The sequence below is a fragment of the Periplaneta americana genome, chromosome 10, assembly GCF_040183065.1.
Source record: "Periplaneta americana isolate PAMFEO1 chromosome 10, P.americana_PAMFEO1_priV1, whole genome shotgun sequence".
NCBI lineage: Eukaryota > Metazoa > Arthropoda > Insecta > Blattodea > Blattidae > Periplaneta > Periplaneta americana.
The window spans coordinates 52,874,029-53,912,526 of record NC_091126.1 but is presented as its reverse complement, the minus strand read 5'-3'; the positions used below and the strand labels follow the sequence as shown (position 1 = coordinate 53,912,526).

The window sequence follows — 1,038,498 nt, the reverse complement described above, 5'->3', positions numbered from 1 at the left end:
TGCATTAGAAATGGTGAAACATTTTGTAACACACCATGATTGAAATGAACAAATCATGGAACAATTATCACAATTTGATGGCATGGTTTATTCATTAGGAACAAGCAGTCTAAAATAACTCGCATTTGTAAATGATCACTCATTCATTCATTCATTCATTCATTGTTTTGCTTAAGGGCAGATCTTTCACTGCAAATTACTATATGTTCAAATTCAATTATTCTTACAGATTGACTCAAACTTAAATTACTGGCATTCTTATCAAGCCATGAGGTTGCATTCTGATGGGTGGGTGGCACTTTGGCTCATCCTGGCTTCTTGTTTCCTTTAAGATTAGATTAGATCTAAGCATATTAAAAGACTTAATGCTTGGGATTTCCTTATTAGTTGTTACACTAAATATCAGAGACATAATTCTGCTGGCACTTTACGTTGTCAATCTCAATTAGTCGGGTGTCTGAATTGTGAGAAATAGGTACATTTTACAAGTGGTGTATTTTTAAACAAAAAAAGTGCCCTGGCTCTAAGATCTCAGAAGTACTGGTAGTAGTAGTTTCGTCATCATCATCATCACCATCACCATCACCATATCCACAGGAGTACTTATGGAATGTCAGATGAAAATACACTGGTTCGAATCTAGATATAGGTCTGTGGCATAGACATCACTGTGAAACTGTTTAAATATGAATAAAATATGACTTTTTATAAATGAAAAATTTGACGATTATATGAAAATCATAGAAGTGCCCTGGTGCCTCGAAAAATACTACCCTGGTGCCACCAGGGCCTGCCAGGCCTGAAATACACCCCTGCTTCTTACTGTGGTTATGTAAAAAGTATAATGCATTTTCCTCGTTGAAACGTATCTACTAATGTCTTACGAGTTGTATGTATGAAAGTTTTTGTGGTGATTCAATTTATGAATGTCCGACACCTTATAGAGATTAAACTTGAATTTCAAACCCCATACCACTGAATGTTCAATTCTTGTGTTAGACGATAGGTACATTTTCTTGAGCTCGACTTTATTTTTACACATATCTTCAAGTGTTTGTTTTGCTAGAGCATGCTTCTTAGTGAGGATAAAACCTTTTCCTCGTCACTTATTAAATAATTTAACAGCACACTGTTTTGATAGTTGTGCAACCTCTGAGAAACACTTTTGATACTTGCATAAACACAACTCGCACTACTATTTAGTAGATAATGAATAATAATATTTAATTAGTTCTAGAAGAGATCTGGATCAGACCTCCATTGCTGGTGAAAATGATATATACAAATCTCCATAACATTTCGAATGTTGGATCCACTCTGTGTTCAGGTATAAACAGGGCGAGAGGAAGACATCTGACTTGTGATTTTCATTGGATTTACTCACTTGTAACGACTCTAACGAGTAATATACTCTTCATCTTACGATGTTTGGTGACGTATATACGTCCGTTGATGTGACATATTAATGAATTTAAATACTATTACAGTCACAATCATGCCATGGTATGAAAGAAAAATTACACAACCTCGAGCGGGAATCGAACCTGCGACATCCTGTTCTCCAGTCAGGCGCTCTACCACTGAGCTATCGAGTTCATCTCACGCCAAAGGCTTGGAATTATCCTTTCATACTGGCGACTCTGTTATAGAGTACTGTCCATAGCGTCTGATCTAGCCAGCACTGCTTATAAACATCGTAAGATGAAGATTACATTTGTAAAAAGTTTCTTCACACCCATAAGCAGTGCTGACTAGATCAGACGCTATGGACAGTACTCTATGAAAGGATAATTCCAAGCCTTTGGCGTGAGATGAACTCGATAGCAAAGTGGTAGAGTGCCTGACCGGAGAACAGGAAGTCGCAGGTTCGATTCCCGCTCGAGGTTGTGTAATTTTTCTTTCATACCATGGCATGATTGTGACTATAATAGTATTTAAATTCATAAATAATATACCTTTTTCTCTCATCCTGAGAATGAAGGCAGGTCCAACCTTCTGAGTATTATGAACATTTTTATGTATATTTCTTCATAAATAAAAAAATCCAATCCTATTATTCTTTTTTAAATAATTCACCATTATTTTCTCCTTAATTTACAACCAGCCTATTTATATTCTATTTTGATTTCATATTGAAAATTGCCCAGTCATTTTTCTTTTTACAGTTTTGGTTATATAGTTATGCAGTATTTTAACGATTCACATTTCGATGTGTAGTGTAGTTGATGCTATTTTAAAATTTCGGATTATACAGTATATTTACATTTAATTTTAGTGTACCTAATTTTTATTTAACCAAACTTTTTTCATTGTTACTGACGAGCCCCAATGAGTATTCTGGTACCAGACCTTCCATATTCTCGTGAATGCAAAAATGTTTATAACGTCTCATAATTGACTGCAGTAACATCACGATATTCCCCCATATTTCGTAAATGATTTTGAAGTTATATTATCAGTGAACATAACTGTTAAACATGTGAAATTATCGAAATGTGTATTTTGCAGCTTTACTTCATTTCTGAATGCTTCAAATAATGAGTATATACGTAATTGATTTAGATGAAGGAAATTATATTTTTTACTCTTTTCTTAATTTCAGTACACCTTTTTATTTACACAAACTATTTTCGGATCGGCAACACATGAACTCAGTAGACTTTGCGATATAATGATAACATGAAACCAGTAATATCAAGACTGCATGTATATCGGTACTTGCTGTTTGCAGTAAAGATCTCCAAACACTAGCATTATTATGTATTTCTTTTAGCCTCTCCAAAATTATAAACATCTGAATGTGTTTCAAATATTGTGACATAAATTTCATTCCGAAATTGATATATTATTTTAGATATATCTCATTTCAGTAAGCATTATTTCAAGCATCTTCACTTATTACATATTAAAAGCTGAAAATAAAGGTTACCTATGAAAATATGCAATGATGACTTCTATAAAAGAATGCTGATAACTTCTTTACAACATCAAAGACTAATATTTGTGGCTCATTGCTAGTTAATATTCTTGAATAAAACCAAATAAATTATAGTTAACAAAAATTAAACTAAATTGGTCTCCACAATGGTCTTATTGTGTAACTTAGTAGGCTACTCCAGTTGGAAGAATACAAGTTTCGATCAATATGAAATAAATTTAAGATATTTTCAATTTTTTAATGAGAACTACCCCATAAAAAATGCATACATTTAATAGAAAATATTAGTTTTAAGTATTTATATTATTTGAGCAAGAAAAGATAAATTCTTACACATTTTTTTTTTATCTAATACCAATGCTTTCATATACATGGGTGAATATTCTGAAATGGGTAAATGTATGTCCCGGCTGATTTAAGGAGTTTCTTGAAAATGTTAACTGATTACTTTTGCGTTTAATTAACTAACTCTCACATGTTTTAGTTGGAAACAAAGCATAAAAGGATTAATTTTAAAATTTATAATTAAAAAATAACGTCCAAATGTCAAAATGTAACTACGGTCCCTATGTCCCCAACTACATTTTACTCTATTTTACTAAGGTTTTCTCGGAATGTTTCGATTTGATTTGATTTCCTCGGCCAAGATTATAAAAATAAACAATTAAAATACTTATGAAAGACAGGAATTGTTGTTTGTTTAATTCTGGACACAACTTTAACGTAAAGTTTGTCCCCAAAAATTTCGTAACGCCAGTCCCTCGAAATAAAAGAGCTACACAAAAGACAATTTTGCTTCATGTGGTAAATTTTAACGGTTTATAGTGATGAGAGGTCAACATGGCGCCAGTTAAAAAACTTTTCGTCCATTGTCGTAATTTATTTTATTGAAAAATACAAAAATCATCACTGATGACTGAATGTTATGTTTTCTATTGGTAACACCAGTCCCAGGTGGCATTAAATATAGTTTGTATATATTAAACTTTCGTAGTATATGCAAAACATTACAATGTTTGTCGACTAAAAAATCTAACCTCCATGATATTTTTAACGATTTATTTTGTCAGAACTATTGCGGAAATTATACTAATTTGTAACAAGGGTCCCTGTAATGTCGGTCTCTTTATTGTGGGACCGAGGTTTCATTTAACATGCAATTATTAAATACTGGTGGATAAAGTACCAGTAACTTCGAATATTATTTCATGTGATTGTTTATAGGAAAGAAAAAAAAGTCTGATGATGAAAGCAGGAAATATGAAAGGGAGAAGATACGTAGGCAGAGGGCAAATATGACTGAAGAGGAGTTGCAGAAAAAAAGGGACTATGGCAAAGAATAAAAAAAAAAAAGAAAGAAAATAGCAGATATGACTGATCGTGAAAAAAGAAATGTTCGAAGACAAGTGAAATCTGAAGTACAGAAGTGTAGAAGATACCTTAAACAATGGGCTGTAAGGGAAAGATAACAACAATCCCTTGTTTTTTTTTTTAAATTAGAAAATCTCACATAAAAATTTTTTTAAGCTCAACTGATACCAGAATCTTCAATAATAGGAGCAAATGTAACCAATGTGAGAAAAAAGTACACAAGTTAAAATAATATATTTTTTCCAGTTTTGTTATTCATATTTGCCCATTTCAGAATATTCACCCACATATACATTAATTTTATAAAAATAGGAAATGTGCCTGAGACCTTTTATTTGAGGCGTTTAGTTGCAAAATCAGATACATCACTAAAACATATTTTTTCAGTATAAAGGGAAAACGTTTGCAAAGAACCAAGGATTTGCAATCAATACTTTTCTTTCATCATACAAATCCATGTGATATATCTGGCTTTAGAGCATAACAGTGCTATAGCAGTTGTAGAATCATATGAAGATATGAAATATAACATTAACTCATTTTCGAAAAAAAAATGATGTATCTGATTTTGCAACTACATGCCTCATTTACTGTGCAATTCCAGCTCTTCCTTCCTCAATTGGGAACAGGGAATGGCGAATCAAGTATTTTGACTTTATTCATAAGTAATTTGTAGAACTAGTTCACGAGAGATATTGCTGTACCCTATATTACATTGAATTATATGCAAAAGGAAGTATGAAATATATTCAACACAGCACGAAAATACTATACGTAATAATATTGTCTTGAAATACAACAAAAGTGTTTCACAAATTTAACATTTCGTGAACGTAGAATAAGTACACAAAGATCGTGAAATGCTGATTTTCTTTTCGTCAATAGCCACTGAATTGTTTCTAGCTGCACTTCTATTCATATTCATATTTCAAGGCAGAGGTGTAAATGTGTTCCCTCTCAACTTTTTTCGAAGCACTCTGATGCGTGAGTAGGCGAGATCCCAGTCCAAGTAACTTCCAATAAGGTGTCTGGTGTTGTTTGGCGTGTCATCATATGCCTTGCGCCCATGTAGGAGCCTGATGTTGTCAAATGTAAGAATCTGACCTAGTGCCATAAAGGAAATATAGGATTAGTATACGTATATTAATCTTTTACTGGATTTGAGGAAACATTCATTAATGAAGCATAGGCTGCTTGCTTCTAACATTCAGTATATTATGTTTGAAATATTAAACAGTCCCCATATCTTGATGCAACATAAATATTTCAATTTTAAGTACCTAAAATTCTTATATTTTAAAATATATTCTTACAGACACATTCTGAGGGAGCTAATTCTTTAATTTTGATATTTTATTTAACGATGTATTAACTTCACATTTGCCTAACATCACTGGAATTGGTAATAACTACATTTCTGATTTTGGACACCTAGAGTCTCCAAGCAAACTGCAACAGCGTAGGTATGTATGGAGTATAGCTCGACGGCATTCAACCCTACTTAACACAGTTCAGATTTCAGATCTGCTGTTCAGTGAACATGCGAAAACGAAACGAAGGAGGCACTTGGAGATCAGAAGAAGAGAGCACCCCTGAGAGCATGTTTTTTTATTGCATTGAATAGATATTTAGTATTGCTTAATAGTATATTTTGCCTCTAATTGAGGTTCTGGCTGATATGTATATCTATTATCAAGCAGTACATCTCACTTGATGGTATGTGTCAGAGGAAGAACAATTGTTTGTATACATCTGAAGTCTAATTAGTGTAATATGTAGTTAATCGGCGCTATATGCAATGGAGGGGGAAAAAAACTGGCCATCCTACCCTATTATTTCCTGGCATAGTTGTCTCATAAGTGGTGCCTTGTTGATATCACTTGTGAGATTCAGACCTGTCTTTGGTCAGTTGACTAAACAACAACATATTTTGGTAAATGTATCTTCATCTTAGATTGAATGGTTCTTTCATTGTATATGTGAATAAAATGTGTTGGCTCTTGAAAAAAGGAGCTGGCTCCTGAGAATTTTTAATTTTTTCTAACCCTGGTAAAATAATGTTTCATTACATTATAAGCTACCTTCAAATAAATACTTTATCATTATTGTTATTAAATCCAAGGGGAGTATTTTGTACATGAGTACTATTTTTGTTGTTCCCCGACTTCTACAACAGAATTACGAATAAACAGATGTACACAGTAGAGCCTACCAGAGCTTGCAGGGAGATTGCTTCCCTGTAAACTGAACTGCTTTGACTCGCAGTGCTCTCCATACCAAGCGAAGCTAGTTATGATCGCCGTGTACCTAACTTCTATTCAAAGTGACCAAATGCATGCTATAATAACAAGAATGAGTCTGAGGATTGGCCGCGAGAATACCTGAAATTTGCCTTATAGTTGGGGAAATTTTGTAAAAAATCCCAACCAAATTATCAGCCAAATAATCAAACCCACATGCCTAACAGCATAGATCATGCTTGCTATTCCAAGGAAGTCTCCAATTCCAACAACAGTTCCCTTATTTCGTAATTGAGATACAAGTTACGCATCTAACATACATACTAGTGTTACAAACCTTCCTTCAGTTTAAAATACACAGTGTTCTCAGGGTCGTAAAGCTCCTCAGTGAATGCTGCATGTGCTTCGTACCACGGAGTGACCTTTTCGAGAGGTACTGAAAAGTGCGTATCTCGTTGTTGCTGACTGTAGTCTGCACGCAGGAAATTTCCATCACTATCAGTTCTGAAAATAGTATATGAATGTAAATAAAATGGAAGTTAGAGAAGAGTGCTTGAGTCGAATTGATGGTGATGATGATGATGATGATGATGATGATGATGATGATGATGATGATGATGATGGCAGTGGGAATGAAAATGAGCATCTAGTGTCTTACGGTTATATTAGTGTGACAATTATATCTTTCACAAAATATTTGTTAATAAAAACATGACTGTCAATGTATGAAATAATATATACTGAAATGAGACCACTTTTCGAACTGGATTATTCCATAGATTTTATCTTTCACGCTCGTGGAAGTAGAGTGGAAATGGCAGTGCACAGTGCAGCTGCCCTTGTGCAGCCCACACTGAGCACTCAGTTATTAGTCGAGATAAACCATAGAACGGACAGTTTTTTTACAATTTTAAATTGTGAAAGTGCTAAAAAATGCTTAGCTTTTCAAAGTGTGGAAAGATAAAATGTGTTCACTGTATAAAATGTGCTATTTTTCTTTATTAAGTTATCTAATTGTATAAAACATGACGAGAAAGTACTGTGAAGCTATAAAAACTGATTTGGAGTTTTTCGCGAAAATAAATGTTTAAGCATTCCTGATGCAAAAAAATTGGGTTTTGGAATGCAGTCAGTTTTTCTGTCTGTGTACAGCAATTTCCTCTAAACTACTGTTCATACTCAGCATCTATTACTCATTTCAGCACAGAATAATACCACAGTCTAGTATATACAGTCACGAAGCTTGACTTTATGAGGGTACAGGAACAATAGACTGTGCCGGTACTATTTCGCATTGTCTGTGATGAGGCGATAATAGCGATCCTATTCTAGTAGTTAGCAACTATCTATGGATGCATATTTACTACGTATTGAGCTTCGTGACTGTATAAACTGTATAATACCGTACATATGAAAAGTAATGATATTTATTAAATTATTAACAGTTCCATATTTGGAAAAATAACATAGAATGTTAGGCCTAATTGTTCAAAATTGCTTCTAAAAACGTTTTTTTTATATTATCATCTCAGACAAAGTTGTTTAACGTAGTTGTGGCTCCATTATAAAAATTATTGAGACAAAAAATTAAAGTATAATTATATCTACATAAATTAGTAAACAGTCCACTGCTGTGGGGTAACAGCATGTCTGACTGTTAAATGAATGGGCCCAGATTCAAATCCTAGTTGGGACAAGTTACCTGGTTGAGGTTTTTTCTGGGGTTTTCCCTCAACCCATTAAGAGGAAATGCTGGGTAACTTTCTGTGGTGGACCCTGGACCCATCCTGCCAGCATTATCACCATCTCAGTCAGATGCTAGATAACCATAGCAGTTGATAAAGCGTCGTAAAATAACCATTTAAAAAAATTAGTAAACCTGGCCATTATAGATAAAACGGTACAGCAAAAAGAGGACTTTATTTTTCTAAAAAATTGATATTATCTGCAATATTGTTTCCATATCCATGTGTGCGGACATTATAAGAATATTGCTGGGGTAACTTACGATTGTATTTCCAAAATGAAACACTTACAGTATCTATTTACAGTATACATTTAGTTAACTTATTTTAATTCTCTGCTATTCATTGCATTTATATTACCATGTTATTGTACTTACAAAATGACAGGTGACCTGTAGAGGCTGTAGAATGAGTGACCACCTTCTTGACCTATATCACACCAGTCAACTGGCGTCTCTGTTAGCACTTTGTACTTCTCTGGTTTCTCCCTCTTGAGTTTCTCAGAAATGTAAAATGCGTCTGTCACTTGACTTTCCCCTCCTGTCGTCTCTGTTTGCACCAGACAGTGTAGCAGGTTGAGCTGTTGGTAAAATATAATGTAGAATAATTTTAATCATCTGTTAAAATAAACTGTGGAAACAGTGATTCTATGATATGATATTATATATACACAGGGTGTTTCTGGGCTAGTGTTACAAACTTTCAGGGATGATGGGGAAGGGCACATGTATCAATTTGAGATAAGGAACCCTGGTCCGGAAATTTATTTTTTATTTATTTTATTGAGTTATTTTACGACGCTGTATCAACGTCTAGGTTATTTAGCGTCTGAATGAGATGAAGGTGATAATGCCGGTGAAATGAGTCCTGGGTCCAGCACCGAAAGTTACCCAGCATTGGTCCGGAAATGACTGAGTCGAAAGTTACAAGCAAAAATAGTTGTGTGGAAATGAAATAATTTTATTCCTCTGTACACCTTATTTATGTGTATTTATCTGTACATATTACACATACTGTATTCATCTGACGTTGTTTACGTTGTCTACTTATATTATTCCGTTCAGTGCACTGTCTGAGGGGTGGGGACAGGAAACTACACTGAAGCAATGCAGATAGCGTAATGTGTAACGGACATGGTCGGTCCTGATATGCACGTCTGTAGACAGCAGTGTATGTGTACAAGTTGCAGTGTCCAATTGATCAGTCCTAGTGAAATGGAGGAGTACACGAGAGCGGAATATGCAGACCTGATTTTCGAGTATGGATGAGCCAATGGGAACAGTAGACAAGCTCACAGATTGTATCGGGGCAAGTACCCATGTAGGAGACATCTGGTCCATACCATCTTTCCACGACTGTTCCAGAGGTTAAGGAAAGGAGGGCACGTGATGCGAAATTACAATTCCATTTCCACAGAACTATTTTTGCTTGTAACTTTCGACTCAGTCATTTCTGGACCATGGTTCCTGATCTCAGATTGATACATGTGCCCTTCCCCATCATCCCTGAAAGTTTTTAACACCAGTCTAGAAACAACCTGTATATATAAACAGATTATAATGGTCTAGTAATTCAGAAGAAGATTTAAACTCCCATCCATTGCTGTTTTTAGAATAAAATTTACTAGTACTCTTTCGCCCCATATCATCATGCAGGTAAAGGTATTTACTTTATTCGCCATGAAGGGTTATAGGTGTAGAGTGCCATTAATTTATGACCTGAGCACTAGAATGTGGTGATGTGGTAGGCACAATAATCTGACATCCTATAGTGCTCAAAAAAGTTTTGCATATAGTGATTAACTGTAGTTTCTGTAATCAGTACTGACTGTCATTACATTTCAAGTTAGAAAGGATGTCCAACAATATGAAAAAATCTTTTATCTTACCAATTTAGGCGAACAGATAACAAACACAGCATAAAACTGAAAATGTGAGTTTTATACAGAAGAAAAAAAAAACAGCTCGAACGCGACTGGGAATGCAGTGCACCAAATGATCCAAATCATTCTGGAGCAAATTGTCCCACTCCTCAGTGGCAGCTTCAGTCATTTGCTGACGGTTAACAGGAGGGTTTTCAGTATCAAATATAGCCTTCTTCAATAAAATTGTGCCCAGGCATGTTCAATACAGTTCACAGTGGAGAATATGCTGGCTACTCCATTCTGTGAATGCCATGTCTTTCCAGACACTCGTTGACCAGTTCTGCTCTATGGAGTCGAGCATTATCGTCCACTAGCATAAAGTCTTCACCCACAGTATCAGCAAAACCTGTACCTACAGGTTCGAGAATCCTATCTCTGTATATCTGAGCAGTCATTTTGTTCTGGATGGGAATGAGGGGTGTATGTCGTACAAACATGATCCCACTCCAAAACATGACGGAGCCTCTATTGTGATGATGGCTTTCCAGGATCACAGAATCGCTAACTCTCTCATGGGGTTTCCTCTAAACCCGAATACTTTTGTTGTATGGATGCAAGCTTATGGAGACTTCATCAGAAAACAGCACACGATTCCAATCTTCCTGGCACTATTCCCTATGATTTGTTGTCCACCTTATGCATGCTGTCCTGTGTTGTGGCTTGAGTGGAGCTTTCCACAAGGGTCTCCTTGATTGAAGGTCTAGTCGGCCTGGGTAGCGCAGTCGGTTTAGCGCTGGCCTTATGTGCTCGAGGTTGCGGGTTCAATCCCGGCCCAGGTTGATGGCATTTAAGTGTGCTCATGTCAGTAGATTTACTGGCGTATAAAATAACTACTGCGGGACAAAATTCCAGCACACCAAAGACGCTGATACAACCTGGGAAGTTGCAAGCGTCGTTAAATAAACCATATATATTTTTTTTGAAGGTCTATGTCATGCAGTCGATTTCGAACCCTCTGGGTTAACACATTCACTCCAGCAGCCCTGAAGAAATCATGACACAAAGTGGTCGCCATGGAGGATGGCTTACTACAGGCCAAAAACCATACATACCAGTCCTTCCTGTTGATTATTTTACGTGGACGTCCCTGCCGTTGTTTGAATATCTCTGCACTTTTTCCACAGTCTGGAAACGTCACTTTGATGCACTCGTACATGAGCAGTGACATCTGCTTGTTGCATACCTTCTTGCAGTAAAGTTACAATTATAATCCGGTCCACAGCTGGAATAGGTACTCTTGCAATGTTTACTATGCACTGAATGCTGTATTCACCCTTACTAAGTGTACAGGTGAATTTGATAAAAACGCCAGGCTGAACAAACCCTCCCTTTTGGCAAGGCTTTGAATCTTTGCTCAGTTCAGAGCAACATACCTTCCTTATGTAAATTGCACTAAGAGCAATCATATCTAAACACGATTGACGGAGCATAACATAAAATATGTCCATAAAATATGTTGCGACAGTTTCTACATTGGACAGACAGGCAGATCATTCCAAACTCGATACAAAGAACACATTAAAGCAATAACCAGAGGACACAATACATCTACATATGGCGAACACATAACTAATGCTAACCACACATACAATAACGTAAATACAGACATGGAAATCCTACACATACAACCCAAAAACCAAAAACTCAACACACTAGAACAATATGAAATATACAGACACACCAAAACACACCCTAATCAAATTCTCAACACACAGATAAATTTCAGAACACACACTATTTGACACAACTCTTCATCACACGAACGCACCCACACAACAGGCAGCGAAGTTGAGATAGCGCCAAGATCTAGTAGGCTCTGAGGATGGTGTCAAGCAACACCGAAACAGCTGTAAGCCACACATGCTTACATAATTAACACGAGTAAGATCGCCATTTAATCAATTATTTATAAAATATGTGTACTTGCAATATGCAAAACTCTTTTGAGCACTGTATTATGCAGGTAAAGCCAAGATTACAATAGTTTCCAACATACATACATACATACATACATACATACCTACTTATAAGTTAGAACACTTTTAATATCTCTGAATATAAATATATTGAATATAAAACTTGCATAGGGGGAGGAAATTCATTCAAGAAGAAATGGAGTTTAAGGTGATTCTTTGTTTCAATTATTTCATTTTGATTACTTTGGAAACGTTTATTTCAAAATAAAATGAAATCCATTCTTGTGTGTTTTTTTTTTTGTAAATTTGTTCTTCAAATAATAAAATTGTGCTTGTTTCTGAAGATGTGAATCAGTCACATTCAACGTTATTAAATTAAGAAAGGATTTTGAAGATTTGGATCCCCAGTTCGCAGGATTTTCTCATCAGACTCAGTGCTTCACAGAATCTAGAAGAGAGGCTGTTAATTGAGAAACGAGATGAGTTGTAATATTTCAAAATTAATAATCACCTACAGTATACATGAGTAAATAACATTCTTTTGAGACTGAAATTGTGCCTTTATTTATATATAAATTACATTTTTTAAAGTTCTATTAGTGTCCAAAGTGTCCTTATTTTTCAGTAACCTAACGTGTGATGATGTAGACTTCGAAGTGTACGATTTTATAGTTATATTGTATTCTCCCATTTAACCTGGGAAGAATAGAACTTGCATCTTTGGCGAGATTAACAATTATTCTCCTCTTCCTGTGTGGTATTTAACCTCAAGGACTTCAAGTCAATCATTTTCATTTTGTTTCATCTCTATCCCAGTAGCACACAAATTTAAATAGGTACATACCCCTGGCTTGTAGTGGTAGTATGGCAAGTCTGTATGGATTTGCAGGTTTCCTGATGTGTATGCGATGTTGCTGGTACCCGGCTGATGTTTCACCATGTACTCCTCCCTGTGAGTTTTCGAAAACAAATAAGTATCCAAATGCCGTTAATATCATTTCAGTATGTGAATAACAGTGCTCAAATAAAGCAGAATACCCCCTCATCCCAAAGAAAATTGTTTATAAATAATTGATTAAATGGCGATCTTACTCGTGTTAATTGTGTAAGCATGTGCGGCTTACAGCTGTTTCGGTGCTTCTTCACACCATCCTCAGAGCCTACTAGATCTCGGCGTCATCTCGAACTTCGCTGCCTGTTGTGTGGGTGCTTTCGATTATTGAAAAGTGTTGAAATGTGGTGTCAAATTGTGTGTGTGTTCTGAAATTAATCTGTGTGTTGAGAATTTGATCAGGGTGTGTTTTAGTGTGTATGTATATTTCATATTGTTCTAGTGTGTTGAGTTTTTGGTTTTTGGGTTGTGTGTGTAGGATTTCCATGTCTGTATTTATGTTATTGTATGTGTGGTTAGCATTAGTTATGTGTTCAGCATATGTAGATGTATTGTGTCCTCTGGTTATTGCTTTAATGTGTTCTTTGTATCGAGTTTGGAATGATCTGCCTGTCTGTCCAATGTAGAAACTGTCGCAACTATTGCATGTGAGTTTGTATACGCCTGTGTGGTTGTATTTATTTGTTTGTGTTGTTTGTGTGTTGAGATGTCTTTGTAGCGTGTTTTCTGTTCTGTATGCTATGTTGTATTTCTGTTTTCTGAATGAGGATGCGATCTTGTGTGTGTTTTTGTTTTTGTGCGTTAGTGTGATGTATTTCTTGTGTTCTTGTGTTTTGTGTGTTTTGTGTTTGTTGAGTTTTTGACACCACACTTCAACACTTTTCAACAATCGAACGCATCCACACAACAGGCAGCGAACTTTGAGATGATGCCGAGATCTAGTTAGGCTCTGAGAATGGTGTGAAGAAGCACCGAAACAGCTGTAAGCCGCACATGCTTACACAATTAACACGAGTAAGATCACCATTTAATCAATTATTTATATTCAAGTGTTAAAAGTAGTGTACGAAAGATTCAACATGGAAAATTGTTTAAAGAAGTGAAACTCTTGTTTTAAAATACTTATACTTTTCACATAAGAATTTCAATCCTATTTAAAATTAATCATTTTTACCTATTCTATTTCAACTTATTTGGTGAAATTATTTGATTTGGGTATTAGAGAAATGCTTCAAATTTCCAGTGGCAGTCAGCTCTGACTTAAGGGAGTTAAATTATGTTTCAGTAAACCTTTAGAGTGTAGAGATAATTTAAATGACATTTCATGAAAATGCATACCGGTATACAGTGCGATTATTCCCTTGATACCCTGACGCAAACAAGTTCTGCCTTGCAGGCAGGAAGTATTATACTCTCGAAAATATTGCCTGTGTAAGCGCGGCCATTATGTGAGCCATTCAGAGCAGAAGTGGTGTAAGTCAAAATTGGGTAATGAGGTTTAAAGTAAAAATTCTATAAAATACAGCGCAAAGTAGCAATTAATATGTCCTTCGTGCTATCCACTGACTACTAATAGTTGAAATAAATGGAATATTAATTGCTACTTTGCGCTGTATTTTACAAAATGTTTACTTTAACCCTCATTACCCATTTTTGACTTACACCACTTCTGCTCCCAACGGTTCATGTATAAATAGAGGCTTATTGATGTAGTTGCTGAAATGATTTATTTTATCAGTCATCTACATATTGATTCACGTTACTTTAAGTACAATGATGATTATTCCTGAATTGGAAAATATATTTTCTATATGTGAGGCAGCACTGTATTCCCATTAATGCAATGTTTTTAAATGTGATACAAACCCATAGTGCGTCCGTTTAATGAAGGCAACTCTGGAAACAAGTTTTCTGAGCTGATCTTGCTGTGGTGGTGTATTTTCAACAATAGCAATCCCGTAAGTAGAAATATTCTCTAGCCAGTCCAAGAGTTTTTCATCACTGGAACATATTTTTCAGACTTATTAAATTTAGAACAGTTTATCAAATATTCGTTTAGGAAAAATAAATCACAATATGTACTCACCTCTCCAAAATATCACGGAATTCATACTTCTTGAGGATGGTATTGAAATCGGCAGTGTTCCAAGGAATCCTTGGCATTGGATAGTGTTGGTTCAACCACTGCTTGCGCACATTGTCTGCAAAACTTCTCTCCAGTAGCCAGTTGACGTCATAGCTACTTTCATGGCCATCACTCCACACCAGCTTCAGTTGATTATCTTCTGCCTGTACATAAATAAGTATAGAGATTACATTAAGGCAAAAGCTGTATCTCTCCAGTATTTAAGAAAATCTTACAGGGTAGATTTCAGTTTAAACTTTTAAATCAATTTTATTCCTCAAGGATTGAACAAATGCAATTTCTGTAGGACATGCATGTTGATACGAGTGTATTCAGGAGTTGTGAAAAGGGATGTATTCCACCTAGTAATAAGAAATTCAAAATTAAAAAATAAATATTGAAAGCAGTGTTTCCTACTTTATTCTTCCTTATTTCCTTCTATCTTTGTACATTACATGTTTTTTCTTTGTAGTTTTAAATTATTTTTATATACAGTATAAGAAATTTTATATTGTTTATTCATTGTATAGTCTGTTACATATTACTGTACAGAATTTTGTTTAATTTGAATATAATATTTTTCTATTCTTCAATTTTTGTACGATAAGCAATTTTGTAGAGTTTATGAGTACAGTACGTCTGTTATGCTTTAATTTTAAACTTTCCTTCAGTGGCGAAGCTCTTAAGAGGCTTTTGAGGTTTAGCCTACTCAAAAAATTAGGGTTATTATATCTAGTAACAGTAGAAGTTCATAATAACCATGTATCGTAACACTTGGTTTCACTTTGATCCTTTAATATATTAAATTCATTGTTGGCAGTCATTTCACTGTGAGAGGCTTGTGGCAGAAGCCTTGTAGCGAGGGGCGATGGCCTTGCTCACAGACAGCTGCATTCGCATGCTTGAGGGGAGGCCGGGGAGGAAAGGGTTTCAATTCATTACGACTCAGTATCAGGATGTGGGGCTAGCCTCAACCGCAATATAATATGCCACGCTATATTAGTTTTCTGTGAATGCACTGCATTATTGAGTATTAGTTTAATCAAAAGTGCATGCTTGTGTATGTTACATACTAATTTTGTGTAAAGTGGCTCATACTGAGAGAACCATTTGTAAGTAAGTACAGTAGTGTGCAAATTAATCCGAACACGACATATTTTTACATTTTCTGTCATTGTTGGCCTCACAGCTGCTCATACCGCTTTAATTGACATCTGTAGTACGTGTAATTCCATTGTTGAAGGTCTGTCGTTATTATTTTTTTTATAATATGTGACATTTTGCCTGTCGTTTTGTACTTATAAGCATTTCAGTTGTGTTGAAGACTTAATACTGCAATCCTGTGTACATTCTGTCGTCTTCACAAATGGATACAACTCCACGAAAATGGTCTAAAATTATAACATTAGCAGAGAATTCTTCTATGACACAGAGGCAAATTGCTGCAGAATGTCACATCGGTTTGGCTACTGTTAATTCGATCATAAAACGGTACAGGGAGACTGGATCCATCACACCCCAGAAAAAAGGAAACTGGGCCGGAAAAGGAAGACTTCACCTGCAGATGATCGTTTAATTGTCAGGAAAAGTAAATTAAATCCTGGACTAACTGCTGTCGACTTAACCCGCGAGTTAATGGCTACCACTGCACTGGGGCGAATATTCACGTCACAACAGTGCGGCGTAGGCTTTTGGAAGCTGGACGAAGGGCTCGTAAGCCTATTAAGAAGCAACTGCTAACCCCTGTTATGTGCAAAAAACGCTTAATGTGGGCAAAATTACATCAACACTGGACAGTGAATGACTGGAAGAATGTACTTTTTTCCGATGAGTCTCATTTCGAGGTCCACGGCCACCGTGTTTCTTACGTACGGAAAGGATCCGAAAAAGTAACAGCAGCTCATCTCCAACAAACACCCAAATACCCCCATAAAGTAATGTTTTGGAGTTGTTTTACACATGAAGGGCCTGGAGCATTAATACCTATCAAGGGAATGATGAATTCTGACAAATACAGTATATTCACTTATTGGAAACCAGAATCGTACCCCAGCTGCAAAAATCATTTCCGGATGGCAGAGGTGTGTTCCAACAAGACCTGGCACCATGCCATACATCTCGAAAAACTACAGAATTCTTCAACAAGAAGAATATTCAGGTACTCCCCTGGCCAGGCAACTCACTCGACATCAACCCCATTGAGAACTTGTGGTCAATTTGCAAAAGAAGAATGCAAAAAATGGATTGTTCTACAAAGGAGAAGATGATTTCTGCCCTCATTGGTGTATGGTTTCGCGATGAAGAAATGAAGAATATTTGTGGGAAATTAGTGGAATCCATGCCAAATCGTCTCAGAGCTGTTATTAGGAACAAGGGAGGCCACATAGATTACTGAGGTATGTCTTAGATCCTTTTTTTATCCCGTTTGAGTGTTTTTGCATAAGTAATTACGTTGTTCGGATTAATTTGCACGCTACTGTAGGTTATACAGTGAGGTTAATTGGGGACGCTCTGGTTTTGATCTGCAGCCGGCCCGACTATCAATGTATTGGATACCATGCGGAACCTTATACTCACTCCAAAGCTACTTGAAACCACGCCCCTATTCGCCAGATTCCGAACTGATAACGTCTAAAGTACAAGCTTAATAAAAACATTAATGATTCAGCAGGAATTTTAAATTGTTACATTTGTCTGGACCAAACAGTCGAACAGTCTCTGTCTTCCTTTCTTGAACATAAATTTCATGGGATCTTATAGGAATTGAAAGCCACCCCCATTAATAAGTAACTGCCAGTTAAATATTTGAGCACTGGTTGCTTCTTTCGTGATCAAGTTGATGCAAAGAACAAAATTAGTCTCATTTCTGAACTTAGTATAGTTATGACACGAGTTTAACATCACTGCATGAATATAATTAAAAATTATATAGTTCATATAAAAAGAAACATGATCAGATTAAATGTTTACTGACTCACCGTTACATGGGTTGGCTTGTTGTTGATGTCAAAGTATTTCCAGTCCAGTGTTCGTGACTGCATTGACATGTTGAAGCATTTGGGACACTGACAGTTGTCTCGGAGCCACAGACTAGGGTACTGGTGCTGTTCTCCATTGGAGATTCCAATAGTTATCATAGTTCCATTAATGTCCCTTACTGCACTCACCAGTCCTGCCTGTTACACAAATTATCCACTGTCATAATTATTCATAATAATTCTAAAACGTTTTATCTTTTATTTGTTGCTCTAGAAGTGACATAGGGACACATTTGTAAAGCTGAGATACTAAATAACAATGAGACTGAGTTATTGGTAACACCCTTTAGAATAGAACTATCAGTACATTGAACTACCGGTACTTGTTAGATTTACGTTGCATGTAAAATAATTTTGTACCTTGTTATCTAGATATTTACACTGTTTATACCGTGAATTTCACTGCCTTACACTGCTATTGGAAAAAATCTCTTCCCAAGTAATTTTTTTTTTGGCGTGCAGGTATGTTTAAAATTAATGTAGGGAATATAATGGTAAAACCGCAAATATATAGAAATTTCAGAAAGAGTTAATTTGTGGCTTTCGACCACCCCCTTCTCAGAAAATCTGCGGCATAATCATAGAATAGTGTAATTCTTTTAATGTCAGAAATCTGACCGCAATTTTTTTTCTTAATTCTTGTATATACTCTTTTAACACTTATAGTATAATCACTGATTAACTGTTAAGGTTTTTAAATTAATAAATTACGACTTCACTGTGTTAACATTTTAAATGATGATGTTATTACTGCTATACCTGATTGACTAGTTTCAACAGATGATGAAAATAACATCGAAACTAGCCAATCAGGTACAGTAGCATCATTATTTAAAATGTTAACACAGTCAAGTCGTTATTTATTAACTTAAGTAACTTAAGAGTTAATCAGTAATGAAAATGTGTTTTATTTTCAAAGCAACTCACTCTTTGGCATGTTACTTCCTATAACTGATGAGAAAAATATGTCATAAACTTGTTAGTAGCTCTGTTAAATGCAACAAATTAATTGAGATAAATTTTAAAGGAGAGTAAGACCATATTGGACTATAGAACTCAGTGGCGGTTCCTCAGAGGAAGGAAGGGAGGAACATCCTCCTCACATTTTTCTTCTTGTGAAAGTAAATACCAAATAAAATATGTACCTTAAAATTCGAGGAAGATTCGATAATTTTTAAGTTCATAGCTATAAGTAAACCTTGGTTGATCGAGTTTTAAACGACCCGTGCTGATGTGCTGTAGAAAACTGTGAGAAGGATGCGAGATTGTTTGTGTTGAGGAAAGGCAATCCTTTCCTCCTTCACTGCAGTTAACACACATAGACAACAGCGCACTAGCGGCCAGAGAAAGAAGCAGAGTTTTAAAGCAAGTATATGGAATGGAGAGGGAGGAGATCCTCCTCTGAATCAGCGCATGGGCAGGAAATAGAAACCGACTGGTCATGCAGCAAGCTCGCTACTGCTGCCACCTAATGATCTTGCATTCAACCAGACTATAACACGTCATCTAGGAGGAGACACAATAAAAACAGTTTTAACGCAAAATTATAAGACACCATATAAACGTTTTTTAAATTATAAATGAAAATATATAATTCATTGCACTTTATATGTATAGGGTACTATTCATGAGGGTATTTGAAAGCTAAAGTCGGGTTTGTATAAAACAAAGAGGAAGTAGTTCTACGTTAGTATCGTAGATCTTTCGGCCACTGAAATTGACTTCCATTCATTGTCTACTAGACAGGACAACATCCAAGATGTCAGTTTTGTACAAATATATTTGAAATTGAAAGTACTCCAAACTACATTATTTTTAACATAAAAAAATTAATCGGCCAAGGGTAGCTTTGAAAATAATGGTAGTATGACTTTACAAGAACTGACATTCTTCAAAAGCATGTGATACTGAACTTGTAAAATGTACATGTGGCAACACAGACCATGTGGGTGGGTGCAATGTTCTCGCTTTCCTAACAGATTATTTTCCATTCCCACTTCCGTAAAACGGTTCTGGTTACGTGTTAGTAGCCGGTCTCTTCCAACACGTGTGATGCTGTAGTGTACGCGAAAATGTTGCGAGGTTGTGAATTTCCTTGTAACATTTAATTTGTGCAATTATTCAACAATGAATGGAAGTGAAAACATATTATATTTTGGACTTTTATTTAGGAAACTCAGCTTACAAGAACAGATTATTGCTATACAAAAGGGAAGCCAACCCGAACACTATCTGGTCTTATATGTATGCATGTAGGCTAATTTGTAGCATGTTTCATTCAAGAAGGTGTCATTTTGTGCAGTTAACTTCTTTCCTCCTCTTAAGAAATATGCGGGAGCCGCCACTGATAGAACTGACATGGTAGGTTAGACAAATGAATGAATGGATATACAGACGGACGGACTGACTGACTGACAGACAGAGAGTTGGGTACGCAGAATTCTTAACATTATATTGAATTTTGTTTTAATATGAATTTATTTCACATACAGTATATATTTTCTCATTCATAATAATTACTGCTAAAATTTTAGTTTTGTTACGATTACCTGGTTTTGAAATGAGAAATGTTCACGCTGTCGTTAAATCACATGGTTATCAATTGAGAAAATTTTATGATGTGATTAAGTCACGTGGTTGCATTAAACTTTCAGTTTATGTGTAAGCTACCTTTTCTTCTGCGTTTGGTTGAGAAACTGGTCCTTGTTGCTTGACTTCAGAGCTGTGAACAAATCTAATCCCTGAGGTCGAAGAAGCAGTGAAAGAGAATCGTAACTGTCTGCTGGTCTTGAGGGACTGAACTTTCTGCCCAAACTTGACAGAGGAAAGGACGAGAGTGCGCAGGTTCTGCATCGTTGTTCTGGAAACAAATATATGGTACCTAATTATAATACAATTTGTTATTAAAATCGATTGACTTCAATTCAGTATGATAATTTATATCCATCATGAGCTGAACACTGTCATGGGAATATACTTCACTTTCGAAACTATTTCAGTTATTCTTTATTGTTTTTTATTAATTCTCAGTCTTTTCAAGAACTTCTTTGTTCTGTAGTTAAAGTAAGACGAGACCAGGGGCGTATTTTGCAGACTACCGGGGCTACCAGCGGTAGCCCAAGGAAATTACAAAAGAAAAAGTTTATAATATAACATAATGTAATAATTTTGTATTATTAGTTTTACCATAGTAATTAAAATTAAAGTAATTGTTAGATTTATATGCGCTCTCTGCTCTCGAAAAGAAACAAGTTGTCAAGGCGGCATCGCTGGAGAAACCGCTTGCACGTGAGGTAGCCTGTGACCGTTCCGCGCACGCTGTCCTTCGCACAACTGCCCGTCCCCCCCGCTCCCTACTGTTTCTATCGTGCAGTGTAGGCCGTGAGTTGCCGCTCTCGTGATCGGTTTCTTCACAGGCGTGAAGCAACAATACGCTTAGTACGCTAGCTCTGAATGTGATTGTGTTCTTGCAGTGCATTATTTTAAATCTGTGATTTGTTCGAATGTCTAAGACTTATATTAATTGTGAATTATTAAGTTTTTAATTTCCCAATTAAGTGATATTGTGAAAAATATGGCAGAACAAGTTTCTGGAGAGGTTTGTGTTGAAAATGACTGTGTAATAAAAGGTTTATTAAAAGTGCCTTTTAACCGTCGTACATAACAACGAGAAAGTTGAAATTGTGGAAATGGAAAGACCAACTCCAGAGTTAAATTTGTCCATGGACGTAAAAGAAAAACAGCGAGAGTACACACGCCATTTCACTTCAATATCATATGGTAAGTGGAATTGGTTGTGTGGTACTTCTAAACTGTCTAAACTATTTTGCTGGCCATGTTTGTTATTTAGCCGCGAAACTAATGTGTGGTCAAAAGAGGGGTTTTCTAATATGAACTCCCTTCGAACGGCAGTCCTAGAATACGACAAATCAAAAGCTCATATTTGTAGTAGCATGAACTTTGCAAACTTTGGAAAGACTAGAATTGATTTACAGCTAGATAAGCAAAAAGCTCTCACATCAACCAACACAATGCTCTTGTGAAAAAAAAATCGGGAGATTTTACTGCATCTTATTAACGCAGTCTGCTTTCTAGGAAAACAAGAATTGGCTTTTCGGGGTCATAACGAGAGTGTGAAATCAGACAATATAGGAAATTATATTGAATATTTAAGTTCCTTAAGTGAATTTGACCATTTACTGGCCAATCATCTTGAGAGTTCAACAGTATTTCGTGGTACTTCTCCCGCAAATCAGAATGACTTAATATTTGCTATAAGTGGGGTTATGATAAAGAAAATAAAACCTTTTATGGCCATTGTTGTTGATGAAACAAGTTACTGCTCTAATCAGAGTCAATTGTCCACTGTTTTAAGATACGTCGACAGTATTGCCAATGTTCAAGAACGGTTTATAGGATTCACAAATGTCAGTTCGGACAAAACTGCTGCTGCTTGGTTTCAGCATGTAGAAGGTGTTACAGCAGAATACAATGTCGGCAATAAGTTAATTGCACAGACATACGATGGTGCTTCAGTTATGGCGGGAAATATTAATGGCTTGAAAACAAAAGTTCAAGAAAAATATCCTCAAGCACTATTTGTCCATTGTTACAGCCATGTTCTCAATTTAGTTTTGCAACAAACTACTTCATCCATTCCAGAATGCCGCATTTTTTCAAAACACTGTCGGGTTTAGCTGCATTTTTCTCATCATCTCCTAAAAGATCAGAAAACTCAAGGAATTTATGAACAAGAAACTCCCAAAAGTAGCACCAACTAGATTGAATTTTGCATCTCGGCTTGTAAATACAATAAAGGAATACAGAGAAAAACGGACTGCTTTCTTTAAAAATATCATTTGTAATGACTCTGAAGAAAACTGGGATGATGCTGTAATTGTGCAGGCTCAAGGATATTAGAATTTTTTCACACAGTTTCAGAATATATTTCTTCTTGAAGTCTATGCTAGAGTGTTCGCACATACAGATGTGCTCTACAATATTCTTCAGACAAAAAGTCTAGACATAGCATACTACTTTCAATAGTTGCAAGAGATATTAAAGTTAAAAAAATACTATATCCGAGTTCATACGTAGTGGGTTTCCGTCCATATGGAGTAATATGGAAAATGAAAATTCTTCAGCCAATACAATGGAACCACCATTAAAGCGAAGACAAGGAGATGATGAATTGAAATACAGGCAGGTGTACTACAGCATACTAGATCGTATGCACATGAAAATTACTGACAGATTTTCTGATTATGGAAAGCTTCAGTTCACACATCTTCTAGATTCTCAAAAATTTTCTGCTTATAGAGAAAACTTCCCGAATGAGGCACTAAACAAATTATTTCAGTCCTATAACAGTCACTTTGATCAAATACGTTTGAAAAATGAATTAAGTGTAATATATTCAGCAGAAGTCTTTGATTTTTCGAACAAACCTATCCATGAAATATTATCTGCCATATATGAAAACCAGCTGAACCAAGTTATTCCTGAAGTTCTTAAATTGGCAACATTAATTGTGACAATACCAGCTACGTCAGCATCAGTAGAAAGAACATTTTCTGCGTTGAAAAGAATAAAATCCTACTGTAGATCAACTCATACACAAGAACGTTTATCCGGCTTGGCACTGATGTCCATTGAAAAGTCATTTCTACAGAAACTTTGCAAGTGGCCCAACTGTAATTTCAATGACGAAGTCATCAACGTATTTTCGTCCCAATCAAGACGTCTGGAATTCACATAAATATGTAAGGAATTTTATTATAGGGATTTTAAAATATATTTTGTGTAATAATAGGGTCAGTGGTAGCCCAAACCCTTTAACCAGTATACGCCACTGGACGAGACTGCCCTTGCCTTTCCATCAGTCCAGGCATAATTTCATATCATAGGCGGAGAGAGAACCATTTCCTTGGGGGAGGGGGGGCAAAGCAAAACCGTAGAATCCCCATATAACGGGGTTATGGGGGACGTCATTTACCTCCTCCCTTCGTTATAGCATAACTGTGGTACAGTATATCGGAATATAATTATTTAATAAAGGTATTTTCGGGGGTATATTTCTTACAGTGTTACATCCATATCCGCGATGTTTTGGACCGAGTTATATAGGGCTTGAACTGTAAGTCTACTAAAAATTATAGTCTGATCCGTGTGGGCATGGATAATATGAATTTATTATTTTAAAGCTATTGTGATAGTAGGAAAAATTTCTTGCTGGTTATATTATAATTAAAAGGTGGGAGTTTCCATATATGACAATCAACAATGCATAATCTGAAAGGACAAATGAAAATCGTAGATGATTAAAATGGCTACTACAAATCAACAGTGGGCACAATGTGTTCTTTGATATGCTAAATTTGAGAGTGTTGAAAGAGTTCAAAGGGAATTTCGGCGTGAGTATGGTGTGAATAATGTACATAAATACGATTCCATAATGTTGTGATATCGAACATTTGTAGAAACAGGTTCTGTGTTAAAAAAATAAACATGCAGGAGGTCACAGGCGAAACCCAGTACGAGAAGCAGCTATCTCTTGACTTGGCCCTCAAACTCCCCAGATGTAACCCCTCCTGACTTCTTCGTGTGGGGTTTTGTTAAAGACATTGTCTATTTACAGAAATCTAGGAACATTGATGATCTGAGAGTAAGAATTACTCAAGCTTTTCAACAAATCACCCCTCTTATGCTTTTGAATTTCTCCTCTACAAGCAAATGAATGAATGGTTCGTCCAACATCAACTTATCTCACCTAGGCAGTTCGGTTTCCAAAAGAATAAATCTACAGTATTAGCCCTGGAATACCTCGTCAAAGAAGTCATTACAGCATTTGAAAACAAAAAATATCTCTCTTTAACACTGTGTGATCTTACTAAAGCATTTGATTGCATATCCCACGATCTTTTAATAGCTAAGTTACAACACTATGGTATTAGAGGAGAGAGTTTAAACCTTATCAGATCTTATTTAAAAAATAGAAGACAAATTGTTAATATATCAAATAAGCTCTCTGATGTGAGACTTGTCACTAATGGAGTTCCTCAAGGCAGCATATTAGGCCCTTTTCTCTTTCTTGTATTAATAAATGATTTACCATTCAGTCTGCCTCAAGATCTAATCATGTATGCAGATGATACCACCTTAATAACATCTCACTCAGATCTTAACCAGTTAAAGTTGTCACAGATGAATAATCTTAACATAGCTAAGCAATGGTTTCACTCAAACAAGTTAATGCTTAATGAAGAAAAAACCCAGAAACTAATCTTAGGCCTCCCCAACACACTAGATAATTAAATATCTTATGTTAAACTGTTAGGTTTTTATTTGGATCCAAAATTAGGATGGCACAAACACATAGAAAGTATATGTACTACATTGTCGAGAGTAATTTTTGTTTTTAGGAAGTTAAGGCCATTGGTTTCAACAGAAACTCTCAGACAGGTATATTTTGCACTGTTTGAATCTCACATTAACTATGGAATTCATATATGGGGAAGTGCAACAGGAGTCAATAGCATCTTATTACTACAAAAACGAGCACTGAGGGTAATATTCAATAAAAATACCAAGGAATCATGTAGACCACTATTTCCAGAGTTAAAGGTAATGACAGTTTACAATCTATTCATTTACAGAACCTTGATATCCCTTAGATCCAACATAGATCTTTATCAGACTAGATCAGATATACATTCCTTCAACACAAGAAATAAAGATAAATTAGATTACACAAGGTGCAGATTGAGTGTGAGCTCAAATACCTGCTTTTTTAATGGCATAAATATATTTCATAAGTTACCATTGGAGGCGAGAAAGTTACCAATAAATAGGTTTAAGTCCTGCATACATAGATGGTTGCTGAACAGACCTTTTTATTCAGTGAATGAATTCATGGAGTGTGATGTAAATATTGTATTTTAGAAATGTAACCCTTTCTTTATATTTTAATTTGTCTCTTTGTATTTTAATTATACTTTTGTCCTTATATAAATGTGTTAACCTACAGCATACTCTGTTTATCTCTCAGTGTTTGTTTTGTTTATTTCTCAGTGTTTGTTTATTTGACTATGTTTGTTTATTTGCTTATAATTATTTGTTTACTTGTCTATATTTATTTGTGCTAAGTTTGTTTGTGCATGTGTGAGTGTATGTGTGCGTGTGTGTGTATTATCGAACCTGACGATGTCATATCCAGGCCTTGTACACTGGTTTCTGACAAATAAATATTATTATTAATATTATTATTATTATTATTATTATAATGGACATGGGCTGAATTGCATCACCATTATGAGTTGTGGGGTCATGTTGAGCTCTGAGGAATCTCCCATCTTTCAGTGTTGTATGCACAAAGTTTCGACAAATGAAGTTCAGTAGTAAATGTCTTACGGTGTTTTATTTTATCCATATCCAAACAGATCACCTTGTCTAATAGGGTATAACTTAAAACAATCTCCCTCTTCTTTTTCTTTCATACAGAAAAACATCCATACATCAATAAAACTACCTAACAGTGCTAACAGAAACTTTTTTTATATGAAGTTTATCTTCCTGATGATATCATATGAAATGTAAAAACTAATTATTTCATTTAATCTCGTCTTTAACTTTACACATTATACCAGGATCACTTTTCTGTTTTCTGCATTGTTGTGTAACTCATATTTCTCCAAGTGGCGGCCTGAACACCTGCAGACTTCTAACACATGAGTACAAGCTGTTACAAAAGAAACATTACAGTGCTTCCATTCCTTAAATGAGACATAGCAATTCTTATACATTCAGAAATTTAAAATAAATGTTATAGTCCAGACATATGATCTGAAGACATTAATTCAACATTTTAAGCATAGCAATTTAATCATACACAAAAGGAAAAAAGATCTTTTGAATTCAATATTTTCTCATGTTAATAGAACAAAAAAAGAGTTGAGACAGGTTTGGGGGGCCGTGCCCCCCCCCCCAATAACTCCGCCTATGTTTCATATAGACATCAAATAAACTCTGAAGGTGAAAAAGTTAAACGAAAACTCTTAGGTGCCTAGTCAAGTTCAGGTATTGGCATCAATTCCAGGAATTTTCGTTGATAGAGACAGTTCTTTTAGAATGGTATCTGGTTTTCGATTTAGCTTAGCTTAGCTTGGCTTGGCTTGGCTTCAGAGAGCTGAACCCGGGATGGGTATGTAGGCCTACTTGTAAAGCATGCTTTAGCTCATTGTACGCCATATACAGTACATAAATGCGATGATTGTCCAAATTCAGTACTTGACCTGAGTGGCATTTGTGAATCTGATGCTGACAGGTGGGCCATTCTGCCTCGACCTCTGATACAGCCAGGTTCCATTTCACGGATGAGTAGCCTGATAAGCCCTAGGGGCCCGTAACCCCAAGTCCTTCCTGATCAGCCAATGCTGAAAGGTGGGCCATCTTGTCTCAGCCCCTGAGAGCCAGGTCCCATCCGCACATGAGTAGCCTGATAGTGATAAACTCCAGAGGCCTGAAGCCTCAAGAACTTCATATATGAGTATTGGAAAGCCATACTGCCCCCCAAGACTCCACCACAGCCTATTCTTATTATTGCAGATGATAGATGAAATGAGATGGAGATGGAAAGTGTTGGTAGAATGATAGAGGGAAAAAGGAGTACCCCGAGAAAACCCTCTGCAATGTATGCTTTGTCCACTATAAATTAATCATCACAAACTGAGATTGAACTCAGGCCGCTTGGATGGAAGACCAGCACGTTTAGCACTTGAGCCACAGATGTGGTGTAGTAGGTGCCTGGTTTGTGCTAGTATACCAAAAAGTGTTAAAGTTTTATTTTCTGCAGTGATTTAGTGATTTCTGTTTAATGTGTGTTAGCAGAGAAACTCCCGTCTACAGGGTTGTTTCTGATCTCTGATAACAAATTTGAATGACGTCATGTGCATCAGGAATCACACCGACAGCTGAACTGCGGCAAGAGTAGTGAGTGATTTCATAATCAGAGTGCACGGTGTATCACAGTAGCAATGCCCAAGTAAATCGAGCCTTTTTTGGGAGGGGTACATAGCAACACTTTCTGATTGCCAAGTACAGTTACGTGAAAATCATAGGAGCCTGCAAAAAACGTGGTTTCGTTATTTCCAAGAAAGACGTCTTGTGTGTACCTAATAAGACTAGCAAAACTCGGCTGGGATTAATTCCAGAGTGGAAAAAGCAAGCAAATCCACCCCCCCGACACAAGTCGCCGCACCTCACGAGATGATACAAAATAATTCCATTAGAGCTTTACCAATCTTATTAAGTACAGAGAAGGTGCCTTTCTTGTAAATAACGAAACCTCGTTTATTGCAGGCTTCTTTTATTTTCACTTAAATGTACTTGGCATCGGAAAGGGTCGTTATGTACCCCTCCCAAAAAGGCTCGATTTTCTTGGGAATTTCTGCTGTAAGTCGCCGTGCACTCTTGACTATGAAATCACTCACTACTGGCCTGTCACTTCGCGCCACAGTTCAGCTGTCGTGTGACGCCTGACGCACATGAAGTCATTCAAATTCGTTATCAGACATCGGAAACAATCCTGTAGTATCCATATACCCTATGTGCTTCTTCTGTAGTTGGGCTTTATTGGCAAAGCTAATGTTAACTGCCTTTGGTAGTTTTTTCTTTTAGATTCTTCGACCTTGAGACGTGAGGGAAAGACGAGAGTCATGTTTTATATAAAGTTTATAAAGTCTTATCATCATCTACAGCATGATATGAACTGCCATCTTTGTAGTCATTAATTAAGTATTAACTACGGCATTATTACCACAGTCTAGTAGGCCTATATACAGTCACGAAGCTTGAGATGATGAGAGTACTAGCACAGTCTACTATATACAGTCGCGAAGCTTGAGGTGATTTTTTGCAAATCTCGTGATAAAGCGCTCCATGCGGTTAGCAACTAGAAACAATAGACTGTCCACGGTCGACTTTGGACTGTGTCGTATTTCCATCGAGTGCTAGCTCGTTGCGAATTTCACATTGATGCTTGTGAAATGTTCGTTATTGGTTGTAATGAAAATGTTAATGACTAAAATACAATAATTGGAATAATAATATTTTACTAGAGACGTAGAAAAATTAAGTTTGTTTTAATGAAATTTATTGATCACGTTTTATTTTCAATTCTGGTGGGATTATTATTGCTTAGGCCTACTTTTTTTTTCAAAGGATATCTTTTTAATTATAGCTGTTAATTTTGTTGTTATTTTTATTTGTTACTTTACTAGAGACGTAGAAAAAGTCTGTTACAATAAAATTTATTGATCACGTTTTATTTCCAATTCTGGTGTGATTATTATTGCTTAACCTCATCCCACATTGTTAACCACGTAAGCCTACACTACAAGTGCCGGTACACGTAAGTTACTCCATTAATTCATATTTCCATTATTATTGTTGTAAAGGAAAATGCAAATTAATATTTATTAGTTTCATAGTTCATTATCGCTATAATCTTGAATGAGTGAAGCGATTATAATAAATTTCAGTTCGTTTTGCACAAACAAAAATAATATTAACCTATTTCTTGCAGGTATCTTCGAGTTTATGGTGGAATTTAATATACTTCATTAAAATAATAAATTAACTTTATGCATTTAATATTTCAATAATGGAAGGAAGGTGTTAATTTTTCCAAAAGAACACAACGAAAGTGTAAGATATTTTGTCGTCTACTAAGAGAGAGATCTGCGATGATGAGGTGACAGTAGCGATCCTAGTGGTGGGCAACTACCCATGTTTGCAATTTTAATACATATTGAGCTTCGCGACTGTCTATAGTAGACTGTGGTACTAGAAACAATAGCTGTGCCGGTACTATTTCGCTTTGTCTGTGATGAGGCGATAGCAGCGAATCTAGTGGTTAGCAACTGTTTATGGATGCATATTACCTACGTATTGAGCTTCGTGACTGTATATACTAGACTGGGTTATTACCGTAAATCGCTACTCGATTATTATAGTGAAGGAAAAAGTGGTTCTAATAATTACAATTCTAGGTAGAGTTGTAGGTACTTTGTTTCAAAATAATTGTTGCATACTTATTTAAGGTAGTATTACCACAGTCTAGTATATACAGTTACGAAGCTTGAGTTTATGAGAGTACTAGGAACAATAGACTGTGCAGGTACCATTTCGCATTGTCTGTGATGAGGCAGTAGTAGCGATCCTAGTGGTTAGCAACTATCCATGGATGCATATTTACTACTTATTGAACTTCGTAACTGTATATACTAGACTGTGGTATTATATCTGAATATCACATTATCTATAACGTTAAACATTGCATTTTGAATCAATTTCAATTACGGTAGATAGATTTTATATTATACAACAATAGTCTGTCCCCGTCTTTACAATTCTGCTCATTTCTTCTATGACACATATATTCGACAAGTTTTCTTCTTATTTTGTAGTGTTGACGACATTGTGTTTTCAAGTCCGTGGAAAGTTATAGTAATGAATAGGCCTAAGGGTTTTTTCTTTACGAAAAGGAACATAAAAGATTTCGGAGACCAACCCAAGTTTTCATTTGAGTCAAGCTGTTGTTTAAAAAGAACAGGAAGTCAAGAGGAGTAGAATAGGAAGTGGACTAGTGTTTTTCAACAAGCTTATTAGTTATGTAGTATCTTACTATGTGTATTATTTCGGTGGATATTCAAGCTTGTATGACCGCATTACAGGCATGAAACTTTTATCTACTCATATAGCAAATGCACTGACTCTAGTGGGTAACCTCAGTGAACAGTGTCCACAGGAGAAATACTGTATAGGCTATTGAGCTTCACAATCAGATGTTGGCTAATAACAAGTAAGCATATACTTTAATATCATATTTGGGTATGATTTGGCTAAACTAGCGCAGGCAGAATTAGTTTCCTTCGTACTCCGCTTATACACTTTCAAGTGTTTAAAGCTCTTTCTTCAGTCATACCAACATAACTTAGGTAACATTACGAAAGTTCCACGCTAGTGTACATTCAAGCTATACCTTACATATACGAATCTGTGACAGGTTAGGTTAGGCTAGTTTAGGCTTTTGTTATGCCTTGCATAACCTGTGACACGTTAGTTTAAGATTTTATTATGCCTTGCATATACCGGTACGAATCTGGGCAGGATTTTCAATTGCTGGGAAAAGGCTGGTGATTTTTTGTTTTGTGATGTCAGTACTGGTCACTTCTGAAATCACCAAAACTATCTATGCGCTAGTTTAACCAATGATTCTTTCGTTTCTTGAGTTGAGTTGTCATTTAGAGGACACTATGAATCTGAAACTTCTTCTAATTCTGGCATATTTCGATTTGAGATTGAAATCAGTGCTGATCTGGAAGCCCTTCCAGAAAAATTCACAGATTTTAAGAAAATTTAAGAATTATTGAGAATGCGCATTTTGAAGTGCAAGCTTGATGTGATTATGTTTTGAGGAGATGAAAGAAGAAAATACTTACTTTTTAAGTGTTATACAGTAGCGTGCAAATTAATCCGAACAACGTACTTACTTATGCAAAAACACTCAAACGGGATAAAAAAAGGATCTAAGACATACCTCAGTAATCTACTGTATGTGGCCTCCCTTGTTCCTAATAACAGCTCTGAGACGATTTGGCATGGATTCCACTAATTTCCCACAAATATTCTTCATTTCTTCATCGCGAAACCATACACCAATGAGGGCAGAAATCATCTTCTCCTTTGTAGAACAATCCATTTTTTGCATTCTTCTTTTGAAAATTGACCACAAGTTCTCAATGGGGTTGATGTCGGGTGAGTTGCCTGGCCAGGGGAGTACCTGAATATTCTTCTTGTTGAAGAATTCTGTAGTTTTTCGAGATGTATGGCATGGTGCCAGGTCTTGTTGGAACACACCTCTGCCATCCGGAAATGATTTTTGCAGCTGGGGTACGATTCTGGTTTCCAATAAGTGAATATATTTGTTAGAATTCATCATTCCCTTGATAGGTATTAATGCTCCAGGCCCTTCATGTGTAAAACAACCACAAAACATTACTTTAGGGGGGTATTTGGGTGCTTGTTGGAGATGAGCTGCTGTTACTTTTTCGAATCCTTTCCGTACGTAAGAAACACGGTGGCCGTGGACCTCGAAATGAGACTCATAGGAAAAAAGTACATTCTTCCAGTTATTCACTGTCCAGTTTTGATGTAATTTTGCCCACATTAAGCGTTTTTTGCACATAACAGGGGTTAGCAGTTGCTTCTTAATAGGCTTACGAGCCCTTCGTCCAGCTTCCAAAAGCCTACGCCGCACTTGTTGTGACGTGAATATTCGCCCCAGTGGTAGCCATTAACTCGAGGGTTAAGTCGACAGCAGTTAGTCCAGGATTTAATTTACTTTTCCTGACAATTAAACGATCATCTGCATGTGAAGTCTTCCTTTTCCGGCCACAGTTTCCTTTTTTCTGGGGTTTGATGGATCCAGTCTCCCTGTATCGTTTTATGATCGAATTAACAGTAGCCAAACCGATGTGACATTCTGCAGAAATTTGCCTCTGTGTCATAGAAGAATTCTCTGCTAATATTATAATTTTAGACCATTTTCGTGGAGTTTTATCCATTTGTGAAGACGACAGAATGTACACAGGATTGCAGTATTAAGTCTTCAACACAACTGAAATGCTTATAAGTACAAAACGACAGGCAAAATGTCACATATTATAAAAAAAATAATAACGACAGACCTTCAACAATGGAATTACACGTACTGCAGATGTCAATTAAAGCGGTATGAGCAGCTGTGAGGCCAACAATGACAGAAAATGTAAAAATATGTCGTGTTCGGATTAATTTGCACTCTACTGTAGATAATGAAAGAACTTACGAATCCTCAACATGTCAGATATGAATGTCAAATTATACAATAACAGCCATATTCATTATACGTTAAGCTCCACATGGACCTGCAGGGAGCATTTAAGCCTTGAAGCCTTGAAAATTGAGCTTTGATCTTCGAATCTCATTTCTACCAAGTAATTGATCAGTGACTAATCAAAAAGTACCAGTACATTGGGATCGATGTTATCCAGGCTAAAGGGCTGTGGTCTGTTGGAGCTGTTGCTATCATGTGTTTCGCCTGCTACTCCGGCAGACGAAACGTATGGTAGCAAGAGCTCCAAAAGACCATGGCCCTTTAGCCCGGATAACATCGATGCCTATGACGCCGGCCGTGAAAGCCTACATTCCAAGATTACCGGTACATTGTCCATCAGAGTGGAAAAATTATTCTGTACTGTTTTAGACCTTCTACATGTTTCTGCATTCAAATTGTTTCAAAATATAGGCGATATTGTCACATTGAGAAAGTATTTCAATAATTAGGAGTTGCAACAAATCGTATTTTGTGCATAAAATTTAATTTTACACTTTGTGTCACAAATTTCTTTCAAGGAACTTTAGGCCTCTTCGATTTCATTCATTGCCCCTCAATTAATCTCCAATTTTATACTGCTTATGAATATTGATCTGATGAGGAGAGCTTTGCTTTTGAAGGAAGAACTCTTCCTAGACAGCCGATGGAGTAAAGGGATGTTTGTCTGAAACGTGCAAAGATTAATCAACAGACATAAGATTATTTTTGATTTAATATTATTTTGAAATATTTAATCATATTTATGTTGTCTAATCATTGTCACTAACGATTGACCAATCTGTATATAGGTGGCAGTATGTCATGTTCCTTTGACCTTAAATGATGGGCAAAGTCCTACCTTGAAGTATTGGACCTTTTCCAGCAAACATTTATATTGTCACAATCAAGATGTCAACATATTGAACTGTTGTCGATGTTTACAAGTGAATACATTTCTCATATGAAAGAAGAAAAATAAATGTGAACGAAGTTAAAAAAAAGTTACATTATTTATTTCCAACCAATGTTAAAAGTTTTGACGTTTATTATGATTTGTTGTTATAGCATGTCAGGTGTATGAAAATTAAGTCTGTTGAGAATTTGATACTTCAATAAAAATTTCAATTTCATGCATGCTTTCTTATTATTCCTAATTTATTTACTGTACTTACTTCGGAAAACGATTATGAATTAAATAACAGTCTAGATCTTCCAGAATAACTTGAGATAAACTTTCCCTTTGAAATATTTTTAAGACAGAATGAGTACCACCAAGTAAAAAACCAATTCAAAGGAAGGATAAAGAAAGTATTTCAGACAACATCCGAAATTATTGTGGCTATTTACAAAATATTTTTGAAAATAAAGGGATTTTCTAGTGGTTTTTCATTAATTATGTTTCTACTGAAATAGCTCTACCAATATTTACCAATCGACCTGGGTGGCGCAGTTGGTAGAGTGATGGCCTTCTGTGCCCGAGGTTGCGGGTTCGATCTTGGCTCAGGTCGATGGCATTTAAGTGTGTTTAAATGCAACAGGGTCATGTCAGTAGATTCTGACATGTAAAAGAACTCTTGCGGAACAAAATTCCGGCACACTGATAATGCTGATATAACCTCGGCAGTTGCGAGCGTCGTTAAATAAAACATAATTTAATTTAATAATATTTAGCACGAGGTACTTGGATTGTGGATTAATCAGCAAAATTTTCAATTTCTTAATTGTGAGAAAATGTAATAAGAAATGTAGAAAATCTTTTAAATGTTAGATTCTTGTTCGTTTGTAGCTTTTTAAACTTCAAAATATAAATAATCTGAATGAAAGATAAGCTTTAGTCCTAGGCGTAAATATGGTCAAATCAAGCATCCATGCTAAAATAGCGCCTGTTTTTTTAACGTCAAACCAGACCAAAAGATCAAATATCAGGTACCTTCTAGATTACAGAGCTAATAAAATTATTAATACCAGTTTATAGTTAATGTGTACATTCATATAATTTAATCTAAAGCGTACTGGATTTCAAAATAATTTAATACAGTTAACTACTGTAGATATTTGTACAACTCCTGGATGGAGATTATGTGAAAAGTTGAACGTATATTCAGAATCTGAATTTGAATATAATATCTGCCTAATGTACTCACATTTGAAGTTAAAGCTCACTTGAAGTGCTCACTCTGATGTAATGTGTATGACAGACGATGCTCAACTGACGCAACTTTATAACTGTTTGGTATTCAAGAAGACATTGGCCACTGCGTGGCATATTTTGAATTGCTCCCACGTTGTGTGTTGATGGATCAAAGGTTTTTATAGTATGTCTATGCAGAAGGTCAATGAAATTGTCATTTGAATATTAAGAAGTGGCACAAGTACACGTTAACCTTTTATTGATTGGCTTATTAAATCTCTGATAGTCAGGACGTTACACTTTAGATGCAATATTTATTTAAATTGTGACATAGAGAAGTGTAAGAATTTTTCAAGGAAGAATACATCATGAGATTTGTGAAGTCCTGAGGAGTGTCATGGAAACAAATGGAAGAAGAAATATTACTGAAGAAGCTGTTGCGAACTGGGACGAAAAGAAAAAGAAGGGATTGAGAACCAAGGAAGAGATAGCTGGAGAAGCCTCAAAGGAAAATTTGAGAGTGATTAGTGTTGTAAATTCTTGGAAAAATACAAAGTAATAGAGAAGGAAAGACAAACTGTTAGGAAACTAGAAGTCAACTGTGTCTGTAGAGCCAAGAGAGAATATAAATTCATAAGACATTAAAGAAAAACATTTAAATATAAATTGCATTTATTATCATTAAAAGAAGAGATGTAATTATCTGTAACGATGCAATAAAGAATAATTTAGATTAATTGTTTAAGAATTAGGATACAAATCATATGGAAGCAAATTCCATGTGAAGGAAAGCAATTTTCTCTTCGCCATAACTCGCAGCAAGGCTTTGCTACCTTCTATACTCCACTGTCTTCACCTTGTAGATCTTAGTGACGCAAAAGAAAAATGTACAAGTATATAAATTTAATTCCAGTTTATAGTAATATAAAGCTAATAGTCTTATGGTGCCACATTTTCGACACTTCATAGTGATATTAATGAATTAAAAACCCTCATTAATTCAGCTCTTACAGAAGCAAAATATGGTTTCGCTCAAATAAATTTCTTCTTAATTAAACTAAACTACATCTCTTTTATTCAGAAGTACATCCATGGATAATGATAGCTGTTTCAATCTCCTTGGTATTACTGTCGACAGCACACTTACCTGGGAAAACCATTTTTAAAAAATGCTCAAGAATAATATTTCCCTTGCAAAATTTAAAAATGTATGTTCGAAAGAAATACATTAGATTTGTCTGTTTTTATTATTTTTATAGTAGGCTATACTTTCCTATGACCTAGTGTTTTGGAGTAATAGCACTGGTAGGCCTACTTTCTTAAGGCCTTTATGTTACAAAAATTATCATAATTGTAACAAATTCATCAATGAAAGCACACAGCAAACCGTCATTTGTAAATGAAAAAATGTGATTGTAACATCACAATATTTATCAAGTCCTAAATTTTGTTATAAATAATTTACATATCATTCATGGACTGTTATAGTGGCACAACTAAAAAAATAATAATTTTGAATTATTGCAGATCCCAAAATTGTAAAGTACAGTAGTCTTCTTTCCGGTTGCAACAGTGACACATCTTTTAGTTCAAATTTGGAACAGCTGGTGACAGAAGTGTTGCTGTTGCATTCTTTGGTTTGTCATTTATACTGGCTAGAATACTGACATCTTTTAAGTTATGTCAGTGTTGCAGAAGTACCAGCATTTAATATATTTTTTGCAGTCCATCTAAAATTGTGTCGTTATTGCAGCATTCTATAAAGAGCAATTACTCCCAACTTCTCCGTACAAGCTGTTCTGCATAGTACTCTACACTGAGAAATTTTATCATTTTATTATAAGTGAAAATTGTCCACCTACAGCTTTACAATTTGTAACTTGGAAAAAATGGACTAAATGATGTTTACTGCTACATGTGGCATGAAGGGGATGAAAAGATAGGTGCAAATGAAATTAGGACATGCTTGTTAAAATTTTAGAAGTAAAATTGACTACATGCAATGCAAATGAATTAGAAAAAGCAGTGTACCTATTCAGACAATTGCTCTGAATAGCAAATATTAAATTCATTGTTGTCTAGTTTGTATGGTGTGAAAAACTTAGCCTACACATTAAAATATATCATATAAATTTTTGGCTATCAGACACTCAAAATGAGGGGAATTGTGTTCATCTTCTAATGGAAAAACATAATTAAAATCAGGGTCCCATCTACGTTCCATCGCAATATGTCACTTTAATTAGATTGGAAAAGAAAAAAGGCTAATCTTACAAACTATTATAAAATAAACACGACGACTTTATTGATGTAAAGAATCACACAGATCGGATATATCAAACACCAATAATGACAAAGTCCACTTTAACGACATTTCTGTAGGTATTAAAGGTAGAAAAACAATCTTTGGATTACTTTTTCTTCAAAATTCCTTTCAAAGAAACAGATTTTAAAACTGTCAGTGTTTTAAAGCGTCAATATCCAAAAAAAATTGCAGTCCTTTCAGCAAGCAACATTTAAAAAACTTACAGCAAATCTACTGTCTGACCAAGTGGTTATGTCGCATCTCGATTTCCTCGACCAGTTTCTGCTGACCTTTCTGTAAAGATTAGTGGCTGGGTTGCTAGGCTCTTACCTGAAAATATTTGCTGTTCGGAATTGGAAGTCTACGTAATATATAACTTTTTAAAATAATTTAAAGAAAAGGACCCAGTAAAGTAACTGTCACGTGACTTCCCCTGTTTCGCCAACCCTGCGACATAACCACTCGGTCAGACAGTATTCCAATATCTAAAGAGAAATGTGACAATCTACGAAATTTAATTCCTAGCAATGCTATACTAAGATGTTACTCAATTTTTTACTACAATCTGTTACTCAATTTTTACTACAAGCTAAAGTTTCAATCTTCATAGTAGGGTTTATTTGAAACTTATGTAAAGTTATGGATATTATTATTGGTATATTTCTCTCTTTCTATTGTGTAGTGATTAATGATCTAGCATTGACAAATTAAGATTAGGTACCTTATTTGTTTACTTCACATTCATTAAAGTCCTATCACATAACTTGTTTAATAAACTATGCAAAGATTAATTTTTTGGTTCTACAGAATTTATCTATTATGGTAACAATGGTTATTAGAGGAGAAAAATTCGATCCAGTGCTGTGGATTGAACTTCGGCGTAGTTCATTGGTTAGAACACTTGGTACGTAGAACCAAGGACCAAGGACCACTGTTACTATAACAGAAAAATTCTGTTGGACCAAAAAATTAATCTTTACGTAGATTCTTCGCCCAACAGTGCATATACTGTGGAATCCCGACCACCAAGTCACTCAATTGAGTGCGCTCCTTGTATAATAGCAGTTGACTTAATATATGAGGTGTGTTTAGCAAAATCGTCAGTTGTCCAAAATCTAGTAATTTTAGTTAGAGTGGCCGTCTGAGGCTCCTCTGGGACATGCATGAATACATGTATTCAGTTCTTAGAAAACATCAATAGTACAGTGTCGAATGGCTTCTAAAAAATTCCGTTTCTGTTAAAATGTCAGTAGTCCACAATATTTCTTGTAAGAATGTCAGTTGTCCAGGTTTCATTGAGTAGCACCAGAGCAGCAGCTGCAGGCGCTAGTGTGTTTTGTTTCATTTTGCATTCTGTATTGTGAATGTGGAATTTTTCAAGTAAAAATGTAATTTGTCCAAAGGATGTTTTGCTCTAATTATCCAATATTATGCGTTATGTGTAAACAACTGCAGGTAATCCAATAACTAAGAAGTGTGTTGGCCACCGGCGTAGCTCAGTCAGCTAAGGCGCTTGCCTGCTGATCCGGAGTTGCGTTCGGGCGCGGGTTCAATTCCCGCTTGGGCTGATTACCTGGTTGGGTTTTTTTCGAGGTTTTCCCCAACCATAAGGCAAACGTCAGGTAATCTATGGCGAATCCTCGGCCTCATCTCGCCAAATATCATCTCGCTATCATCAATCCCATCGACACTAAATAACCTCGTATTTGTTATATAGCGTCGTTAAATAACCAAGTAACATAAACAAGATGAAATGTGTTCATACAAATTACCAACGTGAAAATGCCAATAATTGTTGATGTTGTAAAGTTTTTTCAAGATTCCTACAAAAATACGATTTTGGACAACTGACGATTTTGCTAAACACCTCTCATATGTCAACATATATGTCGAACATGGAGTCAGACCACAAAGGGTAAAACACTATAGAGGAGGGGGATTCGACCCGGTGCTGTGGATTGAACTTCGGCATAGTTCAGTGATTAGAGCGCTTGGTACGTAGAAGCAAGGACTCGGGTTCGATCTCCGGTACCGGAACGAATCTTTCTTCTCTAATAACCATTGTTTAATAAAGCATAGTTAATTGTCTGCAAATTTGTTTTCTTATGAGCCATAATGGAGTGGAATGGAATGGAATTGAATTGAATTTACGGAGGGGGCCACTATGGCCCAGCATTGCGGCCTGTTAAGGTCTATTGCGCTAACCCTCTAGTGGCGCATTACCAAACCCACATCAGCTGACCACACTTTTCGATTGTTGGTAAAATTCATGTTCTGGGAATAATAAGTTAATTAAGTAGTAAAATATCGCTGCAATCGAAAAGTATTGGGAATAAATCTGAATAAGGAACAAAAAAAAAGTTTCCTTCCCAGGCATGATTCGAACCACGAAAGTATTTGTTACCAGTCTATAGTGCTCTGGAGTGAACAAGGCTCTGAAATAAGCTACAAGGGTCGATCCGGTTTTTTTTGCAACTACTGTACATATCAGCCAGAACCTCAATCAGAGGGTTTCGCTTTCATTAGTACCATAATATTTTAACTTTCTAATAATGACATTGTGCGATACACAATTGAAAGCCATACTTCGATCGCAAAATGTAGAAGATACAAATTTATAGTCCGCAAACGCTTCAAGTAGGCTATATCTATTATACACACGTAATGTAGTAGTGAGAAAAAGGTAAGTTATGACACGATATTCCAAAAAAATGAAGAAAATTAATCCGAAATATTATATTTACAAATGCTTGCCACTAGCGCAGCTCAGAGGAAAAGAGTTTTACTCGTGTGATCTGAGATGCGTTTGAGCCGACTTTGGGTTTGAGTTCGAATTCCACTTGGGCTGAATACCTGGTTGAGCTTTATTTCTAGGTTTAACCCAAGTGTAACGTGAATGTCAGGTAATTACGTAGTGAATCCTAGGTCTTACCTCGCGATCACCAATTCCATAGACACTAAATAACATTAAATAACCTCGCAGTTGACATAGCGTCGTTAAATAGGTGATTTTAAAGATAAATCTGCTTCTTCGTTTCTTTGTTTTTCAAGATTGATATTTGCGACAAGCAACTCTGCAGCACACATCTACCGTTATAGCCTATCCACAATCTGATTTGATGTACTATTCAATGCGGAGTAAAAGTGCAGTATTTCCTACAGATAATTACCCGATCTAAAAGTCGTATGCACTATTGTAGTCAGTGGTGTATTTATAAAAAGAAAATTACCTGACTCTGGAATTTTGAAGCATAGGGGAGAGTCGGGTAGTATCGGACATCGGGTAATATCGGACAGTGAGTGTCTTTCATCTACCACACGATGATAGTACCTGATTGACATGGTTACGTTTCTGTGATATCGCATAGAGAAACGTAACCATGTCATTCAGGTACTACCACATGGTGGTAGATGAAAGAAACGCACTGTCTGATACTACCCGATGTCCGATGCTACCCGACTCTCCCCTAAGTTATTGGGCCAAGCATAAGCTACTGGGCCGTTCTGTTTGATCAGAACCTGTTGGTTACATATACTTACTTATTTACAAATGGCTTTCAGAGAACCCGGAATTTCATTGCCACCCTCACATAAGCTCTACATCGGTCCCTATCCTGAGCAAGATTAATCTAGTCTCTATTATCATCCCATCTCCCTCAAAACGATTTTAATATCCTTCCACCTACGTCTCGGCCTCCCCGAAGGTATTTTTCCCTCAGGTCTCTCAAGTAACACTCTATATGCATTTCTGGATTCACCCATACGTGCTACATGCCCTGTCCATCTCAAAGGTCTGGATTTAATGTTCCTAATTGTGTCAGGCGAAGAATACAATGCGTGCAGTTCTGCGTTGTGTAACTTTCTCCATTCTTCTGTAACTTTATCCCTCTTAGCCCCAAATATTTTCCTAAGCACCTTATTCTGGAACACCCTTAACATCAGTCTATTTTTCTCTCAAAGTGAGAGTCCAAGTTTCACAACCAGGTTGGTTACATATAGAAAACAAAATTGGAGCAACTTCATGGTAGCAAAACAAAGAGGTTGTTAGATTTGTAGAGTAGGCTTCATTATAAAATCGTTTAAACATGAATAAAATATGACCTTTCATAAATGCAAAATTAAAAAAAAATATATATGTATTAAAATTTAAAAAAAATTGTCCTGGCGCCGCCCAGCCTTGAAAAATAGTATCTTGGCAACGCTAGGACCCTCCAGGCCTCCAATACACCCTGAATGTAGTCTAGTACATTTCGCTTCACTCCGTATATGTGAGTCATACAATTTTTGTCGTAGTTAGTTTTCAGATGACATGATTTTTAGAAGGTATAATTTTTACAGATAAATAAGTTCTTTTTCCTTTAACTTCGTAAGGAATAAAGATATGTGACTATTGCTAAGCAGGATCTAGAGATTTTTAAAGCCCCATTTTTAAGAAGTTTTCTATTGTAGGTATAACAAACATTTTCTTGGGAATTACCTGTATTTGGGGACACATTGCCTACATTTTATTCACCACTTCACCTTGTGTAAGGAAAAGAAGGAATGGTTAGGAACGATCTTCAATAAGTCGCCATTTTGTGCTTTTTTCATTTAATAGGATACGTCAATAGCGTTTAGTAAACATAATTAGGCCTGTATATCATGTGCAATATTTCCTATTCAATTGACTCGTAAGTAGTGTATATCGATAATATTCGCACATTATTTCAGAAAAAATCGCTGTTTACATGCAGATTTACAAACGACATGCCAAAAATCGCTTTTCAGTTCCACAGATACTGAAAAGTTTAAATTGTGTGAAAATCTCATAATTTTTTTGGATTGTCACAATACTTCTCTTTATACCTTGCATTATGATAATGAATAATTAATTAAGGTACAAAATAGCACACGAGGTGCTATCAGATGAATACATTTTTTTTCTATAAAGTTCACTTATGACACAGTGTCTAAGACACATAGTTCGAAACCGATTTCTCCGTCCGGGTTTGTGTGAAATCTGGTGACCGTAATGTATTTATATCACTTCTCTACAAGTCCTTTCACTTAGTACTCTCAATTTATTCTTTCATTTCAGGAGTTTATATGCACATTAGGCTAATCGTTCAGTTCTGGAGGACTATGGTCAGTTCTCGCCGTTAATAAAAAATTTAAAATAAGTAAAATATTTAAAATTTGTCCTTTACGTTATAAACAATTATGTGTTGCAACACATATAAAAATATTGCACGTCAGATTAAGGACGAAGTGTTCCCTCTTTCGATGCAATTCAATAAAACTTCATCAACTGTAAAGGAGCGATATGTTGGTAAAATAGCTGTGATGGAGCAATGGTAGAATAAAATGCCAAGGGAAAGTGTAGGCCTACTTGGATAAAATCTGTCCCATAGCCAATTGGCCTCAACAAACTTCAAAAAGTCTGCCGAGTATGATAACCCGGTCCTTTCGTGAGAAGCCGTCTTTCTGTTGACTGAGCTACGCCTGGGTCTGTCCTGTCGACTATTAATTTGATAATTTCATAAATTGCTTTTGGTATCAGGTTAAGTGAAATACCACTCACTGTCATGAGGCGTTTTAGCATGGCGGGAGAGTGACTCATATGTTACTGATATAATGAATTAAATGTCGAACTTTGGACCAACGTATTTAAAGACACGTATGTGTAGCATATATGAAAGAGTGATAAATTGAAAAAAGAGGTAAACATTCCAATCATTAGATGTGTACGAGGATTTAACCCTTGACCACTAAAAAAATGAGAACTAAGTAATGTCTGCATTCAATATCACACCAAACCACGCGTCGTCACCAGAGGCTGCCAGCCAATGATTTAATTTGTACAACTCAGACCACAGTCCTTCGAATAATGTCTTTATCATACCAATTTTGTACGTAAAGGATATAAGTACACATGCCACAACCTGAATTGATACTGAGCATGCTTAATAACTACAAATTTGAAACCCTGACATGATGAAAATGTGTCAATTTGTCTGAAAATATATTCACATGAAACATATTTCGGAAGCTTAACTAAAAGCCAGTTAATTCCAAGTACTTTATAACTTACGTAATAAGACATTAGCTTTCAAGAATTGATAAAGCAACAAAAACTAATCTTCAATCTACAAGCCAGTTTCCGACATTTGAAGCCGATCAGGTATGAAGACCCTTCTCTGGATCACTGAAGATGATCAGTGGAAGGTGGTCTGACTGTCGCATATCCCTAGGGGTGGTGACAAATGATTGATGACGCAGAAATGGTGGAATTAATTGGAAGGAATAAACACATTACTCGGACGAAACATGCCCCTCAGTCGTTTTGCCCACCACAAATTTAATTGGCATTGCCGGGATCGAAACCAGTCGCCTCAGTGTAAATCTGTAGTCTAATCAAGTAAGCCACACAAAATCTTAAAGTTTATTTAAATTAATTTCCGCAACGAAATATAGTAGAAATTAATGTCTGTCTTTCTTATTCTGAGTAGCAAGCGATTTAAGCAACCACACATTGCTGTGAATTAAGATGTAAACATTTAGGTTCAAAAGATGTAATGACATAAGGCATGTAAACATATCTCTACAGTATTTAACACAAATTTACGAAAGAAATCGTCTCACCATTTGGTGAAATCTGTAGAGCCCAGTCTAGCAGAAAGAACAAGGTCTTCTTACGGAAATAGTTTCGAGGTTCCAAACAATTACAAAAAACAAACTACATCACCGATAGTCCCCAAACTACTTAGACACAAAGGGATTGCTCAATATAAATTCACAAAAAACATACACGCACACAAACACATACGTACATACATGGTGTACTGTCTAAGGGCAGGTCTTTCACTGCAAACCCAGCATTCTTCAGTCTTTCATATTTTCTGTCTTCCTCTTAGTCTCTGCGTATGATCCATGTATCTTAATGTCGTCTACCATCTGACAGCTTCTGCCCCGAACTCTTCTCCCGTTCACCATTCCTTCCATTGCATCCTTCAGTAGGCAATTTCTTCTCAGCCAGCGACCCAACAAATTCCTTTCTCCCTTCCTGATCAGTTTCAGCATCATTCTTTCTTCACCCACTCTTTCCAAAACAGACTCATTTCTTATTTTGTGTATCTACTTCATATGCTCCATTCTTCTCCATATCGATATTTCAAATGCTTCTATTCGCTTCTCTTCACTTCGTCGTAATGTCCATGTTTCTGCCCTATACAGTGCCCCATTCCATACAAAGCACTTCACTAGTCTCTTCCGTAGTTCTTTTTCCAGGAGTTTGCAGGAGATGCTCGTTTTTTCTATTAAAACCTTCCTTGCCATTGCTATCCTACTTTTGACTTCCTAGCAACAGCTCATTTTACTTCTTAGATTCGCTACATACAACACAAATAGGTCTATGTGCAGTAATTTTTAAAACACTGTAATACTGACTAACTTTATTCTAAGTAATAATTGTAAAGCTTCGCTCGAGCGTCAGTGCCGTCAGTTAAAATCCTGCTTGAACTTTTTCATATGTTTTCTCGAGCTTCCAAATATCAAACACTATTTCCTGCTACGGTAGATAGCCTCGCAGTTGATAGAGTGTTGTTACATAATAAATTGCAATAATTGCACCGCAAGGTTCACACCTGTGGAGTAACGGTGAGCGCGTCTGGCCACGAAACCAGGTGGCCCGGGTTCGAATCCCGGTCGGGGCAAGTTACCTGGTTGAGGTTTTTTCCGGGGTTTTCCCTCAACCCAATACAAGCAAATGTTGGGTAACTTTCGGTGCTGGACCCCAGACTCATTTCACCTGCATTATCACCTTCATTTCATTCAGACGCTAAATAACCTAGATGTTGATACAGTGTCGTAAAATAACCCAATAAAATAAAAAAATGCACCGCAAGAGTGGCTGTGTTTCCTTGATTTATTGTTTAGTCAAATATTTAACGGTGGGTTTAAAACTATTAAATGTTTTTCTGGTACCTTCACTTTTTGAAATGATTTCACCTTTGATGGTAACCGTAATTCAGGTAGGTCTACATAAGGAGCAGGCAGTTAATTGTTTCCATGCTTTATTAGATGATGTGATTTGTACCGACTTGCCACTGAGAAACAGCCGATAATTACAATTTTTTTTTTTTTTTTTTTTTTTTTTTTTTTTTTTTTTTTTTTTAAGGAGGCTAAGTAGATCGCGAATGAGTTTTGGGGATTATGGCGAGGGAAAAATTCCGGCCCCAGACAGAGTACACTTTAAGAAATTAAGATATAGAGTCTATATCGTCTATATTATAGACGATCAGACAGCTTCGTGAGAAGCAAGTATTTTATAGAAGACGTCTTTAGTAAATTAAAATTCCACCCTAAAATATTTTTCTAGTATTGAACAGCACGACTGTAGGTATTTCATAGGAAATTAAAAAAAAAAAAAAAGATAATAAATGCAATAAACTAGAATTTTATTAAATGCTAAAGTGAAGAAGATTTAATTTTGCTCTGTCAGTGGTGGCATAGTCACGTGATGGTCTGATACGTCTTACGAGCAACTCGTGTCAGGGACTTTTCTTTTTTATTTGGCATCCAACGTGGAAGCAGATCTCAAGTTTTCGACACGTCAAACCAGACACGTTGTACTGTTCGCACAGATTTTGCTTCCGTAAGAGCATAGCCACACCCCTAGTACGGTAGACTCCTCCGATAGTTCAGAGTTATTAAGCGGGGTTATCAACCTACGGAATATACTGTAGATCGCTCCCCAGAGTTTGAGGGAATGATACTTGTAGTAGACAAGATCTGATTTTACCCCACCTACACTTCCCATTTCACTTTAAATGTTCCTTTCAATTCAATAATTCATTTCACGAATGCACATAGATTGTCCGGTGAATGTATAGAAATGATAGGGAATTATAGCATTCAAAAGGAATAAATTTTGCTAATGTACCCATACTCTGTAATATTTCAATACACTGAATGGTGTTGCATCAGAATCAACGTTATCCTGAGAAATGGATCTGATGGGGTCTTATTGCTTGGCCACCACGCTCCCCATCCACGACATTTTCGTATAGGACCTTGTGAAAAGTTTAACGAAGTACCAGTGAAAATCGTGCATGAATTTGAGCGAGAGATTTCGCCGCTTCTAAGAGCATCGGAACGAAACCAAACACCTACGAACGAGATTGAGTTAACCTGCTGACTTTGCAACATGTGAAATGAGAGAATGAACTCCATTCTAAAAATACATTTAAGACGTAAAATTAACAATTTTATAAGAACTACATAGAAACATGTAATACACCATTTAAAAAATTTGAGACTGTTGACTGAATCAAAATTACAGTCTAGGCCTATATCGTATCCTGCGCTTGATCAATTGAGAAAACTGTTCAGACATCGTAAAGACACCGTCCCCATCTGGGAAAATAGAATAAGAGGTACTGGCCAATAGAAACTCCCCACACTCGTGACGTCATCTGCAGTCAAGGCTGGGACTTGTAACATGCCTCGTACTACGGAAACAATGCAACGAAGATATTTATGACACTCATAAAAAAAGATCATTGTGATCCCAAACAATGTTTCAGTTATTGTGGGTTCTTTAGACATTGTTAAAACACTTATTTCTTTACAATTAGGATATGAAAATAATACAGAATGACTATCTAAGAAGAATATTATGTTAGTAATTGATTAACTAGCGGACTTACTCGTGTTAATTATGTAAGTTTGTGCGGCTTACAGCTGTTTCGGTTCTTCATCACCATCCTCAGAGCCTACTAGCCTACTGCTAGTAGGCTCTGAGGATGGTGGTGAAGCACCGAAACAGCTGTAAGCCGCACAAACTTACATAATTAACACGAGTAAGTCCGCTAGTTAATCAATTACTTATATTCAAGTGTTAAAAGTAGTGTACGCAAGATTCAAAATGGAATATTATGTTATTGTGCTCACATTACATAGTTGGCGATTTTCTTAATTTTCTTCGCTGTTTTACGGCTACTTGTAGACGATTTAGTTTTCTGCCCTTGTCGCCGTTTGTCGAGAGCTTTCATGATGATCTAGTTGTGGAGTATCATTCAATAACGAATGGATGTATGTATATGGCTACTAGAGATCTTTTCTTTCATCCCTCTTAGCCCCAATATTTTTCTAAGAACATTATTCTTGAATAACCTTAACATCTGTTCCTCTCTCAAAGTGAGAGTCCATGTTTCACGCCCATATAGAACAATTATAATGTATAATGCATTATTAGCAATAAATGTGTACCATATAGCTAAAACAACAAATATCGGCAAAAAAAAATCTCTCAAAGTATTTGCAGTTCATTGGTGGAATCCAGAATATTCTATTCCTTTGAGATATGGGGGCATTTTATTCGTAAATTATTTGGGAGAAAATTAATGTAATACAGGATAAATATTATGCTTGTAAACGATTATTACAGCTCCCTAATTCGGCGTCCAGGAGAACAGCAATGTTGAAATGTGGTATGTACAGAGGAGCAATTATAGTAAGAACAGCAGGATCTTTGTTTAGAATTTAAAAAATGGAAGATAACAAGATTGTTAAGGTTTGTGATCTTTGATGAACTAAATAAAAAGTGGGCTGAGGCATCTATGGGGAGAAAATCACGAAAAAGAAAACGATGTCTTAAAAATTGTTAGACAAAAGTCTAACAATATAGAAAAAATAAATGTTTAGTTACTGGTACATGAATAACAAAATTTCACTACAAAATTACAGAGAAATTAAAACTGTATGGAGTCAAAAACCATACATAATGATATGCGAGTGAAATTCTAGAATTGATTTTGTATGGATTAGACTGGGAGTGTGTAAAGTAAAAAGTTTTTGGGGTAATGACAGAAAATGACAGATGTATGTTAAACTTATGTGACAAAATAGGAGATATAAAGCATATATTTTTGTTGTAGAACTGTTTTTGAACCAAATAGAGATGAGTCATGTTTTGATAATATGTTTACTAGCCTATAATCTCATTCTTACAATGTCAAGGTCATTGACCCTGGATTCTCCGATCATAAAGCAATATTGTGTGCGCAGTAATTGCTTGCAAACAGGAATTTAAAAACATGAACTTGGACCAGAATATGACGACTTTACCTGTTAGGAAAATAGCTAATGTTAATTTGAATGCTTTTATATGAATTATCTATTAACATTTGGTATTTTATTATTATTATTATTATTATTATTATTATTATTATTATTATTATTATTATTATTATTATTGATAACCATAACCAACCATAAGTTCATTCGTTTGACTTTTTTACGTGGTTTATAGACTTTCCTAATAAATTCTTTCCACCGAAATTGATCAGTGCTACAAGTAACCATGAATATAAAATTCACTAGTACAATAATTTAATTACAGAAATTAAAAAAAATATATATATGTCACCAGGCACTAGCTAATACCACTAAAGATCCCTTAATAATTACGTTTATTAGTTTGTGCATGTGTCAGTGTATGTGTGCATGTGTACGGTATATTATCTAACCTGACAATGTCATATACAGGCCTCGTATAGGCCTACCAGTCTCTAAAAATTATTATTATTATTATTATTAATATTATTATTATTATTATTATTATTATTATTATTATTATTATTATAATCATCATCATCATCATCATCAGTCTTTAAAAAAATGTAATAAATAAAGGTAGGAATTTATACCACAACATGTTTACATTCTCTGCCCGTGCAAAGGTCCATCAGTGGCGGCATGTAATTTTTAAAAAGGATTGTAATGAATTCATTGTATTTATAATGCTTTATCTCATTTCAGGGTTTACAATTATGCTAGATTTCCTGTCGGTAGTTTTTTTGAGATTTCTTTGCACCTAACCTGTTTTAGATTTTCGAAAACTTTCCTCCTGTCATCACCTACCGAAACATAAATTTATAGCATTTAAGTAATGAACATTGAAAGTCACTATTAATTTCAATTCAAAATGAACACAACGAGTGACGTCCTTAATTTAACAGTATATAAATAAATAATTAACATACAGTTCGTAATAATGAACTTACCCGAAAGTTTGTGCATTCCTTAATTCTTAAAATGGACTTCGTTGAAATGTGGTTTAATATTGAAATGACGAGTAGAAATAAATTGGATGGGACACAGTAAACAAGCAATTCTTTTGTCTTTAACAACAAAATAATCATATTCTCATTTCCTTTGGAAGTAGTATTTCTTCACGGGTTTAGATTTTGCCATGTTCCAGTTCTCTTTAAACTGCAATACGCGTATTGTGTATTTATTTATTTGTTTGTTTATATTTATTTATTTATTTGGCTGGAGTGCGTTACAATGTTGAATGACAGCATTGACATCCGGTCATATAGCTATCACTCACTTATCAACATACAATTTATTTATTGTCCTATTACTAGTAAAACCAGTTGAGATCAGTAATGCAAGTTTGTAAAAACAGGAATTAAGACTTTATTAATGCACGAAAAATCATACTAAATTCTTCAAGTAAAGTAATTGGTTTGTTGCCTGCATGCAACATTTCGGACATTTCATTTTAGTAGAATACAGAGCACGAAAGACAAGTCGGGGACTGTACTTAAATTATTTTACACATAAAGTAGTCTTAATCGGCTTTACTAGTACTGTAATACGACGATATATACATGGTAGACCTTCTTACATTATATGCACACATACCTTTTAACATTTATTTTACATGTCTTTTAACTTATGTATTTCCTTCATTAATTTTTCTCTTATTTTCTAAATGTATGTTCCTAAGGATTTTATTATCTGTTAATTTGTAATTCTTGATAGAGTATTGTATACCTGCCGCCGCGAGAATGAATGTTGATGCAGCCGAGCGTAACTAGAACGCCATGACCGCACTGGTAGAAAAGGTGGCTGGGGTAAGAATGAATAGTAAGGCAGTCGCTCTGAGGAGCTACAGTTCTGCAGGTCTGTTTTATGTCAATAACCTAAAAATATAGGTATCTTCTGAAATTATTGAGGGGTCCAGTAAAAGAAGTGGACAAGCCACAAATCCTTATATGTAGAATATCTCATTATTTCACAGGGATTTTTACCTTTCATCTGACCCCAAGATTAAATGATATGAATGATCAGAACCGGAGATAGATAGATCCGAGGAACTGGTACAAATGGTTTTTCGAAAATGTCATAAATTAATGTCTGCCGAAATTGGACTACTAGAAAAAAGTATACAGGGATCAAATTTATTTTAGAGTTAAAAGTGCCCGAAAAATTAGAAAAAAAAATGGAGATACCAATATGAAATCTTGGTAGGTTTGAAGTGGAATGACTCGTGCTAGGGCAGGAAAATGAAACAACGCAGCTTCAGTCCACATAATAATAATAATAATAATAATAATAATAATAATAATAATAATATTAATAGTGACAGTAATACCAAAATAAATATAAAGACTACTATGATATTCTTTTCATTTTTCTGAATTTCATACTATGTCATACTTGTGTTTAAGCAGCGAAAATGTTAGGCCTACTTATGTAATGGAATTATTTTTATTAAATTTCAAAACTCATGATTAACTCGAAAACTTTAAGCAATTAAACATTTTGAAAATAAATTTGAAACCACCGCGATGATTTGTATAAGAATCCGCAGTTCTAACAGACAAAAGTTTAGTCGCTCTGCATACGTTAAGTATCTACATATACAGTACAAACACCTTCAGAGTGGTAGTGACTCAGTTGACAGATTTAGCGAAAAAAAGGAGTATAATTTGCGACAAAAATTAAAATAAGTAGAATTAAATAAATTTATGTTCTACGATATTGTGACAAGTGTAAATTTAAACTGTAATGTACAGTACGATACTATAGAAACTCTGTAAAAAATATGTGTACTCTGTATGCAGTTTTGCATTTATTGTCAGGGATATGTTGGAGGTGGCTCGCAAAGGCTCGCACGAGCGCTTTGTAAAATATTATTTTATTGTGTCAAGCCCTTTGCTAAAATGGCTCGCGAGGAAAAAATCGCATTTTTCTAATTTAACCATCTCTTATTCTACATTCTGCTAAAGTGGTCGATTGAAAATATAGGAATTTAGAGATTTTTCACTGCTTGTTGGAGATTTTCTATGATTATGATTTCCGAGATTTTGTGGAGGATAACTTAACAGTGTCGAAGCTCTTAAGAGGCTTTTGAGGCTTAGCCTACCCAAAAAATTTGAGTTGTTATACCTAATAACCAGGCTTCGAGACTTCGGACCCAATAGGAGTTCAGTGGGAAATCCACATAACGGCGTACTGAGTATAGTGGTAAAGCGTACAGTGGGTTGGGGGTACTGTAGAATGAATGTCAACAAATACGCAAAGGAAAACGCTCTGGATTTGAAGGTTCTGACGAATAATTTGGTTTTCATACAAACTGTGTCTGAAACTATTACACTGTTAGAAAAGTCAGAGCAAGAGATGCCGGAAGCCCTCAAATTAATTTAGAAAATGAATCAGAGAATTAATGAGACATCAAGTACACCGGTTACTGAACATGTAAAACAGAAGTGGAAATAAATTTTAAGTAAAAATAACGGATATGGAACATTGTGTAACATAAACAGCAAATTAGTGAACATATAGTCACCCGAGAATAAAGGACTGTCTCTTAGAGACTGCAATGATGTTAGGTTTTTCGTTTTGCTCCTGTCACGTCATGCGAAGTAGAGCGCAGCTTTCTACAGTACAAACTTTGGCAGATAACCGAAAAAGATTTACGTTTGAGACACTGAGAATGTATCTTGTAGTAGGTACATTGCAATTCGGTACTGTAACTGCACTTCCTAAACACGACCAATAGGATAAATGAAAAAATTAAAATTGCTACATGCTTATTTCCACCATTAACACTGTGTATAATTAAACAAAAATGCTTATAAAAGACAGGAGAATAAATGATTTTCACATTATTTTGAAATTGTCATTGTGTAATGTATATTTACTTTCAGAATGTACATATGTGTGTGTTTCCCCATACTACCGTACTCTACTCCTCTAAATAGGAACGTTGTTACCTCAACACATCTCTATCTACTTGCAGCGAGTCAACAACCTATAGTGCATGCACAGTAAACTTATTGTATCGGGTCCAAAGTCTCGAAGCCTGCTAATAACATTAGGCTATAAGTTCGTAATAACGATGTATCATAACAATTGGTTTACCACTGATCCTTCCACATATGAAGTTTACTCTTGGCAGTCATTCCAGGATCGAGAGTTCAGTGCGAGGCGAGGCTTGTGGCGACAAGCCTCTAAAGCAGAGCTAGGCATCGGGAGCGAAACCAGACTCTAAACGGGGATGCTTAATATCAGGGGCGGCTTTTGGGGCAGTGCCAGTGTGCCATGGCACCACCAATGAAATAAACAAAAAATAATATCCTAAAAAGGAGTTGTAATCGTTTATTTCTACACATTTTATTCGTATTTCATGTGAACGAGCGCGCGCACAGATCGGGACGCAGTCTTGCAGCGTTTCTCCGAACGTTGGAGCCAGTTCGGTGTGGCACTATCTGCCTCCATATAACACTGTAGAAAAGGCTACTGATTCTAGTTTATATGCGTTTCTTATGGCAGACTTTGAGCCGAATTCAATTTGACTCAGTAGTTAACATTCCGCCCGCTAGAGCACAATAATGCAGAAATTTCGCTAGATGGCAGGGTTGTTGGAGACGTTTTCAGGGAACCGTCAAGCGCAGACTTGCACGAAAACACAAGATAAAGTTCAGCGCCAAATCTTAATGTAATGTTGCCAATTCAAAACTAATGCGTACAACTTGGATTTGAATGTGTAAATTATTATCCATTTAATTATACTGAATGCAGAGATAGTCAGTCATGGTTCTTTTTAGAAAGTTTCTTTTTTTTTTTTTTTTTTTCATATTGTGTAACGCTATTTGTTAATTTTGTATAATATTTGTTTTATTTCGCGGAAACTAAATATCGCTACACTGTTGCTAGTATTGATGCTTTTGTTAACAATACATGAGATCTGTGCAGGACATGAACATGTGTTATTCAGGCTGATGCCTTGGATTCATCGGCCTGTTTAAATAAAGTGCAAACGTGTTTATTTATTATCTATATCATTGTTCATCTCGTGTCTTTTTGCCAGTAATTTTACTAGTTATAAAAGTTACTTGTATTTGACTTAACAATACTGAGAAAGTTAAAATAGCTGGTTTAATTAATGTGTTTTATGTAACATAATGTAAACGTGATCTGTGATTATCATCTTTTACTTGGGTGATTTGCTTGCAATCATATATATATATATTTTAATTTTTGGCACCACTACCAGAATGCCTCACCGGCCGCCACTGCTTAATATTCATTAGTCACTGAATCAACGCTCCACGGTGTTTTGCGGAGAAGAAAGGGGATGAAGAGAAATCATATGACCTCCCGTGAGAGAGTAGAATCCGCTCTTGCTGCCCAGCCCTGCTCTAAAGGCACGGCTACGAGCATTCCTTTATTCAAAATTGTATGCGTGTGTGTGTTACATATTAATTTTGTGTTAAATAGCTCATTCTGAGAGAACATTGAGGCCATTATTATACTTACTTACTTACTTACTTACTGGCTTTTAAGGAACCCGGAGGTTCATTGCTGCCCTCACGTAAGCCCGCCATTGGTCCCTATCCTGAGAAAGATTAATCCATTCTCTATCATCATATCCCAACCTCCTCAAATCCATTTTAATATTATCTTCCCATCTACGTCTCGGCCTTCCTAGAGGTCTTATTCCCTCCGGCCTCCCAACTAACACTCTATATGCATTTCTGGATTCGCCCATACGTGCCACATGCCCTGCCCATCTCAAACGTCTGGATTTAATGTTCCTAATTATGTCAGGTGAAGAATACAATGCGTGCAGTTCTGTGTTATGTAACTTTCCCCATTCTCCTGTAACTTCATCCCTCTTAGCCCCAAATATTTTCTTAAGCATCTTATTCTCAAACACCCTTAACCTATGTTCCTCTCTCAAAGTGAGAGTCTAAGTTTCACAACCATAAAGAACAACCGGTAATATAACTGTTTTATAAATTCTAACTTTCAGATTTTTTGACAGCAGACTGGATGATAAAAGCTTCTCAGCCGAATAATAACACGCATTTCCCATATTTATTCTGTGTTTAATTTCCTCCCGAGTATCATTTATATTTGTTACTGTTGCTCCCAGGTATTTGGATTTTTCCACCTCTTCAAAGGATAAATTTCCAATTTTTATATTTCCATTTCGTACAATATTCTCGTCACTAGACATAATCATATACTTTGACTTTTGGGATTTACTTCCAAACCTATCTCTTTACTTGCTTCCAGTAAAATTCCCGTGTTTTCCCTAATCGTTTGTGGATTTTCTCCTAACATATTCACGTCATCCGCATAGACAAGCAGCTGATATAACCCGTTCAATTCCAAACCCTCTCTGTTATTCTGGACTTTCCTAGTGGCATACTCTAGAGCAAAGTTAAAAAGTAAAGGTGATAGTGCATCTCCTTGCTTTAGCCCACAGTGAATTGGAAATGCATCTGACAGAAACTGACCTTTTCGAACTCTGCTGTACGTTTCACTGAGACACATTTTAATTAATCGAACTAGTTTCTTGGGAATACCAAATTCAATAAGAGTATCATATTATTATATATTTGTATAATTGAAAGAGAAACCGTTTTAGTTGGACGTATAAAACAAAATAAGCTTACAAAGGTAGGAAATCGACACTACATTTACATATTAAAATAGCGGATCGAGGAAGACAGAATAGTAATTTTCAAATTTCGTGATATAAGAAATATTCTAGGCTAACAGAGTGCTCTGACACAAATTAAGTTATATTGTTTTTTTTTAGTACGGTAGGTTATTTTACGACGCTTTATCAACATCTTAGGTTATTTAGCGTCTGAATGAGATGAAGGTGATAATGCCGGGGTCCAGCACCGATAGTTACCCAGCATTTGCTCATATTGGGTTGAGGGAAAACCCCGAAAAAACCTCAACCAAGTAACTTGCCCCGACCGGGAATCGAACCTGGGCCACCTGGTTTCGCGGCCAGACGCGCTAACCGTAACTCCACAGGTGTGAACAGTTATATTGTTACATAACATCTGTATTCTCTTTGGGGTGAAAATGGGTGGTTATCACCTTCTTGTGAGGTCTGTGTGACAAAAAATACTTTGATACAAAAACCGAGAAACATATACTGTATAAAAATATATAAGGTAAGCAGATTTTTTCAGCCTACCCAGTATTTACACCTTAGCTTCATCGCTGTAAACGTAATAGGAAATATCAATGCCCCTTTGCCATTAACTACAGCCAAAGCCAAAAAAGTTGTGAATTCTATCACCATTAGTACCGCGGACTCGAGTGTGTCCCTCAGCTGAGTTGAACTCATTGTTGAACGAAATAGCAGTTTAAAAGTTGTTGTTGTTATTATTATTATTATTATTATTATTATTATTATTATTATTATTATTATTATTAAAAAGTAACAATTGCTTCCCCTTCTCCTACTCCATATCTCTCCGCTGACCACCCCATATTTACGAGCCATGTATTAAATTATTGTCAGGACATCCCTGGTTACAGTGATGCAATATGCAGATAATAAGTAGAAGAACGGTATTTTGAGAACAGTAGGTATTTCAACACAGATTTAATTAAATTTTTGTAGGCGTATATTCATGTGTATTCTCCATACAAAGCGATGCACAGCTTTTAACAGCTGTATGGAAGTATTTTATTCTATAGACTATACGAGTTAGACTCTATACTATAATACACTCTGGAATATGTGGTGGTGACCCTTTGCCTAAGGTGGTGATCTGATCATATGTCGCTAATTTTTTACGTCACAACATTTTGCTGCAGATAGTTCAGATTTTATCGGTCTTCAGCTGTTGTGGCGCTTGTGACTAGGGAACTTGAAACTTCGCTCTTTTCCTGTGGTAATTCATAATAGCATCTGGTAGATGGCAGTTGATGCTCAGTTTTCAGCTCATGAGTACTATAGGCAAATTTTTACCGCGCTGCACATAGTATCTACTTGACGGAAGATATCTCGATGTAATGACTTATTAAGAAAATAGTCGTGACTTAGCAGTAGCAGCAGGAGTAGTATTGGTATTTTTTAACGACTTTTCAACTACTAATGTTGTTCAGCGTCGAAATTCGCCATGGACAAGAAATCGCTGACAAATTTTGCCTGGCGCCCTCAATACGGTTTTGAACCCATGAACTTCAATGGAACGACTAGGCTACACTCACCACCGAGGATGACCGGCTTTGGCGTTCTCCCTTTTAAATATCGTCCCCACTCCCCAGATTTTTTCATTCGACATTAATTCCGTGTTGTAGAACTTCGTTTCAATCTCTACAGTAGTCTATATATTGAAGTTGCTGGTTGCTGGCTTGATTACTGTTGTTGGCACTGAGGCTTTCTATCTAGCGTCTAGCGTGTGAACTGTAAACTGAAGCAGGTATCCCTAGACTCATTTCGCTGTATTTAAATGATCTTTGCACAAACTTACAATGGGAACTAGATCTTTTCTGAGGTAAGAACCTCATCAGTACCGGTATACATATATAAAGTGTGTTAAAAAAATGTATCCAATATTTTAGGAGGTGAGAGTATGCATAAAAATAAGAAAATAATGTCTGATAAACATAGGTCCTACAACACATATTTTGAGATCTGAACACTTGGTCATAGGAGGTGCTCAATGTGACGTCCATTCATAGCAATACATTTCTCTGTCCTACAATACACCAGACTATCAGAAAATCATACCGTAGTTGACACCCTTGGCATGGAAAAATGATACGTTGCAAGGAATACCGGAAACAAAAGTCTGGTTGTGGTTATGAGCGGAGTAGGCAGAGATGGTGTTGTGAATTTTCATAATCAGCGTGTGTGGGCTGATGAAAATTCCCATGCAGTTGAAGAAACAAGGCATCAGCACCGATATCAATCAACGTATGGGCAGGCGTTCTTGGTGATAGATTAATAGGGCCATACGTGCTACCACAGAGACTTTCAGGACTTTCTTATTAACGTATTGCCTGCCTTGCTGGAAAATGTGCCATGTCAGCAGGACTACAGATGTGGTTCATGCACGATGACGCATCAGCACATTTTCTCCCCAATGTGCGTGAACACCTGACGTTGACATTTCAGGACCACTGCATTGGTCGGGGAAGCCCCATATCTTGGCCCGCTCGTTCCCCAAACCTAAATCCCCTAGACTTTTGGTATAGGGACACATGAAGGAACCAGGTCAATTTCAAAGAGTACGTGATTCCTTACGCCAAAGGGCAGAGGAATGCATTGCCATGAATGGACGTCAGATTGAGCACCTCCTATGAAGAAGTGTTCAGATCTCAGAAAGTAATTGTTGTAGGACCCATATTTATAAGACATTAATTTCTTGTTTTGATGCATACTGCTAAAATATTGGCTACTTTTTTTAACACTCTGTATATATATTTTTTCGTTTGAAGTCCATTGGCCTATATTCAGATTGTTAGACTCTTGAAGGTGTTTTTCAAATGTACCACAATATCCTCTGCTAAGACATACTTTTCAAGACAACTGGTGTTTCATTCTTATCGACAGTTGCAAAATAATAGGGGAACTAGAAACTGAACTCGGCAGAAAACAATTAACTAATGTACAGTATATCGTCAGCAGAATCCTCAGACATAACGATATAGTAGTTAGTTTATTATGATTTCAGGACTTCAAAATTAATTCCAACGGGCCAACAGTGTGAAGCAAAAGGGATCAATTAGCTCTGCAGTATTCAACCTAATGACTGCAGACACAGTACAAGTCATTTACATTAAGGACATTTATGGAAAAATATAATCTATGCATTGTTCATGTTCTCCAATAGGTGGGTCCCTGGACGTAGTGTGGATTGGTCTTTTCGGAATCTCAGCTGTTCTTCTGAGATAAAATGGTCTGTTAGAAATGTACGTCTGTTTGCGAGGCTCTTTATGAACAGTTTGAATGTACAGTTCTACAGTGTAATGCCTCCACAGGTATCTGTGTAAGGGGTCCTTTACCTTCACAAACGACTTTAGTAGTCGTGAACTATACAAACTAAAACATTCATCTCATAAAATTGGAAACCTTATTTTTATTCTAAAAATATCGAATATTCAATCTCCAATACTCACACAACATAATAGAATAACGATCATTAACTTACTGTCAAAAGTACAAAAATAAGGTCGCTAAATGTTATATTGTAGTCGCACTAGAGGCATTTGACACTACACGGTGCTTTCAAAATATTCTGTGCAATTTCATTGGTTACACTAGGTCTACTCTAGTTCAAAAGACGCCGAATTTTTTCATGCACGTACTCAGTTCAATCTCAATGAGATACAAGATACGGCATACACGGAATCTGGATTTAGGAACTGGAAGAATGCATTGGATATTGAAAAGGAGAAAAGCATGGAAAATCTGAAACTCATGTGCAGACAATGATGATATGGGAAGAAAGAAAATTGCGTATTTCCAAGTCCATGTCTGTTTCAACTTTCAAGTATGGTACATGAAATTCTCATAAAAAACATCACTAATACATGAAACCAATAATTGAGGGTATTCAATTTTTGGTAGTCAATGAGCTTGCTGTACAGGACAATTGCATAATTGAGGAAGCAATTGAGTGAGATTTTTCGCCAAAATATGTAATATACTATGAAAAAAAAAGATAAAACTCTTGCTTAGTGTGCTTTTCATATTCCAAAGAATGTTACACTAGTCGCCTGGAATCTGAGACCATAGCGGCCGTTAGCTTCGTCTGTAAAACAGAGAGTGCGCATGCGCGAGCATATACTATAGTACTGCTTCTACCCACCGCATGACGTCACTCATGCTTGCAGATTCCAGGCGGGAAGTGTACATACAAGTCTCCTGAATTTCAAAATCAAATCGTACAAGCAACGGCAACAATTCTGCAGTGCCTGGGAAAAGTGACATAAGTCAGTTTCCACAAACCTTTTTTGATAATTTATTGACAACTTACACTGGTTTATGTCGATTTGATTTTTTTCTGTACGAATTATTGTAATGGGAGAAATACTTTTGTCTCTTTTTCCAAGCGAGCAGACGTTCCGTAAGTTGTAAATAAATTATAAAAAAATGTTTGTGGAAACTGACTTATGTCACTTTACCCAGGCGCTGCAGAATTATTTGTTAGTGTACAGAGCGTGACATAAGAAGCCAATGTTACCTGATTTATGCTTATGGAAGATGAAACGAGAGATAAAAATGATAAACCGTGCGTTTTTTTTTAAGCGAAACGTGAAATGCTGCAGCAAGGCCGTCCTTTTATTACTTTTGCTTCACCTTCGCTGCAACGCTGCTGCAGCAACCATGAAGCAAATCCAAACACCGTTTTACGAGTTTTCTGCACGATCCATCGTGGCGGAATGCGTGTTTTGGTCTTTCGCAACGTTTATTATTATTAAAATTGTCTAGTAATAATAATAATAATAATAATAATAATAATAATAATAATAATAATAATAATAATAATAATAATTTCAAATCATTATCATGGAAGTCCAAACTATTTAACATGTTCGTTTCTTTTAAGATTAAATTTATTACTGCAGCAATAGAAGTCAATATTAATTGTCCAGAATTTCGCAATCAGCAAACCGAATTGTGTTTTTTCGACCCTCTTTTTGCGGCAACAAGGCATGAAGCGCTTTACTGAAGCGTTAAAAAATACACATGGAAAACACAGCAATTTATTTACGATATATAACGACAACAACAACATCAACAACAACAACAAACTAGGTCCAAAGTCTAGTATCCACAGTCTAGTATATACAGTCACGAAGCTTGAGTTGTTGAGGGTACTAGGAACAATAGACTGTGCCGGTACTGTTTCGCATTGTCTGTGATGAGGCGATAGTAGCGGTCCTAGTGGTTAGCAACTATCTATGGTTGCATATTCCTTACGTATTGAGCTTCGTGACACTGTATATACTAGACTGTGCTAGATCCGAAGACTTTAACTAGAATCTCTGGAAGATAATGGACTGCATATAGGGTAAACATTGGTAATTTCGTGGCAGTGGTTATTTCGTGATACTTTTTCTTTGCTCTTTCTTGAACTAACCAATGGTGTTACGAGATTCAAATTTCCGCCAAGGAATTGCATATGTTGTCCAGTTTCCAGAAACATATAGCTACGCTTTGTGTGACTATTGTAGCTGCTTCAGTGAGCTTTTATGTTTGGAGAGAGCAAGTTAGCGTCGACTTCTCAGGCGTAAAAATTTTGTGGATGTTTGTAATTACATTACAGGCTTATTACTAAAGATAAGCATATGATATTTGGTACAATGATTTATTATATCTTAATGAAATTTTAGGAAATGTTTTTGGAATTTTAGATACAACTGTAGTCGCCATATAAGCTTAGCTTTACTGATAGAAATCTTAGCTGTTTGAGGCGAAATTTTGTTGAGCATTAAGCGTTACATTTTATACTATTTTAAAAATTGTATTACAATACGAATTTTAGAAATCTGAAGATAAGCTGTGATAACAAAAAAGAAAAGGGAGACGCAATGGCTTCAATGTAGCTTCTGTTTGATTTGTTATCATGCTAATTGCCAATGATAAGTGCTATGTGACTTAGTTGCAAGAATTGTGACAGAAGATGAAACATGGCTCCACCATTTTGGACCGGAGACAGAGGCAGACAATGGAGTGGCATCATGCAAATTCACCAAAGAAATAGAAATTCAAAAGTACACCTTCGGCAGGAAAAGTTATCGCTACTGTGCTTTTCGATTCAGAAGGACTCTTGCTTGTGGACATCATGCCACACGGAACCACCATTAGTTCTGACGCGTATGTTGCAACTCTCAAGAAACTTCAAGCTCGACTGAGTCGTGTTCGACTACATCGGGAGAAGCAGGATGTTCTGCTATTGCACGACAACGCACATCCATATGTCAGTCACAAGACCACAGACCAGATCAGAAAATTCGGATAGACAACACTGAAACATCCGCATTACAGTCCTGAACTGGCACCGTGCGATTACCATCTCTTTGGTGAACGGTAAAGGATCCCTTCGCGGAACGAGTTTAGAAGATGACTCCCTTGTGCACGCTGCTAAAGAGTGGCTCAGACGTGTTCGTCCAGACTTTTGCCGTGCTGGTCTACAGGCCCTCGTTCCTAGGTTACGTAAGGCAGTTGAAAGGGACGGGGATTATGTGGAAAAGTGACATTTTGTTTCTAAAGGATGTATCTACATTATGTGAACATAGCAAAGCTGTAGGATAAAAATATAATTTTTAAACAAATGTTATGCATTACTTTTGGAGTTACCCTAGTAATATAGGCTATAGTAAAGTCCGTAATAAGTGTTCACTCTTTCAGGGTCAAGAAGATCCCTTTTCAATTTCAATTTTTACTTTGATATGATTCTTATTATGTGTTGATATGCATTTCTATGTTTTATTGCTATGAATATTAGACGGAATTACTATGTTTGAAGTCTTGTAACAATAAATGAGAATTTCATTTGACTATAATGAATTTTTCCACAAATTCTTCTACCTCTCACGAAATTATCAATGTAATATCACGAAATTACCAAGGTTATCACGAAATAACCAACCTTTTAGCTTAAGTTGTAAAAGTGGTTTTTGGCACGTGTTCAAGAACGTATCTAATCTTTTATGTCTCCAGATTTGTACAGCAAGTTATCGTCTTTTAGATGAAAAAATCGGAATAAGGATATATTTACACATTTGCATTTTTAATTAATTTTCATGAAATTATCACGAAATTACCAATGTTTACCCTATATCTCATTTTCTCAGTCATTTTTAAGGTAGCTACAGGGCCATGAGCGGGAACTGAGTAGGCGTGTCTACTCGCATACAGAGTTTGTGTTTCTTTCACTTGTCATCATTGCGGATCTACCTTCGAATTTTGTAAACTATATTTGGTTGGTCAAGTATGGAGCGGGCAACCATATCCTATCTCCACCCCTTTAGGCTACTTGAGAGATTGGTTAGGCACCCTTTGCCATCTGGTATTGCATTGGCCGGTTACACTTTCCCCCTGCCGAATTGTAGACCTAATTGTTTTGCTTCAACACGTGGAAGGGCGCTCAAGCTTCCTCCCACTTCGCTGCCCGACGTGACGTCACTAGTCATGTAGAGGGCACAGACGTATAAACATAGGTACTGACGGCTTCAGAGCCAGTGGTCAACAGGCTTGGAGCTCATATATTCAGTTTACACAGCTCCCTTGCAAGGACGTATACCTTTAAAGTTTCTCCTCCCATTTCCCTCTCTTCATTCATTCTTTAGAGCCTGTTACATGAGTGAGGTCACTCGACTATACTCGTACTGCTAAAGGACAGTGAACCTTTCAATGTGCAGACTTGCAACTCCCGGCGGTTCTCCCGGCGGCCTTTCCTTAGTCTTCGAATATCACACCTGTTACACGAGCAAGTTTACTCTACTCCACTTGCACTGCGAAAGGATAAAGTCCCTTTCGATGTTCAGACTTACACCTTCCGTCATTTCTTTCTCCATCCCGCAGTCAGCTTCTCTAACGCATCCCCCTCCCCCCGTATATGGTACCAAAGAGTTTACGTCAATTTTCTACAATTTCCTCTTCAAAATCTTCCAGAACTCCTTCAACGCGGAGTGAGAGAAGTAGCCAACAGGGTTGGAGCTCATATATTTAGTTTCTCTCAGCACAGAACTTCCTTTCCAAGGACGCGTTTCCGCGTATCTTTTAAATTTCTTCTCCCATTTTCCCTCTCTTTCAATTCAATTCGGCCGACCGCAGCTTGAGAGATAGTGTGTTCCAGTCTGGAAACACAGCTTCTTCCCGATGCTAACCTCTACTCCCTACCTTTCACTCTTGTAACAATCCTGACTTCTATTCTTCGATTCCCCCCTATGTTCATCCCGGCTTGCTCGTCTCCAGTACCTTCTTCGAACTTCCTCTGCTGTCGAAAAGTCGCGAAGCAAGGCTCATTCGATCCCCCGACAGTAGAGTGCACCCGTTTGCCCCCTCCTGGCGTCGAAAAGTCACGAAGCTAGGCTAGCTCGATCCCTCATTGCGAGAACTAACCTCAACCCCGCCTGCCTTTCCTTCCTTCCTTCCTTCCGACATTGCACAAATTACCTGTTTAGAAACTCTCGCAGAAACTAGAAAACACACACTAGCCACAAACTCCACCAATGACAACGAAGATAATACGTGTAATATAATAATTATCGATACACTAAAACAATAATACAACTAAATAATATTTTTAATTCACACAAAGTACGCGCTAACCAGCCAACTCAAAGTCATTCCGGGCACTGTATTCACCTCTATGCCGTGGTATTCCGAGCCCCTACCACGCCGTAGCGGAGAAGTGAGAAATATGTTCCCTAATTGAAGCAGCAGAAAGCCGCCATTTGTTTGGTAGAAGACGTGCAGGATTTCGAAACCGCTATTTGAATACGTGTTGTATTGCGTATCCGAAAGCTAAATGTTTTTGTTTAAAGGAACAATACTTCCTTTGCGATACCTTTAATACCGTGTCTCTACTGTTAGCAGAGTTGCTAGGTTTTCTGCGAGGGAAGTCGGGATATCAGAAGCTAACCTAAGACATTAGACTTGTCAACAGTTTGGCCTATCATAAGATTTATAGCAGTTTTATGCACAGTGTTCGCGTGCTTTTTAATGTAATAGGCCTATTGGCCTCCGTGACAAACACTAAAATACGAAGGACACACAGTACAGTGAACACCACAATAATTTTTTCTTTTACTAATCGCGAATAGCCTATGTTTTAACAGTTTGCTAATAAATTAATTTTGGAACCGGTACTGCAACAGTTTCACTATCTGACGATGAAGCCATGTTTAAACATAGTTCACTAAACTATAAAACGCAGCAATTGTATGTCTCTGTTATTAGTGTAAAGTACGATATCAAAACGCTATCTTTCTTGCCAGTGAACGCACTTGAAATACACAATGTTTACTAATTGCGAGAACAGCAACTAGGGACCTGAACGGAATAATCAACAATGCGGTAGAACTAGAAAAGTATTATTTTGCGAGTTTAGTTGCCTTACGGCAATCAGCTGGGCTACCTCATAGAATTACTGAGTATCCGCAGGTTATTTCTGTCTTTACAATGTTACCATTTGAGTCAATATAGAAATAAAAATATCGGATAATGGGAAATACAGACTAATTTGTTTAAATATGTTCAAGACTAATATCTGTAAAATCGGGATTTTTGTCAATCCCGATTCCCTTTAATCGGGACTCAACCATGAAATTGGGAGAATCCCGCCTAAATTGGGATACCCGACAACCCTGGCTGTCAGACATAGGTACTGTGTTCAGACTTGCATCATTTTCATAGGAACTCTGAATGTGAACATTCATAGACTAACCACGGTTAATAAAAGAATTAATATGTCAACTTTTTAATAATCCCATCTGTAGGTTAAACTGCTGTATGAAGTCAAAAAAGTAGTAGTAGTAGTAGTAGTAGTAGTAGTAGTAGTAGTGGTAGTGGTAGTGGTAGTGGTAGTGGTAGTGGTATAAGAAAATGTTTCATTAATCCGCAACTAAGACAAGAATTACTTTCAATCAGTTAAATTAAAAAATTATATATTTTTATAATTTATGCAGTTTCTGTATGTTTCAGTTCGGTGAATAATTTTATTATTCATGTACGCACTGAAACAACAGCTGTTTGAAGAAAATGAATGATATAGAGTGAGTAAAGGACAATAACAGTGTATAATAACGTAATTTGAAAGGTAACAACTATCTTCGAAATGAGTTGAATACACAGAATGATTCATTGTAGGGTAGAAATTCTCTCTGCGGATTGCACCTATCCACTTTCGGTTAAGGGAATCTTTACTCAGAGGAAACTTGAAGGATAAAGAGTCACGTGACAAGTACAATAGTTAGTCGTCTGTAACATAATATGGAGAAAAAATCGTCGTAGAAATTAAGGATTAACTAACCAGTGAAATATAACATTCCTTCCTTCTTTATCGTTACATCCGTGTGCATTGCTGCAATTAAAAGCAGCACACGAAAGAACCATACTAATTCAGCTCTACCAAACAAATGGCCGCTCGTCGACTGTTCAATTTGGGAGCATAACACTAGCGCCAGTGAGCGGTCTAGCGGTTATTTAGTAACTCTATGTGGTATTCACGTGCAACTTGTAAACATAGACACGGCAACACCGTCTCGTTACCATTGTTACGCGTCTCTTGTGATTGGTTGATTTGAATGGTTGCCATGATAACATGCTAAAGGCGCCATTTGTCAGGTCGGAAGTTGTTTTGGACAGAACATAATAGTTTTTTATTTATTTTAATAGGTTATTTTACGACGCTTTTTCAACAGCTTAGGTTATTTAGCGTCTGAATGAGATGAAGGTGATAATGCCGGTGAAATGAGTCCGGGGTCATATTGGGTTGAGGGAAAACACCGGAAAAACCTCAACCAGGTAACTTGTCCCGACCGGGAATCGAACCCGGGCCACCTGGTTTCGCGGCTAGACGCGCTAACCGTTACTCCGCAGGTGTGGACACTATAATAATCTGCCATAGTATGGGCTAGGTTGTGAATTTGCTCGCAATCTGCATTGTTAAGGTAGGCTAATTATTTCTAGCATGGAGGCGTCTAACAGCCCTAAGTACGAGAAAATTGCGTACCTTAAGGGAGGTATTATTGAACACTCTTTCAGTATATGTCATGAAGCTTAGCAATCGGGAGACAGTATTGCCCTATAATATTTTCACCCAGAAGTAATGCTTCGTTAGTTTATAGGCACTAAGTTATATCTAAAGTTTTACTGTAGCTACTTTAGCTTCGAATGGGTGGAATTTGTACTCTCATCGCAGTCTTTCCTCACGAATACATAGTACACTCAAAATGTTTTCTTACACACGTGAATTGATAACGTCTGCTCGTACTTCGCTGTTGGTATGTAGTAACGATTCCAGTTTCCTGTGGATCTTTACCCTTTTATCTCTCCCTTTTACGTTTAGCTGACAGTTTACATTGAGTATACTGTAAACTTAAGCATAAAATTATCTTGGATTTGGCCGACATGAGAAACCTCCGCATATCTTGCACTGAAAGGTCAGAGTATTTAGATTTATTGCACATGGAAATTTGTGGTAGAGCTTTTGAAACATACATTCTTCTCTGTTTAATTATCTTTGACCATCCTTCGACGTTTTTTGATCTTATCTTTCAGCATTTCTATTAGCATGTGTTCTTCATTAGTCTAATTGTCCTCCATGATAAATTCACTGATACATTGAATGTATGCCCATGGTAGGAATCACCACTACTGGTTTCATTGTAAAATATGATAATAACTATAAGAATGAAGGGAATAAATAGTAAACTAATGGGTTAAAATCATTCACTAATTACCACTCCAGAGGCAGAAACGAGCTTAATATTTAATTGTGTGTTTCCAATGCAAAAGGTGATATGCCAGTTTTTGGCGAAAATGAGATTTTGCGATATGTTGTGCATCTTGATGGTATCTTTATCGTGGAAAAGATGGCATGCATATTTCTATTATTTCTCTCTCTAACCCGTTGTTATGGAACATAATTACTGTTGTTTTATATTGTCACTCAAATTTAAAATGCTCGGTCCTGAAAACGGCAAGAAATAACATCACATTTTGCGACTTGGAGCCACAGAATTTTATATATAGATTTCTGTCATGTCACTAGTAAAACTTCTTCATAGATATGAATAAAACAGGCTTTGTACTAACAATTTTCTTCAGATTTTCTGTGGTTACACAGTTGACTAAGGACAAAAGAGATTTTTTAAAGCATTGTGGTTTTATGCTACAGTTGGGTAAAGGTTGGTAATATTGTGGTAGCCTACGAGTAATATTGTGGTAGTTCTTTTTGAGAATTTATCACAATTTTACTGAGCGAGAGAAGGACCAGTTTTGTGCAGAAACTTGTCCATGAACATTCCCTTAATACAGGCCTGCACAAGGTTTGCGCTCTCCGAGCCGGCTCACAGCTCATGAGCGGAATGCAGATATTAGCTGCGCTCTGTATAAGGGTGGACTGGAAGAAGGGGTGATCTCGCAAAAAATATACACAAAAGGAAGTACTATTACGAGTGTTTATGAAATGAATTCCCGTTCAGTGTTTGCAAAACTATCTTGGACTATTATTAATTATTAATAAAGAAATATTTATTTTACAGAAATAATAGAAATTCTACAGCTACTTAAATGTACAATATGATTTTGTTATAGTTTTATTTATCAGTACATCAAAACGGGGTTTTATGCTGTTGGCAGCTGAAAGGAACAGTAATCGTAATGAAACATCAGTTACAGATGTTCGATGTCTGCCTTTATTAATGTTGATTATAGAAAACAGTTACTCACAGATATAATGTTGAGCCAAACATAGCAATAATTTTCACAGCCAGCCTGTGTAGTCGTGGATATTATTGCTAAGGTTTAGTCTTGTAAAACTCAACCAGGCTAGTAGTATTATTCAAACGATCTTTAGCTCTTAGGTCACATTGAAGATCAATAAGTTCGAGCTGTAAATCGTTAAATGTTAAATGTTATGTTCCGTCTTTTAGATTCCTCCATACTATACTGTAGCAGTAGGTAAGCAACATGAAACAGTTATTGAGAATAGGCCTACACACTGCACTCCACTAGATAGCTGAGTGGTCGTTTCCCTCTCCTCTACCTATAGCAAGTCTATGTCATTCTGACGTAGCTTCCTCTCCGTTTCGGCGAGCGGTAAACACAGCTGTCCCGCTCCGAAGGAGCGCGCGCGCTCGTTGAGCGCTGTTTGGTATGCTTTAATACATTGACGCAAAAAACCGACCATCCTCTCGCTCAGTAAAATTGTAATAAATTCTCATAAAGAACTACCACAATATTACTCATATCATAATATTACCAACCTTTACGCTATATGTGAATATTTGTGACATGGGTATTTCGTTTCCGAAATCACGCCATTCCTAATTTCATCATTTTGGATTTCTTCATTAAGAACTACACCTCTTTCGGTAATAAGGTCTCTTTTAAATTACTTTGAAGTCATTTGGAAATAAAATGAATATCTTTATACATATAAAGGAAATCGAAAGACAATACTTAATTGAAAACACAGGTTCCTTGGTCTGTGAACAAGACTCCCCTTGGAAAATATCTTTTATGTACGAGTATATCGCATATCGTCGGCTTAGAGTGTAAACCTGCTAAATCCACTTTTGTCTAAAATTAGATTTTATTACCAATCGAAAGGGAACGAGACGATGAATTGTGTAGGAAAAGTAGCTATGCACAATTCAATTCGTAAGCGTACGTAAACGCGTGATGAGTAAAACAGCCAAATCCATTTCGTTCAAAACTCGCTGCTAACTCCATTGCGACTGTCTGTGTGGATACGTAGTGTGTGCGATCTTTGTTCGTATTCTCGTGTAGTCAAACAAATTTTTGGTGTTTATTGTTGTTATTCTAGCTTTTAATGACTGGAATATTGCGAACGGGTGTATAATTACGATTGTTCAATTACTCTTTAGTGTAGAAGTAATTAGAAATTCAGTTAGTTTTCGATTTAAATTTTTTAACCTTCTATATACTGAGGTTAGTAGTTTTCTCGATGCATTTCGGTACTTATGAAGTATTTTTCATGATGTTTTCCGCTACATATTTCATTATTAATTTTTTTAGTTTATTTGATTTACGTTTTCTTCGACTCGAAATTAGGGTTCTGTTGTAGATGTCTTCAAACGTTGTAACTATCTTTGGCTAGGCAACATCGTTATAGAACAAAAGTTCTTTTAGGTTGAACATACTCAAATGGAAGCAGACTGTATTCATTCCACAGTTGAACGGGCTCTTAAAAAACAAAAACAATAGAGTACCAGTATATTACATAGAAATCAGCACTTACATTACTGGTTCACAAAATTAATATTAGATGGAAACAGCATGCAAAAATGGCAATAACTAAAAAAATGTCCATCTTGTGCTTTAGGCCCATATAGAACGAGGTGACACACACACACACACACACACACACACACACACACACACACACACACACACACACACACATATACAGAGGTTTATTCTTTGAGATATTTCAAACAAAAATGTTTAATACAATTTGCTCGTTTTTGTTTCCTATTCGAGATAGAACTTCTTTTACGTGAAACATTTTATAGCGTGTTTTGGGAAAGTCATTGACTTAATTCCCAATATGCTCAGTCAATTTAAGAGAACAGTGTATTATCACAGTCTAGTATATAGTCACGAAGCTCAATATGTAGGGAATATGCATCCATAGATAGTTGCTAACCACTAGGATCGCTACTATCGCCTCATCACAAACAATGCGAAATAGCACCGTCACAGTCTATTGTTCGTAGTACCCTCAACAACTCAAGCTTCTTGACTGTATATACTAGACTGTGGTATTATGATAATGAATGGTTGAAGTAATTTTAGTTTTGGGTCCTTTAAATGTGCAGAAATTTGACCCGAACAAATGTAACTTTTCTTTCTGCCAAGAAATTTTACAGTGCTACATGCGTTCGGATCAAATTTCTGGGCATTTAAAGGACAAAACTAAAATTCTTTAAATGATGTATTATCATAATATACTGCTCTCTGAAATTGACTGTGCATATTGGAAATTAAATCAATGACTTTCCCAAAACTCGCTATGAAATGTTTAATATGAAACAATTTTATCTCGAAAAGGGAGCAAACCGAGCAAAGTTGTATTAAATTTTCTGGTTTGAAATATCTCAAAGAATAAACCCCCTGACAATAAAGACATGCATGAATGCACGCACGCACATACATACATACATACATACATACATACATACATACATACATACATACATACATACATACAGTCCACACATGTGGAGTAACGGTTAGCGCGTCTGGCCGCGAAACCAGGTGGCCCGGGTTCGATTCCCGGTTGGGGCAAGTTTCCTGGTTGAGGTTTTTCAGGGGTTTTTCCTCAGCTCATTATGAGCAAATGTTAGGTAACTTTCGGTGCTGGACCCCGGACTCATTTCACCTGCATTATCACGTTCATCCCATTCAGACTCTAAATAACCTAAGATGTTGATGAGGCATCGTAAATAACCTAGTAAAACGCACGCACGCACACCCCCCCTCCCCGTTGCCTAGCAGACGAAAGAATGTAACTCCATAAACTCGATTTTAGTGATACACCCGTCCTGAATACATGCGTATGTAAAGTACATAGAATTGTATTTAAAACCAGCAAATCTCTAAAATCTTTTTTTGGAGTTACGTCTCTTCGTCTGCTAGACGACGATACATGTATACATACAATATGTGCACACACTATATCAAACTTCGCTCCATGGTCAAATGTACCAATTTCTTGAACATATCTGAATATTATATAATTTATCGTTTTGTCCAGGTTTTCACGTCTCTTTTCGTATCCGAAGTAATTTAATCGATTCACGGCATTGAATTTAACTATTTTGCAAGTTGACACCGTAACCTACTTAATCCTTCCCTGAAGCTTTCTATCTAAGGGTTGAAAGTCGATGAGATCACAGTGGGGTCACTCGTGAAATACAGCTGCGGTAGTCTAATCCTTCACTTATCTGTTGCTATGCCATTTCCAAGTGGAGAACTTTATTTTAGGGTCAATGTTCTAACCAAGTGCAAGAAAACTACAATTATATGTATATATTTTTTTCCTTTGACCTTGTTTTCGTTCTCACTTCATTACCGAGCTAAATCTGTTAGACCCAGAACGAAAACAATTTTTTTTTTTCAATTTATCACTATGAATAAGCCCAGACTTTTACGTACCTTCACCTGAACATTACTTCTAATGTTATCTCTGCATTGTTAACAGTTAAACATTATCTTGTTCTACTACATTCAACTTTTTTTACTAACGTGGTTTTATTTGCAGATTTTGTAAGTAATCTTGTAAGGTAACCGAAAAGTGGGAGCTCTGATAAATATTTTAAATAGATCTTGATAAGATAGTATTGAATAGTCATTTGCTACAAAGATCAGAAAATTAAAGTGCGAAGTCAGAAATCGAAAAAGAACAACAGATTCAGTTAGATGTCCCTCAAATTCTTAGAGAAATGTAAGTGCTGTTTGTGTCCAGATAATAAATAACAGCATTTGTGTTCAAATTTTTAAGAATGTGTGCGTAAAAGAGTTCAAATGTAATGTGCATTAAGTATATTTGAATATTTGTATCATAATTTAAAGTTTTCATAAATGAGTAGATTATAATATACGAAGTTAGCAAAAGTCGTAAAAAATTTAAGGCCTTGGTGGAAAGGGGCCTATCCAACGTTTTTAAAGCTCCGAGGAAAAAAGACTTCTTCCACCAAGAAGGCAGGCAATGAGGTATGCTCCTTTTCTTCAGCAGCAACAAGAATGCGATTAGGCATAACCCACTATAGAAAATTTGTGAAAGTACAAACTGGATGGTGCCTGCTGTCATATTAAAATGATGGGAGATAGTCCTTTTTCCACCAAACCCTTCAATTGATGACGAAAAACATAGTAATAATTTTATATGCAAGGAGTTTACAGGTAGGCCTACTTAGTCAAGCCCGGATTTTTAAGCAAAATGCATATTCTTTTCCACATTTTTAAAGGTAAGCAGAAAGGTTATACTTCGTAAGACACACGTAGATAAGCAGTTTTAACTGTGTGTGTTAGTGCTTATAAATGCTTATTTCACAGGAAAACGTTTTTGCTTACTTATTTTACGATTTTTAACTAAAACAGCATATTTTACTCAACACTGTAATTTTAAAAGTGCATATTTCTCTCCTAGCCGTCATTTATCGCTGATTCCTCTTTTTTAATTGGCTAATAAAAAATTAACTTCAGTCGAATGCGCAAGAAACCAAAGCTAGGGTATGACCCAGGATGTTGTGAAATAATACTGCGTAATTCTAATTAGGAGAGAACCATGGGATTCCCGCCAAGCTTCTGCGACTAGGCAGGTCAATCGATTATCGCACTTATCGGAATGATGTCATGTGCATGGATAGTGAATCACCGAGTTCCAAGCTGCAGTGTGCAAGTTGTGCAACACGCGTTGGTTCAGTTAGGCGTGTGTGATTGCTCGCTGTTGTAGCTAAGTAATGCCACCCACAAAAACCTCTCAATAAACCTTCTACGAAACAAATAATTTATCATCATATTTCCGTGCATTCCTTTTTGCTTATTTTAACCATTTTCATGCTTATTTTAACCGTTTTCGTGCTTATTTTACTGTTTCCGTGTATTCGTTTTTGCTTATTTTGGTGCATATTCTCACCATTTTTGTGCTTATTTGCTTGCTTATTTTACTGTTTGATTGTGCTTAGAAATCCGGGATTTAGTAATTAGGATCCTTTTACATCATCTGATCCCGAGTCATGCAACAAGTAACCTCGTACGGTTCTCTTATCTGAACCTCAGCGAGTGTCCGAGGTACAGCAGGTCGGGTTTTGTTTTGGTGTCTGTTTATTACTTTAAGCAAGACATTCCTGTTCTGCAATTGCATTATTACTGCCTCATCCGTCACATCGTCAACTCCATGCGTTTTGTTATGGATGTCGTATGTCTTAGACCATATGGTTTGTCACAGTTTGATTCCAACTTTCTTCGTGGTCTACCTAGGTTTTGACGTTTTCAACGTAGTGTCACTAAGCGTGACATAATAAAAATATATTGAAATTAATTAATAAATTGTGTTAAAATTCTGCTGAAGAATTGGATATAACTTGCGTACTAAGTAAACGATGTAATATAAACTATAAGAAAGACAATAAAATATTATCCAAGACTGGAATAAATGTTGGAGAGGAGAAAGAAAATAAATAATTAACATAACAAATTGGCAGCACGTGTTTAACATAAATGTATCATGTGAAGACTAAAATTTGTAACATTTACGTGATGAAAGCAGTGAACCCCTGATTCCGTCTACGAAACCATTCAATATCTCCCACATATCTCGACTGTTATTTGGGCTGCCGAAGCAAAAATGAACAGCTTAAGCCAGACCCCTGTACAATCCGTCACTCAGCAATACTTGCCTTTCAGGTCTACTCGTATCAGCCCGATACATAACTGTCTCAGCCTGGGAAGGTGAAGTGGGGAGTTAAGGGGTAGGCTGCAGTACCTGAATTGAGGTATTAACGCCCAGGCCTCTTCTAGTGCATCCTTCATTAGGCAGTTTTTTCTGAGCTAGTGACGCAGCCAATTTCTCTTTCTCTTCCTGATCAGTCTCAGCGTTATTCTTTCATCACCTACTCCTTTTAGTGCAGCTTCATTTCTTATTATGTCTGTCCATTTCACACGCTTCATTGCTCTCCATAACCATATTTCAAATGTTTATAGCCGTTTCTTTTGATTTCGCTGTAATGTCCATGTTTCTGCGCCATACAGTGCCACACTCCACACGAAGCACTCCACTAGTTTCTGTCTTAGTTCTTTTCCAGAAGACCGCAGAAGATGTTCTTTTTTATTAATTCGTTAGTGCTATTATTAATTCTTTACGCAGTCTCAGGAGAACGGGGCTGGTAATCTGCGCATGGGATTAAGTTATGTTTGCTGACCTGGGAAAAGAATGAGAAAATAGAATAAACGCCAGTCTTGAGAATACATTTCAATCTATACCCAAAAAGTTCGAAACAGAATGTTGTATTCATTTATTAGCACTATCATTAATTATACTTTTATCTGATGCGGTCCCAGGGTTAAGTTTTGACTGCGTGACAGAGAAAAAATGTGAGAAAATTAAGTACATGCCAGTCTCGAGACTACATTTTAATTTCTACACGAAAAAAATAATTAAAACAAAATCAGTAACCCATCGTTTCATCTTGTCGCTCTATGACACTTGAAAAATATCGGACATAAAAGCGACAAAGTTCTTCAAATAATAATACACTATCTACCAAAAAGTAATTGGGCACTGTTTTTGCCCCTTTTAGAATCTTGTGGTACCACCTCTTGTTGCTATAACAGCAGCCACCCTGTCAGGCATGCTCTCCACTAGTTTGTGTAGGATATCCACTGGAAAGGCCGCATCTCCCGAGATCTCAATCACAGGTCCAATTCAACCCAAAGGTGCTCAATGGGATTGAGATCAGGACTCTGTGCAGGCCAGTACAACCGGTGAACATTATTGTCTGCATACCACTGCATAGTAGCCGCCGAAACATGGGGCCAACTTGCATTGTCCAACTGAATGCCATATTGTAAGAGGAATGCCGACATATTCCAGTGGATATCTTACACAAACTAGTGGCGAGCAAGACTGACAGGGTGGCTGCTGTTATAGCAACAAGAGGTGGTACCACAAGGTTCCAAACGGGCAAAAACAGTGCCCAATTACTTTTTGGTAGATAGTATATTTGAGGGTGAGATTTTTTCCAAATTTTCGGAGCCCCCTCCTCTCTCTCTCTCTCTCGCTTTCTTTTTTTATTGGCAGGTCGACGTTTTCGCAGTCTTCTTCATTAGGCCTCAGGCATTTTAATTGAGTTTCAGGTAAGACAAATTCGAGGGTCAAGATATCTTTTCGAATTTTTGCTCCCATGTGAACCATTCCTGAACCACCGATGAAGTACTGGCCAGATGGTTATCCTGCTTCAAGTTGTTGAGGGGGAAAACCTCTGAAAAAACCCAACCAGGGTTTGAACCCCGGGTCCGCTGTTTTCACAGTCAGACATCCTAACCGTTTCTTCACAGCGATAGATACTGCTACTACTATGTGTCGTTGATTTTGTTACAGTTTTGGTTTACAAAGCTAAGTAATATCTCGTGGGGTGATGGTGAAGGTTTAGAATGAACAATTAAAGGGGAAAGAGAGTAAATCAAGAAAACAAACTCTAACATATTTTGCCACCATACATTTCACTCTGCTCCCTGAGGTTTTAACCCGACTTCTCTAGCGTGGAACACCATCATATTTAATCACTGAATACTAATAGAATTTTAACAATAAAATTTGTTCAGTTGTGGTATAAGCCTTTAGAAATATCAAACTAAATCCAGTAGAATGTAGTTGTTTGTAATGTTAAGTATTTAGTGTGGTCATCATTTTTGACAGGGATAAGGCTCTTTGTAACGATCTCTATTATCACGTGGACACTAGTGTCCTCAATGTTCGAACATGAGAGAGGCAACCAAGATATTAAAATCTTCAATTTATTTTATATGAAAAACTAATCGCAAGATCTGTACTAAAATCCTTCAGCGGTCAAAAAATGGGTGGAGGACAGCGAATATTTTTATAACAAGATGAAACAAACACAACAGACCTACTTCTGTAGAGAGAACATCGGCGAATATCAAACTTCGCCACACTCGACAAACTTGAACCAAACATAGCGCCTGTAATGCACGACACTAGTGGACACGTTTCTCCTTCAAGGGACATAGCGGCAAGTGAGGAAGTATGTCGTAAAGCTGTTATCATAGTTGGGAATTTTTGGATTATGTCTCTGTTGATACAGTAATCAATAATCATATAAGAAATTTCCGTACTTTCCATAGATGCAGCTGGTCTGAATAAGATTGCGATGGAACATTAATGTTGACATTCTGAGCTCAGATAACCTTTCTTTCGAAATAGTGTTGTGTTGTAAAGATCAGCATAATTAGAGTAGTCAAAACCGAGACAGTTCATTATTATTTTCTTATCGGACTTTTTTCATAATTTTTTTGTCGGACTTGATCTTTTGAATTTTCTGACATAAATCTTAATTTATTTTACTTCTAATAACAACCCAGACAGCATGGTGACCTCGTATATTCCATTTTATATACTTTTAAGGGAATGCATCTAACAAATAAGGAATCACGATTAATTTGTGTGTAGAAATTTATTGTTTGTAGCAGGAGGGACTTTGCTTCACATGTTTATTTGTAGATATTTTGGCATAAAGGCTTCCTGGAAATGAGACGAATCTCAAGAAGGAAATTATAATAATTTTTGATACTCTTTTATTATCATTGAAATTTATATAATTGAAGCTTTAATTTTACTCTAAAATTAAAACATGTATGTTACTTATTATTACTCTGTTACTTAGTCGTGGTTTTGGTTCCCACTTGGGCTGATTATCGGTTTGCTTTTTCGAAGTATTTCCCAACAGTAAGAAGACAATCGTAATTACATGTCGAATCCTCTATTTCATCTCGCCAAATACTATTTCGTCGTCACCAATTCCATCGACGCTAAATAACGTAATGGAACTAGATGATGCAGCATTACAAAATAACCGATTAAGTTAAAAAATACTTGTCCTCAGATTCGCTAGACCAAGTGTAGTGGATGAATGTTTAGATTATATCATTATTAGCTTCGTGGATACACCTCAGTGACAATGGTCTCTCTCTTACGGGCAATAGTAAATGGGAAAATGCTGAAAAGACAGCAAAGAAAATTGGAGTAGTCCTACACCAAGATTTGTCTTAGCAGTCCACTGTTCTTGGCAACCTCAAATTTCACTTAAATTTGCCGGAACTTGACTCTTGCATTCTGCGTGAAAATCTACGCTCTTAGGGCTATACTACACGAACGTTAAAAATGCTGCGTTGACAGGCGTTGGTAACGCATGAAAAATGTATAAACTACACGTTGCGTAGTTGCGTTGACAGGCGTTGGTAACGCTTGAAAAATGTGTAAACTATACGTTGCGTTAGGGACGCTGTGCTTGGTTTCAGAACTGCAATGAATGTTATACAAGTTGCATATGTAGCTCTGCTATGTGTTAAGTCTGTCTCCAAAAAAAAAAAAAAAAAAAAAGAGGAAAAGGAGATGGCGAATTCATCCCGCAAACATTAAGTTACTTTCGACAGGAAAGTTTTATACTGTACTGCATTTGAAAATCACCGACAGTATCCCGACAAGTTTTTTCTCTATTACAAAAGTCAATAAAAAGTTTTGATGATCTTTTGAATTTAATTTCTCATAAAATTAGGAAAACTGATACTGTAATGAGGAAATCAGTTCATCCTGTCGAAAAGCTGCTTGTAACATTAAGGTAAGTAATAAAATTTGCCTTAATTTGTAATGATTATATTTTTATTTTATGCATAACATGTTGAAAATTAAGAACATTACAAGCTGCAGAAATCAGTACGGACTGAAATTAATAATGAACTCAGATTCATTTGAACCATCGGCACGGCGACATATCTGACGATTGGGACATTCTTGAAGTTGCCCGTTGCTCGACAAGCAGGTTTCAGAAACTTTGAAACGGGCTTCAATTGCAAGCTCTGGATTTTGACAAATGATAATAGGAAAGCTTTGTTTCCATCCTTGTCATTCTCTCTGTCTTATCTTTGTATGGTCACGCTTTCTGATAATATATTTGTAATATCCCTTGCAGTTACTAGAATATTTTCAGATTTTTCTTTTCTTCCTGTCCCTGTCGAGCGAAGAGATGGTCCCGATTTCGTTTGGGTATTGTTTACATTACTCTCATGACCCGAAGTTACCTGAGAAATAATACCATCCGGTATGTCTTCTTGTTTAGGTGGAGGTATATTCGAAATGGTTTCATTTTCACCAAGAGTAGATAGTAAAAACTGCATTTGCTTGACAATATCCAGTCTGTTGTTGACGTTGCGTTGGTGACGCACATGTAGTATGAATACGTTTGCAAAAGATGGCGTTGCCAACGCAGACCTCTGCGTTGAAACTTCTCAACGTCGGAGCAACGCAACCAAACGCAGCACTTTTAACGCTTGTGTAGTATAGTCATGCAATTATACAAGCGATCATATTACCAAAAACTAAGTTCCTATAAAAGAACGTTGTCAACGCAACGGTTTTAACGTTCGTGTAATATAGCCCTAACTGTTCGAAAGCAGTGCGCCCGTAAGATAATACAGGACATCATTTTATTTTTACTTCAATTTTTATTGTACCTGAGTTTTTTAATATACTTGCCTCCCACCCCTTCTACTAATGAAGTTCCAACTGTCCTCCACACAGAACCAAGGCCGCATATAGTAAATAGTACTGAATTAGTAAGTAGGCCCTATAGTACGTTCCAGAAATATGTTCGCGTTTTCCAGTGAAGAAAAAGCTTTCAATATTGAATCATATTTTCGCACAGGTACTGTCGTCCGTTTCCCTACGTCGCATTCCGATTTCCCCCACCTGCTTCTGCTCGCCCCTCTGTAAAGTCTAGTGGCTGGGCTGTCTTAGCTCTTTTCTGAAAACATTAATTTCTGTTAGGAATTGGACGTCTATATAATATTATACAACTGTTTAAAATAACTTAAATAAAAGGGCCTCGTTAAGTAATTAACTGTCACGTGATTTCTCCCCTTTCTACGGTCCTGCGACATAACTACTTGGACGGACAGTAGATAGCATGTCTGAGTAATTTTATCTGTGCGGGTTGGGCAGAAGTGAAGATCGAATTTACAGTACGCAAGGTACTCTTTTATAGATTAGGTACAGAATTATTTCAACATGAGTTACTAGTAAGAAGGACGAAACTGGTAATTGGAATTATATGCAATAGTCTATAGCGCGATAATATGCACAAAAGAACTGAAGGTTGTATCGAAATGAACGGCCACCATTTTCAGAAATGTGTTTAATATCTATATTATAATTATTTTTCAATTTAACTTCATTCTCTATATTGTACGCTAAAGTGCTGTAGACAGTATAATATACACTGCATAATGAATACGTTCAAATGGATTGCTTAGTTCGTAGTAAAAACACTTCTTGTTAATACTGTACTATATTTTGATTAAACAAAAACCTAATGAAAATTATCAAACTCAAAATTGCGATATTTCCTAGTTTACGTAAATGGATGAACTACTTTTCTTCCCTCCTATACCTGGTAAAGTGATTTGTTTGTATTTTACGCCAGTATCATCGAACTCCAGTCGTGGAAGGGGATAGCAAACGGTGTTTCTGGCTCTCAACCGTTAATCCAAAGGTATAACCAGGTTAATATAAAAAAATGTTACTAAAATAAAATGATGTCCCTGTACAATTATTGAGGAGACATCGACCTGTAACGAAGTGCCATTTTTAAGTTCACATTTTATCTCATCTGAAGAACATAAGAGGAAGATAGGTGACGAAGAACTTGAACATGGAAAGACTGAAGAACAAAGAGAAACGAAGAAAATTTGAAGAAAAATTAATAGAAACTCAGTAAAGTCTTGAAAATTGCTGATGCAGGTTGGCTCAACTTAGAACTGAACCACTCAAATTGTTCGAAGTCATTATGCAAAGTCCAGTTATGTGAAGTCGACCACGGAATCAACAGGGTGGGTGAATGACCTCGGGACTCGATCCACGGTCTTCGGAAGTGTGACGCAGATATGCACCGAGGCAGTCCGTCCGTCCATGATTGATTACAATTGTTGTTACACCGCCCCTAGAGGAATACGCTACTTTTTGTCCTTCCCCGCGATGACTCGCACAAATGAGCTGCTTCCTGAATTCACTTTCTCTCTCTGACTCGCTCGTTCTCTCATTCTGTCAGAGCTGCGTGACAGGCGCCCGAATCCCCATCCAAATTGATATCTGTAACAAAGGTTTCAGTTACACAAAGTAGATTTCAGCATCTGATAATTGCGCTTTCAGGTTTCGGGCGGAATCTGTATCAGATCAGCCCATTTTTCTTTATATTCCGTCCATAAATCAAGGAAATGATTCCTGGATGTAATAAATATTTTACTCAGTGAATATCCATTGCGAAATTATGAGACTTTCAGTTAATTTTATTTAAAACAAGAATGTTAAATTAAAGCCTGCTATGTTTATGTAAACACAGCAATTGTTCACTTTAAATTAAACAGCTGAAGGGGAAAACGATGAAAGTAACATTTTATCGAAATTCCACTGATAGCGTAATCAGATGTCTGAAATGCAGTGTTGTTTATTGTACATTCATTGCACAAATTATAGTGAATATCAACAGTGATTAGGAGACATTTAATAAAGAAACGGAAAATTGATCACTATTAGCTCGTGTGTTCTCTCTTTAACTTACTTTAATACATCAGTCACCCACAAATTTTAATTTAATACTTCTGCAAAATAAAATTTTATATGAAAAGGTGATGTACTGTGTTTTATTCGTTTAAAATATCCCGGTTATTGCCACTACTATTAATATTAACTCTGGAATGGTAACTTGACATTTGCTAATATAAATGGTAACGTGGGATGTCATTAGACTCTCTTATTATGTTCAAGTTTGAAGACTGAAATATGGAAGAAATGTAATATATTATTTAATATTACATAGAACTAATATGCTTACACTAATCGAATTGAAAAAAGAAAACATGTTGGTCTAAAAAAACAATAAAACTGTCCATTCCTCTGAGCTATTGGAGGGTTAATGATGATCTCGATTCTATAACTTTGAGTTACTTTACCATGAAGTGCAGAATTATTCATTACTACGAATCCCGATACTGAGACAAGACAAAAATTAAATCTTCATTGTAATCAACAATGGTTTCATTAAAGGTGAATTGGGAAATGAATTCCCATCGGTTTCAATTGTATATTTGATCACTTTACAAACATTGTTTTCTCTCGCTGTTATTGTTGCATGGTGAAAACTTAAACATAGGTGCATTAATTCATCTATAACATTCTCCTTCCAAGAATATTTTGTAATGCTTTCAGACTTTTTAAAATCGATTTTCTCAATTTTGGCAAAACATGATAGTAATTGTTCTCACACTAAAGCACTGGTACTCACTAGAAATTAGAGGAGAGCCAAAAGCGAGAAACAGTAATTTGCTGAGAGCCGCAATGTATTTCACAGTACTGAAGTTTAAAAAAATGACCTGATTTTTAATGATTAAAAATTTTCCGCTATTATTATTATTATTATTATTATTATTATTATTATTATTATTATTATTATTATTATTTCAGTATAAAGTAACATAATTAACACATACATATTACTGGTATTTTGAAGTTGAAGGGCTACTCTTCTGCAAAATTATATCAATACGAGTAGGTTGATTCGTTGTTTTATTTTACCTGTAATCTGTTTTGAATTTGAAAATTTCGAAAATAAAGTTTTACATACATCTAGAAGGCACTCCTTAACGATCTCCGCATCTGTAAAAGGCTTAATTTCTGCTACGTTGTACGATGCTTTGTTGTCAATTCGTTTTTATGTACACTGGAATGCATTACTTTCTGTTCACATAATACAGACAATTTTAAAGTTTTCAGTTTTTCTATCTTTGATTGAGAATGTTTTGGATACTCTTTACTAGAATTTGAGTGCAGGCTATTGTAATGTCTATGAAGATAAAAACATGTATATCGCATTATTAGATCAATACATAATAAGCACATGAGACGTGACACTTCCTTTTTTTTTTTTTTTTTTTTAAGAAAACAAATATGTGTGTTGAACACCTTCACTGGCAGTAATGATGCAGGGTAACCAACATTTTCTCCAGTTGCACATTATTACAGATATTGAAAAACAATTGCCAGAAAAGAGTGGTAATAAGGTATGTGATGCAAATATGACCAATGCAGATAATATGGCCACATTACTGTTCTATAGCTAATTGATATGATAACCGAATTAGTGCCAGTATGTCGACCCACGTGTTAGGGAGTGTAGGGGAGAGTCGGGTAGTATCGGACATCGGGTAATATCGGACAGTGAGTTTCTTTCATCTACCACACGATGACAGTACCTGATTGACATGGTTACGTTTCTGTGATGTCGCATAGAGAAACGTAACCATGTCATTCAGGTACTACCATATGGTGGTAGATGAAAGAAACGCACTGTCCGATATTACCCGATGTCCGATACTACCCGACTGTCTCCTACATAATCAGCGACATTAGTGGATAATAGTAAAACTGCTTCCACAGGCCTTCTTTGTTTGTTTTGTGGCAACGGATTAAGACGGTGTTATAATATTACTGTTGCTAAATTTGTTTTGTTTTTCTTTCCAAGCAATTGGTAATAATAGTTTCTATATAACATTTTATAGCTTGTTCAATGCTCGTTACAGGCATCCAATGCTTATTTAAAATGCATTCTTATTGAACTCGAAAATAGCTGATTTTTCGAGAGGTGCTGGATGCAGGCAATATGGCCACATGGATATGCTACTGTGTGCAATTTGTGGTGTGAACATGCATGAGGAATGTCTTGGACTCACAAAAGACTTATTTATTTGTCTTACATATACCCTTTGATATGTAGGCATGTACAGTATATATTTTCATTTTATGTTTGTTAACTTTGTAATTTTTCTTTCAAATTGCAATTTTTATAGACCTAGTCACAAATTATTTGTGGAAATATTTCTTCGAAGCCAAGAACCATTATTTTCAATCCAAACTTAATTAATTACCAATAAATGTTTTTCTTTCCAAAATAATTAATTTTTTTCTTCTGACAATATTACCATCATATGGACATATTAACTGCACAATGTCAGGTTTTTCAAAATGTAAAAAACGAAGCACTCTGGTTTAAAGAAAAGTCTTGAATTATTTTTCTATGTATGCAGAAAAATCGAAGTTTATGCAAACATACGAACTTTCTATTTAGGGAATACCACAGCCATGAAAAAATTATGAAAAAAGAGCCGAAATCCAGGTTGATGGCATTTAAGTGTGCTTAAATGCGACAGGCTCATGTCAATAGATTTACTGGCATGTAAAAGAACTCATGCGGGACAAAATTCCGGCACACCGGCGACGCTGATATAACCTCTGCAGTTGCAAGCGTCGTGAAATAAACCGTAATTAATTTAAATATCTTTGAGAGTCGCATGCGGCACTACTGCACTAAAATATTTAATAATAAAATACTCTTAAAATGATAGAAATCTCACCTGTATTTCGCAATATAACGTAAATAAAAATTGGTCTAAAATCAATGTTATGCAAAAATAATAGCCTCTTTAGTAGCTCAGTTGGCAGAGAGTTGGTTTACGACGACCGCGCACCCAAGTTCAAATCTTGACGATGGCGGAGTTATAATTGTGGTGAACAAAGCCAATGTTATGAGGGTTTTTGTCGGGATTCCCCCGTTTCTCCTATTCGTTCTACCAACATTCTCCGCAATTCAACATTCATTATCATCTCCGTTTCGAAAAAGGTGCCATGTCCTGTGTTGCTTGACGTCGAATTCGCCGTCCTCCACAATAGGTGTTCCTCGTGGTTTGTCCAAAGATTGGTAGACTGAAGTGGTGTTGAGTTACAGACAGACTCATGGACTTGTATGAAGAGCTACGTTTTTTTATATTTTATTGGGTTATTTTACAACGCTGTATCAACATCTAGGTTATTTAGCGTCTGAATGAAATGAAGGTGATAGTGTCGGTGAAATGAGTCCGGGTCCAGCACCGAAAGTTACCCAGCATTTGCTCTTATTGGGTTGAGGGAAAACCCCGGAAAAATCTCAACCAGGTAACTTGCCCCGACCGGGATTCGAACCCGGGCCACCTGGTTTCACGGCCAGACACGCTGACCCGTTACTCCACAGGTGTGGACGGTACATTGTTCCCCGGCTAGAATTTTGTCTCAGAAAATTGGATTTGCACATACGCGGGGGAATCTCAGTGAGTTCACAAGCGAATATGTTTTAAAGGGTTATGTCTTAATATTTTCTGTCTAGATTTGCACTCATGAGCGGTAAATCGTTCTTTTTTCAACATCATGTATTTTAAGAAAGCTGCAGTCGGCCTGGGTGGCGCAGAGTGCTGGCCTTCTGTGCCCGAGGTTGCAGGTTCGATCCCGGCCCAGGTCGATGGCAATTAAGTTTGCTTAAATGCGACAGGCTCATGTCAGTAGATTGAATGGCATGTAAAAGAACTCTTGCGGGACAAAATTTCGATATACCGGCGACGTTGATATAATCTCGGAAGTTGCGAGCTTCGTTTAAAAAAAAACATAATTTACAATTATTTTCAAGAAAGCTGAGTAGTGGTTTAAAATACCAAAAAAACTGTCCGTATAGTGGGTTCGAATTGCCCACTACGATAGATATATTTACTTAGGCGAGTTTCTCCAAGACTACAGAGTGGCTCAGAGCCATGAGTTCAAATCCCCAACGTGACAGAATTATTTAATTACATTTTTTAGCATATCTGCGTTGTATAATCGTATTAATTTAATGACAATATTTAGCTTTCATTTTAACTCTAAACATTACATTTTTAATTAATATTTGAGGAGAAAAATTCGCTCCGGCGCCGGGGATCGAACCCGGGTCCTTGGTTCTACGTACCAAGCGCTCTGGCCACTGAGCTACGCCGAATTCAATCCACATCACCGCATCGAACTCTCCTCCTTCAATGTTTCCGTTTTGGCCTGACTCCAAGTTAGGCATATATGTTGACGTTTTATGTCCAAGTCAACTGCCATTATACAAGGGGCGCACTCAGCTGAGTGACTTATTTGGGCGGGATTCCGCAGTTAAGTGGATTGAATTCGGCGTAGCTCAGTGGTCAGAGCGCTTGGTACGTATAACCAAGGACCCGGGTACGATCCCCGGCGCCGGAGCGAATTTCTCTCCTCAAATATTAATTGTCAATATTACAGATATTATTCTGTAGGCCAAATTGATAAAATCTTTAATATTCCATGTTTATGTCAGTTTTAAGGCAGTAAATAGATTTTGATTTTCACGACTAACTTCTGTAGATGAATTACTGTCTGTTGAATTTCCTACATCTTAATACAGTTTAATATACTTTATTAAGCAGTGAAATAACATGTGTTTCAAATTAAGCTACCATGAGCACTTATTGAAATATATGTTTTTTAACTTTTATGGCATAGTAGCAGAGTTCATATCATAATAATAAAAAATGCGTTAACGCATTGTCCCAGCTCACGCACAAGAGTTCCCAGGTTCCTTAATCAAAATTTTTCTTGAACGGATAGGCAAAAGATCCTAGACTATGTTGTTGATGTAGGCCTTTAAAACATTCCAGTAAAAGAATCATGCAGTTATTTAATTAATAATTGTATATTTTATTACATAAATGCTTTACGGTTGTAAAACATATGCAAATTTGATATTTTTACAGGTAATTATTAGCTATTTTAATATTCTGAAGTGTTTTACAAAGTGTAATGTATGTGTATTAAGTATGAAATGTTTTGTTCATTTAGTTTTTATAGTAGCTGAGATAATATAAAAATTTGAATTTCATTAAATTTTTGCAGACCAATGGTGTACCTCTTCCCTTAAAGGCCTAGTGTCCCAGTTGGTGACTGCCTCACCTCCCGTTATGTTTGTTACTGTTTTGTTCGTACGTGCACCATACACCACAATCGAAGGATGAGTAAAACGTTTGAACAGTACTCTGTCCCTCGTGTATATTTTGGCCCGTAGCACACATTGGTTTGCGAAATAGTACATTGTGTGACTAGTCAAGGTTGTGATTGAAATTACAGATCGCTTTCAGATTCTCCCTCACGGATGTGTAACCCAATAATTATTTATGCGTTAATGCACATTAAATTCTACTATTATTTTTGAACACACGTGCAGCCATACATTGGAGTAAGTTTTTCTACCATAATAATATTTTACTTGAATTTGAGACTGTTATCAAAATTTCACTTTATTTCAGGCAAGATTCAATATTTAACCACAATATATTGGATTCGTTTCAAGAACGCAGCATTTCGCCGAACTCCATATTTTTAACGCACCTAAACGGCACTCAAATTAATATTGCACCAACAGTTTATGTAACCTGCCTTCCTATTAGCTGCAGATATTTACATTTTGAATTTCTGTGTTTCTCTCCTCAAATAGAACTGACGTTAATGTTTATGTAGTCACCAGTCTTCAACCTCATATGTGTCACCAAAAAGGCATTACTTATCAGGCAAATAAGCCAGGAGATATTAGGGTAGGTTGGCCAGTTCCTTTCCCCCTTCATTGTATGCATCACTCACTAGTAACATAATTCATTAATCTGATGTTATGCTTGGTCTGAAATGTATGCCAATTATTGAATAGACTACACTACTTCGTCCTGAAATAAAATAAGCCAGGAGGTATTCGAGTAGAGTGGCCAGTTCCTTTCCCCCTTCATTGTATGCATCACTCACTAGTAACATAATTCATTAATCTGATGTTATGCTTGGTCTGAAATGTATGCCAATTATTGAATAGACTACACTACTTCGTCCTGAAATAAAATAAGCCAGGAGGTATTCGAGTAGAGTGGCCAGTTTCTTTTCCCCTTCATTGTATGCATCACTCACTAGTAACATAATTCATTAATCTGATGTTATGCTTGGTCTGAAATGTATGCCAATTATTGAATACACTACACTACTTCGTCCTGAAATAAAATAAGCCAGAAGATATTCGATTAGAGTGGCCAGTTCCTTTTCCCCTTCATTGTATGCATCAATCACTAGTAACATAATTCATTAATCTGATGTTATGCTTGGTCTGAAATGTATGCCAATTACTGAATAAACTACACTACTTCGTCCTGAAATAAAATAAGCCAGGAGATATTCGAGTAGAGTGGCCAGTTCCTTGTCCCCTTCATTGTATGCATCACTCACTAGTAACATAATTCATTAATCTGATGTTATGCTTGGTCTGAAATGTATGCCAAATATTGAATACACTACACTACTTCGTCCTGAAATAAAACAAGCCAGGAGATATTCGGGTAGAGTGGCCAGTTCCTTTCCCCCTTCATTGTATGCATCTCTGACTAGTAACATAGTTCACCAATCTGATGTTATGCTTGGTCTGTAATGTATGTCAATTATTGAATACACTTCTTCGTCCTGAATAAAATAACTCACCGAGTTTAATAAATTACACGCTATTCGTCTTTACATAACGCAGTGTGTTTATTTGTGAAAAGATAACTTCAACATATACATATTACATTTTCACATCAAAGTATAGTACAAGAGGGCAGGCCTTTAAGTTTATTCATACCTATTAAAGTCAGGTATTTTTTCTTTACTTATTAGACGCCGTACTACTACGGCAACTTCTCCGACACAAGAGTTTTGCGTTTAGACTACTCTATATTCTACAGGCGGCACTTTTTATAGAGGACTGTACCAAACGTTCTTTCTTCGAACTTACATTTATATAGAGATCTTTAGACTATTTCAGAGGACGGTAATATGCTATTTAAAATTTGTCCGCTCTTTTATTTCATTTTAGGTTCCCCTCAGTTGATAGTGTTCTCGCGCACAAATTTAATGCATCAGGTTGATTCTCAGCAGAAAGGCTCTATGTTACCTAAAGCGGTGGCAATACATTATGCTTACCACATAATCAAACATCCACTACTCGTACATTTCTATTGTTGTTTAAAATCTTCACAAGTGTGAGAAAGACACGGACCTAAAGGGCGGATATTTGAGAAATGCTGATGATGAATTACATTACAATCTCAGTTTCACTGGTACTGATTAGTTTGGACAGGGAGAATTTGTGCTAATCTCCCAGTTGGGCGCATTTCCAACACATATCGGTTGACTACGCTAAGGTTCAGTACGTATCTAGGTTTCGAGGCAGGCAAACCCATTAGTGAATAATTTCGAAGGAAAAATTGTTCCGGGGACAGGTATCGAACCCGGGACCTTTGGTTTAACGTACTAACGCTCTACCAACTGAGCTACCCGGGAACTCTACCAGACACAGATCCAATTTTTCCCTCTATATCCACAGACCTCAAAGTGGGCTGACAACTGTCAAGCAACCAACGTTGATTGCACACTAACTCTGTGTGACTTAAATTGTGGTTGCTTGACAGTTGTCAGCCCATTTTGAGGTCTGTGGATATAGAGGGAAAAATTGGATCGGTGTCTGGTAGAGTTCCCGGGTAGCTCAGTTTGTAGAGCGTTGGTACGTTAAACCAAAGGTCCCGGGTTCGATACCTGGTCCCGGAACAATTTTTCCTTCGAAATTATTCAAATCAACTTTAAAGGGAGTTATACCTGAAAGCTTGATTTGCAAACCCATTAGTCCTTACACTGGCCAACTCCACACGTCACTAACCGGTGATCGGGGAATACTATGGAATGGAGATTGGACGGAATGATGTTGATGCATAACGTGAGGAAACGGGGAACACAAAGAAAAATTTCAATTGTAACCTTGCCTACCACAAGTGTCATTATGGATTTATCAACAGTAATCTCACTAGAGATTTATCTAGAGAAAATAAAAGCTCGACTGGAATTTAATTGACTTACACGATTAGAAGAAAGTATATAAGGATTAGAAGAAATAAAGTACTCTCATTCCATTTAGTGTTCTGCCCAAGGTCAGTCTTTCACTGCAAACCCAGCTTTCTCCAGTCTTTCCTATTTTCTGCTTTTCTCTTTGTTTCCAAAGTACTCTAATACAATAAAATATTAATTGACTTACTAAAATTATATTTCACTGATGTTCCCTTCACCAAAACGTTTGAACGGAGCCGCCATTTTCAGTCAACTATCTATGCGAGAAACAAATTACGATCGCAAAGCATGTTTTATAGTACCATAAAGGCTTTGCAGTTTGAAATGTTGGAAAACAAAGAAACAAATAATGAATGATCGGTGGAGCGGAGAAAAATTCTCAACGGCACCGGGATTGGAATCCGGGTTTTCAGCTCTACGTACTGACGCTCTATCCACTAAGTGACACCGGATTCCAATTCTGATGCCAGATTAAATACTCTCAGTTTAAGATCCACCTCTTACTTTCCCTTTAGTGGCCAACCCTCATGCACTGTCACACATGCACTGTCACAGATGTGTGATCATGACACAATGTCCAACATACTAATGTACAGAGGTGCACTCATTAGGAGTGACTAAGTGGTCGGGGTCCGACGGAATGAGCGCCGTCTTAAATCACTAAGTGATCATATGATAACGCAGAATTCCTCCACGGAAATATATGTACTTCGGTACATCGCAGTAATATGGTATGCGTATATAATCACTTAGTGATTTAAGACGGCTTACATTTCATCAGATCCCGTCCCCTTAGTCACTCGTAATGAGTGCACCTCTGCACATTATTATGCTGGACATTGTGACAGGGTCACACATCTGTGACACACACAGTGCATGAGTGTTGGCCACTAAATGGAAACTAAGAGGTGGAGCTTAAACTGAGAGAATTCAATACGGCATCGGAATTGGAATCCGGTGTGGCTTAGTGGATAGAGCGTCAGCACGTAGAGCTGAAAACCTGGGTTCGAATCCCGGTACCGGAGAGAATTTTTCTCCGCTCCACCGATCTTTCATCATATGATAACCCAGAATTCCTGCACGGGAATATAATATGCACTTCGGTACATCACAATAATACAATAATAATAAACAAATACTAGGGAAGTGATAAAAACAAACATGCTAGGGAAGTGATAAAATTTTGCGATAAGCAGCCATGATTGGTTGAAAGACATCATTTCGTACCGTTTTATTGGTCAAAAGTAGTATGACGTAGTAAAAGTGTAATAGTCAATAAAAAATATCAGGGCTGAACTGGACTGGAACCCTGACCGCCGCCTGCATAACAGGCTGATGATATGGACCACCCAGCCACCTCAGAGACTAATCTCGTTGTTACTCAAAAATATCTTCAGCATATATGTTTTACGTAATTCTTTTGAGTTGATATTAAATTTTCAGATCGTTAATACTTCCGAAGAGCGAGACAAATATCTGGTACGCATTACAAATATCGCCGATAGATTAGTGACAATAATCATACGTGCTTCGTTTACTTTTTACCAATCTGGGACCTCAGTTTCCAGAAATACAGTATACGAGTTGATGCAGAATTTTTCTCTATGCCTGAATTAAATTTGTGTGCGCCTCTATATGGAGTTTTCCCATGAAGCGGTGGAATAATATTGAATCAATTCATGAGAATTCATTTATTTATTATTGTTTAAAAGTTTGAGGAAACATTTAGTTCAAATTGTTTTTCTTTGTTATTTAAATCATTGCTGTCGACGTTTACGGTATTAAATTATTTCAACCCTTTAAGCGAATTCCGCGACGACTCTGCCACAATTTTCAGTCTATGTGATGCAAGTAATCGTACTTAACGTAAGATGAAATATTTATTTCATCCGTTTGAAATAAGGCTCAATAGAAATATCAAAGAATAAATAGAAAGAGTATTTAAATATCGTATTCAATTATGAATTTTATTAATTCCATATTATAAGACTTAAAAATTCTCTTAATACAGTTTTTATATTTTAAATCAAAGAGAAGCATTATTCTGGATGCAACAATAAAATTGAGACATTAGCATCAGCATATTATTTTTATATATTTGCAGCGTACCTTTTAATACTTACCGTACTCGAAGAACGTCATTCTTATTCGAACCCCAGTAGATTCCTTAATTGTTTTAGTTACTGACCACGGAGAAGTCAATGTATAGTATTGACCTAAATTCAGAAAACTCTCATGTATAACTTTTTCTATAGAAGTGATGGACACACTGTGTTAATTGTAAGTTTACTCCATTATCATTCACAAACATGTCCAAACTGTTTATGGGAATGAAGTTTCTGTGATCTAATCTTGCAACTATTAGCAGCATGTGAACAGATTATAAGGTGGTTCTGAAATTTAAGAAATAACGGCAGGAATCGAACCCGCGCCCGAGCACAACCCCGGATCGGCAGGCAAGCGCCTCAGATGACCGAGCTACGCCGGTGGCTATTTATATGTTCATAAATTAATTTTTGTATAACATATGAAGGGTTCAGAGCCGTATTGCGCCAAGAGCCATTTATTAAAAACGGAGAAATCAAGACTTAAAATTAAGTGAATATCATCGTTTAATGAAGATGACATATAATAGTACATTATGCAACGAGCCTATAATGATAGTAATTAAGAAGGGAGTATGGATGTTTATGAAACGAGCGCAAGCTCGTTTCATAATTTTCATACGAGCTTCTTAATTACCATTATAGGCGAGTTTCATACGACTTTTTATGCTCGACCATATTTCTAACTTGAAATTATTCAGATGTATACATTTTACTTGTATCTGACAAGATCGGAAGTGACCTTGTTCTAGGTCGTGAATTGTGAGATGTGCGCAGACGCGAAAGTATTGATTTTTTCCGAGGAACAATAATGTCATTGACCTTGATGTAACCCCGTTAAACTTGGTATAACCTTGATTATTGAATTCGACATTGAAAAACGAGATGACAAATTGAATTTATTTGAATATTATTTACAATTAACGTTAATTATTATAGTAACAGAACATAACCTTCTGCGACAGTATTGGATTTCCAGCCTCCGTGACTTTTCGCTAATTCTCTTTCGATTGCATATCCGAGAATAATCGATACTTGCGGTTTTATAACGGTACAAAGCTGACTTGTCATTGGCTGAACACCTGTAAGCTGAGTTTTCATTGGCTGAAAACACCTGTACTTTAATGAGTAGGTGTACTTTAATGACATGCATTAAAGGAATGCTACCAGGTGTATAATTACTACATTTCGGCATGGTCGAGCATAAATTATTTTTATTGTGTACTTCATATTACTTGCTAGATGTTTAATTAAATTATGCTAATCAACTTTAACCCTCGTTTCCTCCGTTTTTAATATACAGGGTGTAACAGAACCTTACCGACAAACTTTGAGGAATGATAGGTCACACAGAAAGTATAATTTTTTGTGCTAGATGACACGCCTTTCATGACTTATGCGTCCTCTTTAGGAAATACCTTATAGCCAGGGATACAGAACTGGCGAGAGAGGGGTGGAAAGCATGGGGATAGCGTTGGTTCCCCGTCCACAATCCACCGGCTTTGAATGACGTATCTTTGGCCCGTACGCAATCACATAAGACAGACACTGAATACAAATCCCCTCCCGTACCAAGTCAACGACGCGGGGGTGGAAGGAAGGGATAAGTGACGTATCCGATGAGTGACGTAACGCCACAATTGTCGCCCGGTTCTTCAAGCCTGTTATAGCCTATTCTGTATCGTATATGTTGCATAAGTGTGCGCATTAAGCCCTTATCATCTCTGTTATACTACTGTATTTGTTATTGATCTGTGTGGTGTAACTTCAGTTCGACACTATCATCCAACAAATCCAACACAACCTTGTCATGCTTGACAAAGTTGGATGATGAATGCTGTGAAGGTATAAAAAAATGTAACGAAGTACAGTAGAGAGCATGCAATTTTAACAGCGTTATAAATTGTCAGAATGTGCATGGGAAATTACATTTCATTTCTGTAACAAAATTACCGGATATCAATTTTTCGGATGCATAGCTCCTTAGCTCCTTAAGGACGTATTATCGAGCATATGTTCCTTAACAAAAGTGATCCTCTCCGCGTGACCTATTATTCCTCAAAGTTTATCGGTTAGGTCTGGTTACACCCTGTATGGTGCTGGGCCCACTATGGCTCAGAACTCTTCAATTATGTTGAAACTAACTTCAAGTTATTTATTAATGTTCAGTTAAAATAACCTATAGTTAGTGACTTTTATGCAACTGGGCCTAACGAATCGAATTCTAACATGAAAGTATTTTATATTTGAATTCACTAATCATTACGTCTCAAATTCCGCGCTAGATCTATTCTTGAAATTTAATTTAGGTCTCTTAAAAACGTATTTATAATATAACGAAATTCTTGAACCATTCCGGAATTTTAATTTATAAACCAGACTAAAATTAGCTTGTATGAACATGCTAGAAGCATGCCTGCTTGAGTTTGTTCCCATGATGAGGGCACCTAAAAAGAATAGACGACTTCTTCTGTCCCTCTTCTGATTACCTGCCAAGTGTCCTCGACAATTGATTCAAGTAGGTAATTGCTTTCGAAGTGGAAGGGGGATAGCGGGGTATTGTTCAATTGGATAATTGGGGCACGTACTTGTGACTGCTATGTTGACTATCGTGTATTTTTTGTTCAGCCTTTAGGAATGAACGATTTGTTCCCGTAATAGGCTCCGGCTCAGCTGGCGTCCTGCATCATTTGCAAAGCTTTGACTTTAGCAATAAACAGTCCTAACGATTAGCGTTTAATTGCATGGAATTGGCGCTCTTTGATAATGGTAAAATGACCGCAATATCTCTTAATAGTTGTATCTTGAATTGCCTCCAAAGAATTGAATTAATTTATTCATTCTTTCAATGTAATGAACTATGTTCCAGAGTTTTAAAACGAAATAACTTGTAATTGCAAGATGACATTCTCTGTAGCTCTACTATCGTACTTGTTAAGTAAGCGACGTTGTTGATAAATTGGATTTGGGGGTTAAGATGACTTTTACATCTTTATTGCTCCTCTTTGTGTTAAATTGCGCGTTGTAAAATAATATTACTGTCCATGTTCTTCCAAGAAAGATTTATGTTCATTTGACGCTGGAATGTGCTGAATAGATGATTTATAGGCCCTTATTTGCGACATACGTTGTAATCACTGTAGTAAATTCCACTCTGTTTTCACCCGTCTCTGAAAAATATAATTTAAAATTCTAGTGCTGGTCTTTTCTACATTCTGAAATTGAAATAAATTAGACAAAGAAAGATTCTAGAAGAATAATTTTGATTTTTCCACCATGTATTGATTCTAATATCTCAAACATTTCGAAAATATACGTTCCATCATCACGGTAATATAATCTATTTTAATACTGCACTTGAAGTGCCAACTACTTCATTATGTTTTGGTAATCATATAAAACAACAAATGGCTTTTAAGGAACCAGCAGGTTCATTGCCGCCCTCACATAAGCCCGCCATCGGTCCCTATCCTGAGCAAGATTAATCCAGTCTCTATCGTCATATCCCACCTTTCTCAAATAGATTTTAATATTATCCTCCCATCTACGTCTCGCCCTCCCCAAAGGTCTTTTTCCGTCCGGTCTCCAACTAACACTCTACATGCATTTCTGGATTCGCCCATACTTGCGCCGTGGCGTCGCGGTTTAAGGCATCCCGCCTAGGACTCGCATTACGGAATGCGCGCTGGTTCGAGTCCACATGGAGGAAAGAAATTTCTCATGAAATTTCACCCAGTGTATGGGACCGGTGCCCACCCAGCATCGTGATGCACTTGGGGAGCTACGATAGGTAGCAAAATCCTGTTGCGAATGCCAGCTATAATGGCTGGGGGGATCATTGTGCTAACCACACGATACCTCCATTCTGGTTGGATGATCGTCCACCTCTGCTTCGGCACGTGAGCGTGAAGCCAGCAGCCGGCAGGTCGGTCTAGGCCCTTTACAGGCTGTAGCGCCACGTATTATTATTATTACTATTATTATTATTATTACTATTATTATTATTATTATTATTATTATTATTATTATTATTATTATGTCAGGTGAAGAATACAATGCGTGCACTTCTGCGTTATGTAACTTTTTCCATTTTCCTGTAACTTCATCCCTCTTAGCCCCAAATATTTACCTAAGAACCTTAATCTCAAACACTCTTAATCTCTGTTCCTCTCTCAAAGTGAGAGTCCAAGTTTCACAACCATACATAACAACCGGTAATATAACTGTTTTATAAATTCTAATTTTAAGATTTTTTGACAGCAGACTAGATGACAAAAGCTTTTGAACCGAATAATAACAGGCATTTCCCATATTTATTCTGTGTTTAATTTCCTCGCGAGTGTCATTTATATTTGTTACTGTTGCTCCAAGATATTTGAATTTTTCCACCTCTTCGAAGAATAAATCTACAATTTTTATGTTTCCATTTCGTACAATATTCTGGTCACGAGACATAATCATATAGCTGGAATAAATATATTACTAACCCAGATGATATTTTGGCAAACCCTGATGTTGGGACCTGTGTTTCCGAAACGTTTGAAATATTAAGTCCCAACACACGGTGGAATATCCAAAACAGTTTCCTGAAAACATTTACTGGGAAATCGTAAATTACTCTGCTCGCTACATCGTGAGAATATTTAAATGCAATTTCCTAGAAGGAAGTGAAGACCCTCTCATAAGAAATGTATATGTGTTCCTTATTTTGCATTTCCCAATGTTTTCTCGCATGGTTAAACCATGACCCATTAAAGCCATTACATTTGAATATCTAGGGCCGTATTCATAAACATTCTTAGCCCGGGCTTCCGGTGGATGATCAGCGAACTAACGTTTTTCGTATTCATAAACCAGTGTTAGCGATATGTTATGATATGAATCCTGTACAAGTAATCAGTCGATAGCCGGGGCTAGTTTAGCACGCTCGTAGCGCGGGTTAGCGAAATGTTTATGAATAGCACCCATAATGTTTGCTCGCTACGATCACAAGAACGAGAAAGGAATGGATAACATGACACACATTTTGAGGGTAAATGGTGGTGTAATATGAGTTTAATTCATAGAAAATATTTCATAGATATTCTTACTAAATTTTAGTTTAAATCCCTTCACAGGTTTTCTTGTTTTACAAATTTTGCTTTGACTTTATTGTATCTGAACTAGGTTTTCAGATCATGACTGTTTTCCTTGCTTAAGTTTAGAATTTCGAAGTAATATATCAGTTACATTATCAGGGAAGACAAGGAAAGGGAATATATCTGGTGGGTCCATTGCCGAGAAAAAAGTATTAAATTCAATGTGAGATATATTATATTCTGTATATAACAATTTATAGCGTTTATGTAGAAATATCTTGACATCTCGTGAATTTAATTAAATTTCTCTGGTGAAGCCACCTAATGTACCGGTTTCCAATATATTTTACATAAATTTAGGCGAATCAGAATTTAAATTCTAAGGGTGTTATTCATAGACATTTCGCAGCACGCGCTACGAGCGTACTAAGCTAGCCCCGGCTATCCACTGGTTACTAGTACAGAATTCAAATCATATCCTATCACTAACACCGGTTTATGAATACGAAAAACGCTGATCATCCACCGGAAGCCCGCGCTAAAAATGTCTATGAATACGGCCCTATTTTATTATCGATTACACATTTTACTGCACTGTATAGTTATTTAGGCCTATGCCCTTTAAATACACCATAATAAACGTGTTTTAATGCGCTTCTTACTGTTCTTTTAGGTTTTCTGTTAATCCGGACTTTCGTTAAACCGGTCAACTTATCCCCAATTAGTCCGGATTAACGAGGTTTTGCATAATTGAATAAGGCTAAATGAAGTATTCAGAAAATACGTGCCTCACAGCCACTTTGTTAATGTAGTTCTTTTATTTTCAACGAACCTATTGAAGCAAAGAAGCAATTCAGAGTCGATGATATAATATGAAACTAATGGGATAATAGTGAAATGAGAATGGCAGGGAAAGTGAAGTACTCTGAGATCTGCCGCCTGTTTCATCACAATACTTACAGGGTGTGCCAGGGATCGAACTCCTCGTACGTTTAATAATAAATTGTCAACCAACTAAACGTTTGTGTCAGACCTCGATGAACGAAACTGTTGGGCATAGGTGAGTGCAGTTCCAAACACTGTGTAACAGCGTTTGCTCGATGACCCCACCAGTACGGGCTATACTACACGAACGTTAAAAACGTTGCGTTGACAACGTTCTTTTATAGGAACTTGGTTTTTGGTAATATGATCTCTTGTATAATAGCATGACTATACTACACAAGCGTTAAAAATGCTGCGTTTGGTTGCGTTGCTTCGACGTTGTGAAGTTTCAACGCAGAGGTCTGCGTTGGCAACGCCATCTTTTCCAAACGTATTCATACTACATGTACGTCACCAACGCAACGTCAACAACAGACTGGATCTTGTCAAGCAAATGCAGTTTTTACTACCCACTCTTGGTGAGAATGAAACCATTTCGAATAAACCTCCACCTAAACAAGAATACATACTGGATGGTATTATTTCTCAGGCTGCTTCGAGTCATGAGAGTAATGTAAACGATACCCAAACAAAATCGGGACCATCTCTTCGCTCGACAGGGACAGGAAGAAAAGAAAAATCTGAAAATATTCTAGTAACTGCAACAAGGGATATTACAAATATATTATCAGAGAGCGTGGCCATACAAAGATAAGACAGAGAGAATGACAAGGATGGAAACAAAGCTTTCCTTTTATCATTTGTCAAAATCATGGACAATTTACCTCCAGAGCTTGTAATTGAAGCCCGTTTCAAAGTTTCTGAAGTGTTCACAAACCTGCTTGTCGAGCAGCGGGCAACATCAAGAATGTCCCAATTGTCAGATATGTCGCCGTTGAGTGTTATTGCTGATGGTTCAAATGATTCTGAATTCATTGCTAATTTCAGTCAGTACTGATTTCTGCAGCTTGGAATATTCTTAATTTTCAACATAGTATGCATAAAATAAAAATATAATCATTTTCTGCGGCTTGTAATGTTCTTAATATTCAACATACAGTATTATGCATAAAATAAAAATATAATCATTACAAATTAAGGCAAAATTTATTACTTACCTTAATGTTACAACCAGCTTTTCGACAGGATGAACTGATTTCCTCATTACAGTATCAGTTTTCCTAATTTTATGAGAAATTAAATTCAAAAGATGATCAAAACTTTTTATTGACATCCTGTAATAGAGAAAAAACTTGTCGGGATACTGTCGGTGATTTTCAAATGCAGTACAGTATAAAACTTTCCTGTCGAAAGTCTATTAATGTTTGCGGGATGAATTCATCATCTCCTTTTCCTCTTTTTTCAGGACAGACTTATAAATCGAACACAGCAGAGCTACATATGCAACTTTTATAACATCCATTGCAGTTCTGAAACCAAACACAGCGTCCCTAACGCAACGTGTAGTTTACTCATTTTTCATGCGTTGCCAACGCCTGTCAACGCAACTACGCAACGTGTAGTTTATACACTTTTCACACGTTACCAACGCCTGTCAACGCAACATTTTTAACGTTCGTGTAGTATAGCCCTACTTGTATAGGCCTATATGCCGCAGTGGATGCGAGACGAAGAAATGTGCTATTATTTCATAGAGTAGTTCTGCGGATCGTTTTGCTTCATTCAACAGATGGTTGGATTATTCAGTCCTGGGAGAAATAATTGGATAATAAGAACGATTTTCCAAATGCAGTGGCAATTATAGGAATATCTAGATCTAGAACAATGGCACTGACGCGAATGCGCGCGGTGCGTTTAGCCGCTTGCAGAGGGCTACCCAGCAATTAGCATGCCCGTCTGACCTTGCGAATAGCTTAGCAGTTTTCCCGTCCGTCGTAATCTGTTTCGCAGTGGACAGAGGTAGCAAACTGCTGGTCCATAGGGTAGGGTATCGTAATAAATTGTTTTGTTTTCTAAGAGTTTGAATTGGCGCGCCTCTAGTAGAGCTCTTGAAGCGTCCATTCTTTAAGGGGGAGGTTGGCAAAAATGCAGTCAAATACAAAATATTTTGCAATTAATGCAGTTTTCACTGTTGAAAGTTGTAACTTTGTATGCACATTATAAAGTGGTGTGGCCTTCATACTGATTTTTTCAGGTCACTTTTTCAACATAGAGGGTACTCTTGGATTTATTGTATTTTGTAAATTTAATAACTCTGGTATATTTTTATCAAAACTATTTAAGTAGAGATTTGAGAGTTTTGAACAAATTCCTCTTAGATAATTATCTAAATGGTTGGATTTTTTTGTATGAACATATCTTGAAAAAAATATAAAAGTCCAGAACAGTGATGCAATTAATAAAATAATAAAGTGAACAACAAAGATACAAATTAACTGTATAAAATTAATAGTTTAATAATAATAATAATAATAATAATAATAATAATAATAATAATAATAGTAACAAATTTTATGCCTGTGTATTCAGCATGACAATATTGTTGCAATGCCTTTTGATGATGCTTCTATATACTCCTAATTGAACCGCTGAGAAAAGTAAACATATTACATTTTTTTCTGACAGAACGACAAAAATATTTCCTCTTCTCATTCTGTAAGAAAACTTCTATTCCCGCTTGTAGAAACAGAGGGTTTGGAGAGCGACATGATGCCGCCACTGCTTGTCTTCAGTACTTAAATAAGACAGAGCAATGCACAGTAATCATCCTGCCTAAGTATTTCCGTGATTTTCCTAAGGCGCTAAGACAAATGTCGGGATGAACCCTAAAATAAATGGATCACGGACCTACATTTCCTTCCCCCTAAATTTTCCGGACTTTTTTCCAAATTTAAATTTTCGACATAGACGCCCTGTCTCAGCGTTCATACGTTACTCAGTTACAAGAGCGAGGTTACTCGATTCTACTTGCACTGCAAAAGGACAGTGTATTATCGGACCATCGGATCTGTGCCCCTTCAGCCCTGTCGTCGTTCTTGGAAAAGTTAACGTCTCTACTCACTCCATTCCACCAGCTTTCCTCCCACCATGTCGAACTGCAGGCCACGAACCTTGCCGAATAGGGGTGTTGCCAAACTTCCGCCAAAGAGTGTCATGTCTCTTGAATATTGCTTATTAATAATGTGATTTTAATTATTACTTATTCATAATTTAATTTTAGCAGATCTAATGACGCTGATTGACTTCTACGATTAATTGGAAATAATTATATAATTACAGTGGATATTTGTTGATTAAATGGAATTTACGCGAAGGGAATCTATTTCGTTTCTAAAAAGAAATGTTTTCGTCATAAATACTTTTTCTTCACCTTATTATCTTATTTTGTTAGGTTTGGAACGTGATCTTGAAGGCCTAATAAAATTATAAAATTGTAGGAATGAATGAACACATAGTCATGTACCGTCTTTCTTTCTCATCCGGGCTAAGGACCGGTTATGGCGAAGTTAATACATACTACGATCTTATTTACATACTATAAAATATAACATACTGATAATGTGCAGGAGTTCTAATTTATTCTTATGAAAATAATTTACATATTTACATTTTATTTGTATTATGCATGAAATTACAGAGGGCATATCCCGGACATATCTGAATCTGAGTCACTACTATTGCTGCTGCTGTCTTCAGCCAAGTTGATAACAAATCTAGCTACTTCTATTAATCCGTAAAGTTTCTTTCCCACCTTAGAAATTTATTGCTTTCCTCGCAACCTTCAATAATTTCTTCAAAGACGGAACTTCTTTCTGCATGGTATAAAATTCTTATATCTTTCTTCTCAAAATACATCGCTCCATATCATTTACAAGAATTAAAGGTTCCCTTGGTCTGTTCTTCCCTGGTGATTCTAGCTTTTCATCTCCTGCACAGACTCCTGTCGCCTGATTTTCTTTATTAGGCGCTCTGACTTGCCTATATAAATTACATAAAAATGTTGTATTATATCAGTATTAGTTAAGTAAGTAATTTTAATACGTAATCAATTGAAATAAAATAAGCCTCATCTGTGATCGCAGCTGCTCTTTTCGTTGCCTGATTTATAGGAAACAGATATTGACCTGTATGTTTCTCTTCATCGAAAAATGCTATTACTTGCTTAATAATATTTTTTTCACCACTCCGTACTACAGTATTGATGTTGAGTTGACAACACTGGACTGCAAGTGCAAATAAACTGAAGAAGGTTCAAAATTGTGAGTAGTGGGGAGAGAAAGGGAGAGAGACAGAAAAGAGAGAGATAGGAATGCAAGGAGGGAAATGAATTACCGAGGCTGAAAAGGAATTAGGGTTCAGTTCGCATATCTTACGGGGGCACAGATCCGATGGTCTCACTGTACCTTTCAGTGTACAGACTTACAACTCCCTCCGCGGCGTCTCTTCCGGCGGTCTTGATTTAGCCTTGGAACATCACACCTGTTACACGAGCGAGGTTACTCGACTCCACTCGCACTGCCAGAGGACAAAGTACCTTTCGATGTGCAGATGTGCAGACCTACACCTTTAGTCAGCTCCTCTAACGCTTCCCCTCCTGCTCCCGTATGTGGTAGCTAATAGGATACGTCCATTTTCGACTTTTCTCCTTCAAAATTTTCTAGAGCTCCTTAACTGGAATAGCGAAACCCAAAGTGAGACAAGTGGCCAAAGGGCTTGGAGCTCACATATTCAATTTTTCTCACCCCGAACGTCCTTTGCAAGGACGCGTTTTCGCATACCATTTAAAGTTTCTCCTCCCATTTCCCTCTCTTTCAATTCAATTCAATGCACAGTAAACTCCTCTTACCCGTCTGAATGTCTGTGATTACATGCTGTAATGACGATACCCGCTTTGGTCACCCCTTCTTTAGAAGCAATGTTGGTGACGGATGAAAATACTTTAAAGTAAGCTATTAAAATATCCTTGCATAATGTATACATATTGGTTATATTAACTTGTATGCAAAATTTCATGACTGTTGCCAGTAGTTTATGAGAAAAATGTACCCGAGCATGGCACATTTAATGTTTCTATAAAATTACTTTAAAGTCTACTATGTATGTACAAAAAATTATTTGTATCCCTTGGTATTTAAATTAAGGATCGTTTCTAGATGGATTTAGAATGTAAAATTTTGAGAGTTTCTTAAATTGGCGTAAAGCTATCTAATAATATCAAACTTTAAAAAATCTAGTTTTAAATAATTTTGTATACATCCTCCATTAAGCTGGAAATTCGACTTTAAATCTTTGTGACTTCAATTTGAGCATATATGGATAAATACGGTGTTCCTTTCTCTTTATGTGAAACATAGAATTTATTGTGACACTGCGAAACACCGATTTCGAAATTTCCACGGATATAGATACACGTTTCCATCATTCCTAATTCTGAACAAGTGAACTTGGTCATGCTTTCTGACCCTCTGAGTGTAGCGACTTCCCCAAACCTGTAGGTGGCATTTTAATAATATTCAGTATTTACGAATCAGTTTTCCGAAAATGATGCATTTGAAATACCGGTACCCGTGCAGTAATTAGGAGCGAGGTTCAATAACAGCGTTAATGTAAAAAAATCGTTTTTGAGGAACATTAGAGAGGAATTTTAAAATTCTTTGGAACAAACAATTTTTTTAAAATTACAGTTAAAGAAAATAAAAACAGCAGCTTGTTAATATAAATGACAGTCGGGAGGAAATTAAACACAGAATAAATATGGGAAATGTCTGTTATTATTCCGTCGAGAAGCTTTTATCATCCAATCTGCTGTCAAAAAATCTGAATGTTAGAATTTATAAAAGAGTTATATTACCGGTTATTCTTTACGGTTGTGAAACTTAGACTCTCACTTTGAGAGAGGAACAAAGGTTAAGGGTGTTTGAGAATAAGGTGCTTAGGAAAATATTTCGGGCTAAGAGGGATGAAGTTACAGGAGAATGGAGAAAATTACACAACACAGAACTGCACACATTGTATTCTTCACCTGACATAATTAGGAACATGAAATCCAGCCGTTTGAGATGGGCAGGGCATGTAGCACGTATGGGCGAATCCAGAAATGCATAGTGTGTTAGTTGGGAGGCCGGAGGGAAAAAGACCTTTGGGTAGGCCGAGACGTAGATGGGAAGATAATATTAAAATGGATTTAAGGGAGGTGGGATATGATGATATAGACTGAATTAATCTTATATATTATTTGAATGTACCGAAGAGAGAATTTTTCTCCGTTCCATTACTCTTTCGACGTATGAATTAATCTTGCTCAGAATAGGGACCAATGGCGGGCTTATGTGAGGGCGGCAATGAACCTCCGGGTTCCTTAAAAGCCCGTAAGTAAGTAAGTAAGTAAGTAAGTAAGTAAGTAAGTAATAAGTAAGTAAGTAAGATTGTGTATGTAATCTTCCCCAGGCTGATTTATTTAAGTGAATTCAATCATGTGAAATACAGTTTTGTTTAAAACTTGTATTTTTAGTAATCTGATGATTTATTACCTGATAAAACATATTTTCATCACATTACAATATTTTTTTGCATTCAATTACATTAAATTACCGGTACATGAATTATATAAGATCATAAACACTTCCGTAAAGTGCAATTAGAGCAAGAATTAAACATGTTTTGGCTGCTCTTCATAGCTTAACGATGATTAAATTTGCCATCGCTCATTCCTTTGGTGTTTCAAAATTGATCTCCATTGCATGGTAGACTAAAAATATAGTAACTAATAAGTGATGAATTCTTAATATTCAGCACTTCTTGAGATTACAGCTAACTTAGGCATTTATTTCTTGCAGAATGTGCTCTTTTCATGCTCTGTAAGGTTCATGGTCATTTATGGTTGCTAAAACTGAAAATGGATTATAAATTCATTACGAGTCACAAAACATAAAATCATTCTTAATATATCATTGCTGATAACATAAACATTTAAATTTATTAGCTTTTAAGTGATTCCGTTAGTTAATAAACGGCTGAATATTTTTATTGCATTATTTACTTACAAATGGCTGTTAGAGAACAGAGATGTTCATTGCCACTCTCACACAAGCCCTCCATCGTTCTCTATTCTAAGAAAGATTAATCCAGTCTCTACCATCATATCTCACCTCCCTCAAATTCATTTTAACATTATTCTCCCATCTACGCCTCGGCCTCCTCAAAGGTATTTTTCCCTCCGGCCTCCCAACTAACACTATATATGCATTTCTGGATTTTCCCGTACGTACTGCATGCCCTGCCCATTTCAAACGTCTGGATTTAATGTATCTAATGATGTCATGTGAAGAATACAATACGTGCAGTTCTGCGTTGTGTAACTTTCTCCATCCTCCTGTAACTTCATCCCTATTAGCCCCAAATATTTTTCGAAGGACCTTATTCTCAAACACCCTTAGCCTCTGTTCCTCTCTCAAAGTGAGAGTCCAAGTTTCACAACCATACAGAAAAACCGGTAATATAACTGTTTTATAAATTCCAGTTTCAGTTTTTTTGATTGCAGACTGGATGACAAAAGATTCTCAAACGAATAATAACAGGCATTTCCCAAATTTATTCTTCGTTTAATTTCCTCCCGAATGTTATTTATATTTGTTACTGTTGCTCCAATATATTTGAATTTTTCTACCTTTCAACGATAACTTTTCTTTCTTTATATATATTTCCATTTCGTATTGTGTTCTGGTCACGAGACATAATCATATACTATGCCTTTTTGGAATTTACTTCCAAACATATCTCTTTACTTCCTTCAAGTAAAATTCCCGTGTTTTCTCTAATAGTTTGTGGATTTTCTCCTAACATATTGACGTCATCCGCATAAACAAGCAGCTGGTATGACCCGTTCAATTCCAAAACCTCTCTGCTATTCTGGACTTTCCTAATGGCATATTTTAGAGCAAAGTTAAAATGTAAAGGTGATAGTGCATCTCCTTGCTTTAGCTCGCAGTGATTTGAAAAACGATCAGACAGAAACTGGCCTATGTGAACTCTGCTGTACGTTTCGCTGAGACACATTTTAATTAATTGAACTAGTTTCTTGGAGATATTTATTGCATTAAATCATTTTTTTCTCTTAATGGACTTTGCCGTGATAACGATTTCCACCATAACGGTCATGATCACCATCATCATTGGCAAAATCTAGGTCAATTTACTCCAATGCCTTAAAACTTCTATGTACACGTTCTCTTTATCTCCTTTACGTGTTCCAGTCAGCCACCGGTGTGGATCAGTCGGTTAAGGCGCTTGCCTGCTGGTCTGAAGTTTCGCTCGGGCGCGGGTTCGATTCCCGCTTGGGCTGAATACCTGGTTGGGTTCTTTTTTGAGGTTTTCCCCAACCGTAATGTGAATGCCAGGTAATCTATGGCGAATCCTCGGCCTCATCTCGCCAAATACCATCTCGCTATCACCAATCTCATCGACGCTAAATAACCTCGTAGTTGATACAGCGTCGTTCAATAACCAACTAAAAAACCTATTCCAGTCTCATCTTCCCTTAGTTACGGTATGTCATGAAGAATGATTCTGAAAAGTCAATTACAGTTTATCCCGTCAGTGTTGGGAGTCACTAATACCTCTACCTATATGGAGTTCGAGAAAATGCTATTTTAAAGTTAAAAAAATCCTATAATTTAGGATTGTGTGTGAATGTACATGAAACTTTGCTGAACTATTGTGTGGAGTATTCAGTTTTGTTAGGGAGAGAGTTTCTATGTAAATTTCCTTTATATATATATATATATATATATATATATATATATATATATATATATATATATATTGCAAAGTTCTAAAGTCTACGAACACAATCAGGGAAGGGAGACCCGGAGAACCAATTATTTGTAGGTATTAAGTCGGTTGTAAACCCATTTGTTACGCGTGGTTAAACGTCTGAAATATGATTTTTAAGGTTTTAAATAAAAAGGAAGTTATTTGCTTTGAATCCATCATAAATCACTATTATAGTTTTAACGATTATATTAATTTCAAAAGACGATCCCATAAATAGATATATAACATTAAATTTATTACAATATACCAGTGACGGCTGATTCACTGAGGCAAGTGAGGTCGGGCCTCACTGAATTCAAATTTTGTGGTTTTATATAATGTATTAGTTATTTGAATGAAGCATATAGCGTTATAGAAGTATTTGAAAGCTTTGTGATGTAGATAGACCTGTCGTGCAGTAAAATTTGTTCCTGAGACCTGACGAGCTCGTGCCGGGTCTGGCTTGTACATTTCTTATGTTTTCGCTGGTTTTGAGGTTGCACTTGAAAACTGAACTGAGGCACAGTTCTTACGACCTCAAAGTCTGGTCAGCTTTCACATCTCGCTAGCGCTATCACTTACATCTCAGTCAGACGCTAGGTCAACATAGGAGTTGATAAAGCGTCGTAAAATAACCAATTGAAAACATTGTTCTACCGTCAAAGTAGAGATAATACGTTAGTGCATGTGTGTATCTAATGCCTACCCACATCACTTGCGTGATTCGTGTTCCGCATATTGCGGATAGATGGCAGGACTGTGACTCATTTTCAATTTGTACACTACTTCGGCGGACCACGCTGTACATGATGTGTATCTGTGTAGAGTTACGTCGTGTACTAGTGTGAGTGTATGTGTAAGTGTAATGTAAGGAATGGGTGAGGATAATGAAGATGAGGAAGGGCGAAGGGAAAACCCGGTGCCGACACGTAGCCTAATCCTGTCGACAGGCTTAACATCCCCATCCGACGGACAAATCACTATCAACAGTAACATATGCCTTCTCTTTATATGCGCTGCGGAGAAATTTGGTATTTAAGGTATTTAACCCAGGCATATTGGTGCACAATTTAGTGATTAGAAGTTGTACACCGCTACCTCTCTTAGTCCCGCGGTTGAAATTTTACGTGAAAATTTCTGACCCCGCCGGGAATCGAACCCAAGAGCTAGTCTGGAGACAGACGTGCTACCACAGAGCTAACTCGGCGGACTGTTAGTGTTAAACATCACCGGTATGCAATTGAGGCCAAAATGCTCTCCTCATTTATAATAATGAATTTTGAAATAAGATGGTTTTATTTTACTTTTCCTTAATCTAACAACATTTAAATTTCTATTTGTTTTGTGCATTACATGGTCCTCACAGCGTGGTTTATTACACTGGCACATGTTCTCCAAAGCGAGATATATAGCGATATTTGTGGCATAGATATGCAAGTAAGGTGTACCAGTACGAATATAGTAGCAAAGATGCTGCCAATATTTCTCACTATACTTCTGTCATTGAATGGAGTAAATGTTAATTGGGTAATCTTGATGAAACTTGCCCCCACATGAGGAGCCTCTTCTTCAACATGTGAATCCGGGATATTAATATGTACGTACATCTGCTACAAAGTCTAAAAGTTGTTAGAGATCAGAACAGATATCCTTTATGTGACCTACCCTGGAGGTGAAATAAACAAGCAAGCCTTTCCCTCATTTTATCTGTTGCTATTCTTTTCTCATACTTGACTGAGGGATGTCTATCACTTGAAGTTCATGGACATCTTTTTAATTTCCCTTGATAACGGTAGAATTTAACTTCAAAATAAATCTTGTTCTAGATGGGAACTTGAATAGAACTGTTTTAATGCTCCTGCGTAAGAAATAAAAGATTCTCTCTATATCAAAAAGATGGGCCCACTATAAATTAAATACTCATTCACAGACTGAATCTGAAACTAGCAAAAATTTGTAGATCGTACATTATGTGAGTGAAAGCAAAGAAAAATTACTTTACATAAACAGGTGTCCTAAAATTCCTTATTTATTTAGTTTTTTTATTCAATTTTTCTAGTTCACTGACGTACAAAATATTAACTTTTTTCTCTATTTCAATACAATATTACGTTGTATATGATTTCATTGTAGCTCTTACATTATTTTAGTTTTTAGTTTATTTTTGTATTCATCCTGTAAAAAAATATTTCTGGACTCCGTCCGAAAATGAGCACTGCGTATTCGGTCCTAAAATGTATTGAATATTATAATATACTCAGTTTCTTTCATTTATATTTAGTAATAAGATTTGCCCTGAATTCGTTACTGGCGATTCGCAGGGTTACACATGTTGTTGGGGCTCAAATATATTGAATATTATTATATCCTCAGTTTCTTTCATATGTATATATATATATATAGAGTAATATGATTTTCCCTGAATTCGTTACTGGCGATTCGCAGGGTTGCACATGTTGATGGGGCTCAAATATATTGAATATTATTATATTCTCAGATTGTTTCATGTATATTAAGTAATAAGATTTGCCCTGAATTCGTTACTGGCGATTCGCAGGGTTGCACATGTTGATGGGGCTCAAATATATTGAATATTATTATATCCTCAGATTGTTTCATGTATATTAAGTAATAAGATTTGCCCTGAATTCGTTACTGGCGATTCGCAGGGTTGCACATGTTGATGGGGCTCAAATATATTGAATATTATTATATCCTCAGATTGTTTCATGTATATTAAGTATAAGATTTGCCCTGAATTCCTTACTGGCGATTCGCAGGGTTGCACATGTTGATGGGGCTCAAATATATTGAATATTATTATATCCTCAATTTGTTTCATGTATATTTAGTAATAAGATTTGTCCTGAATTCGTTACTGGCGATTCGCAGGGTTACAAATATTGATGGGGCTTAAATATATTGAATATGATTATATCCTCAGTTCCATTCATATATATTTAGTAATACGATTTGCCCTGAATTCGTTACTGGCGATTCGCAGGGTTACAAACATTGATGGGGCTCAAATATATTGAATATTATTATATCCTCAGATTGTTTCATGTATATTAAGTAATAAGATTTGCCCTGAATTCGTTACTGGCGATTCGCAGGGTTGCACATGTTGATGGGGCTCAAATATATTGAATATTATTATATCCTCAGATTGTTTCATGTATATTAAGTATAAGATTTGCCCTGAATTCCTTACTGGCGATTCGCAGGGTTGCGCATGTTGATGGGGCTCAAATGTATTGAATATTATTATATCCTCAATTTGTTTCATGTATATTTAGTAATAAGATTTGTCCTGAATTCGTTACTGGCGATTCGCAGGGTTACAAATATTGATGGGGCTCAAATATATTGAATATGATTATATCCTCAGTTCCATTCATATATATTTAGTAATACGATTTGCCCTGAATTCGTTACTGGCGATTCGCAGGGTTACAAACATTGATGGGGCTCAAATATATTGAATATTATTATATCCTCAGTTCCATTCATATATATTTAGTAATAAGATTTGCCCTGAATTAGTTACTAGCGATTCGCAGTGTTACACATGTTGGTGGGGCTCGAATATATTGAATAATATTATATCCTCAGTTCCATTCATATATATTTAGTAATAAGATTTGCCCTGAATTCGTTACTGGCGATTCGCAGTGTTACACATATTGGTGGGGCTGGAATATTTTGAATATTATTATATCCTCAGTTCTATTCATATATATTTAGTAATAAGATTTGCTCTGAATTCGTTACTGGCGATACGCAGTGTTACACATGTTTATGGGGCTCATATATATTGAATATTATTATATCCTCGGTTTCTTTCATGTATATGTAGTAATAAGATTTGCCCTGAATTCGTTACTGGTGATTCGCAGGATTGCACATGTTGATGGGGCTCAAATATACTGAATATTATTATATCCTCAGATTGTTTCATGTATATTAAGTAATAAGATTTGCTCTGAATTCATTACTGGCGATTCGCAGGGTTGCACATGTTGATGGGGCTCAAATATATTGAATATTTTTATATCCTCAGATTGTTTCATGCATATTAAGTAATAAGATTTGCCCTGAATTCGTTACTGGCGATTCGCAGTGTTGCACATGTTGATGGGGCTCAAATATATTGAATATTATTATATCATCAGTTTCTTTCATGTATATTTAGTAATATGATTTGCCCTGAATTCCTTACTGGCGGTTCGCAGGGTTACACATGTTGATGGGGCTCAAATATATTGAATATTATTATATCCTCAATTTCTTTAATGTATATTTAGTAATAAGATATGCCCTGAATTCGTTACTGGCGATTCGCAGGGTTACACATGTTGATGGGGCTCAAATATATTGAATATTATTATATCCTCAGTTTCTTTCATGTACATTTAGTAATAAGATTTGCCCAGAATTCGTTACTGTTAATGTGTAATAATTAACAATTAACCAGAAAAAGTTAAAACAATAAAATTACATGTGAAAATATTAACATAAAATATGAACCACAACTGTGATCCACGCGACCACTGACGTCGCATCTTAGTGCGTGACCACTAGAAGGTTAAATTCCTATTCCCGCAAATCAGAAAATATTGCAGATGATTACAAAATAATCATAGCTTTTTACATGAAATTATGAAAAATTAATTATACATGAGCTTAAGCCGCATAATTTAAAAATGATATGTATTGTGTCTTATGGCTATGGATCTCTGAAATTTCTAACTTTTTTATACCAATTAGTCTGAAACTTTTATCACATATTTCTTACAATTTGGACATGCAATACACAAATGTTGACTTAGATATTATAAATACTTTACTTATAATTAATTTTTGTTTTTTTATACTGAATTATAATTGTCCCAATTTTCAAAGTTTACATAATTTTTCTTTAAATTTGTATTCAATTTGTTCCTGTTAGATGTGTGTAAAATATAACACATGTTTTTAATATTTTTCCAATTACTTTTTGAGAAAAAATATTTACTATTCAGTTGTTAATTTTTATTTATTTTTTAACTTATTACACCCTCAACACATGATTTGAATACTTTCAATAGCAGAAAAAAAAACACATATGTCAGTTTACTTCACACGCTTTTGTGAACTTCTGTGCAAAATTTCACTGAGATTGAAGAAAAACTGCATTCATTAGAGCAATTTGAATGTTACAAAATTTTCAGAATTGGAAAATCGAGAAAACGTGTATCAAATTACAGCATGTGTAATGAATCCTATAGATTCAAAATCCTCTATATCCACTGTCACAAATTGAAGGATTTTAACAGCAACTGGTGGCAAGTAGAGGGAATTTTCAACCTAACAGTGGTCATTTACAACCTTTTGCTTCAAATTTAGTGGTTTTTTATGTTCAAACTGTATAAATCATTCGAATTCCTTCTTAGCAAGCAATATGTGGGCGTAACTCAATTACGAACAAAATGGTCTTTAGAGGGTTTTGAATCCAGAGGATTCAATATGATGTATACTATTGATATCCTTCCTTCCTATACAGGTCTACCACACACTTTTCTCTTACATAACAGCGCGAAATATGTACTGAATGAAAATTGAAATTAGTTAGAATGAAGAATAATGTCTGTCAGAATGACAGCTGAGTGTCGGTTTAAAGGGTTACAACTCCACGCAAGCGCTGGTCCCTTTAAATTCGTCCTGAGGAGCTTTAAATTGTCACAGCGTAAAAATAAGCAGAGATTTAGACACTTGAAACATTATTTCATTTTCTAGAGTTAAAAACAAAATTTCACCGTTTTAATGGTTTTTCGTTATTTTCACCGATCCATAGCCTAAATTTTAGGATTCTAAAGAACACCTTTTAATTTCAGTTCAGAAAATTAAACCTCAGATTATATTTATGGATAATAAATTATTTCATATAATATTTATGTATTTTAAATAATAGATAAGGAAATTAAACCATAAATGCTAATGACATTCAGACTATTATGTAAGATTGCTTGAAACTCGTCAGACAAAGATGATAATGAAAGAGCAATTATGGAGAGTGTTTGCGGAATGACAAGGGAAAAATGGGAGCAGCCTTAGAAAAACTCTCACAACTTCGGTTTTGCCCACCACAAGTAGATCTCACAAGCAAGCATGCTGATGAGGGCAGATAAAAAATTTATTTCTTTTTTCTTTCACCATGTTAATAATATCGAAAGAAGTGCTTATAAAAATTTGGCCACTCGACCGCAATTACGAGGGCCGTAAAAAAATAAGTTCGCCAGGGCACGTTAACAGAAAGAAAACAAAATTTCACTGGAAAAAATTATTGGAAGTGACACAGAAATTGTTGAGCTATTTTTCAACATATTTCCCACCGGAATTGCGACATTTGTCATATTATTGGACTGACAGAGAAGTTCAGATGACTGTCAAACACTGGTTGCGTTCCCAGGTGGCTGACTTCTACTACACAATGATACAAAAATTGATCCCATGGTATGACAAATGTTTCAATTCCAGTGGGAGATATGTTGACAAATAGCGCAACAATTGATGTCTCTGTTTCAATAAACCTTTCCATGGAATTGTGCTTCTTTCTGTAAACGGCCCCATGGAAAATCACTTTCTGGACGGCCTCGTAATTGCGGTTGAGTGGCCAAAATTTGTATAAGCACTTCTTTTTACATTATTAACATGGTGGAAGAAAAAAGAAATAATTTTTTATCTGTTCCCATCAGAATGTTTGCTTGTTAGTGTAGTGAGAAGTTGTTTGCGTGAGAAAGCGCCTAACTGTAGGGTAAACGGATTAGTGTCCGGTTTCTCGTGCACCTCAGTTGACTCTCAGTTACTTAACTGCTTTTATAAATTTAACTGCACTGATAACTTTTATGAGTTTGCGGAAAGTTAAATGTAGATTTGTCAACGCTTGTAACTAACTTTGAGGTAACTTCAAGTTCAGTATCTATTGTCGTCCATAAATGTCTCAACTACTATTTTGTTAGTGATTTTTTAGTTATTTATATTTACTTTTGTTAGCAGAAGTTTTCAGCAGTAATATGGCTGATAGGATCACAGTGAACTCTGTACTGGTAGGTGCAAGGCTTTTTAATTAAGGAACCGTGTGATAAACGACATTGTACATGTACACTTCCATCTCGATCGTAATAGGATTAAAAGACAATAATTGTTGGTGTTTGGCTTTATCATCGATGTAAATAATGCTAGTGGAGAGAGAGCTAGATGTAACTTTTACTATAAAACTGCAACTACAGTCAGCTTTGGTAGCTATGGCAGTCATATTGATAAACATGTAAAAATATTTTACATTCGCCCATATGAATGCTTTCATGTATTCAAATGGTCTTTTCGGAGCCCGAAATACCATTGGCATTGGTAGAACACACAAGAATAAAATATTCCTTGACTCACGACGTAGAATCTGAAGTTTATGACGAAAATTAAGCTTGAGATGTTCGAAATTGTCTTTACAAACACATATTATTATCCTAATATGTTACAGAAAGTAGAACATTTACCGTAAGTTACGTAAATAGAACACCAAATTTTTAAAACTATACAGATAATATAGTAAATTGATTTATTGTGGTCTATATTATTATTTAATATCAGTTATTATTAGTAATGCAGTAGTACTTGTTCGAATCAGTACTAACAGCCAGGTAACTACAAGCCGATGTATAGTTACCAGTTCAAGCAGAGATAACTGTAAAGAATACGATAGGAAACTCATTTTAAACATATCAGCACGTTACATCGTAGATAACTTTGTCTTTCCAGAAACCGGGCATAAATCTATTAGCTCCTAGCGCTGGATCGTAGTGACCTCCCTCTTATGCATGCATGCATAAGTACACGACATACATACATACATACATACATACATACATACATACATACATACATACATACATACATACATACATACACATATACACACATTGGCGAGTTGGTATAGCGCTGGCCTTCTATGCCCAAGGTTGCGGGTTCGATCCCGGGCCAGGTCGATGGCACTTAAGTGTGCTTAAATGCGACAGGCTCATGTCAGTAGATTTACTGTCATGTAAAAGAACTCCTGCGGGACAAAATTCCGGCACATCCGGCGACGCTGATATAACCTCTGCACTTGCGAGCGTCGTTAAATAAAACATAACATTAACACACACATACATACATACATACATGCATACATACATACAAACAGACAGACATGCATACATATATACGTACATAAGGTGTTGCCCGTGTTGTTGGTCCCATTTCTCTTCCATAGGTCAGAGTTCCCGTTATATAACAAGCATAACTGGAATAGAGAGTGGAGACACTGTCATAACAAAGTCAAATGTCAGCGACCTTACCTGATAAGAGGCCAAATTAAGAATGAAATGTTGCCAATTGCATGCCGTCCATGTTATTCCACTTAATTTTTTATTTTAATGTTAGTCTTTCCAAGTCTGTGATTTACGTAATGAATGGGAAATTACTTTCTGTTAAAATAAACATGAATCAACAAATTCGAGCGTATAATATTTTTACAGACCTTTTTTTTTTCAGTTCGTTACTTGGTCATTCATAAGTCATCAATTTTATATGCTGATAAGAGATCTGGAAATTGGCAGTACCCCCAATAGTTGTACTCATTAGTGAGCATATTTTTAACTTGCCTTCAGCAGTTAGCAACAATTATCTCCTGGAGTTGTACAAACAACGAGCGGGAGATATTTTCCACTGGTGTAAGTGAACTTAAAACTTGATATCTGTTGTTAATTCCCTTTAAAGTGGAATACTACATCATGCATAATTAGTCTGTTATTTGTAGACAAGTCTAGTGCAGCTGCATGGAACGTCTGTTAATATCATGAGATTAGGAAATTTATTTCAGGTCATATTGAAATGGTTCTTCGTTGTTCACAGACTACACAACTTTGTAATTGCTTATTGTTAGATCATTTTAATTTACTGCTTGAGACGAGTAAATGAGACATTAAAAATTTACATCATTACGATGATCAAATAACGTACCTGTCTTTTTTATTGGGTTATTTTACGACGCTGTATCAACATCTAGGTTATTTACCGTCTGAATGAAATGAAGGTGATAATACCGGTGAAATGAGTCCGGGGTCCAGCACCGAAAGTTACCCAGCATCCTGTCTTGAATTCGTACTAAAGTGCTTGTAGGTTCATTTATCAGATAGAGCAGAGGTCTCCAAAAAGCGTATCGTCATTCGTGTTCTTGATACTGCCCGCCGAACACAGTGTGCTGTAAGACTAGAGAAGGGAAAGAGACTCGTACCTCAACAGATGGGAGCGATCAGTGGGGGATCGCGGCAACGGTCTGTTATGTTTACAAATAATATCATCAAAAGAATAAGAAATATCATACGTTTGTATATTATTTTGACATATATGAAGCTGGAGCCCCGTCTGTTGCTATTGACACAAGCCATTGCAAATTGAACCTCTTCTGTTCTATGGTGCCTTTCAGTGCCTGGAAAAGATCTTCTCCAGTTGTATTTTGTAATTACATCTAGAAGACATTCAGACACAGTAAAATGTTCATTAACTCCTCGGATGAAAATGGCTAGTTGAGCTTTGTCATTTCTATCTGTGCTTTCGTCCAATGCAAATGAGTAAGCTACAAACTGGTTAGTTGTGGTTTCGACTTCAGATTCAATTACATTTACAATCTTGAAATTCCTTCTCTGAACTGTAATTGGAAACAATTTGATTTTCTTAAACTTTGACTTTGTTCTGGACACAGTATTTTAGTAGCGTTCTGTAGGTCTATGCACGATTTTACAAATGATTCTTTTGTAAATACCTTAATTTATTTTCCAATATTCTCAGCTAGAACACAGCTAGCAAGAAGACTTTTTTGTTTAAGACTAAGGACACGTATGTGATTTGTGTTTGTATTTTCTTGTTTTATATTTATCAAAATATTTGTGGGCCTACGCATTAAACAAAAAGCTATGTTTGTCATGCGGAACTGAGTAATATACTGATTATTATGTATAACCAACAGTTATACAGATAGCCTCAAAATAAATTATTTCCACATGTCCAACATGCCTGTAATAATTGTATGATATTCTTTGTGAAGAGTCGAGTAGTGTCGTCGCATGTTGACTTTTAACACACGCTTAAGAATTTTCGAACAAATTAAGCATTTCACTCTCTCCCCACAAACACAAAAAATGTATCTTCCTATTTATCCTTGATTGTATTACGTCCATGATTAGAAGACATTGTGAAACGGTGGAACACTCCGACCAACACAATGATAACGGCAGTCCGCCACTGCTCTTCGTTTGCGCATAAATATTGAGTACAGTACAGGTGGGGATGGGTGAGGCGGATCGCGCTCATTACGTACTGGCTTGGGTTCCGTTCAGGGGCTTACTCGCGAGTACGCTTTTGGAGACGTCTGAGATAGAGCCTCTTAACTCAGTTATGTTTTGTAGTTCCTGTAATGCTCTAAAGCAGCATTTTTTCAACCTTTTTCAACGTGTGGTACCCTAAAGGTGTAAATTAAAATCCCGCGGCACATTCATATAGTCTTAACCAGTGGTTCCCAACCAGGGGGAACTTTGAGGGTTTTTAGGAGGAATGTGTTTACTGAATGTTAACGTGTGCCGTGTTCGCAGAATGTTGATTCTTGTAGACTCACTTTTTTACTACTCTTTTCGCTTTAATTCTTCCAGTTTTCGCTACAATAAGCTTTACTATTTTCATTTTCTCGCGGCATACCAGCGGATCATTCGCGGTACACCAGTTGAAAATGGCTGTTCTAAACAAGTGCGGTGACAGCATATTAAAATAGGCAGCACATTGAAGATTCAACAGTTTTACATTTTCCAGTTCTTCTTCTTCTTCTTATTCTTCTTCTTCTTCTTCTTCTTCTTCACCACCATTAGGGTAAAGGTTGGTAATACTGTGATACGAGTAATACTGTGATAGTTCTTTTTGAGAATTTATTACAATTTTACTGAGCCAGAGAAGGGCCGGTTTTGTGCAGCAATTTGTCCACGAATATTTCCTTAATACGTTGACGCAAAAGATCGATCTTCCTCTCGCTCAGTGAAATTGTAATAAATTCTCAAAAAGAACTATCACAATATTACTCGTATCACAGTATTACCAACCTTTACCCTATATCCTTACTAGTCACTCATATTATATTAACTCTAATGCAATTTGAAATTTCAATAAATAGGGTCGCCCTCGATAGCGCAGTTGATATAGCGCTGACCTTCTTTATGCTCGAGGTTGCGGGTTCGATCCCGTCCGAGGTCGATGGCATTTAAGTGTGTTTAAATACGACAGACTCATGTCAGTAGATTTACTGGCATGTAAAAGAATTCCTGCGGGACAAAATTCCGACACACCGGCGACGCTGATATAACCTCTGCAGTTGCGAGCGTCGTTAAATAAACCATAATTTTCTTTCATTAAATAGGTGAACAATTATGTACAAATTTTAGTCAAACAGTCAAATATTGACACCGAGAAAGTGATCTTCTTCAAGACAGCTCTCTGTAAATGGCGTGCAACGTTTTTACTACATACATTTTTGAACGAAATTTGTTCACATTAACCCTAGAATACTAACGATATTCTACACCCGTGCATACTAATCATGAGTAAAATTTACTCATACATTTTTCAATCACCACTAAAATCTTAAGAGATTATTTTATAATTACCTTTATGTTTCTTTTATGTGGATAAGAAATTTGAGCATAATATAATGTGTGAATTAAAATTCAAACATCAATTTATGCAGTATTTACTGTATTGCTGAAGCACATTATCTCTGTAAATTTGAACATGAAATTCAGAAAGAAGAATATTACGACATTCAAAGTAATCCGGCTCTCGAGTAAAGTGAAATCGTGTGAAGTGAGTAAAATTGAGTAAAATTTACTCATGACTAGTGTTCTAGGGTTAAGTGTCCATGACTCACTGCGATCAGGAATAATTGTACATGAATTATAACTTTTACAAAAAAGTATGAATGTAAATAAATCTAAATGCCCATTTACTCCACAGAATTTGAAGCGATTTTAAGTATTTATTTCTTATATAATATAATATCATTACAAACCGTAGAGTTCATTGGAGAAGGCATGTGATCTCGTGTAAAGTGTGATGTAAGGAAAAGAGACTCTTAGTAAAGCTTAGACAGTTTTTTGATGCTAGTGTGAGTTTGGTAGAGATGAATTGGATTGATGGAATTACATAATATCAAATTACGGCCATACCAAAAATTTTAATTGAGAAACATCTTGTTCATGCCAAGATATTCTGATAACTTAAAATACTGTGTAGGCCTATTGTTTTGAAATGGGACGAGGTGTAGCTTCATATCATTCATTATGTATAGGACACAACGAAATAATATGAAAGGGAATCTCTGGAACTTTCAAATCAAAGCTCCAAATTTGACTCCATGCAGGATGAAGGACGTAAAAAAGTGAAACATTAAAAATAATATGTAAACAGTCAAACAGTCGGTGTTATGAAGTTTACATTCTTTGCATTAAGCGTGTCACTAAATTCTTAATAATTATTTGTGTTAATGTAGAGCGAATTTACTTTGAAGTATGAGGGTAGATTTGTACAATGGACGAAACAACATTTTCATTGCCATTCTGTAATGATTGGGGCCAGGAACTTCATGCATTTGCATATATTTTTCCATTGGCTGTAATTAATTGAAGAGTTCACAGCCATAGTGGGCCAAGCGCCATTTATTAAAAACGGAGAAAGCAAGGGTTGAAGTTAAGTGAATACCATAGTTTAATGAAGATTGACATATCATTTAGTTTGAATGTGTATACTTTATATCACTTGCTATATTTTCCCACTCAATTATGGTGATAACTTCATTTTAACCCTTGTTTTCTACGGTTTTAGTAAATGGCGCTTGACCTACTATGGTTCTGAACCCTTCAATTGCTGATTAATTGTCTTCACCAATCATCAACATTTAAGCTAAACAAACCATATTTTATGTTGAATATATCGTAATATTTTGGCATTTCTTCATAAATGCATAATATTTTATCATATTTATATTATTTTAGCATATTTTCGCGTTTAAGCACATTAAAACTGAGTTTATGTTGTATAAAATGCATAGTTTAGATTTTTAAATTAAAATCAGCATATTCTATTTTTGAAAACTGGTATTGAGTGAAATTATTATAATTATTTTTACCAGAAACGTATTGAAAGTTTTGCGGCGTACCTAGCGAATCTTACGGCACCGTAGTGTGCCGCTCTCATCAATAAATCGTCGGTTTAGAAGCAAAACACATTGTCTCAAAAATATTACTTCTGAAAAAAAAATGCGTTTGAACGTTTTTGACAAACCTGAATCCTCAAAATATTATTATTATTATTATTATTATTATTATTATTATTATTATTATTATTATTATTATTATAGTAGTAGTAGTAAGTTGTTTCTCTTTATGTGTATTTCATTTTCCAATTCTAAATTTATATATACATTATCGGTCTTACTAATAAAAACCCTATATACAGACGTTTATTTGAATAATTTCGAGGGAAAAATTGTTCCGGAGCCGGGTATCGAACCCGGGACCTTTGGTTTAACGTACCAACGCTCTACCACTGAGCTACCCGGGAACTCTAACCGACACCGATCCAATTTTTCCCTCTTAATTTGCATAATACACGTCACTGTTCGTTAACAGAAAACCACAATTTAAGTCACACGGAGTTAGTGTGCACTCGAAGTTGGTTGCTTGACGGTTGTCAGCCCACTTTGAGGTCTGTGGATATAGAGGGAAAAATTGGATCGGTGTCGGTTAGAGTTCCCGGGTAGCTCAGTGGTAGAGCGTTGGTACGTTAAACCAAAGGTCCCGGGTTCGATACCCGGCTCCGGAACAATTTTTCCCTCGAAATTATTCAAATCAGCTTTACAGGGAGTTATACCTGAAATCTTGATTTGCAGAGGCTTATTTGTCTTATACTTATACAATGAGTAGCTCGGTTATAAGTCATGTGTAAATTCCTTACTAATAATCACTACATACGTTGTGTATAACAGTATAACTGTTACACATCTACGTCATAGTTTCGTCATTACTTCGTTACGAAAGGTAATAGAATATCTGAGGTTCTCTAGTGCATCCGGTAGAGCTCTCTAGTGTGGCATGTTAAATATCGATAGTACAACTGGCTCTAATCGATTACCACACTACATTTTGGTCAAGGAGTACAAGCTACAGCAATATTATTCTAATAATTCTATGCTCATAGGTTTGTTCTCCTGTGGTTACAAGGTAACCATCATCATAAAATGACAGTCGATACGAACAGCTGTTAGAGGGGCGGCCATTTTTTCGCTATATACAACGCTTAAACAAGAGGTTTCGTGTATATAACTACTGCAAAGCAATTCCCATTGTATAGTTACAGCCTGTTTATACGTCCATAACTTATTCACGGTTTATTAGTAACGTTTTCTGTCTCAACTCTGCATAAGTCTCGTATAAAAACTATACACGGTTTATTAGTAAGACTGTATGTATATTATATACGCCTTTTTATCAGAAGTAATATTTCTGACTTAACGTGTTTTGCTTGTAAACCGGCGAAATGTAAGTTTAATCTCATCTATCTTGACCTATAGTGTTATTACATTTATTGCTTATTATTATTATTATTATTATTATTATTATTATTATTATTATTATTAATTAATTACTTATTTATTAGTGATATAAAGAAATATAGGATTTTATTAGCGCATTTTATTGGCTATTTTAAGGTTTTTAAAGACATACTTGCATTCATATTTAGTAGGCTTTTAGGGCATGAACTTCGTGGCCCTAGTAATGATCATGGGAATGTTTCTGTTTAGTTCTTGAAAGTACATCTAGGTTAGGTATTTGGAAGTAAATGTGTAGACAAGCGCTGAAATATAGTTCGTTATAATTATGTGTCTTCTAAAAGTAATGTATAGAGGACTATTTTGTTGTGAGAATTTGTCAATTGTTTATAATATTTGCGTCATTCCATGGAATGCTCGAGCATTTGACACTGATGCAAAACTGTTATTTCCTAAGGGGAAAAAAATCATACTTTACATGAAATATAAACCCTGGATAGCATCTTTTGCTTAATATTTCCAACTAATAATTAAAATACCGTTCCTTAGGTTCAATTAAACAATCGTTTATTCCATTATTTAACATTATGTTCTAGTTTAGTAGCAAAATTTCAGCCGTAATTTTATGAAATAACCCCGCTTTTACGTTTCCAGCTGTGAGGGGTTTATTTTTGAGTTAATACTGAAAATATATAAATAGAATCATTAATTTTGAACTCATGAAAGAAGGTATACATTCGCTTCCCCCAATTTTTATAATTAGATGGCTAGGAGCATAGGGGTACAAGTGACATTTATAAAAAAAAACATTTCAATGCATCCTGGGTGAGCTAAATCATAAAAAGTGACAAATGAATATATATTTTAAAGACATCACACATTAAAATTTAAAATTAAAATTTCAAGGAATTTACGAAAGCTTAAACATTTTCAAATCATATTTTCCCAAAAGTAATTGAAGTGGACTTTAACCCCTTTGCTTCTGACCCCCTCAATTGCAAGGCGTAAGATGTGAAATAAAGAAATAAAGGGGTAGGGACAGAATGTCCAAGGACATTGAATTTATCTTAGTTGCTGAGCTTACTGGGGTAATGGACGGGCAAAGCGTCTTTGAACTTTCCAAATGCTAGTTACAAATAAATCAATTTTGTCACACAGAACAAAGTCTCAAAAATGCATTGTCTCTAGTGTTCACTAAACAAACTTATCTCTGATTCAATATTGAGAAAGTAACAACATTTTAGTGGCACCAGACAGCTGTCACGCTCAGAGATGTCGCCTAATGTGTCTTTGAATTCCGACTACTCCGATTCGCCTGTGCTGTGTGTAGGAAATAATGAATGGTACTGTATGTCCTGTCGACCATTTAATATAACACCGTTTTACTTTTATAATACTTTTCGTGATCTATTTGAATATCTGATGATTACACTTCGAAGGTATTCTTATACTGACAGACAAAGCAACAGATTTGTATTTCCTCATTATGCGAAGTAAAGAGAGAAGTTATTCTGATGTTACAAGATATCGATTACAGAATTTTCATGGATGCATTTTATTACCATTACCAAAAATCTGCTTCTTGTTATTCCGTTTTTCTTTGTGCAGCAATAATTAGTAGATTTTTATTCGTATTCATCATATCCAAGTCAATTTATTTGGGCATGATGTACTTGAATTAAAATAATTTCATTGGGACTTCATTTAAAATTAAAAAAAAAAAAAAAACGCACCTTGGTGTTCGACTTCAAGCAACACCAAGTACTTCTTTCATTATTTTACAGAGAATAAAGAGAAAATGGAATGGTGCATTTCGTACCAATAGAAGAAAAAAATGTTATGTTTTATTTAACGACGCTCGCAACTGCAGAGGTTATATCAGCGTCGCCGGATGTGCCGGAATTTTGTCCCGTAGGAGTTCTTTTACATGCCAGTAAATCTACTGACATGAGCCTGTCGCATTTAAGCACACTTAAATGCCATCGACCTGGCCCGGGATCGAACCCGCAACCTTGGGCATAGAAGGCCAGCGCTATACCAACTCGCCAAGCAGGTCGACCCAATAGAAGATATTATATGTATATTAGGCCTATATATAATTTGTCTGAGATTTTACCTCGTTCGACTAGATGACTGAAAATTAGTGAAGGAGTACATTATTTTCCAAAGGGTGGGCCCGTTGTACTACCAGGGATGGAATGGTGTACACTAGTGGCAAAAAAAACAGACCGACCCTTGTAGCTGATTTCAGAGCCTTGTTCACTCCAGAGCACGATGGGCTAGCAACTAAGATTTTCGTGTTTCGAATCCTGCCTGGGAAGGAAACTTTTTTTTTGTTCCTTATTGAAATTTATTCCCAATACTTTTCGATTGCTTGTTAAATTCATGTTCTGGGAATAATAAGTTAATTAAGTAGTAAAATATCGTTGCAATCGAAAAGTATTGGGAATAAATTTGAATAATGATAATCCGTGGCGCTACAGCCCATGAAGGGCCTAGACCGACCAGCCGGCTGCTGGCCTCACGCCCACATGCCGAAGCAGAGGTGGACGATCATCCAACCAGAATGGAGGTATCGTGTGGTTAGCACGATGTTCCCCCCAGCCATTATAACTGGTATTCGCAACCGGATTTCGCTACCTATCGTAGCTCCCCAAGTGCATCACGATGCTGGTTCGGCACCGGTCCCATACACTGGCCGAAATTTCATAAGAAAATTTCTTCCCCCATGAGGACTCGAACCAGCGCGCATTCCGTAACGCGAGTCCCAGGCAGGACGCCTTAGACCACGACGCCACGGCGCGGGACAAATTTGAATAAGAACAAAAAAAATTCCTTCCCAGGCAGGATTCGAACCACGAAAGTCTTAGTTACCAGTCTATCGTGCTCTGGAGTGAACAAGGCTCTGAAATCAGCTACAAGGGTCGGTCCGGTTTTTTTGCCACTACTGTACATGCACTAAGCCCCGCGCTACAGATCCCAATACGCGCCCCCTCCGAATACAGGCTACACGATCCTTTGCTTTTCCGCGGTCCCTCAATCCTGGTGCCACAGAACGTAGCGGTACCACCAACAGCGAATCCATATATCCACGGGGTCCAATTCGGCGGCGTCCCGCAGCCAAGTCTGCATGGAGCATCTAGGAAAAAAAATCGAGATTATGAAAGAGAACATAGAAAAATTGAAAAATTTATTTTCAGAAAGAGTAGTTACACTTGTCCGGATCAAATTTCTGCACATTTAAAGGACAAAACTAAAATTATTTCAATCTTTTATTATCAAAATACACTGCTCTCTTAAATTCGCTAACAAGTAAACAATCTGATGGGGCAGATAAAAAATTTATTTTTTTTTCTTTCACCATGTTACTAATGTCACACGAAGTGCTTATACAAATTTGGCCACTCGATCGCGATTACGAGGGCCGTAAAAAATAAGTTCGCCAGGGGCCGTTAACAGAAAGAAAACACAATTTCATTGGACAAATTTATTGGAATAGACACAGCAATGGTTGAGCTATTTTTTAACATATTTCCCACCGGAATTATGACATTTATCATATCGTGGGATCGACAGAGAGGTGCAGACGGCTGTCAAAGGCTGGTTTCGATCCCAGGTGGCTGACTTCTACGACACAAGGATACAAAAATTGATCTCATAGTATGACAAATGTCTCAGTTCCAGTGGGGGGTATGTTGAAAAATAACGCACCAATTGTGGCTTCTGTTTCAATAAATCTTTCCATGAAATTGTGCTTTTTTCTGTAAACGCCCCCAGGAAAAATCACTTTCTGGACGGTCTCGTAATTGCAGTCAAGTGGCCAAAATTTGTATAAGCACTTCTTTTGACATTATTAACATGGTTGAAGAAAAAAAATGACATTTTTATCTGCCCACATTAGAATGTTTGCTGGTGAGCATATTGTAAAATTAAATCAGTGGCTTTCCCAAGACACTCTATGAAATGTCTCATATATAACAGCTTTTATCTCGAAAAAGAAGCAAAAACGTGTAAAATTGTAAGAAACCCTTTTGTTTCAAATATCTCAAATAATAACCTCCTGAAGTTAATGATATTACGAGAGATACAAAGTTAGGGAATGGCCACTGCAGGAAATTTTAGCACAGGCAATGTCAGACAACTTAATCTTGACAGTAGAGGGTTTTAAAATAAGTGATATAAGGGAGTTCATCTGCAGAAACCTTGCTTTAAAATGCAAATAAAATTTACCACCATGTGAAACTGCTAACCATTAGCTGCAACGGAAACTGACATCCGTTTGAAAATAGTACAGTTCTACTTCGTCTTTATCAAAGAGTAACAATAATACCTTTACAATATGCTAAATATGAGTGATGTTATTTAATTACATTGTTTTGTCATATATTATACGATAACTAATAGATTTCACTTAAAGTCCTATCCACACGCAAGGTTTTGTACAACTTTTTACATGCGCAGTTCAAGACGTTGCAGATAAGACGTTGTGTTTGAACAGGAAAACTTTGCAGTTTTATGAACTTAACGAAGACGGTGCAAAGAGACAAAAGACTGAAGCAGTCAGCATAGATTTTCACGACTTGCACAGTCTTATTGATGCGTGTGGATACTTCCCGCCGTCTTTGCTACAGATGTTGACTCAGTTTTCTTTGTACAGTATATTAGTGCAGGATGGTGTTCGCTTAGTCGAAAACAGTACTTTCCTTTTTTCCTTTGTCATTTATTTGTTATACGAGTTCTACTTATACAATTATTGAATAAGATTATTGATCTTCTTCAATGTGCACATGAATTCCTCGAAGAGGTCATTCAACTATGCAAGAGCTTCCCGTGTTTGAGTTTAATGAAGTCCAAGGAATACAGTGACCAGAACAAGAAGAATCAGGGCTACGAGTCTTTGGTAGGTTAGGTTAGGTAACAGTGGCTAGGGTAGGGTTTGGGATGACACTTTGCACGTCGGCCATACTGAGATCTATTGTGCACCCCGAATTTATGGGATGAATGAGATGAGGTGTACCAGCTCACCGACCGCATGTGACCCCTCACCCGCTTACCCAATGGGGGTCCCCGTACCCCTCCACCCCAAGTTCATAACTCCTAGGTGAGGTGACCAAGCAGCACAGGATCCCTTCCAACGGCCCTTCCAAGGTGTTGTAGCGCCCTTGGAAGTGCGCCTAAGGAATTAATCCTGGCAGAGATACTGCGGAATACTGGGAACGGTTGCGGAGAGGATCCCCCCCCCGTAAGCGGACGAAGACATGCGTCTTGATCTGTATATGTCTATTGAATGAGATGAAGAAGATGAATGATATGATATGAAATATAAATTCTTTTTCAACACAGGAAGGGAAGGAAAATGGACCAAGGAAATGAAAATTCCATTTGCCTAGTAACTGTGGAAAACCACGGAAAAACCACAGTCAGGGTGGTAGGTGCGGGAATCGAACCACGGACCTCCCGAATTCGAGGACCATGCGGAACACTTGAGCCACCTCGCTCAGTTAAGCTTTGGTTAAAAAAGAAATACTAAGGCCCGATTGTATAAACCATTTAATCTTAGATCAGAGGTTAAATTGATCCTTGTTTCAGCTGAACTTGGAATTTTGTGTTGTATAAAGTATAATCTGAGATTAATTTGTCTCAAACTAAAGTCAACTTTGACTGAAGAAATTTCTCCGATTAAGTTAGATGATCCAAGTTCAGTTATTTCTTTTCTGTTTGAAATATACGAGTGACAGATTGTGCAAATAAAATATATTATTATTAATATTAATAGATATGTTAGGTACATTTACATATATTTCTTTCAATTTCTTGCCTTAATACACAAACATTCTTATATTTTATAAGGCTCTATCTGTTCAGCAGTATCAAATAACATAACCTATAATTATATTATGTTTATAACAACCATTAATTATTAATGGATATGATAGGTACATTCATAAATGTTCAATTAACTGTATTACTAAATGAAAATTGTCGTTTTATACAGCTTTATTATGTTTAGCAGTATCAAACACCATAACATGATAACAACTTGGAGAACAGTCAACCTTCTTCTTATTGTCCGCCATTATTTACATCGCACAAAAAAAAACCAATGTCTCCAACAGAGTGTAATACGGAAAGTCGCGAAAAAGTAGTTGTAAAGTCGCTAGATTTCTCATTATCAACAAAGAAAGATTAAATTTTGTCACTATGGGGTGCTAAAAAGGTCACTAAATCCCTATTTAAGCAATATAAAAGTTAAAAGAAATTGTTGTTGAAAAAGAGTTAAAATCGCTAGATTGGCAACACTGAACAAACCTGTAGAACATGGTCCGCGCATCACGTATTTCACCTGTTTATGCGATGTTGCCATATCCTTTTCACGTGAACTTAGATTGCATTTGAACCAAGGTAATTTGATCGCAGAAAAGTTTTATACAATAGAAAAAGTGTCTGAACTCGGTTTACTTTTCGATCTTCGATCAAAGTTGATCTTTAGTCAGGGAGTTTTATACAATTGGGCCTTAGAGGCTGACACCGCGGCGAACAGAGAAAGTATCACAAAAAATAATTCTGTCATTAATAATTAATTTATCCGGATAAATTATTATCCAAAGAGATTATTATTCTCTGCGATGAAAACAATAGTGTTTCGTTTTTAAGCTTATCCTACGTATTAAGTACACAAAAAAAAATAATGCTTCGAGTTAGAGCAAATCATTATTGTGTGTTTATCATTTCGAATGAGGACTCATTAATGTTTTACTAATATAGAGGTTTTCAAAATTAACCCATAATTGCAATTAACACTGATGAGGTGATTTTAGACAGAAAGATCACCGTCAGAACTATTGAGATTACCTCCATTTTCGTGAAGGTCTTGTAATTGGTTTTTGCAAGGTCACTATATCATATTTTTACATCGTGTGATAAAGTGTGAAGCATAGACTTACTGCATTTAAGGAAACTGCTAAATGGTAGAAATGGAAGACAGTAACCGTTATGATGTAAATAAATTTATCGATTTTAGAACGGATTCATATTAACCCTCAACTGGTATTGCTTTTTAAATGTACGTAAGAATATCTAGCCATATGGGTCTATATTGACCCATAGGTACCAGTTGAGGGTTAAGAATATGAAAGGAAAGTCTTAAAAATCTTATAGAAAATAGGTCACGATTATTCAGGCCTTTCTCGAAGTTAGGCAAGTCACAGATAATGAGATCTGGTACAGCATATGATTATTTATGTCAAGATAGAATAGTATAGACTAAACATAGATCTAGATTTATTACTGCAATTTCAAACGTTCCTTGCTCTGCCGAGAACCTTGACCTCACGATTCTGCACTGCACGAGAAAGAAGCGGAGAGGTCAAGAAAACTAAAAAGAAATGGCATTGTCGTTTATCATAACTCTATACCCTATGCTTGCTTACTGTAATTTTACAGGAATTCTCTTACAACCCATAACTCTTCTGCAATAGATGATGCTAAACTTTATTTTGCAGTATAAGACAGAATTTACATCTTCTATGCAATGACACTATAATACTATAAGATTAAAGACACAAACTGAATCCCGACAGACAATATGGTGTTCAGTTCGGATTTATAGTTGCAATCCAATTTCTAATGGTTTATTTAACTTGTTACAACATTAATAAAAAAAAGTAATAACAAATTTTTATATTGTTTAGAACTAGATTAAAACTGAGTTTTTTTTATAACATACGTACACTATGGGGAAAATGTAGGTGCCCACGATCCCAACTATAAATTTTATCTCTAACATTAGTCATAGAGCTATGTGTTTAATTAAAATCACAATTGATCAATTAGTCCTATGTTCACAACTGCGAATGACATTTTTACGGGTTGATTTTCATCTCTGAAGACACCCCAGAGAGGTAGTATACGTATAATGGTCTTATGATTACAGTACGGATATTTAGGTCGTTAAAATGTAATTTTAGGTGCCTAAAATAGGCTTAAAAGTGTAGGAAATATTCTCTAAAGAATTGGAAATAGGCGCTAACAAAAAATGTTTTCTTTAAAAACAAGTTTCAAATCATTAGAATTCACTTTTAGAATTTAATAATTTTAAATGTTTATATACCGTTACCACCACTACTACTAGAACTACAAGAACAACAAATATCTAACTAGTTATACATAAACTAAACAATGAAGTGTGAAAAATATGTTTTAGGCATACATTTAGTATACAAACAAGTCAAATACAATGTATTTTTACCAAGCCTTGTCCATTAAAGTCCATAATTATTTTCACAATAAATTACCAATTTTTTTTTTAAATTATCAATTAAAAAACAATGCCATCTGCCATGCTTCACATCCACTGAAGTAACAGGAGCGTATTTGAATTTTGACACTAGATGGACAGGAATGTTGCATTGTAAATCCGTGTTCTTCCCTGCTAGGATATCTGAATCAGTCCTTCAGTCCTACATTTCTATGCAGAACTTGCTTCAGTTTATCCCGTATTTTATTTCCAGCAGAACCACGAACACTTTTGATCCTTTCTTTCATATCATGAAATATTTCCATTTGTTCATTCAGTGGTTTTCCTGCTGCTTCCAATGATGCAGTAACGTGCACTAGGAAAGTGAAATATGACTTTAAAAATGCTAGGTCCCTCTGAATACCAGAATCTTCCATCACTTCCTTTGCAGAAACAATGCTTGCAGACTCGTCTTCTAGAATTGAAACAACATCCTTCACTTCACTAATGTGATCATTGTAGTATTCTGCAGCTTTAAACCATGTTCCCCAGCAGGTAAGTACAGATTCTGGTGACAGAGAGACATTGGGCAATTTCTCGAGGAAGATCTGAACCCTTGTTGGCGCATTGACGAAAACTTTCTTTACAGTAGAAATCAATTTATTTACAATTGGATATTGTAACCTGATATGCTCTGTGACACGATTAATGCAAACTGAAAAATACATTTTGGAATTTGAAATATACATTTTTGAAATAAGAATGGGTGCTTTGACCTATTAGAGATAAAACATACTTAATCGGTCAAAATAGGCTTTGTCGTCTAAATAGGCATTTTAGGTGCTATTAAAATATCAATTTTAGGCTTTGTTTCATATGAAACATGTACTTGCAAGTTTTTATGAACCTATTTTTTAAGGATTAAAATAGGTTTTTTCCTAAAATCCGAAGTCTGCTTATGATAATCACAAAATACTGCAGAATATCCCCGAATTCCAGAGTCTAGACATCAAGGAATTTTCTGACTGGCACAGTGGTTATCCCTCATAAATGCTATCGAGTTTTATCACAGGGTGTCCATCGTCTAGAACGGGAGCAATTCTGTATGCAAGCGGGTCTTGCCTACTCAGCGTCTTTGACTGACACCAGTGCAAGTTCATGGTCGTTTCACAGAGAAGCAGCGATTCTGCTGATCATCTCCATGAGACATTAGCTATGTTCTAACTTCACCCCGTAATCACATTTTTAATGATATGAAATGATACGAAGCGGGGAAAATAGTAATGTGAAATCGAGAGTATTGGTGGAATTTATAACATTGAGAGAAACGAGAGTATCCGGGAGTGAACCTTATCTTCCTGTATTTGTTAACCACAAATATTAACCCAGTCAACGCTTGAGGCCGAAACTAAGTTGGTGGGATGCTAAGCTTGCGCGATTTTAGTTAAATGTAATATTATATTGCACAGAATTTTCTTTGTTTTAAACATTGATACAAGAAATCATCAATGAGCGTCATTTTAAAACAGTAGGAATAGAATTTTCCATATATGACTCCCCGAGCATGGCAAGCTCAGCGACAGATTTTTGTTATACGCCTCGCAGTTATCGCGAAATCGGTCCCCGTTTTTACGATAGGTCCTAAATTTAGTTTCTGAAAACTGTGTAGCGGGGTAAATGTATAAACAACTTTATAACGAATACAAGTACCTTTTACCTTGAGTCTTTGTAGTCGGAGCTGGGTTGATAACGGTGGAATTTATTTTTATTTTGGTTTCTGCCTGTATTTAATGTAAACAATGTAATGGAAAGAAATGCGTTTTATGGGAGGACGTCGGTTTGTTTAAATGTAGCAGATCCTTTTTGGTGAGGAGGTAATCGATATATTTACAATTATTGTTTCGGAGGGAAACTGGAATAAAAACTAACCGCGGGAGGGAATCGAGAGTCACCCAAGTAAAAGCAACTTCAAATATTTTGCAGGAGTTGTTTTGGAGTGAGGTTAGAATCTCGTGCACACGTGACAGAAGTAATCTCAATGTGCAAGGGGTTATATTCCTCGAGGCAAGGTCATAGGACCTATTAAACTCTCATTTAATTTCGCAAATAAATAAGAGTTTTAAATGCACATAGCATTAACATTTAAAACTTGATCCTCTCAGACTCCAAAACAACATAAGTATATAAAATAATGGGCGGATTAAAGCTCCCATATCTTTTGTTGCCAGAGTATTGATAAACTTAAACCAGACGTTGCTTTACCGAATGATATTTGTTACATCTCCTTTACTGATTTAGTCTTTTCGACTGTCACCATTATAAATATTATAGAACCTGCTGCTAAATAGTCGACTCCACTCCAAATTTCATCATAATATCATATCCTCACTCCATCATATCATATCCCCACGAGACTAGGTCATAAGACCTATTAAATTCTCATTTACTTTCGCAAATAAATGTAAACTTTAAAAACACATAGCATTGACATTTAAAACTTGAAAAGGTCCTCTCAGACCCAAAAACAACATAGGTGTATAAACTTATCTCCTTTTACCACACTGTCGATGAACTTATGTCAGAAGTTGCTTTTTACCGAACGAAATTTGTTACATCTTCGACTCTATATTGCAGAGGCTATTGCCACAAAAGTTTGACACCACCCGAAACCCCAAGGACCAGTCCCTAGGACTGATATCCCTCTGTGTCGGAAATTCCAATTTCTCCCCTGGATACTGATCTCCTTTCATCTCACATGTGGGCCACTGATAGAATGTGGCATTTCGCCCATCTTAAAGCGATTGGTGAATTAATGTTATCACGTAAGTTTGACTTCACAAGACATCTGAAATATCCGGATATTGCTAGACACTAAGGATATTTTAAGGTTTGTAGCAACTCTATTGATATCTATTTAAATACAGTGCACGAAAAAGAGAGATAAATTGAAGATAATTCTTGACAATTTCGAGGAAAACGAAGCTATTATCGCAACGGGAACTGCGTAATAATCTGTCGTAGACAAAATATTTTGTATCTCGTCTCAGAGATCAGCTTCCTGTCTCGTGGTTTTAATGTTGCAATATATTTTGTAAAATTATATCTGTAGAAAAATAGCGTTGTATGCCTTCTCTTGCGAAATTATATACGTTTTAAACTTTGTCACTATTATTACTATGATTATTATTATTGTTATTATTATTATTATTATTACTACTATTATTATTCATGTTACTGCTACTATGTTTATTATTTCCTTTTTGGCGCTCGGTATCTAGTTACGGCACTATACTACAAATCAACATGTCGCAAGTTCGATTCCCAATTACTGGCCGCTCTATGATATTATGCTCGAGCCATTCTCAAACATAATTAATGTGCACCCGAAAACTATTTTTTATGGAAATGGAGTTGGCAAACGCAAAGGATTGACAGCCCTACTGCTGCTAATGTCGATTATCCCAAAGTTGGAAACCTAAATCTGTAGCCAATTTGTGGGCCTCCGCTGTTTTAATAAGAATAATTTCACGTATTACATTCTTATTATATGAAATATAGAAGGAAAACATAGTAATACTCAATAATTTGCGCTCTTTCTACGGAAATACAGTCATGTTTCCAATATCCAGGATAATGCAAAAGTGGTTTTAGGCATGGTCTCTGCTGTATATAGCACTATTGACGAATTTTCTTCATATTCAGTTCTACGGATCAAGTTATTTGGGAATAGTATTCAATAAGTAGCCTATAACAATCTTCAATGCTTAATTAGTTGTTCTTTAATTGAAATCAACAAAAAAATACTATATTTTCTCGAATATCACGCGCCCTCGAATAAACCGCGCACCCCACTTTTCAAAGGAAAAATTAATAAATAAATGTATGAATGAATGAGTGAATGAATGAATTAAAGAATGAATTAATGAATGAACGAACAAACCAACGAATGAACGAAGAAATGAAATGCATATTACAAAACTTAAATTTTCAACAAATGTATTCATCACAAATTAAAAGCAGTTAAACACAAATACATTTCAGTTAACAATAAATAAATACATTTTATCCTGAAACAGTCGTATTTAAAATCCATCCTATGTGTACACACTGCACCCATGTCAGTTGTCGTGCTTAATCAGCCGTTACATGATATCCTGCAACATTAAGTTAATAGCATGCGGCAAGATTTCCATTTCCTCTGCATTTTTTTATTATTTTAAGTTTTTTGCTGCAAGTAAAGGTTGCAACCTCATACCTTAAGTGATATTATTGTTCAGAATTGAAAATATAAGACGCACAAATTACACACTTATCATATTTGAACTTGATTCTGACACATGTACTGCTAATCCAAAGTCCATTTAACAATGTTAACAATTGAAATACCCGTATGGGAAGATAATGGCACGCGCTACCACCTTAGAGTTGCCAGGAGGAAAATCGGGTAATGTTGCCAACTTCATTTCGAATAAGCCACGCACACGTGTTTTTTATTTGTATATTTTGGGAAAAAAAGTGCGCGGGGTATTTGAGAAAGTACGGTATTGGCGAGGTACTTAGAATCAAACCGGAATAATTTTGTTCGTATCAAAATAAAAAGTACTTTTTCTGAGAAATTATTATATTCTTATTTATTGATAATTTTTTCATCTGGATTGAATTTTTTTAAAGAACCGTAAGTCATGATTTTTGGAATTTTTATTTTTGTCGTAGTTTCGAAAGAACATTGATAAACCCATCGTTTTTGCTTGAAAGGACGCCAATAACATTGTTCGTTGGATTGTTAGAAGCAAGTTAAAATCACAATTTGTTTTAATTGTTCAGTAGTCAATGACATGCATCGTTTTAAAACTATTCAATTGGCTGTGGTGACTGAGTGCGAACAGCTGAAAACAGGAGAAATATTAAAAAAGACTGCTGTTTCTGAAGAAAAGAGGAACAAACAAAGAAATGAGATAGGCCTAATCAATTTTTCAATGTGTACCCCAGTCATGTCAATTGATGCCCATAGACGCAAGCGCGCTCTTTAGAGCTCAGGAGAGCCTGAGCACTTTACAGCGGAAAGGAAAGAGACAGACGGGTGAGGTAGTATATGCCGCTTGGTCGAGGTATATACAGGGATGGCCAGCACTGATTAAATGAACAAAAAGAAGAGAACTTATTAAAACTGTATCCATGTTAATTTTTAGATGTGTCTGAGAAGTATAACTGCATTATAAGAATGTAAGTTAGTGCTCAATTTTCACAAGTTTGTTTTTTTTTATTCAAAAGGAATATTTTTTAAACTTTTTTTTATAGAAAAGTGCAATTTTCAGATAGAGGCCTATTTATTTAGTAATCTTACAGGTTCTGAAACAATGTTTTCGTAAATCTAATATACCGCAAATACGTATTACTGAAGATAGTGTATTTACAATTTTTGAAAATATTCGCATGGAAAATTAATGTTTGTAAGGAAATGAATTAACAAAGCAATTACTATCACATCATAAGCAAAGGATATGTGTCCATATGTTGTAAAAACGTCAGCTCTATAGCTTCAGTAAATTTCGAGAAAATAATTTAATATTTGATGATAGGAAGTTGCGTACCAATATCACCTTAACAGCATAATGCGATAAGAGTTTTGTTATGGAATATTAGTTACATTTAATACATATACAGTATCTAGGTAACTTTGCTTTGCACTAATATATTGTTTTTAATAGTTCATTGATTACATTTATAAGGCTAAAAATACCATCAAGATCAATTCAAAATTATCATGTCATACTCAATCTCTTTTTTTTAGATACCGCTTTCTTTATGAATGATGTGTTTCATTCACTTAGTACAGTATAGTTGTAGGTACTATGAAATTTATGTGAATATTCCTTCACAACTCTTTATTATGTTATTAACGTTTAAAACACAACTGCAATATTAAGAAATTGGTGTAAATACTTTTGTTTTACAGACAATATAGATAATATCAAATAGAAAGAAGCCATATAAAAATAATGATATAAAATTTCACGTTCCGTTTGAAGTTTGTGTAACATTGTTTCCTTAATCCAGCAGGCTGCTTATTTCTCCTTCCATTCCTAGCGCTTGATGCCCGAGCACGACGTCAAGGTCAGAAAAATGCGCTTGCTTTGACATCACTGGTGTACCCTATTCCATTTTGAGTATACACATGACAGAGTTGGATACATCAAAGTATCTAGTAGTATCAGTGAATTAGTAAGCACGCATTCTTCATGGCACTTCTGTGAAAATTTGTTCCTCCACCAACAAGCCCAGTCTACCCAGCAGAAAAAGTGCCAATAAAACTGAAAAAAAGTGGAAGAACTGAAAAATGAAGGATTAGGCCCTACAATTCAAGTGAGAATACGACATTTTATGAAGAACTTTTCAGCTGTCCTACAGATAGAATGATTGGAAACAATAATTACATTCCAAGTGAAAAGACTGATTTCTCTTCATCATTCAGGTGTTTTTTCCTATTTTTTAAATTTATAATTATTATACATTCTGTTTGTTGATTGTGTACGGTTTTCAGTAAAGTAATTTAAGAATAACACGAAAATATTTGTATCGTATTTGATTTTACTTGTTATAAAATTGATTTTTTTTAAAGGGAGGGCTTTTTCATATTTTAAATCTCAATAAAACCCTAAGTATCGGCATAATGCGTATAATTAGGCCTACTTTAAAAACCAACACTGTAGCCTAGACTATCAGCCCACATGTCCAGAATTATATATTTCCACATAGTTTTCCTCGAACATAATATTTTTTTTTTAATTTCCCACAAATTTACTTCTTCTGGCTTACGCCCATTAAAAAACCGATTCATATATGATCTCTCCAACAACGAAGATTAATACAAAAGCACAACCTGTGTACAGAATTAAGCCGCGTCTGTGGTTCAGGCTATAGCGCGCTGGCTCTTCCACCCAGGGACCCGGTTTCGGTCTCCGGTCGGTTATGATGGAACTTCCGGTTGACAATACAGATGGCTTCCTATCATTCCACTATCACTCCAGCTTTCACGCATTTCATCTATCATCTGCAGTAGTAAAATAGGCTGGGGTGAATTCTTCATTCTACCACGAGTTTCCGATTCTAATAGAGGAGGACCTGGGCTTCTCTGGTAGGCCTATCCTTTGGGAATGGGATCTGGCTCTGTCAGGACTGAGGCAAGCTGGCTCATCTGTCAGTATCGGATTCACGCACGCTATTCAGACCACATGCGGACTGGGACAATCATCGCATTAACGGATTTCTACATCAACATTCACAAACATGTTTCAGTATATGTAAGGACAGCTAAAATTAGTAGAATAATGATTGTTTATAGCTGAGTTTTCTTCCGTACTTATTATTATAACAATATCTATCTAGGATCATAAACATGTGTAATTACCGCTATGGGCAGCTACAACTGATACCATAAACATTGAACTTTCCATCGTATTTTATTTTATACCATTATTAGTCAGGCACTTCGCGAATGTACCTTGATAGGGAAGAAAAGAGATTTGTAAAATATTTTATTTATGTATCTACTACAGAACAGTAATTTCTAAATTTATGCACATCGACTTGTTTTTTTTTCTATTTTCAAACATTTCTCCTCTCAATATCAGTTTGTAAGTCTTCATATCTAAAGATTTAATATCTGAAATCCGTACTACAAAGTAATTACAATACAAGTCTAGCATATCGTCCCTGCGTCTCCAAAATCCACTATATGTTTTAAAAACATTTTGCAGGACAAACATTTTAATTCCCTTGATTTTCAAAGGTACTTTCGGTACAATTTCAATCATTACAAGAAAAATGACGAAATTATACTGCAAGTAGTTTTGAAAATCAAGAGCAGCGGTGGCGAAAATGTAATCGTGCGCCGAGCCACTGTGTAACCTGCAACGTGCATAGCACCTATGGAGGGAGGCGGACACCCGAAGGGGAAGTGAAGTAACTGACTTGTTAACGGATTTTCATTTTCCTTACGTTAAGCACTTAAATATAATTTTATACAGTACAAGACTACAAACTAATGTTTAGTACGTGTAACGAAGAAAGAAATGAACAATAAATGAACAATATCACAACCTAAAATTAACTGTCTTCAGAATGTCTCTGCGACAAAGTTTCAAAATCAGGAATTATGTGACTTACTGCCAGTTGTAGTTGATCACGAAAGTATTTGTCTGTCAGTCGTGATCTAAATTTGGTTTTTACTATGTTAATTGTTGAAAATAATTTTTCACAAACGTAAGTTGTAGCGAACATGGCTTCAACAGAGCAAGCGACGGAACGAAGCTTCGGATATTTATTTTTTGGTAAAGATTTGAAAGTTCAACATTTGTCAAGTCCTTACATCTAGCTTTCATTTGACATCACATAGTAAATCAGTGAGTTCAAATTGAAGAGCTAATCGCATTATTCTTACATCTGCTGAAAAAGGGTCGACGTACAGAGATGATGATGATGATGATGATGATGATGATAACAACAAACTTAACATTTTAATGTTTCATCAGTAACATGTAGTATAATGCCGTTTTATGTTATAGGCTACAACTGTTTTCCTTGTAATACTTGTGAACAAATCATACATTTAATATTCTCATCATATTGACAGCAAAAAAAAAAAAAAAAAAAAAAAAAAAAAACGCGTCCTCCCATCCTACTTGGAACTTTCGTACATGGTTTCGAGAGAGACATATGCCACTCGCAGGTCATAGACAAATACGAATGGAACGGAGTTTGACTCCAGTGAGTGAGAGGGTAGGGGTTGGTAGAGGTTAGAAGCAAGCGAAATGCACAGCTATCACTGCGAGCCACAATGTCTCACGAGTCACGTTCTCTCCACGGCTGATCAAGAGAATTAAAAGTGGCAGTGCTTCTTTCTTTGTCCTGCAAAATCTTTTTAAAACACATTGCGGATTTTGTAGGTGCAGCGAGGATATTCCTTAATTTATTACATTCAAAATACTTGTGATAATACTGCTTTAAAATGAAGAGTCCACTACAAGAATGATGGATGTCACTTTCTTGTCGAAAATGAACCAAGACTGTCAATGCATAGCTTAAGACATACAGAATGTACATAGAGAGTTATGTGGCATTAACACTGATAGTCATTGTCCAGTAATGATCGGAAAATCACAGTTAAGCTTTGAGCGCTAAGCATTTCAAACATTCAATTGCTTCTCCTGCAAAATGTATTCCAAATGACATCCATCATTCTTGCAGTGGACTCTTCAAATATGATGACATTTATAATTAGGTGGAGTTTATTTTATGGAAAAAAAATCTTGTTTCGAGGTTGTCATTTTCAAGTGATACTGTTTTTTTTTATATTCACAAAATCCAATCAACTGGACTTGCGTGGTTATGAAAGCCATAGCTTCAATATTGATTTCGTAATTTATTTTCTTGTTTAAGATTGTGACAAATTTCTAGATAGAATGTCTCCAAATGTGTTTGTACTGGAGAAATTAACTATTTACATATCTATATGTCTCTGATTGAGGGTCTGGCTGATATGTACATCTATTATCAGGCAGTACATCTCACTTGACGATATGTGTCAGAGGAAGGGCAAATTGTTTGTATAGGCTACATCTGAAGTCTGATTAGTGCATTATGTTACTAGTCAGCGATGTATGTAATGAATGGGGAAAGAAACTGGCCACCTTACCCCATTACCTTCTGGCTTAGTTACCTCATGAGTGACGCCTTTCTTATTGGTGTCGCTTAAGAGGTTCAAACCTGTCTTAGGACAGTTTACTAAACAAAAAAAAAAACATAACTATTCCTACACGGGAGAAATTCAGACAAAAAGTTCAGGGTCCAGAAATAATAATTATTGTAAACGAATTTCTTTGCAAAACTAACGTTTAAAGAAATTACGAAAATGAACTAAAAACAGACTTAAGGAGTGTTAATAGACTACTGTTAGCTTTAACAGTTTGGGTACTTTAGTACGAGTATTATACATTCTTACTTTGTAAATTAAAATTTATTAGGGCAATTAGTATTTGTACATTTTACATAAGTACCTGTTTTGGTTTTATGTCTGTACTTGTTTGTTTTTGTATTTGCATCTGTATTGTTTATTCATTTTTCTTATCTCTCTTCTCTGCATTTTTTGTATTTCTGTTTTTGGTTTTGTGTTAAAGAAGGCCTGATAGTCTTAACATCACAGAATTAAATAAATAAATACATACATGGATGGATGGACGGACAGACAGACGGACGGACGGACGGATAGATAGATAGATAGATAGATAGATAGATAGATAGATAGATAGATAGATAGATAGATAGATAGATAGATAGATAGATGGATGGATGGATGGATGGATGGATGGATGGATGGATGGATGGATGGATGGATGGATGGATGGATGGATGGATGGATGGATGGATGGATGGATGGATGGATGGATGGATGGATGGACGGATGGACGGATGGACGGATGGACGGACGGACGGACGGACGAACGGACGGACGGAAAGTATGAAATGTCGTAGCAACAGACCAATTAAAATAAATTAAGTTGAATTAAATAATGATATTAAATTAAAATAAAACAACTTAAATCAAGTTTAATTAAAATAAAATAAATTAGTAAATTAAATTGAAGTAAAATGAATTGAAATGCAATAAATGAAATAAAATAAAATAAAAATTAAATATAGGCCTATCTCCGTAAATCTTACAATTCATAATTGAAATGGGATACCTATCGTTCTTTTTTATATTAAATATAACTTATTTGCGCAATGCAAAAAATCATTATTTTCTTGTTAGAGCAATAAACCATTTTAGATGGTCCTCATGAATGCAACAGTCTAGGACTAGGTAAGTTACCTTTCTCCGCGAATGCCTATGCTTTCACATAGCATGAGGGATGCTTCTGTGAACGTAACGCTAATTGAGCAGTATTTACTAACGGCCGCGGGGTAGGTACTCAGTTTTTCGATAATATGTTATTCAAGCTTTAATTTCTCAACCTTATAAGTAATATGGGCTGCTACCTGCTGTGGAGTTATAACATTGTGCGCAGTTTGAGGGGAGATCTCGACGACATAAGCTTATTAATAGTTCTCTTGTTAGCCATTTTATCACTGAAGGTTAGGCTCTGAAAGTCAACAATCTAGGCTTAGTTGACAAATCCATCGCCTTAGGTCTATTTAAAAGTTACAGAACAACTTTAAAATTTCTGTCGGAATAGATCTGAGAGGATCGAATTATTTCACTATTTTACTATGCAGGGTCAAGATTCATGTCCAGACCGATCTGTTTGTGACTTCTATATCTAGGATGATCAATACTATCCTCGTAGAACTTTGAGCTTCCAGAATACTCTATCATTACGTCACGATGTCTGATAGCATAATTACGTCATTGGAATTATATTTGTTTCAGCGGAGACTTCTTAGTCCCTTTTGTCTGTCTGCTCGTCTTGGCGTCTATGAATCTTTGCATATTTACTGTGTAAATTTGTTCCAGAAGCTTATTAGTACTCTTATAGTTGAAAAGTTCATGTTTGGACTAATTTTGTTACCACGAAAGAAATAATTGCATTCTGTTAATGAACGTTTGTCGAGCCTCAATGACGATCTTTTGTCAATTAATAATTGGGCAAGGAAATTTGGGCTAAATATCAATCCAGATAAAACCCAAGCCATTCTCTTGGGGCAGCAAAAGCTTTTATCCTCCATTAATATGAACACCCTTCAGCCTGTCTCTCTCAAAAACAAAATAATTCCTTTCAGTGCAACTGTAAAAAACCTCGGCATCTATTTGGACTCTAATATGAACTGGAATACGAAAATCAGATATATCTGTAGAAAAGTTTTCTCTATCATGCATTCTTTGAAACGCCTGAAAAATTTCCTTCCTACTAAACTCAAACAAATTCTAATACAGACTCTTGTAATGCCTCACTTTGACTATTGTGATGTTTTATATAGCGGCCTAAGTGCTGAACTTTCTCAAAAACTTCAACGTGTACATAATGTCTGCGTCCGATTTATTTTCAATATCCGCCGACATGATCATATATCGGAATATTTTCTACGACTCTCCTGGCTCCGCTTGCAAGATAGACCTTTAGTACATTCTCTTTGCCTGCTATATCGAATTATACATGATTCCACAACCAACTACCTTGCCTCTCGGTTTACTCTCCTAGCTTCACATTATAATCTAAATACACGTTCACAGCACAATCTGTTGCTATCAATACCACGTCATCAGACATCTCTGTACTCAAGTTCTTTCTCAATAGCCATGGCCCGCTCATGGAATTCGCTACCGCTCGAAATTAGGGGTAGTCTTAGTACTCAGTTGTTTAAAATTAGGTTGTTTAGATATATTTTAAATGCAATGAATTAGTTTTTAGGTCTAATTTTTATTTATTATTATTATTATTATTATTATTATTATTATTATTATTATTATTATTATTATTATTTTACACAGTCATTACTTTATTTTTCCATTAACACTTATATCTAGGTAATTGTCATTGTCTCAATATAACACGTGCTGTGCTGATCATACTAATTCTACTTTTCCTTTAGTTGTGAGATTATATTCATATGTATTAATTCTTTTTTTTTAAGTTAATACTGTATACTAGATGTATTTTCCTCTTTGTGATTATGTATTCAGTCTCTTTTTTTATTATATATATTTTTTATTATTGTTATTTTAAAGTTAATACTGATTGTGTATATGTAATCAATCTCTCTTTTTTACTTAATTATGTTTATTATTATTTTTAAGCTAATATTTGTATACCGGTATGTATTTTTTTGTATGTGATTTGATCCTGGTTGAGTGGAAGAGAAGGCCTGATGGCCTTAACTCTGCCAGGGAAAATAAAGCTATTATTATTGTTATTGTTATTATTGTTGTTATTATTATTGTTGTTTTTGGATATTCTAATATTTTGAGGTTATTACTAGAACCCGGATGTTTAATCATTTACACTATTTAAAATAGGCAGGCAAGAAAGGCAATTAAAACATGACAAGGCACTGTATATTAAAAATGCAGAATAGATAGACAAAAAAGCAACTATAACATTGAAAATGGACTGTGAATTTTAAAAGGCACAATGGGCAGGCAACGGGCAAATACAATTATGAAATTGCAATGTAAATAAGGAAAAGGGCATATGTATCTGATAGATAAACTAATTTATATATTATATTAATGCAACGCAACTTATAATTAGTTGCACATTACCATAAGGTACATATTATTTACTTTCTCTTATGATAAACTGTGAATTCTGTCGGATAGAACAATTTTCATCACAGGAAAATATCTTTCTACATAAATTGAACTGAAGCAAGTAAGAAGCAAGTTAGTGCAGACGCACTTCTGTCTACCACAACTGTAGTAGTATCACTTTCATTATATGGCGGGATTTTTTATTTCCTGTAAGACAGTATATATTTAGAGCCAATACAAATTTGCACTTTTCGCTAATGACATTTGGGGAACGAGAGGAGATTTTAAGGATATTGGTAATTCCATATATTAGTCCCCTTCAGGGGAGGCCATAGATTGGGACTGTCCTCGCATGCAGGCCGCTCGGTTGGGCCCATTGTAGCCTACTATCCGGGATGGAATGGTGTGCATGCCCTAAGACCCCCCGCGCTACTGATGCCCCTGCGCGCCGTCTCCGAACTCTCCTACTGGTGTAGTGTCCTGCAATGTTTGCACATGAGCGAGACAACCAAGGAATTACAAACTTCTCATTTTATATGAAAAACTAATCACAAAATTTGTGCTAAAACCCTTAAAATATGAAGAGATGAGAGTGGAGGACAGCGAATATCTTTATAACAAGGTGGAACAATAACGACAGGCCGCCTTCTGGAGAGCGAACTTCAGCGAATATCGAACTTCGCCATACTCGACAAATATGAACCGAGCATAGGGCCTGTAATGCACACTATCCCCTACGGCATACAGGATTCCTTTACCTTTCCACGTCAACCCCGGTCCACCGAGTTCCTGTGAGCCCAGTGGAGAGCCCACGGTGCATAGCGTTGCCACCAACAACGAATAACGACATATCCACGGGGTCCAAGTTCTAGTCTACAGGAAAGAAACGGAGATGATGATGAAGGGGGGGGGGATTGTAATTATGATGGCAAAATGAATACGAGGTCCAAAATTTTAACACTTTAAAATCCCTTTTCATTATGAAAAGTTACATCTGTTCGTATCAAATTTCTACACATTTGAAGGAAAAACTATTTTTTTTTCAATAATTCGTTATCATAATACACTGCTCTCTTAAATTGACTGAGAATATTGGAAATTAATCAGGAGCTTTCCAAAAATACGCTATGAATTGTTTCATATAAAACAAATTTTATCTCAAAAAGGAAACAAAAACGCGCAGAGTTGTATTAAACTTTTTTTGTTTGAAATATCTTAAAGAATAACGAATAACCGATTGAAATTAATGACATTACTTATGGTTCAACCTGTATACATACAACATAAAAAAAAACACACACACGTTCTGTGGCATATCTGCTTCGAGAAAACTTCAAAATTTGGAGATGAATAATATATATTTGTAAGCTTGTGTGATCGGCACCCAGGGGCTGTTTGTCTTGAAATGCTAACAATTGGTATGCAAATACGTGATTTTCCAGTGGAAGACGTTTACTATCAGAAGAGATATATACTCAGCTTTGTTGACTTACAGATTTGTTACGATATTGCATTCGCTACAAGAAATAAATGCCAAAACTCCATATTTAACGATGTTTTAATGCCAAGACAGTTATTTAATTGTAGAAAATTTCTAGAGAAATACTTACATAGAAAATTAGCGGGTTTTCAGTGATGAGCGACATGCAATATCCTAATGAAACACGAAAAAATATCACACAGTAGTAATATTTTACACTACATCATGCACCAGTAACGTCATGTGCTATTGAAAGAATTTCTTACAATATAAAATCATTTCAAATGACTTCCACATATGTGCAAGTTACGTAACTTACGAATGCACGTTATTATTCACGACAAAGATCACGACGAAAATGAACATCACGGCTGAAGCATGTGTTTACTAGTATAGCTTCAGAATGTCGGGAGTCGACTGCACTCCACGAACACATAGCGACGACCTGTTTGTTTAGAACCTTAACCGTTGCATTACCTGTGTTCGGCGTACTATATACTCAATGTGTCTTTAACTTCAGTCTTAGGTAGCTGGAATACGAAGTCTAGTGATAAGGATATGGTATTTGGCCAAATGAGGCCGAGGATTCTGTAGGGAAATATTGTGGCCACATGTTCTTAAGTATTCAAAAATATGTTGTTCATTCTTATATTGTTACTATCTTTCGACTACATGTTTTCGTTTTCTGTTGATCCTCGCGTATCGCGTATCCTTCCAGCGTAGAACCACAGTCTACTATATACAGTCACGAAGTTTGGGGTGATTTTTTGCATTTATCGCGATAGTTGCTAGCCGCTTGGAGCGCTGTGAATACTAGGAACAATAAACTGTGTCACTGCCATCGTGATCTAATACAGGCCGTAAGGCAGACCATGTGACTCGCTTTACCCGATCACGAAGGGCGGCGTTTCAACCATATAAATTAATTGGAATGCATAAAGAGTAACATATATTTCTCTAAAATGTAGTGTAATTGCATTAATAAAATTTAAAACAATGATTAGGAGACACTTCAGATATAATTCCTTGCGAGTTAAGGTGTAATATTATTTTTGGTGTGAAAATTACGTTGTTCGTATGTATAATACCTGCCTTTATTTCGATTAAATATTGCGAAATTCTTGTACATTATTTTATTTATGCACGATTCAATAATTTTCAGTTACACCGCACGAATGTTTAGATATGTTGAAATTATAGGTTATGTATACTGTACCAGGTGCCCATTTCCGTCTAATTTTAGTGGTCTCCAATGCCCTGCCACTACATATGTATGTTGTGTCATATGGAAATTACAGGTTATGTTTACTATATTTAACTTATATTCCTATATTCGCAATTATACATTATAATTAAACATAATGTCATGTATGACACCCGTCACATTCTATTTGTCTGTATTTTAATACTTCAATTGAGTACTGAATTATTGTATTTATCTGCTACCTAAGAGACGAAGTAACACAATCGTACGTATTACACTAATTTCATAGGAGTGGTATGGTAAATTTTCTGTCTACATTTAAGGAAGGTAGATGTGCTAAATTAAAATCACAATATAAATTCGTTTTTATTGAACCTCAAAATAGTTTCCAATCTAAAATATGTTGATGCGAACAGATTATGTTAACACGTAAAATTCTCTTCACATTAAAATAAAACAGTTTCGTAATTATTTCTGCAACATATTACGCAACAAGAAGTAAACGGAACTTATGGATACATTACACTAAATAAAACTTAGCAATGATACACAATAAAGTTATAATATAATATTTCACTGAGCTCCATACACTGAAATAGAAAAACCGAACATACATTACGGCCTGGTCTAGATCGAAAAGGCATTGACTGTGCCGTATTTCGCTTTGTTGTGAAAAGTTGTGTAAACTGTGAAATGTTCGTTATCGGTTGTAATAACTGTAAATGGCTAAAATACAATAATTTGAATAATAATATGGGACAAGAAGACGTTTGTGGTACTATAAATATTGTAAGAAAAAGAGGTCAGAGTTATCCTTCTTCCGAAAGATCCAGGAAGGTGAGTTTATAAAATATAATATATACTTTATGAAAATAATATATAAACCTTATGTATTTCATATTTCGATAGTGGAAGGAAAATGTTAATTTTTTCAAAATAATACAATATCGAAAGTACAATACATTTTATCGTCTGCTGGGGAAAGGGTCTGTGATGAGGCGATAGTAGCGATCCTGGTGGTTAGCAACTATCTATGGATGCGTATTTCAACTGTCTATGTTTGCATATTTAGTAAGTATTGAGCTTCGTGACTGTATATACTAGACTGTGGTAGAACTCAGTACGTAAATCTCTTCCAGTGTGCATCGTTGCTAGCAGATATCTTACAGAATCTCTCGGAAACCAAACATTAGTCTCCTTGTTGAAAAATCATAGTTTGAGCTGCTGTGGGACTGGGGCACATAAAATACTCTAGATCTTCTGAAATGACGTTTGACCAAGGTCAACGTTTTCCTAAGTGAAAAATTAACTTGTAGGATTTCCACAGTACAAAACTGACATCATCCTTTTGTTTAGCTTGGAAGTTAAATTATGGCTGCGGTCTTAAATACAATAGTATTGAAGGGAATGTGGGTGGCCTATTTACTTCGCAGATGTCGCATAGGGAGGAGACGCGAGATAAACTTGTGAACTGTTGTATGTGGAAAGCTAACATCTTCGTTTCCTGATAACTCGGCCATTCTGTTTCGTGTGCTCATTTCTGCTGAGAGTGGGAGTTCGAGTGGGATTGATGAGGCATAATCAGGCGTCATCAACCATGTGCTTCACTGCACAGGGGGACTGTCAAGCTGGTGCCTGGCCTGTCCGGAATCCCCTGCCTTTCTTACCGTAGCGAAAGCATTGCTTATATTTAAGTAGGTTATTTTACGACGCTTTATCAACATCTAGGTTATTTAGCGTCGAATGAGATTGAGGTGATAATGCCGGTGAAATGAGTCCGGGTCCAACACCGAAAGTTACCCAGCATTTGTTCATATTGGGTTGAGGGAAAACCCCGGAAAAACCTCAACCAGTAACTTGCCCCAACCGGGAATCGAACCCGGGCCACCTGGTTTTGCGGCTAGACGCGCTAGCCGTTACTTCACGCATTGCGTGTTAGGTAGGGTTACCATCCGTCCGGCAAAAGGAGGACATGTCCTCTTTTTTAATAATATTATCCTGTCCGGCAGGCATTAAAAAAAATCAAATGTCCGGCATTCCGCATTTCAATTAGAATTAATATGAATATTGAACAATGTGCGATATTATGCATAGAATATCTAAACAAATGATGAAAATCTATGAAAGAATTTAACTGCTTTCAATGGCTGAAGCTGGAGCACATAAAAAGACATAAAATATTATGACCTATTGACATGCATTGAATTCTTACACTCTAAACATGTCACTATTCATGATTCTAAGCTATTTTATCAATTTATTCTGCAATGTACAAATATATGCCAATCAAGTTAATTTTGACAAAGATTTAACTTTGCATAAACAATGGTGCAAATTCTTCAATTCCAATAGTTCTGCGAGCACTGAAACTTTCTCAGAAATTTTAAAAAATATATTAATTCTATTTATTTGTCGCAAATCACAATGGAAGAGTTAAGAGAGTATTTTCCCTAATATCTCTTCAATGGACAAAAGAACGAAATCGCATGCTAACGGAGACAGTCAGAAGTATCATCATAGTGAAATATAATTTCAAGGACATGTCCTGTGAACAATTCCATAGTTATTTGTTACAAGATATAAGTTTGTCTCTTCAGGCTCTTGTGCACAAAGTGGGCTCCACCGATAAGTAGAGTACAGATGTAATACTGATCCAGCAACTAGTGAGAAAACTAACTAAAGTGAGCCATTGTTCTTACCTTTAATTTTGTTCATGCCAATTTTTAAAAAGTCCTCCTTTTTTCAGCAATGTCCTCTTATTTTAGATTCCATGTCCTCCTATAGAATTTCTTCTCATGGTAACCCTAGTATTAGGCATGCCAAGAGGGCTGTTAACTATATTTAAAACTTGATATGAGCTAATGTGTATTAGCAGTAATACTTCTTTTAACGACGCTTTCAACTGCAAAGCGTCGAAATTCAAAGTAGGCGAGAAATGGACGACATATTTTACCTGAAGGTCTCAGCAGAGACTGGGTTATTTTACGTGCAGCAAATTTAAGACACGGGCCACATAGCTCTACTTCAGTGGTTCCCAAACTTTTTTGACTCTCGAACCCCATTCACAAGATCGGGATTGAGTGAAATCCTTATTAATATAAATAATATTTAACAACATTAAATTAACTTAAATTTACTGTAGTTACGGTAAATAGGACTAAATAGGATTCCCTCCAGAAACATCGCAACAGCGCTTAAAAGATTGAAACGACATAAGTTCAAATAATTATACATTTATTTTACATTTGATACATTAAAACCGAAATTAAATAGATAAGTTAATAAATAAGTGTGCTCTTTATGGCAGACTGTGGATATATCCCGTCACTATTCAATCGCATAAAGCCATAATATAGCGGCGTGTGTCTTTGTACCTGTACCTCCCTTCTGTCGCCTGCAAGCATCTTCGTATCCACAATCAAAATCTTCTTCTTAAGCCTTGGTTTTTCTGAACCGACGCATGCGACGTGCGAGCTGCGAGGCCCGCCTCGCACAAATCCGGACTACACGAGAGATGGTGAGTGGTCTCTATAACTGCGAGATGCGAGGTCTGCGCACCTTGCAACTATAGAAACCACTCACTATCTCTCGTGTAGTCCAGATTTGTGCGAGGCGGGCCTCGCACTTCGAACGTCTCATGTGTCGGTTCAGAAAAACCAAGGCTTTAGATATAGTAGACTGAGGAAGCTACATCCTGTCATTAAATATCTAAACACACGCTTCACTTCAAAGAACTGAAAAAATACGTGTATTGCACATTGAGTCATAGTTGCAACAGTTCGATATTCCACATGTAACTTGTAATAATAATAATAATAATAATAATAATAATAATAATAATAATAATAATAATAAAAATAAAAAAAAAAAAATAATAATAATAATAATAATAATAATACCTAAATAAGAAATCAAACTCCGCCATTAGCCAAAATTTTGGCGAATCCTTTACAAAATTTCACGAACCACTAGGGGAAAGAGTGTTCTACTTCCTTCACGAAGGACGCTATGGTAAGGGCTTTACCGAGCTTTAAAATCCATCTTTCTCGTCTGGGTTTGAGCATGTAAATCTCGGATGAGTGACTAGTGTTGCAATCTCTAGACCACCGAGTCGACAATTGTATAGTAAATGCGGCAGTAGGGTAGAGTTCCGATCTAGGCACTAGAATGAGATGATGTGTTCGGCACGAGTCTCCGACTGCAATTAACCCATGGAAAGTTCCGGTACTCAACTTCATATGAGGCTGAGTGGATCCCGGCACCAATCTGGAAATTTTGGTGACCGAAAAAATCCCGTGACCTCCGTGTTTGAACCTGGGACCTTTCAGTTCTTAGCTAGTTGTTTTATTAATTGCGCTATCCGGAGGCTACAATTGCATATTAGTTCTCTATAATTTCTCTTCTGTAATCTAGTAAAGATTTATGCGTAATTCACGTATGAATTCAAATCCCGCAACGATTTTCCGTATTTATCCAATGTGAAAGTGGTATCCCAATGTTCTCACCACCCCACTTCGCATAAGTCGCAATATATGTCCTGATGTGACACTGAAATTGGAGTGTAACACTCTAAAGCAGGCGTGTCCATTTAGTGAGTTGTGATGCAAACGTGAGTTGCGAGTTTTTAGCACTGTTAGACGTAATGTGGAAAGGGCTTCAACTAACCCCTACATGACAGAGGAACGATGGTACCAGTGGCGCTTGTACTCGTACCTTCGCAATGTCTGTATCGAAATGTTGAGTATGTCTTGTTCAACATACATAATATATAAACGACTGTTTTAGCTCGTGAAAATGAATATACCTTTACGAAAAAGTGTATCGCACTACAATCTGAAATTTGCTCAAAATCACGCACTGCTCAAGGATTACACCTAATGTCGAGAAACGGGAGATCAAAAGTCTCAAAGAAACAATATCGTCACGTAATACACGAATAGCCTATGCCAGCGTTTCTCAAACTTTTCTGAAGTGGGGACCACTTTTTTAAGTCAGAACAGTTCCGCGGATCACCTTATTCTTGTTCCCTTCGAAAGCAAATTTATCATTTATGTGGCATATTTTAATACCAGTATAATTACATTTTAATGTAGAAGTAATTAATTAAAATTAATTTAATTCAATTAATTTTATATTAGTATTAACTAATTAAGTTAATGTTAATAGAAGAAAATTTCTTATCGTAATTTGCAAAAACAGAAATAAAAAAAAATTAATGCAGAAACATGTCTGATTTTCACCAAGTAAAGATGCAATTTTGCATGTTCTATTATTGGTGTACGACGTACAGTACCGTGACTATTTGAATGTGCAGACTGGGTGTCGGCAAAACTATTAAGAAAGTCATAAATACATGAAAAGTTTCGGTACTTTGGTCCTGTTATGAATTCGGGTGGTCCGTAGCTGGGTAACAGGCACAGCGCCAGATGTACACGAAAAAGATGGCGAGAAACACCACATTCATAGTGCTTTAAATCCCTCTTTTGTTGCTGAGATTAGAGTGGGTAGGCGATAGACGGGTAGGGTAAATAAATTTTATAAAATGTCAGTACTGGGAGAAAAAGTGAAAGGCGATTGCCATGTGTTATTTACAAACTCTGAGATTTTCAGCTATAGAGTGATATGCAATTCGTTTGAATTATATTTTTCTTCTGTCTTTTTTGAAGGACCATAAGGGCATACCTCGAGGACTACAGGTAGTTCGCGGACCATAGTTTGAGAAACACTGGCCTATGCTGTAGATATGTGATACATATTTTTGTGTTGCATTTTCATTTTAGTTTTGTATTTAGCTTTTTGTTCCAAATCGCTTAAGTTTATTTGAATGTATATATAATTTTAATGCACTGCTTCCAGGAATTTGGCAGACGTATTTCTGCATTTCTTCGTATTTCACTATAATTTATAAGTGTACTCATATATTATATTATGATATTTAATAGATCGTTTCAAATTACTTCCTTTATTTAATTGCCTTTGACATAAACGAATGAAAGAAACTCAGTATGTAGTGACAGTACTCCATTCCAAGACACTGTACAACAGACATGTCAAGGACAAGGGCAAGGTTAAGGACTGTTGTATAACAAAGTGCACTTTGCGAGCGCTGTGGTTTGTGGCAGCGCCCAGTGTGCAATTTTCCCAAACTAATCAAATTTCGACTTGTTTAGTTAGGCATAGATAAATATAAATTCGTGTTGTTTAACATTTGGAGAAGGTGTTGTGAGGAATAGCTTTTACTGCTTTATCAGCAACAAGCTCGTTTCATAGCCAGACGTGCTGACCATTAAGAGACCGGCAAATGAGACAAGACTCACGCCCGTAACTGCCTGCCGTAAGGCTTGGGTTCCGGCGCAGCTGCACAGCAGGTTAAAAGTTGAGACTGGCCCATTCAGCCCGGGTTTTATAAGTCCAGTCCAGGTGGGACCCGAGAAAGCCTCCCTGTATGGTCGTATTATATAGTGACTTGCATTCACGAAAGCCAGTACGCTGGTTAAGATGAAACAGTACTAGTTTGAAATATAAGTTCGTTGGCTAATTAGTCACTTCAAAAAATCTTTATTTTCTGGTCCAACACGGCAGAAAATTCTTGATTAAAGTAACATAGTTTTACAATTTATGCACTGCAGAATTTCGTACAATAAGATAAAATATATTTTACATTTCATTTTTCTGCAAAGTGTATCTGACTCAAAAAATAACGGCAGATAATTCTTGATTAAAGAAATACAGTTTTACAATTTATTGCGCTACAGAATTTCATAAAATAATAATATAAATATTATACATTTCATCTTTCTACAAAGTGTACCTGACTCAAGATTCTTGATTAAAGAAACACAATTTTATAATTTATTGCGCTACAGAATTTTATAAATTAATGACATTATTATACATTTCATATACCTGCAGAGTGTATCTGACTCAACAAAATAGTAACATTTCGTAACTTGTGACTAGTTGAAGAGGAGAGGAGACGAGACGAGAGATGTATAACAATATTATTATGAATACCAATAACTATTGTAGGAAAATATTCCATTTTAACTTTTTTTCTTATCAACAAATAAAACTCTCATGAAGACCTTTAAAATGTAAAATAGTTTTGCGTTCTTCAGAATATTGATTTACTATTTAACTTCTGAGGGACAGATTTTATTTTATTTATGAAGCTGAACGTTTGAAGGGTTTGCATTACATTTATATTACTATAATGAAAAGGAAAGTGTAAGATATTTATAACTGTTGGCATTTAATGGATATTATGTTGACGAGACATAGTTTTCTTTGTTTTTATTAACGGTACATTTCAGAAGACGACAAATTAAGTTTTCAGTAGTTTGTCTATATCTGTATGCTTTCCGTCAAGTTTGAATGACTTGGTTGATATTTATCATGCATCTGAAAGCAGCAGTCTGGCGCAGGTCGGCGAAACACAACAGTCCTTTCGGGTCACTATTAGAATTGTTTGACGTCACGTGCACTCATACTGCCTGTCTGCTTGTGAGGGAAGGTTGAAGGCAGGCGCGCGATACCTTGCCTAGCCCACTCACGAAGCAAAACAGTCATGGGCAGGTTTGAATGAGGATTCGCCGGTCTCTACTGACCAATACTCCATAGCGGTGGACAAAATAACAAAATATTGTCATTACTTCTGCCGCAAGCTTACGTGCGAGATGGAATTTAAACATATAAATAATAATCACAGTAAAATTTTTACAATTGTTATAACTTTTCTGATTTTAAATATTTTAGTAAAATTTTGGACTACTTATCATTTCAAATATTTTTTTTAAATCGTCAATCATTTTCAGCATATCTTCAGCAACATTCTTACTGTATATTCATGGGAATTATGAAATCATATACATCGAAATGTCGCTGTAAATTACATTTCTTACATATAATGTGTTTTTTTTACTCATTATACAATGTGCCTCTCCATCGTGATTGCGGCTTGAAAGCTTGGATAACCAACCTTCATGCTAAGATTGAATAACAACTACTGCTAATTCTAGAACCAATAGTGCGATTTTAGTGTCAATTAATAGTCTTCATAATTGATATCCCTAACGTAATTTAATAGTATAATGAACAAAAATGGATCATCTTCCCATAAATAAACTTATAAATATAGAAAAGAGTTAATAAATTCTTTTCATTGCCCCAATAAAATACATTATACATTTTAAAATGAAATAATCAAACAAACATAATACATAAATATACAGAGTGGAAGTGAAATAACCCTGCAACTTTTCAGAGCGAACAGCCATAGTTCATAGTTTTATCAGAAAAAAAATGTTTTATTCCAAATGTTTAACACTCTTATTCGGTAACTATTGCGAATAGGATCTAATTTTTGTCCATATCGATAGAAAATTTAGTAAAGAATCGTTTATTCCTCTGGCGTATTTCCCTACCGTGGACGGTTTTCGTGTAAATTTAATTTAAAAACCACTAATTTTAAGCCACTGAACAATGTGGACAGGTTGCATCACTGCCAGTGAGGGAGATGTTCATCAAGGGCAGTCTTGTCAAGGTCACTCGCTACTACGAGAGGGTTGTGGCTCGCGTGACAATATTGTAGCAGCTGTCTCCTATAAAAATAATCTACTACGAAATACAACCTTGGAATACTTATAAAATAATGTTACCGGTACAACGTTCTTATGTTAAATGTTAAATTTATAATACTCGTACTATACGTAAAATCTAGAACTCTGTGTACAGTATGTTCGTATTGAAATGGATTCAAAAAGCGGTTTACTCCGAAACTGTAATATTAAACATCCTTATTGAAAAATATGTAATTAGTTAATTACATAACATATTATTTTCTCCCTCAAATAATGAATAATACATTCTAAACTGTTGCTATTTTTATTATTTTGAAGTTTGGAAAACAGGTTTATAAACATTCGACTTTTTAAACCGCTGAAATTGAATTATTTTACACTTCAAATATTGCACAAAAAATGCCTACTTCACAAGTATTGTACAACACGTAATTTTACTTAAAATCTTTCGGTATTCACAAATTATCAAGGTTGTACTTTTTGCTTCCCCGACAAATCTTTATTCTAACATTACAATAATTATACGTTAAAAAGTAAAGTCAATCAATAGTAAAACAAAAACAACTAAAAATAAAACCTTGCTTTTAGTATGTTTACTATGACAAGAGACTAACAACTAATTTTCAAGCAATGAAACTCCCAGCTGACCTGTTAATAATTTGGCCTCTGTAGAAAAGACGAACCACGGCTATGTCTATGGCTATGGCTCACTTTAACATGCCTGATCTAGGGAAACAAACCTGAGTTCGTTGAACTCTTACATCTGTATTACGGAAAGAAGAGCGGTGCGTTAGCGGCAATGTTGCCTGACTGCTGACACTTCCAACTTTATTTTGTAATTATCCGTGCATTTAATCACAAAACGTAATATAGGTTTTCTATTCATATAAGTGTACCCTATCGTCTCTTTCAATCTGCAGCGTTATTTCACTTCCACTCTGTATAGAATTCAATAGGATCTCACTAACACGTGCCATCGTGTTGTTTTGAGTAGGTACTGTAAAGGAAGAAATTGTATGATTCGTACCAGCCATGTACTTATACCTGGTAAGGTTTATCTTGTCTCAGTAGCAATAAAACCAAGTCCCTTCAAATGAGGGTGGAGATTATAGGAGGGTTGTAAATTTTCAGGATTCCTTTCAAAATCTTGTTATTGTACAGGCTGCCGGAACTCAGTTTCTTGAAAGACAAGCTCAGTGACGGAACTACACAGTACGAAGAGAGATATTTCGTTATTTTATTTTGCGCTACAGAATGTATCAACTAGTCCCTTCCGCCACTGGATGGATGGACGGCATCGCTCCACTCCCCCACCGCCATACATACAGACGAAGTAAAACATATCTCCAGTCGACCTGGTTGGCAAGTTGGTATAGCGCTGGCCTTCTATGCCCAAGATTGCGGATTCGATCCCGGGCCAGGTCGATGGCATTTAAGTGTGCTTAAATGTGACAGGCTCATGTCAGTAGAATTACTGACATGTAAAAGAACTCCTGCGGGACAAAATTCCGTTTCATCCGGCGACGCTGATATAACCTCTGCAGTTGCGAGCGTCGTTAAATAAAACATAACATTTCAAGACATATCTCCTTTCTCTCTCTTTTCACAGTGAGACAAGATACATCTCACAGCCTTTAGTCACCCCTGCCAATCCTCTTGTGGCATAAGAGGGAAAGAGCATCATTGCACGCAGGCCAGACCGTTTGCATATATTGACATGACTGCCTACAATAAACTATTAAGAATAAAATATTGCTATTAAGTAAATAATGCACTAATAATTACACTTAATTAATAATTATATAACACAAGAAACAAGACTATGACTACAGCTCCCACAAACAAATTAATCTTCTTCTCGTCTTATCTTCCGACTCGATACTTGTTCTCTAGCAACTGCACGTGATGCTTAAGCTGAAAGACAGCGGGAACAGAGGTTCGCTGACCTGGCTCTATACCTACTAAAGCTTCAATAGCTAATTTGTTTTGTGGGACTTTTTTAAGCGATTCGTTTAAGAACTGATGTCTGGTGTAGAACAAAGTAGCGAAGCCCTATAGAGCATTGAGCTACACATGAGCGCTATAAAAATAGATACAGAGTAGAAATTATAAATGGGCTAAGTGCCAGAATAGTAATTTTAAGACAATGAAGAAAAAATTCGTACCTTTCATAATTGAGCAGATCGAGCGAACATAATGGTAAGCGCCACCATAGTGTATTTTGGGATCTTCGACTACAATTGAGGGGTTTGCCGGAAAAAGGGCGTATACGTCAATATGGCGAATTGAGATATATGCAGTCTAAGATTTTAAAACGCACCTGAATAAAATGTTATACACGCACGCAGCCCTGTCCTGCAGGTGTGTACAGTACAATCAAAACAAAATTTCGCTACTATAATTATTCACTACAATTTAAACCGTTTTCCCGAAGAAGGGCGTATAGGTCTATCCGCCTTTCTTCCGGCAAAGCCCTCAATTGCTGCTTTTGACAGTTCCTATTATAGACGTTGGTAGAAATTTCGAATCTCCTCAATGGATGGTAGGGAGAGACCATATTTTTTAGTTGGTTATTTAACGACGCTGTATCAACTACTAGATTATTTAGCGTCGATGATATTGGTGATAGCGAAATGGTATTTGGCAAGATGAGGCCGAGGATTCGTCAAAAATTACGTGGCTTTCATCTTACGATTGCGGAAAACTTCGGAAAAACCCCAACCAGGTAATCAGACCAAGTGGTGAAGGGGGGCCATATTGTAAACGCCGGTTTCCGTATGTAGTAGGAACACAATGGTAAGTTACAAGTAAAGCCAGAAGAACACTTGTGCGTCTCCTGTTATTGTAACCAAATTACACGATTTTGAAGAAGACGAGAGTACTTTGATTAATTTCACAACTGCGCTAAGGATCCCAAATACAATGCTTATAGTTCTGATGACTCAAGAGATACGTAACTTTGCATATACTGTAAATTGTACTACCTGCATTTCACTAATATAATGGTAAGTGCATGTACTTATCATTATGTTTCTGAAATACGTGCATTGGCATGTTACTGCCGTATTTCTTCTGATTTAGGATTCGGAATTTATTTTTTATTTTATTGGGTTATTTTAAGACGCTGTATCAACATCTAGGTTATTTAGCGTCTGAATGAAGTGAAGGTGATAATGCGGGTGAAATGAGTCCGGGGTCCAGCACCGAAAGTTACCCAGCATTTGCTCGTATTGGGTTGAGGGAAACCCCGGAAAAAACCTCGAGGTAACTTGCCCCGACCGGGAATCGAACCCGGACCACCTGGTTTCGCGGCCAGACGTGCTAACCGTTACTCCACAGGCGTGGACCGGAATCTATTAATTGTAAACATATGATGATTAAGATAATAAATAATATTATTAATAATAGTTAAATTAATAATACTAGTAATAACAATATCAATAATAATAACTGTTATATATAAAAATAATTATATAAGTAATCATAATAGTAATGCTTGTCATATGTAGATGACTAGCGACAAGGATAAAATAAATGAACAACATGCCACTGCAAATGGTATCAATAATGAAGAGGCAGAAGAAGAGACAAAGATACCTTCTCGGAAAAGATTCAGACGTTCTTCACAACATAAAACGAAGAAAAAGAAGCGTAATATGGGTGAAGTTTATATCTCTCGTACAGGCAATGTTGTACGTAAGAAATATGTAGGACCAGACTGTATGATATGATAAGATAGCACTTCTTCCATATATATATATATATATATATATATATATATATATATATATATATATATATATAGGCCTATGTCATGTAAAGAAAGGCGTTTGTCTACAGAAAAAAGACTGTTGATGAACTAGATGTCAACCTAAGAGATGTATGTCGGTTCGAGGTCACATCAGAATATCCGTCATCAGTATTTATCAGTTACACAGTTCGTAATGATGTCTGGCATGAACTTAATTTCCGAAAACGTGCAAGACACAGCCCAGTTCCTGCACTTCAGCTGAAATATTAGTTTGAGAGTGCTGAATCCATAAATCATATCCATTTTTACCATCACGTCAGGTTGTTTGATATATTAAAGATCAGCTGTTCCTTTGCAGTGAGCAAATTTGACGTGGACCAGTGTAATCGTTAGTTCCCTTGATTCATGAAAATACGTTATTGAATTCGTAAAAACTTTCCTTCCATTTTTATACTCCTTAAAGGTTTTAGAGGCCTAGAGCTGATGATGTAACAGTCATCAGCATATCGTCGTCGTCATCATCATCATCATCATCATCATCATCATCATCATCGACTTGACATTTTCAGACATTTCACCTTTTTCAAAAAGGGCTTCTTATCCTAAGCTGAGAAACGATGTCCAACAACCAGAAACTTTGATCAATACTCTTAAATTCTCTTAAGCAACTAAAAACGTGTAAAGGTGTTTTTATTTGGCTGCTACAGTTGTCATTCCATACACACAGTTTACTTTTGTAGGTGATGAAATTATTGATGCCTTTAACAGCCTAAAGGACACATGATGCCATCTGATTCCAACCTCTTGAAGATTCGCCTTGATGCCAAATACACATGACTCCAAATCCAGTGTCATATACATGAATTCCAAAATTGTAACATCCAATATATCGAGAGTAAAACATGTTCGAATGAGTCAATTGAAGTAGCCGAATAACATTTTTAAGTCAATGGTGATGGTACAAGTATCAATTTTCAGATTGAGTAGAGGCAATGCTGTCATTTTTGATAGTCTGGAAGGCACGCTGAGCCAATATGATGTAGCTCCAGTTGATTTTTTTGCCGAAGTCGTTTCATGTTTATGCTTACTTTTCATGAGAACATTGAAATGGTAGTAGAGACCTGCACAACGTCCCAGCCCATGGGTTGCTTCCGCACTGCACCGCACTGGGCTTCACAGTCTCGCAAGGAACAAGCTCGTGAAGTCACCGCACTGGCCGGGCCGGGGTGCTTGCGTAGCGGCTTTGTGCGGTGGGGTGGTATCAAGGCATCGAGCCCAAGTCTCCTCTTCTTTAAATTACATATTCATTGAGTTTGTGCGGGCTTGTGCTTGCGTTTGCGGTTCGATTAACGATCAGCTACTGTTTAAGACGTTTTTCTTTTAGTTTTTTATTTCTGTTTTTCAAGATGAGTCCAAATAATGGTGCATATAAAAATACAGTTTCTGTGATGAACGTTTTCCGGGCTGAGATGTCGTGGTCTACCATTCTACCAGTAAACCACGGTATCTCAGCGCGGAAAACCTTCATCACAGACATCGGCCGTGGAAGCACACATTCTAAAATACAGTCTTTCTAGTCACCGGCGTGGCTCAGTCGGTTAAGATGCTTGCCTGCCAGTCTGAATTTGCGTTCGGGCGCGGGTTCGATCCCCGCTTGGGCTGATTACCTAGTTTGTTTTTTCCGAGGTTTTCCCCAACTGTAATGTGAATTCCAGGTAATCTATGGCGAATCCTCGGCCTCATCTCGCCAAATACCATCTCGCTATCACTAATGTCATCGAAGCTAAATAACCTAGTATTTGATACAGCGTCGTTAAATTACCAACTAAAAATACAGTCTTTCTAGAGGATAGTAGTGAAGGAGAAAATCGCCGGAGAGTTTAAAACAACAGAGTCGGATGGAAATTAAAAAAGTACCATTGGGGCAGTTTTTAAATCTGTGTTCGACAGCAGTGGAAAATAATTTAATTTTGTATGTTCGGTATGCGGGGAACTGTATGCTCATGCCACACGCCAAGCGAAAGCATAACCAATGCGCGCAAGGGGAAAAGCAGTAGAATACAACCAACTGGTGGGTTGGTCAGTGCAGTGCTGAGCAGTGGAGTGGGCTACGGTGGACTTCGAAGTCCAGTGCATCAGGCTAGGAAACGCCACGTCAGGCATTGTTGGTCTTGGGTGGGCTAGGCTGCTGACGCGTGCGGACTGACAGTGCTGAGCTGTGGGCTACCATGCATTACTCTGAATGGTAGCAAGTTTTGCACGTGTCTACACTAGGATTTCTAAATGATAGCTCAGTGAAATCACTATAGAAATCCTGTCAGAAATAATTATTTAGCCTATTTGTAGGCCTATGTTTTCCAAGGAATGCTCTCCAGCGTCTGCGAAGATTTAAATCGGAACATTTTTATTTCCTGCTTTTGTGAACAGAGAGTTCTCAAATCTATCATCCATATTGATTATACAAAAAATTCAGTCATAAGTGCACAAGACAAACTAAAAATAAAGCAGCAACAGCTATATTAGCCCAGCCCTGCAATTCACAAAACATGCTGTAGGTACACAAAATTCCGTAGTTGAGTAGCCATAAGAATTACTCCGAATTGCCGTGGAGCAAAGAGCTTTTAGAGGAACATAGATCATATTCATGGCCATAACATATTTTTCTCCATTAAGTTACTTAACCCATTTAGAATTTCCACTTACGTTATCCTACTGGAATTTTATATTTGTTGCTTACTCTACATCTCGTGGTGTTTGCGTTTGATTCCTGTGTTTTGGAATCGCCAGAGAACAAGCGCAGACTTAACAGTAATATCACTGACTAAGAGTAGAATTACACTACACAATTAATAATTCCTCATAAGAAATAGTTTATTCTTCAGTTCGACAAGCAGTTTCAGGTTTCAGTAAATTCTATGTGATAGCAAAATCAGAAAACAAATAATTTTCCCCGATTGAAGTAAATCGCATGTCTTTTTTAATTAATACTAATTTATGTTCAATAAACGTTGTTACATTTCACGTGCATTATTCTAGAGTAGCAAATGCTGAATATGAGTGAAATTCATCCAATAGTAGAGGCTAAGTCGCTATTTAGCCTACATGTAGACAGACATTATCCCCATACTGCCTTGTTGTCAGCAATGCACAACACGTGTATTTCTGAGAAAATATCTAAATCGGTTATTTTACGACATCACAATCAGTAAAAATGATGAGTATATTTTATTAATTAGAATTTTAGTTCTTGTTTGATTCAACCATCTTATTTAACTGAATCTTCCTAAGAAAAACAAGGTCTTATACATGGAATTTCCGTACTGTCAGACTTTACCATTATCGTTAAAGAAAACAAAAATCTTGGACATTTCGAAGAATAGTTTCTCAAAGCCTTGCGAACGCAAGATACCTCGGAGTGTGCGAGCGTCAATACCGTAATCAGCTCCAGGGTCCACGCCCGACTGAATGGGTCAGCGGTGACGATATCAGATCTTGCCCCCGACATGTACGATATGGACTCTGCTTGAAAACCAGTTTCAAAGATTGCGATTACGTTCGAACACTTAGCAGAATGCAAAAGTTGTTACATATTTTTTGTCAGTTCAGTCTTCAAGTACTGCATGTGTGTTCGTTTCAGACTTATTCGAAAAATATTTGCAAAAGTGCGCTGTTTAATTTCGAGCAAAACTTTTAAGCACTCGCACAATTTTGTAAAACGTAATTTAATAGCCGCGAGAAATAAATAATCTGTACAAACAATTTATTTTTGTAGAAGGAACTTTAATGAAATGTGACATTTCAAATCCACGAAAAAAAAAACACACAACTAAAAATCTTGGATTAGTAAACTTATTATTACTTACTTACTTGCTTTTAAGGAACCCGGAGGTTCATTGCCGCCCTCACATAAGCCCGCCTTTGGTCCCTATCCTGAGCAAGATTACTCCAGTCTCTATCATCATATCCCACCTCCTTCAAATCCATTTCAATATTATCTTCCCATCTACGTCTCGGCCTCCCTAAAGGTCTTTTTCCCTCCGGCCTCCCAACTAACACTCTATATGCATTTCTGGATTCGCCCATACGTGCTACATGCCCTGCCCATCTCAAACGTCTGGATTTAATGTTCCTAATTATGTCAGGTGAACAATACAATGCGTGCAGTTCTGTGTTGTGTAACTTTCTCCATTCACCTGTAACTTCATCCCGCTTAGCCCCAAATATTTTCCTAAGCACCTTATTCTCAAACACCCTTAACCTATGTTCCTCTCTCAGAGTGAGAGTCCAAGTTTCACAGCCATACAGAATAACCTGTAATATAACTGTTTTATAAATTCTAACTTTCAGATTTTTTGACAGCAGACTGGATGATAAAAACTTCTCAACCGAATAATAACAGGCATTTCCTATATTTATTCTATGTTTAATTTCCTCCCGAGTATCATTTATATTCGTTACTGTTGCTCCCAGGTATTTGAATTTTTCCACCTCTTCAAAGGATAAATTTCCAATTTTTATATTTTCATTTCGTACAATATTCTCGTCACGAGACATATTCATATACGGTACTTTATCTTTTCGGGATTTACTTCCAAACCTGCCTCTTTACTTGCTTCAAGTAAAATTCCCGTGTTTTCCCTAGTCGTTTGTGGATTTTCTCCTAACATATTCACGTCATCCGCATAGACAAGCAGCTGATATAACCCGTTCAATTCCAAACCCTCTCTGTTATCCTGGACTTTCCTAATGGCATACTCTAGAGCAAAATTAAAAATTAAAGGTGATAGTGCATCTCCTTGCTTTAGTGCACAGTGAATTGGAAACGCATCTGACAGAAACTGACATATACGGACTCTGCTGTACGTTTTACCGAGACACATTTTAATTAATTGGATTAGTTTCTTGGGAATAGCAAATTCAATAAGAATATCATATAAGACTTCTCTCTTAACCGAGTCATATGCCTTTTGGAAATCTATGAATAACTGATTCACTGTACTCTTATACTCCCATTTTTTCTCCATTATCTGTCGAATACAAAGTATATGATCAATAGTTGATCTATTAAGCCTAAAACCACACTGATGATTCCCAATAATTTCATCTACATATGGAGTTAATCTTCTCAAAAGAATATTGGACAACATTTTGTAGGACGTCAACAAAAGTGATATTCCTCGAAAATTACTACAGTTAGAAATTCGATCCGTAGTAAACCCCATGAGAGCCGATACACTTTGTCTTGAGTACTTAACTTTTGCTATGTCCCCTGCAGTTGCTGAGTGGTTAGACCTTCAGCCTGTTACGCAGGCGGTCCGGGTTCTAGTTCCGGTCAGGTTTGGGATTTGTCATTGATAAATCCATAGTGACACTTGTGACGGGCACGGTCTCAGTTGGGATTTTTCTCGGGATTTTCCCGTTTCCCCATATTAGGCATGTACATCATTCCGTCAATATTTCTCTATTTCGTCATCATTCCACAGCATTCCCCAAACGCCGGCTTGCGACGAACGGAGGAAGCTGACCTAGGGGAGAGGTGGGCTGCCTGCTCGAAACCTGGATACGCAGCGAACCTTAGTACAGTCAGTCGGTGTGGGTTTGAGAATGCGTCTACCTTGAGGGTTAGCGCAATAGATCGTGAAAGGTCGCAGTTCTGGGTCGTAGTGACCCCTTTAGAAATCCCATTCCATTCCAGAACTTCTGCTAGCATTCTTGCTCAATTTCGAACCTGGTTAAATGGCGTATTTCAATAGTGTGGACGGTTTTTTTCGTATAAATTTAATAAAAATCACACTAATTCCAAGCCACTGAACGATGCGAACAGATAACAACGTTGTAGTCAGAGACGGAAGTTCACGTAGCGAGACAGACCTGAGTTCGTTGACTCTTACATCTATGTTACGAGAAGAAAGAACAGTGTGTTAACGGCGATGTTGCCAGACTGCTAAAACTTCCAACTTAATTTTCTAATTGAAGCTTGCATTTCGAGAAAGTTTTAAGTGTCAATTTGTAAAGTGTACAGCAGGAGCAAAAAAAAATTTATACAGTACATACAACGTAGTAATTTGCACAACCTGAAAGTGCACTACTTTATTACTTGGAGCAGCACTTTCTTCATAACCTTTCGTAATGTTATCAAACAGGGCACCTACAACTGATATATGTGAAAAAATAGATCTCCCGGTTTCGGCACTTACAACGTTATGGAAATGCACGCTTCAATTAATCATGCATTTAATCACGAAACGTAATATAGGTTTTCTATTCATTTAAGTGTATCCTATCGTTCCTTTTAATCTCCAGGGTTATTTCACTTACACCCCGTATATATATATAATGATGCAGATAACTTAGAATAGAGCGAAAATTTGATTTCAGGTTTAACCAACACATTAATTTTATCAACGTAACTTAATTATTGCACGTTATAATAGGGAGGCAACGCTTGTAACCATGTAAATGTAATGAAAATTTTAATTTTTAGTGAGATTTAGTTGACTAACAATACAAAAATGAATTGACAACACTGAACATTATTTCTGTATAATATATATTGAGTATGATTTTAAACTCTACTGTATTTGACGACTCTGCGAGGTCAGTGGAAATGGGGTGAACGAGATGGTTTTCTGGTGAGATGAGACCGAGGAATATCGATGAAATAACTTGACATTTTGTTTTAGTTGGGAAATACCCAATCAGGTAATACAGTATATTGAAGAGATATTTGAACAAACACACCACCACAGCTTCGGGTCACGAGATCAGCTTGTTAATTCTGAGATACGTCGTTGACTTTGACTATGTTAAACTTAAGGCTTTCTATTAATTTTCTTAGACCCAGTTGTATAAACGTCACAAATTATAGGTTACTGTTAATTGAATATTAGTAAACAATTCGAGCTAAGTTTCTACATAATATATTATATAAAATTAACATATGAACATGTAAACTAAGTTTAGTACTAACTGACATTTCTATGGTAAAGGTGGTTAAGTTATTATTGTGCAAATGGAGTTTTGTTCCCCAGTTGAATACACAAGTTAAATTCTACAAGTGGATATGCAAAAAAAAAAAAAAACAAAAAAAACAAAAAAAAAAAAAACAAAAACAAACAAACAAAATAATACCACAGTCTAGTATATACAGTCACGAAGCTTGAGTTGTGAGGGTGCTAGGAACAATAGACTGTGCCGGTACTATTTCGCATTATCTGTAATGAGGCGATATTAGCGATCCTAGTGGTCAGCAACTATCTATGGATGCATATTTGCTACGTATTGAGCTTCGTGATTGTACATACTAGACTGTGATAATACTAGCATTTAATGTGTTTCATTTGTGTATAAAATTATTTGCAATAAGGGTCCGAAGTTTAATTTTCATTTATCTGAAAACTCATTTTTATGACTTATCTCCGTTTACCAAAACACAATCGATTTACAGTAAAACGTGCGGCAACGTCGCGAAACATGAATTAAATTTGTCTGTAATGCCAGTTGATTTTGAACTATTTCGCCAATGAGAGAGAAAACATAATCATCACCGCCTCCTGAATATGCGTCTCAATATGTGTGAGGAGGACATGAACATTGGATTCAGAGGATGATTTCATTTTGTTTGTGGTCGTAACTGAAGACGTAACCTTTGTTCAAGTTTTTCCACTGCAAATTTTTGGTGACAGAGATCTCGTTTTAAATTGTCTGTCATCTAGTTCAATGACTTATATCCCTTTACCCAAACATAATCGTTTTACAGTAAAACGTGTGACAACGTCGCGAAACATGAATTAAATTTGTGTGTAATGTCAGTTGATTTTCAACTGTTTGTCCAATGAGAGAGGAACATAATCGTCACCGCCTTCTGGATATGCGTCTTAATACGTGTGAGAAGCATAATGAACATTGGATTCAGGGAATGTTATTTTGTTTGTGGTCGTAACTGAAGACGTCACCTTTGTTCAAGTACTTCCACTGCAAATTTTGGTGACAGATATCTCGTTTTGAATTGTTTGTCATCGAGTTCAATGAACGGATTTCCTCTCTCTGGAAAACAGTAGGAGCACTGTGAAATTCAATATTATCAGATGATATATCAGAATATTCAGAAACTGGAAATAAATATCTGAATTTGTAATTTTAACTTTATGTATAAAAATATTTTTAAATTGTGTATAACATCATTTAAGCACAATCGGAACTTAAAAATTAACAAAAGTCTGTCTGGTACAATTAAAAAACTTCACTCACCATTTTATTTATTTTACTTATAAGGAGAACATTTTCTATTCTTTTCTTCCGAAACTGCTTTCTGTAAACTTCAGTTAACGTGATTAACTTGAGAAGATTCGTCAGTTATATTTAACTTAAAGTTAAGACGATATAAACTGAAGTTAATATTTAAAGACGAAATACTGTATACTAAACTTAGTATTTGTACAAACAAAATTTTGCAGTTAAGTATAACTGAAAATTAATTTGGTGTCTTAATCTGAAGTTAATTGTATATACAACTGGCACTTCAAATTACTAATATTGAAACACATGAATGTGTTGGCAAGGTTCAGTTGTATCATACTTACATGTGGTTTACTGTACTTGGAGAGAGATGCACTTGTTTTGTGATTTGCTCACATCCAATTTGCAAAGCCTCCTGACATGATTATTCCATTAATGTAGATTTATTTGTTTTGTTAGATGTCCCATTATTGCAACTCAACAATTGACTTAAAGAACCAATGAATCATCCGTCAGACCAAATAGCCACATCACAGCCATGAATGTGAATCATCACTCATGAACAAGAGAGAAGTCTCAGAAATTAATTATCTCAACTTAATTCAGTTCCTGATATCCTTTGTTCTCAGTCAAACTGCACCTACATCTGACAGTTGAATACTGCCTCCATGTTCAGGATATGTGAAGTACAATCGCAGAAATAAGTTACAGTACTTATGTCTATGTTAGAACTCAAGTCTAGTATACTGAAATATATTAAAATGTCTATCCTTTACCGTCAGACGTAAATAGTGATTTCAATTTGTACTAACAGACTTATTATTATTTTAAATAATGCAAGACAAAAGTAAACTATGCTTAATTCTGTCAAACTAATGCATTTTTAAATTACGCCATTCATAACTTTCTGTAGGCTTTCAGCAATAGCCTACGACGTTATTCCAACTACGCGTTTATCTAGCGTCTATGGAATTGGTGCTAGCGAGATGCTATTTTGCGAGATAATGCTAAGTATTCCTCATGAAATTACTTGATATTCGCGTTGTAATTGGAGAAAACCTCGAAACAGCGAGCCAGATAATCAGCCCACTCGAGATTCGAAGGCACTCCTGAGTTCAGCCCCAAAGCACAAGTCTTGCTCGCTTCATCAAAACGCTGCTCCCGTGGCCTTTAGTTTTTGTAACTCTCTGTAATGATCGTACTTATGTCTCTTAGAACAATATTTTAATTATAATGTCTGCATCTAAGTCAAGAATAAAATAGATTTATAAAACGGTGATGTCCACACCTGTGCAGTAAAGCCTTGGTTTTTCTGAACCGACGCATGCGACGTGCGAGATGCGAGGCCCGTCTCGCACAAATCCGGACTATACGAGAGATAGTGAGAGGCGGGCCTCGCATCTCGCACGTCGCATGCTTCGGTTCAGAAAAACCAAGGCTTTGCGGTTAGCGCGTCTGGCCGCGAAACCAGGTAGCCCGGGTTCGATTCCCGGTTGGGACAAGTTACCTGGTTGAGGTTTTTCCGGGGTTTTTCCTCGATCCAATATGAGCAAATGCTGAATAACTTTCGGTGCTGGACCCCAGACTCATTTCACCAACATTATCACCATCTCATTCAGACGCTAAATAACCTAAGATGTTGATAAAGGGTCGTAAAATAACCTACTAAAATAAAAAAATAAAAAACGGCGATGAAATATATTTAGTTTTCAGTAAATATCATTTGAGAATCGAAAAAAAATACTAATATCTCCGAGACAAGTTTTAATTTTGTCATTTGTTATATTCCAGTGCTAGTGTCGGCACATTAGAAGACTTCTGGACAGGCTATAGTGAGTTGGAAATAATTTTGCACATTACAGAAATTGGTTTCTGCATCTCAGAGTATAACCAGTTTCACTATATTCCATGGACTTGTAATACAACACACTACAGTCAGTCTTATGTGAAGAAGTAGTAATTCTACATCTTCATATATTTATTCATCTGCCAGTCTGTCCGTCCACCCATTCGCTAACTCATTCACACAATAACTCACTCAATCTACCGGCGTAGTTCAATCGGCTAAGGCGCTGGCCTGCCGATCTGGAATAGCGCTCGGGCGCGGGTTCGATTCTCGCTTGGGCCGATTACCTGGTTGGGTTTTCTCCGAGGTTTTCCCAAACCGTAAGGCAAAATATGTCATTTAATCTATGGCGAATCCTCGGCCTCATCTCGCCAAATATCATCTCGCTATCACCAATCTCATCGACGCTAAATAACCTCGTAGTGAAAAAGCGTCGTTAAATAACCAAGTAAAACAATAACTCACTCACCTACTTACTCAATCACCCACCCACATACGTAAGTCATAAACCTAGGCCAATGTAACCAGATATCTACCTAGCTGCTCAGTCGGACACACACTGTCCTATTCACTCAAGACACATACAGTACACACCACAGATAACAACTCACACAGAAACTCACTGATATGTAAAGGGCATGTATGTAGTATTACATTTATTGTAATGGGGCATGGTGTAAATAAACTAAAAAAATCATCTACTCATACAGTCAACTTTCACCCACACATTTAGTCAACCATCCATTCTCCTCCTCATTGAGTCAACCATTAATCTACTCACTCACTCACTCACTCACTCACTCACTCACTCACTCACTAATTCACTCACTCAGTAACTAACCACTCTGTCGCCCACCTACTCATTCGTCACCCGTTCATTCATCCACCCATTCACTCACTTCATTCGTCCTTTTGTCCAACCGCTTTTCAGTCCATCCATAAATTCCTCCCTTCGTCTGTTCATCATTCATTGGTCCGTTTGTCCTTTCGTTTGTTAATTTCTTCGGTTTTTCATTCATTCGTCCTTTGGTTTCACCGATCAACACACCTATCCATCCAGGCATACATCTATCCCAGCCATCGATCAATTCATTGAAGTTTGAGCAGTTAAGATTATTTTTAACCATTTAGTTAATTCATTAACATATTCTTATTCATTCGTTTGGTCACTCCCATTTATTACAGTTATTTATTTCATAATTCGTTTGTCCATTTATAAACCTATTTGGTCTTCGCTCGTTCATTCATTCATTCATTCATTCATAACCATTAATTAATTATTATTTTCCCACTCATTTATTCGTTATTCCAGCTAGTAATTTAGTTTCCATCCATTGTCGCATCGTAATGATTGTAAACTTAGTTACCGAAGTAGCTCAGGCGGTAGAGCGCTTGCCTGCCGACTGGAAGCTGCGCTCGGGCATGGTTTTTCCCGCTTGGGGTTGATTGCCCAGTTAAATTTTTCCGAGATTTTGCTCAACTGTAAAGCAATGTCAGATAAACCCATCGCGCGAATTCTCGGCCTCATCTCGCCAAATACTATCTCTCTGTCATCAATTCTGTCGATGCTAAGTAAGTAAGTAGTTGATACAGCGTCATTATATTATCGACTAAAAATGTAACAAATTTCCAAGACTGAACACTTTAGTCCGTTCCATGCCTACGAAAGTAGAGATTATGTGCCAAGATTAGATAGTCAAATTAGCTGGGACATACAGGAACTGAAGGAAAGACATGAAGGGTCGTATTCATAGACATTTTTAGCGCGGGCTTCCGGTGGATGGTCAGCGAACTAACGTTTTTCGTATTCATAAACCAGTGTTAGCGATGTGATATGATATGAATCCTGTACAAGTAACCAGTCGATAGCCGGGGCTAGTTTAGCACGCTCGTAGCGCGGGCTAGCAAAATGTCTATGAATAGCACCCTAAGTCTCTGGGAGAGGATTTAAATATTCTCTTCCTACACAGGATATGGACCGGCAGATAGCTCAGTTAGTATAGCAATTTCTTACGAACTGGGTTGTGGCAGGATTTTTCTCGTTTCCAAAACATCCAGAACGGCCCCGAGTTTCATTCAGCCTCCTATCGGATTGAGTACCTCATTCTAGTGCCGAGGAGTATGAAGCTCTACCTCCATGCCCCCCAAGCGCCTTCGTGGCGTGTATAGGGGATATCTTTACCTATCTACCCATCCAGAATCTATACTTGTTTTTTTGAAAGATGGGACATGACAGTTAAGCGGCCGAGCTTGGAACTACAGTGCCATGTTGCCAATATGGACTACCACGCTGCCAGCTGATGGAAGGTAGCAATTGTCGTTAAAGATGGCTGACGTTAAAACATTCATTGACAATTGACGCGAAGGCAAGCAAACAATACAAAAATCGACAGAGAATCAAAGACGAAACGTACCGATGCTAACATTGTGTGCACAATAAATGTAGCCAAGAGAGCTATTAAGCACTCGCCACGTGGGAACGGTAAGTTTGGCAACTCAACCGTTGTTACTATAGCAACAGGCCTACCATGCTATGTGACATTCAGTTGTTTTTCCGATCGCAACACTCCTGTTATGTCCCATCTAAAAAAAAACAGGTATAGCTCCCTTAGAGACCACACTGTCCTATTCTTAACTGGCGGACTGCGCTAAGTTTCACTGAGTATCCATGTCGCGAGCAAGCGACCGCTTGTCCCTAGATCTGCCTCAACCGTGCTTTGCCAAGCGGCGGTCGTGGAATGCTACAAAATAATGGCATGAATATTACTGAAATGACGTTAATGACTAACATGCGGAAACGGAAGAATAACAACTACGCCCTTGTCCACCACGAGTTTCACTATGAACGTTTCAATGACAAATTCCAGGCCTTACTGAGACTCGAACGTGAACTGATTGTTTGACAATTTAATGGTCTAGACCACGCAACCAACAAAGAGCTTACATTAAGAAGACACATTCCTCCTTTAATATAATCGAGTGAGTTGGTAACTAAATGATTCAGTGAGTTGATATCTGTGTCTCAGTGAGTTGATAACTCAATGTCACGTTAGACAAGTCAATGTTGAAGTGAGTTGATAACTCAATGACTCAGTGAGTTGGCAACTCAGTGACTCGATGAGTGGGCAACTCAGTGACTCAGTGTTTTGATGGCTCAGTCGATCATCCAGAGGTGAGTTAATTGTAGAGTCGGTAAGAGAACGGGTAATTTAGTGAGTCAATCAATTCATACATGAGATGTCTACAATATAGCGAGTAACTCTATTGGTTACAAAGGCTGCATGCCCTGTTTGAAGAATGTGATAGTGGCATTGGCGTCCCCCACTTACGTAAGCATGATTTGTCCTCCCTCCAGTTAAGCTATATAAAGGCTGACAGGGCATAACAGGCGGTCTTGTGGGTTTGTGCTGCTGGCATGGCAAAGCAAGTCAAGTCCACAGGAGTAACACTCCTGGTGTCTCTTCTGTTGCTGCTGGCATCTGCCTCAGGTATGCCTGAAAATGTCAACGGGACATCTTCAGATCTGTGCTTCTGTTTTCCCTTTACACGCTTTCTTATTTACATTAATCGTATGGGATTTAGTATTTATTTTCCGTTAATTATGAATACTAAAATAGTGTTTGATATATCCAGTTATTCATTAACAATTTTCAAAATATGAAATGCGTGACGTGTGTTTATTGCTTTATTTTTTTCACAGTTACAGGAAACTTAAATATTGTTTAAATATTCTGTCACAGAATAAATTTATTTTAAATTTTCTGAGCGCACTTTTGAAAATTTGAAAATATTATCTGCTAAAATTTCAGCATAGTGTCACAGCTTTGTGTAAATTCACTTTGGCAAATATTTGCCACAGTTATTTACCTCATTCTGTAAAGACTGCAATTAAGCATTTAGTTTCTTTGGATTAATTAGATTCCAAAAAACGCATTCACTAAACTGTTTCACAGCTCATTATTAAAGATTTGAAAATGTTTATTAATCTTTTTTGTGTTAGTGTAAATTATTGTTTATTTTATAGTCTTAGTAGGGAGTGCTACCACTTTTCTGCGGATTAAATTAATACAAACCTATGTATTTAACTGGAAATGTAATACAAGTATATACTTCCTAAAATCCTTTTAATATCAGGATGATATATTTTGTGAGATGTTCGGAGTTTATATGTTGTCTCTATTCGTTACTCCATTTATGTTATATTTGTATAGGCTGTTTTTACATTTCACATTGCTTACTTACTCATTTTGCAATATTTAACGACTAACAAATTTCTATTATTAGGCTATACTTCGTTTTTCGGCTTCCATTGTAATCGTAGTTCATTACAATCGTAAAAAAAAAATTGTTTCGGTTAATGTACACAGTGACAATTGAAAATTTCCAAACATCTGTTCGTGCTTTAGAAAACATTTCAGTTGTTTAATTTAAAAAATAGAAAAGTGTAAATTGTAAAAAGTGGTTTTATGAAATGAAACTGATTTTGTGCACGTTACAACATTATATTGTGTCGCAGAGGGATAATACTTTCGCGAATTAAATATGTACGAATGTTTTCCAGATTTCTTTGATGTAGAAGAAAATAACACATAAGTTATTTGAAGAGTAACTTTAAAATACGCAATCGTATTTTTATTGCATGATTTATTTCTGTCTACACAATATTATAAGTTAAAAAGGAATTGTAACTCGGTGAACGCATAGAATCTTGAATCAGCTACATTTGAGACATACATGGTCATAAAATGTGTTTAATAATGTATAGTACTCATGCCTTGTCTTTCTAAATTGAAGAATTTATTCAGTAATTCGGTTTATATTTTTAATGGGTTTCATAATTATTTTCAAACAATTTACAACATAGTTCTGCACAACACATTTTAGTAAATTCCTACTTTCTTACCACTTCGATATTCATGCATCTGTTTATCATAAATTAAAAATGAATTATACTTTTAATTAAGTGTATTAATTTAATGAAAAATATTTGTATCTTAAAATAGCTTTCATAAATTACGTACACTACTACTCGAGGAGCTAGCTGGTCACTGGCTCATCTCGGGTGATAGTGTGTTGAATTCGAGATTTAAGGCTGAACTCGGGCGTGAGTTCGAATCCCGCTTGGGTTGATTACTTGATTGCGTTTTTCCCGATGTTTTCGCCAACTGTAGGACGATATCAGGTAATCACATAGGGAATTCTCAAACTCATCTCACCAAATACCATCTTGCTATTACGAATTTCAATGAGCAAAAAGGGAACTAACTCGTTTGCAAATTTAGAAAGTTTCTTTCGATGTTCAATAGCAGTCGTGTAATTTTCTCGTTAACATTCTTATTCAAATAATTCTAAATAATATTCAAAATGTTCTGGCAATAATTACCGGTATGTTGCCGATGTAATTAATATTTACACAGTCTTCAACGTTTTGAAGAGGCTTTTTGCTTTGTGATATGATAAATGTGCTTATTTCGATTATACATATTTTTGTTTTGCTTTTGATCTTGTTACTAACCATTTAATTCTGCTTATTACGTTAAATATAGGGTCTAGATCAATGGTTCATATTTCAAGGCTCATGTAATAGTAAATTTTCGGACATTATGTTATATTCTAACACTTTAAATACCGGTAGAATATTGGAAAAGAAAATAAATCTTAATAATACCACTTTTTTATCTATAAATAATGCAGATGAGTATTACATAGTATGGTAAACAGTTATAACATTTGCACTGTTGTCTAAATCCTGTAACAAGTTCGAAAGTGAGCATAATATTGCTAATTTGTTTATCGTCGTATTTAACCATTCTTCCAATTGATGTGATTGTGAATTCGGAAATATGCAAACGTGATCGAAATGACCTATTTGAAGAAAAATACCGAAATTACGCTTGAAACAAAAAGGAAAATTGCGAGAAATTTCATTTGGAATAAACGACCTCGGAAAAGAAAAATCAAACATTTCAAATTTAGTAAGAAATCAGATTCAAAATTTAAATAATTTAATTGCCACAGTGTACTTTAAATTTTGACGTAATTTATTTCCATTAAATATTTCGCATATTTTGCGACACAAAGAACCTGTGCTGAAACAAATTATAGCGAGTTGGCAATATTTGCAATGTCTACTATCTTAATGTATCACTAGAATTAAAGTAGTAATCGGTTTCGTATCATGGAGTCATCTTTTTGCAACAATTAAAGGATTCAGAGCCATAGTGGGCCAAGCGCCATTTATTAAAAACGGAGAAAGCAAGGGTTAAAGTTAAGTGAATGCCATAGTTTAATGAAGATTGACATCATTTAGTTTTAATGTTTATACTTTACATTACTTGCTATATGTTTCCATTGAATTGTGGTAGTAACTTCATTTTAACCCTTGTTTTCTACGGTTTTAGTAAATGGCGCTTGGCTCACTATGGTTCTAAATTCTTCAATTGTAATTTCACCTTTTAAAAATATAATTTAAAATCTCTTCATTAATTCCATCCGAAATAATCACTCAAATTTCATCATTGTGCGTTAATTTATTATAATTTTCGAAATAGTGTATTGTATTTACTGTCGGAATCCTACCGTTTAATCGCTTTGTAAACAGTGATGTATACTGGAATCATTTGGACATATTTTCGTGGCTAATACTTCATTTCACGTTATGAAATTGTTGATTTGCATGTGGAATCGCTATCATTGGAGATAGTATCTTATGTCACCTCATTTGGAATGAAGTTTTCTTGAACTTTCTTTTCAATAGTTGCAAAGAATTCTCAAGCTTGGGTTTCACCTTAATGATTTGTTGAAATCGTTGTAGAAGATTAAGGGGTTAGGTACAGCTTAAAGGAGTAAAATTTTGGAAATATTCAACATTTTTTTCCTCCGTTACTGTATCTTGTACAACAATGAAAATTAGTACGTGTAAAACACCGTCCTTCTGGTATACGATAAAAAATGATATATATATATTTTTTTCAAAATTCAAAATCCACTATGCAATGATGAAGCGTTTCCTTCATAACTGAAAAAGTATACAACATTCTGTGATGAAATATTTTGTGTGTATTTATGCATGCCATATCTACAATATGATGCAAAATCACTTCTCTATCTTTGATAGATTGTCTGATAGAAAATAAAATCATTTTTAAAAATGATCAAATATCAGTATTTTCTTCTAACAAAAAATAAAAAGAAATATTTTTTATTAAGGAATGTAATTGAAAGAGCATGATATTATAAACGTGAGTTTCAGCAATAAAATAAGAGGGAGAGAACATGAAAAAGTTAACAAGTTTATGAATTATGAGGGAAACGCTTCATCACTGCACAGTGAACTGCCACCATTTTGAAGTTTGAAAAAAAAATCGTAAAAATATTTTTTTCATATAGTGGGACAGTGTTTTACACATACCAATTTTCATTATTGTACAAGATACAGTAATGGAGGAAAAAAATGTTGAATATTTCCAAAAATTTTGCTGCTGTAAGCTGTACCTAACACCTTAATGAAGACCAGGTGTTATACATTAACATCATTATGCTGCGTGCCCCTCACATATAATAATTATTATTCAGAATTTTTCTTCTTTAATTAATGAATTTAGACTCACAAAGACTACCAGTCTTTTCCAAGAACTGATACTTCCATCTCTTTATGAGCACATTTCAGTTGCTATTCCGTTCATAATTTATTTCTTACTCTCTAAGAACACGTAATTTCTACAACCACATCCAATTCCTTTTCTTTATGTACTCAGTTTAGTGTTCACAAGAATATTTAATATCTGTTGTTTACAACCTAATTCGAGATGCTTTCATGCATTAAACGAAGAACAATATCCAACCAATCAACCACTACATCTCAATGAATTTATCCGAAAAGAATGTAAGAATGTATTTTTAAACAGGTAATTGTGACATTAATCTTGTATTCTTTTCTTCACATTATTCTAAATATCCCCGTAATTAAATAGACTTGAGTTATTATGATTCACTCAAAACAAAGCGTGAGGTTATTCCACTAACGTAAATGTTCATTTCAGTATAATTGTAGTATCATATGCACAGGCCTACAATGTGTTAATGTTGTCGCAATGATCATGGTTGAGTTACGTTGTGCTCATTATTTATATATTATAGCTTTGAGTTTGGGGTTACACACGGCAGCCGTTGTAGAACTAGTTTCCTCTGAAAAGGATTGTATGTTTATTGTCATATTTCCGTACACGCAGTTTTTAGCAGCCTGTTTTTATAATACTTTCAGTGGCGGATTTAACACTTAGGTTTGTGGCGACAGTCATGGCCAAGGTTAGCTGGAAAGCGTTGTACAGGAGGAGATGTTATGTTCAAAATATTTATCTACTAATTTATTCAACCGAGAATGACACGTGTTTTAATTTTAATAATAACAAAAGGTAACAGTTTACTCAAAATCAGCAGTGATGATTTTTTCTTCCATATTTTTGAAGATCAAACGATAAATTAAGTGATACATTGTCTCTGGAAATATTTTTATTAGAGAAATGAACGATTATATACAGAACTGTAGCTCATTTCTAAAACTCTACAAATAAATATTTAGGCATTAAATATATTTATGCGAATGACTTTTCGAAATGAAACCGTTAAGAAAAATGTGAAAAGTACTTTAATGTTTAAATTAACAGTTATTTACAAAATGGAAGTTTTATCAGACAGTTATTCTAAAATAAGAAAATATCTAACTTATACAATTTATTAAAAAAATAACGTAACATTAACCAATGCAGAAATTTTGCAAGAAGAGACAATTTTTCTATAAAATAAATACATTTTTGTAAAAGTACAAAATGCACTCTCATAAATCGCTTCTCATCACAAATGACTTAGAAGCTAAGTAGAACTGCAGAATTCTTCGAGGATCGGTCTTTCTATTAGCTTTAGCCACCTGAATGTCTACAAACGCTTTGTTACTCGCGAGCAAATACCCATTGCAGAATGTAATTATATTATCCCTCTCTTATGGTTTAATTACATATACAATTTATTTTTACATGTTCACTTAAAATAGTTATTCATAAGCAAGTTCTTTTCACATTTCTTGTGTTTAAATAAATTCCTATTTAAAAGTAATAAGAATTTTAAAATGCAGGTGTTACTGTAGTTGTTTTAGTGAGGTTCTAAGCATATTATTTACTTGTCAAAAAACAACCAATACTTTGAAAACAGATAGTTGAAAGTCAGCTTTATTACACCTACTCAAATCTTTAATATCTTTATTTACCTTGCATTTTATTTGCATTCCCACGTCTTAGCCGCACGGTGTAAAGCGATCTAAAGCGTCATGCCTTAGACTTGCGATACGAAATGAATGCTGGTTCGAGTTCTCATTAAATTTTGTCCATTGTATGGGACCGGTACACACCCAGCACCGTGATGAATTTAGGGAATTACAGTGAGTAGAGAAATCTGATTACGAAAGTCCGCCTATAACTGCTGGGGGATCATGCTAACCACACGTTACTCCGTACTGGTTGGATGACCGTTCACCTCTTCTAAGACATGTGAACGTGAGGTCAGAAAGCCAAAAGTCTGCTAATAGGCCTTGATCTCCATTGGCTATCCTGCTATCGTATTTGTTTTCTTTATTTTTTTTATCAACAATAATGTTTTTATTTTTGTGTAGAGTTTAATGCTTTCTCGGGTTTGTTGCGTTTATAGACAGTGAAAATTATTTAACGACACTCATAAACTTTAGAATATATTCAGATACATACACGGAGAACTGATGAGGTAAGAAAGACGGTGGGGGGGAAGTGAATTACTTTTATAAAACTTCTCTCATACTTGTTTTCGCAAGTATCTCGAGGATATTTTCTTGAGATCGAACTCCTGCTTCCTTGTTCATTAACCAGTAGTCGACAAAGCTGCAGTTGCTGTTTCAGAGATATAAGAAATAATCTGAAACTATTTTAGATATATTTTAAAGTTTTATTTTCGTAACGAATTATAATTTTATGGACTGTTTCGCTCCAGTATCAATTCAATGGAGTCTGAGAATCCACTGAATTTCAACCGATCACAGCCATCAATAACTACAGTATTGTCCATTTCATATTGTCACTTTTATCTTGTCGCTGATTTATTCGTAATAAAATTGTTTCCACAAATCAATGAAGAACACTATGACCTAATTATCAATAAACTCGGTAATAATCAATCAGTATCAATTTCTTTAATTTCAAGTAGGCCTACAACTAATAAATTGTTATCTATTTTATGGAATATGACTTTCATATTATATATTTAATTAAATTTCAAAATTTTTAAATGTAATTGCAGTATTTCTAAATAAATATGTTCATTCTTTATTTTCGAGGCTGAATTAAATATGATTCGAAATAAGTAAATAGTATGCATTATTAATTAATAATTATTTATTATTATTTTTGCGAAATAATCATATTGAGTATCACGCGAAGTATTTATTCCTTTCGGATAAGTAAAATTGAAGACTCTTGCGAAATTGTCTATCGTTGTAAATTAAGACCTACAGAATTAGCTTAATGTTACTCATATAATGTAATTCGATAACTGTAATAAATTTTGGCTTAAGGATCATTTCTTTTCGTGCCATGATTTACTATTCATTCATAGCCCTATGCGATTAATCATTCTGATTTTAGGCGATTAACGCAGTTGCAATTAATTAAGGAATAACACCAAGATAAAGGACCAGAACAGAACTGAGACAGTTTTGTAAGATTTCAAAATATACCGGTAACGAATCTTTAAAATATTGAAAAATGAAAATATAATTGGTTTGAGCATGGTTTGAGAACTGGACGGATAAAACTATATATAATACAAATAGATTACAGACAGTTCAAACCTTTTGTGATACTATTGAACGATGCAGGTATATGTCCAAATTTCGTAGGAACGAAAAAACAAGAGATTGCCACGACGGAATAATTGATTAATATCAACTTTGTGTTTCATTGTTTCATTAATCGGTATTGAAACAGTTTTATATTTCGTGGGACCTATGCTGGAATACTTACGGTTTTTAGAGAACCCGGAGGTTCATTACAGCCCTCACATGAGCCCATCACCAGTTCTTATCCTGAGCAAGATTAATCTAGTCTCTACCATCATATCCCACCTCCCTAAAATCCATTTTAACATTACCCTTCCATCTACGTCTCGGCCTTTCCAAAGGTCTTCTTCCCTCCGGCCTCCTAACTAACACTTTATATGCATTTCTGGATTCGTCCATATGTGCTACATGCCCTGCCCATCTCTAAAAGTATTAATATAGTGACATTAAGAAATAATTTTCCGCATATTATACTAGACATTAAATACCGCGTAACTTCCTGGTTTGTCTTTGGATACAAATAGCATTCTGCTACATTTACAAATTTCGAGTGATATACTCGTACATAATTCAAAATTAATTATTGCACTGTCTCCAATATTTAAGCACATTTTATCATCAGTTATTTGACAATTGATTCAGCTTTTGTTTATAGCTCAGAATATAGAATTCAACAAAATACGCTGCTCAATGTCGATTCTTATCTTTCGAAATATTTCGTTATCTATCACTGGTGTTGATCTCTTCAACATGTTTCCGGAATGAAATTATGTCAGAATCAGTCTCTAAGATTTGGTAAATACAATTAACACAGCCATTAGCAAGGAAAAGTTTGAGTAACTTTGCCATGTATATTTTTATATCTGTGATGATATTTTAAGAAAAGTGTATGTGACTTTTGCAGTACTGATTATACAAATGTCCATAGGGTAAATTAGGGTCTGTTGGACAGTCGGGCATGTTGGACACTTTGTACTTTAACGTGTTACCTCTCCACTTGTGGGCACCACATTCTGCTAGAAATCAATGACGGAAGTAGACCCACTCGTGGCTACTTCCGTCATTGACTTCTAGCAGAATGTGGTGCCCACAAGTGGCGAGGTAACACGTTAAAGTACAAAGTGTCCAACATGCCCGACTGTCCAACAGACCCTAATTTACCCTAAATTAATAATGCAATTTCTGTTTCCGCGCTGGCTGTTTCTGCTATTCTAAAATAATACGATTTTAATTGCATAAAGAGTAATAGTTATTTTATGATACGAGTGTTAAAAGTCTCCTGCTATTTTGTAAGTAGGAATGTTTACGAAACGAGACCGTTAATTCGAGTGTAGCAAACCAACGAACAAAATAAAATCATTTTCAACATGCATATCCTACACCATTCTTTTAGAGAGCTATTTTTAGAAGTAGATGTATCGTTTATCACCTCTTTGAATAACCAAAAGTTGTTTGCTGGTGACAAAAGTGAAGAAAATTGTAATATATAAAAACAGATAATGTTTAAGTAAAGGAAGAAAGTGAGTCTCAAGAAACTAAAAAAGTTAAAAGTAATGCAACTTTAGGATGATTACCTGCAAAGTCACGGCAGGAATAAGACATAATATTCAATACATTCATTGACTGATGAAATAGAATGTGGTGTGTATCGTTTGCTAACTCTTTGAATAATTAAGAATTTGTTTACTTTCAACACATGTGTCGGTAGCCACTTTTAATATATTACCTCATAATAAGCCATTTTAACACAATAATGTACTGTCAAAAGACGTACTTTTGAAGTACCTGTCTAAAAAGTATATTATTTAATGTACATTATTTTATTACGAGATAGAGTATATTAGGAACTTTGAAACAAATTATGTGTTACGGATACCTGCTCAGAGTTTGAAACTCATTTCCCTTAAACTTGATTACTTATTTTGATTTTACCTTTAGAAATACTAGCATTGTGTCCGCAAATTTTGACTTATCTAATTCTTGTAAGATCTTGTTGAGAGATTTCTTATTCTGGAAAGACAATTAATGTCCAGACGTAGATACAATGAACTCGGGAACACTCATGCCATCAGTACTCTTGACATGCGCCATAAAAATGAGAAATGTGTTTTTCTGATTGATAAAAGTTTCTTAAACATGGCTTCAGTCCAAGGGAACTTTCACCATTTATGTCAGTGGCACAGACTGGATATTTTGTCTGCAAGTTCACGGCGCTTGTGTGGGAAGTGTGATAACTATCATCGCATGTAAGATTGAATAATTTCTTCATCAACTCAATGCCAAGGTTAAGCTGAAGGCCTCTGTCAAAGGTTGACCCATAGTAGGTGACCCATAAGTGTAAGTTTTTTTTGCTTATTATTGCCAACATGGTCGTCCCAAGAGATAAGACTGTAGAGATGAACATGTAGACATATTAAAGCCTACCAGTGATAATTATATCATCATTATTCTGTTTTCACTTTATCATGCATAAGAAAATATTATTATTTTAAAGCATTTAAATCTATTAATCTTAATTAAAAATATACGAAAACGCCCACATTAAAATAGTTTCCATGAATTGTGTACAATAGAGAAACAAGCTCGTTTGAAAATCTCGAACGTTGCTTTCGATGTTCGTTAAACATCGTGTAACTTTCATGTTTACTTTCGTATTCAAATGATTGTATACGATATAAAAAATGTCTGGTGATGATAATATTTCCAGAGTTGTTGATAATTCCACTGCATTCAACATTTCGGAGAAGCTTTCTCTTTCAGCTTTTCGAAGTAAACAGTTCATCAATTTTTGGGAAATAGATTAGAATTGAATATTATAATCGACAGTCTGGTGTCGATTAACTTTTAATATCACAGCAAGAGTCTCCAAAAATAATATTTTTCTTCAATGTTACTATTTATATTCGTTTGCTATTAAATCTTTGACAGAGGCATATTTGAAACCGTTAAATTATGCCTGATTTGAAAAAAAAATTCATAAATAAATTACAACTGAATTCATATCCGAATTGGAACTTCGGAATCAATTAAACTAAATCTTCGGTCCTTTCCATTATAATTATTGTAAATACCGTTGTTATGATTCTTGTTTTAATCCTTATTAACCATTATGAAAGGTGTCGCTGAGATGTAGTGTACTTTGTAGCTAGATACAGTAGTTAAGTGAAAAAATCCGAGTTTTAAGCTTAGTGAAGCATGTCAATGTGAATTTTAACTTAATCGTTTCATCAGATATCTAATCTAACACATAATTAAACGTTAAACTGGACGCCGGGAATAGATGCGCATGCAGAAAAGAGATTGCACTGAATTCTTATATCCCTTCTTACGGTTGTATCTCAGACGTAAGGGGAAAACTGTTGGAGCTTAGGGCTATAAAATCATAAGTTGTTTCGTGATTTCAATGTATGAGCGCAAATTCCTCAGTATTATTTATTCCGCAGAAACAAACCAATTCGAGCTAAAACGAGGAAAAAAGAAACACTTCTGAGTTCTCACTTTACGAAATATTTTCAACTTCTGGATTTTTACGATAATACATGTTTTCAGAATAGCTTATACAAAAGAAAATTCACGCCATTTTTATGCTCATACATAGGTTTCTCCCAAAACTTCAGAACGAATTTCGTGAATATCTGTTATCTATGATTCGCGTCGTTCTGAAGTATACTCATCGCGCTCCCAGTAAAATACTGTTGTATGTCGAAAATCAAATATTACTTTCGTACATTTTTTCAAACACTGTTTTACTGGTTGGAGGTATGAAATTCTAATAATGAAATAGTAAATTAGCAATGATTTTGGTATCTATTTATTAAAATATTTTTACAGCAGTATTTTACTAGGAAATAGCATATCTTTACAAATTACAATTTTCGAATTACGACATTATTTTACTGGGAGTACGACATGATCGATGATAATTTTTACTTCAGTAATAGCATGCGACTATTTTGTGTTCTTATTCCCAAGTTATAAGTTTATTTACTCAAAGTAGACTCCAACGATTTTCTACTTGAAATTGTTATTATATAGTGGTTCCAAATTAAAGTGTATACACCGTATGTCCCCAAATGTATGTAGGTTTATTCCCTCCCAGTTAGTATAGAAATTGTCTGAAATCAGATATCTGTAAAGCCTTGGTTTTTCTGAATCAACGCATGCGAGGTGCGAGGCCCACCTTGCACAAATCCGGACTACACGAGAGATGGTGAGTGGTTTCTGTCTGAGCAGACTTCGCACCTCACAGCTACAGAAACCACTCACTCTCTCTCGTGTAGCCCGGACTTGTGCGAGGTGGGCCTCGCATCTCGCAGTTATAGAAACCACTCACTATCTCTCGTGTAGTCCGGATTTGTGCGAGGAGGGCCTCGCACTTCGCATGCGTCGATTCAGAAAAACCAAGGCTTTACTGCTATCTGAGCCCCTTCATCTTAGCCAGCATACATAGCGTGAGGCGCATAGGGAAATGTAACACATGTGTGGAAGTAAGTACCGGTTGACTGTAAGAAAATAAAACTAGCACACTATATTTCGATGTATAGTTTCGAAGTAATAAGAGTACAATTTGTGGTGATTACGTGGTGTAGACCATCAGCCTGTCACGCAGACGGTTAGAGTCCCGGCTGGAATTTTTTTATTAAGAAATTCATAGTGACACTTGTGGCGGACAAGGTCGCAGTTGGATTCTTCTCGAGGTTCTCCCATTTCCCCAACATAGGCACGGAAATAATTGCTCCAACATCTTTCCATTGCATAATCATATTTATCAGTGAATGGAGTGATCATTCATTCCTTTAACCTTCCCTTACTTTCCTCGAATCAAAACTATTATGTAAGTCAAGGGAACTAAAAACGAATTAATTTATTTCTGTATTTCTTATTTTCTTAAAAAGCAGATTTAAAAAATGCATTACTAAATATCAATAAATTGTAAGATCATCGTTAAAATAAAAATTGATGCAATTTTATATTATTTTGCAGCATCGCAGACATGCAGAACTGGATGTCAAGGACGTAAGTACATTTAATTTTCTTGCATTTAACATTCACGCTGACATCAACTCATAAACATGTCGAGAACTTCTCAATTATTTTTAAATTAATATCTTAGTGGCATTATTATTATTATTATTATTATTATTATTATTATTATTATTATTATTATTATTATCATTATCATCATTAATAAATATCCAAGATAGTGTGATTATTTATCAACGACTTAGAAAGAAAATAAGGATATTTTGAGGAAGTAAGGTTGTTTAAGACACTATACAATGAACGTTGTTTTTTTTTCTAAGGACCATCTGTCTTCACTGTGAACTATGAAACTGGACACACATACGTATACAACTTTGAGGGCCACACACTAGCTACATTACCGGGACAACAAGGTGATGGAACGAAACTTCATCTGAAGGCAACGGCAGAAATCAGCATCTTAGACAATTGTCAAGGTGTCCTGAAACTGAAAGGGGTTCAAGTAACAGGACCTGATTCACATGTAAGAAATTTCATTTCATATACAATTGGTTTTAAATTCTGTAGATCCAAATAAAATTCAAACTGGATGAAATATACAATGCGTTCATAAAATGCCTTTATAACAGTACTGCATAATATAGGTCATAATTCCGAATAATTAAAGTATAGAAACCAACATTCTACGTTCACTCTGAAATATTTTGGTTAATATCTCTCAGTTAAATGGGGAAGATTGTCGAAAAACGTGAAAAAATAATATATCGTCGGCTTACTTGTAAAACCCCGTGAGTCCAATTTTTCCGAATGCCGAAATCTGTATTTATTTTCAAACTGCGTCTGCTGATAACATTTCTTGAGTCTGCAAATGTCCTGAAACTGAAAGGGGTTCAAGTAACAGGACCTGATTCACATGTAAGAAATTTCATTTCATATACAATTGGTTTTAAATTCTGTAGATCCAAATAAAATTCAAACTGGATGAAATATACAATGCGTTCATAAAAAGCCTTTATAACAGTACTGCATAATATAGGTCATAATTCCGAATAATTAAAGTATAGAAACCAACATTCTACGTTCACTCTGAAATATTTTGGTTAATATCTCTCAGTTAAATGGGGAAGATTGTCGAAAAACGTGAAAAAATAATATATCGTCGGCTTACTTGTAAAACCCCGTGAGTCCAATTTTTCCGAATGCCGAAATCTGTATTTATTTTCAAACTGCGTCTGCTGATAACGTTTCTTGAGTCTGCAAATGTTTCTATAAAATAGCAAATGCCTAACTGAAGTTATTTTGCTCGCTTATACGATTTCCTTAAATGCGGTTACGAGATTTTAATAGTAAGCCAACGATATGCTGCTTATTGTCCAATGAACGAAGACAGAACCAAGAACTAAGCAAATAGAGGGACAAGTAGGGACGACCTGATGGAAAATCAACGAAGGAAATATTAGGTATGAAACAAAAAGTTGAGGCATCGCCCAGTTTATTTAGGCTTATACTTTGAAGTTTGATTCAAAATACGCTAATATATAAAATAAGACTGTCCACATTTAACTTTTAGATAAAAGTTTGAATTTCGAGTTAGAGGGCAAGTCTTTTTCCTAATTGAAGAGGTAGATTCTAAACTGGCCTAAGTCCAAATGAGAAGATATGAGAATAATGACAAAAAGTGATAAAATAAATTTGACGGCCTTAGTTTCTACACGTGTTTTTTCAAACGGATCTAAGATAAGACTTAAGAGGGTCTGTTAAATAAACTTACACAGCTATACAGTATATAGGCTTGAAAAGGATAAATTAAAACGTGAATAAAGCAAGTTAAAATCTAAAAAAAAAGGACTTAGGACACTTTGGAATCCATCTCTTCAATTTTACATGTCTTGAGCCCCTCTATTGCGCTTTGTGCTATTTCAGTGGCATTTTCCGGACACATTCTGTAGTGTGATGCTATCTAATACTGGAATATGTATGTGTGATGAAAAATAAACGGGACATTAGTGGAAAATAGTAATTAAATTGCATTACACTATAAATTTTTTTTTCTTTACTCGAACTAGGAACATTTGTCTAAAAAATTAAATACTGTATGTTTATTTTCACTATGATGAAATATTATAAAATGGGGCGCCAAACAGTGTGGGATTAACAATTAAAGTGTTTTGTTTCTCCATTGTTTGGCGCTTAGAAATACACACATCTTAATGACCTGGAAGCACACCCAGTCTCCTTCGGATTTGAGAATGGTGTCGTGGACAGAGAATTGTGCACAAATGAAGCAGACAGTGAGGCTTCTGTTAACATCAAGAGGGCAGTGCTCTCTCTATTCCAAGTGTCTCCATCTGAAGCCATCAAATCAGGAAAAAGTAATGTGGTGAGTGTCAGAATATTCAGTGTTTCTATTGACAATATTATTAAATCAGAAATACATGTTTTCAAATTAAATATGTGCATGTTACCATTTTCAGGTTAAATATTTGTGTTATTAATATATATTCTAATATTAAACTGTCACGTTTCTCAATTTCTTTTTTATTGAATTTTGTATATAGTTGTACATATAACAATTGCATTCACGTAAAATTTAATTTAAATCGCCACCTTATTTTCATAATTATATAAATTATATAAGGAATTCCGTAATCTATTTCACTTAAACAGACTTCAAAATAAAATCTATGTGTGTGATGATGTATTCTACTTCTTATTGCTGAATTTAATTCGCAGCTCGACGTATTCGGTCTCTGCCCAACTGCCATCAGCTCAAGTGAGAGAGGAGATACAACAACCATCACAAAATCTAGGAATCTGAACAAATGCCATCTTCGTGAACATCTCCGCCAAGACTTTATTTCTGTGTCATATCATGTGGATTCGGTAAGTTGTAATGTGAGGTTGAATAGCAGTGTCTGTAAAATTAAAAATATACTGTATTTTCTCTCCCCTTAATAATTCGAACTGTATTGCATTCCGAAATCTTTAATTTGATTAGTCCAAAATATAAAATTTGTATCTTCACTGGTGACTAAACCATACTTAAAATTATACAGTACTTGAAGTTTCCAGATTCAATCACACCCGTTTGACAGCAACGGATATTTAAGCGTGATGACATTTTAATTTGATTTTCTTTGAAGGATTAATAAGCTGAGAGAGTTGACGTAAATTGAGGATAACTTATGGCCCGAATAGGGACGTGTAACGAAAAGTGATGTTTTCAGATAAACGTGATTTACGTGTTAAGGAGCTTGCAACGCCGATCGAATTAAAATTAAACAAATGTTCAGGAACACATCCTTATTTAAATTCATTTTGAAATAAATGTAATAAAGGAAACTATTGAGAAACACCATCACATTTCTATAATAAAAAGTTTTGTGAAACTTTTTATACACCCTTTTTCCGACAACAACGTTATTTGTAATTAATATGCTTAACAAACTTGTAAACCTCTACAAAACTGGTTTATTGAAGAACATAACATTTTTACATCAGTTATATCACAGTTTCTTAAATCATATCTCTACTGCATTTATTGTACTTCAATAAATAATAATTTGTTTACTTTTTACTTTCCTTTCTTCTTTTCTTTGTCATCATGCGTCATCAGACGTGTCTTCTGCTGCTGTTGATGCTGTTATTATTTGTTCAAACACTGTATCATACCATACTTTTCATTCTTCATCCAAGAATGGATAGAGACTTCTTACGTCCTTTTTCTTGGAGGGGTTAATAGGTACTGGTTTCATTTCTGGTGGGATTCAAACTCTTTATCTCTAACAATTCCACTGGAGTCTTTCAGACGTTAAAGTGAATGAAAGATGATCAGTACGAGGTTGACGCTGAAACTACGCCAGATGGACAATACAGAAGCTGTTGATATTTATGCATCAGGAAGGTCACTCCTTTGCAGACAAGAAGCAAGAAAGGAATTTTGTTGAATTTTAGCACCCATATCGCAAAATAATCGAAAAATGTATTGTTGATCATCTTCATACGTGTTGTGATGACAAGTTTTAATGCCTGCTATTTGAGTTCCGTTCCTTTAGAAGTCGTGTATGATTTACCACTGTTTTTTGTCCACAACCTTCTTTTCTTCTTTATTTTCAGACATGGTTTACGTGTTGCACAAGAAACGCACTCGTGAACAACTTGCTTGGACTGACTCACTAAACAAACTAAGGTTCCCAGTTACACTGACGCACGCACAGCACTATGACAAAACACGTCTCCTGTCGCGTGTAATGAACCTAGAGATGCAAAACTTTACTACAGGGACATCATTTTATTTTTACTTCAATTTTTATTGTACCTGAGTTTTTGAATGTACTTCACTCCCACCCCTTCTACTAGTAAACTTCCAGCTGTTCACGACACAGAGCCGAGGGCGCGTAAGCAGTACTGAGTTAGGAGTATAGTACGTTCCAGAAATATGTTCGCGTTCTCCAGTGACGAAAGAGCTTTCAATATTGAATCATATTTTCGCACAGGTACTGTCGTCCGTTTGCCTACGTCGCATCCCGGTTTTCCCCACCTGCTTCTGTTCCCCCAATGTAAAGTATAATAGCTGGGCTGTTTTAGCTCTTTTCTGAATACATTAATTTCTGTTAGGAATTGGACGTCTACGTAATATTATAAAAGTGTTTAAAATAACTTAAATAAAAGGGCCTCGTTAAGTAATTAACTGTCATGTGATTCACACCCCTTTCTACGACCCTGCGACAAAACAACTTGAACGGACAGTAGATAGCATTTCTGAGTAATTTTATCTTTTCGGATCGGGCAGAAGTCAAGATTGAATTTACAGTACGTAAGGTACGTAATCTGTTATAGAGTAGGTACAGAATTATTTCAACATGAGTTAGGCCTACTCGTACGAAGGACGAAACTGGTAATTGGAATTAGGTACAATAGTCTATAGTGTGATAATATGCACAAAAGAACTGAAGCCTGTATCGAAATGAACGGCCACCATTTTAAAAAATGTGTTTAAATATCCATATTATGATTACTTTTCAATTTAACTTCATTCTCTATATTGTACGCTAATGTGCTGTAAAGTACAATATACATTGCATAATTAATACGTCCGAATGGATAGCTCAGTTGGTGAGTAAAAACACTAAGTGGTAATACAGTACTGTATTTTGATTAAACAAAAGCCTAATGAAAATTATCAAACTCAAAAATTGTGATATTTCCTAGTTTACATAATTGGATGAACTACTTTTCTTCCCTCCTATACCTAGTAAAGTGATTTGTATTTTACGCCAGTAGCATCGAACTCCAGTCGTGGAAGGGGTAGCAAATGGTGTTTCCTGTTTCAATCGTTAATAGAAAGGTATAGCCAGATTAATATTAAAAATGTTAGTAAAAATAAAATGATGTCCCTGTACAATGTACTGCAGACACCCTGTTTACAAATTCAGCAATAATCGGAAAAGGGGTTTATAGTGGTAACTAAACGCCCTTATTCGGGCCATATCCTGAATTTGCAAATTGTAATAGAACCCTAAATTCTCTCTTTGATAGCTGTACAGCCTTTTAAATTTAACCTTGACTTCGTTTTGTTGATTGATGTCGACTGCTCGCGATTAATGACCTTATTCCTCCATATTATCCTGGTTGGTACAAGTTATCTGATTGGAGTTTTATCCGGGGTTTTCCCTCAATTGAAGCATAATTGCCGAGTAACTTTCGGCGTTGGACCTCAGATTAATTTCGCCATCATCTATACCATAGCCTGGGTTAAGTTCACGGTGTGGCTGCTGTACTTGTACAAGAGCGCGGCCGTTCGCTACCCAATCATTCACAGAATAGGAGTGGTAAGCACAATAAGCCTCAGGCTGCAGCGTAAGCCTTCGGGTCCCTCCTCCGCACAGGAGAAAAGAAACTATCCACAAATTATAAATGAGAGCGCTCTAGACAAATTTGCAGGCCATTTCTTTCCCACGTTAAATTTCAACTATGATAATCATCATCCTCGATTTTCTTTCTACCATTGTGGGCACCGAATTCTGTCTTACAACGCCCTGATCTCAGATAAGGATTCAATATAGGCCCTACTGTCAGATTAACAGAAATAATAACCATATTTGGAGGTGTTAGCAACCAACCAGTGCTATTTTCAAATAGACGTAGGGACTTAATTGTAAGAAATAGTGCGCGTTAACTAACCGTTAAATTGTTACTTCATTTATTTCGAAGGACTTGCAGACAACGCCCCTTCTGGAATCTACGCAGGACCTGCGTCAGCAGCTGAAAGGTGGTATCCTGAACAGTGCCGACAGTCACGAGAAATACCTGTTCAGACCGTTCTCCAATCAGGAAGTGGGAGCCAAGACTGCAGTCGAAAGCAAGTTGACTCTGGTCAGCCACAGCGCACAGGCTGCCCCAGAAGGTAAGTTATGATAGAAACTTCGGTTTTTCTCCATTCCACAATGTCTTAAAAGTTCATTTTTACATCCGTAGGTGGGTACATAATTCCTGTACTTGTCAGTAGTCCTGAATGCTTCATTCAGTGTGACTGCCTTTTTTTTATTAATGATGATTATAACGAAGAAGACAGAAACGTGAATCTTTGGCAAGCTAAAAGGGTATAATTAAAAGATTCTATTCCAGAATCTTTTCTGTCCTATAAAATTCCTCTTTTACTTATTGGAACTGAGTGCGATTTGAACCTAAATCTCGAGGTTTGTGTCTAAAATTAATATTAATCTAGCTCCATAGGACCATAGGATTGTCGAAAATATATCGTCGTATATTAAGAATGAAAATATAAAAAAATACATATATTCAAATTGTATAATGCTTAATGAAAATCTGTTGGTATCTTTAATTACGATAAAGAGGTATTTCTTATTATTTTTCTTCTTTATTTACTTCTATTACTTTACATATTATACATTAGAAAATAAGTAAATAACTATTTTAGTTATACTACAAATAGGAGGGATGTCAATTAAGAAGATGTCTATGTACCCAATAGTATTTCCTTAACTTTGAACGAACTATATTAAATCTCATTTTGCTATCATGAAGCTAGTTGCTGTTTCGTCACTTCGGCTAACATTCTTAAAAGCTATGTTTTATTCATAAGATCGCAATATCATGAACTTCGAAAAATCCTTCATTGGTGTATTTTAGAATATCAGACCCAGAAAATCCGTTTTTCTCGATTCCGTGGTTTTCCTCAAAGATGAGGAAGTCAAAGCGACAATTTTATTTTATTTTAATAGTTTCGAATTAATATTTAATGTCACTGTATGCAGCATAATTTATACCTGAACGGTTTCTCTTTTAGTGGCATGTGAAGTACATGTTAACTTATTCTTATTTCATTTGCAATGCCTTTCAATTCTTATTTTAGTTTTTTTTTCAAACCATTATTAATTTATGTTGAAAATAGGTAAATGTATAGGCCATTCGGTATCTCGTGAAACCTACCTGCATAACAGGGGAAGAAGAAACTGGACTGAGAAGTTTCCCTCCCTTGCTATGCTTCTACTCATAGCAAGTGAGTTCACATACCCCGACCCTAAGGTTCTTACTATATGCTACAATGCACACAAGCATTTGGTTTCACGAGATAACAAATGATTTATAGTAATGTATAATTCTTAACTGCTACAATTGAATGTGTGCCTGTTTACTAATGAAGACATTACCTTGGTTTTCTTCTATTAATTCCATTGTTCTTGAAACTATTAAAATGCCTGGCATGTAAGAAACTAACAAAGAGGAAAGTAATTTCAGAATTTCACGATCTAAAATTTTATTTCTAATATAAATTTAATGGGATATTTATAATTTAGGATTATTGATGACAAAGTTTTTCTTCTTCAAAGCAAAGACGGTATGAGATTTCTTTCTCTTCGTTCTAGTATCTGGAAACTCTCCTCGTTCAATTATATTTGAACCTCCACATGTTGGTAACACCGGATCTAGCAATGCTCAAACTATTCTCGAAGTCCTACAGAAAGCACAAAAAGCCATGCCAGAATATGTTGGACCCACCGCAGCAAGGGAATTCTCCAATGTTGTTAGTATCCTTCGACAGAGCAACAAGGATGATCTTCTTTCAGTATATAATCAAGTCAAGGCAGGAGCTGCATTGAAATCAGGAACGTAAGTAAATTATGAACATTTTTGTGTTTCTTCATTATCCCCTTATCAAATTTTGCAGTATTAATCACTGATATAGAAAAATCTCTTATGTGGGAAAATCATTTCTTCTCATGCACTCATTGCTGACATGAAATTGAAAAACTCATTTTTCTATATACACTTTTAATACTTATATATCACTGATTAAATTTCCAACTGTTTTACTGTGTTAATAAACTTAGGATTTACTTCGAAACTAGTCGCCAGGTAAATCCTAAATATTAACACACTAAAGAAGTTGGAAATTTAATCAGTGAAAAATATATGCTTAAGTTTGTTGAAATTTTGATACAATAAACTCGTCAATTTTCGTTTAGTGATCTTCATGATTAAAATTTTGTAGTTTTAACTGTAACCAGTTTGCATTCTAGAGTAATTTTATTTTTTGTTTTTATGCTATTCGTTTGTCAGTAGTACAGTTATTACTTTTTCACAGCATAATATGACACTACATTAATACATAGAAGTAAATTCTGCAGGCCCATGAAGTCACTGATATGTTCCTAAATATTTCCTGTATTTGCACACTTGTTTATCTGGTAGGCACTGGTGAAACAAACATCTTACTATGTATTAAGTTCGAAAAGGGAGAAAATGTCCTTCTGCCATAAGATCTAATCGACAATAAATGGATTATAATAGCTTTTTTAAGATTCTGCTTATACTTGAGTAACATTTTGATACTCAATAATTAAGACATTTTCTCTGATAGTCACCAAGAAAAGTTTATGAATTTCTTACTTCGTACAGTGCTCTCATTTTACGAGGAAACTAGATTACATTGGAACCCTGGATTACACTTTCCTGCGTGTCATGCTTGCACTGGCGGGGAGCATGTTCCGTTACTACTGTCAAATCAAGACATTTGACAACTATAAGTCCACGCTAGATGATTAAGTGATTTTCTGAAACTTACTTCTAACCGCTCCCGAATATCCCCAAGTTTATCTTTAGTTGAAACGTGTCTTTTCCACTTACTCTGTATATCACAAGCTGAACCTGATTTACGCCTCTTTTCCATCAGCTTTGAAACAAAAGATTTTGTAGGAATGCTAGAGACAGGATATTTACTAGCAAATCTCCGAATAGTTATCTTTCTTCACGTAACATTCCACCAAATAAATTCGCTGTTCAACCTACACTTCATTTTCTAATCGATTACTTAATACACAAGCAACAGTCACACACATGTTCTAGTACAATTCCCAGAAGCAACTAACTGCTGGGATGCTTTGTAGAACTGGCTCCCCACGCTGCGGTCAGGAGAGCAGGAAGTCAGCGGTGGCGGAATGAGAGTAGATGTAATGTTTATTTGTATTGCTGATTGAAATAGTTATCAGTATACCTTTGTACATATTACTCAAATACGTAACAATTTGTGTACTTGGTTATTTCCAATGAGCTACATAAGAATCATTTATAAAGAGTTATTCTGAAGAAAAGTTTCTCAGAAATTTATATCTGTATTTTATTAGATATTAAATATGCAATTTCAATTACGGTGCATATAATCATATGTGTGCTGACAATATATTGAGTGAAACCGGGAAAAAGAGAAATGAGTTCTCATATAAATATATATTTTGAAATTACAGAAAAATGTTCCTTGATGGTCTGTTTCGAGCTGGCACGGGGGATGCTGTGGAAGTCGCTGTGGAACTCCTGAAAAGCAAGAAGATTACTGGAACAGAGGCTGACTTGTACTATCTTCAATTTGCTTACACCAAATATGTAACTCTTAAAGCCCTGACTGCTGCTGCGGTAAGTGAAAGCTATATGTGTACAAAGCTTTAGAAATAACATAATAGTTTCTTACATAATCACTTACTCGTAAACACCTAAGGAATTCAAACATAGCTATATTAAATTTAATTTTAAATAAATTATATTAAATGCTGTCTATCAAACATCTATCAACAAAACTAAACACAGAAGTAATTTAGTAGCCATTAAATTTTAAAAACCCTAAATTTTAAGAAAACAATGCTGTACTTACAGGTATCATGATACAACGCTTTAAGCAAGATCCTTGTAAGTAATTCGTACTCTTGTCGGTCATCATTAGACCTGTGATCACTTTAGATAGACAGTATACTCGCCCATCTGTTATTTTCATAAACATTAACATCAAAAATCTTTATGGCTTCACCAGTAGGATGGATAAACATGAGTATAATACTCGGAATAAAGAAAAACTGGACATACCATTTTGCAGACTATCCAAAGTTAAAAGTAGTCCTAACATGTTGGGCTGTAGAATGTTCAACATGTTACCACAGGAAGCACAGGAAGTGTCACTTGACATATTCAAAGTCAAAGTGAAAACGTGGCTTCTTAGAAACCCATTCTATTCTGTACAAGAATATTTTGAATCAGAAAATCAAGCTGTAGATATTTTTTAGGTTTCTTTCTCTGAATTGTATTATTATTGTGTAATATATTAGGAAATTCTCATAAATTGTTAAGTTAATTCTTGTTTTATTGCATATAAACGGAGCAAATCAAATAATATTTGTGATCAGTGTGTTACAATTTTCATCTAGATATTAGCCTATTTTTGATAATCTTGACTCTCAATTGTAAACTCTAAGGAGTATTTGTGATCATTTTGTTTTATGTTTAGTGTTGTAATAGAATAATTTTCATTTTTGCACGGTAATTTCACACGTGTAATTTGAAAATGTCATTAGCTTTTGCTATAACGACAGCTAATAAATACTATACTATACTATACTATACTATACTATACTATACTATACTATACTATACTAAAGGATATGGTGTAACAATTAAAGGGATTTCGCAATAAATATCCCGAGAATATTCGTATCATATATCATCTTTGTTCACCTCAAGTCGTATATTCAACTCGTAAAGATAGGAATATGGATCATTGGCACGGAAATCAAATTCGTTAGCCATTCGGGTATCACTATGCCACATAATTAATCTACACGCACTTAAGAACTGTTAAATTGTGGTAAATATCTAGAGTACCTACTCTACTTATTATACAGAGATTTTGTGAATGGCTCAAATTTGATATGAAATATGTGTTGCTACACATCCTCTTTTGGTAGGAGATAGGGACCAGTGATGAAGGAAGAAGGGGAAACAAGGGAAAAAATCAGTATGACTTAGGAAATGGTGTGGAGGGGAAATAAATCGAGAGAAAATAAAATTAAAACCTAAAATAAAGTGGAAATGTGAAAAAGTGAGATCTAAAAGTGCAAACTGATATAGATGTGAACTGAGGGAAAATGTGCCATAGAGGAGGGGGTACAGAGTTATAAGTATAATATTTTGGTGTAGTTGGGAGAGGAGTAAGGTTAGTGGAAGAAATGATGACAGACAAGAAAAGACAGAGTGGAAAAAAATGTAATAATAAATTAAAATAAATATTGACCTAATGACTTGTACGAGAGACTTTGTAAAATGGGAAGATGGCACTGTATACTAATTGTGAAGTGCTACCTCACCAAAATGACATTGGTTAATGACAAATATATTCATTCATTCATTCATTCATTCATTCATTCATTCATTCATTCATTCATTCATTCATTCATCCTCTTTTGTTAGTACTTCACAAAATATTGTTGTTATGTAATCAAATTTATTTTGCGACAGACTCTACTGGACCAACCAGAATTTTCCAAATTGGCATACCTGGGCATTGGCGCCCTGGGAGGCAGATATTGCAGTGAACACAACTGTGAAGGAGTAGCTGAATTTGATGCCTTTTTGGAGAAGTTATCTCATCCTCTCGATGGTGGTTGCAAATCTTCAAACTGGGATGAAGAATTAAAGGTAGTTTACAACTACAACATTGGTTTGCAGTACTAAAACTTCAAGAAATATTTGCAATTGTTTGTTAACGTAATAGATTAAAAATAAAATTAAGAAATTATTTTAACAAGACTGATCGACCTGAAATGTTTCTAGGTGATCGCTTCATTGAAAGCCCTTCACAATGTCCATCATTTGAATGAAGCCACAGCCAACAAGCTCCGTGCTTGTGTCCTTGATAACGACCTACCAACAAGAGTTAGGGTAGCAGTTTTAGATGTCTTCCACAGTGATGCCTGCCGAGTAAGTATAGCTCTATGTCATCATTTTACAGATGATAGTAAATACAAATGTACATTTCGATATTTTGACTGAGGAGACTTTGCATGTTTACTGAACCCAGAGATTCGAAGCAGCCTCACACAATTTTACACTGTAGTCAATATATTTCACACTCTGATAACTCAGACAACATAACATTAGTTAATTTCCTTCTGTGTTTTGGCTTTTTTCTTGGTAGTTTTCCACGCAGTACTTCGTAAGCATTTCTGATCTTTTTCGTTCATTTAACAGGTTTCACTGATTGCAGTCATTTGCTTTTTAAGATTCTTATTTTATAGCCTACTTAGAAACATTCACCTAGAGACGAACTGTCCTTTATATAGTACCAGTACTGGGTGTAAAGTTTAAAATTAAAATTACTGTGACAGCAAAATATTAAGTTCTGCACTCATTTGTGAAAAAGTGAGGGAATTTATATAGTTATATTAAGTTATGTAGTATAACCAGCTAGTTGGTAGTCAATGGGATTGAGATTTGAGTAAGAAATAGTTACCTTGATTAAGGGGAGAGGATGGTATTTTTGATGAAAAATGACTAAATTAAAAAAAAAAAATCTTTAAAATACTCTGTGATATGTGTGGATCGCCATTTTTAAACTTCCTGCATTATGGATTTTTAAATCACTCGCCCACTTTTATTGTTGTTTCCGGTAAATTAAATTGTCAAAAAAATTTTTTTTCTTTAAAATACCCTTTGATATGTGTGGAATGCATTGCATAACATTTTGTGAATATTTGTGCCCTTATCGGATGTTGAGACGTCATTTTTAAACTTCCAGCGCTATGGATTTTTAAATCACACGCCCACTTTTATTGGTTTCCAGTAACTCAATTTTTTTTGCTACATTGCCAGACAAAATGAATATAATTTCTGAACTATTAAAGATACCTGCATGAAATTTAGAACACACATTCTTTAGACTATTAGGAAACTTTTCTCTGTAACAGAATTTTGTTAATTGATTCCATTTAAAAAATACCTCCGTTTGTTTGCAAGAAAGGAAATCAGAAAATTGTTACTAAATTTTAATTGTTTATTTTACAAACGTAGGGACTAATATCAAAATTCTGTTACAGACAGTTTGTAGAACATACTTTTGCAAATACATTGCAAAAACTGTTTGAATCTATCTTTAAAAATGGTTTAGATATATCGGTTTTAGTGCAATCCTGCATTGGGTATATTTTTTTCAAATTTGGGCCCCCAAATAATTTTTTTTTCAAAATATTTTTATTTGGTTGAGTTGCCACAGCTATGAGCTCTCTACATACAAAAAAATAATAATTTGCACCAAATAGGAAAAAAGTTTTAAAAGATACCATCCTCTCCCCTTAAAGATTTTCATGCACGTTTTTCACTCTTTCCAGAGAATTTCCAGGTTATTTCACTTAAAAATGAGTCAGTTCACTATCTAACTTTTAAATGTTAAACCGGGTAATGGATGCATGGTGAACAATGTAGACTAATATTTAGAGAAAGTATCAGCGACACTGTCTCACACAAATACTAAAATAAGAAAATTGCTTCTTTAATGTAACTTGTTCTTTTAACGTAATATGTTCATGAAACGCTTTTTCTCTGAATTGGGCTCCTTTTACAAGGTAAAATCGAATCGTCATTTTCAACTTCATTACCTTTCACTCTAAACCTAAACTTGCCTACTCTTCATAATGCATTCACCACATTGCATTACAGATGACATAAGGCATGAAATTATCATTATTACCTAAAATATTTCAGTATTACAAAACTATTTTCAAACATTTTTACACGAAAATCTTGCTTCGATTCTTTTTCTAAAGCCTCATTACACGTAAAATACGTAGTAGGTAGTAATTAATAGGTTCTCAGGAGCTTAGCTTGACAATTTATATGCTTTACTCAATTTTATTATATAATTAGATAAACGGCATCTTAGTTAACTCTTAAATGAAAAAGACGTTCAATCTTAAACGAATGAAATTATATTTATTTATATACATTACCATCACCTTCTGATGTTGCTATTTTCCCTTCAGTCAGAAATGTAATTTATTTATATTGTTTGAAAACATCATAGCTACAGCATTTTTACATAATTAAATGATAAAAATGTAAACATTGAAATTTCAGGTGAAACAGACTTCCCTGGAAGTGTTGAAGAACCGCCAGCTTGACAGTGAACTGAGAATCAAAGCATTCCTAGCTCTTGTAGAATGTCCTTGCAACAAAATGGCCAATGCACTCAAAGAAGTTCTAGACTCAGAGCCAACATATCAAGGTAATATACAGAAAATTATATACCTATTCTACTTACATGATGATCTGTTGAGATAGGATATCGATTTTTTTTAAAATTCTGCAACAGAAGAATGTAGTGCCCAACACAAATGACACTACTAAAACTCCGTAGCTTCTTCTGATCGGTAAACCAAGAATATTGGCCTATACCGTTACATAATTATTTCACCAAAAGCAGACTATTTGTCACCTGTTAATCAATCTTTAAATGAATCCTATATTAGATAACTCAATTTTATTAAATATTCTCATACATTTATTTCACAATATCCGTAACTTTTATTTTAATGTAAAAGGGTGTGGTGTGAAATTGTAGAAAAATTTCCAGCAACGAATATATTTTCTTTCCAAATGATGAACTTATTTTATGTATCGGTACATCTTATTTTGGCTCCTGACATCACTTCATTTGTTAAATATCTCTGTTAAGTAGCTATTACAATATGTAAAGTTCTTTTTAGAAATACAAAGTTTTACGATTTCTAAATGAATACCTCATAAGAAAGAACATTTGTGCAAACAGTAATATATTAGAACAAGTTAGTAATTTTAGATGAGGGAAAAATATTAGTAAAAGCAATGGCTAATGTTGTTATAATTACAGAAGTTATTAATACCTTTTCAAACTTCAGTGTCTTACATAATTAAAAATACCGTTAATACTTTAATATAGTCAAAATTGATTTATATTGATTTGATGCCAGGGTCTTAAAAGAATGAAAATGTACAGAAAATAACAGCTAAGAAAATGGGGTTTATAAGAAAAACAGAAAATTACACAATTTTTGTCATTAAATGTAATGAAATGATTCTTAAAACATTGGATGTTCATTCTATAACTGATTTTGAATATACATATTGAATTAAGAGAGAGTAAAGAGATTGCTAATGATAAGTGGCCAAAATAAGTTCTGTGTTTTCAACCAAAAGATTTTTGGAAATATCTTTGAAACTATGGCAGTAATCCATTGGGACTGCAATGTATGGTTAGGTCCAGTACTTACATTGTTTGGTGGTGATGTTGGTTTTCATAGGCGCTGACTTCAGGGGGGCAAGGCACTTTCTGCTCTCTCAACTTATAGAACCAGGGGCGTCACCTCCCAATAAAATTAATAGAGGGACTAGCCTTCCCTCATATATTCGAAGAGATATTCCTCATGTTAAAAATAATAATTAATTTGTTTGAAAGATGAACTAGGACATAAGCCAAAAATGGTTATTTTAAATCCATAGAGATGGCCAGCTGCTACAGTGAACCTGTTAATGACGCAACTCACAATGCTCCCTCCCTGCATCCTGCATTTAAGATAGGTGAAACATATGATGCAACGGTGACCCCACTTCTTTCTCTATGATCCACATTTTTTCAGTTCAGTTCAGATTGTTCAACTATTGTGGTCGAACAGTAATGGTCATAAGTATTACCAAGCGGGAATAATAATATAGAATTAACAGTCCAATTACAGTTACAGTGTATTCGACTATATTTTTGCGTAATATCAGTAAACAAATTATTATTAATATTCAATATTTTTCATAAACAATTAGATTTGTTACGAAATTTAAAAGTAACCGTTATCTACATTCAGTTTCAGTGATCATTTTTGTGATGATTATCGTCGAGGGTGTGTGCTTGTTAAGTGAGCAGTGATTGCGATGTAACAATTGATTATGGATAAATTCTTGTTTAAGGAAACTGTCCAAAATAAGACTGCAATAAATGGAACCAGCATGATAAATTGGGTTGTAGTAGTGGCAGTAAAACTAATAGCTTAAGTTTTTCATCATTGCAACGATCAATGAAGGGTAGCAAACCAATGAAAGGGAAAATGTAGTAGAAAGGTTCGTAGTTTTCAACCATCTTGGGTTAAGCAATTTCCATGGGTACTGGATGAAAAATCAGAAGATGATGTTATTTTCTGGAAAATATGTAACAACATTTTTATAAAACGGCAATTAAAGTTTTTCAGACTTTTGTGTAGAGTCCTGTCCCCCAATATTTCAAAGAATTCGGCCCTATGATGGTGTTAACTCTGTAAAATAATTATAATCAAGTTTATTTCAAATATTTTTCTTTTACCTTTCATGTGATCCTTCATGCTAAGAGGAATGCCATTCATCGCAAAATTGACTGTCAAGGAGAGTCGTCTAGATTTATTTCTATCATATAGAGGTTCTTTTCGTCTTATATTATTGTTTATTGTCACAAGTTGTAACATTACTTTTTCAGAGGTACGAATGAAACAAACTGAAGGACTCAGTTTTCGAATATGTTCACCACATTTGATTATATTTCTCGACGATGTAAAAAAAATGACATGAATTTGCAACTTAATTGAGGCGTTTAGAAGCAAAGGGGTGTAAGTGACAGTTTCAGTGGTAACCACATCACACGTTAATATTTAAAATTAAAACGTCACAGAATTTACGAAAGCTTAGTAACTTTTAATCACATTTTCTCGAAAATAACTTAAGTGCACTTACATCACTTTGCTTCTGACCGCCTCAATTAGAAGCCTTCTATGCTGATAGAAATATATTGTTATATGATTAAGTATCAACTTCACATGGCGACCACGTTTTTCAGAAATATTGCATATAAATTACTTAGTATTAATAAGACAAATTTTTGCATGCAGACTTTTCTTGCATGACTTCAGTTCAGTTTTACTCTCATGATGACATCCAGCTTTATATTCTTATTTTTCTCGTTTCAGTTGTTTCTTCATTGTGTAATACCTTCGCAATCTCAGAGCGTTATCTTCTTATTTTTCTCGTTTCAGTTGGTTCCTTCATTGTGTCATACCTTCGCAATCTCAGGGCGTCAACAAATCCTAGCAAGGAACACGCGAAGGCCGTCTTTGGTCAGATCCGTACAACGAAGAGATTTCCTCTGGACTTCAGAAAGTTCTCCAATAATTTCGAATTTTCTTACCTTCTTGGTGGACTCAACCTTGGATCTACAATTGAATCGAATGTTATCTACTCTCAAAGATCATTCCTTCCACGCGCATCAACTCTAAATCTCACCACTGAACTGTTTGGACACTCTGTTAACTTCTTGGAGGTATGTGACAATTTAAAAGAAGCTTAATTTGTTAAATACCGGTATGTGTTTTCAGACAGAAATTATTTTTAAACGATGGTACTTTATTTCTCACAGCAATTTTTCAAATGCAGAATAATATTTAGTAATTTAAGGAGTTGATTTAAATAAAACAGCAATGCATTAATGAATTATTCTACATTTGATATTCATTAAGTTGTGTTAAAGCTATAAACTTTTTTTATGTATAATATTAACTGCAAATCGTCATTGTTCCTGCAATAACTCCTATGTGTAAAATGTAACATTTTTCTGTAGGAAGAAAAAAACACATTTATTCATCCTATAGCTCAGTTGGTAGAGCAGCTGACTATGGACTGGAAGATCCGGGGTTCGATCCCAGGTGGTGACAGGATTTTTTCTCGTTGCCAAACTTTCAGAATGGCCCTGAGGTTCACTCAGCCTCCTATAAAATTGAGTACCGGGTCTTTCCCAGGGGTAAAAGGCGGTCGGAGCGTGGTGCCGACCACACCACCTCATTCTAGTGCGGAGGTCATGGAAAGCATGGGGCTCTACCTCCATGCCCCCCCAAGTGCCTTCATGGCATGTTACGGAGATACCTTCATCCTATGGCAGCCGTACATAGGAGACTGTGAATTCTTACATTTTCGAAACAAAGAAATATAATTACATATAGGAGATTTTATTATTTGTTGTATCACTGTTTAAGTTATTTAATAGAGCAAAAATCTGAAAATCGATAAATATGTCACATAGAAGTTATTGCAGGAACAACGACGAAATGTTACTCAACTATAGTTGTCAAGATGATTTATCATAAATAGTGTCATTTGTTTCCTTCTTCAGACAAATTTGTGCAATAGATGACTTCATTAATTATGAAACTGCTCTCCTGCATATAACACCTTTATCTTTAAACATTAATGTTTACGTTATATATCAGTACCATACACCTCGAGAATATTCCAAGACAAAATGTGAACATCAGTACGGTGTTCTTGCACTCATTTACTAAGGACGATCTTCTAATTAGTTTTCTTCTGCATCAATATGTTGATCCAGCAATTCTGGAGGGTTTTAATGCAGTCGTGAAACTCACTTTCTGCAATGTTGCGAAGCTGTTTTATTGCAGCTGTCTGAGTAGCCTGTATATCAGAATAGAGTAGTCTTTCAAAGCTCGAAACAGAAATAAGTCACTAGGTGAAGAATATGAAGCACGCAACAATATAGTGAACTTTTTTTCTCTCACAAGAATGCTGTTGTGCACAGTTGTGTTGAACTCGGTTTACTATTGCCTATATCAGTGGTATTCAATCTATGGTGTGCGTACCCCCAGGGGTACGTGGGGTTGTCTCAAACGGTACACATCCCATTGACTAGGTGTGTAAAATTGCTAACATTTATTTTACTACTCTTATTGATAATTATTGCAGTTTACATATTTTCTTTTACAATATCAACTCTTGTTTTTCCTAGCTTCAATAATAGTTTACATAACTCATTACTATTATTATTGCACCAATAACTTCTGTATGCATGTATAATAATAATAATAATAATAATAATAATAATAATAATAATAATAATAATAATAATAATAATTTATTTTGCATACAACATCAATCGTAGTCTTTTATTATTTCATATGTAATTGCAATGCAGTTTGGAGGTATGAAGGTAAAAAAAATGTATTTTGGGGGTACACTAGCAAAAAAGATTGAATATCACTGACCTATATCATCACGCAAAACTTCGTCTTGCTGATGTTTAGATTCCATGACAATACTAGGGCTGCATTATTGCGGCATCTTGTGCAAAAGATCTCGACGACATTCAGTGATATCGGAAGTGCTGTTGGTGGATAGATGGCCAGATCTTGGATCCTCTCACGTTATCGTCTGTTCTCCGCGAGAACACTTGTCATTCAAACACTTGTACAGGTGATAACGTTTCTTCTTCTAACATTTGTATCTCGAGTTATGTTCCTGTGTTATTTTTCACACAAAACGCGTACTCTGTACCCTATTCTTCTTTTGGCGTGACTAAGCTTCTTGCTGAAGTGTCTCACACAGAAGCTTGGAAACCACTGCAACTAGTACAGGTCAGCTCTAAACATAAAAAATATACGTACCGAAATAGGACCTTAATCATATTTTAGTATCTTGGAAATAGAAGTGGCCAGTTACTCTTGGTTCGACCCCAATATATTCAGTCCGGAAATTTTCGAATATAAACAAGCAAAAATAGAAAATTAACATCACTTGGAACAGCAAATGGGTGTTACAACATTTTGTCACGATAAAGACACTGTCATTCAACAAACAGTTACATAATATGAAACTGTCTAACAGCTAAAAAATAATTTGTTTTATCAGCATTTTAAATTTCCACTTCTAATATTGTAGGTTGAATTGCGTCAAGAAAACTTGGATCTCGTTGCCGAAAAGCTGTTTGGACCAAAGGGATATTTCAATGTACACGATTCACAGGAAATAATAAAAACTGGCAAAGAGAAATGGACAGAACTTGAAAGCAGTGTGAAACAAAAACTGAATCACGCAATACGAGGCAAACGATCTGTTACAAAGGAGGCACTTGAAGAGGTTCGGCACAAGGTAAGTTCTAAAGACGTTTGTATTGTTATTTACAAATGAGACTCATTTGATTTTCTTATTACTTTAATTAATGCATATATTTTTATTCCAAACAAATGCTAATATCTTGTTTCCCGTGTCTTCTAAACTAAGATTGAAAACAATATAACACATATAATTTGCATGAAATAATTCTTGTCAGAGGTTTTTATTTCCATGTTAATGTAAAAATTTTATGTGCAGTCTGTGGCACCACATCACTCGGAGCCCGATAGGGAGTTGTTGTTGGAACTGTCTACGAGACTGTTTGGTGCAGAGGTCGGTTGGTTTAGTTTCCACGACAGTGTCAAAGATGCAACTCACAATGCTTTCGACTCCACCTTCAACATACTGGAGAAAATTGTGAAGAAAGCAAAAAATTTCGATGTGAGTGCATAATTTGATTTTAAACAAATCTATGTTTACTTTAACTCAATTAATACTGTGTCCTGTCTTAATTCAGTTGAGACTGTGACTATAAAAGTTCGTAAATTCTGACTAATACAAAGAAGCAAGGATCCTTTTTCTTTTTACAACTTCCAAAACTATTGTAAAGATATTCATACTGATACATCATTTTACCAGGTGATACATGATTGAGAAATAAAAACGGAAAATAGTGTTGTAGTCATTATAATAACTATTATATATAGCCTACTGTATGTGTGTGTGTTTGTGTGTGTGTCTATATATATATATATATATATATATATATATATATATATATGTATATATATATATGTATATATAGACACACACGCACACATATCAGCACTCAGGATACATTATAAGCAATAATATATTAATGAATATTTAAATACTTATATAGTCACAATCATGCCATGGTATAAAAGAAAAATTTCACAACCTCGAGCGGGATTCGAACCTGCGACTTCCTGTACTCCGGTCAGGCTCTCTACCAACTGAGCTATCGACTTCGTTTCACGCCAAAGGCTTGAAATTCTCCTCTCATACTGGCGACTCTGTTATAGAGTACTGTCCATAGCGTCTGATCTAGTCAGCACTGCTTATGGGTGGAAAGAAACATTGTAAATGTAAACTTCATCTTACGATGTTGGATGACGTATATACGTCCGTTGATGTGACATATTAATGAATTTTATTTATAGTGTATTTGATAGGTGAAATAGATGATGATTTTTTTTTTCTTTTCAGCACAAAGTGAGGCAACATAACACATTCCTCGATACAGAACTTATATACCCCACATCTCTCGGCTTGCCCCTGAAACTGGTTGCTAGTGGCAGCAGTGCAATTCATGTCGATTTGGAAGGAAAGATCGACATTAATCAGATCGTCAACAATTTCCAGAACTCCCACATTCATTTAAAATTCGTTCCAAGGTAGGATTTTAGTTACAAAACTTTTATGTACTGGTAGCTTTAATATTCACTGTAAAATCTTTAAACTGGAAAATTAAGAAATTTCATACTTTCTGTACATTGATGTGTTCATCACTATTTGCTATAGAATAATATTTACCAATTACATATTTCACTGATTTCCTTATGAATCAAAACTTTTCACCAAGTCAATGTTACAAGTGGAATTATTGGTAATATTAAAAAATGCAAGAAGTGAATCCCAGATATTTGTTTCAATATTACTATGTTTAATGATACTTTGGAGGTTTCTCGTTAAGATAATAATTATGTTAAAGAGAATTGAGTAATGGTGGATTGGAGTTGGCAGGGGAAAACGAAGAATTATTCAGAGAAAAATTATCGTAGAATTCTTTTGTACATCTGATTCTCACATTATATGCTGGGGACAGAACTTCTGCCCTATTGTTGAGATTGCGTCAGTGCACTGAACTCAGATATTTCTTAAGGGGACACTTATATCAGTTTCAAAACTTCTACAATTTTCATCCAAAATTTATGAATTTTATATTACAGGAACATGTCTACAATACTATAATCTGTACAAAATTTGGTGCCATTAGGGCTAATAATTTTGAAATTATATTTTTTAAATATATTTTCTATTGATGTCACAAAAAATTTCCTCGAGACAAAATTTTCAAAATTGTTAGTTCGTATTGGCTCAAAAGCTTGAAAATAGTCATGGGAATATAAATGAATTAGCTTTTTGAGCTCAGTCTAAATAGAGTCACAATAAATTTGTAAGTTGATTTTCTTAATTTTTTACTATTATTTCACCATCCCCTTGAAAATCTTTGTTACAGTTCAAGTATTCTCTGCTTATTTTATCTTGACATTTGTATATGTTAGGCACTTATTTAAACGAAGTACTACCTGTTGATTTGTTGATTCATTTCAGCGCTGCCGTTGAAATTACAAGCTCATTTGTTGTGGATGCTTACGCTGTGGAAGCAGGCCTGAAAGTAGCCACTACTTTGCATACTGCAACTGGTACTGATATAACTGTGAAGGCTACAGAAGGAGTTGGCATTGATGTTACTTTGGGCTTGCCAGTGAAGAAACAGGATGTAATTACGCTCAAATCAGAAGTGTTGTCTACTGTCCAGGAACGTGGAAAATCCGAAGTGGATACTGCTGTCACTTTCGCCAGCACACCAAGGTACGGTAATTGCTTTTCCTGCATGTTAATTTAGATCTTACTTTTGCATGTCTCACTGCATGCTAGTAATATGCTTCAGGATATCCATCAATCCATCATTCGATCTCCGAAAAACATTTCCATTATGGATTTTTATAACTCACTTTATCTTTATCTTATTTCTTGCTCATTTCTTCCATTTCACCAATCACGCTTATTGTACCTCTCTCATGTAATTTATGTAATATCATCCGGTGACCCAGAGAATTGCACCAATGCTGCATGCTATCTAGCTTTTCACATTACTTCATTCCTTAGTTTGTCAAAGACTTGCGTACATCCGATTATATTCCAATAATGCCTTATTCTAAATTTTACATTTTGCTTTGTTGACATTCTGTATGTATATTTCTTGAGCATAGAATGTCTACAAAATTTATCCCATTGAAATTATTTGGTGATCTGCAGATTCCTTGCGTTTCAATTAAATGTAATGTAGGAGAAGAGGTTACATCATTTCAAAAATTGTTACAAAATATTGTCTTAGATATTCTGTATAATGTTACTTGGCACAGAGTCTGTAAGAATCTTCAATTTAGTAACCAACTCACCAACACAAAAGTATTTAGGCGTCATAAAATAAGTTTTAATGCTGGAAAATTTTTATTGCGAATGGAAATACGTATGATACAGAAAAGACATGAAATTTGTTCTTCTTGAAACATACCGGTACATACAGGACAAAACAATTAATCTCTCAGACACATTGACCTATGTCAACTATTGAAGTTCAAAGGTTCTTTTAGAATGACAGATTAAATATTTTGTCTGTACATATGTTTGTTCGAAGATCTAATTTTGTTGTTCTTCGTCTGTAAATATTTCTAAACCATGCGTTCAGTGGCTTTACTGTATTTGAATAGGAAATTCTTTATGAGTAGAATCCGTTATTAATTTTACGGAAATTAACTTAAATAGCATGTTCAACCACATAAAGTAGTAAGTTAATTCCTTGATCAGAATTGTTAAATTTGTGTGTGGTGAACTTCTCTTTGACATTCTGTACATCAACATCCATTAGCACAGTGTGTCTTGAAAGTTCATATTTAGCTTGAAATGCACCTTGCTTGGGTTGATATAGCTTTTTATGTATGTTTACAGTAGAACCGCTTTTTAAGTCCAAGGAACGAAATTTAGTTTTAAATATTATATCCTACACCTGCTTTCATATACAGATTAAAGTACATTTCACAAGACGTACCCAGGATTATTGCCATATGCATAAGTCACAAATGTTCACGCATACGAGAAATAAGACAAACCTCTAATTTTGTTTATTTATAGAACCTGAAAATGAGTTCAGTTAGTTGTCATCAAAATTATTGCGTCCTCTGCCTTATCTCTGTGGATAGTGTATGTACTTCCCATCCAAATGGTACGTGATTCGATTCACGTCGTGGGTAAAGGAAGAGATTTATCTTCCGTCCACGGAAATAGATGTTTGTCCCTTGCTATGTGTTGTTCCGTGTTGTCTCGTTCTCTGCCGTGCTGACTACATGATCAGGGAGGCCTGCAGTGTGTGTTTGTCTGGTATGTCGGTCCACAGGTATACCCTCCCCTACACTGCATTGGCTTGTAAGTCGGTTTCAAAGGAGATAATCAGGACAAAGGAAGAAAGATGAAATTTATAGACCACTGCTAAAAGCGGAGCTACTGTGTTTGCATGCATGTATGTAAAATGTAATATAGACTATGTCGAAAGAAAGGGCAAATGTTGAACGACCGAGTTGGTTCATGCGTATCGCATGGGACTCACATTCGGGAGGTCCGTGGTTCGATTGCCGGACCGACCAACCTGACTGTGGTTCTTCCGTGGTTTTTCACAGTTACTTAGGCAAATGCCGGGTTGGAATTTTCATTGCCTCGGTCCATTTTCCCTTGTCCTCCCATGTAGAAACATAATTTAGATTTCATATCATATTCATCTTTCTCATTTCATTCAATAGACATATTCAGGTCAAGACGCATGTCTTCATCTGCATCCGTTCCTGGGTTCTCAATATCTCTGCCAGGATTCATTCCTTAAGAGCACTTCCAAGGGCGCTTCGATACCTTGGAAGGGCCATTGGAATGGATCCTGTGCTGCTTGGTCACCTCGGTGGTATGAACTTAGAACAGGGGAGGATAGGAGACCCCCATTGGGTGAGCGGGTGAGGGATCACATGCAGCCAGTGGGCTGGTACATCCTCATCCTCAGTCATCCCACAACATTCGAAGTGCACAATAGGTCTCAGTATGGCCGACTGTGAAAGGTCGTCCTAACCCACCCGTACCCACCGTGACCTAACCTAACCTAACCTAACCTAAGGGAAAATGTTGGAACATTTAAAATGATTAGAGTTGAATTATTATATTAAATGTATGTGTGTGATTATTGTGTAAGTTACGAATTGAAGAACGAGTAACATTCAAAATGAATTCATATACGAAATAATTGCATGATGCATAATGAGAGGGAAATCAAAAGAATCTTCTTCACAAGCAAATATGTTGGGTATAACTTTATATGCTCACTTCCATTTTAGCTATGCATGATTCTTGGGAAGACCTTTAAATTACATGTTATCTTTGATGCAATTTCTAAAAGACACACTACATAATAATAACTATTCAAAACTAATATAATATTAAATGTTACTTGGATCAGAAGTAATTCCTTTAAGACCTCATTTTTTTTTTGTAAAATTGTTATTTAAAAATACTTAGCCTACGTAAGAGCTTAAAGAGCTTATTCACTATTTCCAAATTCTTTGTGCCTGTTCACTTAGTGAATGCATTGTAAGTACAAAGAAATTCCGTGTTTCATATTATATTTCTACTAGAATAAAAAGAAACTGATCTCTCTAGGAATTTTCTGTAAAAAAAAAGTACAGGCTCACTGTAATGGAAAGAAAAAAATTCGGAGTGAATTAAAAAATTAATATTCGATAGCTTTTAGTTAAATCATACAGTGTATCATTATCATTGCATTTGAATGTAGTACAAACTTTCTATTGTCAAAGCTGTCGGTAACAATTACAAGAGACGTTGCAGTGTTTTTAAATATATTACACTTTTCTGCACAAAAACAAACTTTTGTAACAGTGATTTTAGATTGTAATCATCAATATACAGAACTGCAATAGAATTAATTTACTGTGTGATAGGAGGGAATACCATGGATGTTTCGACCAATTGTCTCCCCTGACCGGTCTCACATTCTGTGGTGAAATGAACTTCCCATGGGACCCCGTAGCATCAAAGGCTGCATTCTACCCTCTGAATGGCCCCAGCAAAGTTTCTCTGACAATTGAAAATGAAGATGTAACTAGCTACCACTTCCGTGCCTCTCTCAATAACAAGGGTAAGTGAAATTTAGTTTATATAATAGAGTTGGGCCGTCAATGTAAGATTAATAAATATATACGACAGAATTATTCTTTACCAAAGCTTCAGTTTCGAGATCTATTTGTGTGCTCTTTTAAAATTTGTAAATGTGAGAAGAACTTGTATAGTTATGACATGTAATGACAAATTATAACCTTTGTATTTTCTATGCCATAGATCCAAACAAGAAGTCACTTGAGCTCCTCCTTGAAACACCGAACTCTAAAACAAATCGTAAACTGGGACTCATCCTAGAACGAACATTTTCACCATATTATGGTCTGAAGGCAGAACTCAGTTCACCTTGGAAACATGTGTCTGCTGAAGGTAGGTCGCATAAATATAATTGTACATCTGCTGTGCTGTATGGATATAGAATTAGTGTGAAAGAAAACTAGGTGCCGAAAGGAATATTAAAAATGTTGGTTTTCTTTACTTCACATATTAGAAGTCGGTAACACAAGTGTACATTCTTCACTCCAATAATATCATCATCATTATTATTTTCTAGTAATGTTATATTTTATAGTTTTAACATTAACATAATATGTGATTGCTAATAACATTGAGTTATTTAATATTTGTAACTCTACACAGTATTGCGTTGTGAACAGTACCACACGCTATGTGCTGATGCTCGTTGTCGATTCATCGAAGAAACATCAGAAATAGGCTGGAAGCCAATCGCAAGTTGCATACTATGAGAGGTTTAAAGGGAAGGAAAGCATTATGCTTCTGTACTCTTTGTCTTCCTTTTTCTTCCTAGTAACCTATTATCGTCACAAGTAGGTTGTCGAAAACTAACATCTTACATCATCCACACGTTCAAATTCATCCCCTGAGTCAAAACATTGTATAAACACAAAAAAAAAAGGAAACAAAATATAAGGGGAAAGGAATAATAATTAATTTATCCGTATACACATAAATATTTTTCCTTTAGGAATGAAAAGGGAAGCAATGCTTCCAGTAGATCCATGAATGCTACGGCCCTGCCATACTTATTTTAATTAAAGAAGCGAGCAAAAACAAAAGAAACCTTTCAAATTGTATTGATAAATATGGCTGTACCCCAGATCCCCATTTCCATTTGCGGCCACTGTATATCATCCTATGTCACGCAGGTCTCTTGACTTAACCCATTGTGCTTTCCAGCTGCATAATGCATTACATTTTCTTTATTATTAGTGAAGATATTTCTAGTTTAACAGTTGTAGGAAAGTTTATTTGTAATATTACTCAATAAAGTAAATTAAGGCAATCTTGATATGAAGAGAAAATAATGAACAAATGATAGTAGCTGTAAGTACATAGTGATTCAATTATTTATTCAAATACAAAAGTTTCTGTAATGAGACATATTTGAAGAATAAAGTCCATGTCATAGTAAATGTACTTAGGTTTACTGATAGCATTGAGTGAGAAAAATTCGTTTCATTTCCTTTCTATCACATGCGTGAACTCTAGACTCGCCCACAGTCTTAAACAGTAAAGGCTTTTAAAATCTTTTGTGTATTTAAATTATTGGACATGTTCGATAAATTGTGCCGTCATTTTATTTATTTTAATATTAGAATTTAATGAATTGCTAACCTGTATGTTTGTATAGGTTTTACTGAAATCTCGTTTATTTAGTTACTGATAATATATATTTTTAATTTGATGTTTATTATATCCGTACATTACCACATTTGTGGCTGTCATTTCAGAATTTTATATGCGAGGAATGCGAATATTTGACTGCAAGTGAAGCAACGAATGTGACATTTTGTGCCAATTACAAATATAATGTCAAATTATGTTACATATCAAGGGTTAAGTTGGCCTCGGTAGCGTACTTGGTATAGTGCTGACCTTCTATGCTCGCGGTTGCGGGTTCGATCCTGGCCCAGGTCGATGGCATTTAAATGTGTTTAAATGCGACAGGCTCATGTCAGTAGATTTGCTGTCATGTAAAAGAACTCCTGCGGGACAAAATTCCGGCACACTGGTGATGCTGATATAACCTCTGCAGTTACGAGCATCGTTAAATAAACTGTAATTTTTTTAAAATTTCTCAAGGGTTAAGAACAGAGACCACGTATTTGGTGAAGTGCAAATTTTACAGAACAGGCAAAAAGAAAAAAAAAAGCATAGTTTCTGATTTAAGCATTCAGGAGTTTTTATTTTTGGTGAATTTTTAAAATAAATTTTTATATTCTTTATCTTTATTCACGAGTTACATGAGGAAGGATATATTTTTTTTTAATTCGTCAGATACGAGGTCTCCATTCTCAACCTTCGATATAGCGAATGCTGAATGCTAATCTGTACGAATTCCTGAATATTCAAGTTAATTTGACCTTTGTCAATTTGTTCCATGCAGGATATTTATGTCACAATTTACGTTAGCATAAGGACAAGAAAAATCATTCCATATTTAATGGCTGTACTCTAAACTTGTAGTTTTATTGATATGCCTTTCTGGCATAGTGCCTTAGATATTACATGCTGGAGCACCATTTTTTCCGTAGGGTGCAGATGTATTGTAACGATAATTCAACCAAAAAAAAAAAGCATAATCCTAATAGTTAGGTTACCTTAAAATGCCAAAGTTTTGATACCTGCGCCTCCCAAAAATTTTTCCCAGGAGTCTCCACTGATTAAAAAATTAATTTAATGATTTCTTTTCAGTGGCATTCACTGACAATGATCATGAACTCTCTCTCCGTGGCACTCTGTTGAATGATGCTCAAGAATACACTGTGAAGCTAGGAGCTTCTGTAACAGGTGACACAAGTCATGCCACCTACCACCCTCTGTTGGAATACAAAACACCTCAACAAACGGGAAGTCTTGTTGCGCAAAAGGGTGCAAAAGGACAAAAACTTTCATCACATCCCTACAGCGTTGATGGTAAGAAATTATTTATTAATTAAAATTTGTCCTCTCATTTGTTTATTCATATTATGTGAAATATTGCTCAATGTTTTCCATAACGTGTGAAATTAAAAAAAAAAAAAAAGAATGGATAGCTTTCATTGTTTCTCGTTATTGTACACACGTTATAAACAAAGTTTTAACTTATTAATTAGAAAGAAATTTTGGAGAAAGCAGCCGTCATGCTTGAAGGTAATATCAGAAAATTTCATGTGACAATATTGTAAAAAACTTCGACCAGAATATTCATTATACTTAAACTTGAGGTTCTCTATTTATTACCATTACCTTTTAAAAAGGCTTAACATTTAATAACTTTTTCAAGGAAAAAACTTAGTAACATTATCTTATCATTTGCAAGAAAGTGAGTAACCAAATTAAATTCCTTCCTGCAATATTAAATGACATTGACTGGGGAAAATTAGAAACAATTGCTGAACTAGCCGATGTAGTGGGTAGGTGAAAATTACTTGTAATTTTGTGTTTAATACCGTAAGTAACTTGTTTCTTTCTAGGTTCTATTACTGTGGATAAATCCCCGAACTCAAGGAAATTCACTTTCAATGATGTTCTTTTCAAAACACCACATGGTGAGTAAATTGTGCATAAAAATCTTTTTATTGCAATATTATGTTACAAGTACAGAAATGCTGCAACTATATTAGTCTTTTTCTTATTTTCTATTAATACTTTGGAAAGTTCTACAGTTTCTTAGGTGTTTTATATTTCAGTACAAGAGTAAAAGGAATGCTGCATATTTTTCTCTGTTCTTTAAATGTTATGAGGTCATCTGTTGTATGGTGTAGCTAAATATAAAACTACAAAGAATTTTGAAAAGGAAATCTTGAAAATCACTAAATGGTGTATTTGCGACGAATTGAAATTCGCAACAAATAGCTTTGTTCTGATTGATATATATATATATATATATATATATATATATATATATATATATATACACAAACACCTATCATTGAGTACATATACATATACATCTTTTAATTTGAGGATTCTTTTTAAATTCATATAAGTTACCTTACATTTCCTACTTAAAAAATTCTAAGCTAGTCTAGTCTCTTAAACTTCACTGCTGTCTCAGGAAGAACATTTCTCTTCTAAACATTAGTTTCCTTTTTCAGGTGAGTACAAAATTGATGGTAGTGTGAGCGGAGAAACATCTAAATCTGTCAGTACTGATCTCAAGGTAACATATGGAGAGAATAATGTGATTCTGAAGTCTGATCTAAAAGTACTTGCTCCCTCAACTCTTCATCTCAGCCTTGTACTCCAATCATCGCAGTACCCTGACTTTGGTGTTAACTTTATTTGGGACTACAAGAGAGACAAGCATAATGTGAGTATCCATTCATTTTGTAGTACAGGTACCGATAGTTGAAATTACTATTACCTTCCATGAATTTTATTAACTGGAGACACACACGTTTATAATAAAAATATGCACAAACCGTGTTAAGTGTTCTGTGGGATTGTTGACTTTTCCACCCTTTTATGAAAGCTGTAGCTTTCAATGTTTCTGAGATTCATATGAGTTTCGTCATCAGAGAACGCTAGGAAAAGATAACCTATCTGTTAGATTCATTACCAAGAGCTATTCTGGAAACGGTAACTCATCCAATACAGGTTACTCTTTCCTCGTCTTGGAATCAATACATGATAAGCTTCATGTCTCTGCATCTGTGATATGATGTAAAATATGAAAAATGATTCATTCCACTTTGGATATGATGAAAGTCATAAATCATGCTCATGCTTTGTGTTTTCGTTCATGTCTTAATGTATAATTATTGTTAAAGCACGAACTAAGGTAGTATTTTTATTGGCAAAATTGTAATTATGTGTGTGTATATATAATACCTACCAACTTCACTTGCGTGATTCGAGTTAAATTGTAATAAAATGATTACTGTTAATAACATTTTTATATCTAAAGTACTGATATGGAAGATAAGAATAATAATGAGCATACCGGTATACAAAATTGTATTCCTTTTCCTCAGCTGGAAAATACCTTGGTTATAGTCCATGGAAGAGATCCTAACAGCAATGATGCCAGATTCACATTGCACCAGCAAGCTCATTATCAGTTTGAAGGTCAGAACGTTGAATTCTCCACCAAGAATGAAGGTCAGTATACAGTGTAAAGGATTATCTGAAATCATCACTACTTTGATATTTTGAGAGTACTACTACTACTACTACTACTACTACTACTACTACTACTACTACTACTACTACTACTACTACTACTACTACCAGTCGACCTGGTTGGCGAGTTGGTATAGCGCTGGCCTTCTATACTCAAGGTTGCGGGTTCGATCCCGGACCAGGTTGATGGCATTTAAGTGTGCTTAAATGCGACAGGCTCATGTCATTAGATTTTCTGGCATGTAAAAGAACTCCTGTGGGACAAAATTCCAGCACATCCGGTGACGCTGATTTAACCTCTGCAGTTGCGAGCATCGTTAAATAAAATATAACAATAACAACACTACCAGTACTACTACTACCATTATTATTATTATTATTATTATTATTATTATTATTAGACTGACTACTACTACACTACTACTACTACTACTACTACTACTACTACTACTACTACTACTACTACTACTACTACTACTATAATTACTTACTTACTTACAAATGGCTTTTAAGGAACCCGAAGGTTCATTGCCGCCCTCACATAAGCCCGCCAGTGGTCCCTATCCTGTGCACGATTAATCCAGTCTCTATCATCATACCCCACCTCCCTCAAATCCATTTTAATATTATCCTCCCATCTACGTCTCGGCCTCCCTAAAGGTCTTTCTCCCTCCGGTCTCCCAACTAACACTCTATATGCATTTCTGGATTCGCCCATACGTGCTACATGCCCTGCCCATCTCAAACGTCTGGATTTAATGTTCCTAATTATGTCAGGTGAACAATACAATGCGTGCAGTTCTGTGTTGTGTAACTTTCTCCATTCTCCTGTAACTTCATCCCGCTTAGCCCCAAATATTTTCCTAAGCACCTTATTCTCAAACACCCTTAACCTATGTTCCTCTCTCAGAGTGAGAGTCCAAGTTTCACAGCCATACAGAAGAACCTGTAATATAACTGTTTTATAAATTCTAACGTTCAGATTTTTGGACAGCAGACTGGATGATAAGAGCTCAACCGAATAATAACACGCATTTCCCATATTTATTCTGCATTTAATTTCCTCCCGAGTGTCATTTATATTTGTTACTGTTGCTCCAAGATATTCGAATTTTTCCACCTCTTCGAAGGATAAATCTCCAATTTTTATATTTCCATTTTGTACAATATTCTGGTCACGAGACATAATCATATACTTTGTCTTTTCGGGATTTACTTCCAAACTGATCGCTTTACTTGCTTCAAGTAAAATTTCCGTGTTTTCCCTAATCGTTTGTGTATTTTCTCCTAACATATTCACGTCATCCGCATAGACAAGAAGCTGATGTAACCCGTTCAATTCCAAACCCTGCCTGTTATCCTGAACTTTCCTAATGGCATATTCTAGAGCGAAGTTAAAAAGTAAAGGTGACAGCGCATCTACAATTATTATTATTATTATTATTATTATTATTATTATTATTATTATTATTATTATTATTATTATTATTATTATTATTTTATTACTGAGATAATTTGATTTGGTTTATCAGTACCTATAATAGGTATCTTTTATGAAATGTTTAGTAATTTTGTTTCATTAGTAATACCTCATGTCTCGTCTGTGCTTTAATTTTTTGTCTTTTGCTTTCCAGTCTCCTATCCTCTGCTCAGTGTTCTTGGTAAATTTGAAGGCAAGGTGACACGGACTAGTCTTCATCTTGACCTTGAAGCAAGCTATGAAAAACATAAATTTGAGTCTGAACTAACTGCAAAAACTGGCGTTAACAAACCTGGAGATTATGAAATTGATTTTGAGGTATGTAATGTAATTAGTTGGTTTATTTATTTGCCTACATATTTTTTGCTGTGCAAGTTACTTTTCCATGAGAGAGCTGCTACTAAAAATAAAAATTACTTGAGGTTTCGAATCTGAAAGTGTTTTGTAACTCGAAGGTGCCTTGGCTGAGAGTGATGTTAAAGAGGCGAGCATTTATGAATTGACATTCCCTTATGATATTGTGGCCATGTTTCAGTTGGAATTCGACAGGCTATTTTAAAAGTGTTCCCCAAAAGAGAATACGATAAAGAAAAGAAATGTTTTCAGGCAGTTTGTACAAATCATATGCTTGGCTAGAATATAGTGTAGTGCAATGACATGAACAGTAATGATGACTTTAGTAATGGGACTAATCTGTTTGATTATTTTATTCGCAGGCCAAGGTTCTTGACAATAGCATAGAATTCGAAACGAAACGTGAAATTATAGCAGCAGATCAATCCAGATTTACAACTGAAATAGAGGTGCATCCCGGTGGAAAATATGAGCTTGTTGCAGATGTAACACACCACTGTGAAAGGAACAACATCAATTTCCAAATCGATGCCGTTGCTAAGGTCCATGGACAGTCAGATGATTACAAGTAAGAAAATTTATAATGGCAATGCTCATAAAATAAAACCGGCATGGTGGCTCACTGGATTTATAAGCCAGGGGGCCCAAATTAAAATTCAAAATCCACCCTGAATGTATGACTTGTGTTAGGCAAGCCCATGATCCAGGCAATACAGGGTTTTCTCCGGGTATTCAAGTTCACCTGTGACATCCCAACAATTCTTCTTTTACTTTTTCATATTATTATTCTTCTTCACCATTATTCATTATGAGTGTAATGCAGACCCATATTCTATGCACTTTGGATAGTCTCTGACGAACTAAGTAATGTACATTTCTCAGCAACAGCGATATCTATGAGCCATGTTTGTAGAGTCGCAGCAATTAAGAGTAAGTTAAAGATGCTACCATTGCATAAAAAAAAACCCGTAAAATTATGAGCTGGAGAAATTTGTGTAAAAGTAAGACATTTAGGGCCCGTATTCCAGCTACTTATAAGCTGGAATGAAGTTGCCTGATTCGAAATATATATATGACGTCACAGCGCAGGTACAGGTACATTTGTATACAAAATAGTTACGCATCCTCTGCCCTCTTCCTCTAGAAAGTCAAATTCTGGACGCAGTCAGAGTGAATAGTCTTATCGATCACTGCTCTTACAAGTCGTATTATTGAAATAACTACATCTTTGTGGCTGATTGAAGGTTCATTGCAGAGGTAAAATGTCTTACGTAAAATGTTCAAGCGGGTAATATTGCAGTGCATAGTTGAGGATATTTGAAATAATATGTTCACTGTCAATATAGACAACATTACATATACATTGTGTAAACTAAACGTAAAAGTGACAAAAACAGTGCACTGAAAGATACTGCAATACCAAAAAGCACAGAAACTATATTGAACATAATCCAAAAGAATCGGTATCGTAAAAATCTGAAAATTATGAAGATATTAACTTCACGTTTAGCATGGATTTGTGTAGCCTACCATGATGTTCAGTGCCAACATCCCAATTAATAAATTAAATAATCTACATTTTAGGGAATTTCTAGAAAAGTGCATAGAAAATTAGTGGGTTTTCAGTGATTAGCGACATATGCAATATTCTAATGAAACACAAAAAATCAGATAATAAAACTGTCTTGTACTACATTATGCACCAATAACGTCATGTGGTATTGGAAGAATTTCTTGCAATATAAAATCATTTTTAATGACATCCGCATTTGTTCAAGTTCTTCATTATTTTTTTTACCACAAATCAGATTTTTACTGAACACATAAGTTCATATCGGGATTTTCATTAATGACTGTTCAGTTTGTCTTTAGCTGACGTATTTGTCTCCACATAGGCAGATCCTAAAGACTTTTGAATGTTTTCAATAATTCCAAGGGAATCGACGAGTGTTAGGCCCAAAGTCTGCAACTTAGTTATTGTGGTGGGCAGTTTTGCAAAGTTTGTCTGTTGTGCGACAAGATCACTTCTTAAATATTTAATCGGAGTCACTGCAAGACTTTACACTTCATAATTCACCATAGAACACAAATGTAGCAATTCACAAAGTAACTGTACCTACAGATATTGCAAACCTACTACCTACCCGAATTAAATGCATGTAATGGGAAGCACGTTAGTGCTATTGTCGACAAACTAGCAAGTATGGGAGAGATGCATGAGAGACATTTTTCAAATAATAATTTTTGCCTCAGAGTAGGACTTGTACAGTATAGGACAAGAGTTGGTGATTTGGAATTCCAGTGTGACTTTAATGAGGGGATTAGCTGGTAAGGTCCAGGAGTTCTCAGGTAGAAGCTCCACAAACCATTACTGCTTTGACTTATGTTTTTCATTAGAGACACTCAAATATTGTAAGCTTATAGATACCTAACTGTAAGAGGCAACATTTGTAAAATGCAGGTTATTATGCGATTTAACATAAAATATGCACTAAAGCTATAAAAAATGGACGTAATATGCAAGATAAACCTTTAAATATGCTTTATTAAACCTGAAATCTTAAAAACATGCATTATGCACGAATTTATCCCAAAAAGGATAAAACATAGAAATATACACTGAAAAGATAATATACTTATTTCGAATCACTAAGATATAAATGGATATTTGCAAAGTTTGAGAAGCATAGCAAGCTTATATAAAAACATGCATTCGCATGAAAATCATATCTTTACTCATTAGTCTGATATTTTAAGTTACCGTATATACAGTAGTTGCTACATTATTTTGAAAACCAGAAATGTACTGATATGAACTCTTAAGATTGCCCGTGTTCAGAATTTAATTTTGGTTGTCTCTAATTCAATGGTTTCAGTAATTACTGTGAGGTTCATGTGTTCATGTAATGTCTGCACCATTTAGAAATTATTTCTTTTATTTGTTTTATGTTCATCTTTCTAAAAGGTGATAACATATGCTAGTTTATATGCTTTGAATGAGTTAAATATGTAAAGTAATAGTATATGAAATTCAACAGTAATGCATTTATACTGAAAATAAGTTGGTTGTTTTCTTATAGTAGATAAAGGATTAAAATTACCTTCCCTTAAAGTTTATCTAACAAGTTTCATGTTACTTAACACTGAAATAAGCGCAATTTAATTTATTGGAACAAGTTAGAACTCTTTAATTACCATATGAAATCAAACTTGTATTTTTTTTACAGACTTGACGCTGGACTGGTAGTGAATCAACAGCTGTTTGATGCACATTACAAAGCTTTAATTGGGAGTACTGAATATGTTGATATCAGCGCCAAGTACAATAAGGCTAGTGGAAGTCCATCTGGAAATGCCAAGGTATAACTTACATTATCTCTAATGTATTAATTACTAAGATTGGATCATTTCATTGTTACGGGTGTGACAAATATTTAGTTACATTGACTAAAAGACTTAAGATTATGTCAATTTCTTATCTTGTAGGCAGTTGATAAAGCTATGGTATATAGATAGATAGATAGATAGATATTTATTAGCCTTAGGAAATACAATGATTTCATGGCATCGTCAGAGTGAATACATAATAAATATGCGGTTACATACATGTTATTCCGACATACAAGATGTCTACAATAATATACAAATAATATACAATCAACACATTCAGTAATGAAGTCAATTCTCCACAGTTTTCTTCAGACCATTACTTGTACAAGGTTCTTGGTTTCCTTATCTTCTTGGGCAGTCTCACCCCAGACATGAATCAGATAGAAAAGAAGAGCAGTAAACACAAAAGGAAATACTAACTACTGTAAGCTAAATTTGGAGTGCTAAACTAAGATACTCATTGACAGTAAAAGGCATGTGGAAAAGTAAAATATGTTTCACTGACTTTTTAAATCTAGCATAGTTAAGGGCTTTAGTTTCAACAGGGAGTTTGTTGTAAAGTCTTATCCCTGTATGTGATAAGCTATTGAGACTCTTGGATAACCTATGATGATTAAAATGTAAATTAGTGCATGTTCTTGTGCTGTAGCTGTGATAATCAGAGTTTATTTTAAAACTATCATAATTTTGGTGGATGAAACAGACTGTTTCAAGAATGTAAATACAAGGTAGGGGCAAAATATCAAACTCTTTGAATATTTTTTTACTATCCGAGCGAATAGGTACTTTCTTTATAATTTTCAATATTCTCTTTTGCAGTCTAAACACTTGTGCAAGTTTTGATGACGACCCCCAGATAATTATCCCATATGATAATACAGAGTGAACATAGCCAAAGTAAACCGCTCTAAGTAGTTCCTTGGGAGTTATATTGGTTAGGACACGGAAAGCATATACCTCTAGTTACCTAGTTGTTGATCCATAATTATGAAATCCATATCTTTTGTCTAAGAAAAGGGGAGAGGGGAAACTATATGTTACAACTGTGACAAAATTTTCCATTGGCATTGCGCATTCATGTAGTTCATTGGTAAGTTCTGAAAAAGCAGGATATTTTTTTCCTGTATCTGTGAGATTTTTAAAACAAGATTACCTTTTTTAAACTTGAATTTGCTTTTGACCTAGGATATACAGGATATTTATAACATGTTACGAGTATGACAGAATAGTAAAGTATGAAATTTCAATTATTTTATTATTATTTTCTCCAAATTTCTGAAAATACAACTAATCAAAGATATAAAAGGAAACAATAATGCAAGCACAAAGTTTTACTGTTTGATTTTACTGTGAAAATCATTTTCAAACAAGAACAAACTGTCCTCGGTTATTTATAACTGTTGGATGTTTCACTTTAAACTATGACAGAAGGTTTCTCCATAGATAACTTAGTCTACATCTTCCTTCTTTTGCACAGATTCATGAACTCCCACTATAGCCAAAATAGAAAACAAAACCACGATTGATTCAAAGTTTAACTGTGACATTTATGGGAACATGTAGATTTTTTATTTTAAAATTATATATATATATATATATATATATATATATATATATATATATCCATGTCTCCTGGAATATGTTGCGTATTTTAACATACAGAAATACACTATTTATGGAAACTTTTTTTTAGATACAGGATCAGTTGACATGGAATGACCACTTTGCATTATGTTTTAAATTTTTATATACTATATCATAGAAGAAAAGAAAATTAAAAGCACATGAAATTAGAGACAAATGAATAATATCGATAATTGTTTTATATTTTTACTTGTTTTACCGGGGAAAAGTACTGGTAATATAATATTAAATTTAATGACAGAAATTGATGCAAAAAATTCAGCTTTATATGGAGAAATCCTTTGAAAAATAGCTTTGAAACTAATAATATAATAGTGACAATACTTACTTACTCCAACAAGAATGGTCTACGAACTGGTTAAGGAGACTTTCTACATTGAGGATCTCAGAACCTAATGCTACTGCAGTCTACCGAACCCTACATTGAACACCTGAAGAGAAGAGAGAGAGATATAGACCCAGACTTCTACGTCACCAACGCAATATTAGAGAGAAACTGGACCAAGAAAAATCAGGAACAAAAACATGTCCTAACATGGCTCGCCATCCATGATTTCCATCACAAAGTATGCAGTGACAAGACATACCATAACCCAGTGATAGTTGCATATGTGAATTGTGTGGCCAAAGATGTGACAAATGTCACATAACAGCGTGTCACAACAAACTAAGAACATTAAGTGATTATAGTAAAAACTAAAACCTCAATGCCCATTCAGGCAATCATTTCCTTATTATTTTTAATACTTAAGTACTTACTTGCAAATGGGTTTTAAATAACCGGGATGTTCATTGCCACCCACACATAAGCCTACCATCGGTCCCTATCCTGAGAAAAGATTAATCCAGTCCCTATCATCGTATTCCACCTCCTTCAAATCCATTTTAATGTTATCCTCCCATCTACGTCTCGGCCTCCTCAAAGATGTTTCCCTCAGGTCTTCCAATTAATATTCTATATGCATTTCTGAATTCTCCATACTTGCTACATGCCCTGCCCATCTCGAAAGTCTGGATTTAATGTTTCTATTTATGTTAGGTGAAGAATATAACATGTGCAGTCCTGCGTTGTATAACTTTCTCTATTCTCATAGTAATGACAATACAATTAATATATTCCTAATGTTAATTTGGACTAATTTTATTTAATTTTTATTTCCTACTAACTTTCAAATTTTGTTCCAACAGGTGTTCCTGAAGAACTATATATCTGGCAATGCACAATTCAAATTCTCTGGTGGTAAAGGAACTGCTACACTTAATGTGGATATTCCAAAAATTAACCGTAAAATCAAGGGTACTGGCGAACTTCAAATTTCAGATAGTCACCATGTTGCAACTGTTGATATATATTTCAACGCGGATAAGAACCCTAACCACAAGATCCATTTCCACACCGACTCGGACTTAAAGAAGGATGCCATAAATTCAAAGTAAGTAAAATTTTACCAATTCGGAATTTTTAAAAACAAAAGGAAATTTTTGTAGCCTTATATTGAATGCAGTGTATGAAAATCATTTAGACTTTATATCATTTACAAGAGAGAAATGATGCGATGATGGAATGCAAATTTGAAGTTCAACTGATTTCTGTTTCATTCTAGAGACTCAATGTCTCATTGTTCTATTTTAAATTTTGCTGTCTCCGTATTTTAATCCAATTTAATACTTACTTTCTAACTTAACACAACTTCCTACTAACACATAAGAAAATAAATTATATACAAGTAAGTTAGTGGATAATACAGTAATATATATATATATATATATATATATATATATATATATATATGTATATGTGTGTATATATATATATATATATATATATATATATATAAATGAAAAATTAATGAGATTATTTTTATAGTTAAAGTAATTAGTATTTCCTGTTGTAAAATTACACCTTAACAAATATGTTGCAGGAACACACTTGTTATAGTGGATTATAAGACTGAGTTCAATATTAATGGACAATTGATTGACAAACTTGAAGATGGACAGCTCAAAGGAGAATTTGACCTAACTTTACCTCATGGACTTCATCTTACTGGCAAGGTTCGTGTTACCATCATAACGTTCAGTGCTGAAATGTGTACAATAAAATATTATATATCACTTCAGGATTTGTCTTAAAATTAATATAAATTTTATCAGCTTATGTCTCTTTCCAGATACCTAAATATTGTTTTTATAGTTTTGAGTAATGGTACCGGTAATAAGAAACTTCTGTTATTTAAATTCTAAATCGATTTTTATTCGTTCACTGCATTTTTTTTGCAGTGAGATGAATTTGAACCACTGATAAGTACGGTATAATTAAGAATTAATTCATTTTTCGGTTATGTAACATTCTTAGAATGAAAACTGTAATATATTAATGAAATAAAAGTAGCAAAAACACTTTTAAATACTCGTAAAATGAGATATTAGTAATATTTATCAAACTGTTCCGTATCTTTCAGAAGCTAATATATCCACTAGACATTTCAAGTGAGTCAGGAAATGATAAATTGAATATATTTGTTAGTAATAGTGTGTTATAATAATTTTTCTTCAGTCGTTTTAAGAGAGAAACTGTAATTATTTCAGTTGGACCGAACTCTTCACGTAAGACAAACCAACAGTGAAGGAGATCTAAAACTGGAACTGACAGCACAGAAGTCTGCAACCAGTGAACCAGCTAAAGTTACTTTTGAATTTGCTGCCAAAAATGTTGATACCAAGCAATACTCATTTGACGGACAATCCAAACTGGCTTACCATGCACCTGGTGGCAAAGATGTTGCTGTTCTCATAGCTGCCAAGAATATTCCACAACGCGAACAGAGAGTAGTAGAAGGACAGGTTGGTTTTAAAAATTAATCTGTGAAGGAAATGCTTTATAAGTTTAAGCAGGTTAACTTCCATGGAGGACACCAGTGTCTCCATAAGCATTCAGGACTAGTGTACATAAAACATGATGGCAGTCAAGGTGTTAAAAAATAATTATTTCGAGACACAAATACAAACGTTAGTGGTAGGCTAAATGACAAATTATTCATATGCTACATGTTTCAAAAATTACATTTACCACAAGGAATGAAGATATAGCTACCATTAACTCATAATTTTCCATTCGTGAACCCAGTTGTATTAAAATGTTATTTTCAAGATGATTCGTTATTAACAGCGTTGTTTTTATGTGCACAGAGAGGATATTTAAACTGTAGCAAAAGTTCTTCTTTTTCCTATAGCTTTACAGTCCCTTGTGAACCCTTGCCTTTTTCAAAACTATTCTCCAGTTATCATGATCCTATAAATTACTGGTATCTTTCTTTTCCAATTCCTGACGTCCATTAATCTCAGATCTCATTTAACTGGTTCGAGCAACCTTAATTTTGATCTTCTATTTCGTCGCGCACCTTCTGATTTATGAATTGTTAGCGTTTTCAAGGGTTATTCACTTTACCTAACCAGGGGCGTATTTTGCGGGCTACCGGTGGTAGCCCAAGGAAATTACAAAAGAAAAAGTTTATAATATAACATAATGTAATAATTTTGTATTATTAGTTTTACCATAGTAATTAAAATTAAAGTAATTGTTAGATATATTTTGTGTAATAATAGGGTCAGCGGTAGCCCAAACCCTTTAACCAGTATACGCCCCTGTACCTAACATAAAAAACCATATAACGGAACAAGAAGCAATTTACTTCCAGAATTTGTACTGTGTCAGTTTGCTGTTAACTTAATATTTATTTTGTCATGTGTTAATGAACAATATATCTATTTTATTATTCGTTTAATACAACAAAATCCTCAAGAGAAGTAAGGAGACTGTTTTTTCAAAGTAATCACATATTCTGCTTCAAATAATAGAGGCTATAAAACAAATTGTAAAGACTCTTAGAAAAACTGGGCCTCTTACTCGAGAAAAAAACAAACAGGGAAAGACTTACGCTCACTAAGCAGAACTTTTGTAACATTATCATATTAATTAAAAGATTCGTCTGAAATTTTCTTGCATAATTCTTACACAACATAGGGATTGAAACATGATATGAGGTTGAAAATTGCAAAAGTTTCTGTATAAGAATTTAGGGGGTCAATGATAACTTCTTAAAACTATGTCAGCCTGTGAACAGACAGTATTTTGAATACTTTCTATGATGTCTATATTAAAGTTATTTAAGCTCCGTGCTTTTAATAACGCGAATTCATTGCAGCATATGTCAGTAACTAAGAGGAAGTCGACTCAAGAACAAACGTAGGTTATGTCTGTTAAGTTTCATTCTACAGTCTATATTTTGTACCTGGGTGTCACGATATTTTAAATACAATAATATAGTTTTCACCTAGATTTCACCCAGAACATAGCACATGCTAATAAATTATGGGGATATAGTATTATTGTACACTCAGTAGGCTAGAGCAAAGAGGCTGCTTTTCATATCAGTATAAGACAAATGTCAAATTTTGTGGCTATTTTTCTTGGTGTGTTTGTGAAAGATAATGTGCTTAGTGTTTATGTCAGGGCCTACATATTATAAGAGGTGGAAAATGTTAGTCACTAGAAATCATGATCTTTCTCTTTGAACTGAATGGATAGAACTAGTTGGCCTGGTGTGTCAGAACCACACAATGGCCTTCCCATAAGAAATTAATTGTTTACCACTCAAGCTAGCCTATGTTGACTAAGCCTGAAAAATATTTTTCAAATAATATTATGTTGTTAATTGAAATAAGTTGAATTTAACTTCAGTTTTTCTTAATAAAGTTTGAAAGTTTTTTTTTTTTTTCAGCTTTCCTTATTTTTAAAGTTATTTTTGAGAGATATATAACATATGAAGCATTATAAATTTAGTAATATTAGGCCTAATGTATATTGAAATAAATGTTTCAGATAGTACTGCAAGGATCACTAATTGGAGAACCACTTCGTTTGGAATTTAATACAGAGGTTCATGAACCATATGTGACATTTAAGGGTCATGGCAGCCATGGAACTGGAACTGTTGTTGATTTCTCTGGTAAATCAAGCAGGACACTGAAAGAGCATGACGACATCTACACAGGACCATTCTCTGCAGAGACTAAGATTGAAATAAAACTGCCAATTGAGCAACTGAAGCACATAAAGCTCGAGTCTGACCTTAATGGAGAAATTCAAGAAAAGAAACTGCAGGTGCGTTAAATTCGGAAGCCAGCAATATTTGCAAATACTGTCACCAGTTTTTAAAAGATTAAATACGCATAGCCGAACATGATTTTATAGGTGTAGTTTTTTCAGCTTAATACAAGATAAATACCGTATTATTAATACTAACAGTTAAATTAAAAGCTAATGTTAAAAAATGACCCATATTGCACTTTATTACTATGAGTTAATTTCAGTAGAAGAACGCGAAGTTGTGATTGAAAGCTAGATAATTTTAATAATGGTACTCTGTTTTTCTGAATACCGGTACTAGGTACCGGCACTTACGTTGTGAACCTGTGTATCACTTATATAATTGATAATGATTCATGTTGAATCTTTCGTACACTACTTTTAACACTTGAATATAAATAATTGATTAAATGGCGATCTTACTCGTGTTAATTGTGTAAGCATGGTAAGGATGGTGTGAAGAAGCACCGAAACAACTGTAAGCCGCACATGCTTACACAATTAACACGAGTAAGATCGCAATTTAATCAATTATTGATAATGATTGTTTTATCTGCTGTGTAATATTTTGTGTTTTCTATTTCTAAACTTTTAATACAAGTTTATAATTATAAAAGAGCGTTGCTAATCCAGCTATTACAAAGCTTGAAATGCGAACGTAATAAATAGAAGTTTACATAATATACAGTACGTAATACTGGTATATATTTGAATATTTCACTCCATTTTTCAGTTCGTTTACAATGAAGTACTCGATTTGGACGACAAGACATACAAAGTACATCTGGAAACAAACAACGAACTCGAAAAAGGAAATAACAAGTTGGTTGTTACTCTACCAAACACTGAACCAAAAACATACACTAGCAATTGGTACTTCCGTGCCAACGATTACAAGACCAAAGGTAATTAATAAAGAATATAAGAACACTATTTATTTAGATATTATTTATTTTTTATGTAAGTTATATAATTTCATTCCATTTTTAATTCATCGTTGTGCACTCACTGTCTTATTGAAGTGTTGTGTCTTTGCATATTTTCCAGAAAATTGCTGAAAGACTACTGCGTAAATAATATTCTTCTGTTCTATAAAATAATGACTAGTGTTTTGAAATTAAATACCAAAATGCGAGTGGAAATGCCCCTCAAAGGAGGTAACACTTTGGTAAAGAAATACTGTATTCTATCAGGTTTTCTATGGATATTCAAATTTTCCGTGCCTTTGTTCCAACATTATCAATGATCGTAATTATCAAAATCATTCAATTTAATTGAATTTATTAGGCCATTAGACATACAGGAATAGGATTCGTCACAGATACATTGAAAAACATATAATAAATTTGAAAAAGACAAATATAATTGAAACAGTAAAATTTAATTAATACAATTAAAACACGAAGCATTTTGAAACTGTGAAACTTAATGAAAATACTTCACACTTAATGCAGGAATTGTAACTAAATGTAATGAAATGTATTTATAAAAACATTTTCATGCAAATTTGTGTTAAAGATTCACCAACAGAGCAAAAAGGATTATTTAATAACCAATTATAAAATATAGATTTAAAGCTATTGATTGGTAACTTATAATATTGACTGGAAAGCTTATCATATTGATATAATTTCATCCCCTTAACAGAAAAGTTGTGTTCGTCTTATGTAATCTACTTACTTACATACTTACAAATGGCTTTTAAGGAACCCAGTATGGAATATTAATTTGTTAATTATTTCTAATTTCATGACCATGTATATTAGCCACTAATGAGTAATTGTCGATAGTGTGTCGAGTGTAAGGTAATAGATCATATACATATATACAAATTTATGACTGTTAATATCTGTGATTGTATGAAAAGTGATCGAAAATGTTTGATTTACATAACATTCTAATGGCTTTCTTTTGCAAAATCCAGACACAATTCCCAGATTCAGTATGGCATACCATTATGGGGGGGCAACAAGCAAAATTGCTCAAATTTTTAAGCTACAGAAGAAAACTGTAAACATTATGAAACAAGTACCTATAAGGTTGCAAAGTAAAGCAATTTTTAAAGAACTCAAAATTCTGCCCGTGCCTTGTATATACATTCTATAAACAGTGTCTTTCATTCATAAAAACAAATCAAGATTCAAATTGAATTCAGACTACCATATGTATCAAACAAGAACATCAAGTCATACTCATTTGTCCACTCATAGAATTACTACAAGTCTTAAAAGTATTTTACATAGAGGCATAAACAAAATAAATTTAAAGGCATACTGGTAGTCAATAGGTTGCTGCTGCATCGTATGCCATATAACTGTAGAGGAATTTATGTCTTTAGACCTTGCATGAAAGTACTAACATGTAATTGTGAAGGCATATAAGTCGTTATTATTGTTAATATTATTATTCCATTTTGAATCTTGCATACCGTACACTACTTTTAACACTTATATATAAATCATTGATTAAATGTCAAACTTACTAGTGTTAAATTACGGTATATAACCACGTGTGGCTCTAGTAAGTTTGACATTTAATCAGTGATTTATATTATTATTATTAATATTATTATTATTATTATTATTATTATTATTATTATTATTATTATTATTATTATTATTACTATTGTTGTTGTTGTTGGTATTCTTATAGTTATTATTTTTATGCTATCTTAGTTGTAATCCTTCTTAAATCGTGTCAACAGATATCCTGCAATAACACTGTTACAGATTTATAAATATGCCTATAGTATAATCAGAAACTAGATTAAGACCTAGAATAAGATTGACAAAGCCATGATTTGTAAAAATCTTTATGGTGAATAAATTATGACTACTACTACTATTACTACTACATGTTAAACTGGAGTCACATCATAAGTGCAGAAGCCAAGAGGTAAATTCTACATTATGTACTATATCATATTTAAACACCAACACCCTGAACCTGCTAGTTCTATGGGAGAGTTAACCATTGGATATGTGTGAAGTTTATTAACCTAAGCCATGAGATACCTAAGAAATGAACAGAAGATAATGATGTAACTTTATTTACAGAGATTCTGAAAGGTGGATTTTCGTGGTCTGGAAATCAGGATTCTAAACTTACAGTGGATGTGAACGGCAAGAAAGATTTGAGTGACTTCAGTGTCCAAGCTACTTTGCAAACTCCATTCGAGAAACTGAAACATGCAGAGTTGAGTTTGAAGAACAAGGTGAGAGAAGTGGGATCTCATAAATTTATATAAATATTCTACTTAAGTACTGTAAGAATTAATAACAATAATAATAATAATAATAATAATAATAATAATAATAATAATAATAATAATAATAATAATAATAATAATAATAATAAACATTAGTTATACACCTCAGTATTATTTACAGATACATATATTCAAAGACACTGGTGTAGCTTGGGCGCTGATCCAGGCTGCACTTGGGTGAGGGTTCGATTCCTGCTTGGGCTGATTACTTGATTGTGTTATTTCTGAGGTCTTTCCCAAATGTAAGGCGAATGTTAAGTAATCATATGGCGAAACCTCGGCTTCATCACACTGTCACCAATTCCATCGACACTAAATAACCTAGTAGATATGGTGTCGTTATATAATAACCTGCTAATAAAAGTTACATTCAAAATGGGTACTTTTTATCATTTTGAGATGTCATATTCTCATTGTGGTACCATTGCCCTTCATTTGAACATATATAAGCATATGAATTTTATATACCAGCATATTGTTAAATTATATGAAAATATGTAGCCAACTTAGTTCTTCGCATTACTGTGTATAACAGTCATAATTTTAAAGTTTTAAAACACATATGATTCTCTGTTGCTTCTAAAAATTAATTTGCACTAACAAGCAAACGGATAAAAAAGTTTAAATTTTTTTCTTCCATCATATTAATAATGTCAAAAGAAGTGCTTATACAAATTTTCGCCACTCGACCGCAATTATGAGGACGTCCAGAATGATTTTCCCTGGGGCCATTTACAGAAAAAATAGCACGATTGCATGGAAAGATTTATTGAAACAGATACAGCAATTGTTGCGCTATTTGTCAACATATCCCCCACTGGAATTGAAACATCTGTCATACCATGCGATCAATTTTTGTAGCCTTGTGTTGTAGAAGTCAGCCACCTGGGATCGGAACCAGCATTTGACAGCTGTCTGCACCTCTTTGTCAATCCCATGATATGATAAATGTCTCAGTTACGGTGGGGAATATGTTGAAAAATAGCTCAACAATTGCTCTGTCTGTTCCAATAAATTTTTCCAATGAAAATTTGTTTTCTTTCCGTTAACGGCTCCTGACAAACTTATTTTTTTTTTACGGCTCTTGTAATTGCGGTCGAGTGGCCAAAATTTGTATAAGCACTTCGTTTCACTTTATTAACATGGTGAATGAAAAAAAAAACTTCTTTATCTGCCCCCATCAGAATGTTTGCTTGCAAGAAAAGCAACATTCAGCTACAACAGATGTTATTAGCGCATATTTAAAGTGTGCGATTTCTACCAGTAACAATATTTCTTTAAAGTCCGACAATACAAGCTCAAATAATTTCGAACTGATTGCTGCTGGTACTATTATAAAGCACCTCTTAACTTAAACATAGTAATAACAAAATTGTTTTTAATTATTACTATTATTTATTACTTTTATTATTACTTAATAATAAATTAATAAGTAACAATTAAAAAAAAATAATAATATTTTTAAAACATTTTTCTGTGAAACTCGCAATGTGTGTAACTTAATACCACAATTTTTTCCCCTTTTGTTGCCTATCTAATAATACCTCTTTACTTAAACATAATACTGAAAATTTTTATTATTATTATTATTATTATTATTATTATTATTATTATTATTATTATTATTATTATTATTATTATTATTATTATTATTACCCTATTAATTTAATAAATAATATTTTTTAAACATTTTTCTGTGAAAATCTCAAAATATGTATCATTATAATGATGCCAACTAAATATGCCATTATTAAAAATTTCAATAATTTATAAAAACATGCACTATAAAAATTACATTTTCTGAATGGAGAAACATTGTTGGGTGCATAAATTACAATTTGCATATGTTTTAAATAAACAGAAAAAAGTTGTTATTACATAACTATCCTAGCCCTATTTATAATTTATACTGAAAATTTTCTGTAATTAAACATTATATAATCCTGTGCATCTTATAAAAAGTAGTGGTTAATGCCAAATTACAAACTTGTATGTATTATCCTGAGTAGAGCAGTAACTCGTTAAGAGCCATTTATGAAATAAAAATAGTACTAGCTCTTGAAATGACAGTATTACAATAATCCTTTGTTGTTACAGTATGTACCATCACCTAAGTTCGAGATGGCAACAGATCTAGCTCTGACTGTGGACGATAAGAAGTTGACAATTGTCAACAAGCTCACACCTGGTATCGTCCCTGGTCTTCCTAACATTGATTTTACTGCAACTTCTCCACAGGGCAAGAACCGAGTCTTCTTATTCTTACAGGTACTATTGTGTTAATTTATTAAGACTGAAAATATGCAGCAAAATAAGAGTAGAAGCAAATACTGGTGGTGAATGAAAAGGTAATTGTTGTACTGCAATTTCGAAATGTTAAAATCTAGCTACAAAAAGTGTTCTAAAGCACTGAAGCATAATTTAGATAAATTTCATTTAAAATATCAGTACTGTATCTATCTGTCAAAAATTAATGTATGCCAGATAATAATAATTCTGAAAAGAAAAGCAGCATTAGAAAACTTACGATTTTTTTTCCCATCTTTATGTAGTCAAAGGGCAAGCATGATGTATCAGGAAAGGCCGAATTGGAGTGGTCTGCAAATGAGGGTGGTAAACTGACAGCTAGCGGCAAAGCTAATTACGAATCTGCACAGAACTTCAAAGTGGAATTGGATGTTGACTCACCGGCACTGAAACTGAACAAATGGCACATTATGGTGGCCAACAAGCCTGCCAAGACTGCCAAGACTTTGCAGATTGTTGCAACAGAAGCTGGTGCACCCATTTTGAATGGCAGGTGAGATTACAGTTGTGATATGTATCATAAGAATGTAAATATTACAGTAGGTTGTAGAGACTTGGATATGGTAAGGCACACCAGTTAGAACTGTTCTTCATGCAATATCATTATTTAAATACTTACCAGTACATTTAATAACCTTCGAAGTAATGAAATGTATTCTGTAATGCAACTCTATAATATTCCATTATAATTTACTCATTATATGAATCATAAAGAAAATATATGAAGAGTTCGCGGGAAAAACGATGAATGTCACATTTCTGTTAAGGATTAGATAATGATCTAATTGAGTCTATAACTGCAAGATGTAGTGCTGTTTCTATAGAAAAAAATGAAAGGATTACTGTATTCGTGGTGATAATTCTCCTTTTTACCATTTTTCATAAGAACAACATTAAATTTCGCAATGATCCATTGAATTAGATAATGACATCAACCTTAAGAAAACTGTGACATTCATCGTTTTTCCCGCGAACTCTATATATCGTAATGACAATGAGGGGAATAGGAAGTGAAAACAATTGAGGGGCTTAGAACAAAAAGCAGGTAAGTGACATTATTAAAAAAAATGAGGTAAGTGCGTGTTGTGATAGCCCAAAAGGATGTTTCTTTGGGATAAAATCAGGGAAGTGATCACACTGTGCAGTGCTGCTATATGGGCATCATTTCACCAAGCTAGTGTGTAATATTCCATTGCATGTAGAACTTTAACTGCAATTTCCTCAAAACTAGGTTTCTGTCACTTACCTGCTTTTTGTTCTAAGCCCCTCAATTGAAAGTTACGCAAGTGTGGGTCTTTGCAAGGGTAATTGGTAGTTTACTTGTAAGAAACTATGAGAGCTGCAAGCTGATAGGCCACTTGTCTCACTCTGTGTGTCTTCATTTTATTGCAGGAACCTAGAACAATTTTTGAAGGTAAAAAGCCGAATATGGCTGTAACCTATTAGGTAACACATTAAAGGGGGAAGAAAAATATCCTAGAGCACTACATTAAACGAGATTTCACAGCAGTAGGACAGGGTCATCTATACTTAGCTGAAATGTAGCGAGAGATGATCATTGCAATCCTCACTAATCCAGAGAAGTGAGCCCTCATACTGAATTATTGAAATCCACACGAAAGCCAAGGCATGTGAAAGCATGATCTTGGAAAATGTCAAAATATATGATGGGGGAAATTATGTAAGCTTCTGGCTCATGCCCTTTAGGCTTATCTCAACTTTTGTATTAGTGCTTTAGAAAAACCAGGAAAAATCACGGGAAAAATGAAATATTGGGATCGTACAAAATAATAATGCTGAGGTTTTCATGACAATACACTTTTACGGCATCCATAATACCAGGTGTGCAATATCCTGTTCGTCTCTTTATCTGTTTGTCTGTGTACAGCAATTTCTCCATATTCAGTAACTACGAGTCAATTCATCCGGGAAATTAGATGAAAATTAATATAATAATTTATACAATAGAAATGTGGGTCTTTCAAATGAATAATGTAAATTGGCAGTTAACCCAAAATCAGCTGCAATATTTTCTTCTCGAATTTATCCTTCCTTAAGATTAAATGAGAAATGGAAATGTATAATCAATATCATCCTATAGATGATCATTTCAGGAAAATTCAATATCTTTCACATAGGAAACAGGAACAATAGTAGCTACCCTAAGTACAAGGCCAAAATATAGGTCAAGTTGTAGTCTTTCTTTCAACACAGCAACTAATAACTGTTAAATCTAGTGAAGTGGAAGGGACTGTAATTTATACCCATTTTGGTCAACTTTAAGGACCAGAATCTTAAAATTATTATTTATAGCAATTATATAAAGTCTTTATCCATAATACATTATTGTTACAAAACTTTCTCTTCATAGGTGTGCTGTTCATTATTTGCCACATATATAATCATTATAAACCACTAATATCATTTCATTTTTCTTTAAATTTTAAATAGGCTGTAGAATTTATTTTAATGAAAAAGTAATATTTATTACATTCGATTATAATCTACGAACATTATTTTATGTAAATTTAAGTAACATTAAGCAGATTTATCTATTTCAATTGCACCATTTATAATCGAAGTCAGATATCTCACTATTTGGGATTATAGAAAAATACTGTAACTTCTGTGTGCTATACGAGGAATGAAAAGGCATCATCATTTGGATGCACAATTTTATGTGGTCACAGAAGCCTCTGGAATACAAAACAAAAAATATATCTTATAAAAAATGTGACGAATTTGATCTTGAAAACCCACAATGTTTAAGAGCCAAAAAGGAAAACACCATTCAGACGTGGATACACATGGAAGCCAAAGGGATAATTCCCTTCTCAATTTTGCGGATACATTTTTTTTATCCAAATTGGTTTTGCAGTCGGACAAAATATTATTTTTGCTTTATTTCTGCTGTTGTGAGAAAATTCGAAATATTATTACTCCATTTTTTAACTCACTTCTTGTACTCTTGCTTTCATATGCCTGCTATACGAGAAAAATGTTTAGTTCCAGATAGCAATATGATTTCATTTCATTTATTATATTCCATAGATCTTACATGAGCAATGAAGCTTTAAGATGTGGAACAAGTCAAAATTTTACAATATTACAATTACAATTTTTACAAATTTTTACAATTTTTACAACATTTTACAATTTTTACAGTTTTACAATTTTGTAATTTTCTACAATTTTCTACAATTTTTTTACAATATTTTGGCGAGATGTAGTGAGATGATGTGAGGCCTGAGGATTCACCAAAAGATTACCCAGCATTTGTCTTATGATTGGGGAAAACCTCAGTAAAAACCCAACCTGGAAAGAATCACTTCATTTCACCCCCATTAGTACATTAGTACGGTTCTAGATTGTATTGTATATGACTTACCCACTGTTTTCAGTGGATTTAATTTCCTCAGCAACTAGTGCAGACAGCATTAGTTTTATTAAGATCTAAATAACAATAAATCTAACATAAGGCAATTGACTTCGACTTACATTTTCTGTTCCAGGACATCCTTTTTTTAAGAAGTGGTACTAATATAAGAATATCCATCATTGATTCAAATAGATTGAATTTAAAGAAACTGTCTGACAGTAGAATTTTTTTCGAACAGGCTATTGTACTTTGATTTATTCTCCAAAAATATAATTCTACTATTGTTTCAAGGCTGATTATTTTATCATCTCATGATACTGAATAGCCTCAGCAGCCCAAAAATATAATTTAATAAAACAATAAATCAATAATATTCTATAATAATTAATAAACATAACCAAATTTGCTTACGAAAATAACATGAATAGAGTGTGGCATAGTTTTATTTTGTTCTTAGATTTGGTGTGTGCAAACTATTAATTCAGTTTTATGTGGCTCTTAATTGCAGGCTTGAATATCATGTTGAGGACCATGAAAATTCATATAAGGCTGGGGTTAGTGGTACTGTGAAGGTAAAGGACTCGCCTCAACCACTGAAGGCTGAAATTTCATTCAACAAATTCACAGCTGCTGATAATGGAGAAGTTGGTGCTTCAGTAAGTATCAGTTAACTCTCTTCATTCATTCACCCGAATATTGCAAAACAAAATTAACGTATATTTACTTTCATAATATCATGTGTAGCGCATTATTCTCCATACATTCGTCACAAGGTAGTTTTATTTGTTTTCTTGAAAATTTCTGTTTACTGTAATAATTGGGTTGATTTAAAATTACTGATTCCTCTTCTTTATGAAATGAAAAATTTTTTTCTCAACTGTCAAGAATATCATAGTACGTACTTTAAACTCCAGGTAAGAAAAAAAATAAATAAATAAATGACCTCGAAAAATCTATTTTCAGTTCTTCAAAATTCCGATGAAAATAGGAAGAGTATTTAAGCTTAAAATAAAAATGAAGTTACTGGAACAATTGCATGCAAATCCAGACAAGTTTATGGGTTTGCTGTTGATATTGTGATAGTAGGACGTAGCATCTCCCATTTAAAAGAGATGTTTAGGATTTTAGATAATGAAGGCAGACGTATTGGCTTAAAAGTAAACGAAGAAAAAACAAAAATATGAGATTGGATAAACAGAGAAATGAAAGACTAATAAATTTTGAAGTGGAGAGTTATAATTTGGAAAGTGTTAAAAAATTCACATACTTTGTGTCATCTATCAATAATGAAAATAAAATGGAGAATGAAATTCATAAAAGAATAATGCATGAAAATAGAACTTATTTCTCATTCTCACACATGTTCACATCAAGAATTCTATCTAAAGGAACAAAACTTAAACTATATATAACACTCATTCGCCCAGTAGTTGCTTATGGAGCGGAAACATGGACAATGAAACTGGAAGATGAGAATAGCCTTCTCATCTTTGAAAGAAAAATTGTACGAAGGATTTATAGTCCAGTATACAATAAAGGAGGCTGGAGAAAAAAAAAAAAAACAAATAAAGAGATTGATCAGCTATTGGAAGGCGAGAATATAGTGTTTTTTTTTTTTTTTGCATTTATCCGGTTATTATTAACTCATTTAATATACAATATTTGACATTAAAATTATGAAATTTAATAATAATAATAATAATAATAATAATAATAATAATAATAATAATAATAACAATAATAATATTTATTTATTCTGGCGAAGTTAAGGCTATCAGGCCTTCTCTTCCACTTAGCCAGAAACGAAAGAAGCTAATAAAACTTTACAGACTAATATTTAAAGAACACTAATAAAAATTTATATAGTCATACAAGCACAAGTCGAGTAAAATAATGCGAACATACTAAATAATAATTACAAAATAATATAAGGCTAGAAGTTACAAGCGGTAAGTGAACCAATATTACAAATTACAAGAATAACAAATTCAAATGTAAATTATAACTATACAACACTGAGAAAAATTACATATATACACATATACACATAAAGGAGAATTAAACCTGAATACTGGTCACGTGTTTAATCAATTCACTTTTAAATTGCAATATCGTTCGACAGTTCCTGAGGAGGCTGGGTAGGGAGTTCCAGAAACGAATTGCTGATACTGTGAAAGAGGAAGAATAGTGAGCTGTTTTATGGCAAGGCATAGATAATAAAGGGTCATAGTGAGCTTTATTAAATCTATTAGGCTGAGATGGTTAGGACATGTAGAGAAAATAGATAAAGGAAAGCTTCTTAAGATGATAATGAACGCAATAATGTAGGGAGGAAGGAGAGGAGGACCAAAGAAGAGGTGGATGGACAACGTATTGCGAGATGTTACAAGCCTGGGAGTGAGGAATTGGAGGACTGTGGCTGGGGATAGAGTGAAATGGAGGGCTGTTGTGAGAGAAGTCAAGGTCCCCTTTGGACTGTAGTGCTATGATGATGATGATGATGATGATGATGATGATGATGATGATGATGATGATGATGATTTAAGCTTAAAATTCCAACAAGAATTATGTGTTTTTATTATTATTATTTTGATACCTTTGTGTTCAATTATGTTTAAATTCTTGTTACATCAGCCACACTTTCTCTCTTGATGTAGAGTAAAAGTAAAACCGAAGTCATATTATAATTATTCTTTTCAATTTTGCTGTTATATTATTTCCTTACGAGGTACTTCAATTTCTTTTTTTACTAGGCAGGAGTTGCCTTCAGTTTAGGACCAAAATCTTTTGATGCATCAAGCAAATATACCAACAAGGAGTCTCGAGCCAGTTTATCAATCTGTCCCAAGGCTGGCGAGTGTTCTGTTGCTGAAGCTCATTCAGTCGTCAAGAATATTGGTAAGTGTGATTAGTTATTAAACACTTCCTCTGTAATTTTTTAAAAATTATTGTTTGTTTAATTTTCGCTCCTTAGTATAATTTCGGTCACCTGCACAATTTGCAGAATCAACATTATCAACATACATGCATTCATAACTTACACTTGTTGGAGCTTATCTCTCAGTGCTCGAAAATACTACAGTTTTTATAACATTTTACATTCTTGAACGTTTATAAAACAATTATAGGTCCTATCCAGTTGTATGGGTTTAAGTTAACAATTACAATTATGAAATAGAGACGTAAATTAAAATTGTACTAATTTTGAAATATTATAAAATATGTATGATAATACATCTTATTCGTAGGTAATCAAATGAAACTAATATTGATAAATCACTTTTTTTTTTTTTTTTTTTTTTTTTTTTTTTTTTTTTTTTTTTTTTTTTACAGATCTAACACATTTGGAACATGAATTCGGTGCAAAGGTTGACTTCAAAGCCTCCGGGCTTAGTGATGGTTTTGTATTGCAAGGAAAGACTGTAAGACAGCCATTGTCATTTGATCATAAAGTTGAATTGAAATTGCTGAATGCTAAACACACAACATACAAATTGCACTCCTACCTCAACGAAAAGTCAGTAGGTAAGTGAACTTTAAACAGTGATTGCACTTTTAAGGAGAAAGTGGCATACATAAATTAGATACTGCACTTAAAATGTGAGATTTTATCATATGAGTTCTTTCTTATCCTGAAACACTTATGTTTCCTTTTTGCTATAGGTGTTGTTGCCACTCTTCCACAGAGAGTGATTGCAGCGGAAGGTAAATTGAATTATGACAAAGAGAAGGGTGAAAGTTCACTTGACCTCAACTTTTGGTTGGATAAAGAAAGACATCCTGAAAACAAGGCTGGTTTGCACCTTCTTGGTGTAATCAACCCATCTACAGATGGTACCACCTTCCAGGGAGAAGCCAAATTTTCTCATCAAGCTTTACAAAAGGTATTTAAATTTAAATTATTTATCAGTATTACTTTTTATCAAATAAAATGACTTGCTTGACTACACTTGATCTTAAACTATCAAGCAGTAGAAAGTTTATGTCGATAAAATACTGTCATACTGCAAGAAAACAACTTCGAGACTTTTACGGAAAATGGATTCTGGCATTTCTTCTGTTTGTCTGTCTGTCTGCCTGGCATTCATCCGTGCATCTATATCTCTGTACATAGATTTTTTAATAGGGCATCCTGAAAAGACTGGTTTTTTATAAAACATTTGTATAGCTTCAGACATATATTTATCATGGTGTACTAACTTACGTTTTCTGATTCTAGGACTTCGCAGTTTCTGGAAAAGCCGTTCTGTTTCATCACAACACCATTCTGGATGCCACAATTGATTTTGATGTATTTGCCAAGAAGAATCAGAAGGTTACTTTTGTTGCAAAGATTGTGGAAAACGATGTGAAGAACGGATTTAATGTTACAGGTCTTTTCAGCGTTAAAGGCAAGGTGAGTGTGACAGAAAAAAACAATTCCCCTAAGTCAACATGGATTGTATATTCGAAAAAGAGAACGAGTTGCCACAACGAACTCATTTATACTTACACCTTCATGTGGCAATAGCTCGTTAAAACTTTTTTAGTTGGTTATTTAACGATGTTGTATCAACTATTTGGTTATTTAGCATCAATGGGGTTGAAGATAACGAGATGGTATATTTGGCGAGATGAGGTCGAGGATTCGCCATAGATTACTTGAAATTTGCCTTACAGTTGGGGAAAACTTCGGACAAAACCCAACCAAGTAATCAGCCCAAGCGGGAATCGAACCCGCGCCTGAGTGCAACTCCAGAATGGCAGCAAGCGCCTCAGCCGACCGAGCTACAATGGTGGCCTCGTTAAAATTTAATGTACATGATAATGTAATGAATAGTAATAGTAGTGTAAGCCTATAGGGCATTGAGTTTCTATGTAGACTGATGGCATTTGGAACAAGAAACAGGGTAATATACTCGTTGCCAATTTCACATTTAATTTCAAGAACAAAAATTAAAATATTTTCATATTTTGTTTATATTATCCAGTTTTGGAAAAACTTCATTACATAAATTAGTATACATGTCATACTGGTTTCTGCAGATCAACGTGTGCTGATGAATCAAATAGAATAACTCACAGAAATCAGCTGATCTTTAAGCCAATTTTTCAATAGGATGTACATTCACCAGAGTGTGGGGTTGTCTGGCTTACATATGACTGCAGCTAGACGTTCTAGAGAAAATAAACAATTGTTATTAACATATACAATTGTACAAATACGGAATTAAAATATGGGCCGAGTCTTCGTAGCAGTCCTCGTCTATGTAGGCAAGAAGCTTTGCAAGACTGTCCACAAGTAGCATACATTTAGGCACTCTTGTTTACTGCACATGCGCAATGTGTTATATCTGGAACTCGATAAAATTAGATGTCCCAAACGTTGTTTCTAGGTCTGTACTACCAGAAATGAAAATGTAGGTTTAAAAAATCGTCAATTTTTAACAAAATGACTCAAAATTATAAAAATTTTAGATCTCTTTGGTCCGGATAGAATTTTACAACACTCTTTACTATAAAGACACGCATTGTTTTAACACCTGTTTGTGTGTAGGCCAGGCACCATTCCGAGTAAAAATTCATGTAAATAAATGTTCAGTTTTTAGTAGGTGTGGATATACAGCTGTTTAAATGTTATGTTTTTCAAGTGACAAGAAAGAAAGACAAATTACTTATATTTAACATCGTATCAATATATTTCAATAGGTAAATGCACTTTTCCGCTCTGTTTACAGCAAATTACCAATATTTAACATCGTATCAATATATTTCAATAGGTAAATGCACTTTTCCGCTCTGTTTACAGCAAATTACCGATATTTAACATCATATCAATATATTTCAATGGGTAAATGCACTTTTCCGCTCTGTTTACAGCAGTAAGTCGTGATCACTGTTCATAACATGAGCAATCAAGTTGTCCCTTGTGTTTACTTTGTTTCTGATCACTTCACTTTTCATCCACCCCCACAGACAAAAATCGACAGAAGTAAAGTCTGGGGCCAATGCACGTGACCACCAAGGCCAATCCATCATTCAGGGAATGTGAGATTTAATATGTTGCCTGATGACTAAAATGTACAGGGGCCCCGTTATGCTGGAAGAACATGCCCATCCTTGTTACCAAGGGAACTACAAACAGCTGTTTCTCTACACCCATATGAATAGTGTAGACCTCAGATGATCGCAGAGGAAAGACACATGTTATTCCCTTGTACATACTGGTACTCATTTGTCATTCCTTTATTTATGCTGTTTGTAAGGCTTATTACATTTAACATTCAAACAGCTGTATCTGCACATAAATTAGAAATTGGACACATGTTTATATGAACTTTTTACTCAGAATAGCCACTCCCTAAAATATTTACTATCCTCCTGAATCATCCTGTATGTATAAGCCCATTACAGGGAACGCTCATTATTCATTACAATGAAGAGACTAGGGTGAATGGATAAATAGTATAATTGGTACTGGTACCATAACTGATTATCCTATACCAAGTGCATAATGGAGTACTTAGAATTTTCACCATAATGCAACCACTGTTGCTTACATGCTACAAAGAACTATGGGTGATAACACTTAATTTGAATTATCATTACACTAGATTACTGGTAAGGTACCATGAAAATAATACGCAATACAAAAATATGGCAAAATGGAAACATTGTATATTTATAGACGTTAAGGGACCTTTTGCTATGTTTCATAATGACTCTGGGACTCAGACTTTTCAAATTTATACAGAGCATGATGTTACACATTCACTTCCTCATGTCACATTTAAGAAAATTAACTTCTCTGACCCTCTTCCTTAGCTGCTTTCATTATATATATATATATATATATATATATATATATGCAGATAAATAAATATCGGTACATAAATAGATAAACAGATAAAGAGATAAATATATTAAGAGAGAAAGAGATGACTGGATAGATTGATAGAGAAATGGAGGGGTGAATGAATGAACGAATAAATGAATAAATACATTTATGGATAAATAAATAAATACATATATAAAATTAAATATATACAGTAGATTCCAAAATATTTAATGCTAGACAAAGTAAATGACGAGATACATTTACCTTGTTCCTAATACGTTTACTGAAAAATGTTTTCTTGTAGAGAGTTTTTTATTAACAGGCCTATGTCTGAAATAATATATGTATGAGTAACTGCAAGGGAAAAGCCTCTGGACTCAGGTGTAGGTTCAAATTTTGCTTGGGCTAATTATGTAATTGAGTTTTTAGAAGTTTTTTCTAACTCTAAGGCAAATGTGAGGTAGTCCCATGGCGAATCTTCATATTCATCTCACCAAATGTCATTTTCTATTAGTACCAATTTCACTGCAAAGCCTAATAAACCTTCTGACAGGCGTCATTCACATCAATAAAGAGAAGACTCTCAGGTAAAGAATGATTCTTTGATAATTTTTGCACTACTAAGTTACTTAAACATTGTTTTTATAACATGGAGAAGTATTATGATAAGCAATTGTAGGCTCTACTTAATGTGGTACCGTACAGTACTAATTTATTTTTTTTTTATGATAATTTATGTCAATTTTGATTTTAACTTCATCTTATATATCTTATATGTGTTAATTATAATAAGTTGCATTGGTAGTTAACACCGTGTTTCTTAAACATGTTATTTTATATTATTTATACTGACTGTATTTGTTTTGTATCTTGTATTGTTTATGAACGTGTCCAATATCATTGTAATGGCAATATTTTATTAGATGATTTAGTTGATAATTATTTTCATTTCACAATCGGTATTCTAAATGAAATACTAAAACTGGAACCTAGAGCTGAGTCTGTATTTCTGTTGCAACCAGATTGTAGACATTACCCTGGAAGGAGGAGCGGAAGCTACAACTAGCGGACTTGGCTACAATTCAATCCTGAGTTACAAAGATGTACAGCAGAAACCGAAGGATGTCCAGATTGTCTTCCAACTCACTCTCACTGAGCTCCTTATTTATGTGAGTATACTTCTTCACTTTCGCAAAAAATTCACAGAACTAAATAATTATCTATTTTATTGAGAATATTGGAAGAAGCAAGTATTTCCGAGAGTGCTTCAAAATGTAAGGTAACAAGAGCTCTCATGGACAAACTTTATTTCACAGGCAGATATACTGAAACAAAGTAGTAGGGAAATTGGTACGAATTACTTTTTAACATAGTCACCATGCTTGTCCAAACACTTGTTTCAACTGTAGATCCCGGCATAGAAGAAATTTGTGTCAAGTGCCTGAAGCCACATCATGATGATTTCCTGAATGACCATATTGGCATTGAATCACTTACTACCCAGTTCTTCTTTAACGATCCGAAGAGATGGAAATCTCTGGGTAACAAGTCGGGGCTGTAGGAAGGATGGTCCATTACCTCCCACCGGAAGTGCCATTTCCATGATATGATATTCACACCTTACACCTCAACATGTTGACGATAAATTTCTGCTGATGAGATACCCTTCAGACAAAAATCGGATCACACCATGCACTTCCTCGTTTGACCATGTTTCCATGCATACAGCAATCTTACAACTGATATTGCGAGAGTCTGATTCAGTGTAATATGCTCCATCTAATGACCACGTAATAAAGCTGTGGTCTGCTGCTGTGACCCTGGCAGAAAATTCGAACAAGAGAGGGAATGTTTCACCCGTGAGAGCTCTTGTTACCTTACTTTTTTAATCACCCTCGTAATACCACAGCAATGATAATATTAGTGTAATAAAATAAATCCTATAATAACAATCAAAAATTGAAATACAAAGTAAGCTTACTGTATCATATATATCAGCTCAAAAATCTCAGCTATTCCATAAAAAAATAGCCATGTTGGTTACATGAAAAGTATATATTCACATGGATTTTATTAATTTTCTCAGAGTACTGGCAAGTTTTAACTAAATATGAACTTTGGGTTTGGATTAAGTCAGTTGATAAGAAGAGTGGTCGCAAAATGTGAGTGCAGAGTTTATGCATAACATGAGAGAAAGAGACTTTTCTTCATCATAACTACCAAAGAGGCTCTGTAACACAATTAGCCTGCTGTAAAATGGGTGTCTTTCATGTACTGGTAACTAACTCGTTATTATCTTCGCCTGTTTAAAACTTTTTTGGATTATTGGTATATATATATATATATATATATATATATATATATATATATATATAATACAGGTATCCCTGTTACATGCCATGAAGGCACATGGGGTGCACAGAGGTAGACCCCCATGCTTTCTTGACCGTGGCACTAGAAGAAGGTAGTGTGGTCAGCACCACGCTCCAACTGCCTTTTACCCCTGGGAAAGACCTGGTACTCAATTTGACAGGAGGCTGAGTGTGGACCTCGGAAAACATATATATATTTTTTAAACGTTAATGTTCACTATAAGCTTTTATCTATGTTTTCGAAGTCAGATATAGCAAGAATTAGATAAGGTTACACATAAAGTTCAACAAATATCGTAGGTAACTGCAACTATGTATATATTACAAAATTGATTTATGTACATGAATTCTGTAGGTGAAATCTCCCACTGCTGATCTCATCAAGATTGAAAGACAAATCTCAACATTGTCTGATAATAAGAAATCTATCACAGGAGAGGTGTACGTTCTTGGATTGCAACCTGTTGTGGTTGATCAAACTATCACTTTCCAAGAAAATGGAATTAATTTACCAGAAAGCAGCCAACTCATCGCATATAAGAAGAGTAAGTAGTTTCGTTTCAAGTTTATATCTTTCTTCATATAATATTACTGTACCTGTATGATGGCATGAATTAGTTCTATGAATTAGCTTGCTTGGTTTGTTGTGTTTGTTGTTTTCCTTTTCAGTGCAGTGAATGGGTCTTTTAGAGCTTCTTCGATTTGCAGCCTTGTCTGTTCTTCAATGTATATGGATTTTTTCTGTTTGAGTAATTGCTTGTATTGCTTCCTTTGCTTCGCGTATCTCTTTAGGTCTGACTCTGACTTCCGTTGTCTGGCTTCATGTAAATGGTCGAGTATTTTTTCTCGCTCTCTGTAGCATTCAGCGTCGAATCAGGCTTTGGATGTACGAGGTTTCTTGGAGATCAGAGCCTTTCTTATACAGTCAGTCACGATTCTCAGAGCTGGTTCTGTTTGTCCAGATTCGATAAATTGATAGGCTATCTCCAGGTTCGTTGTGTTGTCTTGGAGTATTAAATATGGAGTTCCTTGGAAATCAATTTTAGGTCTGTTATTGTTTTTAGGTTCATTTTTATTTTATGATTTAACCTCAACCTAAATAATTTATTCCAGGTAATCTTATTTGCATATGATACACGTGTGATTATCTGAAGTGAAAAATATGATCACTTTATAAACACATCAGTATTAAATCTAATTAGTACAAATAAACTAGCACTTAATGTTCATAAAACCAGTGTAATTATATTCAGTACACATAATAGTGCTCAATTTTCCTACAGTACCGGTATTTGATTAAATGGAACTGATTTCAAAGAATCTAAAAGCATCAAGTTTCTTGGTTTGGAGTTGGATAATCATCTGAACTGAAAAATACATACAAAATATATTACAGTAGAGCATCGATTATACGAAACAATTGGGGATGGGAGGTGTTCGGATAACTGATGTTTCAGATAACCGATCGTTTACGAAAGCAATTGTACTGGTGTCATAGGAGCAATATGAAACAAAGAAACACTGATATTAAACATAAAACTGTACATATATATTTTTTATCACACGTCTTACAAATAACACAAGAATTGACTAGCCTAGTTTGGCAAGTTCAAGTAGGCCTACAGTTTAGGAAAAGAAGTCCATTTTTTTTTTTTGCTTCAGAGCTGAGACTGGTTTTTTTTGCCACTAAGTCTGGCAAACAGCGCTAGCAGAACTTCTACATGGCACACGCCCAAATTTGAATTTGCCAACTGGAACACTTTCAGTTAACGGATGTTTCTGTTGATCGGTATTCAGATAATCCATGCTTTACTGTACTCCTAAATTGAGCTTTGCCTGTTATGTATTAAAATCCGTATCTCCTACTGGCGATATAAACACCCTTAAAATGTCATACCATACTTTGCATAATTTCATTCTACAATGAAATATAGATTACTATTTTGGGGCATCATCTGAAGTTAAACGTATTTTTATCTCACAAAGGAAAGCTATAAGGATAATTACAGGTGTACATAGAAGGATATCGTGTGCAAAGACTTTCCGAAATTTAAAAACATTGCCTTACTTTGTGAGTACATTCTTTCCCTGGTGTTGTTTTGTATTAAAATCGAGAGGTACATTTAGTACTACTCAAACCATTCATAATTTTAATACAAGACACAAATCAGATCTCCATCAACCCTCTCTTAGTTTCAGTTGTTTTAAGAGTGGAGTTCACTATTCATGTATTACGGTCTTCAATGCACTGTCTAATTGGCTTAACGTTTGAAGGACTAAGAGGAAGGTTCAGAATGGAATTAACCAAATTTATGCATATTCATACTGTACATTTTTCTCAACTGATCAATTGTTTTTGCTTGTAAATTGAATTCATCTGCTTGTTACGTAGCCTATTGTATGTATATTTGTTATAACGTTTGATTTGTTTCACATCTTAAAGCTACAGTGCTGATGTAAGATCTAAGGAATACAATATATACAATATATATGTAATGAGAGAATGAAATATCGTATTGAAGATGATTTCTTCTAACAGTGTAGTACCACTTTTCACGATCAGTCCACTGGTCATCTAATAAGTTTAATATCTCCTTCACAGACTCTAAAGTACCTGTATTCCATGTTGTTCGTGGGCGAAATTTCCTTCTTTTTTCTTGGAGTCCAATTTTTTTTTGTGAGTTTTGGTAATGTGTCCTTAGGTTTTCTCATAACATTTCCATACCATATTAACTGTTAAATCCTTCAAAATATTAAGTCTAATCTACATTTAGTGCCTGATGATATTTCTGACTCTGTGCTTTCGTGATACACTAGCAGACTGCCTCCATTAATCCATTTTAAGTAATAGTAATTTTTCTTTAAAGGTACCGGTATTTAAATTTCGGATCCATACAAAACAGCACTTCAGACTATTACATTATGAATTTTAGTTCTTGTTTTGTTCCTAACTTTTTATTCACAAAAATACTGTTAAAAGTTGAGACAGCTGTTTTTCTATTTTTAATTCTTTCTTTGATTTCTGTATTACTTTTACCATTGCTCGTAATTTTATATCTAAAATTTTTATATTTCTCAGAGAATTTTATAATGCCGAGAAATTTATAATTAACTTTAATTTAATAAATAACTTTATGCTCGACCATGCCAAAATGTAGTAATTATATGCCTGGTAGCAGACCTTTAATGCATGTCATTAAAGTACACCTACTCATTAAAGGTCAGGTCTTTCAGCCAATGACGACTCAGGTTACAACTGTTCAGCCAATGACAGGTCAGCTTTCTACCGTTATAAAACCGCAAGTATCGATTATTCTCGGATATGCAATCGAAAGAGAATTAGCGAAAAGTCACGAAGGCTGGAAATCCAATAATGTCGCAGAAGATTATGTTCTGTTACTATAATAATTAGCGTTAATTGTAAATAATATTCAAATAAATTCAATTTGTCATCTCGTTTTTCAATGTCTAATTTAATTTCAATGTTATCTCTGTAGGTTCTTATGGCCTAGCAAGGTCAATGTGGACATCTGTTCCTCCGAAAAAATCATACTTTCGCGTCTGCGCACATCTCACAACATACGGAACATTGCTCAAATAAAATTAATAATATCAAGTTAGAAATATGGTCGAGCATAAAAAGTCTTATGAAACTCGCCTATAATGGTAATTAAGAAGCTCGTATGAAAATTATGAAACTTGCTTGCGCTCGTTTCATAAATATCTATACTCACTTCTTAATTACCTTCATTATAGGCTCGTTGCATAATGTACTATTATTATCTCTACTAAAATAAATAAAGTTTTGTCTGTGATGATTGATATATTGTGGAATGTCCTTACTCTGCTTCTTTCTTACAGACGCACCCAACAAGAAGCTCCATGTAGAACTACAGCATGATGTCTTAACTGGATTTGGAGTTCATATATACGTGTTGGATGGTGGCAACAAGAAGGATGTTCTTTACATTGGTGTAGATCTCGGTGATAACAATTTCCTTAAGACACACTTCACTTGGTCAACAGATGAGATCAAACGTCTTCTGGTGAGTGTCGAATTTAGTCCACTTTATATTGGCATTGTTATTACACATAACTGTTAGAGAGTTCTATCGTTTCCCTTTAAAACAATTTACATCCTAGTTGTAGATTCCAAAGGCTTAATACAGGGCTTAGACATGGCTTTGTGTACATAATGACAATATTTCTACTGTATCATAATATTCAATAATGCTCAAAAATCATATTTTGACGCATTGAACGTGATTTCTTTTTATTTTAGGTACTGGCTAACCATGATGCTGATGCTTTCGTGAAGCAGATCAAGGTTGTGTCCCATGACTTGGGAGAAGAAGTAGGCCATGAACTTCATGATATTCTGGAGTCACTGAAGAAATCTGAACCCGATGTAAAGGCATTACTCTCTTCCTACCAGAGTCAACTGAAAGAACTCAAGGAAGAACTTGAACATGATGAAGGATTCACGGAAGCATCTGAAAACCTGTTAGTAAAAATATTTATTTAATTGGTATTCGTTTAGAACCAGTGGTGGTTCACGTGCCTGCAACCCTTTTATTAATTTTGGGGAATGTTGATCTAAGAACTTAAGACAGAAATTTTCATTAAGAACTAGGTGTATTCTTTGAATTTATACTTCGTGTAAACCACCATTATTAAACAGCAATACAAAGGGTGGTAACATGAATCTATTGTTATAAAAAGGATAGTGGACTAGATGATAGACAAAGGCTGCAGGTTTTGAAGCACAATGAGAGCCAAAGCATTTAGCAATTAGAAATATTTATACAGTTCTATTTTCTAGCATTAAGAATGTTCGGATTTTGATACATAGCCATTTTGAAGACATATAGCTCTAAATTAAGTGCTTCATTAATTGACAATTAAAATTCTTCATTAAATAGCGTGCGAAATTAAATTTAATCATAAAAATAATATCTATGACATCAAGAAACTTATAACGGTGGAATACAGTGTCAATACACCTATACAGTTTGACTTTTATCTAGTTTTGGAGAGAGACAATGTAGACTGCTTGATGTTTTCTTAGGAAAAATTGTACAGTGATATTGTGATATAGCATACCATAGTAAGTGTAATGCTAATTTTCTTTTTAATAACTAGTTATTGGAGGTCTGTTTTAAAATAAGCTATTGTTTGTATAGTAAAATAAAAGTATAGGCCCTAAGTTCACTTTTTACTAACATTAGTTACAACTGATTTTAGAACTATTTTGAGGTTATAATTGAAGTGTCAGGAATTTTCGTTGTTCTCGTTAGGTGAGATGTCATGTGAAATTTTGGGAATTTTCTAAAAACCAATTTTCTTTTAGGATATGAAATCCTATAGCTTATTTATCATACTGTTGTGGCCATATTTTATTTTTGTGCCTATAAACATGTACTCAAGCATTATATAGAGTCTACTGGTAATTATGTGAGTATATATTAGCCTACATCATAGTGGTTACTTTTACATTATACAGAATGAACCGTAACTAATGTCATTAATTTCAGGGGGTTATTCTTTGAGATTTTTCAAACAAAAACGTTTAATACAATTTTGCTCGTTTTTGCTTTCTTTTCGAGAAAAAAATATTTTATATGAAATATTTAATAGCGTGTTTTGGGAAAGCTACTACTACTGCTACTACTACTACCAGTACTACTACTACTACTACTACTACTACTACTACTACTACTACTACTCCTTCTGCTGCTGCTGCTGATGATGATGATGATGATGATGATGATGATGATCATGATGATGATGATGATCATGATACTGCTACCTGGTACTACTGCAAAATCTATCTAGTTAGGCAAAAACAAGAAAGCATTACATACCGTACATCACCAATTAGCTATATATTTCACTAATCAGACTTCAGATGCATACAAACAATTGTTCTTCCTCTGACACACATCGTCAAGTGAGATGTACTGCAAGAATAGTTTCAAATACATACAAAACATCAATTTTTCGGAACCAGGCATTATTTACAAGAATTAGATCAAGAAAGTTTTTATAGATATTTAATTAAAACTTAGAATAGACTTTTCTGATATTCTATTCTACAAAGATATTTTGGAAGTACCGTATTTAATTTTAATTAGAACACTTAAATACTCGTTATATTTCTCTGTAATGGTATCTAAATTCATATTCCTTCTTAAATATATAACTATAAATGTTATGCTTTAATTGCGGTGTAAAAGCCACCACTACAGTCCATTGGCTAGAGTGCTAGACTTGTACGCATGTGGATCTGAGTTCGACCCTCGATTTATGATTTGTGTTGGGCAAACCTATGGTCCAGGTAACACAGGAGTTTTCTCCGGGAACTCTGGTTTCCCTGTGACATTCCAACAAATTTCCATCATCTCATCTCATCAGAGGTGTAGTATAGACCAACTGGCTTCATATGGGTGAATTACGAACAATAAATTACCCTCAATTAGTAAAAAAAAAAAAAAAAAAAAGTGTTGTAGAATTAAAATAGTCAAGTAGTTGGATTTTCATTGAAGATAGATAGATTATTATTTTGATTTCACTGAAATACTGTATGTGTGATAATTGCCCATGTGCTCCTTAATACTTTCTTATCATCAATTATTCTCACAGATTTAATTTCCGTTTGCAGGAAGAAGTTTGTTAACGCTGTTACAAAGGTGATAGTAGAAGCATCTAAGAAGATTACTGAATTGGCTGACAATGCTCTACAGGTTGTTGTCAAAGTGAGGACTGCTGTTCAGGAAATGGTTAACAAGGTAAGAGTTTTTGCCAAGGCATTTAGAGAACATAAATTCATAAAAGAACAGAACCTATAAGTAGTATCTTTGAAGCACATGAGGCACATGTTCCAATAATTAAAAGTAACTTATGATATCATGATAAAGCACAGAAATGTATTTACATATATATTTACTAAATTTATTTATTTATTTATGCATTTATTTAATGTTGTGGTCACACATTTTGAATCGTTGTAATCAGTCCTCTAGCTTTCCAGTACCATTGTACTTTTGTTCTGCCTCGATAATTCTGAAGGGCCTTACACCCCATAAGTTGGTCCCATTACTTAGAATATCCATTTTGCATAGCATGAAGTTTGGAGTTGCAAAGATGGTGAACCAATGTACAGCAGAAGTTCTGCCAAAGAGTCATGACGGGTTGTTATGCTAAACACCACCACAGTTTTGCTTTTTGGAGATTCTGCTATCATATCTCTATCGTTTAGATGGCCAGGCCATGATTTGCCTTTGCTTATCTCAGAGGCGGCTTTTCAGGTGAACCAAGTGAAGCACAACTTTACGATAGAATCTTAAAATATTGAAAAATTCATTTTACTTTTACTATACATCACATTGCGACTGATTTTATGATATTTATGTTTAATGTACGTTCAAAAATCGCGCTGCGCTAAAGAATAGCGCCGGTGAATCCACTTCTTGCATTGCGACTTTCTATTTCGCTTGCTATGGTTACCGCAGCAACAAAACTCCGATACGTTTAAGTTCTGCGCCGGTCATGGTGGAAACCATGTGCGCCGGTGAAGTGAGCTCGATTTTCCTGCTGTTAGTGTTTCACTCAGCTATAGTTACCATGGCAACAAGGCTACACCCCTCACCCCGCAACAACAGTTAGTATCATGGCTTTGGTCGGACGTGAAATAGTAGAAGAGACGAATTCACAACATTACGCCAATCAACGACAAAGGGACTATTCAGGGTAGCCAACTCTAACAATGAAAATTACAGAAATTTAAAAGCGTAAAATTAATTTCGCCCATAGAAAAGTTATACTAAATGAATATATTCGTAATTTTTTTGAACTGTTTTGCTGAAGAAGCAAGCACGAGTCTTGAGAAAAGTGGAAATATAATGTAAGAGGAATTGAAAAAAAACATGGTTATGATGTTAGCGTTGTAGGTACCGGCACTACTGTAGCCTATATACAAAGTTAAATTTTTCCGCGGTTTCGTGAGCGAGTGTGCATGAAGCTCGCGTTGTGTGCATTGTAATTATTTTCTCTACTGTTCATATTACATTAGTTATTAGGCACATTTTAAATAATAATGAGTAATATTTGTTTATACAATCAGCGTGCTTCAGGGATTTCGGCTGTTTATTAACAAATTTGTCCGCGGAAAGAAGTTTTTCTTACATGAATCGCATTAAAAACTATTTGCATGCCTGCATGTCACAACAAAGACGCTCGTCAATCGCAAATATTTTTATGCAGAACCAAATTGTGCACAAAATTACGAAAAAATCAGCCTTTCCACAACGATGTTACTGATAAATTCACTGCCATGAACAGAAGGATTCAATTTCTCTTAAAAAATTGGTGTGATTATTTATTACCGTTAATTTATCATCATCATCATCATCATCATCATCATCATCATCATCATCATCAATGTCACGTATTTTAAATATACCGTTATTTAATATACATAAGCCTATACATGATTTTTGTTATAAAATTAGAAGTCGACCTAACACTGCTTCACGCACTTTTTACGTCACGAGCCGCCACTGGCTTATCTGAATTTACGCCGAATGGAAAGATAGATTGCAATCTTCGAATTTATCATCTTTTTACTCTTCTTAGCTAAGAAGTCAGCTTCCTCCTGAAGTGCTGAAAGGAATAGGAAATGCCATTTAGATCCTACACCTCGATGAAAGGAAAGTTTCAACTGCAACTCCTCGTGGTGAGAGATGGTAAAACTATGTGGCTAACGCGGCTCTTGAGACCGAAAGATTGCTGGTATAAATGATCCCCTTGTTTATATCAACAGCCTCTTTGAGGGCACACGATCAGAAACACGTTTCCCCTGCTTGAAACAAAGAAATTTCTACATAAAGAGGGGATTTAGCTGACTCAGCTGCTGGGCTACCACAGTGTAGAGAAACGTCTCCCTGATGATAGGGGGAAAGGTTGGTGGACATGAATAATGTCCTCCTGGCTAGATCTGATGACCTGCTGTTCATAGGCAGATGAGGCCGTCCACTAATGAAGATTGTGAGTGGTGGAGGTAACCCCAAAACATAAACATTGGTACCTGCTTAAAATTAGTTATGAACTTGCTCACATAATGACAAAGCTCCTCGTAGCATATAAATTTATATCTCAAGTTTTCTCTATTATTTCAGAAAAAGAAAATGTTACTGTGTCAAGGGTACATTATCTTTCAAGGGTAGTGACAGTCTGAGGTCATAATACTTTCCATACATATCACAAGGTGAAATAATTGACAAATGTGTGAAATTAAATGGAAATTTGACTTCAGTCTTAAGACTGAAGAATAAAATTGAGCAACTGACTAGCACATCGACATTTCATGCACGAGACTGGACTGAATTCCTGGTCAGTATGGTGTACCTGTCAAGTTTCCTCGGGGTACTGTAATACCTTCTAGCATAAATTCAACGGATTTTCTATTATAATCTCACTATCACTGTCTCACAAAGAAATGTCACTACAGTAATTAATGTTATGATATATCCAATGGGTATTATATTTAACCAACTACTTGAGAAGAAGGCAAATAGTAAAGGAATTGTAATAAAGCTTTTCAAATGAAGATAAATAATTGTTTTTTTTTTAATAATATTTGAATCAGAAGAGATGTAACTTAAACTCTTCCCATTAATAGTAAAGTATCGGTATTTAGAAACCCAAAATGTTTTCAACGTTGATCTCCCTTCATCTTCAAGTGAACATAAGGTTGAGAAGGGCATCCTACTCGATAAAGTCGTTAAAAATTGTTAATTCACATGATAGGACTGTAGCCATTTGTGACAACACTAACAAATACGATACCAATACTCTTTTCATTCTTTTCTATTCTTTGAAACGTTGTGAATTTCTGTATACAGTATTTCACTAGTAATAGAAAAGTCGAAGAGATACCTCTTCTAAATAATTCACCATTGATTTCTCCCTCATTTAGAATGATAGTTTGAATCACTTATCTCTTCTTTCGTTTGTTGCAGTATGACACTCATTTGTTCACACATAATTCATGTTTGTTAGGTACATAGCCTATAATAAATGCGTTAGTTAATATTCAGCTCAGATATAGCCTAACCCTAATCCAATGCAGATCCATTTGCTCGAACACTAAATTCAGGCAAAAATATTAAAATTTAAATTAAGATATAAGCAAAAATGTGATAATTAAAGTGTTCATAAGCACTTGTTAAATGATTTTAACTTTTGATTTTTTGACAGCTACTACCAAAGGCAAAGGAAATTTATACTAAGACTGTGGATACAGCAACTGCAGTTACCAGTGCCGTTCTGGAGATAAGTTCCAAATATCTGTTAGTTGTAGCAGATTTTGTCAAGGAGCACGAAGATGAACTCAAGAAATTGGTCCAGATTGTTCGAGATTTCATTGAAGGTAAGTTGACTTTTTCACACTTAATGCTGAATTTCAACATAGGCCTACATAAAAAAAAAATTGTCATGTATTTACATCTTCACTAAAATTATGTAGATGAGTACAGATTAAAAGTTGACAATTTCATGCTTAGTGGAATAAAACTCACAAATTAAATTTTAGACAACCCACAAAATTAGAATTTTAATTTGAAATAATTTGAAATTTTCAAAGTAATTTAGTGTGTTTTCGTTACATCTTTAAACATATAACATACGGTACTGATTATTTTTTGTAAAATGATAACTTTCATTGAAATTATGATATTTGAATTCTTATAATCAACACATTCTTATGTTTTTCTCAATCAAATTCACTGTTCATTATGTAAAACGTGTAAGCTTACATTTCTTTCCAATACTACTTATGCAGATGAGTAATTATAGTAAAAATCAATACATTGTTACATACTGATATACTATGTATTTTAGCCATCTTTTGTAAATCTTCAAAGAATGAAAAACGATTTTGAAAGATGTGAATGAGTCTTGAGCCATTACAAAATGTTGTTAGCTTAGTTTCTTCCTCCAGCAGGTCCTAAGATAATTATTGTCCATATGAACACTTTATCTAGTGAATATTATTTTCAGATTCTGGTAAGATTGTTGGCAAGACTATCGTCCAGATCCGAACAGAGGTGGTGAGCTTCGTACGTGTCCTAGTAGATCAATTGAAGGCACTGCCTGTTTACACCAGTTTCAAAGAACAATACAATCATGTATGTATATATGTCTTATGTTTTGCGTTTTATTTATTAATCTTCGTATGGTATCCCGAAGACTATTAACTATCACATGTGTTATATTTGTTTTAGTTTGTGAGCCAAGTGTCACAAAATCTGGTACCAGAACAGGGTTGGGCAGTAATCAAAGAAGTTATTGATGGTTTTAAAGATTCTATACCAAATGAGGAACTCAGAGAGCTGCTTAATGCTATTGAGACCTATGTCCAAAAGGTGAGATTCTGATGATGCTTCTCTGGAATATCTAAGAAGTTGAATTATTCCTTCGTCTTCTCAAAATTTGTTTGAGAAATGATCCAATTATTTTATTGGCCCATCTAAACTATAAATCTCGAAGCAGTGGTCACATCTTTAAATTAATCTTTCAGTTGCAATAATTTATTCATGCGGTTACTTCAATAGTTACTGGTACATTAGGAAACATAGCCTAAAGTATTTGAGGGCTGGGATACGGACATATTGAACTCACAGTGGTTTGTACTGTTTAATTACAGCATATCAACAAGGAAACAGTGAATGATGTCGAAGAATGGCAACAGATATCGAACAAAGCTCTGAAGGCCCTGAAGTCACTGCTCACATTCATCAGAAGCCATTTTCCAGCTGCAGAAACAAGTGAAGGTTTCAGTTTCCTTGGTCTTCGGGTAAGGCATTATGTATTTAAACATGTGTTCATTATTTTAGAATAATGATATTAAAATCAACAGGATATATCCACTTAACTGAGTTCGTAGAAATTTATTTTAATTTACCTGTGTTATATTTGTTAGAATTTTACTACATTGCTGTAGTTGCAATGAAGCTGATTTGTAGATTTTAAAAAGAAAAATATTACATTTTATAATGCATAAAATGGACGTCGGTTCTTAAAATCCTGAAATAAATATATAAAAAATACAATTGTATGTAGAAGCACCTGTCACATTGACCACCATTTTGTAATAATTTTTGTGAAAACTAGTCTAAAGATTGTCACTTCCCAAGGTTCATTTTTCAAGGAAAATGGGAAAAGTGATCTGTGAGAATTCTAGGGTACATAAAAATCATTATACTTTTTTTTTTCTAGCTGCCATTTGCAGGAAATGCCCTGGTCGAATTCCCAAAATTCATTGCATTGAAGTTAAGTCCAGTACTATTCTTCACATCTGGCGATGTCAAAGATCTTCCAACACTGCAAGAACTCATCCACACGTACAGACCCACACTGAATCCACTTGACTGGATTCCACCATACAAGGGTATGTGACATTACTTAAAAAGTTGCTAATATAATTTTTCCCAAGTTATGATTGTATTTTCTCACATATTAAGAACTCGATATAACATAATGGTAAGCCACATATTTGTCTTAATCGAGATTTCAGTGCAATGTGTAAAAATATTGTAGTATATAAAGTTCTTTGAAGATACAGTAAAGTTCTTTATATGTTTCAAACTTAAACGTTTTTCACACTTATTGTTTGTTTCTTTGTTTTTTTAGGTCAAGACGTAATGTAATCTGTATACTTTCCATAAAAAATTTATTTCGGTTATACATTTTTCTTTTATTCGTTCTTTACGTTCATACAATCCTATTTTAAACCTCAAGGAGATATGGAACGTCATTTGTGTGTTCTAAGTAAATAATGATTGAAATTAATTTGTCGTGAAAATATAAGAACGTGAAAATTCAGTATGTGTTCATTGTTAAGATGCGGCCCAGTTTGAATTTCGTGTAAATTCGAAGCTGCCCATGCTTGCCTCTAACAATCTTGTGTCCTATAATGACTCTGTTACTACTTAGAAACAGTGAAATATTTTGTAACACCATGTTGTAATTCATTTTTCAACAGTGTGTGTTATAAATTTCAGTGCTGTATTACAGACTCAAAGATGGTATAACTATGAAGTTCTAAATTTCGCTTACGAAAATTTTACTAAATTGACTTAACTTGTCATTCTCATATAGCAGCGTTGTCAGACACAGCCTAAACGGAGCGGAGCACTCCACTATAACTTGTTGCGTGCTCCGGTGCTTCCACAGACATAAGCAAGTTCATGCTCCGACTGGACATCTCTAGCACCACAACCGGTTTCGGAGCTTACAACTCTGACACTACTGTCATATAGTATATAAATGCTATTTTAGCTATTATTAAATATCATTTCAGTTAGATATATGTTTTTCTCACTTATGCGTTTTTTTCTTCAAACCCAATAAAAATGTACCCCTATAAATGATGTTTCGCTCTATTTCTATTTATAGGAATACAAACTGTTGACTCCATTGCATCATTGGTTTTTATATCGTCAATATATCTATAATATTTTCAATTCCAAAATAAATAGATGTTAAATTTCACATTCTAATTTTTCTATAAAACGCATCTGATATGAAGGACAATAGAAGAATTTTAAAGATTAAGATTGCAAATTGCGAAAAAAAAATGTATAAAATAAATTTTGTTATGGAATTGTTTGAAATCTTTAAGAAGTTCTGTAGATTTATTGGTATATACCTTAAGTTGTTCAGGTCTCTTCAAAAAATAATATACTGAAATGTGGCTTGTTAATTAAGCTGGCTATTATTTTTGTTAGTGGAAAAAGAAGATAAAATTCAAATCTTTTGTTTAGACCATAACAGTTCTGATAAGGACTAATATTTGTGGTAATCATGTAGGAAGATGTGGTAATCGTGTAGGTTATTTAGCATTAGCATAAAACATTTTATGTTCTCTGAATGATGTGACTTTTAAATTGTAAACATCATCATCACCTACTTATCAAGTAATTGGCCTAATGGCCTATTACAGTTTCCCTCCATCTTCTATCCCACATATATTTTCCCTTTGGGAATATAGCGCACCATTAATTTTGGTACCGGTATCCTGGAACGTAAAATAAATTGCACAATTTTAAAGATTTTGCGTTTAATAGGAGTGTTCTTGAATGAACCATATATTCTCACGAATATGGCACTAACACTACATATCTCTTGAGAACAATATGCTATGAACATGGAGCATGCCAAATGTTCAAGACTTCATTTTGCTTTGCTATGTAGCACTGTATGTAATATTACTTTTATACTATCATATCGTAATATGACAATTGCCTACCTGATTTTAGAATTGAAGGACATACTTTTGCTGCACTGAAATAAACTAAATTGAGGATGAGTGAGGCAAAGTAGCCACTTTTCCGCACTAGGATACTTCACCACACCGCTTTTCAAATGAAAAAAGAAACAGGAATTTTACATAATTTTAATGCAATCAGATTACAGGATTTGGATATATCAACATTATGACTCAAATTTAGCGAACATTTGAACATTGAATAAATAGACCATAAAGTTGAAGACTACATTAATTTATATTTTTCTAGGAAATGCGCCAACATAACATTTTCTGTAATCGTAGTTACCTTTTTATTCCTGTACCAAACTGTGAACAATTGATATTTTTTCTCATATCGTTGTCTAGATTTTTCAGGAAGCAACTGGTTTCTCACACTTTCCTCGGTTTTAGTGATATATCGGGTGGAGTTCCCATCATTCTTCTTCACTTTCATAAATATCCACAATAACTTACGATATTTTTCGCAATCTTCAAACAAACTTGAAAGAAAAAAAGCAACAATTATTAAATAAGACAGTAACAGACTAACAAATGCTGGTCGATTCATGTCTTCTAACAATGTTAGATTTTAAACAAGATATTGTAACATTATCTGCTATGTATATTTATGTTTTAAAATTGTGATAGTATATAAAATAACGAGTAGAAAGGCTCATTGTAATCCTCGTATTTTATGCAACCCTCGGTAAACTTTGAGTTGCAACCAGTGACATTCAGATGTGCAATGAGTGCCTTTCTACACTAGTATTACAATATACTATAGTAGAAGTGGAGAACAACAATTTTTGTGAATTTATTTCAGAGAATAATTTAGAAGTTTCACTTTGTGATTGTGTTACTGATTTTTCACATTAACGAAGATTTTTTCTGTTTCAATTATAGCTCATGGTGTACTCATCCACATGCACCATTTCATCACTCTGGATGGTCGTCACTTTACTTTCAAGGGAACATGTGGATATGTCCTTCTGCAAGATGTTGTTGATGGAAATTTCTCTGTTGCTCTTGACCTCGCTTCAAAATCCATTATTATTGCTGATCATCATACTTCAATCGAATTTGCCAAAGACTCATCCGTAAGTACTCATTATTTGTTCATTTCACAGTGTATTATGAGTGTAGTTGATAGAAGACTTTGCGCAGAACTGGAATTTAAGCACATATTATTGAAAGATTCCATCGATAAAAAAAATTGTCATAACGTCAGATACTGCAGTGTAATTGACGACTAAAATTTTTAATTACACCATTTTTCTTCGTAAATCAGTACCGGTAGCACATTATTTACCAGTTACGGTTTTTGCACTGGTAAGCCTACTATTACATAGCAATAAGAAAAGGAAATTCAGTTTTACACAACATATCACTGTCACTAATATGGAACTACTTTTCTTTAAATAATTGAAAATATTTGTGCTATAAGAAAGTTTCGTATAGCTAATTTTGATTATGAGTACCCATAAGGCCTTAGTAGATCAATTGGCAGACGATGACTGCAAATCCAATTTCGAATCTTAGTGATGATGGAGTTGTATTTGTGGTGGAAAAATCCAGGGTTCCTGAGGGTTTTCTTCAAGGCCTTCCCATTTCTCTCCATCATTTCATTTTAATATTCTTTATCATAATTACAGTAGCATTATCAAAAAAAAAAGTGTTTGCATGATGTGGTATAGTACAGATGGCATCAGTGTGAGGAGACGCAATAATTGATAAACTCTGTTAGGACTCCATCGGAACTGTAAAAACCTGTAAGCTGAATCGACAGATGGCACCATATAGCTGAGTTATGATACTGGTATCTCTAAGGATGCGACCATTAGATCTTAAACAACATTCCTAAGGAAGGATAGTTAAGGCACAGTAATTCCACTACAGGCTGCAGTGTTAACCTACGAACCCTTCTTCCATATCAAAGAAAGGAAAAAGTGAGCACTGGTTCAGCGATATTGATGTTTAATTTATAATTAGGCCAAATTGTGCTGTTAAAAACAAAAGACAGATTACAGTAACTCAGTTTCGGATGATTGTGTGTAGTTGGAGTAGCATTCAGTTAGAACCCAGCCAATATCAAAGATGACGCTTTCCTTTAAAGAGATAAGATAAGAATTTGTTCATTGATGAGGCCTTCTCAGATGTCACTTCAATCACAAGGAGCGGTAACATAAGTCTACCAATGATGTGTTGGCATTTGTAATTGACTTTCTCATATCTACTCCACGTGGAGTATAAAACAATGTTGTCGTATCTCGAGTTGATTTATAATGACAAATATGTTAGCAATTTTAATTGAAAGTCATCTTATAGCTTACAATTTATTTACCGTAGTTAGTGGTGGTAGAAATCAATACTTTGGTATCGGTATAAAAGTAATTGTAGCTGGTTTCATCTTGTATTGATTGTTCCGATAAGCTGACTAATAAGTAATGAAAATTCAATTAGACCGTCTCTGCGTATCTGTATTACAATTATAATTTATTGATGTCTTACATTAACGTTTTTGGTACCTCAGTGTACCATCTTCAGATGTATTTATGATACTAAATTTAAATTTAAACCTGGCCAATAGGTACATATGTTGTGGTCTTGGATAGTGTGTGTGTGTGTGTGTGTGTGTGTGTGTGTGTGTGTGTGTGTGTGTGAATATACGTACTATACCCATATATGTTTACTGTGGTTACATGGACCATAAAACACTTATATACTATCGATTGTTACAACAATCAATTAACAACATGTGGTCATTGTTCTATGACGAACAAACAATGCAAAGAATCTTCATGATTTATTTATACTCAACAATACAGTGCAATTAATCCACATCAAATAGGTAACGACTAGTTGCCCCAACGAACAGTCACAATAAACATTCATAAAATTCACAGTGTTAAGTATTTAGATAACGTCATAGAACAATGACCACATGTTGTTAACTGATTGTTTTAACAATCGATAACATATAAGTGTTTTATGGTCCATGTAACCACTGCAAAGATATATAGGTATAGTATGTATATTCACACACACACTATCCAAGACCACAACATATGTACCTATCGGCCAGGTTTAAATTTAAATTTAGTATCATAAATACATCTGAAGATGGTACATTGAGGTACCGAAAACGTTAATGTAAGACATCAATAAATTATAATTGTAATACAGATAAGCAGAGACGGTCTAATTGAATTTTCATTACTTAATTGTAGCTGGGATAATCTTTACAACCAAAACGTGGCAACACCACTTGACATTACAAGTATTGATGCGTACAAAAAAGATACGTATATTCAACACAAAGCCTACTGCCAGGATATTAAATGAATGATTTTACTACACAAATATTGACACTAATTAATCAAATTCCTTGATGTAATATTGTTAATGTATTCCTAAATTATGTTAAAAATTAATTTGTTCCCCTTTATAATTTAACAGTTCAAGGCCAATGGCCAAGCAGCTGAATATCCATATGTGGATGGTGACTTCGTTGTATGGAAGGATTACTTTACAATAAATGTGAAACACAAAGCTGGCCTCTTCGTCAGATGTGACAAACTCCATCAATTCTGCACCTTCCATGTTTCTGGCTATTACTTTGGAAAGACTCGTGGTCTACTGGGAGCTCTGGATTATGAGCCATGGGACGACTTCAAGCAGCCCAATGGACAGGTGAGCTCTACACGTCATCATATCTGCTTATATGATGAGTCACATTTTATTCAGAATTACACTCTTGTTAGAAAAACATGATAGTTTTTGTTCCCTGCTCATTGAGAGTATTTATCAGATGATATGAATCTTCTTTTGCACAGGTTGTAACAAACGTAAATGACTTCGGTAATAGCTGGAAGGTTGATCCATCATGCGCAGACGTCAGTGGACCAACACATCACGATCATGAAATGCCAGAACCACAGGAGTGTGCCAATATCTTCGGCGGTTCTACATCTCTTAGGTACATAATAGTAAATATTAATATGTTACCAGACTTGCAACTCTAGTCCATGGTTGAGTTTGCTAGTTGAGATTGATAGAAAAGTACCGTACTCAACAAACACATTGTAGAATACATTTCTGAGTTCAGGTAGAGTCACTATTCCTAATAATTTGGTGTCAGAACTAGTGAACGACGTTTCTGAACTGTTTCTTTTAGAAATTTCTATCAACATATCATCCTCATTCCGCTTCTCCACTCCGTCTCCCTGAAGTGTAAGAATTCACAAAGATGACGAAATGTTTGCCACTTTCTGAGAGTAGATACAAAATAGTGATATGAATACTGAAATCAAAATGTGTTCAGTAAACATCTTACTTACACTAAACCCAAAAACTACTCCAAATAACAATTACATGCAAAATTCCGTTGTAAACTTCGAATTGACTCAGGAGAATGGCTATGGAAAGTAAGGGAAAGGGTTTGATCCTGTACAAACTCAACGGGAGTTTTCTTTTTACAATTATATCCAAAATTGCTCTGTAGTCCATTCAGCATCTTATGAAATCAGTATTAAGGGCTTTTATTCCCTCATTTTACTATGTAAAGAAATAATTGTGATGCTGCAATAATTGTTCACATCTAATTCAGAAAATGAATGTTGTCTGCTACCAAATTAGAAGTTTGAGATCTTGTCTTTGTCATAGAACCATTTAGTCCTTCTATTATGCCGAAGTAGAATCGAGATTATCATGACATATGCGTCTGGGGTCAAATCAGAAGATGAGTGATGTTTTTATTGCTCAGAAGCTTGTTGTGAGATGCGGGCAGGTGTTGATAATCGTACATCATGTAGGGAATATTTTAACAGTTTATGCTTTTTATATTTTTAAGCTTATAGAATTAATACATACTAATAAGAACCTTTTTTTTTTTTATCGAAAGAGTGATTTTCATTATTACAACACTCGTTTTAAGGATAATTTTAATATTCCAGCACATTGTTTAACAAATTTCAACAAAACGTATATGGTCTACAGATTAAAAATATATAATGGTTTGCCTGATAAAATTAAAAATATGAATGGTTTAAGGTGTTTTAAAAGATATATCAAAAGAATTTTAATAAACCTTTATCCCTATAATTTAGATTAAATACGTGTGGGTTTACATTGGTGCTAATTTATTGCCATTTTATCTGTTTTAATTATTGTTTTTCCTTTCTTTGACAAGTCGTATGGTTTTTAACTTTATAAGCAAATGAAAATAATAAAAAAATTTTAAAAGATAGCATCACGTAGTTTTTGTCATGCTATCTATTTGTTTGTTTATTGAAATTTCTCCTGGATTATTGGACTAATTTTGTTCATATTCAGCATTCACGAGTTAATTCATCTGGAAATGATGGACATGAAAAAAAAATATTTTATTAAAAATTAATTCATCTCTATTAAAAAGCACAAAATGGACACTTATTTCATGTCGGTGCTCACAACTATTTTTATTTTTATTTCTAACTTTAAATGAAGTGTGTCCACACCTGTGGAGTAACGGTCAGCGCGTCTGGCCGCGAAACCAGGTGGCCCGGGTTCGAATCCCGGTTAGGGCAAGTTACCTGGTTGAGGTTTTTTCCGGGGTTTTCCCTCAACCCAATACGAGCAAATGCTGGGTAACTTTCGGTGCTGGACCCCGGACTCATTTCACCGGCATTATCACCTTCATATCATTCAGACGCTAAATAACCTAGATGTTGATACAGCGTCGTAAAATAACCCAGTTAAATGAAGTGATGATAAACTGAATACAGAAATTATGCCTAAAAAAATTTATGTTTCAAGAATTAATTTTTATTTACACAATTATGTGTCCCGTGGAAACTTCTTCAGACAAAAATTGTAGGGCTTAACAATATCTGTATGAAATGTTTTCCAAGATTGACGTAACCGTGGTCATTAAAGGAAATACAGAAAATGGATAAGGACCATTTTCTGTAAAAAAAAAAAAAAAAAAAAAAAAAAAAAAATACCATATACTTTTCTGTGCAAGTTGCAAAATGTAACTTATAATCAGAATATTCTTACTTACTTACTTACTTACAAATGGCTTTTAAGGAACCCGAAGGTTCATTGCCGCCCTCACATAAGCCCGCCATCGGTCCCTATCCTGTGCAAGATTAATCCAGTCTCTATCATCATATCCCACCTCCCTCAATCGTGGGAGTACAAGAGGCTAGATTAGATGGGAATGCCATATCACAAATAGGAGATTACTTGTTGTATTATGGGGAAGGAAACAATAATCACCAATTAGGAACAGGATTCTTTGTTCATAAAAGAATAAAATCAGCAGTAAAAAAGGTCGAATTTATCAGTGACAGGTTATCATATTTAGTACTTAAGAGTAGATTGTGCGACATCATAGTTATAAATGCTCACGCCCCTACAGAAGAGAAAGACGACCATATAAAGGATAGCTTCTATGAGGAATTGGAACATACTTTTGATCAGTTACCTAGATATCACATAATCAGAATATTCACTTGCCAAAAGTAGGCCTAACATAAAAGACAAAAAATCACTGCACTTGTGACTGGTACAGGTTGCTCTCAGTAATACAGATTACCGGTACCAGCTTTTCACTGTCAGCTGTGAATGTTTTAAAATTTTTATTTCTGAACTCGGATATCTGCATTGAAAACTGTTTTACACGAACAGTGAACTTCGTTTTTATTTAGCTGAGATTAACAGGGTACAGAGAGATTTGTGCCTTGTATTAGAATTCTGAATTTTCTGATTAGTATCAACACCAACATTATCTTGATTTTTAACATGAAATTTTACCATTAAAAGAAAGTACTCACAAGTTAACGTCAAGATTTCTAAAGTTTTAAACGATATTCCTTATATGATATCCTTTTGTGCAAACCTATGATTATTCTTAGGACATTCTTTTGTGAAAGGAAATGCGTTAATTTCAGATGAGTTAACCCAGTGTGTTATCAGTAATCCATATTTCATTATAGAATGAAAGTATGCAATGCAATTTTAAGGGTGTTTATATCGCCAATAAAAGATAAAGATCTTAGTGCACAATAGGCAGATCTCAATATAGGGGTGATATATTCTATGTGTATTTCTCTTTTGTGATTATCCAATTTCTAACCAAGAAATTTTGTGTCTATAGATTCTTTGAGATCAGTTCCATTTTGTCTAATATTGAAGGAAAGCTGAACACTGTTATTTGTACTAAATTCGATTACACTGGTTTTATCAATATTAAGTGTAGTTTATTTGCAGTAAACTTGTCATTCATTAGTTTTAATATTGTAGCTATTAGAAGTGTTAATAAAGTGATTATATTTTTTGCTTGGGATAATCACACTTGTATCATCTCCAAATAATAATATAAGGGATACATTATTTATTATTTATGATAATTATTGAAACATCTATTTTTAATATAAACTATAAACAATAATGGACCTAAAATTGATCCTTAGGGAACGCCATGTTTAATATTATTAAATTCTGAGTGAGTACCGGTAACTTTGTAACTGATATATTTATTGCATTTTTTAGGGATTCACTCTGTGCACCTTCGTCACATCCACATAGCCATATCTAACTTTAAAATTTCCCTGTATTTTGATGGATTAGGGTTTAATTTCTTATATCAATTATTAGATTGCATTTCTTATGACTTCATCGATCTTTCAGAGAAATATCTGATAAGTTAAAATAGGTTGAACCTTCCCTATCAAAATTCGTTTCTAGTTCAAAATTTTTGCATGAATTGCAAGACAATCTGCAATTTTCTTGTATGATATAAAACCCTAATATTTTAATTGAATGCTTGTGAATATAGATATTCCATATATTTGACTTGAACTGTTCAGGTTGGGATACTTCTTCGTTCCATCTGCTCCCTTCCGGGAAGCTTGCTCTCACATCGTTGCTGATGAAAGCACTCCAGAAGCAAAGAAAAAAGCTGCATGTTCAGTTGCCGCTGCATATACAATTGCTGCTCACAAATACATCCATATCTCCGTACCAGAAGAATGTGGTAAGTGATTGACATAATTACTATTATTATTATTACCATCATCATCATCATCATCATCATCATCATCATCATCATCATCATCATCATCATCATTATTATTATTATTATTATTATTATTATTATTATTATTATTTGACATACATCTTTACAGTTGCATAAAAGAATATTGAGAAGAATTAAATCAAATTGTTTAACATTCATTCACACTAGAAACTCAAATGTAAACGTAATGTTGACAGGAAATTCAGAAACTATTGGTAGCTCCAAGTTCTTAATTTTTAAGTTTATGCCAAAGTGAAAAAAAGCAAATAGTTCGGCTAATCACAAGGCAAGTGTATCATTCTACTAGCTAGAATATCGAAAACTGATTTTCCGAAGTGCTCTTTGCTCTCAGCGTACAAGAAACCGATCAGTACTGGAAAATCTGTTTGCAGTATCACAGCACCCAAACACCATGACAAAATGCAAATAATGTAAACAAATATTTTTTTCTCGACAACTCCACACAATAGACTCCTCTCTTCATCGATTCTATAATAGTTAATAGCTCTCAAGAACCAGTAGTATTGGTTATTTTTTCTATATATGTTTCTAGTTCTGAATGATCTGGTTGTCTTCTTTATGTTTCTGTCTACACAAGTATATTAATTTTACGTTTTAATTGCATTGTGAATATAACTTCAGTGTTTATCCCAGAAATTTATTATATTTATTATATTAGAAGTCTCCAATAGGCAAATGTGAGGTCATCTTGTGCCTGTTATAACCTGCATAGGCGTACCTCATTGTTAGTTTGGTCACAGTTAACTAGGCTGACTGGACTTAAGTCAGACTCGTTGATTTTCTGATATGAGAGTAGTAAAAAATACGGAACAGTTTGTGCACGAAACCCATTTGTTCAATCGCTCAGATAGGTACACAGTCCTAAATTCAACCTCTTCAAAGGAAAAGCTATATTCAGAGTCGACGGGATGGTAATTTAAAAATAACTGAGAAACAATGGAATATGAACGACAACAAATCTCTTACAATAAATGAGCCTTGGTCACTTTGGCGAGAAGCCACCAATTAACTTTCTCATAAAACACAAAACTAAAATACAGTACCGGTATTCCAATATCTTTATGATTAGTTATAAATACTGTTTCAAAATTATTATTTTAAAATTATTGTTATGGTACTACTACTAGAAGATCTTTATGATAGTAATGACAAAATTTTAAGTAGATTTGTTAATCCTTAGAAGCTAGAAGACTTAAGCCACTATTGAATGCAAAGGTCTAACTCTTAACCAGGGGTTTGTATATCTGCATAATCAGGTAAATTCATGTTGTGTTCATTAGCCGAGCGGTTTAAGGTGCACAAGATATGTCCGGCCAACATATCGTGCCTAAGATCACAGGTTTGTGTCGCGGCCACTGCAGTCAATTGAGCCTGTGGTAAAGGATGGGGAGGGCCCATGTAAAACAGTCGGTGTAATGGTACGCATTGAAGCTGACGGGGTTTCAGTTGACTGCAGTTGAAATGATTTTGCTCCTTTTTAAGAAAAAAAAAATTACAAAAAAATTTATTGTTTTAATCAAATGCAATGGCCCTAATGTTATATAAAATTAAGAATATCAACGTATTTTATATATAAAATATAATTTATAGCATATTATATCACGTCATGACCATAATACTAGCTGGCCACTAAAGGTTAAAGATAGAGATAAAGCTAAAGTCCACAGAATCTAATTAGGGTAAGGGCATCCTACATTCACAAGACTAATTTTCTTTGTTACTTGCCAGGGAAGTTACTCATGGCATAGTTTTGTCATAGTTTATAAATTCTGATTAATGGGTGTAGAATGACAATTTTATGATGCCTCCAAGTATGAGTCCTCCAACACTGCGTGAATAAAAGAAGAATTATCTCATTCCTGCAACTATTCCTCTGAAGTTCATGAAGTTAGATATCCATGGTAATTTAACATATACTTGCCAGAGCATGCTGAACCAGTGACACTGCGAGTAATGTGCATGGCAATTGTGACGAACTGAAGTTTAATTCCTTAAAACAAATTAGAAAAATAATTATGATGATGACGATGATGACGACGATAATGATGATGATTGCAATAAAAACTTGCAGGTGTTTATTTTAATCATCATCAATTATCATCATCAATCATCATCATCATCATCATTATCATCACCATCATCATCACCACTTTAAAACATAACTGACTTGTATAGAATAGTTACATACATGGCAGTCCTGCATCAATTAAGACAGTAGTTGAACTTTTGAAATTATGATCTGTTTCATTTTGTGAGCTTAGCTAAAATTTATTATGACCAAACCTTCTGAACAGAACTCCACTGATCACTATGATTAGTGTCGCTAACATGCTTCTTAAATGGTTAATAAAACGAATAAAATTGTTTCATTTTGACATGTCGTAATGTTCCATGTTTTTTGTTTCAGTGCACTGTTCAGTTGTAGATGGCAGTCCCATCGAGGTTGGTGACTCTGTAAGTGTGAAGGTACCCAAGAATTCAGCTGATGTGATTATTGTTGTAGAACAAGATACACACAACACTGAATTGTTCAAGGAACTTGTCTCACCACTTGTTACAACTCTTACCAATGATCTCAAGGCAAAGGATATCACGTAAGTGTACATCAGTTTAAACGAATCATGTAAATGTCACAGCTATATAGTCCGGGTCATTTAGGAAAACATCTTGAGAGGGGAAACATGCGAGCACTGAGATGTGGGATTGAGAGCACTTACTTCTCCTCCTCGAGAAGGCTTTGGACACGTACAAGTCACCTCAAATATTATTTTCATGGCACTCGATGCAAAAGAGTCTGAGTAACTCTGTGATCTGCTTTTAAGACCTTGTGATGAAGACTGGATTTATTATTGTGTGACACAAAAGTCACTTGTCAAATGGGGAAAACAATATTATTTTGAAATGACAAATATAGAACAGTGACAAAGAGAGTAAGGACTCGATAAGGATCATGACAAAGACAATGATATGGATCACAACATGGACCATGACAAGTATCACAACAAGGATCATGCTATGGACCAAGATAAGGATCAAGACCACATTAAGAATCCCAACCACGATAAAGACCATGACAAAGGCATTAAGAACCACGACAAAGACAAGGACCATGAAAAGTAACATACCGGTAACAAAAACAAGGACCATGGCAATAATAAGAACCATGACAAAGACAACAAGGAACAAGAAAAAGACAACAAGGATTATGATAAGAACCACGACAAAACATGGATCACGATAAGAACCACAATAAGGATCACAACATGGACCATGATAAGCACCACAACAAGGACCACAATAAAAATCATGAAAAGGACCAAGATAGGGATCAGAACAAGCACCACAAAAAGCACCACAATAAAATGTAATGATAAGGACCACAACAAGGAATATGACATGGATCATGGTGCTCGTCATGGTTCATGTTGTAGTCTTTGTCATGCCCCTTCTCGTGATCCTTATCATCGTGGTCCTTGTCATTGACCTTGTCATTGCCCTTGTCCTTGTGATGATCTTTTTCGTGAATCTTGTTGTTTTTGTTATGGTCCTATCGTGGTCCTTGTTGTCTTTGTCATGATTCTTATCACACTTGTGATCCTTACCATGGTCCATATCGTGCTTCTTATTATCCTTGTTGTGGTACTTGTGATCGATGTTTTGATCTTTGTTGTCTTGTTACGGTTCTTATTGTTATCCTTGTAGTCTTTGTAGTGGTACTTGTCGTAGTCCTAGTTGTCTTTGTCGTGGTCTTTATTGTTGTCGTGGTTCTAGTTGTGTTCCTTATTGTGATCCAAGTCATGGTCCTTTGGTCCTTTGTCATGCTGCTTGTCTTGATCCATGTCGTGACCCTTCTCTTGGTCCTTGTCTTTGTTCTTATCGTTGTTCTTGTTGTCTTTGTCACGTTCCTACTTTTGTTATTTCAAAATAATATTGCTTTGCCCATTTGGCAGGTGACTTTTATGTGAGACTGTAGTTTCCATACTTTCATAAAATATAAAAGACAAAAGAGCATGTAAGTAAAAGCGAGACCTATATTAGTAATGACAGCTGATAACATTTTGCACTGGTGTGTAACCTACTTTTGGGTAGGGTTGTTACAAGTTTGGGGATTGGATGAAAATACACATGCGTGGCCAGATGTCTTCCCTCATAGTTACATCTATAGTGGTACCATTAGATGAGTGAACGTTTCGTCAGTTTATCTTACTAAAGACCCAGGTTAAATTCCTGTTACATGATGTTGTCTCGAGCAATATATCCTGCTAAGATTTTACTGTTTTCTACTATATGTCCTCAGCATTCCATGAGAAAGAAACAATCATTTCAACAACATAAGATACATTGTAAAGGCTTGGTATCTGACAGCTGAATTAAAATAGAAATAGAAGTACAAAATAAATACAGTATATAAAAAAAAGTTGAGGTTTCTTGGACAAGCATGCGATTATAATGTAGAACCATGGATTTACTTCCAGAAAATTGGTGGAAAATTATTTAAAATGAGAGGAATGATATGTACGTGCAAATGCAATTGTGGAAACTATTTAATTGCCAAAGATTCTTGTAATAATTCTTAATGCTTTAAGAGTTAAAAGTATACATCTTGATTAAACAACTTTTAATACTATATCTCTTCGGAATATGTTGTTGTTATTTTCTAATGCCAGGCATTTGACAATAAAGTCATTTGACCTCTTGCACTCCAATATTTTTCAAAGATATTGTCATGGTTAGCCACTGACGCACAGATTTTGAGATGTTCTGAATCCATTTCTTGATTTGAGTTGCACAATGGACAGTTAGGAGACTGATATATTCCAATTCTATGCAGATGCTTGGCCAAACAGTCATGGCCTGTTGCCAATCTAAATGCAGCTACAGACGATTTGCGTGGTAAATCGGGAATCAACTGTGGATTATGATGCAGAGAGTTCCATTTTTTCCCTTACGATTGTGTTATCAAATTTTGTTTGTTGAAGTCTAAGTATGTAGATTTAATAAATATTTTCACAGAGGAATACGTAGATTTAGTAACAGGTCTGTAAGTAGCAATGCTGACCTTCTTTGCTAAAGCATCTGCATTCTCGTTTCCCAGGATTCCACAATGGGATGGTATCCATTGGAATACAATTCTTTTATTGAGTGTTATTAGTTGAGAGAGCATTTTATTTATTTCTGCTATTTGAGATGAAGGTGTGTGTCTAGAGACTATTAATAGAATAGCTGCTTTGGAGTCTGACAATATGACTGCATTTCGGAATATACAGTATAGTTTAATAGTAATAACACAGTAATTAACACGTGAAAGCAATATAAACTTTATATTCCGAAGTTAAAAGTAATTAAACAAAGAAAACAATCTAGCTAAATAAGTTTGAAAAATCACAGTAGCCTTCAGTTGAAAATATGTAAAATACACCAGATACGAATTTAGTGCACAAATAATCATGGCACAATTAGCTTGAAAACGATAGTAGCCTTCAGTTCAAAATATATAAAATAATATATTAGATACGAATTTAATGCACAAATAATCATTGGACAAAATTTTGCACAATTTCTGAACTGAAAATTATATTCATTTAACGCAATGAAAGATAAATACCTGTATAAAAAAAGGAAAACAATATAGTTTTCTGTATACAGTAAATTATAGTACACTATATATAGTAAATGCATACACATTTACACTTAGTTCCATAAAAAAATACGCTATTTTCGTTTACTTAACATTTTTTGATTCCTTAATTGTTTTTCTTGTTTATACAGCTTGCACATCATTGTGTCTTCAATATTGACACACATGTGTTCAATAGCTGTCCGATTAGTCACGGTAGTGTTAATGGTTTAAATAAGTAGAAAATTGCACAGGTACTACACATGTCCCTATTAAAATTTTTTTTGTGTTATTTCATTTCAAATAGAAAGGGCCGAGATAGATATGGTGTAATGGTGGAAGAACGTAAATTTCAGTAATGTAAAGCAGAGTTTTTGTGTAATACAACTAATTGTTTTGAAGTTTTAAAATATAATTTTTATAGTATATATGTATTTTTTCAGTAATGTGCATTTCACATTGATTGGTTATGGAGAAGCCACACACAACTACCCTGCTCTGTACACAACTGGTGGGAAGATCAGCTTCGAAGGTAAGAGTAAATCCTTTGGGAACATGCAAGTTTGGTGCATTCATTGCTTTCTTTTATGGTCCCTGCAATCATTCCGGCCCCGGTTTTCTAGACAAGGGAAGAATTTTATTTTTGTAGTGAAGATACGGATTTATTAGAGTTCAGTTTGTAGTGCCACTTAATATTGTATTTCTTATGAATAACATAATTTCTGACTTCATAGAAAAGTGGTCTCCCGGTCTTAGCATAATTGTTTTTGATCCAGTATCAATAATTTTTCTAATATTCTTAATGAAAAATCACTTCATTATGTGTAATTAAAAAGAACTGTCTGAATGTCTCTTCACCACTATTTCTCACTACTTTTGCCTTTGAACCTTTTCTCTAGGAGTCAAAGTAAACGGAAGATATTATCGAGAAAGAGATAGTAATTAAAACTCATTAATGTGTAGTTTATAGGGTCTGTGTTAGCAATCATTTCATGTGTGACATAATTAAGGACATATTTTGATAGTAAAAAATTCTTATTTCTCTTTGTTAAGATACAGATGAATTTTAACAGGAGTTTGCAAGCATTTCCAAACACCAGGATTGTAAGGAACTCTTATATTACTGTATTTGAACAAATCTGCTATATCAGAATTGAAAATATAAATAAAAGTACTTCATTAATTCGAGTATTTTTGCCAGATGGAATGCAACATACACTATCGCTACACACACATACACACGCACGCATGCACACATACACAAACACTACTAGTTAAAAACAGTTATGTCTAAAGTTTACCTGAAGTGTCAGAGAAAATTAGTGAGCCGATAAATCTACACTTAATTTCAACATCAATAGGATCAGATATAGTAGCAATAGAAGTACCTCCACTACATAAAAGTATGAAATAATCAAATATATATAACTGGAAAAATTGCTTGTAGCATATTTATTAGATTTTCGTCTGTTTCTTTTACATAATTCACCAATATTAATAATGTTGTTAATTTTCCCGAACACTAAAATTTTCAGGTAAAACAAAGAACATGAAATTCATTGACCATATTGACGCCTTCAGTTTGAAACTGGACTCCTGTGAGAACAGGTGGAAATACTTGACTGCCCTGATTGAGTCAGAGCTTGGATTATCAGCACCTAGTCGGGCATACCAGCTGGGATCAAAGTACCCATTCAAGATAGGAACTTCTAAAGTTCTTGTGGGTCTCGTGGCAAACACCAAGACCAGCGCATTTGGCATCTCGGTGAGTGTGTGACGATATTAAGATAGAGAACATTATAAGATTCCTTTGCTGAAAAAAGTTACATTTTGTTCGGATCAAATTTCTGCACATTTAAAGAACAAAACAAAATTAAATTCTTTCAATCATTTGTTATTATAATACACTGCTCTCTTAAATTGACTGGGCATATTGGGAATTAAATCAATGGCTTTCCCAAAACATTCAATGAAATGCTTCACATAAAACAATATTTATCTCAAAAAGGATGCAAAAACGAGCAAAATTATATTTAACTTTTCTGTTTGAAATATCTCAAAGAGTAACCCCTGAAATTAATGACATTACATACGGTTCATCTCACTCTGCCTGTGAAACAACTATAAATAATTTTGTATGAAATCAATTTTTCTTAATTTTATCTCCAGCTCCAGCAATTGTTAGCCCTGTACTCCACGAAAGTCCTACGTGATCGCGGTGTAGCATTCCACCTTATAGCACCTGTACAAGATCTGCACATAACAAGCAAGGATGCCAAGGTCACGAAAACTGTTGTTGGTAAGCACTGTTCATTCGCAAGGGAATGTAAGAAACTGTAAAACAATAGAACAAGAAACTTAAGTTGATTTCTCTGTTAAATAGCATACAGTGAAAGACTTGTGTGAGGTTGTGTGTAATCGTTATTTTGAGTAAAGTTCTGGTGTGAAATTACTATTTTCACGATTACTCAATATTCTGCCTAAAAGAACTGACTACAGAAGAAGTTGTGTTTATTTTCGGTACAATTTTATAACAGTATAACAATTTTTTTTTATTGTTATCAGGTTTTGATTCAGACCATGTGTATGTCTTGAGCGATGCAAAGAAGAAGGTTTTGGAAGGAAGTACAGAACTGCGTAATAATCTCGTTTACCAGAACAACATTTGGATTCCCATTGCACTTGATGTAAGTATACCGTACACCTTTTAGTTTCGTTTATTATCGGACAGGATATATGTGGTATTACATTTTTCGGATATAGAGGAAAATCATGAATAAAGATATTACACTATTATTTGTCAATTTCGTTTGATAGTGTGTAAGTAAAGAAGTATCGATTGCGAAATTTTCCAATCTTTCATTGAATGTTGTAAATAGTTCTTTCTACAATATACGTATTTATATACGCACAAACACTTAAAACTCTAAGTTAGTGTTAGTTGTGTCAAGTTGGTGGTGTAATCTAAGGTAGGGGGCGAGCAGAGGAGCGTGTTCACTCCTTAACCAAATATTTTAAATAAAAAATGCAGTGAAAAAAATACAAGAGACATTTCACTTTTCTTCACTAGAGATTCCAATTCGAAGAACTAAATAAGATACAGAATTTGAAAGGGAGAAAGCCAATGTTTTCTAAGAAAGAATAGGTCTTTACGGAAACATAACAGAGAGAAAGATAGAATGAGAGAGAAAGAGAAGGAGAGAGAAGAAAGAAATCTTCAAAATCCTGGTCACTATGTCTCAACTTCCTTATGACGATATCTGGATTTACGACTGATCAAGTTAAAACATTGTCATGTTTCTTACAGAGTTATGGAGTAACATACGTTGCTCAGAACTTCTTGGAAGCAAAATCATCTGCTAGAAAGCAGTTCTTGCAAGTGGTTTCACATCGTATTGCTGAATCACTAGGAACTGAACTTCACGAGGACTGCACATGCAGACTGGTGTCTGGACTGTATCCCTTCTCTGAATGCAAGGTCACTAATCGCAAGGAGAGGGAACCTTTGGCAGTAAGTATCTTCCTTTTACTTCGAGATTTAATTCTTGTAGTAATCTACTTAGATCATAATCAGTGATCTGAATAGATTAGATATTAGGTCATAGTATTTTTATAGTGATGTTTTTTGCATTTTGGTAGTAAAATTTGTTTTAAGGTATGCATTTTCCATTAATTATCGGATTTATTAGAGTTCAGTGTGTTAGTGCGACTTAATATTTCTTGCATGTTAAGCCCACAAGATATAATGATAATTTGCATCTAACTTGTCCTCTCGAAGTTCTACAGAATTTTCATGTTTCTTTTTATGTCTTAATGGAATGATCTCATGCCATTATCAAAAATTTATGAAATTAAACTCTTGGACATCAAAATCGATTACTTTAACAAAACAACATCAGTACTGTGTGAAACTGTCAGCATAGAATTTTCGTTACTAACATAAAGGTTAATTTTTAGATCCTCCATTAATAACCAATTTCATTACTGGTACTTAGTTTAAAAGAAATTAAAGGAAACAATTTATATTGGATGTGCTTATATTTTAAATATTCATGAAAGAGTGAAAAAAACTTTATTGATATTGAAATAGCTTGGAATTTTTACGTCGAAATATATGTAAGTTTTAATAAAGTGTGTCAAATTTAGTTTCAAGTTTATGGTTTCTGACATGTCAGTAATGAATATGAAAGATGTTACCAAACTTGATTTCCAAATCACAAAATTGTTTAATTAGTGAACGATTTTCATATTGTCGTTTATTATTAATACATTGAAATTAAGAAGGGAAAATCGTTTTACGGCATTGAAAATTGGACTTGGCGATCAGTATAGAATATCACTCTAAAATAAAAATTCACAGCAAGTTCTGGTGTAAATTCGTTATATGAATATTATTTTGGCAACAAAAGAATAGTAAATGGAATATGCATGAGATATTTACTCTACAATAGATAAAAAGTCAAACTTAATTTTTTGTTTACCAACAATGGGATATAACAAAATTATTTCTCTTTTGTTACAGCAAATCAGAGGAACAAAGGGCGTAAAGGGCTGAAATTAAAGCTATTGTAGATGTTAGTAAAAAAACACAAAATGGGAGAAAACTGGAAAAAAATATGATGAATTATTTGTACGATAATTTTTACATTTTAAGTTATAAGTACGAATGCAGTAAAAGTCATGAGAAATCATGATTTATTATTATGTTTAAGTATTACTTCTAAGTTGCATGTCATCATGTATAAAATGCTGGAGAAATTACTGCTATTAAATCATTTTACCAAATAGTGTAGAAAGGATAACTTTCTGTGTATTCTGTTTATAAATGTTCATAGTAGGCCTAATGGGAGAATTATTACCATTTATTGGTAATACTGACAATGCTAGTCAGAAACAGTGAAACATTTAGGAAGGAAAATTGTATAGAAAGTTATATATATCATTTTGGTACAATGTCGTCAATTTGTATTATTTAAATTGCACATACACCAATCAATGCAAATTATATATATTTTTTTCCATATGTGACATAACATCAACAATTGTTTTTGTAGTAATATTTTTTACTGATATAAATCATGAAAATTGAATTGGCATGTAAATAAAGGAAAAGGCATACTTCCATCACCAAAATAGAAAAATGTTTGTTATTTACATATCAATTTCCAAGTTTAACATATTCCTGCATCCACATTCCTGTCCTGACAGAGTAACCAAAGATTTTGGAAAATGAAACATCCATTCTCAAACAAAATTTGTACAGGTCATATCTTTTAATGGAGGGTTTGAAGTGTTAGAATGTTTAATTTTCTAGGAAGATCTCAGAAAATGTGAATCATGTATGAATTGACTACCTAGGCGGGATGTAACATTTCAAACAAGAAGTTACTCCAATAAACAGGTTCCGGTTTATAATCAAGATATTTTGTGCAACTCATTGGGCATTGGCACTATATACGTAGTTTGGCTTGAGGAAGGGAAAAGGTACGAGAGATGCAATTGGACTGCTACAAACAATCGGCAAAAGATACCTAGAGAAGAATAAAGAAGTGATGTAGTATTTGTGGACCTAAATTTGTGACTTTTGACAGAGTAGATTGGAATAAACTGATGGGGATCCTAAAGAAAATAGGTGTGGATTGGAAAGAGAAATCTGTATATGAAACGAGTCAAAGTCAGGATAGGAGAAGAAATGTCAAAAGGAAGTGAAACTGGAAGAGGAGTACGTCAAGGATGCCCTTTATCACTTACCCTGTTCAACATCTACATGGAGGATTTAGTAAAGAACTGTTTTCAGAACATAGAGGTGTGATAGTAGGAGGAAGAAGAATAAAGTGTATAGGATTTGATGATGTGGCATTATTAGCAGAAGAGGAGATGATACTAAGGGATATGCTACTGAAGCAAAATGACAGCTGTGAGCAGTATGGGATGAAGATAAATGCAAATAAGACGAAGACTATGGCCATAGGAAGAAAAGTAAAGAATATAAACTTGTGAATTCTAAATGAGGCAGTAGAGCAAGTGGACAGCTTCAAATACTTGGGGTGTACTATAAGCAGTAACATGAGCTGCTGCCAGGAAGTCAAAAGGAGAATAGCAATGGCCAAGGAAGCTTTTAATAGAAAAAGGAGCATTGTCTGCGGATCTCTGAAAAAAAAAAAAAAAAAAACTAAGGAAGAGACTAGTGAAGTGTTTTGTGTGGAGTGTGGCATTATATGGGGTGGTGACAGACATTACGACGAAGTGAAGCAAAAAGTATAGAAGCATTTGAAATGTTGATATGAAGAAGACTGAAATGTGTGAAGTGGACAGAGAGAATAAGAAATGAAGCTGTGTTGGAAAGAGTGGGTGAAGAAAGAATGATGCTGAAACTGATCAGAAAGAGGAAAAGGAATTGATTGGGTCATTGGCTGAGAAAAAACTGCCTACTGAAGGATATACTGGAAGGAATGGTGAACGGGAGAAGAGTTCTAGGTGGAAGAAGATATCAGGTGACAGACAGCATTAAGATATATGGATCATATGAGGAGACCAAAGAGGAAGGCAGAAAATAGGAAAGATTGGAGAAAGCTGGATTTGCAGTGAAAGACCTCCCCTTGGGCAGAACACTGAATGAATGAATGAATGAATGAATGAAATATATATAATACGCTACACAACTCATTTTTGAACAAAATGTCAGTTACCATGTTTTACGTCCGAGCCCCTCACGTATTTAATTCACATTTAATTAATGAATATATTAAAATATCATGTCTAATTGAAACTAACTGGAATGTACCATATCCATTTCTCACAAGTCGGAATGGAAAGGTTCTTGAAATTCATGAACCGGAATGCTGTTCCAGTCTGCTCTGGCCCATTTCAAGCCTGGGAATAATGAAGTTTTTTTCAAAAGTTATTGTTCTAATGGTATGCACGAATAACATAACACTGAAAAACTTATCACAATATAGAGCTTTCTGCTGTTCTCTAAATATTAGTAATTGGAATATCACAGTCATATGTGTGGAAGATGTAATCTGGGTAATGTATGATGTCGTAGCAATGTTACAGAACATTTTTGTGATGAAGTCAACAGGAAAAAAAAAATTACATACGTTACTTAAATTATCCAGATTTACCTCATTTAAAAACAAAGTATTCTTTTTTGCATTTGAAAGTGAGAGATTTGATTTAAGGGGACACTTATGTGAATTTTAAAACTTCTGCAATTTTCATCCAAAATTTATGAATTTTGAAGTACATAGGCTAAACATATCTACAATATTTGAAGCCATTAGAGCTAATAGTTTTGAAATTATATTTTTTAAATATATTATTTTTATATTGACGTCACTAAAAAGGCTCCTTGCGACAAAGTTTTCAAAATTGTTAGTTCATTTTGGCTCAAAAGTTGAAAATAGTCATGGGAATATAAATTAATTAGCTTTTTGAACTCAGTCTAAATAGAGAGTCACAATAAATTGTTAAGTGAATTTTCTTACTTTTTCACCATTGTTTCACCATTGTGTCCTCTTAAACTTTTCTATGGAAGAAGTATATTTTGTGATTACAAGTGTTCATCAAGAAAGAACTTTTCTCTGACTCCAAACAGATTGAAAAATGTGAGGTTATGGTAGTAAAGAAATGGTGCCCATGTTAGTTGTGATGGTGGAAATGGTGGCATTAGTGCCTGAGTAGTTATAATGTTAGTGGTGTTGGCAGCAGTAACTGTGGCTGTGGCAGTGGTAGTGTCAGTGGAGTTGATAGTGACAGTGTTGTTGGTGGTGAAAAGAATTTTATTTGTCACTCTATGAGAATTTTAATTCTAAGATCTAGAAACGTAAATAAATTGACAAATAGAGCTGATTTTAGAATTTCGTTCAGTACTTATGTCTTACACTTACATCTTATACTTTGTAAATTGCCTCAGGGATATAAGTTATGAGGATATCTTCTGGCAACAGTGTTTATACTGTATTTCATTCGTCTTTAATTTCGTTTGATTCTGTCAGATCAAATAGATTTTCTGACAGAACAGAAGAGTCTTCTTTTGTGTGACTTGTGTGCAATAACACTACTTATTGCTAATATTGTTTTGTTAAATTTATTCTTACTCTTACACATTGTTTTCGTTGTGTCATATACAGACTTAAGGACTTAGACTGTGATAAATTATCATTATTCAGGATTCTTTTTCACAATGAGGGTAATATAAAGACATACCAAAGATTCATGGTACCGTAGATCTTTATATTACCCGCATTGTGAAAAAAAATTCCTGAATAATGATAATCTATCATTAGATTCAGTTTTGAAGTGGTGGAATTAGGAATAATGCCTCTGATTGAAATTGTTGCATCAAGGACACATTATTATTTAATATTTATTATTTATTTTGGCTGAAGCCTCAAAACTTGATAAGGTTTCCTATTAATTATGTAACTCATGACTCTGTGAATATAATTGTCACTTTCTTCTTTCATTCATTGCAAAAATTTTTTAAATTACTGACATATCTCCATATCCAGATATGGAGGAATAGTATACCTAAGGATGCGGTGTTTTGTACTTCTGGACAGCTAAATGTACTGGTACTTATGATGGCTTTAGTAAATTAAGTACATATGTCAACAAGAAATGGATTTAGTTTTGAAATAGAAAAGAAAATTTCGCATCTGATGTCATATTTTTGACTGTTCAGTGTAATTAATAATTAATTATGGTTTATTTAACGATGCTCGAGGTTATATCAGCGTCGCCAGTGTGCCAGAATTTTGTCCCGCAGGAGTTCTTTTACATGCCAGTAAATCTGCTGACATGAGCCTGTCGCATTTAAGCACACTTAAATGCCATCGACCTGGGCCGGGATCGAATCCGCAACCTTGAGCACTGAAGGCCAGCACTATAATGACTACGCTACCCAGGCTGACTGTTCAGTGTAGGTCAAAATGTAGTGCTATAATCTACGTTTCGTAACAACTCTGATACAAATGTCTTTCAACCGGTACTCATTGTGACTATACTTGAGAGTATTTTTACGGAAATGTGCTGAGTGCATACAATACCAGTACTGGAATACAGTATTAAAAATAGTAAATAAGAGACAATATATGCCATTCACAAATATATTACCTCACTAGAATCTCTTTCTTTAGTTACTATCAAGAAAATATTTTTGTTGCATAGTAAGCAATGTTCGGAATATATTTAAAAATGATCTTATCTTGCCAAACAATGCTTGTCACTATTATAATTGAAGACTGGACGTAAAAAAGACTAAGTGCCAAAGTGAAAAACCCTAGAAAATAGAGCTTTCTTGTGTAACTATTAATGTAATGTCATACATTTCGCACATCTATGGGAGAGCAGCTAGGTTCTAAATAATAAAATTACAATGGAACTTATCTTATTTTCTTCCTGGATTGAGCCAGGGACTTACTTACAACTTACAAATGGCCTTTAGGGAACCCGGAGGTTCATTGCCCGCCATCAGTCCCTATCCTGAGCAATGTTAATCCAGTCCCTACCATATCCCACCTTCCTCAAATCCATTTTAATATTATCCTCCCATCTACGTCTCGGTCTCCCTAAAGGTCTTTTTCCCTCCGGCCTCCCAGCTAACACTCTATATGAATCTCTGGATTTGCTGATAAGTGTTACATGCCTTGCCCATCTCAAACGTCTGGATTTAATGTTCCTAATTATGTCAGGTGAAGAACACAATGTGTGCAGTTCTGAATTTGTGTAACTTTCTCCATTCTCCTGTAACTTCATCCCTCTTAGCCCCAAATATTTTTCTAAGCACCTTATTCTCGAACATCCTTAGCCTCTGTTCCTCTCTCAAAGTGAGAGTCCAAGTTTCACAACCATACAGAACAACTGATATATAACTGTTTTATAAATTCTAACTCAATTTTTTTTAGAGCAAACTGGATGACAAAAGCTTCTCAACCGAATAATAACAGGCATTTATCATATCTATTCTGCGTTTAATTTCTTCCCGAATGTCCTTTATATTTATTACTGCTGAGCTGGGGACATACACTCTGTTTTGGGAAAAATAATTTCGAAAGATATTGGGCACTTACAGCATTTCCTATGTCCAATCTTCAATTATGAAAAACAATTTATTTCTATCAGTGTAGGAATTTCACTAGGTACGTAATCTCAAAAGTCTTCTGATGATATCCAAGTAATAGAATGCACTGTAAAAATATTTGAATTGTCTTTAATCTTAAATTACCTGAAATAAAAAAAACCAAGTAGATTTCCTATGTATCCTGAATAGTATCAGCATAATAAGTTCAGACAAGTATGAGTAAAACCAGCATCATAAATAAAACAAGTGATACTAATTAGATTAATTATGATGAATGAAATTAGTTAAAGGAAGTAATATACTTGGGATTGCTTAACCCAAGATGGTTGAAAACTAGGACCATTATACACTAATATTCCCTTTCACTGCTTTGTATATGAGCTATTCATTTCATGCCACTACTACAACACAATTTACCGGTATCATCCATTTCACTTGTCAGCCTGGTAGACAGAGTTGGTATAGCGCTGGCCTTCTATGCCCGAGATAGTGGGTTCGATCCCGGGCCAGTTCAATGGCATTTAAGTGTGCTTAAAATGCGACAGGCTTATGTCAGTAGATTTACTGGCATGTAAAAGAACTCCTGCAGGACAAAATTCCAGCACATCGGCAGACGCTGATATAACCTCGGCAGTTGCGAGCGTCGTTAAATAAAACATAACATCATTTTTTCCATTTCAATTTTATTTTGGACAGTTTTCTTTAATAAGAATTTATCCGTTATCAATAATTACATGACAATCTCTGATCACTTAACAAGCCCACAACCGCGACGACAATCATCAGAAGAAATGATCACTAAAACTGCATGTTGATAATGGTTATTTTAAATTTCGTAACAAATTTAATATTGTTTATGAATGATGTTGAACATTAATAATAACTTGTTAAATGATATTAGGCGTTAATTCCGTATCATCATTTCCGTTTAGTTATAATTACGACCATTACTGCTCGATCGCAGTAGTTAATAGATTTGAACTAAACTGAAAAAAGTGAATCATAAGCATAGAAGTGGAGTCACCGTCGCATTTTCTGTCGAGCAGTGGCGGGTGATTGATCGAGGCAAGTGAGGCCAGGTCTCAGTCACTTGGCTTAACTGAAATCAAATTTTGCGTTTTTATATACTATATTAGTTATTTGAATGAAGCATATATCACTGTAGTAGTATTTGAAAACTTTGTGATGTAATAGACCTGTTTTGCAGTAAAATTTGTTCCTGAGGCAAGGATCGCCCTGTGCCGGGTCTGGCTTGTGATGTATATAGACCTGTTTTGCAGTAAAATTTGCTCCTGAGGCCAGGATAGCTCGTGCCGGGTCTGGTTTCCGCATTTCGTATGTTTTCGCGGGCTTTAAGGTTGTGCTTGAAACATTGTAGCTGAGGCACAATTCGTCTGGCCTCGTGGCCTGGTCAGCTTTCACTCCTCCCATCCATGAGTCGGCCTCAAGGGTGGGTATAGCAGTGGTGACTTGTCTTCCTAAATAGGCCATAAATAACGTAAAAATTCCCGCTCTTTGGCAGGCAGAGACCCACACTGTTCTCTCCCCTTATGTCTCAGCTTATGACTTAAGGGAGGGTGTTGTACAGTAGTGAGTCTGGTCCAATGTTGTTATATGTTTCGGGAAAATATAAACAGAAATAGATGCGAGAAATAATGATGATGTAGTTAATTCATTGCTAGAGTGTCCTTTTTCGAGAAGAAATGATATTGAAAGAAAGGAAGTTTTAAATAAAGAGATAGTCTACCGAAATACCTATGCCAACGCTGACAATTTTTTCTGACAGATAATCTTAAAACGCAAGTTTCTGTTGCATCTAGATATGGGCAACATAAATGGTTAAATGGTAATGTGGTGCAAAATAAACTAAAAAAAAAAAATAAACCTTGTTTGTTGCTGTCAAAGGAAAAAAAAAAATAGAGGAAAGAAAGAAAGAAAGAAAGAAAGAACAATGTGTCTACTGAAAGTTTCAGCTATCTGAAAAATATTTCCAGGGGAATTTCAAGAAATACTTCTTCAGCTGAGCATAATATGGATTGCTTCATCACACTCGAACAATCACTGAAACAAACTCATAGCATAACAACTTATTTGGTGAGTGACATTATTTTTCATTAATAATAATAATAATAATAATAATAATAATAATAATAATAATAATGATGATAATAATAATAATAATGACATTAATAATATAATAACAGTACTAATTAATATCATGAATAAACATTACCTACCGGAGGCACTTAAACTATAGTCGCGACGCTGTTATTCCCGGCGTGACTCCTCCTCTTTGCTTACGTCTTAGAGAGTGAAGGCTCTATAAAGTCTAGGTAGGTAGTATTGTACGCCATTTTTGTTCTTACGTTGCCGAGCTACCATACGAGGAATCTATTTTCCACACAGTTAAACATTATCATGTCGTAGCTCCTATGATAATAAATCAAACGCACTGTAATTCAGCAAATAATTGAGCGGCAAATAATGTCTTCGTGTGCTTTCTGCGAACGTCAACGAAAGAGATAAAATGGCGGGCGATTATATCAAGTATTTTATTTTATTGAGTTATTTTACGACACTGTATTAACATCTAGGTTATTTAGCGTCTGAATGAAATGAAGGTGATAATGCCAGTGAAATGAGTCCGAGGTCCAGCACCGAAAGTTACCCAGCATTTGCTCGTATTGGGTTGAGGGAAAACCCCGGAAAAAACCTCAACCAGGTAACTTGCCCCGGGATTCGAACCCGGGCCACCTGGTTTCGCGGCCAGACGCGCTGACCGTTACTCCACAGGTGTGGACTTATATTAAGTATTATCGAGCCTTAAGAAATGAATAACGTCTTCATAAGCGAATCACAAGACGCACACGTTTAAATGTAGCCGACCTGCAACGCGATTGGCTGCCGGAAATTAGAGCGACGGGACTATAGTTGCATCTGGCCTCACCGAGGATTTCGGTCACCTGCCACTACTGCTGTCGTAATTCACAGATCACAAATACAGGAGGAAAGAAAGGGAAGGGCATTGTAAGTTGCGTCACTAACATGTAGCTTAGTCCACCACTGTGCAGTAACGGTTAACACGTCTGACTATGAAACGAGCAGGCCCAGGTTCAATAATTTTGATGCAGTTTCACGAAAGCTATCTTTCATTGGAAGAAGTCTGAATTGAAAGAATTGCTGAAAGTCTCAATGAATATTGTTTGCAGGGTATGCGTGCAGGAAGCAGGAATTATTCAGAGCGATAGACACAAAAAGCAAAGTTAAATCAATACGATCCTGAAGGGAGAATCCACGAGACATGAACAAGGTGCTCCGTATCGCTGCTTTCTACATCTTACTCCACTTGATACAGGTAACATGCCTATCCCCTTCTAGTCAATATTTCTTGGAATGTCAGATTACATAGGCTACATGTAATATGAAATAGAAAGAAACCTAGCAACAGATTAGTCAACTGACGCTTCTGAGCAGAGAGGTCTGAACTCAGTTCTTGACAGGAGTTAAGAGATTTTTGGTGGAGAAAAATACTGCGAAGCAGGTTTTCGTGGAGTATTTAGGTTTCTCCTGCCATTATAATTAAACAATTGCTCCGTTATTTTCGCATAATTTCATTTATGAAAAATTTCTTGAAATAAAAAACGCAAAAATATATTTATGGCCCAGAACCAGACTGTTCCAAGTCCAATGTACTATTTTTCTTTTCAGGAGAGCTATTTTAAGCTCCTGACATTCAAATCTTCATGAAATAATTTGGAATAGCTTCATAGCAACCTTATGGAGAGGAATATTTACAATTTTGTTCTGTTCATATATACAGACAAGAATTGGAACACAATGAAACACAGATTTCTTTCTTATAAAATGTTGGACTTAGAACAGTCTGGTTCTCAGCCTTCGTTATTCGATATAATGTGATTAGAGTTGAACAACGATCGAGAAAGCAAGAGTAACAGCGCCCGCAAAGCCGAAAACCCGCACGACAGTATTGCCTGCATCATTGACTACTTAAGCGAACTTTCAAGACATCGGGAGTGGTCAACTCTCGAACGTCAAGCAGCTTTGAATCGTCAAAGTTGTTTATGCTAGACTGAACTTTTATCTATTTTTGCCACTATTATGTATGTATAAACAATCAAGTAGCCTATTTGAAACATTATCTCTGCCTTTCAGTGTACAACAATTCGTTCCCCAATCCTTATTTAATTACAAGGCCCTTATTAAAAGGCTAGAATTTGTTCTCTGTATGTTTTAGATCAAGTAAAAAATAATTAATGCTTTATTTAACGTTATGTTTTATGTTTCTTAGAAATTCAAATTTATTTGAGAATTTTTTCTATTTATGAAACCATAGGTAATACAGTATCTGATAATAGAACCAGAACATTTTTATAACTATGTTACTGTTTTGTTTTGTCTTTTTCATACCAATTAAACATCTCTAATGTTAATTATTTCAATGATGTATGCTATTTAAAGTTACGAAATCTTCCCACGCCGACCAAATGCTATTTCGAGAATGATGAGCGAGACTCGAATCGCACAAAAGTTACTAGACAAAACTCGAAAAACAAGTGCAACGAACACAGCGAGCGAGAGCGACAGTAAGATTTGTTCATTTCTAAATAGCACATATCAAATCAGAATAAACAATATCACACCAAAATATGTGACATTACATTATACAATTGCACATCACTTTACACAGGATCACATTAATAACATCACATTTCTTCACATATGTAAAATTATAAAGTGTGTAATGTAAGGTTTTAAATGATTATACGTATGTACTTTTTGTCTGTGAACTATAATATAATAAATATCATTTCTTCACATTACATTGCATTACATACCTTTCATCCACACCGGTTAGCGCGTCTGACTGCGAAGCCAGGTGGCCCGGGTTCGAATCCCGGTCGGGGCAAGTTACCTAGTTGAGGTTTTTTCCGGGGTTTTCCCTCAACCCAATACGAGCATATGCTGGGTAACTATCGGTGCTGGACCCCGGACTCATTTCACCAGCATTATCACCTTCATTTCATTCAGACGCTAAATAACCTCAGATGTTGATAGAGCGTCGTAAAATATAATAATAATAATAATAATAATAATAATAATAATAATAATAATAATAATAATAATAATAATAATATACCTTTCGCGTCCTGTAGTAGAAGAGCCAAGACCTGTCTTGTGGTCTTATATGCCGTGGCTATATCACTAATGGGTATGGAAGGGGAAGATAGGTTTTAGTCTGAGATGAACTTCTGTGTCCGTAGATTCATATATTAACTATCATGAAACAAACTCTCTTTCTGATAGCTCATTCTTTTCCCTCTCGCACAGTTCAAATACCAGGTCTCGCCTCCTCCTCTATACCATAACACAACACTTTGCATTGCAACACATATAAAATCACATCATATTACAATGTAACATATCAAATTTCCTCGCATCACATATTGCAGCACATCACAAAAAATCACACTTTATTAAAGTATTAAATTACATCACTTTCCATCACATCAAATTGAAGCAATTTCACACCGTACCACGTTTATATATCACACGTAATCATATTAAATCATATCGCATCGTATCATATTGAATTACAAATAATACGTCACGACACACCATATTATTTCGAATCGTAAAAAATAAAACTGCGTAATATTATTTCTATTAAACCGCAACGCTATATCAACTGCGAGGTTATTTAATGTAGATGTAATGGCTAGTGAGTTCTAGTGAAATGGTATTTAGTTGGATGAGTCCGAGGATACGCAATCTACTATCTGACTCACCTTAATTCAGAGAAAACTCACCCAAGCAATCAGTCCAATTAGAATTAGAACTTCTCGGTCGCAGCATCGGAACACGAATCCTGGTTGTTAGGTCTACTACTAGACCACATCAGTGCAGTGGTTTCGAAAATTGTTGAACGTAGGTTCCTTTGAATGCTAAGTTGAACCAAACTTTGTAACTAATCTGTATACATACATACATACATACATACATACATACATACATACATACATACATACATACATACATACATACATATTGTGCATGCATACATACATACATACATACATACATACATACATACATACATACATACATACATACATACATACATACAAACATACATGCACGCACGCACACACACAAAGTCCACATCTATGAATTAACGGTTAGCGCGTCTGGCCGCGAAACCAGGTGGCCCGGGTTCGATTCCCGGTCGGGGCAAGTTACCTGGTTGAGGTTTTTTCCGGGGTTTTCCCTCAGCCTAATATGAGCAAATGCTGGGTAACATTCTATGCTGGATCCCGGACTCAATTCTTCGGCAGTATCACCTTATCTCATTCAGACGCTAAATAACTAAGATGTCGATAAAGCGTCCTAAAATAACCTACTAAAATAAACATACATACATACATACATACATACATACACACGCAGTTGGCTTTCGAGGGCGGGCCGAGATGGATCCATGCACTTAAGCTCACTTCTGTCGATTATCATATGAAGAGTCCACTGCAAGAATGGTGGATGTCACTTTCTTTTTGGGGAAAATGAACCAAGACTGTCAATGCATAGCTTAAGACTTATAGAATGTACATACAGAGTTATATGGCATTAACACTGATAGTCATTGTCCAGTAATGATCGGAAAATCACAGTTAAGCTTTGAGCGCTAAGCATTTCAAACTTTCAATTGCTTCTCCTGTAAAATGTATTCCAAATGATATCCATCATTCTTGCAGTGGACTCTTCATATGTGATTATCGGTCCAGGCCGATAGCTGGTCTGAGTAATATTCGTGAATCCGATGCTGACGGAAGAGTCCCATCCCCAGATGAGAACCTAATAAGCTTCAGGTCACAAATATTTTCATCAGCAGTCCTTAAATTTCATATCAGTATCGAAAACTCATACTACACCGAAGATCCCTCCCCCTCCCGCCCCACTTATTTTTCGCTAATGCAGATGATGATATACGAATTAGGCGGGTTGGACAGTGTTGATGGGATGGAGAGAATTCGGAGCACCCCGAGAAAAACTGTGTGGAAAGTCTGCTTTATCCAGCACAAATTCTATCACGGTCAGGCCTGGGTCGCCTGGGCCTAGACGGAAAACCCAGTGCGCTAGCTCTGAACCACAGACGTGGACCCACAGTTCTGCCATGACACATATGACTTTGTATCAGAAATGCTAAAGAAGTGCGTTTCCGTCAACATCTTTCAAACGATTTCTACAGCATCCGATTACTTCTTCAAATTTCACGAAGTGGTGGGTAACGTAAAGGAATAGTTATTGAGCGATGATTTTTGTTCCTACTTTTTCATTTGGTAGGCCTACTCGAGAGCATCACGAAAATAGTAATATGCGTTACAAGAGCGATATGTTGAAGTTTTCATGTTCGAGGAAAAGTTTGAAAAAGCGAAACGTAGTTGAGCTTTTTTAATTTCCGAGAATTGAAAGAAAACATACCGCTCGTGTATCGTACATTATTTTGTGCGAAGATCGTTTGTTACATACCTGAAAGATGAATTTCTAATTAGTTGCAATGAAATCTCCATCTTGGTTTCTGCTCAATGACGGCAAATTTGCAAAACAAAAATATCTATCTTCAACATTGTTGCTTTAAAATATTTTCTGTGTTCACTATACTCCAGCAGGCCGTGATATACGTCTGTCTTTTTTCCCCCCCCAGTCTATGATGAGTCTGGAATCTTGTTGATTTTTTCACGGCTTCCTTAATGTTACTTGCATCACGAATGCAGTAACTTTAGTGGAGTTGTAGAGTTTACTTAATTTTTGTAAATATTTAAAAACAATAATTAACAGTGCAATTTAGGTGAAATTGCAGTGGTAAGTTTCCAATTTATAATTATTACTATATTGAACGTCTCTAAAAATAATATGTTAAAAGCCTAAAGCAGTAAAATCAATATGTCACTTAAGCGGTAAGAAGAGGGAAATTGTTGTGTGTTAGGTTGGGAATACTGAATGTGGAATTTTAGACTTTCCGCGGATTGGTTTTGTGCGGAAACCATGCAAATATGCACGATCTCGCACAAAAATAGTAGTCTATACTCTCCATACTTTCACTGGAAGCTAGAACAGTTTCTATGCGAAGTATTATGTACCTACAATATCACGGAAAACGGTTAAAGAGACATAACTAAAGAAAGTTCATTATTACATTTAGTCGAAGATACTGATAGTGTGGAAAGATGTGTCCGCTGGATTTTCCAGTTGTGTGCAAATACGCTCGCGCGCGCTTATTAATTTCAATGCAAACACACAATTCATTTAATGCAGTACTGGTATTTAAAAGAAAAGTCTTCGTTCATGTGAATTTATTAAAATTCTGACAGAATGATCTAAGAAGCGGTAACGGACACCGTTTTGTAATAACTCAATGTGACTTTCATATGCTTGAAAGCACTAGAAAGAAAATTGAAAAATTAATAATTTACAATGCCTTCCAAGTGTTTCTCTTTGATGTAAAAAATTCTGCTGTACGCAGAAGCAGTTTAGTGAAAGGGGAAAGTATACGATTATAGACACAGTATATTCTCTCATTCTTCTAGTTAGATATATATTGATAGGCCTACACATCGAGCGTTGATGTACAAATATATACACTTCTTAAATTTATAGTTTTATACCAAATGTTGACGCGGAATCAAAGAAAAATAAAAAAAATGAAACAACGATACAAAAGTAGACAAAAAAAATGTCAATTATGAAAGATAGAGAAGAATGAAACGGAAATGAGAAAAATGAGAACGAAGATAAGGAAAGAGGACAGACATGGACATGGACATAAAAAAGTCGCGAGAATCGGTTTGTAGCGAAGGATGTATGTGAAAACATGAAACAATGAAACAGTAGTTTCGCCTTTTTTCGTTTTAAATTAGTCGGTTTGAATTTGTTATATTGTTACAAACAATATTTTGGAAATGGCTACGTTACAGCCTGAACTTCCAAAATGTTTTTTTTTTTCTTTCATTTTTTGTTAATGTCCTCATGCCTTTAGGAATTATAAGTATCTCATGAATTAATGACGTCAATGAATTACATGAATGAATGAATGAGTAAATAAATAAATAAGTAAGTAAATAAATAAGTGAATAAATAAATAAATGAATAAATAAATAAATAAATAAATAAATAAATAAATAAATAAATAAATAAATAAATAAATAAATAAATAAATAAATAAATAAATAAATAAATAAATAAATAAAGAAGCTTCCGTTACATATGAGCTGCTGAGAGCAGAAGTGGTGTAAGTCAAAATTGGGTAATGAGGTTTAAAGTAAAAGTTTTGTAAAATGTAGCGCAAAGTAGCAATTAATATGTCCTTCGTGCTATCCACTGACTACTAATAGTTTAAATAAATGGAATATTAATTGCTACTTTGCGCTGTATTTTACAGAATGTTTACTTTAACCCTCATTACCCATTTTTGACTTACACCACTTCTGCTCTCAGTGGTTCATATAGAAGTATGATGGTAACACTGCCATGGCCTGAAGAACCAATTATTGAGTTGCCATCTTAGCTATTTTGTAGCTAGATCTAGCCGTTTTAGATTAGTTACTATATTTGCTAAATTTCATATCAGAGGCAGTGCTTAATTAACTATGTTTTCCGATTAATTTAGCTACTAAAATTAAATCGTTTAACATTGTCCAGTTATATTCAAAATTATAGTAGGCTATTTTTCTATTAAGAGTGTTGGCAACATTGACAACCGTATGAAATACATGTTCTCCGTTCCCGCGTTCGTATTCATAGCGGCAGGTAGCGGCAACAATAAAATTCTGAGTGTTATTAATATTTTCTTCCTTTTTATTTTAAGTGTGAATTTAGTTACATTAGAATTCGTTGTGTGCTTGTGTACTTGTTCATTTCAATATGAATAAAGTTAGTGAACTAATGGGAAGGCAATTAGATTTCGACATCAGAGTTCGCGCCAGGAATTTAGGCACACCCCGGCCTGATATGGTCATTATACAGCAGACGGAAGGCAAAACCAGAAATTTCAACAGAAAATTTAATAGCTCTATGTATGATAAAGCGAAATGGTTGTGTGGATTTGAAGAGAAGAATGCATTTTTCTGTTTTCCTTGCATTCTTTTTGATGGTGACGACGCGTGGAGTACAACAGGTTAAAGACTTAAAACATTTCAGTGAAAAAGTTAAGAAGCATAATGTGTCCAAGAAACATTTAAATAATGAAATGGATGTCGCGCTTCTTGGTCAAGTAGATATAAGGTTGCAACTTGACAGTGGGTATAGACTTTCTCTTCGTAAACAGCGTGAATAGGTAGACAAAAATAGATATATTTTAGCCCGTCTGATAGAATATGTGAAATTTTGTCGTGCGTTTGAACTTGCGCTGAGTGGACATAATGAAACCATTGATACAGACAATCCTGGTATATTTCGCGGTTTAGTTGATCGAAGAATGGACTTTATCTATAAATAGAAAGGTTAGTGTATAATACAGACGTCTCCAAAAGCCTACTCGCGAGTACGCCCCTGAACGGACCCGGAGTCAGTACGTAATGAGCGCGTTCCGCCTCACCCATCTCCACCTGTACTGTACTCAATGTTTATGCGCAAACGAAGAGCAGTGGCGGACTGCCATTGTTATTGTGTTGGTCGGAGTGTTCCACCGCTTCACAATGTCTTCTAATCATGGACGTAATACATTCAAGGATGAATAGGAAGAGACATTTTTTTTGTGTTAGTGGGGAGAATGTGAAATGCTTAATTTGTTCGAAAATTCTTAAGGATGTGTTAAAATTCAACATGCGACGACAATACTCGACTCTTTACAAAGAATATCATACAATTACAGGCATGTTGGACATGTGAAAGTATTTTATTTTGGGGCTGTCTGTATAATTGTTGGTTATTAAAAATAATCAGCATATTACAATACGTTTACACTCAGTTCCACTTGACAAATGGGCTATATATGTAGTTTTTCGTTTAATTTTAGGTGAAATGCGTAGGCCTACAAATATTTTGATAAATATAAAACAAGAAAATAGAAACACAAATCACACACGTGTCCTCAGTCTTAAACAAAAAAAGCTTCTTGCTAGCTATGTTCTAACTTGGAATATTGGAAAATCAATGAAGCCCTTTACACAAGCATCATTTGTAAAATCGTGCATACAGGACGTTACTAAAATACTGTGTCCAGAACAAAGTCAAAGTTTAAGAAAATTAATTTGTTTCCAATTACAGTTCAGTGAAGGAATTTCAAGATTGTAAATGTAATTTAATCTGAAGTCGAAACCACAATTAACCAGTTTGTAGCTTACTCACTTGCATTGGACGAAAGCACAGATAGAAATGACAAAGCTCACCTAGCCACTTTCATCCGAGGAGTTAATGAACATTTTTACTATATCTGAATGTCTTCTAGATGTAATTACAAAATACAACTGGAGAAGATCTTATCCAGGCACTAAAGGCACCATAGAATAGAAGAGGTTGAATTTACAATGGCTTGTTTCAATAGGAGGGCTCCAGCTTCATAGTATGTCAAAATAATATACAAACTTATGATATTTCTTATTCTTTTGATGTTATTATTTGTAAACATGAGACAGTTGCCGCGAGCCCCCACTGATCGCTCCCATCTATTGAAGTACGAGTCTCTGGCCTTACAGCACACTGTGTTCGGCGGGTAGCATCGAGAACACGAATGACGATACGCTTTTTGGAGACCTCTGGTATAATACATTCTTTATATTTACATTTTAGTAATGTGAAGGGCCAGCACGACCGAATATGTTGAGAAAAAAAATATATATATATTATATACACACAGGGTGTTTCCGGGCTAGTGTTAGAAACTTTCAGGGATGATGGGGAAGGGCACATGTATCAATTTGATATAAGGAACCCTGGTCCGGAAATGACTGAGTCGAAAGTTACAAGCAAAAATATTTGTGTGGAAATGAAATAATTTTTTTCCTCTGTACATATTATTTATGTGTATTTATCTGTACATCTTACTCATGCTGTATTCATCTGACGTTGTTTACGTTGTCTACTTACAGTATTCCATTCAGTGCGCTGTCTGAGGGGTGGGGACAGGAAACTACACTAAAGCAATGCAGATAGCATAATGTGTAACAGACTTGGTCGGTCCTAATATGAACGTCTGTAGACAGCAGTGTACGTGTACAAGTTGCAGTGTCCAGTCGATCAGTCCTAGTGAACTGGAGTACACGACAGCGGAATATGCAGATCTGATTTTCGAATACGGATGAGCCAATGCGAACAGTATAAAAGCTCAGAGATTGTATCGTGTCCAAGTACCCACGTAGGAGACATCCGGCCCATACCATCTTTCCACGACTGTTCCAAAGGTTAAGGCAAGGAGGGCACGTGGTGCGAAATTACAATTCCATTTCCACACAACTATTTTTGCTTATAACTTTCGACTCAGTCATTTCCGGACCAGGGTTCCTTATCTCAAATTGATACATGTGCCCTTCCCCACCATCCCTGAAAGTTTGTAACACCAGCCCGGAAACATCCTGTATATATATATATATATATATATTTTTAGTGGGTTATTTTACGACGCTTTATCAACATCTTTGGTTATTTAGCGTCTGAATGAGATGAACGTGATAATGCCTATGAAATGATTCCGGGGTCCAACACCGAAAGTTACCCAACATTTGCTCATATTGGGTTTAGGGAAAACCCCGGAAAAAAACCTCAACCAGATAACTTGTCCCGACCGGGAATCGAACCCGAGCCACCTGGTTTCGTGGCCAGACGCGCTGATCGTTACTCCACAGGTGTGGACTATATATATATATATATATAATCATATTTACATATTGCTATTGAACGGTGTAACGATACAGACGACAGCAAAATCCTTCAGAATCCACACTCAAGAACGAGCAACGGCCGCAGTAATAGCTATCCACGACATAACAGACATTACCCAACTAGCACTCTCAACAGCCATGCAGCTTTTCTATGCCAAGATACCACCTATACTGTCATATGGACTGGACATCACATGGACCCGGCTAAACTACAATGACCTCAAGACCATGGAGAACGTCAAAGCAAGATTCTTAAAAGCAGCACTGGGAATCTCAAAATATGCACCCTCCAGAATGGCGTACGAACTCGCGCGAGAACCCTTCCTGATAAGGTGCGTACACACTTAGCGAACGAACGACAAACGATTGCATTCGTTGATTGATATCGGTATGTGTGTACGTCGCAGCAAAGGCAAACCGATCGTTTGGTTTGCCTTCGGAAGTGATCCGTCGCTTGTCGGTACGTCAAAGGAAGTTGGTATTCGTTGTGGACGGGATTTGCCACTAGCTTGTAGTTCGTAGCAGAACGCAGCACTTAGTTCAATTTCACTAACAGGATGTCGAAACTGGAGTGGACGGAAGACGCTGTTATAGTAAATCTTATTAATGCATATAGGGAGCAGGAAACTTCATGGAATCCCAAGTATCCTACTTGCCACAATAAAGTAAGAAAACATGATGTTTGGGAACCTATTGGAAAGATGTTCAGCTGCAAGATAGGCGAGTCAAACACGTGCAAAATTTGAAAATTATTTTTGTTTATTTATTTCCAGTGGATACATGTTTTTTGTTTATTGTAGGGAGCAGAAGTCAAAAAGAAAATTGAAAATTGAATCCCTACTGACATCATTCCACAGGGAAAGACAGAAGTCCACAAAAAGATCTGGAATGGGAAGTGATGAAGTGTACGAGTCAACTTGATTCGCGTATAAACATATGTTTTGGACAAATTCACGCCCAGAAAAAACAAAGTTCCAACCTTGTGCACACAAAATAAATTATTGGCACTGAAAAGTGTCTTTTCGTAAGCATGATGCGCATACGACAAACACAGACAAATCTCTCTTTTTAGTATTTTAAGATAATTATTGTCAGTGAGGTATCCGTGTACTGAAACTTTCCTCTGGGACCTATTTCATAAAAGTAATAATTTAATACCATTACTAAAAAGGTAATAACATTAAGTAATATTATTACTGTTCTGTTTCATAAAAGTAATAGTTAATAATATTATTTATTATTGTAAACGCTCATATTATTACTAAAATAAATAATAATATTACTAAAGTATTTCATAAAGCAGCAAAGATAATTAAATTTATTAATAATATTAACGTTAGTTCCATGACTGTATTTTAAGTACCGGTAATTGTTTAATAATTTGTAAAAAGTAAATGCCAATGTAGGGTTAGATTTTGAAGATAAAACTACGAAAATATTTGAAATGGATAATTCTGACTCAAATAGTGATGAAGAGGGAGTGTTTGTCCGACGTCCAAGAAATTTTAGACAACGAATATCCTACAACCATATGCAAGAAAGTTACGAATATAATGAAATAGTTGACCTTTCAATTCGAGAACTTTTCGCAAAAAAACTCTGTTTCTTCAAGTTATTGTCACGTCTTTTCCCCATTTTAAAAAGCATCAGAGACAAAATGAATTACTAACAAAATCCCTCTCCATACTTACAAATACTTACAAATTGTCATAGGCGCCAATGTAGGTGGACCAATCTGAAAATGAAAACTATCTTATCTAATTGTAAAAGAGGAACAATTGGAAAGGGTGAAACCTAAATTAAATTCAATTACAGTATAGAACTGTTAGAAAGTAATTACTGTATATTTTACATTATTTTATGTTATTTGAATGATTGAACTTAACGTTTTTTCCCTCCTTTCTCGTCATTTTTCAAATTATAATAATTGTTCAGAAATATATGCCTATGGGACATTTACATCACAAAATACAATAGTATTAATATTTTCTGTACCTATTGAAATGTTCTTTTCAATATATACTTGTGACAACCTGAATCTATATATACTCTTCACTAATTAACATTGTGAAGATCTTGGTGAGCCAAAATCTTTTGCAGACATATATCAACAAGTAGATCTATTACAAAATATATGGACTACTTTAAACCACCCCTATTGAGGGCATAAACTAAAATTAACTTACGAGATTTATAGGTACCGTATTTACAATTCCACATCACAATATCTTATTAGAACATATTTGCATTTTGTATAGTCAGGTAACTTCTTGAAAATACTACTTCAACATAATCAGCAATAAAAACCCATTAAGACAATTTCAGTATTTTTATTAATTTCGTCATAACATTAATCTTCTACAACATCCACACCTTCAAACTCAAACACGATATTTTCTAGGAACGACTTCACCGCGTAAGTACTTATGTCGTTATTGCATTACTTATTTATTTTTGGTAAAAGAGTAATTTTTATGTGTATTTATTTACGCTTGCACCAATAATTTTTAAGCCTTTTTATATAAGTACTTGCGCAGTATTCCGAATTATAACGGAACTTGAAATATCTTGCATAAGACGCTTTGCAGGGTCCACTAACCCTGTCGTTAACACTGTCCTTAAGGCTGCTACAATATTGTCATCAAAAGTTTTCACTGCTTAACATTTTCATATGGTACTTCTTTAGATAACGAAGTGCAAGTTTTACAGACACGCGCGCGCGCGCACACACACACACTTCTGTCACTGATACACTGTTTTTGGAATTGCAAACTTTACAACAGCAGAGACGTGAACAATTAGGAATGATAAATATCTATTCACAATATTTTAGATTTATCATATTGTCTCTTTTACTCGTAAATCAACTGAATCAAATAACAGAAACAATAACTTCGAGTTGCAGTGATTTACAATCTTATCTTAAATAGATTGTCTCCCAAACCTTCACACATATTACGATTTACTCTGTTGTTGCTATTAAAGATAGTACTTCAAAACTTATTTCATTCAACAACTGTTAACAGAGAGAATAATATAAATAGCTGTAGAGTGCAGACCAACTTGGTTATGTTTGTCAGCCTTAACCTCAAATCATCTGGCTACTGTACATACGTATTTTATGACTCGTGCAAAACGTTTATGAAACAGAATTTAGTCGGTTAATAAAATTGTTTTCATGACTGTAATACTATTACTTAATATTATTACTGTGTTTATGAAACAGGCCTGCACTTGCTATAATTATATTTTCGTCTGCCTTTATAGTGGACAATCAGCGAATGTGAACGTTTTCTGACAATTTGCTGATGATTTGTACGTCGCTTCAAACAGCGAACGAACAACGAAGTTTTGCTTCATCATTCGTTCGTTGTTCGTTCGCTAAGTGTGTACGCACCTATAGAGGAACTACGAAGCAGACTCATGCTGTCATCTACCGCAGCAGAACTTCGACTACGCATGGTCATGCAAGAGAAGAAGGCGGAAATAGAAAGTGAATTCTATGGAACGGACGCGATGATCAACCGCAACTGGACAGGGCCGAACAACAAGTTACGAAGCGCCATAACAAGGCTAGCAGTTCACGGTTTTCACCACAAACTGTGCAGAAGATCAGAGTACCACGAACCTTCCCCCGAATGCGTGTGCAAACTGTGCAACGAAGTGTGTCCAAAATATCATTTTAGTAAATGTGTGAATAGAACGAAGTCACTGGTGGAATATAGTAAAGAGAAGTAACTCATACCAAACTAAATTGCACGTTTGTGCGCACTTCTTTCTTAATTAATATATTATTGAAACTTTCAGCTATTATTCAGTATGGCAAGCCTATGTTTGTGTTGTGAGGAACCTATGGGTTCAAATAATGCAATATTAGTGTTTTAAGTTGTGCCTCGCCAATTAATTTGGTCACGAGCCGCCACTGTTAATAATAGGTATATTTTAATAAATTACTTAAATGTATAATTACATTGATATTTAACTTTTTTTCTGGGTATTATGTTTCAAATCACATGTTTCCGAGTTGGGTTCCCTCCGAGAAAAGAGGAGTAGGTGTATCTCGCGCTTGTGTTGAATGAAGCAAGGTCTAGTCATTGTTTACTATTGTGAAATATCTTCACAGCATTGAGGAAAGAAGCCAAATAGTTCAGTCAATGAAAGCAAGTAAATAAATGGCGAAAAAGTGGGAGGAGAAATGAGCGTAGTGGAGGGGATGAAGACATAAAGTATCACATAGGCCTAATGATTATGATGACTATTTCGCTCATGTACCAGTTCACCAATAGTGTAAGATTCCATTGAATTTCAACCAATCAGAACCATGCATCACTGTAATATTGCCAATTTTATATTATCGCTTTTGTCTTTGTAGCTGTTATTCACAAATGTTTCTTGTTTTTTTAGACTACGTATAGTACATATTTAGTAGGCGATGGGAGTTGTAATGTGTCTGTACCAATCAGTTAAGAACACCATAACTTAATTATTAATAGAATAAAAATAATTAATCACCCCAGCGCAATTACGTACTGGTATCTAAAGTCAGAGGCGCATGAAGCGCCATATAACGGTATACAATTCTTAGCCCTAGTGATTAGCAATAGTGATCCAAGCGTCAAAAACCTGTTTCGAGGTATTGGCCATTGAAATAAATCTTTTTTTTATGAAACATTTTATGTAAGAAGTATTGTAACATTCATACTATTACAAAAAATAGCATTAATACCATAAAAGGCTAACCGATTTTTAATAAGAGACCAGCAGTTGAATTAATATTTCAAAGCAAAATAAATAAATGGATTTTATGTAATAAACGAATTTTTGCTTATAAATAGCAGCAAAATTCAGATATCGCATTCTTGATATTTTCCGAGTTAAATTAGCCCGCCATCAACAGATTTCTTAAAATATCTCATTTTTTTTTTCAAATTATCGGTTGGTCCATTATTGCGTAACTCCAATTAAAGGGACTAACTGCTGGGAAAACCATATTGGCGAGCATTGGCAATGACTGGAGGAACCTGACAGGAATTTTAAAGGAAGATTGTGGGCAAAGAGAGCTGTTGTGCCACTGATGATGATGATGATGATGATGATGATGGTGATGATGATGGTGATGATGATGATGATGATGATGATGATGACACGAGATGGACAAACTGTGAAATACGGTATTTCTGATGGACCTTCTCGAACGAGAACAGAGTACGTCACATACGCGTAACAACGGGAAAACATCTATTCCATATTTCCCTTGTTGCATTGCAGAGTGTCCTTGTCACGTGTAGTGTATTTCCTATTGCGTAGCGGCCTCGTTTCCATAACAAGGTAACCGTTGCCGGATAAACTGTCAACCATATTACCGGAGTCGTGCTCTTACGTTAACTGAAAATACAAACGTCATGTGACGACTACTTATTTGGATGTAGGCCACTCATCGCATTTTGTGAATATACAGGGACATCATTTTATTTATACTAAGAGTTCTAATATTAACCTGGCTATACCTTTGTATTAACGGTTAAGAGCCGGAAACACCGTTTGCTACCCCCCTTCCACGACTGGAGTTCGATGATACTGGCATAAAATACAAACAAATCACTTTACTTGGTATAGGAGGGAAGAAAAGTAGTTCATCCATTTACGTAAACCAGGAAATATCGCGATTTTCAGTTTGATAATTTTCATTATAAGTTTTTGTTTAATCAAAATACAGTACTGTATTAACAATAAGTGTTTTTACTCACGAATTGAGCTATCCATTCGGACGTATTCATTATGCAGTTTATATTATACTGTCTACAGCACATTAGCGAACAATATAGAGAATGAAGTCAAATTGAAAAATAATCATAATATGGATATTTAAACACATTTTTTTTAAATGGTGGCCGTTCATTTCGATACAGGCTTCAGTTCTTTTCTGCACATTATCGCACTATAGGGTATAGACTATTGTACCTAATTCCAATTACCAGTTTCGTCCTTCGTACTAGTAACTCATGCTGAAATAATTCTGTACCTACTCTATAAAAGAGTACCTTAAGTACTGTAAATTCAATCTTCACTTCTGCCCGATCCGAAAAGATAAAATTACTCAGATATTCTATCTACTGTCCGTCCAAGTGGTTATGTAGCAGGGTCGTAGAAAGGGGAGAAATCACTTGACAGTTAATTACTTAACGAGGCCCTTTTATTTAAGTTATTTTAAACAGTTGTATAATATTACGTAGACGTCCAATTCCTAACAGAAACTAATGTTTTCAGAAAAGAGCTAAAACAGCCAAGCCACTAGCCTTTACAGAGGGGCGAGCAGAAGCGAGTTGGGGAAACCGGGATGCGACGTAGGCAAACGGACAACAGTACCTATGCGAAAATATGATTCAATATTGAAAGCTCTTTCTTGACTGGAAAACGCGAACATATTTCTGGAACGTACTATTTCATCACTATAGAATTTTGTTATTGTAGGTTTAATTTGTAATTTAGTAAATACAAAAATATTCTTTGTTCTTAACTTCTATGATAAAATGTCTAGCTTTCATTAATCAGGTATTCTTGTCGTACTTTAATTTTTATTGTAATTGTAATTGTAAATTTAATATTAATTGTAATCTTATTGTTCATGTTATAGTTGTAATCCCCTGGTAGAGGGGCAGAGAAGGCCTGACGGCCTTATCTCTACCAGGTTAAATAAATAAATCTAAATCTAAATCTACACTCACTAACTCAATACTGCTTACTATGACCGCATACACGGTCTTGGTTCTGTGTGGAGGACGGTTGGAAGTTTACTAGTAGAGGGGGTGGGAGTGAAGTACATAAAAAAATTCAGGTACAATAAAAATTGAAGTAAAAATAAAATTATATCCCTGTACTTCCAGGTGTATCAGGTGTATGGTGAAGTTATTTTCTCACCAGAATATACTTTACGTGCAATTCACTTTCTAGTTTCTTTCAAATAAAGTGTCCCGTCAACAACTGCAGGCTCTATCAGTAATAATCGAATAGTTGGCAAATGAGTGGTAAGCTCTCGGTAAGAAAGTGAGTTACTGGATAGTTCCTAACGCCAGAGAATACATTTAGTTACAATATAGCTACAGGGTAGAAATGATATAACTGTGCAAATTGACGAGGACAATTGAGTAAATTAAAATAATAAAAAAACTTATTGTGCGCCGTTGTGGCTATGTGGATAGCGCGTTTGCTTTTCGACGAAGCTGTCCGAGGTTCGATTCTTGGCGTAGGCAAGGGAAGAAATTTATCTTCCGTCCACAGAACTGGGTGTTTGTCCGTTGTCCTGTAGTTTCCCTGTCATGCCTCTGTGGTGGTTCTGTAGCATGCTATCATATGATCAGGGAGGCCCACAGTTGCGAGATTGTGTGATTTAGTGATTCTCCCTCCCTTACTCCCAGTGGCGTGTAAGATATAAAAGGGGAGGATAAACCGACAAAGAAGAAAGAAAAACTTACGCGTTCTGTTATTAAGTGCGTGGTTAATTAGAACATTAGGCTGAAACGCTGCGTTGTTTGGCAACAGCACAGCGCCTTATCGCCTACGAATACACAGGTCTGAATGACTGCGTATCGTCCCTTTGCCACTGAAGTAGGTTTGCCTGACGACCTAATGATAAGAAATAGCGATACGTGTACATTTTTATTTAACTTGTAAGAATACCGTCGATTTTATTTAAAAACTACGAAAGGACGAAATAATTTATCGGTTTCTGTAATTTAAGAGTAAAAATTAGAATCATACGGATAGTAGGCCTACTTATTGAATAAAGGTGTTAACATTTGGAGGAATATTATTATTTTTTTGCGAGAAAAGTATAAATTTTGGACTAATATGGTATTAGAATTTTTGTTGTACTCTATCGAAGGAATAAGCTATTTTTTTCCAGTTTGTTATTTAACGACGCTGTATCAACTACGAGGTTATTTAGCGTCGATGAGATTGGTGATAGCGAGATGATATTTGGCGAGATGAGGCCGATGATTCGCCATAGATTACCTGGCGTTCACCTTATGGTTGGGGAAAACATCGGAAAAAACCCGACCAGGATCGAACCCGATCGAACCCGCGCCCGAGCGCTACTTCAGACCAGCAGACAAGCGCCTTAACCGACTAAGCTACGGCGGTGGCTGGAATAAGCTATTAAAAATCTATACAGTTATATTATTTCCACACTATATTTACAATTACACCAATGCAGGAAATGTCTGACTCTTTGTAGATTGCATGCCTCATATTTGAATAAATTGTGAAATGCACGCTTCAGCTTATCGCCGTTGATTTTATGAAACTTCCTATGCGACTGCACAGAGCATAATTTTTCAGGAGGAAGAAAAAAAATAAACATCAATAGGCCGGGCAGGGCATAGTTGCGCCCCACGGTGAGATCAAATGCAGCAGATAAAAAAGGGTCCATGTTTTGTGGGCATAGTTGCGCCCCGTTCCCATCAGGTAGAGAAAAGGGGCATGGCATAGTTGCGCCCCGATGAAATAGGTAGAGAAAAAGACATTACGGAAACTCGAGCCTCGTAATCAACCAACCTTATTGATTTCTTATTCGATTTAATATTTATTAAAATGAACACCATGAAGTTGACAGTACTTTATTAACTGTTTTTCTACCGTTTATGCAGTGATTATCGATAGCCTACCGTTAAAATGAACACCATGAATTTGGCAGTACTTTATTAACTGTTTTTCTACAGTTTATGCAGTGATTATCAATAGCCTACCGTTAAAATTAACACCATAAAGTTGGCAGTATTTTATTAACTGACATATTCAAATGATTGATCCGTTGGCATTTTATTAGTGATTTTCACACCGTGTGTGGCGTATAGTGAGAATAATTTAAAATGAATGTTAAGTTTAGTGAAAAGGGTAAATAGTTAATAATTCACAATGGTTCTAAGTTTCAATATTCGAAACACTGTACCGCAAGTTAAGATATCGATGTACAAACAAAAAATGCAGTTCATTTATTGTGTGATCGATAAAAAAAAGTGTTATTTTAAATAGCAAAATTGATCATATGCCAGACCTACCTGATTTCAATGCAGTTATCACTGTAATATTTTTAAGTAATTTGTTTATATTATGACAATCACTTTCGTGTGTACTATGCCCATCGGGGCGCAACTATGCCATGTCCCTTCTGCTACCTGATTTCTTCGGGGCGCAATTATGCCATGCCTAGGCCTCTCAATTGACCGCGGGGCGCAACTATGCCATACCGAATAGGCCTGCACTGATCCTCGATGACGTCATCATGTTTACCAACGTTGTCTACCGAATTATCTAATATTCTTCTGCAGGCCTATTGATATTTAATTACTTCTTTCCTTCCTTTCTTTTTAGTAGGTTATTGTACGACGCTTTATCAACATCTTAGGTTATTTAGCGTCTGAATGAGATGAAGATGATAATGCCGGTGAAATGAGTCCGGGGTCCAGCACCTATAGTTACCCAGCATTTGCTCATATTTTTTTCCTCCTGAAAAAAAATACTGTGTACTGTCACGTAGGTGGTTTCATAAAATCAACAACGTTATAACATGTAATGTGAAATTCTTTTAGTCTATATGATATCATTTCCTGCAGAATGCAAGAGCTTGTTTAATATACTTTGTTTTTAAGCTTTATCCATACACAAAAAATCATACACTCATACACGTTAGGACTCAGCGGGAGGGGACCAGCGTTGTGGATGAGTACTCATGCTCGGAGGCTGTCAGACGTGACTTCGAATTTAGCTTGCGCTGGTTTTCTCGTTGGGTTCTTTTACCGAACTTTTCCTCAGCTGTAACGAGATCTTGAGCTAAATTTCGTCAAAGTATCACTTCACTGTCATCAATCCTACCGTCGATAGAAAATCGCGCAGTTCACATAGCGTCGTTAATTAATCTATGAAATAAATCGGGGATATCGGTGCTACAATTTAAAGGTTATTATTAGAGCTAGGATTTATATATAGTAAGAGTTAAGAATGACTCCCAGTATAGTTGAGTCGATGTGATGCCGGATAAGAAGGTTTTAAGACTGGTTGACAAGACTCGAAATGCAAGAAAAGTCACAAGGACTAGACAATGCAACTTCTAAACCCCCCGCTGTTTTGTAAGTGGTGGTTAAGAGGATTAAAGACCATTAGCGCTAACTACTGGAAATACTGAATGACAAGAATGACAAGTATAAGGAGTGGGGGGCATGGCTTGCATGTTTATAAACTATACTGACTAAAAATATTAGCTTTTACTACATATGAATCCTAGCTTTAATTATCACAGTCTAGTATATACAGTCACGAAGCTTGAGTTTATGAGGGTACTAGGAACAATAGACTGTGCAGGTACTATTTCGTATTGTCTGTAATGTATGTATGTATTTATTTACACTGCAAGTGGGCAAGCACCCGGTGGCAGTGGCATATACAATATAAACAATACACAATAAAATGATACACAATGCAATTTTACAACACATATACAATTTTATACACGATACCATAAGAATACACAATACAATTTAACACAATAATAATAAAACATAAATAAAATACCTAATTTTACAATACAACCTACATAATTATGTATAGGTCCTACATAAGTTTCAATAGTCTTTCACTTTACTCTCATCTCATTCCCTGTAGTGGGACTATGACGCATTTCACTGACACTTTAGCACACATTTCACTGACACTCTGTAACACATTTCACTGACACTATAGAACACATTTCATTGACGCTATAAATTATCACGGATCGGAACTGTTCACTGCACTGTAAAACCATAACTTCACTGACTCACCTCGCTTCACTGATACAACAGTTCAAATAAGTCAAATAATTACATCCTTATGCATACTTATAAACAGAATTACATTTAAACTAAACATTTCTAGTCTAAGGCCCTCTTAGACGCTATTTTTAAATAATTTACAATTCAAACCAAGGAAGTAACTCGTCAGGCTAGATAAATACATGTCACCTTAAAAAAATAAATGTTGAATGTCACCTTAATTTTAATTTGCACTTTATACACAACTTTTTAAGTTATTCTTGAATCTCCTTAAGGAAGGACAGCCCTCAAAGACCGCTGCAGGTAGGTCATTCCAATCATTTATAGTTCTATTTAAAAATGAGAATTTACCTACATCCGTTTTCTATTTCCTACATTTGATTTTAAAATCATGATCGTGCCTACCATAGTACGTTGGCTTTTCTAACCGAGCCGTTATGTCTGCTCATGCTTTCTGACCTAGATGTACTCTATACAATGATGTTATTCTAGTTTTCCTACGTCTGTTTTCCAAAGTTTCCCATTTAAGTTCTTTTATCGTATCGTTTCCATCTTCTCTTTTACCTTTAACAAATTTAGCTGCCCTACACTGGATTCTTACTAAGGAATTTATCTGATACATTCTATAGGGATCCCAACATGTAGTTCCGTATTCCATTAACGGTCGCACTAACGTTAGATATGCTATTTCCCTCGATTTGGGGCTAGCCTTTCTCAAGATTCTCATAATAAAGTGAAGTGCCCTCCATGGTTTACCCGTAACATTATCAACATGCTCTCCCCAAGAAAGTTTGGAGTTTAAATACACTCCTAATTTAAATACACTCATGAGGCGATAGTAGCGATCCTAGTGGTTAGCAACTATCTATGGATGCATATTTACTACGTATTGAGCTTCGTGACTGTATATACTAGACTGTGGTATTATAGTGAATGTCCGAGAGAGTAGAGCGTTAATTTCCCGCTCTACTACACTGGTGAGCAAAATTAAAGCAACAAACATATAAGGTACAGGAAAACAGATATAATTCATTCGAAGTAAATCAATATAGGCAATATAATATTCCACACTAGCGAACTCTTATTTATTACATACAATCAGAAGTTTACTGTGATTTGTTGAATTGGTATTTGAATTTCTCCTTGCGCAAACATAAATAATTCAATAAAGTAGGAAAATAAATCGTCTTGATCTGAACCTTTGACTATAAGTTCAAAATGTAGAGTAATGTCGTTAACAGCTATACGCAGCCGTGCCGAAAGATCATCATCTAAAAGAGCAGATCTTGCTTTCGATTTAGCAGCGTTCATATGATACAAGATATGTATCATAATGCCGTTTAATGTTGGCTAGAAGAAAGCCACTGAACACCTTATTACAAATTAGGCATTTTACACTCTCATCATCTTTTTTAAAACAGAAGAATTCTTTCTCCCATTTCACCAGAAATCTCCGTTTTTAGGAAATGGAAGGTTTAAGCCAAGAGGACTTATATATATATATATATATATATATATATATATATATATATATTCCTCGGCCACCGGCGTGGCTCAGTCGGTTAAGGCGCTTGTCTGCCGATCTGAAGTTGCGCTCGGGCGAGGGTTCGATCCCCGCTTGGGCTGGTTACCTGGTTGGGTGTTTCTCGAGGTTTTCCTCAACCGTAAATGCCAGGTAATTTATGACGAATCCTTCGCCAAATACCATCTCGCTATCACCAATCTCATCGACGCTAAAGTCGACCTGGTTAGCGAGTTGGTATAGCGCTGGCCTTCTATGCCCAAGGTTGTGGGTTCGATCCCGGGCCACGTCGATGGCATTTAAGTGTGCATAAATGCGACAGGCTTATGTCAGTAGATCTACTGGCATGTAAAAGAACTCCTGCGGGACAAAATTCCGGTACATCCGGCGACGCTGATATAACGTCTGGTCCACACCTGTGGAGTAACGGTCAGCGCGTCTGGCCGTGAAACCAGGTGGCCCGGGTTCGAATCCCGGTCGGGGCAAGTTACCTGGTTGAGGTTTTTTCCGGGGTTTTCCCTCAATACGAGCAAATGCTGGGTAACTTTCGGTGATGGACCCCGGACTCATTTCACCGGCATTATCACCTTCATTTCATTCAGACGCTAAACGACCTAGATGTTGATACAGCGTCGTAAAATAACCCAATAAAATAAAAATATAACCTCTGCAGTTGCGAGCGTCGTTAAATAAAACATAGCATTTAACATTTCGACGCTAAATAACCGCGTATTTGATACAGCGTCGTTAAATAACCAACTAAAAAATATGTATATAGTCCTCTTGGTTTAGGCCGGCCGCATATTGAAGGCAGCCCAGCGCATTGCACCACAAACCAGTCTAGCCAAGAAATCTGTGAGTAATAGGGTAGAATGAGGCACCGCAGGTTGGACCTAGCGCAGGTAGACTAGAGGGAGGCAGACAGGGGTCTGAGTCTGGTTGTGGGATGAACACAGTTTCCTCTGTGGAGTTGGTGTGGAAACATTCAAATATAGAAATCGTGAGAGAATACCCAACGTTATATGACACCGCCCATGGAGATCACATAAGAAAGTAGCTAAAAGATGAGATATGGAACAAATCAGCCAGTGAACTTCATTTTCCTAAAGGCAAGTTTTAAAGAAATTTATTAAAAAGAAAGGTATATTTGCCATCAGACTTTCCATTTGACACAACATTGCAACTCAAACAAACAATGTGTATTATTTATTTTCTCCTATTATCAAATACTTTAGAATGCTGATTAATTATCACCATTTTGAACAAGCAAACAAATTAGTTTTTCTCCATCTTACTCACTAGTCAGCATTTCTCAAAATGTGTTTCGCGGAACCCCAGGAATGGGTGTTTTACATTTTATTATGTAGGAATACTTAAAATTTACTATAAATATATACAAAATAAAATATATATACAAAATAAAATATATGAAGCATCACCAATGATTATAATGATGGTATGAAAACAATTATTATTGTATTATTATTATTATTATTATTATTATTATTATTATTATTATTATTATTATTATTATTATTATTATTATTATTATCATCATTGGACATATAAAACGTAATTAATATGTCCTGTATCACTTTTATCGCCGGATTTTCTACATATGTGTCCACTAAAAAGAAAACACGAAAACAGACTAAATTCAGAAGCAGAAATTGAGCCACACTCTTCCGCCATAAAACCAGACAAAAATAATTTGCAGGCTTGAGAAACAAGCATATTCATCCCACTGAACGAACTATTGAGTTACTAGCTTTCATATTTGTTAATTATTAAATAGTAATAAAATTACGGTAAATTTTGTATTATAAAGATTTATTTTTAATTCGTATACAATTTTGCAGTACCGGTACTACTCTTACCAAATATGTAATTTCAATGAAAATGCAAGATTTTGACAGTGAATATGTATTATTAACCCAGTTCCAGTTTCGTTGTTACACCCACTTCAATAAATAAATAAAAATAAATTATTATTATTATTATTATTATTATTATTATTATTATTATTATTATTATTATTATTATTATTATTATCTTGCACAGTTTAGCGACAGATGACGAGCTTATGTGCCTTATTTCTTCAACTGCATAGGAATTTTCATCAGCCCACACATGCTGATTACGAAAATTCACAACACCATCTCTGCTGAACCCCGCTCGTATCTGCAACCAAACTTTTCTTTTCACTATTCCTTGCGACGTATCAATATTCCATGCCAGGGGTGTCAACTGCGGTATGATTATCTGGTAGCCTGCTGTATTGTAGGGCAGAAAAATGCATTGCCATAAATGGACGTCACATTGAGCACCTCCTATGAACAAGTGTTCAGATCTCAGGAAGTATGTGTTGTAGAGCCCATGTTTATTATACATTTTTTTCTTGTTTTGATGCATACTATCACCTCCTAAAATATTGGATACTTTTTTTTAACACTCTGTATAGCGGAGACAACATTACCCTCCCTCATGTGCTCTACCAGCTCTGCTCCGAGAGGGGAAACGCGCTCCAACGTCACAGTTTAGCCAGTTGTAAATGACTGCGCTAGGTATTAACATAAAACCTCTTGGACAGTTATTTGTCACCATTATTATGTATTATTAATTTTTTAACGTGGGAGTTTTAAGTAGGCACTTATTCCTGAAAAATGTCCGTTACTATTTCTGCAATACTCTACACGCATTTTGCTACTTAGCGGGAGCAGAACGATGCAACGAGCAACATATCATTACTCTTTGCCGACAATGGCTCGATGCAACCCGTACCATAACATTAATTAAAAATATTTGAATACCTTATCGTTGTATGTTAGGTCATACTTTTGTGGAGTAGGGGCAAGGTAACAAAAATAATTATTACACGGAACCATCACAATAAATAAATTGTAATAGTAATAGTAGTAATACGTCCAACGCTGTGGAGTCACGGTTAGCCTTCCTGATCGTGAAACGAGCGAGCCCGAGTTCAAATCCTGATTGGGGCAAGTTACCTGGTTGGGATTTATCTGAGGTTTTCCCTCAACCACTTGAAGCAGTATTGCTGGGTAACTTTCGGCGTTGGCCCTCGGACTCATTTAGACTTCATTAGCATAATTTCGTTAATCATCTTCAATAGTTAAAAGTCGACCAGGAGGACGTAGCGGACGTGGTTCCAGGATCCACCTACAGGTGGCATCTGTCTGCGAGAGCTGTACATACCCAGAGAAGCCGCAGGGGCTTCAATAAGCGGACTGCGGTTAGATCGGGAGAGTGTAGCTCCCTCGGATAGATGGCGCTTTGGTGAGTCTTGGAATCGACGGCGGCGTGTCTCTTTGGTTAAGGTTGCAGCAAATTCATCCACGTGAATTGCGAACTGATGCCATCGATCTGAAGAGGCCGCAAAGGAACTTCACAGAAAGGCGGAGGGGCGTTCCTGTTCATGCGGACTCCGTCAGACCTGGATGCTGTGGGTGAATCGATAAAATGGCACCACACAGTGAATCACGTGCATGATGAGTGTTCCTAAGGACCTCAGAATCATTCCAATAAAAAAGTAGGTTCGACAATAAGCCTAAGACTGCGGTGCTTGCTTACGAGCCCTCCTCCGAAGTAAAATATATATATATATATATATATATATATATATATATATATATATATATATATACGTATATTAGTTGTAGTACATTTAAGGACGACCCAACTTCAGTTAGTATTCTGTGTTAAAGTGTGACTTTAAAATAAATAGTCGAAACATTTTGTCAGGTGCCCTATATCAGTGTAGAGATTTTTTTTATGTTCCGTAAATATACGATAGGGTCTCCCAGCATCACTTGCCCTCCGAAAGGAGACATCCTAAGGATTTTATCGTCCTTCAGAATCTATCGCTCTTAGTAGGGTTTAGTCATCTTTGGAAAATAGGAGTATTAATCATGCAAGTCATTACTTGTCGAAAAAGTTGATGAAGGAAATTCTTCAGGATGGAACAGTAGCAGTGTTTAATAAATTTCTGTAGACCTACAATATGAAAACTTCCTAATGCTGTATATCCAATTTGAATAAGCTAAGTTACTGTATAATGGCTATGGATTGATTTGTCGTACAATGTAAAACTTCAGCTATATAGAGACTCTGGGATGTTGAATATGATCTTATAGTAATAATAATAATAATAATAATAATAATAATAATAATAATAATAATAATAATAATAAAGTGAAATAATTTGAAGAAAAATATACATAGGGTGTTTTCGAGGTGGTATTACAAACTTTCAGGAATGATGGCGAAGGCCACATGTATCAATTTGAGGTCAGGAACCATGGTCCGGAAATGACTGAGTCGAAAGTTATAAGCAAAAATAGTCGTGTGAAAATGGAATTGTAATTTGGCACCACGTACGTGCCCTCCTTCCCTTAACCTTTGAAACAGTCGTGGAAAGATGGTATGGGCCGGATGTCTCCTACGTGGGTACTTGCCCCGATACAATCTGTGAGCTTGTCTACTGTTCCCATTGGCTCATCCGTATTAGAAAATCAGGTCTGCTTATTCCGCTCTCGTGTACTCCTCCATTTCACTAGGACTGATCGACTGGACACTGCAACTTGTACACATGCACTGCTGTCTACAGACGTGCATATCAGTACCGATCATGTTACGCTATCTGCATTGCTTTAGTGTAGTTTCCTGTCCCCATCCCTCAGACAGCGCACTGAATGGAATACTGTAAGTAGACAACGTAAACGTCAGATGAATACAGTATGTGTAAGACGTACAGATAAATACACATAAATAAGGTATACAGAGGAATAAACTTATTTCATTTCCACACAACCATTTTTGTTTGTAACTTTCGACTCGGTCTTTTCCGGACCAGGGTTCCTTATTTCAAATTGATACATGAGCCCTTCGCTATCATCCCTGAAAGTTTGTAACACCACCTCGGAAACACTTTGTGTGTGTGTGTGTGTGTGTGTGTGTATATATATATATATATATATATATATATATATATATATATGAAGCGTGCATTTCCATAACGTTGTAAGTGCCGAAACCAGGGGAGTTTATTTTTTCACATGTATCAGTTGTAGGTGCCCTGTTTGGCAATATTACGAAAGGTTATGAAGAAAGTGCTGCTCCAAGTAATAAAGTAGTGCACTTTCAGGTTGTGCAAGTTACTACGTTGTATGTACTGTATAAAACTATTTTTGTTCCTACTGTAAACTTTACAAATTGGCACTTACAACGTTATGGAAATGCGCGCTTCATATATTTCTCACTAGTTTTTCACCAAACTGTTTTTTGTGAATCTTAACATTCTGAGCTTATTACCTTAAATACATCTACCAGGAATAGAATTTTGCCTGTTTAGCGAGTGGGAGTCGGATGAGAGACGTAGCTACAGAAGGCCTTCATCCTAGTAAATGCACTTTTGTCAGATATCCTCTATTTGTCTAGTCTGTGAATTATATTTAATTCATATTGTATTAACTTTGTTGCATTGAATCATTTTCCGCGCGGTATGAGTGCAACCTGACATGAATAACGCATAAAGTAATATTTCTTTCGTATTGCTGATGGAAACTTTGAATTATGCATAACGGCTTCTGTCGTATGGGGAATTTCAAAGGAGTCGACAATTGGATGGGTTTTCGTTGCAGATTTAAAATATTTAAATCTGTAAAATATCTAGCATTTGATTTACATATTTGTTATATTGTTTCCTCAGTATGTTTTCCAGTCTGCCTGATTTCTCAACATGTTGCATCTGTAATTTCACTCCTTGCCTAACAGCATACATAATCTCACAAATGTTTCGTAAAGACAAATTGTTTATGGAATGTTACTAAATGCAATATAGTATAGCTATAACTTGGTAGTCTTCCTGTCACTTAATTTAATGTTAACGAGGCCAAGCGGAGTACCATTGCAAACTATGTATTTATTTTTGAAGAAAAAATGTGTATAGACACTTCGTAAAGCACAAGGTTTCGGTTCAAGTGTAGTCTCTATTACTAGAGTCCTGAGTTTGTTACCTAAAGCCTCCAAGCAACCCGCAACATTGTAGGTATATACAGAGTGATTCAAAACCTCTGCGACAAACTCTGAAAGGTGGTAGATCTAACAATAAGGAACCCTTTTTGTTAAACAACCTATGTTTTTTGACGTGTCGTTTCGAAGTTACCGTTGAAAATGTTTTTGCTCGGGCGTACGTCAATGTATGCGAATGTGTGCACCCCTGTTTCTTTGTTGAGATGTTTGTAAGAGACACGAAGGGTTGTTGTTGTTTGTTTATGATTAATGTTCAATACCTTTTCCTTTCAGTTCAGTCTAATCATCAATTTAGAATGTTTAGATGTGTATGTTTTACTGTTATATATGTCAAATAGCTTTTTTCGAGCAAAAGTGAACATTTCTTTTATATTTCCAAACAAAATCGGACATTTACATAATATTTTTGTCTATAAAATTCACAGAAAATGAATAAAATCGTGATTATTGACACCATTAACGGACGTAACATCCACGGAACATAAAATTGTCGTTCACTTTGGGGTAAAGTGAAAGCTCGATACTGTTTTTTTATACTTCCTGGAAAAAAATGGGAAATGACCGGTTTTGTTAGAATGGACGGGCGTACTGGAATTGGTTCCCTATTCTGTGAATCGGTTCCCAGTTCGACCCAGAGCTATACCTAAGTTGGTTCCAGATTGACTTCATCTGTTACTACAATTGGTTCCCGCGCTAGACCAAGCTAGAAAAATTTCCCTTTCCATTTTATACAGACTTAAGACTGCCAACTAGACGGTAGTAGGCAGGTTAAAAATGTTTTGTGCGTGGCGGACACCCTATGTCGAATAACGTAATAATTTTATTTAAAGTTGCAATATCACAAGTGTCGTGGTTATGTTCGACGTTGCATTTCATTATAATATCTGAATCAGAAAGTGTCACGAAACATTTACGTCTTACATACTCTTTTAACACAAGTATATCTTTTCACACCACCAGATAATGTTTTCTGAAAATCGAACTTGTGTTTATTGACCACTAAGAGTTTTTTCCTCTTTTCACTGAGCATGATAGTGAAATCCATCATTATGTGCAATACGGTTGTCTTGTACTTTCACTCCCACTACTCTGCTAATCACTGAAATTTATGATCGGTATTTATATTTTAACGTAGATGTCACCACTCTGCTACATGATCGATTAATATTCTCCTTCCACACAGCTTTGGAACCTACTCGCGTTGTTGATATTTGAACATGGGGAACCTCCTCGCGTTGTTGATATTTGAACATGGGGAACCTACTCGCGTTGTTGATATTTGAACATGGGGAACCTACTCGCGTTGTTGATATTTGAACATGGGGAACCTACTCGCGTTGTTGATATTTGAACATGGGGAACCTACTCGCGTTGTTGATATTTGAACATGGGGAACCTCCTCGCGTTGTTGATATTTGAACATGGGGAACCTCCTCGCGTTGTTGATATTTGAACATGGGGAACCTCCTCGCGTTGTTGATATTTGAACATGGGGAACCTCCTCGCGTTGTTGATATTTGAACATGGGGAACCTACTCGCGTTGTTGATATTTGAACATGGGGAACCTCCTCGCGTTGTTGATATTTGAACATGGGGAACCTCCTCGCGTTGTTGATATTTGAACATGGGGAATCTCCTCGCGTTGTTGATATTTGAACATGGGGAACCTCCTCGCGTTGTTGATATTTGAACATGGGGAACCTCCTCGCGTTGTTGATATTTGAACATGGGGAACCTACTCGCGTTGTTGATATTTGAACATGGGGAACCTCCTCGCGTTGTTGATATTTGAACATGGGGAACCTCCTCGCGTTGTTGATATTTGAACATGGGGAACCTACTCGCGTTGTTGATATTTGAACATGGGGAACCTCCTCGCGTTGTTGATATTTGAACATGGGGAACCTCCTCGCGTTGTTGATATTTGAACATGGGGAACCTCCTCGCGTTGTTGATATTTGAACATGGGGAACCTACTCGCGTTGTTGATATTTGAACATGGGGAACCTCCTCGCGTTGTTGATATTTGAACATGGGGAACCTCCTCGCGTTGTTGATATCTGAACATGGGGAACCTCCTCGCGTTGTTGATATTTGAACAAGGGGAACCTCCTCGCGTTGTTGATATTTGAACATGGGGAACCTCCTCGCGTTGTTGATATTTGAACATGGGGAACCTCCTCGCGTTGTTGATATTTGAACATGGAGAACCTCCTCGCGTTGTTGATATTTGAACATGGGGAACCTCCTCGCGTTGTTGATATTTGAACATGGGGAACCTCCTCGCGTTGTTGATATTTGAACATGGGGAACCTCCTCGCGTTGTTGATATTTGAACATGGGGAACCTCCTCGCGTTGTTGATATTTGAACATGGGGAACCTACTCGCGTTGTTGATATTTGAACATGGGGAACCTCCTCGCGTTGTTGATATTTGAACATGGGGAACCTCCTCGCGTTGTTGATATTTGAACATGGGGAACCTACTCGCGTTGTTGATATTTGAACACGGGGAACCTCCTCGCGTTGTTGATATTTAGCTTGGGAACCAACTGAAGAACAGCGGAATGGACTGGAAGTCCCTTAGAAAATATTACTCAGAATTCTGTGAAACCTCAACTGAAATAAACCTTTTTATCAATGTTAGACAGACGCTAAATAACCTAAGATGTTGATAAAGCGTCGTAAAATAATCTACTAAAATAAAAAAGAATCAATGTTAGCTGTAATGCTTATCCAGATTAGGCATAATGAATGGGTGGTCAAGAAATGTCACAGAAAAGATGACTTCTGAGAATAGTTTTGTGGCACATTTCGAATTTTCCTGAAGAAGCTAAAAATTCTACGATAGGCCTAAGGTTAGCTGACAACAAGCCTCCTGAATACAAAGCTAGGGCGCTACAATACCAGTGCACCTTAAGTTCTATGCCAGCTTTACATGTGTTGGAATTGTAGGATACTATACTGTAACGAAATTGTAAAGTATCCGGATGGGGATCTCGACCCATGGCGTGTCTGCCTCGAATTCGGAGAGTCCTGATCGATATCTGCAGTCCCGAGCTCTCCGTGGCTCCAGGAAGGTAGCGGTCCCTTCCCTTCTGATTCACTACCCGGAAGTAAAATGTTCGTGAGCAAGAAAACAGTAGCGCATCATTGATATAACATAGTATATCAGTGGTTGACCACGAACAAGTTACAGTATTATGTAGGTCTGCAACTTGCAAAATAACGTACATAAGAGAAAAGGACAACATGGGTAAACATTCTAAGTAGGCCTACTTGAAAACTTACTACACAAACACGAAATTAAAATATACTATTGGTTAATGAACGCTTACCTTATTCACCGTAAACAAAACACTAGCATAGGGACAGGGATGCACGGTTTCGCCTACTCTTTTCAATAGCTATGCTGAAGACATTATCAGGACGATGTAGGCCTAGTAATCATTCAAAATAATGAAGATGATCTACAGAGATCTTTATCTAACCTTAACAACATATGTGCATTGCATACAGAGTGTTCAGAATTCAACCGAAGAAATTTCTCTGGTTATAGCGTGGTTGTAGGTGATATAAGGAACCCAGATTCTCCGACGAAAACTATATGACTTATCAGTTATTATATTTGCTTACATTTTTTATCAAATTTCTAATATATAGGGTGTTTCCGAGGTGGTGTTACAGACTTTCAGGGATGATGGCGAAGGGCACATGTATCAATTTGAGATAAGGAACCCTAGTCCGGAAATGACTGAGTCGAAAGTTATAAGCAAAAATAGTTGTGTGGAAATGAATTTTTTTTCTCTGTACACCTTATTTATGTGTATTTATCTGTACATCTTACATATACTGTATTCATCTGACGTTGTTTACGTTGTCTACTTACAGTATTCCAGTCCGTGCGCTGTCTGAGGGATGGGGACAGAAAACTACACTGAAGCAATGCAGATAGCGTAATGTGTAACGGACATGGTCGGTCCTGATATGAACGTCTGTAGACAGCAGTGTATGTGTACAAGTTAAAGTGTCCAGTCGATCAGTCCTAGTGAAATGGAGGAGTACACGAGAGCGGAATAAGCAGACCTGATTTTCGAATACGGATGAGTCAATGGGAACAGTAGACAAGCTCACAGATTGTATCGGGGCAAGTACCCACGTAGGAGACATCCGGCTCATACCATTTTTCCACGACTGTTCCAAAAGTTAAGGGAAGGAGGGCACGTGGTGGCAAATTACAATTCCATTTCCACACAACTATTTTTGCTTATAACTTTTGACTTAGTCATTTCCGGACCATGGTTCCTTATCTCAGATTGATACATGTGGTCGACCTGGTTGGCGAGTTGGTATAGCGCTGGCCTTCTATGCCCAAGGTTGCGGGTTCGATCCCGGGCCAGGTCGATGGCATTTAAGCGTGCTTAAATGCGACAGGCTCATGTCAGTAGATTTACTGGCATGTAAAAGAACTCCTGCGGGACAAAATTCCGGCACATCCGGCGACGCTGATATAACCTCTGCAGTTGCGAGCGTCGTTAAATAAAACATAACATTTAACATTTTAGATACATGTGCCCTTCCCCATCATCCCTGAAAGTTTGTAACACCACCTCGGAAACACCCTGTATATTTTTAAATCAAATTTAAATACACATTTATTACAATTATTATAAGCAGGAAACTACGAAAATACATATAAAATACACACTGGCAAATAGTGGCTTACTGACAACTATGCGTATCTTAGAGCAGAAACACTATGTTTAAGCATTTGAGGGGTCTATGCACCAAACTCGATTTTCAAAGCAATGAAATGGGAATGTAGTGAACATTCACGTAATGCATTTCTACACTAAACGATGCGTATATCTACGAGTATAAACAGTATGAATTTAAATTTAACTCCATTCTGCCTATTTTGGTCGATAGGGGGTTTCTGAAATAAACAATTCTAATAATCTTTCTATATTTTGTGGGAAAAGTTTTACCTTCTGTCAGTTTTGTACCTTGAAAAACCCATAAAGTAGTAAAAAGAGAATATGAACCTGGAGGCCGTCGATGTCTCTTTTGCAGATTATTAGTTTTCTAGAATCCATCACCCCTGCCATTTATCAATCTTTGGACAAACCGCAAAGAACACCCTCCAAGTTGGAGATCCATTCGACTTTGTGCAAAATGAGTCGTGCTCTATTTTTGGAAACGTAGGTAAGGAAAAGTGATTTGTGAAGATTTTTGGTAGAATGACGAGGAAACCAGCGAATAGGGATTATAAAGAATGGACACTGAGCGAATTTTCCTGTGTTTTGTTTCTCTGTGTGCCGGCGTTTAGTTCCACTTTCAAGCGCTAGAGGTTAGTGTAATCGAGTATACGCTAAAATAATAGAGTATAGAGTTGAGACACAGGATCCAAACATCGCCTACCTTATCGCATAATCCAGTAACGCTTTGCTTCAAATAAATTCAAGTTAACAGCTTTTCCCTATTTCTAAGTGGCAAACTAGTTGTAATAATATTTTTTTTTATATTTCAGATATAATAAATTATATTATAAAATAATATAATACATTATAAAATTAAGTATCGAATTCGTTTAATATTTGTTTATAATATAATATAGGTGTATGGTTTTACTTCTCATTTTGTTTCTCCATTTTCAGTGCTATCAAATCATTACATATTTTAAATGTTGTTGGGTCAACGTCTCAACTCTCATTATAAAGGAACTCTAGAGTCTAGACATTACAGTTAATGATGGATTTATTATTTTATGGATCCAATTTATTTTATTTGAGTACATAATGTACCTAGATGTATTAATTATGTGTTATACTTCCGCAGTGTCGACTGCTGGCTGGTGTGATGTCAGCGCCAACTCTAGGGAGAAAGCAGAATCTCACGCTCTAGCTGGCTTGAAGGTCATTGAAATCAGTCCGGCTACATCAAAGGCACAGACGCGAAGTGTCCATACTTAATTACCTATACGCTGAGGAAACAGCTAGAGAAGTTCGAGAGAAACCCTGGCAACTTTGGATTTTTCACCAAAAATAAAACTCAGTCATTCGCGGGATTTGAATTGAGTAACAGTAGTAGCTTTATGGACAAGAAAAGATTTAGGTACAGTTTTGACACACACACACACAGAATGAAATAATGTACAGGGATTCGTTGTGTAAACTTTCATCTGGTAGCTGCAAATTGATAACATATTTTCGAAGACAAAAACTTACCTTGTCAAGCCACATGAGTTGTAAGTCGCTCTGCGTACGCGCGGTCAGTTAGTGTATCTTTAAAACGTTAACTTCATCTTTCGTAACAACCCATACTTTAAATATACTGGTGACAACTTTAAGGCCTTGAACAATCTGTGAACTTCGCTCCAGTATGTAGCAAGAGAGACACGACTGAGAGTGACAGTACGCAACTTCCAGTTTATTCGATTTAAAGATAGGAAATAAGTATAAAGTCCCACTATACGTCCTCAAATAGCGAGATCACAAACATGTACTACGTCTTCAAGGAGTATTCAAATCGATTTGAATACTCTTACCGTATTGAAACACCCGTGAATATAGGGATTCAAACAATCTGAGAATCAAGGTCGATACGCCTAAAAAGTGGGATCGGATCGTATTCAATACGGATTGAGTTGCATGAAAACGGATATCACATTCAAAATAATTTAAATACGATAAGCGCGTGAACGATAGTTAATTGTTTGATGTGTCATTTGCTTTACCATGAGTGAGTACATGTTAACCAACACATCTACTTTCGAAACTTCAGTTTCTGTATTCAAATAGTTTTCATTACGTATCGAAAATTGCATGAAAACAGGGATGGGGATTCCCATTCAGTGAGGTAAACGTATTAAAATTAATTTGAACACTTCATGAAAACATAGTAAATGTACAAGACATTTTACAACGACAGAGGACAAACACGGGAACAGAGACACTCATCCCTTATAATAGAAGAGATATCATCAATTACCTGCAGAGAAGTGAATTCGTTTTCACTTGTTTCGCTGATACGAGCAAAACACATTAAGTCAAAACTATTACTCCTGAAAAAAAATAGGCGTTAGAAAGTTCTTGACAAAACTGAACACTGAAAATATTATTTTTAGTAAGTTATTTCTCCTTATGTGAACTTCATTTTATAATTCTAAGTTTATACACATACATTATGTACATTATAATTATACGCCTTTTTCTAAAAAGTAAAAGTTTAGAGGTAAATTTTCACCACTACAAAATATATTGGCCTAATTAAATCAGAAAAATTATAGAATTTAGAAAAATCAGTACGCTAATAATATGTACTTAACAAGAGAAAAATATTGAGGAGAATTTTCTGATATTACATTTTCATCACGACATAATTTATAGGCCTAAATTATATCAGAACAATTACAAAACAGTAGGCTAAATAATACTTAATAAAAGGAAAATATTGAGGAGAACCTTATGATATTTTCATCACGATATCATGTATAGGCCTAATTATATCACAAGAATTACAAAACTCAGAGAAACAGTAGGCTAAAAAAAGCTTAGTGACAGCAAAATTTTGAGGAGAGCCTTCCGATATTAAAGTTTTATCACGACATAATGTGTAGGCCCAATTATATTAGTACAATTACAAAACTCAGAGGAAACAGTAGGCTAAAAAATGCTTAATAAAAGGAAAATATTGAGGAGAACCCTCCGATATTAAATTTTCATCACGATATAATGTATAGGCCTAATTATATCAGAACAATTACAAAACTCAGACAAAACAGTACCTACGCTAAAAAATGCGTAATGAGAGGTAAATGTTGAGAAAAACCTTCCGATATTAAATTTTTGTCACATCTAGCGTAATAACGGATTGCAGTTAGAAATTGCGTCTCAATTGAAATTGGTAACTGTGATCGTTTTCATATAGGTTAGGAAGCAGCAACACTATCAATCTCGCATTTTCCGTAGTGAATCAGGTAAGTTTCTAAAATTAACATCGTGAGACGTTCTAAATACATTAATTTTGTAAGGTATATTTTCCTCATTCTCATTTCACGAATTCGACGAAGAAAAGCCACGTTATAAACTTCATAGCGAGCCATGTTGCAGTGTTAGCCCACCTTTAAACTACCCTACTGGAGGAGGTTAAAATTTAGCCGGCCAAACCCTGCTTAGCACGCGTACTATCGCTAACACTGGATTATGAATACGAAACACGTTAGTTCGCTGATCATCCACCGGAAGTAGCAATTTAGCCCGCTCTAAGAGTGTCTATGAATAGGGCTCAATGTGTTTTGCTTGTAAACCGACGATATATAGATACGCTGTCATTTAGCCTCAGTAATATGCAAATAAATAATGAATAAATGAATGACTGAATGAATAAAATCAGTGAATTTATTACCGAACTAAAGAATGGACACAATAATGTTAAGGTGATGTGTATATGAGGTTTTGTAATTTCTACAATAACATTTTCTTTGTACCTTATTGAGAATTTTACATCCTTTAGATATTGATAGAATCAATTTCCATTTTTGCAGTGTTTTATATCGAAACACGTGTCCAGAAATATTTCATAAGTTTTATTTAAAAATAATTGCTATTTTAATTATCATTTATCTGGGCCTTACATAAATAATAATCAATGTCCCAAAAGCTTAAAATTAAGCTCAGATACCTTGTAATGAAATGGAGAATTGGTTACTTTTTGATCAATTGGCCTATACTTCATTATTGGAAAAAAATAACTTTGAACATTTTAATTATATTTTGGTTTTTAACTTCACTTCCCGACATAAAAATCACAGCTTTCTGAACAATAATCATATCTGTACATGCATGCAGTATTTCATGCAGATATTTGTTTTGAATATGTGTGCAAAGTTTCATTAATCAAGGTGTAACCATTCAGGAGATATCTTATTTCTAGTAAGTAAAAACATATAAAATCTGATTTGCGGTAAAATCAATTCATAGGTTAAAATATGCTTTCTGAATATAGTAATGGTTTATATGGGATAAACTGAATTTGTAATTTAGAATAAAGATATCGTTGCAGTATTTCTCAAGAAACCGTACCTCGATTTTTGGCATCGTTTTTAAAATAGAATGTAAAGAATTACCAAAATTGGTCGAAAATCAATAGCGCATTCTCTTAAATAATTTTGAAAATTGAGAGGAACTCAATCAAAATCAATGTATTTCGTAAGTTTTATTTACGTTATGTTTCAAAAGTTTTTGTTCGTATGTCAATCCACTGACAGATTATCTCCAGTATTTTTGGTGTTTCATGACATTACTTATTAGGACTATTTCGTGAATAAAATTAAAATGTAAATAATATATCCCTAAAATTCGCTCAGAAAATTTTAATAATTGTATATTTATGAATACTTACCTATTCAGACATTATGAAGTTGATATAGATGAATATCGATTACTGCAATAAATAAATTAAATGTTATTCAGTAATGCCAATTGAGAAAAGCGAAATACAGGTTTAACAATGTTAATTACAAGTACTGCACTTTTGTCTTATTATAAAAGAAATACATTTCCATTATCTGCTGAAATCATAATTGAATTTAAACATTTTATAATACAATAACAAATGACCTGATTAATACATTAATTAAATGAACAATTGTTGGAAACACAGTTATCAAATCTGAATGAAGGAGTGTCATTTTCTTTAGATACAATGAACATGAAATTAGAAGATGATGTTGATGTGGAAGTAGGATTTCGCACTTTATTTAGTACTTCATCGTTACATTAATGGATTCATGCTCATCTATTTACGGGGAAACAGTTGGCGACACTGACTAAACAAAAGAACGACCATGCGATAAATTGATTGCGATAAATCGAGTTGCAAAAATTATCGCGATGTATGACTGTGATTGCTTGGAATTCAAAATTTCATTACACCTCATTGGTCGAAAATGGAATGACGTCATATAAACGAAATAGGCCTTCTAGATTTTCTTCACTACTGCCGTTAGATCACTTCAGTGTCTGCGTAACTTGAATGTACGAAAGTAAAATGAAACAAAAATGTATTAATTTTAGACAACATAAAGTGACGTTCTTTCTACTACCTGCTGCATGGACATATTATTACATTTTATCTGCCCAGCAAGAAAAGTGTGAAAGCAATGGAATATACACATTTCATCCATCATCTGGTACAGACTCACTGCGGGTGAATGCATAGCAAAGTTGTGTTTCCAACCCAGTCTTGAAACTGACCTTGACCGCTTTCCTCCAAATCATTATGAGATGCATGTGACCAATTATAGAGTTTCAACATCAGGTTGACTCTTCATTCGCTCTCGACACAACACAATAAGTCGGCAGCATGTTTTGTTTGTCCTCGTAGCCTATATGGTTGTGTAAAAATACACATTACCATTCAAAAAGTTTGCTCAGGACTTCGGGTGAGTAAACAAGAATACGTATAGACTCTGCAGCTCTGTGGATAGTTAGTCATTGTCTTGTGTGTAGACTACATACTCTAGCGAATTTGGTAGTGATTGGATAACTATTGATTGAATATATCATCCGTCTTCATCACCATTGTTACCCCAAGGTATTAACGCCATGACATTGGAGCAAGCCAGAAACATAAGAAAGAAACGGAGATGATGATGAAAAAGGGGAAGTGTAATTATGATGGCAGGAATTCTGCTTTGATCGGTTGAGGGGAAACCTCTTTAAAACCTGAATCAGATAACTTGCCCCAACCAGGATTTGAAGTTGGGCCTGCTCTTTTCACGGTCAGACGTGCTGTTATTCCACAGCGGTGGACATCTGAATAGGACTTACTTACTTACTGGCTTTTAAGGAACCCGGAGATTCATTGCCGCCCTCACATAAGCCCGCCATAGGTCCCTGTCCTAAGCAAGACCAATCCAGTCTCTATCATCATATCCCACCTCCCTCAAATCCATTTTAATATTATCCTCCCATCTACGTCTCGGCCTCCCCAAAGGTCTTTTTCCATCCTGCCTCCCAACTAACACTCTATATGCATTTCTGGATTCGCCCATATGTGCTACATGCCCTGCCCATCTCAAACGTCTGGATTTAATGTTCCTAATTATGTCAAGTGAAGAATACAATGCGTGCAGTTCTGTGTTGTGTAACTTTCTCCATTCTCCTGTAACTTCATCCCTCTTAGCCCCAAATATTTTCCTAAGCACCTTATTCTCAAACACCCTTAACCTATGTTCCAGTCCACACCTATGGAGTAACGGTCAGCGCGTCTGGCTGCGGAACCAGGTGGCCCGGGTTCGAATCCCGGTCGGGGCAAGTTACCTGGTTGAGGTTTTTCCGGGGTTTTCCCTCAACCCAATACGAGCAAATGCTGGGTAACTTTCGGTGCTGGACCCCGGACTCATTTCGCCGGCATTATCACCTTCATATCATTCAGACGCTAAATAACCTAGATGTTGACACAGCGTCGTAAAATAACCAAATAAAAAAAACCTATGTTCCTCTCTCAAAGTGAGAGACCAAGTTTCACAACCATAAAAAACAACCGGTAATATAACTGTTTTATAAATTCTAACTTTCAGATTTTTTGACAGCAGACTGGATGATAAAAGCTTCTCAACCGAATAATAACAGGCATTTCCCATATTTATTCTGCGTTTAATTTCCTCCCGAGTGTCATTTATATTTGTTACTGTTGCTCCCAGGTATTTGAATTTTTCTACCTCCTCAAAGGATAAATTTCCAATTTTTATATTTCCATTTCGTACAATATTCGTCATGAGACATAATCATATATTCTTTGTCTTTTCGGGATTTACTTCCAAACCTATCTCTTTACTTGCTTCCAGTAAAATTTCCGTGTTTTCCCTAATCGTTTGTGGATTTTCTCCTAACATATTCACGTCATCGGCATAGACAAGCAGCTGATGTAACCCGTTCAATTCCAGACCCTCCCTGTTATCCTGGACTATCCTAATGGCATACTCTAGAGCGAAGTTAAAAAGTAAAGGCGATAGTGCATTCTGAATAGGACTTTTACTATTAAATAAAACCCACTTTCGACAGAAGTATCCATGCATGTTTCCCGTCGTTTTAAATAAAAACCTCAATTTAACAGACATTTGTCAATACGGACACGGATAATAAATCTTACTTCTCGCTTTTCCTGAGTGCAATGCATATTTTTGTAACAAACATTCACGGAAATGATATTCTGTAAATTAAATTAATTGATTGTTACTTTTCGTCTCAAAATATACACAGAAAATTTGGTCTGTTGCAAATCTACCATTCCTCCAACTCTCAAAGAGTAGACGGATAATCCCAACTTGGTCTTTCCCCGCCCCCAAGTTTCATTGGTGGTTCCTCTCTACAGGGTCACACTATGAAATGTACATTAATGTTTGTGTTCTTAGTCCTCTCATTAAAGTTCGTGTTCTTAATATTCAAAGCCTGGATCTCACTAGAATTTCTCTCTAAAAGAATATATCTTTGTACCCTTCTGTTTGTACCAGAAATTCTCTTGTACTTTAGACATTATAATTAGACCTAATTGACAGATATTTAAACAAATTTCTACCCGTGGAATCCTTACTACAGTTTCTACTGTTTTGACTAAATTTAAGCAGTTCATTTCAATTTGTGAAATTTTAGGTATAGTTTGTGTTCTGTTAATTATGCGAGTACATACAGTGCCTTTCACTATCCCAGCGTTTCTCAAACTATGGTCCGCGGATCACCTGTGGTCCTCGAGGTCTGCCCTTGTGGTCCTTCAAAAAAATGCAGAAGAAAAAATAAAATTCAAACGAAATGCGTATCACTCTATAGCTGAAAATCTCAAGAGTTTGGAAATGACACATGGCAATCGCCTTTCACTTTTTCTCCCAGTACTGACATTTTATGAAATTTATTAGACCTAGCCTATACGTCTACCGACTTCCCACCCTACTTGCAACAACAAAAGAGGGATTTAAAGCACTATGAATGTGGTATTTCCCTGCATATCTGGCACCGCGCCTGTAACTCAGCCAGGAACCACCCAAATTCATAATAGAGGACCTAACCTTTGATGTATTGATGACTTTCTTAATAATTTTGCCGACACCCAGTCGGCACATAGAAATGGTCACGTACTGTAGGCTACGTCGTATTCCAATAATACAACTCTGAGGTCACACTTTGAAGCTTATTTTCCAAGTAAATATGACGAATTTTCATGGGTTCGTGATCACTTTCATTGCGATATTGAAATTAACAAACTTTCATTGAGTGAAAGAGAACAGTTAATTGAACTCTCGAATGAGACCGGACTTAAAATGAAATTCCAAGCGGAAGGTATGTTTAACTTCTGGACCTCATCACAAGTGAAAAGAGAATATAGTGAACTGTACAATGGTGCTTTACAGATTATAATTAAGTTTGCTTCTACGTATCTGTGTGAGAAACGGTTTTCATCACTAACTCTAATAAAAACAAAGTAGACAACCGAAATTGACTCGATGTATGTGACGATCTCTGACTTAAGCTTACCAGCATACGTCCAAATATAGAATAACTGTGCAAGACTCGGCAGGCTCATCCATCTCATTAATGTGAGTACCAACATTTATTTATTTTTTTTAGTTAATAAGTTAAAGATTATCCAAACTCTAATAGCCTTGAATTATTAAAGAAACAGAATTAATTTTCTTCTATTAACATTAGCTTAATTAGTTAATACTAATATAAAATTAATTTAATTAATTTTAATTAATCAATTCTATTTTAAAATGTAAGTATACTGGTATTAAAATATGCTACAAAAATTATAAATTTGCTTTCGTAGGTAACAAGATTGAGGTGGTCCGCGGAACTGTTCCGACTTAAAAAAGTGGTCCCCATTTCAAAAAAGTTTGAGAAACGCTGTACTATCCCATTTCTCGTGTACGACTCTGACACCATAGGACATTTAAGTTAGTGTTATTTACGATGTTCTGAGGTATATGTGTAAATTTAGTTAAAGAATGAAATGGGTACGTCAGTATTACGGGTAATAAATTATTCCACGCACGTGTCCGGTTAAAGATATAGTGTTAGTATACATAGGTAGAGCGCGCCTGGTCTACTGCGCAGGGTATCAATATTTAAAACGTAAGTCACGTGACTTTGGTATGCTGCAGACGATTCTGTAGTGTTTTTATACGTGGAGTCTTGCTTGTGATTCATTAATGAAATGTATTCAAAGTAAGATAATAAGTTATTATATACCGATTGTAGCCACAGTGATGGCGAACTAGGCCTACTGCTGTTGCTATGGATGCAAGGAAAAATAAGCCTACCTGAAAGGAGGAAACATATTGTTCCATTCTTAAGTATCGCACACATGTAACCTCACTTGCAAATGTCATATTGAAGACTTAGTTTCTAATTCTCACATGAACTAAATGATTTATCATCATCATCAATCATCATCATCATCATCATCATCATCATTTATTCTTCATTTTTATAGTTTTTTAGAAATTTATTCCAGGATTTCTTTTTCTCTTCCGTGATAATATTCTAAAATATTGCCGATTTTTTATTCCAGTTCTGAAGGTTTTAATGAATTTTCTGCAGTTAATCTTCCTTGATCCCTATTTTTCTTTAGTTATTGTAATTTTTAAGTTCAAAATGAACATTACTGAGCATAGACCCCTTCCATTTGTAAATCAAAGACAAAAATATAACATTTATGCCCGGTTTCTGGTACTCCTCAGTTAACTCTCAGTTACTTAACTGCTCTTATAAATTTAACTGCACTTATAATTTTCATGAGTTTCCAGAAAGTTGAATGTAGATTTATCAGCGCTTGTAACTAAGAGTTGGGGTAACTTAAAGTTCAGTATCTATTGTCGTCCATAGATGTCTCCACTAGTATTCTGTTAGTGTTCTTGTACACTTCCATCTCAATTATAATATGATTAAAAAGCAATAATTGTTGGTATTTGGCGTGATCATCGAGGTAAATAATACTAGTGAAGAGAGGGCTAGACGTAACTTCTGCTTCAAAACTGCAACCATATTCAGCTGTGTGGCTATGGCTGCCATAATGATAAACATGTAAAAATATTTTACAGTCGTCCATATAAATGCTTTCATGTATTTAAATCGACTTTTCAGAGTCCGAAATACCATTGGCATTGGTAGAACATCCAAGAATAAAATATTCCTCGACTGACGACATAAAGCCTTTAGTTGATGAAAATTAAACTTGAGATGTTCAAAATTTCGTTTACAAACACACATTATTATCCTAATATGTCATAGAAAGTAAAACATTTACCGTAAGGTACGTAAATAAAACGCCAAATTTTTAAAACTATACAGATAATATAATAAATCAATTTATTGTGATCTATATTATTATTTATATCGGTTATTATAGTTTACAAAACAGTAATGCAGTAGCATGCATGTCGGTATTTGTTCGAATCAGTACTAACAGCCAGGTAACTACAGGCCAAATCACAGTTACCAGTTGAAGCACAGATAACAAATTGTAAAGATGACGATAACTGTTGTTTCGGAAACTCATTTTAAACATATAAGCACGTTAAATCATACATGTACAGGTAACTGCCTTTTCAGAAACTGAACATTAAACTAACAAAACTGTACTTTCATTTCTTAGACTGAGTGATGTATTCTACGTGCCTATGTATCCCTGATACAGCGCATTTTTTTATTGTACGAATGTATTTCCTTAGTGAATTTTCCCCTTTTCACGTAATCCCAAATGTTTTTTTTTGTCCTAAAATCATATTGATGTTACAAGTTACTCAGGAGTGTTCGACATTAGCCATTATTATTTTTTCTTATATTAGCCCAGTGATGTCAAAGCAATCGCATTTTTCTGACCTTGACGTCGTGCGCGGGCATTAAATGCTAGGTATGCTAGGAGGAATAAGCAGCCTGTTGGATTAAGAAAACAGTGGTGCACAAACTTCAAACGGAACGTGAAAATTTATGGCGTTATTTTTATATGGCTTCTTTCTGTTTGTTATTTTCTATATTGTCTGTAAAACAAAAGCACTAACACCTATTTCCTAGCCTAATATTGCAGTTGTGTTTTAAACGTTAACAACATAATAAAGAGTAAAGAAGGAATATTCACACAAATTCCATAATAACTACAACTATACTGTACTAAGTGAATTAAACATAAAGAAAGTGTTATCCCAAGGAAAGACACTGAATATGACATGATAAGTTGAAATTGATATTGATGGTATTTTTAGCCTTATAAAAGTAATCAAAACAATATTATAGTACAAAGCAAAGTTGTCTAGATATATGTTTTAACTGTAACTAATATTACTTAATAAAACTCTTATCGCATTATGCTTTTAGGTGATATTGGTGCGCAACTTTCTATTATCAGAATATTAAATTATCTCGAAATCTGCTGAAGCTATAGAGCTGACGTTTTACCAACACATAGGCACATATCTTTTGTTTGTGATGTAACAGTATTTGCTTTGGTAATTTATTTCCTTACAAACATTTTCCATGCGAATATTTTCAAACATTTTAATACACTATCTTCAATAATACGTATTTACGATATATTAGATTTACGAAAGCATTGTTTTAGTATCTGTAAGGCTACTAAACAAACATATATGAAAATTTCACTTTTCTGTAAAAAAAAAGTTGAGAAAATATTCCTTTTGAATAAAAAAGCAAACTTGTGAAAAATGAGCATTAAAATTAAAACTTACATTCTTATAATGCACTTATACTTCTCAGGCAAATCTAAAAATTGATATGGATACAGTTTTAATAAGTTCTCTTCCCTTTATCCATTGAATCAGTGCTGGCCATCCCTGTATATAGCTCGACCAAGCAGCATATACTACCTCTTTCGTCTGTCTCTTTCCTTTCCGCTGTAAAGCGCTCAGGCTCTCCTGGGCTCTAAAGCGGGCGCTTGCTCCTATGGGGATCAGTTGACATCACTGTATTAGCCTAATGATATGGTTAAGGCTGCTTTACAGTTGAGACAAAAATTGAGTAGTAAATCCAATATTGTGTTCATGATTTTCCAAGATATCGATAAATCCTCTTCTTTGATTATGCTCATGATAGAATTATCAGTACAGACTTAATAACGTGACATACACTCCCAAATTTTACAGTTTGTAAAAGTCCATACCAATATAAAAATAAATGTGAAGGACACTCAAAATTTCAGAAAATATTTTATTGTTTATAAAGAAGAAAATTCTGAAACTAAACAACAGAATGGCACATAAGAAGGTTACAACTAAAATATTACATAATTGTGTAGAAGTCTCGTCGCGCTACAATGACTAAGTAGGATAATGAAAAATGTTTTTCATTTAACAAAGTATTAAGAGTACCTAGGTCTATGAAGTAGTTATAAGACCACCATCAACTAGTTTCATTATAGTGTATATGATTCGCCTAGAATCAAACTTCACTTCCTCCAAATTATGAAATATGGGTTTAAGACATGTTTCAGTGCGGAATTTTCCAGGGAATATGAAAAACTGCTCGTTTGGAGTCAAACTGCAATTTATCTGTCTTAATTTTAGTACAGTGGACTCTCGTAAGTTCGACAGAACAGAATCGAAAGTTCTGTCCAATAAGGGTAGTGAGTGTGGCAGGTGAAATGAATACAAATTCTTATTGGTTATCCATCAACGAATACAAAACTGTACTTGCATTTCCTGCCCGCCCAGAGACTTGTGTATGCGCTTCTAGTACCACAGTGGGTTTCGATAGTTCCGTCTCACAAGCGGCACAATTATCAAATAGAAAAAGAAGAGTTCATTAATTTAAAATCAGTGATCAATATGGATGTCCTAATCAATAAAATATTCTGTTTTCCTTTAACAAAAAAGTGTCACTACAAGACACAGAACCAATTTCCATTCAAATAGCAAACCCATTTCTTAGTGCCAGTATAGGGGGGTGTCTAATTCTCCTACGTAAGCAGTCGAACTATAGGATGTCGAAATTGACTTCTGTTGAACTTAAGAGCTTCCACTGTAGTAAAATCGCCGTTTGGAGTGTCTAACTGTAATAGTTTTTTGTCTTTCCTGAAAAATCACATCTTGTGATAAAGTGCAGTTTGATTTGATTCTAGGCGACTGATATATTCGATTACTTACTTACTGGCTTTTAAGGAACCCAGAGGGTCATTGCCGCCCTCACATAAGCCCGCCATTGGTCCCTATCCTGAGCAAAATTAATCCATTCTCTATCATCATATCCCACCTCCCTCAAATCCATTTTAATATTATCTTCCCATCTACGTCTCGGCCTCCGTAAAGGTCTTTTTCCCTCCGGCCTCCCAACTAACGCTCTATATGATATATTCGATAGTATTATTATTATTATTATTATTATTATTATTATTATTATTATTACTATTATTATTATTATTATTACTGTTATGGTCTAGATCAGAGATGGGAACAATGTTTCCGCGCGGGCACTGTATAGATACACCACCCCTTCATTTCTTCCTCCACAAATATTCTACATGTATGCGTGTACGTACAGCCAGCAGAGGTTGAACTCTGTACCATAGCGTTCTAGTCAGGGGTGGTGGAATATGGCGAATAAATTGTAGGTTTCGTTTTAATTGCCAAGAAACATGGGAAAGATTTTAGTTTGTTATTAAGAATAAAGGTAAAATTCTATGCCTCAACTGTTGATTTCAGATTTATATAAAACATTATAATATCAGACGGAACTTCGATGGTTAAAGATGGTTTATATTAATAATAGAGTTGTTACACGCGATAAAGCAATGTGTTATTTTAATGTAATTTGTTGTGAAGACTGAAATAGTGAGATAGTTTCCAAGAATGTACAAGAATAATTTGTTAATGAAAAAGTCAACCCACAGTCACTACTAGTTGAAAATGCAGTTCGATGGGGCAGGGCATGGTTGCGCCCCGCGGTCAAGCAAGATGCAGCAGAAAAAAAAGGGTCGCTGCTTTGTGAGCATAGTTGTGCCCTGTTCCCATCAGGTAGAGAAAAGGGCATGGCATAGTTGCGCCCCGATGAAATAGGTAGAGAAAAAGACATCAGGGGAACTCGAGCCTCGTAATCAACTATACTTATTGATTTCTTATTCGATTTAATATTCATTATCGATACCGTTAAAATGAACGCCATGAAGTTGGCAGTACTTTATTAACTGTTTTTCTTCTGTTTATGCAGTGATTGTCTATCAATGTGTAAGTCCGCAGCGTGGTTATGGTCAATTTTGCTATTTAAAATAACACTTTTTTGTCTATCACACACAATAAGTGAACTGCATCTTTTGTTTGTACACCGATAACACTATAATATTTTTAAATAACTTATTTATTTAATGACAATCACTTTTGGTGTACTACATCCATTGGGGCAGTCGACCTGGTTGGTGAGTTGGTATAGCGCTGGCCTTCTATGCCCAAGGTTGCGGGTTCGATCCCGGGCCAGGTCGATGGCATTTAAGTGTGCTTAAATGCGACAGGCTCATGTCAGTAGATTTACTGGCATGTAAAAGAACTCCTGCGGGACAAAATTCCGGCACATCCGGCGACGTTGATATAACCTCTGCAGTTGCGAGTGTCGTTAAATAAAACATAACATTTTTCCATTGGGGCGCAATTATGCCATATCCATTCTGCTACCTGAGTTCTTCGGGGCGTAACTATGCCATGTCCATTCTACTACCTAATTTCTTCGGAGCGCAACTATGCCATGCCTAGGCCTCCCAATTGACCGCGGGGCGCAACTATGCCATACCGGTCCGATCATTTTGTCTCATTTCAAACACATAGGTGAGTCACAGAGAAAAATCCCATTTTAAAATGCCAGGTAAAACCAGCAAGGAATTGTGTGAGTCATTATCTAATGACAAGTATTCTCAATTACTTAATTTCGCAGCTAAGGTGCTTGCAATCTTTGAATCCACTTATGTCTGCGAACATATTTTTATCTAAAATGAACCTGATGAAATGTATTGCGCGTACACCTCTTACAGCCTGTCATCTCGTAACCGCTTTACGTTTATGTAGTAATAGCATAGTCTAGTATATACAGTCACGAAGCTTGAGTTTATGAGGGTACTAGGAACAATAGACTGTGCAGGTACTATTTCGCATTGTCTGTAATGAGGCAATAGCAGCGATCCTAGTGGTTAGCAACTATCTATGGATGCATATTTACTACGTATTGAGCTTCGTGACTGTATATACTAGACTGTGGTAATAGTAGTAGTCATCCTAATATAGACAGACTCGTCCTGACCAAACAGTATAGGCGATCTAGAGCTTATAAGTAATTATTTATAATGAGTGCTAAGCCATAGTGACCACTATATGTAATATTTAAGCATTCATATGACTTGAAATTTTTAATATAATGGTATGCCGCATTAGTTTTGTACAGCCCTAAGCGTAAGAGACGCCAAGTTCATGTGATGTAAACACATCCTAAATATTGTGGCAGGGGTGAACTGGATTACATTTACCTCCCCTCCGTTATGCCCATCCCTAGTGTAGATGAACGTTTCTTCTAGTTTCTAGTAGTTAGCGCCACTACATGGCAAGGGACGGGAATCCAGACTTTATTGGAGGGAAAAAGTCTCCCTTCACCAGAACTCAGTACAAGTTTGCTTCTTACCTAGTTATTCTGCTCGGTACCTAAATTTAATTTCCAAATTCCGTTGACATATTTAAGATGCATCCTGTTTATCACTAATTGATTCGTTAGCTTGAGAAATGTCACTGAATTTCATAGCGACGTGACATAATTAATAAGATTTAGACAACCTCCGTAATTAACTGCTGCATGACAGAATAACGTCAACAAGAATTATGCATGTGACTCTAAATACGAAGGGAAGAACATAAGACATGAAATACGTTCTACCAAGTGAGTTTCTGGAATAGAGAGGGAATGTTACACAACTACATGGTGTAACAAAAGTTTCTGTTAAAGGTAAATTTTCAATTGTTTATGTATTTTCTTTACATACGCGTACAGGTATTTGAAACAACACTAGCCTATATCTAAATTATACTTGTTCCTAATAATCAGTGTGTTTTCCATTTCGTTCAAGACATTGTTCCACACGTCTCCCAAAACTCTCGATGAGTTTGTATGTGTCTTCCTGATTTACGGAGTTCCACTCTCCCTGCACACGGGTCACCAACTTAACACGGTTTCTCTGTCTGGGGGCTCGAAACACGCTGTCCTGTAACCTGCTCCACATGTGCTCCACTGGATTCAAGTCAGGTGAATTTCGAAGGAATTTTAAGACTCAATATCTCGGAACTATTCCAGATAGACTTGGTCCACTCTGGTTGTGAACCCCTCATATGTTGCTCTATGTTAGAAGAAAATAAGGGTCCAAGTTCAAATTCCGCCTCAAATATGAAATAAAACTTTTGCCAGGATTTGTGTCGAATGATAAGTTGCAATATTCCATTCAAAACGTTGGAGAATCCTCACTTTAAAGGATTTATAGAAAGGTACACAAAATATCAGGCACTTTCTGAATCATCGATTCGAAAACATTTCTTACCTGCACACGCCTCTAGTATGCCTACTGTCCTTACGTAAACAACAACCTTCTGACGAGACACCTCTGCACTTTTTCTTGATTTCGTTTAGTGCAGACCTGCAGAACTGTAGCTCCTCAGAGCGACTGCCTTCGTACCCCCTCTACCCCACCCACCTTTACTACCAGTGTGGTCATGCGTTCTAGTTGCGCTCGGCTGTATCAACATTCATTCTCACGGTGGCAGGTACACAATACGCTATCAAGAATTCCAAATGAACAGATAATAAAGTCCTTAGGAACATATCTTTGGAAAGTAAGAGAAAAACGAATGTTTTGTATGTTTGTATGTAAATTAATTTAGGTTGAGATTTACGAACTTTATAATTATAAATTATTGTTTTTTAATATTATTTTCTTGTTCTAAGGCTGTGGACGATTGGAGCACATTTTTGGTTACCACCTGGCTGTATATCGATGGCCCAGAACCAGACTATTCCAAGTTCATTTTACAATTTTTTTTTTCAGAAGAGCTATTTTAAGCTCCTGGCATTCAAAGCTTCATGAAACAATTTGGAATAGCTTCATAGTAATTTTATGGAGAGGAATATTTATAATTTTGTTCGATTCATATATGCAGAGAAGAACTGGAACACAATGAAACGCAGATTTCTTTCTTATAAAAAGTTGGACTTAGAACAGTCTGGTTCTCAGCCATCGATATGTTAGTCGTTCTGCTTCACTGACACCGAGAGACGCTATATTACTTTTCACTCGGTAGAGAGATAGTCTTTAGTGTTTAGCATTATAAATAATATTCAAGTTATCATTTTACTTTTTTATCGGTCTTTAGCGATGCAAATAATATTCAAGTTATCATTTATATTCTGTTATCGTTTCTAGTGATATAAATCATATTCAAATTATCGTTCATATTCTGTTATCAATCTTTAACATTATAAATAATATTCAAGTTATCATTTTACTTTGTTATCGGTCTTTAGCGATATGAATAATATTCAAGCTATCATTTATATTGTTATCACTAGACAGCGGAAAAAAGTCAAATAAAAGTCATGTTTACGGTTTACAAGTATTGTACGCATAGACTATGGCATGAGGTGTGCACGCTTCCCAAGTAGGTAGCTACAACACGGTACCGTCTGCAGAGAGCACCACGCGAACACCGAAAACAACTGCCACACTGCGTTCTCAGTCACTTCTCGTCCGTACGTGAACAGAGAACATTGAGATACGTAAATATATTATTCATTTGTGTTCGGTGAAGTGATCATAATGCCGAAGACACATGTTAAAAAACATAGGGTGTATTCTTTAATATAAGAATATGGTGTCGACATTTTTGGTAGAGATACTGGTGAAACAATTAAATGTGGGGTATGTATGTGTGCATTAAAAACATAAAACAATCGATAGACCATCAATGTAATACATAGAAACACATGAAAAATGTTGCTCTATGTTAGAAGAAAATAAGGGTTCAATTTCAAATTCCGCCTCAAATATGAAATATGACTTTTGCCAGGATTTGTGTCGAATGATGATAAGTTGCAATATTCCATTCAAAACGTTGGACAATCCTCACTTTAAAGGGTTTATACAAAAGTACACAAAATGTCAGGCACCTTCTGAATCATCGATTCGAAGACAGTTCTTACCTGCACGCGCCTCTATTATGCCTACTGTGCTTACGTAAACAACAACCCTCTGATGAGACAAACTACTCGCATTATAGTTACCTTCACATCCGAATGATTTTTTTCCGCTGTTTAGTTATCACTCTTTAGAGTTACAAATAATATTCAAGTTATAATTTTATTTTTTGGAAAACGTATTATATGCCTTTCACGTGTTAAATTTTATGTTACCTTGTTAATATGTTTCGGCCTGCTATTGGCCATCATCAGAACTGGTTGTTGCTGGTCTTGGCGCCTTTTGTTTTGTTTCCTGTGGGGGTGTGTTTGTGTAGTGTAATGTGGAGTCAAAGAGTGTGTGTGTTCTGAAATTGAGTTGTGTGTTAAGAATTTCATTTGAATGTGTTTTTGTGTGTTTGTATATTTCGTATTGTTCTAGTGTGTTTAGTTTCTGGCTTTTTGGTTGGATGTGTAGAATTTCCATGTCTGTGTTGATGTCTCTGTATGTGTGGTTAGCATTTGTGATGTGTTCTGCATATGTGGAAGTGTTTTGTAATTTTGTTATGGCTGTTAAGTGTTCTTTGTAACGTGTTTGAAATGATCTGCCTGTCTGTTTTAGAATGCCGAAAACGTATATGGCGTACAATTTTGCTTTCCCCATATTTAATTGTTACATAAATTTATTTATCACATCTATTTCGTACCTTACTTTTATTGCATGTTGTTGCCTGGTTTCGGTTCCTGCTGCAATAAACAACAACATTCATTTTCAAAGTTTCAAATGAAAATTGCCGCCGAATGTCGGAGAGTATAACCTTGTATGCGGAAAATCTGCGTTCAACATCGGCTGAAATCAAGGGTGCATATGTAAAATATTTCTCATCATCCATTTCTACATCAAGTTGATAACAATCGCTGTTGTCATCTGACAAAACTCTAGCAATTTTGCATAATGAATTGAAACCACCGTTTTTTTGTATTACTGTGTTCATTTTCGCACACACCTTTTTGCTTATATCATCTTGCAGATCATTCACTTTTGAGATGAGATTACTTACCACCGAAATTTGCTCCATCAATTTCACACCAGTCTTTTCGAGACATTCGATTGAAGAGGGTATAAATTCAAAATTAGATGAAATATATTCACACTGTTTTTTAATATTTGGGTCACCAAAAAGAGTTTGGGCATTACTTATGGAAGCTGCATCGTTTCCGTCAAACATCTGTATGACTCCTTTTACCCTTATACATAATAATGGTATTGTCTTGATTTTATAATTCGCAATAATCGTATACAAAACACGAAAAATGCTTGCTTAGGCGTGTGTCAAATTCGCTTCCCCTGCCTGTATTTGAAACACGTCCGGCGTCTTGTGTTCACCTTCAATCGACCTGCAACTAATACAAATATACCGATGTCACAGTCATACTCATGGGTGATACTTTATTGATGTCACTAATGAGTAGAGCATTCATTTTTAGCCCCATAACACGACAGACAGCGAATGTTAAGTTAGCTGTACGGAGCATGGATGACGTCACTTGACCTTGTGTACGTACGATCACATACAAAATAGTTGCAGAGTTGTAAGACAGACCGTCCACGTAGACCACACAGCGAACGTACCGTGTCAGTTATCTTTAGTTGTACAAGATCAGTGCATTTACAATGCCGAAAGCAAAACGTTCTTTACAGGATCGTTTGAATAAGATTGTAGTGGACTTTGGAAATGAACATATAAAGTCACATGCCGACTCTATAATATGTGTTCTGTGTAAGACGTCAATAAGGAGAAGTAAAAGTAAGTATACCTTATTTTATTTCAAGGAGTGCAGTTCGGTGTTCAAAGGAGCCACCGAACTGCACTCATTGAAATAAAATAAGGTATACTTGAAACAACATTGTAATTCGAAGAAACAGATTTACCACGTAAATTTGTTCACCAGGGTAGGCAATGAACAATCGTCCATCTCTACTGACAATCAGGTTAAGGACTCGGAATTTTACAGAGATTTTTGTGAAATGATGGTTAAATGTAACATAGCATTTCACAAGCTCGAAAAATAGTTATTTTAAGGGCTTTCTGGAAGAAACATACACAAACGAATCGTTCGCTAAGTGTTGCAGGTCTTGGTAGTTTCAGGGTTCTCGAAAACAATTACACGTTTAGAAGCTGGCGATCTGAAAATGTCAGACGCCTTTTAATTTAATAGAAGAACTTGAAAGAAACGTGAAAGTTCTAGATGTACAAGGTAATACTGTTGGCGAAAACGTTAAGAATAAACTTAAAGACGTCCTACACAAGATCCCTGGTTATTCGGCATTGTGGCAAAAACTGACACAAGGGGGAGTAAAAGACAGTAACGTTCCTTATTTCCTGTTTGCTCCAGTAACGTCTTGTGATGTTGAGAGAAGTTTCTCTAAATACAAACTGTTGTTGAGTGATCGCAGGAGAAGCTTGAATTTCGATACTTTACGCATGCACTTAGTTATAAATTGCAACAGTTGAAGTTCATTTGTTTCGCTCAAGAATGATGAACACAAGTGACTCACCTTTATATTAATGCGAGTGTATGTGTCCAGTGTGTCCCAGCGGGCACTCCACCCCTTAGATCTGATGTCAACAAACAACGACGTGAACTCCATGTGCACACAACTAAAAGGTAAGGGGCTAAAAATGAATGCTCTACTACCTGTCTTCGGACAGTTGACTAAATATTATACGCAACAGCAGCAGGTCACTCCAACAAATAGGGACGTTGTTTTGGTACGTCTTTTCTTTGTCCTTCCAGTGGATAAATAAATAAATATGTTTTCAGTTTAAAAAAATTGTATATTGCAATCCTACATCAAAACAATCCTGTACAAAATATACACGTTGTGAAATTCTAATACACTAATGTTTAGGTGAGGGGTTTGGACTTTTTCCATTGCTGGTTGTCACATTCAAAAATTAAGACACAACGTTTCGAAGGGTGGTTCTCCCTTCGTCTTCAGGTGGAAGGAAGGAGAGAAGAGAAAAAACCTACTGTTGGGATCGTTACGTACAGCTCTTCTGTATGACTGATCTAATACACTAACCAATGTTCTGGGGCTGCTTCTGATTCTCTTTTTTACTTCAGCATAGGGACGATTAGAAGTTAAATCGCGTACATTGTTTTTCACAGTGTTGTACGAAATGTGAAAACTCTATGAAAGAGAAGATATCGAACTTCCTGGTTTGATAACCTTGACACTAGAAGGAGGTGAACGGTCAACACTACCCTGCCGCTTTATACTCTGATAAGAGCCCCAGAGTCTTTGGCATAGCCTAAGTGGTTTGCGGAAACATTCTGGGTGTTACTGTGTGTTGCAGTGAAAACATTTCTCTTGGGCTGAGATCGAACCTAGTTCATTGTTTCCAGTCGATGTCCTGAATGAGCCATCCAGACACCGGTTTGCATGCGCCTCGCATCTATCATAATTCGTTACAGTCATCCATTTTAAACTATGTCTCAATTGTCAGTACTGAAACCCTTTATTTGCTGCTTACATACAGCAGTACCGCTTTGAATAATAGAAAAGTTGCGTTAGCTTACAGACAGGTAGAAACATTAATTTTGTGGGTATTGTCCAATAAAACAACAGAATGTTTTGTCCGTGAAACTGCTTTCTGCATAGCGTCGTTTTGAGAAAAGGGTGAAATACAGTATATGTAGAAATTGGCGTGAGGAAATGGAAGTGCATTTTTTGCGTCGTTTTGAGAAAAGGGTGATATATATTTAGAAACTGGCGTGAGGAAAACGACAGGCATTTTTCATTACATGATTTATGTGTTTCTCAACAAATTAATTTTTAATATATTTTTTAAATTATATTTCTGTTTGTTGTTCATTTTCTTGAACTATCATAAAGGACCATACAAATAAAGTTGCTTATTGTGCACCCAAATAAGGTAATATTTCCTCATTGTACACTAATGATATTTTCATTATTCCAAAATTCAGATTTCTGACATAATTTAAATCGATGAGTGGAGAATTAGAAATAATAAAGAGTTAAATATTTTAATACAAAACCAACACATAGTAAACTATATCAAAGCGCAAAGGATGGCATGGTTTGGCCATATCAATCGTATGGACGAAGGTAAAACAGTTAAGAAAATATATAAATGGAACCCCATCAGTAAAAGAGCAAAAGGAAGACCAAAAAGTAGATGGAAGGAAAACATAACCAACGATTTGAAAACACTGAATGTAAAGAATTGGCCAAATCTTGTTCATAACAGACAAGAATGGCGTAAATTAATTGAGAAGGTCAAAACTTCGACGAAGTTGTAGCACCTACTGAAGAAGAAGAAAAAGAAGAAGAAAAAGAAGAAGAAGACATAATTTAAATAAGCGTACGTAATTAATTCTGTATAAGTTCACATAGCACTTTGGAGTCTCGTAATCTATTGTTTCCATTAAAAGGAATTCCGCATTAAAATTGATGCATCTCTTAATGGTTTATAGGGATGGCCTATAGAAGTCGCGATAGGCTGCACATAGAGTATTCCTAGCACTTCAGCTCAAATTGCCTTTAGGTGTACCCGTGATGGAATGAGTTGCGCGTTCATTATGCTTCGGTCACATGTAGGCCTATAGCTTCTGCCAAAAGTTTGAGGACACTCCTTCAAAAGAGATGTTTCACTCCTGAATGAATACTTATGAGAAATCCCTGATCTTTGCACAGGGAACAAACGCCTATGAAAAATGAAAATTTTAATTTAAACCCAATCTCTCTATTTTTGAAACTGTTCAGCTTGCACTACTTACACACTTAAATGATTCCTTACATTATTCATTATACTGAATGCACGCTGCATAAAAGAATTGCTTGCAGGAATAACAGACACGTGTTGAACTACCATTCTTATTTGTGCAGATTTCTCTGAGGCATCCTTATCCTGAAAAAATTTAGGCCTACACTATTTTATAAAACTTGTCAGAAATGTTCATCTTTTACAAAGAAAGAAGCCACAGCATTTAACGAGTAGGCCCTACAGTTCACCATAGAGTACATCTTCATCTAGTTGCGGCCTTAGTTTTTGTCTAATACTTAATATTCCTTCCACTTTTGGTGTACAACCATCAAGTATTTAGGCTGAAGGATATTTGAAAATTCCCATATTATCTTTAGCTGCTATGAATTAAAGTTATAATGTCCCACGAAATAGAGAAAAATCCCTTTTAGCATATTTGATAAAAGTTGTTATCAAAAGTTCTAAAATTCCTTTAATGAAATTACCGGGCACAAGTAGGGTCTGTAAGGGGTTGATACCAGTCACCGGTCTTAAATTGAGATCTACCAAAATTTCCGGGCGTGCCGGTGAAATACCGGTTAGTTGGCAATGCTACCTAAGATCCATCCATAACATCTCTTCGCTCAGCCAGTGACGTAGAGAAAGAGATACTCGAGTGTTCCCTCTTAAAATACAAAAAATATCAGTTGCATAGAATCGTAATATAAGCATCAGATCCATAGGCCTATAAGAAATACGACTGTTTCTGTGTTATTTAAAGTGATCCGAATGTTGCAGCAGAAATGACACAGTAGATTCTGATAAACGAAATCTCTCCTGAAATTTTCTATCACTTAATTCCTAGTAAGAATTATATCTTTCCACCAATGAAACTTGACGCTAACCATCATTTTTAAGTAGGTTATTTTACGACAATTTATCGACATCTTAGGCTATTTAACGTCTGACTGAGATGAAGGTGATAATGCCGATGAAATGAGTCCGGGGTCCAGCACCGATAGTTGTCCAGCATTTGTTGATAATGGGTTGAGAGAATACCCCGGAAATCGAACCCGGGCCACCTGGTTTCGCGGCCAGACGCGCTAACCGTTATTTCACAGGTGTGGGCCTCATCATCATTTGTATCCAAGTAATTCAAGTACTGTACAATAATAATCGTCTTCGAAATATTCAGCTGTGGATCTGGCCGTCATTTTGTTTTACTTGGCCTACTAATCACTGGCTATTTTCTTTAACCGCTCGAATATGGCCGGTTAGACTTTACCCTGGTTAACCTCCTGTTTAAGTCCTAAACGAGGTCGATGCACCGTGGTTTGAGTTTACCCTGGTTAACCTCCTGTTTAAGTCCTAACCGAGGTCGATGTACCGTAAAAGTGTTTAACCAGGGTTCAGGTGCAATTTTAACCGGTGATTACACTAACCGATGTTGATGCACGTGGGTGTTAGTCGTTATGAAAGACATATTTAATTCTACGTCGGGAATTAAGAGACACTCCGCTAGATCTATAGCCAGGTACAAGTTGAAGCGTCCGATTTAAAGAGATAGGCCTTGTACTAGAGCATCGAATTCATGGTGTCCACACACATACACCTGTTTGAACTCTAGGCGCCGGAAGTTGCAGCATGGTGCTGCGGTCTGACGGGGCTGCCTGACAACTAGAATGCAAGAAAGCACGCACATTTATTTTTATCTCACTTGTCCGTCATTACGACGCGATGATTCTGATGCTGCTATTTAGCGTCTATTGAATTGTTGATAGCGAGACATTTTGTCGTATATAGCCCAAGGATTCAGGAGAAAACTAACCAGGTAAATGCTGGTTCACAATAAACCGGGAACGGAAACGAGAACGAAAACGAGAACGGAAATATTGTTTAAATAAATGTATTTAAATGTGAGCATTCACAACTAACTATTGTGAATGCTCGTATTTAAATGCATTTATTTTAACATATCTCCGTTCCCCTTCTCGTTATCGTTTCCATTCTCGGTTTATTGTGAACCAGCCTTAATCAAGCGAAACAGAATTAGAACTTAGGCCAGAACGGAGACATGGCGTACTAGTCCCGCTCGCTCGATGTCCCTAGATCGTGCCAGTGACTTCACGTTCATTTTAATCAGAATCTCCAGACAGTGTAGGCCTACTTGCGCCACTCTTATTTTCTCTGTATGAAATATTTCAGAATTTAATGTTTTGTAATTTGTTAAAAGATTATATATTTTCCGTTCTCAATAATTAATATTATGCAAGAAGTTAAAGGCATCAGTGTCATAATATAAATCGTTTTTATTAAACATAATGTTTACAACTTTCAACCACTTTTGGTTCCTGCGGTGGCTGAGTGGTCAGACCTTCAGGCTGTCACGTAGGCGGTCCGGGTTCGAGTCCAGATCGCGGATAATGTGTTGGTATTTTCTCGGGGTTCTCCCGGTTCCTCATATTAGGCATACACATCTTTCCGTCAAAATTTTTCTATTCCGTCATCATTCCACAGCATTCCCCTACACCGGCTGGCGACACGCGCGGAGGGGGCTGGTCTAGGGACGAGTGGGGTTGCCTGCTCGAAACCTGGATACGCAGCGAACCTTAGTGTAATCAGCCGGTGTGGGTTTGGGAATGCAAAGGAAGCAGTGCTGATTCGTAGTGCCCCTCCAGACATTCCATTCCATTCAATCACTTTTTATTTGTTCTGAAGGCCTGAGGGTGATTGTGAAGTAGCATACTGCTCGAATGATAATGATAATGGTAAGGGGAAGCGGGAGAATCCCGAGAAGAACCCCTCGAGAGCTTTGTCCATCAAAAATTCCTTCGAGGCACAGTGGCGGTTCGAGCCCGGGTTACCACGCTCGAAGGCAGAGATTCTATGGTCCGTCCCAGGAATCTGTGGAGTAGAAAGACGAAACAAGACCTCTGCGCAAGTGGTATGTGGGAGAGATAGGACCAATGTCTGCTCTGGTGGAGGTATTGCTTGAACGAAGCGAGCAATCGCTTGCAGGAGGGGATAATTTCTATCTGAATAGGGATATCTTATGCCAAGTTTTACCGTCAGATGGCAGGAGTGTTCCATGCGGTGCAACATGTTGTAGGGCTATGTTTTGTCATAATATGCTACAGTTGATTACGTTTTCCCGCTTGTTGGTTTTCTGTGCGTGTCAAAATTGTATTTACAGTTATTTTGTATAACCTAATATAATTTAATATTTTAATATTTTTTAATTTTTCTTTTTCCTCTTCCAAAATGAAACTATAGTCAACAATTTCTTACTTGAAGTAGTTACTTTTATTTGATAGCTAGCTCTTTCGAGGCCTAATTATATTACTTATATTTTTTAAGGTTTAAAGCATATATTCAGAATATTTCGGAACCTGATTGAAGACAAAAAGCTTTCCCTGGTTTTTACATATAGGAATATAACAAAAATTTGCCATTTTTAGTTGTTTTTAAGAGTATTTAATATACTAATACATTACGTATATTCTCAATGTTTATGTACCGAAAAACAAATGCACACGCAAAGCGCATCCCTCATAGTATACGTGCGCTATCTGTTGGTGCTAGTTCAGGATATCCCTATTTTACTCTACCTTCTACCACGAGCATCTTACCCCTTAGCGGACTCGAGCTGATGCTGCCCGCAATACACTCCGGCACAGAAAGACTCCGCCCCCATATGCGCGAAGTTACTCCACAGATCCCTGGGACGGACCATAGTCCAATCCTGACCAGACGGTGCTCATTGAAGGCGAGCACTCAGCTGAAGAAGGAGAGTCTAAGAAATAACTCGCGAGCGCAGAGTAGGTGTGGTATCGTTGCGGTGGAGGAGTAGGGTGCTCTAGTTAACTGTTCAGAATTCTTCAATAGTCTCTTGTCTCTTGAGTGCATAATGGACATAGGGAAACGAAAGAAACGTGGTCACCAACCATGTTCTTTTCATGGGTTATGGGAAAGTTGTTATTTTTTTCGTAGCAGCTGGAGAACATTCTAAGTGTCTTTTATGTCAGAAAACTATAAAAGGAAGACGAAAACGTAATATAATGCACCACTACGACACCATGCATAAAGCTGTGTATGATGATTTTGTTGGCGAAGATAGCAAGAGAAAAGTTGACGAACTAAAACTATCTCTATAACTGTTGAGACTACTTGCTATGTATTGCATATTTTTGTAGATTCACCAGCGTAGCTCAGTCGGCAGACTCCCTTGCCTACTGACCTGAAAATGTGTTTGGGCTTGCGTTTGATCCCCACTTGGGCTGATTGCCTCGTCTTTATTTGTTTTACATCTTAAGGGGAGGTTGTAAGCTGATTTGGATCAAAATTAACATTTTTTGGTTTTTAGCTGAACTAATAAATTAAGAAAAAGTCGGTAGGTTAAGGAAGATCACAACTACAGGTGTGCAAATTTTCATAGATGTAGATTGAATAGTTTCTGGGATAAGTGTACCTGAATTTGCGGCGAGGATAGGGCTTACAACCTCCCCTTAAAGCTTCAATGCTAATGTAAAACGATTGAATACAATAAGTAAAATGAAAGTAATCTAAAATATATCATGTCCATAATCATTATTCAAGGACCGAGATCATCGACTCATTGCTCTTGTTTGCGGATTCAATGGTCCTATGACCAACCACCTAATGCAGGCCTGCAGAACTCGTAAGTAGGGGAAATATGACGTCAGTCTCACTCCACTTCTATTGGGGATGATCGACTTCCGCGTAGAGTTGTTTACATTCTCTGCCCGTGCAAAGGTCCATCATGTAATTTTTAAAAAGGATTGTAATAAATTCATTGTTTTTATAATGCGTTATCTCGTTTCAAGGTTTACAATTATGCTAGATTTCCTGTCGGTAGTTTCTTTGAGATTTCTTTGCACCTAACCTGCTTTAGATTTTCGAAAACTTTCCTCCTATCATCATCTACGGAAACATACATTTATAGCATATAAGTAATGAATCTTGAAAGTCGCTATTAATTTAAATTCAAAATGAACAGAACGAGTGACGTTCTTAATTTAACAGTATATAAATAAATAATCAATATACAGTTCGTAATAATAAACTTACCCGAAAGTTTGTGCATTCCATAATTCTTAATATGGGCTTTGTTGAAATGTGGTTTAATAATGAAATGAGGAGTAGAAATAAATTGGATGGGACACAGTAAACAAGCAAATTTTTCGTCTTCAACAACAAAATAATCATATTGCCATTTCCTTTGGAAATAGTATTTCTTCACGGGTTTAGATTTTGCCATGTTCCAGTTCTCTTTAAACTGCAGCACGCGTATTGTGTATTTATTTATTTATTTATTTATTTATTTATTTATTTATTTATTTATTTACTTACTTATTTATTTATCTGGAGTGCGTTACAATGTTGAATGCCAGCATTGACATCCGGTCATATAGCTATCACTCACTTATCAACGTACAATTTATTTATCGTCCTATTACTAGTAAGACCAGTAATACAAGTTTTGTAAAAACAGGAACTAAACCTTTATTCATGCACGAAAAATCATAATAAATTCTTCAAATAAAGTAATTGGTTTGTTGCCTGTATGCAACATTTCGGACTTATTTCATTTTAGAATACAGAGCACGGAAAGACAAGTCGGGGACTGTACTCAACTTATTTTACACAGAACGTGGATTTAATCGGTTTTACTAGTAATAGGACGATATATACATAGGTAGACCTTCTTATATTATATGCACACATACATTTTAAAATTTATTTTACAAGTCTTTTAATTAATTTATTTCCCTCGTTCATTTTCTCTTACTTTCTAATGGTATGTTCCTAAGGATTTTATCTGATCATTTGTAATTCTTGATAGCGTATTGTATACCTGCCTTTGCGAGAATGAATGTTGATTCAACCGATCGTAACTAGAACGCCATGACCGCACTGGTAGAAAAGGTGGGTGGGGTAAGAAAGGTGAGTAAAGCAGTCGCTCTGGAGAGCTACAGTTCTGCAGGTCTGGCCTAATGCTATTCGGGTTTTCCACATGGGATAATACGAAACATCATAAGACGAGAACGTACAGTTCCTATGAGATAAATATGTGTTTTTGCTTCCTTCGCCTAGAATCGAAGTCTAGTGCTCTGCGTTTCAAGGCACATTACCACTGAACCACACCGAAGAAGTGCTTCGCGTGTAAGAAAATGAGCACCAATATCGCACCTATACAGATGAAACGTTTCAGTGAAGTGGCCTAGATCACTTGCCGGTCTTTGATGTCTACTCGGGTTTATGATACCCTTTATGTGTTATTCAGTTTACTGTTACTGCACTTTCATTTTCAGGCGTGTCTCGAATTACCGCTCTAGATTATACTCATGTGTATCATAATAACAATGGAAGCGGCATTGCTAGGAAATGTTGAATATCTCTATTGTGTATAATTCCCACCCTCTTTCTTCACGTTATTTCAGAAACAGGACATTTAAACTGAAGCTCTGCAGAGCATAATATATTCTTTTATTTTATTATTAGATTCTTGTCTTGATTGATCTATTGATTTCAGGAGGGCTGAATTCGGGATGGCCGTTTATCCCCATTGTACGCTCTATATACTATGATTTTCTAAGTCCGACGGATGGCCCGAGTGACATCCAGGCGAGTCATTTTTCCTGGGCCCTGCAGGTAAGGTTCCATCATCTACTGATGAGCTCGAAGCCCCAACCCCTTAGGACCTAAATCTGCTTCGGAAACCTGTACTACCCCCGACATCAGTGAAGTATATTTTTGCTATTACAGATGAGAAATGAAATGAGGACATTAAATGACTACTAGCCTATTTCTTATTTCCTTTTTCTCTTTGCATGTGTTTCTTGTATATGTCTATTTGGTTTCTGGTGGTGTGGTAGAGAAGGCCTGATGGGCTTAAATTCGCCAGATTAAATAAATAAATAAACAAACAAACACATAAACAAATAAATATATATATATATATATATAAAATTAAATTAATTTTTTAATTTTTTAAAATTAAATTAGATTAATTTTTTGTTAAAATAAATAAATAAATAAATAAATAAATAAATCGAGACGTTTGAGATGGGCAGGGCATGTAGCACGTTTGGGTGAATCCAGAAATGCGTACAGAGTGTTTGTTGGGAGACTTGAGGGGAAAACGCCTTTGGGGAGGCCGAGGCGCAGATGGGAGGATAACATTAAAATGGATTTGAGAGAGTTGGGATATGCTAGGAACTGGATTAATCTTACGATGAAAGAGTAGTGGAACGGAGAAAAATTCTCTCCGACACCGGGATTTGTACCCGGATTTTCAGCTCTACGTGCTGATGCTTTATCCACTAAGCCACACCGGATTCCTATCCCGATGTCGTATCGAATCCTCTCAGTTTAAGTTCCACCTCTTGGGTTCCCTCTAGTGGCCTGCCCTCTGCACTACGTTATAGATGTCTATGAACGTATGACAATGTCCACATATGTGCGGAGGTGCCGGAGAGAATTTTTCTCCGTTCCACTACTCTTTCATCGTACGATGACGCAGAATATCTGCATGGAAATATCATATGTACTTCGGGTTTTGTAACAGCCATTTGTAAGTAAGTAAGACGAAATGAGAGGGAAATGGAGAGTGCTGGTGGAATGAAAGATGAAAATGGGAGTACCCCGAGAAAAAACCCTCTGGACCGTCTGTTTTGACCACCACAAATTCCACCCAGACCTTACCGGGAATCAAATCCGGGGCGCCTGGATGGAAGGCCAGCGCTCTAGCACTGTTAGTCACTGTTGCGACTGATTCTCGCCTTTCAAGTGTCTGTCATTTTCCTCGGTGTTCTAGTCGTTTCCATGCCAGCCATTAGACCGAATTCGCTAGTTGAAACCTGACAGAGGATGGTGGATTTTAAATGAATATAAAAACCGTTAACAGGACATCCTCCGGAGAAGAAGTAAAGCGGTGAACCCCTTATCGTAGATTTACGGAATGTACGAGAAATCTAAATCCCGCGCCGTAGCGTCGTGGTTTAAGGTATCATGCCCGGACTCATGTTAGGGAATGCGCGCAAGATCAAATCCTCATGTGGAAAAAAATTTTCTCATACAATTTTTGCCTGTGTATAGGACCGGTGTCCAATTAGCATTCTGATGAATGTGGGCAGCTACGTCAAGTAGCGAAATCCGGTTTTTGAATACAGTCTATACGTTCTGAGGATATCATCTGCTAACCACACGTCACCCTCGTACTTGTTGGATGATGGTTCACCTCCGCTGAGGCATGTGGACGTGAGGCCAGCAGCCGGCCGGTCGGCCTTGGCCCTTCATGTTCCGTCGCGCCGCGGATTTTATTAAAGGCACACCGAAGTGAAATTTGAAAATTGTAAACAATTAGACCTACAGTTTTCACTTTTTGCACACATTATTCAGCACATAAGTAGCATACAATCAAATTGTCAACTCAATTGGTAAATATTTGTATATTTTAACGTGTTTCATAATTTTTTTCATCTCCAGCTATAAACAATTTTTTGAACAGAAATGTTACTCTTATGTTCAGCTTCCTGTCATTAACAATAGACTAGTAATTAATTACCATTGTAATAAATTACGTAAAATAATATATTATTTTGTTTTATTGAGGAATTATTTGTCAATAAGTTTATTATGCACAATATATTTAACTTTATTTCAATCGGTAATTATGTATGGAATTATAGGATGGGGTAGCTCATTTAAATCCAATTTTAATGCACTTCATTTAGTACAGAAGAAAATAATTAAAATATGTCTTCATAAACCTATTGGTTTCCCATCTCAAAAATTGTTTTTAGGCTTTAATGTACTTAACATAAGACACATTTATTACATTGTATTAATAAAATTCATACATGAAAATCGAAATAATTTTGAATTGTATTTCCATAGTTAAGAAACAAAAGGTATGAATTCCTTAAGATTGTTTGAACCAAAATGCAACACTGTTACAGTATTTAATCATAGTAGTAATTTAGGCCCAAGAATATATAACAAATTTATATTTAAATATCCTAATCTTGTCAATTCTAATAGTTCTAGTATTAAATTTAAAAAGTTATGTATGGATTTTATAAAAATTGAAAAATTGTAAATTTAAATTTATATATTCTAATTGCATAGTAGACATAAGACAAATTGCATTGTACACCTATTAATTTCAATTCAGGAATCCGCCCCTGAGCACGAGTTCTACTCTTTAAGGGGCGAGCTAATGTTTTTCTGTATATATTATATTTTATGTTACAATTATTAGCAAAATAAATAAATAAATAAACAAATAAATAAATAAATAAATAAATAAATAAATGAATGAATGAATGAATGAATGAATGAATGAATGAATGAATAACTAAATAAATAAATTAGCACAGAAATTTTATTAGTTTCTTCTAAGAAAATATTTATATTACTGTAGCTCAAATGCGAAAAAATTGCCACGATTGTACAAATTATTAGTTTTAATTCTTTTGACGTCCTGCTGAGATATCGTCCACCGCTGTGGAATAACAGTTAACTTGCCTGACCGAAAAATGAGCGGCCCCGGGTTCAAATCCTGGTTGGGACAAGATACCTGGTTGAGGTTTTTCAGGGGTTTTCCTTCAGTCCATTAAGAGATAATGCTGGGTAACTTTCGGCGCTGAACCCTGGACTCATTTCGCTGACTTTATCACCTTCATGTCACTCAGACGCTAGATAACCAAAGCTCTCACTATCACCAATCCCATCGACGCTAAAAATGTAAGTAAGTAAGTATGTATGTATGTATGTATGTATGTATGTATGTATGTATGTATGTATGTATGTATGTATGTATGTATGTATGTATGTATGTATGTATGTATGTATGTATGTATGTAAGTAAATAAATAAATAAATCCAGACGTTTGAGATGGGCCTGGCATGTAGCACGTATGGGTGAATCCAGAAATGCGTACAGAAAAATTAACCTACTGAGATATCCATAACACTTTTCATACTGTACAGATTGTGGGAGTTGTGGAAATATTTCTATGGAGCTTGCTCACAATTTAAGGAAGGAGATAGGTTGTGAATTTTTAATTGTATTGTGCATTTTAATTGTATTTTTATTGTGTGTAATTAAGTTACCACTGCCACCGGATGTTTGTCCACTTGCAGTGTAAATAAATACATACAAACTTGGGGAAAAATGTAAAAATTAAAAATTTGGAATAATGGAGTTAAACTCCAGAGACTGCTGGGTATTTAAAGTGCGAACACCCTTAAAATTGATGCCAAATTTCTTGAAGGGTGCAAGTACCTGACATTTTGCGAGGAGATTCTTTAGGTATCGGGATTCTTTTAGGAGTAAAAACAAAAAATTGATATTTTTCATGAAAAAAATGTCATTACTTCACTTCAGTGTACTCATAAGAGACTGTTCGATCCCCTGGTTCCGGCTAATCCTGATTTTGGTTTTTCGTGGTTTCCGAAGTGCTTGTAGGCGAACGCTGGGATAGTGCTAATTTATAGGGACACGACCCAATCCTTCCTAGTCCTGATTGACACTTCACCATAGCTTCTTTCATCTTATCTGCCGCGACAGATGTCATCTATCCGTGGAAGTATTGCACCCAGCAGACGTGCCCTATGCGGAAGCGAGGGTGAAACTGTGGAGAAAGCCGGGAAAAAAAACAGAACCCTCTCTGATGTAGGGCTTCAGGCAAAATGTGTCCGCCATTTCTTGCCCCCGTTGAATTTCAACACTGAATCACTTTTGCAACTAAAAGGATCTTTAAAGAAAATAGTACACCCACTTCAAGCGCCTGTCATTTTCTTCTACCTTCATTATTATTATTATTATTATTATTATTATTATTATTATTATCATCTTACACCGTCAAGGACTACACCATGTTCGTTTCATACCTAGTCTCGTGGGATTTTTCAACCAATATTTTTTTAGTTGGTTATTTAGGGACTCTGTATCAACTACTAGGTTAGTTAGAGTCGAAGGGATTGGTGATAGTGAGATGGTATTTGACGAGATGAGGCCGAATATTCGCCATATATTACCTGATATTCGCGTTACGGTTGGGGAAAACCTCGGATAAAACCCAACCTTGTAATCAGCCCAAGCGGGAATCGAACTCACGTCCGACTCAACTCTGGATCAGCAGGCAAGCGTCTCAGCCGACTGAGCTACGCCGGTGGCTTGAACTAATGTTAAACATTTACGGGAAGGTGGTAGCGACGCGGTTAAGTAATTGCGCGTAAAATACAGAAAGTCGCTGGTTCTATTCCAACAGGAATGAGTATCAGGAGTATTTCTCCTAACACCGCTACTGCTACTAATGTCAATTGTCTAGAAAAGTTGGGAGCTTCAATCTCTTAATAACCCAAGCCTTCATAGCTTATAATAGGTATACTTTACCTTTATGTAAAGATAATTTTTTGGTCCTACAGAATTTTCTATTATGGTTATGGTTTTCTCCATTAATAACCAATTACACTTTACCTTTGTTTTTTATATATTTGGAAACAGCGAAAGTTTTCTGATAATGTGGTCAGAGTAACACCTTACCATCGCTTTGTACAAAACGGAAAAAATGCAAGACGAATGAAACACTCACATATATTGCGAGGAAGATATTATTTTATTTTGCCACCGAGAATCGAACACGAATCCGTTGAATTTCTATGTTAGAACGCCACCGTTTGAGTCACAGCGGAAAGCCATTTGACATTTCGTGTAAGCTACTGCAGTGGTCTTCAATCATCTCAAACTTCTTTTCCGTCCTTACCTTCCTTCAACTCTACTTGAATTTTAACAAAGAGACGTCTTTTTTTTTATTTGCGTAAATGTATTTTTAAATTGGAATTCCGTGCACCAGTAGCCTATGAATGTAAGAAAATGATCGTTTTTATATTTAGGGTTCCCAACCCTCCCGTATTTCCCGGGATCGCCCGTAATTTCCCCTCATCTTTAACAGTCTCCCGGCTCCCGTATTATTCTTCTCTTCCAGAATTTTTCTCCCTTATTTTTGCATAATGTAAACATTTTTTTCTAAACATTTGATTTTGCATTGAATGATAATTGTTTATATGATGAGTTTTGTTCTATAAGAGATGCATTGAAATATGCGGTCTTTATAGAAAGTAATGCTTACCAAGAACGAGTTTCAGTGCTCATCCGTTTAAAATCAAACAGTGTTAATGTTACTCGTATAAATTTGGAAAAACTGCCTAGTTTCGTTCTAAGTATACCAAGTAGTAATGCTCATACAAAGAGGGTGTTCATCTCGTGAACAATAAGTGGACAAGTGTTACAAACACGAGCACGATACATTTAATCAAATGAGACCCGAAAACTGCAGTCGACTTAAACCATTACGCGAGACAAAATATTTATCAAAATAAGCTCTTAATATAAGCCTAGCTGCCAAAGCGTAGAATAAAGTTGTTTTTAGTAACTGAACCGATTAATTTGTCTGTTTTCTATGTGAAATTTTCTCGATTCCTTAGTCTCCCATATTTTCTTTTAAAAAGTTGGCAACCCTATTTATATTTAAACTTGTAAATACGCGCAATCTGGAGGGAAATAAACTGAAATTATAATGATAGGAGTCGGCAGCGCGCCGCTCGGTACCAAGGCAAGAAACTGAAATTACGCAAAAGGAAAAAAGAAAATCTACGATTGCTCAATCAGTCCTTCGTACACGACATTCGAGAAACACGCGCCACACAGTTTGAAAACACTGATGTAAGCAAAGTCCGTGCGATTGTTTTTTTTTGTATATAGGCCTATTTCTCGTAATTTTCATGTTTCTTACAATTTTCGAGTATATCATACACTTCCAAAAGTTTAAATCTCGTTTTGTGATTGCAAAATTGGTATACGATTCCTTTTTTAAAGTACGATTCTAACACTGTCAATAATAATTAGAATTTATAATCTCGTTGGAACCTCGGAGTCCTTTACCAAACGAGGCAGCTTCTTGGATTGAAAGTACGTTGAAGAGTTTGAGAATTAATAATCTAACATTACTATGTCAACTGTAACATGTGACTAAGAAAACAACCTAAAATTAAATAATCACGCTGTATCACGAGTTCGGAAAGCGGTTGTGGTGGGTAGGCATTACCAATGCGCATGAACGTAAGAATTGAGCGGGAACACGTTAGTAGAGAAAATTGCGCATGCGCAGAAATACTGCCGGCACAGATACTCGGCCATGTGATGGCGGTTAGGTAACAGCTGTGATCAGTTGGTCCTTGCATGGCCCGTGGTGAACATCTGGATGAAGGAGGGGAGGCGGAAGAAGGAAAGTTTGTGTTATGTGTGAGTGATGGTGACCGGAATTATTATAATTAATTTCTTTAATGATTAGGGTTGTGTCGTGTTTTTCATCGGGACAGAAGACGAGTAATATTCTTCGTGCTCAGCTTTATGCAGACTAGATACAAAATAATTGTTGCATTATTAAAATAATTAACTAAAACAATTTTACAAAAAATTTAAATGTTGAAGTTACAGTATCACATGTACAGACATTTTAAAACACATAATGATTTAACTGTTCTCGACTGATGAAATATCTATTTAGGTATTAATGTAAATAGTTTATGTTCTAATTACTTTAAGAATTCAGAATGAGACTTACGAAAAAGAATTAGACGATTGTTAGTTGAATATTAAACTAAAATTGGAAGTATTTTGTGTATACGATCAGTTTGTGTTGTGTGTGTTAATTTGGAATTAAAAATAATTATTTCATGAAAGACTGTCTTAAGCAAATAGTAGCCTAAATTACATATGAATTTAATTGCCCCTTCAGCCCAATGTCAGTAGGGTTGCAAAATAAAAGACGCGAAGTAAGAATAAATATTTCAGTGATCAAGTATCAATTTGGGGTAGATTTAAATTATTAAAAATTGACAGAGGTCCAGATATTAGTTTAAGAATAGGCTTCAGAGATAAGCGATGGTAAAATATTTGCTTTAACTAAGTATTTCATTTAGTTAGGAAAGTTTCTTTACTGAATTAATATAAGTATTGATTACATTTCTAAAATAAATGCTTTATTAGTTCTAAAACTGTATCGACATTGAGACAGTTCGTTCACGAACGTAATAATAGGTGTCTGTTACAAAATTTGTAGTTTGAAATTCGATCACGGAAATATCGCGGCTGTATACTCCTGTGTAACATACATACATACACACATACATACATACACACACACACACTAGCCAGATTATCTTTGAAATGTCTGTTGCTAGTTGTGCGAGGAGAAATTTAAGAATATCGCACTGTGGCATTGAAGTTCATTGCATATCACAACTATTCTTGATGGGCAGTTTCGAACGCATGTTAGCATTACGTAAGACTGTGAGAGTCCAAGCCCCCATCAAATAGTGTATCGTGGCGTAAATTTAAAGGGCGTTGGAAGGCCGTACATCTGGGATGGAGCACAAGGACCGGAGGTCATGATTCAGCATTGAAAATTTATATTTCCGGACGTTATTAAATTTCATAGCCATTTAAATTTTATTTAAATATTTATGTAATAAAATGTTTTTCCATGTTGAATGTTTCGTACACTACTTTTAACACTTGAATACAAATAATTTATTAAATGGCATGTTTTTACTTAATACTGAACAATGTATTAAATATTACTTAAACAAGTAATTATTTATATTGAAACTTGGATAAACTGATGGAGTTGGTGTTAATATTAAATAATTAATTGGTGGTATTTGCTATGTAAATTGCCTTTTAATGCCAAAATAATTGGCGTGCACTATCGAAACAGTAGTAAATCCGATTCAAGAATCCTCTTCTGGAAGTATTCTGTAGTTAATTACGAATATGACTCAACTTTCAGTTGTCATTTGTAGGTTTATTTATTAAGGTACTTCCTTTGATGTTGATTTGCACTTTTATTTTACGTACAATTAAGTTATCTTACATTTGATATGAAGCAGGCGTATACATTAGTACCGAAGTTCTAAAAGCGGAAAAAGTTACTGCTGAATTTGTGTAAAAATATTATAAAGGTTCAAACCTAATACATTCAATGCATTTGTCAGTGAACCGTTGCAGAATTTATTTTGGTTTGAATTTGAGAAGATAGTAATGTTTACTTTTTATCATAAGGATGTTGATGATGATGGCAATAATAATAATAATAATAATAATAATAATAATAACAACAACTTCGATTTCGCTACACACTACACACAGGACTGAACGTCTGTTTTGTTTTGCATTAATGACGAAATGAAACACAGAGACGGTTTAACTTTATGTATATATATATATATATATATATATATATATATATATATATATATATGTGGAAATATAAATAAGCCAGTTTCCGTAAGGTCGAGGATCAGTAAAATAAAAAGTTTGATATGCCTTGCTTGCGCGCTTTTTGGTAGGTAGGTACACAAATAGACTTAACCTCGACCGAAGTCAGGAGTGCTTTCCCGCCTCGTGCAGCATTGTTACGTAATGATTTCGTGTGAAAATGAGAAAATCATAGATCGGGTATACAAGAAACGAAGGTATTTGGGGCGGGTTGGGCTATAACTGTGATCAAATCTTGTCTTTAAAGTGGTGTGCTTCAATTTTGTGGTAATTTTCAATTATAAGTACGATTTTTTGTCCCCGTGTTGTGTGTAGGGGGGATCGAAGATTAAAATAATAATAATAATAATAATAATAATAATAATAATAATAATAATAATAATAATAATGGCTAAAACATTGAATGGAAGTAAAATCCTCCCCCCAAAAACTTAAAATTTTTATATTTTTCTTTCAGACAATACAGTAATAATCGTGTTAACAGAATGGGTGATCATCGGATGTCGAAATAATTACTGAGATACATATGTATAGGTAAAATAACTGTAGGTAGAGGTGTAGACGAGAAAGCTGTGGCTGCAGCAGTTCAATCCTTAATGAGACCGGACTAAACCTTTACAAACTTCACCCATAAGAGATAATAATAATAATAATAATAATAATAATAATAATAATAAATGTTCGGCTTCAATTCTCCGCTATGAATGTGAAGATTCATCTCCATACCAAGGGTATTGATTTTAATCCCTAGGCTTGCTTTTATTCTATATTTTTTCCAGAATCTGTTCACATTACAAGTAAATTACTTAATTTTGTGGATATATAGTGGACTTAAATGAGGATTGACTTCGTTGGCGAGCTTATATAAACCTTAAAACTTTGTATAAAAAGTGTTTGCTTGAAATAAAATAATTCTGTGCTTAATAAAGACAACAAAATATAAACTAAAGACGCTTCCTGGAAGAAAATGGCGATTGTGATTAAATTTCTCATATTCATACCCTCCATTCGGTTTCGTGCCTCTTAATTTTCTCACATTCGAAAAATTAACGTAAATAATTGAATTGGAAGAATTGTCAATTGTGATTTGAACAACGTTAAGAGTAATATTGTGCAAGACAGAAAATTTGTGAGTTAATTTAAGTGTACCATATCATGAAGCTTCCCTTGTAAATCCCGGCACGGGACGGCTAACTCGGACTGTGACCACTTGGAACTGAGCGGGATGGTGCGTTTACAATTAGTTCACTAATCGATCTAAATTGAATTTTTAATAGTTACTCGGGGACCTCCCTGTAAACGTCATTCCTCCCCACATTTACTCTATTCCTCCTCTTAATCTTCGAACAAATTTGAAAATAAAATTTGTATCACTGCCTTTGACTGTCTGGTAATGTCTAACCACTAATATGAGATTCGATCTTGAATGCTGACATTGTTGGCAAGTTGTCAGCACTCTTTTTCGGCAACTGCGTGTTTCTACTGCGAGGAGAAAGGGTTGCGTGATTTTCCTTGCATTTGAAAGCCATAGGAAAATGCAAAATAATGCCGCACAACTTGTTAAAGTAGCACTGTTTATCAGAGTTTGTTACTTTGTACCGTGTTGAATTTGTATTTAGAAAGTTCATAGTTCGATCCCAGTGTTAAAATATTTTGGCCGGATAGTTTTTTTCCATCTTGTTTGAAATTTCCAAAGTAAATAGAAGGTTATTAAACGAAAAAAACAGGTTATGACCTTCCATCCAAATTATAAATCACAATTGCCCAATAATAATCACTATTCTTATGCGCGTTGTTCTCGTTGGTCTCTGTTATCGTGCTGGCCATTGGAAACTACGTTTACGGATTCAAAAGTAGTAGAGGCCAATGGATTTTGAAGGACTATGAAATCCGTAGCCCGGTTTTCTTCAGGTCTTGTGAGTCCCGTGTCATAGAATGTAAAATTACCACGTCTCTATTACAGGGATCTAGGCAAATTTTGTCCGCAATTTCTCGTCCACGTGTAATTTTCGATGCTCTGTAACTTCTGCGTTTGAAAGCGTCGTTAAATAAACTGCTGCTAAAATTACTTCTTTCGCAGCCTTTCAGCCTTGGTTGGGTTTTGATTTAAGTTTACATTTTGAATCTTTCACTACCGAATTCTATAATAAATTACAGTGTGTGATATCTGTGGTTTAAAATCAGCATTGATGATTTGTTCTCGCATAAGATTACTTAGAATATCAAGATGGCAACGAAAAAACATCCACGATCTAGGCTGGATTGGAATGCATTGGCATGGTTCTCGCGCAGCGCTAAAGCTATGCCTTAGCAGCCGTGTACAGTACGATTATTTAGTCCTGACAGTCGCCGGAGATGTGCGCGTGGGATAGGCGAGTTCATTTAGTTACGCCAAGGGGTGTTTGGGTTATTCACTGCTTGCCTTTACCGACCGCTCGCCCTATCTCTACTCCGGAACTCTCCCCACTCCTCCTATTACTTCCCCTCTTTCGCGTCGCTCAGCTGTCAGGACTAAATAATCTGTCTGTAGACAATAGTCTGTAGTAAGGCACATTTTCAGTTGAACGGTTAGAGTATCGGCATTTTATAACTGTGATTAGGGTTACTAACTTCCTTTTAAGAAAATGCGGGAGACTAAGGAATCGACAAAATTTCACATAGAAAATAGACAAATTATTCGGTTCAGTTACTAAAAACAACTTTATTCTACACTTCCGCAGCTAGGCTTAAATTAAGAGTATTTTGAGACAAATTTTGTCTACAGCAGTTTGCAGCTCTGATCTGATTAAATGTGTCGTGTTCATGTTTCGAACATCTGTCCAATTATTGTTCACAGATGAAACACCCTCTTGTATGAGCATTACTACTTGGTATGCTTAGAACGAAACTAGCCAGTTTTTCCAAATTTATAACATCAACACTGTCTGATTTTAAACGGGTGAACACGAAAACCCATTCTTAGCAAGCATTACGTTCTATAAAAACTGCACATTTTAATACATCTCTTGAACAACAAAGGGCGGACCGGGTAGCTCAATTGGTAGAGCAGCTGGCTACGGACTGCTGGCTACTGGAATGTCCGGGGTTCGATCCCAGGTGGTGACAGGATTTTTTCTCGTTGCCAAACTTTCAGAACGGCCCCGAGGTTCACTCAGCCTCCTATAAAATTGAGTACCGGGCCTTTCCCGGGGGTAAAAGGCCGTCAGAGCGTGGTGCCGACCACACCACCTCATTCTAGTGCCGAGGTAATGGAAAGCATGGGGCTCTACCTCCATGCCCCCAAGTGCCTTCATGGCATGTTACGGGGATACCTTTACCTTTACCTTGAACAACAAAACTTGTATAAATAATCGTCATTCACGACAAAATCAGAATAAAAATTGTTACATTATGCTCGAAGAGAAGAATAATACGGCAGCCGGGAGACTTAAAATTTAGGGACAAATATGTAAAGGTTGGCACCCCTAACTGTGATTCAGATGATTGAAAGTATTAAAAGTCTGTTAAAATTAAGGATGTTGATGGTGGTAGGATTTTGAGGCATGTTTCCTCGAGGCATTCAAGTTTATTTCGTCATTAATAATTATTATTCAGTTTCTTAAGCACTACCGTTCATTGAGCAAAGTATGCAGGCATCGAGTCATCCTGCGACTGTGACCACGTGCCCATGGATCGTATGATCGACGGCAGACGCGGAACAATTTGACCGTAGATAGAGGCTGGCCTAGTCGTGGACTTGGCCCAAAGAACATACGGACACAGTCTAGTATATACAGTCACGAAGCTTGAGTTGTGAGGGTGCTAGGAACAATAGACTGTGCCAGTACTATTTCGCATTGTCTGTAATGAGGCGATATTAGCGATCCTAGTGGTTAGCAACTGCCTATGGATGCATGTTTACTACGTATTGAGCTTCGTGACTATGTATTAGACTGTAATACTGATAAGTCGCTCTCTTTCTCTTTCTTTTACACTCGCATACAGATCAGGCCCGTAGCTAGCAACTTATTTTTAAGGGGGAGGGCAGAACTTACGTCACAGTTTTTAATGGAATCGTGTAACTATTAATCAGAAAATATATTTCAATACCATCTACTCATCATATTAATTAAGTACAATGAGGCTACACTAATTACTTTAATTCTTTTTTTTCTTTAAACTTAAAAACACTTTTTCAAAATAACTGTAGTCTTCTTGCACGCCTTGTATGAAACTGATACAGAAATTGATCCACATTTAATTCTGAAGTCCGTTTGTGTTCAAATGCTAGATATGTCATATTTTCTTGCCATATTTCGCCTTTTAGATGTGTCAGTATTTGTAAGAACAGAGAATGTGGACTCATAAACAACAATGCTACAAGATAATACTTAAACCTAATTAAGTCCACCGCTATGGAGTAATGGCCAGCACGTCTGGCTATGAAACTAGTGGGCCCGTGTTCGAATTTTTTCTGGGGTTTTCCGGGGTTTTCCTTCAACCAATTGAAGCAGAATTGCTGGGTAATTTTCGGCGTTGGACCTCGGACTCATTTCGCAATCATTAATTCACACATCGTTATCACCCATACGATATTCCGGGTTAAGTTCACGGTACGACGTGCTGTGCTTGTACAAGAGCGCCGCCGTTAGGCTACCCAATCATTCACAAGAATAGGAGTGGTAAGCACAATAAGCCTCAGGCTGCAGTGTAAGCCTTCGGGTCCGTTCTCCGTACAAGACGAAAGAAATCTAATTACAGCTAGTCAGCTGGGGGGGGGGCGCAAGGTGCTTTGGGGTGCAAAGTCCCCCCTTCCCCATCTAGCTATGGGACTGTCACACACACACACACTCAGAGAATTGGTATTTTATAGTTGTATCAGATCGGAATGAAACTTTCATTACATGTAATTATAAAGTAATAAATAAAAATGCACGAGAGGAAACTCTACAGTCTAACCGGGTTCACCGTGGACTATTTTCTGTACATAGGCCTAGATACCGAGACTGTCATTTGTCATATAATTGTCCTGTGTTTCTTGTGTTGTGGTCTTGTCATGCTGATCATGTGACAAAGAGGTTTAGCTGATTCTGGGCCTCTGGTCTTGTTAAAACTCCTGGTATAAATGAGGAAAAATGCATCAAGGTACCCCTTTTTTTAGAATTGACGATGACTATAAAATAACTATTTCTCACTGTTCTCTTGTCCACCGCCGCCGAGTACCGGTTAGCAAGTCTGACCGCGAAACTAGTGGACCCGGGTTCAATTCCTGGTTGGAACAAGTTAACTGATTGAGGTTTTTACCGGGGGCTTTCCTTAATCCATTAAGAGCAAATGAAGCCACCGGCGTGGCTCAGTCTGTTAAGGCGCTTGCCTGTCGATCTAATGTTGCGTTCGGGCGCGGGTTCGATCCCCGCTTGGGCTGATTACCTGGTTGGGTTTTTTCAGAGGTTTTCCCCAACCGTAATGTGGATGCAAGGTAATCTATGGCGAATCCTCGGCCTCATCTCGCCAAAATATCATCTCGCTATCACCAATCTCATCGTCTCTAAATAACCTAGTAGTTGATACAGCGTCGTTAAATAACCAAATAAAAAAAAGAAAAAAAGAGCAAATGTTAGGTAACCTTCGGCGCTGGATCCTGGACTCATTTCGCTGACATCACCTTCATCTCATTCAGAAGCTCGATAACCATAACTGTTGATAAAGTATCGTAAAATAACCAATTACTGTGCTCTTTGATCCTTTCTACTCTCAGAACTGAGAATTGTAGGCGTCCTAATGTAGAGAGATTCACTGATGATGTGGTCAGCATGACGCAAGGTTATCTTTTAAAACACAAGTTACATACTCTAATTTGTTTTGAAATGTGGGTAAATAAATCTCTACTTCTTGTCGGGAATCGAATATAGATCCACCAGTTTTTCGGCATTATTCTTACGCTATCGCATGAAAATAGAATATTGTAAAGGTTAGATTAATTGTAATTCGTTAAGAAATATTTCATCATATACGTATGCTATGAGGACACGAGTAACTTTAATTTATACGACGCATTTAATTTGTTTAACAAAGTTCAAGAAGCGAAGAACCTTCGTAATCAACTCGTCTAGGAGTCCATAAGTAATCAAAGTCCGGAATCGTATGAATTTTTACTGCAGGCCGAAGCAGAATAAATTTTGAAATAATTCTCCGCGATTGCAAAATTCGCGACTTGTGTTACATTAGTTAAGGCGATGCACTACTGAAATTTCTAAAATCCACAGTTTTGTTTAGTTGGAGAGTTGAAATTTTCACTGAATGTGCATATCAGTATCATGATTATAGGCCTACATTGTAAATATCAATATTTTCTCACAAAAACAAAAAAAACTTATTTTGCTTTTTGTTTTTTAAAAAATGCTTAGTGAAAATCCTACTTCTAAAAATGTTATTTTTTTTTATATTTTTTTCTCAAAGGTAACCCTACATATTGTGCAATGGAGCATCAGTAATGTCCTAGTCTAATTTATCACTTGTAAAAAAAATTCCAGGTTCAAACATTAATAAAAAATAATACTGCTTTACATATAATTCTCTAGCAATAAATCTATTCTGAATATAGCAAATCAAATGCTCCATTTCACAACAGAGATATTAATGAATAAGTACCGGTATGCCAAGTTTTATCACTCTAGCTTTAACCACTGAAAAATAAAATTAATACTTCTCGTTGAAAACTTAGAAAATGTATTTTTCTAAAAATTCATATTACTTCGAAATTTTATCACTAAGGAGGCATTGAGAATAATATTTTTAGCTTTAGTACAAATCATTAATACAATATGGTATAATAAATTGATTGGGATGGAGTAGCATCGTCTGAACTTAATCCATTAATTTTATTACACAGAAGATTAATAAAAATTTGTCTAACCAAAAACCTGGATTACCCAAAAAATTTAATTTACACAGATTTTAAAGTATTAACTATTGAAGAAATTTATAAATATAGTTTACTAACTTACTACTACAGAAATCAAATAAAACATAAATCTAATCGACATGAATATCGTACTCGAAGACAAAAGCCTACTTTCCCATTAATTGAGCCTAAATGTCATACAAGTGTAGCTCTTAAACATGGTGCTAGTTTCGGCCCAAGACTTTATAATAAAATTACAAACCATTTTCCAAATTTGAAATATTTTAAAATTGAAGCTTTTAAAAAAGAAATTTATAAAATTATTCATGATAGGTATATATTATTAACAAATGTGTGTATTTTTTACCTTTTATTTCTGTCGATTATATTCATGTTTTTATTGAATAACACTGGCTACTGTCTGATTGTCAATTTATATTAAATGTGTTTTTCCCTCTTCTTCTTCTTATTCTTCTTCTTCTTCTTTTTGGTCTGTGTGTTATTTATTGGTTTGAATTAAGTTACTTACTGTATTTAGTAAACTGTCTTTGCGATCGTCATTTATTTACCACATAGTCCACTGAAAATGGCGGCTCCGTTCAAACGTTTTGGTGAAGCTAACATTAGTGAAATAGAATTGAAGACCTCCCTCGAAAAAGGGTGTAACATCAAATTAATGAAATTAATGCGTTCGGTGGAAAAAGTGATTTTGAAGTATTAATTTGTAACAATAAATGAATGTATCCAATAGCTAAATATACCTGTATCGTTGATTAATCAAATGGTTCTGGTAGTAAATATAGGCCTAACGAAATATAGCACTGAAATTATTTTCTTTTCTCCTGAAATGTGTATTATAGATTTGTTGGTTACACCCTTATTCGAGGGAGTCTTCAATTTTAGCAAGTCAATATTTTATTGTATTAGAGTACTTTATTTCTTCTAATCTTTATATACTTTCTTCTAATCGTGTAATAGTCAATTAAATCCCATTCGAGGTTTGATTTTCTCTAGATAAAAGTTTTATTTTGACCTTTAAATGTGTAGAAATTTTATTCAAACAAATGTAACATTTTAAATAGATTTGCAGAACGAAAAGTTCAATTTGTTCGGATCAAATTTCTGCACATTTGAAGGACAAAACTAAAATTCTTTCAGTCATTTATTATCGTAATAGACAGCTCTCTTAAACTGAATGTGCATATTTGAAATTAAATCAATAGCTTATCCCAAAACAGGCAATGAAATGTTTAATATAAAACAATTTTTATCTCGAAAAAATAAAAACAAACAAAATTGTATTAAGGTTTTTGTTTGAAATATCTCAAAGAATAACTCTCTCAAACTAATGACATTATTTAAGGTTCACTCTGTATATTTTTATTGGGTTATTTTACGACGCTGTATCAACATCTAGGTTATTTAGCGTCTGAATGAAATGAAGGTGAAAATGCCGGTGAAATGAGTCCGGGGTCCAGCACCGAAAGTTATCCAGCATTTGCTCGTATTGGGTTGAGGGAAAATCCCGGAAAAAACCTCAACCAGGTAACTTGCCCCAACCGGGATTCGAACCCGGGCCACCTGGTTTCGCGGTCAGACGCGCTGACCGTTACTCCACAGGTGTGGACCACTCTGTATATGATGCAATCAAATCTGTTAAGTAAATGCCCATGATTTTTCCTTGTAATCACTCTTTGAACGGGTTTTCCTGGAAGTGAAGACGTCGGGAAATTATTTATACATTTTGAGAAATGTAGAGTCTTTATTAAATGGGAGTTTCATAAGGGTACAAATTAGCGAATAAATTAGGAGATAATGATTCTCCCTTCCTGAATAGGGCTAATTTGAGTTATTAAACCCACGTGCACATAAAATAACCACCTATATAAGTGTAAGTAATTTGAATCCATGAGAAAGAAGAGGGTCAGCGCTTTGAATTACGTGTGAAATCTTACACATAGTTGTGGAATAACATAAGAAACATTGCATAATATTGGAGTATATGCGAAATACTTCTGTTGAGCAAGAAAGCAGGGCTATAAATTGAGAGAAGTATAGTTTCAACAAGATTTTCTTTTATGACTGGGCTTTAACATGATAGTTATTTTAATTGTGTACTATGAGGTCTGCATTTGACACAATTTCGCCGCAGGCAGGATGCCAACTTTTTTTAAAGTCCAGTGTGCACTCGCTAAGAAATTTGTAATTTGACTGAAATTTATCCTGAATTTTTTTTAGAATTAACTTTTTGAAAATCGGAATTTTGTTACTCATACAAATATTCTTAAGTCTTCATTCGAATCCAGGCTATTTGCGATGGAGTTTTCTCTGTTTAATGTAAATGTAATCATTTGCTTAATGTTTTCTGTAAGCTTGCCTCAGGTCTTTTAAGCGGTTCGCGAGAAACAAACTTGTTAACACAGTGCCCTTGAAGTACATTTTCCATGCTGAATACTAGTTACTTTAAATTAACAGTATGTTTAAAATTTTATTTAATTATGGTGTATATGAGTGCTATTAATTTACGAAATATTTAATTGTATTTTAAAATGTTCTTAACTTTATAAGTTTTTAATTGAACTGAGAATATGCAGATGCATGTAATTCACCTTTTGCGCAGATACATATTGGCAAAGATTCAATAACCCTATAGGTCTAGATGATTGCATTTGATATTTTGCCACAAATTTGAGTGCCCAGACTTAGACTGCTTTTTACTGGAAATATTACAGTGCGATCGAGAAGTCTCTCCGCAGTACTTGTGTAGTCACGGTGTAGCCGAGAATCCACTGGGCAAAGAATTCAAGTGGCAGCACTGGCCGCTAAGCATATGATGGACTGGGGATGTGAGGTCAAACCGGAATTAATGAAGTGCCAACTTTCTACAGGATTACTAGAAATAATGGAGCTGCGGAAGGACTTTTCGATCGCACTGTATTGTGTTAAAAAGACGTACTTTAAACACTAATGATAGTACTGCTTCATTTTATCGATACCTTCAAATACAGACGATATTCAACTCAGAAATTGAACGTGGGTGAGAAATTTGTTGACCGATTTTGTCTCTGAGTCCTCTGTCATGGCTAATTTATTTTGTGAAATGTGTCTATGACAATGTTCCTCTCGGAGGAAGCGATGCTGAAGATTTTAACGCTCCTCAACATTCATAGTCTTCGGTCCGGTTTTAATTCATTAAGTGCATTTAACCGCTCTTATCGACATGTTAGTCTTTCAAAATTTGACACTTGTGTATTAAGATAGCGTTCATTCAAAGTTTTTCACATTCCAGTTTTGCTTTTATCTGAATTTCCGTTCCGTGATTTCTTAAGCTGCTTCAAGATGAAAGTTGATGAATTTCAGTGAATGATATTAGTAAGAAGTAGGCCATCATAATTTTACGAAGACAAATACATCTGCATGAACTAGACTAAATTCCAAATCACCATATATCTCGTATGGATTAAGCTATGAGATAAACATTTAAGACATGACTTTGGTAGCTTAGTTGGCAGAATGCTGGTTTAGAGTAACTGTGGACTCTGGTTCGAATTTCTCAGGTTGGCACGTGTGATCCGGAACTCTGATTTCTTTAGAGATGGGCTGTCGTGAAGATATTAGGTTAGTTGTGCTTAGACTATCGTTACGTCAAGAATGTCATGAATGCTGAGGTATGGCCAGGTTAGTGTTTTGTATCGCAGCAGTTGAATGGGGATACGTTTCTCGTGCGTACAACTAACTCTCTATGCACACCTAACCTTGTAGTCTCTGTGGGTAAATTTCTATCTCTAATTATTATTAATCACCGAAATTAAACGTTCGTAAGCAATGCTGCCACCATGACGTATTGAATCGAGGAAGAAATCTGTATATCAAATCAGTGCCTGTGGCAGCTATGTAAATATTAATTCCACTCCCTGATAATAGATGAATTCGAATGTACTCTACAATGAAAGAAAAATTGATATATTTGCAAGATTTATGGTGATGATAATAATAATAATAATAATAATCGGTGCAAGATCGTAAATTAAGACAACCCAAGGATAGGGAACTCTCACAGTACCTATGAGAGAAACAAAAGTTTCATCAACACTTGTGCCAAAAATCGAACCCGGTCCTTTGAATTTGTAGCCACAGCCGACACTTACCTTACCACTATAATGCTTATTTCCGCAAGATATCTCCGTTTTCCGAAATAGAAAAGTTATTTCTGAAGGAACCGGTATCTTCTGGACAGTGAAAGGCAAGCTGGGTTGTGTTATTAGCAGAGATGTTAGGATTATTCTCTTTGACACTTCTTGCACGTCTATAGCAAGTCTCCTGTAATTGCAACATACCGCCTCTACATTAGATTGTCACATAATTTATCTAAGTGGATAGCCAGTTCACACGTACTCTAACACTGGAATACGTTGTATATTTCACGTAACGCAATGAAAATAACTTCATACATCTTGTTGTAATGTTTAGAGTTCTAAATCTTTCATAATATAGGAAATACGGCCATGTGTATTAACTTTACATGTATACGTTAATTGGGGGACGTAATATACAAGTGGTTTTAAGAAACTGAATCAATCAAGCATGGAATTCACGTTCAAAGGTTCATATCTATTCCAGCTGTTTAGATGTTGTACTGTGTTATCTTTGTTCGATACATGGATTCGTGCTGACCAAAATAACAAATTTTCATGTCTATGATTATAATTTTCACGGAATTGAAAGTGGTGGGACACTTGGATTTTGCACCACCTTTCAGGTAGATCTACAGAAACATTTAATGCTTGGAAACTACATGTTCATCTATCATACAGAAAAATAAGGAAAGTAGAATTCCTTTACTGGTTACGTTCCAAAACACTATTGTCCAGATTCATATCATGATCGTAAACGCCATGACTCATCATCACCGCAATCACCCTCCATTCACCATAATCACAAACACGATTATCATCACTATCACTATCACCATCACGATGACGATCATGATTACTGCCACGATCACCGCGATTATGATCACCACCACTATCAGTTGCCGTTACAACCATGATCACAATTGTCATAACCACCACGATCACGATTAACACTACAATCGCAATCACAATCGTCATCACCGCTTCAATCACCACCATCAACGCTAACTGTTGCTGTTATTATTATCACAGTCTATATATAAGTCACGAAGCTTGAGTTTATAAGGGTATTAGGAACAATAGACTGTGCGGGTAGTGTCTGTAATGAGACGATGGTAGCGATCCTAGTGGTTAGCAACTATGTATGGATGTATATTTACTACGCATTGAGCTTCGTGACTGTATATACTTACTTACTTACAAATGGCTTTTAAGGAACCCGAAGGTTCATTGCCGCCCTCACACAAGCCCGCCATCGGTCCCTATCCTGTGCAAGATTAATCCAGTCTCTATCATCATATCCCACCTCCCTCAAATCCATTTTAATATTATCCTCCCATCTACCTCTCGGCCTCCCCAAAGGTATTTTTCCCTCCGGTCTCCCAAATAACACTCTATATGCATTTCTGGATTCGCCCATACGTGCTACATGCCCTGCCCATCTCAAACGTCTGGATTTAATGTTCCTAATTATGTCAGGTGAAGAATACAATGCGTGCAGTTCTGCGTTGTGTAACTTTCTCCATTCTCCTGTAACTTCATCCCTCTTAGCCCCAAATATTTTCCTAAGCACCTTATTCTCAAACACCCTTAACCTATGTTCCTCTCTCAGAGTGAGAGTCCAAGTTTCACAACCATAGACTGTATATACTAGACTTTGCTATTATCGTAGTCACTTTTAATTCTCATTTTCATCTTCAATTCCGGCTCCGGTGTTGAAATGTCGTTAAACGAATATCACGTGCTTTAATTTTCCTTTGGACCGAACTCTGGACATCCCTGATTTATTGCTCTAAACAGTTTATTACTCGTGTTGGATGTATTCATGAAAGTGTTCTGTACACGTCACTTTATTCAATCAAAGCAGGAATGAAGTGAATTAGTTTGCGGCTGGAAGAAAGGGATCATCGAGCCAAGCTCCAGTACGCCTACGCACAATATACGCAACTGCATTTGCAGCAGGCCGTGAGTTACGGAACTACTCGTCAATATCGAGAGTAATATCGTCCGTCGTGCTGAAAATCACATCAGTCTGATCTCTTAACAAGTAATTATTTCTGAAATGACCATTAAAATATCTTGAAGTAGCATTGTGTACAGTTTTGCTATGAAAAAACCAGTTTATATTTCTGTATGATACTACTTAGGCTTACTTACTTATGGCTTTTAAGGAACCTGCAGGTTCATTGCCGCCCTCACATAAGCCCGCCATCGGTCCCTATTCTGTGCAAGATTAATCCAGTCTCTACCATCATATCCCACCTCCCTCAAATCCATTTTAATATTATCTGCCTCTGCCTCCCCAAAGGTATTTTTCCCTCCGGCCTCCCAACTAACACTCTATATGCATTTCTGGATTCGCCCATACCTGCTACATGCCCTGCCCATCTCGAACGTCTGGATTTAATGTTTCTAACTGTACGATAATAATAATAATAATAATAATAAGAATAATAAGAATAAGAATAAGAATAATAATAAAATAAACTTGTAATTTCATACAAATAAAGATTTAATGCATCTTTTCTTATACCTAAAGTCAAAATCTGTAAATGCAGTGAATACGAGCTCGGTATTGAAGTAAAAATAAAGAACTGGGTAGTGTTTTTAAACTAGTATTTATTTATTTATTTATTTATTTATTTATTTATTTATTCTGGTGTAGTTAAGGCCATCAGGCCTTCTCTTCCACACCACCAGAAATACCAATACAATAACAGAAATAAAAAGGAAAAGAAAAACACTATAAACGAAGTAAAGTCACACAAAATTATACACAGGTTGCAGTCACACAAACTTTAAATGAGTGATTATGTATAATTAATTGTATTCTAATTAACTAACATAAACAAGAACTTGCGACTTTAATCCAGAGGGGGAAAAAAAACACAAATCAACACTTCTAGCAATACCTAAAAAGCATTAAATAAGACAAAATTTTCCAAATTTAATTTTGAATTGTGATAAAGTCCGGCAGTCCCTGACATCACTAGGTAACGTATTCCAGAGACGAGGTATTTCTACAGTGTAGGAGGATGAGTATAGAGACGTCCTATGATGAGGGATAGAAAGAAGTGCTTGATGCTGGTTTCGAAGAGTTGTAAGAAATTGAAAGCGCGATAAGAGATAATTCGGAGTAGAAGTATGCATAATTCTAAATAGAAGAGACAGTGAATGTATTGTTCTTCGTTCCTTCAGACGCACCCATGAAAGTAGCTGGAGGGAAGGTGTTATATGGTCAAATTTACGAGTATTGCAGATGAATCGTTATTGCTGACTTAAGAGATGATCATGTCCCACGATTGGCACAGAACCTGAGAGTCTCGCTAGTTTGTGTTTAGTGCTCTGAAATACACTGATCCCATCTGTTCACAGTAGCTAATCTAAAACTGAGCGTATTTCTTTACTAAAATATATTTGGTTTTTTTAATCAGTTCGCTGTTGACAAAGCGTCGTAAAATAACCTACCAAAAAAAAAAATAATCAGTTCTTTGTTGTTACTTAGTCAACTGTTCGAAGACAGGTCTGGACTCCACAAGTGATGCCAACAAGGCATCACTCATGAGGCAACTAGGCCAGGGTGTAAGGTGGCTAGTTCCTTTCCCCCTCCATTGCATACATCGCTGACTAGTTACATATTACACTAGTCAGACTTCAGATGTATACAAACAATTATTCTTTCTCTGACACATATCGTCAAGTAAGATGTACTGCCTGATAATAGATGCACGTACACTGTACATATCAGCCAGAACCTCAATCAGAGGTATTTATATCAGTGACACTGTTAATTACACAGATCTCCTTGCATTATTTTAATCTTATAAAATTTACCTAGCCACCGGCGTAGCTCAGTCGGCTAAGGCGCTTGCCTGCCAATCCGGAGTTGCGCTTGGGCGCGGGTTCGATTCCCGCTTGGGCTGATTACCTCGTTGGGTTTTTCCGAGGTTTTCTCAAACCGTAAGGCGAATATTGGGTAACTTGTGGCGAATCCTCGGTTTTATCTCGTCAAATATCTTGCTATCACCAATCTCATCGATGTTAATAACCTCGTAGTTCATACAGCGTCGTTATATAATCAGGTAAAAAAAGAACTGTCTGAAATTCTGTAATCTTTTTCGGCAGCAGGACTGTAAATTTTTGTGAACGTGGTTGGGCTTTAATAATTCGAAGAGAAACGTTTTTAAATAATTTTTAAACATTACACTTGCGGACATTTTAAACCATAGGGCCATATTCTCTTCTTCTTCTTCTTCTTCTTCTTCTTCTTCTTCTTCTTCTTCTTCTTCAGTAGGTGCTACAACTTCGTCGAAGTTTCGACCTTCTCAATTAATTTACGCCATTCCTTTCTGTTATGAACAAGATTTGGCCAATTCTTTACATTCAGTATTTTCAAATCGTTGGTTATGTTTTCCTTCCATCTACTTTTTGGTCTTCCTTTTGCTCTTTTACTGATGGGGTTCCATTTATATATTTTCTTAACTGTTTTACCTTCGTCCATACGATTGATATGGCCAAACCATGCCATCCCTTGCACTTTGATATAGTTTACTATGTGTTGCTTTTGTATTAAAATATTTAACTCTTTATTATTTCTAATTCTCCACTCATCGTTTGCATCTTTTATTGGGCCAAATATCCTTCTTAGTATTTTCCTTTCTAAAAAAACAGGAGCTTTTGCTTAGACAATTCAGTTAGGGTCCAGGTTTCACTTGCATATGTTGCAATTGGTCTTATTACTGTTAAATATAGTCTTAATTTTGCTTGTTTGGATGCATATTTGCTTCCATAGGGCCATATTCATAGAAATTCTTAGCGCGGGCTTCTGATGGATGATCAGTGAACTAACGTTTTTCGTATTCATAAACCAGTGTTAGCGATATATGAATCCTGTACAAGTAGTCGGTCTATAGCCGGGGCTAGTTTAGCACGCTCGGAGCGCGGGCTAGCGAAATGTCTATGCATAGCACCTTTAACGAATTATTATTATTATTATTATTATTATTATTATTATTATTATTATTATTATTATTAATATTAATAGAAATTTTCCGCTGAAGATTAATTTTATATTAAACTGTTATTACTTAACTCTCTCCATAGGACGAAATCTTTGTACAGTATCATATATTTTCCAACATTTATACAAACTGTATTATTTCATGTATTACTTCCTGTGTAGGCTATTCTTCAATGACTGCTTTGCCATTTTTGTGGTGCTTTATTACAAGTCCAAACCATGTAAGTCCTCGTGTTGTAATGTTTCATACCATACCCAGTTGTTCATGCAATTTATTAATTTCAAGACATCTACAATTATTCCTCATTTTTTTAAAGTAAAGAATATTTCTGTATTTACTTATGTAATATTTGTCACTATTTTGAATTTTATTTTTTTCTTTCTTTAAGTGTGCTTAAATGCGACAGGCTTATGTCAGTAGATTTACTGGCATGTAAAAGAACTCCTGCGGGACAAAATTGCGGCACATCCGGCGACGCTGATATAACCTCTGCAGTTGCGAGCGTCGTTAAATAAAACATTTTTTTTTCTTTATATATTTATTTGTTCTTGGACTCTCACTTTGAGAGAGGAATAGAGATTGAGGGCTTTTGAGAATAAGGTTCTTAGGAAAATATTTGGGGCTAAGAGGGATGAAGTTACAGGAGAATGGAGAAAGTTACACAACGCAGAGCTGCACGCATTGCATCCTTCACCTGACATAATTAGGAACATTAAATCCAGACGTTTGAGATGGGCAGGGCATGTAGCACGTATGGGCGAATCCAGAAAAGCATATAGAGTGTTAGTTGGGAGGCCAGAGGGGAAAAGACCTTTGGGGAGGCCGAGACGTAAATGGGAGGATAATATTAAAATGGATTTGAGGGAGGTGGGATATGATGGTAGAGACTGGATTAATCTTGCTCAGGATAGGGACCAATGGCGGGCTTATGTGAGGGCGGCAATGAACCTCCGGGTTCCTTAAAAGCCAGTAAGTAAGTAGGCCTATATATTTATTTGTTAATGCGCTAGATCATTGACTCGTGAAAAAAAGAGCAGCTATAAAGTTTATTTACAGATGTTGTCTTGTGTCTATGCGCATTTGTACTCTTCAGCATGATTAGAACGTATATTAAATAAACTGACGTGTAAGGGATACTCCATAATTGATGAGACTTACAAGACAGTAGCATTAGAAACCTGTCGAAAATTCAGTGTAATTGGGATATCGCAAACCACGAGAGAAACATAAAACTACATTTTACACATAATAAATGCGGATACATAGAACAGTTCTTTCAAGCATTTCTTTTGTTACACTGGTCTCGACTTGTTTCGTTTTGTAGGAAAACCGACGTCCAGATCAGAGAATTGATTATGTAAGAACTGAATTGCATAACTAAAGTTTATGACTGGGGTTTGGTTTTCCCACTCATGTCAAGTTACTGATATGGTATTACGAGAAGCTCTCCTCAGCTGAAAGTACAATGAATTTATTCTTCCCACGAAGGTCGCAGCAGGTACCGCATCAATGTGAAGTCGCCGCGACCTTCGCTAAAACTTTCGAGGCTAGTACGTCAGTTCATATCCAGTACCGTTTACTTCCTAGCTCTAATGTTCTTCATACTGTTTATAAAAGTCATTCATTTCTATATCCAACACCCGTTCGTTTTTCCTTCATGAGTCCGTTCTTAGGTCTTGTAATTACAGTATTACCGGACTAGCAACACTAAAATCCACATAATTCCACACATGACTTTAGAACACATTTTCGTGTTACTATGATGTACTGAAGTACACTTAACGGCAAAAAGAATGTGCCGACTCTTGGTCGATAGAAATGCTAAGTTCTATCGCTCGGTTCACTCGTGTAAACGTAGCGCACTGCAAGGCACTGCTGTGGTGTCTCTTCGTTTTGGACTCTTAAACAAAATACAGCGAATTTAAATGGTTTAATTATGTGTTACCTGGCGAACTACGGCTTTGACGAGACTAGCATGCGCAATGTTACGTCTCTGGAACTTGGAAATTGTCGGCGGCCTATTCTTTTTGCCGTTAAGTGTACATACGGAATTTCAGTGCAGTAATTCTGCGTTTCCATATGGTGGAGAATCTGTAGAACTGAGCGTAGTAATCGCTTTGTGATTCAAGACGGCGCAATGTTCCGTCAGACCCCGGCCACTATTTACTCGCAATGAGTGCACCTCTATACTCGTGGTTGGACATTGTGTCTGTCACACATACTGTGACACGGTATACGAGGGTAGGCCAACAAAGGAGAACACAGTAGGTAGAACTTAAAATGAGAGTGATTCGATCCGGCATCGGAGCTTGAATCCGATGTGGCTAGTGGATACAGCGCCAGCACGTGAAGCTGGAAACCCGGGTTCGAGTCCCGGTGCCGGAGGGGTTTTTTCTCCGTTCTACAGATTCTCTACCACATTTTTATGTGCTATAATCATGCAGAATACATAGATATGTTAATTAATCTACTGTACTTACATTTTTTTCTGCATTCAACGCTGGTTTAGTGTCAAGTATTCACACTTTCATAATTACTGCAGTATTTTTTTTAGAAATAGGCCTGTGTTCCATTGCATAAAAGTTATTTATATAGTGTTTGAACTTATTTATGTATTATGCATGTATATTATTTATATATTTATATTCAGTATTATTTGTTTAAATACGGTGTACATTAAGACATTTACTCGTAGGTAATCGAAAATATATATTTGTTGCGGTTCGTACATGACGCAGATTAGAGGGACAAGGAAAACCCGATAGGAAATTGAGCTTATTTTTACTTCCTCACCCAACCCTCTCAACATGACCCATAGCAGTAAAAATTTGTTCTCCAAGACGACACTTCTTCTTCTTCTTCTTCTTCTTCTTCTTCCCCTTTTGCCTCACGGCGTCGGACCTACCTCGATCCATCTCCTCCATTCCTCTCTATCCCTCGCCATTCTCCTCAGTTCCCCAATTCCTTTCCCTCTTTTCCTTGCCATATCTCAATATTATCCATATACATCGTCCTTGGTCTTCCCTTCCGTCATTGCCTCCATTATTTGCTTTGGTTTTCTTTCTTCCCCCATTCGCACTGTGTGTCCATACCACTTTAGTTGTTTTCTTCTTAATTTCTCTTCCACTGACTTCTGTCTTAATTCCTCTCTAATTCTCTCATTTCGTACTCTATCCCTCTTTGTTTTTCCAACTATTCTTCCTCTCATTTGTCACTGGCCAACTTTCCCCTACATACAGCAGGGTTGGGTCTATAACGGATTTGTATATATGTAATTTTATTTTAGGCAGTATTTTTCCCCCAAATATTAAGTTACTTAATTGATAGCAAATATTACAGGCTTTCTTGGTTTGGTTAATATTTCTTCTTTTATTTTTCCATTTTGGTGTATAATAGTTCCAATATATTCATAAGTTTTCACCTGTTCTAGTTCTTCCCTGTTACAATTCATATGGATTGTACCTATTGTTTATTCTGTTTTACCCATTTGAATTACTTTACTCTTTTTGGTATTTACTACCATTCTCTTATTTCTTAATATTTCTGTCCAACCACTGATTCTTGTAATTTTTGCTCTGTTTCTGGTACTAATAATATGTCGTCTGCATACACAAACACCTAGCTACTGTATGTACTGCCTCATACTTCAATAACTAACTCTCAACCAAGACGACACCATCCCCCTAAATTTCATTGTCAGGTAGCTGTCCGAGTCCTTGAGCTCGTGTCCAGTATTTTCTTGTCTGCCCGGAAGAAAGTCTATAAAGAAAGGGTCAAAAACCTTCAAACATAATGACAAAATCCAAATTAAAGATTAAACGCGGTTTAGATAATCCATCCACTGCTACTTTAGAGTCTACTGCACCAGTATTTCCATACGGACATTTTTATTTTAATTAACTCAAATTTAGTGGGCACACACAATCCACACAGTCAATCATTCCACACAACTTTAAACATCAATAAAAGTTGTACACATTTTTTGAAATTTCACACAGTTTGAAGATACTGTTTAGAATCTACTACTTGCTCACCGATTAACAATATGCCCTAGCACAAATCCAGCGACTTCTCTATATTACGATCCGTGGGTGATGGGCCAATGCTTAAGTTCTATTTAAACGTCTTTTTCGTAAACATTAAATTTTAGTTCTATAGAATTTATCTGTTATGGTAACAATGGTTATTATAGGAGAAAAATTAGCTCCTGCGCCGGGGATCGAAACCGGGTCCTTAGTTCTACGTACCAAGCGTTCTAACCCCTGCGCTACGCCGAAGTTCAATCCACAGCACCAGATCGAATTCCCCTCCTCTAGTGTTTTTCCCTTTGTGGCCTTACTCCATGTTCGACATATATGTTGACATATATTAAGTCAACTGCCATTAGGCTATACAAAGGGAATATTATAACAGAAGGTTCGATACGAATTTACATCAAAATAATTTTTCTTTCTTTCAAAGTTCGCTATTTTTTGGTCTTGCAACGGTGAATATAGATGTTCTCTGAACTACTACTACTTGCTGTGAAATTTATTAAGAACTCAAAAAATTTAATTACACACATGAATTTGGTATCTTCACCAGCTCATATTCATTTGTACACACAAAATACCGATACTTCTAGCTCAAGTCACTTATTTCAGTTTACTTTCAACTGGTTCTCTTTAATTGGGTAAAGTGACATTGTTCAAGTAAAATTTTGAATAATGGACATTTTTCCCCCTTCTAAGAAAAACATTCAACAGCGACATTTCTGTATGGACATTCCCCGTTCTTTTAAGCATTATATTTATATATAAATAATACTGTATTTAATTGTTAGAAGCCAACCAAATCATGACGTTTAATATAACTTTAAGAGAAGAGGAAAAAACTCTATTGAAAACTTAACACAGACGCACATTGAACTTATTCTTGGCCTTAATAAATTCGCTTATGCACGTAGAACCAAAGCCATTAAGTTATTGGTCAGCGCTCCGTTATGTAAGTTTCAAAGAACTACGTAAAATTGTTCTCATGAGGAAAAAATCCAGTCAGAACTACTTAAATGTAAGTTCTACAAAATATCTTGATATTCCTTGCACGAGTTTCCTTTGGATTTGATTTGCTCTTGCAACGGAATCAGAAACGGGTTACTTTTGAAACGAATAATAAAACGAAACATCCAGGCTTACTCACTGTAGTTATGGGACGAATATTTTAAATCTTTGTGATTCTGAATGTGCAGAAAATAAGTCCGTGTGTATGCTGACCACATGTCCTTGGAGTCTGCGGTTTTGAATGTTTTGTATTGGTTGTAATTCCCTAAAAAAATTAAGACGAAATGCGCCGGAATATTCAGTCTCTAAAAATAGTTGGTAATAGTAATGTCTTGGAAATGGTAGATCGGCTAATATCAAGACTTTTAATATAGGAGTTTTACCTTTCACGCTGAATGTGTTCAGAGGTAGGATTTTGAGTAACGTATTCCATCGTGTCCTGGAACTTAATATTTGAACCGTTTTTCAACTACATACAGGTTCCATTATCAGGAGAAATAGGAACGTCATTTACGTTGTTGAGTAATTTCTTACTACTACAAATGTGTCAATACATAGATCTGCCGGTGTGGAGTAACGGTTAGTATGCCTGACCGAGGAATGAGCAGGCTTGGTTTCAAATCCTGATAGGGATAAGTTACCTGGTTGAGGTTTTATCCGTGGTTTTCTCTCAATCCATTAAGAGCAAATGTTGGGTAAATTTCGGCACTGGACAGTGGAGTCATTTCGCTGGCATATTTAATTCACTCATACTCTAGATAACCATCGCAGTGGTAAGATTAGTTCCTACAAACATGGATCTCATTTCAATAGTTGCAGAGTTGATCTAAGTTATTTTTTTATATCTGAGAATTACGCTTCTGTGAACAGCGCTTCAAAAGTCGAATAATAAACAAATAATAGCCAATACCTATAGGCCTACTTTTTGTTACCCGAATGAGGAGGAAGAACCATAATGCTGGAAGAATTCCACGTTGATCCCCCAATTAGGCGCATTCCCAGACAACGCCATTTGACCACACTGCAATTCGCCGATTATCCGTTTCGAGCAGACAACCCTACTCGTCACTATAAAAGCTCCCTCGTGCGTCGCCATCCGGCGATAGGGGAATGCTATGGAATAATAATGGAATGGAAATCGGATGGAATGGTGTTGTCTAACATTGGGAAATGGATGAACCCCGAGGAAAGCTACAACTTCGACCTTGTCCGTCGCAAGTGTTATCTGACCGTAACTCGAACTCAGATGGCCTCCGTAACAGGCTGAATGTGTCACAGCAGGAACTAACTGACTCTTACTAGTTTCGTTTAATTAAGGGTTCGCTAGATACACAACATCTTGGCTTGAGTTTCTGAAGTTTCGTGTTCCATACGTTATTTTCTAATGGTTTTAGTATTTAGGTAATTCCTTATTACTTACAAATGGCTTTTACAGAACCCTGAGGTTCATTGCCGCCCTCACATAAGCCCGCCAACTGTCCCTATCCGGAGCAAGATTAATCCAGTCCCTACCATCATATCCCACCGCCCTGAAATCCATTTTAATATTATCCTTCCATCTACTTCTCGGCCTTCCCAAAAATGTTTATTCATCAGGTCTCCCAACTAACACTATATAAACATTTCTGGATTCACCAGTACGTGCCACATTCCATGCCTATTTCAAATGTCTGGATTTAATGTTCGTAATTATGTTAGGTGAAGAATACAACGCATGCAGTTCTGAGTTGTGTAACTTTCTTCATTCTCCTCTCACTTCATTCCTCTTAGCCCCAAATATGTTCCTAAGCACCTTATTACCGAACACACTTAACCTCTGTTCCTCTCTCAAAGTGAGTGTAAAGTTTCACAACCACACAGAACAACCGGTAATATAACTGTTTTTATAAATTCTAACTTTCAGTTTTTCTTAAAGCAGACTAGATGACAAAAAAGTTCTCAACCGAATAATAGGAAATCATTTCCCATATTTATTCTGCGTTTAAAATCCTCTCATTTATATTTGTTACTGTTGCTTCAAGACATTTGAATTTTTACACATCTTCAAAGAATAAATTTCCAATTTTTGTATTTCCATTACGTACTAAGTTCTGGTCACGAGACATAATCATATACTCCGTCTTTTCGTGATGTATTTTCAAACCTATCTCTTCACTAGCTTCAAGTAAAATTCCCGTGTTTTCCCTAATAGTCTGTGGATTTCCTCCCAACATATTCACGTCATCCGCATAAACAAGCAGCTGCTGTAACCCGTTCAATTTCAAACCCTCTCTGTTTTCCTGGACTTTCCTAATGGCATATTCTAGCGCGAAGTTGAAAAGTAAAGGTGAGAGTGCATCTCCTTGCTTTAGCCCGCAGTGAATTGGAAAAGCGTTATGTTTATAATATTGAGAAATGAAATGGAATGAGATGTCCTATTTAACTCTTAAAATTAAACTAAGAAATATTAATAATCATGTGTATTAACATTCGTGAAAAAAGTAGTAGCGTAGTTTCCTATTCTGCATAATGCTGAAGCACGAACATCTCTTTTTATTTCAAGTGTGATGTGATACAGATGACTGAAAGGAAATAACGTAGGCTATTACGAACTAGAACTAAAGACGTTCGAAAGGAAGACACTCTTCGATAAAAATACAGTTCAATACACCGAACGGAAAGGAAATTGTTGAAAGTAGTGACAACCCTTGTCTAAACACATGAGGACAAGGGCGACATCTACATGGGGAAGAAGGGAACGAAACGAAAAACAAGATGGCGGGTTCTACCAATCGGTGGTAAGTAAAATACTTGTTTAAATATATTACATTTATTTCATTTACATAATTATGCATGCATGAAATGAAAAAAAATAAAAAATAATAAAATGTATGTCTTAGACATTGTGTGCAGTGTTGATTAGTACTCATACAGAGTGTATCGTAAGTACTGTTAGTAATTTCAAGGGGTTATTCTTTGAAATATTTCAAACAAAATATTTCAATATAATTTTTCCCGTTTTTCTTCCTTTTCGAGAAAAAAAATTATTTTATGTGAAAATTTCACAGCATGTTGTGGGAAAGCCACTGATTTAATTTCCAATATGCTCATTCAGTTTAATAGAGCAGTGTATTATGATAATAAATGATGGAAAGAATTTTAGTTTTGTCCCTTATGGTGCATAAATTTGACCAGAACAAATGTAACATTTTAAAATTCCTTTGCAGAAGAAAAAGTCCGGGTAAAACTTGTAGTCATTTTTCGCTCACAATAAATTTCTGGGTTTAATAAACTCTACAGTTAAAATAGAAGTTAAATACACTACTCCTAATAACCCTGCTGCTGCCAGAATAAAATTCATATTGTCCAAACTGCCAGCAGCTCAGAAAAGTACAACCGTAAACATTTTCACCACAAGGAAGGAGAGTGTAATGGTTGAAATCTAGCTTCGAAAGTGATGAGTAGAAAAGGAGACGCGCATATATATATATATATATATATATATATATATATATATATATATATATATATATATATATATATATATGCGTAGGCCTACACATAGAAGAGTCCACTAAATTTAGAAAATTATTGAATTTATAAAAAGTTCTGATCACGAGTGGTTCGGATTTCTGGCACCGGATTTTTGGAATTTACTACCACCAAAACTACCAAAAGCCAATCACTACCATTAATATCATACAACTAATCGCGCCCTTTGAAAGACTTCAAACGTTATTTCTCTTTCCATAAAACTAAGTGAAGCGTCAGAAGTATAGGCCTACTCCCATTTATATGTAGATTATACCGTTTTAGGACTTCGATCATTGCACGGCGGTAGTTGAACGCACAGTGGTGGGGACCGCAAGGAGTTTAAACTTTTCTCATGCAATTATATTAAATTTGTAACTTTTCAACTTTGTCTATAGGTATGTTGGGCTAAATCGATGACAAATTAGCTGAGGAAACTTCAAACCTGAAAGACGAAGCTTACTAAATGCTACATTCTACCTTTTACCTATATTCTGTCTTTCTTTTAGTCCTAATTTCAAATAGTTTGGAACTATCGGCGTAGCTCAGATGGTAGCGCGTTTTGCCTTCTGATCCGGTGTTAACTTCTGGCGTGGGTTCGATTCCCGCTTGGACTGACTACCTGGTTGAGACTTTTTAAGGTTTTATTCAAGCGTAAGACGAATATCTGGTAATCTGTGGCGAATCCTCGGCCTTATCTCTCCAAATACCATCTCGCCATCACCAATTCCATAGACGCTAAATTACCCAGTATTTGATACAGCGTTATTAATAACAAAGCAGAAAATATAGTTTGGAAATACATTCAGTTATGCTCAGAGTAACATAAATTATTTATGTGGGAAGATGATTAGACGGCTATAGTTTATTAGCAGATCATGGCAGGGAACTTGGGATTACCGTGAGAAATGTTCCAAGGTTTCCATTTAAGCAATATGCATTATTAACAGTAGGGGTGCGAGTCCTAAATATTTCCCACCTTTACCGCCAAGAAAGTAACCCTGGTTCTCATTTCTGTTAAACTCGGTGACCCTAAGGCTATAGCGTGGCCGTAACGATTAGCTAAATGAAGAAAATCCATGATCTCACAGAGAATCGAACCCGCGACTTTCCGGTTTGCAGCGCAACGCCTTAATCGCGTTGCTACCTCGCGTTCCTATGAGACAGAAGTACAGCTTCATTTAGAAAGTAACTTTCTTCTACTCTTATTACCTGGGTGTGTTCCATCAAAATATCGCGTAGGTATTCCATTCGCTACATCCTTTCGTGAAATGACTATTGTATACTATAATTTACTTTGCGATATCCAACTCTGCAATTATTATGCTTGGCTCTCGTGCTTTGAAATATGATAAATTATTTGCACGTTGTAGTGGGCTATGTTCTAGTTTAGACTTTTCCTTCAGATTTTTGTCTTATTTGAATGGTTTTCGGAATCTGAAAAGCGGCCAGCGGGCTTCGAACTTGTACTGATGTTTCTCGCAGTCCAGGTGACGTGCATACCATTCAATATATTTTTTTCATTTTTCGTCTTAGAATCCATCTTGTCGTAAAAACCTTTCGTTTTGAAACTGGAAACTATTTTGACAAATACACTGGATAATTCCACGCGAAGAATTCTCAGCCAATGAACGAGCGCATTGACGCTAGATTGACCAATGAAAATCGAATTACACTGATAGTTAAAAGCTTGCAGCTCAAAATAAATAAGCGGTAGCTTTCCCTCCTACGTTAATTTATTTGTGTGTGTGTGTTTGTTTCGATGTATCAGCAAACAAACGATTACGTTAGTCTGAACTTGCAGCAGTAAATAATTACAATAATTGAAGGGCTTTCTGAAAAATGAGGTAGTTAAATTTTTACAAATTGTGGAAAACAACAAAAAAGTTCATTCATTCATTCATTCATTCATTCATTCATTCATTCATTCATTCATTCATTCATTCATTCATTCATTCATTGTTCTGCCCAAAGGCAGGTGTTTCATTGCAAACTCAAAATTCACCAATCTTTCCTATTTTCTGCCTTCCTCTTTGTCTCCTCATATGATCCATAATCCTAATGTCGTCTGTCATCTCATTTCTTCTGCCTCGAACTCTTCTCCCGTTCATTATTTCCTCCAGTGCATCCCTCAATAGGCAGTTTCTTCTCAGCCAGTGACCCAACCACTTTCTTTCCCTCTTCCAGATAAAAAACATTATACAAATTCAAATTTTAACTGAGATTCTTTCCTGTCTCAGAGTATATCCTAGGTGCTAGTGAGTTTCATTTCATCACTCGCTCATTTATTACAATAAAAAATTTAGGGGGTAAAAATAATAGAGCTACCTCCTTTTTGCAATAAAATTGGGTATAATTAACCACATTCTACTCTGAACACTCATTTACTGTGCGAATGTCATAAACCATAACACGAGACACAGCAGATATTATATATTATATATTATATGTGTGTGTGTTTAATGAAAAAATGGTTTCAAATGAAACATTTCACAGTATGATGAATGATAAGTGGAACAGAGAAAAAAAATTCTCTCCGGCACCGGGATTTGAACCCGGGTTCTCAGCTCTACGTGCTGACGCTCTATCCACTAAGCTACACCTGATTCCCATCCCGATGTCTGATCGAATCCTCTAAGTTTAAGTTCCACCTCTTGGGTTCCCTCTAGTGGCCTACCCTCATGCACTGCGTCGTAGATGTATGACAGTGGCACAATGTCCATACATGTGCGGAGGTGCACTCGTTATGAGCGACTAAGTGGCCGGGCATCCGACGGAGTAAGCGCCGTCTTAAATCACTAAGTCATTATATTTCGCATACCATATATTATTACGATGTACCGAAGTACATATGATACTTCCGTGCAGAAATTCTGCGTCATCATTTATGATGAAAGATGTACTTCAGTACATCGTAATAATATATAAGCGAAAAATAATCACTTAGTGATTTAAGACGGCGCTTACTCCGTCGGATCCCGGTCAGTTAGTCACTCATAACGCTTGCACCTCTGCACATGTATGGACATTGTGCCACTGTCATACATCTGTGACGCAGTGCATGAGGGTAGGCCACTAGAGGGAACCCAAGAGGTAGAACTTGTACTAAGAGGATTCGATCCGACATCGGGATGGGAATCCGGTGTACTTAGTGGATAGAGCGTCAGCACGTAGAGCTGAACACCCGGGTTCAAATCCCGGTGCGGGAGAGAATTTTTTTCTCTGTTCCACTCATCCTTCATCGTATGATGACGCAGAATTTCTGCACGGAAATGTCATATGTACTTCGGTACATCGTAATAATATATTTCACAGTATGTTTTGGGAAAGCCATTGATTTAATTCCCAATATGCTCAGTCAATTTAAGAGAGCAGTGTATTATGGTAATAAATTATGAAAACAATTTTGGTTTTGTCCCTTAGGTGTGCAGAAATTTGATTCGAACGAATGTAACGTTTCAAAATTTCTTAGCAGAAAGAAAAGTTGCATTTGCTCGGATGAAATTTCTCACATTTGAAGTACAAAACTAAAATTATTTCAATGACGTAATATAATAATACACTGCTCTCTTAAATTGAATGAGCATATTGGGAATTCAATCAATGGCTTTCCCAAAACATGCTATGAAATCTTTCATATAAAACAATTTTTATCTCTAAAAGGAAGCACAAGCGAGCAAAATTGTATTTAATTTTGTGTTTGAAATATCTCGAGGAATAACTCCGTGAAATTACTGACACTACTTAAGATTCTGTATATTCTGAATATTACTCCAGGAGCTGCCTCCTTTTTGCAAGGAAACGATTGGGAGCTCAGCTCCAATTCCACTGTAACTTACTACCAAATGCTCGGAATCGCATTGTTTTTGCACTAAAAGCTCGGGCATATTTTTAACGTATGAAATAAGCAAAACATTAATTTGACCAAAAAGTGGAGCCATCCCCTTTTTGCAGGGAGCCCTTCAATTGTACTATTACATATAAAAATGGTTTACAATAAAATGAAACATGTTCAGAATTATAGATAAACAATGATAGAGAGTTCAAAATGTAGTCTTGTTATAACCCCAAATGTTCAGTTTTTATTTCAAGAAGCCTTTTATTCCTATCATCTCTGCTTCGATTCGAATGTTTTTCTGGATCGTATTATAACCTCGAATGTTTAGTTGTTCAGAATTGCAGTTCTCACAGGAATTATCTTGCCGAATACAATTCGTGATAATAGTTATCTTCGGGTAACTTAATTTCGCCTTTTAAACTCGTGTTTCGTTGTCATTAGATAATTATTCGTTAAGCGCAATTAAATTGCCGGAAAACTATCAGCACTCGTTCGTTGTATTGTAGAAGAGAGAGACATCAGACGTTGGATCTATATCTTTGAACTCAAGCTGGAAATGCGGAAGTGTCTTTGAAGGCGGTTTCCGTCTCACGTGACAAAGAACTCCGTAGTGCTGTGATCTTTGCTTCCGGTAACATCCTGGACAAGGCGACCTTGCAGTTGACGCTCCCGTTTTCTCAGACTAGCGACGGGCACGATCTCATCGCGACGTTCTGGTGATGTAATAGTCCGCAATCTGGAGCTACGTAATTTGTTTGCATCACTCCGAAACTGAATAGCATGATGCAACACTTCACTACCTGTCGTGGCGATACATCCGTATTGCTTCCATTCATAGGAAAATTTCAGATGGTACTAGCGAAAATGAAACATAGATACGTGAACTATATTGGAATAACTTTATTCTGTTTGGTTGTGAAACTTGGACTCTTACTTTGAGGACCAGAGATTAAGGGTGTTTGAGAATAAGGTTCTTAGGAAAACATTTGGGGCTAAGAGGGATGAAGTTACAGGAGAATGGAGAAAGTTACACAACGCAGAACTTCACGCATTGTATTCTTCACCTGACATAATTAAGAACATTAAATCCAGACGTTTGAGATGGGCAGGGCATGTAGCACGTATGGGCGAATTCAGAAATGCATAGTGTGTTAGGCTGGAGGGAAAAAGACCTTTGGGGAGGCCGAGACGTAGATGGGAGGATAATATTAAAATTTATTTGAGGGAGATGGAATATGATGATAGAGAGTGGATTAATCTTGCACAGGATAGGAACCGATGGCGGGCTTATGTGAGGGCGGCAATGAACCTTCGGGTTCCTTAAAAGCCATTTGTAAATAAGTTGTAAGTATATCGAACTAAAAGTTATACTATTGGAGCCTATTCCACAAAGGTACGGTGTTTTACAGCTATCAAAAAAAGTGGCCCCACTTGTGAACAGCGAATATTTTCTAAGTCCACTTCGGATCACGGTGATGTTACACGATGCTCGCGTTTGTAGAAGCAGTTTCGTAACTATGGAGTCATTCGATATCTACGTCTCGTAGAGAAGCGGCAGTGTGTTCGCTTAATGATTCGAAGGTTGTGAGGGCTAATATTTCTCATGAACGTTTACGTAGACTAAGTTTACTGATTAATAAAGGTTTAATGGGATTTATATCTAGAATAACTATACGATGATTTTTATTAAGATCTTGTAATATAGCTGCTTCCCCTTCATTAAATTTATTGTTAAAGTTATCATTTTATTTTGTAATCTTTCTGTAACGATATAAATAATATTAAAGTTATTTTTATTTTGCTATCGTTCTGTAGCGATATAAATAATAATCAATTTATCATTTATATTGTTATCTTCCTTTAATGATGTAAATAATATTAAAGTTATCATTTATATTCTGTTACAGTTCTTTAGCGTTATAAATAATATTCAATTTATCATTTGTATTGTTATCGTTGTTTAGATATGTAAGTAATATTAACGTTATCATTTGTATTCTACTATAGTTCTTTAGCGTTATAAATAATATTCAAGTTACCATTTACATTCTGTCATGTTCTTTAGCGATATAAATAATATTCATGTCACACAAACACCATCGATATGGAAAGAAAAAACTAGCTTTTGGACTTTAGTGGATATTCATGAAGCAAAAGAAAAATACAGCGGGTGAAAAAATGACAATTTCAAAGACGCGTTTGACAACATTCGAAAATGGGCTCTACTTTAATAGAGTATGGGGAGACTTGTGACATTAATGAAGTGTATCTGAACAACGGGTAAAAAAGAGGAACATATTTGCTAGCCCTGACCAAGTTTATTCCGAAACAAAGATGAGAAGTGATATCCAATGTGAAGATGATGGATCTGAGGAAGATGTTAAAATACATACCACAAGTACACAACATTTTTTTTTTCAACAATCTACCATTTGTGTAGAGAAGAGCAGCTGAAGAAAGCAACTATGCAATAACTGTGAGAGGAGATAATAGCCTAATGATGAAAGTGACTGAAATGAAGCTAATTCATTTTCTTCCGTTCTGTTCATCTTATGGGACAATGTTAGGTAGTAGGAAAAACAGAATTTAAGAAAAGTTTTGATGCTGTTCTTTTTGTATGAAACAAAATGTTTGCAAAAGTGTAATTATTAATTTATTTTTATCTATTTCCCATTAAAAAAACCTCATATGCCTACTATATTCGTAATGGAACACGAGCTTGTGAAAGTAAGTCTTGAAGAATGAATGCCTAAAAGTGTTTTCTTTCATTAATGAAATCGGGTCTGGGTGGGGAAGAAAATAACTTACGGAAAGTAGGGGGGGGGGAATAACAGATGTATTGTGATCAGTGAACTGTTCTTGGCTCTTTCATTGATTGTGATTTTAAAGGAGTCTATAAATTTATAATTTAATTTGTTTCATCAGTATACGTTTTCAAATAAGATTATATATTTTCAAAGAAAAACATTGTTATTGTTTTCCCTCCACATATTGAGAAACAAAGAAAGTGTGTTTTAAGTCTTGCTGACAAGAGTGAAACATTATTTCTGTCTAAATTTATGACCCATGAAACTATTATTGTCACAGATAAACAGGAAAAGCATATGTTTTCTTTCCCCACATTTATTGTTTTCCCTACATACTGAGAAAGGGAGAAAGTGTGTTTTATTTTCTTATACTGTATACGCCCATAGACCGTTTCTAAGCATTAAACAGAGTGATTCACGAGGATTCACCGTCATATACGGAGCAATTTCGGAAGGCATTCTGAGCAAAAATTGATATATAAACATTTGTCCTAATTACAAATTTTCAAAGTTGCATTACTTTTTTTAAGTTGTTAGTAAAACGCTTTTCTTCTTTAGTTTTACGGGTAAAAATATTACAAATAGAGAATGAACTATTCAGAAGTGTCACTTCTTTAATTGGCTAGTATTCTGGAGCTAAAAATGTGTTGTTAATTACTTTGTACAAATTTTATTTTTAAATTTTTAACTAAAAAGACATCATTCTTACGTACTTCCCACAAAAATTGTTACAAATCATACGGGTTTAGGAACTTGACTCTACAACTTAATTATGCATCGCAATGTAGAGTCTTAAAAAATGTACAAGATTGGCGTGATTTGTAACAATTGTGATAAGTGCGTAAGAAAATGTAATTTTGTAGTTAAAATCGAAAATAAATTCTGTACGAAACAACTATGGAATTCTCAACACATTTTCAGAATGCCAGTGAATTAAAGAAAATTCATTCTTTATCTGTAATATTCTTTTACTCTTAAAACTCAGAATAATGGCATTTTTACAAACAACTTCAAATTAGTGTAATTCTGAAAATATTGAGATTAGGACAAAAGTTTATATGACGTGTTTTGCTCAGAATGTCTTCGGAAATAAGCTCCGTAAGTGGCAGTAAATCCTCGTGAATCACCCTGTGTATTAAAGGAAATTGAAATATTTAAGCTCATGTTTGTTCATATTTTCCAAACACAACAGTATTTCAACTTTATATCAAAATATGGATTTTGTTGTTTTCTTCTCCATCTAGACCCTCAAACTTCATTACACTTCTTTAAATTATTATCTTAGTTTACTGTGAAATAATTAGTTGATATAGTCAGTGCAGTAGTGATCAAAATACCAAATTCTTTTGGAAAACAATTATTTTCTTAAAACAAGAAGCAGAAAAGTTGTAATCCACACACAGACAATTAATTTAGAATATGCATCATAAATTGCTCTAGAATATGCCATTAGGAAAGTCCAGGGTAACAGAGAGGGTTTGGAATTGAACTGGTTAAATCAGCTGCTTGTCTATGCGGATGCCGTGAACATATTAGGAGAAAATCCACAAACGATTAGGGAAAACACGGGAATTTTACTTGAAGCAAGTAAAGAGATAGATTTGGAAGTAAATCCCGAAAAGACAAAGTAATGACTATGTCTCGTGACGAGAATATTGTACGAAATGGAAATATAAAAATTGGAAATTTATCTTTTGAAGAGGTGGAAAAATTGAAATACCTGGGAGCAGCAGTAACAAATATAAATGATACTCGGGAGGAAATTAAACACAGAATAAATATGGGAAATGCCTGTTATTATTCGGTTGAGAAGCTTTTATCATCCAGTCTGCTTTCAAAAAACTGAAAGTTAGAATTTATAAAACAGTCATATTACCGGTTGTTCTTTATGGTTGTGAAACTTGGACTCTCACTTTGATAGAGGAATATAGGTTAAGGGTGTTTGAGAATAAGGTGGTTAGGAAAATATTTGGGTCTAAGATGGATGGAGTTACAGGAGAATGAAGAAAGTTACACAACACAGAACTGCACGCATTGTAGTCTTCACCTGACATAATTAAGGACATTAAATCCAGACGTTCGAGATGGGCAGGGCATGTAGCACGTATTGGCGAATTCGGAAATGCATATAGCGTGTTATTGTCGCACCATCGGATCTGTGCCCCTTCAGCGCTGCCGTCGTTCTTGGAAAAGTTAACGCCTCTACTCACCCCATTCCACCCGTTTCTCTCCCACTACGTCAAACAGCAGGCCACGAACCTTCCCGAATAGGGATGTTGCCAATCTTCCGGCAAACAGTGTCATGTCTCTTGAATATTGCTTATAATAATGTAAGGTTAATTATTACTTATTCATAATTTAATTTAAGTAGGTCTTTCAATCAAAATACATCTTGTATTTCTACATTTTTTAAATCCAAATCCCATGTCTCGAATTACTTTCCGTACCGTTTCTCTCCCTCCTTGGAAATTTATTGCTTCTCTCGCAACCTTCAATAATTTCTCCAATGTCGGAACTTCTTTCTGCATCGTATAAAATTCTTGTATCTTTCTTCTTAAAATACATCTGTCCATATCATCTACAAGAATTAAAGGTTCCCTTGGTCTGTTCTTCCCTGGTGACTCCAGATTTTCATCTCCTGCACAGACTCCCTCTCTCCTGATTTTCCTTATTAGGCGCTCTGACCTACCTTTATAAATTACATAAAAAAAGTTGTATTATATTAGTATTAGTTAAGTAAGTAATTTTAAAACGTAATCAATTGAAATACAATAAGCCTCCCCCGTGATCGCAGCTGCTCTTTTCGTTGCCTAATTTATAGGAAACAGATATTGACCTGTTTGTTTCTCTTCATCGCAAAATGCTATTACTTGCTTAATAATATTTATTTCACCACTCCGTGCTATAGTATTCATGTTGAGTTGACAACACTGGACTGCAAGTGCAAATAAACTGTCCCGCAAGAAGGCTCAAAATTGTGAGTAGTGGGGGAGAGAAAGAGAGAGGCATAGAAAAGAGAGAAATAGGAATACAGGGAGAGAAATGAATTGCCGAGGCTGAAAAGGAATTAGGGTTCAGTTCGCATATCTTACGGGGGCACAGATCCGATGGTGGGACTATAGTTAGGAGGCCGGGGTGAAAAAGACCTTTGGGGACGCCGAGACGTAGATGGAAAGATACTATTAAAATGGATTTGAGGGAGGTGGGATATGATGATAGAGACTTGATTAATCTTGCTCAGGATAGGGACCAATGGTGGGCTTATGTGAGGGCGGCAATGAACTTCCGGGTTCCTTAAAAGGCAGTAAGTAAGTATCATAAATAAGAAATACTAAAACTAAATTGATTATAGGAGCTGAAAATGTATTTCTTTCTTTTTCTCAAAAGTAGTAAGTTCTTACTTGGATCACTAAGGCCCAATTGTATAAAACTCTCTGACTAAAGATCAACTTTGATCGAAGATGGAAAAGTGAACAGAGTTCAGACACTTCTTCTATTGTATAAAACTTTTCTGCGATCAAATTACCTTGGTTCAAATGCAATCTAAGTTCACGTGAAAAGGATTTGGCAACATCGCATAAACAGGTGAAATACGTGATGCGCGGACAGGTTTGTTTTTCAACAACAATTTCTTTTAACTTTTATATTGCTTAAATAGGGATTTAGTGACCTTTTTAGCACCCCATAGTGACAAAATTTAATCTTTCTTTGTTGATAATGACAAATCTAGCGACTTTACAACTACTTTTTGGCGACTTTCCGTACACTCTGTTGGAGACACTGGTTTTTTGTGCAATGTAAATAATGGCGGACAATAAGAAGAGTTGTTATCATGTTATGCTGTTTGATACTGCTAAACATAATAAAGCTTTATAAAACGACAATTTTCGTTTAGTAATACAGTTAATTGAAAATTTATGAATGTACCTATCATATCCATTAATAATTAATGGTTGTTATAAACGTAATATAATTATAGGTTATGTTATTTGATACGGCTGAACACGATAGAGCCTTATAAAATATAAGATTGTTTGTGTATTAAGGCAAGAAATTGAAAGAAATATATATAAATGTACCCATCATATCTATTAACATTAATAATAATGGATATTTTATTTGCACAATCCGTCACTCGTATATTTCAAACAGAAAAGAAATAACTGAACTTGGATCATCTAACTTAATCGGATAAATTTCTTCAGTCAAAGTTGACTTTAGTTTGAGACAAATTAATCTCAGATTAGACTTTATACAACACAAAATTCCAAGTTCAGCTGAAACGAGAATCAATTTAACCTCTGATCTAAGATTAAATGGTTTATACAATCGGGCCTAAGTTTTTTAGGTATCCAAATAGAAAGAAACATCGGAAACGAGAAGGCTTGCAGGTTGGGCACGTGGATGCCAAGAAGTTCCGGGATATTGGACGGAGGAGAAAATATATTGCTCTTGCCGAGGTCATCACTCACGATAAAAGCCTTTCCGAGGCAAATGGACTAGGCAGCAGGTGCTGTGGCCGAGGCGCAATTCTCCGTGCGAGCCGATACCTGCGGATATTGTAGACAATTGCAATTCGCGTGATAAAATATTTCATGGACGGAGACGGACTCGGTCGATACACCTGTCATGCACTCCCCTGCGTGTGGCGTGGCGATACTCTGTTACATTCGCACTAAGCATAGAGATAGTGTGTAAGGAAACAGCTGAGTTGAGAGGAACACATGAGTCACGCCGGGACCACTGCCTACACGAATTACTTATTTAATGGACTTGTTCTTTCGATGAGCGTGGCCTGTGTCCGCCTCTCGATTTCTTCAACCTAACACAACACGAACACAGATGACGAGAGTGCCAGCACAACACAAAAACTTCATTGACGAACAAAATGTACAACCACTGGCTTAGTCTAGGGCATTAATGTCAAAGCAAGCGCATTTTTCTGACCTTGAGGTCGTGCGCGGGCATTAAACGCTAAGTATGGAAAGAGGAAGGGATGTATATATGAATAAGCAGCCTGTTGGATTAAGAAAACAGTGGTGCACAAACTTCAAACGGAACGTGAAATTTTATGTCGTTATTTTTATTTGGCTTCTTTCTGTTTGATATTATCTATATTGTCTGTAAAACAAAAGTTCTAATACGAATTTCTTAATATTGCAGTTGTGTTTTAAATGTTAATAACATAATAAAGAATTAAGAAGAAATATTCACATAAATTCCATAGTAGTACAACTATACTGTACTAAATGGATGAAACAAATCATTCATAAAGAAAGTGATATCCCAAAGAAAGAGATTGAGTATGACATGATAAGTTGGAATTTGTATTGATGATAATTTTGGCCTTATAAAGGTAATCAATAAACTAATCAAAACAATATTACAGTACAGTTACCTAGGTGCTGTATATGTTTTAAGTGTAACTAATATTCCATAACAAAACTCTCATCGCATTATGCTTTTAAGGTGATATTTGTGAGCAACTTCCTATTATCAGAATATTAAATTATTTTCTCGAAATGTGCTGAAGCTATACAACACATAGGCATGTAACTTTTGCTTATGATGTAACAGTAGTTGCTTTGTTAATTCAGTTCCTTACAAACAATTTCCATGCGAATATTTTCAAAATTTTCAATACACTGTCTTCAGTAATATGTATTTACGGTATATTAGATTTACGAAAACATTCTGTAAGGCTACTAAATAAATAGGCCTATATCCGAAAATTTCACTTTTCTATAAAAAAAAAGTTGAGAAAATATTTCTTTTGAACAAAAAAATCAAACTTGTGAAAAATTAACATTAAAAGTAAAACTTACATTCTTATAATGCACTCATACTTCTCAGACAAATCTAAAAATTAACATGGATATAGTTTTAATAAGTTCTCTTCCCTTTATCCATTGAATCAGTGTCGGTCATCCCTGTATATAGCTCGACCAAGCGGCATATACTACCTTTTTCGTCTGTCTCTTTCCTTTCCGCTGTAAAGCGCTCAGGCTCTCCTGAGCTCTAAAGCGCGCGCTTGCTCCTATGGGCACCAATTGACATGACTGATCTGGGGGTTAGCGATCGACTATTTCACTGTATTTCCCCAACTATTGTAAGCCGAACGTCAGACAGTAGCGGCTCGCCGTAAAAAGAATAGATGAAGTGCTATTCACATACACAAATGCGTGAACAGTTTTACCAATATAATGAGTAGGCCTACTATTCGTAAACTACATACAATTTTTCTAGTTCTAGAACACATGCAAACAGAAAATTAATTTATTTCAGGACTCTCCCAATTTCTTGCATACCAAGTCAATCCTCCTATCTTATAAAGCAGCAAACCTGTCGATGATGTCATAAAATGTCTTGAGTTTAACTGAGGGTGTACAGTAGATCTCTATGCAGAGCTATGGAACTAATGATGTTAAGTCCCTCCTGTGATATAGCATTCTGAATGAAATTTTCTATATTTTCAAACAGAAAAGCTTCCTTGGTCGGAAGAATTTTTTTCAAGTTATTTTATACAACTTCTCTATTTTCTTAGCACTTTTTAAAACAAAGAATAAATGTAACTGTAGGTCGTCCAGAATTTAAAACATCTTTTTTATCCTATTTTGGAAAATATATTCATAACTATTTATAAACGTATTTTAATTTATTTTAGTGATAAAAACTGTGTTATAATTTTCTCAATATATTTCCTTACACAAAAAACTACTTGAAAATGCAGCAATTTTCTATCATTGGCTGTAAGGTGTTAAAGTTTCAGTAAAATGTGTACATTTTAATGGGAAAAAGACATCATTACAGAATTTGCTAAAATCTTACTCACTTTTATTGTGATTTCAACCAAACTTTTACAGGTGATACATTAAGCACCTGTGTGTATCACAATAGCCTTACTTCATTGCTCTATATCATACCTGCACAAACAGCGCTCAGCGAGCGCGCGCGCGCGCACCTTCGGAGCGGGAGAGCCGTGTTTACCGCTCGCCGAAACGGGGAGGAAGATACGAAGGAATGACATAGACTTGCTATAGGTAGAGGAGAGGGAAACGACCACTCAGTTATCTAGTGGAGTGCAGTGTGTAGGCCTATTCTCAGTAACTGTTTCACGTTGCTTACCTACTGCTACAGCACAGTAGCCTATGAAGGTCTAAAAGACGGAACATAACATTTAACATTTAACGATTTACAGCTCGAACTTATTGATCTTCAATGCGACCTAAGGGCTAAAGATCGTTTCAATAATACTACTAGCCTGGTTGAGTTTTAAAAGATTAAACATTAGCAATGATATCCACGACTACACAGGCTGGCTGTGAAAATGATTGCTATGTTTGGCTCAACATTTATATTTGTGAGCAACTGTTTTCTATAATCAACTTTAATAAAGGCAGACATGGAACATCTATAACTGATGTTTCATTACGATCAGTAGGCTACTGTTCCTTTCAGCTGCCAACAGCATAAAGCCTCGTTTAGATGTAGTAATAAATAAAAATATAACAAAATTATATTGTACATTTAAGTAGCTATAGAATTTCTATTGTTTCTGTAAAATAAATATTTCTTTATTAATTAATAATAGTCCAAGATAGTTTTGCAAACACTGAACGGGAATTCATTTCATAAACACTCGTAATAATACTTCCTTTTTGTGTATACTTTGTACGATATCACCCCTTCTTCCAGTCCATCCTTATACAGAGCGCAGCTAATATCTGCATTCCGCTCATGAGCTGTGAGCCGGCTCAGAGAGCGCAAACCTTGTGCAGGCCTGCTCTATAAAATATGGCCAGATTTATAGCACTGTATCAAAATACCCCTATACGTGTGTCACAATAGCCCACACAGAAGGCTATAATTATACACTGGTTCTGTTTTAATTTTATCCATTATTACAAATAAAAAATTAATTCAACTCCAAATACTTCATACATGTCTAATATAGCACGTTACTCTTTTTTCTTTTTTTTCCTCAAATTTGTATATTCTTTGATAGAAATATTATAGCAAAAAATTGATGTTTTGTATCATACTAACTCTACTTGACCCTAAGTCCCGTGTACTGTACATGTTACCGGTGGACAAACACTGAGCTAAGACTTCATGTTGGCATACGTGTTCAACGAAGCGCCTGCTATTTATTACACTGTGTAAAAATAGAGTAATACCGACTGGAAAAGCCAGAGAGACCCGATGTGGTGACAAGGTGAGTGCTCAGAGAGCGTGATGCTACATTCGGAAGCTCATAGAGGTGAAGGCATTGTCTTAATGCCTCCAGGACGTCAAGGGTCGAACCCTGGTACATCCTACAAAACCGTTATTCATTAAGAAAGCTCTGCAGTAAGTCTTTCTCATTGCTCTATTTTGTGAACAAGTACATTTTTATGAACAATTTCGTCGATAAGAAATAGTATCGTAGTTTTGAGTTCATTGTAAGTTAAGAATATAAATTTAACTTTAAACTTGAAATGAAATATATCACCCGTACTTTAAAATTAAGTGCTTGTATTTTAGTTATTTTGACAGGGCTAGACTCTCGTATAAATTATCACAAAAAGTTTTCTTTGTAGATAAATCATAATGTTGTATATGAATAATAAATTAGCGACTCACTACTAGAGAAATGTGACGTTTACGGAGCTGCTTTTTCATTTGTTTAAGATTTTATGAACGTTGCCCTACAGTTGTCAATTCCTTGTCTGAATTAAATAGCAGGTAGCAAATCGAAAAAATTCATGATCCATGTTGGTGTTGTAATCATTTAGTACAGCAACTGCATGTTAGTTTCATATAGTACTGTAGAAGTGTATGCTACTAGTCAGAGGTTTCATTCTTTACAGCACACAGATTATAGAATACTATTTAAGCAGACGGTAACTTCCGACACTAATTAATCACCAGGGAAAGGATTTATATGTAAATACATATTTACTTATAAAGCTAATATAATTTATATTTTGCATTATCTTTATGTTTCACAATGTGTAGGGTTGAAAAATCCTACTTTTATTTTCCATATTTTTCCATATTTTAGAGTTTAGTACATATTTTCGTTAATTTCCATATATTTTCCATATTTCATATAAAACAGTCCATATTATATTAGGTTTAACAATAAAACAAAACAAAATTCCATTAACTTTTAAAAATACATTTCAACAATAGAGATTTAAACACATGTTCAGTAATCCCTTTAACATCAGAGTTATTTGAAAATTAGCAGTCCTATCAACAATGGGAAAGTAAGTTACAAAACTGTATTAATTTAATTTAAAATTTTTAACAGACTTCAGTTGTGCAGCTCAACAGTTAAATGCCAGTCAGAGTACACATAGGTTCAGTTTTGTAAATCATACTATAAAGACGGTAAATATGCCAAAAGTACGTCATTCAGTCAATTTAAAATCAAAACTAACAAGTTACATTTCAGAATTTAAAGAAGATGGTTTATCAACTGACAATAAAATATTATTTTGTAATTTGTGTCAGTGTGCAGTATCATCTACACAAAAGTTCCTGGTGCAACAACACATTACAACTAGTAAACATCAGGCCAACAAACAACTAAATTCCAAGCAGAGACAATTGTTTTTAACACAACCAACAACATCGAATGTAAGATCTGAGTTTAACATCGACCTGTGCCGTTCTCTCATCTCTGCTGATATTCCTCTCTACAAACTAAAGAATAAGGTCTTCAGGGAATTCCTTGAAAAATATACTCAACATACAATCCCGGATGAGTCAACACTTAGGAAGACGTATGCTCCATCCATCTACGATGAGACAATACAGAAGATAAGAGATGAAATTAAAGATAGTTCAATTTGGGTTTCCATTGATGAGACTCCCGACAAAGAAGGTAGACTTGTTGGTAATGTAGTTATCGGTTTGTTAAGTGAACAATATTCTGAACGAATTCTTTTACATTATGATGTTCTAGAAAAGTGCAATAACAAAACTATAGTTAAACTGTTCAACGAAGCTATGGGTATCCTGTGGCCAAAGGGTATTATGTACGATAATGTGTTATTCTTTATTAGCGATGCTGCCCCTTATATGGTCAAAGCTGGACAAGCATTATCTGTTGTATATCCTAAATTGACTCATTTTACTTGTGTGGCGCATGCATTTCATCGTGTGGCAGAAGTGGTCAGAGACAATTTCCCTAAAGTAGATTTGTTGATTTCATCAGTGAAAAAAGTATTTCTCAAAGCTCCCAGTAGAGTTAACGTGTTGAAAGAAATGTACCCTGAAATTCCATTGCCACCAAAGCCAATTTTAACTAGATGGGGTACATGGCTAGAAGCAGTTGAATATTATGCCGAACATATAGACTCTATTAACAATGTTCTCCTTGCATTGGACTCTGAAGATGCAGTCTCAATTGATACTGCGAAAACAGTTACCTGTGACATAAGTGTGAAGAATGACTTAGCTCACATTCAGCATACATTTTCATGCATCATAAAAACGCTCAAAAGTCTCCAAAATAGGCACCTTTCACTATCTGAAAGTTTTGAAATTATAAATAGTACTGTGGAACAACTGAATCGTGGTAGAGGTAAAGTTGCAGATGCAGTAAGAGCTAAGGTGGACACTGTACTTTCAAAAAACCCTGGATATGAAGAACTACAAAAGGTTGTTGCTGTGATGAGTGGTGAATCAACAGTGAAGATTAACTTGGACTTATCCCCAGCAGACATTGTGAAATTGAATTATGTACCAGTTACTTCTTGTGACGTCGAACGCTCTTTTAGTCAGTATAAATCTATCCTCAGAGACAATAGAAGAAGATTCACTTTTCAGCACTTGAAAGAAATGTTTGTAACCTATTGTTATGGTAACAGACAATAAAAATTGTGTTTTGTTGAAACTACATTGGAAGATAAGGTACGTCCATTATATTTTTTGTTTAGTTTGATTAAAATGTACCAATATTTAACGTACATAGTCATTTTTTTATAATTTTAAGTCCATATTTAATTCCATATTTTGGTAAAAATCCATATTTAATTCCATATTTTGGTAAAAATAACTACATATATATTTACATATTTCATATATTTTTAGTCCATATAAATCCGTTCCCTGTTAATCACATTTCATATATTTTACTTCATATAACAAAATCTATTGTGGAAATTCTTAAATAATAATATTATTGTTATTATTATACTATTATTATTATTATTATTATTATTATTATTATTATTATTATTATTATTATTATTATTATTATTATTATTCATTCGGCTTCTAGTCGTCATGAAGAGCAGTCGACTTTTTGTGTAGCTCCGCTGTTTTCACAGTGTTTAGTTGTTACTACATTCGTCTGTGTCCTCATTTAAGGCGCTTAGTTAACTGCGTACAATGCCGCCTAGTAAAGATACATGTTCTAAATGTAGCGCTGCTTTCTTCGGCAGACAAAAGTTCCTAAAGTGTGTTGGGCCTTGTGGCCTAAGATTTCATCTTGATTGTTTAAATATGAGTGAAGTGGAATACGATTTTTTCATGAAGGGAGGTATTTCCTCCTTCAAGTGTGATGAGTGTACCAGTGCTGCGAAGGCGGTTCATGGTGATAACACTCCTGTGAAACCGACCAAGAAGACCGATAAGAAGATCATCTCGCCTACTAGAGAACTTGAACTATCTAATTTACAAAGTAAGGAATCTCTCTCTGTTCAAATAGAGACGGTACGATTGAATGGTGAATCCATTCTAGATACTTTAACAGTTATTCTGGAGCATGTTAAAAATCTTGAAAAAGAAATGGGCGAATTAAAGAGCGAGAATACTGCCCTCAAATTACAAATGGCCGAGATTTTGGTAAAAAAATTCCTGTCCTTGTAAGCCTGATCAGATTGTCCCAAAATTGGGTCAACAGTCCACTGTTCACCCGGTTACTAAATCCTACAGTAGTGTTTTGTCTGACACTGTTAATTCTCGCAATCATGCGAAGTCAGCACCGAGTACTTCATTTGCTCTTACTCATCATAACAGTAATGAGGTAATCTCTGCTGTCGTACGCACAGACGATAGCACTGTTGCGTTATCAAATAACGTAGACTCCGATGGTTTTCAAACTGTCACTCGCAAAACATTTAAGAAACGAGAACCTAAAGTTGGCACTCTAACTAATAGCAACTTAGAAATGGCTCCAGAGAGAATCAGAACCAAATCTCTTTTTGTTTCTAGATTTAGTCCTAATGTAAACGAGAATAATATTAAGGATTCACTCTTTCATCAACGTAAATTAAGGTCTCTCGAAATAACTAAATTGAAAACAAAATACCAGTCGTATTCCTCTTTTCATATCTCAGTTGATGAGAGGGATTTCGAGTTAATTAATAATTCTGATGTTTGGCCTGCGGGATGCCTTATTGCACCCTTTTTTGGTAAACTTAAACCTGAGCAGCATTTTGCTCCACCAGGTACTTCAGTTGATTTTAGGGTTAATGCCTCTTAATATTATTCTCTAACTCTCAATGCACAGTTCTAATAATCATCTTGAGATATTTTACCAAAATGTTCGTGGTCTTAATACAAAAATTGATGAAATTTTTCAAAATGTAATAAGTAATAATGATATCATTATCTGTCTTACTGAAACATGGTTATCTGAATCAGTATTAAATACAAACTTATTCCCTAACAATTATACTGTGTTTCGAGCAGACAGAACGTATGAGGACACCAATAAAAAAAGAGGTGGGGGTGTCCTAACAGCGATTAACAACCAGTTACCTTTTACCTGTCGGCGATATGATTTAGAAATTATTAATGAATGTGTTTGGATTGAAATTAAAATGGCTGATGGTATTAATTTATTAATTGGAAATCATTACTTCCCACCTGATTTCGGTCATAATCACTTAAAATCTTACCTCAATTTTCTTGAAAAAAACCTTGATACTCATAATTTTAGAATAGTAATTATTGGTGATTTCAATTGTCCTGGTATGGATTGGTCAACTGGTTTTAATCTTAATGATATTCATTACTACTCTAAAATCAAGTCCAGTGATTTATATTCCTCGTCTTGCCTTCTGGGATTAAACCAAATTAATTTTACTGTCTCAAATAAAAATCTACTTGATCTTGTCTTTACTAATATTATTAATAGTACAGTAAAACTAGCCAATCATTCTCTAGTTTTGGAGGATTCTTATCATCCATCTATCTCCATTAATCTTGAAGTGTATTTGTCGCTACCTGATCACTGCCAATCTAGTACCTTCATAAATTATTCTCAAGGTGATTACTTGAAACTCTATTCCACTCTATACAATCATGATTGGAATTCCATATATCAAACTACTGATGTTAACGTTGCTGCTAACGCGTTATCCCAGATTATGAACAAAGCTATTTCTCTTGCTGTTCCTGTCACTTTCGTAAAAAAATCGCACTATCCTAAATGGTTTTCAAATACCTTGCGTATACTTATTAGGAAAAAGAACAAAGCACATAGAAATTTTAAGAAATTCAAAACTGATCACCATTATCAAATTTTTTCCAATTACAGAAAACAAGTTAAAGCTATGATTAAATCTGACAAATTTAAATGGTTACAATCCATTGATGAAAATTTGAAGAATGAACCTAAGACATTTTGGAAATACGTAGAATCTTTTCGTAAATCCAATAATTATCCCACCGAATTATTAATAAATGGGATTCACATTACTGATCAGCAAGAAATTGCTAATGCATTTGCTAATCAATTCAAATCGATTCAAAAACAGCCTAATTCTAATCTCTGTTTGTTGGAGTATAATTCTACTGACTTCTTATCCTTACCTAAAATTACAGTTGAAGACGTTTCATTAGCCATAAAAAAGCTTAAACCTAATAAATCAAAGGGCACTGATGGCATTCCTAATTTTATTATTAAGGGATGTTCTAATATTCTAATACCCGTTTTAACCTTTATATTTAATTTAAGTTTATTAACCGGTACATACCCTATGCTTTGGAAAGAAGCATCCGTTATTCCTATCTTTAAGAATGGTAAAAAAAATGTTGTTTCCAATTATAGACCTATTTCAATATTAAACAATTTCTCAAAAATTTTTGAAAAAATAATCCACAAACATGTTTCATTTTATGTTAAGAATAAAATTAATTCAGCACAACACGGTTTTACTAAAGGTAAATCAACAACTACAAACTTAGTATCCTACCTTAATCTTGTTATGCCTGTTGTTGAAACCCAAGGTCAAATTGACTCAATTTATATCGACTTTAGCAAAGCGTTTGATGTTGTACCTCACAATATTCTGATAAATAAATTAAAAAAACTTTGGTCTCTCTTCTAACTACGTGAGCTGGTTTGAAAACTATTTAACTAATAGACAATGTTGTGTTCGTCTTGGTGATTCTCTCTCGGACCCATTTAATTGTTTATGTGGAGTTCCCCAAGGATCTACATTGGGCCCTCTATTATTTTTATTATTTATTGATGACATATGTAAAAGAATAAGTTCAAACTACCTGTTATTTGCTGATGATCTCAAAATCTTTCGCTCAATAAATAGTTCTGCCGATTGCCAAACTCTTCAAAATGATATTAACTCCATTGAACTTTGGTCTGACATTAATGGAATGAAAATTAATGAAACAAAAACTTTTGTCATTTCGTACTCTCGAAAAACTACTTCCATAAAATTTAATTATTCTCTTAATAACGCCTGTATTATTAGGAAAAATTCTATAAAAGATCTTGGTGTACTACTCGATTCTAAATTATACTTTCACGATCATGTTCAATATATTTATAATCATTCAATAAGAATGCTTGGTTTAATAAGGTCTATAACTTATTCTTTTTCTACTCCTGAGTCACTATTAATTCTATACTTTACTTTGGTTCGCTCTAAACTTGAATATGCATCTGTAGCCTGGAATTCCATTACTTCAACCGATTCGGTTAAATTGGAAAATATTCAAAGAAAATTTATTTCCTTATGTGCTTTTCGATATATACCCAATTCCACTGACTTTAACTATGATATTACCTGTAAATATTTTAACTGTTGTAGCCTTTATGCTAGACGTCTAAATCTTGATTATCAATTTTTTTGCAAAGTTATCAAGGGTGATATTGATTGTGAGTCTATCATAAACAATATCAGCCTTCGTATTCCTACAAAAGGTTTAAGATTTCAAAAAATTTTTTATAACCGAAATTCAAAATCACTTTCTCCAGTCTGTAGATGCATAAAATATGCCAATTTGCATGGGCACAATTTAGATCCTTTTAAGGTTTAGTTTCGTTTTGATTATTAGTTTTTACTGTTTGTACACAATTGTATTCATGTATGTTTTTGTTATTTATGATATTATTTATTTTTGTTTTGCACCTTTGTATCTTCTGTTTGTGTATTGTGCTGAACTATAATTGGCCTCTGGCTGTTGTTCAGCACACAAATATTAATAATAAATAAATAAAATTATTATTATTATTGGGACAAAATTCCGGCACATCCGGCGACGCTGATATAACCTCTGCAGTTGCGAGCGTCGTTAAATAAAACATAACATTTAACATTTATTATTATTGTTATTATTATTATTATTATTATTATTATTATTATTATTATTATTATTATTATTATTTCTTCTTTTAATCATTTCTTCTTCTGTATAATTTTTTCACTCTAATCGGTAGGGTTGCCAACAATATTATTGGCAATAATTATGTCAATAGGGAGTAGCAAAACTAAATTCAATGTTATTCTCTTTCAAGTACTAGAACTTTTGTCCATTTCTTTTCACACGTGTTAGGATTGCAAAGTATTTTTTTAAGTAACGGAAATAGAGAATCGAAACATGAATCATTATTATTTATTTTCCAAATATTACGACTTTCGTGTCATTTCCTTATCAGTAGGGTTGATATTTATTGTTAATAGAAGTGACAACAGAATCGAAGTTACACGTAGGAAATGTACATAATTTTAGCTGATGTTAATAATAAAATTTCAGTGACATTGATTTATATTTTTTTTAATATAATGTATACCTGAAGGCCAGATTTGCATAATACATACGTCACTGTAGCTACGTTAACAGAAAACCACAATTCAAGTCACATAGAACTTGTGTGCACTCAAAGTTGGGTTTCTGGCGCCTTGTCAGCCCACTTGAGTTGTGTGGATATAAAGGAAAAATTGGGACAGTGTCGGGTGTAGTTCCTGGGTAGCTCAGTCGGTAGAGCATTCGTGCGCTAAGCAAAGGGACTCGGGATCGATACCCGGCCCCGGAATAATTTTTTCCTTGAAATTACTATTGGAATTGGTAGAACACACAAAAGAATAAGATATTTCTTGTCTGATGACACTGAATCTGCAGTTGATGAGGAATACGAATGTGAAAATTATGATTCTAAATTGTCTTTACAAACACAATTATCCTAATATGTAATAGAAAGTAGAACTTTACCGGAAATTACGTAAATAAAACGCTAAAATATTAAGAAATATATACCATAATTTAGTAAATCAATTCATTGTTGCTTATAGTATTATTTAATATCAGTTTTTATAGCTTACAAAACAGTAATGCAGTAGCGTCGTATGTCGGTATTTTTTGATTCTGTATTGACAGCCGGATAACTACAGGTCGAGGCACATTTAGCAGTTGGAGCACAGGTGACTGTAAAGATGACGATAACTGCTGTTTTGGAAAATCATTTTAAACATATCGGCATGTTAATTAGTAGAGAAAACTGTACAGGTAACTGTTCTTCCAGAAACCGGGCATTAGACGACCGACTAATATGGACTTCGAAGTTTCATAAATATATTTTTGATAAAGAAATATCTGTAATGATGAATAATTACCCGCTATGGTAGGATGATAGACGACTATCATAAAGATCATTGAAATTAATTATGCGTGTTAAAGCGTAGAACATTCGCTTTCGGGACACGTAACTATACGTTCAATTCTTTGGATCGTGCCACCATAATAAAACAATTCGTCCTGAACTGCTTTAATATCTAGATTCTGATTTAAAGGAAGCACGGTGTCTGTTCTGCATTTTACGATGCTCCGCGGGTTTGAAAATCCAGAGAAATCAATAAAGTTTATAACACCGCGTGGCTGGTATCTGGACCCACAAAACTCCCTGCGCCCCCGGTCTGCAGATGTAGCAAACGGAGGTAAAGGGTAATCAGAATACAACCCCGCAATACATTGCACTTCTTGTCCTCAGGCTTTTGCTGTGGCGATATCCTTGGTATTTTGTCATCAGAGTATTGCTTTAGGGTACTACTTCGAGAGTTTTTCATGTACTTAGCGTGATTTATTTCTATCTCTTATCTGGGAAGCTTGCTACCTGACACTGGGCAGTGAGACATCCGTGAAGTTTGTTAATAACAACTCCGTGCTTCCACCTAATACTACAGAATACTCGGACATGCATGTCCTGAGATAGTTCAAATGAGCAACTCTGGCTTGTTAAGCCTTGAATTTTTGTCTTAAGCTGATACGGTACGTAAACCACGGTATGCTATACTCTTAAATAAAATATTAAATCGGTAATACATAACTTTTCATGTCCATGTGTTTCACGTGTTGCTAAATAATGCAGTTCTATTAGCATGTTGCGAAAACACATTCACGTGCACAGTTTATTTTGTTGAATTATCACTCACGACATGAGTGAAGTGCAATGTGTCATAGTCGTAAGACAGCCAATATATTCTAGATGTACCTACATCTAACGTCCATGAATTGAGACAAGTGACCAACCAGCTTGGAGCTGATATAAATTCACTCCACACGGCCCCAAGTTACCTTGCAAGGAAGCACGATCTTGTTCCTTTTAATTGTTTTTGTTCCATTTCCTCCTCTCCATTCACTCATTCATTCACTGACGCATTCATGCATTCATTCATTGGCGCATTCACGCATTCATTCACTGGCGCATTCACGCATTCATTCACTGGCGCATTCACGCATTCATTCACTGGCGCATTCACGCATTCATTCACTGGCGCATTCACGCATTCATTCACTGGCGCATTCACGCATTCATTCACTGGCGCATTCACGCATTCATTCACTGACGCATTCACTCATTCATTCACTGACTCATTCACTCATTCATTAACTGATTCATTCACTCATTCATTAACTGGTCCATTCACTCATTCATTAACTGGTCCATTCACTCATTCATTAACTGGTCCATTCACTCATTCATTAACTGGTCCATTCACTCATTCATTAACTGATTCATTCACTCATTCATTAACTGATTCATTCACTCATTCATTAACTGATTCATTCACTCATTCATTAACTGATTCATTCACTCATTCATTAACTGATTCATTCACTCATTCATTAACCGACTCATTCACTCATTCATTAACCGACTCATTCACTCATCCATTAACTGACTCATTCACTCACTGACGCATTCATTCATTCACTGACTGGCTGGGTAACTTTCGGTGCTGGACCCCGGACTCATTTCACTGGCATTATCACCTTCATTTCATTCAGACGCTAAATAACCTAGATGTTGATACAGCGTCGTAAAATAACCCAATAAAATAAAAAATAAAAATTCACTGACTCATTCACTGACTCACTGACTCATTCACTCACTGACTCATTCACTCATTGACTCATTCACTCATTCATTCACTGACTCATTCACTCATTCATTAACTGACGCATTCATTCACTCATTCATTAACTGACGCATTCACTCATTCGCTCAATCGTTCGCTCACTTATTTACTCACTTATTCAATCATTAACACATTCGCTCACTCATTCACTAATTAAGGCATTCGCTCACTCACTCATTCATTAATCCATTCACTCGCTCATACTCATTAACTCGCCCATTAACTCACTCCAATGAAGCTCTCAGCACGTTGATCATCGTGAAATTCTGAAATCATATCGGATTTATTAGCAATTCACGTCACAATGTTTCAAGGATTGACACCTCTCCGTCCTCTTATATTAAAGAGATTTTAATCTCACCAGACGTCCAGTGATGGATCTTCTAGCCAAGAGCACAACATTTGAAGCTAAGCATAACAACCAAAGGCAAAAAAACCTGTCCCTGTGGGGAGGACATAGTTTGATTTGTAATTTTGAAATACACATACTTTTTAATACCTTTTCCTACTCTTACAGTCAGGAAAAGCAGGACAATTTGGAGACTCGCCGAATTCCTGTTCAATGCGGGATTCAAAGAATTGAAGGTGGCTTGGCTCGGCTTTTCAAGGCCTGAACCCTGAACGGGTCCTTGCACTCGGGCCTGCTTCGCCCTCTTTGTGCGAAGAATGCCCAAGTACAACAAATGACCCGGATAGCATTCGTGAATTCCATGCTCGCTGAAGGGCATTCCTGCAGGTCCCATCCGCAGACGCGTAGTCTGATAAGCCCCAGCCCTAGGCCATTCGTATATCAGAAATGGAAAGCCTTGCTACCCACAAGACTTCAACCCTACCTATTTTAAAATATTGCATATAAAGGGAAGGTGGATAGTGCTGGCGGAATCACTACTCCATTTAGCAAAAACGAAGCGGACAGCGACACTCATTCCATTTTATTTCCCACACAGCGAAGGTACTACGGTTCCAATTTATTGCAATGTCTTCATTGGTGTTGCAATTATTAAGGGAATTAGATGCCGGGTTCGGTAGAGTGTGGGCCATCCATTAGTTTGTTATTGAGAAATAAGCTCATTTAACTAGGGAGTAGAATAATTGTTAATATTTGTGTCATTCAGAGTAAAACTTGTAGAAAAAAGTTTTCATATTAAGATTTTATGTGAAGACGATGAGAGTTATTTTGGGGGGTGGGATTCTGAGTAGTGAAACACATTTAAAACTAATCTGACAAATAATAAAATAATGTATTTTTATTAACAATGTTATTACTAATCTCATTCAGATGAAGCTTACAGAAAAAAAAGTATAAAATTAGGGCATTTCTGTCAATAAAATCATTACCATAACGAGTATTTCAATGATTTAGATCAATAATCATTCATTTTTTGCAAATTTGAAATTAATTTTTGGATATTTCCACAAGAGTTACGACTTTGAAAATTGGTATACTACTTTGTCGTGATCTCTAATTCAACCAGAAAAAATTACGTGAAAAAATAATTGGGTAAGAAATAAAGTTTTTGCATTTCTCTCGAAACTTGTGTAAATGGATTTGAATGGTTATTGATCTCACCTTTTCAGTTCATTATTGGTTGTGGAATAATATGTGTGAATATTTCACGGATAATAGAACAGTTAGGCTAGCATGGATGAGTCATGAAAATATGTGGTTGTGGAATTGTTAACTGGACTATCGGCGTAGCTCAGCCGGCAGGCGTGTTTGCCTGCTGATCTGGAGCTGCGCTCGGGCATGGGTATGTGTCCCGCTTGGGCTGATTGTATGGTTATCCGAACATTTCCCCAAATATAAAGCGAATTTTAGATGATCTATGACGAACCCTAGCCCTCATCTCGCCAAATATTTTGGTGCTATCATCAATTCCATCGACGTTAAATAACATAGTAGTTGATACAGCGTCGTTAAATAACGGAGGAAAATGTTAATTAAGTTATAAAATCTGTGGCTCCAAACAAAATGTGATGCCATGCCTTGCAGTTTTTCAGGAGCGAGTATTTAAATTTGAACGACTATATAAAATCGTAATAATTATATTCCTTAACATTGGGTTAGAGAGAAAAATAATAGAGATACGCATGCTATCTTTGCCATAATGAAGATACCATCAAGATGCACAACATATCGCAAAATAATTTTCACCAAAAATTGAGATCACCTTCTTCCTTGAAACCACTGAAATCATATTGAAAGGGGAAAAAAGAAATATGTGTATACATGTTATTACGTGCGTAGGTGCAATTGAAGACCTGAATTGGCAAAAATCCCAAGTTCAAATTTAACTGAATTTGAGTTTTATCTGACATACGCTGTTTTTTGCATAGGCTACTGTCCTGTAATAGTATTGCGGTACAAGTTTGAGAAATGATTTTTACAAAATTGTGGAAAAGTTTGAAAAATGAGCAGAGCGAGTTTTTCAATTTCCGAGATTTTGTATTCAGTACGTACAGCTGTCAAAAGAAAAAGTGGCCGCTCTCCTGAAACAAAGTTCCCTTCGGGTGTCTTCGCTATAATTCGGAAACAGGCGATGTTACATGTTGTTGGACTACGTTGCCTGATATCTACAGTTATAATTGAAGTATTCTCTCTGTGATTCGATAGCGTAATGATAGTGTTCAGGCCTCTTATTCATGAGGTCCTGCGTTCGACTACAACCTCGTGCTTTTTATGTTCTTTTTTGTTATGTTTTTGAGAGAGACAAACTATACATAATGGCTCCTTTCTCTTTTACGATTATTTTAGTAATTAACATCAGGTTCATTAATATATTATGCCATGACTTTATCATTATGATATTGTGGCTGCAAATGGAAAGAAAAAAGATTTTATTCTCAATAAAAATATCTTTCGTGGCATAAACAAAACAAATTTACTGGCGTCGGCCTTAAAACATTCAAACAATTAAGCGTTCAAAAAACAAAACAAAAAGCCACAATTCAATATTTAGTCTATCTTTCTCTTATCTCGATCATCTTGCAGTCGAGTGGGCATGGAATCGACTAGTCTTTGCAAATAGCGACTGTTCTTAGACACGATATTCCAGGCATTCTGAACATACCCACATACATAAGTGTTCTGTCCATGGGCAGGTCTTTCATTGCAAACCCAGCAATCTCCAATCTTTCATATTTTCTGCCTTCCTCTTAGTCTCCGCACATGATCCACATATCCTAATGTCGTCTATTATTCTTTTCAACCAGAGATCCAAAAAATTCATTTTTCTCTTTCTAATCAGTTTCAGCATCATTCTTTCTTCACTCACTTTTTCAAACACAATTTTATTTCTTATTCTGTCTGTCCACTTCACACGCACCGTTCTTCACCACATTTAAAATGCTTCAATTCGTTTCTCTTCATTTCGTCGTAATGTCCATGTTCCTTCCCCATACAATGCCACACTCCACACAAAGCACTTCACTAGTCTCTTCCTTAGTTCTTTTTCCAGAGGTCCGCAGAATATCCTTCTTCTTCTATTAAAAGCTTCCTTTGTTCATGTTCGCAGTTTTTCTTGGGAAGGATAGGCCTAAATGCGGTAACATCCCGTTGCTTTCCGCACACCACTATCTCTTTCGCATCTTATTAAATTCCAGGGGACCCAAGCGTGGAGATGAGGAGAGGGATTTGACTAATTGGGCCCTCCGGACTTCACCGAAAGTCACGGCAAGGGTTAAATATTAATTCTATCAGGATGTTTGACCCGATCAGAGACCGAGAAATCTCAATTAGCCTTTGCCCCCCGCATCCTGGACTAGCTTCTACGAATCATCAGAAAATCTTAGAGTGTGATTGGGCCAATTTTTCCGAAAATGTTTCCACACTTTTGCCCTCGTAGCTCAGCGGACGAACGTCGAAATTTAGATGCCAACGTCTCAGGTTCAATTCCTCGTTACTCCTTTTCATTTTATTGTGTTTCAAGATAGTACAATGTAATAATACAAAAAGAAAAACTAATACCAGTATTATGCAACTGGATTTTTCCAAACCTAATATTAAATTTATGTTATTTATATCGCTAAAGAACGATTACAATATAAATAACTTGAATATTATTTATACAGTATCACTAAAGAACGATAACAGAATATAAATGATAAATATCGGTTTGTTTAATTAATATAAGATATTATATAATACTTATTTAATTATCTAAATAAAATAACCTGTTTTACAAAGAAAGATGGTTATTTGTGTTATAATAATTACTTACATAAAATACAGATTATTTATATTGCGAAAGAACAATAACAATATAAATAACTTGAATATTATTTTATAATGCTAATGAAGGAAAACAGAATATAAATGATAACTGGAATATTATCTATATCGCTAAAGAACGATAACAATATAAAAAACGTGAATATTATTCATATCGGAATTTCACAGATTTATTACAGATGTATTTAAGAAATTGTAGAAGAATAGTAATTAGTAACAGTGTCCTATTTATTTTTCTTGGAGCCAAATTTGTAACTTTTAAAAGTGTGGTTACTATGTTGAAGTGTATGTGTTGTAACGGATGCTTGATTTGTTATGCATGTGAGTCAGTTATGTGATGCTTGATATCGTCGCAATGTCGTAATTATAGTTTGATTGTGTTTGTGTGACTATTGTGTATTAATTTATTATGTATGGTTCGGAAAGCTGCGTATTTGTGTTATAGAAGTGTTACGTATGTGTGTTGTTAATGTTTTTGTATGTTTCAAATTGATACCTGATATTTATTTTGCAATCGCAATGCCTAATTTACGGTTTGTTTATGTTTTGTTTACATCGCGTAAGCTAATTTAATTTTCTTTTCTATTTCTCTTTATGCTTATTTTTTTGTATATGAAACTATAGCCCTAACATACATATGTAAAATAGGGCTAACCACCATTGGAGATACAATAATAATAATTGTTATTCATATCGTTATAAAACGATAACAGAATACAAATGATGACTTGAATTTTATTCATATCTCTAAAGAACGATAACAAAATATAAATAACGTGATATCCATAAAGAACGATAACTGAATATAAATGATAATTTGAATAGCATTTACATCGCTAAAGAACGATTAAAAAATAAAATGAAAACTTGAAGAAGGCCGAACCCACAACCTTTGAATCATTAAACAAGCACTCTACCGCTGGCCTACGAGGCGCAGACATGGAACACTTTCATAGTTCGGGAACTGCTTGTACAAGCACATGCATCGTGTAACATCGCCGTGACCCGAAGTGGACTTTGAAAATATTCGCTGTTCACGAGTGCGGCCGCTTTTTTTTTTTTGACAGCTGTACATTACACTATGAACAGCTGACTGAAAGTTAGCAGTCTGGCCATCGTACACACTTCACCATCAGCTTCAATGTGAAGGAGTAAAAATGATTCAGGTACTTGTAATATTTCATGTTTCATTGGAATAATTTTTATTTCTGTTAAGTGAAGTTTGAATTGTTTAAATAAAGTTCAGTACATTTCAAATGCAATGATTTGTTTCGTATAATGTATATTAATTAACGCTACCTTTTACGTATGCATTTTACGTGCTTTGTAGGATTGTAGCATACATAAAAGGCAGTGGTTTTCATTACAACTCTAGAACAGTTATTTGTAATATTTCAACATATCTAGGTTGACAACTCTGAATTCAGTAAAATCAACTTTCAATTGTGGCGGCCGTTTGCTGTAACAACGAGAAAACACACTATCGTGCAAAAAAATATCCCAAATCTGACTCTAAACCAGTTCTTTAATCATACACATATTTCAGTATTTATATTCCAAACCTCTCATTGAGGTTCTGGCTGACATGTACAGTTTCCCTAGAAAAGGATGAGACGATTGAATATTCCTAAGTCTCAGATGTAAGACACTGCGCATGATCAGAGACCAGAGCACTGATACACAAGATAACGAATATTGAGTTACTTAAATTCAGGCTATTTGGTTTGTTACTAGCATCGTTCCGAAATTCACTTCAAAAACTGCAAAAAATATGATAATATTACGTAAATGAAAGGTAAATATATACATAAATCGTGTAGTTAAATCGACAATGGACCTTCATGACTAGATTGACACTCCGCACAGAAAGGAAAGCTTTCGTGTCGTTTCAATAGCTCAAACGCTAAGACTTCGGCGTATTTTGTAGAAGAATGCGAGTTCGATTCCTCGTCTACACAACTATTTTTTTTTGTCTAAATAACTTTGAAATAGCTAAATAACGTTGAAATAGAGTTTTAAAAAGTCCTCAGATTAAGTGTTAATGATCGCAGACAATACAAAATTACAAGTTATAATATTATAAACGTTACTATAATGAATGCATTTATACATACACACATACAATGTAAATGCATATATATTAAAAACTAACAATTAAAATGAAATTAAAAAATATTCCTAAGCCACACAGACACACTTTTATAAAGGTTTAGAGTCCTTAGGCTATGTCATTTGTTGAGTAATTATTACAATATTTTATTAGTAGCTTTCCCATATGTGTAAGAAATGCACTCGCACAAAAACAATTTTTGTTAAAAGTGTGGCTTTGGATTATTTCATTCTCACCCCTTCAGTTGATTTGAACTATCTTATCTACGTGTTTGCAATAGTGTTTAATTTAATGTGAATTCAATTTTATTCATGTTATGATTGAACGAAAAAGCACTTTTGCAGTTATTGACTAATTACATATATTAATACTAATTATTAAATGCATCTGTTCAGTTACCAATTGCAGTATCTTTTGCAAAATCTTGAATGTTTAATTTGTCAATAATATTTCTTTACTATATACTATAAGACGTTAAAAGAATTTGCAATAGATTTGGGATCCTCTACTTTATAATCACTGGTTTTAATGAAAAAATATTTTCTTTCTTAGGATATCTACAAGTTTAACTTTAATAATATTCCGAATAGCTTTAATTGCATTATCTGAATTTTGTACTTTTCTATTCAAATGTATTCTATTTCCGTCTTTCATAATTTTTGATAAATTACACTGTACTTCTTGTAGTATTTAAGAACATGAGGATCATTACATTGCAACTCATTACATATAGATTATTCTTTTTAATACATGAGATTTTTAAGTCCCTGCGTTATCTACATGTTTTTACTTTTGAATTTTTTTACAACATTGAGTGGAGAACATCCACTAAAGTGATTCTGAAATTAAGTGAAAAATGCTATACATTTACTCTTAATATCAGTAGTATCAGTATCATATACGTTTTCCCAAGATCCATTTCGTAGACATAAATGTAAATAATCACTAGATAGGCTACAGCATTTACCACCCTTTTTTAGTTTTTAAATTAATATTTTGAAATTGTTCAGTGACATTGAAAACACATAGGATTTGTTTATCATGTTCAGACAAGTCATTGATTATAGGTTCTGTCGAATAGGTTCTGTCGAATAGGTTCTGTCAGTCTAATTCTGTGTACAAAACTTTTATCAATGGCTGTGCTACTTCAGCTTGTATGCAGGTGGGAAAATTACTCTACGACTAAGGTTTCCAGTTTCAAGGAGTGAATTTAATTTACTTTTACGGAAAAGTTCCGAGAGATAATCTATGTTTATATCACTACAGATCACAAATTCCATATGAGATTTCTAAAGTCTTTTCTTTGCAAATTCAATGTTGGCTATAAATATTAATAAATATAAGAAATATAAATGTAGTTAGAAGTCTGTTTTACATTATAAAAAGCAAGAAGTTATATTCCTCGGCAAGATTCGAACTTTCGATGTTTGGTTTTGTCGTCCAACGCATAAGCACGGACCTATTCAATGCTTATGTTAATAACCTACAATTTAGCTGTAGCAATGTGGTGTCATAACTTGGGATTTGTTTACTTAATGTAATTAGATTTAATTTCATTAGTTTCGCAACAATTGAACTTCCTGTTATTTAACTATTTAATTTAGGGTTGATTTATGAACTCTTACTGTGCAAGATGCCCCTTATTTCAATAATTCTATATCACGTTAAATAGTCATGTCTACACTAAAGTATTATCGTCATCCCTCATTTCTCATCTTAATGGCGAACCGACGTGACATGAGACAGCGATTTATAGCTCTAGTTGAGGCTGGATATGGGGCTAGATCTGCTGGCCGTTTGGTCGGTGTTCCTGGAAGTACAGCCGTGAGGGGGTTCATCGTTACCAAAATTCAGGGGAGGTAAAAAATCGCCCTATTCCTGGGCGTCCGCGGATTTCTTCATTGGAAGAAGATGCTCTCTTATTCGAGACAGTTCGACTGGACCCCTTTCGGACTGCTAACGAAATAAAAGCAGCATCTAACTTTCCCGGTTCTTCACAGACTGTGATCAGCAGGTTGAGGAACCGCGGTATTAGGAGCCGGAGGGCTGCGCAAATGGAAATATTGGGGGAAGCACAAGCTGTCAACCGTCTTGCCTTCGCTACCAATCGAGTGGATTTCGGTTGGAGAAATGTAATTTTCTCCGAAGAAACAATCGTCTCGAGTGACTACGAAGGTCCTGTCCGTGTCTATCGTGAGGATGGTCTCCGACATGATCAGCGCTATGTGCACCGACGTGAAAGATCGGGGCACTTTAGCATATCGTGTTGGGGGTGGACCTGGCGTTATAGAACGCATCGATGGCCGGTTTAATGCGGGAACTTACGAGCACATTCTGGAAAATATTTTCCTTCCTTCCGTCCGAGAACGTTTTTCCGAAGGAACATTGCTGTTCCAGCAGGGTATCCATCCCGTGCACTATGCCGCAAGTATTCAACGGTGGTTTCAAAGGAGACCCGAGATCGAAATCATTAATTGGCCTCCGAAGTCACCTGATTTGAATGTCATCGAAAATTTATGGGCGGAATTGAAAAAGAGAAGGATAGTCACCTATGCCCACCGACGCCCTCGAAATCGAGACGAATTGTGGGATCTAGTTGTTGACACCTGGGAAGATTTCGCCGGGGATCAGAACTTATTCCACAATCTCGTGACATTCATGCCGGATCGTCTTAGAGCTGTAATAGAAGCTGATGTTATGTGGACAAGATTTTAAGTTACCAGGTCTCTTTTAGTTTTTTATGATTTTTGTTTGAGGAAGAATACTTTTAACTTCCAAGTAAGATTTATTTTTTTTGACGAGGTTCAGCCCACTTGTAAGACCCAAACATTGGACATAAATTACTCCATATTTTTCAATAAATTAGATAGTAGAGGAACTCTGAACAAATTAATTAGAACTCAATAAAAAAAAAGTTTCACCTGGGATCGAACACGAGATGTGTCGGTTATACGGAGGAACCGACACGCTACTATATGAGCTACCGAGACAAGACAGTGACAGCAGCAGTCCAGAATGTAGATCCGATAGCAGGCATTTGCCATTCGGTACAGAGAAGCAATGATATTTTGTTACCCGAGCTAAGTTGTGAAATCGTGGCCTTAAATGGCTGTCTTCTTCGTGATCCTTATTCTGGTCCTTGTCCTTGTAACAATTCTTGTTCTATTTTTCATGGTACTTATCGTTACGTCGATATCGAGTGAACCGCGCTGTAGAACTTTAACTTCCGACGACCAAGAATCGTCTCATTCTTTTTAAGGGTAACTGTACATCTGTTATCAGGCAGTACATCTCACTTCATATGTTTCGTAGGAAGAACAATTGTTTGTATACATATGAAGTCTGATTAGTGTAATATGTAGCTAGTCAGCAATGCATACCATGGAGGGGGAAAGGAACTGGCCACTCTACCTCAATATCTTCTGGTCTAGTTGCCTCATGAATGATGTTCTTTTGGTGTCATTTGTGGGGTCTAGGCCTGTCCTCGGACAGTTGACTAAACAACAAATATTCCAAACCTATATAGTTTATTGCTGAAAAATTTTACTTAAATGGACTGCGGATGTTTGTCAGTTTAGGTCTTCAATGGGAGCAGTGTATGTACAGGGATATAATTTTATTTTTACTAACATCTTTAATATTAACCTGGCTATAACTTCGGATTGAAGGTCTAGAACCGGAAACACCGCTTGCTCCCCCTTCCAAGACTGGAGTTCGATGATACTGGCGTAAAATACAAATCACTTTACTACGTATAGGAAGGGGAAACAAGTAGTTCCTCTATTTATGTAAACTAGGAAATATCGCAATTTTGAGTTTGATAATTTTCATTAGGTATTTTGTTTAATCAAAATACAGTACTGTATTAACAATAAGTGTTTTTACTCACGAACTGAACTATCCATTCGGACGTATTCATTATGCAGTGTATATTGTACTGTTACAGCACATTAGAGTACAATATAGATAATTAAGTTAAATTGAAAAATAATCATAATATGGATATTTAAACACGTTTTTGAAAATGGTAACCGTTCATTTCGATACAGGCTTCAGTTATTTTGTGCATATTATCGCACTGTAGACTATTGTACCTAATTCCAATTACCAGTTTAGGCCTTCGTACTAGTAACTCATGTTGAAATAATTCTGTACCTACTCTATAAAAGAGTACCTTACGTACTGTAAATTCAATCTTAACTTCTGCCCGATCCGAAAGATAAAATTACTCAGACATGCTATCTACTGTCCGCTCAAGGGGTTTTATCGCAGGGTCGTAGAAAGGGGGGGAGAATCACGTGACAGTTAATTACTTAACGAGGCCCTTTTATTTAAGTTATTTTAAACAGTTGTATAATATTACGTAGATGCCCAATTCCTAACAGAAATGAATGTTTTCAGAAAGGAGCTAAGACAGCCCAACCACTAGCCTTTACAGAGGGGCGAACAGAAGCAGGTACGGGAAACCGGGATGCGACGTAGGCAAACGGACGACAGTACCTGTGCGAAAATATGATTCAATATTGAAAGATCTTTAATCACTGGAAAATGCGAATATATTTCTGGAACGTACTATACTCACTAACTCAGTACTGCATACGCGGCCTTGGTTCTGTGTGGAGAACGGTTGGAAGTTTACTAGTAGACGGGGTGGGAGTGAAGTACATTAAAAAACTCAGGTACAATAAAAATGTAAATAAAAATGAAACGATGTCCCTGTAGAACATAGGTTTAAGGAGTGAGTATTATGTAAACGGAAAGCTATAACAGAATATACAGTTTAAAAATTGTGAATAGGCATACAAATGTTTGTTGAAGATTATGCCCGAATAACTCCAATAGAAAAATGAATCCTAATAAGAGCATAGTTGATTAAAATTCGGATGGTCGGAGTGTATAAAATAATTCACTGATCTAACATTAATGGCCATGACAATTTATTTTTTAAATATGTTCGATAGAGAAACGGCGCTGAACTGATTTATTTCTACGTCCACAATTTGGACAGCCCTTGTTGACCTGGTGCGAATGTGCAGAATGTCGGGCATTGGTAACAATTGCAGATGCGAAAAGGACGTGGACCGGGAGCGCCACCTGAACTCGAGGTTAACCCCCCTCTCCACAAGACAATTATATTTTTAGATTACAGCCAAGCAAATCATTCTAATATATCTCACAGTGCACACCTTCAGGTAGAAACGTCTCTTTCGAAGTGGTAAAATATAACATGCTTGACACCTTCAGTAGGCTTTAATGTCTGCGATATAGTATGATTCAGCCCTGTGTTAGGCTACAGCAAGTTATATTTTTCTGTTTAAATTAATTTAGAAAATATTTTAAACACTAGTCATAGGCCTATGTGAATTTCTTTCGTACTGTCTCGCCTGCTGCTGTGTGTATCTGGTGAGAGGTCACAAACAAATAATCGTACTTCGTATATTCACTTTTGGTTATCGTAGCCGTCATGTATTCTAATCATTACTATCCTAGCCTCGTTGGATCCGAGGGTCGCAGGTTGAAACCCGGCCAATGCCATATACTAGAAAAGGCGATCAAATTCGGGCGAGCTAGATTTCCTTGCAGTTGATGGTAGGTAGAAAAAGGCACAACCAAAAATCACATAAGGATAAAATTATAGATCCAATAGGTGTCTTCCCTTGTCAATTAAATTCACAATCAAATTTCTTGCCGTTGTGAAACCCTGTACTTGGACGGAATATTAGAATCACCCTAAGCTCTCTTATCAAATAATACCATTCACGTTATGTGAAATAGAGTGAGTAGGGAATTGTATTTTCTTGTTGCTCAGTAAAACTAAATGAATCGCACTTTTTGTTTAAAAAGAAATCAAGTCAAAATTTGTCATTTTTATTTTTACTCATATATGATTAAGATTTCAAAGACGCATTGATTGGCGAAGAAAGGAACTTAGTCAAACATTTTCTGTATTTATCTCTAACATAAAGTTGATGTTTATAGTACGGCACTAGTATTACTCGATCAAGGCCAGTGGAGTTCTGCAGCTCGGAGCGTCACTTGTACTGCTCCTGCTTTCGTAATACGTCATCGCGACAGTTCACATTACGTCCGCGACTCCACTCGCCTCGGTCGAGTAATACACTAGTATTTATTGATGAAAATAAGTTCTTTTCTTTCCTGAAAAGTAGTAAATTTTGATTTGTTACTTCCTAATAAGTGCGATTCAAATATGCTCATCGGCACAAAGCAAAATATATGTATATTTTTTTTAATTTACGGTAATCGTATAAATAGCTGTAGGTTTGCGAGTATAAAACAATTGAATTGTTAATTATTAATTAAACGAAATGTCTGTAAAATGTCGATATATTATTGTGGTAACCGAAATATTTTCTATGGTTACCAAGAGCATTAACTTAGATCTTATGATAAAAAGTAAGAAAATCGAAGTGTTTATCTTTGTGTCGGCCAGTATAAATATTAGTGTCCTGCAATATTGAAACATGAGCGCCTTAACCGACCGAGCTACACCGGTGGCTATTAAGGCTTTCAGACCTGTGTTGTAAATTTGCGGCAAGTAAAATAAACTGTCCTTGATAGAGGACTATAGACGAAATATCTTCGAACATTTTTCGCCCACGTCGAAATTTGGAAGTGTCGAAATGGATCCATTCTATTTACGAAATTGCGTTTGGGCTTTTTCCTCTCACCACTCCTAATCTGTATCAGTGGCGACTCGTGATATTTTTTGTTTGTAGGATATGAGATTGACGGCTGATGACCAAGACAGAAACTAATAATAATAATAATAATAATAATAATAATAATAATAATAATAATAATAATAATAATAATAATAATAATATAACATTAATAATAATAATAATAATAATAATAGAGCATGCAAAATCAATACAAGTAGGCCTATGTTAGTCTTTGACTCACAATTCTGGAACTGACAGTTTATTAGTAGTGAAGTTCGATTCTCCTCCCCTTTTTAGTTGCGAATATACTGTAGCTCCTAAGCCGTTGTGCTGTCCGATATTTACCGATGCTCCGTCGTACGTTTGCGCAATTAATTTCTTGCTACAGTTAAATTCTTCTAAACGATCAAATAAAACTTCAGATATTCTTTCGGCTGCCGTGTCATCTGCCACCTTAAACCATTTGTTGTTATTCGGAATTTTTGCGGTAAAGCATGAAGATCTGATAGTGACTTTGGGTTTGAGGGAAATTTCCTCTGTCGTCTTTTATTCGTATTACTTTTCAGGGACTCACGCAAAGGAAGGAACGGGAGCACTCCTGATGGTACACATTCCAGCTGACGTTGGTTAATTTGCGCTGGACCCGCAACAGGCTCATTCTCTGCAGCTCTCTTTAGCCTGATACGAGGCCTTAGGGCTTCCACTTCTTCTAGCAATGGTGGATGATCGTGATCAATAGCCTTCAAAACCTGTACAACGTTAGCATCCGGCACTGTAGTAATAGCCCGTTTCGTGCAATTTTGTTTTCTTCAACAAACCCCATACAATTTAGTTCTGTTAGAACTTTTTGAGTTCAAGTTGTATAGATATCCTCTGTTGACCAAAGTTATTCCATTTCTTTCACTTTGTATAATTGTGGAGCAGACATGGAAAACGGTGCAAGTGCCTCCGATGTCAAATTTTGTTTTTGTCATGGAATGTGATATATTATGTAACAGCGCCAATGTCATAGTAATGGATATGTGCCAAACATCCTTCCATATAGTCAAACGTGTGCAGTCTAGATGACCTCGATATAAGTTCCGTAGTATAGTTCTGATGAATGATGTGCCACCTAGTGTATGTTCTGTGGAGAGTTACTCTGCAGTGAATGTAGCGGTTTTGTAGCATTTATAATGGATAATAACAGGCCACTAACTATAAAAGTATCTAAGGCAAAGAAGTGTGTAGAAAATAGGAAACTATGGCAGAAAGGGAAGCCATGCAGAACTGCTAAGGGAGAGGGTTTGTAAAGCCATAGTTCCTGAGGAGATGGATGACATTGTAAGGTCGGCCAGAATTTAAAAAACCATTCAAAATGATTTCAATGAAATCTGAAACCTTCCTGGATGTGGCTTTAGAAGCTGTTAGGGCTCTAAATACGTTAATATTGCGCATTACTCAAGAATCATAGATACGAGTTGCTTGTGATCATCCAACATTGGTCCTTACCAGGAATAACTTGAGTGATTCTAAACAGTGGAAGACATGCCAGGTTCTAAGAAGAGGACGAACACTGCAGTCTATTACAAATCTGGAGAAGTTTGCAATGCTGACTCCTAAGAATTCTTTAAAGGCAGAGAAGAAGAAAGACCTGGCAATGCTAGATTTCATGGACACTAAGTACCATGGTTTTTATAAGGACTTGTGCCAGTAAGAAAAACAAACAGTTTCTCATGCTTACAAATTAAATTGTTAGTGTTCTACCTTTTAATATTCACAAATTACTCGACTGTTTGTACCGTTTTCTAGCAAATTATACGTGGCACTTATATCATTGTCAGACTTCGATAATGTGGGAGTCAGTTACACTACATAATATTGTCAGTAATGGGTTGTTTCACAGCTCAATATGTTTGCAGGGAATTTAATTGGATGTTGAGACACTTTATGTTGAAAAATTTAAATAGTAATTGCAAGTATTGTACAGTTTTTTGTGTTTTCACACACATTGCCATTTTGGCACATATACCTCTTTCCTTGTCCAGTCCACAATTTCTCTCTGGTCGCCCATTAGACCTGATTTATGAGCAACTGCAAATTTAAAACTGTAAACAAAATAGATATATTACCATGGATATGGATATGGGAATATTTTTGGGTGAATGTTCCTATGGTGAGGGTAAGGACGGAATGCGTTGGGCGAATTATCTTTGGATTAAGATACTTGGATGAATATTCTTGGGTGAAATATTTTGGGTGAATTGTCCCTTATGTGAAATACTCGTGGGTTAAATGGCCGGACCCCATTGTATTTGCATTAGACACCAGATGCGTCTCTCTATTCGTGAAATTGTAAGCCGCCCGACTCTACAAGCTTCTTGGTATATTGATTTAGCCTGTTTATCTAACGAAGATAGAAGCTAATAGTGTGTTTACTAAATGCTTACTTCACTCGTATCTTGATAGCTCGTGTATATACACACACGAGATATGTGTGAAATATGAGACTGGACCTGTTAATAAAATTTTAAATAGAGAATGTTTCGAAATTTACACTTCAGTGACATATTTATTGCCCTTTTCTAAACGTATCGTACATCTGGCCTGCTAGTATTAAATAGGCCTAATATAAATTAACTTGTGGTTAACTGTAATTTTCATGTAAAATGTCAGACAATTGGCACTATAATGCAATCTACCCAGAAATGCAGTAATGAAACATTACATAAACAAAAGTTTTATTGAATTTATAACCACGAAATTATTGTCTGCAACCAGTAGAATGAGCTATAGATGTTATATCTTTCAAGTCTCGTGTGTATATGTAGGGTGAACCGTAATTAATGTCATTCATTTCAGGGAATTATTTTTTTATATATATTTCAAACAAAAAAGTTTAATACAATTTTGCTTGCTTTTGCTTCCTTTTCGAGATAAAAATTATTTTATATGAAACATTTCATAGCATGTTTCAGAAAAGCCATTGATTTAATTTTCAATAAGGTCAGTTAATTTAAGAGAGCAGTGTATTATCATAATAAAATGATTGAAATAATTTTAGTTTTGATCAAGCAGTAAGAAATGCTAAATTACGCCATGCACATTCCCTTATTATACCTTCGGTCAGTGCGAAAGAATTGTGGCGTAACCTTAATAACCTGGGTCTAACAAAAGCAAAGCCTCGGGTAGATAACATCAACTTGTCACTCAATAGCCTAAATGAACATTTCGTCACTGCTCCACCTGAACCATTACATAAAAAAGAGACTCTTGAATTTCTCAGATCTTGCCCCCAACCTGTATGGGATAAATTCTTCTTTAAATACATTAACCCGACTGACGTAATGAAGACGCTGCGATGTATGAAATCTAAAGCCCAAGGTGTAGACAATATAAATATCACTCTCCTGTATAAAATAATAGATGTGATTCTGCCGACCGTCACCCATATATTCAATGCATCTATTATGACTGGGTCCTACCCCTCACTCTGGAAAATGGCATTAGTGAAACCTTTACCTAAATCTAACACACCTTCTACAGTAAACCAATACAGACCGATATCAATTCTTCCCACTCTTTCAAAAGCATTAGAACATATTGTACACGGACAACTTACGAACTATCTCGACGAACACAAACTCCTCGATGACTATCAATCGGGTTTTAGGCATGGACACAGCACTACTACAGCCCTACTTAAAGTGACCGAGGACATCCGTGAAGCTATGGATAGGGGTGAAGTAACGGCACTAACTCTTCTCGATTTCAGCAATGCCTTTGGTTCTGTTGATATCGACTTGCTTCTTGCAAAGATGAAAACTTTGCACCTATCAGACAATACCTTGAGCTGGATGGTGAAGCAGTAATTAGGAGAGGGAGAGACCGATTTATTAGCGAAGTGATATTTCCATGTTTTTATTACATGTATTCGCGGGGATGTTCTGGCGACTTCGTTAGAATTAGCTTCCTCACACAGGTGTTTCGTCACTTGTCAGCATCGGACAGATTTAGGGCCACCTTGAGCGGGGTTTCATAGAGACTCGATGATGCATAAAACCCTAAAGTTAGACTGGACCCGTGGGAAAGCAACTGCCAAGCTTGGGTTTTCCAAAGAACGGGTATTCTTGTGAGATATACAAACTAATTAGATGTTATGGGAAATCCATAGTTTAAATTTAGAGATGACATATTTCGCGCCCAATAAGAAGAGATCTTGGTCCAGCTTATGAGGTCACTTTGGACCAATAGGGAATAGATTTTAGGCCAGTTAGTGACGTAGTTTTTAACCAATAGGATAGTTAGTTTTAGCGTAGGATAGGTTTTTATAAATAAGGGTGACGGGGAGTGGAGATAACGACTACTATTCCGCTTCGGAGCGGAGATCATCAAAAACTACTTTACATCGTGTCGGCAGCCCTACATACAGGGCAGAATAACTACTTCGTTTGGTGTCGACAGGACTTCTATTTCGCTTCGTGTCATAGTGTACTGGACAGAGTATTGAATTTGTAGTATCGGATAGAGCTTATTCAGAGCCGCCATAGAGTCGATACAAAAGGCGACCAACGATTGAATTATATGTCAGCCGGAAATACATATTCTAGGGTTTACCTAGTGGATACTACAATAAACTTATAGTTTTGAAGTTTACGCTGCCTTTTATTTAAGTAGCCGGCTTGGTATTATTCCCGACATCAACCTACACCACAACCGTACCTCGGCTACCCTGAGTGAATCTCACGCAACATCGAGACGCACCCACCCTCAAATGGCGCCCAACGTGTGGTCACAATAACCATTCCTCCCACAAATGGCGCCCAACGTGGGGCATCAATAACGACAACCACCCACAAATGGCGCCCAACGTGGGGCCCGATAACAACAACGATTCCACCCACAAATGGCGCTTCCCAACGTGGGGCTCGAAGGAAGACAGCTGTTCCAGTGACCGGCCCCGGGTGCGAACACAGCACCAAACAACGCGGAGGACCGGACGGAGCATTTCAGCCCTGCATAGCCGAGGAACGACGCTGGAAGGCGGGAACCGAACCAAGCCATCGCGACATCACGACAACACTAGAGAAGACAACACGGGGACCACCAGAGAAGGCGACTCGGAGAGGCGATGGCAAGTATGAATAGAAGACGTATAGATATGTATATATGTATATGATATTTTGGGGGAATAACTATAAAGTGTATATGTTTCAATTTCTGGTGTGATATTTCGGGTGTATATATATATGTATTTTTTTGTGTGTGATATTTTGGGGGAAAGAGTGAAATAAGTGTATTGCGTAATTTGTTGGAAGTGAGTCGAGTGCAAATACAGGCCTAGTTAGATTATTATTGGGAAAGCAAGCGTCGGATAGATGACAGAGTAGCATATAGATGATACTACGTAGCCATAGGAGTAAGGTAGTTAGGAAAATACGAGAAAGACGAGGAAATAGAAACAAGGGAACCATGGAGCAAAGGAAGGACGAGGAAATTATGGAAATTAGGGAGGAGGTCGAGAATAACGCAGGACAAGAAATAGAGGGAGAGCGAACGGTGGAAAAGCAACAGAGTAGAGACAGTGGCAAAGGGGAAATGACGCTAGAACAGTTATGGGAGCAGATGAGACAATTCATGGAAAATAAATTAGACAACAATTCAAGGGAAAGTAGAGAACAAATAAAACAAATGGAAACTAAATTAGAGAATAACTCAAGGGAAAGTAGAGAGCAGATTCTGAGGGAAGGTAGAGAACAAATAAAACAAATGGAAACTAAATTAGAAAATAACTCGAGGGAAAGTAGAGAACAAATAAAGCAAATGGAAAATAAGTTAGACAACAATTCAAGGGAAAGTAGAGAACAAATAAAACAAATGGAAAATAGATTGGGGGAAAGTTCGAGAGAGATTAGAGATCATATTGCAAAATTAGCGGAGAGAGGAAACAAGATGGAGGACAAAATAGAGAAGCTAGAGGGGAAATTAGCCGAGAATGGGATCGGAATGGAGAACCAATTGAAGATAGCTATGGATAGGATGTCAGAAAGTATGAAGGATTTAGAAGTTAGAGTTAGAGATAGCGCTACTAGAGAGAATAGCGACCTAAAATCAGCTGTTGAGGAAACGATAGTGGAGAAGGTTCGAGAAATTCAGAATTCGGTGGAAGAGAAAATAGGTGAGATGGATCAGGAAGTGGACGGTCTCAAGCGAGCCATAAAGAATAAGGAAAGGGCGGATAACGAATGTTTGGAAGAATTAAGAAGTAAACTAAACTCAATAAACGACGTACTAAATGGGGGTAGTCCCGCAAATTTAAGCGGACATAGCAGCTCGGACCGTGCAGTTTCTAGACAAGAGGGCACAAGTGAGAGCCCGGCATCAGGTAGCAACATAAATGTAAGACATGTTAACAATAGTGTTGGTGAGGAATGTCAGACCTCACGGGATGATGTGCGTAGTGAGTTGATAAATGTAAACGACAAGGCATATTTAGGCCGTCCCCAGTACCCCACTCACATTTTGAATGAGATTGGTTACCCTATTTTTGATGAGGTCGAATTTTCAAACCCACATAACTACATAAGTGAGCTAGAAACGTACTTTAGAGTAAGAGGGGTGCCGGATGACTTAAAAATGACTGTCGTACGAAAGAGCCTAAAGAGCCGACCACTCAACTGGGCGCTAGTGGCCCTAGGGGATAATGTCACTTATGAGGAATTCAGAGAAAAATTTTCGGAGAGATACTGGGGACAAAGACAACAACAAAGAATTAGGAAGGAAATTAATCAGAGCAGGTTTGACGCGGGAAGAGGCGTCTCTATGATAGACTATTTTCTTGAAATTGCTAAGAAAGGGAAAAGCCTCAATCCGCCAATACCGGATTCAGAGCTGATCCAAACTGTGATTTCGCAGTATCCCGAGAACATAAGATATAATCTGATCGTAGCAGGGCCCCGAGACTTCGGGGAAACAATAGATTTATTGACTGCGCTGGATGGTTCGGACGCCACGCACTACGAATGTAGTGGACAGGCAGATTATGAACATGGCAAAGGAAAGGGTTCAAGCCCCACCGACCAGAAAGCGGGGAAGGGGGCAAGTACGGCCTTTTCATCCCCAAGGACAGGAGCCCAAAATCAGAGTAACTGGGGTGGTGACAGGAGCCCCAACAATGCACATAGTCGGTACCATAATGGCCATAACGGAGGGAAAAGTCCCAACAGGGAGAGAAGGAGTGACCCGCCCTTTGGGGGTCCTTACAATAATAGTAGGAATAACCAGAGTAGTCATAACAGGATGAGAAACGATAGAGGAGGTGTTGGTCCCGTGCGTAGGGTTAACCACATAAGATGGTACACGGGGAGACAAGAAAATGGAAATAATAGGCTTAGAACCCAACCACACTGGCTTAGGAACAGAAATTACAGACAGGGATTCTGGCAGCCTAATTTTAGCAGGGGACCGCAAAATCGAGGTGATTGGAGGAGACAGGAGCAGGAGAGAGATAGGCGAGACTTCCTACAAGAAATGGCCTCACAAGGGTGCCATAGGCCACCTACACAGTGTAACGTGGGACAAAGTAGGAATAGAGACATGAACGGACTTCAGCAAAGTCCGGTGAGAATGAGTATGGGTCGGGAGCCTATAAATAGTAGAAATAGAGACGAGATAGCAGTGGAACCGACTGCATCGCACTCGGGAAACTGCTAGACAGAAGTCTCAAGGGTTCGGAGATTTCTGTAGCTAAGTGCAATAAGTCACTATCAAAAGAATCCACCAACGCGGTAAGCGTAAAGAGACAGAGCGAGATTACTAACCCAGAGTTAGAAAATAATGGGACTTATGTATTGCCTTATATAGATGCTAAAATATTTGGGATTAAGTGTTGTGTGTTGTTGGACTCGGGCTCCACAAATAATGTATGCAGCTTGGAATTTTTTCAAAAGGTTAGGGATTCAGGAATAAAACTGCAAACGTTACCCATATGTTCACTGTACTGTGCGGGCGCCCTAAGCAAGAAGAAGGAAAAGGTAAAATATCAAGTGTGGTTCGAGTTAGAGTGCGGTGAAGTGAAATTAAATGCTATTTTTCTTGTGATACAAAGGTTGACTACCGACATCATTATTGGAGTAGAAAGCTTCTATGAATGGCACGCGCTATTAGATTTCAGGGAAAACAGACTAGGGGTTACGGCAGGTAACGGCAGTGTCGGCCATGTCCCATTCAGTAGCAATAACGCTCGAGCTGAGTTAGATGAGAGAACCGCGGGAGAGATTGAATTACAGGAAGAGTTATTTTTTGTAGAGCACCTCAAAATTTGTAAGAATGTAATTATAGAGGTTAATCCGTGGGAAGGTAACGAGGTAACTAGGGAAGTGTGTCAAGTAGACTGCGGAGAATGCGAGTTGTGTATCGGCGAATTAGTCCAGGCGAGACAAATAGGACGTAATCTCATTAGCGGTAGGGCCAGCTATTGCAATGAGAGTTCGCCGGGCGATCTTAGGCAGGTAGTCGCGTCTAACAATAGGAAGACAGATACTTTCGAAATAGTAAGAGATAAAGTTAACCAGGCACACGGCCTGAGTGAGAGTGAAAGAAAACGCTTAATGGATGTTGTAGGTAGCCATTTAAATGTCTTTTCAGACGCGCCGGGTCTGTGTAGAGTGTATACACACAAAATTAAGGTGGTAGGAATGGAGGAATTTCGGCATAAATGTAGACCCATCCCCCTATCTTTAAGGGATCAGGCCGACGAAGTCATAAATGATATGTTAAAAGACGGAGTTATAGAAGTATCGGACTCGCCTTACGTAAATGCATTGTGCTGGGTTAGGAAGCCCAATGGAAGCTTAAGAGTAACGATCGATGCCCGACACGTTAACTCGTTTTCAGTGAAAGATAATTTCAGGACGGAGTCAGTGGACACTTTGTTAGGCCGTATCAGTGACTGTTCTATATTCACTAGTTTGGACTTGACCAGTTCGTATTGGCAGATTCCGCTTGACGAGGACTCGAGAAAATTCACAGCGTTCCTACATAACGGGAAAGTTTATCAGTATACCCGATGCCCATTCGGCATCGCGAGTTCTGGATCTGCGCTACTAAGAGCACTTGACATAATTTTTGGTGATTCAACGAAAGGTTTTCTGGCACAGTACATTGACGATTTTCTTATATATGGCAATAATGTGGATAGGCATATTAGGGATATTGATTTTGTACTTACTAAATTGAGAGAGGCTGGTATGACAGTCAAGCTGGGGAAAACAGCATTTTTTAAAGTTGAAACAGTTTTCCTGGGATACGTAATTTCGTCTGACGGAATTAGACCGGACCAAGAGAGAATTCAGAGCATTGCGAGGATCCCGCCGCCGCGGAACCGGAAACAGGTTCGTAGATATCTAGGTATCCTACAATACCAGAATCGGTTTCTCGTCAATTATGCTAAGCATGTAGCCCCACTCAGAGCATTGTTGAAGAAGGATACACCCTTCAGGTGGGGGTCGGCAGAGCAGGAAGCATTCGATCGAACGAAACTGCTTTTTGCCGACTCAATTCTGTTGGAAAGGCCTAACGACAGCCTACCTTTTCAGATTTATACGGATGCGTCTTCATATGGATATGGAGCAATTCTATGTCAGACAGATGAAGATAATAAGCGACATGTGATTGCCACAGCTTCTAGGGGACTGTCGCGTACCGAAAGCAACGCATCAATCACGGAACTAGAGATTTCTGCTGTGTACTTCGCACTACAGAAGTTCCGTCAGTATATCTTTAATAGGCAGATAATCATATTTACTGACCATGTAAGCCTAGCTTTTCTGAGTAGATGCAAATTGACGAACTCTAGAATATCTAGATATGTGCACGAGATTTTGGCTCATGATGTGACGATTAGACATATTCCGGGGGCAGACAATATTTTTGGTGATTGTCTCTCTCGTTTGAATTCCAAATCGGGGCTACCGGAAACTATCACCGCCCCCGCGTATGAAATTGCCGTGATGAAAATTGATTCCACGAGGAATGGAGCTCTGACGGGAAAATTTCGGGAAATTGCAGATTTGCAGCAGGAGGATTCCACGATAAGGGCCTTAATGGACAAAGCTAGAGAAATCTCACAGGTGAAAGACGAAGTGTATGGATTGCGCTCTGGTATCTTGTATAAATTGCATGGTAGGGATATCCAGAAGTGGAAGATATACATACCTGCGAGTATGGAGAATGAACTTATAAATAACTTTCACCTATCTATGTGTCACTCTGGGAGTGATAGGATCATTTTAACTATGTCAGAATCATTTTATATTAAGCAACTGTCAAAGAAGGTTAGAAGGGTAATATCTTGTTGCGAGGTCTGCCAGAGGGCGAAACCTCTAAATGTAAGGTATGACAATGTACCACAGATCATTATTAGGGGTAAAAAGAATGAACTTGTAGCAGTGGACGAACACGGTCTAATGCCCACATCGTCCTTCGGACACAGGTACATATTTGTTACGTACGGTGTATTCACAAAATTTGTAAAGATTTACCCTTTAAGAAATATCTCTAGCAAGTTGTGTGCTGATAAGCTGGTTAGAGACTACACACCGACTTACGGTCCGGTAACAGCGGTGCTCAGTGACAATGTGTCGGTACATAAATCGAAAGTGTTTTGCAAAAGGCTGGAAGATGCGGGCGTGAAACTATACCATTGCTCCGCATACTTTCCCAGCGGTAATCCCTGCGAAAGAGCGCTTAGGGATATATCATTGTACCTCCGTATTCTGTGTCACCGAAACCATAAGGACTGGTTTAGGCAATGTGAGGTGATTGAGAGAGTCATGAACCACTCTATCAATCCAACGACCGGAATAGCTCCGATCAAACTTATGTTAGGGATCGATCCCGATCCCATGATAAAGAGTTTGCCGCAGGCAATACAGGAGGGTGAGCCTCCTAGTGATGAACTACTGTGTAAACTAGCTTTCGACCGAATCAGGAAAAAGGCTGAGTATAGACTCGGTAAAGTTAAAAGATATCGCCACAAATGGGAGCCCACACCCGGCGATCTGGTATTGCTAAGGGACGTGAAGTTATCTTCCGCCCTTAGAGGACGTTACTCACGTATGGAGCTACTGTACAAAGGGCCCTACGAAATTAAAAGTAGATATGGAGACCATACTTTCGAATTGGTAGAAAGGGGAAAAAGTAAACCTGTTGGAAGGTACCACAAGCAACTCTTGCGGCCTTTCAAACAGGAGAGGCTAGGAGGCAGGAATGAGAAAGAGTAGGATGGTTAGTCTCACGCGTACAGCTAGGTGAACCTGTACAGGGCGGCTGGTACAACCAAGCACGCAGAGTGTGTAACTGATCAATTAATAAATAAATGTAAATATGTGAATGAATGGTATTGTACATATGTAAATGTGGATATAAATTGTACATTGTTGTGCGTATTGTGTGAGAGTTGTGTACATAGAAAGGCTTGTGAAGATATATGTAATATTTATTGTAATTGTTTGTAGTGACATTGTAATCTCACTGTATTGTAAATAATGTGTTACCGGCTGATATCGCGTGGGGGAACTATGAGGCTAGTTATAGGCAGAAAGCGGGGACATCTCATAACATTGGAAACTCTTTCGGGAATTTCCAATGGTTATGTAGATGGGCATTTGAAGCAGTAATTAGGAGAGGGAGAGACCGATTTATTAGCGAAGTGATATTTCCATGTTTTTATTACATGTATTCGCGGGGATGTTCTGGCGACTTCGTTAGAATTAGCTTCCTCACACAGGTGTTTCGTCACTTGTCAGCATCGGACAGATTTAGGGCCACCTTGAGCGGGGTTTCATAGAGACTCGATGATGCATAAAACCCTAAAGTTAGACTGGACCCGTGGGAAAGCAACTGCCAAGCTTGGGTTTTCCAAAGAACGGGTATTCTTGTGAGATATACAAACTAATTAGATGTTATGGGAAATCCATAGTTTAAATTTAGAGATGACATATTTCGCGCCCAATAAGAAGAGATCTTGGTCCAGCTTATGAGGTCACTTTGGACCAATAGGGAATAGATTTTAGGCCAGTTAGTGACGTAGTTTTTAACCAATAGGATAGTTAGTTTTAGCGTAGGATAGGTTTTTATAAATAAGGGTGACGGGGAGTGGAGATAACGACTACTATTCCGCTTCGGAGCGGAGATCATCAAAAACTACTTTACATCGTGTCGGCAGCCCTACATACAGGGCAGAATAACTACTTCGTTTGGTGTCGACAGGACTTCTATTTCGCTTCGTGTCATAGTGTACTGGACAGAGTATTGAATTTGTAGTATCGGATAGAGCTTATTCAGAGCCGCCATAGAGTCGATACAAAAGGCGACCAACGATTGAATTATATGTCAGCCGGAAATACATATTCTAGGGTTTACCTAGTGGATACTACAATAAACTTATAGTTTTGAAGTTTACGCTGCCTTTTATTTAAGTAGCCGGCTTGGTATTATTCCCGACATCAACCTACACCACAACCGTACCTCGGCTACCCTGAGTGAATCTCACGCAACATCGAGACGCACCCACCCTCAAATGGCGCCCAACGTGTGGTCACAATAACCACTCACCCTCAAATGGCGTCCAACGTGGGAACTCAATAACGACATCCACCCACAATGGACTCCTACCTACGGGACCGCCAACAGTGTGTTTCACTTGATAATCAATTCTCCCAATGGCGATACACAAAGGCGGGAGTGCCGCAGGGCTCCGTATTAGGACCACTACTTTTCTATATCTACATTAATGACGTATCAAAGAACTTACAGTATTGCCGATATCACCTCTATGCCGACGACCTACAACTTTACATACATTCCAGACCCAATACGATCAATGAATCGATTGACAAGTTAAATTGTGACCTAGCCACTGTCTCCACTTGGGCGGCCAATTTCGGACTCGCACTTAACCCAAGTAAGACTCAAGCCATAATTATTGGACATAAGCGTGTAGTTAACTCCCTTAATAACAGTAATCTTTCAGTTGTTACCCTTAACAACACGCTAATCCCTTATTCATCTGTCGTAAAAAATCTTTGCTTCTTTTTTGATAATAATCTAAGTTGGAATTTTCAAGTTAAAGAAACGATAAAGAAAATCTGTTCCTCCTTTCACTCTTTGAGTCGCTTGAGAAACTTCTTGCCCCAGCAACTAAAACTTACCCTAGTACAAACCCTAGTAATGCCCCACTTCGATTATTGTGACGTTTTGTTAAGTGATCTAAGTTCTGAACTGTCAGTCAAGTTACAGCGAGCTCAGAATATGTGCATCAGATACGTGTGCAACATCCGACGATATGATCACATATCACCGTCCTTCGCAAGTCTCTCGTGGCTCCGACTTAAAGAACGCAGAACTTTACACTCTTTGTCTTTACTCTTTCGAATTCTGCACACCTCAACACCAAATTACCTTTCGTCTCGTTTCTCTTATCTATACTCTAACCACGACGTAAATACCAGATCACTTATCTGTGGCACGCTAAATATACCTCTTCATAGAACATCTTGTTATTCCTCATCTTTTACAATATCCACCTCGCGTCAATGGAATTCCTTGTCACAAAGTATTAGGGGCTGCAAGACAACAAACACCTTTAAGAACAGCTTAAAAGATAACCTTATTAACATTTCACTCCAATCATACTGATTTAAAATATTACTGACTACACTGTTGCTTTTTTTTCTTTAGACATCATCCTGACTGTGCTGCATTTTCAAAATTGTCTCATAATAATCTCTTTCTATTATCTAATATAATTTGAAATATATTAACATTCTATGTATTTTAGTTTAATTCTGCTACGCAGTTTATTTCAGTGTTTAATTAATAGTCCATAGTATTTTGTTGTTTAATTCGTAAATAACTCTTGTATACATGTAACTCTCATCTAAATCAAATTGTTGAATTTTTTGTAAGTTCATGCATATGTATATACACTTTTTGCTGGTTGTGTGGAAGAGAAGGCCTTACGGCCTTAACTCTGCCAGCTAAAATAAATCATTATTATTATTATTATTATTATTATTATTATTATTATTATTATTAAATTTGCAGAAATTTGATCCGAACAAATGTAATTTTCCATTCTGAAAAGGAATTTTAAAATGTTGCATTTATATCGATCAAAATTCTGCACATTTAAAGGACAAAAATAAATTATTTCATTCATTCATTATCATAATACACTGCTCTCTTAAACTGACTGAGCATATTGGAATTAAATCAATGTCTTTCCCAAAACACGTTATAAAATTTTTCCTGTAAAACAAGTTTTATCTCGAAAAGGAAGCAAAATTGTATTAAACTCTTTTGTTTGAAGTATCTCGAAGAACAACTCCCTGAAATTACTTACGGTTCACTCTGTATAAACTAATGTGCAAAATGTCGGAAACCTTCAGTACGTTGTGCACTGTGAAAACATGATCGTGTTCAAGAAATCTAGTCTGATGTGCCTTCGATTTCACGGTTGGGTTTTTTTTCCCCGAGATTTTCCAAACCGTAAGGCGAATGTCGGGTAATATATGGCAAATTCTGGGCCTCCTCTCGCCAAGTATCTCGCCATTACCAATTCTATCGATGCTAAATAACCAAGTAGTTGATACGACGTCATTAAATTACAAAATTAAAAGAAAATAAATCTGGTAGTTCGTGAATGTATACTACTAACCGAAAGTTATCACTCTGAAGTCCGAGTGTAACTGGTTAAGTTTCTGAAATATTACCGTGAAAAACTAACCAAACTTAATACACTAGAATTATTACAGACAAGAATAATCAAAATATGTCTTAAAAACCTATTGATTGTTGTTTAGTCAACTGCCCGAAGATAGGTCTGAATCTCGCAAGTGATACTAAAAAAGCACAACTTGATGCAATTAAGCCAGGAGATAATGGGGTAGGGTGGTTAGTTCCTTTCCCCCCTCCATTACAGACATCCCCGATTAGCTACATATTACACTAATCAGACTTCAGATGTATGCAAACAAATGTTTTTCCTCTGACACATCGTCAAGTGAAATGTACTGCCTGATAATAGATACCTATTGATTATCCTACCGAAAAATTGTTTTTAGAATTCAAAGCCTTGAAAATACATAAAATTTACATCGGTGCATTATTAAATTGTATACATTAAAAATCACACATTTCCGATCACATACAACCAAAAGCATGTATACAATACGTTTGTTGGAACCCAAGTGTTTAACGAGCACTGCTTTCAACCATAGTACTAACATCGGCCCTAGAATTAATAACAAATTAATAAAGAAATACCCACAATACCTCCAACAGTTTGAAATTTAAGAATGTATGTAAGCAATTTGTTAGAAGTAATTGTTATTTTTTAGATGTTATTTCGCCGTAATTTAGTCATGTAAATTTATTATGTATCGAATCCTCCTCTTAACACGAGAACTCTCTCTTTCAGGGGAGTGCTAGAATTTTGTTGATTTACAATTTCTTTGCATTGTATTTTTTCTGTCAATAAACATTATAATATATAATATATATAACATATAATATAATATATAATATAATATAATATAATATAATATAATATAATATAATATAATATAATATAATATAATATATAATATACTGATGAGTAACTTCGCCAATCAGAAGCCGAAAATCTTACTCGAAAGAAATACAATATATACCTATAACTTGCATAATTTGTCCAAAGGAAAACGAGCAACATTTTTGTTTCATATAAGTGAAGGCGAAGAAAGTGATATCCTCTAACTGCATACCACTTTGAAGACAGCCCGAGAAAGCAAATTTGAAAATTTCAGCAATGCAGATAAAATCCCGAAAAAGAGTGATTCTTCCTTCAGGTAGATTGAGAGTAGGGAATTTCTTACTAATGCATGGAAAGCAATGTCCTTTGGCAACTTTGCCAGTTGGACTAGCTGAACGTGAAAGAAAATTGTTGCTTGAACGACTGCCGGGAAGACAATGTCAGTGCCAAGCCAGCAGTGCATTGGTACTTAATTTGGTGTCACGTGCACATATATATAGTCACTTGTTCGAAATTAGTGGTTACTTTATTTATGTACCTTGAGCTAAATTCCCACTATAAAAACTTGATATTTCGCCAAAATAACCTTGATGCAGCTTCATTTTTGTAGTATTATTCGTGTGTATAAACAGTGTCAATATATAGTGAAAGTCATTAGAATTAGACTTCAAATTTTATAATTAAAAACAATGTTATTAAAACATGCAAATCTGATAATTTTTTCCGGTAGTTGGGTAGACAATGGACTTGATAAAAGAGGAAATGAAAACGATGGCATTTGCAATCTCTATTTGTTCGCCACTGCCACCGTCACCTTCACTTCTACTGCTACTACCCGTCATAAAACTACCTTACTTTACTTACAAATAGCTTTTAAGGAACCCGGAGGTTCACTGCCGCCGACACACAATCCCGCCATCGGTCCTTATCCTGAGCAGTATTAATCCAGTCCCTACCATCATCCCACTTTTCTCAAATTCATTTTAATATTGTCCTCCTATCTACGTCTCTGTCTCCTCAAAGGCATTTTTCCCTCAGGTCTCCCAACTAACACCACAGTTTAATATAGTCACGAAGCTCAATACGTAGTAAATTTGCATCCATACATAGTTGCTAACCACTAGGATCGCTACTATCGCCTTATTATAGACAATGTGAAATAGTAACTGCACAGTCTATTGTTCCTAGTACCCTCACAACTCAAGCTGTATATACTAGACTGTGCTAACACACTATACGCATTTCTGGATTCACCCATACGTGTTACATGCCCTGCCCATCTTAAACGCCTGGATTTAATGTTCATAAATATGTTAGGTGAAGAATATAATGTGTGCTGTTCATAAAAATACCAGAACATTAATAAAATGCTATTGAATATTACTGTAATCAAAATCACCAGCAAGAGCAACTTCGGCACAAACACAATAAATATTGTCATTACTACGTCTGTTACTAAAATGATAGTCATCATCAACTCCAAAGTCCACACCTGTGGAGTAACGGTCAGCGCGTCTGGCTGCGAAACCAGATGGCCCTGGTTCGAATCCCGGTCGGGACAAGTTACCTGGTTGAGGTTTTTTCCGGGGTTTTCCCTCAACCCAATACGAGCATATGCTGGGTAACTTTCGGTGCTGGACCCCGGACTCATTTCACCGGCATTATCACCTTCATATCATTCAGACGCTAAATAACCTAGATGTTGATAAAGCGTCGTAAAATAACCTAATAAAAAAAATCAACTCCAAAGCCATGAGACCTCTATGCAAAATAGTGCTACCATACTCACAGCACCACGATAGTGATGGTCATTCATTCATTCATTCATTCATTCATTCATTCATTCATTCATTCATTCATTTTATTCCATAGATCTTACATGAGCAATGAAGCTTTAAGATGTGGAACAAGTCGAAATTTTACAAAATTACAATTACAATTTTTACAACACCACACATTACCACAATCATTACCACCACTATAACCACCAACACCAGATTGGTCGCAACCGCTGTAACCATCAATTTCATACATCTCCGATGCCACAGACATAATCAACACGACATTCATCACGAACACTATATCCATAGTCGATTTCACAACCATCATCACTAAGCCTCGGAAGATGGTGACCTAAAAATCACAGAAAAATGACCTATAAATGAACCTTACATTTATGGAAATATGACATTAAAATTAAAAAGACCATGATTTTAATAGTAAAATACCAACAAAATAATAGTATATTTCTATCTTTGGAAAATACATTGTCATCAAACTCAGTCACTAACTGCCACAAAAAAACTTTATCTTCTTTGTTTTACTTTCGGAATTTTTACGTCTTCACTTGTGTGATACAATATGCTGACTGCGGGCACTGCGGCTGCATTATTTGCTCTGTTGCGTTGTTATTGAAGCAAGCACGTAACACACATGATCAGAAGTCAAGGCTAATGCAACCATAAGGAAAATTCCTGTATGACACAATCGAATTGTGTAAGCAATCTGCAGTAGGTTCTCGAATATAGACAACTACACCGTAAAAAAGTCCGTTCGTGAGCAGAAAATGGCAAAAATGCAACGAAAAGAAGAACATTTCCGAAAAAATGACCAATAAACAATGAAAGACCGAAAAATGCAAAATAAAAGTAGGCTATATTAGTTCGTGTTGTATTGCATCCTGCATTGCCTGTGATGTCTCAGAAAAAAGATACTTCATCAACTTCCGAGCCCTAATCATCACACACACAATCATTAATCCACATAAAAATTTAAAACCATATCCGCCGCCACAACCATCACGAACATTATATCCATCACTACGACCACCATAACCATTGTTAAGACCGACATCAATCATAACCACTGCTATCGTCAAAACTAAACCCATCAACACCACCATCGTCAACACTAAATCCATCACCACCATAGCTATCATTAACACACATTTGTTAAAACCACTGTTACAGTTAACAATGCAAAAATAATAAACACCATGCCTAATGTCACAAACACCATAACAACTATCGGCCACCATAGATATCGTTAGCACCATCAAAACCACCGCCACCGTTAATGCCATACCCACCACCACCATCACCACCACAACCACTATAAATACCACAATCTTCACAACCACCGCCATTGTCAACATTACAGCCATCGTCATCACCACAAACATCGCTAGCACTATTACAATCACTGTCATCCTTAATACCACATCCATCACCTCCATGGCCATTGTTAGCACCACATCCATCACTGCTATCGTCAATACGAATAGTATCACACCTGTTACCACCAACATACTCATCGTAAACTCCCAAATTGCTCCACTACGCCCTCACCTCAAGCACCACCATAAAATTCCACCACCACCTCCGTAAATTGCACTACGTGTTTCTTACATCATGAGGCCTGTATTGCGTTCTGTCCATACAGTAAATAGATTTTATTTCGTGTAAATGATTATTTTAGTCTTATTTTTATGATCTTAAATCTGATTATTTATTTTAAAATAACATTCTTAAATAAACTTATAATTGAAGGATTAAAAATCAATAGTGGTGTAAGAAAGTAATTGCAAGAAATGTGATATTTTTAACTTCTGCGTTCTCTGCAATTTAAAAATCTGTTGATGTATAATTTAAGCGGCTATTTGTGCAAGTATAATGTTATTAGCTATTTTAAATATAACATAAAAGTTCACACATTTTTTACATTCATTAGTTTCAATGTAAAAAAATCTGTCTTACGTTATTGTAGCTTTGAATCTCTCAATTAACTAATAAATTGACTCGTGTATACTAAAAGATACGTACGTAGAAAATTAGATAGGAAATGTAGAGTGAATCGTAAGTAATGTTAATTTCAAGGAGTTATTCTTTGAGATATTTCAAAGAAAAAAAAGTTAATACAATTTCGTTCGTTTTTGTTTCCTTTTCGAGATAAAAATTCTTGTTGGGATCAAATTTCTACACATTTAAAGAACAAAACCAAAATTCCTTCGATAATTTATTATCACAGTTCACTGCTCTCTTAAATTGACTGAGCATATTGGGAATTTAATCAATGACTTTCGCAAAACGCACTATGAAATATTTCTTACAAAACCATTTTTTTTAATGGGAAGCAAAAACGATGAAAATTGTGTTAAACTTTCTTCATTAAAATAGAACCCCTTGAAATTGACACCATTTGGGGTTCACCATGTGTACACACAAATTTAGAAATGAATTTTGGACATCGGAGATTCTAAAGAAATTCAATAGGGTATACATCGAAATTAGGATAGAGCCATTCCATGTCAAATCAACACAAAAAAGTGGACTTTTCAACCCGACCACCTCAGATTTTCATTAAAATAGGTGGGATGATAAAGGACCGTAAGTTAATTAATTATGTAAAATTTTAGCCCTCAATAATGCACGATATCCATACAGCAATTCTGTCAATACGAGAAAAAATGTAAAAATGTCGCATACTATGTCAATAAAAATAATTCATAACTTCTCTTCTAATTGAGGTAGAATCTTAACCTTAGGCTTATTTTAAAGATAAGGGATCATATGTTTCAATAAAAATAGGTTTGCATCAAAGTAATGAATTCTTTATTGAATGGTCACGTGAAACACATTTTAACATTGAATATCTATAAATGCGGGACATAAATTATTTCGCGAAAAATGTATGTTATAGAGGTAATAGTATTCTCCCCTTGGTGTAAGTTTCATTTTGGAAACGTTTCAGGAATATCAGTAAAAAAATATATCAATGTATTGGTTTGTAGCACTTAAACCCGTCTTACACAAACACTGCATGCGCACTAGTTCGTACTTGTCTGATTATTATCTGCGTCATCGATCTGTCAGGCCGTCATGAGTGGCAGTTTATACAGTCTTCAATTTATACAAAACGTGCGATCTATTTAAAGTGAAGTGTCGTTAGTTTTTGTAGTATGTCGTAGTTTTGTGCGATGTAATGGAGTCGCGTTTTAAGTTATAGGCCTATGTTTGCTGCAATCCCTTCGAGAAATCAGGGCATTGTAATTAGAGGAAAAATTTAAGAAGTGTTATATCGTGGATGCTTAATGTATTTCCTGATTTAAAACAGGAACAAAAGGTGTGCGCTATGTGTCGCAAAGAAATAAAAATATAATATGATGCTGTTACGCAGAATCCTCAGAATGACTCTAGTAATGAAGAATACGTCGATTCTACAGCAAATGTAAGTTCATTAAATAAAAGTCTTTTTGACCAAGGTGTATTCCTTATTAAACAAAAAAGGCTACAACAAGAGAAATATAAGAGACAGAAATTTGAAAATATTGTAAAAGATAAAGTCTTCGATATTAAAGATGCCGAGGAACCAGGACCTTTCTGATTCTGAAATTTTGTCTCGGTTGCAGGAAAATTTTCAAAATTCAGGAAAAAGTGAGAAAATCATTTTAACACTACTACCTAAAAGCTGGAGCGTAAATAATATAAAAAAGAGTTTCTTTCAGTTTTCGAATACATAATTCGGAAAGCAAAAGTCCTGGCAAAGGGAAAGGGAATTTTGTGTTCACCAAATCCGGAACCTGGAAAACCCTTGCTCGCGGCTGTTGCCAGTAAAGTTAAAGAATTCTGTTGTTCTGACGAGATAAGCAGAATGATGCCTGGTAAGAAATATTTGTTGTGATTAAAGAATAAGGGAGTAAATCACATGAGCAGAAATGAATTATATGCATTGTTTAAAAATTCTAACCCTGAAATGAAGGTAATATTCTCCAAATTTTCAGCTCTTAGACCAAGAAATTGTATTCTAGCTGGAGTTAGTGGAACTATACTGTCTGTGTTTGTGTCCTTATCAGAATGTAAAACTTATGCCGGAAGCAATTTATTAAAGTTTCAGGTCTACGCGGATTTCTAGAAAATTTTTCTTTATACCTTCCAACTTATCAACATTTCTTCGCTACTATAGTGTGCAATCCCCCTCATATAAATTGCTCGTTCAGAAAATGTACAGAATGTCCTGAACCATTCAAAATAAGAGAGGGTTTAGAGAAATGTTTCGAATAAAACTTCAGTGAATCAGTGACTACATACAGTGGATGACGACTGACCGATCAACGCTTGAGACCATAATGAAACCCACAGACAAATTTTTCAACTGTCTCTTGGAGAAACTTGGTGATTTACTGACTCACTCATTTATATCTTCTGAACAAAGTAAGTTTCTACGTGATATGAAATCATTTCTACAGCCATGCCAGCTTGTTGTGTTGTGTGACTTCGCTGAAAACTATTATTTCGTAATCCAAGATGAAATTCAGTCATATCACAGGACTAATGTGCAGACAACCAATCGTACTTTCGTAATATTTTATAACGAATCGTCATCCGGTACAGTCACTATTAAAAATCTGGTAATAATTTCACACTGTCCGAAATGTGACACTACAGCTGTACATCTGTTTCAAAAATATATAATTGAGTCATTAAAACAAACATCTCTACTTCACCACAAAAATTATGTATTTCTCCGATGGATTCTCGCTCAGTATAAAAATAGGAAACAATTTCCTGAACCTCACATTATATGAAGAAGTTTTTGGATTTCCAACAAAATTGTATTATTTTTGCATATCGCATGGCAAAAGAGCATGCGACGTTGTAGGTGGGACACTTAAAAGGTTTGCGGCTTGTGCTAGTTTGCAGAGACCATCCGATACAAATAACTGCACCTAGGGAATTGTACGACTGCACAAGAAATCATCTCCCAAACATTAATACCGTTTATGTGACTGAAAAAAGCTATACTGAAGAGGAAAAAATGCTTGCTCTTCGATTTGCAAAATCCACCGCAGTGCCTGGAACACAAGTTTCACACAGTCCTGCTGTTTAGGATGGAATTATACTTGCTAAGCAGTTTTAAAGTGCATCTGAAACAACGCAGCATCCTGTCTGGAAAGATGATCAGGCTATTTCATCTCAGCAATGAAAGGTAACCATTTCTTACAGAAGTTCAGGTTTAACAAAATCCATGTGACAATAATTTATTTGAGGTAATAATTAAAAAAAAATTCGAATCATGTACTACATGTTAAATTACATAGCGATATTCAAGAATATGATCAAATATAATTAAATACAACGAATGTGTGGGACATAATTATCGCGACTTACACGGTTAGCTTACGCTTGCAGTGACAATAATTTTTATCTTTGTAACCTATGATGATTCCAAGTTGAAACTTATCAGTTCATTATATCACTAATTGAGGCGTACTATATATTTTTTCCTTAAAATAGAACCCCCGCATTTTTAAATATGAATATATGAAAATTGTTTCACCATGTTTTTTTAGTGTAATTGAATACATGCAGAAAACAATATAAGCAATAAAAACTATCACATACTAAGAATGTATCACCCAATTTTTGTAAATTTATCTAGAGACGTTGTTGAGATATATAATTTTAATTGAAGCGGCGTGCTTACAAAAATGATTTTTCTTCATGTTTGAAACGCCACTGACAGAAAACGAAAAGCACAGGACATATGAAACTCGGCAGTTTTAGTTAGCGCGGCAGGTAAAACAAACCCTCAAATTTTGAAAGGAATCTGAGTCGATCGGGTTGAGCGCCTTGTTGATTTGATATGGAATGACCCGATATATAAATTTGGAAAATGTTGCTTCGCTCTTTAAACTTGTATATTGAGAGAACACAGTATGAAGTAATATTTTTTTTTCTATAGAATATTTATTTGCTTTCCGAATTATAAAAAGAAGCCTAAGTTTCTGCAGCTTGAACATGGTTCCAGGCAGGTGTATTTGTAACAATATGGATTGAAGCATATAGTTCAACGTTATAATTTTGCAAACGGCAGATAACGTTTCTAGTTCTTTTCTATGTAGGCTCGAGTTTGTCGTGCCGATTTCAAGGGTTGTTTCGTGTTATCTAGCACCAGGATTTTTTTCAGTCAAATTATTAGTGTCGAAGATGCATTTTAATGAAGTATACAAGATTTATCAACATTTAAGTGCATTATGACCTCCTTGCGCTGAAGCTGAATGCAACGATCATAATTTTGAAATAAGTAGATTAGCTCGTCTCTTTAAGAGTTCAATACCCCAATTAAACTCCGCAAGAAGAAGCGGTATAAGAAGACTGTGCAAAGTATACAGATAAGTCTTCTTCCCGGGTGACGGTGCCTTCACGCAATCTGTTTTGATTTAACGTCCATGAATTAATTATCTGTAACATTAGACTATTTCAGTTAAGAGGTTAATCGACGGGGTCATGCGTCTGAACACGCGATTCCTTTGTTTTGGTTGGGATTCATCAAATCGGAACCGTGAGTTTTCTGTATACACTATTTATAAACATACAAAGAATTAATACTCTCAAGCTCACTGAGTTTCATATTAATATTTTAACAACACTTAGTTATAAAAGATTTTTGCCATTAAAGTAAAGTAATCTTTGCAAGAGTAATAATGGATTTAAATTGGCAGAAGAAATTAATTCCCCCGTTTTATTTAGGGCCGGCTGTATAAAGCGTTTGAACCGAGATTTTCTGTTGTATAAACGCTAATCTAAGTTGATGTTATTTTAATCTAAGTTTATATTTAACTGTCGAATTTTCTCTTATTAATCTCCTTGATCCTCTGATGTTCTGGCTGATATGTACATCTATTTGAGGCAGTACATTTCGCTTGACGATATGTGTCTGAGGAAGAACAATTGGACGGAGTTACACAATAATAGACCAACCTACAATTTGGAAAAAGAGAGAGAGAGAGAGAGATATTTGCACAAATCTGTTAATGGCAGGCTAAATCAAGAATGCGATATCTGAGTTTTGCTGCTATTTATAAGCAAAAATACGTTTATTGCGTAAAATTCATTTATTTATATTGCTTCGAAATATTAATTTAACTGCTGGTCTCTTATTAAAAATCGGTTAGCCTTTTATGGTATTATTTGTGGTATTTTTTTGTAATAGTATGAATGTTATAATACGTATTAATAAAATGTTTTATAAAAACAGATTTATTTCAATGGCCAATATCTCGAAACAGGTTTTTGGCGCTTGGTCTCTTATTGCATAACTCCGTCCAATTGTTTGTACGCATCTGATGTTTCACTAGTGTAATATATAGCTAGTCAGCGATGTATGCAATGGAGGGGGGAAAGGAACTGGCCACTCTACTCCACAATCTCCTGGCCTAGTTGCTTCATAATTGGTGCCTTGTTGATATCACTTGTGAGATTCAGACCTATCTTCGGACAGTTGACTAAACAACAACAATCTCCTTGAACCTGGATCAGAAGCATTCATATTTAATATTTAACAGGTTCTGGAGCATAAAGCAAGAATTTTAGTGTACCCTAGCTGTGTGAAACTTTATTGAGGTGAATTATGTCTATTTTGAATGATAACTATATAAATAGCATTGTTTGAAGTTTATGAAGTTTATTATTTAGTAAAAGTGAGGTTATGGATATCAGTAATAAGGAATGTTAGCCTACATCCAAAATACAAACGTCTAGTATTCTCTATCATTTAAACATGGTCATGCATGAAATTGTTAAAAATGTGTTTAATTTCGAGTTTATAAAAAAATGTAAGTGATAATAAATTACGTGCACCTTACGAAACAATTAATACACACTGTCCACATCTGTGGAGTAACGGTTAGCGCGTCTTACCGCGAAACGAGGTAGCCCAGACTCGAATCCCGGTTGGGGCAAGTTACTAGGTTGAAGTTTTCTCCGGGATTTTCCCTCAATCCAATATGAGCGAATGCTGGGTAACTATCGGTGCTGGACCCCGGACTTATTTCACAGGCATTATCACCTTTGTCTCATTCAGACGCTAAATAACCTAAGATGTTGATACAGCGTCGTAAAACAACATACTGAAAATAATAATACTTAATATGTGCTGCGTCGGTATTTGGAGTTATTCCATCTGTCACTGTTATTTGGTCATGAAATAACGTAAAGACAAAATTAGACATCAGTTCCGTGCGTAGTATGGGAGGATATAAAAATTTCAGTTATATTCCCAACATTGAATTCAACTAAAATTGCTTTCCACGTCTTTTCTTTAGATTTGTAAGTAACTGAATCGGTACAATTTAAGTCACACGGAGTTAGTGTGCACTCGAAGTTGGTTGCTTGACGGTTGTCAGCCCACTTTGAGGTCTGTGGATATAGAGGGAAAAATTGGACCGGTGTCGGTTAGAGTTCCCGGGTAGCTCAGTGGTAGAGCGTTGGTACGTTAAACCAAAGGTCCCGGGTTCGATACCCGGCTCCGGAACAATTTTTCCCTCGAAATTATTCAAGATAGTACATTGACAGGAACCATAGGACTCATTATTTAGAGTAAGTTTTATCAAATAAAAAAATTATAGGGCTTGCTGATAATGAGACAATTACAAGGGTTTCGAAAGCGCTGACGGCAATTGCAAGATGTCTCAACGCCGCATGAGCAGTATCGCACACCCCATGCTGTCAGCGATTTGAAGGGGGTGGGTTAAGTTCAACTATCTTTCACCGAGCATCTTGCAGCAGGTGAGGGGAGGACGGCAGCAGACAAATGTACTGAGTACTACGTATGGGCTAATAATTTTAATGTAAGCAAGAAATACGTACACCAGTAACAAGAAATAACGTGAAAATCAGGAAACTGTGTCCAAATTAGTGAAAGCACTTAGGATTGAAGCTTCAGTTACAATTAATGAAAAAATAAAACTGATGTAACTTTGTGAACAAGATGTAATTAACATTACAGTTTGTTGTTTTACGAATCACTAATTCTGGGCGTTAATAATGAAATAAAGAGTAATAAACTCTGTAAACCACATTCCACTCAAATCTTACAGGTACTGTTCAAAATGTCCACCATCAGCGTGCGTGGAGCTTTCACGTCTTCTAGTCCAATTATGACGAACTCAGGCCAGTAGTTCATCATTGTTCCGAATTTCTTCCGCGGCCTGGATCATGTCTAAGTACTCACGATTTGTGAACTCTGGCATCTCGTAGTTTTGAAATAAACTAAACTGTATCGCTGTACGTCCAACTGCACACTAATGCAATGTAAACATCACAACAGCTGATCAGTTGCGAGTACTAGGCAAACTGTTTTCCGTCCGGACAGCGATGCCAGATTTTTTGACCTTCTGTGCGTGACCCGACAATCAATCTTTCCAATGTTTCTTTAATCGATTAATTCGAAATCTGTGAATTTTCTAATTAAAATACTGCTGCAACCTGAACATAATACACGTTCTCTTCGTTGTTATACAATAAATTAAACCGTATTTTAAACAGTATTCGTAAAACTCGCGATCGAAATGTCGGCATAAAAGTATTACTTCTTCAAAAATTTCGCGAAAACGAGCAAAATGGTATGATACTTTTTTGTTCGTTATATTTCAAGGTATCACATCCTACAATTAATGTACTACCTTACCTTCCACTCTGTATATGTTAAGTCCTCCTTTTAAATTGAAGTATTCAGACAATACGTGCCTCGCAGAAATATTTCTCGCCATGAATATCCGAAAAAAAAAAATGCCCAAGCTTCAATACAGTATATAATTTATTGATTATATCTCTAATTCATTGAGCTACTACTATTCCTAAATAACAGATAATTTGTTACATACTGCACATGTACAAGGTGAAAGGGGTGTAACTGCATTAATTTTAATAACAGAGTCTTTAGGTTGTAAGTAAGCAGTCTCAAATGAGGGAGTCAAAAGCAAAGGGGTATAAGTGCACTTAAGTTATTTGTGAGAAAATATGGTTGAAAGTAATTAAGATTTTGTGAAATCCGTGAAATTTTTTACTTAATTTTTAGTGTGTGATGTTATTAAAAGATGTATCCCTTTGCCACTAAAATTGTTAATGTTCTAGCTTGCCCTGGATGCACCTAACTCATGTTCTTAGAAATGTCAATTGTACCCCTTTGCTTCTGACCTCCCTCAAAAGTCATTTTGATATTTGAATAACGGTTAACCGAAAAAAAAAAAAATTGAAGTTTGAATCCCATTTATGGTAAAACTATTGGGTATTAAGACGTGTGAGTGGTAAGATATCAACGCAAAGTACAAGCCAAAAAAAGTATTCCTTTGTTATTTCTTGGAAAAAAAATTTCATTTATGTAATAACATACAATTAACCGATTAAAAACGTATTCACAGTGTGGCTGGATCTTCAGGAAAATCTGGCATCGCTGCACTTAGGGATGCTCGGCAAGTGTACACTATTTATCTGCGTTCTTGCGTTGTACTTCAACAGTAGCAAGTCTTATGCCAGTCTGTTCGTAGAATTCTAAAAATGAAGTCAATTAAGGACAATGCCAAAATTTACTAATCGTGAGTACCTAGACAATGCTTTTAATTTGTGGGGAGTAATTCATTGGCTGTTGCAATGTATCCATTTCCTATCTCTCAATAGAAACTCGGTTTTTTGTAACCATTATAGACGGATAAACGGCTATTCGAAGTTGTTTACTTTTTTAGTAAGTTATTTTACGACGCCTTATCAACAGCTTAAGTTATTTAGCGTCTGAATGAGGTGAAGGTGATAATGCCGGTGAAATGAGTCCGGGGTCGAGCACTGAAAGTTACCCAGCATTTGCTCATATTGAATTGAGGGAAAACCCAGAAAAACCTAAACCAGGTAACTTGCCCCGACCGAAAATCGAACGTGAGCCACCTGGTTTCGCGGGCAGACGTGCTGACTGTTACTCTACAGACGTGGACGAAATTGTCTACTAGTTTCATTGATATCTGTTGCTAGTGGAAATTAATACAGTTATATCCCTTTCATCCTGTATAAGAACATGTAATTTTTGCCAAGAAATTTCAAATTTATTTCAATCACTTCAGTGTTGCCTCTCTTAACGCGCATAAACATATTAACTTGATAATTACACCAAGTCTGCATTAAGTGCAAATCTTAACGATAACAATAGCGACATTTCAGTGGTATTTGTACTATGAGTTACTGTAAATCTTTCAATTTTATTTGTGAGCATATTGTAATAAAACCTCGATGAAAATAAATCTTCGTGTTACAGTATGTATGCATATATGTACACACAAAGTCCGCCAAAAATGTATACACTCTTTGTCAGACGGTAGACTAGCGGGATAATGATATTGTCAATTGATTTGAATTACGGATATGTTGTAGTATGGACTTTCGCTCAACAGATGTCGGTACTTTCATCACGAAAGTGAGAAAACAAAATGGCTGGAGCACGCTTGACGTTCGAGTAGCGAAAATGTATTCTGAAGTGGTTCATGAGGTTTGATAATGCCGTTGAAGTGCAGCGTCAATGGAGGCGGGAGTGCGAAACAGAACCCCCAACCCGCCTAACAATTAAACATATTATTGACAAGTTTGAGGCACATGGAACGATTTGTGATATTCACAAAGGAAGATCGGGAAGATCGTCGGCTCTCGTGTTGGAAAGGTTTGTTACTTCTCCACAGAAGTCTGCTACGCAATGTACACGTGAAGTGGGGGATTAGCAGTACAAGTGTACGACGAATTCTGAAAGCTGCTAGGTGGAAAGTTTACATCCCACGATTATTGCACGCGATTAATGATGGCGATCCTGATCGTCGAATGCAATTTTGCGAATGGTATCGGCGAATGATATCTAAAGACGAACAATTTGTGACGTAGGTAGTGTGGTATGATGAGACCCAGTTTAAACTTAATGGAACTGTGAATCGGCATAACTGTGTCTACTGGACACCGGAAAAATCCGCATGTTCATGTGGATAAGGCGATCAATCTACCAGGGTTTCATGTGTGGCGTGGACTATCATCTAGAGACTTAGTAGGACCCTTTTTCTTTGATGGTAGCGTCACTGGAGAAATGTATCTCGCAATGTTACGCACATCAATTTTACCAGGTGTACGTGCGCTTTATGGAGCTGATGACGAGGTCTTCTACCAACAGGACGGGGCGCCAACACATTACTATCTAGCCGTCCGAGCTTTTCTGGATGACAATCTGCAGGGACATTGGATTGGACGAAGATTGCCCATTGAGTTCCCCCCACGTTCGCCAGATTTAACCTCTATGGAAATGTTAAAAAAATGTTATGTTTTATTTAACGACACTCGCAACTGCAGAGGTTATATCAGCGTCGCCAGATGTGCCGGAATTTTGTCCCGCAAAAGTTCTTTTACATGCCAGTAAATCTACTGACATGAGCCTGTCGCATTTAAGCACACTTAAATGCCATCGACCTGGCCCGGGATCGAACCCGCAATCTTGGGCATAGAAGGCCAGCGCTATATAAACTTGCCAACCAGGTCGACATCCCTATGGATTTTTACTTGTGGGGAACTGTGAAAGATAAAGTCTATCGACCTAAGCCGCGTACGCTGGAGGATCTTCGCAAGGAGATTACAACGACAAATGCAGCGATCTCCATTGAAACATTGACCGACGTAGCTGCGGCGACCGCTCGTCTTTGCGTTGTGTGTCTGGCCGACAACGGCGAACATTTTGAACATCTAAAGTAACCATGTGCTTAACTGAAGACGGTATACCTTATTTTATTTCAAGGAGTGCAGTTCGGTGGCTTATTTGAACACCGAACTGCACTCCTTGAAATAAAATAAGGTATACTACATGTGTGATCAGTAATTAAATGTAAAACAAACGCGTAATGAATAGTTTTCGTTCCTTAAAGAGTGTTTACATTTTTGGCGGACTATATACATACATATCTTTTTAACTGTAAGCAGAAAAAAAATAATATGGAAAATAACGAAATGAGTTGAGAAAATTTACGATAATAAAGGTGATTGAAAATTGTAGACGTTGAAATTGCATGAAAAGCAGTACTGTTGGTCCGTGCCACAATTGATTCAATGTGAAAATCTATTACTAATACAGTATCTTTTCTTAGAAATGTAAGTGCTGTTTTTCGTCAGAAATTTTAAAGCTTTGTTTACCTCGTAGCTTCTGTAAGATTGTTCCTTCTGATATACACGGAAACGAAGACGTTGGCCTGAATGGGCAAGTAAATAATGGTCCCTTTTAATATTCGACTTTAGCAATCTTGTTCTCCCAGCTGGCTGGTAATCGGTAAAGCAAACTTTTAATAAATAGACACAAACCTATTTCCAGTTGCCTATTTATTCTCTTTCGCCACTGTATTTCATTTCATTAATAGTAGTTCAACCTTACAGCCAGTGGCGTAACTAGAAATTTGGTAGCTCCTTTTGAGTTATACAAAATGATACCTTTGGATGTTCAATAATATCCGAAAAAATTGTAGACCATAAATTAGATATTAAAAATACCTAACTCTAACAAAGCAAACGTTCTGATGGGGGCAGATAAAGAAATTAATTTTTTTCCCACCATGTTAATAATGTCAAAAGAAGTGCTTATACAAATTTTGGCCACTCGACCGCAATTACGAGGCCGTTCAGAAAGTGATTTTCCCTGGGGCCGTTGACAGAAAAAACACAATTTCATGGAAATATTTCTTGAAACAGATACAGCAATTGTTGCGCTATTTGTTAACATATTCCCCACTGGAATTGAGACATTTGTCATACCATGGGATCAACTTTAATGCCGTAGAAGTCAGCCGCCTCAGATCGGAACCAGCGTTTGACTGCGTCTGCACCTCTCTGTCGATCCCATGATATAAGAAATGTCTCAATTCCAATGGAAAATATGTTGAAAATTAGCTCAACAAGCTGTGTCCGTTCCAATAAATTTGTCCAATGAAATTGTGTTTTTTTCTTTTTGTTAACGGCCCCTGGCGAATTTATTTTTTGCAGCCCTCGTAATTGCGGTCGAGTGGCCAAAATTTGTATAAGCACTTCTTTTGACATTATTAACATGGAGGAAGAAAAAAAATTAACTTTTTTATCTGGCCCCATCAGAACGTTTGCTTGTAAGCCCCAGCTCGGACTTCTCGAGATTGGAATGATGGTTTCAACGGTGGAAAAAAAAAATTCATATTCGTTCGTCTATTGAGGTTCATTGTAGAACTAGTGTCCGTGTAAACAAATAATTATTTTATACACTTTATTATAAACTGCGGAAGGGCTGTGGAAAATCTCTGGATGGATGGATGGATGGATGGATGGATGGAAAAATGTTTTAAAATGTTCTGTTTTATTTAACGACGCTCGCAACTGCAGAGGTTATATCAGCGTCGCCGGATGTGCCGGAATTTTGTCCCGCAGGAGTTCTTTTACATGCCAGTAAATCTACTGACATGAGCCTGTCGCATTTAAGCACACTTAAATGCCATCGACCTGGTCCGGGATCGAACCCGCAACCTTGGGCATAGAAGGCCAGCGCTATACCAACTCGCCAACCAGGTCGACTGGATGGATGGATGGATGAACAGATAAATACAATAGGATGATGTAATTTAATGTTTTCACCTGATGTGATGTTGTGCTATTTTTCTTTCTTATTTTTCATCAATTCATTTTATTTTTGCAGACCTTCACCTTGTATTTCGTCGCCCATTCTTAAGTTGTAATCCTACAGGGAAAACATCTCATTCATTCTCTTTGTGTTATTTTATTTCTGATTTGCTCTCGCAACTACTGTTCCCACAAACTAAGAATAAACACGAAAGCCGGAATGCTTCCGAAATAACTGGCAGCTTGTGGTGTTGTATCTCTCTTCAAGCGTAGGTTTAACCAAAAGCGACACAACCCACACGAGTTCTCACGTAATGAGCGGCAGCAATAACAATAAAAATAATTGTGTTATTAGTGTGCATCACTCGCTTCTCGTGAAACTCCGATTCTGTTTACACGACACGACCATCTTCGCGTGTGGGAGAGTGTTTACTTCATACAGTTGAATATAAGTAACAATATTCACAAATTCCTTGTTTCTGATTTTTGGACTTTCGTATTACTTTTAGGGCCATATTCATAGACATTCTTAGCGCAGGCTTCCGGTGGATGATCAGCGAACTAACGTTTTTCGTATTCATAAACTAGTGTTAGCGATATGATATGAATCCTGTACAAGTAGTCAGTCGATAGCCGGGGCTAGTTTAGCACGCACGTAGCGCGGGCTACCGAAATGTCTATGCATAGCACCCTTAGTTGATACTACTGATAGTTTCGTAGTGCACGAGTCTCTTACAGTTTCCAATAGATTGCCACACTTGTGGACACAGCACCTTAGTTGTTGATTTTTTTAGATTGTCTATTGTCATTATCATGTCACAAAATATCCACTAAGTTATCACAAATCCACGTGCTCAAAAATATCCGTATATGAAGAGAATATTAAAACAATATAGTTCTTTAGTGATTCCCATATTCAAAAGCAAATGCATGTTTGTATAGCACACCTAATCAGGGAAAGTAATTTAACGATCTTCATACAGAGCAAGTAATAGGCCTACATGACAGACATCTACATATTTTTGTTTATTAATAATTTCAGACACTTTGTAAATGTCACATCACAGCGCGATTAAGTGTTATTTATTATTATTATTATTATTATTATAATTATTATTAATCCGTGGCGCTACAGCCCGTGAAGGGCCTAGACCGATCAGCCCGCTGCTGGCCTCACGCCCACATGCCGAAGCAGAGGTGGACGATCATCCAACCAGAATGGATGTATCGTGTGGTTAGCACGATGATCACCCCAGCCGTTATAGCTGGTATTCGTAACCGGATTTCGCTACCTATCGTAGCTCCCCAAGTGCATCACGATGCTGGGTGAGCACCGGTCCCATATACTGGCCGAAATTTCATGAGAAAATTTCTTCCCCCAGGAGGACTGGAACCAGCGCGCATTCCGTAACGCGAGTCCTAGGCAGGATGCCTTAGACCGCGACGCCACGGCGCGGGACATTATTATTATTATTATTATTATTATTATTATTATTATTATTATTATTATTATTATCTGACACTATTGTGTCCATACTACGCCCTTTGCGTTTTCTAATATACTGTTTTCAAATTATTCCCATAATATTGATGAATTCATAATGTAATCTATGATCACTATTAAGTTGGAATATTAAATTGGACATTTAACTGCAATTTTGAATAAAGGTATTCTTTTTTCGTGTACAAAGTAATTATCATTATTTATATACGTGTCCTTGGCGGCTTCGCCCTTATCTTGTTTACAGGTAAAATACTTTGAACATCGATTATTTCTATAGGTACATTTGGCGGGTTCGGCCTTCTCTTACGGAACGCGTCTTTTTTTTTTTTTCATTAATTATGTAGAAATCATACGTTGTAAATAAAATTGCAGTTCAAGTAAAAATATATTCAAATGATCTCCGTTTGGAGATTTGAACTTACATTGAACAGCAGTGTTACTGATGAACTCCTGAATTCTGAATTCTTTGTGTGCTGTGAAACCCCAAAAAATAATATGGTTTTCGAAACTTCTAGTTCTCGGCGAGTAACATTAACCATGATAATTTTTGTCTGTAGATCTTTGCTTGAAAATTAAACACTCTGGTGTTAATTCTTTAAAATAAAACCTTTCTCCCATTGCCAATACCACATGCTTCAGTCTAAAAGTCGTGGTAGAATCGCTTCCAAGACGTTAAGTCCATTAAAATCATATCCGTATGAGTTATGTCCTTTAAAATTTTATGTGCGTCCATTTTTTTTTGGTTCCATGACTGTTATGTCCACTTTTATTTATGTCCACTTTTATGTCCACTTTTATTTATGTCCACTTTCATTTATGTCCACTTTTATTTAAGTCAATTCCTTTTGTACCACTCGAAGATATTCAGGCTGTTTTTGATAGCCTTGTAGATAATATTGAGTTTGATATAATGGATTTAGCATTGTACATGGAAAGAACTTACATCCGAGGAATACCTTCTCGAGGAAGAAGGGCAATGCCACCTAGATTCGCACCTCAAATATGGAACACTTATAATCAAGTTCTCGCAGGACAACATCGAACAACTAATATAGTCGAGGGCTGGCACAATCGCTTTCAGAAACACATCGTCACACATCATGCGTCGGTCTGGAAATTCATGGAATTTATCAAGAAAAACCAAAGGAATAATGATTTTATAATAATTCAATTGCTTGGCCGGCATTTGAATGTGCGACACCCTATTAAAATATCATACCTACAAAATTTAAGTCGAGTACAAGAGATTTTTCGGAATTACAACCACTACAACGGAGAAGGACACATCAGAACTTACCTCAAACCTCAAACCTATTAGTTATCATCTGAAGCTGTATGAAGATGAACAGGCAGAAGAGACTGAGTAGGGAATTGAAGTAAATTTGTAGATGGACATAATGCATTGTACAATCATGTAGTGGACGTAAAAATGTGGACATAAAATTTGTGCAATTGGACTGAAATAAAGTGGACCTATACTTCATTGGATATATATTAATGGACATATATTAATGGACTTTTATGTAATTGACATAATAAAATGGACATTAAAATTATGGACATTATAAAAAGGACCTAACGTCTGTGTTTCGGTAGAATCTTCGGAACCATCCTGTGAGAATTTTTTCAAAGTTATCCGATTGGGGAAGGTTTCTTCGAGCACTTCAGTTCCATTCAAACTTTCATTACACAGTTTCTATAGCTTTGCCGTATCCTTTCATCGCATCTGAGTAGTTTTTGTGTGGTTTAACAAAGACTCTCGAGTTGTCAATTTTCGTAGTCACGACCGCCATAATCTATTGCTATTGGAGCCCTGTTTTTATAAACAGCCTAACGAAATTTTATTATAATGTAGAGTTGTCACTTCATAATTTTAAGTAACTTAGTTTGTCCTCACAAAATTTACTGTTTAAACGCGACTCTATCGTTCCGCGAACTCTGTGTTCGATCCCCTGCGTGGATGAAATGATGCATATGTCTCATTTTGTCTGTGCAGACGAACTACATCTCCGCGTGAGGTGTTAGTGGTGGGGGAGACTCGTTATTCTTAAAATATTATATCGTTGAATTGAATCTTTGTCTACGCCACGTGTGTACCACTAACGAGGACGAAGTCTTCATCATGTCTGAGAAGTTACTTTTCAGTAATAGGCAAGCGCAGAATACGTCCTCTCTTCATAATTTCCCATTTCGTCATCACTGTAAACACCTCCGTTGACACAGTTTTATTGCACGGAGTACATCTGCGTTGATCAAGATCGGAAAATGAATTCTTTGTTTTTAGGATTTATTCAGTTTCCTCTCTCATTACAGATTTCATTATACAAACACTTATTTTTCCTTCATATTATTTAATTTAATAGAAATACGGCACTTGATGTAAGATTCTGAATGTTATAATTATTGGAAAGAGAGGAAATGCTTTCTTCCTGTTAACATACTCACAGTCATAAAATAGTGGACGAAATCGAGGACGCCTAGAGCTAGACCTAATTTTTCAACGGGAATCTGTATTTCGATCTTGCTACTGTATAAGAATTATCTCTCTTTGGTAACTATTGGGCTGTAAATTCACAGTTTAAAATTTTATCTTGTCTATCGCCCCGCCCATGGAGGGTAGTAAGTAAAATAGACAGTAAACTCACAATGCACTTTGACTTCATTGTCTCTCTTGCGAGAGAGAAATGTTAGACATCTGACCAAAATGACCGAGTACTATACTATGCAGATTTGGGTATATTTAGTGGATACAATATTGTTAAGCAGGTTTTCAGAGTATTTTTCCTATAATTTTCAATTTAATTACGTAATATTCCGTTAATAACATTATTTCCTATTTACACTGAATGACTCCTACAATTTCGTTAAATATATATTTTTTTTAAGGTGGGAATTGAAAGATGGCCACATGAGCTTTCGTTAAGTATTGCTATATATATATATATATATATATATATATATATATATATATATATATATATATATATATTTTTGGAAAGGTGTAACATGTGTAAAACTCCCAAATTTTTAAATGTAATTCCGAACATTATTCTTAAAATTCTCACAACGTTCATCAGTCTCGGAATAGAAAATTAGAAACTAACCGGCACTGACAAGAACAGCCGTTGCTCTTTCAGAATTGTAAACAGTTGGTTAGTCTTGCAAGTTGTTCTATTCTTTGATGTGAGAGTTCTTGAATTTGCAAGTGAAACCTGTGAAGTGGAAACTATGAAGGAAGTGGCTAGCCATAACATTTGAAAACGACTGTCACTTGAGTCTACGTATGACGCAATAGCTCGTAATGTATGTCATAGCGACGGTGCCAATTCAACTTCGTATGATAACGTCTTAGTATCAGCCTTCCGATGTGCACGGATTTACGTAACTTAATTTAGTAACGTAAAATGACTTTTAAATTTTCTTCTTTCCTTCTTTCTTTTTTCTTTTCTTCATTTCTTTCCTTCATTCTCTTCATTTCTTTCCATCATTCTCTTCATTTCTTTCCTTCATTCTCTTCATTTCTTTCCTTCTTTCTCTTCATTTCTTTCCTTCTTTCTCTTCATTTCTTTCCTTCTTTCTCTTCATTTCTTTCCTTCTTTCTCTTCATTTCTTTATTTCTTTCTCTTCATTTCTTTCCTTCATTCTCTTCATTTCTTTCCTTCATTCTCTTCATTTCTTTCCTTCATTCTCTTCATTTCTTTCCTTCTTTCTCTTCATTTCTTTCCTTCTTTCTCTTCATTTCTTTATTTCTTTCTCTTCATTTCTTTATTTCTTTCTCTTCATTTCTTTCTTTATTTCTTTCTCTTCATTTCTTTCTTTATTTCTTTCTCTTCATTTCTTTCTTTATTTCTTTCTCTTCATTTCTTTCTTTATTTCTTTCTCTTCATTTCTTTCTTTATTTCTTTCTCTTCATTTCTTTCTTTATTTCTTTCTCTTCATTTCTTTCTTTATTTCTTTCTCTTCATTTCTGTATTTCTTTCTCTTCATTTCTGTATTTCTTTCTATTCATTTCTGTATTTCTTTCTCTTCATTTCTGTATTTCTTTCTCTTCATTTCTGTATTTCTTTATCTTCATTTCTGTATTTCTTTCTCTTCATTTCTGTATTTCTTTCTCTTCATTTCTGTATTTCTTTCTCTTCATTTCCGTATTTCTTTCTCTTCATTTCCGTATTTCTTTCTCTTCATTTCCGTATTTCTTTCTCTTCATTTCTGTATTTCTTTCTCTTCATTTCTGTATTTCTTTCTCTTCATTTCCGTATTTCTTTCTCTTCATTTCCGTATTTCTTTCTCTTCATTTCCGTATTTCTTTCTCTTCATTTCCGTATTTCTTTCTCTGCATTTCCGCATTTCTTTCTCTTCATTTCCGCATTTCCTTCTTTATCTATATTTCCGCATTTCCTTCTTTATCTATATTTCCGCATTTCCTTCTTTATCTATATTTCCGCATTTCCTTCTTTATCTACATTTCTGCATTTCCTTCTTTTTATCTAGATTTCTGCATTTCCTTCTTTATCTAGATTTCTGCATTTCCTTCTTTATCTACATTTCTGCATTTCCTTCTTTATCTTCATTTCTGCATTTCCTTCTTTATCTTCATTTCTGCATTTCCTTCTTTATCTTCATTTCTGCATTTCCTTCTTTATCTTCATTTCTGCATTTCCTTCTTTATCTTCATTTCTGCATTTCCTTCTTTATCTTCATTTCTGCATTTCCTTCTTTATCTTCATTTCTGCATTTCCTTCTTTGTCTTCATTTCTGCATTTCCTTCTTTGTCTTCATTTCTGCATTTCCTTCTTTGTCTTCATTTCTGCATTTCCTTCTTTGTCTTCATTTCTGCATTTCCTTCTTTGTCTTCATTTCTGCATTTCCTTCTTTGTCTTCATTTCTGCATTTCCTTCTTTGTCTTCATTTCTGCATTTCCTTCTTTGTCTTCATTTCTGCATTTCCTTCTTTGTCTTCATTTCTGCATTTCCTTCTTTGTCTTCATTTCTGCATTTCCTTCTTTGCCTTCATTTCTGCATTTCCTTCTTTGCCTTCATTTCTGCATTTCCTTCTTTGCCTTCATTTCTGCATTTCCTTCTTTGCCTTCATTTCTGCATTTCCTTCTTTGCCTTCATTTCTGCATTTCCTTCTTTGCCTTCATTTCTGCATTTCCTTCTTTGCCTTCATTTCTGCATTTCCTTCTTTGCCTAAATTTCTGCATTTCCTTCTTTGCCTCCATTTCTGCATTTCCTTCTTTGCCTCCATTTCTGTATTTCCTTCTTTACCTCCATTTCTGCAATTCCTTCTATATCTCCATTTCTGCATTTCCTTTATCTCCATTTCTGCATTTCCTTCTTTATCCCCATTTCTGCATTTCCTTCTTTATCTCCATTTCTGTATTTCCTTCTTTATCCCCATTTCTGCATTTCCTTCTTTATCTCCATTTCTGTATTTCCTTTATCTCCATTTCTGTATTTCGTTCTTTATCTCCATTTCTGTATTTCCTTCTTTATCTCCATTTCCTTCTTTCCTTCTCTATCTCCATTTCCTTCTTTCCTTCTCTATCTCCATTTCCTCTTTCCTTCTCTATCTCCATTTCCTTCTTTCCTTCTCTATCTCCATTTCTTTCTTTCCTTCTCTATATCCATTTTTCTTTCCTTCTCTATCTCCATTTCTTTCTTTCCTCTTTATCTCCATTTCTTTCTTTCCTTCTTTATCTCCATTTCTTTCTTTCCTTCTTTATCTCCATTTCTTTCTTTCCTTCTTTATCTCCATTTCTTTCTTTCCTTCTTTATCTCCATTTCTTTCTTTCCTTCTTTATCGCCATTTCTTTCTTTCCTTCTTTATCGCCATTTCTTTCTTTCCTTCTTTATCGCCATTTCTTTCTTTCCTTTTTTATCGCCATTTCTTTCTTTCCTTTTTTATCGCCATTTCTTTCTTTCCTTCTTTATCGCCATTTCTTTCCTTCTTTATCGCAATTTCTTTCTTTCATAATTTATCTCCATTTCTTTCTTTCCTTATTTATCTCCATTTCTTTCTTTCCTTATTTATCTCCATTTCTTTCTTTCCTTATTTATCTCCATTTCTTTCTTTCCTTCTTTATCTCCATTTCTTTATTTCTTTCGCTTCATTTCCTTCTTTCGCTTCATTTCCTTCTCTCCTCCTTTCGCTTCATTTCCTCCTTTCGCTTCATTTCCTCCTTTCGCTTCATTTCCTCCTTTCGCTTCATTTCCTCCTTTCGATTCATTTCCTTCTTTCCTCCTTTCTCTTCATTTCCTTCTTTCTTTCTTTCTTTCCTCCTTTTTCTTTATTTCTTTTTCTTTCCTTCTTTCTCTCTATTTCTTTTTCTTTCCTTCTTTCTCTTTATTTCTCTTTCTTTCCTTCTTTCTCTTTATTTCTCTTTATTTCCTTCTCTCTCTTTATTTCTTTTTCTTTCCTTCTTTCTCTTTATTTCTTTTTCTTTCCTTCTTTCTCTTTATTTCTTTTTCTTTCCTTCTTTCTCTTTATTTCTTTTTCTTTCCTTCTTTCTCTTTATTTCTTTTTCTTTCCTTCTTTCTCTTTGTTTCTTTTTCTTTCCTTCTTTCTCTTTGTTTCTTTTTCTTTCCTTCTTTCTCTTTGTTTCTTTTTCTTTCCTTCTTTCTCTTTGTTTCTTTTTCTTTCCTTCTTTATCTTTGTTTCTTTTTCTTTCCTTCTTTATCTTTGTTTCTTTTTCTTTCCTTCTTTCTCTTTGTTTCTTTTTCTTTCCTTCTTTCTCTTTGTTTCTTTTTCTTTCCTTCTTTCTCTTTGTTTCTTTTTCTTTCCTTCTTTCTCTTTGTTTCTTTTTCTTTCCTTCTTTCTCTTTGTTTCTTTTTCTTTCCTTCTTTCTCTTTGTTTCTTTTTCTTTCCTTCTTTCTCTTTGTTTCTTTTTCTTTCCTTCTTTCTCTTTGTTTCTTTTTCTTTCCTTCTTTCTCTTTGTTTCTTTTTCTTTCCTTCTTTCTCTTTGTTTCTTTTTCTTTCCTTCTTTCTCTTTGTTTCTTTTTCTTTCCTTCTTTCTCTTTGTTTCTTTTTCTTTCCTTCTTTCTCTTTGTTTCTTTTTCTTTCTCTTTGCTTCTTTTTCTTTCTCTTTGCTTCTTTTTCTTTCTCTTTTTTTCTTTTTCTTTCTCTTTTTTTCTTTTTCTTTCTCTTTTTTTCTTTTTCTTTCTCTTTATTTCTATTTCTTTCTCTTTATTTCTATTTCTTTCTCTTTATTTCTATTTCTTTCTCTTTATTTCTATTTCTTTCTCTTTATTTCTACTTCTTTCTCTTTATTTCTACTTCTTTCTCTTTATTTCTACTTCTTTCTCTTTATTTCTATTTCTTTCTCTTTATTTCTTTTTCTTTCTCTTTATTTCTTTTTCTTTCACTTTATTTCTCTTTCTTCCTCTTTATTTCTTTTTCTTTCTTTCTCTTTATTTCTTTTTCTTTCTTTCTCTTTATTTCTTTTTCTTTCTTTCTCTTTATTTCTTTTTCTTTCTTTCTCTTTATTTCTTTTTCTTTCTTTCTCTTTATTTCTTTTTCTTTCTTTCTCTTTATTTCTTTTTCTTTCTTTCTCTTTATTTCTTTTCATTTCTTTCTCTTTATTTCTTTTTCTTTCTTTCTCTTCATTTTTTTCTTTCTTTCTCTTCATTTCTTTCTCTTCATTTCTTTTTCTTTCTTTCTCTTCATTTCTTTTTCTTTCTTTCTCTTCATTTCTTTTTCTTTCTCTTTATTTCTTTCTCTCCATTTCTTTCTCTCCATTTCTTTCTCTCCATTTCTTTCTCTCCATTTCTTTCTCTTCATTTCTTTCCCTTCTTACTTTCTCTTCATTTCTTTCTCTTCATTTCTTTCTCTTCATTTCCTTCCTTCGCTTTATTTCTTCCTCTTCATTTCTTTTTTCTCTTTCTTTTTCATTATTTCTTTTCCTTTTTATTTAATTCTTTCCTATATATTTTCCTTCTCTCCTTATTTATTTTTCTTTTTGCCCCTTTTTTTCTTTTCTTCGTTTTATCTCTCTTCTTTCCTTTACTCATTTCCTTCCTTTATTTATTTCTTTCTTTACCTACCTTTTTGTTGGAATCACCAATGCGGGTAAATGAGGGAGATTCATTTGTTTGATCATACATTATACACCTCACAAATGCGGGCCACCCTGGTCATGGAAGCTGCGTGATTCAGGCTACAGCACCGCCCAGACACCGCAGAACGATCACAAGACAACGGACAAACACTCAGTCCCGTTCATGGAAGATACGCCAAAGTTTCTTCCATTGCCAACGCCGGGAAATGAACTTCAATGGTCTTGATTGGTAAGAGCACACAATATTCCCATAGCCACAACGATGGACAACTTTTAAACGACAGAATGTTAATACTACTGACATTTTCTTCTCGGTATAATACACTCCTAAATACACTATTACGTTACAAGAAACGAACTCACATCTCGTTGGTTGATCAGAACTCGGAATATGTGTCGCTTAGGAAGAAAAAAAAAATTATGTTTTATTTAACGACGCTCGGAACTGCCGAGGTTATATCAGCCGGAATTTTGTCCCGCAGGTGTTCTTTTACATGCCAGTAAATGTACTGACTGAGCCTGTCGCATTTAAGCACACCTGGGTCGGAGTCGAACCCGCAACTTCGAGCACAGAAGGCCAGCGCTATACCGACTACACTACCGAGGCCGACCGCTTAGGAAGATGGTGACCTGAATTATCTGAACCTTTTTCAGAGCTTTTTTTTAAAGCAGGACGCGAAAGCTAATTCGGCCACCGGCGTAGCTCAGTCGACTGAGGCGCTTGCCTGCCGATCCGGAGTTGCCCTTGGGCGTGGGTTCGATTCCCGCTTGGGCCGATTTGTTGGTTGGTTTTTTCCCCGAGGGTTTACCCAACCATAAGGCGAATGTCAGGTAATCTATGACGAATCCTCGGCCTTATCTCGCCAAATATACCACCAACCTCATCAACGCTAAATGATCTAATACAGTAGTTGATACAGCGTCGTTAAATAAGAAAAAATTCTAATTCATTTTAAGTATAAATAATTTAATATATTTATTTGATTTTATTCATATACTTTATTTTCTAAGACTGGTTCCAACAATGTTTCCTCAATTTCGTGGTATCCTCGAAAAGCACCTCCCATCGACGTCTGACAATAGTCGAATAGTTTATTTTAAGGTCTCTAAAATCTGCGACCTTTGACGCCATAATAAGTCTCTTTATTTATTTCCCCTCCTCTTTTGAAAGTCAGAGGCCTCCGCAATGTCGAGGCATTTCCCGTACAAACAAGTGAGCGGTGATGATAAGAATGTTGGCCCTCAGATATCTCGAATGAAGAGAACCTGCTGCGACATGAGGGAGGGAGTTGGCCATTAATTCTGCCTGCGACATGACTCTCTTACTTTTCCTAAAATGCAGACCATGTGACCATCGACCTTACTTTCCGTACTAAGGATTTTATCGCTCCTGAAGGATTATCGGCCTTGGCTGCTTTCGAATTCAGTGATAAGCGTGTAACCACTAGACTATCCTGGACGACTAAGCCCATCAGTTACTTTCGGATTCTTTAATACATTTCCCTTTATACGAAGAGTAATATTACGGTTATGTTAAAAATCTAGACCAGTAGTGTCAAGTTGTAAGCTCCAAAACCGGTTGTGGAGCTAGAGAGTGCAGTCGGAGCGTGAACTTGCTTATGTCTGTGGAAACACCGGAGCACGCAACGAGTCATAGTGGAGCGCTCCGCTCCGTTTAATCCCTGTCTGACAACGCTGATCTAGACTTCCGCAGAAGAATTTCTCATCATTCCTAATACTAGAACAATAGTCCAGGACATGCCGAATTTCATCTGTCTGGCCGTTTGTGAACAGCAGGAACGGGAAATAGCTTCTCTGACAGCTCAGCTTCTCCCGCAACAGTTACTGTTGTACGTATGTAGGTACTCATGCTGACTGCTTTGTGTACAGTACGATTTCCCCATCCCTGGTGTACAGCTATTTATCCTAAGCTATAGGAAGGATTAATATATTCAGTATTTGGGAGTCAATTTATTCGGAAATAATACATGTAGCAAAAAAAAAATTAATGTCTTAATTCGAAATCAAAATCACAAAATGGCTATTTGAACCGGAATATTGAGGAACCCCACGTGTCTAGAAACTAAATTTTTCTAGTCCTATATTTGTGCTCAAATAATTTTTTTCTTGACATTTTAGCTAAAATGAATGTTGACAGGAATATGTAGGGTTTCTCTTCATAATATCACGAGTCTACATGTTTAGAATACGAAATCATATACAGGGACATCATTTTATTTTTACTTTTATTGTACCTGAGTTTTTGAATCTACTTCACTCCCATCCCTTCTACTAATGAAGTTCCAACTGTCCTCCACACAGAACCAAGGTCGCATATAGTAAACAGCACTGAGTTAGTGAGTATAGTACGTTCCAGTATGTTCTCGTTTTCCAGTGACGAAAGAGCTTTTAATATTGAATCATATTTTCGCACAGGAACTGTCCGTTTGCCTACGTCGCATTCCGATTTCCCCCACCTGCTTCTGCTCGCCCCTCTGTAAAAGCTCGGCTGTCTTAGTTCTCTTCTGAAAACATTAATTTCTGTTAGGAATTGGACGTTTACGTAATATTATAAAACTGTTTAAAATAACTTAAATAAAAGGGCCTCGTTAAGTAATTAACTGTCACGTGATTTCCCCCCCTTTCTACGATCCTGACGCATAACCACTTGGACGGACAGTAGATAGCATGTCTGAGTAATTTTATGGGTCGGGAAGAAGTGAAGATTGAATTTACAGTACGTAAAGTACTCTTTTATAGAGTAGGTACAGAATTATTTCAACTAGTACGAAGGACGAAACTGGTAATTGTAATTAGATGCAATAGTCTATAGTGCGATAATATGCACAAAAGAACTGAAGCCTGTATCGAAATGAACGGCCACACATTTTAAAAAATGTGTTTAAATATCCATATTATGATAATTTTCAATTTAATTTCAATTTCTATATTGTACACTAATATGCTGTAGACAGTATAATATACACTGCATAATGAATACGTTCGCATGGATAACTCAGTTCGTGAGTAAAAACACTTATTCTTAATACAGTACTGCGTTTTGATTGAACAAAAACCTAATGAAAATTATCGAACTCAAAATTGCGATATTTCCTAGTCTACGTAAATGGATGAACTACTTTTCTTCCATCCTATTTAAACACATTTTTTAAAATGGTGGCCGTTCATTTCGATACAGGCTTCAGTTCTTTTGTGCATATTATCGCACTATAGACTACTGCATATAATTATAATTACCAGTTTCGCCCTTCGTACTAGTTGAAATAATAAAGTGATTTGTTTGTATTTTACGCCAGTATCATCGAACTCCAGTCGTGGAAGGGAGTAGCAAACGGTGTTTCCGGTTCTCTAAAGGTATAGCCAGGTTAATATTAAAAATGTTAGTAAAAATAAAATGATGTCCCTGTATAACTCATTTTCGTAAAAAAAAATGGACATGTGGGGTTTTTCAATATTGTGATTCATTTACTCTATTTCATTTTTTATTCTTTATTGCAGAATTGATTGGATAAATTGAATGGACAACATTGTACCAGATCCTGCCACGTATTCTCGAAGCGAGGTTGTCTCAGATGGACACCTTGCTTCGCAATAGTAGGCCCTAAGCGGAGGCTTCAAAAGGGTGCGAAGCTGCTCACCCATGAGCAAGTTCAGTCGGTTTTTGGATGCGATCAAAGGTGTCTCGCAGTGATTAACTCGCCTCGTTTGGACTCTTCGTTGGCGAAGATTGCATCACCTAACACGATGTTACTGCCTCAATTGCCACGCACTAACTGTTGGCTCTAGTTGCTTCGTTTATTGCTTCGCCACCAAAAGAGCAAAACAGCGAGACAAACGAGCGAAGCTGCCTCGCTCCGGGAATACGCGGCTTTGTTTCTGACGAAATTATCGTGTAGAAACATTTCTATGCTGTTTCAAATTTAAGGGCAGACTCCACTAAAATCATGAACATTTTGTAAAATATTCTAATTTACTTTTTTACTTCTTTAGATTGAATATTTTCATACCCAAAATGAATTTAGTTCAATTCTGATTACAAGTATGTTTACATTTTTTTTTAATTAAGGAAGGAGAGCTGTTAAAATTATTTTTTTCATTAAACAATTCGTTTTTAAAAATTTCTGATCACAAATCTAGTAATTTTTGTTCTAAAGTTGGTTTTCTTATTACTAGAAGAAGGTAGCTGAGGAGAACTTTAATAGGTATGTGTTACATAGGCCTAAATTTCAATTTACTTTCAAATCCATTTCTCCGTGTTTATTTTTCTTGATGCAACACCAACTTTTTTATGCCAAATATTAATCAATCTGGATGAAATTTTTACTAAAAGTATTTATTTGATAGATGCATGTTTCTGTACATTTATTTTGTAAGAAATGATGCTAGTTTATTTTATTAATTATTTTCATGAATTGTAGAAGAAATAATATTTTCAAAATATTTTTAGAAAGCAAATAAATGAGATATTTCATAAAATGAATGCATAGAAGTGTTTCTATATGTCTTCTGAATATAACCACAAAAATTGAAACTTAAAACTTTAGATCTTCCACTAAAAAGTTGGTTTGAAAATATTTCTAAAAAAAATAATACAAAAAATCAAAAGTCAAAAACATTTGGAAGTTCAACATTTGGATTTTGTTAATCCTTTAATAGTAAATATGCTCTCAAAATTTGGTTGAAAAAGAATGATTAGGGGAAAAAAATTGTCATTTTTGGTGGAATGTCCCCTTAAAATCCAAAGATCCTCAGGTTTTATCAGGCCAAATATTCATTAAAAGTGAAATGTTACAATACTGTAGATGTACAGATTCATTTCAATTTACAAAATATTGCATTATTTTGTTATAACGTACGTTTTAAAAACGAAATCAAATGTCTTGATATTTTAAAGAATGTGTTTGATGTGCAAGCTAGAATACAAAAATTATTTTTCTCTGGATTAATATTAAACTATTTTTATGTCGTCCTAATGACTAACAATGAAATCATTCAAAATAAGTTAAGGAACCAAAATGTAGTGAAACACGTAAAACATACAATGCAAATTACATCTACTTCGCGATGCTCATTCGTTCTTTTAATTAATAGAATGATGGCCAGTTGGCGTATTCTTGGCATTGACGCTTCATTCAATCCTCGAGAGTTGTGACTCACGTGATCAGGCGTCTTTGGGAGCAGATTTTCTTCCAGTGGGCCTACATATTTTTTACTTTCCCAGTCATTGAACTGACAATATTTGAACCTTTACTTCGAGAAATGATCAATCTCACAGGAAGAAGAAACTTTTTTCGAAGGAAGGAGAAAAATATTAGAATTCTTAAATTTGACTCATAAGTATTTTGCTAAATTATGTTTGATTAGCGTTTCTATAATCAAATATAGATCAAATTTGGTGGAAGTGATTAGAAACTTCAATGATGAGATATGATTTCACCTACATGTGAATACAAATTCATTAAACGCAAGAGGAAACTGTTATTGGTAAATTATACGTAGTAAAGTGAAGCTATATTTCCAAGTTAGAGATCCAATTGTTCTTCAACAATAACTCGGATAATATTTGGGGCAACTATTCGATTATTTTCAACAATGACATAGGAGTTAGAAATAAATGCGTAGTATACACAAATATAAGATAACAATGTTTTAAAATATTTTATCATTGCTGACTTGTCTCGTGTTTCCTTAATATTTCCTTTTAGATTTGAAATGAAAGAAAATTAAATTTAAGAACTTGACTCGGAAATTGAGAATTGTGTGTTTAAATATTTATTTGTAAAATTATTAATAAAATTAGCGTTTAACGAATTTCACTCCCTCATGGAAATTTGTTACAGTAATTTTCGACGTAGCATTGTTCGAAATAATGTCCCCTTTATTACCCATTAACTACAACCATGTCGTTTAACAGTAAAGCAGGAAGTTATAAAAGAATAATAAAACTCAATGTTGCTGTGACATCAGAGAAAACTAAATACCTACGATATGCGCCAGAAGGACTTGAAGGCTAACGAGAAAAGACGGTCGAACTGGTTTGTTATCACTGAAACCTCCCTAGCAAGTGGCCTCATAACCACAGATAATATCCGCCATTTAACTGTCTTTTCTATCATAGACTCTCATTGAAGTAAGACCATTTTTAGTAAAGTGAACTAGAGATGGAAAAAGTTATTTTCTCGTAACAGTCCCAAATGTTTCAGTTCCTTAAAAATACTAGGTTCCAAATAACAGTTCCGAAATAACAGGGAGCTATACCTGAAAGTCAGATTTGTAAATTTTCAAATGTTCCATGCCTTAATAGCAATTATATAGAAACTCTAAATACAACGAAATTAAGTTACTGCATTTCTTTAAATGATCTTTAAATAGTTTTTAAATTAACGCAGTTGGAGTGAGATAAGTGTTTCAACAAACTGTGTGGAAACGCAGCTAAAGAGATCAGGGAAGTGCCCTTCAGCCAGAACGGTTGGTTACAATAGCGTGAGTTTGTCTAATGACTGAATGATTTGATGTTGGAAGTTTGACGGTTTGTCAGCCACAATTTGAAGTATGTGGATATAAAGGGAAAAATTGAGTCTGTCTGGTAGAGTTTCTGGGTAGCTCAGTCGGTAGAGCGTTGGTGCGCTTAGCCAAAGGTCCTGGGTTCGATACCCGACCGGCAGAGGGGAGAAGTATAAAATTGCTACTGAACCAATGGCAGAGGTCTCATTATACGTTTATCTTGAAATTTGGCGGTCTGAAGCGTTTTACTCCCGCCCAACTTCAAGACAAGCGTATAATGAGACCTCTGCCATTGGTTCAATAGCAATTATACTTCCCTCATCCTCTGGCGGCAATATTTACATCTCCTGTCAGACATGGAACGAAGTATGGGCTGCATATCAATTTTAAGCTTTTTAATCTTAAGATGAGGTTAAATATTATTAGTTGTTTACAAGTTACTCAATTAATAATAGCCTAATATTATAGAACAACTGATTCCATATTATGTGCATTATAAGAATGGAACGGGCTATTAAACTCCATTATCCCATGCTTAAAACGTTTGCTGCTAAGATATTAGCGTATTTTTCTTCTACATATGTCAACAGTTGTTTTCACAATTTATACTTATTAAACACAAAAAGAGGTCCCGCCTTACGGACGGAAACATAACGCAGTTGAAATTTCCATGTGTTACATTCAGCCCTTTTCAAAAAGTTGCACAAAAATAATTGAAGTTTAAAGTTTTGTTTCAGTTATTAAGTTAATATATTTATCTGTTTGAAAAGGGGGTTTTCTTATATTTTTATGTAATCTTACAAATGAAATCTATTTCGGTTTTTTTTCCTTATTAAATTTTTCATGAATTGATATAGAACGATTTGCTTCCTTGCAATAAAGATAGTAAGATTAATGAATATACTGCTTGATTATAAATATAGCACATTCTACCTAGAGATAGACAGAAAATGAGCTATGGAATGTTCAGTTCAGCATGTGCACGAACCACCACTGGTTGTAGTTTCCATGCCAAGTACCTCTCCCTCGTCTCCGTACTTCTCAGACTCTCTCTCGTGTGTAATCTAGCCTTTCGCGTTTTGATCACCGCTGACTACTTGCCTAAGAGTATTTATCAATCATTTTCCTGTTGCAAGTCTCTTCTTAAACCGAAGAGAGAAAATGAGCAGTACAAACTGACATTGAGTGTATGCTAATAAAAGTAAACTCGTAAAATGGATAAGATGTCTCAACTGCCGGCCTATTTGTGCGGTTCTGAGAATTCTGCTGAAACTTCCTTGTAGCTTACCTACGAATTTCCTCATATCGTTCTCCTCTACTGTCGTGACTTTGAAATTAGACATAAAACCTTGAAAAGGAATTAAAATTCCTTAGTGAGTACCTTTTTATAGGGACCAAAGGAACTGGACTAGTATTTCAAACGGCCCTTAAAGAAATACAGTCTGAAGTGTGGCACAACTATTTCCTTCAAACTTCCCCCTAACAGATTATACTTCCTTCCATAATGTCTGATAGAAGATGTAAATTTTTCCGGCGGAGGAGGAGGGAAGTATAATAATTGCTATTGGACCATTGGCAGAGGTATCTTGAAGTAGGACGGTCTGAAGCGTTCTATCCCCGCCCATCTTCAAGGCAAGCGTGGAATCAGACCTCTGCCATTGGTTGAATAGTAATTTTACTTCCCTCCTCCTTTACCGGCAGTGTTTACTTCTCCTGTTATACATTATGGAACGAAGTATAGTCAGGCATGCTACTTTTAACAAGCACTGAAAACAGTTTTTCAAAAGTGAATAATTGTTAAAGGACGTTTTTAAATAGATGTTATTCGACGTAGGTGACATTGAGATATTTCATGGGTTACACATAATTAGGGAATGTTCTTGATCAAATATACAGTAGAACCTCGATTATCCTTTTTATTGGATGCGGCATAGTGAATAATTAATCTAAAGAAACTGATATACATAATATCAATTTCAATAGGCTTAAATATATCCAGCGCAATTTAAGATGTTTTAAAATATGTGTTTTTTATGCTTTTTCCCGCAACTAATTTCCTTCTTATATCTATAAAATATTTCAGAATGTATTTTCATAACTTTAAGAAGTAATAGAAGAAGCTATTGGGGGGAATATTATTTTTTTAGGAAACTCGTGGTCGAAAATGAAAAATGCGGGTTGTGTAACCTTAGAAGTATGAGGTCGTGTAATTACTAATCACTTACGTAATGAAGTTTGCGGTCGTCATTTTGAACATTTGTTGTAAAAGTGAAAGATAATGAAGTTTCTCGTACCAGAATTTATTCTCTAATTTTAGAATTTCTAGTGATTAGCAATAACATGACCTCATACTTCTGGGGCTGCAAAGTCACCATTTTTCATTTCCGAGCATGTGTTCCCTAACAAAAAATATTCCCAATAGCATCCTCTTACTTCTTAAATGTATTAAAAACCTTTCTGAAACACCCTGTACTCTGTTTGCTAATTACTAATAAATATTAAAGCAAGGGGATGTAAGGCGAAATTTTTTATGATAATCCAAAGGATTTATTTAAACTTGACACGGAAACGAACGAAAATTATGCATTCAGCGAAATCGTGGTGGGCACGAGTCATAAAGTAAGAAATAACAGTGTGAGCTATTAGTATTTATCTCTTTAAAACACACTTATTTTTGGTGACAGATAACCCGCAGAACGGTTAATCGACTGACAGATAATAGAGGTTGTACTGTACCTCGATCACCTGTTACTATCTGGTTTTCGATCCACGACAGGTCTAGAAGGTTTTTGCTGAACGAATCGACTGTAGGGAACATTTTCCGAATTCTTCGGTTATTCAGAGAGACTATATCAAATGCGCAACTATAGAGCGTCAATGAAATTAATGATAATTGGGTGTATTCTATATTTTAGTAATGAGTTGAAGATTCACCGCGGGGTTAATCTACACTCGCCTTATAGTTGGGAAAAATTACTTTACAACAAAGCCAGATCTAAAGTACTTACGGGATTCGAAACCACGTCCAAGGACAGTGTCGAAACACGAGGCACGTTCGTTCCCGTAGACAACGATGGTCTTGGTCATATTGTTCTTTATCGATATAATACCTACACGAGATTCTGAAAGAAATTTCTACACAATTGTTACATAATTCTTTTGTTATCTGATTTGATCTGTTGAAGGTCGCCTGCTAACAGTGAGCTATGACTGGACGCCATCGAACGACTCTCATGCTGAACTTCGATAACAGCCTATAGATCAAAGTACACTTAGACAGCGAAGTCGTAATTGGTGACATTAACTTGGAAAGACTGTCTTGTTTTCGTAGTATTTGAAAATATGTGTATTTGACTCTTTAATTCTGTTAAGAAATGTTGTTTATCTAAGGTTAATTTTTACTGGAATGAAAATACACTTTCCTTGCTATGTGAAAAGCAAAACCAGAACCTGGAAGGTGAACTAAAGTTCCTCGTACTGGAAAATAACCTATTCCAGGAAAGAAAAAGTGAAACTGATTTTTACGCAACAAAGTACTATTGAATGGTTTAAGGACAATTATTACACATCATCTTACTGGTTACAGAACCCTAAACCCTGAAGCATCGTTTTAAAAAAGATGAACAAGACTGAAAATGTTATCACTCTGTCGCTTGTGTCTAATTAGAACAGACACAGTAGAAAACATTCTCTAATATTAATGGTGAGGCTATAGCCTAGCTCGCGATAGCCTGATGTACAGTACGATTATTTAGTCCTGACAGTCGCCGGAGATGTGCGCGTGGGACAGGCGAGTCCATTTAGTCACGCCAAGGGGTGTTTGGGTTATTCACTCGCTTGCCTTTACCGACCGGTCGCCCTATCTCTACTCCGGAACTCTCCCCACTCCTCCTCATTACTTCCCCTCTTTCGCGTCGCTGAGCTGTCAGGACTAAATAATCGTCTGTATGTAGGAAAATAATTCTTAATGCTTGAGGATATAAAATTTTCAGCTCGCAGTACCACATTTGAGCTTATATGAAGGGACAGAAGAATACATCAAATAATAGATGACATTAAGATATATGAATCATATGCACAGACTAAAGAGGATGGCAGTCCACCGCTGTGGAGTAACGGTCAGCGCGTCTGACTGTGAAATGAGCGGATTAGTACACGTTACCTGTTTGGACTTTTTCCGGGGTTTTCTCTCAACTAATTGAAGCAGAGTTGCTGGGCAACTTTCGGCATTGGACCTCGGACTCATTTCGCCATCATTAATTCACATATCATCATCCATATCATAGCCCGGGTTCAGTTCACGTTGCAACGTACTGTATTTGTACAAGAGCGCGGCCGTTCGGCTACCCAATCATTCACAGAATAGGAGTGGTAAGTGCAATAAGCCTCAGGCTGCAGTGCAAGCCTTCGGGTCCGTTCTCCGTAGAAAGGAGGAAAAAAAGGATGACAGAAAATAGGAAAGACTGGAGAATGCTGGGTTTGCAGTGAAATACCTGCCCTTGGGGAAAACACGATGAATGAATAAAAGTTTAAACACACATAAAAATGATTATTAGAGGAGAAAAATTCGTTCCGGCGCCGGAGATCGAACGTGGGTCTTTGGTTCTACGTACCAAGTGCTCTAACCACTGAGCTACGCCGAAGTTCAATCCATAACACCGGATCGAATCTCACTCCTCTAGTGTTTTTTTTCCTTAGAGACCTGATCCTGTGCTGTGGATTGAAATTCGGCGTAGCTCAGTGGCCAGAGCACTTGGTACGTAGAACCAAGGACCCGGGTTCGATCCCCGGCGCCGGATCGAATTTTTCTCCTCTAATAATCATTGTTGCTATAACAGATATATTCTGTAGGATAAAAAATTAATCTTCACCGAGATGTAAAAACAAAGCAGGATTTGTCACAAAATTAATTTAGGAAGGACCCAGTGATGAGAGGAAATTACAGTCAATCTAATCTCTTAGGGCCGTATTCATAGACATTTTTAGCGGGGGTTTCCGGTGGATGATCAGAGTTTTTCATATTCATAAACCAGTGTTAGCGATAGGATATGATTTGAATTCTGTACAAGTAACCAGTGGATAGCCGGGGCTAGCTTAGTACGCTCGTAGCGCGTGCTGCGAAATGTCTATGAATAGCACCCTTAACATTTCTGTTCGGTTTTATTTCTTTTACACCCCTTGATATTTGAGGAATCGATACATGTTCTTAAAAATTAATTTTTACCGATAATCTTGGGCCTGTCACGTTTGGTAAGATTTGACCTAAAGATTTGAATCTATCTGATTTGTAAAGATTTTTACAATCTAATTCGTGGTTACTCTTGCAGTAGGTTAATTAAAAGTTGGTCGTTTTAATATTAACTACATTTTTTTTATTTCCTTGCATGAAGTTTAATCCTCGATGCCAGCTGTTTAAAGCGGGTTGCGTTTGTAGTCAGAGAATCAAGATACGGAGCATTTCTTTCAACGTTCACATCAATTCAGGTTTGTAATTGTTCCTTGGCACGACATTCTGTCCTAAATTCTCCCTTAAATAGTTTGTTACGTTTTTTGAGGAAATTTGTATGCCTTGGTCATATTACCATAAAGGCGAGAAAATTTAAGTAATTAAATAAATTTTTACATAATTACATTATCTGCTTACAAATCTGTTGGCTGACTTGTAAAAGGCTACATAATATCAGTGGTTCATTCGAGAGTCATTAGACAAACTCACGCTATTGTAAAAACTGCAGGACAGCCGCCAACTGTTCTGGCTGAAGGGCACTTCCCTGATCTCTTTAGCTGCGCGTCCACACAGTTTCGTTGAAACACTTATCACCTCACTCCAACTGCATTAATTAAAAACTATTTAAAGAGCATAGAGAGAAATGCAGTAACTCAATTTCGTTGTATTTGGAGATTCTATATAATTGCTATTGAGGCATGGAACATTGAAGATTTACAAATCTAGCTCTCAGGTAAAGCTGATTAGAATAATTTCAAGGGAAAAATTGTTCCGGGGCCGGATATCACACCCGGGACCTGAAAGCTAGATTTGCATAATACACGTCAATGTTCGTTAACAGAAAACCACAATTCAAGTCACACAGAATTTTTGTGCACTCAATGTTGGAAGTTTGACGGTTTGTCAGCCCACTTTGAAGTATGTGTATATAAAGGAAAAAATTGAGTCGGTGTCTGGTAGAGTTCTTGGGTAGCTAAGTTGGTAGAGCGTTGGTGCGCTAGTTAATGCTTGTAAACAAAACGCACGGAGGAAGGATGCCTATCCTGATGCAGCTACTTTATCCGAACGATAGTAATTAGTTTTGTAAACCATTCCTTTATAGACTAAAACAGCTTCGAAATATGACGTTTGATTCAGAAAGCGCAGAGTCCACTGAGATGATAGGGACCCTGTAGAAAACTCCTAAGAAAAATCTTTCATTGATTGACTTAAGAGATTCGTTGAACATTTGAGTAAGATGTGATCTGCTTAAACGTCCCTGTTATACAATCATTTAGTGTAACGGGCTGAATTTATAGCTACACACTGTGTTTCTTAAGGTGACGCAGGTATATGATAATGAATTTGCTTCTTACACTGTTTTCCTTTGCAATTTTACATGGAGTTTACTTACGTGATGTGGCGTTGGATTTCATCACTTGTTGCAATAAGGCCATCGTCAAGAGTCTGATGCAAAACTTCGTAACTGTTTACAGTAAATTAGTATCGAATTAGACACTGCCTTAAGGACTGCATGTTATCATTGCTGTTACACAAGTCTTCTCTTGTGGGTTTTGTTGTAATTAGTGTCGCGATTTAAATCTTAATGAAGTCCCATTATTATTGTAACAATTTTATACAAGACATCTTTTCATACACGATTGGAGAAAGTACTGGTTAAAGACACTGCGCTATAATCATTGTTACTGCCTAGGTATTATTTAATTCTGAGTTTTAATGTGTCAGTACATTACAGAATTTCATGGTGGATTATGCAAAATTTGGATGCTATTAAAGGCATAAGATCGGCGCTTTCGAGGTTAACTCTCCACTTCTTCCGTCTTTCCTTCACAGAAGATTCCTTATTAGTTACATACCTGATGATGCAAATTCGATTATTCACTTCATCGACTATCAGTTTTCATTTCTTCTTTTTGCTAAGGCACTTCCGTCTGAATATTATACGTAATTGTGTCTTCAATTAATCATTTCTTAAATTATGTTCGGTTATTAACTTAATTGGAATCCCTAATGTTCATAAAACTGAAAATGTATATTTTGTTAATATGTTATAGAACGAAACTGTACCGCCAGAAAGGTTATCTAGCGTCAGTACACTTCGTGATAGATAGTATATTGACCAGATGAGACTATGAAATCACCTGACATTCAGCTTATAGTAGTGTGAAACACTAGAACAATTCTATCAGATAATCAACCCAGACGTATTCGAATCCAAACCATGCGCTCGGGTCGTGAGATCTACTCACTAACCTTGAGCAATGACATATAATGTAATATTAATAGTGCTATATAGGACTATTAAACATGGAGTTACCCAGGGATCAATTTTAGGACCATTACACTTTTTAATTTTTTATTAATGATTTAGCCTCAATCATAAATAATTTATCCCAGGTAATCTTATTTGCAGATGATACAACTTGATTATGAGGTAAACAACACTATCACTTTACAAAAACAATTCTAATGCAGTTTTAAATGTAATGAATGTATGGTTTAGTGAAAATAAACTAGCACTTACGTTGATAAAACCAGTGTAATTAAATTTAGTATACATAACAGTCCTCAGGTCTCATACAATATCAGATAAAACGGAACTGATCTCAAAACATCTGCGAGTACGAACGTTTTTTGTTTTGGAGTTGGATAATCACTTGAAGTGGGGGGGAAAAAAAAAACCTATAGATTATATTATTCCTGAATTGAGCTCTGCTTTTTACGCAGTAAGGTCCTTATCGTCTATTGGCAGTACAAACACGCTTAAAATGATATGCTTTTTTATACTTTCTTTCTATAATGAAATATAGATTAACCTTCAGACTACCAAGCGGGGTCAGAAGAGACCCCAAAGCAAATTGTTTTATTATTCTCATGTGAAAGTGGTATCTTTGCACATTGATAATTCTTGTTATTGTCAGATTTGTTTATCACGTCATGTCTGAGGTGTTGGTTACAAAAGTTTTCCATCCCAAAGTGAATAATATTTATTTTTATTCAGTGGGGTCTCTGTTAACCCCTCTTGGTACTTTGTTTTGTACAAAACTTTTGTGACCAGTTTATTTTCTTTGCCCAGTGTTGTTGTTGGTAAGCCTTTCAGGCATCTCATATTATTTGTCTATTGATGTTGGGAATTGGTCTTCACTTTTAGCTCAGTAGATTATTGATTTAGATTGAGTTGTACACGATTACTCTTCTTGATACATAAAAATGTCAGGAAGAAAAATATATAAATCCATTGCGCTACTGCCCTTTGCAGGGCTAAGACCGACCAGCCGTCTGCTGGTCTCACGACCACATGCCAAAGCAGAGGTGAACGATCATCCAACCAGAATGGAAGTATCGTGCGGTTAGCACGATGATCCCCCAATCGTTATAGCTGGTTTGCGAAACCCGATATTCGCTACCTATTGTAGCTACCCAAGTGCATCACGATACTGGGTGGGCACCGGTCCCATACACTGGCCGAAATTTCATGAGAAAATTTCTTCCCCCATGAAGACTCGAATCAGCGGGCATTCTGTAACGCGCGTCCTAGGCGGGATGCCTTAGACCGCGACGCCTCGGTGCGGAACAGGAAAATATATGACATAGGCTACATAATCAGGAACATGTTGGTGAAGTGACTCATATGATACAGAGTGAGAGTGACAGTGAAAATGAAGTAGTTGATCTGTCAGAATTAGAAGAGAATAATAGAAGAGGTTGAAGAAGTAGCAGATGAAACAGAAAATAGTGATGATAATGATGGTGTTGGTGAAGATGAAAATGATGATATGCAGATTGATGAAAATTATAGGAGTAAAAATGCAATGTCTTTGTCTAAAAGTTCACCAAAAGCCACGCGAAGCCACGCGACATACAGTTCAAAATATTGTTGGATGCCTCTTGGCTTACATGTGCATCTCAGAGAATTCAGACAATGAATAATGCTTTCAAGATATTTTTTGATCATAGTATTTGAAAAATTATAGTAGACGGTACTAATAAAAAGGCACAGGCTTTTCATGAAGAACGAAATACAAAGAATTCAGAAAAGCAGAGACAATGGCTGCCAACAGTTGTCGATGAAATGTATGCATTTTTGATAACCGTCAGTGTTTCGAAAGCTAAACGGGAGACATAGAGTTCTTATGAACTACAGATCCCATGTACAAAAGAGACGTATTTCGTGCTGCAATATCTCGAACTCTATTTCAGCATTTATCGACTTTCTTCAGATTTGATGACACTAGTACAAGAGATGAAAAGAGACGAAATGATAAACTGGCTGCTATCAGAGATATCTTCAGTTTGTTTGTCGACCACTAAGTCCACCTACTGTGAGATTTGAATTAGGATTGTAGCTGAACAACTCGTTTCTTTCCGAGGACGCTGCCCTTTCATTGCTTATAAGAAGTCAAAAGCTGCTAAGTAGAAACTAAAAATTTGGGCCCTGGTTGATGTAGAATCAAATTACGCAATAAACTTACAGGTGTACACTGGAAAAAAGGGGCTGATCCTGAAAAAATCAATGTCAAAGAGTAATGTTTGATCTAACCAGCTGCCTACAAGGAGGATACGGCATTACGACATATATTCTTTCTTACATCTATTTCACTTGCAAGTGAACTTTACAAGAAATCTGTGACACTGTATGAAACAATGAGAAAGAATAGGCAAGGAATACCCTAGGTATTGTTGCTTGGCCCTAAAAGAGGGGTGTCGATACTATGGACAAAATACATACATACATTCAATGTCCTGCGTCTCCCTATGGGGAGCATAGGGCCACAACAAAAGAGCGCCATTTTGACCTATTTGCGGTCAAGGCCTTCACTTCTCTCCAGTTCTTCCCTAGATTTTTGGCTTCTTCTTGAACAGACCGCCGCCAGGTTATCCTGGGTCTTCCTGTTCTCTTACTCCCCTGAGGATTCCATTCGAGTGCTTCTTTAGCAATGTCCAATGAGGGCGTGTCCAATGCAGCACCATTTTCTTCTTTTTATCTCCAGATCAATGGGCTTCTGTCGCATCTTCCGAAGTAATGTATTGGCAATGACATTCGGCCACCATGCTCCTAATATGTTGCGTAAACAACGATTCAGAAATGTTTGGAGTTTATGAGCGAGATGTTTTGTCACTTTCCATGTCTCACTGCCATAGAGAAGAACTGACTTTACGTTGCTCTAAAACAAGCGCACTCTGCGGACAAAATGGTAAATGAATATCCTGTGAAAACAATCACAAGACGATGACCTTATGCCTTATTTCTGAACATTGTCAACATTAGGTGTCTCAATGTTTACATAGTATGGAAGGCGAAGAATCCACATCTTCAGGCAAGTTCTACGCACTGAAGAAGGAACTTTCTGCTCCAATTTGGGAAGGAGTCGATCATTCCGAAAGTGAAACGACGACTTGAGCATCCCACAGGATCTCACAAACCAGCAATAACTGCAATGAGATATCTTGTTCCTGAGCCACAACCTATGGGAAGAGAAGATGCTGAACCACCAATCAAGCTATAAAAGGAAGCCGATGTCAGTTGTGCCCTAGAAAACTGTCAGGAATGCTAGCGAATCCTGTGAAATGTGTAAAAAAAAAATGCATGTCCGAAAGAAAATAAAGAAAATAATCAAAACAGCGTGTCTTCCATGCAGTGAAACTGTGAAGTAGAATTTAGATGTGAAATTTCTTACATAATTTTCTTCTGTTCAGTTGTACACCCTGTTTATTTTTTGTGAATATTTTTGCTCATATTGTCAAAAGTATATCTGCCCTAAATTAGTTTGAACTTTTAATTTGAACTCACGGAAGAAATTGTGAAAAATTTGAATGAATGAATTCAAAATATGAAAAACTGTACTAGAGAAGGAAATTTCAGTGGGTTTAGGGTAAAATTGGACTTGTATTGTTTCCGAACTCATTGATTAAATGTGTTGTATTTTCAAAATGCACTATATTTATAATTTTCTTTAAATATTTCATTACATATTGTTTTCATTGTTCTTTATAAAGCAATTCCTCTTCGGGGTCTTGGCTGACCCCGCTTGGTAGTTGGTGTTGGTCTTAGAGCTTGGTAGTCTGAAGGTTAATGTGCTGGGGCAACTCCTCTGAAGCTAAACATATATATTTTTTACAAAAGGAAACTAGGACTTATAAAAATGACAGGTGTACAGTTGTCAAAAAAAAAAAAAGTGGCCGCACTCGTGAACAGCGAATATTTTCAAAGTCCACTTCGGGTCACGGCGATGTTACACGATGCATGTGCTTGTACAAGCAGTTCCGGAACTATGAAAGTGTTCCATATCTGCGCCTCGTAGACCAGCGGTAGAGTGTTTGTTTAATGATTCAAAGGTTGTGGGTTCGGGCCTTCTTAAAGTTTTCATTTTATTTCTTAATCGTTCTTTAGCGATGCAAATGATATTAAAATTATCATTTATATCCAGTTATCGTTCTTTATGGATATCATGTTATTTGTATTTTGTTATCGTTCTTTAGAGATATGAATAAAATTAAAGTCATCATTTGTATTCTGTTATCGTTTTATAACGTTATGAATAATAATTATTATTATTGTATCTCCAATGGGGGTTAGCCCTATTTTACGTATGTATGTTAGGGCTATAGTTTTATACACAAAAAAGATAAGCATAAAGAGAAATGGAAAAGAAAATTAAATTAGCTTACGCGATGTAAACAAAACACAAACAATTCGTAAATTAGGCATTGCGATTGCAAAACAAATATCAGTTATCAATTTGAAACATACAAAAACATTAACAACACACATACATGACACTTCTATAATACAAATATGCAGCTTTCCGTATCATACATCATAAATTAATACACAATAGTCACACAAACACAATCAAACTATAATTACGACATTGCGACGACATCAAGCATCCCATAACTGACTCACATACATAACAAATCAAGCATCCGTTGCAACACATACACTTCAACATAATAACCACACTTTTAAAAGTTACAAATTTGGCTCCAAGAAGAATAAATAGGACACTGTTACCTATTACTATTCTTCTACAATTTCTTAAATACATCTGTAATAAATCTGTGAAATTCCGATATGAATAATATTCACGTTTTTTATATTGTTATCGTTCTTTAGCGATATAAATAATATTCAAGTTATCATTTATATTCTGTTTTCCTTCATTAGCATTATAAAATAATATTCAAGTTATTTATATTGTTATTGTTCTTTCGCAATATAAATAATCATTATAACACAAATAACCATCTTTCTTTGTAAAATATGTTATTTTATTTAGATAAATAAATACGTATTATATAATATCTTATATTAATTAAACAAACCGATATTTATCATTTATATTCTGTTATCGTTCTTTAGTGATACTGTATAAATAATATTAAAGTTATTTATATTGTAATCGTTCTTTAGCGAAATAAATAACATAAATTTAATATCAGGTTTGGAAAAATCCAGTTGCATAATACTGGTATTAGTTTTTCTTTTTGTATTATTACATTATACTATCTTGAACCACAATAAAATGAAAAGGAGTAACGAGGAATTGAACCTGAGACTTTGACATCTAAATTCCGACGTTCGTCCGCTGAGCTACGAGAGCAAAAGTGTGGAAACATTTTCGGAAAAATTGGCCCAGTCACAATCTGAGATTTTCTGATGATTCGTAGAAACTAGTCCAGGATGCGGGGGGCAAAGGCTAATTGAGATTTCCCGGTCTCTGATCGGGTCAAACATCCTGATAGAATTAATATTTAACCCTTGCCATGACTTTCGGTGAAGTGCGGAGGGCCCAGTTAATCAAATCCACTCTCTTCATCTCCACGCTTGGGCTCCCTGGAATTTAATAAGATGCGAAAGAGATAGTGGTGTGCGGAAAGCAACGGGATGTTACCGCATTTAGGCCTATCCTTCCCAAGAAAAACTGCAAACATGAACAAAGGAAGCTTTTAATAGAAAAAGAAGGATCTTCTGCGGACCTCTGGAAAAAGAACTAAGGAAGAGACTAGTGAAGTGCTTTGTGTGGAGTGTGGCATTGTATGGGGAAGGAACATGGACATTACGACGAAATGAAGAGAAACGAATTGAAGCATTTGAAATGTGGATGTGGAGAAGAACGGTGCGTGTGAAGTGGACAGACAGAATAAGAAATAAAATTGTGTTTGAAAAAGTGAGTGAAGAAAGAATGTTGCTGAAACTGATTAGAAAGAGAAAAAGGAATTGGTTGGGTCTCTGGTTGAAAAGAATAATAGACGACATTAGGATATGTGGATCATATGCGGAGACTAAGAGGAAGGCAGAAAATAGGGAAGATTGGAGATTGCTGGGTTTGCAATGAAAGACCTGCCCATGGACAGAACTCTTATGTATATATGTATGTATGTATGTATGTATGTATGTGTTCAGAATTCCTGGAATATCGTGTCTAAGAACAGTCGCTATTTGCAAAGACTAGTCGATTCCATGCCCACTCGACTGCAAGATGATAGAGATAAGAGGAAGATAGACTAAATATTGAATTGTGGCTTTTTGTTTTGTTTTTTGAACGCTTAATTGTTTGAATGTTTTTAGGCCGACGCCAGTAAATTTGTTTTGTTTATGCCACGAAAGATATTTTTATTGAAAATAAAATCTTTTTTCTTTCCATTTGCAGCCACAATATCATAATGATAAAGTCATGGCATAATATATTAATGAACCGTATGTTAATTACTAAAATAATCGTAAAAGAGAAAGGAGCCTTTATGTATAGTTTGTCTCTCTCAAAAATAGAACAAAAAGGAACATAAAAAGCACGAGGTTGTATTCGAACGCAGGACCTCATGAATAAGAGGCCTGAACGCTACCATTACGCTATCGAATAACACACAGAATACTTCAATTATAACTGTAGATATCAGGCAACGTGGTCCAACAGCATGTAACATCGCCTGTCTCCGAAATGTAGCGAAGATACCCGAAGGGAACTTTGTTTCAGGAGAGCGGCCACTTTTTCTTTTGACAGCTGTACATAACAGCACACATTGTAAAGAGATTCTCCAAAATTGTGAAATACTTAATTTATTTTGGGAACACAAATTTTTCCTGATGATGTTTTATATTAAAAACCAAGATTAGCAGTATGGTAATCAAAACATTAATCAATATAATACAAGACAAATCCGATCTCGCTCTCAACTGCTATAAGGAAGAAATTCACTATTGATGTATTACGGCCTTCAATGTACTGCCAGTCCCGCGTCGTGGCGTCGTAGTCTAAGCATCCTGTCTAGGACACGCGTTACGGAATGCACGCTGGTTCGAATCCTCATGGGGGAAGAAATTTTCTCATGAAATTTCGGGCAGTGTATGGGAACGGTGCCTACCCAGCATCGTAATGCACTTGGAAAGCTACGATAGGTAGCGAAAATCCGGTCTCGCAAACCAGCTATAACGGCTGTGGGGATCATCGTAGTAAACACACGATACCTCCATTCTGGTTGGATGATCGTCCACCTCTGCCTCGGCATGTGGACGTGAGGCCAGCAGCCGGCTGGTCGATCTTGGCCCTTCATGGGCTGTAGCACCATGGATTTACTTTACTTTTTAATGTACTGTCTAGGCTTGGCTGGCTGCCTTGATGATGGCTGGATTCGGGATGGATCCGTATTCTTAGGCACGTTTGGCCCTGCGGCCTATATGTGCGATGATTGTCTAAGTCCGACTGGTAACCTAGGTGGCATTATTGAATCCGACGCTGACAGGTGGACCATCCTGGCTCAGTTCCTGATAGTCTCGTTTCGCGGACGAGTAGCCTGAAAAGCCCCAGGATGTCTAAGCCCTTCCTGATCAGCCGACGCTGGTAGATGGGCCAGCATGCCTCAGCCCCTGATAGGCCCTAGGTGTCCGGAGTTCCAAACTCTTCTCATATCAATATCGCAAACTCGTATTACCACCAGCCTTCATCCCAGCCTATAGATGATAGAGGGAAACGGGAGTACCTCGAGAAAAATCCTCGGCAACATCTGCTTGGCATACCACAAATTCCATCACGATCTGACTGAGGATCGAATCCGGGCCGCCTGGATGAAAGACCAGCGCGCTAGCACTTTAGCTATAGACGAAGAGCCACCACCGGGGCTCAGTCGGTTAAGGCGCTTGCCTGCCGGTCTGAAGTTGCGTTCGGGCGCGGGTTCGATCCCGCTTGGGCTGATTACTTGGTTGGGTTTTTCCGAGGTTTTCCCCAACCGTAAGGTGAATGCCAGTTAATCTATGGCAAATCCTCGACCTCATCTCGCCAAATACCATCTCGCTATCACCAATCTCATCGACGCTACATAACCTCGTAGTTGATACAGCGTCGTTAATAACCAACTAAAAATCTATAAAAAAAAACTACAGACGAGGCAATGTACTGTCTACTTATATTAAAGCTTTGAAGGGCGAAGAGGAAATTTAGAACAGAATTAACGGAATTTATCTACACTCATAATATATTATATTCTAGTAAACGGTTTGTTTACAGGCCTACTTGTAAGTTGAGTTAATCTGCTTGATATGTACTTTATACTTCGTAAGAATTTTGGCTTGTTCTACATCTTAAAGCTACAGTGTTGATATAAGATAAATGAAATGAAAATTAAAAAAAAACTGTTTATTTAACGACGCTCGCAACTGCCGAGGTTATATCAGCTTCGCCGGTGTGCCGGAATTTTGTCCCGCAGGAGTTTCTTTACATTGCCAGTAAATCTACTGACATGATCCTGTCACATTTAAACAGGCTTAAATGTCATCGACCTGGGCCGGGATCGAACCCGCAACCTCGTGCATAGAAGGCCAGCGCTATATCGACTACGCTACCGAGGCCGACATGAGAATTAAATCCTTGGCTTGATTTCACCTACAAATTCTGCAAATGTAATGTTATTGGAAAGACTTAAAGAAATTGGGACAAAAAAATGACTTTCAACCGTGCATCGTTAAAACATACAGGAAAGAGTCTAGTAAAATATTTTAAGTGTGTTCAGAGTACACTATAAATACGTGAATTGAAGTGTAGTAACGACTCTAGTTCCAAGGTGAAGTTTCATGTGAACGGCGTAACGTTATGATAATCATGTTGAAATTTGTAATTAGTTAAATTTGCTGTACTCAAACAACTGTATGACATACTTCTTTTTTATTATTCAGTGAAGTCTGTGTGCACAGTACCTGCGTTACTTCACAAATACAAACAAATTTTCTAGACAGGATTCATAAAAATAGTCGTTTTAACGCTAGGTAAGCGTGTTAAAAATAGGCTATTAAACGGTAGCGTGCGAAAAATACTTTTAACACTAGGAGGAGAAAGTAATTTTATTGTAAAATTGATTTTCAACTGTTTTCCGCCGATGTCGGTTGTTTCCCACCAGATATCTCGCGGCAGCAATGGCAACCGATCAATAAATCGGATCGAGCAATGCTAGGGCTATTAAAAAAATTACTGTTCATAGTTTTGAACGTAAAAAAATCAATAAACTGGTTCATCTACTATGTTATGGAAAACTAGGCCATGTAAAATAATGAGGAATTAAATGTAATAATTTTAAAAATTAGGGAAAACACAGTTTCGAACCGAGGACCTCTCGAGCCACAGGGGAATGCTCTACCACTGAGCTATACCACCGCTTTCTTTCAATGTAATAAAGTTTTTTTAATACAGTGGGGGAATTTGTCTGTCTACTTAATTTTCTTCATTTCTGAGTTTGGTTCCAAATAATTTTCCTTTGTGAAGACGACGACGACGACGACGACGACGTCGTCGTCGTCGTCGAGGTCATCATTATCAATCATGCTTAACAAAGATTAACCTATGATTTTGATGGGAGTAATTATTAATTATTACTCCCTCCTTGATATTAGTAAGTTGTAATAAACCTTAGTAACAGGAGGGATACTCACAAAATAAAATTCAATTTTTGACACTTGTAATTATTTGGGATAAAAATTTGTAACATTATATAATCCAAGATAATGGGAAAGACTTCAATATTAGTCGGTATGTCGCAATATTTCTTGCACGAAACAGTCATTATGCTCACCATACGTAGAGTGGTGACGTAGGAGGCCTCACTGAAGTACAAGTATGGAAGTTTCCGTATTATACTTCGTTCCATAGAGTACAGCGCCTGCATTATGTTCAGACACTCCCCCACTCTTCCTACAGAGATGCGCACGAGATCGGATGAGTCTACTTACGAATTATAGGGGTATGGGTTTGTCTTTGCCTTGAACTCGGTAGACACACGCCCGACCTTCCCTTCTATTTCTACCCCTCCACAGTAACGTTGTTCCCGTACTGCACATCGCGAGAGTCTTGACAAAATGCATGAGCTGTAATGTTCGACAGGAGATGTAAACATCGCTGGCAGAGGAAGAAAGGAGTATAATTGCTATTCAACCAATGACGGAGGTCTCATTCCACGCTTGACTTGAAGTTGGGCGGTCTGGAGCGTTCTACCACCGCCCAACTTCAAGACAAGAGTGGAATGAGACCTTTGTCATTGGTTGAATAGCAATTATGCTTCTCCTCCTCTGCCGGCAATGTTTACATCTCCTGTCAGACATTATGAAACGAAGTACAGATCTACTCGTCAAAAATGTTTCCAGCGTAATAAACCGAAAAGAGGAATTCTAATATAGTGGAATCTAGCATATAGGTAGTGCCTAAATTAGTTAATTTGTTTTTAGGAAGAAGCAGACTATTTACTAATATAAGATACTTTCGAAATGTAGCATAGATATGTTTCTGAGTGCTTGAATGGTTACCAGATTAACTAAATAAAATTAGAGGTGTGATGCTGCTAATGAGTGACGTCAGCGATATTGATATACAATTGTGGCAATTTTTGTCATAATAAACAACACCAAAAAGACGCTAATACGACCTACTCTATTACATCATTTCATATTTTTGCGTGTTCTCCCCCTCTCTATGCATATAGGTGTATAGCCAAACCGTAAACTTCCTGAAATCTTGTCATATTAAGCACATTATATTTCTGCACAAGAAAATATTCTAATACTGTTTGCCATCATAGAGGTAATTTGTTCGTAATTATCAGTAAATTACGGGTCCAAAATTTTCAGTACAGTTAGCTGCTTGAAACAAATGACATTGTAATTAATTATATTTGGAGAGGCTGACTATCGAGGACTTAATTATTGGCGATTTTTTTTTCAATTGTTTATGTAAAATCTTTTTTGGCTTCTATTTCAGCAATTTCTACGGTATTGATACGTTCTACATGCTGGAACAACCTCTTCCTGTATGCTTGTATTGTTTCGTTAAGGGGTTAGGTACAGCTTACAGCAGTAAATTTTTTGGAAATATTCAACATTTGTTTTCTCCATTACTGTATCTAGTAAAATAATGAAAATTGGTATGTGCAAAACACTGCCCTTCTTTTATATGAAAAACATATTTTTAATATTAATATATATATATGTATTTTTTTTTTTTTTTCAAAATTCGAAATGTTGGCAGTTCACTGTGCAGTGATGAAGCGTTTCCTTCATAACTAAAAACTTGTTAATTTTTTATGTTCTCTTTTATTTTATTGCTGAAAATCATGTTTACAATATCATGCTCTTTCAACTTCTGTACATTCCTTAATAAATAACATTTTTTTTTATTTTGTGTAATAGAAAATATCGATATATGATAATTTTTTTAAACGAATTTATTTTTTATCAGACAATCTATCGAAGGTAGAAAAGTGATCTTGCATCATATTGTAGATATGACGTGCATAAATATAAACAAAAAATTTCATCACAGAATGTTGGATAGTTTTTGAGTTATGTCGGAAAAGCATCATCACTGCATAGTGAACTGAATTTTGAAAAAAAAAAAAAAAAAAAAATTAATCGTAAAAATATTTTTTCATATAGCAGGAGGACAGTGTTTTACACATACTAATTTTCATTTGTACACGATAGAGTAATAGAGGAAAAATGTTGAATATTTCCAAAATTTTACTGCTGTAAGCTGTACCTAAACCCTTAATATTGAAATAAATGAGCTTTTGTTTAATTTCTGCGTCCCTTTTATTCCTGAGTAAAGTTTTGCCAGAGGTGATTCTCAATAATAGGCCTACTGTTCCTTTCTCGTGCTGTAGTCGTGACATCGGATTCAGAGTCTTATAACAGAACGGCTACTGCTATTTTTTCTTTTGTAAAATTTCAATCTGGTTCTTCTGCAAATGATTTGAAGTTTTCTATGTAATGTTACACATATACGGCTGAATTTATTTATTTTTATAATTTACACCGTTTATATTAATGTATGGCAATAATTTAAAGCCAAAGTAGGTGAATGAATTTATGAATTAAGTTGACGATGTAAAACAGGGCTGACAATGGCTTCTCATATATGAGCTTTTCACCCGTACAGGCAAATGAAGTCATGTTTGTTCCCACTCGGGAAGGACTGCTACCCTTCTAGCGGAGCAGGCGGAAGTAGGCAGTTCGTTTCGCAGTGATCAAAGGTGAAATACGCATCTCCAATGGATGTCGTAAAGCGGAAACTGGAAACGAGTTTAACAACGACTGGAAATTGTTATTCTTTTGATGTTCAAGATAAATTTGCTCTTTTCACGACACCTTTTGTTTAAAACGTTAGTGTGTGCCACCTAATTTGCAATTTGAGTTAATAGATTTAATGCACGATACAAGGTTTGTGTCCACACCTGTGGAGTAACTGTTAGCGCGTCTAGCCGCGAAACCAGGTGGCCCGGGTTCGATTCCCGGTCGGGGCAAGTTACCTGGTTGAGGTTTTTTCAGGAGTTTTCCCTCAACACAATATGAGCAAATGCTGGGTAACTTTCGGTTTTGGACCCCGGACTCATTTCACCGGCATTATCACCTTCATCTCATTCAGACGCTAAATAACCTAAGATGTTGATAAAGCGTCGTAAAATAACCTACTAAAAATACAAGGTTTGACTATAAAGAATTGGCTGCAGCAGAATTTTACAGACATCTCGATTTCCTGAGATTCGTAAATTTGCAGCCTACATAGTATCTATGTTGGGCAGCACATTTTGCGTGTGAACAGTTTTTTTCGATAATGAAAATAATGAAGTCAAGATTGACAGCAAGTATGGCGGGCAGTGGGTTAATAGCGGTAGTGAAGCGTGCTGCATCAAAGTCCCTTAAACCACCCGTTAACATTAAAAGAAGGGGGGGGGGAATAACTAAGACGTTTGCAATTTTTTTGCATTAAGGTATAATTATTTTGTATTCAGGTTTTAAAAATGTTGGCTTGTATGAAATTTATGTATTCATTCATGTTACGTTATTTCTTTTACTATATAATATGCAATATTTGATTTTTGGTTTGGTAGGTACGCTTATGTCCTTTTTAAAGTTATAGATTTACAAACTGTGATGATATTGATTTTTTTGACAAGAAAATTAATGTAAAAGCTCTGATTTACTATAATTTTGTTATTATAGTTATCGTTGTTATTGTTATTATTATTTTATTGTTATTGTTATCGTTATCACTGTTTTATTATTATTATTATTATTATTATTATTATTATTATTATTATTATTATTATTATTTCCGGGGTTCGATCCCAGATGGTGACAGGATTTTTTTTCTCGTTGCCAAACTTTCAGAACGGCCCCGAGCTTCACTCAGCCTCCTATAAAATTGAGTACCGGGTCTTTCCCGGGGGTAAAAGGCGGTCAGAGCGTGGTGCCGACCACACCACCTCATTCTAGTGCCGAGGTCATGGAAAGCATGGGGCTCTACCTCCATGCCCCCCCAAGTGCCTTCATGGCATATTACGGGGATACCTTTACCTTTTTTTACTTTTATTATTATTATTATTATTATTATTATTATTATTATTATTATTATTATTATTATTATTGAAGCACAGTAAACAGTATTATAATTTAATACATTGAAAATGTTACTGTCCGTATAGGTTGTTTCTCTAGTTACTGCTTATTTTATAGTTACAATTATTTTACAATCACACAAGTAATGGTAATACCGATAAGAAGTAAGCATGACATTATTCCACTGCCGCTGATGCATTGTACAACTGTACTAAAACCCCAGTTTACGCCACAATTTCCTCACCACACAGTACTGGAGATACCTCAGCTAATCTGATCTATTCCATACGGGCACGCTCCAGAAATGTTCTGCCAAAGCGGGGAATAGTCCTTGCCAGCCCTGATGTGAAAGGAAGTAACTTATAGTAGAGATAAAGCTCGAAAGTCAAATTATACAGCGCTCAGTTATAGTTTTCGAGTTTTTGGCAACAAAAGTATCCTTCTGTCGCTTTTAAATGTACAATACTTACTGTACTTTCTTTCGGTTCCTCTGATATAGTCGCGATTTTGGTAATGGAGAAGCTTCGAATTAAGCCTTGCTTTTTCTGAACCGACGCATGCGACTTGCGAGGCCCGCTTCGCACAAATCCGGACTACACGAGCGGTAGTGAGTGGTTTCTCGTGCAGTCCGGATTTGTGCGAGCCGGGCCTCGCACCTCGCACGTCGCATGCGTCGGTTCAGAAAAACCAAGGCTTAACATTTGTCAGCAAGAAATCGCTGAAATCAAAATGGAACATCACAAGCGTCTGAATAAGAATCTTTTTAAGGCTTGGTTTTTCTGAACCGACGCATGCGACGTGTGAGATGCGAGGCCCGGCTCGCACAAATCCGGACTACACGAGAGATGGTGAGTGGTTTCTATAACTGCGAGATGCGAGGTGTGCGCACCTCGCAGCCATAGAAACCACTCACTATCTCTCGTGTAGTCCGGATTTGTGCGAGGCGGGCCTCGCATCTCGCACGTCGCATGCATCGGTTCAGAAAAATCAAAGCTTAAGGGCGAAGGTAGAAATTTCCTCGTGTGGTTCAAAGAATGCAGCAACGAGAATATTTTCTTACATATGTATGTTACCTGACTGTTCCAATTTATGTCATTGTCCATAAAGAGACAAAGATTTTTAACGGTTTGAGATTATATTGATTTACCATTTAGCTTTTTGTATGGTAGGTTATCGCGGTTAGGTGTTCCAGGAGACGTTATGTCCCATTACAACAGACTGAGATTTTCTAGGTTTACCTTCAACCAATGAAATATGGATGATGGTGGGATAGCCCACTTTAAGGAAAGAGGGTGCAAAATGTAGTAGGGCTATGAGAATTACGTAAGGAAGTATTAAAATGAAGTTAGTGTAAACGTAATTAATGTTGTAGTGACACTGTATCCAGAAATGTGATTGCCACTACTACATGAAGCATCTGTGGACAATAAATATTCAAATTAGCATTCATTTGTCTCATTACAATCGGGAAATTAATTATAAACAGGTATACAAGATGCATGGACTTTTGAAGTTGTCGCTGTTTCCGATCTCTATTCTTCGTGAGCAAACTCGGTTCCAGAAAATACCTCAGGTATCCCAAAACAGCACTTGAATAAAAGGAGAAACATATTTTGTTGTCGTGTTGAACTACTGAGGCTGTATTGACTGAAGAAATGTCGTGAACGTTTCTCCTTGCCGCAATTATTTACAAATTGGCTAGTGCTTCTGTAACGACTTCCGCTGATGCAAACATCGGCCATTTTCCTTCTGCCAGTTTTGAACTTCGTACCCAAATTATTTCTACGCTGAATTGCGTGACTCTTAGTCCATAAGATTTAGGATTCGTGTCCACAGAAATTGACATAGCCTATCTCGACCAAGGCTTCAACTCACTTCCTTCATGAGTACGAGAGTAGGAAATGGGTAACAGGTTTTTCTCTCCCTTTTCTCACACCTGTACAGGTTGTGGCTTAATTGTATGCAATAAATAGCGAGAAGACATTTTACCGTTGAATTTAAACGCAAAAAGATTTTGGGAACAAGTGATCGCAACTGCATTTTTAGGACGTAGGACAGTATACAATGATGAGAGATGACAATATTCTCCTAGGTGTACATCCATTCATTTCATTAGCAGGCGTGTATTATGCGTTACACACGTAAGAAAGCATTCAGCGAGAAGTCATTGAAGTAAGCAATAATTCTGTACCGTATTTTTTGGAATAGCGATACGCGCAACATTTTCAACAATTATTATTTTCCTTGTGACATTTACCTTCTAGCTAAATAAAATGCCACATTTAAGTAAAATTAAATCGAGAAATAACTTGAAATTTCGATCATTCTACAAAATATATCAATAAGTACAAAATATATCCCATCTGTCGCAAAAACTACGACACACGCATCAAAAAATTGTATTCAGTATTGTGACTTTTGTTTCAGCAAATTTGTCAAACCAATCGCTTCGTACTACTCGTCCGTTGTAAATAGACCGGTGTTGATTCCATGAACTAGCAGAGACCGTTATCCCCCTCCACGAAAGCTTTGATTCCCTCAACTCTTATTGATTCGTAATCGTCTAAGACAGTGGTTCCCAAACTTTTTTGATCGCATATCTCTTTCGACTCTAAAAAGGATTCACGGATCCACAAATAAAACAAAATAAAAATTAATCACTAGATTAATATGACACAAATTTGATATGCCTCTATGTTTATATTCTATACGTATTTAACATCGACAATATGTCTACAACTACATTAATTACCATCCATAGCCATGAGTTAATAAACATGCACTAGAATTTATAGAAGTGTTACATTTTATCTTTAAAAGACTGTAGATATATATTTCACCATTATCTTTGTAAAAAAATTAGTATAGATACGTAGTATACCATATAACAAAATTAAACCCTAGCATACCGCTTGGTGAATTAGGGTTCTTTACCACGGATATTTAATAATAGTATTAATTTATAAACTGCGTGTATTTTTTCAGTAGTTACATGCATACCTATAAAAAAAACCTTCAAATTGCTAATGTCAAGAACGGTATTGTTTCCTCGTCTCTCAACTCACTCGGTATGACGCCTCTGTAGGATTTTCATTGTCTGTTTTAGTACTTTTCACCAACGTGTTCTGACACTGAAATTGGAATTTACGTTGAAGAATATGTATGTTTTTGTTCTTACATTTGGTGTGGTTTGTTTCCAAATTTCTAAGCAGTTTTGCGGGCAATAAAGATATGTTAATTCACACTTTGTTACCTACCACACTAAAGCCTTGGTTTTTCTGAACCGACCCATGCGACGTGCGAGATGTGAGGCCCGCCTCGCACAAATCCGGACTGCACGAGAGATAATGAGTGGTTTCTATAACTGCGAGATGCGAGGTCTGCGCACCTCGCAGCCATAGAAACCACTCACTATCTCTTGTGTAGTCCGGATTTGTGCGAGGCGGGCCTCTCACCTCGCACGTCGCAAGCGTCGGTTCAGAAAAACCAAGGCTTTAGGGCGTTTGGAGTACTAATTTTATTGCCTGTATACGTAAACCGAAGAATCAAATATGATTCATCATATTTTCGTTTTTTGGTTGATTCATCCGTTTTTAAATTAGCAGCACTGGGTTGTAATACATGACAAGGTGATTGACTGGTTTCTGAATTTGTAGAACTGTCATTTTTATTGTATTTTATTAGTCACCGATTCGTAATATTAAATTAATATTGTGTTCGGGAGAATGTTTAATTCAATTCTCCGTTTAAAAATCTAATTGCTTACGTAGTTTCGCTTTAATATCTTGTAAACAGAGGGCAGAGTAGCTAATTGAATATACTCGTGCACTCTTGCGTAGTTGTGGAACTCTGTAAACATCAGCGAAGATGATCCTCAAAGTGAGTGTGAGTCCATCCAGGATGTGCACTAAAGTGTAAACTGCACTCTGAAGATAAAGTTTGAAGTGAGTGTGAATCCATTCTAGATTAATACTAAGTAATATGTATTCTGTGTCCAACAGATACTCTTAAGCCATCGGCGTGCCTCAGTCCGTCAAGGCGCTTGTCTGCCGGTCTGAAGTTGCGCTCGGGCGCGGGTTCGATCCCCGCTTGGGCTGATTGCCTGGTTGGGTTTTTCCGAGGTTTTCCCCAACCGTAAGATGAATGCCAGGTAATCTACGGTGAATCCTCGGCCTCATCTCGCCAAATACCATCTCGCTATCACCAATCTCATTGACGCTAAATTACCTCGTAGTTGATACAGCGTCGTTAAATAAGCAACTAAATTAAATAAACAGATATTCTTGAATTTTACGTTTTCGGTACAATTTATGACGTAACTATGATATAAGAAATATAATTTTACTAAAATAATTTTGAACTTGTAAACCTGTAATGTGCGCTGTTCAATGCTGTTGTTTCATTTCTTCTAAAATACTGTATAATCATATTGAAAGTATTTTGATACAATAAACCTGTTCTCTGAAAAAAGAGCCTATAAAAGTTCCTAATAAAAATATATATAACACTATTGAAGTCGGAATTCATTATTTAACAAAAACTTGTTGTTTAGTCAACTGTCCGAAGAGAGGTCTGAACGCCACAAGTGATGCCAAGAAGGCACCACTTATGACGCAACTAGGCCAGGAGATAATGGGGTAGGGTGGCCAGTTCCTTTCCTTCTCCATTGCATACATCACCGACTAGCTACATACTCATATTACACTAGTCATACTTCAGATGCATACAAACAATTGTTCTTGCTCTGACACGGACCGTCAAGTGAGATTTACTGCCTGATAATTAGGGCTAGGATTTTGATGACCTATAAATCATAAAAAAAAGTCCTAAAACAATGCATTTATGACCTAAAAATCTTTTAAAAATTCCCTAAAATTGATCTTACATTCTAAAATTGGCTTAGTAGGAAAAGGAGTATTGTGCTACTTAATATTTAGACTAGTAATTAAATTAAATTCTAGTACCAACATTTAAGTTAATTTAATTTTACATAATTTTTTCTAAGTGGTACACTTTGATGAAATATTTTATCTGATGTAGTTTCCATGTAGCCCAACACAAGGCCACTCTTATACGGAATTAGCAAGTATAGAGGAGTGTATATTGAAGGGATGGTTGGACTGATTCATTACATGGGGTGTATTACGTTAAAAGGGCAATATTTATGTATAAAAACGATTAAAATATTGTACAAAATAATGGGTATTAGCCACCGGCGTAGCTCGGTCGGTTAAGGCGCTTGCCTGCCGATCCGGAGTTGCGCTCAGGCGCGGGTTCAATTCCCGCTTGGGCTGATTATCTGGTTGGGTTTTTTCCGAGGTTTTTCCCAACCGTAAGACAAATGTCAGGTAATCTATGGCGAATCCTCGGCCTCATCTCGCCAAATATCATATCACTATCACCAACTCCATCGACGCTAAATAACCTCGTAGTTGGTAGAGCGTCGTTAAATAACCAAGTAAAAAATAAAGGTTATTAATGGACAAAATATGTATACAAAATATCAAATGAAATAAACATTATTTTATATCAATAATGGGGATTTGAGGCCAAAATTAAATGAAAATGCCTAAAAAATGTCCAAATAACAAAAAAGATGCTCTTATGAGTTGAAACAGGCAAAAAGTGAAAAAAATGCCCTTACAAATATGTCTTAAAACACTCAGTTTATCACATAACATATAAATACTAAAGCGGCCATATTTCTGGCTTAGTAGAAAAAAAGATGAAATTTCATCAAAATCCTAGCCCTACTGATAATAGATATACATATCAGCCATATCGTCAATCAGAGGTAACTTGTAGACAAATATTATTGTAATAGTATGCAAATTGTTATTCTGATAAAAGTGCATTCAAATCGCTTTTGCATAATACATCTTTCACTCTTTGTTTTCTCTAAACATGATTTTTGCTTATGGATCCTTTTCCCAGCTACCGTCTCATTTTGTTTCGAGCAGCCTGAAACAATTTGTTGCAGTATGAGCCTAACCTAAGTCTGGTGTTATGAAAAGTTTCCTAGTGAAATCTCATTTGAGCACTGTCCCATCAAATTCCATCATTTAATAAGTAATTAACATTATTTCCTGAAGGTCTGCGTTTACCTTACAGTCGTTTCGACGATAAAATTGTCACTGAGGTTTACCGGATCCGCGTTACTTTATTCGCAACATTTCGTCTCGGAATTGTATGTAACTGTCGATCTCAGACACAGGAGTAACTACAAAAAGGAAAGTCGTGTCGAAACTGTTTTGTAGTCTAATTTCAGAGGGAATGGGCACGTTTTCCGTGAACTGCAAGATCAGCGCTGTAGCCACTGCACTGTGCGACCGTCAGATGTTATATAATACCTGCCGTTAGGATCATTACCGCAACTGATCCAGCTGAATCCAGTTAGCATGGCCGCAGTCCGTATCATCAAGAACAATTTTATATTGCTTCCTTGTCTCCGAATTTAAAGTGGCTCCTTTCCCAGATTCGCTACGTTTTATGAGTTCCTTCTCCCCTAACTCATGACGTAATTTATTGTCAACAGGAGGATAAAAATAAGACAACAAAACATACTCTATGAAAATAAGCTTCCGTCATTCACAACGAAGTTTAGTGTCGGTTCTCTTTCCCGTACATAAGGAAAACAGTCTTCTTGCTGTAGTTATAACACTAAGAATAAGACTTTAATAGGAACTTTCCTACATGTCTATAATTTCCGTAATTCAGCTTGAGAAAATTGGGCAATTTACCGAATTTCCACAAGTCGAAAATGTTGTGAACATGAGCGAGATTACGAAAGAATATATCGTATTATTTGTTTCTAACTTCGATTTAGCGACAAGACAAATTATTCGTCGAATATTGTCTTTGCCGACGAAAGCGTGCACAATTATTAAGGTATAGGTTTAAAATCATATGAAAGCCAAGACTTTGGGTTCGAATACCGCGTAGAACATGAACGTTTAGACGTTATCAACGTGAAAACATATACAGGATGGATGGTAACCTCTGCACCAAAATTTAAGACGTGATTCTACATGTTAAATATAACAAAACTTGGATTACAGTACACTTTTCTTTCGATGAAGCACCGTTAAGCAGAAAAAATAGTCTCTGTCCAACGTTTGCAGCGCTCTATTGCGGTAATGGCCCCGAGAGTAATGGCTGATTGCTATAGAAGCAGATAGGTAAAAATAATCTGAACATTTAATGTCTTGAATCTTTTTTGCAAGTTAAACCATTTAGCCATGAATTTAAACTGAATAACAGCGAAAATTGTTGAAATAAATCTTGCAACGCAGCGCACGTCGCGTATTACCGATTGTGTACAGCAGAGGAGGAGGGGAAGGTAAGGAGTACCCGCCGCGAATGCTTAGAGTTATTGCAGTAGCCGTAATGTTGCCAAATGCTTCATAGAAATGATTTCCTCTAAAACGGTGAATGTTGGAGAAATATTTATTTAGATTCTTGAAATTTCTCCTCGTGATCTATCACTAGTTTCACTTTGTGCAGAGGTTACCATCCATTCTGTATATTGCCTATTACAGATCTCCGATGTAGTGCTGACCACGTTACGAAGAGGCCCATAATATATTCGGCTAGCATATCATGTTGAGAAAAAAGTCGGGATAAAGATTTGAATCATAGCTTCTCAAAGATTACGACATCAAGAAAATAGGAATGTATTCTATTCGAATGCTTATTTCGGCGTCTTGGTTTTCTGGACGGAATTCACTGTTCCTTACTCTGTTTCTGTAGGACTATATCATTGGTAACTTGGACGCTGGGAAGTTTTTATCGGACGTCTTCGTCAGTAACTTTGACAGTTTTCTTCAATAATAAGTCTCGATTTTCTCAGTAGTTAGGCTCTACTTTCTCATAATTAGATCCTTTCTCCATAGTTAAGCCCGACTATCTCCATAGTTAGGCCGGCTTTTCTCGACGGTTGGGGCCCGCTTTCCCCGATGGTTGGGCCCGCTTTCCTCGAGAGTTGGGCCCGCTTTCCTCGATGGTTGGGCCCGCTTTTCTGGAGAGTTGGGCCCGCTTTCCCCGATGGTTGGGCCCGCTTTCCCCGATGGTTGGGCCCGCTTTCCTCGAGAGTTGGGCCCGCTTTCCTCGAGAGTTGGGCCCGCTTTCCCCGATGGTTGGGCCCGCTTTCCTCGATTGTTGGGCCCGCTTTCCTCGATGGTTGGGCCCGCTTTCCTCGATGGTTGGGCCCGCTTTCCTCGAAGGTTGGGCCCGCTTTCCCCGGTGGCTGGGGCCGCTTTTCCCGGTTTTGTCTGCTATGCAGAGTATTAATTGTAATGTTTTTCGTGATGACCTTCCATCTGCATCTGAAAGAGTTCAAGTCGGTTGTTAAATAGGCCTATAAGCTCTTATTAGTTAATTTTAATTTACTCCAATTCATTTAACTTTACATAAAGATAGCCCACGTCAGCTGAATTGAATACCTGAATTTAACGTAATAGTAAATCACACATTCGGTGAAACATAATTCACCTAAACATTTTGTAGCTTGCCATAGTGTTGCAAGTTTTTTTTTTTTTTTGAGATTGAAATTTATATGAAAAAATTGCGTAAATAATTTGGTATTGCCATTTTAATTTCACTTCTTGAACATATTCATCCCTGGCACTGAGCTGATTCCTCGTCCGGGGAGGCCCTCCATGTCCTTGTGTGGTCAAAAAAGTATGTATGTGATCCATAGATTAATTCCTCTCCCGACAGGTCGCGGCCCTGTAAGACCCGTGTGGCGTGGGTCGTATAAATGAACCTAAAAGGGAGAGGTTAAACTAAGGGAAAGAAAGAAAGAAAGAAAGAAAGAAAGAAAGAATATATTCACACGTTAATTGTCACGCTTTGTCAATTAATGATAACCTTAAACAAGATATTTTTTTTTCAATGAAATTTAAGTAGAGAAATAGGATTCATGATATTGCTTGAAATCTTCAAACCACAATATTGTAAATTTATTAGCATGTGGTTTACCTTTTAGGTTGTTGTGCGAACCCTCAAATTCATTAATAAGTCGCATAGGCCTATTATCACACTGTTACGGGGATTAATAATCGAATCATTTATTTATCTTTTATTGACTTTATACATCGCTACAAATCCCATTTGGATTGGGTTTCGTAAGGGCCCGTTCACATGGTGCGGGAATTTCTTGAAACGGGGATGTATTCGAATCGATTTCGTTCTGACAGCAGTGTACACACAGTTCTATTTTTTCCGTGCATAATGAAATTTAAGTTATGCACGGGAAAACATCGGTACGAAATCGACACTTATAAATGTTCGTTTAAAGAAATTCCTCTACCATGTGAACGGGCCCTAAGAAGGAAATGCAGACCATGCGTCTTAGAGCGAGTGAGGGCTGTGTTTCATATGTTGTTGGTTGCTGGTATAAGGCCTAAGTGTTACAATTCAAACATTAGATCACGACCAGGAAGCATGTATCGTCCGTCACGTGGACAGAACAGCCAAGTTCCAGCCACTGAAAGACGAAAAGTAAAAAATGTAGTCTAATAAACATGAACGCAGTTTCCTTCTTCTGGTAAGTATATTTCCAACCCTACACTTTTATATCAGTTCTGAAACTACTGAATTGTTAGAAGCCAACGACCTCGCGATTTTTGGCGTATCCGAACAATGTGTCTCATTGTGGGAATCCTGTGTAAGGTTATCACTGGTTGTTTCTTCAACTGTATTCCTACAGCTATTACGCAACATCCGTACGTGAAAGCAAGGTTTTGAGCTTTGTACTGCCGGGAGTGGATAAGCAAGCGACTCGTTAGCAATAAAACATTTCCCAACCAGCGTAGTGTAAGAAAAGCAGAATGTGGAAATGTTGAGGCTTGTTCTGGGGAAGTGAATATTAAGGGATTTAATGTGAGGTTAGGTGACAGTAACATTAATGGCCGATTTCATCAAACATATTTAACTTTAATTGTTTCTTACTCTTTTTAATAGGCAGTTAAAGGACAATGCACTTCACTAACACAAATTGGACTTTAAGCTCTCATTAAATTGCATTTAAGTTAATTGGTCAATATCTGGTCTTTTAAACAATTAATCTTGCATTAACGTCTATAATTTTCATCATGGCGAGGAGAATGATTGACTTGATATTTGAAAACTGTGCATATTGATTACACAACTTTTAACACTGTATCACTTCGGAATATGTGCCAACACAATCAAATACATAGCACAAGAAAACGGATACAACCACAACATAATAGACAACATAATACGTAAGACAAAACATAATCACAAAAAACATAAGAATATAACACAAACACGAGAACACAAAAAATACATCACACTAACATACGAAAAAAAAACAAGATTGCAACCTCAGTCAAGAAATTGCATTACAACATAGCAATCAGAACAAATAATACTCTACAAAAACATCTCAATACACAAACAACACAAACAAATACAACCACACCGGCGTATACAAACTCAAATGTAGCACCTGCAACAACTTCTACATAGGACAGACAGGCAGAACATTTCGAACACGTTACAAAGAACACATCAGAGCCATAACAAAATTACAAAACACTTCCACATATGCAGAACACATCACAAATGCTAACCACACCTACAGAGACATCAAGACAGACATGGAAATTCTACACATCCAACCAAAAAGCCAGAAACTGAACACACTAGAACAATACGAAATATACAGACTCAAAAAACACACCCTAATGAAATTCTCAACACACAACACAATTTCAGAACACACACACCCTTTGACTCCACATTACACTACACAGACACACCCCACAGGAAACAAAACAAGAGGCGCAAAGACCAGCAACGACCAGTTCTGAAGAAGACCAATAACAGGTCGAAACATGCAAACCAGGTAGGATAGAATTTAACACGAGAAAGTCATATAATACATATTCCGAAGTGAAAATTATGATTTCTTACCAAGACGGACGAGGATAATTTCGGAAAGAGAAGATTAATTTAATGCAATGGACGAAAAATATTTGCAAATGTGGTTTAAGATAAGAAAAACATAAGCATTGTACTTTTCGGATAATACAGAAGGTGATTTAGAATTTCCAACTGATAGTTAAGTATTTCATAATATTATTTAAATAACACATTTATATCAGATAATAAAAAATGTACACATATTTTCATGAAATATTTTAGCCAATGATAGCGCATATTATGTCAAATTCTTTCGAACTTAAACGCTATTTTTGTATCCTATTCTCCGGTAGAAGTGTACACATTTAATAAGGTGCGTGGCTTCATAGCCATTGCGTTCGAAAATACTGTTGAGTGCCATATTCAGTCTGAAATGTGGATGTTTATTTACTGCTGATGTGATGCCTTACGTGGAGACCGGGTACCATGATGACCACACGTCACGGGAATCTAGTCATGCAGATCGAAAGGCCCAAATATTTCGCTTAACATAAAACTCGACAGTTATATGGAAACTCTAGTACAATAATACACACATTACTAACTGGAGAGAAATATTTAGTTAGATATCAAACGAACTAGCTTAAGGGACGAAAATCGTCTTGTAGTTAAAGATAGTTTGACGTAATATGCGCTATCGTTGGCGACTTGTCGGTGTTGAGCTGCTTACCTTCCTTATCGACGGCAAACACGAATTGATAAAAGGAAACACTGCTCAGTGTGCTAGACTTTGCTGAATCATAAGTCACGATAAGCTACCCTGAAGCATATTTAGTATTTCCGAGTTCTTGTTCTTTCTTCGCTTCTGTTTCCATGGTACCTGAATTATTGCACTTAAATACATTATGAACATGATACCAAAGAATCTGTGGTTTCTTCAGTACTGTAGTGAAGACTTTACTGTGATATCTTTATCCTAAGTTAGATATTCAGTTTATCCCATATAAGTGTCTAGAATTATTGAATTCATATAGGAGGTCTGCGCATAAAATACTGCATTCATATGATGTATGATATATGATATGATATATATTTCGTCACAGCACTTTGCATGTAATGGTGTACCTTACATTTCTGTATCCGGTGCCACCATTAACATATTATTACAATAACACATTTGCAGTACACGTCTACACAAATACTCCCAATTACACTATGTACCTTTTTTGTTACTTGGTCAAACTCCCCTTCAGTGTTTCTCCTACATTTGATTTGCTATTCTCTATTTGTTCATTAATCCTAATATATCTAATATTATATACTCCCTTCAAACCCCCTTTTTCCTCTAACTACTATTCACTAAAATCTCAATTTCAATTTTTCTCTATAAATTATCATATTGAATTATTTGTCCTATTTGTTCTTTGACCTTTTCTCCTATCTTTCTCTTATATTCATTTACTGTTCCAACGATTCAAATGTTAGTACTAATTTTATGCTGTCACTTGTTCACTTATCTTAACCCTTTCTCACTATTTTCACTCATTCCAATTTGCGCTCATTTTCACTTTCTCACTATTCTGCTTACACCTAATCCTTTGTCACTATTCTCACTTCCTATAAATACTTATATTTTATTCTACACATCTGCTTATACACTTTCTCTCTCCCCTATAATTCTCGATCTTTTCCAGTTTCACTTTACTTGCACTGTTTGGTCACATCCCCACATTTTTTTTAAACATATCAAATACATCTGCTATATCCTCAGCTGTCGCAGGTTACTGCATTCATACAGGTAATTATTATTGTTATTTTACTTACTTGCAAATGGCTTTTAAGAAACTCGGAGGTTCATTAGCGCCCTCACATAACCCAGTCCCTACCATCATAACCCACCTCTCTCAAATCAATCGACACTATAAAACAGTAGACTTACATTCTGTAGGTCCCGGATTAATCTGAAGTCGACCAATCTGATCGGAGCTTTTAATGGTTTCCTCCATCACAAATAACTTGGAATGTAATTATTTGAAAACAAATGCCGAATTGGTTCCCACTTTCACTACAAGAATATTACAAACGCTAATTCGCTGAATCCATAGTTGTACAAGATGCCTAGTAGATGGGAGAAAAATGATTAGAAACCCAATGTATCAGCAATGCCAAGTTCCCAACAGATAGTCAAGATATGACCTCGCAGTTAAATCGGTTATTAATCTAAATCAGACCTGCAGAACTGTAGCTCCTCAGAGCGACTGCATTACTAACCCTTCTTACTCCATCCACCTTTTCTACCAGTGCGGTCATGGCGTTCTAGTTACGCTCGGCTGCATCAACATTCATTCTCGCGGCGGCAGGTATACAATACGCTATCAAGAATTACAAATGAACAGATAATAAAATCCTTAGGAACATACCTTTAGAAAGTAAGAGAAAAATGGACGAGGGAAATAAATAAGTTAAAAAACATGTAAAATAAATTTTAAAATATATGTATGCATATAATGTAAGAAGGTCTACCTATGTATATATCGTCCTATTACTAGTAAAGCCAATTAAGTCCACTTTTTGTGTAAAATAAGTTAAGTACAGTTCCCGATTTGTCTTTCCGTGCTCTTTATTCTACTAAAATGAAATAAGTCTGAAATGTTGCATGCAGGTAACAAACCAATTACTTTATTTGAAGAATGTATGATGTTTTTCATGCATTAATAAAGTTTTAATTCCTGTTTTTTTACAAAACTTACATTACTGGTCTTAACTGGTTTTACTAGTGATAGGACGAGAAATAAATTGTACGTTGATAAGTGGGTGATAGCTATATGACCGGATGTCAATGCTGTCATTCAACATTGTAACGCACTCCTGCCAAATAAATAAACAAATGAATGACTGAATGAATATCTAAATAAGTGAATATCTAAATAAGTGAACATCTAAATAAGTGAATATCTAAATAAGGAATATCTAAATAAGTGAATAGTTAAATAAGTAAATACACAATACGCTTACTGTAGTTTAAAGAGAACTGGAACATGGCAAAATATGAACCCGTGAAGAAATACTACGTCCAAAGGAAATGGGAATATGATTATTTTGTTGTCGAAGACGAAAGAATTGCTTGTTTACTGTGTCCCATCCAATTTATTTCTACTCGTTATTTCAATATTAAACCACGTTTCAACAAAGCCCATATTAAGAATTATGGAATGCACAAACTTTCGGATAAGTTCATTATTACGAACTGTATATTGATTATTTATTTACATATTGTTAAATTAATGACGTCACTCGTTGTTTTCATGTTGAATTGAAATTAATAGTGACTTTCAAGGTTCATTACTTACATGCTATAAATTTATGTTTCCGTAGGTGATGATAGGAGGAAAGTTTTCGAAAATCTAAAGCAGGCTAGGTGCAAAGAAATCTCAAAGAACCTATCGACAGGAAATCTAGCATAATTGTAAACCTTGAAACGAAATAACGCATTATAAATACAATGAATTTATTACAACCCTTTTTGAAAATTACATGCCGCCACTGACGGACCTTTGCACGGGCAGAGAATGTAAACAACTCTACGCGGAAGTCGATCTTCCCCAATAGAAGTGGAGTGAGGCGGACGTCATATTTCCCCTACTTACGGGTTCTGCAGGCCTGATCTAAATCAAAATAAAGGAAACAATTTTTTGCGAAGTGTGTAAAATGTAGAAGAAAGTATATTTCGACTTCGTTCTACTGACTTTTTAAGTATGGGCTCAATGAATACATTTTACAAGGCAGTAACGTAATTATTATCCTGAAAATTTTCTTTCATCGTCGTGATGGTCGTCATCCCCGCATACTACAAGATTTTCCGTCTGAACTTCCTATACCAATATAATCTTTTGACTAGACGTCGCTATGCTCATGGTCGTTCTGATTATAGATCTAGTCATAGTCGTGGCAGTCATCGCCATATTGTTGTGTATCTGAAGTTACCGTCGTTGTTGGGACCTTCCTAGAGTTGAAACAACTTCAACTTGCTATATCTCTTGTTGCTTCTACTTGATGGATGTCTTTGTCTCTACCTTCTTCATCGCTCTAATCTCTTTTTACTGAGAAGCACGAATATCAAGTTTACTCAGATGTGAACATCTTTACTCAAGAAATACGATAACACCTCGAGTTACATATCTAATGTGTATGTTGGCGAAGATCAGACGGAAGGCCCGGGGCTCTTCAGCAGGGACCACAATGCCAGAAATATGTGAATCTAGGTCTGCGTGCGTATGATCGTGTGCGTTCAGCAAATTCTTCTACCTCCACTTCACCTTGCCACGTGCGTATCTTTCGGAAGGTCCAAGGTTTATTTTTTGTTTTCCGTCCACGAGTACTGCAGAAATAGGTCACGACGTTTGTTTCTTGCGGTTGTCGTAATTGCAACGAAGTTACACATCGCCGAACGCGAGTTTATCAATTGATATTGTTATAGTTTTCGCTTAGCGGCATTAGCTTCGTATGTCTTGCTGCTTTTGAAAGTAGATATGCAGATAATTCTTTCCAGTCGGTGTTTGCAAGGCTTATCTGGCAATACATTTTTCCTCAATTTACAGATTTATATTTTGTTATCGCAAACCGTAAGGAGTTAATTGAAAATACGTCCTGTTATATTATTTCAATCTTTCATTAACGACCTTCGTGGATGTTCTGATATGAGTTTTCTATTATTCAGTAAGGCGGCCGATCTTTTCTTGTCTTGCGCTTGTAAATGTTGTTAAAATGAAAGTATAGTAAATATTGGTAAAAATGAAACTCTATAATGTTTATAATAGATTTGAATGTATGTTTGGGTGTGAGCTTTAGCGATATGTTAGAACTTTTTCTTTACTGAAATATGAGAAGTTTCGTTCCCTGGAATGCCGCAAAGAGAAAGAATCCATTGGAAAACTATTTAAATGTTAAGCGTTTTATATTTTCGCATTTTCGCCACGGCTGTTGTACATAAATAAATATAGTACATTATAATATAAAATGAAACAGTAGCTTAAGAATTTATTAGAAAGAAAGATGCATTAGGCCTATATGAAGATAACGCCAGTATTGTGTTTATTAGGTTATTCAATATTAGTAAGAAGTAAATGAAAAAAAAAAATGTGGGTTAACTTGATAATAAAATAGAGCAAACAGGAAATAAAATTAATTGAAATACATTATCCACTCTAAGCCTCTTACTTCTTATTCAGAATCATCTGAGCTATGTTCACTAGCTTCATCGGCACTACCTTGAGAATGATGGAGTTTCTCGTACAGGGACATCATTTTATTTTTACTAAAATTTTTAATATTAACTTGCCTATACCTCTGGATCAACGCCGTTTGCTACCCCCTTCCACGACTGGAGTTCGATGATACTGGCGTAAAATATAAACAAATCACTTTACTAGGTATAGGAGGGAAGAAAAATAGTTTATCCATTTACGTAAACTAGGAAATATCGCGCTTTTGTGTTTGATCACTTTCATTATATTTTTGTTTAATCAAAATACAGTACAGTATTAACAATGAGTGTTTTTACTCACGAACTGAGCTGTCCATGTGGACGTATTCATTATGTAGTGAATATTATACTGTCTACAGCACATTAGCGTACAATATAGAGAATGAAGTTAAATTGAAAAATAATCATAATATGGATATTTAAACACATTTTTTTAAAATGGTGACCGTTCATTTCGATACAGGCTTCAGTTCTAATGTGCATATTATCGCACTATAGGCCTAGACTATTGTACCTAATTCCAATTACCAGTTTCGTCCTTCGTACTAGTAACTCATGTTGAAATAATTCTGTACCTACTCTATAAAAGAGTACCTTACGTACTGTAAATTCAATCTTCACTTCTACCCGATCCGAAAAGATAAAATTACTCAGACATGCTATCTACTGTTCATCCAAGTGGTTATGTCGTAGGGTCGTAGAAAGGGAGGAAATCACGTGACAGTTAATTACTTAACGAGGCCCTTTCATTTAAGTTATTTTAAACAATTGTATGGGTGTAATATTACGTAGACGTCCAATTCCTAACAGAAATTAATGTTATCAGAAAAGAGCAAAGACAGCCCAGCCACTAGCATTTACAGAGAGGCGAATAGAAGCAGGTGGGGAAACCGGGATGCGACGTAGGCAAATGGAAAATGATGCAATATTGAAAGCTCTTTCGTCACTGGAAAACGCGAACATATTTTTGGAACGTACTGTTCACTATGGCCGTAAGGCTACTATGACTGTATATGCGGTCTTGGATCTGTGTGGAGGATGGTTGAACTTCATTAGTGGAAGGGGTGGGAGTGGAGTACATTCAAAAACTGAGGTACAATAACAATTGAAGTAAAAATAAAATGATGTCCCTGTATTAGAAAGAAAGATGCATTAGGCCTATATGAAGATAACGCCAGTATTGTGTTAATTAGGTTATTCAATATTAGTAAGAAGTTAATGAAAAAATGTGGGTTAACGTGATAAAATAGAGCAAACAGGAAATGGCTAAAACTAATTGAAATACGGTATCCACTCTATATGTCTTGCTTCTTATTTAGAACCATCTGAGCCATGTTCAGTAGCTTCATTGGCACTACCTTGAGAATGATACAGTTTCTCGTAGAACCCCATGTCTGCCGAACCAAGAGCAGTTTTGCAAGACTTGGAGGATCAGTGCCGAGTTATCCCAAGTAGTTAATCGGAATCCTCAAAATTGTAAATCAATCCGTCATTGTCATTTGTAAAACCGGCGGATTTAACTTGCTTTTTTTTTTTTTTTGAAATGTTAAGACTTGAGTGACAAGTAAGCAGATATGCACATGCATCGGAGATAAGAATTGATTGTCGGGGCTCCTCAGTATGGCCATACCATGACAGAACGTGACGAACACGTAATGTTACTTATTCAAGGGAGGGGCGCCGAGCCTCCTGTAGTCCACTATTCCTTTTCTCTCTCTGACACTGGAATACTTAATGATATTGAACTTCGATATACATGGGTCCCAACGCTATTTTTCTACGGATTCTCCCAGAATTATAACCATTAAAACGCATTAGCTCTCAAAAAATTTTTTCCAACACGCATTCCATTTGACGTCTCCTTTCAATTCTGATAGAATATTACTCGTTTTGAATTTTAATTCCATCGATGTTTAATGACATTTATCCCGTTCTTGAAGGTGACGTCCACGAATATAGAAGCAAAAATTGGAGACTGAACATTTTTACTGCTGTCATTTTGTGATCTATTTCAGAGGAAAAGGGATTTATGGGACTTCCAGTCGTTAGTTTATGGTTGGACAAGCATTTCCTTCCATACGTATTCAAAATTTAATACTGCAAAAATGCAGTACTGACCATGTTGTACATTTTTAATTTCGGGCGTGCAAAGATTAGAATATTGCTGTATATCCGGTAGGTGGGAATATTCATGGATAATCCTATTACAAATTTTTAAGGTGCGATTTTGTTTCGCTGTATTACACATTAACTTCCCTAAAATAGAATTTCACAATAGCGCAGCATCAAAAAATATATTATGTCATTCACCTATAATTCTTCCTGTATGCGCCAAATGGTTTCATCTATATTAGGAGATAAATAATATGGTGTTTGAGACTGCGTGGGCGAACTCGTATGTGTGGAATCTCATCTTGTCCAATAACTCATGACCCGCAGTGACGTAAGGGGATCATGAAGTATTTTCTTTTTTTTTTCTTTACTTATTTAACGCCGTTGTATCAACTATCGGGTTATTTAGCGTCGATGGAATTGGTGATAGCGAGGTAGTATTTGGCGAGTTGAGGCAGAGAATTCACCATAGATTTGTATACCTGAAATTCGTTTTACGTTTGGGGAAAACCTCTGAAAAAAGCAACCAGGTAATCAGCCCAAGCGGGAATCTAACCCACGCCCGAGCGCAACTCCGGATCAGTAGGCAAACGCGCTACCGCTTGAGTTACGCTGGTAGATTCATGAAGAGTTATTTGGCAAAATAACGCCGAGCCTCCATGCGAGTTCGCCTACGTAGTGTCAATTACAACCTTGTATCTCTCACAGTTTAGATATTAGTACAGCTCATGTATTTTGTAATGCGAATTATAGGGGAATGGGTTACTCTTTGCCTTGAACTCTGTACACATACGCCCGACCTTCCCTTCTACTCCTACCCCCTGCACAGAAACGTTGTTACCGTACTGCACATCGCGAGTGTCTTGACAAAATGCATGAGCTGTACGTCTCTAACGTTTTCCATGCTCTGATTTTCAAATTTAATTCTTAATATTTCCCATTAATTACGTTATAATAACGGAAACATTATATGGAATATTTATTTTTCAACGATGCTGTAAATTACAAAAACGCAGTCAGTGTAGTTAGTTCTGAGCGCGAAAAAAAAAAAACGGAAGTAAAACTAAACAGGTTTGCGTTTGATATCAAGTGACCTTGAATATACGGAACATTTTATGAGCATGTTTGTCTTTTTCAAGTCAATTCGGCGAATTCGCCCCTTGTGTATTCCAGTCATGCCCAGCCGGGGCAACTCTAGCCTTCAAATGAGGTACGACACGACAATGACATAGAATATCTTTCATGCGCGTGCCTGCATGGTATTCTGAGATTCTACATCACTTGCACCTCGTTTAAAGGCTAGATCTGCCCCGGCTGGGCATGCCTGGTGTATTCAATATAATTACGCGCGCACGTACTGAAAAGAAACTCAGTCTAATCCTATTATTATGGAGTGGATTACACAGTACGTTGTGGTAAAAACTCGCACTCACTGAGGCCAGTCATGTAAGCCACTTAAACTACCGTACCTATAATTTTTACTTCAGTGAGAAATGACAGATACATTTAGCCTGAAATACATCCATTTACTTTCCGTGTATTTACAATACGGACTTTCTAACTTCATAGTGTTCTCGAAGAAAGCTATGCCACAAATCTTATCGCCATTAAAAATCCGTCTTCCTTGGCAGAATCTGAACCTGCTAACATTTGACGTAATGGAAGGTGAGGAGTCTTAATGCAGAATTTTTCTCACAACGCAAAATTTATATGGACATTTTAAGCTTTATGGCCTTAAAGTAACTATGCCCTGAAGTGAAAGATTTATGTAGAGATGTGCAGATCTCGGTACTGGTCTAAACTTTAGGGAAATACATGAAATTGAAGTGTCAAATATTGCACTTTTTCATTTGGTATAACGGACACAACTGAGTTCTCTGGCGTTCCTAAGGTTACTGAATTGGTGGGTTAAGTTATTAGATACGTTATGTCTCCACATAAAATTGATGTTCTATATTAGAATTGATGAAGATGAAGATGAAGATGAAGATGAAGATGAAGATGATGATGATGATCATCATCATCCAAGGCGCAACAGCTTTAATGGAACCAAGGCCTACAACACTTGGACAGATGGACGATCACTTTACCGGTATGGGATAACTTGTGGCGAGAGCGTTGATCCCCTAGCCCACATTGCTCATTCGCAGGATCAATTGAAGGGTTCAGAGCCATAGTGGGCCAAGCGCCATTTATTAAAGCGGAGAAAACAAGAGTTAAAATTAAGTGATTACCATAATTTAACGAAACATATAGCAAGTAAGATGAAGTATACACATTAAAATTAAATGATATGTCAATCTTCATTAAATTATGGTATTTACTTAACTTTAACCCTTGATTTCTACATTTTTAATAAATGGCGCTTGGCCCGCTATGGCTCTGAACCCTTCAATTTACTCTACTCGTTGTAACTTTCAACTTTCTTCATGATCTTGTATGTATACCAGTCCCATACACTACTAGAATTTTCACGAAAAAATGTTAACACTTGTGAATTGTTTGACTCTTCAATAATGCGATGAACACAGCATTATTTATTGTTTAATGCATCATTTTCGTAAATACACTACTAATTTACCCATTTCTTCGCTTCACCGCTTGTTTTGAGAATAGAACGCGGGTTCACGAGTTTGTGTATCTGTTTTCTTCGTGGTAATCTTCTTTAGACATTTGTCTCTTCAAGCCTGTTCCGCTTCCAGTTGTTCAAACGATGTCTTCTACTTGTATTGTCTTTATCGTAATTTTAATAAATATGACATAGTTTTTAGTCTTTCTCCTTTGTAAATTACCTAGCCATTGATTTCTGCAATAATCTGCTTTCTCACCATTTTATGCTGTAATATATTTTATTTGGTTTTGGATACATTCATTTCTTAATCGTTTTTTTCTTTAACCTCAATACACATTTTGAAAATCTCATTTAATTTGTCTTTAGTTGACATGTTTGTGAAATAGAGAAGGAACTGTCATACTCGATAGTTCAGTAGTTAGAATGATTAGAATTATACCTAAGTACGTTAGTTTAAATTCCTTCAAACAGTGGACTTTTGATGACGATAAATAGCCTATATTATGAAGACTTTCTTTCGAATGTAGATAAAGCTGGGAATTCTGTGTGGTAGATTTACGGCATTTGGGAGAGTAGAACTTTGAATTGGAGGACTTCGTGAAAACATCGTCGATCAAATCATTATCACGTTAGTGGTTTGAATCTTCTGGTTAGCTTTCCCTCTTATCGTCGAATCATCAAGGTAATTAATTCCGCCTGCAGATATCCCTATCTATGGTATGAAATCCTTCAAACTTCCAGAATAGATAGTCCTTGAAGGCTGTCACAAACTGTATTTGGAGGTTAGATTAAATACCGGATGTAACTCTTGCCCCTATTTCTTTGGAAGTTATGTAGTCCCGCACATTCACAGGCAGTGCCGTAAATACGAATCTTTGTTCCTGAAGCCGGAGTGCGCATAACTTCTAGAGTCAGTTTCATATGTACAACTGAAGGCTGGTTCACAATAAACCGGGAACGGAAACGGCAACGAGAACGAGAACGGAAATATTGTTAAAATAAATGTATTTAAATGTGAGGATTCACAATGAACTATTGTGAACGTTCACATTTAAATACATTTATTTTAACATTATTTCCGTTCTCGTTCTCGTTGCCGTTTCCGTTCCCGGTTTATTGTTAACCAGCGTTTAGTCACCAGTAGAGTAGGGATAAAGCGTCTGACTTGTGTGCAGGGAAATTTTCCTATACGATGGTCACCGGCCACCTGTGTAGCTCAGTCGGCTAAGGAGCTTACCTGCCGATCCAGAGTTGCGCTCGGGCGCGGGTTCGATTCCCGCTTGGGCTGATTACCTGGTTGGGTTTTTCCGAGGTTTTTCCCAACCGTAAGGCAAGTCTACGTCGAGTCCTCGGTTCTCATCTCGCCAAATACCATCACGCTATCATCAATTTCATCGACGCTAAATAACCTCCTTAAATAACCAAGTAAAAAAAAAACAATAAAAAACAATGGTCACCTGAATTCCAATGTTATCCCATAAAATAAAGTTTTGCCTACATTCCGAAAAATAGGAGCAAGAGATACACCAGAAAACCTTCATTCGTTGCCACTTAAGTCTTAAGGCCTGGTATGGTTTTGAGTTTACTCAAGTAGGCCTAATAGTAAAACATAATTTTTACGCTATTTTCCGAACAGTTTTTTCTTGCTCTCTTCATTAACAGACAGATTTTTGCAGGCCACTTTTCCTTTACAGTGTTTATTTCAAAGTGGGCTTTGAATCTTTCTGCGGAACGCTCTCTTACAAGAACTACTGCAGTCCTGGTCACTTCATTGTGAACTATTTCGAGGGTCTCTCATTCTCTCGACTGTGCATAAAGATTGTTAGAGCTTCGCCTGCCATGCATTGTGGCATGAACAGAGATTTGCGAGCGATAAATAAAGTGTTTTCATCGCAGCGTACCGCCTCCCGGGGCAGCGAGCGAGCACCTGTATGACTCAATACGCGGCCAAAGTCAGTTTGACACCTTGCCAACTGACATCTCTCAGGGCTGTAAATCCCTAGCATGTGATATGTCAATGAAGAGCTCCCGAAGAGACAGGTGATTCCATTAAGAACAATTGTGTGCTTCGAAACAGCAGATGACCTTCTTGGCAATACCCCTCGCCAGGAATCTCTTTCCGGTGAAGTCAGAAAATTATAAAAGTTGCATAAATATTAAAGGTCATCAATAGGGGCGGATGTTCATGAAAAGTCATCTTATTTTTCACAGTCGACCTGGTTTGCGAGTTGGTGTAGCGCTGCCCAAGGTTGCGGGTTCGATCCCGGGCCAGATCGATGGCATTTAAGTGTGCTTAAATGCGACAGGCTCATGTCAGTAGATTTACTGGCATGTAAAATAACTCCTGCGGGACAAAATTCCGGCACATCCGGCGACGCTGATATAACCTCTGCAGTTGCGAGCGTCGTTAAATAAAACATAACATTTTTTTCACATTAGGACGATGCCGTTAATATCAACGTAAAATAGTAGTTTCTTATATTGCATTTTTTGACGTTTTTGAACTAATAGGTTAAATGTTACGTTTTATTTAACGACGCTCGCAACTGCAAAGGTTATATCAGCGTCGCCGGATGTGCCGAAATTTTGTCCCGCAGGAGTTCTTTTACATGCCAGTAAATCTACTGGCATGAGCCTGTCTCATTTAAGCACACTTAAATGCCATCGATCTGGCCCGGGATCGAACCCGCAACCTTGGGCATAGAAGGCCAGCGCTATACCAATCGCCAACCAGGTCGACGAACTAATAGGTCATTTTTGTATTTTTTCTGGCATTTTTTGGTCATTTTTAATACTTTGAAGAACTTTTAGATTATTTGGAATGCATTTTACTTTCTTTTTTACCGATAGGTCTGTTAAATCTTTTTCTAAGCAAATAGGTCAGCAGTAATTACATATTGAATAAGTGAATAACAGTGAAGTTTGAGTTTTATAGTTTGGAACAGACTCTAAAGTCCATACCTCATTCCACTGAAGGCTTCACTTCACACAACGAATAATATAAAACGCTTGACAGCAGCTTAGTTTAAGTGAGGACTTTGAACGCTACTGTTCTTTTGGCGGTACGAGGGTGTCTTTAGAATTTATGTTTGGAAAGGGGGAATCTTTCACCATGTCCTGGACAGGACGTTGTGTCCTCAACATGGTTCGGAAGGGATGTCTACTGTAGTATACAGTATTTTTAACACAAAGATTGCAAGAATACGCGCTGCGCCCACAATTTGTTTTGTCATTCCCGCTAACTCATCTGGAAAGTCTGGTAACAAAAGTGAAGCGCGGAAGGAGACGGAGAATGAAGGCGCTGACATGGACCAACCCCTGATTGAAACACATTGTAAACCCTCATTAAAATCTATAGTTCTCTCTTAAAACCTTCATTTTGTTGCATGTTGTTTTCCTTTGTCTTAGGCAAATTCCAGGAAGTTGCCCCCCTCTCCGAGATTTGTAGGGCAGTCATTGAAACAAGGTGACTAATTTTTAAGAAGTTGTGGTGCGAATACGATGAATAATATTTAAATGTTGTTTTCTTTTAATTTTAAGTCATTTTTCCTTTAGTTTAAGGGCATATTAATGATCATTTTAAGTAGATTTTCAGGTCATCAACATCCGCCCCCTAGTCATCAACATTTTCGAAATAATATTCCCGTGTAAGATAACAGCGAGAGCATTAAATGGTTCCCTCGATTCACAAAGATGTGGAAAATAACTGTGTTCTGTGTCAGAACTAAGATAGCACATGGAATCGAACGTTTGTTATGAAGTTAAAATTCATTTCAAAGAATAAATTAGAAAAAGACATAAATTTAATTCCACAGACTATATTATAGCTTACATCAACAAGACATATGTCGAGCTGTTGCTCAATCTGAATGTAATGCCTTAAATTATGCCTCTCTTTTTTCCACTTAATCCCTTCCACATCCGTTGCAATATTTCTTACGTTTTTTTCTGAGATATGAATCAATATCCAGTCCATTTCTATGCTTGTTTTTCATAGAACTACGACGAAGTGAAGAGAAGTGACTAGAAGCATTTGAAATGTGGATATGGAGAAGAATGGAGCATGTGAAATAGACAGAATAAGAAACGAAGCTGTGTTGGAAAGAGTGGGTGAAGAAAGAACGTTGCTGAAACTGATGACGAAGAGAAAGAGGAATTGGCTGGGTCACTGGCTAAGAAAAAACTGCCTACTGAAGGAAGCACTGGAAGGAATGGTGAACGGGAGAAGAGCTCCGGCCAGAAGAAGATATCAAGTGATAGACGACATTAAGATATATGGATCATATGCGGAGACTAAGAGGAAGGCAGAAAATATAAAATACTGGGGAAAGCTGGTTTGCAGCGAAAGATCTGTCCTTGGACAGAACAACATGAATGAATTAAGGCTAAAAAGAAATATTCATAAAATATCGTTGGCATAAATGCAAAACCTCGTAGATCCTGAGAGCGTTGTTGAAATATTGGTGAAGCTACCAACTTACGATTGACTTATCCATAACCGTAACATTTTAATCGCTGCCTCAATCAGGTCTTTAACCTAAATATACGCGTTATTATTTTAAGACCGGTGTTGAGATCGTTGAAGTATGCGAAAACATATTCTGAATTGCCTAACATACACAGACACGCTAAATTTGTTCACCTATACTTCGTTCCATAATATCTGGCAGGAGATGTAAACATTACCGGCAGAGGTGGGGAGAAGTATTCAACCAATGGCAATGGTCTCATTTCAGCCTCATCTTGAAGTTGGTTGGCAGTAGAACGCTTCAGACCGCCCTACTTCAAAATAAACTTGGAATGAGACCTCTGTTATTGGTTCAGTAGCAATTATACTTCTCTTCTGCCGGAAATGTTTACATTTCCTTTCAGACATTACGAAAGAAGTATAATCATATAGAAATTGTGTAAACATCTGAAGAAAAACTCCTTCACATAGCTCAGAAACATCGCTTCAATGTTTTCATCCCTGAACGCCAGCGCACACTGAAGCCTTGGGTTTTTCTGAATCGATGCATGCGAGTTGCGAGGCCCGCCTCGCACAAATCCGGACTACACGAGAGATAGTGAGTGGTTTGTATAACTGCGAGGCGCGAGGTGCGAGGTCTGCGTACCTCGCAGTTATAGAAACCACTCACTATCTCTCGTGTAGTCCGGATTTGTGCGAGGTGGGCCTCGCACCTCGCAGTTCGCATGCGTCAGTTCAGAAAAACCAAGGCTTTATGGTTTCTCGTACACGTCTTACGTAAGAATACCCTTATTATGACTACCGAAGAATTTCCTATTATGAAAATTGCAAGAACACGCATATTGAAAATACAAAACATGTCACTGCACCTATAGAAAATCGATTCCATGTGAATAGTGTCACGGATTCCCTTGATTGTTTGCGTCGACCCTCGGAGGTCTGTGGACCACAAATTGGGAACCACGGTCTCAAAATAAGTTACAATATCATGAATATTACCACTCCGCATCTTTCATATAATTTGAACAGCGTCAACTCGGCATTGTAGACAACACTGCTGGTGAAAGAGACTTAAAACCATACATCGATATTGACCAGTTCAGAAACTGAGGGGCGTATTTCGACCTTAAAAGTGACGAATACATTATTTAAGGAATCGAATGGGATGACATTAAATACGTTCGGAATGATGTTAACAGGAAACAAAATGGTAATTGAAAATACAGACTTCAATAAACTAATCATTAGCAAATCTTGTAAGAAGAAACGCCGTATAGAATTCCGCTTCGATTAAGTGATGTAAAGGAATATTCTATTTGTTTTTCATTCGAAAATATGATATTTAAATTAACAATTTAACTTCTATAAGTGAGTCTCTACTTGACTAATAACCACGAGCCGCCATTACATAGAAATAACGTTTATAAGGTTGTATATATATGTGTAATGACCAGATAGCGGATTTTGGGTCCCGATACTGAACATTAGGTGTAAGTCAGTTGCAGGGAGGTCATTGAATTCATTGCTACGCTCCTTCCGTAAGCCAAGGGACATGGAGTCTTGTAGCTGTGTAGGGACCGAAAATCCGCTATCTGGCAATGGCGTACAGAAGCTGAAAGGAATGGGGGGGGGGAAACAGGGGAAAGAGCGGAATCACTTTATTTTCTTGTAAAAGCCCCAACGAGTATTTTTTTTTTTTAATTTTGGTTAGATGGAGAAAATAGATTTAAGTTTCGAATAGTTTTATTTTTATAAATCACTTCATCAATCGAACAATTCATCAGTTTTGGATCAAGACCTGTTATTTTGACGAGCTTTATTCTTTGTCCTTACCATAAACTGTGTGTGATCTACAAATATAGTTCAACGAATTTTTATACAGTACTTGGTTAATTCATAACAACACTTTAATGTAAAATATTTACCAAAAATGTGTAAATAATTGTCAGAATTAATCTATCAAAAAGACATACGCTTATCTAAATTATTTTTAGAGTAATTTAATAGTTCTTTTTCGTCAAAACACAAATAGTAAGAAATAGTGCCTAAACTATGTATAAACGTCAATTCTAATCTGATAGAATTCTCTATTTAGCTAATACTTGGAAATTTTTCACCTAATACCTGGGGGTATTAAGGCCCAGCATGTTATAAGGCCCACTACCTAGTTTTGCGATTAGTTATACACTTTTGTAAAAGAGAGCGACAGCTCTTAAGACCTATTTCTTCTTGCATTCGAATGAGGTATAAAGAAATTAGATTCCCGTTCATGTTTCTAGCTGACTGGTGGCAACAAGTTATGTGTGATTATTTCTGATTTCATTATAAAATTTTGCAAAATTTAAGTTGATATTTAATCGTTTTACTGTGTGTTGTTAATATAATATTACATGCACGTTATTGTATAAACATTAAGAAGTTTGGGACTACCGTGAAACTTTCGCTAATGAGCACTCCATAAATTAAAATTGACGCGAAGTAACAGAGCAGGAAATAAGGCCCATGAAATAAATACGTGGAAACTCCCACAAGTTCATAGAAGTCTCTGAACTATAAAGTTCAAACTCTGAAGCACAGTATTTTTTGGAAGAAATGAAACAAACGAGACTGACAAATCCTAATGCAGAAAGAGCATTGGATGAACCATCAACTTCAGGGTTTGTAAACATCCAGGAGACGCGGATGTGTTCCGTCTGCGAAGAGAATTGTTGTGGGTCTCCTGTGAATGTTCGGTGCACGATGAATATGTAGGTCTCACTGAAGAAAAAACTGAAGACTTTGTTTGCCCAAATTGTGTTCAGTACTTATACGGTATTCTTTATTGTGGGCCTTATTATCTGTCACAGCAGGATATAAGGCCCAGTGACATGATGTTAATTTTCATTGCTCACAGCATGTGTGTTTCTGTTTGAACATTTATTTGAAGTAAAATATTATAGGATAACTATAAAAGTATACTATTCCATTATTTAAGAATTGCTAAACGTTCTCCATTTCAAATAAAGAACGTTTTATTCCTTAGGTGGGCCTTTTTATCCCCGGTTACCTTACAATTTCCTTCAAAAGAATATCGCTTACTTGGCATATTACGAACTAGATAAGGATACAGTGATGCAACTTCTTTATCACTCTGAGCAATTATTCAAAACATTGAGGATATTTTAAGCCGACAAGTGACACCGAAGTGGTGGTGACAATTGAAAATGTCGTGTCACTACTTTCCCTCGTTGTTCTTTATTATGCTGTCGAGGACTGTGCAGAGTGGCGATGCCGGAAGTTGAATTTTGTTGATTCACGACTTGTGACAAACTGGTAAACATTTAAGTTGGCTGTGTTGTGAGACGAAATCCGTATATAATTAAAAGTTTAAATAAAAATGCCCCGAGCGAGAAAAATGTAACAGAATGCAACTAAGTTTAATTTGTGTTAATTGAAGCTTTCTCCTCAGTATTTGCAATACCTTGATAACCTGGTCGCAGATTTGGTCCTTCACAACGCCATTTATCAGTTTGAAAGTAATATTAGCCAAATTTCATGAAAACATGACCTCGAGTCTTCTTCGCATTTTAAAAATGGTTGTCTGTATTAACACTCATAAATCTGGAAAAGTCTATTCCCATGATTTATAGCTGTACTTTACGACTACAAGTTGTCATTCTTCTCAACGCTGAACTCAGCGCTATTTAATTTTACATCAGTTACACTCACTGGGCCACCAAACGTACATCGTAAACTTTTGAAACTGGATGACTGTTAATGTAAACTCTCTAACCCTCTTTAATTTGTTGCATATGGGTATGATGTATATAATCTATACAGGATGGAAGTGAAATAGGCCTGCAGCTTGACAGAGACGATAGGATACATGTAAATGAATAGAAAACCTCTATTACGTTTTGTGATTAAATGCACGGTTAATTATAAAATTAAGTTTTTGAATATGATAATAAATAAAAATCAATGTAACCTTTGTATGATCACCTTTAAGTTTGAATTTGAGCAGTCCGGCAATATCGTCGCTAATACATGCTACTCGTGATACAGATGTAAGGGGTCAACGAACTCGGTGAGTTTCCATACGTAAGCTGCTTTTCTGCCGAGACGTTGCCACTCGCTCGCTTCGTGCAGTGGCTTGAATTTAGAGGTTTTTTAAAACTAAATTTACACGAAAGGAGTTCACGCTATTTAAATATGTCAGACGGATAAATTATTCTTTATTATATTTCCTATCGATATGGATAACGATCACGATCCTACTCGCAATAGTTACTCAATAAGAGATTTTTAAACATTTGAAAAAAAAAAACATTTTTGTTTTCTAAAATATCTATGAACTTTCCACCAATATGATATTACAGTTTTTTTATGCATATAATGAGCTATTCGCTCTGCAAATCTGCAAGCCTATTTCACTTTCGCCCTGTATAATTTCAGTATTCTGAGTTACATAAAATTATTGCAGTCTACTGAGCACAATGGCTTGTAACCTCAGATTTTTACCACAGTCTAGTATATAGTCATGAAGCTTGAATTTATGAGGGTACTAGGAACAATAGACTGTGCAGGTACTATTTCGCATTGTCTGTAATGTGGCGATAGTAGCGATCCTACTGGTTAGCAACTATTTATGGATGTATATTTACTAGATATTGAGCTTCGTGACTGTATATACTAGACTGTGTTTTTACGCTGCTGTTATGAATAACCTTAGTTGATGGGAACGTAATGTTCCTTTATCCTCCTGAGTCATGAGACATTTGTTGTTTTATTTTGAAAGTTCAATATCATTCTTCACTTCAAAAAAGTCACTGACATGAGGAAAAATACTGAAAAAATTCTGCAGGATACAGCCAGGGCTAGGATTGCCAACCATCCACGTTTCACCTGGATAGTCTAGGAAACGGACTTCTGGTCCAGGTAACGATTTTATCCTGCCCTGAACACTGAAATTTGAAATGGTCAGGAAATGAGAATTCGTGCTGTCTGGACGAGCTGGATATCCAGCTGGATGAAGATGTGCTATACGATGAACTCCCAAACTTAAGTGTATACGAACATATTGGTTCTGATTAACAGTCTGTGGACAAAAGCGGAATATATTTTTTTTCAGAAGTTGCCAACATGTTGTGAATTACTGAAATGACTATAATTTTTAATGTTAATTCCACTATCTAATGCCTTCTGTGAACGAATTTTCACTTTCCTTTGTCACATCTTGTCAGATGATGGAAAGAAACTGTTTGAAAATCTTATCAAAACAGAAGTGCAAGTAAAAGTTAATTTTGGAAGACTTTGTTCTGGAATAATTGTCCAGTATCTTAACGACAATTCTATTATCATTTCTACAGCAAAAAGTGAAAATAAGTACAAGTTCAAGGAGGACTAATGATTTGTTACTAAAAAGTTAATATTGTCTATGCAGCGTTTCAAATTTCCATTGCAATGTGTTGTGGTTTTCGCTTTGGAGGGGCTATGAAATATTACAATTATTGATGATAATTATGTATACTTCTAGAGTCATTTTGCGTGAATATTTCCTTATAGACCTATATTTAAAATTTGAATTGTGTTCAAGAATCAACAAACAGGAATTTGGCTGCCCTAGTTAGGACACAAATGAAGGTATCTATATTATGCTATACTTCAGGTCTCTGCACATACATCTGGTATCGTAATCATGTATGAATTATGATATAGTATAATATACTATAATTTTAGGAGGTTATCGGTATCCAGAACATCAAGTATGAGAGCCTTATATGACGGTACCTACGGCTACCATTGGAGGTGGCGGGTTGGGTTGCCGTTACTCTATTCTAGTGGTCGGCATTTCTTGACTCGCTGGTCAACCTCTTAATACACAAGCAGGGTGGAGGGGTAAGAGCATGATCTCCCTCCCTTTAGCCACCACTTGTTCATTCAACGTTCAGCAAGTTGAGTATCCTCCGCTCCAACCTTCCCCTTTGCCGGGTATTACGGGCTGCATTTTATATGACGTAATCTTTGCGGACCACTGTCTATTTTGTTGAATTCGCTGATAGGATATGAATATGGCGAGAATAGGTTGTCCTTGTAAAGTTTGTTACATTATTGGATAAGACCACACCGTACACGAGCTTGGCTCTTACGGCAGTGGCTAGAAACATTTTTGTTTTATAAATTTAATTTGTACTCGCTAGCTAGTTGAATGAATGAATGAATGAATGAATGAATGAATGAATGAATGAATGAATGAATGAATGAATGAATGAAATGTTGCCGCAGAGGCGTTACTATGCAATATAGCGCAAAAATCTATAAACTGACGTATACACGTCTCTGATTCGGTTAATTTTAGATTGTATAGCGTAAGGATAAAATTATCCAGTCGATGTCATATACTATTTGAATTGAAATATAATTACTTTGAAATGCATAACTTATACTCCTAAACTGCGTTATTCTTAAAATTTTATTTTCAAAATATTAATTTTTCTGTTACTTCAGGATAAAGATCCTGCATACGAAAGTTATTAATCCGTCAATATTTAAATTCTGGATTTGATATGGCGAAACTGTATTTATACTACGGTATTTAAAATGTACACAAAACAAAATTAATAAATAAAGTTGAAAGTTATTGCACTATTCAATATAAAATTGTATAGAATATTGAGATGTAGGAAGTTGAAATTCCGTTTATCCTTTTATTTGATTTTAGTATGAATACTATTTTCTTCTAGTTTAAAGTTTATTTTTACTTTCTCATTCGACAAATCATTATGTTGCAAGAACAGATTTCAAGATTTTTGCGGAAATACATTTTTTTCAGCATCAGGCTGAAGAGTGGTTTTGGGAATGTCATATCTTTCTGTGCAGCGGTATCCTGACCTAATAGAGGGTTTTGTTTACATTCAGTATCTTATCCAGGAATGATGCAAGTGAAATACGATAACAGAAATATAAACCACACTGGCGCTTAACTTGAATAGTCATCGCAAGATTTTATTCCTGGTTTATTATTTAAAAAGAATATTCTTTCCAAATGAGACGGATCAATTTTTATCAGGGTGTAAATATATGGGGAGCGGCACTATGATAACGAGCGAAGAACTGGAAGATCTATTACCTTGACATCTAGCTAGATTAGTTCCAAATATAAACTAATGTTCGCTGAGTATCCAGTTTTCGGGCAGGCAACGCCACTGGCTTTCGGGGAATGTTTTTGAATGATGGGTATTATCATCATACCGACCAATCTTCATTTCACAATCATTCTAACATGGGGAAAAGGTAGATCACCGAGGAAAATCCCAACTGCGTCCTTGTCTGTCACAAGTGTCACTATGTGTTTTTCAAATGAAAAATTTCAGGCCCTAACGGGACTCAAACCCGAACCGCTTGCGTGACAGGCCGAAGTTCTTACCACTCAGCTAAAATAGGTGTACAGGCGGGTCACTTAATATCGGATGCAAATCATTTGGTTAAGAGAAATTAATTATTATTGTACACAGATTTCTTCTTTCCTTTTTTATACAGTGTGCCCTGTAATTCATCGTATTCCTGTTGAGTCGTGAGAGTGGAGGTAAAATGCAGTACATTTAATCACCCAACGGTATATCCACAAGTTATTTATTAGTTTTCCAGATATCACAGGTTGAAGACTGTTATATGAAAAGTGTAATACAATAATAAATGAATACATCACGTCGAGTCCACGCCTGTGGAGTAACGGCTAGCGCGTCTGGCCGCGAAACCAGGTGGCTCGGGTTCGATTCGCGGTCGGGACAAGTTACATGGTTGAGGTTTTTTCCGGGGTCTTCCCTCAACCCAATATGAGCAAATGCTGGGTAACTTTTAGTGTTGGACCCCGGACTCATTTCACCAGCATTATCACCTTCATCTCATTCAGACGCTAAATATAAGCGTTGATAAAGCGTCGTAAAATAACCTACTAAAATAAATAAAAAATGACTTCGAATGATGAGTTTGTTTCCGATTGCGCAACTCTTAGGACCCGTTCATACAGTACGGAAATTTCTCGAAACAGACATTTATTGTAGTCGATTTCTTTCGACAGCAGCGTACCTACGATTTAATTTTTTTCCCGTGCATAATAAAATTAAGTAAAGTATATACTCGAAAGAGCCGAACCGTGTGTACACTGCTTTCCGCAAGAAATCGATTCGAAAAAATGTCTTTTTTTCGAGAAATTCCTGTACCGTGTGAACGGGCCTTTACAATATGCATCACTAAAGGCTGGTTCACAATAAACCGGGAACGGAAACGAGAACGAGAACGAAAATACATTTATTTTAACATTATTTCCGTTCTCGTTCTTGTTGTCGTTTCCGTTCCCGATTCATTGTGAACCAGCCTTAATAGTAATAGTAACGTATTCTACCATGTTATTAAGAATGTGCATAAGTGTTTAAGTCACATTTCTTTTAAACATTTTGTTCAAACTGTACAACTCTGTGCCTGATGCAGGCCCTAATTCTTTTTCTCCATCATTATGCCTCAAGAGGAATACGTCCAATTACAAGTCGCTCTATTTTTCCCATTTTGCGATATCTTGAGCTCTGAATGACATTGGTTGATGCTATAATATTAAATAAAGAACGGGCGCTCGTATAGCTACGTTAACTACATTATCACGTACTTCATCTGGTACATCTGATGTGTTGTATCTGGAGTGTAGAATCACTTTAACACATGTGCAGTATCGCCCACATCCAAACTATCGCTCAAGAACGTACCGCAATATGTGTATTCACGAATGATTAATTTGTAAATTATTGCCTCTGATTGGGGTTCTGCCTGATGTGTACATTATGGTGGAGTGAATCTATACATGAAATTGTTTCCTATCTATTCTCTAAATGTAATAGTTGAAAAAATCTGTACTTTTACTTAGGAATGTGAAAAATGTGGAGTTTCTATATTTAATTTTTGAGGTGCCCCAAGGGCTTTGAAGTTTCTTAAAATTATAATTTTTTTGCCTCTTTGTATATTTGTTCCATTATTTTGTTTTTCATTACATAGCTAATGAATTGCTGTAAAATCACATATTTAAACTTTATTTGGAAGACTCCAAATTGGGGTTGCAGTATACAGTATTTTTGAGAGAATCCAAAGGGACAAAATATGTAGTATTTTACATAAAATATGACAAATTCCATTTCAGCCCATTTATTTTTTTAGTTGGAATTTATTCTTGTTTTCTTTTTCATTTCTTTCTGGGTGGTAACTAAATCAAAAGGTCCAATTATCACCCTTCTTTCTGTTCTTTGCTCTAGTAGTGAAACATTCTTTCTTGTTTTGGAGCACGGCGGCCTTTATCACAATTAGGCCTAAGTTACAATGTTATTTTTTTTTAATTTGCAACTGCATATATCAAATAGTTTGTTTGCTTCTTCTTTGAATTTTGCAATGTTGTAATTTTAGTTTTCGTCACTATCTCGTGTCTTACAAGGCTTCATTAAGTTTGTGTTTTGATCATGGTGAGCACGAATCAGTTGTAATATTTTTGTATGACTGACTTTCGGAATTTATGCCTTTACTTGAATTTCCTTAGTTTTGATAGCAACTCTTTCTGAAATCTCTTTAACATTGTATTCTTTTGATTTGAAGTCAGATTTTAATTCATTTTTGACCCATAGACAATATTTCATTACGTCATGATAGGTAATTGTGATGGGTTCAGACCCTCTGGCATTGCGAATACAGGGTAGGTCAGATTTCTTGTATTAATTAGAGATATTCTGATTTAAATATCCTGCAACATAGGAATGATTTTCCATTAATTTTATTATATTAATTATATAATGTCTAAGGGTGGTATTCATAGACATTTCGCAGCACGCGCTACGAGCGTACTAAGCTAACCCCAGCTATCCACTGGTTACTAGTACAGAATTCAAATCATATCCTATCGCTAACACTGGTTTATGAATACGAAAAACGCTGATAATCCACCGAAAGCCCGCGCTAAAAATGTCTATGAATACGGCCCTAAGAGTTTTGTGATTATTCCCAATTTTATTATAATTTGAGGGTTTTGTGATACTTCAAGATGAAACAAAAGGTGACCAAAATATGCCGAGTCTTTTAACATGTATTTTTTAACATGTTCCTGGTATCCTGTTCAGATTAAATCACCGGAGAATGTTCTCTCGCTAAAAAATCTGAACCTCAAAATTTTGTGAAAATTTCAAAATATGATGCTCTTGGGGCACCTCTAAATATAAATCTAGAGAAAATATATTTTGCATTGTTATTTATGATGTCACCCCACAGCATTTCCCTGGTATTACATTTTGATTCCATAAAATTTCATATTTTCACTCCACCCTAGTGTACATCTATTATCAGGCAGTACATCGCACTTGAAGGTATGTGTCAGAGGAAAAACAATTGTTTGCATACATCTGAAGTCTGATTAGTGTAATATATAGCTAATCGGCGATGTATGCAATGGAGGAGGAAAGGAACTGGCCACCCTACCCTATTGTCCTCTGGCCTAATTGCCTCATAAGTGGTACCATGTTGGTATTACTTTTGAGGTTCAGACCTGTCTTCCTACAGTTGACTAAACAACAATAAACAACATGAATTTATATAATAATAATAATAATAATAATAATAATAATAATAAAAATAAAAATAAAAATAAAAATAAAAATAAAAATAATAATCCGTAGCGCTACAGCCCGTGAAGGGCCTAGACCGACCAGCCGGCTGCTGGCCTCACACCCACATGTCGAAGCAGAGGTGGACGATCATCCAACCAGAATGGAGGTATCGTGTGGTTAGCACGATGATCCCCCAGCCGTTATAGCTGGTATTCGCAACCGGATTTCGCTACCTATCGTAGCTCCCCAAGTGCATCACGATGCTGGGTGGGCACCGGTCCCATATACTGGCCGAAATTTCATGAGAAAATTTCTTCCCCCATGAGGACTCGAACCAGCGCTCATTCCGTAACGCGAGTCCTATGCGGGATCCTTAGACCGTGAAGCCACGGCGCGGGACTATTTATATATTATATTATATACTATTTATCTGCACGGAAATATCATATGTACATCGGTACATCATAATAATATATGATATGCGAATAATCACTTAGTGATTTTAGACGGCGCTTATTCGGTTGGATCCCGGCCACTTAGTCACTCATAACGAGTGCACCTCTGCACATGTGTGGACATGATCCCACTGTCATACATCTATGACGCAGTGCATGAGGGTAGGCCACTAGAGGGAACCCAAGAGGTGGAACTTAAACTGAGAGGATTCGATCCGACATTGGGATGGGAATCCGGCGTGGCTTAGTGGATAGAATATCAGCACGTAGAGCTGAAAACCCGGGTTTAAATTCCGGTACCGGAGAGAATATTTCTCCGTTCCACTCATCTTTCATCATAACATGAATTTAGCTGATAAGCATTCATTATTACTGAAAAATGTATATCATTTCGACTCTGCTTTTCCAGTGAAGGTGCTGCTGCTATTAGAAACGATAGCGAAAACTAACCTACTCCATATTATTATCCAACGAACTGACATAATGTTCTTATTTACATTCGACGTAAAATTAAGTTTGTTGGCAGAAACAGAGAGGCAGCAGTTGGTGTAAGTGGTCATTGGTAAATCGGTACTAATTTTACGGAAGTTGAGAGTAGTGACAGTCCTGCAAAATGAGTAACATGTGTTGAATGTTATATTAGGAAGTGTATGTCGAGAGGGGAATAACAAGGTGTGGCAGCAGTAGACTTGTGTTAGTCATTTTTTCACTGTTGTCTCTAAGCTGAATAAAGCGAGCGACAGTTTTGTGTAGACGAACCATTGACACTTTGCCAAGCAAGTGGAGCCAAACAAGATGGCAGCGTCTCTAGTGTCCCAATACCTTGTATTCACCTCATCATCTTCCAACATTTCGGCACATGGTTCTTTCTTTGGAAGAAAACAAAACACTTCTGTTTTCCAAATGGCACATCCTGACACCAACGACTCTGGAATGTACTAGACTAAAATATAGTTGGAAATATTCAAACTGTTAATAACTGGTGAGCTAACGTCTTGAATTTCTCCAACATTTCTATTTTTGAGAGGAAATATCTCAAATTATTCGGAAGTCGCCCTTAAACCGCTTGGATGCTTTAGTTATGATTGAGGAAACCTACCAAAAGCGAATGAAAGAGATGTGCACTAAGCCGGCTCTGTAACACGTAGAAAATATCTTAGTTATTGTCCTTTTAAACTGTGTACTTGGCTTCTTTCGTTCCCACTCATTTTTCCTTTCTTACTCCGCGCTTAAAATTAAAAGTGATAGCCAGATATGACGCTTCGAATAAGACGATAATAAGCCTAATTAGGATGACAAAGAATTAATTTAAAGTTGAAAAAAGAAAGACGAAACCCCACAGAAATCTATTTAGACTTCACTTTTTTAAAACAAATATCTGTAATGTTCTTGCCGGGATTATAACACAAACCTTCAAACTGATACTGTTAAAAATTCGTATAAATATGTCTGTAATAATAATAATAATGATGATGATGATAATGATAATAATTATTATTTATTTAATCTGACACGATTAAGGCCATAAGGCCTTCTCTTCCATCCTACCAGATAGCACACATAAATAAAAAAGTACAAACACTGATGAAAATAATGCAAATTAAATTAAAGCCATATAGAGGGTAAACAGAGTAAAAAGACACTATAGAGCTCTCATCGAACTAATACAAGCCGACCTGGATGGCTCAAGCAGTAGGGGCATGGCATGTCTCTATCGCTTGGTCCGAAAGGTTGTGGGTTCGAGTCCCGCCTTAGGCATGGGTGTTGTTTACGTACTAGTTTAAGAAAGCGGGAAAACAGAAAACAGAAACAGAAAAAGAGAAACGAAAAAGGGGAAAAAGAACAAAAAGAAAAAACAACTTGTAATGTATTAAAAAATACAAGAAAACGAAGATAGCAATGATAGTGATAACTGATGATAATAATAATAATAATAATAATAATAATAATAATAATAATAATAATAATAAAGACATTAAATATTAATTGTAAATTTTACAACAGCATATTTACGGTATTTATTATATGTTATGGGTTAAGCCGAAGTTGCGCATTCTGACAGGTTGTAATGTAGTGAAATATTTAAAGTAATGCAGTGTTTAATATTGTTTGTCCTAATTGCTGCTAAAAGTACTATAGTTTCGGCGCATCGCCGTCAGATTTGGGCGCTTCGGTGAATGAACGGCGGGCACCTGAATTACGTCATTCATTCAAGCGCCCAAATTTGGCGCCGTTGCGCCGAAGTTGTCCTTCTAGCCGTCATTAGGCGTTGCCCTTCGTGCACCATGGAAGATGAACTACATAGCACACCGTGACGATGAATATTAATAGAGCAATGACAAAATGTCAGTAGGGGAAATCGTAGTATCCCGCAAAAACCTACCACCAAACATCCTCTTTGTATCAGCTTTACTAATTGGTATGCTTAGAACAAAACTCGCCCGTTTTTTTCCAAATTTAAAATCAAACCATGTTGATGTTATAAACGAGTGAGCACTAAAACCCATTTCTGGCGAGCATTACGTTCTATGAAGACTGTACATTTTAAAGCATCTCTTCAACAACGAAATTTATCGTATAAATCAGCATGCATGGCAAAATCAAATTTTTAAAATTACAATTTTTACATTATGCAGAAATAAGGGAGAAACATGCTTGAAGAAAAGAAATATACGGCAGCCGGGAGACTGTTAAAAATTAGGGACAAATACGGGAGATCTCCGGGAAATACCGGAGGGTTGGCAACCCTGTGCGCTACGTACACAGTCGAACTGTTTCGGTTACATGTTACAACAACCTGGGAGGAAGGATAAGTTGATTGAACGACGGGTGGTTTTGCATCTCCGGAATTACTGTAAAGATGAATGTGGCAGCGCTAATATTCATGTATATATATATATATACATAGACTGCATACCGGCGGGTCTCGCCAACTGGACGTTCCCGACCGAGCAGTTTCGCAAATCACGCGGTTTTGACATGTGGACGTCTTCGTCTCGTACCGAAACTTGGCCATGGACATTTCACAGAGAAAGTTGTATCTGACTGGCCAACTTCGATGTCACCGAATCTCATACACCATCGTGTTCCCTAATGTTGATGATGTAAAATGGCTTGAAATTAAGAGTGTTTGAAGTTGTTAGTGGAACTGAAATTGAAAACATCTGCTTTTATATTCTACCAATAGTATGATTGCATTCAACGCTGGAATTATATTAAAAATTGATAACTTGTAGTTGTATTTTGATACATATTCATGATTATGTGAGAATATATTTTTTCTCCTTCGTAAATGTATAAATGAATTGTTAGACTATCGACTTCGGATTACAGAAAAAAAGTGGTGGATATTAGCATAAAAGTGAAAAAAGTAATATTTTTTGTTAAAAATATAAATATACATTAAGTGCTAATCAGAATATTCATAATTTAAATAAGTCTCAAATCAGATCTTCGTCTACCCTCTGTTTGTCTCAGTTGTTAGAAAGATGAGTAGGCCTGAACTATTAATTGCATAATTATAGTCACGAATGCACTGCATAATTTTATTATCTTAAAGATTTGAAGGATCAAGAGAAAAAGTTGATAACGGAATTAAAAGAATTTCTCCATATTAATATCTTACACTCAGCTGTTGAATTGTTCATGTTTATAAACAAAATTAATCTGCCTGGTATATATAATATATTTTGTATAATTTTTACTTACAGTAACTCTCAAAGCTGTAATGCTGATACAAGATTTGTGGAATATAACTAAAAAAAAAAAAAAACTGAAATTAAAATGAAAATATTAAATATGCGTACTGTTTACATACTTACTTACAAATGGCTTTTAAGAAACCCGGAGGTTCATTACCACCCTCACATAAGCTCGTCATCGGTCCACATCCTGAGCAAGGGCAATCCAGTTCCTAGGAATATACCCCACCTCCCTCAAATCCATTTTTATACTATTCTCCCATCTACGTCTCGGTCTACCCGAAAGTCTTCTTCCCTCAGGTATTCCAACTAACTCTCTATATGCATTTTTAGATTCACCATACATGCTACACATCTTGCCCATCTCAAATGTCTGGTTTTAATGTTCATAATTATGTTACGTGAAGAATACAATGCATGCAGTTCTGTGTTGTGTAAATTTCTCCATTTTCCTGTAACTTCATCCATCTTAGTCCAAAATATTTTTCTAAACACCTTATTCACGAACATCCTTAACCTCTGTTTCTCTCTCAAAGTGAGAGTCAAAGATTCACAACCACACAGAACAACCACGGAACAAAATTAACTATAAAAATGGGATTTGTTTTTATTATGACATTCAGCCCACAAAACAAAAAAAAAAAACGAATAATATTTTCTGAAGAAGTTGCAGTATTTATTAACTTTCCTACAAACCCTTCCTAAAGAGTTGTCGACTATTGTCAATTCTTGTTTCCATTCTCGGGTCCTAAAAGAAATGTTTCTTTTGGAGCGTAAGTTTGGAGTGAAATGAGTCTTCCTACAATGGAAGCAGCCATCCAGTAATTTTGAGTGACCGAACCAATTCAACAGACTAAAAGGATCATCCAAAAGATACATTTAATCCAAGCACTACTTCAAAGAGGCTAGTAATTGACAGTTAAGTCTTATTCAACCTCGGATAATTTCAAATGAAATTTTATTATCCGAAGAATAAACACTGAAAAGCTACATTCTTCTACTGACGAGAATAAGCTAATGAAATAAACTTCTTTCACTGTTTCATGAGAAGTAGAAGTGCAGTGCAGTGCTTGGAATCAAGGCCATTCTTGCTATTGATTTATTTTATTGCCTGCAGCTGAATTCAGAATTGCACAAGATAATCACTAGTCTTTGCTCTTCTATCTCACTTAGTATGGCATTGAAAAGAACGTGCTTCTGGAACTGGTATAATCCGATAGTTGTACTTAACTCATTGTGTTTGTGGCTCAATCGCTGGAGCTTTGGTCTTCCTTCCAGGCAGCCCGGTTTCGATCTCCGGCCAGATCGTGATGGAAATTTTTGTGGACAAAGCAGATATTGCAGGCGGTTTTTCTCGGAAGTAATTCGTTTCCTTCTTTCATTCCATCAACATCTTCCACCTCCTTCTCATTTCATATTAAATTCATATTAGTCTATGTACAGTAAAACCTCCCCAAAACGAAACGCGATGTTTCCAAAAAAAATTTTTTCCATTTTCACAGGTTTTCCTTTTACAAAGGGTTGAGTTTTGGCAAAACTAAGAATAGATTAAGAATAGACGTAATTGCAGCCTCTCTCTCTCCCTCCCTCTATCTGCGCCCTAGTTTCTTGGCCCACATTTCTTTTAACCTCTTCCCTTACTATATATTTTACCAGTTTTGTGAAAAAAGTGTCATTTTTTTATTTTTGTAAAGAGGTCATTTAATATTGCAGAATCACTGTACATCACTAATTTTCTTACATACCTAAAAATCACTATGAAATAGACATACATTCATACCTGAATTATTATCCCAAGTTGTCTCGTGCACCTTGATTCCACTTCTGATAGTTGTCCCATTTTGATTTTCTCCTGAACTTTTACCAACTTGTGTTTTTTTTATGGATTAATTTATGAGGTACAATACCAGTGCTGTTATCAAGGCGTTAAATGTTGCTTGTCGTGTGATAGACTCGAAAGCAGGGTATTACGCACAGTGGCACATTGCATTCCGGACAGTAGTATCTGCTCTCCTATATGAGAGCGTTTTGGGAAGAATGGTGTAGCAGTCATTGAATATATTTTGTACCAGTACATCTGTTCTTCAGGTTGTGAATAATGTTCTGCAGTATCACTATGCCCAAAAGTACACGTATTTCAGAGTCTGTAGTAGGTCGCCACGAATTATTTTCAGCATTCTGTGAACACTTACTAGCATGCCGAATCGTCTCCTCGAATATAATGTTGATGAGGTCATTATCAAAGAATAATTAAAAAAATTGAGAATTATCGTTATCAGAAATAATGTTAAAATTTCAGGGAATGGGGACCTCGGAAGTGCAGAAGGAATGGTGCCAGATGTCTTCCATTCAAACCACTGTCGAAAGACGCGACATCAACTGATCTGAATTTGTTTGTTGGTCTATAACTTCGTCTTCTGATACCGATGTTTCATTTCCTAATCTTCTACAGGAATATATTCCTGATAAAAAAGTTTCGGAATCACTAACTTGATCCATCTTTACACAAAACAGCACAAAAAAAAACTAAACACAAACAGAAACCGCCAAAACTAACTAGCATCTACTCACTACTGTGTGTGTGAATGCTATATGAGCATAGAATTCCACTCGCAAGGAAGAAGTACAAAAAACACCACCAGATAGCCGATAGCAATATCACTAACTTCTTGTAGCCATGTAGTGAGGAAAAGGTTAATGAAAGAATGGAAACGTATAAATTCGGAATATAATCGTTAGCAGCGAAAATGGGACTCAAACGAGTTAACTTGGGTTAATAAATTTTGACACAAGTTAGCAATTCGAGTTAACTCGGGTTAATCAGGGAAGTGGTTAAAGTGCATTGCCGCGGCTTTATTTTTGAAGGAAACGTTGTAGGATTTCCTTCGCGTCCTGCATCAATTCAGAGTGTAAATTGCGCCCTGATCCATCGGTTGTGTAACTGAAGTTTAGTTTGGTGGAAAAAAATAGATTAACTTCACGTTAGACAAATCAGTCCTTGGATGGCAGGTAGCCTTGTCTAAAAACGGTATGACCTTACGAACTTGACGTTTCATTGCTCCATTAAAATTATGAAGCCACTCTTCCATGATAGAACTGGTCATCTAGGCTTTTTTTGTTAAATCGCACAGTTTTACTTTATGCGCACTGTTATTTGACACTGTATTGGCATATGAACACAAAACTCAGAATAAATAAACGGAAATGTGAAACTAAATTGACACTACACTACAATTATTCACAGTTTTATTCTACTCGCACTGTTCTTTAACACTGTATTGGCTTGTTAGCACAAAACTGAGAATAAATGAAAGAAAATGCAAGAGGGTTGGAAGAACTAACGGTACAGAAGGTCAGTAACCTGCTCGGGTCATTGACAATAAACACAGAATAGTGACATGGTTAAAGAAGCTTCACCCCCCAACGCATGACAAAGAATAGCGAAAGTCTTCCAGATCATTACATTTACATTCACACAAAAAAAATTCTTACTTTGTACAGTATTATCAGAAAATTAAAAATTATTTGAAAAAATTTAGCAACAGTTAAGCATAAAATTATTCGTTTTAGTCAGGTTTTTTTTTTTTTTACCTAAATCGTGCCCAAAATAATTCCGTTTTCGCGTTAGACAGTTTTCCGTTTTAAGTATTAGTTTACATAGGAAATCATTCCGTTTCGAAATGTGTTTTTCGTTTTGTGCAGGTTTCCTTTTTATAGAGGGTACGTTTTAGCAAGGTTTTACTGTATAATATTTTTTTTTATCATCTTCAGTTTTTAAAGGACACGTATGAAACTGAATAGTACGGGTTTCCGATGCTGACATACAGAGGACTTGGGATTGTGGACCCTAAAGTTTATCAGTAGAGACCGTATTCTGCTCCAGGGCGTGCGGAGATAAGGTTGGTTAGTTCATAGACTATATTGATGTGACGTAATGTTTCGCGCGACTGAGGTACTATAAGGGAACATTTGCGTCTGTTTTATAATCTTGAAAAGAATGTCAACTACATCAGGAACAAGACGTCATGTTCAGGTGCTGCACGATAGCTATGATGGCATTCCACACCATCTTGCGCATCATACAGTGCAAGGAGAGTTGTAGAAAAAGAGTTCCAACAAGGAAGTAAAGTGTTTCCGGACCCATGTTCATAGAATAATATATTTCCATCCTCTAAATATGGGGAATATTTTCCCGAAATTTTGGCATAAATTTTGTTGAACTCTATACAGGGTGTCCCACTATCTTCTACACCCATTATAACTCTTTGTATAGATATTGGAATTTTTGTTTTTGACAGTTATGTTAGAACGAGGGGCAAACATGAGTGTAGAGATTTGGTGCATGTAACTACATTATGGCACAAGATGCAAGTGACGTCATCGATTTTTCAAACAGCACTACATACTTTAATTATGTTACATTGATTACACACATTAAGACTAGTTCAAAAATGTATCACAATGTCACCTTCAATCAATAAAAACAACAAAATGCAGAATGAGTGACATCAGAATGTGCCGTTTGTTGCGGTACCCCATTCATCTTGTGCATTAACATACACAAAACGAAAGACGATTGACGTTCGTGCACATCGTGTTTTGTGTGTTTTCTGTCTTAACATGTAAACAAACAACTGTCGACGCCATAATCCACGTAAAGAGGCCTGCACGTTCTCCGGACCTGTCGCCACTTGACTTCTTCCTGTGGGGAACTTTAAAGGACAGTGTGTACCAGAACATTCTGACAACACCAGACGACATGCAGCAACGCATTCGACAAGCTTGTGTGTCTATTCAGCCAGCAACGTGCAGGGCAGTCTTACGATTTTTCGGGGAACGCCTTCGAATGTGAATGGTGACCATTTGGAACATCTTCTGTGACTCTCAAAGTATAATATTATCACATTGGAAGTACGTTTTTGTTTCTTTTGTTGTTATTGATTAGGAAAGTAACATTGTGATACATTTTTGAACTCGTCTTGATGTGTGTAATCAAGGCAATATGATTAAAGTATGTAGTGCTATTTGAGAAATTGATGTCGTCACGTGTATCTTGTACCATAATGTAGTTACATGCACCAAATCTCCATACTCATGTTAGCCCCTCGTTCTAACATAACGTTCAAAAACAAAAATTCCAATACCTATCCAAACAAAAAAGTTATAATAGGTGCACAATATAATGGGACAACCTGTATATTAAAGTAAATACGAAGACTTCTGAGCAGCTAAACATTTGCGGGCTAGATGTAGTAAATTCTCTGTTGCGAACACTTTCTGCGCTGTTTTGAGTCTGGGAAACATTTAGTATATTTTTCCCCTGCAGTACAAACGTTCGAGGGCATGAATTCTGAACATTACGGCAGTTGTTGAAATAATAAAAGTGAGCCAATTTTTATACCATTTTGAGCGAATCTCCATTTTGTATTAATAGTTGTGCGTAAATCTACACTTTTCAACCCCCTTACACTGTGTTAGAGCCACCGGCATGGCTCAGTCGGTTAAGGCGCTTGCCTACCGGTCTGAAGTTGTGTTCGGGCGAGGGTTCGATCCCCGCTTGGGCTGATTACCTGGTTGGGGTTTTCCGAGGTTTTCCCCAACCGTAATGTGAATGCAAGGTAATCTATGGCGAATCCTCTGCCTCATCTCGCCAAATATCATCTCGCTATCACCAATTTCATCGACGCTAAATAACGTAGTAGTTGATACAGTGTCGTTAAATAACCAACTAAACAAACACTGTGTTAGTGTATTCATTGCTACTGAAGAAAAGGATATGGACTGGAAGCGAAATTAAATGAGGTGTTAAATGTAATATCGAGGTAATGTTTAATTGTGCATCCCATGCCTTCCACGACGCTTCAGATACTGGCAGTGAATCGAAGTGAGGTGTCTCTTATGCATCCTCGCGGGTCAATGCGGGGTTATTCGTGTAACCGATGTTAAAAATAATGCTCTGCCAGTGAATCACTGAGTGGCATGTCCGCCTCTTTCGAGAGGCCGACTCGCTTTTACTGAAGAATGAGTGTTAATTGCATTCTTCTCTCCCCGTTTCTTATTCTGGGGGGTCTCTTCGAGTCCCAGACGGGCGGCTGCCATATTGACCAGGTGGTTGCTTTACATCAGCGTTTCTCAAACTTTTTTGAAGTGAGGACCCCTCTTTTAAGTGAGAACAGTTCCGCGGACCACCTTACTCTTGTTCCCTTCGAAAGCAAATTTATCATTTCTGTAACATATTTTAATATCAGTACACTTATATTTTAAAATGGAATTAATTAATTATAATACTTTTCTAATTATATTCTTTGTAGCCAATCACAAGTAACTTATAACAAATTCTGTGCATTGTTGATTCATCGCTTGCCTGTTAGCAGTTAGTTGTTTGAAATCCTTCTTATATGGTACACGCAGTAGTTGTCCATGTCTCTATTATATATGCCCATTATTAATAATGGAAAACTGGCTTCGATCCGGATCTTTGAAAAGAAAGGAACATGATATGCTTCATTTGGACAGTTCTAATAGTTCAGAAGCTGTGTATGAAGAAATATATTAATATCAGTGATTATAGTGCCATTAAAGAAATATCTAGTCTTAGTGGTAGCTGTTCAAAGAAAAAAATACTTTCGTAAATGTGACAAGAGTTATTTGGACCTTGGATTTACTGGTGTGGCAATGAGAGTGAACCAAAACCTAGGTGCGTTTTGTGTTACGAAGTGCTTTCAAACGAGTGTATAAAGCCTGTGAAATTGAAATGGCACTTAGAGACAAAACACACTAAAAAGTAAACCTCTCGGATTTTAAAATAGGCGGAGTCTAAAATTTCTTATATCGTCATCTGGAAAAAAAAAAAAAAAAAAAAAAAAAAAAAAAAAAAAAAAAAATGCAGAAATATGCCAGATTTTCAACACGTAAAGATGCAATTTGGCACGTTCAATTATTGGTATACGTCGTACTGTACGTTCCCATTTCAATATGAAGACTGGGTGTCGGCAGAACTATTAAGAAAGTCATCAGTACATCAAAAGGTTCGATACTTTGTTCCTCTGTTATGAATTCGGGTGGTCCCTGGCTGGGTTACAGGCGCGGCGCCAGATGTGCAAGGAAAAGATGGCGAGAAACGCCACGTTTATAGTGCTTTAAATCCCTCTTTTGTTACTGAGAGTAGAGTGGGAAGTGGGTGGATGGGTAGGGTAAGAAATTTCATAAAATATTAGTAGGCCTACTGGGAGAGAAAGTGAAAGGCGATTGCCATGTGTCATTTCCGAACTCTGAGATTTTCAGCTATAGTGTGATACGCAATTCGTTTGAATTTTATTTTTTCTTCTGTCTTTTTTGAAGGACCACAAGGGCAGAACTCGAGGACCACAGGTGGTCCGCGGACCATAGTTTGAGAAACGCTGCTTTACACCATTCTCAAGTAATGAAATGTTATTTTTAATTTAACACTCCCCTCTGTTATTAAACTACCGATTACTGTAATATGCTGATCACGATGAAAGTTATGTTATGAAACTTGTTAAGAGGTAAACAAGAAACTTGAAGTCCCTATTTGAACCTTAAAAATATATGAAAGCGGTGATCAGGAAATATGGAACGGTTATGGAATAGTATTGGTAAAGAAAACCGAAGCACTCTGAGAAACATGTTCCACAGGCTTTCTGGCAAACACAGTAATTGTTATCAAGGAGTATTCCAGAAATCGGACTAGTACAGCTGAAGCAGCGGTGAAATTGAAGGGGTCAGAGCCATAGCGGGCCAAGCGCCATATATTAAAAACGGAGAAAGCAAGGGTTACAATTAAGTAATTACCATAATTCAACGAAACATAAAGCACGTAATATAAAGAATGCACGTTAAAACTAAATTATATACCAATCTTCATTGAACTATGATATTCACTTAAATTTAACCCTTGTTTTCTCCGTTTTTAATAAATGGTGCTTGGCCCACTATGGCTCTGAACCCTTCAATTAAGAGAGGTGATAGTTGAATGTATTAATTTTGGTCGAAATTTGACGTCAAGCATTTCTAAAAAGCACTTTTCCGCATATATATTTTAAGACACTCCTTCATGCCATTTACAGTACCTGAAATATCATGATTATGTTGTTACCATTAAACTATTTCCTAATAAGGTATTTACCATCATATATTCTCTAATTTTCGGAGTGACATAATATAATATATAATATAATGTAATATAATATAATATAATATATAATATAATATAATATAATATAATATAATATGGTGTATACAATATAATAAAATACACAATACAATAACAATAGCCACCGGCGTGGCTCAGTCAGTTAAGGCACTTGTCTGCCGGTCTGCAGTTGCGCTCAGGCGCGGGTTCGATCCCCGCTTGGGCTGATTACCTGGTTGGGTTTTTCCGAGGTTTTCTCCAACCGTAAGGTGAATGCCAGGTAATCTATGGCGAATCCTTGGTCTCATCTCGCCAAATACCATCTCGCTATCACCAATCTCATCGACGCTAAGTAACCTAGTAGGTAATACAATGTCGTTAAATAACCAACTAAAAAAACAATAATAGATTTATTTAGCATGACACAGCTAAGGCCATAAGACCTTCGCTAACAAATACCTCCCTGGAATAAGGATATAACCAATAGACCACTGGAAAGACCACGTATGAAATATTTAGTCTATACAGAGAAAAATTTGCGAACAGTGCATATAACTTATTGTAAAAATGTTTGTTTGGTTAGAGTAATTAGGCACTATGTTTGTTCTGCAGCGAAAAGTTTTCACGGCTTATAAAGATGATGATGATGATGATGATGATGATGATGCAGCAGAACGTTTGTAATGCTCTGTTTTATAGTTTATTAAGCCTTTTAATTTTACGAATATTCAGATACAACGTATTGCGCGTGCGCAGTAAGCAAGAGCGCCTGTATATATCGTTGTTGATTTTATGAAACCTCCTCTGTGACAGTACAGAGGATAACTTTTCAGGAGGAAGAAAACATTAATTAAACATCAATAGTCCTGAACTGATCCTCGATGACGTCATCATATTCACCAAAGCTTTCTACCGAATTATCTAATATTCTTCTGTAAGCCTATTGATATTTAATTAATTTTTTCTTCCTCCTGAAAAAATTATGCTCTGTTCTGTCACATAGGAGGTTTCATAAAATCAACGACGATATGCTACTTGTGGACTGTCGTGCGAAACTTGTTGCCTACATACAGTTGGACTCCCATCAAGAGTCGGGCCATTTTTTTTCCTGGAACTAGGTACTGTAGAGGTACACAAACGTTGTGACATTTGTTTTATAAACTGTAGCTCGAATTGTAGTACATGGGGAATGCAGTAGTTGATAATGGACTGGCCAGACCCATTTACCAGTACACCGGAAGAATTCTTGAAAATGGTTAATGGAGCATGGAAATACGTCTAGGAAGATTGCCGCTATTTGGCTGCCCTAATTCGACCCTTGCCTGGACAACTGAGATTGGCAATAAAAGCGGGAGATTGCTGAGTACTATTTTAAATCGTGCTGGTTAAAATAATTAATTCTTTCAAGGATTAGATAATAATTCTCATTTCATGTAGGCTACTAAAATTTTAAATTGATCTATCGAAAATGTGTCATATATACTCAAAAGAACTATCTTCTGTACCGTCTGGATTAATAAGACTTGAGCAAAGAGAAAAACTTTCATTTTCCTTTTTTGTCTCTGTTTCAGAAACCTTATTTCGGCAGATATCTGGCAGATTATTTGTCTCTAACTATATCTATAATTATTATTGTTGTTTAATCAACTGTCCGAAGACACGTCTGAACCTCACAAGTGATATCAACAAGGCACCACTTATGGGGCAACTAGGCCAGGAGATAATGGGGTAGTGTAGCCAGTTCTTTTCCCCCCTCCAAGAACATATATTCTTAGGAGATAGAAGAGTTACCACAAGCAACTTTTCAGTGTTGTATTTCAGGGAACCGGAAACTATGAGATAATAAATTGAATTAAAGTCAAAATATTTCGAAGGCAGCAATGTACAGATCCAGAATCAAAATTTGGGCTGAGCACTGAGCATGCGCAGTATGTTGTAACTGGAACTTGGAAAATTCAGGTGCCTCAAATTTTGTTTCTGGGTCTGTACTAGGGGCAGTATATAAACATCGATTACTTTCTTTTCCGGGATTACACGGGAACAGTCGAATGCAGAGTCCAAACAACGAATTTGTTAGGAAGTCTTGATTTAGTAACTATAAAAAAATAAATTATGGTTTATTTAACAACGCTTGCAACTGCAGAGGATATATTAGTGTCGCCGGTGTGCAGGAATTTTGTCCCGTAGGAGTTCTTTTACATGCCAATAAATCTACTAACATGAGCCTGTTGCATTTAAGCACATTTAAATGCAATCTACCTGGGCCGGGATCGAACCCGCAAACTCGAGCACTATACCGACTACGCTACTGAGCCCGACTTTAGTAATTCAATTCCACGGCTGTAATCTATACAACCAAACATATTGCAAGAACTGAAAATACTACTTAAGTTACAGCTCACTACGTTACACATTCCAGAAATAATTTTCGGAGGAAATATTCAACTACTGGTCACTCTTGGAAGGCCAAATTATTTATCAGCGATATAGTAGAAATTCGGGAAGATATCTCAAGAGACGGCTAGAAACTACAACGGTTTAATGAGATGCAGTAAATTGTTGGATAAGATGGAAGCCAATGTAGTTTTTTTAGGGTTGTTTTTATTGGCTCCTTTGAACTATTGTCTTACTCTAGCAAAAAGTACCCTCAGATTCAAAGACACCTCATATAGTCGCAGAATAATCTCTAGAGGCAAAAAGTACAAGATCACTTAAAACAGCAGTGAATAGATTTTTGGAATTTTGCAGACATTCAGTTTGAGATTTCTCTACCCTACAATCCTCATTAGCTGATATATATATATATATATATATATATATATATATATTAAGTATATAATGTGAGACTGCCTGGAAAACCCCATGTTAAGTCGACAGACTTAATTTTTCAGTAGAGAAAAATAAAGCGAATAAGAACAAAAAAAATGATTCTGAGATCTGTTAGATTACTTCATGTACTACATAGTATTAAATACAGCTCCAAAGCTACCAAAGATGTTGAAACACGTTATATTAGCGTCCAATTTTGTAAGTTCAACTTTAAATGCAACTTACTCAAAATCCCTATTTTAAAAGTAAAATTTTCAGAATTCTATAAAAAATGTAAATTTTGTCATAGAAACATGACTCTTTTAATGTTCAACATTTTTTCCTCTTTCCAATACAGTAAAAACAGAAAATTGATATTTGCCGACTTAAGGTGGGGTTTCACAGACAGCCTCATATTTTATTATCGACTCAACACAGAATACAGTCGACCAGTTGGTTGGTCTAATTTTGATGTGCGTACTATTGATTGACACTCTAATCCCAGCAGCTAATGAATAGCAAATTGCACACAGCAATAATTGGTGTGTACTTTTCATCCATATCCTCAAAGTACCATTCCAGTGCTATGTCTAATATTTTCAATTGAACGTTTATGTAATCGGCAGGACAAGGACAACACTACTTATTTGAGTAGGTGTGAGCTTAAGAGGATTGTTTTCCATTTTAATTTGTTAATTCAAAACCGATCTGAAAGAAATCAGGATTTTCTGTTTCAAATATTGCGAATGGGGTGGATGTTTAAATTGCAGCCACTGGTCAATTAAATTATAAAATATAACTTTTTGTAGCCTAATTCTCATAAAATGTTTGAAGTAAATATTCAAATCCGTGTCTTAATTGTTCTACTGAAAACCTATTTAATTATATAGTAATTCATGAATTCGAAAATTATAATTATTTTTGTACATACTAGACCTGGTGATCTGTTAAGGTTCACTAACAGCAATTCGCCAAGATTTTCTGTTACTTTCTTTGTAATTCAGGAGCTGCAGCATATACACATCGAAGTAAAAGAAAAAAGATTAACACAAGAAAAATACGTATTATTACAGAGTTCGTAGAAAAGGCATTGTTTGTTCATCATGCTGAAGTGAACGTTCCTGTAAATAGAAGGCTAGGAGAGGGGAAAAGGGGCACGAACACGAGTCGAAGATTCAAAAGAAATTAAGAATGATTTTTTTTTTAACTTATGTTTATTGAGAAAATATAATTTCGTTTCCAATGATCTACGCGAGATGGGACGCTGGAGTACAAATGGACACTGAATACAGCCCCTATTGTGACTGCAGAGTAAGATACAACTACGACTTTTCTAGTAAAGCTCGTGGAATGTACAGAGTCAGAGCCTGGCGTTGCAACTAGACAGCATTCCCCATTTCTCGCCCCGATGGTAAACAACTGGAGGGCGGGTTAAGGGACAGGCAGATAAACCCTGGACGAAAGTTAGGGAGTAGTCAACTCTGCATATAGTGAACTCGGTTATAGTGAACATTCGGCTATAGTGAACCTAAATCGTTGGTCCCGACCCGCATACATTAAAAAGTACATTTATAGTGAACCCTCGCTTCGGTTATAGTGAACCTTGTATCCTGACAAATTCTTATTTGAAGTCAGAGACCTTTCTGTATAAAATTTAAAGAATGTGTTGAGAACAACATTCTGAGTTTCTTACTCCTTTAGTCAAAGGACAAAGGTAGGATTAGTGCTTCCTAGACAATGAGCTGTACTGTAAATCCAGGCAACGCGTGACGACCATGCCTCACTCCATCGTCGAAGGGTTGACATTCTGTTCTCAGGCACTCTACTGTACTGTTATTTCTAATCCTCCACCGTCAAAGGCTTGTCTTTTGTTCTCAGAAACATTTCTATTATGATAGCATCGATACAACGGAAAATGAAATTGCTTTCTTTTATTAAAAGGGTACGAACATTATGTCCACAGCATAAATGAAGGTAAGATTTCGATGGCTTTCAAACTCCATCAACCCCCTTCCAGTTTCCATTAAGTGACCTGTGAAATTCCAAGGCTGAGTACGCAGTCACACCATAACAGCGTTTGTCATTTCTACCTGATCGTCTGTTCCTAGTGTTCTAACAGTGAATGTACTGTATAAAAATGTCGAAGCGTAAAGTGTTTTCTTTGGAAAGTAACGTGAATATTATGTCACATTGAACGTGATCTTTCGCAAGCGGACGTGGGTCGACAGCATAGTTTAAGTAAATCAACTGTGAGTAACAATATAGGGTATACAGTTGAATCCATTCCACAAAAATGAAATATCTTATTTTCTTGTTCACATTTTCATTCATTTCTGCCATTTAAGGTTAGGGGAGAGACACTTCGGATATAGTGAACTTCGGCTATAGTGAACGAAATATGCAAGTCCGCAGAGGTTCACTATTTCCAGAGTTGACTGTATATCTATGTGACAATTCCTGTCCACTTCGAGTGTGGCGCCAGAAAGGCTAGTGACGCATCCAGTTTCCATTGGCTGACAGATTCTGGGAGCGGATGGAAGGGAACTAAAAAATATACGTTACGAAGCTGTTGAAAGTAGCTTCTTTCCCTGTGACAACAGTACGTAGTTTGGTTTGACTCGAGTATTGAAATAGAAGAGGACAGACTAGGAAATTTAAGGTATGAAGAAGAGATCAAGAAACATCTCATCCTTTCGGTGATTTCCGAGCGTTAGTTGTAGATAAAGATCTTTTGTGTAAATTGTAATATCTGAGCAATTTCAGACATTAACGTTATTGCAAATCCTGTCGGAACTTAGCTTTTTCGCGAATCCTAATAAAAAGGAGGTTGTGAGAAGATTGCACAAACAGGAAGAGGCAAGTGTCTAGTTAAAATTTGAAATTTCGCAGCAGGAGCTATTAAATATGTTTCCTACTTTAATAGAACATTTCTGAGAAGGAAAGATCGGAGTAGAGAATGTATTATTTTCCATTTGTCTCCCCGTGAAGTCTTGACGATACTGCGGCGACTTTCTCTTAAAATGGTACGCAGACCATGGCTGCTGTAGCTCTTCCTTGGCAGCAGCGTTGGCTCTGAACATACATGATGTCGGTTTATATTTCTTAGCGAGGAATGCAAGACGTATCATAACAGAGAACGGACTCACCACGACCGCTTGCCAGCAGGGTAACTTTGAAGAGCCGAGACTACTTGTTATTTGTGCATATGGCTGAATAGGTCTCTTATTGGAACGAGGACGAAAACGAAACCAGCGGCTATAACAAGTGCAGAAGGACGGACAACTAGAAAGAGCACTGGAATATTTAGTTATGCAATTGTTAATTCTTATTAGAATTTATTCATATGGTACAAGAGAGAAATATGGGTTAAATTTCGCTTTTCTGCATAACACGCTTGGTTTATATGGCGGTGCACCAATATGCCTGGGTTAAATTAGAAATCCCTCCGCAGTACATATGAAGAGAATGCATATGTCACTGTTGATAGTGATTCGTCCGTGAGACAGGGACGTTAAGCATGGTGGCCCCCTTGTTGCTATTCGACAGGAGTAGGCTACGTGCCGGCACCGGGTTCCCCTTCTCCCTTCATCGCTATAATCATCATTCTCATCCATTCCCTAAACTACATTTACACGAACACTTACACATACACTCACCCTAGTACACGACATAACTGTTCACAGATACCCATCATACATAACGTGGCCCGCCGAAGTGGTGTGCAACTTGAAACTGGGTCACAGTCCTGCCATCTAGCCTCAGTATGCGGAACACGAATTAATTTTAAGTGATAATTGTGGTGGGAAAGGTCGCAGTTCGAGATTTTGTCTGGGTTCCCCATGTTAGACACGAACATGACTCTGTTCTATGTCCATTGAATTATTATTTCACAGCATTTTCAGATTGCTGGCTGGCGACGTGCAGAAGGGGCTGATCTAGGGACGAGTGAGGTTGTCTGCTAGAAACCGGTGTGGGGTGGGAATCAGTCTAGCTGTGATGAGCGTAATGATTCGCTGAGAAGGACGTAGCGCTAGGGATCGCCCTCTCCCTTTAAGATAATCAATAAAACTGATTTCGCCGGAAAAAAATTCGAAATGAGACATAAGGTCCATTATTTTTAATTTGATTCTTGCTGTTCGTATTATAATTATTTGTCAGTATTTTTATATTATATTATTGTTATTATTATTGTTTATTATTATTGTTATTATTATTATTATTATTGTTATTATTATTATTATTTATTATTGTTATTATTGTTATTTATTATTGTTATTTATTATTGTTATTTATTATTGTTATTATTATTTATTATTGTTATTATTATTTATTATTGTTATTATTATTTATTATTGTTATTTATTGTTATTATTATTTATTATTGTTATTTATTATTGTTATTATTATTTATTATTGTTATTTATTATTATTGTTATTATTATTATTATTATTATTATTATTATTATTGTCATTATTATTGTCATTATTATTATTATTATTATTACTATTATTATTGTCATTATTATTATTGTCATTATTATTATTGTAAATGTTATTGTCATTATTATTATTACTATTGTTGTTATTATTATTGTTGTTATTGTCATTATTATTATTGTTGTTATTGTCATTATTATTATTATTGTTGTTGTTGTTGTTATTGTCATTATTGTTGTTGTTATTGTCATTATTATTGCTGTTGTTGTTATTATTATTATTATTATTATTATTATTATTATTATTATTATTATTATTATTTATTCAAATGTCCGTATGCAGATTGGAATCTCATAAAACACCAATAACGCACCACTCATGAGGTAACTAAGCCAAGAGATATTGGGGTAAAATGGCCAGTTCCTTTCCTTCTCTATTGCATACATCGTTGACTGGTAACATATTCCACTACTCAAGCTTAAAATTTATATACACTGTTGTTCTTCCTCTGACAAATAAAGTGAGAAGTACTGTCTCATAATATATGTACGGTAGAGATTAGCCAGAACCTCAGAGGCGATTATTACTATTATTAGTGCTATTATTATTACTGGTGGTGGTAGTACCAGTATTAGTGTTAGTAATTTTGTTCGTACTTATAGTATTTGTGTTGGTAGTAGTGGTACTATTATACATAGTACTCAGTTCTGTATAACCTTCCTTTGACATGTTCTATACTAGAATATATTTTTATAATCATAGAATATACTCTTTAATATAAAAATTTCCGTACTGTAGGATGTTAACATGAGATGATACATGAAGGGAAGTTACGGTGCATTACGCTGAAACGCCGGCAGATGTTCCGAGTTGCTGGCCGCTACTCGGGGGAGTGGAGGTAGCTCCGATCTTGCGCATGGAATGCATTCCCACTTCTACCTTAGCCATTAGCGTTGCGAAGCGCTACCCAGCAGTTGGCTGGCTCAATGTGCCCGGAGAAGGGAACTAGTGAACACACCTTGCATCGCTTCGAAGCGGTTTTATTTCGTTTTCAACAATGCACTCTTTCATTTAATCTACACTTGAATCACTCTTATATTCTATATGAATTAATGGCTGTGCCACAAGTTCGCGAGGGCTCTGTATAAATTTACAGCTGTAAATAATCAAGTATGATTCACCGTGTCACATGTCATTTCTATTTTAAATCGAAGTGACATTCTTCCTCCATGTTTCTTTAAGACAGTGTTTTCAATATGGCGGTGTGCGCAAGTTATAGTGACGATGGCTAGTGTGTTTTGGAAGTGGTAAAACCGTTGGTCTTACCTGTTTCTATTTTTAAACTGGAATGTTTTTTCTAAGTTTATTAGTGAATACAATTTCAAGTATATAAATGTGTGTTTGCTGTGTGCTTTAAACGTATCATTGTTGTAAAACTATGCATATGGTGTGTGCTATTCTGCTTGTGGAAGTTTAAATAATTTAAAATCTTCAGTGTAATTTAAACCTAAAGCGTGTGAAGATTTTATTAACGTGTTAAATTCTACTTGTTTTTTTTTTTTTTTTTTTGCTTGTGAAGTTATCATGTCTAACAGTTATATATTATAACCAAAACCTACGTCACACATTTTTCTTCATTCTTCTGTTTCTAAATTTACATAAAGTAATTCCTAGGCTCGGATTAAGGTAATATAAGCATCTGTAGACTGCATTTGGAATATGAGACTGTAGATTTTCTTATTTTCGTGGTTTTAATGTGTTACAATTTCTATTGGTTTCCGTATGATACAAAAATGGCGCCATGCATACAGACATCACGTGACTCAGCTGTTCTGGGGCAAAATTGTATGTGCATTGTCTCTGCGTGTCTGTCTGTCTGTCTACATGTGCAAGTCTCGCCGTCTGTATTACAAGAAAGCCGAGTGTCTGTCTCGATAGTGCAGTGCGACATTTTATCGATGTAACGACATAGGGACACGCGAAGTCTAGTTTAGATTGCTGAGTCTCGATTCAATTTGTCGTCCATTCGAACATCGGCCATGGAAATATGCTGCATTTCGCAAATAACCTGTCAAAATTATTTAATTCAATATACTTATTGAATGAAAAAATACGTAAAATGATTCTAATAAAAATTTGTAAAATATATTAAAGCTATAATTAACAATTTTATACGGAAACTTCAAATAATGGAGAGGAGACAACATTTTTGTTATTTAAATAAATAGGCTGGTAGATGAAATTCTCCCCAAAGCTAAGAAACGGTGTCATCGTAATTTGGTTTTGTGTATAAAATATATAATTATAAATTTAAATAACGTTTTCCTATAATAATGTCGGTGTTGAAATGATCGTGCTTTATAAAATTATCCACTATATGAAGGCGTCTAGGGGGTATAGAGGTACAGCCTCATGTTTTCTTGACCTCTGCACTAGAATGAGGTGGTGTAGTCTGCATCACGCTCCGACCGTCTTTCTTACCTTCGGGAAAGACCCGGTACTCAATTTGATAGAGAGCTGAGTGAATTTAGGGTCGTTCTGGAAGTTTTTTGCGTTATCACCCGTGATCGTATCCCAGACCTTTTAGTCCGTATACAGTGCTTTATAGGCCTACATAATATATTGCTGTTATTTGAATTTTTTTCAGAAAGAAATAAAAGCTTTCCATGCTATTCAAAATTAGTGCGAAAATTATTATGCTTTTAACGAAGTGGAAGCAATATAATAATAAAATAATAACACGATTTTACTTTTAATAATTTTTATACCTGTATCGTCTGATATAAATATAGCAATATGCCTGTCCTTGTCTCCCATTTACTCTGCATTCATGATATAGGCAAATTAAGAAATAAAAATATGTAAATATGTCCACATATTTTACGGCGGCCGGGTAGCTCAGTTGGTAGAGCAGCTGGCTACGGGCTGGAAGGTCCGGGGTTCGAACCCAGGTGGTGACAGGATTTTTTCTCGTTGCCAAACTTCCAGTACGGCCCCGAGGTTCACTCAGCCTCCTATAAAATTGAGTACCGGGTCTTTCCCGGGGGTAAAAGGCGGTCAGAGCGTGGTGCCGACCACACCACCTCATTCTAGTGCCGAGGTCATGGAAAGCATGGGGCTCTACCTCCATGCCCCCCAAGTGCCTTCATGGCATGTTACGGGGATACCTTTACCTTTTTTTACCACATATTTTAACGAAATTGATTATAAAATGAGAAATTATTTCATAGTTTAACGTCCTCGACTCGCTGGTTTCACTATTTTTTTCTCTGAAATTGTGATTTATTTGATTTGGTTTTAAGATTATTTTATATTAATATTAAAACTTTATACTGTAATTTATTACATAAATTTTCTAAATACATGGGACACTAGTTCCTTGAAACGTAATTAAGGAGGAAGTATTGGTCATTGATGATTGTGTTGGGTTTGCATTTCTCTGAAGTTTTTACTAAACAATTAGTGTCTTTCTAAATTATTCTGTAGTGCTTTTATTCTGGATCTTTATGGTCACTCTAATTGAGGGCAGATTATTTTCTTTAAATACTTATACACCCGAGTGTAGTGCTACACGGTCCATTACTGTACTTCTCTAAGCGAAAACAATATACTGTATATAATATGGTGAACCGCAAGCAATGTCATTAATTTCAAGGGATTATTCTTTGAGATATTTCAAACAAAATAGTATAGTACAATTTTGCTCTTTTTGCTGGCTTTTCGAGATAAAAATTGTTTTCTATGAATCATTTCTTGGCATGTTTTGGAAAAGCCATTCATTTAATTCCCAATATGTTAAGTCAATTTAAGAGAGCAGTTTATTATGATAATAATTAATGATTGAAAGAATATTAGTTTTGCCCTTTAAGTGTGCAGAAATTTGAGCTGAACAATATAACTTTTCGTTCTGAAAAGGAATTTTTAAACATTACATTTGTTCGGATGAAATTTCTGCACATTTAGAGGACAAAATTAAAATGTATTTTAAACCTGTATTATCACAATAGAATGCTCTCTTAAATGGACCGAGCATATTGGGAAGTCAATCAGTGGCATTTCCAAAACACGCTATGAAATGCTTCTTATGAAACAATATTTTTCTCGAAAGGGAAGCAAAAACGAGCAAAATTTTATTATACTTTTGTGTTTGACATATCTCAAAGAATAACCCCTTGAAAATGACATTATTTACGGTTCACTCTCTGTGTGTGTTTTCACAGTTCATGTAATACGAAATACATGGGATCACATATGCAACATTGCATCATGCTCTCCTTTGCTTATCTGACGACGTCTCAACAAAGGGACTGGAATTAGAAGTTCTTTATGTCCTGGGGTTCATAATTTTCATAATGTTCTTAGAATGTACCTGTTTTCTCTGTTTCTCTACAAATTTCATTGATAGTTAATTGTGGTAGTCGAACGAATTCCAAATTATTTTGAGTTAAATAAAAATGTAACAAGTTATAGGCCTACTCAAAGGATTGAGTTCTTCGTAACGTTTAGCTCTTAATGATGAAGTTGGTGTTACAAACCAAATCTACTGCGTAAAGGTAGACTATCATACGTTCCAGTAAATTGCCTCTTTTCTTTTTTGCATATTTTCCTTCCAAATTATGTATTATCAGTCCGTCGTAAATTGGCCTGTGTTGATTCCAGGAACTAGCAGAATGAGTCATCACCTTCCACGTATGCTTTGATCTCCTCACTGTCCCGCGCTGCGTAATCGCCTACGATATTTTGTGTACAACGACAGTGGCGACATCAGCGTTCATCATTCATGTAAAATTGAACGCGTAGTATATCCATTATTCAGTAAGACGGTGTCTATTTTAGTCCCTTGCAAGGGCGCGTAACGGCTCGTAGTTCTCAGAGCTGTTTACCTCCCATCATTGCTATTGTTTGAGCAACATTAGGCATTCATATGCACTCGGAATGGCACAAGGACACTGCTTTATACAACAGAGAGTAAACAAAAGACGAACGTAATAGTACTGTACTATATTTAATGATACTTTCGACTGTAGACGACATTCAGTGTCCAAATTCGTTGTGGGTAAGAAACGGCAGAGGAATTCTGCCTGTGACCCTTCATCAGAATTAGTCTTCTTTTACTTGCCGTAAACTTACGATAAGAGATCCACAGTTTTACTTCCCTTCCGGAGGTAGAAGCCGTACCGCACGAGTCACTAAAAATATTCTACACCCTGTATGAATAAAGAATGAAACAACGGAAGCTAAATTGTTCCGTTATTCACGTTGTAAAAGCTGTAAAGTAATTCGTAGGTGCTGTATTTTGGGTATAGATAATAAGAGTGTTGTATAAAAATGTCACATTGACTTACACTTTCTTATAAGTTCCTACGCGGTTTGTAGAAAGTAAATGATTCTAATGTTGTGAATGTTTCTGCTGCTCATACTTCTCTCCCTTGAACTATCACAAAAAAGAATTATATAAATGAATTAATTTATTATGCATACAAATAAGGAGAACAACTTAAGTTTTCTTGATTGCAAAAAAATTAAATTAAATTAAATTAAATTCATAACGTAGGCTATAATAGTATTTTTCTGTTTAGGAATAGGCGTTATAAATATTGGAGAATATTATTGGTTTATAATATTTCAAGACTTTTCTCCCTTGTGAAAAAATAGAGCTGTGAAATCAGAACGTTGAAATGCAGGTTGTAAAATTTATTTGCATGTGTGAACATTGGTAAATGCATAATGGGCTTATAACTTGTGAATGTTAATTCTTTAAGAAAGAGCGACTCCTTGCTTACTTGTATAGCAGGGATTTTCTGATAATACTTTTGAACTCTGGGTAGCAGACAGTCACATCCAACAGTAGAAATAATTTGTTGTATGATGGTTACTCTGGAGAATATATATTCCTCCCACGGGAACTATACCATTTACTCGTCACTTTGTCTTACATAATTGAAAAACATAATTAAGGAATTCTAATTAAAATCAGCAATACAAAACTGTGTTTTATTCCAAACTAATACGAAGATTATTTCACTTCTATTAACATTGTTTTATTTATTTTGCACAATTCCTGGATAAATTAATTCGTAGATACAGAAAATTAACGATTTGTGGAATAGTTTATAAATCGCTGTACGCATGTCCAATAAGCTTTCTCGGTACCAGAGATGCTGAAGACAATATACTTCGGTGACATTTCGTACTTCGTTCCTCGCAACAACACAATTGTAATATTTCACATAATGAGATAGTAAAGTCTTATAAAAATTGGTAGTAAGAAGCCTAAACCCATTTCGCTCTTTGTGTTTTCATTGTACCACCTCATGCTGACAAAGCGTGACTTCTATTCAGTAAAGAAGAGATTCAGAGAATTTTCTGTTTGGAGTGGTCGTTAAAAGCTAATCTTGGAATGAACTTCAGTCTTCCCTCTCAATATGTCGTAAATTTGTTACGAAATTTGCACGCTTTTTCTTTAACCTGGCATTCTGCTTGTCTTAGTTGTCGTCTCCGAGTTTAAAATTTTAGTTTAATGTATGCAGATGTCTGAAGAGACATGGAATAAACATAGCTGAAGATTGTAGTTAATCGCATCATTTAAGTTGGTAGGAGGCAAACTTTTCATTAACGCGAGCCAATTTGGCTATTTACATCTTAGGCGGGAGAGTCTAGAGGAAACTTAAAATTACAAAACACGCGCCTGCGTAAACGTGCATTCTATTTCGGTTATGTAACAGATTTTATAAGAGAACGTATTTAACTTTTCAAGATGTTCAACTTGCTACGAATCTATTTATGTTTACGCCGCTTTCCGAAGGACGAATCTGCGTGCACTATTCGAACAACGAAACGTCACATTCCTTTGTCTCTAGTCGCTGGACACACCGCCTACGCTAGCTAAATCTTTGTTCAAATCGTAACGAAGTACCAATATTCTAACTATTTAAACTACGTTTTTGTACGATCGTGTTTTTTTTGTTGTATTTGCAGCTATTGTTGTTAGGCCTTTAAAGTTAGAATTCCCACACAGAAACTTGTTGCTAGGGAAATCATTTTCCATAACATAGAACTATACTGTAATAGACCCATTACAGTGCACTTATTGTGAAGGCTTTGGAATAATATTGCTCTAAATTTTCAATGCAAAATATATTGTATTTACAATTTTAAATATACGAGGGAGAGTCATGAAGTAACATTAATAAATGTTTTATTAATTGAATATGTGCAATAAGACTACAAACACTTCATCACTTTCAACATAGTATAAGAGGAACACTTGCACTGAACGTAGTTGGGACTGTGTTCCCTGTAATGAAATGCTACATTGGTTTTCTCCAAGGTCAATATATTCATTAGTGAAGAAAATACTTCGAACATTATATTTTGCTTTTCATCTTCATTCTCGACAAAAAAAAAAAATCACACTTTTTAAAATTCAAATCATATGTATAAAGCAATGCAGAATTTCATGCACAGACCTATTGTGAATGAGTGTGCACAATTTCGTCACTCCAGCTGTAATCATTCAGGAGAAAACGTATTAATTCTAATGAGTTAAAATGTAAAAACTTTTTATTTTGCGGTACAATCACTTTAAAGTTTATAATATGCATTCTGAAAAGTAACCACTTCTACTGGATGAACTCAATTTCTGACTTATAATAAATAAAGATATCGCGATGAAAACTTCACTCCATTATTTCTCGACAAACCGAAATTTTTTGACACAATTAAACAAAATAGAGAAGTGACCGAAATTGGCCAAAAACTCAGTAACCCGTCCTCTTAAAGCTCTAATAAATAGAATTTGCTTTCCAACGACATTTAAAATTGTCAATTCCTTCTCTTATTAGGCATCCAAACGATGATTCTGGATTTAACTCCAGGTGAAAACTATATATATCCTGCTGTAACTTACAGAAAGATTCCGAGCTCTTAATTTTCTTATGCAAAGTAGCATTGGGTATTTTGCAGGTGTAAAGACGGCAGAGGTGGTGCTGGTAACATCTGCTCCTAGTGCGGAGTTTCAGAAAACATGTTATATCTACCCCGATACTTCCTGCATGTTTTCAACATTACGTTCTGTCTGCACTTACAACAAAATATTCCTAACTTCTCTCTTCGGAACTGTCGTGAGTTTTTAAATGAAAAACTGTGAAATAAACAGTAGTAATCGAAGTAATCGTGAAGAGTTTTGGATTATAATTTTTCATTGCTGGCGAGGGAAAATAAAAAATAGCAAAGTGAGCCTATTTCTTTCACAAGCTATGGTAGAATCTTCTCATTGAGAACCACTTTAAACTGCAAGAGAACAAGCGAACTGTTTGTGCATTTTTGAAGTGACCCCTGGACCGTATTGAAAGTAAATATGGCGCTCTATAAAAAAATATTAGTCATAAAAGAGAGAGATTACCTGTACACAAAACAACAAAATATTAAAACGTAGTCATTAAATATAATTTTATAGTTTAAAACGCGTCCGAGTGTAAGAACAAGCAAAGGTTCCAACTTCATAGACTACTCACAGAATCTGGTGCAAACTATAAAATAAACAGTAGTAATCGTGAAGAGTTTTGGATTATAATTTTTCAATTCTGGCGAGGGAAAATAAAAAATTAGCAAAGTAGGCCTATTTCTTTCACAAGCTATGGTAGAATCTTCTCATTGAGAACCACTTTAAACTGCAAGAGAACAAGCGAACCATATTGAAAGTAAATATGACGCTCTATAAAACAATATTAGTCATAAAAGAAAGAGATTACCTGTACGCAAAACAACAAAATATTAAAACGTCATTAAATATAATTTTATAGTTTAAAACGCGTCTGAGTGTAAGAACGAGCAAAGGTTTCAACTTCACAGACTACTCACTGAATCTGGTGCAAAGTTCTCTTCAAATTTCAGGCTTGTCACGAGCGAATTAACACTTACCCAACTTAGAGCGTTCTCCCTTTTTCTTCTGGCACAGTGGCAAATCTGGGAGGCCATACAAAAGGGTTGCGAGACAGAGAGATCGGAGGTGAAGTCCAAGGGGAATAATACCGCTTTTTAATATTTGATTATAAAATATTGTTTGAATATTAGTCCATCTGTTTAAGATGAATTTGCAATAATGTTTTCTCTGAAGAAATAAGTTTCTATCTGCATTCTCTATTCCCTAATTCATACTTCCTATATTCTTGTGATTTATTTAACATCACTTTCAAACTATGAAGCTATTGAGATATGTCAGGCTTTGAAGTAACCAGGCTGAGAAAGACAGGATAAAATAAATATATGTAATTGTAGAAAACCTGCAGCAAGAATTTTCCGCTGATATCGTTGAAGCTGGACTGCTTGCTTTTGGTATATCGCCTCTAAATTCAGTAGCAGTCTCTCTTCTCTTACGAGGAAGACGAGCCTAGCGACAGAAACAAAGAGAGAAAGAGAAAGACGGGAAGCATCACTCACTTCAAGTCATATATATATATATATATATATATATATATATATATATATATATATATATATATATATATATGAATGGAAAACGATAAAAAATCTCCAATGACATCCGTTTGACTTCGTCTCATTTCCTTACCTTAGAAACTTTTTCCAAAGAGTCACTACCATTCGATTAATAGGGCCTACAGTCATTGGATCTTACTTTACAGAATCATTCCAGGTTTCTTGAAGTCTTTTAATGGGATTTAAAAGAGACGGAATGACGTCAGCATATCACGGCTCTGTAGGTTAGACCTCTGTACCCGCGGTTTGATACTTAGAAAATTTAGTGAGGTTGTTGAGTGGCAAGATTCTTTAAAAGCCGAAATTCGCCTAGAAAAATGTATCGATGTAGTACTCGTTTTAGAATTAATTTCTTGCCTGATTACCATCACTAATGTTATTATCAGGCTTCGGTCCTGGGCACAGAAACGCATGAAGTTCAGAACGCACGGACTATAGTGTTGTGTTGGTCGAGTGGTGTGGGAGATGGAGTGCGTTGTTACTTCGTCTCTCAACATGTAAACAGTCCGTCATAGTACGGCACAAAATATATTTCATCCTATACAGATGCAGTATATACAGTACATTCTTGGTGTAGACAACAAATGTCTACCATTAAAGTATTAGCGTGAGTTGTAACCTTCAATCAGGTGTCCCTACGCCGAAGCCTGTTACACGTACCGCAGCCAAGCAGCAATACACAGAACGGTAATGCACATTACGGACCCACCTGTCACCCCTCCACACGGGTCATGATGTCATTTATGCTCCGTGTACTCTAAACCTCATACTGTTTACCCTGTGTTCCTAGGCCGAAGCCTGGTTATTATTAATGAAATCGTTTCATTACATTTATTGTATTCCATAGATCTTACATTAGAATTAAAGCTTTAAGATGTGGGACACGTCAAAATTGTAAAAGATTACAATTTTTTGGCGAGATGTAGTGAGGTGGGGTGAGGCCGAGGATTTTCCACAGATTACCAGGCATTTGCCTGGAAAAAACCTCTGAAAAACCCAACCAGGTAATCAGACCGAACGGGGATCTAACTCAAGATCGAGCGCAGCTCTGGATCAACATGCTAACGAGTCTGCCGACTGAGCTACGTTGGTGGCTCTACAAAAAATATATACAGTACATAGCAATCAGATTATTAAATTTACAAACCTAACAATTATTCATCAGTTGAGCTATAAAATATAATACATAGCAAGTAAGTTAATTTAATTTAAAAGCATAAACAATTCAACCAGTGCGTAATGCGTATCATGCAAATTACTTCATGCAAAACAATTCATCAGTTGAGCTATACAGACTACTCTTCAATTTACACCATACACAATTCATGAGTTAAGCTAAACAAAAATATACAATACATAGTAAACATATTAATTCAATTTACAAGCATATTTTAGTTGAGCTATACAAAATTATACATTTCGTATCAAGTACAATAATTCAATTTACAAGCATAAACAATTCATCAGTTATGTCGAAGGTACGAGTATGTAGAAATGTTGTTAATTATGTTCTAAACATTTTCTCATGGTCCTTCAGAGTTCTAAGATGGTTAGACAGTGCATTGAAGACTGTAAGTAATGCATGGAATAGTGAACTCCTTTTTTGTAACAGCTTAGACTAACGGAAAATGGAGGGTAGTTGTTATCATTCCAGTCCTTATTGTTTAGAAAACCTGAATTGACAACGCCATAAATTTTCGTGTGAAGGTCTCTTGTATGTTAATTTTCTCGCTATCATTGGCGGAAATATTTTAAGATACGAGGTTTCATTCCTTGAACTTATCGTAAAGTATCCTAATCTCACATACACAAATAATGTGAAATGTATTTGCATTCAGGTAGCCCTCTATCACTTTATCTCGAACCTCCCGTGGCCATCTCTAACAACGCACTCTGAAAATTACACATAGAGCGCATGGGCTCACAGAAGTCTGTGGTACAATTTTCGTTACGTGAACATCTGTAAAACCCATAAAAATTTCCCAGAGGAAAATGGATTAACGCTAATGAACACAATTCAATTTTCTCTCTAAAACAATAATGCTTGCTCACGAGTAAAACTGGATTAAAGTTTTCCATTAAACTCATTTCATCACTAAGTGATACCGATAATTTTCTGAACAGTCGCTGTAAATTCTAATGATGTGTATAAATTAACTCTCCTATTCCGAGATTTAAAGCTATTTAAGTTTCAATTAAATGATAATTTTCGAAGCTATGTATATACTTTCAATGGGAAATTGATGTACTGATTTAATATTTGTGGGATACATTGTGGGAGCTGGAATTCCTATGTTTGCCACTTAAGTCTCTTGTCACCAGGGCTGAATAAGTTCTGGATGTTAGTTTCGTTTTCAGGTAACAAAGAAAGCTGCATGTTGATTCTACACCTAACAATGATTTAATCTACTTCAGATCTGGATTGATGTGGCAGAGAAAATCTATTTACTAGGATGAAATCTCCTTCACAAATCTTGTAGAATACGGCAACCATTAATTTCCTCTTAACTTGCTGAAAATTCGTCTTATAACAGACTTTCCAAAACGTATGTAACACAGTTTAGGTACAGATTGCTAAATTACTAACTCTCACGATTATATCGTTTAAAACTATGAGTTACCAGATATTAGAAGTCCTTGTGATGACATTTTAAATTTTAAATTAGGCAGCTAAATAAATTTTCCAGGTAAAGTACGTCAGTTTAGTATTTTTTCTACTATTATATGAATTTATATTCAATTTGAGTAATACTAATCGATTTAAAATATTGCGACAAATATAAGTAAAATTACATTATAACATAACAATAAAAATCCAGCTTTTACTCGTGTATTAGTTTTATTAATCTACTACCTTACTGCAATGTATTCGGGTACATTGCCTTTTTATGTCGTGGAATGTATAAGAATTTTATGTTGAAACTTACATTAGACGCTAATATATCCTTAAGTCATAATATGGTCAGCACAGGGCAATTCCAATTGGATAACACAAGAACTTGATTAGTGTCCCTTACGAATCGATAGTCTCAAAATGTGCTATTTTGAATACAAAGTGTGTGCTTGTGTTTTGTAGCCGAATACTTAAAGAACGTTGATTTTGTAGGTCGCTTCAGCAACAATTGATTATTATTATTATTATTATTATTATTATTATTATTATTATTATTATTATTATTATTATTATTATTAAAAGATTGTTAATGAAATGATATGATAGATTTTAGATATGAAAATTCAATTGTATTCCTAATAAATATATATATATATATATATATATATATATATATATATATATATATATATTTTAAACGAACATTTATTTTGAGCTTACAAGAGAGAGAGAGAGAGAGTGTTGGGACACCTTTGTAAATAACATGAATCTCGAAAAGAGCATTTGTAACTTATTGCATATTGTATTTTTGCTTTTTTTAACATGAAATAAAGTACTGTAAAGTATGTATTATATAGTACATTATGATACAAGATTGGGAAGTGCTTTTCACAAAATCGAGGAAAAGTTTGAAAAATGAGCAGAGCGAGTTTCCGAGATTTTGTAATGAATTTCAGAAACGTGTATTGTACAGTATTCTTTTTTTGCACGATAGCAGGATTTTGAAAATACTATTTTTAAAAATATTAATATACAGTGAGTAAGTACGTACGTACGTATGTATGTTAGACTATGAACAGCTGACTGATTCTCAGCAGGAAGTTTGTTTAGATGTCGATAGATCGCAGGAGTAGTTTCAATTAAAATCCTAGAACAGTTATTTGTACTATTTATACCAGTGAGCTCGAATAGTGATGGCCGTTTCCAGTAACGACGAAAAAGCACACTATCGTACAAAGAAATATATTGTGCACACACACACACACACACACACACACTCTATGTATATTGGAAAACACTGTATAGAAACTTAGATTTAACATGTACAAGATTATCGAGAAGAAAGTTGCTTTTTCAGATTGGCATAATTTTATACTTTAAGTTAAATTATATATATAAAAAAGACAAATTGGAGAGGAAAAATTTCTATACAGTATGTAAACAATATAAACTGCCAAAATTATACAGACTGTACATCTCGGTCTACTAAACATGAAGTCTTGTTTCTTTTTCTATTTTTGTTTTTAATTCCTAAAATATTATATTTTTAGGATTGATAGTAATCTAATATTACCTGTTGGAGTAAATGTGAACGTCATTGTCAATGACCTTCCGTCCAACAAACGTTCACATCATCACAATAGAGAGACAACAGAGTACCCTGATTTGTAAACAAGGATATCACCACAGTTGCAATGTACGTGGCGGACCGAAGTAAATGACTGTCTACTATCATTTCCATAAACATTAAACTCACGTAACATTTTTTCGATGGAAACCATAAAAGTGTCCACACCTGTGGAGTAACGGTCAGCGCGTCTGGCCGCGAAATCAGGTGGGCCGGGTTCGATTTCCGGTCGGGGCAAGTTACCTGGTTGAGGTTTTTTCCGGGGTTTTCCCTCAACCCAATATGAGCAAATGCTGGGTAACTTTCGGTGCTGGACCCCGGATTCATTTCACCGGCATTATCACCTTCATCTCATTCAGACCTAAATAACCGAAGCTGTTGATAAAGCGTCGTAAAATAACCTACTCAAAAAAACCATAAAAGTTACAGAAAAAAATTATTAGACCTTTAGTTCAATAATTAATGTTCTACCACCAGTTTTTTTATTTTTTTGCAGTTTATATCGTTTTATACTCTGTATATTAATAAATCTGAGATTTACTGTCCCAAAGTTTCGGGGCCACCTTGCGGTAATATCGTTGAATTCATTATGTCTGAGTTGCCAAATAATTAATGAACTTGTTTGAGCAAACTATGCGTAATGGACCCAATCTGTCTTGAGAAATGCAGCAATAATTATGGGAAGCCCTAAATAATTCTCAAATATTGGAAACTGTAAATTTCATGACCCCCCCCCCAAATTATTCCTCACAACTAAGTTACCATGGAACCTAAAATCTCGGTGAATAATGTGTTGACGTAAAGCAATGGGGTAAATCCGGAATGTTCTTTAACAAGCAGAAAAAAACATTGTAAAGGCTAAAGAAAATTTCCAGTAAATATTGTGGAATATCTGTAGCTTATCCTCAGATTGAACCTTTCTTATTCTCGGTAGCCTTAGGATGAATTGTATTTTGTTCAAGACATCCTAAGCTATATATCGGATTGATCTCTGGTGAACGAGCTGGCCATAGGAGAAATGTATGCTCAGAATCAGATTGCTGAAATCTTGCTAGGAATTTGCTTTACAGGGATTTAAGTAAGGGGATATTGTATCTTGCATTAAGATACTTAGATTTCCGTGAATAATAGGTTAAATTCAAACCCATTTAAAAACAGAAATGCATGAATACTCGTAAATTTCAAGAAGTAATAACTAAAGGCAGGAATTAATATCACAAGATGAGGATATTAGGTTATTGTGCTTAGACTGTCGTTACGTTATGAATGTCGTGAAGCCTGAGGTATGGCCAGGTTACAACTGAAATTTGCTGTGTATCTCAGCAATTGAATGGGGTTACATTTCTCGTGCGTAGGGTTCAGTGTTGTGCTTCGACAATTGGTTTGTGTACATTGCACTTCGATTCGTTGATTGGTTAACCACATAGAGCCACAATCTCAGCCTGCTTATGCGAAAACAGAGTTCCCTAATAGGTACCCATGCACCTGCATTGCTAGCTACGCCCACTCTCTCTTTCAACAACTAACACTATGCATACCTAACCTTGTAGTCTCTGTGGGTAAATTCCTATCTTTAGTAATAACTAACATTTAAGTTCTTTAAGAAATTTATTACCAGATTAACGAAAAGTAAAGAAATAAACGACTAAATGCAGTTGCATTTGTAAAAATAAAAATTAGTTTCAATTGATAAACTTTTTAAAACATAGTAGCTTTTTCTAATTATAACTTCAAAATGCAACTTTTAATAATCATAATACTTAACTCCTTAGACTGGTTTGCCGTACGCGTGTACGCAGCTCTCTCAGGTAGTTCTGTAGCGGTTTTACGTACACGTGTATGCATCATGCACAATTGCACAAAACCGGCCAAATTTCGTAATCTATTGGATATATTTTCATGCGATTTTTTCGAGTGCATTGCAGAGAGTTGGTTTTCACTGCCATATGGTTGTTTTATGTTTAATTATTTAGGAAGTGAAAATAAAAAAGTGACGTCATGTAAATTTCATTCTACTAGGGAATTTAAATGCAGTTTCAGCGCTTAGCACAGACACATTTAAATACCGGGTTGACGGGTTAAATAGTGAAGCAAATTTGGGATACGAATGCCTAATATTAATTCTTGAAATACACTATGGGTATTTTTCTTAATTAAATACATTATGAATTTCTAAAATCAACTGGGGAGAGATTGAAGATGTTACTTTCTCTGTCTTGCAGGTGAGGGCATGATATTGGCCAGCCATTCTTCTGCAATTAAACTTACAGAGTGCAAAAACTAAATTTAATTAAAACCACTCTCAATAAATAATCAGTACGACTGCTGATCAATGTGTGTGCTTCAGTGTGTTCTAAGTGCTTTTTTATAAACTTTTGACAAACTCTGTCATCTTTATTCGAAGAAAGAAGCGCAATATCTTGTTCAACTGGAAGAACATTCAAGCTTGGTGATAGTGCTTTAAATTCACATATCGAACATAATAAAAGTAACATATTCTGACACTGCACAAAGACAATTGGCGTATCATACACGTATCAGAAGTAGTTCGACCAGAAGCAATAATTTTGAACATATCATATTTTCAACAATTCAAACAAAATGCAGTGGAGAAGAAAACGTCGTGTTTTGTATGTCATCGGATCTGCACATCACGCTCTGCTCATCAAACAATACCGTGAGTTAAATAAAGTTTAGAATTAATAGGAAAATTAAAATGGAAGTTATGAACCCTATAATTAGAGATCTACTTAGCGTTATAAACAATTGATGAGAGAGTTTTTTTCCTCCATCAGGTTCGTATTCTTAGACTTCTTCAGATGTTTTTAATCTTAATCAATATCATATAATTCTAATTGTTTTTCTTGTATTCATTTAATATTTCATATCAATATTACACAGAGTGTATAAGAAGGAATGTAAAATACTTCAGAATAATGTAGTTTGGGTTAATCTACACCAATTTAACCTGATATACCTACATCCGAAGTCTAACGCTTGGGGAGAAATTAAGAGAAAATTGAAACGTTTTGCGGTTCCGTTTACTGTACTTGACGTGTAACGCCAGAGCCTTTGCACGCGGCAGCATCTGAGCATTGAAACGCCAACGTAGCACACACAACTGAATACACGTTTACTTGACATTTAATTCGTGTATTCGCATAGTAATTATGTAGACATCCCTTTTGTTAATGGAATTTATGATGGCAATGCATTGACTGCTATTGAGGAATACAATCTTTTTCCCAATCGAAGGGTTCCATCTAGCTAGACGTTTTTCCGTGTTTACCGGATGTTATCTGAAATTGGTAAGCTACCAAGTGCCTCATTGAGGTCGGAAAGAGAACCGGTACCGATACCTGATATAAATTTACAATTAATGGAATCCTTAAGAAGAGCAAACTTACTAATTTGTCGTGTGCAATTATTTTATTTTCTCAATGAATTTGTACATACTAGTGAAATAAACTTAGTGGAACAACACAAGATGAAGCATTTTCAAAAGTGTATCATGTTACAGTGTTGTAAAAAAGAGAAATACGTCTAAAATGCCTATCTACATTTGAAAGTTCGCTCATCAATAATTTCCCAACCGTTACATTTCGGACATAGGTATATAAGGGTAAATCGATGTCAATTAACCCAAACTACATTATCCTGAAGTATTTTCCATTCCTCCTGAGATGTCCTATATACAGTAAGAGAGTGTCGCATCATTGTCTGAAACAAAATTATAAATTGTGTGAGCTTAATTAAAAGTGCCGTCACTGTCTTGAAGAACCAAGTCCTTCGATTAGTTTTAATAACGTTAATTTAAATTTATATTTTGCGTTAACTTATCTTATATAAAGTAACATATTTGCTAATTTGATTCTGATATAGTTTGAAATGCAATTGTAAGTTACATGTATTTCATTTTACAACTTACCTAGTACGACGATAATAATTCCATACAATCCTAAAACAGTAAACCATTAAGTATTCGTATAAGTAATGACATAAAATACAGAGTGATTTATATAGAACTGACACATTTATTTCTTTCTTTATTTCAAAACGAATGATGCTAGCCACAGTTTGTTATGCCTCAAATATGGAGTATCTTTGGGAGATTACTAACCTCTATAGCAAATGTTGAAAATGCTATATTTATTCGGCTGCAAATTCACTTAATGACCAGTTTTTAACGTCAAATTAAGCAGGAGTTTTGATTCCCTGTCACGAGATGCGCAGATGTTTATTCTTTATTGCTTATTGTTGGCAGCTCTTTTCGACATTTTGTTTTAGTCACTGAAAATGCAGTACACATTAAATTAAAAGCTCTACCTTGTGAAGCAATACTGGATTAGGAATTCAATTACAGCTACTCAAAGGGCATACCAGAGAGAATTTGGTGTTCGTAATCCCCCCCAAAGAAACACAATACTGGGACTGGTAAACAAATTGGAAACAACTGGATCTCTAAAAGAATATGACAAATATACAGAATAAAAAATAAACATCTGCGCATCTCATGACAGGGAATCAAAACTCCTGTTTAATTTGACGTTAAAAACTGGTCATTAAGTGAATTTCCAGCCGAATAAATAAAGAATTTTCAACATTTGCAATAGAGGTTAGTAATCTCCAAAAGATACTCTACATTTGAGGTATAACAAATTGTGGTTAGCATCATTCATTTTGAAATAAAGAAAGAAAGAAATGTGTCAGTTCTATATAAATCACTCTGTATATGTATACATACACATATTCTATGTATGTACAATTATATGACTCATTTATGGACACTGGACAAGTAAATAAGACTATTTCATCTGAAAAGAATTTTAGGGATGAATGTTGACACTTGGTGTGAAATAGTTGGTGACACAGTGAAATAGACTAAAATTTTAGTTTCAGTGTGAACGGTTTGGGATATATATTTTTTTTAATTTAAAACTGTAACCCTGAACTAGGTCTTCAAACTCCAACGGCGTTCCAAGAGATTCTCATGTCAATATGTGACTTTTCTTTAACGCCCACTGTATAATTAAGCAGGATTTTTAGAGTGTGAAAACATTGGCGAATTTCCAGTTGAAAACAACATCGTATGAAATTGAACATACGGGCTATTTGGAAAATATATTGCAATTCCAGAGATAAGACAGTATTATTTTGAGAAAAAGTTTGCTTGACAGGAAACGTGTCCTTGTTGTTTAATTCCACGTTTTTTTAACATAACACTAATCATATTATGTCACGATTTAACGAAACACTTTATCTCAATACTCTGTGATTAATTTTATTAAAGGCTTAATTTAATTTTAAATGCAGGAAAAAAAAAATACATACTTCATAAGTATTACATGCGTAAGATGTATTTTGCTGGTAGAAATAGCAGGTATTCTTCGTTGCATTAAAGAACAGGTTCGACTAAGGGCTCTGAAGTAAATGTTGCAGTATTGCTTGATGGTCTTTCTTAAAATTGATAAAGTGACGCACGTCTGCATTAAGAACACCTTTTGTCTTAAATGTCTCGTGCACAGAAACGAGCAGGGCAAATATTTGGCGATCTTGCAGTCAAGGGTGCAGGAAACGTGCTGCTTAAATTTATTTTATAGCTTTAGAAATGTGGGAAGGTGCTCCATCCTGTTCAAACGTGTCACGTAATAATGGTGTCTCATAACCAGGGAAAGGATTTATATGTAAATACATATTTACTTATAAAGCTAATATAATTTATATTTTGCATTATCTTTATGTTTCACAATGTGTAGGGTTGAAAAATCCTACTTTTATTTTCCATATTTTTCCATATTTTAGAGTTTAGTACATATTTTCGTTAATTTCCATATATTTTCCATATTTCATATAAAACAGTCCATATTATATTAGGTTTAACAATAAAACAAAACAAAATTCCATTAACTTTTAAAAATACATTTCAACAATAGAGATTTAAACACATGTTCAGTAATCCCTTTAACATCAGAGTTATTTGAAAATTAGCAGTCCTATCAACAATGGGAAAGTAAGTTACAAAACTGTATTAATTTAATTTAAAATTTTTAACAGACTTCAGTTGTGCAGCTCAACAGTTAAATGCCAGTCAGAGTACACATAGGTTCAGTTTTGTAAATCATACTATAAAGACGGTAAATATGCCAAAAGTACGTCATTCAGTCAATTTAAAATCAAAACTAACAAGTTACATTTCAGAATTTAAAGAAGATGGTTTATCAACTGACAATAAAATATTATTTTGTAATTTGTGTCAGTGTGCAGTATCATCTACACAAAAGTTCCTGGTGCAACAACACATTACAACTAGTAACCATCAGGCCAACAAACAACTAAATTCCAAGCAGAGACAATTGTTTTTAACACAACCAACAACATCGAATGTAAGATCTGAGTTTAACATCGACCTGTGCCGTTCTCTCATCTCTGCTGATATTCCTCTCTACAAACTAAAGAATAAGGTCTTCAGGGAATTCCTTGAAAAATATACTCAACATACAATCCCGGATGAGTCATCACTTAGGAAGACGTATGCTCCATCCATCTACGATGAGACAATACAGAAGATAAGAGATGAAATTAAAGATAGTTCAATTTGGGTTTCCATTGATGAGACTCCCGACAAAGAAGGTAGACTTGTTGGTAATGTAGTTATCGGTTTGTTAAGTGAACAATATTCTGAACGAATTCTTTTACATTGTGATGTTCTAGAAAAGTGCAATAACAAAACTATAGTTAAACTGTTCAACGAAGCTATGGGTATCCTGTGGCCAAAGGGTATTATGTACGATAATGTGTTATTCTTTATTAGCGATGCTGCCCCTTATATGGTCAAAGCTGGACAAGCATTATCTGTTGTATATCCTAAATTGACTCATTTTACTTGTGTGGCGCATGCATTTCATCGTGTGGCAGAAGTGGTCAGAGACAATTTCCCTAAAGTAGATTTGTTGATTTCATCAGTGAAAAAAGTATTTCTCAAAGCTCCCAGTAGAGTTAACGTGTTGAAAGAAATGTACCCTGAAATTCCATTGCCACCAAAGCCAATTTTAACTAGATGGGGTACATGGCTAGAAGCAGTTGAATATTATGCCGAACATATAGACTCTATTAACAATGTTCTCCTTGCATTGGACTCTGAAGATGCAGTCTCAATTGATACTGCGAAAACAGTTACCTGTGACATAAGTGTGAAGAATGACTTAGCTCACATTCAGCATACATTTTCATGCATCATAAAAACGCTCAAAAGTCTCCAAAATAGGCACCTTTCACTATCTGAAAGTTTTGAAATTATAAATAGTACTGTGGAACAACTGAATCGTGGTAGAGGTAAAGTTGCAGATGCAGTAAGAGCTAAGGTGGACACTGTACTTTCAAAAAACCCTGGATATGAAGAACTACAAAAGGTTGTTGCTGTGATGAGTGGTGAATCAACAGTGAAGATTAACTTGGACTAATCCCCAGCAGACATTGTGAAATTGAATTATGTACCAGTTACTTCTTGTGACGTCGAACGCTCTTTTAGTCAGTATAAATCTATCCTCAGAGACAATAGAAGAAGATTCACTTTTCAGCACTTGAAAGAAATGTTTGTAACCTATTGTTATGGTAACAGACAATAAAAATTGTGTTTTGTTGAAACTACATTGGAAGATAAGGTACGTCCATTATATTTTTTGTTTAGTTTGATTAAAATGTACCAATATTTAACGTACATAGTCATTTTTTTATAATTTTAAGTCCATATTTAATTCCATATTTTGGTAAAAATCCATATTTAATTCCATATTTTGGTAAAAATAACTACATATATATTTACATATTTCATATATTTTTAGTCCATATAAATCCGTTCCCTGCTCATAACATTGTCTGGTAAACTTAATTCCGTTTGTTAATCCGTTTTCAGTCTTAAAATAGTTAGGGAAGTTTTCGAACATTAATTTTCAAATTGTTAAGTCTGTTGTTCATGACTAAATGCAGATTTTTGTCTGACCAAATTCTGAAATTGTGATTACGATAGGTTAGATTTAAAATGAGCTTCGTCAGCCCGAACACATTACCAAGTCACTTTAAATTTATTACCATATTTTGTTTCCCAGGAAACATGTGTTGTAGGTTTATTATTGTTTTTAATTCTACCAGAATTTTACATTTTAAGAATCTTCATCCCTTGCATTGCTCATGTATAGATAGATTTCACTTTTATTGGTACTCAACAATCCACAATGGTTTCCATCTATGCATATTCTTGGTTTCGTAAAAACTGTCTTGAAGAGAGGTTTTTGATTTCTTTACATTCGTACCGGTAACCAAGATAATTTTTCAAAATGTTATATTACGTGCCTGTGGTAATAAGTAAAACTGTATGTTTCGGACCTTAAACAATTGGGATACTGATAAACTCTATTCACATTCGCTGTGGTGTTCAATAATTTCAATAAGGATCTGTAGAGATTTAACAAATTCCATTTCACAGAAAGAAATTGACAACAGACGATTGCTGTGGGATTCAAGCACTTCTTAAACTCACTAATATGACAACTGAATACTCGAATTAAAATATACCATTTCTTCTCTAAAGCGACCGTGTGTGGATTAACAAAATGGTGTGCAAATAGGTGTATAAATTATTCATTTAAATTAAATCAGTTTTTTTAGTACTCATTTTGAGTAACAAAGTCGGTAAGAACGAATATCTTTATCTTTATCATGCAGTGCTTCGTCATAAACGTCGAATGATGTAACTTGCATACCTACCAGTATGAACAACGAACTCACTAATACAGTTGTGTGTACTCATGTACATGCATACAGTATTCATTGATAAGACGACTTTATTTAAAACACAAATATATATTTTTATATTTGTTTCAAACGATGCCTATGATAATCTTACCGCAATTCTAATGTATATGCCTAAACCTGTTGTTAATTTGTTATTAGGTAGGCCTACTTGTAATTGTTTGCTAATAACATTTTTGTAGTAAATACTTAAATGACAGTCTACTAATATATTGAAATTTAATTTACACGTCACGCGCCAAGGCGTCGCGGTCTAAAGCATCCCGCCTAGGACTCGCGTTACGGAATGCGCGCTGGTTCGAATCCTCATGCGGGAAGAAATTTTCTCATGAAATTTCGGCCAGTGTATGGGACCGGTGCCCACCCAGCATCGTGATGCACTTGGGGAGCTACGATAGGTATCGAAATCCTGTTGCGAATACCAGTTATAACGGCTGGGGGGATCATCATGTTAACCACACGATACCTTCATTTCTGGTTGGATAATCGTCCACCTCTGCTTCGGCATGTGGGCGTGAGACCAGCAGCCGGCTGGTCGGTCTAGGCCCTTCACGGGCTGTAGCGCCACGGATTATTATTATTATATAATTTTGCACTCCAGGCGAAATTACATTTAGTACAGTCATTCAAACCAATTCGCACTACTACTGACTTGCAGTTGAGACTGTTGAATGTTGGCTTACCGAAAATATAAGAGTTGTGATCCGCATCATAAAAGGTCAATGTAGTAATATGAAGTTTTCACTTGAAAGTTATAGTTCGTGTCTGGAATCTGTAGACCTAGCAGGCGTATTTGGTGGAGATGAAGAGAAGCAAATGGGCGGAGCCTCGCAGTGCGTGCAGGGAGTATGTTGCGGGCAGCATCGGCGCGCGGCCGCTAAGGGGTAAGATGCGCGTGGCAAAAGGTAGCAGCATCGTTCGTTCTCTCCAGGCAATGAATTTCCAGCCAGAGCGGTGATTGGCCCAGCCACCTCCACTCAGCACTTGCGCAGAGGACTTGTTTCGTCTCCTAGGTCTACAGAATTCAGACACGGAATTTAGAACCTCAATTTTTTTTTATTTGTCGGTCTAGTGTTAGGATGATGTAAAGAATCTATAGGCGCAACCTATGGTAGGAGCTTGGGAGGTAGACAGCATATGGAATAGTGCTTCTAATTACTGTCAGCTTCCCTGTTACGCATATACAGTGAAATCTCTTCGATAAACCATTCCTATTAAAAGACCACCCCTAGAGACAGATTTTTTCCTTAGAACCGATTTACAGAACCATAAAGGAAACATATTTTTACCTCAATTTAAGGACCATTCTTCTTCCCGACCTCCGACCAGTCTCTGAATAACCTTTTTATTAATTTTACCCCTTTTATGAGACCAAATTAAAAAATTAAAGCACACAATTTTAATTGTATAGTACATTGGTTTAATGCATTAAATAAATTCTGATAACTTGAAAAGTGTACTGTGCTGTATCTTCCAAATTTAAAATTAAATTTGATAACGTTCTTAACTAATCGTGATTAATGTCCGACCCTTTAATGTTCTAAGGTATGTGGGGAATTTCTAGCGAGAAAGAGATTGATGTTAAGAGTTGCAAACACTGCAGACGGCCTTCAGGGTCTGGCTGTGGATTACATGTACGTTATTTGCTTCACTGTTTAACAGATTAATTTTTTCTGGCATCGTGTGAAGTCGTTGCGACTAAAATTAAGTTCTTTAAAATGAAAAGTGTATTATAGTTGGAGGATCGAGTCATTTTACATACATACAGTAGCTTCTTTTTTGCGTTGAAAAAGCCTCCGCCTTCTTAAGCAACCAGCCCATTAAAAGATCAATTTTACATGGAATTAGCAGTGGTCGTTTAACATAGATTCCAATGTACTGCCTTTCACGAAAACATTAATATTGATACATTACTTTGTGCATAACTCAGCGAGCCCTTTGCTACAAGCATTTCTATTGCACGCTACTGAAGTAGTCACGTGACATATACTGCTCAGAACTAAATACAGTAGTTGATACCGTAGACTACATCACGTTGACATAAGAAAAAACCATTTTGACGTGAATTCTACCGTTCTAACACTGTTGGAGGAACTGGCCAATTACATGCCGTGTCACGTCATAGTTGCCCTTTGCCCACCAGCTCTTATCTGAAAGGGTAGAGAAATCTTGAATAATGGGACATATCTAAACAAATAGGTAAATAAAATGTCTTCTTTTGCATTGCGTAATGTGGGAGAACAGTCAACAATGACTACACATGAAAGTGCACAATATTATCAGTCAACTACGGTTGTAAAGTGCAACATTTTTCACATTTCACTTGAAATTTTAATGTTGAATATAGAACATTCAGTATTAAAATTTCCAGTGAAATGTGAAAAATGCTGCAGCTTCCAATTCGTGTTCAACAGATATTATGCACGTTGTTACGAACTGGCTTGGCTCATAGTAGTCCATTATTCATCCTATACACTATATACAAAGATTGAGCATTACGGCATACAGTGACAAGGACAGTAAAAAAATATTGCGGTTAAAAACTTTTTGTTGAGTGTTAAATTATGAATACCGGTAAAATACCGGTACGTAATTTTTAATAAATTCACAGGCTTCATTGCTCTAAGGCTCCTCATACACAAGTGCTCATATTACAATTGAATTAAGTAATTTACAAATGAATTTATAATCAACACAATATTGATAATTGGCGTTGCAATACATAACGTTTTTCTCTCATTTTCTATTGCGAAACTTTGCGTTTTCTTAGACAGAATCATTTTATGAGCGAAAAAGAATTCCCAATGATACCGAAGCAATGGATGCATACTTAAGGGAACCAGGTAGTGATTGGGAGGTTAAAAATCCGATTTTTTATTTTGTTTCAAAAAGAGGTAAAAAAAACTTGTTTTTAAAACAATATAAATATTGTGGGGGTATTTCTACAGATAAGCCCTTTAAATGGCCTCCTTAAATTTGGCGGTGTATGTAATTCATACATCTTTCTTTTTTTAAATGCTGTTTTCCATAAGTTGACATTTTTCAAACTTAAGTGCATTTTTCTCTAAAACTACTCAATCCGTTTATATGAAATTTTTACAGTGTTTTCTGCAGCCTGTGTTATACATAGTAAACCTACGGGTTTAAGAACATCACACACATAACACGAGAAAAAAATATATGCACTAAAAAATTGCAAAAGATGTTAAACGAAGTTCAATATTTTTTTCTGTTTCACTAGAAGTGAAATATTTAACTAAATTTTGCTTCAACATTTACAATGTATATTACTTGGTAACTTAAAAAAATACAAGGTTTATGAGTGAAGATTGTAGCGAGTAATATGCACCTGAAGAATGAGGTACACTTAGCAAAGTGGGAAAACAGGTTATCAGACGGCCTTTCGTTTACACTTGGGTTTGAAACTAATTAGTTGTCTTATATGCCACTGAATTCAGAATGATTGTTTGTATAAGCATGGAAATTTTTATTCCACTCTGAGCACTAAAAGCCTAGAAATATTGAACTAAACTTTATTACTGAAATTGTTTAATCTCATGGGCATCACTACCCGGTCCCCTTAAATGTAATAATACTTGCCATGCTGATTTCATTAGGGAGAACTAGTACATACTCTCCATTTATCACATTCCTACTGTCTGCTCAAGTGCTCAACAAAACCAGAAACCTTCCAGAAAATTCTTCATTCCTGCAACCAAATTATAACAGGATATTTTAACCAAAATCACCCCATTACATTCAAAGCTTTCTCTTTCACTGCTATACGAAATTTTAAAAATATATACTTAACAAATAGAGATAGGAAATTTTAGGCTCTAAAACCTTAAAAAATAGTTATCAATGGGCAGAATAGGCATTTTTAGGCATCATAAAACCGCTTTCAAACGTTCCTATTTTATATAAAATATGAGGATATTTAACTAGTTTTAGTTTATCCCTACAGAAAATTGGCATTTAATCTAAAATCCGAGGTCTAGTTATGTGTAAATATTTTGTATACTTTCTCATGGACAATCTCAAATCTGACAAAAATTTTCCGAGTTTTATTTTCCTCCCAAAGCAAGTTATGCTAAAAAATATGTTACTCTTGTTGAGAATTCATCGCCTTTGGAAAAATTCGAACTCTCAAGCTAAGGATCCATTGTCATCTTACCAGTTGTGAAGCGTATTCTTCGTGGATATTTTCTTCTAAAAAGAGAATTTTAGTGAAAAAATCTAAATCGTAGTAGAGGATTGTACCTGTAATATGTTAAAGTAACGCGGAGAAGACTTTGAAACGAAATTGATTTATTTCAGGTGAAGATGGCTGCAATGGCGTGTGTTCCAACAACGAGGACGAGGCGGATGGAGACAGAGACTCCACATCGCCTCTCAACAATTCTGGTACTTCTGGCACGTCCTATGCGCGCGCATCTGCGCAGCAACGCGTGCCAAGAACAAAGCCTTCTACCACGTCATCTCGCAGTGGCAGCTACAACTACAGACATCGTTCCTATTATCAACAGCCACACGACAGTAACCAGCCGCTTGTCACGACGGAGAAGAAAACGTTCAATGAAGGTTTGTCAACCTCTTCATATAGAGGGTAGCGCATGTTGATGCCAGAGTTTCGTAAGAAATAAATCTAAATCCTCATTTTCAATGTCACAAAGTTTATGATCATCTGGACCCGTAAAATCAGGTGATTAGTAGTCATTTTTTAAAATACATGTATTCGTCCCAACACAATTTGCTTTTGGAGTTGTCTGTACTTTAAGTTTCAGAAGTTATCGAAGTTGTTTATTATCCTCGTAACTTCAACGCGTAACCTTCAAACTAGTTGACGTAGACGGATGAAATTCTAGAAGCTTTGCTGCACACTTTCAATGGTAACAAATCTTGACAGAAGATATTATTGTATATAATTATGTAAGTTATTGCAAAATCTAATTTATAATTTTCTAAGGAAAGATAGACAACTTACACAGAATTAAAATGATGAAATGCATTATTAACTTACAACATTGCAACTAAAACCACGAACACGAAAGAAATATTCTAAATAGGAATTTATTCACTTCCCGAAAATTACTCAAGAGACATGATATCAGTAGGAAAAAAATCTCTTAAGACTGAACATTATCTTTACTATTGCACTTTAGAAATGCATCATCCAGGTTTTGAGTGTTCATTGTAGGCTGTTCCGCTTGAAAAAGTTTTAAAATTTTGTACGATAATATAGAGAAATACCTACAAGAATAATTTCATTTTATTTCTTGCAGATTAATCTGCAAGTATTGGCGTATTTGTATGATGAACAAAGAATGATGATTTCGGCAGCCACATTCTAGACCAGGCTTGCAGAACTGGGCGACAATGTGGGGTTACGTCACTCATCGCAATACGTCACTCACCCTTTCCTTCCACCCCCGCGTCATTGACTTCGTAGGGGAGGGGATTTGTATTCAGTGTCTGTATTATGTGATTGCGTACCGGGCCACAGATACGTTATTCAACGCCGGTGGACTGTGGACGGGGAACCAACGCTTTCCCCATGCTTTCCACCCCTCTCTCGCTAGTTCTGTATCCCTATTCTAGACTTCTCTCTCCTAAATAGTACTTGTCGCAAATGAGTCTCCACTCGAAGATGAATATATTGTGGCAGTTAAATAATTTATTCTGTATAACGGATTTGGTATTACCAGTGCATTCTTTGACGAAATCAGTGTTAACAACAGCCTTTACTGGTCTATCTCATTAGCTCAAATTAAGTAAACTACGAAAAATTGACGCAAATGCTTTGAAACAATGAGTAAGGCTAAAAAGGAAAGTTTCCTTGATGATCGTAATTTTGAAAGTATTTCCTAATTTACATGGTGGGTTACTACACGTAATTTATTGAAGTTATTTGCCTTAGAGTACGCCATTATATGTGCAAGAATGTGTTATGACGAAAATTTCTCTTTTAGACTGATTGGACACTGGATTAATTTCAGACCGACTTAAAAAAAATCCCCTCAGATCATTGTCAAAATATCCATTTACGAGTTCTTTACAAATGTTAGATTGCCAATTTACTCAATACCGATGTCCTTCAGTTTTTAATATAATTCTCACAACACGAGGAGGTTCTGAAAGTGTATGGAGTACTTGCACAAGTATGTGGTCCTTGGCAGAAAGACTAAACAAAATTAAACATATTCTGTACAAGAAAAGATTGTACTTGCATAACATTTCATGTGAGAATTTTGATGTAATCCAGAAAACCCAATATGTTTTCTGCAAGAGAAGATAATACTTGACATTAACAAGTGAAAATTTTGAGGCTGTAATCTAGAAAATCCAAACATTATGAAGGAGGGATACGCTCGTGATGATGAAGTAATTAATTGTGTAGAGGTGTTGGCAGTTTGATTTGCACTTACTCAGCAGTTCTGGACTCTTGTTAGTAACTATTGAAGGGAAACAAAAGAAGTTTATGAATTGGTGGGAAAAGTATACCTTCATGAAGTCCGGATCCAAAAATGCAAAGCTGTTCGAGGTGATACCACTTTCATCTAAAAGTTGGGCCTTCGAATTATTGCGAAAAGCTAGATTGTTTTTTTTTTTTTTTTTTTTCAGAAGATTGATGCGAAACTGAGCATGACTGTACCAACTGAACAGCACGGCTCGAATGGAAAACAAGTGTTATCTCACTTTGTCTTCTGTCAAACAGTGCCCGTTCCCAGTTCACGGTTTTATGCGTCATCCTAGACAGCCTCTCTGTTGTTCCCTCGGTTGACAAATGGTGATCGTGGTCAAGTACTGTTCTGCAATGGCTTGTGGAAATTTGTTACACATGTCTGCCAATGTGAATTTCCAGTGGTGTCTCACCTTGTCTCAGAATATATTAGTTTAATGGGAGACTTGTCTTTCAAAATAACGCTTTGAAAAATCTTGTCAATCAACATTTATTCCATTAATAAGCCTAAGTCCATTGAACCAATTTCATGAATATCTCTGACGGCCAAGATAATTGAGTCTCGTCTACGACCAGATCCATGAATACATCACGTTCACAGTACGTTTTAATATATCCGTTTTATTTTGTGGGTGGTAGTGAATGGAGAAATGTAATGATTGTAAGGGCATGCTGGTATCTCCAGAAAACTGCCCTAATAAAGCGTTTCTTCATCACGGTTTTCGGTTGGATTTCTCGGGATTTTAACTAAGATTTCTGGCATGAAAGTCGACATTCTAGCACATTCGGAAAGAGATGTGCTGTGTAATGAAACCTAACCGCAGAAATTAATGTATTTTTAAAAATCATATCTTTGAGTAAGCTCTTGATTTTATATAATTTATACCATCAGTTTATAATCAAGAATGCATAAATGACTGTACATTCAACTAATTCAAATTTGAAAATAATCATCGTCGTCGCCATCATCATCTTCACTATTATTTTTATCATTATTTTCATATTCACCTCTGTCATCTTTCAATCTTTACGAATTGAACTCTTTACCTCTTTCCCCACTCCCCACTCATATAACAGGAACTACGAACATGAAATATACAAGTAACGAAAAAAATATTTATTTATTTATTTATTTATTTATTTATTTATTTATTTATCTACTTGCTAGTTTATGATACAAGGATAATTGACATAGACATACATACATACATACATACATACATACATACATACATACATACATACATACGTAAACAAAACGACGAACAATCAAAGAAAGGCTATTTTCATCCTTGTTTCCCAGTAGCGTTCAGCTTCTGTAGAGCAGCGAAGGGCGGGATGCTTTTGAAGATGTTAACGCTTCATTTTTTCAGAGTTGCAAAAAAACGCAAGCTGGAGATTTTAATATTCGCAAACGGTAGAGATGTTTGGCCAGTAGTCTATATCGTGAGACGAAAAGTAACCATTGCGTTTCTTCTTGATTCACATCGGGTGTCTGAACAAAAGGTTCTCCATTGCTTTTGAGATGTTCCGACATCTGAATCATGCATGGATTCCTTTTTTAAGAACTGTTTCACGTATCTTTTTTGCAGAAATATATGGCACAGGTTTCTGGAGGAATATAGATAGATTAGCTCCTTTTCTGGCTAATGAGTCTACCTGTTCATTATCGTAAATCTCAGTGTCCTGGGATCTACTTAGAGCAACACTGTTTTGCCAATTGTTTAAGAAGCTTGAGGGAGTAACGAAAATATTGTTTCCATATAATCATCAGGGGCCGTATTCATAGACATTCTTAGCGCGGGCTTCCGGTGGATGATCAGCGAACTAACGTTTTTGGTATTCATAAACCAGTGTTAGCGATATGATATGATATGATATGTATCCTGTACAAGTAACCAGTCGATAGCCGGGGCTAGTTTAGCACGCTCGTAGCGCGGGCTAGCGAAATGTCTATGAATAGCACCCCAAGTCGCTAATTTGTTGTCTAAGACATTTTACAACCCGTATGAGAAATTTAGCTTCAGTTGTTGTATAGAACCTAATGGAAGATTTCTAAATTTTGCACTATGAAAATATTCATTAATCGATTTTTGTTTCCAAATAACCACGCTACTGCGGTATACCTTGTGGGTAGACTTTTACTTGCGTTGAATTAAAGCACAGGTTTATGGATGAGTGGAATATAAAACTCTTTTACTTAGTAAGGAATTTCACCGTTCATTGTTACAGAGAGACCAGTTTTTTAATTTTTGTTTGTCGCCATCTGTTTAGTATCATTGAAGAAGCTGATGTACTGAAGATTCAAACGCAGCCTTTTGAAAAATGTTTTTGTGTTGTCTTTGTATTCTGGACAGCGTATATATAAGGTGAACCAGACCTTTTTTTGGCATACTTACCTTGTTCTATAAATGAAGTAAGACTAAAAATTGTAAAAAAAGTAGTATATTTTTTTTCGAAATGCGTTTATCTTAGCAAGTAAATCACACTCATTATTTAATAGCAACATAGTTGCTTCGAACATTACAGAGGAAGTAAAAGTATTTTTTCGAGGGTTTCATGGACATTAGAGACAGTTCATTAAAATCAGTCACGACCATACATCCACTTATGTCCATATCCCAATCCACATCTGCTTCTTTTAATCACCAGACCAGGAAATACCAAGGGCGTGTGCAATTCAAAAATTGAACCTTAGCATTTCATAAATACGTGTTGTTTACTTAAGAATACTTATTTCTAAATTTCAGAGTTAAAATGGAAATTGTTTAGCCTACAGTTCAAATTATCAAAATTTTATTATAAAAGGAAAAGAATATGGTCTGATTTATAATTGTTTTGGAACGGGGCTCTTGAAAATTTGGAGTTTCCGTATCATTGAATGGACCATATTCCCCTGTATTTCGGCAAATTTGTTCTTTGTGTTTGAGTTTGAAATTGGTCCGTTAATGAAACCCTCTTGGAACGGGGCTCCTCGACTTTCAGGAGTTTCCGTAATGAAATGGACCACATCTACATCCAACGGTGCAGTTATGTTTTATTGTTACAATTATTCGCTCGATTTCACCTCTTTTCTCAGTGTTCGAAAACGATCACGCTATTCACATTACTATCTTAGTCACTCTAAAGAACCAATTAATTATCAAAGCCAACCTCGAGAATACAAGCCAACACAAAATACTTACAAATTAATCTACTGGAAGCGAATAGAGATGCGTTCTTTTATGTAAATTGTTACTCAAATAATTTCGTCTTAATCATTTAAAATTATAACAGGAACTATAGATCATTCGTTATCTCGTGAAACCAAATGTATTCGTGCGCCGTAGCTAATAGTAAGAACTTTGTGGTGGGTGTAAGTGGGCTAGCTAGCTTGTAAGTCGAAGCATAGCGAGGGAGGGAAGCCTCTGAGTCCACATTTTCCTTCTTACGCACAGGTAGATTTCACGACATACCGAATGGCCTATATCATAATCATTATCTGAGCTGTTTTACGTTAAGAAATTAGCTCATTTCTAAAATTATTTCTGAATAATGTTCGGATGTTCATCATGTTCAGTTAGTTAATGCATCACCTGTTTTTTTTTTTTCGTTTAATAAAAAGGGAAGACATGAGAATTTCACGCATTCCTCACTACTACCCACTAATTGGAATGCTTCCTGCAGTTCTATTTTCCCCATCATCCTTTATCCCTATTCCTCATACTTTTTACTGTAATATTGTACTGTTGCCCATATTTTAATTTGATATCGCACTAAATTTTAACAATTGATCTCGGACAGAATTTGTCTGTTGGTGAACAGAGGCGGTTTTCTTTTCTACAGCGGCTTTCACCTGGCGGTATTTCATTACAGCTCCACAACTCCCACACGTGACTGAGTGAATTTACTCCGTGATATTTAAAAAACTCTTCAGAAAGTTAACTATAACGAATATGTAATCATTTAATAATGTTGAAATAAGTTATTTGGCATATAAGTTACATCAAACGAGACACATTCACGTGTACTATTACACAGTTCATTTGGCAATGATGGCGCAAGACTACCGCTTGAAACAACACAAAATTTCAAAACAAACGCACTCCTGAATTTCGAATGCAGAAGATAGAAATAAGCTTCATTAACTTGTAATCAAACGGAGGTAATTATTACTCGACCGAGGCCAGTGGAGTCCTGCAGCCCGGAGCGCCACTTGTACTTCTCCTGCGTTCGTATAGCGACATCGCTATAGTTCAATTTACGCCCGCGTCTCCACTCGCCTCGGTCGAGTTATACTGCTTCATATACAGACTAGATCTAAATATTATTTTCCATCGTTGGCAGCCATTTAAGACGCAATTTTAGAGTTGCCTGAATGATACGGTCGTGGGTTGAAATCTCGTTCAGGATGCGGATGTTTTCCCTTTGTCGATATCATGTTCCGTGTCGTCTTGTGCCAATATCACAGCATTGGAATATATTCTCGTGTTAATGTCAAGATGAAGTATCCTATAATTTGGCACGAGATGAAAAGAACGTATTTTCATTTTTAATTATTATTTTATTTTCCAGTACCTTAAAATACGAGTTAGACGTCAAAATTCGTTGCATTGTTGTAAACTTATTGCTTGATGTACATTGTATGTGAAACCATTAAAGGTATCTGGTACTCAGAAACACTGGCTTGAAATTGGTCATATAATACATTTATGACTTAAGTCAGATATTTTTTAAATAATGGCATCAAAACTGATATACATAATTATGAAGCTTTCGAGAAGATACGTATGGAACTGTTTTTTATATTCGGTGTAATTTTAGGGCATGAATAAAATGAAGTTGATTTAAATTTGTATAAAGGTAATAAATTAAAGATCTCGGAAAATATTAAACCAACGATTTTAAAGCTTCAGTAGCATGATAATGAAATAAGTTTCCATGAAAACTTAGAAGTATAAGACTCCAATTAACATACAAAACTTACTTATTTGCTTGCGCACTCAGTTTTCAAAATTGACGTTTTCTTTTTCTTTTTAGTTTTTGACACACTATGCCAGGTAGTTCAGCGCTGGCATTTCTAGCCTTTAAACGAGGTGCAACAGTGGCGTAGAATCTCAAAATCACAGGCAGGTACACGCTTAAAAGGTATTCTACGTCACTGTTGCACCTCGTTTAATGGCTAGAATTGCCCGGGGTAAATATGCCTACTCTTTGGTATTGATTATGCTCCGTATTTATACTGCAGGTCACTTTTTTATTTATAATAAACATATTTATCACTGCAGATAATTCCGTAATTGTAGCTGTAGGGCTACTTGTCAATGAAGGAATATACTTTGAGATTTGAAAAACTTAATTCTTGTGAGGGGAATTTATAAAATCAACTGTAATCTCAGTTTATCATGCATTTCTACATCAAAAAGCTAAAAGAGACTTCCGAAATACCTAAGTTTGTATAATACCTACAGAGAGGTCACAGAGTGGGCGTACACCCATGTATTGCGACACTACAATGGGTATGGTTGTTTGATGTGGACATGTACCTGATAGTCAACAGAAGATACTGGATTTAATCGTGTTGCTTTTTCATTCGAGAGAAAGTGGACAGTTTTTTTTTTCCAAAATTTTGGATTTTTCGCTTCGTATGGGAAGATTGCAAGTGCCCGCATTTGACCACCGTGAAAACAGCGAGTTTTGCTTTGGATAAATGCCCAGTAGTATTTGGAAGTAGGTCATGAACATTTGTCCCCAGTCCACGTCATAATCATCAATCATCTTGTCCGTTGGCTTCACAGTGTAATTGAGACATGAGTTCCAAAACCCGACCCGACGTCCCTCGCTCGCTTACGTCTGTTGCAACTCACGACAGACTGCGTAAGGAAGAATATGGAAACAACGGTTCTGATTGCATTTTAGACTTCCGCCAGTGTGTGTCGAGGAAAAACTCGAAAGCCATCCCTCCCAATTACGTCTATAAATAATTAACACCGTTTTGTACTGTAAATTACATTCAAATTCAAATTCAAATTCAAATTTATTCACAATTTACATTTGAAATGATACATATGAATATATACCCGAAATGAGCATATGCTCGTGCTCGGGTACAGTCCAGTAATCTACATAAATTTTAAAGAGATAAATAATAAAGTTGATGTTAGAAATAACAATAATAATAATAATAATAATAATAATAATAATAATAATAACAATAATAATAGAATATCCGTGACGGAGATGATACAAAGATAGTAGTACAAATTAATTCATTAATAATAATAATAGTAATAATAGTAATAGTAATAATAGTAATAGTAATAAAACAAAAATATTTACAATAATAAAATAAATACTAAGACGGATAAAATAAAATATAAAACCACTAGCGAGAGTTAACACAACTTAAATAAGCATATAATAACTAGAAAAAAAATGAACTCTAAAATCAACAGAAAAGTTCGACGTATCGCAGACGACAGCAACCGCCGAATTGACATTGTGCTATGCATTTTTGGTAGTAGGGGGGGGCCGAAGGTCTACGTAACTGCCGTTCTCTTCGAATCTTCTCATACAATCATGGGAAGTTAATGCTGAAAAACAAAATGTCTACGAGTCAAACTGGTCATTATTACCAAGATAAATACAAATAATACTGAAATATATTAATCAAGTTTCAGTTATAGATCTCCCCTTTTGTGCAAGAGGTATCATATCAAAACATAATTATTTATTACGCGTATGTTATTAATTCATTGAAAAGGTAAAATTTTAACTCGCGTGTTTCTTATATAATTTAAATCTAAACAACATGCTTCTGACATTGAATAAATTCTCACTTCGCTATTCAAGTAGCTGTACTGAAACATAAAATGTTACATTCGTTTTAGTGTGTTCATAGTTGCTTAGAACCAACATTTTTTAATAGTAAATCAATTTATAAGATGTCAATGTAACGCAAACACTTATGAGGAACTGAAACAAAAATTAACCCTCACTTTAGAAAGGAACCTTCCAAAGTAAATAGAGCAAACACTCTTTGAAAAGTTACATCGAAAAACGCATTTCCAAATGCAAACACTTCAGGAACAAAACAACTTCAAACGCGTGTAAAACTTGCATTTGAGTAGAATTATCATTTTCATGACATCATTTTCGACGGTCTTTCATGAAATATTGGCTTAATAATTCGCAGACAGTACAACATCGAGTTAATGGTAGACATCCCTCTAGTTAAATTGTGGCTAATATTATCAGTCCGTCTTCTGTAGAATAAGCTGTGACTCATGTGGCTCGTCTTGGTTAAAGACAAAAACGTTATCCAAGTACTAACCTTACTAACAGCACCTAACAATTTATAAATGTCAAACCTATTTCTTTTTGTGTACTTTAACTTTGTATCGACACCTATGAGTTTTCCAGATCAATATTCATCTGTGAACAACGTTTCGACCTGTACTTATGAAAGGTTCCGTTATTAAAGTTAGCCACCAGAAAGTGGTATTTATTCCAATTCAAACCACAAAGAACGCGATGCTAAAATAATAATTAAGTACTGATATCAGTTATTCAGTGCGGAAAATAATAATTATTGACAATATGAAAGAATATAATAATAATAATAATAATAATAATAATAATAATAATAATAATAATAATAATAATAATAATAATTATTATTATTATTATTATTATTATTGTTATTGTTATTATTATTATTATTATTATTGTTATTATTGTTATATCACCAAAATTTTTTTCGAAACATTTTATGCAATGACGTAAACTACTTTTATTTTGAAATCATCCAATGCAATGTTTGAGTCCTTCCAGTTTCATTGCCACTCTTGTTGTAACGAGTAGATCTATAAAGTAACTTCGTAACGCGTGTGATTAAAAAAGTAAGGTATCGTAACGAAAACTCTCGTGGACGATATATTTCCCATCTTGTTCGAATTTCCCTCAAGAACCGCAGCAGACCACCACAACTTTATCATGCTGCCATTAGATGGCGCATGTGTTGCGTCAGACCCTCGCAGTAACGGACATAAAATGGCTGCGCGGACGGAAAAATGGTGAAAGCGGAAGTGCGTAGTGTGATCCGGTTCTTGCGTCTGAAGAACACCCCACCAGCAGAAATTCATCCTCAACATTTTGAGGTGTATGGTGCGAATGTCATGTCATGGGAACGGTGGAAGGTACTGGACCATCCTCCCTACAACTCCGACCTGAAAACCAATGCTTTACATATCTTCGGACCGTTAAAAAAGCACTGGGTGATAAGCGATTTAACACCGATACGGCCGTTCAACAAAAAGTCATGACGTGGCTTCAGGGACTTGACGCAGATTTCTTCTATGCCGATATCGATGCCTTGGTGTACAGTTGGAACAAGTGTTTGGACAAGTATGTTGACTGTGTCGAAAGTAATGCGTACAAGTGTTCTACCATTGTGTATCAATTTACCTGTCTGTGAAATAGTTTGTCCATGAGAGCTCTTGTTACTTTTTTAAGCTCTTTCATACATACAAGAGTAAAATTATTCACTCTCGTTATATAGTCAGAATGGCGCAAGGTTACCCCCTGTTTCGAAACAGGATAAATACAAGACAAAGGACGTGCTGACAGCCATTATGAACACTGAAATACACGAATTCCCTCTCTCATTTTCTTCGGTTTGTGTTTCGTAAGCCTGCGACTTAGCCTTCCTGCCGCTGTATACGAACATACAGAACTCACATACAGAATTACTTCCAGTGAGCTAACATCAAAACGAAGTTATACAGTGTGCGATTTGTCGTTTTCCCAGACATTACTCAGTGCCTTCTTTCTTTTCCAGTAATCAGTGAAGAAATTGGAAATAATTGCAGCTACAACAGAAAAATAATTTAATAGATTTTCTTTACGTTTTTTCCTTACTCCTACGTGAGACAATGTCATAAAATGTGATTTTCAGTTTGGTTACATTGCTGATATTTGACATTAAATTCATTTAGTACTCTTGAATTCAAGTCACATTGGATTTCACTGATTTGAGAACAACAAAACATTTTAGATTGTTACGGAGAGATACCGAAAAATCCATTTCTTTTTTTACTATTTATTCTAGTGGATCAAAAAGTGAATGCTACCACTGATGTTGCTACAATATATTGTTTCACTTTCAAGGGGATTTTCGATTACACGAAGTTACATCCGTGTCTCCTGTGCAGAACTGTTGTCATTTCTGTTACAGGAAGGGAAATATTATAATTTTTGGCTGTTACAAGTAGTGTATGAATATGAAGGATGTTTTGCAGTAGAAGTGTCTCCCCACCCACTACAAATCGAATTCTTATAATACACTATGACGTTGTGACTTACATGTGAATGATTGTTGTCTAGTACTCTGGTATCAACATGTTCTACCTTTTAATCTTGATGTGTTATGCACTTATTATTTTGTTACTTGATTACTTGATTAAATGTGGATCCGAAATAATTGCATGAAGTAACATAATGTGTTTAACTTTTGGTTTGCAAAGAAATCGTTTCATGTGCTGGGCCATGCTACCTCTCCCAAACTTAGCTGATAAAGATTACTTCATATTAGATATTCAAGATGCAGCACTATGGCTATACTACACTACAAGTTTGATGTGGAAATAATTTGTTTAGGATAGCCACGGAATATTGAGTACACATGAATATTTTTTTAGTGGTGTGAAAAAGGAGTGATCTAGAATATGTATAATGAATGATTCAATTTTAAATTCTTGAACTTTAAGGGCATATTTCATGGGTTGTTCAACGTAGATTTCAACGGAAATACCTTCAATCAAGTTTGAGTATTTAACATCTTGCGATTCCGATCTTTATGAATCCATCTGCAGTCCACAAAGATCATAGCCCAAGAATCAGTAATAATCTACATAAAATGGCATACATTTGATGATTTGGTTTGTTCTTGTTACGGAGAGAGTAGTGTATTTGTGATTCTGAAATAGGAGCTATTTTTTGTTCTATTCTCAGGCTTATTTTGCTTGAAGTTTTGTATTTATATCAATAGGCAATACTAACTAGTAAATGACGAACAAGGTACTCTTCCGAAAGTCTAGTATGATTTTGAAAATTAGCCAGACTTAATGAAAATACATCCTCGTAATTTCTAATTTACTTTATCATCAATTCCTATCCATAAAAATTCGGATACAGACATGTTGAGTTAAATAAACTTAAAAGGATCCGAGGATATTAATCCGACATTTTTGACATGTATTGTGATATAGAATGTGAATGATTCGTATGACGATGTGCTGGAATAATAATATATTTTAATTGAAACTCAAAGAAGTACAGTTTAGAACTAAGAAGCAATAACGTTTTGTTTCTGCGTTAATAATCATACCTAGAACAGTATTCGAACCGCGGTCGCTCAGGGAAGTCTTAAAGATGGGATCTAGCTGGCTTGATGCCCAAAGTTGATTTCTCTGTCAAACTTTGTGACATGCTGTTTCCCTGAGCCTCGCAGCAATGTGTGGGTTGAGAGAATGAAGTATCACATTATCATCCTACAAACTACCTTCTTTGGTAGTTGCTAAATAGAAGCAATGAAAGCAAGGATGACTAATACACTTCATGAGGGATCTTGTTACAGTGGACAGAATCACGTGTCTCTTTAAATTCCACATGTTTGGAAACAGATTTTCAATGAAAATAATAATGTTTTGATAAAATGCCGGTATATTGTCGATTATACATGACATTTATAAACGTACAAGAAATGTAATGCTCAAAACACCACATAAGATATATTTCATAAATAAAACTCGTTTCATCCAGGAATTTTAAGATTGTTTGCTCTATTGAAATAAACATTTGTAAATCATATTGAAAAATTATATACAGTGTATGCACTAAAGTATAACTATTAGACATGCGTTTACAACTGTAATACATTTTTTTTTTCTAAATTTGAGCATTCAATAACATTTTGAAAGTTTTCAATAAACAGTTCTGTATCTTATAGACACGACGTCACATCTACAACCAAAAGGTATCGAATTATAGAAATAACGATGGTGTATTCACCTTAATTCTAGTTGTTTATGAATTATTTGAACGTCTTAAATTCTGAAGGTATTTTGATTTGGTCGCCTAATATGTGACAGAGAAATTTTAAGACTTGCTCTGTTGCAGTATAACGGGAATGAATGATTTAATGTTATTTAAGACTACTGAGTATTAACACCTCTATAATTTTTACCCGAATTCAATGAAATTATGATCACTAATTCCTTTCAGTAAGATTAGATGATATTGACATTTTAAGATTTTTAGTTTGCAAATCTGGTGTATAAAATTGAGAAGTAAAAATGGATATTTTAACATGAATTAGTTTACACATGATTGAAAGATTTTTTTCTAGTTACATGGCTTAAAATTTAGCTGAATAATTGACTAATGAAATTGTGCATTAATTTTTATCATTATTATTTGTTTCGAAATAAAAATATCATTATTGCACATTTTTATATATTTTTTCACTTAGGTCATGCTTAAAACTTACACTGACCATATTTTAAGTGGCATACAAATAATGCATATTTTTATAGAATACAGTGCTTAAAATCTGTGGTAAAAGTTTAATTGCATTAACCTACTTAGTTTTTTAGAATTCTGTTATACTAAATTGAGAAATGTAAAAAAATTCCATATCCGTGAAACTGAATTTGAAGTACCCGACGGTCAGGTTAGCTTACAGCCCTTCGAGAGAATTAAAATTTAGGTCGTTTATAATTCGAATAATAAAAGGAAAGTTGGTAAAATTATTTATCATAGACCAAACAATTTTCGGAGGGAAAATTTAAAAATGGTAAAAATTGAAAATTTTCACCTTAACTCAGCATTGCATACTTTTAACGACGCTGTGTCAACCGCGAAGATACCTAGCGTCGATGGAATTGATGACTGGGATATGTTATTTGTCGGGTTGAGTCAGATATATTTTGGACCTGGAATTAACTTGATATTCCCTAACAGTTGGAGAAACCGTTGAAAAACAAAACAGCTAATGGGCTGAAACGAGACTTGAATCCATGCCTCCACCGCTGTGAAGTAACGGTTAGTCTGCCTGACCGTGATACGATCGGGCCCGTGTTCAAATCCTGGTTGGGACCAGTTACCTGGTTGAGGTTTTTTTGGGGGTTTTCCCTTTATCATTTAAGAGTAAATGTTGGGTAAGTTTCGGCGTTGAACTCTGGACTCGCTTCGTTGGCATTATCACCTTATCTCACTCAGACACTAGATAACCATAGCAGTTGATAAAGCGTCGTAAAATAATCAATTAAAGAAATTCACGCCTCAGATCAGTAGACAATCGCGCTACCGACCGATCTACGCCTGTTGCTTACAGCTCGGAGATGTTTGTTGGCCTTTAACATTTCAGCCATTATTGAAACGAAGTTCTTTAGAGGTATTGGAGGACGTTGAACTACGGAGGTACAATAATATAGAACATTCGGACACGATGATGCAACATGCTGGAGTTGTTTGTTAACCTTTAATAATAGGTAACAGCCTAAAAATATCCCCAGGAGCGTCGACAAAGTAAAGTTTCTCTGAGCAACACTGACACTTCGCACACTCAACAAATTTATATCATGGCGAAATATTCCAACTAAAGGAGATCATCTTAGTAAAATGAAAGAGAAGACATGGCCTGCATTAAAACCTTGACAGGGAACATGCCTGGCCGCAGCGAAGCAGAAGATACTAGCTCCACATGTTTCTGATCTTTTCATCCACTATATCTCATAATAGCCGTTTTCCACTACATTTTTAAGTGCGTTATTTTACGACGCTTTATCAACATCTTAGGTTATTTAGCGTCTGAATGAAATGAAGGTGATAATGCCGGTGAAATGAGTCCGGGGTCCAGCACCGAAAGTTACCCAGCATTTGCTCATATTGGGTTGAGGGAAAACCTCGGAAAAACCTCAACCAGGTAACTTGCCCCGACCGGGAATCGTACCCGGGCCACCTGGTTTCGCGGCCAGACGCGCTAACCGTTACTCCACAGGTGTGGACTTTTTCACTACATTAGGTATAGAATGTATAATAGAACTTCAATCATTTCTATCGGCTTGACGTGACTTTTATAATGACGACTTCATTATCTTTACACTATTACAATCCAACGTCGGGCTTGTGCCTAAGAATAAGTTCATACCTTCATTTTTGTACACCTCAGGCTTTTCCCACAACCCAAAACTACATATAAATAAAGTCTGAATATAAGATAATTTTCCTATGACTATAATCAGTTTTAACAGGTCATAAAGAGCTGGGAGCATTTAAGGGTTTCTTTAACTTGTCCAAAGGTGTTTCAATCGATAGAAAGTGGCTAAGACTTTAATGTTCACTTTAAATGTACTACACATATTTAGTATAATTCTTTTCTCCAGTCGTAAACTGAGACCTTACGACATTTTAATTATTAATTTGTTACATTATACATGTTTATTAAAAACCTCTTGAAATTTCTTTTGATTTATTGGCGTTTACCTCACCTTCTCTTAAAAATCAAACTGTCTTCAAGTGAATAACTCTTCTCTTTATTGTCGCACACAAACAACAGACAGATAGTGAGTGACCTGCAACTGTTTAAGTGCTTGGAACATGTCCTGTGAGAAAGAATATAAGCTAGCATCACAGTATAGTATATACAGTCACGAAGCTTTAATTGTGAGGGTGCTAGAAACAATAGACTGTGCCGGTACTACTTCGCATTATCTGTAATGAGGCGATATTAGCGATCCTAGTGGTTAGCAACTATCTATGGATGCATATTTACTACGTATTGAGCTTCGTGACTGTATATACTAGATTGTGCTAGCGTGTAAAGACTTGAGTATGCTCTGTACTCGCCTGGACTGTGTGGGTTCGCTGTCTTCTCGGTACGAACGCCGTAACCTTGAGCTCACTGATGTAAAGAGGCACCGGTGTTCTCTCACGAGCTATACGTATAGTTTTCCGTATACCGCAGGTGACCCTAAGGTTTATAAAATGATTGAAATATATTCGAAGTCTTAAGATAACTCACGCTTAGTTAAAATTAAATTTTATTACGCATCACAGAGAACAAAAATGCGTAAAATTCAAACTCTGTTCTGGAAAATTACTACTTACAAAAGCGAAATGCGTACAAATCATTGAATACAATTCAGAATTAATTTATATGTAATTAAATGTAATTTTTACAGGACCTGCGTAATTACGTACAAACCAGAATTATATATAACTTGGTTACGTATTAGTATAGCCTAACCCAGGTTTTATTATTTCACTGCTACCAAATCTAGATAACTGCGCAATTGATACTACGTCGTTAAAAATGTAATTAAAAATCAATTGGAGATTTAGTATTTACTTTAAAATTGGATATTTTTTGTGTAAGAATAATGATTCAAAAGCGTTTCAGTGTTGCTTTATTACATTGGTCAATTACAAAATCAGCTAAGTGACTTGTTCAGTGATGTTCCTAGCCGGAGATCCGAGTTAAAATTTGTGGTGGGCTAACTGCCACTTGTATAAACAATTAACCTCAGATTAAGACATTAAATGAATATTCAGTTATATACTTAAGTGAAAACTTATGGTTGTATAAATATTAACTTTAGGTTATTTCGTCTTAACATTAAGTTAAATATAACAACGAATCTTCACAAGTTAACCATAATAAACTGAAGTTTACAGAAAATATTTCCGAAAGAAAATAATACAAAAAGTTTCTCGTTATAAGCAAAATGGTGAATGGCGTTTATTTTCATTTTATTTAGACAGATTTCTGTTAACTTCTAAGTTCCTATTGTGGCGAAATGATTCTACACACAATTTTAATATTGTTTCTACGTTATCTTAAATTAAAAATTCATATATTTATTTCCAGGTTTCTGACCATTCTCATATCTCATCCGATAATGAATTTGAATTTCGCCGTTCTCCACGTGTTTTCCACGAGCGAGGAAATTCGTTCATTTTACTCGATGACAATTTAAAATGAGATTCTTTTACCGTAACTTTTAGTGGAAGAACTTGAACAGATGCCACATCTACAAACAAAACAAAATCACGCTGTGAATTCAATGTTCATTATCCTCCTCACACTTATTGAGACCCATATTCACGAGGCCGTGATGATTATGTTTTCTCTCTTATTGGCAAAACAGTTGGAAATAACTGGCTTTAACACGAATTTCATTCATATTTCTCGACCTTATCACATATTTTACTGCAAATATCAGTTAGTACTAGACCAATTTACATGTCCATAGGTTAATTTTATACAACAAATGTGAAAATTAATCCGGAGTTATTTACTAATGTTCAGTTATAGGTTATTTTTAACTAGTGGCTTGTGTAACTGGGCCTAAGACGTGATGGGACTTATTTCATAGTAATACTGTCTTTCTTTTGCTGTGGTAGATCTGTTCTTCATCACCACATAATGCTCACGGCCTTGCCCGCCAGCACTCAGACATGGAGATCGGCGTTCTATATCTGACCAATATCTTGAGCTAAATACAGTTTAAAATATAAATAGAAACACAAACTTGAGACTGAGCTCTTATATAAGTTGAATGAAAAGGTGTATGAAAGGATATGAGGGTAAGGTCTTAGCGTTCAATTACATTCCCATCCTTCAAATACAGCGAAGTCCAAACGTCAGCAGAAAGTGAAAACGCTGAACGTAACATTTGTAATACGTTGTGCAATGACGAGTGGTCTTCACTCGGCGGAGCTCGCACGTAATTTCCAAGGCTCGCTCCTGGCCTGTCACACCCAATCAAGATATTTAAAAGCAATGACGATCTTAAGATTATTGTACAGTTTTTTTATAAATGAGAGTTTAACCACAGTCTACTGTATACAGTCGCGAAGCTCAATATGTAGTAAAAATGCAAACATGGGTAGTTGCCCACCACTAGGATCGCTACTATCGCCTCATCATCGCAGGTCTCTCTCCTAGCAGCCGACAAAATATGTTACACTTTCGTTGTCGTGTTCTTTTGGAAAAATTAACACCTTCCTTCCATTATTGAAATATTAAATGCATAAAGTTAATTTATTATTTTAATGAAGTATATTAAATTCCACCATAAACTCGAAGATACCTGCAAGAATAAGTTAATATAATTTTTGTTTGTGCAAAACGAACTGAAATTTACTATAATAGCTTCACTCATTCAAGATTATAGCGATAATTAACTATGAAACCAATAAATATTAATTTTCATTTCTCTTTACAACAATAATAATGGAAATATGAATTAATGGAGTAACTTACGTGTACCGGTACTTGTAGTGTAGGCTTACGTAGTTAACAAAGTGGGATGAGGTTAAGCAATAATAATCACACCAGAATTGGAAATAAAATGTGATCAATAAATTTTATTGTAACAGACTTTTTCTACGTCTCTAGTAAAGCAACAAATAAAAATAACAACAAAATTAACAGCTATAATTAAAAACATATCCTTTGAAGAAAAAAGTAGGCCTAAGCAATAATAATCCCACCGGAATTGAAAATAAAACGTGATCAATAAATTTCATTAAAACAAACTTATTTTTTCTAAGTCTTTAGTAAAATAACACATAAAAATAATAATAAAATTAATAGCTACAATTAAAAATATATCCTCTGAAAAAAAAAGTAGACCAAACCTTTATTTCTCTGGAAATTTAGCAGCCTAAGTGACAGAAATTTAACCGGTATCTAATGTCCTTTCGGTTAGACTGAAACATTTTATTGTGAAATTTAAGGATATAATGTATTCTAACAGTCACAAAGAACTTCAAATTAACAGTTTTGTTTCTGCACAGCATTCTTGTGGAAACCCAGGGACCTTTCTGAATCTTTCGGAAGTCGGAAAAAGGATAACTCTGGGCTATTTCTCTTATTGTTGCTACAATTTATAGCACTACAAACGTCTCCTCCTTGTCCCATATTATTATTCCAATTATTATATTTTAGCCATTAACATTTTCATTATAACCAATAACGAACATTTCACAAGCATCAATGTGAAATACACAACGAGCTAGCACTCGATAGAAATACGACACAGTCCAAAGTCGACCATGGACAGTTTCTAGTTGCTAACAGCTTGGAGCGCTTTATCACGAGATTTGCAAAAACCACCTCAAGCTTCGCGACTGTATATAGTAGACTGTGGTTTAACTGTGTTTTTACATTGCAACGTAGAACATGTGAACTATTTACTCTGGGTCTCAGAAACCCAGCGCGAGCTTTGCCGAGGTTAATCAACCAAGTCTTAGCCTTTTAACTCGATGTACCGCAACGATTATTCCCGATAAAAGTTAAAGGTATCCCCGTCACATGCCATGAAGGCACTTGGGGAGGGGGGCATGGAGGTAGAGCCCCATACTTTCCATGACCTCGGCACTACGTTCTGACCGCCTTTACCCCCGGGAAAGATCGGGGCCGTTCTGGAAGTTTGGCAACGAGAAAAAATCTTTGTACCACCTGGGATCGAACCCCGGACCTTCCAGTCCGTAGCCAGCTGCTCTACCAACTGAGCTACCCGGCCGCCCATTAGTTAAGTGAATATCAGAGAGTGCAGTTGTGAATGTTTCTAATCTTCTGTAGCGCATCAAACTATCATATTTAAATAGTTCATTATGAACAGAAATCAAATGGACACCTGCTGTGGTGTTCCTGTTGCAGAAAATATAACACCAACCCAGTCAATTTTGAATAGAACATCAGAGGCACAACAGCTGTATAAAAACGGGTTGTAATTTAATGCGGTTTTCGTGTTAATTTCCCTCTCTCAAAACAATGTTTGTTTTTTTTTTCTTTTATTAATTTGACATCACACAGAATGAAATGTACTTTATTTATTAGTTTTTCTTATGTTAATTTATCAAACAAATAACTACCTAGAACAAGCCTGCACAAACAGCGCTCAACGAGCGCGAGCGCTCCTTCGGAGCGGGAGAGCCGTGTTTACCGCTCGCCGAAACGGAGAGGAAGATACGTCAGAATGACATAGACTGACTATAGATAGAGGAGAGGGAAACGACCACTCAGTTATCTAGTGGAGTGCAGTGTGTAGGCCTATTCTCAGTAACTACTTACCTACTGCTACAGTACAGTATGGAGGAATCTAAAAGACGGAACATAACATTTAACATTTAACGATTTACAGCTCGAACTTATTGATCTTCAATGTGACCTAAGGGCTAAAGATCGCTTGAATAATACTACTAGCCTGGTTGAGTTTTACAAGACTAAACATTAGCAATAATATCCACGACTACACAGACTGGTTGTGAAAATGATTGCTATGTTTGGCTCAACATTTATATTTGTGAGCAACTGTTTTCTATAATCAACTTTAATAAAGGCAGACATCGAACATCTGTAACTGATGTTTCATTGTGATCAGTAGGCTACTGTTCCTTTGTAATCTGCGAAACAGCATAAAACCTCGTTTTGATGTACTGATAAATAAAAACATAACAAAATGATATAGTACATTTAAGTAGCTATATAATTTCTATTACTTCTGTAAAATAAATATTTCTTTATTAATTAATAATAGTCCAACATAGTTTTGAAAACACTGAACGGGAATTCATTTCATAAACACTCGTAATAGTATTTCCTTTTGTGTATATTTTGTACGAGATCCACCCCTTCTTCTAGTCCACCCTTATACAGAGCGCAGCAAATAATATCTGCATTCCGCTCAAGAGCTGTGAGCCGGCTCGGAGAGCGCAAGCCTTGTGCAGGCCTGATCTAGAAGATGTATTAAAGTTACATTATATTACTGAGAACGTTAACAAATGTGTACCATATTTGGAACGGAATAAATGACATCTTTCTATACTATATTTTGGAACAGAGGAAGTAGTATTTACATAAAAATATACAAAAAATATTTTTATGTGAAATAAAATTTAATATATATGCTCAGGTGGCCTCGCCCGAAACTTAAAACACGATTACGAGTTTCTATTACTTTGTAAGTAAAATATTTATTTACCTAAAAGTTCTAGCCTTAGTAATAGCCTACTAATAAGTGCGGTGGAGACAGGCGCCTGCCGGCGCTAAAACTGGAGTCGGTGCACGAGGTTTCCCGGGCAGTCGTGGTGATGTAAGGAAATGCCACATTTGAAATCCGCTGTCCCTCGCGCCGTTTACGTCACAACGGTCACGGGATGAAGACGGCTCGTGCTCAGATCACATGATCTCCGATGCTATTATCTTCTTGTGTTCCTCCCGTTCTTTTTCTTATTTCTGGCACCGATGACAGGGCCGGTGGGCCCGGCGCCAAGTATGCACTCGTCGTCCGCGGCACATGGCACATGATTATTACGTGCAGGGCTCTCGTGACCTGCGCCCCGGCGCCCAACAACACGGTGGGACGTATTTATAGTGAGTCCGATAGGCCTATTTGGAAAGCGATAAGCCGCCGCATGTCATTCATGACAAAGTTGTGATCGTAAATGCGATTTTTTATTAGCCTAATTTCGTAACGCGTGCGGTCTTCTCCTCTCTCCTCTGTCACTACCCGTCCAAATGTATTTTAAACTTTTCACATTCTGCCTTCGCCTCGTCTCTTTGCCTTCGGTTGCAGACACGTTTGTTCTTTGTTTCAATTCGTCTTTTTCTCTCATGTTTACACTCTAGGTTGCTTTGTGATTCATGTTTCTCTGGTAACTTACTCCCTAACGATGAGATTTACGATATCCATAATTCATACCCAATATCGATTATTCTTTCCCTTCAAATTTTATTCTATTTCCTATTCTTTTTATTATTTTTTTATTTTTCTTCCTTTCTCTCCTCGCTTTGTTTGTTTCAAACACATTATTCACAAATCAAGCTTTCAGGTATAACTCCCTGTAAAGTTGATTTGAATAATTTCGAGGGAAAAATTGTTCCGTGGCCGGGTATCGAACCCGGGACCTTTGGTTTAACGTACCAACGCTCTACCAACTGAGCTACCCGGGAACTCTACCAGACACCGATCCAATTTTTCCCTCTATATCCACAGACCTCAAAGTGGGCTGACAACCGTCAAGCAACCAACATTGAGTGCACACTAACTCCGTGCGACTTAAATTGTGGCTTTCTGTTAACGAACAGTGACGTGCATTATGCAAATCAAGCTTTCAGGTATAACCTGTAAAGTTGATTTGAATAATTTCGAGGGGAAAAATTGTTCCGGGGCCGGGTGTCGAACCCGGGACCTTTGGTTTAACGTACCGACGCTCTACCAACTGAGCTACCCGGAAGCCACAATTTAAGTCAGACGGAGTTAGTGTGCACTCAATGTTGGTTGCTTGACGGTTGTCAGCCCACTTTGAGGTCTGTGGATATAGAGGGAAAAATTGGATCGGTGTCTGGTAGAGTTCCCGGGTAGCTCAGTTGGTAGAGCGTTGGTACGTTAAACCAAAGGCCCCGGAACAATTTTTCCCTCGAAATTATTCACATTATTCACAGTTACATAAGGTTGAAAGTAGGGTTACCATATGAAGAAATGAAACACCTACAACTTCTACATAGGACAGACAGGCAGATCATTTCAAACACGTTACAAAGAACACATCACAGCCATAACAAAATTACAAAACACCTTCACATATGCAGAACACATCACAAATGCCAACCACACCTATAGAGACATCAACACAGACATGGAAATACTGCACATCCAACCAAAAAGCCAGAAACTCAACACACTAGAACAATATGAAATATACACACACACAAAACACACCCCAACGATATTCTCAACACACAACTCAATTTCAAAACACATACACGCTTTGACTCTACACTACGAACGCACCCACACAGGAAACAAGAGGCGCCAAGACCAACAACGAACAGTTCCGAAGATGACCGAAAGTAGGTCGAAACATGTTAACAAGGTACGTTAAAATTTAACACAAGGAAGTTATTATCATACATATTCCGAAGTGATACAGTGTTAAGAGTTGTGCAATCAAGATGTATAGAAGAAATTCTATAGGAGAACATGGAATCTAAAATAAGACGACATTGCTGAAAAAAGGAGGACTTCTTAAAAAATTGGTATGAACAAAATTTATGAGCAAATGCTAGGTAACTATCGATGCTGGACCCCGGATTCATTTCACTGGCATTATCACCTTCATCTCATTCAGACGTTAAATAACCTAAGATGTTGATAAAGCGTCGTAAAATAACCTACCACAAATAAAAATAAATGAACAAAATTAAAGATAAAACAATGGCTCACCTTACTCAGTTTTCTCACTAGTTTCTGGATCAGTATTGCATCTGTACTCTACTTATTGGTGGAGCCCACTTTGTGCACAAGAGCCTGAAGAGACAAACTTCTATCTTGTAACAAATAACTGTGAAACTGTTCACAGGACTTGTCCTTGAAATTATATTTGGTCATGATACCTCTGAATGTCTCCGTTAGCATGCGATTTCGTTATTTTGTCCATTGAGCAGATATTAGGGAAAATACTCTCTCAGCACTTCCATTGTGACTTAGGATAAATAAATAGAATTGACTTATTTTTAAGAATTCTGAGAAAGTTTCGGTGCTCGCAGAACTACTGGAATTGAAGAATCTGCACCATTATTTATCTGAACTTAAATCTTTGTCCAAATTAACTTTATTGGCATATCTTTGTACATGGCAGAATAAAATTGATAAAATAGGTTAGAATCATGAATAGTGACATTTTTAGAGTGTAAGAATTCAATGCATGTCAATAGGTCATAATATTTTATGTTTTTTATGTACTCCAGCTTCAACCATTGAAAACAGTTTAATTCTTTCATAGGTTTTCACCATTTTTTTTAAGATATTCTATGCATAATATCGCACATTATTCAATATTCATATTAATTCTAGTTGAAATGCGAAATGCCGGACATTTCAATTTTTTTTAAATGCCTGCCGGACAGGATAAAATTATTTAAAAAAGGACATGTCCTGCTTTTGCCGGACGGATGGTAACCCTAGTTGAAAGGCACTTAGTCATTTTTTTCAGTACTGAGATATTCGAAGAAAAATGTTCAACTCGCTTAATAATGACTACTATTCTAAAGTTATGTTTCTGTTGTGTTCTGGCATCACTCATGGAGTATAATTGAGGATCTAACATTCTAAATGTGCTAAGTGCCAAAAACAACTTTCTGAGATACTTTATTGATGAAAAACACACTGCGAAATACATTTTTGAGATATCTACAACACCGTCTTTTGGCGCACGAATGATTCACTTACAGTTGAGCTACGACAAAGACAATTTAGCATAACATTTTCATATGGATGTTTCTGCCTTAGATTGAATAAAATTAAACTTATAAAATTGGCACTTAGCACATTTAGAATGTTAGAGTTTCAATTGGTTTGTTTCGTTCTCTGTTAAACGCCGAACAAGTAAAAAAAAAAAGTCCATATCGTCAAAATTGATTTAATGCCTTTTAACAATGACCGAGTTATATGTTTCTTCCTGAGTGTATGTGTACATAGTCTTTAAATTCAATTCGAGTTACAAAAATATCGCAACATCTCCAGGGTGATATCACAGTCTACTATATACAGTCACGATGCTTGAGTTTTGAGGGTGCTAGAAACAATAGACTGTGACGGTACTATTTTGCATTGCCTGTAATGAGGCGACATTAGCGATCCTAGTGGTGAGCAACTATCTAATGTTTGCATATTTACTACGTATTGAGCTTCGCGACTGTATATACTAGACTGTGGTGATATCTAGATGATCCGTTCGTCAAATGAAGTAATTCTTTGCACACGTAAAAATTATTTGAAAGCCTTGAGGCTCACCTGTCGAAGCACGCACTTGTATTAGGTCAGTGCGTGTCATGATTTAGACAGAAAAAAGTGTTCAGCACCTGGTTGGTGCTCAGGAGTTGGACACGGTCGAACTAAATCTCTCTGTGACCGTTTTTTCTCGATATGTCACGCATGGAGATAAGATCCACATTAATTTTTTATGAAACTTTCTAAACGTCCGCTGTATGAAAAAGCAGGTGCTTGCACGCCCCTCTAAATATACACAATAGTCGCCGTCTCCTTGCTGACTTTTCTGATAGTAATGATGGTCATGCAAATTTCAACACATGTGGATAAGGACTTATCTATCTTCAGGTAATTTATAATCTGCAGCGCGGTTTCATTCATTCATTTATTTTATTCCATAGATCTTACATGAGCAATGAAGCTTTAAGATGTGGAACAAGTCAGAATTTTACAATATTACAATTACAATTTTTACAAATTTTTATAGTTTTACAATTTAGAAATTTTCTACAATTTTTACAATTTTGTGCAATTTTTACAATATTTTGGCGAGATGTAGTGAGATGAGGTGAGGTCCGAGTATTCGCCAAAATATTACCCGGCATTTGGCTTTTGGTTTGGGGAAAACCTCGGAAAAACCCAACCAGGTAATCAAATCAAAGGGGGGTAATCTAATCAAAGGGGTTGATGCCAAGGACTCGCCATATACCATCCGGCTTCAGTCCCACGGCTGTGGAAAACCTCGGAAGAAACCAAAGAGACCTCGGAAGAAACCAAAGAACCTCGGAAGAAACCAAATAAATATAAAATAAATATTTTCCAACCTGCAATAGGCGGACATGCTGTGGAACTCAATAACATATCAGATCGCGTCTGTGGCGACAGTGCTGGCGCGTTGGCCTTCCATCCAGGTGGCTCGGTTTCGATCCCTGATTATGTCTGCGTGAATTTTTAGTGGATAAAACAAATGTTGCAGAGGGGTTTTCTCGGGGCACTCCCGTTTCCCTCTTTTATTCCACCAACTCTCTCCATTTCCCCTAGGTTCTAAGGGTTTGGGGCTCAGGGTTCTGAGTTCGGGCTCGTCAGTAGATTATAAATTTATTTTAAAGTTTTCAATCATATGATTTATCATTTTTTGCAAAATTATTATTTGCTAATACATCTTACAGAAGAAATTTTTGTGAACGTTTTCGCCTATACGGCATCATCAGATATTCAAAATTTTACAACGAAATCTAAACGTAAGTCCAACAAGGTGTTCACAGTAATAAGCATAACAATGATTTGAGAAATTAATCATGGGTTATATGCAGGGAACGGATTTATATGGACTAAAAATATATGAAATATGTAAATATATATGTAGTTATTTTTACCAAAATATGGAATTAAATATGGATTTTTACCAAAATATGGAATTAAATATGGACTTAAAATTATAAAAAAATGACTATGTACGTTAAATATTGGTACATTTTAATCAAACTAAACAAAAAATATAATGGACGTACCTTATCTTCCAATGTAGTTTCAACAAAACAATTTTTATTGTCTGTTACCATAACAATAGGTTACAAACATTTCTTTCAAGTGCTGAAAAGTGAATCTTCTTCTATTGTCTCTGAGGATAGATTTATACTGACTAAAAGAGCGTTCGACGTCACAAGAAGTAACTGGTACATAATTCAATTTCACAATGTCTGCTGGGGATAAGTCCAAGTTAATCTTCACTGTTGATTCACCACTCATCACAGCAACAACCTTTTGTAGTTCTTCATATCCAGGGTTTTTTGAAAGTACAGTGTCCACCTTAGCTCTTACTGCATCTGCAACTTTACCTCTACCACGATTCAGTTGTTCCACAGTACTATTTATAATTTCAAAACTTTCAGATAGTGAAAGGTGCCTATTTTGGAGACTTTTGAGCGTTTTTATGATGCATGAAAATGTATGCTGAATGTGAGCTAAGTCATTCTTCACACTTATGTCACAGGTAACTGTTTTCGCAGTATCAATTGAGACTGCATCTTCAGAGTCCAATGCAAGGAGAACATTGTTAATAGAGTCTATATGTTCGGCATAATATTCAACTGCTTCTAGCCATGTACCCCATCTAGTTAAAATTGGCTTTGGTGGCAATGGAATTTCAGGGTACATTTCTTTCAACACGTTAACTCTACTGGGAGCTTTGAGAAATACTTTTTTCACTGATGAAATCAACAAATCTACTTTAGGGAAATTGTCTCTGACCACTTCTGCCACACGATGAAATGCATGCGCCACACAAGTAAAATGAGTCAATTTAGGATATACAACAGATAATGCTTGTCCAGCTTTGACCATATAAGGGGCAGCATCGCTAATAAAGAATAACACATTATCGTACATAATACCCTTTGGCCACAGGATACCCATAGCTTCGTTGAACAGTTTAACTATAGTTTTGTTATTGCACTTTTCTAGAACATCACAATGTAAAAGAATTCGTTCAGAATATTGTTCACTTAACAAACCGATAACTACATTACCAACAAGTCTACCTTCTTTGTCGGGAGTCTCATCAATGGAAACCCAAATTGAACTATCTTTAATTTCATCTCTTATCTTCTGTATTGTCTCATCGTAGATGGATGGAGCATACGTCTTCCTAAGTGTTGACTCATCCGGGATTGTATGTTGAGTATATTTTTCAAGGAATTCCCTGAAGACCTTATTCTTTAGTTTGTAGAGAGGAATATCAGCAGAGATGAGAGAACGGCACAGGTCGATGTTAAACTCAGATCTTACATTCGATGTTGTTGGTTGTGTTAAAAACAATTGTCTCTGCTTGGAATTTAGTTGTTTGTTGGCCTGATGTTTACTAGTTGTAATGTGTTGTTGCACCAGGAACTTTTGTGTAGATGATACTGCACACTGACACAAATTACAAAATAATATTTTATTGTCAGTTGATAAACCATCTTCTTTAAATTCTGAAATGTAACTTGTTAGTTTTGATTTTAAATTGACTGAATGACGTACTTTTGGCATATTTACCGTCTTTATAGTATGATTTACAAAACTGAACCTATGTGTACTCTGACTGGCATTTAACTGTTGAGCTGCACAACTGAAGTCTGTTAAAAATTTTAAATTAAATTAATACAGTTTTGTAACTTACTTTCCCATTGTTGATAGGACTGCTAATTTTCAAATAACTCTGATGTTAAAGGGATTACTGAACATGTGTTTAAATCTCTATTGTTGAAATGTATTTTTAAAAGTTAATGGAATTTTGTTTTGTTTTATTGTTAAACCTAATATAATATGGACTGTTTTATATGAAATATGGAAAATATATGGAAATTAACGAAAATATGTACTAAACTCTAAAATATGGAAAAATATGGAAAATAAAAGTAGGATTTTTCAACCCTACACATTGTGAAACATAAAGATAATGCAAAATATAAATTATATTAGCTTTATAAGTAAATATGTATTTACATATAAATCCTTTCCCTGGTTATATGTAATAAAATCTGATATTGGTGTGAGAAATGCTCAATTTGACTAATTTGTGTTGTTTCGCCGACTTGCCGAAAAGTAAAGTATAAAAATATAAATATGACTGTAAATTACATACAACTCATGTTACATTTTGTTTAATGTCACTATTATATTGTTAAAATTGTTAAAATATAAAACATTTGTACTTAATGTCTGTGTGAGACAGATTCTACGTGGTGTTATGCAAATATTACTGATGTTAACGATTAAATGGCATATGTCTTATATGCCACCAGGTTCTTGACTTGTATTATGTACGTGTAGAAGGAGTGCGGCATTCATTCATGTTAATTATTTTAGGGTATACCAAGTTTGATGATCGTTTTGGATTTGTTTTATTACATATAACTCATGATTAATTATTCAAATGATTGTTATGCTTATTACTATGAACATCTTATTGGACTTACGTTTAGATTTCGTTGTAACATTTTGAATATCTGATGATGCCGTATAGGCGAAAACGTTCATAAAAATTTCTTCTGTAAGATGTATTAGCAAGTAATAATTTTGCAAAAAAATGATAAATCATATGATTGAAAACTTTAAAATAAATTTATAATCTTGAACTGATTTATCTGAAAAATAAAAAATGAATTGTAAGATCGTCAGTAGATGACGAAAGCTTGTCTATAGGGCCCAGGAAGGATGACCTGGCTGTCAGCGTCGGATTCACGAATGATAACCGGGTCATTCATTATCACACTTAAGACAACTATCTCATATAAGGCATACGAAGGGTCTAAACAGCCTAAGTGCAAGCATCCATGACGTATTCAACACTCGTTAAATCAGTGAATCAACATGGCATCTGCAAAAGTATGATCTTTCACTTAAGACAGTATAGGATGTCACATTCTAAACGGACAAGAATCTATTGTGTCCTGGGCTGGACTCAAGCTCTCAACCATTGCTTCCAAGTAATTTTTAAGTTTTAACCTGTGTGCTTTACGGTTTGTAAGTGACGAGATGCAGAAATACGAAGAACATGTAAAAGGGGGAAACTTTCACATTCATTGGTAGAGAATTTATGGTTTACTTGATACATTTCAGTGTGTTTCATAATTAATTATTATTGTTATTGTTATGTTTATTGTATTATTACTATTATTATTATTATTATTATTATTATTATTATTATTATTATTCTGAAATTTAAAAATTTATTAAAAGATATTTTCCATTTTAAATCAAATTAATTATAATACATTTACCAATTGCTGCCGTCTTCCAATGCAGATTTCAGCGCACATATGCTGTTTTCATTGGAAACAGTTGTCGAAAACGTAATACACAGATGGAATATGGAGAGAAATTTTGTATTTTGGTATTGCAGATCATGAAATTTGCATTTTCATAATATATATATCGTTTGTTTTAAGATATATATCTGAAAACAAACGATTCACTCCTTTGAAATTTTAAATAAAACGAACTTTTTTCTTGCAAATTTAATTAAAATATTAACACGCATAGTTATTACGTGATATTAGGAAATTTGGCAACCCTGCCCCAGTGACCCGGCGACTCTCTGTTAACAAGCTACGCAGAATTTGTCTACTTTTCTAACTAACAATGCACTTAATCACAAAATGCGTAGTTTAATTTTATTTATAGTAATGTATTCTATTGCTCGCTTCCATCTGCACAGTTATAGTCCTATATCTTCCACTCTGTATATTTAGCGATGACCAGTTCCCATAAAACTTTTCGATAATTCTGTCCAGTCACGGCATGTTATGCGTACGTAACTTATTTTTAAGAATAGCGTACTAGCTAAATCTTCAACTAGATGGCTTCTGGACTCTTACTTTTAAGAACTTGCGTTTTCTTTAAGAATACTGAAAGTTGTTTCCGTCGTCAGTTTGCTATTGATCTTTCTTACATAAAAAGTTTATTGCAGGTCACGACCTTCCAGCTGCCATATTATTTGCTTGCCTTTATTTGTGTTCTTTTCTATGTTTACCGTGAAGTTTTAAAAAGCTATTTGGATACATCTCCTTTCTCTAATTGTCCCATCAGGACTCGAGACATAATATGAGTAATTTAATATCAAAGACGGACATCTGTCGTCTTCATAGCTTTGATCTAGAGGCACTTTTTTGTTTCACAGTGTTCTTTGCAGTATTTTAACAAAATTTATTTTTATAAATGTAGTGTTAGAGTTTGTATATAGTTTCACCATAACTGAAAAAAGCATGAAAAAATGTATAAGAATCCACATTATCTAAATTTCATCTGAAGGTCAGATGTCCGCCTTTGATATTAAGCTATCATATATTAAGACAAAACATGTGATACACTTAAGCTTTAATTTATTATATTCAAAATTCACTATGATAAAATACATACCTCTGGAGAAAGAACTAAGAAAGACACTAGTGAAGTGCTTTGTGTGGAGTGTAATATTGTATAGTGTAGAAACATTAACATTACGACGAAGTGAAGAGAAGCGAATAGAAGTATTTTAAATGTGGATATGGAGAAGGATGGAGCGTGTGAAATGGACACAGTAAGAAACGAAGCTTTCCTGTCAATGGGCCATGAGTTAATACTGAAGTTTTCGAATGCGTAGAATTGTAGAAAGAGTACATGAAGAAAGAATGATGCTGAAACTGTTCAGAAAGAGGAAAATGAATTTTCTGGGTCACTGGTTGAGAAGAAACTGCCTACTGAAAGATGCACTGGAAGGAATGGTGAACTGGAGAAGAGTTCGGGGCAGAAGAAGATATCGGATGATAGACTACTTTAAGACATATGGATCATATGCGGAGACAAAGAGGAAGACAGAAAATAGGAAAAACTGGAGAATGCTGGATTTGCAGTGAAAGTCCTGCCCTTGGGCAGAACACTATGGATTAATGAAAATACATATTATCAAAGTCATTTACTCAGTCAGTTCTGAAGTTTTCGAATGCATAGAATTGTAGAACTTCGGTTGAAACTTCACTACATAGGATAACGGAGAACGTTTCCCCTCTTGGAGTAACTTAGAGCAGTGGTAGCAGAATGTAAGTAGCCTAATAATACATAGTCCACAAGAAGAGTGTCACTGAAATGCAAAGTGGATGGAAATGGGCGTGTTTGTGCTAGGATATTTACATGTCTTTCATTTGCATTTGTAGGAAACTACTGGGGTACCTCAGTCTCGTGCTTTGATTTGTTGAGTGTAATATTATCACTGAGGGACAGAGTTCCAAACGAAGTTCTACAAAAGATGTCAGCAATTAAAGTTCCAGCACTGCAAGCCACCAACGCCAAATGGAAGTGGGGAGGCCATGTTGCACGACTTAGAGACGGAAGATGGACGCAGAAAGTCACACTATGGGATCCTCGCATTGGCAAGAGATCACGCGAAAGACCAAGAAGAAGATGGGCCGACCTCTTCAGTGAACGTGTAGGAAGCCATTGGTCAAGCAGAGCAAGACATAGGGAAGACTGGAGAAACCTAAGAAGACAAGTGAACAGCGACTAAAACCAGTGCGACAGAAACAAGCGAACAATATCAAACAGTGCAGAATGTGAATCAAGTGAACAATTCCAAGGTTGTAAACATCTCTTACGCGGAGTAGCTAACCGCGTGAGACAAATAGAGCTCTCCGTTATAGGAGGAGGCCTTTGCCCTTAACGGGACATTTTTAGGCTAATCATTTATAATATTAGACACATATTAACAGCAATTAATAGGGCCTATGCCGTTACTTCAACTAGAGTATATTTTAATAAAAGCACGAATACAGTTTAGATTTAGCCTGCAGCGTCTTAATTGGCTAGCTGGCCGACTTCTCCAGGGACGGAAAAGATGGATCCCTGCACTTACGCTTTACATTGGCTCATTGTGTGCCTTAATATGTGAGGAGTGTCTCAGTTCGACAGTTGGCCAGTATGGCATTCGTGAATCTAATGCTGACAGATAGGCCATCCAGTCTTACCCATGGCAAGGCTGGATTCGATCCCCAGGCGAATACATGATAAACTCCAGGGTTCTAAGCCCCAAGATCTTCGTATATTAGCATCGGACAACCATACTGCCCTCAAGTCTTCACCCCAGCATTTTTAACTATCGAAAATGATATATGAATGGTTCAGAGCATAGTGGGCCAAGCGCCCATAATATTAAAAACTGAGAAAACAAGGCTTAAAATTAAGTGATTACTACAATTTAATGAAACATATAGCAAGTAACATAAATTATGCACTTTAAAACTAAATTATATATCAATCTTAATTAAACTATGGTATTCACATAACTTCAACCCTTGATTTCTCAGTTTTTAATAAATGGCGCTTGGCCCACTATGGCTCTGAACTCTTAATATGTAATGAGGTGAATGTTCAGAGTGTAGATGGTATTAAAGAATGAATCGGGAGTGCCCAGAAAAAATCCTCTGCACTTTCTTCTTTGTCCAGCAGTAATTTCGACGCGGTTCGGCCGGGGCTCGAAACCAGGGCAACGTCGGTTGAATACCAGCCACAGACTCGATTAGTTCGTACCATAGTCATTTTAGTGAATTAGGTTATGCGTACAGTATAATTATGTAGCCTATTTAACTGACAACGAATCTATTGTAATTGAATCGAATGACAGTCTGAATTTCAAACTAATTTAATTAAATGAACGGAGTTAGAAATGCAAGGTCCGAATGTAGGTCTTTAATGAGGTTTATTTTTTCTTCTTTTACGTCGTATTTTGTGCTTGCTTAAGGGGAGAGGATGGTATTTTTTGGTGAAAAATGAGTAAATTTTCAACAAAAAAAAAAAATCCTTTAAAATACTCTGTGATATGTGTGGAATGCATAGCATAAGATTTTGTGGGTATTTGTGCCCTTATCGATGTTGAGTCGCCAATTTTAAACTTCATGCGTTATGGATTTTTAAATCACTCGCCCACTTTTATTGTTGTTTCCGGTAAATTAAATAAAAAAAATTCTTTAAAATACTCTTTGATATATGTGGAATGCATTGCATAACATTTTGTGGGTATTTGTGCCCTTATCGGATGTTGAGACGTCATTTTTAAACTTCCTGCGCTATGGATTTTTAAATCACACGCCCGCTTTTATCGGTTTCCAGTAACTTCATTTTTTTTTGCTACATTGCCAGACAAAAATGGATATAATTTCTTAACTATTACAGATACATGCATGAATTTTAGAACACATATTCTTTAGACTATAAGGAAACTTTTCTCTGTAACAGAATTTTGTTAATTGATTTCATTTAAAAAATACGCCCGTTTGTTTGCAAGAAAGGAAATCATACAATTATTAAATTTTAATTGTTTATTTTACAAACGTAGGGACTAATATCAAAATTCTGTTACAGACAGTTTGTAGAACATGCTTTTTCAAATACATTGCAAAAAACTGTTTGAATCTATCTGTAAAAACGGTTTAGATATATCGGTTTTAGTACAAACCTGCATTGAGTATATTTTTTTTTAATTTGGGCCCCCCCCCCAATTTTTTTTTTTCAAAATATTTTTGAGTTGCCACAGCTATGAGCTCTCTACATACAACAAATTAATATTTTACACCAAATAGGAAAAAAGTTAAAAAAAAATACCATCCTCTCCCCTTAAAAGTCAGTGCGGTATAGGTGAGGGTAAATCATTTGACTAACACGTAGACACATTCACATTATGGACCGTAGAGTCCGCATGACGAAGGCCAACGGTTAAGCACCACCCCGGACAAACGCCCATTCCCCTTGTCGGGAATTGAACTAGTAGTAATAGTAGTTTTATTTTGTCTGGCAGAGTTAAGGTCATAAGGCCTTCTCTTCCATTCAACCAGGTCTGAATACTAAAGTGAAATACATAAATAGAATGCAATACAAAACAAAAGAAGATACCTTAGAGATTACATAAACTGAAGTAGAAAATTACATATAATCAAGTTCAATTACATAATATAAGGGGAATATGTACAATTTATAAGACATAAACTGCTCCAGATAAACTCGACGATTACATACCAATGAGAGACGCATGAAATACATAATAAGAATAGAAAAAAATAGATGGTAATGAATTCACTTGGGATAGTATATACAATTATGTACCTACTATACGAGAATATATGCGGGTTACAGGACAAAAAAAGTTGAATAGCATAAACGTACTATATGGCATACAGATACAAACGATTAAGTAAAATATCAAGATAATAAAAAAAGAAAGATAAAGAGAAAGAACGTGGTCATGTAGGCTAAACCACATTATTTAGAAACTTCCGCAAGGTTCTAGTTCAGTTCAATAAAAACATTTATAAGTAGAGTGTACTTAAAGGATTTTAGACTCCGCCGACTATTCCTGATTTCCTGTGACAAGAAATTCCAGGAACGGACTGTGTGTATTGTGAATGAAGCAGAGTAGAGTCTTGTTTGGGATGATATGGTATTGATAGAATAAGATATGCTGTGAAAGTACTCGTATATCACGGTTATGATGGGATGTTAAAAGTGTGAAGCGAGGAACTAGGTAAATAGGTGTGAACTACGGACCGGTTGGTTGGGAATCTTGTAGGCTATCCAGAGAGCCACAGTTGGTGACAATAACAAAAAATCTTAATTGCCAATAAAATAAAACAAACTAAAATGTCCTTAAACATAAATGCTATTTATATAATGCATAATATGACATTGGCGTATGCGAAACTGGAAATCACATCCCATCACATCATCATGATGTAGTAGGTTAGTTTTGGAAAACCAGCATAATTATTATAAAATATATTTTAATTTTACTAGTAGTTCATTTCCGCCTGTTTGGACAAGCCTGACAAACTCGTCCTCGCTAACTCGATGTTCGTAAGTTGAACAGTGCTGTTTAGTGACAAGGAAAGGAACTATGTGTGACAACACCAAAGTGATCATGGTCCGTCCCAGGAATCTGTGCAGTAGAAAGACGAAATAAGACATCTGCGCAAGTGGTATGTGGGAGGGCTAGGACCAATGTCTGCTCTGGGGAAGGCATTGCTTGGACGAAGCGAGCAATCGCTTGCAGGAGGGGATAATTTCTATCTGAACTCTACTCTCACGAGCATCTTACCCCTTAGCGGACTCGAGCTGATGCTGCCCGCAATACACTCTGGCACAGATAGACTCCGCCTCCATATGCGCGAAGTTACTCCACAGATTTCTGGGACGAACCATAGTTGTAAATCACCAACGGCATGTAGGCCTGTGTAATATACAGTTAACCTTAGCTTGAAAATATATAGAAAAATAATCAGTATTGGATGTAATAGTATTTAGAGACGGTTTCAGATGCAGATATTATTTAGCTTCTAAGTGAAACGCGAGGTAGAAATGGGAAATAAATTTTGTCTTGAGTTCTCTGTCGGTAATAGGATTCTTTTACCTGCCGTAAATCTGCGAAAAGAGATCCACAGTTCTAATAACCTCTCCAAGGGTATGCACGCTAAAGATCTTATCGTTCTTTAATTTATTGTCATCATCCGGGTTTGAACCCGTCAACCTCGGTTCCAACAGCCATCATAATTACGACTACGACTTAATGTCTATCGTTGTAGAGTAACGGTTAGCAAGCCTGACCATTAAAATAGCAGTCCCGGGTTCAAATCCTGGTTGGGACAAGTTACCTGGTTGAGGTTTTTCCGGGGTTTTCCCTCAACCAATCAATAACAAATGTTGGGTAACTTTAGACTGTGGACCCCGGACTCATTTCGCTGGCATTATCACCTTCATCTGATTCAGACGCTAGATAACCATAACAGTTGATATAGCGACGTAAAATAATCATTTAAAAACTACGACTAAACGTAATGATTCTGTAAAACACTTGAGTTTTCGAGATTTTAAAACAAAACTGTTGCCTGCATTGCTGCAAATTCATTACAATATAAATGGGTTTATTTATTTCACATACACCATTCAGAGTTTTCGAGATGACAATTAAAGCAATATGGAAGAACTCTGGACCGATAAAGAAATATCTACCAAAACCGTTTTTTCCCCCCATCACAAATCAGTTTAAGGATGACGAAAACAGTGTTTCCGGAAGAGAAATAATGGCTGCGAATCTCTTGTAAGTTTTCGACACTAAGAATATAGTCCCGAAATGGCTCTTCACGCAACGTTCGCTGATAGCTTTTAGCTCATGTCAAAATTAATTGACGTTTGTAATTGAAAGCGCTCTTAGTTAAGTAGTCCTTCACCTATGTTACATACTGTACAAGTTATTGAATTCCTATATCGTACCGGTATGCCCAAATGCAGACCGAGATATGACAGAATTAATACAATTTTTAAATTACTAAGGATAATAGAGATCATTTCTCAAGTGTTTCTCGTCACTTACACTGTTTTTATTGTGCACAAAAATGGACGTTGCTACTTGAAATGCAAGTCAGTACTTGGACATTATCGCGACGGTGTTAATCATGAAAGTAAACTTAAAATGGCGCCTGTTGTTCAAAGGTGTGAAAGAGTGCACGACGAAGGAAATACGTTTGTGGCTCAGCGAATTAGATATAATTCAGTACAGGTGTCCTTTTGAGGTTGTCCAATACCCTAAACAATTAGACTTCTCTCTTCACAACATGTGAAAGTTTTCAGGGTCGTCCTCTGTTGTATGATAGTTACTATGCCAGTTAAAACCGACCCAGGGAGATGGATTACTAAGAGTGATTATAATCGTTAGCATGGCTTCCTTTAGAAAGGAAGTAAGGTTTGTGGTGTGCAGCAACAGTTGTCATGTCTGGTCGTGAAATGAGCTGGCTCAGTTGAAGAAAAATTGCTGTTAACTTTCAGCATTCGATCTTGGATTCGTTTCACTAACATTAATTTCAACTTCTTCTATCATCATTCAATAGTTTCTGGTCAGTTCAGGATGGAGCAGGATGTAGTACGTTGTAATCCATACAGATGGCATCGATCTGAGAAGGCTGCACAGAAGAAAGGAGAGGAAGATTCCTTTGGAACTGAGTATAGCTGAATCGATAGATGGCATCAAACATTGAAGCACGATACTCAGGAATGCGGTCCTATGATCTTAAACAATCATCCCTACGAAAAGGAATGGTAAGCACAGGAAGCCTCAGGCTGGAGTTCAAGTCTTTAGGCCCCTCCTCCGTAAAGAAGAGAGAAACTGTGGTCTTATGTCATACACTTGAAAGCACGTAAAATTCCATGCTAGATAATGAAAGCGCTGCAAGAAAAATGATTTAGACCGTCTTGTGACTTGCTTCATCAAGACCGGAACGTTGGCCCGTTGTGGTACCAAAAAGTTAGCCCGGGTGGCATTTATAAATCCGATGTGTCATTCTGCCTCAACCCTGACAGATACAGGTCCAATCCCTAGACGAGTACGTGATAGCACCAGGGCACGGAGCTCCAAATACTTCATATATCAGCATCGGAAACCCTTACTACCCCCAAGAATTCACCCCAGCTCATTTTTAAGTATTTCCGACGATAAACGAAATGAAGAGAAGTCAGAGTGTGTGGATGGAATGAAAGGAGAAAATGGAAATACCCTGAGAAAAATCGTCTCCAATGTTTGCTTTGTCTACCAAAAATTCCATCACAACCTGACCAGGATCGAAGCCAGTCCGCCTGTACAGAAGACCAGAGCGCTAGTGGTGACGCACAAACGCGACTAAACGGCTTTCAGTGTTGGAGGCTACTATATATTTCACTATAGGGACTCTAGTTTTTATATTTATCGTAAAATCCATGAAGATTCCCCTCCGTATCAATGAAGTTGCAGAAATTTGGCAGACTCCCTGTAGCAATGTTGATTGATTATATTTAGAAACCTCTCCTCCAGCTTTCATTAATCCCAGTCAATGACGTATCGTTTTCTATGCGAACAGAAGTATACATTTATTTAAAAAGCCAGAATACTATTTAACTTGGTAAAAATAAGATGTGCATAAAAATGAAAGCACGAATGTAACCGCAGAAAAACGAATTTTAAGTTCACATCATTCGTCTAAATTTACAGTATTTATTTATTTTATTTATGTATTTATTTATTTATTTATTTATTTATTTATTTCATTAAATTATCAAAGTTTGTTTGGAAATATAATAAACCAAAATTATTGAAATTGTTGTGTTATGGATTAAAATTTTGCATGACATTTTTTCGCTATGATGTCTTGTTTCTATTGATGTGAATTTGATTTATTCAGTGCCACCAAAATTACTAAAAAAAATAATTAACTTTCCACTCGAAAATTACAATTACTTTTTTTTATGCTAGTACCAATATTTCATTCAACGACGCTTTGAACAGAAGAAATTGTACAGAGTCAAAAATGTCCAACAATTTTGCCTGGATCCCTCTATCTGAGGCAGCGTTCATTTACGTATAGGAAATTCATACACGAGATCCATAGCTTTATTTGTTCTCGGTCATGCTAAATGTTCAATCTTAATAGAGGATGTAATTAGATATGAAATTCAATAAGAATCTCAATATTATTGTCAAATAGGGCTACACCTTTTTTTAAGCAGTAGAATATAACAAAGCGAAGAAAAGAAAAAAACTGCACCTGTGTGGAGATTCTAATACAAACACTGTTGTATATTGGTATGTCCCCTTAACTGCACTGTTATAATGGCAATAAGATGCATTTTTGTCCAGTCATGAAGCCTGGAGACGACACTTCCTTAGGCTGGGTTTAAATCATTTGTGACCAACTCAGCTACTCTTACAAAGCAGTGTGTGAACTCGCTAGCAAAGTATAACAACGCTGGCATAGCAAGCAAGTCGTCTGGTTTGCCGGCATTAACTATTTGAGTTGGACTATCTGCTCTTGCATACTGCACATCGAAGTGCACGAGCTGGTCACCAGTATCCTAGGTTCGAGTCTACTTTCCAAAACCTGCAAATTCGTAGAAATTTAATTAAAACTTGTTTCCACATCGCGAATTCACCTTGTTACACTATTTTCTCTGACATTGTGATTACACCCTCGCTGCATTGTCGACACATATCTCCGTTTCTGAATAATTTATTTGGTTGTAAAGGGACGAAAATATAATTAGTGTGTTTGTGTGCACAATTTATAAGATCATGCTAATTTAAAAAAAGTGTTTCTAGTGAAACAATGCAATTGACAAAGTGGTCACTGTGCTGAATGTCCGCTGCATCCAAGCTGCTGCTGGGGAGTATTACGAGTAATACATCGCCACCAATAAAGGCATTGATGTACGTTGTATGGTCTCTACCGAAATTAGCGAATGCGCTTGTTCCAGGAAAGCAAATTTCATTGTATTACAAGTAACAAGAGTTCCCACTGCTGTACTAAATATACTTTAAAGTGCTTTGCACAGACACGTGAAAGACATTTTGAGTGCTTGTTAGAAAATGACGTTAGGTATGTAATGAGTTCTCTTTCCACAAACTTTCACACGAACGCAGAACAACTCTGTTTCCTGAAATTTACTGCCATGTGGACCGTTTCGAATGGAGCTTTTACGACTTGAAAATGCGCACGTGATTTTATTAGGTGATGTAAAATGTTGAAACACTACTGCAGTCCTGAATGACCACAGAATTCCAGCTCGTCACCGGACAAAATAATGCACGAAGTGTAGAACTTCTTTGTGTAGGATTTCATTGTCTCGCGTACATAATTGATATGCAACTTTGTTCTAGGGGAAACATGATTTTCAAAACTTTCACAATTTTCATTCAATTTTTTTTTAATTTAAACTACATAAACAGGCCTACAATACTATAACCTGCACAAAATTTGGAGTCATTAGGGTTAATAATTTTGAAATTGTAATTCTTAAATATATTTTATATTGACGTCACTCAAAAGACTCCTTGCGCCAAAGTTTTCAAAATTTTTAGTTCTATTTGTTCAAAAGTTTGAAAATAGTTACGGGAATAAAAGTTAGTTAGCTTTTGAGCTCAGTCTAAATAGAGAATCAGAATACATTTTTAAAACTTCATGAATTTACCTTTACAGCATAATTAATCTAAGTGCAATATGAATATGCTCCGAAGGACTGTTGTGCGAGGAAATTTTTAATTCAATGAACTGCTTAAAATCTTAAAGTCGAGATAACAGCATTAAAAAAAACATTTCTCTGTTTCCACACGCACCGTATGTTTGGCAACATTTGATTATATGGTTAGTTCATTTAAAACTCTCTCAAATATAATTACGATCATAAAAACAAAAAAAAAAATAGTAATATACGTTACAAGAGCGGTATGTTGACGTTTTCATGTTCGAGGAAAAGATTGAAAAAGCGAAACGTAGTTGAGCTTTTTTAATTTCCGAGAACATGAAAACAAACATACCGCTCGTGTATCGTACATTATTTTGTGCGAAGATCGTTTATTACATACCTGAAAGACGAATTTCTAATTAGTTGCAATGAAATCTCCATGTTGGTTTCTGTTTAATGACGGCAACTTCGGAAAACCAAAATATCTTTCTTCAACATTATTGCTATAAAATGTTTTCTGTGTTTACTATTATACTCCAGCAGGCCGTGATATACGTCTGTCTTTTTTTTCCCAAGGTTATGTAATGATTTATTTTTTCATTTTAATATTTTAACAATATTATTTATATAACATATTGCAGTAATAACATCGGCATCTGGAATCTTGTTGATTTTTTCACGGCTTCCTTAATGTTACTTGTATCAGGAATGCAATAAGTTTCGTGGAGTAGTTGACTTTACTTAATTTTTACAAATATTTAAAAACGATAATTAACATTACAATTTAGGTGAAATTGCAGTGGTATGTTTCCAATTTATAATTATTACTATGTTAAACGTCTCTGAAAATAATATGTTAAAAGCCTAAAGCAGTAAAATGAATGCCGCGCTTAAGCGGTAAGAAGAGGGAAATTGTTACGTGTGTTACGTTGGGAATACTGAATGTGGTATTTCACACTTACTGCGTATTGGTTCTGTGCGGAAAACAAGCAAATACGCACGATCTCGCACAAAAGTTTTATTTCTTAATTTTTCTGCATTATTTCCCCATAGTGTACCGTCGACCGGGTATACTTCACACAAGGGGGGTAACTTTACACATTTATAGAAAAATGTTTAGAAGGCAGCACATTACAGACAATGTGTAGCAACTCCGTGGAACTGATTCTATGTGACAACAGCACATATGTGTAGTAGACTGAAGTGTGTGCCATTATTAAAGCTGTTTGTTATACACAATTTTTCTAGAAACGTGTAAAGTTACCCCCTTGTGTAAAGTATACCCCGTCGACGGTACCTTTAAAGTGACTACACTTTGTTATGATGCATGTTCTAAATTTGGTGACTAGGAGGGGGGCCTTAAGAAGGAGAAAATATAAAAAATTTGCGTGTGTTCTTTCAAGATTTTCAGAACTAATGGAATGGCTGGGTAAGTTCCAAGCTTGTTGGGCACGTCCCTTTCCGGGGTACAACGTTCTATTAAAAGGCTTACAACGGCAAACCGTGAATGGGGGAAGGCGATATTTTAAAAACAGCCATGATACTGTATCAAGGACAGATTCCAATACACCTTGTCAGGCGGGCAGGGTCAGGGATTCTTCTAAAAATACTTTCCAAAAATATTCTTTCGTTACAGTTTTACTCTTAATAACGAAATGGACAAGCGATTACAAATATGATATATTAATTCCTACGAGGTCCTAGGTTCTAATCTTTTCACTGCCGTTCTTTTTCTTTCATTATCTATATAATTTATTAAAATTTTTTACGTTGAAAATTGTTTCATTTTATTTATCCACCTATGTTTAAACACGCATCTGGCGCACACGAAGTAATTTTTATGACTGGAACCACGAATGCGTGAAATGTGTTTGAACATACTTAAATCAAGGAAAAGAAACAATACATGTATTACAATAACTTATCCATCAGTCCTCGTGTAAAACAAAGTGACAATTTGGAAGATGTAGTTAGTATCATCGGAGGTCTCTTTCTATATAGAAATAATTATTATATACAGGGGGAATTGATATAATTTTTCAGATTGAAGGGGGCAATAGAATACGTTAAAATAAATAAAAATATATTATGCGCTTTGTAATTAAGTGCATGGTTACTCAGAATATTAGGATGAAAGTCTATGTAGTTATGCAACAGTGCCTCGTCAGCTCGCAAATACAGGGACATCATTTTATTTTTTACTAACATTTTTAATATTAACCTGGCTATACCTTTAGAGAACCGGAAACACAGTTCGCTACCCCCTTCCACAACCGGAGTTAAATGATACTGGCGTAAAACACAAACAAATCACTTTACTAGGTATAGGAGGGAAGAAAAGTACTTCATCCATTTACGTAAACTAGGAAATATCGCGATTTTGAGTTCGATAATTTTCATTAGGTTTTTATTTAATTAAAATGCAGTACTGTATTAAGAATAAGTGTTTTTACTCACGAACTGAGTTATCCATGCGAACGTGTTCATTATGCAGTGTATATTATACTGTCTACACCACATTAGCGTACACTATAGAGAATGAAGTTCAATTGAAAAATAATCATAATATGGATATTTAAACACATTTTTGAAAATGGTAGCCGTTCATTCCGATAGCCTACAGGCTTCAGTTCCTTTGTGCATATTACCGCACTATAGACTGTTGCATCTAATTCCAATTACCAGTTTCGTCCTTCGTGCTAGTAACTCATGTTGAAATAATTCTGTACCTACTCTACAAAAGAGTACCTTATGTACTGTAAATTCAATCTTCACTTCTGCCCGACCCGAAAATATAGAATTACTCAGACATGCTATCTACTGTCCGTCCAAGTGGTTATGCCGCAGGCTCGTAGAAAGGGGGGAAATCACGTGAGAGTTAATTACTTAACGAGGCCCTTTTATTTAAGTTATTTTAAACAGTTGTATAATATTACGTAAACGTCCAATTCCTAACAGAAATTAATGTTTTCAGAAAAGAGCTTAGACAGCCCTGCTTTTACAGAGAGGCGTGCAGAAGCAGGTGGGGGAAATCGGGATGCGACGTAGGCAAACGGACAGTACCTATGCCAAAATATGATTCAATACTAAAAGTTCTTTCGTCACTGGAAAACGCGAAGATATTTCTGGAACGTACTATACTCAGTAACTCAGTGCTGTTTACTATAAGCGGCCTTGATTCTGTCTGGAGAAGAATTGAAACTTCATTAGTAGAAGGGGTGGGAGTGAAGTACATTAAAAAACTCAGGTACAATAAAAATTGAAATAAAAATAAAATGATGTCCCTGTACATACTCCAACACACATCTGAATTTCAGCTTTCCGTCCCATAGTCGCTGCAGGAGGGTTGCCTGTATAATAGCAGGAAATAACGATGTGTGTTTATGTTTTTATTTAATTTGCTTTAGTGATAAAAGTGAAGATCAGAATCGAACGGCTAATACTTAAAGATTTAAACGTTTAGGGAAATTTATTTTTTTTCTGAAAAAAAAAAAAGTATTTACATGGGATTAATATGGCATTAAAATTTTCTTGCACGATAGTTTTTTTTCGTCGTTACACAAACGGCGGCCACTATTGGAACTTTATTTTACTGAATTCAAAGTTGCCAACCTAGATAGGCCTAAGTATTTGGAAATATTACAAATAACTGCTCTAGGGTTGTAATTAAAACAACTACTGCCATCTACCGACACCTATGACAAACTTCATTCATGTGAATGTCAGCTGTTCATAGTCTAACGTACGTAGGTACTGTATAAAACATTAAATTAACTTCAATTAACCATCTCCTTGAATGAGAGGGTTCTAGTAAAAAATTTGGTATTATTTCTCACCCACTTTTATATTCAAAACTCGAGGTTGCACAATTGGCCAAGTGTATTGGCCTATAAGTGTGTGTTTCATCATAACTTCAATCTGTAATATATTTCATTCTAAAAGTTAGCGGTTTGAATTTAAAAATACTGTATTTTCTCGAATGCTCCGCGCCCTCGAATAAGCCGCGCACCCGACTTTTGAAAGGCAAGGAAAAAAAAAACAAACAAACAAAATAAAACTTTCATGAAATGGACCACGACATATTAAAAGCAATTAAACACAAATACATTTCAGTTAATAATAAATATCCTGCAACAGGACGCATTTCAAACCCATCCTATTCGCACACACTACACACATGCCAATTGTCTTGGTTATTCGTCCGTTTTCACAATATCCTGCAACATTAATAGTACGCGTTAGTAAATTAGCTACCTTTATTTTGTATGATATTACTTGATTTATTATAGTAAATACTTGCTATCACAATTAACGTCAGCATTTTTCGATGTTTTCGCTATTGAACAATGTTAACAATTAAAATACCCGCGTGGGAAGTTAATGGCATGAGCAACCATCTTAGGAGTTACGCGGGAGGAAAATCGGGCAATGTTGTCAACTTTATTTCGAATAGGCCTAAGCCTCACACTTGTGCGCGGTGTATTCGAGAAAATATTGTACCTAAAATTAATGAAGGTATTCAAGAAGTAAGCCTACTCGGATGAAAGCTTTTCAATAATTATTCTGTTCACGTCAAATATTAATTTCTGCCGGAGACCGACCATAGCTCACTTACAGAATGAATTAACAGACAATTTCTGAAACTAAACGAGGATTCCTATGATATTAGGCACTGAGAAACACGACTACATAACGTTTCCTCGAATTATTTTAGATTTCTTTGCAAATTTCATTACAATATCGGTTCATTCTCGTATTTTGCAGACGCAGACCTTTTCTGTTAAAGAATGTTGTTAAATGAAGAAATCGCTATTTCCCTAAGACATGAAAATGACAATTGTCAACATGTTTATCCACTCGGACACTACTTATTGGACGTAGGTCTACAACGGGAATGGTACATTTGTCTGCTGCTAATTACGACACGTTGGAGGGCAAGTAACACGTGATTAGAATAATTATGATCGCTGTGAGATTGTTAGCGTCGTCGTGTTCATGTCCCACTAGACGGAACATGACTGTAGCTAGCTCAGAGAGGTGAGAACCACTTGACAAATATTATGCATTTTACTTTGTCTCCTATGAACGTTTTCCTGATTCAAATATCTCTCGTCAAATAAGTGTAACGTCTCCAAAATATTCTGTGTGGATAACTGCGCGACTTGGCGATATGATAATTGATGTACCAATGCAACCATTTTTCTTTTACTTTTATTTCCTTAAATAAAGATATTATCACCGTGGTCGAGGCTGTATGGACACTATTGAACTACGGAGGCCGTTCATAATCGTAATATAAGACGGGGATGCATTACTTATGGAACAGATAACCGGAAAAGTCCTTTGTCCGAAGAGTGTCCTGAAATCTTATACCTTGAATTACTTGTTAGAGGCCATCATTTCATTCAATGCACTACTTTGGGCTGTACCGACATCCGTAATTGCTTAGAAAACTGTCATAATAAAATAATAACAAGTACTGTTATGAAATTCTGCGATATTTTGTATTACTTTACATTCCAAAGACGAAGAAAACATTATACTTTTCAGATCAACGTATTGGTTCCACCACAAAAGAATGCAAGCACTGGAAACTTTTCTGTAGGTTTCGTCACCAATAGCTCACGCTCTTGATAATGGATCAAACCTTGATTAGGACAATAGACTACGTTACCATATTTCAACAGATGAGTTCATCTGTTCTTGTCTTTCTTGAAATATTCTCCAATGCTAGGTTGGACTCGTTATTGATAAAAAAAACACTGGAGCTCTTGAAAATAGATTTTTAGGTTTACTTTTCTTCCCTTGCTTCCCCTGAGCTATACTCCAGATGCAATTGGGTTCGTTACCTGGGTTATCAATAGCTGAAGCTCTTGTAAGTGGATCCAACAGACGAGTTTACCACTCATTACTCCCTGAAATATTCTCTGGATTCAGATTGGGTCCGTCACCTATCAAGAGCTGGAATTATTAGAAATGGATCCAACAGACGAGTTTACCACTCCTTCTCTGAAATATTCTCTGCATTCAGATTGGATCCTGATACCTATCAAGAGCTGAAACCCTTGAAAATAGATCCAACGGACGAGTTTACCATTCTTTACTTCCCTGAAATATTCTCTGGATTCAGATTGGGTCCGTTACATACCAAGAGCTGAAACACTTGGAAATGGATCCAACAGACCAGTGTACCACTCCTTACTTCCCTGAAATATTCTCTGGATTCAGAATGGATCCGTTATCTGTCAAGACTTGAAACTCTTGGAAATAGATCCATCAGACGAGTTTCCCCACTCCTTACTTCTCTGAAATATTCTCTGGATTCAAAGTGGGTCCGTTATCTATCAAGATCTGAAACTCTTGGAAATATATCCAACAGACGAGTTTACCACTCCTTACTTCCCTGAAATATTCTCTGGATTCAGATTGGATCCGTTATCTATCAAGATCTGAAACTCTTGGAAATATATCCAACAGACGAGTTTACCACTCCTTACTTCCCTGAAATATTCTCTGGATTCAGATTGGATCCGTTATCTATCAAGACCTGAAAATCTTGGAAATAGATCAATCAGACGAGTTTCCCACTCCTTAATTCCCTGAAATATTCTCTGGATTCAGATTGGATCCGTTATCTATCAAGACCTGAAACTCTTGGAAATAGATCCATCAGACGAGTTTCCCACTCCTTACTTCCCTGAAATATTCTCTGGATTCAGATTGGATCCGTTATCTATCAAGACCTGAAACTCTTGGAAATAGATCCACCACACGAGTTTACCACTCCCTGCTTCCCTGAAATTTTCTTTACCTATCAACAGATGGAACTCTTGGAAATGGATCCAAAAGACGAGTTTACCACTCCTTACTTCCCTGAAATATTCTTTACCTATCAAGAGCTGAAACTCTTGGAAATAGATCCAACAGATCAGTTTACCACTCCTTACTTCCCTGAAAATTCTCTGGATTCAGATTGGGTCCGTTACCTGTCAAGAGCTGAAACTCTTGGAAACATATCCAACAGACGAGTTTACCACTCCTTACTTCCCTGAAATATTATCTGGATTCAGATTGGGTCCGTTATCTATCAAGAGCTGAAGCTCTTGGAAATAGATCCAAAAGACGAGTTTACCACTCCTTACTTCCCTGAAATATTCTCTGGATTCAGATTGGGTCCGTTACCTATCGAGAGCTGAAACTCTCGGAAATAGATCCAACAGATGAGTTTACCACTCCTTACTTACCTGACCTATTCTCTGGATTCAGATTGGATCCGTTATCAATCAAGAGCTGAAACTCTTGGGAATAGATCCAAAAGACGAGTTTACCACTCCTTACTTCCCCGAACTATTCTCTGGATTCAGATTGGATCCGTTATCTATCAAGACCTGACTCTTGGAAATAGATCCAAAAGAGAGTTTACCACTCCTTACTTCCCTGAACTATTCTCTGGATTCAGATTGGATCCGTTATCTATCAAGAGCTGAAACTCTTGGAAATGGATCCAAAAGACGAGTTTACCACTCCTTACTTCCCTGAAATATTCTGGATTCAGAATAGGTCCGTTGCCTATCAAGAGCTGAGACTCATTTTATAACACAGATTTTTTTTGCTGATACGTGGCTCCGAAACATTGGATGTTTCTGCAAACTCTCACGCGGTACAAAAACCTAAATGTCGCACAGCATGTTAACACAATGAAGACCTCAAATCGTGAACAATTAGTAATTTTTTACATAAAGAATTGCCACTGAGGTGCGCTAGGAATCGCTAATCAGCTGTTGGCTGCGAGTTACCTTGATTCCTGCCTTCACGTGCGAAGCCAGCGGCTGTGTCACTCGGTCAACCCCCACCCCGCGCACGTAACGCGCCGAGTCCAGACGGCTCCGAGTCCAGTGCCTGCCGCTTGTGTGGTATTTTGGGATGTAGCTTGTTGATGCCGCTTTAATGAAGCTCGTTCCATAAAATCGATCTCGTTGTAGCCTGGAGGTGCGGAAGGCGAGACTCGTGATGGAAATGGGCGTGAATGCAGACCGAATTAACTCAACTCGATTTCTCCTCGCATATTTACATTTCGGCTTTCTATTCTCTTGATATTATTTCAATTTCCTCATGTCTTTAAATAGAATCAAATAATCTCTCAGATAAAATTCCAAAACTGAAACTCTTCCACTCCTTCTTTCCCTATTTCTATCTACCCCATCCCAGTTCATCGCTTAATTTTACCCTCTCATTTTTACCTGTCCCAGTTCCATTGTTTAATTGCGCATGATTTTATCCCACTATTCACATCATACTGTACCACACCATGACCTATCCCTTCCTCTCTCTTTCCGCCTGTGCCAGTCTTCTTTTCCTCTTTTTTTCTCTTGTGCCATTCTTTTTCCTCGCCTTGTCTCTTCCGTCTGTACCATTCTCTCTCTACATCTATTTTCCCACCTGTGTCAGTCTCTCTCTCACAGTCTCTCTTCCCCACCTATGACAGCCTTTTTTTTCCCCGCCTGTACTAGCTTCTCTTTCCCTCTCCTCATCTGTAATAGTTAATTTCTTTCTTTTCCCACCTATGCCAGTCTCCCTCTTCCCGCCTGTACCAGACTCTCTATCCCTCTCTCTTTCCGCCACTGTCAGCCTCACCTGTGCCAGTTTTTCACGTTTCTTTTCCCGTCTGTGATTTAGAGGAAAAATATTGAATACGTAAGAAATAATGTTTTAATTTGTTTGCCTCTTTGTTTTCGCAGACAGTCGATCACATGTCTGATATTAGACTGTTACAAAGAAATAATACGTTATTAAGTTTGAGATAAAAAGTATTTAATATTTCATAAATTTCTGTTCATACATTTCCCTTCATACTCGGTTATTGTGTGTGATAATTAAAGGTAGGAATTTATACTATAACATGAGGACATTATGTTCGTTGTGCTTAGACTATCGTTACGTCATGAATGACGTGAAGCCTGAGGTACGGCCAGGTTACAACTGAAATGTGTTTTTTTTTATCGCAGCAATTGAATGGGGATATGTTTCTCGTGCGTAGGGCTCAGCGTCGTGCTCCGGCGATTGGTTTGTTTACATTGCACTGCGATTCGTTGATTGGTTAATCACATAACGCTACAATCTCACCCTGCTCAGACCACGGCAGAATTCTCTAACATGCACCTGCATTGCTAGCTACGCTCACCCTCTCTTTCAACAACGAACAAACTATGCATACCTAACCTTGTAGTCTCTGTGGGTAAATTCCTATCTTTAGTGATAATACTTCAATATGCAATTGGGTTTCAATCTAAGTAATGAGATTTTATCTTGTGACGTAATCAGTACCATGAAATCTGAAAGGGACAAAGTACTTACGGATATTTCGCTCTTTAAGTTTAACTCTCTAAATAATAATAATAATAATAATAATAATAATAATAATAATAATAATAATAATAATAATGGTAATGGTGATGATGATAATGGCTAGGTCTGTTTTTTTTCGATTTATAGAGAAAAGTAATTATTTGCTGTGAAGATAATACTGTATTTTCTCTATTTACATACCGATTGGAGTTAAATTAGGTTTACTAAGTAAATCGTATGTATGTCTTAAAACTAGACACTCAGGTCTAAAATCGTAATTTGGAAAAGGTATAATATTTTAGGTATTAATTGAAAAAAAAATGTTAGAGTGGATTTTAAATCCCATTGATTGCGTGACTATTTTATTTATCATTATATTAATTTTATATTATGATTAATAAGTTACAATTATAATCATGATCGAGTTTAATAAATTAATTATATTTAGGTATGACTGTTATTATTATTATTATTATTATTATTATTATTATTATTATTATTATTATTATTATCAGTGGCGGCTCGTGGGTATTGAATTAAGGGGGGCTGCATACAGAAATAAACCAAGCAACTTACCTTATTTAAAGATTAGTTCCATGCGCCTTGTCTTGTTGGTTGCAAACTTTTGAATCATCATCTTATTAAAATCCGATGTCGCTTAACATAGTCTTTACAATGGAAAACATAGCTAATGCTGTCAATCTCTCTCCTCTCATCGTATTTCTGAGATAGGATTTTACTCTCTTCATGCACGGAAAAAAAAAACCGTTCTGGTTCGGAAGTTGTCATTGGTATGGTGATAGCTATGCATAGTAGTTTCACAACTTCTGAAAATGAGGCCTGCAAGTTCTCAGATAGAAGAAATTGCAAGTGCTTGACTGTGCCACTGATATTTCTGATAAAATACGGTGAGTTCCGTTTTTAGTTTGTCTTTATCGAGCATTGGGAAACGCTTCACATACATTTAGGTCATTTTCAGGAAATGAGCTTTTGTAGCATTCAAATTTCTCTTGACACAGAAGAGAAGATAATATCAGATAATCTATGAACTGGAATCGGGTGTTAGCTTGTGTGATAATGAGGTCACACACTTCCTTGGCTGCCGCAACCCTTGTCTGAATCCCTTCGACCTTACGACACTTTTCAGGGTTTTCATTTTCACAGATCTCGCTGCTCAACTGTGCACTGTTCCGTATTGTCTTGATACGCAGAGTCGGCCTCGGTAGCATAGTCGGTTGCGGATTCGATCCCGGCCCAGGTCGATGGCATTTAAGTGTGTTTAAATGAAACAGGCTCATGTCAGTATATTTACTGGCATTTAAAAGAATCCTGCGGGAGAAAATTCCGGCACACCGGCGACGCTGATATAACCTCTGCAGTTGCGAGTGTCGTTAAATAAACCATAATTTAATTTTTTATATGCAGATTTGAACCTTAGAAATATCTAACTGGCGATGTTGTAGCTGGTTGTATAATATATATACATGATACATCAATAAATGAAAAAATAGCCAGAAATTGAATTCAGGATCTTCAAGAGTACGCACCAGGGCGCTTGCCTCATTTATTGTGATGTTGTTAGATGTTTCAGATTCCATTATGGTTTGAAAACATTCTAGCAATGGCTCCTTCTTCTCATTAACAATATTTACTGTTCTTATTTAAAACTCCATCTTGTTGCCCCAGCTGATGGAATTGTCTTTCAAAAACATTAATTTAATACATACTATGTGGAGATCGAGAGAAGAAAGCAGGGATACTGGATGCATTAGCAAAAAATATGCGAGCTTTGTAGGCTATTTTGTTTAGTGGCTCTTTCCATTATGAGATTTAACTGATGGGCACTTAATTTCACATTTCTCCTGAATTGTTAAGGTACTGAACTGAATAGACTGTAAATACCGTAGAGAAGTAAACATTGTCGCACTTGTTATACTCACAGCGTTAAAGAAAATGTATTTAGAACTGCGCGCTACTAACAAACTGCTGCAAATGTTGCAGCGCCTGGAGACTCTGGATTCATGGCAAGGGGCTAGCAGGGGGAGGGGTAAAACTAACGCGCATAGACAAATAACGCGCAAAGCTTCCGAGACGAGACTGGCAGCTCCAGGGAAGGAAGTGGCTTCACTCTATAGTCCTTGTCTCTGGTTTCGCTCTGGCAGCACCAGGGGAGGAAGTGACTTCACTAACGATTGCGTGCATGTCAATGAGAGCGAAATTGTTTTTAAAATTAGAGCCGCTAAATAGAGACTTTATAATAAATGTATTTCACAACATAAAACGAGACAAGAACCATAAATGTCTGGGGGTGCTGCAGCTCCGCAGCCCCCCTTCGAAAGTCGCCCCTGATTATTATTATTATTATTATTATTATTATTATTATTATTATTATTATTATTATTATTATTATTTTGTTATTATTATTTTATTATTATTATTTTATTGGTGTGTTGGGAAGATAAAAAGAATTGTCATTGCACTATATTAATTATGTATTGCATTGTATTGTATTAATTATGGTTGGTTTATAGCAAATGTAGTAATTTTGTATCATACTGGTAAAGTGGAAGGAAAGGCCGAATGACCTTAACTCTAAAAGTTAAAATAAACCATTATTATTATTATTATTATTATTATTATTATTATTATTATTATTATTATTGTTATTGTTATTGTTATTGTTATTATTATTGTTATTATTGTTATTGTTATTGTTATTATTATTATTATTATTATTATTATTATTATTATTATTATTATTATTACTTATGAAGTAAAGCAGTGTTAACATTTAAGGTAAAATTATTTTTTTCTCAGAAAAGTATTCATTTGGGAATAATTTATGATTCAAAAATATTTTTTGCATTCTATTCAAGGAATAAACTGTTAAAATCTGCACAGTTGTTATATATCCACTCAGTATAAGAGTTTAGAATATGTAAAGCCTACGATATTTCATGCACTCATTATTATAAAAAGGTATAGAAAATATTAAATTGTGATGTGTTTTTGCTCAAATGGAGATAATTAATTTACACTGATTTTGTAGTGGAGATATCTAAAATGTATCATTCCCGTATTAAGGAAATACGTTGTGATTCAGGACGAATCTCTATAAATTTTTCAGAATCAGAGATGCTGAAAATAAGTTATGAAATTAAAATTAAAAAATGCCGTTGCAGCATATTGTACCGATACTTCGAACAATGTGTACATGTAAAAACAGTCAAAGAAACTGATGAACTGCGAACTGAGTAATCGCAGGTTTGATTGACAACGGAGGCAAAGTTTTCTTTCTCCATAACTTTTCAGAGTGGACCTGACTATTACTAATATCATAAATCGAGTACCAAAGCATCAATCTTCTTACTGGTTAAGTATGCCTAGAGTGTAATGTTGTCTGAAAGCTCCCAGCGCAGACTTTTCGGGCTCGTAATGCTTTTACATGCGGTGGAGACAAGCCAGTCGGCTCTCTGTTGTCTTCACACCAAGCAAACCGATACTCGACTTCCGGCAGTTGATGACAGAGTACTTTGGTCTATATTTCCTTCGTTTCCCAAGGTTCACTTTTCAAGTATCGCGATCTGTCTGGCTCTGAATAGCTTCTGTAATTTAAAAGGCTCGTTAAATAAGTATACTTTGTCTACTTAACCACAAACTCTCGAGTCTGTGTACACTCGCAGGTGCCCAAGACTGTGGCAATGTTGAACAGTCTTACACGAGTTCTGTTTGTCTGACCCGTCTGTGACCTTTTGTGCCGTTATGTGTGACCTTACGTAACCTCCACTCGAAAGCCTCCCTCATTGGCGTGCTCAGTGGCTGTGCTACCCCAGCAGATCAATACGAGGGCGGATCTGTGCCCACGCCATACCCTCCAACCCCCTAGCTCGGAATACTTCTGGCGACGATTGTCTGAGGATCGTGGGATGCAAGTCTCATCCCATCCCCACCCCGTGGTGACTTGTCTGCCTGCCTGCCTGCCTGCCTGCCTCTGTTTGTGCAACCATTTCGTCTCCGTCTGTAATAATTTTTAATAGATTTTTACATGATTCCTAGTATCTTAGGCGATGCAGATACCTCCCAGCTTGTAAGTTGAATATTTTCCCACAATAATTGTAGGCGTCAGTGCCAGGGTTATAACTAAGGACCGGATTTCTGTGTAATTAAATATTATTTTTGTGTGTGATAAAACACAATTAACAAAGTTAAAAATTCCGAACATGAAGTTTCAAGTTTAAAACCCGAATTTTATTTCACATAAAACACAAATTTTCACAAAAAAAATATGTAAATACATATTTTCAGGAAATCTATTATAAACACATAAATCTTGGAGTTTTTTGTTACTTAAATAATTTTTTTTACAAGAACTTTTAAACATTTTAAAGCTAAATCTACTCAGAAGTACGTTATCTTTTTAAGAATTCTTGGTTGCTTCGTGTTTCTAAGCGCTGTGTGGTGTATCCGTCATCCATTTTTGTAATAGTATCGCCTCTAGTTCTGAGAACTGCTAGGCAGCATATCAATGTTATTATTAGAGAATAAATTAACATGGATAAAAAGGAGAGATTTTGCAACACATAATTAGAAATGTTTATTGTTGCTGAAGATGATTTCATTCCAAGGTTTGTTTGTGAAACACAACAGATAAGAGCTCAGGAATGAACATTATTTAATTTAAACAAATCTCTCTCCTCTCGCTCATGTCCACCAAGTAAGGCAATACGTCTTGTTGTGATTCTCTGTTATCGGGCTTCATCAATCGATATCCTTCAAGATATACTGAAAGATGGTTAACTTATTTAAAAAACGATTTGGCTTTCCTATTAGCAAATCTAAGCTTTTTGTGTGACACCATAAAAAACTCGAAACATCCAAAAACATGTTGTCTGAAACAGGGAGGTGCGTGCCGTGGAAATTAAACTAGACTCGCTACCAGGTTCAGAAGTAAAAGTACTAAGGGACAAATTCCAAAATGTGTTTGGGAAAAACAGTGGATATAAAAAAATGTGTAAAGTTGCTCAAGTACTGGAAGGTGTACCTGTAGGTGAAACTGACGGTGTTTGGGTTTGTGACATTCCTCTTTTTAAATATGCACGTCTGACGTCCTGTGATGTGGAAAGATAGTTTTCACAGTATAAGTGGTTGTTTAGAGATAATCGGCATGCATTTGTAATAGAAAATTTGGAGATGACCTTTGTTGTTCACCGCAATTATCGGCCAACTATTAGCACTTACAGTAAGTGTGGTTGGTGAGTACCTAGTAACATTTTTTTTTCCAAGCTAAGTAAGGTATTTTTGTCATATTTAAGGAAAGAAATATATATTTTTTTATTTTTAGCAAATATTTTTGTACTTTTTAGCACATAAAAATAAATATATTTAAATTTTTAGCACATAAAAATAAATATATTTAAATTTTTTAGCACATAAAAATCCGCTCCCCAGTTATAACGTAAGAAAACCACTGCCTTCTGTTGTTGAGGAACTAGCTTCGAATCCTGAACTTCGCAGATTTTTGCCATATTTTGGCCCAGTTTCTACAACCGATTTAAAAATAAACTAATATTTTTTCAAACTTGCAGCAGAATTGACCCTAATTCACGGCTGCAGAGTAGGTGCACCAAATGTCTGACACCGGGCCCTTCTAGAAGCGTTGAAAATGATTTTATGCTCGACCATGCTGAAATGTGGTAATTATACACCTGGTAGCAGCCCTTTAATGGACCTCATTAAAGTACACCTTTCATTAAAGTTCAGGTGTTCCACCAATCAGAATATACCATTGTAGCAATATGAAAGTGCAAGTATCGATTATTCTCGGATATGCAATCGAAAGACAACTAGCGAAACGTCAGGGAGGCTGGAAATCCAATACTGTCGCAGAAGGTTATGTTGAAGAATCGATCCAAAATAAAATTGAAATCTCAAATAAAATATTAAAATCAGTCGAAAAAAACAACACACAAATTAACATCAATTCAGTCATCGTCCAGCCTTTCACAAAGGACATTCCCACAAATTCATTTCACCAATTGCACAATAAATCACCTACATTTGAAATAAAGACAGTTCTGTTACTATAATAATTAACGTTAATTGTAAATAATATTCAAATAAATTCAATTTGTCATCTCGTTTTTCAATGTCTAATTTAATTTCAATGTTATATCAAGATTAATGTTTATTTTACTCTTTAGATTATATCAAGGTCAATGTGGACATTTGTTTCTCGGAAAAAATCAATACTTTCGCGTCTGCGCACATCTCACAATTTACGAGGTATTGCACAAGGTCAGTTACGCTCCTCAGTCAGATAAGAATAAAAAGACTACTTCTGAATAATTTCAAGTTAGATATATGGTCGAGCATAAAAAGTCGTATGAATACTTGACTATAATGGTAATTAAGACGCTCGTATGAAAATTATGAAATTCGCTTGCGCTCGTTTCATAAACATATTCGCGTCTTAATTACTACCATTATAGGCTCGTTGCATAATGTACTATAATATACCACAGGGCACATTATATGATGAAGATAGTATGAAGTTTTTATCTTAGAGTGCGTTGTAGGTGGGTAAGTGAGAGACCTAAGTCCTTTAACAACCAAGGGCTGCCAATACTAAGTTTATTGATCAATCGGAAAATATAAGTTGATAGTACAAAATAATGATGAAATGAAACTTAGACTAAACTAAGAGACCGACACGTCCCGTAATGTCTGAATATCTGTGTATCTCCCAGCTCACATTATGGAGTTTTACATGCCTCGGCGTGACTGACATCATTGTGATTGTTGTAATGTGTACTCGTATGAAACGTCACAAAATATTCTGGCATAGTCTAACTCATGATGTGACTTGGTCTGAACTTCGGCAATGAAGAAGTGCTCATATCAATACTGTATAGATTCATTTCAATTATAATAACATCACCCTTAATAATAATAATAATAATAATAATAATGTTTTCCTTAGAGAAAAGGAATACTTATCACAATAACTCCACAAATTTTTCAGTGTAGGCTACAGATACGGAATTAAAATTTGGAGCGAGTCTTGATGGAAGTCTATACTCTATTTTTTTCATGGAGTGCAGTTTCATAGAAAGGACTTTGTCGACAGACCGTCTACTGCCCCATACTAATTGGTTGTCATAAATGAATGTCTTCCTTACTGTGACGGAAATCTTGTCTTCGCCTGTTATTAACCAATCACAACCCTTGTTCAGAAGAATTGACAGGTTCCCCTCAAATCCACGTGGGGGCAGAGTTGCCGCATCTTTTCCGAATTCCAAGAATCCCGTCAGTCTCACTGTCTCATTTCGAAGGTCACCAGGATTATGGCAACTATGCAATGTTGAGACGAGGGGACAGGATGGAATTGTCAGAGGTGTTTGTGTAGGAAGTCATAAATCTGTAAGTGGGTGTTCAAAGGACCCACCGAACTGCATTCCTTGAAATAAAATAGAGTATACCTGTATGTAGGGTATGTAGGCAACAATTTTGCACGACTGTTCAAAAATAGCATATTTTGTGTGCAGGGGCTCTTGTTCACTACATATGCGCAGTGTGTTGTAAGTGAAACATACAATAAGGGAGCTTCAAATTTTATTTCCGTATCTGTACATTTCAAATTATAACCTACATTTACATTTAAGTATAAGCTTGTCCACCGATATGGAGAAACGGTTGACATGTCTGACGTGAAGCTATCGGGCCCAGGTTCAAATCTTGATTGGGACGAGTTACCTGGTTGGATTTTATCCGAAGTTTTCCCTCTAATAATTGAACCAGCGTTGCTGGATAACTTTCGACATTGGATCTTGGATTCATTTTGCAATGATTTATTCATATACAGGGTGGTTCACGATGATTCACGATGATTCACCTTCACTTACAGAGCTTATTTTCGAAGATATTCTGAGCAAAAAAGTCATATAAACAATTGTCCTAATCTCAATATTTTCATATATATTATTTTAATGTACCGAAGTACATATGATATTTCCATGCAGATATTCTGCGTCATCATACGATGAAAGAGTAATGGAACGGAGAAAAATTCTCTCCGGCGCCGGGATTTGAACCCGGGTTTTCAGCTCTACGTGCTGATGCTTTATCCGCTAAGCCACAGCGGATTCCACCCCGGCGTCGGACAGAATCGTCTCAGATTAAGTTCCAACTCTTGGGTTCCCTCTAGTAGCCGCCCTCTGCACTACGTCATAGATGTCTATGAACGTAGGACCGAAGTCCACACATGTCCGACGCCGGGGTGGAATCCGGTGTGGCTTAGTGGATAAAGCATCAGCACGTAGAGCTGAAAACCCGGGTTCAAATCCCTTCGCCGGAGAGAATTTTTCTCCGTTCCATTACTCTTTCATCAATATTTTCAGACTTACACTAATTTGAATTTGTTTGTAAAATACCATTATTCTTGAGTTTTAAGGGTAAAAGAATATTACAGATAAAGAATGAACTATTCAGGAGTATCATTTGTTTAAGTAGTATTCTGAAGCTAGAAATATGTTTTGAATTCCATGGTTGTTTCGTACAGAATTTTTTTTTTTTCAATTTTTAACTACAAAATTACATTTTCTTACGCATTTATCACAACAATTGTTATAAATCACGCCACTCTTGTAAATTTTTTAAGACTGCACATTAGAATGCAGAATGAAACTGTAAAGAATCAAGTTCCTAAAGTCGTATGATTTTTAACAATGTGTGTGGTAAGTGCGTAAGAATGATGTCATTTTAGTTAAAATTTGAAAAACAAAATCTGTACCAAGCAATTAACAACAACTTTTTAGCTTCAGAACTCTAGCCAATTAAAGAAATGACACTTCTGAATAGTTCATTCTCTATTTGTAATATTTTTTACCCGTAAAACTAAAGAAAAAAGGTATTTTACTAACTTCAAATTAATGTAACTTTGAAAATATTGAGATTAGGGCAAATATTTATGACATATTTTGCTCAGAATGTCTTCGGAAATAAGCTCCGTAAGTGACAATTAATATTATTATAGATATTATTCTGTTGGAGCAATTAATAATATCTTTGGTAAATCCGTAAATGACGGTAAATTCTCGTGAATCACTCTGTATATTTAATATTACCATAGCCCGGTTTAAATTCATGGTGCAGCGTTCTGTATCGTACAAGAGCGCGACCGTTCGGCGAAAGATATCATTTACAGAACAGAAGTAGTAAGCACAATAAGCCTTAGGTTGCAGTGCAAGTATTCAGCCCCCTCCTCCGCAAAAAGAAAGAAGTATAAGCGTGGTAAGTAACAACAGAAATAGATCTGCTCTTTTAAGTAGCGGAGGCATTTCTGTAGCTTGATTCCTACAACATGATTAAAGTATGTAGTGCCATTTGAAAAACTGATGACGTCACGTGTATCTTGCACCATAATGTTGTTATATGCACCAAATCTCTTCACTCGTGTTAACCCCTCGCTCTAACATAACACTAAAAAACACAAAAACCTATCCAAACAAAAAAGTTATATGTGCACAAGATAAATGGAAGACTCTGTATTTTGGAACTGAATAAATAACATCTTTTTATACCATATTTTAGAACAGAGGGAGTAATTAATATAGTTCACTTAATAAACGTGTATCATATTTTTGTACTTAGCCTACTCTTGCTTTCTTCGTTACATGCCACAAGAAGATAATTTTCCAAGTTCTTTACTGACATAGTCAGCCGGCTGTCAGAATGTTTTTCATCATTGAAAAAAAATCGTTCTACTTTCACCGAAGTGATTGAAGCATACTTAAAACGTGCTATTGTGTGGATGGACTCGTATCGCTAACAATAGCGCAAAGTAATGTGCCAATCCTGCTAATTGCTTTCAATACAATTCGACCTGTCAGAGTATTTATTCTTTTTCCCGCTCCGCAATGTTTTCTTGGAATTTGTGGACAATGAACATCTCAGTTAAGAGAAACCAACTGTCTCGTGTGTGAGATACAATAGCAGTAATTGGTCCCACCAACCCGCTCTGTCGACTGATCGATCAACTTAGGGCTAGTTTGTAGACATCCCTCCATACATAATATGCTGGGTGAGATTCTCAACAGAGATTTCCATTATGCAAAAATATCATTTAGTTTTTGTAACAGCTGCTTTATTATTTTTTTCTTTTTATATGTTTAATATATTCGGAATTCTACAATTTTTTTTCTTGTACTGATTTACTCAATATATGAAGAGTCCACTGCAAGAATGATGGATGCCATTTGGAATACATTTTGCAGGAGAAGCAATTGAAAGTTTGAAATGCTTAGCGCTCAAAGCTTAACTGTGATTTTCCGATCATTACTGGACAATGACTATCAGTGTTAATGCCATATAACTCTGTATGTACATTCTATATGTCTTAAGCTATGGATTGACAGTTTTGGTTCATTTTCGACAAGAAAGTGACATCCATCATTCTTGCAGTGGACTCTTCACATACGAGGATCATTTCACAAGTCATGGAAACTATATTATATCAGCCAATAAAGCTGCAGGAATAGAAATTCACTATATGCTATTGAAGGTCACTGAAATGTGTTTCGCAATTCTAGTACCAAATTCGGTCCGAGTACAGAAGGCAATGTTAAGAGAAATTGAAAGACGCGTAAATAGAAATCATTGTTTTATTATGCACAAAAGGAAACAAAGTACATTACTCACAGCTAACACCCTTCAAAATAATCCCCCAAATGCTTTCACACATCTTTGCCAACGATGATGCAGACGTTGAATACCACCGTATGACCGCTGTTCAACTTTACTTACTCGTACATCCATCTTGGAGCATAGCCTCTAGCATACTAACTTTTTCGTGTGCTGTCAACTAGCCACGAATGCACACAGAAGCAATCTGGCGATGGCATCCCGTACGATGTTAAACAGATTTTCAAACGTAGGCTATATATTGAACTAAGAACATTTCCGCTTATACGGAAGATATGACATAGTTGCCATGACTTATGAAATGACCCTCGTATATAATAGCAGAAAATATCCATTCAAAGGAAAAAAAAAAGGCAAAATAACACATTACACCTTAAAATATACAGCGGAAGATAAAATAGGCAAAAAAAATAATAATAAAAACTAGCTCTATCGTTCCCAAATGTGTGGAAACATGTTTGTTTCTATTACATTCTTTCGTATATATGCCAGTTAGAAAAAAGAGAAGATTTTGCCTAACTTCTGGGCTTCAGTTATTAATAGCTATAATTACATACCAAGTATTGAATGGATAGGTTGTAAAGATACCGTAGCGCGACATATCGGTGGCTAGACAAGAATTTCTCTCTACAAGCATGTTGAGCTTTTGAGGGAATACGGAATTGCCCATCTTAATTTTTGGCTTACATTGGGAACTTTTTCAAGAAAAATGTTAAATCTAGACAACTGATTTTTTCCTAATTATATAAAGCTTTTCCTTGTTTCTGCAATTTACTTTAATTTAATATTCCACATAATTTTCTACATCATATTTCTACAATGAGTCTTAGCATTTGTTCTTCAATAAATATTTTCCTTGTTCTCTCATTAAGATATTAGAATCTGAATCGCGTCTTCTTTTTGATTTCAGAACAGGTATACAGGGTGATTCACGATGATTTACCGCGACTTACTGAGCATTTTCCGAAGACATTTTGTGCAAAAAGGGTCATAAACATGGGTCCTATTTTCAGTACTTTCGGAGTTACACTAATTTGAATTTGTTTGTAAAGTATCTTTTTTAAGGTTAAAAGAATATTACAGGTAGAAATTGAAGTATCCAAAAGTATCATTTATTTAATTGACTAGTATTCTGAAGCTAAAAATTGTTGTGAATTCCGCAGTTGCTTTGTACAGAATTTTTCTTTTCCATTTTTAACTAAAAAGTAACATTTTTCTTGTGGATTTATCACAATAATTGTTGCAAATAACGCCACTCTTATAAACTCTTTAAGACTGTAGTGTACATTAGGATGCAAAATTGAACTGAGAAGAATCAAGTTGCAAGAAGTCGTGTGATTTGCAACAATTGTTGTAATGATTGAGTAAGAATAATGCAATTGTTAGTTAAAAATTGAAAAAAATCTCTACATACCAACTAAGAAATTAACAACAAAATTTTAGCTTCAGAATACGAGCCAATTACAGAAACGATACTTTTGAATAGTTTATTATCTATTTGCAATATTCGTTTACCCTTAAAACTAAATAAAAAAGACATTTTACAAACAAATTGAAATTAGTGTAACTCTGAAAATATTGAGAATAGGAGCCATATCTGTGTCATTTTTTGCTCACAGAATGTCTTCGGAAATTAACTTCGTAAGTGGTGGTAACTCGTGAATCACCCTGTATATCATTTCCTATATCTCCTCTTCTATTCTCTAACCTCCAAATTATCTATCTCCACCATGCTAAGCCCATTCCTTCTTCCCTGGTGTTAATTCTCAACGTTTTCTTCCTTTCCGCATACGATTTTAATTTCCTTGTAATTTTTTATTGACTTTAGACCAGAGATGCAAAACTGTTCTACAATTGAAGCACACGTCATAAGCCGGAACACGGAACTCATCCCTGCCCTTCCACCCTTGCGTCTTTGTACGGTAGAGAAGAGAGAACAGTGCGTGTCACAGAAACGTCATTGAAGGCTCCGGCCTTGTGGATGGAGGAACGAACTCTTTTCCCATGCTTCCACCCATTTCTTCCCCAGTTTTGCAACCCTGTTCCAAGAATTATAATTTAAGAGCTTTACTAATTATACTTTCCGGCGTAATGACTTCATTTGGAGTTCGAACTTTCTGACACTTATCCTTTTTACGCAAATAATTTTAATTCCAGAATAATTATTGTTTTCACATGCTAGAAATCTTGGACATAGTACCCAATTCACTTCACCTCTCTTGAGATTTGTGCAATAATAAAATTTGACAGCTTCCTTACAAAATGTTCAGTATCCAGTAGTAACGAGACACACAAGGACAACGATTCCGCATCTTGAATACCAGGCGTAGATAACACATTATTGCTTGGCAATAAATATGCGACTTCGCAACGCTTTCCCCGTCCTGTCACTACTACGCGTGCATGTTTATCTCTTCAAACTCGTGCAAGGCGATAAAACACTGAAACAAGCAGTCGTTAAAAACTGAAGTATGAAGGTGATGGTACAGCATTCTTCCAAAACATTGTTATCTGTATAGACGTTCCAAGAATTGGGTCGCTTCGCAATAGGTACTGAAATATCTTTACAATAGTGTTTATAAATTAGCATATGTAGTAATTTATCGTTAAAGCAGTTGATTTTTACTATAATGTCACTACTACATATGCGCAGTGTTTTCATTTCTCATCGGCGTGACTTTTACCACCTAATTTAAACAAAATTATTTTTGCGAAGCTACTGAGTCGTGTATTAAGTACGTGGCGTTGTCAAGTTACCGATTTTTCATAGTAGGGAACTTCATTCAGATGTCTTAAAGATTCATTTTCTGTTGACTATTACACTTTTACTACGTCATACTATTTTTGACCAATAAAACGCTACGAAAGGACGTGTTTCAACCAATTAGCTGTTTATCGCTACAGTTTTATCACTTCCCTAGCATTTATTTCTTTGTTTGCCAGCATTTCAAACTGCAAATTCTTTACAGTACTATAAAACATGCTTTGCGATCGTCATTTGTTTACCGCAAAGATAGTCCACTGAAAATGGCGGCCCCTTTAAACGTTTTGGTGAAACTAACATTAGTGAAATAGAATTTTATTAAGAAAATTAAAATTAATTTGTATTAGAGTACTTTATTTCTTCTAATCTTTATATACTTTCTTCTAATCTTATAATAGTAAATTAAATCCCACACGAATTTTGATTTTCTCTGGATAAAAAAAAACCTATTGTGAGATTACTGTGGATAAACGGAAGAAGTGACAGCGTTCAACTGAGCTCCAGGCCGGGAACACGCACATCAGACATGCTTGCGTTCATGAATCAATGGCGAAGACATAAGCCGCGTCATATTACACTCAAGGCGAATGCAGACTGGTTGCGTCGAAATTAGGTGACCTAGTAATTGATACAGCTTCGTTAAATAAGTTTCTTTTTTGTTTATACGTATACAGGGTGGAAGTGAAGTAATCCTGCAGATTGGAAGGACGATACGGTATACTTAAATGAATAGAAAATGAATATATTACGTTTTGTGATTAAATGCACGGTTAATTTAAAATAGAGTTGGAAGTTTAAGCAGTCTGGCTACATCGCCGCTAGCACACGCCTCTTTCTTCTCGTAATACAAATGTAAGGGGTCAACGAACTGATGTCTGTCTGCTTTAGTGAACTACTTCCCATTCCCTTTCTAGCTACAATGGTGCAAGCTGGTAGCATCGGTCATTGTTTTTCTAAATTAAATTTGCAAAAAAAAAAAAAAACCGTCTACGCTATTGAAATACGCCAGAGGGATAAATGGTTCTTTATTAGATTTTCTATCGTTATGGACAAAAATCACGATCCTACTCGAAATAGTTACCGAATAAGAGGGTGTTAAAAATTTTGAAAATAGCATTATTTTTATGAGTAAAGTATGGACTTCCTCCAATATGGTATTACACTTTTTTGTTACATACAACGAGCTATTGCACTGAAAATCTGCAGGATTAGTTCACTTCTACCTTGTATATGGTTAATATTTGGTAAATTTATTAGGTGTTATTTGTTGCTTGTTTATTTAGTTGTTATTAGATGGTTTTTTCTGTAGCAACTCCACCAGTAAACCACGGTCTCAGTCCGGAAAATTCTTGTTCCATTTCTGTACATTGTTTATTGATTACATGCAACTTTATTACTATGCAACCAACCTCAGAAATGAATCGGTGAGTTTGGGAACTACAACTCTCGTACACGTGCATTCCTGCTGTCAGCTCTCTCGCTCGCTATAGTAGCGCCACCAGTTCATCCTGTTCCGAGCTTGATTGAGTAATACTTTATTAGTGTGTTTATTTTTTATTACTTGGTGATTTTGTTGCTTATTTATTTAATATTGCTTTATTTATTTATCTCCTTTATTACTTGCCTATGAATAACTTCATTAGTTATTGTTCCATATTTTTACTTATTATTTGGTTAGTTATTTACTACTTGATCAGTTTATTTAGTATAGACGTAAGTCGTGTACCCATTGATTGATGGATAATTGAAGACTTCCCCGGAACAAAGGTATAACCAACAAATCTATAATTCACGTTTCAGGAGGAGCCAAATTAATTTAAGTGCATAATTTATTAGGCCTATATTTACTAGCAGAACCATTATAATAATAATAATAATAATAATAATAATAATAATAATAATTCTTTATTTATACTGGTAGAGTTAAGGCCATAGGGCCTTCTCTTACACTCTTCCAGGTCACAAAGTATAGAAGCAGTTAAAATTTAACAAAAAGTTAAAGAACAGAATACTAACATATTACTAATAATAATAATAATAATAATAATAATAATAATAATAAATAGCAGAATAAAATCAACACTAAACTACATGAAAATAATACCATAATAGAAAAAAGGAAAGTAAAATAGATTGGAATATAGTGAAAGCAACTCATTTAGTACAAATGGTTAATATGGAAAAACTTAAGGAAGAATATATCAAAATGGAATGTAATAAAATACTGTAATAGTAAAAAAGAAAAGAAATACGAAAATTAAAATTCACGATAAAAAGGCTATGATAATAAATTCCTCGGCTAATAAAGAGAATAAAAAGGGGAAAGGAAGGAAAAAGAAATATATAGCCTATATTTTTACAAAACTATGGCAGAGAAAAGGGCTTATAACTGAAAGGAATCTAATTTAAAAAGTGCAATTTTAATTTATTTTTGAAACTAGACAATGTCCGACAGTCCCTGACATGTTGTGGTAGAGAGTTCCAGAGATGGGCTGCAGAGACGGTGAAAGATGAAGAGTAGAAGGATGTTCTGTGTTTAGGAATGGAGAGTATGATATGGTGTTGTGAGCGATTAATCAAGGATGTAGCCTAAGTTTATTAAGGTATTGGATGCAGTAATTAATTGTTATAAATGAATGATTCATAATTATTTTTCCACCTAAGTTACAATATTTAATTAATTTGATGTTACACCCTTTTCTCGGGGAGGTCTTTAAATTTGACACTACATGGAAGCCAGTGTAGTCGGTTCCAATTCCATCTAGGGCATCAATATTATTTTGCTGTGGACCTGATATCTTGTGATGTCACACATGGATGCGCCAAGTCTTGTTGCTTCACATTACAGGCTTTCCGTAATGCAGTCGTCTTGACTATACAGCGCGTCTAGAGATAGAGTGGACCGCGGCGGCGACGGCCTTGGACTGGGCAAGAGTTGCCGCAGTTGCCGCACCTACTGCCAGATACTATTCACTCTATCTCTAGACGCACTGTAGTTCAGGATTCTGATTTTGAGCTTAAGTTGATCCTCGACAGGAAATGTAAACCATTTAAAATTATTTAGATTAATTATTCATACAGTATATTAATAAATAAATTATTATTATATGAGCCTATTCAACATCAGTGACAACGTGATTAAACATTTTAGGAAAACTAAGGGAAACTGAAATCCTGAAAAATAAATGTGCTGCTAAACCATTTAACTTACAAAAAAATCTCGATTGTTCAGGCATTGAACACCGGTCTGTGAGGTAAATGAGCCACGACTAGACATTGATCTTAATAACCTTATTGAGTAACAACTGACCACTTACTATGGATGTGTGTTCACTTCTAAAAATAGAACTCCTAAAGATAAATCGGATTTGTTTCTCTGACCGTGCAAATGAAGAGAGAAACTAGTGGTTTCATACCTGCACGTCCGCATTCGATGTGCTGTACTGCCATCCTTGTTTACCAGTCATACATCTTCGTAACACTTCTCTTGCGACATGTAACGCTGATCGTCACGAAAGGTTTTGCTGCTTGACATGCTGTGGGAATTAGTCACTTGCCGGCATTTTCAGTACTGCACATAAATCATCCGAATCTACTTCGAATAAAATTGCAATGGTTTTGGTAATAAATCCAGAAGAAACGTCCCAATTTCCTTGCGTTTCCTGATGACGGGCGATTTGTACTGCAACTTTAAATACTCAAAAGTTTCTGCATCTATGACATGTTAAAAAACGCAAACATCTTGCATAATTTCTCCTGCGTTTGTTTCATGTGTATAGATAATTGGGAAGGATAACATTAGTGAACATTGTTAACAAACATTAACAACAATGATGTTAATTATCAGTACAGTGGATGCAAAATATCTCCGAGCATGACCAACGTCATAGAGAAAGAAGGACGAGATGAGAAGAAACAAACAAATAATAAACAACTCGTCGTTGATTTTATGAAACCTCCTATGTGACAGTACAGAGCACAATTTTTTCAGAAGGAAAGAAGTAATTAAATATCAATATGCCTACATAAGAATATAAGATAATTCGGTAGAAAACATTGACCATGGTAACATAGTCTAGGATCAGGGTTGATATATATTGATATTTAAATAATTTTTTCTTCCTCCTGAAAAGTTATGCTCTGTACTGTCACATAGGTTGCATAAAATCAACGACAGAAATGATTCTGTAATGTGGATTCTTATGCGTGTAAGTTAAAACTGAAAACATTGACTACTCATCGCTATTTATGTTGCTTCTCTATTCCAGTGAAATAATTGGGTCTGACAGTGACAGTGGATGTCTCCTACAAGTCCGCTTCGAGGAATCGAAATCATAGCAACAGTCGTCAGGCTGTAAAGTAACATATTACGTTAATTCACATGTGTTATACTTAAGGTTATTCCGAGCACATTTGTCAAATGCTTTTGACATGACAATCTATTAACCCATTAAATCCCGAAATTATTTCTTTCTCTAAATGATTTGATTTTCACTTATTTGGTATATTTCTACAAGGGAAGCATGAAAGAAAAGAATTTAGAGTTTACATAAGTTTCAATACCTTTTTCATCCTGGCAGGATTTCCAGCCACTGGAATAATGCATTATCACATTTCGTACACTTTGTATTTATTGTAAAATAAATTATTACACAGGAATACAAGATATAAACAACCGTTAAATATTATTTGACGAATACTGTAATTTCTCATTTCGCACAAATATTTAACCAAACGTGATCTTTTCAATATCAAAATACTTACATCTGCTTAACATGATAACATTTATGGCACACAGGATGAAGAGCTATGTTACATATCTCACATTTATGTGGTTCCATCTTTGTACTGCATACACCGAGCATTAGCTTGTTCAGATTTATGATCCAGTGGTTGTTACATCATAGCGGATATTATCATAAGCACTGCCAAGTATTTGAAGTCTTCGCCCTGGACGTTTTCTTTCATTGCTACATTGCGTAAGAAGCTGCTGAAGAATTTTTTGTTAGAACTGAAGAAGTGAAATTTTGTTTCCACAATTGCAAAATAAACTCCATGAATTTACAATAGCTGTATTCAGCCCCATGCAAATAATGGTCACCACCATTTCTTGGACCTAATATGAACTCTAAATGTAGATACATATTGATCGTGAGCATTAATCCCCCCCCCCCCAATGTACTTTTTGTAAATATGCAATATGCATGGTCTGTGGGATTTGAATTGATTTTTTCTCTATAGAGGACAACTTTTGGCACTTATTTTGTCATTCTGTACGTTGTTTCTGGCAACCGTAACGACTCCGTTGTCAAACCATCTTACAAGCAGTACATTGCCAGCTACAATTTTCTCCCTTGCTCACCTTTTTTTTCCAATGTTCTCTTAACAGGAAGTGGTGCATGAGCAATTCTGTTCTCTTTTATTGTTTCTGTAGCAGTTATACTTTTCTTTTTTGACAAATCTATCAAGAGTTGGAGGGGGGTAAAGAAAATATCGAAGACAACATGATAACCTTTCCCTACTCCACATTTTTATATAAGAATATCATCATCATCATCATATCCTTGGCCAAAACGTGAATATGAAATATCCGTGCAACTTTCACTATATGGTTGAGCATTAAGTAAATAACCATTTGCAGCACAAATTGTCCAAAGTTTATGGCTAAATCTAACCGGCATACCTCCCATAAATTGTTTTCTGCGGTAACGATCATTGGACGGCACAATAGTCTCATCAACATTAAGAAATTCTGGAAGATCTATCACTTCGAATCCCGATTCAGCTTGCTATATATAGCACGTAAAGCTGGAACGTAAAGTATCAACCATTGTCACAGATCCGCATTGAACTGTTCAAAATGGATGCACATCAACATACAAATAAGGGGGGAACAAGACTTCCAGACCTTACTGTAGATGGGAGGATAATATGAATATGGATTTGAGGGAGGTGAGACATGATGGTAGGAACTGGATTAATCTTGCTTAGGATAGGGACAGATGGCGGGCTTATGCTAGGTCGGCAATGAACCTCCGGGTTCTCTAAAAGCAGTTTGTAAGTAAGCTGTAAGTGCTTAAACTTTGGTATGGGTGCACGTAGAAATTTCCTTAAGACATAAATGAAAATTTACTTCTTAATTTGTTTGGAGTAGAAGTGGAACTGGATACAGGAAGAGTGTACCTATGTCGGAAAAGAGTTTAAAGCCTTTGCTTTACTTATTCAAATAAGACTGAACGTACATTTGATCCTCCTGTGTTAAAGATTAATTCCAGATAATTCCTTTTATTGTGACTTATTGTTAGTATCTTCCTATAATTCGACTTTGATACCAGTTGTTACGAATTTTAAATAAATTGGGTAGCAGCAGCAGTCAATCGTGACGGGAAGTAGTTTGAGCGGCTGCTATTTAGAGAACCCCGAAAGGACGAGGCGGTACGACTCCTCACTGCTGCTATTTGTGCAGTCGCCCTCTTCTCTCCTGCTAGAAGCAGCCCGCTAAATAAACATCAATTGTATGACAATGTCCTTTGTGTGCACTACATTTCAGAGCTATACCACGCAGCGTTAACACTGCGTGACAACCACTGACATGGGTTCGAATCTCGTCTATTAAACGAATGTTTATCCGCTGTCTGTGTATTTTGTGTACTTAATTAAGCATTGGTTTCCAAGAGCCACAGATCCGACGCACCGTGTTTGAAATTCTGCTGACGCTTTCGGTAGACTATATAGCGTCGACTGGTCTTTATAACCGCGTGTCAATGCGTTTTTTTAAGTGAAGATGGCTGTCAGCATGGATCTGGCATTTATTTGTTAGCACATGAGGCAGATATAGAAGTAATTCTAATAATAATACATCTATATAGCCTAAATGCATTTCACCATTTTCAACATTGATGTCCAACCATTCCGGTCTGATTCATTGTGCGTTTGTTAAGGTTAGATAAAAATGTGTCCAATGTATATTTAACCTGATGATTGATGTTATGTGAATAATTTTGTAGGCCCAAAACACAAGTTATTAAAAACTTCCTCATTCCAGGATTCTTTTCTGCTGTTAAGCCAAACATGGAACAGTTACCGTATGCCCCACCAGTGAAAAAAAATAATTACTGACTATTACACTTTTACTACGTCATACTACTTTTGACCAATATAACTGTATGAAAGGGCGCATTTCAAACAATCATGGTTGCTTATCGCACAATTTTATCGCGTCCCTAGTATTTGTTTAATTTTATCGCGTCCCTAGCATTTGTTTCTTTTGTTTGCCAGCATTTCAAACTGCGCTGGTCTGGACATAAAAAAAAACAGAAAATTACAAACCACTCCAGTCGATGCACAGCAGTTTCAAATATGACTCGCATTGGCATTCAAAAACAAGAATTAATAAAGATCTCTGGTCATACCTATGCATCTTCACTGAAATCTTATTTACAAATAAATGAAGAGCACCATTCGGAAATCCTGAACAAGTTGAGGAATAAACCATGTATATCAACGAGTTCCACTTCTTTTAAGCACACGTCTAATATAAAACACTAACACCAACCACTAAAACATTCAAATTTGAAAATTGTACTTTCAAAAATTCTTTCATTTAAAATTATTCATGTTTATTTTTTATGTCATCATCGTTAATTAAACTTTTCTTGTTTATTTCATCATCCCTAATTAAAACTTTTCTAACACTTGTTTATATTATTTAGGTTATGTTATAGCTTCTGCTATATGATATTATGGATAGTGACGTATCAGAGATTGTTTAATACTAAGATTTATCGAAAATCATCTAAGTGACGTTGATTACTGGTATCCGGATAATTGAAGTGGAATGCAACTGTTTTAAAAAAATTAAATTGAATCAACAAAGCCTTCTTGACTAGTAACCGTCTACAGCAGGGATGAGACGATATTAGCTCCCAATCATGGTAGAAGAGCTCGACCTTGATCACGAGCGCATAGCGCATTCACTATAACGTAGACAACGGGATGTACATGCACATGCAGGGACTAAAGGCAGCAATTATTACAATAACTTGCGTTACTAAATTTCTGGCTATGTAATAGGGCTAATTACTCAGTTATTTAATATACATGTACATATATAAACAAATCGGAAAGGGAAGGGTTTTTAGGAACAAAAAGAGATATAGGAAAAGTTAATTGTATGTAAACAATTTTCTTGTTAAAAACAATTATTTATTATGTAAATACTTCACTTCATTGGTTAGGAGAAACTAATAGGGTCTACCTGCTCGAAGTGTGTGATCTCTAAGTACTTTTGAGTATTTGTTGAAAAAATAATAATGGCAATATTGATTGAAATAGAGTATATTAAATGTGTGATTGTGAAAATGTAGTCCTTACTCTCCAGTCGTGATTATGTAATGAGTTTTCTTAGAGTGATTTGTAAGATGCACGTAACACGAAAAAAACAAATTGATTAAATTAAGATATTGAGAGCCATCGTAATTTTTGGGGTCAATCATTTAAGGGGATATGTATGACTTTTAAAACTTGAACAAATTTCGGCCAAAATTTGTGAAATTTAAACTATATAAACAGATCTATAATAATATCATCTGTACAAAATTTTGTGCAATTAGGTCTAATAGTTTTGAAATTATATTTTTAAGTATATTTTATATTGACGTTACTAAAAAAGCTCCTTGTATCAAAGTTTTCAAAACGTTTAGTTCATATTTGATAAAAATCCTGAAAATAGTTATTGGAATAAAAGTGAATTAGCATTTTGAGTTTAGTAATAGTATAAGTTAAAGTGCAGTCAAAGATAAAATATTATTTCTAAATTAAAGAAACACGTAGTCTAATAAAAGTAAATACCCAGAAACAAGCAACAAATAAAACATCAATAATACATTTAAAATGAAGAAATAAAAGGAATCTAGATACTATCTGCTGACCCAAAAGTAAATTAATTTACCTTCGATGTCAATTCCGAAATGAATTTATTTCTCTCTTCTCCTGAACAATGGCTACATTTGTTCATGTTGCGTCTCATAATGCCGTTTTATGTTGCTTTTTTTTTTTTTGTAAATGATATTTTTTGTACACAACAAACACTGGACTTCATCACTATGTTCGAAGCATAAATATTGTATCTTCCACTCTTCCTTGAAAGCTTTAAGCGCTTCCGTTCCGTCATGATGCGCTGTGTTCTAAGATCTGTACATCCTTTAGCAATGTTTACAGGTAAAAGAGCTCCGCGCGCGCGCAGCGGGCGTAAAATAGCTCTCGCCCGCAAATATTAGTCACCATCGCAAGACTGGTCTACAGAGTTCAATGAAGATTCCATAGTTGGCACACCTGATAACATCACATAATCATAACACACCACTGCCATCTAGCATGCATCTAGCGTAATATTTGTAATGTTGAGATGGTACAATAATACATTTGAAGACAGTTGTATTTTCGTAAGTCAATTAATATTTTATTTTAATTTATTGTATTGGAGTACTTTGTTACTTCTAATCTTTATATACTTTCTTCTAATCGTGTAATAGTCAATTAAATCCCACTCGAGTTTTGGTTTTCTCTAGATAAATCAAAACCTCTAGTGAGATTACTGTTGATAAATGCGCAAGAACGCGCAAACTTTAAAACAGGGATTCAACGCTCTAAATGATGTATTAAATGGTAAAAGAATTGTTGTAACCGGACGTGACCGGCTATATTAAAACTCACATTACATTTGGAGAACTTTAAAATAATATATTTACTTTCAATTGTTATGTTTAAACCCTTCTGCGAGATGAAAAATACTTTACAAACTTGTAATTGAAGTTACATTAGGAAGAACGTACCTTTCTGAACAGATTACATGTTTCAAAACATAATAAATCACCAATAATTGGCTCTTTTTTATCCACAAAATAAGCCTCTGTGTCTACAGCTTAACAGGAGCGAGAAGTGTTAGAAAGAACTCATTGTTCATACCCTTCTAAATATAACTTGCAGCTGATAAAAGAGTGAAAGCTATTTCTCACAAGATTCTTCAAATGTTGAAGAACATGAATTCGTATACACCTATGCCTAAATAAACAAGTCGAAATTTGATTTTTGTCCATCTAGACTGGGAAAATTGCACACTGTGCGCTTGCGTGTCAGGCCGGCGGTTAGTCCAGATAATCACTGTGGGGGTAGAGTTAGATAACAGTACTACTGCGATGGCAAGGTTGAGGGACCACTAGCTGTCACATATCTGGAAACTAGGCAACTGAAAGTTCAGCTGTCGGCGCCTTGTATTTATTAACATATGTAGTTTATGGCTTCGTGAAGTGTTTGTTGAAATTGGTGGGGTTTAAATATATTTTTAACTCTTGAATTTCCCTGAAAAAAGCCGTAGTCTTAAATTAAGATTGGTACACCCAGGAACTGCCCAATTTTGTAATGAAGGACATCGTCCAAATGTAATACATCGTCTTCTCGCTTTCACTCCTACTATCCGAAAATTTTTCAGTTAATAGATACTCTCAGGTTAGGACATTCAACAGAATAATAGAGCTTAGGATTTCTGTTCCCAAGACCGGCTTCAAATGTCGAGGAGTCCAAATGGAATTTGTAATGTAAAAATAGGTTGTAGTGGTAGAATTCCTCTGGGAATATTTCCCTTGCTATTGTTTCACTAATTCTGCACTAAAACCATGTCACTACGCGAGTCTGAAGTTTATCTCTGACTATGACATAACTCCTGACAAATATCAGTCTCAAAGAAATCAGCAACGAGCATGCAAAAAGATATGAAGAGTGAACCGTAAGTAATGTCACTAATTTCAAGGGGTTATTCTTTGAGATATTTCAAACAAAAAAGTTTAATACAGTTTTGATTTTTTACGCTTACTTTTCGAGAAAAGAAAATATCTTTTTAGAATCGTTTCATACGGTATTTTGTGAAATCTATTGAACTAATTTTTAATATTGCCAGTCAACTTAGGAGAGCTGTGTATTATGTTGATAAATTATTGAAATAATTTTAATGTTGTCCTTCAAATGTGCAGATATTTGATCAGAGCAAATGTAAGTTTTCGTTCTGCAAAGGAATTTTAGAACGTAGTCCAGTGTGATAACGATGTAAAGGTTATTATTGCCTGCAGAGAGGCAAATATACGTTGTCGTAGGTCAAGTACTCTAAACAGCTGACGTATTCGAGACGACTCGCGACGGTTGAGAAAACGAGAAATTTAAACAGAACACACAGGATTGATTTTGAAGACGTCTCGGGAAATTTGATTTCTTGTATGTAAGTTTACCGATTACCCTTTAAAATGAAAGTGGGAGGGAACTATTTCTAATTACCTAAAGAAAATGCTTACAGTACGACAAATGGAGAGTTTTTCTTTTAATAATTAAGTTGATTTGTGTAACGTAAAAGTGAGATACTCTTATTGCCTATGTTCGCCGAAATTTTAATTAAAATTACACCGAAAGAGTTTAAAAATATTGTTTTTAATTTTTTTCCTTTAACGTAAAATAGCATATCGTATTTTTATTTTCCCATTTAGAGTTTAAAAACTTTAAAATTCAGTTTTTATAACGTGAACTACGCATCAGTATTGTTTTAGTTCTTTAGAATATTCAATTTTAATGGGGATATAGAAATATTTCTTAATATTTTAAATTTATTTTGAAATATGCGTATCTTATTGACTGTGTTCTCTGAATATTTAATTGAAATGAAGTTGTAAAATTTATTTTAAAATTTTTAAGATTTCGTTTAACGTGAAGTAAGCGATGTTCATTGTTCGTTCTCTAACACAGTATAACACAAAAATTAAACGGTAGTATAATTATCATCTGATTTTCTTAAGAGTTCAAAAGCAATGTACGTGGCAATGACCTTCAACGTCCCTGTTCATAAAAAGCCAGGTGAAGGGGTTGTTCAGAGCAACACAGACGTGCACTTCCTGCTGATTACACAGCGATGCACGATCTCGCAATTCATGTATTTTGAAATGTACATTTTTTTCTGGAAAACTATTAAGAAAACAGCAAAATGGTGTCAACTTTTTTGTCGCTCTTTGTTAAAGGAATAATCCACCAGAATTAATTACATTACTTACGGTTCATCCTCTATATAGATAAGGAATAAAAACGCGACATTCGGGAGCATAATTTTTTGGTAAGTTCATGCAGAGAAGCATTTCAATTCCCCATGCAGACTAGCATGCAACAGAAGCTCTGATCAATCGAGCTATCTTCATGACGCTTCAGACCAGACGTCTGTGCCGCGTAATACAAAGAAGTTAATTTATGTATATATTTCGAATGATAGGTGTACTCAAAAATAAGAAAGAATTTTGTTTCTTTGTAATATGGTGTTTGAATTATTGCGAAATTGGCTCGCTTGAAAATTATGATGAAAAAGCATGCGTCATTTTTATGGAATATTTTCTTAACAGTAAAACACGAGAAGTTATTTACGGGTATGGAAAGAAATATATGTACGTACAAATTGAAGTGTAAGTGATATATGGTCATAGTTTATAGCAAGTTTGAGATATTTATGAGTCTTGTCACATTTTATGTAATATCTTTTGAATAGAAGTTCGAGAAAATATACCGCAAAAAAGTAATCCCATTTGTAATTACATAACATAATAGAATTGTTGGTAAATATATGAAAATTACAATAAAAAGTATGGGACGTTTGCATAACAAACCTTTTAACAATAAACATAGGAAGTTTTTACGAATGGGGTCAAGGCATGTGTATGTTTCATATGAGTGTTAGTGATTTATGGCCATATATTAACGTTAATTTAAGTTTTCGATGTGGGTTGTTATCTTTATGTGATAAGCGTGAAAACTGGGACATTTTTTTATAATTTATTTTTCGTACATTTAGACTCAGTACGCAATAATTTTCGTCCTTATTGCCACTGCACAGTTTTCCTCATTCAGGTTTTCCCCAGTTTACATAGGTAGCAGTTTTTTGCCCAGTCACAACGCTGCCCTTGTAGACCAGAACAAGCTTCCTTACACAGTAATTATATGTACATAAGAGGAGACTATCGTAGTGTGTCAGTTGAAATGTGTTAAATTTCTAACTGCCATATGAAGTAAGTTCTTTTTCGTGGTTTACTTAAAGACACTTTTTCGTGGTTTACTTTAAGACACTTTTTCAACATCTAGGATGCTATTCATAGACATTTCGCTAGCCCGCGCTACGAGCGTGCTAAACAGGATTCATATATAATATCATATCGCTAACACTGGTTTATGAATACGAAAAACGTTAGTTCGCTGATTATCCACCGAAAGCCCGCGCTAAGAATGTCTATGAATAGGGCCCCTAGCGTCTAAATAATATTAAGGTAATAATGTCACCGAAATGAATCCACAGACCAACACCGAAATTTTCTTTACTTGGTTATTTAACGACGCTGTATCAACAACTAGTTTATTTAGCGTCAGTGGGATTGATGATAGCGAGATAGTATTTGGCGAGATGAGGCCGAAGATTCGCCATAGGTTACCTGACATTCGCCTTTCGGTTGGGAAATCCTCGGAAAAAAACCCAACTAGATAATCAGCCCAAGCGAGGATCGAACCCGCGTCCGAGTGCAACTCCGGATCGCGCAACTCCGGTTCGCGCCGAAAGTTACCCAGCATTTGCTGTTAAAGGATTGAGGGAAAACCCCGAACAATCTTCAACCAGGTAAATCGTTCCAACCAGGATTTGAACCTGAGGTCGCTCGTTCCACGGTCAGGCATGCTAACCGTTACTCCACAGAGGTAGACAAGTTTATTTTAGTATGACAAATTGCATCTATCAGTCACAAATTTTTATTTAATGAAAGTGAGAATGGAATATTATATATTAAATTTAAGTACGCGTACTATTTAGCATAAATTGAGAGATTCGAAATTTAAATTAAAAAAAGAAAAAAGAAAAAGGTACACAAGAAAGTGTGGACGAGTAGATAAATTTTATAGTATAGACAACTGATAATGTGGACTACATCATAGCTACCGATACTACTGAAACATTCGGTGAAATATAGTATATTTTAATAAGTTGAAATTAGCTTCCGCATTCCTGCAATACTAGCGGATATAGCAGGATTTCATGAACATTTGCGATGGACCTCTACTTCTTCGGCTATGTTATCGGGAAAAATTCATAATTCGTAGGAGACTTATTATTTTTATAATTTTATAGAAAACAAAATTTGTTATAGCCCTAAAACACGTCCAAATCTACAGATAGCTTGTGAAATATTTCTTAAGATGACATCTTCATCAGAGACTCCAACCCGATTATAACCGGCAGGTGTCATAGGTACATTTACGCCAATTTATTCCGTAAGGAGTGTAAGCATTCAGGACGGAATTAAGTTTCAGATTTGACTTCCCAAATACGCGAAAGATGACTCAACTCAGATGCTACATGTTTTGATGAAGCTGTCATTTGAACTAGATTTTTCATCTCGTAGTTGAAGAGTGTGGTCCCAAATTTCACTTACTAGGAGAGGACACGCTCTGTATATCACCAAATAGAATAAGATTGTGCGAGATGAAAGTACAAGACGTACTGTTTAAAGTCATACCTGGTATGGGTGGCCAATGACCCTCGTTTTGGAAATATTGGCTATTGTTTGTGACATACTTCCGTTAGGTGCTCAATAGGGAAGCATTAGCCTGTGTAACAGCGTAGCCCATATAGTTGGATGCTGAGTTGTTATCCAGGCAACCTGAGTTCGGATCTTGACTGATCCTATATTTTTTTCTTTTAATAATGATTCATATTGTGATCACAGTTATCTATTTACATACCTATATCATATTTCTCAATGTATTGGATGCTTCATCATGTTTTAAACAAATTACTAATTAACTAACATTGTATTGTGAAGGATAAACAATGAAATACTGCTCACGTAGCAAGGTAAGATGTGTCATTGGCGTCTGTTCTATTTCTGTAGCAGCTAGTCCATTTCATTTTGTACCCGATTCATTATGATGTCATAAAAACACACAAAACATACAGTTTCCCTGAAAAGGAATGAGACGATTGAATATTCCTAAGTCTCAGATGTAAAACACTGCGCATGATCAGAGACCAGAGCACTGATACAAAAGATAACGAATATTGAGTTACTTAGATTCAAGCTATTTGGTTTGTTACTAGCATCGTTCCGGAATTCACTTCAAAAACTGCAAAACATATGATAATATTACGTAAATAAGAGATAAATATATACGTAAATCCTGTAGTTAAATTGACAGTGGACCTTCATGACTAGATCGACACTCCGCACAGAAAGTAAAGCTTTCGTGTCGTTGCAATAGCTCAGATCTCTGCGTGTTGTGTAGAAGAGAGCGAGTTCGATTCTTAGTCTATATCAACGATTTTTTTTTTCTAAATAACGTTGAAATAGAGTTTTACAAAGTCCTCAGATTAAGTGTTAATGATCACAGAAATTACAAAATTACAAGTTATAATATTATAAACGTTAATCTAATGAATGTATTTATACACACACATACAATGTAAATGCATATGTATATATATATATATATATATATATATATATATATATATATATATATATGTATATATTAAAAACTAACAATTAAAATAAAATTAAAAATATATTCCTAAGCCACACAGACAAACGCTTACAAAGGTTTAGAGTCCTTAGGCCATGTCATTTGTTGAGTAATTATTACAATATTTTATTAGTAGCTTTCCCATATGTGTAATAAATGCACTCTCACAAAACAATTTTTGTTAAAAGTGTGGCTTTGGATTATTTCATTCTCGCCCCTTCAGTTGATTTTAACTATTTTATCTACGTGTTTAATTTAATGTGCATTCAATTTAATTCATGTTATTATTGAATGTATAAGCACTGTTGCAGTTATTGATTAATTACATATATTAATACTAACTATTAAATGCATGTGTTAAGTAACTAATTGCAATATCTTTTGCAAAATCTTGAATGTTTAAGTTGTCAATAATATTTCGTACTATATACTATAAGACGTTAAAAGAATTTGCAATAGATTTGGGATCCTCTACTTTATAATCACTAATTTTAATGAAAAAAGTATTTTCTTTCTTAGGATATCTACAAGTTTAACTTTAATAATATTCCGAATAGCTTTAATTGCATTATCTGGATTTTGTGCTTTTCTATTCAAATGTGTTCTATTTCCCTCTTTCATAAATTTTGATAAATTACACTGTACTTCTTGTAGTATTTAAGAATATGAGGATAGTTACATTGCAGCTCATTACATATAGATTCTTCTTTTTAATACATGAGATTTTTAAGTCCCTGCATTATCTACATTATTTTACTTTTGAATTTTTTCACAACATTGAGTGGAGAACATTCCACTGAAGTGATTCTGAAATGAAGTGAAAAATACAATACATTTACTCTTAATATCAGTAGTACCAGTAACATATACGTTTTTCCAAGATTCATTTTGTAGACATAAATGTAAATAATCACTAGATACAGCATTTACGACCCTTTTTTAGTTTCTAAATTAATATTTTGAAATTGTTCAGTAACATTGGAAACAGGATTTGTTTATCATGTTCATACAAGCCATTGATTATAGGTGCTGCCGAATAGGAATTCAGTCAAATTCAGTGTACAAAACTTTTATCAATGGCTGTGCTATTTCAGCTTGTATGCTGGTGGGGAAATGAGTCTACGACTAAGATTTCCAGTTTCAAGGAGTGAATTTAATTTACTTTTGCGGAAAAGTTCCGAGAGATAATCTATGTCTATGTCACTACAGATCACAAATTCCATATGAGATTTCTAAAGTCTTTTCTTTACAAATTCAATGTTGGCTATAAATGTTAAGAAATATGAATGATTGTAGTTAGAAGTCTGATTTACATTATAAAAAGCAAGAAGTTACATTCCTCGGCAAGATTCGAACTTTTCTATGTTTGGTTTTGTCGTCCAACACATAAGCACAGACCTATTCAATGCTTATGTTAATAACCTACAATTTAGCTGTAGCAATGTGGTGTCATAACTTGGGGTTTGTTTACTTAATGTAATTAGATTTAATTTGATTAGCTTCGCAACAATTGGACTTCCTGTTATATCCTGTTAATTAAATATTTAAGTTAGAGTTGATTTATTAACTCTTACTGTGCAAGATGACCTTTATTTTAATAATTATATATCACGTTAAATAATCATTGTCTACACTAAAGTATTATTATCATCATCCCTCATTTCTCATCTTAATGGCGAACCGACGTGACATGAGACAGCAAGTTATAGCTCTAGTTGAGGATGGATATGGGGCTAGATCTGCTGGCCGTTTGGTCGGTGTTTCTGGAAGTACAGCAGAGAGGTGGGTTCATCGTTACCAAAATTCAGGGGAGGTCGAAAATCGCCCTATTCCTGGGCGTCCCCGGATTTCTTCATTGGAAGAGGATGCTCTCTTATTCAAGGAAGTTCGACAGGACCCCTTTCGGACTGCTAACGAAATAAGAGCAGCATCTAACTTTCCCGGTTCTTCACAGACTGTGATCAGCAGGTTGAGGAACCGCGGTATTACGAGCCGGAGGGCTGCGCAAATGGAAATATTGGGGGAAGCACAAGCTGTCGACCGTCTTGCCTTCGTTACCAATCGAGTGGATTTCGATTGGAGAAATGTAATTTTCTCCGACGAAACAACCATCTCGAGTGATTACGAAAGTCCTGTCCGTGTCTATCGTGAGGATGGTCTCCCACATGATCAGCGCTATGTGCACCGACGTGAAAGATCGGGGCGCTTTAGCATATTGTCACAGTCTTGTATATACAGTCGCGAAGCTCAATACGTAGTAAATATGCAAACATTAGATTGTTGCTCACCACTAGGATCGCTAATATCGCCTCATTACAGGCAATGCAAAATAGTACCGTCACAGTCTATTGTTTCTAGCACCCTCAAAACTCAAGCTTCGTGACTGTATATAGTAGACTGTGATATCGTGTTGGGGTGGATGTCTTACGATGGACCTGGCGTTATAGAACGCATCGATGGCCGGTTTAATACGGGAACTTACGCCCCTAGAACGTTTTCCGGAAGGAGCATTGCTGTTCCAACAGGATAACCATCCCGTGCACTATGCCGCAAGCATTTAAAGATGGTTTCAAAGTAGACCCGAGATCGAAATCATTAATTGGCCTCCGAAGTCACCTGATTTGAATGTCATAAAAAATTTATAGGGGGGAATTGAAAAAGAGAAGGATAGCCACCTATGCCCACCGACGCCCTCAAAATCGAGACGAATTGTGGGACCAAGTTGTTGAAACCTGGGAAGATCTCGCCGGGGATTAGAATTTATTCCACAATCTCGTGACATCCATGCCGGACCGACTTAGAGCTGTAATAGAAGCTGATGGCATGTGGAAAAGATTTTAAGTTGACAGGTCTCTTTTAGTTTCTTGTGATTTTTGTTTGAGGAGAAATACTCTTAACTTTTAAGTAAGATTTATTTTTTTGACGAGGTTCAGCCCACTTGTAAGACCCAGAAATTGGGCATAAAGTATTCATATTTTTCGACAAATTAGATAGTCTAGGAACTCTGAAGAAATTAATTACATCCCAATAAAAAAAGTTTCACCTGGGATCGAACACGAGACATTTCGGTTAAGCAGTGGAACCGACACGCTACTATATGAGCTACCGAGACAAGACAGTGACAACAGCAGTCTAGAATGTAGATCCCTTAGCAGGCATTTGCCATTCGATACAGAGAAGCAATGATAGCTTGTGACCGTAGCTATGTTCTGAAAGTGGCCTTAAATGGCTGTCTTCTTCGTGATTCTTATTTTGGTCCTTGTCCTTGTTGTGGTCCTCGTAACAATTCTTGCTGTATTTCTCATGTTATGTATCGTTACATCGATATCGAGTGAACCGCGCTGTAGAACTTTAACTTCCGACGACCAAGAGTCGTCTCATTCCTTTTAAGGGTAACTGTACATATTTCCTGCACCATGCACAGCAAATGAAAGAAGGTTGTCCACAGTCTCACACATTTTTCCGCACTTCTGCTGCGAAACAGATATCCTTCACATTCACAAACACTTCTGATTCGTTTATCAATTTTGATGCATACAACGCATATTTCAACATGGATTTGAATATAGGAACTGACAACTGAAAGTGAATAATAATAATAATAATAATAATAATAATAATAATAATAATAATAATATCAAGCTTTAAAGAATGAGAAGGCATTAGGATTCGAACTCGAGTTGGCTGGATGACAACTCAGCATCCAACCACATGAGCTACGCCCTTACACAATGTAATGCTTCCCTATTAGGCACCTAACGGAAGTATGTCATAAACAATAGCCAATATTTCCAAAACGAGGGGTCATTGGACACCCATACCAGGTATGACTTTAAACAGTGTGTCTTGTACTTTCATGTCACAAAATCTGATTTAATTCGGTGATATACAGAGCGTGTCCTCTCCTTGTTAGTGAATTTGGCCATTTTTATGATTTATACATATATATGATTTTGTTTGAGATCTTTATCACTATATTTTAAGCTTGTTTTCTTCCAAAACAACGCAAATCCTTGTCTAAAGACTTGTGTTATTGTGCATGTCACTTGAAAACTCGCTCATTCCGTAGACCGGTGGATAAAAACTAGCCCAGTCCTTTCATAAAAATGGACTGAACGCATTTTGGCATCATACTTTTCAATTGTTTATCCTCTTTCGGCCTTCGAATTTTTTATTTATAAGAAGGAGGGGCCCGAAGGCTAGCACTGCAGCTCGAGACTTATTGCATTTTACCAATCCTTTATGTGGTCATGATTTTTGGGAGTTCAAATAGTCGCTTTCGTGTAGATATAGTGGCTCAGCTATGTGGTGCCATTTGTGTATTTAGCCATGTAAGCTCAAGGTCCGGAGAAGTCCCAGTAAAGCTCCTTTTCTATCCACGATTAGCATACAGTCTACGCCTTCTCAAGCTGATCCCGCCAGTCATAATGCTGTATGACCAGCTGCACTACTATTGGATGGATACTGTTGAAATGATGATGAATTTTTAAACGGAGAGTGATTATGGAATGATTGTTGAAAACAGGAGAATCTAGAGAAAAATACTCAGGAACCTTGGATTTGTACACCACTAATATGATTTAGCCATCGCCGGGATTTGAACACATGTCCACCATCATCTTAAGCCAGTGCTCTAGCAACTGAGCTGCCATGGCAGTTACCTTTGCTCTTTAAGACAGTTTAAAAATATTTCAGTGAAAGTGTACCGCCCAGACACCACGGCCTTTGATTCATCAATGATTCAATTTCAATATTTAATTTAATGTACATTTTCCAATTTATTTTTTTCATTACTTTTATCATTCTCTACAGAAGCGTGAAATGTATCGATAACACTGAGGAACATTTTGTTTGTTAAGAACAGACAGCGGGTTTTGGGTCCCGATACTTACTGCATGTTAAGGCTGGTTCACAATAAACCGGGAGCGAAAACGAGAACGAGAACGGAAAAAAATATGTAAAAAAATTGTACAAAATTGTAAAAATTGTAGAAAATTACTAAATTGTAAAACTATAAAAATTTGTAAAAATTGTAATTGTAATATTGTAAAATGTTGACATGTTCCACATCTTAAAGCTTCATTGCTCATGTAAGATCTATGGAATAAAATAAATAAATGAATGAATGAATGAATGAATGAATGAAATACATTTATTGTAACATTTCCGTTCTCGTTCTCGTTGTTTCCGTTCCCGGTTTATTGTGAACCAGCCTTTAGTTGTACGTCAGTTACAGGGAGGTTATTTAACTCATTGCTATGCTCCCTCCGTAAGCGAAGGTTCGTGACGCCATGTAGTTATCTAGGAGCTGAAAATCCGCTGTATGCTTATGAATGTGCGTGTTCACTAGGTGGGCTAATGTCAGGGCATTTCGAACTGGCGGATCAAGGTCACGTACAAACGTTCAAACTACGCACGAGTCGCTGAACTGAAAACTGTGAATTGAAGCACTGGTAATCCCGGCTGTCCCAGCTAACTTTAGTTTTTTTTATTATTGGGTTATTTTACGACGCTGTATCAACATCTAGGTTATTTAGCGTCTGAATGGTATGAAGGTGATAATGCCGGTGAAATGAGTCCGGGGTCCAGCACCGAAAGTTACCCAGCATTTGCTCGTATTGGGTTGAGGGAAAACCCCGGAAAAAAACTTCAACCAGGTAACTTGCCCCGACCGGGATTCGAAACCGGGCCACCTGGTTTCGCAGTCAGACGCGCTGACCGTTACTCCACAGGTGTGGACGCTAACTTTAGTTGAGGAGAATGGTCCAGGAATGGTGTAAGCACGCCTTGAAAATGCAGTCCATTGCTTGATCTTAATTCGCCAATTCGAAATGCGCTGACAATAGGACAGTTGCGCTGAACATTTCTTGATACAAAAAATATAGTCTCTTGACACTTATAATGATCATGGTCAATAAAATATCTAGGGCATCATGCCAGAGAGGTATATCAAGAAATTTTTCGATATAGAGATATTTGTCCTGGAACCCATTTATGTCTGAAAACAGTAATATAGGAATTAGAATAGACATGGGAAAGAATCAAAGAAAGTACCTTGTTGTGTAGGCAAGGAAAGGAAAAATCATTCTCTCTTTATATGGCTGTACTGCAAACTTGCAGCTATGTTTATATTCCCTTCTGTCATGATGCCCTCGACATTGTATGAGTATGTTTGAATGGTGTGCCATATCTTTGTGAAATATTTATTTTATTCCGCTTTTTCTTCCTTTAAATTTCCACTCCTCTTCAGGCTACTGATTGAGGAGAATTCCATTACTCACATAATCTGGTTAAGTTGACATTCTAATCACTTACAGACTACATAGCAACGGATAAGATGACAGCATATTTTCAGTACTCTTTGTATCAACATAATATGAAAACATCATTAATCGTTTTAAGCCTTTAATATGACAAATCCTCAAATAATTACAAGCCGTATCCGATGGTTGTGAAACGTAGTCTCGCCTTGAGATATGACGACATGATAAAGATGTTTATAATGCTATTAAATGAGAGAGAACGTGTAGAAAGGGTACTTTCCGAAGAGTAAGTCTACATTATTGTATTTTTCTCTATTGAATGTTTAATTGTTATTCTTTCTTTGTTTATTTCTCTGTTTTACATTCCCTAATATGCGGTCTTAAAAGCCACTGCAGCATAGGAGAGGGTATTTGATTTTATCAACACTGACATACCCTATTTACATTGCGGGTATCCCCAGCCAAGGGACGCAGGACTGTGTAAAAACAAAATCTGAAGAAACACAAATCACATCACTATTTTTTTAGTTCTCCATTTAACGACGCTATACCAAATACTAGGTTATGTAATGTTGATGGACTTGGTAATATCGAGATTGTTTTTGGCGAGATGAGGCCGAGAATTCGCCATAGATTATCTGACATTCGCGTTACGGTTGGAAAAACCTCTTAAAAACCCAACCACGTAGTCAGTTCACGCGGGAATCGAACACACTCCCGAGTGCAAGTCCAGATCAGAAGGCAAGCGCCTTTCCTGACTGAGCTACGCCGGTGGCTTTATATCACTATTAAATAAATACCAATTTTCATAAATGAAGAGTCCACTGCAAGAATGATGGATGTCATTTGGAATACATTTTGCAGGAGAAGCAATTGAAAGTTTGAAATGCTTAGCGCTCATAGCTTAACTGTGATTTTCCGATCGTTACTGGGCAATGACTATCGGTGTTAATTCCATATAATTCTCTATGTACATTCTATATGTCTTAAGCTATGCATTGACAGTCTTTGTTGATTTTTGACACGAAAGTGACATCCATCATTCTTGCAGTGGACTCTTGAAATAGAAAAGTATTATAAATAATAAATTACAATATACGTACAGATGTTATAATACGTATTTTTGGCAAATTAATTGTATGTATCGGCTTAACTCGTATAATTTATAATTAATGAAGTTGTTGTTTAGTCAATTGTGCGTACACGTGTCTGGCACCCACAAATGACACCAACAAGGCACCACTCATGAGGCAACTAGGCCAGAGATGATGGGGTAGAGTAGCCAGTTCCTTTCACCCTCCATTGCATACATCGCTGACTAGTTACATATTACACTAACCAGATTTCAGATATATACGTACAAGAAAATTTCTTCCTTTGCCCACACCACGGATTGCTTGAATCGAAATCACGTACTCTATTCTCAGTGTCAAGGAGCCGGAGAGATTGCTATATTAAGTTCCATAAAGAGTTTGATACAAATAAATCTAAAATAACAACTGGGGCAAGATGGAAGGAAATTGGCAGTTGAACCTTTACGATTCATTTCCAATAGCTCTAAATAGTTGGTGTTAAACAATTAGCGTGGTTGCAACTTTAATTGGACAGAGGAAAAAACCTAAAGAATCTGCTTCATTAATATGTGCCCCAGTATTTGTAAAGACGTCTTGTGTTCGGGTAAGCACTTCATTATACAGGTCAGAGCTGAGAAATGGGTAACTTAGTTATTGTGCCACCCGAATTCTTTCAACATGACCTCACTCGATAGCTAAGTCTTTAGGATACATGAGCTTACATCCCTATGTTTTTGAACCTGTGCATGCATGTGAAATAAATATGTATAAGTGCGTCCAATTTAGATGGAATAACTGTCAAGAAAGTGGCACACAATTTCTCACATGCACTTTGACGATCCTACTAGTATTTATAAATTTCGACGTGGGCGAGAAATTGCTAACAAACTTGACCCGGAGTCCTCTATCAATATCAGGGTTCTCTTACGTAATGTAAACCTTTTAGACAGTTCATTCTGTCCATGGTCTTTCCTAAAGGCTAAAAAACTCCGGGATGAACCCCAAAGAAAGGGACCATGAACCTACATACTCTCCCACAAAAATTTCGGTATTTTTCAACTTAAACGAAGCCTTGGTATTCGCGTGTCGTCTCGGCACTTCAAAACGAGCTCACTCAATCTGAATGAGACGGATCGGATCCCTTGTCTACCGAGGACAGCGACGCTCTGATCTCACCAATCGTTCTGGCTAGGTTTTTAACATCTTCGGCGACTATGCCCTGCTGTTTTTCAGTTGTGCTACTATTTGTGCATGCGATATTCCTCCCCTTTAAGCGGTAACTATTAGATTACGTCCATTTTTGGCATTCTTCTTCAAAATTCTCCAAGTTGCTTCAAACGGAAGGTGGAAAGCTGAATGCTTCTAGTGGCCAACAGGCACAAATTTCCTTTCAGTGACGAGCGATCGCCTACCACTTAATAGTTTCTCCTCCCAGTTCCCCATTTTCCGTTGTCAACGTAAACCTGCGACTGAGGACCTTCACATTTACTTCCCTTGCGAAGAAAGTCATGGTAAGAATTTTATTTTCATCAGAATTCATAGCTATCGGTCGGATTTAAACTTCCAAACCACGGCACCACTGACAAGAATAGTAAAAACTAGACGAAAGAGGACGGTATTTATGGGGTATGGGGTATGTTACGATAAGGGGGATTTGACAGGCCCAGGTGTACTCGGACAACTGATGAGGGCCCGTTTTGCTACATAAAAATTTGGACGTGGACGGTAAATATTCGAAAAATTTTGTCTAGATCCCTCTAACATGGATACATTTTACTTACAGTACTTTAAATCTGTGATGTAAAGCCTTTAGCTTCCATTCTCTTCCGAAAAAGCCATTCTAAAAATGTTAGTTCTGGGACGGGTTTAAACCCGTGAACGTAAGATATAATGAGAAACAATGGTAACAACCAGACTACAAAGTATAAAGAATGGAAGCATTGTAGAGAGAAATTAAGATGCATTTCAGAGAACATACAGAGCGATGCATTAGGTACAGTACCGCTTTAAAAAATTCGCCGGTACAGACCGATTATTTAGTCCTGACAGCTCGGCGACGCGAAAGATGGGAAGTAATAGGAGTAGTGGGGAGGGCTCTGGAGTAGAGATAAGAGCGAGCGGTCAGTAAAGAAATGCAGCTTAACTGTACTGGAAACACACCGCTCTACCACACGCGTGACATCCGATCGCTCTGAATGCGACTAACTTGAACACCCCTTGGCATAACTTAATGGACTCGCCTGACCCAGGCGCACATTGTCGGCGACTGTCAGGACTAAATATTCGTACTGTACTATATACACAGCAGGAACGATTTCTTACGAACTACATTGCAGAAGGAGTGTATGGAATGGATTTAAATATTCATTTGACAGCTATGGCTCTCTCTCTCTCTCTCTCTCTCTCTCTCTCTGGTAACGAAGTATTAGAGGTCAGACATGTATCGGGAACTTATTTTTTTTTCATTGTTTGGTACACTCTTTTAACATTTGTATAATCACTGATTAACAATTACTTGTTTACTGTGTTAATAGCATAAAAATACATCTCTAACTAGTTTCGAGGTGGTGTCCCTCATTGTCTGCAGCCTAGTTAATTTTTTAGTTGGTTATTTAACGAAGCTGTATCGACTACTAGGTTATTTAGCGTCGATGTTATTGATGATAGTGAAATGGTATTTGGCGAGATGAGGCAGATGATTCGCCATAGATTACCTGACATTCGCCTTATGGTTGGGGGAAACTTCGGATAATACCAACCAGGTAATCAGTCCAAGCGGGAATCGTACCAGTGCCCGAGCGCAACTCCGGATCGATAGGCAAGCGCCTTAGCTGACTGAGCTACGCCGGTGGCTGGAACTTAATTTTTTAATCAATATCTTAAATATTTTTTTCTTTATACTAACCGGACGAAATGGAAAATCTAAGTTTGCATCAATTACGTTCTTTTGATAGTTTTCCGCCTTCGTTGCCGATGCTTCAAGTGTCTGAATTATATAATATATGAACGTACGGTATGTGTTAAATTCGCGAACAGTCGATGAACCCAGTAGAGAAATGGATGGCCGCACTATCTCTCGTGAATGGACCACGTATACAATTTGGTACAATCTTGGTCTCAACCTGTGAACTACACGTGGAGCTGATAAGATAAGGAACTTTGGCAACTCCCTGACGATTATGCAATGTGATACCATTCTGGACTGTCTAAATTTTGAACATTCTATTCGACACGTTACGAAGGTCTTTCACTTCGTAGTCCCTCATTATTTGACGCACGTACTCAAAAACTGAAACGTTGATGATTTAGATCTATTTGCAGAGTTACTTTTGAAAATTGCAAATGCCTAGTTAAGATATTTCAGATACACCATGAAACACGTCTGCATCTTGTACGACATCCACAACAAATGAGTTGTTGACGGTAATAATATAAAACACGAAGACGTCACGATCTAATTTCTCCCACCACATTTGTATCTTATTACGTTTTGCAGATATCATTTTATTTAAACGTTTGATCACTGTTTATGCAAAGAATGACTTCCTCTTGATGACTGCAAAGTACCAAATAATGCATATTGTTCCACATTATCCGGAGTCTAAAAAAAAACATACCTTTGGGCGAGGAAATACCATGAAGACGTATCAAATCTAAAAGTAAATAAAAGGCGATAGTAAAATTATTTGGGGCAATAGAAGCAAGATGCCTGCAAAAATAATATTTAGGACACTGAAGTAAGTCTATGAAGTTATAAAGGTAATAAAGGTAACACCACCTGATACTCATTACATAACCTGAACTTATTTTTAAAATTTGGATACTCCTTTCTTGAATATAAAGGTGAAAATATGTCTAATGAGTTCATCTTAATGTATTTTCATTCATTGAAACTGAGGACAAAACTAGGTCGGAATACTTTTCTCCTTTAGTCGTATTCCGTGGTCGAAAATTTGATGAATTTCCTGTCGAGATAAATATGGTTAGCACAACTCCTCGAAAAGGAAGCTAAACTCGAGAATGCATGTCTACTTATGGCATATCTCAATTAGGCACACTTCACCTACATTGACTTCAGTCTGCCGTTTATTCTTTATCGAAGATAAGGAATTTATCTTAAATTGAGGAGTTGGATGCAATAACAGCGTTAATATGAAACCTCACTTTTTAAGAAAATGAAATAGAAAATTCAAGTGTTTGGAAGAAAATATTTACATTTGGTATTAATTAATCTTATGTTATGGTGTTATTCTGTTGTGTTATGGCAGAAGCTGATGTGTATAATTATGGCACAATGTCTTTTTTTTTTGTCTAGATCAGGCCTGCACAAACAGCGCTCAACGAGCGCGCGCGCTCTTTCAGAGCGGGAGAGCGGTGTTTACCGCTCGCCGAAACGGGGAGGAAGATACGTCAGAATGACAGACTTGCTATAGGTAGAGGAGAGGGAAACGACCAAGTAGGCCTATTCTCAGTAACTGTTTCACGTTGCTTACCTACTGCTACAGTATAGTATGGAGGAATCTAAAAGACGGAACATAGCATTTAACATTTAACGATTTACAGCTCGAACTTATTGATCTTCAATGTAGCCTAAGGGCTAAAGATCGTTTGAATAATATTACTAGCCTGGTTGAGTTTTACAAGACTAAACATTAGCAATAATATCCACGACTATACAGGCTAGCTGTGAAAATGATTGCTATGTTTGGCTCAACATTTATATTTGTGAGCAACTGTTTTCTATAATCAACTTTAATAAAGGCAGGCATCGAACATCTGTAACGATCATTACGATCAGTAGGCTATTGTTCCTTTCAGCTGTCAACAGCATAAAACCTCGTTTTCATGCACTGATAAATAAAAATATAACAAAATGATATTGTACATTTAAGTAGGTATAAAATTCTATTATTTCTGTAAAATAAATATTTCTGTATTATTTAATAAGTCCAAGATAGTTTTGCAAATACTGAACGGGAATTCATTTCATAAATACTCGTACTAGTACTTCCCTTTTGTGCATATTTTGTACGAGATCACCCCTTCTTCCAGTCCACCCTATACTGAGCGCAGCTAATATCTGCATTCCGCTCATGAGCTGTGAGCCGGCTCGAAGAGCGGAAACCTTGTGCAGGCCTGGTCTAGATCATGTTAAAAATGTTGGTTTTAATGTTATGGAAAAACATGATATGTTTACTCTCGTTAGTAGCTAACACTAATGCTAATAAAAATATTTTCCCTAATGGATCCTTTAAAACTGCTCTCCTTTAAAGTAAGGAAAATGTACATACCTGCTTATGACACAGCACCACAGATTAATAAAATGCATGATTTTATGTTTTGACATTATAATACTAAATAATATCAACAAAGAAAGTTATTACATATTTCAAAATAATCACTAACGCTCCTATTGCACAGAAATATAATCCACAAATAAGCAAACATTCTCATGAGGGAAGATAAAAAAAAGTTAACTATTTTTCTTCCACCATGTTGATAATGTCGAAACAATTTTAGTCACTAGAGCGAACTTACGAGGGCCGACCAGAAAATAAGTTTCCCTGGGACCGTTTACAGAATAAAAACACAATTTCACGGAGATTTATTGGAACAGATACAGCAATTGTTGAGCTATTTTTCAACGTGTTCTCCACCGGAATTCGGACTTTTTCATACCATGAGATCAACTTTTATATCCCTATGTCATAGAAGTCTGCCAGTGTGTGGCAGCCGTCTGCACCTCTCTGTTGATCCCATGTTGTCTCAATTCCGATGGGGAATATGTTGAAAAATATCTCAATAATTGCTGTATCTGTACCAATAAATTCTCCAATGAAATTATGTTTTCTTTCTGTAAACGGCCTCAGAGAAACTTATTTTTTCGGCCCTCGTAATTGCGCTCGATTGGCCAAAATTTGTACAAGTATTTGTTTTGAAATTATTTACGTAGTGGAAGGATAAAAAAACTTTTTATCTTCCCCCATGAAATTGTTTGCTTGTAAGCTTCTGTTTGTATTTTGTTACATTATTCCAAACAATACAATGCAGTATGACACAACATATTTTGAAGTCGTGAAGACAGTCATCTGTCACACTTAAATTTCAGATTCAGACTCATATTTTTCATCTGAAATGGTAAATGTAAGAAACCGTTATTGAGGCAAATTAAACAGAAAATTTGGAAGTTTTAGGAACAAAATGTTTACATTTGGTGACATAGACTCAAAGTTCTTAGTCTATCTCCCATACGCAGTTTTTTTTTCTTACCATATAGCAGTGGTGACATTTTTCGCTTTACGTAATACCGCGACAATGCGTGGGCGTAATGTATACGCTTGCAGATTGAAAACACATCGATTATCGCACAGCCGTAACTGTCTTCTTGGATAAGAGATGCTGACAAATGATAGCTTAATTGTTTGCTATTACATAATCGTCTTATTTGCATCAGATGTTGCAATTCTTTATGTAACAGGTACTTGAGAACATTCTTTTACGACTTGAAAAGCTCGTTATGTATGTATGATAATTTATGCGTAACAAGCAGATAATTTATTCCTTCGAATTCAGAGATGAACCGTAAGAGTTAAAGAGCACATTGTACTCTTTGTATCAAGAGCACTCTTTTATCTTGTTTCCTACATTGCAGCTCGTGCCAGCATTACACAATTACCGTGCTTAGTTTAACACAGTGTAACTTAATGCTATGGATTGCATGCTGTTCATAATTACTTCTTAAGTGTCAAGGCAGCGACAAGTATCACCCACACAGTGACACAATCAACTACGAGGAATCATGATGTTTGGGACAATAAATTCGTAATTTTAGAGAGGAGCTAGCGGCGGTGCGTCCTGTGCGTTCATTGGGTCAGAGAACGCCCAGGAAAAAAACAATTTAATTGTTTTAAAAAATCTGTTTATAATTTACAATACCATTCTTTGTTTCTTGCTCATCTTTAATAAGTTTACTTGCGTCTCCGATGTATTTTGTGGTATGGAAACCTATGAACCGTGGAGATCGAATACCTACATACTTACGAGTGCTTCCGAGGTTCAATTTCTCCTCTGAACCTCGCCGAGCTAGCTTCTGGACTTGCGTACGGGGCGAGAGGCAAGGGAAAATCTGCAGGGCAAACGTGTGGATGCGCTAGCCCTAGAACAAGCGCAGCTGTACAGTCACATAGGATTCGTGAGACATCGTGTGAAGCAAGAGAGATTTTTCTCCGCTTTTGCGCAGATCAAAATATTTCTTAGACGCACCATGGATGAAAATAGGTTGTCTGCTCTCGCCATGCTGTCTATTCAAAAAACAGTGATCCACAAGCTTCAGAATTCCAATTAGAAAGTCATCGATAGATTCAACACAAAAAAGGAAAGGAGGATAGATTTACTCTAGAAATATACATCTACATAGAAATCCATCATCATCATCATCATCATCATCATCATCATCATCATCATCATCAGGCTCATTTTAAGGCAATTATCTACTTTAAAGAACTGTGGTATTTTTTAATTTTTCACAAATTACATATTGTTCAAATTGTTGGAAAATTATGTAATATCATAAAAGTAGCGAACCCCTTGTCATTTTTGGCACGAACCACCACTGAAGAAAGCTTACAGATTTCATGCGTACGCCATGTCAAGAAGACTCTCAAATGTTTCAGAATTTTTTTCCGTTTATTTACGGAAAAAGGAATAAAATGTTCCGTCACAAGCTTTTCTTCCTTCCATAATAATCATAATATCTTTAAATCTTGACGATTACATCTTAGATATTGAATAATACTTAAGGAGGAAATAAGTAAAAAGTAACTTATTTTGTATTACAATTTCTTTAACTCCGATGTTTTTCTTATTATAATCAATAACCAAAAACTATTCCATTGCCGAAGTTTCAACATTTCATAAAGAAAAGTTCAGGTTCAGCGGCACTAATGAATACTATTTACGTGTCCTATACTACGCACCTTCATAGAAGTCTGAACATAAAAATACTAAAATTCAGTTTTTCAAACATTAGTTGAAACTTCATACATGTCAAAGGAGAGTGTATCAACAGGAACCTCCTTTATGATCAAATTGCCAAGCTAACTCCACAAGTTTTTGATAGAAATATTTGGCACAGTATCTTTACAGAATAAACATTTTCAAATGTGTTTCTTACGAAATGGAGCAAGAGGTAAGAATTCCCTGACAGCTCTATAATAAAAATATACACACTTGAAGGTTCCGCAGCTGTGAAAGTAGTGATGTCTGGGATCGAGACGAGTTAGTAGATCATCCTCGAAGACAAAATTGGTTTCCACCAATCAATTTCACTTCAGCAGTAAAATAAGTTCTAGCTATTGTCCAGACTTTTTAAAAACTTCAACTTGCTAAGTCATCATTGGAAACAAACTTTTAGCCTGTTTTCAATGTGGTCACAGTAGTTCATGAATATCTATGTCCATTTTAGTTTTCTGTCATTGTCTGTGATCTGAGAGTGTTAAGTGTTTAATTTATGTTACCCTAGCAAATGATTCCAAATATCATAATAGAATTCTTTTAGACTAATTTTTGTGGAGAAATTTAGGTATTTGAGCATTTTAAAATTTACGTTCCGAAATATTAGGAAATCCAATGTTATGACTTTTCGATCATATTGTGGATGTAAAAGATGGCTGTTAAGCATAAAAGTTGCAGAGCAGTTGAGTGTAGAAGTACTGGCTCTTGTGCTGCAGAACCAGGGCTCTTGGAATTCCATTCCCAGCCGGTCGAGTGGAGATTTTGTCTCCCTCCTGCAGGGAATTATTGTGCGTTTCTTGTACTTGTACTCTGCTGTCGCTAGCGTAGTTTCGAGCCGTAATCACGTCTTAAGAATGTGTACATAATCCCTGTGGAGTACAAAGGGATTAACGTGCGTAAACTTGAAGGAGAAAGAAGAAAGTTGCTTATTCAGCATAATCTGAGATACACGGTATGTAGAAAACTATTGATGATGATCTAAGACATAGGAAAAAAATTATTGATCACATATTGAAAGAAGGATGGAAGAAAGAAAGTAATTGACGATAGGCCTAATCTGAATTAAATAATTGATAAGGGGATGGGAATAAATAATTACAGTGGAAGCTCTTAAGTTCGACAGAAAACAAATTCGACATCCTATAGTTAGACACGCCCCTATACGGGCACTAAGAAATGGGTTTGCCATTTGAATGGGAATTGATTCTGTGTCTTGTAGCGATAATTTTGTTAAAGGAAAACATAATATTTTATTGATTAGGACATCCATATTTAATCACTGATTTTAAATTAATGAACTCCTCTTTTTCTATTTAAGAATTGTGCCGTTTGTGAGACGGAACTGTCGAAACCCACTGTGGTACTAGAAGCGCATACACTAGTTTCGGGGCGGTTAGGAAATGCAAGTACAGTACTGTATTCGTTGATAGATAACCAATAAGAATTTTTATTCATTTCACCTGCCACACCCACTATCCTTATTGGACTGAACTTTCAATTCTGTTAAGTCGAACTTAGGAGAGTCCACTGTACCTCGATAATAGAAATAGAGGAAGTGTTATAAATATGAAATAGGGATTCAAATGTGAAATACTGTGATATACGACCTGAGACGTGTTGTATCCTAGCGGAAGCCTTCCAAATTACTGCGCACTGATAATCTCTTTCGTGGGAATGTGTTAGTTTGCAGTTAGAAACTGAACTGTTGAAACGTTTATCATTATTGCATCTTCGAGGAAAGTGAATGTTTTGCGGCAAGTTGTTTTTTAGTGGGTTATTTTACGACGCTGTATCAACATCTCAGACTGTTTAGCTTCTGAATTGAATGAAGGTAATAATGCCGGTGTCCACACCTATGGAGTAACGGTTAGCGCGTCTGGCCGCGAAACCAGGTGACCCGGGTTCGAAACGCGGTCGGAGCAAGTTATCTGGTTGAGATTTTTCCGGGGTTTTCCCCTTAATCCAATATGAGCAAATGCTGGGTAACTATCGGTGCTGGACCCAAGACTCATTTCACCGGCATTATCACCTTCATCTCATTCAGACGCTAAATAATCTGAGATGTTGATACAGCGTCGTAAAATAACCTACAAAAAAGATAATGCTGGTGAAATGAGTCCGGGGTCTAGCACCGATAGTTACCCAACATTTGCTCATGTTGGGTTGAGGGAAAACTTCGGAAAAATCCTCAACCAGGTAACTTCCCCCAACATGGATTCGAACCCGGACCACCTTTCTTCGCGGTCAGACGCGCAGACGCGCTAACTGTTACTCCATAAGTGTGGGAAAGTTCTTTTCTTGAATATACAGGGTGTTTGTAAATTAGACCGACAGACTTTGGGATCGGATAGATAACCTTCTTTCGAACAGTTTTTGTTAAGGAACCCATGGGCTGCGACACTTTATTTCATAGCAAGAGGGGTTTGTCTTTACATGGTTCGATCGTACAGGAAGGGATTGAAGTAATTAGATACGTGGAAAGTGAATAAACAAATCATTACAGGCACAATTTGTTGACTCACACATACAGAAAAACATGACGAGAACAAACCGAATGAAAAGAAAAAACACTCACTTCAGTGTTAGATTAGCAGTATGGATCCATTGCTTTATTGTCTCATCACTGCAAGTGCTGGAACACACGTCCATTGACTTCCAGACAAGTATTACATCGACATGTCATACTCTGTTGTATCCTAGCAAAGACGCCAGGCATTTCCCTGATTTCAGCTACTGCGCAGGCAATGCGTGTGGCAAGATCTTCTTCAGAATGAACAAAGGTTTCATAAACCACAGGCACTAATAGAATTGGGTAAATGCATGATATCGAGCTCAGGAAATAAACAAACTGCGCTGACTGAGTAAACAAACTTGGTGGTAGCATTAAACCCCTCTTGCACTGCAACAAAGCGTCCTAGCCCATGAGTTTCTAACGAAAAGCGTTTGAAAGAAGGTTATCTATCCGATCCAAAAGTTTGTCGGTATAATTTAGAAACACTCTGTACATTGTTATTTCTCAATGATAGAAATACTAATGATATATTCTTAAAGAGAAATAATCTACGTTTATAGCATTACAAATATTATTACTAGGGCTATTCCATCTTTATACACTGGTTTTCTGTTTCGTTACTAGTGTTGCCACCTGTAGGAGGAGGAAAACCTCACCTTCCAAAGAACTTAAAAAACAGCGGAATGACAAGGCAATGTAAGAATCCATAAAAACAAGTTCGAGAAAAGAAGTGAGAGACGATTCATCTGGATCCAATATTATGGTTGGGAAAACACATTCTAATGGAGATGCTGAATGCTTGTTCTGTGCTTTTCTTAATAGAGGCTATTTTAACTTTGAAATTGTGTTAATCTTGTAACGTGTTAATAGTATTCCATATTTATACCTCCATTTTTATGAAGGAAATATGTTAGATTTTTTAGAAAGTTATTATTATTTCTTTTTTACATTTTATGGCAACTTCTAAGTCCGGTGTACCATTCACAGGGACATTCAGTAATAAACAGAACGATACTTTACGTTCAGTATTCAAAACATGCATACTCCAAAATGGAAAAAAAATGGTTTTTCATATTTATAACACTTTCTCTAATAATAACTTGGAATAAGAGCGAAAGCAGTTGATGGCCCAAAGTAATAGAAAAGGAGAAAAGTGACTATGGTGTGAAGAGAGAGAAAAGATAATAACAGTTGATGATCTGGAAGTAAGAAAAGGGGAAAGAACAGTTTGTAACAATCTGAAGCAAGAGAAGAGGACAGTTGATGACACCCTGAAAAAAAAATAGAGGAGTACAGTTGATGGCATTCTGAATTAAGAGAAGGGAGTGTAATTTGAAGATAGCCTGAACAGAAAGAGAAAATGTAGCCTTCTTAAATTTAAATGAACAGCGTTGAATGTATGAATAAATAAGGATGAAGAACAAACAAGCACTTCTTTCGATGAAATAAGATATCCTGTGGAATAATAATAATAATAATAATAATAATAATAATAATAATAATAATAATAATAATAATAATAATAATAATAATAATAAGAATAAATGTAACATGCGAAAAAAAAGAGGACATCCTATGAAAAATATTCTGATCCATTGAAGGCCACCCGCTGAGTTACAGTTGCAAGTAATTCATCTTATTTTTTATGACTAATTACGCTAATAATGACTCTTTTGGTTTGACCCATATTTCAATAGTATAGAATTCTTTTGATGTAAAAATACATTATTGCTGCAACAGCCTTCCACAAACATACCGTTCTTATCGAATTAGATATGGATATGACAGTTTTATAACGGTGGGAGCGTCTTGTGTTATTTGGATTAGTTTATCCCGGCAGTTAGTGAAAGTAACGCTAAGACACGTTCTTCAGACTACTGCCTTGAACACGTCTTCTAATTTCTCTCGCCAAGACTTTGAGTAATAAAAACAGCTACCGGCGCAGCTCAGTCGGCTGAGGCGCTTGCCTGTCGATTCAGAATTGCACTCGGGCATGGGTTCGATTCCCGCTTGGCTGATCACCTGGTTCGGTTTCTCCCCAACCGTAAGGCGAATGTCAGGTAATCTATGGGTAATCCTCGTCTTCATTTCGCCAAATACCATCTCGCTATCAGCAATATAATCGACACTAAATAACAGAGTAGTTGATAGAGCGTCGTTGAATAACCAACTAAAGAAACTGCTCTCGATTTATTAAATGACATTAACAGTTAGCCATTATTCATGTTGACATTCGAACGTTGTAGAACAGTCAGATTTTAAATTAACACTGAGCCCTCTAGATTGTTGAGTAGGTGCACACCGCAGTACAATGTGTCCGCAAACTCACTCCGCAGGGAGAAGAGACGCTCGATCTCCTAGCGGGAAGTTTTAAGTTGGCAGCAAAAATCATTCACACGTGTTCAGTGTTGACGTTCGTGTGGAGTGAATCCCACCTCTCAACATAACTGCAGCCGCTAGCGGTGAATCCCACCTACCAACATAACTGCAGCCCCTAGCGTATACATCGCCGTCTCCTCACTGCGGAGTGAGTTTGCGGACGGACTGTATAAGATAATTGTGCTTTGAGGGATGCCAGTATCTTAAATCAGGGTGTACATTTTCATATGTGTTCAGATTTCAATTAATAATAATATTAATCATTTCCTTGGTGCTTGTAGAGTTCAAGGTCATTCTTAGCTCTGCGTAAAGTCACAATAATGGCTTCATATCTCGCGCAGAGTTAGTTTCCAATGGGATGTCGTGTGTTTTCTTAGCTGGAGCTTATAATCATAGAAACTTTTTGTCACGAGATTTCATGGACGTACTTAAAAAATTATTGCATATTGCTTCAAAAGTTTGGAATAAAGTAATACGCAACAATTTTAGTACAATAAATATTCTGAAAAAAAAGTACAAATATGTGCTTCCTGCCTATATCGATTCTTGAGGATCAAGCAAGAAATTTTGCTCCCGTTGCCCCCCGTTCTTGTTGTACTGTAGATCAGACATTCTCGAACTGTTGCTCGCGAGCACCTTGGTGCTCTTTCAATGACATTTGGTGCTCTCGTCATGCGAGCACAAACGGTCCTTGGTTACAATTCTCAATTCAAACTTTGTTGTACGAGGCAGAACAAATAGAGTTTCTACCCAGTCATTATAATATTTTAGAGACGTAATAGGCCTTCCCGTATTTCACATGGTGTATAATCCCTTTTCAATTCAATGTGGACTTAATAATAAAAATCAAGATTATTCAAGAGAATAATATGGTTGCTTTGCGGAACTTCAATTGATAGATATCCAGTCCTCCTTAACGCAGAAATATTTGTTTATAAAGGAAGAATGCATAGCTTTTGAGGAGCAGAAGATGCAAACACGCTCCAAATACTGCGGAATGTTTCTCTCAAATGTCTGGCTATGTTCGGAACAACCTACCGAAGCAAAAAAAAAAAACCTCCTAGCTTATGAAATACCTCAATCACGATCACGATTAACTAATTCACATCTGCAGGACTATTTATGTGTAGCTACAAGCGACTTCTCCTTAAACATCACTAAAATTCTGAGTAACATTCAAGTACAAGGATATCATTACCCTGTATGAGTGTTTTGAAATTGTATTTGTTTATTTATTCGTTCTCGCACAATATTCAAACATTAACCATGGAACTCATTGTAATCACAAGAGAACGTATTACCATAGATATATACCCAGATTGCTCGGCCTTATAGGCTTTGACCGTAACAACTTGTCAGGTTTACTATGCTGCCACCTAGTTGTTACATAAGAAGTCACGTCATAATTCCCATTTGAATTGCATTAGCGACTGTACTGCCATCTTGTATTCGTTTACGGCAGACGTGTGGCGATCCTGGCGGTTGTTCTCTTCAAATGCTGCCGATTTTAACATAGGGATGAGCAATCTGTTACATGATCTGGGGTATTACCCTACAATATATATGAATAGTGTCATATTCCAGCAAGAGATGCAGAGTACAGATAGTTTTTGTTGATTATCTCAAAACTATGTTTTCTAAGTTACGCTCTTCTTCCAGCAAACCCCTCAATCACAGTACTGAGGTTTTCAGAGGGTGCAGCAGGTTCGCTAGTAGTCCTACATCCGCTACAGTTTTCTGCACTTGACGGAGGAAGCGGACGCAATGCTCGGCACCGGGACGTCGGAACTGCGAAAACACGAAAACATCCGAGATTATCGATCTGACGAATCGATACTTGAATGCGAAGTGAAATGTACTGATCTACCTCCGTGTCCTCACAGTCCGTGGGGCTGTATGCTGCAGCAAACAAGAATCTTTCCACCCCTTTGTTAATTAAGATATACGTCCAAATTAGCTACCATTCTGTGTATTATTGCTGAAACTATTTTATAAACTGACTCGATTTTAAGTTGGTCATAGCAGGAAAGTTTTAAATAGATAATTGAATTGCTTAAGAGATTGTTTTCTTAGTCTTCGTTAGATAAATGTTTGTAAAAGAGTTAACGTACTTTCCTAAGGGATTTTTTTTTCCATTAAAAATTCTTAAAGTTTCGTCGAATAGTAGCTGAACTAGCTGACAGTTTCTAACTAAAGGAGTAAAATTCGATTCCACCAAGATCCTTGGAGATTTTGGATGCAAGACTTCTGTGAAACAATGTTCGAAGTACGTTAGTTTTTCTGTCACTTCGATACTGCTGCAATAGGCTACGTTTTATTGTAGCCAGTATCACAATATTTATTTTCGCTATGTCAATAAATTCACAACAGTTAAATGAAAACATCACATGAAAATTAATAATGATATTTCGCGAATAGAGAATATATAAAATTAAATAACTAGTAAGATAAATATAATAACGTATATCATTTCTGGGTACAATATTTGAGTTTTCTCAAACGCTTCAGTGCTACTTGAAGGTTACGGCAAATTATGTCGATCGTTAAGACTCTGATACAACAACCTGTAACTGATTTCGATAGTGTTCGGGTAAAGGGAGTTGTCATTTTTTCTGCAAATGGGGTTTTGTTTCTCGGGTGAGTACATAAGTTAAATTCTACAAGTGGATGTGCAAAACAAAATAATACTAGCATTTGGTGCGTTTTATTTGCATGAAAAAGTATTTGCGATAAGGGTTCGAAGATTAATTTTCATTTATGTCAGTTCATTTTTATTACTTATCCTCCCTTTACCCAAATTCCATCGAAATAATGCCTCGAGTTACGGTTCCAGAACTTAGAAGTATCAATTTTTTTTTAGTCTAATCGCTTTGAAATTTTGATATCTCATATACAGAGAGCATCAGCAAAATATGAACAATTTTATTTGGTTAATATTGAGAAGCTATTAGTAATTTGTTCATGGTATTGTTAGGGAACACAAAGCAAGCTTGGGAGTTTATGTTAAAATGGTTTTAAGTTATAGAACAATCTGTGAGCTGAAGAGAAACGTGAAGAACTTCATTGAGTATACTGTATATCTAACGACGTGCCAGACAGCTATCGACAATTGTGAAGAACGTTTAAATGATTGTGTTGGCATTCGCTGTGTTCATTATGAAAATTTCATTCATCGTATATGAATCTCCCAGGTCCTGTATTCAAAAGTGAGCAGTGATATAAAATACAATGAAATAAAAAAATAAAAAAAGAACAAGTTGCTTTTTAATTTTTAAGTAGGTTGTTTTACGACGCTGTATCAACATCTCAGGTTACTTAGCGTCTGAATGAGATGTAGGTGATAATGCCAGTGAAATGAGTCCGGGGTCCAGAACCGATAGTTACCCAGCATTTGCTCATATTGGGTTGAGGGGAAAACCCCGGAAAAAACCTCAACCAGGTAACTTGCCCCGACCGGGATTCGAACCCATGAACACGTGTGCTTGTTGAGCTTCTTTAATTATTAATATCATACATGTTTCGGGGATTGCAGCCCCATCACCAGTGATGTTGAAGACAGAGAATTTTTTTTGCATTTTATGAACTTTAATGAACACTAAAATTGACCAAATTTTGTATTTTATTGCCATGTGCAGTAATAATTGGAATATATAAAATTAATTCAAGATTATTCCTTCTTTCTGTACCTTAGTTTAACCTCTCCCGTCGACCTGGTTGGCGAGTTGGCATAGCGCTGGCCTTCTATGCCCGAGGTTGCGGGTTCGATCCCGGGCCAGGTCGATGGCATTTAAGTGTGCTTAAATGCGACAGGCTTATGTCAGTAGATTTACTGGCAAGTAAAAGAACTCATGCGGGACAAAATTCCGGCACATCCGGCGACGCTGATATAACCTCTGTAGTTGCGAGCGTCGTTAAATAAAACATAACATTTAACATTTAACCTCTCCCTTTTAGGTTCATTTACACGACCCACGCCACACGGGCCTTAAGGGCCGCGACGTGTCGGAAGAGGAATTAGTCTATTGGATCACATACATACTTTTTGACCACACAAGGACATGGAGGACCTTCCCGGACGAGTAATCAACTCAATGCCGGGGCCACCTCCGATACAACACAAGCATTTAAGACATTATACACCATTCACTCACACGTATGAAAGGATCGAGGGAAGGATCGCCGTCCATGGCCGGACTTTAAAGAGGTACAATCCCGGCATTTGCCTGGAAATAACTGAGGAAACCAGGAAAAACGTCAGTTAGGATTGCCGACCCCTGGGATCGAACCCCGGAGCTCCGAATGCAAGGCTAGCCCTCTACCACTCCGCTAGCCCGCTCGGTGTTAAAAATTATTAATTATTAAATCGTTTATATTTTATTGGCGCTCTCGGCACGCTGTCCTCTCGAGAGACCAAATCTGCCATGGCAAGTCGTCCAAAAACAGTTACAGCCTTTATAGAATGGAGCAGCAAAAATGTTGACTGTCGTCCTTTTTCCGGGATGGGTGGCCGCCACGTGGGTTACAAAGGTCAGTGCAAGCACTTGCAGAAACGAGAAAAATCGTGGGCTTTCGCACGCCTCCTCTTATCTTCGAGACGGAATTCCTTCACAACACCTCTGACGTTATTTACAATTCTTATCTTAGTGGCCTATATCAGGGGTAAGAATGTCTTTGAGCCTTGTTTATAATTATTTATGGCATCTGAAATACCGACGACATTTCTTTCTGTATCGTAGAAGGAAGTTCAGGAAATATCTCGGTCCTTTAAAAGGTAGAAGTGGAATTCATTCAGTTGTCAGCGAATGTCTGCGAAAGTGGACGGTACACAAATTGATCACATAAGGAGACTAGGGAATTTCAACTTCTCCATAAATTTGTAAGATTACAATAAGCTGCAGTCCACACCTGTGGAGTAACGGCTAGCGCGTCTGGCCGCGAAACCAGGTGGCCCGGGTTCGATTCCCGGTTTGGGCAAGTTACTTGGTTGAGATTTTTTCCTGGGTTTTCCTTCAACCGAATATGAGCAAATGCTAGGTAACTCTCGGTGTTGGTCCCCGGACTCACTTCACCAGCATTATCACCTTCATCTCATTCAGACGCTAAATAACCTAGATGTTGATAAAGCGTCGTAAAATAACCTACTAAAAAACAATAAGCTGCAAACTTATTCTGAATTTAGTATGGAGACGTGTTTCTTACAGGGCGATGAAAGGTGATGAAATTTAGTCCTACATTCAATTACTTGAATGGAATTGGATTTTGGGAGAAAAATTTGATATACTTAGGGGAGAGTCGGGCAGTATCGGACATCGGGTAGTATCGGACAATGCGTTTCTTTCATTACCACCATATGGTAGTACCTGAATGACATGGTTACGTTTCTCTATGCGACATCACAGAAACGTAACCATGTCAATCAGGTATTATCATCGTGTGGTAGATGAAAGAATCTCACTGTCCGATATTACCCGATGTCCGATACTACCCGACTCTCCCCTACGTTTTCAATTTCTTATTTTCTTTCCCTCTTTAAAATGGTATACATCACATATGGCCATACTAAAAATTGTATCCATTTAAATTTTTTGATTTTCTGAGAAGAGGTACACAAGTTTGAATTTTAGCGCTCACTTTTAAAAAATTACGAATTTTGGTGGAATATTATAAATTATTCTATTTCTCCAATCTTTTATCTAATTTTTCGTCTTTGAAATGGTTTATAGCATATGATTATGCTTAAAATGATATCCATGTTAATTTTCAGTTTGTCTGAGGCATGGGCGTAGTATAATTAGGTCCATATGCCTTATTTTAAATCCAACTTTTCATCAGTTCAGTATTTTCACACAAAAGGAAACTTTTCTCAATTTTTATTTCATCTATAATGCTCAAATTTTCAGGAATTACTTATTTGGATATTTCACATGCACTGAAACTGTTTTTTATTAATTTTTTGTGGTAATGTTACAGGGGATATGTACTGCAAATCGTCGAAAAAAATTATACGATAGGAGAAAAAAAAATCTCGGTAAGGAAAATAAATTGAAGGAAATCTACTGCTTTAGCATAGTGAAGTTATGTATATCGGACCTGTGAAAGAATAAGCTGTCTAGCTTAAAGAGTTTTCAAGAAAAAGTTCCTTATGTAAGATGTAATTTAATATTGTCGAGGTAGGAGATTCAGTATCACCTTGAATCAAAATGGTATTTTGAAGAATTGGGTCGGAGAATTCTCAATGGGGTTATCTGACAGTCTTTAAAAAGTTGGAGAAAATTCGCAAAATATTTCTATCGGATAATCAGCCAAAGTGAAATACGAACCTACGCCAGATAGAAGCTTCGGTGCAGGTGTTTCTTTACTCATCTCTCAATACGCCGGTGGGAGAAATGGCGATCTGTAGTCCACTACTTCGGACAATATTTTTAGCATAATTGTAACAGTCTTTCATAGCCTCGAAAGTTTCCATTTCGAGTTTCGAAGTACGTAGTGCCTCTTACCTTCATTCTTGGATTTTTTTAATGTTAGAAGTATAAATGCTGTCCTGGGTCCGTCTCAAAGAGCGAAGAACTATTCACTCTCTCACTTTACTCTTCAATATTATTCAAACCTCTAACCCTAGCTACTTAGCTTCTCGTTTTCAACATTTGTCCTCATATCACGAAATAGATACTCGCTCACAACACCATATCACACTCTCCATTCCTAAACACAGAACATCTTTCTACTCTTCATCTTTCACCGTCTCTGCAGCTCATCTCTGGAACTCTGTACCACAACATGTCAGAGACTGTCTGACATTGTCTATTTTCAAAAATAAATTAAAATTGCACTTTTTCAATTCAGATTCCTTTCAGTTATAAGCCCTATTCTCTGCGATAGTTTTGTAAAAATATAGGCTATATATTTCTTTCCTTCCTTTCCCCTTTTTGTTCTTTTTATCAGCCGATGAATTTATTAGCATAGCCTTTTTATTTAGAATTTTATTTAATATTCTTATTTCTTTTTTTATTATTATTATTTTATTATATTCCATTTTGTTATATTCTACCTTACGTTTTCCATATTAACCATTTGTACTAAATGAGTTGCTTTTACTATATTCCAATGTATTTTACATTCTTTTTTGTATTATTTTATTATTTTCATGTTGTTTAGTGTCTATTTTATTATGCTATTATTATTTTTTGTAATAGTATTTTGTTCTTTAACATTTTGTTAAATTTTAACTGCTTGTATACTTTGTGACCTGGTAGAGTGTAAGAGAAGGCCATATGGCCTTAACTCTGCCAGTATAAATAAAGAATTATTATTATTATTATTATTATTATTATTATTATTATTATTATTATTATTATTATTATTATTATAAAAGGATCGTGGGAGGGCACTGTTACATCATATTCGTCTAGAGAATGATCGGGATAGGTATTCTGAGGGTACTTCATGTAAACTATCTACAAATTCAAAACATATTCTCATTGGTTCCGAATTATTCCTCTAATAGAAACAAGGTTTCATTTTAGTGTGTAGTCGTGCACAATTTGTGCATTAATAAAACAAATTTTGTACAGTAATAGAAGAAGAAAACAGAATACTTAAAATCAATAGTCCAACATTCATATAAATTTATTTGGCACAATTACAAAGTGAAGGTAATGTAAATAATTACAGCAGTATTATGTAGAAGTAAAGTAAAAAATTATCTTTGTAATAGTCATCAATATCGTAAAACGTCTAATTACTTGTTATGGGGTTAGCTTGCAGGAGGGTATCTTCTTGACATTTCTCAACACAGTTGAATATAACGGTGAAGTACTGAATCAGAATCAACAGTGTCTTTAAAAATTAAACTCTGTAGATTCTGTCTCGCCAAGTTGGCAATCCTGAACATTGTTGTTAACGCGTTCGCTGGCTATTCCATTTTTATATAACAGAGATATGAAAGGTTCAGAGCCATAGTGGGCCAAGCGTCATTTATTAAAACGGAGAAAGCAAGGGTTAAAGTTAAGTAAATAACATAATTTAATGAATATTGACATATCATTTAACTTTAATGTGCATGCTTTATCTTACTTGCTATAGGTTTCGTTAAATTATGGTAATCGCTTAATTTTAACTCTTGTTTTCTCAATTTTAATAAATGGCGCTTGGCCCTCTATGGCTCTGAACCCTTTATATACGCCCTTCAAATCTAATGTTGTTGCATTTATTATTATTCTCATAGCCTGGCATTTCATCTAATATTTGAAATACCGGTAATAATAATGTAATTGCGGTAATTTCAGTGCCGATTTGGGCAATGATAAAAATTTCTTTAAAAATCTTTGTTAGAAACTATAAAACATTGTATGATTTTAAGTGCTTTTAAGTAAATAGTCTTTGACTTTATACACTCAGTTAATCCTAACGCCAGTATAGTACTGTAAATATACTATTTCCATATTCAAATACAAGAATACTGGTTTATCGGAGTGTTGGTATATTGACTCTACGATTATCTTGAATGGCTTTGCTCTTCAAGGTTATACGTTATATTCTGGACACCCCTTCCGCATTTTATCACCTTGGCACAGTTGTAGAGACTTGACAAGATGGGATTTGCTCCTTGAACCAACTCACGACTTCCTGGACTCAAAACAGTGGACATGGTACAATATTTGTGAAGATGACATACAAAAATCTCATCGGCATATATTGACTAGTTACGTACGAAGTTTGACGATAAGTCGGAAGACTACAGCCGTCTGTCGAAGCAGTTAAGATTGAATGTGGGCCGAAATTTGCAATGCTAACGAAAAATAGTTACCGTCTAATAAGTTATGACCGATTAGGTTTACATGTCGTCAGAATATGGGTTCAATTTAACAATGCACCAAGATTGTGTACTGTTCTCTCTAAATCAATTTAAGAGATTACTGTAATTGAAATTTGTTTAAGCAAGCATTCAGATTATACAAGAAATGTCATATTTATACTGTATAAGCATTTTTAGACATTATAAAAATTAAGAATATTTACTATTATTTTCCCGCGCCGTGGCGTCGTTGTCTAAAGACTCTAAGGCATCCTGCCTAGGACTCGCGTTACGGAATGCGCACTGGTTCGAGTCCTCGTGGGGACAGTATAGGACCGATGCCCACCCAGCTTCGTGATACACTTTGGGAGCTACGATAGGTAGTGAAATCGGTTGCGAAAGCCAGCCAAATTTTTAGAGCATGTTTACTACGTAAAAGACTAACAAAATCCAAATTTTGAAGTCCCAAATATTTTTGGCTTTTGATGTTTTATTTTTCATTTTTTTAGAAATATTTTCAAATCAAAATTTTTAGTATAAAATCTCAATTTTTAAGGTTTTTTTTTGGTTACATTTACAAGACATAGGGAAACATTTAAATACATTTATTTTATGAAATATCTCATTTATTCACTTACATTTCTCTTTTTTTATTTTTAATGTCATTTTTTCTATAATTCATGATTGATTAATATTTGACATAAAAATGTTGGTGTTGAATGAATAAAAATAAACTTACGGAAAAGTGGATTTGAAAGTGAAATGAATATTTACGTAACACATACCTATTAAAATTCTCCTCTGCTATATTCATCTAGTAACTTAAGTGAGCCAACATTTGAACAAAAAGTTGCTAGATTTGTGATCGGAAATTTCCAAGAATGAATTCTTAGACGAAAAAACAATTTTGACAGATCTTTAAATGGCACACCCCCTTACAGCCTTAATTTAAAATCATTTTTAAACATATTTATAACCAGGATTTAACTAAATTCACTTGGGGTATGAAAATAAATTCTGAAGAGTGAAATAGCCAATATATATATATATATTTTTTTTTTTTGGAAAATGTTTATGATTTTCATTGGAGTCTTCCCTTAACATACTACTATAATAATACTCGTCAAATTATCATGCTTACTCTACAAGAAAATTAGTTACTTCTCCGATTAATTGAACCTAAATATAATGCCAAAGATGTCTTCAGACATAACTTCAATTTTGGCGCAAGACTATATAATTATTTTATTAATAATTATCAACACCTAATATTAATGATTAATTTTGCTTTTTAAAAGGAAGTATAGGCTATAAGTTAATTATTTTTTTTTAACTTTTTTTAACGGAAAAATGAACTCTTAAGGACATTGCCTTCCTATTTACAGTATAATATTAATCTCATTTTCATTTTGTAATGTTCCTTGTTTATAATATTCCTATATTGTCTTTATGCATATTTTTACTTTTGCCTTTCCAGGAACACTTGATCACAAGCTTCGACTTTATCGGGAGTGATATAATTATAAAATACATAATATTAATCTTTGCAAAAAATATTCTTAGGGTTATTATAGTTAGGCCTATTACTTTTAGATGTTTAGTAATGAATTTCTTTTACTTCCTTTTATGTCTTAATAAATACCTTATTTCATTCATTTTTATTTGCAATATTATTTTACAAACTAAATGAAATTTCATAATAATGTCGACTTAACTTCTTATAAAACAAAAGAAGTTGTTATATGAAAATAACAAATGAAGCAGGATTGAAATTAAAAAAATTAATTTAATTGTTTTTATTCACAAGTTTAAGTAATACAGTGAATTAAATATTGACATACAAGAAAAGGAATTGGCTGGGTCACTGGCTGAGAAGAAACTGCTGAGAAGAAAAGACGAACAAATAAGAAAAATTGGAGAATGCTGGATTTGCAGTGAAACACCTGACCTGGGGAAGAAACCTATGAATGAATGAATGAATGAATGAATGAATGAATGAATGACAAGGAAACATGTATATTAAACAGATAGTTGAACGATACAAAGAAATAGTTGTACTGCAGTTCTCTCCAACATATTGGCAGGATGAATGACGATCGACTGTCAAGATATCTTCATGCTATGCACCTAACAGACGACGAGAACTTGGAAGACTAAAAGTGCGGTAGAGGGAGAAGTAAAACTTGAGATCAGTTGGCCAGGACTGAATACTTATAAAATTCTTCCTCTGATGGCGAGGACATCACGGTGAAGTGTTAATTTATGTTTAAACTGGAAAGGAGTACGAGTTGTCAGCAAGATGTTGGGCTTTCAAACGCGCGAGATCAAATTTGTCCGACGTTTTAGAACTGTTCGCAGTCATTGTCATCAAGATTTTTGAGTAATGAATTACAACGTATGAAACAGAGCAGGCCAATATTCATGTCTAAAACGCTACGACACTGAGGATAGTATCTCTACGTAAATTCGAAGCCACGTAGGAATTATGCTCCTGTGTAGGAGGTAAATACGTCAATTTTTTTTTTCAAAACACATCAGCGAGAAAACTCGAAACAGCTTCAGTTCAATTCCATTCTTTCATGGAGCCCAGACAGTGAAGTTTTTTCTTCCTATTCATAAAGATGTATGAAGATGCTTATCGGACGGCATATGGAGCGTCCCTAATCACTTTAGTTCAAGTAGGCTTTTTGTGCACCCGTAATTGAATAAACGTGTGCATTGTGCTGAACGGATAAGCCGGCTCAACTAATCTTTACATCACGCATTCCTCTCCAGGCTTCAAATTTATATACCATACATCTGATGGTGGTCTGCTGTACCTCAGATCGACACGAGTCATTTCCCCGAAATGGGTCAGATCCTGTAGGGCTTTAGGGCTCTGGTGAGTCTGATGCAGATTTGAGTTTTGTAGAAATCAACAATACTGCCATCTACAAATACTTGAACAGGCAGGGACACCCACTGTATTGGACAGTCGATTCGGTGTCACGTAAACACAAGTGGTGCCATAATTTTCAAGACAGATGATTATTATGATGATGAAAGAGAAATTTTGTAGTTCGTTGGAGAGAAAAGGAAAAACGGGAATACCGCGAGAAAAGCCCTTATAACCTTGGCTTTCTCCACCACAAATATAACTTTCATTTCAAAGATTTGATCCCGGGTCCGTGGTCGTCTTAAGCCAGTGATCTGCTGAGATACGAACTCTGCTATCTACTCATGTAGGGGGCAAACCACTGAATTCTTGGAATAAATACTAGTTTCCTCATAGATAACTGATAATCCAGCAATTGGCGTTTAATAACTGGAATAATTTGTAGATCTGAATTAAAAAAAAACATTTTAAGTCCATTGAAGTAAATTTTTCAGGAGAGGAGAAATATTGTCTTGCAATATAAGTGTGTTGAAATGAATATTTGAAGGGTTCAGAGCCATAGTGGGCCAAGCGCCACATATTAAAAACGGAGAAAGCTAGGGTTAAAGTTAAGTGAATATCATAGTTTAATGGAGATTGACATATCGTTTAGTTTTAATGTGTATACTTTATATTACTTGCTATATGTTTCCATTGAATTGTGGTAATAACTTCATTTTAACTCTTGTTTTCTACGGTTTTAGTAAATGGCGCTTGGCCCACTATGGTTCTGAACCCTTCATTTGTATGATTAAAACACAGGCTTAAGATTTGCATTTGGAATATTCTTTTTTTAAATGATAAAAGCCTATGCAAAACATATACCAGGTAAAAATTCAAATTAGGTAAATTTTGGACTTGGGTTGTTTTTCAGTAATTCAGATCTTGAATTATAAAGAAGAGAACGTTTGGCTTTTAGGAAACAACACACCTTTGCGCCAAAGTAGAGAGGATTTCACTCACATAGGCTAAGGAAATATTATTTTAACAATTCTCCTTTTTATTATCATTAGAAGGCTGTTTACAAATTGAGATGCAGATAACTTACGCAGGCGCCTTTGCTTTGCTGGACCCCGCGCAAACTTTGTGTCTCGAGCTGTCGAGGGACACGCCCCTTCCGCCACCTGCCGCTGCATGAGATCTCCCGACAACTACAAAAATCGATACCTTGTTACTGTGTAATAGTCTTCACAAATTCGTTTCGAATTACACACATGCTGTAACTTTAAAGAGTTATTTTCAATGACATTTCTAAAAGGACATTAAAACAGCCCGTACCAGGAAAATTCTTCCAACTGTCTATTCTGTTTAATTTTTTATATAAACCGGAAATTAGTGGCATGTTTCTTCCTGTCCGAAGGTTACACAAAATTTAGTAGAAATATGATTAATTGCTTTAAGGAAAATGTCACTCGTATATTGAGGGCGCAAAACCTACTTAATTTCATGCTAGTAAATTGTGAGTTGTCAATCAGAAGTACCAACTGTATGTCTGAGAAACAAAGTAGTACATGAATTAATTTCAAAATCACCCATTTGTTCATTGAAATATAGTGAGACGGAGGCAATCAAATTATATTTTTACAGTTGTTAGGACGCTATCACATTGAACACAATTTAAACATCCATATTCTTTGCCCTTTGTGCTAAAATGTAAATCTGGAGAAAATCTGAATTCTCTATTATTTTATTTGATATTTTATTATCTTTTCATAAAACATAAAATAAAGCTTTAGAATATATCGGCTTGCTAAAAAAAAAAAATACAGGCTGCCATACGCAAAGTCCCATTCGGAAGTTTTCGGTTGATTTCGTGAGAGCTTAGAAAATAAACCCTCTGTTTCTCCTTTGTTTTGTTACTTTGATGCTTTTTCTGTCTGCTTATAGATCAAGTCTTATAAATAATCTGTAATAAAGTTATATTCAAGGGATATATTAGTTGTAAAATAAATATCATTTCCCGCATCTTTCACGTAAGGTCGAAGCCTGCCTTTAAAGTTCATACATGGGAAAGTCCTATAAAGAACAAATGACCTGCTAAGAGGTAGCAGACATTATGAACTGTAAAGCGCAAAAAGTAGATATGAAAACGTGTAATATGTTCATTCCACTAGTATAGTAGATGAGGCAAAACCTGTCCAGTGACCCTATCATTCACCCTGTCTCTGTCACCAGTGGGCATGGAGGGGAAGATAAGTTTTTAGTCTCAGCTGAACTTTCGTCTCTGTAGATTCGTGTAATAACAACGACCGCCACTCCTCACACGCCAAACTCTTTTCTGATGCCTAACCTTTTCCTTCTCGCGAAACTCGCATGCCAGGTCTCGTCTCCTGAACTGTACTTTATTAAATTGTGTATATTTTACCGAAGACAAATTAGATGCGTCACATTTTGTATCAGAATCAGATTGGTATAATTTGTAAGTCACGATTTAATTAGATCACTGTCTACTGTGAAGTTTATGTACATTGTCGCGTGAATAATTTGTAACGAATTCCGTACCCTGTCTGTCAATACTAACGCAGTATGATGATGAAGGTAGAAGGCAGTGTGTTTATATTTGGTCTACCCACGTAGTGCACAAAAAAATCAAGGATCACTTGAAGCTGTGTCAAGCTTGACATATGCTTCTCACATGCAGATTTTAAGCTGTTTAATTTACTTTACAGTATTTTTCCTTACCAGACTTTCCAGTGATGACAGTGCAAGGTTCTCTTCGTAAGTTTAGTAAAATATACCACAAAGCTAGACGGAATCTTAACGGATATATGAATCAATAGCTAAATGTATAGTGCTTCATTATTTAGAGACATACGTACCATGGAAATAAACTTTTAAGAATGGACAAATAAAGCTATTCTAAATTATGCTTCCAATACAATAAAAAAGAAATACAGGACGTGTGGTATGGGCTAAAAGATCGTTGTCTGAACTTGGATGTGGTAGTGGTGGTGCAAGGCGACGATATATTGCAAATTAACATTCCCGTAAATATTTTAAAACCTATTTTTTAATACTCATACTTCTTACATAAGAGAATAAAAATTTTCTTGTGTAAGCAATTTTATCAGTCTCCAAGAAATGAACTCTTGATGTCGTTCTTTCTACCTTGTCTCCATTATTACCAAATGTGAAGTGTAGATTGCTTCATTAACTGAATGGTGAAGTAAAGGCAACGCCAGGAAGATGGAAGGGCACTGGCGGGATAGCAGAAATATGCACTGCACTCTCACTGTAACATCTTCGTTATTTGTGTCTGACAACGGACCAGGAATAGCCTTGAGTGTTTGAGATGGAAACGCATAATAAAATTAAATGGAGCAGAAACAGAAACAGGTTCCTACAACGGCCGCTCAAATAAATTACACACTTCGCACTCAGTTTCTTCTAAATAAATTGCACGCGAGACTTTTAAAACAGTTTTACTTGGGAGTTCTTCGCTTTCACTTTAGACACTACATTAAATGTAATTTACTCTGATTTAGGTTTTCTAACACTTGTTATATCCTCCTCTATAGCTTATTGGTAGTGTATGTTTGTCCGCTGTTAACAGCGTGTGCTAATTTTTTAAAAAAAAGGGAACCATCCCAGGTCATGGTGCTTGAATTGAATGGAAATGCACATTTAAGCTAATTTTCGTTCGCTAAGAAACGTGGTGATAGTCGTTCGCTTCGTCTTTTTCTCGTTTACGAAATATATTGACTTGAAAGTCGTTGCTACTTATACCGCTTTTTGCGCACACTCCGATCCTCATAGTTCCACGGCAACGTACTGTATAACAGCTCTCGCATTACTGCCGTAGTCAATTTTTTCTATTAACTCACATTAATACAGTAGTAGTGTAATCTACCAGTCATTCGTACACCGTCGAAATCCATAGGCATACAGCTGAAAGTCTAGGAACACAACTGCACATATGCTTTAAAGATCCGAAAGCGGAATTTGAACCTAAAGTAAAACAACGTGTAGACAAAATTGAGCCACTTAATGTCGTGGTCGATGCAAGTAGTTCCGGTAAACTGACAAAAATAACGTGAGAACTTTAACACCTTACTACCGATCCTGGAAAATTGCTGTATGTCCAAATAGTACTTTTGAGTGTAAGGAAATAGAGTGGGAAAATTATTATACAGATTGTATTGCTAAAATAAATTAAAATACGTTTTTAAATCATGATGAATGTGTTTTCCAAAGTTTTGTTAAATGTTAGCAGTAAGAAGAATGACCATTAAGTTAAAATTTCTAGGTAATAAATAATAAGTCTACATGTGTAAATTTTTAACTTGTACTGTAGGTTCCAACGTGTCAATTCAAACATCAGTCAAGAGCTGAGAAATTACGAAATATCCTTCAATTTTTATCATAGTAAACATAATATCATAACAGCTTTTCTAGCGTATCATAATAGCCTTATAAAGTGTATCATATTAGCCCCTGTAGCGTATTATAACATCCGTAAAAAGTGCATCATGATGGCCCTTGTTATTCATACACTAATTACTGCTAGATTGATCAACATTCACAGCTTTTCTTTAAAGAAAAATAAAGCTGACACTATTCTGAGTAAAAGCAAATTTTAAAAATTATTCAATATTTATTCATTCGAGAGCATTATCAAAAGTAAGCGAGTATCACATCAAAGTTTTTTCAAGCAACAAAACAGCCTTCTTTTTAATACATTTGTGGGGCTGATAATGATTTTCTTCTTAATTTTGAAGAGCATAACATGTACTTCCATGATTGGCGTTTTAAACCTGTTCAAACTGAGCTTTTGATACATTTTAAAGTCTGTATCAAATTAGCCCTACTTTTTTACTGTATGATATTAGCCCCACTTGACTCTACTGCTATAGCTGACCGGAGTGTAATGGAATGTCAGTGCAGAGGTCTGGGTTCGGTTGCGCGAACAATGGCCTTGGGCACATGGCAATCTATTCCTGTCTTCACTGGTAGTTACCAATTACCATGCCAATAACGATTCAGTGATCTGCAAGGGCGGTGCAGGTAGAGGAGCTTCACTTCATGGGGGAGGTTTCATGCCAGAAATATGCAAGGGGTGGAGCGATGACTCGACACTTCGTGTAAGTAGCTCACAGTACAAGTTGGTGTCAGGATGTGTTCAGGAAATCAAATCGTTGCAATTCTTTGCTTTCGCAAAGTGAGACTGCATTCCACTCTATCCGAATCAATATTCTCCATCCGTCACAGAGACGAAGGCCGGCTAGACACTAACTTCTTTTCAGATTCTTGCCCTTCTTATCCTTCCAATTTAATGCTTTTCCTCCCAACTTCGTATATAATCGACTCCCGACAATTGGCGGTAATTAATGTACGAACTTTCGCGAAATGTCGAAAATCGCAAATTATCTGCAATTTTTTATTATTATTATTATTAAAGTGTAGTAAAAGTTACTCTGACAAGTTTAATTACTGAAATACACTTCAAAATCAAGTGCAAAATACTTTGAAACATTATACTGTAATAATATTATACAGTACTGGAGTGGGATAGGTGTTAGAATCTCAAAACAAGAAACACAAGTTCTGCAAAATATCTTAAGACACTTTAATTTGAACAAAAATGATTTGTCATCTTCTTTTGTTTCTTAGAGGACTGTTCCTTTTTATGTTTTTAGATCTCAAATTTGTTAAGAGGGAAGGGGAGAACGTAAATCGAATAAAAACGAGAATGACAATATCATTCGCCTTCTCCCAAAAATGATCGCGAATTTACCGCACGCGAATTAGCGAGTCAACTACATATTTTAATTTCAATAATTTTGTTATTTTTAATTGTCTTCGTTATTTTCAGTTCCTGTTTGGTTTTACCTTACTTCATTCTAATTTAAATTCTCTTCATATTTTTTCTTTATTCTTCATTTTTCTTCTGCTTCAGTTTCTTTTCTTTCAATTTATGTCTATATTTATCCCGTTCTACTTCGATTTACTTATCCCTTCTTAAGTTTCTATCTATCTTTTTTATGCAATATTATTATTCATATGTCTCCCTTTTAATATCTTTTACTATTCTTTTGATTAATTTACTTTCTTATCTACGTCTTTACCTTAGTCGAATTCGTCTTATAGTCTAATTATATCCCTTCACCTTGCGTTTTACCTTATTCAAATTTATTATTTATTCCTTTTGATTTTGTTTATTATTACCCTCGTCTTTTGCCTCTTATTCCTCTCTCCTTTCTTCTCTTATTTCTCTCGCTTTCGTTTCTCATTTCTCTCGCTTTCGTCTCTTATTTCTCTCGCTTTCGTCTATTTTCTCTCTCGCTTTTCGTCTCTTATTTCTCCCTCCTTTCGTCTCTTTTTCTCTCGCTTTCGTCTCATATTTCTCTCGCCTTTCGTCTCTTATTTCTCTCGCCTTTCGTCTCTTATTTCTCTCGCTTTCGTCTCTTATTTCTCTCGCTTTCGTCTCTTATTTCTCTCGCTTTCGTCTCTTATTTCTCTCGCCTTTCGTCTCTTATTTCTCTCGCCTTTCGTCTCATATTTCTCTCGCCTTTCGTCTCTTATTTCTCTCCCTTTCGTCTCTCATTTCTCTCGCTTTCGTCTCTCATTTCTCTTGCTTTCGTCTCCTATTTCTCTCTCTTTCGTCTCTTATTTCTCTCGCTTTCGTCTGTTATTTCTCTCGCTTTCGTCTGTTATTTCTGTCGCTTTCGTTTCTAATTTCTCTCCTTTCGTTTCTTATTTCTCTCGCTTTCGTCTCTTATTTCACTCGCATTTCGTCTCTTATTTCTCTCCCTTTCGTTTCCTATTATTTTCTCTCGCTTTCGTCTGTTATTTCTCTCGCTTTCGTCTCTTATGTCTCTCGCTTTCGTCTGTTATTTCTGTCGCTTTCGTTTCTTATTTCTCTCCTTTCGTTTCTTATTTCTCTCGCTTTCGTCTGTTACTTCTGTCGCTTTCGTTTCTTATTTCTCTCCTTTGGTTTCTTATTTTTCTCGCTTTCGTCTCTTATTTCTCTCGCCTTTCGTCTCTTATTTCTCTCGCCTTTCGTTCCTTATTTTCTCTCGCTTTCGTGTCATTTCTCTCGTCTTTCGTCTATTCTTTCCGATTTGCTTCTTTTGTTTCTTTTTCCTATACATTTTTCTTATTCCGTCCATTTTCATTTCTTCGTTTTAATTGTTTCTCATAGATGTTTATGGTTATTGCTATTTATTTTCGTTATTTGTTTACGCTTTCCACTTATTAAATCCTGCTTCTTATCCATTGATTATCTTGGCACGTCTTGCTTACTCGTTTCTCTCTTCATTCTTTCTTTCTTTCTCTCAGTTTAACCTCTCCCTTCTAGGTACATTTACACGACCCACGCCACCCGGGCCTTACAGGGCCGCGACCTGTCGGGAGAGGTATTAAGCTATGGATCACATACACATTTTTTTGACCACACAAGGACATGGAGGGCCTCCCCGGACGAGTAATCAGCTCAATGCCAGGGCCACCTCCGGTACAACACAAACATTTAAGACTTTACACACCGTTCACTCACACATACGAAAGGATTAAGGGAAGGATCGCCGGCCATGGACGGCGATCCTTCCCTTTCAAGAGGTACAATCCCTGGAAATAACTAAGGAAAAAATGGAAAACCTCAGTTAGGATTTCCGGCCCCTGGGATCGAACCCCGGACCTCCCGAATGCGAGGCCAGCCCTCTACCACGCCGCTAGCCCGCTCGGTGCTTACTCGTTACTTTACTTTAATTACTTCTAAGAAGAAGACAAGAAGAAGAGTTATGCCAAGAATATCTTTGTGGATAGTGTATTTTTTCATCTTTCATGAATGTCGTGGAATATTACTTGGTTCCTGTTACCACAATATATAAAATATAATCGCTTCCTGTAAGGGAGCCTCTGACCTCGACCTGTTGGTCTGCAGATACGAGATCTCTTTCTGCTTGGAATTCTATTGTAATTTATAGTGCGCTGTTTGTGTGATACATACACGTTCCAAGTGGTGCACCAGTACTGTTGCCACTTGCCCCGATAGTGTTACCACGGAATATTTCCTCTGACCATTTTCAAAAAATATTACAGAACGTGTTTTTATCCTGCATTTCAGACCATAGAATTTAAATTCTCTCCCAATAAATCTCCAAAATTAATTGACTTGGGTGTAAAAGTTTGTGTCCTCTCTCTTTCTCATCCATTGTCTACAGCAGAAGTTCAAAGCCCCCTCTATCCTCATTCGGCCGTTGTTTACAAAATCGTCCCAACTTAAGACTCTTAGTTGCTTCCTCTGACATTCTTTATATTAGAATCTTGTATCTGGCCAACATTACCTCATTTGGTCTGCAGGCGCATTCGACTAATGTTTCTCTCTCTTGGACTGCCAGAGCTTAAGCTACACGCAATAATGGAAGTTCATCCGTCCAAGTAGTAGAGATACTCTTTGCCACGTCATATTTTCTGTCACTGGCAAGAAAAGCATCATCTAAAGAGTAAACAAAATCTCATTATCAAACAGCGGATTTTCGGTCCCGATACTGAACATTAGATGAACGTCAGTTGCAGGGAGGTCATTGAACTCATGCCTACGCTCCCTCCGTAAGCCAAGGGACATGACGGCTTGTAGCTGTGTAGGGACCGAGAATCCGCTTTCAGAGTTCAGTTTTTTCGTGTTACCGGTACCTGTGATATCTTCGTTTATATTTCACCTTCTTGAACTACTGTATAATTCAAAATTCATCAAAATAATTTACTGTACACCCCAAACATTGTAAGAAAATAAACTTTTTAGTTTTCTGCACAGCAAACAAAACAAAATTTCTATAATCACCAATAATAAAATGTCCGACTTCATAAACTCTAGTGATAGGTAGGTTAATGTAATTAACTTTGCTCAAATTTACACAACGTTTGTTCTTTGCGCAGTTTTTTAAGATTTATTTTAGGTCGGATAACTGCTGGGTCTTTCTGCGACCACAATATTCGTGCATTGTAATTGCTTCTGACAGGGATATAAACATTTATGAGATAGGAATATATTATTTATGACGTTTGATCACTCTCACGTGTTAAATGTAAACTAAGTTTGTAAATATCTAGTTAACTAGTTCTGAAGATGGCTACTACTAAGCTGAAACTAGTCGGCTATGTATTTAAAAACTTAATTTACATCCATTTATTCATAGTGTTCTGCTCAAGAGCAGGTCTTTCACTGCAAACCCAGCATTCTCCAGTCTTTCCTATTTTCTACCTTTCTCTTTGTCTGCTCATATAATCCATATATCTTAATGTCGTTTATCATCTGATATCTTCTTCTGCCTCGAACTCTTCTCCCGTTCACATTTCCTTCCAGTGCATCCTTCAGAAGGCAGTTTCTTCTCAACCAGTGACCCAGCCAATTCCCTTTCCTCTTTCTGATCAGTTTCAGCATCATTCTTTCTTCACCCACTCTTTCCAACACAGCTTCGTTTCTTATTCTGTCTGTCCATTTCACACGTTCCATCCTTCTCCATATCCATATTACAAATACTTCCATTCGTTTCTCTTCACTTCTTCGTAATGTCCATGTTTCTGCACCATACAGTGCTACACTCCACACAAAGCACTTCACTAGTCTCTTCCTTAGTTCTTTCTCCAGATGTCCGCAGAAGAAACTGCAAGCATGGCATTAGTTTACAGTTAACACGTAAAAGTGATCATCATAAGTATATTCCAAAGTGTTAAATGTTGTGTAATCAAGTTTTATAATTATAAATTCTGTGTAAAAAGACTTTAATTATATTACTCGCTTCACAGATATCGTGAAAGCAGACTGTTAAAGGGGAAGTAGTATAACAATATTTAATTGCGATTATTGGCGTAGAGTGGCTGTCTGTGGAATGGGGCCAATTTTGTAACAAATATCGACACCGGTTAGTCCTACAATTCTACTTAGCGAGGAACAATTTCTTAACATACTTATAAATTCTAAGAGAAAGAAACTTTGTTTTTCCTGAAAAATAGTCCTAATTTTCCCGATTTGCATGACGACTAGGAGCTACGTAAACTTGCTCAGTAACTTGTACCCACAATTTTTGTTTCAATTGTTCAATTGAACTTGTACTGTAGGTAATGGTGGATTTTTACAGGAAAACAAAATTTACTCTTTGCCCGTATTTCTAAAAGGCTATGATCATTGCAAAATAATGGATGTAGATATCATAATTTGATTAGATTAACTTATTGTATCGACATAATAGTTGATCAAATCATACTAGGTTTGTCTTCTTTGAAGAAGCTGTTACACACTTTGGCTACGTTTCAAGCATATGTTACGGTCCGTCCTGATCAGTCAAATTACATTCTTAAAAAAGTTTAGTTTCTTTTTATCTTCGCCCATGATAGAAGAAATGTAAATTAAAATAACGACATGGAAATACGCCAGAAGAAAGGAAGAGCGATTTATTTCTCTCAACAATAAAAAGAGAAAGAATTGGCTTCACTTACGAATGTGTTTCAACACACGCATTGTTACATGTCGATATGGTGTTTGTAGTCGTAACAGCCTTGTAGGGAAGCTGTATATCTATTTTAGATACAGTTATAATTTAATGAATTTACCCAGCTATGGTTCATTACGCTAGAGACAGCATCTGATCAAGATGTCCAGCGATCATGCCCCGTGATTTTTTTTTTTTTTAATTTTCTGAACGTTTCTTGAAGAATTTTCTTGAAGTATTTCAAACTTATGGGTAAACTTCATTTTACTATTTCTCTAACTTTCAGTGAACAAAAATTAAACATTAATTTTCTCTGGATAACGTGAAAGCAGGCCGTCTTAAGTGGCTCAAAGACGATGAACTGGACACGTGAGTGTGTTCGAATTCCGCTTCGATTGATTACCTGTTTGAGTTTCTCTGTGGCTTTTCCTAACTGTGTGGTGAATGCCAAGAAGTCTCACAGCGAATCCTCCTCACATTTCGCCAAAATACTATCCTGCTAATAACATTTCACCTTATAGTTGATAGTGTTTTAATATAACGAATTAAAAGAACACTATAACATGATTACTGAACTTGATTATGAACGTTAGTAGACAAATATATAAATCCGAAACTCATTTTAGACCAAAAAAATTTCAGTTGACAAAAAACTGTTCAAATAATTCTGACGTTATCGCCTGATAAGATTTTAAAAATTACGGTAGTATTAATAGAGATAAATTGGGACTTAATCGGATTGAATTGAATATTGTACCACAGGAAATCAAATAGTGGCACATCATAAAATCATTTACCAAATGATCACATGTAATTTCAAAGTTCATAACTAAATGCATCAACGAACTGCAATGGATTTGTCGGATTATTCCTGTTTGCGGTTTAGGGTATAATGTTATCTGTCCTCTAATCCATAACCACAGACGTTTTTGACACAATGCAATTTATTCGTGGGAGTTCGTACCGAAATTCGTCAAAGTAAAAAGCAGGACACAATGCATATACAGTATTTCGTGACGGTTTCAATTCTTAGGACTACATTATAAGAAAAAAACCTATTCCTTCCATTTGAACTATGGTGCATTAAATGCTTTGGTAGATATTTCAATAAATCCCCATAATCGAAAGTTATTGAGTGTAATTTAATTCGTTGGGGCGTTCTTCAACATAATGTAAAGTTTCTGAAGGTTTACAAACTGTTATGAGTGTGAGTAGAAACACTGAAATTTGAGGAACTACGCGTCAAGTCCATGATAAAGAAGGTGAGACCAGACGAACCTATCTTTTGTATCCGTTACCAAGGGCTATTCTAATCCAAGTTGAGGTACAGTAAAACGTAAATGTAAAACGGTGACCTCGGATATTTCTCTTCAAATACCATTCCATTATCAAAAATGTTTAACCGACGATAGGTATAAAAACAACATATAAAATAAATTGATGGCCCCACGGAAAAAAACGAGCTAAGTCACTTTTTCTTTATTTTGTGTTTTGGTCTCATCTGCTAGCTCATAAAGTGAACTATCTTTCCAGCAAATCAGAAAAGCAAAAAGTCTGTGTTGTAACATGGCAAGTTAAGCTAAATGAGATGTAAACTAATGATGTCTTATGAGTGTGTTAAAGTTAAGAAACGCTCCCATGTATAATGCAAGAAAGGTGACTTAGCATGTTCTTTCCGTGGACACTTCGTATGTTTAAGGGGACACTCAACTTAAAAATTGGAGAAAAAGTGTCATAGAAATGAAAAATTAAATTTCTACACTAATTTACGTGACAGAACTAAATCAATATGCAGAATTCTTCTCCTATTCATTGAGAAGTCACAGTCAAATGCACAAAGCCAAAAAATAAAAAATGATAATTAAAAGTGATATTTCAATTAATGATTGATTAAAAATTGAAATATTTTTTATTTTGAAAAGTATTGGGTCTAATGAGCTGAGATTTTTCATGTTACTTTCCATGTGTATATTAAACTTTTACTCCAAATTTGAAAAATATTGGTCAGATAGGAAAAAGGTTCCAAAGTATAGTTGAGTGTCCCCTTAACAATAATTTGACGGTTTTTAACTTGCAGATAAAATATGGAACATTGTAACTATAGTGGGAGGTCTTAAGTTCGACAGAAATAAAGTTCGACATCCTATAGTTCGACTGCTTACGTAGGAGAATTAGACACGCCCCTATATGGGCACTAAGAAATGAGTTTGCCATTTGAATGGAAATTGGTCCTGTGTCTTGTGATACTTTTGTTAAAGCAAAACAGAATGTTTTATTGATTAGGACAATCATATTGATCACTGATTTTAAATTAATGAACTCTTCTTTTTCTATTTGAGAATTGTGCCGTTTGTGAGACGGAACTGTCGAAACCCACTGTGGTACTAGAAGCGCATACAGAAGTCTCGGGGCGGGCAGGAAATGCAAGTACAGTACTGTATTCGTTGATAGATAACCAATAAGAATTTGTATTTATTTCACCTGCCACACCCACTACCCTTATTGGTCAGAACTTTCAATTCTGTTCAGTCGAATTTAGGAGAGTCCACTGTATATGAAAATCAAGATAATCTCGAAAATGATTTGAAATCAAAGCATATTATTTTGCTCATTAAAAATTGAATTTTACTCGCAACATTGATCAAACTTTCGTGATTTAGTCTCCAGATAAATTGTCTGTCGGTCCCTTTTCCATTATTCTCGTCATTGACCTAGTTAAAACTCTGCAGTTGAAATAATCAAAACTAAGAGAAATGTGTCTTGTTTGGCGAAAATTTAATAGACGCGAAAATGGCGCACGCACGAGGGATGATTGCAAGACGGGAGGGAGGAAACTGCTGCTATCAGGACGTTGACCCTCAGGGTGTAGCAGTAACCAGGGCTTCCGAGCGAGAATGTGAGGCTGGGTATTTGTGTAGAATGAAACACGGACAGTTGATTTTCATTAAGCCAAGAATTGCGTGTTGAGTTATCTGGAGAATCAATGTTCCTGTTCATGTACTGTAACGTGTTCTTTCATAGAGGCTTTGATCAACTTCTAAATTCCGAAAAAAGAAATATCCGCACGAGAATTTATAAAGGTCACAGGTAGAATTAAACACACAAATTCTAAGATCATAAACGTTGGGCAACTGGACCATGTGTGCAACTATTTAGGAACAATTTGGCAGAATCCAACCCTGACTTACTCAAATTACAACTAATCAACTAAAGAAATTGGATTCAATCGCATATCTAGGTCTGATTTTCCCTGGTTCTTCAGTTTTATTAAATTGTCAGTCAACTATAATTCTAACCATAGACAAATGACATAGAAATACCTCCAAGTCAAGAAATAATTTCGAGAGACTATTGAAGAGATGTTAAACCCAAGCCAGTGATGGCAAAAATTGTAACTACATTCATGTTAACACATCCCGATCGGTATTACAGGTATCCACTTTGTAAACAATATGTTACTGGTATTTTTCATATTACTCCCCAAAGGAGCGTAATGGTTTATCAGTTTAAATGAGATGTTTAACTGCAATGTTTGGATTGACATGTGGATATGAATATATTGGTTGAACATTCAACTAAAAACCATTGACAATATAATCTCTATCTTACCCGATCTGCTCACAGCAACGGATTATGTCTTTAATACTCAAAGGTATGTTTGAACGGAGCCGCCATTTTCAGTTGACTATCTGTGTAGGAAACAAATGACGATCGCAAAGCATGTTTTATAGTACCGTAAAGAATTTGCAGTTTGAAATGTTGGCAAACAAAGAAATAAATGCTAGGGAAGTGATAAAATTGTAGCGATAAACAGTCATGATTGGTTGAAACACATCCTTTCGTACCGTTTCATTGATCAAAAGTAGTAAAAGTTCGCTTAAAAAGATGCAGTTTTATGTCAGTATGTTAGTAACGCTGCAAGCCAGAAAGTCGCAGGTTCGATTCCCGATAGGGTTATGGACTTTCTCAATTTATCTAATCCTTCCGGCCGCACTACAGCTCTGGGGTTTACTCAGGCTCTAACAGAAATGAATACCAGGGGCATTTCCTTGGGGTTAAAGGCGGCCAGTACGTAGGACTGACACTACTGTTATTGACGCTGATTATCTGTAAAGGTGGGAGCCTTAACTCCCGCCAACTTCCGGACCGATTTGGGCTCTAATGGGGTTGACTTTACGTAATGAAAAGTCAATTCGCACAGCAATTTGCTGTACCAGTGTATCACATGTTGTTTCGCTTGGAATTGAATCGGTTATTTGAGAAACCACACAATCCATGTTTAGCCTAAACAAGTTTATTGTATTTCTGACGTTAGTATACGCACTTGCAGATAGTATATACGTCTGCCTTATTTTAAGAGATGATGTCACGACAGTATTCTCCTGAAGAGAATGAAATCAAACTATTTTAAGAAGAGATTTTCCTGGCTTAATCCCGAGATGACGCACCTGAGGAGCTGTAGTGTGGGATATCAATAAGATACCTGTGCTTTCATTTTAAAATGTTCCAGAATCTTGCTTTTTATTTTGCAATACATGCATACAACGGGAGGATATTATTAAAATGGATTTGAGGGAGGTGGGATATGATGGTAGAGACTGGATTAATCTTGCTCAGGATAGTGACCAATTGCGGGCTTATGTGAGGGCGGCAATGAACCTCCGGGTTCCTTAAAAGCCAGTAAGTAAGTAATGCATGCATACATAAGTATTGTGCCCGCAAGCCCAGCATTCTCTAATCTTTCCTATTTTCTGCGTTTCTTAGTCTCCGCAGATGATCCACATATCTTAGGGTGCTATTCATAGACATTTCGCTATCCCCGCTACGAGCGTACTAAACTAGCCCCGACTTTGCCAGAGGAGGGACGAATTATTTATATCGCTAACATTGGTTTATGAATATTAAAAACGTTAGTTTCGCTGATCATCCACCGGAAGCCTGCGCTAAAAATGTATATGACTACGGCCCTTAATGTCTTCTATCATCTGATATCTTCTTCTATCCCGAACTCTTCTCCCGTTCACCATTCCTTCCAGTGCATCCTTCAGTAGGCAGTTTATTCTCACCCAGTGACCAAACCAATTCCTTTTTCTCTTTCTTATTAGTTTCAGCATCATTCTTTCTTCACCCACTCTTTCCAACACAGCTTCATTTCTTATTCTCTCTGTCCACTTCAGACGCTCCATTCTTCTCTATATTCAGATTTCAAATGCTTCTATTCGTTTCTCTTCATTTCGTCGTAATTCCATGTTTCTGCCCCATACAATGCCACACACCACACAAAGCACTTCACTAGTCTCTTCCTTAGTTCTTTTTCCAGAGGTCCGCATAAGATGCTTCTTTTTCTATTAAAAGCTTCCTTGGCCATTGCTATCCTCCTTTTGACTTCCTGGCTGCAGCTCATGTTCCTGCTTATAGTATATCCCAAGTATTTGAAGCTGTTCACTTGCTCTACTGCCTCATTTAGAATTTGCAGGTTTACCTTCTTTATTTTTCTTGCGACAACCATGGTATTCGTCTTATTTGCATTCATCTTCATCCCATATTGCTCACAGCTGTCATTTAGCTCCAGTAGCCAATCCCTTAGTATCGTCTCCTCTTCTGTTAACAACGTCATATCATCAGAAAATCTTATGCACTTTATTCTTCTTCCTCCTCCTTTCACCCCCCCCCCATGTTCTGAAAACAGTTCTTCACCAAATCCTCCAAGTAGATGTTGAACAGGGTAGATGATAAAGGACATCCTTGTCGTACTCTTCTCCCTATCTTACTTCCTTCAGACATTTCTTCTATATTCATCATGCCATATTTACAGTTTTTCTTGGGAAGAATAATTGCGGTAGCTTCCCGTTGCTTTCCGCACACCACTTTCTCTTTCGCATCTTAAAAGATCCCAGGGGGCCTCTGCGTGGAGGTGAGGAGAGTGGATTTGACTAATTGGGACCTCCAGACATCACCGAAATTCACCGCAAGGGTTAAATATCAGTTCCATCAGAGTTTTTGACCGATCAGATACCAAGAAATCTCAAATAGCCTTTGCTCCCTTTGCAATATGAAGGGGGAAAAATACATTTTAGATTAGACTTGTACTTAATAGCTTTTGTTCTCATTAGATAACAGAGAAAATAAATCCAAAATACTATGATTTTGTTACTGCAAACATTTCGTGTATTTGAGAAAAAACACATCCACAAAATTTAAGGCACCCTGGCGCTCTCAAATACAATTAAACGTTTCTCTAAAATATTTACAAATATTGAAATCTCTATTAAAATTTTACTCTAAGATGATTAGAACGTACACTCAATACTTACATGCTGCAGAGAGAAATTTTTTTTGTTTCCAGTTTTCTCAAATCCTATAGTTAGGGACATGCATAGTTTCTCAAATAACCGATTAAATTCTGTTTGATTATGCTGTTTCAGTCGTAGTGGCAGTATCCATTGATATAATCAAACATCCTAAAATTAAATCTTTAAGAAGTGCGGGTGGGAGAAGAAAAGTAATGCTGAATGTGTGTAATTGTATTGAAAAATATCCCGCATTAACAGTAAGAGAAATAACGAAAATGACCTCGGAAGTGAGTGTTATTTTTCTAATGGAGACATGAATTAATGTGAAATTATAATGGCAGGCAGAGTAGTTATCTCGTGCCTCTATGTTAATTTTTGTACCAGTGCACTTAATTTAAACCATGTACCAAGCTTTGAAGCCGCTAGATCTGTGAACTCACAGTATATTTAATTTCCCTGTTAAAAGATTTAGTTGTTACTAAAATATTTACAATAATTTATTTATGGGCAGAAGAAAGAGCCTGAAAGTAATGGGCCAAGCATATGGGGAAAATTAGAGGGTAGGGAGGACGTCCGTGGCCCATGGTGACTGGTTGTTTCTAACAGCTGTATTAATTTATAAGACTCGGGATGAACTTAGAAAGACAAGAAAATCAGCAACAAGTGGAAAGAAGACGAAAGGAGATAAAGGTGTGCTTGGAAAATGTGATGAGATTTTAGTGTTCACAATGTGTAAAACCACCACAACTTTTCTTTGGGATTAAAGTTTGAATTCTCAAATTTCTCAGTTTCACAAAGTTTAAACAACTCACAAGCAAACGTTCTGATGGGGGCAGATAAAAAAAGTTAAATTTTTCCTTCCACCATGTTAAAAATGTCAAAAGAAGTGTTTATACAAATTTTGACCACTCGACCGCAATTATGAGAGCCGTAAAAAAATAAGTTCGCCGGGGGCCGTTGCAGGAAAATGGAGGAAGTTTCACAACGCAGAACTGCACACATTGTATACTTCACCTGACATAATTAGGAACATTAAATCCATACGTTTGAGATGGACAGGACATGTACACGTATGGGACAATCCAGAAATTCATTAAGAGTGTTATTTGGGAGACCGGAGGGAAATAGATCTTTGGGGAGGCCGAGACGTAGATGGAAGATGGATTTGAGTGAGGTGGGATATGATGATAGAGACTGGATTAATCTTGCACAGGATAGGGACCGATGGTGGGCTTATGTGAGGGCGGCAATGAACCTTCGGGTTCCTTAAAAGCCATTTGTAAGTAAGTAAGTAAATAAGTAAGGAGCCGTTAACAGAATAAAAACACAATTTCATTGGAATAGACACAGAAATTGTTGAGCTTTTTTCAAAATATTTTCCATCGGAATTGAGACCTTTCTCATATCATGGGATCGACAGAGAGAGGTGAAAACGCAGTCAAACGCTGGTTCCGATCTGAGGCGGCTGACTTCTACGACACAAAAATTGATCCCATGGTATGACAAATGCCTCAATTCCAGTGAGGGATATGTTGACAAATAGCGCAACAATTGCTGTATCTGTTTCAATAAATATTTCCATGCAATTGTGTTTTTTTCTATAAACGGCCCCAGGGAAAATCACTTTCTGGACGGCCTCGTAATTGCGGTCGAGTGACCAAAATTTGTATAAGCACTTCTTTGACATTATTAATATGGTGGAAGAAAAAACATTAAATTTTTTATCTGCCCCCATCAGAACGTTTGCTTGTCAGACTTAGAACCTGGTGGTCATCCCTACTTCACACCAAGCGGTGGTATGTAAACTAGGATTTTCGACTGTTTCATTGGGAGAAGAGGAAGCAGTTTATTTCCTTGTTAAAGTTGGCCATCGCTTTGTCGATTCATTGATCTGTTGCTTGTCGGTGCAGGCGTGAGCATGGGCCACGAGCGGTGGCTCGCTCTATAAATAATACTCCGCATCTGGACCATTGAAATGACACAAGGGACCGACGAGCCCAGGACCGTTAGAATGAACTTAGAGAAACGCGGAAAAGGTGTTTTATTAGTAAACATCTCACTGCGTTATGCAAATCTAGTCTTTCAGGTAAAGCTCCCTGTAAAGCAGATTTGAACAATTTTTCCCTTGAAATTATTCATCTCACTGCGTGTTGGAGTGGTGCACATATTTAAGAGAGAGCAGTATTAATTAAAAAATAATTTTTCTTACTAAGAACCTGAAAGAGTTCGATGGCTTATGCACATTTTTTTTCTGTTTAGATCTTGTCTTAGGTATATCTTTAATTTTCTGTTGCACTATCATCATATTATCATGCATTTCATTTTCATCTTCTGGTTGAGTAGAAAAGAAGTCCCCACGGCCTTAACTATGCCAAAAAAATAAAGCATTATTATTATTGTTATTATTATTATTATTATTATTATTATTATTATTATTACTATTATTTTAAACTAATACATGTATTCCGAAATGAGTGAGACTTTAAAAAATTTACAGTAGTCTCAATTGTCGAGTCTGACTTGAAAGTAGTTCAGTTAGATAATCTAAAGTCGTATTTGAAAATAATGTGTTTTCAGAAATTATGTGTCATCAAAGTACATTAATATTCCTGAATATTTCTGGTCATTCAAGCCACCATCTTTATTGCTTACTTACAAATAGCTTTTAAAGAACACGGAGGTTCATTGCCACCCTCACATAAGCCCGCCATCAGTCCCTATCTTAAAAAAGATTAATCCGGTCTCTATCACTATATTCCACCTCCCTCAAATCCGTTTTAATATTATCCTCCCATCTACGTCTCGGCCTCTCCAAAGGACTATTTTCGCCAGGTCTCCCAGTTAACACACACTAAACAATTCTGGATTCATCCAAACCTGCTACATGCCCTGCCCATCTCAAACGTCTGGATTTAATGTTCCTAATTGAAGAGTCCACTGCAAGAATGATGGATGTCATTTGGAATACATTTTGCAGGAGAAGCAATTGAAAGTTTGAAATGCTTAGCGCTTAAAGCTTAACTGTGGTTTTCCGATCATTACTGGACAATGACTATCAGTGTTAATGCCATATAACTCTGTACGTACATTCTATATGTCTTAAGCTATGCATTGACAGTCTTGGTTCATTTTCGACAAGAAAATCTTGCAGTGGACTCTTCAATTATGTTAGGTGAAGAATAAAAAGCGTGCAGTTCTGCGTTGTGTAACTTTCTCCATTATCCTGTAATTTCATCCCTCTTAGTCCCAAATACTTTCCTAAGCACCTTAATCTAGAACACTCTTAACCTCGGTTCCTCTCGCAAAGTCAGCGTCGAAGTTTCACAACCATACATAAAACCGGTAATATAGGTATAATTGTTTTATAAATTCTAACTTTCGGGTTTTTGAAAGTAGACTAGATGACAAAAACTTCTCAACCGAATAATAGCAGGCATATCCCATATAATGTTACCTTTCGAGTGTAATTTATATTTGTTACTGTTGCTCCAAAGTATTCGAATTTTTCCACCTTCTGAAAGGATGCAATCTTTATCGCTATTGTTTAAAAACCACGTTAAATATGAACTTGAAATAGTTACAGTTTCCTGATATGAGTAACTACAGTTTTCCATAAATCGCATTCAAATTTTACCGAAAAACTTATTACTGGTTACAGAGCTTTGGGGAATAAATTCAGACGAACGTAATACGCAAAGACTAAAAAAAAAAAAATTAATTTGTTGTAGCCTGTTTCTTTTTTGCTGGGTTATGTTTTGGGAACCCACAGCAAGTATTTGTACAGCATATCATCCTGTCATAAGTGGCTATTAAAAATTAACAAGTTATTGCTTTCAATTTATACAATGGTTCATGAATACCTTAACCACGATTAAACAATGACGAAAGGAAATTAAAACAGATTGTCTACTGAAAACAAATAAATATGCCACACAATGAAAGAGTCTGAGCAGTTACTAATTTCCTTTTCATTAATTAGCTATCATTAAATAGAATGGTACATGAAATAATCTTATAATTTAATTACTGGTATTTTTATTATATTTTTTGTTATGAGTAAGATAATACAAGAAACAAATAATGACAAGATGAGTGCCGAATGTCTTGTTGTATTGTAAAATAAATTACGCATCTAGTTTCCAAAATCATAATTTTACACGTAATGAGAATATTACTCCAGTATAAAATCATTAATCCGAAATATTACTAGGATACTCATTATCTCTATAAAACAAACTCCATTGGAGAAATTATAAATTTCTGATAACATTCTCAAGTATGAAATTAACACAAAAGTAACAGAAAGATATGAAATAAATTATACTGTATATATTTATATAGGCTATATACTGTATATATGTATATATACATATATAATCCTCTGATTGAGGTTCTGGCAGATACGTGCATATATTATCAGGCAGTACATCTCACTTGACGGTATGTGTCAGAGGAAGAACAATTGTTTGTATGCATCTGAAGTCTGACTAGTGTAATATGTAGCTAGTTGGCGATGTATGCAATGGAGGGGAAAGGGACTGGCCACCCTACTTCTTTATCTCCTGGCCTAGTTGCCTCATAAGTGGTGCCTTCTTGATATCACTTGTGAGGTTCAGACCTGTATTCGGATAGTTGACTAAACAATAAATAAATAAATATATAATCATATAATTATTTCAAATTTTCTTTTCATAATGCCACAATCCAAGAGTAGTCATTGCTGCTAAAGTCTAGATAGTGTTCGTGAGTAATAGAGTGAACAGACTCTTCTGACTTGGCAGTTTACACGTTGCAGAATTTTAATACACCACAAAAAATAATTTTGGCAGCCGAAAGATATTAATTATGTAGGCAAAATTCGAACCAATGTAGTAATAACGACTGAAGTTTAACCATTATACACAAGCTCGCCATTTATGTAACCTAAATAATCAGAATAATATATTCAACTGTTTCGGTGCATGTATATGATTTCATTTTCCATGCGTTTACGCATGTAATCTGAAGAGAATATTGAAAGAATCGGGTTGAAAATGAACGTAAAATAAGATGAATGCAGATTTTGTGTCTACGTGGTGAGACATGTTGAACGTCTTATTCACGACGTATATAATATTAATAAATATTAAATATTAACCCTATACTTATAACTGCTTGATTCTCGAAATTGTGGTTAAACACTCGCATTTGTGGTATTCTTCAATAAAGCTAATCGTACTTGCTGCAATTTTTAACTTTAAAGTCCATCACCAAACAAAATTTTCAGTTTATTGTGGACCACCTAAACCAATCATCTGCTCGCTACATGATGTTGTTGAACGAAATTACGCACAAGATACCCGTCGTCGATGGGTAGCTTTTAATTGCTGCATGCGCTCTCATTTTTAGTGGAAAAAAGCACGCACAATTGAATGCGTTTCGTTCTCTCTTGCATGCATTGCTTGAATGCGTAAAAGTCGGAAGAAAAGTGAACCGTGTAACCGGTGGTAAGTTACATGTTCATAATTCATATGTTCGTGTAAATACAGCCTATATATTTTCAGAGGCTTCAGGAGAATGAAGTTACCTTGGTAATATGTATGTTTAACCCATAGTTCCAATGCCAGACAAGCTATCCCCTGATGGAGGTTTCGGTACCTACAAGGAATTAGTTACATTTATTTGTCGACACGGGCAGAGGAACAAGTGGTAAACTTATCACTTCAAACGCAACTTGGTGTGCAACTAAGCTATTACTAGGACCTCGAGAGAAGAGGTCTTTGGCTTGGAGACCTTTAACTTGCCCAAAATCTTCGATATGGGACACACGGTTTAAAGTTTCTTCCGGATTTTTGCATCCTTAAAATCCATCGAACCCAGCAGGGTAGGAACCCACAACCCTAGGGCCTAGAGGAGAGCGCTTTACTCCTACACCACTGGGCGGGGGGGGGCAAGATCTTGGTATAGATTCATGTTATTTATAAAAACACACAATTAATTCCCTGGATATTAAAAACAACATGGTCGTCAAAACCTTTCGTACGCAATTGCCTTACAGTAAGAATGTACTCCAAAAAAATAAATAATAGTAATGATGATGATGTACTTGATTTGCACAGAATCCTGTTCACGTGTTCGTAGTGGAGTAAACGTATTGAATATGCACCGGATTCTATCGTTAACGAAGACTGTGAGAGGCTTTCGATCTTGCTAATAAAAACTTTTATACAGACGTTTAACTATCTTATACTTACACAGTGAATAGCTCGTTTATAAGTCTTGTATAAATTCCTTACCAATAACCACAACATATGTTGTGTATAACAGTAAAACTGTTACACAGCTACGTCATAGTTCCGTCATTACGTACTTCATTAAGAAAGGTAATTTAATAACTGATGTTCTCTATTGGATTCGATAGTGCGCGCTAGTGTGCCGCGCTGAGTATCGACAGTAGAACTGGTGCTGATCGATTAGCACGCCATATTTTGGTCAAAGAGAACAGCTACAGAAATATTATTCTAATATTATACTGCGCTCTTTGGTTTGTTTCTGTGGTTACAAGGCAACCATCATCATAAAATGACAGTCGATACGAACAGCTGTTAGAGAGGCGGCCATTGTTTCTCTATATACAATTTTAAACAAGGGAATTCGTGTATATAATTACTGCAAAGCAATTTTCATGTGTAGTTACAGACTGTTTATACATCCATCGTTTATGCATGGTTTATTAACAACGTTTTATGTCCCAAATCTGCATAAGTTTGGTATAAAAACTATACATGGTTTATTAGTAAGACCGTTTGTGTTTTGTATGAGATGTATAATGGAAATCGTGAATTGTGTTCAGTCGCTATCGACATAGATCACTTTAGCTCTTAATGCTCTGGGATAGTTAAAAATTCGGTCATTGTTGTCATGACGCTGCCAAGGTGCTTGGCTTCTGAACACTGTTTTCCAATTATAAAATTGCATAGAAAGAAGCAGGGAAAGCCTCAGTCTCCGAATAACATAGTACGGCTACTTAATCCAGCTCCCTCTATTTAGGTCCAGGATAAGTGTTGCACTATGCACTCGCCATAATTAATTGAGTGCAGTTACCCGGTCCGTACTACGTTGTTATATCTAGGATTCAGCTCTGTGGTGCAATCACGTATATATACAGAGTGGAAGTGAAATAGCCTTGCAGATTTTCAGAGCGGATAGCTCATTTTGTATGTAATAAAAAAACTGTAATACTATATTGGTAGAAAGTTCATAGTTTTTTCATTAAAAAAGTTTTTTTTTTTCTTTCAAATGTTTAACAACCTCCTACTCGCTAACTATTGCGAGCAGGATCGTGATTTTTGTCCATATCGATAGGAAATCTAATAAAGAATGATTTATCCCTCTGGCATATTTCAATAGCGTGGACGATTTTCGTGTAGCTGTAATTTTAAAAGCGTCTAATTTCAAGCCACTGCACTATGGGAGCAAGTGGCAACGTCGAGGCAGAGAGCACCGAGACACATCGATTTCGTTGACCTCTTACATCTGTATCACGATAGAGTGTGTTAGCGGCGATGTTGCCAGACTGTTGAAATTTCAAACTTAATTTTTTAATTAACCGTGCATTTAATGACAAAGCGTAATATAGATTTTCTATTCATTTAAGTGCACCCTATCGTCCCTTTCATTCTGCAACGTTATTTCACTTCCACCTTGTACATACACAGCACAAAACATGCTTGTAATACTTCACTTAGTTATCGTATCAGACTACAGGAAGACTAATCTGAAGCAATGGAATGATAACATGGCGATAATGAAGGGATAAGAATAATAAGATTTTTTAAGATACTCGAAGTATCCTCCTTCGCGATCGCTTTTCCCATCATAAATTTCACATGACATTTCAAATCTAATAAATTCACGTCTTCTCGGCGAGAAGACATATAATTTTCTGTCATAGTCCACAAATTACATGTCACAGTATGTCATCATAAAATACTATGCACGTTAGTGGTGTGGTGTGCTTTGAAAACCTGTGATTTTGTCGCTGTGACAGATTTATCATTGGTTTCGATTGTTACTATAGTTCCAAAATCACAGCTCCGGAAATCGCCATCTCCCACCGATATGTGATACGTAGCGATGGCGACGTATGTACAGTCATATAAAAAAATTTTGTTGCACAGATATATTTTAGACTCTTAAACAAAATACAGCAAATTTAAATGCTTTAATTATGTGTTACCTGGTGAACTACGGCTTTGACGAGACTAGCATGTGCAATGTTATGTATCTGGAACTTAGAAATTGTCGGCGGCCCATTCTTTTTGCAGTTAAGTGTACAACGAAACAAAAAAACTAATTTTATTACCTCAGCTAGTTCTTTTGTGAATCAGGTTTGCTCATTCTCTGATCATGCCCACTGCCTCCTTTCTGGGACTTACAAAGTATCTGTGTGACAAATATTTTTTCTAAGACTGTACGTATAGTACCTGCGCCTCCAAATTCCGTTATGTGCATCTAAAGGTACTTCTCAAGAGAAGTAAGAACACATTATCACTTTTAATGCACTTTATTTTTACTTTTTACTTTCGTTATAATTTTATCATTTTTCATGAGTTATTGAAATTATACCGTAAGTAGCTTTGAAAGTCAAGGGAATTAAAAGTGATAATGCTTTTTTTCTCCTCAAAAATATATTTAAATGCACATAGTGGATTTTGGAGGCTCAGCGACGGTATATGAAGGGTTCAGAACCATAGTGGGCCAAGCGCCATTTACTAAAACCGTAGAAAACAATGCTTAAAATGATCTTATTACCATAATTCAATGGAAACATATAGCAAGTAATATAAGGTATGCACATTAAAACTAAATGATATATCAATCTTCATTAAATTATGGTATTCACTTAACTTTAACCTTACTTTTTCCGTTTTTAATAAATGGCGTTTGGCCCACTATGGCTCTGAACCCTTCATATGTGACAGATCCAGAGTCCAGACAACTGCAAATGAGAAAATTAACTTGTAGGACAATATAACGAAATTCTACAGGTAGTATTTCCCTCTTCATCTCATCCCTACTTGCTGGGTATTGCATGCATAACTGAATGACTTACAGGAAGGAGTAGCTTCTTTTGTCTCTTCCATGAACATATCCAGTGAACAAATCAACTGTTCTCCAGAACAAATTAATTATGCCTGACCCGCATAACTCCCAAGTTAAGTCAACACCTAATTTTTATATTATGTAAGTTTGTATCCTTTCTGACATCATTTATTTAAATCTTTTGCATGAAATTTAACGCGGGATCTACTATAATTGTCACTTATTTGCTGAATGATTTTCAGATATTGTGTTTTAGAATGAACGTTTTCTCGCTTTCTAACCTGCATTTAAAAGGAATAAAAAAATCTTTCTGGAATTTCGTAGTTATCTTACCCCATTTGGGAGGCGGCCAACTGTATTCCTATACTGCATCTTCATCTGGAACACAATTTGGAACCGAAAGCGTCTGGGTCGCCGTATGTGGGATTCATAAATTTAAGCAATAGTTCTCTCTTCATAAAAATATGCCATTCTACTTTCGTTTTCGCTTCTTTAAGAGCTGCAGTGACTAAATAATAATAGAGATGAAATTAAGACGGTCATATACTCGAGAAATGGCTCTAACCTTTCTTTGTAATGTACATGCCGTAAACGGAGCAACTGAAACACATAAAACCATAACACTTGGAATTTTAGTGTAAAATGATGGATCTGAGGAGGAGAGCCAACTTTTTGGCTCTCATTTTTATTGTTATCGTAATATGGAATTACGGGGTCTCTTCAGACTATGATGAGAACTTGACTCTAGTGAAATAAGACACATCTGAGCATAGAGATAAATGATAAATAGAGTTGCGTGTGGGATAGTAGCCGAGGCGGCTAGATAACGAAAAATATCCTCCTCTTCTGTACAGTACAATCGTGTTGGAAAAAGTCGGTAGTTAAAGACGTACAGTAGTTAATTATTATCTTTATAAAATAAATTTTGTAAATGTAAATTATGGAAATGCCAACTGGTTGTAAAGTGTAGTCCCACCCTCGAGATCCTGGCTCATAAGGACGTTCTTAATGAATAGAATAAAATAAATTAATATATAAATAAATATCTATTTATCTACTTAATACATTTTTTAATTTTAGTAGGTTATTTTACGACGCTTTATCAACATCTTAGGTTATTTAGCGACTGAATGAGATGAAGGTGATAATGCCGGTGAAATGAGTCCGGGGTCCAGCACCTAAAGTTACCCAGCATTTGCTCATATTGGGTTGAGGGAAAACCCCGGAAAAAACCTCAACCAGGTAACCTGCTCCAACCGGGAATTGAACCCGGGCGACCTGGTTTCGCGGCCAGACGCTCTAGCCGTTACTCCACATGTGTGGACTACTTAAATACATACAATACATATAGTACATACATACAATACACTACATACATTACATTACATACAGTATACTAAATACATTACATACATACATACATACATACATACATACATACATACATACATACATACATACATACATACATACATACATACATACATACATACATACATACATACATACATACATAGACGGGCAGGCAATGCATCTAATAACTGAAGTATGGAATCTGTATACCAGTCCGAATTATCATCGTGTTGACTTTATACAGTGGAAGTAATATAACTGTGCAGGTTTTAACTTAAAGCTTATGCCTTGGATGGAATAAAACGAACAAAAATTACCACCATATTAGTCCCAAATGAATATTTTTCTCAGAAAAATATTACCTTTGAAGTCCACACCTGTGAAGTAACGGTCAGCGCGTCTGGCCGCGAAACCAGGTGGCTCGGGTTCGAATCCTGGTCGGGGCAAGTTACCTGGTTGAGGTTTCTTCTGGGGTTTTCCCTTAACCCATTACGAGCAAATGCTGGGTAATTATCGGTGCTGGACCCCGGACTCATTTCACCGCCGTTATCACAGTCATCTCATTCAGAAGCTAAATAACCTAAGCTGTTGATAAAGCGTCGTAAAATAACCTAAATAAATCTTCCTCTTCCTGTCTATGATTGAAGACATGTCAATTCCTGGAGTTCAACAGTTCTTTGGAACATAATATTGAATCAGTTTTTCTGTAATATTATTAAATGAAAACTAATAAATAGTTACCCTCATCTAAAGATTAAGAAGATTAAAATTGAGATAAAACGTAATAATTTTATCCTTCTAGGGAGAAGATCTAAAAATATCAATGTACATGCACGCACAGAAAAATTGTAGAAACACATACTCAGTAATAGAAGTAGAAATAGTAATAGTAATAGTAATAGTAATAATAAATTATTCAGGATGGCAATTAATGTTTTTGCGTTTGTCTGAACCAGAATGTAAAACCAATGCAGCTTTTTATCATAGCATGAGTTAAGGTCCCAGATTATTAAACAAATTTTATTCCAATATTATTTTAACCACGAATCCTCTCCTAATTAATAAAAAAATAAGACAAATTTTATTCTATTTATGGTTTGGTTTTAAACGTATTAAACACTTTTTAATCTGTATTCACTCTCAATTTTAATTTTATTTTTGTCTGTATTGGAATCACGTTCTGAGCACGAGTCTTGCTCATTCAGGAGGGGGCTAGTTTATCTTTCATTGTATTAACTTGTATTCATTTCAAACTTACTAGCAATAAAATAAAATAAAATAAATAAATAAATAAATATACTCCTAATTGAATCGTTGAACAAAGTAAACATACTACATTTTGTCCGACAGAACAACAAAGAAGTTCCCCTTCTCATTCTTTACGAAACCACCTCTTACTGCTTGTAGAGACAGAGTTTGTAGAGCGACATGATACCGCCACTGCTTGCCTTCAGTACGCGAATGAAACACACATCAATGTAGAGGAAACTCCTCGTATCCGTGTGAATGTCTGTGATTACACGATGTAATCATGACACCCGCTTTGGTCACCGCTGCGCTAGATAACCGTAACAGTCGCAAAATAAACCAAAGTAGGTGACCTCTGCATGTCTCGACCGATAGGACCCTGAGTATGAAAACTTCGGTACACATATGCAAGTAGCTTCGAAACGTTTCGAAAAGCTCTATTTACATTACAAAATCTAAAATTTCCTTCAGTCCCCCGTCACAGCGTGGAATCCAACACGCAGAAAATCTGCTCCAGTCTGTTTGTCCTAGACAAAGCACTGTGTCTGCTGAGAATAGAATCCCGACCCCTTCGGTGTGAAGACGTTAATGACAGCTTGAATTGCGCCCCCTCGGAGTATCAGTGTTACATGCATGAAAATTAAAAAATAAGAAATGTTTTCATACGTTGCGGGAGTCGAACCTAGATCACGTTGTAGGAGGCGAGTGGTCCCACTGCACCGTTGTCCACATTTTACATTAATGAAGTATGCATTTAAAGTCGTGGTTGGGGCGAGATGCTGCATTGTTTGAGGTAAATCTAATTATAGCAGGAAACATTTTTGTTTAACGAGTAACAGCCCCGCCGTCATGGTGGTAAATTTCAACTCGCAGACCGAGTATCGATTGTGCAGAGGTGTAGATGACGTCATGTCTGCTCCGCACGAATATACAGACCTCGTCTCTCCCTTCCATCTCTATGCTGGCTCCCATCGCATCATTCAAAACTCCTCTCTTAGCAGGGTCAAAATTTCTGATGGTATAAAATGTAAAAGCTCTTTTTAACAATACACAAAAATTGGGTACAGTATCAACTTCACTTAATCTCAACTCGACAGTGAATATCTTGTTTGCAGTAACTGCTACCATCAAAATTTTTTTCTCGCAACTGGGGTTATGAACCCATTCGCGCAGAAAAACTGATCCCGAAAGTTAATATATTGCCTTTCAAAATTGCCAAAGTCTTCTTCGAGTGATCTTCTGTTGGTAGTATAACTGGGTAGTAGGCCTATAACTGAAATTAAAACTTTCTAGAAATCACTAAATTTCATTTTAACATCGCAAAAGAAATAAAAACTACAATTACAAATGCAAATAGGGACTAGATGTTATTTGTGGTCAGTGAATTGCAGCTATACAGAGTGGAAGCGTAATAACTCTGCTGATATTCAGATCGAATAGCTCATGTTGTGTGTAACAAAAAAGTGCAATGCCATATTGGTGGAAAGTTCATGGTTTTCTCAGAAAAAAAAACATATTTTTTATATATTATTTTAATGTACCGAAGTACATATGACATTTCCATGCAGATATTCTGCGTCATCATACGATGAAAGAGTAATGGAACGGAGAAAAATTCTCTCCGGCGCCGGGATTTGAACCCGGGTTTTCAGCTCTACTTGCTGATGCTTTATCCACTAAGCCACACCGGATACCCACCCCGGCGCCGGACAGAATGGTCTCAGATTAAGTTCCAACTCTTGGGTTCCCTCTAGTGGCCGCCTCTGCACTACGTCATAGATGTCTATGAACGTAGGACTGAAGTCCACACATGGGCTGAGGTGCACTCGTTATGAGTGACTAGTTGGCCGGGATCCGACGGAATAAACGCCGTCTTAAATCACAGTGATTTACGCATATCATATAAAATATTATTTTAATGTACCGAAGTACATATGATATTTCCATGCAGATATTCTGCGTCATCATACGATGAAAGAGTAATGGAACGGAGAAAAATTCTCTCCGGCGCCGGGATTTGAACCCGGGTTTTAAGCTCTACGTGCTCATGCTTTGTGGATAAAGCATCAGCATGTAGAGCTGAAAACCCGGGTTCAAATCCCGGCGCCGGAGAGAATTTTTCTCCTTTCCATTACTCTTTCATCGTAACATATTTTTTTCCCAAATGTTATTCGGTAACTATTGCGAGTAGGATTGTGATTTTTGTCCATATCGATAGAAAATGTAATAAATAACACTGAACAACAAATTTTTACTTTTTGTCTTGCTCCGAAATAAAAATAGGTGACTATTACTAATATGTGTGCCCTAAATCTGAATTTAAAATCCAAATTGCTCCATCACGTATCATTTTGAGGGGAAAATGAATTGAATTCTTTATAACAAAACTTATTTGTTTTTAATTTTTCGCTGCTACTGATAAAATTACAACACATTAGGGATTCAAAATTCCTCATAATACTTGAAAAATGTGTACTGGACACAAAAATGATGTAACATAGTATAAAACACAACAACAATAAAAATATTTCATGCATATAATGAGAAAAATCTCGGAATTTGAACTTAAATTTAAAATAATTTTCTGGATGACTTCTATTTATAACTAGACACGGGACTGTATTTTACAAGGAACCAACAATAGTCTGCAAGAATGCTGGATGATGATGATGATGATGATGATGATGATGATCTTCCTTTATATCGCCTTTTCATTCAAGATATCTCTTGATGAAATCTTTCCCCATTCTCGTCGTTTACCGCACCAAAGTTGGGAGGAAAGAAATCCAAATGAGAATGTAAAAAGTGTATTTTGAGAGACATGTTGCACTCCATTTTGTCACATGCACTTAACATTATTAAGTTCTATGTAGTTTTCTGCCCTAGAATTTCCAAGGAAATTTGAGCAAACGTCTTTGAAAGCGCGCCATGCCATTCTTTCTGCAACGGAAAGTTTTTCCTCAAACAAAGGGTCAGCCATAACTTTGTGAATTTGTGGACCGATGAAAATGTCCTCTTTTAATTTTCCTTCACTCAAACTGGTAAACTTTTCCTTTAAATACTGAAAACCACACCCTTGTTTGTTCATTCCATAGACCTCACTTTGAACTGTTATGAAATTTACTTAATAGAAGGGACCAATATCTGTTTATTGGAAATACAAAATAACATGCCAACAACCATAATAAACCGTAAATAAGTCATAACCTCATAAAATACATTAGCTTTTGTTTTGGTTTATACCACCAACCCGTGCCAGATGTTTCCTGGGGGAGCGCTTATCGTAAAGTGAAATCATAGTATATCTTAAAAACCTTACGTGATACGGAGAAAAGAGATGCATTTTCGGATTCAGCGCACATCAGACCATAAGGAACACATTATTTTAAGTCGGAGCAAAATTCGTGTTGTTCAGTGTAATCATTTATTCCTCTGGCTTATTTCAATAGGTGGACGGTTTTCGTGTAAATCACCAATTTCAAGCCACTGAACGTTGTGAGCAGATTGCAACGTCGTAGCGAGAGAGGGAGGCTGGCGTACAGAGGAAGGTCTGAGTTCGTTGATCTCTTACATCTTTATTGCGAGAAGAAAGGCGACTATGTTGTGGCGATGTTGCCAGACTGCTGAAACTTCCAACTTAATTTTCTAATTAACCATGCATTTAATCACGAAACGTAATTTAGATTTTCTATTGCTTTAAGTATACCCTATCGTCCCTTCCAATCTGCATGGTTATTTCAGTTCCACCCTGTATAGAAACACTAAATTCAGAATTTACATAACATGCATTACATCTCCTCTATGGTGAAAAAATTATACGAAAAATCCAAAACAGCTACTAAGATATTAAGAACATTTGAGGGGCTCACAACCAGAGTGGACCAAGTCCACCAGTGATCAGTTTGTGGATTAATACAATCTCGGATGAAGAAAACTTATATTTATTCATTGCCATAACAAAGTCCATAACTCATTTGTTACTCCACAGAGGGCAGCATTTTCTATGGAAGGTTAAGGTTGCTAAGCATGAGCCAGGAACTTTAAGACTCAATATCTCAGAACTATTCCAGATGGACTTGGCCCACTCTCGTTGTGAACCCCTCATTTATAAATACTTATTGATTCAATTACAATAATTCGAAGTAGACGATCTGTATGATTCGGACATATTCTTCGTAACGGAGGCTAGTTAAGAGGGCTTCAGGCAAAATTTATTGGCCACTTCTCGCCTACGTTGAAATTTGAAGTTAGCACAAAAGACACATAACAAGTGGCCCTTACACCTGCTGTTCCATATGTTCAGAGTTTCCACAAGAATTGTGTTCAGAGTTGAGCACAGTAAACGTAAGCCTACGATTTATGTTCTTGTTGAAAATATTTTGAGTAGGCCTATCGGACAATAGATAAATATGGAGACACTGAGACTGTAGTGTCCTCATCTTTACTGGTGGATGGATCATCAGAAGTCTAATTTACTCGTTCTAATTTCTACTGAGCGCGTTGTAATGCTTCGCACTGTGCATAGAATAAAACAGACAGTAATATCGGGAAGGTTATAAAACAAGCAGTCGTAAACGTGGGCCGTCCATGTACTGGGACGGCCACTTTGATCGCTGCAGTTAAAGCACCCCTATAGTATTAAGTTTACATCAGCGAATTGTAGAATTGTTGTCTGGATTCTGTTTTTGAATTATTATTTTATTCAAGTTTCTCTATGCGAAACGTGTTTGACATTGATTTTATGAAAACCGTGGAAATTAAGAGGGAAGGAATTGGATTTTGGTGAATATTTTTATTTATTTTTTATTCTTACATTATAGCAACGGTCCTCAGCACAGAGCAAGCCCGGGCTAGCGTATCTTACCCGCGGAGAAGACACCGCACTCTGGTGCATTCGTAGCTGCTGGCGGGTACTCTATCTCTTCCTACTACACAACGGGGCACAACATGATGCTCCGCTTTCCCTTTACCCATTTCAGCGAGTGCTGACGACCACTGCATTATAGTATTCGAAGGGTACACGGAAAGAACGGCTAAGTCACTTTCTAAAATTTTTCAGAGGAGCATTTCGTAACTTTAATACTCTCATAAGACGTTATGAATCTACATCTGATTTAGTTTAATTTGCCATGTTACAGTCATCCTGGTTGGCGCAGTTGGTATAGCGCTGATCTTCTATGCCCAAGATTGCGGGTTAGATCCCGGGCCAGGTCGATGACATTTAAATGTGCTTAAATGCGACAGGTTCATGTCAGTAGATTTACTGGCATGTAAAAACTCCTGCGGGACAAAATTTCGGCACACCAGTGACGCTGATATAACCTCGGCAGTTGCGAGCGTCGTTAAATAAAACATAACATTAACCATGTTACAATCCGGACTTTTTTCTGTTCTGATTTATTAGAAAAGTAGTTCAATTTATGGGCGAGCATATTGGACCAACAAACAAAATCGACAAAAAGTGAATTAGCATGTTCTCTCGGTGACACTTCATTTACTTTTCTTTCTTTAAAATAGTATATCACGTATGACTATAAAAAGGAAAATGCATACACTTTAATTTTTCGTTTTTTGAAAAGTGGTATCAGTTACAAGTTTTTATTTTAACACTAATTCTACATACATTCATGGGTTTTGGGTGGAAATTTGTATATTTTTTTATTTTTTCAATTGAAGGAGTGAGAATGAGACAGTCCAAAACCACAGTTTTAACAAAAATAGATTTTTGTGCGGGTTCATTTCTGACACATATGGGGAAACTACTAATAAAATGAAAAAATTGCTCAACAAATGGCGTAAGTACAGCCGAAGAAATTATGATACCGCACCTAATATCATTGAATTCTAAACCTTTAATACGCTCTCCTATAAATTTTTGTCTGTGTGGCTTAGAACTATATCATTCTCAGCCCTTCAATTTCTTCTTCAACTTTGCCTCTTTAAAATCGTATATCACATATGATTATTCTCTAATTATATCCAAGGCAATTTTTTTTCTAAGGAGTGAACGTGGCACATATAAAAGTCCTATTTTAGCACTCATTTTACGTAAGTTTAGTCTTCCTATACAAAGGAAATTTTTCTAAGAATCTTTTTAATCTAGAAAGCTGAACATTTTTAGGAAAATTATTTATTTGGAAGTTTTACATGTGTCGAAAGAGATTTTCTGATTTTTGTTCAATTTTGGAGGCGTTAGATTGGATAATGTAATGATAATGAAAATTATTGAAATAAGTGGGCTATACGAATGGTGAAATGTTATTTTTCATCTCGGTAAGGAAATAAATTAAAGAGAAACTATTGCTTCAACATAAAATTAATTTGTGTTCATGAGCTTTAAAAGAATCAACTGTCTAGCTTCAACAGTTTTCGAGAAAATTTCCTCATGTAAGACAAAGTAACATTGTCAAGTTAGGCAATTCCCTCTCCCCTTAAGGTAGACTACTGGCAGTGGCCAGCTCTCTGTTACTCTTTACCGGCGATACTTATCCTACTCGGCAATCGATTAAATGTCTATATGTGAATTTCATTACTCGAGCAGCGGGTGAACTCTTCCCGCTAGAATTTTAAGCGAGTCACGTGACACGTAGGAAGAAGGTCGAGCATCTGCTTTGTCCTTTCGCAACTAACGTCTACTTTTGAAACCAAGGTGAATATACTGCATGTCTCGAAGTGTGGAAGACTTCCAAGAGAACAAAAGAATGGAATAGTTTTCTTGACTTCCTGTAGCGTCACACATTTCATGACTAATTTTTACCAAGTTCTAACCAAGCTAAAATCGTAAATTTATTTTGATGAGATTTCCGGGGCTTAAAATGTCTGTAAATTTAATTTCTTAAACGTTTCGTAACTGAAGTTTTCTCTCCTAGGAGAAATAAGAATTTGAATTAAGTTTATGTAAAAATACTATGCAATTTATGCACTTATTTTTCAACGAAATTCACAAGATTATCGGAAGAAGATAGATCCATAAAACAAAATTTAGAGATACAGTTAATTTTGTTTAATAGCAGTGTAATCAATTCAGTCTTCAGTGAATGACAAGCACATTATTCATTTTAATAATCGGCTTCAGAAGTTTCTCTGTAACAGGAAAGCATTCCGAACTTGATCACTTAACAGTTGTATATGTGTATAATACTATATACTAGCGGTCATCAGCACTGTGCACCCTCGGGCTAGCGTCTCTTACCCGCGGGTAAGACATTGCACTAGCGTGCATCCGTGGCTGCTGGCTGGTATGCTCACTCCCTCTCCCTTCTGCACGACGCGGTACATATTAAGGTACACTTCTTATCCGCTGCCCATTTCAGCGAGTGCTGACGACCACTACTGTACACCATCAGAATTATACCTAAGCTTATACTATGATGGAGATTACCAACAGTAATCTCACTAGAGGTTTTGATTTATCTAGAGAAAATGAAAACTCCGGTGGGATTTAATCAACTATTACACGATTAGAAGAAAGTATATGAAGATTAGAAGTAACGGAGTACTCCAATACAATAAAATATTAATTGATTTACGAAAATACAACTGTCTTCAAATGTATTATTGTACTATCTCTAAATTACAAATATTACGCTAGATGGCAGTAGTGTGTTATGTTTAGCTGTTTTCTTGTTATCAGTTGTGCCAACTATGGGATCCTCATTGAACTCTGTGGACGGTTACTAGTCAAGAAGGCTTTGTTGATTCAGTTTCATTTTTATTAAAAAGTTGCATTCCACTTGAATTATCCGGATCCCAGTAATCAACGTCACCTGACAAATGATTTTTCAATAAATCTTAGTATTAAACAATCTCTGATACGTGACTATTCATGATATCATATAGCAGAAGCTATAACATAACATATTAGGCCTATGTGCCGACCACACCACCTCATTCTAGTGCCGAGGTCATGGAAAGCATGGGGCTCTACCTCCATGCCCCCCAAATGCCTTCATGGCATGTTACGGGGATATCTTTACCTTTTTTATAAACAAGTGTTACAAAAGTTTTAATTAGGGATGATGAAATAAACAAGAAAAGTTTTAATTAACGATGTTGAAATAAAAAAAATAAACATTAATAATTTTAAAAGGAACAATTGTTGAAAGTACAATTTTCAAATTTGAATGTTTTAGTGGTTGGTGGTTCAGTTGATGTTATATTAGACGTGTGCGTAAAAGAAGTGGAACTCGTTGATGTACATGGTGTATTCCTCAACTTATTCAGGATTTCGGAATGGTGCTCTTCATTTATTTGTAAATAGAATTTCAGGGAAGATGCATAGCTATGACCAGTGATCTTTATTAATTCTTGTTCTTGAATACCAATGCGAGTCATATTTGAAAGTGCTGTGTATCGACTGGAGTGGTTTGTAACTTTCTGTTCTTTTGACATCCATACCAATGCAGTTGGAAATGTTGGCAAACAAAGAAACAAATGCTAGGGCAGCGATAAAATTAAACAAATGCTAGGGACGCGATAAAATTAAAAACATGCTAGGGACGCGATAAAATTGTGCGATAAGCAGCCATGATTGGTTGAAAGACGTCCTTTCGTACCGTTTTATTGGTCAAAAGTAGTATGACGTAGTAAAAGTGTAATAGTCGGTGTAATTCTACCATTGGAAATAGAAGTAGGCCTGCTTCACTAAAACCCATCTCATGAAATTTTCGTCTTCCAAAAGTGGTTCTTGGTCTCGCTCTGATTTGATGCCGGGTCTCCTGCTTGGAAAACAGATGTTCTGGCCTTCTGAATGACGGCGTGTCTTAGTTCGCTACTTAGAAGTATAAAAATAACTCTTACTGTTTTAGATATTTCTGTCTATTCTTGACGAAAAGTGCCTGTATTGCACTGAATGCATTACATCTATCGACAAAGCTCTACAACACACACAACCGCAATTTATGATCATGCATGAAATGGTCAACAAGCCGTCTACGAAGCCTATAACTCCCGTTTCCCACACTTTCATATAGCCTACATGCCAACAACACAAATCACGTTAATTTTATATCCCTGTTGAATTTTGTGATGATATTTACCCTGTCACGATACAGTACTGACAAAATATATTTGTTAAATTACATTTGAAAACAATCTGTCTGCAAGGATGATTCGTAATTTCTGATTTTATGTTCCACATACTTCACACGAATTCAGTTGTTTCATTTATTCTTTTTTTTAATTTGTCAGTAATTGTATTTTCTGTTACATGAAATATAACTCACAGAACATACGTATAGAACTGAAATTATTCACTATGGACCTATATATATATATATATATATATATATATATATATATATATATAAAGCTAAATTTCATTTAATTGATTACATACATAACATTTTCGTAGTCACGCTGTAAGATGTCACTTCATTTACAAATTATATTTTTGAGTAAATACGTCTAAACATTTTGCACAAATTCTCATAAAATATCTACTCATAATATATTATTCTATTTCTTACAGTTTAAAAGTAATAGAAATACTAAATAGTTTTTGTTTAACTTTATCCTTATTTGCTATAATTCTTTCTTTTATTTCATCTATAATTCCTTCATTTGGTATTTAATTTATTTTAGTCATGTTGCATAAGCTATAATTCTAAGATAAACTTTATAAACCATGGTTAATTGGATTTGGAAATTAAGTTGTAGTAACAATAAAGATTGTAGTAGTAGTAGTAGTAGTAGTAGTAGTAGTAATAATAGTAATAATAATAATAATAATAGTTGGTAGTAATTAATTTCTGTTTAATATTAATATTATTTGACAAATAATCACAGCCGTGTCAAATCAGACAGCTGAAGGGGAAGTTACAAAACTGTATTCATTACGAACACTCTTCCACACTTAACAAGTATAACTTTACAGTTATTCACGGATAATTCTTACAAAGAAACGACCTGAATTATTACGATGTTTTGGCTAGTCTCTCTCACAATACTTAAGTACGCATGCTATAGTATAGGTCATTCGTTTTCTAATGAAACCAAATGCAAGAGTGCGCCGTAGCCTACAATAAGAACCTTGTGGTGGGGGTATGTGAGCTAGTAGAAGCGTAGCGAAGGAGGGAAGCTTTTCAGTACACTTTCTTCTTCAACTGGCGCGCAGCTAGGTTTCACAAAATAACGAATAGCCCGTCCCTGGCCTGTGCAACGTTTCTTTATCTACTTCGTCGTTCGCAAAATAAAAGTATTCATAGAGAGAAACAGTCATTTTATTTTACCTTCCATGTAACGGCTAGGCTTTCGTAGTGATTTTGTAAGGAAAGTTAAAGAAGTGCATCAGCAGTACGACACGAAATAGCGTTTTACAATTAGAAATCTTATAGTTGCACAATACCAAATATTTAGTCAGAATCTTTATCAGAGCGTATATTCGATAACCTGTATTGTCGTCGTCCCGGTGGTTTAATGGTCATCAATCATACTTGCCACTGAATCAGAGGTTCTCAGGTTCAAATCCGGCCCACGGCTTTGGAATTTAATGACAGTAAAATTCTTGGCAAGAAAGTGTGTGTAACATTCTTTCATACTGACTTGCAAACCAAGTCGGTGTAGGGATTATTATTATCTTTGGACTAGTATTTGACAGATATATTGCAGGCCTCCCTGGTCTTGTGGTTATCACGGCACAAGGCCAACGTTCAGACAACACAAAACAGCACATGACAAGAGACAAACATCCAGTCCCGTGGACGGAAGACATGTCTCTTCATTGCTTACTCTGGGAACCGAACTAATAGACCACTTGAATGGGAGGCGCATACGCTATCCACAGAGTTAAGGTGGCGGACGTGTGGTGTATGTGGCACTAAAAGGAAAGCTTTTCAGTCATTTATCTCTAAGTAAAAATTTGAAGGTAAAAATGGAGCACAAGTGTGCTTGGGCTTCTCCTAGCATCTTCTCGTATAATCTTGAAATCCAGCAAATCAGTACCATTTATGACGAAAGTTTGGAATGTTGCTGACTTTGTGTTACTGTACTCCTGCTACGATTTTAACCCTTAGAAGCCGAAATACTTATACCAATATTGCACGCAAATATCTAACTCAACCAGGGGTTCGTATACCTGCATAATCGGGTAAATTCGTGTTGGGTTCGTTAGCCGAGCGGTTTAAAGGGGCACAATTTATGTCCGGCCAGCATATCGTGCCTAAGCACCCCGACTACTGCAGTCAATTGAGCCTGTGGTAAAGGATGGGGAGGGCCCATGTAAAACAATCTGTGTAATGGTACGCATGGAATCTGACAGGGTTTCAGTTGACTGCAGTTGAAATGATTTTGCTACTTTTTAAAGAAAAGAACATTAGAAAAAATTGTTTTAATCAAGTGCAATGTCCTTAATGTTATATAAAATTAAAGATTATCAACGTATTTTATATATAACATACAATTTATAACATTATATCATGTCATGACCATAATACTAGCTGGCCACTACAATGGATGCACGGTTGCTAAGAGTTAATCAGCCCGTGATTCAATGTATTTAGAGGGAAGAAATTTAAACCACTCAGTTTATGAAATTGGAAAGACGGAAATCTGCCAGTCTAACATTGGAAACTACTTGATAAACATGGCTTTATCATATTAATAATAAATAACGTAAAATGACTGGAAGCTTAGTAATAAATTAATAATCTGTTTACATTGCGTTGCAGAAGCATAAGCATTTTAATTGACCACATTTAAGCAACATGGCCTGATTACGTAATTTCTACTCCCATCATGTATCAACACATACGGATTATCTCTCTTTCTTCTTGTGACCGATATGTGTGCCATGTAAATCAGACAGAGATCAGATTATATTCTTTTATTTCTGACGAATACACGTGTGTGCCACTTAAATGACTCCGTATTATCTTTCTCTTCTCTCCAAAATATGTAAGCCATGTAAATGACACACATCCCAGTTATCATTTTATTCAGACCAATATGTACATGTGCCATTTAAATCACAGTGGAATTGACAAGAATATTTTTGTCACTTTACAATATTTCAATATGTATCTTCAAATTAGAGAGTTGTATTTATAATACATTTACATCATCAACAGCACAAAATGTTTTGCTGTATGCATTTCCTTTTATAATTTTTGACAATAATATTTATTTACTTCAATTCCATTTTTGTATTTTCAAATTAGAGAGTTGTTTTATAATATATGTTATCATTATGATTTTTTCCATGTGTTTTGTTGTATGCATTTTTGTATGTTTTTTGCAATAAGCGGGGAAATCTTTGAAACAACACTGCACTTTCCTAAAACAACTTACCTCTTTGACGACGGATTGCTTTAAACTTGCTACTACTGGCATACGCTCCTCTCCAACAGTACCATTATAATGTTTGAGCATGCCTGATATTGTAATGTGGCTCAACGTTATATTTTTTTCCCCTTATAACAATGTGTCCACATACCAAGCGTTTGGGACGTTCGCCAGTTTGAACAAAAGTCACTTTGAATGTAGTGCCAGTACTTGTTCTGTTCTCTTTGTAAATAACTCTCTTATTGTAGTACAAAATACTTCATTATTCAGTAATTTCATCTGTAAAAATTTATTCTACGTTTAATTTGTACTTCAGTAACTAATTCTTTCTTTGTTCTTAAATTCCATAATAAATCGTCCGGTCTTTATTAATCAAGTGATATTTTAGTACTTTGATTTTATTGTTTTTATAAATTTAATATTAATTATAATTTTAATCTTAATTGTAGTCTTCATATTGTAGTTATGATACCCTGGTAGAGGGGAAGAGAAGCCCTGAGGGCCTTATTTTTACAAGGTTAAATAAATAAATACTAAATGCTGTATCAGTAGACTTATGCATGTTACAAATCGCCAGCAACGTTACTGCTTGGTTACGAAAGGTCTGAGAGGCGACACAGTCTGTTTTTAAGTACAACAGGTTTCTGCGCACGCCCGTCTCTTGCACCGGGCACCCAGTGGGCAATATGTCCGCCGGGAACACGGTTGTTGCAGACTGTCTGGAGAATGAAACGTGGGAAGACTTAGACAACTTCGGATCCATGAAACGAACAGGTTACGACGAACCTTTACCGTGAATCAGTGGTCGGCATTTCGTGACTCTCGAGTCAAACTCTTAATACACAAGCACAGCGGAGGGGTAAGATATGATCTCCCTCCCTTTAGAAATCACTTGTAGATTCAACGTTAAACAGCCTGGGTATCCTCTCCCTCCTACCTTCTGCTTTGCTCTGTATTGCAGACTGCATTTTATATGACGTAATCATTGACGACCACTGCCGTGAATTAAGAAGGAAAGTAAAGAAATACTATACCTAATTGAATTTCACATATATGAGTACATCACCTTACCTGTTATATAAAGACACTGTATCAACTGCAGTATATTCCAGAGTGGAATAACTTGATAGCAAGATTGTATTTTTGAGAGATGTCAGATGATTCGCCATGGGAATACCTGACATTTAAACTGTAGTTGGATAAAACCTCGGAAGAAATCCATCCAGATAATCATCCCTAGTGGGATTCGAATCCACGCTGCATCGGACCATTGGGTCAAAATTCATTTCGCTTTTAATCTATACGTTCCAAATTTCCTTTTCGTAAAAAATAAAAAAAGAAAAGGACTAATTTTTAGTCCAGCCAACCTTACGGCCTGAAGTATCATACTTATTCTCATGGTGTTTGTTTTAAAAGTAATTAAGATTGAAATGTGACATTGACTTCATGTGTACTACTACTACTACTACTACTACTACTACTACTACTACTACTACTACTACTACTACTACTACTGCTGCTACTACTACTACTACTACTACTACTACTACTACTACTACTTCTACTTCTGCTGCTATTTTGATTCCCTTATTAAAATTACATAAATCTAGTCTCGTAGATGACTTTGAATGTGCACTGACATCAACATGAAGCTGTTGTCGCACTTCATTCCTAAACGGCGAATTACGACATTTCGGAGATGTGTATAGTAATAAAATTGCTAAGTTGGCAACACCGGAAGTTGTGCCGATTTGTCCAGCAACGCGCAATACGAACCCCTCTCGTGATAACAGCAGAGCCGGAATTGGGGGACGGCGGTGGTCAGAGTTCAGAGCCCGCACTGCCTGCCCGATACGAAGTACAGGAGGCCAAGGACAACAAACAAGTCGCTTGATCTAGTCTTCAGCTCTCTCGTGTTATCGGATGGGACGAGGATAAGGCTAACGAAGGTCACATCTTTTAATTTATTGTTATCTATTTCAGTTCTGAAAGAAGAGGGAGAATTCAGCATCAAAACAAAACAAACTCATTTGCGTTTTCGTTACAGTTTGTTTCCGGACACTTAACATTCCCGAATGAGTGACACACAGTCAGTCCAAATGGATAGCGAAACATAAAGAATAAATATTATGGAAAATATATGAATAGTAAAGATCTTTCCCCGTGATACTTGTCACGACAAATCAGCGAAACTAGGTTCGATTCTCAGGAGGATCCCTTATATTTTACTTAGTGGCGGTGCCGGTGTTTGTAATATAGGGATGATCATGCTGGTGGGCAGAACTTATTTATTGTGCGAAATCATCCTCCTATGCGCTTGTACAGTATTAAAATTGTTGTGGTAATAGATTAATGCTGGCCAAGACACATGTTTAGAACAACAAATAATACTATTGACCAGCATGAATGCAATTACTTTACCACTTGCACACCGAGTAGATAGAGATAAAAATTAAATTAGTTGACGCTAAAATTTAGCAATTTTAAAGACTTTTTAGTTCACTGAGTACATTTTATAACCAAGCGAATCGGGTTTCGATTCCCGGCTTCGACAAGAATCATCTCCATTCCACCGGACTTGGAGTTTGCCGTTTTGAACTTGTCCTGTAATGTCTCAACGGTGATTCTGCATCGTGCTGACAACTGTGAGGGAGACCTGCTGTATGAGGGAGTCTAGTGTTGGTCTAAAAAGAAGACATCGATAAAACAAAGCGTGGTTAACTGGGTTGAATATGTTCTGAAAAATGTTTAGTCCAGTCTTTAACACTTTTATGCAGTGAGAACAGAATTGTGAACAGAGTTCACCTCTGAGTGGGCATTAGGCCATCAAAGCTCCCCCTATTGGCGGTGCCCCTGAACTTGTTTATGTTTTTGAAGGTAATCTTACTGGTTTGTACCTCATTTTCAATTTGCTTCATGTAGCCATACGTTTTTTCTTCCGTAAGTTCAATTGATATGATAATTCTGCATTAATTTCGTAATTATTTCACGTTATAATATGTTTAAATTTAGTATTTTCGTTCTCTCTCATTGACTGTTACTCCAGTGGTAGATTTTCTGTTTAAGAGTTCAACGAACCTGAATTTATTTCCGATAGAGAATTTAAGATAATTTCCTTTCTATATGGGCAGGATATAAGCAATTATCTTTTGTTTGTTCTACGCTGTTTGGAAACTTTAACAAGGTTAGGGTTACCATGGAACCTCATTTTTCTAGACTTTTTTTTTCAATTGGTGTGGAAAAACATCAGACACGAAGTTTGAAAATCCATTACATAGAAACTTTGATTTCCTCCCACACCACACATGGTTAGGTTTACCATCCGTCCGGCAAAAGGAGGACACGTCCTCTTTTTTTAATAATTTTATCCTGTCCGGCAGGCATTTTAAAAAATGTGAAATGTCCGGCATTTCGCATTTCAACTATAATTAATATGACTATTGAATAATGTGCGATATTATGCATAGAATATCTAAACAAATGGTGAAAACCTATGAAAGAATTTAACTGCTTTCAATGGTTGAAGATGGAGCACATAAAAACATTAAATATGATGACCTATTGATATGCATTGAATTCTCACACTTTAAAAATGTCACTATTCATGATTCTAAGCTATTTGATTAATTTTATTATTCAATGTACAAATATACAGGGTGTTTAAAAAATACGGGGCATAATTTCAGGTATGTATTTCCCACATGTAGACAATCAAAATAGTTCATTACAACATGTGTCCGGAAATGCTTTATTTCCGAGTTATGGCCTTCACAACATTGAAGTTCACCGGAACGTTTTTCTTTCCGCAGGTCGTTGCCGTCAAATGAGACATTAAGAGGGCACTCTGACAGTTCATTCCGAGGCGAAGGTTACATTCAGTGTTGTGTAGGCGTTAGACTGTGCGACATGTATTCAAATCAAGAGCTGGCAGAGATACACTTCATGTACGGTAAGGCGGACGGCAATGCTGCGCTGGCTCATCGTTTGTACCAGGAGAGGTAACCACAGCGACAATGTCCAGATCGGAAGACATTTGTACTACTCCATTACCGTCTGTGCGAGTATGGAAAATTTAACTCTCCTGGTTTGGGAAGGGGACGACCAAGATCTACAACTCCAGAAGTACAGGAGGAGATTCTGGAGGCTGTGAACATGACTCCTATCAGCACACGAAGGGTAGAGTTGCAAGTCAATATTCCTCATACGACTGTCTGGAGACTGTTGAAAGAGTATCAATTGTATCCTTATCATATCTGAGGGCATACGCAATACTCCTGGAGTTTGGGATCGTGTTGGCAGGTCAATGAGACATCGATGTGAGGTCTGTATTCAAGCAGGACGTGGAAATTTTGAACATCTTCTGTAATGACAACGACCTGCGGAAAGAAAAACGTTCCGGCGAATTTCAATGTTGTGAAGGCCATAACTCGGAAATGAAGCATTTCCGGACACATGTTGTAATGAACTATTTTGATTGTCTACATGTGGGAAATACATACCTGAAATTATGCCCCGTATTATTGAAACACCCTGTATGTCAATCAAGTTAATTTGGTCAAACATTTAAGTTTAGATAAACAATGTGCAAATTCTTCAATTCCAATAGTTCTGTGAGCACTGAAACTTTCTCAGAATTCTTAAAAATATGTAAATTCTATTTCTCTATCCCAAGTCAAAATGAAATTGCTGAGAGGGTATTTTCCCTAATAGGCCTATCTGCTCAATGGACAAAAGAACGAAATCGCATGCTAACGGAGACAATCAGAGGTATCATAATGGTGATATATAAGTTCAACAGCGTGCTCTGTGAACAATTCCATAGTTATTTGGTACAAGATATGTTTGTCTCTTCAGGCTCTTGTGCACAAATTGGGCTCCACCGATAAGTAGGGAACAGATGTAATACTGATCCAGCAACTAGTGAGAAAACTAAGGTGAGCCATTGTTTTTATCTTTAATTTTGTTCATACCAATTTTTAAAAACTCCTCCTTTTTCAGTAATGTCCTATTATTTTAGATTCCATGTCCTCCTATACTGGGTGTTCAGTTCAAAATGTGTCTTGGCTCGCTGTATGCCGTCATGTGGCTAGCTGATGAGCCTAGAGAATTCAATCTTCCTACACTTCCGCAGCTCAGGTGTATAATCTAAGAGGCAGAGAAGTTGGCTAGCAAGTACGGCGTTCATTCTGAAGAGTACGTGCCGATACGTACGGTAACGCCGGTAGTGGCAGGAATGTGAACTGTTTGGAAATACGTACTGTCGGGATATGGGGAGAGGATTAAGACGATTACTTACGTATTTGTTGATATTAACTTCGACGGTCAACATGGACACGGAGCATTTGATTTGTGTTGTGGAATGTTACCGTACGCAACCGATGATAACAAATACCCTGCGTACGACTTGCCGGCGCAAAACACAGTTCGAAAGAGGTTATGGTAGCACACAGACCGTACAGACCGCCATCTGTTGCTACGACGTTCAAGTTATACCGTACACGTTCTCAAGTTCAGATTGAAGAACGCCTTAAATAATAGGCAACTTCTCTAACATATAAACTGAAACTCGCTTCAAATCGGTTACCCAACAACAGTGACGTCATGACACTATGAAATGAACACCCAGTAGAACTTCTTCTATACATGGTAGGCTACTGATGTCTGATGTGCGTTGCGTTATTTCAAGATCAAATAAATGAAAGTGAGAGATGGAATAACTTTATACCGGCACATATTAAGTATTAATTATTCCGTAGGGAACAAATTTCTTATTACATACACACTTGTGCCCTGTACTTTTTAAAATAATATTTTTGTACCATGTAAATTTTCGTTTGTTTTATATTTACTGAGACAATGATGCACAGTGAGACTAACAAAAGAAATTATCGTCCTATACAATCCTCGCTACATGTACATTGGTTTGGAGTGATTTACAAATAATTTATTCAAGATTAATTTAGAAACGTGTTAAACGAATTATCCTTGCATTAAAAATGAATGTTCTCTGGACTAAATTCCAATACAGAAGTGCTAGAAATGCCTGGTTTTGTACATTTGAATAGCTGAATACTTCAGTGTTAATACCATCTGCATGCATTTTCGTAGTTTTTTTTACGTATAATGTTCGCCGTGAACATGCTTCGTATATAAATAATCTACAGGAGAACGTGGTACTGTGCAGTAGTATCCCAATGTTTCTTTACTATTAAATAAGAATGTTTGTGAATTACAGTGGAATTTTGACGGAGAAGTATCACAGAGACTCCGCCACTAAACCAGTTTTGTCTATTATAAATTGGATTCTGACATGCCAGGGTTTGAATCGAACCTCCATTGTGGAAAGGAGAAGGTCTGGCAGTGTTAAAATATTAAGTGCGGCTGGTTAAACGCGATAATAGTAATTGTAGGAACACAGATGCATCTGAAGGTTGTTGCAGGAGTCTGTGTCTTCGCTGCAAGTCCTAATTCGAAGCCAGACTATGTTAAGGTCGTCGATATTTTTAGCCGTTCTGTCTACGGTATGACGGGTTTAAGACACAGTACTGTTTTAATTCCCACAAACTTTACATTCGTTCGCACAGGCAGAGAGAGAGAGAGAGAGACGTGCTAACTACATTATGAATGATTTCAGATCTAATTACGAATTTTATGTTGAAACTAATGCTTCTCCTTTTTATTTCGTAGGCTAATTAAGCACTCGCTGCTTATAAATAGGTGTATACATTTCAGTGGTGGTAGTGTAGATAGGAAGAGAAAGTTGCGAGAATATTTTCTGGTATTACATTACTACAGATAGTATAAATTCATGGAAGGATTCTTGTAATATCGAGTCAGCACGACGCATTTATGCTACCTTAAGCCACGTAAAACAAACTTACTCCGGAATTATAGTGTTCCAGGCCGTTTCTCACCGATGAAATAATTTGAATGCTCGTCCGACGTCAGCATTGTCATGTGGTCTAAGATGGTAAAACGGCGTCGCGATGACTCTATTTCTCAGGAGACGTAGAATGTCTATTTATTGTGTAGACTAAAATTAAAATCCTTACAGTGGAAGATATAATAGAATGGATGGACATACATAAAGGCGAATGAAAAGAGAGCGAATGTGTGGATGATTAAATTCTCTAAAAATTACTGTGTGGATGGACGGTGAGTTGATGAATTACTGTCCGGATGAACGTACGAGTAGATGAATTACTGTGTGTGGATGGATGGATGGACGGATGAAGTAGATGAATTATGGTAGAGATGGACAGATGAGTTGATGCATTACATACTGTGTGTATGACCGGATGAATTGATGAATTACGTACAGTGGAGATGGACGAATGAGTTAATGAATTAACATGTTGTGTAGATGGACGGATGAGTCGAATTTACCTGCTGTGTGGATGTACTTGTGAGTTGATAAATTAACGTGCTGTGTGGGTGGGCGGATGAGTCGAATTTACCTGCTGTGTGGATGTACTTGTGAGTTGATAAATTAACGTGTTGTGTGGATGGACGGATGAGTCGAATTTACCTGCTGTGTGGATGTACTTGTGAGTTGATAAATTAACGTGCTGTGTGGGTGGGCGGATGAGTCGAATTTTCCTGCTGTATGGATGTACTTGTTAGTTGATAAATTAACGTGTTGTGTGGATGGACGGATGAGTCGAATTTACCTGCTGTGTGGATGTACTTGTGAGTTGATAAATTAACGTGTTGTGTGGGTGGGCGGATGAGTCGAATTTACCTGCTGTATGGATGTACTTGATAGTTGATAAATTAACGTGTTGTGTGGGTGGGCGGATGAGTCGAATTTACCTGCTGTATGGATGTATTTGTTAGTTGATAAATTAACATGTTGTGTAGATGGACGGATGAGTCGAATTTACCTGCTGTGTGGATGTACTTGTGAGTTAATAAATTAACGTGTTGTGTGGGTGGGCGGATGAGTCGAATTTACCTGCTGTATGGATGTACTTGTTAGTTGATAAATTAACATGTTGTGTAGATGGACGGATGAGTCGAATTTACCTGCTGTGTGGATGTACTTGTGAGTTGATAAATTAACGTGTTGTGTGGGTGGGCGGATGAGTCGAATTTACCTGCTGTATGGATGTACTTGTTAGTTGATAAATTAACGTGTTGTGTGGATGGACGGATGAGTTGATTAATTTCGTACCGTACTGTGCCGATGGACGGATGAGTTGATGTATTACGTACTCTGTTGATGGACTGATGAATTGATGAATTAGGTACTGTATAGATGGACGGATGAGATGATGAATTAGGTACTCTGTATGGACGGATGATTTGTTGAATTATGTTCTGTGTGAATGGACGGATGATTTGTTGAATTATATTCTGTGTGGATGAACGGATGAGTTGATGAATTAACGTGCTTGTTGGGTGAACGGATGAGTTAATGAATTTCGTACTGTGCCGATGGACGGATGAGTTAATGTATTAATACTGCGTGGATGAACGGATGAGTTGATGATTTAGCGTGTTGTGTGATTAGGCGGATGATTTGATGAATTAGGTGCTGTGTGGATGGACAGATGAGTTGATGAATTAGATGCTGTGTGGATGGACAGAAGAGTTGACGAATTAGATACTGTGTAGAAGGAAGGATGAGATGATGAATTAGATACTGTGTAGATGTACGGTTGAATTGATGAATTAACGTGCTGTGTGGATGAACGGATGAGTTGATGAATTTCATACTGTGTCGATGGACGGATGAATTAATGTATTAATACTGCGTGGATGAACAGATGAGTTCATGAGTTAGCGTGTTGTGTTGATAGATGGATGATTGGATGAATTACGTAAACCCTACTGTGTGGATGGAGATATAAATTGATGAATTACGTAATGTATGGATGCACGGATGAATTGTTGATTTACGTTCTGTGTGAATGTAAAGATGATATTATGAATTACGTACTGTGTAGATGGACGTATGACTTCATGATTTACATACTGTATGGATAGAGGAATGAGTTGATGAGTTATGTGAATGGATGGATGAATTGCTATGTCAATGGAACGTTGAATTGATGAATTAGGCCTACTATATGAATGGACTGATGAATTACTGTGTGAATGAAGGAGTGAATTGATGAATTCCTATTGGGTGAGTGCATGGATAAATGGATAAATAGATCAATTAATGTGTGGATAGACAGATGAATTGCCGAATGTTTAAGCTAATGAAATTGATTTCATAATATCGCGTTTCATAAGAAATAGCAGTCCATATTATTGGAATGGTATACGCAAAGGTTAAGATATTACATTAACCCTGCTTGTAAAAAACGAACCTGTGGACATTTCCCTGTTTTCAGTTAAAAATATATATCGTTCGTATGCCACATGACGGAGTCACATCGTGTCTACTCTCGTATCGTACAAGATCAAACATGACCTTTGAATGAATCTCTCTATAATTATGAAAGCAAACACAACAGTCCATATCCTGACCATGACCTGTACCTGAGTGTGAGAATACCTGAGAAGTGTGCGTGCGTGCAATATCAAAGACATTACATCAGCTCTGATGTACTCATTAGTAGATTCCATTACACATCTGTGTTCATGTTTTCAACGTGATATCTTCGTACCTCGTTCCGCTGTCCTAAAGGGAACACATTCATTCTTGGAAACAGCGCGATACACCTAATGGGTCTCTTCCCCTCGGTACACAGGGTTTCGCGTTAATTTCCCTTGGGAAGTACTTTGTTATCACCTAATTTGTTCCGTCTAAAATTGGACACGTACTTTTACGTAGATTACTGCAAATCCGTTTCTAATCCTTGATATTTAATTATGTTCATCGTTAATCTTCGTGCCTTATACTGCGGATGGATTAAGTAGAAGAATTCCCGACTCGACTACGGTACGGCGGTCCAAGCATCGATTCAAGTGATGATTTGATATATTTAGACAACCACGGTTAGGTTAGTTTCTGAAAAGTAATGTGGGATTATGTGCCGTAAAATGTTTAAGATTTAATAGATATATACAGGGACATCATTTTATTTTTACTAACATTTTTAATATTAACCTGGCTATACTTTTAGAGAACCGGAAACATAGTTTGCTACCCTCTTCCACGACAGGAGTTCGATGATACTGGCGTAAAACAAACAAATCACTTTACTAGGTATAGGAGAGAAGAAAAGTAGTTCATCCATTTACGTAAACTAGGAAATATCGCAATTTTGAGTTCGATAATTTTCATTAGGTTTTGTTTTATCAAAATACAGTACTGTATTAAGAATAAGTGTTTTTACTCACGAACTGAGTTATCTATGCGAACGTATTCATTATGCAGTGTATATTATACTGTCTACAGCATATTAGCGTACAATATAGAGAATGAAGTTAAATTGAAAAATAATCATAATATGGATATTTAAACACATTTATTAAAATGGCTTCAGTTCTTTTTTGCATATTATCGCACTATAGGCTATTGTACGTAATTCCAATTACCAGGTTCGTACTTAGTATCAGTAACTCATGTTGAAATAATTCTGTACCTACTCTATGAAAGAGACCTTACGTACTGTAAATTCAATCTTCACTTCTGCCCGACCGACACAAATAAAATTACTCAGACATCCTATCTACTGTCCGTCCAGGTGATTATGCCGCAGGATCGTAGAAAGGGGGGGCAAATCACGTGACAGTTAATTACTTAACGAGGCCATTTTATTTAAGTTATTTTAAACAGTTGTATAATATTACGTAAACGTCCAATTCCTAACAGAAATTAATGTTTTCAGAAAAGAGCTAAGACAGCCCAGTTTTACAGAGGGGCGAGCAGAAGCAGATGGGGGAAATCGGGATGCGACGTAGGCAAACAGACAATACCTGTGCGAAAATATGATTTAATATTGAAAGCTCTTTTGTCACAGGAAAACGCGAACATAATTCTGGAACGTACTATACTCACTAACTCAGTGCTGTTTACTATATGCGGCCTTGGTTCTGTGTGGAGGAGAGTTGGAACTTCATTAGTAGAAGGGTGGGAGTGAAGTACATTCAAAAACTGAGGCATAATAAAAGTAAAAATAAAACGATGTCCCTGTAGAAACACGCAATTCCCTATACAGAAGAATCTCTATTATTTATGTTTCGATTAACCGAGGTTCTGCGTTATCCGAGCCCGATCAAAAAGAAATTAGTGTAAATGCAGTACAGTATTGCATGTCAGTTGCTTTTTTAAATTTATACACACGGTATTCTTAAACGCTTAGAGTACTTATTAACCTGATTTGTTCATTCAATTTATTTTAATGCTGCTTATACGAGTACTTCATATCATCATCATCATCATCATCATCATCCTTCACGAATTAGGCCTCTGTAGACCTGTTTCGGCCCCATCTAGCAGTCTTCTTAACGGTCTTCCTGGTCGACGATGTCCTCTAGGTTTATATTGCATCATAGTGACGCGAAACATACAGCCTCTCCTATCCAAATGCCATCCTCACCTTCCCGTGGTCCACCCTGTTTCTACCAACGAGGAAATGGCGACCGAGTCACAGCGGTATAACTGTTTCATCAAATGCAGAGGAAATGCTGCATTACAAGCCTGTCCAGAGGCTAAAAGTGGCAGCCCCACTACTGGACTACCTAACGATAAGGCTAGTAACCTATCTTAGGGAAAACTACATTACTTTCAAGCCTCAAACAAGCAGTATAAGGAGTACTTCATATTTATATGATTATAGTCAACATAGTTTGTTAAAATATTATTTTACTTTATAGATATATTAATGTATTGTTTAAATATTTTGTTGTAATTTTTATTCAATCTGATAGCCTGATATACCTCCTAGATTCACTAATCAGGTGAGAGGGCATCAGCCAGTTTAACATTTCCATAACTCATACTGTAAACACATCGATAGAATATATTTTTCATTCTATGATACCCTTCAAAAGATCAACACGACCGATCGGCCGTGTTGCTTCATTGGGTGTTTCGCTTTCAGCGGAGTTTGGACACGCTGCAACCAGCCTGTTGCATATAGTACGGAACGAGCGCCCGACCGCACGTAGGCCTATATCACGACTCTCGGTCGGTCGTACTTAATGAAATGCAGAGCTCTATATGGAATCGTATTAAATTTAAGGGGTTAGGTACAGGTTACACCAGTAACATTTTTGGAAATATTCAACATTTTTTCCTCCATTACTGTATCTTGTACAATAATGAAAATTGGAATGTGTAAAACACTGTCCTACTGCTATAAGAAAAAATATTTTTACGATTAAAAAATTATTTATGTTTATTTTTCAAAATTCAAAATGGTGGCAGTTCACTGTGCAGTGATGAAGCCTTTCCCTCATAACTCATAAACTTGTTAACTTTTTCATGTTCTCTCTCTTTTGTTTTATTGCTGAAAGTAATGTTTACAATATCATGCTCTTTCAACTACATTCCTTAATAAATTATATATATATATATATATATATATATATATATATATATATATATATATTGTTATTCTGTGTTAAAAGAAAATACTGATATTTGACTATTTCTTTAAATGAATTTATTTTTACCAGTCTATCAAAGGTAGGGAAGTGATTTTGCATCCTATTGTAGATATGATATGCATAAATACACATAAAAATTTAATCGCAGAATGTTGGATAGTTTTTTTAGTTATGAGGGAAAAACTTCATCACTGCACAGTGAGCTGCCACCATTTTGAATTTTGAAAAAATAAAAAATAAATATATTTTCTAAATAGCAAAAATATTTTTTTTTCATATAGCAATGTTTTACACATACTAATTTTCATTATTGTACAAGATACAGTAATGGAAGAAAATATGTTGAACATTTCCAAAATTTTACTGCTGTAAGCTGTACATAACCCCTTAAAGCTAGGAATGCTAGTCCTTGTCCAACAGCAGTGGACAAATAGCGGTAATCATTGTAATAGTATTCATATAATATAGTGCAATAATAATAATAATAATAATAATAATTTAATTTTTCTGGTCCAGGAACACATTGACACGAAACATGGGTTAGCACTGTATCAAGCAGGAGGGAGTTGCTTGACTGTCGATCTTATTTGCAAGAATGTCGCAGATGCTGCGATGGTTCAAAGCTCAATCTCTTCACTGAGAATATTTCGTTCGATATGATTTTGATTTTTAATTCGTTTATTTAACGATGCTGTATCAAGTGTGCGGTTTTCTAGCTTCGGTGGAACTTGTGATAGCGAGACGGCATTTTTGACAAGAGTCTGAGAATACACCCTGGAGTGATCTAAAATTATTGACCTTACACTCCGAAGAACTATGAGAGAAACTTATTATCTACGTAATCAGCCTAAGCGGGAATCAAACCCACGTTGGAGCTCAGAGTTTATCGCCACATTCTGGGCCACGTCTGTGGCTTAGATTATAACGAGTCTAGTTATGTAATATTTATTGATAGCACACAATTAAAAATATACACTTAAGAAGGCAAGTATTTTGACCTGAACTTGCGCCTAAATTAATGTGTATGACTAAATAAGCAGAACATTTTAGTATTCCTATCAGGCCCCACTAGTCACTCTGCGGAGGGTTTGCTGTTCCGTTTGTACGACCGCATGAAATAACTTCATTACCATTGCACTGGGATATCATGAAATCTGCTTTCTATAATCCTCATACCAAATGTAATTTATGTTAAATTAGTTATCGAAACTACTAAAATGAATATAATTCGTTTGATAACCAAATTTAATTAAATAGTCATAAATCTATAGCCTATACAAGTTGGAATGAATATTATCAAACCTGACATACAAATGTCACAGTGCTTCTCTAGTGCTGGTGAAAAAGCATAGTGTTAAATTCTGATAGCTACATTTTCAGGAAAGAGGAAACATTTCATTTTCCATTACCTACTTTTCGAGTTTAATTTTACTCTTTTTCAAAACAAATTCCATGCACGCGAAATAGTAATTGCTTCTTTTGTCACAATGTCTAGCATATATTTACTTTAAAACATATTAAATTGCCTCGTCAAGAGTGACTTGTATTGTATTCAATAGTTTGCTTATTTATTTTGTTTCATCGTTCCCACTAATGAACATAACTACTTTTCTACCGAGTGATTCATATAAAACTCGTGCTTTTAATTATTCTGTCATTTTAATAGGAATACATTGCAGTGTTTCATTTTTATTTCAAATTACGCGGGAGGTCTTGGAGTGTCATTCAAGTATCACGCTGGAGCCACAGTCTACTATATACAGTCACGAAGCTTGAGTTTTGAGGGTGCTAGAAACAATAGACTGTGACGGTTTTATTTTGCATTGCCTGTAATGAGGCGATATTAGCGATCCTAGTGGTGAGCAACTATCTAATGTTTGCATATTTACTACGTATTGAGCTTCGCGACTGTATGGACTATACTAGACTGTGCTGGAGCTTTAGAAGTGTGTATCACGAGATGGCGCAGCTGTTTCTTAACTTGCAACAGCTGTCTTCTTGATCATTAATCAGTATTGCCATGTATATAGTAAAATCCCTATAGTAGGGATATTTTAATCCTGGTAGATATTGGGGGATTTATTTTTTGTAAAATTGGCCAATTTTTATGATTTTCCTTATGCTTTTTATTAATACCGTATTCATCAGAATCACCCTGTATTTCCATGAATTTCAATGTTACAGTTCTAGGAATCTGAAACACACATCGACTTGTGCTTACACAAAGCATCTATGATTAGGTCAGCAATAGTCGCATATTAACCCTTTGCAGCATAAGTAATGGTTGTTAAGAAGAACCACAGTTTCCTTTCTTTCTCTACAATTATAGCACAGATGTTCCACCATGCAACCACCCCATGATGATACATAGAGGTGCCATCTGTGTTCAAACTTTGAAAAAGAAAATGATCGAAGCTTTGTTATGATCCATGATATGAAAAACATAAAAAATTACACTTGTGCTGCAAAGGATTAACACACAATTTCTTATATCAGAAAGAGACTTCCGCGTTTTTTATTCGAAATTGCGTAATCCCTCATTACATTATTTCTTTCACTTCAGTTTTTCTTGTTGCATCATTACAGTACATGCATCTCGATGTCGTCTGTGAGAGTTCAACTTTTCTTGTAAAGTACACGTGATTAAAATATTGTTTTATAATCGTGTTAAATTTACTATGTACAAGTATGAATTTTTCTGACGAAGAATCAGGTTATTCTACTCTCGAGAAGAAAAGGTAGGTTGCTTAGCTAAAAGTGTAAAATCGTGTCGTGGTCAAACATTTAGACATCTCTGGTTAACGAAACCAGATTTTAAAGGTTGATTATTCAAGACTGAAAACGTAAATGTATGGCACGTGGAAATAAACTTGTATCTGGATAAAGTGAACTCCTAATACACGGTTTATCAAACGTTCAAAAAAGAAATACAGCACAAATTAAAATTATTTTAGGCATAAGTACACTATATTCAAATTTACCCAATAGAGATGAACAAAACTAACTGCCGTTCTCGCTCGCTGTGTTCGTTGCACTTGTCTTGCGAATCTCGTCTCGTCTCGTCTCGTAACTCTTGTGCGCTTCGAGTCTCGCTCATCATTCTCGAAATAGCATTTGGTCGACGTGGAAAGATTTCGTAACTTGGAATAACATTACTTACATAGGCCTACTTACTTACTTGCTTTTAAGGAACCCGGAGGTTCATTGCCGCCCTCACATAAGCCCGCCATTGCTCCCTATCCTGAGCAAGATTAATCCATTCTCTATCATATCCCACCTCCCTCAAATTCATTTTAATATTTCCCCAAAAGTCTTTTTCCCTCCGGCCTCCCAACTAACACTCGATATGCATTTCTGGATTCGCCCATACGTGCTACATGCCCCGCCCATCTCAAACATCTCGATTTAATGTTCCTAATTATGTTAGGTGAAGAATACAATGCGTGCAGTTCTGTGTTGTGTAACTTTCTCCATTCTCCTGTAACTTCATCCCTCTTAGCCTCAAATATTTTCCTAAGCACCTTATTCTCAAACACCCTTAACCTATGTTCCTCTCTCCAAGTGAGAGTCCAAGTTTCACAACCATAAAGAGTAACATATATAATTAAAATAAATAACATTAGAGATGTTTTATTGATACAAAAATATAAAACAAAACAGTATCACAGTTATCAAAATATTCTGGTTCTACTATCAGATATTACCTATGGTTATATAAATAAAAAAATTCTCAAATAAATTTTAATTTCTAAGATACTCAAAATATAGCGTTAAATAAAGCGGTTTTTTACTTGAAATTGTATACTTGATCTCAAATATACGAAAAAAATTTCATAGTCTTTTCATAATGGCCTAGTAATTAAATAAAGATTGGGGAACGGATTACTACACTGAAAGGTAGAGATGATGTTTCAAATAAGCTACTTGATTGTTTCTACATTATATAACAGTTGCCAAAACAAATAAAACTTCAGCCTGGTATAAACAACTGTGACGATTCAAGGCTGCTTGACGTTCAAGAGTTGATCACCCCCGAAGTCCCGATGTCTTGAACGCTTGCTTACAAGCAGACAACGACAGGCAATACTGTCGTGCGGGTTTTCGGCTTTGCGGGCGCTGTTAGTCTTGCATTCTTCCTCGTTGTTCATTTCTAGTACCCGAGCGTGAGGAACAGATTAAAAATCAGAACTCCTATATGTTTTTGATGTGCTTGAACGTAATCGTAGTTTTAATGCAATGGACAACTTTGTATAAATCAATTAGAGCGCTCTACCACATAGCAAAATTATGAAACGATGAAAGAGTAATAGAACGGAGAAAAATTCTCTCCGGCACCGGGATTTGAACCCGGGTTTTCAGCTCTACGTGCTGATGCTTTATCCACTAAGCCACACCGGATACCCATCCCGGTGTCGGACAGAATCGTCTGTTTAAGTTCCAACTCTTGGGTTCCCTCTAGTGGCCGCCCTCTGCACTAGGTCATAAATGTCTATGAACGTAGGACTGAAGTCTACATGTGCTGAGGTGCACTCGTTATGAGTGACTAGATAAAGCATCAGAACGTAGGGCTGGAATCCCGGGTTCAAATCCCGGTGCCGGAGAGAATTTTTCTCCGTTCCATTACTCTTTCATCGTATGATGACGCAGAATGTCTGCATGGAAATATCATATGTACTTCGGTACATTAAAATAATATATATAAAATTATGAAAGCTATAACACTTAAAATGATCTTGTTGACAAAATCTAGATTAATCCTTGTACACTACTGTTTGTCACGGTTTATGGTGGATACTCCTATATGTTTCTTTCTAGCTTTAACGATGTGCTTCGAGAGGACAGTGCTATATTTCTTCTAATTATACCTTAAATTATTATTCTAAAAATGAATTTAATATTGCTGGAGTTCATGCGAAATTTATAACGCAAAAACGTTGCGTAAAAATTTTAATCCTAGTGCTTCAACTGCCACTGTTTTTCTCATTACATCTTCATTCCATTATCGCTCCTACAATTCGCAGAAAATGAAGTGTTTATTTAAGAGCTTCCCTGTCGGAAATTCAATTGAGTGAAGCTGGGGTTAGAGTCACATTGTAGCAAATATGCCCGGGACTATTCTTACAGCATCATCGATCTACAAAGATCTGTACTGCCTGCGTATCACATGATAGATGCTATATGACTTCATTTAAGACGCAATTGATTCTTCTAGGAAAGCTTAAACTACGTCCTTTTGGGATGAGACGTAAGAAGCAAGATTGTAATAGCTAATACAGCATTACGATAAGGAAATATATTATCGAGAATTAAAATTATGTTATGAAATTCAAAAAAGATTTCCCTCTCCGAGACAATGGCATTAAAAATATTCGAAATTACAGGGTAGAAGTAATATAACTGTCCAGATTTTAACAGCTTTTTTCTTGGATAAAGTAGAACGAAAATTTCCTGTTATGTATTCGTCCCAAATGAATAACTTTCTCTGAAAAAAAAAATCCCATAATATCAACGCTGTGTTGCTCTATTAGCAGTATCCGTACGGTTCTTTTACTCTTATCATTAGAGAAATTGATAACGAACGATTTATCCCTTTGCAATTGTTAAATAAAATGAACGACTTTCTTGCAAATTAAATAAAAATATTAACACTATCGCTATTTTCTGCCATTATGAAGTCTGACAACGCTACTGCAGTGACTAGGGGACGAAATACTGCTTATTCATATCTGAGTTCGTGTATTTGCAGTTGGGCCAGCGACGCACTGTTGCCAAACTACACAGACTTTAGGTCTAATTTGATAATCGTATAATATTTAATTGCAAAATACACAATAGGTGTTTTATTTATTTCAATATATTCTATTGTCCACTTCAATGTATACAGTTGTATCACTTCCAATCCATATGAATCTAACAAAGTTTTAAAAGCCACAGGTCTTAAAATACACAATGACAGTTGCAATGTGGTGTGATATCAATATTTTGGTGTTTTTTTAACAATATTACTCGCAACACATTCGAGATTACCTGTAAGTCCTGAGCACACTTCATTACTAAACGAAAATAACACTGGTCTACAGTTATTTTGCTACTGAGTTAAAATAAATATACCAAGCCTAATTTCAGTGTGTTGAGTGCACATCCGTTTTTTTCTAACACATCACAATTTTAAAATAACATTTTTAATTTTTAATTTTTACATATTAGATCCATTTTATTTATATTATTACGATTTTGCTAGTGAACAAAGAAAAGTGTACCAACCCTAATTTAAGTGTGCTGATTACAGATCTGAAGTCTGTTTTTTCTATCACGTTACAATTTTAAAATAATATTTTTAATTTTTAATCATGATGTGTGACACTACGTTCAGGTCAAAATTGAGTGCTCTTGAACTCGAAACTTGGGACACATTTCTACCAGTGTCAAGTAGTTTTTTTTTTAGGAAATTATCGAGCTGATAATTATGCTGAGCTAGTATAGGCCTATAACATGCTTAGAGCATTTTAGAATCTAGGTTGTCGCATATCTTTAAAAACGCACTTTCCTCTTTCACACCTTGACATTTGCTAACAAATGTCGGCGCTGTAAGTGACGAACATAGTGAGAGGTTCCATCAGGACATATCAACAATGAAATCCAGGTACCAGGGTCAATACGGTCCGAGCATGATGGATTATTTCTGCTGATTCCTACAGCGACCAACCACATGCCGACATAAGCGGAAAAGCAAAGGTCTCGAGCACTTTTAACAGATTTTTTAGTGCTTACTACATATTTTAAGTGTATATCTTCTTTTAAATTTATTTAAAATGAGGTAATATAACAATTTGCAAAGAATCTATAAACTAAATCCAATTTATATATCTGATTTTACGATACAGGTATATACGGAATAGTTAGATTTAGAATTAATGTTACAGTTCCATAACTCAAAAACCTGACGTGCTATGGTAAATCTGATTACAGATTTGGAATCAGCGCATCAGTTTCACCATAAAACACTTGAAATTATTTCAGTAGCAGACAAAAAGTTTTTTTTTTTTTTGTAGGCCAGTGTAATTGATGACATACTGTAGAATTCACAAATAAAAAAAAATCTCACTAATTTCTTCTTCTTCTTTCCCTTAGTTTAACCTCTCCCTTGTAGGTTCATTTACACGATTCACGCCACCCGGGCCTTATAGGCCGGCGACCTGTCGGGAGAGGAATTAATCTATGGATCACATACATACTTTTTTGACCACACAAGGACACGGAGGGCCTCCCCGGATGAGGGATCAGCTCAATGCCAGGGCCACCTCCTATACAATACAAACATTGAAGACATTACACATCATTCACTGACAAATATGAAAGGATTAAGGGAAGGATCGCCGTTCATGGCCGGACTTACAAGAGGTACAATCCCGGCATTTGCCTGGAAATAACTGAGGAAACCATGAAAAACCTCAATTAGGATTGCCGGCCCCTGGGATCGAACCCCGGACCTCCCGAATGCAAGACCAGCCCTCTACCATGCCGCTAGCCCGCTCGGTCTCACTAATTTCTAATAGAATTAAATATTACTGATCCGGATATTAAATTTTCTAAGACTTATTATGAATTACCTCTATATATTTTGGACTTCCAACAAAAAATAAAAGCCTAGGGCGATCCCTGAAACATAGGAGGACTGCATTCATTTGCTCGCTACAATAGACCATCTGATCCAACAATCGGTTACTAGATTGATGTCATTAGGGATCAGAGGCTGTCGAGGCTCCAGTCATTCTGAAGATGTTTAATGCGAGAAAACGCATTTTTCCCCGAGATTTAACTACGCCTTTGCAGCTGGAGCCATCTATAATACAGACAGACCAGTCCCGTCTGCGTTATAACAAGGTCCATGGTCAGTGTCATTCCAAATTCCTAATTTTTACACCACTAAAATTTATTTACTCGCTGCTCCAAATGTGTTTTAAATAAGACATTATTTACTGGCAAAGAATTCACCCACTGTAGAGGAATGTTTACCGCCACGGTTTGTGAAAAGAAAGAGAATAAAGCTTTCTATTTAGCGGCCTCTTGGCGAACAGACGTCCCCGCGGAGTGGAATGGATGTGCAAGGGCACCTGCGCGGCGCATACGTGTTAAGAGGGAAAAAATAAACACAACGGCTAAATGAAGCCTCCTAATGAGGGACATGAAACAGCCAGGACGGTGCTCAGTGTAGCCAACTAGAACGTTTGACAAGTTGCACAGTTTTCGAACACTTGTTAGGCCATTTAAAATAATCACATAACTGTGGCTGTGCTTAAAAATAATAAATTTGATCATGGGACCCCTGTTAACCGCTAGGTAGTGGCAAAATAAGAACACATTGATGTTCAATCAGTTTGGGCTCACAATATGTCTGAACGACAGTAGCATCGAATTTTCACTAGGTACATTTTTTATTAATCGTAATCATCGTCATTACCATCAGGTTTATCACCACTCATCGTCGTATGTACAATTTTAGACATAAAAAATTACCGATCTCCCGTAGCGTGAACTTGTCTAAGACTCCTTCGGGCAGCGCAGGTTCACACGACTAGGGAAAGATGTTTGTTTTCCACTAATTGACCACTTGAATATATCTAGGCCTATATACTTTTTTCCCGAAAGAATGAAGTACAGTAGTGGCAAAAAAAACCGGACCGACCATTGTAGCTGATTTCAGAGCCTTGTTCACTCCAGAGCACGATAGACTGATAACTAAGACTTTCGTGGTTCGAATCCTGCCTGGGAAGGAAACTTTTTTTCTGTTCCTTATTCAAATTTATTCCCAATGCGTTTCGATTGCAGCGATATATTACTACTTAATTAACTTATTATTCCCAGAACATGAATTTTACTAGCAATCGAAAAGTATTGAGAAGAAAATTGAATAAAGAACAAAAAAATTATCCTTCCCAGGCAGGATTCGAACCACGAAAGTCTTAGTTACCAGTCTATCGTGCTCTGACTGTAAAAGGCTCTGAAATCAGCTACAAGAGTTGGTCCGGTTTTTTTTGCCACCACTGTTCTTACTGGTATTGTAAAATGTCTTTGATGTATTACATGATGGGGGTAATATTGTGCTACTGTTAAAGTCCAAGAATGATATAATTTAATAAGAAAATGAAAATAAAAACTGTAAGTCTATAAAGTGGAAATTAGAATTCATTCATTCATTCATTCATTCATTCATTCATTCATTCATTCATTCATTCATTCATTCATTCATTCATTCATTCATTCTCCTGGCGCTACAGTCCATGAAGGACCCTGGCCCCTCCTACAGTTTTCGCCCAATCTTTCTTGTCCACAACACACATTCTCCAATTCCTTATTTGCAGCACCTACACATCTTTTCTGACATCATCCATCCACCTATACAGTCCCTGTAAATACACGGTTTGCACGAGGTCCGTTGAAGAGTCCTGTCGACGTTTCACAGTAGTAGTAATACGAGTAATAATGGTATGATGATGATGATAATAATAATAATAATAATAATAATAATAATCCGTGGCGCTACAGCCCACGAAGGGCCAAGACCGACCAGCCGGCTGCTGGCCTCACGGCCACATGCCGAATCAGAGGTGGACGATCATCCAACCAGAATGAGGGTATCGTGTGGTTAGCACGATGAGCCCTCAGCCGTTATAACTGGTTTGCATAACCGGATTTCGCTACCTATCGTACTTCCCAAAGTGCATCACGATGCTTGGTGGGCACCGGTCCCATACACTGGCCGAAATGTCATGAGGAAATTTCTTCCTCCATGTGGACTTGAACCAGCGCGCATTCCGTAACGCGAGTCCCAGGCAGATGCCTTAGACCACGACGCCACGGAGCGGGACAATTATTATGAATAGGCCTGTATTATTATTATTATTATTATTATTATTATTATTATTATTATTATTATTATTATTATTATTATTATTATTATTATTATTATTAAACTTTTCGTGAAGCGCCTGGCACTATTTTATTTTCGACTACGCTCCTGTTAGTATGTAATAAATGTGGAAGAATTAAGCTGTGTCTGAACAATAATTACAGAGCATAGTCATACTCGCCATCATAAGAATCATGTTTACGCAAGAAAATCTAACGGTAGGCTAACGATAACTCTGTAGCCTATATGTGCCTGTTAAGTCTGTCTGGTGTACACTGCATCCCGAGAAACATCTAAGGCGACAAAGATTTACAAATCTTCGAAGCATTACACAGCACTAGAGACATGGGTCAATGACTTTCATATCAAGTACATATCATTAAAGAAAAGGCATATTCATGATGTTGAATATAAATCAACTTATCTAATTTGATTTCGTGCAAAGAAGTGATTATCACTCCCAACTTCCTCAGCTACTAGAAAACTGTCGCTTGTCTCTTGTCCTGTGAGACGCTTGAAATATTTATATACCCGCGAGGTGCTATAATAGTCGTCATGAACAACGGCCGATGACCACACATGGAAAGTGAAAGACGGTGATGGAGATCGACTTGGCGACGTTGTCAACTATAATCTGCTCACATCTATCGTGCCGCAAGCTGTGCAGTGCTTTCCTGGGTTTTTATCAACATCGCACAAAGGTCGCTTGGTTTCTACTTCCCGCTTTAAATAGCTGTTCACTTCATAAATCAAATCTATTACCTGTTTATGGAGCACTTGTCTCTAGTGCCTGTATTCTACAATGCCAATTTAACACTGATATTATACGCGTTATATAAAGACACAAACGAAAATGCACTCAAAGAGCGCTTTGGCTGAAATGACGCTAATTGGCTGTTAGTCATGTGATTCTTAATTGTATCCGACGCATCCTAGGTCATTGACCGCCATTCGTAGTGCAAAGTATAGTGTGCGGAGTTTGAATCTAGGTCAGCAACGTACAGTAGAATGTTCCTCAAAATATAGTAGAACAGGTAGGCTATTTGCATTATTTGTGCCTTTTCTTTAAATATCTTGGAGCAACAGTAACAAATATAAATAACATCCTCGGAAGGAGATTAAACGCAGAATAAATGTGGGAAATGCCTGTTATTATTCGATTGAGAAGCTTTTGTCATCCAGTCTGCTCTAAAAATACTGAAAGTTGGAATTTATAAAACACTATATATTACCGGTTGTTCTGTATGATTGTGAAACTTGGGCTCTCACTTTGAGAATAAGGTGCTTAGGAAAATATTTGGGGCTAGGAGGGATGAAGTTATAGGAGAATGGAGAAAGTTGCACAACACAGAACTGCACGCATTATATTCTTCACCTGACATAAGTAGGAACATTAAATCGAGACGTTTGAGATGGCCAGGGCATGGAGAACGTATGGGCGAATCCAGAAGTGCATATAGAGTGTTAGTTCGGAGGTCAGAGAGAGAGAGATCTTTGGAGAGGCCGAGTCGTAGATGGGAGGATAGTATTAAAATCTATTTGAGATGAGATATGATGCTAGGGACTGGATTAATCTTTCTCAGGATAGGGACCGATAGCGGGCTTATGTGAGGGCGACAGTGAACCTCCGGGTTCTCTAAAATCCATTTGTAAGTAAGTGCTTTTCTTAATTTTTCAATTATTACAGTTTAGTTATTGCAATTTTATTTTAACCACTATAGATTAGCAGAGGAATTCAGTTACTTCTTCTGTATTCCTTGCAAGAATACGCACATTTTTGGAACTTTAGTTTACTTTTCCCCTCCCGTTCCCTATGTTTGTCGTTGATTTGCTTTTGGTAAACGTGAAACAAATTATCCCTCACCGGTTTATTGTTTTGGAGGTTCAGAGTTCGAGTTAACAAACTAAGTATTGGCTACTTGGAGACATTTTTTCTAATTTCCGATTTGCCTTTCCTTTCAATAAACAATAATAGAATAACAGGGTCTAATGTAAAATAAATATTGGTCGCTGCCTTTAATTTTCCCTCCTTTTCCATTTCTTCCTTGTCCTTACCATAAATATTGATTACTCTTATTGTCATTATAGTCGAAAATTTTAGCTGTAACTTAACGAAAAATAATTTCTTCAAGCTGTATTTAGTACACGGGGATACATGCTTTCGTAATGAGTTCATAGGTTATCGAGCACAGTTTCGCCGGGCATGTTTTCATGTTGTCTGCATGGGTAAAAGAATATGTGCGTGTTGTGTTGGGATAACGGGGAAATACGTGAATGTCAAGGTAGATGCTTTCATGTTCCCCAGCACGTGCAGGGGAATAAACAAACTGTGATCTGTGGCGAATTCCGTGAAATTTTCCGCCGTGTTTTTGTGTTGGTCTCACAGTATTGTAGTCTCCAAATCACTTTGCGGTCACGGTGCCTTCCTGCTTCTCCTTCACTCGTCTTTAATGTTAATCATTGACCGTAGTTTAAAATTTTGAGACACTGCTGGTGGCAGTCTTGGTACATACAGAGCCTAACGTTTAGGGTTGAGTTGGAAGCTTCATGGAAGTTAATGGTTTTGTGTTCAAATCTCGTCTAGACTATGGACTTATGTTCGAAATTATGGTCTGTGTTAACTTGTGCAAAAAATCCAACGCCATGCTGATCTCAATTAACGGGAATTCCATTATTTGTCTTGTGTGAGGAAGAAGAGATTCAAAATAATTAAAACCTCCCCGGAAAAAGGATGTAACATCAAATTCTTGAAATGTATGATGTAGGAGGAAAAATTAATTTTAAAGCATTTATTTGTAACAAATTATTGTGTTCAATGACTGAATAAAATTGTGTCCTTGTTTGGTCAAATGGTTGTTATATTAAATAATAGTAAATACAGACCTAATAAAATATGCCACTGAAATTATTTTCCTTTCTACTGAAACATGAATTACAGTTATGCTGGTTACATCCTTATTCCAGAGAAGTCTTCAGTTACTTCCAACAAACTTCTTTCGGGACTTGAAAATACTCAGTTCAGTTTATTTGAATGCTGTGTCAGAGAAAAAATCCAAAACAAAATGTAGCCTACTCCTGTGAAATACGTTTTCGCGTTGTAAAACTCCTGTTCAGAAGTTCTGATATAGATATTGTTGTTGATGTGATACCAGCTGGAGAACCGTGTTCGCTTAACGTTGAAAGCTATTTATCTCTCTCCCACAGGCACAGGGTGTGTTCCCAGACTTTTGTTCTCTACTGCCGTATGCTGTGGTTTTGAGCCATGCTGATCATTTGACGAAAGAATCTCACTATTTGTGTGTGAATACAAACTTTCATCGACATGTGCAGTCATCCCATTTTACCTTTACTACCTACATATCCTCAGTTTACTTTCTAACCTCTCGCCTTGAAAACGTTTCCTTCCATTTAGTGATCACCTCACCACTTTTATTGTTTACTTACACTGTGCGGAGAAAAGGACTCCTGGACACATATTTTATTGCAGTGTGTTGAATTGGAACATATCCGGAAAAAATATCTACCACTATCAGGCTCATAATCCTGATCTCGTTACAGATTTATAACTCAAAATTTTGGAAAGATCCCTTGCTAGTTGGCTAGATTTCTGTGAAGGAGTGTAGGCCTACCACACTCAGAGAGAAATCCCATATAGCGAAGAAATTCCGATCATGTAGGTCAGGAATGGTTGTCGAAAAGTGTTGCTAACATCGCTTCATATTATTGATTTAAGTTCCGAACTCTTGTATTCTGGAAGTTCGGAGAGTTCCATTTCCCGGATTAGGACGTTTCTCAAGTATAATTCAATCATGCGGATGGTAATATGTTAGGTGAAAAATATGATTGACAGGATCCAGTTTTGACTTGAGCGTGTGAAACCTTGAAAACCCAATCGCAATCTGTCAAGTTCTTGAGGAATCTCGAACCTTAGGGCATGCACGATGTGTACTAGACAATGAAGACAACCTAATGAGAAAAATGCTTTGTGAGATGAAATGTGTAGATCACATCGCGCTCAATGTTTTAGAATAGTGTACAGCTCATGCATTATGTCCAGACACTCCCCCACTCTTCCTACATAGCTGCGCACGAGATTGGATGAGTCTACTTACGAATTATAGGGGAATGGGTTAGCCTATGCATTGAACTCGGTAGACACACGCCCGACCTTCCCTTCTACTCCTACCCCCTCAACAGAAACGTTGTCCCCCTGCTGCGCATCGCGAGTGTCTTGACAAAATGCATGAGCTGTATGTATTCACTTGGCCAAGACTGCTACTGAGAACTCTCTGGAAAATTAAAGAAAATAATTATTTTTGACATGAGCATCTATATCTGGAAACCGGGCGATCGCTATGCAAATCTAACTGCTGAACTACTGCAGCTGGAAGTATGTAATTATTGTTACCCTGTGGCTACAGGTGTAACTTTGTTATTGCGTGTCTGCAAAGCACAGTCTATTTTTCGTGGGTTGAATTATGGTGAGAGATAAGGACGGTGAGGTTGAAGGTGGACTCCATCAATTCAAAGCTAACTTCACCTGCATTAAAAGTGACTCATATGTAGTACATCGTGCGCTTTATCAGTAAGATTACATCGATACACCTCAAATAAAGCAGTTAAGTTGGAAATAAAGAAAACGTCAAATTTACACATGCAAGAGTGACGTGTTAGTTTATAACAGAAGCGTTAATTACTGCTGAAATTGGAATGTGCAGTTAAAATATTGTACATTTGTCGTTGGTTTACCTAAAAGAAACAAAAGAATAAAAGCTAAAATAATGACTTTTGTGGGTATGTACTTAGTACCATAAAAATAATTTCGAAATGAGACGGTTGAAAAAGTTTCGAATATCAGGTTTTCAAGTGTGTGTCTGAGGTGCTGTAGAAGTAATGTAAAGAATAATTAAACAGATTTCAATATATCCAAAGGACAGTTCAAAAGGAAAACGACTCAAAATTTAAAGTTTCGAGTTACCTGCATTTTAAGATATCATGTTACTGTGAAAAATCCAAGGATCATTGGATTTACTCCAAATTCTGTTTATCGTGTTTCATATATACTATAAATTCCGAACTAGAGTGATGTTAATTGGATTTCTTACAGCAACATGAAGCTTTAAAATGCAGCTTTCTCAAAACTTGAAATTTTGAGTTGTTTCCCCTCTTGAACTGGCCCGTCGATATATATGGCACAATTAAGAGAGAGTTATTTTGAAGGGTGAGGAATGATACTGTGATGTTTCAATGGGTTTTAGCTCTTTTCTGCTCTCCTATATGGATCATAAATTTGAACATGACTAAAAATACGTCCAAAAAGACAGAATTGCCTCAAATGAAGCTTTATAAATTATCGCTGGATATAAGCAGCTGAAAAAGTAAGAAGAAAGTCAGTAAAGAATTAAACATGTTTAAACTTGCATAAAGTTAACTTACCTAGAGGTGATAGAAGCCAAGAAATGCCTTTTAGATCAACCCTGGGCACAACGGGAAAGTGAAACGAAACTCGGAAGCCCCTCCCATGTTCTCTTCGCTTACACTGCCTTATAAAGAAACGGACAGTAGGCACTGTGCATCAGTGATGGATTTCAGGCAACCAGTGAGAGCCGAAAGTTCATAAAAAGCTATTATGCCTGCCTTATATAATCCGTCACTGAGCAATGTTTACCTTCCTGTCTACTCGTCTCAGCCGGGGAAGCTGAAGTCGGGAGTTAAGAGGAAATCTGCAGATTAATGCCCAATCCTGCTTTAAATTAACCATAATCTAAACTGTATTTGGATCCTGACCAGACTGATTATGACTGTTTCACTTACTTGCCGATTCCATATTATTGGCGACGAGCTGCGTTGGTGTTTTCCCATTTCTGTTACTCCTTTGTTGCCGTCTATTTTAGGAATTCGGCAGCTCAGGTTTTTCATTCTCGTGGGAACAGATAAACTCTAAATAATGAAAGGCGATGAAAGGTCATCTGCTCTTACAATTGAAGAAATATCTTTTCGAAACATTTTTGGGTTTTAACACCATGTCATGAAGACAAATTTCTTGGAGTTCAAATATCGGCTCTTTTATGAGGGAAGGCTATGAATAGAATTATGAGATGTATCCAGTCTTAGAAAACAGCTGATAGTAACCGATACAATTGGGTATCTTTTTCCTCCTTGTTAAAAGGTATCTCCAAAATTTTGGATGTTTCTGAATATGACGTGTCATTTATGACCCAAAAATCTCGCACTATTTCAAATACCATCAGTCTTAACACATATTTAAGGAAAAAATCGCTCTTAACAGATTGTGTAGGCCTGGGGACTACTCATCTTGCAAGTTGTTTTTCTGTGATTCACGTAAGGCATTGACCCAATAAGAAATGGGCAATGAGAGTACTCGTTCTCTCTAATAGTATACCTTCTCAAAGTTTTTATTTTCTTGTCAAAACTCCCGTTGCCTTAGCATTTGTCTAAATAAGTAATATATTGAAATATTCAGATTTGACTCTTCGCGACTGAAAGAATGGGAGTTACCTGAAGTCTATCCTTCTTAAGTTTCCTAATATGTTAAATGTTTTTGTTGGTTTTCCCCCTTAATATATTTTAAGTTGCTGCAGAATAATGGGAAAATATGGAGTAAAATAATTTTTCATTACATTCGTAGCTTACATAGCTATTGCTATCAATTCCCGAATGCATGCAAACAGAGCAATAACAAACGTTTTATTTCAGATTTGTTTCTCTTCAGTTCTTTCGCTTTGAATTTTTGGCTCTTCAGTGGTCCGTATATGGATAGTCAACTTGCGTTTCTTTCAACTGCAAAATTAAAGTCAAATTAATATTTTAAAGTGACTTTTATGACGTTTTGAGAAAGATTTAGAATGTTTTATATCAAAGTGTAACCACCTTGAATTAAAGGTTAAAGGTACACACGCGTTCTTAGGCCAATACGCTGTGACGCCGGCTTTAAGGGGGTAACTTAAAAATTGCGGAATCTCTGCCAACTAATGACACATCATTGTGACGTTAGAATCCAACCTTGGTCCTCTGGCCTGGCAACGCATCTCTGTACCGTATGTACCGTCCTTCGCTCAGACACTGTTTATCAAACACCAGGGATATGTTACGTCACAATGCTCTTCGTATTTGGGTTCCTGCTTCTAACTCTTGGTTCTGCATCAGCATCAGCATTTATCCTACCTCTATAAAGACATGTAATGTATCAATCAATATAGAATTATCATATTTTACGTTAAGGGGACACTATACTGAAATTTCCAAGTTTCATATTTTTAAGGGTTCACAATAGTGAAAACAATAACTACCATACTTATGAAGCTCGATTATGGAAAAGATCACCATTATGACAAATGATACGTTAAAATTTATAGTGAGCTCCCTATTAAATATACATTTTTGTTTGCATAAATTTTAGATTTAATCCAGATTGTTTGTAATAAAGAAACTACAGGATTGTTTCCGATCTCTGATAACGAATTTGAATGACGTCATGTGCATCAGGAATCACACCGACAGCTGAATTGCGGCGGGAGGTGACAGACCAGTAGTAAATGATTTCATAATCAGAGTGCACGATGTATCACAGGAGCAATGCCCAAGAAAATCGAGCCTTTTTGGGAAGGGTACATAACTTTTTCCGTTGCCAAGTACAGTTACGTGAAAATCATAGGAGCCTGCAAAAAACGTGTTCCGTTATTCCAAGAAAGTCGTCTTGTGTGTACCTAATAAGACTGGCAAATCTCGGATGGGATTAATTCCAGAGTGGAAAAAAAAAGGAAATCCACCCACGTCACAAGTCGCCGCACCCCACGACATGATGCAAATTAATTCCATTCGATCTTTACCAATCTTATTAAGTACACAAAAGATGCTTTTCTTGGAAATAACGAAACCTCGTTTATTGCAGGCTTCTTTTATTTTCACTTAACTGTACTTGGCATTGGAAATGTTCATAATGTACCCCTCCCAAAAAGGCTCCATTTTCTTGAGAATTTCTGCTGTGAGTCGCCGTGCACTCTGACTATGAGATCACTCACTACTGGTCTGTCATCTCGCGCCACAGTTTAGCTGTCGTATGACTCCTGACGCACATGACGGCATTCAAATTCGTTATCAGAGATCGGAAACAAACATGTCGTACTGTTTTCATTAAGGATAACAATGAGTTTGTACTGTTTTGTATACGAGCCGCCACTGAGCAGTAACAAGGACGGTTTGAGACAACCTAGCACACATGGTGAATGAGGTAGGTTGGTTTGCTGCGGTCACTGTAGAACGGTTAAAAGTATAAACGTACTTATCACTGTGCTACGCTATTTATTCTGAATAATATAATTAATAAAGAAATGGTGGTACAAGGGAGAGATCAAATTTCGAAAGCTGGTTATAGCAAAGCATTCATTGTACTGAATTTTTATACGAATTTTAAGTCAGTAAGTCATTTGTCTCATTCGGATTGTTGTTCCTATGGAAAACGTGGGATTTTACAACGATGAAGTTCGAAAGAGCAGTACGAAACTTCAGAACGACAGGTTCCGCCTTTGCCATCTCTTAAGCTTTACTTCGAGCCGCCGTAACAGAGTTCAGCCCCGTCAGCTCGAGTGGAAAAGTTGAAAATAATGCCTCTCGTATCCCGTGCAAAGTGTTTCAGGAAGCTGGTAAAGTCTCAGCATTAAGAAACCAATACTGAAGAGAGAAGTGACTCTGACAAGATAAATATCCATGCCTCTCTCCCTAGAATCTCGTGTCTTTTTGTGTTTTGCTAATAACTGCATTATTTCGGTAAAATTAAATTATTTTCATGACTTCATCACACATTTGTGCTCTCATTCAGAAAACAAAGCATAGACGAGGTTGGAATAACATCTTATAATAGTACAGGGATATCATTTTATTTTTACTAACATTTCAAAGGTTAACCTGGCTTTACTGTACCTTTGGATTAACGGTTGAGAACCGGAAACACCGTTTGCTACCCCCTTCCACGACTGGAGTTCGATGATACTGCGTAAAATACAAACAAATCACATTGCTAGGTATAGGAGGGAAGAAAAGTAGTTCATCCACTTACGTAAACTAGGAAATATCGCGATTTTCAGTTTGATAATTTTCATTGGGTTTTTGTTTAAACAAACTACAGTACTGTATTAACATAAGTATTTTTACTCACGAATTGAGCTATCCATTCGGACGTATTCATTACGCAGTGTATATTATACTGTCTACAGCACATTAGCGTACAATATAAAGAATAAAGTTAAATTGAAAAATAATCGTAATATGGATATTTAAACACATTTTTGAAAATGGTGGCCATTCATTTCGATACAGGCTTCATTTCTTTTGTGCATATTATCGCACTATAGACTGTTGTACCTAATTCCAATTACCAGTTTCGGCCTTCGTACTAGTAACTCATGTTGAAATAATTCTGTACCTACTCTATAAAAGAGTACCTTACGTACTGTAAATTCAATCTTCACTTTGCCACCGGTATAGATCAGGAGGTATGCGCTTTTGCATTCAGATTTCGTAAAGTTCCCAGACGTGGTTTTGATTCGAGGTTGGGCTGATTAGCTGGTTGGGATTTTTGCGAAGTTCCCTCAAACTGTAAGTCATATATCGGGTAATCATATGGCTAATCCTCGGCCTCTTCCCAAGAGATATCATCTCGCCAACACCAATGTTATCGACGCTAAATAACCTAGTAGTTGATAAAACATTGTCAAATGATCGATTACAAAATAAATTGAATTCGCTTTCTGAAAGCCCCTCAGAGACTTTGTCTTGAAAGCGGCTGTAGTGAAGCATTTTTCAGACTGCTATTCTTTGATCAGCGATTGGACTAAGGATAAATGACATCCTCTTCCTTCGTCTGTGTCTGTTCCTGATCGCCACCCTTAGTGAATATCTCCTTATTTTACGTTGAATGTGAAATAGTGCAGTAACACAATTGTACTCTATTCTTATCTTTATTTTGTTTCTTTATTATTTAATTAGAAGGGGAGCTAACATGGTTTAGACAAACAACTCATTGAAGACGGTGCATTTTCTTTTCTACTGAAGCATCTCACAATAAATTTGACGTCAGTGTGCAGACTCATCTGTGAACAACACGGCCAACTAGGACCATCAGCCAAATTGGACCTAAGGTCCTAGTTGGCCGTGTTTCAGGTCATAGGCCTACGCAGACCATTTTATTTTGGGTTGCCTCAAGACAGTTAATAGAGTACGGTATTGTTAATCTAAGAGGTCCAAACTAGCATGTTATGAAATTCCATTGGACGTAATACTTGACAAGTTGACAAATATTATGCAATAAAGTCATTATTTTTACTTGATTATTAAACAACGCTGTATCTACTACCGAGTTATTTAGCGTTCATGGAATTGGTTATAACCGAGCGGGCTAGCGGCGTGGTAGAGGGCTGGCCTTGCATTCGGGAGGTCCGGGGTTCGATCCAAGAGGCCGGCAATCCTAACTGAGTTTCTCATGGCTTCCTCAGTTATTTCCAGGCAAATGCCGGGATTGTACCTCTTGAAAGTCCGGCCATGGACGGCGATCCTTCCCTTAACCCTTTCATATGTGTGAGTGAATGCTGTGTAATGTCTTGAATGTTTATGTTGTATTGGAGGTGGCCCTGGCATTGAGCTGATCCCTCATCCGGGGAGGCCTTCCATGTCCTTGTGTGGTCAAAAAAGTATGTATGTGATCCATAATTTAATTCCTCTCCCGACAGGTCGCAGCCCTGTAAGGCCCAGGTGGCGTAGGTCGTGTAATTAGAACCTAAAAGGGAGAGGTTAAACTAAGGGAAAGAAGAAGAAGGAATTGGTGATAGCGAGAGGGTATTCGGCGAGGATTCGCCATAGATTACTTAACATCCGTCTTACGGTTGGAGAAAACCTCGGGGAAAACCAACGAGGTAGTTAGCTCAAGCGGGAATCGAATCCACGTTGGAACACAACTACGGATATGCAGGCAAACGCGCTACCGACTGAGCTACGACGGTGGCAAAAAGTCATTATGAAGGTGGAAGTAATGTAACTGTGCAGTTTGAACGTTGCAATAGAATACATAAAAATAAATACAATACCTGTTATGCGTTTTGTAATGAAGTGCATAGTTAATTAAAAAATTAAAATACTGCAGTTTGGCAACAACGCACTGCCGTCTCGCCTACGAAAGAAGCAGAGTTTCGTCTCTTAGTCATTCCAGCAGGATTGCCAGACTTACTAATGGAAGGAAATAACGATACGTGATAATCTATTTAATTTGCAAGAAGAGTGATTATTTTATTGAAAAATTGCAAAGGGATAAATAATTTATTATCAGCAGACTTAGGATCCGGGATACTTCAGCAACCAATGTACGCACAACTTGACTGTAGAGTTCCTTGAACATAGTAGACAGACATACTGTGAATGTAAACAGCGACGTCAATGTGCTGCGTTATATTCTACTGTTAATAGTACAATCTAGTGGCGGTGGAAAATGAAGTAGAGTACATACCTCACAAGATTTTCATGTCCCTCGGCGACGTTGAAGGCGTTAGCATTACGATGAACAACCATATACATACTTGCAACTAGCTCGAAAAAACTGTTCACTATGAATTGAAAATGCACTGTGATGACCTGAGTTCGTTTTGTAAGGAGAGACAATAGAATACTATATTACTCGACCAAGGCCAGTGGAGTCCTGCAGCCCGGAGCCGTGGCGCTACTGCTCCTGCGTTCGTAATACCGCATCGCGATAGTTCACATTACGCCCGCGGCTCCAATCGCCTTGGTCGAGTAATACCTCTGATCACGAACCGCATTTTACACTAACGCACAGGTAAAGAAAACTCAACGCGCCACTTCACTCCATCTGTACTCCGTTGCACTGTAACTTCACTTCATTCTTAATTTGTCTCGGATCCTAAGGGTGATTGTCAGTTTCTCTAATGATAAGAGTAAAAATGAAATAGTACTTACCGAGTGAAACAGTGTTAATATCTAGGGGATTTTTTTCTGAGAAAATTATTCATTTCTGACTAATATGATATTAGAATTTTTGTTGTATTCTATCCAAGGAATAAGCTGTTAAAATCTGCACAGTTATATTACTCCACTCTGTATATGTTCGTTATTCAAAACAGCAATAGATGAAACTATAAAACTAGCCTAACTGTGTTTTATTACTCATTGCATTAATTCAGCTCTTTAATTTACGAAAATGTATTTAATCCACCCTTTTGAAAATTACTTTTCATGAAGATATACAATAATGTGACTTAACAAAAATAGTTTTAAATGACATACTGATATGGAATCACACAAGTTTTGTTTCAACATGGATTACATTTTCATTATAAATTTAATAGGCGATTAATATTAGAGAGTGCCCACGAACATTGGACACAACCCTGAGCATACGTCTCTTATTGAGATTATGATCGTTGTCTTGTAGTATTGTTTTAGTAGGTTATTTTACGACGCTTTATCAACAGCTTAGGTTATTTAGCGTCTGAATGAGATGAAGGTGATAATGCCGGTGAAATGAGTCCGGGGTCCAGCACCGAAAGTTACCCAGCATTTGCTCATATTGGGTTGAGGGAAAACCCCGGAAAAAACCTCAACCAGGTAACTTGCCCCGATCGGGATTCGAACCCGGGCCACCTGGTTTCGCGGCCAGACGCGCTAGCCGTTACTCCACAGGTGTGGACTGTAGTATTGTTGTCTGATTCCGATTGTTCATTATACAGGGTGTTAAAACGTATCCAATATTTTAGGAGGTGATAGTATGCATCAAAACAAGAAAATAATGTATAATAAACATGGGTTATACAACATATACTTTCTGAGATCTGAACACTTGTTCATAGGAGTTGCTCTATGTGACGTCCATTTATGGCAATGCATTTCTCTGCCCTACAATACAGCAGACTAGTAGATAATCATACTTTAGTTGACACCCCTGGCATGGAATACTGATACGTTGTAAGGAATACTGACAACAAAAGTCTGGTTCCGGATATGAGCGGGGTTCAGCAGAGTTGGTGTTATGAATTTTCGTAATCAGCATGTGTGGGCTGATGAAAATCCCATTCAGTTGAAGAAACAAGGCATCAGCACCGATTCTCAAGCAACTTATGGGCAGACGTTCTTGGTGATATATTAATAGGGCCATACTTGCTACCACAGAGCTTAACTGGGGATCGTTATCAGGACTTTCTTATTAACGTATCAAAACAAATCTCAAAGAGTGCGCGATTCCTTAAGCCGAAAGACAGAGGAATCCATTGCCATGAATGGACGTCACATTGAGCACCTCCTATGAAGAAGTGTTCAGATCTCAGAAAGTATCTGGTATAGGACTCATGTTTATTAGACATTATTTTCTTATTTTGATGCGTACTAGCACCTCCTAAAATATTGGATCCTTTTTTAAACACTCTCTATATGTATCCAAAAGAAAAGTCTGTTGAATATTTCAAAAAGGTCCAACCAGATAATACGCTAGCTTCCAATGAATGTCTTGAATAGGTCGAAATTTGCGGTACCAAGGCCACAAAATAAGCACTGGCATGGGTTCTTGTTGAATTATGAATATTCTTTTTATTTTGTGCTACTTTTATAAAATTATTTTCCTCTAATTCTGTAAACAGTACTGGTCGAGGAAGTTACGGCCATAATGCTGTAGTCTGTGTCCAACTCAATTGCGAAAGTGGCAAGTGCTCTCTGAATTGTCCGGTGCACATGTGATGAAAGCAAAGTGTTTCTGCACATTGGCACAGAATCCCAGATATAATATTTCTTTGTAGTCTTCCCTTCAGCAAGAATAGAGGTCAGTAAATTTCTACTACAACTGTTTAAGAACGAGCACTAGTAATAATTCAAAATACGATTCGTAGAAGTTCCAGCTGCTCTGACTGGGAAAATTGTTGGCGTGACGTTGCAGAACAACAACAATTAACTGCGTTCTTAAGTCACGTAATTTTTTTATTTGTACTTTATTTGGTTTCTAATAAGAGATAATCTCATCTCTTCTAAAGTTTCCACTAATTACTATGAAATCATATTTTTACCATCAGAAAAATGCAATTTCAGAGGAAACAAAATCCATGCACTCTTCCTATTGCGGATAGTAATTTGCGGTTTTGGAAGGATATACTGCAGTGCGCCTTGGAAATCTATACCCATATGGAATTTTTTTTTTGATTTGTATTTCCACCTGTCAGTATTTGTAATCACATCAGCATCATCATTTTTAATATTAAACTGAGCTTTAAATAACATTACGTTTAATAATAGTTTCGGTAGGGCCTACTACAGGGCCTTCAACTTAAGACGCAACCCAGGAACCGGCAAGAGGGCCGTACTCTCAAGCGGTAATACCCAGCGGCGTTGTGCGATAATTGAACTGCTAAAGGCCCCGGCATGCATTCTTTCTGCCCATATCTAATGTTAGTTTATCTTCTGTAAAATTAATTGAATGGTGTTTATTTCCTTACCTTAAGACAACAGATGTTCAAAATGATCTCTATGTAGCTACACGCGAGATAGATTTTTTCGTACTTGCCTCTAAGAGTGCTCCGATAACATCAAGATTTTGCTCTGTTAATACAGTGCGTCTCTTGTTTTTCTTCCTGTCTAAAACTGAACCAGTGAAACAAAATTTCCTGAATAGTCTTGAAATCGTGGCCCTATTTGGGACAGTTGCATCAGGGAATCGACGAAATTTACGACGACAACTTTTGTAGGATTTCTTCTTTGGATACGTCAAAAGTAAAAACCCCTCTGTTCAGTGGTAATCACCATGATAAGTTTAAACTTAAACAGAGCACAGTTCACCAAACATGTTAAATGAAAACTAAAACTGACCAAACACGTATACATCTTACAGAGGAGAAACTAACACTACTTGCATGCCGGATCGCATAACACCGCTGAGTTTTCTCGCTTGAGAGACCGGCTTACCCGTCCGTCCGCCTGCCGTGACCAGGGTTGCGTCTTAAGTTGAAGGCTCTGTATTATACTAGTAATTAAAACGATATTCATCTTATGCAGCACTACGGCAATTCTGAACGAAGTATATGTATGGCATGAAATAAATTTAAATAGAGAAATGTCTTATTTAAACTATGGTTCTTGTAAGTGGCGATCTGACACTGCGTTAAAGTTATGAATTTAATATTTTTCTGTTCACACGAACATTCAGACAACGCTCTATTCAGTTGTAATTTACCTTCTAGTCGCTTTCCGTTATCGTTTCTAACCTTCAACAGGTGCTCAGTTGTGATGTCATATCACTGTTCCGAAATATGACATACATAATTATTATTACATAGGGTAAAGTAAGGCTATTATGATACAAAAAAAATCAATCTTTGGCTGTAATTTTTCTATCAAAGCATATACAAACTTTAAAAAATTAAGTAATGTGCTACTCTAGACATAGGTGTATGAAGGATTTGGAGTTAGATTTATTTTTTATTTGTAATAATGGATAAAGTTGCAACAAAACCAGTGCATCATAATATTCTCCTTTTTGGACTATTGTGAAACACCTGCAGGGCTATTTTGATACAGTGCTTTAAATCTGGCCATATTACACAGAGAAATGAAATAAGGCTATTGTGATACACCTATAAGGCTATTCTGATACATATGACCATATTATACAGAGAAATGAAGTAATGCTGTTTTGAAACACACAGGTGCTTAATGTGTCACCTGTAAAAGTTTGTTTGAAATCACATTAAAATTGACTAAGATTTAGCAACTTTCGTAATGACTTTTTTCCATAAAAATTTATAAAATGTACCGAAACTTCAACACTTAGAGCAATTTTCTAGTATTGGCAGTATGTCCAAATTTAATATTTTGTAAGGAATTAGACTGATAGAAGTATGACACAATTTGTATTACTAAAATAAATTAAAATGCATTTTTAAATAATGGTAAATGTATTTTCCAATATTGTGTTATATTTTAACAGTAAGAAGAGTGACTATGAAGCTAAAATTGTTAGGTAAATAAGTCTATATGTGCCATTGTTTTAACTTATACTGTATTGTAGATGACATTCAAACATGTAAATTCAGACATCCCTCAAAAGCTGAGAAATTATGAAATACCCCTCAAGAGGTAATAAATTACTTTATGTTACATTAGAAAATTGATCAACTTGGTAAATTTCTTTCATTGTAAATTATAATATCATAATAGCCCTAAAAATTATATCATCATAGCCCTTGTCATTCAGACACTAATTACTGTACTGCTAGACTGATCTACATTCACAGCTTTTCTTCATAGAAAATTGAAGCTGACACTTCTGAATAAAAGGAAAATAAAAAAATTATTTTACTTTTATTCATTCAAGAGCAATAACAAATGTAAAAGATTATCATGTCAGTTTTTTTTTTCAAGCAAAAAAAATTGCCTTATATTTAATACATTTATGAGGCTGATAATGGTTTTTTTAAGCTTTGTTGTGTATTTCTCCTTAAAGAGCATAAAATGTACTTCTATAATCGCAGTTTTAAGCATTTCAAAGTGAGCCATTGGTATATTTTAAAGTCTGTATCAGATTAGCCCCACTTTTTATTACTGTATCACATTAACCTACTTGACCATGCGTTATAATTTGGTTTGGTTTAGATCTTTAGCTTTGAATTCTCAAGATACTTCAATCTTCTCCGTTTCAGAGCCCCATATTGGGCCCGAGTTCACTGCTCCATTACACGCGGATATAGCCTAGATCAATAAGACGAGAAACATTCGGTGATGTCTGGGTTCTGGGGAGACTGAGGAACTGCGCGAGTTGCCCGCCGCAAAGGAAATCCATTTCGATCTCCAAAGAGGCCTCGTATTCCAGCGTTCAGCAAGAGGACCTTGTTTGCTTTACAAGAATTTCAAGTTTAACACTGTTTCCGATACAATTCTTAAAGCTGCCATTTTCAGCTTCTTAGAGAATTTGAGGGATAGCAAAAAAAAAAAAAAAGAAGGAAGAAAATATAGCCTATCTTTATCGTAATTCTTGTAGGCCCTATAACACAGACGTGGAACAACGGTCCCGTTATCATTTTGGTGTTGCTTGTGTTTCTTAATTTGCATTTTTATTTTAATAGTAACTAATAATACAGAAATAATAGCTACAATCTTATCACAGTCTAGTATATACAGTCACGAAGCTTGAGTTGTTGAGGTTGCTAGGAACAATAGACTGTGCAGATACTATTTTGCATTGTCTGTATTGAGGCGATAGTAGCAATCCCAGTGGTTATCAACTATCTATGGATGCATATTCATTATTTATTGAGCTTCGAGACTATATACTAGATTGTGATCTTACTTTCAAACCCGCCAAAGTTCATTTGTCATTTGCCAAAGTGTGGCCTTCGTTCGAATACTATCAAAAGTGGATATTTGTCACCACGTTGACTCCCAAATAACAAAAGTCTAATCTTATGTACATTTAATATCAGGTTTCAGGAAGACACCAAAATATGCGCATAGCATGAAAGCTTGGTACCTCCATGAAAATCTCTACCAAAAATTAGTATGTAGTAGAAATTATGTATTATACGTAACATAACCAGCATCATCTGCATTATGACTCCTGATGCTTAAGGGGAGTCTGTACACCGAATTAAAAAAAGAAAGAAAAATTTTGTATTGTTTTTCGGCAGTTTAATATGCGTAAAATAATAATATGATTTTATTTCTTCTAATTGTCAGCTTTTAGCCCTAACTTCAGCAAAAATATTGGAATAATTCTTAATATAAAAAATGTTATCAATGAAAAATTTCTTTTTGCCAACCGCTCAGAGGAATTTTGAATTTATTTAGCTAATTCGATACATAAAAGTATGTTAGATATGGCCTATTTTTCCTACATTTGTATCTTTTATCACTTCTGAGAAAAGTGCTCTCAAAATTGAGGAATTTAACATTGTATGATATGGAAATTTTGACACCATTTTTCTGCACTTTTTTATTTTTGTGACATTGCTGCACTTTTTTAAGAAACTATTGTATCCAGAAGGCTGAAATTAATATACAATATCAATGTGGTAGCATTTTACACAGTAGGTAAAAAAAAAATTAGGATTATTTTCATCTTCAGCAAAAATTAAAAAAAAAATAATTTGTGGTAATTCTTAATGCAAAAATGTCATCAATAATTTTTTTTTCCCAACCGCTCAGTGGAATTTTAAATTTATTTTATCTGTTGTATACATGAGGATCATCAGTGTGGTTTTAGGCGTAACAGATCGACTATTGATCAATTTTTTTTGTATTCGACAGATATTGGAGAAAAAATGGAAGTATAAGGGTACAGTACATCAGTTATTCATAGATTACAAAAAGGCGTATGACTCGGTTAAGAGAGAAGTTTTATATAATATTCTTATTGAATTTGGTATTCCCAAGAATCTAGTTCGATTAATTAAAATGTGTCTTAGTGAAACTTACAGCAGAGTCCGTATAGGCCATTTTATATCTGATGCTTTTCAAATTCACTGCGGGCTAAAGCAGGGAGATGCACTATCACCTTTACTTTTAAACTTCGCTCTAGAATATGCCATTAGGAAAGTTCAGGATAACACAGAGGGTTTGGAATTGAACGGGTTACATCAGCTTCTTGTCTATGCGGATGACGTGAATATGTTAGGAGAAAATTCACAAACGATTAGGGAAAACGCGGAAATTCTATTTGAAGCAAGTAAAGCGATAGGGTTGGAAGTAAATTCCGAAAAGACTAAGTAGACCTATATGATTATGTCTCGTGACCAGAATATTGTACGGAATGGAACTATAAAAATTGGAGATTTATCCTTCGAAGAGGTGGAAAAATTCAAATATCTTGGAGCAACAGTAATAAATATAAATGACACTCGGGAGGAAATTAAACACAGAATAAATATAGGAAATGCCTGTTATTATTCGGTTGAGAAGCTCTTGTCATCTAGTCTTCTGTCAAAAAATCTGAAAGTTAGAATTTATAAAACAGTTATATTACCGGTTGTTCTGTATGGTTGTGAAACATGGACTCTCACTTTGAGAGAGGAACAGAGATTAAGGGTGTTTGAAAATAAGGTTCTTAGGAAAATATTTGAGGCTAAGAAGGATGAAGTTACAGGAGAATGGAGAAAGTTACACAATGCAGAGCTGCACGCATTGTATACTTCACCTGACATAATTAGGAACATAAAATCCAGACGTTTGAGATGGGCGAATCCAGAAATGCATATAGAGTGTTAGTTGGGAGGCCGGAGGGAAAAACACCTTTGGGGAGGCCGAGACGTAGATGGGAAGATAATATTAAAATGGATTTGAGGGAGGTAGGATATGATGGTAGAGACTGGATTAATCTTGCTCAGGATAGGGACCAATGGCGGGCTTATGTGAGGGCGGCAATAAACCTACGGGTTCCTTAAAATCCAGTAAGTAAGTAAGTTGTATACATGAAGGAATGTTACATATGCCTTATTTTGTCTACATTTGTATCTTTTATAACTTCCGATACTGTCAGTAGCCTGAATATTGAACCGTAATATATATTTCTTGAATCTTCATTAATATTGCGAAATATACTCCAGAGCAGCTCGAAGTAAATAAATAGCTATGATTAGGATAGCGATATTGATTGTGGATTGTGACGATGGCGTTTAGGTCACGATGACTTGTGAATTACTTGTGATGGCGAGTTGTATGCGACGATCTCTCTTGACGGCGACTTGTGGGCGACGATCACTTTTGACGGCGACTTGTTGACGACGATCACTTTTGATGGCGACTTGTTGACGACGATCACTTTTGACGGCGACTTGTGGGCGACGATCACTTATGACGTTGACTTGTGGGCGACTTCACTTTTGAAGGCGACTTGTGGGCGACGATCACTTTTGACGGCGACTTGTGGGCGACGATCACTTATGACGTTGACTTGTGGGCGACTTCACTTTTAAAGGCGACTTGTGGGCGACTATCACGTTTGACGGCGACTTGTGGGCGACGATCACTTTTGACGGCGACTTGTGGGCGACGATCACTTTTGACGGCGACTTGTGGGCGACGATCACGTTTGACGGCGACTTGTGGGCGACGATCACTTTTGACGGCGACTTGTGGGCGACGATCACTTTTGACGGCGATTTGTGGGCGACGATCACTTTTGACGGCGACTTGTGAGCGACGATCATTTTTGACGGCGACTTGTGTGCGGCGATCACTTTTGACGGCGACTTGTGGGCGACGATCACTTTTGACGGCGACTTGAGCGACGACCACTTTTGACGGCGACTTGTGGGCGACGATCACTTTTGACGGCGACTTGTGGGCGACGATCACTTTTGACGGCGACTTTTTGGCGACGATCACTTTTGACGGCGACTTGTTGGCGACGATCACTTTTGACGGCGACTTGTTGGCGACGATCACTTTTGACGGCGATTTGTGGCGACGATCACTTTTGACGGCGACAATTACTTTTGACAGCGACTTGGGTTCGACGGTGGCTTGTGAAGGTCTGCGGGTGACGGTGACTTGTGACGACGACCTGCGGGCGACGATGATATGTGGGCGAAGACGACGACTTTAAATGAAATGCAGGATATCTGGTGGGACATTAAGTGAAGTTACCCAGGAATTCATTCATTTTATATCGGCGACTGAGGATCAAATAAATATACATTCTTTGTCAGTGATATAGGATTGCGATCTTTCTGTAATGTTTTTTCTTGCCTTTTTTCGGAATGAAAGATGAGTAGCTATAAGAAAGCAAATAATAGATGTATGTCGGATCACTTAATCTACATTGTAGACGTACTTACTCAATGGAAATTTTAGTCGTTTTCTAATTAACATCGTAACTGATAACCAGATTGGATTTTGTTCTTTCATAGTAGATTATTGAAGGTTAGAGTACAGAGTTGATCTGAGTTAATGGGCTAGGACACTGCCCTTTCTTCGAATTACATGATTGGAAACCTGCAGTAATTCTTGTCTTTAGTGTACAATGAACCTTATCAAGCTTGAAATTTATGTGGCAAGGCAACACTTGTAAATAATTATGTTCTCTTAATAGGAAAGAGAAAAACACTTTTCAGCACATTGCTATGTCCACATAAGCGGAAGTAGTGAATGAATTATTTTGATAGTGTCTCCTGGACGATGACAAAGTTCTAAGCCATGTGACAAATGACTGTATATAGTATTTTTGTAAAAAGTTTGACATTTTCGGTAACAAAACATGCTTTTTAAAAGTGTCCATATACCAAGTTTGAATGGCGACTTTCAACTACGAAGATAAAGGTACGTGACGGATACAGGAAGTGATCCACGTTATATTGCGTCAGAATCTCCGTCCGCCTCAGTAATGTTCTTCGCGATTTGTTCAAGGATTGGTAGATGGAAGTGGTGGTGACTTCTAGACGACTCAGTTCTGTATCAAGTCACCGAACCCCCCCCCCCACAGTTTCCTGTTTGTCTGACGACTCATACATATAGCACTTTGAGGAACGGCAGATCGCCACAAGAGGTGTGGTATACGAAGTAGGAAGCTGGAGAGGAATGCGTATTATTCCGGCACAGTCGACAAGCAACTCATTCCACCATGGGTGCACAGAAAGCCTCTTTATGCTGCAAGGTTGCTCCATGTCCCGTTCGATAAGCAGCCCTCTATCTGTTTACTTCTATCCTCTGATATAAGCTTAATTAGACTGTATTTTTACCTTAGAATAAGGAAAAATAAGATGAGCACAATGATACCGTAGAGTGAAGTGCACATATATACTGTAAATAAAAGCTGTAAATAAATATTGCTGTATATACTGGAAAAATGTTTATCTTTTCTGTGTTACAGAGGAGTACACTAAGATAACAACACCTCGTCAGGATGTGCTGTTCAAGAAAGGATACTTAGGCCGCAAGCGACCGACTGCAGCACCCACAGCCGACACCACTGCCAATGTGAATAACAGCAACACGAACCCTGAAAACACGGCAGCCGATGTTGCTAATGGAAACCTCAATGTCAACGGGACCGCCGATCAAAACGGAGGTAAGTGGGAACGAACTCGAAGTCTTTGAATTACTGTGATTTTCACTGTTATTATTATTATTATTATTATTATTATTATTATTATTATTATTATTATTATTATTATTATTTTGTTTGTTGTCCTTGTCCTAATTTTCAAGGCCATAAACATAAGGGATAAAGATTAGGTAACATAGAAGGAATTAAAAGTATCTTTGCACCATTTGAGGTTGGTGTTTCTATTAATTTTATTCTTTCCTCGTCCTTTTTTTCCTGCGGTAGCCTCCCGCCATATTTACGGTACAATCAGACTGCGGTGTCTGCGATGTTTTACTCTTCGTTCATAATTAAATCAAAGTAGAAACGAAACAAGGCAAAGTTCCGTGACCGTATTTACTCTTGGACCGGCGAAGATCTAAGAAGGTGAAAAGTATTACGGGAGTAGGGGAAGGAAAATTGTTGTTACTTTTCACAGATGACAAACCGTATAAATGATGTTTGTACCTTACGACCTCGGAGCATTTTTCCCATCTCGGAGCAGAAAAGTAAAGAATTCCTTAGAGAGCTTGAGTGAGGGCAGTTCTGTATGTTTACGTAAAATATAAAATCGATGGAAATAAAGCTGTTATATAGGGTACAACTAAAATCAATACCCAAACTTCTAGGAATGATAGAAGAGACCAAAACAAACGTTTCTTGTTAAATGACTACAGGTATGAAACTAATCATTTGAAATCACATGTGAACGGCCATGATTTTTAATAAGTTTATAATTATTTTGTTATTATTTCTCACTTCTAAAACTTTATACAGTTCTTACCACGTTCATATTCCATGTTGAGCCACCGGCGTAGCTCTGTCGGCTAAGGCGCTTGCCTGCCGATCCGGAGTTGCGTTCGGGCGCGGGTTCGATTCCCGCTTGGGCTGATTACCTGGTTGGGTTTTTTCCGAGGTTTTCCTCAACCGTAAGGCAAATGTCAGGTAATCTATGGCGAATCCTCGGCCTCATCTCGCCAAATACCATCTCGCTATCACCAATCCCATCGACGCTAAATAACCTTGTAGTTGATATAGCGTCGTTAAATAACCAAATAAAAAAATATTCCATGTTCTGAATTTGTAGCAAAAAAAAATATTGTCTCTGGATTAGAGTATCTAGGCTCAATTTATCACGCATCATAAAAATTCGTTCTGCTAAACGAGTGGTTTTTCAACATTCTGTATACACGTCTCCCATGAATTCTTTCCAACTTCCTACATTTCACCTATACATAACATTTCAAATCTAAAAGTAAATTACCCCCATTTGACTTTATTATTTTTATTAATGGATGTTCTGTACATTGATAGACATAAAAAAGTATAAAATGACTGTCTTAATACGTCAATTTATAGAAACTTGAACTGTGGGAAGAGAAATAAACTGGCATCATGATGACAGTAAATATAATTTATTAGATTGGCGCTCGTTATATTGGTGTTCTATTGCAATCAAGCCAAGAAACTTCGACGACCTCCAAAACTGAAAGCCGAGTGCCCTGAGGAGCAACGCCGCACAGTTGTAGCCTAAATCATTATGCTAGTCCCTGCCCTCACCCATCATCATACACTATTAGGAAGGGACTGCATTAACCCTCGTGCTACCAAGGGGGTTAATAGGATTACCCCACTGATGATTTCTGAGTATTTTTTCCAAGATGTGAATCTGTGAAGAATTACGTCTTGTATTAAGGTGTGTGTGTGTGTATGTGTAAGTATTCGTGTAAGTGTATTGTAGGGAATGGATGAGGATGAGCGTGATGATGATGAGAAAGGGAGAAGGGGAAACCCGATGCAGACACGTAGTCTATTCCTGTTAAATAGCACCAAGGTGGCCGCGAGGCTCAACGTCTCCGTCCGACGGACGATTCACTATCAACAGTGACATAATACCACAGTCTAGTATATACAGTCGCGAAGCTCAATACGTAGTAAATATGCAAACATTAGATAGTTGCTCACCCTAGGATCGCTAATATCGCCTCATTACAGGCAATGCAAAATAGAACCGTCACAGTCTATTGTTTCTAGCACCCTCAAAACTCAAGCTTCGTGACTGTATATAGTAGACTGTGATAATACCTTCTATTCGTATGCACTGTGGAGAGATTTGGGATTTAACACCAAGCTTATTGATGCACAATCTAGTGTTTAGAAGTTGTGCTCCGCCATCTCTCCAAATCCTGTGGTAGAAATTTTACACGAAAATTTCTGACCCCGCAGGGAAAAGAACTCGGGCCGTCTAGTCTGGAGGCAGACGTGCTACTACGTTTTCTGAATTGTTAATAGAAGAAAATATTGTAAATTATGGAGAACATACGAAAAGTTTACGTAGGAAACCGTAGTACGGGAGAATTGTTACCTCAATAAAAGGTTTAGAAAACGGTAGTTGAAGAAACAGACATTTGAAAGAGAACACTAGCGGGAATAATTCGAAAATAAAAGTGTTCAACTGAAGTACCACAAAGATACCATTACGTATTTTATTTTATTGATATCTTGGCTTCAAAATGACTTTAGACATGAAATGTGCATTTGATGGACTATGTATGTGAAACAGACTGTAGTAGCGTTCTTCTCTTGTAATTCTTGGAGAGTTTATGACTTGCCACGCGCACTTCTCACACGCTTGGGCTTAAGAATAACACAACACCATATAATAGGAGGGAACATCTGCTATTAAAGTGAATAGTGGGGAAATAAAATTCGTCCACAATTCTAGTATTACGGCTGGCTTTTCTGTCTTAGCTGGAAGTCATTAGACTGTCGTAAGTATGAGGGCAATGTTCCAAAGAATAATTGGCATCTGTTATACAGTACTACTGAATAACTGAAAAAATCGTCGGTAAAAATATATATCAAATTTTCTGGATTAAAAATTAAATACATATAGCCTATTAAGGTAATTATTAAAAAAATACTGTTAAAATAATATTTCATTACAAAACATGACTTCGAAAAAAAAATGTTTATGACGGAGTTGAAACATTATCTGAGATCTAATCTTGGGAAATGAAAATCAGCAGCTAAAAATTATTATGTATACTGGGTGTTCATTTCAAAGTGTGTCATGACGTCACTGATATGAGTCAGCGGTTTTAAGCGAGTTTCAGCTTTTATGTCAGAGAAGTTGCCTATTATTCAAGGCGTTCAATCTGAACTTGAGAACGCGTACGGTATAACTTGAACGTCGTAGCAACAGATGGCGGTCTGTAAAGTCCGTGTGCTACCATAACCTCTATCAAACTGTTTTGCGCGGAAAAGTCGTACGCAAGGTATTTATAATCGGTTGCGTACCGCAGCATTCCACAACACAAATCAAATGTTCCGTGTCCATGTTGACCGTCCAAGTTAATGTCAACAAATACGTAAGTAATCGTCTTAACCCTCTCGCCATATCCCGACAGTAAGAAAAACCTCACCTCAGTAAGTGTTTCCAAACAGTTCACATTCCTGCCACTACCGGCGTTACCTTACGTATCGGTACGTACTCTTCAGAATGAACGCCGTACTTGCTAGGCAACTTCTCTGGCACATAGATAATACGCCTTTGCGGAAGTGTAGAAAGATTGAATTCTCTAGGCTCATCGGCTAGCCACATGACGGCATACGGCGAGCCATGACACACTTTGAACTGAACACGCAGTATAAAAAATATAAGGAAATTTATGTCTGATTTTCAAAAATTTACTGTATTGTGTCCAAACCAGCTTCAATATCTTGGATTTCTCAACGTTAAAACATTACCCGTGAATTAGGGTCCGTACGAAAAAATATGAACTTGCTATATTTAAATGTAATGCGCATGGAACATGTTGATTATATCACTAGTTTGCATAATTAAAATAAAATTATTAACTTCGAAACCAGCAGTCCGATTGAACTCAAAATTTGCACACTGCTTATTTTCAGTACACCTAACAAACTGTTAAAAATGAAATAAATCTGATTAAAATTGTAAGTCTCCAAACTCAGTCCTAGTATCCCTCAAGTCACTTAGCTTCAATTATCTTATTAGTGTAGAGCAGCGTTTTTTTTTTTTTCAACTTTTTTCAACATGCGGCACACTAAAATGTAATTTAAAATCCCTTGGCACATTTACGTAATCCAAACTTTTGGTTCAAAACCAGAGGGGAATTCTGAGGGTTTTAGGGAGGGAATGTGTTTACCAAATGTTGACTTGTGCCATGTTCGCTGAATGTTGACCCTTGTGGAATAATATTTTTTACAACTTTTTTCACTTTTATTCTTCCAATTTACTACGACAAGCTTTAGTACGTATATTACATTAATTTTCTCGCGGCACACCAGAGGATCATCACACCGGTTGAAAATGGCCGGTGTAGAGGGTTTATTATTCTCAAGTGAGAGAGCGAACCCCTAGCACATCCATTACATTGAACTACACACTAACCCACCCCTAAGCGCATTATCGTCCATAGGCATAAAAATTGAGTGTGTGAAGTCTCGCTGCATACCCGGCCTTCTCCGTACATCGCCAACCAGTGCTCGGAGATATTCTATGAATATGATAATGGAATGGATATAAACGAAACTATGTTAAGTGTGTTATTGAAAAATGGGTGAACCCCGAGAGAAACCACAGCTGCAAACTCCTCCGCCAAAATTCTCACTATGGCTGAATCAGATTCGAACCCGGAACCGAATGCCTTAGACTCGGTGGACAGGGCTGTGATTGAAAGTTTGAATGAATATGTATGAGATTACGATTTTGAGTTGTGGTTCACAGCTTTCAAAAAGAAATTACTACAGATTTTAATAGGGTAGAGAATTCATATTCATATTTATTGTCATCATACGGCTTTCAGGTAGTGGTTTCCCTCACATTTCTGTATACGGTCCACCACTACCTTGCTTACATTCAATCATATAAATATACAGAATATTACCTAAATATTTGATTTTTCTTTCTAGAATAATTCCCAGACTCGAATCGGTTTCCATCTCTAGTAACTCTGCCAGGTTAGAAGCATTCTCCGGTATTCCTAGAAATTTTTTACACATTTTGGCTCTTACTTTATCGATGTTTCTGCTGGATAACCTACTACCCCAGATCTCAATATTATATATTATTTTTGATTCTACTAGAGCATTATAGATGTTGATAAAATTCTTCACCCCAATATTCGGCCATTTATTAAGGCATCTGTCTACTGCTTGGAGTGCGTTTTTTTTCCATTATTCCGTGCCAATTCATTTTGCAACTTCCAATTTCCCCTACTGTCTATTATCACTCCTACAGTAGGTATTTGAATCTGGAAACACAATCAATTGGAATTTTATTCACGTACCATTTCTTTTTCTTACTATGCACGTTGCCCTTTTTGCATATAGGACTTTTGATTTCTTTTAGTTTATTTTCAGATCCCAAGTTTTACAGAAGCTATTAATTTTGTTAATCGCCTTTTGAAGCCCGTTGACCGAAAATGCTCCAATAGCGTAGTCATTTGCAAAAAGTAGTCACGGAATAGGTATGTTATCTAACACTGGGGAATTAGAATTCACATTTGCTACATGATCTAAAACATCATTAATAAATTGAGAAGTCCACGAGTCCGGGATCCTGAACCTTTTTTCTCATTCCGTTAAATAGTTTCACTAATATTTTAAACCAACTCTCCTTCCTACTAAATTCTTTCCAGCACTGACTAGGACGTATAGAATTCGCAAAAATAAGAAAAGAACTTGCAAGAATCATAGGATTATAAAGTAGAGCCCTCGAAGGTACAGAATTCCGCAAGTTTTTGATTCCAAGTAAACTGGTCTGCACTGTCTGCAACAATTCGTGAGGCTCTGGGAACATTTAAAGTCTTTAGTGTATTCCAGAACAGTCAATAACTTGGCGATATCACATCAAGGAATTCGTGAGGAACCAGAAAACCTCAAACGAACTTGTGCTTCTCTTCGGCGAAGGGCTGAAAACACTGGAAGTGTGCTCCACGCTGCACAGTGCCATCGCGTAAGACGAGACGAACTCAACACACACAGCTCCTTGGAACATACTCTTAAATCTCACTTTTTGTCCGGCAATTTTACCCATATACCTTCGACTTGTACCTGAAAACGATACTACTGTCTTAATCTATGGAGGAGAACACATTTACTGCCGTTTACATTAAATTTAAATTAACGTAAATATTGTAGCGGTATTCCAGATCATCACCACTTCTTCAATAATATTTATTGTCATTGCTATTCCGTTTATTGATCATTTTATTCATTAATTAAGTTCCTTAGGGAGATACAATATATAGGGTGAACCGTAAGTAATGTCATTAATTTCAGGAGGTTATTCCTCGAGATATTTCAAACAAAAATGCTTCATACAATTTTGCTCGTTTTTGCTTCCTTTTTGAGATAAGAATTGTTTTATATTAAACATTTCATTGCGTGCAAATCAACTTTCAGGTATAACTCCCTGTGAAGTTGATTTGAATAATTTCGAGGGAAAAATTGTTCCGGGGCCGGGTATCGAACCTGGGACCTTTGGTTAAACGTACCAACGCTCTACCAACTGAGCTACCCGGGAACTCTACCAGACACCGATCCAATTTTTCCCTCTATATCCACAGACCTCAAATATACGTCACTGTTCGTTAACAGAAAACCACAATTTAAGTCACACAGAGTTAGTGTGCACTCAATGTTGATTGCTTGACGGTTGTCAGCCCACTTTGAGGTCTGTGGATATAGAGGGAAAAATTGGATCGGTGTCTGATAGAGTTCCCGGGTAGCTCAGTTGGTAGAGCGTTAGTACGTTTAACCAAAGGTCCCGGGTTCGATACTCGGCCCCGGAACAATTTTTCCCTCGAAATTATTCATTTCATTGCGTGTTTTGGAAAATCCATTGATTTAATTCCCAATATGCTCAGTCAATTTAAGAGACCAGTGTATTGTGATAATAAGTGACTGAAAAAATTTTAGTTTTGCCCTTTAAATTTGCAGAAATTTTATCCCGAACAAATATAACTTTTCGTTCTGCAAAGGAGTTTTACAATGTTACATTTGTTCGGAGTAAATTTCTGTACATTTAAAGGACAAAACTAAAACTCTTTCAATCATATATTATCACAATAAACTGCTCCCTTAAATTGACTGAGCATATTGGGAATTAAATAAATGGCTTTCCCGAGATACGCTATGAAATATTTCATATGAAGCAATTTTTATCTCGAAAAGGAAGCAAAAACGAGCAAAATTGTATTAAATTGTTTAGTTTGAAATATCTCAAAGAATAACCTTCTGAAATTAATGATATTACATACGATTTACTCTGTAGTATGTGTTTTTAAATCTACAATGACCTTCAGAATTTTCTGCACTTACATTCTCCCACTCTCAATGTCAGCATCTTCGATCGGTAGAAGTGTGACGACGCCGGGAAGGAGCGGCAACTTCTCTGGCAGGTGAGGTGATGGTGAAGACTAAATTCCACTCTTAAAGGAGATTTCCTTCCTCTTTCTCAGCTTCAAGGATATCAAACAAACTTGGCTGCATCACTAAGGAAGCGTTACTCGGCATTTCATATTTGTTTAGAAAGTTTTATAAGTCTAGGGGAAGATGGGGCTTAATTACGTGTGATCATTAATACTTTAAATAATCTTCTCTTTTACGATAATGTTTCTTGTAGAAATCTTTCTTTGAAACTAAACCGATATAACAGAGTTGCTCCTATCCATAATATGTTGCTGCGATTTTATAGTCACTCACTCATATAAGCAATTTACATGAAACACAAAATAATGCTGTGCTGTCGCTACAAATACTTCTTAGCTTAAGACGAACTGAGTGTAAAGTTATACAGGGTGATTCAAAAGTCCGGTGACATAGAGAAACTTCGCAGACAGCAAAAGAAAATGGAAATAGGGGAATGTTATTGAAAATGTGTAGTTTTCAATCAAATGTCCTTGAATTTTCATCGTAGAATGAACTGTTGAGGCTGTACACTAGTACGACACACCCGCGAATCCCAATGCTGCCAAATTAGTACGTTTCCGCTAGTTCTAGTTGGTTTCAGATAGCCTATGTCTTATTTAACGGAGAGAAATAGTCGACATGCAGAGTTTAGCGGTTATTTAACTTACCACAGTGCAGAAAAAAAATATTTTTTTTTACATTGATAACTTAATTATTTAATGAAAATTCACTCTTTTTTTAAGTTTGCTATTTAACGATGCTGTATCAACTACGAGGTTATTTAGCGTTGATGAGATTGATGATAGAGAGATGGTGTTTGGCGAGATGAGACCGAGGATTCGCCATAGATTACCTGGCATTCACCTTACGGTTGGGGAAACCTCGGAAAAAACCCAACCAGGTAATCAGCCCAAGCGGGGATCGAACCCGCGCCCGAGCGCAACTTCAGACCGGCAGGCAAGCGCCTTAACTGACTGAGTCACGCCGGTGGCTAAATTCTTGACTGCAAGTTTCTCCTGAACTTGTGTTGGCAACACTGCTAAATATCGTAATTATTTTGCAATTCACCGAGTACACTATGGTAATTGCGATAACGTAAATGCCACCTTTAATGACGAAGCATGTGGCAACAGGGCATTTTCCGTTTTTATTGAAGCTCAATGTACAGCAGTGGCAAAGAAAACCGGACTGACTCTTGTAGCTGATTTCAGAGCCTTGTTTACTCCAGATCACAATAGACTGGTAACTAAGACTTTCGTGGTTCGAATCCTGCCTGGGAAGGAAACTTTCTTTTGTTTCTTATTCAAATTTATTCCCAATACTTTTCGATTGCTGGTGAAATTCATGTTCTGGGAATAATAAGTTAATTAAGTAGTAAAATATCGCTGCAATCGAAAAGTATTAGGAATAAATTTGAATAAGGAACAAAAAAAAAGTTTCCTTCCGTGGCAGGATTCGAACCACGAAAGACTAAGGCTGCTATGCATAGACATTCCGCTAGCCCACGCTACGAGCGTGCTAAACTAGCCCGGCTATCGACTGATTACTTGTACAGGATTCATATCATACATCATATCATATATCATATCATATATCATATCATATCATATATCATATCATACCATATATCTAACACTGGTTTATGAATACGAAAAACGTTAGTTCGCTGATCATCCATCGGAAGCCTGCGCCTAGAATGTCTATGAATATGACCCTTAGTTACCACTCTATCGTGCTCTGGAGTGAACAAGGCTCTGAAATCAGCTACAAGGTTCGGTCCGGTTTTTTTGCCACTACTGTACGATGTCAATAGTGCATTCTGCGTTGAAAATTCCAATACATTAGATTGAAAACTACACATTTCCAACAACTTTCCCTTTTTACTTTTTTCGCTGTCTGCACTAATAACGGAGTTTTTTTAAGTCGCCGGACTTTGAATGACTCTGTATACATATACCGTCAATTAACAGAACTGTGTTTATACTTAGCGAAAAGTATAGAGAGTCATATTCCTACAGAAGAACCTGGGTTCAAATGCTAACGAGTCTAAAAGGAATTTATAGTGGACAAAGTCGATGCTAATTAGGTTTTATCGGGATACTATCATTTAAACTCCATTATACAAATTCATTTGACATCAATAAAAATAAAGCAGATGAGTAAAATCGTGCACTCAATGTGATATGCTCAAGTGTTTGTTGATCGATTAGTCATCCAGGAGAGGCACTCACAGACTTGGGGCCATGGACCTTGAGGTGTCATATGCACATACATGCGATTTGATTATTGATTGATTGATTTATATGGGGTCATGACGAAGCAGCACTTAGACGTTCTCCTGTCTATTGTCCAGGATGAATATATACAAGAAATGCGATGTTTCGCAATGCTCCAACGCGCGCTATGGTCCCGCTGTTCTCCTCGGCTTGTGTGCACTGCTGATGTCTGCGGATAAAGTTTTCACTTCCTCGGCGTAATTCTTAAGAAATTGATTACATTTCGTGGCGAATGTTTTCTTTTAATTCTTCCGTGACAGCTCATGCGCTACGTTAACTTAAAGCTGCTTTACTCAAAGTTTTTCAAGATAAAGTAATTACATGTAATGTTTGGCCAACCCGCTTTCCCATCCTAGTTCATGCGTTTTTATCTACGGGGAAAGTTAAAAGTTAAAAATTGTATAAGTGAAACTCCCACGCCGAAGAAGAATTAAAAGAAAACATTCACTAAGAAATTCCATTAATCTCTCAAGACAAACTGCGCCAAGTCAATGGGAAATTTATCCACAAATGCTAGCGGTGTATATGAGCCGAGGGACAAAACTTCCAGTACTACCTGTACCACGTTGAGTACGTTTACCGATACGTGTGCTTTGTTTCCCGTCGGCTGTCTTAGAGCCGGCTAAGCTCGACAAACATCTGGACCACAGAGGACTTGATAACTGGTTAGCTGTACACGATATGTTCGCACCTCTTACATAAATTGAACCCAAATGCCATCTTAGTACATTCTCAACCATACAGGTCCATTCTGCTAAGTTACGCTGTGTATCCAGGGTGCGTGCCCCTGAGTCAATCTCTTCCACACGTCGTCAAAACCTTATATCTGAGAAATGCTGATGAATGTGATCGAATGGAAAGGTATAAATATATCATTGCTGCTATTTATTTATTCACATCTAAGTTAATTTACGGATATAATATTAAGAGACACGAGAAAAGTTTCACAGAATTCGCAGTACAGTAGATAATATCTACGAAATTAAGCTTTAAATAAAAACTCGTTTAACTAGAACCTACAACCAGAACCACTAGAACCACTACTACCTACTACTAAAATCTACAACTACCACCACTACTACATACTACTACCACCTCTACTACTACTACTACCACCTCTACTAATGCTACCACCTACAACTACCACCACTATTACTGCCTACAACTACCACCTCTACTACTACAACACTACTACTATCACTACTACTACTACTACCACCACTACTATTACTACCTACAACTACCACCACTATTACTACCTACTACTACTACTACTACTACCACCTACAACTACCATCATTATTACTGCCTATAACTACCACTTCTACTACACTACTACTATCACTACTACTACTACTACCTCTACTACCTACTACTGCTACTGCCTACAACTACCACAACACTACTACAGCTACCACCACTACTACCTACAACAACTACTACACTACTACTACTAATACTACTACTACTACTTCTACCTACAGCTACCACCATTACTACCTACTACGACGGCGGCTACTACTACTACTACTACTACTACTACTACTACGATCAATAATAATAATAATAATAATAATAATGCATAACTACTATTATAATTTATTATTTTGGTACTGGTATACAGATGTCATACAGATTCTAAGAAAGTACTGTATTTTAGCAGAAACTACTGTGGCACTTGAACAAAAGACAACGTTCGAAATTAAAAAAAAAGAAGCAAATCCAGTATAAATTAGAGGAAAATGGGTTTTCACCATTTCCAAACTCTCGTTACACGTTGAGAGCAGCTTCAGTAATTTTGTGGTTTCTTTGTTTTCTCACGAACAGATTTTATTATGTCACAATTTAGATTCCTTGCTACGGAGCTACTTCAAATACCTTCAATATAGGCCTACACTGAAGCAAACAAATCACACAGTCAGCTGGAAATATGTTTCTGGATTTTGACTGATTCAAACAAGTAGGCATGAAACAACTCCCGGTTGTCTCTCCCTGCTTGGAAACAAACAAAATGATTCGTCTACACAATTTGTTCATGTGACAGTCTCTAACCTGGCTAGTTGTACCATTCGTCTGAGTGAGCATCAATCATTTTGAAATTGTTTTGTTTCATGTAGTTTCCCATCACTCATGGTCAGTAGCGAGGCGTATTAGTAGACATGGTAGAGAGCATCTACCTCGTAATACCTCTCTATAACATTTGATATTAGCCTATGTTAATACAGGCTTGCAAGCAATGCAGAATGTGCGTTGCGTAGTAATAATTATTTATTAATTCATTTATTTCACTATTTAATAAAATTAGATGCTTAGCCCTTTCCGCTCGAATGAGCCCATTTGGAATCACTAACATTTCTGTAATTTCTGACTCATATGATTTTCCTAATGCTTCCATTTGATATCCTCAGAAGTAGTTCCATTCTTTATCGATAGAGTGCAGCACCCGCCAGTACCTTGGCCAGCTGTTATTAGGAAGAGGATTGCTATTTTTTTTTTGTTTCACTTTGGTATCTCTATGACCACATTGTGCACCCATAAATTCAGGTCAGAAAGGTTTAGAATATTCTCTATTGATCCTGCAAGTAAAGTCAATAGATACGGTAACACTTCAACTTGTATAGGCTACTAAACACTGGGATGAGACATTTTCAATTTACTGCCAGAATCAGTAAACTGTTGTTCTAAATAATTATCGGGAACTAGCATGGGTATAACTGCTTTGTAGATACGAAATTTAGTATGAAAATCAGCTACAGCTGTGTAAAAGTTATAGATAATTGATTCATTCGAAACCAGAATCTTCGTTCAAATTAAGTTTTATGAAAAACAAAATCTCGTTTGAATTCTAGGTGACGATACTTGTTTTGAATTCATTTCGACCTTTGTTTCGAAATGATACAAATGAAAGTTATTCACATAATTCTTTTGTCGTTTATTGCATTTTGATACAAATTGATCCCCCGAGTAATTATTTAATCTATTGAATTATAGATTTCTTGGTGTTACTGCGAATGCAATAGAGCATTTATTTTGTCAGAGCCCTGAAAATATTCAGAAATCTCAAATAATTTGAGATTTGCGCACTATGATCTACCCACAGTGCGTCGTTTATTCTGCCGTTGGAGGAGAGGTTGCATTTTAAAGCAAATTTAAAAACTTGCAGATATGAATTTAATATTGTTTTTTGTTAAAGCAATATTTTGTGGACAAAATAGAGGGGTTCGGGAGTAAAACATGGTAAGTGATGTTAGTGTTTTGACGTTATTTGGTTGGTAAACATTTATACATACAACATTTTGTATAGTGACCAGGAAAATAAAATCTATATATTTCTGCCATCTGTTGAGATGTTGAAAAACTAACTACTGCATTAGTCGCAGAATGTAAGATACCATATTATACGCTACATATACATTTTTCACCAAAATGTTAGTTACCGGTACCATGTTTTTACGCCTGAATCCCTCATTGTTTTACAATATCCTCCTTTTATTTATTACAAAACATGTTTTTTTCTTATTCTTGAATGCAAGGCTGTATGTTGAAAGGTGCGTTGTTTCTTTTAGCTTTCTCCAATTGCTTCATGGGGTGGTTGCATTTTGTATTTGGTAGCAATGTTTCTTGTAGGTAGGTAGTCTGAAGGATTTACTTCCACGCAGACTGTACAGGGCTACGATTGATTATGGTCCGCCCGCTCTTAGAAAAGACGCTCTGAGCCGGAGCATTCCGCATGCGTCGAGACACTCGGACCGAGACGGGCCGAAGTGTATACGGCAGCTTCCTTCAATGCCTCTGATATGACATACGATTAAAAATTTAATGCACCCTTTCTGTTGAGGTGGCCACGCCCAGTATCCTCCGAGCCTCGTTTTCTATTCGCTTACAGCTGCCGACTTAGCTTGGCTAATTTATCTGTATTTTGTTAGAGCAACACACTCCTGCTTTTCATTAATAACGGACACATATTTACAGATAATTCAACCACGTTGAGCTTGTTGACGAAAATAATATGGATATTCTAATGTTACTAAACAAAGTAGACAATTCTGGTTGACATTGGTATTAATTTTTACTGCTTTAAGGGGACTGGGTAATCTGAACACTGTTGTGTAAAGGTGAAGAAAGTTTGTTATTACTCTTCAGCTTTTGAAACTATCAATTTAAAATTTTTACAGTGTACACACAATATGTGCAGGTATATTTTGGTTTTTAGATTATCATTATACCTCGTATATTTGCGTTTATAAAAAATTTTAAACCTAGAAAGTATTAATTAAATTCGTTAAAAACATAGATATTCTAGGAACATTTTTCTCAGAAACTACTGGGGCTAGAACGCTGAAATTTTGCATACTCCCATTTCTCATTGTAGTTAAGAGACATGGCCACTTTCATAAAATTATTTAAATTATTATGTGTTTTATAGCCACAAAAGTATGAAAAAATATGACAATTTGTAAATGATTTCTTTCCAGGACTGAAAATATTTTTCTATTCAACGAATAATGATAATGTGATGACAATGGCAGTAAATATAGCCAACTGCATTGGAAGTATGCTTGAATTTTTAGGAACCTGTACTGCAAAGTTCTTCTGAGAAAAATGTTCCTACAATATCTATGTTTTTAACTTAAGAAAAATTAATACTTTTCAGGCTTAAAATGTTTATAAAATGAAGTATATGGCGCAGAAAGATAATCTAAAAATCAAAATATACCTGAAAATACCTATTATTGGAGAAAAATTCGTTGCGGAACCGGAAATCGAACACAGGACCTCTCAGCTTTGTGTGCTGAGCGCTTTTTCCATCTGAACTATGCCGAGACCAGAGTCACGATGCCGGCCGAACTCTCCTCCTTTGTATCATCAATGGCCGACTACCTGCATTTAGAAGTATAAGTAATATCAATATTAACAGTGATTCAAAAACTGTTGTCTAAAAATGCCCATAAAGTCATCTGTATATGATTCCAGGTGTCGGAACGAATTTTTCTCCAATAATAGGTGTCTACATGTTGACTACATACAGGCTTTATTATTCAATATATATATATATATATATATATATATATATATATATATATATATATAAAGAGCTTTTTTTTCAAAACTGAACTGAACATGTCCAATAATTACGAAATTCTGTTATAAATCGATTATAATATATCTAGCTGACAATTAACTAGATGTAAATTTATTTTTCAAAGAATGTGAATATATTCCATTGAAACAGCATTGTGAAGATTGATTTTTCATCAAAGCTGAACATGTCCATGCAATTCATTTCTTCCAGATATTTTTTTCTCAAAACTGAATATCTCTAGTAATTACTATATTGCTTAATAGACATTTTGAAAGCAAAATAGCACATGTCCAATATAGTTTTAACAGTTGTTTAAATTTCCCGCTGTTTTGAACTATTGCCAATGAGTGATCAAGGTCATTTTAGAGCATTTGATCCTTTCAACAATGGGCTACAAAAATTTAATAATTTCAACAGTCTGCAGCATCGCGTTTCTGCGAATTCCAGTCATTTCTCCTTAACTTTTATTCTTCTTACTTTACTTTATCTACATTTTATTCTCCTTGCCTTAACTTTCCCTTTATTCTCCTTCCTTTCCCTTTATTCTCCTTCCTTTCCCTTTATTCTCCTTCCTTTCCCTATGTTCTCCTTGTTTTACCTTAACTTACCTTTCATTCTGTCTCGCGTCGTGGTCTAAGGCATCCTGCCCAGGATTCGCGTTACGGAATGCGCGCTGGTTCGAGTCTCCATGGGGGAAGAAATTTTCTCATGAAATTTCGGCCAGTGTATGGGACCGGTGCCCACCCAGCAATGTGATGCACTTGGGGAGCTATGATAGGTAGCGAAAATCCGGTTTCGTAAACCAGCTATATCGGCTGGGGGGGATCATCGTGCTAACCACACGATACCTCCATTCTGGTTGGATGTTCGTCCACCTCTGCTTCGGCATGTGGATGTGAGGCCAGCATCTGGCTGGTCGGTCTTGGCCCTTCACGGGCTGTAGCGCCACGGATTTGCTTTTTACTTTACCTTTCATTCTCCTTACTTTACTTTAATCCTGATTCTCCTTACTTTACCTTACTCTTCATTTCCTTATTTTATTTTACCTTTTATTCTCATTGCTTTACCTTAACTTCTATTCTTCTTGCTTTACCCTACCATTTATTCTTAGCTTATCTTAACGTTTTACTCTGCATAATTTACCTCATTTTCTAGTGTCCTTAATTATTTACCTTCCGTTTAATACCATGATCTTAAAAATTAGTTGATCCGTTATAAATATTCGCCCCGCTCCGCGCCGTAGCGTTAGGATCTAAGGTGCTATTTCTAGAACTCGTATTACGGTATGTGCGTTGGTTGGAATCATCAGGGGGGAAAAATTGATTTCGAAATTTTTACCAGTGTATGGGACAGGTGCTCACCCAGCATCGCGATGCATTTTGGTGAAGCACAATAAGTACTCGAAATCCTGTTCATTGAGCCAAATACACATAACGGCTTGGTGGATCATCGTGCTGACCATACGTCCGTTCCGGTTGGATGATCGGTCACCTCTGCTGAAGCATGTAGACGGAGGCCAGCAGCTGGTTGGTCGACCAGGGGCCTTCTTGGGCTGTAGCGCTTCGGATGTCTCTATTTTTTATCATGAACATTCATTCTTTGTTAATTTTTCCTGTACGTACAATTGATTTTCCGTTTCTTTATTTCCTTTAATTTCAGTTCCTTTATTGTTAGCAAATCCCGAAAAAACAAAGTATATGATTATGTCTCGTGACGAGAATATTGTACGAAATGGAAATATACAAATTGGAAATTTATTCTTTGAAGAGGTGGAAAAATTCAAACACCTGGGAGCAACAGTAACAAATATAAATGATACTCGGGAGGAAATTAAATACAGAATAAATATGAGAAATGCCTGTTATTATTCGGTTGAGAAGCTTTTATCATCCAGTCTGCTGTCAGAAAATCTGAAAGTTAGAATTTATAAAACAGTTATATTATCGGTTGCTCTTCATGGTTGTGAAACTTGGACTCTCACTTTGAGAGGAATATAGGTTAAGGGTGTTAGGAAAATATTTGGGGCTAAGAGGGATGAAGTTGCAGGAGAATGAAGAAAGTTACACAACACAGAACTGCACGCATTGTATTTTTCACCTGACATAATTAGGAACATTAAATCCAGACGTTTGAGATGGGCAGGGCATGTAGCACGTATGGGCGGATCCAGAAATGCATATAGAGTATTAGTTGAGATGCCAGAGGGAAAAAGACCTTTGGGGAGGCCTAGACGTGGACGGGAAGATAATATTAAATTTAATTTGAGGGAGGTGGAATATGATGGTAGAGACTGGATTAATCTTGCTCAGGATGGGGACCAATGGCGGGCTTATGTGAGGGCGGCGATGAACCTCCGGGTTCCTTAAAAGCCAGTAAGTAGGCTAGGTAAGTTATTGTTGTATATCCTTATCCTTGTTCTGGAGTACCTTAACCGTTACATATGATGAAAATTCATATAACTTCAACGAAGAAATGCTTCTGCACTCCGGCAATATGTGACAGATAAAAATAAAAAGAAGTGAGCACCTATAATTTCATTTACATGTCCCCGTGATCACGCAACTCTTCTAGTATGCATGCTACAATAGGCCTATATTGAGATTTTTCCGTCGAGCAGCGACGGCGAACTGCATTCAATGAACGGGAAATGTGTTTCGAGCCCGCAGGACAGTTCGCTATCAGTGCCAACTTGGAGCGGCTTAATGATGCTTGCGATACAGGTGCTTGTGGCAGAGATGCTCCCGATCGCGCTGATAGCTGCCTGGAACTTGGCGCGGACCCAGCTCGCTCATGATAATGTGTGTCATCGCGGGCGGCTATTTCGCAAGGAGTCTCGTCTTATGTCCGAGAGGCAGACCCTCACGACTCTCGTTACAAAGGACGTGTTCGATAACAATACGACTTTCTCACAGTACTTCCTATTAATATTCATAATTTTATATAAAGTCAGACGTGATATTGATGGCCGAAAAATAACGTAGCCGTTACATTGTCCCCGTTACTCAATAGAACACTTGAAGAAAATAATGACAACTGCTATGCAGTAACGCATTCAATTTTAAAAGCTTCCTGAAATTGCACGTGCATTTTTAAGAGGAGCGTCTGTTCTCGCGCTCTTATCGTCGTGTGGAATACATTCAAGCATTTCAACAGGTACAGATTTTTTTGTACAGACCCAGAAACAAAATTTGGGCCAACTGAATTTTCCAAGTTCCAGTTACAACCAGGCTTCGAGACTTCGAGCAGTTCAGTGGGAAATCCGCATAACGGCGTACTGAGTATAGTGGTAAAGCGTACAGTGGGTGAGGGTACTGTAGAATGAATGCCAACGAATACGCAAAGGAAAACGCTCTGGATTTGAAGGTTCTGACGAATAATTTAGTTTTTATACAAACTCATTTTCAAGCTGTGTCTGAAACTATTACACGGTTAGCATAGTCAGAGCAAGAGATGCCAGAAGCCCTCAAATTAGTTGAGGAAATGACACGAGAATTAATCCGGCACCAAGTATACCGGTTACTGAACGTGTAAAACAGAAGCTGAAATCAATTTTATGTAAAAATAACGGATATGGAACATTGTGTAACATACACAGCAAATTAGTGGACATAGAGTAACTCGAGAGTAAAGGACTGTCTCTTAGAGATGCAATGATGTTAGGTTTTTTTCGTTTTGCTCCTATCACGTCATGTGACATAGAGCGCAACGTTTTACAGTACCAACTGTGCTTGGCAGATAACCGAAAAAGATTTACGTTTGAGACACTGAGAATGTATCTTGTAGTACATTGCAATTCGGTACTGTAACTGCACTTCCTAAAGACGACCAATAGGACAAATGAAGAAATTAAAATTGCTACATGTTTATGTCCACCATTAACACTGTGTATAATTAAACACAAATGCTTATAAAAGACAGGAGAATAAATGCTTTTCACATTCTTTTGATATTGTCATTGTGTAATGTATATTTACTTCCAGAAAATACATATGTGTGTGTTTCCCCATACTACCGTACTCTATTCTAAATAGCAACGTTGTTACCTCAACACATCTGTCTTTCACTACCTGCAGTGAGTCAACAACCTATAGTACATGCACAGTAAACTTATTGTATCGGGTCCCAAGTCTCGAAGCCTGGTTATAACATACTGAGCATGCGTAGTATTCAGGTGGCCCAAATCTTGTTTCTGAGTTTGTACAACAAGTCATTGCTCTTGAGAGTTCCTACAGGAGGTACAGTTTCATTCAGTAAAGTTCCTACAGGAGGTACAGTTTCATTCAGTAACAGCGTGCATTCATTTACGTTGATGTTCGAATTACGTGAAATGGCTCAGTCAGTAAGATCAACAAATTCATGAACTAGTGAATATGAAATTTCAGTACCTAAACTTCACAATCAGTATTCATTCACTTTTGCTTTTCCATCATTCTGTACAAATTTATAGACAGCGATGTGAAGCAAAACTGCCTGTCTACAATGTTTCTAGATTCACAAAATTGCAAATGTTGAATGATTTTTACGTGTCTTACTCATTCAATCTTTATTCAAAATTTGACAACTTTGGTTTATTACTTTCTTTAACTTTTTAGGACTGTGAAGGAATACTGCTCACTCATATTCATAATTCAAGTCAGCATGACATAAAGTAGTACCTTTCTAAGACAGCACAATAAAAATGAACACACATCCAATCCTGCTGTCGAACCATGATTTGAATTCCTACAAACTGTCACGTAAGTCACATTTCGAGGAACCTTCATTCTATCACGAAGTGGTTAACAGGTTAGGTGAACTAACCTAAGTGGTTAACAAATGTGGACGACGAGTTTATAAGAAATCTGTGGTCATCACAACTGTCGATATTTTCTGGGGATGGTGGGAACAAGGATCAGAATTACAGGTGTCACGGCTTGAAAATATAGGCTTTGTTGGTTATGGAACCTCATGACTCACCCCTTGCTGCAGAATTGTAACTAATGGGTCCAATTATCTGTGATGAAACTGTGAACTGTACATCGTTGCCTGGACGCGATTTGAAACCGCGACCGATTATTGAATAGCCAGATTAAGTTCCGCTCACTAATTAGGCTACAAAGATTGATTTTCACACGGGGTTAGTTCTACATAAGCCACCTCACATGTTGCTGCATGTTGTTTAACTGAAAATTAACCCGCAATATTTCAACGTAGAACTATAAGTCTTCCTCTCCACTAGGTATCCAGGTATGGGGAGGTAACAAGAGAATTGACCGTCACTTAAAGTGCCTTGTTCTCCTCGTATTCCCCTTGTTCGTTTCCCTTGTTCTCTTGTGTTGCCCTTGTGCTCTTTTGTGTTCCCCTAGTAGTTTTATTTTGTGATCCCCTTGTTCTCTTTAGTTTTCCCGTGGTCTCTCTTGTGTTACCCTTCTTTTTATGTTGTTATCCTTGTTCTCTTTTGTGTTGCCCTTGTTCTCTTTTGTGTTGCCCTTGTTCTCTTTTGTGCTGCTCTTGTTCTTTTTTCTATCATCCGTGTTCTCTTTTGTGTTATCCTTGTCCTCCTTTGTACTGCTCTTGTCCTCATTTGTGTTGCCCTTGTCTCCTTTTGTGTTGCCCTTGTCCTCTTTTGTGTTGTCCTTGTCCTGTTTTGTGTTTTCCTTGCCCTTTTTTGTATCACCCATGTTCTCTTTTATGTTGTTCTTGTTCTCTTCTGTATCACTCTTGTTTTCTTTTGTGTTGTCCTTGTTCTCTTTTTTGTGTTGCTCTTGTTCTCATTTGTGTTTCCCTTGTTCTTCTGTGATGCCCTTATTCTCTTTTTATCACCCATGTTCTCTTTTGTGTTTTCCTTGTTCTCTTTTGTGTAGCCCTTGTCCTCTTTTGTGTTGTCCTTGTCCTCTTTTGTGTTGTTCTTGCCCTGTTTTGTATCACTCATGTTTTCCTTTGTGTTGTTCTTGTTCCCTTTTGTATCATCCATGTTTTCTTTTGTGTTCTTAATCTCTTTTGTGTCACCCATGTTTTCTTGTGTTGTTCTTGCCCTGTTTTGTATCACTCATGTTTTCCTTTGTGTTGTTCTTGTTCCCTTTTGTATCATCCATGTTTTCTTTTGTGTTCTTAATCTCTTTTGTATCACCCTTGTTTTCTTTTGTGTTGTTCTTGTTTTCTTTTTTTATCTTGTTCTCATTTGTGTTTCCCTTGTTCTTTTGTGATGCCCCTGTTCCCTTTTGTATCACCCATGTTCACTTTTGTGTTGTCCTTGTCCTCTTTTATGTCGCCCTTGTTCTCTTTTGTGCTGCTCTTGTTCTCATTTCTGTTTCGCTTGTTCTCTTTCGTGTTGCTCTTGTTCTCTTTCGTGTTGCTCTTGTTCTCTTTCGTGTTGTTCTTGTTCTCTTTCGTGTTGCTCTTGTTCTCATTTCTGTTTCGCTTGTTCTCTTTCGTGTTGCTCTTGTTCTCATTTCTGTTTCTCTTGTTCTCTTTCGTGTTGTTCTTGATCTCTTTCGTGTTGCCCTTGTTCTCTTTCGTGTTACCCATAATGGGAGACCAGTCCTGAACAAGAAGTACGGTATATTAACAACCAGAAGCTACTACTATATGTAGTGCAAACATATGAAGAGTATAAATATGACGGACAGACGGATATTTACCTAAAACTGTAGCTACACATTGAAATTCAATCCAAATGAGAACATTGAAGAAACTGACAGTGAAGACCATCACGAATAACTTATGCTTATGCAACAAACATTACATGCATTCATAACAGAAAAATAAAATGCATTAAAATGTTGTCTTCTTTCATTCTGACCAAAGAAATGAGTTACCGATTTCAGTAACCCAAATGATTGACCGAAAAATTGTGACCTAAATGTGCTGAGTGACCTAAGAATTCTGACCAATATGCATTGACTGAAATACAACTTTGAGCGAAAATATGTGACTCAAATATTCACGACCAATAATCATATATCTGTGACCCAAACATACATTGACCGAAAAACATTGACCAAAGTCGCTGTGGATCGAACATTAGATATTTAAAACGTCAGAATTGTTCGCAAATTTGTATATATATATATATATATATATATATATATATATATATATGTATACAATGAGGGTGTAATGCTCGATCAGGCATTTTGAACTTGGGCAGTACCTAAATTCTTAAGCGTTTATTTTATATGTTTAGGGATTATTTCTTATGACGAAAGCTTCTTTCATGTTACAGAGGCAACAGAAAACGACCAGACAACAAGTAGTGACGTGATGAGCCCCATGGAGGAGCAGCCGCATTATATATACGCGACGAATGGCTACGTGGACCAAACAGGGGGCCCGCCTCCTGGCCTCTATTACATAAATGGTAAGTAATTCTACCACATGACGATGTTTACAATCACTTCCCCTTCTCTTCGAAATATTTAACTCTTCTATTCGTTCATACCTGTCGTCTCGCTTCACTTACCTTTCTTCCCACCATAATCTGAACACACGCTCTCTCCATGAAACAATACTAACAATACCATCCCATCGCACTTCCTCATACTCATTCTCTTTCACAATAGCCCTGCTTAGTCTCTGGAATTCGCTACCTAGGGACTGTCGAAATAAAATTGAATTCAAACACAAACCTACTAGGCACTTGGTCAGTAATTGAGACTCGTTCAGACATGGCTTCTTGTAAATACTTCTCTTATTCTAGCACAAAATATTTCAATATCCGGTAATTTCATCACTATATAATTTAATTCTAGATTTAATTTTTACTTTCTTTGTTCTTAATTTCTACAAAAAACTGTCTAGCCTTTATTAATCAGTTAGTCTGTTGGTACTTCGATTTTTATTGTAATTGTAAATTTAATATTAATTGTAATTGTATTCTTAATATTGTAGTTGTAATCCCCTAGTAGATAGGAAGAGAAGACCTGATGGCCTTATCTCTACCAGGTTAAATAAATATACATATATTCTAATACTAATATTTGCATACATTCCCTGAAAATTAGTAAGTTTATAAGTCGTGCACCAGCCGTTTGTTCTATTCTCATTGCTTCTGTAATGACTCTATTTGTGACAGTTTATCCCCCAGTCAAGGGGACGCACGGTATTTCGCGGTTAAGGCGTTGCACTGCAAATCTGAAGGGCGCGGATTCGATTCCCGATGAAGAAATGGATTTTTTCCTATCCATCTAAATCCCTCCGGCCACACTTTAGCCTTGGGTTCACTAAACATCTAACAGATAATATGAGGAATGACGATTGTATGCAAATGTGGAAGCCTTAGAAAGGCCTTATGGCCTTAACCCAGATCAGCCCATGTGGTCGTTAACGACCCACTGAAAGGAATGCTTTAAATTTATTTAAAATTACAATATAAATGCTTTGCTAAGGTTGGTAACATTCTCAGGTTCAACATCTCTTAGTGGACACAGTTTCTCTTTGGCATGACATATTGTCCAGTCTTGTTCTAAATAAATTGTCGATTGAATGGTTTCTGTGCCTTTGTACACTACGAAGCGTAGCAGTACCTTAAAAGGAAGTAACATAATTATTATTTTCAATTTTATTTGCTCACTATATAATTATATTAGTGTTTATATGATAACGAAAGAGTAATGTAGAGTTATGCATAAAAGACAGATATTACAAACTCATAAATTTAACAAAACAACGACACATATTAATGGATCGCTAACAACCCACTGGGCAGATATCATAGCAATACATTATATAAAAATTCAAAGTATTACGCTACTAATTTTATGAAACTATCAGCAGTCTGTTATAATAATATTCTGCTCTCTGAAAATTTGGGCTCGATTCTTTAGTACTTTAGTCATACGGCCAGTTGCTTTTGCAATGTTCTTCCTCATCATCATCATCATCATCATCATCATCATCATCATCATCATCATCATCTGTGGTCATACAGCCCTTTTAGTTTAGCCTTGACCTCCTTAAGAATTGCCGCCCAATCTTCCCTCTCTAGGGCTCTCCGTCTCCATCTCTTAATTCCAGCTTTAACTAGATCATCCTGAACATCATCCAACCATCGTAGTTTAGGTCTTCCTGCTCTTCTTTTACCACTTAACGTGGCATCTAGCAATCTTTTAGGAATATTATTATTGTCCATTCTGATAATGTGGCCCAGCCACTCCAGCCGTCTAATTTTTATATCAGTGACAATACTTGGATCTTTATATAGTTCTTGTAGTTCAGAATTGATCCTAATTCTCCACTCTCCCTTATCATAAATAGGGCCATAAATTTTTCTTAAAATTTTCCTTTCCCACGTATTTAAGATGGTTAATGCTCGTTCAGGTAGAGTCCAGGTTTCGCTTCCAATAGTCACCGTAGGTTTAATAATTGTTTTATAAATCCTCACCTTCATTTTTTTTAGATATATCTGGTTCTTATAATTTTATCTAATGCTCTGAGGCATCGATTACCAATGACTATTTTATCCTTGATCTCAGTTAATATGTTGTTATCCTCGGTGACTATCGAGCCGAGATATCGGAACCTTGACACTTTCTCAAAAGTAACCTCATTTAAGACAACAGTTTTTACAGTATTGTCTCTCGTGTGTTCTTCCTCAGTCATAACGTGAAAATGATTATTTCTATGCTACATTCTCGGCTGTTCTCTCCTCATCTTTATTGAATAGGAACATTTTTTCATACTCTAATTGTTTTTCTTTTATTATGTACTGTATTCCTTATTTTACAATGCCAAGTCAGGTGAGACAAACTTGAATTGAACAAAGTAACTGCAGACTAGCTTTGACTGCAGCAGAGTATCGTTTCTCTTTATGGAGAAATTTAACATCATACTCATTGGACATAATGTACTGTAAGTGTAACAACAGAGTATAAATCCCCCAACCTGATGTAGTATGCAGATCTAATTGCAGAAGTAGATCAACTAGTCTCCAATATTGCTACTTAAAATATATCAGTATGACGCAAGAAATGGTATATATTTTGGAAGTTCGATATGTCGGTGAACAATTGAGGACCGTTTTTGCAAAACTTGCTAACTGCAAAATTTGCAAAATTGAGATTTTGATGGATTCTTTAACATAAGGCAGGCCTCTACATGATGTTCAAAGCGTCTTAGTAAAATTGGGTTATTTCTCTTCATTGTAGTGTGTCAAAGTGTGATCGTTTTTTTTTTTTCAAAACTTGCTTTCTGCTATAAGTGAGACATACAGCAAAACTTGCTTCCTGTAGTGTTTTGTCTCTCCTGTAAAATTTAGTTTTTTCAGTTAGCAAGTTTTGCAAAAACGGTCCTCAATTCTAGCACAATCACTTTGAGTTTAAGAAGAAATGTTACCACTGCATTGTTGATGAAGTTTCGGATGCCTCCAGCTCGACCAGAACCATCAGCTAAGCTACTCGTAAATTTCTCATCCCCTGTTTGTCGACAGCAAGCAGGTCGCATGATTGCTTTGGGTCAAGTAAATAAAAGTTATAAAGTGTACAAAAATAAGACTGCAAAAATCCGCAGAAAATGTCAATCTCCCCTTCACTGACTTGGAGTGAATTATGAATGATCTTATGGGTATTTCAGTACTTTATAAAAAAGGATAAGTTGATCAAGTCTGAGTCTGTTGGGAACTTTTCAACTTGAAAGAAATAGCTACAAGTCTAAAGTTCAGAGTGAAGAGTAAATGTTTTTAAAAAGATAAACATAACATCAAATTCATGTGTAGGCCTACTAATTGTAATAAAAATTTGTGATGTAACTTTGAACTGTTCATATTTATAATTATTAATGTAAGGAGGGGGACTTCAAAACACAATTATTTATTATGAATGCTCATGTTGAAGTCAAGATAAAGCTTGAATTTTGAGCGGATATTTGAGTCGTCCAATTTCATAACTACCCGAGTCCATTTCTGGTAATTTTCGGAAAACTGCAAGAAAACTGTGGTGAGTTGTAAGTGGATGTTTAGGTGGGGGAAAAAAAGGAGTCTACATGCTGCCAAATACGATTAGTTTAAATTTTGTAGTGGATTTTAAAATATTCTGCATGTATTTTTTAAGTAATAGGTTATAATAAAAAATATATTGGACTTACGAAATTACGGTACAGCATCTTGATTTTAAGTAGGATTGCGACAGTGAAAGATTATTTCTTATACTAGAGGCAACAGTAAATGTTACTCATTAACTTTATATCTTCTTTACTGTGTTAATATGAGGAAATTAATATATGAAGATATAAAGTTAATCAGTGGTTATATAAGTGTTATAAGTGTATAGGGTAAACATTGGTAATTTCGTGGCAGTGGTTATTTCGTGATACTTTTTCTTTGCTCTTTTGTGAACTAACCAATGGTGTTACGAGATCCAAATTTCCGCCAAGGGATTGCATATGTTGTCCAGTTTCCAGAAACATACAGCTAAGCTTTGTGTGACTATTGTAGTTGCTTCAGTGAGCTTTTATGTTTGGAGAGAGCAAGTTTGCGCCGACTTCTCAGGCATACAAATTTTGTGGATGTTTATAATTACATTACAGGCTTATCACTAAAGGTAAGCATATGATATTTGGTACCAAGATTTATTGTATCTTCATGAAATTTTAGGAAATGTTTTTGGAATTTTAGATATATCTGTAGTCGCCATATAGGCTTAGCTTTACTGATAGAAATCTTAGCTGTTTGAGGCGAAATTTTGTTGAGCATTAAGTGTTACAATTTTTAAAATAGTATAAAATGTATTACAATAGGAATTTTAGAAATCTGAAGACAAGATGTGATAACAAAAAAGAAAACGGAGACGCAATGGGTTCAGTGTAGCTTCTGTTTGATTTGTTATCATGCTAAGTGTCAATGATAAGTGCTAGATGACTTGCAAGAAAATTGACAGAAAATGGAACATGGCTCCACCATTTTGGACCGGAGACAGAGGCAGACAATGGAGTGGCATCATGCAAATTCACCAAAGAAAAAGAAATTCAAAAGTACATCTTCGGCAGGAAACGTTATGGCTACTGTGTTTTTCGATTCAGAAGGACTCTTGCTTGTGGACATCATGCCACACGGAACCACCATTAATTCTGACGGGTATGTTGCAACTCTCAAGAAACTTCAAGTTCGACTGAGTCGTGTTCGACGACATCGGGAGAAGCAGGATGTTCTGCTATTGCACGACAACGCACAGCCATATGTGTCACAAGACCACAGACCAGATCAGAAAATTGGGATAGACAACACTGAAACATCCGCCTTACAGTCCTGAACTGCCACCGTGCGATTACCATCTCTTTGGTAAACTGAAGGATCCCTTCGCGGAACGAGGTTAGAAGAGACTCCCTTGTGCACGCTGCTAAAGAGTGGCTCAGACGTGTTGGTCCACACTTTTACCATGCTGGTCTACAGGCCCTCGTTCCTAGGTTACGTAAGGCAGTTGAAAGGGACAGGGATTATGTGGAAAAGTGACATTTTGTTCCTTAAGGATGCATCTACATTCTGTGAAAATAGCAAAGCTGTAGGATAAAAATATAATTTTTAAACAAATGTTATGCATTACTTTTGGAGTTACCCTAGTAATATAGGCTATAGTAAAGTCCGTAATAAAAGTGTTCACCCTTTCAGGGCAAAGAAGATCCCTTTTCAATTTCAATTTTTACTTTGATTTGATTCTTATTATGTGTTGATATGTATTTCTATGTTTTCTTGCTATGAATATTAGACGGAATTACTATGTTTGAAGTCTTGTAACAATAAATGAGAATTTCATTTGACTTTAATGAATTTTTCCACAATTCTTCTACCTCTCACGAAATTATCAATGCAATATCACGAAATTACCAAGGTTATCACGAAATAACCAACCTTTCAGCTTAAGTTGTAAAAGTGGTTTTTGGCACACATTCAAGAACGTAGCCAATATTTTGTCTCGAGATTTGTACAGCAAGTTATCGTCTTTTAGATGAAAAAATCGGAATAAGGATATATTTACACATTTACATTTTAAATTAGTTTTCATGAAATTACCACGAAATTACCAATGTTTACCCTACCTAACAATTAGAATAGATGGGAAGTTCTACGTGTGAAAATCAAAGTATTTATTCATTTATAAATGAGACGGAACCTACTGTTTTAAATTTTGAACCTTTTGTTTCATTGGATCATCATATTCTTCTCCAGGTTGTCCAACTACATCATCATCATCATCATCATCATCATCACATGGTAGGAAGTCTCTGAAAAAGGCTAGGTTGTTTCTGTTGCGCCACTCAGGGCCGAAGTGTTTTGACAACAGCTGTGTAACATCACTCACTTTCTTTGGATTCGTAGGTTTGCTAGGATCATGGTACTAAACCCACTTTCTTTTACTATAGGCTTTGGGACTTTGCTAATACGTCTTATTCTCGCTAAAATTAACAACAGCTGACTCTAAAACGCATTGCTAACATGCTCAGTTTTAAACTTCCCTGCAATTTGTATAAATCATTTCAGTATCAGAAATCTAAGAAAATACAATCAAGGAGTTAAGTAGCTTCATGGAAATGATAGCAGCCTGACGTGGTGGAAGGTGGAACGTAAGAAACTTTGCAATCTTCTTGTTAAACTTGGATTTACAGAGTTCATGATTCAAAACTTGATCTCATAGACTGTTTACAATGCATTATAGTGATAAAGACTGATATATTCTTAATTTATTTAATTCATTTATTTTCACTGGCAACGTCAAGACCATAAGGCCTTCTCTTCCACTCAACCAGTATAAAAAGGCACAGCAAATATAAATAACAGCAACAAAGAAAACTTATTTATTTATTTATTTATTTATTTATTTATTTATTTATTTATTTATTTATTTATTTATTTATTTATTTATTTATTTATTTATTTATTTATTTATTTATTTATTTATTTATTTATTTATTTATTTATTCTGGTAAAGTTAAGGCCATCAGTGCATAATGGAATAATAATAATAATAATAATAATAATAATAATAATAATAATAATAATAATAACAATAATAGTAATAGTAATAATAATAGTAATAATAATAGTATATAATTCGAAGAGTTAAACAATTACAATTTACTGGTAAATAAGACAATTTGTATCAAAGAAACTATATTTGATAATGAAGGACAATTGATAGATATATGAAAAATGAAAATCGTATTCCACAAAAATTGTCTGAAGAAAGATCATATTCTAGAGACGAACAGCAGTCTTTTTGAGAATCTGCTTTTGAAAGTAGTCTGTCTAAAGCCCCTTTACACACTATTTACGAAATAAGTAAGCTATAGTATAATGAAATATGTCATCTTTCATTACAACACACAACACTGTACTCAATAATGTAAATAATGTTTGATCATAGTATAAATATTGAATATAGCGTATTCTAGTGCACATAGTTTAAATCAGTAGTATTGAAACTTTTTGCTAGCATAACCCCAAAATACTTTGATTTTACTTTCATAGCTCCTAAACTGATGTAAGAAATAACAAAAGTGTATGACTGATGTATACAAAAATTATTATTATTATTATTATTATCATTATTATTATTATTATTATTATTATTATTATCATTATTATTATCATTATTATCATTATTATTATTATCATCATCATTATTATTATTATTATTATTATTATTATTATGCGTAGGACTATCCAAGAAATCATCATAATTCTGTGAATCCTATGCTACATTTCTTGAACTAATAGACAGCCCCTTCATTCGTGGGTTTTATTTCGAACTTAGGGTTAAGATACGAATTAGATTTACTTTAAATGTTATTTTAACCGATCGTGCTTCATTTAATTTAGGATGTTCCCTGTTATTATTATTATTATTATTATTATTATTATTATTATTATTATTATTATTAGTATTAATTATTAGTATTAATTATTAGTATTATTATTAATTGTATTTTTTATTAATTGTGTTTATTATTGTCTTTATTGAGTGCAATTAGTTACCACTGCCACCGGGTATATACCCATTGCAGTGTGAATAAATACATACATACATTACAAAAGTTCAAAGGAATTCAACATTTCAGATTAGTTCCTATAACTGCATCCCTGAAGATAATAATTCAGAGTTGTCAGAAATGTTTTATATATTCTGCTAACTCCTGGAAAATGATCACGCAAAGAAGCAGCACATAGACCAAGTTACGAACTCCGCGTCATAATACAGAGTGGTACAGACTCGTTCATCCTTCGTTACTATAAACTGCCGAGAAAGAAAACCTACTGTACCTACTTCCAGCATATCTGTATACCAGAGTTAAACTTCAGTGGAGTTCTTGTTTCTCCAGTCATTCTTCTTAACGTAACTCTTACCATTCTAACTGCTCTTCTCATTCTAGTTGCCATTGTCTGTTGTACTTACTGCCTTCATAATTCTAGGTCACTCTTGTCATAGTTTCTGTAATCCATACAGTTCTTGTTGTTCTTCACATTCTTATCCTTATTGTCCTCTTGTTTTCGTTTGTGTTTTGTTCTTTTTGTCCTGGTCTTCTGGTTGTTTCCTCCAACAGACCTTTTTTCTCTCTCTTTTGCAAGTCCTGTTCACGTTTCCCTGTCATTTCTGTTCCCGTTTTCAATCTCAATTAAGTTCCCGTTCATAATCTCAATTCAGTTCGCGTCCATAATCTCAATTTAGTTCCCGTTCGTAATCTCAATTCAATCCGTGTTCCCACTCTCAATTCTGTTCCCATTCCTACTCAATTCTATTCCCTTACATATTCATTCTTGTCACCATCTTTTTTTCTAATTTCTGTTCCCGTTTAATTTCTTGTTCCTGTTTAATGACTTGTTACTCTCCCGTTTATCCTCTCGTACATGTTCCCGTTTAATCTCTTGTTCCTGTTTAATCTCTCGTTACTGTTCCGTTTATCCTTTCGTACCTGTTCCCGTTTAATCTCTTGTTCCTGTTTAATCTCTCGTTAATGTTCCGTTTATCCTCTCGTACCTGTTCCCGTTTAATCTCTTGTTCCTGTTTAATCTCTTGTTACTGTTCCGTTTATCCTCTCGTACCTGTTCCCGTTTAATCTCTTGTTCCGTTTATCCTTTCGTACCTGTTCCCGTTTAATCTCTTGTTCCTGTTTAATCTCTCGTTACTGTTCCGTTTATCCTTTCGTACCTGTTCCCGTTTAATCTCTTGTTCCTGTTTAATCTCTCGTTACTGTTCCGTTTATCCTCTCGTACCTGTTCCCGTTTAATCTCTTGTTCCTGTTTAATCTCTCGTTACTGTTCCGTTTATCCTTTCGTACCTGTTCCCGTTTAATCTCTTGTTCCTGTTCAATCTCTCGTTACTGTTCCGTTTATCCTTTCGTACCTGTTCCCGTTTAATCTCTTGTTCCTGTTTAATCTCTCGTTACTGTTCCGTTTATCCTTTCGTACCTGTTCCCGTTTAATCTCTTGTTCCTGTTTAATCTCTCGTTACTGTTCCGTTTATCCTTTCGTACCTGTTCCCGTTTAATCTCTTGTTCCTGTTTAATCTCTCGTTACTGTTCCGTTTATCCTTTAGTACCTGTTCCCGTTTAATCTCTTGTTCCTGTTTAATCTCTCGTTACTGTTCCGTTTATCCTCTCATTCCTGTTCCCGATTAATTTCTTGTTCCTGTTTAATGACTTGTTACTGTCCCGTTTATCCTTTCGTACCTGTTCCCGTTTAATCTCTTGTTCCTGTTTAATCTCTCGTTACTGTTCCGTTTATCCTCTCGTACCTTTTCCCGTTTAATCTCTTGTTCCTGTTTAATCTCTCGTTACTGTTCCGTTTATCCTTTAGTACCTGTTCCCGTTTAATCTCTTGTTCCTGTTTAATCTCTCGTTACTGTTCCGTTTATCCTCTCATTCCTGTTCCCGTTTAATTTCTTGTTCCTGTTTAATGACTTGTTACTGTTCCGTTTATCCTTTCGTACCTGTTCCCGTTTAATCTCTTGTTCCTGTTTAATCTCTCGTTACTGTTCCGTTTATCCTTTCGTACCTGTTCCCGTTTAATCTCTTGTTCCTGTTTAATCTCTCGTTACTGTTCCGTTTATCCTTTCGTACCTGTTCCCGTTTAATCTCTTGTTCCTGTTTAATCTCTCGTTACTGTTCAGTTTATCCTCTCGTACCTGTTCCCGTTTAATCTCTTGTTCCTGTTTAATCTCTCGTTACTGTTCCGTTTATCCTTTCGTACCTGTTCCCGTTTAATCTCTTGTTCCTGTTTAATCTCTCGTTACTGTTCCGTTTATCCTTTCGTACCTGTTCCCGTTTAATCTCTTGTTCCTGTTTAATCTCTCGTTACTGTTCCGTTTATCCTTTCGTACCTGTTCCCGTTTAATCTCTTGTTCCTGTTTAATCTCTCGTTACTCTTCCGTTTATCCTCTCTTACCTGTTCCCGTTTAATCTCTTGTTCCTGTTTAATCTCTCGTTACTGTTCCGTTTATCCTTTCGTACCTGTTTCCGTTTAATCTCTTGTTCCTGTTTAATCTCTCTCTTTACTGTTCCGTTTATCCTTTCGTACCTGTTCCCGTTTAATCTCTTGTTCCTGTTTAATCTCTCGTTACTGTTCCGTTTATCCTCTCATTCCTGTTCCCGTTTAATTTCTTGTTCCTGTTTAATGACTTGTTACTGTCCCGTTTATCCTCTCGTACCTGTTCCCGTTTAATCTCTTGTTCCTCTTTAATCTCTCGTTACTTTCCCGTTTATCCTTTCATTCCTGTTCCCGTTTAATCTCACATCACTGTCCAGTTTATTCTCTCATTCCTGTTCTCGTTTAATTTCTTGTTCCTGTTCCTGTTCCTGTTTAATCTCCCATTACTTTTCCGTTTATCCTTTTATACCTGTTCCCGTTTATCCTCTCTTAACTGTTCCCCTTTATTATAACGTTCCTCTTCCCGTTTATCATTTCGTTGCTGTTCCCGTTTATCATCTTATTCCTATTCTTTTTATTCTCCCGTTCTTATTGAGGTTATCCTCCCGTTCCTGTTCCGGTCATCATCCCGTTCCTGTTCCGTTTATCATCCCGTTACTATTTCGTTTATCATCCCGTTCCTCTTTCGTTTATACGCTCGTTTCTGTTCCCATTTATCCTCACGTTCCTCTTCCCGTTCCTCATGCTTTTCTAATTCGTCTCGTTACTGTCAGTTTTATCTTCCTTAGGCTAAAATTCGAAATGTCTTGCAGATAAGCTGGAGACTTTCAGGAAGTTTCATACCTAATTTATTTCTCCTTCTACATAGTATAAACATAATTTACATACTACAACAATAAAAACGTCTGACAGATTTATACGATACAAAGCGCTTAGTTAAAACAAATATTTCCATAAATTAAAGCGATACCTACGTAGTTTTTTCCAAGACGTCTGCAAAGAAACTCCACAAAGTGGCAGTGAAGGCCAAGGAATGGAGTATTTGTTCAATGACAAGAGCAATAGAAAGGAGAAATCTTTCTGTGGTTTTTAAGCTTTCACTGTAGTTGTTTGGCTCGAAGCTTTACACCTGAAGCGTTTCAATGTGAACGTGGTTATTATTTGCTGTGTTGTGAATAAAACTTTGGGAAATAACAGAACCTGTGAAACGTGCAATACCTCTCTCTCTCTCTCTCTCTTTCTCTCCTATGTTCAGTTTTTCTGTACATTAGGCTTCGTAAGCTGAATGTTGTGTATTGAATAGAGTATTTATATGGAGAATAAAAGGTAAATAACAGAAAAATAAACAAATATTTACCTGGCTAAACACTTAGGGTGCTATGCATAGACATTTCGCTAGCCCCGGCTATCGACTGGTTACTTGTATAGGATTCATATCATAGCACATTGCTAACACTGCTTTATGAATACGAAAAACGTTAGTTCGCTGATCTTCCACCGGAAGCCCGCGTTAAGAATATCTATGAATCTGGCCCTGAGATTTTCATTTTGTTCAGTCAGCTCGTTAGTTTTTTCGATTAATTGATAAGTATGTTTGTTCAGTTTGGTTGATGATTTGCTGGTTCCTTAACCACTTCCCTGATTAACCCGAGTTAACTCGGGTTGCTAACTTGTGTCAAAATTTATTAACCCGAGTTAACTCGTTTGAGTCCCATTTTCGCTGCTAAGGATTATATCTCGAATAAACAGTGTGTGTGTGTATATATATATATATATATATATATATGTATATGTATATATATGTATATATATGTATATATATGTATATATATGTATATGTATATATATGTATATATATGTATATATATGTATATATATGTATATATATGTATATATATGTATATATATATGTATATATATGTATATATATATGTATATATATGTATATATATATATATGTTTCCATTCTTTCATTAACCTTTCCCTCACTAGATGGCTACAGAAGTTAGTGATATTGCTACATCTGGTGATGTTTTTTGTACTTCTTCCTTGCGAGTGGAATTCTATGCTCATATAGCATTCACACACAGTAGTGAGTAGATGCTAGTTAGTTTTGGCGGTTTCTGTTTGTGTTTAGTGTTTTTTGCGTTGTTTTGTGCAAAGATGGCTCAAGTTAGTGATTCCGAAACTTTTGATCAGGAATATACTCCTGTAGAAGATTAGGAAATGAAACATCGGTATCAGAAGACGAAGTTATAGACCAACAAACAAATTCAGATCAGTTGATGTCGCGTCTTTTCGACAGTGGTTTGAATAGAAGATATCTGGCACCGTTTCTTCTGCACCTCCGAGGTCCCCATTCCCTGAAATTTTAACATTGTTTCTGATAACGATAATTCTCAATTTTTTTAATTATTCTTTGATAATGACCTCATAAACATTATATTCGCGGAGATGATTCGGCATGCTAATAAGTGTTCACAGAATGCTGAAAATAATTCGTGGCGGCCTGCTACAGACTCTGAAATACGTGTACTTTTGGGCATAGTGATACTGCAGAACATTATTCACAAACCTGAAGAACAGATGTACTGGTACAAATATTCAGTGACTGCTACACCATTCTTCTCAAAACGCTCTCATATAGGAGAGCAGATACTACTGTCCGGAATGCAATGTGCCACTGTGCGTAATACCCTGCTTTCGAGTCTATCACACGACAAGCAACATTTAACGCCTTGATAACAGCACTGGTATTATACCTCATAAATTAATCCATAAAAAAACATAATTTTGTAAATAGTTCAGGAGAAAATCAAAGTGGGACAACTACCAGAGCTGGAATCAAGGTGCACGAGATAACTCGGGATAATAATTCAGGTATGAATGAATGTCTATTTCATAGTGTTTTTTAGGTATGTAAGAAAATTAGTGATGTACAGTGATTCTGCAATATTAAATGACCTCTTTACGAAAATAAAAAAATATTACACTTTTTCACAGAACTGGTAAAATATATAGTAAGGGAAGAGGTTAATGCGCTAGTTGGTTCGCTAGTTCACATAATAACTTCATTTATCCGTCTTCATAGTTGAAGTTATTGGAATTGTGGAGGAATTTTTCTAAACGCCAAGTTAGTCAAAGTGAAGGTTGGTGCGTGCAGTACAATTATTTAGTCCTGACAGTCGCCGGAGATGTGCGCCTGGGTCTGGCGAGTCCATTTAGTTATGCCAAGGGTGTTTGGGTTAGTCAGTCGCTTGCCTTCGGAGCTATCGGATGCCATGTGTGCGGTAGAGCGGTATAATCGATAACATAACATGACTGCCTTCTCTCGGACCACTCCAAAACACCCTCTTCGACGATTTCACTCGCGATTTACTTCGACGTACAGTGGAACTTATGAGTGTTATAAGAAAGGAGTGTCGTCCACAGTAGAAACGCTTACAAAAATAATGCAGAGATGAGTGTTTATGACCCTCCTTCTAGGAAAGAAGGCCGTTATGTTTCGTCATGAAGTATATGTTTCTAGTACAATTAAGCTGTACTGCATTCCTTTACAGACCGCTCGCCTTTTTCTCTACTCCGGAGCTCTCCCCACTACTCCTATTACTTCCCCTCTTTCGCATCGCTGAGTTGTCAGGTCTAAATAATCGGTCTGTAAGTACTGTAGATCGAGTTGTGTCGAGGCCTGAGATGGATTACTTGTTTATGACTATAGGTTTGGTATAATTCAAGACTTTAAGGGCCGTATTCATAGACATTTTTAGCGCGGGCTTCTGGTGGATGATCAGCGTTTTTCGTATTCATAAACCAGTGTTAGCGATAGAATATGATTTGAATTCTGTACTAGTAACCAGTGGATAGCCGGGGCTAGCTTAGTACTCTCGTAGAGCGTGTTGCGAAATGTCTATGAATAGCACCCATTCACATCTGCCTTGGAGACTAGCTCTTGGTAGCAGTTCTAACAGATGCGTTTCCCTTCCTTTACATTCCCTGATCATGAAACTTTATGTACTGTATATATTATTTTAATGTACCGAAGTACATATGATATTTCCATGCCGATATTCTGCGTCATCATGCGATGAAAGAGTAATGGAACGGAGAAAAATTCTCTCCGGTACCAGGATTTGAACCCGGGTTTTCAGCTCTACGTGCTGATGCTTTATCCACTAAGCCACACCGGATACCCATCCCGGTGTCGGACAGAATCGTCTCAGTTTAAGTTCCAACTCTTGGGGCCAACTAGTCACTCATAACGAGTGCACCTCAGCACATGTGTGGACTTCAGTCCTACGTTTATAGACATCTATTACGTAGTGCAGAGGGCGGCCACTAGAGGGAACCCAAGAGTTGGAAATTAAACTGAGACGATTCTGTTCGACACCGGGATGGGTATCCGGTGTGGCTTAGTGGATAAAGCATCAGCACGTAGAGCTGAAAACCCGGGTTCAAATCCTGGTGCCGGAGAGAATTTTTCTCCGTTCCATTACTCTTTCATCGTTTATGTACTGTGGTTACGAGACTGAATGATTGTGCATCTTAGTATAGCACAGTAAAGGAAAATACAAATTTCGCATCAGGTCTGTTAGATTGGTAGGTTACTGTATTCTTTAATTGGTTTGTTTGTCTATTATTTGACTGGTTGATCAGTCGGCCGGTCTGTGGAATAGGAAGTAGACAAACTGGCAAAGTATAGGTGAACAAGAAGACCGGAGTCCTACTCATGGTATCTCCCTGTAGTTTCTGTCAGAATCCGAGGGCAAGCGATTGAGATTAGGACTTGACTACAGACTAAAATATAATAAGTGATAATAAGCTTCGGTTTTGGAGCATTGGTTAGGCCTCTAACGGAAATAACCGCCGCCAACTTTATTAATATGCCCGGGCAACAGCGTCGTCCAGTGACGCTATTTGCGTATTGTGTGGAGCGCGCACACGAGATGTATTAGAGAACTATTTTTGTTCATTTGAATCTGTTATTAGAACCGCAAGCAAATAAAAGAAACAAGACATAGGAATGTATAACACAAAGAATCCGTTAGGCATTCAATCGACAAATCCTCTTGAGCAGACATCCAGAACTGATGAGATGTCTGTTCCTATTAAGGCTCTCTTGTTTTGCTGGCTGCATGTTCAGATAACTGCATGGCATCATCAAGATATTATCCTCATATATGAGACACAATGATCATTTTCATAACGATCGCCATCATAATCGCATTATAATTTCCATCATCATGATATAATTCCACCATCGTGTTACATAGGCCTACTATAGTCTCCGTTATCGTGATCAGCATCATAATTTCCACTATCGTGATCGACATCGCAATCTCAACCATCGTGATCGACATCACAATCTCCACCGTCGTGATCGACATCGTTATCTCCAGCATCGCGATCAACATGTTCTCCACTATCGTAATCAACATCGTAATCTCCTCCATCGTGATCAACTTCGTAAACTCAATATTGTCATCAACATAATCACGATCAACAACATAATTTCCAGCATCGTGATCAACATCGTAATCTCCACTATCGTGATTAACATCGTAATATCCATAATCGAGATCAACATAGTATTTTATATAATCGTGATCAATAGTCGTTACTTCAATCATCGTGATCAAATCGTTATCTCCATCATTAAACGACATTATAATCCCAACCATCATCATCACTCCGACCCTCGTCAAGGTGATTAACATTGACATAGATAATATTGAGACACATAAGCCGGAATCGTTACATAATGACACATCGCATAAATTTCCATTGAAACATACCAGTAGGCCTATAAAGGGTGTAATTGATGTCCTGTTATTTCAAGTGTTCTGTCAGTGAGGAAGTGTGTTGTGTCAGTGAAGTGTGTAGTGTCAGTGAAGTCTATTGTGTAAGTGAAGTGTGTTGGTGTCAGTGAAGTGGCTGTGCAAAGTATTTGAACAGTGAAATGGTTAGAAGTGTTAGTGAAATCAGGTAGAATCAGTGCAGTGAGTGAGTTGACAGCGAAATAAGTGTAGTGCCGGAAGGTACTTGTGCAGGTATGAACCTGTCACACTCGTGGGTCTTAGTTCGAACCTAGGGTTAAGATACAAATTAGATTTACTTTAAATGTTATTTTAAGTGACCATGCTTCATTTAATTTAGGATGCCCCTTGTTATTATATTATTATTATTATTATTATTATTAATTATTGTTTTTATTAGTTTTGTATTATTAATTGTCATTATTGATTGTAATTAGTTACCACTGCCACCGGGTATATACCCATTTGCAATGTGAATAAATACATACACATACATATATATGGTGAATCATGAATAACGTGTATATACAGAGTGATTCATGATTAACGTACATTAACTCGAGGAACTAAGGTCTCAGATAGTTGCGTTGAAAACATATCCTATAAACATAGATTCTATTTTCAAAGTTGCAGAATTATAAAAGTTATTTTATATTTATGAGAATAGCACTCTTTGAAACACTTAGGGCCATATTCATAGACATTCTTAGGGCGGGCTTCCTGTGGATGATCAGAGAACTAACGTTTTTCGTATTCATAAACCAGTGTTAGCGATATGATGTGATATGAATCCTATACAAGTAATCATTTGATAGGCGGGTCTTGTTTAGCACGCTCGTAGCGCGGGCTAGCGAATTGTCTATGCATAGCACACTAAAATTCTTCTACGGACCAGTACTTGCCAGTTCTATTGAAGGTCTCCCTAGGTGCAAACGGTCTTGTGGCTTGTGAAGTTGCCACTCATGGTCACGCAAATATTTTCGAATGTCTAGTACGTACACAGATATTTTTCTTTCTATATGGATTTTTTATGAAATGTTGTTGCTGGTGTAGTGGAGTTCCAGAGACGATTTCCAAAATTGTCAGTGTTACTAGATTCTTTTGTAAAGTCGTAATTAATGCAATTAAATGCAGTATGAGTTCATATAATATCACATTAAAGCTTGAACTATATATGAGAAATTGTTATATTGATATTTCCTATGTAAAAATGTAGGTAAATTTCCTAAGTAAAAAGAGAGAAATTTCTTAACTATATAACGTTGATTAATTTCCTTGGTGCATGTGTAAGTAATGTGGATAAATTTAATTTGGTGATATGGGTAAATTTGTCAAGTAAATAAAGGGGATAAATTTGGTGATTGTTTCTTATTAATAAAGTAACAGAGCGGTCTGCTTTAATCAAAAGTGTTGAAGAAACGAGTTGCAGGGATTTGTCTATCTACGCGTTAAATTTACATTTCGCAGAAGTCAGATTTGTCAGTAGCAACAAAACAAGTTTCTGTGGTACAGCATTCGAATCTCCAGTTGAATGTCCTTTCATTTGGCGTGAAGTGAGAACGTCTGCCAACGTTAGTGAGTAAGGTTAGTAAATGTCAGGTGAAATGTGACAGGGCTGTACATAAACAAATTTCCTGGTCACTGTGTATTTAAACAACTTCAAGACGCACATTTGTATTTCAAAATAAGTAGTGCATGCATGCAAACATACGAGTTGAAACAGAACACCACTCAGTCGTGTACAAAACCATGAAGACCCCACCTCAGGTGATCGATGAGGACGAGAGTTTAAATTGATTTAAGTTCTTTCATTTTTCGCTACCGTGATATGAAATCTTTCCTCGAAATTCAGGAAATTCTATAGTCGCGACGCTGGTATTCCCGGCGTGACTCCTCCTCTTTGCTTTCGTCTTAGGAAGTCAAGGCTGTATAAAGTCTAGGTAGGTTGTATCGTTCGCCATTTTTGTTCTTTCGTTGCCCAGCTACCACACGAGGGATCTATTTGCCACACCGTTAAACATTATCATGTCGTAGCTCCTATGATAATAAATCAAACACACTGTATTTGAGCAAATAATTGAGCGGCAATTAACGTCATCGTGTGCTTTCTGCGAACGCCAATGAAAGAGCCAAAATGGCGGGCGATTATATTAAATATTTATCAAGCCTTAGGAAATGCATGACGTCTTCATCAGCGAATCACAACACGCACACGTTTAAATGTAGCCGACCTGCAACGTGATTGGCTGCCGGAAATTAGAGCGACGGAACTATAGAAATCAAATTGATGAATTACGTTTTTTTTTTCTTTTTAAGTTTCCTGCTAGCAAAAGTATGCTCAAGTAAAGTGAGTGTGTCTATTCGAAATATTTTGTACTTATAAATAGGGACCATATTCTGCCCCAGGACGTACGCAGGTAAGGATAGTTGTTCATAGATTATATTGGTGTGACGTTATATTTGACTCGTATCACAGGTACTATCAAGAAACACTTGCATCTTGTTCGTGCTCTAGTTGATGTTCTGTTCATGATTACAAACTTTACCTCGGAGACTACTGAAAATGCATCTACTGATAAAGATTGATATAGGTCATTCGTTATCTCGTGAAACGAAATGCATGAGGGCGTCGTAGCTTGCAGTAAGGATCTTGTGGTGGATGTATGTGAGCTAGTAGAAGCGTAGCGAGGGAGAAAAGGTTCTCAGTCCACTTTCTTCTTTCCCTGACGCCCAGGTAGGCCTAAGTTGCACGAGATAACGAATGGCCTATACTACGATGATCTTTTCTACAATTTAAATTATTTGTTGATTTATTTATTTCATTTATTTGTACCGGTACTGGCAGAGTTAAGACCATAAGGCCTTCTCTTCCACTCAACCACTATAAAAATATATAGCAAATATAAATAACATCAATGCAGAAAACAATGGAAAAAAATAATAATAACAATGACAATGGTAATAATTAGACTTAGTTGAATTGCCACACGCGACATGCAATCAGGTTGCCGATGTACGGTAGTATAGTGGAGGTGAGCGGCCTCCCGGTCTCGTAGTATAAGCAGTTCATGTTAAGAGATGTGACCGGTCCAAATAGATGGAGCAGCTACAGCTAATGCATACCTATGTAAGCACTTGTTTTTGCGTTATTGTGGTTGGAATAGTCGAAGCTTAACATTTGTTCAGTTCAGACAAGATTTCAACCAAACATACTACAATAAGAGTGTTGCTGTTCCAAACAATTGCCCCTGGAATACTCTTACCTCCTCACCCAGTCTTGACACGTTGGGGAATGTGGTTGGATGCTGTTAATTATTATGCAGAGCATTGCAGCAAAATAATGGAGGTAATTGATGAATTGGATAGCACAGACAGTTCTGCTGTTGCAGCTGTAAAATCATTCCTTCTGAACAGCTATTGGAAGATATTCTGTTCATTGATTCTAATTTTAAAATCGTGTCCAAAAGCATCACCCTGTTATAATCGTCTAAACTACAACTCTCACACGCATTTAATATAGTGGATAAAGTATCACAAACCGTTATCCAAAATAACAATTCACTAATTGCAGAAAAAGTTAAATGTAAGTTGAGAAACATTATTGCTAAAAATTCTGCCTTTTCACAATTTCGTATTATAAATGATGTACTATCAGGTCACGACAAGATGTCTGAAGTTGGTGTACTAAAATATAGTGACTTCCCGTTCTTCAAATATGCACCTATTACATCGTGTAATGTTGAACGTACATTTTCCCAATATAAAAAGTGTTTGAGTGACCATCGGAGGAAGTTCACTTTGCAGTCGCTCAAAATGTACGTAACTGTTTACTGCAATGCACATATTCAAGGATGATGTCAGTATATTACATTAAATTTTAAGAGTTAATGTATGTCACTACAAAATAATTGCATATTTACATGTTTAGACATTTCCTACTTCAGTTATCATTCATTATATTTCTTGAATGCAGGATACAGGTTTTATTGTAACCGCAGTATACTGCTCAGTGTTTACATCAGAGGCATACTCTATCCTTCTCACGTCCCCTTCTCATACAGTCTATACCGCGTGCGTAGTAAACCTTACGATTCTCGTGGCAATTCCACGAAGTCTAGTAATAATAGTAAGAGTCCACACCTGTGGAATAACGGTTAGCGCGTCTGGCCGCGAAACCAGGTGACCCGGGTTCGATTCCCGGTCGGGACAAGTTACCTGGTTGAGGTATTTTCCGGGGATTGTCCCTCAACCTAATATAAGCAAATGCTGGGTAACTTTCGGTGTTGGACCCCGGACTCACTTCACCGGCATTATCACCTTCATCTCATTCAGACGCTAAATAACCTAAGATGTTGATAAAGCGTCGTAAAATAAACTACTAAAAATAGTAAGAACAAAATATAGTTATGTTTAGTTACATAAAATTCTAGGAGTTAAACAATTACAATTTGGATCGAAAGAATGATTGACATAACAAAGGAAAATTTATGTATTAAAAATAAATATTCTACAAAAATAATATTTGAAGATAGGTCATATTTTAGATACGAAAATCAGTCTTTCTGACAATCTGCTTTTGAAAGTACTCAATATCTGACAACCCTTTACATTATGCACACTAAAATAAGCTGTTTTCACTATTACACTATCATAAAGAGTGAAGGCTTGCATTGATCAAATATTATTTACACTATTATACACAATTTAGAAAATAAGTGGGCTGTAGCATTATGAAATAATAGTACATTATGCAACGAGCCTATAATGGTAGTAATTAAGACTCGAGGATGTTTATGAAACGAGCGCAAGCGAGTTTTATAATTTTCATACGAACGTCTTAATTACCATTATAGGCAAGTTTCATACGACTTTATGCTCGACCATATTTCTAACTTGAAATTATTCGTAAGTATTCATGTTATTGTTATGCGAGTGCAATAGCCTACCTCATGAATTGTGAGATGTGCGCAGACGCGAAAGTATTGATTTTTTCCAGGAAACGAATGTCGACGATCTTGATATAATCTAGAGAGTAAGATAAACATTAGCCTTGATATAACCTTGAAATTGAATTCGACATTGAAAAACGAGATGACAAATTGAATTTATTTGAATATTATTTACAATTAACGCTAATTATTATAGTAACAGAACATAACCTTTGCGACAGTATTGGATTTCCAGCCTCCGTGATCTTTCGATAGTTGTCTTTCGATTGCATATCCGAGAATAATCGAAAACCTGAACTTTAATGAATAGGTATACTTTAATGACATGCATTAAAGGACTGCTACCAGGTGTATAATTACTACATTTCGGCATAGTCGAGCATAAAATACCTTACATTACAATCCACAACACTGTACATAAGCTTAATAGTGATGATCATCAGACTAAAACAGTTTTGTTACATGCAGTGTTAGGCTAATTGAAATTGACTCAGACGGTTTGCTACAACGAAACAACCCTTGATAATCAAGTTCGAATCTGTGACATGAATACTATGTAGACGAAACATTTTGTTTGTTCCAAGTAGGGAGAGAGAACATTTTGTTTCGAGCAGCCGGAAACAATTTATTTGTCGCAATTTGAGCCTAGCCTAAGCGAAGGCCCACACTTGGAGTATTTAGTGAAGAACTGTTTTCAGAGCTTGTGAGGGGTTATAGTAGGAGGAAGAAGAACAAAGGTTTGCTGATGATATGGCGTTGTTGGCAGAAGAGATGATACAAAGGGATAAGCTAATGAAGAAAATGAAAGCTGTGGGCAATATGAGATGAAGATAAATGCATGCAAGAATACCTTGGTTATCGGAAGGAAACTAAAGAAGGTAAATTTGCGATTTCGAAAAGAGACAGTGGAACAAGTGGACAGCTTCAATTACTTGGGGTGTACTATAAACAGTAACATGAGCAGCTGCCAGGAAGTCAAAAGGAGGATAGCTATGGCAAAGGCAGCTTTTAATAGAAAAAAGAGCATCTTCTGCGGACCTCTGAAAAAAGAACTAAGGAAGACACTAATGAAATACTTTGTGTGGAGTGTAGTGTTGTTTAGCGCAGAAACATGGACATTACGACGAAGTGAATGGGAACGACTGGAAGCATTTGAAATGTGGATATGCAGAAGATTGGAACATGTGAAAAGACAAACAAAATAAGAAATGAATCTGTGCTAGAAAGAGTGGGTGGGAAAAGAATGATGCTAAAACTGATAAGGAAGAGAGAGAGAAATTGGCTAGGTTAGTGGCTAAGAAGAAACTGCCTGCCTACTGAAGGATGCACTGGAAGGAATGAAGAATGGGGGAAGAGTTCGGGGTAGAAGATATTTGATGATAGACAACATTAACATATTTGAATCGTATGCAGGGAGGAAGACGAAAGAATGGAAGACTGGAGAATGCTGGGTTTGCTTTGAAGGACCTGCCCTTGTGTAGAAAGCTATGAAGGAAATACATGAGAATGAGCAGTGATGTAAGTGTGTATGGGTTTGTACCACCCTCCATTACTAATCAATAAAAAAAACATGCATGCAAAATAAATAACTATCAATATGCAAGTAGTGTCTCCGATGATCCTAATGCGGATATTCGTGTGTTCCCACCTACGTATTCCTATCGAACGCAGCCCGGATAGAAACATTATTGGTCTACGATCAGCTGTTTGTCACGCACGATTCACACTACTGCATCAGCTGTATTAAATCGAGAGGTTAAGTTCTATAAAATCTGTTACAAAAAATGATTTGCGTCCGAATAATGTCACTTACCAGGCAAAAGCATGTCATTTATGAATTAACTGTCATTATTTTGCTTTCTCTTTGTAGGAAATATAAGGAGAAAGAAATAGTGTGAACATGCGAAAATGAAAAGTCTATTTCGAGATTTTCGTATAAATATATGAAAGCTGTTCAATAATGGTCTGAACTATTATCATTATTTTTTGTCGCAAAGTTTTGAATGTAAAACTTATTTTTTATGAGATTTTTAATATAACGCCTCATGTATTACGTATATCGTACAGTTTATTTGTGGTTTTATCTTGTGACAGACGATGAAGTTGATACATTATTTAGTTTCACGTACGGAACAATTGAGTTAATGTGTTAAGAACAAATTCCTGTTTTGAAAGGCGTGTAGGAAATCTGTTTTACATTATGCTACTGTTCGTAGGTGGTACAAAACACACAAAGATGGAAAGCAACCACCATCACAAGACGCTGTTCCTGGGGCTCCCTTACGGACGCAAACATTATCATTGCTTCCGCAGTTGTGATCCTGCAAAATCCATTTTGAGATTTCTGCGGAAATTTACTATTAATTTTCAGAGTATTCTTGCTTCCGAAGAAATAGTTTTGAGCATATCGTGTTTTTCTAAAATATTTGTCTCATTTTGTTTATACTCAGTGTTAGTCAATTTATCGGGAAATCATGCAATTGATATATGTAATATTTCCTCAGTGAAGATCGATAGTATTTATTTGAAATAAAAGATTCTCAATGGGGCTGAATTGCAAAAATCCTCAGGCAAGTCTCTTCGTGAATTTATTCCTCATGTTGTAGAATAAAGTGAGACATATTTGGGACGCTGTAGGATCGACGAATATTCAAATAATGTGATCCTAGACGATGACAAGGAAGAAACATGATTACTGCTAAATTGTAAGAATTTTTTTATTCCTGAGTGAAATCTGGACAAGTCCTTAAGAGCACTACTAATGACTTTCAAAATTTTTACAACTTTAACTTTTTGAACTCTTTACTATATGCATTAAAGTGACAAATATGCAAATTATCAGTTAAATCTGACTACTAGCTTCGAAGTTAATTTGATTTTTATTACGGAAATTAGTGATATATAACCAAATGTTCCAGGAACATTACACTTAAATACAGAAAGTTCAATTTGCTTTTCATATAGACCCTGATTCATGGAAAATACACTATGTACCAAAAAGTAATTGGGCACTGTTTTTGCCCCTTTAGAACCTCGTGGTACCACATCGTGTTGCTATAACAGCAGCCACCCTGTCAGGCATGCTCTCCACTAGTTTGTGTAGGATATCCACTGGAATGCGTCGCCATTCATCTTGCAACATAGCACTCAGTTGGACAATGGAAGTTGGCCCCATGTTTCGGCGGGTACTATGCAGTGGTATGCAGACAATAATGTTCACAAGTTGGACTGGTCTGCACAGAGTCCTGATCTCAATCCCAATGAGCACTTTTGGGTCGAATTGGACCGGCGATTGAGATCTCGGGAAATGCGGCCAACTTCCGTTGTCCGACTGAGTGATCTGTTAATGCCCATATTATAATCAGAAAGTTTAAATTTGACAACTAGTATTACATTAGTAGTGAAGGAAAGTATGTCCGGTATTAAACCGGCAAACTCTTCATTTTCCGTTTTCGCACCTCATACACTCGAAGTAAAAATGATCAATACGGAGATGAAAGCTAATGATAATTTCAAACGTGAAGCAAGAACAGCGATAAGAAATAATTGCTGAACAAATGAATGTATATGTATCTTGATGCCAACTATAACTCTAATATACCTCAGGGTGAAATAGGGTTTATTAAATTGGATAATAAAAAAACAAATGAATGTACCACTAATTAAAGGAATGAGCAAATTGGATCACAGATGTCCCGGGATAAGTTGTAACTGTACTTGGAATGTTTGTCTGGAGTAGTGGAGGCAGAAAAGAGGGCACGAGTTATCTTTGGGTACGCACTAGCTCATCGCTGTCGCCGCCCCTGATTCCTTTCCTAATATAATTCTATGAATAATAAGTGTATATTTACTCGTACGTTACCCCTACGAATGAATGGACCACCGGCGTAGCTAAGGCGATAGCGCGTTTGTCTGCTGATCCGAGCTGTGTTCTGGTAATGCTTCTATTACCTAGTTGAGTTTTTTCAAACATTTTTCCCAAATGTAAGGCAAATGTCAGGTAATCCTATGGCGAATCCTCGGTCTCATCTCGTCGTCATAAATTATATCGACACTAAGTAACTGAGTAGTTAAAACAGCCCCGTTAAATAATCGATTAAGAAGACGGGTGATTGTGTTCTAGGGTTGAGTTCCCGTAAAGCAGGGCTGGGCACCGGGAGCGAATCCAAACTCTAAACGGGGACGCTTAATATTCATCTGTCACGGCATCAACGCTGCGCGGTGTTCGGAGGGGAAGAAAGGGGTTGAAGGGAAGTTATATAACTCCCCGTGAGAGAGTAGAATTCGCTCTTGGTGCCCAGCCCTGCCGTAGAGTGAGTGAGCTGCAAGACAACTTCACGTATATAGTGACGTGCGGCTCAGGACAATGTGAACTTGGCTCTGATATCAAACTGCGCATGCGCAGACTTGGTTAATAAAAACCTAAACTAACCAAACCTACCTTTCGTATATGCAAGATGTGTAACCGGAGCACGAAGGTAATTTCTTGATTTGATCTGGAATGTGCACGCGAAAATAAATCCAGATAAGGATCACGCTGGCACTGCATGAGAAGTCTGCGCATGCGCAGTTTGATCTCACAGCCAAGTTCTTCCTGTCGCGAGCCCTCCTGTATAGTGGGGTTCACGCAAAGAGTTTGTAATATTACAAACTCTTTGAGTTCACGTAAGATTATTTCCTAAGAAGCTAATATGGTCGTCTTTCCAATGTTGCCAACTGTTATCAGTCATAACCAATAATAATAATTATTTTTATTTATTTATTTACTTCATTAATTTATTCATTAATTAATTTATTTATTTATTCACTTTTTCATTCATTAAGTCATTTATTCATTCATTAAATAATTCATTCGTCTATTCATCTATGATTGATTGATTGATTAATTGATTTCATTCCTTCCTTCATTCATTCATTCATTCATTCATTCATTCAACATTAAAATGTATTTCGTCTAACAATATGAAATTCTTTGGTTTGATTAAACAGTTTACGACTGAGGATGTGTAAAGCGGAAGACACAGAAGAGAGCTCGTTGATACGTTGTCGCTGTTGAGGCTAAATTCGGATCCTTGGGTGGGAAAAAAAGCTTTATTATACTACAGTAAATTTACATTGCAGAATGTGCGACTAACAACGTAATTTTCCATGCAATTTAGCCTAGTCATTTATGTATTAACCCTACGTATACAAGAGGATTAGACATGCCGCACAGTGGCATTTATAAAGCAGCAAAACATGAAGTTGGTGATAATCTGTTCATCTCATTTAACATGTAAATTCACTTAAATGAACTCCACCTCACGATTTAATTCCGAGGCCTCTCTGACCTACAGAAACGAATATCACTCAACTTCTCCAGGAAACTAGAAACAACTGCTTTATAAATTTTGTAGATAATGTCTTCTAGGAACCTCCCTATGGAATTATTAAACAGCGATTCCAGGTACCATTGAGTTCGAAGAGTAGTGGAAATGTGTCAGATGCAACAACCGTGCATCGAGACAACGCGAAGTTTTAAAATTCTATGTTCTAATACTGTAAAATGTGATGTTCCACTTCTAAATATTAACTGAACTTGTAGACAGCGCCGCAAGGGGGAGGAGGGCTTCGCTGGAATGGTGCCACCCTGAATTAACTCACGAACACACTTCTGACCCATACTTAGTCGTGTCTGTGGCTCAGGTGTTAGCGTGCTGGTCTTCTATTCAGGCGCCCCTGGTTTGATCCCCCGCCAGTTTGTGATGGAATTTGTTGTGGGAAAAGTAGATGTTACGGAGAGTTTTTCTCGGGATACTCCCATTTCCCTATATCAATCCACTAACGCTCTCCATTCCTCATTTCTGTCGTCGATTTGCAAAAGGGGACACGTCCAAAATAACAAAGTGTTGGAAAATCGCAAAAAAAAACCGTAACATACTTAAAAAATTAAAATGTTCATTAATCCTGAATCCACGTGTCCGTAGTGATCTAATTATAAAACAATATAAGAACATTATAATTTAACTTAGTTATAGTTTTTGCGATTTTCGAACACTTTGTAATTTTATACATCTCCCATTTTGCAAATAGATGACAGATTTCATCTCTCATCCGCAATAGTAAAAATAGGCTGGGGTAAAGTCATGGGAGTAGTATGGGTTTTCGATGCCGAAGTGCTTGGGACTTCGGTTCTCTGGCGCTTATGAGGCTACTCGTCCGAGAAACAACCTGGCTTTATCAGGGGCTGAGGCATGATGGCCCATCTGTCAGCGTCGGATTCACGAATGCCACCCAGGCCACCAGTCGATTTTGAACAATCAGTGCATATAAGAGCGCAATAAGGGCCAAACCGTAATTAAGTGTAAGGGACAGTTCGGATCCAGACCTCGAAGAGCCAATCGAAGCCAAACTGAGACCCCTTCTTAACTAAACATGTAAACAATTGAAATTCAGCTGAACTTGTTTCAGAACATACCAACCCAGTTTATTCCGTACTTAAATTACACAGGCCTGCAACGATTTTGGAACAAGGAATATTTTATATCATAAAGAGAAAATCGAATGCTTGTCACATAGTCTACCGATTATGCATAGTTCTCTATTCAACACAAAGTTGAGATTTCGCTATTCCAGTATTAGAATCTCTGCGTGTCCGATTCGTAGCATGGTATATTAAACTGTGTAAACATGTCAAATCATTTCACATGTTTTACCATTGTCTATCTCGTCCACACCTGTGGAGTAACGGTTAGCGCGTCTGGCCGTAAAACCAGGTGGCCCGGGTTTGATTCCGGGGCAAGTTACCTGGTTGAGGTTTTTCCGGGGTTTTCCCTCAACCCAGTATGAGCAAATGCTTAGTAACTTTCGGTGCTGGACCCCGGACTCATTTCACCGGCATTATCACCTTTCTTCTCATTCAGACGCTAAATAACCTAAGCTGTTGATAAAGCGTCGTAAAATAACCTACTAAAAAAACCATTGTCTATCTCTGTTTTTAGGTTGTCATATGTTTCAATTAGCGATAGTTCTTCCCGCGACCCTAACATGTATCCACTTCCGGTCCTCGGATTCCCGTTTATTAAGCAATAATACTGGGTCATCCAATTATCTTCTGACCAGAGCTGCGGCGGGAACTGCCCCAGTCGACAAGGCAACTCCAATGGCCGGACGGAGAAGTGGGCTGGAAGGGTTAACTGGTTTTGACCTAATTCTTATGCGACACAATGTTGTTTGAACAGTGCAAGCAACTACACGTGTACAGTCTGCTTGGAATAAAGGCAAATAATAGTCCTAATTATTCTATTCCACATCTGCTGTTTATTTGCGATTCGTATGACCGTACAAAATCCGTTCGTGCTCTCAGGATATTATTTCAAAGGAATTTCCAGGTGATCGAGTTCCTAGTCGTGATAAGATTCATAAAGTATTTAATAAACTTCGGAAAACGGGAAGTGTTCAAGATAAGCGAAGAAGGCGACGTACAGTGCTCACAGAAGAAACTCTTAATGACATTGGACAACGCTTGGAAAATTCCTTTGAGAAATCTCTTAGCCGTCTTTGTCAGCAAACGGGAATTTCTTTCAGTTCTGTACGGCTACCAAGTTACTTAAGTCAAAACCTTATAAACTTACTGTGGTACAAGAACATAAGCCGGGTGATCCTGTATTTCGGATTAGATTTTGTGAATGGATTTTGAATAAAGTGCATGACGGAAAAATTGATTCAAATTTCATTTTGTTTTCAGACGAAGCGTGGTTTCACGTACGTGGATATGTTAATTCGCAAAATTGTCGATATTGAGTTCCCAAAAAAAAAAAAAAAAAAAAAAAAACTAATCTGCTCCATGAGAACGCCTTCATGGCCAGAAATTAGGAGTGTGGTGCGCTGTTTCCGCCGAGAGAATAATAGGCCCAATTTCTTTTTGAGGAAACATTTAATAGTGATAGATATGTACGGAACATTTTGCAACACTTTTTTGCTGAATTATAATGAAGGATCGTTGGAGCGGAGAAAAATTCTCTCCGGCACCGGGATTCGAAGCCGGGTTTCCAGCTCTATGTGCTGACGCTCTATCCACTAAGCCACACCGGATTACAATTCTTCCTCATATGATAACGCAGAATTCCTGCACGGAAATATCATATGTACTTCTGTACATCACTATAATATGATTTGCGTATATAATCACATGGGGTGCTATTCATAGGCATTTCGCTAGCCCGCGCTACGAGCGTGCTAAACTAGCCCCGGCTATCGACTGGTTACTTGTACAGGATTCATATCATATCATATCGCTAACACTGGTTTATGAATATGAAAAACGTTAGTTCGCTGATCGTCCACCGGAAGTCAGCGCTAAGAATGTCTATGAATACGGCCCTTAGTGATTTAAGACGGCGCTCATTCCGTCGGATCTCAGCCACTTAGTCACTCGTAATGAGTGCATCTCTGCACATCAGTGTGTTGGACGTTGTGCCACTGTCACACATCTGTGACACAGTGCATGAGGGTCGGTCACTAAAGGGAAACTAAGAGGTGAAGCTTAAACTGAGAGGATTCAATCCGGCATCGGAATTGGAATCCGGTGTTGCTTATTAGATAGAGCGTCAGCACGTAGAGCTGAAAACCTGGGTTCGAATCCCGGTGCCGGAGAGAATTTTTCTCCGCTCCACCGATCCTTCATCATATTCTAGGCATGGTTTATTCTTAAGGAAAATTAAGCTGGGAGGACCGTATCTTATATTTAATTCCCCTGAATTTAGAGGGTCGAAGCAAAATTTATTATCCACTTGTTCCCAGCGTGAAAAGAAAATATGCTTGTCGTCGTAATCGTACATCATTCTAGCTTTTGAGTAATGAATTCCATGTCATAGCTGCTCTCCACTAGAAGTGAAATTTCACACTGTCACAATGAGAGTCCAGGAAAAACTTTACTTGACATTTTGAGATTTGTTAGCAAACCATAAGTTAACTAAACAACAAACCAATTGGTTTAGCCTCTTTTGTATAAAATCAACAGTTAATAATATAGTACCTGACCAGTTCTGCGTGCTGTCCACAAGTTGGTAGAAGAGTTAACAGCTTTGCGGTTATTATCTCTGAAAATACGATTACAGATGAGTCCCTCCGCTCGGTTGATATGAATATTATTATGAAATGAAGATACGGTTCTACGATCAAACTTGAAATTAATGTCTAGAAGTAGTTCCGATATTTCGAAGATCAATATTTTGCTTTTCATAGCTACTCCTGCTTTCACACCACGTATTTCGTTATATTACATAAATCCCTATGTAGGATATTATTTCTAGAGAAGTATAGTTGTTTACGAATGTTTCAAACTAAATTAGCGAAATGATTTCCTTGTGGTTGGAGTTTCGACTTTTGATCTGAGGTTTGAAAGTTCAAAGCAAGCTGTAGGCTTATTATTTGTTCCCACGAATACAGGAAGCCACTGTCAATCAATGACTTTTCTTGGACAAAGGTATAGCATGAGAAAATAATATTCAAATGTAGTATTATGAGTTGCGTGAAGATGCAGAGGAATTCAATGCCACAAAGTGCAACTGGCAAAGAAACAACATAAATAACATTTTCATGTTAGGCCTATAGTTTGCGGACGTGAGTAGCATTTCAGTGCCAATAAATTGTCCAATTTCGTAATATTTGTTTATTTTAAAACATGAATAAATATTTCATGGTATCGAAAATCCGACGTAGGTTAAAACTGAATTTTCTGTGGTTGCTGTACTCCAGAGATGTTCCTTTTTTAAATCTCTAAATATAACTGTTGCCTCATTGAAAATGTATATGATAAAATCGTAATGGGACATAATCGTCTACGAAGCACTCTTGATAGTAGTACTATACCACATATAATATTGAATGGGATTATTGTTAAATACAGTGAAACAGTTAAAAATCTTGGCATTTTTATGGATAGCGATCTAAATTGGAACACTCAAGTAACACACATTTGCAAAAAAATATTTTCTCAACTTCACTCCTTGTTCCATATGAAAGAATTTCTACCACTTAGTCTAAAAAAAGAATCTTATTCAGACGCTTGTAATGCCCCATTTTGATTATTGCGATTTCCTTCTAACTAATGTAAGTTCACTCTTAGCTGAGAGACTACGACGTGTTCATAATGTGTGCATACGATTCATCTGCAATACTCGTAAATTTGACCATATCACACCTTCCCTCCAGTTAAGATCTGAAGGAACGAAGAACAATACATTCACTGTCTCTTCTGTTTAGAATCATGCATACTTCTACTCCAAATTATCTGTTATTGCGCTTTCAATTTCTTACAACTCTTCGAAACCGACATCAAGCACTTCTTTCTATCCCTCATCATAGAACGTCTTTATACTCATCTTCCTATACTGTAGAAATATCTCGCCTCTGGAATTCCTTACCTAATGACGTCAGGGACTGCCGGACTTTATCACAATTCAAAATTAAATTGGAAAATTTTGTCTTAGTTAATGTTTTTAGGTATTGCTAGAAGTATTGATTTGTGTTTTTTTTTTCTTTTTTAATCTAGATTAAAATTGCAAGTTTCTTGTTTTGTTAGTTAATTAGTTAGGATACAATTAATTATGATACTTAATCGCTCATTTAAAGTTTGTGTGACTACAACCTGTGTATATTTTTGTGTGGCTTTACTTTGTTTATAGTGTTTTTCTCTCTCTCTTTATTTTTTGTGTAGCTTTATTTTGTATATAGTGTATTTTTCTCTGTTTTTCTATATTATTGTATTTGTATTCCTAGTGTTGTGGAAGAGAAGGCCTGATGGCCTTAACTACACCAGAATAAATAAATAAATAAATAAATAAATAAATAAATAAATAAATAAATAACAGATATAACATTTTATTTTCAGGTAGCGGATATGAGTTATATGACCCCTACTCTGGTAATGTAACAGTAGTAGTAGGTCCTGCACCTCACTACGGGGGCCCCGGAGGGGGTCCACCTGTTCTGGCAGCAGTTCCATGTCAGCCTCTGCCGCTGCAGCCCTTAGAATGGTTCAACCCCGCCTTCCTGCCGTATGTCACTGCGCCTTGTCACAACGGCCTCGCATCCGCCAGGGACAGGAGGAAGCGCAACTCCACGGACTCCCAGGTATTTAAGTTCTCGTGCACATTTCCTGAATCTATAAACCTCCACACATTATTTAAATTTTCTCTGCACTGACGATATTGATGATGAGCTAAAACCAGTGGTGAAATGATGAAAGAGAACGGGAATGCCCCGGTCTGTTTCGCCACTAAAGAATTGTCTCGTGGTTCACCTCGGTGGTTATAATCTTTTCGCTGTAAGAAAAATCCTAATATAAACACTAGCACGTGACTGAAGTAAGGCTTCATTGGCCGCTGTTTGGCGCCATAGATTCTCAGTACGTGTTGCCGCCTACTGTTGTACATTCTGTTCCATGTTAAACATTTCCCGTTACTCGTCAAGTAGGCGTAACCTCACTACTCTGCATTCGTTTGCTTAGGAAACATTTACTTTTATAATTACTGTAATTAAAATTCACTTAATATATACAGTTAAGACTATTTTGTTTTTGTCCGCTTTTGAGAGGGTTTCCACTCTTATGATTAATAACCACACACACCGAGGATGCAGAAGCCATACTTCAGTACCACGTGCTTATGTGAACAACTACGAGCTCAAGTGACGCTGATGCCAGCTTGTTACAGGAACAGACTACCTCGGTATTACTGTTGGTATTCATCCGCGTTCATAGTACATAACAAAATATAAAAGTAACTTTTCTTTTACATAGCGTTATACATATGAGTGAAGTTATATGTTTCATCGTATTTAACGACTAGAATTCAATTTTTTATTTTCAAATAATACAAGATTATGGTTTCCAAATACGAACTATATTTTCCTGCGTCATGTGAGTATTTCGACTGGGATCCAATCACGGGTATGACAGCAACGTGCATATGTTTACATTAGGATTTTTCTTACAGCGAAAACAGTATAGTCTTAAGGCTGGTTCACAATAAACCGGGAACGGAAATGACAACGAGAACGAGAACGGAAATATTGTTAAATTAAACGTAATTAAATGCGAGCATTCACAATTAACTATTGTGAACGCTCACATTTAAATACATTTATTTTAACATTTTTTCTTTCTCGTTCTCGTTGTCGTTTCCGTTTCCGATTTATTGTGAACCAGCCTTTAATTAAGGCTCGGATTTATATGACCTAAAAACTGTGGGAATATGTATGCACTCTTGTCCTATAAATACCAAAATACCGTACTTTCTCGAATACCCCGCGCCCTCGAATAAGCTGCGCACCCCACTTTTGAAAGGCAAAAGGAAACGCAAACTACAAAAATAAAGCTTTCAACAAATGTATTCACAACCACGACAAATAAAAAACAATTAGCCTAAGCACAAATACAGTTCAATTAACAATAAATTTTATCCTGGTACAGGAAGGGGGCCCTTCGTTGGCATATTTTTGTCGAAACTGCGTATTCAGGCTACCATTTCTCCGTTATATATTCGATTAGCTTGGCCTCCTCACTGGGAAATTTAGCTATCTGACTACGAAAGCTCTCCTGTTTCCATTGTTGTCTAGTAAAGTTCCTTCTTTTCCTACAGTCTCTGATACAGCTTTCACTTACATCAAATTTATGAGCTGTAGCACTTTTAAGTATTTCGTTTATTCGCGAATTCCTGATAATAATGAGAACTTACATAAGTGACTAGTATTCAAATTAACAGTGGCGTGTTTGCATCAACATGTAAGTACACGTCGGTGTATGAGAGTTTCGGACACTGCTCCCGCAAAAGTTATAGGGTATGTTCGAACGTGAACAAGGTTGAGGGGTTAGAAACAAAGGGATGCAAGTGACAATTCTAGTAACATGAGTTAAGTGCATCCAGGGCAAGCTAAAACATCTAAAATTTTAGTGGTAGAGGGATATATCTTTTAAACACACCACAAATTAAAATTTAAGTTAAAAATTTCACTGAATTTAAGAAATCTTAAATACTTTCAATCCCATTTTCTTAAGAGTAACTCAAGTGCACTTACATCACTTTGCTTCTGACTCCCTCAATTAATATTGGAGGATTTCGGTAAGTCTTGGGTTGTCCGTCGTGGTTATTATGGAAATACAGCCGCAGAGACGTTGAAAATATTAATTCCTTTCACCACATCTTATCTACGTATATGAAAAGGTATTTCGTCTATGGTAGGCCTACTATCGAAAATTAAGTACAGTAACGTCTGTTATCGCTTGAAAAAAAGATTTCCGGTTATAATATGAACCCACATTCCTCCTTCAGATCAATAAACAGTGGAGCGGCGGCATGAGAAAAGTGCAACACGGGTTTTTATATTTCATTTATTACAAACTGAGAGACATCAAATGAGTTTCAAAGTGAAAATGTTTGTTTTATAACACAAAACAAATACCGTGCAGTGATTCATGTCTAAATATCGCCTACAATACCGTTTGCTTGTTTTTTTTCCTGTATAGATAAGTTACTGGGCATCAAATGGACCTTTAATTTCAAGCAACTTGCCTACCTGCAGGAGTTAGCACTTTACAATGACTTGGAAAGAAAGAAAGCTTCAACGAATATTCATTGTCTATATCAAACTGCCCCAAATGTTCTGCCCTACCACACCACGATGTTTTATTTTTACAAATTTTTGGAACACAAACACAGTTACCAGCCACCAAAAGGGCCTTTCATATCAAGCACTTTGCCTACCCACAGGGGTTAACACTTTTACAATGACGTGCCGTCAAGTGAGGTGAGTTCGGACAGTACTGTTATTCTCTCTTTCATGACAGTCAGTTGACACTACAGCGTGAGTTTATGACTCCCACACTTAACAGAACCTTAACAGATACTGCAAGTGACACGTGCTTCCTGTTTACACTGATTGGTTTTGTTTGGAAAACTTAATTCGGCCCTTTTAAATTTTACAATGTAATAGCTGGGATTTTTACAATGCGGATACTTTCATAGTTGCAGACTGAGGGATATATAAGAAAAGATTTGGTTGTGCATTTTGCAGTTTGTGAAAGTGTTCAGAAAGCCACAGTTCAGTTTGCATTATTAAGTGTTTATCAGTATCCTTGTACTGTCCACATTTCACGAGAAGATCCGAGCAAGGAATGCGAGTTGTTTCCCCACTCTTATAACCTATCCCCGACACGGAACCTTCTGGCCACTGACTAAAGGTTGACGCTCACTGGCACGAACCGACCGGAACGGAACGAACCGGAAATATTCTGCGAGAGACGTATGCATGTATTTTAAACGGTAAACGCTCACTTTTCCGAACGGAAGCAACCGGCTGCCGGTCCTGACGGACAGGGTTCTCGCGACACGACCCTAGCGGAATTTCCGATGACAATCGGCTGCATTCGTATGTCTTCGCTGGTCTTCGGAGAAAAGTGTGTTGGCTGTTCTCAGTACTTTCCCACTCAACATGTGCTGGTGCGTTGTCCAGACAGATTATTCTTAAAATGGGTGATGAAAAGTTAATTTTAACAGTGCTAATCGCGCTTCTGTGCTGATTGGCCTTCGAAATGTGATGTTTCCCTTCGTTATTTGAGATGCTAATAACAGATGAAATTTTAAACATTTTTCTTCGCTCATACGAAAGTACTAAAAAAACCATTACTCGATCTTTACACAAATGTGGGCAAAGATGGTTAAATTAATCAAAACACTTTTTTATATTGTTATGACTAGAGCCCGGATTGTATGTAATTACATATTCCGTTCCTACATATGTAGCTATAAGGAAAGCTAAAAGTCCGCGAATCGTATTAAATTTAAATTTAAATATATAGAATAAAGAATATAATTACAAACAAACAAGACAAATAGAAATAAAATAATACCATCAATATAAAAAGGAGATACAGTAGTATTAACAAAATTTGAGACCGAAAGAGCAGCGCTCTTGTTCGATCGCAGTTAAGATATATTAATAGGCCTGTAAGAGAATATAAAATAAAATAGGAAATAAAATTAAAATTACAGTTACAGAAATTATATAATACAATATTTATATAAGAGAAATACAGAAAAAATAATAAAAATAAATAAGTAAAATAAAATAGGAACTAAAATTTAAATTATAGCGGGAATGGAATTATATAATATAATATTAACACTAGAGAAGAATAATATCGCACGTGAAAAGTAGGACAATATGTGTGTATATATATATATATATATATATATATATATATATATTAGTTATATGTTAGTGGGTTACATGTTAGAAGTTCTGGGTGTAATTTAGTTAAAGCATTGTACAACCGAGGGCCAAAATTAATGCTATGCTTTAGACCAGCAGATGTGAGACATTTAGGTTCTATTAATGTTGAATTAATATTTCGTCTTGTGTCATAATTATGTGTCTGTAATACAAACTTATTACGATTTTTATGATAAAATTTTAACAGCGTATGCTTATAAATTTGTTCAATATCAAATACATTAAATTCAGAATAAATTAATTTAGTTGGATAATCGAAACGTTTCTTCAAACAAATTTTAATTATTCGTTTTTGTAGTAAATTTAACGAACTAAGATTGTTTGTACTTCCACCCCAAACAATTATACCATATTGAATGGTAGACTGAATAATGGCCAAATAAACATTTCGTAGAACTCTAATGGGTAAGTAGCATCGAAGATTAACGAAAGGGATCATTATTTCGAAGTTTTAAATGTTTTTACATATTTTGGAGCATAATAAATATTTTGGCATATATTATATATTTTAAAATATTTTGAAGGATATTGCATATTTTGAAAGAATATATAGGCCTACATTTTTTCACTAATTTTCTCTCTACGTAATGATTAAGTTATTTTTAAAATTGTTTATAAAGCTTATCCCTTCGTCTCTAGTGCATAAATATAATTTGATAATTGAAAATAATAACGTATTCTGTCAAAAAATGGACATCTCTTTGCAATGCTAATAGTTTGTATCCCTTGAGAAGTAACGGTAAAGTAGGTACAAATACCAATGCGAATGGTAGTAGTGAAGGAAAGAATGAATCAGTTGCTCTAAAAAAAACAATAGTTTTTTCTGTTTTTTTTTAAGAAACTTATTTTGACATCAGGTAATATAATAGCAAGCCTACTGCCATTCGCATCCAAGTTAAAAGACTGGATTTCAATTGACGATTCCTTTACTAAAATGGTAAAATCGCGCAGTCCTAAGTGTGTGACAAACGCATTGGGTGCTCCATGAAGTCACAATTAGAATAGCATTTAAAAATTGGACTTCATGTGAGAAATAAAAAACGTGCTCCGTCGAAAAGAAAAAGTTCTTCTTACACAAGTGGTGCTGAAACATTCGTCTTCTACAAGTGAATTTAATAAAAATTTGTGCATGGCAATGGTTGCTGCAAACATATACAATGGTATAAACTTGGAGTTCCAAAGTTCCAAGCATTCCTACGCAAATACTGCAACTTCAATATTTCGCATGAATCAACACTCCGGAAAAAATATTTGAACTCCTGCTACACTGACACAATGGAAACGATTACAGATGGACTTGATGATTCCTACGTATGGGTTGCCGTTGACGAGACGATCAATAACCGTAGAAAATATGTAAAAATATTCAATTATTAATTGCGCCTCCAAACAATGAGGTTCAATCACATGTGCACCTGTAATTTTTTATTAGTGTGCACAAATACATCTAATAAAGCTTAGATTTTAAATTACCAACTTTTTTTTATTTCTTACATATTTATCTACATACTTTTTTAGCTTCATATTTATCTACATAGTTCTCATTTTCACATTACATAAAATCCGGGCTCTAGTTATGGACCCATATTTTCTTTTTTCTTTTCTTTTTTCCTTCCTCATCAGCTAAAGACTCAGTAAAATAAAATAATCTTCGGAACTACTATCCCACTCCATGTTTAAAACAGACTACCTGTCGACTGTACCGGAATATTCCGAGCAGTGAGCGTCAGAGCTTCCGCGGAAGACGGACTGCTGTAGATTTCCGTTCCGGTCGGTTCGTGCCAGTGAGCGTCAACCTTAAGCCTTCTCTCTCCCAGCTGGCCAATAACACCACCCCTATCCACCCACTCCTTCAAGAACGCTGAGTTACTGGCTTATCCTCTCCTTTTACCCCGCAAGGATCGTATTCCCCTCGCAGGGATCTTCTCGTGAAATTTGGACAGTAGTAAGCATATTTGTGACCAAGAAAACAGTGTGGGTTGAGTTCGGACAATGCTACGTGAATACAAAAGTAAGCCGGGTGTTAGGCAAACAGGTCATTATGACCCGAAGAAGCCTGAAAAACCCGCAAAATACATTAAAGAGGGAAAATTGTCTTATAGGAAGGCATCTGACCTGTATGGAATTTCCAGATCAACATTGGAAAACAAAGTGAATGCAGCAAACACGACATGTCCGCTACCCTGCAACTGAAACCTCAAATGTTCGTCGTCGAATGATGGTTTAAAAAGGAGGGGGCTGTGCTAGAACTGGAAGCATTTGTAGTTGTTAATTATACTTATCAGCAGTGGAAGAAACAAATTACAAAACAGTTTGTTGGGCCGTAACTGAAGTGGAGTCAAGGGATGTGGAAGTGAAAATTTTACGTCCGTATGGAGACAGTAAGTCAGTGTTTGTTTTCCCAAAAGAGCCTGATGAGGACACCGTAACAAAAGACAAAATTGCAAAAGTGCTATAAACCTCAACACATGACAAAGGGAAATTTGTTTAAAAAAAAAAAGTCATCCAAAGTGTGTGTATTTGTAAAAAGAGAATAACAATTGAGAATAGATTGTTCCAGTTTTAACATTGTGTAAAGGTGTAAAGAGTTTTCTTAATTCATTATCAACATCACTTTCATCTGTTTTTATTGTTTAATATCAAATTTACGATTTTCTTTGTTAAGAACTGATAATGTGATCCATTCACAGCTGATTATGTTAAACTTATTGGATACAAAATTTTTATTATTAGAAAACTTTTTAGGCCTATCTTCATATAAAGTTTGTGTTTATAAAGGAATAAAGGGAATGTTTTTATGCAAAATACATGTCATTTTAATTTGGAATACTTATGTGTTATAGTCTAATATATCCTTATTATCCCAGCATAAAAAAAGAAATTGTGTCCTAACTCACTTCACAGTGAGACAACTTCAGACATAAATAAGCAACTATTTAGTGTCCGAACTCACCTCAACGCTTGGGTGGGTTCGGACACCTTGTATATTAATTTCTATAAATTGCAGTAATCAGCAACTATTAATAACTAATTAGAAAATATGCTCCTTAGACGTATACCCCACAATTCATGTAATTTCTACATTTATTGCATTTTTTATTTACAAACTATATAGAAAAGTGTCTCAAAACCGACCGAACTCACCTCACTTGACGGTATCTGTAAAAGAAGGCTTTGGCAGACATGCATTCCCCATTTCAAACGGCTCCAAATGTCCTGCTCTCCAATGCTGCGAAGGTGTTTACAATCTTTTCTAAACACTCTTTATATACCGGGTGGTCAGTCGGATTCTGATACACGGCGTTTTTGCTCTCGCTACGCGTGCTATTTTCTCCCACGCACCGTTACGTTTATTGAAGGTGATAAAGTCGTATAAAAGTACATGAAATCCAAAACTATATTAGTCGTTTCCAACCTTGCTGGTTTTCTTTGTAACGAAACTTATACTCACGTGTAAACACATTAATATTTTCATTGTATTAGAATAAAAAGCGCCACAAACTAATAAGATTCCCCTGACAGAATTGCAGCCCGCAGAGCTCAGAGTCTACGGAACCGCCGGGAAGTCCGCAGGAGTGCGATATGGATGTGACGCCGCCGGGACCAGCCATGTACACACAAGCACCTGCATATGTGTATCCGGGATACATGTTCGGACCTCCCATGTACAGCGTTAATGGTAAGTGTTCCTCAACATCTTTTACTCACTTTTATCTACTTACAGCTGAGAAAGTACACCTTTCTGGTTTTCTCACCTCTTCAGTCCATTCTGATGAAAAGCAAAATATAATTCATACATTTTATTTTTCCACGCTTGTATGTGTGGAGCTGCGCTGTGCACTGTAGCATCTGCTCTACCTCCGCGAACGTGGAAAGATGAAATGTATACACTATATGTATACACTAAAACCGTAGAAAACAAGGGTTAAAATGAAGTTATTACCATAATTCAATGGAAAGATATAGCAAGTAATATAAAGTATACACATTCAAACTAAATGATATGTCAATCTTCATTGAACTATGATATACACTTAACTTTAACCCTTGTTTTCTCCGTTTTTAATAAATGGCGCTTGGCCCGCTATGGCTCTGAACCATTCATATAAATTGTGCACTATCTTGTTTAACATATTTCCGGTGCGTTTTATGGTGTGGTGACCTCTCTGTAATCTTCATCAAAGAAATAGTTCTGTGGGGCCTACCTAAAATAATTGAAGTCATAAGCAAAAGTTTATACAAGAGGAGAAAATCGAAATTAATAAAGTAAAACGATTCTATATTTTTTTTGTAATGGCGGATACTTCACTATAATTTATTTACCCATATGAATTCAGCTGTGTATAAAAATTTGCCTACAGAGTCGTTGCCCAGGGTGCGCCATACGAGGCTGGTCTACACTACACCAGCAATAAGATAAGATAGTGAATGTAGCTTTGTTGGAATGCCGGAACTCACGGAGAAAGCCCGTGTATTATCTGGACCACGGGCTTGTTCAACACATGTCATAATTTTGGGGTACGCTGGAGATCGAAGGCAGGTCTACAGGATTATGAGTCCAGCGCTTTAATCACTGGATCTCCATGGCGGCTTCAACGCCTCTGCCTAAATTACACGATTATGAAGCTCAAATGGTGCGGAACATAACGGGATGAGACCAGCACTCCACCCTACATGATGTACTACCAGTCCGTTGTAAATTGACCGGTGTTAATTCCACGAACTAGCAGAGTGCGTCATCCTCCTCCACGAATGCTTTGATCTCCTCAATGCCCCGCGCTCCGTAATCGCCTATGAGTATTGTGTACGACGACAGTGGTGATATCACCACTCAGCGGTCGTGCAGGCCTAACATTGAACACGTAATACGCCTTAAAGTTGAATAATATGAAAGTAAAAACAAAAATTCTGCTCAAGCGGGATTCAAAACCACACAACGCAGTTTCGGGGCACCCCTATACCATGCAAGTGGATTGTGCAATCCTAATTGTCAGATTTCTGTTAGGTCTATTGATATGGCGTGATGAGTTGTCTTCATACCTCATTAAGAATATTTTTTTTAATAATTGAGTAGGCTACTGGCAAAAGCAGCTACATACAACAACGAAAAAAACGAGATTTTGGTATCCCTGGATCCCTTTCCTCCTTGGTTACGAATTGAACATTTTGAACATATGAAACAACTGTTATAAACCACATAAAATTGAGGAAGAAAAGTGGGTCAAGTTGCAAGAGAAGTTAAATTCCTACTGTGGTCAATTGCAATTGAAACTACATCCATCAGTCAGATTAACAGTTGCAAAAACAGCTAAATTATTGTGACAAAATGGCAACCTTAAACTTCAAGTGGCAGAAGTAGCTAGGTACATCCTTTTTATATAACCATCAGAGAAATTTATTTTCACTTGTAATGAAATTATGTGGCATTTATAAATACGTGATTAGGAAAAAATAATATGTTAACAACACTGAAAGACAGCTGTATATTATTAATATAGCAGTTCTGTATCAACAGGTTCGTGTTTATTAATTTATTGTATCTGCCTTTCCAAAGATTAGCTGTTACTTTTCTGAATATTTTATACTTAGCTAATTTATCAGTTTTACTTTCAGAATACAGTGGATGAGGATATTAATGTGTTGATAGAGGGTTAAAGTAACATAATTGTTACTCCCCCTTACAATACTGTTAATTTTTTTTTTCATTTCATTAAACTAGTAACATCTGACTAAATAGAGGAAAAGAAATTGTATATTTTTCCGTAAATAACTGAAAGTGTTTTGTAATATAAAGTAGTATGCAATTTTGTGTAAGGGCTCTATTAATAGGGTAATAAAATTCTTCAAACAATAACTTTATGTATAATTCATTAGTCTAATCTAAGATGTAAATTTAATAAATTGCAACTGTACAGAAAATAAAAATTGCAAACACTTCAGTTCCAAAATCAGCTAAATCCATTGTCCAACCGCAAAACCAGTCAAGTGCATTTTATTTTAATGAATATAAATTTTATTTCTCATTCCACATTATACAGATTTTGTTAACTAAGAAAATCTTTTTATATATATTTTTTAAAAAAAAGATCGTTTTGATAGCTTGAATGACAAAAAATGTAAAAGATTTTTCTCTCTAGACAAAAAAGATTTCAAGTGGATTTAACGATTTTTGCCAATGGATTACTTAATTATAATCATACGTAGTTGTATTCAAAATGTTTAAATGGAATCCAGTAAAATATATCACTTCAATATTTTCAATTAAGGTAAATGAAATAATTATCAGTAAATGAAATTAGCAAATAAAAAAATAAAATCTATCTCAATTTGTATTCAACTCATGTGGCTGGCCAGATGTGAAGCTTCCGCACATGACAAATTGTTTGTGTTAAATGATAAAGAGAAACATTTTCTCGAGACGCGAAGAGAACGAGATTACCATGAATAATGGAAAGACAGTGGAACTACGTATGATTCTGGAAGCGGGACTATTTCGAGAAGACTTGCTCAACCACATTCTTCACAAAGAAAAGCAAATTATTTTCACTCCCCAGGACTTGAACACCCAGAATAGAAAACAGAGGTTCTGTTATTTCCATGTAATTATTTATATGCATACAATGAATATAGATAATAAATATGTTACGTAAATAACATAAATATAGATACATATTAAATATCAAATAGTTACGTAAATACAGTACAATTCCATTTCTGTATAAAATCCTTCACAGAAAGAGCCCACTTCTTTTGGTTCATCAGGGTTGCAGCGATGCAGGCGCACTAGGAAAATACCTATTATATTGACGATAGTACCACAAATAAGTACGCAGTGTTATATAGCGTAACACTTCGATGGTGTTGAACAGCAACCTCGTATTTAAAAAAAATCAACACAATAAGATTTCACTAGATTCGCAATAAAGAAATTTTCATGAAACTTCTGCAAGCACATCTTATATCAAAGCATGGATACAAACTTCACAAGAAGAAATTTAAATAGCTTCTTATGTCAGATATTTGTTCGTTATCAAGATAATAAAATGTTATTTCGCTCTCCTGATCTATATATATTGTAACTTTTGTTCAACAATAATGTGATCTTTATTTCTAACATGAATCACACACCCGTCAACAATGGGTATCCCACTCAACACTGCAACACAGTAGTCGTTATTGCACTCCACAGAACGACAATGGCTATTCAAGTGGATTATTGAGAACAACAATGTACTCCTAATCTCAACCAATATTCACAAAACACTCTGTACAAAACAAAACTGTCGGTTCTCAGTTCACAGTTCGTTCGCCTTGGCTAGTTCTTCTAGCTCACTCACTCAAGTTCACGGTACGTCGAACCCCAAGCCTTTCAGATATAGTTTACTGCACTTCGAACCGAAGACTTTCAGATACAGTTCACTGCACTTCGAACCCAAGACTTCCGGATATGCCGCACTCGCCTGGAAGCTGCCACAGTTACTCAAGTTCACCGCACCTCGAACTCAGATCCACTGGATACGTCTCCGCTAACTCGCTTCCTCGCAGCTGACTATCTAACTAAACTTAACTGACACACACTCGCTCCTTTCATTTATTAAATCACACGTTCTCGAACCTTCGATCCTTGCGACTTACAGAATGTTATGTTCGAGAACAGTCTGTTTCTAGACGTCTTCTTTACGTCCGTCCCCTCCACTCTGCGCCGGTCCTGTAGCTTCCCTTGCCGCGTTTGAGCATCCGCCGAAGCCGAGCCCCCTGCGTCCCGCGCCACAGTGCCCACCGAAGCTCGCCTTCCTGCGCCCTCCCTTCTGCCGAACGCGCGCTCTACTCCCGAGGCAACTAGATTCTTCCAGCACGGTTACCACAAATATATATATATATATATATATATATATATACACACACACACACACACACACACACACACACACACACACACACACACACACACACGAAATTGCTGTTCAACACCATCGATTTCCTTTAATACTAAAGACGAATTACATCTTCGTACATCAAAAATAGTTTTTGTTTTTCTGATATGTGCTGGAATATTTTTAGGCCTGAAAGTGTTCCTAACAAACTTACTCGTATAGTTTTATACTGCTCTTAAAGAAAAAAAAATGTTATGTTTTATTTAACGACGCTCTCAACTGCAGAGGTTATATCAGCGTCGCCGGATGTGCCGGAGTTCTTTTGCATGTCAGTAAATCTACTGACATGAGCCTGTCGCATTTAAGCACACTTAAATGCCATCGACCTGGCCCGGGATCGAACCCGCAACCTTGGGCATAGAAGGCCAGCGCTATACCAACTCGCCAACCAGGCCGACTCTCTTAATGAAAAAGAAATAGTATTTTACAAACGGCTCTGATAAGAGTCGTGTCTGTAGCATGACTGGTGGATTTTACATAAGGTTCCTTATTCAGAAGTCGCCCTTTCGACTTCATATCCAAGTAATTTATTCCAGTTTGTCTTTAAAGTTTCAGTGGAAACTTTAGGCCAGCAGGCAGCGACATCAATCGCGTGGGAACACTCATTTTGTACTAAATACTTGCGATATGTTTAAAGTTTTCGCAATTTTCAATTTGACGAGTAACTTGCAGTTTTTTATTGCATGTTTAAAGACGTCCTCTTGACAGACACCTCTTACCGTCTGTGATGTGCTCGGTGCCAGTGCCTGAACTGAGTTGTCATCGCCAGGCTCCGCATTTTGGTCACGCTGAATTTATCGAGAAATATAGCCTTGTACGGAGGGAGTTCAAATGTCTGGCGCTCACTGCATAAGCGGCGGTACAGTAGGCCTACGGTGAATGTAAATAATGGAGCATGACAACACTGCAACTTAATTTTAATGGTTTGCACAATCGAAACGTTTTGAACAAATAAGTTTGCCACGTCATTGATTATACAATTTGTATTTCAAAATTAATAATCTGATAACACTTAAAAACAAATGTTTACTTTTTGTCTTGCTCCTAAATAAAATAGGTGAATATTACTAATATGTGTGCCCTAAATCTGAATTTAAAATCCAACTTGTCCCATCACGTACCATTTTCCGGGGAAAATTAATTGAATTTTTTTAAACGTCTTTTTTCTCTTTTATCACTGCTACTCGTAAAATAACAACACATAAGGAATTCAAAATGCCTCATAATACTTGAAAAATGTGTACGGGATACAAAAATTATGTTACATAGTTAAAAACGCAACAACAAAAATATTTCATGCGTATACTTACAACTTACTTACTTACAAATGGCTTTTAAGGAACCCGAAGGTTCATTGCCGCCCTCACATAAGCCCGCCATCGGTCCCTATCCTGTGCAAGATTAAGCCAGTCTCTATCATCATACCCCACCTCCCTCAAATCCATTTTAATATTATCCTCCCATCTACGTCTCGGCCTCCCTAAAGGTCTTTTCCCCTCCGGTCTCCCAACTAACACTCTATATGCATTTCTGGATTCGCCCATACGTGCTACATGCCCTGCCCATCTCAAACGTCTGGATTTCAAGTTCCTAATTATGTCAGGTGAAGAATACAATGCGTGCAGTTCTGTGTTGTGTAACTTTCTCCATTCTCCTGTAACTTCATCCCGCTTAGCCCCAAATATTTTCCTAAGCACCTTATTCTCAAACACCCTTAACCTATGTTCCTCTCTCAGAGTGAGAGTCCAAGTTTCACAGCCATATAGAAGAACCGGTAATATAACTGTTTTATAAATTCTAACTTTCAGATTTTTGGACAGCAGACTGGATGATAAAAGCTTCTCAACCGAATAATAACACGCATTTCCCATATTTATTCTGCGTTTAATTTCCTCCCGAGTGTCATTTACATTTGTTACTGTTGCTCCAAGATATTTGAATTTTTCCACCTCTTCGAAGGATAAATCTCCAATATTTATATTTCCATTTCGTACAATATTCCCGTCACGAGACATAATCATATACTTTGTCTTTTCGGGATTTACTTACAAACCGATCGCTTTACTTGCTTCAAGTAAAATTTCCGTGTTTTCCCTAACCGTTTGTGTATTTTCTCCTAACATATTCACGTCATCTGCATAGACAAGAAGCTGATGTAGCCCGTTCAATTCCAAACCCTGCCTGTTATCCTGAACTTTCCTAATGGCATATTCTAAAGCGAAGTTAAAAAGTAAAGGTGATAGTGCATCTCCCTGCTTTAGCCCGCAGTGAATTGGAAAAGGATCAGATAGAAACTGACCTATACGGACTCTGCTGTATGTTTCACTGAGACACATTTTAATTAATCGAACTAGTTTCTTGGGAATACCAAATTCAATAAGAATATCATATAATACTTCCCTCTTAACCGAGTCATATGCCTTTTTGAAATCTATGAATAACTGATGTACTGTACCCTTATACTCCCATTTTTTCTCCATTATCTGCCGAATACAAAAAATCTGATCAATAGTCGATCTATTACGCCGAAAACCGCACTGATGATCCCCAATAATTTCATCTACGTACGGAGTTAATCTCCTCAAAAGAATATTGGACAAAATTTTGTACGACGTCAACAAAAGTGATATTCCTCGAAAGTTACCACAGTTGGTTTTGTCCCCCTTTTTAAAAATAGGTACAATTATGGACTCCTTCCATTGTTCTGGTACAATTTCCTTTTCCCAAATAGCAAGTACAAGTTTATAAATTTCGCTATATAATGCACTTCCACCCTCTTGTATTAATTCTGCTGGAATTTGATCGATACCTGGAGACTTGTACTTTTTCAGATTTTCTATCGCAATTTCGACTTCTGAAATCGTGGGTTCGGGTATAAATGGCTCAGCAGTTTGTATTTCAATATCGTCCCGATCATTTCTATTTGGCCTATGTACATTTAGTAGTTGCGCAAAATAGTTTTTCCATCTGTTTAGGATTGATGAAGAGTCTGCAAGCAAGTCACCATTCTCATCCTTGATCACGTTTACCCTTGACTGATATCCTTTCTTAAATTCCTTTATACCCTTATATAAATCTCGAATGTTTTTATTCTTACTATTTGTTTCTACCTCATTCAGTTTTTCCTTCAAGTAACCTCTCTTTTTATTCCTAAGTGTACGACTTGCTTCCCGTCTTTCATTGAAATAATTATCTCTATTCTCCTCACCTGGATCCTGTAAGAATTTCAATTTTGCCTGTTTCCTTCTTTCTACTACCATGCAACAATCTTCATCAAACCACGGTTTCTTTTTCTTAGTTTCATAATAACCTATGCTCTGCTCAGCTGCAATTTTGATACTATCTCTGATATTTTCCCACACGCTATTAACATCTAATTCTTTCTCAACTTCGTCGGAACTTTCTAAAGTGGCAAACCTATTCGAAATTTCGACCTGATAATTTTGCTTAGCTTCCTCGTCCTTTAATTTCAAAATATTGAATTTAGTAATATTAACTTGTTGCTCTACTCGCTTGGCTACTGATAATCTTTCTCTTAATTCTCCAATCACCAAATAATGGTCAGAATTACAGTCTGCACCTCTGAAAGTTCGAATATCTACTATACTAGTATGTCTCCGTTTATCTATCAAGATGTGATCTATTTGGTTGTGTGTCAATCCATCTGGAGAAGTCCAAGTATATTTATGTATATCCTTATGGGGGAATGTTGTACTTTTGACAATTAAATTTTTCGATGTGGCAAAGTTGACTAATCTAACTCCATTGTCACTACTAATTGCGTGTAGGCTCTCTTTTCCAATAGTTGGTCTAAAAATATCCTCCCGTCCTACTTTAGCGTTGAAATCCCCCAATAAAATTTTCATATGATATCTAGGGAACTGATCAAAAGTATGTTCCAATTCCTCATAGAAGCTATCCTTTATATAGTCGTCTTTCTCTTCTGTAGGGGCGTGAGCATTTATAACTATGATGTCGCACCATCTACCCTTAAGTACTAAATATGATAACCTGTCACTGATAAATTCGACCTTTTTTACTGCTGATTTTATTCTTTTATGTACAAAGAATCCTGTTCCTAATTGGTGATTATTGTTTCCTTCCCCATAATACAACAAGTAATCTCCTATTTGTGATATGCCATTCCCATCTAACCTAACCTCTTGTACTCCCATAAAGTCTATTCTATATCTAGCTAGTTCTTTTGCTACTAATGTTACCCCTCCTGTTCTATAAAGACTAGTTACGTTCCAAGTGCCAAATCTCAAAACCTTATTCCTTTGCTGTGGTCGTGCCAGAGAATCAGTCCTATTCCGAGGCTTACTGTAGGAATTCGTAACAAGCTGTTTTTTACGGTGATGGGTTGTTAGCCCTTCGCCCAACCCCCAAGCTGGAGGACCACCCCTTATCGGCTGTCCACGACTGCTTATTCAATATATTCGCAGCTACCCTCCATATCTGGAGGCCGTCTCCTCTATCCGCAACCTAAGGACGCGCCATGCCGTGGTGATAGGGACCCACCATACATGGATTTCATGCGTATAATGAGAAAAATCTCGGAATTTGAACTTACATTTAAAAGACTTTTCTGGATGGCTTCTATTTATAACTAGATCCGGGACTATCTTTTATAAGGAACCAACAATAGTCTGCAAGCATGCTGGATGATGAGCTTCCTTTACACCGCCTTTCCATTTCAGATATTTCTGGATGAAATCTTTCCCCATGCTCGTCGCTTATCGCTCCAAAGTTAGGAAGAAATAAATCCAAATGAGAATGTAAAAAGTGTATTTTGAGAGACATATTACACCCCATTTTCTCATATCCATTTGACATGGTTTCCACAACAAGTTCTATATAGTTGTCTGCCCCATAATTTCCGAGGAAATTTGAGCAAACATCTTTGAAAGCACGCCATGCCATTTTTTCTATAACGGAAAGTCTTTCCTCAAACAAAGGGTCAGCCATAACTTTGTGAATTTGTGGACCGATGAAAATGCCCTCTTTTAATTTGTATTCACTCAAAATAGTAAACTTTTCTTTTAAATACTGAAAATACGCCCTTGTTTGTTCATTGCGTAGACCTCGCTTTGAACTGTTATGAAATTTACTGAATAGAAGGGACCTATATCTGTTTATTTATTAGAAGTAGAAAAGAACATGTCAACAACCATAAGAAACCGGAAATAAGTCATAAACTCATCAAAGGCATTAGCTTTTGTTTTGGTTTACAACCCCCAACCCGCGCCAGATGTTTCCTAGAAGAGATCTTATCGAAAAGAGAAATCATAGTACAGCTTAAAAACCTTACGTGATACGAAGAAGAGAGATGGATTTTCGGATTCAGCGCACACCAAACCACAAGGGACACATTGTTTTAAGTGGGAGCAAAATTCTTGTTATTCAGAGTAATAGATAGGTATAGTTACATCAGAAGTTTTATACATAATATACAAACAATAATTTACACCCTTTTTTTATTGAAATAACTACTATTACAATGACAAAAGTTATATATTCTGAGATTATGTTACCATCCCTTACACAAAAATAATCATTTCCAAATTCCGAAATAAACAACTGCGATGTAGATATTGGTGGAGGCATTTGTCTCCTGGTATGACTGAACTGGATCACAATGAACTCATCGACAATGTGAGTTCCTGCATAACACAAGTCAGAACTCATAGGTTGACTGACGTCATTAACGTACCAGGACAAACTACTACGCCTCTTGTGACAAGCATGCGAAGCCTGGTCATCACCGTTGTTTAATAAGCCACGGTACGCTTACAACCAATCACAGAATTGGAATGGTACTGTATATATCGTTTCATGCTTTAAAAGTTTCTATTCAGTTCTATTCTGTTGTATTAACCAGTAGACTATCTCTGTGGATACAACCAGGCAATGAAGATAAGCAATGGAAAAACCAGAAATTTATACTTCTCTGTTCTAATAAAAGTACAGTATAATTATAACCTATTTTTAAACCAAGGTTTCTAGAGTTCTTTAGAGTACTGGTTTCGTAATATAGAATTATAATGTGACACGCTTCACAAATTTTTCTCCAGAATCTTCATTACATTAACAAGGGCTTAGTAATTTAAAATGTAGATTACGACTTCCTCTTCAATCACTTTTAAATCTAATTCACTTTCCCTTGAAGTGTGTATGTTACAGACATATTGTAGCACTGCAGTTAACTACAATTATTTTCAATCTACTGCTCTTATCAAATTAAGTAAGACATAGGAACCTTGCACAACTTCAGATCCAAAATCTCCTTGAAAATGTTCGTGTTGTTAAAACTGTGAAGGAATATTGAGATAATAAATTTAGCTACTGTTAAAAAATAAATCTCAAACAAATTAGTTTAAAAATATATTGAAATATTCCGTTATACTAGTACATGGATAAATCTCTATACTTACAGCAAGTTAAATATTGTAAAAGAAGATTAGTATAACTTTTAATTGATAATTTAATTACATAATTGTATACAATGAACTATGTTGTATATTTGTTGAACAATTGTGGGAAAGTCTTTATTCCATCTGCCAGTAGACATTTAGTGTGATATAGAAGATCGGAAATATTTGATCTATAGATCTAACTGAAGATGAAGTGTCTCAAAGAGCCTGACAAGGAGATAACTCAAATGTAGATTTTATGTTATTTTTGGAGCCGATTTTCTACCATGGAATTAGTATTTCATTCAATTTCTAGTATTTAACTATCTTTTATAATGCATATTATTATGCGACTTTAATAGCGAGATTTTTGACCTGGTATTTTGGAAGTTCCCCTTGCGAGAACTTCTGATTTAGTAAACCCATGCAAAAAAAAAATAAACAGGAAATAGATGATGCTCTGCTGAATATTTTAAAATAGGGCATTTGGGGTCTGCGAAGCCAGATTGAGGCGAAAAGTCAGTTTCACTGTAAATATCTGGGTCGACATTGTAGACTATTAGACCATATCATTGGGCTATATCTCCTATCTGCTCATCTGAACGGCCACATATACTCATGTACTTGCATTTGTGCAAAGAATTTTGGCCTGACTTTTTGGAGGAAGTACCCTTTGCTATCTGTGAGAGGATATAGGTAGCACCAGCACGACAATGCACTATCTCACTAAAGTATACTTGTTCGCAACCATCTGAATGATACATTTCCTGGTCGCTGGGTTGGTAGAAGTGGTCCTATTCTATGGATTTTTTTAATTTTTTTCTACGGGTTTAACTGTTTGTTATTCTTTTCTTTTATTCTATTATACTTCGTGTGGTGATTTTAATATACTAAGTATATTTAATATTCATTTGAAGACACTTGACATGAATCCACTGGATTATTTACTATGGAGATATCTAAAATCACTTGTTTATAAAAAAAATCGGTAAGCACAGGCATGGAAGTAGTTTCCAGGATTCTAGCCACCTATGATGTGATTGAAACAAGCCAGGGATATTTGTGAAGACGCGACGAAATCTCGTACGCCTATGTCGTGCTTTCATTGAGTTTGGTAACGGTCATTTTGAGCAACAGTTGTAAGGTACAAAACAGTACGTTCTTAAATCAGGTTTTCAAATTATAGGAAAATAATTTTGAAATATAAATAAAAATGAAAATGTGAATGTGAATAATATGAAAACAGTAAGCAATAGCAATAGATATGTTTTTTAAGCAAACCCCAAGTTTCCTATTTTAGATTGTTCTATAGAGCATCCCGTTTTTCCCTAGTAATTTTACACTCTTTTACTGAATCACTCTATATATAATCAGCGGTTTCTGGTTGAAGGAAGATTCGATATCCGATAACTACCGAAATATTTACCATGTATGAAATGGATGTAGGTGGAACATATTCTTTCCAAATACTACATTCTTTCCCGTCAGTCCTGTTGATTTCTTTAGCATTAATAAATAAAACAGTAAATGCATAGTAGAAGCGTACCGGAAATAAATACAGTAGCGCCAAATTTTTTCTACAGTTGTATAAGGTGGCGACCACTATGCAGCCGTAAATACGTACCCTCAACCACAGCCAATCGCCCCTCGTGTTGAGTTTACTACCCCACCTCAACTAGCAATCCTCATTCGAGGTCAACTACACAGAAGTTTTGGCACCATACTAGAATCATTATATTAATTAATTGCAACTGATGGTAGAAGACCATCAACTTCCCCCGGGGTCTAGGTGGTTATCATGTTTATCCTTAATTAGGCTATCTCAGGTTGAAACTCTGTTGAGAGCGATGGACTTCTCGGATTAAAATTTTTTATGTATGGCTTCTTCTTGGAGGGGTGGTTCTCGTGCCACTCTGTGATAAGTAGCGCCGTATTTAATGGCGTTTTTAATTATAGAGATTATTTGGAGTCGAAATTTTTTGTGGGCTAGAAATTGCTAAAAAATTTTAATTCGAACCCTCTATCAGAGGCAAGGTTTACTGCCCTCCTGAAGGAAGCCACGCTAATAATTTTTTTTGCACTTTAAAATCCTTCGCCTTCTGCAGAGTTTGAATGCTTGAACCTTTCATTCATGGTGACCGCTAGACCACAGAAGACGACCTCTATACATTATCGGCATAACTTCCATTATTAGTTAATGTTTTTATGTATATGACTATTGGTGTATTATACTGCTTATTGCTTTAAATATAGGCAATATTCAGTAGCTATATTAACCCTCAACTCGAAAGACTCTTGTAATTAACGTCAATCATAAGATCGGTCTTTGAGACCTCTACTGTTTTAAACATAGGTTTCGTTCATATTTTTCTATGTAAATATATTCTGGTAATAGGCCTATATTCAACATATTTTATGGATGCAACAATAGGCAGGCTTACAATAATTTTTGGAAAATTAATTGATTAATTAAAAAAATATAGGATAAACATAGAATATGGAAAACATATTGTACTACTATTACTTTTCTCTATATCACCGTAATATGTTATTATTATTTGCGTGAATTTATTATATACATATCAGAGAAACACACTTGTCATAAAGAATGTTATCAAATATCATTTACTTTTTCAGCAACAGGACTTGCAAATTTTATAAGAACGCTCAAAACAAATTGCGTTCGCGTATTTGGCACATTCATATGAAGTTCTTGTTTTCTTCTTTCGGTATATCCACGCGATTTATTACAAAATCTGGATCATTATCGGAATCATCTATATATGGATTATCATATTCCTAATTTTCTTCATTCACCCACTGGTTGATTATCAAATGCTGGTTAGGTCAAATATGGAAACGGATTCTCCACATTGCGCACGTAAGCTTTCACATGTCTGTGGAAAAGGTAATTTAATATAAACATGTTTTATAAAATATAAAAACTTTAACAATAGAAAATATTACGTTATGCGACTTACCGGTCTCAGAGACCGATAGACTAGAGATGTCAGAAGCGCAAACTTCAACAAAAACTCCTACAACAATGTACAGAACATTGAACTACACCCAGCCATTCCACATCAAATTTTCACAAAGATTAAATGATACATAGCTAAGAGCCAAAAGCCGTGTATTAAACAGTGAAGGAAATATTTAAAAAACGTAAAATGTTTTACTTTCGTTTACGTGTGCGTCATAGCTATTTTATTGCAGGCCTATGTTCAACTAAAATCACAAAACTCTTACCTAATATGCCAATATTTTCAGAGCAGAAATATGTCATTTTAGTTGTAGGGTATTCTTAATGACTTTTCGCTTATAAATACATTATTTAGGACAGTTTTTGAACTTCGTAGTCGTTGGAATTCTAGCCGCGAAGAGTACAAATGTGATGTGTCTCTGACTTCTTTCTTGTCAGCAGTAGTGACGAGTTTATTTGGATTTGTCTTCATTGCCTTCTGTTTGAACGTCGTTTCTCTGACGGAGCCGAGTCTATGTTAAGAAGCATGTTGCCACATCCTATTCCAATTTATTCTGGTGATCTGCATGGATATCAAGAAACGTTCCCACATGTAATCACCATTCGAGAAGTGCGCGATAAGATCATTTTAACTAAGGCGGGATATTAAAGAAATCAATATGTCACTCAAATTATGTTCCTGTAGTCCATTATACTTTTCGGAGAAAAATTAACTTTTAACAGAATTAAATTATTTCTACATTTCTTTATTTTTCATTTTAATATTATAGAAAATATAAAGATTTGAGACTTTAATACCGATTATGATCAGCATGGTTGAAATTATCTTGCAAAACAAACTACTGTCCGTCCGAGTGGTTATATGTCGGAGGGTAATCGAAACGGGAGAAATCACGTGACAGTTACTTAGCGACATAATTACTCGGACGGACAAGTATAGGCTAGCTGATGATCAATGTAGCCATAAAAGAACTAAAAGGTGATCTTCAGGGAATTTGAAAATAGTGTGACAATATCGAATAATTCGTTTTTGAGGTAGGGGACTGGAAGACTAGATTTATCACCTCTGATACGGTCGTAAGTGAAGATGATTAATATTATATCGTCGCTGTTTTTATTAAACTTCCTATGTGGCAGTACAGTACATTTTTTTCAGGAGGAAGGAAAAAGTAATTAGATATCAATAGGCCTACATAAGATAATTTGGTAGAAAACGTTGGTGAATATGATATACATCAATGACATCGAGAATCAGGTTACACAGACAGACAGAGACACACACACACACACACACACAGAGACACACACAGAGAAAGAGAGAGACACAAAGAGAGAGAGAGAGACAGGCATACACACAGATACACAGAGAGAGAGATAGACACACAGAGAGAGACAGACACAGAGAGACACACACAGAGAGACACACACAGAGAGACACACACAGAGAGACATACACAGAGAGACACACATAGAGAGAGACACTGAGAGAGACAGACAGACACATAGAGAGAGAGACAGACACACACACAGAGAGACACAGAGAGAGACACACATACATAGGGAGAGACACACACATACAGAGAGACGCACAGAAAGAGAGAGAGAGACAGACACAGAGACTGACACACACAGAAACAGACACAGACATAGAGAACGAGAGAGACAGACAGACAAAGAGAGAGACAGGTACAGAGAGAGAGAGAGACAGACACAGAGACTGACACACACAGAAACAGACACAGACATAGAGAACGAGAGAGACAGACAAAGAGAGAGACAGACAAAGAGAGAGACAGGTACAGAGAGAGAGAGACAGACACACACACAGAGCGAGAGAGACAGACACAGAGACACACACAGACACAGAAGCACATAGACACACACAGACATGCATGCTTTTGATAAGTTACATACAGTACATGCATACTGTAAAAACATGCTGTACATACTGTACATAGTGTTCTGCCAAATGACAGGTCTTTCACTTCTAACTAAGCATTCTCCAATCTTTCCTATTTCTGCCTTTCTTTTAGTATCCGCATATGATCCATATATCTTAATGTAATCTACCATCTGATATCTTCTTCTGTCCCAAACTCTTATCTAGTTCACCATTCCTTCCAGTGCATCCTTCAGTAGGCAGTTTCTTCTCAGCCAGTGACCCGGCCAATTCCTTTTCCTCTTCCTGATCAGTTTCAGCATCATTCTTCCTTCACTCACTCTTTCCAACACAGCTTCGTTTCCTATTCTGTCTGTACATTTCACACGCTCCACATTTCAAATTCTTCTAATAGCTTCTCTTCACTTCTTCGTAATGCCCATGTTTCTGCCCCATACAATGCCACACTCCACACAAAGCACTTCATTAGTATCTTTATTAGTTCTTTTTCCAGAGATCTGTAGAAGATGCTCCTTTTTCTATTAAAAGCTTCCTTTGTCATTGCCATCATCCTTCTGACTTCCTGGAAGCAGCTTATGTTACTGCTTATAGTACACTCCAAGTATTTGAAGCTGTCCACTTGCTCTACTGCCTCAGTATTCGCACGTTAACCTTTTTTATATTTCTTCTGACAACCACGGTCTTCGTCCTGTTTGCATCCCATACTACTCACAAGTGTCATTCAGCTCCAGTAGCATATCCATTAGTATCATCTCCTCTTTTGCTAACAATGCCATATCATCAGCACATCTTATGCACTTTATTCTTCTTCGTTCTACTATCAACCCTCCTATATTCTGAAAACAGTTCCTCACTAAATTCTCCAAGTAGATGTTGAACAGGATAGGTGATAAAGGGCATCCTTGTCGTACTCAGTATAGACCTATTAATATTTAATTAATTTTTTATTCCCCCTGAAAAGTTATGCTCCGTGTTGTCACATAGGAGATTTCATAAAATCAACGACGATCTGATTGTTACTGGCGACAGACAGCGTCGTACTTCTACCTGAAACCACCTCATTCAAAGGCATAGACAAATTTCAAAGGCAAGGGTCTTTTTACATGCTCTGAATGTACGACACTGGATACCAAGCTTTACTTTCTTTCCAAAGAATTGTTTTCGCTCTTAAAAGTCAATCACCGTCTGTCGGATTTCAAACAGCGAATTTAGGATATAATTATGATTATGGTGACCAACCGACAGTCAAAGATAAAATACTTTAAAAGCAGGCAGGACTCTTTGATCCCAGGAATGGCACGGTGGGTATTACATTTTGCAGAATCTTGTAAAACGATTTGGTAGGAGAAAGATACAAAGTACAAAGAGAGGAAAGGTTTATTACCGCTTGAGTCGGTCGTCAGGATAATCCTGCCTTCCTTCGCCTCCCAGTCTTCTTCCCCGCGGCGAGCTTCTACGGCAGGTATTAGTCACAAGTTTGTGCTTCCTCTACGTCTAACGTTATTTACGATGTCACTTACTGCGGAAGGCGGAGTCCTAAGAAGGTTTCCACAAGTTGGGGCAACGTGAGAGAACTTATCTTACATAACATAAACTACATAATGCTGGATATTCGTAAGTTTAAAAAATGTCGCTAGTAGATCTTTTAACGCCAGGCAATTATGTTAGAAATAGACTGGTAAGTAGCGTAAGGAAATTATTTTTGACACTATAGTGCGGAAAGCATTTTTAACACTGACGTTCATCTGTTTGGGCTGATTTCAATAATACGAGGGTCGTTCCGCCTCCTATTTCTTTATGTTGATCTGTAACGTCTGAGACATTATTTTTTATTTATTTACTTGGTTATTTAACGATGCTGTATCAACTACGAGGTTATTTGGCGTCGATGGAATTGGTGATAGTGAGATGATATTTGGCGAGATGAGGCCGAGGATTCACCATAGATTACCTGACATTTGCCTTACGATTGGGGAAAACCTCGGAAAAACCCAACCAGGTAAATCAGCCCAAGCGGAAATCGAACCCGCGCCCGAGTGCAACTCCGGATTGGCAGACAAGCGCCTTAGCCGACTGAGACGGATGTTAGTGGCGTTGTAGTAAAGGTTGAGCCTTTACGCTAATGTCCTGTTAGTTTGGTTGTCATGCGACAGATAGTGGCAGAAGAGCCGTCTACCAAATTGGCGATGGAACCTCCGTCGTATTGTTAAACACCAGATATCACTCGGGAGAAATTTCAACCGATCAGTAAAGTGGTTCGAACAATTAATTAATTAATTAATTAATTCATTCATTCATTCATTCATTCATTCAGTGTTTTGCCCAAGAGCAGGTCTTTCACTGCAGACCCAGCTTCTTCCAATCTTTCCTATTTTCTGCTTTCCTCTTTGTCTCCTCATATGATCCATATATCTTAATGTCGTCTCTCATCTGATATCATCTTCTGCCCCGAACTCTTCTCCCGTTCACCATTCCTTCCAGTAAATCTTTCAGTAGGCAATTTCTTCTCAGCCAGTGACACAACCAATTCTTTTTCCTCTTCCTGATCAGTTTCAGCATCATTCTTTCTTCGCCCACTCTTTCCAATACAGCTTCATTTCTTATTCTCTCTGTCCACTTCACACGTTCCATTCTTCTCCATATCCACATTTATAATGTTTCTATTCCCTTCCCTTCTCTTGTCGTAATGTCCATGTTTCTGTCCCCATACTGTGCCACAATCCATTCACTGCTCTCTTCCTTAGTTCTTTTTCCAGAGGTCCGCAGAAGATCCTCTTTTTTCTATTAAAAGCTTCCTTTGCCATTTCTATCCTCCTTTCAACTTCCTGGCAGCAGCTCATGTTAATGCTTATAGTACCCCCCCAAAGTATTTGCAGCTGTCCACTTGTTCTACTGCCTCATTTAGAATTCGCAAGTTTATCTTCTTTATTTTTCTTCCTATGACCATGGTCTTCGTCTTTTTTGTATTTATCTTCATCCCATACTACTGTTATTTAGCTCCAGTGACATATTCCTTAGTATCATTTCGTCTTCTGCTAACAACGCCATACCATCAGCAAATCTTACGTACTTTATTCTTCCTGCTACTAACACTCCTCCCAGGTTCTGAAAACAGTTCTTTACTAAATCATCCGAGTAGATGTTGAGCAGTGTAGGTTATAAAGGGCATCATTGACGTACTCCTCTCCCAATTTCACTTCCTTCTGACATTTCTTTTTCTACCATGACTTTGACTGGTTGTTTCATATAAAGATTACTGAGTTCTAACAATGCCAAGCCTAATTTGAATGATTGGTTTTGGTTAAGAGACGTACACAAATGTAATGCATTCCTTCAACGTATATTTTATTGATAACCACAACTTTTAACACGTCTTTTTAAGACATAGTTATATTATTGCTCCAGTTGTTGCAGTAGAAATTACTTTTGTGGAAACACTACTGGTAACACACTTGACAGAATTTACCGGAAGTAAATTAGAACTTGAAACACCGTCTGACTGAGTGGGAAGAATCTTTTCGCTGTAGTACTTTAACATTCTTTATCTTGTATCATTCCATAAACCCGTTGTATCATATTTCTTCCTTGAATTTTCTGGTAAGAATTACAATGTCTCTCTCTCTCTGTCCGCAGCTTGTATTCTTTCTTCCGGTTCACTTTGAGACTTATTCATTTTCGAACGCTAATTCGAAACTTCAGGCATAATGATTCATAAATGTACTACTAGATAAGGCATTCATTGTAATACTTGTCATGTTGATCAATACTGTAACAGCAGTTCATAAATTTACCGCCAGGTAGCACATCCAGCAGTTACAAGTAAAATTCGATGGCTAAGGAGTGATACCTCGTATCTGCAGAAATAGTGACTTAGTTTAAATACATTTTTATTGTATTCACAAAATTGGACAGTTACTAATATTTTGTCCTCGTATGGAACTTGCAAAGCAGCAATATATAGAAAAGTTTGTCTGTTTTGATTTAATTTTTAAAACCGATTTTTTATTCACTTGCAAATTTACAGATACGAAGTAGCACTTCTTAGCCATCGATATGTAAACGAATTATTAAATTGCCGTATCTAATGTAATTATAAATGTTGAACTGCTGCCTAGAAAGTAGTGTACGGCAAATGTTAAAAGTTATTTCATTTTGTTTGTAGTTTTGCTATACTCAGCCCGGCCTCGTTTCGTGAACATTCCCACTCACAAAATAAAATTTCACTTTAGCACTTGTATCATAAATGACTATTTAATTTGTTATAAAATATAGGGCCTGCACCAAAATATTAGCCTACATAAAAACTAAAAACATTTTGTATGGAGGGACTTTTTATTGAGAATTACAACGTCATTTTCGAAAAAGACGTTTTTTCTCTGATGCTAGTTTTGTTCTTATTTTTACTGTTGTTATCATTATTCTTAGGGGAATTATATATTATTTGGTTCTTATAACCAGATTTGAGAAAGGTTTGAGTTTTATAGCTATGAGAAATATTGGGATAGGTATGATCGCTACTCTAGTGTTGACGATTGAATATCTACTTCAATCACGGATAACATCATCCTTAATGCTGGATACCAGTCAAGCCATAAACCAGCGGTCATCAGCACAGTGCATCCTCGGGCTATCGTCTCTTACCCGCTGATAAGAGACTGCACTATCGTGCATCCGTAGTTGCTAGCGGGTATGCGTTCTCCCTATCCCTTTTGCACCACGGTGCATATTCAGATACACTACTTACTCGCTACCCATTTCAGTGAATACTGACGACCACTGCCATAAACAATGTCCAGCCCGTCTGGCACTCCGTGAAATAAGGCGTAGTAGCAATTAGAGTTGATCTATAATAATCCGTGGCGCTACAGCCCGTGAAGGGCCTAGACCGACTAGCCGGCCGCTGGCCTCACACCCACATGCCGAAGCAAAGGTCGACGATCATCCAACCAGAATGGGTGTATCGTGTGGTTAGCACGATGATTCTCCCAGCCGTTACAGCTGGCTTTCGCAACCGGATTTCGCTACCTATCGTAGCTCACGAAGTGCATCACGATGCTGGGTGAGCACCGGTCTCATACACTGGCCGAAGTTTCAAAAGAAAATTTCTTCCCTCAGGAGGACTCGAACCAGCGCGCATTCCGTAACGCGAGTCCTAGGCAGCATGCCTTATACCACGACGCCACGGCGCGGGACTAAAGTTGATCTATATGGAATTTAATCTTATTCTTAGAAAATTACTGTACCCCTACAGGTGTGTTCGTCTTCGGTGGTCTAGTGGTTATCGTGATTGGACCCGAGGTCTTAGGGTTCAAATCCGGGCAGAGGAGGTGTGGATTCTTAAGGAGTAAAAATTATTATCATTGTTTTACTTCGGCAGGGAAGTAAATTTGGCGATCCTGTGCGGTAGATTTATTACACGTAAAAGAACCTGTTCATGATTGAGAGCTACAGGCAAGATTTAATGACGATCATCAATCCACGTCGAAATTGGGAGGTAGCGCAATGGGTCCACAGCAGTGGCATATGAGGGCGTCGCTTTTTCAACACTTTTCCGTAATCTATACCGTTCCATAAAGGAACTGGCCACCCTACTCCATTATCTCCTGGCCTAGTTGCCTAATAAGTGGTTTCTTCTTGGTATCATTTATGAGGTTCAGACCTGTCTTCGGACTGTTGACTAAACAATAACTCGTACCGGGATCTATTCTAACTATAGATTTGTTCTTTTCTTGACTTAATACTAGCCACAAGACGAGAAACTGGTGTCTGCACGACATAGGCCCTCCACTTCAGATGACTTGTATGTTTCAAATCAGGAGTCGAACCCGCAATCATGCAACGTAAAAAGTGCTCCTTCAAGTACTACGTATAGTACGTCGGCCATTATGAAACTGAAGCCATGAAAATAGTGTAATTTATTCTAATATCATGTTATTAAATGCCGTAAACAATTCTAATACCACGAAATACTTTAAGTGTGTAGCATTGGCTAACGCAATTAACATACAAATATTAAGCAATGTTTGCTTTCGAAAGCAAGCAATAGCAAAATGGAGATAAGAGTATGACCTGCAAGCAAATGAGTGTCTCATTAGAAAACAGCCACTGTGGTCGAGTAAAAGCAGTCAGCGTGCAAAAGAGAAAGAAGTTAAAATTAAAAAAAAAAAAGTTCGTCACACTCCAAGCATTTGTCTTTCATCAGACAGCAAACCGCAGCCACCAATGATCATTCGTCATTTTAGTTCGACGTGTTTTTGTGATGTCATTAGCATTGAGGTTTGTCACGTGGTTTATTTGTGTCTGTTAAAATTTTTTTTTTCTAACCGCTGTGTATATTAATAACACTCCTTTCAAGATTATTTTTATTATTATTTGAAGATGGCCACATGATAGTCTAGACTTGGACGACGTTGTTGGTTCGCTGCTGGAGGTATTCGAGGATACGCCGCGCTTCACTACTAACACACACCATGCCACATATTTCATAGCCTGAATATTTCCCGGGGGTAAACTTTATCGTCGGTTTACAAACAAAACACATTAAGTCAGAATATTACTTCTGAGGAAAAGGCGTATATATTGTACATACTGCATGTGTAATAATATAACCTTTTTATAAATTCTAACTTTTTATTTTTCAAAGCAGACTAGATGACAAAATATTCTCAACCGAATAATAGCAAGCATTTTCCATATTTATTCTGCGTTTAATTTCCTCTCGAGTGTCATTTGTATATGTTATTATTGCTCCAAGATATTTTAATTTTTCCACTTCGTCAAAGGATAAATTTGCAATTTTTATATTTCTATTTCGTACTATGTTTTGGTCACTAGACATAATCATATACTCCGTTTTTTCGGGATTTACTTCCGAACTTATATTTTTACTTGGTTCAAGTAAAATTCTCGTGTTCTCCCTAAGAGTTTGTGGATTTTCTCCTAACATATCACGTCATCCGCATAAACAAGCAACTGATGTAACCCGTTTAATTCCAAACCCTCTCTGTTATCCTGTACTTTCCTAAAGGCATGTTCTATAGCAAAGTTAAAAACTAAAGACGATGGTGCATCTCCTTGCTTTAGTCAGCAGTGAATTGGAAGAACGTCAGACAGAAACTGGCCTATACGACTCTACTGTACGTTTCGCTGAGACACATTTTAATTAATCGAACTAGTTTCTTAGAAATACCATATTCAATAAGGGTGTTATATAAAACTTCTCCCTTAACCGAGTCATATGCCTTTTTGAAATCTATGAATAACTGAAGTAATGTGTGTATAGATCCATATAGGTTATCCTAATGTTGTATATCATCTGATACCTACTTCTGGGACGAACTTCTCTCCCTTTCATCTTTCCTTTCAGCGCATCATTCAGTAGACAGTTTCTTCTTATCCAGTGACCCAGTCAATTTCTTTTTCTCTTCATGATCTATTTGAGTATTATTCTTTCTTTTTTGTTTGTCCATTTCACACGCTGCATTATTCCCATATCCAACGCTCCATTATTCCTATAGGCCTATCCAACGCTCCCGTAACTACATTTGAAATTCTTCCAGTGGTTTTCTTTACTTATGTCATTTGTTGATGATGATGATGATGATGATGATGATGATGATGATGATGATGATGATGATGATGATTAGTGCTAGGATTTTGACGACCTACAAATCATTAAAAAAGATCTAAAAATCTTACAAAAATGCCCTTAAAAATGCTCTAAAAATTGATCTTACATAATTGGCTTAGTAGGAAAAGAAGTTTTGTACTACATAATATTTAGACTAGTAATTAAATTAAATTCTAGTACCAACATTTAAGTTCATTTAATTTTACATATTTTTTTCTAAGTAGTACACTTCAATTAATTATTTTACCTGATGTAGTTTGCATGTAGTCCACCACAAGATCACTCTTATCCGGAACTAGCAGGCATAGAGGAGTCTACATTGAAGGGGTGATTGGGCTGATCCATTCATTGCATGGGATGTACTACGTTAAAATGGCAGTAGGCCTATTTGTGTAGAAAAACGATTAAAATATTTTACGTTAATAAAGGGGATTTATGGCCAAAGTTAAATGAAAATGCCTAAAAAATGACCGAATAGAACAAAAAAAAATTGCTGCTATGAGTTGAAACATGTAAAAAAATGCAAAAAATGCCCCAACAAATATGTCTTAAAACACTTAGTTTATCACAAAATACATCAATACTAAAACAGCTATAATTGGCTTACTAGAAAAAAGATGCACTTTCATCAAAATCCTAGCCCTGATGATGATGATGATGATGATGATGATGATGATGATGATGATGATGATGATGATGTGTACGTTTCTTTGCCGCGGTATATACAGTTGTTAAAGGGAAGCCGTAACGTTCAAAGTTCCCAATGTTTAAGTAATTTAATTTTTTCCTTATACTAAATACAGTATAAATAGAAAGTATTATGATTTTAAAAACTTCGAGCTTTTTTTAAGGAAATTGGTACTGAAAAGTGATTCTTCTCATTTCTTCTGTCTACCTGTAAAGCAATTTATGTTCACTTATCCCATGGATGGATTTTGTTCATCTAGGAGTCCCAACCGGACATGACGCACATAAAGTACTGTTTATTCACGTTAACATGTCATCCTGTGGGAGGTGGTAGAGCGCTGTGAACAGGGCTGTCAGCGTTTGAATAAACAGGACGGGAAGTGATCATACAGTTGCGCATAAAAGTGTTAATAAAAAAACACTTTTTTTCTAATTCTGAACAGATTCCTAAGGAAACTAATTCTATGTCACTGTCACTGCTACAACTATTACTAATATTATGATATTGCACTACATAATACAAATCAGTGGTGGCTCCTGCGTATTTCTTAAGAGGAGGAAAGAAGTTAACAGCACAAAATGACACTTTCTTGAATGAAACATGCTACAAATTAGCCTACATTCATACATGTAAGACCAGGTAGTGTTGGGGTTGGCTTTTTCCTTCTGTATAGCAATAATCTGTTCTTGTGAACTGAGTTTCCTAAATTTTTCAAAATATATTATATTTTCACTTCCATTCACTGTTGGATAGACAATTACAAGGAAATTCACAACCTCGCAGCATTTTTCGAGCACACTTCAGCATCACACGTGTTGGAAGAGACTAGCTACTAACATGTAACCGGAACCGTTTTACGGAAATGGGAATGGGAAATAATCTGAGGAAAGCGAGAAAACTGCACCCACCCACATGGTCTGTGTTGCCACATGCACATTTTACAAGTTCAGTATCACATGCTTTTGAAGAATGTCAGTTCTTGTAAAGTCATACTAAAATTATTGTTCAAAGCTGCCGGTGGCCGATTAATTTTTTATGTTAAAAATAATGTAGTTTCGAGTACCTTTCAATTTCAAATATATTTGTACAAAACTGACAACTTAACTGTTGCCCTGTCTAGTAGACAGTGAATGGAAGTGAATTTCAGGGGCCAAAAAGATCTGCGATACTATCGTAGAACAAACTATTTCCTCTTTGTTTTATATAAACCCAACTTTAACTTTCAAATATCCTTGAACGTTTCAAACCATGAATAGTAGCCTATATAAAGTGCAATGCATAATATTTTTTATTTATAATTTTAAAAAAAGTTTATATGGTGTCTTTCATAGCTTTGCGTTAAAACTGTTTTTATTGTGCCTCCTTCTAGATGTGTTATAGTCTGGTTGAATGCAACATCGTTAGATGGCAGCGGTAGCGATCTTGCTGCACGACCAGTCGGTTCCTATTTTTCGCCCATGCGCTGATTCAGAGGAGGATCTCCTCCCTATTCTTTCATTTACTTGCTTTAAAACTCTGCTTCCTTCTCTGGTCGCTAATGCGCTATTATCTGTGTGTGTTAAGTGCAGTAAAGGAGGTATGGATTGACTTTCCTCCACACAAAGAATCTCGCATCTTTCTCACAGTTTTCTAGCAGCACATGAGAGCGCGTCGTTTAAAACTCGATCACCCGAGGTTTTCTGATAGCTGTGAACTTAAAAATTATTGAATCTTCCTCGAATTTCAAGGCACATATTTTATTTGGTATTTACTTTCAAAGGAAGAAAAATGTGAGGAGGACGTTCCTCCCTTCCCTCCCCCGAGGAACCGCCACTGATACAAATACTTACACTCTCACGATAATCACACACGTTAAACAAAATTCGATCGAAGTTTCTAACAAGAGTGTACAGTGTATACCGATGTAAGAAATAGGTCAGCTTATGGGACAAAATAACGCTAGACACGCTCTCTCCATTTCCCTCACATCCCTATTTGTTTTGTTCTCACTTTTCAGCAATTTTTGTTAACATGTTGATGCTGTGTGATCATTTCCTAATAAAAAACAAAATGGCAACTTGGAATAGACTCAAAACAGTTCCTCACAATGATTATCTTACGCCAGGCATTTTCAACCGGTGTGCAGCGACATATTTGTGAACCGCGAGGAAATGAAAATAGTAAAGTTTGTCGTAGCAAAAATTGGAAAAACAAAAGTGAAAAGAGTAGTAAAGAAGTGAGGTCACAATAGTCAACATTCAGTAAAAACATTCCCTCCTAAAACTCTCAAAATTTTCCTCTGGTTGAGAACCATTGTTTAGATTATGTGAGTGTATCCCGGAACATTAAATTACACATTTAGCGTGCCACATGTTGAAAAAGGTTGAAAAGCGCTGCCTTATACAATATGAAATGATAATTGAAACTTTATAGATAGTAGATTATATCTCTGAAAGCATTCTTGGTTGAGAAATTATTCTTTACATAGTCATGGCTACAATCAAAAACTTCTTTAGATATAATTTTAGTACCTAGATATAAAATCTAATTGTTCCTCAATCTTTTTACTTGATTACTTAACGACGCTGTATCAACTAGTGTTTTATTTAGCATCGGTAAAATTGATGATAGCGAGACGATATTTGACGAGTTGGTGTCGATTCGCCATAGATTATCTGACATTCGCCTTATGGTAAAAACCGAGCCAAGTAATCAGACCAATCGGGAATCGAACCCACGCCAGAGGCTGCTTTTTTAAGTTCACGTGACCTTAACCGTTATGGTAATGTAACTAAATACTAACTATTTTTGTGCTGTAATTATTATTTTCTCTCCTTACGAAGTAGAAGCGCAAAAGCTTTCATTATAACTTCCAGTGGGCTTATTGTACTTACCGACTCTATAGTTAGAATGATTTTTGAATTCGAAACCATCATCATGATTCAGCTGCTGTGTGGTGTCATCTATTGATTCAGCTTGTATGTCTTTATGGTTCCTGTGGAGTTGTACTGCAATGCCCTCTATCCCTCTCGAAAGAATACTGCATTACTTCACAATGATGCCATCTGTATGTTAATTGCAATACTACATCTTGCCGGCACCGTTTGGGTGAATTATATTGAAATTATGATAACTAGACCACGGAAATTTATGCACTACAAAACCTGAAAATATGTATGCAACTATGCAGTAAAAACTGTTCAAATATGAGCTAAAAATTTAAATATCTTGCAGTAAAAATACACTATAGGGGTTTATTTGGTTTAATAATGTAATGCTTTAGGATTTAGTTTTAATGTGTTAAAATGAAAACCGAGTGGTAAATTACCTTAGTTGACTAGTTTCGACTTCACTATTAGTCATCTTAGTTATTATAACCGAGCGAGTTGGCTCATGCGTTTCGCATAGGACTTGCATTCGGGAGGTCCGCGGTTCGATTCCCGGACCGACCAATCTGACTGTGGTTTTTTCCGTGGTTTTCTACAGTTACTTTTGCAAATGCTGGGTTGGAATCTTCATTGCCACGGTCCATTTTCCTTCCCCTCCCGTGTAGAAAGAGAATTTAGATTCATCTTCTTCATCTCATTCAATAGACATATTCAGGCCAAGACGCATGTCTTCATCCGCTTATGGGAGAGGGCGTCCTCTCCGCAACCGTTCCTGGATTTCCAGCCTTCCGCATTAGGCCTATATTCGCCAGGATTCATTCCTTAAGAGCACTTCCAAGGGCGCTTTGACACCTTGGAGGGGCCGTTTGAATGGATTCTGTGCTGCTTGGTCACATTGGCGGTGTGAACTTGGAGCGAGGGTAGGAGGCCTCTATTGGGTGAGCGGGTGAGGGGTCATATGCGGCCGGTGGGCTGGTACACAAATAACAAACAAATTTTAAAACTTGTTAATGAATTTTGTATACCTGAAAGTTGCGAAATATAGGCTTAAGTGTCGGTCTAAGCATTGTATTCCGTTCTTAAATCACTACTGTACCTTGGAACTAAATTATCTGCATCTAAAACCAGAACGGGTCAGTAAAATTTGTGGTGACACTATTACACATTAATTCATATGCTAAGATCGTAAGTTAGCAGTAATTGGCAAATGTTGCAATTAGTTGCACTTATTTATCGGATGCACGAGAGTTTCAGGAGGGGTTTACAAGCACGGGCGTGTCGTGAGTGGGACAAGAGACGTGACTCCGAACGTTTGAATAGCGCAAATTACCGACGTGTCTGCTACCTTTCCCGTCCTGCGCACGAAATGTTGGCACAGCCGTCACGAAGATGCGACGCTGGAGTGTTATATCAGCTGCTCCATTAATTGTTTCAACACTCCATACAATTGTTACTAGCTCTCTAAGAAAGCTAGGGCCTACATAAAGGAAATGTCATAGGAGCACATAAAAAATGGAGCCATATGTCGGCTCGATATTTATAGGGAGTCGAGCGTGAGTGCAATTCAACGCATGCCACCGTTCTCGACAAGGAAACAAGGCAATTACTGGCGATTCCGGTAGCCTCAAAGTGCTTTACAATTGTTCAAAGTGCAGACATCGAGAAACTGGAGTGTCGCCAGGTTTCAAAACCCGTGTCCCCGTCTTTTTTTCTGTGATTTGTATGCCACATTTCTAACCTAACAAATATATCTCAGTCGGCTGAAGATTTCTCGCCAAAGCTACCGGAAGTGGTTTAAACTATGAAACAGCTTTGGACAAATGCAGAGTCATATAGTTGGTATAATACAGAAACGTGCATAGCTGCGCAGAAAGCTAGAAACGGACGAGTCACGTGACTTCGGTACGAACGCAGCCGATTTCTATTGACTGACATACGAGCATAAATATTTTTCTTAGGAAATACTGTGATTTTTCTCGACCTAGTACAATAAGTGGAAATATTACGTTGTTTCTATTATATAATGAAGTTTCACGAATTGTCTAAACTCCCGCTTTTGTCCGAGAATATATTATTATTTATTAAAATTAATGCCCAGAGACTTGGACTTGGTATAAGACCACTGGTCTGCTTACTTCCCGATTTAATTCACCTTATACTAGTATTCAAAGTTTTTATGTTACTGCAATACTAAATGAGGAGCTTGATATCAAAGTTGGACAATTCCACTTTGGCTTTTTTTTTTACAGGAGAAGCGAAAAACTAGATCCTTGGAAACCAAGGTCACTGTTATACGTACATTTTTTTAAACATTCTCGTGCGTCGTAGAAACATTTTTTCAGTCTCAAAATGTGATTAAAATTAATAATCAGGTCGCAATTAAATTTAAAAAGTGGAGTTGTCCATCTCTGAAACTAAGTCGTGGAGTTGTCTGTTTTTGAAACCAAACGAAACTTCCTCGCTTCCTTTGAGGAACTTCTTTGACATGAACTTTCACATTCTTATTGAAATAACGATGTAACATAATTTTACAAAGAAAATTTACGTAAAACAGTACGTCTTATTCATCCACAAACCGATTATATAAACAATCAGCCATGTTGGATTCGCGATGCCTGATGGGAAAAGGTGGTACGAATGTGGGCTTCTCATTGGCTGCTGAAGAAGTTGTCCTAATTTGAAACCAAGCCACTGTGGAGTTGTCTACATTTTGATTCTAAAGCGCACAATTAAGTGCTATTTTCTCTTTGTTCTGTCCGTTTCTTTAACCTAAACAGTTCCAGAATCGCATTCAGCATACAAAATTCTATAAGAAACAATCGATATCTCGAAATAGAAAAAAATGGAGTTGTCTAACTTTGATACTAAGCTCCTCAAATGTGGTAACAGTTCGTTGCACTATTAGTCTTTGTATAAAATATATGCTAGTGAAGAATTAATTGTAAGGAGAACATGACCCGATGTATCATTACAAGGAGAGAAACAAATTGACAGTTATACTTACCTAGGGAAAATGAAAACTCAAGTGGAATTTGACTATTATACGATTAGAAGAAAATATATAAAAATAAGAAGAGATAAAGTACTTTAATACAATAAAATATTAATTGACTTACTAAAATACTAATCTGTCTTGAAAATGTATTATTGTGCCTACTATCTCATCAGTACAAATATTCCGGTAGATGGCAGTAGTGTGTTACGATCAGCTGTTCTCTTTTTACCAGTTGTGCCAAATATACAATCTTCATTTAACTCTATGGACGATTACTAGACAGGAAGGTTTTGTTGATTCAGTTTCATTTTTATTAAAACAGTTGCATTCCACTTCAATTATCAATATACACCTATTAAACATTCTCTGACACGTGACTATCCATAATCTCATAAAGCAGAAGCTATAACATAACCTAAATAATATAAAGAAGATAAATTGTAGAAAAGTTTTAATTAGGGATTATGAAATAAACATGAATCATTTTAAAAGATACAATTATTGAAAGTACAATGTTGGCAGACAAAGAAACAAATGTTAGGGAGGTGATAAAAACAAGCAAATTCTAGGGAGTTGATAAAAATTGTAGGATAAGCAGCCATGATTGGTTGAAACACGTCATTCCGTATCCTTTTATTGGTCAAAAGTAGTGTGACCTAGTAAAAGTGTAATAGTAATTATAATTACGATCGTAACTTTTACAAAGCATCCAGACATTTTACTTTTAAGTATGTGAATTCATCTTGAGTAGCGGGACTCCCATGTTAAGTGGTTATCGTGATGGAAGGTCATCGCTTGAAACAATACAGTCAAGAAAACTAAGGACACATAACCAATGACATACATTCCCATTGCCCAACCGAAAATGGGACCCAGGTAAATTTGTCACTTGGGCTGCAGCACAACACATTCCTCTTGGATTCGCTGTGATTTTCAACCGAACTCATTACACGTCGATTAGTGTGATTGTATGTGTAATACTGATTAAATATAGTTAAGTTACAATACTTGGTATGAAATATGTAGCTCTGATGACGTAATGCAGTCCCCGTCTTTATAGACACACTTGAGATTTCTTCTCCACATAGGAGAAAACAAATTCGTCATGCTTAACCTCTATTTGACTGATACGAATAAACCATGAATTACGACAAACCACAAACCGCAACAGTTACTCCCACTTGGACGAGTAATAAAACACAATAATTTTTCTCACATTATTGACAAAGGTGGTTACTTGTTCTCTAATTTGTGTAATGAACATTACTCAATTTTCAATATACAGAGCATTCGCTCTGCTCCCGGCAGGAAACACGAGCATAAGATATGTTTCCATGGCCGGCGTGGACTGCATCATTATCGATCCGTAACCTCCCACGTATTTTTAGTCATATAAATTTGTAAGATTTTTAGACAATCGTCACCGCACCGATAATTGACACCCGTTTCGGAATCCATGGTGAAAAAAGTGGCAGAATTTCAAATGTTGGCTATAATATGGCTATTAGCCAGACCCGAATGTTCAAGTTATTAGTTAAGCCATGAACCAATGTATCTGTGTAACCACGCCCAATGAAGCCACCTCCCCTCCCTACGGGTATGAAGACGTCGAATTTTTCATATAAAATTAGTCGTACCGCGCGGGCCCTCTTAGTAATATCTCGGCAATGAGACCTGTGGGAACACTCGTTTGATTGGTAGTCTCGAGTTTTGCAATATTAAGTTTATAAAACACGTATCATACACTTCGAGTAAACATGATGAATAATTTGTTGTGATCTTGGACTAATTACGAAATGTCGCTTCATATAAAGAGAAAATACATCATTAAAATTGTTTCTCTTATCATAGTCTATACTTTCCATTTGTAAACCGAAGAAAAAGAATAAATCATTAAAACCAACATAAATGTAACTTCATGGGTGATGTAATCTGTGTGTCTGCGTATCCCTGAGAGGCCTACAGCTCAATACGTTTTTGGTAGAGGGAAACTTCAGGTTCGAGGAAACACCTAATAAATGCAATTAATAATAATAATAATAATAATAATAATAATAATAATTAAAATGCGTCTCAGTGAAACTTACAGCAGAGTCCGTATAGGACAGTTTCTATCTGATGCTTTTCCAATTCACTGCGGGCTAAAGCAAGGAGATGTACTATCACCTTTACTTCTTAACTTCGCTCTAGAATATGCCATTAGGAAAGTTCAGGATAACAGACAGGGCTTGGAATTGAACGGGTTACATTAGCTTGTCTATGCGGATGACGTGAATATTTTAAGAGAAAATCCACAAACGATTAAGGAAAACACGGAAATTTTACTTGAAGCAAGTAAAGAGATAGGTTTGGAAGTAAATCCCGAAAAGACAAAGTGTAGGATTATGTATTGTGACCAGAATATTGTACGAAATGGAAACATAAAAATAGGAGATTGTCCTTCGAAGAGGTGGAAAAATTCAAATATCTTGGAGCAACAGTAACAAATATAAATGACACTCGGGAGGAAATTAAACGCAGAAAATTATGGGAAATGCCTGTAATTATTCGGTTGAGGAGCTTTTGTCATCTAGTCTTCTGTCAAAAAATCTGAAAGTTAGAATTTATAAAACAGTTATATTACCGGTTGTTCTGTATGGTTATGATTCTTGGACTCTCACTTTGAGAGAGGAACAAAGATTAAGGGTGTTTGAAAATAAGTTTCTTAGAAAAATATATGGAGCTAAGAGGGATAAAGTCAGAGGAGAATGGTGAAAGTTACACAACTCAGAATTGCACGCATTGTATTCCTCACTTGACATAATTAGGAACATTAAATCCAGACGTTTGAAATGGGCAGGGCATGTAGCACGTCTGGGCGAATCCAGAAATGCATATAGTGTGTTAGTTGGGAGACCGGAGGGAAAAAAGACGTTTGGGGAGGCGAGACGTAGATGGGAAGATAATATTAAAATGGATTTGAGGGAGGTGGGATATGATGATAGTGGATTAATCTTGCACAGGATAAGGACCGATGGCGGGCTTATGTGGGGGCGGCAATGAACCTACGGGTTTCTTAAAAGCCGTTTGTAAGTAATAATAATAATAATAATAATAATAATACAAACAACATACTCATTAACTGTGCCCTTCCTCAGGTTTCGTCCATCTCTGTTCTCCTGTAACTTCTTTCTGGTTTCATATTTTCACACCTTTTTTCTTCCGCCACTTCTTTTTCCGCCATCTCTTTTAATTATTTTATTTTCCTTTCCCACAACTTTTTAGTGTGCATATTGTTATCAATGTTCGCTCCAATTCGATTATCCGTTATTTCGAGTTGGTACAACGTTTATTGATTTCTTGATAAAATTCATTATCTTGAAATAACGTTGTTTCTGCGAAATAAGCAATGTCAGCCGTGGTACACATGGGACCTATTATTATGGGTTCGAATATTTCCTATAGTGTGAGTATTTGTTCGTTGTGTACACGATTCATCATATTGTCTTATAGGGGGGAAGTTAGTCTTAAAACAAGCTTCAGATGAGCCCAAAAATTTTTGTAATATGAGATTCATATATTCCTAAAGAAAGCAGATTTCCTTAACAGTAGCATAAATGAAAACTAAATTAATATAGGCATCAATTTTGAAGCTGTTAGTTAGATAAATATTTTTTTTCTGTCGTTTACCGTTTTACTTTAATTTGTAACAATTTTAATGTGAAGATGTCGCGAAGCAACAACCAACTGTTCAGTTGTTAACATCTCTGACAATAGATGGCAGTACTACTTGCATGTGTAAGACGAGACGGGTGTTAATTAACTCTACATCTTCTACCGCAAGGGTACACTATCTATTGTTATCTTGTCTGCCCGATAAATTCGTATGGAAAAATAGCGGCCAAACTGATCAATAAATCAATCTGGAAGAATTCTATCATCTAGTTTGAAAACATGAACTGAAGCGTCTGTATTGAAAACGATTCGCGTTCCGTAGTCAATTGCTGGCTTGCCTCCCAAGGACAAGTTGGAAACAATATTAGCTCATCTAGATGCTCTTCAAAATTGCAACAGCCCACGATCCTATCACGAAGTCATGACGGTGGAGCATTCCGTCTGGAAGCAGCTCTAGCCCGAATCGTGTTTCAAATTCATTAAGTGCTGAGTATATGTAAATTGGAAAATTTATCTTTCTTCGAGGGAAGTATTATACGTGGGATTGCCAGAATGACACAATATGTCAGTTTTAAGATTGTGTGTTCCGTATTGTACAGAACCTTGTGCATTTCCAAGCCAATTTATTTAATTTTGGAGATCTTGGACTTCGGCGTCATCAACCGTATGCTCAGCTGCAATGTAATGTCATGCGTTCACATAATATGATCAGGACATCCACACCCATACGACCTATATAAAAGGTCCATTACATTTCTTTGGATTGCAGTGCATTGATAACTGAATTAATTAAATTAAAACAGAACGAATTAGATCTACCTGAGTAAAATATGTACCACCAAAAAATTTACTTCAACCCTTCGGTATTATAATTAGTCAACGAAATGAGAAGCTTGTCCGATATTTTTAAAGGAAGAATTTGGCAGAAAATAAATTTGTTACAGTGATTATTTAATTTTTGTAAAATTAATTTCCCATCGTTCGGTAAAATTCAAGAGACTATTTGAATCCTATAGATTCAAAATCCCCTATATCCACTTTCACAAATTAAAGGATTTTGACAGTAACTGGTGGCAAATAGAGGAAATTTTCAACCTAACAGTGGCTTTTAACAAACTTTTCGCTTTAAATTCAGTGACTTTTTGAATTCAAACTGTATAAACCTTTAGAATTCATTCTTTGCAAGCAATATGTGGGCATAACTCAATTATGAACAAAATGGTCTTTAGGGGGTTTTGAATCTAGAGGATTCATTTAACGACGATGTTTTAATAAGATGGCAAAAACTGTTTTGCTAGTGACAAAAAAAGTCGACTACGAAAATTACATTTATGAAGGTGAAGATGACTCTTTGGTGTTGATGACGATGACAAAGAGAAAAATTGCTTTGATTACTGTAATCACGAGGATGATCTTTTCGATAAAAACAACGAAGGACATGACAATTTTGATGACTGACAAATTTGATGATAATAATTTTGATGACGGAGACAGTATTTATGACAGTGACTATTTCGATGATTGTGACTATTTTGATGACTGCGAATATTTTGATGGCTGTGACTATTTTGATGACGCTGATTATTTTGGTCACGGTAACTGTTTTGATGACGGTGACTATTTTGATGACGATGAATATTTTGATGACTATTTTGATGACTGTGACTACTTTTGTGAATATTTTAATGACTGTAGCTACTTTGGTGAATATTTTGATGACTGACTATTTTAGTGACTGTTTTGATGACTGACTATTTTGGTGACTATTTTCATGACTGACTATTTTGATGATGGTAGCTATTTTTACGACGGAGAATATTTTGGTATCGACGACGGAGATTGGTGTTTTGATGACGATGGCGAGAATGGCTGGTTCGATGACGAAATGGATAACTTTTGTTGAAGACGGGAGTGAATATTTTTGTGAAGATTACAGAAATGACTATTTTGATGACGATGACTATTATGACTGAGATTGCAGTTTTGATGACGATGACTATTTTGGTGACTATGACGGTGTGAATAGATGTTTTTAAGACGATGACGTTGAGGATGACTGGTTTGATGAAGATAAGACGGGGATGACTGGTTTGATGAAGATAAGACGGGGATGACTGCTTTGATGACACTAACGAACTGGATGATATTTGTTAACGACGACGAAAGGGATTACTTCTTTGTTGATGAAGGTGCTGACTATTTTGTGGAATATGGCGCGGACGACTGTTTTGGTGAGGAAAACAGGTTCACTTTCGGGGATGGCTTGTTTCCATGAAGAAGATAAGAATGATCTTTGACGATGATGTGGATTGCTGCAGGTGACAACGACAGTGACAGAGACGGACGTTATGGTGACGACGACACTGACTTTATCTCAGTTACATTATACTTATTTCAAAATGAATACAAAATTTAATTTTGTAGGCTAATAAATAAGGAGGCTGTCATTTCAACTGAAATGCACTCCGTACAATTCTACGTTAATATTGAACTGAAATGAAAGAGTATTATTATTATTATTATTATTATTATTATTATTATTATTTTAACGTCCATTTACAAGATTATTCACAGGTAATGTCATGAGAACGTGACAATAATGATCAGTAGTGGAAAGAGGAGAGCGAAGAGGATCAAAATACTATGTGCAGGTAGATTTTAGCAACTTGAAATTAAAAATTTAGAATTTTAAAAATCAAGTTTGGCTTTTTATAGCAATTTTATTGTTATAATTTAGCATTTTATAGCGTTTTGGGTTGAAACATTTTTTATGAATAATTTCGAGGGAAAAATTGTTCCGGAGCCGGGTATCGAACCGGTGTCTGTTAGAGTTCCCGGGTAGCTCAGTGGTAGAGCGTTGGTACGTTAAACCAAGGGTCCCGGGTTCGATACCCGGCTCCGGAACAATTTTTCCCTCGAAATTATTCAAATCAACTTTACAGGGAGTTATACCTGAAATCTTGATTTGCAACATTTTTTATGTTAAGTGTGGCGGTAGAAATTCAATGTTATCAGTGTATTAACAGATACATTTTCTAGAATTGCAGTTGAAATTCTTGAAAATAATAACCAAAGGAACATACAAAATTACAGCGAAATTGCGAGTGTTTAGAAAATGGCAAAAGATAAGGTGTGATTTTATTCTGACCCATCTCGTTACTCAATTACAATCATCTGCTGCCCCACATAACGTTCTTGTGAGTGAACACTGGACATAAAAAGATCGCATAGACAGCCTATATTCTACCACCAGCACCAGACACGTTGGTTGAAACTCGAGATAACGGCACAGATAGCAACAAAGATTGTATTATACTGTAAAAGCTAACATGGAGGGACGATCAAACTATTTGAAAAAATGTAAGAACCTGTATGTGGCTGGTCCTTTAATATATTCTTTTATTTTTTTATACAAAAACTAAAAAAGTCTCACAACATATAATTTTGCTCTTATTTCGTAGAAACATACACATTTCGTGCTTTAACTCAATTTTACATTTTATCGAGGTTTAAAAAGTGCAATAATATACGTAACATAGTTTTAAACATACATTTATTTATTCTAACAGCATTCGGGTAGCCACCGGCTTAGCTCGGTCGGCTAAGGCGCTTGTCTGCCGATCCGTAGTTGCGTTCGGATGTGGGTTCGACTCCCGCTTGGGCTGAGTAGCTGGTTTGGTTTTTCCCGAGGTTTTCCCAACCGTAAGGCGAATGTAATGTTATCTATGGCGAATCCTCGGCCTCATCTCGCCAAATACCACCCCGCTGTTTCCAATGTCATCGACGCTAAATAACCCAGTAGTTGATACAGCGTCATTAAATAACCAAGTAAAAAAAGAAAGCATTCGGCTACATTTCACATTGCGAAAATCTAACATCTCCAACTGTGGATAGACGTGCCTTAGAGCAATGTTTATTAGGAAACTCGTGTTGTTTCTCCGAATCGAACCACGAACTCGTGTGGTAGAAAGACCGTTAATTTATTTATTTATTTATTTATTTATTTATTTATTTATTTACTTATTTATTTATTTTGCTAATAATTGTTTACTTATTTATTTATTTATTTACTTATTTATTTATTTATTTTGCTAATAATTGTAACATAAAATATAAAATATACAAAGAAACTTTAGCTCGCCCCTGAAAGAGTAGAACTCGTGCTCAGGGGCGGATTCCTGAATTGAAATTAATAGTTATACAACACAATTATAATTAATAATTATACAATACAATTTGCAATTATAGTATATAAATTTAAATTTACAATTTTTCAATTTTTATAAAATCCACACATAACTTTTTAAATTTAATAAAAGAAATATTCGAATTGACAAGATTGGGATATTTAAATATAAATTTGTTCCGGCCCGAATGAAATAGAAATAATACAATGCTGGAAGATGAAGAATACGACCTTAGTTAAGAAGTGATGCAGTTCCGCTGATGATTTCAACAATAGCTGGATTTTGAAAACTGTGACTTATTGCGACGTGCGCAAGACTGTATTCGCTGCAACATTGTGATAGTACGGAAACTCTTACAAGTGTGAGCGGTGCGGTGCCAGTTCCTCATTAACATCTGCCACCTTTATTGACAATGTGTACGTGAGCACACTCACTAACAACGTATTTCAATGATGTCCATATCTACCGGTCCTGAGCGTCATGGCGGCTCTCAACTCGCACAGTTACACCGTCTTGCAACATGCTGCACAGGCGTGTCGCATGGACTTTAGGAAATTCTTTTTTGTCACCCACTTTTCTGAGGTCATAGTTCCGTAAATCTATAACATGACACGCTCGATGTTATTTTCTCCCCCAAGAAAGCATTCCTGAATTTATTTTATTGCTCTTCAAATGTCGTCATCTCTTCTTCCTGTTGGTCTCCTCTGCGTGTTCTTTTAGTACACTCCTGAACAATAAAATTGCCGTTTTGTAATTGAATGTGATCCCAAAACGCGTTAAGTCCATTTTTATTAAAGAACTGGACTAGTTTTTTATCCACCGGTCTACGGACTGAGCGAGTTTTCAAGCTACATGAAAAATAACACAAACTTTTAGACAATAATTGGCGTTGTTTTCGAAGAAAACAAGCTTAAAAATATGGGGGGGGGGGGTCCGCTTCAAAATCTGCTTAATGTAGTTTTCGATGAAATTGAGTTATATACCAAACCAGCTATTCTGGGACATATTCCACCAAATGTAGTAAATGAAGTTCTAGAGTGGAGTTTTGACTTTTCTCAGAAACTGTTTAACATAGAAGAGTGACTTTTTTGTGCATATGTAATGTAGGGGGAGTTAATGAGTAATTTACAGTCTTTAGCCAAATTTGATTATTAACTTAATAAAAAAATAGATATAAATATCCATTAAATCAGATCGCATAAATTAACATTATTTAAAAATCATGCTACATGATGAGAAGTAAGGTTTAGAAAAACGGAATAAACATTTGAACTAGTTGTGATTGGTAGCTTTTTTTTTGTTAGAAAAGTGCAGCTATGTGAATCGATGTGATGTTTTCTGCTATGATTTTGCATATCATGAATTAATTAGCAATCAGAGCTGTGAAAATTGAATCGGGTTTTTTTAGAAACCTCTTAAGTCACCAAATATGAAGTTTTGGGGAAACACAAAGAATTGTTTAAAAGAAATGCATGACTTAAAAATTGGAATATTTGGAATGGGAAATGTTGGTAAAAACAACGAATATTTCTGTAAGCAAAATAATATTTTTAAAAATAGAATATGACTCAATATTCATATTTGAAAATGTTTGACTTACGGGGTTTCTCAAAATCTGGTAAAGATTTAACAAAACAATCTCTTTATTTCATGAATTAATTGAAAATTTGGTTTAAAAATTATACTACGAATTTGATTCTCAAACCAGTGTTTAGAAGCTGACTTCATAATTTTTGCTTCATGTGAACAAATTTTCCTCTAATCTGTATGAAATGTCACTAAGGACATAAATAATAAAGTTCTGCATGAAATAATCTAATACAATAATATATTACACAAAAGACAACATTGCCTTAACAAATCTAAAATTCAGACACAAAATAATTAATTTACTAAACACAACAGCTTAGGCTATAGTTTTGTTCATTCTGTGTCAGCCTTGTCACTGACTTATGGCCCTTCTCCACGAAAACTAATTTTCAAGCGCACATGTCACAACAGAAATACCGTTTGACTTGTGATATTTTTATACAAAATGGCATATCTATCCCTATAGAACAGAAATTAGCAATAAACTCAGTTTGTGTTAAAATTTGATAAAAAAACTGATTAAATTATACTACATTTTTAACTTTAAACACATTTAATAAGAAAATGCTGATAAATAAGTGATTAAAATTTCCATGACCCTAGCTCAAAATCTATTGGAGATAGTTGATTTTGAAATTGTTACATGATAACGTAATAAAAACATGTAGAACATTTTCCAGTGCCCTTAATTTTTGCAAAAATATTGGAATTTTTAAGTTCCGGAAGTTACGAAGAAGAGAGAAATCCCTTCCTCCGTCTGGAATCAAACCCACGGTCCTTCAGTCCATAGCTAGTCACTAAGCCGACTCATGAAACTTGACACCACAAACAGTAGCAGAATTTCTGTATTCATAAATTAACATACACAAACGTTTGTATTCAGCTGTGCTGCCTTTGACGTGACACGACCAGGTACATGTGTTTAGTTTAGGTAGTACTGCCATGATGTTACGTCACTGCTGCATCACGGCTCAAGCCAAATTTAAAAACACTCTCACACGAAGATGCTGCTTTGGCCACTGCTCAGTCGCAGAGGAGAACCTTCTTCACTCGCAGTTTAATTTGTGAACGTACTCCGACGACAGGATCTATTACTCCATTCTTGTTGGTGGAAAAAATAGTCAAACGTGTAAAGAACATAGTTCAACAATGAGAGGAATTTAGTTCGAACTAGGGAGGTAAGTTGAAGACGTCGTACAGGTGGAAGTTATTTTCATCGAGTGATCCCCCTCCCATTATTTAAAAGAAGAAAACTCGAGTAGTGTATTGAATACATATGTATATACTATATATTATTGTTACTATTATATAATCTCAGTGAATTAAGCCAAGTTATAGTATGTCCCAGTTGGCCGAAAACTTTTATTTTCTTGGATACAATCCACAGAAATAATACGTGTTTCCAGAACGTTCGACATTGTCTTTTATATTAATAGACAGTTTATTATTCTGTTTTTCATTTAAACACAAGGACATAATTAGTGAACTGTTATGGAAACAGTGATGTTAAATTATTTCATTAATTATAGATAATATTAATATTGTTTAAAACATTGTGACTTATTTTCTGTTAAAAAAAAAAGAAAAGAAAAGTGACAATCTTGGCTTTCAACAGTAAATGCTGTAATTTTCTTTCTTTTATTCATTTTACTCGAAAAATAATGATACTCGCCGTTTCGGAGACGTCAATATCCTAAATGAGATTTTCACACCTGCGTAGTATTCGAATAAGGTTACCTTTCATTACCTTCAGAACGAAGCGACGTAGAAGTCTCAGAAAAGGAAGTAAAATATCGCGTTTTTATTTATAGAGCGGATGCACAATTCACTCACGTGTTGCAATGTTTACCCACATGGTTTCCACTAGTTACGGAATAATGATGAAGAGATCTTGTAATCTGAAAAACCACACAATGGAGTCTACGTCGCAGCTGGGGCACACGTTGGGTTTTATTTATAGAACATTTTGTCACTTCACATCCACATACTGTATTGTGCGTATGCTTCTATCAGCTTACCAAAACCCTTTAATGCGAAATCGACATACATTACAGTATATTATTTATTACAATTTGTAAACTACTTTTAACTCCATTTTAAAATTTATTTTATATATATTTTTTTTAATGTTCGTAGTCGTCGTTCGTAATGATATAGAAGACGAAAATTATGATAATGATAATAATAATAAAACATTATTATTATTATTATTATTATTATTATTATTATTATTATTATTATTATTATTATTATTATTGCTTTTCTCCAGAATTAATTACAGGATTTTGTACTGTTTCATGTTGAATATGGCAAGAATTACGAAGCAATATTAGATATAATCAATTACCTGGACTCTCTTTCTTGTATTCAGAATGGTGCAAGAGATTAACTTGAGAGGAAGAAAAATCATAATTTTTTCTTCGGGAATTCGTACCCCAATCATTTGACATTTCAGGTTAAATCTCACCAATTAAGTTCCAACGAATGTTACCACCACTGCTACCACCACCACTGCTACCACCACCACCATCACCACCACCACTACCGCTCCTATTACTACTGTAAATGTCACAATTAATTAGAGTTATATGTATAATCATGACTGCAGGCAGGCGTATGTTAATAACTGTATTAGTGAATTACCACTAAGTTATGTAAGTCCTAATTGTGATACATGAATTGGTCACTAAACGTGTTTCGAACTGCAACTCTCTTCCTTTATGGATCTAACAACATTTCTTCCCTTCCTAATTCTGTGTAACTCATGTCTACTCAGGCTGGAGCGATTCGGTTCAAATGCTGAATCTAATTATTATACTTGCGGATTTCTATTTTACCTCGATCTGAAAAAATCTGTAATTCTAACCCAACTGATTTTTTATCTCTCATCCACTATATATTTCAATTCTAGGGAAAAACAAACTTGCTACATTGTAGCTCATTTCAAAAGTTTGAATATAATAATTTTGAAGTATTCTGTAAATTAATGGTTGTGCATTACTTCATTGGATTTATATTCATTGGCCCAATGAAGAAACATTTATTCCTGTAGTTGATAGTTAAATCGTTATCTCACTGGAACCAAATGCCTAGTGCTTAATATTTCATCCCGAATTTCCTGCTTCAGATATCGGTGAGTGTGATGTTTAAATATCGTACCTAAGCATTACTTTAATGATATTTCCATCTTTCTTCGCAACCTTCCATGATGAGTGCGTAACGGAGTAAGCCCTCACTGCGCTATTCCCGTAAGTCATTCAAGTTACCATGAAAACACAGATGTTTTGCCTGAGACTTGGTAACTGTCCTGGGCGATATAATATGAAGAGTGTGAGATCAGTATTTTACTACTCTGTGCTGGGAAGGAGTGCTTGTAACGTGTTTACGTAATTGCAATTGCACTTATACATTTGATTTACTTTCTACCAAAATTATTTCGCCGATGTTTAGTAGATATGTTGGTTAAGAACATATATGTATTTTCAGAATAAAATAAAAAATATGTATATATATTAATTAGTGGGAAGAAATGAGAGTACATTTTGTACTAACTAAATTATGTTAGCAATAGCAATAGAGATGGCAAGACAAAGAAATGCTCCTGTTATTCCAATTTTTGCAATGCAATGCTTGATGATGATGATGATGATGATGATGATGATGATGATGGTTGTTTTTGTTGTTATTTTGTTATTGTTATTCTTGTTATCATTACTGTTATTGTTATTACATATTACATTATTGTATAATAATAATAATAATAATAATAATAATAATAATAATAATAATAATAATAATAATAATCACTTTGAGAGAGGAACAGAGATAAGGGTGTTTGAGAATAAGATTCTTAGGAAAATATTTGGGGCTAAGAGGGATGAAGTTACAGGAGAATGGAGAAAGTTACACAACACAGAGCTGCACGCATTGTATACTTCACCTGACGTAATTAGGACCATAAAATCCAGACGTTTGAGATGGGCAGGACATGTAGCACATATGGGAGAATCCAGGAATGAATATAGAGTGTTACTTGGGAGGCCGGAGGGCAAAAGACCTTTGGGGAGGCCGAGACGAAGATGGGAAGATAATGTTAAAATGGATTTGAGGGAGGTAGGATATGATGGTAGAGACTGGATTAATCTTCCTCGGAATAGGGACCAATGGCGGGCTTTTGTGAGGGCGGCAATGAACCTCCGGGTTCCTTAAAAGCCAGTAAGTATTATTATTATTATTATTATTATTATTATTATTATTATTATTATTATTATTATTATTATTATTATTGATATTATATATTTCATTATTATTGTATTATAATTATTATTTTTTTTTAGTTTTATTGGAAAGCAATAAATTAAAAGAAACACTCGAATTTCACAACGTATTTCCAACTATAACTGTTGTTTAAATTATTATTTTCAGCTATCAATATTTCGAGAATCACTGTCATTTCATAAACATTTTATACTTTGCAGTAACCGGAATCTATAAATTCTGTACTACCGTCTAGTGTGTGTGTGTGTGTGTGTGTGTGTGTGTGTGTGTGAGCGCGCGTGCGCGTGTGTGTATGTGCGCGCGCGCAAATACTTAAATCACTTTCTACTTTTTGTTTCTTTTCTTTCTCTTTCATTGGATCTCTTTCCATCTCTCATCCTTTCACTTTGCCTTTATTTCTATATTTATTTGTCATTTTCAGTCTTTCTTCGCTTTGGCTTCGATCTCCCTTTGTCTTTCTTTCGTTCTCTTTGTCCTTCCTTCGATCTCTTTTTGTCCTCCTTTCGATCTCTCTTTGTCATTCTTTCGATTTCCCTTCGTTCTTTCGATTCTTTCAATCTTCCTTTCGATTCTTTCAATCTCTCTTTGCCCTTTCGATTTTTTCGATCTCTCTTTGTCCTTCTTTCGATCTCTCTTTGTCCTTCTTTCGATCTATCTTTGTCCTTCTTTCGATCTCTCTTTGCCCTTCTTTCGATCTCTCTTTGCCCTTCTTTCGATCTCTCTTTGCCCTTCTTTCGATCTCTCTTTGCCCTTCTTTCGATCTCTCTTTGCCCTTCTTTCGATCTCTCTTTGCCCTTCTTTCGATCTCTCTTTGCCCTTCTTTCGATCTATCTTTGTCCTTCTTTCGATCTCTCTTTGTCCTTTTTTCGATCTCTCTGTCATTCTTTCGATTTCCCTTTGCCCTTTCGATTCTTTCGATTTTTCTTTCGATTCTTTCGATCTTTCTTTCGATTCTTTCAATCTCTTTTTTCCCTTTCGATTTTTTCGATCTCTCTTTGTCATTTCGATTTTTTCAATCTCCCTTTGTCCTTTCGATCTCTCTTTGTCCTTATTTCGATCCCTCTTTATCTCCTTTTTACTTGGTTATTTAACAACATTGTGTCAAATACTGAGTTATTAAACGTCGACGGAATTGGTGACAGCGAGATGGTATTTGGTGAGATGAGACCGAGGGTTTCGACATAGATTACCTGATGTTTGTCTTACGATTAAGAAAGACCTCGGAGAAAACCCAACTAAGTAACCATCCCAAGTAGAAATCGAACCCACGTCCGAGTGCAATTTTGGGATCATCAGGCAAGAGCGCTACCAATTGAGCTATGCCTGTAGCTTTTGTCTCCTTCGATCTCTCTTTGTGTCTCTCTTCCGATCTCTCTTTGTCTCTTTTCCGATCTCTCTTAATGTCTCTTGCAATCTCTTTTTGTGCCTCTTCCGATCTCTCTTTGTGCCTCTTTCGATCTCTCTTTGTACTTATTTCTATCTCTCTTTGTGTTTCTTTCAATCTCTTTGTCTTTCTTTCAATTTCTCTTTGCGTTTCTTTCGATCTCTCTTTGCGTTACTTTCGATGTCTCTTTGCGTTTCTTTCGATCTCTTTTTGCGTTTCTTTAAATCTCTCTTTTGTTTTTCTTTCGATCTCTTTCTGTCTTTCTTTCGCTTCCTATCTCTTGCACCATTTCTTTCGCTCAGTCTTTCCTTCGCGCTTTTCATGTTGCTCTTTCGCTTCAACGTTCTCTTTCATGGTCTCTCTTTTATTCGTTCTGTTACTCTTTATTTCTCTCGTATTTTCAATTTCATGTACCAAATGAACTCCTGGTGATATTCTCACAACTTCGTATCAATCAATTTAAATGTTGTAATTGATTGAACTGTGTAGGTCTGTTTCCTTAAAATGTAACCGTCGTGATAGATTTCAGAGTTCAGCTTGCTTCATTCCCTGCCCTGGAGTGTTGTACCATCAGTTTGCAAGTAATAATTATCACATGCAGAAATATTTAACCATGGGTGGAAAATTGCATAAAATGACAACTTCTTGAAAGATTAGGTAAATCCATTTCGAGGGCATCATGCCAGAAGGGCGTATCAACAAAACTGTAATCTTACAGCATAGCCATTAAAAGATAGAATATATTTTTCCTTTCCTTGTCTGCACTACAAGGTACTTTCTTTGATTCTTTCTCGTATCCATTGTAATAACTCGAACGATTGTTTTGAAACATAAAAGGGTTCAATTACAAAATATCTTAATATCACAAAATTTGTTGTTACGCACTTCTGGCATGATGGCCTCGATTTCTTGAGTAGATCTGTTATTGAATCTGTCGGCCAGTCTATCAGTCAGTTTAAGTCAATAAGTTTCGAGCCGGTGGTCAATCGTTGGTTCATTCAATCAGAAATTGAGCCAATGAGTGAGAGCTTTACAGCTATGTAAAGGTCTCGTGTTAAAAATTGAGAGTAGCGAGGAAACGCAATAAGCAACTTATTCAATTTCAAGTACCTTTACACAAAGTACCAATCACAGCAATGAATATTGATTAACATTTACTGTGTATCGTTTTAATAATAGACACCGGGCAGATTTCCTACATAAAACTTTCCAGTAAATTTCGCTGGCATTTTGACGTTTATAGTGTCACTAAAAGTCTTGATCCCCTAAGGCTCCGCACCCCAGACGACCTCCTGCGTCGTCTGAATGTAGGCTTATGATTGTCACTACACCACAAAAACAGTTCAACAACCTCGAAGTATTACGTAACACAAGATAGAACGTTAGTCTTTAAGTCCAAGTTTAAAGTTCAACTCTAACCGACCTTGATAGCTGAGCCTATTAATTTCCTCTTTCTCACCTGCTTCCAGTATCAGCTTCTGTAACAAAGCATATGATGTATTACAAAAAGGCGAACAAAATAAATAGACGTGTAAAAAATGGTTTAATGAATATGACGCACAATTTTATAACAATTCATGTTCCTTTATCTTGCCGTGAATGATATTACAGTTATAGTATATCTTTCATGGTAGCAAGATAGACAGAAACTTAGAGGAAACGGATGGACGAAGAGAGAGAAAATTGAAGATGAAAAATAGCCAGTTCTGAAATCTAAATTACCCTGTGCAAGCATTCATAGTTTAAAGCACGCGTTATTGTTGAATTGTTTACCGAGGGTTTGAGAAAACATGTATGCCTATCGAATACGTAGAGAAAAATAAAAATCTCTGTGGTAGCAATTGCTACCCCTGGCTACCCCCTGTGGGCGCCCTTGTTCTCAGACATGTGTAAACATTAGTGGGAGACACATTGAGCACCTTTTGTAAACATTAAATGACGATGCCATACATCTTTCAATTAGAGTTTTGTGTTAATTATTTTTATTTCATCCAAGAACACGCTCACCAAGTTTCCAAACATGTACTTATGACAGAATCAAAACAAAAGGAACAGAAATACTCTGTTCAGAGTTCTGAAGACGGCCCATAACAGGCTGAAACATGTTAACAAAGTACGGTAAAATTTAACACGAGAAAGACATGATACATATTCCGTGTGATATAATGTTAAAAGTTGTGTAATCAAGATGTATATTAAATTTTTTACTGAACTGCATACACTGATAACAATATAAGATGATATAATAAATTATTTGTGATTTAATAATTGATGTAATAATTTTCTCTAGACCTACGTACATGTGCTAAAGTTAAAACTTACGTTATATCAGACAGACCTTAATGTAAAAATACATATACAATGTAACATGATAAAAAGTAGCAATATTTTACCAATGAATTACTGTAATATTTTCATCCGAGATAGCGAGGACAAAACAAACTTCTAATCACTTTTAATTAATTACATATTTACTTATTCAATTACACACTTTCCCCTTCACTTTTCTTCACGTTATTCTCTCTCTTAATTTCTTCCTTTACCTCGTAGAATTTTTAAATTATTTTTCTTCCTTTCTCTCTTCGCAATATTGTTTGGCATTTTTCCTTCTTTACTTCCCTAAATTTTTATTTTCCAATCATTCATATAATATAGTTCATCCTTTTATCCTATGCGCCTCCCTTTGTTTTCTGCATCTCTTTTCTCCTCTAACGTCTCTTTTTCATGTGTGCTTCTTTTTTTCCCTCCACGTCTCTTTATTCCTCTGCGCCTCTTTTTCCCCTCTTTATTCCCCTGCACCTCTCTCTTCATCTACGCCACTTTTCACCCCGCCACTTTTCTCCACTGCGACAAACTTCCCCTTTGCTCATCTTATACGCCTCTGTTCTCCACTGCGCCTCTCGCCTTCTTTGCGTCTCTCATCGTATGTGCTTCTCTCCTCCAATGCTCCTCTCTCCTCCACTGCGCCTCTATACTCCATTCCTCCTTTCTTCTCCGCTGCGATTCCTTCCTCCACCGCAATTCTTTCTTCCACTGCGATTTCTTCCTCCACTGCGATTTCTTCCTCCACTGCGATCCTTTCCTTCACTGCGATCCTTTCCTCCACTGCGAGCTCCACTGCGATTCTTTCCTCCACTGCGAGCTTCACTGCGATTTCTTCCTCCACTGCGAGCTTCACTGCGATCCTCTCCTCCACTGCGAGCTTCACTGCGATTTCTTCCTCCACTGCGAGCTCCACTGCGATTTCTTCCTCCACTGCGAGCTCCACTGCGATTCTTTCCTCCACTGCGAGCTTCACTGCGATTTCTTCCTCCACTGCGAGCTCCACTGCGATTCTTTCCTCCACTGCGAGCTTCACTGCGATTTCTTCCTCCACTGCGAGCTCCACTGCGATTTCTTCCTCCACTGCGATCCTTTCCTTCGCTGCGATTCTTTCCTCCACTGCGATTCTTTCCTCCACTGCGATTCTTTCCTCCACTGCGAGCTCCACTGCGATTCTTTCCTCCACTGCGAGCTCCACTGCGATTCTTTCCTCCACTGCGAGCTCCACTGCGATTCTTTCCTCCACTGCGAGCTCCACTGCGATTTCTTCCTCCACTGCGATCCTTTCCTTCGCTGCGATTCTTTCCTCCACTGCGATTCTTTCCTCCACTGCGATTTCTTCCTCCACTGCGATTCTTTCCTCCACTGCGATTTTTTCCTCCACTGCGATTTTTTCCTCCACTGCGATTTTTTCCTCCACTGCGATTTCTTCCTCCACTACGATTCTTTCCTTCACTGCGATTCTTTCCTTCGCTGCGAGCTCCACTGCGATTTCTTCCTCCACTGCGATTCTTTCCTCAGATTCTTTTCTTTCCTCCAATGCGATCTCCACTGCGATTTCTTCCTCCTCCTGCACTGCGATTCTCTCCTCCACTGCGATTTTCTCATCCGCTGTGATTCTCTCATCCACTGCGATTCTCTCTTTCACTGCGCCTCTTCTACACTGCGCGCCTCTTCTCCATTGCTCCTATTCCCTCCACTGTGCCTTTCTCCTCCTCCGTGGCTCTCTTCTCTTCTACGTCTCTCTCCTCCTCTATGCCACTCTTCTCCATTGCGCCTCTCTTCTCCTCTACTCCTGTCTTTCCTGCTGTACATTTCCCTTCCTGTAAAAATTTCTCAAGTAAAATTTGTCTTTGTAATTTTCGCCTTTTCTCTCTCCTTTCATTCTTTTTTTCCTTTTTCTTCCTGTATTCACTTATTTATTTTTCTTACTTCAGTGATGCTCTCTCTTCTTTATTTCTCCTCCCATCCTCTATTTCCTACCTTATCTTCCTTCATTTTTGTTTGACTTCTTTGCTTCTTTACTCTTTCCCATCTACCCCACTCATTTCTTTTCTTTTTTTTTTAGTTGATTATTTAACGACGCGTATCAACTACTAAGTTATTTAATGTCGATGGAATTGGTGATAGCGAGATGTGGCCGAGAATTCGTTATGTGATTACCTGAGATCTGCCTTCCAGTTGGGGAAAACCTCGAAAAATACCAACCAATCAGCCCAAGCAATAATCGTACCTACGTCCGAGTATAGCTTCGGACCCGTAGGAAAACGCGCTATGGTCTAAGTTACGCCGGTAGCCCTCTCCTCTGTATCTTTTATCCTCTTTTTTCCTTCATCCCTTTCATTTCTCTCATTTTCTTTCCTTTCATTTACTCTAGTTCCCTTTTTTCTCTCTGTATTTCCTTTTATTTCAATGTATTTTCCATGTATGGTGGGTCCCTATCACCACAGCATGGCGCGTCCTCAGGTTGCGGAAAGAGGAGACGGTCTCCAGACACGGAGAGTAGCTGCGAATATATTGAATAAGCAGTCGCGGACAGCCGATGAGCAGTGGCCCTCCAGCTTAGGGGTTGGGCGAAGAGCTAACAACCCATCACTGTAAAAAGAAAACTGTTTTGAAACCACAATATAAGAACAGGGGGGGGGGGGGAAAGACCTTTGGGGAGGCCGAGACGTAGAGGAGAGGATAATATAAAAATGGATTTGAGGGAGGTGTGATATGATGGTAGAGAATGGATTAATCTTGCTCAGGATAGATACCAATGACAGGCTTATGTAAGGGTGGCAAAGAACTTCCGAGTTCCTTAAATGCCGTTTGTGTGTAAGTTGTAAGTAAGTGCTCGTATTTCCTGTTAACTTTGAATTGGAAAGAATTTTGGGAGGGGACTACAACCTTTCAAGATCCATTGGTCTAAGCCTCAAGCTAGGCGCATTTCCAAACCCACACCGCCTGACTACATTAAAGTTCGCTGCATACCCAAGTTTTGAGAAGGCAGCCTCACTCGTCCCTAAGCCAGTCCCTCTGTGCATCGCCAGCTGGCGTTCGGGGAATGGTATGGACAGATGGCGAAATGGAGAAATGTTGACGCATTTTGGTAAATGGCTAATATGGGGAAACGGGAGAATCCCGAAAAAAAAAAAACCAGATGTGATCATGTCCACAACAAGCATCACTATGAATTTTTCAATCCCAGACCTTACCGGGACTCGAACCCGGACGGCCTGCATGACAGGCTGAAGGTCTGATCACTTAGCCACCATAGGTCTCCTTTCATTCATTCATAGTGTTCTGCCCAAGGGCAAATCTTCCACTGCAAAGCCAGCTTTCTCCAATCTTTAATATTTTCTGCCTTTCAGTGATACAGGTCTCACTAGTTCAGTGACGTAGATCCCGCTACGGGTTCAGTGACGCAGATCCCGCTACAGGTTCAGTGACGTAGGTCCCGCTATGGGTTCAGAGATGCAGGTTCCACTATGGGTTCAGTGACGCAGGTCCCTCTATGGATTCAGTGACAAGTTTTGCTACGGGTTCCGTGACCCAAGTCTTGCTACAGGTTCAGTGACCCAGGTCTCGCTAAGAGTTCATTGACCCAGGTTTCTACTGTTTCAGTGACAGGTCTCGCTACGGGTTCAGTGACCCAAGTCTCACTAAGGGTTCATTGACCCAGGTTTCTACTGTTTCAGTGACAGGTCTCGCTACTGGTTCAGTGACCCAAGTCTCACTAAGGATTCAGCGACAGGTCTCGTTATGGGTTCAGTGGCCCTGTCTCGCTACAGTTTCAGTGACCCAGGTGTCTACCGTTTCAGTGACAGGTCCTGCTATGGGTTCAGTGACCCAAGTCTTGCTACGGTTTCAGTGACCCAGGTCTCGCTAAGGGTTCATTGACCCAGGTTTCTACTGTTTCAGTGACAGGTCTCGCTACTGGTTCAGTGACCCAAGTCTCACTAAGGGTTCAGCGACAGGTCTCGTTATGGGTTCAGTGGCCCTGTCTCGCTACAGTTTCAGTGACCCAGGTCTCTACCGTTTCAGTGACAGGTCCTGCTATGGGTTCAGTGACTCAAGTCTTGCTACGGTTTCAGTGACAGATCCTGCTATGGGTTCAGTGATTCAAGTCTTGCTACGGTTTCAGTGACCCAGGTCTCGCTAAGGGTTCATTGACCCAGGTCTCTACCGTTTCAGTGACAGATCCTGCTATGGGTTCAGTGACTCAAGTCTTGCTACGGTTTCAGTGACCCAGGTCTGGCTAAGGGTTCATTGACCCAGGTTTCTACTGTTTCAGTGACAGGTCTCGCTACTGGTTCAGTGACCCAAGTCTCACTAAGGGTTCAGTGACAGGTCTCGTTATGGGTTCAGTGGCCCTGTCTCGCTACAGTTTCAGTGACCCAGGTCTCTACCATTTCAGTGACAGGTCCCGCTATGGGTTCAGTGACCCAAGTCTTGCTACGGTTTCAGTGACCCAGATCTCGCTACAGTTTCAGTGACCCAGGTCTCTACCAATTTCAGTGACAGGTCTCGCTACCGTTTCAGTGACATAGGTCTCTATGAGTTCAATGACACAGCTGTCTTGCTATGGGTTCTGCGACAAATTCTGACTTTTGGTTCAAACATTGCACCTGAAATCTCGAGAGTCAAAAATTATGCCTCAAGAGATTTTATTGCACATGTTTTATTGTGGTCATAATTTCGTTCACTTATATTATGTGAAAAATTTTGTTGAGCTGAACTTTTCATAATACAATGCTAACTGTAATCCATTTTTGACATTCTTTTAACAACGATACGAAATGATGAACCTGCATTAATGAAGAAACAGTACAGTGAGAGTGGCAGAATAATCTGAAGTAGCAGGGAGTCACAGCCTGTTTGTGCTTAAAAGTCTCACAAAATATTTCGGAGAGTTAAATCTTAATTCTTTTGATCAGAATCTGTGAGCTAACTGATGACTGCGCCTAGACATAGCTGAAATGTTTCGGATTCCTATTCTTTTAGAACAAACATACAATATACAGATCGCATATATTAAAGGATGCACTAGCCTCAGCTTCTTTGCCAAGCATGTTGTTTTAATTTGGAAGTTGTGTAAAATGTCAAATGGGCTTTGACATCAATGCCGTCGTTGTTTTTGGCACACAATTCTGGCTCTCTTGATGGTGAACAACAATAGAACCACAGACATATGATGTCAGCTTTTGGCAACAATTCCAGATCTAAATTATAAAAATAAAGGAAAATTGTTGCAGCCAAGTTCAATGTACCAGTAGTTTATGAGAGAAGAAAGGATTCAATATGTTGTTCTTAGAACACTACGAGGATTTTCTTACCTTTACTATTACTACAGCCTACTGCTGTTACCACTACTACCACCAATAAACAATAATATGACTATTTATTATTATTTTTATTATTATTATTATTATTATTATTATTATTATTAGTATTATTATTATTATTATTATTATTATTATTATTATTATTATTATTATTATTATTATGCTCAATTTCACTTTTCATCGATCAGAAACATGAATAAAAAGTATTATAGTATAGTTATGCTTATAATAGATTTGTTAATTGTGCCATTTCCAGCTATGGGAATTTAATATTTTAGTCATTTTCCATACTTCTACATATAATATCGAATGCATACGTTAAGAAAAATAGCAATAGAAATCCTAGTTTCTTTTTTTTTTTTTAATCAGCACCATGAAAAAATACTCATATTTGAAATTTATGTTAAAATAAACGCTCCATAAATATGTTACATGAAAATAATTAACCATCATTAAGACTATAAGTAAATCTGTATAATTATAATAAGACATATTTATATACACGCCCAAAGTTTTCATTTTCTTTTCAATGTGACTGTAGTCTCATTTTGTCTGTAATTAAAACCGCTCATTAGTAGTGACATATGTTTGGTTGCAAATACAATCTACTTCAAGTAATAGTGAAGAAAGTATTCAATTTTCGTCTAAAACTATAACTACTGTCTTCATATATTTATTTTATGCGCTGAAAATATTAACATACAATATGATTACGGTGGATTATATAATCTGAATTTCTGGTGCATTCCTAACAGGACAAGCATTACTGGATGTTATGCCAATCTCAGAAACAATTTTGTGAATTAGGCACAACAAATCTCATCTTTTATTTAAGTATTTATAAAGGTAGAATATTTAAAGGTACAGTGGTACCGGTACTGTATTATGTCCTTTTACACCATAAATGTGGAACAACTCACGCTACCTTTTATAGTAGTCTCGTATCTTTTATTAATTTTTAACTTCTATTGAACTAGATCTTTTTTTTTTTTTCAGAAAAAAATATTTTATTTAAAACTTGAAGAAATATAGGAAATTAATGTCCAAATAAGAAATTCTACATCGTGATATGTACAAGCATAAATAATTAGGAATTGGACACACCAACACTAAAACTCATATACTCGTCCTATGAATATACTATGTAATATACTTTCAGAGTTTTCAGCTAACTAAATTGTAAATAAAGTGAAATGTGGAGAAGAATATGCTAATATTAACATTACTTATTTCAAAACTGTGAAGAATGAGAGACTGTACTTCTAAATATAGCCATTTTATGTGGACATTTACAAAATGAAAACTAAAATTTACCACAAACATGATTCTTCTGAATTCGCTTTTAATTTTAGACAGAGAACTCCAGATATCAATAAAGTTGGTTTCGTAAAATTGTGGATTCATTATACTTCTCTTTGGTCCATACAAAACTTTGACAGGAAAATATTTGAAATTTTGTGATGTTGCGAAATTAGGAAATACACTAAATATTTTCTGGAGGCGTACCTGTGTACGACTATTAATGGAACTTGAAGTTCTATTAAATTACATTAGATAGTAATGTTGCTCAGAAATACTTAATTTTTGTTTTATGTAATTTTGGGTGTTATTTTGGATACAAGTAACCTCAATTTATTTCAGTAAGTTTTGCAATGATTATTTCGATTTTGATCAAACCACTGACTTAGTTTTGGCAAATGTATAAAAGAATTAGAGTACCTTTTTTATTTCTGTTCCCCGTAGTATGTTGGTAAAATTATATGGATATTATTATAGGACTAACAGTGCAGGGAGCACCAACACAGCCTCCAAGTTCTGACATCACAGGGTCCAACAAGCGTCGCAAGAAGAAGAGGAGGAGGAGGAGACGACGAGGAGGGGTGTGTATTGCTTAAATTAATCAATAATATTTACCAGTCAGAACTTATACTTGGCATAAATTTTAAATTTTCTAAATCTCGAAGGAAAATTACCGATTCAACATTTTCTGTGTCTACCACATATTGCACTAACATAGCTTCTTTCATATTTCCTTGTTTACTAAAAGATTGCTTTATATTCTGAAATAAATTCCAGGCAGAAATTAACAGAAGTGCATGCATTGTGTGTACACTAAGTAGATGGGATTATTAACACTAGTCAATTTTCTTATAAGTTTATTCTTGATGATGATACATCAATGGAAATGTGACGATGCCAATGTGTTATGCTACAGTCCCATCGCTCTAATTTCCGGCAGCCAATTGCGTTGCAGATCGGCTACATTTAAACGTGTGCATCTTGTGATTCACTGATGAAGACGTTTTTCATTTCTTAAGGCTCGATAAATACTTACGGTAATATAATCGCCCGCCATTTTGGCTCTTTCGTTGGCGTTCGCAGAAAGCACACGAGGACGTTATTTGCCGCTCAATTATTTCCTGAATTACAGTGCGTTTGATTTATTATCATAGGAGCTACGACATGATAATGTTTAACGGTGTGGCAAATAGATTCCTCATCTGGTAGCTCGGCAACGAAAGAACAAAAAGGCGAACGATACTACCTACCTAGACTTTATAGAGCCTTCACTTCCTAAGACGTAAGCAAAGAGGAGGAATCACGCCGGGAATAACAGCGTCGCGACTATAGAATAATATTATAGCCTATTTGGAAATGAAGGAAAAGTGAGAGAGGAAAGAAATTTTGAAAATATCGATGTAGGATTTTCACAGACAGCAGGCGCAAGTAAAATGTGTTTCCAAAGAGAATTCAGAAGTTTGATGAAAAATGGACGCAAGAGAAATCAGTAGCTTATAAATTGTTTTGGATAAAACAATTTATAAAAAAAAAAAAAAGTCGTTGCTAAGTGGATCTAAATGACGACTCGTTTACGCTAAATAACACATCTTTGTGGTTCAAGATTTAGTAAAGTTTATGCAGTATAAAAAATTTACCAAATCTTTAATGATAAAAGTGTTAATAGTGTGTAATCAAAGTGAATATTTTTGTGGCATTGTGAACTCCAGTGAAGCTAAGGTTCCTCCACTAGGGAATTCATTTTTAGAACTATTTTATGTCACTCAAAGACTACAGCACTTCATTGGAAACGCAGGAATGCTTTTGGAATAAATAATAAAGGAAAGTGTAAAAGTTCAAAGTAATGAAAGTAGGATTATAGAATATGTAAGCCCACCACTAATGAGCCTACCAGTACTGGTACTTTACGTTACATTCCCTTACCTTACGTTAAATTTAATTATTTTCATATAACAATTTCAACTTAGAAAATTTCATGACCTGTAAATTAAGATACTAAACTGATTTTTTATACATCTTGATTACACAACTTTTAACATTGTATCACTTCGGAATATGTATTATATGACTTTCTTGTGTTAAATTCTATCGTACCTGGTTTACATGTTTCGACATTTTATGGGTCATCCTCAGAACTGGTCGTTGTTGGTCTGATTTTTTAATACCTGTAATGGGTATTTAAGAAGTGGAGTAGTATGATGACATGCAGTCCTAAGTGGCTCTATACCTGTAATCCGTCCAACTCCTGAATTCTTATCTGTAGTAATAAAATTGAACTTGACTTTTCTCAAATATGAAACCAGTACTCTATATTAATTCGGTTCACATAGCTGGTGCTCTACTGTTGGGGGTAACAATTATTAAACCTTAGAGCTTTTACTGAATATGATGCTCGCAATCTTGAAATTCTTTTAATGGATTTAAACGACGATAAAACATGATTTCTAATGCATGCCATATCATTAGTATATTTACAAAGGAACATTAAATTTTGATCCATGACAGATCAGGAAGAATGTGTAATTTCTAATATTTTCTTTCCTCACAACTAATAGAGAGATTAATTCCGTTATCATTGTCATTAGCCATAAAAGCGAAATAATTGCAAAAATCATAAATATAGGCTACATCATTGGATTGTCCCATGAACTACACGGGTAAGGTTTATTATTGTTCTAGTGCCTTAGAGCGTGTATTCTGTAACTTTTTTGCTTCAAATCCAGCCAACGTAAGAGATAATGAAAAGGCGAAATCTAGGTCATAGACAGGGGCGTATTTTGCGGGCTACCGGGGCTACCGGCGGTAGCCCAAGGAAATTACAAAAGAAAAAGTTTATAATATAACATAATGTAATAATTTTGTATTATTAGTTTTACCATAGTAATTAAAATTAAAGTAATTGTTAGATATATTTTGTGTAATAATAGGGTCAGCGGTAGCCCAAACCCTTTAACCAGTATACGCCCCTGACACTGTTAGCGAAAGATAGATTGCCGAACTCTAGTCTGGGGAAGAAGTGGAGGGAAACATAATATTAGGGTTTGGAATTTCCTTAGCAATTTCAATGGTGTTTCAGCTTGAATATTAAAGCCAGTTACAAGTTATAAAATGATAGATCATTAAATATCCTGTCGAGTGTAGAATGGTAATCAGTGAAACAGTGTTGACTTTCTAAGTACCAAGCTTTGGAATGTACACGGTTCACCAAGTGGGGTAAAAATGTACCCCAGACAGAAATCTTTATTTTTCCCTATTCTGCACAATAAATTCGGACTGTATGACAAAGTCAATTAAGTTCTTCTGAACATGACTTACATGTTGTTACAGTTGTTCCGTTGTTCAGAATGTTCCGTGCAAACAAAACACAAACACTTATCACATCTCTTTCTGGGTTTCCTGTCCAAGCCACCAGCGTAGCTCAGTCAGCTAAGGTGCTTGCCTGCCAATCCGAAGTTGCGTTCGGCCAGGGTTCGATTCCCGCTTGAGCTGATTATCTGGTTGGGTTTTTCCGAGGTTTTCCCCAACCATAAGGCAAATGTCAGGTAATCTGTGGCGAATTCTTGGCCTCATATCGCCAAATATCATCTCGCTATCACCAATCCCATCGACACTGAATCGTTAAATAACCAAGTAAAATAAAATAAATAAATTTCCTGTCCACTTTTCTTACACATAGTTTTCACCTTCCAATGCTAGAAATTTCTTTCACTATTTTCTTCACATGTTCAGCTCCCAGAAGGTCCTTCATCGCAGCCACCATTCGTGATGTCAATCCTTTCGTTTTCTTCATTCTCTCCTTCACGTATAGTTTTACTAGTCCTTTTCCTAACTCCAGAAGAAATTTTCTTCATCTGTCCGGTGACATAATTTTCCAATCAGGATATAAGTTTTCCAGATTACAAATGCATTAACTCCTGCAACGTCTATGATATTCATGAACAAGAAAAGCCTCCTGTTGGTAGTTCTGTTGCAGGAATATTCACTCACCATTTCATCCATTATGTCTACAGTTCCTTTAGTTTGATTGTAATGAAGTATAATAAGACTATCTGGTTTGTATCCATTTTTTTCATTGGCACAACTGTCATCATCGTGCTTAGAACTTAGGAGAATATCTGCCTTATTTTTTTTTGGGGGGGGGGCACATACGAGACTAAAGTGAGATTCCCATTGAAAGCAAACATTGATGATAATTCTTTCTAGCAGGCATAGGCTGAAGTTCTGACGAAATTTCAGTTTTCTTTTTCCTGAGTGTTCCTGTCAGAGTGAGTCCACGTTTCAAAAGTTCTTGAGCCAGGGAAACACTGGTAAAAAAATTGTCGGTTATGATTCCATGGCCTGATTTCAATGAGTTCGTAAGATCTAACAAGACTCTGAAATCCTGATTCTTTTCTGCTGTTGACCTCTCTTTTCCCGTAGGACTATAAATCTGTATATTCACAGCATATAATGTTGCAACGTCACATAGCATCCATATTTTACACTATACTTTGCAAAATATAACTTACCAGTACCAATTTTAATTTGATGCTATTGAAGTCTGTGTTGTTATACAAGAAACAAAAGCTACAATGTTGAGGGAACCTAAACAAAGCGTCAATTATGTTTTCGAGGGGATGAAAGGATACTCTAGTGGGACTTCATCGGAATCGTAAGCCCATATGCCTGAATCGATAGTTGGCATCACATAGTTCAGTCACAATATCTACAAAGAAAGCAGTTCTTCGGATTTAAGCAAACACTCCTAAGTAAAGAAGGGATGAGGCGGAATAAGTCCTTTGGAGGCTATGGGGCGCTGCTTTACTCTGTATAAAGGAAAAATAAAGAGGACTACTTACAGAGATGGTTAAGATGTTCAAGATATATGCATTTTCGCCGGGAAAATATTCATCGTGTAACATTTCTCTACAACTTCCCCTTTCAAAAGGCAGAGACAGGATTTTGCTTTCTCTGTAAGCTTACTATTGATAAATGGTCATGCTTAAACAAGTAACAATAGGCATTTTCATGATGCAGTTGGGTTATTCTGTAATAATTATTCCACATCATCAAAATTCCAAAGCTGAATTGTTACCTCTAACTCTGGAGAAGGCACATGGCAGGGGAAAGACCACACTTTATTTTAAATCTACACTACTTTAATGACAGGAAACCTCTGACCACCTCACTCTTTCATATCCTTAATTAGTGCCTTGTTGACAATTTGTGCACCTGAAATACTCAAAGTTGTATTCTGTTTCGGACAGATGCTTGTTCTTTTTATAGAGCGGTGTTTTTGACCACGTGCATTCTCTCATGTTACAACATGAAAATGCATTCCCCCATATCCCATTAAGGCGTGCGTTGCATTAAACTGACAACATTGTGATGGCGTGACTTTCCCACTCCATCATAACCTTAATTAGAGCATTGTTGACATTTTGTGTACTTGCAACACTCACAGCTGTGCACTTATAGTTATGTGCGCATTCTTTCTGTGTTGTCGAAAAATCCTCACATTATATAAATAACAGCTTACTTTTCTGTTCTGCATTTTATATGTAGAACTATTCTCCATTATTCATATTAATTGTGTAACTTTATTAATTCTGTTAACATTACTTCCGTAATATTAGATTTTATTTATTGTGAAATGTAAAACATATTAGGCTATTTCATATTTTTACATAATGTTGTAATATTCATTTCTGCAGAATTTTTTTTTGTTGTTACTTTATTTTTATAAAAGCACTATGATATTTTCCCCATTTGTATTAGAGATTTAATTCAACCATTGTGTTGCTGCAATTTACGTTGTAGTATTAAATAAAAAATAAATACTGTAATTAACTTTTGAAACAGAAAAATATGTAATGCAAAACTGTAATAAAATGTTCCAAGGTTGTATTATTAAAACTCTTGTTATGTTAAAATAAAAATAATATCACGAGACAAAATGCTCAAGCAAAATTCAACAAGTTGAGCTTAATAATATATTTTTAATATTGCGGTCTTTTTGGCCGCATGCACCTCCTCATGTTATAACGTATTAAGCATAACCATTCATCATAATATTTGATGTCAAACCCACTTATGCCATACTATGATGTTTTAGCTACCGATACTTGTCAATTTTTAACTTAATTTTAACTTGTTTCATTTTAATTTTAACTTTTATTCAAAACTACATGATGCTTGATCATGACTTTGTATATACATATCTAAGTAAATTTTCTGTTCATTGTATAACCATGTAATTTACGTAGATCTGAAGATGACCAATCCTTGGTCGAAAAAATTGTACTGTATATGATTGATTGATTATTATATAATGATTTTCTAGTTCATTATTATATATGAGTTTTAGACTGAAAAATTATTAAATATGTATTGTACTAGATCATACAATTATCTGAAAATATGGCATTAAAATATTTCGTGTTTCTAGAAAAGGGGCATCATCTAAAAGAGTCTGTTCTTCTTTAACCCCATGTGCCATAATTCAAACATACAGATTTTAATTTGCTAGAAAAACCATGGTTATTTAAATACACTGATTTGACATTGCATCACATACGGTACTTATTGTATCTGCTCTGAATATTGCAGCATGGACATTGTTCCTATAGAGTGGTTCTTGTATGTGTTATACGTGTATAGAATAATACACTAAAATATAAAGAGTACAGGAGAAAAATAATCAGTCACAATTCTCTTAAGGGTGACGTCATCTTCTGATTCAGTATATTGCTACAAAATGTATTGCTGTTCCCAATGAAAAGTAGGAAATGATGACTGTATCCTTGGTGATAATTCTCCTTTACCAGTTTTGATAATAAAAACACTAAATTCTGCAGTATTATACTGAATTAGATGATATCACACTTATGAGAATTCTGACTTTGATTGTTATAGTTAATTTATTCAAATATGATATACTGTATATGATATTTTTATTCCACCAGCTTACATCGATCGTAATGGCCCTTCACATTTTTGCATACAGTGCCATCACTACCTTGGATACATAATTTTCTGCTTACGCTTTTTTAAACATCCGGCTTTTACATATAAATGACCCTGATCACTTTTTTATTACGTCACTCACCTCTGTTTCCCTCCCTTCTTTTTCTATTTACCCTTCCCTTTCCTAGTTATGTATCTTATTCTAACTAATCTCAATTAACTAAACAATCACTTCTCTCAATCTCTTATTAATTGTTCCCAACATTGTTTACATTAATTGAAGTCTTTCATAGTTGTTAACTTATTTATTCTCTTGAATCACTAACATTCACTGACCACTTTTATTTTTTTATTTATTTTATTTTATTATTTTACGGCGCTGTATCAACATCTAGGTTATTTAGCATCTGAATGAAATGAAGGTGATAATGCCGGTGAAATGAGTCCGGGATCCAGCACTGAAAGTTACCCAGCATTTGCTCGTATTGGGTTGAGGGAAAACTCCGGAAAAAACCTCAACCAGGTAACTTGCCCTGACCGGGATTCGAACCCGGGCCACCTGATTTTGCGGCCAGACGCGCTGACCGTTACTCCACAGGTGTGGACTTCACTGACCACTTATTCCCATTAATTTACTCTGTATATTTTCAGACGAAGTAGTTTCAACAGTTTCATTACATTTCCATTCCTACTTTCTTTATTATATTTGTATCACTACTTAATCACTCTCTGGTTATTACTTGTATCTTATCCCTTTTCACTATTATTCCCTTGCCTTACCGTCTTTTATGTCACTATCACTCTTTTCACTTTATCACTTTCGTAAGTTTTATCACTCATGCATACTATTTTGACTTTATCACTTTCCTATGTTTTGTCACTCGTACACCAACCTCTTAAGTTATACTGTAACTTTCCTGTCCCTTATGTCTTCCCACTGACATACCTCTATTCAGTGTCGCTAATGTTACTTCATCCCTTTCAGTTCTTGCAGAATCTTGAATTCTTATCTTAGTATCTTCTTCATCTCTCGATCCCTTTTGCAATTGCTGACCCATATTTGTTCTTCCAACTGGATTCAATGAACTCTTTTTGCTGCTCTCAGCTCCTGTATGCCATCCTTCTGTTCTCCCCTGTCTACCTGATGCCGTCATCATTATTTTAGTGCAAGCCTCTTGTTTCTTTAATTGCTTGTTGACATCCTCGTCTGCTGCTGTTGCTGCACTATGCATTACTCTGGTCGCTGGCCTCTCTTCCAGGTTCATATGACTCGCTGACTGATTCATTCCATCGCTTGCTATCCTTTCCTGTGTGATGACCTCTCCACCTTCTAATTTTTCAAATAGTTCTCCCTTATTCAAATATAGTGGTAATAGAGGTATTGCCAGTAAGTATTTTCTCACAGAGAGATGATGGAGCAACCTATCTGTAGTTATATATAAAAGCCTTCAAGTCTCGAATTCCCAAACCTCCCATAAGAAAATAAATTTTGTTCTAACATAATACAGTATTTTTAATTCCGGCGTTTTTGCTGATATATCTATTATCTGGCAATACATTTCAATTCACGATATGTTTCGGGAAGAACAATATTGTTAGTCATGCCATACAACTCAAGTCTAGTGATGTACGCAATGGAAGAGAAAGGAACTGGCACCCTACCCCATTATTTCCCAGACTTATTTGCCTCACGAGTGATGCCTTATTGGTATCGCTTATGAGGTTCCAACCAGTCTTCGGACTGCTGACTAAACATACGTACTGCTAGATAATATAATATTTTTTATATTGTGAATTTTATTAGTTACAACAATGTAATTTATTCGTCACAACAATAATTCCTTTCTACAATTCACCTTAAACGCTCTCGTCAACAATTGGATCTTCACTCAACACAGTATTCGTTATAGCACTCCACCGACGACAATGACAATTTACTTGGACTATTACGCACAACAATGAACTGTTAATCTTAACTAATATTTACAAAGCACTATTTACAAATCAGAACTACCAGTTCTCAGTTCACAGTTCTTCTATCTCAGTCACTCGAGTTCACAGTATCTCGAACCACAGACCTTCAGAGACAGTTCACTGTACTCGAACTCGGGTCCCTCCAACTGCGGTCCACTGCACTCGAACTCAGGTCCCTCCAACTGCGGTCCACTGCACTCGAACTCAGGCCTTCGGATGCTGACGCAGATGCGGACGCACACTCGAGTCGAACTCCGGCACACCAGTCTGGCTTGCTTGCTCTGGCTTACTCACTGACTGAATAACTGAAAACTCTGCTGTCGTTCCTTCGCGACCGTAATTTATAACCACAGCGACGTAGCCTCGAAAGCTCGAATTCGCGAGCCTTCCATTTCGACGGATTTCTGGAATAGTCGGGAAGGTCGTTCCACATTCACTGCGTTAAGTAGCAGCTGCGCGCGCAGCCTCCCCTCGCGTGTAGGCCCCTTTCCCCTTTCCCCGTGAAGCCCGCGTGATATGCTCTCTCGCGGGACGCTGGTCGTGAGTTCGAATCTCACGTCGCTGTCACAATATTTTAAATTGAAATATTACTTACAGAATTCTTCTTAAAAACATGGCCACAATTTTAAAATGGTTGGTACCGGTACAAACACTATTAAGCATAAATTGTGGTACAAACACTATTATGAACTGTTTCTTCCTGAAGAGAGTAAATATGGCGCTGAAATTACAATAAAATGTTTTTTTTTTTTTTTTCAATATTTATTGGTGATAACTAGAGTCCTGCATTTGGTTACTGTTCCTAGACGTTCCAAGCGACCCACAACAGTGTAGGTATGTATGGAATATACAGCTCAGCGGCAAACAGTTCTTACACACTTCAGGTCTACTCTTCAGTGAACATACCAAAATAAAAACAAAGCTATGTGAGGATGTGGTAGCGACCACTTTATCAGGAAACAAGAAAACACATTTTAACAGAAAGGAGGAGAAATTTTTCATTTGAATTACATAAAATGTTTACAGTAATTCATTATAATATGTAGAGATTCATGAAGCAAGTAGTCAGTGTAAATAATTTTGTTTTTACCAAAATTTATTTATGTATTTACTTATTTACAGATATGTACATACATAAGCTGTGTCCAGTTACAACATTCTCGTGTAAAACAAGTATTCATAATTTCCAATACTATTTTTCAGTTATGAATATTCAAATTTTAATCCTTTCATTAACTTGTGATATTATTTATTTCTAAACTCCTTTTCATTTTGATAAAACATATCTATTTATTTTAAGAAGTGCAAATAAAATATTCAAAACTCTGTATATAAGAGAAAAATAATGAGCATTTTTGGATGAAAAATATATTATGAAACAGGAAGTATCTAGAAACTGGATGCATTTTACTTGTAAAAACAATCTTCTGTTGCCCATAAGGTGGCTTTAAATAAATATTTAGTTTGTTATTAAAACAACGTGACAGTATATTTTGTACGTGAGTACTATTCTCGTTCTTCAGTGCCTATAGGTAATAAGCAGATGTAAACACACGAAACAGAACAGGGAGACGAGTCAGAGCTCTCCATCCAAGCGAAGCTAGTAGGCCTATGATCCATGTGCAACTAACTTGTACTCAAAGTAACCAAATGCAGGACTCTAATGGTATTGTATTGTATTGTATTGTATTGTATTGTATTGTATTGTATTTATTAACATTCCATAGTATTCATACATTGCTTTACAGCTAGAATATGGAACAAGTCAAAAAACTTAATACTATTATAAAGTCTTAATTTATAGTTACAGTCTAGATGAAATATATATACAGACGAGATTTACAATATAGTCTACTAGTACAACACATAGTTTTAGTATCAATTTCATGAAGTGTTATTGAATGTCATGAATTCACTTACAGAATAGAAGGCGTGAGAAATTAGGTACTTCTTTAATTTGGCCCTAAATAATCTTACTCTTTACTTGTTACTGATGAATAATGATTGACATTTTTCAGACCGAAGATGGCTGCTCTGAAGAATCCAGTTCTGATGAGAAGGAGCTGGAAGAGCCGATGAGTGTTACCAGTCAAGAATCCTCATCACAAGAAATTGAATCTGACTCGAAGCAGAGTACCAACACCACCACAGTAAACAACGATTCCAGTTCATCATCACCATTATCGTCGTGTCAGACTCTGACACCCATAGACCACACGGACACCATAAGAATATCATCAGTAGTGACTCCTGCATTAGCGGGAGAGCAGAGTTCTCATCCTAACGCATTTGATTCTGAAATATCCACAAATGAAATACCACCAACTGTTAACACTCAGAAATCATCTCCAATAGAACAAGAATATATAAGTGCACCTTCATTACAAAAGCAAGACGTAAAAGACACTTGTTCAGAACAATTTAGTCAGGAATCTGATCAGACAAAAAAAGACAAGAGTGATTATTCGACAAATGTGCAGCTTTTAAAAGACCAGGCAGAACCTGAATTAGAGTCGCAGTTGGTTTCATGCACCTCGACTCACAATTCATTACAACACACTGAATCAACACAATTGGCAGCTGATTCCCAAGACACACCTTCAGGCCCCAGCCAATATTCAAGTTATGATATCGAACTCAGTAATGATTATGAAACTAGGTCATCATTATCAACCAGAGTACCATCGCCTGATCAAAGCTCGCTAGAGAATACGGCAATACAAGAATCTGTTGTGCAGTGTAATGGCGATATAACCTCTTCAATATCATCTGAAAATTGCAACAAAACTGAAGACATAGCAAAATCGTCGAAGCACAAGAAAACTAACAAGCAGTCAAACACAAAATCAAAGAAGAACTCGAAAGGTAAAGAAGAGAAACAGCAAAAAAGACCCAAGACATCCGCCATCAATAGCAATACAGATACAAATCAGAAACAGAATAACAAAAAGAAAGAAAACGGTAAAAAGGATGTAGAAGAAGAAAATGAAATCGTAGTAAGTACTGCTACTCAAGTGAATTCATCATCACAACCAGAGTCATCCATTAATAGCATTCCTTCAGATATCTCCACGCAGGTAGAAGCTATCTCACATCAAGACATAAACCAAGACAGTTCTCAGAAAATTTTAGAAAAACATACTGATTTAACAAATGGCTACGATGGGGAGGATACTATTCCAAGTTGTGTATTGAAAGGTAGCAAAGAGGTAGATATGGAGGGTAATGAAGAGAAAAAATCTTTGCCAGCCACTCAAGAACCTCTCCATTCTGAAGAAAAGGTGCAAGTTGCTGGCAGCAGTAGTAACCACGGTGATGAAACCAGTAAACGTGATTTGTTCCCAGAATTCATGACTTCTTCTAAGGAACCTCCGACAAGACCAGTTAGGAAAGAAAAGAGGAAATCATCTCCTAGTTTCGCACCGCTACTTACAGATTCTGATGAAACACCCAAGACTCATATAGCTGCCAAACCATTCGAGCTACCACCCATTTCTTTGCGACCAGATGTACCTAAATCAGAGCCTAAAACTTTGCATGAAGCAACCTTATCTCAACAACTAAAAGGTACAGCAGAAATTCTTGAAAGCATAACTGCAGCTCTTACTAGGGAGCCGGAAGTCACGCCGCAAGAAACAGCACACAAAGACAGTTCAGCATATCAAAAATCAGAGCTTCCTACTAATGTGTTGAACAAGGATAGTGCAGAAACTCAATTGTCGCTTGGATCCCCAGTATCACAGGAAAAACAAATCCTGTCAGTTCAGTCCCTTGGAGATGTAAGTGCACATTCTGCAGTTGAAACTGAAGTCTCCAAGACTCAGGAGGCTGTACCTCCTGCTTCTGTATCGTTTATGGGTGATAGGATTGGTGATAATGAGAGTGATAAACTAACATCTAGTCAAGATGGAAATGAAAGTATTAGTGAATTTAATAAGGGTACCGGTAATATTTCTGAAGATTCAACTCAAACTGCGGATGTTCTGCCACCCATACCTCCCCCAAGGGGTAAGAAACACAACACAGCTATGAAACATAAATTGACGGAACATTCTCCCGCTCAAGCTTGGGAACTAGAAAGTGGTAATGTTACCGACGAGAGTTCAGGAGACAGTACAACTTCCTCAACAACGCATGAGAGTGAAGAATCTGTTATAGAGCTGTTATCTTCTACGCACACAAGTCCTGAAGATAAGCCAAAACAGAGCTTGTCATCTGACGAGGAAGAAGATATTATTTTCAGGGCAAAGCAGATCCAAGGAACAGATGAAATTGTGGATATCAAGTCAATTCCGCCTGATAAATCAGATGTTTGTACACCGTCCATTAGTGGTCCATCTCTTCAATATTCCAGCCAAATTTCAAATACTGATAAATCTAGCATATCCAGAACTCCACCCACAACAGCCAAGGAGCAAATGTCATTAAATCTCCAGGGTCACTCAAGAGGGACAAAATCAGTTCATTTGCAGCACGCAGAGATGTATGCTGAAGGACTGTCTAAGAAAATTGTCCTAGAAGCTGTCTCAGAATCATCAAAGAAACGAATGACTTTACCGATCACGGAGGCTGTTACAAGATGGTTGAGAAGTCAGTCACCAGAAGTATTGTCTTTACCACCAACGGAAGATGAAACAGAATCCGAGATATCCTCGGAGGATCAAGACCAGGACGAAAAAGTATCAGATACATACCAAAATCAGCATTCGACCGGTCAAAAAAACGTGTTTTGCAACCCTTTACCTGTACCATTGCTTGAAGATTGTCACCATCTGTCAGTTAACGATGACGTTAACCACAGTGGTCACAATGATGGTACAGGTAGAAGGGTTGCGTTAATCTCAGTTTTTTTCGAACATGAACATGAATGTATTTCTGAAAAGCATGACAATAATGGAACTTCTGTTTCTATATCAAAAGTTGAAGGAGATAAAAGGCTGAAAAATGAGCTCGATGACGAAGACTCCATTTTCTTGTATAAGAATAACTGCATTTCCACTTCCCTTAAAAATACCAGCAATAGTAAACTTGATTCTTACAATGATGGAGAAAGTGATATAAATCAATGTCCTAAAAATTATACATCAAACAGAAATTACAATTGCGAACATGCCTACAGCTCTTGTAAAACCTCTGAAATTATTCCAAATAAATGCAGTTGTAATAGTGAGATAAATTCATTAAAAGAAGGGATGCAACAGGAAATAAATATGAAGACTGCAAAAGAAATTGTAAACTGTAACACGTCAGTTGAATTTTATAACACTTCCTCCAGCTTGGCAGGCACTATAAGCAATACTTCAGTTGCCGGTAATCAAACAAATAATATTCAAGAGAGAAATAAGTCAGAAGATGAATATAGTTTCACCAGTGACGAGACACTGGAATGTGAATGGGATCTTTGGGATTGCAACCCAGTTAAACCTCCTCCTCCTTCAAACACGCCCAAAAATTCAACCATAACCCCAACAGAAGAAATGTTGGCTAAAAGTCCGGACGATTATTGCTCCCACATGTGTGATCCTGCAGTGTCTGTAGCAAAGTACTACAGCCTTGGAGCTCTTCAAAAGAAATCCGTAGTGTTCGATGAAGATTCCACAGATTCCAGTGATGAAGAAGTTGATGCTCTCAAACATTTTCAACATGAACTGGAAGATGATGACGATGGTTTACAAACCTCCACTAAACCATTACCGAACAGTCGGTTTCAAGAGTCTGATGAGAAGATGGCTGAAGGAATCAATGAAAATAAAGTTTATGGCAATCCAGAAATTTATAAAAGTGTTTATGGAGAGGCAGGACCGAGGATGTATATCCAAGAAGACTGTGACCGGTCACGAAACATATACAATGCAGCATTATCTCAAAGGGCACAAGCTGCACATTTGTTCCACAGAAAGTCTTCTGTACTTGTCAGCAGACTGAAAGGTGACGGCCCATTCCCTTGTGGTGGTATATGTTGTATTCTGCAATGACACATTCACACTGCCTCAGAACAGTTTGTTCAAAATAAACATTTTATGGCAATATTTACATAATACAATGGAAGGAAAAAAACAACCAATGACGTTTTTTGCAGCAGTGACAATGCTTCAAAGTTGCATTTCATCTTAGTTTTAATTGTGAGCAAGCTTCATGAAATGATCATTATACTCAAACCAAAATGAACATTGGGTTTTCATATCTGATACATCTCATAATTGGTTTGGCTATGACCATAGCTAATCCACTGCCTATCGTTGTCGTTGATTAGTTGGTTTTAGGTGTTAATATTAGTGATCTGTGTTGCAAAGATTTGAAAATATTCACCTTAAAATCTAATGTTCCTAAATCGCATGAACTACTATGATTTCAATACCCTTTATCAAAATAACTATTGATACCAGAGTTATCAGTGTTCGAATTTTTGGCAAGGGATATCAAGGAGAAAATACTAAGGGACATGTGACTCTCCTAATACAGGTTATTTGATAACTGCCCACAAGATATGTATCACTCAACTGAAAATTACATATGAGAGTGTGTTACAAGGAGTTTCAGCCATCCACTTCTGACGTTCTAGTTCAAAACTTTCTTACCATCTATCTCTAAAATACTGGATTTATTTAATAGGGAAAGAAACTGTAAATTCGTACCAGTACTTCTTCCATCTAACGTATAGAAATGCAAAGGAAAGGGCATATTTCTTTGAAGCTAATATTATTTATTTCAAGAAATTTGTTTCAGACATACGGTAAAATTTTTGCAGAAATACAATGTGATTACGTTTGTCTTCTACGAGAGTGCAGATCATATTAGACTCCAAGAGCAAAAAGTTAACAAAAAAATTACTGTTTGCAAGTTAGCGAAATCGCAAATCTGTCCAATGTGACGATATTTCCGATTTCTTAAAAGTGATATGTTTATATCCATGTAATAAAATTATTATGTATACAGATACTTTATTGAGAAGAATGTTCATGACTAAATAAGTGGTAGAAAACATACGATTCTGTTTCAAAATCGTGTTCTGTATCAAGTATCCATTTATAAAATTTGATTTTTTTGAAGTTGAGAAGTAATTTCATATTGGATATATCTGTATTAACTTTCTGCATAATACCTGGCTAGAAACAGTCCTACTACCTGTTTCTTTTACAGATGTGTAAAAATTGGATGATACAGAAAGAGAGGAAGGTTACTCATCAAAAACAATGTAAATTTAGAAACGAAATTCTATAAAGCCTACACCAGAGTAGGGAACAAAGAATTCATAAGAATGTGGTAGTTATCAAACTGTTGAGTTCAGCACATTTTCCTCGTGCAGAAGTCCACAAACTCTTTATTCTCGTATACTGAAATCAAATGCTAACTTTATATATATATATATATATATATATATATATATATATATATATATTTGTAAGTCTATATCTAATTTTTCATAAAGGACAGTGCGATCACTAATCAGAAAACATCAAATGGCATATGTAATCATTTGAATCAGTTTTTTACAGTTAAGAAAGGCGCCAGAACAAAAAGCGATCATAGTTTGCATGAAGTCTGTCAATTAGTAATATTAAAGACATTATTTTTTCTGTTTATTCTTTGCGTTATTCTCTCTATGTTAAAGTTCTTCATTGATTAATCACCTCTTCTACTTAGTTCCTATTTCCCTCTCACTGGAAGCATGATGTCAATCAGATATGTTACAGTATATTATTATAAGAGGTGAGGAGACAGTATTCTACAGTACGTAAAACTTAAGACTTCAGTAAAAGTGGACCAAATTTTAGGCAGAATATGAGGTTTTAAGGGATTGCCAGTAATGTATTAATATGAAACTGCAGTGGGGTTCTTTCCGATAGAAAGGCTAAATTTTAAAAGTCAAGAAATTTGAGAAACAACGTAAAATTATTTTTTTGCATTATGGCATTTGAAGAAGATAGAAACGTCTAAAAAAAGAACTGTTGTAACATAATAACCAATATGTGAGTGAAAAAAATTACGGAAACAATTTGAAAATAAGATATTTTGAGTGACATTGCTTTGCCATTATGGTACCATACCTAATACTTATTCTTAGGTTTCTTGCCGTTATGGTACCTAATAATTATTCTTAGGTGCCTAAGTTCGGTTCTGGTAAACACTGCTAATATAGATAATAATTAATTCAGAAGAATTTTAATAAACATTGAACACCCTGAGTTTCGTGCGCTAATGTCAACAGCGGCACTTACAAAAATTATTATATTTACTACGTTTTGCAGTGGTGAGCACAATGTCTCTGTTTAGGAATTGTGAACTGAGTCGTGAAAGAATAAAACCATTTTGTACTTAAGAATGTTGTTAGATATATCACCAGAGTCTTCTGAGTGATAGCACATAATATTCTAAACATAGCAATCATACAGAAATATTTTCAAAGAAATACTGCAGTTCCTGTAATACATCACTAAATAGAAGTAAATTGATCTTCTTATTCTGCAGTTCGTAAAAAGTAATATATTTTATATGAAGTACCGGTACATTATTGGTATTGAATTCTTTGAATTTCGTAACTGAAAGTATCTTTTTAAAGTATGTTACATGAAACTATATCTTTTTGACAACAAATTGTAAGAATACTTAAGAGTATCGAAATGATCAGTAATGTAAGAACCGCCTGTGCTCTAGATAAGTGATGATTAGAAAAGTATTTTCTTGAAAGAAGTGTTTTATTCATAAAATAGCTGAGAAAATTACAATAAAATGTTTCTTTGCATTATTATTTTGGTGAAGTCTGAATTGCTACTGATACCGGTACTCCTGGAATCATGGTTGAAATGTAGTGATAGTGAGAAGTCGGGAAACATGTTGCAAATTGCAGGTAATTCCTTTTATTTTGCAAACAGGGTAATTTTGAAGAAACAAACTTGGATACTTTTTATTGCAAGCAATATCGTCTCATTGTTTATTGGAGTGATTACTTTATAATGCATGTATTTGTCGTTTTGTGTTTTTTAATACATATATTCATTATGGGAGATCATTTCACCTGGAATATACCGGTAAATGTCAAATTGCATAATGAAAGTAATGGGCTAATTTGACAGAACATTATCTGCCAGTTATTAGGCCTATTCTTAGACGGCTGTTCATGGTTATGGGTTTTGATCAAGCAATATAAAATTTAGCTCCTTTCTCTCACGGTATCAGTACAGTATTTTCCTATTCATTTATATTTAGTTCCCCTTTCTGACAGTTCATTTCTCAAAGAGATAAAGATTTCGTCATTTACATTCTTAATAGGAGCTTTTCAATCTACTGAATATTGTAGATTGAAAAGCTGATAAAGTTACTTGTTTAATATGTATAAAATACAATTTTCGTAAAAACAAATATTTCTATCAACATGAAATATGTTGTCTGTTTTAGCCAGGAATTTTACATTTATCAACATACAGCAACTGTTAAAATGGAGAATGTCAACTTCAACAGTTCATATCTTGAAGCTTTTACTCTGCCCATATCCCGAGGTATTTCAGAAGCGACACTGCACTCTTACGAGTACTGATGAATGAACGTCTTTCTTGTTTCATACTGCATTTTCAACAGTTTTGCTCAAAATGGTGATTTCTTGTGCTGAGAGTCGTTACCACAAGCCATTCCAATTCTTACTAAAAGTTTCTCCATTGCTTCTTCAATATAAATAATTTACGATTTCTTGTAGGTTTTAGAAACAGTTTGCATTATTTTATCCATAATTTAATTTACATGAATTAATTGAATTGCTCTTTGAATTTTATCACTTTTTGACGGACAAAAATCATAATATCCGACTAGTTACTTTCATGTGATACTGGCATTAATGAACTACCAGTACATAACCACTTGTAAGCTATAATTTGTATATTAAAACAACATAATGCAATAAATTCAGAGCAGCTGAAAGTGAAGGGAGTTTGTAGCACGAAACAATAAAACTCTCTCCACTTTTGTTCATAATATTACCTTTTATTCCTCTTCAGATACATACTTATCTTTTTTCGTATTTGTTTCATGTGAAAGGACTTCTGAAAGCATTATGGCAACTACTAATACGTAGATTAATAAATTCGACTAATTAATTTCTTAGATGTCATTATCCATTTCGAATGAAATAGTGATGTCACATACAATTGAGGATTCTTTATACAGTACCGGTACCTATCAGTTTACTACTAATATATATCTTTGTGTAGGTGTTGTGTGAATCCTCTCCGAGTACAGTACTAAGACTTTAGCTGCTGTTATTTGATCTAAAACATATAATAACAAATGTTTCCTGCAAATTTACGGAAAGCAGTATCCGCACAAAAATATAGCAACGAGATTCCTTGCTTAGTTTTAAGATGAAAGTTTTGTTTGTCTAAATTTCAAAGAAAAAAAAAGTTCTCATCATTGCAAAGTAATTTACTTTGTTGTAATGGTGAACGGGTATTTGTAAGATGATATGAGTTCAAAATCACAGATAATTCTACTACAATTTTCTTTTATAAGCGGTATCTTTCTTAAATTTCATATAGAGTTGCCTGAGTAAAATTATGTTCTGGTGTTATTTGAATTTTGACAATAAACAATGTTTTTACTAGTACGTCGCATTCATTTTAATAATTATTTATTTATACCGAAATTTTCTTTCATTATTTAGACAAAGAACATTTTCAATTTAAAGCTATACGGGAAATAGCAATGGTATGTTTTATATCACCTTTCTGGGACATTCTATATTTTCCGTGCGTCAGTCTTTTCAAATACTTTTGTATTAATGTTTAGCAATACAATACAAATAGTCCATATAAAATCAAGTGAAGATTGGGTGCTAGAAATAATTGATATTACCCCTTTATTCTATACAAGACTTTGCAACTTTGAAATTGGAACTTCTCGTTAGTTAATGCTGCAGCTCAAACCGCAATTGGTATTTACTGAAATTTTATTGTTTGTTTTAAGGAAGAGAATAAAGTAACACAAGCATACAGGCACAGGATCAATATGAGGAAATAAATGATTTGTTGTTACTGTTGCATTTTAAACCATTCAGAGAAGAGTTTGAAGTATTAGTTCAAACTGTTTGATCATTTCAGTGAAGGCACTTAGTGATTTAAAATGAATGTCTCTACTTGCATTCCAGCATCAAACGCAATAGAATTTAAATATCATTGATTTATTAATGAAGCTCATTTTCTAAAAATGATTGCAATTTCGCAGACAAATTTATGCCAATTAAAATGCTCAGTTCGAGGAATAGTTTGGGTTATATATCTTTACACAGTGTTAGAATAGCTGAATTAAATGTTTATTACAAAAGAGTACTAGTGCTTAAAATGATCATGGAAATAAACATGTCTCAACTTGAGCAAATAATAATCCAAACAAAATATAACAAAAGCTCTTCATACCCTGTTCTGCTCTAATTGAACAAGGTAGTAAAATTTAATTTAAAGGTAATAGGCTAGAGTTCCAAATTATCGAAGTAAGCTGAGGAAACTATCAGATAAACAATGTCTACTACATAAAACCACGTTTTTAAATAAATTTATCATTTTATTCGAAAGAAATATAAAATATAAACTGTCGTAGAAAATCTGCTACTGGTGCTCTAGACAGTGGCTTAGATTGCTTACACATAAACTGGTACTGAATGTGAAAAATCATACACAACTCTTGAAATATAACTTAATGCATGATATAATATGAAGACAACACCATGCCGATTAATCATTTGGATCTTCTTTATTTCTAATTTCACATTATTCAGTGCCCATAACCTGGCGTGCAGTAGCACAATATCACAAAGAAGAATAATTTAAGCATTTCATGAAGTAGCAATTGTGAAAAGAGAATTCTATGATGACTATGAAAGTGTCCTGCTGTAACGAGTTTCGCTTTAGAGAAGGAAAAGAAATAAAAATAATGGCACTTCTGTTAATGTAACGCATATCAAAAAGATACTTAGTATGCATAGTGCCACCAATAATTATATACCGGTACAGTACCGGTATAGGTAAGTATAAAAATTCTTCTACACATTGTGTTAGAAAATAGCGTTCGAAAAGATCTTATGATGTAACTTATTTTAAATACGGAAAAATGTAATAATAAACATACTATATGAAATTTATTAAAATGCAGTTTTTACATTGTCTTTTCTTTCAAAATAATTTAATACATATTAAATAATATAAGGATAGAAATGAAATAATTCCAGTAAACTAAAGAAATGCCAACTGGTAATTGTTTTATTAAATGCAGTTTAATTTTCGTAATTTATTTGTTTACCAGTACATTTGTTAAAATGTTCAATATTTAACACTGGTATAAAATTAGTTAAGCACGTGTTAATGAATTGGATTATTATGTTCTTTGTATCATATAAAATAATGTTTTACTGGAACTTATACTTAAGATGATAAAAAGGACCATTTGCCCTTTCGAAATGACTAATAAAATCATTCTTGAGATGAGTCAGATTGCATGATCACAACAGAACAAAGCCTTCAAAAGTTAAATTTATACAGGACAATAAAATGGATGAATATGTGTTAGCTCATAAGATTAGTTGCTTATATATTGTAGCTAACAAATTTTGACTGGAGAAAGTAATCCCAGCATTTCTTCCATAGACAAATGTAAAAAGACTCTGGTCTAAATATGCAATTACTTGCAATGCCTAAGTAATAAAACCAAATAATTTTGTACTAATAGCCAGGCAAAAAATTGCAACTAATAATTCTTATGTTAAGTGCTGGACTAAGAAATTTGTTTTCAACCTGAACATTACCGTACATTAATAAACGAAGTGTAAAGGTACGATATAATATTGTAAAGATATTGGTTATTTAGTGACTATAAAGTGCAACTCTATTATTATGTATGAAGTACAGTCACTCATACACACATAACTCACAGTAAGAGCTTTCTCGAATCTTAGGAGAGACAATATGGAAACAGAAAGTGTCACAATGATGTGGTTTCCTGAGTTACATAGAAAATGTCATAATTTCTAACTTCAATATTTTAAGTAAGCACATACCAGTAATATTTATCTAATGTTGGTGTCAATTTTTTTCTAGAGTGAACTGTCAATCTGCAGTGATCAAACATTATTGATATCTATGGAAATCGTGAATGCATTACAAGTAAGAACCAACATTCTACTTTTACCAGTAACAAGTAATTTCACTTGTTATGTTATGTGAAAAAAGAAGGAAGAACTTGTTTGTTTTTCCTTCATTCATGGCTTTACGCCAGCATCTGAAATATCTGCACCATTATGTGACAGTTTATTTTCAAATTATTCTTAGAGCAATTGTGTTCTGTACTTCATTTCTGTTCCCATGTTGTTATATCCTCAAGTGAAATGGATTCATGGAAATAATGGAACCATATAAATCGTTAAGTTTGTTTTTTTCTACACACTGCTTTGTCAAATGCCCCCAGTTGTTACACAAAAAATATAAAATGTCAATAAAAATTACTTTTCCCCTTTCTCCGACAAACTGTTCAGGATAAAATATATATGAGACTATAAAAGACTGCAAAATGAAAAAAATGTTGATATATTGTCAATAATAATAACATAATAATAATAATTAATAATTCTATATTTTAAATATATTATTATTATTGTATTATTATTTTTTATTTTTATTGTATGCACAACCTTAATTGAATATATTCTATGTGTTGATATGAATTGTATTTTAATCGGATCACACGAAGGTGGAAATGTTACCATATTAATTGGTAATGAGAGAATAATAATACATCTAATGCTACTATTATTACAACAATAATAATATTAATAATTATAATACAATATAGAAATGGAACCCCAGACTCAAATCAACATGCAACACATATATGTTAATGGTTTTATAAATAATTATCATAAATGTTATTGTTTTACCATGGTTATGAAACTATTCACATATATAAATATATAATCTATTTTCAACTTAATTTTTTGTGTCTGATATGCATTGTTAAAATATTTGTGAATGATAAGCTTTTTCTACATATTGAAACTATATGAAGGTGTTACAATGAAGTGTTCATACACAAGGTGGTGTTATTTTCAAAGCATTTAAACCAAGTTACAGAAATGATGTGAAACTTTTTTAAAATGCAAGAACAAAATGGGAATTATATTCATCATAATTTCTGCTGAAGTTTGCCATAAAGTGAAATATAATACACAGGTGTTATGCATTGTGGTAGTAACTGAAATAATATATTTTCCTTATGATTAATATTTTGTCTCTTCTAAGAAATTAATTTAGGCCCTGTACGTTTAACACTGACGGAAATCATCTCAATTGAGTCTATAGTTACAAATTTCAAATTCATATTTGAAACATGTTTTCATTCTAAATACGTGCACTCTTTTTCATCAAACGAAGTAGGCCTATATGTATTAATCAAAATTCAGTAAGAAATATTCAATAATTAGAGTGAAAATTAACACTCATTATAATCAACTTATCAGTTCTTACAGTATTTTACATTATATAAAACCCGTTACCTTACACTATTGTGAAACTTACATATTATTACATACAGAAATTTCATCTTTCAACTTATTTTGAGGCTACAGAGAAGATAATCTTTGTTATTTAATTTACGGACGCAGAGTAATGTTTCCCATGATTTACACTATCAAGGCCCCTATTACTGTATTTTAAACATGTAAAATGAAATCTTGATTTTAAGAATCCATTTCTCACAAAATTTTACAATTAAATGCAAAGTACATAATTCTGTCTCACTCCACGTTGTCTAAGGCATAATGCCTGGGCTCGCGTTACCAAATGAGAGCTGGTTCGATTCTTCATAGGGCAAGAAATTTTGTCATGAAATTTCTGCCAGTATATGGAACCAGTGCCCACATAGCATTATGATAAATTTGGGGAGCTATTGTAGATAGCGAAATCGGTTGTGAAAACCAGCTATAATGGCCAGGGAATCATGATGCTAACCACAAGTTAATTCTGTAATAATTGGATGATCTTTTCTTGTGTTGTGGCATGTGGAAGGAAGGCAAGCAGCAGGCTGGTCGGCCTTATCCTTTCATGGGCTGTATGCCTCAGACGGACATATCTTTTGTTAAAATTCTTCAAAATATTAAATAATAATACTTTTCAGATGTGTAATAAGACTCAAAATAATGACGAGAATGTACGGTAGTCGTAAAGAGTACAAGAATTCTGTTGTTTATAAAATATATACTTATTTTCAATATTTCGGTATTATAAATCAATAATCAAAATTAAAATATACATTAAGACTTTGGTTGAACATTTAAAATCTTGCTAATTCTTACCTTGCCTTCTGAATATAATATCAGTAAAATAAAATATAAAATAACGAAATAATTTATAATTAAATAATCATTTCTATTAATAACTGACTTTAAAGATTTGACGGGAATGATAATGTCAATTCAAAAGGGAAACTTTAGCTAAGTTACACTATCTCATTTTTGACTAGATGATTGCTTGGGATAACACACATTGTAAGTTGTTACAAAATGAAATGAATACGTGCGTCAATATAGTTATTTATAATATTAAACATTTTTTTACTACATCACAATAAACATGAATACGTTATTATCAAAATATCCGTGTCATCATCTGACATTGTAAGCATATGTAATCACTCCCTTGCACTTTGTAATTATCTAAGTGTATGTAATAGGCCTAATTAATAGATGGCATAGTTGCTCATTAAAGAAAACCAAAAAGGTTTGACTCTACATGTTTTGGTGCAGTGGAGTGATTCACTACATACAAGTAAAGCAATTGCATATTACCACAGTGTTCCAAAAATGTATAAATTAAAAAACTCCAGTATGCTGCATTTGTCACACATTTTCTATAATCGTTACGTGATCTGCTAATGCGTTAGATGCAGGATTTGCGTTCTGGTTTCATGTCATAACAGATTTTACATTTTCAACTTCTCATAAATAGTTGGTGCAATAATTGAGAATTTAAAATCTACTATGATGGACAGTTTTATTTAATATTTCTAGTGCCTAGAGAGAAAAAATAAAGATATAAAAACTCTGATGCCTTGTAGTGCATATCGATGCCTTCCCCAAATGTAATCTCTCATGAGTCTGAAAATTTTAGTTGCAACCATAATTGCCTACCACCTACTGTTCGCAATGAATGACTATGGCAATGATCATGTATACATATATCTGTATATGAATAAACTGATGTTAAGGTGAAATAGGTATAATCTAATTTTGAGTGTGATGTGTGAGATTGTTACATATAAACTGTTGCCAAGACATGTAATATTGTGTTTTTTAATTTACAAAATTTGCTAAAAGAATGACTTTTTCTTTTGAGAAACAAGAGTAACTGTTTATATTGTTATGAAAGTTAAAATTTTGAATGCAGAAAACATTTTAAGAGAAAAACACTTTAATGCATTGTTGCTCATTGTTCATTGTTGATGAATGATAAAAAGTAATGGAAGATAAATTATTTTACAGGTTAAAAGGAAATGGTGGAAATTTTTGTATGTGTATATTTTTTGAAACCAGTTTCTAAGCAAATTGAAAATGATGGAGACATTTTGTTTCAAAGTACGAGGAAAGAAATTATCTTCATAATATCGTGAATTTATTAGTATGCTTATCCATATAAGGACATGTTGAAAACTTGAAATTGTAAGATCTTTCATTTTTTCTAAGTGTAACAAAACTGTAGTTCCTTTATCATGTTTCATGTTCATACTTTTTTGTTGTTTTTTTTTTTTTTGTTTATCTCTACAAAATATACACTATGTACCCATATAACTAGATCATGTGCAATGGTAGGATTAAGAGTTGCAAGCATAAATCTGTTGTACTGTGCATTTCCTGCAAAGTTTGTCAGGGACGTCAGAAGTAGGGTTAAGGGCAAACCCATTTACCTACAACTAGGTCGTGAGAGAGAATTCATTTACAACAGTTGATACTTCTGACGTGTCTGTAATACTGCCAACAGTAAAACTGTAGTTAACGGCTTCTTAAGCAGCCAAATTTATTGCTTCTCACAAACACCAAATTTAAGCAATAATTTGCTTCGTAAAAGACGGTGCCTTTAGGAGAATATCTACAGTCCCCATTGAGAAGTTTGTTCAAGAATGAACATAATTAATGTGTTCATATTCAATGTTGTTTCAGTGTTATGTCAGATTTAATTCAAACTGTGATGTAGGTATGTATTTAAATTCAATAATTTCAGTACTGAAAGCATTACACTGAAAGAAAGGTATTGAATAAAATTACATAACTGTGTAAACAGTATGAAATACTTACCTGACTATACAATTTGCCTCATTGGATTAAAGATTATTCAAGCCCACTGTACTGAAGATGTACAATACAACAGAATTTAAGGTGAATGAATTGCTAGGTAGTGTAGAGAGTTTAATAAAGTGAAATGTACATTTAAGTTTCGTACACACTGCAAGATATTTCTATTTAAGTAAACAAAAGGAAGTCAAGTATTATGGGAAAACAAATAATTATAACAATAACATAGGGACAATAGGCCTAATGAAGCAAAATTTTAAGCTGCAATTGATGTTTAAACAAGGTATATAACTGATACAAAAGAATATAAATAAGAAAAATTTTAACATTAAGAATAAAATGCTATTATAGGTAATTTAAAGTTAAATAATTATTATTGTATGCAGAATATGTAGAATATTGTGAAATTCAAAGAGTTTGTGAATGAAAATATGAAGAGTGTTGGCCTTGGTATCTTCTAATTTATATAGTAGAAATCATTTTATTGAGAGAAAGATTTAATGTTTTTGTTCTTTTTTCTGTCTTCTGTTCAATTTTTTAAAGCAATAAAAATCGACAAAGAACCAAGTAAACGTCTACAATATTTTATGGCGTGACTAATAATTGTCTTATTCCTATTCCACAAGATCCCATAAAGATGAGAGTACAACACAGGTTTAGAATAGATTAGATTACATTACATCTCTGGTTGAGGTTCTAGTTGATATGTAAGTAATTAGCCTACATCTATTATTAGGCAGTACCGTACATCTCACTTGGTGATGTGTGTCAAAGGAAGAACAATAATTGTTTGTTATATGTGAAGTCTGATTAGTGTAATATCTTACTAGTCAGCAATGTGTGCAATAGACGGGGAAAAAAACTGGCCATCCTATTCCAAAGTCCACTGACTTAGTTGCCTCATGAGTGATACCTTATTGGTGTCACTTATGAGGTTCAAACCTGTCTTTAGACTAAATAATAGATTAGATTGCATTGGATTGGATTAGATATTTTATTAGCCATTGAAATACAATAATTATTCATGGTGTCATCAGTGCACAGTTTTCCTCTGTTACCTTCTTTCGTTTTCCCTTCTAAAATTTATCAATAAGATTTCTATAGCAGTAAGATTACTCACTCCAGAACTCCTCTTTGAAAAGTTAATGCCTATAAACATCATAATTTCTCAGATATAATCCTCATTTAAATAAAAAAAACAAGTAATCTTCATTCTTAATTTTACAATGGTACCTATGAGAAATTGACACAATAATTATATTCATAGTAGAAGCAATAATTTCTTCATCAGGCACTGCTGTTTGACACATTCAGTTCTATAATCGTAAGGAATTTCAATGTGAAAGTACTGGTAAAACACATGCCGGTGGTGGTGGTGGTGGTGGTGGTGGTGGTGGTGGTGGTGGTGGTGGTGGTGGTGGTGGTGGTGGTGGTGGTGGCGGTGGTGGTAGCGGTGGTGGTGGTGGTGGTGGTGGTGGTGGTAGCGGCAGCGGTAGTGGTGGTGGCATACAGTACATTATTCTTTACATTAATTAACCCTTCAGAGATTGTGCAAGTCTTTTCGACCATGCATGATAAACTTTTAACTCTGCTTCAAGCTTACTTGAGTTCTGGTAGTTCACCCCTTCGGTACTTTTCATTCGACTCACCCAAAATAAATAGTGATTGTTGTCATGCGCTTTGCTATTGGCCAGTTTGATTTGTAATGGTTTCCATACAGGCCTGGTCACTTCGACTGTGCACGACTCATAACGCAAGCCAGTTTACTTGTGACCTGGCGTATAAATTTTGTATAGCTTCTGAAATTCGTAGTTTCTGGTATATACAGTACATACATTTATTTCAGTGTGCTATTTTATTCTCACTACTTGTTTTCTATTACATGTGTGTATATAGGAAAAGATGGAGTAACAAACTGGAATATGCACTGCCCACCATGTAACAGAGGAGTTGCTGAACATAAAGTAAGACTTTTGCCTGGTGTAAAACTGGTAACAAGAAATGTATCCACTCCATTAGTGTGTTGGAAATTATTTTTTACTGACGCTATCATTTATGAAATCGTTAACTTCACTAATCAAAGAATTGAAAAAATACGACCAAATTAAGGCTGGTTCACAATAAACCGGGAACAGAAACGACAACGGGAACAAGAACAGAAACATTGTTAAAATAACTGTATTTAAATGTGAGCATTCATAATTAACTCTCACGTTCCCGTTTCTGGGCTCCAGCAAGCTTCTCGTTAATTGTGAATGCTCACATTTAAATACATTTATTTTAACAATATTTCCGTTCTCGTTCTCGTTGTCTTTTCCGTTCCCGGTTTATTGTGAACCAGCCTTTACAATCGTTCTAGAGATGCGCACAATACTGCGAGAATTGAAATTGAAGCTCTCATAGGTCTTCTCTATAGCCTATGGCTGGAGTACTGAGAGCAGCTAATCTGAACTTGTTTGAGCTTTGGTCTAATGATGGGACAGGCGTTTCTTATTTCAGAAATTGTATGAATATGAGAAGATTTAAGTTCCTGATCACAGCCCTAAGATTTGACGATTCAAATACTCGACAAGAGCGCAGAATAGTTGACGGGCTTGTTCCAATTCGATCCCTTTTCGAACAAATTGTTTATAAATTCTCTTGATAATTTTACTGTTAGTGAGTATGTCACGATCGACGAGATGTTACAATCCTTTAGAAAAAAAGTGCAGTTTCAGATAATTTATAAAGAAGAACCCAGCAAGATATGGGATAAAAGTATTCTCGCTAGCGTATGTGGAAATCTTTTATATTCTGAATATGGAAATCTATGCCAGTAAGCAGCCAGCTGGGCCTTATCAAGTTGATACTTCTGCCAAAAGTGTTGTGAACAGGATGGTGCAGCCAATTAGAGGATCCAGGAGAAACGTCACCACAGACAACTGGTCCACTTCAGTGACTCTTGCAGATGATCTTCTATCAACTCATAAGTGAGGTGTTTAGTTGCAAAATCAGATACATCACTAAAACATAATTTTTCAGTATGAAGGAAAAACGTTTGCAAGAAACAAAGGATTTGCAACCAATACTATTCTTTCATCATACAAATCCATGTGATGTAGCTGGCTTTGGAGCATAACAGTACTATAGCAGCTGTAGAATCATATGAAGATATGAATCATAACATTAACTCATTTTCGAAAAAAAAGTGATGTATCTGATTTTGCAACTACACGCCTCAAGTTAACGTTGGTTGAAACGCTGCGAAAAAATGGAAAGGAGGTGCCTCCTTTATTTTTACAAAGGCGCTCTATGGAAAACAGCAGTATGTTTGGGTTCACCAAAGAAAAATCTCTACTGTCCTACTGTCCGATAAAGAAGGTGGTATTGCTGTTGTCCACATTGCACCATACCGATGGCATTGACCCAGACTCTGGAGAGTCTAAGAAGCCTTACATGTTGAGGAATGGACACGATGGATCTACCAGTACAAGGCTGGGTACTTGGTAGCAAGGACCAGTAACCGCTGACCTCTAACTCTGTTTTTCATAATACTGAACAGAAGGAATCAACAGTTTCATTATATTGAAACACAATCTTAGTCGGTTTGAATGGTTCGAAGGAAATTCCTACAAACACTCAACAAAGAGTTGTGTAGAAAGTATCTACCAGAAAGACAGCAACTTGCGAATCTCCCACGTCAACTGAAGAGAAATATTAGAGAAATGATTGAAACTGTAGAAGAAAGAAAATCATATTCATCCGAAGAAGAAGAGGGTCCAGGAAGGTGTCACTTCTGCGATTGGAAAGGAAATTGTAAGTCCAATAATAGATGCAGTTTGTGTGGAAGCTATATATGTAAAGAGCATACACAGTCAACATGCATTACTTGTGCTAATCCTGAAAGTGCCGGTAGTGATAAAGATGTGTAAGATTTGTAAGATGTGCGTTTTTTTCCACTGTAGATACACAAGAATCTATATATTTACACTCTAGAGATTATGATGAAGGATTTGACCATCCTATTTTTTATTTTTTTCATTTTTTTCATTGAATTATTTCACATTAACAATTGTAATGAATACATTAACACTGAAATAATGTCTTTATAAGTTTTGATCAATAAACATTAGACAAAAATACCAATTTCGTGGCATAGTAGAGCTTAATGTGAGATTTGGCCATCTTATTTGTTTTTATTTTTAAGTTATTTGAATTAATTGTACTAAATAAATTAACACTGAAATAATATTTTGTAAGTTTTTAGCAATGAAAAGTGAAAACTACCAATTTTGTTACATTTCGCTTGCACGGTCGTCGGTCAATTAGACCGTGTGTGATCCATTACATAACTTTACATGCACAACCTCTCGAGGGTTATTATTAATATTATTACATATTATTATTATTATTATTATTATTGTTATTATTATTATTAATATGTGTGTATATCTAATGCCTACACACTTCATTTGCGTGATTCAAGTGCTGCATATTGCTGATAGATGGCAGCACTGTGATTATCAATTTGTATACCACTTCAGGGGACCAAGCTGTACATGATGTGTATCTGTGAAGAGTTACGTCATGTACTAGGGTGAGTGTATGTGTAAATGTTCGTGTTAGTGTAGTGTAGGGAATGGGTAAGTATGATGATGAAGGTGAGGAAGGGAGAAAGGAAACCCGGTGCCAGCACGTAGCCTACTCCTGTCGAAAAGTACCAAGGGAGCTGCCAGGCTTTATATCCCCATATGACAGACGAATCACTATAAACAGTGACATATGCCTTCTCTTGATATGTACTGCCGAGAGTTTTTGGATTTATCCCAGACATATTGGTGCACAATTTAGTAATTAAAAGTTGTGCATTGCCATCTTTCCTAGTTCTGAGGTAGAAATTTTACATGAAAATCTCTGACCTTGGAGGGAATTGAACCTGGGCCGGCTAGTTTGGACGCAGACGCGCTACAACAGAGCTAACTTGGCGGGCTTTTTGTTAATATAATAACAATAATAATAATAATAATAATAATAATAATAATAATAATAATAATATTATTATTATTATTATTATTATTACTATTACTATTACTATTTTTACTAATTTAATTGGTTACTTTATGGCGCTTTATCAACTGGTGTGGTTATCTATACTGTTTTCGCTGTAAGAAAAATCCTAATGTAAACATAAACACGTTGCTGTCATACCCGTGATTGGCTCCCAGTCGAAACACTCACATGACGCAGGAAAATATAGTTCGTATTTGGAAACCACAATCTTGTATTATTTGAAAATAAAAAGTTGAATTCTAGTTGTTAAACACGATGAAACATTTAACTTCACTCATATGTAAAACGATGTGTAAAAGAAAAGTTACTTTTATATTTTGTTATGTACTATGAACGCGGATGAATACCAACAGTAATGCCGAGGTAGTCTGTTCTTGTAACAAGGTGGCGTCACTTGAGCTCGTAGCTGTTCACGTAAGCACGTGGTACTGAAGTATGGCTTCTGTGCCCTCAACTGTCCATTGTGCAGACATAAGACTTAAAAACAATTTAACTGAAGTAATTATAAAGTAAATGTTTCCAACGCAAACGAATGCAGAGTAGTGAGGTTAGGCCTACTTGACGAGTAACGGGAATTGTTTAACATGAAACAGAATGTACAACAGTAGGCGGGAACACGTACTGAGATTCTATGGCGCCAAACAGTGGCCAATGAAGCCTCACTTCAGTCACGTGCTATTGTTTACATTAGGATTTTTCTTACAGCGAAAAGATTATAGCATCTGAATGAGATGAAGGTGATAATGAGTCTGAGTCCAGTGTGGAAAGTTACCCAGCGTTTGAGCGTATTCCGAATCTCACCAGTGAGCAATCCGATGGCATCACGGTATTCCGAATGCCACCGATGACGTCATTGATGCTCCACCGGTGCCATCAACTTGCAGAGGTGGTGGCAGTCTCCATCAGCCGCCATCAGTGAATCTGATTGGTTCTTGTATAGGGCGGGAATTAGCGTATTCCGAATCTCACCGGTCCGGTCTGCTAATTCCCGCCCTATACAAGAACCAATCAGATTCACTGATGGCGGCTGATGGAGCCTGCCACCACCTCTGCAAGTTGATGGCACCGGTGCAACACCGGTGGAGCATCAATGACGTCATCGGTGGAATTCGGAACACCGTGATGCCATCGGATTGCTCACCGGTGAGATTCGGAATACGCTCAAACGAATAACATCGAGCACTGTTGTGTCATGGCGGTGTGTTCTGCTTTAGTTCTGCTGTATTGTTTGTAATGAGCACAACGTAAAAAAAATATGTTAATGGCTTATGAGCGAACATGTCAACGGACTAGTTATTACTACCGGTTCAAGAAATAAATTGTTTATGCTATCTTTTCTTTGAACGAGATGGGAGTACGAAAATTTCGCAAAATTTTGCTAGCGTAGCACAGACAATAACTTGTACAGTCGCCATGACAGCCATCGATCCTTTCAGCAGTTTTGTTCCTTATTTCGCTGCAACGTGACGTCATTGATGCCACCGGACCGGTGAGCGGAATGCGCTGAATTGCTTTTAATGGTTAAGGGAAAACATAACCTCAACCAAGTAACTTGTCCCAACCAGGATTCGAACCTGGGACTTCTCGTTTCACGGTCAGGCATGCTAACTGTTAGTCTACACGGTGGACCATCATTACTAATAATAATAATAATAATAATAATAATAATAGGTTCTGGCTGATATAGGTAGGCCTATACATCTATTATCAGGCAGTAATCTCACTTGACGATTTATGTTAGAGGAAGAACATTTGAAGGATAAGAGAAAAAAACCAGGAAAGTCAATTTTCTTCAGAATCGAGAATAACGAAATTATAGTTTCAAAACCTTACTTGACAAGTAAATTAAGTAAAAAATCATATGCATTGAATAAACGAAGTTTCAAATGTAATACAAGAAACAAAGCCTGATCTGAAGTCCGGCATTTCATCAAATTGAAGTAAAGCCGGAAAATCATTGAGACTACCAATAACCTGGGGAAAAAACCAGGTAAATCATCTGAAAGGGACATGAACCAGGTATGTCAACTAACAGAACTTCGTAACACGACTTCTAAGCACACTGAATACCATATGGCTACTGGAGATCTGAGGAAAAATATCAAATGTTATTTGGCTGTTTCACTGTAATTTTTAAATCCAGGAAATTAACTGAACCATTAATAGCTATTTCATGTGTGAATTGTATGTTACGGTAGATTTTGTTGAACTCATGAGTAATTCGTTCTTTAAATTCTTCAAGTGTACAGCGTTAGTGTACAAAGTTTAATGATTATTGTGTATTTAGGTAATGCCTAGCAACAAATTCTCATTGTATGAATGTGTGTATATGTGCAATACGCACATAAAAGGCAGAAGGTCGTGTGCGAAAACAAGACGTAAATTTCGAATAAAGTTTCCAAACAGACCTCTGCCTTTTTCCAAAACAATTAGAACACTCACTAAAAGATTTAAAGAAACAGGCCTCAGTGAACAATCGAAAATCAAACAGAAAACGTAGTGTTCTTACAGAAGAAAAATTAGATGAGATTGGTGAAAGATTAGAACACACCCCTCAAAAATCAGTAAAGTGTTTAGCACAGGAAGCTGGAATATCTCAGTCCTGTGCAAGAAATGCAACGTCCACACCTGTGGAGTAACGGTCAGCGCGTCTGGCCGCGAAACCAGGTGGCCCGGGTTCGAATCCCGGTTGGGGCAAGTTACCTGGTTGAGGTTTTTTCCGGGGTTTTCCCTCAACCCAATACGAGCAAATGCTGGGTAACTTTCGGTGCTGGACCCCGGACTCATTTCATTGGCATTATCACCTTCATTTCATTCAGACGCTAAATAACCTAGATGTTGATACAGCGTCGTAAAATAACCAAATAAAATAAAAAAAAAGAAATGCAACAAAATTATTGAAACTGAAACCATATAAAATTACAAGAGTGCAAGCATTATAGGGTTTATACAAAAATCCTCATTCTATAGATGAACTAAAAGACTGTATACGAGAAGAAATCGAGGCTATCAATGCTGTGGAACTTCAGAGTGTTGTTCATTCGTTTGTCAATTTGTGTGGTGGCAAATGGGAGCCATTTTCAGCAATGACTGTGAGCATGGTAAGTCCAAATTATTGAACATTTATTGTTAGTACTGTTATATATTGGAGAAGTGCCGGAAAAATGGTTACAAGCCAGGCGAAAACCATGCAGGGCATGGCCAGCCAGCCGGCCACTGTTTTCTGGAACCATAGATAATAATGGCTCTGTACTAAAACTAGTTACTGTTTTGGTATCACATTTAGGTGGCCTATGTGATATGTAGAGCCCCGAAGTTCAGGCATTTATTTTGGCAAAAAAGGCAGGCAAAAAGCCACTCTAAATGTGAGAAATAGGCAGTAAAAATGAAAAAAATAGGCAAAAATTTTATTTTTAGTTTTATTGATCATCATAACAGTATTGACACTCAAAACGCAACATTACTTTTTATTGTTGTTTTGGTTGCATATAACCACCAGATATTTCTTTAAGTTCTTTACATTCATGCTTAATCTTCTCTCTGAGAAAATGTTTTTGGTAATAGATAATGATCTCTACAGTTCCATTGCTGTATTTGGCATTTTTGTATTTTTCTAGCTATTAGCAGAATTAATACAAGAGGGTGGAAGGGCATTATCTAGCGAAATTTATAAACTTGTACTTGCAATTTGGGAAAAGGAAATTGTACCAGAACAATGGAAGGAGTCCATAATCGTACCTATTTTTAAGAAGGGGGACAAGACTAACTGTAGTAACTTTCGAGGAATATCACTTTTGTTGATGTCGTACAACATTTTGTCGAATATCCTTTTGAGAAGATTAACTCCATATGTAGATGAAATTATTGGGGATCATCAGTGTGGTTTTAGGCGTAAAAGATCGACTATTGATCATATTTCTTGTATTCGACAGATATTGGAGAAAAAATGGGAGTATAAGGGTACAGTACATCAGTTATTCATAGATTTCAAAAAGGCGTATGGCTCGGTTAAGAGAGAAGTTTTATATAATATTCTTATTGAATTTGGTATTCCCAAGAAACTAGTTCGATTAATTAAAATGTGTCTTAGTGAAACTTACAGCAGAGTCCGTATAGGCCAGTTTCTATCTGATGCTTTTCCAATTCACTGCGGGCTAAAGCAGGGAGATGCACTATCACCTTTACTTTTTAACTTCGCTCTAGAATATGCCATTAGGAAAGTTCAGGATAACACAGAGGGTTTGGAATTGAATGGGTTACATCAGATTCTTGTCTATGCGGATAACGTGAATATGTTAGGAGAAAATCCACAAACGATTAGGGGAAACTCGGAAATTCTAGTTGAAGCAAGTAAAGCGATTGGGTTGGAAGTAAATCCCGAAAAGACTAAGTATATGATTATGTCTCGTGACGAGAATATAGTACAGTCACGGAAGAAAAAAACTGGCCGATGTGCAGCAAAACTCGTAATGTTACTTATGCCGGTTTTGTTGTGATAATCACAGTTATAGAGCATTGGTCCCCAACTCAGAGCACTGTGTCGTCATCAAGCCTTGCCCGCTCGCCCGCGGAAAGTCGTAGCAGGGCAGGTAAGACGTTCAGCGTCGGGCCAAAATATGAATTTACTGCATAGGTTTATGATTGTTTTCTGATGGAAAAAAGATACGGGCTGAATAGAAATAACTAAATGAACTATCTTAAGCAATTTGAAAAAAAAAAACATTGTAGCCTATTTTCAACAAACTTAGAAGTTAATAAATTTATAATTACTTTTAGAAATGTAATACACATTTCATGTTAATTATTCGAGTAATGCATGACAATTACTGTAAATGTGTAAACTGCTTCTGTTAAGGAAAATGTTGAACAAAACACATAAAAATCCTAGGAATAATAATGGAGAAATTTAACTCCATTCAGTCCACTCAACACTGGCATTAGCACTGATTTTTCGGGATTTGTTTAATTCTCTTCTTCCTCAGCAATTTCTCAACGATTGGAACTATTGTTTGTATAGTGCATAATGTGACAGCACATTTTAAGTTGTGATCCGATAATTGGCTTCCATGACATGGCTTGTTTATCTTCATCATAGGAAAAAAATTACTGTTCGCACAGATGGCCTACGTGAATCCAAAAAAGGATGTCTGTACATTCGGGGAAATCTAAGACATGGAAAGTTCATATAAAAGTCAGATAACTTCTTTTGTTTTGATTTTTATCCTTCAATTCACTATCGTAAAGTAAATCAATAAGTTCTAATTACAAATACTAATTGAAAATCAAATTGAAAATTTTCCTAATCTTTAAATCTCGAATCAAATTTCTGGTGCAGATCGTCATGATGTGTGAATATATTCTTCGAAATCCAAAGTCTTAAGAAACTAGTATGCCTATATCGTTGTTAATATTGAAAAATGTGCTGTAACTTATCCTTTTAGTTAAGCTAACGTTCCATAATTAAAGGTGGTTTATATTAAACGCCTTCACTCTGTCATATAACTGTGTAATAATCTTGTTGTTACCATGTAGAAAACAATTTAAAGCATTCAGATAATTCCATTAAGAAGGCAAGTTCACAAATCCATTTTTTCATTCTTCACTTATGATACAGACTTTTCTTCCTCCGTGAACGATGATGTTTCCTCCCTCAGTTCAAAGAACCTATTCAATAATTTGCCACGACTAAGTCACCGTACTTTACTATAATATGACAGATCGCCTTACTCGCTATTGCATTCATCAAGAACGACTTAAATTGACAATGAGCGAGACTTTTCGATATAATTGTGTTGGTGGTTTTTCCAACTGGACTACTTCTATAACACCATTTTGATTTGTTTTGCACATGATTTCTGTTGGTGTATAATGTAGTGAATAGAAATAACTTCATGGGATACATTAACACTTTTCACTTCGTCCCTTAGAGAGATTGGCTTTCGGAATGGTTTTATTTACATTCTACAGTATTCTGTAGGTTATGCAGAGCCGGAGTTAGGTATAGTGCCGCTCCCAGGCAGTGCTAGATTTTGCCGTCCCCAAATCCCACAAACAGTTTATGGACAGCTATTATACAGGTGACGTTCAGTTAAAGTTATTTTTAAATGAAATGTTACAATTCAGAAAACAAAATTTAAATGTTATGATTTATTTAACGACGCTCGTAACTGCAGAGATTATATCAGCGTCGCCGGATGTGCTGGAATTTTGTCCCGCAGGAGTTCTTTTACATGCCAGTAAATCCACTGACATGAGCCTGTCGCATTTAAGCACACTTAAATGCCATCGACCTGGCCCAGGATCGAACCCGCAACCTTGGGCATAGAAGGCCAGCGCTATACCAACTCGCCAACCAGGTCGACTTCAGAAAACAGTAAATTACTGAAATCAAAGTACATGCATCTTACTTGTGAATTATAAAGACTTTCTTCGGACTTTCTTCACAGAGAAAGCAATGATGGTATTATCAAAGTCAATCTGACGAAGCATATCAGACTCGAAGCAAAGAAACATAATACTCAAACTTATTCATTGTTGAAACAAAATTTATTTTTGAAAGGCAGGCTGTGGTTTTTTTTAAGCATGGTTTTTGTTCGTGCATAATTTTACGAGTATTTCTTACTTCGACAGGAGTATAAAATAAATTGAAAAATAAACTCCAACTCTTTACAGAATAAACCTTTCAAATCGAATTATATAGTGAACATACTGAAAAGGATTAAATAGTATTGTTGATGATATAGGCCAGTGTTTCTTAAACTTTTTTGAAGTGGGGACCACTTTTTTAAGTCAGAACAGTTCCGAGGACCACAACTATCCATGGAAAGAGGTCATCTTTTTGGATGATATGTTTATGAACTATAGCAGGCCAGTGCACGTATATCGACCGAAACAATCCAAGAGATTTGACCCTGAATACTTGTGGTCCAGAGACAACGCAGTGGTCGTTTGTCCGTGTTGGTGTGGTACGGATTTCTGGTTATGGTGGCGGTGCACTATGGAGGATTCATGGGCATATGAATGAGCATCAGTACACCAGTAAACTGGAAAATGTGATGCTACCTAGTGTTCGTGTGTTTAAGCCCGAAAACAAAATAAAATTCCAACATGACTTGTCTTCGGTACACACATGCGTCGCCGTGCAGCGGTGGTTCAACATTCACAGGGACGATGTCGAGAGGTTCCATGGGTGCCAAGAAGTCCTGACTTAAATTTCACAGAAAATGTGTGTACGGAAGTGCAACGCAATGTTAATGTGTAACTACAGAGTCGGTGTCCTAGGATTGCAGATGAATTGTGGAATCTCATTGCAGATGTTTGGGATGATGTTGCATTGTGAGATAGATACAGTAGGTCTATATCCAAAGCCTTGTTAATTCTGTAAGTAGAAGAATGGATGCAGTGATCAATGTCAACGGTTTATGGACAGGTTATTAAGTCCAGAAGAAAACTGTTGTATATAACTAGAACTACATAGGTAGAAGAACATTTTAATTTGTGATATAAAGAACATTCAGTATTAATTATTTTACTTCAGGAATGTATTTTTCTTTTCTATTTTTAGAACAAAAATAAACACTGTGGGCCATATTCATAGACATTCTTAGCGCGGGCTTTCGGCGGATGATCAGCGAACTAACGTTTTTCGTATTCATAAACCAGTGTCAGCGATATGATATGATATATGATATGATATGGTATGATATGATATGATATATGATATGATATGATATGATATGATATGATATGATATGATATGATATGCGATATGATATGATATGATATGATATGATATGAATCCTGTTTGGCACGCTCGTAGCCCGGGCTAGCGAAATGTCTATGAATAGCACCCTGTAGCTTTAATAATAGAATAAATAAATAGGTTTTAGTAAACACTAGAACCACTTATATAATAAAAACGTTTTCCTAAATTGCACAAAAATTATTTCGAACTAACAAATATTTGTGTTTCTCTTCCCTCATTACTAATTGTTTACCGAAAGTAATTTATAGGTATTTATTTATTTCAATTTAACTGAATGTTCACTTATATAATTTGTATTGGATTACCTTAATCAATTTATATTTATTCTACTTTAACTAACTGTTCACGTCTATATCATCTTACCATTAAGTTCCTATGTATTGTATCTATCTCAATTTTGTTTACTCTTCGTCGTCTGTTTTGCCAGGAAGATATTAAAGTAAAAATAAACCATAAATAAACGAAGTACCGTATGTCTATAGAGTAAAGAGAGACGAACAGAGGAGTTGATAATGAAATCAGTAACATTCCTCATACCTGCAATGGTAAAAACAATTAAATAACAAATTTCTGTACATCGACAAAAACACGAGAGTTTCAACCTTATAGAATGTGAATAGAAACAGTACGAAAGCCTTTCTCTCCTAGTCCAGCAACTTCGAGTAAACAGTACTCTGTACTGTGATAATCACAACAAAACCGGCATAAGTAACATTACGAGTTTTGCTGTTCATCGGCCAGTTTTTTCTTCCGTAACTGTACGAACTGGAACTATAAAAATTGGAGATTTATCCTTCGAAGAGGTGGAAAAATTCAAATATCTTGGAGCAACAGTAACAAACATAAATGACTCTAGAGAGGAAATTAAACGCAGAATAAATATGGGAAGTGCCTGTTATTATTCGGTTGAGAAGCTTTTGTCATCTAGTCTTCTGTCAAAAAATCTGAAAGTTAGAATTTATAAAACAGTTATATTACCGGTTCTTCTGTATGGTTGTGAAACTTGGACTCTCACTTTGAGAGAGGAACAGAGATTAAGGGTGTTTGAGAATAAGGTTCTTAGGAAAATATTTGGGGCTAAGAGGGATGAAGTTACAGGAGAATGGAGAAAGTTACAGAACACAGAGCTGCACGCATTGTATACTTCACCTGACATAATTAGGACCATAAAATCCAGACGTTTGAGATGGGCAGGACATATAGCACGTATGGGCGAATCCAGAAATGCATACAGAGTATTAGTTGGGAGGCCGGAGGGCAAAAGACCTTTAGGGAGGCCGAGACGTAGATGGGAAGATAATATTAAAATGGATTTGAGGGAGGTAGGATATGACTGTAGAGACTGGATTAATCTTGCTCAGGATAGGGACCAATGGCGGGCTTATGTGAGGGCGGCAATGAACCTCTGAGTTCCTTAAAAGCCAGTACGTATTAACAGGATACGATTTCTAAAATGTTTATATTTTCCTAGCGCTATTAAAAGTATGGGATTTTCCCCCTTTGAAAGCTCTTGTAAAATTGTAAAAGTTAGGGCTTACTGGACTTTCCGTCAATTATCCTTTTCAATGAAGAGACTAGCTGTGTTGTGTTGAAAAGTTTATGATGTGAGTAAAAGTCTGTCTTTTCCCACAGAAAAATATAAAATCAGAATTTTATTACATCGGACATTTTAATCATGCCTTATTCAAGTACTTTTGAAACACGATTTTATATAGAAAAAGCATTACATTTTATAATAAAGCAATTCTGTTAAAAGAGGCAAAAAAAAGGAAAAATATAAAAAACTCATAAAATAGAGAAAGACATGGAAACAGTTATTCCTTTAACAAGAGCTGAGTAGCTGCAACCAATAAAAAAAGGCATTTTGCCAAATTTCAGGGCTCTAGTGATATGTAAGGCGAGTAGCAAAAACCTAAGGCAATTCTTTAGAGCACTGATCTGGTATAGTAGTGAATATTGTTACCGATAATGCAAGGTAAATGCAGTTACCGACTTCACGTATACACGAGCCCACAGATGGCTGTACAATCAATCTAGTTCTGAAGTGATTCCAGGACTATTTAGAAGGTCCTAGTGATTTCCGCTTAATGCCAATTCAGCCGCTAGGAGCGACGGCAGCAGCAGCAACTGTGCAGCAAATCAAAACATTGCTTTACGCAAAGACGTTTTATAGTTAAACATAGACTCACTAGGAGCGCTGTTCCTCGACCAAAAATTGAACACTTTCGTGTATCTCCATCTTGAGGGTGAGTGCCATGTGACTACAATATGTTTACATCACGATTCCGCCTAATTTGAAATAACGTAGAAGGTTATTCAGTATTATTGAATGTGTTAGGAGTAAGTGCGTATTAATTTAATCAATGGTGTTTATATAGTTTAACTGAATCGTTCTCCTGTGATATACATGATATCACAGTGTAGGCCTACTACTGTGCTACATATGAGGCCTATACAAATAGTGTTTATGTATTTTAATCATATTTCTTTGTTATAAGTGAAACCATCGTGCGCTCTTGTGCTGCATACAACTGTACAAATAATGTTCTTTTATCATTTATTTTCATCGTACTCCTATATAAATTCCGTAAGTGGAATAATGGTGCATAGCTGTGCCGCATACAACTGTACGAAGGCCTTACGAGTTTGCTGCACGATCTATCATGGCGGAATGTGTGTTTTGGTCTTTTGCAACGTTCATTATTGTTAAAATCGTCTAGTAATAATAATTCCATGTAATTATCATGAGAGTCGAAACTATTTAACATGTTATGTTCTTTTAAGGTTAAATTTATTACTGCAGTAATAGAAGCCAATATTGTCCACCATTTTACAATCAGCTGACCTAATTGCGTTTTTTTTCGACCCTCATTTTGCTGCAGCAAAGGCATGAAGCGCTTAAAAAAACGCACGGATGCGTAGCAGAACAAAGAAATGACATTGAAATTTTGGGACTCATTGTTGCTTACTAAATGCATCGTATAGTATTTTATGGATAATTAATCGATGTAATTTCCCAACTTCTGTTTTTCAATTATATTAAAATGAATGGTTGTCATTCTTGATATCAAAATATTGTAACTTTTATACAAAACAAGAATGTAATTTTATTCTCAAAACGACAATAATCACTTTCTATAATTGAATGTAAACACTCCCGTCAACAATGGGATTTCCACTCCACACAGTAACACAGTATTCGTTATTGCACTCCACAGACGACAATGACAATTTACTTGGATTATTGAGAACAACAATGTACTGCTAATCTTAAGTAATGTTCACAAAGCACTATTTTCAAATCAGAACTGTCAGTTCTCAGTTCACAGGTCGTTTGCCTTGGCTAGTTCTTCTAGCTCAGTCACTCGAGTTCACAGTATCTCGAACCCCAGGCCTTCAGAGAAAGTCCACTGAATTTCGAACTCCGGTCCCCCAACTGCGGTCCACTGCACTCACACAGCTGCGGACACACTCCACAAGTCGAACTCCGGTCTCGAAGCTGGCTTCACTGCTACACTGACTGGCTGACCAAAAACTGGCGACTGCTACAACTAACTAAACTGCTGCTCAAGTTCACTCGCGTGTCGTATTTATAACTAAACCATAGTTTCTGGAGAGTACGATTTCGCGATCAATCGACAGATGCCTAGAACATGGATTTCTCCCCTCACTGCCGCGGTCGCCGTCTCTCCTCTTCTCTCTACGCCACAGCACATGCCCCAGAAAGCAGATGCGCGCGCAACTTCATTTGCCGCGCTGACCATGGCCAACCTTGCCCTCCTTCTGCCGGTCGTGAGATCGTTTCCCGGCTGTCACAATATATTGCATATAATCTAAGGCACTGTCTTCCAATCCAATGTGTGGACGTCCACTTGAATCCATGTTATAAATCTTTGAATTTTCTCGCAACACATTTCTCGCTAGCGAGAGCTCTTCAAGTGTGTCTACCCTCGAAATCCAGCAAGCTATAGCCACCAAAGCAGCCACCAGGGCGCATTACTTCCAGCAAGTGAACACGCAGGGCAGTCATCAGCGCAGCCACCTTGGAATCCATCACAGAAACTAGCACCGTCTGCACTCCTACCAACGAGCTAGAAGTTTTTTTTTATGTTTAATATTGGTCGACCAGCAAACTTGCTATACAGACCACTGTTAAATTATGGAATATCACATGCAGAATATCATTCCAGCGACAACAAAATGAAACTTCAACGTGCTCATAATTTGTGTGTACGTTTTGTAAGCAATGTTCGTAAATATGATCATATTACCCCATCCCTGGAAGCAATAGGTTGGCTTAAAATAGATAAGAAAAGAAATTTACATTCACTTCTCTTTCTCTTCGAAATCTTGAACTCTTCTATTCCTTCGTACCTGTCGTCTCGCTTCACTTACCTTTCTTCCCACCACAATCTGAACACACGCTCTCGCCATGAAACAATACTAACAATACCATCCCATCGCACCTCCTCATACTCATCCTCTTTCACAATAGCCCTGCCAAGACTCTGGAATTCGTTACCTGCTAGCATCAGGGACTGTCGAAATAAAATTCAATTCAAACGCAAACTTACTAGGCACTTGGTCAGTAATTGAGACTCGTTCAGACATGGTTTCTTGTAAATAGTTCTTTTAATCTACCACAAAATATCTTAATATCCGGTAATTTCATCACTATAGAATTTTGTTATTGTAGGTTTAATTTGTAATTTAGTAAATACAAAAATATTCTTTGTTCTTAACTTATATGATAAAATGTCTAGCTTTCATTAATCAGGTATTCTTGTCGTACTTTAATTTTTATTGTAATTGTAATTGTAAATTTAATATTAATTGTAATCTTATTGTTCATGTTATAGTTGTAATCCCCTGGTAGAGGTGCAGAGAAGGCCTGACGGCCTTATCTCTACCAGGTTAAATAAATAAATCTAATCTAATCATGCTGAGGTTGGCTCTAAAGGCTCCTCTAATTAATTTAAATTAATTAATTGAACATTTTTGTGAATTATGTGAACAAAAATATGATGATTTTCTGTGTTAAATTATGAAGAGTCGTCAGTATCACTAAGAAGGATGTCTTGAGGGAGTTTCCTTTTAAGTCGAGATGGCTGACAAGATCTTGCTCCAATGTTATATGTCACAGCTCCAGGAACACCAGGAAGTTTGTTGAAGAAAGATTTTGACATTGAATGGATGTACTGTTCTAGTGGAAGAATTCCCAATTCTTGATGCAGTTGCTGATTTCTTACAAACCAGGGGGCATTTGTTGCAGTACGCAGGAACTTGTTCTGGAGAACTTATAGGCGATGCGTGTGTGTCTTATTTGCAGTCCCCCACACTGGCGCTGCATAAAGAGGTCGTACAAGCGCGGTGTAGAGTAGCATTGAACAGTCCAATCCAATTTGTGAACGTCTATTAACCAAAGGGTATAATTTTCGAATTCTAAAAGAGGTTAGTGTAACAATGCGAGTTATATGTGCATTCCACGTAAGTTTCGTGTCTAATAATATTCCCAAATATTTGACAGCTTCTTGACTAGAGAGCCATGTAACTTGTTCATTTAAAAGAACCAAAGGAGGTGGATTATGAATAGGCCTTAAAGAGAAGATTTTAGCTTCTGTCTTGGTAATGTTGAGTAGTAATCTCCAGTCAGAGAACCATTTAGACAGCTCCTGTAAGGATGTCTGAAGAGTGCTGATTGCAGTATTTAGGTTACTATGAGAATAAAAGAGAACTGTATCGTCAGCATACATAGCTATGTGTGACGGTTGTAAACATGGAATGTCATATGTGAAGATATTGAAGAGAAATGGTGACAGTATAGATCCTTGTGGTACTCCGGCTAAAACTGGACGAAGCGTTGATTTAATGCCATCTATACGTACTGAGAACAGACGCTCAGATAAAAAACTTTTCACGATGCGTATGAGATAGTCAGGAAAACCATTTCTATATAATTTTATCATTAAGCCATCATGCCAAACAGTATCAAATGCTTGGGCAATATCCAGAAACACAGTGGCAGTATACTGTTTTTCTTGAAAGCCTTTTATAATGGATTCAGTGACTCTTTGCAGTTGGTGTGTTGTAGAATGTTTTGGACGAAAGCCAAACTGAAAATCTGGTATTATCAACGAGCTAGAAGTAAGAATATAGAGTGGCGATCTCGCCGCCAACTTTGAAACATTTGAACCTATGTCTGCCATGTTTTAACTGGTCAACAAGTCAGTGGCTGCTCGTAACCTCAAAAGTTGGTGAAGCTCTTTTATTAAGGGACATGATGTACGACTTACCTATTTTTTGCAGATTAAGTTGATTCGTCTGTCTCTACGAATGGAGAATTTGTCACTGATGACATGAAATGGCTGCTTCTCAATCAGATCATGTAGCAAGTCCTTGTGATAATCTCCCCTGTGCCATTGAATTGCGAAGATTTGTCTTTATGCGGTTGAGTGCACAAAAAAAAAAAAACAAAAAACTTCGCTCCACCGCAATGCTTGTTGACTGTAATGTCACAATAAGAGAAAAGAGCCTATAGGGTTCTTCAATACGTCTTTGTTTTCTCTTACAAGTTTTAGTGCTTGTATCAGGGGAAATGTTCTGGTACTCATTATCTGCATAGAGAAGCTCTAGTTCTGTTTTACAACGACTTACTTTGAACAAATTTGGAAAAGTCTTTTATAGAGCAGCAAGAGCATTAGAGGGAAAAATATTAGAATACTGAAGAAATTTTGAAGTATTGGCAAAAGAGCAAAACTGAAGCTGTTCAATATCTTGATATCTAGTGTTAACTTGCATAGATATGACGTCAAGTATTTCAAAAATAATTGTTTCTACTTCTGAAAAAGTTCGCCTTCTGACAGCTTAACATATTTCCGCCCTGAAAATTCACCCCTTTCTTTAGCATTTAAAAAAACTGACAAAAACTTAATCTGTTTTCACAAAATCCATCCGAGTTCCACGCCGATTTTTTTTATTCTAACAAACAGGGCCAACAAAACAATTTTTCCAAATAAGAACTACTGCACAGCCACTGATATTCACTGTACCACGCACTTTTAAAATGTTTGGTGTAAGCTCTTGCACCTTTCCTTTTCAACTTTTTTGCCTATATATTAATAATAAGTGGTGTTGGTTTCCCCGCTAACAATTGTTTTTATTTTAGTCGGTTATTTAACGACGCTGTATCAACTACGAGGTTATTTAGCGTCGATGAGATTGATGATAGCGAGATGGTATTTGGCGAGATGAGGCCGAGGATTCACCACAGATTACCTGACTTTCACATTATAGTTGGGGAGAACCTCGAAAAATCCTAACCAGGTAATCAGCCCAAGCGGGGATCGAACCCGCGCCCGAGCGCAACGTCAGACTGCCAGGCAAGCGCCTTAATCGACTGAGCCACGCCGGTGGTTTACCTGCTAACAATACATATCTTTCATTACCTTCAGTCCATTGAGAAAATGGTGTCTGTAACACGCTACACACTATTTCGTTTATAGGATACATTCCTCGTTGTTAATAAAAATATTTGAGTCACCACTTTTAAAAATAATTTTAAAACTATCACTAAAAATAAATAACTGCTTAGATAACTTAATCTTCTAATAGGCCTATATCCTTTTAGCAATAAGACATAACACAGTCACTCTATTCACACGTCTCAAAAACTGAAATTAACAGGTACAAAAAGTGTGAACACAGTGAAAGATAAGGAATTTGATCTCATTATATTCGCGTGCCGTTATTTTCCTTTCAAAAGAGCCAAGCCAGGAAGCTATAAGGTGTTTGCAGCTACAAGAGAAATGTTTTATCAGCGATTCAAGTACCCTCGCAGACAGGCTCTATAGAAATCTTACAAGGGTTCTTTGCCATGGTTACCCGTAAACAAATCCGAAAATTGAGAAAGAGTGATATAGCTGCAATTGTCATGTTTTTGCTGTATTTACAGTTGTTGTTGTTAGGCCTTGAAAGTTGGAAATCCCACGCAGAAACTTGTTGCTAGGGAAACCATTCTTCATAACAAAACTATACTGAAAGGACCCATTACAGTGCACTTATTGTTACTTAGGCCCATATTCACCAACGTCAGTAATATTTGCTATTATCTCAGATTTCTAAAACTCTGGTAATACCATTATCTCGGATAACGCTCAGTTCTGTATTCACCACATAATTTATTATCCTGGTTTTCAAAAACGGAGTTTTCGTTTCAGACTGCATTTGATCGTTAATTTCTTCATAACGAAGCACGGAAAGCATAGAGGGAAACAATTGACTAACGCCATGGAAAATATAAATTCATGATAAAAATAAACAAGTTTACGAGTGTATATAGGTTAGGTGTGCGAAAATAGTTCATCTACCATAAGTTATGGCTAGTGTTGATCAGAAACGTAGAAATAAACCTAATATGACATGTCAAGAGAAGGAATTGTTATTGGATTTGGTGGCAGAAAATATAAATGTGATAGAAAATAAAAAAAAAAACAGATGGTGTAACAACTCAAATGAAAAATGAACAGTGGCAAACAACTTCAATTAGTTTTAATTCTCAAGGAAACGGGCCCGTTCGGGATGCTACAGGGACATCATTTTATTTTTACTAACATTTTTAATATTAACCTGTCTATACCTTTAGATAACCGGAAACACCGCTTGCTCCCCCCTCCAAGACTGGAGTTCGATGATACTGGCGAAAAACACAAATCACTCTACTAGGTATAGGATGGAAGAAAAGTAGTTCATTCATTTACGTAAACTAGGAAATATCGCGATTTTGAGTTTGATAATTTTCATTAGGTTTTTCTTTAATCAAAGTACAGTACTGTATTAAGAATAAGTGTTTTTACTCACGAAGTGAGTTATCCATGCGAACGTATTCATTATGCAGTGTATACTGTCTACAGCACATTAGCGTACAATATAGAGAAAGAAGTTAAATTGAAAAATAATCATAATATGAATATTTAAACACAATTTTGAAAATGGTGGCCGTTCATTTCGATACAGGCTTCAGTTCTTTTGTGCATATTATCGCACTATAGACTATTGCATCTAATTCCAATTGCCAGTAACTCATGTTGAAATAATTCTGTACCTACTCTACGTACTGTGAATTCAATCTTCATTTCTGCCCGACCCGAAAATATAAAATTACTCAGACATGCTATCTACTGTCCGTCCAAGTGGTTATGCCGCAGGATTGTAGAAAGGGAGGAAATCACGTGACAGTTAATTACTTAACGAGGCCCTTTTATTTAAGTTAAATTAAACAGCTGTATAATATTACGTAAACGTCCAATTCCTAAGAGAAATTAATGTTTTCAGAAAAGAGCTAAGACAGCCCAGCTATTACAGAGGGCCGAGCAGAAGCAGGTGGGGGAAATCGTGATGCGACGTAGGCAAACGGACAGTACCTGTGCGAAAATATGATTCAATATTGAAAGCTCTTTCGTCACTGGAAAACGCGAACATATTTCTGGAACGTACTATACTCAATAACTCAGTACTGCTTACTATCTGCGGTCTTGGTTCTGTGTGGAGTTGGAACTTCCTTAGTAGAAGGGGTGGGAGTGAAGTACATTCAAAAACTCAGGTACAATAAAAATTGAAGTAAAAATAAAATGATGTCCCTGTACAAACTTGAAAAATGTTTGGGAAAATTTAAAGAAGGCTTCTAGAAAGGCATCGGCGGAAATCAAGATGGAAGCATTGAAAACAGGTGGGGGCACAAGTAAGGTTATTACAAATGATCCTATCCTTGAAAGGGTAATAGAACTTTTTTTTAGTAGGTTATTTTACGACGCTTTATCAACAGCTTAGGTTATTTAGCGTCTGAATGAGATGAAGGTGAAATGAGTCCGGGGTCCAGCACCGAAAATTACCCAGCATTTGCTCATATTGGGTTGAGGGAAAACCCCGGAAAAAATCTCAACCAGGTAACTTGCCCCGACCGGGAATCGAACCCGGGCCACCTGGTTTCGCGGCCAGACACGCTGACCGTTACTCCACAGGTGTGGACAGGTAATAGAACTTATTCAGCCTTCAGTAAAGGGACTGAAAAACCCACACGACGGTGACAGTGAACCGTTAGATATTGTAGTTGTTAATAATGGTGATACAATTGTGCTGACAGTAGAATCCGCGGAAATACGTATTAATTTTGAGAATCATCCAACGCAATTCAATTGGGGTCAATATACACCAAATATGCTTAAGTCTCCCAAGCATCCAGCACTACAATCGACTGTGACTGCAAGCTGCAGTAGAGCCGCCGACATCGCTAATGTTGAAGCCATAAAAAACTGCTCCACTGAAGCTATAAGTGAAGTTGCCTGTGACGACTCGGCCAACGTCAGTGTTACAGCTCCTTCAACTTCTTCAAAAAATGTCCCCCCAAGCTGGACTACACGCAGAAGATCGATGCTTAGCAAGCCAGAAGAGCCCTTAGCAAAAATCTACAATTTGAAGGCTGAGGCAATAATGAAGAGCATTGAACAAGCAACAGAAGAACACTTGTGGAACAAGGAGCTTCACTCTCTTCGACTACAGCAGGAACAATTAAAACTCGAAATTGAAAAAGTAAAACTTGAAAGAGAAAATGAACTACTCAAACACGAGAAAATGAAAACTGAAAAATTATTAAACAACAATTAAAATTGTTACAATGCATTGTGCTGATAATTATTAATTCAATTTCATTGTTTTCATTATATGAAAAAATAATTTAGCCGTGTCGGTACATTAAAAGATATGAATAAGTAATATGTAAATAGTACATTTGTTTACACAATTGAACCATGAAAAAAGCAAATTATTTCTTATGTTTTGTAATATAACAACAATGTGTGAGAAAAAATATACAACATTTATGCAAGACCTTTTAATAATGTAAAATGCTGTGCTGCTACTGTGGTAGGAGACTTCTAAAGTAGGTATCAATTATTGTTCGTCTCACTAGATTGTCGCGGCGAGATATAGGTCTATTTTGCTGATACAGTCGTCCATCAATCTGTCCTTCTCCTAAGAGTTCAGCCCATGGTGCAGGTAACTGTAGATGTGGATCGTCCTGAGGTAATTCTTCTCCAGCTCGACGAAGAATATTATGCAGTACCGCTTTAGCAGTTATCACGGCAAACGTATGATCTAATGTCACATTCATCCCCAAAGCAAGAACCGGAAATCTTCGCTTCCATAAGCCAAACGTTCTCTCTATTACATTTCTTGATCTGATTTGCGATTCATTATAGAGATTCTCTGCCGGTGTATGAACTATATCCAGAGGAGGCATTAGGTAAGATCTACAGGGGCAGCCTGCATCTACTAGTAACACTGGATCCCCGTAGAACCCCTGTTCGAACCTGGCTCGTTGTACACAATTGTTGAAAATGGTACTGTCGTGACTACTGCCTGGCCATCTATCCACTATGTCGCTAAATTCCATATTAGCATTACATATTGCTTGCACATTTAGCGAAAAGTAAGTCTTCCTGTTTCGGAAGAGTTCCGCATTATTACCTCCAGGGGATCGTATCCTAATATGGGTATAGTCCATTGCTCCTATTACTTTTGGAAATCTGACTATGTTGTAAAAACACATCTGCGCTTGAAGTATAGATTGAGGTGTTTGCGGAAGATTAATATATTGGAATCGTAAAGCAGCTATGGTACTGCTGACTCTATGTACAACTCGGGAAGCTGTAGACTGACTCACACCAGCGTAATCTGCAACGCTAAGCTGGTCACCACCAGTAGCGTAAAATCTTAGTGCTAGTAGCAGCTGATTTATGGGCGATACAGCTTGATTCCTAAAATGGGAGAAAAGTAACTTCAATATAATTCTAATTTTCTTAATTTTATGAAAAAAATGTAAAGATACATAGCCAACCACGATGCCTGTCAATACGATCGTTAGTATGCATGTATATGCGCGTGTATGTATTTATAGCACTAACTTATACGTATATAAATTGGGTAATTACAGAGAGAGGAAGCAAAAAGTTACCGCACTATGCAGAAGACGTCGGGAACATTGTCCGTAATCCATTGCTCAGCTGTAGCAGCGCGGGCGGGCCAGGCGTTCAGTTTTATTACGGTAGGCCTAAAATTCCAAGTGGTGAGGACTGAGTTTGTGGACAGCGGGAAGCGTATGGAGTGTTTAGTTGACGAGTGGAGTGTTTATTGAGTGCACGTTATTACGTAGTGTTGCATTACTACACTTGTTATTGAACATTATTTGTGTTCGCTGTCAGTATGGTGACGTATAGTATTGTACAACGAATATTTCTATTTAAGACATTTCTCCTAAAAAACAAATCTTATGACTGTACTGTTCGAAAATTTCTACATCAGTTTCGTGACGCTGCAATGCCTTCGAGACAATACATAACCAAGTTATTCAGAAAATGGCGAGAAACTAATAATTTAGGCCTACCGTAATGAAACTGAATGCTCGGTCCGCACGCGCTGCTACAGCTGATCGGTGAGTCGAGCGATGGATTGCTTGCGATCTGTTCCCCGACGTCCCTTGTAAAGTGCGGTAATTTTTTGCTGCCCCTCTCTGGTATAAACAATAGTATTGTAGAGAATTCAGCTTACCTATTTGTTGTAAATTCCAGGTTATGTTCTGTCACTGATAAGACTGATAAAGCTGAAGTTTTAGATAATCTAAACCGTGTTACAAAATCTGAGTCATCGTAGTCCTGAAAGTATGTGGCGCGTTCTTTTAGCCACCTAGGACGTCGTCTTTTGTACTCTTGGCCATATTCCTCATCACTGTCATTTTCCCTTTCATCAATTAAATATTCCAGTCGTCTATGAGCCATCTTGTTATTCCGATTATCTCATTTTTTCCTACTTTATCGGCCATTATTTCTCCGGTAAAATTTTAAACCGAGATAATTCCAATTAACCGAGATAATTTTGTTGGTGAATATAAATATAGCTATTATCTAAGTTTTTGTAGCTAAAAACTGAGATAAAATTTTTACCGACGTTGGTGAATACGGGCCTTAATTATCATTGCATTGTAGTTTTGCAAAGGCTTTGAAATAATATTATTGCTCTAACTTTTCAATGCAAAATATATTGTATTTGCAATTTTAAAAATATGCTCGTGCAAAAATTGTTGTACAATACACACCGAAGCGATAAAACAAAAATGTTTAGCCCAACTGAAGGATTGTCAAAATCACCAGAACTCTCAGATCAGTGAACATGAACTTTATGAAATTATTGCAACAAAGCTTGCAATACAAGTAGACCTATATTTCGATAAACGTTTGTGAAGTGCATTATAAAATCTCGGAAATCGAAAAACTTGCTCTGCTCGTTTTTTCAAACTTTTCCTCGATTTTGTAAAAAGCACTTCCCAACTTGTATCGTAGTATACTGTTACAAGCTACAATCCATCAATTGGGCTATTTATTCTTTGTTTTGTCACTTCAGTTGCTAAAGTTATAGCAGAGCACACAAGAAGCATCTTAATTACGGGATTTAAAAATCTCCAGTGTCTATACGTCTCCTTCTGCTAAAGCGAGCTAACCAAGTCCATCTTAATACGATGGAATTGAGCCACAGGCAATGACTTGAGCCACTGCCATCGTGATCTAGACCAGGCCGTAATGCAGGTTGTGTGACGTCACTCGATGAGTCGGGCTTTTCTATTTGAGTATACGGAGCTGAGTGAAATATATTACTTTATAGCGTGTCGGCGCTCAATTTTATTTAGTGTAATGTGTGTATAAGACCCCTTCACACTTCTTATTGCATAATATGTTGCAGAAATAATTACAAAACTGTGTTATTTTAATGTGAACGGAGTTTTACATGGTAACATAACCTGGTTGCATCAACATTTTAAGTTTGGAATGGAAGCTATTTTGAGATTTAATAAAGAAGAATTATTTATATTGTGATTTTAATTTAGCACGTCTACCTTCCTTACTTGTAGGTACAAAATTTACCACAGTCCCTCCTATGAAATTAGTGTATGTACAGTTGTGTGTTAATCTGGTAGGTTAGATAAATACAATTCATTACAACCCAGTATAGTAAGGAACAAATAAATAATACAATTAAATTTTTATTCAATGTAATATGTGTATAAGTTCCATTTATGTGTTGCATAATGTGGCAGGAATAATAAATAACACTGTGTTATTTTTATGTGAAGAGAATTTACCATGTTAACATAACCTATCTGCGTCAACATTTTAGGCTTAAGTTGAGAACGAAAACGGTTTTGAGATTTAATAAAGAAGAATATATTTTTAGGATAAACTTCAGAACACGGTTACCGTCCTTACTTATAGGTAGAAAATTCACCACAGTCCCTCCTATGAAATGTACATACGTTATATTACTTAGTAGCGCTGAGGTATAGTTCCGGTAATTTCTGAACTGAAAACAGTTGAATTTATTTTTTGTGGAGATGCATTTGATCCTATAAGCAAGGCATATTAAAATCCTGAACGAACCGAACTAATTTGTATATGCAAGATGTATGAATACGAAGGGAACTACCTCAGCGCTAGTTTAGCCCTAGTAACATATTAGACTAATCAGACTTCAGACTGGAGTACCGTCTGAAACGAATAAATACAATTGAAGTGTAGACAAATTACATTTATAAGTTATACGTAGCGTTATGCTTAATTATAATGCATAATTACGAATATGGAAATAAGGCAAGTACTGATAGAATAAACATAACCTATAACTTCAACACATTAAAATATGCGTGCGATGCAACTGAAAATTGTTGAAACGTGCATAAATGAATGTGCAAGAATTTCGTAATGAAGCATGAGTGCTTTATTTCAACTAATTACAATTCTAGATACTGTAACAGTAATGAAAACTATAGGGTATAATTTTTCGTAATATACTATATGTATCTCGTTTTTAGTTCAAATTGTGTATATTATCAAACGTCGTATTATTTACTCGTATAATGTAGGTTATTCACAAATAAAAAGGGCGCAATAATTTAAATTTAATAAGACAAATACGGTAAACTAACAATAATGGATTAGACAAGAGTAACATCGGTAACGCTGCACTTAGGCCTAATCACAACTTACTTTACATGCCAGTCAATGTTTCACTTTCACGTATATATTATTACACATATTTAGCCTACTGTTTATAAGACCAAAATTTTACTTAACCACATAAGGGCGCAATATTTAATCGAAATAAAGGCAGGTATTACACATACGAACTTTGCCTGCAACAACGTAATTTTCACACCAAAAATAATATTATACCTTAAATTGCAAGTAAATTGTGTCTCAAGTGTCTCACAATCACTGTTTAAAATTTTACTGACGCAATTACACTGCATTTCAGAGAAATATATGTTATTCTTCATGCACTGCAACTAATTCATATGGTTGAAAGACCGCCTTTCGCGATCAGCTGTTAAGCGAGTCACGTGGTCTGCCTTACGGCCTGTATTAGATCACGATGGCAGTGCTTGAGCTAACCAGTTAAAACATGGCGGCTGTTAGTTCAAGCTAGTACCACCAAGAGCGCTGATAGAGATGTGATCGCCACTCTATAATCTTACTTCTATAACTTGTTTTTTTGAAAGATGGGACATGACAGTTGAGAGGCCGAGCTTGGAACTACAGTGCAATGTTGCCAATATGAACTACCATGCTGCCAGCTGATGGAAGCTACGAATTGACGCTACGATGGCTAACGTTAAAACGTTAATTGACAATTGACGCGAAGGTAAGAAAACAATACAAAAATCGACAGAGAATCAAACACGAAACATACCAATTCTAACAGTGTGTGCACAATAAATGTCGCCAAGTGAGCTATTAAGCACTCGCCAGGTGGGAACGGTAAGTTTGGCAACTCAACCGTTGTTACCATAGCAACAGGCCTACCACGCTATGTGACATTCAGTTGTTTTTCCGATCGCAACGCTCCTGTCATGTCCCAGCTTTAAAAAAAAAAACAAGTATAGCTCGTTGCTCCTTACGATAAAACCGCGCCGCAATCCCTCGCGTAATAAAAATGGAGTCAGAACACCAATTACTTCTATACCCTCTGGTTCAAGGTTCAAATCACAGTGTAGTAAATAGTCACGAAGCTTAATACGTAGGGTATATGCATCCATATATAGTTGCTAATCACTAGGATCGCTACTATCGCCTCATCACAGACAATGCGAAATAGAACTGGCACAGTCTATTATTCCTAGTACCCTGAACAACTCAAGCTTCGTGACTGTATATACTGGACTGTGGTTCAAATATGATACTTTGCACTTTCCTGTCACGACCAATGGAAAAAATAATACTCATGGTTCATGGTCCTAGTCCATCCTTGAGCCATCGAATTGGTGTCAATAGTTCTTCTGCTGTGGAAATTAATTTTTAAATATTTTATAATGTCTGAAAAGAAAAGTGTCAATCCAGTGAAATACTTTATATCAGGAGGCTTTGGAGGAGTATGTACTGTCGTTGCTGGACATCCTTTAGACACAATTAAGGTATTTACTTTTAAAATTGAAATTTTTATATATAGCAGAGGTTATGTTGGTTTATCACATAATTAGAATCGCAGACTTAGCTTTATGATCAGCCAATTGCCCATGAAATAATCAAGCCAGAATGTTAAATCTTGGATATCTCTTTGAAAAATTATGCGTATAGTTTGTTTTGGATTAGATAACCATAGGTAAATGCTGCATATATTAATAGATTACCGGTATCTATTATTAAGAGTTACATAATTGGATATTAATAGAAGGAGTTATATTTTGTCCACTCATATTCAGTGGAATATGTCATAGATCCGTGTTGAAGACGTATCATCAGAACAGATGAATTAATGTCGCAATTCAGTTTTGCATGGAGTAGTCCTACGTAATAAGCTGTACAGCATTTTTGCTGAGGGTTGCTCACCTTTATTAAGTTTCTCCTATCTGAATACTCCTCCCCCCTCCATCATATTAAACATGCTGGCGATGCCTGTCCAGTAGACGTAATGACAAATTTTTTGCGGGACACTAAGTGCAGTTTCTCCGGTTTTACTTCTGTGATTATTATTGAGAGAATTATTGGTAGGCCTACAGCTCTCTTATGGCTCACTGTTACTTAACACTTCAGTTACCAGTGTTCTTAGCAGCCCTAAAACTTTCATTGTCAGATATTAGGACAGCTTGTTTTTTATCATAAAAATTAACATTGCATACACTGCACATAGTTCCACAATAACTGTTACAATAAGTACCACTTGCCTGTGATTCTTAATACGGATTGATAGTAGCTCTGGGGGCTTTCAGACTGTAATCCATTCCTCTAGTACAATATAGGCATAACTCGCTGGGAAAAGGGAGTTATTGTCACAGCTAAGTGATGAAGGATGGGTGGAGAAGAGAAAAATTCTCTCCAGCACCAGGACTTGAACCCAGGTTTTCAGCTCTACTTACTGACGCTTTATCCACTAAGCCACACCGGATTCCAGTTCCAATGCCGGATTTAATCCTCTCAGTTTAAGTTCCACCTCTTAGTTTCCCTTTAGTGGCCAACCCACATGCACTGTGTCAGATGCTACACCCATCCATCATATGATAATGCAGAATTCGTACACGGAAATGTCATATGTACTTCGGTACATCACTATAACAGCTAAATGAGTTAAGATAAGATGAAGTAAACAGTCTCTTCATGCGAATTGTGTCCCAGCCAATGCTCCTGGTGTTAATGTTGGCTGACCAGAGCAGATTCCCTACCACTACCAATGAATCTTGCATTTGCGAACTCAGAGTGCTTCGTCGGATTAAAACTTACATACTATGTTATATTAATAACATTCGGTACTCACCATTCTCACAGTAGCTGCTGAAAGTGTTGTCCATTTTGTGTGATACTTAATTCACATCATTCAGATAATCTGTTTCATTAACTTACTTAGAAGTGGCTTTTAAGGAACCCGAAGGTTCATTGCCGCCCTCACATAAGCCCGCCAGCGGTCCCTATCTTGTGCAAGATTAATCCAGTCTCTATCATATCCCACCTCCCTCAAATCCATTTTAATATTATCCTCCCATCTACGTCTCGGCCTCCCTAAAGGTTATTGTAGGGATTCGTAACAAGCTGTTTTTTTACGGTGATGGGTTGTTAGCCCTTCACCCAACCCCCAAGCTGGAGGACCACCCCTTATCGGCTGTCCACGACTGCTTATTCAATATATTCGCAGCTACCCTCCATATTTGGAGGCCGTCTCCTCTATCCGCAACCTGAGGACGCGCCATGCCGTGGTGATAGGGACCCACAATACTGTTTCATTAACTACATTTAGTATTGTTTTTCTGCATGGAACCCGGTGACCAGGAAATTTACATCTAAAATTTCTCTTCTTCAACACAATTTCCTTCTCTGTATCCCTACATTTTCAAAATGTATGTACTTTCACACACTGAATATGTAACCATAATATTCTGTACTTATTCTTAGCTGAGTTACTGCCTGCTGTCTTACTTCCTGCTGTCTTATTAATAACAAACAGACTGAAACAGAACATTCTGGGGGATGGGGAGTCGCCAACCATGCAGCTTTCACTTGGTGATCTCTGGCTCTCTCTCCCTCATCTCCTCTCCCTTGGCATGTATATTTCCTGATCGCCCAGTTCTGTGTAAAAAAAAAACAAGTACTAAATTTAGTAAATACGTATATTGAGACAGTTTCTGTGAATGTTGTAAGATGAATTATATACCTATCAAAAAAGATGGGCAACACTTTAGCAGCTACTGCCAGGGGAGTGAGTAACTTATCGAATATTATTAATATTGGCCATATAACAAGATGTACAGCAAGAAAATACTCCATCAGTGAACTTGTAAATGACATATAACTCAATGCACATTGTACGCAATTCATTTCTATCTAGCCTATACTAATAATAAATCTGTAGCCGAAATTTTTCTGGTAATTTTCGATTTTCCAAAAATAATTGGTCCTAACATATATAATTAACCACCCTGAAACCGAAAATCGCATTTTTGAAATTTTTGTTTGTATGTCTGTCTGTATGTTTGTTACCTTTTCACGCGATAATGGCTGAACCAATTTATATGAAAATTGAAATATAAATTAAGTTCGTTGTAACTTAGATTTTAGGCTATATGGCATTCAAAATACTTTATTTAAAAGGAGGGTTATAAGGGGGCCTGAATTAAATAAATCGAAATATCTCGCTTATTATTGATTTTTGAGAAAAATGTTACATAACAAAAGTTCCTTTAAAAATTATTTCCGATTAGTTTTATTCTTTACAACATTTTGATAGGACTGATATTTAATGAGATAAATGAGTTTTAAAATTAAAATAACGCCATCTAAGACGGTGCAATGAATGAAGAACAAATGACTTCGTCTATAAGGGGCCTTGGACAACAACAGTCGAAACAGGGGCCTTGGACATCAACAATCGAAAGCTATTAAACATAGCCTACAGAGAATGTTTCTGTGTTTGTATGAAGTAATATCAGAAGCTAAATTAACCGATTTGTATAATTAATTATTATTTCACCCTTGGAAACTGTAGTTTCTCTAGATGAACATAATGCTATAATGTTATTACAGTAACATCTGAGTAAATCGAGGACAGGTAAGATTAAAATAGCTTCTTATGCACAGAAAATTTGATAGGCTATTTTGTACATTCTTTTTCTGTATTTCTTAAAATAATATTTATGTACACTCATTTTAATCTCAGAGAATTAACGAACGAGAGTGTATTGATTTAGTATGCAGTAATAGTACGTTAGCTTAGCAATCTATTATTTTATAATTCAAATTTTAACTATGCTCAATTGAATCGTGTTAAAATACATAAAATATATATGCAATAAATGCAATGCAAAAAAAATTGGGTAATATGCGAAGCAGATTATCTTGCGCTGTTGTAAAAGTTGTTCCCTGGATCAAACGTCCTATTTTAATTATGTAATTACTTTATATTTATTTCTAACAGGTGCAGCGGAGCACATGGGTACGGATAGTTATTAATATAAGCCTACACCTCAAAAAATAAAAGTTTTGCACCACCTGGATTTCCGAGTTCCTAGGTTGCCTATGACCCAAGGAGGAGTAAAGAATGAAAGTAAAATCTTTTTGAAACTGAAAACATTACGGTATTTACTGAGAATGAAACGCAAAACATAATAATAAAAACAAATGTGTGCGGAAAAATGCACCTGCCTATCAATCTTGGAAATCAGAATCTCGTCCTCATTATTGCTTTGTTCTGCCCCTTGCTTTGTAGCATGTTCTAACCCATAGCAGCATGCTTTCCAAAAGGTGACTGATGCCTTGTTCTATTCTGTCCCACATTTCAACAGCAGCCCACCAGATTGACGTCCAGGGTACGGGGTGGGTTCCTGCTTTGTTGCGCTATCTGTTTCAACTGGTCCCAGGCGTGCTCAATCTTATTCATGTCTGCAGATACTAGACCAGTCCATGTACTTGATTTGAGTCTCCATGAGAAAGGTTTTCACAAGAGTGATGCACATGTGCATTGTCTACTTCCAGAATTAATCTGTCGCCAGTTTGTTGTTGGTATGGCTAACAATGGGTCGGAGGATCCTGTTCTGGTATTGCACAGCTGTCGTCTGATGTCCATACATTATACCTGACCAAAACATGACAGATTCTCCTCCTTGCTAGACCTGTGGGGTAGTGTACCTGACATGCATGGCATTATTCCACTCCCTCTACACACTCCTGAGGATTGCCAGGCAAATCCTGCAGTCATCGGTGAAGAAGACCTCGTGTCTTTTTGACAGGATCCATTCCAGATGCCCCCTTCCCCATGTATTCCTGAGGCCATGGTGCTGGGTGTCTTTGTTGGTACTCACCATGGACAAGTTGTTCATGGGAGACAGTTTCTGATTGAGTTGACAGACCTCTCCTAATTGCCTCTGGGAAGGAGTTGTGTAGACCTGTTTCCATCTCTTGTTGTTGACCACTGGCAACCCTGGTATGGTGTACGCCAACCAGAGAGACAACTTCTCTCATTGAGAGTCCTTGTTAATGCAATATAACAATGCACATACAATCAAATACTGAAAAGACATGTTGACTGACTGGGACACACAAACTGTGTTCTTTGCGTGTTATGTGCAAGCATTGCAGCAACAGTACTCTCTACTGGACTATACACACTGAGACTGCATGTCTAATTCAGCTTACAAATGACAGGTGGCATTATGCTACATGTACAGAGCTATTATTATCATACGTACCAGAAAAGAGCGGCTGGCCAGCCAGTCGCGCCCTGCGTGGTTTCTGCCGAGTGTATAACCATTTCTCCAGCGTTTCTCTAATGTATAACAGTACTAACAATAAAGGCTCATTCACAATGAAAATTAAACATAATGTAACCGTTAACTTAAGAATATAAACGTTACGGTAAAATCAAGAAGTCACACCATCATTCACGATGGGAACATAAACATAACCGCAAACATACTTGGTAACCATGGAAACATAACAACGACGCCATTTCCTCATATTCTGTCGTATACTTCAGCGCTCCATGATTGTGTTCTGTTTGCAAATCACGTAATCATAAGCATGAAAGTTTGGAGTTTGCAAACTTTCATGTTAACGTCTTACGGTAATGTTTATGTCAATGCTTATGTGAATCATTGTGAATGATACCATTTGGTAGCTTGGGCGCAAACTTCTGTGTTTATGTTACGGTTTTGTTTAATTTTCATTGTGAATGGGCCTTAAATGTTCAATAATTTGGACTTACCATGCTTACAGTCATTGCTGAAAATGGCCCCCATTTGCTGCCACACACAACTGACATCTTCTATAAATGAATGAACAACACTCTGAAGTTCCACATCATTGATAGCTTGGATTTCTTCTCGTATACAGTCTTTTAGTTCATCTATAGACTGAGGATTTTTCCTATAAACCCTACACTTTTAGTGTTCCCCATAAATAAAAGTCACAGGGTGTTATATCTGGGCTTCGTGGAGGCCACAAATTATTACTGATTAGTCTCGTACCGAAAATACGCCTCAATTTCCTCATTGACATGGCAGCTGTATGAGCAGTGACAGAATCTTGTTGGAAATAAACTGACAGTCATTCCGCGTAAGAACACTACGTTTTCTGCTTGATTTTCGATTCTTCACTGAGCCTGTTTCTTTAAATCTTTTAGCGAGTCGTGTAATTGTGTTGGCAGAAGGCACAGATCTGTTTGGAAATTTTATTCGAAAATTTCGTCTTGTTTTCGCACACGACCTTCTGCCTTTTGTGTACCTATTGTACATATACACACGTTCATACAGTGAGAATTTGTTGCTAGGCATTACCTAAATACACAATAAACATCAAACTTTATACACTAACGTTGTAGACTTGAAGAATCAAGAAGTGTGTCTTAAGTTCATGGATGCTACAAGCAGTGACAGCAGGAGGAGGAACCGGCCACTTTTCGGCTGACAGAAACACCAGGAACATTCACTGGGACTCACTGTATTACTTCTCCGTGATACACAGCGTGATTTGTCATCCTATTGTTTGGTATAGTTGTTAATAAGAAAAGTCAGCTGTCTGAACTCTGTTGATATACTTGCAAATATTAGTGCATTCTGAAACAATGGAGTTTCTCATGTTATCAATTACATTATTATCTACCAAATATAATCATGTCCTTCAGAGGCGTATACTGGTTAAAGGGTTTGGGCTACCGCTGACCCTATTATTACACAAAATATATCTAACAATTACTTTAATTTTAATTACTATGGTAAAACTAATAATACAAAATTATTACATTATGTTACATTATAATATTTTTCTTTTGTAATTTCCTTGGGCTACCGCCGGTAGCCCCGGTAGCCCGCAAAATACGGCCCTGATGTCCTTACATTATAAAGGATGAGCCAAACCTAAGCCTCCGGTACTACAATCTGGCAAGCAGACACAAGCTCTTGTGAACTAAGTTCTAGTCGTCTCATGGCACTAGAGTCTGGCAAGTGATCTTTTACATAACTAGAGAAGTATTTATTTAAGGAAAAGGAGAAAATCTTACTTGAAAGCCAAAGCAGTTACTCAAAATCCCTATAATACCTTCTATAGGCCTACGCATGGTAGGCTATAGCAATGTATAAAGTTGCTTATTCTTTCGAATCCAGTTGAAGTATTTTCAGTGTTGCCATGTGTACTTACAGTATATTTGTACACTCTTAGACAAAAAAATGACCGTACTCTTGAAGCGTAAATTTGTCTAAGTTCCTTTCGGCTGTGCGTCTGATACACAAGACTAAAATCAGAGTAGTAAGGATGAAACCAGCGAGATCCAAGAACATACTCTTAAGGTACGGTCACACGTCGCTACTTTTGCAGCGCTACTTTTATACTGCAGCTGCAAAAGTTGCGTGTCGTGTTCACACGTAAGCCAAAAGTACCGCGCTGCACGCTACTTTTCGTGCTGCGCAACCCGAGTGCTGCAAAAGTTGCAACTGGAGGTTGCGAGTCTGTTCACACGCAAGGCGCTACTTTTGCAGCCGCAGTCATGCTGCAGGTTCCCATCTCAGTGTTGACTTCTCAATATACATTTTGTGGTTATGTTCGCATTATTAAGAAACTCATGCGAAAGCTTCCTTATCTATTATTTGCTTTTCTGTCGTATCTAGTATTCAGAAATTGACATTATTTTTACTATAAAGCTTTTAAAAACGCCTATATATTTAAATGATAACCAACAGTATATTCACGTAATCAATGTTGGCAACCGTCCTGTTTGGAACTACGCTACGGAAAATTTAAAAAATGAATTACATCCTCAGCAATTATGCTCAGACTGTGTTGTGTATTTAATAACTGTTACAAATAATTTATTTTCATCACATTTAACATTAAAATATATCTAAACGATAAAAGTATCATTGGCACATTTGGGTGGTAACACTGGTTGCAACCGCAGCAAAAGTTTCAACAAAACCGATATCAAAAATGCTGCGACTGCAACCCTGAGAACCCTGTTCACACGTCGCTACTTTTCGGGTTGCACCGTTGTTCACACGTCGCAGTACAAGAGTTGCGCAGTTTTTTTGTACTGCAGCGCTGCAAAAGTAGCGACGTGTGATCGTACCTCGGCAAACAACGGTTTGAACCGTTGCTTACGAGATTATACAAGCTGGCGCATAGAGCTTGAAAAACGAGTCTGAAGTGGTTCCCTCGTAATGCCAATTCCGCCGCTCGGAGCGCTGTTCTGCCCTATATATTCATAGCAGAACACTTAAAAGACATTGACATTTGGGACATTTAAAGGACTCATCATTGCTTATTAAATGCTTCGTACAATATTTTATGGACAATAGACGTAATTTGCAAACTTCTACTCCTTAATTATATTACAATAAAAGGCTGTCATTCTTGATATTAAAACATATTACATATAAACTGAGGGACTGTCTGCTATGTACTTCAGTTCATATACCAAACATTTCCGGAAATAAATTAACTTGACATCTTACATATACGCACTATAGCCTACCCTTTTCACCTAATATTATTAATATTGTTATTAAATAAGATATTGCAACTAATTAAGGTACTGCATTATCTTTAATTTCCTTGAATTCATAATTACGCATTTGCAAGGCCTAACTTTTCCCTCTCTTTTTAAAAAAAATACGGACGTCACAATAACTGAGAAGTATAATTATTGCGCGATTTTTTCTTGCAGTGGTGAAAACATTTCTATAGGCCTACTGATTAATCTATTGAGCATAGTAATAGTAAACGCTGTAGTATTTTAGTGCGTGTACGCCTACTCAGCTCTTGTAAAACGAAATTTTCACTTTCAATTTCAACGGAACACTCACTTATATTCAGTTCTTGTATCTTGCAGTAAATTATCCATTTGTGATCATCTTTCCAATATAACCTCCCATTGAAACGACCACTTAAAATCATGAGCTAGAATTTATTATTTTAAAAACATTTCCACGTACATACTGTTATAATTGTTATGAACCACAATACAAAAGACAACACTGTGAAATTGGATTAATTTACCAAGATCAACATCAATACCGGTAGTATAAAATCACATATAGGCCTAGGCTATATTATTTCATTACTTTATGGTATTGATTAGAAGAATTAATTTTGAAGAATTTACAAATATGCTGAAATAATTTATGACACCTCTTATAGAAATGTAAAAATATGTATGTACATTTTGAAATAATGGGTATAGCACCACTTGAAAATGTTGAGCATTTTAACAGTAACTTGTAAATTGTTCCATCACGTTGTCTATAGTGTTCATTTATTGTAGCACTTTTAGAACGAACGTGGTTCACATACATAAGAAGAAATGACGATGGAATGAGTCTAACACATACAGTTTTCTTTAATTTTTAGCAAATGATGAAGTTGAATATATACTGTTACTTCATATCCTAATATAAGTAGAGTTGCCACCATAGATGTAACACCTGAAATGAATATTATAAAATAAATTAATGTATTGGTAATGATACAAGAATAAAAAGAAATTAGGCTAGACATAACCTCACAAAATTACAAACACATGCTAAAACAAAAAAAAAAAAACTTTACGTATCCGTATATAATAAAACTAGATATTCCAGATATAATTTGTTTCACACGATAACCACCTCAGCCTATTTCGGCAGCAGCCATTATTAGTTACAGTCTGAGGTGCATACCTAATCTCATACTAACCTTGTTAAGTTCTCTAACCTAATTCACTGATAATTACGTAACAATACACAGGTCTAAAATACAGACAAATACACATTAATTACCTAATAAGTACAGCATGAAGATAATTCATTACTTTTGTCGGTATTTTCTAAAAGAGAAAGGGAAAACAGTAACAACATTATCTTCAATGTTTACATCACGTCGTTCACATTTTCATTAGGCCTATATCAGTAATGCTTGGTAAGTGAAACAATGCATGAAATTATTTTACATTTCAGGTCACATCATTCGAGAGTCGGAAAATGCAATTCGCCACTTTTAACATAGCATTGCTTGTTATATGAGAGAACTTTGACATTTACCTTAACCTATAAAGATACGACCTGTTGGTACCGTGTTCTTCACATAGCAAAACACAGACAATTTTCGAATATAACTTAGCTGAACAAACTTCAAATAACACTGTAATATGCTTGGCATATTTATAATATTCGTACTCAATCAGTAATGCACAATTAATCGAACTATTTTCACGATGCACAATGCTTTGTAATGGTACTATTCATCATTTCATAGGGCAGAGAGGCGAACCTAGCGGCAGAAATTGTCATGACTCACAGAGACCTACTCTCGATCGTGCTATGCGCCAGCTTGTGCAACGGTTTGAACAGTGTGTGTGTGTGTGTGTGTGTGTGTGTGTGTGTCGGTCGTAGCACCGTGGTAAAACTCTGACTTCAAATGCAGAAAACCCGGGTTCGTATCCGCCTTGGTATATATATATATATATAATATATATATAATATATATATATATAATATATATATATATATATATAATATATATATATATATATATATATATATATATATATATACATATATACATTTATTTATTTATTTATTTCGTTTTATTTTTTTTTCTCTAGCTGGAAACGAATGATACATTTATTAACGTGCACAGGAGTTTGGATTAGTTGAAAAATTAAACAAAAACGTTCAGTAATATCGGAGACTTCTTCCTAATTACCCTTGAATTAAAACAGATGCTCAGTTCTTGGATCTTCTCTCTTCTCCATAAGGAGTATTGTTCAGTTACTAAAATTAGTAGTAGTAGTAGTAGTAATTTAATAATAATAATAATAATAATAATAATAATAATAATAATAATAATAATGAGTCTAATAATAATATTGCAACAACGAGAATAACAACAGTAATACTATTCATCATCATCATCATCATCATCATCATCATCATCATCATCATCAGCCTTCAAGTGTTAGACCCCAGTGGATCTGAAACGGTCTCTTGCCAGCATTTCCTAGGTCTTGCTAAATTTCTTCGACCTCTTGGGACAGACGACAAAATCTGCCTGGGCCATCTAGAGCGATCCGTCCTCTTGAATCTTCACGTCGACAGTACCTGAGACGCCTGATCGCATCCATACCCCGTAGGATGCAGGCGGTTATAGATGCGGAGAGATTACATACCCGGTATTGAATTTTTTTGTCTATTTTGATTTTTGTTTATTGGTCTCCGAGATATATTTCTTTATTTTGTTTAATACAAAGAAAAGGATTATGTTTGTTTATTCCTATCCCAGAAGGATTTCTTTTACTTAAGGTTTATTTTTGTTTATTTCTATCCGAGAAGATTTCGTTTAGTCTCTTTAAATACAAGAGACAAGGAAAAGGATTGTTATTATGTATCTAACTTGCCCTTTGTAAATATTTAACTTTCTGTTAAATATTTTACAATACTGGTTATTATCAGTATACAAGAAGTAAGAAATGCGAATGAAAAAAAAACAAAGTATAGACTGAGATTCGAACTCGAAACCTTTCCAATACAAGACCACAATGCTACCGACTGCGCTATGCGAGAGAGACGATAACTCTCCTCTTTAAGAAGCATGTTATATAATCATCATATAGTGGTGACCGTGGAATGTTGGAAACATTTACAACAGAAGAAATTCGTCCGCGTGTGTATCATGCTCTGACGAATGCACCTGAAGTCTTCCGAATCGGACATAGAATCTGGAGCCCGGTCATTTTTTTTTTTTTTTTGTCTAAGAGTGTACAAATTAATGTTTGAAATGAGCTTCAACCACCAATTTTGCTGTCTACTTAATTTATCTTCTTTTTTTGCAACTTCGTGGGTTTTTCATCATACAGAAATATATTAAATGACAGAAAGTGTAATTTTTTGCCAGGAAATACAGAAAAGTTACTTCTATTGTATTTAAACCAGTATTTATTCCAGGCAATATAAGAACTTTTTTTTCTCTTGAGTAAAAAATTGAGTTACTTAGTTCTTGCATTCAGGTAAGGATTTTGTGATACTGACAAACTGTTTAATTATGCATATTTATTGTATTATATTTGGTAGGCCTAGCATACTGAATATAGACAAAACTATTAATCTCCAAGTGCTTATTTTGTAATAATGATGTCAACCTGTTCCAAATGGTTTGAGAATAAATATATTTTAGCATTAAAATATTTATTTCTTATTTTCATAATATGCCAAAGTAAATTTCACATTTTAATAAAATTGTTTCCATATTGTGCCAGTGTCTAATAATGAGAAAGTATGGTACTAAATTGTGACCTTAGTGACACATTTTATTAGGTAATGTGGTTTCTATATTCTGCAGTGAACAGAAGTAGCTAATTTATATTTTATAGTTTCTCTCAAGTTATAGTTTACTGGAAGATGTAAATGCATTATACATAATAAAATGTAAAATACTGTGATAAGTATGTCTAATATTTCAGAAGAACATACCAGTATCAAATGCATAGGCCTATTCATCATTCTGTTGTTTTAAAAATTAGATGATTTTGAAACATTCTGAAAGGAGCTGAGTGCAGTAAAAACACGAAGTAATATTAGTTTCTTTCAAATATTTGGTTAAAGGTTGCCTGCAAAAAGTATTTTCTCTATCATTTTTAGTTTCTGTTTAATTTTTTAGGTCCGACTGCAGACTATGCCCAAACCTGCTGTTGGCGAGTTACCGATTTACAAGGGAACATGGGACTGTGCCAAAAAGACAATCCAAAGGGAGGGTGTTTTGGGACTTTATAAAGGTGAGGAAATTCTCGCACGCTGTTCCATTTTTTTCTTTTAGGAGAAATGTTTCAATGCATTCTGTTTTTCATTATTTTATTCAGTAAACAGTAAGATGTATGTTATTACGGAAAATAAAATGCAGGAACATGGGAAAGAGGGGCTCATCAACATTTCCTGAATTTTACAGGAGACCTTTATAAAGAAAAGAAATGGTAACAAATCATACATGGAAATAGTTGAAATGCATATTTTGTATATAATGTACCGAGTTTATTTTTTTGTATTTGTTTACATCGAAATGAAAGTCATTTAATGTACAAATTACGTTAATATTGTAATTACTGAAAAAAAAATGCAAAGAAACTCTTTTTCTATATGTCCTTTAGATATTACGTTATTCTTAAGGGGTAGGATCTATACAGGGTGTAACTAAAAAGTGTGTCAAAACTTTAGGGGCATATTCTTATCATATAGAGGATAAAAAAATATTCAATGAACATTCTTCTGGAAATGCTTTCATGTTACAGCCCTTTTTATACAACTCTGTTTACATTGTATGATGCGGTACATTGTGAAATAAAAATAGCATACCACATGGAAATCTGTCTTACAGGAAGTGCTAAAGAGGCTCCTGTTAGCACCGATACATGCATCAACCTGCCGTCGCATTGAATCCCAGTTGCACTAATGTATCCTTGGAGAATGTTGCATTGTCTCGTCTTCCAAAATACATACTTGAAGACTCTCTTCAGTCTGCTGAGTTATCTCGTGGTAGTGTGTCTGTCTACAGACTAGCCGGTCTGGATTCGATTCCCGGCAGGGTAGAAATTTTCTTGTAAAATTGCCACCTCGGGACTAGGAGAGATGGTGGTGCAATACTTCACTCTGCAGTGCATATAAAGGGAAGGCTTATGTCACTGTTGGTAGTGATTCGTCCGTCTGATGGGGACATTAAGCCTGGCAGCTCCCTTGGTGCTGTTCAACAGGAAGAGGCTATGTGCTGGTACTGGGTTTCCCCTTCTCCCTTCCTCACCTTCATCATTATCCTCACCCATTCTCTAAACTACACTTACACGAACACTTAACATACACTCACCTTAATACACATCACTCCTCACAGATACACATCATGCATAACATGGCCCGTCGAAGTGGTGTGCAATTTCAAAATGGGTCACAGTCCTGCCTTCTATCCGCAGTATGCGGAACCCGAATTACGCAAGTGAAGTGGGTAGGCATTAGTCTCTCTCTCTCATACACACACACACACACAAATGCACGCACACACACAAATGCACGCACACATTTTTGCACCGGGGTTCCATACATAAGCTCTTTTAAATGACCCCACGAATAAAAGTCTAGTGTGTTTAGGTCCGGAGAACGCAGAGGCCAAGAAATTGGTCCATCTCTAACTATCCATCTGTCACGGAACCTTTTATTAAGAAATCGACGAACATTGACACTGAAATGAGCAGAAACTCCATCGTGCATGAAGTACGTATTTTGTCGTATTGCTAATGACACATGGTGTAACAGAACAAGCAAGGTGTACTGTAAGAACACTTGATATCTTTTTCTGTTGAACCTGGGTGGAAGAACTTGAAGTCTCACCAAAATGCCACCAACAGTGCCTGGCCCAAACATTGACATTTCCATGTGGTAAGCTGTTTTTTTTTCTTTAATGTACCATATCATACAATGTAAGCAGAATTGTAGAAAAATGGCTGTAAAAAGGAAATAAAGTGTTTTTGGATCAATGTTCGTATAACATTTTTTCATCCTCTATTTGAGAGGAATATGCCCCTGAAATTTTGACGTTTATTTTTAGTTACATTCTGTAAAGATAACAAAACTTGACCAAATGAGAATTTCTTTTTTTTTTTTTTTTTTAAATAACTGAAACATATAAATAAATATCATTAAAGAAAAACGCATCATGATATAAAGCCAAACAGCTTATCTGTTGTTATTTTAAATAGTCTTGCGTGCTCTTGGGACATTTAACTGTAGAAATTTCTTTTCTCATTTGTGCTGAACGAAATATTCTGTAGTTTTCAATATTGAAAATGCAATAACTCTGGCACTATTAATGATATTCACTTGAAATTTACATGATATGTCTCACATAACTTAATGAACAATTTCAAGTGAGGAAACTTTTATGTCTCAATTTTGTTTGGAATACAATTTTTTTTATTTTAAAATCATTTACAGATACAAAAAAAAAAAGTGTTTTCATAGGTTGAAGGATATTTGAAGGCATTATTAATTTTAAAGCTTCATGAAACAGAATTTGTTCAGTGTGTAGCCTATATACTTTGGCTGTTGAATGAGTCTCAGTATTATTTCCCTTTAGGTATGTGTAAATGTGTGAAAAATTACACCAAATTTTACTTTAAATATGCTGTGAATGTCATTTTTCAATTTTTCACCGATTAATATGAGATTATCCCTCAAATTGCAGTTTGATGGTATGGTACAGGCTGTACAGAAGAGAATTTCAGACTTTTAAAATGACGTAGAACTTCAATGAAGCTGGATTTAAACTTAAAACTCTACCAGCCAGTACAGAATTCTCAACATTTTCTACATCGTTTACATACTCTTAATGTGTTCAAGTGTCAATTTATATTCTCAAATTCATCATGACCCCTCTATCTATTCAAGGTCCTTAATGTTAATATAGTCTGTGAATCCTTCATAAACAGTGTTAGCTTATGTGTTCTTCCTATGAAAGATGATAGAAGTTACAGTCTTTTGTACAACATATTATAAATCAGTTTCCCATTGCATTAAAAGCTTCCAGATTGTACAGCAATACAGTAAATTAAAATGATCACTTAATATTATAAATTTAGAATTAGAATATTTAGCATGAACATCATTATTATCATCATCATCACCATCATCATTATTATTATTATTATTATTATTATTATTGCAAGTATTCCTATTCTTATGTTACTGGTAACCTATTGTTGGTTATTTGCTTTTGGTTAGCTCGTGATTATTGATAAATTAATAAATAAACATAAGAAAAACAAAGAACACAAGAAACAAACACTAAAATAAACATAAAAACTAACGTAATAAATAAATAAACTAATTAATGAAAATGAATGAATTAATTGATTGATTTAGTTTTTATATAATAATTTTGCAGGAATGGGTGCACCAATTGCTGGAGTTGCACCAATTTTTGCCATCAGCTTTATGGGATTTGGTGTTGGTCAAAAACTACAAATGAAAAATCCAGACGATCAATTGACTCTCATTCAATTATTTTATGCTGGTGCCTTCTCAGGAATCTTCACAACTTCTATAATGGCTCCTGGCGAGCGTATTAAGTGTTTGCTTCAGGTATGAAGATATTAAGTACTTCAACATTAGTTAATTATTTATCTAGCATTGGAGTGTGTATGTGAGGAGAGAGGCTGGCTTTCTGTTTTAGTTGTTTGCATAAGAAGAAATTAACTCTCAAATAAGAACTTCTCAATCACAGCATTATAAAATGAGTGTTTGTCCTTCATTTTGTGCACTAACTCCTTTTCGATTGACAAGAAACTTGAGTTACACAGTCTTTCTTGAGTTTCAGTATTTCTTAAGTGGGTCTTGATTAGTCTTAATGCAGAAAACGAACGTTTCACAGAGTTTGTAGTACAAGGAAAGGTCAGTATTACACTAGCAAGTTTATACACTTCACTAAACCAAGAAGAGAGAAAATGTTCATGCATAAAAGTAACAAATCCGTGAACATACTTTCCATGAAATTTAAGTGAAGTGTAGAGAACACTTAATTCATTCTTCAATCCAGTGCGATGAAATAAATTTCCGTACTGAGCCAAAAGTTTTTGTAGGAGTGGTTCGGGAAAGGTTTTTCTATATTCACAATACTTCTAATAATGTAACAAATGAAAATATTCTAATTTATGAAGTTGATAAAACCTACAATCAATCTGATGAATTAGGCAATCAGTAATTTCCAAGTACAGCCGGCGATAATTGTTTTCTTGTTCCGCTTTATCTGGACAGTGCCGCTTTGTTTTCATCTGATAGGTTTCGTCCTTATTTGAAATTGTATTGTTCCAAACTGATGAATAAGAGTATTCTCTATTATATTGAAGCTTATCTTTGATATCAATTACTTTCGTGCTATCAAAATGTTATGATTGTAAAGGGTTTTGTAATATATCTATTTAAGTAAGCAACATAGAAAATACTTCCAGTAGAAATATAGTTTGAAACTCTTGAAGGAAAGCTAGGAAACCACGTGATTTTATGACTGTCTCACTATCCCAGTTGCCAGAATGTTTAATAATATTTTCGAAGAACTCACAAACTTCAGATCTGTATTCTTTTACAGTGTGGCAAAGTCTTGTAAATTGCCATCTGGCTGGTGCTACAGTGGGTAATTTCTTTTGCACAAATTCATGCAACGCATATATCCTTTTAGAGAATTTAGAAAAGAAAGCAGAGAGTCCACCAGTGGCGGTTCCTCCGGGGAGGGAATGGAGGAACGTCCTCCTCACATATTCTTCTTTTGAAAGTAAATACCAAATAAAATATGTGCCTTGAAATTCGAGAAAGATTCGATAATTTTTAAGTTCACAGCTATAAGAAAAACTCGGTTGATCGAGTTTTAAACGATGCGCGCTCATGTGCCGTAGAAAACTGTGAGAAACATGCGAGATTGTCTGTGTAGAGGAAAGGCACTCCATTCCTCCTCTACTGCTGTTAACACACATAGACAACAGTGCACTAGCGGCCAGAGAAAGAAGCAGAGTTTTAAAGCAAGTAAATGAATGGAGAGGGAGGAGATCCTCCTCTGAATCAGTCATGGGCGGGAAATAGAAACCGACTGGTCGTGCAGCAAGCTCGCTACCGCTGCCACCTAACGATGTTGCATTCAACCGGACTATAACACATCTAGGAGGAGACACAACAAAAACAGTTTTAACGCAACGCTATGAAAGACACCATGTAAACTTTTTTTTAAAATTATAAATCAAAAATATTATTCATTGTTTGAAACTTTTGTGGATATTTGAAAGTTAAAGTCGGGTTTATGTAAAACAAAGAGGAAGTAGTTTTACGTAGTTGGCCCCTGAAATTCACTTCTATTCATTGTTTACTAGACAGGGCAACAGCCAAGTTGTCAGTTTTGTATAAATATATTTGAAACTGAAAGTAGGTACTCCAAACTAGATCATTTTTAACATAAAAAATTAATATGCCATCGGCAGCTTTGAACAATAATGATAGTATGACTTTACAAGAACTGACATTCTTCAAAAGTATGTGATACTGAACTTGTAAAATGTACATGTGGCAATACAGACCACGTGGGTGGGTGCAGTGTTCTCGCTTTCCTCAGATTATTTCCCATTCCCATTTCCATTTTTCCGTAAAATGGTTCCAGTTACAAGTTAGTAGCTAGTCTCTTCCAACACGTGTGATGTTGTAGTGTGCTCGAAAAATGCTACGAGGTTGTGAATTTCCTTGTAATTGTTAATTTGTGCAATTATTCAACAATGAATGGAAGTGAAATCATAATATTTTTTGGACAATTTAGGAAACTCAGTTTACAAGAACAGATTATTGCTATACAGAAGGGAAGGCCAACCCCAACACTACCTGGTCTTACATGTATGCATGTAGGCTAATTTGTAGCATGTTTCATTCAAGAAGGTGTCATTTAGTGCTGTTAATTTCTTTCCTCCTCTTAAGAAATATGCAGGAGCCGCCACTGGAGTCCACTCAATGTTTTAAAAAAAAAATATATTTTACCTTGTTTAATAATTGATACATATTGCTGGAGAATAAGATTTAGAACATGGGCAAAACAGTGGGTGAAGATTGCACTTGGATAAACTGATAAGATTTTAGATTGTAAGCCATTCACATGACCGCTCATTATAGAAGCCCCATCATATGTCTTGACTCACGAGTTTAGTAGAAATTTCAAATTCATTAACTACTCCTTCTATGTGAGTAAATAAACTATCTGCTGTTCTATCAGTACTAACATCTACAAAGTCCAAGAATCTTTCATAGACAGTATCATCCTTTACATAGCAGAGAAATGTAGATAGTTGAGATTTGTTCAAGCATTATAGCTACAAATGAAACTGAGTTAATTTCATTTTTTTATTTCTTCTTTTACATCAGTAATAGCTCTTATAATATCATTTTGAATCAATGGAGAAGTTCCTCGAAATACTGTGGACAAATTTAGATGGTTTTCTAAAAATAAATCATGTTTTTTTAACATATTAAAAAATTCTAAAAAATGTCCTTTGTTCAAAGAACTGTCTGATCGGTCATGTCCCATGGAGGAATTCCTGGTTAGCTAGAAGACAGTTTCAATTGTGTCAATACGGCCCTATTTTTCTTTACCTCTTCGTTGTGTTTACTGGTATCAGTTCTTCACTGATCATCAAGTAAAGTATCATTTCGCTGTTTGCCGAAAGTTTTTGATTTCAGGAAACATTGTGCTTGAGTTTGAGATTTTGAGTATTTTTGCTGTGCAGTAGACAAATAATTTGTCAGCAAATCCATGCTTATTCCAAACCTCATTTTTGTTAGAAAACAATAAGCATGGGCAGCAAAATAATCTGTTTGAAGTTTCACAACCCGCTAACCATTCTACATTTTCTTATTGTGAAATAGAGAAATGTCTAGTGTATTGTTCGCTTTTTGTTTTATATTGTTCCACCAAATTTGGAAGTGGCAGGGTAAGTCTACCCTTATTCACTATATGTAATTCCTTTTCTAGTGGCCTAGAAGAGAATGGTTTTTGCAAAAGATCTTTTACAGTAGCCCTATACATTTCCAAGTGCTGTTATCATGAAATAAGTAATATAAATTGTTCACCTGCACTGGCACACAACTATGAATGCTAATAAAACCTAAACATGATAAATTCATTGATACAAACAAATACACACGTCAAACACAATATTTTATAACGCTACAATTAGCAAGCTGAGCTGCCTGCATACAGAACGACCTGGGAGCTTGAGAGAAGCAATTATCCCACTATGCCACCATGCGCGCACAGAGAATTATAGCAGTAACTCTCAACTGAGGATGTTTTGTTGTATGGACAGGACAACCAGACCAGATACCTCATTCCACTTCATTAGGCAGTGAGTACATTATAAAACAAAAGCTGTTCTGAGGATGGTGTGAATATCCACCCAGCAGGTATTTAACCCGCCAGCACACGCACAATATTTTATAGCGGTAGCACACGCGTTGGGTATTTTTTACCCCAAAATAAATAAAGTGTTACTAATAACAAAATATAATCAATAATGAAATGCTATAATTTTATAATTATTAGGAATATTTTAAAGTAATTTGAACACTTTTTTTTTTAATTTAACATAATCATATGAATACTAATTTTGGGTGAATGTCTTCGACAGAAAAACACCACAATATTATATTTTTTTATCTCAATGCATACACAAATGTAAAAATGAAAGGAAAAGTATTTATGGGCGTTATTCGTCCACTCACACACTATCACCACTTCCGGTATCAGCACACTCCTCACAAAAAGGCACCGAATGTTCTTTACAAATCATCTTGTTGCACCTATGGCATGAAGTAGTAGTTTTACGATCCTTCTTCCTAGGACATACCTCACATCGACATGAAGACATCTTCATTCGTTTCTGTGTTGGTTGGGTTAGTTCCTCCACACCATTCATTCTTCGAATAGTGGATCTGATTTCCAAAGGCAAATTCTTCAATGTCAACCGATGAGCCAAATGATTTTTCACTAATCCAAGAGCCAGTTCCTTCAGAAATGATCGGCGGATGATTGGTCCTTGTGAAGTAGCATTGTTAGTTTTATAAATAACTAGAGAATTAATTGCTGTGATGTTGAGAAGACCAAAAAACACGGTAAGTGGCCAACGTCGGGATTTCCTGGACACGCTGTATGTACCGCATAGTTCATCCACTACATCAATGCCTCCTTTAGTAGCATTGTAAAACGTTATTATTTCCGGTTTCTTTTCCTCTCTGGTGTCTGGATCAAGTGCATCATCATAATGCATAGTGGAAGCTACTAGAACAACTTTTCCTGGTTTTGGAACATAGGACGTGAGAGTCAGTCTATCCTGGAATCCAAAAATACTGGAAAATTGTTCACGCCTTTTCTGCACAAATTCAGGAGGAATTTCACGTTTATTTAGTCTTACAGTTCCAACACATGTTAAGTTGTGATCACTGAGAAGTTCTTTGGCAAGTGGCACACTCATAAACCAGTTATCAAACGTAACATTTCTTCCAGTTCCACTAATAGGAGTAATCAGCCGTTTGACCACATCAGATGGAGAATTTGATTGACGGTATTGGCCTTCTGGTTGCATACCACAGTATATTTCCAAGTTCAACACATAGAAAGTGCGGGAATCAGCTAGTCCAAATATTTTTATGCCATATTTGGCTGGTTTGCTTTTGATATACTGTCTGAATAAGCAGTGTCCTCGGAAGGGCTCCAATTTTTCATCGATAGTGCAATATTCAGCAACTGTATAACTTTTCTGGAAGTTCTTTATGATAGAGTCAAAAACACTTCTTATTGGAGCGAGTCTATCAGTCGCTTTTCTAATTTCTCTTGTAGTAATGTCGTCGAAACGAAGGCACCGCAAAAGAAAGAAGAATCTGTTTATTCCCATTGTTGCTGGAAACAAAGGAATTCCTGTTCCATCAGTTGTCCACAAATCTTTAGCGTTGAGTTTAGCTGACCTCAGTGCACCGGCAAAATATAACAGACCAAAAAGTGCTTTTATCTCAGTCTGATCAGTTATCGAAGCATCACGTTCGCGAACGAAATTGTTCTGGATAGATCTGATGTAAATATTTGTGTACTTGACAATATCATCTATGATGTTATCATCTATTAGACACGACCAGGTTTCTAGTGGTAACTTTGCTTGGCGAGCTTGTCCCTTACAGCCCGGAAGGTGAGTAACTATATTGCACGCTCTGGTCTTGACATTTCTAGGTGGTACACTCTTCCTCCAAGAAGTCCCGTCTTTACCTTTGTAAGTAGTAAACTGAGATAGTGGAGTGTTGTCACAGTCATCATCACTACTCTCTGCTTCCTGTTCCTGTTCTGTATCGGTATTATGGTCACTTTCCGAAATATGATCATCTTCATCTTCCGATTCACCTTGAATAATTTCTTGTTCGTCTTCTTCATCCAGCCAGCCTACTATTTGACGACTTTGTCTAGACTCTAAGTCCATTTTGAAATGTAAAATACAAATGGAACACTATCAAAATTATTCGCTACCACTGCTTCTTAAGCACACGCGCGGGGTATTTCTTACCCGCTCTTTATATAAACATGTGTAAACTTATGCAGCCACAAGAAAACTAACTCAATCATACGTACAACAATGCACAAAGATCTGAAAGAAAGATACTGAAAACGCGGGATGAATTTAAAATTGGTGGACAGTGTTGCCAACAAATAAAATAACGCCTGGGTATTTTTTACCCCAGCGCGTGTGCTTACGGGTTAAAATATTTAAATGGTAATAAACTAAAATTGTCCCGCGCCGTGGCGTCGCGGTCTAAGGCATCCTGCCTAAGACTCGCGTTACGGAATGCGCGCTGGTTCGAGTCCTCATGGAGGAAGAAATTTTCTCATGAAATTTCAACCAGTGTATGGGACTGGTGCCTACCCAGCATCGTGATGCACTTGGGGAGCTACGATAGGTAGCGAAATCCAGTTGTGAATGCCAGCTATAACGGCTGGGGGAGATCATCATGCTAACCACACGATACCTCCATTCTGGTTGGATGATCGTCCACCTCTGCTTCGACATGTGGGCATGAGGCCAGCAGCTGGCTGGTCGGTCTAGGCCCTTCACAGGCTGTAGTGCCACGGATTATTTATTATTATTATAAACTAAAATTATTGTTGAATTTTATAAGTCAACTTCAAATGAGATTACCAAGCATTTGAATGGTGATAAATTGATATTATTTTTTGCATTACATAAGTCAACTTCAAATAAGAAAATGAGATTACCGAATTTACAGGGTGTTCAGCACACACCTTGAACACCTGCAATATACTTTCCTGGTGGGTTACAACGTAAAGCATAGTAAGCTCCTGATTGCCTGGGTTAGTGAAGAGGAGGAATATATGACACAGGATCCCCACTTTACTTTACTTTAATGCTAATTTTTTTTATCACCCATAAAAATCCGTCACACTTGGCTAGGTTTGAATCTCCAAAACTTGGATTTTGTGGCATACGTGATAACTGTAAGGGCATGAAGACAACAGGGTTACAAAATTTATGAAGCAAAAATAATGTTGTTTTAGCATTCTCCATTTTTGTTGAAGTTTGAGGGAAGAGCAAGAAAATTATCAAACAAGTTCTACTATAATTGTAATAAAATATAATTAAAGAAATATTTAGAAACCATTTATAATTATTTGTTATAGATTCAACAAGGTGGTACAGCACCCCCAAAATATGCAGGGCCAGTTGATGCTATTCGGCAACTCTATAGAGAAGGAGGTATGAGAAGCATTTACAAGGGAACGTTTGCAACTATGCTGAGAGGTATGTACCATTCTTAACTTGAGTTTGGTGAAGTAAGCCTACTGTACATGGTGGGTGGGAAGTAACTAGGTATTAAAAGAGGCGTATAAAATTATATTTACAACATTAATTTATTGAAATTAATTTTATGTGTATGTTATTAAATGGGAATTCATTGTAGGCATCTGTGGCATCGACCAATTTCCTCAAGCAGCTGGAAATGGAATCCACAGTCTCCTGGGGTATGTTGCGTGAAACATTGATGATAAATTGATAATGTCCTGAATTCATGCTTCCAATTTTTCCAGTGTGCAACTCATCTTTTGCCCAGCCTCATAAAAAATGTCACAGGGTGTCACATCTGGACTTCTTGCAGGCTATTGATGAGATCCGCATCATCCCAGTCAATGTCCCGGAAACTTTTCATCCAATCACGTATACACGACATTTGCAAAGTGAGGTGGTGCACTGTCCTACATGAAGAAAATGTCGTTGATGTTTTCCCATCCAGATGCCATGAGCCAAATGTAATCTTCAAGCATCTCACGGTAGCATTCCACATTCATGGTGTCATGCAGGAGATATGACCCAATGACATTTGTGGCCATCATTCCACACCACACAATCACTTTTGGACGAGATTGCATCTTCTCCATCATCATACCGGGATCTTGTGCCACCCAGTAATGGCAATTGTGTCGATTGACGAAACCTCCCACATGAAATACGACCTCGTCACTCCAGAGGACGTTTTGAAACAGTTGAGGGTAATCCTCGTGCCAACCCAGCATAAACTCCCCATACTCCATTCTGCGATCGCATCTTCTGGTGTCAGCTGCTGCATGTAATGGGTTTTTCATGAGCAGTAATTCATTTCTTTCTGCAACACCTGACATACCACATACCTTGTGAGTCTGCTTTCGCCAACTGCCTGATGTGTTGATTTAGCCGGACTACTATTGAACTTTTTCCACACAATCTCCACATTTTGCTCAGACCGAGATGTGGACGGACGGCCAGTTCTTCCTACATCCTTAACTGAATCTGTGGTCATTAGCTTCCTATGAAAATTCTTCATTGTCTCTGGACAGATTACAGCATTCCTTCCCTTCACCATACACCACTATCTCTGTACAAGAACAAAAGAATTCCACACTTCATAGTGTGCAGTAATCTGCATTCACTCGCGAACAGACAGGTGATCGGCCATCTTTGCTATTGTTGCTCGTACTTCCTCTCACGGCCACTGTCTGTAGGTCTACTACCGACATGCAAAAGTTTAAATCCTATTTAATGACCTGTATGTACACACTATTTTCATTATGATTTCATTGGTATTAAAAATGCTACAACCATTTAATAATACCTAGTTACTGCCTGCCCACACTGTATATGAGAGATTTTTGTGTCCCAAAATATGTTATGATTGCATTTTTGTTTTACCATAATGAAAGAAACTAAATTCAACAATAATGAATGCAGTTTATATTAAAAAATATGAATATACTAACACTGCTTCTTGCTGTGAATAGTATTGTATTGTATTTTGAAGAAGGAAGTTAGAAATGTTTGCAAAAACGAATGGATTCATTCGCGAAAAATAAAGTAAATTTCATAAAGTTTTCAGCTTGTAGAGTCGTCCTCTGAATAAAATTGCACTCAGAATTAAATATTGATAGTTTTGATACACACATTGTATGCAGTTTTTTTTTAGAATTAAGTGAGTTTTATATATCATTATTTTTTAATAGGTGTTGGATAAAATATTATGTTATTCTAAGAGTTTTAGAAGCAGTGCTACCCCACTGCTAAAATTTATCATCTTCTCTCACAAAGAAAGTATGAAACAAAGAAAGAAACTGTAGAGAAATAACTAAGAGATTGTGGACCTGTTGACAGAACTGTTGCCGGTGTACACAGTTCCATCTGATTACACTATGCGCATCCTAGTCATAAGACACAAAAATTGTCGCAATGTTGTAGACCCTCCACAACTCTTTCAACCATTGTTACCTGTGTACACACGCTCATCTAGACTTATTGAACACACCATAATGACAAAAATGTTATTCAACTATTTGTCACCTGTGTACACATAGACTTATTGGCTTGAGGGAAAACCCCAGAAATAACCTCACCCAGGTAATTTATCCCAACCAGGATTTGAACCCAGACCCCAATCTTTTTACAGTCAGACATGCTGTCACTCCACAGCAGTGACTTTTGTATATGTAGATGTATTCAGAATTTGATGAGACACTCAATAATTTTGCTAGTTGGTCAGCATATTCATGTCCAAGTGTTCCTATGTGTCCATGCTTCCAAGTTAAACATATGTGTGTTTGGTTTGTGATAGCCACATATGTTTAACTTGGGCGCAAACGAAATTAAATTGTGACAAGATTCAAACATATATTGTGAAACTACATTTGCTTTGTGATCTGCAAAAAAAAAAAAATAAAGAAAAAAATTACATTAAAATATATCCCTTTATTTTACTACATTTTTGTAATGGTTGGAGTTAAGTTAATTTTGCTGATTAATTCTTTGTGGTATATTCAAGTCCTAAACTTTTTGTCTGGAGAAATGTTGAATTGGAAGCCATGATTCATTGGGTAATTTCTAGTGAAAAAGTCTTTCTCTTTATATATTTCCGTAATGGCTAGGATTATGTTCATTGTACGTAGCAATTTGTATGGATGCCTCTGAACACTAAAATGCCTGACTGAGGATCTTTTGATTGAAAACACAATTGTGTGGATAGTAAATTAATTTCTCTCAAACAATTGTTTTGGAGAGATGTGTCTATAGCGTTTCATTTGCCACTTCACTCACGAGAATGTAGCTGATTTTGAATAAATTGCTATCTTGTTTTCATTTGTTATTTTGGCTCAGCAATTTTTAGTAAAAATAATTATATTTTATGTGGAACATTTCGCAAGAATCATGGTATGCCAGAAACCACTTTGCTGTCTGAGGGAAGTTGATAACTGTTCAAATCTCAAAATAGATTTCGTGCAGCACACAGTTCTTTCATTTTATACTTTTTAATATGAAGGAATTAAAAGGAGTATGAATTTTTATGCTTAAGGAAAAATAACATCATAACTGGTACTAACTATTGGCATGTGATTTCTGCATACCTTTTGGAATCTGTCATTATTCTGTTCTTTTTTATGTCGTGTAGTTAAGATGCAAAATGTTCAGTTTGTGGCAAGGAAATGCAGTGTGTTAAAAAGTTTGATCTGCATCTGCTGTATTCTCTGTGCTACACAAGTGAATATGACAAATATCAGGGGGATGAGAAAACAGTTAAAAGAGACTGCTAATCATCAAATTAGTGAATCATCTGTTCGCTTGAGCTTCAGAATTGCTCTCTATATAGCAAAAATGCTAAGGCCGTACTGATGGGCATTTTGCTAAAGCTGTTATTGTGATGGCTGCAGAGGAAATTTTGAAAGTGTGAGCTTGTCTTCAAAGACAGTAATGAGAATTAAAATATCCAGAAAATCATCATAATAGAGTTCATATTAATGCTTAATGGTAACACTTTCTTGAAATAGAAAAGAAATGTTTATTTTAATTCCGAAAGGTTACTGATTTTATTTTAATTTTTTGTTTCCGGAAAGAAAATATTGTTTCAATATTGCTGTGATTAATATTATGTACTGTATACTTATACAGTATTATATATGCTTAGATTTACTCTAATAAAAGTGTGTCTCAGTTTGTTTCTAAAAGGAGCATTATTATAATTTAATCGTACTTATTAGTTATCTGTTACACAACTTCAAACAGTTTCTTTACAATTAATTTTATTTGTGTTCTGTCTGGATTAATTTGAATGCACGTTTTACATTTCAAGTTATAATTTTAATCTCCTGCCCACATTTATGCAAATCATATTCTGTCATTACATTCGTGCGTCTTTAGATCTGTGCATGGCCGTTTCCTTACCCCTCTCACAATCACCACTGCTTCGTGACCTTGTCATCCCGCCCTCTACCACCACCTCTACAATGTTCTTAACTCGTTCATGCAGTATATAGTGAGAAGGAATGCAAGGTACGGTAACAAGACAGAGCATATTGCTGTCTTTCCCTGGTCTAATAGATTATTTAAAGATATAAAATGAAGGTGATATTATTTTTTTTTTACAAATTCCACTGTCGATGAACACACATTTCCATTTCTTAACCCTTCATTAGGCGTGTTCTTTTTTGTGACATGATTAGACACATGGGGTACAGCTGTATCCCACTGCTGAAATTAACATTATTAAGTTCTCATGAAACTCAACTGACATCTAAACTTTGTTTTTAGTTATCTACGAGTTCCACACTGCAACTGGTAAATAACATTAGTTTAATTGTTACGATAGTCATTAAAATATTCGATAATATTAATGTTTAATCTTATTATGTGAATAAACTCAGACTGAAATTGACAATGCAATATTATTATTTCAAACTCTGTAGACATTATCATCATCGTCTTCATGTTCTTCTTCTGTTGGTTGAATGTACAATTATTTTGGTGACAATGTTGTCCAAAATCAGATCTAACGAAAGTATTTCAGAACACATTTCACGAGCTCTTCCCTTTGGATCTGGCAAATGAGTTATGTGCAGGAGTGTGAACATTTGTTTTAGGCTTTTCTTTATTCCACTTCGTTTTTCCACTTTTTCCTACAAAATATCTACTTGAATGCTGAACATTAGCACCTTCTTCCTCTGCATCGGACAATTCCTGCTCCGAATCAGTCTCATGATCACTTACTGCAATGTGGTCTTATTCCCCTCAGATTCATAATCTGCAGATTTAAAAAACAAACAAACAAACAAAAAAAAAAACGAAGTGGAACAAATCCCTTGTAGACAGTTTAGCGGGAAGATACCCGAAGTGGCGCATGTACAGAATATTTAGAAAGAAAGTTACAGAACAACTAAAATCATTGGAATACACCTGTACACCACGCGCCTATCATTGTAACTTAGAAGACTGTGTGGTCTGTTGGCCCTCACTAAACAACAAACCTAATTTTGACACATAACAATGACAATTTAAAATCTGAAAGTAGAATAGATCTATTCTAGATAGATGTGGGAAGGTACCTGAAGCAATACATGCGCAGAAATATGTAGAAAAAAGATATCACATAACGAAAATGTCTGGGAAGGGTTAATTTGTATGTAAAATTAATTAGCCTATGTATTGAAATCTTTATGAGCTTAAAAATGAAGTAGAGATTTCAGTTACAATGCACTGTAAACACAGTAATAAGTATATGATTTCTTATCTTCAGTGAAGATTGTGTGATGATGATGATGATGATGATGATGATGATGATGATGATGATGATGATGATGATAGAATAGTTTTTACTTTTCACATTTTATTTCATAGAACTTCTATGCAAATTTACAGTACAATTTTAGTTTAAATTTTATACCATATTTATCAAACATTCCTTAATGAGCTAAGTTTTGTAACATAAATAAAGGAAGTAATTTACATGCATTGATTTCATATCATGGCACAAAGTTTCCCTTGTTGCAAAGAAATTATGCATAATCTTTATTACTGTCTTTCCAGGTGAAATTATTTGTAAGAAAATTGCACAAAGTAACCAGATAAAACATATCCCTCTAATAGATGTAGTGTTTTAAAGTGGAACATTGAGAACTTGAAATGTATGGTTTGGTTTAATTTTACGAAATATTTACTGTAGAATGACATTTTCAGTGGAAGATATAAGAACATTTAAAGAAATATAACACTACTTAAATACACTTAATATGTGGACATCTAAAATATATACCATTATTTTCAAACAGTTATTTATCAACAAATTACATGTACAGAAAATCTTTTTATTTTAGGAAACAGTAAAATTTCTCTCATGATCTACATGCTCTGAGCATGAAATACTAAGTTAAGGTACAATCACACATCACTACTTTTGCAGCACTGCAGTACAGAATAATGCACAGTTCACATTAGCGATGTGTGAACAACAGTGGAATTCTGAAAGCAGTGGCTACCAAACCAGCTGTTCGCAACTTTTTCATGATGTGCACAGATTTACAAGTAGCAACATGTGAACAGGGTTCTCAGGCTTGCAAGCACAGCTTTTTTGGTATTGGTCTTGTTAAAACTTTTGCAGTGATTGAGGCAGTGTTGCCACCTAAATGTAGCAATAATACTTTGTATTCTTATTGTATATTAGTTTGGTGTTTGACATGATGAAAATAAACGATTTGTGAGGGTTATAAATTATGTAACATAGGTAGAGTATATGTGATGATGATAACATTTATTTTTAAACCTTACATAGCATAGTTTCGAACAGGAGAGTTACTAACATTGTTTCCCAGAGCAGTTATTTTGGTTATTGCTGAACTATTTGGCGTTTTCGTGATGATTTCATAATAAAAATAATTCTAATTTTGAATGTTGGTTAGGTGAGAAAAGTAAATACTAGTAATGAATTGAAATTGCTAGTACAATGCAAGTAGGGTAGTCAACCCTCCTGTATTTCCAGGGATGTCCCATATTTCCTGGGATGTTCTGTATTTGCCCATAATTTTTTACAGTCTCCTTGCTTCCGTATTTTTCTTCCCTTCGAGCATTTTCCTCCCTTATTTTTGAAAAATGTAAAAATCTTTATTTCAAACATTTGATTTTGCCATGAATGATTATGATTTATATACTGGTAATGAATTAATTTTGTTCAAGAAATCCATTAAAGTGTGCAGTCTTTCTAGAAGGTAATACTTGCCACAAATTTGTCTTAGTGCTCACCTGTTTAAAATCAAACCATGTTAATATCAGTATTGAAGCTCTTAAGTGGCTTTTGGGGCTTAGCTTACCCAAAAAATTTGAATTATTATTCCCAGGAACAGTAGGTCTATAAGTTCGTAATAACAATATATCGTAACACTTGGTTACACTCTGATCCTTCCATATATTAAGTTCACTGTTGGCAGTTATTCCAGTATGGAGATGGAGAGTGCAGTGCAAACAGTGAGGCTTAAGGCAAAAGCCTCTTAAGGTATGGCTATGATCTTGACTCGCAAGCCTGAAGGGAGACTTGGGAGGGGGTATTGATTTGCTGCTTCTCTCTGTATGGGACGGGGCTAGCCTCTCGTCACAGTATTACATCGTGCTATATTGGTGTTCTCTGAAAGCACTGCACTGTTGAATTTAGTTCAATTAAAAGTGCATGCGCGCGTGTGTGTGTGTTACATATTGATTTTGTTTAAAAGGGCTCACACTGAGAGAAAATTGAGGTCATTATTTGTAAAATTAAAAGAGAAATAATTTTCAAGTTGGACCTATGAAACAAAATGTGTTTACAAAGATAAGAGACTGACACAGCATTTACATATTAAATTAGAGGATGGACGAAGACATGAAAATTGAAAAACTGAAATATCCTTGGTTAACAGGGTGCTCTGAGACAAATAAATTACATTGCTTTACCTGTATTCTGTTTGGGGGTGAAAATGAATCATCTTCTTTGGGGTCTGTGTCACAAAAAATTTGATAGAAAAGCCGATAAACATCTGCTCTACATAAAGATACAAGGTAAGCAGATTTTTTCAGCCTACCCAGTATTCACACCTTAGCTTCGTCACTGGTTCATGTTATAAATTTGGAAAAACTGGCGAGTTTTGTTCCATACATACCAAATAGTAATGCTCATACAACAATGATTGGACAGATGTTCGAAACCAGGAGCACAACACATCTAATCAAATCAAAACTTTAAGCTACAGTCGACTTCAACCGTTATGCGAGACAAAATCTGTCTCAAAATACTCTTAATTTAAGCCTGGCTCCCAAAGTGTAGAATGAAGTAGGTTTTTTAACAACGGAACTGAATAATTTGTAAATTTCTTGTATGAAATTTTGTCGATTCCAGTATCCTATATTTTATTCAAAAGAAGTTGGCTACCCTAAATGCAAGTTTCAGAAGATGATGATAAAAATTAATTTCTCTCTTCAGGCCCAAAACAGTAAAGAGTTGTCAAAACAACTTAATAAGTCTTGTTAACACTGAACAAATTTGTATAAAATTATTCATTCCCTTCATAATAGTTCTGGAAGGAGATCGTGACTGCACATTATTCTTTATTTTGATTTTCTCGTTTTGTAATTCGATGTTTTGTTCTTTGTTTTATAATTAAAGGAGCTAATAATTAAGCAGTGGCTTGCATTTCATCATATGAAAATATAACTGAAACATAACCATAAAATGCGTTGAAGAATTCACATTAGTTACAGATTTGCAGCTGAACTGCAGGTGCAAAAGTACCGGTAGTGCTTTGTGTATGAACAGGATTCCAGTCTTCTGTCTCAGTTTTGCAGCTTTTAGGTTGCACAGTACGATAAGTAGTGTGCGGCATGTTACTTTTTATTTGTGTTTGTGACTGTACCTTTACATTCCTTGTGGGTGTGATGTACTATAAATCTACAAAAACAGTGCACATAGTCATTGCATTTAAAATTAACTTAATAGTCTACACTTATTATTGAACAATGTGACCAATTATTCTTTAACAGGTGCTGTCAAATGGGGTGATATCAGACAGTTTTTTATATTCTTTTAAGATACCACTTGTGTAATGATTGATAATTTGCGGTTTTTTTGTGATTATACTTTATTATTTATCTCTACAATGTGATAGTCTACAAATGATATGCTGGCGTTCAGAAATGAGCATAACACAATAATTTAAAAACTGTCTGAAGTCACCTCACATTCGGAGTTATTTCAGATACTAATGTTTATAAATAACTGTCGAATGTTCTTGCTTCTATGGGTTTATTTCGGACACATTTTTATGTTTTTTAAAAATACAGAAATTATTGCTGCTTTATTATAAACTTTTATAACAAATGCAGCCTTAATTACATAACATACAATGATATTAAATGTTACAAAATAATTTAAATAACTAACCTGACCAAAATATTTACTCAACTTGTCTATTACAAACCCTCCGAAGCCTTTCGATAAGACAATTTGCCTGTTTTTACAGCGACAATAACCTTCTTACCTCACTTCACACAAGCAAAAATGGAGGTATTTTGTAAAGAAATAGCAGAAACTGATGTTACATTAATTGGCTCTTAATCAACAATGGTTGCGAGTGCACATTTGAAAGTATTCTTAGAATAAAAGTAATTGGTTTTTATGATTTTATTTTGCCACTCAACAATGGATATTCTGTGGCACGAAAGAATAAAAGAATGTTCTCACATCAAAGATAATTAATTCAGTAATCAGCCTACAAAAGCACAGTAAATTTACATGAAGCAACAGGTTGCTAACAACACTGAAACACAAAAGCCACTGATGTCCAATATCATCCCATCTGTCTGATATTACTCCATTTCATGGTACCTAAAAATTTGTATTTATTATTTTCATTTGTGTTCATAAAACATACTGTACCACTTTGTATGTTGACTTTCATCAGAACACATTTTTGTTACTCTGTATCTTACTTTTTATAGTGAAATTAATTTTAATAACTTCATGTAAATGCTACTTTCACTTTGTGTGTATATAACTTTATAAAACATGGTAGAATATTATACTGTTCGTTGCTGACATCAGTTTTCCAATGATATAAGGTTCTGCTATATGAAATTTAATGTGCCAAATTGGTGTTCAACTATTCAATTTAGATTTTCAATTTCATTGTAGTTAGGCATGTTTGAACTAAAGTCATTATTGTTCAGAATGTGAAGAATCTATTTGACATAAAAATAGTGCAGTACAGAGATGTTTTATTACAGTTTGCTTCAGAACAGGTTCAACAATAGTAGTAGTAATAGTAATAATAATAATAATAATAATAATAATAATATAATAATACTCGATGACATAGTTGAGAATCTATCTTTACTACAAATGGTTATCAAATTTAAAAAGGTGATCTGTTATTGCTTTAAGAATTATTTTTTGTGTGTATAATATTGTAATTATTTCACTAATAAATTTAATCAATCATTTGCAGTCTTATAAAATTGAAGATGTGACATCATTTGCTTTTCTTAAATTTCATGTTCCTAACGTGTGAATTATTTGTGATTAAAATTTTTGGTTAGAACATCTTACTTCAGTTTGTAATTTTAAGAACAGAAAAAGCTGCTTTCAATTCTGTGGTTGTTACTAAGTTCGTGGATACTTGTCCAGTACCAACATTTATGTGTAATGCTGCCATTTGCAACGATCTTTAAAACTACTTTGTACTCCTTATGAGAGAACATTATAATGAATAGATACTACAATATTGCACTGGAAGAGTTTAACCAGAGCTTATGAAGTGAAATGAATTATGGTTTATTAACGGAGATGTTAGTCCACTCTCATATAGATGTTGTTTCACCATAATTGATTGTCTTTCGATTTTCATCTAATACATATATTTACTACGCTCTGTTGCATATTGTAATCGTAGCATGATGACTACTATATTTTCAATCTTCATTTCTGCGTGTAGTTTTATTGTTTCATTGTCTGATACCTTTTCAGTTTCTCTTGACGTTTCCTCTCCATTTCCAATTTCCAGGCCTTCTTTGATAGTTTAATTTGCTTGCCTTTTTCGTCAGTGATCATGTTATTGGGTTCATATGGCTTTACATTTTCTTTGGCAGCTGATTTCTCCTTCATCTCTCTCAGAAGTTCCATTTTCTGCTTTTCTTTCTTACTTTTATGACTGATATTTCTATCACCATAAACCAAATCTGTCGAAGTAACTTCCTCTGAAGTTGATGTTTGTTTTGTTGGTTTTATGTCTGGAGTGTTTGAGGTAGCATCTGGTTTCCGGGTTGATGTTTGATTAGAATTCTGCGTTGTTATAGTATGAGGTGTGCTGTCTGTTGTAGGTTGGATACCGAAATAATCAATTGGAGTTGACTGTGTTGCAGTGACAGTATTTGTAGCATCTGTAACTTCTGTTTTGTTTGTTACATTTTCTGTCATGTGTGTGCTGCTAATAGGTTTGGCTGTGCTAAGTATAAAAGAGTTGGGAGTGGTTTCTGTTGACTTTGTGAATATTGTAGTAGTTGATGTGTTTTGAGGAACTTTTGTAGTGGAATTTTCTTTCACATCAGTGTTCCCAGTTGCGTTTTGTGGGATTGTTTTTTTCTTCTCGTACATGTGATTGGCATTTTGTTGATAATATTTGAATATTGGCGTATTCCAGGTGAATGGTGATTTAATACTGTTTTCATAGTCCTCATATTTCTTCTTCAGATAGGCTTTCCTGTCCATTTTGAAGTGTGGTTTCTTATTGCATCTGAGCTCCTTACGCAAGACTTGAAAGACACTCCAGTTCTTAAATTTTGAAGGTGATGTGCACAAGGGAGCAACTCTTCTATCATAGTTGTAACGAACAGCTGATACTGTGCGATTACACATGTTTCCTTTGTCATACTGGAACTGACAGAAGTTGTTTGGACCCCTTTGTTTTACCTTGTTGATAACAGCTGGTTGCCAGTCTTTCATGGCACATGTGCAGTGCCAAGGATTACCATCAAGGCGTATCATTTTGGCGGGAATGTTGGAAAGAAAGCCAGGAGGAAGTCTGTTGAGTTTGTTGTTACGCAGACTCAATTCGCGAAGTGAAAACTGTTGATCAAATAGCCCTGGTGGAAGTGACTCTAAGAGATTATCTGACAGATCCAGATAGAGCAGGCCGTATAGTCCATAGAAGGCATCCATAGATATTGAACGTATACCACAGTGTTTCAGTACTAAGTTTTCTAGCTTCGGAACTTCAAGGAAGGCATCAAAGGATAATTCTTCAATAACGCCATTTATTTCCAGCCCCTTCAGTTTGGGCATTCCCCTCAATAACTCCCTCTCCAACATAAGGATACCTACGTTAAGAATATTCAACTTCCGGAGATTTGTTAGACCAAGGAAGGAGTTTGGTTGAATGCCGAGTACAGTTTCTTTATCACCAATGTACAGAATTGAAGTTGCATTCATGATTTCAAATGTACTGGCAAATATAGACTCAATAGGATTGTGCCGGAAATCAGCGATGCGTAACTTGGGGAAAGGTGGAAGAGATAATTCAGATAGATGAGAGAAGTTATTGTGAGAAAGTTCAAGTTTCTCCAGTTCGAATAACCCAGCCAGGCTGGTGCTTTGAAGACTCAAGAGCTGGTTTTGCGCTAACGATAAAGTTCGCAGATTGGGGGCACCAAGGAATGCAAAATCTGGAATAAATAAAAGATTATTTTTTTCCAGTGAGAGGTAATGTAAGTTATACAGGCCATCAAACATTTCCCAGTTTATTTCACGCAGTCCACATCCGAACACTCGAACAAACTCGAGATTAATGAGTCCAGTGAATGTGGAAAGAGCTGCCTGCTCCTGTTGCTCCACATACACTTCATAAGGCAGGATGTCGCCATCCCCGTCTAGTGGGGGAAGGAAAACTAGGCGGCGCATTCCAGTTCCTCTATGTTTTAGTTTCTTCGTACTGTATTGCATGCCTATATTTGCAGATATCTCGTTGGAAATTGGGTCGAGAGGGATGACTGCCGGAGAAACGCGATTTCCTTGTGACAAGTGGCCCAATAACTTGACATATTGCAAGTTGAGGTACTTGAGTGATGCAAGGGGTCGCAGAGCGTCGTTTCGTAACACCAATTTCCTTTGGTCAGACTCCTTTGAGGATGTGGGCAATTCATTTTGTGAGTGGTTGCTTGCTTCGTGGTAGAAACCATGGATCTCCAGCACCTCGAGTTGCTTTAAGTGGGACAGATGATCTGCTTCCAAAGCAATCTCATCTGAGTCTCGTGCTTGAAGAATAATAAGAGCCTGAAAAGAGATGTGCACAATAGAGCAGTTGTCCAAAACTTATTCATGTAAGAATTCTTAATTTTCAGAAAGTCTCTTGTGATCTCGCAGCAATTGATCATTTATTGTACTGATGTATAGTTTTTGAATATTTGAACTGTGTTGTGAAGGTTACTATCTACTTACTGATGTTGAACTTCTCTTGCCTGTGTTTATTAGAACATGAAACTAATGTAAAGTTCTGGAATGTTGAAGACAACTCCCTCCAAAACACAATTTAAATACTAAACAACTATATCACAGTTGAATTACTTTGTATGTCTCAAATATAATACAGGTTGTCGTTACTATTGTTATCATCACCACCACCACCATCACTAAAAGATTGTGTATGTTGGAAGCATGTGTTCTTCAAGAAAATTTGGCGAATTTTCATAACTTCTGTGATATCTTTCTTTGACCTTGCACGTAATTTTTAATGTAGGTAGTGTAACTGTTACATTTGTAGGTGTCAGGATGTTTGAGTAGTTAGTTATGGTATATACAGGACGATTCTGTAAATGTGTGCAAAACTTAAACAGGAAATAGGTATATTCTACAGAACATTTTGGGGTCTGCGAAGTCAGATTAAGGAGATATGAACCTAAGCATGTCTATTACTATCGCTTACTCTTTTTCATATTATCTAGGCCTAAATTTATTATTTGCTCTTATTATTTACATTTATTTAAAATGTTTATTCACATTTATTATTCACATTTATTTACTTTTAAAATTATTTTCATCTTACTCCAATTTCGTACCTTACAACAGGTGCTCGAAATGACAGCCACCAACATTAGTATTCACATTTATTATTTACATGTAGGCAATCCATCATGTTTTGCTTGTTGATCTATTATCCACATGTTGGTCTGTCATTCATATTTACATTATCACACTACAAAACATGATATGAATCAATGACAGATCCTTATGTACCATTCAAAGAGTTAATCACAGTACATACAGTGTACATTGGTAACTCAAAATGATATCAAAAATTTAAAAATGTAAATAAATGTGAATAATAAGTATAAATAAATATAGCCTAAAATAACTACTGAAGCTTTCCTGGTGATGTGATCCACCAACTTGTTACCTGACTGGAAGCCCGAGAAAGTTTTGAAATGTAGCTCGGCTTGTTGGAGTTTTTTCCATTTGTCGTCCTGATTCGCAGTAGCATAGTGCTAATCCTGTTGTAGTTAAACTGACATTTTTGTATGTGATTCAGGTCCATTATACTGTTGTCTTCATTACAGAGTACACAGTTTGGACTAGGAGAAGTGTTCAATTCATGTAAATGGGCAGCTAAACAAGCATGTCTTGCATGTAATCGAAATAGTGCAATATCTTATATTTGTGGACTATCAGGAAGTAGATTTTTGTTCTTCATTAGGTCCACTGTTTATTTTCACTTTCAAGTGTCAATTTGTTATACAGTTTTTGCTGTATGACTTTGTGGATGAATGAAATGATAACTGAATGTTTTTGAGTTGTTGGATTTTTGTTCCTATTTTTCTCTGAGTAAATGCTTTTTCATTACCGGTACCAAGGATTCCACAGTATGAAGTAAGAATAAATGTGGATAATATGGAAAACAGTAAGCGATAGCAATAGACATGTTTAAGTTCTTATCTCCTTAATCTGACTTAGCTGACCCCAAGTTTCCTATCTCAAAATGTATTATAGAGCATCCCCTACTTCCTATTTAATTTGTGCATGATTTCACTGAATCACACGTACTTAAGATACTACTGTATATTGCTCCTGATGTCTGGAGTACTGCCCATTACTAGCAGTCATAACCTACTATATTTCTTATATCTCTATGAATTATAGGACACATATTTACTATAAGTCTGACGTTAGTTTTGTGATCGCAACCTTGTCTTTCGAAACTTATTTTAAAACTATATGTTTTGAATTCTGCAGTTTTAGGCCTGTTGTTTAAACAGCCTAAAAATTCGAAGTGCTTAACTTGTGTTATAACATTGCCTGACTTGTTTCTAGGTGGATTTACGTCATATTATTAAAAATTAGGGATTTTTTTTTTTTTACAGATTACATCATTTTTGTAGTAACAAATAGATATTACAAAATTTTTTTGAAAATTGTCTTCTGTCAGAAAATAAAATCTGAACATCTACCATAAATGATATGAATTACTGCCTAAAGTATATATTTTTTTAAATATTTATTCATGAAAGGATAATGGTGACTTTCCAGTGTACAGGGAGAAGTAGCCTTATATCAGCCTGCATGAAAATAATATTGTTACAGAAAAGTATAAGATTTTTGAAGAATACAAACATTGCAGATGTATTACCCTGTTTTTATTTGTACTTATTGTATATCTCCATATTTTAAGCTGGAAATTTCAGTTTTCCTTTTTATTTTATTTTGTAACGAATAAAATATGGGAATTTAACAGCACATTAAAAGACCCAACTAAGAGTTTGGCCTAACATATTCTAATAACGTGTTTGGAGTCTATAAGACTGAATAAGTATGAGCATTGCTCAGGCAGTAGGGGCATTTGCTTGCTGATCCAGAGATACGCTCAGGTGTGAGGCGTTAGTTTGACTCCTACCTGAGTTGATTACTTTGTTGGGTTTTTCCCAAGGTTTTCTTCAACTGTAAGGCGAATGCCTGGTAATCGCATGACTGATCCTTGGCTTCATCTGGCCAAATACCATCTACTTATTAACAATTCCATTGGTGCTAAATGAGCTAGTAGTTGATACAGCGTCATTATATAAACGTCTAAAGTATGCTGACATAGATTTTCGTTAAATAAATGATTAAGAATGGTTTTTATTTCTTGTTATTAATTTATTAAACAGGATCTGCTGTTTGCAAAACGAAATAAATATTTCTTTATTCTTCAAGCATGTTAAGATTTGCTCTTAAAAGTCACTGGAAGTAGTTAGTTGTGTAGTGCCATTAAAAACTGTGAAATAATTGTGTTCGATTTTGAACATAATTCATAGCAATCAAGAAATATTGTATGAAAGTTGTAATAATCATTAAAATGTTAAAATAAATGTGAAAATATTGGTTTGATAGACATAGTGCGTGTAAGTTAAGGGTATATGCCTACTGCAAGAATTTCTTTGCAAAAAAAAAAAAAAAAGCATTAAATCGCAATTGACATCTTGAAAATGTATGCATTTCTGAGAACACCTTAATACATCCTAATTTGAATTTTTTCTGTCCTAAAAATGCAGATCTCATTGATTATTTTTACAATAATACATAATTAACAACTTCATACCAGTTACATTAATTAATTTACGTCAAGCAGAGTCACTTATTCCATATTCACCATTCGTTTTATTATAAATTGTGTATTTACTCATTTCATCTCTTACGATTTTATAATTCAATGAAATGACTACATCTATATTCGCATAACATGTACCTCATTGTCACTGTGACACATTTTAAATGTAATTAAAATGGAAATTCTTATGTGGTTGATATGTATTGATTCTTTGAAATCTTAAAAGGATTAGTGTTAAACATATGTGATAGGCTATTGAGTAACACTGGTTTCTCTTTCTTTTATTTTCGAGGGGCATAATTTGAGGTTTACTGCAAAGCTATTATAATGAATTGTGGGCAATAGAAACATAAACAGTACTGGTAGTATCTGTAGCAAGGGAAAGGAGGGAGAAGACAGTCAGAAAGAATTAGAGCTCTTTCTCATACAGAATTGTTTGTATACATCTGAAGTCTGATTAGTGTAATATGTAGCTAGTCGGCGATGTATGCAATGGAGGGGGAAAGGAACTGACCACTCTACCCCATTATCTCGTGGCTTAGTTGCCTTAAAAGTTGTGCTTGTTGGTATCACTTGTGAGGTTCAAACCTGTCTTCGAACAGTTGACTAAACTAACCAGCAACTCCTACAGAAGATCAAATTCATTCATTCATAGTGTTCTGCCCAAGGGCAGGTCTTTCACTGCAAACCCAGCATAATCCAGTCTTTCTTATTTTCTGCCTTCCTCTTTGTCTTCGCATATGATCCATATATCTTAATCGTCTATCATCTGATATCTTCTTCTGCCATGAACTCTTCTCCCGTTCACCACTCTTCAAAAGGCAGTTTCTCCTCAACCAGTGACCCACCCAATTCCTTTTCCTCTTTCTGATCAGTTTCAGCATCATTATTTCTTCATTCACTCTTTGTAACACATCTTCGTTTCTTATTATGTCTGTCCATTTCACACGCTCCATCCTTCTCCATATCCACATTTCAAATGCTTCTAGTCAGTACTCTTCATTTCGTCGTAATGTCCATGTTTCTGCCCCATACAATGCTACACTCCACACAAAGCACTTCACTAGTCACTTCCTTAGTTCTTTTTCCAGAGGTCCGCAGAAGATACTCCTTTTTATATTAAAAGCTTCCTTTGCCATTGCTATTCTCCTTTTGAGTTCTTTGCAGTAGCTCATGTTACTGCTTATAATACACCCCAAGTACTTGAAGCTGCCCACTTGCTCTACTGCCTCATTTATAATTCGCAAGTTTATCATATTTATTTTTCTTGCGAGAACCATGGTTTTCGTCTTGTTGAAATTTATCTTCATTCCATACTACTTATAGCTGTCACGAAGCTCCAGTAGCATATCCCTTAGTATCATCTCCTCTTCTGCTAACATCAATAAGTCTTGTACACTTTATTCTTCTTCCTCCTACTATCACTCTTCCTATATTATGAAAACAGTTCTTCACTAAATCCTCCAAGTAGATGTTGAACAGGGTAGGTGATAAAGAGCAGCCTTGTCATACTCCTCTCCCTATTTCACTTCCTTCTGACATTTCTTCTCCCATCTTGACTTTGACTCGTTGTTTCATATAAATGTTACTGAACAGAAGCTCAGATATGTAATGATAATCAAACATTATGTATGTGTGTTCCTAGATCTCAGTCTGAATAGTCCCCTCCTACTCCCTACAATTATTCCTAGATATGCTACTGCAGTATTGTACCAATTCTTGAGATTACCACGAGTAAATATCTTATGTTTCACAAGGCATTATTGTCTGTAATTACCTGAACATCTGTTGAAAGCATGCTAAGTAGTGTGAATGGCTCAGTTCCCAGCTGGAATACACACATTGCCATCTTAAGGATCCTGTTCTCTTCTTTAGTTAGAAGGCCGTCGTCTTCATATATGACCTAACATAGAAAGAACAGTTGTATTTACACTCACATTTAAGATTGCAGCTATTCTATCAATCGTCTCTAAACACACACCTTCATCTCAAACAGCAGAAATAACTAAAATGCTTTCTCAATTAATATCACTCAATAAAAGAATTGTATTCCAATGGATACCACCCCATTGTGGAATCCTGGAAAACGAGAATTCGGATGCTTTAGCAAAGAAGGGCAGCACTGCTACTTACAGACCTGTTACTAAATCTACGTATTACTCTGTGAAAAGATTTATTAAATCTACATGCTTACACTTCAACAAACAGAATTTGATAACACAATCTCAAGGGAAAAAATGGAACTCTCTGCATCAAAATCCACAGTTAATTCCCGATTTACCACGAAAATCGTCTGTAGCTGCATTTAGATTGGCAACAGGCCATGATTGTTTGGCCAAACACCTGCATAGAATTGGAATCTATCAGTCCCCTAACTGCCCATTGTGCAACTCAAACCAAGAAATGGATTCGGAACGCCTCAAAATCTGTGCTTCAGTGGCTGGTCATGATAATATCTTTGAAAAATATTGGAGTGCAAGAGGTCAAATGACTTTGTCAAATGCCTGGCATTAGAAAACAACAACAACATTTAAGATTGTAGTCACTTGTTGAAATTATTGCTATAAGTTGTCTTTTATTCTCAGTTCAAATGATTGCTGCAATTATTTCTCTCTCTCTCTTTACATGTAATTGAACAACGAATAAAGGTAGATTTATTACTTACACTGTTGTTGAAGTGTGGTGGTACTGGGGTGTCGTCTTCATTTGAAGGTGCTTCATGTAGAAAACGATGCAATGGTAACTCTGAGAAGTGACTTTCATGACAGGTGCAAGAAGGAGGACATTGGTAATTCCATTGTTGCTCTCTGCCAATAACCTGAAAATAGTTCATTGAATTAATAAAATTATCTAGCAAGTTCCACTTGAACTTGTCGGGATTTAAAACTGATTTCTAGTGTAGGAAATTGACACTAGTGATTTAACTTAAGGCGAACTATCAATTTCTTAAGCAATTTAAACATTATTGGTATAGTCCAGTTTTATATTAATTTAGTGAAGTTTGTGTTAATCATTTTGCTATCACCAATTCCATTGCCGCTAAATAACCTAGTAGTTTATACAGCATCATTAAATTAACCGAATAAAGAAAATAGTCTAGTATAAATTTTATTAATGTTATAACTTCAAATATTTGCTTAATTTTTATCTTTCGTTAATCATACAAATAATTTCTATAGGTATTGTCAAATGTTTACCCATGGATTTAGCATTGCAAGAGGCCAAATCTATATCAGCCAGTGAAATATATGAAGTGGTTCAAATGTCTTATTTAATGATAATATGTAATATTTTATTGTTATTAATTATTTATTACTCTGGAAATCTAGTCTTTCAGGTAAAGCTCCCTGTAAAGCAGATTTGAATAATTTCAAGGGAAAAATTGTTCTGGGGCCGGGTATCGATCCCGGGACCTCTAGCACTCTACCAACTGAGCTACCTGGGAACTCCACCCAACACCGTCTCAACTTTTCCCTTTATATCCACACAACTCGCATGGGCTGACGAAATGCCAGAGACCCACATCAAGTGCACACAATCTCTGTGTGACTTGGAATTGTGGTTTTCTGTTAACGTACACAGTGACGTTTATATTATGCAAATCTAGTCTTTCAGGTAAAGCTCCCTGTAAAGCAGATATGAATAATTTCAAGGGAAAAATTGTTCCGGGGCCGGGTATCGATCCCGGGACCTCTGGTTGAATGTACCAGCGCTCTACCAACTGAGTTACCCGGGAACTCCACCCGACTAGATTTGCATAATATATACGTCACTGTGTACGTTAACAGAAAACCACAATTCCAAGTCACACAGAGATTGTGTGCACTCGATGTGGGTCTCTGGCATTTCGTCAGCCCATTCGAGTTGTGTGGATATAAAGGGAAAAGTCGAGACGGTGTCGGGTGGAGTTCCCGGGTAGCTCGGTTGGTAGAGCGCTGGTACGTTCAACCAGAGGTCCCGGGATCGATACCCAGCCCCGGAACAATTTTTCCCTTGAAATGATTCAAATCTGCTTTACTGTACAGGGAGTTTTACCTGAAAGACTAGATTTGCATAATATATACGTCACTGTGTACGTTAACAGAAAACCACAATTCCAAGTCACACAGAGATTGTGTGCACTCGATGTGGGTCTCTGGCATTTTGTCAGCCCACGCGAGTTGTGTGGATATAAAGGGAAAAGTTGAGATGGTGTTGGGTGGAGTTCCCGGGTAGCTCAGTTGCTAGAGCACTGGTACGTTCAACCAGAGGTCCCGGGATCGATACCCGGCCCCGGAACAATTTTTCCCTTGAAATTATTTATTACTCTGTTTGCGAAATAGCCTTATTAAATATCACGCGAGGTTCTCATTTCCTTTAGTTATATTGTGATATTACAAAAATGATAAATTTTCGTATCATTGTCACATGCAAATGTTTATAAAATATTTTTTGGTGTAATTAGAATTTTCTATTTCATGAACTGAAAATGATAACATTTCACTTGGCCACCAGCGTAGCTCAGGTGATGACACATTTTCCTGCTGATCTCGAGTTGTGCTCAGGCTGGACTGATTACCTGGTTGGGTTTTTTCGAGGTTTTCCTCCAACCGTAAGGCATATGCTGGGTATATGGCTAATTCTCGGCCTCATTTCGCCAAGTACCATCTTGCTTTCACCAATTCCATCGACGCTAAATAACCCAGTAGTTGATGCAGCATCGTTAAATAACAGAGTAAAATAAAATTTCACTTAGGTACTCGTATTAACCATTCATTATTTCAATTGAGATTGTGTGGTCTATTATTCCTCATCAACAAAAATTATAACGTGTAATATCAATAATTTATTCTCTTGTAACATGTTGAGAGGCAGCTGTAAGCTTGAGCATTAATAATTTGGATAGGGATTGAAGGAGCTTGTATTGTTTATGATCATGAATTGAGGTTTTTTGTTTATTTGCCAGTGACGTCAGATAAGATTACTAGGATCTCGCTGAACTCTCAATATGTCTGTCATCCACCATTGTGGAGTAACAGTTAACATACCTGACCGTGAAATGAGCAGACCTGGGTTTAAATCCTGGTTAGAATAATTTACCTGGTTGAGGTTTTCTCTGGGGTTTTCCCTCAACCTAATATGAACAAATGCTGAGTAACTTTCGGCGTTGGATTCTGGAATCATTTTGCTGGAATTATCACCATCTCATGCAGACGCTATATCGTATTATGTCCAACATACAATTTTTTTTACACGAATGACGAAAAACTGAATTACTCGTAAACTGGACAAGTTTTAAAAATACTACACAAAACCATTTTTAAGTACTTGTTTCACAGTTTACAAATATGGCGACTTGGAACCATCAGACTTTACAGCATGAAAGATAAAGAAATAGAAAGTAACAAATTTAATTTCGTCCACTGGTGGACTCGTTTTGAAACGATATAAACATAGCAGTTGTAAAAACGTCGTAAAATAATCAATTATAAAAAATATACAGGTATAAAAAAATTCTGGCTATTTCCTGGGTGAGTGAGCATCTTGCAGATGGAATTCCTTACTCTTAATATTACTATATTAAGGTGATAAATAAAGGTGACTAGAAGATATGAATTTCGAAATGCCCTATAATTTAGTTCACCAAAGTAATTAATTTTTGTCACCCAGGAATAGGCTTATTTGATTGATTCTAATTCACGACAGAGATTTTCTGATTACTTTCCTTGCAAAGGAAGCCATGTGACAAATTTTTATTTTTCTTCAAGTTTCTTTGTTAGTAGTTAGGTTTACTTTAATCTGAATGAAGAAAAGCTGTATACAAAATTCATTTAGTTGTAAATCACATAAGAAGCACATAACCACGTCTGACAGAACTACATTAATTCAACCTCAAACTATAGGCCTACATTGAAAATGTCAGTTTCTTCATCTTGTAAAACTGCTGATTTTGGAATAACTTTTCTCGGGTTCTCAGCCAGGTGAGTTGGATAGTTGCTTCCAAGCTTTCGGTGACTAGCTCTGTCATCTTCTTCAGGGAGTGAAGTGGCAGTCTCTGAAGAAGATGGCAGAGCTAGTCATCGAAAGCTTGGAAGCAACTATTCAACTGAGAACCTGAGAAGAGTTATTCCACATCAAATGCCGGGAAAACCTCAAGTCATACTGCTGATTTTGATTAGCCAGTCGTGTTTCTGATTTCTGTGCAGAATTCAGAAGCTGATATTTGTTCATTGTCATTTTCCGGAACTACGAGAATCTGACATTTCTCTCACAAAATATGTTGATAGCTTGTTTCTTTCTTCTTATAACGAGACATTCATAAGAAAAAAAATATTTCCTCATTTGCATTGTGCCCAGGGTTAGAAATGTAAATCCCAGCAACCTTTAGCAAATTATTGTACTGTTTTAAAAATTCAAACCATTGTTTGGTTGATGGAAAAGCTAATAGCTTTTATGTATTAAATTCCCTTCACACTTAACCCAGATATCCCTACTGTCCTATTAAAAGGACAATTGTCAATGTTTCAAATTACCCTCTCTACAGTCAACACATTTACTTTTTCACAGGTGTCACTATTACTGGTCTTAATGAGAGGCTTGCTAGGTATGTTAAGACTGGTAATTAGAGTTCTGGTCACCGTTGAGTTTGAGATGTGGACGTGAGAATTGTTAGTTTATTTCAGCTATGGCATCCGAGACGCAAATCAGATAAGAATGTTAAATATTTTTACAGTTCGGAATTATTTTACAAATTGTTGTAGATTAAATGATTCCTAATTAGCATAAATATAACGTGAAACCACAATGCGTTCAAATATCTATTCATTGCGACATGACAATGACGAAAACTTATGTGTCCTTTTAAAAGGACAGTAGGCATATCCCCATATATTTTGAAATTATTTCGCTTTTTCAATTTTAGTGGATTTTCCCTGCATGAAATGCTATCTACGTTTGAAAATTATGCTACGGGCGAAATTTCATCTCAAATACAGACATATCACTATAATGCAGCCTACAAATACCACACAGAGTTCGTGTGCACTCAAAATTGGGTTTCTGGCGTCTTGTCAGCCCACTGAGGTGTGTGTGGATATGAATGAAAAAGTTGAGACAGTGTCAGGTGGGTTGCTGGGTAGCTAGTCGACAGAGCATTGGTGCGCTAAGCCAAAGGTCCTGGGTTCGATACCCGGCTCCGGAACAATTTTTCCTTTGAAATTACTCAAGTATGCTTCACAGGGAGATATACCTGAAAGCCAGATTTGCACAGCAAGATCTGTTTACAAGTGGAGGACTGGTGACGTTCTGGAGAGAGGTATTGAACAGATATAAGTTTATATTGTTTTTCGCGTAGTATTTTTGGCAGAGGTCTTATTTTCTATCTAAATTGTCATTGTCATAACAATGTAGATTTTAGAAAATGAACTGAAACCTGTCTTTCGATATTGCCACAGCAATTGCTTCATTATATGTATTGTCACTTCTCTCCCAATATAACCTCCTCCTCGAAACTTCAACACTCTTTTCGCCTATTACTTATTTTTACGTATCAATAGCAATATGGTACTATTCAATGACGAAAGCATTCCAGAGTTAAAACGAATTTAGCCACAATGCATCATTCTTCAGAATAATATTAGTAGTAATAATAAAGAAACTATAATAAAATAACAACGTAATAATTTGTTAATAATAATAATAATAATGATAATAATAATAATAATAATAATAATAGTAATAATAACAATAATAATAATTGTAAATTACAACAATTACTTTGTTTCCTTTCATGTAAGCATAGTATACAATTATTCCTCAAAATGTATGCTCATATGCCTACTGTCCTTTTAAAAGGACACCTGTTTCTAGCTCAACCAGTTACAACTAGAATGTTTCGACACCATACAAATACTTCAATTATATACTGCATTAAATGAGATTTGAAAAATACACAAAAATTTCAAAAAAATATTTGAGGCATATCTGGGTTAAAGGAAATGCATATTGTCAGAAATTTAATTATGCAACATCACAGACCAACAACACAAAAAGCAATATATGAACCGGATAGTTTAAAATGGAAGAAATGTAAAATAGTAAAGGAACTCAAATTAACAATTGACGCAATATGATGCCAATAATGGATGTTCATCATATGTCAAGTATCTAAGAACCATGATGTCCAGTGATCTAAATCGAAGAACTTATGATGTACATATCTTTCAAGTACAAATGATGTTTTTTTCTCTAGTAAAAACTCTACTAAATCCATCCATGCTATTGCTTTGAAATCAAAGTCTTTATACAAAATTTTATGTGTATTTAAAGTAACCTGGAATTTTCTAAATTTTCGACCCTCCAGGAGTACGATGACCTTACTGTGAGCTGGGTATTAAACCAAGAACCTCTGATCTAATATAAAGCATAACAAACGCACCACCACTGGGGATGACTTGCTCATTATATATTAGAAGTAATAATTTATAATGCAGTTTATTCATATTTCATATGTAACTTAATATAAGACAAGATTGGTGCATCAGTATAATATTTATTTATTCAAATTATTTATTAGTGATGTTTTTCTCACTCATGTGTGCTTACATTTACAATTCAGCATTTCCTTGCATGATAGTGTATCAGTTTAACCTACATAAGTAAGTGGAATGTGTCAGTCTTGTGTGACCTAATATTGTTATCTTATGATGACATACAACTCTTAATGTATCAGCCTTATACTATAATTTTGTGTCATTAATGATCAATATTCAGTCTTTTTACAAGCATTTATAGTGCAGACTTCAGTGTAATAGAAATGTGTATCACAAAGTTGCATGTACACTCTCTTTAAATGGTTCATGCACATTGCAAGATGCAAGATTTGACTTCCTTCACCGTGTTCTACAAGACTCGAAATGGTCATTTTCACGAACCGCAACACTCTGTTATTTTCGTGGACATGGTGCTGTTGATGATGACGACAAAGGAATTAATGATCAGTGAGATGATGCCCAAGTATTATCATGAAATATTTATTACATATCAATATACTTACTTACTTATGGCTTTTAAGGAACCCGGAGGTTTATTGCCTCCCTCACATAAGCCTGCCATCAGTCCCTATCCTGTGCAAGATTAATCCAGTGTCTATCATCATATCCCACCTCCCTCAAATCCATTTTAATATTATTCTCTCATCTATGTCTCGGCCTCCCCAAAGGTCTTTTTCCCTCTGGCCTCCCAACTAATATTCTATATGCATTTCTGGATTCGTCCATTTGTGCTACATGCCCTGCCCATCTCAAACATCTGTATTTAATGTTCCTATTTATGTGAAGAATACAATGTGTGCAGTTCTGCGTTGTGTAACTTTTTCCATTCTCCTGTAACTTCATCCCTCTTAGCCCTGAATATTTTCCTAAGAACCTTATTCTCAAACACAATTAATCTCTGTTCCTCTCTGAAAGTGAGAGTCCAAGTTTCACAACCATATAGAATAACCGGTAATATAACTGTTTTATAAATTCTAACTTTCAGATTTTTTGACAGCAGACTGGATGACAAAAGCTTGTCAACCAAATAATAACAGGCATTTTCCATATTTATTCTGCGTTTAATTTCCTCCCGAGTATCATTTATACTGTTGCTCCAAGACATTAGAATTTTTCCACCTGTTCGAAGGATAAATTTCCAATTTTTATATTTCCATTTCGTACAATATTCTTGTCACGAGATATAATCATATACTTTATCTTTTCAGGATTTACTTCCAAACCTATCAATTTGGACATGTCTTCTGGAAATTTTCAACCATGAACGGTAGTCACTTCATTCAGGCAAAAAAAATTTATTGAATAAAATGCACATCTTCAATAATATACTTTGACGTGTATATTATTACTAGCGAAAGAAAATGATTTCTGGCCCTACACTTATGACTATATCCTTTGTTTCACAAAGTCTTTGACATAGATACTTAAGTCACAGTTAAAGAATAAGAAATTTGACTCGCTGCCTAGCAGTGGCCTATGACATATGATCTTTAGCTCGATGGAGTGATAAATTGTTGCTGAGTCCTGGTGCTTTTAATTTTATTAACACCGCTCTATTATTAAGAACCTTAACCATACTCAGTGCAGAGTCATATTTTAGCCAACTGTGTACCAATATTGAAAGAGTACGCGAATTTATATCCAGACTACTAATTAATTTGTGCAAATTTTATTTAGTATGAAGGTAATTTGATTTTGCAAAAAACTCATGATAACAATCAATTAGAAGAGCTAACTTGAAATCATATGCCAGAACTTGTACTATAGCACATTCTGTTCATTATAGAGAATTTTATATTAATGTTGTTTAACAACGATTTTTCTTTGAATAGTGAAGAATACATATTCTGTCACTGCTTTCCCTAATTGTATAACCCCCGAAAACTCGATGTTATTTCTCTGTAAAAAGGAATGTTTAAACTGTAGAATGCATGCAGTTCAAAGAGACTGTTAATATTTGTAAAGGATTATTCCTTTCAGTCATTTGGATCACTTCTTTTGGAAGCAGGAGGCTTACTGGGGATCTTTTTGTTTATTTGTTTTGCGAATCACGTAGGTACCTCAAGGAAGACTGGAGAGGGGAAGGCAGAAAATTTCCAACTGGACAATTCTTTTCGAACACAGTTGGATGATTATGAATTCAGTAGCAAAAAAGAGTGTAGAAAAGTATATATTTCAGCAAAAAAGAAATGAGAAAGTATATGCCATATATATTGCATGGTTTATTTAATGTGAGCATTTGATTAACCAAGTTCCAAAGATAGAATAATACTCGGCTAATCTGTGAGTTATATGTGTATTTTCGTCAGCTCTGTAAATTATGTGCTTTTCAATTCAGTTTTTTTAATGTTTATGATGTAGCATTAACGCTTTTCTTGGAGTGTAGCTGAAGGAGTTTACATTTGTATTTACCAGATGAGTCACCTGCCCCTTATTTATGCGAAGTTATGGAATCCCGTGCATTCACATTAAATTCCGTAAATACAGTAGTTGTAATCATATTTAAAAAAAAAATGCAAAAGGAGGTAATATATCTGTTATACTAGTTCAGATGAATAAGGCATTTAGATAATAATTGTTTGTGGGTTCGGGTCTTGCACTAAATTTGCTACTTAATTAATGCTCTGGTTATAATGTGTGAAGTATGGAATATTTCATCATTGATTCTACACCAGCAGTGTCATAAATTTACTGCAAAATGATGCAAGCAATTCGGGCATTTATTATAAAATTTCAACACTAACACCTTAAACACTTATAAATATTTAAACATAATATGCTATTAAAATTTGTCAGTATGACATTACCTATCGTGGGTGCTTACTTCATTGGCATTCAAAATGAAGAAATTTCTAAAATAAACTGTCACTAACTTTCCTTGGTAACCAAATAAACTACAGAGTTGCCTATTTTGAATTAAAGATTTACCTATCCTGGAGGTGTAGAAGTTACACATATCTAACCTTGCGTTGAAATCTCCAAGAAACAGGTATCGCAATTTCGTGAGAAAGCTATAAAATGCAGGTTTACATAAATAATAAGAGGTAAATTAATCACACTCTCTTTCGACCCTTGTTGCGTATTACAAATTATGTATTACTGATAATCATTAGACTTACATATATGCAATTTAAAATGGTATTCATCATTGAAGATATTGTTTGTATTTAAAAGAATTTATCAGCAAATTAAAAGTCTGTGTATAATTAATCAAATCTTTATTCAAATCGAGTATGAAAGAGAGTAGAAAGTCGGCAACATCTGCAGGTTTTTGTTTGTATGTCTGTCTGTCTGTCTGTCTCACATAATTCTTCTGTAGCTAGAGTGACATCTTGCACTTTAAACGTTGTATTAAAAATTGTATTTAAAAAATCTAGTTCTAGCTTCATACGGTTGTCAACCTCAGTGGTGTAGTTGTTACCATACTTGCAATTGTATCCAAGGTTCGCAGGTTCAAACCTAGTCGAGGGTTTTTCTGAATATTTCTAGACCATGTCAAAATTGGGAGTTACCATAATGAGTCCCATATCAGAAGCCTAAGTGTGCATGGGGTTTATCTATTCTTTCTTGTAATATGCACTAATTATTATTTAGTTTTTTTTTTCATCGCTTCTCATGAATGCCCTCAAATGCGATCATACTACTTCGCTCATGCAATCAGTGATCAATCCCGTATAAGAATAAAATTCGTTTAGTTTCAACCAGTCATGGTCATCTGTCACTGTAATATTATAGAAATAGCCTTATTACTTTTGATTACCAATTGTCTGCATATTGTCGCACTTGATTAATAATTATTCCAGTTAGTACGGGGAATATTTAGAAGGCAGTGACAACTCATCCTCACTCAAAACCTTAGGTAAATATTAATAAGGAACATCAGAACTTCTTTAACTCGGTGGTGTTCGCATATTTTTTCCTAGCATAAATGCTCATTCCGGTTCTGTCAGACCCAATCTAGGTTTTAAGAAAATGATGATCTTAAGATTATTATTATTATTATTTTTTTTTTTGGTAAATGAAAGTTTAACTATGTTTGTACATAGTAATGTAGAACATGTAAACTATTAATTGCTCTGGTACTTGGAGATCCAGCGAGAGCTCTGCCGGCTTAACAGACTACAAAACAACCAATCAGCATTCTCATCATCAAATACTTTTACTTTTAAAGGATGACAATTCCATAAATGTACTTTCAATTAGAAGACATTAGTGTGTATTAAGATCCGTATTATAAAGTTTCAAACATTTATTTACAATTAACGTAGATTAAATGGCAGCTTTCATTGTGTTTAGATTACGTTCATTTTAATAAAGGCCACTCACGTAGCTCAGGCAGTAGCATGCTGCTTGCTGATCTGGAGTTGCGCGTAGGTGTGGTTCGATTCCTGCTTGGGCTGATTACATGGTTGGTTTTTTCCGAGGTTTTTCCCAACCATAAGTCGAATGTCAGGTAATCTACAGTGAATCCTTGTTCTCATCTCGCCAAATACCATCTCGTTATTACCAATTTCATCCATGCTAAATAACCAAATAGCTGATACAGCTTTGTTAAATAACCAATTAAAAGTGAAGTTTAATAAAATTCAATGCTTCACATCTGCTGTGTATGTATTCACCTTTAGTTTAGATTCTTAAGATTAGATTGCAAGTAGTACTATACAGAAAGTTGTTCCAATTTATAAAGTTCAATATGCAAGAAAATTAAATTGAATAAATGTATGTTATTAATTTATTTTATTAATATTGTTTATTGAATATCTATTCACCAAATAGTCTTAGAAAATATTACTTGTAGATTCTTATTTTAAGATAATTTCCCTAATGCTTTGCTTTGCCCTGTGCTTGTGAAATTATCGACAAGATGAAATACACTCGTGATATTACTTAATACAATTTTTACAGTGTTTAAATTTCATTTTCTCATCATTCCCTATGGAGATTCTATTCTTTCTAGAATTTTGAATTTTTTAAATCAGCAATTATGATTACACTGTAATAAAAGTATTCGATTAATGAGCCATTATACATACATTTCCTAATATAATTTATGGTCGTACTGTTGACTTAACTGTTGAGCCCCATTATTTTGGAAGATTTATAACGTATACACAATTCATTCGTGTAGAATTAGTCGTAGATATTGTTTTCATTTCTTGATTGTGATTCCTGTTATGACACTTTTAATATATAAAATGAAAGAAAATTTTAAAAACTTCACAGTTTTAAAGCAGTACAAGAGTGATATAACTTGAATTTGCTGCATGCCCATTTCGGAGTTTTATTCTCAGTCGTCAGCTATCTGATATTATTTTAATGATAGTAAAGCAGTACAGTGTTGAGAATTGTATATGCTAAAGTGATCTAAAGATTTCCAATAGCAATTCTCACTACTGTAGTTCTTTTACTGCTTAATGTCCATCACTTCGTTATAAACGTGTTATCTTTAGTGCAGGCTTCGTGTTATCTTACTTTGATAGAGGGTACAGATTGTATAGTACATATCTATCGAGCTTAGATTATATTTCACTAATGACAATTTTGAGAATCGGATTATATATTTATTTATTTCTCACCACAATCTGAACACACACTCTCACCATGAAACAATACTAACAGTACCATCTCATCGCACCTCCTCATACTCATCCTCTTTCACAATAGCCCTGCCAAGACTGGAATTCGCTACCTGCTAGCATCAAGAACTGTCGAAATAAAATTGAATTCAAACGCAAACTTATTAGGCACTTGGTCAATAATTGAGACTCGTTCAGACATGGCTTCTTGTAAATAGTTTTCTTATTCTATCACAAAATATTTCATTATCAGGTAATTTCATCACTATATAATTTTGTTATCCTAGGTTTAATTTGTACTTCAGTAAAAAAATCTTTCTTTGTTCTTAACTTCTATAATAAATTGTCTAGCTTTTATTAATCAGGCAATCTTTTAGTACTTTGATTTTTATTGTAATTGTAAATTTAATATTAATTGTAATATTATAATTATAATTGTATTCTTAATATTGTAGTTGTAATTCCCTGGTAGATGGGAAGAGAAGGCCTGATGGCCATATCTCTACCAGGTTAAATAAATATATCGTCATTGTTCCTGCAATAACTCCTATGTGACATATTTATCGATTTTCAGATTTTTACTCTATTAAATAGCTTAAATAGTGATATAGTAAATAATAAAATCTCCTATATGTAATTATATTTCTTTGTTTAGAAAATGTAAGAATTCACAGTCTCCTATGTATGGCTGCCATAGGATGAATAAATGTGTTTTTTCTTCCTACTGAAAAATTTTATATTTTGCACATAGGAGTTATTGCAGGAACAACGACGATATACTATACTACTACTATATTACAGAATATAATCTTGTGGTTACTAAACCCAAATATAAACTGACAAATTTAGAATTTTATTAAGAGTCTGTGAAGTTGAAATTTGAAGAATAATGTTTATTATGTTTAAGGATCTTGACTATAAAGGCTGGATACTGCATTACGTGAAATTGGAGAATGTTGTACTACATGTAATGCGATTTATTTACGTGAAATAGAAATGGACGAATGGCCTTAGAATTTAAATTTCTTCATTATTTAATGCCTTCCAAATTGAGCTTCTTAAAATTTTTGTTTTCTATTGTCGTTTCTAAAGAGTGCGTAGTATTAATGCGCCCAATATAATTTCAGACATTACCTAGTCGTCTTATTTTAACTACCAAATGAAATGTAGAATTAGAATAATAATGAAAATTTTATGTAGGTAATAAATTGACAGTTATTTTATACATTTTAGAAAAAATACAAATGAATTTCAAACTTTCTTAACTTATATTACACAATATATTTCCCTTATGAAGTTTATCATGTGTAATATTGAAATTATTCTTAAACTATTACACAAAATGAACCGAAATTCGAATTCTTATCTTCTTCATTCCAGAACTGGTTTATGAGATAGGAAATATAGGGTAGAATATAAAATGTAATATATCGGAACTGAGATGTGATAGACACAATTGGCTAAAATTAATCTATCTTTCTAAACTTAATAGGGCGGATTTAATGAACTTGCCGTGATCATTACTTCGTTACTGGCATATAATAGCACTCATTCTTAATACACTTTGTACATCATAAGAAACGTAATTGTAAGGATACCTTTCAGTTTTCTTAGTAATTTATTTAAGAATGTTATGAAATGCAAGTATTACTCAGCATTATTGGGAAATTGTAAGGGATTTGGAAGACAGGGGTCGGGGTATATGTAAGGTAATATCCTGATATTTTTCTGAAGAAAATGAGGGATAACATGGGGAATTAAAGCAGAATTTTCAATTATGGAATTGACCTTGGATGCTCCAAATAAAGGAGCCAGCAGACTGACTCACGTCCAGTAGATAAAATCCAATAAATCGATCTTTATTCTGTGTATTATTTGTGTTTTATGCGGTGTTATTTTTTAAGAGAAGAATATGAGAGTTAAATTTACTAGACTCACCAGATTCGGTACTTGCAGAAAGATCAGCAAGAGAGAAATCACAGTGCTGGGTAGCACCCCTTGTCTCATCATGATCTACAGGCTTGAACTGAATTTTCTGTCCCTCACAAGCTGGCAGGAAGGGACTGTGGGGGTGGGGTGGGGAAGGGAAGTTTAGGAGATATTCTATCACTTCCTGAGAGCTGCAGCCCACTCTTTCCCATAGCATCTTGCACTGCACACTTTATCTAGCTTGCCGACTACTCTTTAATGATTACTGTAAATGTATCAGTTTTGTGAGCTTGTTGGAATTACATAACTTTAAGGTCTTTCATTACAGAGAAGTAAATACCGTGTAGCCACGTGAAGTCAGTTATTTAATACATACATCAGTAAATAAATAAATATACTCTATAAATAAATAATTAAATAAAAGTAATTTATGAAACACTTCATTCTAGTGGAGCTGTCTACCTTTATGTCCCCATGCACCTAAAGAGGATACGTTTTCCTTACATTCTTTCAAGAAGTGCTTTGTTGGATCTTTTCTTCTCATGTAATTGATTATGAAATCAGTAATAGTCATTCATAAGCTGTGACATTCTCTGATTATGTGGTCATCAAAGCAGATGAAGTATTAATAAGACAAAACCATGCGTTATTTCATACAGGATGGAGTTAAATCTCTTCTGCATTTGTAATTGAACCAGTGTCTTTCTGATTTGTATACTGGATATAATCAACCCACATGAGAGGGCTTTAAATAAGTAAACAGTTTGTTTCAGGGGCACACCATTAGCCAAATGGCTAGAGCGTCAGTTTTTCACACTGGTAACCTGGGTTCGAATCCCTGTGGGTCTAGGTGGAGTTTTTGTTGGACAAACACAGTAGGTGCTAGGTTTTTCGGGACACGTCCATTTTCCTTACCTACATTCTACCATTGCTCCATTAATCATCTTCATCATTATGAATCTGATATCGCCGCCTTACAAAACGATCTTAACCCTACCTGGACCAAGCTTTTTTTAGTTATGCCGTGGACCAAGGGGGGTTAAAAAGTATCCACTAGGAATAATTGGCACAAATGTGAATATAATGCACATAGATCGATTTTATAATTCCATTTGACATCTCTTTAATACAAATTAATTAATGGTGTGTTAATTTATTAATAAATTGAAATTATTTTTACTGAAATGGAAAAAAAAAATAAACAAAATATTCTAGCCATCACCTCTTAATTTCACTGAGCATTTTAATAGTAAATCCATGGCACTACAGCCCATGAAGGGCCAAGACCGACCAGCCGGCTGCTGGCCTCACGTCCACATGCCGAAGCAGAGGTGGACGATCATTCAACCAGAATGGAGGTATCGTGTGGTCAGCATGATGATTCCCCCAGCCGTTATAGCTGGTTTGCGAATCCTGATTTTCGCTGCCTATCGTAGCTCACCAAGTGCATCACAATGCTGGGTGGGCACCGGTTCCATACACTGGCCGAAATTTCATGAGAAAATTTCTTCCCTCACGAGGACTCGAACCAGCGCGCATTCCGTAACGCGAGTCCTAGGCAGGATCCCTTAGACCATGGCGCGTGATTTCTTTCTATGAAGTTTACCTTCTAATTTCACTCACCATCACATTAGTTCCGTTGAAATATAAGAAAATAAAACAAAAACAAAAAGATAAAAACACCAACATTTTTGGTATGTTATGGTGTGTACCTGTTCAATCACTACGTACAGAACTGCAACACATTTTTTAAAACAAAATATTGTATACCTGCTAATTTCACTTAGCATCTTATTCCTACTACTGAACTAAAATAAATCGAAGTTTACCTTCTCATTTCACTCACCATCACATTAGTTCTATTGAAATATAAAAGGAAATAAAACAAAAGACATGCTTAGTGCGAGCTTCCAGTGGATGATCAGCAAACTAACGTTTTTCGTATTCATAAACCAGTGTTAGCGATATGATATGAATCCTGTACAAGTAAACAGTCGATAGCCGGGGCTAGTTTAGCACGCTCGTAGCGCGTGCTAACGAAATATCTATGCATAGCACCCAAAAAGACTAAACTTTGGTATGTTGTAGTCTGTACCTTGTTCAATCATCACGTACACAATTGTAACACACATTAGTCTTCTTGGTATATCTACCACACACAAACAGCTCACATACTGCACAAACAATGGTGGTTTCTGCCAATTTGTTATTCTGTTCTTAGTGTGAGCCTCATCACAGCATACATGACATCTTCCTTTTCCAGTCGAAAGTTTTGGAGTCTCACTTCTTTTCCTAAGTTTCCTCTCAAGGACAGCTGCTAATATGTTGTTTTGGAGCCCAGTTACGACTTCAGCTCATTGTTCAACTTGAGGTTTGATGAGGTCCAATTCTAACTGTTGGAGATAAAGACGTCGCCGGTTTGTCTTAGTACGGTTCCATTCAGGAAAGTTCATGGTGTGCAATGCATATGCATTTATGCAGGCAATATCTATCAAAAGTGTAGAATGCAGAGAGAAGCCATCGTCCAGTACTTCTTTTTGTACTGTATTTTTCTCGCCATTTGGTCGATGGTGTCAACTGCTCCTTTTGTTGAATTATAAAATAAATTGTCAGATTTCTTCTTAGGTCCTTCATCAGAAACAAGCATCTCAGTGTTGAGATGATAGCATAATTAGGACCTTCTTTGGTTTTGGTATATATGATACCAAAGTCACAGGTGGTTTTCCAGAGGATGAATCGGTAAAAGCGAAGATGCCGGATTATAGTTCTCTTCCTTTTACAGATTTCAGCTCTTTTGGAATGTGCTTTCGGTTATTTTGCATAGTCTCAACTAAAGTCAGATTATAGACACTGTAGAGGTCCTCCGCTAGATCAACAGATGTATAGTAATAGTCTGTTACATTTCGGCCTGTATTTTTGATAGTAGCAACAAGCCCTATCACAGTCTCTTTAGGTCCTTTGTATTCAGAAGTTGTGCCTTCCTGCTTACCGGCATACATTTCCATTTGTGAACGTATCTTTCTTTACAGTCTGCAAGCATTCTTTATCAGGATCCCATACTTTCCCGGCTTATCTTTCATGAAAACCTGGAAGGGTCATTTTCCTCTAAAAAGGGACAGCATTTCATCAATAATGGTATTTTTGCAAGCACAATAGAATTTAAGAAAAATTTGTATTTAGGAGTTGGAATATTTCACGCAAAGGAGCAAATTTGTCACTTTGTCTTCGAATTTCCCTTGTACCTTTATCATAAAATCTGATTATCCTCAAAAGATCACGGAATCTGTTTCGGATCATGCCTGCAATATATGCTGATCTGCCAAGTTCTCCAGACCAGAAATTATGATAGTCCAAGCATTGGCACCTATCAATATCAGAATACCCAGAAACGCAAGAAATTCAGTCATATTTGTTTCCTCAATATTATTCCTTCTTCCCTCTTCATTTGTGTGTTGTAGAATTTTTGAGACTATATCATCATCCATGGATTTCATAAAGGATTAATATAAATTGTCTACTCTACCTGCTGGTCATAGTCTTGGTTTGCCACGAATTATATTAGCAATGGTTCTTCGAGCAGGGCGAAGTGGAGTGGGTATGTACACCTACCACGTTTTGCCACATACGTAACTACATTGGTATTTCTGTTGTGAATATAATCAATCGAATCGTCAGTCGTATCACTTTCACTTTCGCTTACATTTATCTCTTCTAAATCATACACTGTGTCTTCATTTTCACTTTCATTGTCATCTCCACTTTGATCATAATTTTCCTCCTCTCCCTCTTCAGTAACAACACTTAGGTCTTTATCACTCATAGTTTCTGGATATTTATATCATCATACAACTAACACTGCTCACAGATCAAGAACAACTAAATTACTAAAAACGTTTCCTGCTACCAATAACGGTGAAACATGTTCTTATGTAGTATACAAGCAGCATTGTTGTCGATATTTAAATATAAAACGTTATGACAGCACCATAATTAATCGTTGATTAAAAATTTAGTATATTAAAAAATAGTTACATGCTGGACCAAGGGGGGGTTATTTTGTGTCCACATAGACTTTTCATAAAATAAATAAAGCAGATCATTTGAAAATATTTTTTTTCTTATAGATTCATACAATTTGAAGTTTTTCTGACACAATCATGGAATATGAACTTCAAAATAATATTATTGCAATTTTAATAGCCAAATTAAAAATGTGTGGACACAAAATGACCCCCCCCCCTTGGTCCAGCATGTAACTATTTTTTAATATACTAAATTTTGAATCAACGATTAATTATGGTGCTGTCATAACGTTTTATATTTAAATATCGACAACAATGCTGCTGTCATGTCATGTCATGTCATGTCATGTCATCTAATGGCCAGTCCACCATTAGGAATTGAGATCTTGCAAAACATTTTCTGTAACTTTCGTAGTGAAAATGGGGAATAAATCCGGCATTTACCTTTTAAATAATTGAATTCGTAGTTATTTTGTGATGGAGGAAACCACTAAAAACCCTGATTGACCAGTCCCAGGATTTGAACCTGGGACAACCTGTATACAAGTCCAGTGTTTTTTTTTTCTTCCACATTAGGCCCGTCATTTCTCTGGATGCACCGCAGCCTTAGGTTTATTATGCTACCTATGTTATTAAGTCCAGTGTTTACCACTGAGCCACCTCGCTCGGTACACGCATTCTTGACAACTTATAAAAATGTTGTTCACATGACAAAGTTCATTTTTGAAACTGTGTGCTGTATCCCTCGGAATATTTTCTGTTCCTCCAATATGTGGGGTGACATTAGTAGCTGCCATTGGTTTGTTCTACAATGGTGGACAGGACTCATGCTCCAAGGGTGCATTTGGGCATCAATTCAAATGTCACATGGACTAATTATGTGGCTGGTTTTTCCCCACCTCTATAATGAATATCAGGAAATGTGATGAATCCTCGAGATTCATTCTGCAAAACTATCTCACTATCACCTAGTCCACTGATGCTGTATAATTGATACATCAGTCTTATTTTTCAATTAGATTTCACTTATGGTTTGTGTAGTAAATTATTGAATGCATCAGTTTATAAAAGCTCTTTTTTTCATAGTTTAATTTACAGAGGAATATGCATACTACATTGTTACGTTGGATTTTGATACAACGTTGTTATGAATTTGATTATTATTCAACTAATGCAATATGGTATGTTTCAATATTTACAGATGTTCCTGCATCAGGCATGTATTTCATGACGTACGAGTTTGTGAAGAGACTTTTCTTAGAGCACTCAGAGCATGGACAGATCGGATTACTTGCCACAATCATTGGAGGAGGATGTGCTGGCATTGCCAATTGGCTGATTGGAATGCCTGCAGATGTTCTAAAGAGCAGGTTGCAAACAGGTTTGTGTGAATTTAATTTGTAAGATCCAAATAAGACGGAATATATCATAATCATGCTTACATTTTTTCAGCGTTAATAAATGGAATCGGACTTTTAATTCTGCTATTGCTGCTACAGCTACTATTATTGTTGTTATTAGGCCAATGAAAGATACAGGCCCTGACACATACGCCATTATGAAAAGTAACATCACTGCTACAGCTCAGTGCACTCACTTCCCTGTGTTTTCATATGTATTTTAATTTGGTCACCTTCAAACATTTATAGCACTCAACACAATACAGTAGCGTGCAAATTAATCCGAACATGACATATTTTTACATTTTCTGTCATTGTTGGCCTCACAGCTGCTCATAGCGCTTTAATTGACATCTGTAGTACGTGTAATTCCATTGTTGAAGGTCTGTCGTTATTATTTTTTTATAATATGTGACATTTTGCCTGTCGTTTTGTACTTATAAGCATTTCAGTTGTGTTCAAGACTTAATACTGCAATCCTGTGTACATTCTGTCGTCTTCACAAATGGATACAACTCCACGAAAATGGTCTAAAATTATAACATTAGCAGAGCATTCTTCTATGACACAGAGGCAAATTGCTGCAGAATGTCACATCGGTTTGGCTACTGTTAATTCGATCATAAAACGATACAGGGAGACTGGATCCATCACACCCCAGAAAAAAGGAAACTGTGGCCGGAAAAGGAAGACTTCACCTGCAGATGATCGTTTAATTGTCAGGAAAAGTAAATTAAATCCTAGACTAACTGCTGTCGACTTAACCCGCGAGTTAATGGCTACCACTGGGGCGAATATTCACGTCACAACAGTGCGGCGTAGGCTTTTGGAAGCTGGATGAAGGGCTCGTAAGCCTATTAAGAAGCAACTGCTAACCCCTGTTATGTGCAAAAAACGCTTAATGTGGGCAAAATTACATCAACACTGGACAGTGAATGACTGGAAGAATGTACTTTTTTCCGATGAGTCTCATTTCGAGGTCCACGGCCACCGTGTTTCTTACGTACGGAAAGGATCCGAAAAAGTAACAGCAGCTCATCTCCAACAAGCACCCAAATACCCCCCTAAAGTAATGTTTTGGGGTTGTTTTACACATGAAGGGCCTGGAGCATTAATACCTATCAAGGGAATGATGAATTCTGACAAATATATTCATTTGGAAACCAGAATCGTACCTCAGCTGCAAAAATCATTTCCGGATGGCAGAGGTGTGTTCCAACAAGACCTGGCACCATGCCATACGTCTCGAAAAACTACAGAATTCTTCAACAAGAAGAATATTCAGGTACTCCCCTGGGCAGGCAACTCACCCAACATCAACCCCATTGAGAACTTGTGGTCAATTTGCAAAAGAAGAATGCAAAAAATGGATGGTTCTACGAAGGAGAAGATGATTTCTGCCCTCATTGGTGTATGGTTTCGCGATGAAGAAATGAAGAATATTTGTGGGAAATAGTGGAATCCATGCCAAATCGTCTCAGAGCTGTTATTAGGAACAAGGGAGGCCACATAGATTACTGAGGTATGTCTTAGATCCTTTTTTTTATCCTGTTTGAGTGTTTTTGCATAAGTAATTACGTTGTTCGGATTAATTTGCACGCTACTGTAATTAGTACTAATTAAATCGGAATATGTGTGATAAGACTTTCTTGTGTTAAATTCTAACGTACCTTGTTTACATGTTTCGACCTATTATGGGTCATCCTCAGAACTGGTCGTTGCTGGTCTTGGCGCCTCTTGTTTTGTTTCCTGTGAGGGTGTGTGCAGCCACACAGGAGTATACGAGTACAAACTCAAATGCAACACCTGCAACAACTTCTACATAGGACAGACAGGCAGATCATTTCAAACACGTTACAAAGAACACATCACAGCCATAACAAAATTACAAAACACCTCCACATATGCAGAACACATCACAAATGCTAACCACACCTACAGACATGGAAATACTACACATCCAACCAAAAAGCCAGAAACTAAACACACTAGAACAATATGAAATATACAGACACACAAAAACACAGAAATTCTCAACACACAACTCAATTTCAGAACACACACACTCTTTGACTCCACTTTACACCACACAAACACATCCTCACAAGAAACAAAACAAGAGGCGCCAAGACCAGCAACGACCAGTTCTGAGGATGACCCATAATAGGTCGAAAAATGTAAACAAGATAACGTTAGAATTTAACACAAGAAAGTCTTATCACATATATTCTGAAGTTATACAGTGTTAAAAGTTGTGTAATCAAGATACAACTCTTATGTTGTGCTAGAAAATCTCCTCATGTCTTCGCCCTAGATCCACTCTGTCCCCATAAGAAGCACGGTTGTTTACTCTGGTGAGTCAACAATGAGGGTCCTGCAAACGATTCGCGCGATTCCCTGAAGCAAACTAACCATGTTCCTATGATCTGGTAGAACTAAATTATTTCAATTCTTTCTTTAAACAGTTTTTGGCTTCAGAAATTTTGGTTGTAGCACATACTTGCTACATACTTCAGGCACCAACCCTGCCACAACTATTATTCTTACAACTACATATTACAGATCAATATACAGTAGAACCCTGAATAACCGTCACCTTATTAACTGATTGGTGGATTATCCGACTGTCTTTCTCTAGCTTTTTTCCTACAGAAATATATGGAGTATGCTACTGTTCATTATATTAGCAAGTTAATTTTCTAGAGAGGGCTATTACAAGACTTTACCCTTACACAGTGTGGTCTACTATTCGAGTTGTCGTACTGTATAACTTCTGTATAAAATATCTTCCATGAGTATCAAAAGAAATCATGTTGTGCAAGGTAGGCTATAAAAAGTGCAAATAACTGAGTGGTTTCGGGAAACGAGAAACTGTGGTTCATCTCAGAATACGAGATTGGAGTCACAACTGTGTGCAATTTAATAAAAATCAAGGATGGCATATATGAAGTATGTAAATCTACAATATGAGACCTCCACTATTCCTATCTTTCCACAGATAGCCATTACAAGAAATTTTCTTGTCTCCTAAAATCCCATTGTTAACAACCAGACTTATATCAGTGAATTTTCTGATCCACTACCTAGTGTGTTCAATACAAGACCATAGAGGAAATTACGAAAGTGTAAGCATTATTCACTAAATTTACGAAAATCTTTTATGGTGCGGATTATCCGGTTTTTTTGATTAATCGTTCAGTCCACCCCTTCATTACCATGGATAATAGAGGTTTTACTGTATTCATAGTATGCAGAACATTCCTGCAAGGGGCTACAATAGCCTGACCCATAGTCTGTCAGTAACAAAATAGAAACACCATGCCAACTTTTCCTGTAAAAGATTTAGTTGTGTTATTGTGTTCTTACTGTAATAGTTTTATGGTTTGTCTGTAAATTTAACAATTGAGTGCGGAATTTCTTTTAGAGCTGTACTTTATTTTGTGCACAGTCAGGCAGAATGTATTACTATTCATGTCTGCAGCTGTCATGATTTCACAACTAATAGTTTTAAATGGATCCATGTGCCCTGCCCAATGAATTTCAGAAGGGTATATGAACTACCGAAAGCTATATTAGTACCAGTATATTCCAAGAGATAGCACTGGGTCTATCTCCTGCTGCTCATTCTTGGGTCTTTGTGCCAATGCTCACATAACCTGCTATGTTGTCAACTCTCTTCCCGAGTCACTATTAATGTTTTGTACAACAGCGTGATTAGTGTTACACATATTAGTTGTGTGTTACGTGATATTTTACTCATGCTAAGACTCGAAGAGTCCCCTGAAATGGAGGAAAAGCCTTGAAAAGGAGGAAGAGATATGAAGGAATTTTGGATACCTGAAGAAAGCAGAAGAGAAATTTGCGAGAAGGGAAAACACGTCGAAAATATGGTCCCATACATTTCATAAGAAACAAAAAGATTTTACTTGCACATTATTAAACGGCATGGTCCAGCTAAAGTCTTGTAAAAGTACAGTTTTTGTAACCAACAAAAATGACATTAAATTCATTTAGTTTCGTATTTTCTTTATTGTTTCTTTAGCATATCTTTTAATGTAAGTGTTTATGTGTTCTCACTGTTGAGAGCCTTTAAAATATTTTTTTCTATTTTTCAAAGTTGAAATATGTTCCAATGTCATGTCATGTTGGGTTTTTCTGAGTTGGCACCTAGACCCTTTTGCAACTCTTTTTACAAAAGACTTTAATAATTTGACAAATGTTAATTTTTTAATGAATATGATATGAATCATCTTCAGACCTGTCTTTCACCTAGCAAAAGTAATATGATGCACAAAATGTCTTAAATAATTGTCTAAATTTACATTTCAAATGTTTTTTTCTTTGTTTTCCACAAACCTAGTACCGTGCACTTAGACCCTTATGAAACTAAACGCTTCAATTTTTCTTTTCTTTTGGGGGCTGGACTAAAGTGCTAATTGGCTGTTGGTTGGAGACCCCTGCCTACCACAGCTTCACATCTCTAAATTCAAAGTTGTAGTAAATTAAACTGATACTCATATTTTCTAACAAATTACTGTTCTAGCTCCTGAGGGAACATTTCCGAATGGTATTCGTGACGTTTTCAAAAACCTGATGAAAGAAGAAGGACCTCTGGCACTATACAAGGGCGTAGTTCCTGTGATGTTACGAGCCTTCCCAGCTAATGCTGCTTGTTTCATTGGGTTTGAGTTATGCATGAAGTTCCTGAACATCCTTGCACCTAACTACTGATCTTGATGGTGGCCTTATGAAATACAAATTGCTCATTGCTTTTTCTTATTTGTTGGAATATGGTGTTCTATCATGCCAGAAATAGATTACCAGAACTCTTCGTTTATGATACATTTTCGTGATGTAAGTATTTTAAGGATTCGATGAAATGTCTTTCTGAACTTAAATTTATAGGAGGGTCATTCCATATCAAATCAACAAGGCGCTCAACCCGACCGACTCAGATTTCTTTCAAAATTTGAGGGTTTGTTTTACCTGCCGCGCTAACTAAAACTGCCGAGTTTCATATGTCCTGTGCTTTCGTTTTCTGTCAGTGGCGTTTCAAACATGAAGAAAAATCATATTTTTGTAAGCACGCCGCTTCAATTAAAATTATATATCTCAAAAACGTCTCCAGATAAATTTACAAAAATTGGGTGATACATTCTTAATATGTGATAGTTTTTATTGCTTATATTGTTTTCTGCATGTATTCAATTACACTAAAAAAAAACATGGTGAAACAATTTTCATATATTCATATTTAAAAATGCGGGGGTTCTATTTTAAGGAAAAAAACATATAGTACGCCTCAATTAGTGATATAATGAACTGATAAGTTTCAACTTGGAATAATCATAGGTTACAAAGATAAAAATTATTATGTCACTGCAAGCATAAGCTAACTGTATGAGTCGCGATAATTATGTCCTATACACTCGTTGTATTTAATTATATTTGATCATATTCTTGAATGTCGGTATGTAATTTAACATGTAGTACATAATTCGAATTTTTTAATTATTACCTCAAATAAATTATTGTCACATGGATTTTGTTAAACCTGAAGTTCTGTAAGAGATGCTTACCTTTCATTGCTGAGATGAAATAGCCTGATCATCATTCCAGACAGGATGCTGCGTTGTTTCAGCTGCATTTTAAAAATTCTTAGCAAGTATAATACCCATCCTTAACAGCAGGACTGTATGAAACTTGTGTTCCAGGCACTGCGGTGGATTTTGCAAATCGAAGAGCAAGCATTTTTTCCTCTTCAGTATAGCTTTTTTCAGTCACATAAACAGTATTAATGTTTGGGAGATGATCCCTTGTCCAGTCGTACAATTCCCTAGGTGTAATTATTTGTTTATCGGATGGTCTCTGCAAACTAGCACAAGCCGCAAACCTTTTAAGTGTCCCACCTACAACGTCGCATGCTCTTTCACCATGCGATATGCAAAAATAATGCAATTCTGTTGGAAATTCAAAATCTTCTTCATGTAATGTGAGGTTCAGGAAATTTTTTCCTATTTTTATACTGAGCAGAAAATCAATCGGAGAAATACATAATTTTTGTGGTGAATTATAGATGTTTGTTTTAATGACTCCATTAGATATTTTTGAAACAGATGTACAGCTGTAATGTCATATTTCGGGCAGTGTGAAATTATTACCAGATTTTTAATAGAGACTGTATCGGATGACGATTCGTTATAAAATATTACGAAAGTATGAATGGTTGTCTGCACATTAGTCCTGTGATATGACTGAAATTCATCTTGGATTACGAAATAATAGTTTTCAGCAAAGTTGTATAGCACAAACTGGCATGGCTGTAGAAATGATTTCATATCACGTAGAAACTTACTTTGTTCAGATGATATAAATGAGTGAGTCAGTAGATCACGAAGTTTCTCCAAGAGACAGTCGAAAAATTTGTCTTTGGGTTTCATTATGGTCTCAAGCGTTGATTGATTGGTCAGTCGTCATCCACTGCTTGTAGGTCACTGATTCACTGAAGTTTTATTCGAAACATTTCTCTAAACCCTCTCTTATTTTGAATGATTCAGGACATTCTGTACATTTCCTGAACAAGCAATTTATATGAGGAGGATTGCACACCATAGTAGCCAAGAAATGTTGATAAGTTGCAAAGTATAAAGAAAAATTTTCTAGAAATCCACGTAGACCTGAAACTTTAATAAATTGCTTCCGGCATAAATTTTACATTCTGATAAGGACACAAACACAGACAGTATAGTTCCACTAACTCCAGCTAGAATACAATTTCTTGGTCTAAAAGCTGAAAATTTGGAGAATATTACCTTCATTTCAGGGTTAGAATTGTTAAACACTGCATATAATTCATTTCTGCTCATGTGATTTACTCCCTGATTCTTTAATCACAACAAATATTTCTTACCAGGCATCATTCTGCTTATCTCGTCAGAACAACAGAATTCTTTAACTTTACTGGCAACAGCCACGAGCAAGAGTTTTCCAGGTTTCGGATTTGGTGAACACAAAATTCCCATTCCCTTTCCCTTTGCCAGGACTTTGGCTTTCCGAATTATGTATTCGAAAGCTGAAAGAAACTCTTTTTTATATTATTTATGCTCCAGCTTTTAAGTAGTAGTGTTAAAATGGTGATTTTCTCACTTTTACCTGAATTTTGAAAATTGTCCTGCAACTGAGACAAAATTGCAGAATCAGAAAGGTCCTGGTTCCTCGGTGTCTTTAATATCGAAGACTTTATCTTTTACAATATTTTCAAATTTCTGTCTCTTATATTTCTCTTGTTGTAGCCTTTTTTGTTTAATAAGGACCACACCTTGGTCAAAAAGACTTGTATTTAATGAACTTACATTTGCTGTAGAATTGACATATTCTTCATTACTAGAGTCAGTCAGAGGATTCTGCGTAATAGCATCATATTATATTTTTATTTCTTTGCGACACATAGCGCACACCTTTTGTTCCTGTTTTAAATCAGGAAATACATTAAGCATCCACGATATAACACTTCTTAAATTTTTCCTCTAATTGCAATGCCCTGATTTCTCGAAGGTATTGCAGCAAACATAGGCCTATAACTTAAAACGCGACTCCATTACATCGCACAAAACTACCACATACTACAAAAACTAACGACACTGCACTTGAAACAGATCACACGTTTTGTATAAATTGAAGATTGTATAAACTGCAACTCATGACGGCCTGACAGATCGAAGACGCAGATAATCAGACAAGTTCGAACTCATGCTCATGCAGTGTTGGTGTAAGATGGGTTTAAGTGCTACAAACCAATACATTGATATATTTTTTTATTGATATTCCTGAAACGTTTCCAAAATGAAACTTACACCAAGGGAAGAATACTCTTACCTCTATAATATACATTTTTCGCGAAATAATTTATGTCCCGAATTTATAGATATTCAATGTTAAAATGTGTTTCACATGACCATTCAATAAAGAATTCATTACTTTGATGCAAACCTATTTTTATTGAAACGTATGATCCCTTAGCTTTAAAATAAGCCCAAGTTTAAGATTCTACCTCAATTAGAAGAGATGATATGAATTATTTTTGTTGACATAATATGCGACATTTTTACATTTTTTCTCGTATTGACAGAATTGCTGTATGCATATCGTGCATTATCGAGGGCTAAAATTTTACATAATTAATTAACTTAAGGTTCTTTACCATCCCACCAAATTTAATGAAAATCTGAGGTGGTCGAGTTGAAAAGTGCACTTTTTTGTGTTGATTTGACATGGAATGGCCCAGGAAAGAAATGATAATACATCGAGTAGATTTTTATACATCTAAACTTTGAAAGTTATTACCTAAATAGTGAATAATTATATTGGAAGAAGGTGGTTGTCTAATTATTATGTGTATTTTTCAATTGTAGACAAATGTTACAAGAACCTCCTTAATCACTCAGGAAACTCCTGCACAAAGTGAATGTATGTTTACTAAATATTAAAGTTGCAAGTTACTTTATACTAACTGGGGAACAGTCGAAATCTCCCCTCAAACTGCATACTAAAATCTCCATAGCAGATAGACAAACATAAAAAATATAGCTGCTGGTTCTGACTGTAAGGGTATGAAAATTTTTTTTGGAATGCTGATTTAAAATCAATAGCACGTCCTTGGAAAGAGTAGCTGAATTGCCTCCATGAACTTTCTCCCCTTTCGTATTATGATACACGAGGTAAGTGCGCTGCATCCATTCAAGACAAGAGGCTACTCAGCTTTTTGATAATCTTTCAATTCGCAGTGTTACCATTAGTATGGGTAGCTAATTTCTTTGTACTTCTCTATCAGCTATGAAGATCTGACATTGTGGTCAGTTTGATGGTAAATTTCGACTTGAATTCATTAATGCTTCCCTTGTAAGCTTTGATCACAGAGGATACAGACCGAAGATTTCAGAACAAGCTACTGATTCTGTCTTTGCCACAAAACAATTAGTTTATACTTTGAAAACGAAACAAAAAAATTATTAGGAAATATTATTTTTTTCTTTGGAGCAATAAGATTCTAGTTTCGAATTATTTATATATCAAATTCTGTTTAAACATAATTGTTCTATGTAATTGCATTTCAAAAACGGATTTTCGTGTATTTATATACTGAAGTGGACCTACTACTAAAACTATGTTATTTGTAGTTCAAATTTTTTGTTAATCATTTGTTCAGAATATGGACTCTGTAGCACAAAGTGTTAAGAAATGATGACTGTTGCTTGAATAAAGCTACAGTTCGGAAAAAAAAAATAGAAATTGTCTAATGTGTGACATACAATATGAGGTACCAAAAACAAGATTGGAGATACACTAATCAATAAGCAAGTGCTTAACCCTTTAACCTACATTGTTCTTATTGTGACTCCATCTTGGTTATATAGTGGAGCTTAAATTATCGCCGTCTTCGACTTTCATAGTCTCTACTAACCATCATTCGTTATTCAATAGCAAAGAATTGAATCATAGCTATTAGTGAAGTTCATTGACTGCAGTCAGAGTGCTGGTTTTATTTCTCACAAAATGACTACAAAAATGTTTACAGGTGTGAAAACAGTAAAAGAATTTAGAAGTGTTACTCCTTCAGAAGTTAAGTGAAATACTGTATTTTTAGTGATTCTGCTGCAGGTTAATGAGTTCTGGACATGACTCGTACATACAGCATTCCGCATACAATGACACTAGGCAACAAATTTTAGTTTTTTTCTGTATCAAACAAAAATATGTGATTAGGGTATAATCTATCCTGAATTGGAAAACAGCATCAGTTTTTTCATTTCTATGATATATCCGTTGGAATGTATAAGACTATTTTATTAATACTTTCTTAAACTTAAAATACCATGATATTGAAATGCTAGCATTTCTTTAACTGTCATTCTACCTAATATGGTTAATCTTAACCAAATCAAATTAATTTCAACATTTTAAGATATGCAAGCATTGCATGATAAAATAATTCGTAAGAGATTTATCTTTAATTAAAAGTGCTTCCTTGATGAGTTTCTTTTATACTGGGTGGCGCATGAAAATGTAGCCCGGGTTCACACAGAGTACATAAAAAATACTTTTATGCTATAAATAGAAATAAATACAGAAGAAAGTTATGCATTAACTTACCATCATAGATGATGTTGAAAGTGAAACCCTGCAATAACAATACACATGCGCAATTTTGATCATGTTTTCGGTACACCTGGCTTCATCTTGCACAATGCAGACAGAAAAGTTTGACTCAATTGACACAGAGAAATGTTGACAGAAGACTGTCGATTATTGTAGCTGTTCACTGAATATGGTAATAGCGCCATTGTTGCCTTACTGGCATTAAAGGTAATAGTGGTATTTTTTTGTTTATTTCCATGTCTAAAATTAAGTGTATCTTACTTAATTAGAACTGTACCCAATAATGACTTTTTGTTGGCATGTTTGAAATTACTACACCAAAATTAAGTAGGAAAGAGTAGTTTATTTTCTGACATACAAAAACTCTTCTGATGTTCTAAGCAGCAGGATGATAGTGTGACCTGAACAATCTTTGACGAAAAAATAAATTATAAAAATTTTGCTAAATTATTTGCTGTTCTTGGAACAATTAAAGTAATGAAAGCTCGTGATAGCATAATAGTGAAAATGAAACATACTATCGAAACAGGAAATTTCGTGTTCATTGAAATTTACAACATTCATGAAGCTTTTCTGTTGAAGGTCTATGAGGAATGTGGTGGTTATATCATGAATTTAATAATTTTTTGTTACATTAAAGCAATACAGTAGTCTTAACCGATATCATTTTATTGACACATAACTTAAACTAAAAATATTTATATGTTTTTACATTTTATTTTCAGAATAAATTATCGCTATAACATGTAGGCCTACATATTGTTGTCATGTCTATAATCATAGCAGTTTTGTGGAATGAATTAATGGCGATAGTTGAAGCTCCACTATGTGCTATTTCTTGTGCGACATAGGACTCTGAAAATTATAGTATCATGTGATTGGAGCTGGAGTATATAGTAGGTTAGTACACTGGCTGAAATAATTACTAGTAAACAAAAGAATTTAGTTCTTTGTTGGTAAGCCATTGTACCCATTTATGTACCAATTTAACTGTGGCTTATATTGTGTGTTGATACATGAAAACTTTGTGAAGATGATCGTCTGTTTCCTACAACATTTCACCTTTATGGGCTGAATCGTGCTTCTGAATGTATTTACTTCCAGACTTCATAACTAACCAAGATTTATATGAGATATAAAAAGCTAAATAATGAAATTCTTGTCACTTTGATATTTTTATATTTACTGCCATGAGACAGTGGTAATAGACACGGCTACAAACCCAGGAGTCCTAGTCTCGATTTCCATCCTTTGTGCCCTTTGTCTTATGTTCTGTATTGTCTCAGGTGGTATATTTGTGCCATGACTGTATTGCACATTGTATCTAGTGTTACTATATAGTTTCCACCTTAATGAGGTTGGAATAGTTCGAACAGACTTACCCTTGAGAATAAGTAATGCTTATTTGTTTAATGTGTGGATATATAATTGTTGAAAATGGATGGAAATAATGGTAGTGTTTTGTCAGATACAGACATAGCATCCGTCGTACTGACTTCACATCATGGGAGCTTCACCACGTGTGTCTGTCTAGTCCCTGAAGTTACAATTGCCAAAAAACTAAAGACCTAATTATGACAAGGATGAAATGTTTTAAGAGACATGATTTATTTTCTCAGATACAATAAAGAAATTTATTGTTGTGATATTCATAAGTTATATTATTTAAAATTCTACTTCGTCATACTCTGTGCCATCTGTTATTACCAAATATCCTCCTGCTCGCATTATTACATTGGATGCATGTAAATAATTGAACCGAACATGTGCACATTTAAATTTGTGATATTCTAGAACAATATTCTCATTATTCTTCATCAGAAGATAACAGAGTCATACAGCAGACTTTGAGTTAATCCATAAGCGAAATAAGTAGTACTGGCTTTTGTTATATTCCAAATAACTATTTTATTTTCATCACTGAATTATAGCAACCTGAATTAATTTAATATCTCAGTCACTTAAAGTAAATTAACTTGCTTATAACAAAATAAAAAGCTCAGGGTAAAAACTGGTCTCATGGGATCTGATTATCTGGTTGAGACTTTTCCGAGGTTTTTTAGAACTGTAAGGTGAATGTCAAGTAATTTCATGACGAATCATCATTATCATCCTGCCAAAATCTGTCATCAATTTCATTGAATTTAGGTAACCTCGCAGTTCACACAACAGTGTTAAGTAACCAATTTCATAAAAATAAAAATATCTCCAAGTTATTACAGTAGAATAGATATTCAAGAGATCAAAGGAACGAGATGCATTAAATTTGAACAGTTCAGTCTCACAGGAATATTGGACCTGCCTCTTTTATATAAGCACAGAATTAATTAAACAATCGTGGGTCCTGAATGAGTTTCAAAAGATTACTTTTAAATCTAATAAAATAACACGAGGCTAAAAAAGCGCGTTTCATTGTTGTAAACATGCCAGAAATTTAATAAAACCGTTAAACCTGTGTGAATTAGCTCACATATTGCTGAACCACTCCATTCTGCGCATCTGTTACTACAGAAGAGTACAGATAGCATAGCAGTTTATCCGAAATTATCTGCTGTTAATTGTATTATTGTAGTAAACAATTCTTACTACAGTTAATTGAACACAATGATAAACTCAGATTATAAATACTGTGATTATTTCCCTTGTTCTGCTGCCAATAGTTCTCGTGTGTCTGGTAGTGCAAGCCACACTCCCGAGAGTGCTGATCTATGTGCCTGGCAAATGAAGCAGACATAACCTGCAACATCAACACACACGTATTTCTGGAAGTGTTACCCATTTGCACGTATAAAATCGTGGTGCCTTTGTAAAATATTATGTTCTCGTGGCGAAATTTGAAATTTTTTAAATTTTTAATTTAACCTCTGCTTTGTATTCTGGATCCTAGTGGTCAGCTGTAGATGTCGGCCAAATGTCCCAAATTGTGGAATTAATAGTAGTCTCTCAAGTGTGGGAAATACTTCTGTAAACTTCGTAAATCCTGAAATTAAAATTTGTGTGGGTTGAATTGGGAAAGAATAGCAGCATTAATATAGCACTAGTAACTCGATCTTCAAGCAACATTCTCATTTTATTTATTGAAGCTATGACTGTATGAACAGTAATGCATCCTTCCATAAAAGACATCATGTCGACTTTCGTAATCAGTCATGTGTTCGTAAAATAGAGTCAGTATTTGTTGCCTGTATCTTTCAGGGGTAGATGTGTCACTGAAGATAATAGGTCTTATCACTCTTTGAGCACTTACAGCACGCCACACAGTAAAATCTAAAAAATTGGCTTCTTGCTTCTCTAGCCGACTTTGTTTATACATACTCCTTCCAATGCACTTGTTACACTAATGTATACTCTACTTAGAGTTTACCATTATTAAGTAAAAATAAACTCTTAAACAGTTTTCAGTCCAGTGACCTCTCAGTATGCAATACAAAAACACAAACACACACTTAAACGAAAGTGCAGTTTAATGAACTCTCAAAATTAATAATTACGTTATCACAACTAAACATTCAACATATTCTAATAGCTGCTCGTGCATAGGTCGGCATTCCCTGGAGTATGGTTCTGCCTGCCTGCCTGTTATTTGAGACATGTTAGCACAACATTAAGGGATTAATTACGCTATATTTGTTCATGCCTAATTTGCAGACTTCGCAACATTTGCGTTAGTTGAGGAATTTTGTTCTAGAAGTTAATTATTTTGTGAATATTTGTATTTGAATGAATTCGGTTTGTATTTGGACTGCATGAGGATTGTGGGTAGAAATCAAAACTGATATCAGTTTTATATTTTTTGTGACCGTCACGTTTTTCAAGTGTATCTTAAAATTTAGTAATAAACATGGAAAATAGCATAATTATAAAAATATTGTGTTTCAACAACTATCCTAGGTATATCTTAACTATGTTCTTTTGCATTTCATTAAAAGAAAACTTAATATGTTTAAATTTCAGTATTCGTATGTTATAATACATTATGTAGCCACGTAAATTCAAGAGAATTGAAACATTTCAAAAATATTTCTAAATTTTCAAAATATGGAATCGTAATGTTTATTTTTAAATTTAATTATACGATACTTATTTTTTGCTCTTTCTTTGGAATTAACGATTTTTATATGATGATATGCACCCTATCACATTGCTGAGAGTATAGAATGGAGACATTAAAATATTTGTGGTAATATATAGACACACACACAGGATGGGAGAGAACTAACTCTGTAGGTTTTCAGAGCGATTAGCTCATTTTGTATGTAACAAAACAGTGTAATACCATCTTGGTGGAAAGTTCATAGTTTTTTCAGAAAAAAAATTGTTTTTCCTTTTCCCAAATGTTTAATACCCTCTTATTCAGTAACTATTGCGAGTAAGATCGCCAATTTTGTCCATATGAATAGAAAATCTAATACAGAATCATTTATCCCTCTGATGTATTTGAATAACGTGAAAGGTTTTTGTATAAATTTCATTTAAGAACCACTAATTTGAAGCCAGTGAACAGTGCAATCAGATTGCAACATTGTAGCCAGAGACAGAGGTGCGAGGTAGTTCACGTATGGAGACAGACCTGATTTTGTTGACTATTTACATCTGTATTACATCTGTTACCAGCAATGTTACCAGCTGAAACTTCCAACTTAACTTTCTAATTAATCTTGCATTTAATCACAAAATGTAATATTGGTTTTCCATTTATTTAAGTGTACCCTATCATCCCTTTGAATCTGCAAAATTATTTCACTTCCACTCTGTATATTGAGGAGATATGAAGTTCAACATATATTTAAATTTACATTCCCTTCAACTGTACTGTAAGAAGTAACAATTACTGTTATATTGATAAGTGAATTACTAATAAGTGGGACAATGGAAAAGAGAAATGGATATACAAAAGCATTTTATTTAAGAATATAATATGCAAGATGTTTGCCAGTTAGAATATTGTGATACTCCTTTCCATCTGCATAAAATATTAAGTCGTAGATATACGTTTAATGAATGATTCTCAGGAAATTACAGTTTCTCTTCTTACAAACTATTGAAATTGTGTGAATATTTTTTTAAAGAAATGCAGAGAAAGAATTAAATACGTGAATAATAGAATAGTTTTATGCAAAAGTTATACTATTGACTTCATAATCTGCTTCACTTATAGTGCTTCAGAAGTAAATGTGAAAATTTGAAGTGCTAGATACAGTATATCAGGGTATTCAGAGCATTGTGTGATGAGTCAGAACACGACGGTATTGTGAAATGAACATTATTGTTCAGGTGATAATCAGAATTTATATTTTGAATATTAGAGTTATAGAAAATACGTAATGATCCTACTGCCACTTTTGTCCAAAGGAATTAAGACAATCGTTTAATTTCAATTTTTGGTTCCTTTTATTTTTTTATCTTTTTTAAAAATGTAGTGCTGCAAATATTTGGCTTCCTTTCATTAATTACAGTTAAAGTATTACTCCATATATACATCAGTTAAAATGCTAGTACAAGAGCATATATTATGATCTACATCATGTTTCGTTTGTTGGTGTTTTTTTAACTGTTAACGAATAATTAGGTTCTCAGGCCATAAAAAATATAAATTTTGTAGACTTTTTACTGACACATTAAACTTTTTTTTTGCATCGAATATTGATGTTTGAGATAGAGTATAGACGCAGATCCCTCAAATAAGAAACCAACAACACTTTTAAATTTCTGCTATTTATTTATAATATTTAATCCATTAAAATAACTTACAGAAGTTTGAACCTGTTGAATAACAATAAAGTAAATATATTTTAGTTTTGTTATCGCACGCTGCCAAGTGCAATGTATTCATAAAAAAATTAAGTTTTAATTTTGGATTTGGACCACATAACCTATTGGTAACACCACAAACTTATTAACTTAATATATGGAAATATACATGTTTAAATAAAAGTTGCAGGATTATTTTTCGAGTAGTTTGTTATAAAACTGTGTATTTTAGATGTGATAAAATATGATACAATATACAAAAATATACATAGAACAGTATTTTGTAGCAGTAGAGAGAAACAAGAAACGTGTTTGGAGGTTCAGTTTTACATATGAGCAATTCTGTAATTTCTTGTCACTCTTTATAATACATTACATCTTACTTATACTTTCAGTTCTGAATTTGTAGTAAATGTTCTATTAAGACATTGAATGCATTCAGTTCTTATGGCGTCATTGATTAAATGTACGTAATAATCACTTAATAAAAATAAAAAAGTTACAGTCACATAAATATTTTTTTAAAATACATATTCCTTTGTATTCTGTTGAGTATTGGTGAAGTATACCAACTTTATTGAAGTCTAATTCTTAAGTTACGGTGATATTAACGTAAAATAAATCAGGAATATGATCTGGAGTTCTCCCTGTTCAATAATGTATTTATTGTTGAAATGTTTATTTCCTTAATTCTGTCTAAATTATTTTATTAGTTTACTTGTATGAATTATGTAATGTCTACTTCATTCTGTTTAAGATGTCTTCTTTTCCTCCATTTAAGTTCTCAGCATGTACCATAAGTGATATAACAAATGCAAATGCTAACATAATTGAACTTCTTTCATGTAACTCCATTAGAAATTTGGAAGAACACATGGCATTGTCTTTAAAGTTGCAGGTTTGAAAAATAATATAATTTTATGTATTACTGTAGATAAAAATTATGGAACAAACAAATTGAATGTTTAATTATCATACATATTTTGTAATGAGATCTGTACTGCTGCATGAAGTTCAAATTAAGAGTTATTTTGTTCTTTCTACTGTTTCATTTTCAGTTTATATAATCATAGTGCTAGAGTAAATTTCTACATAGTAGCATGTGTAACAAGATTGTTACCCGGTATTAAATAATATTGTATGTAACTCTTCAAGGCAGGATCAAGTATAGAAGTAATTAATATTTCAAAATATAACACCACTATATTTTGAAAGTATAACATCAGTCATGACAAAATATTCATTAATAATTATTAGTTTGTAATAACTTACTCTTTGCTCAATTTTCAAAGAATTTGCATGGCCATATGTCAAGTGAATATATGGGTCATCAGCTCATTAGCAGTGACTGTCATGGGACACTGAATTAAAACATGAAGTATTTCTATGTAAAGATTATTAATTTCTTTGGTCCTACAGAATTATCTGTTATGGTTAATATTTGTTAATGACGGAGAAAATTTTGCTCCACCATTAACAAATGAAGTATTTTGGTATTGGCTTTATAAAAATAACATGTCATAATTAATAGTATCCCAGTCATTCTTCTTAAGTCTTTATGATTTAATTTATGATAGGTATTGAATCATTCCTACTTTTATGATGTTAAATTTTACATTACAGTATTTGACAAGTGACATAAAATTGGCAAAGTGTAATATTCTGGAAATTATAACAGTCATGTTGTTTGAAAGTACATCCTAATTTCGGACCCACAGATTTATTTTTCACATCTTAATGCATTTTGATATAATGTAATTAAATTTATTGTGAAACATTCATTGTTCTACTATGAAAATCTACTCAAGGCAAAATAAACAATGTTTTGTGAGATAGTATCATATCATTACATTTCTCCATTTCCCGGAAAATGCAATACCTGTTGCTGAGAACATTTTCAACTTAGATGACACTGGATTATCACCATAACATGGCCTAAGGAATAGTAATTGTATTCATACTTATTGTTGATACTATTCACATTAAGTGTTGTACGCGAATAAAAGTTGTACTGGAAACAAGGTTAAGCCTAGAAATTTTGTTTAGATAAATTTTTTTGGTGAATAGGAAGAAAGCATTTTCAATCTTCATAATTTTCCTTACATGTGTTTATAGAAGCTGTTGAAATGATGTTTCTTAGCATTTATACAGATTTCACTTGTTCCTAATGAATTGTGAGAAGTATGTTGCAAGTTATCTTCCATACTTTTCTGCAGTACACTAATGATTTCATTTCCAAGGCCTTTAGCGCTCCTCATAGACAAACATCATAAATATTCATATTTTGGGAAAAGGTAGGCATAGTCGTCTGCTGATGATTTGATCTTCAAATGCATTGGTGCCACATTATCCAAAATAGAACCTCTTTCTCTTTAGCATACAACTCTGTTTCATTTTCATTTCATTTATTACATTTCATAAATTTCGCATTGGCATTGAAGCTATAGGGGAACAAATTACAAAACTCCGTTGGTCTGCACATGCGTCAATCTTATAGAGTGACACAATATAGTATTCACCTCCTCTTTCTTAATTGTCAGCCAATAGTAGCGTGTACTGATAGCAGTGATGCATCAGATGACTTGTCAGTCAGTAGCGACAATGGTTCAGATTAATGGAGGAAAGCTCCAGACTCCGCCTCCAGCACAGCAGTAAGGTTTAGTAACCTCCTACAATGGAGTTTTGTCAGTCATAGGCCTATAGCTTTAAGTTGTGGAACAAGACAAGAGTTATACAAGTTTTTAGCGAGATAAAGTAACACATCTTGTCAGAATAGGAGAAATATAGTCCTGCAGTCTGAATTTGTCAACACATTTATGGTAGGACATTTTTGTTTTGGTAAATATCTAGAAAATAAATACATATTGTGCGATACTCTTTCTCACCATTATTGCACGACGTTCGAGAACTGAAGAAAAGAGACTGGTTGTTTAATTTGTATGTCACACATTGGAAACCATAGTCAGAGAAGAGAAAATAAACACCACTCACTTTTGCCTACTCTCGGTAACAGGTATTGCAGCTGCAGGGAAATGTGGGAATTTAATGACATATGATACTTTGTCTTTAGACACTCATTAGTACTATATTCATATTTTCCTTTAGAGTTTATAAAAATGTCTGAGACTAGACTTTGTAAAAAATTCAATATTGTGAATTAGCTATCAACATTTACGAACCAGTTACTGCACTGTATGAACAGTTACGCATGTTAATGTATAAATTTTTCAAAAGTGTTGTATTTTATTTTTCATGTCATAAATGATTTATAGAAATTAATTACCATGGATTTGTTATAAATGGCATGTTGCATAACTTCACAATAACAAGCAGGAAATATGGGTTATGGATTCCACTATAATTGTTAAAAAGAAAAAAACTTAAATAACCGCTGTAATAAAATTAAGATGTGTGAACAGGCATTAGTATAGATTATGTGAGTTAAGTGTGTGGCACAGCAGGAAAATTTTAAACTTATTTCATTCGCATGTTTTTAATATACATTTAAGGAGATAAAATTTGTCTGTTTTTTGAGCTTGGTATCACAAATTTGAGCTTGTTTCCTTCCTATAAAGCAGTCTTCAGTTCATTATCAAGAAGAATGGTAATGAGACATAGCAATTGACTATGGTTATAGATGAACGTAGTCAACTAATAGGAAAAAAAAGGTAGAAAATAAATGTATCACACTTTCCTCTCTGTCAATCATCCGTACTCTCCCCTATCTCTAAGTTCAAAATAAATGTGTTCACACATATATTGGTAAAACATTTTAAGATTAAACAGTGTTCCATAATTTAGGTCTGGGTTATATATCATATGAATGTTTTCATATTTAATTTATGTGTTACATGTAAACATAAGTATCTTTGAAGTGATTATATTTTAATGAATATTTATTTTGGAATTTTATGTAACATATATTGCCATATCATGATATAAGCAACGTTTTTTTGTACTATTTTGGAATTGCGAAAGTAAAATTTGTGAGGAAATGTTTTGTTAGTTCTTAATATTGAACTATGTATTAATGGTTGTTTCTTCAGTTTAAGCTATAATATTTTCATTGTACAATTGTCACAGAGAGCACATTGTAAATGTGTATTAAGGGGACTCATACAGTTGCGGTGCTGCAGATTGTAAACCTTTCACAAAATTTCAAATATCTCAGAGGTAATTCAGTGGATTTTTCTCATTTTTTGTACACAAATAAGTGGTATTTGGGCCTCTCATTTGGCATCAATAAAGTTATAATTATCACAACAGTTCATTATTTTGATTTACAAAATTTAAAGGAAATGATTTGCTGCTATTTTTCAAACTAAAAACATGATATCTCTTGAACTAATTGTCCAAATTGTTTCAAATTTCAGGTTATTTATAGCCATTTAAACTCTAGAGGATATGTACCACATTTGTAGAGATATAAGCCTAAATATATAAATTTTAAGTAAATAATGTAAAATAAAAATGACTTTTTTTCCTTATCACAAAATTAAAAAAATGTAGTTCAAAAACTTTGTAACATAGGAAGTTCACTGTGGTCCATCCTCTAACACTGCATTTCTGGAGTCAGAAACAAAAAAGAAATGTAGAATTTGACAATTGGTTGGGGAGATACTATGTTTTTTCTCTTATGTAGCAGCAAATTATTTTCTTTAAATTATGTAAATAAAAGTAATAAATTAATTTGATAATTATAAATTTGTTGATTCCAAATGAAAGGCCCAAATAGCACTTATTTTTTTACAAAAAATGAGGAAGATCCAATGATTAACTCTGAGATATTTAAAATTTTGTGAAAGGTTTACAATCTGCAGCACCGCTACTGTATGAGCCCCCTTAAGACATTTGCTTCCATATATTAAGGAGATACATTACAAGTGTTTTGATATGCTTGCCTTACTACATCGACTACTATAATGAAAAATATGCATTTTCAAAATTTACAATATTATTTTTATTTATTATTAGTTATGGGTTTTTAAATATCAAACTATCTTAATAATTATATATCTGTGGTGGTTTCATATTCTAGTTCTGTGCCATGGAATGTACACTGGTTCGGAACATCATGTGGAAAAAAAAAAATTGATATGAATTTTGGCTAGTGTATACGACTGGTGCCGACCCAATATCATGATTGGCATATGGGAAGCTATAATGAGTAGCATAATCTGATCCAACAATCCAGCTTCAATGGGGAAGAGGGATGAATATGCTGACCACATATTACCTCCATACTAGTTGGATGGTCATCTACTTTTACTGCATGTAAGTGGGCATGAGGCTAGCAGTCAGTTAATAGGCTATGGTTCTATTAGAACTGTTGCCCCACGGATTATTGTATGTATGCATAAAAGAAAGTTTATTGTAGGTCTGACATATGAGAATTGCCTTATAAATCAGTTTGAAATATGATTAACACATTCAAAGTGTCCGGCTCCTTAATAAAATAAATTCAATGTTCAAGACATCACTTACCCCTATAAAAGTCAACTCGAATAATGTGTTAAATGAGAGCACAGAGGTTATTTGTATCATGCGGTAATTACGAGAAAGAATCAAGTTGAAAACTTGTGATTTGTCTGTTAACATATTAACAAAGAGCAACACTTCATTTTATAGAATGAAATACTAAAATGTAATGTAATTTTTTCTTTGTAAAATGTCGAAAATATGCTGGCCCTGATTTATATTTGCGCAGTTTTATCACATTTAACAAAATGTATCTTGAACTTCTCTTCTCTCCCTTTTTTCCAGGGTTTTTCTTTTTTTAACACCAAAGTCTTTTAATTTATAGAAACGATATACAAAAATCAAGCCCTCAATTTCTTTATTGATTGACAAGGCTTCTCTTCGATAGTTTACAACAGGTAACCCTCTGTATTTTATTCTTCCTTCCCTGATGAAAAACAGAATCGAGGGATTAATTTACTAGAAAAAAAAATCAAAGTGGACTGCATATTTTTGAACATATATTCAAGTTTACACAGAGGTTAGTAAGGTTAAGATAACTTTTATTTTGTGCAGTGTACACATTTCATAATAAGTAAAAAAAAAAAGGAGAGTTCAATTATATTTTCTTCTTTTTTCCTTCCAAAAATAAATTGGATTAACGATCATAAATAACAAAACCGCTGTCTAAATGTATAAACTGTATAGAACACGGACTAGTCTGAGCCAAACAGTCCCATAACAAGAAGAATACCAATATATCCTACATTACAACGAACGAACGACTAGACGATTTGTGTAAATGTGTTTAGTTAGATATACTTTCTCAGAAACATTGATGGCCGAATTCTTGAAAAAGAGAAGGATTTTGAAGTCTCTTCGAAGAAATGTGCAAGTGAAGATTGCTAGGTGTATTAGTTATATTCACAAATTGTGCGTTTATCAAAATTTGACCATACAGAATTTATATGTTTCTCAAGCTATAATTGTGGTCATTCTCATATTTAAAATGGAATGTAAATTGGGATTTAAATTTATTACTTTTTAAAATGTTATGCTTCATTTTTGAGCGTGAATAGCATTTTTAAATTCTTGAAATCATGACACTGAGTTACTGGTTTAGAGAACAAGCATTTCAAAACATTTTAAACAGTAATTTTCAGCCTGAATCAGTATTTATGGAAAGATTATCGCAATGTAGCTCCCTGTGAAGATTAAAAAAAAAACACACACACATACACTAAACGCCACATAACACACCATTATGTTGAGGGTTCTGAAATGCAAGTATTCAGTCAAAATAAAATGTGTACTTCATCATAATTATTGATTGTTGCTGCCTGAAATAAAAAGAAAATTGTAAATACATCTGTAACACTTCAGTTGTTAAACAGAATTGTGAACACCTAGATGAGATAAAAGACTTGCAGATGTACCCATCTTATTGTTGTCACTGTAATAATTTTTGTTCCATAATATAAACAAAATAATAATAATAATAATATTATTATTATTGATGTGTTAATGACAATGTTAGGAAGTAGACCCATTGCAAACTTAAGATTATTATAAATTAAGTGAGAACCAATAGCCTATATATTTTTGTAATTTTTAAACAAATGAAGTTTTTAATGACAGCTACTATTCTGCTGTTGATTTCGTTCCTTTATTTAAAAGATTTTGTGAAACCATACCTTCACTTGCACTTCATTGGATGAGATAAGGACAAAAGCATGATATTCAGTGGAGTATATTTATCGAAATTGGGTCCATTTTAGCAGTCATAATTCTCATATCAGTATTGAATGTTGAATCACTATTAATGGTCACAAATATGCATAAATTTTGTAGCATTGGCATAAAAATTATTGAATATTATGCTGAAAGGGAGATATTTTTCTCCATAACCTCGGTACTTTCCGTCCAGAAAGTCCATTTTTGTTAGCAATTATTTGCATTTTTTTTGTTATTCAGTTTTAATATATTACCTAATTATAATTGATGTTCCAAAAGAACCCAATTCCAACAAAAAATTGAATAAAGCAGTAAGCAAAGAATAGTAAATTTTGTAGTAGTTTTAATATAAATGTGGCCTTTGTAATGACATTGCTTCCAACTGGTCACAAATTTATATGATTTACATTATACATACCTATGTATCGTAGTGAGATCAGAAAGCAGAAGTAGAATGAAGACATTCTGCAGTGGAAGCAAATAAGGCGAAGATAATGATGTTCTTTCTGACAGTTGCTATTGTAGTTAATCTTGAAGTTAAACTTTACTGTAATATCACTGCATTAAAAGAATTATTTATTGCCCTAGTTCATGTAGTTCCACGTTGTTTAACGGTAATTTGAAATACACGTTAGATCATTCTGTGTGCAATGAGATAAGAGGGCCACAATAAAGAGGTGTGATATGCTTTAGGACTCAGCCATTCATGAATGGAATTAAATTTGAAGTACATCAAAAATATCAATCATTGCAATTTGTGTGATCAGCAGAAATGAAACTCTCTACCCTTATATACAAAATGCATAACTTTATTATTAATTGCTATCTGCGAACACTAGGACATACTATCAGTGCCAGAACAAGCATAATTAGGTTGGAAATATACCTTTCATCTCTCAATTTTTCCCCCCAAAAATCAAATGGGGCAATGTGAACTTCACGAATATATGGGATTAAATGCTTGGCTCAAACTTGGGACTCTGCTTCTCACATATTCTCGTAATCTATCCCAGCCTCTCATCACCGTGTATGGATTTAGGGCACATCTAGAGATAATGGTTGTTTTGAACAGTTTCTTGGGTAACTGACTATACTGCATGTCATTGTTCCTGTGCAGAACTAACTATACTGACAGTTATTTTTATCAGAGTGCTTACATTTATTATGCTGTTTGTAGTAACCAGGCATAACTGGTCCAACAGAGTAGATGGCCCTCCAGATCCAGTTCCTGAAATGAAACCTGTATGTAGTTCTGAAACATTGGTGATATTTAGTGCCAACAAATGGTGAGATTCCAAAAAGTCTGACTTTGGTCAATAATTGCCATTATTTCCATGGTGAACTAATTCCTCAGTGGCAAGCTTTGTGTTTTATATATCTTTTCACGCATTGATACGTGTAATGTGAAGTGGTATTGTCATGTTTTCTTTGTAAAAATTATTCCCAGTTACAATTACTGATATCAATATATTGATTTCTATCACAACCATCCACAATGAATGAATTTTAAACTATAACATGAGTTTTAATTAAAATTAAAATCACTAAATCTTTTAGTTGTCATCAATTAACTCGAGATATGATAATGTTGTTTTATACTCCACGTGGAATTAACATGCACATTGTCATTTGAAACTGCTAACACATCATTGGTAGACATGTGTTACCACTTCTTGTGAGTGGAGTGGTATCTGAAAAAGGCCTAATCAATAAACGAACTCTTATCTCATCTCTTCAAAAGAAAGTGTCTACTTTGTCAGTGGCTGGGTATTAATTCACCGAAACAACTATACTCCGTAGACTACATTTATTGCAGTACTTTATATCATAAACACTCCTATTCATGCATTTCATGAGCTTTAACTCCAATTGTTACATCATGTTATGGATCAATGTACCTCGTAACCATTCAATTACTGAGTATTCTTCACCTTAATATAATATTAGCTTGATACTTCTAATATTTAATTCATCATTGCGATGTCTTCTGTCACGTTCTGGTGTTTCGAGGTTGCATTAAATATTCACTGTGTATGCATTATAATCTATTACACTTAATGTGCTTCATGAATTCATGATTTTAAGGTGTGTTTATTATGTTTGCATCTAGAATATTTTTATTGCCGTCTCTCTGTTATCCTCTTAATTATGATTTACTGTGGAAAATATGTTAGAATTTTCAGTGAAGACTAAGATAATTGTGATATTGCCTTTAAGATAATTACATGGTTTCTTTCTTTGGTTCTTCTGTGAAAATACAGTTTTCCTTTTCCCTTCCTTTGATTGTTCGAAGTTTAACTTTCAGTACTTCTTCATTTGTTGAATGACAATTTTATATATTATATTCATGCTTTGAAGCTTGTGCAGAATCTTACTGTCAAGATCAGTAACCTTGAAAAATTCTGCAGGAAAATTTCGGGTTTAGAATATTGAAAGCTGTAATTGCTTGAAACTTAATTCTAAACAAATATATTGCCATCCTATTTTCTCAATAAATTTGATACAGTATTTTTAAATGCGTGATAAAATTATATTTTTATTACCTTTCAAATGTTTGGAAAGTTATATGAATCACATAATTATTAGAACTTTGTTCTTTTGGCATGTAGAGAAGAGATTTATACCGGTATGTTACATTGCAATATAATAAAGGAGTTACTTTCTTATATGGACTGCTTGGATATCCTTATCATAGATCTTGTCAATAGACAATTTTAATAAGCTTTGATTTCAAAATGTCTAATATGTTTATTAGCATATGTAACAAAATTTTCGCTAAAACATCATCATCATTGGCATTATGGCCCTTGTGGTTTAGCCTTAGCCTCTCTCAGAACATCCGACCAATCACTCCTGTCTAATGCTCGTGTTCTCCATCTTCTAATTCCAACTTTTGTTAGGTCAGCCTGAACATCAACCATCTCAATTTAGGTCGTCCGACTTTCCTTCTTCCTACTGGCAATGCATCTAGTAGAGCTTTGGGTGTGCGATTGTTCTCCATCCTGGCTACGTGTCCCAGCCACTCTAACCTTCTGAGTTTTATGTCAACAACAATGTTAATATCTTTATATAATTCATATAACTCAGCATTTGTTCTGATTCGCCAAAACCCTTGCTCATAGGTAGGCCCAAAGATTTTCCATAATACTTTCCTTTCCCAGGCATTTAAGATCTTTATTGCCCTTTCAGATAGAGTCCAGGTTTCACTTCCATATACTACTATGCTAAAACATAATTTCTCATATTTAATCACAGGCAAAAATGTAAATACATGTATAGTAAGGAACAAGCGAGAAAAGTTTTCTGAAAGAAAGATCATTTTAGAAATGATATTCCATTTTGGTAGTTGTATTAAGGTACATCGAGATCTTAGTTTCTTCTTTGCTTCCACTGATAAGTGAAGGTAGACTTAATAGTAATGGATGTTCCATGTGTAGAGGAACTGTACACACATTGGAATATATTTCAGTCTGTACTATGCTTGTAAATAATGTGCATTTCTAATTGTTCATGGAAAGTGTTCTCTTTTCATGGCATAGCTTCATAGTAAATTCCATTGTGTATCACCAAAGTGTTCAGTTTACTAGTTTTAACAAATTTACATAGTGTTACACTTGTCTGAAAAGTGTATTTTAATTTTAAATTATCAAACCATGACAGAAAAAAATATGTTTTATTACCAAAGTGATCAGTAAATTATTGCGAACACAAAAAATAAAAGAAAAAATAAATAAAAATAATACATTGGTTGTAACATGTAAAATTCGAGCTTATGCATTTGCCAACTTCATATTAATAAAATAAAATGGATCCAACATTATTTCTGGCTTTATATCCAATTTATTATTTACTGGAAAATATATCCATTTAGGTAATTTGAGACTTTAATTTTTTTCTCTGAAAAAAAAAAACGCATTTTTAAGTTACAGGAAATGTACAAATATATTATATTGGTTCAAGTTTATACTTCAAAGTGCTGCATTCTCAATGAAGAATATTTATCAAAAGCTTCGATTTGTACTTGAATTTATTTATAACTAAGGTGCAAATTTTACTGGATTGTATTTCCCATTATTTGTGTATGTGACTTTCAATTTAAATGGAAAATATAATTGATGTTATATTTACATAAAATCTATTACGAAAACCTTGTGTATTTAAACTTACAAGTGCATTATGATTAAATGTGTTGCTTCTTGACTTATTTCAATTGATGATGTCTAGTTTTGAATTCTTAGGACTATGAATATCAGTGTATTTTTAAGTCTAATGTAATAAAAATATATATTTTTACACAGACTTATAAGAAAAAGTGCTTGAATTGTTATGCATTGTATGTCGCTCTTCTCCAGATGAAAGTGGGATATCTAGATGTTTATTTTCTCTGGAAAATGTTGACTTTATATGCCATATTAAAAATAACAGTTTTAACAATATACATAAGAAATTATATTTGGGTAATGTAAACTGAAGATTAAGGGAAATTACAATCATTTAGTCATCATGAATATCGGTAAGTGGTTAATAGAAGTCCTAGAAAACACGTAACTGAATTTTTTCTTGCCAAATATTACATTTCAGTGTGAACACAATTTCAAGAAGTGCAGATTAGTTACTAATATTTTTGTATAGAAATTGAATGAAGTTTAACGTAATTTATAGTGATTTTATTAGTGCTTCACAAGTGGACCATGTTATATATTTAGAACAGGCTGTAGAGATTGAAATATATTTGGTAACTGTGTTATTTTGCTTTAAACAGTACATACTATCGGATTTTGTTGCTTCACTTGAACACTAGATGGTGCTGACGAAAGACTGGTACCAATCATAACAATGGTTGTTCAACCGCTTTTAATATTGTACCTATTTGCAGAGTTTCTCAATGGGACTTCGACTGCTAGTGGCACATATTCTGAGTAGAAGAACAACTTCTAGGTCTGTGATCGGTTTAGTTAAAAGTTTGTCCTGTATGTTTTAATTTAAAAGCAGTGTAATGATATTTCAGCCATAAAGAAGTTCAAAAGATTTATAGTTTCTGTAATATTCATGTTATCATTTTATGTAAGTTACAATATATTTTATTGTTATTTGTTTTAGTTATTGAATATTTTGAAATATGCAGTATCTATACTAATTTACATGCACTTCATATCTTGCCCTGCTCTTCCATCATCCATACTATTTTTCCTTATTTCCTGACTCTTTAGCTTTGCATTGCATATTATTTATTATAACTTCCCCATTTGCAGACTCTTAATATCTTCTGTATGAATTATTTTCATTGTTTGTTTTTTTTTTTATTTTCCTCTCATTTTTAGGTTTCTGGTAGAATTTTCCAATGTTCCCAGTACTATCAGAGAGTAGATGTTATCTGATGTTAAATGATGACCTTTTGAACATACAAACAAATCATAGACACAGTTCACTTTACACATTTTTAAACCTAGCATTGATAAACATTATGCCCTTTTATTTATTTTTTGTCTACAGGAAATGAAACTCTTTTCAAAATTGAAGTGGTTATTCAAAGATGGGCATTTTAAACTTTCACAGGTGAACAAAAAACTGAATATCTCAGTATCAAATACGGACACAAAGTTAATACTTTAACGTTATATGTTTAAAGTACGTCATAGAGGATATGATATAATTTTATTTTTTCTGTAATTGCTTGAAAAGGGTTTAATTATAATTTTAAATTAAAGAATTAGGCCCTCCTGCAATACCATTCCCTTAGGAATAAATATTTACTATTAATATAATTTGAACATAAATTAAATTCTAAGCAATTGCAATAAGTAAATTCAAACAAATGAGACATACTAAGAAAACTGCAACTCTAAACTGTAGAATGTACTATATTTTTAATTTATCCCTGTACTGATGTATATTAATGAAATAATAATCTTATGAATCGAAACTTGCAGGAGGACCAACTGTAAACTACTGGACCATTCTTCTAGAAACTGAAATAAGCTATTATTACAATAAGGTTCCAAAAGCAATTATTGGGCTTTTTTCTACTAAACGAGATATTCATTATGTGTTTTCTGCCGTAATTATAATTATGACTGGGTCCTTTTTCTGTTAATCAGACGCGCCTTTTGAAGAATTGCAATAAAATGAAAAAAAGTGATCTTTGGAAGAAAAAAATGCTAGTTTGACTAGCTGCTTTAGTTACGTTATATGTGTCTGTATTATGTTTCCCATTACATTGCAAATGGTCAACTATTAAATAATTGTTTCTATTATGTTGGAGATGGATGGAAGCAGTAATTTTACACAGTATTGCACTGTATTTTTAAATACTATTTAGAAGTTATTCATCTGTCCAAATTTATTAGTTACGTAATGAATGGTTTTGGTAATATAACTTATTGGATAATTAATTTTTTGCATACACGTCATAAGAATTCTCTAAGTAGATGGTCATACATAATGTTACAATACGGTAATGACCGATTTATATCAGTTTTTTTTAATGAGAAAACTCATATATTTAACAATATCATTCTATAGTAAAATTTTTATTTATAAACTAACCTTTCCGTGAAAATTGATATTGTTATTAGCAGAGGCTATAAGAAGATAAATCCTCATGAGGAAGGGATTTTCTCATGAAATATCAGCAAGTGTATGGGATCGATGACCACAGAGCATCATGATGAATGTAGGTAGCAAAATCCGATTAGGAAAATCAGCTGTGATGGCTGGGGGAAATCATCGTGCTAAACACACGATACCTCCGGTCTGGTTGGATGATCGTTCACCTCTGCTGAGGCATGTGGACGTGAGGTCAGCGGCCTGCTTGTCGGCCTTGGTCCTTCATGGTTTGTTGCGCCATGGATAAGAAATTAATATAGTATACCGTGTTCTTTGTTTACTGTCATTTACTTTTTTATTTAAGTGATGCAAATTTCTTTTTAACGCATACGAGCAAAAGAAATGAATTGATAATTAACATATTGTTCGGCTGAGTCGCTTGCCTGCCGATCCGAAGTTGCACTCAGACATGGATTCGATTTCCGCGTGATTTCCCCCCCCCCCTCGAGATTTTCCCCAACCATAAGGCAAATGTCAGGTAATCTACAGCGAAACCTAGGCCTCATGTCTTAAAATACCATCTCACTTACGCAGTCTCATCGACCCTAAATAACGCAGTATTTGATACCGCGTCATTAAATAACCGAGTAAGAAACTTGTCGTTTTTAATTTGAGACTTATTTTATTTAATACGTTTTATGACGCCTCATAAATTAATGATTATTCCGGAAAAGTAATGAGACTCGGCAAGAAATGTCCCAGCTTTAATCATCTGAAGAAGCTCCTTTATTTACTGTAAGGGGTGAAATATTCCTGTAAAATAAGCTTATCCTTTGCTTTGTATTACACAAAATCTTGACAATTACCGTATGGAAACTTTTATTTATCAATTGACGGAACAAGTCTTAGTTATTGAACTATATAGCCGCTAGATGGGGTTGATGGTCGAAACGCCATTAATTACTATTGAAACTGCATGAATTAGTTATATTAAAATAGTTACTATCGTCAAACTAATACAATAATAAAAACATTATTGCATTATTTAATATTTCCACAAAACTCTACTACACACACTACATATAGAGCTAGGTATACGAGTGATCTTAATGTGTTCCTAAATTTGCGGTAATCTTAACTTGATTCTTAAGTTTCCGTTGACAGTACTGCTCCCTCTCTCGGAGATGATGTTCTAGTACTGTGTTGGGCCAACGTTAATGTCATGATACTTGTTGCTAAGGTTGTAAATATTCAGTCAAACGAGAAAGTATGCAGAGCGTGTGTGTGGTTTATATTACGCAACAAATGTGTAAAATTATAACTTCAGTGAATACAGTGTACTGTATTTGTCTTACAAATATTAAGTTGTTTGAGAATGATACAGCAATTCATTGAAATAGCAATAATAAAAAAATAAAGCGGCATTTAAACACATGTTTATAGGCTGTCTTATATCAACATCTTTTTCAAATATATGATCAGAAAATAAAATAAAATTGCCACGGCTTTATGCTTAATGTGCACTTCTTAATAAATGTGTTTTTAATGTAAAACAGTTTTATTGTAAGGAGACAATTTGGAAAAAGTTTTTGTGGCTGAGGGAAATTTCGATAAGAGACAGTATATCGCAGAAACACTCTTAATGCATCGTCCACTTCAATGAATTTCAGGCAGGAATAGGACAGCCCGCAACATTGGTAAGTGACTTTGTTAGCCAGTCTCCCTATCTGAAAAATAGGGTTAGTTTGTAATTTAAACATTTATTGTGTCTATGCTGGTATTCATAGTTATCGGGTAGGCCTACAGGTACACGTAATTCATTTTTATTTGAATGAATTCACAGCCTCGTTAATCATTAAAATGTGGGTCTACATTGCATCTGAGGAAGTGAATTAACATTGTGATTTTTGTTCGAATGTAATCGGCGCTATAACTTTCGAACTTCAAAATTGTATAACATGCTGGTAATCGCATCAAGAGAAAATATTCCGATTTTTATTATTTTTGTCTGCGGTAAAATACTAATTTTTATTCCACTTATATTGCATTTTTGGTCCAGTGGAAATACTCGCATTGGTCACCATCGCATTTTAGGAAAGTACTCTTGTCTCATTTACTGATTTATGGAGTATTTCTTTATAATTGCGTTACCATGTTAAAGTACATACGTATTTAGGTACTTGGCTTCTAGTGGATTCTTATGTATCGTAAACAAAAGAAAAATTGAGTGCCGAACACCAGTTTTTGTATCGAAATATGGATGGAAAGTTGCTGTGGAAGTGAGGGCAGGCGGGATCACTCCGTCGAGATGGAAGACTTAGGCGGTAGGGAGCGGCAACACATTTCATTCCATGCATTTCCTTACTGATCAAAAGAATCTTGCGTTTGGTTATTTTGAATATAAATTAGGTATACATCGATCATACTAGCTTCGCTTGGTACGGAACGCAAGTTGCGAGTCAACAATTCTCGCTGCAGTTCAGCAGTCTTGCCGCACGCTCCGGTACCTTGTGTTTACATCTATTTATTCGTATATATGTGTGTAATAACCCGATTAACAGGAATAGGAATCATGTACAAAATATCACTTGGATTTAATAACAATAACGAAGTATGTATATATATATATATATATATATATATACATATATATATGTATATATAGAGAGAGAGAGAGAGAGAGGCCTATTGCTTATATACAATGAAAGATCATTTTTACTAGGGATAGACAAAACTAAAAAAAAAAAAAAAAAAAAATCAGGAGCCAGCCCCTTTATTTTCAGGTGGCACCACATTTTGGCCACACATGCAATGAGAGAACCATTTGAGGTAAGATAAAGATATATTTACTGAAATATATTAAACAATATTAAATATCTATGGAATGCAAACAGACGGTCTCAGAAACTCCCTGAAGCTACGTATGTAGGACAATATTTTGAGATGTGCAACAAATGTAGCGATATTAATAATTAAAACATCACTTCCGGATTTTTTCCTACAACCGCTTTTGTTAACACGATACATTAGCCATAGTGACATAAAAGAAATCCAAATCTTAAAAAAAAAAAGGAAAGAACTGAATAATTTTTTAGCTGCCATGGCTACGTGGTGCCCAGAATTTGTTTAACCCTGATTTTTACAATAAGTACAACGAATGTAGATACTTTGGATCTAACTAAAATTTGGAATTAACAAATGAAATGATATAAATGTCACCACAAACTTAAAATAAAACAAAATGTGAACGCATGCTTTACGAATTTCTACACATTATAATCAATAACTAAAAATTTTAAGTGTTTCAAATGAAAAATAGTTTCTTCTTTCTGATAAAATATATTTTGCTTTTTCCTAATGACGTGCTTGCTACCGAATTCTTATATTGGGGACCACATTTCTAACCTTCTAGCTTTGTTTTGTTTTGTTTTCATATGTTCACTGAACAGCAGACCTGAATTAAGTAGCGTTGGATGACGTCAAGCTGTACTACCTACCTACACCGTTGCGAATTGCTGGGAGGCTTTGGTAATCAAACGCAGGACTTTATTTCTAACTGATCCTTGTTTAATTGTAAACTGTACTTCTACTTGGTTCATTATGCTTTTGGCGCAAGTACTCCTGGTAAATGTGGGCTATTCTTGAGGTTCATGAATAATAATAATAATAATAATAATAATAATAATAATAATAATAATAATAATAATAATAATAATGTATATATGGCTTTTGGTTAATTTTTATGAAAATTTCGTTTTTTTTTTTTTTTTTTTTAATTTTACTCTCACATTTGTGTGCAGAAAAGACAAGTGGTACATTTTTTATGTTCATGCAATACCTTACATGAAAGTAATGTCTTATCCACTAAGAGGAAAACAAATTAAAAATAATTCTGGGGAGGTTTTAGAAACTAATTTCACCTAACCTTACATTCAACTGTTTCAGGAGACTGTAGTACAGAAAATAATATTTCATAATTAGACTTTTTTAGATTACCGGTACCTTCCCTTTTCGCAATTTTTCGCTTTTTGAAACTTTTCCATTTCATAATAAGTCTTTTCAAGATTTTTTCGACCATCCAGAATCAGCTATTTAGTAATGCGACGGAAATGTATAAAAACATTTTATCTCAGATTGAAATTGGCGAGTTCGTTAAATAACCCCACATTATACTTGACACTGTCCTTATTATCTTTTTATACAGTAGGCCTACTATAGGTATAATTTCTATCATATCTATTTGGTACCAAATCTACCAGTTTCTTACAGTGTCTCTAGGAAAGTATCTGTTTCTTTAGATATAAATAGGCTAAATTAAAACTTTACCTGTACCTCAATATTCATAACACAAGTGGAATATGTATTTTACGAAATTTATCCATTCCACCATTTTTACGTACCCTTGCGTTGTTCTGAAATTACTATACTTTACATTTACTAGGTACATTTCATGGAGCAAGCCTATTCAAATCGATTTGAATACGATTACGTAGGCCTGTTGAATATAACCCCCCCCCCTCCCCCGATCTACATATTGAAAACGATTTGAATATATAAGATGAAATTCTGAAAGTAGCCTAGTTACGTTGGTTAACATATCCTCGACATGTTAGCATGTTAATCATCCTGTAGGCCAGGGATGTCGAACAGCGCTCTCAAACTGTGAAACGATTAATACTGTTTCCTACCCTAGCTGAGCTGAAACGAAAGTCAGCTCGCTGTACCAGTGTTCTGTACGTAGTATGTTTATCAACTCTGGCGGCTGGTATGGAAATGGAACGACGATTCAATAGTGAGTGGACAGATAAATATTTATTTATCTTAAAGGACGGAAAGGCACATTGCTTAATATGTAGAAAAGAACTTGGATACATTAGCCATCATAATATTAAAAGGCATTTTAATTCCACACGTCATGTTGGAGCTTATGGACCAGAAAAGTTATCCGGTTTCACTCGTGAAAAGGCTGTAGAAGAATTAAAATAAAGATTGAATTCAGAAAACCTTCCATCATCATCGGGTGTTAGTAGAATAACCTTGTATATATAACGGCTTCAAAGCTATTTACTAACGGAGAATTTGTGAAAGGCTGTCTCATAGCTGTTGCAAAAAGGATATGTCCGGAATACATTAATGATTTTAAATCTATATGTTTGTCTCGTAATATTTTTGCAGAGCGCGTACCATAAATGGGAGATAACTTGGAGGAACAACTGATAGCAAGAATGAAAACTTTCACGTATTACTCACTATAGCTCTTGATGAAAATACCGACCAGAAAGATACGGCGCAGCTAGCTACAATATGTTCATGAGTGTCGATTCAGATTTCAATGTTCATGGAGATCTTGTAGATGTCATTTCACTAAAGGATCGAACTCGAGGAGGAGGAGGAGGAGGAGATATTTTTGAATCTGTAACAAAAACTATGAACAAATTTCAAGTTACGCGAAAAGTAATAAATTTTATACATCAAAACATTTTATATTTCTGAACTTGAAGTTGCACTGCTACAACACATACACACAAAGTTGATATTTTAAACATGATATTAACAACATTATTATTATGATTTATTTCCGTCACTAACGAACAACATTCATGGAATGACCCAGTAGATAAAACATTATTATTATTATTATTATTATTATTATTATTATTATCATCATCATCATCATCATCACCACCATCATAATTCATCCTCATGTAGGCTACATTCTTTGTTTATCAGAGTTCATCAAGTGCAAATCTAAACTGAGTTCCTAATCATTTGGTAAGATGTATAGAAGTTATCAAAGTACCAGCCGCCGCAGTTTCGCTTTTGTTTACGATCGTTCGGCAGGACAGCCTGCTACCTGTGTTCAACCGTTGCACGGTAAGGGAGGAGTGAAGGCTCTACAGTTCACAGCTCGAGAGCGCTGTTCGACATCCCTGCTGTAGGCCTTGGCTGTAAACAACGTTGCGTTTTCTAATGAGACGCATGGTCAATATTCTGGCTCTTAATGTACGGTAGAATGGTAATAATGGCTTTTAGAAAAATACAAAACATTGTGTTATAGCTAAAGACAGTTTTCTTAGTCCAACAGCATTTGAATGAGTATAAGTGTGTACGGGGTATACATTGTCACGTGTCCTTCAAGTTCAGTAGACACCCTGATCACAAACACAAGTAACGCACACTACAGGGTCACTCTAAAACAAGTTCCTTACTCCGAAACAAATACAGTATGCTTTAGTTTAGCAATTTTTATGATATTATGCACTATTAGTTCAAATAAATGTGCCTAAAACAAGTGCGAAAGTATAGGAGTGAGTAAAGGAATTCGAAAAACAGTAGGCTTATGTCTGTGTAAGTGGCGACATAATAGTTTTGTAATTTATGTAAGACTGACATAATCTGCTCTGAAAAGATAGCATTTACAGCATCACTGTAATTAAAGAAATAAATAAACCATTTGAAATCGATAGAAGTGAGTCTCATGATCTACAGTACCTTCAACTACTGTAGTAATTCAGTGTCAGCGGACGAATTTATTAGGGATCTGTATGAAATGATGGTGCATAACATTTCTTTCAACTTTAAATATGTTGTTGGAAAGTACACTTGTACACAAGGGGAATACCTATGTTACAGTAGTACCGGTATTTTAAGTTAAATTTTACAGCAAAAATTGTTGTAATATAGGTTTAATCATTTCATTCAGAGTGGTACCTGTATTACAGTTGTAGGCCTACAGGTGTTTTAAGTTAAAATGTTACAACAAATATTATCGTAATATGGGCTTAAAATTGCATTAAGAGCGGAACCTATGAAACAGTAACATTTAAGTTAAAATTTTTAAATCAAAGATAATTGTAATATAGGCTTAAACATGTTAAGAGTAGTGCTTCTGATAGAGTAACATTTTAATTAAAAAATTCACAGCAAAGACTAGCCTACAGTATATTATACTTCACAACAAGCCCTAATCTTGAAATCATTCTTTTGTGTGTTTACTGTGGTTGGTGTCCTTGTTGCGGAAATAGTCTTTTCATCGTACAACGCCGCGTGCCACTGCCCTTCGTCAAGTCTTTTGGCTCATTGCACAAACTTCGTACTCACTTAACTTCAAAGAGTAGTTGCTAATATTCCTGTCTCTAGTTATAACACGACTTTTCAACACAAAAATTTGCGCTCGATCTTGGTAACACAGATGACAGATCAAACAAATGACGATCGTTCATGCACTTGTACTGAAATCGTTTTGAATGCGATACACATTTTCATGCAACTCAATCCGTATTGAATAGACTAAGACTTCATAAAACTTTTTCGGTGTATCGGTATTGAAACTCAGATCGTTTCGGATCGCAGTTCAATATGGTAAGCGTATTCAAATCGATTTGTATATTGCTTGAAATTGTTGTAATTGAATTTACTGATACCATCTTTTATACATACTTACTTAGCTACTTACTGGGTTTTAAGGAACCCGGAGGTTCATTGCCGCCCTCACATAAGCCCGCCATTGGTCCCTATCCTGAGCAAAGTTACTCCATTCTCTATCATCATATCCCACCTCCTTCAAATCCATTTTAATATTATATTTCCATCTACGTCTCGGCCTCCCTAAAGGTATTTTTCCCTCCGGCCTCCCAACTAACACTCTATAATCTTTTATACGTAATTTGACAATTTTTGGTATTAATCTGTATTCGCTCTTCTGGTAACAACGTACCGTTGCCCGTGACCCATAATTAGACTAGGAATGTTACGGTTATTTATTTATTTTTTTTGTCACTAGACGTATAGGTATGTAGTGGTACTCGAGATTGGGTTAGGTAGTGTATATTAGAGAGTATACGTAGTTTATCTTGTTTTTTGTAACTGTTAATCCTTGAAGAATAAACAGTACTACGCTAGCAGGCCTACATGATCATGAAATGTGCGGCATCACACATTCTTTTTAATAATATGCCATTCAGTTACTTGCAAGAAAGGCATAAACGACCTGCGGAATATTAAGGTATTCCTGAAATTTACAATTTATAAATTCTATCGCCCGCATATTGTGTGTTGATGTAATTACTGGAAATTGTACAAAGAAACACAGACAATACAATGAGGGTGGAATATTGTAGTATTACACTTTTTGAAACAAACTAAAATTTTTGAAATTGTGCATCAGCCATATCGACCTTTGTTGTTAATCGTATTTCGTTCACTGGAACGGAACAGTGATTTTGGATGCTTAGGCTTATACCAGTGATGCCAAGTTCAAATGTCACTACAAACCAATTCATTCACTGTAAAAAGAATCGGGGGAGATAACCGTGATACAGACGATAGTTTCAAACCAGGTCGAATTGTTGCTGTTTAAATTTTTTTTGGTAATGTTCGATCTCAGTAAAGTATTTTAAAGAGAACAGCAATTATCTTTACAGGACCATCTGTATAAATGCTAATCAACACATCTAAAATAAATACTTTCGTTTCAAAGAAGGCCTCTTGGTGTTAAATGTTGAGCAATATGAACCGAGCCTATAATGCGCTAAAGGAATATTATTTTTGTTTAGGGACTTCTGCCGTAGTGATACGATACTTCAGATTTTACATAATACATATCAATCGCAGCGTATCAAGTTTTGTCATTTTATTTTATTATTTGTCTACTACAGGGCACTGCCGAACTAAAAAAGACACCCTTCCAAACCATGTATTTTATCATCGTCATCGTCATCGTACAGGTATAAGATATCCGTTTATAATAAATTACTTGTTTTGAAATGCTGATGTAAATTCAAATTATATAGGCCTCTATATATATATATATATATATATATATATATCCTTCGGAGAAGAGCCCGTAGGCAAGCACAGCAGCCTTAGGCTTATTGTGCAACCTCCTTTATTCGGATGATTTTGAAGTCCTTAGGACCGCTCATTCCTGTAGGACCAAAAAAAAAAAACTTTACGTACATTTCTTTTGTTGGTGAAATTTTGTGAAATGTGTCCTTATGATAGGCCTATATGTTATTTCTGATTCATTGTTATGGACGCTATCGCAAAATAAAGTTTGTGCATGTAGTTCATAAAACTAAGTCATAATTATCTATTCCCTACCCTATTATCTCTTATCTCCTGGCTAGTAGCCTCATGAATGGTGCCTTGTTGGTGTCACTTGTGAGGTTCAGACCTGTCTTCGGACATTTAACTAAACCACAACAATTATCTAGTTCGTCGTACCACGTGTGTGCCGTGTGTTCTTGAAGAAACAATTAGCATTTCACATTATGTTTTTGATATTTTGTTTTTGATGAAATGTGTTATTGTGAAATGTGTACATTACGATGGCATTGCGTACATTAAACACCAAGCAAACCCAGCGGTAACTGACACCATCCATAGCGTTGTTTACTGCTAGCGCTTTCACAGACCTTGAAAACTAAACATAGTGTGTATCAGAGGTCTGCATCGGACGTTTTCGCTCGAGCGCCAAGTAGTTCACAGCATAATCCGATAGGTAGCTCACATGCATGATGGGTAAAATTGTCGCGAGCGATATATCTTCGAACTGTGTAAGCCGAGCGTTAGACATTCGTTCTTGTTACAGTGATGAACTGTGTAGTAACTTCATAGATGTTTATCATTTCAAAACTTTGCAGTTTTTAACTAACCTCTCCATAGTACAAATACAAAACTTGCTTTAAAATGTAATATAAATGTTGTAAGTAAATGGTTCCCCCCCCACACAGGAGTTATTTTTTGTTTTTGCCACATCTG

At 35.8% G+C, this 1,038,498-nt stretch overlaps 5 protein-coding genes across 11 annotated transcripts; 3 read left to right on the top strand and 2 right to left on the bottom strand.

Annotated features, from left to right (window-relative positions):
* Positions 1-3,164: 3,164 nt before the first annotated feature.
* On the bottom strand, positions 3,165-35,374 carry LOC138707690 (gamma-butyrobetaine dioxygenase-like). Its single transcript, XM_069837491.1, has 9 exons — positions 35,248-35,374; positions 20,860-21,049; positions 18,130-18,327; positions 15,113-15,315; positions 14,893-15,027; positions 12,979-13,084; positions 8,672-8,874; positions 6,887-7,053; positions 3,165-5,413 (listed from the first exon to the last, which is right to left on the bottom strand). The coding sequence occupies exons 2-9, from the start codon at positions 21,040-21,042 to the stop codon at positions 5,238-5,240; spliced, it is 1,371 nt and encodes a 456-aa protein (XP_069693592.1). The 5' UTR covers positions 21,043-21,049; positions 35,248-35,374; the 3' UTR covers positions 3,165-5,237.
* Positions 35,375-170,362: 134,988 nt separating this feature from the next.
* Positions 170,363-277,504, top strand: apolpp (retinoid- and fatty-acid binding glycoprotein apolipophorin). Its single transcript, XM_069837490.1, has 59 exons — positions 170,363-170,507; positions 182,861-182,893; positions 183,181-183,383; positions 185,055-185,240; positions 185,594-185,743; positions 189,074-189,266; positions 190,750-190,993; positions 192,628-192,793; positions 194,663-194,842; positions 194,978-195,124; positions 197,276-197,423; positions 200,227-200,510; positions 202,916-203,125; positions 203,348-203,530; positions 204,320-204,507; positions 205,448-205,708; positions 208,894-209,090; positions 209,291-209,440; positions 211,787-212,008; positions 212,548-212,622; positions 213,172-213,386; positions 214,051-214,177; positions 215,833-215,996; positions 216,395-216,600; positions 219,260-219,392; positions 222,255-222,499; positions 222,989-223,121; positions 223,656-223,910; positions 225,949-226,230; positions 226,949-227,120; positions 229,272-229,429; positions 231,581-231,751; positions 232,036-232,283; positions 235,678-235,825; positions 237,923-238,067; positions 238,503-238,694; positions 238,833-239,053; positions 239,389-239,565; positions 243,009-243,155; positions 244,714-244,903; positions 248,220-248,404; positions 248,641-248,861; positions 251,020-251,146; positions 254,616-254,787; positions 255,417-255,544; positions 255,641-255,781; positions 256,063-256,212; positions 256,635-256,806; positions 259,570-259,763; positions 262,123-262,356; positions 262,500-262,642; positions 266,517-266,683; positions 269,154-269,340; positions 272,807-272,895; positions 273,899-274,128; positions 274,533-274,662; positions 274,929-275,050; positions 275,671-275,874; positions 276,886-277,504. Exons 1-59 carry the CDS (start codon positions 170,435-170,437, stop codon positions 276,916-276,918), a joined length of 10,251 nt encoding a protein of 3,416 aa, XP_069693591.1. The 5' UTR covers positions 170,363-170,434; the 3' UTR covers positions 276,919-277,504.
* A 77,404-nt stretch (positions 277,505-354,908) lies between these two features.
* Positions 354,909-909,874, top strand: LOC138707688 (serine-rich adhesin for platelets-like). 6 transcript variants are annotated; one of them, XM_069837483.1, is made up of 10 exons: positions 354,909-355,022; positions 380,678-380,912; positions 560,566-561,020; positions 571,469-571,732; positions 767,221-767,418; positions 789,437-789,571; positions 821,197-821,438; positions 829,119-829,275; positions 883,528-883,631; positions 893,988-909,874. In XM_069837483.1, the coding sequence occupies exons 3-10, from the start codon at positions 560,945-560,947 to the stop codon at positions 897,942-897,944; spliced, it is 5,133 nt and encodes a 1,710-aa protein (XP_069693584.1). In that variant the 5' UTR covers positions 354,909-355,022; positions 380,678-380,912; positions 560,566-560,944; the 3' UTR covers positions 897,945-909,874. The 6 variants fall into 6 exon arrangements, with proteins under 6 accessions (XP_069693584.1, XP_069693590.1, XP_069693585.1 ...); XM_069837484.1 differs by having other exon boundaries at positions 354,933-355,022; positions 380,693-380,912; XM_069837489.1 differs by lacking the exon at positions 560,566-561,020.
* Positions 909,875-938,419: 28,545 nt separating this feature from the next.
* On the top strand, positions 938,420-1,020,177 carry LOC138707686 (congested-like trachea protein). Of its 2 annotated transcripts, XR_011334314.1 has the most exons (7): positions 938,420-938,610; positions 950,801-950,915; positions 954,065-954,261; positions 961,382-961,502; positions 998,895-999,074; positions 1,003,637-1,003,947; positions 1,020,038-1,020,177. XR_011334314.1 is itself a non-coding variant. In XM_069837482.1 (6 exons), exons 1-6 carry the CDS (start codon positions 938,509-938,511, stop codon positions 1,003,822-1,003,824), a joined length of 903 nt encoding a protein of 300 aa, XP_069693583.1. In that variant the 5' UTR covers positions 938,420-938,508; the 3' UTR covers positions 1,003,825-1,004,102. The 2 variants fall into 2 exon arrangements, 1 of the variants encoding a protein (XP_069693583.1); XM_069837482.1 differs by lacking the exon at positions 1,020,038-1,020,177 and having other exon boundaries at positions 1,003,637-1,004,102.
* Positions 970,295-993,791, bottom strand: LOC138707685 (uncharacterized). Its single transcript, XM_069837481.1, has 4 exons — positions 993,681-993,791; positions 980,301-980,453; positions 979,413-979,538; positions 970,295-974,331 (listed from the first exon to the last, which is right to left on the bottom strand). The coding sequence occupies exons 1-4, from the start codon at positions 993,750-993,752 to the stop codon at positions 972,001-972,003; spliced, it is 2,682 nt and encodes an 893-aa protein (XP_069693582.1). The 5' UTR covers positions 993,753-993,791; the 3' UTR covers positions 970,295-972,000.
* Positions 1,020,178-1,038,498: the final 18,321 nt, after the last annotated feature.

Excerpts from the sequence above, each read along its gene's own strand:
- LOC138707690 (XM_069837491.1), bottom strand. The coding sequence starts at position 21,042 with ATGCAGAACCTGCGCACTCTCGTCCTTTCCTCTGTCAAGTTTGGGCAG. Across the intron at positions 18,328-20,859 it reads AACCAAACGCAGAAGAAAAG|GCAGGACTGGTGAGTGCAGT; the intron begins GTAGCTTACACA and ends TTTGTGTAACAG. Across the intron at positions 13,085-14,892 it reads ATTAAACGGACGCACTATGG|GGAGGAGTACATGGTGAAAC; the intron begins GTTTGTATCACA and ends GAAAACTCACAG.
- apolpp (XM_069837490.1), top strand. The coding sequence starts at position 170,435 with ATGGCAAAGCAAGTCAAGTCCACAGGAGTAACACTCCTGGTGTCTCTT. Across the intron at positions 239,054-239,388 it reads CTCATCAAGCTTTACAAAAG|GACTTCGCAGTTTCTGGAAA; the intron begins GTATTTAAATTT and ends TTCTGATTCTAG. Across the intron at positions 269,341-272,806 it reads CTCAAGGCAAAGGATATCAC|TAATGTGCATTTCACATTGA; the intron begins GTAAGTGTACAT and ends GTATTTTTTCAG.
- LOC138707688 (XM_069837483.1), top strand. The coding sequence starts at position 560,945 with ATGCAGTGGAGAAGAAAACGTCGTGTTTTGTATGTCATCGGATCTGCA. Across the intron at positions 561,021-571,468 it reads TCTGCTCATCAAACAATACC|GTGAAGATGGCTGCAATGGC; the intron begins GTGAGTTAAATA and ends GATTTATTTCAG. Across the intron at positions 767,419-789,436 it reads GACCGCCGATCAAAACGGAG|AGGCAACAGAAAACGACCAG; the intron begins GTAAGTGGGAAC and ends TTCATGTTACAG.
- LOC138707686 (XM_069837482.1), top strand. The coding sequence starts at position 938,509 with ATGTCTGAAAAGAAAAGTGTCAATCCAGTGAAATACTTTATATCAGGA. Across the intron at positions 938,611-950,800 it reads ATCCTTTAGACACAATTAAG|GTCCGACTGCAGACTATGCC; the intron begins GTATTTACTTTT and ends TTAATTTTTTAG. Across the intron at positions 961,503-998,894 it reads GTTTGCAACTATGCTGAGAG|ATGTTCCTGCATCAGGCATG; the intron begins GTATGTACCATT and ends CAATATTTACAG.
- LOC138707685 (XM_069837481.1), bottom strand. The coding sequence starts at position 993,752 with ATGATGAGACAAGGGGTGCTACCCAGCACTGTGATTTCTCTCTTGCTG. Across the intron at positions 980,454-993,680 it reads TTCTGCAAGTACCGAATCTG|GTTATTGGCAGAGAGCAACA; the intron begins GTGAGTCTAGTA and ends AACTATTTTCAG. Across the intron at positions 979,539-980,300 it reads CACCACACTTCAACAACAGT|GTCATATATGAAGACGACGG; the intron begins GTAAGTAATAAA and ends TTTCTATGTTAG.